Source organism: Tursiops truncatus, chromosome 4 (assembly GCF_011762595.2).
Source record: "Tursiops truncatus isolate mTurTru1 chromosome 4, mTurTru1.mat.Y, whole genome shotgun sequence".
In the NCBI taxonomy this organism is placed as follows: domain Eukaryota; kingdom Metazoa; phylum Chordata; class Mammalia; order Artiodactyla; family Delphinidae; genus Tursiops; species Tursiops truncatus.
In genome coordinates, this window is record NC_047037.1 from 96,295,058 (window position 1) to 97,448,490 (window position 1,153,433).

Genomic DNA, 1,153,433 nt, shown 5'->3' on the forward strand with positions numbered 1-1,153,433 from the left:
AAAAAACAAACAACCCAATCCAAAAATGGGCAGAAGACCTGAATAGACATTTCTCCAAAGAAGATATACAGACTGCCAACAAACACATGAAAGAATGCTCAACATCAAAAATCATTAGAGAAATGCAAATCAAAACTACAATGAGATATCATCTCACACCAGTCAGAATGGCCTTCATCAAAACATCTAGAAACAACAAATGCTGGAGGGGATGTGGAGAAAAGGGAACCCTCTTGCACTGTTGGTGGGAATGTAAATTGATACAGCCACTATGGAAAACAGTATGGAGGTTCCTTAAAGAACTACAAATAGAACTACCATATGACCCAGCAATCCCACTACTGGGCATATACCCTGAGAAAACCAAAATTCAAAAAGAGTCATGTACCAAAATGTTCATTGCAGCTCTATTTACAATAGCCCAAGATGGAAACAACCTAAGTGTCCATCATCAGATGAATGGATAAAGATGTGGCACATATCTACAATGGAATATTACTCAGCCATAAAAAGAAACAAAATTGAGCTATTTGTAATGAGGTGGATAGACCTAGAGTCTGTCATACAGAGTGAAGTAAGTCAGAAAGAAAAAGACAAATACCGTATGCTAACACATATATATGGAATTTAAGAAAAAAAATGTCATGAAGAACCTAGGGGTAAGACAGGAATAAAGACACAGACCTACTAGAGAATGGACTTGAGGATATGGGGAGGGGGAAGGGTAAGCTGTGACAAAGTGAGAGAGAGGCATGGACATATATACACTACCAAACGTAAGGTAGATAGCTAGTGGGAAGCAGCAGCATAGCACAAGGAGATCAGCTCGGTGCTTTGTGATCGCCTGGAGGGGTGGGATAGGGAGGTGGGAGGGAGGGAGACGCAAGAGGGAAGAGATATGGGAACATATGTATATATATATCTGATTTATTTTGTTGTAAAGCAGAAACTAACACACCATTGTAAAACAATTATACTCCAATAAAGATGTTAAAAAAAAGAAAGAAAATGAAAAACAAGCCATTAAAGAGAAATTCTTCCGAGAGAATTAAAACATATTATATACCTCTGACATGGCACTCCTTCCATTCTGGAGACCTTTTTCGATAACTGCTTTCATCACAGAATGATCTAGAGTAAAATAAACTGAAATTAGAGTAATTATTTCCCAATGAGTGGCTATTTCCATTTAAAACCAAAAGCCAAGTAATTATTGCTTTTCCCATAAAATTAAATATGAAATCTACATTATGTAATTATACACTTATTTCCCCCTTTGTGTATTCTGATTGCTTCCTCAAAAACCTAAGATGCCATCTTGCAGACTGCCCCCAGTGGCTACTATTTTGGCAGCAGCAAAGGTCAACTTTAAACATTTTCCATCTAAAGCAGCTTTGGACACCTTTAGATAGAAAGTACAGTCTTAGCACCGTCCAGACACTTAGATACCTAAAGGGCATCCAAGATAACAAACCGAAGTCCTGATATTCCCTCAAAAGCTGCTCCTCCCATCAGCCCCCTTCTTCTAAGTGATACCACCCAGTTGCACACATAATCATCAACGACTTGTCTCCTTGTTACTATTTCCTTCATACCCCACATGTAATCCGTCGGCAAGCCTTGTTAGCTACACCTTCAAAACACAATCTTCATTAAACTGCTTTTCACTTGGTCCAAACTTCCAACCTAAGCTCGGCCATAAACATCTCCTTATTTGGACCACCATGATAGTCACCTAACTAGTCTCCCTGTTTCTCTTCTTTATCCCCCCAAGTCTGTTCTCTATACCAGGTCATCTTATTCAGATACTATTTGGATCATGCCTTGTCGCACTTCAAAACCCTCTACTCGTTTAGAAGAATCCACAAAAGAAAATAATAATAATAATAATACAAATGAAAATATATACAAAACAGAAACAGACTCACAGACACAGAAAGCAAACTTATGGTTACCAAGGGAGGGGGTGTAGAGAGACAAATTAGGGGTATGGGATTAACAGATATAAACTACTATACATCAAATAGATAAGCAACAAGGATTTACTGTATAGCACAAGGACCTGTATTCAATATCCTGTAATGACATGTAATGGAAAAGAATCTGAAAAAAATTCTGAACACTATGCTGTGTAACTGAAACGAACACAATATTATATATCAATTATAAATGAAAGAAAGAAAGAAAGAAGGAAGGAAGGAAAGAAGGAAGGGAGGAAGAGAGGGAGGCAGGAAGGGAGGAGGGAAGGAAGAAAAAGGAAAGGAAGGAGGGGGAAGAAGGAGGGAAGGAAGGAAGGAGGGAAGGGAGGGGCAGGAGGAGGGAGGGAAGGAAGCCTGGAAGGCACCTGGCAGACCCACTGCAGAGGGAGTTCTTACATCAATTAGGAATTTGGATGAGACAGTCTTAAATCAGATGACCTTTCCCCGCCCCCAGTTTTATTGAGATATAAATGACATACATCATTGTTTGAGTTTCAGGTATACAGCATAAAGTTTGACTTACGTATATTGTGAAATGATTACCACAATAAGTTTCGTTAACATCCATCATCCATATAGATACAATAAAAAGAAACAGGGAAAAAAAACAGGAATAAAAAGTTCTCCTTGTAATGAGAACTCTTAGGATTTACTCTCTTAACAGCTGTCATGTATAGCATACCTCAGTCGTTCCTATAATCATCATGTTGTTCATTGCATCCCTAGAACTTATTTATCAGACGATCTTTAAAAGTCCTCATATCTTGTTTTTCTCATTCCCCCTTCTTAACATTTTTTTTCTCTTGTTCCTACACTTCCTTGGAAATGGTGACATCATTATCATACTATGTTTGCAAATTCAGAGGTGAGGAAAAAAAGCCACTTGTTTATAAGAACATAAAGAACAACCTTTAAACACGCATTAGCTACTCACAGGTGATAAATGTATTTCAGAGATAAGAAAAGAGAGTCCTAGGAAAGTACTTGGTTGGCTCCTTGCTCAGGTTAAAATGGCTCCTGGCCAGTACATTATTATTACCCCTTAATGAACAGCTAACCAGTGCCCATCCCAAATGGAAAATCTAAACAAAGAGACACAATAGTCACTATGAAGATTTCATTTGTTTGCATTTATCCCTCCACCAAAACACTTGAAGGCAATTTACACAATAGCAATGAAAACATCTGCTGTGAAGAAAGATGTATAGGACACAGAATACTGAGGAGGGAGGAGAAGAGAGAGAAGGAGGTAAGAAGAGTTTGAAATAATAACTTTGTCATTAAAGTTTGAAAACCAGCTACATGGGGTGTTTGATGCCATGCTGAAAGGTTTTGATTTAATTCTGTAAATAATGAGGAGCTTGCCAAGGTCTTCAAGCTAGAGAGGCACACAGTATTTTTTTTAATTAGTTATCTCTGAGGAAGTGATGAGTAGATTTTTGTTTACTATTTATCTTCCTCACTGGAATGTGAGCTCCTGGAAAACAGGTTTTTATCTCTTTTGCTCACTTTTGTATCCCTAGCATAGGACAGGAAGTCAAAAAATCTTTGTTGAATGAACAAGCAGATCCTGGCAATTAGTGAACAAGGTAGAGACTCAGAGATCATGAGCCAAGGCAAGGGGGGCTATGCTCTGGGGTATAAGTCACTCAAGAGTTGCTAGGCACACATGCATGCACAAGTTGGGGAAAAGAAGCCGGCTTAAATCGAGGAGTTTCACAGTTCATTATTGTTTTTTGTTTGCTTGCTTTTTTTTTTTAATGGAGCTATAATTGACCTGTAACATTATATACATTTCAGGGGACTTCCCTGGTGGCCCAGTGGATAAAACTCCATACTCCCAATGCAGGGAGCCAGGGTTCCAGCCCTGGTCAGGGAAGTAGATCCCACATGCATGCTGCAACTAAGAGTTCGCATGCCACAACTAAGGATCCCACCTGCCACAACGAAGACCCAGCACAACCAAATAAATAAATAAATATTTTTTAAAAACACATTATATTCTTTTCAGGTGTACAATATAATGATTCCATATTTGTATATATTGCGTAATGATGACTACAGTGTCTACAATATCCACTACCACACATAGTTCCAAAATTCTTTTCTTGTGATGAGAACTTTTAAGATCTACTCTCTTAGCAACTTTCAAATATGCAATATAGTATTGTTAACTATAGCCACCATGCTGTACATTACATCCCCAGGACTTATTTATTTTGAAACTGGAAGTTTGTACCTTTTGACCCCGTTCACCCATTTTGCACACAGCCTATCTACACCCCCTCCCCACCTCAGGCAACCACCAATCTGTTCTCTGTTCCTTTGTTTTTTGTTTTCTCTCTCTTTTTTTGAAGTATAATTGACATATAACATTATATTAGTTTTAGGTGTACAGCATAATGATCTGATATTTGTATTTATTGTGAAATGATCACCACAACAAGTCTAGTTAACATCTGTCACCACACATGGTTACAAAATTTGTTTTTCTTGTGATGAGAACTTTCAAGATCTACTCTCTTAGCAACTTTCAAACATGCAGTACAGTAGTGTTAACTATAGTCACCATACTGTACATTACATCCCCATGACTTACTTTTTTTTATAGCTGGGAGTTTGTACCTTTCAACTATCTTCACCCATTTCTCACCCCCCATCCTCGCCATCCCTCCACCCCCCACCTCTGCCAATCACCAGTTTGTTCTCTGTTATCAATGAGTCTGTTTCTTGTTTTTTTTTTTTAAGATTCCACATATAAGTGACATCATACAGTGTTTGTCTTTCTTTGTTTGACTTATTTCACTTAGCATAATGCCCTCCAGGTCCATCCAAGTTGTCGTGAATGTCAAGATTTCATTCTTTTTATGGCTGAATAATATTCCATTTGTATATATATATTATATATACACATACATACATATATATGTACCACATCTTCTTTATCCATTCACTCATCAATGGAGACTTAGATTGTTTCCACATCTTGGCTGTTGTAAATAATGCTGCAGTGAACATGGGAGTGCAGATATGTTTTTGAGCTACTGTTTTGTTTCCTTCACATCAATACTCAGAAGTGAAATTGCTGGATTATACGGTAGTTCTATTTTTAATTTTTTGAGGAAACTCCATACCCTTGTCCATAGTGGCTGCACCAATTTACGTTCCCATAAACAGTACACTAGGGTTCCCATTCACCGTTGTTTTTTTCCTCACATCTCCATACAAGCAGATGGGGCAGAACTGTTCTCAGTCAACTACTATGATAACTGGCTCCAAAGTTGTAGCAGGAATTCAGCCAAAACAGAATTAGATAATCCAAGGTTACAGTAGGATGTTAAAAACTCCAAAGACAGAGATCATTAGAATTTATAATCCCTCCCTTTGCCAGTTTAAAATTTCTCATTGTGCAAATGTAAATCATCTGCACAAGTATTTTATGCCTCTTTCTTTTTTCATGCCCCATAGAGATAACCAGTTTGTCATCCTCCCTCATGTGTACCTTTAAATACATTAATAAGTCATAAAAATTACTCAACATTTAATTAGTTTAAACCCACCTCCAAGAGTTTTGATAGGAAATGCTGCAGTTCTCTTTTCTGTTTGAAAGTAATGTTAGTGATTTTGTCATTGGCCCAACAGGGAGACTTCTCTGTGTCCAGCATTATCATCCAAAGGTCGGCTCAAGTCTGCCCCCTAGAGTAATCAGTGTGCCTTGACAGTAGTGCTCAACTGTATTAATTTCATATTTCTGACACTGGTCTTTTCCAAAGGACAGTCACTTTCTATTTTAAATGCGTCTGTATTATTTGAAAGTATGTCAGATACTGTTTTTTTTTTTTGTTTTTTTGGGTTTTTTTAAACGTAGATTTTATTTATTTATTTATTTTTGGCTGCGTTGGGTCTTCGTTGCTGTACGTGGGCTTTCTCTAGTTGCGGCGAGCGGGGGCTACTCTTCATTGCGGTGCGCAGGCTTCTCATTGTGGTGGCTTCTCTTGTCGCAGAGCACGGGCTCTAGGCGCGTGGGCTTCCATAGTTGTGGCTCGAGGGCTTCAGTAGTTGTGGCTCCCAGGCTCTAGAGCACAGGCTCAGTAGTTGTGGCGCACGGGCTTAGTTGCTCCGCGGCATGTGGCATCTTCCTGAACCAGGGCTCGAACCTGCATCTCCTGGATTGGCAGGTGGATTCTTAACCACTGCGCCACCAGGGAAGTCCGATACTGTTATTTTTATAAGTAAAAAATGTTTCCATTGGGGGGGAATACTATCTACAACACAATTTTTTATTTCAAGAGAGTATCATATGACGGTGTCTTGCCTAAAATAAGCAGGATTAATTCAAGTTCTAGAACCCTGGTTGTTCAGAGTCACATTCTCAGACTATATCTATTACGTCACTACTATGTGAAAGGCAAGGGTTCTGGGAATGCAAAGATGATTAAGATATGGTTCCTACTACTAAGAGTTCACAGTCTAGATGGGAAGACAGACGTAAGTAAATCATTACATGATAAAACTGACATGAGTCATACTATAGTACAGAAGAGAATATGAATAAACAGAGATATTTTTATTTGGAGAGAATAGGGAGGAAGAAAGGAAGGAAGGAAGGAAGGAAGGAAGAAAGGAAGGAAGGAAGGAAGGAAGGAAAGAAGGAAGGAAGGGGGAAAGGAAGGAAGGAAGGAAGGGAGGAAAAAAGAATCAGGTTAATAAACTTTAAAATGTTGTAACTAGTATTAGGCCAGTTAACCCAAAATAATACCATGGATTAATTAAATTCCAATTCTTTTTAAGCCTCCTAGAATTTAAAAAATAAAATTCAAGTAATATAAAAAGAGGCTTGAGAGTTAGAGTATAGATAATTGCTGCTCAATAGAAATATGAGACATAGAGGTACTTTAAAATTTTCTAATAGTAGCAACATTAAAATAGGGAAAAAACAGGGGAAATTAATTTTAATAATATATTCTATTTAACCAAACATATCCAAAATATTATCATTTTTGTTGGAATCAAGGCAAAATATAAAGGGCCTGATGTGGGATGCTGGCAATGAGAATGGAATTTGGTAGGTCCAAGTGATATTTAGAGGCAAAATAAGCAGAAGTTGATAATTATTTGAATGGAGAACAAGAAGAGTACGTGATGGTTTCAAACCCAACCAGGTTCTTTGTTGACAACTGGTAAATTATGCTAACCATTCACTGAGACAGGGAAAACAGACTGGGGGCAGGCAGGGCAAGAAATAATTACTTACTTTAAAAAAATGAGTTTGCAGGAATTCCCTGGCAGTCCAGTGGTTAGGACTTGGTGCTTACACTGCCGAGGGCCCAGGTTCAATTCCTGGTAGGGAAACTAAGAGCTCACAAGCCACGCGGTGTGGCCAAAAAAAAAAAAAAAAAAAAAAAGTGGTACCTATCGGTATATTATGAGGGAAGTTTTTAAGATGGAAGAGACTTGGGCTTCCCTCGTGGCGCAGTGGTTGAGAGTCCGCCTGCCGATGCAGGGGACACAGGTTCGTGCCCCGGTCGGGGAAGATCCCACATGCCGCGGAGCGGCTAGGCCCGTGAGCCATGGCCGCTGAGCCTGCGCGTCCGGAGCCTGTGCTCAGCAACGGGAGAGGCCACAACAGTGAGAGTCCCGCGTACCGCAAAAAAAAAAAAAAAAAAAAAGATGGAAGAGACTTGAGAATGTTTTAAGCAAGGAACCATTAAAATTATGCACTTGACTATTTTAAAAGATGTAAACGATACACTATTAACTGAAATGAACTCATGTTTGGAAAAAAGTTTGTGTGTGTGTGTGTGTGTGTGTGTGTGTGTGTGTGTGTGTGTGTGTGTTTCTGTATACACATAGATAATATTCTGGAAGGACAGAAAACAAAGTATTAACCATGTTTATCTCCGAGTAGGTACAATAAGAGTTTTTAATTTTCATTCTTTTTCTTGATCTGTATTTTTATTATGACGACTATCATTTTGTGATATTTAAAAAAGGCAATAAGCTGTCACCTTCATATTCAGAGAGTCCTCCCTCTTCCATTTACTATGGTCCTGAAAGTGTGTTGAAAACAGACTTTCCTCCAATTTGATAAAATATAGTATAAAAGTCCTAATCCTAATTTTCCCAGGTACTGCTATCCTTGAAGGGGAAGAAACTTCACAGACATCCTGGCTGGAGTGGAAGGTGGCTACTGTCTGAGCCAGCCAGCCAATGGGCCCTGGGAACTCCAGGCGTCTCTCCTTTCCATGGGTGGGCCACCTCTCCCCAGACCTTTCTTTTGGGGCCACAGCAGATGAGTAGACCATGCCCAAATCTGAAACTTGGTTAGCAAGACTGAAAAGTACCCAGAGCAAGGGTGTGGAAACAACACATAGTATAACACAGACCTCAAAGGCAGGTCAGGTCCCATCCTCCCCCTTGGCGGTGGCAAATAACAGGCAAACACACCATGTAATAGCTGAAGACATCTTTTACCTGTGTGAAAAATGATCATTAAAAAGCTGCATGAAACTGTCAATTCAAAATGGTGAAGGTATAAGTTGTATGAATTGAAAGAATGCAAATTAATGATCATCACTATTTTACTTTTCTTTTACTGTTTTCCTCTTCTCTTTTTCTCTCTCCTTTTCCTTCTTTTTATTGTCTATGCCAAAGTTAGTTTGTTCTTACATAAGCAGTAAGTTCCGACATTAGTAATGAGTAGTAGTTTTGGGAGACCTTCTTCTTTACAAAACAGAGATTCTAGCTGCCCTTGGGCATTTGATGATCCAAGACAGAGACAAAGAATAAATAGGGAGAATTCTACTATCTTTTCTTCTAGGGAAAAAAACAGAATATGGCCTCAATATGTTAATTAACCTGATCGTGGTGATGATTTTACAAAGTATGTCAAATACTCATACACATATCAATCATGCTGTGCAATGTAAATATATACAATTTTGTTTGTCAATTATACTTCAATAGAGCCGGGGGGAAAAAAGAAGTGCCTGCTTCAGTAGCACATACACTCAAACGGGAACTTCTCTGGATACAGAGAGGATTAGCACAGCTCCTGTGCAAAGATGACAAGCAAAGTTGGGAGGCGGTCCATACGTTTTAAATAAATCATGATGTGATGTAATGTACAGCATGGTGACTATAGTTGACAATATGGTATTGTATATTTGAAAGTTGCTAAGAGAGTAGATCTTAAAAGTTCTCATCACAAGAAAAAAATGTGTAACTACGTATGGTGATGGATGTTAACTAGATTTACTGTGGCAATCATTTCACAATACATACAAATACTGAATCATTATGTTGGACACCTGAAACTAATATAATGTTACATGTCACTTATACCTCAATAAAAAATAAATAGTCTCATAAAGTTAAAACTCAGAGCATAAAGCTGATCTCGGAGATTCAGTCTCCACCCACGTCATCAAAATTGTAACCCACTCCCAAGTCCTGCTTTTCTCATTCACATCTGCCCGTTCACAAGCAAATCACACACCTACTAAGTCAGGACCCACTGCAAAAGGGAAATGAAGGTCCTGCCTCAAGTTAGCAACATGAGTCAGCATGAACTGGGCTCCGGCCCTAACTCTGCCACCTCCCCAGTGAGTGACTGAACTTTCCTAAACTCCAGTTTCCTCAGCCAGCAAGTGAAAAGAAGACTAGGTCCCACCTCAGAGTGGTGAGGACTATTAGGTAATGCATTCAAACTCCCAGCACAGTACTTGGCACCTTAATTACCAGCTCTCATTAAATGATGGCCTTTAGACATACTTATATAATTACTTCTAATAAGGGAGTAAGCATCGAGTCACACCAATGACTTTTATTTAAGATTATTTGCCAGGGTGATGTGGAAGAAGGGTTGGTGAAGATGTGTGGGTGGCTCTTTAAATATCTCTCTTCACATTTTCAATAATTACTTTATGCTATTAAAATACCTTTTATCCTTTTTATTCCCATAAAAGGGCAACAGAGCAGATCACACTCTGAAAAGCAGCTGGAGTATGATGCAAGCTGTCTTGGGGAGCAGCTGAATCAACCACCCACTTGAGTCACTCAGCATCTGCAGACTCTACAGCTACCACTCCTGGGCCTGGTGAATTGGGGCTCAGAAAAACACAGCAGCATCAGTAGTCATGGTGTGGAAACAAAGTACTATTTGGGCCCCTTTTCAGACAGGGCGGGCAGGTAAGCTTCTCCACACTCTTCCTTCCCAGAGCTCCTTCTTTCCTCCACTTTCTTGCAAGACCTCATTTCCACTGCCCGGTATTCTCTCTCATTTCTCTCCTTTCTGCTCTCAGGTCCCTGAAAAAGAAGGGTCAGAAAAGGGTAGATATGCCAACATCTGACAACATTCCACATTTTTCCTAATTATCAGAAATGAAGAAAACTCTAATCATTTAGCAGACTTTCACATCTTAGTTTCTAGTAATAAATTAGCATAAGCCTAAGGGTGTTGCTAAAGGTTTAGTCATAAAATAAAGGAATAGGTGGCCTTGGGCATTAACAAGTGGTCTATGGAGGAAACTCAACCTGCACACTACTCTACCTCTGATGTACAGAGGGATGTGATTCCATGGCACAGTAAAATTAATATCCTTCTGGTGCTTTTTGAAAAGGAATGTGGCAAGGGAATCATACACGGAATGATTCTAACCTTCTTATGTTCACTCCCTTAAATTACAGGGCTTCCCTGGTGGCGCAGTAGTTGAGAGTCCGCCTGCCGATGCAGGAGACACGGGTTCGTGCTCCGATCCGCGAAGATCCCACATGCTGCGGAGCGGCTGGGCCCGTGAGCCATGGCCGCTGAGCCTGCGCGTCCGGAGCCTGTGCTCCGCGACGCGAAAGGCCACAGCAGTGAGAGGCCTGCGTACCAAAAAAATAAAAAAATAAAAAAAATAAGCCAGTTGAGTTTTTCAATATAAAAATGAAAAAATTTAATGTTGTTTGTCATGAGCAGGTCACAAAAGCAGTTTCTGGCTCTTCTTGGTGCTAAAGGATGTAAAATCTAAATCTATGTATTAGTACATACATACATTTGGCCCCCAAATAAAAGGCAATATAGGGCTTCCCTGGTGGTGCAGTGGTTGAGAGTCCACCTGCCGATGCAGGGGACACGGGTTCGTGCCCCGGTCCGGGAAGATCCCACATGCCGCGGAGCGGCTGGGCTCGTGAGCCATGGCGGCTGGGCCTGCGCGTCCGGAGCCTGTGCTCTGCAACGGGAGTAGGCCACAACAGTGAGAGGCCCGCGTACCGCAAGAAACAAAAAACAAAACAAAAAAAACAAAACAAAGAAAAGGCAATATATATTATTTTTTAAATTGCTGAAAAATCACACTTTTTAATGTAGTTAGCTTTAGAAAAGTGTATCAATTGTTAAATAGAAAAGTTTTAAAGTATGCAATGTTCCAAATTTTTTATTTTGCATTAAGATAAACTTTATAATATACTCTTTAAAGACTGATATAAAATAAATACTGAATTTAAAATTTATCATGTATATTTATCATATAATATGAAAAATTTTTTAATGATTTTGTAAATTCCTAGCAGGTTTCTAGCTATTATACAGTTGTCCCTTGGTATCCACAAAGGTGTTGGTTCCAGGACCGCCCACAGGTACCAAAATCCACGGATGCTCAAGTTCATGGGTACAGAACCCAAAGACACAAAAGGCCGACTGTACATAACTATGAAAAGAGTTCTTGAGTCAAAAAAGTTGAAAATGCTGCCTTGGTTATCTTGGTACTCAAAAGGAAGAACTTGAGAAATGAATGAAACAAACATTTTTATATTTTAAGGATAATGTAATGAACATCTCTTTAAATAAAAACTGATTTCACATTTACACCCTTATGTAAATATGTGATATGAATGTTTTTCTGAAGCCATCAGAATCAACAAAGAATTGTTCAGATTAAAATTTTTTTCAGAATATATTTATACCCTCCCTTGTTTCAGAAAGAATTTAAAGCAAGTCAGTCCCCTAATTAATATAATTAATGATTTCAACACGTAGTTTTGAAACAGGAATTTTTTCACGCCTGTTTTATTCCTGCCAAAAGTTCATAATGTGAATCTAATCATGAAGAAATATCAAATGAACTCAAACTGAGCTTCATTCTAAAAAATAACTGACCTGTACTCTTCAGATGCCAGTCCCATGAAAAAGACCGAGGCATTGTTCCAGAAATAAAATACCTTAAAGGGACATGAAAATCGGTTGCATTGCATGATCTGGAATCTCGTTTTAAAAAATATTATTGGAACAACTGACAAAATATGAATAAGGTCAATAGATTAGATATAAAAGTTTTGTATTGGTGTTAATTTCCTGAGTTTAATTATTGTACTGTATTATGTCCTTGTGCCCTTGTTTGGGGGTGGGAAGGAGAGAGCGGGTATAGGAAAATGTGATAATATATTCACGTTTAGAGGAAATCTAGATGAAGGGTGTAGTTTTGTACTATTCTTGCAACCTTGCTCTAAGTCTGAAACCATATCTTAAAAAAACAGTATAAAGAAAAGACAAAACAGAAACTTAATAAAGTTTAAATAGAGTAAGTGACAGCTGTTCACTACGCCTCCTTCCTTATTCCTCTTATGATCCAGTAGAGAGAGCAGCTTACTGAAGGGGAATCTAGATACACAAGGTCACTGGGACAAAAGTGAGGTGCCGCCTGTGAGGCAAAGATGCACAGTAACAATCCCAACAGCCATCACTGCTAGGCAGAAAGCACCGCACTCAGGTGGACAATGAGGTAGCAAGCACCTGAGTGCCTTCCCCTGGCCATTCACAGAGCATAGCTCAAGACCCAGGTGGCAATACACCTAGGTTTACTTATTTGCTCTGCCTACTACATGGCAGAAACATATCATTATTCTTTTTTCGCAAAATAAAACCAAAACAAAAAACCCACCAAAAAAAAAAAGTATTTTGCTCAAGGCCACTCAGTGAGCACGTTGCAGAGTTGAAAAACTACTCCCCAATTAATTGGTCTCTAGTTTATTACTTTATGTATCAAGTTTGGCATCATCAGTGGTGTTTCAATTCTTTCCCCCATTTCCTGCCTTTGTCTCCCTTGGGCTTCAATTAGACTCTGATGAGGCCACTGTGAATGCCTGGATTGCTCCTCTATTCCTGGATACTCACACCATAGTGTCCAGAGAGTTCCTTCTGTGTGCTTTTTAAAAGTACAGGGGAACACAACACCATCACAAACTATTTCCTACCAGATTAAATATGAGAGAACAAGAGCAGTAGGGGCAGTTTTTTCTTCTTCAGATAGTAGAAGGAGAACGAATCACAATTATTTATAATAAGGGTGATGAAAACAGAGGACCTTGGTAACAAAAACATTCCACATGTGCTCCTTTAGGAATTCTTCCTACACCACATGTCTTCAATAATAATAATTTTAAAATTTTATGTACACCTGGGCTATCTAAAACTGAGTGCCATTTTTCAAAGATCACAACACCAACCTGTAAATGAAGAAGTTAGATTTGTTCTCCTCAAACTAGGGGAGGATGAATCCTTTGGGTTTCCTTTTCTAAAATGGTTTAAATATTCAATAACTCTGTTACGTACCGAAGAGACAGAGCGTTTGGTTCTAAAGCAGAGTTGCTGTTCAAAGGACTCTGAAAATGCCTGAATTTTGGAATGGGATCTTCTTTTTGATTCCAGGGGCTCCTTGAATGACCCATCCTCTGAGTATTTTCTGTAATCCCGCACGTGAGTACGGCATTGAAATCCCTGGTCCTCATAAGAATGACTTCTAGGATGGCTGTCAGATGACATCATGCTGGGAAGCACAGGAAACTGGGAATACAGAATTTAAAATTTTACAATATAAAGAGACTGCACAATATTAGCACAGAGACAGAATGTCCATAAATTACTAACCAAACAAATCTCATGTTGGACTGAAATTTTATCTTCTTGATCAGTAGGAGCTTTCTCCTGCAATGAGGCAGTGGGGTCAGTTGGTCAAAACAGTAAGTAGAACATCCCAATATTAGCTATGTTGCTCCTCTATCATTAGGGTGGTATAATAAAGTGTTCCAGCCTTAAATTGATATGTAAAAATAAATTTCAAAATGATCAAAATAAATTTTTAATGAAGCCATAAACATTTAAGAAATAATACAAAGGCAAATATCTGTGTGCTTTCTGTATGGAGAAGGAATTTCTAAGCAAAAGAGCAATGGAAGAAGTCATAAGGAAAAAAATTAACTTAACTATATAAAAATAAAGCTAATGTGCATAAAAAACAACATACAATATGGTAGACGAAAAAACTTTAAAAATATTTGCTGCATGTTTAATAAATATTCTGAAAATAAGGGTATTTCACATAATACACACAAACATAGAGGTCATGTACTGCAATGACATCAGTGTTAAAATCACAATTGGAAAATGATGAAAAAAAAGATAGTTCAGATAAACCAAACTTCTGGAAAGAATTGTGACACTTGCTCTGTTAATTTCTCTCACTCCCCAACCCACTCCACTCCAGCTTTTTCACTCACACTTTTTCTTTTTTGTTTGTTTGTTTTTGTTTTTTAAAAGGTATATTTAGTTCCTGTGCAAACTTTGCTGTAGCAGAGAATGCTGCAGTGATATACATTTTGGATGTGTATGAATGTATCTGTAAAAGTGAAACAGGTAGGTTAATAAAGAATAAGTGCATTTTAAATTGTGATATGTATTGTCAAATTATTCTCCAAAGAGGTGATACAAATTAATATTCCAAACCATGAGTGTGCCTGTTTCCCCAAACTGCCAACAAATAGGAAGAGTGAGATAGTATTATTGTTTTAATACGTATTTTTCTTATAATGAATGATGCTGTATAAACTTCATATGATAAAAATTGATGGAGACTTTAGGATTTCTTGGCATCTCATGTGTTACAGAGGATTAGACCCATTTCACAAGCGTGTGGGCAAAGGGGCCCATACTCTGGGATAAAAGACACCTAGGTTTGGAGTTTGAGATGAGGTCCCGTTGGTGGAGCACCTACTATGTGCAGACACACTTGCCCCTCACAACAAGCAGAAGCTTGCTTTTCCACAGTGCTATTATTTATCTGAGAAAAGCTGATTAAATGGCTTTTCTAAAGCTATATGGCTCATAAAGGGAAGAGCTAGGATTGCAATCCAAGTCAGTTGTAACCACACTCTGTGCTCTTTCTGCATGCTGGCATTACTAACTGCTAACTTGGAGCAACAAGGCCAGCAGATCTGAAATCAGAAAACCCAGGTATGTCAATCTGCTACTCACTAGCTGTGTGACCTTGGGTAAATGATAACCTCTTTAGGGGCGGGGGAGGTCCTCAGGTTTCTCAAAGAATTTGTCAAAAAGCTGGAGTTGTTACCTTCAAGTCCTTCCAGGCCTCACTCTGTAGTACCTTGTAATATGGCAAAAAATAGCTGTTAGCAGTTCCCTTCTGTATTGAGGTGCTCCTATGTCGGGTGCATATATATGTATAATTATTATATCTTCTTCTTGGATTGATCCCTTGATCATTATGTAGTGTCCTTCCTTGTCTCTTGTAACATTCTTTATTTTAAAGTCTATTTTATCTGATATGAGTACTGCTACTCCAGCTTTCTTTTGATTTCCATTTGCATGGAATATCTTTTTCCATCCCCTCACCTTCAGTCTGTATGTGTCCCTAGGTCTGAAGTGGGTCTCTTGTAGACAGCATATAGATGGGTCTTGTTTTTGTATCCATTCAGCAAGCCTGTGTCTTTTGGTTGGAGCATTTAATCCATTCATGTTTAAGGTAATTGTCGATATGTATGTTCCTATGACCATTTTCTTAATTGTTATGGGTTTGTTTTTGTAGGTCCTTTTCTTCTTTTGTGTTTCCCCCTTAGAGAAGTTCCTTTAGCATTTGTTGTAGAGCTGGTTTGGTGGTGCTGTATTCTCTTAGCTTTTGCTTGTCTGTAAAGCTTTTGATTTCTCCATCAAATCTGAATGAGATCCTTGCCAGGTAGAGTAATCTTGGTTGTAAGTTCTTCCCTTTCATCACTTTAAGTATATCATGCCACTCCCTTCTGGCTTGTAGAGTTTCTGCTGAGAAATCAGCTGTTAACCTTATGGGAGTTCCCTTGTATGTTATTTGTCATTTTTCCCTTGCTGCTTTCAATAATTTTTCTTTGTCTTTAATTTTTGCCAATTTGATTACTATGTGTCTCGCCATGTTTCTCCTTGGGTTTATCCTGTCTGGGACTCTCTGTGCTTCCTGGACTTGGGTGGCTATTTCCTTTCCCATGTTTGGGAAGTTTTCGACTATAATCTCTTCAAATATTTTCTCAGGTCCTTTCTCTCTCTCTCTTCTCCTCTGGGCCCCTTATAATGCAAATGTTGTTGTGTTTAATGTTGCCCCAGAGGTCTCTTAGGCTGTCTTCATTTCTTTTCATTCTTTTTTCTTTATTCTGTTCTGCAGCAGTGAATTCCACCTTTCTGTCTTCCAGGTCACTTACCCGTTCTTCTGCCTCAGTTATTCTATTATTGATTCCTTCTAGTGTAGTTTTCATTTCAGTTATTGTATTGTTCATTTCTGTTCGTTTGTTCTTTAATTCTTCTAGGTCTTTGTTAAACATTTCTTGCATCTTCTCAATCTTTGCCTCCATTCTTTTTCCGAGGTCCTGGATCATCTTCGCTATCATTATTCTGAATTATTTTTCTGGAAGGTTGCCTATCTCTACTTCATTTAGTTGTTTTTCTGGGGTTTTATCTTGTTCCTTCATCTGGTACATAGGCCTCTGCCTTTTCATCTTGTCTATCTTTCTGTGAATGTGGCTTTTGTTCCACAGGCTGCAGGATTGTAGTTCTTCTTGCTTCTGCTGTCTGCCCTCTGGTGGATGAGGCTATATCACACTTTTTCATCTAACACTAATGTTAGTCAGGATATTGGTCTCCATGTTGCCAAATTCTGGGCACTTAATGGTCTTTAGTCACTCCATAGCATTCAACCCAGTTGCCTATTGAACCCTTCTGGAAACAGCCTTTCCCTTGCCTTCTACCACTGCACCCTCTTGGTTTCCCTTTGATCTTTCTGCCACTGTGTTTTAGACATTTTTGCTCACTTCTCCCTTCTAACTACTCATAACTGTTGGCGTCCCCCGACACTCTAAACTAGTCCTCCTTCCCTTCCTTTGCTTTCTTACTTTACACTGTCTCCCTCAATGTCTCACCCCCAGGCTTCAATTTCCATCTATAACCGAGTTTCTGATTTATTTGTTAGCCCAGACCTCTCTTCTGAGCTTCTGCCCACTCAACTTCTCCTCTTGGGATCCCACAGGCACCCCACCTGACTTGTCCAAATTTGAATTCATCATCTCTCCTTCCCAAGCCTGCTTCTCAAGTGTCCCAGAACTCAGAAACCGGCACCACCATTTGCCCGGTTACTCAGACCAGTAATTCATAAGCCCCCCTCCACATCCAATTGCCAAGTCAGCAGATTCCACCTCTTAAATGTCTCTCAAAACCATCTACTTTTTTCCAGCACCACTGTTACTACCCTAATCCAAGTCATCATTACCTTTCACCCAGATTCCAGCAGCAGCCTCGTAGTAGTGGATATCCTGCATTCATCCTAACTCACTTTATTTCACTTTTCCCACAGCAGCCAGCATAGTTAAAACAACGTCAAATTCATACCTGATCACATTTCACTTTACACCTCATCTTGCACCACCCTCACCTCTTCAGTGACATAGCCTCACTGGTCTTCTGTCAGTTCCTCCAGCTCACCTGCTCCTGCCCAGCACAGGCACTTTCACAAGTGGTCCTCTCTGGCTGTGACTCCGCCCACAACCCCATCGCTTCGCCTCATCCCTGGCTAATCACCCTTCAGTCACCGTGGAAACTGCATTTCCCCAGAAAGCCTTTCCTACCACCCCAATTGGTTCAGGCCCCTGAACCACCATTTAGACACTCTCCTGAGATCTCACACTTCTTTATGACACTTATCATAGCTGTCATCAATAATTTGGTTAATTTTGTTACACATCTCTCTTCTCCATTAGACTGTATGCTCCTTCATGTCAGGGGCTACATTTCATTCTCTGCTAGAATCTCAGTATGCAGCACTTTGCCTTCTTCATAGCATGAGTTCATTAAATATATATTGAATGAATAAATGTATAAAGAATGAAAGAAAAAGAAATACCAAACATAAAAATTGTTTATGCTTATTGATAGTCAAAAATTATGTTAAATTATATCACATACAATTTTGCCTTCCAGGTTAACAAAAAATTTTTTTTAATAATACTAACACTAGTAAGAGTGCTGGGGGATAGGCACTGTCATTCCTTGCTGGTAGGACTATAAATGGATACAGCTTTCCTAGAAAGCCGTTGGCAGTATGAGTGAGTCAAAAGGCTTAAAATAATTTCCCTCCTTGGGTCCATACATTGCACGTTATTATGGGCTGAATTGTGTCGTACCTCCCCCCCACTCCCACCCTGCCAAATTCATATGTTGAAGCCCTATGTGAGTAGCTCAGAATATGACAGTATTTGGGATAGGGTCTTTAAAGATTAAGTTAAAATGAGGCCATTAGGGTGGCCCTAATCCAATCTGACTAATGTTCTTACATTAGTAAGGAAATTAGAGACACTAGGGATATACTCACGCAGAGGAAAGACCATGTGAGGACACAGCGAGAAGGTGCCATCTATCAATACAAGCCAAGGGGAGAGGCCTCAGAAGAAACCAAACCTGCTGACACCTTGATCTTGGACTTACAGCCTCCAGAGCTATGAGGAAATAAATGGCTGTTAAAGCCATCCAGCCTGTGGTATTTTGTTATGGCAGCCTGAGCAAACTAATACACATATATAGAAACTTACTCTCAAACAATAATCAGAAATATGGTTAAAGATTTATAAAGTTGGATCTTCCCTGGTGGTGCAGTGGTTAAGAATCCGCCTGCCAATGCAGGGGACACAGGTTTGAGCCTTGGTCCAGGAGGATTCCCACATGACGCAGAGCAACTAAGTCCGTGCACCACAACTACTGAGGCTGTGCTCTAGAGCCCGCATGCCACAACTACTGAAGCCCGCGCGCCTAGAGCCCGTGCTCCGCAACAAGAGAAGCCACCGCAATGAGAAGCCTGCACACTGCAACAGAGTAGCCCCCGCTCGCTGCAACTAGAGAAAGCCTGCGCACAGCAACGAAGACCCAACACAGCCAAAAATAAATTAATTAAATAAAATAAATTTTTAAAAAAAGATTTGTAAAGTTGCTAAGATATGTGAGGTAAGTCTGTATAAATTAGTCCATTTACTGCAGGTCAGACGTGGTACTTGGTGCTATGGATAAATTGGGGAGCAAAACAGAGTGGCCCCCTCTTAGAACTTATGTCTGCAATGGAGATAAATAAATGGGGCATATGCCTGCATCCTTGGCCAAATGCTATTAAGGGAATGTTCAAGGTGCAATAACAGGGTATAGCAGAGTAAAACCACATATATTTGGGTGGGTGTTGAGGTGACTGGGAGGATGAGGGAAGACTTCTGTGAAGGTGTGACAAGCTACAATCTGAAGGGTGAGCAGGGTTAATTAGGAAACAGAGAACACTTGTCCGCCTGAGGATGAGACCATACTTGCAGAAGCCCTGCCACAGAAGGAGCTTGCTGGCGTAGAAGGAAGAGAAGTCTGGTAGGGCTGGGAGCGCCTGAGAGGAGGGGGGAGGGCTCGGATGGGTAAGCTGTGGGGACATCATAAGATGGGCAATCTTAAAACATACCCAACTGTGATCAAAGCCTTTGTCTGCAATCTGGGGTTGTTTTCTTCCTACTCCTTTTTAGTATTTTTCATGTCTTCTACAGTGATCATGTATTATATTATCAGGAAAAATACAATACTTAAAATTTGAGACTGGGACACAGAAGGACAAATATTACATAAGGTATCTGAAATGGTCGAGCTGAAAGAAGCAAGAATAGAATGGTGGCTGCCAAGGGCTGGGAGGAGGGGGATATGGGGAGTTGCTAATCAATGGGTATAAAATTTCAGTTATGCAAAATAAGTTTTAGAGATCTGCTGCACAACATTGTGCCTAAAGATGACAATATTGCCTTGTACACTTAGAGATCTGCCAAAGACAGTAGAGCTCATGTTGCATATTCTCACCACACTAAGATTTTAAAAATAAAACTTAAAAATGTGAGACTGGGAGTGAAATGCAGATGTTTGTACAAATGTCCTCTTCCATTGAGAGACCTGAAAAAAAATGCAAGAGTTTCCATCACAATATAAATAAACAATATCTCCTTATAGCAGATGAAATTTCCAGTTAGTCTCTTTTGGTGTGGGACCTTGTGAGAAACAAGCTTAAAAGAGTTCTCTAATTGGTTACAGGGAGAAAGCTACCACTTTTAAAAATGTTTACTTACTAAGTAAGCTCTACTTTTGGAATTTTATATGCCCTTCTAATGTAAGTTCCCTCACAAAGACTTGAATCAACGCCCTAAATAGCTGACTTTTTCAAGGTCTGGACTTGTCACCTCCATGGTCATGGACCAACCTTATGGATCTATCTCCCATGCCGTGAAGCAGGCCCTAGAACGTGGAATGGGATCCCCACGCTCCGAGCTCGACACCTGGACTCTCCAGCTCCCAGGCTACAAAGCCTGCAGCAGGCATGGATTTTCTGAGCAATAACCACCCAGTGCCCTGACTCTCACTAGAAAACAGGCCTCTGAAAAACAATGCTGTTTCCTACTGTGGTCCCAGAAAAACATTTCTGTCAAAAAATAAATCCTATGCACTCTCTAACCCCAAGCCATAGGTCCTCACTTAAAAAAAAAAAAAAAAGTTATGTAACATCTTCACTTCAAGAACTTAACTACTTGATGTTTTTTATTCTGGGTTTAATTGCAATCACCCTTCAGTTGTACCCCTCCTGCCCTCTGAGTAAATGAAAGCACCTGAGCCACCCATCAACAGCAAGATGAGAAACAAGAGGGAGAAAGATCCAGGTGTTGAGACAGTAAGACCCATGTTGAATCTTAGTGCACCGTGTGTGTCAGGGACTCCGGGGACCATGCCCTTATATCTAACCTCAGAACAAATCCTACAAGGGAGTTATTCTTCCCCTTTTACAGATGAAGAAAATGAATCTTAGTTTGGCTAAGTGACTTGCCTATGACATGTGACTAGTGACTTTACAGGAGAGGTAAAGTGCCATGTCTAAGCGTAAGACATCTCTTCCTTGGCTGAATAATCCCAAACTTCTGTCTTCAACAGCAGCAACAACTTCATTCTATTTCTATGTGAAGCTTCCTGTAAACGTGACTTTTAATAATGTACCAGTTGTAACAGAATTCGATTACGAAAGTAATAATAATTTGTAGGTTTTAGGAATTAGTCTAAAAGAATTTTATGTGAGGAATATTTTATAATGTAGACTAATTGCCTATCAACAGAGCCAAGAGGGTTATAGTCAACTAGCTATATATGGCAACAGCATCAGGAAAAAAAAAAGATTCAAGTGTTCAACTGGTAAAACGGTAGGTCAGGGCTTCCCTGGTGGCGCAGTGGTTGGGAGTCCGCCTGCCGATGCAGGGGACACGGGTTCGTGCCCAGGTCCGGGAAGATCCCACATGCCGCGGAGCGGCTGGGCCCGTGAGCCATGGTCGCTGAGCCTGCGTGTCTGGAGCCTGTGCTCCACAACGGGAGAGGCCCCAACAGCGAGAGGCCCGCGTACTGCAAAAAAAACCAGAAAAACAAAAAACAAACAACATGGTAGGCCAGTTACCATCCACTGGGCATCCTTTAGGGAAACTAAAAGACATTTTAAACTCTAACACATAAGAAGGAGGAGGAGGATGGAGAGGGGAAGGTGCAGGGTAGGAGAGGAGGAGAAGAAGTACTTATTAGGTATCAGGCACTGTCCTAAGCACGCTGTATACATTACTCACTGGATCTTAACAATACCCATATGACGTATGTACTATTATCATCAATTCCATTTACATAGAGGGAATCTCAGACAGAGAGAGGTTAGGTAACTTGCTCAGAGTAATGCTGCCAGAGCCCTCACTCTTACCCACTCCACTCTGCTGCCTTCCCAGCAACTCCTCTATCTCAGCATCTGGTAGAAGAAACAAGTCCATGGAACATTATGATAAAAGCTCCTCTGTAGAAACATCCCTGATGCCTGAAATTCTATTCGTAGTTTCATTTCTTTGGATTAAGGCATTGTCTCCTCTTAAAATTAAATACAAATTTAATCTGAAAAACAAGGAACCACTGTTTGTCATGAAACTTTAGGGCATCCCCTCTCTCTTCGGGTTTGAGAAATCCTCTAAGGAGGCCATGCCCCACCCCATCCCTGTAGTGAGCAACTACAGGAGGACCACCGCTGCAGTGAGATACTACAAGGACGAGAGTGTGTAGCCACCCTTGGGTCAATCAGAGATAAAAATTAAAATTAGATATATCTGCTACAGCTTTAAATTGAGAATATGATGACAGAATATAAAATTGGTTAAAGGTGATTATTTTTTTTAACATCTTTATTGGAGTATAATTGCTTTACAGTGTTGTGTTAGTTTCTACTCTATAACAAAATGAATCAGCTATACGCATACATATATCCCCATATCCCCTCCCTCTTGCATCTCTTTTATATTTTCAAAAAGAAAAAAAAATCCCTTGTGTGCAGATAGGTAGAGGTTTATTTTGTACCCCTCAAATGATATGATGTAGACCAGCACATGTGCTTATGTGAGCATCAAAGAAGCACTGAGAAAGTCCATGTTGAGTTAGCAAAGCCCCAGGTCAGGGAACTCAGTTCCTCCTTGAAGAGATCTTTCATTCAGCATAATCCTCCCTTCCACCAGGCCCTAACTGTATAGAACAGTGTTAAGAAAACCATGTTAAGCTGAAGGAGAAGATGACTAAAAAGTCAAATAGACTATTTACTCACTTATTCTACTCACTTTCAATGAGTAGAATAAATAAGGGATATGGAGATTGTTCTACTTCAAGTTTGTATTCCTGTGACGATGGAGGGAGAGGGTAGATTAGTTCTACCTTCATATGAGAGAGTAATAAGAGAGACTTCATATTACTTACCTTATTTTTTTTTCACCAAGCACCTCAGGAGAGTAAAGTTAGATTTTTTAATTTGCTTTAAATCAGCAGTCGCAGATTATAATGAGTCTTGTCAAAAAGTAGTGTTCTCTGAGAAGGACCAAGTTTTACCCCTTGTCTACCTCATTCTTCCTGCCAAATTTGTGTCTTCCACCAGATTAGAAGTGCCACAAGAACAAACACCATATGTCTTCTTTTTCCCTGTAATCCTATTGTGCCTTGCACAATGCCTGGCACACAGTAGGTGTTCTATAAATATGTTTAATGATTTAATGCTCCATCGCTATGGTTTTGCAAGAATCATGAGGCCGAAGAGCCATAATAGAAACCACATTCAAATAGGAAAGAAGGGGAAAATTCTTCTCTTCCTTTGCATGCAACACTGATGGATGTAGGTTACTAATAGGTTGCAAGAGGGAAGAGCCTTAGAGTGGAGCAGTGGGGAGAGAAGGAAAAAGATAAGGCTAAAAGTAAGCTTTTTTTTTTTTTTTTTTGCGGTGCGCGGGCCTCTCACCACTGCGGCCTCTCCCGTTGCAGAGTGCAGGCTCAGTGACCATGGCTCACGGGCCCAGACGCTTCGCAGCATGCGGGATCCTCCCGGATCGGGGCACGAACCTGCGTCCCCTGCATCGGCAGGTGGACTCCCAACCACTGTGCCACCAGGGAAGCCCAGCTTTTTTTTTTTTTTTAAGGTCTTTTATTGAGCTCAAAGCAAAACACAAAACTTCAAAACCTAATTTTTCTCATATCTCTAAAGTACGAAAAATTTGAGCACATCTTAGAGTTAGGAAAACTTAAGTATCCAACTACAGATTCACTTCACAAATACATGGCATTGTGTGAATAGAGATGAAGAATCAGACCCCCCATTTTCTAGGACTCTGCCCACATCACCCAAGGTCCCCTGATCTGTGTTTTCTCAACTCAGTCAGGTTGTCATGTTTATCCCATGCTTTGTCTCCTTAGATAAACACATGCTTTCTGCATGTTAGCCTGATAATTATGGAATTCATTGTCAACTCAGAGAATCTAAACAGGTTAATTCAGGCAAATGTCCAAAGCCAGTATGAGCAGGAAAAGATATATGGACCCCATTTAGAAATGTTATACAAAATAAATTTTGCTATTCCCCAAGAGCTTAAGGCAAACAATATTGTAACCTATAAGTGGATTCTTGAAATAGGGTAGATTATCCCAGTTTTTAAAGTCTAACAGATATTAAAATTTATTCAAGAAACTATATTTTATAAGTCATGTTTCTTTCTTTGATTTCATAGTTTCTGCGGCTCCAAAGGGCTGTTGTGATCAATAGCGAATCTCATTTTTTCTCTTTGTTTCTTCCTGGTTCTCACTGTCTGGCTGAACACTAGTCATACTCCTGGTTCACACATTATGTATACCTCACTCAATGTGGGCATAAGAGATTGAAATGAGAGTGTGATAAGCAGGTGTTTATTTTATAACAGAATCATGGAAAGCGAGAGCTAGAAGGGTTCTTGGAGATCAACCAGTGCAACCTCTCTCCTTTTTTACTTAAAGAACCTGAAGTTCAATGAGGTGTTGAAATGCGCCCTTTGTCCCTGATTACGCGTTTGGTAAGAGATCTATTTTCAAATATTTGTGTCTCAGAGAGGTCTTATTCCTCAAACTTGATGATTGGGCTTCCCTGGTGGCGCAGTGGTTGAGAGTCTGCCTGCCGATGCAGCGGACACGGGTTCGTGCCCCGGTCCGGGAAGATCCCACATGCCGCGGAGCGGCTGGGCCCATGAGCCATGGCCGCTGAGCCTGCGCGTCCGGAGCCTGTGCTCCGCAACGGGAGAGGCCACGAGAGTGAGAGGCCCGCGTACCGCAAAAAAAAAAAAAAAAACTTGATGATCATTGGGCGTAAAAGATTGCCTTACAAGTTTTAATTACTTCACATGCATTATGCTTCTGGGAACTCTGGAGCTAAAAATAAAATAACATTACCCCAAAACTTATTTGGTTCTGGAGTTAGCAGTAGCAGGGGGTTGGAGAAATATTCTCTGGTAGCTGGAATTCTAAGTGACATGTGTACCCACTGCTGAGTCCACACCTGGTCAGGCCCACCTGCTCCCCTCTTGGGAGCTTTCCTGCTCCCCTGACACCGGGTGCTCTGCCTAGCCATGGAAAAATAGTGCTGAGGGTGGTAGAATGTTGGCTTTGTCTCCCACCAGGAAACCAAATGAGAACCAGCAGAAAGAGTGTATCAGATTTATCAGAGGTAGTGATTTATTATGTGGAATCCCCAATTCCTTAGATGTCACCAAATAGTGGAGCTATTTTCAGTATTTCAAAAAGACTATTGGAAATCAAACAGTGATCCACAACAATCCTACACAGACTATAACATCAGGTTTCTTTCCTTTGGCTTGAATTATATTACCACCCAATAGGATTATGCCAGGCTTATCAGGAGCTCTGAATAGCGGTTAAATATGTCTTAGGTTGCTAAAAATGAAGGAATCATCACTTAATAGATGAAAATCAGGTCCCTTGGAGGACAAGACAAAACGATAAAAGGGATTTTTGTGAGTATAAAAAAAGGTTTGGAAGTACTCACTTTCAACCAAAGATAACTTTATACCAAAGGACTCTCAAAAAGATCTAAGAGAAATCCCCTTCCCCTAGTCTAGCTCTCCCCCGGTTCCGTCATAATAACTCACTCGGCAGGGCAGGGAGGTTTTCCTGTAACTGGAGTTCTGTGATCCATGGCGGTCCCGGAGTCCTCTCTCATCCTCCTCTATCCAGCTGTGACCCCAGAAGCTGCTCATCCATTTGGCAAAAGACACATCATCATCGTCATCATCTTTGTGCTCCATGTAAAGGTGATTCAAAATATCGAAGGCCTGTTCCTAAATCTGCCAGAGAGAAATATTACCCAACAGGGCTGACTTGATGAAACCCAGGATCTCCCTCAAAAGACAAAACGAAACTGATGTTTTCAAATGGTCTCTGATAATGGAATCCTTAAAGGAGAAAGATTTACTAAACAACCACTTCACCATCAGGCAGCCTCTGGTAATGTCTATTTATAAATTGTGCAGCCCACATTCCCCTCCCCTCTCCCTGTCTTCTTAAATTGAGATGCTTTTTAATCCTTCCATTGCTGGGGCTTGTGCCTCGCAGCCTAAGGGTGGGAAGCACAGTCCACTGCCTGGTTTTCCCTGTGTTTTGCTGCTGATGGCATGTGATGGCATCTCCAGCTGTTAATGGTGTTGGAGCACGACCTTCATAATATGCCTGTCACCTCCAGGCCAGCTCTGAAATGGGGCCACTTACAAGGGACTGACTCAGCCTGCAAGATAGCCAGCTATGGTGTGTCATATCTAGAGCCAGATATTCTCCTAATGAATAAATTCGATATTGATATAAAATCTAGCTCCTGGGACAAAAGAAACAGGAGGAATTTTTTGGGGGATTGATATATTATTTTTATATGTACAAAGGTAAATAATGTACATGTGCAATGTACAAATCTTAAGTGTACAGTTTGATGAACTTTTACGTACATATACCCTTCTAATGACCACAACTATGCAGGTAAAGACATAGACTCTTTCCAGTACCCCAGCAGTCTCCTTCTTTCCCCCTTCCAACCTAACCTCCCTCCAAAAGGCTAAGACTTCTGACCTCTGACACTGTAGATTAATTTTGCCTGTTTTTGAACTTTCTTTCAATGGAATTATATAGTATGTATTATTTCGTGTCACTTAACATTATGTTAGTGAGATTTATCCATGCTGTATAATATTGCATAGTATGATTATCCAACCTTTAAAAATTCAGTCTAATATTGATGGTCATTTCGGGCTACCACTTGGGTTGTTTACAGTTGGGACTATTATAAATAAAGCTTCTATGAGCATTAGAGTCCCTGTCTTTTAGTGTTTTTTTTTCCCCAAGGTAAGGAGAATATTACATTTATTGATCCCCTTACTTTGCACCAGATATGGAGTCAAGTATTTTACGTACGCTATTTTCATTATTAACAAGCCTGTGTCTGGGATATTTTCGTCATATTTTATTGATGAGGAACTTGAGATTCAAATAGATCATCATTTCCGCAAGGTGAAATTACTACTAAGCTTCACAGCCACATTTGAGCAAGGAGTATAACAAAGTCCGGGTTCTCTCCACCATTCTGCCAGTATTCCAAGAAACTTTTGATAAATCTCGCTTTTTTTTTTTGAATGCTTCTAACAAAATGAATTTTATTTATCTTCCATGAAACAATTCAGATATAAACAGCGAGTCCTCAAAAACATCCAGGACCCAGACTCCTTATATCTTTTCATTTGGCATCCCCTGCAGTGTTGTCTGGCTAGATGGTCAAAACTGAGTCACCAGCAATTTAGCGTTCCAGCCAGCAAGAATGGGGAAAGATAGAAAGTAGAGGGCAAGCAACTTCCTTTCAAAGGAGCAACACTCCGTTTTGCTCACATCAATTTTGCTCACATTCTACTGGCAAAAAAATCATTCACACAGCTGCAACCGGTTATAAAGAAGCTAGAAAATGTAGTGTTTACCTGGAAAGCTATGTACCTCACTGCAATTCAGAGATTCTCTTACTAAAAGGAAAAAGAGAATGGTTACAAGGGACAATTACAGCCTCTGCCAGAGGCAGTGTATCCTGAAGTGTGTTAAGGAAACACCAGTTCCATGAATTGTCCAAAAAACAAGTTCTTTATAGCTGTACTTATCAGAGCCTTTAATGCACTAATGGTTAAACTCTATGAGAGAGGAATAGCTCTGCTACATTACCTAGATTTATTTGACCATGGGATCCATTTTTCAAAGGTCAACTCTTAGAGCTAATATGTGGCGGAATACATTTTGGGAAACACTACTCTGGAATACTACTCTTTCTATTTTTTTAATAGATATTTACTGGATTATAATTGCTTCACAGTACAATTAGTTTCTGTTGTACAACAAAGTGAATCAGCCATATGCATACATATATCCCTACATCCCCTCCCTCTTGAGCCTCCTTCCCACCCTCCCTATCCCACCCCTCTAGGTGGTCACAAAGCACAGAGCTGACCTCCCTGTGCTATGCTGCTGCTTCCCATTAGCTAACTATTTTAAATTTGTTAGTATATATATGTCGATGCTACTCTCACTTTGCCCCAGCTTCCCCCTGACCACCGTGTCAAGTCCACTCTCTAAGCCTGTGTCTTTATTCCTGCCCTGCAATTAGGTTCATCAGTACCTTTTTTTTTTTTTTTTAGATTCCATATATATGTGTTAGCATACGGTATTTGTTTTTCTCTTTCTGACTTACTTCACTCTGAATGATAGACTCTAGTTCCATCCACCTCACTACAGATAACTCAATTTTGTTTCTTTTTATGGCTGAGTACTTGCCATTGTATATATGTGCCACATCTTCTTTATCCATTCATCTGTCGATGGACATTTAGGTTGGTTCCATGTCCTGGCTAGTGTAAATAGTACTGCAATGAACATTGTAGTGAATGTCTCTTTTTGAATTATGGTTTTCTCTCCGGGTATATGCCAAGTAGTGGGATTGTTGGGTCATATGGTAGTTCTATTTTTAGTCTTTTAAGAAACCTCCATACTGTTCTCCATAGTGGCTGTATCAATTTACATTCCCACCAAAAGCACAGGAGTGTTCCCTTTTCACCATACCCTTTCCAGCATTTATTGTTTCTAGATTTTTTGATAATGGCCATTCTGACCAGTGCGAGGTGATACCTCATTATAGTTTTGATTTGCGTTTCTCTAATAATTAGTGATGTTGAGCATCTTTTCATGTGCCTCTTGGCCATCTGTATGTCTTCTTGGTGAAACGTCTATTTAGGTCTTCCACCCATTTTTTATTTTAATTGCTTGTTTTTTTGATATTGAGCTCCATTAGCTGTTTGTATATTTTGGAGATTAATCCTTTGTCCATTGTTTCATTTGCAAATATTTTCTCCCATTCTGAGGGTTGTCTTTTTGTCTTGTTTATGGTTTCCTTTTCTGTGCAAAAGCTTTTAAGTTTAATTGGGTCCCATTTATTTATTTTTGTTTTTATTTCCATTACTCTAGAAGGTGGGTCAAAAAAGATCTTGCTGTGGTTTATGTCAAAAAGTGTTTTTCCTATGCTTTCCTCTAAGAGTTTTATAGTGTCTGGTCTTATACTTAGGTCTTTAATCCATTTGGAGTTTATTTTTGTGTATGGTGTTAGGTAGTGTTCTAATTTCATTCTTTTACATGTAGCTGTCCAGTTAAATCTTGCATTTTTAAATAGAGGCATTCTTGGACATTTTCCATATAAAAATTCTTCCTTGAGCTGTAAAAATTGGCTTAACTGTAACCAATGTACCTAGAGCACTATTCTACAACTTGTGTTACTAAGGGAAAGTAACCAAAGCACAAAATGGCTTGCAACATTTTTATTTCTTGCTTTAAATAACATGGCGCATGCTTGTTACTTTGTAATATTTTTATTAAAGAATGGAAGAAGCCTGACTTCTCAATGACCCAGATGAGAAAAGAAAACACATAATTCTATGTCATCACTGTTGGTTGTCTCTGTTATTAAAGAAAGAAATCAAATAATTTTTCTTGGGGAAACAGGACCAGGTCTGTCCACAAAAGTTGACTATGGATGGACCTATTCTTTTCTATTCCTCCTAAGACAGAAGTGTGTTTTCTGAAGTGTGTTTCTGAAACAAAAATAAATCTGTGGGCAGGGGATGGAGAAACCAGAGCGGATAATATCTAATTATTACTTCAAAGTATTTCAGGGAAAAGGAAATAGGACTTTATCTTAAAACCTCTTTGAGTAATATCAGTTTCTTGGACTTCTGTGCCCTCCCCTTAATGCCTTATACACAGAAACAATTTAGGGGGCTTCCCAGATGGCGCAGTGGTTGAGAGTCCGCCTGCCGATGCAGGGGACACGGATTCGTGCCCCGGTCCGGGAAGATCCCACATGCCGTGGAGCGGCTGGGCCCGTGAGCCATGGACGCTGAGCCTGCGCGTCCGGAGCCTGTGCTCCACAACGGGAGAGGTCACAACAGTGAGAGGCCTGTGTACCGCAAAAAAAAAAAAAAAAAAAAAAAACAAGAAACAATTTAGATATTGGAAAATGTGCGGGAAAAGAAGGTATATATATATATATATATATATATATATATATATATATATGGAGAATTTATTATGAGGAATTGGCTCATACAGTTATGGAGACTGGGAAGCCCCACCGTCTGCCATCTGCTAGCTGGAGACCCAAGAATGCCAGTGGCGTAATTCAGTCTGAGTCCTAAGGCCTCCAGGGAAAGCAGTGATGTATTGATAAGTCCCAGTCCAAGAGCAGGAAAAGATGAGATGAGATCGCCCAGCTCAAGCAGTAAGACAAGAAAAAAGGGTGAATTTCTCCTTCTTTTGCCTTCTGTTCTATTCCAGCCCTCAACTGATTGTATCATGCCCACCCACATTGGCCTATTTACTTTATTGAGCCCACCAATTCAAATGTTAATCTTATCTAGATACATCCTCACAGATACACCCAGAAATAATGTTTAATCTGGGCACCGCATAGCTAGTCAAATTGACATTTAAACTAACCACACAGGCACTAATCCCATTCCTGATAGCTCCAGCCTCATGACCTATATACCTTCCAAAGGTCCCATCTCCAAATACCACCACATTGGGGATTAGGCTTTAACATATGAACTTTGAAGGCCCACAGATATTCAGTTCACAGTAGGGTACCTACATGACCAGTACCCAGAAAAACCCTGAGCACTAAGTCTTTAATGAACATGTAGAAAACATTTCACACGTGTTGCCACAACTCATTGCTGGTGGAATTAAGCACATCCTATGAGATTTACCTGGAAAAAGGAATTTTGGAAATTTATTCCTGGTATCCTTCAGACTTCACCCAATATGCCTTTCCCTTTTTGATTTTGCTTTGTATCCTTTGTATCCTGTGTAATAAACCTTATCCACAAATACAACTATATGATGAGTCCTGTGGATTCTTCTAACAAATCTCCAAACTGGGGGTGGCAGTTGGTATCAGAAATGGGATTCACTAAAACAAGCCCAACTCACTGAAATATGGCTAAAGCAGTATTTAGAAAAAGGATGAAGGGGACATAATGATAAACTTTCAATGCCAAGTGGTTACCTAGTCATCTGTGATATGAAACGGCAGCAGAGATGACGTTTGCTATGAAAGGTAGAGATTACCTATGAAATTTTAAAATGATACATCCAACTCCAGAAGAATTGGCTCATTGAGTGTGCTGGCTGCTTTTGGCAATGGTGGCTGAAGTGAGGAGATTAAAAATTGCAATTGCAGCCTGGATGATGCCTTAGGGTTTTGTTCTCTCCTCCAGGTGGGAGGGGAAAAGACTGTCAGTGCCAAGACAAACTTTAGATAAATCAGAAATAAAGGAGAAGGGGAAAACAACATTTTATCCACTGGTACAGCAGCCCCTTGCATTCCAGCTGGGATCTCTAAGCAGCTGTAATGTCAATTCTGAAAGCATTGAGTTTACTGCTAGGGGATTGTGTAAACTTGCAATGAAAAACAGAGAGAGAGAAAGAGAGAGAGACTTTCAGAAAAATGGCTTTTTATTTTGTGGCTATTGCTTCTGGATGTATGATAAAAATAAATGTAAAATACTATATGCTTGTAATTTCATACATGTTAGAGGGATTATCGCAGTCAGGGAAAGCTGCCCAATAAACGGTGTTAGTAGAACATAAATTCCTTGCTTTTTGCTGGAATGGGTTAAAATGTAAACTCTTTTGCTGGATGCGTTAAAATTTAAACTCTTTGGGTATCGAAATCTCACATCTGATTATTTTTGCTAAGATTTTTGCCTGTTGGAGTCTATGGGAAAAGGTAGACAACATAAAAGGAGAGAAAATCTCCACAGGAAAATCAACTTTTGCATTTTAAAAGGCAAGTTTTAGTTTGCTAATAAGTTCTTATAAAATCAGATGTCTACTAGAGTTTGTCATACAGAGTGAAGTAAGTCAGAAAGAGAAAAACAAATACCGTATGCTAACTCACATATATGGAATCTAAAAAAACGGTACTGATGAACCTAGTGGCAGGGCAGGAATAAAGATGCAGATGTAGAGAATGGACTTGAGGACACAGTGGGGGAAGGGTAAGCTGGGACGAAGTGAGAGAGTAGCACTGACATACGTACACTACCAAATGCAAAATAGATAGCTAGTGGGATGCAGCTACATAGCACAGGGAGATCAGCTCCGTGCTTTGTGACCACCTAGAGGGGTGGGATAGGGAGGGTGGGAGGGAGGCTCAAGAGGGAGGGGATGGGGATATATGTATACATATAGCTGATTCACTTCGTTGTACAGCAGAAACTAACACAACAATGTAAAGCAATCATACTCCAATAAAGATATTTTTAAAAAAGCAGATGTCTAACCCTTAGAGGCTGATGATTTTCCAGCCTAATGTGCATATTTTTGAATGGGTCAATTTGGACTTTAAGTCTGACAAGATAAAAGGGGCTTAGAAGGACTTGAAACCTCACTGTCTGGCCCAGTAGTCTCTTGGCTTTGCCGCTGCTAAAGAAGAAAAGTCCTTTTTGGAATCCTGAATTCAGAAATCCTATTTGCCTGGACCTATCAGTAGAATCAAACCTTATAATGATTGTGCTGGTCCATAAGGATTGTGATGGACCTCTAAAAGCAGACATAGGCTCAATGAACAGAACTCAGACTCTGGGACTATTGTAGATTTAAGACCCTCCCCCCTTATGGGGCCATAAACTATAAAAACATTATGGATGCTGACTGGACCACACAGGTATCTTGCAGATGCCCATGGGAAAGTGCTTGTTCTCTGACGGGACCATATGAAACCAAGCTTCTAGTGGCTTGATCTGTATAATGCAGGAACTAATTGCATCTGAGATGATTAATCACAAGAAACCTAACTTGTGATTCCTGTCGAAAGCTCCAAGTTGGGAGAGAGCACATTACGGGGAGGGGACCTCTGCACCCACTCCTAACAGATAGGGTTCTTATCCCCTTCCCAGGCATGTCTCACTGCTGTTGACTTGTGTTTGGATTTTAAGATTATTTGAAATTTACAATGGACTGATGACCTGATTCTACTTCACTCACATTTCTTCTTAGTTAGGAATTTTGATTATTAAACATAGCTGTCCCCAGACAGAGATTGGTCTTTTCTGGGCTATTTACTGAATAAATGATCAGGATGACAGGCGTCAGAGTTATGTAAACACATTATGAAAATTCTTGAAAATTCAGGATTTTGTCCTACCAGTTCCTGAACATGATGTGTCTTTCTGGCTAAGTTTATTAAAATTGTTTTTCTATGTAAATTTTTCTATTCCTCTGTTTGGATTTGTTAAATTAATACTTATTAAGTGGAGTGCAGAGTATCAGATGGTGAGTTGCAGTTCAACAGTAGATCACAAGAGGAATTAAAATAGAGAAGTTTATTACTCACAGGTCCTGGAGGAAGTACCTGGCATGCTTTGAGGGACCACATGGGGAGGTCAAGGCAGAGTGCAGACAGAGAGAAGCAGGACCTGGGGAACATGTTTTTATTAGAGTCTATGGGTAGAGTGCTTTGTGGTTCCCGGGCTAAGGCCTGATTTGGTCAATTCAAACCAAAAGAGCAGGGTTCTGATAAATCCCACAAAGGTCTTATTGGTCTTATCTAAGGAGCATATAGGGGAAGGCACTGGGAAGCAGGGGAGATTGTTGATCACAAGGGCTGTTGGGGAGGTCATATCAGGAACTTACATTTCCTTGTGACTCTGTGAGCTGCCATCTGGGGCATGGGTTTGCCTGAGGGGACTAGTGTCAGTTTAAGGTCACTGCTGGCTGCTTGGCCAAACAAAATAGATGCTGAGGCAGCAACAGCATGGAGTAGCTTAGCTAAATTCTCAACACTCTCTTTATACCAAACACTTCCTGCTGAAAGGTCTAGATGAGAATAAAAAATGATTGGGAAAAAAATGTAAAGTTAAGATTACTGTATGAGACACACTGATTTTGTAATAACACAGAAAAAACAAAAAGCCAGCACCTGGGAGATGCAGGGAAAGGTGGACAGTAATGATTTCTGTTTTTTATAACTGCTGTTTTTCAGAACTGCTCCTGGGGGAATTCCCTGGCAGTCCAGTGGTTAGGACTCGGCGCTTTCACTTCCAGGGTCCCAGTTTCAATCCCTGGTCTGGAAGCTAAGATCCCGCAAGTTGCACAGTACGGCCAAAAAAAAAAAAGAACCACTCCTGAATGCCAATGCTGCCTTCCCAAGATGCTGTAAGGTCTTGAATTCAGACTGACTGCTGAGCCTATGAGCACACCTAACAACACTGACTGTGACACAACAGGGAATGTCCCCAGCTCCTAAATTTCCACGAAGAACACCTGTAGATGTTGTCCCCACTCATGAGGCAAATGAACTGATGTCAAAGACAAGCAAAACTGACTGAAACTGACTGCCTTCTGGAAATCCTTCTAAAACTAGGTACTCAACTGAATTATTTGGACTGGACAGAGAGCCCTAAGGCAGAAGGATCCACAGTGGGAAGCCACACTGGAAGCCTCGTTAACCTGTATTGCCTGACTAATGTGTGTCCTTGTTGGGGTGACTTAACAGTTGCACACTTTTTGTTTCCAAGGGTACTCTCTGTGTGTACCTTGACTATCATGGACCATCTCAGTCCTGGAAGGCACGCAGATCAGCTTCAACTTACCAGTCAGGATTGTGCTGTGCTTGAATCGATGGCTCAGGCCAGGTTAAAAAAGGTTAATACAAAAACTTAAGGAGAAAGCCACCTAGCTTTCTAAGAATCACCTTTATTTTTAATGGGATTTGTTTAAATTGGCTAAATCCAGGACCCCTAGAGGGCATAACAAAAGTCAATATTACAGGATACTTTCACCCTGCTGCATGGGGTCCTACTGAAAATAATTTTGCTCTAAAAATGCCTTGGCCAAGAAGGTGGACTCGGCAGAAAAGAGATAACACAGAAGGCTGAGACTGCCTATCCTTAGAAAGGCCTCCTTGCAAGGTTGGCCCTTAACTGGTATCTGGGAACTTGGCTGGTAACCAGTCCCCTGTAGTGATATAAAACTTTCCCTAACTGGAACCCTCCTACACTGTTGGTGGGAATGTTAATTGGCACAGCCACTATGCAAAACAGTATGGAAGTTCCTCAAAAAACTAAAAATAGAGTTGCCATATGATCCAGCAATCCCACTCCTGGGCATATATCCAGACAAAACTATAATTTAAAAGGATACATGCGCCCCTATGTTCACAGCAGCACTATTTACAATAGCCAAGACACGGAAATGGCCTAAATGTCCATCGACAGTTGAATGGTTAAAGAAGATGTGGTTTATATATACAATGGAATATTACTCAGCCATAAAAAAGAACAAAATTATGCCATTTGCAGCTACACAGATAGACATAGAGATTATCATACTAAGTGAAGTAAGTCAGAAAGAGAAAGACAAATACCATATGATATCACTTACACGTGGAATCTAAAATATGACACAAATGAACTTATCTACAAAACAGAAACAGACTCACAGATATAGAGATCAGACTTGTGGTTGCCAAGGGGGAGAGAGGGCAGGGGACAGTTGGACTGGGAGTTTGGGAGTAGCAGATGCAAACTATTACATATATATAGAATGGATAAACAACAAGGTCCTATTGTAAGCACAGGAAAATATAATCAGTATCCTGTAATAAACCATAATGGAAAGAATATATATATATATACACATATATATATATAACTGAGTCACTTTGCTGTATGTACAGCAGTAAATAACCCAACATTGTAATTCAACCATACCTCAATAAATATATATATATATCTATAACTGAATCACTTTGCTGTACACCAGAAACTAACACAACATTGAATATTAACTGTACTTCAATAAAAAAGAAAGATTAAAAAACTCCCTAACTGATGAGAGTGGCCTATACTGCTTGTACAACCAAGGTGATTTATGCTGAACAACTGCTTTCCTTCTGAAAGTCCGGAGTTTTGGTACCTGCCAGGCAGAGCATGCCTACATGACCAGCATCAAATAAAAGCTTAGGGTTCTGAGGCTCCCTGGTAAACACTTGGCACGTGTTGTCACAAAACATTGCTGGAGGAATTAAGCACGTCATGTGTGACTCCACTAGGAAAGGACTCTTGGAAGCTTGAGGCAGGTTTCCTCTGGACTTCACCTAAGGGCTTTTTCTGTTTGCTGATTTTGCTTTGTATCTTTTCACTGTTATAAATCTTAGCTATGAGTACATGTTGAGCCCTGTGAGTTCTTTTAGTGAGCCACCAAGCCTGGGGGTGGTCTCTGGGACCCCAATGCAGGAAGGAAAGGGAACTCTTCAAACCTTGGGCCAAAAATTTTCCCAAAGTAACAAGATATAAATTTACCACCAAAAGAAAAAGAATTTGGTCTACATTATATAAAACTAGTCCACCTCCATTTTTTTCCCTAGTTAAGCCCATCTCTTTTAAAGTGTGAGAGAAAGATAGCTCTCCACTTTGCGTGTCCTAAAGTTCTTATAACAAATCTAGCACAGCAAAGGAGCAGCAGCATGTGTCAAGTCTTGGCAGCTGGGGGAGAACTGCTCTTCCATCCTGTCTGGGAAGTCAGGGCATGATAGGAGGCCATGCCACACCCTGGGAGCCCAGCCGCCAGCTTTCCCTGGCAGGGGCTTGGACACCTGCCTTGAGGAAATGCTGTCAGGAGCATGGGACCAAAGGGAGCTGCCCTTTTGACCCTGCTCTAATGCTCTGCCTTGCCAAGCCACAGTGTTTATGCAAAGTGTCAAGTGGCTGAGATAGCTGCAGTTTTCTAGAGTTTGATTGTCCATTTTCTTATGGTACTTAATATGAAAGGAATTACCTTCTCTTAGAGGGTAGGAAACTAGTGGTGTGTGTTCTCATAAAGTGATCAGACATCAAGGGTGCCCAGGTAATCAGTGACAATGATCCTTGGCCTGTGTAAAAATGAAGTGGCTTTGCAGTGCCCTCTTTCACATCTGCTGCCCCAGAAGACTGCAATAATGCATAGATGATTTTGCCTTTATTTCACTCTCTTTCATTCATTTCCTTTTATTTCATTTCATTCCCTTTATTTCATCCTCCATAGCCCCTATATGTTATAGTAATGTATTTTTTAGTTCATATTTTTTCTTAACAGTTAAAGGGAAGAATTATTCCTCACACTGCTTTCAAGCTTGCCCAAGCCAGTCTCACTCTGGAAAAGAAATGCTATGTACAGAAGAACTACACTGCTACATCTCTTTTTTTTTCCTTTCTTTCTCTTTTTTTTTTTGTAGTCAAAATACATCAGTGGTTTTTAGACAGTTTTCACTTGCCAGAAAGCAGTGCTTGAAACTGTGTGCTATGTTCTATTTAATGTCTTGACTGTCAGAATGTTCTTTTGCAGGCAACATATCCTAATGTAATCATCCATTTCCATGATGGTTGTCCAGTTACATTGTGAAGTTTGCAAGCCTTTTGAGGTGATTATCAAGACACAGATTGCTTGTTGCTTAACCAAGTGTCCTAAAGCGTGTATGTGAAGGTACATAATTATCATTTTTTATTCTAAAAAGCTATGTAGCTTATATTATGAAAACTATTTTAAAAATATACCACTGTTGATGTAAAAAATATGTGAGGGAAATAAGGTATGTTTTTCGAGGTTTGCCTACTAGAATATTTGTTGTATAAATATCCAGTTACTTTGGCATTAAGCATCATTGAGTTCTGCAGAATTCTGGCTAATGGTAGGCTTCATCAGAGTCAAAGTTTTTAGATACTGTAATAGGTTTTCATAAAACAATACCTCATCTCTTTCACAAGAGACCTTTAAACACAGCATTGATTCTCATCTGCCAGAAACTGGACCAGAGATGGACCCTGTGCAGCTCTGACTCCAGGAGTGTTATTAATTGTACGACCTCTCAAGGTCTTTTTGATCCCTGAGCACCTATTATTCTATAACAGATTGAACACACTGTTTGTTAAAATTTACCACTATGTAAAAAACTTTATCAGTTCAGCTCATCAGTGTATTATACTTCAGAAAAGTCTTCCTCCCAGTTATTAATTTCACAGCGCAATTTCAGAGTCTAAGGGTAGTGCCTCAGTACTTTTTTTTTATTTGTGAGTTGCAATTTTTTTCCTGTATTCCCCCATTCAATCTGGGCTGCCACAATCAGACACATGGAAAATGTGAGGACACTTTTTTCTTGCATCTGTAGTGGAAACCTTAGCAAACAGGAACTGCTCCAGGCCCGTCAAATAGATGCAACTCAGCACTTTCTTTTAACTTGAGTCCATAAGCCTCCCCATGAGAAGTGCTCCAGAGAAGAACTGGGCTGGGGGAGTTAGACTCTTGTGAGTCTCACTTCTAATAGGGGCAAAATTTTGCGATGTACAATAAAGGAGTGGATCACCAAACATTTAAAGGGAATTGTGACAAAATACTTATGACATTTAGAAAAATAAATTGGAAAAATTAAATTTTGAATCAATAAACAATGGGAAATCTTCAACGTACTAAAAAGAAAAACGTTAATGAAGCATATATATATAAAACAGTGGGAGTTACACAAATGGGTAGCGACTAGATCAAAATGCTATTGAACCACAAGTACTCTGGGAAGATAATAATGAAGATAGCATAGCTTTTCAATCTCTCTGAATCCCCACATAAAAACCAATAGCACAACTGTAAATGAAAATACCCATGGGGCTTCCCTGGTGGCGCAGTGGTTGAGAATCTGCTTGCCAATGCAGGGGACATGGGTTCAAGCCCTGGTCTGGGAAGATCCCACATGCCGCGGAGCAACTAGGCCCGTGAGCCGCAACTACTGAGCCTGTGCGTCTGGAGCCTGTGCTCCGCAACAAGAGAGGCCGCAACAGTGAGAGGTCCACGCACTGCGATGAAGAGTAGCCCCCGCTCGCTGCCAACTGGAGAAAGCCCTCGCACAGAAACGAAGAGGCAACACACCCAAAAATTAATTAATTAATTAATTAATTAATTTAAAAAACACCCATGGACAACTCTGCAACAAATATTGGCAACAAGATGTCCTCCACCCCCAAGTGGAAAGTGTGAGGTCACACAACCAACAGCTAAGACCTGATATAGTTGTCCATGCTGAAGGAAGAATGAAGTAAATAAAAGGGCATCCATCAGACCTAAGAACAAGAGGATCACAAAATAGCCAATAGTTTAGAAAGCACAAGGGACCAATTTGAGATTCGTGTTATCCTTCTATCCACAATGTTGCTGAACTATTTTTTTAGAACTAGATTATAGATCTTCTTGGATTTTCTATGGAATCATATTGTCTATAAATAATAAAAAGTTACTTCTTTGTTTCCACTGCCCTTTTATTTCCCTTTTTGTCTTATTAACACTTCAGTAACATGTAATAAACCTGAAAAGCTTGACTGGTTCTTGACTTCAAAAAGAAAACTACTAATATTTCACTTTTAGATATGATGTTTATTTTATCAAGGTTCTATAATGAAAATGTTTTTCTAATTGCATCACAAGTAAATATGGCAAAATACAACTTTGGTTACATCCTGGTAGAAGATCATGGTAGATTAAAACTGATTGCAACTCTTTGCTACTTCTTCCATTGAGAGTTGGAGTCCAATTCACTCCCCCATGAATCTGTCCTGTTCTTACTAACATGTTTGACCCACAGAACATGGTAGAAGTGAAATTTTGGAAAGCTTTGCAGCTTCTGCCTGGGACTCCTAGGACACACTAGCAGGGAACCCTGAGCTGTCACGTAAGTCTGACTACCCTGACTGCTATGCTGGAAAGGCCACAAGAAGGTGCTCCACTTGATAGTCTCAAATGATTCCAGTCTCCAAGCTATCTTCACCAAGGTGTAAGACACTGAGTGAAGCCTGAACCCACCAGACCAGCCATCCACCAGGAGAGTAAACTCTGCTGACACCAGCAGAAGAAAAGAGTCAATCAAGCCTTGCCCAAATTCCTCAGCAACAAAATTGTGAGATGTAATAAAATAGTTGTTTTAAACCACTATCATTTGGGACGGTTTGCCAAGCAGCAATAGATAACTGGAAGATAGGTATAGAAACTATTTTTTATGGTTTTATATTTTTTCAAAATTTAACAAAATTGAGTCTCCTCCTCATTATTGGAGTTGAGGCTATTTTCCACTGGTTAGGAAAAACAACAAAAGGTAAAGATAGGCAAGCATAGCATAGAGGATCTCAGGTTCAGTGCTAGACCAGTGCAAAGATCAGGTCTGCATGACCAGGGTCACTTAGTGATGGGCCAGCATCTTCATGCAAATCAGAAAATGGAATACCTTTCTCCTGGCAGGCACAGCCTAACACTAGACTGTGATGAACAAAGTGCAGGCTGAATCTCAGTCCCCACTTCTCCCAGCATCCTTGTGCAGGGCACAATTAGTATAAACTATATGCAATATCTTTATAAATTAAAGCTCAAAGCAATGTTTCTACATTTGCAAATGACATAGATTCTTGTGGGTGGCAATGAACTAAGTTGATGAGGATGGAAAGATCTTATGAATCTGTGTGAGTGGGCAGAAAGGTGGCAAATGAGTGCATAAAGTATACATATGAGCTAACAGTCACAGCTAAGGAGAGGGATCTAGGGTTATTGTAGATTGTTCCCTGAAGATAATACAGAGGCTTCTTCTGACAGCAAAAAGAGCAACTACTTGATTGAATCATTAAAGTGCCATTCCCCCTGAGAAGCAAAGTAGTACCACCCACTCAACTGATGCTCTGATGGAAGCTGAATAAGGCAGAAACCATTATGAGAAAGACTGGAGAAAAATTAACAGCATGAGGGCTCAGAAGAAACAAATACTTGTATATATGAGTGGAATACGAAGGACAAACCAAGCAGGTCCTGGTGAAAGCAGCTGCAGTGGTGGAGATGGTAGCAGTGATTACAGCATGCTTAGTACTGGGAACAAGTAGCTGTGATGATGGTGGTGATGCAAGCAGACTATTTCTGGTGATGGCAGCAGTAGCAGCAACTGAGTTGATTTCCCAGCTGATACCAGTGATATTGGATGGCAGTGGTGGCACCAGACCATTAATGCTGGCAACAGGAATGGAGATAAAGCAGTAGTCAGGAAACTGTCAAATACTTCATCAACTCTTTATTCAGCATTGACCACATTTCGGGTATCATGTTGGGTAGATAAATAAATGTTAACAAATACCCATTATATGCCCAGCCCCGTAATAGATGTGGGAGTACAAAGATGACTAGAACATGGTCCCTACCCTTCAGACGCTCAAAATTGAGTATGGGGAGCACACATGAGAACAAATAATTATGGCAATGTGGTAACTGTGAAAAAGAAATATAAACTTCTGTATAGTCCAATACAAAAAGAGAAAACATATTCCCTTGTTTTGACATACAGCATTAGAACAGGCACTGTAGAAGACACAAGATAAATCAGACATAGATCCTGACCTGGGATGCTTATAGTCCAGTCGATGAGGTAGGACAAATGTAATTCTATAAAACAAGTAGAAAAGTGATATGCTTTAGAAAGTTCCAGAAAAAGTATTTTAGGTTTTTAAAGGAAAGCCTGCATATAGCAGACACTCAATATTGTTTTAAGGTGCAATCTACCTATTCAATCTTGAATGCCACTTTTTCCTTCTTTGATACCCTTTAATATAGTTTACTTTAAAAAATCTTTATTGAGTGCCTACTATATTGTGTGCCTGCTATACACTGAATATTTTTGATGAGGTCATGAGGGTAGGACCCTGGTCCACTGGGATTAGTGCCCTTATAAGAGGAGACCCTAAAGAGCTTGCAGCTCTCTCTCCCCTCTGGTGAGGAAAAAAAAAAAAAGAAAATCACCTGAGGACACAGTGAGAAGGCAGCCGTCTGCAAGCCAGGAATAGAGCCCTCACCAGAAAGCTAACTGTCCAGAACCTTGATCTTGGACTTCCCACCTTACAGAACTGTAAGAAATAAATTTCTGTTAGTTAAGCCAACCAGTCTATGGTGTTTGATTATAGTAGTCCTAGTAGACTAACACAAGTTTTGGTACAGGGAATGAGGCCCCCAGCCCCCACAAATTGATGTCCTTCTCACCCCAAATTCATGTACAACACAATTCAGTCAAGTTTTTTGACACTTTGTTATGAGGATTTCTTTCCTCCAATTTCCAATAACCTTTCCCTCATTTCCATCTGAGTTGTCACTGGAATGGCCTTTATCATCCATATTTCTACCAACATTCTGTTCATGACTATTCATGTATTTCTGTAAGGTGGAAGCTTTGTCTCCTGCTTGCCTCTTTTCTTTCTGAGCCCTCACCAGAATCATCTTTAATGTCCTTATACCTATCAACAGTTTCTTCACAGCAATCTCGGCTTTTTCTAGCATGGGCTTCAAAATTCTTCCAGCCTCTACCCATCACACAACTCCAAAGCCACATTCACATTTTTTGGTATTTGTTACAGCAGTACTCTATTCCTAGTACCAAAATGTATTGGTATTACTTAGGGTTCTCCAGAAAAACAGAACCAGAAATTTATATAGAAATTTATAAAAGGAACAGACTCATGCAATTATAGAGGCTGAGAAGTCCCATGATCTGCAGTCTACAACCAGAGACCCAAGAGACCTGATGGTGTAAATACCAGTGTGAAAGCTGGCAAGCTCAAGACCCGAAAAGAGCCAATGCTTCCGTTCAAGTCCAAAGGCAGGGAAAGATCAATGTCCCAGCTCAAAGTAGTCAGACAGTTGAAGTTCCCTCTTACACAAGGAAGGGTCAATCTTTTTGTTCTATTCAGGCCTTCAACTGATTATGGCCACTCACTTTAGGGAAGGCAATCTGCTTCACTCAGTAGGATTGATTCGAATGTTAATCTCATCAGAAAAACATACAAACAAAAAAACAAAACAAAAACAACAACCAACCCTCACAGACACACCCAGAATAATGTTTGACCAAATACCTGGGTTCCTCGTGGCCAAGTTGACACATAAAATTAACCATTATACTGAATACCTTCTAGGCTCTGGGAGTACAAAGTGAACAAAGTTTCTATCCTCATGGAGCTTATGTCCTATTGTGGGGTCACATAAATAAATAATTTCAAACACTGATAACTGCTAAGAATGTGGACCAAGGAAAAAGACAAAGTGTAAGAAAGGATGTGGGGGCAGGCAGAGACATTTATAGGAAGTAGAGTGAGTCTAAAAGTCTTTGAGCTCAAAAATGAAATTGGAGGGACTCTGGTGGCACAGTGGATAAGACTCTGCATTCCCAATGAAAGGCCTGGGTTTGATCCCTGGTCCGCAAACTAGATCCCACATGCATGCCTCAACTAAGAGTTCGCATGCCACAACTAAGGAGCCCGCCTGCCGCAACTGGCGTAACCAAATAAAGAAAGAAAGACCTGGCGTAACCAAATAAAGAAAGAAAGAAAAAAAGAATGAAATTGGAGTTATGCTTTGGGAAGAATAATCTAGTATCAAGGTGCAAAGTGACACATAGAAGAGAGGCACTACAGGTGGGGAAGCTAATACAGCATTCAGGAAAGATGAATGAAATGGAAAAAAGAGAGAAAAGAAGGGAAGAAACTATTTATTGAGCACCTACTATGTGTCAGACATGCTTTTAAGTGTTTTCACATATTTGAACTGGGACGTGGCAGGGGGCATGAAAAGGAAGAAAAATATTAAAAAGATATTACAAAGAATCATCAAGACTTCACAGCTGATTTTGTGTTTATGTATGTGTATATTGGTACATTTACTTGTACTTGGGTAGATAGAGTTGGAAAAAAGAAAGGTTCAAAAAGGTCTAAGGTTTCAAGTATGGGTAACCAGCAAGGTAATAGTGGTATTATGAGAAGAAAGGATTATACAAAGGAAGAGAATGAGGAGGGAGGACAATGTGTTATATATTTTTTAAATGAGGCATCCAGGCAAAGCTGCTCAATAAACAGTAGGAAATTACAGGGCTACAGGTGAAAAGATAAGTCATACCAGGAGATGTGAAGATAGAGATTATCTGCAGAGATATGGTACCTGAAACAATGAGATGTACTTTGGTTACAAATGAAGAGAATGAAGAGAAAGAAGAGGATATATTTTTATGGATTCTCCTACTTGAGGAAGATCTAGAGGTGCACTGTCCAATATGGTAGCCATTAGCCACATGAAGGGACTTAAATCAATTTAAATTAAAATGAAAAATTTAATTAGTCGTACTAGCTATATTTCAAGTGTCTACCATATTGAATATCAGAGTTATAAAACATTTCCAACATCACAGAAAGTTCTATTGGACAGTATGTACCTAGAGATTCATCAGAGGAGAAGAAAGGGGAGAATTTAGTCTCCTGAAAGCCATTCAAGTACAGAATGACCCATGGTATTAAGTGCTCCAATAAAAGCATATGAAAGCTAAAAACAAACAATAACTTGTGACTCTTAAAGCAGTTTCAGACTAGTAAAAAAGTTAGAAACTAGATTATAAGAGATTTTGGATGAAATTGGTGATAAATAGGTAGAGGTAACAAGTATAAACAATTCTTTCAAGTAACTTTTCAGTGAAGAAAAAGAGAAAGAATGTAAACCTAAGGAAGAACTGAAAGAGAATCAAGCTGTGTATGTATGTGCCTAAGATAAGCATGTTTGTGGACTCACTGGAAGGCTTGGCTACCAATCAACCAACCAGCTATCCACTAACTCTACCAATCAAAAAAGGCTTTGATGTAGCGATGACAATTGAGGGGATAGAATCATACAATTTTAAAGCTACCAGAAGCTTTAGGAATCATCTAATCTACTGGTCACATTATATAGAAAGCAGGTGCCCATTCACACCCATAGCTTAGTAGTAATAAAAGCTAGAATAAGAACTCAGGTGTTCTGCATCCTAGGCCATTAGATGTTCAGCCTCATTCAAATGCCTCCTGAGACACAGACCAGAAAAGTGAAGAAAGCTTATTCTATTGACTTCCATTAATCTAGCAAGAAAATATCTATGTTCACATATGTAAAACTTCAACTTAAAAAAAAAGAGACAATTTTTTTACTTCTCGCCTTTAAAATTTAGAAAAACAGAACTAAGCCTTGAGTGTCTACTGTTTTGTAACAAACATTACACTAAAAAGACCTTAAATATCATCTAATTAAATCTTTAATATAACCTGTTTTCAGTATTCACAGCTTAGAAATTTATGCATCAGGTCAGTGAGGTCACAGAGGTAGTGACACTTTTACTCAGTTCTATACTATAATCAATTAGAAAATGGTGGAGAAAATGGGAGAAAAAAGATCAATAGACTAGGGAATGGAAATTAGATGTTTAACGAAGTATAAAAGTAACAAGGACAAATTCATATACATGCCAATCTTAAAAATAAAACCAAAGAAAACCAACCCTTTAGATAAATAATTGCTAATTAAACAAAATGTTTCAAGGAACTCTAACATTGCCTTTGGAGGGAACTGGGTGGCTCGGGAACAGGGTTTTAAGGAGACTTTTCACAGTAACTTTTGAATTTTAACAATAACAATCTATTACCTTTTCCAATAAATAAAGTTTCTTTAAAAACTTTATATGTTTCAGTTCCTACCGGTAGTTTGTAATTACTAGCATTCTACAATTCCCTGAGGCTGCAGAAAAATTGAAATTTTTAGAAAGAAAAATCCTGACTCTGTTCTGAAAAGGCAAGGGAAAAATTACATTAAGAACAGCAGATTTGCCTTTGGGGGTTGGGAATCAGGAAGGGAGAGAAGTCATTGCCTGCAACAATCACTATTTGATCAAACCAATTCTATTGCTATTATTTTTAGCTCATCTTTTTAGCCTGTTGCTAAGGAACCCTACAGCCCGAAAGCAATTTACTCATAGGAACCCACATGAAGCAAGAGAAAAGCAATGACGCTGAAGCTTTCTAATTAAGCCATTAAGTCTATTTTAGTGCCGTTTAATAAATTATTTCTTCTCGATTTTTATGCACCGCTATAGTGATGTTGAAAATCCTGTTGTACCCAAAAGCAAAATCATTATTTGTAAATTTTCAATATGAGGGTCTGCAAATCAGTATATCTGAAATGGGGAGCCATAGTTCTGGATTCTGATTTTCTATTAATACTTGTCTTTTATTCTTGAAAATACTAAACAATTTCTTGTTTAGTATTTTCTACCAAGAATTCTAAGGGCTTCCCTGGTGGCGCAGTGGTTGAGAGTCCGCCTGCCAATGCAGGGGACACGGGTTCGTGCTCCGGTCCAGAAAGATACCACGTGCCGCGGAGCGGCTGGGCCCGTGAGCAATGGCCGCTGAGCCTGCGCATCCGGAGCCTGTGGTGCAGAACATGAGGAAAGGATTTGACAAAGCTATTAGATACATAAAAGCTATGAATTGACATTTCTACTTGAGATGTGGCAAGAGGGCTGAGACATCTAGTGCAAAACGGCATGACAGTGTGAGGAACAGAGCACTGGCGAGGCCGCGGATGCTCCAGGGAGCGAGGTGTCAAGCGGAATCCGGTATGACACAAATACGTACAAGAAAGGTGGGAACTCTAGGTCTTCGCATTTCTACCCACTCAGTTCGAGAACCTCATAACAACACACAGGCGTCATCGCTTTCGTAATTGGCGCAGACGGTGAGTCGCAGGGACGCCGTTCAAGCCGTTTCAACTGGAGCCAACCTGTATCTGCCCGTTTCCACCGAGTCTGATTTGTGCCACCTTTTGTTGCCCCCAATAACCTCAAATTCGTCCAAACTAAAATCTGGCCATGGTAGAGCTAAGAAGATCGGTGATACAGCGAGCTATCTTCAGCTTTTGGCTCTTTCCTCCCATATTTTTAAAAGTCCTTCCAATCCGTTGGTTTCCGAGGACACGGGTACAGACAACGGAGCTAACACCGCCGGGCTCTAAGTAGCGTCAACGTGGCAGTAACGAGAAAACCAGGGGTCCAAATTCCACCAATAAACGAGGCAGCTCGGCCTACGCCCCGCCCACTACTCCTGCCAGCCAATAATCTTCAGAACTCTTCTGCTACTCCCGCCCATTCTTAGCGCAGTTACAGAGCCTCTTCCTCTGCTCCCCCGAGCACCAAAAACCCGCAGTATGTGCGCCCCTCTTCCGCTTCGCTATACCAGAGAGCCCTCTGCCCTTCTTTATTGAAGGCGTAGGGTACGGCATCGGCTACCACCCGAGGCCCAAGATCCCAGAAGCTACTCTCGCAAACAGCAGCAGAACGAAAGAAAACAAAAAGGGCTGCCTGGGACTTTCACCACACGCCCAGTTTACCTTGACCCGGAAGTGATTCACCACTCCTCCTCCCTTCCCACTCCTCCCTCCCTGGTTGAGAAGGGAAAGACGACGGCCAGGTCTGGCCCGGCATGCCTTGGGCTTCCGGTGACCTCTGGCCTTTTTCTGTCGTCCGCTCTTGCTGCCTAGCGTGCTTGTTCGCTCAGTGCTTTCCGTCCTTCCCTCCCTCCCGTTTTTCTTCGCACGCTGCCTGGTGACTGTGGCGCCCGTGAACAGCAAGGAGGCGGTGGCAGAGGACCCTCGTCATGGCCGCTTCTAAGCCTGTGGAGGCGGCGGTGGTCGCAGCGGCTATTCCCGGCTCCGGGAGTGGGGTGGGCGGCGGCAGTGCGACTGCGGGCCCGGGCACCGGGGGCCTGCCGCGATGGCAGCTGGCGCTGGCGGTCGGGGCGCCCCTGCTGCTGGGCGCGGGTGCCATGTACCTGTGGAGCCGGCAGCGGCGGCGCCGGGAGACCGGGGGCCGAGGCGACGCCAGCGGCCTGAAGCGCAACAGTGAACGGAAGACCCCGGAGGGCAGGGCCAGTCCGGCCCCGGGCAGCGGACACCCCGAGGGCCCCGGTACTCACCTGGAAATGGTGAGAAGCAGCCCCGAGCCCTGGAGGTAGAACCCGGCAGGTGCAGCCTTTCCTTGACGAGTTGTGCTCGTCAGGGGGCTTCCCATCAGACGGAAGCTGCCAACAGGCAGCGCGTGGGTTTAGGGAAACTCAGTTCTGGCTGCCTTTATAGGGAATAGAGTAGCCCGAGGGCACAGGTTAGCAACATTCGTTAAGAGCTTCCTTTTGGTTTCAGAAAAATATTTGCTTTTCTTCTCAGTGACACAGCATTTATCCTTAGCGTTGTGGGTACGGGGACATTTGCAAATGTGATGATTGTATTTAACTAACTAATGAAGGAAGCCAAATTCCCTTAACTATCGGTACGTTGTGATGTGAATTGCCTTGGTCATGTCTAAGGCCTAGGACTTAATTAGTAATAATCTTTTAATAACAAGCGAATCCCCTTTTTTGAAGTATTTTAGGGTTGGGGATAGGTAAATACAGTGACTGTTGGTTGACAAGAGTAAAATGGTGTTCAGTGGCATTTATTTCATCTGTGGGCATGAGTTCTTAAACTTTTGGGGTAGAAGCATCTTAAATTCATTTTTAAATTTTACCTGGAAATTTACATGACCAAGCCTGACATACGGTTAAGCCAAGCGTCGGAGTTCTGGTGAATTAACTGCTTTGTATGGCTTTGTTGAACTATTAAATCCTTCTGGTATCTGACAGCTGTGGGGGGAATTGGCCTGGCTGCATTTAACAATACTGGGGTGAGATGACGTGAGGTGGAGGATTTTATCTGAGTCTGAGATTGTACAGTGGCGGTTACGGAGTAAATCAGAGTTCACAGTAACCTTTGGTCAAAAAACTCCCAATTATATACATTTGCAAGTTATTTCCACATTATATTATTCAGACTGAAGACATGTTTTTACTAAGATAGTCAAATTAACTTTAAAGGAAGTTCTGATGTGGAAGCAAACTACCTTAGTTTAGTGCATCCTATATCTCTGGCGTTGTGCTAGGCCCTGAGAGAGCCAAATAGTCTTTCTAATGGGAGAGTAAGATACTGCTTTAAAAAGAAAATGCATGCAGTACAGGTATGCTGGAAGAACCCATGGATTGTGAGAACCAGGAGAAGTGTGCTTTATATTGGGCTCTCCAACATGGTTACCTTGAGAAAGTCATTTTATCTCTTCGATGTTAGTGTCATCCCTGTAGAATAAGAGAATTAAAATATTGGATCTCTTATATTTCTTCCAGCCCTAAAAATTGGTGATTCTGAGTGCTATTAATGAGAGTGGTAATCAAGGTGATTCTTTGAATTAGTCATCATTTGTCTTGTTGTTTTCATATTTATGAAATTCTCTGGTCATTTCCTATTTCATTTGCTTATTTTAATCACAGAAGAATAGTAGGTGAATGAAAAATACATAAAAGTTCTCTGTTCTATAATAATCACCAAAAATAAAGATAATTTCTATAAAAGAGACAAGGTTTTGATATTTCATTGCAGTTTCAAATACTACCCCACCTCACCTGTTTGGTATTTGATAGAATTCAGCAAACTGTCTTTCAGATTTTAGATTTCCTTAAATCCCATTTTCAGCTTTTCAGCATTGTCTAGGTCAACACTGATAATATTTAAATTTCATGGTGTATTGTAGTTTTATCAGAACATTTTTTTAAATTAACCTGACTGCCACTAAAAATTAGACTTTAACATTGAATTCTTTGTAACTTGAACTGCTTTAAAATGATTCCTTTTGACCCAAAATAAAGCTGAGCAGAACACTTGCATATACTGTCCTTGTGGAATTTGTGGGGTGGTACCTGTAGTCTTGCTTTGGGTTACTAGATGATCCTTTAGTAAAGCAACAGTAAGAATGTCTTTGCCATTTTTTTAATGGAAATTTGTATTTTAGCTGATGGTGACCAATAAATACTGAAAGACTTTTTTGTCTAGTTCTAGTTCTAGTTCTCAGTCTAGTTCTCAGAGTTATTATTAGACTACCTAAATATAACTGACCACAAATTGTAATTTATTATTATCTGTGGTTGGAGAAATTGCTTTATATTTGAATAGCACCTTTAAATTGTCAACCTCAGTGGGTTTTGTAAACAAGAAAGCATTTGTTTGAACTGATGGAAAAACTGGCAGAATCCTGATGCTCTGACTGTTCTTTCTCCACCTGAGCAATAGCTATAATTTTTAAGGCAATGAAGGAATGGACAAATATTGTCAGTTCAGGGTTCAATATCAGTGAATAAAGTGGAAAATCAGTGGTTATTGTCTGTTGGCTTATGTTTGCCTTAATGTAAAAATGAACTTATAAAATAACTGGGCTTCTGTCTATTGGGTTTGAGATATTCACGTGCAAGCAGGCTATATCAAATTTTTTTTTTTTCTAGGATAGCATATACTTGTAAAGCAAAAGCAAAAATTCATATTTTTGTTTAATTAATGGGGATTTTAGGATTTCACCAGAGAGGCATCTAATCACAGTTGATAGTGTGTGAGATAGAGGTAAAGTATTAAATCATATTCTACTTCGGGCGATTATAAAATCTACCATGATGTGCCATTTTGCTTTAGTAATTTATTTTGAAAACTTGAGAATTACAGATTTTTCAAAGTTGGCAAGGTTCTTTGCCAGTCATCTAATCCACAGGACTTCTCAGTCTTTGGACCAGAGTTATCACAGGGGAGCATCATGCCCACATATACACCAAGCATGGTATCTGGTTGCACAAATGTCTTAGGTATTTCTTTTTTCAAGCAACCTGTGATTTTTTTTATTCTAATACATTTATTTATTTTTGGCTGCATTGGTTCTTAGTTGCTGCGCATGGGCTCTCAGTTGCAGCAAGCGGGGGCCACTCTTCGTTGCGGTGTGCGGGCTTCTCACTGCGGTGGCTTCTCTTTTTGCGGAGCACAGGTTCTAGGCACCTGGGCTTCAGTAGTTGTGGCACACAGGCTCAGTAGCTGTGGCTCATGGGCTCTAGAGTGCAAGCGCAGTAGTTGTGGCACATGGGCTTAATTGCTCCACGACATGTGGGATCTTCCCAGACTAGGGCTCAAACCCATGTCCCCTGAATTGGCAGGCAGATTCTTAACCACTGCACCACCAGGGAAGTCCCTGTGATTTTTTTTCTAATGTGCATGTATTTATTATTGACTTTATAGTAGTGTTTTATCCAATTGTTTTTAATTTGATGATTTTAAAAAGCAGTTATTCTAGTGTTCAAGTTTTTTCAATGTTACACAAGAGTTATCCCAACAGGAAATGTTTAGGAACCACTAAGTCAGTCCTTTAGAATAGGAAGGGAGAGATGTACCTAAACATTTTAATAAAGGGGTCAAAAACTGAGTAACCTGCTGTTATCAGTCATGGTTGAAATGAAATAGTTCTTCCCCCTCAATGATCTGTTTCTAATTTTTTTTTTTTAAAATCAGGGTCACTAGTGACATTCTTATATAATTAAGTCTAGAGAACACCTTTCAGTCTTTATCTTACTTGATGCTTTGCAATATTTCACATTGTCTTCTCTTAATTTCATAATTTTTCCTTTGGCTTCTGAGGCACTGTGTTGTCCTGATTTTCTTTGCTTTTTTTAAAACTTCCTGATACCTCTCTTTGCTGATTCCTCTCAGTCTCCTTTCCAGGCTCTTTTCTCTGCCTCTTTTGGTGACCTTCATTGTTCTGTCATAGGCATTCTTATATTCCATACCTTCACTGGATGCTTGCTTGCCCTCCAGAAGCTTCACTTAACACTTATATACTGATGGCCCCCTAATTTCTTGTTTATAGCCCAGACCTCTCAAAAGGCCCAGATTTAAAGGAAATCTTCACCTCATTACCTTACAAGTGTTTCACACCAGACTCCTGTTTCTCCTGAGACTATTCCTTATCATTTAATGTGTGTCATCTAACTAGTTTCCCAAGCCAGAAACTTGGATATCATCCCTAACTTTCTATTCTTTCCATGTTCTCCACATCCAATCTAGAAACATGTCGAGAAAATTCTACTTCTTTTTTTTTTTTTTTTTGCAGTACGTGGGCCTGTCACTGTTGTGGCCTCTCCTGTTGCGGAGCACGGGCTCCAGACGTGCAGGCTCAGCGGCCATGGCTCACGGGCCCAGCTGCTCCATGGCATGTGGGATCCTCCCGGACCGGGGCATGAACCCGTGTCCCCTGCATCGGCAGGCGGACTCCCAACCACTGCACCACCAGGGAAGCCCAGAAAATTCTACTTCTTAAATATCTGACTACTCCTCCATTCCCACTGCTATTTCTTGAGTGAATAACTGATACTCTCATTAGTGTCTTCCTCCAATCCATTTTGTCAGTGCTAGAGTAAATCCTAACAGTCCCATGCTTAGAACTGTTAAGTGGTCTGTTCACTGCTCACCGAGGTAAAGTTCAAATTCATCATGATTTAAGACCCTCTGTCATCTTGATCCTGCTTACCTCTTGTCTTCATCTCTTGCCACTTGTTTCTTGCCTTTGGATGTTCTGTAACAATGCCCAATACCCCTACCTTCTCATCCTTCAAGTCACAACATGTAGGTAATTTCACCTTTTCTGAAACACTTCTACCTAAGCATACCGTTATGTGATTACATAACACTGAATTTTTCTCTTCCACAGCACTTACCACATGGTACTAGAGTCATTTATTCATGTCTTTCCTACTAAACTCTTGACTCTGTGAAGGCTGGGACTGACTCTATCTTTCTCACCGTTTTTCAGAAACTGGCACATAGCAGGTGTTGAGTGAATTAACTGATGAAGCTTCATCATTTGACATTTTTAAAAAATTCCCACAAACGGAATACTTTTTCAAAATTTCCAGCTTTTCACTTGTATTCTACCAGTTTATCCTAGAAATTGGTTTAATAGTTGTAAACCTCATTTAGGCATTCTTTTTATAAATCATGTGATTTTTGTATGAACTACAACCATAATCCTTCAGAAGCAGCATTCTTTTTTTTAATATAAATTTATTTTATTTATTTTTGGCTGCGTTGGGTCTTCGTTGTGGTGCACGGGCTTCTCATTGCGGTGGCTTCTCTTGTTGCAGAGCACGGGCTCTAGGCATGCAAGCTTCAGTAGTTGCGGTGTGCGGGCTCAGTAGTTGTGGCTCTCGGACTCTAGAGCACAGGCTCAACAGTTGTGGTTCAAGGGCTTAGTTGCTCTGCGGCATGTGAGATCTTCCCGGACCAGGGCTTGAACCAGTGTCCCCTGCATTGGCAGGTGAATTCTAAACCACTGCGCCACCTGGGAAGCCCTGGAAGCAGCATTGTTACAAGTAGATTCTTCTTAGGTAAAGAGTTCTCTGTGTTACAATTTAGTAGGTGGGGTGGTTGTAGATTTTTAAATTTCAGGACATAATATGGGAAAGGACTTTTAATATCTTAGGTATCTTTTATCCTAGATTTGATTCTTATAAAAGTAACAATTGGTCAATTAAATACTGAAAGATTGTTTCTCATGAGGTAAGTGTTCCAGAGTTGATTGCTACTTCTGTAAAGTTGGGATCCAAATTTTAAAATATTCCTTTGGAATTTGGTAAGTTTAAGGGAATAAAACCATTTAAGAGAAACATGGAACCACCTCATGTATATTTTAACCGGATGTAAATGTGTAATTATGGTGATAAGTAATATAGTAGTTCCCTCTTACCCGGTCTCAGCTTTCTGTAGTTTCGGTTATCCACAGTAAACGGTGGTCTGAAAATATTAAATGGAAAATTCCAGAAATAAACAACTCATAAATTTTAAATTGTGCACCACTCTGAGTAGCAATACACAGTCCCACTGCATCCTACCCTGGATGTGAATCATCCCTTTGTCCAGCATATCCTGCCCATTAGTCACTTTGTAGCTATCAGATTGACTCTTGTACTAGTAACCCTTATTTTACTTAATACCCAAAGCACAAGAGTAGTGATGCTGGCAATTCAGATACGCTAGAGAGAAGCCGTTAAACTGCTTCTTTTCAGTGAAAAGGTGAATGTGCTTGACTTAAAGGGAAAGGAAAAATAATCATATGGTGAGGTTGCTAAGATCTATGGTGAGAATAAATCTATTTCTGAACTGTGAAGAAGGAAAGAAATCTGTGCTAGTTTTGCTGTCACACTCAAACTGCAAAAGTTACAGCCACAGTGTGTGTTTAGTTAAGATGGAAAAGGCATTAAATTTGTACAATAATTTGAGAAAGAGACCACATTCACATAATTTTATTATAGTATATTGTTATAATTGTTCGATTTTATTATTAGTTATTGTTATGAATCTCTTATAGTGCCTAATGTATAAATTAAACTTTATCCTTGGTACTTATATATAGGAAAAAATGTATATATAGGTTTCAGTACTATTCACAATTTCAGGCATTCACTGGAGGTCTTCGAATGTATCCCCTATAGATAAAGGGGAGATTACTGTACCTATTTTATTTCCTTACACATGGATTAATGTACCTGATTCTAGCTCATTTCCTTTTAGTGACTATATGTGTGTGATCATCAGAGTAATATTTTATAAATACTCGCTAAGAATTTACATTGATTCCTTATTACCAAATTCATGTCATTGAAAGCCGTCTGTAACATAGTCATATTACCATCGCAGGACTTGTTTTAGAGCTCCCTTTCTGGTCTCCTGAATTTCTTCTGTGTCTGTGTGTTGAATAACCCTTTTGGCGTTGTTTTTCCTCCGTGGAGTATTTTCCTGACTGTCGTTTGTTAGTCATTTTCGTTCCAGAGCAGATTGTTCTAAGTAACCTTCACTGAAGTAGCCTTGACTGATGATTCAAACCCTGATTGTTTTCTTACTTTGTATTCTAATAAATTTATGGGGATTGTATCAATACTTTGTTGCTTTGGTGTTTAAATGTAACTTGTTTTCCATAGTAGATTTGCTTCTGCAGGAGGTGGAGGGCAGGTTCCTATGTTTTGTCTCTTTGACAAGTTTCAGCAGTGTTTGTAGTAGAGAAAGAAGACATAGTATTTACTATGTTTCTCATTGTTTCCTTTTAGATTTATTACTTATTTGTTCCTAATCCTTATGTTTTACCCACATAGTTTGTATGTAAGTATGTGTATATATGCTACTCTTTGAACTAAAAATTTTCTAGTTATTAGCTACACAAGTTTCTAGTCACCTAATGTACATTTTCTTAATGTGAATTGGAGTTTCAGTGTTTGATCAGCAGTAGTTCTTTTGAGAGGCTGCCAGTTCACTTGTTTGTATCCTGCACTGTCTCTAGAGTTCCTTCAGGATAAAGACTATCCTGATGATCGTTGTACAGTGGAGTCACATCAAATGTGCTTTTAACTAAAATGAAATCAGTTACACTTGCTTGGCAAAAAGAAAAAGACCTAATTATGCTGATGATTCTCTTTGTCCTTTTGCTCTGGGGTCAATAGTGAGCAAGATATAATACCTGAACTGTTTCCTTTGTTTCAGTTCCAGAGTGTGAGTCTGGATGTGATTCTGATGATATTCATTTTTCATAAAGTGTGGATGACAATCCATGCAGTATAGAAGTAAAGTTTAGGCAATGTGGAGTCAGATTGCTTGTTTGAATCTTGCCTTGGGCAAGCTTCTTGATCTCTCTGGGCTTCAGTTGCTTTATGTGTAAAATGCGGATAATAATAGCACCTAACTTGCATTTACAGTGTGTTACTCTTCTGAAGAATTTTCAAGAGTAATTTTGACAATTGATTTTTGCTTCATGCATTAATGTCAGGATTCTATACAAGTTTCAGCTCCACATATTTTTTGAATTCACTTAGCAGAATCACATGGAGTCATGGAGTTGACTCTGCTGGACAGTTATTCATTATGAAGAGATGAAACTTATTCAAATCCTGGATGGAAAAAAAGCTAAGTTATCTAATAGATTGTTTTAAATAATACTTTGATTGTGTGACATACTAGGCAGAAGTGAATGTCTTTTCTTTTTTAAAATTTGTCTGTATTCTTACCAGTATTCACAAAGTTTCAATTTATGCCTGTGGAAATTGAGTACATAGTACCTGATCTTTTCAGTACCTAATCTTTTCAAACTGTTTTCTTTGAGGAAGAGATTAGTACTTTCTGAATCCACCAAAGTTACCTGTGGGAAGCTGGAGTGGCAGGAGTGGAGTAATGGGAGTTTGGAGGCTTATGTATAGGCAATAGCAGTGGGAAGTTACTGGAAAGTTTTAAGCAGGAAATGATATGGTCCAGCTTACTTAAGAAGATCTTTCAGATCAATCAAACTAATTTGTTGTAAGAAAAGTAAGAGAAAGATGCATTTTCACAGAATTTTAATGTAAAATATTGTGGAATGTTCGGAACCTTAAAAAGGTACCAAAACCAAGAGTGATTTCCAGTAACATAATGTCTTGATAGTCTTTTAAATCTCCTTAGTAGCTTTTAGATATGAAAATAGACCACATGAAAAGATAATAGCATTTCAGGGTGTTCCCATTACATTCTAGAGCTGTATGTCTTCATTTCTCATTTATGAAATATGCTTTCAAAATTGTCTTTGGGCTTATTTTCCAACTTCAACCTTTAATTCCAAAAGTTCTTATTATAACTTGAGAAGGTAGACTGAGTGGGGGAGAAAGTGACTGAAAAGCAGTGCAAAGGATTCCTGAGAGTTGGAAATAAAACCCCTTATATTGGGCTTCCCTGGTGGCGCAGTAGTTGAGAGTCCGCCTGCCGATGCAGGGGACACGGGTTCATGCCCCAGTCCGGGAAGATCCCACATGCCACGGAGCGGCTAGGCCCGTGAGCCATGGCCGCTGAGCCTGGGTGTCTGGAGCCTGTGCTCCGCAACGGGAGAGGCCGCAACAGTGAGAGGCCTGCGTACCGCAAAAAAAAAAAAAAATCCCTTATATTATAAAGAATTGGTAGTTATATATTTTCTAATTTAAACTTTTTCCTCCAGTGCATTTATTTTGATTTCTACCTGGTATTGGCCTCAAAGCTTGTGAAAATAATGTCTAATTCCTGACACAGCAGAATGCTGGTGTTGATTGATAAGCTGGCATTGTGCTAAGTAGCTTTTTGTCCTAAATTTTACCGGTGGGCCAAAATAATCAGCTTTTCTGTACTGTCCCTGTTGTAATGCCATTCTTTCTCTGCATTTTTGTTAATGAAGGGAAGCAGTTGGACAGAAAGTAATGTGGTGGTGGGGGCGGGGTGCAATGAGCAGAAGGTGATAGGGAGGTTAACTGAGATATTGTTCTCCCCAAACATGGTTTGGTAGCGCTCTGCAGTGACAGTGGGAGAAAATTTGCCATTTGGTGATTTGCCTATGTAATTTGATCCTTTTTCACTCAATGTCATAGCATCTTTTTTTTTTTTTTCCAGTACAGTAAGGAAAGGAAATTAAGCAGGTTCTGATTTAGGCCTTAGGTGATAATGAATTTATAATAATTTTTTAAATTTTATTTATTTTATTTATTTATTTTTGGCTGCGTTGGGTCTTCGTTGCTGCACACGGGCTTTCTCTAGTTGCAGCAAGCGGGGTCTATTCTTTGCTGCGGTGCATGGGCTTCTCATTGCAGTGGCTTCTCTTGTTACAGAGCATGGGCTCTAGGTGTGTGGGCTCAGTAGTTGTGGCACGCGGGCTCAATAGTTGTGGCTCGCGGGCTCTAGAGCACAGGCTCAGTAGTTGTGGCGCATGGGCTTAGGTGCTCCACGGCGTGTGAGATCTTCCCGGACCAGGGCTCGAACCCGTGTCTCCTACATTGGCAGGTGGATTCTTAACCACTGTGCCACCAGGGAAGCCCCTAGGAATTTATAATACTTTTTAAAGGGAATCTATTGTAAAACTTGACTGAATGGAGGGAAATGGGTAATTGAAAGATTCTCTTGGTTGGTTTTAGGTTGATTTAGACCTTGCTGAATAAAAATTGAAAGTATCCATCTTTCTAAGGAGAGGAAGCCTTGTATACCTATCCAGTTTTCTCTCTGTTCTTTTAACTTGTCTGCCTTTACCATGACTGCTTCTCCTTGTAGTCTGTGTGACATCCTGTAGCCTTAAACTTCCAGTAGACAGGAAAGAGTTCATTGCCTGTTTGTGTTAATGAAACAAGGTCATTACTCTGTCCAAAGAACGTTCTTTTTATTTAATCTGAAAATCTTTAGTAAAAATACTAAATAGATTTTCAATATGTTTGTAGCCGAACATACTTCTCACAGGCATTTGATACATTATTTTCTCTATCAGCAGTCCCTAGCTTATTAGATTGTGTATTAGCTATGTTCTCAATGACTTAGAAACATTGTAAACTTTTTACAAGAAATTGAAATAATGTTTTTCTTGTTTTTGTATTTAACATCAAAAGTAATTGTTTCACTATTTTGAAGTTTTATTAGGCATACAAAGGTTTGTGGTAATGATGTTTTCTTGGCAGAGTGTATCTTTTATCAATAAAATTGCCCACAGAAGTGCTCCATCTGAGGCATGTGAATGGTATTTTGTCTCATACTGCCTTTTTGTCTGATACTTCCTTCTTCTTTGCAAGTATTTGCATTCTGTAACGTTTTTACATTCTTTTTTACATTCTGTAACTTTTACATTCTTTTTTGACCTGTCATTTTGTTTTAGGTCATGCCTTATAGGTAGCATGTGGTTATTTTTTATTTTAAATAATTTGGGCTTCCCTGGTGGCTCAGTGGTTGAGAATCCGCCTGCCAATGTAGGGGACATGGGTTCAAGCCCTGGTCCGGGAAGATCCCATATGCCGCGGAGCAACTAAGCCCGCGAGCCACAACTCCTGAGCCCGCGTGCCTAGAGCCCATGCTCTGCAACAAGAGAAGCCACTGCAGTGAGAGGCCCACGCACGGCAGCGAAGAGTAGCCCCTGCTCGCCGCAACCAGAGAAAAGCCTGCGTGCAGCAACAAAGACCCAATGCAGCCAAAAATAATAAATAAATAGGTAGGTAGGTAGATAGATGGTTTATTTATAATAGGGAGATTTAACCTATTCACATTTATTGTTATTATTGACATGTTTAATGATTCCTGCCATATGTACTCCGCTTTTTTGTTTCTTCCTTTACCCTCTCCTTCCTGCTTTTTGTTTTATTAATCATCTCCACTGCTTTGGGGTTTATTTTTAGTGGTAAGGAAGTTGTACACCTCTGTTTCTGTTCTTGTGTTCAACCTTAAATGCTAATTTAGCTAGGTATAAGATTTTAAGTTGAAGATAATATTTCTTCAGGACTTTAAAGTTGTTGCTTCATTGTTTTTAAATACCTAACGTTGGTGACAGTATGACCCCAGTTTGGTTCTTTTTTTCTTTGTAGGTAATCTGGGTTTTTTCCACCTAAAAACTTTAAGGATTTTTACTGTGAAATTTCACCATGATATGTCTAAAAATGTGTGTCTTTGTTTTTCAACTCCAGAAATTTTTCTAATATTTTCTTAAAACACTCCTTTTTATGCCTTTCCTTCTAAAATTCAGATAGATATTGGAACTTCAGTATTTATACTCCATATCATCTAACTTTTCCTCCAAATTTCTCACCTCCCTGTCCTCTGTTCTTGTTGCATTCTGGCAGATTTCCTTGGCTCTGCCTTCTTCTTGTTAATTTGCTCCTCTGTTATGCCCATTCTAATATACAATCCCTCCATTGAGTTTATTGTAATAAACCTTTTTAATTTTCAAGATGTCTAATTGGTGCTCTTTAGAAGCAGCCTTTTTAAAAATGTCTGTGATAACCTCTCATTCCTCTCATGTTAAATTTTCTGTTTGCTTTGTTTATCCCGCTTTCTCAAATACTAGTTTTTTATTTTAATCAGGTACCTCTCTTTTATGATATTAATTTTCCTTTATGTTAGCAATTCTTGACAGTATGGTCTCTTGGAAGATAGGCAAAGTATGCTTGTCACTTGTCTCTTGGGTGGAGGGGATCCTCACTCCTTCTGAATGATACAGCCCTACTCCAGTCTGACTTCTCTTTCTCTTAGTGGAGTGGGAGGACTGATGAGGTTGCTTCAAGTGCAGTTTTCCAGCAACTAGAATCCACAACTACATAAGAGAGTCCTAGTTGCCTTCTAGTATGAATGTTTTGTGCTGAGGATTTTTACTGTCAAAGTTTTTGGAAGGTGATTAGGCTATTTACAAGTGGAAGATTTCATATTTATCTGTTACTCTGTGTTGTAGTTGGCTCCTTTCATCCTCCCACATCTTATTTTAAAATGAGCATGTTTCTTCTTGACACTAGCTAGCTTAAACTAGCTGTTTTATATTCTGAACTTAAAGTTTCCTACACATCCTTCTTTGCACACTATAAAAAAAATAAAAAACAAGAAAAACAAAAAATTATAGCTACATTCAGACTAAAGGAGAAGGGAAACAAAAGGTAAATGGGGGGGAAAGGTAGCAAAGAAGAATGAAGCAAGAGGAAGGGAGAAAAAAGCAGATACAGAAGGTTGCTATCCCATCGTCTCTTTGTGACTGAGATGCCCTGGGCCCCAAGCAACATAGCCTTCCATGTAAGTTAGTTGTGGAGGTAGCTACTTCTGCTTTTGCTTTGTCAATGCTTACCTGTTGGAGATAACACGGGTTCTTTCGTAATCACATATTTGTTAAAATTGATGTTGAAAAACAATAAAGTTTGGGGTGAAGATGTGCCATGAAGCTCTTGGACCTAGTAGCTGGAACCTAGATAACTGGATTTGTCTACAAAGATGTTTCCCAAACATTGACTGAAGCTTTTGCAACTGTCCTCAGTGGGTATTAACTACCAAATCATGAAGTATGTGAGATGGCTCCTCTAGGAAGCAGATTCTGAGACAAAGATAGGAGTCCCCCAAATGTATTTGATTAGCAAACAATAGATTTGGGATAACAATTGTAATGAAGATGGCAAAGTGTTTCTAGTATCTCTTCTACACTGTTGACAAACAGCCTAATAGAAAAACAGCAATACGTGTGAATAAGTGGTTTTCAGAATGAAAAAGTCCAGTGGCCAATAAACAAACATGAACAGATTTTCAAATTCACTGATAGTGAGGAAAATGTGAATTACAATAATATGTGAACTAGAATTATGTTACACTGGGGTTTTTCAGCCTAGGCACTGTTGACATTTTGGATCAAGGTGGTGGTGTGCAGGTGTTGTCCTGTGCATTGTAGAATGTTAGCAGCATTCCTGGTTTCTACCTACTAGATACCAGTCGTGCCTCCTCCTGACCCCTAGCTGTGATAATCAGAATGTCTCCAGACATTGTGAAAGGTACCCTAGAGGGAAAATCATCCCTGATTGAGAACCACTGTTTTATACTCATTAGACTGGCAAAAATTAAACACAGCTATCATATCTCTTGCTGGCAGGAATGGCAGAAAAGTGGTACTTTCAAGCACTACAGCCTTTTCTTGGGAGAAGTCTGAGTGTTTTTCAAGTTAAAAATATATAAACCTTTTGGCTAAGCAATCCTGTTACTAAGACTCTATCCCATGACGATATTTATATGAGTGACTTGCATTGTGAACAGCCATTCTGCCCTCCCATGTTTTCTTCAGTGTTGTCGTTTAATCACTGTGATCCAAATCTATTACTGAGTATTGATAACTTTTTCATGATTGTTTCCTCATATTTCAGAACTCTCTTGATAGAGCCCAAGCAGCCAAGAACAAAGGCAACAAATATTTTAAAGCAGGAAAATATGAACAGGCTATTCAGTGCTATACTGAGGCCATCAGTTTGTGCCCTACAGAGAAGAATGTTGACCTTTCTACGTTTTATCAAAACAGAGCTGCTGCCTTTGAGCAGTTGGTATGTATCCTAGGTTGGTTTTTCTGTTCGTTTTGTTTCTCTTTATTTGCATAATGTTTCAGTTAATGCCACTCAAATCTAATAAACTTTTAGAAGTTGTTTTGAAATTACAGGATTTTTGTTTGGTTTTTATATCCTTTAATTACATAGATTTTTAAGAACAAATTTTAGCTCTTCGTGAGAGGCTGCGCGCCGTACCACTGCCTCGAGGCGCGGGGTCTCGTGGGCCCTGCTCCCGCCCTCCGCTCGCCTGGCCCGGACCGGAAGCGGCGTCGCACGGCCTGGGCCTGGCGCGGGGGGCGGGCACCGGGGCCCGGTCGGACATGGGCAAGAAGCACAAGAAGCACAAGTCGGACAAACAGCTCTACGAGGAGTATGTAGAGAAGCCCTTGAAGCTGGTCCTCAAAGTGGGAGGGAACAAAGTCACCGAGCTCTCCACGGGCAGCTCCGGGCATGACTCCAGCCTCTTAGAAGACAAAAACGATCGTTACAAACACAAGGACCGAAAGCGGAAAAAGAGAAAGAAAAGAGAGAAGCAGGTTCCAGGGGAGGAAAAGGGGAGAAAATGGCGACGAATAAAGGAAGATAAAAAGAAGCGAGATCGGGACGGCATGGACAATGAGGCAGAAAAAGACCTCCAGCGTCTGACCCCTGTAGGATCAGACTTGCCTCCTGAGAAGCCTCTTGCAAGCTCTTTAGCCAAACAAGAAGTAGAACAGACACCCCTTCAAGAAGCTTTGAATCAACTGATGAGACGACTGCAGAGGAAAGACCCAAGTGCTTTCTTTTCATTTCCTGTGACTGATTTTATTGCTTCCAGCTACTCCATGATCATTAAACACCCAATGGATTTTAGTACCATGAAAGAAAAGATCAAGAACAATGATTACCAGTCCATAGAAGAACTAAAGGATAACTTCAAACTAATGTGTACTAATGCTATGATTTACAACAAACCAGAGACCATTTATTATAAAGCTGCAAAGAAGCTATTGCACTCAGGGATGAAAATTCTTAGCCAGGAGAGAATTCAGAGCCTGAAGCAGGGCATAGACTTCATGGCAGACTTGCAAAAAAGTCGAAAGCAGAAAGATAGACACCTTGCAGAGTGGGGAGGACAGCGGCTGCTGGCCAAGAGAGAGGGAAGACTCTGGAGACACTGAGGCACAAGGCTTCAAGAGTCCCAATAAGGAAAATAAAAAGTAAAGAATCTTTGGGATATTAAGGTTAAGCTGTCTTTTTCACACCAGTATCGGGAGAAAATACTGATTGGGGGCCTGCCTTGGGTCCATGGTTGGTTGGGTTTTGTCCTGAAAGTCCATTTTGATGATTTGATACCCCTCTTCTCATGCAAAGCATTATATGGAATTGTCCAAACACAGTTCAGAAAATAGTTCTGAATGTCTATTCTGTATGAAAGTAGTTTTAAAACCAGTAAATTACCTTTAGGGACTCATAAAAAAATAAATAAATAAAAGAACAAATTTTAGTTTTGCTCATCACACACACAATCCAAAGTTGTATATATCAGATTTTATGAAATTAGATAATACAGAAAGTTAAAGTTTCTGGTGACCCCATCCTCCTCAACAGTTTGAGTTTATTTCTTCAACTTTTGTCCGCATATATGTAATAGTAGCATATGTGGGGGGAAAAAGACCAAAAGATGAATTCCTGTTACATTGTTTGCAGCATATTTTTTCAGTTGCCACTGTATCTTGTACAGCTTCTCATAGCACACACAGATCTATTTCATTCTTTTTAAAGGCTATATGTAGTAGCTGTTACATGGTTGTAACATCTCCCTGTTGACGAACATTTGAATCACTTCCTATTTTCCCTATTGCATTCAGTGTTGCAGTAAATATTTTTGTAAGTATTTTTTTGCATACTTTTGGGGGAATAAAATTCTAGAAATGGAAATAAGATAGTATCAATACCTATTATAGTAATATATGAACATGTTTGTTTTCCAGTATCTCACTGACTGTGTATTATCAGTCTTAATAATATTTGCCACTCTGGTAGGAGAAAAATTCTCTCTCATTGTTTTAGTTTGCAATTTTTGAGATGTTGGTGAAGTGGACAATCTTTTTCTATGTTTATTCGGTATTTATATTCTCTGCATTTTTTGTTCAACGAAATTTTATTGACTGTTTCGTATATGAAAGGTGTAGTAGGAGCTGGGTCTATAAAAGCAAACAATTATGCATAGAACTCAAGGATCGCAAAACAACTTAAATGACATTTTGATAAATGCTTTGATTCTATAATAGACGAATGAGTGGGGTTGGTGCGTAAAACAGTGCAGAATAGAGTGTTACAAATGGAGGAACAGTGTATGTAATTGCTCTGAGGTAGGCAGGAGTTTGCCATGATTAAAGAAGTATGTATAAAGGATCCTGGGGTATAGAGAGATGAAACTGGAAAGGTAGCAGAGGCCAGATCAGGCAAAGCCTTGCAATGGTAAGAAGGTTGGATTTGATTCTGAGTGTAACGGGAAATATTTAAGGGTTTTAAATAGGGCAGGAACATCGTCTAAAATTGTTCTCACTGTTCTGTCAAGAATATATTGGAGGGAGGCAAGAGTGGAGGCAGGGAGACTAAGGAAGGATGTTGCTGTAGTTGCCTAAGTGGGACATGAAGGAAAGCTGAAGACCAACAGAATTTGCTGTTGTATTGGATGTGAAGCGTGAGAAGCAGGAGTTTTAATAATGGTGGATTGAGGAAGGAGTGAGTCAGCTGACAGTTGAATTGAGAAATGTCTCTATTTTAGGAGTGTGGTTTGGGTTAAAGAGATAAAGTTTGGAGTCATCTAATTTTAGATGTTATATACTATGAGGACAATAGATGTGATCACCTAAGAGAGAGAAAGGATGAGTCCTTGAGCATTCCAGCATGTAAAAATCAGATAGAAGGGGAGAAGTCAGCTACAGAAATTGGGGAGGAGCAGCCAGTGAGGTAAATGGAAATCAAGTAGAGTGGCGACTCCTTGGAGGTTTGGCAATAAACAGGAGCTAAGAAATGGGGTAATAACTGCAGGGAATTACAGAATCAAAGGAGTGTTTTTAAAAGGTGGAAAATACTAAAGCAAGTGTTTTTATGCTAATAGGAATGATTCAGTAGAGAAGCAGATTGGTGCAGAGGCAGGATAGCTAACAGTGAAGTCCTTGAAGTGGAGAGAATGTGGATCCATACCACAAGTGGAAGGTTGGCCTTTGGTGAAGAGGGGTGTTTCCTCAGTTTTAACAGGAGGGAAGGAGGAGATGATATCACATAGATGCAGGTAGGTTGTAGATTTGGTGGTAGAAAGATGGCTTAAATATGTCTTTTACCTATTTTTAAAAATTAGGTTGCTAATCTTTATTACAATTATTTATATGAGCTGTTATAATGTATTGTGGATATTAACTCTTTGTATGAATTGGGAATATTTTTTCTGTTGTGGGATTCTTAATACTTGGCCTACTGGGTTTAGAAAACTGATTTCTGTCAAACAGTGCTTCCTTTAGTGTGACTTTTTTTTAATACTTTCATTACAGCAAAAATGGAAAGAGGTGGCACAAGATTGTACAAAGGCTGTTGAACTTAATCCCAAATATGTGAAAGCTCTCTTTAGACGTGCAAAAGCCCACGAGAAGCTAGACAATAAGAAGGAATGTTTAGAAGGTGAGGGTATTTTTGTGTTTATGTATGAAAATTACTAAAGGCTTCATAGTCATTGGTAAATTTATATGAAACTCTGCCTATGAGTAGAGAAATCAATTGTGTTTAAAAGTTTTACTCTTCCCCAATTGAGACTTTGATTTCTAGTTTAAATTGAGATTGCAGATACTTGAGTACTGTCTTGGTTCCCCACTATGGTAAATTAAATGATTTAGAGTTTATATACCACACATTTTAAACTTGGCAATTAATGAGCATCAGTGTAATTTCATGAATAAGAAATCAGAAGAGAGGTTTTAGTGAGCGATAGTGTTTCTAAGATTCTACGTATTTTTCAGTTAATATCCTATATAAATATGAAATAATTTTGAGATGAATCATTAAAGAAAACATTTGTTTTTTGCCCTTGCAATTTTCAGACATTATCTTATACTCAGTTAGAAATTATGTAATTGATACAAAGCAGCAAGTGAATTTGCCATTCTCAGTAAATATTATAAATATTCTTTGGCCTCTAATTGGCCATATCTGTTGCCAAAACTTCAAATTAGGGTATCCGTCACTGGCCTATAAAGTACAGTCTTCTGGGTGATGTAGAGCTAAACCAAAAATGCAATTTCTGCAGTCGAAAAGTACTTTCCACTACATAGATTTGCTTTAAAAGCATCAATAATCAGAAATTTAGCTATAATTTTTTTTTAGATAACATTATTTAAAAGGGAAAAGCTGTTTTATTTATTTATTTTTTAAAATCAGGATTACCAATTGAGAGTGGTTTAGAGAACATTTTAGAAAAACTTGAGGTTTTGTGGTATCATGTACTTTGATGGTGGGTAGAAGGAGTGTTGCTTTGGAAAAGAGACTTCTGAGTTTTGAACCAAACTTTGAAGTTATTAAGCGATAATTGTAGAGAGGAGTTTAAATGGATTTTAGATGGAGAAATGGGATGGGGAATTGACATTGGCACTAGCCACATTATCAGGGGAACATACAGCAGATTGACTTGTTTGGAGGAGCAAGGATTTGGAATTGTGAGAAATTGAGTTCAAAAAGAGAGAGACAGCCATTGTTCACTACTTTGAATGAAAAGTTGAGAGGTTAAGGAAACATTGATCTTCTAAATTTCAGACCAACTGTGTGTTGAGCTCTAGCATAGCCAGGTTAAAATGGTATTTTGAAGCAGATTTAATTGAGAGCTCTGTGGCAAGATGGCTTTGGAGACGAGGAGTAACCCTGAGGCCTATAAAAAGACCAGACATAAGAGAGCCACATTATGTTGATTTGGCATATACTTAACCGGCCAGAAAAGAATATTCCTGGATTACTTGTTTTATTTGCTATGTACAATGTTGGAGTGATGAGAAACATCACAAATGGTGTAGTATAGTCCCTTTCATTTCACAGGTGAGGAAAGTGAATTCTAGAGAAGTAGAGTGACTTTCTGAGCTTTGAGTTTGGTCGTAAAGTATGTAAAACTAAAGTGTTAAGAATCAGTTTATTGGAAATGATAGCCACATAAAGCTATGCATGTAGTTTGGCTTTCTGTGGTAACATTGAATCCATTTGATGCTGCTAATCATGTTTGTGATAATTTCATACTTACTCTTGTTTTCTGCATCATTTCTAGATGTCACTGCTGTGTGTATATTAGAAGGGTTCCAAAATCAGCAAAGCATGCTGTTAGCTGATAAAGTTCTTAAACTTCTTGGAAAAGAGAAAGCCAAAGAAAAATATAAGGTAAGTTAATCTGAATTGGTTAATAGAGGGAGTATACATTGTGAAGGGTCATTTCTAATTTATACTGCTTAAACTTGGGCATGATGGTTACAACTGAAATTAGATCCAGATTATATTTCTTTTTCCTGTAATCTTGGGCTTTTGTGGTTTACTTTTTTAAAATAAGAATGTAAACTATGTCCAGTATTGCACCTGGAGGATATTGAAAGAATTCATGTATATTAGAAGTTGCCAAACAATGGCCTACAGGCCAAATCCAGCCTGCCACCTGTTTTTATAAATAATGTGCCAATAGTGTTTTATTGGAACTCAGCCACTCACACATTGTTTTAGATGCTTTTAAGCTACAACAGCAGAGTTGAGTGGTTGTGACAGAGACTGTATAGCACATAAAGCCTAAAATATTTACTATCTGGCCTTTTACAGAAAAAAATTGCCAACTTGTACTCTTTAAAGTTTTTAAAGATATGCTGTATAAATTGGCATTGGTTTTACACAGTTAGTACATGGTTTAATTCAAGAAATATTTATTGAACAGAGGTCCATAATGGGCATTTTAGGAGGGTAGGTACAAAGACATGGTCCTTGCCCTTACAAAGTCCTTAATGAGAGGGACCATTAATAAGTATAAAAGGCATGATATTGGTAAAGTGTCATGGAGGGATATAAGTAGAGGGCTGTGGGAGTACCACAGGTATTACTAAACATCGGTAGAGGTTTTCTGCTAAATTTCATAATATCGAGGCAGTTGTTTCTTTTTTCTTTAATAATAACTTGCTTTTCTCTTAAGTTGATTTAATAATCTGTATTTTTAACTTTACATCTCTGAATATTAGCTGAGTAAAACAGTTAAAACAGGTTTCTTCACTGCAGGACTTTCTTGTGCTAGTATGTGTTGTGAATCTCCAAATACAGCTATACTGGTTCTCAGTCTCTTTAAACTCTGGAACTTATTTCCTTCCCTTCAGCATCTGGTAGAACATGCTGTTTTGAGGAACTAGAACTGGTGCTCCTCAAAATATTTTGCAAAATACCATGTTAGAGTCTCACAAATTGAACTTTGAAGGAACCTCGTTTCCTTGAGTATAATGCTATTGTTGAGTAGTTATACTGGTTGGACTGCAGAGTAGTAAGAAAATACGATAACCTACATTTATATAGGTTCCAGATTAGTTTCCACATATATTTTCTAACCTGTTTGTATTCCACTTTGTAAATTCCACTTTGCAAAATACTTTTCATTTTATTATTTTTATTTTTACAATAACCCTATAAGATAAATAAGGATAGTATTTTTATTGCTATTTTAGAGATGAGAAAACTGAGAATGACGTGTAAGGTCACATAGCTAATAAGTGGCAGAGCTAGAATTTATATCTTGTTCCTTTGATACTTAAGGCCATTACTTATAAAATATTGTTCTCATTTTAAATTTGTAACTCTGAAAGACACGGAAGTGGTAGCTTCATTTCTAAGCTGAAATAGGAAACTACAAGACATTAATGATTTATTCAACTTCAGTAAGGGCTATTTAAATTTCTATTTAAGCTTTTTCCCTGAAGCGGTAGATGATTGCCACTTATATATTCCAACACAGGGTCTTCAGTGAAATACTTAAGTTAGGTGTATTTATCACTTGGTGGTGACCATTTGATTTAAAATGGTAATTAAGACACACTGGGGCTTCCCTGGTGGCGCAGTGGTTGAGAATCTGTCTGCTAATGCAGGGGACACGGGTTCAAGCCCTGGTCTGGGAAGATCCCACATGCCGCGGAGCAGCTAGGCCCGTGAGCCACAACTACTGAGCCTACGTGTCTGGAGCCTGTGCTCCGCAACAAGAAAGGCCGCGATAGTGAGAGGCCCGCGCACCGCGATGAAGAGTGGCCCCCGCTTGCCACAACTAGAGAAAGCCCGAAAGCCCTCGCACAGAAACGAAGACCCAACACAGTCAAAAGTAAATAAATAAATAAATAAATAAATAAATAAAATTTAAAAAGTAACTGTACCATTTAAAAAAAAAGACACACTGAGTCTCTCCCCAGAGAGAGCACCAAAAAAAGAGTGTGAATTCCTTAGATTTTTCTATTCAGTTTTCTTATTTACCCCACTCTCATCTATCCTAGATTAGATCATATACTTACAAAGCCAGATTCATTTTTTTCCCCTCCTTCAAATACAAAGACATTAAATCTACCAAAATATTAGAAATGGTATTTGTTATACGTACAATTTAGAATACCGTATTTCAACTCTAAAGTCTTCGGGTTGAATTTTGCAAAGGATCCAAAATATGTTATGAGAGCCCTTTGGTGACATTAGTCCCTTTTCCTTCTTCCTTTAAAACTTTATCATCTTAAGTATAATAAGGAGAAACAAAATACTTCTATGATTATGAATCAGGTTGCCATGGGAAAAAGTAATAATTAAAAGAGGAAATGAGATTTCATTCTGGCTTTCAGTGGCACTTACTCCAGTGGAGATCTTCAGATGCAGAATAAGTAGGGGACAAATGAAAGCCCATGGTAGATGGACTTAACATTTTAGCACCTGTGTAAGACATGGTCCTGAGTAGTAAATTGAGATATTAATCTTCTAGGACAGGAAGATAATTTTAACTCAGAAGGAGATAATTTTAACTCAGCAGTTATTTACCTCCTTTGTTGCAGATTTCACCTTCTTTTAGTGAGTGGTTCTAAGAGTTCTTGACATTTTACATCTTTGGAGAGGGGGAAGGTTCTCATTTAAAACCTACTTTGAACAGCTGGGACTGGCAGCATTACCAGTTCCACTGTCTATTGCACTACGGTTTGGAGCCTGATATTCTTCAGTTATCTGAAAATGAGACGCCAGTTTTTACGACAGTGGTTCTCAGTATTCTACAAAAGCATCTGCTTCTTTGGTTAGTGTTTTCTATTTTGATGTGTATAAATATGATTAAATTTCAGAATCGTGAACCTCTGATGCCATCTCCACAGTTTATCAAATCTTACTTCAGTTCTTTCACGGATGATATAATTTCTCAGCCAATGCTTAAAGGAGAGAAGTCTGATGAAGATAAAGACAAGGAAGGGGAGGCTTTAGAAGTAAAAGAAAAGTAAGTGTCTTGAGTATAGTATCTGCTTAATGTTCTGTGTTTTTTTTGGCGGGGGCGTGGTTGTGGGGTTTTTTGCTGCCATAGAGCCAAAGTGGAACTCTGAGTTATCTCCAAAAAATCTGTTTATAAATAGATATAAATATAACAAAATTATAATATATAATAATATTATAATAATAAAAATACTTCTCTTCTCACACATGTCTATTACACCCTAAGAGTTACCTCTCTGGTGACTCAAGGTTTTACTGCCAGAAGTCTGCCCTGCTTTTAAGGTCCTACATGATATTCTCAAGAGATATCCTAGTGGAGATCAAGTGGTTGATTATATTTGAACAGGGGCACTAACTTAAAAAATGATTGTGTAGCTCAATATCCAGATGTTTTAGTGCAAGAAAGTTTATAATATATAATTTAATTTTTAGGAGTGCCCAAAAGAGTGACTTTCTTCAAGGTTTTTCCTGCATGCCTAGGAAAATGCCATTCTTTGGGTTTGTGTTTGCTCCTGTAGAGAGCTGAAACCAAAGTATAAGATACTATGTTTACAACTGGAGGTCAAGTGATATAATGTAGTATATAAGCTATCTAGCCTGCTTATCCATTTATATTTATCAATACTTTTATCTTGCTGTTGAGGCTAGCTCTCCTCTCTAAGAGAAGGTACAACATTATTACCAACATGACATTTTCTAATGAGTTTGGAAGAAAAGGGAATACTGTTCCCAAAGCAAAGCATAATTTTGCATCTATAGCATATTGGAAGGTTTAAGGAAAAAAATTGCTTTTAAGTTGTATCTCCCAATTTTTCTACCATTATTGGCCACCTTTTAAGGGAGGATACTATGTATAATTGTGCCAAGATGTTCAAGTTTGAGTTAGTTCGTGAGGAATCTCTTTGAGAAGATTGTAGATGGGAAGTAAATGTTTAAGGTGATGCCAATAATTGCCTCTTCTGATTAGGAAATAGTCCTTATCCCAGAAAAACTACAGTGAAGTTAATACCATTATTCTAAAAACTGTCTTGAGAGGTGGCAGGACATAGCTATCTCTCACCAGAACACTAATTGGAATTGGTCCTAAGTTTTTGAATTCTATTTTACTCTGAGCCTTAGCTTCATCATTTTTTGAATGGGGAAGTAATAATTACCTTTGAGGCTTATTGTGAGGTTTAGAGGTCATGTTTGTGAGTATCTAGCACTTAGGTTCTCAATAAATAGGAACCGTTATTACTTCCAATCTGATTTAATAATTATTTTATCTTACCCTGGTGACCTGAGGAATAAAACTAGAGTGCAGGGAATATTAGAATGTAATTATAGGAAAGGTTAGCACAGAGTTTGTAAGACTTTGACTGACATAACTTTTAGGTCACTTGCCAGTTTTCTCTATTCAGAATATGTAGCAAATGAAATAAGAAAATGTAATTTACAGTGCCCCTTAAAGGACATATAGTATAAATTCCTTTTCAGTTCAAAAAATTCCTTCTACAAGCCTTCTCAATAAAAGTCATCATCTTAAAAGAGTGATGATATTGTGGTCACTGCTTTTTAAAAAGTAGGGGAAGGTGTTTTCTTTAAGTACTATTTGATGGAAGAGTCTGCTTCTTTGATATTTCCACCTATTCATTCTAGGTCTGTTCTTTTAGGTGAAACAGCACAACTTCTGGATGAGAGCCTTTTATCAATAGACATTTCCCTGCCTCCAGTTCTTGCTCCCTTACAGTCCATTTCCCACAACACAGCCAGAGTGATCTTTACAAAGTACAACTCAGGTCACACCTCTTCCCTTGGGTTCTGTGACCCTAAACTCACTTGATAACTTTCTATTTCTCTGTTCTTTCTGTTAGTCATAAAATAACTGTTGCGTGCCATCAATGCACCACAGATAAGAAGGTGAATAAGACAGGATCATTTTCTATGTTGCAGATCAGTCTGTCATTAGCTCATCTTTTCATGTGTCTAAATGTTGAAGCCTGGGCAATAACCCTAGGTTTCTGCCATTTTCTCTGTTGTTTCCTTTTTTAAAACTCTTTCTTCAAGGCAGCAAGAAAATCCCAGTCTGCATCAAAAATCCTAATCTGTTACACACACTGCCCCGCATACCACCACCCACACTCCAGTCTCACATTGACTGGCTAACTTGTTTAAGGGGAGGAGGACAGTTGTTTAACTCAGGTATACTAAACGTGGCAAGTTTTAGCATTTGATGCTTTTTTAGTAATTTTTTATGTTCATTTTATTAGTAATAAATAGTAATTTCCTGTGCTTATTTTATTTTCAGCTCTGGATACTTAAAGGCCAAACAGTATATGGAGGAAGAAAACTATGATAAAATCATAAGTGAATGCTCAAAAGAAATAGATGCCCAAGGCAAATACATGGCAGAAGCATTATTACTACGAGCTACTTTCTACTTGCTTATTGGTAATGCCAACGCAGCCAAACCAGATTTAGATAAGGTCATCAGCTTGAAAGAAGCTAATGTGAAGGTACATTTAAAACTCTGTATGTGTGCATGTGAAAAAATTAATAATAAATAAAAATAAGACTTTTAGGTATGTTTTGCCAAAGTTTTGGCATTTCAGTTGCCATTCTCCAAAAGATTATTTTTTGTTTTGGAAGGGACTACGCCTAATGATGATTGAGTTGGTGCAGTGAAACTGAATCATAAATGTCAGTGTTAGATATCTTTAACTAGGAAAGGACCTTTTTTTTTCCCCTATAATATGTGGTAGCTTCAGCTTCCCCGTATAGCTTCTGCTTACTGTATTGGACTATATTTGGGTAGGGGTAAAGGTGATGTAGCAGTGCTATAGGTAGTATTGTAAATAACATGCAATATGTAGTACAGGGTTATAAAATGCATTTAATAAAAAATAAACACATTTAATATATTCTGAAAGATTTTATTTACATGAGGAAAAAACAAGATCTAAAAATATAATATAGAAATATACTGAAATATACCAAAAGTTTTTGCAGTTGTGTGGTTGGAACAGCTTTTCGTTTTCTAAGTGTTCTTGTGTGTATGTAGTTATTTTTATAATTAAGATTCGGTGGGGGGGGGGGGTCTGTCGAATATGAGCCTTCTACTCAGTGTAACAAGAATAGCGGTTAGCTGCCAAAGTGCTGTACTCCTTATTAGATGGTTAACATCTCTTTTTCCTCATTGAATTAAGTGAACTCTGGCTTTATTCACCTCCAAATGAAAAGTATGTGTTAAAAGTCCTTCTCAAAATAGATTTTCAAGTTGAAGATACCCTAGTAATAATTAATTTTATTTCCTGCTGATTTTCCTGATGATTACAAATATGTTCTGTTATGTGTTTTTGTTATTGTTGTGAGGGAATTCTTATTTGTTTCATTGAGGAAGACATTTGTATGTACTTTTGCCTTGAAAAAAATTTTAGAGAAGAACCCTATTTCTTATTTCATGATCATGATTTTTTGTTTTAATGGCAAGTGATGATGCCTGTCATATGCTATGTACAAAAATGAGCTCAGAACGGATCAGAGACCTGAATGTTAAGAGCCAAAACTATAAAACTCTTAGAAGAAAACATACGAGGAAATCTTCAATACTTTAGATTAAGCTGTGGTTCCTTAGGCATGACACCAAAAGCACAAGTGACCAAAAAAAGGGAAAACACATTCCACAGGATGGGAGAAAATATTCACAAGTCATATATCTGATAAGGGGCTTGTATCCAGAATATATTAAAGAAGTTTTCTTACAACTCAACAATAAAAAGATAGCCTAATTTAAAACCAGGAAAGGATCTGAATAGACATTTTCCCAAAGAATATGTACAAATAGCCAATAAGGACAAGAAAAGCTGCTTAGCATCATTAGCCCTTAGGGAAATGCAAATCAAAATCACAACGAGGTATCACTTTATACCCACTAGGATGGCTGTAATCAGAAATTTGGACAATTAAAAGTATTAGTATAGATATGGAGAAGTTGGAACACTCATACATTGCTGGTAGGAATATAAAATGGTAAAATCCCTTTGGAAATTAGTTGGGGTTGGGAAGTTCCTCAAAATGTTAAACATAGAGTTACCATGTGACCCAGTAGTTCCTCTCCTAGGTATCTATACCCACGAGAATTGAATTCATATGTCAACACAGAAACTTGTACATGAATGTTCATAGCAGCATTATTCATAAGAGCCAAAAAGTGGAAGCCTTCTTGGGCTTCCCTGGTGGCGCAGTGGTTGAGAGTCCGCCTGCCGATGCAGGGGACATGGGTTCGTGCCCCGGTCCGGGAATATCCCACATACCACGGAGCGGCTGGGCCCGTGAGCCATGGCCACTGAGCCTGCGCGTCCGGAGTCTGTGCTCTGCAACAGGAGAGGTCACAACAGTGAGAGGCCCGCGTACCGCAAAAAAAAAAAAAAAAAAAAAGTGGAAGCAACTCAAATGTCCATCAGCTGGGGAACAGATAAATAAAATGTGATATATCTATACAATGGAATATTATTTAACCATTAAAAAAGAATGAGCTGGGATGAAGTGAGAGAGTAGCACTGACATATATACACCACCAAATGTAAAATGGATGGCTAGTGGGAAGCTGCACAGGGAGATCAGCTCCAATGCTTTGTGATGACCTAGAGGGGTAGGGTGGGGTGGGGAGGGTGGGAGGGAGGCTCAAGAGGGAGGGGATATGGGGGTATATGTATACATATAGCTGGTTCACTTTGTTATACAGCAGAAACTAACACACCATTGTAAAGCAATTATACTCCAATAAAGATATTTTAAAAAAGAAAAGAATGAAGTACTGATACATGTTACAACATAGACAAACCTTGAAAACATGCTATGTGAAAGAAGCCAGTCACAAAAAGACTGCATTATGTACAATTCCAGTTTGTATGAAATGTCTGGAATATACACATCCATAGAAAGAGAAAAAAAGACTGATGGTTTCTGGGGACTGAGAATTAGGCAGGAAATAGGGAATGCCTGCTAATGTGTATGAGATTTCCTTCGGGAGTGATGAAAACGTTCTAGAATTAGTGGTGACAGTTGCACAACTCTGAATATACTAAAAATGACTGACTTATATACTTTTAAAGGGTGAGCTTTATGGTACGTGAATTACATCTCAATACAGCTGTTATTTTAAAAAAACTAAATTAGAATAAAAGTAGTAATGATGAATCTTTCCTCATTTGGGGTATATAGCTTCGAGCAAATGCTCTCATCAAAAGAGGCAGCATGTATATGCAACAGCAGCAGCCTTTGCTGTCTACTCAGGATTTTAACATGGCTGCCGACATCGATCCTCAGAATGCAGATGTTTATCACCACCGAGGGCAGGTAAATTAATTTTCTTAAAAAGTTCTGATCTTTGAATTGAGGAATTTGATACCATTTTGAGAATGTCTTTAAAGTTTTCTTGCATCACTTGTGATAGCTGTGAACAAAGTATCAGAGTGGTTTACAGTTTGGGTTGGCATTTATTTAGTCCCATCTTGAACATTTGTCCTGATATTTACTTGCAAAAAAAAAGGAAGAGGAAGGCTATAAATGTTGGCTTTTGCATATCAGGTTTGTTTTTCAGGTGTTTCTGCTTCATAGGTTTTCAACATTAAAAACATGTAAAACATGTTTCAACATTAAAACATTAAAAACATGTAGTGACAAAGAAAGAAAATGTAATGAGCATTTTGAGTTAATGCTAGAATCAACAGAATGATTTTTGTGGGCTTCTTGCTGTAAGGAAATATTAGCCTGAATTATCCAGACAGTATCAAAAAAATCTCTTCTGAATGGAGTTTTATAACATGCATATTTGTTTTTTAGTAAAAATATATAGTGAAGAAAACAGTTCCCAATTTCAGCCTCATCTGGAGAAAACACGGCTTTATAAATCTGCTTGTGTGACGTGGCTGCTTGGAATGCATTAGAGTAGAAAGTATGGGCTGGCTAATCCATATAATAACAGAAAAGTCAGGTTCTTTCTAATGGAGAATTTTATCTCATATTTCTGTCTGAAGGGTCTTAAGAAGTGTTGAGATAACCTTAAAATTCTTGGTATTTTGATCCTTACTGGTAGTGTCTTTTAAGATTAATTTGAAATGTAGTTATCTACTGTCTGATCTACTTTGACGTTTGAAAGTACAGATACTTCATTTTCTAGAAGAAAAATCACTTAAGAGTGATGAAAAATGGTAGGTTTATAGTGCTTTTTAAAAAAATTGGACACTGGTTTTAAGTTTTAGAATCTTTCCTTTAAAATTATAAGATTTTCTAGTTCACTATTTCTAGAAAGTAATTCTATATTGAATAATTTCATGCATAGCATTATGCAGAGCTGAACTAAGAGGCACGGTACATATTTAACTGGTGTACTTGTTATTTTGAACTGCGTTTATCTATGTACTTTTTTTCCTTAGCTGAAAATACTGCTTGATCAAGTTGAAGAAGCAGTAGCAGATTTTGATGAATGTATTAGATTAAGACCTGAGTCTGCTCTGGCACAAGCTCAGAAATGTTTTGCATTGGTAGGTTCGACTTTCTTTTGTATTTTCCTAAACATCAGTATTTCCCATTGATAACAAAAATGAGTATTATTGTCTACAAAATCATCTACTGACAGGGAGAAAAAAATGTCAGTTTAGGAAAGTAGAAGTGTGTATTACTTGAGGTTCTGCTCCAATATTTCTCTGGATGCCTTATTTGGTTCATCTTGATAGATGTTTGTCCCTGATTTTATGCCCCCTAAACAGCACTCTTCTCTCTAATTCTCTACCATAAACCAGTATGAAGAACAAAAGCATTTAGAGGAAATAGTCTGCAATCATGACACCATATAACTCATCTCTCATTTCGCCTTTGTAGAGCTATTAATATTCAGAAACACAAAGTTGAAAATTAGGTAAAATAAGGCCATTTCTAGTGAAATCAGATACTTCAGTTAACCCCATACCCTGAGTCCTAAAAGGATTTTCCTTTTAAAGAAAGAAATTGGGTCACAAACACATTTATATTACAGATTAAAAATGTTATCAGATGAAGCTTTATAATACTTTTATTATGAAGTAATAATAAAAAATAAATAATAAAGTGATAATATATTGAATTTAAAATTCCCCTACTTATGTACAAAGTTAACCTGTTACAAGTTAGTTTGTCGTCTTCTAGAATACTGAACATCTTGAAATTGTTTAGTGGCAATGAAGTCCTAATTGTACATAGCCTTTGGATCCCTGCTCTAGAGATATTCCCGTGGAACCCTTTTAGATGCAGCAAATTATGTAGCAGATTGCCTGCTTCTCTGGAAATACTTATGTAATTTTGTGTGACTTTTATAATATGTTAACATTTCCTGAGTTTTTGAGTTCTTGATTTGACCGGCCTGTTTTGATTTTTTTACACAGTATCGCCAAGCATATACGGGAAACAATTCTTCACAAATCCAAGCAGCTATGAAAGGTTTTGAAGAGGTCATAAAGAAATTTCCAAGGTGTGCTGAAGGCTATGCATTATATGCCCAGGTAAATGTCATTTTTCATATTTTTTCACTTGCCAGATCTTTTTTAAAGAACTGCATTCATATCTTGAATGCTAGCCTGGAAATCAGAAAATAGTGCTTCTCGTTGCAGCTTTTGTGGAAGCAGATGGCTTTGTTCCTGCTTTGTTTCTCCTGGTCCCCAGGATGGTCCTGGATCATCTTAAGAGGGCTTCCTATGTTATACAATTTGAAAACCGTGGCCCTAAACTTGTAACATGGGGAAGCTTAAATAGAGCATTTCCCTCATGTTTTCATTTGGATTGGATTTGCGAAATATAATTATCTTAGGAAAATCTACTGTATGCAATTGGTGAGGGAAATGTCCTTGGAAAGGTTTTTCTTCTGTTTGATCACTGTTCTTTTAAATGGTTAGATAGTCTGTAACAGCTCATTTTAATCTCTCCGGTTTGTTTAAAATTCTTGAAGCTTTCCTTGGTTTAGGATCGAAGCTATGGAAAGTAGGATTTAAATTCAGATTATTTTCACTTTTTGGTTTTTTTTTTTTGGCCGCAGTGGGTCTTCGTTGCTGCACGTGGGCTTTCTCTAGTTGCAGCGAGCAGGGGCTGCTCTTTGTTGCGGTGCGTGGGCTTCTCATTGCAGTGGCTTCTCTTGTTGAGGAGCACAGGCTCTAAGCCTTCAGTAGTTGTGGTGTGTGGGCTCAGTAGTTGTGGCGCACGGGCTTAGTTGCTCTGTGGCATGTGGGATCTTCCAGACTAGGGCTCGAACCTGTGTCTCCTGCATTGGCAGGCAGATTCTTAACCACTGCGCCACCAGGGAAGCCCCACTTTTTAAATTATAGTTTGAAGTCTTTGAAAACTTATTTATTAATTTTAAATTATCCATTTAAATGAAAATGATTAACTTCTTATAGCCACAGTTAAAGAGTTTTTCCTCTAAGTAACTGATCTCTGAATGACTGTTTCTTTCTTACTCTTTAAGGTGAAAGCTGCTTTTGGTATCTCAAAAACCAGCCATCTCAAAACTCTATATATTTTCTCTTATTCTTCTTATTCCAAAGAAATGTTGTTCCCCTCCCTCCTTTATCCCCCCAAACATCACAGAAACAGGAAGCATTTAAAAATGACCGTCTGTATTAGACTCCTACCTCCAGACATTTTTAGGGTTGTTTTGTTTTTAATTTCCTTCATGTTATCTTTAGTCCAGTTATAAGAAAAGTTCCACAGGATAAAACTTTCTTTTTGAGGGTTTATTGAGAGGGACTATAGAAGATTGATTGTGTCGGATCTATTATATAAAGTCCTACCATCACTGCATTATTAAGGGTTGAAATTCTGCAGTATGAAGTACAACCCAGGAATTCTTTTTTTGTTTCTTTGTTTTTAATATATTCTTTTCCATTATAGTTTATCACAGGATATTGAGTATAGTTCCCTGTGCTATACGGTAGGACCTTGTTCTTTATCCATTCTAAATGTAATAGTTTGCATCTACCAACCCCAAACTCCCAGTCTGTCCCTCTCTCTCTCCCACTCCTGCTTGGCAACCACAAGTCTGTTCTCTATGTCTGTGAGTCTGTTTCCTTTTTATAGATAGGTTCATTTGTGCCATATTTTAGGTTCCACATATAAGTGATATCATACGGTATTTGTCTTTCTCTTTCTGACTTTACTTCACTTAGTATGATATTCTCCAGTTGCATCCATGTTGCTGCAAATAGCATTATTTCATTCTTTTTTATGGCTGAGTAGTATTCCATTGTATATATATGTACCACATCTTCTTTATCCATTAATCAGTTGATGGACACCTAGGTTGTTTCCATGTTTTGGCTATTGTGAAGAGTGCTGTTATGAACATAGGGGAACATGCTTTTTTTTTTTAACATCTTTACTGCAGTATAATTGCTTTACTATGTTGTGTTAGTTTCTCCTGTATAACAAAGGGAATCAGCTGTATGCATATGTATATCTCCATATCTCCTCCCCCTTGTGTCTCCCTCCCACCCTCCTTATCCCACCCCTCTAGGTGCTCACAAAGCACCAAGCTGATCTCCCTGTGCTATGTGGCTGCTTCCCACTAGCTATCTGTTTTACATTTGGTAGTGTATATATGTCCATGCTACTTTCTCATTTCATCCCAGCTTACCCTTCCCCCTCCCCATGTCCTGAAGTCCATTCTCTATGTCTGCATCTTTATTCCTGTCCTGCCCCTAGGTTCATTAGAACCATTTTTTTTTTAGATTCCATATATATGTGTTAGCATATGGTATTTGTTTTTCTGACTTACTTCACTCTGTATGACAGACTCTAGGTCCATTGACCTCACTACAAATAACTCAATTTCATTTCTTTTTATGGTTGAGTAATATTCCATTGTATATATGTGCCACATCTTCTTATCCATTCATCTGTTGATGGACACCTAGGTTGCTTCTATGTCCTGGCTATTGTAAATAGTGCTGCAGTGAACATTGTGGTACATGACTCTTTTTGAACTATGGTTTTCTAAGGGTATATGCCCAGTAGTGAGATTGCTAAGTCATATGGTAGTGCTGTTTTTAGTTTTTTAAGGAACCTCCATACTGTTCTATAGTGGCTGTATCAATTCACATTCCCACCGACAGTGCAAGAGGGTTCCCTTTTCTCCACACCCTCTCCAGAATTTACTGTTTGTACGTTTTTAGATGATGGCCATTCTGACCAGTGTGAGGTGATACTGCATTGTAGTTTTGATTTGCTTTCTCTGATGACTAGTGATGTTGAGCATCTTTTCACGTGTTTTTTGGCAATCTGTATATCTTGTTTGGAGAAATGTCTGTTTAGGTCTTCTGCCCATTTTTGGATTGGGTTCTTTGTTTTTTTGATATTGAGCTGCATGTGCTGCTTGTATATTTTGGATATTAATCCTTTGTCAGTTGCTTTGTTTGCAAATATTTTCTCCCATTATGAGGGTTGTCTTTTCGTCTTGTTTATGGTTTCCTTTGCTGTGCAAAAGCTTTGAAGTTTCATTAGGTCCCATTTGCTTATTTTTGTTTTTATTTCCATTTCTCTAGGAGGTGGGTCAAAAAGGATCTTGCTATGATTTATGTCATAGAGTCTTCTGCCTATATTTTCCTCTAAGAGTTTGATAGTGTCTGGCCTTACATTTAGGTCTTTAATCCATTTTGAGTTTATTTTTGTGTATGGTGTTAGGAAGTGTTCTAATTTCATTCTCCTACATGTAGCTGTCCATTTTTCCCAGCACCACTTATTGAAGAGGCTGTCTTTTCTCCATTGTATAATCTTGCCTCCTTTACCAAAGATAAGGTGACCATATGTACATGGGTTTATCTCTGGGCTTTCTATCCTGTTGCATTGATCTATATCTCTGTTTTTGTGCCAGTACCATACTGTCTTGATTACTGTAGCTTTGTAGTATAGTCTGAAGTCCAGGAGCCTGATTCTGATTCCTCTAGCTCCGTTTTTCTTTCTCGCTCTTGCTTTGGCTATTTGGGGTCTTTTGTGTTTCCATACAAATTGTAAAATTGTTTGTTCTAGTTCTGTGAAAAATGCCAGTGGTAGTTTGATATGAACTGCATTGAATCTTTAGATTGCTTTTGGGTAGTATAGTCATTTTCACAAGGTTGATTCTTCCAATCCAAGAACATAGTATATCTCTCCATCTGTTTGTATCGTCTTTAATTTCTTTCATCAGTGTCTTATAGTTTTCTGCATACAGGTCTTTTGTCTCCTTAGGTAGGTTTATTCCTGGGTATTTTATTCTTTTTGTTGCAGTGGTAAATGGGAGTGTTTCTTTAATATCTCTTTCAGATTTTTCATCCTTAGTGTATAGAAATACAAGAGATTTCTGTGCACTAATTTTGTATCCTGCTACTCTACCGTATTGATTGATTAGCTCTAGTAGTTTTCTGGTAGCATCTTTAGGATTCTCTCTGTATAGTATCATGTCATCTGCAAACAGTGACAGCTTTACTTCTTTTCCAATTTGGATTCCTTTTATTTCTTTTTCTTCTCTGATTGCTGTGGCTAAAACTTCCAAAACTATATTGAATAACAGTGGTGAGAATGGACAACCTTATCTTGTTCCTGATCTTAGAGGAAATGGTTTCGGTTTTTCACCACTGAGATGATGTTGCCTGTGAGTTTGTCATATACGGCCTTTATTATGTTGAGGAAAATTCCCTCTATGCCTACTTTCTGGAGAGTTTTTATCATAAATGGGTGTTGAATTTTGTCAAAAGCTTTTTCTGCGTCTATTGAGATGATCATATGGTTGTGATCCTTCAATTTGTTAATATGGTGTATCATATTGATTGATTTGCATATATTGAAGAATACTTGCATTCCTGGGATAAACCCGACTTGATCATGGTATATGATCCTTTTAATGTGCTGTTGGATTTTGTTTGCTAGTATTTTGTTGAGGATTTTTGCATCTATGTTCATCAGAGATATTGATCTCTAGTTTTCTTTTTTTTGTGACATCTTTGTTCGGAAGTGTTCCTCCCTCTGCTATATTTTGGAAGAGTTTGAGAAGGATAGGTGTTAGCTCTTCTCTAAATGTTTGATAGAATTCTCCTGTGAAGCCATCTGGTCCTGGGCTTTTGTTTGTTGGAAGATTTTTAATCACAGTCTCAATTTCATTTTTAATCACAGTCTCAATTTCATTTTTAATCACAGTCTCAATGCTTGTGATTGGTCTGTTTATATTTTCTATTTCTTCCTGGTTCAGTCTTGGAAGGTTTTGCTTTTCTAAGAATTTGTCCATTTTTTTCCAGGTTTTCCATTTTCTTGGCATATCATTGCTTGTAGTAATCTCTCATGATCCTTTGTATTTCTGCAGTGTCAGTTGTTACTTCTCCTTTTTCATTTCTAATTCTATTGATTTGAGTCTTCTCCCTTTTTTTCTTGATGAGTCTGGGTAATGGTTTATCAGTTTTGTTTTATCTTCTCAAAGAACCAGCTTTTAGATTTATTGATCTTTGCTATCTTTCCCTTCATTTCTTTTTCATTGATTTCTGGTCTGATCTTTATGTTTTCTTTCCTTCTGCTAACTTTGGGATATTTTTGTTCTTCTTCCTCTAATTGTTTAGGTGTAAGGTTAGGTTGTTTTTTTGAGATGTTGCTTATTTTTTGAGGTAGGATTGTATTGCTATAAACTTCCCTCTTAGAACTGCTTTTGCTGCATCCCGTAGGTTTTGGGTCATCGTGTTTTCATTGTCATTTGTTTCTGGGTACTTTTTGATTTCCTCTTTGATTTTGTCAGTGATCTCTTGGTTATTTAGTAGCGTATTGTTTAGCCTCCATGTGTTTGTGTTTTTTTCCTGTAATTGATATCTAGTCTCATAGCATTGTGGTCAGAAAAGATACTTGGTACAAATTCAGTTTTCTTAAATTTACCAAGGCTTCATTTGTGACCCAGGATATGATCTATACTGGAGGATATTCCATGAGCACTAGAGGAGAAAGTGTATTCTGTTGTTTTTGGATGGAATGTCCTATAAATATCAATTAAGTCCATCTTGTTGAATGTGTCATTTAAAGCTTTTGTTTCCTTATTTATTTTCATTTTGGATGATCTGTCCGTTGGTGAAAGTGGGGTGTTAAAATCCGCTGCTGTGATTGTGTTACTGTCGATCTCCCCTTTCATGACTGTTAGCATTTGCCTTATGTATTGAGGTGCTCCTATGTTGGGTACATAAATCTTTACAATTGTTATATTTTCTTCTTGGATTGATCCCTAGATCATTATGCAGTCTCCTTCTTTGTCTCTTTTAATAGTCTTTATTTTAAAGTCTATTCTGTCTGATACAAGAATTCCTACTCCAACTTTCTTTTGATTTCCATTTGCATGGAATATCTTTTTCCATCCCCTCACTTTCAGTCTGTATGTGTCCCTAGGTCTGAAGTGGGGCTCTTTTAGACAGCATATGTACGGGTCTTGTTTTTGTATCCATTCAGCCAGTCTGTGTCTTTTGGTTGGAGCATTTAATCCACTTACATTTAAGGTCATTATCGATATGTATGTTCCTATTACCATTTTCTTAATTGTTTTGGGTTTGTTATTGTAGGTCTTTTCCTTCTGTTGTGTTTCCTGCCTAGAGAAGTTCCTTTAGCATTTGTTGTAGAGCTGGTTTGGTGGTGCTGAATTCTCTTAAATTTTGCTTATCTGTAAAGGTTTTAATTTCTCCATCGAATCTGAATGAGATCCTTGCTGGGTAGAGTAGTCTTGGTTGTAGGTTCTTCCCTTTCATCACTTTAAATATGTCCTACCACTCCCTTGTGGCTTGCAGAGTTTCTGCTGAAAAGTCAGCTGTTAACCTGATGGGGATTCCCTTGTATGTTATGTATTGCTTTTTCCTTGTTGCTTCTAATATTTTTTCTTTGTATTTAATTTTTGATAGTTTGATTAATATGTGTCTTGGTGTGTTTCTCTTTGGGTTTATCCTTTATGGTACTGTCTGTGCTTCCTGGACTTGATTGTCTATATCCTTTCCCATGTTAGGGAAGTTTTCGACTATAATCTCTTCAAATATTTTCTCAGACCCTTTCTTTTTCCTTCTTCTTCTGGGACCCATATAATTCGAATGTTGGTGCATTTAATGTTGTTCCAGAGGTCTCTAAGACTGTCCTCAATTCTTTTCGTTCTTTTTTCTTTATCCTGCTTCTTGACAGTTATTTCCAACATTTTATCTTCCAGCTCACTTATCCGTTCTTCTGCCTCAGTTATTCTGTTATTGATTCCTTCTAGAGTATTTTTAATTTCAGTAATTGTGTTGTTCATCTCTGTTTGTTTGCTCTTTAGTTCTTCTAGATCCTTGTTAAATGTTTCTTGTATTTTCTCCATTGTGTTTCCAAAATTTTGGATCATCTTTACTGTCGTTACTCTGAATTCTTTTTCAGGTAGGTTGCCTATTTCATCTTCATTTAATTGGTCTTGTAGGTTTTTATCTTGCTCCTTTGTTTGTAACGTATTTTTTATAATTTCCTTTTTTTTTTTTTTTTTGATGGGTGGTGCTGTATTTCTGTCTTACTGGCTGTTTAGCCTGAGACATCCAGCACTGGAGTCTGCAGGCAGTTGGATAGAGCTGGGTCTTGGTGCTGAGATGAGGCCCTCTGGGAGGCCTCACTCTGAATGATATTCCCTGGGGTCCTAAGTTCTCTGTTAGTCCAGCAGTTTGGACTTGGAGTTCCCACCACAGCAGCTCATTGCCCAACCTCCGGCCTGGGAACCAAGATTCCGCAAGCTTTGTGGTGCGGTAAAAAAAAGAAAACAGAAAAAAACAAACAAACTGTACAGTATCAAAGAAAATAAAACTAGAAAGATAAAAAATGTATTAGGAAAAATAAAACTATAATTGAACCAACTGCAACAATGTAAAATAAAACCACACCAGAAAAAAGAAAACAGAAAAGGGGAAGGGGGAACAAGCCAAAAGGAGAGATCACTAGCAAAGTATAAAGAATAAAATAAAATTAGAAAAATAAAAAATTTATTAGGGAACATAATAATATAAAAGAATCAACAACAGTGAATCAACAAGGTAAAACAGAACCCCAATCTAAAAGAGGAAAAAGGAAAAAAAAAAAAAGCCTTGGCCGTGGTGGCAGAGTTTAGGTGGGGTGGGACTTAGGCAGGGGTGGGGTTTAGGGTGGGGCGGAACCTAGGCAGGTGGGGGGGGTGTCGTTTGAGTGTGGGGTGGAGCCTAGGCGGGGTGACTTTCAAGCATGGGGTGGGGCCTCTGCTTAGGACCTGAATGATCAAGGAAGGGGAGAGGCAGTATGTCCAAAGGAGGGCTTCCGGAGTGTAGAGTTCCAGAGTTTGGAGGTCGGGCCCTGAGTGAGGGTGTGTGGGTGGGGTTTAGGCCCAGCGCGTTGGAGGGGTCTCCGAGTGCAGAGGTAGGGTCCTGGGTGGGGGTGTAGGGTCGGGGCTTGGGTTCTGTGGAGCAGGAGGGAGGCTTTAAGGGCAGAGTATTAGGCCTCGGAGCCCAACAGGCTCCCCGGTGCCTAAGTGGACAGGAAAAGCACTGGCCGTGTTCCCTTCTGTTCTTTCGCACCCCTCTCCCAACCGTCTCCTCAGGGTCTTCCCCCATTGCTACTGGACTCCTAACTTTGGGTAGGTCCCACTGGGTGTAGGAACTCCTCCCCTCCCCCAGCTACCCCTCAGGGGTGCCAGTCCCATAGGTCTGGCCTTTACTTTTGCTCCCCCTTCCCTGCCTCCCATTCCCTCAGGACCCGTGTGGCTGGAGGGGTCCTAGGTGGGCAGAGGATCAGGCCCGGTATCTCTTACTGGGGGCCCAAGGGGGCAGGGGAAACCTGGCTACACTCCCTTTTGATCCTCTGCCCTCCCAGTGGTTCCCCAATTTCCCCTTCGGATGTGGGATCCCTTCCCCTCCCCCAGCCACCCCTCAGGGGCGCCAGACCCGTCCCACCTCCACTTCTCCCCCTTCACTCCCCCCACACCCAACATCCTACCCGGTCACTGGGAGTTCCTCCTGTCCCCTTAGTTGACCATGGTTCCCCACTGGTGCCTGGTAGGTACCCTAGGTGTAAGGAGATGTAAATTCCAAATCCTCCTAGTACACCATCTTGACTCCACCCCCACATGTATGTTTTTGAATCATATTTTGTCCAGGTATATTTCCAGGAGTGGCATTGCTGGATCATATGGTAATTCTATTTTTAGTTTTCTGAGAACCTCCATACTGTTTTCCATAGTGGCTGTATCAATTTACATTCCCACCAGCAGTGTAGGAGAGTTTCCTTTTCTCCACACCCTCTGCAGCATTTGTTATTTGTAGACTTTTTAATGATGGCCATTCTGACTGGTGTGAGGTGGTACCTCGTTGTAGGTTTGATTTTCATTTCTCTATTAGTGATGTTGAGCATCTTTTCATGTGCCTGCTGGCCATCTGTATGTCTTCTTTGGAGAAATGTCTATTAAGGTCTTCTGCCCATTTTTCAGTTGGGTTGTTTGGGTTTTTTTGTTGTTGATTTGTATGAGCTGTTTGTATATTTTGGAGATTAAGTCCTTGTCTGTCTCATCATTTACAAATATTTTCTCCCATTCTGTAGGTTGTCTTTTCTTTTTGGTTATGGTTTCCTTTGCTGTGCAAAAGCTTGTAAGTTTGATTCAGTCCCATTTGTTTAGTTTTGTTTTTATTTCTATTGCCTTGGGAGACTGATCTAAGAAAACATTGGTATAATTTATGTCAGAGATGTTTTGCCTATGCTCTCCTCTAAGAGTTTTATGGTGTCATGTCTTAAGTTTTAAGTCTTTAAGGCATTTTGACTTTATTTTTGTGCATGGTATGAGGGTGTGTTCTAACTTCATTGATTTACATGCAGCTCTCCAACTTTCCCAGCACAACTTGCTGAAGAGACGGTCTTTTTCCCATTTTATATTCTTGCCTCTTTTGTCGAAGATTAATTAACCATAGGTGTGTGGGTTTACTTCTGCAACCCAGGAATTCATTAACCTCAGTTTGAAATCTTATCTGCTCAGTCTTTGTTCTTATAATTCCTAGACAGAAAACAAAATGATACATTGGTTGCTGACTACATGCTCAATTAATTGTGAAAGCATGTATATATAAAATTTTATAGAATGTATAGAAGTTAAAATAGGACAAACACACATTATAATTGTATGACGTTTGTATTGAATAGTACACTTGAATAGTACACTTGGGTTTAGGGCTTATATTTTTTTTTTTTTTTTTTTTTTTTTTTTGGAACATTGGACAATTCCTTTTATTTTTTTTTTATTTATTTTTTTTTTAACATCTTTATTGGGGTATAATTACTTTACAATGGTGTGTTAGTTTCTGCTTTATAACAAAGTGAATCAGTTATACATATACATATGTTCCCATATCTCTTCCCTCTTGCGTCTCCCTAGGGCTTATATTTAATTAGGAACAAGCCAGAAGGTGACAGGAGCATCTTCATCACTGAAATGAAATTCAGAAAGGCTTTTTTGGTGCAGATTTCTATAAGCAGCTAAAAGAGCAAAGGCCACTGACTAGCTTTTAAAGAAACCAAATACTAGGAACAACTCTTTTGCAGAGGTTTCATGATTGTACATTTCTCCCTCATTATGTTACCTTCAAAACAGGTTTTGGCTTACTTGAGCATCATCTTTTTTTTTTTAATAAATTTATTTATTTTATTTTGGCTGTGTTGGGTCTTCGTTGCTGCGCGGGCTTTCTCTAGTTGCGGCGAGCGGGGGCTACTCTTCATTGCGGTACGAGGGCTTCTCATTGCGGTGGCTTCTCTTGTTGCAGAGCACCAGCTCTAGGCACTTGGGCTTCAGTAGTTGTGGCACGTGGGCTCAGTAGTCGTGGTGCACAGGCTTAGTTGCTCCACGGCATGTGGGATCTTCCTGGACCAGGGCTTGAACCTGTGTCCCCTGCATTCGCAGGAGATTCTCAACCCCTGTGCCACCAGGGAAGCCCTACTTGAGCATCATCTTATCAGCACTAGCATTATTACAAGTCTGTTTGCACTAAAGATTCTGTCTTTTGGTCCCTCTTCTGATGTTTGCTTTACTATATATAGCAAATTTTATTTATACATAGAGAGTTATGTATAGTTACATACAGTTACATAGTATGACTTTTTTCTTTGAACCCTGAAGCTGAGCTTAGATGCTGGCTAACTCTCAGAGTTACAGTTTGATCAGCATGATCTGGTATCCACATAACCAAGCCTTCCATTTCTGCCATGGGATTTGCCTTCAAACAGTTGATTGTAGCTGCTTTCTCTGACCAATCATTTTTAAGGAATGACTGATAACAGTTAACATACCTATCTGAACTTATCCTTCCAAATGAGTATTGTTTTTAAAGTAATTCCCTTAGGATATATTATGATAAATTATGAATAAGTGACATGAATGTACCTGTGAGAATCTGATATTAGAACTTGCACCAAGAGTGGGATTTTCTGTATTCTAGAGTTTATTAGATCTTCTCCTATTGCATATTACTAACAAATTTAATAAAGAGAACAGTTAAGATTTCATATTTATAATATTGCTATGTAAAAACCCCAATAATTAAGATGCAACATTTTAAATAAGTTTAATCCCCAAAACAATAATTTGGTAATGCATGGTTACATGAAGTAAATTTTAATAATAAGCAGTATACTTTTAACTGCTTAGGGTGACAGTTACCTAAATTTAACTGAAGTATCTCTTCACATAGGCATTAACAGATCAACAACAGTTTGGTAAAGCTGATGAAATGTATGATAAATGTATTAATTTGGAACCAGACAATGCCACAACATACGTTCATAAAGGGTATGTATTTTTGTGGGTCTGTTTGTTCCAGTAAGAAACTAAATTTCTTGCATAGTAGTAAGATGGATTTCTTTTGGTCGCTGAGAAAGGGGACTGTGGTAGATAGTGTCAGTGTTAACTGAAAAATTTCTTAGTGCTGTGCATGCTTCACTGTTACTTTTTCTTTTACTTATGTTTCATTATTATACAATAATTAGTAAATATGCTATTTTCACCCTAGCTTAAGTATTTCAGTTCTGAACATCCTGTCAGATGTTAACTTGTATCAAAATAGGAAACATGTAAGATAAGTTTTTCCTGTCCTAGTATACTTGAATTGTCATTTTAAAACTTCACTTAAATTTATACAGAGTAAAACATTAAGCTGTGCAAAATAAGTTAATAATAGAGCCTAGACCATTTGGACACTCTTTTCATAATAAGGAATTTAGACTACAAAACCATTATAAATTGAGGGCAAAAAACCAATTTGATGCTGATTCTGTACTGTTTTAGAGTTTGTTTTTCCATGTAAATTAAATTATAAATTCATTGAGAGCCAGTTGATACTGGGCCATGGTCACATCTGACTGCTGTTTTGCATTTGCAGTTTACTTCAGCTTCAGTGGAAGCAAGATCTGGATAGAGGTTTGGAGCTTATCAGCAAGGCTATTGAAATTGACAATAAATGTGATTTTGCATATGAAACCATGGGAACTATTGAAGTACAAAGGTAACTTCTAGAGTCTGTCCTTAGGAAAGTTAGGGCATCTCCATATTTATCTTTTCATTCTTCTCATTATAGACAGGTTATTGTCAATAATCATTAAATTTTTAAGTCTTAACATGTTGTGCCTTTTGAGGCAATATTCCCTTGAAACTATACAACTTTGATTTGCCTTGTTTAATTATTTTTCCTGTTTAAAAGTCACACTTAAAAGTTGTTTAAGTCAGGCATATACATTAGAAAGGGAAACTTGATCTTTCTCCAATACCTGTTGTGTTTTTTCCTCCTTTCACCTGTATTATTTCTCTTGGAGGGAAAACATCTGCAGTGTACTTAGGCAGTGCAGTGTAGCATAAGGATTGGCAGCCACGTTGCCCGAAGACTTAGATCCTGCTACAGCCAAGTGGCTAGGCAAATTGCACCATCACCTCTGAGCCCCCCGAGTTTTCTTTAAAATCAGGGAGTTGGATAAGAACTTTCGGAATTCTTTCATGTAACTTCTTGTTTTCTGTAAATGTTTATCCAGAGTTGCACTTGAGATCCACCATTAATAGGTGATAACTCTTTATGCCATAGAATTTAGTGTAATGTACCATCTTGATACTGGCATTGCCGTCCATTTGAGATCTACTCTAGGCCAGGTACTGAACTCTAGGAGCTTTCCAAATATTATTTCAATTGATTTTTACCCCAGTCTTTATAAAGGTTGAGGTTATATGATCCTCCATTTAATTGAAGAGTGTAGAAACTGATGCCCAGACTGGTTAAAATAACAAGGTTACATGGTAAGCACGTAGAAAGAGGACATGAGCCCATATTTCACTGATGCCGAAAGTAACAGATCTTGCCACCATTGCTTGTCAGGAATTAGTAGGAGTTGTCTTAATAACCTGTCATGCAGTCACTTCTGGGGTCCTCTTTCTGCTCCAGAGTAGGCAGAATATATATAGGCTGATGAAAATTTTTGTGATTCTTTTTATCCATCTATACTGACAGTTGCATATAAATATTAAATTATTTCTTAATTGCCAGTTTGTTAATGTGTATAAAATATTCTCATACTAGAATATGATGGGGTAATAGTTCTTAATCTTTTGAGCAAAGCTGTGGATTTTTCCTAAAATAATGCACATACAAAAACTCTTTGCAGATAAGTTGTTCCTAGAGCCTGGGTTAAGGACCCCTGATTTATGGGGTTTGATGAATTTTGTTTGTGTGTTAATTGTACTTTAAGAAATCCATTCTGAATCCTGCTTTACTAATAGATAAGTGAATGTGAATGAATGAAATTGCTGATTATCCTAGGATTTAGCAAATCTGCAGTCTACCTAATATCTGAACATGAACTCTCAAAGTTATTTTCTTTTTAATTAAGTCGGTTATGTACTGTATCAATATATGTAGTAGGAGATTGAGTACAGTCTCCCCAGAGGTACATTGTACTTCTTAGATTCTAACTGGCATATATATAGTGGGGACTTAATACAGTATTTATTTTAAGATTACATGCATGTATGCATATATACATAGCCAGTACTAGTTACCTTAAAATAGCTCTTGGTTCTTGGCAAGTATATAGAGCCTGATCACAGTTAGAGTGTAAGAGATAAATTATATATTTTTTGACCAAGCATATTCATCCATTTATTCAAAAAATGGATACTAGCTACCAAGCATTGTACTAGGTTCTAGGAATTGAAAGGTGTCCCGTAAGGATCTGGTAAGACTGTGGTGTAAACAAATATCAATATATATTCATCTGACTGTGCATAGAATGACAATAGAATCATGGGAACAGTGGGGAGGGAGCGGCCAATTCCTCTAGCGTGGGAAGGGGAGAGTATTTTTCATGAGGATATTGTATTTGAACTGGGCCTTAGAAAGGTGAGGATTTGGCTAGAATCAGGCAGAGAAGCAGTAAATAATCTGAGCATTATGAGCATGAGTGAACTCAGGGAGACCCGTGTGTATGGAGTAGAGTGTTGGGTAAGGGATGTGCTGGTAGGGCTCACACAGATCTGTGAAGGTAAGGCCCCTGAATACCTGTAATGTTCTCTGAGGCTATGTCACTGCTTTCTAAAGGAGCCTCATGGTGGAGTAGAAACAAGCAGAATTTAGGAACCAGATATGATTATGATTTTAAATAAGTCATTTAGTTTCTCTAGTCTCACTGTTCTTATCTGTAAACAAAGACCACAAACAAAGACCACAAGTAGCATAATATAAGCATATAGTATTTGTAATAGTAGCTAACATTCATTGAGTGTTTTCTATATGCTAGGCATTATTTTGTTATAAAGAAGCATTTTATTAGAATCATAGTTGAAACTTAAAGGTCAGGCTCCCTGTAGCTTCACTTATAAACTTCATTGCATTCTGTGAAGTGCTTGTTGAATCTGAAACATTTAAAATTGTTGTTGTTTTAGAGGAAACATGGAGAAAGCCATTGACATGTTCAACAAAGCTATTAACCTGGCCAAATCAGAAATGGAGATGGCTCATCTATACTCACTCTGTGATGCTGCCCATGCCCAGACAGAAGTTGCAAAGAAATATGGATTAAAACCACCGACATTATAAAATACGGGGGAAGGAAAATGACCCTCTTTTTAGGAGTTTACCCCCTCTTCAACTGAACCCTAAAGACACTGTCGTGAACTGCGTTGAATGGTGGAGCTTAGTATTTCTGTCTGTGCTGTTGTCATTTGTTACATCTGTTTCATTTTTAGGTGTTGTGGGAGTGCCTGTTGAAGAAAGTTTGCAGTGTTGCAGCTTTTATGCCCTGTGCAACAAAAGCTTAGAACCTGTTAAAGGGATATTAAAATGAAGTTGCAAAGAGTACAAATGATAATTGGCCATGCAAATAAAAATTTTGATTTGTTGATCTGACTTTTTTTTTTGAGGGGGGTGGGAGGGTGACTGTGTTCTGGATGATCTTGTCTTTGTGTGTGCGTGCGTGTGTGTGTGTATAATATATGAGTATTTTGCAGTTTTACAGCATGTTGGTTTTTAAATTAACATAGTAAGTGCTGTAAAATAAGATTCTTTTAGATTTGATTAATCCCTTTTAGTTAATTTTTTTTTGAAGGAAACAGCTTAAGTGGGGATTTCGTTTTTACGACAGCAAAATTGAGACCCTTTTAACCACCGTCAGCATGCACAACGCCTCTGATTCTGCAGAACGTTAGATGCAGTGGCGACGCTTAAACCTTTGACCCCCTTCAACTATAATGGATAATGTACATCGTTCTTAAAGTCTACAGCAGCTGGTTTTCATAGAGTAAATTATGCAGAAGCAAGATATTCTAATTGATATATGTGCTAGAAGACTGAGAATTAATGGGAGAGCAGACCAGGCAAGAGGTAAGATGAAATGAAAATGTATTGATAATTGCCCATGGCTATTTTCTACAATAGGTATTACTATTTAACAGTGTACTTTTTAAAGAAAATGCAGGTTGGTTGTGTATGTAAAGACAAAGTAAGTGTGATAAGTAGTTAATTAGCTTAAAATTTCTAGTGAAGAAAATGTGGCCTAACAGTTCAAAAAGGATGAAAGTCGGGCTTCCCTGGTGGCGCAGTGGTTGAGAGTCTGCCTTGCCGATGCAGGAGACGCGGGTTCGTGACCCCGTCTGGGAAGATCCCACGTGCCGCGGAGCGGCTGGGCCTGTGAGCCATGGCCGCTGAGCCTGCGCTTCCGGAGCCTGTGCTCCGCAACGGGAGAGGCCCCAACAGTGAGAGGCCCGTGTACCACAAAAAAAAAAAAAAGAAAAAGGAAAAAAAAAGGATGAAAGTCTTAGATCCAGAAGCATAATATTTCCTGAAGTGACAAGTTTAATGCTTCTTAACTATGGCTACATGTACTTAAGGGATTTTGAGCCAGTATTTTCAAAGATGCTGAGGACACGTGGAGTGCATTTTAGTTTTGAACTAACCTTGGTCTCTAAGGCCTGGCTGACTGACCGTGTCCACACTACACTAAGGTTTCTGACAGCAGATTTTTATTTTGTTTTGTTCATTTTACCTTTACCTCACCCTCTTACTTAGAAATCACTTTGTGTTTTTTCCAATTGTTACTTTTATAGATCATCCTTTTGCTTATATGCTGGATTTTTCTGGTGGGGGTGGAGAGGTGTTCTTAAAGAGTCTCTTGTTTTGAGATATTCAGGGTGGGGAGAGGTTTACTTAAGTCTGAGTATAATAAAAAGAGCAAGCCTTCAGTTGTACTTTTCTGGAAATGGAATCTAATTAGAGTTTACATTGTTGGGAGTAAATGAGCATTTTACCCCTCTTTAAAAGGGTGCTTTATCCTATTGAAACCAAAAGGTTTTGTCAAAATGCTGTCTTTTTAGAAGCTACTAGAAATGACTCCCTTCCAAAGTCAGAGTCTGGAAAATATTGAAGGGGCAATAATTGGTGGGGGGCAGTTAACATAATTTAAGATGGTTTGGATAATGGAATGTTTGAGAGCTCTGCATTTTAGTTTTTAAATTATGCACCTACTATAAGCCCCGAATACAGAAATGTTCTGTATCTCTGAATAACCTCTGACTTTAAAAAGAAGTTTTTATTTGCATGGCTGTATTTACATTAACACTGATATTTTCTTCTCTCTTCTCGCTTCCTATCCCTTGGGGTTCAGTAGAAAACACACCAAGGAAACTGAAGCATGTACCATTCAGTACTAACATTCCACATCCTCATGGACTATTGCCTGTTCTGAAAAATATTTGAAACTGCACTGAAAGCTGCATCTGTCTGTGTCTTTTCTATTGTAAATGATCTCACGTGTAAATTCACCAAATAAATATTACATTCAAGCTTTTCAATCTATTCTTTAAATAGAAAGATAGGTATTCATTTACCATAGTATTGGGTAAATTCATTATCATTCTCTTTGTGGGCTCAAACTAACTTTGAAAAAAGGGACATACTGGACACGTTAGTATCTGAAGCACAGTAAGTTTTCGGTATTAAAGATGGAGTTTCCCCATCCTTCCTCCTGGTGAAGCAAAGCTCTAAGAACTGCTAGTAGAGCCATTTACTTTATTCCTACCTATACCTTACCCATACTTGCACAACAGCCTGGAAGGTTACCAATCAGACCTGAGGCCTGTGACTAAGTTTATACTCAAAACTGGTTTCACCAGTGAGTTTTGATCAGTTTTCAACCACTTGGAGCCTTTAAGAGAGGATACCTGAAAATATCTACCACCGTTGAGTATTTGTGGTACGAATAGGGAATACATCTCAAAGCAATAGTAAGCAGCTTTGGCTTTAAAACACAATTCAGATAGAACTTTCTGCCCTGTGGAGACTCAAATGGTAGTTTAAATAGTCCTTTTTCCCAGGAGAGCTCAACTAATTGTCATCTTCTTAAGGCTGTTTATAAACAGGAAGACTATATAATTTACCCAAGAAATTTTTGAGCATAAAGTAATAATTACTCAAGACTGTCCTGGGTAAGTTGGGTTGTATGGTCTTTGTATTTATAAAGAAATAATATGGGAGTGGTGATGGGAGGGGTAATAATTAATCAAGCCTACCTTTAGTTCTCTGCAAAACTGATTGGCAAACAAAGTGACAAGAATTTTAACTTGATCTATTTATAAGCCTTAACACACTGCAATAGAATGAATAATGGTCCTCCAAAAGATATCCAAATCTTGATCCCTGGAACCTGTGAATGTTACCTATTTATGTGGCAAAAATGGACTTTGCAGGTGTTATTCAGTTAAGAATCTTGAGATGGGGAAAATATCCTGGGTTATCTAGGTAGACCCCAAATATAATTACAAATGTCCTTGTAAAAGGGAGATTTCAGGAGAAGAGAAGACAGTGCGACAACAGGCAGAGATCAGAGTGATGTGGCCACAAGCCAAGGAATGCTGGCAGCCACCAGAAGCTGGAAAGGCAAGAAATGGATTCTGCCCTAGAGCAGAGCTCGGCCCTGCTGACACCTTGATTTCGGCCCAGTGCAACTGACTTCGGACTTCTGGCCTTCAGAACTATGAGAGTGAGTTCCTGTTGTTTTAGCCACTAAATACATGGCGGTTTGTTACAACAGCCACAGGAAACTAATACTCCTTCGGTTATTGTATACAACACAGCTTACAGTTTAAAGGAATTATTTTGAGTATCGTGGAGTTCAGCATGACTTCACATGCACTTAAGTTTTGGCCAAAGGTGTTTTAGGCCCAGAGTGGAGGTTTAGTCAAGAGCTGGAGCATTTGTGATGTAAAATACATATGAGCGTGGTATAATCACCAGGCCAAAAGCCTGCTCTTCATGAGGTAAAAATGTTGAGATGCCTCTGCTGATACCTAGAAGAAACATCAGAAGTAAGATGCTCTTTCCAGGTGTTTTGAAACTCTTAAAATTAGGCAGTATGAAAACTACAGTCTGGTTTATTTCAAGCAGAAGGTGCATAAATTCTGTTGGGGGTTGAGAGCTAATATTAGACTCTTCTAGATGGCCTACATGCTAGAAGGGATTAAAGAGCCTGCTGATCACTGGGACAGGAATGGTGCTAACCAAAGGAGGGGAGGAAGTTCAAGGTGGGAGGAGGCTGCGGGCCAACATGACAGCTACCGTTAGAGCCCAGAGACACGTGGTTCAATTTCTCCAGCATTTTTTCTAGCACTGGAATATACCATGACTCTGCAAGTGCTGTCCTAGAGGCCATGAGAGGGTTTGGCAGACAGGGCTTCTAGAGCAAATAGAGGGGAGGAAGACCATGACTGAAACAGACTCCTGGACACCATTTTGGGGGCTGGAAAGTTTAAAGCAAGGGGGGACCAGATTGAGCAGGTGGGATTCTCTGCACAGATGACCCATAGTCTAAATTTCAGTGAACTGCTATATTAAGCAAATTTTACCCAATTTTATTTCTCAGAATATCTACAAGAACACTGAAGGGTCTAAGATTTTACCCTTCTTCAAACAACCGTTTCATGAAGGCTAGAAGATGTGAGATCCTGGGTCAGAGACAATGGATTTAATTACTTAGAGCACGGTAAGCAACATGAGCTTCATGTTTGCTTTGCACTCCACATCCCATGGAGGTAACCTGGAATAATCTAGGTGGAGGCTGCACATGGAGTGGGTTTGTATCACAGCTGAGGAACTCTGAGTTTAGGAAACCCAAATCTTAATGAGCTGGCCACACGCAAACCTGCCTAACTTTTGCATCAGAGGGAAACATTTTTATTGTACTGGTTAGTAAAGAGACCATCTGTCTTCTAAAGCTGTTCACTTTATACAAACATCTTTGAAATACCAGTCTGGAATAAAAGCTCTCAGTGCCTCTATTTGCAAGACATGCAGAAACTAGAGAGACCTATGGAGAATGGACTACCCATCTCTACATGTTCTTAGCTCTTACTAATTCATCTCGAGCTTAATCTTTCATGAGTTTAGAAGATTACAGTGTCTATTTTGGACCACAGCATAGTGCAGAGAAAAGTCTTATTGGTCTGAGGATCAGTTGACCTTTGTTCTAACTAACACAGCTTTCCACTGGCTGTGTGATCTTAAGTAAATGAAGTTCCCATCCAGCTCTAAATTACATGAAGCTATACCATGTCCTAGATCTCCCCAGATTAGAATCCCTTAGGGTAAGGGAACCATTCCAGAATATACAGAAGTTATTTAACCAGAAAACTGGCACATGTACAAGTACAAACTGTAGGAATGAATTCACTGCAACTCAGCATTTACTGAGCACATATTCATTGGGTGGCTCAAGGAGCTCCAAAACTAGGATGAGTTTCAGTGCCATGAAGTTATATACACTGTGGTATGGAAATACATGACAGTAATAAATTCTGCTAGGCCTTGAGTAATAATTAGGATTTAGGTAAGGAGCTTTCTAGAAGATGGGGACATCACAAAACAACACACACAAAAACTAAGTTAAGGGACATTATGAGTCTGAGCTGAAAATAAGCCATCCAAGTTAGATTCCAGCAAGATGAAGCTGTTTTCTTTAAACTGGTTAGGAGACACCACCAATAGTGGAACTACCTGTGTGAGGATTATCAGCATATACTTAAGACCATGCATGTAGGTGAGATTACATCAGGACAAAACGGACTAAAAACATCAACATCTAAGGGACAAAGTTGGCAATGAAAAAGTGGTCAGAGAGATAGTAAGACCTAAGACCAAGGTCACATTGATGGTCTTGCATTTCAAGAGGCCAAATGGACAGGTCTGCAAATAGATCATTAGTAGTCTTTGCCAGAGAAGTGTAACTAGAATGATGAGGGGAGAATCTGTCTAAAAGGGTCTGTAAAGTAACTGAAAAACAAGAATTAACTGGTGAGTAGAAATGACTCCTTTAAGAAACTGGGTGAAAAGAAAAGTTTTTTACAGGATGGCATGGTTTTTGTTTTGAGGGAGAAAATTTCAGAATGATCCTACAGACACAATAGTAGTTAGAATAGTTGCACACAAAGAAATACATTTATAGGGTTTTAAATATTTCAAGAAAAGCTAGGATCACAAACTGCACCTTTACCACCATGCTCCATTCTTCCAGATTCTTATTCATTTGGTGAATTATGAACCAGCTACCAAGGAATCATTGAACAAGAGGTAATGTCCTTGTATGTATGTGTTTTTAGTAATTTGTAGATCTGGGGCTTAATTTTTTACTTCCTGATTTTAACAAGACCGTTTTTTTTCCCTAAAGTGAAGTCTCTTCAACAGCTATATTTTTAATTACCCTCCAGTCTTCACTCAAGAAGAAATAGACCTGAATGAAGATAATAATTTGACAAGAAACTCTTGACACAAACAAAGGTGTTCATAAGGCATAAAGGAGAAAAGCCCATATTAAGCCTGCCACCCTGGCAATATATTTGGTGAGTGCAGACATCACAGAACACATTTTTTCCCTTTCCATCACCTGGCTTTATCAAACCCATTCACCACCAAAACCTATACAGCAGTGCTTAAGGAGCAGCATAAAAAACTTAAAACTAGTGCCAGTGGAGCAGAACATTTGCCCAGAAACCTAAACTTTTAAGAAACAGTAGCTGATAATGTTCTAAATTTGATGAGAACTTAAACCCAAGGATGCAAGACTCTCACAGAACCCCAAGCATAAGACACATGAAGAAAACTACACTGAAGCACATCCTATAATCAAATTTTGTAAAATCAGTGATGAGAAAAATCTTAAGAGCAGAAAGAGAAAAAAAAGACATTACAAGAGGAACAACAGGTACAAATGACAGTACACTTCACCTCTGAGAAAGTAAGCCAGAAGACATTAGAGCAAAATACTTTAATTATTCAAAGGAAAAAAAAAAAGGTGAGCCTAGAATTTTATAATCAATAAAAATATATTTTTTAAAATGAAAGCAAAATAAAACTTTTTTTCAGACATACAAAAGCTGAAAGAATTAATCACCAGCAGATCTACAGTACCAGAAATGTAAAAGGATGTCCCTCAAGCAGAAGGAAAATGGATCTACTCTAATGAAGAGTACTAGAGATGATAATGTGTTGGTAAACATAAAAGACACCTACCTACTTTTAACATCTCTTTAGAAGATTACTGGCTGTTTAAAACAAAATCAGCAATGTGTTGTGGGGTTTATATATATGTTGAAGTACAAAATATGACAATAAAAAAGGAGTGAAATTAAGTATACTGCTGTAAGATCCATACATATCAAGTGTTATACAACTTGAAGGTAGACTGACATGTTAAGGATGCATACTACAAACCCTAAAGGAACAATTAAAATAACACCACAAAGAATTATCATTTATAATCCAACAGAGGAGACAAAGTGAATCAAAGAATGATATTCAGTTAATCTAAGAAGAAGAAGACAAGGAAAAAGGGAACAAAGAATAAGATAAATACAAAATTTTAAAATGGTAGATTTAAATGCAACCATATCAATAATCACATTAAATATAAATGGTCAAAAAAACCCCAATTAAAAGGCAGAGATTACCAAACGATTAAAAAAATGTATGATCCACCTGTATGGTGCCTAAAAGAAACCCACTTTAAATATGAAGACACAAGTAAGTTAAAATTAAAAGAACTGATGGAAAAAGAGGTATTGTGATAATACTAATCAAAAGAAAGTTGGACTGGCATTATTACTATCAGACAGAGTCCCTTTAGAGCAAAAAAAATAGATAAAGTGTTATTTCATAATGAAAAAAGGGCCAGTTCATCAAGATGACACAGCAGCCCTAAATATGCACTAATAAGAGAGCTTCAACATACCTGAAGCAAAAAATGAGAGAACTGTAATGAGAAACAGACAAATCCATAATTATACTCAGATATCAACACCCCTCTAATAACTGATAGAAAAATTAGAAAATGACTACAGATATAGAACACTTAAAAACACTATCACCCAATATGACTTAATTGATATTTACAGAACACTCTACCCATAACAGCAGAATACACATTCTTTTCAACTGCACATAGAACATTTACTAAGAGCATATTCTGGGCCATAAAATATCTCATTAAACAAATTTAAAAGTATTCAAATTATACAGGTGTGTTATCTGGCCACAATGGAATCAAATTATAAATAACAGAAAGATTTGGAAAACCCCCAAATATTCTGAAATTAACATAAATAATAACCCTTGGATAAAGACGATGTTAAAAGGAAAATAAGACAATATTTTAAACTACATGAAAATGAAAATACATCAAAGACTGGGGATGCAACTAAAGCAATCCTTAGAGGGAAATTTATAGCATTAAACAACTTTATAAGAAAGGAGGAAAGGTCTTCAATGACCCTAAGCACCCAGTTTAAGAAACTAGAAAAATAAGAGCAAATGAAACCCAAAGTAAACAGAAGAAAGAAAATAAGAGCAGAAATAAGCAAAACCAAATCTGAAAAACAGATAAGTCAATGGGACCAAAAGCTGGTTCTATTGAAAGATCAACAAAATTGATAAATGACCAGAATAATCAAAATTAAGAGACAAGATACAAATTACCACATAGTTCTCAGTCCATTGAAGAGAAAGAAATACATCCTAAGTCATTCTGAGGCCAGCAGACCCTGATTCCTAAACTAGACACAGGTATTACAAGGAAAGAAAATTCTTAAAATGTAAGCAAATCAAACCCAGCAATTTATTTATTTTTTTAAACAAAGCAGAGGGTTTGGGGTTTTTTTAAAAATTTATTTTTGGCTGTGTTGGGTCTTCGTTGCTGCTCTAGTTGCAGCGAGCAGGGGCCACTCCTCGTTGCAGTGCACAGGCTTCTCATTCAGGTGGCTTCCCCTGTTGCGGAGCATGGGCTCTAGGCACACGGGCTTCAGTAGTTGTGGCACGTGGGCTTCAGCGTGCAGGCTCAGTAGCTGTAGCGCACAGGCCCAGTTGCTCCGTGGCATGTGGGATCTTCCCAGATCAGGGCTTGAACCCGTGTCCCCTGCATCGGCAGGCGGATTCTTAACCACTATGCCACCAGGGAAGCCCAAGCAATATATTTTAAAAGAAACTTAATATATTATGGTCAAGTAAAATTTATCCCAGGAATGTAAGTTTGGTTTATCATTCCAAAATCAGTATAATTCACAATATATAAACATAGACTAAAGAAGAAAAAAGATAAGTTTGTCTCAATAAGGCAGAAAAGACATCTGGAAAAAAAATCCAACATCCTTTCCAGATAAAAACTCTCAGCACACTAGGAATAGAAGGGAATTTCCCCAACCTCATTGAAGGCATCTTTGAAAGACTTAAGTGCTTTCTTGTAAGATCAGGACCAACACAAATATGTTCACTCACTAGTCTATTCAGAACTGTACTAGAGGTTCTTGCCAGTGCCATAGGCCAGAATAAATAAGTTAATAAAAGAACCAGATTGGAAAGGAAGAAGCTTATTTTGTAAACTGTATTTGCAGACATGATCATCTATGTGAAAAATCATATGGAATACACATATAAAAAGCTGCTAGAGTGAATTTAGCAAGGTTTCAGGATAAAAGACCATATACAGAAATAAATTATATTTTATACACTAGCAATGAAAAACTAGAAATGTTTCCAAAACAATACTGCAGCATCAAAACAATTGCAGTCTTCAGGGATAAAATGGACAAAAGTTTGGCATTACCTTTATACTGGAACTAACAAACGCTGCTGAGAGAAATTAAGGAAGGCCTAAATAACTGAGATATCTCATGTTCCTGAGTCAGTGATTCAGTATGGATAAGACTTCAACTTTCCACCAAACTGTTCTATAGATTCAATGCAATCCCAGTGAAAACCCCGACAGGCTTTTTTTCTGGGGAAATTTACAACCTGATTCTGAAGTTTGTATGGAAATACAAAGGACTTAGTTTAAACCATTTTGAAAAATAAGTTGGAGGACTAATACTATCTGACTTAAAGACTTACTATAAATTTACAGGGCTTTCCTGGTGGCACAGTTGTTGAGAGTCCCCCTGCCAGTGCAGGGTACACAGGTTTGGGCCCTGGTCCGGGAAGATCCCACATACTGTGGAGCAACTGGGCCCGCGAGCCACAACTACTGGGGCCCATGTGCCTGGAGCCAGTGCTCTGCAACGGGAGGGGCCGCCACAGTGAGAAGCCCATGCACCACAACTAGAGAAAGGCCCACGCGCAGCAGCGAAGACCCAGCGCAGCCCAAAATAAATAAAATAAATTTTTAAAGAAGAGCCAAACCATTTAAAAAAAGAAAAAATAAAGTTACAGTAATCAACATAGTAAGTTACTGGTGTAAAGATAAATAGATTAATGAAAAAGAAGAGACGAGTCCAGAAATAGATCAAGATACATATGGCCAATTCATTTTAATAAAGATGCCAAGGCAATTCAGTGGAACGACTGGATAGCTATAAGCAAAAAAAAAAAAACCAAAATCTTGACTCTTACCTCACACCATATACAAACAATTACCAATTCAAAATGGGTCATACCCTGAATAGCCAAAGCAATCTTGAGAAAGAAAAATGGAGCTGGAGGACTCAGGCTCTCTGACCTCAGGCTATCCTACAAAGCTACAGTAATCAAAACAGTATATTACTGGCACAGAAACAGAAATACAAAGATCAATGGAACAGGAGAGAAAGCCCAGAAATAAACCCATGCACCTATGGTCAATTATTCCATGACAAAGTAGGCAAGAATATACAGTGGAGAAAAGACAGTCTTCAATAAGTGGTGCTGGGAAAACTGGAAAGCCACATGTAAAAGAATGAAATTAGAACATTCTCCAACACTATAAACAAAAATAAACTCAAAATGGGTTAAAGGCCTAAATGTAAGACCAGATACTATAAAACTCTTAGAGGAAAATGTAGGCAGAACACTCTTTGACATAAGTCACAGCAATATTTTTTTGAATCTACCTCCTAGAGTAATGAAAATAAAAACAAAAATAAACAAATGGGACCTAATTAAACTTAAAACCTTTTGCACAGCAAAGGAAACCATAAACAAAACGAAAAGACAACTCACAGAATGGGAGAAAATATTTGCAAACAATGCAACCAACAAGGGATTAATCTGCAAAGTATATAAAGACCTCATATAACTCAATATCAAAAAACATACAGGGGCTTCCCTGGTGGCGCAGTGGTTGAGAGTCCGCCTGCTGATGCAGGGGACATGGGTTCGTGCCCCGGTCTGGGAAGATCCCACATGCCGTGGAGCGGCTAGGCCCGTGAGCCATGGCCGCTGAGCCTGCACGTCCGGAGCCTGTGCTCCACAATGGGAGAGGCCACAACAGTGAGAGGCCCGCGTACCGGAAAAACAAACAAACAAAAAACATACAAAAACCAAACAACTCAATTAAAACATGAGAAGACCTGAATAGACATTTTTCCAAAGACATACAGATGGCCAAAAAGCACATGAAAAGATGCTCAACACTGCTAATTATTAGGGAAATGCAAATCAAAACTACAATGAGTTGTCCTCACGTGGGTCAGAATGGCCATCATCAAAAAGTTTGTAAGAGAGTAGCACTGACATATATACACTACCAAATGTAAAATCGATAGCTAGTGGGAAGCAGCCCCGTAGCACAGGGAGATCAGCAGGGTGCTTTGCGATGACCTAGAGGGGTGGGATAGGGAGGGTGGGAGGGAGGCTCAAGAGGGAGGGGATATGGGGATATATGTATACATATAGCTGATTCACTTTGTTATACAGCAGAAACTAACAACATTGTAAATCAATTATATTCCAATAAAGATGTTAAAAAAGATTAATAAAATAATATAGTTTTAAAAAAGTTTACAAATAATAAATGCTGGAGAGGGTGTGGAGAAAAGGGAACCCTCCTACACTGTTGGTGGGAATGTAAATTGGTACAGCCACTATGAGAACAGTATGGAGGTTCCTTAAAAAACTAAAAATAGAGCTACCATAATGATCGAGCAATCACGATCCTTAGGCATATATCTGGAAGAAACCATACTCTGAAAAGATACGTACCCCAATGTTCACTGCAGCACTACTTAGAACAGCCAAGACATGGAAGCAACCTAAACGTTTATGGACAGATGAATGGATAAAGATGTAGTAAATATACACAATGCAATATCAACCATAAAAAAGAATGAAGTAATTAATGGCATTTGCAGCAACGTGGATGGACCTAGAGATTATCATACTAAGTTAAGTCAGCCAAAGACAAATATCATATGATATCACTTATATGTGGAATCTAAAAAACATGATACAAATGAACTTACAAAACAGAAACAGACTCACAGAAGACAAACTTATGGTTACCAAAAGGGAAAGGTGGCGGGGGGGATAAATTAGGAAGTTGGGATTAACATATACACACTGCCATATATAAAAGACAATCAACAAGGACCTACTATTTAACACAAGGAACTCTACTCAATACTCTGTAATCTAGGTGGGAAAAGAATCTGAAAAAGAATAGTTATATGTATGTATATGTATAACTGAATCACTTTGCTGTACACCTGAAACTAACACAACATTGTAAATCAACTATACTCCAATATAAAATAAAAATTAAAAAATAAAATAAAATGGGTCATAGACCTAAATTCATGACAAACTGTATTTAAAAAAAGCAATTAATTGGCCTTCATGAAAATTTAAAACTTTTACTTTTTAAATAATACGTTTAAGAAAATGAAGACTGGGCTTCCCTGGTGGCGCAGTGGTTGAGAGTCCGCCTGCCGATGCAGGGGACACGGGTTCGTGCCCCGGTCCGGGAAGATCCCACATGCCGTGGAGCAGCTGGGCCCGTGAGCCATGGCCGCTGAACCTGCGCATCCAGAGCCTGGGCTCCACAATGGGAGAGGCCACAACAGTGAGAGGCCCGCGTACCGGAAAAAAAAAAATAGAAAATGAAGACTTTTTTCCCTCAAACTTAAGAGAATATATTTGTAAAAATTAAAACCTAACAAAGAACTTTTATCTAGAATATATAAAGACCGCTTACTAATCAATAAGAGGATAAATAACCCCATAAAAAGAGGGGAAAAAGATACGCAAAGACACTTCACCAAAGAGGATATACAGACAGCAAAGGAGCACGTGAAAAGATGCTTCAGCATCCTTAGTCATTAGGAAAATACAAATTAAAGCTATAATGAGGGCTTCCCTGGTGGCGCAGTGGTTGAGAGTCCACCTGCCAATGCAGGGCACACGGGTTCGTGTCCCGGTCTGGGAAGATCCTACATGCTGCAGAGCGGCTGGGCCCATGAGCCATGGCCGCTGAGCCTGCGCGTCCGGAGCCTGTGCTCCGCAACGGGAGAGGCCACAACAGTGAGAGGCCCACGTTCCGTCAAAAAAAATAAAAGAAAAAGCTATAATGAAATAACATTACATGCATATTAAAATCGTTAAAATTTTAAAAGCTTATCATACCAAGTGATGAGGATGTGGAGCACCTAGGACTCTGACAGACTGCTAAGTAAAATGGCACTGGCAGTGAAATACATGCAAGACTCCACCATTCCACTCCTGGACATTACTCAAGAGAAATGAACAACATGTACAAAATGTAGCTAGCAGCTTTATTTGTTAATAGCCCAAAACTGGAAACAATTCAAATGTCTATCAACAGGTAAATGGATAAATTCCAGTACATCCATACAATGGACTACTAACTCAATAAAAAAGGAATGAATTACTGAAGCACACACACGGATGAATCTCCAAATAATTATGGTGAGTGAAAGAAGACACAAAAAACTATAGTATGATTCCACTTTTGGGTAATTTTGGAAAATTCAAACTAATCTGTACTGACAAAGCTGATCAGTGTTTGCCTGAGGATGTGAGGAGTAGCCAGAGAGATTATAAAAGAGCACAAAGAAGCTTTTAGGGGTGGTGGGTATATTCATTATCTTGATTGAAGTGGTTTCATGTATATACATGTCAAATTTTGCCAAATTATACACTTATTTTTAAAAAGTCATTTGCCTTTTTCACTGTACAACACTTCTGCGTATACAGTGCTGGTTAAACTGCACATGATAATGTCATCATTCTTATAGATAATGGGATGCGTGTTTGTGTATTCTTTTGTTTTAAATTTTATTTTCCAGTATGGCAAGTATCTATATATATGTAAACAGTGGTGTGCTAGAGTAGAATTGCACCAGCTCACAAGAGCCAATCGAGTACATCTATTCCCAGCTCTGTGTTTAGAGGTGTTACACTGATAGCTTGAATTTGGCAGTAAGTACACCATGGAAATTGGCAAATGCTACCACAAAATCGACTGCTTCTCAGACAGCTGGTCATTAAACATTTACCAACCCACCACTAGCTATAACATACATAAACCTCAATGGAATTCTTAATTTTTAATTATGTAAAAGGATTCTGAAAACCACTGGGCTAAAAACTTACCTTTATCAAGCTATAAGTGTTACTAGGGAGAAAAGAAAAAGACACTCACCCCTATCAAGAAAATCTTTTGCAGAGACTCACACTTTAGTTACCTTGACAAATTATGCTACTGCCATTCTCCCAGGGGGCTCATTATTGAAACAATGTTTCCCCTAAAACTAAGGGGGTCTTAAATAGTTAGCTCCTTCCTGAATTTGAAGAGCCCAAAGGCTGCTAGGAAAGGTGCTGCCATCTCCTCTAGCCAACACCAAGGATCCATCACCTTGCTTTCCATAGCTACTCACAGACCAAAAATGTAAGTTTAAGGTACTGCTCAAAGAACAAGTTTTCTACGTAATGGATTCCAACTCCAACAATCAGATAAGAAGTTCATGACACAGATCTATTCATATCTGGTCAATCAACCATTAAGGATACCAAGATCTGATACTTTTACTAATTGCTTTGAGATAACTTGAATATGGAAGACTTACAGCCATTCCCTTGCCTTCTGCTCGTCTATGCCAGCCTGAGTCCTTTTTGACTATTTAATATGGTGTGGAGAATACCAGCATCAGTTGATGCTCCACCATCTCAACAGAGAGCTTCCCTATCCAGGAAGGGAAAAGGCTGAAATTAAAAAAAAACAAAAAAAAATCTCCATTAAAGAATTCAGAAGGGAGTTGATTATGTTGTAGAAACATATCTTCTGTTTCATGACACGTTGGAAACATAAACATTAGGGCTTTTTCGCCTCCACTGCATAGAGGTCTGAGCGCTTCTGGCTAAAAATGGGGATTTGCTGGCGTATTTCAGCCAACTTCTTCAGGTCTGCAAAAACAGAAAAGTGCACTATTAGTAAGATGTAATTCCTTACCGACCGACGGGAATTTCTTCCCCAAACACTATGAAAACAACCAGAGCCTCAGCAAGTAATTTGCTCACAGGCCTTGTCTGGAGGCACAGACAGCCTGGCAATGCCCCTGTAGTCATTTCAAACCAAACCAAGAAAACTCAGGCTGAGATACAGCCCCAGGGCTTGGCCAGAGAACCAAGGATAAATGAGGAGGGTGGGGCATAAAGGAGCCCCTCCAGGTGACAGGGTTTCACAGCTATGGAATCTGGCCTCAGAGAATGGGGACACCAGAGACCTAAACTGTGCCAGAGCTAATCTTACCTATGTCTGAATACACGATCATTTCTTCAGTGCCAGCTTTGACAAGGACCTCCCCCCTGAAAAAGATTCAGGGGAAGAATGAGTGGATTCTCTGATGTTTGCTGATATTCAGCGTCTCTCTGTTTTTCCTCCCCATCTCACAGGCCAAAGGGGAAGGAATCTGAGATTTAAAACAAGAAGGTAGGGGCATAAATTCCTGTTCTACCATTGAAGTAGCTGTGTGGCCTTGTGGCAAGTCATCTGGAATCTCCATTTCCTAATCCATAAAGTGGAAATATGAGCTCTTTGAGGACTTGGTGAGAAAATTATGGAGTGTATTTTGTAACCCACAAACTGCTAGGGAATGGTAATTATTCTAAGATGTGATGGAAGAAATTTTCACATAATGAGGTATGGGGAAGTCATTCTGGCTTATACATCATTTAACTTAAACTTTATGCTAACTGGAACAGCCTGCCTTGTGGCCTATCACACATACATTGTACATCTGCTTTAACTATTAAAGAAAAGGGTGCACTGTCCAGAAGGAAAGAATGTTCGTTCTGAAGATGGAAATAAATGCCTCCCTTCCTGAGACATCAATGCTAATACTCTTTCTATATAAGGCTCCCTTCCCAAGCACCAAGGCCATACCACTTGCTGTATACATGCTGATCTTTTTTTTTTGAAATCTTGAAAGAATGTACACCTGTTGTGTTTGACATTCCTTGTTCTGACAAGATATAAAACTGTGCCGCAAACCATGCTTCTTCAGAATAGTTCCTCAGAGCTGTGTGAGAGGCTGTCTCAAAGGCTACAGCCCTCAGTTTGGCTTGAATAAAACTCTTTTCTATTCCTATTATAGATTATTTATTATTTCTGTCGACGGATGTAAACATCTGGGAATAGAGACACCTATAACCAACAGGAAGCTCCATCTGTCTCCTCGTGAGTACATTCAAGACCCCTTTACAAGGGGAGTCTGGCTCTGTTTCTTCACACCTCCCAAGGCTGCTACCCAACCATGCGGATGGTGAGACTAGGCCTGGGCAGGGCCCAGATCTGCCTGGATCTCTGGTTTCATGCCTGTGATCCCTGGATCCCTATGTTAATGGCTTTCAGGGTTTGAGGGAAAGGTTTCAACCTATGGGGCCTGGGTAGAAATGGTAGAACCATGCCCTGGCAGGAACCCCACACTGGGAACAGCAACACTCCATAAATCTGAGGAAAAGCTGATTTGGAAAACTCTTTCCCGTGCTGAGGCTCTTGGCCCAAAACAGCTTCAGAAACATATCTGTGAAATGAAATTTCTCCAAAGCACAAAACAAAGTAATCTGATACAACAAACAATCTGACATAATAATTGGTTCCATCTACCAGATGGCCACAAATTTTTGGCACAATGAGCTACAAACACCATCATTAATGCCATTTAACTGAATCCTTTTCTAGTCTCTTCTATTTCTTTCCCATTTGCCCTGGCATTCAAAGATCTCTATGTTAACCCCAGGCGCCTATACCAACGCTGATATAAGCCAGAGGGCTCCCAAACCGAATGGGGGGGGGATTCTAAAAAGGAAGAAATAAAGGTAAATCTTATACAACTACTTTGTGTCAGAGCAGCCAGCTTGATCAGTAACAGAGTTCATTAGGAGAACCAGCTGGGGAGCAGAGCTGCCCAAAAGGTCAGGAAGCTGATCACTAACATCTGCAGAGGAACCTGAGTCAAGTTTAATTCTGAAGCCAACTCAATCCTTCCAGTCTTTCAATGCCTCCCAAATCCTAGCGTGCAAGAGGCTCACTGGGACTCTCTCACTGGTCACATCTTCCAAGGCCTTCCCCACCACACACTTTAATCTGTGGGTCCTGTAAAGTCAGCAGAGAGAAACTTTAGGAACCCCACAGTGACGTTTAAGCCTTTTCAGCCTTGTTACTGGTTTATTTATCCTGAAACTGTAGAAATGCATATCTGTGTGTGTGTGCTTATGTGTCTGTAATCATACAGACATATGAGAAGTAGTATGGAATAAATCTCAGTTCTGAATTCAAAAGTCTTGGATCCAAACACCAGTTCTAGCCACTTTATCCTGTAAACTTCAAGTCTACCATCTATAAACTGGGCTAAATAAAGCTAAGTCCCTGAGAGTTCACACTGAGATTATGTGTGTGAAAGTACTATGTAAACTATACAAATGCCAGTAAGATATGTCTATTAACATATGTATCTGGGCAGACTTCCATGCTGGTTTCGCTAAGTAATAAAATGCTTTTCCCTCTCACAGAGGACAAGTTCACAGCTCCCCTTAATTCATCCCATCCTCCACTCTCCTCTAATCATTATGCAGGGAGCAAATCCTCAACCTGCAACTCATTCCTGCCCTAGGACCATTGACCCAGTCTAAATTTTAACCAAAAGCCAAGAGTTTGGGAGCCTCTTTTACTAAAACCACCCACCCGTGACTGCTGCCTTGTTTCCAAGTTTGGTTGACATTAAAAGTCACTCAGAAACTCAGAAGAGGGCTGAGGCCAAGCACTCAGTCAGGAGAGCAGGACCGTTTCTCTCTCACATGGTTTTCAAGTGGAAGCTTCTCTCACTGAGAGACCTGGAGACCTGGCAGGCATGTGGGGAGATGGGGGTGGAGGGAGGGGCGGGACCAGGCAGGAATCAGACAACCCACTTGCCCAAGTGCCATCTCCCGAGCTCCTCGTGAGCCTGTCCCTGTGTAGCCAACTCACCAAGGACTCACAACGGTGCTGTGTCCCCAGGCAACATAGGAGGCTTTGTCATCCCGGGCAGGAGATGCCGTGGCCACGTACACCTGATTATCAACAGCTCTGTAGTTAATGGACAGAAAAGAGGTAAATTATACAGTGATTACATAGATCTGTGACTTTTTATCCTAAGTGTACAGATCCTTATTTCAAAAACTAGGATAGGACAGGCTGGCTCAGATGTGGAAGAAACATCCAAAGCCACAGAACCCTCTCTTCAAAAAAGATCTTATTGCATAAGCCAGTTCTCGAGCAATTCTGCCCACCAGGGGACATGTGCCAGTGTCCGGAGACATTTTTGACTGTCACGACTAAAGGATTGCTATTGGCATCTAGTGGGTAGAGGCCAGGGGTGCTGCTAAACACCCTGCAATGCACAGGGCAGCCCCAACACCAAAGAGTCATCCAGCCCAAGATGTCAGTGCTGCCAAAGCCGAGAAACCCCGGGCTGAGCCAACCTGTAACAGTAAAGAGCAGAGCTTCTCTGGTTAATGCAGTCAAGGTGGCCAGAGAGAATGGACTGGCCTTGCTCTGGGACAACACACCTTGCAGGGCTGCAGGGCCCTTCCATGCCAATGTGGCAGCCTCATTGTCTCAAATTAGGCAAGAATTTCGGGTGGCAGCCCGGGTGCACCAAAGCCACCTGACCCAGAGCCCTCTGGGCTCAATCAACAGATTCATGCCAGACCATCCCAGTCTCTCCCAAGCTTTTCTTCCTTTCAACAAGGCAGCGTTTATTAATACTCATGGGTATCACGTACCCCTACCCCGCCTTCCATCACGCAACCAGCCAAACACTTCTACATTCCCTTCCAATAAAAATTACCATCATCTCCAGACATGAGCTAGTGGCTACCCCTGGGCGGAGACAAGAGAGTACTGACTGGGAAGGAGCAAAAGGGAGCACTGCAAGGCACTAGAAATGTTCAAGATGTTGATCTTGGTCATAGGTGAATACATATGTAAAAACTCACTAACCTGTAAACTTAAAACTAGTACACTTTTCTGTAAGTATGTAACACCTCACTTTAAAAATCTTTTAATGAAAAAAACTCATCTCTGACCAGCATTTGTTTTGCAGAACACTTTACACAGTCACACTCCTTTCCCCTTCCATGTTACACACACCTCTGCCATCTTCCCTTCACCACTCCTCAGCCTCAGGGGACCAGGGAAACAGCAACTGTGACATGCACAACATAGCTGTGCAACGCTCAGGACTTAGAAGTTAGAAGAGCGAGAACTGATGAGTTTCTTAGCAGAGTGCCAAGACTAACAGGACACTATGGAGGATGGAGTAGGATAAACACCCAGTCTGAGCAGCACAGGGTCCACAGAGTGCAGACCACAAGTCTCTCCCTAGGGCTGTCAGGCTAAAATAACCCCTGCCTTTTCCTTGGCTTTGGACACATACATTCCGTGGGTCTCCAATTCTCTGTAAAAGTTGCTGGCAACTGTATCAGAGACACCAATCCATGCCTGAACACAGAAGAATGAAATTGCTGCCCACCTGATGCAGTGAATGCTCTTCAAAATTCAAAACTCACAGTCCCCAAAATCCATGAGACTGGTGCTGTGGCTTCTGAGGAGAAGGTGCCCTACACTAGAAGCCCTCCTTTTGGGCTGCAAGATGAAAAGAGTCACCTTTTTCAACTGCATTTGGATGCCGGGGCATTCTGAATCAGAGGCAGCATTCCTTACGGGGAAGGTTGGTGCTTCCACCAAACTGGAAATGTTCCCACAAAGAAACACTGAGACTCCTGAAGGTGTGCTTGAGATGCTTTCTTACCGGCCTCGCTGAAGCAACTCCCAGTGGGCTGGTCCGGTGGTCAAATTAAAAGCTGCAGGATATACCAACAGCTGGCAGCCTTGGGGAGAGAAAGGCCAAAGAGCAGATGCAGGTAGACACCCAACCACACGAGCCCCTCCCTCTGTTCCTTACCCAGCAGGGACCAAACTCAAACTTCCCCAAGCATAAAAAGATTCAGCCAAGTCAGACAGGGTCAGCAGCATTAAGTATGGCTCTAAATTCATCTAGACACACACACACAAAACACATACACACAAGAAAAGTGGTATTGACAACCAAAACCACAACATGTGACTTTGCTTTAAAAAAGTGGAGAACCTGTCATTCGAATTCCTCTCAGCATCATGTGGTCAGCTCCCATGGCCAAGGACCATGTTTTGTGATGCTTGTCAATTGAAACGAGGGGCAGAGTAGGGCTCTACTACTTATTGCTAAGACTCAACTGAGACTGCCAACCCAGAGCCCTTGTGCCTCCACCTTCTGCTGAGCAGGGAGTCAAACCGTTTGCACCCACTTCACTTTCACCGACAGATAAATTGGAATCAGAGTATCTTTGGCAGTCTAGTATGTATGCTAATATTTGTTGAGTACCATATGAGGAATTCTGTAAGTTCTCTCTCCTTAATCTTCACACTGTTCCTGTGGAGATGCATATTTTTCCAGAGATTAAGTAATTTACCCAAAGTATTGTGCCAATTAAGGGGAAGAGTTGGAACCAGAACCCAAATCTTCTGATCTGACTTGGTGCTTCTCCAGGATGGTAGCATGCTCCTCTGGACCAAAATGTCACTGACTACATTTCAACTACCCAACATCTAGGACTAGTAAGTGGTGAAAGCCATGTGCACGCAGACCATTTCTACTGGGCCCCGAGTGACTCTTTCCAAACACAGTAGCCGGAAGGGCTCAAAGGGTAGAGCAGAGGTTTAGTTTAGGAGTATGGCTCCTCCCTCAGCTATGTGGCATGTTAAATTACAACCCCCAAAAAACCATACTGTCCATATGCAGGAGAAGTCTGAGAATTCATATGGAGGTAGAGAAATTAAGACCTCTCCTCCAGGTTTTCTGACCAAGGGTTCCCTCTATCCACAAAGACCAGCCCAAATTAAACCTCCAAGCATTCACACAACATAACTGTAGTGCTGCCTTACCTCTCTGTGCATAGATTTGTGCCAGCTCTGCAAAGCGGATGTCGTAGCAGATGCCCAGGCCCACTCTGCAGTAAGCTGTTTTCCAAACAGAAAATATACAAACAAAAAGTTAAGCTCCTCCCTCATGGTGCAGCAGGGGAAAGCCTCCAAGATCTAATGATCACAAAACACTGACAGGAATACATTCATGCAGGGCCCATGGATGGAGAAAATGTATAAGCTTATTCCTGCCTGGACCTCACCTCGTGAAGACATCATTTACAACAGCAAAGCAGAGATGAGAAACTCGTTCTAACTGAATGCTTCTTATATAAGTGGGAGGTGTTCAATCGTGGCCTAATGGGTACAGGCCGGAAGCTATCACACTAATAAAAGGCTGTGACCAAATGGAAGAGCAAAACCATGTCAAACCCTCAGTTCTCCATCCAGCCCCCCTTTCTAGATCTCTGACCATTCTCTGCCCTTCTCACTTCTGGCCTTTCAGTCAGGTTTTGTAAAGAGGTTGGGAAGGGAGAGAAGTGAAAAACATAGGACTACCTGATCCTTTTCTACAGGGACTGCTAAAAGAGGTGAATTTATCTGGTACGTACGAGTATCAAATGTGGAGAAACTATCACCAGGACTCAACGTTTTAGATTCTTGAAATGTGATTTTCCCAGGAACATCAATGTCAAACAGATGGAGCTGCATCACAAATAATGGATTCGGTTACCTCTTTTCTGCAGGGTTCATGACAATAATAACAAACATCTTTCCATGGCCAGCAATGGGGGTGTTCTAAGATCAACTGTACAAACAGCACCCCCAATCTGCCCACAACCCACCCCACAAGCTGACTGACATCATATCAAAATGATTTCTAACACAGGGAACTGGAAAAATGATGCTGTAGGTCTTAGACCCTTGTTTCCTTAGTGGTGTGCAAATCAACATCTAGATTTCTTATGGAAAGCAATTAATGTGCAGCTTTTTTACTCAATATAAATGCTAAATGAAGACTTCTCAGAATCAGAATCAAACTGATACATTGGCAGAAGAGGTGGAGAGTGGGTGAGCAATCACAAATAGGTAAAATTTGCAAACCCAATGCAGCAATATATTAAAAAGAAACACATCACTTCCAAATTGGATTTATTCAAGGAAAGCCAATGTGATTTAACATTAAAAAACCAATCAATGTGATTTACCACATGAACAAAATAAAGGGGAAAAGTCATATGATCATCCTAAGAGGTGCATAATGAGCATTTGGTAAACTTCTCCATCCATTCTTATTTAAAAAACGGAACAGAAAAACTTTTCTAGGAAGGGAACCTCCTTAATCTGATAAAGAATATCTGCAAAAAAAAAATCTAAGGAAACATCATATTTAATGGTGAAACATTAAAACCCTTCTCCTATTGAGATCAAGAACAAGGTAAGTACACCTGCTATTCAACACTGTACCAGAGGTCCTAACCAAAGCAACAAGGCAAAGGAAAGGAATAAAAAGGATAAAGATTAGAAAGAAAAAATTAAAAGCCATTATTCTCAGATGATATATTTGTATACCTAAGAAATGTCAAAGGAAATATACAGATGAATTATTAGAATGAATAAGTTTACGCAAGGGTACTATATACAAGGTCAATATTTTAAAAATTAGTTCTACTTCTGTACACTAGCAAGAAACACAAAATGAAAGGGCATCAAGAAATACCAATTAGGAACAAATCTAGTAAATGATATACAAGACTATACCCAAAAAACTATTAAAAAACTTTGAGAGAAATTAAAGAAAGCCTAAGTAAATGGAGAGAGATATATATCATATTCATGGCCTGGAAAACTCAATTCTGAAAACAAGCACTTTAAAGAGTTGGGTTAATAGCTCAATGCTGGGACTTCCCTGGTGGCTCAGTGGTTAAGAAGCCACCTGCCAATGCAGAGGACACGGGTTTGAGCCCTGGTCCAGGAAGATCCCAGATGCCGCAGAGCAACTAAGCCCATGCACCACAACTACTGAGCACCCCCTTATATTGAGACTGTGACAATATAAGTTCAATCGCCACAACTACTGAAACGCACACACCTAGAGCCCGTGCTCCGCAACAAGAGGAGCCATTACGATGAGAAGCCTGCACAACGCAACAAAGAGTAAACCCCACGCTCCGCAACTAGAGAAAGACTGCATGGCAACGAAGACCCAACACAGCCAAAAAATTAATTAATTAATTAATTAAAAAGAAATATACTTAACTTAAAAAAAAAAGAAACATAGCTCAATGCTGGGTCCTCTTCCACTAATGGCAGAGTGGCTCCTATCAGACCAGCTTTCTCACAGATAACTATGAACTCTGGACAAAATAAAAAACACAACTACTTAAAAGCACTTGAGAATAATCAAAATCAGGCAGAAACAGAAGAGAAGTCAACACTTGGAAGAAGGGACTAGTGCTGTGTGAGTTTCCCATTTGTTTACAGCTTTTAGTTGGAGGCAAGGCCCCAGCTGTTGCTAGGAGTGGTGGTGACAACTACGCACAATCATACCAGCTGAGGAACCAGAGAATAGAGTTTCATGGCAGGTGGAAAGTGAGGGGGAAATGCTGCTGAAAAGGAGAAAGCCAAAGAACAGCCCTAAATTTTACATATAAAATCTGTCCAAATCTCTGACTAACCAATGAACTAAAGATGTGTGGGGCAAACTCCAAGCAGCCCAGCTAAAGCTAAACAACTTTACAGTAGAACAGAGCAGCTGAAGTTGCTATCCACCTCACAAAGGAAAAAGAGTTTGGTGTTTGAGTATGCCCAAATTAACTACTTGCTAAAATAAAAAATTAAACACTTTTCAGGGGAATGTAATAGAAGTTAGAATCTCAACAACATATAATCCAATATACGATCCTAATTACTAGATACACAAAGATATTACCCAAAGTCTTAAAGAAAAAGCAGCAATGGAGCAGACCCCAGTAAGACCCAGATGTGATAATTATCAAAGACTTTAAAGCAGCTATTGAAACTAAGCTCAAGAGAGTAAAGAAAAATAAGCTCTTAATGCATAAACGAACAGAAAATACAGTAGGGAATAAAAGCTATGAAAAAGAATGAAATGAAAATTTTAGAACTGAAAAATTCAACATCTGAATTTTTTAAAAATTTCACTGGATTGATTTACAGGAGAGTGGAGATTACAGAAGAAAGACTCAGTGAATCTGAAGATGGGTCAATGGAAAATGCCCAATCTGAAGAAGACAGAGATAAATCATTGAAAAACAAAAATAAAAAACAGAGCCTTGGTGACCTGGTTTGGTGAACAGTATCAAAACTGGAGTCCCATAAGAAGAGAATGGGACAGAAAAATATTTAACAAAATAATGCCCCCAAGTTTCCCAAATACAGTGAAAGACTTAAATTTTACAGATTCAAGAAACACAAAGCAGGACAAATACAAAGAAAACCATATCTAGGAATATAAGAGTCAAAATAGTGAGAACTAAAGATTATGAAAAGACCTTGAAGGCAGGTAGAGAAAAACATGAATTGCATGCAGAAGAACAATACTAATTATCACTAACTTCATATCGGGGGTAGAAAAAGAGGCTAGAAGATAACTGAATAATAACATCTTTCAAACTTCTGAGGAAAAAAAGAAAACTGTCAACCCAGAATTCTATTCCACCAAAAATCTTTTTTTTTTTTTTTTTTTTGCGGTACGCGGGCCTCTCACTGTTGTGGGCTCGGAGCGCAGGCTCCGGACGCGCAGGCTCAGCGGCCATGGCTCACGGGCCCAGCCGCTCTGTGGCATGTGGGATCTTCCCGGACAGGGACACGAACCCATGTCCCCTGCATCAGCAGGCGGACTCTCAACCACTGCGCCACCAGGGAAGCCCCACCAAAAATCTTTTTTAAGAATAAAGGCGGGACTTCCCTGGTGGTCCAGTTGTTAAGAATCCACCTTCCAATGCAGGGGACGCAGGTTTGACCTCCGGTCGGGGAAATAAAATCCCACATGCTGTGGGGCAACTAATCCCCGTGCACTCTAGAGCCTGCACGCCACAACTAGAGAGGAGCCTGCGCGCCACAACGAAAGATGCCGCAATGAAGATCCCATATGCTGCAACTAAGACCCGACGCAGCCAAATAAATATTTAAAAAAAAAAGAATAAAGGCAAAGTAAAGGTATATTCATAAATAAAAACTAAGATAATTCATAGCTAGCAGAGCCTCACTACAAAAATGCTAAAGGAGGTCTTTTTGTTTGAAGATAAACATACCAGACAGAACTAAGATCTTCAGGAAGAAAAGAAAAACACTAGAAATGGTAAGTATTTGGGTAAACACAAAATATTTCTCTCTTAATTTCTTTAAAATACACATGACTACTTAAATTAAAAATTAGTGTTTTGTGGGATTCATAATGTATATAGATGCAATATGTATGAAAACCATACCATAAAGAAATGACCTATACAATTGCAAGATTCTTAAATTTCACATGAAGAAATATATTATTAACTAAGTAGACTGTGACAATATAAGCGTGTATATTGTCACAGGGCAACAACTTAGGGGAAAAAAAGCAAACTACTACTCAACCCAAAAGAATGCAGGAAAGAGGAACAAAGGGAAAAAATAATTAAATGTCTATCTGCTTAAAATCCAACCATATCAATAATTACATTAAATATAAATAGAGTAATCACTCCAGTTAAAAGGCAAAGATTGTCAGAATGAAAAAAAAGCAAGACCCAACTACATGCTGTCTGCAAGAGAAGCATTTTAAATATAAAGAGACATATAGACTGAAAATAAAAGATTAGTAAAAGATGTACCATACAAGCAGTAAGTATAAGAAGGCTAGAGTGGCTATAGTAATATCAGAGCTAAACCTCAAGACAAAGAGTACTACAATGAAAAAAAAAAAAGACATATAATGATAAAAGAATCAACTTACCAAGAAGACTTAACAATCCTAAATGTATATGCATGCACTTCTACTGCAAAGATGTCAGCTCTCCCCAAAGTTGGATCACTGTATGTTCAATACCATCCTAATCAAAATTCCTGTAGGTTTTTCCTTGGCTGAAATCGATAGGCTGAGCCTACAATTTATATCAAAATGCCAACAGCCAAGAATAGCCACCTGTGCCAACTAATCAAATGCCTGATGTGTGTACCATATGATGAGAGTTACTGGGAACTTCAAAGCAAATTCTCAGGAGGCAATGAGACTTGCCACATTCTCTACTTACCTTTCTGTGCTTTACCAGTAAAGTTCCATCGGGCCCAAACACGGCACAGGTATTATATAATTTCCCAGCATCCTCTTCAGGAATGGAACCTTTCATTGAGAGGAGAAACACACAGACATAGAAAACACTCTGAATAAAGCATTCTTTTATGATAACAGGACAAAGGCTTGATAAAGTTTACTATCTTCTTGGGTCCACAATAAAGTTTACTATCTTCTAAGGGTTAATCATGTTTTTTTCTTCTTGAATATGATTTTTCAGAGACCAACTTCAGAGTGTAGGTGAAATATAATTAGGTTAGATGCCAAAGAAAGGTTTCAAAAATAACCAAACTGTTTCTGAATTCAGCTTTGATCTTGAGCAACACTTCATCTGAAGCATTGGTGCAACACGGGGAATTCACTGTTGCTCAACTTAAATTCACCAGGTCCTGCAACATAACTGTATCCAAAAAGGTCTTGAGGTGGGAATGTAAGCCAGTCTTTCCATCACTGAATATGGTTCCTGCAATTCTATCTCTTCTTGCTTTGCCTTCTTTTCTCCTCCTCTTATTCATTTCTAATTCTTACTATATGATAATAGAGAAATAATTTTGTTTGCTATATTAAACAGTTTTATTGTATTTTTATTTAAACAAACAGAACACTTTATTTAAACAAAACCACATAAATAAAGCTACTTTTTTAAAATTGAAGTATACTTGATTTACAATATTATACTAGTTTCAGGTATACAACATTGTGATTCAATGTATTTTTTTAGATTTTACTCCATTTAAAGTTATTACAAAATAATGGCTCTATTTATCCGTGCTGCACAATATAACCTTGTTGCTTATTTATTTTATACATAGTAGTTTATATCTCATAATCCTCCATCCTTATATTCCCCCTCCCTCCTTCCCTCTCCCCACTGGTAACCATTAGTTTGTTCTCTCTGTGAGTCTGTTTCCATTTTGTTATATACATTCCTTTGTTTTCTTTTTTTAGATTCCACATGTAAATGATAGCATTCAGTATTTGTCTTTCTCTGTCTGACTTAATTCACTAAGCCTAATACTCTAAGCTACCTTTGATGTATGCGGCCTCTTTATGGGAAAAAAAATAATCTTAACACTATATTAATGAAAGACATTCAGATATGGTTTCTCTTTCCACCTGCCCCTGTACTTCCAACTCCTTCTCCAGAGAAAATTATCATCAGTTTGGTGTGTGTCCTTCTACAGTATTTACTATGTCTTACATACATAAATACATATAAAAATATACAACCTTCTTTTGTGTGGGGCATTCATCTGTATGGAAGTACCTGTTCATTTCATATTAAACTTGCTCTTTTTCCACTGAACAGTGTGTCTCAAAGATCCTTCTGCATTCCTAAATACAGATCTACCTCATTCTTTTTTTTTTTTTGCGGTACGCGGGCCTCTCACTGTTGTGGTTGGCCTCTCCCGTTACGGAGCACAGGCTCCGGACGCGCAGGCTCAGCAGCCATGGCTCACGGGCCTAGCCGCTCCGTGGCATGTGGGATCTTCCCGGACAGGGGCACGAACCCGTGTCCCCTGCATTGGCAGGCGGACCCTCAACCACTGCGCCACCAGGGAAGCCCCTACCTCATTCTTTTTGATAGCTAATTTGTATTCCATGATTTAAATGTAACAACAAAAGTTACTCAGATGTTTTTAATGTTTAGGCCATTATACCTTGAGGGTAGGAAGTTACCTCCAATGACATATATGCTGCACTTCTTTGCTACTTCAGAAAGCTTCTGTGTGGAGTCACCAGGAATTTTCTCTGCATATTCAGGAAAATATTTCGTACCATATGGAGAATTAAAGCATTCCTAGAATAATGTTGGAAGAGAAAAAGGGGGAAAAAACACCAAAACACCCAACTCACTTTAAAGTTCTGCTGTAAAAAGACATAGCTCTCAAAGGGGTAAAACACAGCTGATAAGAAAAACATGGACACCTCAGGGCTAAAGAGCCTGTGGACACAGACAGGACTCAGCCCCTGACTCAGGTGGGGCTGGAGGAGACAAGTCAGCGTGCTATCCCAGATCCTGGTCACCTTGGCAAAAGACCGCACTTGCCTCTCCCTGAGTCCGCAGGAGAACTACGCCTTCCCAGCCTTGGGCACCCAGGCCCCACTACCACTGGGCTTACGCATAGGACTTTGGGCATTAGGATGACTCCATAGTCTCAGTACTATATCATTAACTATGTAAAGTAATAAAGCCTGTGTTTTTTAAAAATACAGAAGCTTTGAAAGCCACAGAGGTTAGGGTGTTTCCTCATGTATAAAATGATCTATTTCTAAGCTCCCTTCCAGCACTATCATTCTGATCCTGCAAAATCTCTCACTCCCCTGAATATGTCTCAACAGCTCTGTGATAAAAGAAAAGCAAAACTACTAGATTTCGACTCTAGTTCATTCATTTCGCATTTACTGAGATTGCCTGTGCACCAGGCACTGCGCTAGGAAACTCAAGGCCGAGGATCACCAACTTGTACAAAACACGTGTTAGGTAGAGGGGAATTCAAGTGCTTTCACTCCTGGCCTTTAGACTCTTTTACCCCTAGCAACTTAAACCAACAAGAACCCGTTATCAGATGCAAGTACAGGTGAGTCCCATGGTGCAAAATTAAGATCTCGAGCTCCCTTGTTGAAGATTCCTACTCACTGGCCACGTTGTAATGGCCTGGAGCCTAAAATAAAATATAAGGTAGCCCTGAAAATTCTCCAGGGTTTGCAAACGGCTGCCTCCTCCCCATAGTGGGGTACTGGGTGGTCGGGAATAGTTCTCCCACTGACCCCAGCAGGCCTCTGCCAGTAGATGCATGTCCTGACACGTGCAGGACCTTCTCTGGGGCTGACCCTGTATTTGCTGACAAACAAATGTGGCGCAATCTTCAGCTGATTCTGTTCTAAAAGAGATGACGTAGGAGACAGATGCAGAGTCCTACTGGCTTACCACACTTTGGAAGATACCACAGACTTCCTAAATGTCTCTAACAATTTTCAGTTTTCAACAACTTTCAACAATTTTTTTAAATGCTGGAAGCTTAGCGCTAAAATCAATATGTCCTGGTCCTGTAAAGACTAAAGTACACAAGGAAAGAAGGTAAATATCTGAGGCACTGAATATTTTAGCTTTAGGTTAAGTCCCTCAGCCTACTAGGCTTCTGAATAGAGTAGGTGACCTAAATTAAAAACCTGTAAGCATGCAGGCACATCTTATCACAAAGACTCTTGCTAGGGTCATCTTCCAGACAAGCATGGAACAATCCTGGGGCCCCACAGGACCTTGCTGGACCCCAGGACACAGAAGGACAACCAGAGCTAGCGGACATTATTCTGCTGGGACAACAGTTCCCAGAAAGGGGTGGCTGCCTCCATACTTACTGGCAGAGAAACTATTTTGGCTCCTTGCTTTGCTGCCTCCCAGATAAGGCCACAGGCTCGAGTGAGGTTATCTGATTTGACGGAAGAAACTTGAAGCTGGATGAGGGCCAAGCGGAAAGCTGAGGATGAAGATAAAACAAAACAGCTGTCAGAAGATCTGACTGCTGAATCACATAGAGCAGCATTTCTCAATGGAAGGTTAATTTTGCCCCCCAAGGCATCTGGCAATGTCTGGAGACATTGTTGATGGTCACAGCTAATGCAGTACTACTGGCATCTAGTGGGCAGAGGTCAGGGACACTGCCAAACATGCCATAATGCACAGGACAGTCCCTGACAAGAAAGAATTATCCAGTCCTAAATGTCAATAACGCTGAGGTTGAGCAACCCTGAGACAGAGCACATCCGTGGGCAAAGCCCATTCCAGGCACAAGAATCTGAAGTGAAGCAGGCAGGGCCAGCTTCTGCCTTACAAGTGAGAATGTGGCTTGAAGAAAGAAGACTAGGTCTGAGTACGCGACTATCCCTTATTATGTGAACTCCGGCCTCCAGTCTATCCCCAGTCCAGACGCTGAGCACCTCCCAGCGTAGCACGTGAAATCCCTTTGGAAGTCTGCTCCACCGTGAGTTGGGGCAGCAGGCCCATGGGAAGTGGACATGCCTGTCTCGAAGTCCCCGTCACCAGCTGGGACACAGTGCACTGGTCCAGCTGCAGGTAGAGGGGGAGCCTGGCAACCAGTGGGCTGCACGTGTGCCTAGTCACAGGGCAGGGCCCCTGGGCAGGTCTGCACTCACCCCATGAGTATTCCCGTGCCCAAAGGAGCACAACATTAAGTAGCAAATGAAAAATACCATGAGAGGTTGAGGGAAACACTGTGGAAGGAAAACCGAACAGCGTTTTTTCCTGCTATCTGAACAAGCGGCTCCACATTTTCACTGGAGACTCAGTCCCACATGTTATGTGGCCAGCTCTGCCAACCAGACCTGCTGTCAGCCTTGGGGCAAGCAGGTTAGCGGCTCCTCCAGGCTTACTCCTTCCTTGAGGTAGTAGCCACACCCTACATTTGCTTTTCCTATAGAGTTCTCTTTTAGCTCTTACAGTAATCACCTTTTACTGGTTAATAGTCCTTTATATGAATTCTTTTCCTGTTCAAGTGACTGGTGTGGTTTCCGAGTCCTGCCTGGACCCTGACTGACAGTTTTTGCTTATGGTCTGATGAAAGGCTACATTAAAGGTTCCAAACCATTTCGTAACCCACAAAGTTTTGCAAAACTTCAGGAATTATCAGTAATGGCCTGGCCTCGCTTCCCTACCTGGCCTCTGCTGTGGAGTCTGAAATCCCACCATTCGTGACTTCTCTCTCTGGGTCTCTCCTGTAGCTGTAAAAACATCCCCAGAGAGGCAACACTGACAGACCCTAGCCTTTGATGAAGGCCTGTTTGGCTCAGGGTTAACCCCAAAAGTAGGAAAACTCAGATGTTCCATTCCTTGGCTTCTCCTAAATATACTGAGAGGAACTAAATTTAACCCGGAATGCAGTTTGTCAAATAGTTTCAAAGACTGGATGAAAACCAAACAGGAAACAAAAGCTGGGATAATTACTTTGGGGCAAACAGCCTGAGCTGTCACTAAAACATCACAGACCAACTAAAGGTCTCCACTGTAACTTAGAAGCTGGGTTTGTCTCTGCTTCTGAAGGAGGGTAAGATGAAGTCCACCATGGTTCTGTTGATGGCTTCCTTTCTCGCCCATCACACCCAGAAAGGCAGCTGTCCTGCACCAGGCTTGGGACTGCCCGACATGCTGCAAAGCACCCGCTCCACAGGGGGGCTGAAGCCGGACAATTCCACCACTGGGGAGTTCCCTGAGGCTGAGGACGAGACACTAGTCACTTCATCTCCTCAGCAGTAAAATGAAACTACTTTTCATTGTCAGGTCCCTGGCTGTACTAATATTCATTGTATTCTAAAAATTAAGGACTTACCAAGGGGAACAAAGGATAAAATATCTTAACTGAAGGGACCAACATGGAAACAGCAGAAGGAACAGGCAGATCCTTTACACATGGAAGCATCTGTGAGGTATCATTAACAGTATCTCGTAGATGAGGAAACAAGAAGCTTGCAGAGGAAAAGCTGCACGAAGACAGTCAACAAAGTGAGTGGCACAGCCAGAAGCAAGCCAAAATCTGGACTGTAGACAGAATGAGCACCTTGTTTGTTTTTGGGTGGGTGGGGCTGAGGTCAAGTAACTTGAAAACATTCCTCAAGGGAGTCAGATCAACACCACCCTCAACCCCACCAAGAACCACAGCTCTCAAGTCCATCAGCCTCTTCTGAAAGAGACAGTCACACTCAGAGGGAGGTGTGTAAAAAGACTTTTTTTTTTTTTTCTTTTTTGACTGCATTGGGTCTTCTTTGCTGTGCACATGTTTTCTCTAGTTGCAGCGAGCGGGGTCTTCTCTCGTTGCGGAGCACGGGCTCTAGGTGAGGGGGCTTTAGTAGTTGTGGCGCACGGGCTTAGCTGATCCGCGGCATGTGGGATCTTCCTGGACCAGGGATCGAATCTGTGTCCCCTGCAATGGCAGGTGGATTCTTAACCACTGCGCCACCAGGCAAGTTCCTAAAAGGACTTCTATACCCTGATCCTGAGGGTTCATTCAGCCACCAACTTGCACTGCGCTCCAGGAGGTTGAAATGAAAAACAGAGAGCACTTCCACAAAACTTACCATCTTGAGGGAGCCTCACTAGCCCTTGATAGGAACAGTTTATGTCCATTTTATTTCTTTTTTTTTTAAGGGTTTCAAAATAACATTTATTTCTTAAAAATGTCCATTTTAAAGGACAGGAAACTGAGGTCCAGAGAGATCAAATGACTTGTTGACATGGGCTGAGCTAAGGCTGTAATAATCCCGGTCTCCAGACTTTGAGCCTAGAGTACTCCACTGCCTCATGTAAAAGAATCAGGCAAAGATCTGGGAACAAACACAGCTAGAAACTCATCGCTGGGGCTGATCCAGAATGGGGATGTGCAAGTAACATGTAATACCTAACCTGAAAGCTCAAGGTCCAGGTGCAGAAAAAACTTGCCCAGTTTTTTTTTTTTTTTTCCCCCAAGAGAAGTGGGCATTCTGCAGTGGGTGTGAGGGGGGCTCACTAAGGAGCAAATTAATCACTCCTCTTACCACAAAAGCACAAATCAAAGAAAACAGGTGCTTCATTTTCACCTGACAGGACTCAAATTACAAATAATCAGGGTTGGTGCCTCTGCAAAACTCACGTTCAAAACTAAATCAAACTACCACTGGAATTTTTCACAGAACTAGAACAAAAAATTTCACAATTTATATGGAAACACAAAAGACCCCAAATAGCCAAAGCAATCTTGAGAACGAAAAACGGAGCTGGAAGAATCAGGCTCCCTGACTTCAGACTATACTACGAAGCTACAGTAATCAAGACAGTATGGTACTGGCACAAAAACAGAAAGATAGATCAATGGAACAGGATAGAAAGCCCAGAGATAAACCCACGCACATATGGTCACCTTATCTTTGATAAAGGAGGCAGGAATGTACAGTGGAGAAAGGACAGCCTCTTCAATAAGTGGTGCTGGGAAAACTGGACAGGTACATGTAAAAGTATGAGATTAGATCACTCCCTAACACCATACACAAAAATAAGCTCAAAATGGATTAAAGACTTAAATGTAAGGCCAGAAACTATGAAACTCTTAGAGGAAAACATAGGCAGAACACTTTATGACATAAATCACAGCAAGATCCTTTTTGACCCACCTCCTAGAGAAACGGAAATAAAAACAAAAATAAACGAATGGGACCTAATGAAACTTCAAAGTTTTGCACAGCAAAGGAAACCATAAACAAGACCAAAAGACAACCCTCAGAATGGGAGAAAATATTTGCAAATGAAGCAACTGACAAAGGATTAATCTCCAAAATTTGTAAGCAGCTCATGCAGCTCAATAACAAAAAAACAAAGAACCCAATCCAAAAATGGGCAGAAGACCTAAACAGACATTTCTCCAAAGAAGATATACAGATTGCCAACAAACACATGAAAGAATGCTCAACATCATTAATCATTAGAGAAATGTAAATCAAAACTACAATGAGATACCATCTCACACCAGTCAGAATGGCCATCATCAAAAAATCTAGAAACAATAAATGCTGGAGAGGGTGTGGAGAAAAGGGAACACTCTTGCACTGCTGGTGGGAGCGTGAATCGGTACAGCCACTATGGAGAACAGTATGGAGGTTCCTTAAAAAACTACAAATAGAACTACCATATGACCCAGCAATCCCTCTACTAGGCATATACCCTGAGAAAATCATAATTCAAAAAGAGTCATGTACCAAAATGTTCATTGCAGTTCTATTTACAATAGCCCGGGGATGGAAACAACCTGTGTCCATCATCGGATGAATGGATAAAGAAGATGTGGCCCATATATACAATGGAATATTACTCAGCTATAAAAAGAAACGAAATTGAGCTATTTGTAATGAGGTGGATAGACCTAGAGTCTGTCATACAGAGTGAAGTCAGAAAGAGAAAGACAAATACTGTATGCTAACACATATATATGAAATTTAAGAAAAAAAAATGTCATAAAGAACCTAAGGGTAAGACAGGAATAAAGTCACAGACCTACTAGAGAATGGACTTGAGGATACGGGGAGGGGGAAGGGTAAACTGTGACAAAGCGAGAGAGAGGCATGGACATATATACACTACCGAACGTAAGGTAGATAGCTAGTGGGAAGCAGCCACATAGCACAGGGAGATCAGCTCGGTGCTTTGTGACAGCCTGGAGGGGTGGGATAGGGAGGGTGGGAGGGAGGGACACGCTAGAGGAAGGAGATATGGGAACATATGTATATGTATAACTGATTCACTTTGTTATAAAGCAGAAACAAACACACCATTGTAAAGCAATTATACTCCAATAAAGATGTAAAAAAAAACTCAATCTAAAACCTAGCAACAGTCTCCAAGAATCCCACGGGACAAAGTTTCACATTTGAAGAAGTATCATAATTACTGAAAGTGCACAGTCTTCGGGTCGCTGAGCGGGGGCAGCGGTGAGAAACAGGCAAGAATCACAGGGAGGGTGCGGAAGTGGCATTTTAAATGAGCACCTGCCCCCGCCCTTTCCCGCGCAGGTGAATCTGGAGTAGGGGCGCCCGGAACGCACCTGGAATCTCTGCCTTCCGTTTCACACAAGCCCAGTGGGACGTAAGGCGCGGGCCCTTCCGGCACGCAGGCCCAACGCTCCCGCGGCCCCTCCGGCCCTCCCGGAAGCCCGGAATCCCCGACGTGCACCGCGCCGTGCTCCGCGGCCTCCCCTCACCGCCCTGCCCGCGCCCACCGGCCTCGCCGCTCGGGCCCCCAGCCCTGCGGCCACTGGAGCAAGGAAGGCCATGGGCGCGGCGGGGACACGACGCGGAGGCGAGGGGCTGAGCCGGCGAGACCGTCCGCCGGCGCCGCGCCCGAAGCCTCCCTCCAGCCCGAGCTCGGGCCGCGGCGCTACTTACTAGCCATGGCTCTGCCAGGAAGCACGACTGGCACCGGAGCCTGAACGGAGGTCTGTGGGTCACCGCGCCGGCGCCGCGAGGGGCGGTGCCGCAGCGTCCGAGGATCCGCCCCCGCCCCGCCCCGCCCCGCCTCGTCTCCTGGCCTGCTGTCTCCGCGGAGAGGGTGTTTTCTTTCCAGCAAGCCTCAAACACCTCTGGAATTGGATGGTCTGGTTTTAAATCCTGGCTCTAACACTTATTTGCTATATATCTTAGAAATAGTTATCCTCTTTGTGCCTTTATTTCTTCACCCATAATATGGGGATAATATCACACATAGCCTAAGACTGTTGTGAGGATCACACTATGACCAACTGGGATTTACCCCAGGAATAGAAGGTTGGCTTAACATATGAAAACCAATTAATGGAATAAACCTTTAATAAAGGAGAAAAGCCACATGACTATCTCCACAGATGCAAACAACTTTTGACAAAAATCCAACACTGTTCATGATAAAAAATACTGTCACAGGCAATGTTTGTGTACCCCTACAATTCATATGATGAAACCCTAATCACTAGTGTGATTTGGAGACAGGGCCTTGGGGAGGTAATTAGGGTTAGATGAAATCATGAGGATGGGGCCCTCATCATGGGATTAGTGTTCCTGTAGGAAGAAGAAAGAGCAAGAGAGCTCTCTTTGAGAGCATAGAGGAAAAGACATACAAAGACTCAGTGAGAAGGTGCCCATCTCCAAGTCAGGAAGAGAACTCTCTAGAACCTAACCATGCTGGTACCCTGATCTCGGACTTCAGCTTCCAGAACTGTGAGAAAATAAATTTGTTGTTCAGGCCACCCAGTCTATGGTATTTTGTTATGGCAGCCTGAGCCAAACTGTCAAATTTTAAATAGAACTGTCAACCTATGGCAGTTAGTTTAGTATGTTAGAATATCATGCTAAGGAGTTTTAATGGTCCTGTATGAAACATACCAGTGGCAAAATGGTTGAGTATGTATCAGTAAAAATTTATCATCTCTACTAGAAAACATGTTTTATTAATGGTGGACAAGTGTCATCAAATATTACATAGGGGATTAATTTTACACCTTAATAAGCAATAATAATTCCCAGGGATTGGGGAGAGATGAGGGGGACTTTTTCTTTTCAATTTCTTTGAGCCTTGTTTTTCTCATCTTGAAAATACAGAAAATACCAACCACATAATGCTGCAACCCCTGCAATCCTTAAAGGTCCACGAGAGGTGGATATCCCAGAGTGAATTCTAGTTCTCTGGTTATCGGGACAGTGAAGGGAGGATAAGCTACATAAGTGCCTAATACAATCAATGAAACATCTTTCCATTTGATATTCATGACTAATAACTGGGCTATTTCAGATGAGAAAACTGAAGTTCAGATGAGTAGTTCAAGGGAGGAATTTACACATGTAGAATGTAATGTAATTAGTTTTAAACTACCTCTTTCCTCCTCCCCATCTAGAAGAACAGAAATAGGAATCTAATACTTTCAAACCTAAAATCTGAACATTTAAATTCCACTGAAAGGATAGCCCTCAATTTCCTAATTTTGTTGTATCCATAGAGATTTACAAATGGGGGGAAAGGAAGAAAGAGAGAGGGAGAGACACACTGTCCTTAAGAACAAAGTTTTGAGCAAACTGTACTGATTTATTTACAACTGTAATTTATAAAGAGTAACACAAATATCTTTACACTAATATTATGAAAGAAGTCCCATGGCTGAAATGGGCAAAAAATGAGACTTCAAGACATTTCTAAAAGGGGCACCAAAAGAAGGGAAAAAATGCAATACAACAGTTGTGGGGAGAGTTATAAATATCAAGTATTGCACCAGGTGCAATTTCATGCAAATGTCTTCAACCACTCAAACTTTATTATTTAGATATTAGAATAAAATATCTTGAATTATGTTGCCTTTTTTTCACTTGATTTCCATTAAGTAAATTAAAATAACTGGCTGTAAACAGAATACATCTAAATATTTCTCCTATCAACCCCTTAGAGACAATCCATTACATTTTAGGACATAGCAGGTTGTGAGGATTTGCTACTTCCCAAACAGATTTTATAAGCAGTCATTCCATGGTCCCAAACGTGTTCCTGGATTTCTTTCACCAAACGTGTCTAATATGAACCTCAATGAATTAAACTGAGAAAGCTGCAAAATAAAGCAGACCACTTTTCAGTTTTGTCATATTAAGAGACTAAAAATCTTTTCAAACCACTGGAACTTTAGTAAGAGAACAAAAACCAAAGAAGAAAAAGAAATTTCAGAAAATGATGATAAAAACTAGTTTAGACAGTTCTCTGGTTATCTGGCTTTTCTTTAGGTGGATAATAGTGCGGTCACAGACATAATCTCACTGAGGATAAATCCATGTGTACTCAACACCTGTTTTGAAACATTCTAAATCAAATATTCCTCTGGTAATAAAGACCAATGACATTTTTAAAGATACAAGTCAGTCCCCCAAGTGTTAATTTTAATCTTAACATGCCTACCTACTTATTATAATGCTTTTAACTGCTCCTTAGAGACAATTAGGATGAAGTTTAGTATCTGAAGCACTAAGTGTTCAAACTATTAGCTAATGGTGCAAAGATGACCTTAGAAACTGATGTTTCAACATTTCACTAGTTGGTCTGCATTTGAGTTGGCTGGAATCTTCATCCATTGCATTAAAAAAGATTTCACTCTTTTTAAGAACAGAAACAGCAAGCTAATTGTTAATCTATGTAATACTTTTTAGTTTCTGATACTGCTCAGTGGGTAAACCTAAATGTAGCAATTAAAGGGGTCTCTTCAACGAATTCTACCTCTAATTTTCAGTGAAGACACTGCAAATATATATGTGTATGGTTGTTTTTAAATCTAAACTGATGCATGTTCCCTTAAAACAGCTCTTCAAAACAGAACTGCATTCTGCACCCTTAGTTCATAAGGGCACACGGTCAGTTACTTCAAAGTCATTTAATAACTGACCTTTATAAGAAATCATTTTACAAAACCAAAAATGCAAAAGAAAATTTTAAAAAAATTTAACTTTCCAGAGATTGATTGTAATAATTTACACCTTCTTAGACTTGCTATTCAAGCACCCCCATAAGCAAATGAAAGTCTCCGGTTAGTATTCAGTCAGGAAAATATGTCCATATTTCTCTTGGTTGCCTTAATTTCTTTTGAAATAATTTTCTTTTATATTAACTTTCCAAAGCATCCAAAACTTTCATGATCTGTTGTTTTATGGCTTTGGTAGCATCTCCTGCATTTGGAATCAAATACCTACGGGGGAAAAATATATATATTAATATAGAGCCTTCTGTTCAGGATTCATCTTAGATATCAATTCCAATGTCGAAGTAACCTACAAATCAAGCACAGATGCCCTCCTATGTACTCCCCATCACTTATTTCAACATATACTCAAAAGAGTTATTTTTAAAGAAAGAAAATCTAAATGCAAAAGCAAGGTGATTTTTCATATTGCATAGAGCAAGGTGCAATGAACTGGAGATCAGGAGTCAGGAGGGCTACATTTGGTTCTAACACAAGTGTGAAGACCTGGAAGTCATTCAACCCCTCTGGGCTTCACATTTTTACCTGTAAGATTAAAGATGGTTTAGCTTCGAGAGCAGTGTGGTCTACGGCCCTTGTGCCGGTCCATGAACTGTTTGTCACTGGTACACAATGAGGTAAGGAAGAACTTGTACCAGAATGTAAATTAACTACATCATCCAGCACACTGCTTACTTCGTTGATACGTTTTTAAAACAAGAATTATTTGATGAAGGAAAATAAAAGCTCGTATTTCATTGCAAACCAGCATTTAGTGTAGCACTGGTGTAGATTATTCCTAAAGACCCCTCTGTCAAAAGGTTTGTGAAATTAGCTACTGCACTTAATGAAATCATGTGCTAATGGCTAAACCGTATATTACTACAAATTTGTAAGAAAAAAGATAGCGAGAATACTAATAAAAATGGTTCAAGTATCCTGTTCCACCATCCATTCCCCAAAATAGAGAAACAAACCGTGTTTAATAATGAACTAATTCAGTAATTCAGATAACATCAACCTAAGAAAATCTTACCTTTCGATTGCCAGGATTTCTATTCCTGAAGTGCTGCTGTTTCCATACTTGAAGGTAATTAGCTCAGGATGTTTTTTTTTGGATGTTATTTTAACCACAGAATTTAGTGCTTGTCGAGACTGTATATAAGCCAATCCTTTCCGTGAAAGAATCTCCCTCAAACAGTACATATGTGTTGCAGTAACCAACAGATGACTTGAGAGGGACAAAAGCATTAAAAAAACAAAAAGAATTTAAAGAAATGTCATTTAAAACAACTATTACTTCAACAGCCCCAATTATAAAAAATGTTCAACTCCAGATGAAATTACTTTTGAGTTAAAAAGTGAAGGCAAAGGATCGTCTATAAACAAATAAGCTATCTAGTAACAGCTTTTAATTTTCCTTTAGTTGTATGCAAAATTAATGTTTTATTAACAGATAATCCTGTAACTGTTTAAGAGCAAAAATTATATTTAATATAATAAAAACTACAATACAATTAGAAATCATTAAAATAATAAATTTTTAGAATCTACTCTATATGGTATTTGGAATATACTACCTTTCAGACTTTTAACAGTAAACTATCCTCATTCAACATACCATAACATATACTTTATGTCAAAGACCACTAAGCAATACCTGGACTGCCTTACATATTTAATAATATTCTGTAACTGGATCCTACAGGCAAAATAGGGATAGAATTATTAATACACACACCCTGCTTTGTGTCTCAGCTCACTTTTAGTATAGTGATAATACTCACATACTTTTATGAAATACAACAGGACAAACATCAGATATCCAGAATGTGGGACATTCTGCAGAACAGTTGGCCTAGACTCAAAAAGGATTCATTCAACATGAAGAAAAGGGGGAAGTGTGGTGAGGGAAGCAGTATTGTTCTACACTGGGTGAGACTAAAGAGAGATAACAGGCAAATGCAATGTGTGAAACAGGACTGGATCCTGGACCAGGAAGAAAAAAACAAAGAGGATAAAAGATACTTTAGAGACACTGAAAAATTTGAGTGTGTTCTGTATGTTGAATGATGTTTATTAACTTTAAAGTTTTTAAAGATGTGATAGTGCTACTGGAGTTGTGGAGGAGACTGTTCATATTCTTTGGAGATTTATGCTGAAGCATTTAGGGGTAAAGTGTCATATCTATAAGCTTCTTCTGAATGGTATGACAAAAAGAAAGTGTATGTGTATGTGTGTATGTATATACAAACATAACGAGAGAGATGGGGTAGTGTGAAAAAAAGTTAAAAGCTGGTGAGTCTGAGAGAGGCTTATAAAGATATTCAATGTACTATGTCTTCAACTTTTCTGTTTAAATTTTTCAAAATAAAAAATTACATTAGAAGTATTTTTTAAAACTCAAGACATATAATACAAGTTGACAGAGGGAAATTATATCTCATTGTGTGTTTATTATTTTTTTCTGCACTGCACAGCATGCGGGATCTTAGTCCCCTGACCAGGGATTGAACCCGTGCCCCCTGCAGTGGGAGCTCAGAGTCTTAACCACTGGACCGCCAGGGAAATCCCCAGGAAATTATATCTTATTGTACTTGGATACATAAAATTTCTTCTGCAGCTACCTTTTATATCATTACTTCCCTAAATTCAATTTTACTTCTGAAGAAGGTATTTTAAAAAGTACCTAGGAAATATGTGTCCACTTTCTTTCACTTCTTTACAAGGAAAATGATGCTTGACGTCTGGCTTGTTTATCCAAGTCTGAATGTTTACAACCTCTTTTCTATCATCATCTGACATTGAAGAACTGTCAATTTCATCTATAAAGAATTATAAGATGTTAAAAGTGGGTATCACCAACTTTAAAAATGATACATTTTTTAATAGTCTGAAAAAAATTTCAGTAGTATTTTAAACACACATGTTGGAAAAAAAAAAATTCTAACCCAGCAACTATATTTCCTTATGCCACTGGTACTACTATAAAAGATTATGAAACATCATTCTATATGGTGTGAAAATATACTTTTAAAATATTAAACTATGAGGAATTTCAACTTTTTTTTTTTTTTTTTTTTTTTGCGGTACGCGGGCCTCTCACCGTTGTGGCCTCTCCCGTTGCGGAGTACAGGCTCCGGACGCGCAGGCTCAGCGGCCATGGCTTACAGGCCCAGCCGCTCCGTGGCATGTGGGATCTTCCCGGACCGGGGCACGAACCCGTGTCCCCTGCGTCGGCAGGCGGACTCTCAACCACTGCGCCACCAGGGAAGCCCTCAACTTTTTTGATTTATATAACATAACTCTAATCTATGACTAGTCTGTTGAGTGATGGCAGAATTGTCCAATAATAATATTAGCATCTATCTTGAGGGCAAAGATGGCAGAGTTCTTTTTCTCTTGCTGGTTTCTTTTTTTTTTTAATTGAAGTATAGTAGATTTACAAAATTATACTGGTTTTAGGTGTACAACATAGTGATTCAATATTTTTATAGATTGCACTCCATCTGCAGAGTTGCTGGTTTCTGATTTTAAGGAAAATAACAACAACAAAAAAATCCATGCTGGGATAGATAAGTAAAAATCTATTTAGTGGGATTTTTTGCGAAAGAAATATAAGACATTCTAGTTATTTTGCTTTTCTAATTTAACAAAGGGGAATTACACTCCCTAGAGTTAATAATTGTAAATATTCTTCTCTTTGCTTTTTAAGAAATCAAAATATAAAAAGACATAATAAAAAAATGAAATCTCACATATCTATTCACCTCTAGCTTAAATAAAAAAGTGAAGCACTCATGTATTTCTGCCCAGGCACATCCCCCTTTCTTCCCCACTAAGAAACAGTGACTATGTGAATTTGGTGTCTCATCTTTACTTTTAACCCAACATGAAAATTCTTAAATGATATACAGTAGCGTTTTGCATTTTAAGTAAAATTTATATAAATAGTACACTGTTCAATTGTATTCTTCTGCAACTGCTATCCTACTCCCAACATTGTAAAATTTATCCATGTTGACACACATAGCTCTAGTTTTCTTATTTTTCATTACTGTGCAATTTTCCAGAGTGTAAATATATATGTGTATATATACATGTATGATATGTGAAATATACCATCATTTATTCATCCATTTCCCTCCTCCCTTTGTTAATGGAATAACACATATTTAGAGAGAGATAGAGACTGACAGGTAACAGGAAAATGGCAAAAGAGGGGGAGGAAAAAGGAGAAAAGGAAACAATTACAAATAGCACACAGAAGTGCATGAAACAGAAGATAAAGAATAGCTAGAGAAGGTGTTGGGGAAAAATCTGTATAGAAATAAAATACAATGTACTGATTATTTTACTATGATATAAAATAAAAGAAGAAGTATATTTTTGGATTTTATATACAGGAATATAAAAATTTTGTGTAGGAGAAAATAAAAATTCTGCGTATTTGCTTCAAAAAAAAAGGAAATAATATATAGAAAATTACATTTACCTCAATGCAGTTTTCAGGAAGTTGACTCTGTAATATCCATTAAAATGTCAAATGTGAGTCCCTCTAATCTGGCAATCTTACTGTTAAGAATTTACCCTCTGGATATACTTGCAAAAGTTAACCTAGATATATGCATAAAGATAGCCACTGCTATTTGAAACAGAAATAAAACTGGAAAACTACCAGTGTCAATTGGGAGAAGAATGATTTAATTATGGTATGTTTGTATAATAGAAAGAGAACAGAATGATTTAATTAGGGTACATTTGTATAATAGAAAGAGAATTGTGAAGGTATACAGGCTGAGGTGGAAAATATGAAACATATATTACTAAGTGGAAAAAGCAAGATGAGATTTGGGAGTATTTTTTTCTTATTTTGTACTTTTACATATAACATATACTTTACATACCATACATATTTTAATATATTTTTTCTAACTCAATACACATTAATATTAATTATGATTACTTAAGCAGGGTAATCTGGGCAGTGGGATTATGAACCAAAGTAATAAATTATTTTTTAAAATATAAAGAAAGACAATCACAGAGGATGACAAGCTTCCCTGGCATAATATCCCCATCTTGTGGCCCTTTAGGCTACTGCCTCCAGTTTCAAAAGGCTCTTTTCAGATGTCTCAATTCCCTCAATCTCCTACCTGGGTGGATCAGGGGGATTTAAATCCAATCCCATGGATTTAAATACTATTTATACACTGATAATTCCCAGATTATCACCAGCTTAGACTTCTCTCCTCAGCTAAAGACTCCTATAATCAACCGCCTACTCAGCATTTCTATGGCATAATTTAAGATGTCCAAAACCAAACTCTTAATAGAAAAACCACAGACTCTCCAATCTCCTCTACAGAATTTCACTGTGTCTTTTTTTTTTTTTTTTTTAAGCAGTTGTTCAGCTACTCCCAGAATTATCTCTATAATCACTCTTGGTGCTTGAGGAAAGCAGTCTATAAATTAGTGTATTGCCATACCTGTGTCATATTCTTCTTCATCCCCAATGCTGAAAACAGGCTTTACACCACGGTAAGGCTTTCCCACTCTGTCACTGCTGCTCACATGCCTATATTCAAAGAATTTTAGGAGGGAAATCATTACTTAAGTTACCAAAGATTTTCACCAAGTATCATTTGAATATTAAAACAAAATACAAATGTTCTGTGCGCCCACCATGTACCACCCAGTTTCAGGAGAGCTATGTTAAGGAAATTGAAACAAGATAAGGAAATTGTTAGCAAAAGTGGCATAAGGTCTTGGGTATGTGGAATGTTTTCAAATCTGTAAAAATTAAATTTTAAACAATTTTAATGTTCACATAAAACCAATGCATTGTGAAGTTCCTTAACCTCTCTGTGCTTCTGTGCCTTATCTGTAAAATGGTGGTAACAATATCTAACCTTCCTGGTTACTGTGAAAATTAAATCAGTTAGGACTTCCCTGGTGGCACAGTGGTTAAGAATCTGCCTGCCAATGCAGGGGACACGGGTTCAGGCCCTGGTCCAGGAAGATCCCACATGCCGCAGAGCAACTAAGCCCGTGCGCCACAACTACTAAGCCTGCGCTCTAGAGCCCGTGAGCCACAACTACTGAAGCCCGTGAGCCTAGAGACCATGCTCCGCAACAAGAGAAGCCCGCGCACCGCAATGAAGAGTAGCCCCCGCTCCACGCAACTAGAGAAAGCCCGCGCGCAGCAACGAAGACCCAACGCAGCCAAAAATAAACAAAAAAATTTAATCAGTTAATATTTGGTAAAGCTCTTACAACAATGCCTGGCATACAGCAAGTGCTACATACACGTTTGTTAGACAAAATAGTTTATGAAACCAAATATTCAAATTCCAGTAGGAGTGCCTAATTCTCATATGGGTACAAATGTCTTAAGGTTTTTCCTCTCATTTTTTTTTTTCATTACTGTTACTTTTGTTTCAACAGAAACTAAGATGTTACTTCTTTTACATAAATAAACCATGAAAATGAATTTGCCTTTCACTTTCAAGTGACAGAAACATAAACATGTAAACTCAAACTTAGTAAGTTCTGCAGGAAGTATGACCTCTCTCTTTTTTAATATAAAAATCAATACCTCATTACTTTTCAGGTAACCTCAAATAAACCAATAAGTAAACTTAAAATATTTCGACAAAATACCACATGTTTCTGGAGAAAGAGTATTGTATTATTTGCAGAGTAAGGTTCAGCTAAGATATTCTACGATGAAGGAAAACTATGGCTTTTTTTTCCTTGTCATGTATCGAGAGTTCAATGTGGAAAAAAATCAAGTTATGTGTCTTTAGTCTTAGAATTCAATTTTTCCAGAAGACAGAGATCAAATCTGTATTTTAAATGATTTCTTAATACATATCATCAATAAAAATGAAGACCTAATTTTGTTAAAATATGCTTAAATCTTTATTTCTCCCAAAACAACATTCCTCAACAGAAAACCAGTAAGAGTTGAGTATATAACAGAATTAAGTTAATCAATACACTGCTTACAGTTTAAGTTATAAAATCATTTTTTATGTTAAAGCATATCTAATGTAAAATTATCCAATAAATTATCAAACTATGCTCATTAAAGAAAATGAAAGAAATAATTCAAATACCTATGAAACTCAGATTCAGCTTACTTACAAAAGGCAAAGATAATACAGCTTTGTGTAACAATACTTTAGTGCGGTCTAGATTATAAAATTGTATGAGATTAAGTTATTGGTGCTCTCCTGATATTGAAGTATAAACTACTATAACATAGAAAGTAACAAAGATAATGTTTACAGTAAATGCTTGAACCAGAATATAAATGACATCCAAAAAAAAAAGCTGGACTCTTTAAAAAGCAGTATAGGGCTTCCCCGGTGGCGCAGTGGTTGAGAGTCTGCCTGCCAAAGCAGGGGACACAGGTTGGGGACACGGGTTCATGCCCCGGTCCGGGAAGATCTCACATGCCGTGGAGTGGCTGGGCCCGTGAGCCGTGGCCACTGAGCCTGCGTGTCTGGAGCCTGTGCTCTGCAACAGGAGAGGCCACAACAGTGAGAGGCCCGCGTACCGCAAAAAAAAAAAAAAAAAAAAAAAGCAGTATATCTATGCTTTTTTAGCAGAAACAAAATCTACAAGAGTTTGACTAGATTTTAACCTGATTTACTGACCTCAAAAACCAACCCAATTTATTCTAACTTTTCACTAAACTCTATTTTCAAAATGGATATATCTGCCTGTGGACTAGAGAAGATAATTTGAATGTTTAAAGAATTATTTGTGATAAAACTTGGGAGTTAAAATTAGACTAATTCAATGGTCCTGTAACAAGAGAAAACAGAAAGATGATTCACAAATAGATTATAATTTTAAAAGAAGCAACCTCCTTTAAAATTATAATAGAAGGTCTGTAACTGGCATTGGCCAACTCTTATCCGTAAGTTGAAAGTAAACTATTGTTAAAAATGCTACTTCTAATTCACTGAAAATATTGAAATGACCTGCTAAAAAAGTCAACTCCATTATTCTGAAGCTTAACTTACATTCAAAGTATGATTAGAATTTCTTTTTAAATGTTCATAGGGATTGCTATAATAGATATTCAAACTCAAATTGCAGAAAAATCATGAGTATAAAAACTGTAAAGCCATACAGTATAATGTTCTTTTGTTTATCCTAATTGAAGATCCAGTAGATTTCTAAACTTTAAACCTATGGAATCTAATGATGAGTATCCCGTTTTATTGGGGTCAGAGAAGAGATGGATTATATTTTAACATGTCCACCATGGCCTAATTTCTTTCAAGGAAAAGCAAAGGTAGAACCCTAGAACTATAGTTTGTTCACACCAATTTATATAATGTTAACTCACCAACTTAAATACATACATCTTATTAAGAAAAACCTAGCAATATTATAAAACTACATAGTGTACATGAAATAACAAAAAATTTGAACCACAAACTGTGCCTTTTCTCAGATGCTATAATTTTCCCTACTGTTAGAGCACAAGACAGAAGTAAATGATCTCCAAAGCTAATACCCTCCTAACTCTGAGACTACATATTTTCTTTGTTTCACCTTCCTCTGTCTCAGAATAAAAACTGCAGATTTTATGAAGTTGTTGGGTTTGAATGTACTTGATTTTCATATGAGGAATGGGAGATATAAAGAAGAAGGCAAGGAAAAAAATTAAAATGATCGAGCAAAAAACCAAAAGGAAAACATATCAGCATCACACACTCCTAAAAGCAGAATGAGAAAAGTTTAGCACTTGAAACAGCTGCATGAAATTTTAGCCAAGACAACATGAGGCTTATAGACAGCATGAAGCATGCTAAAGGAAAAGGATGGTCCAGTAAAGCTGCTCTACTCATTGGCTTACCGCTCGGTACATGTTCTGTCTGGCCAAGGAAGATTGAAAGACATTCTATAGCAAATTGAGGCAGAGGACAGAACAATATGATTATTAAAAATGCAAAAGCTTTAAAACAAAAATATAATCAGTTTTTCTAACCCGGGGGTATATTAAAAAAGAATATTTTGATCATCCCAAGTACAAAGAAAAATGAAGAAAAGTCAGTTTCAAGTGATTCTTTAACGAAGAGAAAATAGTCTTTTCAATTTAGAATTATCACTAGTTCATTTTAAAATAAATTTTAAGTGTTCATGCTACAAAATGTACCAATAATAGTACCCTAGGGCTTCCCTGGTGGCGCAGTGGTTGTGAGTCCGCCTGCCGATGCAGGGGACACGGGTTCGTGCCCCGGTCGGGGAAGATTCCACATGCCGTGGAGCGGCTGGGCCCGTGAGCCATAGCCGCTGAGCCTGCGCGTCCGGAGCCTGTGCTCCGCAGCGGAAGAGGCCACAACAGTGAGAGGCCCACGTACCGGAAAAAAAAAAAAAAATAGTACCCTAATTGAGAATGCACTAACTAAAAGTAATTTTAAAATTAAGGCTTTTGAAAGCAGACATAATTTTAATGAGCAAAAAAAAACCTTTCAGCCTTGATAACAACACTTTAACATTAGTCCATTGTAGACAAGGTACAATTTTTTTGGATTAGTGAAAATAATCTATATCTTCTTTGCTATTTATTAAATGGGAAAAAAAATCTCTGTATGCATATGTCCTTTATTTAATAAAGTGAAAATTAGTAAATGCCTTATATTCAGTTCTTAAAATCAAATACTTCAACTCTCCTAGGGTGCTGCAAGTAAGACATGAGAGTGAAATTAAATACTATAACACATTTCCAAGATCAGGCTTGCCTAGAAAAAATTTCACGCTGGGATTATTAGGTTAGCTTTGAACCCTAAGAACAAGAAAGATCAATGAGACCAACATGTGGAGGAAAAAAAACATACTGTGCCCTCACAGTTCCAGTAAGAAACAATATAACAGACATTCTTAAACTTATCATTTGTTAGCTGGATACTTCATTTGTAATTGGGAAAATAGGGGTCACACATGCTGTGAACAAAATTCTATGAAGATCTGAATTCTTAAACTTTACAAAAACGGGTTTCTGCTTGATTTAGTATGACCAAATTTTCTAGGTTTTAAATTCCTGAAGCGGAGAAAGAGATTCCTGCTATGAGATTACTGCACTTAGCAGATGATTCCCAACCATTTGACATGTGGGAAGCAGCTGCTATATGAAGTATCATATACATAATACCATTGGAATAATTTTTTTCTAATGAATGGCGTGAAGGGGCAGAATTATTACTTGCCTCCTATTCTGAGCAGTGGGAGAAGACAGACTAATCTTTACAGTAAAATTTTATAGCAATAAAGAACATCTCTGTGATGACAACGAAAACTGGAATCATCTAATAAAAAAATGTAATATACGATCCTTTTCTAGAGCACATTCTATTCAACTAACATTTACTGTTAAGATACTTTTCTATAGTTTTAATTACTCATCACAAATTCATACTGTATAAGCAACTCACCGGTCCACAGGAGTTGATGTATTCTCAATAAAACTGATAACTTTTTCCCTGACATTAACGGATTTTGTCTTCAAAGCAACAGTCATTTTATTTACTAGTGATTTCATTCCTCTATCATTTGAGCCATTAGAAGATTCACCCTGAAAAAAAGAAAAACAAACAACAACTTACTGATGGATTAACTGCTCTCCAAATGATTAGCAAGATACGCTACTGCTAAAGGTTATCTAGATGCTATGTCCTGAACTGGGTGCACCCCCCGACCATAAATTCGTGTTACAAGTTCTAATCCCCAGGGTACCTCAGAAAGTGACTGAATACGGAGATAGGGCCTTTAGAGAGTAAACTAAGGTTAAATGAGGTGGGCCCTAGCCAATATGACTGATACTCTTACAGGAAGAAGGGGATACATCAGGGATTCACATGCACAGAAAAAAGGCCATGTACCAACATCACAGGAAGGTGGTACTCTGAAAGCCAAAGACAGAGGCCTTAGGAGAAATTAAACCTGCTAGCCCTTTGATCCCAGACCTGTAGCCTCTGGAACTATGAGAAAATACATTAAGTCACCTAGTTGGTTGTATTTTGTTATGGCAGCCCCAGCAGACTGATACACTGGGTGAAACCATTTTAGGAATGGAAGGTAGAAATGAAAAATGAGGATATGTATTACACACATAAATGTGTGGAGGCTGAAATTACCTTATTTATTCAATAAGAAATAAAGTTATTGACCTTTTCTTAACTCAGATTACTCTATAAAGATAAGCAAAATTATAATCAGAATATCATTCATATAGCTAAATTTTTAAACATTTATTCCTTGTAAATTTTTGCTGTTTAAAACATTATTACTTAGGCCTTTAATTTCTCAAGAAAAGTCACTCTTATGTACCTAGTGTAATAGATGTGAGTATAATTCTTGAGTTGTATATAATTGCTCCTTTATACCCTACAGGGGAAGCTGGTAGTAGATGTCAAAAGTTTTAAAATGTGCCTATCTTCTGCTTATTAATTCTTCTTCAGAATTTATGGGGAGGAAATAATCAGAAAATGTCCTAGGATTTAGGAACTATTTGGTGGAAAACTATACTGATACTAAAAAAAAAAAAAAAAAAGCATTTAAAAATACTAGAAAATGCTCATATGTTCAATGAGAAAGCAGAAAATAAAACTGTATGTACACTCTGATCACTACTTTTAAAATAAAATACTAAAAAAATATGCATTATAAAAGATTTAAAGAAAATATTTCAAACTATGAATAGCTGTTATCCATGGTTGGGTTATAAATAATTTTGATTTCTTTATATTTTTCATATTTATATATGATGCTACAATGAACATGTATTATTCTTATTTTTTTATTTTTATTTTTTTTTTAATTCTTATTTTTAAGAGAAGTCATTAACTAAATAACACAAAAATCATGTTCCCATTGCCATATCCAAATTCAAAACCAAATTAAACTGACTGTGGAAATTCTTTGGTACTTCTGAATGTAACACATCTTTAAGACAGTTATCTTTAGCCTCAATCATTGTTTTTCAAATCTGAAGATAAAAAGTTCAATACAAGGACCATCCAAAGCTGTGGACAGGAATATAAATTAGAATAATGTTTTTTGGAGGGCAATTTGACAATAATGCAGAATTCTAAGGATTTTGACATGTAATCTTCTGATCATGTTATTTCACTTATAGGATGAAATAATCATGTCATATGCAAATATATTACTACAAAACTTAATTGTAGTAGTGTATATAATAGTAAAAGACTAGAAACAATGTAAATATTCAACAATAAGGGGACTAACTGAACACATTATAATACATCTATACTATTTAGATATTTAAAATGAAAACAGCAAATACTTATTAAATAAATGGTGAGCTCCTAGATACCTAGATCAAGCTGAAAACCTAATTCTCAGAGAAGACTTATCCGCTGATAATTTGGCAATAATTTGCTTTGACTTACATGGCTGAAGATAAGCCTCAATCAATCATCTAATGAGTTACAATTTTATAATAACTACTATAAGATATATAAGTGACAGGTACTACACTTTACATTCACTTGCACATTTAATCCTGTCATTATTGTGAAGAAAGCTGTATTATCATCATCCCTATTTGCACAGATGGAGAAACCAGAGTGGAAAAGATCTTGCTAGAGATCATGAAGAAAGTAAACTGTGAAGACAAAACCTGAATACCCAGGTGAGTCAGACTGGTAAGCCCAAGCTTGTAACCATCACCCTGTACTGGAGTTTTCCCTCTATTTCTTTAAAGAATGACCTTTAGGTAGATGAAGACCATTACTTGTTAAGAAAATGATTTAATGACACCTAGTTCAAACGACATGAAATACTGAAAACACACAAGACTTATTGCCCAAATATTTCCAAAGTAGAACAGAATGGATTTACCCACTATTGCAAAACCCTGCAGTAATGTACACCTCAATACCTAAAACTCAAATAAAATGGGATTGGCAACTGGTTCCTGTCTTCCTCTGCCTGGCCCATTCTCAAATATGGGTGGACTGAAGTTTTAATCATGTAGGTATGTGGTGGGGAGGAGAGCTACAGAGACAGTATGCTGGAGATGCAAACATGAGCCTCAGTATTCTCCAGACCCAAACTAATTGGGAGATTCCTAGAGCCAGCTCACTTTAGAGTCCTAGCTAGTCACGGGACTCAGAATTATCTCCACTGACATTTAAGCTGGAGTAGAAAATTGTCACTAGGTGATACCAAGCTGCAGCTGGAGAGGGAGAAATCTGAATTCAGCAGGTAGACCACCAGAACTCCTGGCTAGTTTAGCTGTTTAGGCCTGCTCCCACCATTTCATTAACCTCACAATAATATGATTCCTCACTGCATGTGTTTGAATTATTTTTACTCCATTTCTGTTATGGTAGCTGTTTAGTTGTTAATCACCTGGGCATTTATCCAACTCTGGTGACATATTCTACATATACACTTACATCAAGAGAAGAATTGACACTGCTCCTTGAGCCTGAGGTACTAGCAATCCAATGGCCATATCCATTTTCTGGTCCATCCACATTAATGTCTGCTAGGTGCTGCTGCAGTGCTTAAAGATAAATAGGAAGAAGAAAAAAAAGTCCTGACGTATCAAACCCTTTGGAAAGACTCAATACCAGAGAAGTACAATAAACATGTCATAGCTGAATGAAAAGGATCCAAGGGCATAATCATAGGTATTTCTTTCAGTACCTCTGTAAAGTACTAAAAGACCCCAGGCTACAGAAAGCCTTCCTTTTCCTCTTCCTTCTAAAGCCCTCTCTCTATACACATATAACTTTTCTTAATTGACCCTAAGGGTAACAGTAACTATATATATAGGCTTGATGTTTTCCTCTTTGGAAGGTAATCCTTAAAGTATTAATAAATAATCTTAGCAATGGTTTTATGACATAAAAGATTAATAGAAAACCTACGGTGGCTTTTGTTTACCATAAGGAGACATCAGTTAATCCTTCCCATAATAAAGCAGCAGTCTTAGGCATTAACTGCTATGGAAAGAGAGATTATTCTTGGAAAAGAAATAATTCATAGTTTAGAAAAAAGTTCCTAAAACCTAGGATATCTGTGCTATAAAAGAATACTTTTCAGACTCTCAAAAGTGTCTTGTATCATGACGTTTTGTATCATGTTGTCAGAACTTCCAATAAATAACACTGGGCCTTAGGCCAATACTTGCTTAACACTAGTACTTATTTAAATAAGACCTTTTGTTAAATCACTTTGGGTATGAGCTTCAAGGGTAGTTAGTTATCAGGCCATGATATACAGGAGAAATAATTCTTGCTAATATCAACAAAGACCAAGAAGAAATAGACCCTAACCTATCAAAATGTCTAAGTCATAACATAAGAAAATCATATTAAGCCAGAACTTAATCCTTATAAGACTCTTATGATTCAAACTCAGGATTCTATTGCCTCCAACAAATATTAATTTGATTTTATCATTAATTTTCCTAGTAATTATAGTTCAATATTTTTATATCTCTTTTCCTAATGAAAGGCGCCTTATCTTTTAATTGAAATATATTTGACATATAACACTGTGTAAGTTTAAGGTATACAAAATGTTGATTTGATACATTTATATACTGTAATATGACTTCCACTGTAGCAACAGCTGCACCTCTATCATGTCACACAATTACCATTTCTTTTTTGTGGTGGGAATAATTAAGATCTAGTCTCTGCAAGTTTGGTGATTATAATACAATATTGTTGTCTATATTCACTATACTGTGCATTAGTATACTGTGCCTTAGTACTCCAGGACTTATTTATCTACTAGTTGTAAATCTGTACCCTTAAATAACATAATTGTAAAAAAAAAAAAAAGAAAAGGAAAAAAGATAGTCTTTTTTTAACCTTACTATCCTGACCTACTCCTTCATATATTCTCAAATATTTGCTAGTAGGGATTCTGTCATTTTACTATCCTGAATTACCAGATATTATCTGCAGACTTGAAATTATCAACTTATTTGTTTTATTCTATTCAGTCAACATTTTTTCAGCAGCTAATACTCTCGTGTAGTTCAAAACTAAAATGAAAACAGAACAAACAAAAAAGCAAATAGTGCAAAGAGTATACAGTGAAAATTATTCCTCCTACTCTTGTTTCCCAGTCCTATCTATCCTTCCTTCTCCACAGAAACAAATCATGTGGGGCAGTTTTTCACCCCTCTTTACAAAAACATTTTCTACAAATACAAGCTAATTAATACACATCCACTTCAACAGTCTTCCACTATATATTCTCTCATTGCAATTGTCTATTGTGTTTGTCTTTATCTGTATGTCCTGCTGGCCTTGCCTTTTCTGAAAATAGTGAATGACTGAAGAGAAAGTGTACCCATTAACTAATTTGGTCATTCTAAATCAGCTCCAGTGATAGTATAATTTCCTCTGAAAAGTAGGGACAAAGGGATTAATAAATTAAAACCTTACCCATAAATCCTCCACTGGCAATGCTCACATATTCTTTGTTTTTCTGAAATGGAAAATAAAATTTAAAATTATTCCCAAATGCAATTTAATTAAAACTTCTGGGGGCTTCCCTGGCGGCTCAGTGGTTAAGAATCCACCTGCCAATGCAGGGGGCATGGGTTCCATGCCCTGGTCCATGCCACAGAGCAATGAAGTCCGTGTGCCACAACTACTGAGTCTGCGCTCTAGAGCCCGTGCTCTGCAACAAAAGAAGCCACCACAATGAGAAGCCCGCGAACTGCAACGAAGAGTAGCCCCCACTCACTGCAACTAGAGAAAACCTGCGTGCAGCAACCAAGACCCAACGCAGTCAAAAATAAAATAATTAAATAAATTTTAAAAAAATTCTATAAAACTTCTGATAGTTCTATAAGCATTGACAAATGTAATATAAGGTTATATACTAAATTTCTGAATTTCTTCTTTGACATTTTGGACTTTGGCACAGAGAAGTACATACATTTATTGTGTGTACTATAAGGTCTGGTGCTTGAGTGGGAAGAAGTGGACAACTTCATGGCTACTAATGAGACTGTGATTTTACTTGTATTATAGTCCCAATAGTGCGATACAGAGTCAAACCAAAATCAGTTACGCTGTATTTTCGGATGTTACTAGAATGGTTTTTAAAAGCTTGCCAAAATATTTTGGGTCTTTTATAAAAAGGAAATACAAAAGCAAATACTACAGCTAATTATGAAGAAATGACAGAATGTTAACATTTTACAAACTACTAAAAATTAATGAATCTAAGCAATGATAAACAAACAAAGACACAAAAAGGAAAGAGATCTGGGCAGTATTTACCTCCTGAGGAAGTACACAATACCCAAGACTTCCTAACCCTCCCACCCCCAAAAGTAATCTAACAAGTCCCTAGGTCTAATTACCAGTTTACAGGAAATACCAGGGATAGAACCTGATAAACAACACCGTGTGAATGCAATCTGCAAAATCCAGATTGTAGGAAAATATAAGACAAAGTAACCAGTTTTTCCAAACAAATATGTACAAGGAAAAAAATTAGGAAAGGGAACCTATAAATTAAAAGAGACTTAAAAGATACCAACCAGAGTGCAATGTCTTGTTTTAGATCCTGAGAAAACCAAGGGAACTTGAACACTCGTTACTTTTTTTTATAATAAAGTGTAAGAGTGATAATGTGGTTATGTCTTTACAAAGAATTTATAGAGTTCAATTCTCCCTACTTGTGGATTTGTTTGAAATTTTCCACAATAAAAACTGGGGGGGGGGGGGGAAATTTCTAAAACCACATTAAGAGCTCGAATTATTAATAGAAGTCCACAATATTCCAAATTCTTGCCATCTGACACCCTTCATAATATACAGCCTATACCAGGCCATTTTTAGAATAGGTCAATTAAATTTATAAGTAAAATGTGTTTGAGAACCTATTTTTGTTATTCTGTATAAACTTCTAAAATCTTTCCCCCAGTAAAGTATAACTTTACCTTATAATCCCTCTCCCAAATACCTTGCTCCTTCTCTGATTTTGTCTTTCAAGGATTGTCCTTTAGACCAGCGGTCCCCAGTCTTTCTTGGGACCAGTTTTGTGGAAGACAATTTTTCCATGGATGGGGGGTGGGGTGGGGGATGATTTCAGAATGACTCAAGCACATTATATTCATTGTGCACTTTATTTCTATTATTATTACTTTGTACTATATAATGAAATAATGATACAACTCACCATAATGCAGAATTAGTGGGAGCCCTGAGCTTCTTTTCCTGCAACTAGATGGACCCATCTGGGGATGGTGGGACCGCCTCAGCTCCACCTCAGATCACCAGGCATTAGATTCTCATAAGGAGCACGCAACCTAGATCCCTCATATGCGCAGTTCACAGTAGGGTTTGTGCTCTTATGAGAATGTAATGCTACTGCTGATCTGACAGGAGGTGGAGCTCAGGCAGTAATGGGAGCGATGGGGGGCGGCTGTAAATACAGATGAAGCTTCACTGGCTCGCCCACTGCTCACCTCCTGCTCTGCGGCGCAGTTCCTAACAGGCCACCGACTGGTACCCGTCCATTGCCCAGGAGTTGGGGACCCCTGCTTTAGACTAATTTTCTCAAACCAGATTCCCAGTAAAGTGGATGTAAATTGAGTGGCTTGTGTAATAGCATTCCTATTGTCTTCCTGATTCCATAGTTCAGGGCCACACAAAATGAGGACTTTAATGTATAAACTACCAAAGAATACCTAATAAACAACCATTTTTATAAAGAAAGAGCCATCACTGAGTGAGGCTTTGTAGAAAAGGTAGAGGGGACAGGTTGCATAAAATCGCTGATACAAATTAGTCGTGCTGAAGACAACATTTAAACACAAAAAGGAAAGGTGGCTAAGTGTCATGAATACATATACATGTACATTTATTCAATTTCAAAGTGAAGATATTAAAATGAATTATATAGCAACTGTAAAAAGCTGAGGCATGAATAGGCATAGAGAAAAATGCAAAAGAATAATCCAGCAATAGACCCTGATTCATTGAGGAATTCAGTATATTAAAGAGGTAGTATTTCATATTGACAGCACAACTGGTTAGCTATTTGGGGAAAAAATTTTTTTTGATTCCTACCTCACTTCTTACACAAAAATAATTCCAGATGGGCCAAGATTTAAACATAAAAGTATAACACATAAGCATGCAAGAAAAATCTGGGGGAGAAGACCTTTGTTGGCAAGACACAAAACCAATAAAGTGTTAAAAAAAAAAAAACAGATAAATTTGACAAGGTAGACAACAGCACAAAATTACCTAAAATTTCTTAAAGGTGATAGCAGTAACTAAGGAAAACTGAAATAATCTGTCGGCATACCTGTAAAAAGTGTGCCAGGACCATGTTCATATACATGTCTTCTTCCTCTCTGCCACTGCCCATGAAACAGAGGTGCTCCCCACCAGCGATGGAGCCAGACTCAATGGACTGCTTCTGTGCTTCCAGCAGGGATTTTACTGACTGTGCAAACTCAGACGGATTCTGGAGCATCTAGACAATTAAAAATTTTTTTAATGTGGCAAGCCTGTGTTTCTTATACATTTGCAAAACAAAATATTTTCCCAGGGTGGGAAAAAAAAACAATATTTATATTGCCACCATGAAAATAAAGCCTTTTTTTGTTTGTTTTGGTCATGCCACGCAGTTTGTGGGATCTTAGTTCCCCCGCCAGGGATCAAACCCAGGCCCTCAACAATGAAACTGCAGAGTCTTAACCACTGGACTACCAGGGAATTCCCCAAACAAAGGCTCTTATAAATAAAATCCCTGGGATAAAAGAAATGTGTATAAATGTACCTATAATACATCAGAAAACAAAAGTTGAAAATTCACAGAAAGATTAAATTATGCAAAGAAAATACTTTACTAGACAAAAAAAATTGTTTTTGCTGTTTGTTTTCTAAGCTTCAGTGTCTTTAGGTATCATGACAAGAAAAGTTTAACACTGAGTGGAAGGGTCCCTGACAAAAACAATACATTGAAATAAGCTATATTTTTTAGTTTCCACTTACATGGCAAACCATGAATTTCTTAGAGGACAGTCAGAAATAGTAGAAGCCATTTATTCATCAGCACTACTCTAGATACTAGAGATACGAGGATGAAAAAATTGATTTCTTACCCTCAAGAAAACAAGTATGCCAATAAATACAAAAATTTGTTCAAAAAACTGTTCATAAAAAGCACAGTGGGGCTTCCACAGTGGTGGCGCAGTGGTTGAGAGTCCGCCTGCCGATGCAGGGGACACGGGTTTGTGCCCCGGTCTGGGAAGATCCCACATGCCGAGGAGCAGCTGGGCCCGTGAGCCATGGCTGTTGAGCCTGCGCGTCCGGAGCCTGTGCTCCGCAGTGGGAGAGGCCACAACAGTGAGAGGCCCGTGTACCGCAAAAAAAAAAAAAAAAAAGCACAGTGAAAATCCAATAGAAAAATGGACAAACCATAGAAAAGCAATTTGCATTGATAAAAAAAATACAAATTAACAGCACACTTGAAAAAAGATGCACAACATCACTAGTAATAACAAGAATGACCATCATTCTTGTAAAATAAAAAATTGGTAATGTCCAATAATGCTGATGGTATGAAACAATCATTCTCACTTACAGTTGTAAAGTATCAGTTGATTCAGCCTTTCTAAAGGGCAATACGGCAGATTCTAGTAATGTTGTATATGCCCACAACTCTCAACCCCAAAATTTTACTTGTAGGGGTCTATTTTACAGAAATATTTGCACAAGTCCACAAAATATATATACGGATGTTAACTATAGCATTGTTTTATTACAAGAAAACTGAAAACATTCTAGATGTACATCAATCAGGCAATAAATTATGGTATATCTGTACCATGGACCACTATACAGCCATTAAAAACAATGTACTAAAATGAAAAGATCTCCAAAAAACTGTTAAGTGAAAATGCAAGTGAACTATTAAGTGAAAAATCAAGTGGAAAAAAAAAAAAGTGAGTAAGAAATATATAAATACATATTAAAGGTCTGGATGATTAAACAAACTGAGAGTAATTGTCAACTCTGGAGACATCCTTTGAGTTTTTTAAGAATAACCAAGTTATTAATGATGAATAAATTTTAAAAATAAGCATAAAAGAAGGACCATTTAGGTCTTCCTAGATGAATCAAGGAAGAGAAAGGCCCAGAGTTCACTTTTAGGATGCAAACAAGCTAGGACTGCCTTCTTCACCTATAGCACCCCAAACTCTCTGGGTTGTTTCACCTCCATTTTCCATGAGTTTCCTCTTGATACCACCTAGACCTTTCAACATGCCCTTTCAGCTTCAGTGTCAACTTTTTCAGACAAGTTGGGAAGAAGGGCAGATAGAATAGTCAGCAAAAGAAGTTATTCCTCTTTCTGTCTTCTCCATCCCTGAGGCTCTAATAACCCCAGAAGGGCTTAAATGATGTCAGTCCCAGTCCTACCAAATGCTCTAAGCATCTCTGACAATATTTAATTATCTACTTCATCTAGTCCTTCAATTCAAGTGACCCTAGGACAGCAATTTGAACAACTGAGCCCCTATACACCAGATACCACCCTTATTAAATATTACTTTATTATATGCATAAGTACTCATGATGGAAAAAAAGGCTTATAGACTAATTACCCAATCATAAGAAGAGCTAATATTCACAGAGTACTTACTAAGTGCAAGACACTATGCTGAGTGCTACATCAGGTAGCTCACAGTAAGAAGTTTAGAATTTACTGACATAACAATGGTAAGCAACAGTAAGCCATAGTTAACAGTGCTTTCATCTACCCTTTATGATGCCAAAAGGGTGTCCTAGGTGAAAAGGAAACCTGAGGCAACACTTTTATAAGGGCAGAGACTCCCTCCTTAAGCAGAAAGAAAAACATCCCCAATCTGGTACATGTGTATTTATTTATGGGCTAAAGAAAAGAAATCCATTTCTTCTCTTACTTTTTAAAAATTTTTAATCAGCATTTATACTAACCAGATCTGAATCTAAGTGGAAAGCAGTTGATAAATGCCCAGCATTATACTGTTCTGCAGGACGGCAATCCACCACAAAGAACCGGACTCCTTCCTAAAAGGGAAACATTTGACAAAATAAAACTTGCCATGAGGGTCACATTTTACACAATATAATATTAACAATTAACCAAAGAAGGGGAAACAGATAGATTAGAAATGGATCTCACATAGGAGGACCCATACAGACTCAAGAAAATAACCTCAAGATCTTAAATAGTTTTATTCATTTTAAGTAGTTAAAATACTCTGTATATACTGTTCTTGACTAGAAAGTCTTAAAATATGTAGCAGAAGAATGTTAGTTTGAGCTATAAAACTAATTATACTGGAATTTAATAATTTAATGTCTATCATGTTAAACACTTTTAAAAACACTATGTAGTTATAAACACAGATGTAGATACAATTCCTGTTTCTGAAAATAAACACAGATGTAGATACAATTCCTGTTTCTGAAAATAAGCCCACACACTTATCAACAATGCAATTCACATAAGGATTAAATAAATGTCTTTTGGGGGTGAGAGGAGGTTCTCCAGTGCCAGTCTGAACTGAAGAAGTTCACATGGGTCTCTTTAAACTAGATTACATGCTCTGATTTGTTTTTAAGTAATAGTTCTAATAAGAAAAATATGTGAAATGCTTGTTTTAAAAAGATCTACTGTAAAAGGCCTGTCTTTCCATGTCCGTTCCTCTTCTCTCCATCTTCGAAATACATCCCATCTTCCAAACACACACGGTTAACTGTTGCACTGTTAGCAAAAAGATTTTCATGAAGACAGCAACAGACAGAAAACCATGGTATATCCTCAATTCTCCTTTGTAACATGCCTTTTGGCATTAAACCATGTAATTCAATTAGCTGTATAAGTATCCAAAATTTAACTGTTAAATGCTAAATCCACCCTTTTAAGTACTTTATATAACATTCAGTTGCTTTGCTAAAATATGAAAAAAGATTTGGCAATTTACAAAAATTGGTGTCAAAATTAATTAGTTGTTGACAAGTAAAATAACATGCAAGCTGGCAGTTTAAAAATGAGCATATGGACAGAAGATTTAACACATTAATCATTCAAAAAAAGCAAAACAACTACATTGTTATAGTAAATTAATTTTGTGAGAATCAACAAACAGGGAGGAAATGTTGATTCCTTGCATTTAAAGGGGATAGTCTTCTGATAAACAGTGGGTTTTTTTTTTACTTACCCCTTGAAGCTGATTTGCTTGAAGGATCTCTGACACGGAGATGGCCAGACAAAGTGCCTGACTCAAATCTGCATCATCATCCTTAATTCCCAACAAAGTACTACCAAAGAGATGGTGATTATCCTGTGTGAAGAGGAATTTTTGAAACATTATGCAGAAAAAATAAAATCAAACTTTTTTCCTAAAACTATTCTCAACAGACCAAGACAAAAGGTAAAATAATTACATAACATCTTTGAGTCATGTGATTTAACATATCCTCTCATATCTTACAGGCTAAAAGCTACAAAAAGTCTGCATACAAAGTCCCCATTAGATTTCACACAAAATGAAAGACTAAGAAAAAATAACACATTCTACACAGCTATTTTCTATATTATCACCTATATTTAAATAGTAAATTTTTAAATGGTTACTCACAACTTTTTATATTTTAATAAAATGAAAACAAAAACATGGCATAAATTGTGTAATATGCTGCTAAAACCTGCTCTAATTAGCAACTGCTAGTGCAGATTATTTATGTCTGAAGAATAAAAGCTATTCTCTTAAAAGACTGGAAAGAAAAGGATAAGACTTCTTTTTCATCCAGTATCATAACCACTACCCCACCACCTAACTTAGTCAACACTGTTGGGAAATGAGGTGTTCTACATAAGGCAATTATTAAAATAGCTGCAACTAGTCCCTAGAAATAAATTTCTTTTGTAATTAATTAGTTTTGAGGGAAATGTTCTTACAAGGTTTCCCTTGTCTGCCTCCTGAACACACTATATTGAACATAATTTAATCTCATCTTAATGTTTCAGTGACACGATAACTTCCAACTAGCAATTATGATGCTAGAATGCCTTAAAAAAAAACAATAATGCTCTCATGAGCACCTGAGGTCACAAATTGTTTATAAATGGTACTCCTGTGCCTCCCCGTTACTAGCTTTTGCTTCTTAGAGTTTTACTTTCTAGGAGCTCACAGCACTTGGGCTTCTAATCTGGTGTCCTTTCTCTTGAAAGCACTTGTCTGATCCGAGAAAGGTTCTAGGTCTCTATGGAGCTAAGTGACCCTTTTCTGTTTAAAAGACAGCTCAGCAGCATTAAACTTGTGCAAAGCTAAACTCCAGATAAAGAAGGCATAATTATATATCCTCCATCAGATTTTTGTAATATTTATATTTTTTAACATCAAGGAAGCATTAATTTAAGAAGTACCTTATAGTCAATAGTCTCATGATCAGAAATAATAATCAGAGTAGAGGTGAAATGGTTCCTAGAATATTTGTATAGTATCTTTTTTACTGTCTGTTCCTCCGTTAGGGAGAGTATTTACAGTGAAAAAAATCACACAAAACTGTAACACATAAAAAGAAAAGAAGGACAACCTAGAGTATTTTAACTGAAGTGGATACAACATAAACATAAAACAATGCACAAAATGTGAAATACTGAAGTAGGTGATTTCTTGTCTGATACCTTCCTAAATGAAGCTGGTGTTTTACTGCAATAATACTGAGCCAGAGAGAAAAGGTCTTCTATATCTTCTAGATTCAAACTGGATGGAGTATTTTCCAAGAACTCTGAAATATGATTACAAATATAATATTAAAAAGGTTTTTTGTGAAAAATACAGTAATGAACATTATTTACATATCAAAGTTGGTTTATCTTCAACATCTGAACTATATAAATGGAATCTCAACAGTGATGCACTGAAAACTGCTTGAGAAGTGGATTTTCCCCAAAGGAACTGAAACTGTTAATACAGTTCTGCTCTTAGTGAATGATGGTATCTGGCAATCAAATTAAATTCATTAGCCTCGATTGGAATAGTGTGATTTATTCAATGAACACATAATAAATGTCAGGGTCCCTGGAAATAAAAAATGACCAAGAAATGGTTCCTGACTTAAGGAACTTTGTCTGGTTTGAGAAATGTGACTATAAATCATTATAACATAGTGAGACAAACACCGTAACACACACAGTACAAAGTGCCAGGCACTATAGAGAGCAAGTAACTAAATCTGTGTGGGAGCTAGAGTGGGGGAGGACCCAAACGAAGAACCAAGACTTCAACAACGGATACACTTGTAAGAGCTGAGTATTCAAAGGCAAATTAAGGAAGAAGGAAGGGGAGAGTGAGAGGAGGGCAGTTTATCTGAACAATGAAACCAAAAAAAGAGTATATGGAAAAGAATTGAAAGAGTGAAAAATACATAGAAGGAATGAATAAGGGTGGCAAATCAGGGGCAACAGTCTTTAAGGTCTGTACGTGGAGAGTGTGTAAGAGTTGAATGGAACCTCAGAGCTCTTCTAGAGTATTCTAAATTTATACATGAGGAAACCGAGTTTCAGAAAACTGACTTGAAATGTTTTCTCCACATTAAATAATACTTACGGATAACTTCTTCTTTGCTGTTAGACTCCTGTGCTAAAATGACTTCTCTGTAAAAAGAGAATCAAATGAATTTGAGTTAAATATCAACAGAGCACCCTGAGAACAGAGAGGAAAAAATCTAGTCAACTTAATACTTACTTTGCATTAACAAGGATTATTAACATTAAGAAATAAATAAAAAATGGATCTGCTTGTTGTAGATATCCATCCCATATTGCCTGAGTGACTTCAATGGAACAGTAACAGGAAAAAAGACTTCCAAGCTGTAATCAGGAAATGAAATGAGAGAGATAAACCACTGGCAACGACTTGTTCTTTTAAAAGTATTCAGGCAAATGAGTAACACTATATCAAACTGTCTGTACCTGATATTTAACTTGTACCTTAACTTTACTCTATGTAATCCAAAGGCAGAACATGTGGATTCAAGGCACAATGAAGCCACTTACTAGCTGTATAACTTAGGGTATGTCACTTAACCTCTAGAGCTTCCATTTCTACTTCTGTTTTAAAAAAAAAAAAAGGAATACTACTACCCATCCTCTAACCTAGAGTATATACAGTAACTAGCACATATATACAGTAACTAGCACATATCTGCCACAGCATAATAACCCCACGAGCTCTGTGAGGGTAACTATTATAAGTACTTAACTTGCAAGGTAATTGTGAGGATCAAGCATGGTAATTGGAGTTAAGAGCACCAAATGAAACTGTAAGGACAATTTAAAGGCAAATTGTTCCCCAATCTTACTTGCACATCATTTGAAACAGATGAGACAACATTCACGTCCCTCAAAATGTTTCAGGAGCTCTATGGTTTTCTACTTCAAATAAAAGAATTGTTAATGTGTAAGTTCCTCTAGAGCCCAACTGGGTTTTAAATTGCATAAATTCAGTGATATTTTTAGATTATTCCATTTTTATTAGATACAGAAACAATTCCATCTAGAAGTTAAATTTCAAACAGTCTTAATGGCTAAAGGGAGCTAATGAGAACAAATACATTCAGTGAACATTTTGTGCCAGGTACTAAATTACTGCCACATACCTTTTATTATATATCTCTTATTCTAAATATTCCCACAACAGTCCTTCAAAATAGACATTTTCCTCCCCATATTATAGGTAAGAAAACAGACATCTATTAAATAACCTTCCTAACATCACAGAGCTAGTAAATGGTGATGTTTGGGCTAGAAAAAGCCTGACACTCCACAGCTGATGTAACTGCTATTACAGCTGACCTCAAAGCTTTTAAAGTACATAATGCTTCGAATGCTTTCTGTAACTGTTTAAAAATTACTATTACAAATACAGAAGATGCAAATACAAACAGAATAGCAAGATATGGTCTTCATTAAATTCAGTTAGCTAAACTAAAGCTACCATTGCATCATTCACAGTTATGAGTTCTCAAAGTTTAGGAATTCATTTTGTTTCATCTCATGATTTAAAAAAAAAAAAAAAAGACTCCATCCCATAGACATGATACTAGTAGCAAGAATGAACTACTTGGGGCATTGACAAAGTGAAACTGGTAGTTTCAGTACTCAGTTACAATCTGCTAGCAGCACTGAGTACTACTTCAGAGTTCTGGTCACAGAAATGGCATTTACCAGGCATAATGTGACAAGAGAGATCCCTATTAACATACCAGAATGCTTAAAAGAAAGTTTCTTACTTCAACACAAATAAGTAGATTTAATAGCAACATATGAATCTCAGAGAAACTACAATTTTATTATTTTTACTCAAAGTGAGAAGACTGCAGCCGAGAAGGAATGAAAGAATAGGCTGCTGCAGTGTGAGATTTAGTATGCCAGAGCTGAAACCAGTTGCGATTCTCTAGTCACCATTTCCTCATTACTCATCTCATCATGTTCTGAGATAGGTACTATTATTAGTTCCATTTTACAGATGAAGAAATCGAAGCTCAGAGGCTAAGTGTATTAAATCACATGGTTAATAAGTGGCAGAAATGGAATCCTTCCTGAAGAAAAGCTAGGTAAGACATGATCAAGGAATACATTAAAAATTTTGAATATATGTATATTCTTCTAGAACCCAATCACTGTTTCAGAAAGATCTTCAAGTTACCCTAGAAGAGCAGTTCTCAAAGTATGGTCTGAGGAGCCCTGGAAGTCCCCAAGAGTATTTACAGGGTATTTGTGATGTCAAAGCTATTTTCATAATAATACTTAGATTTTGCCTTTTTCATATTCATTCTCTCACAAATGAACAACAGAATTTTCCAAAGGCTACATGAAATATGGTATCATCACAGATTCAATAGAGAAGAAGATATGAGAACGTACCTGCCTGTGCCCTAACCAAATATTGAGATTTGCAAAAATATTTAAAAATGTCACTATTCTGATTTTCTTTTTGGAAAATAGTTAATTTTCATTTAAAAATAGGCTATTTATGTTAACATGCATTGGATTTATCGCTACTTCTAAATGAATTAATAAATGGTTAAAATTTCTTAATTTCTAACCAACATAATCCACATAAATTGTGGCTCCTCAATAAATGTTGAGTGTAAGAGGTCCTGAGACCAAAAGGTTTGAGAACCACTGACCTAGAAATAACAGAACTTCCCATTTAAAAATACAAATATAGGGCTTGCCTGGTGGCACAGTGGTTAAGAATCCACCTGCCAATGCAGGGGACACGGGTTTGAGCTACGGTCCAGGAAGATCCCACATGCTGCAGAACAACTAAGCCCGTGCGCCACAACTACTGAGCCCATGCACCGCAACTACTGAAGCCTGTGCACCTAGAGCCAGTGCTCTACAGTAAGAGAAGCCAGCACAATGAGAAGCCCGCACACCACAACAAAGAGTAGCCCCCGCTCACCGCAACTAGAGAAAGCCCATGTGCAGCAATGAAGACCCAACGCAGCCAAAAATAAATAAAATTAAAAAAAATAAAAATACAAATATAGAATGACAGACTACTGAGATGTACTTTTATTAAAATTTTTTTAATTTATTTTTTGGCTGCGTTGGGTCTTCATTGCTGCGTGCGGACTTTTCCTAGTTGCAGCAAGCGGGGGCTACTCTTTGTTGCAGTGCGCAACCTTCTGATTGCAGTGGATTCTTTTGTCACGGAGCACAGGCTCTAGGGCACGTGGGCTTCAGTAGTTGTGGTGCGTGGGATCAGTAGTTGTGCCTCGCAGGCTGTAGAGCGCAGGCTCAGTAGTTGTGGCACACGGGCTTAGTTGCTCTGCGGCACGTGGGATCTTCCCAGCCCAGGGCTCAAACCCGTGTCCCCTGCATTGGCAGGCGGATTCTTAACCACTGCGCCACAAGGAAAGTCCCTGAGATGTACTTTATATTCTTTTATATTAATCATTTGATAATCTTGTTATTTTCCTTGTCATTGGATATCAATTCTTATACATACTATCAACAATTTAATCACAGTTTTAAAGTGAACTGATACAGATCATATATTTATATATATTACATATATATATTATACATAAGTAAATATATCACATATATTTACATATATTTGTAAAACAACAAAAGGCTAAACTTCATATTAAATAATTTAAACTAATGTAAGTGAAGAGCAAAAAAAAATCATTTTTGAAGTGCCAATAATTTTACTCCTTTGGTTTAAATAGTAATAGTCTATAATTTAGTGCTTTTCTTTCTCTTCCTTGGGGGGAAAAAAAACACCTAACTCTAGTTTTATAGAAAGCTATTTTTCATTAAGTGTTCCTACTTTCACTTTATTACCCAGTTGAGTGCATAGGAGTCTGGAGTAATTTTCTTTGTATCAAGAAAAGAACAAAGCTCTGGCTCATGGTACTGGATGAGTAATCGGAAAAGATGAAATGGTCTCCCCTTCAGAGAACAATCCCTAAAAAACAAAAGCAGCAAAGTTTCTTGCATTAATAGGTCAGAAATGATCATGTCAGTAACCGATCCTCCTGCAATACCCACCTCCCCTCCCTACCACAGAACATCTGAACACCACAGCACTGACAACAGCAAGCCTGCCTGATACAACCGGGCAGACCTCTCTTGCTAACACCTGATATACCTGACCTGAAAGAAGTCTGTAGAAACATCAGGTCTACAGCCAACTCTAGGCAGAGTCTTTCCAGGTGAACCCAGGCAGCACTCAGGAGAAAGGACTACAAGGACCAATGAAAACAGTGGGACCACTTAGGTTGTTTTGATAAGTTTTGGATCCCAAAAGGATACCTGGAGAGTCCTGAGGAAGTCCAGCTCCCTTCTTCCCTGCCAAATAAGAAGAAACTCCTAGAAAGGCTTCAGGTTAGCTCCACAGTTAATGTACTCAATTAGGAATCCTTCAGCAAAGGTACAAGTCTGAAATGGCCACAGATGAACATTCCAAAATAGTGGACCCAGAGCCTTAGAAGCTGTTGAAGTGGCCTGGGTATCAGGTGCTCAGAGTGAATCCTGGGAGGTGCCAAACACTGACCTTATTGAGTAACTGTACTACTTCTTACCTTGTTCCCCTATGTCTCATAAATCATTAAAAATTAAAAAAAATTTAAACAGCTCAAAGCACAGGCCATCATAATAAAAGTCAGTATTTATTGAGGAAATACCATGTGCCAGACACTATAATAGACACTTTACAAAGTTACCTCATTTTATCTTTACAGGCAACTATGAAAGACACTATTATCATCTTCACTTTACAGATGAGAAAAATGAGGCTTAGCTGCGGTCAAGCAGCCCACCCAAGGTCATGTAGCTAAGAAGTGATGGAACTAAGACTTGTACACAGAAACTGGGCATTAAACCATTATGCATACTACCCTTCCACATATGTAATTTAATATTTCAACAAGTGGTACTTTGGTAGATGTACAGTCTAAAGAAAGCAAACTATAAAAAAGCTGAAGGACTTCCCTGGCAGTCTAGTGGTTGGAACTCCACGCTTCCACTGCAAGGGGCGGGGGTTTGATCCCTGGTTGGGGAACTAGGATCCTGCATGCTGCAGGGCATGGCCAAAGAAAAAAAAACACTGAAACAAGGTAAAAGGCTTCATGCAAAAAAGTTAATGAAATGAATGTCAGTTTTAACATAAAAGCATTGATAAGGAATGTTTCAAAGTGCTATTCCAACGGGAATAATGAAAAATAATTTCTACAAAACTAAGCTCTAAGGTCAATGCCAGGATTTGGTATGACCCTCTATCTACCATTTTCTAATACTGCAGATAACAGGGAAGTTTTGTAGAAAAAGCCCTAAATTGGTAATTCAGATGCCCAAAGACAGAAGTGGATTCATATTGGCAAGATTACTTCCTCCTTAATCTGAATACTTTCCCCACTCTACGTATGCAAGGCAATAGACTGCTAAAACAAAACACATAAACACAGGTTGTAAGCAGAGTAGGGACATACGATGTAAGGACAATTGCCTAGTTTGCCTCAGAAAAAGTGGAACATCTCAGAGAGTCAGCCATTGCAACAGCATCTATTCATTTAATAGCTGTGTATTACAAAGTTACTCTCCACTGCAAAGCACTGTGCTTGATAGAATTCTACCTATGTTATATCTGAATCTGTAATAAGAAGATACATTATAGTGGAGTTGTTCTAGCAGCATTTTGTGGGGCTGGGCCCTATGCAGGGGTATTAACACTGACCCTGGAGCATTGTGTTACATGTGGAACTCATGGAAACAGTAACTGGAGAACCTGACAAGACGGTATGTTACACAGCTCAATGTAAACCCCAATCCCTCTATTAGTAACTACCACCGCCAACATTCTGTCGAGAGAAAGCTGGAATATCATGTCCCTTGCTATTACTAGCTCTGTTACACTGAGAGGTGGTAGAATATAAGCAGTTGAGAGACTTAGTATAACAGAAGACTCCCAAATATGAATTCCAGTCTCAGCTTTACCATGACCTTAGCCCTGTATTCTGGCATCTCTGGGTCTGTTTTCCTAACATGAAGCACTATCGCTTCCAGGTAGCACAGAGGTTCTCCACTCTGGAGTACACTAGAGTCACATGGGAGTTAAAACAAAAACAAAAAAACCCCTACATGGCTCTACGTAGTCTATTTATAGTTGAAACTTCAAGAACCAGTATGTTTTAAAAGTTCTTTGGCTGAACAGACATTTCTCCAAAGAAGATATACAAATTGTCACTTAGCACATGAAAAAAAGCAGAAAATCATTAGCTGTCAGGGAAATGCAAATCAAAACCATAATGAGACACCACTTCACACTCAGTCTGGCTATAATTTAAAAAAAAAATGTTAACAAGGATGCAAAGAAACTGGGATCTTCATTCACTGCTGGTGGGAATATAAAATGTTGTTGTAGAAAAATCTGGCAATTCCTCAAAAGGTTAAACACGGATTTACCATATGATTCAACATTTCCACTCCTAGGTACATACCCAAAAGAAATGAAATACATGTCCACATAAAAACTTGTACACAAATGTTCACAAATGCACTATTCATAATAGCTAAAAAGTGAAAACAATCCAAATGTCCAGCAACTGTTGCATGAGTAAATAAAATGTGGTATTTTATATTGTGCATACAATGAGATATTACTTGGCAATAAAAAGAAATAAGTACTGATATATGCCATAATATGGATGAATCCTTAAAACACTATACTAAGTGAAAGAAGGTAGTCATAAAAGACCACATATTATACGATTCCATTTATATAAATTCTCCAGAATAGGCAAATCCATAGAGAAAGATAAGTGGTTGCCTAGGGCTGACAGTATTAGGGGAAAACGGAGAGTTGACTGCTAATGAGTATTGGGGTTTCTTTTGGGGGTGACAGAAACATTCTAAAAGTGATTGTGGCTATGGCTGCACAACTCTGTGAGTATACTAAAAACCACTGAATTGTACCTACTAAAAGGATGAATTTTGTAATATGTGAATGATACTTTAAGCTATAAAAGAAAAAAAAAAAAAGTTCTTCAGTTGATTCTAATAAGCAACGAGGGTGGAGAACCTTATTAGTTAAAGCACAGGTGTCCAATCAAACTTAGGTTCAAATCCTGACTCAGTCATAAAGCAGAAGTGTAATCCTGAATAAGTCATTTAATGTCCTTCTTTGCCTCAGTTTCTGCAGCTGTAAATCAGAGATACATACCTTACAGTGGTCACTGTTTAAATGAGAAAATACACAAAGGACCTACACCTAATATAGTGTGTTACCGCACAGTAAAGCAGAAAAAAATGGTAGTCACTTAACTATCAAGCTCCAGAACAGCTGCACACTGCAATCAAGCGAGAAGCTCTAAACCTAAACAAACATCAGTGCACCAATGTCCTCCTCAGAGATGGGATTTAATTAGTCAGGTATGTAAATGGGCATCAGAATTTTTAAGAACTCCCCCCAATGATTCCAATGTGCATCAAAGGTTCACTGTGCAGCCAAACCACTGGTCTAGATTATGTCAAAAGTCCCTTTTGGCTCTAAAATCCTGACTACCTGATCCACAGCACTGAGAACTACAAGAATTCTTTCTGGCCTCGTAAGTGCAACACCTGCTACTACCCACCCCCCTTCCCCTGCCCCCCACAACGACCTACACATCTGTCTAGACTCAACTTAAGTGTCACGTTCCCAGAGGTGACCTCCCTGACCTCCAGGGCAAGTTAGGTCACCCCCATTATACATTCCCATAGCACTCTATATTTCACCTTCCTGACACTCAGCGCACTTCTAATTACTTGTTCAACGCCTGTATTTCTAGGACTACATTCCAAGCTGTAACCCCAGCACCTCATTTAAAGTAGCAGCACTCCAGGGCTTCCCTGGTGGCGCAGTGGTTGAGAGTCCGCCTGCCGATGCAGGGGACACGGGTTTGTGCCCCAGTCCGGGAAGATCCCACATGCCGCAGAGCGGCTGGGCCCGTGAGCCATGACCGCTGGGCCTGCACGTCCAGAGCCTGTGCTCCGCAACAGGAGAAGCCACAACAGTGAGAGGCCTCGTACCACAAAAAAAAAAAAAAAAAAAAGTAGCAGCACTCCAAAAATTTTACTTTTTACTTAGACACTATGTTACTGTTTTATAAGTAAAGAAATCAAAAAACTATGAAGAGTTATACTGCATATATAAACCCTAGAAGCATAAATTACTTTTTTTTAAATTGGAGTATAATTGCTTTACAATGTTGTGTTAGCTTCTGCTATATGACGAAGTGAATCAGCTATATGTATACATATACCCCCTCCCTCTTGGACCTCCCTCCCACCCCACCCCCATCCCACCCACCTAGGTCATCACAGAGCACCAAGCTGAGCTCCCTGTGCTATACAGCAGGTTCCCATTAGCTATCTATTTTACACGTTAATGTATACACGTCAATCTAAAAGCACTGAGCTGAGCTCCCTGTACTATATAGCAGGTTCCCACTAGCTACCTATTTTACACATGTTAGTGTATATATGTCAATCTAAATCTCCCAATTCATCCCACTCCCCCTTACCCCCCGGTTCTCTACATCTGCGTCTCTATTCCTGCCCTGCAAATAGGTTCATCTGTACCATTTTTCTAGATTCCACATATATGCATTAATATACGATATTTGTTTTTCTCTTTCTGACTTACTTCACTCTGTATGACAGACTCTAGGTCCATCCACGTCTCTACAAATGACCCAATTTCTTTCCTTTTCATGGCTGAGTAATATTCCATTGCATAAATTCTTAACTAAAGAATCCTTTAAAAAATGTTTATAACCACAAAAATAAAGTCAAGTAACAATTATGATTCAAACAACCTTAAAAATTATTTGAACCATTTACTTTACCATCAAAATAAATCTAACAACTTTAGTTCAAAACAAACTAGACCTTTATTCATTTTTAAAAGTGTAATAACTAAATAATATTTTACCTGGGAATGTACTTATTCATGATAGCATAAAAGCAGTTGTATAAATCGCTGCGTGGCAGTTGAAGATGCACCAACGGTTTGAGTAGATGTATCCAGCTAAGGGACGTGCTATATTTAATGTTACGTGATTTACAATAAAAGGTAATTACAGATTCAATATCCAAAAGTAATTCTGCTCCCTTCTCTTCGGGCACTGAAAGCTGGTCTAGAAAATAAGTGTCAAAATAAAGTTACCAAGGGCCTGTTAGATGCTCAGTTATTGGACAAAATACTGGGTTACAAACATACAATACTACCTTACTCTATTTAGAGTATGTCAAGGGCAAAATAGAACTACATAAAAGCATATTTTTCCTTATACTTATTCATATTCACTAGGTATTCAGTATTTACTAAGTTAATAATACTTGACCTATATATATATGTTATATAGATATATATGTATCTTATATGTATCTATATAACATATAGATATATACAAGAATGGACAATCTGAAGCAGGAAAGGTAGGCATAACCCACATTCCTGGAAAGCAAAAAAGTGTTTTCCAAATAACAGATTATCATCTGCCCCATAATGGGCAGCTGCCACTATAGCTTTGTCAAGGGGAGGGAAAGTGATTCATTCTCCACCACCAAATTCCCTTTCCTTTGCCCACATCAGCAATAGTGCTTCTGTTGAGGTTAGCAAAAAAGCTTATTTAGCCAATAATTTAACTAAAATGTGACAGAGAAAGAAACAAAAAGACCAATGGACTATAGATGAATTAAAAAAGAAAAATACAAACCAAATTAATTTAATCTTCAAAAGACCTTGTGGGGTGATTGGAAACCTATTCACCCATGATTTACAATACTTTTTCTATAACAGATCATGACTTACGACTTACAGATAAACTTTTGGAACACAGCCCCCTTAAATCTGAGGACTGTATACAATCATACAGATCTTCAATTATCCAAAAAACAATTTAAAACTGCCACAAAACTGTAAAGGTACTTAAAGAATTAAACATAAGTATGTTAATGTTTAATCAAACATAATGCGAAAGAAACACTAAAAATCAGACTCTCTTAAAATATTAGACATTATTTCGTAAGAATTTCAAAAAAGAAGTTCTAAAGCTATTTATTAGCCCTTTACAAATTCAACATATCCCAAATTATAACAAGTTAATTCTACTAAAGAGCAACTCCTCCATCAAAAAATTATTTGAAATTTTTTTCACTGTTTGAAAACAATTATTAAACTTACCAATAAACTCCAGACAATCTTTGTGAATAGTGTTCTGTTCTGGCAGGTCTAAAATACCATCCCAGGATGCCAAACTATCTCCTTTTCCTGCAACATTTAGAGCAATCTGGAAGAAAGATTAAAAAAAGCAAACAGCTTCATATGTTATTTCTCATTCTTGGAAAATATGCTATAATAATGGAGGCCTGAATTTAGGAATAATGCACACTTCAAAGATTACAAAGTAATGTATCTATAGCAAATTTTACTATTTCATGTTAATCCAGTGAATAAAATGAATTACACAAAATATTTACATAATTATATATGTAAATTTATTTCAAGCAAACATCATTAATGCTATAGACTGAATGTCTGTGTCCCCTCACCCAAATTCATTTATGTTGAAACCTAATCCCCAATGTTTTGGTAAATACAGGCAGGGCCTTTGAGAGGTGATTAGGACATGAGGGTGGAACACTCATGAATGGGATTAGCCCCCTTATAAAAGAAACCCCAGTTAGCTCCCTTGTCCCTTCAGCCATGTGAGGACACATTAAGGAATTACCATTCTTTTCAATTTAATAGTGTTATGGTTATTTTAAAAGTCTTTATCTTTTAGACTTTCATACTAAAATATTTTAGTGTGCTACCAAGGATCTGCTTTAAAATAGTCCAGTGGGCGGGGTGGGGAGGAAAGGATAGAATACTAATCAAACAAGACTGGCCAAATGTTGGTAACAGTTAAAGCTAAGTGATGGGTAAATGGGGGTTCACTAACAAGTCTCTCTACTTTGTATGTGTTTTAAATTTCTATAACAAAACATTCAGAATGCTATATACAGTTGTAATTCCATTTCTGTTACATATATATGTGCAGAGTGGAAAAAATAAGATGTGTCACCAAGGCATTATTATGTGTTCTACCTATAAGTGGTAGATAACAGATGGTTTTTTTTTTTTTGCGGTACGCAGGCCTCTCACCATTGTGGCCTCTCCCGTTGCGGAGCACAGGCTCCGGACGCGCAGGCTCAACGGCCATGGCTCACGGGCCCAGCCGCTCCGCGGCATGTGGGATCTTCCAGGACCGGGGCATGAACCCGTGTCCCCTGCATCGGCAGGCGGACTCGCAACCACTGCGCCACCAGGGAAGCCCAACAGATGGTTTTTTATCTTATCCTTTGCTTACACGTTTTAACAAAGGGAACTACTTCTTTTTTCATCATAAAAAAAATCTTAATTTAAAATTTAAAAATGATAATACACATGTACTAGAGAACAGCTGAAGCGGAAAATAAAGCAAAGGACAATCTCCTGTAATTCTAACACCCAGAGACCTGTTTCTTCTCCCTACCTTTTTTTTTTAAAACATAGCTGAGATCATTCCATATCTGCAATTATATATCCTATTTTACTCATTGGTTGCATTTTCCCATTTCAGTGAACAATCTTCATAAACATCATTTCTAATGGCTACAAAAGAAAGCACTGCCTTTCAAAACCTGAATTATTAAATATACCAAACACTACAGAAACACACATTTTAGCAAGCTGCTCTGTTTGATGAATTTTCTAAGCGTGGCATGTACTTCTGCAACTAAGACAACTGAAAATAAAAATTCTAAAATATTATTCTTAAGTCATTACATTTTATTTGTTTCAGTTTCTAGTTACCTTCCAAACTTTAGCCCTCAGATCAGCAGGCAGTGGTCTCCCTTGAATTATATTTCTCAAAGTTTCAAGATCACAACCTCCTGCTTCCAAAGCTTCTTCAAGATCTTTTTCCCTGAAAGACAAGTCCCATTATTAAGATAAATTTTATTTGTTTTTCCTTCCTCAGTACTCATTTATAAGTATGACCTATTAAAGGTTATGTCTAAGAAAGAAAGGTTCTTAGACATAATGCCAAGGCATACACTACATTTTGTTTTCTTGAAAGGAAATCTCAGGTTTCATACAGTCAATTTATTCTTATTTTACACTTAGTTCTAGCAAGCTTAGTTATCTGTTTGCTAAGATTAAAGAAATTTAAAAACAGGAAACAGGGCAAACAGCATTGAGAAGTCATAGTAATAGTAATATTCATAGTAGGGATAATGACTAATAACTTTCTATAGCACTAACTTTGTGCCAAGCACAGTTCAAACATTTCACATGCCTTTAAATTCTTGCAATAACCCTATGAAACAGATTATATCACTGGCCCTAGCTTACAGACATAAAAACTGAGGCAAAGGGCGGTTGTATAGCTTATAGTCACACAACTAGTAAGCAGTAGAACTAGGATTCCAATTTTAACAGTCTGGTACCAGAATTTATGCTCTTAACATTATGCCAGATGGTGGCAAGAAGGAGAAACCATAAAATTGGGCCAAGAATTCAAGGTATGGGAATACTACTACAAAACTATACAGATCTCATGCCTAGAACAATACCTGTCTTACAGTGAATATTCAATAACTGTTAGAGGAACGAAAAAAACTCTAACGTCATCACTGTATTTATTATATATTAAAGCAAAATAATACCACATCATCAAATAAATTATCAAGTAAATCATCAAGGAGTTATGTTTAGTCTACTATGTTTAAGGAGAAAAGTAAGTATGAAATAAATTTTATTTTCATTTGTATATGGTTAAAATAATACTTAAAAAAAAAACTTTCACAAAGGTATGAATTGTTTTTTAGCCAGGAAATAACTACTTAAAATAGCTAATTCCCTCAGAATTCTCAAAGGCTAAGGTTCCAGTCATTGTTTACAATTTTAGCATACAATACATAAGAAATCTGTACAAATAAAAATCCCTAACTTAGCCAATTCCTAAAATTCTTTGGAGCAGGCTAAAAGGCAGAGCATCCCACTAGGATCAGAAAACCAGGATTTTGTCATTTTTGTGGTTTTTGAGGAAAATAAATTACTCCCATTACATTCTCTCAATAAGATAATGTAAATCCCTTCCTCTACTCATAGGATTCCAAGAATATTAGTTTAACTGTATAAATTTCCCAAAGTGTTGCCCCCTTAAGGGAAAGGAATTAAATGAAAATGTAATCACTTGGGTTCAAATTCAACAGAAAAGCCGTGATCAAATTTGAAAGATTTCTTAACCAAGCTACTACAAACTCATATGTTTAAGAATCTAACTAGTAACCACACAAGAAACATTTCGTTCTTTTGCTATATGGTTACCAAAGTATTGGACCAGGAAGTGAAAGAAGCGTCATGTCTACTGTTGAGACAGTTAATTAAGGTCTATAGTTGATAAAGACTGGGGTTTATCTATTCTATTTGGCCAAAATGTACACGACAGCCTGTTAGAATTCGAAGGATTGTTTGTAATCATTACACAAAGAAAATGTAATGGAATCTTTCTTAATAAATACCATACTTTTAAATGATTAAATGTGTAAATGAACTGAAAACCCCATTTAATGAGATAAAATTCTTTTTACCAAATTAATGAAGAACTAGAATTTTTCCATTTTTCTTTTTTTTTAATATTTATTTATTTATTTGGCTGCGTCAGATCTTAGTTGCGGCACGTGGGATCTTCGTTGCAGCATGCGGGATCTTTCACTTGCCACATGCAGAGTCTTCAGTTGCGACTGGCGGGATCTTTACTTGTGGCATGTGGGTTCTAGTTCCCTGACCAGGGACTGAACCCGGGCCCCTTGCATTGGAAGCACGGAGTCTTAGCCACTGGACCACCATGGAAGTCCCTAGAATTTCTGCATTTTTCAGTGTAAAATCTTTGGTTTCTTTTTGAACTTTGCCAAATCCCTTACTATTCCAGACAACAAAGTCAGTACTTTGGGGAAAAATGTCCAATCCTCAGTGTACTTGATAATAATGATAATAATATACAAGCACATCTCTGTTGATACAGCTGCTATTGGATTATTTGATGCTGCCCCCAGGGAACCACAAATGTGGTTTCCAGGAACACAACCATGAGCAAGAGACCAGAAAATGCTCCACCTTAAGTAGTCAAAGGTACTTCTCACAAACTAAACAATTAGAAGTAATGTTACCTTCTGAACAAGGTGTTCAAAGGTTTAGTTATCAGACCTTGAACATTACAAATGTGCATGTAAAATTAGTAAAAGAGCTGAAAACAGTGAAGTTAATTCATAAAAGAGTCAATTTCCTAACAAGAGATAGGAACTCTATGGCATTTAGCTCTCAGACAGAACTTTCCTTCCCGGAAAGCAAATTTCTTTTTACTTTTGAACAAGCAATACCTAATATCCAAAAGAAAAATGTACGTCTGGTGGAGTATGACTGGGTGGGTTGAGATTTTTTAAGTCTTCTCTGATTATGGTGGCTTCTTAATATCCTTACAAGATAAAGTTGATAGAAATGTACTGGATATTCAGACAGGTCTTAAAAATAGAAAAGTACAGGCCTTGTCCATTTATCCTAGTAAATACGAAAAGTAAGTAATTGTCTTCTTTGCTCAAAGATTTAAGGCAAAACAAATCCAAAGTTTTAGGGTTAGAAAGAAGCAGAAAGGCATCTCTTCCTGTACCTGTACCTTGAAACTGTAACATTTGTTTGTATAACAGTATAGCACTTCCCTGGTGGCGCAGTGGTTAAGAATCCACCTACCAATGCAGGGGACACGGGTTCGATCCCTGGCCTGGGAAAATCCCACATGCCGAAGAGCCCGTGCACGGCAGCTGCTGAGCCTGTGCTCTGGAGCTCATGCTCTGCAACAAGAGAAGCCACGACAATGAGAAGCCCGCCCACCACAACGAGGAGTAGCTCCCGACTGCGTCAACTAGAGAAAGCCCATGCACAGCAACGAAGACACAACACAGCCAAAAATAAAAACAAATAAATTAATTAATTTTAAAAAAATAGTATAGGTTTCTGTCAATGATCTATCAATGACATATTTTCAAAACTTAAATAAATCCTAATGGAATTTCTCCATACCTGATGTTCTGAGGCAAAATCACCTAATCTAAGCACTGTAACCCGATCTGCTAATCACAGCAAGGCAAACAATGGGACTAAATTTATATGATTTTAATGATTATATTTAAGTTAGCAACTGAATTAGATTTTTCTTCCTCAACCAAATGGTGAGTAACTTCTAGCACACTGAAGCATTTGCACAACACAAGTTAAGGGGGTGAGGGGACATGAATTTTCAAACACTACCAAATTAAGCATTCATTTCTAAATGCTTCTAGGATTAATATATTCAATTTGAAGTATTGTAATTATTTTCCAAATAAGCTGTACATTGAATCATATTTAAAGTTTTAATTTTTAAAAGCAACTAGATTATACTATACGTTGTGTTCCTAAAACTTAAAAAGTTACAGAAAATCTGCCACTGGGAAAAACTAACTATATATTACACTTTTTTCTAAATTCTGTTTTCTTCCTAATCATGTTCTAAACACTTCTCTTCCCTATAATTTCAAAATGTTTGCGAAGTTTAATTGTACACACTCCAAATAGGGGATGAAAACAAGACAGTCCATTGCCTAAAATTTTTTTACATATCTTTCTGCACTTAAAATCCATATTCATTAACAGCCATTCTGAATTCCCCTATACCCACCTCTCAGAGCCTAGCAACCACTGATTTACTCTCTGTCTCTATACATTTATCTATTCTGGATATTTTATATATAAAACCATACATACATGGTCTTTATGTCTGGTTTCTCTCACTTAGCATAACGTTTTCAATGTTGTAGCATGTATCAGCACATGCTATTTATTGCCAAAAGATATTTCATTGAATGTACTATATTTTAACTATTCATCACTTAATGGACATTTGATTTGTTTCAACTTTGTGGCTATTATGACTGTCTCTTTTTTGTTTTTAATTTTATTTTTTTAAATTTATTTTTGGCTGCGTTGGGTTTCTGTTGCTGTGTGTGGGCTTTCTCTAGTTGTGGTGAGCGGGGGCTACTCTTTGTTGCGGTGCGCAGGCTTCTCATTGCGGTGGCTTCTTTTGTTGCCGAGCATGGGCCCTAGAGCACACGGCCTTCAATACCTGTGGCACACAGGCTTAGTTGCTCCGCGGCATGTGGGATCTTCCAGGACCAGGGATCGAACCTGTGTCCCCTGCATTAGCATTGGCAGGCGGATTCTTAACCAGTGCACCACCAGGGAAATCCATGACTGTCTCATAATTTTGAACATTAATATTAATAATTCAATTGGTTAAGTGTATGATGCATACATAATACTTATTAATTATTCATTCTTCCCAAGAAAGTCTGGAAGAATTTAAAAATCAAGTCTATTAAAACTTCACACCCATTAGGATGGCTACTATTTTAAAAAAGAATGAAAGAACAAAATAAATGTTGGTGAGGATGTGGAGAAACTGCAACTCCATGCACTGTTGGTGGGAATGTAAAATGGTGTAGCCACTTTGGAAAATAGTATGGCTATTCCTCAAAAAAATTTAAAAATAGAACTACCATATGCTCCAGCAATTCCACTTCTGGATATATACCCAAGAGAAGTGAAAGCAGAAACTTAAACAGATATCTGTACACTCATGCTCATAACAGCATTATTCATAATAGCCAAAGGTGGATGCAACTTAAATACCCTTTGATGGATAAACAGATAAACAAAATAGGGTGTGTGTGTATACATATACATGTATGTATGTATGCATGTATACATACACACACACACACACACACACACACACACAATGGAATATCATACAGCCTTAGAAAAGGATATTCTGACACGTGCTACAACATGGATGACTCTTGAGGACATTATGCAAAATGAAATAAGCCAGTCACAAAAAGACAAATGATGTACAATTCCACTTATATGAGCACCCAGAATACTCAAATTCATAGAGACAGAAAGCAGAATGGCGGTTGCTGGGGACTGGAGGCAGTGGGGGAATGAGGAGTTTGTGTTTAATGGGTATAGAGTTTCAGTTTTACAAGAGAAGAAGAGTTCTGGAGATTAGCTACACAACAATGGGAATATAGTTAACACTACTGAACTGTATACTTAAAAGGTTAAAATGATAAGTTTTATGTATCTATTCTACCATAATTTTAAAAATTCAACTATATTTAGTATACCAGAACAGTTCATGGGACTTCCCTGGTGGTCCAGTGGTAAAGAATCCGCCTTGCAACACAGGGGACGCGGGTTCAATCCCTGGTCAGGGAACTAAGATCTCACATGATGCAGGGCAACTAAGCCCACGCACCTCAACTACAGAGCCCACGCACCCTGGAGCCTGCGCGCCATGACCAGAGAGAGAAAACCTGCACTCCACAACTACAGAGAAGCCTGTGCACCACAACAAAAAGCCCACGCAGCGCAACTAAGACCTGATGCAGCCAAAAATAAAATAAATAAATCTTTAAAAAAAGTTCATGAATCCAGGCTTTAGATTCAGATCTGAGATCCAATATTGGCCCAACTCAATAGCCATGTAATATTAAGCAAGTAACATATATAGAAGCAGTGCCTATATTAGATCAGTTAACACTTAAACAAATTTCTGAACACAAAGCATTCAGTGCAATACTTGGCACATAATAATTCTTCAATAAATAGAAGCCACGAATACTATTACTGTTGTTATTATTACTGAACAATAGCTGACTTTTTTTTTTGACAAGCAAGTTCTATTTAATTCTCAAGGAACAGAAAATCCTTGTTCATAAAACTTCTTACAGAACAAAGAAAAAGGCCAAGCCATTAAGTTTAATTTTGAAAACAAAAAACAGGTAAAAAATATTGGCCAACTTGACTTATGACACTGAAAAACACAAAGAATTCAAATCTAGCAACGTATTAAAAAATAGTACATTGTGACTAAGTTGAATTAATCATAAAAGTGAAAGGAAGTTTCAGTGTTTAAAAAAAATCTTTCACTGTAATTTACCACATTAATGGCAAAGAATGAGAGATTGGGTGATCAATGATAAAGAAAAAGGATTTAATAAAGTTAAGTTTTTTCTTCTCCAGATGGAATCAACTCTTAGAAAACTTGAAATAGGGAATTTTTTAAGCTTTTTAAAGGCTTTCTCCTAAAAACCTATTGCAGATGTCATTTTTAATGGAAAAAACAAAACTTGAAATTCATTCCTGTTAAGATTGGCAACAAGACAAGAATGCCTGTGTTGCTTCTACTTACCAACGTTATTACCAGATACCTGACCAATGCAGTAAGACAAACAAATATAAGTAGACTAAATGAAATGAAATATATAATTATTATTTCTAAGTAAAATCATTTATATAGAAAACCAAAGAGAATCCAATAGCTGACTTTTAAATTGAAACTGACTTTTTGGGACTTCCCTGGTGGTGCGGTGGTTAAGAATCCGCTTGCCAATGCAGGGTACACAGGTTCAATCCCTGGTCCAGGAAGATCCTACATGCCGTGGAGAAACTAAGCCCGTGCGCCACAACTGCTGAGCCTGCGCTCTGGAGCCCGTGTGTCACAACTACTGAGCCCGCGTGCTTAGAGCCTGTGCTCCACAACGAGAGAAGCCACTGCAATGAGAAGCCTGCACACTGCAACTAGAGAAAGCCCGTGTGCAGCAACGAAGACCCAATGCAGCCAAAAACTTTAAAAAATAATAAATTTTTTTAAAAAGGCAGGACCAGCATTAGAAAACAAATAATTCGTTTAAAAAAACTGAAAAATAAAAATTGACTTTTTCTTATCGTAACAAAATCAAAGGGGATTTCCAATGTATTTTGACCTCCAGGAAAAAATGGGACAGGACTGGAACTCGGAGTCCCCAGAAAAGGCAACAGGATATATTCTGATCAGAAGGTGTGCAAAGCCAGAAACAGGCAGAAAAGGAAGTAAAGAACCAAATGGGAAGAGTGAGAAAGGATCTCAAATTAGCACAGACAAGAGGCAGGCACGGTGCAGGTCTTAGATCTGAAAGCAAGAACAACACTATAAAACTTTTAGAAAGAAAAACATAGGAGAAAATCTTTGTAACCTTGGTTACAAAGGAGTTCTTAGATATGTACCAAAAGGATGATCCATAAAAGGAAAAACTGATGAATTAGATTTCATTAAAATTAGAAACGTCTCTTGAAAAGAAAAACAAGGCAAGGACATGCCACAGAATGAGAGAAAAAAATGTAAAATTTCTGATAAAGGACTGTGTCCAAAAAATACACCAAATGCTTACAACTTAATGAAACGGAGCAGAACCTTATGGTCCTTGCCCCCATGTCCTCAGCCAGCCTTTTGTGTGTGGAAAAACTTCAGCCAAAGAATAAGTTTAATCAGAGAAGTGAGAAAATGCAGAAACAAAGGAAAACAGTCCAACAAACTAAATAATAATAGTTTAGTCACTAAGCATAGTCAAGGACCTTTAGTTCCTCTTTAATGGCTACAGATAGTATTCTGAGCCATATCCTGTGAGCTGTCTTATAGATACTAAAACCCCCACCAGGTGGAAGAAGTTAACTACTTGACGACCAGACTGCAGCCATGACATAAGCTGCCACAATTCTGAGAACTGTCCTCAAAGAAACGGGAACAAACCGACCCTGGAACTGAAGACTAATTGTACTTAAAACAAACAAGATGACGCTGATCAGACCACTACATGTCCAATTTCAAGGTGACTGTCAGAGCTGACTATGCGGTTTCTGCATGTAGTCCCCTCTTTTCACCTATAAAAGCTCTTGCCCACTGACTGTCAGTGGGTGGGAGTTGGCCTATGGGCAGGAGTCCACCCCCCACCCCCTTCTGCTGGCCCCCCAAATAAAACAAACCTTCCTTTCCACCATGCCTCTTTATTGGCTTCAGAGCAGGGAGCAGCCACACTCCCACTCTGAGTAACATTAATAGTAAGACAAAAGCCTGATTAACAAAAAATGGGCAAGTAATTTGAACAGACACTTCACAAAAGAAGACATATGAACGGCAAATAAGTACACGAAAAGCAGCTCAACATCATTAGTCATTAGGAAAGTAAAATAAAAATCAAACCCATAATGAGATAGCACTATATTCCCACCAGAAAAACTGAAAGACTAACAGCACCAAATGTTATTTATTGTAGGGCGAAACTGCAACTCTCATACACAGTTGGTGGGCATGAAAAATGGAACTGAACTTGGTATCCAGTTCAGCAGTTTCTTATAAAGTTAAACATAATTTTTTCCATTCAACCCAGCCATTCAACTTCTAGATATTTACCTAAGAAAAACAAAAGCGTATATTCACACAAGGACTTATATATGAATATTCATAGCAACTTTGTTTATAACAGCCTCCAAATGGAAAAATACATATGCCCATCACACTCATCATTGGAAAATCAAATTGTAGTATAAAATGGAATACTACTCTGAATTTCAAAGGCAAAAACTATATGTAACAACATGGATGAATCTCAAAAGCATTATGTTTTTAGTGAAAAAAGCTATAACAAAAGACTAGTATATACTGAATGGTTCCATTTAATTGAAATTTTACAGAAGGCTGAACTATAGGGATAGAAACAGATTTGTGGTTTCCAGGGCCGGGGGTAGGAAAAGGGACTGACTACGAAGCAGTACAGGGAACTTTTTGGGGTGATGGAAGTGCAGTGCTGGATACATGATTGTACACGCTGGGTAAAACTCATCAAACTGCACCCTTAAAATTGGTGCATTTTCTTGTATTTAAATTATATTACAAAAAAAGATAACTAAAAACATGTAAGGGACCTTAAGATTCTCACAAATATATTTCATCATTATAAAGTTAATGGTGTTATTATTAATAAAGAACTTGGGATAGCATGTTCCTATGGAATTTCAAAATAATTTAGGGATCACATAGTCAAATTATTTATTTATTTATTTATTTATTTATTTATTTATTTGCAGTATGCGGGCCTCTCACTGTTGTGGCCTCTCCCGTTGAGGAGCACAGGCTCTGGACGCGTAGGCTCAGCGGCCATGGCTCACGGGCCCAGCCGCTCCCGCGGCATGTGGGATCTTCCCGGACCGGGTCACGAACCTGTGTCCCCTGCATCGGCAGGCGGACTCTCAACCACTGTGCCACCAGGGAAGCCCCAAATAATTTATTTCTAAGTTTAAGTTAAACCAAGTAAATAAATGCATTAAAATACTGCCTCTCTTTAAAATGTGAAAATGCTTCTGAGGATAAATTTTCTGCTTTCTTTACTATCTTGGTGAGATTTTTGTTCAGTCATTTTCATATGGAACTGCGCTCCTTGTGACCAGTATTTATGAGTGAAGGAGTAAGGCTTGGAGGGAAGTATGTGGCTCTAAAATGGCTTTTTCTAATTCTGAACAGCTAACTGGTCTATATGGCACTTATATTTTCTATTATGGCCTTTTTTGGTAAAACTGTCAAACAAAAGTCAACACACTATCTTTATATTACTTTATTTTAATGATATTATCCCATTTTTAAAAGTCATTTTAGAGAATTTGGTCAATGTATAAAAAATATAAAAACCAACCACAAGTCGGGGCGGGGGATAAATTGGGAGGTTGGGATTAACATATACACACTACTATATATAAAATAGATAACTAAAAAGGACCTACTGTAAAGCACAGGGAACTCCACTCAATACTCTGTAATGGCCTATATGGGAAAATAATCTAAAAATGAGTGGATATATCCATATGCGTAACTGATTCACTTTGCTGTACACCTGAAACTAACAAAACATTGTAAATCGACCGTACTCCAATTAAAAGTAAAAAAAAAAAAAAAAACAGAAACAACCACAATTCTATTACCATAAGATTAACATTCCGTAAATAACTTTTCAGTTCTTCATATATATGTATGTAAGTGTATGTGTGTGTGTACAGAAACATATATACACATAAAAACTGTTATACTGAATATATGTATATTTTTAATAAGCGTATTTTTTAAAATATTTGTTTATTTATTTATCTATTATGGCTGCACCAGGTCTTAGTTGTGGCATGCAGGATCTTTAGTTGCGGCATGTGGACTTCTTAGTTGCAGCATGTGTGAGGGATCTAGTTCCCCGACCAGGGATCGAACCCGAGCCCCCTGCATTGGGAGTTTGGAATCTTACCCGCTGGACTATCAGGTAAGTCCTTATATTGAATATATAATTTTATGCTCTGCAGGATTCACTCATTTATATTTTTCAAAAATATCACACACATTTCTCTGAGTCATTCAATACTCTTAAAAAATAAGATTTTTAATGGCTGAGTAATTGATTTGGCTGTCCCCCTACTGTTTGGTATTTATGTACTTTCTAAATTTTCCTTGTGCTAATCTTTTCCCACTTATCCTTAGCACAAATCCCCTCAAGAATTATTCAATAATCAATATTCTTTAATGTTAAAAGTTAGGTAATGCAGGCATCAAATATTATTTAGAATTATGATAGTATCCATTTGAACAAAAAACAAAATCGTGAAAGGTGGGTACTTCAGAGAAATGAAATAGGAAGGAAACTTTCACTTCTCACATAGCATCAGTCAGTACAGCTTGAGTATACTTATAATACATATTATATTTGTATGTACTTTTTGAATAATTTAAATAACATTTATGGATTCCTTTTTAACATATATACCTTTCACCAAGCAATAATTAAGAATGAGTAAAGTGAGTCAGCTACAGGCATGTTCAAAGCAGTGCTTATTTTAACTATGAAAAACTACACACAATGTAAGTTGTCCTAAAATGAGGAATTGATTTAAATCAGCAGATGGAATACTAAGCAACAGTTTAAAATGCTAAAAAACAATTAATAAAATGGAAACTGTTTATGATATTAAGGACATGTATTAAGTTTTTAAGAAAAAATTTTAAAATTAACATCCAGGGAGGAACCAAGATGGTGGAGTAGAAGGTATAATGTTATAAGTCATAATTCTAGTTATTACTTTAAAATGTATATCTCAGAAATAACTAAAAAAATAAAATAAAATTAACATCCAAGCATACATGTTTAAAAGAAAAAGTACATTATCCCCACTCCCCACCCAGTCTTTCCCATACACATGGGGAAGGATATTTAAAAAGTTTATTTCTACTGGTTTACTTACAGGGGAATTTTAATTTATTTTGTTTTGTTTTGTTTTAGGGGGGATTATTATCTGTATCCTCGAAAATGCACAAATACTTGCAAGGAGAAAAAAGATGATAAAAATTCTCACCTCAAACATATATGTCCTTGCTTAAAGTATTAAGTATCTACTACTTAAGACTATTTCACATAATCAGTAAGAAGAAAACAATGTGGCATATGTAACATACATATATTAATTTATTTTAGTTCTCTCATACTGAATACTGAAAGTGTAAAAAAAAATAAACAAGTGCAACCCATACAGACAACAAACTTTTCTAAAAGTTTAAATATATGATAAACTTGGAAGGAAGTTAAAAGATGTAAAAATATTTGTTTCTATTTTTGAGCATGGAAGAAAATTAATTTTGGAGAAGGGATATCCTCCCCATGCTTCCTGTGTAAGGAGTTAAAAGTAGAGGGTGGAAGGGTGGCACAGATTTGCTATAAGAAGTTTCATGTGGCTTCACTTTATGTCCTCAGTATTAATTCCATGGCCTAAGACTTCAAGCACATTCTTAACACCCTGAACTTCACTCCTCTGTCTTCCTGCCACATTCAGAAAGCTGCAAACTCCTAACAATGGGATAATCTAACCAGTTCTACTTTCTTTGTTCCTATACTCTGCTCACTGAGGACTTCATGGGAAAAGAAATTAAGACAACTTCATGATGCTATCATATATTCACCACCATCTATTTCTTCTAGGCATCAATGTTACCTAAAAATCTTCTATTTACCACTTTCTTCAGACTCCCTACCCAGCCCACTTTACCTCAAGTGACATTACTTCTGACTCCAAAGAGAAAATATAGGACAGCAGGCTTCTCTTCCCTTTGATCTCAGCCACTCTCCAAAACCAAACATAAGTAACTTATTATCCCAGACATCATTTCCTTCTTCCCTATATGCACAGATGTCTAGGTATCCTTTCTCTAGTCCAAGACTGATAACTTCACCTGGGTCTTATCTCCCTCATCCCTCCCTCCCCCACCCCGCCCCACCCCAACTCCTCTAGAGCCATGTGCCACCATTATCCCTCTCTCTCCTATCTTCCACTTCTCTTTCTCCACTGGCTCTTTCCTCTGAGCCATATACTCAAGTATTGCTATTAGAAACAACATCGATAATGACAACCACAAAAACTCCTCCAAACTTTCCTTTCACGTAGGTAACCAAACTCTTGGTTGTTCCTTTCCCAGCAAAGCTTTCTGAAAGTATTCTTGACAACATATGTCACCACTTCTCCCTCATCTTCCACTCAACTCCTCCTCTTACGCCCCCAATCATTCCTCCTCCTCCTCTGACACCCACAACTCCAGAGGGACCACTCTCCCTATGCTCCTTCCTAATAATCAAACATTTACCTTAATTTGACCTTTCCAAAGCATCTGACGACTCTCCTTTCTCCAAAATAAAGATACACAGGGGCTTCCCTGGTGGCGCAGTGTTAAGAATCCGCCTGCCAATGCGGGGGACACGGGTTCAATCCCTGGTCCGGGAAGATCCCACATGCCGCGGAGCAACTAAGCCCATGCGCCACAACTACTAAGCCTGCGCTCTGGAGCCCACGAGCCACAACTACTGAGCCTGTGTGCCACAACTACTGAAGCTCTTGTGCCTAGAGCCCGTGTTCCACAACAAGAGAAGCCACTGCAATGAGAAGCCCGGGCACCGTAACGAAGAGTAGCCCCTGCTCGCTGCAACTAGAGAAAGCCCACGCGCAGCAACAAAAACCCAACACAGCCTAAGTGAATGAATGAATTAATAAATAAATAAATAAAAACTACTCATGTTTCTTTAAAAAAAAAAAGATACACAAATAGCCAATAAGTACATAAAAAGACACACATCATCATTAGCCATTAGGGAAACTCAAATCAAAACCACAATGAGAAAAAGGAAAACCCACAAAGGAGATGCCACTTCACACTCTCAAGGATGGCTAATACCAAAAAGTCATAATAGAAACTGGAACCTTCATACATTGCTGGTAGGAATGTAAAATGGTTCAGCTATTTTTTGAAATTGGTTTGACAGATCCTCAAAATGTTAAAGTTGCAATATGACACAGCAATTCTACTCCTAGGTATACATACACACGAGAGAATACAATACATACACCACACAAAAACTTGTACATAAACCACAATGAGATACTATACAACACATCCATTAGGATGGCTAGTATCAAAAAAAAAGGGGGGGAGGGGGCAAAAATATGGAGAAATTAGAATTCTTGTGCATCGCTAGCTAGTGGGAATGAAAAATGGTACAGCCAACTGTGGAAAAGTTTGGCAGTTCTTTAAAAAGTTGAACGCAGATTCACCATATTACCTTGCAATTCCACTTTAGGGTATATACCCAAAAGAACTGAAAGCAAGGATTCAAACAGGTATTTGTACATCCATGTTCACAGCAGTATTATTCACAACAGCCAAAAAAGTAGAAACAACCCAAATATTCATTGATGTATGAATGGATAAACAAAATGTGGTACATATATATATATACAATGGAATGTTAGCCTTAAAAAGGAAGGAAATTCTGACACATGCTACAACATGAATGAACTCTGAAGACAAATGCTAAGTGGGGAAAAAAAAGTCACAGAAGGGCAAACAGTGTATGATTCCACTTATATGAGTTACCTAAAATAGGTAAATTCATAAAGACAAAAAGTAGAATAGAGGCTGGAGGTAGGGGGCAATGGGGAGCTATTATTTATTAGGTAGAGAGTTTCTGTTTGGGATGATCAAAAATTCTGGAAATAGACAGTGGTGATGGTTGCACAACATTGTAAATGTATTTAATGTCACTTAATTGTACATGTTAAAATGGCAAATTTTATGTTATGTATGTCTTATCACATTAAAAAAGGCAACAACAAAAAACTTCTAAAGAATATTTATAACAGTACTATATTATTCATAATAGCCAAAAAAGTAGAAACAATCCAAATGTCCATCATCTGATGAATAAATAAAATGTGTATTCATACACTGGAACACTAAGCAATAGAAAGGAATGAAGCGTTGATAACATGCAACACGTGTGAACCTTGAAAATTATGCTCAGTGAAAGAAATCAGACACAAAGGCCACATATGTATGATTTTGTTCACATGAAATGTCCAAAACAGGCAAATGTATAGAGATAGAAAGTAGATCATTATGACCTGGGGTGACAGGGGAATAAGACGGATGCTAATGGGTATGGGGTTTCTTTGGGGGTAATGAAAACACTCTAAACTTAGATCATGGTGATGACTGCTTAACTCTGGGAATATACTAAAACCAGTGAACTGTACACTTTAAATGGATGTATTTTTATGATTCATAAATTACATCTCAAAAAAGTAACTTCATTAGAAATAGTTTACAGACTCTTTAATTTAGGGCTTTAAGAGGAAGCTTTTGTGTCAACCCTCATTTACTACTTCAATGAAGGGAGTGTATCACTATGAAGGGTCCAAGCCTCACCTTAGCGTTGTTAAGGGGGTAACAGCTTGCCTTGCCTCTTTAACTTCTCAAATTGATACTACTTGCTAAATACCGGTGTGGGAAAGGAACAGACTCCTAAACAGTTGCCATGGCAGCTCAACAGCAAAAGCATCAAAAATTAAGAATATAAAGGCTTAGAAACAATGTGTTACAGAGAAAATAATATAAAATTTAAAATCAGAAAACATGACATCAGATTCTATACAATTTTAACAGCCGTGTGACCTAAGATACAAACTCAGTTTCTTCACCTGTAAAACAGGGATAGTATCAGATACCATCCAATCAAAAGAGGTGGAGAGTATTTATACAACACATGAATTATCTCCTGTTCTACTAGACTATCACTCCCACTCCTCTTTCATTCCATCTTAATGACTACACCTTGCCTGAATCTGTCCTTTCCAACTTTCTTTTTCAGGACCGTCTCCATACAAGACTCCACAGGCATTGAAGATTCACTGTTTCCCCAAAAAGAAGTGTGTCAGACAGTGAGTTGCTGTTCACATGAACCACTGCTGGGTACATGTGACACAAATCCTGAGGCACAAATGAGACAACAGTAAAATGTGGAAAAAACTAAAATTAGAAGACAAGCGAAAACATGCATGTAGGAATACTAAGTAACTCTTCATTTAGTCAAGATTAAATCTTTAAAGGCAAAGTAAGCACTCAATAAGTTTTTTTTAATAGAAAGCATACATATGAAATAATGAAGTAGCCCTAGAATTAAGCAATTAGCAATCATTCCCAGCAACTTATTAGATGGCCTGTATGACTTCCCAAAGCCTATTCAACTTCAAAATAGACTCTTGTCACCCAAAAGCATACTGAGATAAATTGCTAAAACACTTAGGACAGAATGTTTTCTGGGTTGGAAACAAATCGTTTTAATTCATCAAGCTTCTCAGTCTACCAAGTAAGCTAAGTCAACTTCACTAGTTTTCAAAATTCTTTAAAATCCAATCCTTTCCTGTAATTATTTAAAAAATCAAAGATTATAGTAGTTCAAAAAGACCACTTAGGGGCTTCCCTGGTGGCGCAGTGGTTGAGAGTCCGCCTGCCGATGCAGGGAATGCGGGTTCATGCCCCGGTCCGGGAAGATCCCACATGCCGCGGAGTGGCTGGGCCCGTGAGCCATGGCCGCTGAGCCTGCGCGTCCGGAGCCTGTGCTCCGCAACGGGAGAGGCCACAACACTGAGGGGCCCGCGTACCGAAAAAAAAAAAAAAAAAAAAGACCACTTAGGACCTAGAAATATACATAATCACCTAAGCTTAAATGCAGAGTACAGAGAAACTAGAGAAAACCCAAATTACCAATTTTTTAAAAAATTAATTTTGTGTCTTAAAATGGTCACGATCTAAGATACATTATTATGTGATTACAAGAAAAATACAAAAACCGCATTACAGGGGAAATCAATAAAAGCCCAACACCTGCTGTGTAAACATCTTAAATGTGTTATTTCTACTGCAAAGGATATTGTTCAAACCTCTGACTGCTAGCAGTAGTAGAGTCATCCCTCCGTATCGGTTGGAGATTGATTCCAGGACCCGCTGCAGATACCAAAAACCCAAAGATGCTCAAATCCCTTATATAAAACGCCATAGTACAGTCGGCCTTCTGTATTCCCGGGTTCCAAAACTACAGGTTCTACACTCCTGTATATGGAACTCAAGGATACAGAGGGGTTACTGTATTAAACAGAGCCAAGAGAGAAAATGGACTCAGAACTCTTCACTGAAAGTATTCCTAGCATTCAAATATATAAAGAACAATATAGTCTATGATTATTCTCCTTTCCCCCAATATTTCCACATTTGCTTATTCAAAAGGTCCTACATGTGACCTCCCTTTCAAAAAGTCATCTCTCTCTTTCCCTTTATGGTTCAACGCCCTGCAAACTGTAGTCTCCACTCGCCCCCACGTTGTCTCTTCTCATTCACTCAAACCCTCCATTGCTCTAATAAAACTGCTCCAAGGAGTCATTAGTCATCGTTCCTGGTCCTCATCTTCTTCACATACTCTGCAAAGTTAGACTCTCTCATTAAAACACTCTGCCTTCAGTTTGCAGTACTTCTCCTGTAACTCTCTCTAACCCATGCTCTGAATTCTTTCCTCCCTAACAAAAGTATTCTTTTTTCAAATCTTCAATAAATATGTATTGAAGCACCTACTACATGCTAGCCACTGTGTGAGGCACTGAAGATCTAGCAGTAAACAAAGCCGGTGCTCTCATGTAGCTTACAGTCTAGCTGGCTCCTCCAAGGTTTTAGCCCAGGTCCTATTATCTAATCCCATTGAACAGAGACAGGAGCGGCTCTTTTTGAGCTGTAGTTCATTCCAATTTGTTTAGAATGTAAACTGCTGATGAGCACAGAGTAAACAATGACAGGCCAGCTTGCTCATGTATACACATTATACCCAGGCACAAGCTTCTGATCAATTATTTAAAATTCAAAAATAGCCAGCTAACTAGTCCTGAGCACCAGCAAATTGTGTAACAGTGACAAGTTGCACATATTGAGTTGTGGTTTCATGACTTAATTTGTGCCATCAGACTTCTGGTTATTTCTTAATGCCCAGGTCATGAGACATCAGCACCAAAGCTTTGTCTGAACTTATTTTGCTACTATTGTTAGCACACTTGTTACAAATTACTACCAAACCAAAACTCCTTACTTTGTTCCTGAATATTTTGTGTGACATTTGTTCGAAATGGAAATACCAGAACTTTGTTACAGATTTGCTTGTACAGTACATATGGATGGAGTTGACCATAATATGTATTATGCAACTTATTTTAAAATACCAATCTCAAATTTTCAAAGCATTCTAACAGCAAATAGTATTATGGCACATTTGGAAATGACCATGACACCTTACAGTCCATGAGAGCACAATTTGTTAACTGCAAAATCTTGAAGTTATCTGGATTCTTGTCAGACACACTGTTACAGTATTTTAACAAAATGTATATTTGAATGCCAAGGGGAAAAACACCCCATCCACCAGCTTGAAAAAAAAAAAATAGTGAAACTATGTATCAGGATCAGATCCACAAAAGCAGCTTTGGGAGATTCCCCTATCAAATACTGTAATCCTCTGCAGAATTTGTGTTTAACTAGGATCTTGGCCAAGTAAAGAAGGTGCTAAATCTAGTCCTCTTGGCTTGAGATGACAAACAAACATGATAGCTACAATATTTCAGCACTGTGCAATAGGCAAAGGAGACAGTGATCACAGACTGCTCTGTAAACTACTAAAATTAACTACAGTACAAATGGACCAGATGCTTTAAATTTTCATAAACTTATTTTTTATCCATAATCCACATAGATCAAATTGCACCAATGGTATACCTTCTTCTGCTAAGAAAAAACTCAGGAATTTTTGTGTAAGCATTTAAAAAAACAGCTGCTTATAACTTTACCATATGTGTAATGTTGCAATGCATTTTCTGTAAGACTTGGCTTACAAAATGGAAGAACATCTCTCTACTAATGAGTAGTTAACTTTAGAGAGTGTTCTAAATCCTCTTCCTCTTCCATGCTTCCTCAAAATAAAAAGTCCCCAACACACTGTTCTTTTCTATACATATAAGGTGACTTTCTAGCACGTTTAAGGCAAAAAGAAATGCATCAGCATCTTTCCCCTCACCCCCCAACCAAAGCACTAGTTTATCTGGAAACTGAAAATAGTGTATACCTTTTGCCTCAAAGAAAGAATGGGATGAAAACAGCACAAGTCAACACAAAACAGCAAATTACCTGTTTCTATTACAAATTTCCACTTTACTCAAAATGTAATGAGAAAAGAAATACCCCCAATATTCCTTTTCTTGAAACCATCATTTTGGAAGATAAAGGAACAATTACTGCAAATGAGGTGACAATATTTGCAACATTTGGGCAATTCTTTCCAAAGGTACTTTACCAATGGAGATCATAGTTTGGCAAAGAAATACATAACGGATTTATTTTTTAAACCTGAATTCCAACATTAGTGAGAACTTATTCAATAAAAAAGGCTCTCATTTATTTTCATGTCAGTGGTTAAATCTAAATGGAATCTACTAAATAAGCTCAAGAATGTTTGGTATTCAACTGCACACCCATATGAGATGAATACATCCTTCTATGCGTCAATTTTATACTTCAAAACAGAGACCAGAAACTCTGTAGAGGGACAATAACCACAAGGAAGCGATTTTAAAAGCAAGTTTCTTATTTCTCCTACATCACTGAATAAAAACAATGAAAAAATTACTGAGGTGAGAGTTATTAAAACTGTGTAATTGTTTACATGTTCTAATTAAATACCACTACTGTGCTCTCACAAACTAAATAAGTAAATCAAAAATTGTAATTTTACTTCCATAAATGATACATATAATTGTATTACTTATATATTTACATATATTTAATATATAACTTATTACATAAATACATTTAAATATATAACATATTATATATATAATCTAGATGATATTTTTAACCATAATAGCTTTTTAAAATTTATTTATTTATTTATTTTTGGCTGGGTTGGGTCTTCGTTGCTGCGCGCGGGCTTTCTCTAGTTGCAGCAAGTGGGGGCTACTCTTCGTTGCGGTGCATGGGCTTCTCCTTGTAGTGGCCCCTCTTGTTGCAGAGCACAGGCTCTAGGGCACGCAGGCTCTAGAGCACAGGCTCAGTAGTTGTGGCGCACAGGCTTAGCTGCCCTGCGGCATGTGGGATCATCCCGGACCAGGGCTCGAACCCATGTCCCCTGCATTGGCAGGCGGATTCTTAACCACTGCTCCACCAGGGAAGTCCCTGTAACCATAATATCTTAAGATAAAAAACTAATCTATTTATGTGATTTTTGGCAAGAGATATGAGGACACATTATGAAAACCATAGAGATATAAAGTTATAGTATATAATGCTCTGTATCATATCCCACCATATCACTCATGAATTGTCCCTTCCTGTGGATGCAAGAAAAATAATGTGTTTCACAGCTTATGCATATCCTTAGAGCCTTGTAAAGTGCCACAGAAAATACACACCATATGTTCAACAAAGCACAACTTTGCATATTGTATGTTTCAAAACACATGGTTGATTGGGTATAGGATTAGCATATTTTTAACTGGGTTCTCTCTAGCTGTCTGTTAAAGTATTTGTGAACTATACACTGTACACACAATCAACTTTAGAAAGAGCACAGGGCTTAAAGAGCCATGAGTTTAAGTTCCAGATTTTCCACTCACTGGGTCTATTGTCTAACCTCCCTATGCCTGTTCTCTCATCTCTAACAAGGAAAGGACAATAATTCATAATTTCCCTTCTGCATAGAATTGTTCTAAGAGCCAAAATGAGATAGTATACAAAAGATAAAGCTCTACGTAAACATAGTATTTTCTTATATCTTCTTAGTGAAATTATTAAATACCACCATAGCAACTAGCTTTATGTAACAACTGCTTTAAAGTAATGAAAGCACATGCTACAGGGTTCTCACCCAACTACGAAATGCTATGTCTGCTTAGGGATAAGAAAAACCTCCTTTAACCTTGGAGAAGAAGGAAGATGTGAAACAAATTATTTAATTAGTCATCATTTTCTCGACTCAGGTCAAAAGGTAAGACAGACTCTTAAAAACAAATATACATTAAATTTCAGGAAATAGGTTTTTTTTTTAATTGGCTCTTACGGCTCTTGCATTTCCACAAACAACAATTTGCTCTTATGAACCTAACATATGGGACTGATTTGTTTTCCATGTGTAATTCTCAATATCTAAATAAGTCACTTCAAGCATTGTCCCTTTTCAAGCTGTATAATCCTATACTACTCTGCTAAAGCATGTAATTTCCAACAACACAAGTACTTAAGTATCTTCAGAAGATATCTTCATGTATCTATTCCTAGGGCTAAAATGATGAAAAACTGCAGTGCCCAAGAATGTCAGAACAATGCACAGTTCTGGTTTTAAATGTTTCAAATTTTTTCTACAACACTACATAGCAGCTTGAATATAACCAGTATTTAGTTAATGTTTACTGAATGAATTAGGAATGCTTTGCCTCTATTTTGCTTTTTGATACATGGGGCGGGGCAGGGGGGCACTGTCTTTGGTTTATACCAAGTAGAATCCACATTTCACCATAAGCAGCAGAAAAGATTTGCTAAGCATACTTTATCAATTCTGTTCAGAAGACACCTACTCATGAGTTGGCTGTGTATCGCAGTACACTTAACTCGTGCTCCAGAATTACGTGAAGTGCCTCACTATACTCAGATAGGGAATGCACCTGTATTCTCAGCAGTGAGTACAAATAAATAGAAATAAATTAATTGAATACATTTCTTTAGCGTGCAAAAACCAATTACTAACTCTTACCTGTGGATATTAAAACATCCACAGGAACAAAATCCTAAAAGTGTGAATTATTATTTAGGAATTACCTCTAAAAACAGTAAAATCTGAATTACAATAATAACATTAATGTAAATACTATAAACAAAATAAGTCTTAATGTCTAATTTTTGTCTACCCTCTACTTACAGTTTACAAAATCTAACAGTTGTCACTTAAAAACTCCTAATTCCAGCCAGTAAGGTTCATTTTCTCTTCATTTTTTGTAAGGTAATATCTAGTCTTGCTATAACTACAAGCTACCAATATTCTTCTTAAGCAATGGGTTACATTCTCTTTCATATTAAATGTATTTCTTTATTGATTTTATCATGTCTGAAATTGCAATCACCTGCTCCCTAAGTGACCCTTTAAATCTCTATTTCAATGCTTATGAAATGGAAAGCACTGAGAGTACTATTCACAAAGTGCACAAAACTTTGAAAAAGACCCCATTATTCTCAAAACAATTCCTATTCGCATTTCAAATTACAACAATAGAAGCTTCTTTATGGAACTGATATTTCTACAATTTTAATAGAAGTTTAGCAACAATTTAAGAAAAGTGGTACAAAAAATTTTAACTAAGCAAACTCAGAATACCAACAGTTGTTGTACAATCAATCTGTACACCAAAGAGAAAATTTTTTTTAATCATGACTTTAGATCTTAAGGAGTTATTTCAGAAAGAAAGCCTCAGAAAATGAAAGCCTCAATTTCAAAGCTGGTTTCTTCAATACCAAGAAGAATAATGACCAATCTTTAGACTGTAATAATTTAACATTTCTTTTATTTTCAAACCTGTAGCTTATACTAACTTTTTAATTAAACTTAAATCATTTCAAACTGTAAACATTTTTACAAGGATTTCTCCATGCCCTCTGAGCTTATATGGCTGCAATTTCAGAAAGTTTGAGAGCTGACACAGTTTCTGATAACCCTGGTTTTCCATAAAAAATGAGCATTACACCAGCAGACAATTACACAGCTCACAAAAACAATGGAGTCAGAAAATTTATATGAATTGACAGCTTGGTATATTACTGCACATGATTTCACAAAAGTCTGTATTCATTCATACACACATTCAGACAATAAACATTTACTGAGCCACCTGCCATCAGCACTGCCCATGAGAAGTTCGCTAGCTAAAGAGCAATGATAAATCATGTAGTCAGATAAATTATAGTATAATTATGTAATATATATAGTATAATGTATTAGGTGATACACTATAACATACAGAGAGATAACATACATACAGATATTCCTCTGACCAACTCATTCGGAGATACACATTATCTAGAACCTTGATAACCAGAGTATGGTTCATGAACCAGAAATGCCATCACCCAGTAGCTGGTCAGTCAGAAATATGGAATCTTGGGTCCCAAGCAAATCTACTGAATCAGAATCTGCATTTTAACACGCTCTCCAGGTAACCCCAATGCAAATTTAAGTTTTGAGAAACACTGATCTAGAACATAATTGAAAAACTGTAAATAAGTAAAAGTGACATCTTGTACTTTTAAGCTCTTCAGGCCCCATCCTGAGCCTTTTTACAAATGAATAGATAATTTAACAAGTTCAGTTACTTACCTTCACAGATCAGGAACAAACTGGGAGATACCACTGACAACAAAGAAAGAAAACAGGAAAAACTAATAAAAAGCAATCTCAAAAAGGGATGGCTATAGGGGACCATTTAAACAGCAACAATCTACCCTTCCTGCCTAAATAGGCCCGAAAGGTGTCAGTGTGTTACAGAAATATAACAGTTATTGATGTTCTTAAATGTGTCTCCTCTAACTAGTCCACAAATTCCTTCAGGACAGGGACCTAGTTTTATTTATTTATTTATTTATTTATTTATTTATTTATTTATTTATGCGGCACGCGGGCCTCTCGCCACTGTGGCCCCTCCCACCTCGGAGCACAGGCTCCGGACGCTTAGGCCCAGTGGCCATGGCTCACGGGCCCAGCCGCTCCGCGGCATGTGGGATCTTCCCGGACCAGGGCAGGAACCCGTGTCCCCTGCATCGACAGGAGGACTCTCAACCACTGCGCCACCAGGGAAGCCCTAGTTTTATTTTTATACACTTACATTTGTAAACTGAATGACCTTAAATCATTAAGATGAGTTTGGTTAGGCAATGAGATATATAATATATTTCACAAAAATTTCTATCTAAAAAAATTACAATAAAAATGTCACAGCATTTTTTTTTAAAAAAGAATAAAGCCTCTCCATTCTATAACAACCCAATTAACAAGCACTCTGAGAACAGAGGCTTCACTGAACTTGTGGCTCCAAATCCGAATCTTTTCTGACTCTATTCAAACTCACTTCTAGGGGACCAGTGCGTGGAGGGAGTAGAGAAAAAGATTAGAAGAGAATGGAGGGAGAATAAAAATCAGAGAACACTCAGGGTTCCTCCACTCGTGAAAATAAAAAGAGAAAAATGGGAAGCCTCACCAAAGATACAGAAATGCCAGAGAGAATACTACCTCTAGCAACCATTCACTCCATGGTCCTTGCCCCTGTGAATCAGACACCTGCTCACAATCCTCCTAACCTAAGAACTTAAAGACACCTTAGCTCTAGAAACACTTCCCCTTGTGGCCTTCAATCAGCTATTACAGCCAGTTTATAATACAACAAATTCACTCTTCCAAAACAGCAAATTTCATGATGTTCTAGTCCTTACGCTCCAGACAAATCATTAGTTTTCTTGCCTATGTCCTTGCTCATGCTATTACTTCATAGAGAACTTTCTGCTCTGTTAATCTGACCCTACATGTTAGCCACCAGCCATGTGTGGCTATTTAACATTTGAAATGTGGCTAAACCAGACAGAGATGTATGATAAATGTAAAATACACATCGAATTTTAAGACTTGGTACAAAAAGGATGTAACAGTATTGTTTTTTTAAACAATGATTACATGTTGAAATAATATTTTGGATATATTCAATTAAATAAAATAGATAATTAAAATTAATTTCACCTGTTTCTTTTTAATGTGGCTACTAGAAAATTTAAATTACATGTGTGGTACACGTTACACTTCTATTGGACAGTGCTGGTCTAGATCCTACTCATTCTTCAAGGCCTAATTCAAACACTTCCAGCCATGTAAAGCTTTCCCCAATGACTCCAAGTGGACATGGTTTCTGTCTCCCTGAACTTTCATATCACTTTTCTTCACACTCCCAAAGAACCAGAGGAATTTTACCTTCTTACTGAGTGTTCCTATTACAGCTCCCCAACACCAAGATAAGCAAATCGAGAAAAGAAACTACATCTAGGTCACATAAATTTTCATCCTACACCTTGGAGAGTGCATGTACTAAGGTGATGCGAGATGTCTGCTAATTGAGACTTGAACTTCTCAATTACTGTATTATCTATCCCTTTCACCGATTTCCATTTCTTCCTGAGGAATTAAACTCCATGTCTACAAATGTCCTGGATTATAATTAGAGTGCCAGTGAGCTGTACATATATGATGAACAAGCAGATCTAAAACTAATACCGGCAGTCAATACACTTACATCAATTGTAAAAATTCTACAAGCCTCTAAAGGTTCCACTTTTTTTTTTTACATTGCTGTCCCTAAAAGTGTATTGTGAAGATCAATTAATTCAAAAGTAGGAGACTTTCCCAGAGATTAACGACACTGCGTGACTAAAGTCTACCAAAAATTGTCCGACATCCTCCTACAACCCTGAGAATAGATCAGGTAAGCATACAAAGGCTTGAGTAAAGCAAGAACAGTGTCTTATATCGCAACCAAATCTCTGAAATCGAGCTGTGAGGAAAGTGGTAGGAAGGGAAAAGACGACTTGTGTGCAAGAAACGAAGGGTGTTAACTATTGGAACGCGAAACGAGAAATAAAACCTAGCACAAAAAATGTCTGAATTATGTGGGAGGGATCCTCCCTGGGTGTATCTCTCAACCTCTGAACCCTCAGGCAAAGGTCGCGGTAGTCATTTCAAGGGTCTTTTCTTCAAATGGTATTCCAGTGCCTGAGATCTGCATCCGCGAATCTTCCTTCCTCACCAGCCTATTCTGACTCCCCGGGCCAGGAATTCCGGCCAAACCCAACCCTGAAGCCACCCTTCTCCAGCACAGTTTGGAAACCGGCGGATGAACCACGAGGGCCGAACTGAGACCCAGCAGCTGGACGACACCCCTCTCCCATCGAGTCCGGGCTTAGCCCCTTGGGCAGGACTGGGCTGGCAGAGGAGAGCCAGTAGGCAGAGGGGGCGGGGCAGGGCGTCGGACTTCGAGGACGGGTCTTCCCGTTCCATGCCGGCGCCTGCCGGTGCCGCAGGGACCCGCAAGGTGGTGACAAGGCAGAATAGAAAAGCAGTGCAAAGCAGCCCGGGGCTTTCACTCACCAGCCGTCGCCCCCCGACGTTGGCAGTGGCAGGACCTCTTCTCCTTCCGCCATTGCTGTTGACGTCCACGTCACTTTGCCGAAAAGTGGACCTGGCGCCGAGGCCAACTCAGACCCAACGTCGTAAAAGGTCCTCGGAAGTCTGGGACTGAGCTTCTGGAGAGGGAAAGGAAGAGGAAAGAGGCGACAACGCGAAGAACGCAACGTCACGACGTCCCGAGGGCGAAAGGTAACTTGGAGGAGGAGACGTGGAGAGCCGCTACCCCATCCAAAGACTACATGTCCCAGGATGCCGCGGGGACCGGGCCGGGCGCAGTGGGCGGGGCTTGGCGAGGGCGTGCGTCCCAGTAGGAGGCCCTTGAGAGGGTCGCTTCTTGGCGTCCAGTTAGCGGCTTCTTTGCGTCTTGGCGTCCTGTTTAAAGTCATGTTTGATTGTCTTAAATAGTGGAGAGGCGAGGGGAGGGGGGAATCCTACAGGGAGGGTGCCGATAGGAGCATAGCCACATTTGGGCCATTTCCTCGTGCAACAGCTGTGTTTGAGAAAAGAGTGGGATGTAAGGAAAAGGCACGCTCACCCCTGTTTGTGGGGCGCGGTCAGAAGTACAAATGGAGGCCACGTACTTTATGTTTGAATACCTTAAAAGTTTTTTTTTTTTATTTTAAAGCTAAACAGTAAAGGAAATATGTTCTAGCCTCCCACCTTTATAAACATATCTTTCTAACAACACAGAAGGGCAAGTCCAAATTTAGAATTCTAGAACTCTGGATTTCCAAGCAGGGAGAGCTGCCAAGTTTCTTCTCTTCCCACCCTACTTCCCCTTCACTCCACGTGGGTGGACTCCTCGGCCTCCACATCCAAGCTCGGTGTCTACCATCACCAGCAAAGCGCCGGCTTTTGGTTTCCCCTTGACCATCCCTGGGCCTAGGGCTGAGCACAGGGTTCAGGAAGATGGACCTAGGGAAATGCTTTTGTAAGCCCTGGACCTAATGCTGATGAAGTAGAGCCACATGTAACAATATGGATTAATCTGGAATATATGATGTTAAATGAACAAAACATTGCGGAAGGGTAGGTAAAGTATGGTGTCATTTATATTTGGCTTTAAAAATAGGCAGCACAATATACATTTTTATAGAATGTATTGTGCTTTTAAAAAATGCACAAGAATGATATATAGAAAAATTGGAATGGCAGTTCTCAAAGATAAACAAAACCAGACATTCGTTAAGTAGTGAAAACAGATGTTATTCAGAAACTACGGACAGTAGGGGCGTGGGCTGAGATCCATTCTGATTTGTGCAGAGGTGATTAGGGGTTTTAAAGGGAGAAAGAGGGAGCAGGGAGAGCGGGACTCAGAGGCAGACAAGTGAAAAATTACAAAGCATTGGTCAGTGTAATTGTGATTAGACCAGCTGTGTCTGCTAGCTCGTAATTTTCGAGGTTAGGATTCTTCCCTCGCACAGAGCCTGAGAGACAGAGACCCTGCCCTTCTTGATGATTACATTTCAAAGGAATGGCTCTCAGGTCCTTGAGAAGGACACGTCTAAGTTGTAATAGATACATATTCACAGATGTAAGCCCTTTGTAGTAAATGCTCCAAGAGACATCAGTAACCTATCATCAGGTGTTGGCTAGATCAAACAGTAAACTCTGCTGGCAGCCATTGCACTTTCTCAATCAGGCATTTTAATGGGGTTCATTGGAGGCCAGGGTCATCCTAGGGACACAGCCTTAAGTTGCTAAAGACCGTGCTAGAGTTTGATCAAGTCTCTTAGTGAAAGAGTTTGGACAGAGTCGTTGGGTGCCAAAAGTTCTGCAGTTCTCACAGTTACATTTGTGGGAGGAGAGGAAATGGCTTCAATTATATTTTTAATATTTTGTTTCTAAAGAGCTGAGAAATGGCTACATAGGTGTTCAGTATTCTTTATAGAGTCTATACTTTGGTGTCTAAAATGTTTCATAATTTTAAAAACTATTTGATTAAATATGCACAAAGCATAGTACAGCTCTTTCATTTACAACCAAAAACATGTTCATTCTCTTCCCAAAGGGGAAATAATACAGAGCCACATTATTGCACCTACTTCTAAGCCAAGAATCTCTGCATGATGTTCAGTCCTTCTATGGGGAAACATTTTTTTTAATATGGAGTGAGAGTTTAGATAACAGCTATCAAAAAGAATAAAAGACATGAATCTAGGTCAAATTACCATCCTGATATTCAGGACCTCTGCTGGGTCTCTTCAATTGCTGTCAGTGGATTTTCAGAAGTTTTCTAAAATGTTTTGTAAAACTGTTAATTCAGTGACATGACAAGCAGTTGTTCATTGATTGAGGTGATCATAACCCTCAATTGTAATTCATTCTCAGTGTAATTAAAACAGTGACTGCTTAATACTCCATGTGGTAAAAGTATTATTCCATTTAGCAAACACTTGTGTTTGATATCCAGGCTCCTGAGTTAGCACAGACTCCGTGGTTGATGAGTTTTCTGATAAGTCCTTCCTCTTCATTTGGATCCAGTTTGTCCACATTTTCCCCAACATGCCTCACTTCCTGAGGTGACAAGGATATCACTATGCCCAAAGAACATTTTATAGATGGCTACAAGTTTTTATGGGTGTAACTTTCTGAGTATTTTTGTGCTTTAAAAAAAAACCCTCAAAGTCCTGCCTTTTACCTGGATTGTTACAAGCTTTAAAAAATATAAGTATGGGATTACAAGTAGAATTTGTTAAATTCTAGTAGTAAATCTCTGCTTAAAAAAAAATTTCAAGAGCTAGAGAAGATTTTATTATGAAATTATCTCCCTGTATTTTCTTTCTTTACTCTTTTCTCCTAATTATGAGAAGATTCCATCAATGACACGAGAAGCTCTCTCTGCTTTTATATATCTTTCTGGAACAGAGGAAGTTGGAATTTCTTTTTTCATAGACCTGGTGATGCTAATAGTGCTGACCATCTGGATCTGTGCACAATGCAGGCATTCCAAGATATATCTTCATGAAAGGCACATCCTATCACCCACATAGCTATTTGTACTCCCGTGCCCAAATAGAAAAGTATGGTATTATTCTATATTATCCTTGGATAAAATCAAACTGCATTTTTATAAAGGGAAAATTAAAGTTTCTTGGTTTTGAATGAACCTAAAACAAAAAGAATATTTTTCATCTATTATTTGGTGTTGCGTGCCATATAACTATGTAATTATGTAGTTCATATTGTATTATATGTACTTAAGTCATATTATGACACAGTCTATTCTCAATAAATATTTGTTAAATGAAGTGAAGATTTTTTTTGAAGTATTTTGGAATAGTTGAAGTCATTCAGCTATATAGAAACAGCTGGTTGGGATTGGGGGCAAGTGTTGAGCAAACAGTGATAACAAAATATTTCTCCCTTATCCTTCTAGTAGTTGTCTTTGCTAATTGAAGTTGACTCTTAATAGGTTATATAGATGGACCCAAAGTAAACATTCGGACAGGGATTGACCCATTCTTGGGTTTGGGATAGTTATGCTTTAACGTGGGAGCCTGTTTCACTCTTGCCTCATTCCAGATTTGCTCCCAAATGTTCCAGACAAAAGGCTCTTATTAGGGTTGAGTCACTGCTGGTTAGAAACAGAGATTGTAAACAATATGTTAGCTGGAACTAGCTTTCATTTTAAAAACTTAACTTCTTGCCTTTTGTGAGTTCACACACTCACAATATGTAAACAGTATCTTTAGACAATGGCTGTGCTATTCTTTATGTATAATCTGTCTCCATTCACCTCATACACTTATACTCACCCTTCCTTTTCGGCATATGTCTTTCCAAATAAAAGAGTTAGCAAGCAACCATCTAAGGTAATTGGATGAAATCGCATGATATATGCTTTTAACAATATGTGTAAAAAATACAGGTATGTATTACAATTTCTATGAATATGTTATTTACAGACTGGTTTCTCTAATACCCATGCTAAATTGTACAGCTTATCCCACTCCTGGGCATATACCTGGACAAAACTATAATTTGAAAAGATACGTGCACCCCTATGTTCATAGCAACACTATTCACAATAGCTAAAACATGGAAACAACCTAAATGTCCATCAATAGGTGAATGGATAAAGAAGATGTACATGTATACAATGGAATACTACACAGCCATAAAAAAGAATGAAATAACACCATTTGCAGCAACGTGGATGCAACTAGAGATTATCATACTGAAGTATGTCAGAAAGAGAAAGACAAATACATATGATACCACTTGTATGTGGAATCTAAAATATGGCACAAATGAACCTATCTACAAAACAGAGAGACTCACAGACATAGAGATCAGACTTGTGGTTGCCAAGGGGGAGGCAGGGAGGGAGAGAGATGGACTGGGAGTTTGGGGTTGGTAGATGCAAACTATTACATTTAGAATGGATAAACAACAAGGTCCTACTGTACAGCACAGGGAACTACATCCAATCTCCTGGGATAAACCATAATGGAAAAGAATATAAAAAAAGAATGTCTATATGTGTATAACTGAGTCACTGTGCTGTACAGCAGAGATTGACACAACATTGTTAAGTCAACTACACTTCAATTAAAAAAAAAGAAAAAAGAAGAAATTGTACAGCTTATCACTGTCATTACTACATTCCAAATTCACATAAGAAGCATTAAAAGGGCTTCCCTGGTGGCGCAGTGGTTGAGAGTCCGCCTGCCGATGCAGGGGACACGGGTTTGTGCCCCGGTCCGGGAAGATCCCACATGCTGCGGGAGCGGCTGGGCCCGTGAGCCATGGCCGCTGAGCCTACGCGTCCGGAGCCTGTGCTCCCCAACGGGAGAGGCTGCAACAGTGAGAGGCCCGCGTACCGCAAAAAAAAGAATTAAAAAATTAAGTAAAAAGAATTCTTAGGATATAATGAATATGAAAATGACCACAGAAACAAAAGCATTTAAAACATTTAGATGAAGAATTTCTTCTCTATAATTTTGCTCACACTTTTTTCTAGACAATATCAACTACTTCTGTGTTGTTAATTTCCATCTGTAACTCCTAAATCTGTATTTCCAACCCTGTTCTTTTATAGTTTGCATCTATGAATCTAGCCATCCGCTGGGAGCTTGCACTTGGATGACCCACAAACACTCCAAACTCAATATTTCTAAAACCAAACTCATTATGTCTACCTGCTCCCCAGTCCATTCCATTTCTATAGAGGTAAATGGTTTTATTATGTATCTAGTCATCTAAGCCAGAAACTTGGGAATTATTCTAGCTTTCTTTCCTTTTTATTTCCCATGGGTCATCATGGACCTATGCATATTTTCCTCCCTAGGTATCTTTCAAGTCAGGTCGTTCTCACCACCCCTGCAGTTTTTATCTTGCTTTTGCTCCTCATTTTGTTTTGCATGAAGGGAGTCTTTAATTAGTCTCCAACCTCCTTCCACTCTCTTCCCCAAAGAGTCAACACAGGCTCTACACTAGGGGTTCAAACTGGCAGCCCTCAGGCTAGATTTACTTAGCAACTTATATTCTCTTGTCATTTTTAATCACTTGAATATCTTTATACACTTTTCAGTTTGTCTCCTCCACCACTCCCCACCACTTGAGACCAGCCCCCAATTTACACATTTTTTATTTGCTTGATCCTCAGAGGTATTTGAATTTGTGACTCTTGTTGCATATTTCTAAAATGGGAGTTTACCTAAAATCCTTCAATTGCCCATTATCCCCTATAAAGAATGTCTAAATTCTTTATCATGGATACAATACTCTCAGAATCTTGAGTACTTTCCCATCTTCCCTTTTAACATATGCTTCAGCCATTCTATATTTTTTTAAGTCAGTTGCTTGATTTTTTAAAAATATTTATTTGGCTGCGCCGGGTCTTAGTTGCAGCACACGGGATCCCTAGTTGTGGCATGCGAAATCTTTCTTCTTTTAGTTGCGGCATGCGGTATTAGTTCCCTCACCAGGGATCAAACCCAGGCCCCCTGCATTGGGATTGTGGAGTCTTAACTGCTGGACCACCAGGGAGGTCCCTCAGCCATTCTATATTTACCGGCCCCAGATATGCCCTGCTGCTCCATGACTTTATGTCTTTGTTAAAACTTGCTTCCTCTGCTTTGTTACATTCTAACTTCCTTCAACTGGTTACACTTAGCCATAAGGCTTGAGCAACATTTTTTTTGTAACCCTCTCTCTCAAGCAGAATTATTCATTCCTGCCTTTTGCTATCACTTCCCCTTAAATATTCCTCAAAATTATATGCTTATATATTTGTTTTCTCTACTAGACCTGATATCCTTGGGACCAGCTTAATATGTCTTTACATTTCTAGTGCATAGCATAGTACTTGATACATAGCTGTAATCTGCTGTATGAGTAAATGGATGAATGGACTGTGTGCATGCATGTGTGTGTGTGTGTGTGTGTGTGTATGTGTGCGTGTGTAACATTATTACTGCAAACACTTATAGACCATTTATCATGTCCTAGGCATTGTTCTAAGCACTTCTGTTAACTCATTTAATCCTCCCAACAACCCTATAAATTAGTAATGAATAAATATGAAATCTGAAATCAAGTTAGATCAAATAGGCAAGTAGTTTTCTATTATGATTTAAGAAGCATTTCTTTAGAAGTAGGAATGATTGTCATGTTTGTATTAAATTAAAAAAATAAGTTAATGAAGACACACAAAAGAAGAAGAGGGAGGACATTACTTCAGGGTCCTTATACATCACAAGTAGGTGCAATTGCTCGATTGAGTGTTTCTGCTTCTGCTTAATGAAATCCTTCCTGGGAGAGGCAAAATCTTGTGTCATCCTTTCTAACCTGAAGCAAATTAATTTCTTCCTGCCATAAAAACATTATTATTTTTTAAATCTTTGATTTGTATAAAGCATTTGGTGATAATCTGTGAGCAGAGACAAAGCTTATATCCACAGATAATGATATCTGCTTCAATTCTGTCTAGTCACAGTCTTTTTTTTTTTTTTTTTTTTTTTTGCGGTACGCGGGCCTCTCACCGTTGTGGCCTCTCCCGTTGCAGAGCACAGGCTCCAGAGGCGCAGGCTCAGTGGCCATGGCTCATGGGCCCAGCTGCTCCGCGGCATGTGGGATCTTCCCGGACCAGGGCACAAACCCGTGTCCCCTGCATCGGCAGGCGGACTCTTAACAACTGCACCACCAGGGAAGCCCTAGTCACAGTCTTTACAATGTCCTAAGAGGCTCTACATAATCTGCAACCCCAGTGTTCCCCCCCATCTGGAAATCTGTTTGCCCAGATATATTTAGGCTCAGTGGGTACATAGTTTTCAGGTAGGCAGAGATAAGGAAAAGAACTTCAGGGAGGGACTGACAAGATCAAATGCAGAAAAGCACCGGGCATGTTGGTGGTTCAGGGAGTAGGCCAGTGATGGGAGAGACAGTTCAGCCAGGATCTGGCAGGGAATGGAGAGCAGCTGAAGGTTCTCAAATATTAGAGGACTCTATGACCCAAGGACAGTTTTACAAAGATGAACAGTTGGATTGAAGGTAGAAGAGATCAGAGACAGAGAGGTCAGCCAGGGGCCAGTAAGATCCTAAACTGGGATATTAGCCATAGAGCTAGAAAAAAGTAATAAGAATGAGAAAGACTGTGGGAAGAGAAAGATTATGAGAGACTGAGTTCCTGATCAGATATGAGACAAAAGAAGGGGTATGTGGTCCTGATGATAGTAGCCACAGCAGGAGCAGAGCCCTCAGGAGGGATCTGTTGCAGATAGAGGTTTGATGGAAATGGGATATATTAGGCAGTTGGAAATAGGGCTGTGGCCCAGTAAATGGACTAGGTCTAAGGATACAAATCCTGTAAAATTCTGATTCTAGTTCTTTCTGTAGGATGAGAGGTAACCAATCAGGAGACAGAGACTGGCAATGGGCACTCTCATATGCCACTATGGGAAGTGAATTTGTGCAAATGTTTTTGGATTAGAATTTGGAAATACTCATCAACATCTAAAGTATACGTACCTTTTGAAATATTCTCTGTAGAATTTACCTTACAGAGATATTTGCACAATTGAAGAAGAGCATATACAAGGATGCTCATTGATGTACTGTTTGGCTTCTAATGGCAAAAAAAATTGGAGTCAACTTAATTGTCCATCATTGGATGGTACCTCTATATGATGAAATACTATGTTGCTGTTAAATATAATAGAATGAGGTAAAGCTATATATAATGACACAGAAAGGTGTCTACCATGTATTAAGCAAAAAAAAGCAAGTTGTAGATGTGTTAATTAACTAGACGGGAGGAATCTTTTCACAATGAATAAGTATATCAAGTCATCACCATGTACACTTTATTTTTTTCATGTACACTTTAAATATCTTTCCATTTTGTCAATTATACCTCAATAAAGCTGAAAATTTTTCAATTAAAAAAACCTCTTGGGCTTCCCTGGTGGCGCAGTGGTTGAGAGTCTGCCTGCCGATGCAGGGGACACGGGTTCCTGCCCCGGTCCAGGAGGATCCCACATGCCGCGGAGCGGCTGGGCCCGTGAGCCATAGCCGCTGAGCCTGCGCGTCTGGAGCCTGTGCTCTGCAACGGGAGAGGCCACAACAGTGAGAGGCCCACGTACCGCAAAAAAAAATTTAAAAAAATAAATATAATGCAGTCCTTCTCTCAACACTCCCAATATTTAAAAAAAAACAAAAAACAAAAACCTCTTAAAGTTCCCCTCCCACCCCATGACCACTAACAGAAGAGTTCAGTTGGTGCATGTTCTGGTTCTACCTAGCCTTGAAAAGCTGGGTCCAACAGCAAGTCACTTCTCCATGCCCCAGGAGTTGTGTTAACCATTTTATTTATTTTTAAATAAAACAGAAGGGTGGGGAGAAAAGCAAGTTGCAAAATGGTGTGTCTAATATAATTCCACTTTTCAAAAAAAGTGAGATATATATTTGGACATGTACACAGAAAGGTCTAAAAGAACATGTGGAATTGTTAACTGTGATAGTTTAGGTTGGGCACGACTTAAGGGGACATTGACCTTCTACAGCTATAAATTGTTAGACGTTTTTTCCACTGAGCATGTATTATTTGCAATAAGAATAAAAGTTTGGAATTTTATTTAAAAAACACTTTCAGACTTTCTTAAGGAGGTCATTCAGTCACTGGTACTAAAGGTGAGATAAAAGTAGGTCAAAGCAAGCCAGGAAAACGTGCGGTGGACTGAGTATGTGAAAGTGGTACATGGTGTGTATGTATTGATATATGAAAACGAGCGGACGGGCCCTGCCTGGTTTGGCACCTCCTGAACATTCTAGTCCCCTTTCATAGCACCTTCCTCTCCCCCTTACACCGGCCTCCTCTCTGTTCCTTGAATAAGCCTTTCAACACATGGCCTCTGTGCATGCTGTCTCTGCCTGAAAAAATCCCCACCCCAAACACACAGCCTCCGACATGTACACACCTTGCTCTTACTTCACATCTCAGCTCAGTTGTCACTTCCTCAGAGAAGTGAGAGGGCAGCCTTTCAGAATACAGCAGGCCCCTTTGTTACATGTGTTTCTAAATACGCTACACGTGATTTGAATGGGAAAACAAGAAATTTAAAACGGGAAGGGAGAAGGATGGCAGAGAGTGACTAATGCTTTAATGGTATTCATGTTTTGAAACCTTTCTTCTTGATCTATATTTTCTAGTCTACCTGCTTTTCCTACTTTTAAGTTTACTGGTGGTTCTTCTTAGATATTTCCTATGCAGGGCGGTAAGAGAAGCCTGAAATCATTAATAGACTGTGAATTCCTGCAGTATCATTGTACAATTTCCCTTTGGACAAATTCCTTTCTGCACTCGTTTACTGAGCGCTAAGTTCTGTTCAAGACCCTGGGTGGAATAACCTTATCTACCGCCCACCTTTCCTACTTTTTCCTCTTCTACTCTCTTATTCAGTGCAAGCTCAGTCCATCACTGTGATTTTCAATCTCACAAGCATTGGAATAACCTGAGGAGCTTTTAAAAAAATGTGGAAATTCACCCTCAGGGATTCTGACTCTGCTGGTCTAGGGTCAGACCCAAGCACAGGGGTGTTCTGAAAGTTCCTTGGGTGATGTTAATGGGCGGGCAGCATTAAGTACCACTGGCTGAGATTAATCCTGAAACAGAAACTCTACTTGGAGAACTGGAGAACACCTGACTTACGGAAATCAAAGCCTGGGTGATTCCAATGGCATCAATCTCTTAGATGGGGTCAGACTTGCTTTGTTCACGAAGGTAGAGGCTGAAGGCCAAAAGCATAAAAGGTGACCGCTGAAGCATCACCCTGAATTAAGGCTGATGACTTTGGACCAGAGCACTTGCTTGTAGGAAATAGTTGGATCACTTGTACCGCTGGATTAGTGGCAGGTGTTCATGGAGGAGAAGAGCAGATTAACTGCCTGTGGGGACCCATATTAGCTTTCAGATTCTGTTCTCTGTTACTCATGTGTCTCAGAGACTTTCAGAACAAGCAAGTATTATTTTAGGAGTTTAATGCATGGGGCACCTGAGGCCCTGGAAGTTTTATGCCTTATTCTTCAGCACAGTTCATCTCCCAGGACTCCTGACTCCCAAACACCAGAGGTTGTTACCAGGTGTCCCGTCTGAAGCAGGACATCTGATTCCTAGTCTTGGCTTAGCCACTAATCACCACAGATGTGGCCTGCTTAAGTCACCTCTGCTCTCAGGGCCTCGGTTCCTTCAGATGAGGTAAGTTGAACTATATGGTCTATCCAAACCCCCTTCAGCAGTAGCAAGTGACACTAGGTGGCACTCATGTAACTCCAGTGGGGAACGGTTGGAACATGTTGGCTGCCAGCCTCCTTCTGTCCCTTAAAAGACCCGAGGACATGATAAGTGCAACTTGGGAAATAATACAGTTTTAGGAAGGCTGCTTGGGCCTCCTTTCACCAAGAAGAGTTTTTGAACCTGTGGATGTCTGTTATGTTTTACCAGCTACTTTTACAATGTACTTTTGATTTCATATTCCTCTCTTTTTTATCATCTCAAATTTTAAAATATTGTAGAGCAAGCTATTTCCTATGGCTTAGCTACATTTGTAATCTTGTCCAGACACACAGGCTTGTGTGACATAAGAGCATGTGGTATTACCTTAGCAAGTACCAAGTTCTCCCAGTCACATGCCACTACACGAGTAACTTCTAGGAGAGAAACCCACTGTCCCAGCACTGAACTTCAAGCAAATGGGATTCTTCCCTGTGATGAGTCGCCCCCGAACAGGGTGACCCAGACATGGCTTTTGTTCAAAGTCTTGCTCCCCACAGCTGGTTGGTCCTGATGTTTCCAAGAGGTTCCTTCTGGTCTAGGTTCATTTCAAGAATGCAGTCTGGATCAACCTGGCTTCAGAACTTGACCTTCATGATCAGGATATTATCTCAAAGGTGATACTTTCTTCATCGGCAAAAATCACCCAAGACACCTTTCAGGTGCTTCTCCCTCAATCAAGGACCCCAGTAGTAGTACCCAAGGATTTAGCAACAAAAATAAAAGATAGAGGAACTAAGTTTGGCATCTAAATCTGTGAGATCTAAGAAGTGTTTTAAGAAGTTTCATACTGTTAATTCATGTTGGGAGTAATAGGTGGATCGCAGTGACTGCATCACCTGTCAATATAAGGGACCCTGGACTTGGGTGAACTTCCTGGGTGGAAGTAGAGTCATGACTTCCAGAGCTAGGGGTGGTGTTAGAGTCAGGGTAAGGGATTGAAGGTACATATATGTATGCACTGGTAGACTACAAAGACCTGAAGCCAAAATACTAACAGCAGTGGCGTTACGGGTGACATTTATTGTCATCTGTATACTTTTCTGTATTTCTCAAATTTTATTTAATGATCATGAATTTGTTTTTGTGTTTCATTATTTCAAAATTCAAAAGGAAAAAGAAGGAAAGAGAAAAGAATGATCAGCAGGTTTCAACAAAGAAACAGTTGTTTGTAAATTACCTTGTTTATGACTTGAAAAAAAGCGAGTATGATTTCAGAAGGGGATTGTACTATTTCCCTTGGATGTGGAAATTACTTGACTCTGGTCTGATCCACTGATGGTGAAGTAACACCTGAAAGACTCACATTAACATTACAATTGTCCTCAACATACACAAAAGGAACCTTGAAAATGAATACAAATAATTTTTTATAATTTATAATTCTCTTGCTGAATCAAAATGTACTACTTTAAGTGTGAGATTGCTTTTTCGACTATGATGTTTTTTACTTTTCAACCTCATGTGAATTCTACAAAGCTTGGCAGACACCCAGCTGTGACTTCCTTTAGGACTTTTTGTTGCCACTCATTATTCTTTTTAACATTGCCCAAGGTAAAGAGCACGAAGCTTGGAAAAGGTTTGGAGAAAGTTTCTAATCCAGCTTTGGTACAGCCTAGCAGTATAAACATGGTCAGGTTACTTAAGTGTCCTGGGTTTCCGTTTGTCCATTTGTAAAGCAAAGCATGGCTGTTCGTACTATCTCTTCCACCTCAGTTATTATAAGGATAAAATAAGATAATGTTAAGGATAAAATAAGATAATGTATGTGACAGGACTCAAAATTCTATAGGTGAGCTCTTTTGGAAACTGATGGTGAGATAAAGTATGGAGTAAAAAAGGTTTTCTGAGGGAGTGACACCTGTAAAAGAAAAGGGGAGTAAACAGGATTGAGCAGGGCAGTGGTCAGAGCGCAGTGCTTCTCTGCCAGCCCAACAGGGAGCACAGAGCTACGATGGCCAGTTCAAGAAGTCCGTGTTGGATGGGAATGGCCAGTTCCTTATACCACTGCCTTGCTTAGTCATCGGCTGGGGGGCCACTCCATAAACAGAGTGACCTCAGCTCCAACACAGAGCAGGTCTTGAAGGAGCTAATAGCTGGAGGCTGTCAGCTAACCACACTTCTTGAAGCTGAATCGCAAGTCCTTTCTGGAAAGGAGGACATGTGTGGTATATCTCATGTCTGCCACACTGGCCCCTAATATGACTCTACTTGGGGCCACCAGTTGAGATGGGTGTATATTATATCTCAAGATTATGAGTTCCCTTTCTCTGACCACAAACTTCTGTCCTTTGATATTGTCCACTCCCTCTCTGAGCACTGAGTATGCTCTCCCCACCCTCCGTGACCCCTATCCTTCTCTCCCTATCTTGACAGTCACCTCCTTCTGATTTCCCTGGCCTCTCTAGCAAGGTTCACTAGCTTGGAGTCAAGGGTCTGGGATTTTATGTTGCCTTCTCTTGTTCCTCTAGACCCTTTGATTTTTTCTCATGCTTGTCAGACTGATTTCTGAGTCACCCCATGGTCTTCTTTCCTCTGAAACTTGAGTGATGAACCTTACTGGAAAATTTCATGTGGGGACTTCCCTGGCGGTCCAGTGGTTAGGACTCTGCGCTTCCACTCCCGGGGCCCCAGGTTCCATCCCTGGTTGGGGAACTAAGATCCTGCAAGCTGCACAGTGCGGCCAAAAAAAAAAAAAATCATTCAGTACCATCTACTGAATGGTAAACTACACTTCAATGACAGCCAATTTCATCAACACATTTACTGCAGCAATCCTTTTACCCAGTTCATATTGTCTCCCTGTTCCACTTACATTGTGTCTAACTTGTAAGAGATGATTGACATTTATCCAATTCTGCCTTATGCAGAAGGTATCTATGTACTTGATATATTCCCTTCCGCTCTTCTCCCTCCAGTTTTATTTTTTAAAATAAATTTATTTATGTATTTTTGTCTGTGTTGGGTCTTCGTTTGTGCATGCATGCTTTCTCTCGTTGCAGTGTGCGGGCTTCTCATTACGGTGGCTTCTCTCGTTGCAAAGCACAGGCTCTAGGTGTGCGGACTTCAGTAGTTGTGGCACTTAGGCTCAGTAGTTGTGGCTCACAGGCTCTAGAGAGCAGGCTCAGTAGTTGTGATGCACAGGCTTAGTTGCTCCGTGGCATGTGGGGTCTTCCCAGACCAGGATTCGAACCTGTGTCCCCTGCATTGGCAGGCGGATTCTCAACCACTGCACCACCAGGGAAGCCCCTCCCTCCAACTTTTATATGGTAACTCTCTAGGTTACCATAGGAGCTAGGACTTGCACTATCCTGACTCTTGTTCAATACCCAGAACAGTGCCATAAGCTTATCTGGCACTGAAAAAAATTGTTGAGTGAATAAATAGTTGAATGAAGAAGAACAACAAAATTTGTTTTGTTATATGCCTATTACAGGCTAGAGACATCTCAATGTCATTGTCATTGAATGTCATCTCAATCCTCATAGGACTCCCATTTTGTAGGTTTTAATCTTCCTATTTTATACATTTATTTGTTGCCTGTCTCTTGCCACTAAATATAAGTTCCTTGAGGGCAAATATCATGTCTGATTCGTTTCTGTAGCTTTGTAGCTCCACTTCCCAGGTGATGCCTGACACATAGATGATACTCAATGAAAGTTAGATGAAGGATCAGATAAGTGAGGGAACCACAAATGGAGGGTCAAGTTAAGACTGTGTCCAACACCAAAGCCTGTGCACTTTGTACCATGTCATGTGGCTCTGTCTGTATTGTGCTGTTAACTGCCCAAGGCTTCACAACAATTTAATGACCAAATTTGAATTAGAAGAAAATGATCCTCCATGCCATACTTCAGTCAAACTGGTGACAGAAATTATAGTTGTCACTTGCTTTATTTACTTCTAAAGAATGTACCTAATATCATACGAAGGATAATTGGCCAGTTCATGAATTTTCTGTTTCGAACATCTGACTGTAATTGTTTCTTTACCTTGTTCTGATGTTATCCATGACTCAGTATATGTTTGGGTATTATTTGGGACCCATCTGAATTCATAAGCCTTCTATTTCTTACCATGAGAATAAGATTAGCCAATATTTGCATATGCTAACACTAGTGACAAAATTACAAAGAATGAGTTAAACAAAATGTCACTTAGCAGAAAGTGATAATTAATCTCTTAATTAATCTTTCTTTCTGCCAGAATTTGGCTTTTAGTCAACTGATACCATTTGATAATAGTGTACATAATGTGGCAAGCATCAGAAAGAAGCTTCTAGACAGCTCATGGATACTAAAAGTATGCAAATCTTTGAACCTACAGTTGGAAATTGAACAGCAATAGAGGTGAGATTCTAGAATTTCCATTCCCACCACTACTTATAATGGAACCAAACAACTGTGAATGCATTGCAGAGATTACTGAGGCCTTCATTTATAAAGCATTTTATGAACCTTTTAGTGTAAATGCCAGCTATTTTTAAATCTTATGATTCCCTGATGAAAATATTTTCCTAAACAATTTGGACCACTCCATATAGTTCTAATGGTTTCCCTATTAAGTACCTTTCAAATATAGCCACAACGTATCTTTTTTTTTTTTTTTTTTTTTTTTTTTTGCGGCTCTCGGGCCTTTCACTGTTGTGGCCTCTCCCGTTGTGGAGCACAGGCTCCGGACGCGCAGGCTCAGCGGCCATGGCTCACGGGCCTAGCCACTCCGCGGCATGTGGGATCTTCCCGAACCGGGGCACGAACCCGTGTCCCCTGTATCGGCAGGCGGACTCTCAACCACTGCGCCACCAGGGAAGCCCCACAACGTATCTTTTTGAAATAGATGGGTATTAACCAAATGGAAGTGTGCATTGAAAGTTTCTGCTAAGGCAATGAAACCAAAATAGTCTATAAAATGAGGGATTTGAACTAATATCTCTAAGTTTGCTTTCAGTCATGGGGAAAAAAAAATCTATGGCTGTAACCCTGAAAAAGTTTAGTCAATGCTAAAACCTGAACACAATTCACATGCCCTGTTATTCATGCCTTACATGATAAATTCTTGCCCATTAACTTAATTCAAATCTGAAGGGAAATTAGCAATTCTATGTGAATTCATCCATTTGTTTTTATTAACTCATCACTCTATCTACATGTTTAATAAAATGTTCACAATGTAACAAGAGCTTCTAATTAAAGGAAGAGGCATTTCAGAAATTTTTTTTTTCCTTATTTTTCTGCAAAGGTGATGACAGAGTTTCAACACCCAGCTTTATGTTCCACCGTTATAATTTTGTGCCATATGTACATATAAAAAAGAGCTGCTACTGCAGCACCTCTCCCGATCATAATATCTTACATTCATACCACACTTTACAGTTTAACAAATTGATTTTTAAATTTTTTATTTATTTATTTTTTGGCCGTGCTGCACAGCTGGCAGAATCTCAGTTCCCTGACCAGGGATTGAACCCGGGCCTCTGTAATGAAAGCCCAGAATCCTAACCACTAGACCACCAAGGAACTCCCCAAATTTATTTTTTCAGTTTTTAAATTTCCTATCACATTCACCTCATTGGCTCCATCACACATCATTGGTGACATCACACCTTAAGCACCTAGTCTCCTTGACCCCTCATTCTCCACCTTTGATCCCCTTGGTGGCCATGAGGAGAGAGCTTGGCAGATATTCAGTCAGAAATAAGCAAACCTGGGGCTTCCCTTGTGGCACAGTGGTTGAGAGTCTGCCTGCTAATGCAGGGGACACAGGTTCGAGCCCTGGTCTGGGAGGATCCCACATGCCGTGGAGCAACTAGGCCCGTGAGCCACAACCACTGAGCCTGCGCGTCTGGAGCCTGTGCTCCACAACAAGAGAGGCCGTGATAGTGAGAGGCCCGCACAGCGCGATGAAGAGTGGCCCCCGCTTGCCACAACTAGAGAAAGCCCTCGCACAGAAATGAAGACCCAACACAGCCATAAATAAATAAATTAATAAACTCCTACCCCCAACATCTTCTTTAAAAAAAAAAAAGAAATGAGCAAACCAAAGCTCAGGGAAATGAAGAAGCTAGCTGGTGGGTGATGATGCCTCAGATTACAATTTATATTGCATCCGTAAAGTTAATTTGAATAAAATTTTGAATGAAAAGGAATCAATCATTTGGGTAATTCAAAATGGCTGAAACCATTTTAGGAAAGTTGATAATTGATAGATCCATTTCAAGACAATTTGCCCACCCACAAGGATCCACAGTGACTTCTAAACAGAACTTAATGTCTCCCCATGTGTATTCTTCCTGCTACAATGTAGACAGATCACTCAGATGGGTTTGAATTTAGACACTGCTGACTCCCTAACTCTGTGACACGTTGGATGGATTTATTGCCTGGCATATAACTGAACAAATATTTGTTGAGTTAATAAATGGCTTAAAACTTTTAATAGGCGCCCATTTTTTATTAGCTGTTTCTTTGACACAATTCTTTTGGAAAACAATAAAGCAACATATAGCAAGAACCATAGGAATGTCTGTGTGATACTCTTTGATTCAGAAGTTCTACTCCAAAGAATTTTTCATAAAGAAAAAATCTGGTAGGAGTAACAACCTTGAAGGTATTCTCAAGGTTATCAATCATAGGCAAAATACGAAAACAGTCTCAAAGCCCAGGATACAGTATCTATGACGGGTATGATTTCTGGCTGCTAAGCATGTTTCTTCCCTATCACTTCCTTAAACATAAGGGTAGGCACATGACCTGAAGTGACCAATTAAATTGTCCCATCTCCACGGCCCACAGTGATTGGTTTAGGGATGAGCCAATAAAAGTTCTTTCCTAGGAATTTTCCTTTAGAATTAGTTAGGAAGACATCCTCTTGCATCTATGGTCAAGGACTCGAAAAATACAGCTCTATGTTGCCAGCCACATGAAGAAAGCCTGGCTGCAGCAAAATCAAGTAAGGCCAATACACAAACAGACACAAGAGGTGAAGAGAGACAGAGACTCAGCTGGCACATTCCTGAAAACATAATCTGAGCCCTGTTTCCTAACATCTCTTCCACTCTTGTCTATTCCAGTTACACAGGCCGTTAAGTCTCTATTTTCATTAAGCTAGTTTTAAGTTGGGTTTCTGTCACTTACAATTAAGAGCCCTGATTACTACATCCACACAAAGGAATGCTATGTAGCCTTTAAAACAGCAATTTTGCAGAAACATGGGAAAATGTTTACAACAAAATGTTAAGTGGTAGCAACAAAAGACAAAATAGTAGGTGTGTATGTATGAGTATACAAGGAAAAAGGTGTTAACAGTGCTTACTCCTGAGTGAGAGTGAAAAGGAATAGAACGTTTCCCTTTCCTTTATCTACTACTTGAAAATATTTCAGTGAGCATGTATAATATTGCTCTTGTCATTTAGAAAGAAAAAAAGTACATACCTTAAGATTACCATGATGTAAATATACTTAATCACCTGCAAGATAATATAAAAATAGTTATTGTGCTAAAAAGTGAGATTTTAGCTGTTTAAATTTTTTCAAAAACATCTTGAGATGACTTTACTTATTTATTGGCTTTTCAGTAAGAAAAGAAACATTTTAAAGAATAAAATGCATAAACTCTGTCATGTGATAACTTTAAAGATTAAAACTAACAAAGGAGAAGAGTAATCTCATCTATTGGGAGCTTGCTTATAAATTATAATTCCATTTTCAAATTAACGTTTTACTTTAACATTATAGTGCTTGTGAGGACATTCAGGGCTAGATTGTTGGTTTTCCTGCCATTGCCTTACCACTCTCTCCCCTAGCTCCTTTTAACGATTATATGATTGTAAAATTTGTCCAAGTTAATTTATACCAAGACTAGATGTGAAGGAAATCATTTCTTTTGCTTTATATTAGTATTAGCCTTGGTAGTTAATTCCATGTAAGATATTTCTGCTCTCTCCTACTCAGTTTTCCTCATATGGAAAACGAGAACTTTAGGTATACAAAATATAGATTTTACCTGAAGATGTGATTGGTTGTTTGGTTTGGTTTACTTGGTTTGGTTTAGAATAAAAATTTACTAGTGAATGATTTTAGATGGTCACTTCTTTTGGTAAATTTGGAATAGTAAACTTCTGTATACTCTATTTTTACTTTTACTAAGAGGAGTGAAATATACCTTTACTCCATTCTTTCTACCTGCATATTGGGATGTATAAATTGTTGGTATATAATTAGTAACATGTGATTCTAAAGCACTACTTCCTACAAAGAGGAAAAAAAAACACAATTAAGACAAGGCACAACATTTCTTCACCTTCAATACAATAAAGCACTGTTTTAGCCCTGATCCACAATGTGAAAAGTAACTTAAGTACTTTAAAAAGGTCATTTATCTTCTCTTTACCTCATTTTTTTTCAGTTATAAAAGAGACCTAATAATAGTTTCCTTGACAACCTCCTAGGATTTGTGTATCTATTGAGATTAAAAACAAAGATTATTAGAGGATACCAAAGAGAAAAGTGCACATTTTAGAATTGCATAGCTTGATAAAATTTTACCAACTGAGCATGCTCATGTAATAATAAACATGCCAAGACAAGAAACAGAATGTCACCATACCCCAGAAATATCACTCACACCCCTTCAAAAGAGTGTTCACTACCTTGATCTCTAATACTATAGATTTTGCTTGTGCTTGAACTTTATATAAAAGGACACGCTTGGTATGTATTCTTTTACGCCTGACTTCACTCAGCATTATGTTGACGAGGTTCACCCATACCGTGTGCAGTTTACGGATAATTCCTTTCCCCTGCTGTATAGTACTGTTTTATAAAAGTACCATGATTTATTTATACATTTCCCTGTTGATGGGTATTTGAATAGTGTTTGCTTCTGGCTTTATGAATGGGAGAACAAATATGTTCATTTCTGTTGGGTATATACCTAGAATTGGGATTTCTTGGTCATAGCTTGTATGTATTGGGCTTTAGTAGATACTGCCAAACAATTGTTCAAAATAGTTGATGCAGTTAACACTCCCACAGGTAATGTATGAGGCATCTGCTTGCTACACATCTTTGCCAACAGTTAGGATTTTTCTCTGTTGAGATTTTAATATACGTAAAATAATTTCATAAACCATAAATCTCCTTCAAATGCAAGACGTTTCCTAATTTTATTTTACTAGCTTGTCTTGTTCCAGAGTAATTTAAGGTGAGTTGAACGTAAGACTCTGTATGCCATTTCACTACTCACAGCTTCTCTTCAGACGGTTACTGCCCTCTGGGGCAGCTTAATTAAGCTATGCCTTTGTTAATCCAAATAAAAGCAAGCCCATAAAAAACTAAAAATAGAACTACCATACGACCCAGCAATCCCACTACTGGGCATATACCCTGAGAAAACCATAATTCAAAAAGAGTCATGTACCAAAATGTTCATTGCAGCTCTATTTACAATAGCCAGGACATGGAAGCAACCTAAGTGTCCATCAACAGATGAATGGATAAAGAAGATGTGGCACATATATACAATGGAATATTACTCAGCCATAAAAAGAAACGAAACTGAGTTATTTGTAGTGAGGTGGCTGGACCTAGAGTCTGTCATACAGAGTGAAGTAAGTCAGAAAGAGGAAAACAAATACCATATGCTAACACATATATATGGAATCTAAAAAAAAAAACAATGGTCATGAAGAACCTAGGGGCAAGGTGGGAATAAAGACACAGACCTACTAGAGAATGGACTTGAGGACACGGGGAGGGGGAAGGGTAAGCTGTGACAAAGTGAGAGAGTGGCATGGACATATATACACTAACAAATGTAAAATAGATAGCTAGTTGGAAGCAGCCGCATGGCACAGGGAGATTGGCTTGGTGCTTTGTGACAGCCTGGAGGGGTGGGATAGGGAGGGTGGGAGGGAGGGAGACGCAAGAGGGAAGAGATATGGAGACATATGTATTTATATAACGGATTCACTTTGTTATAAAGCAGAAACTAACACACCACTGTAAAGCAATTATACTCCAATAAAGATGTTAAAAAAAAAAGCAAGCCCAATAACCAAACTGAATTAAATTTTCCTAATTTTTCTAGAGTGTCTCTCAGAAATGCTAATTATGTCCTTCAGTTCTACAGGCAAGAGACTAATTCCTTCCAATCTGTGAAAACAAGGAGGAGCTCAACTCTATACCACAGGCTAGGAAAATTTAGTACACAGCAAATATACTCATTTAAAATGTAAACCTAATTTCCTATGCAAAGTTAGTAACCCAAACACTAGGACAGAATTCATCTCATTTCTTTAACGTCCACTACCTGACTTCACTACATCTGACTTTATGGGCTCTTTTAAGTAGTTCTACCAGAGTTTCTTTTTGAGAATAAGAGCGATGTTGGATAGAGGAGAGGAAGGGAAAAGCCTGTACTTAACAATGGCTATGGTTACTAGCAGACCAAGCTCAATTGTGGGTCTATTCTGTGATCTGACAAAAATGCTCAAGCTCTGGGAAATCTAATGACCAACTGTCATCTTCCTCCTCACGCTTTTCAGTTGTTGACCCTAACCTTCCTTACTGCCGGTCTTCCCCTCCATTTGCTTTAAATAGATGAGGTTTTGCTCAGCTACCCTCGTTTATACAACATGACTTCCAGTGGAGAGTGTGACTCTATCCTGAGCTGCTGTTTTAATTAGTTAATTAACAAAATATATACTTACGGACTACATTCCATGTGCTTGACACTAAGACCCCAGAGGCAAATAAGAGTCTTTAAACAGTTCACAGCCTCGTGAAGGAGACAGATTGGTACACATCTGGCTACAAGTACTAAAATAGCAATAATAAAGCAAATGTAAACATGAAAGGACCTTATTTTGTTACACAAGTGGATTTGGGACAAATGAGAAAGATATTTTATGATCCCTCCTACTGCACTTTCATTTATGTTGTTACCTCAGTCTCAGGTTACAATTACAGTAATTTATTCAAATAGAAAGAAAACCACAATCTGGCAAATATATGAATGTAACATCAATGATGGAAAATGCTCATCTTTCATATTCTTGTTTCTTTGTTTTGGTTTGGGGTTTTGTGTGTGTTTGTGTGTTTCCTTTTTTTTTATAACAATCTTTTTAAAAAATAAATTTATTTATTTATTTATTTGTCTGTGTTGGGTCTTTGTTGCTGCACACGGGCTTTCTCTAGTTGTGTCAAGCGGGGGCTACTCTTTGTTGCGGTGCGTGGGCTTCTCATTCCGGTGGCTTCTCTTGCTGTGGAGCATGGGCTCTAGTCACGTGGGCTTCAGTTGTTGTGGCATGTGGGCTCAGTAGTTGGGGCTCATGGGCTCTAGAGCGCAGGCTCAGTAGTTGTGGTGCACAGGCTCAGTAGTTGTGGCTCGTGGGCTCTAGAGCACAGGCTCAGTAGTCGTGGCGCACAGGATTCATTGCTCTGTGATATGTGGGATCATCCCAGACCAGGGCTCGAACCCATGTCCCCTGAATTGGCGGGCAGATTCTTAACCACTGTACCACCAGGGAAGTCCCTGTTTGTGTTTCTTTTTTGGTGTGCTTTCACAGTTCTTCCTGCAAACCACTTATTACTCCTGGACTTGAAGCTCGTGAGCTATATTTCGCTGGTCATTTCTGATTGATGCAGGCTCAGAAGCTTCTCCAAACAACTCGTTCATTGGCCTCAACTTTTATGTGTCCATCCCACGCTTTCTATCTCCATCCCCCGTGTTCACAGGCTTATTACATATATAAGAATTTAGTGGACAAAAATAAAATAAAATAGAAGACCAAGAGATTGGTATAGTGTAGACCGGTACAGTGTACACTAACAGGTCACAAATCTTAAAGTGCATAGGAATCACTGGAGTGTTCTAAATGCAGATTTCCAGATCCCACTCCAAGAAATTTTTTTTTAATTAATTAATTTTTGGCTGCATTGGGTCATCGTTGCTTCATGCGGGCTTTCTCTAGTTGCGGCAAGCAGGGGCTACTCTTCGTTGTGGTGTGTGGGCTTCTCATTGTGGTGGCTTCTCTTGTTGCAGAGCATGGGCTCTAGGTGCAAAGGCTTCAGTAGTTGTGGCACACGCAAGAAACTTTGATTCAATAGTTTTGGTCCAGGAGTCTGCATTTAATAATCAACCCAGTTGATTCTTATGAAGGGGTTCTTAAACCTTATTTTGAGAAACCCCACTTTGGTTTCCGTTTAACAAACACACAAATACTCCACATGATTGAGAAGATGCAGATCTCTGCCTGGCCCTTTTTTTATGCATATAGGCATTACCAGTCCTCTAGTCAGCAGGGTTTTTGAATTAATACAATTTATTTTTTTAGAGACGTTTCAGATTTACAGAAAAATTAAATAAAAAGTACATAGAATTCCCATAGATCCCCTAAAAATCTTGTGTGGTCCACGTATTCATCCTTCCTTCCCTTCTCCAGACCCTTGGCAACCACTGATCTTTTCACTGTGAGCATTTGGTTTTGTCGATGCCTGGATTTTAGCCATTCTAAGAGGTACACAGTGCCATCTCATTGTTGTTTTAATTTGCAGTTCCCTAATGACATATGATGTTGAGCATCCTTTCATATGCATATTTGTCATCTGTATATGTAACTTCTAATACCATCTGACTCCCAGTCTGTTTAAATATCTCCACTGGGCTGATGTCTTTTAATTCTTTCTAATCCCAGGGTGTTGTCAGCTTCAGGCTGTCCATCCCCAATAGACATCTTGTTCCTTACATCCTCTTTATTCCTACACTTCATTGAAACTGAGGGCCCTGGATTTTTCAAACAATATACCAGTTCCTCTAGAGGCTTTGACTTGGGTTGCTGACAGAGAAATCTTTATTGTCTTTTTTTTTCACTTTTAAAAGTTGAGATTTATTTCATTTAATACAAAGGGTAAGAAGCTACAATAAGGATTCAATATTGGTAAGCAAATCATATAGGTCAGGGAGAAGCTTATGGATCACATATTCTCATATGTCAGGCAACCATCTTCCAGATTACAGGAAAAAAATAGAGATCATAATAAGATGCATTGGGGATAACTGTCATATGTTTGCACACTCTTGCAATGCATTTTTCCTATACTAAATTTTTCACAGAAATAAATATAAAGCTGCCACTCACATTTGTTCAACAATAATTATTCATCAGTCATTTTGAATAGATGATAACACTGATTATTCAATAGGCAGTGAGGAGAGATGCCTGCAAGAAATATGTCTAGTTCAGGCTGTGAAATCTCGGTTGCTTCATAAGAGAAGATGGATGCAACTGGGAATTAAGATTTTATTTATCTTATTTCTTGAGGTAGGCTTGTATTGCTATAAACTTCCCTCTTAGAACTGCTTTTGCTGCATCCCATAGGTTTTGGATGGTCATGTTTTCATTGTAATTTGTCTGTAGGTATTTTTTGATTTCCTCAGTGATCTCTTGGTTATTTAGTAACATATTGTTTAGCCTCCATGTGTTTGTGTTTTTTATGTTTTTTTTTCCCTGTAATTGATTTCTAACCTCATAGTGTTATGGTCAGAAAAGATGCTTGATATGATTTCAATTTTCTTAAATTTACTGAAGCTTGATTTGTGATCCAAGATGTGATCTATCCTGGAGAATGTTCCGTGTGCACTTGAGAAGAAAGTGTAATCTGCTGTTTTTGGATGGAATGTCCTATAAATATCAATTAAATCTATCTGGTCTATTGTGTCATTTAAAACTTGTGTTTCCTTGTTTAATTTTCAGTTTGGATGATCTGTCCATTGGTGTGAGGTGTTAAAGTCCCCCACTATTATTGTGTTACTGTCGATTTCCTCTTTTATAGCTGTTAGCAGTTGCCTTATGTATTGAGGTGCTCCTATGTTGGGTGCATATATATTTATAATTGTTATATCTTCTTCTTGGATTGATCCCTTGATCATTATGTAGTGTCCTTCTTTGTCTCTTGTAACATTCTTTAAAGTCTATTTTATCTGATATAAGTATTGCTACTCCAGCCTTCTTTTGATTTCCATTTGCATGGAATATCTTTTTCCGTCCCCTCACTTTCAGTCTGTATGTGTCCCTAGGTCTGAAGTGGGTCTCTTGTAGACAGCATATATAGGGTCTTGTTTTTGTATCCATTCAGCAAGTCTGTGTCTTTTGCTTGGAGCATAATCCATTCACGTTTAAGGTAATTATCGATATGTATGTTCCTATTACCATTTTCTTAATTGTTATGGGTTTGTTTTTGTAAGTCCTTTTCTTCTCTTGTGTTTCCCACTTAGAGAAGTTCCTTTAGCATTTGTTGTAGAGCTGGTTTGGTGGTGCTGAATTCTCTTAGCTTTTGCTTGTCTGTAAAGCTTTTGATTTCTCTGTTGAATCTGAATGAGATCTTTGCCAGGTAGAGTAATCTTGGTTGTAGGTTCTTCCCTTTCATCACTTTAAATATATCATGCCACTCCCTTCTGGCTTGTAGAGTTTCTGCTGAGAAATCAGCTATTTACCTTATGGGAGTTCCCTTGTATGTTATTTGTCATTTTTCCCTTGTTACTTTCAATAATTTTTCTTTGTCTTTAATTTTTTTCAATAATTTTTCTTTGTCTTTAATTTTGTCAATTTATCTTATGGGAGTTCCCTTGTATGTTATTTGTCATTTTTCCCTTGTTACTTTCAATAATTTTTCTTTGCCTTTAATTTTTTTCAATAATTTTTCTTTGTCTTTAATTTTGTCAATTTATCTTATGGGAGTTCCCTTGTATGTTATTTGTCATTTTTCCCTTGTTGCTTTCAATAATTTTTCTTTGTCTTCAATTTTTGTCTTTAACTATGTGTCTCAGTGTGTTTCTCCTTGGGTTTATCCTGCCTGGGACTCTCTGTGATTCCTGGACTTGGGTGGCTATTTCCTTTCCCATGTTAGGGAAGTTTTCAACTATAATCTCTTCAAATATTTTCTCGGGTCCTTTCTCTCTCTCTTCTCCTTCTGGGACCCCTATAATGCGAATGTTATTGTGTTTAATGTTGTCCCAGAGGTCTCTTAGGCTGTCTTCATTTCTTTTCATTCTTTTTTCTTTATTCTGTTCCACAGCAGTGAATTCCACCATTCTGTCTTCCAGGTCACTTATCTGTTCTTCTGCCTCAGTTATTCTGCTATTGATTCATCCTAGTGTATTTTTCATTTCAGTTATTGTATTGTTCATCTCCGTTTGTTTGTTTGTTCTTTAATTCTTCTAGGTGTTTGCTCTTTAATTCTTTTAAGTCTTTGTTAAACATTTCTTGCATCTTCTCAATCTTTGCCTCCATTCTTTTTCCTATGTCCTGTATCATATTTACTATCATTCTTCTGAATTCTTTTTCTGGAAGGTTGCCTATCTCCACTTCATTTAGTTGTTTTTCTGGGGTTTTATTTTGTTCCTTCATCTGCTACATAGCCCTCTGCCTTTTCATCTTGTCTATCTTTCTGCGAATGTGGTTTTTTTCCCACAGGCTGCAGGATTGTAGTTCTTCTTGCTTCTCCTCTTTATTAAGTCTTTAAAAATGATATTATTCAAGTGACACAGAAGGGAAATGAGTGATGAGAAGAGGAGGTACTATTACAAAAGTGGTCCCAGGACATTAGATTTATCACAAAATCCTTTCCATGAGTCAGTTCATCTTTTCCATTTTAGTTTCAGGGAGGATATTTGACCCCTTGGAATTAGGAGTCTTCTCCTACTTTCACCAAATTACTAAAACCAATGAATATTCAAGTGAAACCTTATCCAAATTTGGGGCTTGCCTGACTGCAGAGGACCCTCTGCCTGAGTTATTGCTCCTGAAACTCACACAGCTATCTCTGGAGAGCACAGAACGGAGGCTAGGTTTCTTGGATGAGATGCAGTAAGTTTTCCAAGGATGTGGTTGATCCAAGAATATACACAGCTAATTTATAAAAAAGCAGCTACCTTGAGGATAACACATGAAGGATTCCAGAGGTCAAGAATTGACCTCAGTCCATATGGGGAAATCTCACTGGTGTGAACTGAAAAAGCTTACATGAAGCTATAGGCTATCTAAACCTCTGACAATGGTATTTTATGTTTCAGACAGAAAGAGGTCAAAGATGAAGATCCTGAAATACAGACTCTGTCTCTGCATTAGCAGGGAGACTGATGGTATCTGGGCTGGCTGGAAGGAGGCTGGGGAGTCGGAAATGCCTTCCTTCTGCTGGTGTTAGTCCTGATCCTAGGATTTAAATGTTATTTTCAGTTTAAAAGAGTCCGATAGGTCTATATATTTTAATATATTTTTATAGAAGAGGAGAATTTTTCCACAGTCTTAGAGTCTCTCTAGAAGCCAATAAACCATGTTAAAAGAGGCCCAGATTATCTGTCTTCCTTCATCTTAATGCCTCTGCAACATCATGCATTACCTCATAGGATTGGTATGTGACAGATTCTATTTTGAGTCTTCCGATGACTCCTTCATTTAGTCTTTCTTGAGAAGCAGAGTTCAGAAAAATCTGTGCAACTGGAAGTCGTCTCCCAGTCCCCTGGATCTTGCAGTCCTAGTTTCAAAGTGGTCAGTGTCTTCTTAAGGGTCATGTGGAGGCTCCAGTGTGTTCCCAGGAAAATGCATTCCTTGTGCTAAGAAGTTATCTACAGAGCATCTTAGACGGAGTTCTGTTCGGTGCTGTAGTGACATAAGATGTCTGTGCCTGAAGAACCTTTTGAGTTGTTAAATAATGGGACTGTTTTAGTGAACCCAATAAGCCCTAGTTAATAAAACTCTCCATTGATGTGGACAGTATTCATTTCCAATAAAACTAGCAAGACAGGAACCTCACACAACAAGCCACGCTGTTCTAACTTGTTGGAAGATACTGCAGCTGAAACCTACAGCCATTTTCACTCCATCTTCCTTACTGACATTTGGCTTGATCAAATGCTTAACACCTGTGCAAAAGCCACTCAAAAAGACTTTTTGGTATCTGTCATTCTAAATTCCAAGCATGGCACACTGACCCAGAGATTTTTTGTTTGTTTCGGTGGTAAAATACACATAACATAAAATTGACCCTTTTAACCATTTTTCAGTGTATAGTTCAGAGCCCTTAAGTACATTCATATTGTTGTGCAACCATCACCACCATCCATGTCCAGAACTACTCCATCTTCCCAAAATGAAACTCTGTACTAATTAAACAATAACTTCCCACTCCCCCCTATCCCCAGCCCCTAGCAACCACCATTCTACTTTCTGCCTCTATGAATTTGACACAGGTATATCATATAAGTGGAATCATACAATGTGTGTCTTTTTGTGTCTGGCTTATTTCACTTAGCATAATGTCCTCTAGGTTCATCCATGTTGTAGCATGTGTTAGAATTTTATTGCTTTTAAAGGCTCAAATATATACTGCTGTGTATAATACATATAAATATATATATACACACACACATACATATACACACACAGTGGACCCTTGAACAACATGGGTTTGAACTGTGCGGGTCCACCCATATTCAGATTTTTTTCACTAAATATGTACTGCAATATTACATAATCCATGGTTGATTGTTCCTTGGATCCTGAACTGTGGATATGAGGACAGGTGAAAAGTTATATGCAGGTTTTTTTTTTTTTTTTTTTTTTTTCCTGTACGCGGGCCTCTCACTGTTGTGGCCTCTCCCGCTGCGGAGCACAGGCTCCGGACACACAGGCTCAGCGGCTATGGCTCACGGGCCCAGCCGCTCCGCGGCATGTAGGATCTTCCCGGACCAGGGCACGAACCCGTGTCCCCTGCATCGGCAGGTGGACTCTCAACCACTGCGCCACCAGGGAAGCCCTATAAGCAGGTTTTTGACTGTGCAGAGGGTCAGCGCCCATAACCCCTGAGACATACAAGGATCAACTGTATGTATATATCTGTCTGTATATATATATATATATATATATATATATATATATATACACACACCAATACCACATTTTGTTTATTCATTCATCTGTCAATGGACGCTTGAGTTGCTGCCACCTTTTGGCTATTGTGAATAATGCTACTATGAACATGGGCATACAAATATCTGTTAAGAGTTCCTGCTTCTCTGGGTATATACCCAGAAGTGGAACTGCTGGATTGTACTGTAATTCTATTTTTTTTTTTTTTTTGGAAAAATCACCATACCATTTCTCACAGTGGCTGCACCATTTTACATTCCTACCAGCAATGGGTTCCACTTTCTTCACATCCTTGTCCACGCTTGTAACTTTCTGCGTTTGTTTTTTGTTTGGTTTTTTTGATAATAGCTATCTTAATGGGTATGAAGTGATATCTCATTGTGGTTTTGAAATGAATTTCCCTAATGATTAGATACTGAGTGTCTTTTCACGGGCTTAGTAGCCACTTGTATATCTTTGGAGATGTGAAGTCTTTTGCCCATTTAAAATTGGATTTGTTGTTGTTGTTATTGAGTTGTAGTTTAAAAATATATATTCTGGATATCAATCCCTTATAAGACATACAATTTGTGAATATTTTCCCCTATTCTGGGGGTTTCCTTTTCACTCTGTTGATAGTGCCTTTTGATGCACAAAAGTTCTTAATTTTGATGAAGTCCTATTTAACTATTTTTCTTTTCTTGACTGTGCTTTTGGTGTCAGAAAATCATTGCCAAATCCAACGGCCTAAAGCTTTCTCTTTTTTTTTAAAGCTTTTTTACTATGTTTTCTTAGAAGTTTTAGCTCTAACATTTACATCTTTGATCTTTTTTTTTTTTTTGCGGTACGCGGGCCTCTCACTGTTGTGGCCTCTCCCGTTGCGGAGCAACAGGCTCCAGACGCGCAGGCTCAGCGGCCATGGCTCAAGGGCACAGCTGCTCCGCTGCAGTGGGATCTTCCCAGACCGGGGCCGAACCCGTGTCCCCTGCATCGGCAGGCGGACTCTCAACCACTGCGCCACCAGGGAAGCCCTTTGATCATTTTTTAATATTTATTTATTTATTTTAAAATATTTATTTATTTAATTAATTAATTTATTTGGCTGAGCTGGCTCTTAGTTTCAGCATGCAGGCTCTTAGTTGTAGCATGCAGGCTCTTAGTTGTGGCATGAGGGATCTAGTTCCCTGACCAGGGATCGAACCTGGGCCCCCTGCATTGGGAGCATGGAGTCTTATCCACTGGACCACGAGGAAAGTCCCACATCTTTGGTCGTTTTGAGTTAATTTTTGTACATAGCGTAAGGTAAGGGTCTAACTTAATTTTTTTTGCATTTGCATTTTTTTGCATTTGGAGATCCAGTTTTCCCAAACCATTTCTTAAAAAGACTGCCTTTTTCCCATTGAACAATTTTGGCACTCTTACTGAAAATCATTTGACCATATATGTGAGGGTTCACTTCTGGGTTCTCTATTATATTGCATTGGTGTATATATCTGTCTTTATGGCTGTACCACGCTGTTTTTTTGTTTGTTTGTTTTTTTTGTTTTTTTTTTTGCGGTGCGCGGGCCTCTCACTGTTGTGGCCTCTCCCGTTGCGGAGCACGGGCTCCGGACGCGCAGGCTCAGCGGCCATGGCTCATGGGCCCAGCCTCTCCGCGGCATGTGGGATCTTCCCGGACCGGGGCATGAACCCGTGTCCCCTGCATTGGCAGGCGGACTCCCAACCACTGCGCCGCCACGGAAGCCCATACCACGCTGCTTTGATTGTCAAAGAATTATAGTAAGTTTTGAGATCAGGAATGTTAGACCTCCAACATTGTTCTTTATTTTCGAAATTGTTTTGACTATTTGGGGTTACTTGATAAAATTCCATTATAATTTTAGGATGAATTTTCTATTTCTGAAAAAGAAGTGTTGAGATTTTGATGAAGATTGCATTGAATCTGTAGATCATGTTGGGTAGTATTGACATCTTAACAATATTAAACCTTCTAATCCATGAACATGGGACGTGTTTCCATTTATTGATGTGTTTAATTTCTTTCAGGAATGTTTTGTAGTTTTCAAGTGTAATTAACCTCCTTGGTTAAGTTTATTGCCAAGTATTTCATTCTTCTTGATGCTACTGTAAATTGAATTGTTTTCTTAATCTCCTTTGGACTGTTCATTGTTAGTACAGAAGCACAACTGACTTAAAGAAACACACACACACACACAACAGATTTTTGTGTGTTGATTTTGTATCCTGCAACTTTGCTGAATTTTCTTATTCGTTCTAACAGGGTGTGTGTGTGTGTGTGTGTGTGTGTGTGTGTGTGTGTGTGTGTGATCTTTAGGGTTTCCTACATATAGGATCTTGTTACTTGTAAGCAGAGATAATTTTACTTCTTCCTTTCCAATTTGGATGCCTTTTATTTCTTTTATCTTGCCCGATTGCTCTGAATAGAGCTTCTAGTACCACGTTGAATAGAAGTGGTGAAAATGAGCATTCTTACCTTATTCCTGGTCTTAGAGGAAAAGCTTTCAGTCGTTCACCATTGTATATGTTGGCTGTGGGTTTTTCATATATGGCCTTTATTATGTTTAAGAAACTTTTTTCTAATCCTAGCTTGTTGAGTTTTTTTATTATGAAAGGTGTTGAATTTTGTCAAATGTTTATTTCTATATCAGTTGAGATCATGGACCCTGAGATTTTGTAATGAGAGAAATGGCTTTTATTCTTAGCCCCTAACCCCTGCACACAAATTGGGGGAGGCCTCAGCAATTAAGAACTTGCAGTTTTATTTCATGAAACTCTGTTCTCTTCTGTACCTCTTAGTGAAGCCAACTACTGTTGTCAATTACAGCAATCAGATCTAGGTATTTACTTTTCTTGACCTAGCTACTGTTTTTTTTTAAACACAGCTATAGCTAACTATAGCATCCCCTCTTTCTTGATAATAATTAGACGAAACAGTAAATCAATTTGGACTTACTGATGAATGACTGGCTAGAAACAATATTTAATGGGATGAATTTAATTTTTAAATGGCCACATAGTAAAATGAACTTTTTTGGGCATGTATACTTCTAGGAATAAGTGCATGTACAGATTCATGTAACTACCACCACAATCACGATACTGCTCAGTACCATTGCCCTAAAAAGACTCCTGCGTTCTATCCTTTTATTATCCTCCCCCTACCTTGAATTCCTGGCAACTAATAATCACTATTTTGTCTTTCTGAGAATGTCATATAGTGTATAACATATATATGTGAGGGAAAGCTTAAGTGTGACTGATGGCTTTGCTAGCAGTCATTCTGAATAACAGAACTATTCTAAAACATGAACCTGGTATAATCATCATCATGGTAGGAGAGAATAATCATAGATTCATATGTTGTATCAGCCTCAGAACTTCTATCAGTCTGCTAGGAAGAGTGTTAGCCCAATTATAAGACTAATGGTTGAAGACTGGTGCCAATCTTTGAGCAACTGGATCATAAGAAATAAGAAATAAGAGAATGTGGGCTTCCCTGGTGGCGCAGTGGTTAAAAAAAAAAAAAAGAAAGAACAGAATGTAAGGTTAACCTATTCTATAGGTTATCTGTGGTACATGGCCATTTCATGGACTATTACATGTTATCATCCACACATGAAGGACAGTGAGGAGGAAATGTATTAAGCTGAAAACCACAGAACTGCACAAGAGATGATTTCAAACAGCTTATGAAGCAATTATGCTTTGGGACTTTCCCGGTGGCACAGTGGTTAAGAATCTGCCTGCCAATGCAGGGGACATGGGTTCGAGCCCTGGTCCACATGCTGCGGAGCAACTAAGCCCATGCGCCACAAGTACTGGGCCTGTGCTCTAGAACCAGCGAGCCACAACTACTAAAGCCCATGCGCCTAGAGCCTGTCCTCCGCAACAAGAGAAGACACTGCAATGAGAAGCCCATGCACCGCAACGAAGAGTAACCCCTGCTCGCCGCAACTAGAGAAAGCCCAAGCGCAGCAACGAAGACCCAACACAGGCAAAATTAACAAATTAATTTTTTAAAAAGGTGAATTATTTTGTTTAAAAAAAAATCAACTATGCTTTGTTTCCAATGCAGTGATCAGCGATATAATTTTCTGGTCAGGTGAAACACATCTAGTGCAGTAAAATGGAAATAGTCATATTTCATCTATTAGGATGCTTTGGGCTGCAAGTAACAGAATATCCAGCTGAAAGTGGATATCTCACATAAAAAATATCTCAGATAGGGCTTCCCTGGTGGCGCAGTGGTTGAGAGTCTGCCTGCCAATGCAGGGGACGCAGGTTCGTGCCCCGGTCTAGGAAGGTCCCACATGCCACAGAGCGGCTGGGCCTGTGAGCCATGGCCACTGAGCCTGCGCATCCGGAGCCTGTGCTCCACAACGGGAGAGGCCACAACAGTGAGAGGCCCGGATACTGCAACAACAACAACAACAACAACAAAAAAATCTCATATAAAAAAGTCTCTAGAAGTAGGTAGTTCCAGAACTGATTGAGTGGTCTCAACAATATCATGAAGAATCCAGCTCTTTCCAAAAACCACATGATCATCTCAATAGATTCAAAAAAGCATTTGACAAAATTCAGCACCCATTCATGATAAAATCTCTCACCAAATTGGGTATAAAGGCAACAAATCTCAACATAATAAAAGCCATTTATGCCTAATCCACAGACAACATAATACTCAATAGTGAAAAACTGAAAGCCTTCCCGCTAAATTCAGGAATGAGACAGGGATGCCCATTCCACCACTTCCATTCAACATAGTATTAGAAGTTCTAGCCACAGCAATTATACAAGAAAAAGAAATAAAAGGTATCCAAATTGGAAGTGAAGAGGTAAAACTGTCAGTATTTGCAGGTGACATGATACTCTAAATAGAGAATCCTAAAGCCTCCACAAAAAAACTATTAGAATTAATAAATGAAGGTAGCAGGATACAAGATTAATATACAGAAATCTCTTACAGTGAAATATCAAAAAGAGAAAGTAAAGAAAACACTTCCATTTAAAACTGTCAGGGAGTTCCCTGGTGGCCTAGTGGTTAGGATTCTGGGCTTTCACTGCCATGGTCCCTTTTTTAATCCCTGGTTGGGGAACTGAGATCCTGCAAGTCACACGGTGCAGCCAAATCCAAACCAAACCAAAACAAAAAAACCAAAGAAACAAAAAACACTGTGTCAAAAAAAATACCTTGGGGGGCTTCCCTGGTGGCACAGTGGTTGAGAGTCTGCCTGCTAATGCAGGGGACACGGGTTCAAGTCCTGGTCTGGGAGGATCCCACATGCCGCAGAGCAACTAGGCCCGTGAGCCGCAACTACTGAGCCTGCGCATCTGGAGCCTGTGCTCCACAACAAGAGAGGCCGCGACGGTGAGAGGCCCGTGCACCGCGATGAAGAGTGGCCCCCACTTGCGACAACTAGAGAAAGCCCTCACACAGAAATGAAGACCCGACACAGCAAAAATAAATAAATAAACTAATAAACTCCTACCCCCAACATCTTAAAAAAATAAATAAAGTTACACCTCATTGTAAAAAAAAAAAAAAAAAAAAAAACCTTGGAATAAACTTAACCAAGGAGGTGAAAGACCTATACACTGAAAACTATAAAACGTTGATAAAGAAAACTGATTCAAGAAATGGAAAGCTATCCCATGCTCTTGGATTGGAAGAATTAATATTGTTTTAATGTCCATACTACCCAAATAAATCTACAGATTTAATGCAATCCCTATCAAAATACCTATGACATTTTTCAAAGAACTAGAACAGATAATCCTAAAATTTATATGGAACCACAAAAGCCAAAGCAATCCTGAGGAAAAAGAACAAAGCTGATAAACCTTCCAGACTTCAGACAATACTACAAAGCTATAGTAATCAAAACAGCGTGGTATTGGCACAAAAACAGACATATGGATCAATGGAACAGAATAGAGAGCCCAGAAATAAACCCACACAACTATGGTCATTAATCTACAACAAAGGAGGTACGAATACACAGTGGAGAAAAGACAGTTTCTTCAACAAGTGGTGTTGGGAAATCTGGACAGTTACATTTAAATCAATGAAATTAGAACACTCCCTCAAACCATGTACAAAAATAAACTCAAAATGGTTTAAAGACCTAAATATAAGGCATGACACCATAAAACTCCTAGAAGAGAACATAGGCAAAACATTCTTTTTTTTTTTTTTTTGGCAAAACATTCTTGGACATAAAATCATAGCAATATTTTCTTAGATCAGTCTCCCAAGCCAAAAGAAATAAAAGCAAAAATAAACAAATGTAAATCTAATCAAACTTAAAAGCTTTTGCACAGCAAAGGAAAACACCAAGAAAAAACAAAAAGACAACCTACAGAATGGGAGAAAATATTTGCAAATCATGCAACTAATGAGGAGTTAATATCCAAAATGTACAAACAACTCATACAGCTCAAAAAAACCCAAAAAACAAAACAAAACAAACAATCCAATCAAAAAATGGGCAGAAGACCTAAACAGATATTTCTTCAAAGAAAACATACAGATGGCCAACTGGCACATGAAAAGATTCTCAACACTGCTAATTATTAGAGAAATGCAAATCAAAACTATAATGAGTTATCACCTCACACCAGTCAGAATGGCTATTATCAACAAGTCTACAAATAATAAATGCTGGAGAGGGTATGGAGAAAAGGGAACCCTCCTACACTTTTGGTGGGAATGTAAACTGGTGTAGCCACTATGGAAAACAGTATGGAGGTTCCTTAAAAAACTAAAAACAGAGCTACCATATGATCCAGCAATCCCACTCCTGGACATATATTCAGAAAAGACAAAAACCCTAATTAGAAAAGATACATGCACCCCAATGTTCATCCAGCACTATTTACAATAGCCAAGACTTGGAAACAACACAAGTGCCCATCAACAGATGACTGACTTAAGAAGATGTGGTATAAATACAATGGAATATTAGTCAGCCATTAAAAAGAATGAAATATTGCCATTTGCAGCAACATGAATAGACTTAGAGAATTCTATACTAAGCAAAGTAAGTCAAAGACAAATATTATATGATATCACTTATATGTGGAATCTAAAAAATAATACAAATGAATCTATAAACAAAACAGAAACAGACTTACAGACTTAGAAGATTTACAGACATAGAAGATAACATATGGTTATCAAAGGGGGGGATTAATTAGGCTGTGAGATTAACACATACAGACTACTATACATAAAACAGATAAGCAACAAGGATTTACTGTAAAGCACAGGGAACTATATTCAATGTCTTGTAATAACCTATAATGGAAAATAAGCAAAAAACAACAACCACCACTATATATATAACAATCACTTTTCTGTACACCTGAAACTAGGACAATATTGTAAATCAACTATACTTCAATTAAAAATAATTAAACGAAAAGAATCCAGCTCTTTCCATCCTCCATTCTACCATCCTCAGTATGAAAACTTTTAACCCTCAGATTTTTTGCCTCTTGGTTGCAAGACGGCTGCTACAGTTCCAGACACCATGTCTTCATACAATTGCATTCATATGTAGGAAGCAGGGGGCAGGTAGAAGACAAGAGAGCTCTTCTTTTCCCAATTCTGCCAACAAACTTTCTATTATTAACCATAGTCAGAACCGGGTCCTTTGGCCATTCCTACCCACAGGCAAAGTGTATATCTAGCATTTTATCATTTATCATGTGAAGTGGGCTTTGAAAGGAGAGAAGAAGGGTAAGGGAAGTGACTCCTGGGAGGGTAACAGACCTGTCTCAACCCATTGTTGTGAAAGATTAAACACAGTAATGTGTGTAGGGCATGTCTAACTGGGCCAGGCACATCCTCATTTCTTTGTTCCATTTCTCTCTTTCTCTCCTTCAGGTTTCCTTCCTTATTTTTCAGCCTTAGAAGAAAGATGGAAATCCAAAAGATTTGCTCACCTTCCCTATACAAAGGCACTGCTTGTCTCTTCCACCCCAACTTACTTTTTGGATTTCTGCAGCGCTAGTTTCCACAAACAATTTTGGAATCTCCCTGACCTCTCAAGAAAGTTCTTGACCTCAAACTGAGGAATACAGTTTTATGGCCAATTCATGGATGTTGATTATAAGAAACAGAGAAATCTTTATAAACAAAAAAGAAAAAAATCAACAGAGTCTAAGTTATTTCTGCCATGTTAGCCTGCACTAAAAATCATCTGTTTCAGTGGAGTGCAGCTCTTTCCATACAGAAAAGGGGCGAAAGGCACCCCGACGCCTGTCTGCAGCGACTGCTGGCTCTGTGGGCGCCACAAGATGTTTCTTGCCATCAGAGCAATGACTTCAGTTTTTCCATTCCAACTGTGGTGAAAATGAATAAGAAAACTGGATCCTGCCTCTGGAAGCAGGATACAGGCTCCACACTAATCAAAAAAGGAAGATTCAGTATAAGACAATATTTCACTCCCCAGACTTTGTCAGAAGTGGCTCTGAGTCATCTCACTGACCGCCACAGGATTAGAATGGGGATATTGTACAAGCCCGACCCTTCGCAGGAAAGGTTTTTTTTTCTTCCGCCTAAATGAGCTTCTCTTGCAACTGAGTCATTGCAATCCAAATCTCATAATTTTACATCCTCTCTTCTAATTGTTTACCAGATAGCTAGCTATTTTAAGGGGGCTGGCAGGGGGAGTGGAGACAAAAAGTGGCTCAGCCTTGAATTCATTTATTTAAGAAGTGTCAAAGAATATTGACACTGTAAACAGGTAAAAGGAGAAGGAAGGTTTTTGAAACCTGGTCAGTAGTGACAAAGACTTCAAAGGCCTGCGCTTATTTGCCAAACCAAGGCTGATTTAGCAACGGACTCCTGAACCAGTCCTGAGGGGAGGGACCCTGGGCTGAGCGCCTGAGTGACTCCTGGCATCGAGAAAGGGGAATGGGCTTCCCTGTGTTGCACCCAGTGGAGAAGCCAGGAGAAATCTGCTCTGCAGTTCTATCACTTAGGAACATCCAGAACAAATACATGTTGACAACTGCAGGCTGTGGCACTGTGGGATCCTGCTGGACGTCCTGTGAAGGAAAACCACCAGCAGCTGTCTGAAGCTGGTTTTCGTAGATTAACATTTGGTTAATAAAGCCTCTACTGTGAGACAAACCAGATGAAAAACCAGGCTTCATGAGGAAGGCCTTAGGGCAGGCTGGGAAGGATTACGGTTTTATCAACTTCAGAACACCTCTGTGCGCTCAGCATGGACTTGGGTGCTCTGGGGTCATACTTGGAGGTGGGGAGCTGGTGCTGTCCTGAGGGAGCATACTCTCTCTTCCATCCTGGAGGCCAGACTGACATTTAAAGAAGCTATGTGAAACCCATGTAAGGCGAGTGTGGGATCCATGCTAAGCTGTGCAAGTGGGATTGGAAGGACACAAAGACCTATGTGAGATGAGTCCCTTGGGAGCAGGACCTCAGCTGGCTCATTTTGGTATCCTTGGCATTGTGAATTTGTCACATAAGGTAGGGGTTTAATTAGTTAAATTTCAAATAAAGGTTAACTCTATACTTTTATTTACCCATAATTTCATCCTACCCAACTTTTTACCTGCTGCCTCTGTGCATGTACTTAGAATATACACCTGAATAAAAGCACCTAAAAACCCCAATAGTGGAACTTCCCTGGTGGTCCAGCGGTTAAGAATCCACCTTCCAATGCAGGGGACATGGGTTCAATCCCTGGTCGGGGAACAAAGATCCCACATGTTGCAGGGCAACTAAAGCTGTGTGCCACAACTACTGAGCCTGTGCACCGCAACTAGAGAGAAGCCCCCGCGCCGCAAAGAAAGATCCTGTGTGCCGCAACTAAGACCCGACGCAGCCAAAAATAAATATTTTTAAAAACCCCGATAGTTTCCAAACAGTCACACTCACAGTCACACACACTCACACAAATGCCTGAACACACTCACACACACTCACAAGCTCTTATTTATTCACATTTTTGTTCTTTGTCTCTCTTGATCTCATGCTCACTTTTTCTTGCTCCAGAATTGTTGCCAGGAGTTGCAGAAAGAAAAGCTAGTTTCACCAACCTATTCACAAAAGCACAAGGATGAAGAGCTAGAAAAGTGGAGGAAGAAGACAAGAGCAAGATGATGGGAGAAGGAAGACAAAGAATAAGAGAGAAAGAAAGCCAGAAAAGTTCCCCATTGTGGGTGGGGAGTTAATTGTGAATGATGGGGCTCTTCCCCTAACAAGGATTAGAAGGACGGCTCCCATCTTTTATAGCAGGGTAAGAAGGAGTCTTACAAAGATAAACTGCTTTGGGCTGGATGACTTGTGGAGAAGCAGAAAAAAGGAATGACACTTCCATTCTGTCATAAATTCCAGTCACTTAACTTTTCTTAAGTAGTTTATTTTCTGGTGTGGATAGACTTGCTTTGTATAGGAGCTTTCCACGGAACCAACTCTAGTGCAAAGTGAAATGAGGAGTACTTTTTTGGAAAAGTCTTGACTACTTGGTGAATGCAGATGCCTTCTGTGATGGTTAATTTTATGGGTGAACTTGACTGGGCCATGGTGCCCAGATATTTGGTCAAACATTATTCTGGATGTTTCTGTAAGGCTGTTTTTGGATCAGATTTAAATCAGTAGACTGCATAAAACAGACTGCCCTCCATAATGTGAGTCGGTCTCATGCAATCAATGGAAAGCCTGAATAGTACAAAATGCTAACTTCCCCTGAACAAGAGGGAATTCTCCAGCTGACAGCCTTCATGCTCCATCTGCAACATCAATTCTTTCAGGTGTTCCAGCAGACTGTCTTTTGGCCAAATTTAAAAAAAAAATTTTTTTTTATTGGAGTGATAGGTGATTTACAATGTTGTATTAGCTTCAGGTGTACAGCGAAGTAAATCGGTTATACATATACATATATCCACTCTTTTTTTTAAGATTCTTTTTCCATATAGGTCATTACAGAGTATTGAGTAGTGTTCCCTGTGCTATATAGTAGGTCCTTATTAGTTATCTATTTTATATATAGCACTGTGTATATGTTAATCACAATCTCCCAATTTATCCTTCCCATCCCTTCCCGCCTGGTAACCATAAGTTAGTTTTCTATATCTGTGGCTCTGTTTCTGTTTTGTAAATAAGTTCATTTGTACCTTTTTTTTTTGGATTCCACATATAAGCCATATCATAGGATATTTGCAACACAGTATTATTATTATATATTTTTAAAATAAATTTATTTATTTGCGTTGTGGTGCATGGGCTTCTCATTGCAGTGGCTTCTCTTGTTGCGGAGCATGGGTTCTAGGAGCGCGGACTTCAGTAGTTGTGGCACGCAGGCCCAGTAGTTGTGGCTCACGGGCTCTAGAGCGCAGGCTCAGTAGTTGTGGCACATGGGCTTTGTTGCTCCGCGGCATGTGGGATCTTCCCAGATCAGGGCTCGAACCCATGTCTCTTGCATTGGCAGGCGGACAGGAGGATTTTTTTTTTTTTTTTAATGAAAGCTTCTTTCTTTCCTTCTTCCTTCCTTCCTTCCTTTCTTTCTTTGTTTTTATGGCTGTGTTGGGTCTTCGTTTCTGTGCGAGGGCTTTCTCTAGTTGCGGCAAGTAGGGGCTGCTCTTCATTGCGGTGCGCGGGCCTCTCACTGTCGTGGCCTCTCATGTTGCGGAGCACAAGCTCCAGACGCACAGGCTCAGTAGTTGTGGCTCACGGGACTAGTTGCTCCGCGGCATTTGGGATCTTCCCAGACCAGGGCTCGAACCCGTGTCCCCTGCATTGGCAGGCAGATTCTCAACCACTGCGCCACCAGGAAAGCCTCTGCCTTTTGGCTTAAACTGCAACTCCTTCCTGAGATTCCAGTCTGCTAGCCTCCCCTGTCAGATTTTGCACTTGCCAAGCCTCCACAATCATGTGAGCCAATTACTGAAAATAAATCTCTTTACACACACACACACACACCCCTCGTATTCGTTCTGTTTCTCCGAGAGCCTTGACTAATACAGCATTTTATAAGCTGACAAAGAGGATTGAAATGTAACAAATGTATTCTTGCCTTTTTCCAATCAACACCATAACTCAGGAGTGTGGACTGAAGGGGCAAGAGCCCAGGATATGAAGTCACAGGGTTTGGTTCCTGTGTGAGCTCTGTTCCTTCCTAGCTCTCTGCCCTGGATAGGTCACCTAAGCTCAAGAAACCACAATTGTTCAGATGACTAGAGCATTGCCAAGTATATTAGTTTTTTATTGCTACTGTAACAAATTACCCTACTCAGTGCTAAAAACAACATAAATTAATTTTCTTACAGTTCTAGAGGTCAGAATTCTCAAAACAAGGTGTCAGCAGGACTTCTAGAGGCTTCAGGAGAGGATGTGTCTCTTGCTTTTTTCAGCCTATAGAGGAGGCTGCCTGCATTCTTTGGATCATGGCCCCTTCTTTGTATCATTCCAACCTCTTGCTTCCATTGCCACATCTCCCCCTATTCTTCTGATCTCCTGCCTCTCTTTTGTAAGGACCCTTAGGATTACATTGGGCCCACACAGATAATCCATATCAGTAGCCTTAATTTAATCACAGCTGCAAAGCCTCTTTTGGCATACAAGGTAACATTCACAGGTTCCAGGGATTAAGATGTGGGTATCTTTGGGTGGAGGTGGGCTGAGCGTTATTCAGCCTACCACACCTGGTCACCTGAGGTCAGTGGTTCGTACTTGAAACCATTTTGGTTTTTTTGGAAAAGTACTTGACCATTTGGTGAATGCAGAAAGTTGCAACAGAGAAATGCTTTCTTGCCTGCTCAAAAGACAACTATGTATTGGTACTATGTTTCTCTTTAACAATGAAAATTCTGCTGTTAGAGTCATCACAGAGTTAAGCTTTCCCCACCTCAAAAAATAAAATAATATAAACATGTTTTTTAAAGTATAATATTCTGGTTATCTAGTTATACAGATCTATGGAGTCTCTTGCCCTGGCAGCTTTACCAAGTACAGTTGATCCTTGAACAACACGGGTTTGAACTACAAGTGTCTACTTATACACGGATTTTTTTCAATAAATACTTACTACAGCACTACATGATCCACAGTTGGTTGAATCCATGGATGTAGAACCACAGATACTAAGGGCCAACTGTAAAGTTATAGGCGGATTATTGACTGCATGGGGTCAGCGCCACTAACCCCTGTGTTGTTCTAGGGTCAACGTTGTATGCCATTCAGTCTCCTGTAAAGTGACCTTTAGCAGGAATTAAAACTTTTTAAGATGGACCCTAAGAAGCTTCCTCGACACATATAATTCAAGTATCACAAGTCCATGTCATCACCTGCATTCTAGAGTACATCATCCCAATGTAAGTTTTAGAATTGTGTTGTGCCCTCAAATGCTAAGTACAGTTTGCAAGAGAATCAGTTATTTTCAGTGCTTCCCTCTTGGCTACATGGGTAAATTTAGGGAAATTCCTGGACTTTCTTTTTGGTGTATTGATGTATTTTGGGTGCTCACGGTACTGCCATAACCTTTGCTCGGCTTATTCTTAGTAGAGAAAACTTCATTTTGACTCATATATAATTGAATAAATCAATTTTCAAAAATCATCCTGATTGCTCAATTCAGTGTTCAAAAATTGTTGTTGGTGAGTCTGTAATTTCAACCAGCCAATGAGGACTCGTGGTCTGAGTCTGATTGATGGTTAAAAGGATTCGCCTAATCTTGGGGCCCCAGGTTTACTTACTCTTGTCTGGTGATGCCACCCTCCTAGGCATTCACCCACTTTCAGGCACAAGGGCTTCAAATAAACTCCCGAGACTTGGTTTAGAGCTCAAGGATGATTTATCTTCCCCATTCCAAGGACATTTTACTATACCTAATTATGCCTTCTCCTCCTCCTTTTCTTCTTTTTCTTCTTCTTCACTCTGAAGCTCTCATTATTTATCTATCTGGGATTGAACTTGGTCAGTCAGTCCAGTTCCCCTTGATGAAACATCCCAGTCATTTTGAGATCTTTGGCTCCATTACTTCACCGTCCATTTCTGTGTTTTCTGCTCTTCTTTTTAAAGTCTGACTTTACTGCTGGAGGAAGAACATTTTCCTTTCTCTCAGCCTCAAGTGAACTGCCAACATGGAAAAGAAGGCTAACCAGGTCACAGCTCCTGTCACCATGTAGGCGAGACCTAAGAAAAGGCTACTGCCTCCACTCCATGTCAGGGTGGAAAGAACAACTGCTTTTTCTCCTTGGAACCTGTTTACAGGAAAGTCTAAGAAAAGAAAACCTGTTAAGGATCTGTCTCAGCACTTCTCAGCTCTACCACTACATATCTTAAATACATTAGGTTGAACTATATATATATATATATATATATACACACACACACACACACACACACACACACACATATATATACACACACACACATATATACACACACACATATATACACACACACATATATACACACACACATATATATATACACACACATATATACACACACACATATATATACACACACACATATATATACACACACACACATATATATACACACACACATACACACACACACACACATATATATATATATATATTTTTTTTTGGCTGTGCTTTTTATCACATGGGATCTTAGTTCTCTGACTAGGGATCGAACGTGCGGTGAAAGCACAGAGGCCTAACCACTGGACTGCCAGGGAAGTCCTGAACTGTATAATACTGCTGGTTTTGTTGGTAAAAAATGGTTGACTATTCAATTTCATATAGTCTAATCTTTACCAAGCAGTATGTTGTATTTTGTTGGAATGAAACTAAGTAAAAACAAGTCTTCCCTCTAAACAGTTGTAATCTATGAAAGAAATTCTGACACAGATAGATCTGAATGACTTATAGACAACTCACTAGTGAACAAATATAGTTAATTTCTAAACCCAAGGAAATGAAAAGACTACAGATAGGTTTTGCAGCAAACCTAAATTTGCGTTTAAGGATCAGAATACCCAGGGTAGGCTAAAGTCCTTCATAGGCTAAGGTATGAATTCCTACCTCTTGGAAAATTCTTCAAGAGGAGTGAAGAGCAAAAAAAGTAGTAAGATAGATGGCAAAACGTTTTTGGTGGGAAAACTAAAGGTGGTGCATTCATTTGAGATTTGAAAAGGCCAGCATCCCTCACTGCTGGGGAGAAAGTGTTTAAACTGGCTCTGCTATCGTTAGCATTTGAATGATGTCATTTTGATCATGCATGTGGCCTGAGGTTTTTAAACATCTGGTGCCTTTTGTAAACCAAACTAATAAACAAATAAAGGCTTCTCATAGCAACAGCATTTCCCAGCAAAGCTCTTAAAAGGCCTCAAGTCACTTGGCAACATACTATTTAAAGGCACAAACTTGTTAGGAAAGCTAGTTCTCTTTCTTTTCCATCAAAATTCCTCACTGTCACCAGGTCCTTGGGCGCCATCTCAACTCGGCTGCCTGACTGTTCCATTAAGAGGGTCTTTTCCTCACACAGTGGGTCTTTTCTCCCTTAGAAGTGGTAGCATTTTCTGCAGCTCAGGCTTAGTTCTCCTTGCATATTAGCCAGGCAGTGAGGCTGGACGGAAGGGTTCAACACAGGTGGTGCAAGCATAGGACTCAAGCTCTGGACTGAGGTTTTTTGCTAAAGATTTAGATTTGAGAGTTATAAGCATTAAAATACGACTGTGAACGAAGATGCCCAAGGAAGGCATGTTTCAAGCAGAGAGATAGTGTCTCCTTTGTTCGGAGCATGGACTCTGTCTTCTCCTCAACCCTAAACTCACTGAAATGCATTATGAGGGCAGCAGTACACGATGGGCTTTTTTCCTGTGTCTTGATTGCTACCATAACTGCTTTACTCGTAAGGGCAATCACAGAAAAAGTTGATGGGAACAGAAGGTCCAACTTGACAGACTATTGCCAAGCAATTTTCAATCTCAAATTTTCTAGGAGGGAGAGAGAGGGGTTGATGAAATCCTATTCAGAAGGTAATATTCTATTGCTTACTCTCTGATCTGTACATACAATGCTGTACAAGACAGAGCAATTTCTGGTTTTCCTTTTCATAGACTAGAATTAGGGACCATGCTAAAGGAATGGCTGGAGGCAAACCATATTCCTGGTCAGTAAACAAAAGGAGGCAATAAGTTGAGAGGTAGAGATGGTGTCACATCAGTGGGGGTATCTCTGCCCAAGGAACATCCCCACTCCCCTGTCAGAGTGGAGACATTTGCGCTTTGCTCTAGGACAGAAAAGAAGAAAAGATGGAGCGTTGAACTGAAACACACGTTGTTGTTCACTGACCCAAGAATCTCTCAGTCAAGCTCCCTGAGAGGTAAAGAAACAAAGGAGGTAGACAGTTTGGTGTACAGATCCTCTAGCCGGCTGGGGGGCCCCGTGAAAAACTCCTAGCCGGTAGCCCTGAAATGCTATGGGGTTGCTGATGCCTAATCAGGCTGACGTCTCAAAGCTGTGTACAAGTCCTGGAAAGACCTGCCTCTGAGAGAATTCTGCCTCAGGGAGAATCAGAAAGGGACTTCAAAACTAAGTCTGAAGACCAGAGTTAGTATAAATTGTGTTTAAATATATAATTTTTAAAAGATAGTGTTTGGTGTCATTTTGAAGTTAAGTCCTTCTTGTTCTTAAGTCAAGAGTTACATTTGTATTTTTAAATTAAGTGAAAACATTTCAGAATCTCATATTAAAGTATGTCTCCTAATGTGGACCGTATGTCCATAACCAAAGCACTGGCTCCTGCTAGCTGGCTTCGTACCTAATAGAGAAAGAACACAGCATCCTCACTGCAGAGCTTGTAGCATGGCTCATGTGGGTTGGATGAATGTAACCTGCCCTTGATTCCAGGGCTCCCTTAGTCTATGCTACTTTTGCCTAAAATAAAAGGTTCTACAATCTCTCTCAGTTTTCATTATTTTTAGTCCATATTTCAAATTTACTTCTTAGTAAACCTCTCTCTCTTTATTTCCAGGGTCCTCCATGTCATCCCATCCTATACGGCAGGCTTCTCCTCATTGTTTTAGATCTCTAGGCCCAGTGTTACTTAATCTTTCTTCAGGGACAGAAATAGCCCTTCCCTCCTTATCCATACCTACTTACCTGATACTGCTATTGACTGTTGTTCCTTTAAAAACAACAACAACACACATTTAATTATATATAAAGTGGATACAAACTATATGGTGATGGAGTGACAGTACTGCCTATAAGATAAATATGTATTTCTTTTACATATATACAGATTCGATTGGTGAATAGAAAGATATAGAATGAAATATTCAACAACTAGTATCCAGATGGACACTGATTGTCCTTCATCCCCAGAAAGAAAACTGGAATAAAAGGATACTGTAGGTTATGTTGAAACTATAACTACCAGCAGGCAAGCCTTCAGTAAAATGCTCTATTCGATGGAGTCGGCGGTACAGTTTTTTGAAAGTGGGAAATGCGGCTGTCCTCATCCACACAATGAAGTCGTCATTGATGAAGCCATTGTTTCCTGGATCCTCTTCATCTAGTTCATAGGCAGGCTTAGGCCAGTTCGGAGGTTTTGTGGTTCCTGTGGAAAGTTAACAATGGATGTGGTTGAGTAAAATCATCTACCACCTTTAGTTTTTCTTAAAATGCAGAGAATGAAACAACTTCCGTATTCTTGAGGAAAGAGGAATCAAAATTACAAAATTTTTTTTAAAAGTATGTGTGTGTAAGCTACCTGAGTACACAACCATTAAAAATAATGGTTATGGGCTACCCTGGTGGCGCAGTGGTTAAGAATCCGCCTGCCAATTCAGGGAACATGGGTTCAAGCCCTGGTCTGGGAAGATCCCACATGCCATGGAGCAACTAAGCCTGTGTGCCACAACTACTGAGCCTGCGCTCTAGAGCCGCGAGCCACAACTGCTGAGCCTGCGTGCCGCAACTATTGAAGCCCGCGCGCCTAGAGCCCGTGCTCCACAATGAAGAGTAGACCCTGCTCACCACAGCTAGAGAAAGCCCACACGCAGCAACGAAGACCCAAACAGCCAAAAATAAATAAATAAATTAATTAATTAAAAAAAAATAATGGTTATAAGGACTCTAAGGAAATGTGGGGGGAAATGCTGATGATACTGTCATAGGGTTAAAAAAAGCAGAATATCATATGTATATTATGTATTCAAATATATAAAATGTATAATAAAGCATTGAAAAAATAGGTACAGCAAAATTATAATAGTGGTGGTATTCGGTGATAGCATCATGGGGAATGTTTATTTTCTTTAACATCATTAGTAAGGTAAAGAAAGCAAATTAAAACAAGATACCATTTCACCTAAAAATAGGTTTATATTTAAAGAAAAAAAGAATGACAACCATTGATGAGGCAGTGGAAATGGGAACTCCTGTACACAGCAGATAGATGTGTGGATTAACCACATTTTTGGCAATCTAGGAACATGCAGCAAAAGATTGGGGACTTCCCTGCTGGTCCAGTGGGTAAGACTCCACACTGCCAGTGCAGGGGGCCCGGGTTCGATCTCTGGTCAGGGAACGAGATCCCTCATGCACGTCACAACTAAGAGTTCACATGCCGCAACTAAGGAGTCCTGCATGCTGCAATGAAGAGCCCGCATGGCACAACGAAGATCCTGCATGCCACAACTAAGATCTGGCGCAGCCAAAATAAATAAATATTTTTTAAAAAAGATTGAATATATTTTGCATCCATTTTGGCCCAGAAATTCTCCTTCTAGGACTATATTCTAAGGAAATGATTATGGAAGTGCAAGAAGATCGTGTTGCATGGATACTCCCTGCAGACCTGTACCTAAGAGCTCGAAGTTGGAAGCAAGGAAGAAGAATTTGTAGAAGGGAGAAGGTGGAGAACAGAGGTGTTGCAAACCTGGAAGCCTGGTAGGTCTGGGTGCTGTGCTGTAGGAATGCTGGGAGCACCGGGTGAAGTCTGTTGAGTTTACTCTCATCCTCATACTTCCCACTTTACCGCCCTGGGCATGACCGTCTCTCCCACTCAACAGCAGACTCTTAAGTTCAGTGTCTTCCTCATCGTTTTTTCACTGGCATTTAGTCCAGTGCCTGGCACATGGTAGGTGTTCAATCAATGCTTGATAAAGGGATGAGCGATTCCAATGAAAGCTGACAGAAGCTGATAATAAACAGCATTTTGAATTTTAAAATAATCAACAAGAGGAAGTTGTCCAGTGAACTTTTTACTTGCATAAAACTGGTTCTACTATTTGTAGGAAACCATTCTTTCTCACCTGTGACAACTGACTATGTTCTCCTAAAAGAAACCCAGTCTTATTTTCTAAGCATGGGCTGTAGTGCTTATAAAAGCATGTGCTAAATTTGGCTGGATTAATCTGAAGTATGTTGGTATACTTATGCTTCCTCTGGAAATAATCCTTTGCTGGAGAAACTTTCTCTCCAAAAACTGTGGTGACGTTGGCCCTTCCCAAGAATTCGATTGCTATTGCTAGAAGAATATTGATCGAAATCAAAATTGCCTTTGGTACCTGCATGGGGACCTCACCCACTCTCTACTTCAGCCAGAGCTCATGCTCAAGTCAATGTGTCCTATAGGCCAGTGATAGCCAAGTCACCCAGGGAGTGAAAAATGCAGGTTCAAGCATGCCTTTCCGTATCAACCCCTAATCCTACCCCATCCCATGTCTCCAGAGAGTATGAGAAGCATGGTGAAAGAAGCATCAACTTCTCTCATTTTCCAAGTTCAGCTGCGTCCTTGGTATTCATCCATTCACTTAACAATAAGTATTCCTTGATTGCTCACTTATATCAAGCACTAGGGATATAGCATGAGATCTAATCCCTTTCCTCAAGGTGTTCACATAAAGTGGGGATGACAAGTATTCAAATAGATAATTATAATAAAACATGGTAACTCTTACAATAGAAGTAAGAAAGAGTAGGAGTAGGAGATAAGAGAAAGCCAAGGATGCTTTGTGTTATATGCTTGTGGTTATGGTAAGACAAAACAATAGCATATTGCCAAGTTCCTTCCAAAAACTGGGAATTTAATTACAGATACAGTGACCAGACATGCCAGTTTGCCTAAGACAGTCCCAGTTTATGTCTGTTGTCCATTATCTCATCTGATTCAGCACTTATCCCAAGCAAATAATGTACATATAATTTCATCCTTTCAGCCATGGTCTTAGCTAGTAGTGAGATACCCATGTACAGTGAACAGAGTGCTTACTTTAATTAATGAAAGATAACCAGTGGCCCTTCATAGCAAAACATAACATATCCCTGTGACCTCTGCCACAGTTTGACATTACAGCCCGTTAGGCCACAGCCTATGTTTTGGTCTGTGAGACATATGGAGCTGCCAGGCTGCAAGTCAGTGGGGCTGGTGGGAAATGTGGGATATTACAGATTATGTTATAGGCACAAGATGTAGTGTGGAAAATAGATGCTGAGCAGTCTTGCTGAGAGTAGTTTGAACTCTCTTGCAACAGTGTTATTTATTATATGGTGTAAAAATATAACTACCTTATTGTTTGGTATCAGTTTTTTATTTGCTAGTAAATCCTTTTGGCTGTGAAGAGCTAAAACAAGGAACATACATGTTTAATGAAAAATTAAGCACAGTTTTTTTAAAGAAAGTTGATGAATGTGATACTTGCAATGTTGGTTGACATATACCCCCCACCACAGGAACCATCATGATGTCAATGACCATGGGAAAAATCAAAAGACATAAATTGCTGAAGAACATCAGAGTCTACTTCAAAAGTTTGCACTTATTTCTAAAAGCAATTACACTCCAATAAAGATGTGGGGAAAAAAAGAGTGTATTCAAAGACAGTGCTTTGCCTCAAGGAGCTACAGAAAGTCCACTTGTATACCATTATGTGAGCATGACTTTTCATTTAGATCAAATAAGTTTCCTTCTAGTTGCACTTTTTTACTAATTTTTTGTTTATAATCAAAGGAAAACTTTAATGTTTTGGCTCTATGAGCACAAAAAGAACCTCATAAACAGTTAAATGAAAGCAGTTTTAAATCAATGTCTTCAGATGTATTCATCCATTTGAATACATTGGTTTGATTTTTTTTAATTTGATTCTTCATGGAATCAAGGCAAAGCTTTTCAATATTCAGTATTGGAAGATAAAACTGACATGATTATAAATATTACTATAAATTCAGTTAAAAAATTCAACAATCAAGTGTAAATATTTTGGTTTTATAGTGATAACATAAATGCAAATTTGGTGGAGCACAACATCAGAGTAAAGATATTTTCTTAGCAAATTGAGAAATTTATGGAGAAATGGGCTTAAAATTGGTTGTGAAACATATAATTAACAACTGTATCCAAACAAGCTACAACATTTTGTTAATCAAAAAAAGAGCTGTAGTTGTGCAAGTTTAAATATTTTCATATATTCACAGAGGAAATGAACTGCAAAATTTTTACAATGATAAAGATGTTAAAGAAATGCTTTAGCATGAGAGTACATGTGGTCTGTCTTTGCTACAAATCATCAACCAAAATTTTAGAAATGTCTGAGCCTTCAAAGAACTGTTTTCTATACCAAATGATATGTCCTACAATGATCCTGAACTTTTTCTTGGTAAATAAGCCCTCTAAGTTTTTGTGGAATTTTATTCAAAATAGTTGTAAAGTTTTAGACAAAGTATTCTACACATGGAATGCCACAAACCTTAGTTTTTGAGGATATAGTTAATTGTAATTATTGAAAATCAAGTTTGCAAACAAGAAGCTATTGAAATTTACCCCTATAAGCAAGGGAACAATTGAACATATTATATAATGAGAGTTCAAAATGTGTACAAGATTTAATTTTTAAATTCTATAATTGTGCTTTGAAATATCTCAATTTATGTGAAAACTATTTTGATGGAGCTCCTATTTTAATTGGATAAAATTTTCTTCTTGATGAGAATTAAATGATATCCAGGAAATCTAAGATTTCATAGCATCTAAATTTAGTAAAACATTCAAAAAAATCATAGATAGAAAAATTGTGAAGTCAAAAAAAGACCTTGCCTATAAAAATATTTGGGCTCCAGGCATGTGGGCCTCAGCAGTTGCAGCACATGGGCTCAGTAGTTGTGGCTCGCGGGCTCTAGAGTGCAGGCTCAGTAATTGTGGCACACGGGCCTAGCTGCTTCACGGCACGTGGGATCCTCCTGGACCAGGGATAGAACCTGTGTCCCTTGCACTGGCAGGTGGATTCTTAACCACTGTACCACCAGGGAAGTCCTAGATATTTTCTCAGTTAAAAAAAAGTTATGTTCAAAAGAGAAGAATCAATTAAAGGTGCAACAATCTGAAACTGATTAACCACAAAATGCACTTCAAAAAAAGAGTGCAGACAATTTTGTGAAAAAATTAAAAATATTTTAACAAAATATTTTTAAAAATACAAAAACCCAAATTTTTCATTAGAAAAATACAGGCGCATGAAATGAAGACCGAAACTGATTAAAGTGTGTGACTCTGTATCCAGAATAATTATTCTGTTTATGTTATCTTTTAGCATTTAGATAATATTTAAAGTATTTTTTTAAGTTGGTTTAATGTACACAGATATATTATTTTAATTTTTGAAATAACTGCATTTTTAAAATAGTTTGTAATAGAATTCTTTTATATGCCCATCAATATGGTAATGTCAATTTACTGATCAATAAATAAAACTTTCGAATTAATATATAACTTTAGTTATTCTAGGGACCCCTTTCACTCTCAGAAGTGCACTAGTTTGAACAGTAAATTAATGATCACATAATTATAGATGAAGGAACAAGTTTCTTAAAACATTGCCTTTTCCTAATGGTAAACTAGAAGGAACTGGGGTACCAATCATTTCATGTTTCTGAAAGATATGTGATGGAGGTGCCCACAGGTAGGAAATATTATAACCAAAAGCTAGTCAGCAAAGAAGTAAACAAGGAGGAATCATAAACATGCCCCCACACATCAAAACCAAAGTTTCTATAAAGAGAGGAGAATATTGAGCTAATGTATGGATCTTACCTGCAAATGCACTAGAAAGATTTTGGAAACTTGGATTCTGAAACTTGACATACTTGTCTGTCCACCATGTAATTCCACTCCTTATCATTGGTACTTTGATATGGATAGATGAATTAAGATTGTAAGAAAGAATAATGGTGTCTGTAGGGAAATTAAAAACTGTGTTAGATTCAAGTAAGCATTTTTTGCCACACTTGGAAGTGCACAACCAGACACAGCTTAAAAAGCAGGGTTTGAAGACTCTCCACATGCCTACATGGCATAGATGCTGGAATCAGAAGACTATTCTTTTTCTTGCTAAGGCCCCAATTATTGAAAAATACTCTTAGACTCCATTTGACTCATGTTTCCTAACTACTTCAAATCTCTGGTAAGGGAGAACTTATTTGCAAATGAAATACCATAAATCAGTGGATAATATATACAAACAGTATTTTAAAAACTGCCATTCATCCTACACCCAATGGGACTCACCCACGATTAGGGGTCCAGCAGCGATGCGGGAGACCCTGGGGGAGACGGTGGGGCAGGAGCGTGAAGGATCGGAAGCGAATGCGGCCAGCGCATTCCCTGTCCACTTAGGCACCTGGGAGCCTATTGGGCTCCTGGGCCTAATCCTCTGCCCTCAGAGCCTCCCTCCTGCAGCGCAGAGCCAAAGCCTTGCCTCTACACCCCCACCCAGGGCCCTACCTCCAAACTCCTGAACGCCACACTCCAGAGGCCCTCCTTTTGAAGTGCTGCAGCTACCCTTTCCCGCAGGTCCTAAGCAGAGGCCCCGCCCTACACTTGAACGTCACCCCCACTCCCGCCTAGGGAGACTCATTAGCCAGACTCATCAAGCAAAAAAGGGAGAAGACTCAAATCAACAGAAGTAGAAATGAAAAAGGGGAAGTAACAAATGACACTGCAGAAATACAAAGGATCATGAGACATTACTACAAGCAACTATATGCCAATTAAAATGGATAACCTGGAAGAAATGGACAAATTCTTTGAAAAGCACAACCTTCTTAGACTGAGCCAGGAAGAAATAGAAAATATAAACAGACCAATCACAAGCACTGAAATTGAAACTGTGATTAAAAATCTTCCAACAAACAAAAGCCCAGAACCAGATGGCTTCACAGGCAAATTCTATCAAACATTTAGAGAAGAGCTAAGACCTATCCTTCTCAAACTCTTGCAAAATACAGCAGAGGCAGGAACACACCTAAACTCATTCTATGTGGCCACCATCACCCTGATACCAAAACCAGACAAAGATGTCACAAAAAAAGAAAACTACAGGCCAATATCTCTGATGAACATAGATGCAAAAATCCTCAGCAAAATACTAACAAACAGAATCCAACAGCACAACAAAAGGATCATACACCATGATCAAGTGGGGTTTATCCCAGGAATGCAAGGATTCTTCAATATACGCAAATCAATCAATGTGATACACCATATTAACAAATTGAAGAAGGAAAACCTCATGATCACCTCAATAGATGCAGAAAAAGCTTTCGAGAAAATTCAACACCAATTTATGATAAAAACTCTCCAGAAAGTGGGCATAGAGGGAACCTACCTCAACATAATAAAGGCCATATATGACAAACCCACAGCCAACGTCGTTCTCAGTGGTGAAAAACTGAAACCACTTCCACTAAGATCAGGAACAAGACAAGGTTGCCCACTCTCACCACTATTATTCAACAATAGTTTTGGAAGTTTTAGCCACAGCAATCAGAGAAGAAAAAGAAATAAAAGAAATCCAAATTGGAAAAGAAAAAGTAAAACTGTCACTGTTTGCAGGTGACATGATACTATACATAGAGAATCCTAAAGAAGCTACCAGAAAACTACTAGAGCTAATCAATGAATCTGGTAGAGTAGCAGGATACAAAATTAATGCACAGAAATCTCTTGCATTCCTCTACACTAAGGATGAAAAATCTGTAAGGGAAATTAAGGAAACACTCCCATTTACCATTGCAACAAAACGAATAAAATACCTAGGAATAAACCTACCTAAGGAGACAAAAGACCTGTATGCAGAAAACTCTAAGACCCTGATGAAAGAAATTAAAGATGACATAAATAGATGGAGAGATATACCATGTTCTTGGATTGGAAGAATCAACAGTGTGAAAATGACTCTACTACCCAAAGCAATCTACAGATTCAATGCAATCCCTATCAAACTACCAATGGCATTTTCCACAGAATTAGAACAAAAAATTTCAAAATTTGTATGGAAACATAAAGGACCCCAAATAGCCAAAGCAATCTTGAGAAAGAAAAATGGATCTGGAGGAATCAGGCTCTCAGACTTCAGGCTATACTACAAAGCTATAGCAATCAAGACAGTATGGTACTGGCACAAAAACAGAAATATAGATCAATGGCACAGGATGGAAAGCCCAGAGATAAACCCACACACATACGGTCACCTTATCTTTGACAAAGGAGGCAAGAATATACAATGGAGAAAAGACAGTCTCTTCAATAAGTGGTGCTGGGTAAACTGGACAGCTACATGTAAAAGAATGAAATTAGAACACTCCGTAACACCATACACAAAAATAAACTCAAAATGGATTAGAGACCTAAATGTAAGGACAAGCACTATAAAACTCTTAGAGGAAAATATAGGCAGAAGACTCTACGACATAAATCACAGCAAGATCCTTTTTGACCCACCTCCTAGAGAAATGGAAATAAAAACAAATGCAAACTATGAAACTTAAAAGCTTTTGAACAGCAAAGGAAACCATAAATAAGATGAAAAGACAACCCTCAGAATGGGAGAAAGTATTTGCAAATGAAGCAACTGACAAAGGATTAATCTCCAAAATATATAAGCAGCTCATGTAGTTTAATATCAAAAAAAGCAAACAACCCAATCCAAAAATGGGTAGAAGACCTAAACAGACATTTCTCCAAAGAAGATATACAGATTGCCAACAAACACATGAAAGGATGCTCAACATCACTAATCATTAGAGAAATGCAAATCAAAACTACAATGAGGTAACACCTCACACCGGTCAGAATGGCCATCATCAAGAAATCTACAAACAATAAATGCTGGAGAGGGTGTGGAGAAAAGGGACCCTCTTGCACTGTTGGTGGGAATGTAAATCAGTACAGCCACTATGGAGAAAAGTATGGAGACTCCTTAAAAAACTAAAAATAGAAGTACCATGTGACCCAGCAATCCCACTACTGGGCATATACCCTGAGAAAACCATAATTCAAAAAGAGTCATGTACCACAATGTTCACTGCAGCACTATTTACAATGGCCAGGACATGGAAGCAACCTAAGTGTCCATCAACAGATGAATGGATAAAGAAGATGTGGCACATATATACAATGGAATATTACTCAGCCATAAATAGAAACGAAATTGAGTTATCTGTAGTGAGTTGGACCTAGAGTCTGTCATACAGAGTGAAGTAAGTCAGAAAGAGAAAAACAAATCCGTATGCTAACACATATATATGGAATCTAAAAAAAAAAAAAAGGCTCTGATGACCCTAGGGGCAGGACAGGAATAAAGACACAGACATAGATAATGGACTTGAGGATATGGGGGGGGGAAGGGTAAGCTGGGACGAAGTGAGAGAGTAGCATTGACATATATATACTACCAAATGTAAAATAGATAGCTAATGGGAGGCAGCTGCCTGTCGCAGGGAGTTCAGTTCGTGCTTTGCGACCATGTAGAGGGGTGGTTTAGGGAGGGTGGGAGGGAGATGCAAGACAGAGGGGATATGGGGATATATGTATGCATATAGCTGATTCACTTTGTTTTACAGGAGAAACTAACACAACACTATAAAGCAATTATACTCCAATAAAGACGTTAAAAAAAAAATAAACTGCCACTCAGCTACAGGAGTAATCTTCTGGATATTTAGATTGTTACACACTCATGAAACGGAAGATGATGGAGATAGGAAAAGACACCTACCATTGAACATGCTATTGGCAATAGCACCACAAGGAGCGATGGGGATCCCATTGTGGGAGGTTTTGAATGGAGCACAGTTTCTAACATCCTGGATGAGAAATGATACAGGAAGAAGTGTTTTTGGTAAAATCTCTTAAAATGCTGGAAGTGAAAATACTGGCAGTGTAAATCAACCCATGCTGCTCCACTGGCACAGATCGAGATTATGGGCTGCTACCTGCTGTTCCCAGGCGGCTGGCTGACCTAGACTAGACAATTTTTGTGTTTTGGAGATATGTATGTGTGTACGTGCACGTGTGTGTAGTTTCTTTCCTCATTGACAGTACATTGCATACCAAATATGTCTGCAGGAAGAAATTTTACTTTGCTTGCTGTGCTAAATACCACACTAAGCCCACAATGGAATATATTTTTAAAAGCTTTTTCTTATTGGAGTGTAACTTATATTCTAAAACGTATATAAATTGTGATTCTACAGTTGGATGACTTATCACAGGGAAATCCACCCACCTAACTACAAGAATACATTTTAAAAAGAGTGGCTGCTAAAAACCATTTGGTTATCCCTTTTATATAATGCCAGTATAGAAAAGGTTTCCTTCTATCTTTTCTTGCCAGCATGCTGAATATCATTTACCAAGAGTTAAATTTTGTAATCTTAGGTCTGAAAGAATATTCATTAAACCAAAGGCTTTCATTCAATCAAGTAGAGCCCAGTTTCCTAAAACTAGGCTGATTGAAGCCCCCAGTTATACAAAGGACAATGGTGGATATAGAGTGAGCTAGGCTGAAACCAATCACTCAAGGTTACTATCAAAATGGTTGGTACATCCATCAACTAAAATAGGCAACTTTAAAGATAACTACAGAAATTAAGTATGAGAAAATAATATTAAAATCTAATCGATGTGCCAGTCATTCAAAGAAGCAAAAAACTCTACTGTTTGAAGAAGCTCCAGTATGCCATCAACTTTATTAAGAGAAACATAAATCCTGAATTGTGGTTGAAAGGTACTTGAAGATTTGCCCTTCTGACACATTCATTATTACCAAGACCTGGGCAGTCCAATATGTATCTGGTTTTAATATAAAATGCTGTCAAATAAAAAAATGGTTGGTGCATGAAAGGCTAAACATCTAATTGGACAAGATTCACATTCCTGCTCTGAAGAGGGAAAGCAGCAGTTATCCTGAATACTCAGCCCCTTCAGTTCATGAAAGAATGAAATGAGCATTTCTGTCTTGTAAAAATTTAGCTTTTGAGTTTATTTTCCATACTGTCTTTTAGACTGAAAGATCCATCTGGCTTAAAAAAAAAAAGAGTATTATACCAAGTTAAAAAAAGCCTTACCTTTACATCTGTACCCACCAGTTGGGTATTACTTCTGGATAGAATATATCGATAGAGGTTCTGATAGAAGCCATACAATTTGTAGTACATATAAACATTACCCTGTAGAGGAGAACAGCAAGATGTAAGAAAAGAGAAAAATAAACTGAAATATTAATAAACACGGACAGGAGTTTTAAAATATAAGAAGTAGTACCAAAAAATATTGATGTGAACTGAAAGTTTCTTTATATCAGATAGAAACCCAAGAAATTATTTTTAAAAATCAGTATTGGAAAATCCTGGTCTATACAAAATTATTAAAATGACTACATAACTTATTTTTAATGTCTTTGTAAGGGCTACCACATTCCTGCCTTGAAAAAATTTTATAACTAGCCTTTGTATTCTCAATATATAAAATTTGATTTCACAAATATTTCCCAGCAATACTAGGAAAGATCCTTTGTCTAGGGGTTGTGGTAAGCATCAAACTCACATGGTCTCAAAGCAGATCCATGAAACACAATTTAAAATTGGAGCCACTGAGCATGTTTAGGCGCATGTTCACAATTGCCCATGTGAAAGACACAAGCCCAGCTCCTTGGTGTCCAGCTCCGGTGTTGTCTTTTTATCACTAGGATCTAGCACAGTACTGGGGCATATTATACTTGGTTAAGAAATGGTGAACCATTTGTTATGGACAAAAAGATGGAATAGTTCACTGATCTAGAAGAAAGGTGGTTTTCACCTTAGCAATAAGTAGCCTTGTGGCCATGAGAGATGGGCGTTTTCATGGATTTTGCCGAATGAGGCTGCCCAATCACAGGCTACCATTGTGCTTCTACATTCATGGTGAAATACCAAGGCCCTAGAACTTCTCCTTTTTTTTTTTTTTTTTAATTTGTATTTATTTATTTTTGTCTGCATTGGGTCTTCATTATTGCGTGAGGGCTTTTCTCTAGTTGCGGCGAGCGGGGGCTACTCTTCGTTGTGGTGCTGCAGCCTTCTCATTGCGGTGGCTTCTCTTGTTGCGGAGCACAGGCTCTAGGAGTGTGGGCTTCAGTAGTTGTGGCATGTGGGCTCAGTAGTTGTGGTTCACGGGCTCTAGAGCACAGGCTCAGTAGTTGTGGCACACGGGCTTAGTTGCTCCGTGGCTTGTGGGATCTTCCCAGACCATGGCTCAAACCTGTGTCCCCTGCATTGGCAGGCGGATTCTTAACCACTGCGCCACCAGGAAAGCCCCTTAGAACTTCTTCAAGTGGGCTTGATATAGATTTTACTAACAGCACATATGATGCAAATGTAAATGTCCAAGGTAGCTATTTATAATTAATATTCTACCTCCAAAATAATGAAGGTATGCATCTAAAAATATGAAGGCCTAAATTTTATTAAGTGCCTCCCATATGTCAGGTGCTATGTTCAGTGCTAGAAATACAAAAGTATTACTTTACAGTTCCCTGAGTCAACTGATTCTTTTATGCTATGCAAATTTGGCCTCGCCCTAAGGACCTTTAAGAGGATGAGTATGGAAGATGGGAGCTGGTACCCAGGTTAGGCTGAAAATAAAGGTCATGGTAAGTGTGACCAGTTACAGAAAACAACAAAGGCTGAAGAGCTTAGTCCCTGGTAAAAGAAAAGCCTCTGGAACACTGAGAAAGGGAGAAGCTGGGCCCTAAGAGGCGGGCTGCAACATCGTAAACAGACAGCACGGATGTGAAGGTGAACAAGCCAGGCATAGCAGGAATGACAGATTATATTTCCTCACCAAAGGAACCTCTACTGATGACACATAACTACAGAAAATATGAAATCCATGGAATGGAACTTACCATACATTTTCTTGGAAGCTAAAAAGAGCATTCTACTTACCCAAAGGTATATACTCATATAATCATGACAAAATAAATAGAGAACACTCACATGCTGGGGACAGAAGTGTTTTAATAAACTGTTTTCAATAATTCTTTGTCCAAGATTTTACAAGGCCTCCAAGATCATCATCTTTTGATTAGTCCTAGAGGCACAATGCACCTTATAGTGTTTCTTTTCTTCCATGGTACTTGGTGCAGGATTCCTAGTTTAAGGCAGAGAGCCTTGCGTGGGTCTGTCATCTAGCGTGTGTAATGTGTGTGAACTTGTGGGCAGAAGGCTTTGTGCTTGCCCTGAGTGGTTTGGTTAGATTTTTATGAGAAAGCCTTTGCCTCAAAGGAATGGTTAGCAGCTGGTAACACTTATTTGCCTTTAGGATTTCAAAGGACACAGACAGATGGGAACTTGAAGCCCTTTAAGGTTTTATCTTTTGGATTTTTTTTTCTTCAAAATTTTAAGCACCCTGTGCCTCCCAAGAAGGAACCAATCCTGCTGACACCTTGATTTCAGACTTCTGATTCCTAGAATTGTAAGAAAATAAATATCTAGTGTTTAAAGAAAAAAGAAAAAGCAACACTAACTTTTACTTTCGGGGGGCAGCATGGTGAGTTGAGGAAGGCAAGAAAGTACACAATTGTAGAGAACTAGAATTTTGACCTTTAACAAAAGAGCACAGATATAAAACTTCCCTCATGGGACTTTATATAGATATCACTTACAACTCAAGTACTACTCAGTAATTTTCTCATAATTTACATCAGACTTACAAAAATGATTAGAGATACAGATGTATTCAGAATATTACTGATGCCAACATGCTTTCATCTGGGATCAAGGGGGAAATAGGAAAGGGACACATAAAACCAAAGCTTCCTAGAGCATAAAGAAATATAATTTATCACTTTATCTTTTTTTCCATTCATTTAAAATTTCGGCAAACATTGTCTAAGCATCTACCATGTAAAATATACTGTGCTATGCCCCTGTGAAGGAAGCAAAGATTCTTATGTTCATTCAATAAACATTAATTGGGCAACTACAGGGTGTCAGGCATAGTTATAGGTGCTTGGGATACAATAGTGAGAGACAGACAATAAACAATACATATAAAAACTGTTCATTTATATAGTAAGTTGGAAGGTGATAAGTACTATGGAAAAAATGGAAATTACAGTAAGGTAATAAGAATCAGGAGTGCAGGTGTGAGGTGAGCAGACAGAATGAAGTATGAAATAGGATGGCTACTGTAGGCCTGAGTAGGTGATGGCTCAGCCAAACCGGACCTGAAGGCAGCAGGGGAGTTAGCCGAGTGGATGTCAGGTACAGAGAAGAAGCGAATGCCTGACTTGTCTGAGGAATGAGGGGGCCGGTGTGGTCAGAGAGGGGGTGGGGAAGAGAATGGAGAGAGGAAGTTAGGAGGAAGTAAGAATCCAGATCACATAGGCCTTGTAAGGACTTAGGCTTTTTCACTGAGTAGAAAGAGAAGCCATTGCAGGGATTTTTGAACAAAGGAATAACATGATATGACTTATACTTTAAAACGTTCACTCTGGCTGCTCTATTGAGACATGGATACAACAGGGAGACCTGATAGGAGGCTACTGTAGAAATCCAAGTGAGAGGTGAGGGTGGCATGGAGCTGGGTAGTAGCAGCAGAGGTGGGCAGAGGTGAGCAGACTCTGGATATATTTTGAATGTAGAACCAATAGGATGGATTGGATGCAAGGTGTGAAAGAACGAAAGGAGTCAAGAATGACCCCTGGGCTTTTAGCCTGAGCACCAGAAGGACAGAGTTCTTTTCAACTGAGATCGTCTGCGGGTGGAATAGGGTTTTTCTGGGGATGGGCGTAGAGTAAGTAAGGGGAAGAAGTGGATATTAGTTCGGTTTTAGAAACATTAAGCTGAGATAGAAAACAGAGAATTGGTAATCGATAGCATTTAAACCTAGGAGGTAGATGATATTTCCAAGGAGGTGAGTGCATACGGAGTGGAGATGAAGACTGAAGGCCGTGACTAAAGCCCTGCAGATCTCCACGTACAGAGTTTGGAGAGGGCTTCCCTGATGGTGCAGTGGTTGGGAGTCTGCCTGCAGATGTGGGGGACGCGGGTTCTTGCCCCGGTCTGGGAAGATCCCACATGCCGCGGAGCAGCTGGGCCTGTGAACCATGGCCACTGAGCCTGTGCATCTGGAGCCTGTGCTCCACAACGGGAGAGGCCGCGACAGTGAGAGGCCAGTGTACCGCAAAAAAAAAAAAAAAAAAAAAAGAAAGAAAAATAGTTTGGAGAAAATAGGAGGAACAGCAAAGGAACCAAAGAAGGGCAGTCAGGGGACTTCCCAAGTGGCGCAGTGCTTAAGAATCTGCCTGCCAGTGCAGGGCACATGGGTTTGAGCCCTGGTGCGGGAAGATCCCACATGCCACGGAGCAACTAAGCCCATGCTCCACAACTACTGAGCCTGTGCTCTAGAGCCCACGAGCCACAACTACTGAGCCCACATGCCACAACTACTGAAGCCCACACGCCTAGAGCCCATGCTCTGCAACGAGAAGCCCCCACTCGCCACAGCTAAAGAAAGCCCGTGAGCAGCAACGAAGACCCAACGCAGCCAAAAATAAATAAATTAATTAAAAAAAAAAAAAGAAGGGCAGCCAGAGGGCAAGGAGGAAAACCAAGAGAGTAAGGTCTCCTGGAAGCCAAGAGAAGAAAGCATGCCAAGGAGGAGGGAGTGATTGCCTGTGTCCAGTGTGTGACAAGGCACTGAGGACGGAGCACTGGATTTATCCACAAGGAAGTCATTGGTAACCTCGCAATTTCACTGAGTGTTAGGGCCATGGGTGGGTCTTTGAAAATGAGAAGAGAGGAATTGGAAATACCCAAGAGAGATGACTCCTCTGAGGAGTTTCCCTGCTAATGCGAGGAAAGAAATAGGCAGATAGCGGGCAGGGAAATTTGGGAGAACAGAAGAGTGCTTTGTTTTTGTTTTTTAAAAGATAGGTCAAATAATATGTTTGTGTGCTGATGGGAATGATCCAGTAGAGAGAAAATTTGATGATATAGAGAGATGACAACTGCTGAGTTAAGTCCTTATAAAGGCAAGAAAGGCTAGCATCTATCACACAAGTGGAAAGGTGAGCCTTCAGATGAGAGCATGGGTGGTTCACCTGTGGTAACACGTGGGAAGGTTGAATATGTAGTGCAGATACGTCTGGACGTGTATTTGTGTGGTGTGGCATGTAAAGCATGGTCCCTTTCCTCAGGGAGCTTCCTGTGAATAGAGGAAATGAGTCTACAGGATATTATATGGGCGATTGTAAGTCCATAAGAAGAGTTAAAACAGCACTCTCAGGATACAAATGTGGGCAAATTCTTGCTGGAGACATGAGCGAAAAGGAGGCTCAAGGAAGTGTTTGGATATTAGTGGCTTAAAACAAGTGAGATCTTACAGGTGGGAGTGAGAGGGGAGACTTTCTAGGCAAAAGAACAGCAGGAACATAAAGAGTTGCATCATGGAAAAGCAAGTTGGGCAGTTTGGCAGGAGTACAAGGTCTCCTGCAAAGATAAAGATGAAAAGGTGGCTGGGCCTCAGGTGTTGAAAAGTAATCTGAAAGAGGGCACATTTTGGGAGACAGGGTGTGGTCTACTGATTTGGCAAATAACAGTTGGCTAAAAGTAGGAGAAGCCAAAGGCTAGATGTGCAGTTAAGGTTGCTGTGATGCTAGATCAGGAGGGACTGAACTGGGGTGATGCCAAGAAAATGGAGTGAGAAAGTGGTTCGGAGAGACAGGGATTGCAGAACAGTAATCATACATCAGAGGTCTGGATGAGAAAGGAGTGGGCAGGGTAAAGTCAAGGAGGAAAATTTTGAGTCTCGGTGATGGGATCTTTCCCAGAAAGGGAAGTCAGGAGGGTTTTTCAGGAGATGACGATGAGTCTGGTATGGGGAGGAAGCAAGGCCTTGAGGATGGGATGTTCAGTGACAAGCTCAAGAGAAGGCCTGCCTGCACGTGAAACATCACATGCAGAGTCATCTATGCAGGGGAAGGAGGGGAGACGGATCAGGTTAGGGAGGAGGTGCTGTGGGAGAGGTGCAGAGTCCAGAGGACAGGACAGGACCTTTGAAAAGTTTCAAGAAATACATTTTCTTTTTTTATAAATTTATTTATTTATTTATTTGGCTGCATTGTGACTTTGTTGCTTGCGTGGGCTTTCTCTAGTTGTGGCGAGCGGGGGCTACTCTTCGTTGCGGTGCGTGGGTGTCTCATTGCGGTGGCTTCTCTTGTTGTGGAGCACGGGATCTAGGCTCAAGGGCTTCAGTAGTTGTGGCTCGCGGGCTCTACAGCACAGGCTCAGTAGTTGTGGCGCATGGGCTTAGTTGCTCCGTGGCATGTGGGATCTTCCCCGACCAGGGATTGAACCTGTGTCCCCTGCATTGTCAGGCGGATTCTTAACCACTGCGCCACCAGGGAAGTCTCGAAATACATTTTCATTTGATCAAGTCTTTGCTACCTAGTAAGACTGTGGTGGCCCTGAAAAGGTGCCTCTTGATCTCCTACTGCAGGGAGCGTAATCGAGGGGTGGGCGCGGCTGCTGTGCTCTGAGGTCATCCTATGTTTGCACCAAGGCCATGCTTCCCATTGCTGCTCCCAGACAATGGCTGAGCAACAGGGATACTGAGGTAAGGACTCTCTGTTGGGGTTGCTGAAACTTTCTTAAGAATACTCTGCAGTCTAAGACCTTTCTTCCCTCTTCCCCATCTCTCTACCCTCCTCTCCCTCTGTCCCTCCTTCCTTCCTACTCTGCTTCCCTCTCCTTCCCAGGGGTCAGAGCTGTGCTGTGGTCTGACAGCTCTCCCAGCCTCCTCCAGCTTCCTCCATATTTTCCCTCGCAGGCAGTTCCCCCAGTAAATCTCTGGCATGTCTAATCCTGTCTTGGCATCTGCTTCTCAGAGGACCTGGACTAACACGAGACTTTAATCAGCCCCAAAGCAGGGATGTCTCTTAATATTTCTCTGGCATTTCTCACAGTGCCTGACAGCCAGGCCGAGTCGCCTTAGGGATTAGGCAACTGCATGTGTAGAATGACTAGGAGGGGAGGACACAAGGAGTGTCCCAGGTATGTGACCTTTGACACTAACTCACTGTGTGACCTTGGCCAAGTCACTTAACCTCTCAACCCATTAATCTCACTGTAAAATGAGTGGTTAGATTCAGTAATTTCTATGGTCCCCTCCTGTGTTGACATTTGGCATAGAACCTGTTTGATTGATGTTAAGAATTGTTACAAAGCTGGGTGGGTAAAGAATCCGGAAATTTAGACATAAGGAGAAGAATGAAATTCCAAAGAAAAAAAAGGGGGTGGGAGCAGAGAGTCGAACATGAACTCAATACTTTATAAGATCCCCGCCCCCCATTCCCACCCTGCGTTATTTCTTGTATTTTCAGTTTTGGACATTTGGTGGAGATCATGAATTTACTGCCACATGTTAAATAGGAGGAGAGCAGCGTACAGCCAATTGAAGGCGCTTGAATCTCACTTACCTTCATTGTCTCTGGAAGGACAAAGGGAATAGAGCAGTTGCATTCTTTGTCAAAATTAGCAGCATTTTCCCGCAGTTTTGCACAATTTGCACATTTTTCTGTGTAATTAATCTGTCAGGCAGGGAAAATAATAATTATTAATTAAAAAGGGATGTGAGTACATATCTTAAAATTAAAGTCCTGAGTCCATCAAAGTCTCCAGGCTTTCTAGGTCAAGGGCGTGCTATCTGGGACATGAACCAAGGTCAGCCCTGTGGATGTGTGGGACGAGTGGGTCTCCTTACAGCCTTTCATTTTGGGACCCAGCTGCATTTTGCCACTTACTTGGAGTTCAGGGTTTCTACTACATATTTATGTAACCTGCTATGATGAAGCCTTATGCCTCCATCATAAAAAGTTACCACTAGGAAAATATTAGTCAGTGACTCATGAGAACTGGGCCTGCAGCCTGAGTCTAATCAGCGTTATGGGAAAGTCACTTCACTGTTTTTCCATTTTATTGTATGGAAAATATTTATACTAGTGAATTATTCTACATGGTATCTAGAGGAAGTTTTTAAAAATGACCAAACATAGAAAAAAAAATGTTTCCAAAATGTAGAGTTATCGATTTATGTGAAGCAATTGTTTTTAAAATGTTGTTATATTATTTTTTAAAGTTAAGTTCTGTGCAAAATGGTATAAGTGGACTCTTTAAAAAAGGGTAGTGGGTCCCGAATGGGCAAATCCTGTGAGCTCTGGCTCAAGGACTCAGTTATGTGAAGACGGAGCTGGAAGGAGAGCAGGGAAGGGGGGCTCAGAGAGAGGCCACGAGGCTGTGCATTTCCCTTCCGCTCCAGGAAACACTCATCTCAGGCTCCCAGCGGTGGTTGTGAGGTCCTGCTGGTCGCTGCTGCTTTTTCCTCACTGTGTTGAGGAGTCATTAGAAAAGTCTGGGAATGGGAAAGGAACAGGGAAGCAAGGGACTGGCTTTCTCTTCAGTCAATTGCCAATGGGATTTTAGATTCTTTGGGAGAGAAGAGCAACAAGAAAGAAAGAAGGAATTTTCAATGCTTGCAAAGCCACTGGGTGTTTGGAAGTCAAAGAGGTAAAGTGTGGATACTAAATTAAAGATTAGCCAAAAGGCTACTTAATTGTACTTAGATGCTTATATTTACTTAAATCATTCTTTAAGTATGCAGCAAGACTTGAACTGTTTTTTTAAAAATACTGATGCCTTTTCTGTTAGTGACACTGCATTCTAATTTTTTAAAAGCATTGAAGAACAGAGCTGTACCTAATTGAGACCTACCAATAGCACACTGAACTGTGACTGAGGAAACGGCTGCTAGTTCAGCCAGTCTCTGATCCTGAGCTCCAGGGCCCACATTTTGTTCATCAGCATCATTTTGGCTAGCAATTAATTGATTTGTGAGGTCATTTTAGTAGTATACACACTAATCCATGGATTCTTGAGAGAGTTCTATCAATGCCGAATTAGAAAAAAATGTCTTTCATGATCAAGTAATTTTTGAGTAGATGATATCCAAGGTGCTTTCTAGCTCTAAACATTTTATGAGGGAAACATGCCTTTGATCTACTGTCTACTTTTGCTGCTCAAACCTATAGCTCTAAAATGACAGCAAAGATCATAGTCTGGTCCTCACAGAATTTTGGAAAGGCAAGAATTATCATTCTTGCTTAAAGTAAACTGCAAAAAGGGCACATTCTCGGTGTGCCCCAGGGCTAAGTGAGAAGAGGAAAGCCAGCTCCGAGCTCTTCTACTAGGTGTGTGTTGACCACACTGGCCTGGGATACATCTTATACATCCTGATACATCCTGATACTCAGGATCAGAGACTGGCTGGACTAGCAGCCGTTTCCTCAGTCACAGCTCAGTGTGCTATTGGTAGGTCTCAATTAGGTACAGCCCTGTTCTTCAATGCTTTTAAAAAATTAGAATGCAGTGTCACTAACAGAAAAGGCATCAGTATTTTTTAAAATAACCGTTCAAGTCTTGCTGCATACTTAAAGAATGATTTAAGTAAATATAAGCATCTGAGTACATTCACCTTACCACCCATTACAACAAAACACTTCCATTGCAAAAGAGGATCGGTCTCTATGGGTGGTTTCTGATTTTCCTGTATAAAAGCAAAGTGTTAGAAACGGTCCTCTCTGAAGTGGCTTAAAAGAAAAGTCAATTGGAAAATCCCCTTAACATCATGATAAAATCATTCTGTTGAAAGCTGTTTGCAGAGTGGCCTTGGCCAACCATGGAGTGAGGTTCTCCTCACATCGCTAAGGTGACATCATTCAGCAATTGCTGTCTCTTAATGGAGGCTGCACTTCAAAGAGGGTGGGGATGGGTGCCCAGAAGGGAGGAAGCTGGAAGGACATGGGAAGGGGAGGAGAAGAACCAGAAAGAAAGGGGTTGGTGAAGGAGAAAATAGAACAGTAAACAGGATGAACTTTATGGAAATGAATATCAACCTTATAAGCCAATTACTTTGCTATCGTCTTCAACAAGGCAAGTTTACTTCCCTCCTGCCATTTTGCCTTTTTCACTTGGTGGGGCCTGGTGGTTTACATTACCACCCTGGAGGACTCAAGAGGACTTAGGGGCACCTGCCAGGAGCTGGGGGGTGGGGTACAGAAAATTTCAGTGGAAAGGCAAGAGAGCAGTGTGTGTTGGTAGGAGGAGTGGGACCTAAAATGCAATTTTCTTCTTTGAAGTCCTCGCTATTTGCCATAATCCATTCTTTGAGTAAGTGTGTGCCTGTTATGCACTGGCGACGTGCAAGGAAGGGGTTGTGGATATGGCAAACAAGCCAGCCGTGGCTGAGCCCTCTGTTCTTAGCACACACTACCTTACTTACTCTATCGTTAGGTCGTTGAGGATGGAGTTCAACTCTTACAAACCTTACTCATCTACACACCCAGAAGGACTCTGAGCACCTTCAGACACTCATGAACGTTAAATCAGGGTTGACAGACTTGGCCTTCATGGTAATTTTGCCACTCGCCTATGCGGGGAGAGGGAATACATGAGCTTTCCATGGCTGCCTTCAGAGTGGAGGTCATACGGTCTGGGATGTCGCATAACCTGCTGAGCTGATTTGCATGAAACATGTACTTAATTTATTAGACCAAATGCGGGCATGGCCTCAGACCAGATCTGAGCTCCCCCTCCCCAGACCAGCTACTGGGCTTCTCATCCTCCAACAGCTTGTTGTCAAATCGGCAAAAGGCTTGTAACTGAGGGGTTCACTGCTCAACTTCCACTTTTCTCACTCTGAGTAGAACTTGGTTTATTTTGCTAAGTATCCTTCAGAGGCCAGAAAGATTTGTGTTCTTGCCTTTCCCGGATAAAGCGATGATCTCAGACGGAATTTATTTGCAAAGGGAAAGACACAATGCTTGAAAGTGGGGCAAAATTAAGACCTATATCTTTGGCTCTTGGCTCTTTTTATCGATATGATTCACGGGTCCCTGGCAGTCATTTGGTCTTGCCTCTCCTCCCGCCTCTACCAGTCACTTGCTCGGTACTCTGCCAGCATAAAAAGCTCCTGACTTTGCCAGGCCCCTGTAAACAAAGGTGGCTGAACTGACCAGTGTGAGAGTAATTGTCCTCAAGAGGGAGAAGGGATGAACAAAGCCACCACATAGAGGCTCTTTCACCATCTGCACCTGCCAGCTGAAAAAGGGATGCTCCAGTCTCATCTGCTTCCCTGTTGGGGGGCTGGGTTCTCAAACTGACCACTCTTTATAGTCCGAAAGCTGAAAATTCTTAGAAATTGCATCCAAAAAGTGAGATGGGACACACCTCTACTTCCTTGATGGTCTTTGCAGACAACAGAAGGATGACGCCCACTCCAAGGCAGAACACGCCTGTGGCAAAAAAGCCGGAGAGGATTTTGTTGGCTGAGAGCTGTAGCTGGTAGGCGGGCAACTGCTGCTGCTTCACGGCACTGTTGTCTGGCAATCTGGACTGGCAGTCCTGGGATTTCCTCTTCATTGTGGTTCTGTGGGTGACCCAGATATACTTTTGAGACATTTATAACATTACTGCTCAGAGTAATACCACATAATGGTAATATTGAGAATTACATGAATCTTCCTTTGCCCTCGCAAAGTCTTTCTGCTTTCTGGAATTATTTCTTAACCAGACCCGATTTCCACAGCTCCCTTCAATCAGCCATTGTTGGGTATGTTTTACGTAGGCCCAAAAAACTTGTTGTGCTAACTGCCATGCCTAGGAGGAAGAGTCTCCAGCAGGTCTGTATAAACCAACATCTGGCAACATTGGGAAGCAGTTACAACGGGCTATTTCTGGGACGTGGTGGCTAATTCAGGGCAACCCTTCCTGAAAGGGCGAAAATGGATTTATCCTTAAGAACTTGCCCAAATCCTTCAAGATTAATACAAATAATAGAAGTGAGTGCTGTCAGCTTTTCCCAAATGTGGCTGTCCCTTAACGTGAATATAAACGAAGTTGGGAAAATGCTCTCAGATTACAGCTAACTTTGCTCTTTGTGATAATGAGGAAGGGAGAAGCAAACAGGGATTGCAGAACACAGATGACTAATCTCAGTAGTTTCCAATTTTTTCATCCATAAGAAAGGCTCTGGCAGAAAGCGTAGATGAAAAACATCTCCTCCTAACCTTTCCTCAAGCACGCGCTTTGAAGTACCCCAAATGATGCAAGAGAAAGGAAGAGCAAAATAGATAATCACTTAAATGTTCAATATTCCCATATGGTATTATTGGGTTTTTTTTTTTTTCACTTATTAGAAATCCACTAACATCATTTTCATTACGCTATTAATAATTACTTCCTCTTCAAGATGCATTTAAGATGTAGAATTAGGATTTAAAAAGAATTAGGTAGCATGTGAGTTTCTAATTTTCTTTTTTCTATTAACATTCGGCAGAGAAGCCATATGTTGGACTATTTTTGTATTAAAGAAGACAATAACTTTGGCAAATCTACCTAGTTTAAAAGAATACAAAACAAATGCAATTACTTACACTGGGAGGTTTCCAATTCAGAGTCAAAGCTTTCCCTTGCAAAACTGGAAAAAAAGCAGAACACCCATGGGGACTTTTCAGCAAGCCATTTGAATCTGGCTTGGAGGTGGTGACGAGTATGGCTGTTGGTATCAGACAGATCTGTGTGAGAAGACGGCAGTGAACACTCGGAGTTCATATCTACTATTTGTTTTATTAAATAAGCATGGTCAAGAACTTGAGTTTAAAAGGCAGTAACAGCCTGTGAGATTAGATTATGTGTGCAGAGTTGGCCTACAAAATATTGGGTATGTTTGCAATCTAGGTACTTGTTCCAACTTTGGGTGTGATTATAGTACATATGTAACACCTACCAGAAGGGTCATTACAGTAACAAATCAAGAACAGTATTTCTTAGGCTTTTTATAAAACAACAAAACCAACCTAACCAAAATCCCAAACTAAAAGGTGCTTCACAGGAGTATATTAGGGTTTTCCGGAGAAACAGAACCAACAGATCTAAATGTATATATAGATCTATCATAAAGAATTGGCTCACGTGATTACGGAGGAGGCTGGCAAGTCCAAAATCTGCAGAGCTGATGTTCCTCCAGTTTGAGTTTGAAGGCCAAAAGCTGCCATAGAACCAGGAAGAGCCGATGTCACAGTTTGAAGGTCATCAGGCAGGATGAGCCGATGTTTCAGTTGGAAGGCAGAATTCTCTCTTACTTGGGGGAGGGTCAGCCCCCAAAGGGCTAAGTTTAGCTATAGCTTGAATGAATTCTCATGCTGTGGTGGCTTTCTTTCTTTTTCCTGTAACTTGTTGAGCTTGAGCCAGAGTCCTGCAGGATGGAACGTGTTCCCTTATCCTTTGAATCCCCGTGTGTGGCTTCTAGCCCACAGAGGTGCACAAATAGCAAGTCGCTGGTGTGTGGAAGCATGTGATTTGCCAGAGTGTGATGTGCTACACTGCTGGACTCCTTTAACATTTCACAATATTTGAATGTGGAACTTCATATACCAGTAGTGGCAACTGTTTGCTTTATTATCTCCTTTGTTATATATGCCCGACTCCCCAGATAGATAACCATGGTGTCCTGAAGTGAATACAGGAGATCTGGGTTTGACTTCTTCTTCTGCTACTTAAAGTAGTGTGTGTCCTTTCTGAGATTCAGTTTAATCATCTGTAAAATATAAAGACGTTTCCTCCAGAACTATTTTAATGATTAACTGTGACAGACTATATATATTCTTCTTAGGAAACTTATATGCAATGTGGGATCCTTCACTGGATCCTGGAATAGAAAAAGGACATCAGTGGTAAAACTGGTATAATCCAAATAAAGTCTGTAGTTTAGTTAATTGTATTGTACCCATGTTGATTTCTTAGTTTTGATAACTGTACTAAAGTTATACAAGATCTTAACATTGGGGGATGCTAGGGGAAGGGAATATGGAAATTCTTTATACTATTTTTGCAACTTTTCTGTAAGTGTGAAATTATCTCAAAACAAAGAATTAAATAAATGAATAAGACAGTTGTAGTTACACTGTTGTCTTTTATTTGTTTACAAACTGCCACATATCCTTGCAGCTCTTTCCACCAGTAGTACCACTGCCACCCTTCACACTGGGACTAGGCATCACAGTTTCAAATCTGTTCCACACATACCATCTCATGAAATCCTCAGCAATCCTGCAAGATAGTATTCCCATTTCACAGTTGATGAAACAGGCTCAGAGAGGGAAGGGGCTTGCCTGAGGCTGCCCAGATGCTCTTTCCCTTGCTTGTACAGTCACATCAGAAGCCAGTTGGTGAAAGAAAAACTCAGTCTGCTTAACAAAAATCACACACAAGCCAGTGATACTTTATTATACAAGGGAGTTGGCAAAGGACACATTCATTTTGTAAAAGAATCCCCACCTAAGATTCCCAGTGATCCATCTGGTGATACAATCAATTTAATAAAACAATAGCTGATATTTACCAACTGCTTGCAATGGGCCAGAGCCATGCAAATCCCACCACGAAAACAGGAATTTTCATTAGGACCCAGACTTAGAAAAGGCCCAGCTTCAAAGATTCTGACTTGCATAGGCTGAGGACTCCCATTTCCAGAATTTCAAAAACCTCCTTTCTTATCTAAGTGAGAGAAAAGAAAAAAAAGTTTAAGATCAAGAAAAGATGGTCTTGGTGAATAAATTCAACCAGTCTGGAGTCCCTGGTGTTTATGCAGCTGTTATGGCCAGAATCAGGAAGAGCAAAACCTGCATTTTATTCAGAGTTGAAATATTTACGTAAGTAAAGGAAGCGGTACTATATAAGACATCAATTTCATTAAGATGTCCTTTTGTTTGTACAACATTCAACATAAAATCTCACAGAAAAATCTTTTTCAAGATATTCAAAGTGTGCCTATAGACTATACACAATATTTTAATGCAGGATAACTGTTAATAATGACATCATCACAATAAAAATAAGTATGGGTTAAAATGTTTTTCTTGAATACTATTTCTCCCTCATTATTATAATTAGAAAACTAGTGATGGTTGTTTACTCAGGTTTAACATTATAACTGAAATAATCAAATATGACCTCATGTGCCTGACATCAAGTTGGTTAAACTAGTTTTAAAAAAACACTCAGGGGGGCTTCCCTGGTGGTGCAGTGGTTAAGAATCTGCCTGCTGATGCAGGGACATGGGTTCGAGCCCTGGTCCGGGAAGATCCCACATGTTGTGGAGCAACTGGGCCCATGTGCCACAACTACTGAGCCTGCACTCTAGAGCCCGCGAGCCACAACTACTGAGCACTTGTGCCACAACTACTTTAGCCCGTGCGCCTAGAGCCTGTGCTCCACAAGAGAAGTCACCGCAATGAGAAGCCCACGCACCGCAACGAAGAGTAGCCCCTGCTCGCCGCAACTAGAGAAAGCCCGCAGGCAGCAACGAAGACCCAATGCAGCCAAAAATAAATAAATTTATTAAAAAAAAACAACAACAACAGTTCAGGAGACTGTGTATGTGTGTGTGTGTGTGTGTGTGTGTGTGTGTGTGTGTGTGTATGTGTGTGTGCAGGGAAGTGAGAAAATGGTTTTTAGCTTAACTCTCCAGTCAATTATAATCAGGTTTGGTCATTCTGAGGATATAGTTTTATACAGTAAATTAATTCATTCAACATGTTTGGAGGAATGATTGCAAGCTTCTTTGATAGTTACTGCCGTGATTTATTTCTGGCTGGTGACTGGCAGCCATGTTTATTACTGCACAACCCTATTCTCTCCAATAGCTACTTCTAAGCATCAGGCTAGATTGAAAGATTAGTCAGATGATAACATGGTAGGTGGCAAATCAATTTTTCTTTCTTTGTTTTTTAAATTTAAATTTAATTTTTTTTGCGGTACGCGGGCCTCTCACTGTTGTGGCCTCTCCCGTTGCGGAGCACAGGCTCCGGACGCGCAGGCTCAGCGGCCATGGCTCACGGGCCTAGCTGCTCCGCGGCATGTGGGATCTTCCTGGACCGGGGCATGAACCCGTGTCCCTTGCATCAGCAGGCGGACTCTCAACCACTGCGCCACCAGGGAAGCCCTTTAATTATTTTTTAAAATCTATTTTTGGCTGCGTTGGGTCTTTGTTGCTGCATGTGGGCTTTCTCCAGTTGCGGCCAGCGGGGGTACTCTTCGTTGTGGTGCACAGGCTTCTCACTGCTGTGGCTTCTCTTGTTGTGGAGAATGGGCTCTAGGTGCGCGGGCTTCCATAGTTGCAGCATGCGAGCTCAGTAGTTGCAGCACGCGGGCCCTAGAGTGCGTGGGCTTCAGTAGTTGTGGTGCACGGGCTTAGTTGCTCCGCGGCATGTGAGATCTTCCCAGACCAGGGCTCGAACCCGTGTCCCCTGCACTGGCAGGCAGATTCTCAACCACTGTGCCACCAGGGAAGTCCCTAAATTTTTCACATTATGATGATAATGGATTACTTTCATAAATATATAATGAGCTAATGCTGTTCCTATTCAGTATTCAATTGGTTTTAATCCATTGAGACATCAAAAAAATTTCCCCACTCCCCAAAACCAAAATAGCCCTCTAATTTAAGTAAGTGGGTTTTTGGGTACGTGGAGATGAAGGCAATGAGGCAAGTTTGTGCTCCCCCACCTCCAAGTACATATTTATAAGGATGAAAAGGCAAAGACGATTGTGTCTCTAAAACAAGGCACAGGGAAATACACCAAGTCCTCTAGATCTTCCTGTTTCTCAAAGATGCGGTATAGATGTGGTCCCCAGTGGGGCAGAGGCCACTGGTCATTTAATGAAGAAAAAAAGCTGATTCCTATAAAACACATGGAAAGGATACAGTTATGTGTAAGGGGTGAGATGGTCTCTGTAACTGTAGTTACTTCAGAGTTAAAAGAAATAATTTCAAAGGCCAGAGTGTGCTGGTTCCCCATGTCAAAGACTTTACTGCTGTGTTTGAACTCAAGTTCAGATTGAAAAAAAAAAAAAGATTAAAGGCAATTGCTGGATTGCTAGTTATATGGTACCTCGGGAATGTCCATCATCCTTCTCAACTTCTGATCTCTCCAATTCCAGTCAAAAACCAGAAACTTTAAGGGGTTCAAATTAAGGCCACCTGAAAGAGACAGGGAGAGAGTTGCTACATTAAAGAACTTATGACATAAGCTTATTAAAATGATTTTTTATTCCTCTGGTTGCTTTTTTGCCTCATTTGCTCTTTTTTCCCCCAGTAACTAATCTCTGCACGTTAAGTGCTGTCCCTGTCTGATGGAAAACAAATGCAGCACTCAGAGACTTACTCTCCTTACAATCTTATCACTGATTCTCAGCGAAGCAGGGAAGCTGCTCTTGCTAAGCTCGTGAAATGCTCAAGTTCTGGCAAAGAATCAATCCCAAGCCTCCATTTCATGAAGCCTCAGAGGGTAAAGTGTCATTCCCGACAGGGATTTGATAAGACGTATCCTTGCAATTTGGGATAGTGACCCTTCAGAGGAGTTGAGTCCAACAGAGTCTGCGTGACTCTGAAGAGGTGAGTCGGCAGAAGGATGTGGACAGGGTTGGGAGGTTAATTTCAGGCAAAAAGGAAAGTTAAGATGAATGGGCTCTATTCAAAGCCTGCTATCCTTTGAGGAGACTGGTAAACCACTTAAGGACTCATTCCTGCTGTCTTCCTGTGTATCTAGAGACAATTATGGAGTGTGGGGCTGGAGGGGACCTCAGGGGTTGTCTGTTCCGCAGAGGTCTCAGAGTTGGGCAGTTAGTTTTTCCCATTCTACACGTTCTGCCCACTGCCCCAAGCTATCACACCTGGAAACATAATGAAGCCTTCTTTTATCCTTCAGCACTTCCCCTCAATATTGGCTATTTCAATAATTTCCCCTCTGCCCTAAAGACTTTTTCATGCTTCTTATAACTACGATGCCTCTTATTTAGAACTCTCTCTGTAAATTAAAAATGATGGAAATTAAGAAAGACAATGGGTTGATAGTGTTCCCTTAAAAATAATTGACTGCTGGGCTCCCCTGGTGGCGCAGTGGTTGAGTCCGCCTGCCGATGCAGGGGACACGGGTTCGTGCCCCGGTCCGGGAGGATCCCACATGCCACGCAGCGGCTAGGCCCGTGAGCCATGGCCACTAAGCCTGCGCATCCGGAGCCTGTGCTCTGCAGCGGGAGAGGCCACAACAGTGAGAGGCCCGCGTACCGCACAAAAACCCCAAAAAACAAAAACAAACAAACATAAATAATTGACTGCTGATGGGACAGCAAACAGGTACAGCCTCTCTGGAAGGCAACTGGACATTATATAATAGGAGCTTTAAAATGCTTACTGTTTGATAAAATAATTCTCCTTCTCTGACATATCCCAATAAAACACCAGAAACTTAAGCATAGTTACTTATAAAGATGATCACTGTGTATTACTTATAATAGCAAAACAAATTAGAAACAACCCAAATATCCTACCATAATAGAATTGCTAAACACCAATATAACTTGGGGTCAATATCCAAAATATGTAAAGAACTCATACAACTCAAGGTCAAAAAACCAAATGATTTGGGGCTTCCCTGGTGGCGCAGTGGTTGAGAGTCTGCCTGCCGATGCAGGGGACGTGGGTTCGTGCCCCAGTCCGGGAAGATCCCACATGCCGTGAAGCGGCTAGGCCCGTGAGCCATGGCCGCTGAGCCTGCGTGTCCGGAGCCTGTGCTCCGCAACAGAAGAGGCCATAACAGTGAGAGGCCCGCGTACCGCAAAAAACAAAAAAAACCCCCCCAAAACCCCAAATGATTTGATTTAAAAATGGGTGGAGGAACTGAATATACAGTTTTTCCAAAGGAGACATCCAAATGGCCAATAAGTACATGAAAAGGAGCTCAACATCACTAATCATCAGGGAAACACAAATCAAAACCACAATGAGTTATCACCTCATACCTGTTAGAATGACTGTTATCAAAAAGACAGGAAATAACAAGTACAGGCAAGGTTATAGAGAAAAAGGAACTTGTGTACTGCTGGTGGGATTGTAAATTTGTGCAGTCATTATGGAAAACAGTATAGGGGTTTCTCTAAAAATTAAAAATAGAACTACCCTATGATCCAGCAACTCCACTTCTGGGTATATATCCAAAGGAAATGAAATCACTGTCTTGAAAAGATATCTGTACCTCCCATGTTCACTGCTACATTACTTCCAAAAGCCAAGATTTGGAAACAACCTAAGTGTCCATTGACAAATGAATATATAAAGAATATGTCACACACACACACACATACACACACACACACACACACAAACACAGCAATATTATTCAGCCATAAAAAAGAAGAAAATCCTGCCACTTGTGACAACGTGGAGGGACCTTGACAGCATTATACTAAGTGAAATAAGTCAGATAGAGAAAGACAAATACTGTATGATCTTACATATATGTGGAATCTAAAAAAAAACAAAAAACAAAAATGAACTCATAGGTACAGAGAACAGATTGGTGCTGGGTGCCAGAGGTAAGAGGTGGGAGAAATAGATGAAGGTGGTCAAAAGGTAAAAACTTCCAGTTATAAGATAAATAAGTGCTGGGGATGTAAAGTACAGCATGGTGAGTATAGTTAACAATGCTGTACTGTATATGTGAAAGTTGCTAAGACAGTAGATCCTAAAAGTTTTCATGACAAGAAAAAAACTGTAATGATATGAAGTGACTGATATTAACTAAACGCACTGTAGTAATCCCTTTACACATCACATATACCAAATCATGTTGTACACCTTGGCCAATACAATGTTATATGTCAATTATATCTCAACAAAACTGGAAAAAAACTCAATAGAATATTATGCAGCCATTAAAAATGAAAAATTAAAACTATTTCATGACAAGCAAAGTTCTCATGGGATATATTAAGTAGAGAAGACAGGTTATAAAGTTATGATATGCAATATGATCTCCATTTATAAAAAATATAGATAAATGCATAGAAAAAAGACTGAAAGGAAATATATTTAATATTAACTAACAAGACATTACCTCTAAAGTGACCTATTTTCTTTTCTGTACCTTTTTGCATTTTACAAGGGCTCTTATAATTAGAAAATCCCTTTCCTTATTAAATAAAACAATAGAATTCTGTCTGTAAGTGTACCGATCCCAAGGTTATGGAATATCTTTTGATGTTCGGAAACTCTTCTTAATATATCATATATATAAACATCTTAAGTCATAAACAGCTACATAAAATGAGTTATGTGCCATTTGTCTTGCTTTGTTATACTTTCAGTTTTTGGAGTGCTGGAATTGTTCTCTTTAAACACTTTGTATGTAGCCTAACATCTGTAGTCAATGAATATTAAACCATTCATCCAATCAGAATCAGAAGAGCTATTTTCATTAGTATTATAAATAAATCAACAGCTCCTTAAATGATTTTTCCACTCCTTAGATGAAATAAGCTTTCACAGTGAGTTTTCAAAACTCTGTAGAAATATAATTTCAACAGTCTGGGCAGCTTCGTTCTCTCTCTCTCTCTCTCTTTTAAATATTAAATATGGAGAAGAGTGGCCCTGTTGCCTGGGGGACCTGGCGACACATACAAAACATGTGGAATCCAGGAAGGGGAGAGGTGAGTCTTTGGCTAAGAGCTGTGGGAGAGGGAGGGTGCATCCCTGGCCTCCCAGCTGCCCAGCCAATCTCTCCCACCTCCGCGTCTCATGGATGGACTATGAGCACCTCTCACCTGCGCCTTCGCTTCCAATACCCTCCTAGGGCCACAAGACAAAAATCCAGCCAATCACTGTGCAAGGGCCTTCCTCCAAAATCTGACTTTCTTTCCAACTGAAGCATAGGCTACCACAGCCCACGAAGTCTCCAACCAAGAAAGGTGGTCTCTTTAATAAAAGTAATAACTAGTATTTGTTGAGTTCTTAAGGTGTAACACTAACTGTGTTTAGCTTTTTATTGGCATAACAATCCTTTGAGGTAGGTGCTATTACTATCTATGTCATTCAGATAAAGAAACCGTTTTAGAAAGGTTAAGAAACTTGCCAAGTCACAGAGCTGGTAAGCTGCTGGACCTGGGATTTGCATCCATAGATTTGAGTCTGTAATAGGGGCTCTTAACCTCAACATGTATTGACTACTTATTGTCTCCTTTGGATATACCCCATGTATCTGCCTGCGTGCTTTTGATTCAGCTGTTGTCCCATTCCTGAATGCTTTTCTCACATCTCCATACTTTAAAGTATATTAAAAAGATCCTATTTTAATCCTACCCATACTTCAAAGATCAGTTAAAGATCCTTTCCTCTGTAAAGACTTCCCGGCAGATTCAGCCACCATAACAATCTCTCCCTCATTTCAACTCCTGTAGGACTTAGAAGTACTTGTTCGGACCTTGGCATTTACTGCCTCATGTCATCAGTCGCATCTTATGCACATTTATCTCTTCAATTGGATCAGGAGCTCCTGGAGGGGGAAAGGCTCTGGAACCAGGAAGGCCTAGAATGAGAGATCTTGGAAGGGGCTACATGACCCTCCAAGCTTCAGCTTTCTCTCATAAGAAATAAGAATACTAGCCTGCAAGGATGCTATGAGTACTAAATGAGATATGTGAGGGTGTCTAGCACAGCACTGAGTACAAGTAGGAACTCAAAAAATATTTGTTTCCCTTCCTTGCCTGGGGCTACCAAGTTTGCTACTTCCTTGTAATTGCACAGACCTCTGCATATAGTGTTTTCACTTACCCAAGGTTTTCATCTGGAGAGAAACACTAGTATTTTTAGCTCTTGTTTGCTTCCTTGCAAATGACCATCTCTATACTGAGATATTATATTGATGAACACATTACTTTTAGATATGTAAAAATCCAGGAAAAGCTCCAGGCAGTTATAAAATAAAGTTGTTAAACAAGTAATTTGGAAATGAGTATTTAAAAGAAATCTTTAATCTGTCTGGCAGGTAAGGTAGAACATGTACTAAGGTAGAACATGTAATTTGGAAATGAGTATTTAAAAGAAATCTTTAATCTGTCTGGCAGGTAAGGTAGAACATGTACATGGCTTTGAGAAGGTCAACAAACTATAAAAACCCACCGGTGGGGCTTCCCTGGTGGTGCAGTGGTTGAGAGTCCGCCTGCCGATGCAGGGGACACGGGTTCATGCCCCGGTCCGGGAAGATCCCACATGCCGCGGAGCGGCTGGGCCCGTGAGCCATGGCCGCTGAACCTGCGCGTCCTGAGCCTGTGCTCCGCAACGGGAGAGGCCACAGCAGTGAGAGGCCCGCGTACCCCCCCACCAAAAAAAAAACCCATTGGTGGATGATGTCTGGAACACTTTCTCGGTAAAGCACTAAAAGAAACACATGCGCAAGAAGTGTTCTAGAGTGCTTGTATTTCATCCATAGAAACTGCATTTTTGTTTCAACATATCTTCTATACCAGCCCTCAACTGGAATGGGAGTCTTGGGGAGCCGAGACTCAATTAAGTGAGAGGGAAATATTCAACACATTCAGCTATACAAATTCCAGAGTCTGCAATCGGTGGAATAGATTGTGGACCCACTGAACTGCTTAAAGCAACTGGAATTTGAATGTATTTAGATGGGCATAAGTACCACAGTTTGCCACAGTCCTTATCATTCCCTATTGTACTACACCTGCTGGATGGCTTTAGGGACTAAAGGCTAAGTTTCCAACTCCTGACTTAACACAGAGGTCTGATTTCACTACATCACACATGTGGTTTCCCAAACTCACATGGGGGTTAGGCAAACACTCAGCTCTGAGTAGGAGTATCACTACCTCTTTTCATACCTTGTTTAATGAGTTCTTTAATCCTCCCTGGAGTTCCTACACCCAGGTGTACCACACGCTTCTCCAGCAATTTTATCTGCTCCTGGACCTATTCCAAAATGGAAGAGAACAAAGAAAAGAAGAGTCATTGGAAAGTTCAATCATAGTCCAATTTAGAGCATTTAATCTAAAAGTTAAGAAAGTAAAAAAGCAAAAGGGGCTACTCTTGTTTAGGGTCAACTTCCAGGGCAAAGAAGGTTAACAGCAAGACAGAAGAGCATCTCCCCGGAAAACTGGTTAAGTCTCCAAAGAGTCCAGGGCTCAAACCTCAGCTTCTGTATGGAAACCTCAGAGCACAGAGGAGTAGTGACTGTTGTGGGAGCAGAGGCAGGAAACACAAAGAAAATCGGAACGGTCGTTCAATATGTTACAAAAGGAAGGCACCAAAGAACATGCTTCCTAAGGAGATACGGAAAAGAGGCTGAAGTGAAACAACTGAGGTCTGGAAGTGGCCCTTAAGGATCACTTCCACCCCCGACTAGGAACCACAGGCCCTTGCTTACCTTTATGTGTTTTGCGAATAATTTCACGACTTTGCTGTCTCCTCTGAATGCGGTCAATGACCTGATGAAAAGCAATAGATTTACGCAGAAGAAAAATCACTCATTCAGGGCCATGTGACATCTTAAGTATTACACCATATTTATTCAAAATAATATGCACATTTATGTGTGTCTATATGTACATATGTATGTGGATAGATACGCACACACAAAATTCTGATTTTCAGGTTAGTCCATCTCTGGAATGAAAGTGGGGTGGCCTTTAATCAGGCATGCATCTGGGTTGGCTTCTAAGTCTCAGGCACACGGTTAACTTTACTTAGGTTTCCTTGATTATTGAAACATGTGGATTTGCCCTTCACTTGTGTTAAAATGAAAACCACAGTCCCAAAATGGTGTCACTCATGCTAAAAGCCCATGATACCGAAACCCAGATTTAATACTTCATCTAATTGCAGTTTCAACTTTTCTGAGAAACGTAATCTTAATCAACCAGTCTGGAATCTCTGGTCAAGCACCAGTAAGGTAATCTGTCCTGTGGGCCCTTTCCATACCAGAGAGGAACATAAAACCCTTGCCATTTCCTTCCCCCGCAAAAGAAGATGTCCTGGCCTAAAAAGTAGTCTTTCTTTTCTTTTGTTAATGGCTCCATTGCTCCACCCTGTTTCCTTTTTTTTCTGGCTGCGCTGTGCAGCATGTGGGATCTTCGTTCCTGACCAGGGATCGAACCTGTGCCCCCTACATTGGGAGTGCAGAGTCTTAACCACTGGACTGCCAGGGAAGTCCCTCTATCCTTTCTCCTATTAAAAACTTTCATTTTGCACAACCCCTCGGAGTGCCCTTCTAGTTGCTGGCTGGGTGCTGCCTGATTCATGAATCACTGAGTTAAGCCAATGTGATCTTCAAATTTACTTGGTTGAATTTTGTTTTTTAACACCTGTAATACAAAGGTTCTGTATTTTAGGTCCCTGGCAGAGAATTTATCTTCAAACTCTGCAGTATAGTTCTCATAAAAAATTTGTTTGTGAGAAATATCTTAGCAGTGATGTCAGTCTGTGCTCTACAGAGCCCAAGGGCATGTACGAAGGTCTGTGTGTGGCTGCCCTGCGGGGACAGGGATAAGCTAGCAGGGAGAAGCAGGAGGGCTTATGTCCTTCATTCACAGCAGCCCCCCTACTTTTATGGACTTTGCAGAGTGAGCTTATCTGTAAAATCTTATATGTGGAAATGCTTCGGGTATAAATGGGTATAAAATGGGTATAAAAGAACAATCTTCTAGTTGATGTTTGGGAATAGAATATGGGAATACTGCTCGGAATATTACTTTCCTTTTTATATCCTTAATATGCTTGAGAAATATTACCAACCAGTAGGAATAAATGAATTTACAAAATAGTGACTCATGCTACACACGTTCTGTTGCACTCGAGTCTGTACTTACACATGAGCTTTCTCCATGGCGAAGTTAACTAAGAAGACAATTTAGGGGACATATTTAACATAACTCATGGTTCTCAAGAGAACAGATATTCTTACAAAAGTTAGAATTATTCAATATTCGCCTTTATGAATAGGGTTTGTTATGCCTGCTCAGAAATCACCTTCTGCAAATCACCTAACCTTGAAATGGATCATAATATTACGGAAGACATAAAGAAACACTGAGAATTGGCAAATGAAGTACGACAACATAGTCCTTCTATGCCCATCAGAAAGGCATTTATGTACGGTAAAAACTCAAATCAATGTGACAACTTGTTTTTAAGAGGCCACCTCCAGGCCAACTTCTTTGCCATTAGTGTTTGAATCTGAAATGAGTTCTGTGGGTAGTCTTTAAAACACTGAAATGTCAATGTGAATTCTTATGATTTCAGAACCAGCAAGTACGGCTGCCCAGAAAGAGTTGGAGTCTTGAAGATCAATTATGTTTGGAGCAGAAATAGTTAAAAGAAACACTTTCGTTTTACTGAAAGGGTGTGTGATACAATTTAACGTGTGTGCCTAGCAGAAAGGTTCTGAAGGACGATTAACAAAGCTTAAAAAACTACTTTTCTAAATTCATGGTCAGATTAGCTCATTTAGAAAAACAGATGCTAAATAACTACCGAGAGTCTACTTTGCACATTAATCTATTTGATCAAGTTCCTTTTTCTTTAGGACTTGGATTTTCCTGTTTTGTCTCTGGTCAAAGCCCAGTGCAGAGCCTGGCCTTGGGAGAGGGTGAGTCCCAGGAAATCCCATTTTACTCTGACAGCTCTTCTCTGAAAGCTGAACGCTACTACAGATCCAGTGGAAGCCTTTTTGTTTATTCTACAAAAGCTACAGTAAATGAAAAGGTATGTGAAGGCATTTAGTAAAGCACCGACAAACTGTCTTTAAAACACAATTTTTACATATAAATTTTTGGTCCACTTGGCATTTATCTCGGTATAAGGAGTGAGATATGGAACCCAGCTTAATTTTTTTAGATGGCTACCCAGTTGTTCCAATACCAATTATTAAATAATCCATCTTTCCCTACTGATTTTTCACTTTTGCCATATCCTGTACTTTCATATGCATATGGGTCTATTTCTGAACTTTCAGTTCTGTTCCACTGTTCTGATCTGTCACACATGTGCCAGTTCCGTACTCTTAATTATTGAGACTTTGTAATAGGTTTTTTTAAAAAAAAATCTGATAGATATTATAGGCATAGTATCCTCACTAGCATTCTTTTTTAGAATTTCGCCAGCTATTTTTTCTTCTGTATTTTCTCATATGAACGTAGAACTAGTTTATCTAGTTTAAAAAACAATTCTATAGGAGTTTCATTGGGAATCTGTGAAATTTGTAGATTATTCTAGGTAAAACAGACATCTTTACGTTGAATCTTCCTATTCAACACTATGGTACTCCTTTCTGTTTAAGATCTGCTGCATCCCTTATGCAGTATTTTCTTCATCTAAATTTTGGCTAGTTTTTTCCTTGGTGTTCTATTTTTTCTTGTTACTATTTTAAATTAGATCTTTTCTTTCATTTATTTCTCCAACTGGTTATTGCTTGTATGATCTCCCTGCTTTACCCTTGTGTGTTCTCCACACAGCAGCCAAAGTGATCCTTTAGAATGATTATTCAGATCATGTGTCTTCTCTGCTCAAAATCCTCCAATGGCACTCCATGTCAGGGCCTTTTGTACCTATGTCCCCTCTGCCTGGAACACTTTTCTTCCAGATATCTGCTTGGCGTTCTCATTCACTTTGTTTAAGTCTCTGCTCATAGGTCAATCTCCTAAGAGGCTTTCTGTGACTACCCTTTTAAAAGTAGCCCCCATCTTTTTCTATCCATTTGCCATGCTTTATTTTTTTTCCTACATAACTTATCACTACTTGACATTATAATGCATATTTATTTGTTTATTGTCTGCCTCCCTTACTGGAAAGTAGGTTCCATGAGAGAGGGGACTCTGTATATTTTATTCATTGCTGCTCTCCAGCATATAGAACTTGTCAGCTCGGCACATATCAGTTACTCAGAAAACAGTTACGAAATGGAACAGGTGAAGCTTCCAACCTAATGAGCTCCAGGGCTCGGATGGCAGAGCCACAGATAATCAGCATCAGGACCGATTTCTTCTCACAGTGGTTTTTCCGAAGTTTCACCCATTTAGGGCAGACTGAAAAAAGACCATGAGAAAAATATTACCCTAAATATAGCAAAATAAAGCCTCCAAAGTTGAATATCCCCCAATTACTTCTTTGTTATTGCTTAAGTAAAATAAAATATGAGCACTGTTTAGATTCTATTCTCTGGTTATTCTAGATATTAAACTAAAATGAAATATCATTAACTTACACCACAAAACATATAATATGCCAAGTAGCTAAATGTGACCACTTTTAGGACTAAGTTTGTACAAAAATAAAAGAAAAGGAAAATTTAAAAAGTTTGTAATAATACAACATTTTCTATATTTTAATTTATGTTTGTTGTTTAAAGGCAGTGTTGACTAAACGGGAAAAGAACTGATTTAAAAATGCTACATTTGGGGCCTTCCCTGGTGGCGCAGTTGTTGAGAATCTGCCTGCCGATGCAGGAGACACGGGCTCGTGCCCCGATCTGGGAAGATTCCCCACATGCCGCAGAGCGGCTGGGCCAATGAGCCATGGCCGCTGAGCCTGCGCATCTGGAGCCTGTGCTCCGCAACGGGAGAGGCCACAACAGTGAGAGGCCCGTGTACCGCAAAAAAAAATAGATAAATAAAATAAAAATGCTACATTTTAGGGACTTCCCTGGTGGTACAGTGGTTAAAAATCCGCCTGCCAATGCAGGGGACACAGGTTCGAGCCCTGGTTCGGGAAGATCCCACATGCCACGGAGCAACTAAGCCCGTGCGCCACAACTACAGAGCCTGCTCTCTAGAGCCTGCGAGCCACAACTACTGGGCTCACGTGCCACAACTATTGAAGCCCACGCGCCCAGAGCCCGTGCTCTGCAACAAAGAGAAGCCATCACAATGAGAGGCCCGCGCACCGCAAGGAAGAGTAGCCCCCGCTCACGGCAGCTAGAGAAAGCGTGAGTGCAGCAACAAAGACCCAACGCAGCCAAAAATTAATAAATAAATAAATAATGCTTCGTTTTAAAGGGACACTCAGCATAAGATATAAAATGGAAATGATATTAAAATAGCAAACATTTACTAAACACTGACACTGTGCTATGCACTTTACATAACTTTTTTAGTTCTCATAATCCATTGAGATTGATTCCATTATTACCTACATTTATATTTGCTGAATTTGAGGCTAAGAAAGGTTTATGAACTCAAGCTGAGTGTCATCAGAATTGGTTAGAATTTGAAAAAGGAACGTTAAATCACCATGTCTAAACTATTTCATTGTTGGTCACAATAAATGACTACCTAGCATGAATAATCTAGTTATTACTGCCTACATTCAATCAAAAAGATCAAATTAGATTGTCTGTGCAATAGCCATGGTCTGAATTCTGAACATGGGAACAGAATTTCAGAACCTCAGAGATGGGTTCAAGATCACATAGTCCAACTTCCTTGTCTTTCAGATAACAAAATAGAGTCCTGGAGGAGTCCTCGGTGACTTGTGCCAAGTCAAATAGCAAATTGATGGGGTACCTGCAACTAGAACACTGAGAATTCTCTGGATTCCAGGAGCAATACTTCTAATGTGTTGTAAAACAAAAACAAGACCAAAACCCAAATCCCCAATACCAGAGAGAAACAAGAATAAATTTAAATAAATAAAAATTAATATCAAGATGGACCTAAAAAACCTTCATTTAAAATCCATTTAAGATGGAAACTTGATTTTAAATGAAGTTTTAAAAGTTTTTATTTTAAAGAGATACATCTAATGTTTTAATGGAAATAATAAAACTTGATGAATAATTTTTTAAAAAATGAGTTTACTTACTTTCTTTTAGATATGATGAAAGACTGTGAGTCAAATCATTGGCCTTGAGGAAGCAGGAGTCTAGAAATACGAGAAACATGCTTTGTAGAGGATTTCGCAAACACATACTCAAAATAGATTACATGTGAATGGTGTATTCTTGAATAGGTTGTACAACATTAATGAATTGGGGACTCATATATTTTAAAGTTGTCTAGCATTTAAAACAACAGCAGCAGCAACAATAAGTAAACTTTAAACTGTCCATCATTTCTTAGAGTAGTGAAACAGAAGCTTGTATCATTCAATGGACTAATGAAGCATCTTTATTTTCAAATCCATGGAATAGGCAATATACAAAGGCAAAGCTGAAATAGCTAACAAATCTATGTGGAGATGCTCAAACTCGTCATCATAGAAATGCAAATTAATACAAAATGAGATAACACTTTGCACACACTTTAGAATGGCAACTGTTAGAAAGATGTATATACCAAGTGTTGCTGAGAATGTAGGATGATGGAAACTCTTTGTGAACTGTAGGTAGAGTTGTAAAGTGGTATCGCTATCCTGGATGGTAGTAAAATTAAGGTGTTTATACCCTATGACCCCAGGATTACATTCCTGAGTAAATAATGGAAAGAAATTCTTGCGTAGTCTGTAAAGAGACATACTCAAGTATATTCATACTAGCATTATTTGTAATATTGGGGAACTAGAAGCAACCTAAAGGTCCATATCGGAGAAAATGGATGAGCAACATGTGGTCGATGAAATCATTGGAATACTATGTAGCATTTTAGAAGCAATGAAGTAGATGTACTTAAAGCTATACAGGTATCTTAAAAAAGTGCCAAGTGAGGAAAGAAACAGAATGAGAGGTTCAGCACAACATCATTTAAATAAATTGTAAAATGTATCCACACGCAACAATATGATATATTTTAAAAGAACATATGCATATTTAAAAAGGTATAGTAACATTATGCCATGGAGAAAGGAATTTGGAGTGTGGATGGGGAAAAGCGGGAATAATGCATCAAAATACAACATTAACATAACACAGCACAACAACATAATGAAAGAATGGAACGGGCTACAGTAAAACATAGGAGCCTTGCTCAACCAACAATGATCATGGTCTAGCAATTATGTAGTATTATTAACTCTGTACCTAAGATGTATAAAAAAGCAACATAATGTTTAGCATCCTAATTCATTATAGCAGAAGAAGTCTGTCTATAAACATAGCAGTGTGTTAGGGAGTAAACTATTACTAAATTAAATGAAACTTATGCTGTGCCCCAGCATATATAACTCACAATATGTGAGTAACCAACTTCAAAGATGTTGCCCCCTATACTGTTGTTGAGCCTTTGATGGTCTTTAAAACTGTAATCTCCCAAGCCTGGATATGACCAGACTCACCTGGAGAACTTTACAAAAAATACAGATTCCTGGAATGGACTCCTCCTTGCTCAATGAGTCAGAATTCCTTGGGGCTGGGCCTGGGAATTTACTTTTTAAGTTCCTGGGTGATTCAGTTGTGGCTAGCTTACAGGCATTTAGCACTGATCTAAACCACACTGCAGCTCTCAGGAGGACAGCTGAGTTAGCTCTAAGTGATTCCTGCCTCAAAACTCTAATTAAGTTCCCATGTGTATGACATTAACAATGTACATGCACAGTATTAATTGAAAAGACATGTTGCTGCCCTACAGACACAAACAACTTCAAACCATAACCAAGTTAGACACTCAGCAAACTAAATAGGAACAATATTTTATTACTTATATCCATCTTGTATTTATGCCCCTTCCTGAGACTGTTCCAGATAGCCCATGGCGTGCCCCTCCTCTCAAATAACAGAGACCTCCTCTGTGTCCTTGGTCCTGACAGTGTAGTGATGGGTGTTTTCTCTAAAACCTTCCTATGATGCCTTTGTTCACTGTGGCTCAGAATGGCCTAATTTCTTAACTGAAAATGAAAACCTGTTCCTTTTGGCTATAGCAGTATTTTTAACATATTTTAAACATTTTCCCCTCAGCCAACCATGACCACACATTCTTGCCTAACTATATTACTGCACTCTAATGATGATATAATATAATGTAAACTCAGTATGGAACTCAAATGACTCCTTAAAGGCTTTTTCTTCTGACTTTTGACTAGCAAATTACAATGTTCCATGAGGTTACAGAGTAGCAGTGGTCCCATTATCTTACAAGTCCTTATTCAGGTGAAGGTAAACTCTAACAAAGAACTAGAAGGGAAAATTGACCACTGAGTCAGAGTAAAATCAAACTTCAGTTAAACATTGAAGGGGCTTTGTTATAATACCTGGTTCCTGAGGATAGAAGAGCCAGGACCTAGCTCTCCTCCTGAGGAGCTGCTGTGCTGAGAAGAGTGGTTTCTAACTGCTGTTGGGCTTTCTGATCTCAGTACGTAGAAAACTCCAGAACTCGCTCATGTGGAAATGAGTTCCTTCAATTCCCTAAAGAGTATTCCTTTTGGAAAAGGAACAGACAGGGGTACTGATGTCTCCAACCTAACGTGCATTTAAAACACACACACACACACACATACACATCATTTTATGAAAGAATTATAAAACTTCAGGGTATGGGATGTTTTTCAGCTTCTCAAGCCTCTAGAAAGCATAAAGTTGTAATGGAAAAAGGAAATCAAGCTACCCTTGACTTTTTCCAAAAGCAGTGTTAGATATCTCTAGTAGTCTATATATAGAGAGCTCATCTGAAGCAGTGGTGCCCAAACCCTCTGCGGTTTGATTTTATGACATCTTTTCTTCAATCTCTGTGCAAAAGAGTTACAGGTTATACCATTATTTTGAAATTAATTAAAATTGGTTTTTAAAATAATTTTCCAATATCTTTTAACTTAATTATACATATCTAAGGCAGTAGATCTCAAATGATAATAGGCTTAAGAATCACACAGGGCTTCCCTGGTGGTGCAGTGGTTGAGGGTCCGCCTGCCAATGCAGGGGACATGGGTTCGTGCCCCGGTCCGGGAAGATCCCACATGCCGCGGAGCGACTGGGCCCATGAGTCATGGCCGCTGGGCCTGTGCATCCGGAGCCTGCGCTCTGCGGCGGGAGAGGCCACAGCAGTGAGAGGCCCATGTATGGCAAAAAAAAAAGAAAAGAATCACACAGGGTGAGGTGTCAGCCTTGCTAAACATGCAGAATTTTGTCCCTATCTTTAGATGGTTTACTTGAAAAAAGTCTTGACTGGGACCCAAAATACTACCCTAAAAGCAAAACCATGACTAGATATCCATGATAAGGGCAACAACAAAACTAAGATGCTATTAAAGCTAAAGTTTTTATTTATAAAGGATGAGTAAATTAATTATGTATACTTTTGAATGTGTGCTTTATCTTTTTTAAATTTAACTTCTATCCTCATTAAAATTCTTATTCATTGAAGAATCTGTCCAAAAAAATGTACATCCAATACCTTTTGAATAAAAATTACAAATCCTTCTATTAGACTGAACGAATACCAGTTAGCATCTGAATGAAGAAATCATCCAACAGTTAAAACTATTAGGTTGAGGAAAGGAGTACTAGCACGTGGAAATATATTAATTAGAAGGAATAACAACAAGGAAGCCTGGCTGTACCTGGTAGGGTTAGTTCTTCTAATTCAATCACTGAGCGGTTGCTGCTATAATAGTCTTTCATCAGCTTCTGTAGGTCTTCAGGTGTCCCTGGTTTTGGCTCTGATTTTGCAAGAACATCAGTAATTTTCTTCTGATGAGAAAGAAGTAAAAATGGGAAGACAGATTTTAGGATGGCATTTGGCTTAGGATAGGTTGATTCCTCTGGCATTTAAACTGTAAGTAGGTTCTGTGATAGCCAAGGGTGAATGGGAGTTCTAATAAACACACTTGAGAAAACTTAAAAGATACTTCTTGGACATAACTACTGCTTTGAAAAATGAATGGATGATCTAAAAGACTCCTTGTAACTCTTGGTCTCTGCTAGGAGAACTAAAAATTTTGCAGGAGTCTATAATAGGTTACTATATTCTGTTAAAAGTCAATAAATCTTGTTGCTTGTGGAAACCTCCTTTTAAGCCTCAGAAAATGTGTATTCCTGGGAGAGTAGAATTTTGAGAATTCCTTGTGTAACCTGGTTCTTAAGGCACTGAGTCTCAGTTTGGATTTCTGGCATTAAAGTAAGAGTTGCAGGACTCATCTCAGCAAAGGAGGACACTAAATAGGGGCACTTGAGACCCTCAATTCTCAAGTCTTGGGAGAGACATCTTGAATTGGCCCTATGGAAAGCAGAACAGGATACTTTACAACATCTATTTTGATTTGGACTTATCTGTGTAGCATTTACTGAATGTCTGCAATGTACTAGGAATGCACAATTGTTCATTTAACTTTCATCATAAACTTCCCTTCTTATTTCTTCCTAGTATTTCACCAAAAATCCAGAAAGAGCCCTTCCTTGCCTTCTACCCCAGCTTTTCCCCCCTCCTTCCATACTATCTTCCTTTTCATACCACTGCCAAGAACGGTCAAAGTTCTGTCAAATGAATTAACTTTAAAAGAACACGTCATCCGTGGGCACATTTTAGCATGACCTCAGCCAAGGCTAAACTAGCTAGCTGGAGTTCTGACCTTGAACCCCAAGAACTTAACACTCCTGAAGGCCATTAGTGTCAAACTATCAAAGAGAAGTTAAAAGTCGTTTCTTTAAGGACGTGCCAAAACTCAGCCAATTTGGCATTTCCCATCCTCCTATTTGGCCATGTGCAGGCAAGGAAAACATATGCACACACACTCTGTTTTCTAAAAGCTTGCTGTTAAGTAATTGGTTTGAGTCCATCTTGTTTCCTCTAATCCCAATTGCATTTCCTCTGCTAACTACATCAGTAGACCTTTCTTGGCAGGGAGAGAATTACATTGCTGTTTTGACAACTGTGGTGGAAGGTCAAAGCTAACCACACTTTCGGGCTTCCCTGGTGGTGCAGTGGTTAAGAATCCACCTGCCAATGCAGGGGACACAGGTTCGAACCCTGGTCCACGAAGATCCCACATGCCACGGAGCAACTAAGCCCGTGTGCCACAACTACTGAGCCTGTGCTCTAGAGCCCACGTGCCACAAATACCGAAGCCTGGGTGCCTACAGCCCGTGCTCGAAAGCCCACGCACAGCAACGAACACCGAACGCAGCCAAAAATAAATAAATTAATTAAATAAATTTATTAAAAAAAAAGCTAACCACACTTTGTTCAAGGCTGAGCCATAAGAAAGTTTGTATAGGAGCAACAGAGTTTTCCGTATGTTCACAGGCAAGTCTTAAAACGCAAGGGGAGCCTTTTGCTTTAAATTATCGTTTGAAATTAGAGTCAGAAATGCCTTATACTTACACTATTTCATCTGCTTATTATTTTCTTTTTATTAATACTTTAAGACATAAGGCTTTTAAAAAATGAAATGGGTAAGAAAAGAAGGTTGGTAAATTTTTTTTCTTGGACAGAGCCAGAGGGGCCAGAGGGCAGGAGAGCTCTGGGCCCCTTTTAGAATTAGAAATCCCTGTCTGACTTCTAACCACAGTGAAAACACAGGGTGGGTAACAAAGATGTTTGGTATCCACAAGACTGAAATAGGAATTAGAAGAATTTATTTTTAGCTCCAACAGAAACACTTATTACTAGTGACCTTAGGAAAGTCACCAAACCTCAATGAATTTTACAATTTTTGCATATCTAAAGTGGGGATTACAATAATTGCCTCATCAAAGTACACTATATAACAATGTGATAGAAACCATGTGGGGCTGTACCATTGTAAAAAATTATTAATATTACCTTTTTCCTCTTCCTGGTCTTGGTGGCATCTTCATTTGTTTCCTTTGGTTGTATCAAGAAACATTCTTTAGGCTATAAAGAAATGTAAATGAGAAAACTTTCATCTTAGCATGATGAGGTGTCAACTAATGGTATGAATCCCAAAGTATCAATATCTACTGTCATGCATGTATTCTTCAGAGTATCTTAAGACAAAGAAATGTTGGAAAATCCACTGAAGGCTATTATGCAGGGGCCAAGCTGAGAGAATTTGTAAAAGTGAGAAAGTGCAGATGACTTAAGACTGGAAAATCTTTGAACAAAGGTCAAAATGTGTGATTAAGTGTATATATGTGTTTGAGGTGGTGGTACAGGGTATTATAGATGGAAGACAGTGGCTAGGTTTGGAAAATACAGGCAGAAAGAGATGTGATTAAAATTAAGATGTAAAGAAGTCTTTGACTAGAATGACTGGTGTTTCCAGGAACTAGCAATGTGTGAGTCTGTATTTCCAAGTCACTGACTTATCATTTTGTTATTCATTCCTTTCCTCTTCTCAATAGGCACAGAAAATCTGAAGTAGGATATATTTACTTATATTTTTATGAAACCAGCTGCACCAAATGTCTTATCTATAGTGACTACAAAATGAATGTTTCTGCTTATGGTCTGACAAAAGCCTCAACACCATGGCATCCTGAGTAATTGATTTTGCCTGTTGCCTTGACCCCTGGAGTACCCTATATAGTTTAGTGCTATTTTTACCCTAAGGATTTGTTTTTTGTTTTGTTTTGTTTTGTTTTAGTGTAGAAAAACAGGAAATTTAGACTAAGACCTTGATTTATAAAATAGAATGCTTCAGATTCCATATTTATTAATCATAGGCAGTTATATAAAATGTTTCCTGTATTAGATCTTTTATGCAACATTTTCAAACAAGTTGCCAAGTAAGACATAAAATATAAGTGAAAACTTATTCTGAGTTTTTTCTTGATTAAGTTTCCATTCCAACTAGAGAGTACTCAGTTTAAGCTGGTAAACTACTAACTAAAGCAATCTTGTCTCTACTGGCTGTCTTTAAAATGATTACAGATGAAGCTTTCTATTAAAGTTTCCAGATAGCCTGCAGATTAAGAATGTCTATGGCCTGAATCCAGAGAGATATAATACTATGTAATTTCTTCAAGACATGGGGCCAGGACCAGCAGTTTCTAGACTCTGTTTCAGTTATAGAGAAGTAGATTCAAAAGGCTCAGGATTAAAGTAATATGGGAATCTTGAAATTTCAGCTGCTTCTCAGTTAAAAGAAAAAACCTGCAAAGTACAATTGCATCATAGCTAAAGAAAATAGATATTAGGACCTCTCTTATTTAGAAAGTTAAGCTGTCTTGTGGATGTAGATACACGCTAATTTGATGCCAATTAGAAACTGGGCCAAGGCCACTAATATGTCACAGAAGCTGCCAGACAGTCATAAGAGTCCAATTACAGATCAAGCCAACATCAGCTCATGCTGCTATGGCAAAGGCCTGGATACAATTAGTATCTCCCTAGATCCCTCAAGGCATACTTCAGTATCTTGTCCCCATTATGAAGGTTTTGGGGGGAAGCAGATGTAGAACCTGTTTCATTTTCTTATTTAGCAAATGGGGGTGCTCTCTAAGAGTATGTTCAATGTGCGGGGTTTGTATTTATGCCAGGTTTACAAAGCCAGTTAAACATGACACAAGTTAAATGTGGAAATGAGCTCAGTTATAAGGATATGGACTCTCCAATTCTGGAAGAAAAAATAAAAACACAATTCTGAATCACGCCAAGGAAAAAAGAAACATGCTTGACAACTGCTTTTGTCAAGATACCATAACAGGTTTACATGTTAGGTTCAAATTCTTACATCATCTTAAAGGAAATGCAGTATGATATTTGTTTTCTGGGAGCAGTCATTTTAGCTGGTTGCAGTAGGGTGCTAATGAAGAAGCAAGTTTATGGGGTCAATTTCCATAGAAGTGAGACTACTTTATGAAGAAATACAAAGCCCATAGTATTGAAAATTCCTAAACGTTGCCAGCTGCCTTACAGATGCTGATGTCTACCCTCAGAGAGACTAGGTAAGATGAGGAAGACTCAGGGTAGGCCAACTAACCATTTCTAGAAACTGATTCCAACAGTATCTGACTTTGGCAGTTAATAAGTAATGTCATTTCTTTATGCAGTGATTTTTAAATATGTACCCTGAGTATGAAGTTAAAGATTTAGAAGAATCACACTTGCCCAAAAATATACCAAAAAAAACTTATTAAGCTTTCAGTGAAGCAATTAATTGGGGCGTGTTTTCAATTCCTTAAAGTGTCAAAAATTATATCCTTTAAGAATGAGTCTTCTGGTTTTAACCATGGCAATTCATTTTCAAAACGCTACTAAAATGAAAATAAAGGAGGGACTTCCCTGGTGGCGCAGTGGTTAAGACTCCATGCTCCCAATGCAGGGGGCCCAGGTTCTATCCCTGGTTGGGGAACTAGATCTCACATGCATGCTGCAACTAACAGTTCACATGTCTCTACTAAGGAGCCCGCGAGCTGCAACTAAGGAGCCCACCTGCTGCAACTGAGACCTGGCACAACCAAATAAATAAATAAATATTAAAAAAAATTGAAAATAAAGGAAACTGAAAAAGATATAAATCTATAAGGACGAAGAAACCAGGAGAAAGGACAACAGTAGTGGAGAGATTTCAACAACATTTTGGAAAATGGAAAGGGTTGAAACTGGACGGAAGCTATTTAGCATAGGGAGAGAGACATCTAGCACCTGGGTTTCTAGAGCGACAGATGCTAACAATAAGTGTGTCTGTTTCACCTTTTGGACTCTGAAAAGGTTCAGCAGTGGGTGGTACAAGGTACTACAGAGGGGAAAGGGTTTGAAAGAAAGAGACTGATTGAAACTTTATGTTTAAAATGATTAGCCTCCCTCCTACACCCACCTGGCTATACCTTCTGCTCAGGCAGCCAAGCAACTATCCCATTACCGCTTCCTCTCATCTTGTTCTTCCTAACAGAAGACTGGAGATTTATGCTCTGGAGAGAATAAGAAGACCAAGAAGTCTAGCACAAGCGAGGCAGGGTAGAGGTTGAGGCTCATTTCCTTTTCCTGTCCCTGTTTCAGGATATTTCAAGAGAGGCTTATATAGTGTAGGCAGAACACTACTGAATTCTTCTCTGGAAAAATAAAATGGCCTAAGAGAAATGCCAGAAGAGAGTGACATTTGGGGGTTCCATAGTAAATGTCCAGCTTTGTTATCATATCACCCTACCAAGAGGTCCACTAATTAACAAGCCCCACTTATGCACAAAAGTTTTCCATTAACTTTTTAGTGTGTCTCTCTTTAATATGAATAGACAGCTAAGGTTCATCAGACATCTAAGGAAAGTCTCCAACATCATAGCAAATAAACAAAAAAAAGAAAAAAGAACACTGAGGAAACAGAGACTGTACTTCAAAACAATTACAATTAATATTCTCAGAGAGAAGAGGGAAGAATTTTCAGCCATGAAACAAGATGCTATAAAACGAGGATGCTATAAAAAAGGAAAAAAAATTAAAAAAACATTTAAACCTTAAAACAAATAAGAAAGTTGGGGGACTTCCTTGGCGGCACAGTGGTTAAGAATTTGCCTGCCAATGCAGAGGACATGGGTTCGATCCCTGGTCGGGGAAGATCCCACATGCTGCAGAGCAACTAAGTCCACGAGCCACAACTACTGAGCCTGCACACTGCAACTACTGAAGCCAGTGCGCTCTAGGGCCCGCGTGCTGCAACTACTGAGCCCATGTGCTGCAACTACTGAAGCCCGCGTGCCTAAAGCCTGTGCTCCACAACAAGAGAAGGCACTACAATGAGAAAGAAGCCTGTGCACTGCAACGAAGAGTAGCCCCCACTTGCCACAACTAGAGAAAGCTTGTGCGCACCAACGAAGACCCAATGCAGCAAAAAATTAAAACAATTAAAATAAAAATTAAAGAAAGTTGGAATAAAAATGTAGGAGGAAGCCTTGAAGATAAAGTAGAAAAAATCTCCCAGAAAGATGAAAAAATGATAAGAAAAAAGTGGTAAGAAAATTAGAGAATCAGCCCAAGAGAATCAACATGCCAATAAAAGGTATTATAGAAAGTAAGAGTCATATAAAACAGTGGGAAAGAAGTGATAAAAAAATAATGTATGAAAACCTTTCCAGAACTGAAGGAAAATTTCTAGAACATGAAACTCCAAATTGAAAGCCCATTAAGTATACAGTACAATGGATAAGAAAAATAACCATGCTAAGGAAAATCACTGTGAAATTGCAGAACATCCTGGACAAACAAAAGATTCTAAAAACTTATGAAAAGAAAAACAGTAACATACAAAATACAAAAGGTCAAAGAAAAGAATGGTGGCAGACTGTGCAACAGCAGTAATTGATGCTTGAACTCAGTAGAACAAAGCCTTCAAAATTATGGGGAAAATTTATTTGCAAATTAGATTTTTTTTTCAAATTAGATTTTTATACCCAGCAAAATTATCAATCAAGTTAAGAGGAAAATTTTCAGATTTCAATAAACATTCTCAGATATTTAAGATCTCAAAAAATTTACTTCCTACCCACAGATACTCAAGGCTCTATTCCAGCATAGTAAAGGACTAAATCAAGAAAGAGGATGACATAGGATTCAGTAAGTAGGGAGACCAATCCGGGAGACTACTGAAGGGGCAGTAAAGAGAAGTCTCAGTTGTTCAGCAGGCCTAGAGAATAACCAATTCAGAGTGGAACAAAAGTGTGGAGATCTGTAGGAAAGAACAATAACTGATCTATTTGAGCATATGGAAAATACTGTCCATGGGCATGTGGAAGAGATGTTGGAACATACGGGAGCAATTAACAGTAGGAACATAGCAAGCTAGGCAAGTGAAGAAATGAGGTAATTATTAATACCATAAAAATAAAGAGTTGTATAAGAAAGGAGGGATGATTATAGCTTCTCTTTTTCTCAGCACTGAACAGTGTTTCCATGGTCATAATAATGAAAGAGTGACAACTGTTTTAACCAAAATGTAATATTGTATCGGCAGAGGAAGTAGCAGTTGGAGAGGGAATAGGGCATAGGTGAGAGGACTATGTCCTCCTATGCTACCTCAGGAAGATAATCAGAAAGTGGTAAATCAAGAAACTGCAGTATAAAATATAAGGTAGCAAGTAAGAAAAACAGCTAAAGACTGATGGATTTACATGAAATCCTAGAAAAAGCAAAACAAATTTTGGGGGAGGAAACATCAGAACAGTGGTTGCCTCAGGGGCAAGGAGTTTGGAATGGTGATTAACAGGGAGGTGGCATGAAAGGATTCTGGGGTGATGGTAATGTTCTGTATCCTGTAGGGGTTTGTGTTACGGAGTTATATGAATTTGTCAAAACTCATTGAATGGTACATTTGACATTTGTGTATTTTATTGTATGTTAACTTCACCTCACAAGGAAAAAAAAAAGAACTTTAAAGTAAATATTGAGCTTTTAAAAATAATATGCATGCTGAAGCATCTGAGGGGAGTGTACTGATTTTGCAAATTACTTTGAAATGTGTCAAAAATAGGTGATTGCTAGATGGATAGTGCCTGAACACACTGTTCAAAAATTTTGGACATAGTCACAGTTACATAAGAAATCCTTAAAGGGAACTCCCTGGCAGTCCAGTGGTTAGGACTCCATGCTTTCACTGCTGAGGGTCTGGGTTTGATACCTGGTCGGGGAACTAGGATCCTGCAAGCCCCGCAGTGCAGCCAAATTAAAAAGAAAAAACAAAAGTCTTTAAAAAAATTAAAGGTGTGCCTCGCAGATTCTCTCAAACATGAGTCTAGGAAGCTTACGGGGTCTTATCTTGTAATTGTCTCAGCTGAAGCCCAAGGTACAGAAGGGTTTATCTGGAAAACATTGTGGGTGTGACTTCTGCCTAATAGAGTAAATCCCCAGAAGAATCACAGGAGACCCACACAATTCTTTTTTTTAAAAAATTAATTAATTAATTAAATTTATTTATTATTTTTGGCTGCGTTGGGTCTTCATGGCTGCATGCAGGCTTTCTCTAGTTGTGGTGAGTAGGGGCTACTCTTCATTGTGGTGCGCGGGCTTCTCATTGCAGTGGCTTCTCTTGTTGCAGAGCACGGGCTCTAGGCATGCGGGCTTCAGTAGTTGTGGCATACGGGCTCAGCAGTTGTGGCTCGCGGGCTCTAGAGTGCAGGCTCAGTAGTTGTGGCACATGGGCTTAGCTACTCTGTGGCATGTGGGATCATCATGGACCAGGGCTCAAACCCGTGTTCCCTGTATTGGCAGGTGGATTCTTAACGACTGCATCACCAGGGAAGCCCCCACACAATTCTTAAAGGAGTTATATATTCAGAAGCTGAGAGGGTCAGAGAGGAGCCCTCAGAATTCTATTATCAAGAAGCAAGCTGAAAGAGCTGCTTAGTTGCAAACATATGTTACCTTTCATTTTAAAAAAAAAAGGGAGGATGACTCAGAGGACAGAACAAAAACCCAAACAGCAGTGCCAAGAACCATAAGACCCTGGGCCTTAAGACTTAATCAAGAAACTCCTAACACTTTCTGAATGTTGTGGACCAATGACTCTTTGTTACTCCTATTTGAATAGAAATGCCTATAGAGGTTATCCAATGCTTGCCTCACTGCTTGGTGTTGGGTATGTAGGGGTGAGACAACTTGTCTCTTTAGTTTCATAAGTTGAGAAAATATACACTCAAAGAGTTATACTTAAAGGTCTAAACCCGAGGAACCTTAACTGCACCTGGACCTTATCTAGACAATGAAATTCTGGACACCAAGCTCATGCTGTAACGTCATAAGATTTCTGCAAGCCTTGGGAGGGGCAAATATATTCTGCGTATGGGAGGGATGTAAATCACTGGGGCCAGAGGGCAGACTGTGGTAGCCAGATTACAGGATAGCACCAGTGATCACTATCTCCTGGTATTCATCCCCTCCTCTTGAATGTGTACCAGATTTACTGATCTGCTTCTAACAGAATATGGCAGAAGTGATGTGATGTCAGTTCTCAGATTAGGTTATAAAAAGACTGTCGTTTGTCTCTTAGAGGAAAACATAAGAAGAACACTCTTTGACATAAATCACAGCAAGATCCTTTTTTACCCACCTCCTAGAGAAATGGAAATAAAAACAAAAATAAACAAATGGGACCTAATGAAACTTCAAAGCTTTTGAACAGCAAAGGAAACCATAAACAAGATGAAAAGACAACCCTCAGAATGGGAGAAAATATTTGCAAATGAAGGAACTGACAAAGGATTAATCTCCAAAATATACAAACAGCTCATGCAGCTCAATATCAAAAAAACAAACAACCCAATCCAAAAATGGGCAGAAGATCTAAATAGACACTTCTCCAAAGAAGATATACAGATTGCCAAGAAACACATGACAGGATGCTCAACATCACTAATCATTAGAGAAATGCAAATCAAAACTACAGTGAGGTATCACCTCACACCGGTCAGAATGGCCATCATCAAAAAATCTACAAACAATAAATGCTGGAGAGGGTGTGGAGAAAAGGGAACCCTCTTGCACTGTTTGTGGGAATGTAAACTGATACAGCCACTATGGAGAACAATATGGAAGCTCCTTAAAAAACTAAAAATAGAACTACCATATGACCCAGCAATCCCACTACTGGGCATATACCCTGAGAAAACCATAATTCAAAACGAGTCATGTACCATAATGTTCATCGCAGCTCTATTTACAATAGCCAGGACATGGAACCAACCTAAATCTCTATCGACAGATGAATGGATAAGGAAGAAGTGGCACATATATACAATGGAATATTACTGAGCTAAAAAAATAAATGAAATTGAACTATTTGTAGTGGGGTGGATAGACCTAGAGTCTGTCATACAGAGTGAAGTAAGTCAGAAAGAGAAAAACAAATACCATATGCTAACACATATATATGGAATCTGAAAAAAAAAAAAAAGGGTTCTGAAGAACCTAGGGGCAGGACAGGAATAAAGACGCAGACGTAGAGAATGGACTTGAGGACATGGGGAGGGGGAAGGATAAGCTGGGACGAAGTGAGAGAGTGTCGTGGACATATATACACTACCAAACGTAAAATAGGTAGCTAGTGGGAAGCAGCTGCATCGCACGGGGAGATCAGCTCAGTGCTTTGTGACCACCTAGAGGGGTGGGATAGGGAAGGTGGGAAGGAGACACACAAGGGAGGGGATATGGGGATATATGTATACATATAGTTGATTTACTTTGTTATACATTAGAAACTAACACACCATTGTAAAGCATTTATATTCCAATAAAGATGTTAAAAAAAAAAAAAGACTGGTTTTGGTCTTGAATGCTCTTGTTAGTTCCCTCTTGGGTCACTCACATGGCCTGAAGGAAGCCATGGGCAATGTTGTGAGGCATCCCTGTGGAGAGGCTCACATGATGAGGGACTGAGGCCTGCCATCAGCCACCTGAATGAACTTCAAGAAGGGTTCCTCATGGTGGAGCCCCTAACGTCCAGCTTACAACTTGACTGACAACTGATGAGAGATGTAGAGCCAGAGAGACTGAACTTAGCCATGCCTGTGAGGTAACAGAAACTGAGATAAGGAATCTTTTCTATTTTAAGCTACTAACTTTGGGGGTAATTTGTTATACAACAATAGATTAATACAAAGAGAAACAGAATTGAGACACCAGCATGGAAAGGAGGAAGGTAAATCAGAGTAAACAGGACACAGTTCTCTTTTCTCTTAATCAAGAATAATCTTGAAGAGTAGGAGAGATATGAAATGATCAATGTGAAAATAAAGAATTAGTAAGAGGGCTTCCCTGATGGCGCAGTGGTTGGGAGTCCACCTGCCGATGCAGGGGACACGGGTTCGTGCCCCGGTCTGGGAAGATCCCACATGCTGCGGAGTGGCTGGGCCGGTGAGCCATGGACGCTGAGCCTGCGCGTCTGGAGCCTGTGCTCCGAGGCAGGAGGGGCCACAGCAGTGAGAGGCCTGTGTACCGCAAAAAAAAAAAAAAAAAAAGAATTGGTAAGAAAATACAGTAGTGAGAGAGGTAAGTAAGGAGGGAAAGGGATAAGTACTCTTGCTGAAGATTCTTTTATGATCCAAGGAGATAAACAAAAGGCTAGCTTAAGAAAAAAAGAAGTCCAGTGTTGTCTCTGACGGGGAGAGGATGGGTCATGGAAACATTAAAAGGCTACTGACATCATGGAGACATCAATGAAAATTCACGAAATCCCTCATAAGGGATTATATTCTGGGAACCATAATTACAAAGTCACTAGGGCTGGCTCTGAAATGAGTGATGTTGAGGAGGGAAGAGGGTGATGCAATCTCTAGGAGTAGGGGAATTCATCATTTATTTTGGAAGCAGTATTTGGAAAAAAAAAAAAAACTACTGGCAAATCTTTATACTCACATTATTAAGGAGGCCAAGGATGATTGTTTAGATGTGAAATGGTTGCTAGAGATGATGTAGTTGCAAGGGTAGAAAACTTGTATAAAGTTATAAACCTGCTGCTTGAAATACTGGACAGATGGGAGGTGTGGACTCAGTAATAAAAATGTGAGGCCCAGCTATGGCAAAGGAGGGAACACCATCTAACTGGACACTCTCACCTGGTGATATTCATATTACAGCTAGCAGCATAATGCCAGGCAGTTCCTATGCAAGCATTAAAAAACAAAGCAAAAAAAAAAAAAAAAAAAACAAAGCAAACAGGGGTTTCCCTGGTGGCGCAGTGGTTGGGGGTCCGCCTGCCGATGCAGGGGGTGCGGGTTCATGCCCCGGTGCGGGAGGATCCCGAGTGCCGCGGAGCGACTGGGCCCATGGGCCGTGTTTGCTGGGCCTGCGCGTCCGGAGCCTGTGCTCCGCGGCGGGAGGGGCCGCGGCGGTGAGAGGCCCGCGAACCGCAAGACAAAACAAAACAAAACAAAACAAAACAAACAAACAAACAAAAAACCCCTTCAAGAACAGCAAACAACTAAGCAAATTTGAAAAAAATTCAAAACTTAAATATAGTAAACAGTAATTTCTTTTCTTTTTCTTCTTTTTTTTGATCCAAGAAAAAAATATGATTACTATTAAAAAACAAATACTTGGTCACATGTGCCAAATGAATCATATGCCTATGGCTGTGCTAGGTACCATAGTGAACACAAAAGAAACCCTGTCCTCTGAGGTGCTTATGGGCTAGTTGGAAATGCAACCTCTATGTGCATAAACAACTACAGAAGGACTCAAGAAATGACAGTCGGGGGCTTCCCTGGTGGCGCAGTGGTTGAGAGTCCGCCTGCCGATGCAGGGGACACGGGTTCGTGCCCCGGTCCGGGAGGATCCCACGTGCCACGGAGCGGCTGGGCCCGTGAGCCATGGCTGCTGAGCCTGCGCGTCCGGAGCCTGTGCTCCGCGTAGGGAGAGGCCACGGCAGTGAGAGGCCCGTGTACCACAAAAAAAAAAAAAAAAAAAAAAAAAAAAAGAAATGACAGTCGGCCTGACAAAAAGGCTGTCCTTGGGGTGGTGAGATGAGTTCCAGATGGAGAAGAGCAGCGGGAGACAGGATGAGGAGGCCACAGAAGAGCCCAAGGGACTGTGGTATTCGGGCTGGAGGAGAAGAGACTCCCAGGTCTAATGTCACGGTGGGGGACCCTTCAAGGAGGGGCTGAAGGAGGGACAATGGTCACGGGGCTCCAAAAGGTGTCTGCGGGCAGCAGTGTCAGGGAGCCAATGGCTCACAGCTGGGACACAAAGGGTTGAGATGGGAAGAGGGGTAAGAAAGCTGGGATACCAGTCTAGTCATCCATTATTCCTTTCCACAAATGAGTGCCAGTTCGGGGAAGGTTCTGTGCCAGATGCAGTGGAGATGCACAGATGTGTACAGCATGGTAGGGAGACCAGAGAGGTAGATGGATAACACTCAAATAAGGCAGAGGGCACAAGGAGGTTCCTGTGTGAATTCTCTGGCCAGGGCATGAGGATAGGCTTGTAGAGAGTGATAAGGGCACTGTGTCTACCTAGGACTTTGATTCTTTTTTTTTTTTTTTAATTTATATTTATTTATTTATTTATTTATTGGCCACTCAGCATGCAGGATCTTAGTTCCCGGACCAGGGATTGAATCAGTGTCCCCTGAAGTGGAAGCGTGGAGCCCTAACCACTGGACCGCCAGGGAATTCCCAGGACTTTGTTTCCTTAAAGCAATTTGTTAGTGAAAGAAATTAGAGCAAGATGAAGGTGGTTAAAATGAGCAGTAAAATCTCTGGTGATTTTTTTTTCCTTGGCATAAAATAGCAATGGCATGCGACCAAGAAATTCCTTGATGGCATGGTAAATCCAATTTTCCCAAGTTGAATGAGGAAGGACAGGTGGAAAGGGAAATGGAAGCAGTGTCATCCTCAGGGTGTGGCTTAAAGACAGTCAAGTGGGTCATCACTCCTGGTACCCATCTCTCTGAGCTTCAGGTTCTTTGTAAAATGGGGTCCCCCCCTACTTCACAGGGCACCTGTGACGACTGAGTCATGGTGCCTTACACAGTGCCTGTGGTGAGTGTTCAATAAATCGTCTTATTATTGTTGAAACCAGGGCTGCTGAAAGATAGGTGAATGCTCATGGAAATTAAGAATGCATTTAACTTTCTCTTCCTCGATCTTTCTCCTTTCTTCCTGTGGTTCCCTGCCATTTATCTAACTTGATGGTTGTGGGAAAAGAAGACTCAAGTTGGAAGGAGGTAAAAAATAGGTGGAAATTCAGCAAGGCGAACGCTCTGCCAATAAAAAGACAGTAAAGATGCAGGCTTGGGTGAGTTTATTGATGCAAATTTATTCTTTCACCAAAGAGTCCAGAGAAAGTGAAGAACAATCAAAAATAAAATCAAGGGATAAAGTAATAAAAAAGAAAGCCAGTGGGCTACAAAGAATATTTGGAGCAAGTGCAGTAGCACTCCTCACTGTTATGGCGGCGGTGCCGTCCAGTTGGCCGCTGGTGGTGGTGGCCACTTCCCCTCGGAAGTCCGGTCTCCGCCTCCTGCTCCCACCCTGCTCGCTCGGCGGTGGCAGCGGTGGTCCTTGCCTCTCTGCCTCCTCCACCTCGGCCTGTCCACTGGCGGGCGGCGTTGGCACGGAGGGGGCCCCTGCCTCAGAGAAGGTACCACGTTGAATGAGCAAAGACTGAACTTTTTACAGATACCTTTTGTAAAAGGCTTATAAGGAGTAGTGCCATAATTTGAATCACAATGGATTTCACATTATGAGGTGAATGGGAGCGGAGTATTGGACAAAAATAGATTTTTAAATCTCTGCATCACGGTTTTTAGCTCCTCAGTTGTTGCACAGTCTCACTATTTGGGAAAAGTTCATGCTAAAAAACTGAAGCAATCAATGGGTGAATATGATCAAATTTCTCCACCAAGTTCTCAACCTGTTAAGGAGAACTCCTTGTCAACCTAATGAAGCATTCAAAGACATGTGACTCTTTTCAAGATGAACTTGAAGATTACATCAAAGTGCAGAAAGCCAGAGGCTTAGAGCCAAAGACTTGTTTCAGAAAGATGAGAGAGGATTATTTGGAAACCTGTGGGTGCAAAGAAGAGGTTGATTCTAGACCCAGGTGTAGAATGTTTGATCAAAGACTCCTTTGTGAAACCGTCCAGACCTACCGAAGACCATGCAGTATTCCGCAAACAGTGGAAAAGTGATTACCTCAGTGGCTAGTAGCTCATGACAGCAGGCTGAGACTGGACTCCCTGAGCTGCTGTCAATTCACCAGGGACTGTTTCTCAGGAAAACCAGTACCCCTGAACTTTAGTCAGCAAGAGTATAACTGTAGCTCATACAGTGTAGAATCTGGAGTTTACAGGCACCTCTCCTCAGAAAACAGTACCAGTGCCCGTCAAACTAGTTATAAACAGATACATCAGAAGAGAAAAAGGCTCCCAGAGAAAGGCCAGGAAAAACGAGAGGAGGAGCGGCCCAAGCATAAGAGGAAGAAAACTTGTGAGGAAATAGATTTAGACAAATACAAGAGCATCCAAAGAAACAAAACAGAGGTGGAAACAGTCAGTACAGAAAAACTTAAGAACCGAAAGGAGAAAAAAAGCCAAGATGTAGCCTCTAAGAAATAGGAACTTAAGGGTAGTAAAGAGAAAAAGGAACAAGTCAAAGAAAGGAAGAAGAGGAGATGCTTTGGGACCAGTCTCTCCTTGGATTTTGAAGCTCTTGCATTGGTTCTCCTGAGGTTAAACTGAAAAAAGAGTTGAGGAGCTTGGTTTTATGATGTTCCTATCGCTCTTTTCATGTGAGCAGGTACAAAGGCTAAGTGAACAGAAAACATTTAGTGTGCTTGCTCTCCAACATGGAAATTACTTTTCCTCTTTTCTAAAATCATTACTACATTTTTCTTATACATAATGTAATTTCCCTTAACGAGAGTGGCTCTGCTTTAATTCATCAAATTGCTATGATGGTGGAAGTATTTTTCCCTTAGGACGTCATTTATTTTAAACTGGAGGATTAATAGGCTTTACAGAATTCATTTCTTGATTGGGTTTTAGTTTGGGGTGGGTGTTTTTATATTCATTAGTTTTCTCTGTGAAGCAGTTTAGATTGATTTTTTTTCCTTTGTTAGATCTATCTTGCAGTATATTTTCTATATTGGAAAGTGGAAAATGACATACATTATAATAAGCTTAAGTTACATACAGTTTTAAACGTTTCAAGGAGTCTTGATACAAAATCAGTTTATATTCTGGAAATGTTTATAATATAATAAAGTTCTAATTTCTACAAAAAAAAAGAATATTTAGAAACAAGTTCTGCAAGTAGGCACTGATTAGAGGCAGAGGTCAAAGAAGGCATGACTATGGTATGGTCAGTGGAGTTAAGTGAGGTAAAATCAAACAACATCTTTGTGAAATAAATTGAAAAGCTACAGATGTTAACCTGTAGATCTTAGAAAGAATGGTGCAAACTAAAATTGATACAGGGCCTTGGAGTTAAATATTTAATGTCTAGAGAGAAAACCAAGACTGATTATACATTAAATATGTATATCTTGCTGCATTCCCCACCTCACAAAGAAAAAATAATGAATAAAATAAAAGACCTGAAGTATATTTTACTATAAGAATTATCACTTCAGTGCTTACTCTTTGCCAACCACAGTTCAAAGAGCTTAACAAGTGTTAATCATTTAATCCTCACCCGTAACCCTGTGAAGAAAATACACGTATTATCACCACTTTACCAATACGGAGACTGAGGCACAGAGAGTTTAACTTGCCCAAGGCGTCACAGCTTGTAGGTAACCAAAATGCTAAACTGCTTCCCACAATTATCCTGAGCCCGGTCACAAACTTTGGGTCACAAAACTCTAGTGGAATGTGTTTAGGGCCACCTACAATAAGAATAAGGCCACATATGTTACTATGAAGAAGATGGTAACTTTGGACTGACAGTTAGATAGTCCTTTAAAAAATCACACATGGTTACCAATTAGGTCTCAGGGACAATAATGTAAGAAAGGTGCAAATGGATGTGAGTGGCCAGCAAGAAGATTAAAAAGGCAATAAAAGGTCCTAAGTCCAAGGAGCAAAGTTTATCAAATGGCCACTTGTGGTAATACAAAGGTAGCAAATCCCCAATAAGAATTCACACAACAGACATGATGCTAGATAGACATGAAGGCCTGGGAGCCTGCTCACAGCATGTCTTGGTACTGTAATAATGCATTGGTGTGGGGGTAATCTTGCATATCTATGCTATTTGTCTTCTCTTAGGAACTATACCCAAAGAATAAAACTGGGTCTTTGGTAAAAATGTAATACAAGAATCTAAGCTATCATTATTGTAAAATATATTTATATTGTAAAAAATATATTAGGGGGAAAAATAGACCTTGCTGGTTTGTAATTGATGAAGCATGGCTCTTTCAAAGGCAGAGAAGGTAAAAGCTTCCCTCAAATCCCACCAATAACTGGTATTGAAGCACATGGAATGCTGTAGAGGGGTAGAAGAGGCTGATTTCAGAGCCAACAGCTGTGACTCTCCCACAGTGACTGTCACCTGTTCGGTTTTCTTTGACAGGGCAGGAACTGGAGCTCTCTCTTGCTGCATCATTGCTGGGTCTCCTCCTCCTTCACCATCTGATGCTTCTAGGAAACACAAAGTTTAAAAATGAGAAAAGCACCTCTCTCTTTCTTTCTCCCATTGCTAGTGTAATCTTGGTACCATCTTTTTAGAAGGTTCTATCCCTTGACTCATTAATTTCACCTCTAAGAAGCTGAATTTAAGAAAATGATCCAAAATGAAGACAGAGATTTAAGAACGAAGGTGGCAGTGTTATTTATAAAACTGCAAAAATGAAGATTATTCAGATGTCTAAATTTCAGAATGTTTAATTATGGAACACTCACGCTGATTTTACAGATATTAAACTCCCCATTTTCAGATAAGAAAGTTGCTGCTTAGAGGGATGAAGTAATTTGCCCCAGGTCACACACCTGGGAACCCTATTTGAGTCCAAAGTCTTCCCCACAAGTGATACTGCCTGCACTGAGAACCAGCCAGCTCTTGATGCCAGTGTGCTGGCTCCAGGGGTAATGTTAAGAGAGTGGGACAGCAGGATTATAGATCATAAGAAATTCTTAATTTGAATTTATAAAATCTTTCAACACTGGAAAAAGTAAATTCTTACTCCAAGAACCAGGAAAAATAAAAACTTTAATAATTTTTCTGTTAAAAAGCTCTTTTAAAGAAACATGGCAACCATAAGTTTCTTACTTCCCATAATGCCATACTGTCTTCCAGATTTTAGTGGTTGTTCTCTTTGAGCACATTTTTGAATCTTTGAAAGGCTTTACTCACTCCCTTTGAGTTTTTCGGTATATCTCAAAGCCCAAAATGTGAATTTGTGAGTAATATTGGTCAGAATTCATATTTAGGTACAAATTAACTAGTTTGGTAGTCCTGAGCTTTTAAATGTTTACATACTATGATGGTTAATTTTATGTGTCAACTTGATTGGGCCACAGGGTGCCCAGATATTTGGTCAAACATTATTCTGGATGTTTCTGTGTAGGTGTTTTTGGTTGAGATTAACATTTGAATGGGTAGACTGAATAAAGTAGATTTCCCTCCCTAATGTGGGTGGCACTCATCCAATCAGATATGGCTGGAACAGAACTAAAAGCATTAAAGAAGAAGTAACAAGTGACACTGCAGAAATACAAAGTATCATGAGAGATTACTAAAAGCACCTATATGCCAATAAAATGGACAACCTGGAAGAAATGGACAAATTCTTAGAAAAGCACAGCCTTCCAAGACTGAACCAGGAAGAAAGAGAAACACGAACAGACCAATCACAAGCACTGAAATTGAAACTGTGATTAAAAATCGTCCAACAAACAGAAGCCCAGGGCCAGATGGCTTCACAGGCAAATTCTATCAAACATTTAGAGAAGAGCTAACACCTATCCTTCTCAAGTTCTTCCAAAATATAGCAGAGGGAGGAACACTCCCAAACTCTTTCTATGAGGCCACCATCACCCTGATACCAAAACAAGACAAAGATGTCACAAAAAAAGAAAACTACAGGCCAATATCACTGATGAACACAGATGCAAAAATCCTCAACAAAATACTAGCAATTCGAATCCAACAATACATTAAAAGGTTCATACACCATGATCAAGTGGGATTTATCCCAGGGAGGCAAGGATTTTTCAATATCCGCAAATCAATCAGTGTGATATACCACATCAACAAATTGAAGGATAAAAACCATATGATCATCTCAATAGATGCAGAAAAAGCTTCTGACAAAATTCAACACCGATTTATGATAGAGACTCTCCAGAAAGTGGGCATAGAGGGAACCTACCTCAACATAATAAAGGCCATATATGACAAACCCAGAGCAAACATCATTCTCAATGGTGAAAACTGAAAGTATTTCCTCTAAGATGAGGAATAAGACAAGGATGTCCACTCTCACCACTATTCTTCAACATTGATTTGGAAGTTTTAGCCACATCAAGCAGAGAAGAAAAAGAAATAAAAGGAATCCAAATCGGAAAAGAAGAAGTAAAACTGTCACTGTTCGCAGATGACATGATAGTATACAAAGAGAATCCTAAAGATGCTACCAGAAAACTACTAGAGCTAATCAATGAATTTGGTAAAGTAGCAGGATACAAAATTAATGCACAGAAATCTCTTGCATTCCTATATACTAACAACGAAAGATCAGAAAGAGAAATTAAGGAAACACTCCCGTTTACTACTGCAACAAAAAGAATAAAATACCTAGGAATAAACCTACCTAAGGGGCAAAAACCCTGTATGCGGAAAACTATAAGACACTGATTAAAGAAATCAAAGACGATACAAACAGATGGAAAGATATACCATGTTCCTGGATTGAAATAATCAACATCGTGAAAATGACTATACTACCCAAAGCAATCTATAGAATCAATGCAATCCCTGTCAAATCACCAATGGCATTTTTCACAGAACTAGAACAAAAAATTTTACAATTTTTATGGAAACACAAAAGACCATGATAGCCAAAGCAATCTTGAGAAAGGAAAATGGACCTGGAGGAATCAGGCTCCCAGACTTCAGACTATACTACAAAGCTACAGTAATCAAGACAGTATGGTACTGACACAAAAACAGAAATATAGATCAATGGAAGAGGATAGAAAGCCCGGAGATAAACTCACGCACATATGGTCACCTTATCTTTGACAAAGGAGGCAAGAATATACAATGGAGAAAAGACAGTCTCTTCAATAAGTGGTGCTGGGAAAACTGGACAGCTACATGTAAAAGAATGAAATTAGAACACTCCCTAACACCATACACAAAAATAAACTCAAAATGGATCAAAGACCTAACTGTAAGGCCAGATACTATAAAACTCTTAGAGGAAAACATAGGCAGAAGACTCTATGACATAAATCACAGCAAGATCCTTTTTGACCCACCTCCTAGAGTAATGGAAATAAAATCAAAAATAAACAAATGCGACCTAATGAAACTTAAAAGCTTTTGAACAGCAAAGGAAACCATAAGTAAGATGAAAAGACAACCCTCAGAATGGGAGAAAGTATTTGCAAACAAAGCAACTGACAAAGGATTAATCTCCAGAATATACAAGCAGCTCATGCAGCTTAATACCAAAAAACGAACAAACAACCCAATCCAAAAATTGGCAGAAGACCTAAATAGACATTTCTCCAAAGAAGAAATACAGATTGCCAACAAACACATGAAAAGATGTTCAACATCACTAATCATTAGAGAAATGCAAATCAAAACTACAGTGAGGTATCACCTCACACTAGTCAGAATGGCCATCATCAAAAAATCTACAGAAAATAAATGCTGGAGAGGGTGTGGAGAAAAGGGAACCCTCTTGCACTGTTGGTGGGAATCTAAATTGATACAGCCACTGTGGAGAACAGTATGGAGGTTCCTTAAAAAAACAGAACTACCATATGACCCAGCAATCCCACTACTGGGCATATACCCTGAGAAAACCATAATTCAAAGAGTCATGTACCCCAATGTTCATTGCAGCACTATTTACAATAGCCAGGAGATGGAAGCAACCTAAATGTCCATTGACAGATGAATGGATAAAGGAGATGTGGCACATATATACCATGGAATATTACTCAGCCACAGAAAGGAACGAAATTGAGTTATTTCTAATGAGGTGGATGGACCTAGAGTCTGTCATACAGAGTGAAGTAAGTCAGAAAGAGAAAAACAAACACCGGATGCCAACACACATATATGGAGCCTAAAAAATGGTACTGATGAACCTAGTGGCAGGGCAGGAATAAAGACACAGACGTAGAGAATGAACTTGAGGACACAGAGGGGGAATGGGAAGCTAGGATGAAGTGAGAGAGTGGCATGGACATATATACACTACCAAATGTAAAGTAGATAGCTAGTAGGAAGCAGCCCCATAGCACAGGGAGATCAGTTCGATACTTTGTGATGACCTAGAGGGCTGGGAAAGGGAGGGTGGGAGGGAGGCTCATGAGCGAGGGGATATGGGGATATATGTGTACATATAGCTGATTCACTTTGTTCTACAGCAGAAACTAACACAACATTGTAAAGCAATTATACTCCCATAAAGATATTAAAAAAAGAAAAGAAAAGAAGTAAAAGCATGACCTCCCCTGATTAAGATAATTTTTTCTGCCTTTGTACTTGAACTGAAACATGGGCTCTTCCTGGATCTGGAGCCTGCCAGCCTTCAAGCTAGAACTACACCACCAGCTCTCCTGGTTCTCAAGCCTTCTGACTAGGATTGGAACTAGACAATTGGCTCTCCTGGGTCTCCAGCTTGTCAGTCTATCCTGCAGATCTTGGGACTTGACAGTCTCCATAATTGCATGAGCCAATTCCTTTATGTATACACACATAGATACACAGAGAGAGAGAGACAGAGAGAGAGACAGAGAGAGAGAGCGATAAATATAGATAGATATATAGATATCTATTCTGTTGTTTCTGTTTTTCTGGAGAACCCTGATTAATACCCTGACTTTTAACTACGTAGCATGAAAAAAAGGACTCTACCCAATGAAGTAGTAGCAGGTAGAAGATTAACAGGGCTTTTTACTTATTTTTAAAATTTATTTATTTTTGGCTGCATTGGGTCTTTGTTGCTGCACACGGGCTTTCTCCAGCTGTGGCGAGCAGGCACTACTCTTCCTTGCAGTGCACGGGCTTCTTGCTGCGGTGGCTTCTCTTGTTGCAGAACATGGGCTCTAGGCATGCGGGCTTCAGTAGTTGTGGCTCACAGGCTCTAGAGCGTCGGCTCAGCAGTTGTGGTGCATGGGCTTAGTTGCTCCACAGCATGTGGGATCCTCCCAGACCAGGGCTTGAACCCGTGTCCCCTGCATTGGCAGGCAGATTCTCAACCACTGCGCCACCAGGGAAGTCCCTAACAGGGATTTTTAAATGAAGGACTAAGTTGGCATTAAAAGTATTTATAGTGCTGCTTCTGGGAAGAGAGTAGTAGTAGTCATATTTTCCCTTATTCCTCCTGCTAAGTACAGCTAAAAATCCTGACCATTACATATAAAACAAACATTGGAGATCTCTGAAAGGTGGAGAGAAGTCAGACATGCTAGGGACTTTGGGGCCCAAGGAACAACACAGCAGTGAGCTCCCTGGGTTTTCTTTTTGCCTTATTATCTCAGACTTGGAGCTAAAGAAGCTAGTAACTTGGAAATGCCAGTGAGAGCAGACAAAAAACCGCAACAAATGTCTGCTCTGTTTAACAAAATGACCAGGAAAACAACAGCCTAGCAAGACTGAAAACCTTTAGATAGTAACTACTTGACTTCAGCCAAACACAACAGAAAAACTGTTTTCTTTGCTGCCTACACCAGCAAAGGCTGAGTGGGGAACCTAGACTTCCACCTTTGTCAGGCTGTAATGAGGCACCCCAACTCCTCCTCCACCTTCCATCAGGGTGGTGTCAGAGGTGATCAAGTAGGGACTGAACCCCTGAAGAGATTTTCATCCCTGAAGGGTGGTAACAGACCCCTGCTCTCTACCACCACCACCAGTGCAGTATCAATGCAGAACACACTGTGAGCCTGGACTTCCATCTCCTCCTGGTAGTAATGAAGGGCACCTTTCCTTCCCCACTGGGGTCAGAGGAACCCTAGTAGAGAATCAGGACTTTACATACTGCCCAGTGGTAATGAGGCCAACACCCACACTAGTGTTTTAGCAAGCACTAAAAGAGCTATGCAAAGAGATGTACTCAAAAATACTACAATAAATCAAAACAGAATTCTAAAAATGTTCAAGTAACGCACAGGAAGGCAGAAAGATAAACAAGAAATAGCAAATAAACAGAAAAGACAAAATAAAATGGCATATTTGAATCCCAACATATCAACAATTACATTAATGTAAATGATCTAAACACACCAATTTAAGGACAGAGATTGGGACTTCCCTGGTGGCGCAGTGGTTAAGAATCTGCCTACCAATGCAGGGGACATGAGTTCGGTCCCTGGTCTGGGAAGATCCTACATGCCGCAGAGCAACTAAGCCCGTGCACCACAACTACTGAAACTGCGCTCTAGAGCCCGAGAGCCATAACTACTGAGCCCACGTGCCACAACTACTGAAGCCCGCGCACCTAAAGCCCGTGCTCCGCAACAAGAGAAGCCACCACAATGAGAAGCCAGCGCATTGCAATGAAGAGTAGTCCCTGCTCGCCGCAACTAGAAAAAGCCTGTATGCAGCAACGAAGACCTGACACCGCCAAACATAAATAAATAAAATAAATACATTTATATTAAAAAAAAGACAGAGATTGACAAAGTGGATTAAAAAAATGACCTAACTATATGCTGTTTACAAGAAACTTACCTCAAATATGACGATATAGCTAAAAGCAAAATGATGGCTGAAATATAACATGTAAATATTGATAAAAAAGCAGGAGTTATATTAATATACTCTATTAATTATATTAATATGATTAATTACATATTTGATATTAATATCAGATAAAGGTTGAATAAATTAGTTCTTTCTTTAGTCTGTGTGTGATGTTTTTTGGTTCCAAAGAAGAAAACTGCTTTTCTGAAGTAAGGATGCTAGTACTGTGATTTCCATTAAGAGAGTATTAAAAGAACAGTAATGGGACCCAACCTAACCAGCCTGGCTCTAGCATCTAGATTTCTCTAGAACTGCTGGCATTTGAGGAAGTTAAGCTAGGCCTGTGCCACTCAGTCCCAGTGGCTGATTTTCAGCCCATGGAGTGGAGTCACCAAGACGGTGCAACCTTATTTTCAACTCCTTGAGGGTCTACTTTAAAAAAAAAAAAAAAAAAAAGGATACCACCAGATGGGAGTGGAGTCAAGTACACGGTTCTTTTTCAACCCCAGGCAAAAAGAGCAAAAAGTTAAAATTAACAGTTGCACGTATCTTTCTCTTTCCTTCAATCCCTGACTTTGTCCTCTTTATGAAAAGTATCAGAAATCCAATTTCCCAGCAATTTCCTTAAGTTTCTAAGTATTTACTTGCATGAACTCCTTCTAGGCCCTAGGGAGAATACTGGCAATGGATCATACAGTTAATTTTTCTTAAAAAATCTGCAAAAGAAAGATATATGGTGATTAAAATAAATACAATAGACCACTGTCTATTTCTACTCAGAATTCACCTCTGTCCCTATCTCCTAGTGAGTAGTGTTGCAGCTGAAGTGAGCATTTTGGGGATCCAGTTAGAGGGAGCTGGTTGGACAGACATTGAGCTTGAGTTTAATGAGATATTATAAGGTTCATAATCATAAAGTCTATAGTTAAATTATTGCTAGCTCTCCTACTGTAGGAATACTTCCAGGAATATTCCTACTACCCCATGCCAACTCACCAGACATCTGACACAAAGTGTACAGGGCTAGAGGTTGTGGACTGTGACACAAACATACCTGTAGCCTCCTTCCTTAGAAATATGTGGGAAGTGGAGGAGAAAGCAGGTTTGGGATGAATGAAACCAGAAATTAGTCAGTGGAAAATTCTTCCAATCATCAAAAATGTAAAACTGTAAGCAGAAAATTAGGTTCCCATTTTGTCTATTCTAAATGGCAAGTCTCTTTCATAGGAATAGAGTAGATGCTGTATTTTACAGTTATCTGATAGGGATGAGTAAAATAAAACTTTTCAAAATTCCTGTGTTTATAACAGTACTGTTGTGATTTCTTATTTAAAATAATTTCTTTCATACCTAATTTTGTATCAGTAATTTTGTATTCTTTTTCTAAGAGAGGGTCCCCCAAATTACGTAAGATTTAGGCCTCACAGAAACCTAGATCTGCCCTGGCTATAGACCTGCTTAACTCTCCTATAGTTCTCACAGTTTCTCAACAGAATAAACTACTGAAACCCATAACCTGGTAAGTTTCAAAAGCACGATGCTAAGCAAAAGAAGCCAGAATCAAGAGGGTATATAATGTGTGATTCCACTTATTTAACACTCTGGAGAAGGCAAAACCATAGGGATAAAAAAACAGATCAGTAGTTACTGGGGACTGGAGATGGGAAACTTCTGGGGATTGTTGGAAATGTTCTATAACTTTATTGTGGTGGTGGTTACACAACTGTATGCTTTAGTAAAACGTCATAGAACCACACTCAAAAAGGGGTTAATTTTACTATGTAAATTATTTGCTATATAAATTATTCCTCAGTAAGCCTGACTTTAAAAAAAAATGATAGAAGCTAACTTTCATCAAACAATTTGTTAACACTTGCCCAGTGTCACACAATTAATAGGCAGAGCTGGGATTTGAATCCCAAATATTCTAATGTGGAGTCCACACTACCCTTGCATGAGAAGATGCTGCTTATAGCTAAATGATGTTTCCTTCTATTCTGTTTGCTAAGAGGTTTGTTTATTGTTTTATTTTAAAATCACTAATAGGTGTTAAATTTAATGCAATGCCTTTTGTTTTCACATTTACTGAGATGATTATATGGGTTTCTCCTATAATCTGTTAATGTGGCCAACTGTGAAAATAGGTTGTCTAATGTTAAACCATCCTTGCTATTCCTAGGATAAATCGCAATTGATCATGACGTATTTCTTTTTTAATAATGTTGGTTTTTATTTTGGTTACCATTTTATTTAGATATTTATTTACATAATTTTCCTTTCTAGTATCGTCCTTGCCTGGTTTAGGTATTTTGGTTATATTAGCTTCATAAAAGAGTTGGGAAATGTCTCCTCATTTTCTGTCCTCTGAAATAGTTGTATACGAATAGCTAAGATGATCTGTTTCTTGACATTTGGTAAAATCTGTTAGTAAAAGAAGCAGAGCGTAGTATTCTTTTTGTGGGTATGTTTTAACAAATGCTTCAATTTCTAACAGTTATATGATTATCCGGGTTTTTCTTTTTTTTTTTTTTTCCAGTACGCGGCCTCTCACTGATGTGGCCTCTCCCGTTGCGGAGCACAGGCTCCGGACGCGCAGCCTCAGCGGCCATGGCTCATGGGCTCAGCTGCTCCGTGGCATGTGGGATCTTCCCGGACCGGGGCACGAACCTGTGTCCCCTGCATCGGCAGGCGGACTCTCAACCACCTCGCCACCAGGGAAGCCCCCGGGTTTTTCTATTTTTAACTCAATTTTGGTAAGTATTATTTTTCTAGGTAATTGGCTGTTTTATTTAAATTTCTCAAATTTATTGGAGAGGTGTGATCATTATATGTAGCTATGTCTTCTTTTTCTTTTCTCCCATCTTTTATTTGTACCTTTTTTTTTCTAGTTCTGCCTTGGAGAGGTCTTTCCTTAAAAAACCAACAACAACTAGGTTCTGTATGATAGATGCTTTCTATTGCTTCTTTGGTTTCTAGTACACTAATTAACATTCTTTACTTTCTTTAGGTATACTCTTTTGAGTTCTTAATTTTTGTAGTTGGATATTTAGCCCATTAAGCTTTTCTCTTTCTGATGTAAGCATTAAGGATATATATTTTCTTAAAACTTTATAACAACTGAATACCATACATTTTAATATTATAGCATTTTCATTATCATTTAATTCTAAATATTTTTAAAGACTCTATAATGACTTTTCTTTGATGAGTTATTTAGAAGTGCACTGTTAAATTGTCAAACAGATTTTTTTAAGTTACCTTTTTTTATATTGTGGTTAGAAAAATGGCCTGCAAATCAATTCTTTGATATTTGTTAAGACTTGCTTTATTTTCTAGCACAGGGATCACCACACTTTTTAGGTTTTTAGGGCCACACGGTAAATAAGTGTAGGGTTTGCGGAGCAATAAGGTCTCTGTCAGTAATTACTGGATTCTACTGTTGGGCAAAAGCAGCCTTAAGACAATATGTAAATGATTGGGTGTGGCTGCGTTCTGATAAACTTTATTTACAGAAACACATCCTGGCTGGATTTGGTCCATGGGTCATAGTTTGCCAGCTCCTGACCTAGTATATAACTATTTATTTATTGATTGATTTTTATTGAAAATAGTTGACATAGAATATCATGTTAGTTTCAGGTGTACTACCTAGTAATTTGACATTTGGATACATTATGAAATCATCACCACAGTTAGTCTAGTAACCATTTGTTCCCATACGTAATCAATTAAAAAAAATTTTTTTGTTGGACTAGAATGTGCAGTATCTAATTGTTAGGTGCATAGTTCTATACATGATTACAGATAAACTTAACGATGTTTTTCAAATCTGCTATATGTTTATGAATTTTTATGTTTTATTTATCAATAATTGACATATATATTAACATCTTCCACTCTTATTTTGAATTTCTCCATGTTTTCCAATAATTCTGTCAGTTTTTGTTTACACATTTCATAGGTATGTAAGGTGCATGCAAGTTTGGAACTGTTACAACTTCCTGTTGGTTGATTGTTCCTTTTATCATTATGTAGTGACACCGTTTCAAAAATCCATCTTGTTGTAGAGAACAAAGGTATGGACACCAAGTGGGGGAAGTGGTGGGGGGAGGGGTGGTGGTGGGATGAATTGGGAGATTGGGATTGATATGTATACACTGATGTATATAAAATGGATGACTAATAAGAACCTGCTGTATAAAAAGATAAATAAAATTAAATTAAAAATTTTTAAAAAAAAAAATCCATCTTGTTGGAACTTCCCTGGTGGCGCAGCGGTTGGGAATCCACCTGCCAATGCGGGGGACACGGGTTCAATCCCTGGTCCGGGAACATCCCACATGCCGTGGAGCAACTTAAGCCCGTGCACCACAGCTACTGAGCCTGCCCTCTAGAGCCCGCAAACCACAACTACTGAAGCCCACGAGCCACAACTACTGAAGCTTGCGCACCTAGAGCCCGTGCTACTCAACAAGAGAAGCCACCGCAATGAGAAGCCTGCGCACCGCAACGAAGAGTAGCCCCAGCTGGCCGCAACTAGAGAAAGCCCGTGTGCAGCAACCAAGACCCAATGCAGCCAATAATAAATAAACAAATAAATAAAATAAATCTATTAAAAAAATCCATCTTGTTTAATCTAGTTCAATTTCACTTATTTGGGGAGTGGTTTTCTGTATTTCTAGAGGCGGTCAGCTGTTCTCTGGGAAATCTAACTATACACACTGAAAACTAATGTTGGAGACACAGCTGTACTTCAACAGTCTAAAGTGTTTTGCTAAAATTACTCATCCGTAGAAACCAGAATGTTTTATTTGGCCAGGAGAAGCAGGGCTGGGAACCACTCTTCAAGACCATGTTCCCAGCTCATTAAGGGACTCCTACCAGCATCACTGAGAAAGAACACAATTCCCACATCCATAGAACAGGGCCCTGTGAAAAGTGAACTCAGTGAAGGCCCTAAGGCCATGCCAGCAAAACAACACAGGGCAGGGGGAGGGCAGAGCGAGGGCACAGCAGAGGAAGGGAGAGGAAGGGAGAAACAGAAGTGTAGCCAGTGAAAGAAAAGCGCTCTCAATTCTGGCTCCACTTGTACTAACAGTGCGCATGCAGTGAAGGAAGCTCCATCCTTTATTGCTTCTGTACACTTTTCAAAATAATGACTACAGGTGTGCCATGACCAAAAAATAAGGGCTTACAATCAATTAGACCATGCCAGAAAAGAATCATACATCTGTAAGTGTACCTCTCATTTATTCGTACTGTTCATAATGCCTGCTCACCCTTTATCTTTGTCATCTCTCCTTTTCTATCAAAATCTTAGTCCCATCCTCCAAAATTCAGCACAAGTTTCCCCCTCTGTAAAGATCTTCCAAAAGTAGAAACAAGACCATCTTAGGGCTATAATCTAGCAAATAGCTGCAACTTTCACTGAGAAAAGAAAATGCTGAGAAACGGGGAACAGGATCTAGTGTACAAATGAAGAATTATGTGATCGGCAGCAGGAGGAACAGTAAACCCGAAGCCATGTCTATCGTGCCCAATCCAGGCACCTGGTTGTATTGAGGGGGCTGCTCGGAGAAGCCTTGGCAGGCTCAACCTTTAATCTCCTAGCCTTTTCTGGCCACACATTCCCTGCTCTGGGTACAGGGACACTTGACCACTCACAGTCTTCTGTAGCCTTGTGGTGGGTCATCAGGGTTTACATTAGCATGGCATATGCCTCTCTGATTTTGTTTCATTTTTCTTAGGTACCATCTTTTCCTTTTTGCTTTTTCACTCTCATAGGCAGCAAGAAACGGGGCATGCTCTACCTTTTCCATCTCTCAGGCTCCTTAACATGTCCTCTCCCTCTCTCTCCAAAAGATTTGACAAAACAAATGTTTCTGAATGTAAGTCCCCTGTGAGTTAGTTCTTGCCATCAGAAGTCTTCCTGTCATTCTGAACTGGAATGGGGAATGGGGATGGGGTGGGGGTGGGGAACCCTTTTCCCATTGAATTTTGCTGTTTCTAGTGGCAACTGCTACAGCCTGGTCTACATTCCAGTAATGCTCCTATTTTCATAGCTGAAGATGTCCCTAGCAACAGATCCAGATTTTGTTTATAAAATATGTTTCCAGTTCCCACAGGAAACTTTAAAGTTAGAAAATTTGGAATAAGATGGCACAACTCTGAACTGTTGTCACTTTATGGGTCCTAAAACTCTGAAAGAAAGTAAAGCACTATGACCAATAACATTGTCTCAAAAATACATGACTAAAGAAAAATGTTTCACCTTCTATCTGTGGGGATCTTAAATGCTACACAATTTGTTGCCAGTAACATGTCAGCAGTTGTAATGTATAGAAATATCTAATCACTATGTTGTATACCAGGAACTAACGTAGTGTTGTAGGTTAATTATACTTCAAAAGCAAACAAACTCATAGAAAAAGAGATCAGATTTGTGGTGACCTGAAGCAGGGCGTGGGGGGAGAGAGAACTCGATGAAGGTCCTCAAAAGGTACGAACTTCCAGTTATAATAAGCAAGTATTAGGGATGCAATGCACAGCACTAGTAATATAATGAACACCACTGTATGTTATCTAGGAAAGTTGTTAAAAGAGTAAATCCTAAGAGCTCTCATCACACGGAAAATGTATTTTTTCTCTTTTTCTTTTAGGTTATATCTATATGAGATAACGGATGCTCACTAAACTTAATTGTGTTAATCATTTCATGATGTACATAAGTCAAACCAGTATGCTGTACACCTTAAACTTACACAGAGCTGTAATGGGGGTCCTCAATTCCTCCCCTCTGCCTGGAAGAGGTGTGGACGTGACCCATCTTTAGCCAAGAGAACCTGAGCTGTGTTCTGATAGCAGAAAAGGTTTACTATCTTCATGGACACTGTTGGTCTCACGTGACTTTTCCAGTCTCCAAGTCACCACCCTGGATAACTACTTACCTCATGTTGCTCTGGTCTGCACGATAATAAAGACCTTATTATTAAAAAAAATTAGATCTCAATAAAACTGGAAGAAAGAAAAAATACAAACAGAGTAGCTAAATAGCAAAACAAACAAAAACATACACAGGACAGGCCCCTGAGGAACCACCCACATTGGGTTAAAGCACCCAAAGCCACAGGAGTCTGACCTCTTCTGTGAACGCTCACACTTAAGCCTGGCTGCGGTGGCAGTAAAAAAAAAAAGGACTTCTAATGCCAAAACTGAGGGTGCCAGAGGACCTGTCCTATCTTTAAGGTACAAAAATATAGTGGAGATCATGTAAATATCAGAGGACAGCTTTGCAGGCAGAATAGTTGCCTGCCGGCTATCTGTCCAGAATAAGGCATTTTTCCCTTTTATCCTATTTTATTTTTAGCTTAAGGGAAAAAAAAAAAAGGTAACTCAGCTGGGGCAACAGGACCTCAACTCTAGTCTTGAGTGTTACAGCTTCACCCTTCTTCCTTTCTAGTTTATTTTAAATGTTGGAACATTTACATATTTCGGGGCAGTTTTCAAACTATGAGTAATTTCAATTTAACCTGTTCTGGTCAATCTTTGTAGTTGGAGTTAGGTGAATAGAGCCATGGATGCTGGCAGTGGCATTTTGGGTCTTATTAGAATTGTTATGTTTATTGGATGAGTGTATTTGTTACATTTGGAAGCACTGCTATATAAATTCTCCATTCCTGGAACAGAAACTAATAACAATGTTAATAACTCTTACATAGTCCTTATTTTGAGTAAGGCAGTGTTCTAAACGCTCTACACATATTAACTCATTTAATTCGCATGTCAGTCTTACGAGATGGGTACTGTTACTATAAGCTCTGTTTTACAGAGGTGGACATGGAAGCACTTGTCCAAGGTTAACGAGAGAGTGCATCAGGATTTGGATCTAGGTGGTTTTGATTCAGTTTGCTCTTAACCATTATGCAATACTGCCCCTCTAACTTAGAAAACTAGGTGGCTCTCAGGTGGTACTAATCATTAAGCTAGGTACTGGAATCCACAGGGCTTGGTATGTAGAGCCCAGTTTAACAATAATGTATGTTCTTACATTTGAATAACACTCATCTAACTGGGGCAGAAGCTGCTGCATGTGGTGAATAGCTCCCCTCCTCCAAAACAGACAAACAAACAAACATATCCAATTAGTCCAGATATCTGTTAGGAACTCTCCCCCACCACCCCTTCCTCCATCCTATTTTAGCTGGGGAGAAAATATATCCTGGTTTGCCTAGGCTAGTCCTGGTTTTTGCTTGTCACTCCCACATCCCATCTGATTTAGTATCTGTCTTATTGCAGGCATCCTTTAATACATTAATATGCATTACTACTGTCCAAGTGTGAGAATGGAAATGAGATCACCCTCAGGTTTATTTGACCCCTGAACTCTGCTCTTTGCCGCACAACTGTTAACAGCTCCCAGAACAGCACTCTATGCACACCTTTTGGGAAGTGCCAGTATAGAGGAGCGACAAAGGAAGTCCTAGAAGTCTTAGATTCTAGTTCCAACTTTTGTGATCTTGGGCAGATCATTTACTTTATGCCACAGTCTTCCTATTTGTGGAATGATGAAGTCAGACTTCTATGATTTATGATTTTCTGGTTCAGGCCAATTTCTGTTAAGAATGCAGTATACCCTGGACAAGTCAAAATTTCCAGAGTGAGGTGAAATGTTGAAGTACAGAGGTATAGGGTAACATTAAAAAAAATATAGGTGAACATGGCCCGTTATATGACTATGTGAGTTACGTCATGTCCCCTGAACAGAAATTTCAAAAGGAAAAGGCCTATGAGGCTGCAGTTAGACCTGCTACCCACTCACTCTTGTTGTAAAGTGTGAGCCCAAGGAAGAGAAATGTTACAATGGGAAAGCACACTGTTTCTGTTGTGACTGCCCTATAGCCTTCACAGAGACTTCAACTACCTATTACATTACTTAATGTATGCCTTTAATGTGCATCTTGTGAATTGTTAAAGGTGGGTGTAACGGTCACAAGCCCTGCTTCAGAATGCTCAACTTTCTTGCCAGGCTTGTCAGTGGAAAACCCAGATCTTAACTGCCTTTTTGTGTAGCTTAGGAAAAGGTACTTTATTGCTTTATCCTTAAAGTTTCCTGCTGTTAAACTAGGCTTAAGGATATTAACCAAACAACTAACTGCCAGCTACATAGGAAATATACAGAGAGGGGCTTGTGTTTGGAATCATCTTCAAGAACTGTAACTCTGAGGTCTTACATGATAGAGTGGGATAAAGCTGAGATCTAACAGTCTTAAAGGGGTAAATAAATAAGAGACTGAAACAAAAATTTTGCACTACCATAAAAAGATGGTCCCACTATAATAAGAGATATATTCTTATAATTTTGATACAGTTACTTCTACCTTTTGTTCTCTCTGTGTATATATGCATACATATCTGGAATTACATGTCATATACAAATACTTTATCTTTTAATATCATATCATGAGTATTTTCCCATGTCAGTAGTCTTGAAAAACATTTTTAATGTCTATGTGACAAACTGGTGTTTGCCTACACTATATTTACTTTGTTCTTCTATCATTACTTAGATTACTTCTAAAAGTTGCCTTTGTAAATTTATTGTCATAGACAGCTTTATAAATTTCATGCATTTCTGATTAGAACAGAATTCTAGAAAATAAATTACATTGTAAGAAGGTATGTGTGTTTTTTAAGGGTTTTAACAACTTCTAAACTGTTTTTCAGATGGTTTGGGGTCAGTTTTAAAGTCATCAACATGTATAAAAACACCTGTTTCATCACACTACAGCAAATACTGCATTTTTAAACATTGCTAAGAGGTAAAAATGATACTGCATTTTAATTTGCATTCATTTGATATGACCAAGAGTAAATATTTTGGTTTTTATTAGCTTGTGTATTTCTTATATGAACAGAATGTCTTAACCTTTGTTTGTCAAGAAGGGTTTTAATGTTTTCTTACCAATTTGTATAAATCTTTTAATGTTAAGGGTAATTTAAGAAGTTGTTTTATCTTTTAATTTTTAAAATTATATTTGGGGCTTCCCTGGTGGCGCAGTGGTTGAGAGTCCGCCTGCCAATGCAGGGGACATGGGTTCGTGCCCTGGTCCGGGAAGATCCCACATGCCGCGGAGCGGCTGGGCCCGTGAGCCATGGCTGCTGAGCCTGCGTGTCCGGAGCCTCTGCTCCGCAATGGGAGAGGCCACAACAGTGAGAGGCCCGCGTACCGCAAAAAAAAAAAAAAAAAAAAAAAAAAAAATATATATATATATATATATATATATATATATTTGACCTAGAGATGTTTTAAATTGTAATGAGATCGAATATATCACCTTTTTTCATTGCAGTTATGCTTTGCAAAGTTCACCCTACTCTTAAGTAGATACTTTTATCTAGTTTAAAAAAATTTTTGATATTTATTTTTAAAAACATTTAACTTAAATCCTATAGAGTAGATTTTTTTGTATGGTATAAAGCTCTAACTTTATTATCTTTTCAAATATTTAATCAGTTGTCCTAACATCCTGCTGAAGGATTCTTCTCTCCCACATTATCTTATTATAGCACTTTAATTTAATCAAAACACAAATCATACATATGCTCGGGTCTGGTTCCATTGATCTGCCTGTGAGTCTTCTATGGGTACCATACCATCATTTATTTTAAAAAACATACTGAACTTTCTTTTTTATTTTTGAAATGGCTATCACATTGGGGTGCAGGGAGTAACAAAAGAGGGAATGCCAGATTCAGGCCAACATCTTTGAGAGAGGTAGAAAGGGCCAGGGATGGATGGAGGTCAGTAAGGATGCTGGGACAGAAGTTAAGCTGTTTCTCTCTGGAATCTCACATCACACCTTTGTCACTCAATAGCTGTTTGGCTTTGGGTAGGTTAATTCACCTTTCTGTGCCATGATTTCCTTATATGTAAAATGAGGTTGTTAAGAGGTTGAGTGAGTTAGTGTGAAACTCTTAGAACAATGCACAGCTCATGGCAAAATTATCAGTTAGTTATTTGAAGCTATCTTCCACTTCCATCATGTCGCTGAAATTACTCTTCTAAGGACATCAATGATTCCTTAATTGTCAATTGGGACAGAGATTAAACTTATAGGCTCTCTAGAATCAGGCTGCCTGGATTAGAATAATACCTCTGCCATTTAATGTTGTGTGACCATGGCAAATTTACTTGGTCTTTCTGTGTCTTAATTTCTTCATCTATAAAATGGGAATATATAGTGCCAACCTTATAGGGGTATTACATGGAGTCTTGACATAATAAATGTAAATTGCTTAGCACACTGTCTACCACATAAGTAAATTCTCAGGAAATGTTCATTATAACCATCATCTTACCTGACTGCCTTGGGGCACTTGACACTGATATTGACCCTCAACTTTTTGATACACTCTCCTCCTTTGTGTTCTGGCATACTATGGTTCTCAACCCATCACTTCATGCACTCTCTTCTTTTACCTATCCTGTAAAATGCTGGCATTCTCCGAGGTGTCCTCCACTTACCTTATTCTTTGGTGACCATACACTTCCCTGGTGTTCCTTCCTCTAAGCCAGGAGTTGGCAAAATTTTTAGTAGAGGACCAGATAGATAATACTTTAGGCTTGTGGACCCTACAATTTCTGTCACAACTACACATTGAATCATGAAAGCATTCACTGAAAATATGTAAATGAGCAGGCATGGTTATGTTACAACAAAACTTTGTACACAAAAACAGGCAGCCAGAAAATGGGCCATAGTTTTCCAACTCTTCTTCTAGGTAGTTCTTACAGCTCAGGTATCCCTGGATTAGACTACTCATCACATTGCATCTGTCCTCCCTTCTGGACTGTGGGCTACCTGACAGCCTGGTGTCCTTCCATCCTTGCATGTTCTGCATGTAGCAGAAAATCTTGCAGATATATTAAATCAACATCTGCAGAAACATTGAATGAGTTGAGCATATAATATCAATCTTAACAGTTAAAAACTTTGTTGTGCTGTAAGGAAGAAGGCATTTCTTCCATATGACCCCCTCAGTAGCTCCCAAAACAAACTATAGAGAAGACCTCATGGCCTGTATAACACACTGAAATGCCTAGTAGAATTAATCTTTCTTCCCCAAATGTGAAAAGGAAATTCAGGTCCAGGAAATTCACAATTTCAAGGACCAAGTAATATTGCAGGCATCAAAATAGAGCTGTCCAGCATGATCTATAAAACAGGACGTACTTTATAGGAATTGAGAAACAGCTGTTTCCCCATTTCTGTTTTAAAAAGGGGAATAGGCTACAGGGCTCAGAGGTATAGGCTAAGCATATGGAAAGAATTTATTTGCTTAAAGAAATGTGACATGGAGCTGGCAAAGGGCTCAGTGTGTAAGAGATAATGTCCTGGTGGGTGAAATTAATAGGCTAAGAAGGATATATACAGAGTCATTTCAGCATTGTGATTAATGAAAAAGGAAACACCAATAAACACTGAAGCTGGAAAGAACTGAATATGCTCTAGGGAAGACACTAGCTTCAAGAACCAAACATCACTTGCAATAATAATGACTTTAGTAAAATAAATTTTAGATAAAGATGACACTAGTTTAGGGGAAAATATGGAAACCAAAACTTGAGTCACAAGTAACAGTGTGAATATTGAGTTTCTCTAAAAACAGTTAGAGAATACTTACAGACCTAAGAATACCTGGAAAATATATTAAAGACTCCAGGGAAGAATTTTAGACTTCTAGAATATCTTTAGAATAGGTAATAGACAAAGAAGCACGTTTTAACTTTTTCCTTTTAATTTCCATGTTTAAACTTAACCAGTAATAATATTTTTAGTATAATTAAACATTTGCTGAACTCCTTTTATGGGAGCTTACTCATTTTGTGTGACTCAACATATTCTCTCAAGTGGCAATTACCAGGCAGCACTCTTTAGAATTTTGTAAAATTATAAAATCATTATTGCTGTGAAAAAAGGACCTAAGATTTTCTTAAAAAGTAACTCAGTCAGGGCTTCCCTGGTGGCGCAGTGGTTGAGAGTCCGCCTGCCGATGCAGGGGACACGGGTTCGTGCCCCAGTCCGGGAAGATCCCACATGCAGCAGAGCGGCTGGGCCCGTGAGCCATGGCCGCTGAGCTTGCGCATCCGGAGCCTGTGCTCCGCAACGGGAGAGGCCACAACAGTGAGAGGCCCACGTACAGAAAAAAATAAATAAATTAAAAAAAAAAAAAAGACACTCAGTCAATGTTGATTTTCTTCAGTTTTCTACTTCCTCCTGCCTCTTAAGAATTATGAGAGGATTCATTATGTGGCTATATTAATTCATTCATCCTTCAAATATTTAATGAGCACCTACTATGTACCAGGTACTGTGGTAAGCACAGAGGAGGCAAGATGAATAAGATACAATCCTTACTCTGAAAAGCTGACAATATAGTGAGAACAACAGACATGTGTATAAGCAATTAAAATGCAATGTGATGTTATAGTGATAGAGAACAGACATAAAGTGGTCAGGGACTTGGGGTGGGGGGAGGGTGGGACTATAAAGGGCACACTAGGGAATTTTCTAAGGTGACAGGACTGTTTGCATATTGATTGTGGTGGTGGTCATACACATCTGTAAGTGTGTTAAAATTCATACACCTGTATGTCAAAAGGATAATTTTACTGTACAACAATTTAAAAAATAAAATGAAAAACAATGTGATGATGCCCAACAACAGGAGAACAGATAAATAAACTCTGGTATATTCATATGATGGAACACCACTGAGCAATAAAAGGAATGGACCACTGATAAATGCAGCAATATGGATGAGTCTCAAAACCACGATGGAAAGCTGAGTGAAAGAAGCAGGATACAACGAAATACAGCCTGTATGATTCCATTTATATGAAATCTAGAGTAGGCAACATTAACATAGGACGACAGAAATCAGATCAGTGGTGGCTTCTGTATGGGAGGGTGAGGGTGGGGTAGGGATTGACTGGGAAGGGAACTCAGGGAACTTTCAGGTGTGATTGAAATGCTCTAGGTCAAAACTGATCGAACTTAACATTTGAGTACCTCAATACATGTAAATTATATAACTCAATAAATAATATGCATTTAAGCTATCTTGGCTTGTCTTTCACAACACAGAATTTCTAATTGTGTTTAAAGTTGTAAAAAAAACATTAACCTCTCTACCATATGCTACCATTTTCTTTTAAAGTTAAATTAGAATTTCTTTTGATTTCTTAATGAAATAAACATAATATCCAATAATAAATCTCATGGCAAACATAATTAAAATGCAAGTGCAGAGTATGCAGCAGTAGGGGGACAAGGAGGCCAGAACTCTGCATTCTGTTGGGGTGAGGGTCTGTTACCAGGGAAGGCATTCAGAAAGAAATGAATCTCATTGGGATGCTGAAGAAAGAGTAGGCGTTCAATGCAAAGACCAGGAAAGGAATGGCTTTCCAGAACAACATGTGCAAAGTCATGGATGTGAGAGGGCTGGGGCATGTCCTTCTGGGTGAGGTGCACACAGGGGAAATGAAGCTGTAAAGGAGGGCTGGGCCCAGACTGTAAAGATCACCCGTTTCCCTCCCCAACCCTCCAGTGCACCAGTGCTAAGGGCTTTATGTGGACAGTTTAATTTAATCAAAACCATCTCCATTTTTCAGAACTGGGGCTTGCAAGGTGCAGGGCCTCACCCAGGTCCCTTGCCCATTAAGCATTCCCACACAGATAGCTCAGGCTTTCACTCTCATCCTCAACAGTGTGCTGCCTCCTATTTGCCATGCTTGAGGAGTCTGGCCTTGATTATGATGCTGATGGGACCTAATGGAAGCTTTTGCCTGTCCAGAATCTGCTTTAAAGAGATAACTGGGCTCTGACAAGAATGGATCAGTTGAATTGTGGTTCAGTCTTTTTTTCCTGCCTCAATTCCCTTGAGAACTACTTTTAATATCATTAGTAATGATGGCTAAGCAGTGATCGTCAAAGGCTGTCTCCATGCCCACCCCATCCCCACTCTACAATTACTCCCCCTGACAAGAGGTTCTAATTTTGGGATTGGGTCAGCAACTAGGTGATCGTTCTATAAGTCTCTAAGTGGGAGATGGTGTACCCTTGGGATCCCCAGATCTAAATGTGAACATGTATGGAGTGGAGGGGCTGGTACTGGGGAATTTTGTACAGATGCCTGAGATCCTGAGGTAAGTGGATTTGCTGATCAGCTAGTTTCCAGGTCTTGGTGATGATCCAGATTTCCTGGCCCCTGGACCACCTGAGGTATGGAACTCTGTCAGGCCTGGAGGTTTTACAGACATCCTCGAAAAGAGGACATTGCCTCTGTGGTGCTCTAAGGATTATGGTTCTGTGCTAGAGGGGACCACAAGAAGGCTCTCAGAAGAACCCAGGCCCTGATTTCAGGACAGACACTTCCTAGGAAGTTCCATCTACTGAACAGAGATGAAGATTGAGCAAAGGGCTTGGCACTGGCATTGGAGAGTTGCCTTAATTGATAATGGATTTAAAATAATCACAACAAAGCAGTGCAGAGCTCTGTAACCTATCAAGTATATTCACATTCATTATCTAAAAATGATTTTGAGTCCCCCTAAAATGCTGGAGGCCAGATGAAGAAACTGAGGCTTAGGGGGGTTAAACTGTTGACACTTGCATAGTTTGCCCGCCTGCCTGATTTTTTTTCCTTATTTCTCTCCCTCCCTTTCTGCCCAACTTCCTTCCTTCAGTTTTAAAAAATATCCAGCTATTAGAGTTAACTATGGGCCATCTTATTTTAGAAAGGATTTAAGGCAGCTTACAAGGTGACGCACACACAAAAAAGATAGTATAAATTAAAAGTGGGAGTGAATATGAAAGAAAAATAAAAATTAGAACTGAAATCAATCCAAGAGTTACACTAAAGATGTTATAATGACCTATATATTTGCCAATGTGAAAAAAGGAAACCTTATCACTATTCAGAGTGGCCAGTGGCTAAAAACAATAATAGCAACAACAACAAAACAATCAATTCCTCAGGAGAAGTATGATTTTGGGTTCTTAATAATTACAACACAAGTCAAAATGCACAGCAACTTCCTTTGATAACTTAACAGCTTTGAACTAGGCCTAAAAGGTAATTCTGGTTTTCACACAAGAGAAACTACCATGTCATGTTTTAAAGAACATGAAGAGTAGACTACCTCTCTGAACTCCTGCAGCAAATTCCATTTACAGAAACCAAAGCGGATGAGACCCAGTGAACTCATTAGTTGTTGAAACAGTTTCAGGACCAAGGGAGACAGGCAGGGTGACTATTTCCGCGTTTGCTGCAGGGGAAGAGACAAAAACCCACCTACCATGCTACAGGAATAAATAGGTCTTCATGGAGATATTTCACCTTATTTTGTAAATTGTTTTAACTTCATGATTAGGACTTGGTGGCAAATATTACACAATCTTTTTACATCTTATGTTTCTACTGAGGACTGTTCCGGAGTGCCACTTTCTATGTTGTACATCTTGCTGCCTTCAGGCCCCAGGGCAGGGTTTATTTATGTTGGCTATTTTATACTTTCTTCACTCAACCCTCCAGTTTCCCTTACTTTTATGCCAAGGAATGAGCACAGAGTTTTTCCTTTTTATAATTTATATATGCAGAAAATACATCCAAGTCAGTAATGCCCCTTTCATCCACAGGAAGAATCTGGGGCTACCTGACTCATCGACATGACAAGCCCAGAAACAGAAAACGCAATCTGGCTGAAAGGCAAAAATGAGTGGAAACTTCTAAGCCAGTATACAGCTAAGGTGCTATGTCATATGAAATTAATTCTCTGAGGTCAACAATTAGAATCAGGTTACAGCCCATACATAATTCTCCCTGCTAGTTACGTGACCCAATATTTATTTCATTGAGCAAGATGCCCAGCCATGACTTCCAAGTGTGGGCTTGGGGCAGAGGGAAGGGAGCAGCCAGCCAGAGAAATAGCCACCCCTTTCTTTTACAAGCAGACATGTATCCCACGTCCCCAACTGAGACAATTTCCCTACCTTTCTAAGTGAGAGATCAGATGTGTCGTGCTCCTCCCTTTCCGGCAAAATGAGGCATTTGAGATCACGGAGCTCTTTAGTAAAATGCATAAGATGCCTGAAGAAGCTGAGTCTGTTCTGTCATGAGAACCTGGAGGTGAGATGGTAACAAAACCACCTTGTGTATGGGAAAGAGGAGGAAGCCAGGCAGGAATGGAGTGGCTGGAATGGTGTAGGTATGCATCTTTGGACTTCTGAAGATGTATATCCCCCCAATAAAGACATTCAGAGTGGCAATAAGAAGGAATGCCACTTGCCATATGGAAATGTTGGATGAATGAGAGTACCATGAACAGGAATCACTAAAATCCAGGGAATAAATGAGGACAACAGCCCTCACTTAAATGAGGTGTCAAGCAGTGCCCGAGGGGTTGGTGGGGCTGAGGAACAGCAGACACTGGATCTGTAAGCTGGCACCTCCCATGTGAGACTCACCAGTAATAGAAATAATCGCGTCAGCAGATGCTATCACCCTACGGTGAGTGACTGCTCTGTGCCAGGCACCGCACCAAAAGTTTTATGCCTATGACCTCGCTGAGGAGTGCTGCCCCCTCCCTTCCCACACAGCTCCCAGGTGGTCCTTTGCCATTTGGGGACATTTTTCCCCTTATGGGATGTCCTTGATGTTCAAACAAGTCAATGGCACCTGAATAACAAAGCTGGGTGCTGAGGATTTTGAGGATGGGGAGGCATCTACCCCATGACTGGTTTGCTGCTGGCCCTGAATCACGAGGCTGCTGAGAGGGTCAGGGTCACCAGCTGTGTGACCTGGGGGCCGATGGGAAGGTGTGACCTCCCCAACCTCTTGCTTTCTCCCATCATTCTTATTTCTGCCCCAAAATCGACACATGGTGAAAGAAAAGAAGGGAAAGACTGATGCCTATAGCTGAAGTGTGCAGTTTAATGGCCAGAAACCAGACTTGTCTCATGTAATCAAATCATCATAGTGTCGGTGACAGAGTAAAGACAGTTGAAAAAACAGTTACTATTCCAACTCCCAATTTTCAAGTTATTGTTGGGGCTGAAATTTCTCTCACCTCAGGAGTTTTTATTCTGGAAAATATCCAAAGCACACTTTTTAGCCATATTCGGGTAACTGAAACATGAAAAAAATAGCAATGTTTTTCAGCCATATTAAACTCTAACCAGATGCTCTTAAAATCCTTTTTGCATGTACACAGCATCTTTTATTTTAGAGGAGAGTCATTTTATTTGCCCTGAATTATATCCACCGTAGACTGAAAATACTCTTTACGAGCCACAGTAACCCACTGATGCATACAACCTCCAGAGAGGAAGCAAAGAGGACCCCATCGGCCTTTCTAATTCTCCCTCTCTACTCACACCACTGGGAATCCAAGTCAGATCAATTTAACAAACATTTACTGAATACTTTCTGCATACCAGGAACAAAGCTGAAGAACGTGGAAAGTTGGCATGAATTTAACCAACTTGCAAAGTGAAAATGACATGTAGGATTCCTGTAAAAAGTATTAGGGCCAGGACCCTACCTGAATAGCTCACCTGACTGGCTCACCTAAAAGGCAGTGCTTCTGGCACCTTTTCTTCTATTAACCAGTAGGTAAAGAGAGAAATGGCTTGGGAATTTGGAGGAAAAGCAGCGTGGAGAAAAGCTATGACAGACTATTCTCAGGTCACCACCCTCAGGAAAACCCCAGAGCATGACCCAGCAGTAACTTGCTTGGTCCCCCACCAACCACTTGGACTCCTTCCATCCTCTATGTGAATGCCAGAAAGATCTTTTAAACATGTAAATAAACTATATAAACTTCCAGGTTAAAACTCCATATCAGTTTGCTTTTATACTTAGAATTACACCTGTACTCCCTACCACAAACCAAAGGCCCTGCCATGACTGGGCCTCCACTTACCCCTTCAGCCTCCCCTGTTCTCCTCCGTGGCCCACTATACCCCAGGCACACTGACCTCCTGCGGTTCCTAGAACATGCCACCCCGCTTCTTGCCTCAGAGCATTTATGTTTATTGTTCTCATACCTGGACCACTCCTCCTGGTCTAGCTCCTTCACAATACTCAGGTCCAGCTTAAATGTCACCTCTTCAGAGGTCTCCTCTGACATCCAAAGTGGGCCCTCCCCTCCCTCTCCATTCTCTGCCATGATTTTCTCTTACTTCCTACCACAGCTATATCACAAGTTATAATTAACTGATTTATTTGTTAACTTTTAATTTATTTGATCCCTCCCATAGATTTAAAATTCCAAGATGGCAGGAACCAACAACATCTGTTTTTTTTGTCATATCTTCAGTGTTCACGATAGTCTCTGGACACAGCAGAAAGGCAATAAATAATTGTTGGATGGATGAATAAAGTGAATATAATTGCAAATAGTAAATTAAAAAAAACAATAGAAGTGGGTCAGCTTTTTATTTTATGTTTTTGCTACCATAAATACTATTATACTACTGTAAATCTTGGATTTCTCTTTGAGGTTTTTCATGTATTCATTTTAACCAGGACCACCCTGACTGAACTTAAGAGGCTAAAAGAATGGAGACCTAACTTATGGCTACAATTAGAAAGTTTCAAAATGAATGCTTTATAACACCGGGTTTGGCATATAATACATTTTAAATAAGGGAGGATTAGCCCTTTCTCATTTAAAGATATTTGTGGTTGAAAGCAGAGCTGCTATTATGTATGTAGCGCAGTGTTTCTTAAGAAAAATTACAAAAGAACCTTAAAGTCAAGCACCAGAACACTAAGAATGGAGATTATACGATGCATTCCTGGAAAGCTATTGTGAAGCTGGTCTGAGTGGAACATCCTTGTCGCCCCGCCATCTGGCTCTGGCTTAGGATGCCAAACAATGGAGTTGCATGGAAACTCAGAAGTACCCTGGGTACCAGGCCTTCCTCCTCACCCCTGCCCAGTGGCTCAAAATTAAGATCTGGAGTCTTCAGACTGTGTTCTGTCTGGTTCTTTGGCCCGTAAGAACCATGACTGGTCTGGCCACACCAGAAAGGGAGGCCTAGAGTCCTCTTCCTGCCTAGGGATGCTCTCTGGAGGGCCCAGAGTGAGCCCTGGCCACTGGTTTACTGGATGCAGAGGAGCCTTTCTCTGATCACGTCCTGACTTGCTCAGCCCTTAGGATCAATCGTTCTCCTTGGTTTCCTCAGTGTATTTACTTTTTCTGCTAGAACTACAGCTGCTCAGCACCTAGTTTATTTGGATGGGGTTCAGCTTCCTTGTATAATTCTTGTCTTTCCATGTCTCCTGCTCCACATTCCCTAACTGCTGCTTGGGTTCTGGCCCCAACTCAGGCAGCTCACTTGGAATCACGCTGTAGCCCCCTACCCAGATTCTCCCTGCAGGGCTGAAATACCCCCTTGCATTTGTAAGGTTGTAATGTATGCTGCTGGTCCCCATGCTGGGGCAGACTCACCCATTCCCCATCCCCACCCCACAGGGGTCCTAGCATCCTTCATCAGTAAAGTGCATAGAGGTGACACTAGTAGCCCCCTCAGGTCACAGGGATAGCCTTGCTTAAACCCAGGGATGACTTTGGGGAATCTGGGATATAGTGGCTTCCTTAAGGCTTTATGTCAAGTAGCGGGCACCCAGTGGTGTGAAATTTAAACCTGAGTTACACAATTTTCATGAATAAAACATGAGGCTAAAGTTAGATGAGTACTGAGTTTCTTCTCAGGAGAAACATACCAGAGTCCCACAAAGAGGCCTTCTGGTTCCAAATCCTGAAGGTTTCCGACTATACCTCCCTGACTATAATTTTTCTGCTAAAATGCCTCTGGTGGCTCCCCACTGTCTATGGAATACAGTTATAACATCTGGCATCAAAGCATCAAGGCTCTTAACATCTTGGACCCAAATAAAAATTCCACATTACCTAAGACAAAGCTGGACACCTTACTCCTGTCCTTCTGGCATGGGGGCAGCTTGCCACTGCTGAGCCCATCATGTGCTCTTGTGCCAGCGTGCCTGTGCTCACATGGTGCCCTCTGCTGAGAATGCTCTCCTTTACCCTTCCCCTGGCAGAAACCTACTCCTCCTCCCCCAAGGCATCCAGTTCAAATATTTCCACACCCACCTCTACCCCATGCAACCTCTCTGCCCTGCAGTTCACATAGACTCAGACAGCACTATGTTTAGCCCTATGTTATAATGCATAAAGCATTACAATTAGAATTTTGATGTGTGCCTCTCCTACTAGATTCTGAGTTTTGCGTGGTATATTGTGGTCACTCAGTAAGTATCTGTTGAAGTGAACTGAAAATTGTGTGCTTATACTTGTATACCTGTCCTTTAGGCTATTAAAGACAAAAGTTACTAAGGCAAGATTTGAGCTGAAAAATTAAACAAGCTTTCTGCTGATATAACATGTCTTTATAAGATGTGTCATTAGAAAGGAAAACAAGATTAGGATGAAACAACATTTTAAAGAGAAGAAGGGCTGATAGGGGAGAAATACTTCTAACTCATGTATTTTCCTGTTCACAAAGGAACTTTCTAGCCAAGAAGAAAACATTGGTCCAATTTGAGATGCTGCTGGAATTATTCCTTCTCTCCTTTTTTCTCTAGTTTTGGGAGAACTAGTACCCATTTGGAAAAGTAATGGAGATGCAAAAGTGAAGAGAGCTATGCAGTGATATATACCAACATGGCTACAGAGTGATGATATAGCTATGCCAAGAGAAAAGCATTACATAATGACATCAAAATAGGACACTTGAGGAATGTCTTAGAGCTAAAACAGCTGTCACCTGGTATTTTGGCATTCTTGAAGTATATGAAGAAATAGCACCTGGAAACCGAAAAGTACAAATCATTTGTAACAACAAGATTCCGAAGTCAAAAATATGTTTTCCTCATCTTTTTAAAAAAGTTAACCTGGCGACTTCCCTGGTGGTCCAGTGGTAAAGAATCTGCCTTCCAATGCAGGGGACGTGGGTTCGATTCCTGCTCAGGGAACTAAGATCCCACATGCCACACGGCAGCTAAGCCTGCGCGCCACAACTACTGAGCTTGCGTGCCTCAACTAGAGCCTGCGTGCCGCAAACTACAGAGCCCACGCACGCCACAACTACAGAGCCCATGTGCCCTAGAGCCTGCCCGCCACAACTAGAGAAGAGAAAACCCGTATGCCGCAACTAGAGAGAAGGCTGCGTGCTGAAACAAAGAGTACGTGCGCCACAACCAAAGATCCCGCATGCTGCAACTAAGACCCGATGCAGCCAAAAATAAATAAATAAATAAAATCTTTAAAAATAAATAAATAAAAAGTTAACCTGTTAGCATCATTTTCACTTTAGAAAAATGGAAACCCTAAAATATGTATAATTCCAAAACATTGCCCACAGGTGGGTTTCAAAAGAAGAGAGAGTCACCTCTCATTATACCAGGTTTTCCCAAACAGACCTGTTTCACTGGGAGATACTTTTTTATTTTGCGGCTTATCCAGACCTCTTTTTTAAAAAAAAATTTTATCGGAGTATAGTGGTTTACAATGTTGTGTTAATTTCAGGTGTACAGCAAAGTCAATCAGTTATACATATTATCCAGACTTCTTATTTTTATGTATAAGTCACTAATCCCACCCTTAGGGAAGATGAAGGAGAGGATAATATGTGAAATTTAAATCTGTCAATTTTGCTGCTGGTAAATGTCTGTTAGGAAAAAGTTTAAAAGCCTGGAATTTAAAAGTGACTGAGAGGTTTAATATGTGTGCTTTCTTCTTTCTTGACCTTCCAGCTCATTGAGATGTTGTTTTAAAGTTGCTTTACTCTAGAGTTGCTTCTTTCCTCTGTCCACTTGGTCAAAGTGGTTGGTGATGCTTCCTCCAAACAATACATATTTATCGTGCTCTGACTGTGTGCTTGGGGCTGGGGCTACAGTGTTGGAAGGTGCACTCTGCTCTAGGAACTCCCAGTCTACTGGGGGAGAGACAAGTATGTTGGCAGTTGCAATTAAAGTGGGATTGAGGGTAAGGTGCAGTTAAGCTCTGGGTGCCTTGGGAGTACCAGGGAGGAACATAATCCACGTGGGGTGGGGAGAGGACAGTGGAAGGATGGGTCTGGAATCTGAGTCAGGAAAAAGTGAGGCATGCCCAGGAACACTGTCTGTGATAACCTGTGATCCAGCTCTGCTACTGAGACCCCTGTATTTCTTTTCACAATTCACAGAAATAAACAAACAAAAAACGACAGTTTTAAATGAGTTTCAACCTCACTATATTTTTAAGAACTGATACTGATATATCTCCCAACACCTTACAGACATCTGCAGTGATAGCTATTAGTAAGAGTTGAGCAAAAGGCTTAGAGTTAGGTTTTCCTGGATAATTTTCAAGTCATCAATTGACAGACTCACAGAATATTAGTGCTTAAACAGAACCAAGATATCTTTCAGTGCAAAACCTTCACAGAGGAGGAAATTGAAGCTCAGGGTCAGTGAAAAAATAACCACTAGAAGATTAGGAATATTTTTTCCCTGCTATTTTCCTTCTTTACTTGGTTGTTTGGTCACCTGTAAGTAGGTGGAAAATGACCCTTTAGAGAATCTGTTCTGCTTATCTACACGTACACATAATTCCATCAGCTGTCTGTTCTACTACAGAACTGCGATTCAGCTCAGCTTTCCTCTTTCCTCCCCTGAAGATATCCATTTGCAGTAGACACTGTGACAGGAAGGCTATAGGAAGGGGAGAGAATGCCTGTCCTTGGGGCTCAGTTTTTGAAATTTAATTGACAGACTAATATTAATCCCATGGATCCAAAGAAATTTTAATCATGATGAAATTTATGATAATTATATTTTAGGATATACACAAGCAGAGACAGTTACGTTAGTTCTGGAAAAGAGGCCCAGTGGATACTGTGCAAATGGAAAATTAAGAATTATTAAAACAACAAATGGGTATTATCTCATACAGTTGCTTATATTTCAAAAGTCTATATTATTAGTATAATTTTAAGCGAAAAGCTGTTCTTTAACCCTTTCAAAGCTGACTGAACAAAAAGTGAAAAGTCTGATTTAGGCCCACTGTGGTATGTCAGAATCTCTTCAATATGCCATGTGAAAAGGGGAAGTTTGATAAGGAATTTACTTTTCTGTATTCATAAATACAATACTATAGCAATGCTGTCTAACAGAGATATATTACAAGGCACCTATGTAATGTTAAATTTTCTAGTAGTCTCATTAAAAAGAAAAATGGTAAAAATAAATTTTAAAAATTGTGGTAAAATATAAATAACATGAAACTTATCATCTTAGCCATTTTTGAGTGTATAATTCAGTAGAATTAAGTACATACATTCACACTGTTGTGCAACCATCATCACTATCCATCTCCAGAATTTTTGTGTCACCCCAAACATAAATTCTATACTCATGAAACAATAACTTCCTATTCTCGCTTCCCCCAGCCCTTGGTAACCTTATTCTACTTTCTGTCTCTATGAATCTCACTATTCTAGGTACCTGATACAAGTGGAATCAGACATTATTTATTCTTTTGTGACTGGCTTATTTCACTTAGCATTTGTCTTCAAGGTTCATCCATGTTGCAGCATATATCAGATTTCCATTCCTTTTTAAAGGTTGAATAATATTCCATTGTAGGTATATACTACATTTTGCTTATCTACTCATCTGTTGTTGGACATCTGAGTTGTTTCCACTTTTTGGCTACTGTGAAGGTAAAAATAATTTTAATGTATTTTATTTAACTCAATATATCCAAAGTATTAATATTTCAATATGTAGTTAATATAAAAATAATTAATGAGATACCTTATTTTTTTTTGTAGTAAGTCCCTGAAATTCAATGTTTATTTCACAATTATAGCACATCTCAACTTGGATTAGCCAAATTTCTTGTACTAACTAGCCACATTTAGCTAGCAGTTAATATAGGAGGGTTTGCAGTCAAGATTCGGTAAATCATGACTCCTCCTGGAATATATCATAGTGGATAATTCTACTTTATTGGTTCTCATACAGCCCAAGTGTTTAGAACTGGGGCTCTGGAGTCAGACCAATCTAAATTCAAATTTCAGATCTCTCACTAATTCGTTCAATTATGTTAGAAAGGTTGCTTAGTATTTCCAAATGTCAGTTCCTTTACCTGTAAGGTGGAGAAAAAATACAATTTCTCCCATAGGGTTGTTGTGTGGATTAACATTAGGTAACATGGGGCTTCCCTGGTGGTCCAGTGGTTTAGAATCTGCCTTTCAATACAGGGGACGCGGGTTTGATCCCTGGTCAGGGACCTAAGATCCCACATGTGTTGGGGCAACTAAGCCCGTGAGCCACAACTACTGAGCCCGCACTCTCTGGAGCCCGCCTGCCACAACTAGAGAAGCCCACGTGCCTGCAACTAGAGAAGCCCGCACACCGCAACAAAGAATAACCCATGTGCCACAACGAAGACCAAGCACAGCCAAAAAAAAGAGTAACACAAAGTGCTTAACATAGTGCTGCCACAAAATGTTACTAATAAGTAGTAAGTTTAATAAAAATAATCCACTAGATAATATATTCACAAAGGCAAGTACCATGTCTGTCTTTTAATGTGCCTGACACATAGTGGGCACTCATTTAATTAAGTGAATAAATATATGAACTCTTCCTTCAGTCATTATAAACTTTAACTGGTTTCCATGACATCTTTGCAGAAGTAGCATAATGATTTGCCATGAAGATACAGATGGCTTGAGGTACAGAAAAAGTATGAGATTCTTATCTTCTTCTTTTTACCTTCCTTTTCATTAAAAAAAACATTATTTCTTTTCCCTCTCCTTGAGGGAGTAGGGCTGATGAGGCTTAAAAGACTGTAAAGGTGGTGGAAGCAGCCGGCAAGGTGGGAAGACTGGTTACACACAGAGGCAATGAGCAAATCAGTAAATACTTTGAGGATAACAGAAACCAAATTATCCTCACTGTTGGGGGAGGGAGTTACAAACATGGAAAGGGTAAAAGTTAGAACGCTCCATGGTGTTAGATCAGAACTGGAGCTACCAATTTGATCTCTCTGGTATTTGATAGAGATAGAGCAACAGACATGGCTGTGAGTATGTGTCTATTTCCTAGCTCTTTTGGCTGAGAGGGTCTAGAGGCAATGAGCACACCCTTGTCCAGTGAGCACACCCAATGCCCAGATCTTGGTTTCCATATACTATTTTCCACAATGGACCCAGGTCACTTTGAAGATGCGGATAATTCCAGGGCTGGGTAGAGAAAGTACAAGATGTACATGGAACATTTTCTTGTGCCAGAAAGTAAGAAAGTACTCAGAAAATGATGAGGACTTCTCAAAAGGACACAAGAGCCAGCTGGAGGAGCTTCCACTCGCCAAATCTGGGATCATTTGGGCATCAAAATAAATAATGATATTAATGGAGTATAAGCCTCTGAATAAAATAGGAATCTATAACTGCATACTGATATAAATAAATACAGAAATAAATAGGGGAGAAGGGAAAGCTCTGCCCTACAGTAGAAAGTTTACTTAGGAACAATATATTTATTTATATAGTCTCAAATTATCTTCCCAGAAAAATATTTATTAATTGCAAAGGGAAAAACTATAACTTTACAGTGGAAAAATCTGGCATATACCACCTCAACAAAGTGGGGCTGGTATGGACCAACTCCATTTATGTGTCTCCTCATATGATTAACTAAGAATAATACAACATTGCTTCTGTGATATTCCTGCCCCCAAATGCACAAACTCAGTCTCATAATAAGGAAATATCACACCAACCTAAGGTGAGGAACATTTTACAAAATGTACCCTTCAAAAATGTCAAGTCACAAAAGACAAGGAAAGACTGAAGAACTGTTCAAGATTGAAGGAGAGCCATGACAACTCAATGCTCTACAAATAATCCTGGACCAAAAGAAAAAACAAATTTTTCCTCAACAAATGATATTACTGAGACACTTGGTGAAAAGTTGAATGGGAACTACGGATTAGAAAGTAATACTGTATCAATATTAATTTACTGAATTTGATAGTAATACTATAGTTATGTAGAAAAGTGTACTTGCTTTTAGGATAACAACACTGAAGCATATAAGTCGATTCAGAAAAATACATACACACACGTATATAAACAAAAGGGGGTGGTTGGGAAGAGGGAGACTGGAGGAAAAAAGGTGGAGGGGTAAGGAAGGAGGGAGGGAGAAAGCAAATGTGGTAAAATGCTAAGAATTGGAGAACTTGGGTGAAGAGTATAAAGGAGTTCTTTATTATTCATGTATATTTTCTGTACGTTTGAAATTATTTAATGATAATAGCTAAAAATAAAGAGCATAGGTTTCGGTGTAACTCAGATCCAAGTTTGAATTCCAAGTCTGATACTTAACATCCATGAGACTCTAGGGAAGTTATTTAATTATTCTGAGCTTTGGTTTTCTTATTTGATCACCAATACAGGACTAACTGAAAGGGATGCTGTGAGGATTAAATAAAATAATGCACAGATTGAGCACCTGGCTGGTGATGGGTTCGCCTGGTAGAGGGCCTGATACCTAACTGGTGAGGCAGTACATAACTTGCTGAAGAAATGAACACGCTCCTTCCTCCTGCCCCTCCCCCTCCAATCAGAATAACTGATACCACTTAGAGAAAATTAGCTTCTTCAAATTTTAGTAATGTAAAGTATGAGATTTTTCTTAACACCTGAATAATATAAAACAAAAATGTTCAATAATCATAATAAATACTATCATACATTTGAATGTTGCTCTGAAGTTTCCTCAGCACTTTGCACCCATGTCTCATGTGACACTAAGTGGAACAGGCAGGCATTCAAGTTAAAGTTCAACACAGCGTTAATAATAGCGAATTTCTGCAGTGCCTTGGGTTATGACTGTCAAAGAAGAGGGCATGCCCTTGTTACTTAAACCTTGAAGGAAGCTTGCATCTGTTCTTGGCTGCAGGGTACAAAATGAGGTGCAGTCTAATGTCCACTGCGGCATCTGTTCTTAAGATGCTGGCACTGCTGTTTGTTTGTGGTTCACCGTGTATCTGGGGCAGTGACAAGGCAGAGAAGGTGAACCAGGTTGTGCCTGGGAGGTTTCTTCTCTCGGCCAAGACGTGCACATGAATTTGATATTATCCAAGAGGGTAGTTTCAGAGTTGCCTGCCAAAGAGTGCTGTCTCCTAATCTGGAGAGCAGCTGCTGGGCACAGGCATGCCAACATACACACAAACACATACACACAGACACACTCATGGAGCCTATACCTGCCTCTACTTGTCTGCTCTGGGCAGATGGCTTCTGGCTTTTGGGTCGCCTCATCCTGCAGCTCAGTACGGTTAGACCCTTTCTTCCGTGGAGACTGGCAAGCTGTGGGGTGAGGGATCCTACAAGGTCGCCTGTCTTCAGAGTATGAAGGACACTGCCCGGAGAGGGAGGAGGGTTATATTTAGTGTTTGGGCCCAGTCAGTGTTGGGCTCCCCACTACCTCTCCTCTGCAGAACTCTCAGTGGCCCCTGGTGGCAAGCTCTCCGTGGCTTTGAAGCCTGCAAAACAAAAACTGAGAGGGTGTCCAAAAAAAAAAAAGAAGAAAACGTTGTTGGTCCCTGGATGCCACTGTTGGATTTTGGTGGGGATGAGAAGAGAGGACCACTGGGTGTGATCAAGCAAAGGCACCTGCACGGTAAGGTAAGTGTCCCTATTGCTACTGAGAAGCAGCTTTGGGGATGTTTCTGTGTTATCCAACAAACAGGAACTGCCAACACTGCTCTCCAGAAGCAAGAGCTTCTGGGCATTATGCAAAGGAATAGAGTAAATCTCAGGTGTGATTAAGGGCTTATGAAGGATGATGACTTTTAGGCTAATATGAGTAACAGCTGCTTGCAAAATAGAGGAACTATCCTGACAGTAGGTATGTTTTGATAAACTGGTAGGTACGAAAGAAGACCAAAATAAAATCTTAAATTGTTATCCTCTTTAGAGTAAGATAACTGGTCAAAAATTTTTAAAAAATGGCTTAGGCAAATGACTTTCCTTGTTAATAGCTTGATTTTGTAAACTGATGTAAATGATTAATACATACTTTCAAAATCATCAAAAATGTGATAACAATGGAGACGTATACTGGATAGGCTAGACGGGAGAGGAGGAATTCTCTTTTCGTGGAAAGACAGAAGAAACCAGCATCTTAAAATGGCAACTAGAAGTATTCTTTTTTCTTTACTTTTGTTCATGTTTCTTTGATGCTAAGATTTGATGAATGAGGGCCAGAAAACAGAAGCACATTTTTGAGGTAGGGTTTTGGAAGGTCTTGGAAGACACCTGTAACCCCAAAGAACATGATTGGATATCTATGGCACAACAAATCTCAGTGTCAATGGGAAATAATGCCAGATTGCTGCCAAATGATACCAGAGAAAGTTCTGCTTGCTGTACTTGCTCAGTGGGAGTATTAGTCAATGTTTAGGGTGAATGCATAGCTTTGAGTAGATCCCCATTCAAGAGAGATATGTGTTCAGCTAAATTTCTTGTGACATATTCAATCACATATCAACTGATGATCACATATCTTCAATATCTATGCAAGTCTCAGGAAGAACTGCAAGAAAAGCAATACATATACTGCTTAGCTACATTCACCATGTTTCACGTGTGTATTAGGTTTGTAATAAGGGAGAGCAGGGGGTAGTGTGGAGAGAACTCTTCCAGACTATGGTAATGTTCTTCTAGCTGCAGCTAAAAATGCTTTTCCTATGATGCCACGTTCCAATATATCAATCTTCTATCCCTCAAAACCAAATATTCCAGGTAAATATATCTCTACAGTAATCAGTTGATGCTATTAAGAAACTCACATTATACTTAATTAAAAATCAGCATAGGGCTTCCATGGTGGCACAGTGGTTGAGAATCTGCCTGCCAATGCAGGGGACACGGGTTCGAGCCCTGGTCTGGGAAGATCCCACATGCCGCGGAGTAACTAAGCCCGTGAGCCACAACTACTGAGCCTGCGCATCTAGAGCCTGTGCTCCGCAACAAGAGAGGCCGCGATAGTGAGAGGCCCGTGCACCGCGATGAAGAGTGGCCCCCACTTGCCACAACTAGAGAAAGCCCTTGCACAGAAACGAAGACCCAACCCAGCCAAAAGTAAAAATCAGCATAGACACTTCAAGAGCTCTTTGCTATTGAAAAATAGCAGTAATAATATTCATGGGCTATTTCTACTTCTTTAAGACAAATATGTAGGGCAATTAAGACAGGTCTACTCTTGGAAGAGTTTTTCAGGTAATTTCCCAAAGCAATGTAGAGTTTGGGTTCTTATGATAATCAATGCAAAAATATTCTGTAAAAATTCTGCGATGAAGGAAAGTATTGATTATAAGCAAAGAAGTGCAAAAAAATTTTTAAAAAAGAGTTTAGCTTCTGTTAAAGTTCATATGTCGTTGTCTTTTTTGCTTAAACTTTTTTGTTATTGAAGTAAAAAATTTGTTAGCCAAGAATTGATCTCAGGTAGTGGCATTGTCATTGGAGATGGAGATACTTTACTGTGGCTTCAAAATGATGATCCATTTGCCTATTGTATGAGACAGACGTTGCAATGTGCCAAGAGTTTGGCAGGTCCAGGAATAGGGAAAAACAAAAGTAAAGGGCCCTGTATTCTTCAGAATAGAGTTCATGTTATTCCTTGTCTTAACGTAAAGGAAAATTTTCATTACTACTGAAATACATGCCTCGCCTCTTCAGTATGTTACATTAAAAAATATTTAAAGAAAAAAATGCCTTAGGACAGAACTAGTGGCCACCAGCATTTAATAGCCATTCATACTGAGCATAGAATAACTTTTTTTTGTTTCATTATAATTAGGTAGAACACTTCTATAGTAAAAGGGCTTAATTAGTTTGCTCATTTATTCATTCATTCAACAAACGCTTAGAGTGCCTACTACGTGCTGGGTTACCGGGGATACAGCAGTGAGTGGGGCTAACGTGGTTTCTACATGCTCTGAGTGTAGAAATCTTCACGAAAGGGCTGATTATTAGTGATTTGAACCTTTATAATGTTCATGTTGTTTACCATGGTATTTTCAACTTTATTTCTAATTAAAAAACCAGAAAACTTTTTTTCCTACTTAAAATAGTTTATTTAGTGTCTGCAAGATAGGGGGACAATTCCAGGGACCAAATAATCGGATTGGAATATACATTTTAGTGCAAATATTTGAGTCTTCTTTGAGGGATGTTGACATTTCTGTTCTAAATACAGATGTCAGGCAATAGGCTCACATACTGATAGTTTGCTCCTTCAGAATTGGGTTGGATAAGAAGTCCCTAAGGAGGACATTAGAGCAAAATTCGTATTATAGCCTCATAGCTATCTGGGTCTCAAATCTGACGAAAGTTCAAGATGTTTCTGTCTAATCTGTCTGACCGGAGGCTACAACTAAAAGAGCAGAATACTGTGTTTCTCATCTTGGTTGCGGAAACTTTGTATAATGGCATCAATCTTAACAACAGTGTCGTTTTACACCTAGGAGGTGTCCTACATTGTTTACAGAATTCGAATATCCGTCACTCACTTGATCCTAAGGTGACCTGGCGTGATAGGAAAGGCAGGTATTATTCCCTGTTCAGAAGATGGAAAAACTAAGTTTTAGACCTTTAAGGGATCAGCCCAGCTAATGTTCTCTCTAATGCACAGTCTCATTAAGTAATTTCTCAAATGAAGGACTAGAAAAATTCTGAGTTTTCAACGTAAGTACTCACAGTTCGGACTACTGTTTGGAGGTGGGAGCAGCCAACTGGGAACTGACGCTAGGAGAGTTTCAGGCCTCCCCACACCCTATCCTCTTCCTGCCTCTGTTCCCTTCTACATACTCATCCTACAGTTCTTTCCTCTGGCCCTCAAAAATATCAGTTTAGTTTCTAAAAGAGATATAAGCTACTGCTTTTTCTTCTTTTTAGGAAGGGAACGGGATAGTATAATAGTATACTCACCTATATGTGAATGCAAATGGAATTTTAAACTGCTGGTTAGTACCAAAAGCCTGGCAACATAAAAAGCTGTCAAATCAGATTAGACCAATTGTCCACCCAGCCCAGATCCTGATGGGCTGGAAGCATAAGTGGGCCCTTGAGAGAAGCAGTTTATCATGGGTAAGAGAAAATATCACAGGAAAAAATTTTATATGGGGGAAAATGGTAACCTGAGAGCTATACCAACTGAGATATATCAGTTAACTGAGAGCTATATCAAGATAGGCAGAGCTGAACAGACCAGTCTTGAGTGAGTGAAGAAGGTCTTCCTGGTGGATTTTAAGAGAGTAAACTGATCTGCTGGCAACTGAGATACTGAAGGTAACAGTGTGTAGGGCGCCACTCATAGCTAGTACTGTCTGTTACTACTAGCTATGATCGATCGAATGCACTTTATTTCTTCCTTACATTTTTTCCTGGAATTTGTTTTGTGCCTATTTAAGGTTTATGGTAATTGTTTGTGGGCTTTTAGCTACTTTTCTCTCACGGCTTGGAAAGAATGTCTTAGATCTCCCTGATAGATTTAGGGTCGATCCTTTGACTAGGAAAGTAGAATTCAGGGGAGGATAGGAGTGTGGATAAAGCAGAGGCTGCTTCTGCGCTTCTTCGAGGAGCTGCTGCCCCAGGCCCTGAAACAGAAAGAGACAGAGGCAGCTGCCTCTGAGCCATGGTATTAAACTGCCAGGTTGTGACTGGGACACCAGCTCCTTAGTTTTCAGCTGCTCCAAACATCTTCACACGTAGCTATTTTAAGAACCTTTGCATTTGATCAGGGAGCATGTGGGGTTGAGCCTTGTGTTTTCCATTTCAGTTTTAGATCCTAAGCAGATGCAGTTAGTAGTTCAGAATTTAAAAACTTATTAGTGTATTTCCCCCCAACCAGTGCAAAAATAACTTCATATTGGGGAGAAAAATCATGGAATCGAGATGGAGACTTGTTTCTTAAATAAAATTAAAAGAATTTAGAACTTGGATTTTTAAAAAAATCACTAATATTTCCCATCACAATTCTTATTTGGGAAATTTTGGCTAAAAGTATGAAAGAATAAATAAAATCATTTGGCTAGACTCAGGATAATACATAACTATTTGTGCTAGTGCCCATTAATCTAACCCTATATTCTACTTATTATGCTTGGAATATTGCTGACAAGGACATCTTTGTATATTAGGGACATTTAGGATTGCCTGATGATAGCAAATGGTGATTTACCACTTGAACTTTGACAATCAGAGAAAGGTATCCTCTAAGATACCTCACCACCCTCCCTGAAGAGATAGAGTTGAAACAAGAATGAAGGCAACATAAAACAAAAAATTCTTTCTTTTAAAAATCTTTTAAGCTAAGTATCTGTAAATTCCTCTAAAATTTATACAGGTCTTCCTTGGTCTGTTGAAATTCTATATCTCTAATGGTCCACCACATATCTATGAATCTGAACCAGAGTTGCTCAATCTCTTAGTTTAAAAGATACATTTGTACTCTTCAGGAGATTCAACAAAGCAGAAGTGCTGGAATCTGCTGCTTGGATCCAGCTCTGGAAAAATAAAGGAGGTATGGTAACCAATTGTCCAGGTGCACCTGGGACTGAGGGGTTTCCCAGGCTTCAGGACTTTCAGTGCTAAAATCAGGACTGTCCTGGGAAAATCAGGGTAGTGGATCACCCTAAATGGAGAACACATACCTGAAATGATCCAATTATAGAGGCTTATTGCTGTAGAGGACTGGGGTATAGAAACCAAGTGCCCCAATTCTCAGTCTGGTGCGCTGTATACATGGCAGACTCCTTGTTTAGGGAGATGGGGGGAGAAGTTTGGTCACAAGATTCATCTGTTTATGGAGTTTCACCCTTCCTAACACAAGAGGAGACCTGAAGGCACAATAACAAAGTGTCATCTGGAAGCTTGGGAAGTTCAAGTTTCCCAATGAATTGGCCCAGCTTCCCAGGAAAACAACCAAAACCAAGACTCCAAGATTATTCAGGTATTCCATAGTTATATCTTTTGTTTAAGATTTTACAAGGGCAACATATATGTGCTCACACAAATTCAAGGGGAAATAGTGCACAAAGCATACAAGTCTGCCGATCCACTAGAACAGAGTAAGAACAGAATAAGGGCTGTCTGAACCGAATATACCAATATCAAACAAAATCCCAGTTAGAACTAAACCACTAAATGGATGTATTCATTATCATAGATTTTCAGTGAAAAAAAATAAAGAAATTGTAGGGTACTAAAATAAACAAAGGAAAAAGAATCCTTAGAAAATAACTGATATGGTCTGCTCCTCTCATTTCACAGATGAAGAATTGAAGCCTGAGGAAGTTTTCCCGAGGTCTTAGAACTAGTTAGTGGCAGAGAAATATGCCTGTTTTTCTGAGATAGTTAAAAATGATCAACCTACAGAAATTCAACTCTCTACTCTTGTGTAACAATGCCTATCAAAATTGCACTGTCTAATGTAAAAGGCCACCAGGCAAAAACCCACGCAGAAAACTTCAAGTAGCTGCCTCCAAATATACATAGTTGCCTGATAAATATACAATTACAAGGGAATATAAGCTGATTTTAGTAACAGAGACATTATTGCATGTTCAATATCTGTCAAAACCAACAGGCACCACTGCCGCCCCACCACAGCCCATACTCAATATGGGAGGGTATCACAAAAGAAGATGACTCAGGCCATATTTGGAAGGAGCATATACTTGTCCATTTGTTTACTTATTTTTGTAACAAGCAAATGCCAGGCAACCCAATTTTGATCTCAGAATTATATAGTAACATCTAGATAAGGAGTCACGCTGAACCACTAGAACAGAGTAAGGGCTCTCTGAGTATATCAATATCAAACAAAATCCCAGTTAGTACTAAACCAGTAAATGGATGTACTCATTATCATAATGCATAATGCTTAGGAGCATGGATTTTTCCAGGTGGCATCATGGGTTTTAATTCTAATTCTGTGTGGTCTTCAAAAAGTTACTTAACCTCTCAAAGTTTAAGTTTCCTCAGTCATAAAATGGAGATAATAATTGTACTTGCATTTTGAGGAACAATAAATGAGAAATATAAAAGGTTAAGTACAGTTAGTGGCAAATAATAAGTGCTCAGTAATCAGGAGATATTATTATCATTATTAATAATACAGAAAACTCCCACCATGGTGTTATAGATTGGGTCTAACAAAATTCAGTCTTGAAAGTGTGGTATGTCAGGTCTTTCTGAGAAGCTGATAAATGTTACAAGACCCAGGATACACACAGACACAAAATTTGGATCCCTTGGACCAAATTAAGAAGTCTTGGGCTAGAAATGTCACCTAGAAACCAAGGGAACTGGCATTTGAATGATGTCTTTTCTTTGGGACCCTAAGAACCACTGCTTTAGACACTATATGCCCCCAGACAGGTGTGAGTTTAAAATGCCAAATTTTGTGGTTTTGGCATTAAAAAAACTCCAGAAAGTTGATTATTAAAGGTAAACCACAAATTTCTTTGACCTATGTTAAATTAAGTAGGAATATCCTTTTCCCTTCCTTGAGATTCTCTAGCCATAAGCAAGTCACTATTATTCTTTTTTTTGCAATTCTTTTGCTCTCTCCTCCCATAAAATTTAGATCGTGTAATGGAAGTTCCATCAAAATATGATAATTTATGGGCCCACAGCACAAAGGATTTTGAGGAGACAATGAAATTCCTAATGTGTGCAAAATATTCCAGAATGGGAAATGACTCTTCCTGTGTACCAGTAATTATTTATGTAACAGTACCTTGGGAGAATGTTAATGGTAGAGCATTAAATTCCTCCTTTTAAAACAAGGCACTTCCACAGGGTTTTATATCTTCTTTCCTAATTTGGAAAGACAGCATTTGTACACACAAAATAGCAAGTTTTACTATTTTACTGTTAAGTGGTTAGGTCAGGTTTCAGACAGACTGTCCTGATGCATTAATACCTGCCAATTGTGTGGAAGGAAAGCTCCAGTTCAAACCATGACAGAGTTGTGGATCCATCACTATTAAAGTAAGCAAAGTAACCAGTAAATTCCAATAACAAAAAAGTGCCAAAAGAGGCCATAATGCCTACTGAAGGGAGAAAAACTTTAGTTTACCTCAAATTCACATGCACTTAGTAATTTCCCCAGATGGCATCATAAAACTGCAATCATGACCAAAATAATCTAAGTAATTTCAGCACGTAATTCTATTATTATGTTCCCATCCACATCTGGATAGTTCATTTGTAAAAGGCAATTTCAGTTGAGAAAAGAACTCAAAAAGTTCCGCTAGGTCTAGTGGAACTAATCTGTATATAAACAAGGAATTTTTTTTTAAGCAGTATGGAAGAAAATAAAGATTTTCACCTGTACTTGCAGCACTAAAACAGTAGTTCAGTGTGAACTGGTAGCTACAAATTTACTTCTCTTGGCTCTGTCACAAAATCTGTAAGAACTTAATGCTTTCAGGGTTAGATCAGATACACGTTAGTGGCAAAATGCCCATCACCATTTTAGTGGGGCTTTTGCATTTCAATCCATTGCCCTAGTGACCAGAAAACATTTTCCTTGGTGTTTCCTTTAGCATATTTCTGCTATCTTATTAATTTTCAGCAGTTTTTTTTAAACAGCAAAATAACCTCTGGTATTTTAAAATTTCCAAAAATGTGAAAACATACTATAGGGATCAGAGTATCAGCCTGGGATTAGTGGAACAGCCAGTCAAACACCACTTGAGTGAATCAGATGGCATTTAACTCATCTAAAGGACTCCAAAGGGAGTTTGCATTCCTAGCAGGAAGGTGAGCAACATGCCCTAGCACAGGGTAGGGTACAAGCTTCTGAATCTAAAACTCTCACAAGGACACACAGTTACAGAAGATGATGCCCATGCATGAAGGCAGAGCTTTTTTTTTTTTTAACTAAGTGATCATTCTCTAGGTCTCAACTGTTCTTTGGGTAAAAAGCCAAAGTAGGGCTTCTTGGAACAATCCTCCACCAGGTAGCTCTAGATCCTCTGCCACTGTTTCTCACTATCTCCACCAGAGTCCTTGCCCCAGAGGTCCTACTGTACCTTGCTTAATCCTGAGATTAATATATCTGTCCAGATGGGAGGATTGTTGTAACAGATCCAGATTAGCAGATTTGTAGAATGGGTGCAGCCTAGACTGGCCTGGAGGAGGAATGAGATTCCACAAAGTCAGACATCATCAAGTGTACACCTCTGGTGGTATTCTGCAGTCTGGAAGCATGCACTTCTGCTTGTAATGGTATCCTGACTGTCCCGACTTGTTTCTGTGTCCTTATGATGAATCAGTCTCTTCTGATTTACTGAGGAGGTGTTTAGGTCTGATTGTTCCATTAACCCCAGCCTATCACTGACAGTAATTTCATATTTCCTGCATATCTTATGCCTAGCACACATAGATGTGTTATTTAATTGAAACCATAGGAAGTATATTCTGACTGCCTTGGTTTCTAGACTCCCAAGCACAACTCTGTTCACACCAATAAATGAGTCTGATGGCAAGAAGCTACGTGAAAACAAATGACTTCCAAGATGAGTTTTATGTGAGAAAGAGTAAGAAGAGGAAGCTCACTGATTAAAAAGGGTTTTGTTTGTGGAGAAGTGAGTGGTGAGAACAATAGTTAAGTATGGGCTTCTGCAAAGGTAACTAATCTGAAACATCTCCTGGGATTGTATCATCTTGACCTACCAGTTGTTTTTCTTTCCTACTTTCCAAACTACCTCTGTGTAAGGATTAATGACCTTCCCTCAGCCCATTAACTCAGACCATCATTAATCTCCAGGAAATACCTTGTCAGTATTGCTTAAAGGATACATGAGAAATGCTTTGTTTTACATTAAAAATGGTTAATCATACAGCTCTTTAACTACCCTTTTCAATGATTACGGAGTCTTCTTGGAATTCCCTTTGCCCCAGAATTTGTTAATATTTTACTCACAGTCTTACTTGTAAGCTGTGAAGTTAAATAGAAACTGCAATTGATCCAAAAGAAATGCATTCCTGGAGGGTAAACTGAGTTTTCAAAAACACATGTAAAAAAGGATGTTACTAAACTAAATTCCTGTAATTCATATGTGTTTTATGTACTTGGAAACTGAATGTTGCCAAACCCAAATCTACATTATTGGTCAGCTCCAATTATGGGCTATTTCAATTTTAATCTTTGGTTGGAGAATACATTATCTACTAAATCAGCTTTGTAAAAAGTCTAGAAAAATTGATATAGGCATAAATATTTGTGTACTTTTAGAGGAATGTTTATGAGACTTAAACAATACTTGTTAAATGTTCTTGTGGACATGTCAAGAAAAGGCTAAAAGAGTAATCGCTATAGCCAATTATAGCAGAAAAAAACCTCATAAATGAGGTTTCCTATAAACACAAATTATCTCATGAGGAAAAAGTTGGGTAAAGGCAGATATTTTAATAGAAATATTAGCGTGAAAGCACAGGTGAGGTTTTGGCTGTGACAGAGAGAAGTGCTGACAGAAGCAGAAAACATGGAAGGGAAGAACCAAGGATGCCAGAGGCTGGGCAGTGAACTAGCTATGCTAAAAACGGTGGCTCAGTCTCTGAGGTAAGGGAAAAATAACAGAAATGATTGTTTTCATTCTCAGTTTTCCAGAACTTCTCTTCCACTTGAGGAGAGTTAGCAAGCTGAGGGTATTGATGTAAATCACCAAAGCAACAGGGCCAAACTCACTGCCATTCCTGAAAAGTAGGAAGAGGCCCTCAACGCAGGCCTTGGTCAGCCACCTCTGCACTATATTCTTCTCTGCCTTAGTCACTGGCCTCTGGGTCTTGAGAAGACTGGCCTCTGCTCCAAGCCATTGTTCTTTAAACAAAGTTGTGAACCGCTAACAGTTTTGTTTAAAAGTTTATAAAATGGAAACTACATTGCTACATCTCTCTGGAATATCTCAAACAAAATGTGGTTCAAATTTCTTGTTAAAAAAAGCAGTTCAGAGTTCCTGAATAAACAAAGACAGCCGATGTAGTTAACGGGCTTTGTGTGACCACAGCTATGTCATCTTGGTCTTCTGTCTCTTGCTTTGGGCAAAGGTCAGGGTGGGCCATTCAGCGAAGGGGCCTCCAACCAGTCCAGAAGGTCAGAAGCTGCCTGAGCCAGCTTCTATGCAGCGCCCCCCCGCAACTTGGCAGGACTGGTGGTGGTATGGGCAGAGAGGCTACCTTCACCGGAGCCTGCCCTCTCTTACCCAGACACACACAGACAGCAGTGATCTTCATGGCAGGGAAGTGAGAAGCCAGCTCTTCGCAGAGGATGACTGGGAGCCCCAGTTTGGTAACTTGGCCCCTGGGCCTATAAGCAAATAAGGGGTACAAATGGACATTTCTACTAATTGAAAACCTCTGCGTTAATGCAGTTGATTAAACAAACTGTGGGAATCTTGGCAGGGTCCTGCTCATGGCTTTTATTAACAGGGGTTGATCTTTATGTAAAGATCATTGATAATGCCTTGAACACACAGGGTACAAAGATGCTTTTCTTTAGGGTAGAGGAGACAGATCCATTTTAGTGCGACAATTTGTTATCTGGACAAACATGCTATTGCAAAGCCAGGCAGGCCAAACCCAAATGTTTTCCTGTTTAAATTTTCCAGGAGACATTTTGTAATAGCCACTGGAAGTGACCATTCTAGAACTCCTAAGAACAGTCCATGCCGGCAGCCAACACGCATCTCCTCATCCCAACTTTGGTCCTACACTGCTTATGCTTCCTTTTTGCTCGACACTCAGAATGATTGCTGTTACCTGCCCGATCAGTACTTCCAACTTCCCAAGGAAGGTCAGATTCAAGATTTGAGGAAAAAACCCCTAAAGACTCTAGATCTTTGGTTACTCAGAGGGACTCATGCTTAGAGTAGATTTTGCAAACATTAAAATGGCTATCCTGTCACTGATTTGCTTCCCTGTCAATAGCTGCGTAGCAGTTCCCAAAGGAGCGACAGCAGCCTTCAGAAAGGAGCTGCTCTGCTCAGGACTCAGGGTTCCACATGTGTCTTTCTGGCTGGCTCTCCCTGTTCCCTCTGCTCTTGCCGTTTTGAGCTTCTGCCATCTCCATGGTCTAACTGGGCCCCTCTTAAAGGGCCACTTACTCTGCTTATACAGTGAGATTTCTAACCACCAGCTGCTTTTTGAAGACTCCTAGCCTGGGATCACAGAGTGCACAGGAATATAGAGAGGAATCTACAAAGGTCGGGGAAGGTATTTCACAAAATATAGATCTATGCACCCTGGTCAGTTGGTTGGCTCCATTTTTATAGCACTTAGCATCCCGAACCTCAACCACACACATTTTCCTCATCCACTGGCACCTGCACCACCGTGAGCAGAAGGCATTACATCGCTTTTTCCGTTGAACTACCCTTGCCAATCAGCTCTGCCCTGACAGAGCTTGGACGTAGATGGAAAGGCTATTTTTGATGAGAGGGCTTAGCAACATTCCCTAAAGAGAAAATATCTCTCCTACACACTCAAAGCATTATAGAACACTTCTTATATAATTTAGTCCCTGATCCCAGAAAAAGGAGAAAGCTGGCTTTGTGAAGTGTCATCTTTGGTGGCCAAGTAAAGAGCTAACAAATTCAGAGGAATCACTGTGTCCGGAATCACTGTGTCCTGGGGTTCATTCTTTCAGTCGAACACTGAGTAGCTACTGAATGCAAAGCACTGTGGGGAGTAGAAGTAGAAAAAACCTAAAAACTATAAAACAGTGTAGAATATGAAAAATGTCACAACAGAGGTACAGATAAAGTGCTGGCACGATTCAAGAGAAAAAGAAAACCTTCCACCTGTGAAGAAGCAGAAAGATCCAATCTCTTCTGCAAGCATTCTATGCAAAGCACAGGCTTTTAAGGCTACTTCCACTTCTCTTTCCTTATTATCCCCTTTCTGCGGGCATTTCTTTATTCTCTCACTGTTCCAAACCCTCCTGTGATGAACTGGATCAGACGGCACATGTGTTACTTTGAAGGGCATATTTATTTTTACTGCAATCAAGAATTCCAGCGGAAGCACTTAACTGAAAGCAAGGTTGTGAGAGTCATAACTCTTCTTCAGTTACTTACTCATCCTCTGCCTTTTCTTTGCTTCTTCTAACCTGATCTCCCTCACCTGAGGCCACTCTTACCTGGCTGCAGAGCTGGACTGCTACTGCCCTCAAGTACCAAAGCTTGCTTCCAGAAAAGTCTCTGGTCCTGGCCTATGCCCACAGTCAATGTACTTACTACCTTTCTTCAAGGGGCATGGGGAATTGCTGTTTCAGATGTAGCATTAACTGTCCCCTAGTAAAGGAAAGTAGGACATTTAGCTGTGCCAGGATGGTGAGGAAGGAAAAAATATTTTCTTCCCCAGAATCTGTTAAAAAGCTGTCTTGGACTGTAACTGGTAACTGCCACCTGGGCGAGGCTGATACATGTGTTTGCTTTTCACCATAGTCTAATGAAAATTCCAGCTTGCACCACACAGCTCCAGAGGTCCCCAAGTACAAAGTGGCCAAGGCACCCTAATATCTGATTGGCTCCCACCCTTCATGCAAATGAGAGGTCATCCCACAGTTTCTTCTCTGCTCTCCATTATCTGGGCTAAAAGACTGAGAACTGACACTCAGGAAGCTAAGCCTCTTCAGACTACCCCACCAGGAGTGGAAGAGTCAGGAAAGGCTGACCCTCTTCGCTAATAGCCTGGGAGAATTCTCTTCAAAGACATCAGAACACCTTCACAACAGGGCTCCCCCGGGACCTGCAGCAAGGCAGTCACTAACCTCACTAGGCCTCAACTCTGCCAGAGGTCTCAGTGACTGCAGTCCTCAGAGCCCTGGCATTTTCAGCCCCCAGCAAAAATGCAAGCATCTCTGGCCAATACTCCGCTCATCTGCTGTATTTTCATTCCCGTATGACTCTGGCCAATACTCCGCTCATCTGCTGTATTTTCATTCCCGTATGACTCGGATTCCTCCCTTGGATTCTTCCCTTCTTCTCTGATTTCCCTCCAAATCCCTCCCATGGTGCTCTCTGAATCTTTCTGAAGACATGTGGAGTAGTACAAAAGCACAGCTTTGCAGTCAGGCAGATGTGGGTTCAGAGATTCTAATGTGGACTTGCTGTGTGACCCTAAATGATGCACGTGGCCTCTTTGTACCTTATGCCCTTACTTGTAAAATCCAGATGACAGTAATTAGTTTGTAGCATCCTATGAGGACTAAATGTATAAAACAACCAAGTACAGTACCTGGAACATCCTAGGTGCTCAATAAATGACAGCTATTTCTATTATTGGAAGCCCCACATGCTTAGCCTTTTCACATACTCTTTTTTTTTTTTCCCCTTTTAGTACGCGGGCCTCTCACTGTTGTGGCCTTTCCCGTTGCGGAGCACAGGCTCCGGACGTGCAGGCTCAGCGGCCATGGCTCACAGGCCCAGCTGCTCCGTGGCATGTGGGATCTTCCCGGACCGGGGCACGAACCCACGTCCCCTGAATCGGCAGGCAGAGTCTCTACCACTGCGCCACCAGGGAAGCCCCACTCTCACATACTCTTCTTCCCTCCTCCTGTTCCACCTGTTGTCCAGCTCTTCCCCCAGGACTTACACCCTTTCAGCCCCTCAAGAGAAGTCTGTTCATACTCCCATAGCCCAAGCCCTAAGCCTGGCTCCACAGTGCTGCTTCCAGGCCATTCCTTGCCATTTTCATATCACCAGCCATCCCCCTCCCTGGAGGCTTATGTCATCTGCCCATGCCACACTTGTCCAATCCCCAGTTCTGCCACCTACTGACTTTTCGTCATCATTCCACCTATTTAATAAGGACTTTGGCAACTAGGTCAAACTTTTTTCCTCTTAATTCCCTCCCCATTGCGGGTAGCCTCAACTTGAACATAGATGATCTTTACAACAGTGTGTCTTCAGAGTTTCTCAACTCCAAAAGCAGTTTGCACATTCCACCTCAGCAATCCAGTTCCACAGCTATACCTGGAATGTTCTACCTCTGCACACCTATGATGCTTTACTGTACTTAAGTGGTTCCCAGGTCTGTCTCTCCTTGGTGAACTGTTAGTTCCTCACCAATAGAGATCACATCTTATTTGATTATTTTATCCTTATCCTTATAGGATAGTGTCTGGTACACAGTAGGTGTTTAATAAATATTTATGGAATGAATAACATGGTATATTTGTACAGTTTTTTAGAGCTTATGATATGCTTCTCTATCCATTATCTTATTTGCTTATAGCTTTAGGAAGGCAGAAACATTATACAATTCCCCTGTACAAATATGGAAATGAGGCTCAGAAGAACAAATGACTTACTCAAGGTTACATGGTTAGACTACAATAAATAACTCTATATCACCTAGAGGCCAGCTGGGGCTTTTCCTACTATCTCAGCAATAAGAATAGCCCTGTTCTTCTTTGCCTTCCTTACCCTGTGTATTTGTTTCTTTTGAAAACTTCAGAGAAAATCTGGAAAGATGATAGCTTATTCATCTTGTGTACATATGAATAGTTCTGAGAGGAATATGCATCTCTGTGCTCCCGACAGTCTCCTGCCTTCAAACTGTACATTAAACTCTCGGGATCTTCTTAAAAGAATTATGTAATGCTATATTTCATTGCCCCATTGTGAACACTAACATGATAAGTGTTCAGTCTATTACCAACATTATATAGATTTCAAAACTAGAAAATACAGAAACCCATTCTCTGATTAATTCAATCCTGGATTTAAGCTTCCCGATAAAGCCCACAAAATGACAACTCAAAACTCCTTTGGGTTACCAATGAAAAATGATCATTGGCAGAAATTTGAAAACTCTCTTTTGATATATAAAGATGAGCTCTGCAACTGGCAAAGCAAAAACGGCTTCCCGAACCACTCTATGCCACATCCCATACACAGCTGAATCCAATAAGTTCTTAACTGAAATCTGATTTACAATCCCAAACTGTGAAGTATCTAGTTTCAGGTAGTGAATGAAAAGTCTTTCTTATCTGGGTCATTTGCTATCTTTAAAGTGTTTTCCTAGTTTAAGGAAGCCATTTTAAAAAAGGGGATTATAGCTAATGGTTTCTTTTCACGGTAAGTTTCCACTCCTGTATATGGCAATGATTTTTATGAAGTTCAACCTTCCTTAGGAAGGTACCACTGTGCCAGACACTGAGAGGGATACAAAATATGTACAGTACTTGCACACTGAAAACTACAAAATGCTGATTAAAGACATCAAAGATCTAAATAAATAGAGATACATACTGTGTTCACAGATTGGGATACTTAACAGCAAATATGTCGATTTGCCCCCAGTTGATACACAGGTTTAATGCAATTCTGACCCAAATTTCTGCACATTTTTTTTTTGCGTAGATATAGACCAGATAATTCTAAAATTTACATGGGAAGGTAAAGAAAGTAGAAAGCTAAAACATGTTGAATGAGAAGAAAAAGGTGGGAGGTATCAGTGTACCTAATTTCAAGATTTATATAGCTACAGTAATCAAGACTGTGTGTATTGGTGGAGGGATAGACACATAGATCAATAGAACAGAACAAGGAATCCAGAAATAGACTCATGTAAATATGCCTGAGTGAATTTTTTTTTTTTTTTGCGGTACGCGGGCCTCTCACTGTTGTGGCCTCTCCCGTTGCGGAGCAAAGGCTCCGGACGCGCAGGCTCAGCGGCCATGGCTCACGGGCCCAGCCGCTTCGCGGTATGTGGGATCCTCCCGGACCGGGGCACGAACCCGTGTCCCCTGCATCGGCAGGTGGACTCTCAATCACTGCACCACCAGGGAAGCCCGCCTGAGTGATTTTTGACAAAGGTGTAAAAGCAATTCAACAACAACAATAACAAAAAGATAAGCCTTTTCAACAAATGGTCTTGGAGCAATGGGACATCTAGAGGAAAAAAAATGAACCTCAACCTAAGTCTACCACCTTACACAAAAAATTAATCAAAATGGATCATGGACTTAAAACATCTGTAAAACTCTTAGGAAAAACAATAAGAGAAAATCTTTGGGATCTAGGACTAGGCAAAGAGTTCCTACCCTTGATACCAAAAGCACAGTCCATAAAAGCAAACATGGATACATCAGATTTAATCAAAATGAAAAACTTCTGCTCTGTGAAAAACCCCTTTTAGAGGATGAAAAGAATCTTGAGATTCAAAAAAAAAAAAAAATGTTCAAACCGCACATATAACAAAGGATCACTGTCTAGAATATAAAGAATCCTCATAATTTAACAGTAAAAAACCATACAATCTAATTAGAAAATGGGTAAAAGACATGAACAGACATTTCATCAAAGTGGATAGACAGATGGCAAATAGGCACATGAAAAGATATTCCACATCATTAACGATTAGGGAAATGCAAATTAAAACCAGAATGAGGTATCACTACACACCAATCAGAATGGCTAAAATTAAAAAATAGTGACAACAACAAATGCTGGTGAGGAATCAGAGAAACTAGATCACTCCCATTGCTGGTGTGGATGTAAATTGGTACAGCCACTCCAGAAAACAGCTTGGCAGTTTCTTAAAACTAAAATATGGCCCAGCAATTGTACTTCTGGGCATTTATCCCAGAGAAATGAAAACTTAGGTTCATACTACAAGTTATACACAAACGTTTATGGCAGCTTCATTTGCAACAGCCAAAAACTGGAAACAAAGCAAATGTCCTTTAAAGGTGAGTAGTACGGTTATACTCGTGCCATAGAATATTACTCGGCAAATAAAAAAGGAACAAGCTATCTAGACACACAACAACCTAGATAAATCTCCAGAAGATTATGCTGGGTGGAAAAGTCAATCTCAAAAGGTTATATACTATATGATTCCATTTATATAACATTCTTGAAATAATAAAATTATAGAAATGGAGAAGAGAATACTGGTTGCTAGGATTTAAGGAGGTGGTGAAGGTGGAAGGGAAATGGTTGTAGCTATAAAAGGTCATCATCCTTGTAGTAAAAGAAATGTTCTGTATGTTGACTGCATCAATGTTGACATCCTGGTTGTGATGCTGTACTACAGTTTTGCAAGGTACTACCATTGACGGAAACCGAGTAGAGGACACATGGGATTTCTCCATATTGCTCTTACAATTGCATGTGAAACTACAATTATCTCAGGGTCAGGAATTTAAGTAAAAAATCAAAAGTATATATTTTGTTTTTTACATAAAAAGTGAGAAGATATGTATCAGAATCTTTACCCGTGGGTAGTAGTGAATCAGTGACTTTTATTTTCTTCTCTTGGATTATCTGACTTTTTCTACAATAAACATTCATTGTTTTGATAATTAAAAAATTAAGGAAGACATTGGCTATAAGCACAGAACTCAGCTCTAATGACCTAAGCTGTCCAACTCGGAATACCTGGTAATATGTTAGGCCAGGGGTCCCTGTCTTGATTTTGAGATTTTAAAGGGTCTAGTTTAAAGTGAGCTATCTTTTCTTTTTTAAATTTCACATTTCAATTTTTTCAGTTCAGTATTCTATTTCTTCAGTTATCCAGTCTAATCTATTAAGGTACTTATGAAATTGCACTGATTCCCAATTTATGGTATCTTTAGCATTAGGCTGTATCCATACATAGAGAAAATTATGTATATCTAGGAGAATAAAACATTTATGGGTAGCCAAACTAAATGGAATTTGCCCAGAAAGTTCCAGTAGTTATACTTGGAGTGAGTCTGTCTCAGGAGAAGAGTGACACTGTGATTCTAATACTGAGGTAACATTTTTCTAATACTTAGTGGATTAATTCTAAAAGATAATGACTGCAGGCAGATAAGTCCTGAGGAGAAGGTAGGAACTCAAAGTAAGTAGGCATAATTCTTTCTGAAGGAGGAGCCTAAGAATAATAATAGTTATAATAACTTACATTTGCTCAGGGCTTATTAGATACCAGGAAATGTTCTAAGAGCTTAACATTTATTGACTCGTTTAATCAACTAGTCCTCTTCATACTGAGGTACTCGGTAAGCAAATATTTTACAAGATGTGCACATACAAGAGCATTTTAAGGAAATTAGTCTCCAGATCTTAATTTTCATTTGTACTTTATTTTTTAACTGCTTGAGAATCCACCTTGCATTCATATCAGTCTTTTCTCTTTACTAAAAGGCAAACTCCTCATCTAAGACAAATATTATCGTTCATTGCCTTGGACCCCACTGTCTTTGGAGTACACAAACTTCCTGGAATCTAAAACATGTTGTGATTAGCAAGAGTCCTGTCTTGCTCACACTCATTTTTATTAAGTGTAAAGCTTAGTCAATATTGAGATGTTCTGAATTCTTAACAACAGCCAGAGTAGAATAGGTGAAGGATGTGGATTCTTTCACATGTTATTCTTTCACATGTATGTTTTCTGAGAATGATAAATTACTCAAATACAGATCTAAAAACATATGAATACCTTTTTTCATTTCTTTCCATTTTTTTTTTAGTTACTCAGCAAGGTAGGTCAAACTTAATTTTTCACATCGTGCTAACTATTTCAGCCACACCAATTCTCATCTTATTTCATGTTATACTCCTTTCTACGTCTTACCAAAAATATGCTTTGAAACCTATGATGAAAAGTTTTAGATTTCAACTTGAAAATGTGCGAGGATGTACACAGTTTTTCTTAATTATTTTGGGAGTACATTTTTCAGTACCTCTATTCATAACAACCTTATGAGGTACATATTAATATCTTCATCCCCACTTTACAGATGTGGCTCAAATGAAGCCCAGAGAGGTTGAGCAACTTGCCCTAGAATACACAGCTATTAAAGAGTTAAGATTCTAACTGGAAGAATCTGGCCCCAGAACCTGAGCTCTTAACCACCACACATACTATCTTCAGAGTTTCAATTAATATTTACTCAGGCCTGACATGGAATCAGAACTATATACCTCTGATTCATGAGAGGAGATACTGAAAAAAGACTGTGTTAAGGAAATGTCGGAAAATGTCCACAGGGAGAAGTTTAGCTTGTACCTAATGATACTGGTAGAAAATTGTTAGTTTTCCAATATTACTTTTATTCTCTTCCAGAGACAGTAAAACCAGGAATTTGGGATACTCAAGTGAGTTCAAATACAAGGATTATCTGGAAAATTGAGGAGCCAGTATGTTTTTCAAACATGTCAGGCTCTGAAATCAGAACATGTTTATACTTCTAGTGACAGAATAACTTATGATGCTTATTACTTGGGAATATGGAAGAAGTTATACACTGCTAAGTATCTTTAAAACTGGATGCTCTTTCCTTGTTATGTAATTTCCCACACTGTGTTTCTTCCCTTACAAAACATGAGACCTTTCCAATCAAATTCCACAGAGTTCATTTATTAAAGCATTTTGTTTTAAGGGAAGTGGACACACATGGACACACGCACACACACACATACACACACACACCCCCCTCTTAAAGACAGGATTCTGAGAATGGCATTTTCTAAATGACCATGGGTTAAAATTACTTGTAAGCCCAAGTTGCTTTGCAAATGTTTAACCTCTACACTAAGTTCAAGTTTTCTTAAAATATACTTTAGACTACATGGGATGGAATGAAGCAGGCCAGTCTGGGGAGGGTTGGAGACATCACATTCCCAGGGTAAGGGTGACCTATCACACTGGCACACCCGCAAAGAGCCTCTCAGGGAGTGGCGGTGAGACAACTTGTGCTGTTCCTTTAGAGAAGTTTTCCTCAGCATTCAGATGGGCTACTGATGTAGATCTCATTCTTTGCTTTGACAAAACTCATGCTCCTGTTTATAATAGCCAGGACATGGAAGCAATCTAAGTGTCCATCGACAGAGGAATGGTTAAAGATGTGGCACATATATACAATGGAATATTACTCAGCCATAAAAAGAAACGAAATTGAGCTATTTGTAGTGAGGTGGATGGACCTAGAGTCTGTCATACAGAGTGAAGTAACTCAGAAAGAGAAAAACAAATAACATGTGCTAACACATACACATGGAATCTAAAAAAAAAAATGGTTCTGATGAACCTAGGGGCAGGACAGGAATAAAGACACAGACGTAGAGAATGCACTTGAGGACACGGGGAGGGGGAAGGGTAAGCTGGGATGAAGTGAGAGAGTAGCACTGACATATACACACTACCAAATGTAAAATAGATAGCTAGTGGGAAGCAGCCGCATGGCACAGGGAGATCAGCCTGGTGCTTTGTGACCACCTAGAGGGGTGGGATAGGGAGGATGGGAGGGAGACACAAGAGGGAGGGGATATGGAGATATATGTATACATACAGCTGATTCACTTTGTTATACAGCAGAAACTAACACAACATTGTAAAGCAATTATATTCCAGTAAAGATATTAAAAAAAAAAAAGAATAGAAAAAGACCCCAAAAACCCCATGCTCAGGGTGAGGCAGGGAAGGAAATGGGAAATGCTAGAGAGAATATGAGTGCAACCCCCAAATGGTCTGCTGTGGCTTTGAAAAGGCTGAGATTGGTAACATAGGGAAATGGGATCCCTGAAAAGCTTTACAACCTACTGTCCCAGAGGCCCCGGGCAAGTCACCTATCTGTAGGGCCTGTCTTGCTCTCAAAGTCTATGACTCAGAAAATCTGAGGTGGAACTCCTTCCTCTAAATTTATTAGAAAACGTTACAAGGTAGAGAAATAATCTCTTCCCTCAAAAACCACTATGAGCATGACAGAATCTCATGCTTGCATTCTCAGCAGCACTTTTCCAAAAGGTGTTTTCAATTATTTTCAGTGAGCTAATGTTCCCCTGGCTATCTTAAAGTCTTAGAAGAGCAGGACAATTATATTTGAATCTTGAAGAAAATGAGCAAATAGCTGTACAGTGGACCTAGGTGGACACAGACACCTGGGGCTGGACTGGAAGTGGTCCTCACAGACTGCTTCCCAGTCCTGGGAGCCACCACTCTGGAGCAAGCCCTCCATGAAAGGAGCTCAAATGGGGCAACCACAATGACAAACCAGAGCAGAAAGGGCTTTGAGAAAATGTGAGGGTCTTCTGTGGCCACATGCACCTGTAGTTCTATTATGAGAAACACTGGCTGGCTTTGGGGTGGGTGTGGGGTAGGGAAGACGGTGTGCGACTTCCAACCTCCTTGAACTTTGTTTAGAACCAGGAGACCTTAGAGATCATTGATTCTAATTCCTACTTTTCACAGTTGAGGAAATATACAATTAAGGACTAGCTGACTTGCTCTAGGTCAGCTAACCAGTCAGTTTGTAGGTAGCAAAATGGAGACTACAATCCAGCTGTTTCTACTGCCCGTGCCACTTAAAAAGCCTGTCCAAATCTTCCTCAGTTATGCACTGAGCATCTTCTCCAGATTAATAAGGAACAACGAAATCTTACTTTATACAAATGAAACTGATATTTATACTCTACATATTACTTCCGTAGGGAGGTATTTTTCCCATGAAAGGTAAGATATCAAGAATATGATTCAGTCATAGAAGACCATCTAAAGAATCACAATGAAGAATGCTTAATTCCACTCTGTTAAACTAAAGCATGATTATTTTAGAAATGTTTCCTGCTTCATATGCTTTTTGGTTGGCATAATGCTTTGATCTACAGATGAATGTGGAAGAATCTTTATATCTCCATCTCCTCTTTAAGGCTTTTAATTAGGTTATTTCATTTTTGTATAAAGTTAGTAAAACTAAAAATATTTAATTTTTAAGAAATTAGCCATTATTAAGTAGGAAAGAATTGGAAAGTCATGTAAATTTCTTGGATGGTTTAGCTTGTGCACATGCATGCAGTAGTATGAGGAAAATGCAACTGAAGCCCAATAAGTAAAATAATTCCTGTAGGGCAAGTGTCGTCAGAATATTGGAAAGCAAATCAATAAAATGACTAAGTTTCTTCAAGCCCTTGTAAACAACGGCTAGATATTGGAATGTATTAACAAAGTAACTATGTCTAGAGACTGTTAAAAAAAAAAAAAGGAACAAAGAGTATCCCTCATCATCCAGATATTCAAAGGGTTAAATCACAACCCACTGCAGTTGCCCACCAACAGGGTAGTGCACCCCAGAAGGTAATTTAGGATGGAAAAAACAGGATAAGGCATTCAGTGCTTTGAATAAATGGGCCCACAGATAGTTAAGATGCATACCTCAGGAAGAACTTCAATGACCCCAGATTTTTGCATCTTCCCATACAAAGAAAAGCACTGAAATCATCAACCAGAGATATCTGTTCTTTGTGAATAGCAGTAATCTTTTACCAAGATACATGCTCGACTACATGTTTTTCCTAGCCAGAAAAATTCATATACATACTGGGGCTCCTCCCCTACTTCTTTGGAACAGTTTACTCTGAGCTACTGAGTGGCTATCTCCCAGGCTACAGTCCTCAGTAAGACCCTGAATTAAACTTAAACTCACAACTATCATGCTGTGTGTTTTTCTTTAAGTTGACGACACATAATGTTAATTATATCAGACAAATTTTTAATCTGGGATGCTTTACTGGCAGAAAATGGATAAAATGGTTCTTGCTGTGCTTTCTAATACTGATGCTTTGCAGAGCAGAATGGCTACAAAACAAAAACAAAACCCAACCAACTAATCAAGCAAAATAAAGCCCCTCAAAACACTGACAATACCAAGTGCTGGTGAGGATGTGGAGCAACTGGAATTCTCATACACTGTGGGAATACAAAATAGTACAGTCCCTTTGGAAAACACTAGGAAGTTCCTTATAAAATGTTAAACGTACATTTACAATAAAATACAGTAATCTTACTCCTAGAGAAACATCCCAGAGAAATAAAAGTTACGTTTACTTAAAAACCTGTTCATCATGGGCTCCCCTGGTAGCGCAGTGGTTGAGAGTCCGCCTGCTGATGCAGGGGACACGGGTTCGTGCCCCGATCTGGGAAGATCCCACATGCCGCAGAGCGGCTGGGCCCCGTGAGCCATGGCCGCTGAGCCTGTGCGTTCGGAGCCTGTGCTCCGCAACGCGAGAGACCACGGCAGTGGGAGGCCCGTGTACCGCAAAAAACAAAAACAAAAACAAAAAAACCTGTTCATGAACACTTACAGTGAGTTTGTTCATAATTACTCCAAACAGGAAACAACCCAAATGTCCTTCAGCTGGTGAGTGGATAAGAAAACTGTGGTATGTCTATATAATGGAATATTACACAGTGGCAAAATGGAACAAACTATTGGTATACACAACAACCTGGGTGACTCTCAAGTACGTTATGCTAAGTGAAAGAAATCAGATTAAAAATGTTATTATTCTATTCACATGACATCCAGGAAAAGGTGAAATTAGAGGAGAAAACAAACTGGTTGCCAAGGGTTGAGAGTAGCCGTAGGGGTTGATTTAAAAAGCCAGCAAGAGGGAATTTCTTGGGGTGATGAAAGTGTTCTGTATTTTGATTGTGGTGGAGGTTACATCACTGTATGCATTCGTCTGTATCACAGAACTATACACAAGAAAGTGAAAAAATGGGTTACCCATTGCTGTCAACTCTCCGGTGATTTTTATTAAATATTTTAAGAAGTTCTATACTAAATGGTTGTAATCCATAGGAATAGACATCATATTTTAGACTGTAGCCTGCTGGGTAACACATCAAAATTTTTTTCAAAGTTTTTTTAAATTGAAAAAAAAGTACTGAGTGTGTCAACTAGGCGTCAGGTACTGTTATTTAGTGGTAAAAATACAGACATGAATAGGATTTGTTTTGGGCCTTGTACAGTGTACAAATGGGGAAGCTGAGTCAATGGTATTTCTCTGTAGCAGCACTTGCAGTGAGACAATCAATGTTGTTGGTATCCAAACAAGCACAGGCAACTTTGTGGCTTTTCCGTTCCTTCCATCTGTGGTGTCAACGATGACCCTGACTTGTTCTGCTAATCAGCTCAACAGGTTAACTATGTGAGACTGAATAAAACAAAGCAGCCTGTGGCAGGTTAAAGATTTCCTATTACTGCCAGTAAAGAAATGCAGCTATGCTATGTGCTTTATGCAGGTTTGCTGCAGAAAGGTATACACGTTTATTTCATTAAGTTGTTTTATTACCTAGGGGAACCAAACGTCAAGTTTACCTCTCTAACACGAATCATATTTTATCCAAATGCAGATGTACTTTTGAACTATGGCAGCCATTTAATTAACTTGTCTAATGACTAAACTCATGACCTTCTATATTAAATGTAGTGATCTTTATGCCAAAGAATCTAACCCGGAGCTAAGTTATCCATTAAAATTCAACTTGGTAGTATGTTACTCTTCACGAAAAAGTAACCTCCTCTGTTCCTGCTAGTGGAGGTCTCCAGAGAAACACAGCGTGAATAAAAGACATATGTAATTTCTTTTATTTGGCCGCTCAGGAAGGGCGTCATCAACTCGCACAGCTCTGATTCTCAGGTGACAGATAAAAATGACAGAACACTGAGGTGGCTGAAGAATACTTCAGAAACATTTCAGTTGGAGGAAAGGTACTTAATTTCCTCATGAGAGCTGGAAAGCCTATGTATGAGGATGTTATTTGCTTGCATCTTAGGGCTGTGCTGACACGCAGGATGGAAGAGGACCACAGAGGGGCCTTGGTGATACGAGAGGAAGGAATAGGAACATTTTTGCTTCTGAGTCAAAAGGGGAAAGAAACTTTGGATTGACATACAGTTTGAGAAATTATAAATGCCTAGAAAATGCATAGCCCCTAATGGGCAACATATGTATAAAAAAGACTGCAAAAATGACTGAGTAAAACTGAGTCATTTTTCCCTAAGTGAGGAAATGTAGTAAGAAATGAATTCTTAGAGAACTCATGACACCATCCGTCTTGGTGTGAAATACTCTCATTAATTTATAGTCACATCAAGTACTACAATAAGCTGTCCCCAAATATCAATGTTCTCTTCAGGCACACAGTTATCAACTCTGCCTGTACAGTAGAATCACCTTAAACACTTAAAAAATTTTTCTGTGATTCTAATTCCATTGATCATGGTTGTGTCCAAGCATCAACAGTTTTAAAAGTTCCTCTTGTGATTCAATTGAGTAGTCAGGGCTATGAACTGCTTTAGGGGATACGACTTGGTTATTAGGAGGATCAGCTGAGACTTTCAACCATACATACATATTTAAAAGGGTGCCAGAATTCAACAAACTTGACAGAAAAATCTGAAGCTAAAGAAATGGGCAGGGAATAAACTTCTACATTATGAAATAATTCCTGGATTCATTCTTTAAAAGTGGTCCTTCATATAGTGGTTATTTTATAATTCACTAACTTGATGCTAAGCTGGGGTTAATTGATGGGGATAGGTGTTTTAGCAGCCATATTCCAGCTAGGCCAGCAAAAGGGAAGATATAGCACCTACAAAATGATAATATCAGCCAACTGAAAACTATGATTTGATTTATAAATATTCTGTTTTCATCTGACTTTTTAGGAATACAGCTAAGTGGAAAAAGTGAGGTCTACCTGTATATCCATATGCTTGTGCTTATATATAACTGATGATTTCTCTAACTTATGATTTTTATAATCAAATCCATTGCAAATATAGAGTAAAACCACAGCAGTTCTTGTTTATAAAGCTTCCCTGAATAGACACAGCCGCCATAAGGTTTTTATTTCCCATAATATCATATTGTCTTCCAGTTTTTAGTGGATGCCCCCTTTAAACAAACCTTTGAATCTTTGAAAAATCTTTACTAATTCTCTGAGTTTTCTCAGAGAATCCTACGTATACATCTCAAAGTGAATGTAAAACGTGAATTTGCAAGCAACCTTGATAAGAATTCATATTTAGGACCAAATTAACCAGGTAGGTTGACCTGAGCTTATCAATGCCAGCATACTTTAGAGTGTAGCATGAAAAACAAATCTCTACCCAATGGGACAGTGAGAAATAGTGGGTGGGAAAGTAACAGGGCCTTTTACAAACGAGCCATTCAAAAGGTTGGCATTAAAAATATTTATGCAAGTGCCTGAGATAAAAATAAGGAGCTTTTGGTACACATGCAGAATCTGGAAGCCCAGACACGAAGCGAATGAGGTGGGTCTCACGTTCCAAAGTTTTCCTTTAAACCTGAGCACCTTTCTGTTGGCATGAGGTAACTAGAATCTTCATGCAAGCATTATTATTATTACTTTATGAGAGGAAGGAGTAACACAAATTACCTATGACAGTGAAATGAACCTTGTAAACCAGCTGTCAACTTCACAATACATAATTCTTATAATTATGCTCATAACCTTAATACTTTTGTTCAAAAAGCTACTGTAGATCATCTATGGCAAGAATCAAAGAAATGGTGATTAAAATTTTTTTTGTAAAGTTGAAAACAGAACTTAGTTAAGGCCAATTATTCTAGTATCTTTTTAAAATGTGACAGTCAATGAAGACCTCATATTACAAAGGAGATAAAGAAGCATGCTCCTAAGCAAATAATATTTTCTTCTTGGTAAAAATCACCTCCTTTTTTATGGCATCAGAGACAACAACCATCAAAGCAGGCAGGAAAAAAAAGTCTCAATGATTATGACAGTCTAAAATAATGGTTAGCAAATTTTGGCACGCACCAGAATCACCCAGAGCGCTTGCTAAAATACAGATTTCTGGGTCTCACCCGAGTTTCTGGGGTTGGGCCAGAAATGTTCATTTCTAACACGCTCCCAGGTGATGCTAATGCTGCCGCCGCAGGCAGCATACTTCGAGAACTGCTCATCTACAATAATCCTTTTGCAATTAACTAGTTGGTAAAGATTAAAAAAAAAAAAAGTAGCTACAGGTTCAAGAACTCCTGAGATTCAGTAAAAATCCTTTCCTCGGATCATTTTCTAGACAACTTTGACTCTGTCAGGCACTGACTGCCAGCATGTCTGACCCTGAACAATAAAACCCACACATAATTTTATTTAGAGATTTAAACTGCTGCAAAAGAACTGTGATTTCATAAATGTAGCCAGTCAAATGTATACATTCTAAATTACTAGATTAAACTTGAACTTTTCTAAACATTAAATAAAACCACAGGGCAAGAGTTCTCCATTTCTTCTTCTTTCAAAACCACAGGCAAGCCAATTCTATAGATTATGGAATGTACGATAGGTCATTCTCACAAAATAAACCCCAAGGGGTGAATTATCTCTTCAAACTAGGTGGTATCTTAAGTCAACAAGGGTTAAGTCTTTGAATATCATGCTGACAAGCAGATTTTGTGACATTTATGGACCTCACAGAAATAGAAACATGTAACAATAAATTTAAGCAGGGTATAAAAAAATGGGTGTGTTTGTGTGGTGTCTATAAAGAAAATTTGCTGGAGTTTGACTATAATTGAAAAGTGGCTACCCTGAGGGACTCTATTTCCCAGAGCTGCATTCTTCTGACCAGAAACATGGATACCATGTTGCTGTTAAGGGCTCTCATAGCTGGCTCATGTTTCACCCAGATTTTACAGGCCATCTTCTCCAAGATGTTTCTGGAAATGCGGTATTAATGAATGAGTTTTCTCATCTATAATGATATAATTTTTTTTCCCTCCCTAACAGTACGGCAGAGCTCCTTTAAGTGTCTACTTTACTGTATTTGTAAATTCTTGCCCATGAGTTATATAAGTACTAGGTAGTAGTAACTTTTTTACATGTGCAGTTTTGGTAGGTTAAACAGAATAAATACTAGTTTATGAACTTTATGTGGCATACTTTATTCTATGATATAGGGCTCCACAGTTTAACAATAATGTTCTTGGCTTGTTACAAACAACATCATGAAGAATCAAGAGGTTCTTGTATTTTGTAACCCCATTCTAAAGATTCAGTAGAACCAAAAAAGTCTAGAACATGCCATCCTTAGGTAATTGTACTTTCAGAACATTATGTAGTACTTTTTTGAAGAAAGAGAGGGAATATCTTAAGTTTTTTCTCAGCTAGCCTTAGGTCTAGATATGCCATGCCTCATACTCTAAAAATAGTGGTTCTCAATTGGAGGTGATTTTGCCCCTGGCAGACATTTGGCAATATCTGGAGACATTTTTAATTGTCACAATGGGAGGGTGCTACTTGCTCCTGGTGGGTAGAGGCCAGGGATGCAGCTAAACACCCTACAGTGCACAGGACAGCCTCCCACAACTTAGATATATCCAGCACAAAATGTCAATAGTGCTGCTGCTGAGAAACCCTGCTCTAAAACAACTAAGATATTAATAATAAAAATACATGATGTAATATAGTATCAGAACCAGCTTGACCATCCTGCTAAACATTCTATTATTTTCTTGCGTTAATGTATATAAAAAGTTCACTTCCTAGAGAACTTTTGGTGACAGTCGCACTAATAAAATCAAACTACACTGGCATTTAGGCTTTAAGGATGCAACAGTTAGGGTGCAGAGGCCAAGCTACAAGAGGATCTCAGTCCCGAACCAAGGAATCTTCATGAGCTGTTACTCCCTAAGCTACCCACAGAGAGATCTCGCTACACAAATATATATGGAAGATAAAGGGGTGCCAAGTACTCTTTCAAGCAGTTGACATTGAGAGATAAGATTAGTCTGAGCAAGAGTATGACATTGGGCTTTCAAAGAATACTGTTAGGTTTACAAGGACATAAATTAACTATCAGCGTATCTGCTGGATGATAATAACTGGATGATCTGCTGGTGGTATATAACTTGCTTTATATGAAAGGTGATCCACTGTTCTCCATTGTTATTGCTGAGAAAAAAAGAGAAAGTCTTCTTTAATTGTGCCACTGTGGATTAAGATTGGTAGAAGACAGGCAGATTGTGAAAAATGTTAGACCATAAATTATTCTAAAGAATCTTCATGTCTTGAAAATGTTAAGAGCAGAAGAAGGACTCTTGGGTGGTTTAGGTAAGATTCATCTTAAGAGCAGATTATGGACCATGGAAGTGGTTTGAAGTCCTGCAACTTTTTTCTAAAATCAAATGAGGGGCTAGAGTATCAGCACGATTAATGAATAAAACACTGGCTGCTGACAGTGCCTAAACAATGCCTTCCACATATAAGATGCTCAACAGACATTTCTTGAATAAATAAGTGAAGAATGACAGAAATATGTGAATCTGTATTCTAAACTCACATTTTAAGACAGCAATATGAGCCAGTTTCAAGTGGACTGGTTTGGTAACCATGGTAGGAATGCATGCATATGTATCCCAAAATAGGACCAAGCAAGAAAATTCAGTCCATGCCTCGTTCAGGTAATAAATAGTGAAAAATGATAGTGTTCCTTATCTATTCTCACAAGCCTTCCAGCTCCAGTGCAAATAAATAATTAGCTGATTTTGCCTAAGAAATGACATAAATTCTAATTATTCATAAACCCATATACTGTCTTCCTGCCACCTTAACTGCTTCTTGCCAGTGGGGGAACAGCACAAGGCATCTACCTTTCAAACCTCACCAGTTTCAGCCTTTCTAGGATTGGTAAGAGGAAATTTAAGAGGGATTTCTCAAAATGTGGCCCAGATTACCCCAATCTGCATTACCCTCAGTACTAAATTCATATTCCTGGGCTCCACTTCGAACTATAGAATTGGAATTGTCCAGCGGGTCCTTCCAGGAATTTGAATTTTAACGTGCTCCCTGGTGATTTTGATGAAATCCCCTGTAAAAAGAGAGTCTGCTTAGGGAGAGTTAGAACCCTAGAATTATAAAAATATTTTTTTCCCTCTAAGTTAGCTTATGAGAGCTTTAAGAATAGTGGCTAACTTATTTCAGCAGAAGGATGGAGTAAAGGTTAAAAGACTGTGGAAGACCCAAAGCTGAGACTATCAATTTTTTAATGCATTTAATTTCTCACATGGTTGCTTGATCCATCTGCTCCAAGCTTCTACTCTGTTTCTCAACATACCATGGGAATCTTTGATGGAGATTACATTACACCATATGGGAGTTTATTATACTTTAATAAAAGGAAATAAAAGAAAGAAAAAAGAAAACCACATCCATGTCCATTTTATTCTGTGTAAGTTCTTTTTAAATAATGGGGATATCGAACCTTGATTTTTTTTTTTAAGGTTAACATAAGGGTAATGAGCCATAGAAGGTGTAAAATGGCAGTAACCACCCCAATCCAGGCTTCATCAGGGAATTAATTTTTGTTCTGAAATGTGAATATAGATATCTAATATTTTGGGAATTCACATAAACTCATTTAAAACAATAGAATCCCCAAATGAAGAGAAAATCAGAAAAATTTGGAAGACTGTTCTCATTCCACACCCTTATAAAGAGTTTTAATAACTCAGAAGTGACATTGGCTATATGTATCCAAAAGTTTAAAAAATCTACTTTCTTGTTTATATGATAAAATATTTCTTCTGATTTTTCATGAACTACAAAATAAATGTTTCTACAAAGTGACAACATAAACATCACCTCAAATGCAACCAAGGACATAAAGAACTTCAAACACTATTATCATACAGTCAGTCAACAAATATTTACTAAGCAATCATATGGTAAATTAAAGATGGCCACAAATTCTTTGCCATTCATCCTGTCAAGAAGTGTTGGCTATTTCCTTTCCCCTTGGATCGAGGCTGTCCTTGTAACTGCTTTGACCAACTGAAAGCATCAAAAATGACCCTCAGCCATTTCTGGCTGTAAGTTAGCCTTAAAATGGCTTGTGCTTTCACTCTTGCACTCTTGGAGGCCAGTAACCACACTGTGAAGAAGTCTGCTCCAGATTGCTGGATGCTGAGAAGACCGTGGAGAGAGACCTTGGAGGATGAGGGGCTATTTTGTGTGGTTTCAGCCTCAGCTAAATTCTCAGCTGAACACTGCTTCAAGAGACCATGGCCACACCATGTGGAGAAGAGCCACTTAGCGAAGCCCAGTCAATAAATAAACTGTTGTTCTATACACTTGGAGTGGCTTGCTATGCAGCAATAGAGAACTAGAATAACGACTATGTACTATATTAGCTGCTCTAAGTCTTAGAACTAAAACAGAGAAAAAGGTAGACAAAGTTTCCTTAGTTGCTCTGGATTAATCAACTGTTAGCTAAAATAAAAATACATTAATATGAAAGGCTGTATTTCTGGTGAGCATTTAATTTCAATAAGAACTGTTATTTTCTCTCCAATATACTGAGACTTTGAAAAGTTCATTTACTTTGTTTCTTAGTCGTTCCAACTGAGAAGTGGGACTAAATATATTAACACCAATATAATGTTTATATCCTAAAATGCTGAGATGAAATTGTTATCAAACCAGTATTTATTATTATCTTTTTTAAAAAGCCCAATTCTAAGTTACAGGTAGAATAATACTGCTAGTATAATTAATAATCTTTTAGCTGGCCATTATACTATTGACATTCTCTTTTAGAGTCCGAATAAATGAAACCAGGTTTCCCCAGTCTCTATTTTAATAATTCCTTATTGTTAAAAAAATCCATATTCTTCTTAATAAACATTTCATTCTGTGTTATTTACATATCAAGTTAACTCTTGGGGATAAAGGTTATCTTGTAATTCCTCTACCTGGAATGTTATTCTCCCCTCTTCATTTGCCTAAATCCTCCTTATCTTAAATACACACTGCCTTGCATTAACTTTTTATACAATAAATACCTTGAAGACAGAATCCAGCCATGGTCTAGTAGCTAAACACCTACATGTTTAACCACTTTCATTTTTTGAGTCTGGTTGCTGCCCTGAAACACTCTAGTGATGTGCAGACATTTCTGCTTCTCAGATTGTAACAGAGAGACAATTCTGGTGCTTTCCTAGGGGTCTGCTTCTTAAAAATACCATGCATCACCGTGTGGAAGCTCACAGGATAATGGCAGAGTCTCTGCATGATGGTGTGTTGTCATTTGCTCCCATGAACCTATGAGCAATGTGTGAATGTCTAATTTTCCCAAGGTCTTTGCATGTCAAATAAGAGCTATTCCAGTATCCACTCTTCTTTCAAAGGGCCCAAATTTCAAAACACAGCTGTCTGTGATGTTGGGAGACCTAACCGGAATTTGCAAACAAGCTTATGTAAGCATACCGTGGCCAGCCTTGTACTGAAAGGCCTATGTGAATGAGAGTTTTGATTTCTCATGTGGACAGCTAAGGGTCTTCTGGGAAGAGGCATCTCCTGCCTGAACTGTAATCTGAAGAGTACCCTCTGTATTTTATCCTTAACTGTACAGAACATGGTGCTGGGCAAGAAACAATAGCAGACTTGTAAAACACTAAGTCTGCTTAATGCCCAGGCTGCAAATGGTCTCATTAACAACGTTATTAATGACCTGGAAGCTTGAGTGGACATTACATTAATAAGTTCCTCAGATGGTACTAAATGTGGAGATGGTAGGGGAGACAGAGGTGAGGCCAAATAATATTAATGGACCTGTGGAGATTATGGGCAGTAAAGTACACCATGAGTTCAGTCTGGCAAAATACAACGAAGTACGAGCATCCAGGAAAAATATAACACAGAAGATTGACATTCATTGGGTAGCTGGAACCTCAGACACATGTCAAAAACAACTAGATAGATATTATTACCCAAAGAATAGATAGGATTTTGCTGTGTAACAGAAATAGCAAAGTATAAAGTTTATAACAAGCTGCCCATCAGAGGGCTTCAGCAAATGCTGATGGCGGTAAAAAAAAAAAAAAAAAAAGTCAGTGAAGGAACTGTTCTTGGCTACAAGAGTGTGAGCACCTGGACTTCTGTTTTGGATTTAAATGGTCTTTCAGGAAGATGAAAAGCACCTGAGAGTTTGAGGGAATTTTTTTTTTTTTCTTTTTTTTTTTTTTACAGAAATAAGCTTATGATGAGAGATTAAAGAAATCAAACAGACAAAACTCTGCTGAGCAATGACAAAAAGAGGTATTTAACTCTGATCAAAATTACTGTTTATATTTTAAGGGTTTTACAGATAAGATAATTAACAAATATATTGTTTAGTTATACATATGGCAGATGAAAAAGTGAATTTACAGGAAGCATCAGCCTTGACAAAGCCATGTAATTGAAAGAAGACCCAGGATCACAGAATTTTAGAGAAAAAGGGATGTAAGAGATGATCTAGTTTGGTGTCTTCAAAGTGAGGTCTGAAGACTCCCTAATTCAGAACTGCCTGGAGAACTTGTTAAAAATGATTTCTCAGCTCCTACTCAGCCCTCCTGGATCCTAATACTGAAGGGGGATTGGCTTGAGAAGCTTCAAGAGTTTAAGGGCCTCTTCCTATAAATAAGGAAACTGAGGCCCAGAGAGGTAAGCTGCCCAAGGTCAGGCACCAGTTAGTCCTGGTTCCTGGTCCAAGGTTGTTACCACCACTCTGGGATGAAACTTTCCCGAATCTATAAATTGCCTTTATTATCATATTATGTAGTTTTCTGAGAATATAATTTGTAATTCACATTCTAGATGTTGCTTCAAATGATAAGGGAAGGGAGATGAGAGAAAATAGAGAACAAAGATTGGGGTAGGAGGTAGAAAGGAAAAACTCAGCCAGACAGGAGCGGGAGTCACAAATAACTAACTAGTCTCTGATTAAGACGGCATGATGTCTACATGGGTGACGTTAAATCATAGTCTGAATAGAAAGGCCTTCCATCCACTCCATAGCTAACTCCCTCCCCCTGCTCCTCCCACCAAAATATACACTTAGGAGAAAAAAATCTGAGAGAAACTGGCCCTAAAAGGAACCTGAGGTTAATACGTGAGTTTGGCTTAATGCCCTGGGCCTTGTCCAAGTTCATCCTGAAAGAGATGGACATGAGAAGGGTAAATGGAAATGTTCCCTCTGGGCCACCACACAGGGATGGCACTGTGACGACCTACTCTCCAAATCCTAAATTATTTCTAGATACAGAGTGCCATGTGAAACACACAAAGACAGAACCATATGGTGTGCTGTATTCAAAGGTTTTTCTTATAGTTTCTCAACTCTCACAGACTTATTGTTTCCACAACTAAAGAACTACTGGCCAAAGTTTTAATGAAATTAAACCAAACCTCTCATTTTCCTATTCCCATCATCACATGACAGTTTTAGAATTCTACCACCTTTTAGATTCCCTGATTTATACTGGCTTTTAACTTCTGTCTTCTTTTACATTGACTAACAAGAAACAAAAATTATGTTAAAAAGCATAATAAAGCTTCCATGGAAAGAGAACTTAGAAAGGGAAGAAAACCTAAACAAAAGTGAAATCTCTGCCTCATTATCATAAACCTTTTGCTCCTATGGAGTGAAGGTCATAGGGATAAGAAGCAGGTTGTGGCTTGTCCTTGTAACTATTTCTGTGGCAGCGACTGGCATGTTCTGGATAGTTCTCCCGTCTCATTAGGAGCCTGTTATTTGAAAAGCGATCATGTTGCATTGATATGGCGTCTTTAAGCAAAAGTTGGCCAGGGAGAGTTTCCAGGCTGGCCATTTCCTGTTTGACAGTTTCTAATCCTATAAAGGTAATCTGGGTCTTCCCCCAAGGCAAACCAAAACAAAAGAGAACTAACACTGATCAATAAAATGAATCATGAAAAATACAATAGGTTAAAATGGCTTTCGGTAAATATAGCTTTATAAAAAAAAATCATTATAAAAGAGACCCTATGTTTGAAATGCATAGAAAATGAGATGATTAAAAAAAAAAGAAATTGGAAACTGAACTTTAAAAGAAAGATGTATTACCAAAGCACAGTTTTTATTAGTTTTCAGAAAAAAGAAAGTTCATTTTATTACAATTTGCCAAACTTACTGGCTATAAAATGGACTTGCGAAAAGATTTCTGGAACATGATAAAAAGATCTATAGAGAAAATAGTGGAAGGAAGATTATGCATTCAAATTATATTTTAGAGTGCAAAAGGCCTCTGAAAAACAGATTTCAAAGAACATATTCATACAAAGGAAGAAGGCCCTTTGATTTCTCATAAAGGCACAACTCTGATATCTTGTCTGCTCCCGGAGCGCAGGGAGCAGATTCAGTAGCAGAAATCTTTGCCTTACATTTTGGAGCAGCCTTGGGAGAGTAGCAGAGAGCTCTCACAGTCTGCCTGGAGGGCCCAGAGGGGTTTTCCAATTTAGAGCTCTGGTACTCTTCTGCAGGATAAACAGCTCCGGATTCTTCTTTAATGACAACAGCATATCAGCTCCTTTTGAGGTTACAGCATACATAAACAGGATCTGCCTCATATTTTCCAGTTGTGGAGGAGGGAAGGCCAAAAAAAAAAAAAAAAAAAAAAAAAGGACCCCACAAACCTTTTCCTGCAGTTAACTGTGGAAGATGACTTGCTTTGACCCATATGCAAGACTGAAAAAAGGAAAGAATCACAGAATGGAAAATGTTCCCAGAAAGGAAACAGGAAAAGCATTACTTCCTCTGTGTGTGAGAACATCAGTGGACAATCAGAGGGGAGAAAGGTAATGCTTTAAAGGGTTTTAAAAGAAAAGGGATGCAAGCTTAAGAAGAATGAGTAGAAAGGGTTCTTAATAAAGTCTTCTTGGTGCCAAAACCCAGAGACATCAATTGAGAGGTCTTGCCGGGCACACGCCCTGCTCTTCACTTTGAATGCTAAAGTTAACACTGGCTGTCAGGTTAGGTAGACAAGCAGGCTATTTCCCAGGATCCCCTGAGGGATCGGCTTGGCACTGAAAACTTCCTGGCCTTCAGGAAGCCCTAACAAAACGCGCCAAATGAAGATATTTGCTCACAGAACTCACTTTCTTGCACCCTGAGCCCAAATTCCTTACTTGGTTTTGGACTGAAGGTCTAAAGGAAAAACCTCAAGATTTCTGTTTTATTGACCTAGGCCTACCAATCTCCCCCCTCACCTCCCCTACCCCAATATTTTCCAGAAAGCTGCAGAGAAAACTACTTCATCTGTATTTAAATGTGTATTTTAGTGGTGGGTCAGCAAACTTTTCTGCATCATTCAAAACGCTGAGCTGACAAAATGAGAGCCACAGAAGAAAATGAGAAACCAGTTAGTTAGGTTCAGAGGTAAAGAAGAAGCCAGCCAGAGACAACTCTGTTATCAGAAACCCAAGCTTGAGTCAAGGGGAGCTCTCAGAGCCATGGTCAAGTTTGAATCTGGATTTGGAAAGGCAGGGAATCATCTAGGACAGGTGGCTACTGAGAAAACCGTCTCCCATTTCTAGGCACATTCCATTCCCAGTTAAATAATCCATGGGCTTGGGGAGATAACAGTTGAAGAAACTTGGCACGTGAGATTTGAAGTAGCTAAGGTCAGTGGACCTTTAATTCACAGCTTACTGCCTAGTGCTTTTGTCCTAAAACATGGTTCACGGAACACTCAAGAAAGCGTGGTAAGTCCAACTTGCCCATCTAAAAGAATGGTAGTCCTAAGACCATCAGGGATGACAGTTTTATCCTGACACGTGCTGATTAGCTTGCCACAGGACAGACTAGTTCTATGAATTTCTGCAGGTAAGAGTTCTCTGTATTTCAGTTTCAGTCTATGGATCAAGATATCAAATTATAAAAATGCAATTAATTAGCTGATATGGCAAACCTCTCTTGAAGGCACCTGATAGATCATTGGTTCACACCTGGAAAGTTATGCAGTTGGGAACCCAATGAGTATGAATCTTGAGAACCTTAATCACCTCTCCAGACCAAAAGGTGTAACAGAGACTCTCTTGTGGAGGAAACCAAGAGCCAATGGCAGCTAAGAGAAAAAGAGACCAGGGCAGGAAGAAGAGGACAAGAGTTGAAATCAGGAGGGAAAGCTAGACATGGATCATCTGGGGAGGAACAATCTTGGCCAGGATAGGTGAAGCAGAGTGACAGAAAGGTCTGAGCATGGACCAAGAAAGATACGTTCAGGGTCAGCCTCCAGGGCCACCAGCCCCAGTACATCAAAGATGCGCTTGGCTCTGGCTGGAATCAAGAGTATGAAGACTCACACACTTGGGCTTTTCTAAACTTCCTCTATCCCTTCTTCCAGCTAAGTTTTAGTGAATGCTTTGAAACTGGGGAAGGTTTAGGAAGAGGCTGAAACAATATCCACTCTGACTGCTTTGCTCAGGTGGGGGCCCCGGCTACAGCAAGATGGGAGAGGTTGATAGTCTTAGCAGGGACTGAACACCTATTGAGGCAGTTCTTCCCCAGATAACAGGAGGTCATGATCCCTATTTCTGACTTTCTTCTGGGCCTATAAGTTTCTCCATTATATCCAGCTATTTGCGTAGGAAGTGCAGGCTTTTTAGCAAGTGCATCTTTAATTAAAAGATGGAGTGGGTGAGAGAAAATCAGGATAAAATCTATTTTTCCTCTACTTCCCCAACATAAATTGACAGTGATATGTCTGAAATAGGGGCAATTATAAGGACTTGACATAAAAAGGAAGTTTAGAAATGTTAGCCCAACTAGACAAACCAATAAAACGAGTAATTTCTCTTTAAAAACAAAAGTTTCTTAAGTCAAAAAAGGGGCATTAGGGACTTCCCTGGCAGTCCAGTGGCTAAGACTCCACACTCCCAATGCAGGAGCTGGGGTTTGATCCCTGGTCAGGGAACTGGATCCCACATGCTGCAACTAAGAGTTCTCATGTCACAACTAAAAAAAGATCCCGCATGCTGCAATTAAGACCTGGCACAGCCAAATAAATAACAAAGATAAATAAATAAGTGGGCATTACATAGGAGAGAGTTAAATAAGCAAAATCACACAGAGAGAAAACCACAATATTACTGGTATAAAATCCTTTTTCATAGGCAACTTTTTTTTTTTTTTTTTTTTTTTGCGGTACGCGGGCCTCCCATTGTTGCGGCCTCTCCCGCTGCGGAGCACAGGCTCCGGACGCGCAGGCCCAGTGGCCATGGCTCACGGGACCAGCCGCTCCGCGGCATGTAGGATCCTCCCGGACCGGGGCACGAACCCGTGTCCCCTGCATCGGCAGGCGGACTCCCAATCACTGTGCCACCAGGGAAGCCCACAGGCAGCTTTTGATGGGTTTGGAGCATTATCTTATTACAGCCCCATATATTCTCTTAAATCGGCACAGTCTATTTTTAGGTTATATACCTTGCAATGTAGTTAGGTTAAGCTTAAACAGATTAGGAGAGTAAAGCAACATTATTTAAAACTCTAGTCCTAAGAAAAAGCAGAGTATTCAAAATCAGTACTAGTGTTAGAAGAGAGCAGGCAATCTTTTCTGATGACTCTTATCGGTTTTACTCTTATCACATTCTTTTAGTATTATGGTGATCAACTTCCCTCAAAAACCTACGAGGGAAAAGCAATGATGCTCCCCCATCCCTACCCCAGCCAAAAACTAATTTCAATCAATGTCCTAGAGCAACATTCAATATTTCTTACATTAATGAGATTCAGATCTGTGCTCTGGCCATAACAGGAGTGAGCAAAGAGCATGTAGAGTTAGCCATTTGGTAATAATTATCCAAAGCTATGGCCTCTTTTATGCATACCTCATGGCAATGCCACGTGTGCATCCATAATCAAATGCTCTTAATTTTTAATGCGTGAGTTTTCCTTTTGAGGATCAAAAGGGTTCAGAATTGCATTTGAAATGAGAAGGAAAAGAACGAGAAAAAAATCTCCCAACGTACCATAGACCTGAATTGCCATCTCACATCAGATTTTTTTTTTTTAAGTTTGCCAAAATGAGCTGGAATTTCTTTATAGCTTCAGAGCCCTCTACAGCTCACGTCCAGGGCAGACATCACCTCTCAGTCTTCCAGCAATGCACGATTTCTCTGTGCGCACCCACAAGTAGACTGGTTTGCCACTCTTCCACCCCCACCCCCCCACCACCAATTCTGAAATTTCTAGCAAAAGAGAGATCTGTCAAAACAGGTTACTTGTACTTTTATTGGTTCCTCCAGACCATGACGACATTTCCTGAAAGGCAGTGCCAGGAAATTTAATGTCTGTGAAGAAGTGAAAGTTCTTATGAGCATAAACTGTCTGGTGCCCCAGGAGACTGCAGCCTGAAGGAACCCCTGGTCTTAGACTGCGACACTGACTCAATTGGCTGATACATTGGAACTCCAAATACCACCATCAGAGGAGAGGAGGAAAGTGTCTTTCCAAAAAGAGAGGTCTGGGAGACACAACAGGCTATTTCATCCCTTTCTCTTAACCGCTTGTTTACCTAGAGTAGAGCATCTGAGCAGGCAGCTAATGACTGGCTCAGTCAAGGCTGTAACACCGTTTAGTTAATCCATTTAAGTAGTTAATGGATCCTTTCCCAAGCAGGAGGGATAATAAGGCCTACACCTGGAAGAGGAGTGTGTGGCCTTCTCCACAAATGGGAAGAATCCATTCTAACATCCAGGTGCAGAAACAGAATTGCACCTTTTTACAGGACCTCAGCAATTTTGCTAAGGCTAGAGTCACATTGTGTGAGCACTTCACATGGCTGACCTTAAAAGAAGCAGGAGCTTTACAGAAGACTGGAAACTAAATAAAAAAAAAACTTGTTTGAAGCACCGGACCTTTAGGAGACTTCCAAGTATTTCAACTGATATATTATTAAGTGCCAAAATCATGTGGGTACTTGGTAAGGTTGTAACTGGGTTTGTGGAGCAGAAAGGCAGCTCACTGCACTGCCATATCCCTCTATTTCACAGCGCCACCTGCTGGGTGAGGGTGGAAAGAGCTGAACTTTGTTTCTTGGATTGATAGCCTATGAATTCAAAGAAAGAAGAAAAGTTCCCAAACACTGAGAAACAGTGCTCTTTATGCTGGCACGTTCATAAAGAAGGGGACAGCTCTGCTCATCTTTGCTGCTGTCCTAGCCACCCACAGTCCAGTGATGACTGTTTCCTTTGAAATGTCCGAACAGGAAATAGAAGCATTAAAACCAAGAACATAAAATATGGGCCTTGCATGTTGACTAGCTACATTCCCGTGTTAATAGCCAGGTCATTTGAATCATGACCTTTAAAAGCTGGAGGGTTTTCTCATTATCTTTAATAGAGCATTGTAAGTGTCCTTTACAGATGAAGTTAATTCTATTTTCATAATTAACCCTCTTCAGGAGAATATTTAATATCCGGCCTCAACGTAGTGAACACCTAAACTCAGCGCAGCTAAGAAAAAACTGTAGCTAGAGAAACATTCACTGTCACATAAAGCACTAGGTTCCATACCTAGAATGTTAAAAAGAAATTAATCCATATCTTAAGCACTGTTCATTCAACCTTGAATAGATACGACGATTTCTCCTTGCTGAGGAAGAAGCTATAGGCCCAAAATGCCTCATCAGAAACTTCCAGGCCAAAAGTATTTCAGAATTTTTCAGATTTTACAAAGGTAAAATGGTACATTATGTATTATATAACACCTCCAGTGGGTTCTTGGGCTGGATCCACTAATCAAACAATATTCCTGCAGTAAGATATATGAATATTCACAGCCAATGATTAAAGACTCTAAATAGACTTGTGACAGTTCAGATCAGGTTTTCTTTTCAAATGAGTTTGTATAAAACTTAACAAATTGCACTTTGGGGGGCTTTTTGAATTTCAGAATTGAGGATAAAGGATTATGGACCTGCACAAGTCAGTCTTGATTTTAATGAAAAAGAGGCAAAACAGTGGAAAAGGATTCTTTAGAAGGCTGAAACCCAGGTGTTTATCTTGGTTATTTGACTTTTGGACATTACTTAATATTTTTAGCCTTGGTTTTCTTATTGATTGCATTGTGGGGGGATGGTGGTGGGAGTGGCAGTGGATAGGTGTTCCAAGATAGGCAGGAGGGAATCAGTATTCATCCAATGTCTACAGAGTTCCAGTCCTATGCTAACTGCTTCTAGTTCCTCAATATTATAAACAATAGTGTGATAAACAGTAGCTCAATCTTTATACACGTCCCTTATGATTTCTTTGGGATAAATGCCTTACAATGTAATTACTGGATCAAAAGACAATCTATAACTGTCTGTCTGACTGTCATCTGTTCGTCCATCCATCCATCCATCCATCCATCCGGGTTTATGTCAACATTGCAAAATTGCCTTAAAGGTAATTTACACTCCCAACAGCAGTGTGCAAGAGCACCTATTTCCTGTACCCTTGTCAATGCCAGGTGTGACCATTAACAAAATTCTGCCAATTTGAAAAATGGTATTTCTTCGATTAAACATGCATTTCTCTGATTGCCTTGCATTTTTACATAGGCTCCATGTAATCTTCCACAATTTTATGAAGCAGTTATTCCTAAGTTTCTATCGTTAGTGGTAGATCCAGGTCTGTTTCACTTCAGAGCTTATCCTCCTCCCAGGAGCCCCTGTGAGCTCTGAATTGCATTGTGGAGGGGCTTGAAAGGGACCTTGGAGGTGGACTGGGTCTTTGGAACACAACGGCACCAATCAGTTGTGGTGGCAGCTTTGACTGTATCTGTTGACTATGTTGTGCTTCTACACAGCGCTTCTCTACTGTACTAAGCCTAGAGGCTTCCTAGGTGGCCAACAAAACCTCTTTGAAATAGCAGCCCTTATAGCTTAAGGCTTGGGGAGAGAACACAGGGAACATATTTTAAATTACTATTCATCACCACTCAGAGCACGGTACAGTTTTTAGACTAGCTAATCATTAATCAATTTATTAACCAAAACCAGTATACTATTGACTTGGATAGCCTAGATATTTTGTTAATTCTAGCTGTTCCTCCCTCCCCATATGGGCTTACATTGGTATTAAAATTTAAATAACACATCTGCAAAACTCAGATGATACGATAGCATTTTAGATAAAGTGACTTTAGATCAGACTTTATCTGCAAATCACACACTGTTCTCAGTCATTTATACCCATGGAGGAGTGGGATGAACCAGACCCAGGGATTCAACAGGAATTCTAAAAGCCGTCATCTTTCTTACATATAAAACCCTCACCAGGGTCTTAGCTACCAGCTTTCCAAGGTATGAGTGTCACATTCTTTCTATACTCCTACAGTAACCTGCCTACAATAACCTAACTGCCTACAATAACCTCCCCACAGGAGAGGCACAAATAGCTTGTAAAAATGCTGAGAAAGAGCAACAAGGTAAAGGGTCAGTATAAATCAGTCTGAATAGAAATCCCCCACTTTAGGTCCACTGTCAGCACTGGAAATTTCTCTATTTCACAAATGCACGCAGGCCTACCGAGGTGCAAAGCTCCTATATTTTATGGGACTGGGAATGTGCCTCTTGGTGACCCTGTGATGGATAATCCGATCACAGTCCAGGCTTGCTCTTCTGTATACAAAGCACACTTGAGCAGCAAATCTGTGTGACATACACATTTTCAGGTGTCTCTCTGAAGGAGACGAACAGATTTCTCTTGAAACAGAATATCCTGAGAGAAAACAAAAAACGACTGGTTGTAAATATGTCAAACAAAAATCTTTAACTGTGACTCAGGATTTCAGGAGTTGGTCTGGTCTCAGGTTGTTTAAGGAGCACAGTCTTCTGTATTATCCTTGCTTTAATACCCACTGTCCATGACATCACCATCCAAACCATTTATTTAGTCTGTTTTCAAGCTCACCACATGGCAAATGACTGCCTGAATGAACAAAACAATTCAATTCTACAAGAATTCTTTGCAATTGAGACCCCTGGAGAGAAAAAAAAAAGTGTAATTGCCATCTAAAAACATACTGAAATTTCTGTAAGTGGTTTTATAAATAAGTGACTGACTGTCATGAAAAGAGGAAGAAAAAACCCACAAACAGCTGCAGAAGGCATTTCTGAATCTTGCAGACATAGTAAAGCAAAATCATAATACCCCCATGAGTTCTTAGTTATCAGAAATCCCAGTTCGAATTTAGCCATTGACAGGTGGGCAAGGTAAGACAGATGATAATATCTTTCTGAGTAAAGACTAAGTCTCTAACATCTCACACCCCTTACAGTAGTGGTTTCCAAACTTTAGTATGCATCAGAATCATCTGGAAGAATTTAAAAAACAGGCTACTGGGCCCCACCCCCAAGAGTTGCTGACTTAGAAGGCCCAGGTAGGGCCCAATAAATTTGCATATGTAACAAGTTCCCAGGTGATCCTGCTGGTCCAGGGACCGCATTTTGACCACCACTGCCGTATAGCGCAGAGCCCACCATTAGGCAAATGGTAGCTGGTAAATAAATGTATATTGATTAAATCGAATTCATCTTCAAAAATAATGCTTTCTTTCCCGCCCCAAATCTAATATGCTGGTGGATTGCTTTTTACAGGGCATAATAATTACCTGGAGAGTCTTGTTAAAACATTAAAGCTTCTTAAAACACAGATTACAGGGCCAAACCCCCACCCCCCAGATTCAGAATCAGCAGATCTGGAGTCGGTCTGAGAACCTGCATTTCTGATGCTGATGCAGCCAGTTCCCAGATGACACTTTGAGTAGCACTGGGGCAGCAATCCATTTCCAGCTGCCACTAAACACCACTCCAAGCAGATTTCTCAATGTATATCTCAATTACATAACTTTCCATATTCTATTTTATCATTTGGGCTCATGGTTTTCAATGCTATCAGACTTACCCTAAAGCAAGAGCTGTGTCTTATTTCTCCTTATATCGAACACGATGCCTATCACAGTGTTTTGCTATGAACACACAGGTGTGTGTGTGTGACATATGTTGGTAGATTGATATATACTGCATCCATGGGTAGCAACAGGAATACATATTTGTTTATTTAGGTTTCTTTTTGCTCAAATCTTCCCCCTACCAATATATTTACTGCATGTAAATCTAATAACCGCTGAATTTCTTAAAAAATTAGTTGTTTGTTATAAAGCAGAAACTAACACACCATTGTAAAGCAATTATACTCCAATAAAAACGTTTAAAAAAACCCTAAATTTTCATGAAGTATTTTACTGATATGCTAACTTCCATTTATCATCATTGTGGAATCAATGAGAAATTATGTGCAACTGAAAAGAAAAAAAATTAGTTGTTTGGCAAAATCAGTCTTATGTGGTAGATGCAACACAGAACTCATTAAAAGCATTCTTATGTATGAGTATCATTCGCCAACATGCCCTCAATGAATCTGAGGCTAAAGAAAACCAGCAAGTGGAAATCACAAGTTCCATTAGGACTGTAAGCATTTTCCAAGCCCTCTGCCAGAGTCTCCCTTCCTCCACTCCAGGGCCTTCTATCCCCGAGAGAGCCAAGGGGTCTTTAAGTTCTCTGCATTTAATATTGGGCTGCATGTCAAAACATAAAGAATGAAAACTGGTTTATGCCATAAATTAAGCCAATAAATTACAGCACACTTAATCCAGCATGGTGCTGGCAAACACATATACCAGTCCCACATCTGATGAGTGGCTTTAATGTTAAAAAGAAAAAAGTGTGTGTGTGTTTGTGTGTGTGTGAGTGTGGGTGGGTAGTTGAAAACAGGCAGTGGGCCTGGGGAGCAGGTGACAGACTTGGCCCTTAGATATACAGGAGACAGTCTGAGGTTTTATCTACTTAGTAAGGTAAATTGCAAAGCAGAAGCTCATATAATGTTTACTTTGGTATGTCCTTCGTCTTCCCAGTCCGCTACATCCCATACATTCTCAGAAGAAAATCCTGTAACTCTAGAAGAAAGGAGACCCCTGGAAGGTTTAAAGCAGACTAAAACTCACTTTCAAAATCTCCATTCCAAAAAAAAAAAAATTCTATTCTTCTGGGATCTCTGAAATCAGAATAAAACAAAACCCAAACAAACAAACAAACAAAAAACAAAGGGGTCTACCACCTGCTTCTAGAAGGTCCAAAAAGTTAAGGTGTGAGAAGAGGACTAGAAGCAACTTCTCCAGCCTTTGGTGGGAGCAGTCAGTACTGGCAATGGTTATGTTCGACAGTATTGATTTGTGATTTGTGTCTTGGGGGAAACATGTGGAGAGATTTTAACATTTGATTAGGTTTCATCTCCATACTTCAAGTAACAGGACAAATCAGTTTATCTCTTCAACTGGAACCCTCTTTACAGATAGAAGAAATGAGATGCCTTCAAAAATTAATTTTCCTACTCTTCCCTGAAGTCCAGAGTTTTGATGAGGTTTTATGCAGGTTTTGACTTCTTTGCTTATGACCTTGTAAACTAGAAAACAAAAAAACTAGCTAATTAAGTTTTTTAAAATGAAAAGTCAAGCCCCCAAATTAAAACGATCCTTAAAATAACTTCTAAAAGACTGTCAAACTCTGGACAAGAAAGTATTCATCTCTGCATATTAGTTGCTAGTTGTTCAGGGTAGAGTAGAAGCTCAAGAGTCTTTAAAGTTGGTTTAGAAAGTTCCTTAAAAAAAACCTATATATATATGTCTGTACATATGTGTGTATATATATATATATATATATATATATATATATATATATATATATATAAATTCACCTGGAGAAAACTAAAGCCATCATTCTTTGAATTACAGTAGTAAGCTATTTGGATAATATAATAATAATTATACTCATAGTAATAATACAACTATTTGGATATACAGCAATAAGCCATTCAGATCCTTATTGGTTGACTGAAATCATTATTAAGGATGAAGCCAATTTTAAAATTTTCTGTTAAAAAAAATTTTTTTTTAACTGGGAAGACAGGGAAAAAGGAGATGAAATACCAGGGGTTATTTGAGAATAACCAGAACAGAGGTGCAATCTTGAGGTAAAAAGGTTTTAGATGACCAACAAGCAGCAGGTGAGGGTGTTGGTATTTTGGCAGTAAAGAAAACACGGTACTAAGTGGTAAACTAATGACAAAGAAACATCTAATATAGCTTGAAGTTCTTCTTGACTTCGGCAGCAATGCTCTCCAAATTCTATCTTGAAGGTGGCTGAGAACTCCTAGAACCTTAGTCTCATGACTCAAAAGGAAACATCTATTTCTATGTCTCTCTCCTGTTGAACAAACTGCCTACTGGCTCAGAGAGATTAAATGAGGTGCTCAAGGTTACAGGACGAGAACCAGGTTTCATGATGTCCAGTCTGTCCAAGCAACTGAGAATGGGGAGGCCAGTTATAACAGTAATCTAGGCTGGAGGGGATGAGGCTTGGATCAGAGTGGTGGTAGGGGGAATGCTTGAGGAACCAGGACAAAGCTACTTCAAGTGACATCTCAGCCTGGAAGAAGACTGGATTTCCTCAAGCCTAAGATACATGGCTTTTAAACTTCTTTCATAGTTTAAGAATTTTTGAGATCAAGATGCAGCTTACAGTCAATGTTAAAAGAGAGGTAGAAGAGGTGATGTAGCTGTCAATGCTCGTGCAGGTGCCAACAACACAAATGTCTAGGAAGAGATAGTAGCATTTTGAAGCTTGGAGAGGCTGGGTGACTGTGTGAGGGGCTGAATGCAACACATGCAGTGGCAGAGAGGACAAGTGGGAAGTAATGGATGCTAAGACTGGAAAGGTATTAAATCTGTGTTAAAAGAAGAGAGAATTACCACGGATAGTGGACAGTTCCAGACCTCTAAGTACTATTAGGGAGGCAACATAGATGGCTAAAGGGAAGTAAAGTAGAAAGAGTAAGTAAAATAAGGGCCTCAGAAAATTAACACCATGCGTGATCAGGTCTGGAATAACCAAGAACTGCCTACATCGACCAAACATTTAGATTCTAATCTCTAAGCAAAATGGTGTAGGGTCCTGAACCAGCTAAGAAGATGTTCAAAAGTCCACAAGCTTGGTCCCACCTGAGACTAACCAACTCCGAGTGTCTGAGGTGAGGCCCGGGTAACTGTTCAATGATGTACAGGGAGAGCCCGTTATCTCACAAACACACTGTGTACTTAGGGACAACTAATTTTTAGTACTTTAGGTTTACCTGCAAGGCTGCTATATATTTTAATATCGAAAAATGTGTGCCCCCCCTTTTATAACTGCACCTTTCTATGTGCACATCTATTAGTCACTCAAGTAAGAAAATTTTGCTAGTAAATGTTACCGCAAAGAGTGTAGTTTCTGACTGTGGCTATTGCTGAGCTATTCCTGATCAACTCATGACTTCATGAGAATGTAGTTCTGCACCCTCCCATACCCATTTTAGAGCCACTTAGGCCTTGCTTATTACATAGATCTGTATGGCTCAAAGAGATGTCCTATTTCTTTTTTAAACGGGTTTTTTTTTTTCCTCAGCGAGAGGTGGTGGCTAGAGGTTTTTTTTTTCTCTTTTCTTCCTTGGTGGAGGTGCCATTCTAATTTGGTCTGATTTCATTTTCCTGTTCTGGTTTAGGGCACTGGTACAGTGTAAAGCTACCTTGCTAGAGGGAGGCTTCTTCTCTTAGAAGTGCATTAGGTGGGAGGTCTGGGGATGTGTTGCAGAGAGGTGGAACAGGAAGTGGAGTGGAAGATGGAAAAGCACTACAGCAGGAGTCTGCTGATCGTTTCTTCTTGCATGCGACTTTATCCCTTTACTCACCAACATCTTTCATTTTCTAAAACAGCGGATCAACAAATCCTCAGTGGCTCCCTATGACATAGAAAGTAAAGTCCAGTCTCTTCAGTCTGACGTTGGAGGCCTTCCACCACACGGCTTCAGTGGGTCTCCCAAATTCCTCACACGCATTCTCCAGTTACCTCACATCCCCTCACATGCCTGGCATAGCTGAGGCCACAGCACTTGGAGCCCATCTTCCTCCCATCTCCTCAGTCCTCTCCTTTCTCTGAACTCCTCTAGCAGGAACTGTCTGTGTCACTCATTAGGGCTCTTAGTCATACTGGCCACATTTTAAATTAATGATTTCATACATGTATGATTTACCTCACTAACCAGACCAGAACTCCCCAAATTGGAGCCCCATGGGTTGAATTTAGCCCACATACATGTTTTGCTTGGCGCACACAATGTTTTTAAAGAATTTGAATTAGTTGCCAGCATTTTAAAAAAATCAGGAGATGGCACATAATAAAAACCTGGATTTCTGACTTCTCCTGACAAGCTGGAAGCTCTGACAATTCTGGGCCAGCATTCCAGGATGGTTCCAATCAGCTGGAGCTGTGTAATGATGATCCCTTCAGAGTGATGTATCCTTTCCACTTCGGCAGAGCCCCAGTCACCCCTCTGTCCTGTGCCTGGCCTCTTCCTGCTCTCACAGACCTTCCTGTCTCCTGCAGTCGTTTAAACTTGCAACCTCTGAACTGCACCCTATGTCCTCAGAGGGTATGGTCTTTGTCTTCATCTCCTCACCTCCTCAGTGCTTAGCACACTGCTATTTACATAACAGGTGCTGAAAAAATACTTCCTGAATGGAAGCAAGAAAGGCCAGAATCGAAGAAGCAGATGAAAGTGATGGATCAGGGAGATGAGGATTAAAGGAGGCCAAGGCTAAGGACAAATGATGAAGTGTTTTCCAGTGCCTCAAAAAGGATGTGAAATGAAAGACCTTGTTCCTTTATGGCTTCAAATGGCAGTGATTTATAAAGTTCTTTTAGAAAATTAAAAGAGGTATTTCGCTTTCAAAATGATAATTTCCCAGAAGCGGGACAAGAGAAATGATGTAGGTTATCTAATGACGCTCTTCAACTCTGAGTATACTTTACTGTTGTCAATAGTGAAGTGAGTCAGTCTGTCCTTTTTTAAAGAAAAACCACAAAACTTTAAGGCTTACTTTGTACTGCTGACTAGGTAGAAGAGAAATTACCCTAAAGGCTGCCTTCATTTTACATCTATCTACAAAATCTCAAAAGAAATACACTGTAAGAGAGATGCATGTTACCAAGGATGTTTTCCTGAACTTGCACCAAATCCCTTCTGGGTGTCGTCTAAGCTGCCCCTTTCCACTCAAATAAGAGTGAAGTTCAGAAGGTTAGGAAGAGCAGGGTTCTAGAATATTAGACACATGATTCAATGACTGAACTTTAAGTTAAACTTCACAGATGAAACTGTGGCTCCAGAGAAGTCACGCCTTAACTCACAGTTCTAACACTGGAGGTTTTACAGAACCTCCCCCTTCTACCAAAAAGCCTCTGAATTTTATTGCTGAGGGAAAGGAGGGAAAAACTGGTCTTACTGATCTGTTGATACCTCTGGGTTTGAGGGTATGAAGTGAACTGAGTTGGTGCTAAGGTGCTGGGGAATTCAGAGAAGAGGTGGAGAGACTTCAACTTGTCCACTGTGAAAGTTTGTGTTTGAACTAGAAGTTTGAGGAACTAAAGCGGAGCAAAGCTTTAGATTTGGGATGTGAGTATCTCAAGCTTCTGGGACAGCGAGGAGGTCACTAATGGGAAATTTGTAGAGGCATCCAAGAACAGACATCTGCCTCACTTAACTATTTGTCAAGTTTTTTCTGTCTGCCTGCAGAGTTGACCTCATTTTTCATTTCAAGAAATTGTAACTTAAAATCCATACCCACTTATAAGCACCAAATTATGGAATGTTTTATTCTGTAGGTAGTGGCTTATCACAGTTTCTAAAATCCCAAACTCCTCAGTGTCCTGTGCAGTATCCTGAGAGACAGTAGCATGTGGTAGGTAATAGCATGGGTGCTGGGGTCCGACAAGACTTAGGCTGGAGTCCTAACTCTGCCAGTCAGTGGATCTGGAGCCCTAGGAAAGTCAGATAACTTTTTCCAGCCACAGTTTTCTCAGCCTAGAAAGGAGAATAAAAATGGTACAATTGCATGGGATTATTTTGAGGTGTGAGTGAAAGAGTGCATGCAGACTACTTAGCACAGCACCCTGCAGGGAGTCAGCCCCCAATAACAAGTTATTTTCATCAGGGTCTCTCACAATGTAGGAAAATTCAGATCGTCAGTTGGGTGATAGGTCATCAGGATCTTTGAGGAGTACGTAAATTGGCTTGGCATTGTGCTCACAGTTCGTAATTCTAAACAAGGTTGAGGTCAGTAACTCCTGTCAGAAGAACTTCGGCTCTGAATGATTTTTCCAGCAGGAGGGATATTATGCTGAGCCAGCCCTGCTCACACCTCTGCCCTCTGTGATTAAATAAATGCATTTCTGAACCAGCCAGGCAAGCGAAGGCTGCTCTGCATGAAGCCTATTGTCCCATATGGGGCCTGATCCCATAGCCTTGAATTTTAACGAATTGAGCTAACTGGTAACAGATAACCAGAGACATGCTCCCTACTTGCAGGAGGCCAGCAGACTTTTACGGGGACACATCACGAAAACTTTAATAAGATGCAGAACACAAAATGCATTTCAGTAATACCCAAGAACATGTAATGTTTCAGAGTTTGGAAAAACCACAGCCACTCTGTCCATTCCAATTTATAAGCAGATTCTATAGCCTGAGCGGTCTGGGCTTTTATTGGCCTTTTTCCCTGATGATGTAATGGGTATCTGAAACTGACAAACCTAAAGCTGGCCGAGAAGCTCAGAACTAGAGATCACATCATCTTTCCTTAAAGTAACATCTAACTTCCTGCTTGCTTTCCTGTAGAAAGACTGGATACTTGGGGAACACAGAATCACAGAATATTAGAACTAGAAGAGTCTTCAGTGTTTATCTAGTCCACTGGAGGAGCAAGGAAACCATGTGATACACAAAGATTATACAGCTAAATGTTGGCTCTGCCAGTACCAGAGTTTCCCTGACTCCAGGTCCAGAACTTTCCATTAAAGTTGCCACCCTGAGCCATCCAACCATCAGTTCCTCTCACAAAGTTATCCTGAAATTGGGGGACAAACCACTTGTTTATTTTTTTAATGGCCTAGTTGTATGGATGTCCAAAGCAAAGAGACAAATCAAATAGCTATAAGCAAAGCTATTTGTTTATAGCTGCCTATAAACTCAACATTAGCTGTGTTAATTATATTATGACACACTTGTTAATCTCTAGCATATAAACCAGCAAATGCTAGAAGCACTTCTCACCTAGATGCTAAAATGTTATCACTATTTAGCTCAAACAGAATATACTATGAACTTGCCTTATCTTTGTATCACCAGCTAGTAAGCATTCAGTAACTGCAATTTATTTATTTTAATATTGAGTTACTTTTGTTTAAAAGGGACATTTCTAGGTTATTAAACAAAAGTTCCTAAAAAGCCTTTCATAAAAATTTAAAGAGTAGATGTGAGGTCTAGAAAATTTAATAGTATTTATGGAATAGTCAGTCGGTGATTCATCAGTTCATCAGCTAGAAATGTTGTGAGGAAATCCCAGAACTGAGATTCACTACAGTAACCAGAGTCTTGCCACACTCTCAGCCAGTAATAATTCTTGGTACCCTAACATTTTTCTATTTAAAATGCACCTAAATAGATTTCCTCTCTATTCCCTGCCTTTTTCTCTTTAAGCCCCAGCTTAAGATCTTGGTCCACCATAGTTGACATTCATGGCCTACCATTCACTTGGTACCTACATACTACCTTGGGCAAGTATGAATCTTCTTATATTTGTGCCTTATATCCACAACCAGATCAGTCAGGATCTCCTTCTTTGAATACTGTCTTAGTTCAGGCTGCTGTGACAGAATACCATAGATTGAGTGGCTTATAAACAACAGAAATTTATTTCTCACAGTTCTGAAGGCTGGAAGTCCAAGATCAGGGTGTCAGCAAGTCCTGGTGAGGGTTCTCATCTGGATTGCACATTGCTGACTTCATATCCTCCCACAGTGAAGAGCAGAGAGAAGAAGCAATCTCTCTCATGATTCTTATAAGGGCACTAATTTCATTCATGAGGATGCTGCCCTCATAACCTCATCTAATCCTAATTACCTCCCAAAGGTCCTACCTCCTAATACCATCACATTGCAGGGAGGGAGCAGGGGTTCAACATACAAATTTGGGGTGGGGGAAGCACACAATTCAGTCTATAACAAAGGTCTAAGACCAAGCTAGGGCTCTGCATACATGGGGTGTCCATGATACAATCTATTCTATCAGAAAAATGAGGGCACTGTACAGATAATCTTTAGACTCCTTAGGGGTAGTCATGAAAAACCTAATATAGTGTTGCAGAAGGGTAAAATAATTTAACATAAACAAGTGAGAATGTATACAATATTTAGAACATTCTGAAATGTTAAGGCTAGAATTTTCTTGAGTTACATAATTCTTTTTTCTAAATTTTTGGGATAATCACAAAAATTATCCTTCTCTCAAGAGTGAGGACTAAAGAAGTGGGGAAGAAAGATATTACAATGTAAAATAGATTAAAATTAAAGTAAAATTAAAGTGAAAACAAACATATCAAAATTCTAGCAGTGGTTATTTCTAGGTGCTACAGTTATGGGTAATTTTGATTTTTTTCTTTGCATCTTTGTATATTTTCCACATTCTCTACAATGAACATGTGACTCTGATAAGCAGAAAGAAACTCCAAGAAGCTTTAAAATAAAGGTAAAGATGAGGTCAAATATTTCCAAATATTTGAGGAGAGACATATCAGGGTGTTTCTAGCATCAGTTGGTGATTGCCATAACATCATATTATATCCTGTGAATTCCCAAGAAGGGCATGTGGTCACACAAATCATATAATAAATATAATTTTCCATGGGCTGAATGGATTGATTATGCCAATGGTGCTGGGGATAATGAATAACTAGGAGAATGTTTAAGTGTTATTGATAATTTGGGGGAATGTGAGAGAGGCATTGTTCAGGATCCCAAGGTCGGTGCTTGAGGTAATAGGCCTCTACTGAAAGGCTGTGAGTACAAAAAGAAACTGATGACAACAGGACAGGGAGAACCGGGAGACTTTAAACCCAGGATAGGGGCTGCCCAGACATGTTCTATAGGGCAAGACCAGTGTCTACAGGGAAGACACTGGTAAGAGTCTGAGATAAGAGACTTCCAGAAAGAGAGTTCTAACCTAAACTCAAAATACTGTGGGACAAGGGGTAAAGGATGAAGCATAGAAGCAACAAGGATGAGTAAGAAGGGCCAAAAGAGGCTCCACAGGCTAGGAAAGGGCATTCAGAAGTTTCTAGAAGGGCCTGGGCTGTGATTAATGAAGTCCAAGCTTAAGAGAGAAATATGAGGCTGAATTTGAAATTAACTCTCACTCGTGAAAATTTCAGTTCTTGCATATGAATTCAACTGTAACACCAGAGATGGTGAGAAAAAAATGGTGGGAAGGCTACGGAGTCCAGAGGCACTGTGATTAAAGGTGTACATCTCACCCCCGAGCTTGAAGGATATTGGTGGAAATCTGCCAAAAGACAGTGCAAAACAGAGGGAAAGGAAACCAATGATCTGCCCTCCTTTGCCCCAGTGTGTTCAATGTAGTTTCTTTGAACCACATTAGGTAAAAAATTAAGGCTGAATTCCTAAGGCTTGGGCCAGGGCTGACAGCTCAAATGCCAACATGGGCCAGACAAGTAACATAAATAAATGAAGTGGTCCAGTCCAGAGAGGTACACAGTGTAGGCAAGAGGCCGTCATGCTCTGTCTGAAGGGACAGCTGCAGAAATGTGGGCCTAGGGTTGCCAAATCTTTTGAGTTTTCAAGAAAAGCCAGATATCTGGATTTCTCTGTGAAATCTGCTATTGTTAGTAACTAATTAAATTTCTTTAAAAAACCATTAAGTAGATCAAAGAAAACATATATGGGGAGGAATGTGGTGCCTGGGCTAGTGATCTTTTCTCTGGACTGCTTCTTCAGTACAATTGCAACTTCAGTTAAGGAATGGATTTAAACATGACATGCTATCTTGAAGGCACGCAAATATCTGATCTTTGGCCAGTCCTGAGAATACTAGGGACACTCGAGTGGCAAAAGAAACGTGTATAATGGAACTCTTCACAGCTAATACCTTGGGGAGAATATTACACAAGTTTAAGTAAGCCTAATGTCCAGATGTACAAAGAACAACATATAGAATTTGGGAAGAAGTTAAGTGTGGGCCAGAGTCAATGCCTGAAAACACTTGTATGCAATTTACTTTGATTCTAGTAGGAAGCTGCATTTGAATACTGCAGAACAAAACCTGGTCCTGAGGGGCAATTTTATTAAATGATACAGACTCAGCATGAGCTACAGCAGTGACCAGAGAATTGATTAGGTAGGGTTTCTGTGACTGGATACATTTCCAGGTAAGAGAGATATTATAGTGAAAACAAATATCCACGTCCCAAGTGGATGGAAAGCTCAAGATTGCTTTGTTTCAGATTAGAAAAATAAAAGTGCTTAAGTGTAGACCCCTAAATGCTCAGGGGAGTGAGAGAATTTAACAGGATTCTTACTATCTGTACCAGGTTGATTAGTGTGTCTCCCCTTCTCCCTCCATTCATGTTCACTGAGAAGCTGTGAATATGGCTTTATTTGGAAATATGGTTTTTGCAGACGTAAACAAGATGAGGTCATACTGGATGAGGGTGGGCCCTAATCCAATGACTGGTGTCCTTATAAGAAGAGGGAATTTGGACACAGACACACATTGAGGGAGACCACCATATGAAGACAGAAGCAGATTTTGGAGTTACCACTACCACCCCCAAAGAATGCTGAGGACTACTGGCATCCATCAGATGCTACAAGAGTCAAGGAAGGATTCTTCCCTAGAGCCTTTGGAGGAAGAGGCAAGGCCCTGCTGGCACCGTGATTTTAGCCTTCTAGCCTCCAGAACTGTGAGAGAATAAATTTCTGTTGTTATAAACCACCCAGTTTGTGATAATTTGTTACCAGAGACCTAGAAAACTGTTTTTTTTTTCAAGCCACTTCTGGAATGGAAGGCTTGCTGTGGTGAATTATACAATGACTTACAATTATGCCCCAAATTGGAGCAATATGTAGGGTATAAGAGATAAAGGCACAGGAAGCATTCTGTCAACAGAGCATGAAAACCCTCGTTTTTGGAGAGAATGGAAATAAAAAATAATGACCACTAACCAAATGGAGAGCAAGAGAACTTCCAATTCCAGTGGTGTTATACATAGCATTTATCCCAGAGTTGAACTAAATTTAATTTCATTTAGGGGAAATTATACATTACAGATTTAAAAAATTCCAGTCATCTTTTCCTTGCCCAACTTAGTTTCCTTTCTGTGAAATAAAATCAAGCCCTAGAAAATAACTACAAGACACTTTAGGTTCTTCATATATCTAAAGAACAAGATTAAAAAGTAAGTTGTTTATAACTTTGTCCCAGTCCATGTGCAGCAAGTTTTCCTAATATACACTTACATCATTGTTGGGGGGTGGTGCCTTTCATTTTTGCCTTTGTAAAAATTTAAAATATAGTTATTTTAAAATCTGGTTATAGAAATAAACATAGCATTGATTTATCCATGGGTTCTCGGTGTTAATACTTTTTCTTTGGTTTTATATCTTCATGTCTTAGACCTCTTTTCTCACACCAGCCTGTAATTGCTAGTCTAAGCCTAGAGAAAGGAAGGAGAGGCTTCATCTGTCTCACTTAGAAGTTCAATTAATAAAGCCACAATAACACAAACAATGCCATAAGGCCTATTGTCCAGCTGGATGCACTCAGTTTTAGACGGATACATACACACATTCACATAACACCACCAACTATCATTACCACCACCATCCAGACCTTGGACCAAAAGCCTCCCCTACAATTTTGTACATATAAATGAATTTCTTTTAAAAGTGCTGTTCATTAGGAAGGGTACTGCTCTATATCATTTTTGGATGATTTCTAGACTATAGATGTCTGCTCATGCAAAACTCCAATGGAGTACATTACTACACCACGCGTGTGCCATACTCAGTTACATACCAAGAAAGTTTAAACACATCTGCTCAATACAAGTGTATATCATATGGTCCTCGTCAGCTCTGTGGGAGCTGAACTCTCAGACCACAAGTTATGCCCATTGGTAGCCTAAATAACATGACAGATAACACATATATCATGATAGCATTATAGGTCATTTAAGGGTGTACACGTAAACTGCGTGTGCTTCCTGTGTGATATATTTTGTATTTATTATATATTTATAATATATATTCATGTATAAATACAAAAAATATTTTATATTTCACATTATGAAAATGTCATTAAACACAATTTATATTTATAAATACATGATATATAAAATGTTAAATTATACATTTTGAATATAGAAAATGTATAATAAAATTATTTTTATTAGTCAATTTTGAAATAAAATTTACTACTCTTGTTTTAAAAGATTCTGGATTAGTCTAATTGCATAGCATACACTGAGGTATAAAAATGAGGTTTAAAAAAATTTTTTTTTTTTTTGTTGCAGTACGCGGGCCTCTCACTGTTGTGGCCTCTCCCGTTGCGGAGCACAGGCTCCGGACGCGCAGGCTCAGCGGCCATGGCTCACGGGTCCAGCCGCTCCGCGGCATGTGGGATCTTCCCGGACCGGGGCACGAACCCGCGTCCCTTGCATGAGCAGGCGGACCCTCAACCACTGCGCCACCAGGGAAGCCCCTATCTTTTTTTTAAATTAATTTTTATAGGAGAATAGTTGCTTTATAATGTTGCCTTAGTTTCTGCTATAAAGCAAAATGAATCAGCTATACATATACATATATCCCCTCCCTTTTGGACCTCCTTCCCATTCAGGTTACTGCAGTGCATTAAGTAGAATTCTCTGTGCTATACAGTATGTTCTCATTAGTTATCTACTTTATACATATTATCAATAGTGTATATATGTCAATTCCAATCTCCCAATTCCTCCCACCCCACCTCTTCCCCCTTGGTATCCATACATTTGTTCTCTATGTCTGTGTCTCTATTTCTGCTTTGCAAATAGGATCATGTATACCAAAAATGAGCTTTTAAAGAAGATTCTGGATTATTCTAATTGCATAGCATACACTGAAGTATAAAAATGAGCTTTAAAAAACTGCAACAAAACAGAAGGTGGGGAAAAAAATACTGGGGCTGACAGAACGATTATCCATTCACATTTCTGATTTGTGGAAAGGGTTTCATTGGTCTCAACAACTATTTTGATAATATGTAGATACGTGACAATTTAAAATTAAATTTACACTAATAAAATATCACTTATGTGTGTTCTCTATATTGAGGGTAGGCATAAGATTGTTTTCAAGAAAGGATCTTGCTGCCTAAAACATTTGAAAACAGCGAGTTTTGTGGAGGGCATTCCAGAGCTGACTTTGGACCAAATTCTGACTTCTGAACACTTTCATCCACAAGGAACCACCTCTATGCTCCAAGAAACGAGTCTCACAGAGGCATCTTCCTGGGTCACAGGTGATAATTTAACAAGACCTGGGTGGGGATAGGATTACAGAGACTTCTCTAAAAAAAAGAAAATCATGAAAACGTGCCTGATCTAATTTGGATTTATCCATAAACAAATAAACATTCCACTTTAGCATTAAAACATGGTTAAAATCAGTTTTAAGAGATTTTACATTTTCATACAGAGCATTTCACACAAATCTAATAAAGATATGACTTTCTCTGAAATTGCCCAAGCTCTCTGTCACTATAAGCTCTTAATACATTAGAAGGTGCTCAAGAAATGTTGATAAATGAGTGAACAATTAAAAACCATTTGCTCCTGAACACTGCCCTATGATGCCCTTAATAAATTTATTCCACAGGATGAGTCTGGGTGATTAAAATAGCATGCTCTTTTTCACTTAGGCCAATAGGAAGCTTAGAGTTAAATTTGTGATTTACTTCTAACAACCATAAAGGACCCGAAACTATATATTTCGGTTTCCCACTCTTATCTCTGGCTTTATATTCCAATTACTCCAATTCCCTCAACTAATTATTTTATTCTTCTGTATCTCATGTGCTTTGGAAGTGAGGTAAAAATAGACTAATAAATAAAAAGAAGAATCTTTCTTAAAACCGTTAACACCTTACTAACCTCTCCTATAACACTGGGTGATTTTTTAAAAAGCTCTCCCCAAATTAACCCTTCTATCTTTGGTAAATTCTGGAAAACCCTAGGGTTTCATGGGAAAGTTAGAAAAGCAATGGCCTAACCTCTGATCTTTGTTGGGTCTGCTTGTCCCTCGAAAGGGGGGCTATTCCTCTGAGGCAGTACTAAATGAAACAAGAGATTGGTCTGTTTGCTATTTCCCACTGGATTTAGACATCAACTTTATTTTGGCCTAACGAATTTATGCCTAATTTTTTTTTCCTATGCTCTTTTATTCTCTTCAAGACATAATCCATTTAGGTTTGAAAAAAGTCTATTGTGTGTGTGTGGTAACTTTCATTCCAAGACACAAACAAAAGTGCTTTTCAACAACTGTCCATGTCTATATTTAAGCAATTAGTTTAGACCATCATGTCAAGCCTTATACAATTCCGCACAACAGATCTTCTTTAAAGAGTAAAATACAATTTAAGAAGCTGAAAGTAAGTTTAACTTTTTAGGAGAAAAACCTGGGGCTAGACAGGAAATTCTGGAATCCCAGTCTTTGTCCATGTACAGGAGTTAAGAAACATAAAACCCACCTGGACTTGAAGGCTTCCTTCAGCTGAGGTGTCAACAGAGTGAAATGGATTCCTGACTTGGGTTTTGTTTTCTCTCTCTAAATGGCAGTCCAAAAAAATAGTGTAAGAATAACCTGGCACCTCTTTTGCCATGCGTAGTTTCTCTCCTCACACCGCGTGCTGGGATGTGTCACCATAACTTTGCACCCACAGTTATGTCTTCGGAGTGGCCCCTGAAATGGAGTGAGCTAGCTGTGCTGGCAGCTTGCTCTGGTTAGCTGCGGCTGCCGGCAAGAGTGGGCTCCACTCTCCCTTCCTCCTCTTCTCCCCCTCCTCCCCTCCTCCCAAACAAATGCGTCACCTGGCTGCCACACTGGAGTGGTTGCAACGCGAAGGGTCTGAGGGTGAGGGAAGGGGAGAAATCACAGGGGCCATGTGACTAAAGCATAGCCAAACAGGGATGAATAAGTGAGCTGACTTTAACTCTGCTGCTAGTTTTCCTGGTAAAATCGAGACCACGGAAGAAGGTATGTGGTCCAGACTTGTCTGTCCCCTTCCGTGAGGGCTGTTTAGCAGAGCTTGGGATCCTGTCGTTTGAGAGGAGGACAGGACAAGAATGGAGGAAGACGATGCAAACAAAAGTGGACTTAGACTGTGGCTAGGTGGTCCATACATCCCAGTTTGCCTGAGATAGTTCTGTATTATTGTGTCCCCTTTTACTCTCAAAAGCTCTGACCCAGTGTCTCTTAAGAGGGCATACTTATGCTGCAGGGGGACAATTCTTCCTTTCAGGAGACTGCTTTGCTCACTGTAGACAACTTAGCAGACCTACCTCTGTCCCCTAAAGGGCAGCAGCATACCTCCCTCCACCCTATCATTTTTTGCCCACCCTGTCATTCTGACAAGCATAAACGTCCTCCCTCTTTTCAAGGGCCTTCTGGGGACAGTAGTAAAGCCCTGATGCAGAGCCACTGAATGTTCTCTCAGTGAAGAATGAGTAAGGTGAGGCTAAGAGAAGTGAAATGATTTGATTAAGGCCATTGCTAGAAAATGGCCCAGGAATGAATTGTTTCTTGGTTTTATATACTGTGCTCTTTTCAGGACAAAACTCTATTATCCCATGGCACACCTATAGTTGAATCACTGTCGGCAGAGGCCCAAACTGCAGGGAAAGAATATACATGTGGTAATACTAGTGTTTTATTTGTGACCACTTACTCATATGTAGTCAGTAGCTTCATAACCCTTGCTAGTTACAGAGGTGATCAATAATAATGGTATTTTTCAAGAAGACTTGATACTTTAGATTTTTAAACATATAATATTTGGAGCTAAGTCATAAAAGCTTTCCAGAAAAGGACAGTAGTGTTGTCATTATTTTTTAAATAAGTGAAGCTTAAAGAGGGATTAACAGCTAACAACACTGGCACCAATAAATATGCTTTTGAAGAATCTTTTATTCAAGGAATTAAAAATCTTTTTTTTCTTCTAAAAATGTTTAGGATATGGTATTCTCAAATGAAGCCAATAACAACACCTTGCCTCCTATAGTTCCTATTAGTTTCACTTCCTTAATAAGACTTAATCCTGAAAATAACCCTAGGAGGCAGGCAAAGAAGGTATTATTCCCATTCTACTGACTGAGAAATTTTAGTGGCTTGCTAGAGGGTTGGACCTCCAGTCCAGTATTCTTATGTTATGTCTTGGAAACTCAAGTCAGGAGCACTGTTGAGAGTCAACTATTACACTTACTTAAATAATTCTGCCTCTTTCTCCAGCATTTAGGAGAAAAATATTATTTTTTCCTCCACATAATTACTCATGGTCATTTATAGTTGCTAACAGCAGGACTCCTGAACCACGGGGAACGGGCACACTGAGTCACTTGCACACTCACCACTCACTGAGGACTTACTTTGCGTCAGGCCCTGGCTGAGGCACTGAGGCTTCAAAGGCTCATCAGACCCGGCCTTGCCTTTGATGGGTTCAAAAATATCTTGAGAGCACCTTTAGTAATTTTGATCAGAGCTGACTCACTTCTATTACCTTGAGCAGATATGGCCAAACGGTTCACTGTGATTGATCGGTTGTGCCCAGGCCAGGATCCTTCCCTGGGATGCCAAAGTGACCCCCTCTTTCACTAAGCCCTCCCCTCACAAAAACCCTCAACAACAACCAACTGTAACATCAACCCCAAACCCTGGGGACACAGCCTTTGTGTAGACAAGTTCTAGAAATAAACCGATGGCGCACCAGTCGGACTACTACTGCTACACTAAAAAAAAAAGGCTGTTTACTTTGGTTTTGGTGATGACACTGAGAAGTACGATCTGACACTTTTATCTACACTGCCAAAGAACAATAATTTTCCATTTCTCTTTTTTAGACACATTTGTGGCAGGAGCAGGAGTGAAGTGCCTAGAACTAGGCTTCTATACAACTCTAAAGTAGCTACTGGGATCTAAATTGCTGTAATATTCTCTTCGAGCAGTTTCAAATATTCTAGAGATTAGATTCATAGGCTTATGGAGATTTGATTAACTTGTTACTGTGAATACAGACAACTGTGCAGCTTTGGGGGGAAGTCCCCACGTCATAGAGCCTCACCACCCCCTAGCCTCTCCCTTCCCTCTTCTTAATAAATAAATAAATAAAGCAAGCATGTGGCAAATATGTTTCTATTTTTCCACCAAGAACACAGATGTGACAGCTTCTTCCCCTTCTCTTCTCTCATCCTCCCCAGCTCCGTCTTCTCCCCTCCCTACCAAATGACCTCATCCCTGCGCAGAAAGGACACCAGCTGCAGGGAGGGTCTGCTCCACCAAGCGGGATCATTATCACCATTAGTAATGCCAAGAAGCCCAGACGGCCTTGTCCACATGTGCAGTGTGTTATAGCTCTGCGGTCTCCCCACATCCACAACCAGGCTGCTGTCTGGAAATGGAAAGGCTTTGCCTTCCTGAAAATAATGTTATCAAAAGACTGTTTAGATATTTCTTAACAAATCCATCAGTGACTGTAGCAACAATGAGAAGAACCTGCCAAGATGATGAACCTGGTGGCAGCCTCAAAAGTCATTTGAGTACAAAACTCCCATTTAAGAAAAGTGAAGACACGTGATTTTTCAGGGTGAGAATTGTAAGAGCTAGTTTGCAAGAGGAGGGCTGCCTAGAAAATAAAAATTAGAAAAAAAAAATTCTAACATACTGGCAAAGTAAAAGCTAATGTTATGATCTCTGTTTTTATAGGCGTATCCCTATAGATTCATGTTCATTTCTTCATGCACTCATTCACTCTTCCATTCTGTCTGCCAGTTAGTGCCAACTCATTCCAGAGAACGAGGCTGTGAGGTTTTATCAGACATATTAATAATAGCAATTACCATATACAGAGTGCCTACTATGAGCTGGACACAGGGCTATGTGCTAAATGCATGCCTCTCAACCACTTTGCACAGATAGATCATCACTTCCATGCTACAGATGAGACAACTGAGGCTCAGTCAGAGAGGCTTCCCGGGCCCTCTTCTAGAAGCATGCACTCTTCCTAGGTGGTCTCGTCCATACTAATAGCTTTAAATATCATCTATAAGCTGTTATCCAATTTATATCTCCAGCCTAGACATCTCTTCTGAGCTCTAAATATATTCTTATAATTACCTGCATGACATCTTCATTTGGATGAATCACAAGCATCTTAGATCAAAAAAGTCCAAAACTGAACATGGGATCTACTCTTGCCCCCTACCCCCATCCCACCTCACCCTCAGGCTAGGCTCTTCTTCAAAAGTTTTCACGTCAGAAGTAGCACCTCATGTCAGAAACTGGAAGTCATCAGTGACACCCTCTTCTTATGCAATGCCACCAAACCAGGGAGCCACCGAGTCTGGTAAACTTTACCTCCTAAATCTGTCTTGAATCCATCTATTTCTCCATTGACTGCTACCATCATCTCTCACCTGGAAAATGTCATTAGCCTCACTGGTTTCCTTCTTACACTCCTCTAATCCACTGTGTGATGAGATAAAAAAATTAAAGTCAAACCTGAATATAATCATGTTTATACCCCACCGCCCCCCCTACAAAAAACCTTTCAATGGTTACTCATTGCTATTAGAAAAGACCAAAACTTTTGTCAGTGCCTACAAAGCCCTGCTTAATCTTGCCGCCCACCACCCCCACCTACTTCTGTAATTTTCCACTTTCCTCTCATTCACTGGGCTCTAGTTTAGCTTGCCTTCTCTCATTCCTCTTTTGCACCAAGTTCCTTCTTGACTCTGGTCTTGGAGGCCTGGCCTTCAGCCTGTGATGCTCTTACACTTCTTCTTCATCTGGCTAACTCCTACCTACTCTTTGAGCCTCAGGTTAAACATTATTTAACAAAATAGTCTTCTCTGTTCCTTTGATTCAATTAAATTCCACATGTGTTTCTTCTATATTTACTATGGTTGAAATATTTATTTGAATGCTTGTTTTTCTTTGGCTTCCCCAAGTGGAGATAAACTCGATGAGGTAAAGAAAAGCCATGTCTGTCTTGTAAACAACTATATTCATCATGCCTAGCATAATGCTTGGAACATAGAAGATGCTCAATCAATACCTGTTAAATGAATAAATGAGGCAAGTAACCTGCTCAAGGTCACAGGATTTGAACTCAAATCTGTCTGTCCTAAAGCACATTCTCTTTTAAAATCTTGCAAAGCAGAAAAGAGTACTTTATAAATTCAACATATCATAATCAGTTTTAGGGATGTAAATTTCCCAAGTCTCAAAGTTCTGATTGACTGAAATGGATGGATGGATGGATGGATGGTTAGATGGTTGAAAGGAATGGGGTCTGGGAGTATGGTGGGATTGGGAGGAACCTATCTCCCATAGTATATGGGACATAAAAACATCTACTGGCCTGCATGAGAAGTCATAATAGAGAAATGAGAGTATGGATGAGAGAGAGTAGATATTAGAGATTGCTGAGCTGCTACAAGCCTGAACAAAATAAGATTTAAAAACCAAGGAAACATGGGCTTCCCTGGTGGCGCGGTGGTTGAGAGTCCACCTGCCGACGCAGGGGACGCGGGTTCGTGCCCCGGTCCGGGAAGATCCCACATGCCGCAGAGCGGCTGGGCCCGTGAGCCATGGCCACTGAGCCTGCGCATCCGCAACAGGAGAGGCCACAACAGTGAGAGGCCCGCGTATCGCAAAAAAAAAAAAAAAAAAAACGCAAAAAACAAGGGAACAAATCTTTAATATGGCTGAAAAGAGTAAAGGCAAAGAGATTTTGAAAAGCCAAGATATCATCTTTTATGGGGGAAGGAAAATTACTGAAGGTGGTTTTTGCATCTATCTTCTCTCCTTCCTCGTGTGTGTGTGTAGGGTGTGGTACAGATAGTGAAGAATGGGGTGAAGGATGGACTACTGGGAATACCTGAAAAAGGCTTCTTTGAGCTTTGAGGACTGGGGAGTAATTTTTTTCCATCTGAGACCTAGGATATTTGCCTCCATCAGTACTATTCTAAAAACATTCTCTGCTGGGTAGTCTGTCATTGACCCTCAGATGGAGTGAGGAGAGATGAGTACAGAAGAGTCTGATCAGCACAGGCTAAGTTAGGCCCTTATTCCTTGATTCTGTTCATGCCGTCCAGTTTTCTTCTAAAAAAGTGCAGGACTTCACATTTTCCGACAATGAATGTGGACTTGTTACATTTGCCCTAGTTGTCAAGGTCTGGGAACTTTGGCTTTGTTCCTCTCCTTCAATCCATTTATTTTCTTGAACTGTCCCAGCTTCTCACAAGTTCTCAATTATTAGGAACTTTAAAAAGTTTATTTCTCGTGTTTGTGTGGATGAAATGGTGATAACAATTAGGTGATCAGCTTTTCGGCAAAAGAAAAAAAACCCAAAAAAACAAAAGCCACTTTTCCACTTCCCTCTCATGTTCTCCATAAAAGGCAACAAAACCCTTCAGTAAATTCAGTATCATGCAACATGGTTGGAACTGTTCTAATTACATAATCTGGCTAATAGTGCCTGAACCATACACAGAGTACCAATTTTCAAAGAATGGAAATAAAATACACTTAGTAGTAAAATGATACAGGAGTCTAACATCTTTCTTTGATGAATCAGTAGGTGCACAAGGATCTTGTAGTTTTGAACATGTTGATCATTTGATTGCATGATGGTGCTTAGGGGCTGTCTAATGAAACATTAGATAACAGAGTTCACAGTACCTATTATTGGCGGGTCACAGAGCCAACTGTATTTTTCTACTAGCTGGTTTTCTATTAGAATACAAAAAAATGAAGCTTCACATTGAGTTTGACATTTATGGTGCTAAGTTCTGCGATCAGATAATTCTGTTTGTTTGAAAGCTTTGGGGGTGTTTTCTGATTTCAGTTACTAATTTTTTTCCTCCAGTGTCATAAGTTTTGCCCTTTTCAGCTCCTTTAATATTTAATAGTAACTTTAAAGACAAAGGTCTAGCATTTCTATTGACCTCACAACATTATAGGAAAGGATCAAGATCCTGAACTTATGGCAAAAGAAAAAGGGACGCAGAAGAGACCTATGTTAGAGGAAGAAGAGTGACAAAGACAATGTAACAGAGAACAGAGGAAGGAATGGCTCATGCCCTCACAGTTCATGAGCAGCAGGCTGTGTGCCTTTCTGTTCAATCTTTCCACGGCCATTATTTTAAAAATCAAATTGTAGTGGGGCCAGCATATGAGCGACTATCATTTTGAAAGAAGAAAAAGCTGAGAGAAACCAAGGCACAAAGTGAATTATTCTTTCCCTGAATTTTACAGTTTAAAAAGATCCCCAGTAGACCTAAAACCATGTCATGTAGCCATAAAATACTCCATTTCACCCCATAGCTGGGCTGTCGGCACTCATTCCCCACTCCCCAAAACGAATGCATACAACAAATTCTATTATTTTTTTTTGTAGGGCAATTGTTGATTAATGAATCATCTTTCCTGTAATTTTTATTTTTTGTAGACTTAGTTTGGCTAGGTTCCCTGGCATTCCTGTTGCAGTACGTAATGGAAAATTTGACCTCACACTCTTTGCTTTTTTGTAACATCAGAAAACACTGATATAAGAGGGTTACAAAAAAGTAGCTTGGAAATGAAGGGATGCACAGAAAAAAAAAAAAAAGCTCAGTGTGGAAAGGAACAAAGATACATTAAATCATCTGGAAAGTAAATATTTAGTTTCATAGACATGAAGTTACATTTATCTTCAAGAACAGCTCATTTGTTACAGCTTAGGATGTCACAGTGTTTCCATCATAATTCTGCTTTTCTAAAGAGATTATAAACCAGACACTAAAAAGCCATTCTCAAAATTAATTTGGAATACAGGCAGACCATTTTGTAGATCCTATAAGTTCTTCCCAAAATGGTGATTTAGAGAGAGGCGGACAGAATAAAGGTGTCAGTAAGTGATTTCTTGCATTTACTCATATCTGAGTTGAAATAAAAGCTTGGCAATCACCCTTCTGTGATCACATCCAAGAGTCTATGGAAAATGTAACAGGTCATACAGAGTCAACTTTAGTACTGTGAAACTTGGGGTTTGGCAGTAGAGACATGTTTTAGGACAGGTCTGTCAGCAGAATTCATAGTGGAATGAACAAAATGGTTGTTAAAACTGTCTTTTTACATTTTAAAATAATAAGACTATACTTTCTAAGATGAGACTATACTCTCTTCCCAAAGGCAAAAGAATCATTTCTTTAAATGCATAATCCAGACTCAAGAGGACACTGACCCAGCCACTGACTATGACCTGAGAAATTTATCAACTTGACCACAATGGGAAGAGTCCCATATAGCTCCAGCACCAACCTCTCAAAATGCCACAGTGCCCTGGTATAGGGTATCCAATGAGGTGTTTCATGATAACAACATAGGGTGATGTGTATATTGTCAACCCTCACAGTCCCATGGTTGTCAGAATGCATATACAGAGTGTTCAGCTTATTAATCATCTAGATGTGCTGAAAAAAGGAAGAGGGGAAAGAACAGATGCAGGGAAGGCTGTACAAATCACTACTTCATTACTCAGGCTGCTGGAAAATGTGCAGATGTTTCTTGATGTTACCTAAGTTGTTTCCAAAAGCGCTGTCACATCTATGTACTCTTCCCTATAAAAATGCAGCATTATTAACTGGAACTATACAAATAATTCTCAGTGGAAAAAGCTTTAATATGCCACTTATGGGCTGGATGAGTAGTCTTTATTTGAATAATAATGTTTTGTTGTTGTTGTTGTTGTTTTTTAGAAGAGGGAGTTAAACAGGAGAACCATGAAGTATGCAAATAAGCCACAAGAGAAGAGTTTCTCTTTGTTCAATTTTGTGTTGTAAGTGGTAACAGATGGCTACCTATTCCAAAGACTGTCATAGGTTCCTACTTCTCACTGACTTTGGCAGATACAGGAAAAAAAAAAAAAGAAGTATTCAGACAGCTTGGAATAATTCTATTTATCCACTTATAAAATGCAGGTGGACTGATAAAGAAAGCTTTTAACTACAAAGAGAACCATTAGGGAAAAAATTATTATGTGTCATTTAATATCCTGTTTAAGGGAAGTATGAAATCTTGGTCAAAAATAATTGGTGGGGCTTCCCTGGTGGTGCAGTGGTTGAGAGTCTGCCTGCCGATGCAGGGTACACGGGTTTGTGCCACGGTCCGGGGGGGATCCCGCATGCCGCAGAGCGGCTGGGCCCGTGAGCCATGGCCGGTTAGCCTGCGCGTCCGGAGCCTGTGCTCCGCAACGGGAGAGGCCACAACAGTGAGAGGCCTGTGTACCGCAAAAAAAAAAAAAAAAAAAAAAAATTGGTGATATATAAAAATATCAACTCCAGGGAGTATGTTCTTCTAGATTCTTTTGTATTCCTAAAAATTTTCTAGGTCTTATTTGGTTTCTGGCTTCCCTGATTTACTTACACTAATCTTACATTAATTTGAAATAAATTTTACCCTTCTACTTCCCATAGGGTATTAAACCATATTGGTATTCTGGTAGAACTCCATTTAAGTCAGCTTTATACTTTTCAGCTCTTTCTCCTTAGGCAAAAAATTTTGTGTGCATGTGTACCTTTTCAGAGACATTTCATTCATATGCAGGCAAAAACATATACTGTATACATATATTCTTTCCTCCTTTTATTATATGTGAATGGTAGCATTCAATATACACTGTTCTGTACTGTGCTTTTTGGACTTAACAGTATACCTTGGAGATCTTTCCATATCAATACATAGACTTTTCCAGTCTTTGTATATGGAACCATTGTATTCCACCAGTATTAAATGTCCTTACGGAAGTACATTTAGGTTATTTCTGATCTTTTGCTGTTACAGACAATGTCTGTTTTTATTTTTTTGTTTTTTGAATTTCTTGATTTTTTTATACAGCAGGTTCTTATTAGTTATCTATTTTGTACATATTAGTGTATATATATCAAGCCCAATCTCCCAATTCATCCCACCACCACCCCTCCCCCTGCCAATTTCCCCACTTGGTGTCCATACGTTTGTTCTCTACATCTGTGTCTCTATTTCTGCAAACCGGTTCATCTGTACCATTTTTCTAGGTTCCACACATATGCGTTAATATTCAATATTTGTTTTTCTCTTTCTGACTTACTTCACTCTCTATGACAGTCTCTAGATCCATCTACATCTCTACATATGACCCAATTTTGTTCCTTTTTATGGCTGAGTAATATTCCATCATATATATGTACCACATCTTCTTTATGCATTCATCTGTCGATGGGTATTTAGGTTGCTTCTGTGACCTGGCTATTGTAAATAGTGGTGCAATGAACACTGGGGTGCATGTGTCTTTTAGAATTATGGTTTTCTCTGGGTATATGCCCAGTAGTGGGATTGCTGGGTCATATGGTAGTTCTATTTTTAGTTTTTTAAGGAACCTCCATACTGTTCTCCATAGTGGCTGTATCAATTTACATTCCCACCAACAGTGCAAGAGGGTTCCCTTTTCTCCACACTCTCTCCAGAATTTGTTTGTAGATTTTCTGATGATGCCCATTCTAACTGGTGTTAGATGATATTGCATTGTAGTTTTGATTTGCATTTCTCTAATAATTAGTGATGTTGAGCAGCTTTTCATGTGCTTCTTGGCCATCTGTATGTCTTCTTTGGAGAAACGTCTATTTAGGTCTTCTGCCCATTTTTGGATTGGGTTGTTTGTCTGTTAGTTTTTAAATTAAACCAAACCACTTATAAGAAAATACATTTGACTGACTAGTTTTGCTTGTTTCTACTTCCTACCGCCATTCCCTATAAAATGGTAAAAAAGAAAAAAAAAAAAGAAAAGAATAAAAGAAGAATTAGAAGAGGCAAGATGGGGTCTTGGCTAATCGGCTTTTGGATAATTGAAAATCTTACTCTTTTTTAAATTTTATTTATTTTGGCTGTGCTGTGTCTTAGTTGCGGCACACAGGATCTTTGTTGCAGCATGTGGGATCTTTCAATTGCAGCATGCGGACTTTTTGGTTGCGGCATGCATGCAGGATCTAGTTCCCCGACCAGGGATCAAACCTGGGCCCCGTGCATTGGGAGTGTGGAGTCTTACCTACTGGACCACCAGGGAAGTCCCCTTACTTTTTTTTTTTGTGGTTATTAGAGCAGTATTTTTAGGATAGGCTCAAAATAATAGACTCATTATCTCATTACTATTCTTATTATTCCTGTAAAAGTTATATTTTAATGAGAGGAAGATAGAAAAAAGGGAAAACTCAAGAAGTTCAGAGCCAGTTAGTGGAAAGAGCAGCTCTCCTAAAGCCTGGCTTCACATGGCCTGAAAAGCTACTCAGGTAATTGGAAGAGAGAAATCTGAAGTAGAGCCTCAGTTCTGCAAAAGCTTTAATCTGTATTATGGAGCAAGTTATCATCACCCTCATTTTCTTCAAAAACATTTAAGCACATACTCATAAACAGCTCTATGTGAGGAGCTTTGCAAAGCAAGCCAGCCAGGTACAGCAACTCTCAGCGGAACAGCTAAAACAAATGCAGGTATGCCTCTCTTTACAGATTGGGGTTTGGGAAACTATTTTTATAAATTTTATAATTTTAACAGAAAAATTGTTACTTAAGGGATTTCTGTAGCAAATTTGTTGGGAGAAAAGTTTTTATATTTCTCAGTTCATCTTTGGGTATGACTTTCAGATTTCCATATTTTGAGTTGGCTTTATTTAAAGTGAAGACAACTAACTCTGTCTGTGTCCGTGTGTATGTGTATGCATATGAGTGTAGTTGCTTTGTTTTAGCACTTAAAATTTTTAAATTTTGAAATAACTGTAAACTTAAGAGAAAAGTTGCAAAAATAACATAAAAAACTCTTTCATGTTCCACCCAGATTCACCAACTGGTAAAAACCTGCTACTTTTGCAATTTATTCTCTCATATATACGTTATTTGTTTTTCTAAGCCATCTGAGTTGCAGACATCATGTCCTTTTGCCCCTAAATATTTCAATGTATATATTCAATGTATATTTTAAGAACAAAGGTAATCACTGAGTTTAAGACACTACAATAAAAGTTAGGAGACTTACATAGTCACATTATTATTATTTACTCCACAGACCTTATTTGAATTTTACCAACTGTCCCAATAATGTTCTTTCTGCAATTTTTTTCCTAGTCCAGGATCCAAACTGGGATCACACATACACGTACATTTTCATATCTCTTTGGTTTTCTTTAATCTGAAATAGCTCCTCAGTTTTTCTTTGTGTTTCAGGGCATTGACAGTTTTGAAGAGTATCTTTTAGTTTGGGTTTGTCTGATATTTCCTTAACGTTAATTCTGCATTTCGGGGGGCAAGAGTATCACGGATGTCTTTCTCAACGCATAACATCAAGAGGCACATGATGTGGGACTTTCCTGGTGGTCCAGTGGGTGAGACTCCGTGCTCTCAATGCAGGGGGTCTGGGTTTGATCCCTGGTTGGGGAACTAGATTCTGTATGCATGCCGCAAATAGGAGTTTGCATGCCGTAACTAAGACTTGGTGCAACCCAAAAAAAAAAAAAAAAAAAAGGCACATGATGTCTGTCTATTATTGGTGATTGTAATTTTGATCACTTGGTTAAGGTGTGACTACCAAGCCTCTCCACTCTAAAGCTAATATTCCCCTTGGCTATTAGTAAGTAATTTGTGGAGAGATTCTTTGGGATATGTAAGTATCCGGTTCCTCACTACCTTTTACTTTCTAGTTTTAGTATCCATTGACACTGCTTCTTGCCTGAATCAATGTAACTATTGGTTGCAAAATGGTAATTTTCTAATCTACCATTCATTCTACATTTATTAATTGGCATTCTACTGTAAAAAAAACTTTTCCTTCTTATGCATGTAGTATCTTTTAAATTTATTGTTGCTATGGACTCACTCATAGATTCTTTTTTTAAAAAGTGAAGTATAGTTGATTTACAAGAGTGTGTTAGTTTCAGGTATACAGCAAAGTGATTAATACACACACACGCACACACATATATATTATACATATATCACATTATTTTCCATTATAGGTTATTACAAGATATTGAATATAGTTCCCTGTGCTATGCAGTAGGTCCTTGTTGGTAATCTATTTTATATATAGTAGTTTGTATCTGTTAATTCCAAATTCCCAATTTATCCCCCCCCCCACCGTTTCCCCTTTGGTAACCATAAGTTTTCTATGTCTGCGACTCTATTTCTGTTTTGTAATTAAGTTCATTAGTATCATTTTTTTAGATGCCACATGTAAGTGACATCGTATGATATTAGTCTTTGTCTGTCTGCCTTACTTCACTTAGCATGATAATCTCTAGGTCCATCCATGTTGCTGCAAATGGCATTATTTCATTTTTTTTATGGCTGAGTAATATTCCTGTGTGTGTGTGTGTGTGTGTGTGTGTGTGTACACTACATCTTCTTGATCCATTCATCTGTTGATGGACACTTAGGTTGCTTCCACGTCTTGGCTATTGTAAATAGTGCTGCTATGAACATTGGGGTGCATATATCCTTTTGAATTAGAGTTTTTATCTTTTCTAGATATGTGACCAGGAGTGGGATTGCTGGATCACATGGTAGCTCCATTTTTAGTTTTTTTAAGTAAACTCCATATTGATTTCCATAGTGGCTGCACCAATTTACATTCCACCAACTGTGTAGGAGGGTTCCCTTCCCTCCACACCTTCTCCCCCACTTATTATTTGTAGATTTTTTGATGATAGCCATTCTGACTGGTGTGAGGTGATACCTCATCATGGTTCTAATTTGCATTTCTCTAATAATTTGAGCTGTTGAGCATCTTTTCATGTGCCTGTTGGCCATCTGTATGTTTTCTTTGGAGAAATATCTTTTTAGGTCTTCTGCCCATTTTTTTTTTTATTGGGTTGTTTGTTTTGATATTGAATTGTATGAGCTGTTCACTCATGGATTATTTTATTCAATGGGTTGTATTGCATTATTAGTAGTAATTTTGTTGCTGAAGTTGTTCCAGATTCGGCTAGTAGGAGTCCTTTCAAGGGGTTCCTGTGTCCTTTTGACATGTCTCCATCATTTTTTGAGTACTCCCAGACTTCCTGGCATGAAAAGATGTTCCAAGGCTCATCCTGTTTTATCTCCATCAACCATGCAGTCAGCCATTTATCCAAGGAGCACTGGTTCCTTAGTGGGAAAGGAGACTTAGAAGCCAAAAATCTAGGCTCTATGTATGCTCATTGCTACTGAATTTCATTGCTTCAAGACCCTCGTAGTGTGAATGGAACTAAGAAAATTTTCACGCTTTAAAAAGGTCTTCATAAAATTAGTTCTAAAGGCTCATATTATAAAATGTCCCTTTTTTATTAGGTTTTTGCTATGTTGAAAGCTGGTTCAGGAGTTTTATTTATGTTTGAGTCTATGTAACAATGGACATACATTATAATTACAATACATTGACTACTAAACATTATTACCCCAGATGGATTTGATGAGCTCTCTGAGACAAGGACATGTCTCACTCATTTTTCAAATCTCAAAGTCCAACAAAGTTCCAATCACATAATAGATAATCGATAGAAATTATATGATGTCTGGGATTTGCTTCCTAAGAATCCAGTGTGGAGGAAAAAGTATAGATATAGCAAAGCTGACCATAAGTTGATGACTGCTGCAGCTGTCCTGGGGGTTCTTTTTTTCCCACTTTTCTCTATATTTAAAATTTTGCATAATAATGAAACAATTTAAATGGCCATTTGTGACAATGTGGATGGACCTCGAGGGCATTATGCTAAGTGAAATAAGTCAGACAGAAAAAGACAAATATCATATGAGCTCTCTTATATGTGAAATCTAAAAACGAACAAACAAAAGAGCCCAAAACCCCAAGCTCTTATACACAAAGAACAGATTGGTGGTTGCCAGAGCTGGGGAGAGGGGAGTGGAAGAAATGGGTGAAAGGGGCCAGTAGGTAATAAATGAATGAATGAATGAAGTTCAAATCTGTAACTTAAACATAATAAGCACATAGAAATTTTAGCTGATGTTTATATTTTAAAATTATTCCCACATACATGGCTTGAGAGCACTGCCCTAGTTCTAGGTAGGGTTTTCCGAGATACCCTTGGCCTTGGGAAGAAAGGAGAACTAATGAACATAATGCCGTGCTGTTCTAAAATCTCTGCTCATAGAAATTCCAGAATCATCCAGGCATTTTTTTTGGAATCCCAACAGAGTGACCCCATATATATGCTGGAATTCCAATCCCTGGAATTCTAAGTACATATGACAGGAACAGGGCAGGTTGTCATTCCAATGTCATTCCCAGAAATACATACCATAATTCCTTTCCATCTTGTATTAGCTAATGGAGTGGGTAAGATGTGTAACCAATTCACACATATTCAGCATGGTCTTTTAATTAAAAGGTTAATAGATTTTTAGCTTTTGAGTAAAAGGGAGCTGTGCTTTTTGCTGGAAAGTTTTAATGTTTCCCTAAAATATGGGGGCAAGCACTAAAAATTATTCTGAAGAATATGGCCATGATCTTCCCTTGGCATTTTATTTATCTGTTTTTGGTTACACAAAACTCAAGAAGTTCACTTTAATCCCATGAATATAATTGAGGCTTTACAAATGTTGATCACATCATAATACTGTAAGATTTATCCTCGATTTTATGGGTGTTAGAACAAATACTTTCCCAGTTTACCTAGATCTCTCTAAATTTATAAACATGTTTTTCTGAGAAAAGCTAGTAGCATTGAAGGTCCATTATCCTGCCACACAGCTCAGAATATCATGGTCTAGAGCTGTATCATCCATTAGAGTAGCCATTGGTCACATGTGGTACCAAGTACTGGAAATGTTGCTGGCTCACATTAAGATATTCTCTAGGTATAAAACACATAGCAGATTTCAAAGAATTAATAGAAAAAGATCATGTAAATACATCATTAATAGTTGTTTTGAACTGACTACATGTTGAAATTATATGTTGATATAACAGATTAAATAAATATAATATTAAAATGAAAAAAAGGGATGATAAAAAAGTTTTCTCCAAAAGCATTACATGAGAGTGATAGGAAAAAAAATTAATGAAACAATTGAAATGCAATCAATAATACTCCCTTCTCTGAATGGAAAAAGTTTCTGCCTCTTCTACAGCTCAATTTCTTTATCACTTTGGTGTGGTTAAAAAAAAGTCAAGGCATTTGGATTACCAGGCACCAGAGGCAATATAAGGTTCATGTGAATGCCTCTTCATTTAAAATTTAAGGAAAAAAATACTTATGGAATGCTCATTCATTAAATAATTTAATTTTTTCATTATATTTGGTCTAAAGGACTTGAAAATGCCCATGGTTTTTCCTGTCAAATCACTAGTCTAATCATCTTGGAAAGCACTAACTTGAAACATAAATAATTTGGATGGTCATTCTGAATATGCATTTATGATATCAGACCAACCTCTAAAAAAATAAAATAAAATAAATAGGCCTTAGAACTTTCTAGAGAAAGACAAACCCAAGTATTTTGCTGAAGAAATATATGAAGATGGCTTTTTCTTGACATCCCAAGTTGTTTTCTGATCCTTAAATAACCGATAGTCAAAACATTAAAATGGGAAAGTAGAAAACTGCAATCATTGAGATATCCTACTCTAGGGGGAAAAAAATAAAATGTGTTTATACATTTATATGTATATACTGCTCACTGATCAGAAGGCTGCTTATTTAACAGAAAGCCTTGTCTTGTAAAGCATTCTGCTTCTTCCCATTAGGAAAACTGACACTGATATTCTTTACCAACATTACTTCAAGAAAGTCTCTTTTGAATTATGAGGGTTTCCCCACCATAAATCTGAACTTAGTGACTTATAGTCAATATTTTCTGTCAAATTTAAAAAAAAATGTGTGTCTGCTTAGTTTTACTGACAAGGAAATATACTAAAGTGACCAAGAATAGTCAATTCAGGGCTTCCCTGGTGGCGCAGTGGTTGAGAGTCCGCCTGCCGAAGCAGGGGACACGGGTTCGTGCCCTGGTCCGGGAAGATCCCACATGCCGCGGAGCGGCTGGGCCCGTGAGCCATGGCCGCTGAGCCTGCGCGTCCGGAGCCTGTGCTCCACAACGGGAGAGGCCACAACAGTGAAAGGCCCGAGAGCCGCAAAAAAAAAAAAAAAAAAAAAAAAGTCAATTCAGACGGGATTTGAGGCCCCAAATAATTTTCTCCATTATTCAAGCAACAGAAAGAAACTTTTAGGGTTATTGAAACTAAATGACAATTTTTTAACCAATGGTGATTTAAAAGGTGCATTCCTTACAAAAGCTAGTGTGAAAATGCTAGTGAATTCTTTCCATTATGTCTGGGTACAATCAGAATGCTCACATTCTGTAGCCTGCACACTGCAAATAAATACAGACCAAATAACTTCGTATAGCTGCCATGAGCATAGATTTTCTCCAGACAGTTAAGTGGTACATTAGCACATATTTGTCTCCTGGCTGCAGCTTTTTTTCTCCCTGATTTCCCGGACATACTTGGGACAGTCTAGAAAAATTAATGTTGTGATACATACGGATCAGGAAATTATCTCTTGATGGAGTCTTGTGTCTGTAATCATCAGCATCCAGTCTTGCCAATGTCAGTGGATGATGATACAAAATTACTTTTTTTTCTTAAGTGTATTAATGGGTTATTAATGTAAGCAAAATAAAGCATGGCAGGGTGAATAATAGCAACCATATTTCTTCAATAAAATATCCATACTGTATGTCTGGTTGTGGTTTCAAAGAAATCTGGATTAAATAACATGATTCACATATGAAAAGGCTGCTAAAAACTGGATTTTGGTATCATTCAGTCATACATAAAACAGCCACTTTTGCACTATATCTCCACATTTAGGAAAAATGAAATTGTTTCCTCTGAGACAGGTATACTGGACACTTGAATCACGAACACAATTCATGGAAAGAACAAAATTTAGAGGGACAAGAACAGGGCTAAGTCACCTCATATTCTCAATATACCAGGGGTTTTTATTTAATTCTGATCCGTCAAAGAGGCACTATCCAAAATTCATTAAACTTTCCAGTTTTCCTACTGAAGATCTGAAACACTCTCATCATAATATGTGCTTTCCAAGTTACTGGGTAAGAATTCCGGGTACTGCAGTTGAGGGGCAGTAAATGTCTTGGTGTAGATAAGTTAACAAAGAGCTCAAGTTAAGGAATCCAGGTCTTGCAGACAGTGTTTGCAGTGGAAGTTTTACAATGTTACAAGCCTTAGTCATGACCTTCAAGAAGATAACTGCAAGCTCTAGGAACTGTGATTTTCAAAGGGGATGTGGGAATGAGGGTTTTGATGGAAGCTTTCCAGAGCTGCAGCTGCTGAGCTTGTGGGTTTTTCATTGGTTGCCACTTGACAGAGGTAGGGTGGGAGAATAATTCTTTGAGGGCAAGTTCAGACAGTGAATAGTTCAAGGCTGCAGCCTGCCTAGGAACTGTGAGCAATGAATGGACACAAACCACAAATGTTAAAAGACACAATGGGTTTGATTTTTCAAGGTTTTAAGGGGCTGAAATCATTCTATTACTGTATAATAGCCATGCAGAGCAAAATTAACATGAAGTAATTAATAACAGTCAGCAACAGAGTTGAGGATGGTTTTTCCAAATTCTGTTCTTTTTTGCCACCACTTCTCATCATGGTAATAGTATAGTGGAAACAGCATGAACTTTTGTGTCAGGGAGACATAGATTTGGCCCTGTTACTTTGTGTGTGTGTGGCTGGGCCTCAATTTCACCTTCAACAGGAGACTAATACCTACCTTGCAGGGTTGTGCTTTTTGTTTTTCAGGAATCTTTTTTTTTTTAAATTAATTTTTATTGGAGTATGGTTGCTTTACAATGTTGTGTTAGTCTCCACTGCACAACAAAATGTACAGATATGCCTTCCCTTTTGGACTTCCCTCCCATTTAGGTGACCACAGTGCATTAGGTAGAGTTCCCTGTGCTATACAGTATGTTCCCATCAGTTGTCTATTTTATACATAGTATCAATAATGTATATGTGTCAATCCTAGTCTCCCAATTCCTCCCACCCCACCCCTTTCCCCCTTGGTATCCATACATTTGTTCTCTATGTCTGTGTCTCTATTTCTGCTTTGCAAATAAGATCATCTATGCCATTTTTCTAGATTCCACATGTATGCGTTATTATACGATATTTGCTTTTCTCTTTCTGACTTACTTCACTCTGTATGACACTCTCTAGGTCCATCCACGTCTCTACAAATGACCCAGTTTCATTCCTTTTTATAGGTGAGTAATATTCCATTGTATATATGTACCACATCTTCTTTATCCATTCCTCTGTCGATGGACATTTACATTGCTTTCACATCCTGGCTATTGTAATAGTGCTGCTATGAACATTGGGGTGCATGTGTTTTTTTTTTTGCGGTACATGGGCCTCTCACTGTTGTGGCCTCTCCTGTTGTGGAGCACAGGGCTCCCGACGTGCAGGCTCAGCAGCCATGGCTCATGGGCCCAGCCACTCTGCAGCATGTGGGATCTTCCCGCACCGGGGCACGAATCCGTGTCCCCTGCACTGGCAGGTGGACTCTCAACCACTGCGCCACCAGGGAAACCCTGCATGTGTTTTTTTGAATTATGGTTTTCTCTGGGTATATGCCCAGTAGTGGGATTGCTGGGTCATATGGCAATTCTATTTTTAGTTTTTTAAGGAAACTGCATACTGTTTTCCATAGTGGCTGTATCAATTTACATTCCCACCAACAGTGTATGAGGGTTACCTTTTCTCCACACCCTCTCCAGCATTTATTGTTTGTAGATTTTTTGATGGTGGCCATTCTGACTGGTGTGAGGTGATACCTCATTGTAGTTTTGATTTTCATTTTTCTAATAATTAGTGATGTTGAATATCTTTTCATGTGTTTGTTGGCCACCTGTATGTCTTCTTTGGAGAAATATCTATTTAGGTCTTCTGCCCATTTTTTGATTGGGTTGTTTGTTTGATATTGAGCTGTTGGCAGGGTTGTTGTGGGAATAAATGAGATAATGCATGTTAGGTGGCAGTAGATATAGCAGCAGCTCAGAAAATGGTAATTGCATTACCATTATCATAAAAATTGACACTCCTTTGTTATAAATAACTACACTACCATCTATGCAATTGTTATAGGTGAGCTGACCTACAGAGCAAGAAAAGCTATATTCAACTGCACATAAATCATTCATACTATTTAAAAAAAAAGTTCCTTTATGGTTTTGAGTTAGGATTTTTCAATTTAAATTTTATCAGTATAGCTTTTATGTCATTAAAATCTAGACTTTTATGGGTTCTTTCAGCATAGCAGAAAACATACTCTATGAGAGCTTTACAATGTCATGAACTCGTTTTTGCTAAAGAGGAATACAGTTAGCTGTTTCCTCCCTGCCTCAGACAGATTTCACAATGATTCACCAATAATGAAAACCACCAGCTGCCATTCCTAATAAAACAGTCTACTGGAACTGCATACCTTATGGCAAACTCTAAGTTACATGCCCTCTTTGTATTTCTGCCTTTCTTCTCTAAGGCCAGTTAAAACCTGCCTTTCATAAATCTTAAGAAAGTAAATCAAAATAACCAATCCTGGAATCTGACCAAATACCAACCAAGATTACCTAAAATAGAATCAAGCAAGGGTCAGGGCATACATATACCCATCAGTCATTTCCCCTTCGACATTTAAATCATCTGTCCTCCAGGTATCATATTTTGTCTCCTCATGTTTTAACACCCATGATCTTCCCTGTATTTCATATATTTCCCTAGGGCAGGGGTTAGCAAACTGTGGCTAGTGGTTCAAAATCTGGTTCACTATCTGTTTTTGTACAGCCCACAAGAATGATTTTACATTTTTAAATAGTTGGGGGAAAAATCAAAATTAGAATAATTTTTCATGACATGTGAGAAATATATAAAATTGAAATTTCAGTGACCATCAATAAAGTTTTATTGGAACACATCCATGCTCATTTGTTCACATTATTATCTGTGGCCACTTCTGTGTTCTAATTATAGGGTTGAGTAGTTGCTATAGAGATCATCTGTCTGGCAAAGCCTAAAATATTTACTATCTGACCTTTTACAGCAGAAGTTTGTTGACACTGCCATAGGATGTCTTTCTCTTGGGAGGCAGTGAGGCAAATATACTTAAGCTTGACCTCCCTGTCCAGTTAGCCTTGGAAAGGAAATACAGCCTAGTCTTACTTTTCAGTAAGGGTGGAAGGGAAGAGTAAAAAAAAATTGGCATAGGAGACAGGAGACATGGGTCTCAGATTTTGTTTTTATGGTGGTTCTAAACAATTATGTACTCAACTTCCCTAGTCCTATAAAATGGCTACACCCTGGTTGCGTTCAGTTTCTTTCTTCTTTCTTCTTTTTTTTCAAAGAAGTTCTCTTTTCAAACAGGCTTTTATTTATTTATTTATTTTAATTAATTAATTAATTTTTTGGCTGTGTTGGGTCTTCCTTGCTGCACGTGGGCTTGCTCTAGTTGCTGTGAGCGGGAGCTACTCTTTGTTGCGGTGCATGGGCTTCTCATTGCGGTGGCTTCTCTTGTTGCAGAGCACAGGCTCTAGGTGCACAGGCTTCAGTAGTTGTGGTTCGCAGGCTGTAGAGCACAGGCTCAGTAGTTGTAGTGCACGGGCTTTGTTGCTCCGTGGCATGCGGGATCTTCCTGGACCAGGGCTCAAACCTGTGTCCCCTGCACCGGCAGGCGGATTCTTAACGACTGTGCCACCAGGGAAGCCCTCTTTCTTCTTCTTCTTTTTTTTTTTTATACAGCAGGTCAGTTTCTTTTGTTTGAAAAAAAAAGTCAGTCTTTCACTGCCTTATTGGATTACCGTGATAATATGTGAAATACTACCCGCATCTCCTCCTTATTCTATTTCCCAAATCAATCCAGGGTCAGTGGAAGCAAAGGGAATAAGGTATTCCCAGAGGACTACAGGATGGAAGTTTAAAACCCAGTTTTAAACCTATGGAGATGAGCCCCCAGTGTGACCACATATCTACAACAATGAATAATTCACCCTGGTCTCTATAATGGCAGTACTTAGGGCATATGAAACTGAATCACTTGTTTTCTGGAAATTCCCTATTATAAGTATGACTGTTAACTACATAGTCTGAGAATGTCGATATTTGGGGAAATACCTTCTAAATTATAGCAGAAAAAAATAAGATCTAAAGCAGAAAAAAATAAGATCTAAAAATAAGATCTAAAGAGATGGTGATGGGATGGACAGAGACACTTTTATATTCAGAATAGAGCAGTATGCAGAAATCTGTATATTCACACAGATACTATCAGATGGCAAATACATTTCTAACCAGAGTTCCTAGCTCATGCATTTTCTACTGCAAAGGGAAATTCCTAAGCCAAGACTAGGTTATACAGTTGCACAGTAATAATTTTATCATAATCTATTTTAAAAATAATTTTTACCTTATTGGATTATGAAATAACTAAAACTTTTTACCATTCCAAGTCCTTGCTGTAGGGTAGGAAAGGTGTTTGATTTCATTGCCATAGATCTCCATTTTGCTAACTATACAGCTGATTTATATTTGTGTGGTAGAAGAAAATTAGCAGTTATTGGATACTGGTCTAATGTAGAAGGTTAAATTAGTTATGGGTACAATGATTACTCATCATTTAAAGTGGTGAACAGAGCTTGGAGTCTTGGCTAGCTTTTTGGTCACACTGCATTACTAAATCACTTTGGAACAGGTGCTCTCAAAGGGAAAGCAGGTTCTAAGAAAAGGCTAGAGTGAACGAGACATGCATGAATAAGAATGAACAATGATTTTTGTAAGTTGGGAGGACAAATAATTACTACAAAATGATTAAAATCACCTAAACTCATTAAAATTAGAGTTGGAAAAGCTCTTAGAGGACTTTAAGCCCAAGTTTCCTTCCTGGAAAGTCAACACACATGTCAGGTAGCCATTGTCCAGGTTCTGCCTCATCATTTCTGGTGGCAGTCAACTTCCCTTCCTCATCCATACCAACTCACTCCATTTTGGTACAACTCCAGTAATTACACAGTCAAAAATGCACAAGAAAGTAGATAAAAGAATACTGAGATAGAAAACAGGAGTTCCAAATTCCAACTCCAGCCTACATTAACTCTAGTTGTGTGACACTGAGAAAGTTTTTGGTGCTCTCTGGGCGTCAGTTTCCTAACTGTAAAATAGGGTCTTTTCCAGTTCTGAATTTCTCTGTATCTATAATGTCCATCTCATGCTATGGAAATGAAAATCAGTTGTGAGAAAGCTACAAAGACCTGTAGATTTTCTTCTTACATTTCTTATTTATGTCACACCTGGGCTGCCTCTGTATATTCCAACACTTTCTAAACTTCATCCTAACACTTGGTCTTTACCTCAGCTTTCCAGATTACGTAGCTTGATTTTGCTTTGACTGTTGATATCTCAACGTGACCAGGACTCAGAATTTGCCCTTTTATAGTCACTCAATAACAAAGACTGAGCTACAAAACCCACCTTGTGGCTCAGTTTGGCTTGCAGAATTCTGAAGTTAAAAAACAAAACAAAACCCAAACCAAACAAACAAAGGAAAAAACCCTGAGAAATATTTTACTGTTCTTACACATAACTAAAAAAATTCTTAAATCTTCAATAGAATGTTAGGAAGCTGCTCAATATTTGATTTGACTCTTTTTTATGATGAGAGCATATAGGCTGGAATAAACTTTGAGCTCAAGGAAATGCTGTATCTTTTATAAAAATGACAATGTACATTTGGTACAGTCTAAGTATATATCGAATTTTTTAGAAGCAAAAATGCTATATATTTTAATGTGATAGTAACTTGGCAAAGGTTGCAAATGCAACAGAAAAATGAATGACTATTTAGCATTTTATTTATGTAACTAAAGTGGATACAGTTAAAAAGACTGAATGTGCCTGGGGAACCTTCCTTTACTAAGCAATCGTTATAACCTAAATCTACAGTGTTACATAACTAAAACAAAGTTTATTTTTTGTACAAATAAATACATTTAGTTATTTAAGTAAGATATTTAAAAATTAACTTTAATATCTTAGTTATAAATGTGAAAATAAACAATTTTTTTTTTTACCTAATTAAGTCCAAAACCAATTTTTTTTTTTTTTAAATGAAAGGAATGGAGTCTAGGTGATAAAATGACTGCTAACAATTGACTGACTTGTTTGAAAAACATCATCAGGATATAAATATGTCACACTTCAGTAAAAAGTTGCATTAAAGAAATTACCCTTATGAATAGTTCACAGTAATGAGTTCTGAGTCGTCTCACTGGGCCGAACAATAACATTGAAACTCCTTACCATGGCCTGCAAGATGTGATCTTGCCTGCCTCTCCAGCATCTTTTCCTATCACTTTTCTCCTTCACGTCGTACTCTAGTTTCACTTGATCTCTTCCAAAGCATCGAACTTTTTTCTGCCTAAGTGTCTTTATATATGATTTTCCCTCTGTTCATAGTGCTCTTCCTTTTAATCATTGCTTGTCGAACTCTAAACTCTGTGTTGTGAAAAAGCAAGTAAAATTGTTCAAATGCTTCCTGCCTTCAGAGGTTTGGAAGCTCACACAGGAAGCTGAACTAATTCACTTAACATTCTCTAGATTCTAAACAGCGGTGCATCAGGAAAGACAGTGTTGAGGCATGAAATATAAACATGCATTAAAGTTCAGCAGGGGAGGATACCATGAGCAGGGATGGAGTGGAAGAGCTCTTCTGTTGTTTCCTGAGCAGCGCAGGTGTCATGATGCAGTCACGAAGTCTGTCCCCAAGCTACTAGGTGCAGCTGAAGAAGTGCTCACTCTTCTTCTTGACCCTGGGTCAAAGGGGGTGTAGGCTGGGTTTGGCCCACTGAAGAGATTTGTTTGGCGTGAAGTTGAAAAACATTTTTTGTTTTTTTTTTTTAAGATTCATTTATTCATCAAACATTTACTGAGTATCTACTATGTGTGAGGCACATTTCTTAAATGCTAAGTATATAGCAGGGAATGAACACACAAAAACATACAAAGTCCCTACGCTTTTGGAACCTATATTCTAATGTGGAAGACAGGTAATAAACAAGAAAAAAATGTAGTATATTAGATCATGATATGTGCTAAAAAACAAAGCCAAGAGGGAAGTGGAAGGGTGTGTGTATGTGCGTGTGCGGCTACAAGTTTAGATAGTGTGGCCAAGGAAGGCCTCATGGAGAAGGTGACATTTGAGAAAAGGTAAGGGATGAATGGGTCATGGAAATACCCAGGAAAGAGCATTCCAGGCAAGGGAACAGCAAGGGTGAAGGTCATGAGCTGGTGTATTTGAGGAACAGGAGGCCACTGTGGCTGCACAGATGCGGTCAGAGAGCCTCACGGGGGCACTGGGAGGCTTCTGGCTTTCACTCTGAGTGAGATGGGAAGCTGGAGGGTTGTGAGCAGAGGAGCAACATGATCTGACTTGTGTTTCAATAAATAGATCCCTCCAGCTGTAAGAGAGAAAGCATGGAAGGAAAACCAGTTGGGAGGCTGCTGCAGTAATCCTGGAGAAAGATGATGGTGGTTTGGGCTACAGTAGTGCAACAGGAAATCACTAACAAGTGATCAGATTCTGCATATATTTTGAGGGTAGAGCCAACAGGATTTCCAGATGGATTAGATGTGGGGTTTGAAAGGAAGAGAGGAGTCAAGGACAACTCCAAAATTTCTGGCTTGAGCAAGTGGAAGAAAGGAGTTGCCAACATTTAAAATCAGAAGATTTAATAATCCACACTTCCATCTTCTCTCAAAACACTAGAAGATGTGGTCAATTATATATCTGCATTTTTCACAAGACAAAAATCAGCTGGAGCTGGGAAGCAGCTGTCCCCTGGAGAGAGGACACTGGCCCTCTGGTGCACTACAGGTCTCACTCCCTGTTGTCTTAAACCTGGCCTTTTGTATAAACAGCTGTTTGGACCTGCCTGACTGCTGCAGGCAGCTTGGGTTTGGGACCCCTGCCCAAAGTTCTCTCATAACTCCACTGTCATAAAAACACAATATAAACTTTCCCATAATTGTGACTGAAGAAAGTGAAGTTTTGACAAAGTATTTATTTAAAAACAGGGTATAAACAGGACATCTCTTATTCTAGTTTCCCCCTCCATAGTAATTTGACAGCAAGCTGGGACAGAGGTCTACCCTCTGTCACTCTTCTCAGTGAAAAGAGAAGCTCCTTGAAGAAAACCCTCTTCCGCATATTCCAACTTCAAGTCTAAATCCCACTCGCTTGACAGTCTATGTCCCCAGTGCCCAGGAGTGAGGTATAGTTCTGAACCATACCAGGTGGAGTACCACATCTCACTATACCTGTGATTTCTAAATAAGCGTGCTCTGAGGCCTAGGTTGGGTCAGAGGGGTATTGGCTCCAGGCTGGTGCTATCACCAACAAGCCTAGCGACCGGCAAATTACTTATCTTCTCTGAGCTTCTTTTGCTCATCAACAAAGAACAGAGGTGGACCACAGTAGGGCTTCTCCAACTCTAACATATGTATGAATCCCCTGCTGCAGATGGTTATTCAGCTTCACTTACATGAGGGTCACCGGCTTAGAATAAAGTGCCTGGTAACAAAGTCTCTGTGGAAGACCTGATATGTTTCCCTTTAGCAAATAAAACTAATGTGAACCCAAATGTCTTGTTTTGCTTTGTTTATCAGGAAGCTCAGAGCTAAATGCAATGTTCAATAATAACAAAAACAATTAACCTAACTCAGGGATTTGAGTACAACATTTTCCCCCTTCCTTCATATTCATCCTAATGGTTGTGATTTTATTTTTATCTGCTCAGTTGTAAATACATTTTGACTCTAGGCAACATCAAATCTTTCCAGATAGGGAGTGGGGCAGGAGGGAAGCACTGGAAGGAAGGGGCGGGGCAAAGGAAAGTGATTAAAAAAAATCTTTCCTACTTGATATTAGAAAAGTCAGCATTTAGGGTTTGTGAAAGAGATCAAATAATATAAACCTTATTGTCCTGCCTCAACCCCAAAGCAGTTTTGTCTCACAAAAGCAGCCATGAACAGTACAGGGCTGTAGACTGTTGAGGAGGATAAGTCCTACCAGGAAAATTCTTCAACGCAGCCTCTCTCTCTCTTACCTAATTATGATCATTTAGACATACAAATGATAAATCTCATGACCTGGATTAACTCCCCATAATAAAGAAGGATCATTTTTGATATCAAGGAGCATTTAAAGAAAAACATGTGCTAATCAATAACTCAAAAACCATGGGTAAAATAAGCATCAAGACAGATACTTTGTGGTAATAAATCAAAGCCCACTTTATAAACTTGCATTCAGCCAGCAGCCAGATAAGTACAATGAAGGGCTAGGATATCAATCCTCCTCTGGTGTCACAGGAAAACCCTGGCCTGGGAGTTAGGACACCCAGCTTGGTTTCCACCTAGTTTCATGACCTTGGGTAAGTCCTGTAACCAGCCCAGGTCTCATCTGTAAAATGAAGAGAATGTGGAGAGGACAGATTCAGAAGTTCTCACACCTTAGAGCTCCACTTACCCCATTTTGTCCCTTTGTTTAACTCAGGAGCAAGCCCACACATACTGAATGCTGGAGGCCAGAAGGCTATTCTCCAGTGAGCCCCCTGCAACTTCTTCCAACTGTTTAAGAATTGTGTTTGCTCCCAAACCTGTTAATATCTTTTGGACTTGAAATTATAATTACATAAATTTAATCAAATATTATGTAAGTCAATGAAATATCACAGTGACAGGCAGGAATTGTTTTCTACGCAAAGTACACTGAATAGTTAGAGAAGACCTGATAAAGGCAAATCACTTAAAATGGCTATCAAGGCAGGTATAGGTCAGACAATTCTAAAAGAATGGACAACAAATTGTAAAAATCTAGGATTCCTTCTAAAGTCTTTTTCTACTTTAACAAAATTGAAATAGGAAACCATAGAAAATGCAATCATTAAGGTATAATTAATGCAAGAAAATGTTAGGAAATTACAATCAGCAGATCTATTGATGTAATCAAAGAAAAGGCCTTGGCCCTACATCAAGGTTTCTATTACAATGGGAAAAGGAATAAGAACCACAGTGAAATGTTACAGAGGCCTCTTGCTCTTATTTAAAACCAGATGCGGTAGGCAACAATGACACTGAAACAGCTTTCCAGGAAGTGGCTAGGGAGGGAGAGGGAAAGTGGAGGATGGGGTTAGGGTTGTGGGAGGGAGGGGCAGACAGACACACAGACACTACTTTTGACAGTCTGGCATGTCCTTGAATCCACTTCTGCAGAGAGTCATAGGTTCATGTCGACTAAGTTCCCAAGTAAGGATTTTTTTAACTACTAGAGCTAGTAGCTAAACTCTGCCCCTGCCTTCTCAGTTTTTTAAAAATATATATATTTGATAAATTAATGAGTAATAATGTTTGTTGAATTTACCTGGGCAATGGGCATTGAGAACAAGAACCCAGGATGCTTTGGTTTTATAAGAGTGAGGCATGCAGAGTGTGAGTAGTCCTAGGTAGAAATAATAGTATTCAAAAGCAAGACCAGCCTATAATTTTCTGCAGCACACCATGACATCATGGTTTATATGAGGCCAACTCCATAAATCAAGCTTTACCTAATTAGAGAGTCTTCTGCAGATCTACATTATTAGAGCAAATAATTAAAACTGCCTAGGCAATAATACAAGCCAGATCTGTTTACAAAAATGTTCTTTTCCCCCCAAAAAACTTAGTCTCACTACCACTTACAGATCTTTCACATTTAGTAAATTATAGACTTAGAGCATTTCTTTTAGTCTGACTTCACTTTCAAGGAATTCTTCAATTAACTTTACGTTGCTTTAAGCTGTTCATCCAACGAGAAAACAATCTGTGGTTTCTGACTCCTTTGCATGCCAATGGCTGCCATCCATGTTTGACTTTCAGACACACTGTCTCTTGAGAACCAGGCTCTGTTTACATAAAACCAGCCAGTTGTCATAGCATTTTGACAAGCACTATAGAAAAACAAGGAACAGTACTCCATAGTGGCTAAACTGGGAGAATTACCACTGCAATGGTGACTGCACTGGGGGCACACATGATATCCACACCCAACCACCTGGCCTGAGCCAGAAGGTAACACATACTCCACTTTCAACTGTGAACTTTCCATTTTCAGGCTCCATCTCTTTACCATCAATTCCTTCTTGTCCCTTCCCCTCTCTTCCTAAATGGCTAAAACACCAGCCACACCATGGAAAGGTGTGGCTCTTCTAACAACAGACAAAAATGCCAGTGGAAATCTAGGAAGCAAGAGATTGCACTGCCATTCCAATGGTTACAATGCATCTAGTGTCAGATCTTTAGCCAAATACAGTGTAATTAAAAAAACATGAGCTCAGAGGTGGGACCATAGTCTCAAACTTTGAACTTTCTCAGACTCAGGTATAGCACCTCAGTTTTCTTTGCTTCTTAAGGCTCACTCACTGATGTTTTTAAAGAAGTACAAATAATAATTGGGCAGTGGAAAATAACCATGGGGACAAATGATGAAAACAAATGATTATCACAAGAAAAATGATCCTTTGGTTTTCTACCTGTTAGAGCTGAGTCAGGCAGAATGGAATCTCTCTCACTTTCCTTTCCCCTGGGTCTGGCCAGTTTCTAGGTGTCCCTCACCTATGTCTGTCCTATAGAAACACCTGTGAAGCCAACAGAATAATAAACTGGAGTGATGTTTTGAAGGACTCTTGAATATTCAGGCTCAATACAAGATGTACATGAGATTTTTTTCCCCCAAAATCATGCTCAATGCTGTTCCTGTAACAGGATGTGCAACTGTTGAAACTGCAGGCCTTTCCAAAGCAATAGAATGAACACTCTGGCAAAGCCAGACCATAACAAGCATGCAGGCAGAGGTGGAGGAACAAGAATGAATGCACAGGCCAGGTGAAGGCCAAGGGCTGATAGTGGACTTGGCACTAGTTCAACATGGGCTGGCAATGGATGGGAGGACCTATGGAAGGTCTACTCTTTTCTTCAGAATAGAACAGTACCTTGACCCCCTCTTAATGTTACTGCTTCTACACCCGAATTAAGACCTGTAGGATTTCTGAGATACCCAAAGTTATTCTAATACCATTCTTTCCCCCTGGTTTTCCCTCGCCATTTTTATTTAAAATTCCCATGTGAATTTTTAAGTGTTTTTTAAAATTAATTTTTATTGGAGTATAGTTGCTTTACAATGCTGTGTTAGTTCTTGCTGTATAGCAAAGTGAATCAGTCATACATATACATATATCCTCTCTTTTTTGGATTTTCTTCCCATTTAGGGCACCATGGACCACTGAGTAGAGTTCCTTGTGCTATACAGTAGGTTCTTGTTAGTTATCTATTTTATACATAGCAGTGTATATATAGCAGTCTCAATCTCCCAGTTCATCTTACCCTCCCCTTCCCCCCCTTGGTAACCACAAGTTTGTTCTCTACATCTGTGTCTCTGTTTCTGCTTCGCAAATAAGTTGATCTCTACCGTTTTTCTAGATTTGACATATAAGCAATATTTTACAATATTGTTTTTCTCTTTCTGACTTACTTCACTCTGTATGACAATCTCTAGGTCCATCCATGTCTCTGCAAATGGCACTATTTCGTTCCTTTTAATGGCTGAGTAATATTCCACTGTCTATATGTACCACATCTTCTTTATCCATTCCTCTGTCGATGGACATTTAGGTAAAAATCCCCATGTGAATTTTATTATGTTTTGTTTCCAAGCTATTACAACTTCTTTATAGAAAAAGAGGATGGGTATAACTATGTCTGTCTCATGTCTGCTCTCTTTCTCTCTCTCTCCCTCTGAAAAACAAACACAGATACACACACACACACACACACAGAGCTAGCATCCAAGCTATTCTTCCTTCTCCATTGAAAAGATAAGTGTTTTCTGGACAGCTGCATGTAAAAGAATGAAATTAGAACACTCCCTAACACCATACACAAAAATAAACTCAAAATGGATTAAAGAACTAAATGTAAGGCCAGACACTAACAAACTCTTAGAGGAAAACATAGGCAGAACACTCTATGACATAAATCATATGACAGCAAGATCCTTTTTGACCCACCTCCTAGAGAAATGGAAATAAAAACAAACAAAAAAAAACAAATGGGACCTAATGAAACTTAAAAGCTTTTGCACAGCAAAGGAAACCATAAACAAGACGAAAAGACAACCCTCAGAATGGGAGAAAATATTTGCAAATGAAGCAGCTGACAAAGGATTAATCTCCAAAATTTACAAGCAGCTCATGCAGCTCAACATCAAAAAAACAAACAACCCAATCCAAAAATGGGCAGAAGACCAAAATAGACATTTCTCCAAAGAAGATATACAGACTGCCAACAAACACATGAAAGAATGCTCAACATCATTAATCATTAGAGAAATGGAAATAAAAACTACAATGAGATATCATCTCACACCGGTCAGAATGGCCATCATCAAAAAAATCTACAAACAATAAATTCTGGAGAGGGTGTGAAGAAAAGGGAACCCTCATACGCTGCTGGTGGGAACGTAAATTGATACAGCCACTATGGAGAACAGTATGGAGGTTCCTTAAAAAGCTAAAAATAGAACTACCATATGACCCAGCAATCCCACTACTGGGCATATACCCTGAGAAAACCATAATTCAAAGAGTCATGTACCACAATGTTCATTGCAGCTCTATTAACAATAGCTAGGATCTGGAAGCAACCTAAATGTCCATCGACAGATGAATGGATAAAGAAGATGTGGCACATATATACAATGGAATATTACTCAGCCATAAAAAGAAACGAAACTGAGTTATTTGTAGTGAGGTGGATGGACCTAGAGTCTGTCATACAGAGTGAAGTAAGTCACAAAGAGAAAAACAAATACTGTATGCTAACACATCTAAAAAAAAAACAGTCATGAAGAACCTAGGGGCAGGACGGGAATAAAGACACAGACCTACTAGAGAATGGACTTGAGGACACGGGGAGGGGGAAGGGTAAGCTGTGACAAAGTGAGAGAGTGGCATGGACATATATACACTATCAAATGTAAAATAGATAGCTAGTGGGAAGCAGCCACATAGCACAGGGAGATCAGCTCAGTGCTTTGTGACCAGCTAGAAGGGTGGAATAGGGAGGGTGGGAAGGAGGGAGATGCAAGAGGGAAGAGATATAGGGATATATATATAACTGATTCACTTTGTTATAAAGCAGAAACTAACACACCATTGTAAAGCAATTATACTCCAAAAAAAATGTAAAAAATAAAACCCAAAACACCCCCCCCAAAAAAAACCCCAACGCAGCCAAAATAAATAAATAAATTTATTAAAAAAAAAAAAAAGATAAGAGTTTTGGGCACTTCCTGCCGGTCCAGTGGTTAAGATTCCACGCTCCCAATGCAGGAGGCATGGGTTTGATCCCTGGTCAGGGAACTAAGATCCCACACGCTGCATGAAAGTTTTATAAAATACCAGAAATTTTTTCTTTAACTTGCAAATCATTGTGTCTACAGAATTATGTTTATGTCTGTTCTGAGATTTTAAAAACACAAACCAAAGATACCTGTTATAAAATATACTGATTTGTTCAAAGCATTGCTTTATGGACTGCCAGCCCTTTTCTAAAATGGGGTCATAATGCAGATCTTGGCTTCAAAGAGCTCAAGATAACTCCTCTCCTGCCTCTTTGTTCTCTCTAATACTTAGATTCTCCAAATAAAACAAAATGTTATAGGAATTTTCTCTGCAGTGAGGCAGTCCTGAAGTTTGGAAAAGGGTTCCTTTTCTCTTGAAGTTTTTTGCCTAATCCTGTGCTCCATTAGCTTACTTCTTGAAGTAAAGGTGGTAAAGATGCCTAACTTGGAAGGAAAAAATGAACCAAGAGGGATATAGTTGAGGGTATAAAAACATTAATTCTGGGCTTCCCTGGTGGCGCAGTGGTTGAGAGTCCGCCTGCCGATGCAGGGGACACGGGTTCGTGCCCCGGTCCGGGAGGATCCCACATGTCGCGGAGCGGGTGGGCCCGTGAGCCATGGCCACTGAGCCTGCGCGTCCGGAGCCTGTGCTCCGCAACGGGAGAGGCCACAACAGTGAGAGGCCCGCATACCGCAAAAAAACAACAACAACAACAACAAAAAACATTAAATCTTACTTCTTAGAAACGCCAAAGAATGAACTTACTATGTATAAGGAGAACTCCAGGGTGTGTCACCAGAAACTCAAGTACTTTTGACAGTTTTGTTCGATTCCTAGAAAAGCCGTGGCAAAGGGATGACTGTGTTCTCAAGCTCTAGGTGAGAGAAGCGAGCTGGGGAGTTCTGCATTGGGATCTGAGGTCTAGGTAATCAACAGGCCTTGAAAAGTAGAGCCTATTGACACAAATAAAACCCTAAATTATTCATTACCTTCTAATAAAATATCTCTTAGTAAATAGCAACATGTTTAGTGGCTTGGTAAGTTTTAAATTAAATCATTAAAAGTAAACATGTTGGGCTTCCCTGGTGGCGCAGTGGTTGAGAGTCCGCCTGCTGATGCAGGGGACACGGGTTCGTGCCCCGGTCCGGGAAGATCCCACATGTCGCGGAGCGGGTGGGCCCGTGAGCCATGGCCACTGAGCCTGCGCGTCCGGAGCCTGTGCTCCGCAACGGGAGAGGCCACAACAGTGAGAGGCCCGCATACCGCCAAAAAAAAAAAAAAAAAAAGTAAACATGTTCAAAACACTTTAAAACTATGTGAAAAAAAATGTTATCAGTTACTATTCATTTTCAACCTGATGTTCCTTTTGGTGGGAGTCAGGTGAGAGGTTCCTTCCTTCTAATTATATCTTTATGTGTTTTAGGCTTTGGCAAAAAAATACCACCCCATCTGCAGCTCTCAAAAGAAGAATGGCCAAAACAATGTTGGGCCTCATGTACTCTATCTCAGGCCTTCAAAATACCCAGAGCTTAATAAATCAATTCCGTTTCTCTGCTGATGGCATCTAACTTCCTTTGGAAATTCAGGGACTAAGGAGAAAATATTCTGGCTTTCTAGTGTAAACTTGTACAGATTTTGAACTTACAGCTTCTGGCTATAAACTTGTCTTCTACCAAGAAGCCACAGTACTGGACCGTAAGTGAGATAATCCAGCTTTTAGAAGATCTGCAAATGATTTACTTAAAGAATAGCAAAGTGAATTGCAAAGAATTATCTAAGAGCAAATAAAATAAATGAAGATACACTGTTTTTAAAAGGTTGCATGGGGAAATGAAGACATCATAGCCACATAATTTTAGAAAATAAAATTACAAGGTACATGATATGCTAGCAAAGTTCTCGATTATAGTAAGGCTTTCCAGGAAATAAGAAAACTTGTATGGCTATTACCCAGGGTGATTACTGAATCAAAGATATTACTCAGAAAGTAAAATTGCACATAATACATAGACATTTCAAGCCAGTTTCCTTGTGCCACATTCCCCCTACCCTTAATCTCATACTAGCCACTTCCTCTAACTGAAAAAAAAACCACTGTAGCTTTCTGGAATTCACCCATAAATTCCAAGTGAATAAAAAAAAAAATGAAAATAAGCCATAAAGTCAGATGACAATATGATGAAAATTCTCTTACTCTTTAATGTTGCAATAACAGCTTGAAAGAAAGATTATACTCCTACAGAATGTAAATGATGCTCTTATACAAACACCCATCAGCTTACCTTTATATCATTTAAAGAGAAGAATTTTAAATAAAAAAGGGGTGGAAAGATAGTCAAACGTTACACTTAAATCTAGAAATAATTTTAGAGAAAGAACTTTTCATCTTTAAGTAGACCACAATACCACAAATTAACTTTAAATGGCAGGTAATCCAATATTTCTCAGGTTTCTTTATTAACTAACTCTTCAGAGAAGATCTTAGTATACATGTTGCTGGTAACACAAAGTACATACGGAGGAATTTCATTCTTTGGTTACTATGGTGCTTCTTGCTCTCATATGGTAAGGTGGGTGCCAGGTAGATCTGAGCACATAAAGAGGACAGAGGGTTAAAGAGGATAAAAAGGTGTTGAAAGGATGCGATGAGCTAACAGTTACTAATAATGGGAGCGATAACTGCAGTACAGGTATGATTAACGTATGTTAAAGCCTCATCTAGCTTTACTGCTCCTATCGATATCAGAGCCTCAGAAACCTTTTGCTGATCTAACATGTTAGTTGTTTCAGCTCTGTATAATGTACAGACTTAGTTGTTCTCTTCTCTTAGTTGCACTTGCTTCATTTTCAGCTTAACTGGTAATCAGAGCCATAAAAATTTTAAAATATTTTGTAAATACTGCTTTTTAATGATAGACATTTTCAGGACACATAATTTTGACAGAGGAGAATATCAAAATGAACTTGCTATAGAAGCCTATTTTAAAAATTAAAGTATATTTGATTTATAATATTATGTTCATTTCACATGTACGGCATAGTAATTCAGTATTTTTGTATATTATACTCCATTATAAGTTATTATAAGATAATAGTTATAATTCCTTGTGCTAAAAAGTATATCCTTGTTGCTTATCTTTTTTATACACAGTAGTCTGTATCTGTTAATCCCCTGCCTCTAATTTGTCTCTCCTCCTATAAGTCTTTAAGAATACACACAGACACACATACACACTCACAAACTGTGAATTTGAAAAATGAACACAAATTCATTTAAAGGTCTCCACTGTAGCTTAAAATTAAACCAAATCTCAGGTAAATATGAAATGGTTCATAAGGAAGCTGTGGACTATAATTAGATGAGGACACTCAGATTAATGTTTTAGACACAACTAATTCTCACTTGGTTATTGGATAACAAAGATCGAGGTGTTGTAAAACCTGAATCTGTTCCTAGAAGCACTGTTAAGAAAGGGAATAAAGGAAATGTGTGCTTCATAAATTTAGAGCAACATTTCACATAGAACAACTAAAGAGATTCAAGAAATAAGTAAAAGGATAAAATGGAGCCTTGGGCAGCCACAGTCTACAAATTTCATGGACTTTACATATTAAAGAGCCTCTTAGTGTGCTCTTAATTTATATGCATATGTGCATGAATGGTTATTTTAGCTTCACGCTCACAGAAGATTAGAAGTACCACATTAGGGAAGAAGGTTCAGAGAGGTACCCTCACAGGAGTCTGCCAGTCTTCCTAGCCAGGAAATCAGAGAGCTATAAAAAGCTGGCCCAGTAGCCCCAAAACACAGCAATCAGAAGCTGTATAGTACAGTGGTAAAAAGACCTATGTATCCAAAAGAGCCTGAGAGGACCATCACACATAGGAGGTGCTAAATAAACACATGCTGAAAAGAAGTAACCTGAATGATGACCTTGAGTCATCAAAAAAAGTTTAAATATGGTTAGCATATGTTCTTTTAAGGCAAATAAACGGAAATATTTTAGAAAAAATTTTCATCTAAACCAGTTAAAATAATATATGTATATACTTAAAGGTCTCTCAACGTGGTTGACATTATTTTACATTTATGATACCTCCCCTCATTTATCAGATACTTCATGAGTGACTACTGTGTACCTGGCAGTATGACAATGGTCACAGGTACAAAATGAGCAAAAGCAGACAGTCCCTAAATTCATGGGGCTTCAGCCCAGTCAAGGCAAATAGATGGGAACACTGAGGCACAGGGCATTTAAGAGCCAATTTCTCTTCTGTAATGTCAGTCATAGCTGTAGCAATTTTTACTTCAATAATCTCAGCATTCAGTTTCAAGGACCATGAGAATCCTAGAAGCAATGAACTTGAGATTGAGAATATTTTAAAAATATTTTTTCAACTGTTTAGAAAGAACTAATTTTAGAAAAGAAACAAAAAGAATATGGTCATTCCATTTTCTATTAAATTTAATTTTAAATATTTTCTATACTTTATCTAATAAAATTTATTGACCTTGAAATAGGACTGCTGTCAGAATATGCCTAGTGGATACAGAAATCAATTTACCACTGGTGTCTTAGTCTTGATAGCAACTCATTTTGTAAATATCAGCCACATATGTCTGCCTTTTGTGATGGCAGTTTAGCTGAGCTGAAACTGAATTGAGTGTATGAGATTTGGCATTGGGTGGGGAATCTGAATTATTCCTTAAGCATCAGAACTTCTCCCAGTCTTCACAGTATTAGGAAGGATTCTTACCTCCAGATGCTCCTACCCATTACTGAGTGACATATTCCTTTAAAGCCTTCTAATTTTCTCTAAAGTTACAAGATACTACACTAGAATGCTGAAATTTTCTCTGGATGACCAGTTTCTTTGGAGATACAAAGAATATTTTGTTTAGTTTTGGGCTTTTGATGTCATTAATGAGAAACTAGAGATTCTCAGGAAACAAAAACAGCATTGAAATTAATTTATTTTTATACAAATCATATCTAGCAGACCTCGTGTATGGTTGACAAGAGAGTAATTCTACCAATCTCCTTTCTAATAAAAGGACCAGAAAGAACTTTTGGATATTTTATCCTTTTGGAATATGGAAGACAGATGAAGGTGTTAAAAATCCAACTCAGTATAGAATCAACCAATATTTTGGTTTTTTTAAATTGTTTTTTGAATACTTTGAGTTAAAGGATACTGTTCATTCCTGCTCCCCATTTACCATTCCCCTCACAAAGGTTTTCAAAAGAAATCTAATTTAGGTGAATGATTACTGGTATGGGAATAATCAGAATCTCTGTATGAGAAAGCATCTACACAATATCATATGTTACCACGCATAAGGTAGCTGTGACTAAAATGGGAAGTTCTCTTTATTAAAAAAAAACACTCCAATATTAAAATATTCAAACTTGCATTTAAAAGTCTAATGTAAATATATATGGATCCATCCATTCATTCAACCAAAACATGGTGCTTTGCAGAGCATAAATGGTCATCACCCTATGTGTTCTGGGATCTGTGGGGTGAGACCTATCCCTGGGTAGAGATGGGGTAGCCTTCTGATCTAGAAGGAACTTTGCTTCGACCACGAAACTTTTAAAATAGAATGTCAATGTCATCCTCATATGCCAATGTTCCATGGTCTCAAAAGGATTTATAACTACTAATCACCAGTTATTAAGGTTAAAAAATTAAAACTGAGGAGAGGGAAGAAATAATAGACCAGTAGAGTGAAAGGAATATGGCACCCAACTGGTTCTCCGGGTATTTAAAGTTCTATCTTTTTATCAAGTTAATCTTTAGAAGAAAACATACAAAAAATTCCCAGTCAAGAAGCACTGGGAAAGTCATAATGCTGGGAATGGGGTTTTTAGGCTCTGGTTGTTTGTTACTCAATAGATCAACATGTACCTAGTTCTACAGAAAGAAAAACCTTCCCCCAAGGGAAAAAGAACTGCTAGGATTCATGACCCACCTACCTTTGCAGAAGGTGTACCAAATACAGACATCCATCTTATGAGTGAAAAGATCCAGAACATCAAGGAGAAGTCATTTGATATTATGACGTGCCCCTCTGTCCCTATCATTATGCTCACTTTTGGAGGCTTCAATCTTCTATTATTATGGACTATAAGCTCTGGTACCATCTCTGCGCCACAGACTCCTGGCTTTATACTTCTAAATTTATATATTTTGTTTCTTCTATTTAAAAACTATCTTTTAAAATGAACGAATTCTGAAGACTGAAAACACTGATCCAAAAGAAAAGCTCTCTGATGATACAGAACTCTTTTCTCAAGATGTATTGTCCATCAACATTTTGAGGAATATCAGATTTTCACCAAATACATCAGGAAGCCACTGCTCTAAACTTGGTTGGAGTTTTTGAAGTAAGCCCAATCCTTTCTAAATACAACTAAATATAATAACTCTTCCCTACCAGAGGGCAGACAGCAGAAGCAAGAAGAACTACAATTCTGCAGCCTGTGGAAGGAAAACCACATTCACAGAAAGACAGACAAAATGAAAAGGCAGAGGACTATGTACCAGATGAAGGAACAAGATAAAACCTCAGAAAAACAACTAAATGAAGTGGAGATAGGCAACCTTCCAGAAAAAGAATTCCAAATAATAATAGTGAACATGATCTAGGACCTTGGGAAAAGAATGGAGGCAAAGATCGAGAAGATGCAAGAAATGTTTAACAAAGACCTAGAAGAATTAAAGAACAAACACCTAGAAGAACTAAAGAAAAAACAAACAGAGATGAACAATACAATAACTGAAATTAAAAATACACTAGAAGGAATCAATGGCAGAATAACTGAGGCAGAAGAATGGATAAGTGACCTGGAAGACAGAATGGTGGAACTCACTGCCGTGGAACAGAATAAAGAAAAAAGAATGAAAAGAAATGAAGACAGCCTAAGAGACCTCTGGGACAACATTAAATGCAACAACATTTGCATTATACAGGTCCCTGAAGGAGAAGAGAGAGAGAAAGGACCCGAGAAAATATTTGAAGAGATTATAGTCGAAAACTTCTTAACATGGGAAAGGAAATGAAATAGCCACCCAAGTCCAGAAAGCACAGAGAGTCCCAGGCAGGATAAACCCAAGGAGAAACATGCTGAGACACATAGTAATCAAATTGACAAAAATTAAAGACAAAGAAAAATTATTGAAAGAAGCAAGGGGAAAATGACAAACAACATACAAGGGAACTCCCATAAGGTTAACAGCTGACTTCTCAACAGAAACTCTACAAGCCAGAAGGGAGTGGCACGATTTATTTAAAGTGATGAAAGGGAAGAACCTACAACCAAGATCACTCTACCCAGCAAGGATCTCATTCAGATTCGATGGAGAAATCAAAAGCTTTACAGACAAGCAAAAGCTGAGAGAACTCAGCACCATCAGACCAGCTCTACAACAAATGCTAAAGGAACTTCTCTAAGACAGAAACACAAGAGAAGAAAAGGACCTACAAAAACAAACCCATCACAATTAAGAAAATGGCAATAGTAACATATATATCAATAATTACCATAAACGTGAATGAATTAAATGCTCCAACCAAAAGACACAGGCTTGCTGAATGGATGGAAAAACAAGACCCATATATATGCTGTCTAGAAGAGACACACTTCAGACCTAAGGACACATACAGACTGAAAGTGAGGGGATGGAAAAAGATACTCCATGCAAATGGAAAACGAAAGAAAGCTGGAGTAGCAATACTCATATCAGATAAAATAGACTTTAAAATAAAGAATGTTATAAGAGACAAGGAAGGACACTACATAATGATCAAGGGATCAATCCAAGAAGAAGATATAACAATTATAAATATATATGAACCCAACAGAGGAGCACCTCAATACATAAGGCAACTGTTAACAGCAATAAACGAGGAAATCGACAGTAACACAATCATAGTGGAGAACTTTAACAACCTCACCTACACCAATGGACAGATCATCCAGACAGAAAATTAATAAGGAAACACAAGCTTTAAATGATACAATAGAGCAGATAGATTTAATTGATATTTATAGGACATTCCATCCAAAAACAGCAGATTACACTTTCTTCTCAAGTGCTCACAGAACATACTCCAGGATAGATCACATCGTGGGTGACAAATGAAGCCTCGGTAAATTTAAGAAAACTGAAATCATATCCAGCATCTTTTCCGTCCGCAATGCTATGAGATTAGAAATCAATTACAGGGAAAAAACTGTAAAAATCACAAACACATGGAGGCTACACAATACATTACTAAATAACCAAGAGATCACTGAAGAAACCAAAGAAGAAATAAAAAAATACCTAGAGACAAATGACAATGAAAACACAATGATCCAAAACCTATGGGATGCAGCAAAAGCAGTTCTAAGAGGCAAGTTTATAGCAATACAAGCCTACCTCAAGAAACAAGAAAAATCTCAAATAAACAATCTAAACTTAAACCTAAAGGGACTAGAGAAAGACGAAAAAACAAAACCTGAAGTTAGTAGAAGGAAAGAAATCATAAAGATCAGAGAAGAAATAAATGAAATAGAAACAAAGAAAATAGCAAAGGTCAATAAAACTAAAAGCTGGTTCTTTGAGAAGATAAACAAGATTGATAAACCTTTAGCCAGACTCACCAAGAAAAAGATAAAAAAAGATTGATAAACCTTTAGCCAGACTCATCAAGAAAAAGAGGGAGAGGACTCAAATCAATAAAATTAGAAATGAAAAAGGAGAACTTGCAACGGACACCGCAGAAATACAAAGCATCCTAAGAGACTACTACAAGCAACTCTATGCCAATAAAATGGACAACCTGGTAGAAACAGACAAATTCTTCGAAAGGTATAACCTTCCAAGACTGAACCAGGCAGAAAGAGAAAATAGAACAGACCAATCACAAGTAATGAAATTGAAACTGTGATTAAAAGTCTTCCAACAAACAAAAGCCCAGGACCATGGCTTCACAGGTTAATTCTATCAAACGTTTAGGGAAGAGCTAACACCCATCCTTCTCAAACTCTCCCAAAAAATTGCAAAGGAAGGAACACTCCCAAACTCATTCTATGAGGCCACCATCACCCTGATACCGAAACAAGACAGAGATACTACAAGAACCGAAAATTACCGACCAATATCAATGATGAATATGGATGCAAAAATCCTTAACAAAATATTAGCAAACAGAATCCAACAACACATTAAAAGGATCTTATATCATAATCAAGTGGGATTTATCCCATGGATGCAAGAATTCTTCAATATATGCAAATCAATCAATGTGATACACCATATTAACAAATTGAAGAATTAAAAACCATATGATCATCTCAATAGATGCAGAAAAAGCTTTTGACAAAATTCAACACCCATTTATGATAAAAACTCTCCAGAAAGTGGTCATAGAGGGAACCTAACCTACCTCAACATAATAAAGGCCATATATGACAAACCCACAGCAAAAATCATTCTCAATGGTGAAAAACTGAAAGCATTTCGTCTAAGATCAGGAACAAGACAAGGAGGTCCACTCTCACCACTATTACTTAACATAGTTTTGGAAGTCCTAGCCACGGCACTCAGGGAAGAAAAAGAAATAAAAGGAATACAAATTGGAAAAGAAGAAGCAAAACTGTCACTATTTGCAGATGACGTGATACTATACAAAGAGAATTCTAAAGATGCCACCAGAAAACTACTAGAGCTAATCAATGAATTTGGTAAAGTTGCAGGATACAAAATTAATGCACAGAAATCTCCTGCATTCCTATACACTAATGATGAGAAATCTGAGAGAGAAATGAAGGAAACACTCCCATTTACCATTGCAACAAAAAGAATAAAATATCTAGGAATAAACCTACCTAGGGAGACAAAAGACCTGTATGCAGAAAAGTATAAGACACTGATGAAAGAAATCAAAGATGACACAAACAGATGGAGAGATATACCATGTTCTTGGATTGGAAGAATCAATATTGTGAAAATGACTATATGACCCAAAGCAACCTACAGATTCAATGCAATCCATATGAAATTACCAGTGGCATTTTTTTTACAGAAGTAGAACAAAAAATCTTAAAATTTGTATGGAGACACAGAAGACCCCGAATAGCCAAAGTGGTCTTGAGGGTAAAAAACGGAGATAGAGGAATCAGGGTCTCTGACTTCAGACTATACTATAAAGCTACAGTAATCAAGACAATATGGTACTGGCACAAAAACAGAAATATAGATCAATGGAACAGGATAGAAAGCCCAGAGATAAACCCACACACCTATGGTCAACTAATCTATGAAAAAGGAGGCAAGGATATACAATGGAGAAAAGACAGTCTCTTCAATAAGTGGTGCTGGGAAAACTGGACAGGTACATGTAAAAGTATGAGATTAGATCACTCCCTAACACCATACCCAAAAATAAACTCAAAGTGGATTAGAGACCTAAATGTAAGGCCAGATACTATAAAACTCTTAGAGGAAAACATAGGCAGAATGCTCTAGGACATAAAGCACAGCAAGATTCTTCTTGACCCACCTCCTAGAGAAATGGAATTAAAAACATAAACAAACAAATGGGACCTAATGAAACGTAAAACCTTTTGCAAAGCAAAGGATCCTACAAACAAGATGAAAAGACAACCCTCAGAATGGGAGAAAATATTTGCAAATGAATTAACGGACAAAGGATTAATCTCTAAAATATATAAACAGCTCATGCAGCTCAATATTAAAAAAACATACAACCCAATGAAAAAATAGGCAGAAGACCTAAATAGACATTTCTCCAAAGAAGACATACAGATGGCCAAGAAGCATATGAGAATCTGCTCAACATCACTAATTATTAGAGAAATGCAAATCAAAACTACAATGAGGTATCACCTCACACCAGTTAGAATGGGCACCATCAGAAAATCTACAAACAATAAATGCTGGAGAAGGTGTGGAGAAAAGGGAACCCTCTTGCACTGTTGGTGGGAATGTAAATTGATACAACCACTATGGAGAACAGTATGGAGGTTCCTTAAAAAACTAAAAATAGAATTACCATATGACCCAGCAATCCCACTACTGGCCATATACCCAGAGAAAACCATAATATAAAAAGACGCATGCACTCTAATGTTCACTGCAGCAATATTTACAATAGCCAGGGCATGGAAGCAACCTAAATGCCCACTGACAGATGAATGGATAAAGAAGATGTGGTACATATATACAATGGAATATTACTCAGCCATAAAAAGGAATGGAATTGGGTCATATGCAGAGACGTGGATGGATCTAGAGACTGTCATATAGAGTGAAGTACGTCGGAAAGAGAAAAACAAATATCGTATATTAACGCATATATGTGGAACCTAGAAAAATGGTACAAATGAACCAGTTTGCAGGGCAGAAATAGAGACACAGATGCAGAGAACAAACGTATGGACACCAAGCGGGGGAATTGGCGGGGTGGTTGGTGGTGGGATGAATTGGGAGATTGGGATTGACATACATACACTAATATGTATGAAATAGATAACTAATAAGAATCTGCTTTATAGAAAATAAATAAAATAAAATTCAAAAATTCAAAACAAAACATAAACCAAAAAAAACTCTTCCACTTCCTGAAGTTCTAATAAGCAAAATTGATGGAAATAAAGAGGTAGGTTTCTTTCAATAGTTTTTTTTTTTTTTGTACAGAGAAATATATTTATTTATATGACATTTCCCTTGTTTCCTAGACCTTCTCTCTCTCTCCCTCTCTCTCTCTGTCTCTGGCTCTGGCTCTCTCTCTCTCTCATATTTTTTGTCTTCAAGACAGAGCATACTCTGGAGGTCAATGTTGTGGGAAAATACAAACTGAGAAATCAGAAAAACCAAAGTTTATATCATTTGATAAAAATAGTAATAATACTTTACCAAATGGAAAACTCCATCAAATGAAATGTCACTCCAATCAGACGACTTACCTAAAAACAAGAGTGTTAGAAGAAAGTGAGAACTTAGTATTATATTCAACCCTCAATAGACTAGATTTCAAAAGACATGGCAGGTATCTTAAATTGATGGACTATCCAAAACGAACAAACTACACCAGGTCAGGAAACACTAATTTCTTCAGAAATGGTAATTAATGTTAGAAAGGAAATAGCAAACAGGGAGCAAAGGCAATGAAGAACGGAAGTGGTATCTACTTTCAAATCACTTGACTCTCATATATATTTTAAGAGGCCAGTTTTGAAAATGTGGACACATATGCATATAAAGGCCATGGCTAAACTGTGGCCATATATGCATGTTACTTTCTCTCCCAAGACCTCTGGTTACTGTCTTAAAGAGAGACTGCCCAAAGCTGCAAACTTTCAAATAATTTCACCTCATATGACTAAAGAAAAAGGTGCCACTGTATCAAGTGCTACTGTAATTTCCTCTGTTGATTTTCCTTCGCCCTTAACACTTAGATGTTTTGGCTCTTTGCTTTTTTTTTCCCAAAGTGAACACTGATGTTCATGAAAGGTGCCAGATTAACAACCAGGGGAAATTAAGAGCTTGCTCTATCAAGAGAAAAGCCTCAGTGTAGTGGAGGTGATGAAAGTTTCCCCTATACTGTGCTTGCCTATGTATGTTAGCTCTGACCCATGGTCACCCCAGCTCTCCAGTTTTCACGGTCCATTAATGCCTTTGATTACTCACACTGCTAACAGGGGCAGGCAATCTTGTTCCTGCTTTTAATGCTATCATTATTATTACCACTACTGTGATCTCAAACTTCCTCAGAGAAATTATGTCGGAATTTATATTAGCCATTATTTTGTTTCAGGACAACAGGAAAATAAAATGAACTGAAGATAAATCTTATATTATTAAGTAATATTGCAGGTTTGGTTCAAAGCCATTAATTTCTTCAAACAGGAGGCAAAATCTTGAGGGGTCAAATTGAAACAGGCCCTGCTACATTCAGTCACCTGCACCCAATCTGAATTCCCATTCAGGGACATTCTAATATTTAACGGCCACACATCTTTTATTTTTCTTTTGAGTCTACCATAAACCAGTCAACTTTATTATTCATTAGCAACTATGTAAAGGTGGGGTGGATGTTGAGGCTAAAACTATTATCTATGAGATCTGGAAATCACTGTCAGTCAAACAGAGAAAAAGATCTCTTTCTTGTATTTATAGGTAGGTGTTCCAGGTTTCTGAATTGTCTGAGTATTTTGTAAGTACTGATCATTAATTAATCTCTCCTATATCCAGGGATCTATGAAATCATTTTGCTTCATCTAGTCAGTTATCCAACAACTATTTCATGTTGGCACTTTCTGTTCTATGCCGGTTCTTCATGCAAAATATAAGGGCCAGAGCAAGACAATAATGCTTTTCCTATCTAGATTTTATAACAATAAGGGAAACAAAGCCAACAAACACATGCAAAATATTAACGTAACAATGAAGTAATACACTGAATGCTGCTGACTAATAGACCAATAATTACTTGGTAATTATTTGAAATGATCACAGTATTAATCCCACAGTTTTTCCCTGTCTTTGCCTTTTTGTTAAAGACCAAATTCTCTGTAGCTAGAGTATCCATTTTGACATGGCTAGCTTTTTCTATAATTTATAATCTCTAGAAGAGGTGGAGAATGAGAATTGCAGGGCACCAATGACTACAGCAAACACACAGTAACAATTAGATGAAGGGTGCCCTAACTGCATCTCATACGGAAGTCTTGGAAAATTTTTAGTTTGGGAACTTTGACTGTTTTTTCCTTTGCCATGCACAGACTTTATCAAGTGAGTCCTTACAGTATTAAAACATTTGGCACTAGCTCAAGTCTATGCTATTGCTGGCAAGGGATCTAACTGGGAAAGAGGGGTGGAGTAGTTACCTTTATCAGGAAAGACCTTAACTTTATGGAAAAGCTCTTTCCTCCCCACTGCTTAAGTAGCTTTACTGAAAGACTTAAACCCAGATGTGAGAAGAGAGATTATCTCCAAGAGCAGCAGCAATTTATTGTAATTATGTTAGTACAAAGATTAGGAAGGTGGAAAATATTATGCTAACTTAGCAGATGAGAAGGGCAACGCCCTGTATATAGGTCCCATGGCAAGGTTGTGCTAGGAAAATCAACTCTAACCCCTAAGTCCCAAGGAAGCCTCAGTTTCCCAAATTGCAAGAAAATCAGAACCTAACTACTTATAAAAGCAATAAACCCATGGTATGTAAATAACGAGTAGGTAGGAGGCCATGAGAATCTGCTCACCAACAGATATCAACCTATATCTGCCACTATTCCCCCAGTGGCCACCTCATGCCAACTTCCTGTTGCCACCAGACAACTAATACATCTATCCCAATGATTCCTGTCAGCCCTATATAACAAGTCATAACAGTGGCAGTCAAAGTAACAAGGTCCGTTATGCCTGTACAACACTCTAGCTCCCCTCGGTGAAGCACTTGTCTGATTTAAAGCACTTTGGAGGTTGGCCTTGTAACTAGAACAAAATCTGTATACATTCTGGACCAATTCTAGGCCTCAGCCACCCAAATGAGAATATATTTTGTCCCTAACTCCTCTCCGCATTGTATAATGGATCTCTTATCAGTTTCTCCTGACTGGACTTTTGCATCCTTCATAATTTGGTTTGTCACATTGCACCATCTTTTTATGGTGGGAGATGTATAAGCATGAATTTTCAGAATTTGATATTTCATACAAAATGGATCAGTGAACACAGCAAAAACTTTTTTGTGGACACAGCACTCTGCTCTATGTGGTCTTCCAGCCAAACGAAAATTTCAGGCAATAAGACATTTTGATCTCTGTAAGCAAAAGATAAAAAGGCTATATCTGAGAGACTCAACTTATTGACTCTCATGGTCATGAAGAGAAAAACAGGAGAAGTAATATAAAGCCTTTAGAGCAGAAAACAACAGGTGATTTCTTCTTTTCTTTATATTACAGAGAGCTGACAGTAGCCTAATGAATGTCAAGGACACAAGAAACATAGCGAGTCAGGGAAAATTATAGGTCATAGATGGTAAAAACCTCATATGAAAAATACTAGCTAAGGTGCTAAGAAAGCCAGTAAATACTGAAAAAGTTATGAAGATGAATATGTTCAGATTCTGGACAAAGGGTACATAAAACAAGAGCAGACAAAAATACTTTAAAAACAGATTTGTTTTTTGGTTTGTTTCTTGCAATGCACATTAGACATAGCTCAATTTTGGGACTTCCCTGGTGGTCCAGTGGTTAAGAATCCATCTTGCAATGCAGGGGATGTTTGTTCGATCCCTGGTCAGGGAACTAAGATCCCACATGTCATGGGGCAACTAAGCTTACACGCCACAACTAATGAGCCTGCGTGCCACAACTAGAGAGAAGCCCGCACACTGCAACGAAGAGCCCATGCACCGCAACGAAAAATCCCACGTGCCACAACAAAGACCCGATACAGCTAAAAAAATAAATTAAAAAAAAAAAGATAGCTCAATTTCAAGAGCTTGCAGTGGTTTAGTAATCAAACAGCTCAAGACAATGCATCATGCTTCTACCTATCAAGAATGCTTGCTTACTTTGGCTGACATGCTGCAATTATTAATTTGGTTATCTGATTCAAAACAGAGTCAGTAATGTTTGTTCTTAGCTTTGATTTCTTCACTTAAGGAGCAAATTCTAGGAGTTACTATGCTAAGGGCTGAGTGAATCTCAAGTTGGAATTTTCTTATGGGAAGAGAAGTTATAAAATAAACAAGCTGAATTCTCATCGTTCCAAAGCTAAGTTTTAATAATATAAAATTAAAAGGGTAAAACTAAAATGTCTGGAATTTGAATGATGGATTCCATGACTATGTAGAAGAAATATTTTTTTTAAGGAGGCTTTAGAGCAGAAAATTACAGATGATCACCTCCTGAAAAGGGGTGAAAGGAGGGACTCAAATTGATCAATCTGTGGGTAGTAGTGTTGATGATTATGGGGAAGGAGGAAAGAAATATGCCAATGAATGTTCTCAAGGGAAGTACATAACTTGAAGAAATTTACAGATTATTTAGGGAAATGAGTTATACAAAGGTAACAATCAAAGACAACAAAAACAAAATTTAAATAAGAGTCAAAGAACAGATGAGGGCTGAGGAAGAGATTAGTTCGGGTTAGTTCCTGAGGTTATCTCAATAGGGGCAGTGGAATTGGAGGCAGCCTCTCTTACTGCCCCTACCCCTAGCACTTCCTCAATATGCCTACATCCCACACAGTTTATAACCACACCAAATGGTTTTACCAAAAGAGCTATGTCTAAGGGCTTTCTGGTTTAAGATTTTAGGTCTTTTTAGAAACTAGGAAACTTGCTTCCCTCTTTTCTATACACTTCAATTCTATTTCGTATCAAATTGCTTTTTTCTTTTCTACTATTCTCCATTCTAGTTCTGGTGTGTCAGGGTTGAAAAAGCAGTGGTGAAGGTGGGAATGAATGGAACACAGCTGGCCTGTGGAAAAAGGACTGTGAGTAGGAAGCAGCTGCATTTTGGAGGCAAGAAGAACAAAGAATTAGGATCTTCAAAGCTAAGGAAAGCTTCTCCCTGTGTTCTTCCCTCCTTTCACCTCTTCCCTTTCCTGGGAAATGATAGAAATTTCACAAAACATACAGCCTTTCTGAATTCATAACAACCTCCTTTTCCTCATACCCAAGTGTGTTTAACTTATTACTACTGCTAACATTTTGCATGTACTTTGTATTAAAATTTTTCTCCTAGGAGTTTCAAAGAGGTTTATAAATTTTCATTAAAACAAATATGCCTGGGCATATTTTTATATTAATAAAATTTAACTTTAGCATAATGAGAATTCTGTTTGTTAAAATGTTATTTTTCTAGAATTTGGTTTATTATACCACACACACATTTCCTAGACCAGTGGTTCTTAAATTTTAGGCTTCATAAGAATCCTCAGGTGCACTTATTAATATGCATATTCTTGTGCCACATCTGATCATGGATTTATATTTGGTTGGTCCAGAGTGAGGCCCTGGAATCTACATTTTTAATAAGCACCCAAGGGGATTCTTATACACATACAGTGGGGGTAGAGGGGCCCCACTGAGACCCTGTCCTAATTGGGGCATCCCAGCCTCCCAGCTTCAACTTTCCCAAGGGAGCTTATTTCTTAGGGGCAGTAGTCAAGCATTCTCCTGTAGTCCACACTGAATAGTGAGTCAAAAATACAAAGTGAGCAATCTGAGAGAAAGAAAATGATCAACAAGATTTCACTTTTAACAATGCAAGGTGCTATTAGCTACACAAACACAGGAAAGAAAGGGAGGTGCCCTGGTTTTAACTTCACTTCCTTGAATATGATGAGGTTTGGTATTATGAATGAGTTGGTTTTCTATTCATGAGAGTTGAACCTTTACTGGCTCTCCAGTTATGTATGCTGCATTCTGGCACTCTTTTCCCTAACTCAATGAGAGCCTTGCAGAGCCAGCTTTGATTTCCCAAACTGCAAGCAAATTGGAACCTAACTACTTAGAAAAGCAATTGTGTGAAATCTATCTGCAACGGGTACGAGGCTATGAGAACCTGTTTGTCAAGAGACACCAATGACTTCCTGCCTCTACTTCCTCAGATGCTGTCTCTTGCCCACCAGCACCACAGGGGGACTCTCAGATAAGCTCAGAAGCCAAAATTCTTCTTGAGGACACTATGTACTTCTGCTTTTGACCTCCAAATCCTACCTTTTAAAAGGTACTACTGTCACCCAGCCCTGGTCCTCAGACCTGAATTCTGTGACCCCATGCCCTGTCTTCCTGTTGAGCCATTCTTGGAATTGTGATATCCTGCTGACTACTCTGACCTAATATTAGATGATGTTTAACTCCTTGTATCTTGCTTCTGACCTTATGGTTTTGATCACAACAGTTCTCTCAAAGGTCACCAGTGGCTAAATTCAGTAGTGTTTTCTTAGTCCTCTCTCTCTCTCCACCAATCTGTTGAGTGACCCCATCACACTTTTCCTTCCACTGATTCTCCTCCCTTGGTGTCAGCGACAACACAATTCTCTTGACAACACAATTCTCTTATGGACATAGTGAGCATCTGATCTGCTTGGTATTAATCCTCCCAACCTAGCACAACACACAGAAAATGAAAGATATGCTTAGCCACCAATATGTACAATGTTGTTGAGCCCAAGACAGTTTCAGTTCAACCTAAACAAAAATTCCCTGCCTAATTATACACAAGCCAATGTCAACCTAGAGGAGTTGCATTTTACTTGGGATTTAGGTTTTTTAAAGAATATGTAAGAAAAAAAAATAGTTGTGTCAAAATTACCTTGAAAATCCCCTAGGAAGGCCCCATGCTGGAAGCCAACATACTGTCTCTCAGTAGGCCCAACCCAGGCAGGTTTTTCTTCCTGCATTGCTAAACATGACTATGTCTTTGGAATAGTTGGCTTGTATTTGAGGTGCAGGTTATACAAAACAGGACACTGAGCATGGCAAGATACTCACCCTGAGAGACAACATGGGAACAGACGTGGACTGAGAAAAAACAATATACATTTCAGGTTCAGTCCTGCACATAGACTCATTGACTATAACTTATAACCTGAGTAGACTTGTCTGCACAATGTAAATTATTATTTCTCCTCTTTTTATGTTCATTTGCTGAGCAGGTGTAGTTGAATTCATGCAAATTTAGTGTTTGTATGATACAACTCCACCAAAGAATCTGAGTGGTTGTTTCAATAAATATACATAGGCCTATTCTCTTGACTTATAGTATCCCAAGGATAAAGAACAGAGGCAGATACTAAATCAAGTATGAATATCAACTAGAGAGAACTGGACTTTTTTCTTGCAAAAAACTTTTTGATTACATAAATCAAAGACATTTGTGATGTAGTGGAAAATGTACTGTACTTGGTGCCAAGAGACCAGGATTCCAATCCCAATTCCACCACATATTAGTTAGGTGAACTGGACCAGTGTCCTCACCTCTAAAATGGGTACAAGTAGTAACTGCTTTGAGGTCTACAAGAAAAAGTGTAAAGTATGCATGTGTCACTGACACAGGTAGGCACTTGCTATAGGTTTGTTTGCTGTGAATTTGTTGAACTGAAACTGAGAGACAAAATAAAATAACCACGTAAGGAAGAAAACTATCAGAGTCGACATTATGGTGCACATAGTAAGTACTGTGTCAGTATTTAATGAACCAAGTTGAGAGAGATATCAAGGTGATTTGACCAAGTCAATAAATAATTTTCCTATTCTAACATTCTTTTATTTTCTCCACATGGTCATCGGTACAAAGTCCACTTATGGCTTCATAAACATGGGCTCAAAACAAAAGTGCTTCTAATCAGATTTGGCAAGAAAAGGAGAGAAACATAGGGTGAGATAAGTGTAAGGCTACAGTGCTGAGTAACAAGGATGGCGGTGCCTCAGTACGAGTCACACAGACACGGAGCAGTACACAGCTAGAGATAATTCACAGGTAAATGCTGCATGAGCCATTACATCATTCCTCCTTTGCCCTTTCTTCATCAATCATGCCGCCTGGACTCTGATGCAACCTAGCAAGAATGTCTGATTTGCAGACAGCAGACAGAGCCTTAGAACACACACATACTCATCATAGAGAGCAATATGAACCCAAACTAAAGCTTCTGGCATTTCCTTTTGTTTAAATCATGCTTTAAGGGGGAAGTCTTTTTTTTTTTAATATTTATTTTTTTTGGCTGTGCTGGGTCTTAGTTGCGGCACAGGGGATCTTCGTTGCCTCATTCGGGATCTTCCTCACAGCATGTGGGAACTTTTTTCTTAGTTGTGGCATGCAAACTCTTAGTTGTGGCATGTGGGCTCTTACATGCGGCATGTGGGATCTAGTTCCCTGACCAGGGATCGAACCTGGGCCCCCTGCATTGGGAGTGTGGAGCCTTAGCCACTGGACCACCAGGGAAGTCCCCAAGGGGAAGTCTTATGGGGGGGATGTATAACTATAGGTTATGCCATCTGGTCTGATGCCTCAAGGACTAGGCTTCATCATTTTGGACAAGTCACTCCAGGTCTATAGGCCCTTTCCACATCTGTACAAGTAGATGATCATCAAGGTCCCTTCCAGTTCTGTAATTTCATCATTAAAAATTCAGGCCAATCACACCCATACAATGGGCAGATAAACATTTAGTTGTATAAGTCAGCTTTATTTATTCTCAGCTATACAGGTCATTCAAATATTTGGCTACCTCCATCCCCACACTGCATTACTGAAAGAGTGTGTAGTTATGTACAAATCTTGTTAAAGCAGAAAAAAGTGGCAGGTAGGAAATGTTGGTTCTAGAAAATGTGAATGTTCATAACTGAGGTTATAGGGACACTCTAGTCTAAATCACAGAAGCATAAAAGCAAATACTCGTTAGGGGATATAATGCATTAACACCTATTTTTCTGTAGAGGCAATGAACTGAACAATAAAGAAGAGTCACAAGGGATGCAAAACAAGAAAAATGGGTACAAAAAGGGTACTCTAGCCTCCAAATAATTCAAATTTAAGATGGATGTTGTAACCCTAACTTGAAACCAAATGCAGGGCCAGTATGTACATGATTTAGTCAAGAGTTATCAGTTTGTGAGTTCACATACCACCAGTCCAAACAGACCAATTAGAGACTCATTAGAGACCAATCCAAGGCAAAGAGGAGGTGGCTGGCTCCTGGTAAGCCTGTCCTGCCATAATGCTTTCCACCTGTCATGGCACCATTTCCAAGCTGGCCAATGCAAACATTTAAAGACTCATCACTGCAAGATTTTTGATCGAATCTCCAAAGAGGGGCATTTCCAACAAAACTTGGGATTGGGGAAAATAGGCAAGTCCAGCGGAGATGAAAACCAAAGGCCCTGTAGAGCTTCCCTCACAGCTGACACCGTGAGGGGTCCCTTACCTTGCATGCTGAGTGGCTGGGGCAGGGGGTCACCCCATTGGACCTGGAGCAGCATTCAACAAAGCGCACAGCCCTTTAATTGTTCAGCCAAATAATTTATGAAGCTTGGCTGCAGAGACAGGGCAGACTGGTTTAAATTCAAAGGATCCATCCTACAGGTATTCTGAAAACCCTGGCCACCTCTGTAACAAGTACTGCTCCCCTTGGTAAGGGAGAGAATAGAAAGGAAGAATATGTGACCTGCCCGACAGGAAGACGGGACCCAGCTAGATGCAACATGCCTCTCCACTCCTTTCCTATCCTATGGCTCACGAATGCTCTGGCAGATTTCCTTGCTAAAAAAGCAAACAGACATAACAGTCCACTCTTTCTTTAGCTAGAAATGTAAAACCCCAGAACAATCAACACATTTTTTTTTAAAGATTTTTTTGATGTGGGCCATTTTTAAAGTCTTTATTGAATTTGTCACAACATTGCCTCCGTCCTACGTCTTTGTCCTCTGGCCCCAAGGTATGTGGCATCCCAGCTCCCCGACCAGGGATCGAAACTGCACTCCCTGCATTGGAGGGAGAAGTCTCAACCACTGGATGGCCAGGGAACTCCCATCATCAACACATTTTTATACACTGGGCTCATGTGGTTTATTCTGATTGCTTACTGATTGTATAATCTTTCTGATCAACTAGGGCAGAAGTCAGCCAACATTCCCCCCCAAGAACCAGATAGTAAATATTTTAGATTTTGTGGGCTATATGTTTTCTGTCACAACTGCTCACCTCTACCATTACAGCACAGAAGCAGCTATAGACAATAGGTAAATGAATGAGCATAGCTTGTTATTTATAAACACAGGTGAATGGTTAGCTTTGGCCTGCATAGTTCACTGATCCCTGAACTAGTATGTTTCCAAAGAGCTCAACTGTGATAAAGTGAGAAGGTACTACCAAACGTATCATCCCTTAAAACAATTTAAATCTAAGCCTCAATTTTGGGAGAACTAACTTGTAAAATAATCTTCATTAATAGTAGGTACAATAAGAACCCATTTTCAGGAAGTGTGTATGTGTATGTGTGTGTGTGTGTAAAATACAGGGTGATTCAAAAGCAATTGAACACTTTCAGAAATTTATCACTCAGTAACTAGGATTTTTTACGAAAATGTAGTTTGCACTAAATTGTCAAGTTACCCTTACAGGTGTCTTGCCAAAGGGCAACTCCAAGCTTTAACTGCAAGTTTATATACATCATAGTTACTGAGTAATACGTTTTTGAAAGTGTTCAATTCTGTTTTATTCAGCCTGTATATTATCTGTGTACATACTGTAAAATACTTTAAATGATAAACACTAAACTATAAACAACGGTTACTCCTGGAGAATGGGGGTTAAAAGTTTCACTTTTAGCAGTGTTGCTTGAATTTTTCACAAGGATACAGTAAGTCCCCTACATAAGAACACGTTCCATTCCAAGAGGCATTCATAAGTCCTATTTGTTCATAAGTCCAACAAAGTTAGCCTAGGTACCCAACTAACACAGTCGGCTATAAAGTACTGCACTGTAATAGGTTTATAATACTTTTCACACAAATAATACATTAAAAATAGACAAACACAAAAAGTAAAGAAAACATTTAAATCTTATAGTACAGTAGTACAGTATAACAGCTGGCATACAGGGGCTGGCATCAAGTGAACAGGCAAGAAGAGTTACTGACTGGAGGAGGGAGAGGAGGTGGGAGATGGTAGAGCTAAAGGATCGCCAGCAATAGGAGACCGAGGGCAAGCTGCAATTTCACGCACGTCTGATAGTGATGGCAAACGTTCTGGTTTCTTGCTGGAACCAGATGCACGTTCACAACTTTGAAAGTTCGCAACTTGTAGGTTCGTATATAGGGGACTTACTGTATATTACTTAGTGAATAAAAAGGCGTTTCGTTTTTCTCTTGTAAAGCAGTGGTAAGGGTAGGCAATCTTTGGCACTGCAACTTAAAACATCTACTGAAGGCGAGCTGTGACTCTTGTAATAGTAGATGCCAATAAATATCTCATGAAGTTCCTAACCTAGTAAGAAGACAGATAATAAACAAGAAAATCCATAAATACAGAAGTTATTTTCAGATTATGGTGTAAGTGCTCTGAGCCACAGGGTAATGGGGACGGCCCACTGAAAAGCTGACATTTAGGTAGAGACCTGAAGGATAAGAAGGAGGCAGTCACGTGAAGTAAATTCCAGGCTAAGTGTAAGGTTTTCTGGCCTGAACTGTAGGTCAAATCCTGGTTAAACATTAAAATCAACTTGGGTACTTTCAAAAACTACTGATGACTGGGCCCTGCTGCAGGTCAGTAACTCTCTGGAGGTGGAGCTGGGTATTGCCCTCCCTTTTTTTAAAGCCAGGACTGAGAACCACTGTTCTAGAGTCTAGACACTTTTATGTTAGCATGAACAGAGGCCTTCAGAGATTAGAGGGAATAAGACTATGGGTGAAACTGAACTATTAACTTTTAGAATGGTGTGGGACTTTTTTTTGTTTTAATCTAGTAAGATTAACTGGATGTATTGTTTAGTGATGGGATGACGGCCTGGGGATTCTCCCCTCACCAAGAGACCACAGAAACACAGAGATCTTTTCATTGGGACCTTTTGCCTGAGCTTCTGGCAAACTGTAAAGCAAATGAACCATCAAGTGACAGACTTCTTGGATGTATTTAGCAAAGGGCTGACTGAAACGGCTGGACCCTGAGCTCCTCCCCGAAGGCTAACAGATTCAAAACTGGCTGAACCACAAAAAGAAGTTCCCATGGCAAGGATTTATCCTATACAGTGTAAGGATGTACACATTCTCATATTCATACACCCCCATTCACCCAACTCTAAATAAAGTTGGTAATAGATGACAAAGAGAGTAAGGATCACTGGAATTTGTTGATCATCTTCTAAATAATTTTGGGCAGTTGTTGCAATTTTCTTTCATTCACCTATCCATTCATCCATCCAACATACACCTACCACTGCACACCTACTCTGTACTTCCCACTGTGGTGCATGGGATATACATGTCTCCCATTCCAGTGGGAAACACAAGTAATAATCACAGAAGATGGTAATATGTGCTACGAGACAGTGTTCCTGTTCTTCCTCCCTGTTACTTCTGTAGCTTGCTTCTCTTCTACAGTACAGAACTTACCACACTTTCTATAATTTGCTTAAATATGTTTTCTCAACTAGAGGTCCTTAAAAAACAAGGGCTGTCTTACTCTGTATTCTCAATACTAAATATGGCATAAAGTGGCATTCAACAACTGTAAATTTAATCAAATGTATATATATTTGATCAAGTCATATTATTATATAATATAGATATACATTATACATTATACAGTGGAAGAAGGGCCTATGGGAGCCAGGGAAGGCTTCACAGAGGAGTGATATCTGAGAAAAACCTTAAAGGACAAACCAAAAATCTTCTGGTGGAGGTTTCCTCTGGGTGTGTGTTTGGACTTTGTTCCAAAGGCAGTGTAGAACTACTGAAAGTTTCTAAGCTGATGGGAAAGGTTTTGTGTTAGAATCAGATTTGATTTTAAGAATCATTTCTCTGAAAGCATTGTGGGAAGCGAATGGGAGGCTGGGAAAGCAGTAAGTCCGGGGGCAGGGAGGGTGAATAGGGAGGCTGTGATATTGCCTTGCTGGCAAAGAAGAATCCAGAGCAATTCAGGATGTTGAACTAACTGGCAGGATGTAGCTGGCTGGACTCCATGGCATGTGTTTTGTGTACCTATCTCACTTCTGAGTTCATCTATTTTTCTTGTGCTTAGTTCTCTTGTGCCCAGATCCCCTCCTTTACTAACACTATGGGAGAAATTATTCTGTCCTGCCCTACTATGTATATTGTTGAGCTAACTTAAATCTTTTGTGAAATATGGTGGAGATATATACATACCAATCAATTAGATGCGGTGGTTTAGGGAGAGAGAAGTTTTGGCTTTCTGCAAGGATGACAGGAGAATGGTGGGGCTGTTAGCCAAAGCATGGACTAGTGCAGGAGAGTGCTGGTTTGGGAGATAATGAGTTCCATTTGGGCATTCAAGAGAGCTGGCCAGAAATCAGCTGGAAATAATGGCTAGAGCTCAGAAAGTGTGAGACACAGGTTTGGAAATTGGCAGCATATACATCATTGCTGAAGCCAGTGGTGTGCTATTAAACTAGCTCTCAGAAAATAAAACAAAAATCCCCCCCTGCCCGATTTGTAGCATTTGCCTATTTCTGTGGCATACATACTCCCACCTTGGCCAATTTCAAGCTACCAAGATGATGGTCACTGAACAAAAAGTTGAGAAGAGATGTGCACAACTGGTTCTTAGGAACTGGCTCTAACGTACCACTGGCTGAAGCCAAAGATGAACAAAATTATCCAGGGACAAAATGAAGAGTAAGAGAGTTGGGAATAAAACCCTGGGAAGTATAGACATTTATGAGATGGACAGAAGATGAGCCATCAAAGGGGCTTGAGAAAAAGCAAACAAAGGGGCTTGAGAAAAAGCAAACATAGGGAGAAAGCAGGAGCAAAAGAAATCACAGAAGGCAAGGGAAGAATTAATTCAAGATGGACAGAGTGGTCTATAGTGTTAAATGTTCTTAAAAGGTGAAGTAACATAAACAAAGGTAGAAAGTATCCACTGGGTTTGCCTGCAAGGATATTGGAGGTGACCTGTGTGGTGAGAGCCCAAGTGTTAAGATGAAAAAGTCAGCAATGGTTTTAGGTTGAGTGGATGTTGGAGAGAAAAGGGGAGGCTGAAGATATATAGGTGAGAAGGCGAACTTGAAGCTGTCTGTTCTAGAGTAAATCAGCTGTTATGGAATTGAGAATACAGATTACAGACGAAATGAACTCACCTTCGGTAGGAGAAAGAATGCTTCTTTTTCTGGAAATACGATACCAAGTAATTATTAGGAAGATTAACAACACTGAGTTTCATCTCTCTTTAATTAGCCCAAAGAGATCTCAATAAGTTATATGATCAAAAGGCATCATGGGGCTTCCCTGGTGGCGCAGTGGTTAAGAATCTGCCTGTTAACGCAGGGAACACGGGTTTGAGCCCTGGTCCAGGAAGATCCCATGTGCCGTGGAGCAACTAAGGCTGTGCGCCACAACTACTGAGCCTGTCCTCTAGAGCTGTGAGCCACAACTGCTGAGCCCGCGTGCCACAACTACGGAAGCCCGCGTGCCTAGAGCCCATGCTCCGCAACAAGAGAAGCCACCGCAATGAGAAGCCCATGCACCGCAAGGAAAAGTAGCCCCCGCTCGCCACAACTAAATAAAGACTGTGCACAGCAGCAAAGACCAACACAGCCAAAAATAAATAAATAAATTTATTAAAAAAAAATAAAAGAAATAAAAGAAAAAATTAAATATTAAAAAAAAGGCATCATGAAAGGAATAAGAGGATAACAAAAGGTCTATACAAGCTACAAGAGAACTAAGCTCTACAAAACTGTAAATAGGCTGCACTTTTCCCCTAGAAAAGTAGTACCACCCACAAATCCTACTTCCCTTGGAAACTGTGGTTGGTAAATGCCTAATTAAAAGAAGAACATTCTTTGGATATGTATATAAATATAGCTTCTCTCCTCCATTTTGAGAATACATTTAAAGACTGTGTTGGTACACATACATTTAAACACGTGCAAAATGGATTAAAAGTTATCTAATTTAAAGATGTTTCCAATAGGCTACCATGATAGAAAACATTATTTAAAAAAACCCTTTCAGATCTAAAATAGGACTATCTAGGATAGATTTAAACTTTACAAATAGTATTATTTTATGGAATTAAGTAATTTTTCAGACAGAAACAGATCTTGCTTAGATTAAATACTCTCACTCTTTTTTTGGATTAAATACTCTTTCTGTAATGTAGTATGACTCTGAATTTCCATACAAGACTAACTGGTTTCAACTCTATGGTCTAGCAAGAGCCTGGAGTGACTGGTCTGAAAAGTTTTATTTAATTCGATCTTGACTCGTGATGTGGAAAGCCTGAGCCTACATTTTCAAAGCAATTTTCTTCAGGATACATTACATTTAATTTACATTTTAACAAGGTTTGTGTAATAAGAGAGTGATTTATGAGTTAGGTTACCAGATATTTGGTATTTATGAGATATCAAAACTCTGTTACCTCTATGCTATTCTTTTTTTAAAAAATTAATTAATTTATTTATTTTGGCTGCGCTGGGTCTTCGTTTTTGCTCACGGGCTTTCTCTAGTTGTGGTGAGCAGGGGCTACTCTTCATTGAGGTGTGCAGGCTTCTCATTGTGGTGGCTTCTCTTGTTGCGGAGTACGGGCTCTAGGTGCACAGGCTTCAGTAGTTGTGGCACTCAGGCTTCAGCATGGCACTCAGGCTTCAGTAGCTGTGGCAGGCGGGCTCTAGAGCGCAGGCTCAGTGGTTGTGGCGCACGGGCTTAGTTGCTCCACGGCATGTGGGATCTTCCCGTCCCAGGGCTCGAACCCGTGTCCCCTGCATTGGCAGGCAGATTCTTAACCACTGCACCACCAGGGAAGCCCCCCTCATGCTATTCTTATTTTATCTTTTCATAAAAATTCTCTACTGTTATAGCTATGTACCAAGTTTTTAACTATTGACAAATCTATTCTAATATTCACTGCAGAGGAGGTAACCATAAGGATCACTGAAACGATGTGTATTTTTGAAGCACCTATGGTATTTCCCTGTCACCCTCCCCATCTTCATCTCCCACTGCTCCCTCCACCTACTGTAAGAACTACTGGTGAGCTGGTCCCTGGCAATTTTGAAAAAGTTCCCTGAATATTCTGATGTGTAACTAAGACTGAGAACCACTGGGTATTTGAAAGAACAATGGACTTGGAAGACTTAAGCTCAAAACCTAAATTTGTTACTTAATAGTGACACGTGATTCATTTTCTCAATAATGTATATTTGTTGAGGATTAAATAATATATGAAATCACTTCATATATCTTCAACAATGGGAATATTTCTTGAAACAATTATTATTATATTCCTAAATGTATTCCTATTTACTATTATTATTATATTCTTCAATAAATTCCTATTTATTCCTAAAAACCTCACTTGGGACATTCATTGACTGTTCTCAGCCTTTGGAGAGGCATGTGTCCCTGCAAGTTGATATCACAATTCACAAATTGATGGATCAGCCACTTGAAATGGTTACATTCATTTCTAATGAGAACATCCTCTCTTTAAATAAGACATGGGCTACTTATTTGTAAATGGGAGTTTTCTGCTGCAAAACTAATGTTTTATTGAGCATTAATGTGGGGGTGAATGATTTTCTTGGTTTTGCCTCAGAAGAGCTCTGAACTCTGGAGTGTCCTTTGTCCTTATGGGAACTCATAGACCAGATTATGTGTGCCTTTTGCCATTTGGAGATATTCCTTGAACATTTTCAATTCTCTAGACTCTCTGCCTTTTATTTCTAATCATAATTTAAGCTCCTTGAGGGAAAGGGCATGCTTTATACTTTTTCCAACTCCCTTCCACTCACAGAAGGAGTCAAATATTTATTTATTGGATAAAAATATGCAGGAAAAATAAGTGTTTGCTTCCCCCACATTTATTATGGGATTTCAGAAAGGTACTATCTTTTACAAACATGGGTGGATTTTTCTTATTTTTTTCTTCTATTCTCCCTTTGGGCACCTGATAGGAAATGGGTTCTCAACCCTGGCTGTATAACAGAATCACACCAGGAAGCTTTGGAGAAATACTGATGCCAGGATATCATCCCCAAGATTCTGATTTAATTGGTTTTACGTGGAGTATAAAAATTGTTATTTTTAAAAGGTTCTGCTGTAATCCTAATTGTAGCTAGGAGCGAAAACCTACAGGAGCACATAATAGGTGTTCACTAAATATTTGTTGATTTCATTTGCAGTTGAGAGGTGTGGCCGGCATTAGGTGGTAGAATACTCAGTGTTCACCTTGTTATCTCCCCAGCCCTGATGGTAACAGCTCTCAGTGTAACTCTGGTGAGACAGTGAGCAGGTAGGTCAATGGATCAATGTTAAGTTCTCTGACATGCTATGGTTCAGCCGCGGTTGTGGTTTCAAGTCCTGATATGGAAACCCAGTGTCTATTTCTGTCTTTGCCTTTCTCTCTTCTTTGACCTCCTTCTCCCACCTCCCAGTGGATGTGTCATTAGGGCTGGAACTTTCTGTTTTGTTCATCACTGTATTTCTAGGGCTTAAAACAGTATCTGTCATATAACAGCTACTCAGAAAATATGAGTTCAATATATTTCTCTTTCTCACACATAAACATACAAATGCAAATAAAGAATTGCAAAAATAATCATTTTATGAGATTTTAAGACCCAGCCTTCTTAATATTACATTCAGAAACAAAACACTGGCATTACTGCTCTTGTTGGGCATGATTCATTCTTCTGCTAGCAAGAAGGTACCAGATGCTTTAGAACTAAGGGAAGAACTACTCCAGTTTCTTTATCTACCTGAAATCTTAACATTGACTATGAATAATGTGAGTTTTGCTAAAACCAATTTGAATAAGTAAAAGTTTATTTCCACTTTCCTTTCTATCACTTTAATGCCTAACTTTTAATATTAACATATCAATAACATATTGGTATATTAAAACATGATTACATTACTCTTTGCACCTTAGATGTTTTTCTGCAGGAAAAGTATTAAGGAGAATAAACTGATGAATATTTTAAAAAATCTGCTTTGAATGTAACAATTCCACAATTAAAAAAGTGTTTCATTATAAAGGCAGAGTGCCTTGCAGGAACAGGGAAATGCAGGAACAGGCGGACTAAGAGAACAGGGTCACAGCTTGGACCAAGGAATAGAGGTGAAAGCTGGAGTCAACTGGAGAAACTGGCCAAAACAGAAGTGCTGCAGTACTGGGGCTCCAGAAGAAATAGGTTATTAGATAGGAAGAGATGCTCTTCTTGTCTAGGGAATTTCCCCATTTCTCCCCTCTGGCCCCTCTCCTACCCCAGTTAATTGCCTACAGTCCTAGATACATGGCCAGGAGTCCCTGAGAAAGCAGAGCAGAACTCAGGACTGGAACCCATAAGGCAGGAACCAGAACACCTGGCTGTTAATTTCCGGATGATCACTTTGGTCTTTGTGAGCTTCCAAGCCATAAGCCTCACTTAAATTGACAGTTCATTTATCTCCAAGAGTATAAATAATAATACTCACATCATATAGTTGTTGCAAGATCCGAACAAGATAATGTATATGAAAATGCTCTGTAAACTGTGAATCCTTAGGTAAATGTTATTCTCACTGTTAGACTGAAGAATTTGTTGAGAAAAAAAAATCACTGCTAATTTTTCCTTCATAGTCCATGAGAAAATGTACCTGGGCTAAAGGTATAATCACAGTTACACCACATTTCTAACAATCCATACAAAAATTTGGAAACACAGAAAGTTCCCAATTACTTGGTACTATGAGACAAGTTTTAATAGAAACAAAGATAGAAGCTTTTAGCCGGGAAAATGAAGGCACCTGTCAGATTTAGGGCTAAGGCACAAATTACTGAGGGGAAGAACTGGTCCCAAGAATGAACAACTGGCCATTAGTGGGAGTTTAAGTGTGTATGTAACAGGTGTTTCTGTAAAAAGAGCTAATCTAGACAATTCCACTTTTCCATGTTTCAAGGAAGCAAACAGAAAGGATTATTTTGTTTGTTTGTACCATCTAGCTACCAGGCAGAATTGAACTAAAAAATAGGAATGGCTTTTAAAACAGTTTTTCTTACAAGAGAAACTTGGAAGATTGAAATTTCAGACTTTCTAAAAAGAAAAAAAAATTATGGTTTGGATTAAAATCAAAGACCTCATAACAATGCTTTTAGTTTTTATTCGTTTATTATAGCTGTTGAAATAGAACAACAGTAAAAACAAGCTTATTATGAACATGTATTGACAAACAATGAAATTACCACTCATCTTTGCATTCTGGTGTACCAGCTCTTTTTTACTTTAATTTGATTAGCAAAATATAGATATTCCCCAGAAACAGAATAATGACCTGGAAGAATACGACCCTTGAAATCTTTTAAGAATCCAACAGGATGAGAGATTGGGGGCTATATCTTAAAACCATGTGCATTATTGTTTGCCAAATCAAGTTAATGAAATGTTTACTGCTAGAGTGTTATTTTTAAGTTGACAAAGGCATTTTTGCTGACTTGCTCATTGGTCATATGCATGCAATTTAAAATGGAATTTCAAAATACTTTTATTACCTGTACCCATGAAGAGACTAACCGGGGTCTCAAGACTGTTAAACGAATTCTGACTTTCAGTTCACGTTAATAACAGAATTGTTAGTATTGTCAAACATGTGGCTTTCTGTTTTAATAAGATTAAGGCCATAGGGTTCAAGCTTCTTTAGTTTAAATCTCTTGCACCTAACATTTCTTTGCTCTCCCAGCCAGATCAGGGTTTCTCAACCTTGGCACTATAGACATCCTGGGCTGGATGACTCTTTGGTGTAGGGCCTGCCCTGGGCATTATAGGATGTTTAGCAGCACCCCTGGCCTCTACCCACTACGTGCCACAGCACCACCCAATCCCAGCTGTGACTTGTCAGACACTGACAAATGTCCTATGTAGGGCACAAGCGTCCCCCACTGAGAACCAGTGAAGTAGAGGAAGAACCATTCTCCTTCCTCTACTTGAGTTCTAGGGTCCATACCCACCACCACTCCATTTTACTTTAGTCAGTCTCTCTCTCTCTGGGTCTCTCTCCCTATCTGCAATCTGTGATTTCTCTCTTTGACAAACAAACATCTCAATTATCCCCATTAAAAAAAGGTAAACATACAAATCAGCCAACCTCAAGTAAATTCTACAGATCACGTAGTTACCGTCCTCTTGTTTTCTTTCGCTAGGAATTTTTAGGAAGACTAACCTTCATTAGCACTTAAACTGAGTTGTTAAAAATAATCTATGCCAGTGATATACTTTTCCTTTATTTTTTTTTAAGCTACAAACCCCACCAAGCACACATACATCTTTATTCTCTTTATTTTACAATGGTATATGTTTATGACCATGAAATGGAGGGCCATATATTTAGTGTACCAAGCTTCATGAAAGACCACCTGATCCCAAGATATTTCACAATCAGTTTACATACTGATGTATGGGCACCATCCATCAAGCATCCTGTTGATGTAAGCTATCTTTATGTCTTACAATTTCAATATATTTGGTTCTTATTAAAATAAAAATGATTAGCATTTTCTACCTTGTTTCCTCTTACAAGACTAAAAAACAGGTATAAAAGAAAATTTAACACCTTATAGCAATTAATTCTTCTGTGACTTCTCTTGCTGTTGACTTTGGTCCACATGCAGATTGTATCTCATGAATGAGATTCCTATCAGAATCAAAGCATTGTGATACACTGTGTTCTGGCCTTAGCCTTCAATATGCTTCATGGATATATGCAACAGGACTTTAGAAATGGCCTTTGAAACAAGTTTTTCTTATGATTATAAGAGACGCTCAGAAGGCTGAAAGGAAATTTCAGACTTATTTTTAAAAGTACGGTTTGGCTAGCTTACTTTCCTGGGACTTATTATCTTACTGGACAACAAATTCCATTTTGGGAGCTCTTTGAATGTTCTGAAACAGTGTTTCTCAACCTTTTTTTTAAAATAAACTATGGCCTCCAGTAGGATTTTTCACTCAATTTGCTCAGTACTCCAATTAACCCAAGTCTTGCTGAGCTTTAATTCTGGTAGTCCATGTTTTATAAAGAAAAAGACCATGGTTTCAATATGCTATTTCTAACTACCTATCCTACACTCCCACTCCCTATACCTTCCTTGTGGCAAACCCTTTAAATATTTATATTTAACAAGATTTATCTTGTTCCCACTAAAGTTTTTCTTCCATGATCAAACTCCTCAGTTTATTTAGCTCTGGAGTCCCTGTTGCACAAATTCCTTATCATTGTGGTCATTTGTTTGTTAATATACCTTTTAAAATATGGCACCCAGATCTAAATGCATTATTTCATATGCACATTGAATTAAGGGACTATTTCAGTTTTTATTCTGTACACTGGGCCTTGGTGTTTGGCAACACAGAATGTCCTCAATAAATAGCTGTATATATGATTTTAACTTAGCTTCTCAATCAGGCAGGATTCTGAGTAAAAAAAAAATAGGTTTTTCTGTTATGACTACAGGAGTCTTTCCTTTCTACACAGAGATCCCTCCTCCATAGTGGTTAAAGTGGTTGGCCAGAGAGGAGGCTCATTCTTTCTAAAAGACACCCAAAGGGGGAAATTCTTGGCAAAGATCCTGAGAGTAGAAGCCCCTTGCAGTGACCAGGGATAGAGGACAATTGACCACATCAGAAATGTATAGGACAGTTAATGCAAGTGATAGAATTTCACAAACCTTTAGAGTTCACAAAGAAGTTATTCATGGCTTATGAGCTAATGCAGACTAACTGGTGCCTTCTGTTTCTGCTCTGCCATTATCTATCAGTAATAAATGGTTTAATCCTAAAAATATATTATGTGGTTTTCATTCTTGGCTCTAGATTACTCATGGAGAAGACAAAATATAACCTTTAATTTGGTTTGACAAGACATCCTACATAATAAATAAATAAATTGCTACTAGTAAAATTGCACTCAAAGAATGCATTTTTGGCTCCCAAACAATCACATTCCAATTTCACTAAAAAAAAAAAAAAATCTGCTTAAGCCAATATATGATGTACTTCCAGAAATATGGATCAATCATACCATACCTGAACATTTGGTAGAACTCAGTTTTATGTTACCCTGTGCTTTATACCTGAACACACACACACACACACACACACACACACACACACACATCCCTTTTTCATTCTGATTAACATATCACAGAAAACAAAACAATAAAAGAAAATCTATTAGGTAATTGATGTATATCATGTAGTATAGGATTTTTCTCCTCTTGGCCTTCGTTCAGTCTCTTCAGACAAAATCCACGTTCTTACTTCTTTTGGCAAGTTGTTCTACATTCTGAAATTATTCCATCAGATGGCCTATTCTCCTTTACTTTTATCCTCTGATTTTACTTTTCTCAGTAACTACTGTAGAGTCATATAGCATACTGGTTTGAACAGTTGGGAATGGAGATTCTAGGTGAACAACGGGATGCTTCAATTTCTCTACATCAATACTTAGAGAAATCTTTCTTGGCTACTTCAATAATTCAGAGAAGTTAGAGAAAAATGTCCTTGAGAAATTATTTTCAAAAGGCTCTAAAGGCAAGTGAGATAATTGCTGTAAAAAGGTTTTGAACCATCTGAAAGGCATTTTTGATAAGTTCATTATTGTGTTTATCATTCCTCATGGACATAGAACAATGAATTCCCTCATATTTGTAGAGTGGGTACAAAAGCTCAGCTAATATGGGGGTACTTCAAAGACGTCCGCCCTACACATTCTCATATGGCACTGCATGTATTACTTTGATGTAAGAGACTAAAAAACATGCTTAACACAGCTGCCTTCAGCTGCAAGCCAACATTACATGGATTTATTTATTTTTTATTGCTGCATAAATTACCATTTCATAGGGTTGGGCTGTTCAATTGTCATCACAAATTTTATAAGCACATTTTTGAAAAACGAGGAAGGAACTTTCTCTGAAATACTACATAAGGCATTAACAGAGTCATACAAATGAATGGTGGTCTGGATAGTTCCATGGTTAAACAATTTAATGGTTCAAAAATAGTTCTAAAAATCACCTGAACAAAAATGTGCACTCACTCATAAACATAAGGCTTCAGAATAAATTGGTAGATGCAAAATGTATAATAAGCATGGCTGGCATAAGACAAAAGATGGTACAACAAAGAAAAGGTAGTATTTGTACTTATATATAATATCATTAAGAACATATACTAGGGACTTCCCTGGTGGCGCAGTGGTTAAGAATCTGTCTGCTAGTGCAGGGGACATGCGTCCAATCTCTTGTCCGGGAGGATCCCACATGCCACGGAGCAACTAAGCCCGCAATCCACAACTACTGAAGCCCGCACACCTAGAGCCTGTGCTCCGCAACAAGAGAAGCCACCGCAATGAGAAGCCCACGCACCTCAACAAAGAGTAGCCCCCACTCACCGCAACTAGAGAAAGCCCACGCGCATCAACGAAGACCCAATGCAGCCAATAAATAAATTTAAAAAAAAACAAAAAACAAAGAACATATACTAAAGTACATATATCAAAATACTTCTATGGGGTACTACCCCAAATTTCTACATGTTTTCATAGGAATAGAAACTTTCCAACTTTCCAATTGACAAATATTATCAATTAGTACTAGAATAAAACATGGAGAATGAATTGCTCTTAAACACCACTGGCCTGAGCACTCATCTCTGAATTCTGATAAAGTGTTCTGGATTCTAGAAAGGATGAAATGTCCACAGAACAAAAGCCTCGATTATCTATGAGGCATTTTAGTGCAAGATATGTTCAGATATGAAATATATTTCATATATTCTCAGGCAAACTCTTTAGTTTCTATGTAGCAATCTCCTAATAGTAGCAGATTCAGAAACATACAGGAATAGCCAGGGCTATTCAGTTGCCTTTTCAGTAAAACTTGAAGGTATTTGCAGCTCTACTTACTGAGCTCTCTAAAGAATTTATTAGCTCACATAAATTTACTAAACAAGGAGATGAGAGAGCCTTGATTAACCAACTACAAAGCTATATTCAGAACTCTTTGTTCTTGTAACATTTTCATTCTTTCAACAAGGATCTATTTGAATGCCTATGTATTGGGCACTACTCTAGGTGTTTCATGTACATCTTTGTGCATCATGAACAACATGTACAAGAGACATAAGGGATAGGTCACTGAACAAAAGAGATAAAACCTCCACCTCTACGGAGGTGATATTCTAGTGGGAGAAACAGACAATAATAAAATAAGCAAGCAGATAATATTGTATGTAAGAAGGTAGTAAGTGTTGTGGGAAAAAAAGGAAGAGAAGAGCAGTCTAAGAAAGGACTGAAAGTGTACGGGTGGATTGATCAGGTAGACCTCACCAAAAAGCCCAGCTCTGAGCAAAGCTGGAAGGAGTCTAGAACATTAGTTGAGTGGTACTGGGGGACAGCATTCTACAGAGTGGGGAGCAATTGGTCCAGAGGTGGGAATACACATGGCATGTCTGAGGTTTTGTTAAGAGAACAGGATTCCAATAAAAATGTACTGAAGGTAAAAATCTCCCTATTTTATTTCTAGAAATACCATAATATCCAACTTCTGTAAATTATGAACATAGGTCTTTATGCATGGAGAACCATCTAGAATGAAGCTCATTAACATCTTATAGGAGGTTATTTCTGGGTAGTGGATCTTGGGTGGTTTTTACCAATTTCTTTCCATTTCTTTATGTTGTTTTAAACTAATGATCATATTAGATTTACAGAAACAGGATTATTTAACAACTAATGCAGGGACTTCCCTGGCGGTCCAGTGGTTAAAACTCCTGCTTCCACTGCAGGGGGCACGGGTTCAATCCCTGGTCGCGGAACTAAGATCCCGCAAGCCATGTGGAGAGGCCAAAAAACAAAAAACAAAAAAAAGAAAGAAAAACAAAACAACTATTGCAAAGCATAAACTTCTATTTATGTATATTTACAAATGACTAAAAGGGCATATTGTATTTGTCCAGAAAGTACAATGCAAAAAACATTATACTTGGCTTTGTAATATCCTCTCATGTACCTTCACTAGTATTTACACCTGTACATGCATAAATAAACATCTGTACACATTTTTTCTTCCTTTAGGTGAAGATGAGAAAATAACATGGACTTTAGAATCAGGCATACCTGGTTTAAACCCCAATTCCAACCAAACTGCACAATGTTGGACAAGTTATTGAAATATTCTGACTTTTCCACTTGGAAAGTAGGGATTCAAACATTCATTAAATCTGTTTTAAATGACAGTTATGTATTACTGAGGGTGCTGGGATTACTACTGGGAATGACTGGGGAGACAGAACACACAGACGAGGAGCTAAGGCAACGTGCCAAATGCTGTGACAGGTAAGGGTGCCACAGAAGTCTGGATGGAGGAAGGAGGGTTTGACTATTCCTAAATCATTTAAGGAAGGCTTCACTGAAGAGGTAACATTCAAGCTTAGTCCTAAGGATTAAGTAGGAGTAGGCCAGGAGGGTAGGGGCAGAGTTAGTGTTGGGGCAGCAGAGGCAGCGTGGTTAAACATAAGGAGGTGTGAAAGGACTAGGGTCAGGTGTCAAAAAACTACAAGCACCACACATCAGCACAGTGTGCTTGTGAGGCTCACCAAAGAAATGCACGGGACAGCACTCGGACACAGTACCCATGCAAACACGAGAGGTCAATTGTTTCCCAAACCTGGGGGTCCCTTCTGCCTCCTGCCTCACCCTTATACCTCCTTAGCAAGCCCACTATCTTTTTGGTCTCACTATTCTCCAAAGTTCATGCCTTCATTATGCTTCATTTGGCTGGAAGGGTTGCAACTGTCCAGCAAACATAGTATGTACTTCACCAGTGTCAAATGCTTTCAGCTGCCTGACTCTAGCCTAGCTAGAGACCTTGGAAATGTCACTTACTCTCCCATGTCACTTGTAACTAGTAATGCAGAAAGAGTAACAATGATCACTTACCAAGTACCAAGTAGGGTGCCAAGCCCTACAAATACATCATCTTATTTGAGTCTTACAACAATCTTAAGAGAATGGTACTGCTACAGGCCCCCAACCCCTTATCCATAATTTTGAGATCTAAAAAGCACTGAAAGCCAGTAGCTTTTCCTTAGTTTGTAACAAATTCATTTGGATAAAACCTGAATTGAATGCATATAAGGCTATGTATCATTTTTATTCCGCTTATAAACTCCCATATTGACTGCTGTGAAAACACAAATGTGTTGGTGAGGCACTGCCTGAGACCTTGTTGGGGAAGTTATCTAACACATCTAATTACTATACAATATAATCTTTCTGAAAAATTCTGAATTTCAAAATATCTGATGTACGAATTTCATCTCTTATCATGGATGAGCAAGCTGAGACACAGAGAGGTTAAGTAACTTGTCCAAAGTCACACAGCTAATATTTAGTAGACCCAGGTCTCAAACTCAGGCAATTTGTCTCTAGCTCCTAGACTCTTAACCTTTTAGTTAAACTTGCTCTGAGTGTCCAATAAATTCCAAAGGCTTCCAAAGACAGCTATAAGGTACTGTAAGTCTCACTTTATTATCCTTACTGCTTCATCTGAAGTAGGCTTCTCGTCATTTCTAAGACATATTCTCTGCTTTCCAATTTCTAAGTAATCTTTGCTCAGAATTCCCTTTCCTCCAATGCTGCTACTTCCTTCCCATCCCTCCATCCCTTCAGATTCAACTTCAATGCCAAGTTCTTCAAGATAATGTTCTGGTTTCCCTCAACCACAAATGAGTTAACTATTTCACAGTTTATAGTACTCTGTATTTCTTTTTTTTTCAGCCTCTAGACAAATTCAACCTTATATAATAGCTATCTGTGAGCCTGTCTCCCAACTAAATTGTGCCCTCTTTCAGGGCTGGCAGGAACCATGTCCCATTCACTTTTATGTCCCCATAGCACTAGACCAGTGCTATGGATATCATCATTATTCCATAAATGTTGGCTGCAAGAATAAAAAGCTAACAATATTTTAATTAATGGGTTTTGTATTGATGTATATAGGTGATGTTTTAACACACACAATGACAGACTTAATCTTTCCCTTTTTAAAACATTACCATCTTCAAGCGGAATTTCCTGAAGAATTTTCTCTTGTTTCTCATGAGATTGAACTAACAAACAAAACAAAACAAAAAACAGGGAGAGAAAAATAAACCATTTCTACTTATGAACATCTAGACTCTAATGCTGGCTCACCACCTTGAACTTTAGTTCCCACAAAGAAATTATCCTATTAGAAAAGCGAACATGATATAACATCTTTAGCATCTTTCCATTCTGATGAATTTGGTTGGTAGAGGGAATTACTGAAGAGAGAATTTCAAATTTAGATTTTATTCTGAGTATGCAAATTCTAAATGCTTTACTATTAAGAATTTATTTCTAATATTTTCCAGAGGTATGGCCTAAAAATGTGTTTTCTTTTGAAATGTCTATTTCTTATTTTATGTAAAGGATGGCTGCAGATAGAATTATGAGTGGCTTCAAAATGGAATATTTTAAAGAGGACCAGCTGACATAATTTGCACGTGGAAAATTTGGCCTATTTCCATTTTTCTTGCAGTTTTTTCTTTTAGGTTAATAATGTATATAAGCATATTATGTGCTCTGAACTGGCTTTCTAGCAATGGTAATGGATTCCTCTTATTCCATCCACATTTGTAAACGACTGGCTAGGATTAGGCCATCAAACAAAGTAAGCTAACTGTTCCATAAAGAAACCCACCCAACAGTTCTGATCTCAGCAGTCTCATGCTCCATTCAAAAGATTTCATTCTATTATTTTTCTGATAAAATTTGGAAGTTAAACGAGCTTAGTTAAACTATACCGTTTGTGACATACATTTTAGGGCCTCTATGCTAAAATCAACTATTTTTTTTTGTTGTTGAAATGTATTTCATGGAAACACCAAAAATGAATTTTATTCCTTTTAAAGGCAAAATCCCATGAAAACAAATTATTTAGGTATATTTACTATCTTACTTAGCATCTCTCATATTTGATCCTTCTACGTCCTCTCTGACTCCACTTCTACTGCCTATAGGCTCTCATCATATCATGCTGAGCCACTGGAATATACCTTTAATTTGCTTCCCCTGCCTTGGATCTCTCTACCCTCTAAGTTGTCCTCCACTTAGATGCTAGAACGACTTTTCTAAAATGTGAAGCCATTAATGTTATCTTCTGGTTTAAATCTCTTCCCTGGCTTCCCATTGTCTCTGGGATGGTCAGCTGCATTGTGTGACATACCTTCTTTCCATGCTATGCTGCCTACTGCTCCTCTAGCCCTATGCTCCTTATTATGAAACCGTGTACAGTTCATGCCAGGTTGCTTCATCCCTCCATGCCAGTGCCCATGCTGTTCTCTCTATCCAGAAAACAAGAAACAGCAGCAAATCTCAACATTTAACTAGCTCTCTTGACATTTGTTGACTGGGGTTGGTTGGTGTGGAGCTTCTGGTAAACATTTCATCTCAACTCAAGAGGTGCAATCTCTGGCTTCCCTGGATTCAGGTCGTCATCATCGTGGCAACTTCTGTTGGTCCCTACCTCATATGAAACCTCATCAAGATAACTTTCATTAGTGCTCATAAGCCAGACATTTAATTAGAAATGACTTTCAGGAGAAGCCCACTAGAAGTAACAGATGCTATATACACTGCTCTTATCTAAAACTAACTGAGGTTTTAGTATTTAGCATAAGTAATTCTGAACTGCTCTACAGTAACAAATCACACTATCATAAAAATACTCAATTTTTTCATTCATTTAACAAGGTTTCACAATGTAGCTAGGCTTCTTTATCATTATTTGGGAAAAAATTTCAGCAAAATTTTCCTATGGAAAATGTTAGCCAACAAAGAGGCATGTTTTACAGCAGAAAAAAATTGTCAAATTATGAATGAAGTTTCTCAAAAATGTGCAGAGTGTCTTTAATTTATGCTGTATATACCAAATAATAAGGGCCAATCTTTTGAAAGAAATGATTTTTCTAAGTATATATTTATTTTTATTATTACCATCTAAACCTTATGAACTTTAAGCTTACAAGTCCAGTCTCCTAAAATGGGAAGATTTCAAATGTGCTTTATGCAAAATATAGCTTCCTATGAACGTGTTCATTTTGACTACTTTGTGATGTTTTATATCAAGGATAAACCACCAGTTGACGTTCAGAATGAAGATGTCTAGAGCTACAAAGGAATACCTGACATCATGAGATGCAATGTGGCTTCCTCTCCTTTCCATTCTACCATGTTTAGCAAAAATAAAACTGATAGGCATATTTCAAAAGCAAATAATTTTAAAGTCCTTTCAAGTCCCAGTCATCCACAGTTTCATTTAATATGATTCTCAATGACTTGGCTTTACTGAAATGCTAATTTACTTAAAAAAAAAGCACTTTCCTTAATTTCTTCATCCTGGAAATATTAGTTTTCCATTTTAAAAAGCCCAACCCCAAAACTATAACCCTTCAAATTAAATACTATTCCTTAGGGACTTTTCTTCTACAGCAAAGATTTTGACTATCACTTAATAAGCACACCCAATGCCTCAACCGTGAGCACCAAGACCTGTGACCTGGGCAGGGAATGCCTACTAGTAAGGGAACATGTCTTAAGCTACTTAATTTTCCAGGCCTTGCTGCTCAGTGCCTCTGGCAACTAGTGAGTGTTAGTGAGAATATGTTCAATGAAGAATGAATGGAAATGTCCACAGTAGCAAGTGGAGGTAGTGAAATGAATCAGACTGTTGATACATAAAATATCTTAAATTTACTCAGAAAAAAAAAAAAGGAACGGACCAAAACAACCCTGCTCCCGACAATTATGTTACAGTCGTTTGGCCTTTACTTTCCAACCCCTAAAGCACTTTTAAAAATATTTAATGTATTAAGTCTCATTGCATCCTAAAGGGTAATAAGCACAATTATCACTTAATCTACAAGTGGAAAAATGGAAGTATAGCTAGAAAAAAAGAGAGCGATCGAGAAACACACACAGAGAGACATACATCTTATAGGAAAAGAAATAAAATTTCACAATGACTTCAGACTTCCACTCTAACATTCTAACTACCAGTACAGTTCATGGTTCAAGGTTTGAATCCCACACTGGACGGCTGGAACTAGTCTGCCTAGGTTTGAATCCTGGGTTTGCTTTTATTAACTGTGTTATCTCACATATACCATGTGTCTGTTTCCCTCATCTGATTAATAGGGGTGATAACAGTACCTACTTCATAGGATTAATATAAGGATTAAATTAAATAATATATATGTAAAATGCTTAGAAAAGTATGTGACTCATTGTAAGTTCTATTTAAGGGTTTGCTAATAAATATTATTATTCTTTCCATTAAAATCAGTGAAAATTAAATTTATTTTTTGGGGCAGGCATATTTTGGCAGTGGAATTATTTCTTGAAAACCAAATATTATGCAGAACTCCAATAAATAAACAGACAAAAGCAGTTCTGACTTAAAAATTATCTCATACATTTAAATGTATGATGTAGTTTTAAGTTAATTGTGTTCACAATGAGGCTGTTTTGGTATAAAAATTTATAATTTGTAAGATGATAGTTACATACTTCAATTATCCTAAAACTCCATCTTACTTATTTCTGTATTTCATTTTTGTTGCACAGTGTCAAGAAAAGTTTGATTTAAGTAGTTTCAAAGTTTTTTTTTTTAATCCTTCAATGAAATTGATCCAAGGGCTTGAAACAGGAATAACAAGAATTTTTTTCCAAGTAGAATTATTAGAAATATTTAAACTGCTTACACTCCTTATAATAAATCAAGAAAAGAACAATATGGGCTAATAACATAAAGTCATGACACATCATGCTAGCCATTCACTTGTTCCTGCATAACTAACTGGTGTACAGTGAACACAGGTGTCATTGACACTGCCTGGCATTTAACTGACTACTGTGTATATGTGCCTGCAATAGTTAACCCTGCCTTTGCAATTTTACACGTGTAGACAGGAACAGGGCTGAATTTGGATATGCAAAGCCACACCCTCCCTAATCAATGCCATGGGTACCAGACGTTCAAAGATAGTGTGAAGTGGTGGCAGAAGATTTCATGAGGTCTGAAAAAAAAAAAAGTTAACAGAGCAACATAGTTATTTAAGTTGATAGTTCTCCAATGTGACTTTGGTATACAAGACATTTTAGTGTAATTTATTTTATTACAATTTTTAGACAGTTAAAATATTTATAAAATAAAATTTCAATCACATGTTTGTGGAACTCCGGAAGCATATCTGTAGAATAATTTAAAAACCACTGGACTAGGATTCTAATTCCACCTAGCATACAGACAGCTGAAAAACATCACACTCACCCTAAAAAGAAGAAAAAGTAGAATAAAACATAAAAACATAACTTTACTTGAGTCCAGAGAGCTCAGGTAACAGGGTAAACAGCCAGCCTGAAATCCAAGAAGGGACAGGTTCTTCCAAGGCAATTTGCAACCTGTAGACTGGCTCACTTGTGGCAGAACACAGAGCAAGAGACACCCACCAGGCACTATAAGCAGTTAAGAAGTCAGCTAAATATTTAAGAAATTGCTAAAGGACAAGTATAGGCTAGAGTGAGAGTACAGGACTCTTGGGAGCTGCAATCACAAGGGCGTTCAAACCCACTCTCCACCAGGTGCTCATGAGAAAGATGGGGGAAGGGTGGGAAACCAGAGAAAATTTCTGAACAGGAGAGAAGACAGAAGAAAATGGTCAGATTTTTCCTCCAAATAATTAAAGACATAAAACAACAGGTCCAAGAAAGCCAGAGAACCCTGAGTAGGATAAACAACAACAATTACAAAATCATATATTCAAACTACTGAAAATTAAAAATAAAGAAGAGATCTTGAAGGCAGCCAGAAAAAGAAAAGACTATATATGGAGAGGAACAAACATAAGGATTGCACCAAACTTCTTGTCACAAACTATGCAAGCCAGAAGACAATCAAGTGACATCTTTAAAGTGCTGAAAGAAAATCACTGGGCTAAGACTGTTCTCGGAGGCAAGCTTAGGTCCAGCAAGGGTCCTACTAGTAATCTGGCTGCAGTTCCCTTGAGGAGTTACTTTTCCCAAGTTCATGGTGTCTATATATTTGTCTTGGACATGGCTTAATAATTTACCTAAAACATCCAATAAACAGACAACACCACAATACCATCTATTTCTATTCTATATATATGATTTCTGTATGATTGTTGTTTAGTTATAAGCAGAAATGAGTAGGTCACAGTATCTTTTTACTCTCCTCAAACAGACTAACAACAGCACAAACTTATATAGCCTCACTATGTTCTACTTTCTAAGTGCTTTATACTTATTAAAAGACACACTGTATTACTTTTTGCATACTAGCCCAAAGAAAATATGCACTAATGTATGCTGTTGATTTTTCTAACCTTTCTTTCTACAACTCACTGCATATTTGACTTCCACATCTGAGCAAGAATGTTACTTTTGGAATGACTCTGATACTCAAGATTGCTGAAATGTCTCTTTCCCTAGATTATACTATTCAAAATAGAACTTTCTTCCTCCTCCATGCCTCCTGGTATTGCAATCACTTTCTATCTGCTTACTCTATTTTTTTTTCATAGCGCTTATTACTACATGACATATAACATTTTAAATATATTTGCCTGTTCATTGTCAGTCTCCTGTGCTAGAATGTACAACAGTAGGGACTTTGTTTCTCTTGGTCACTCATTGCTGTATCTCCAGCACTTAGAATAGTTCCTGGAACTAGATGGAATTCATTATGTATTTGTTGAATAGATGCGCAAATGAAGGGAGAATACATGAACAAATAAGCAAAATCCCTTTTGCCTAAGGAATCTGGTAAACTTGGGGTGGGGAAGAGCAGAAGTAGGTAGAAGTTGAATCCCTGCTATGTGAAAGGGGCTTCACTGGCTTCATCTTAGATGTCCAGCACAGTCCTTGGGAGTATTAGCAGACACTCAATAATATTAATTGTAGTTACTGATTGCTGTTCTTATCTCATGAACTCATCTTAACAAAGCTGTGAGTGTGCTACCATTTTCTGGTTTTGCAAATTCAAAAAAGTCCAACAACACGCCCATGTTACAGAGTTAGGAAGTGGCAGTGCTAAATCCACCCAGGTGTGGCAGGCACCAGAGCCCATACCCAGAGGTGGGAAAGACAACACTGAAATGTTCATTGTCCATTTCCTTGAAGCTCACTTCATGCGCTCATTACTTTGTCTTGCTTCCTGAGGGGCTAAACTGTGATCTTTTGTTGAATAAAATTGAATGAATTTTTATTCTATGTCATAAAATAATAGGCTTTTTCCTCCAACTTTGGGGTTTTATTCTTGTTTCTAACTTGTTTGACCTGACAGTGATAACTTTAAAGTCAACAAGGTAAAAAAATGGACTTTACTAAAGTTACCAAAAATATTCAGTTTAATAAAGCCCTCTAAAAACTGCAGGTCCACACCATAATAAATCAACCTGTGCTTGAAAGTGCAAACTGTATATACTGGCACCTGATTCAGCTAAGATAAAAACGACAAGTCCTTCAGTGATAAACTGTCCTCTCCATATTATCCAATGGAAATATTCATATTGTCCAATACCTACAAGCAATTAGAAGGACTGAGTTTAACTTTCAAATTAAAAGGCCATTAAGATGCAGCACAGTCCCCCAATCTGTCTCTGAAAAATATTCACAGAACCTTCTTGGTCTTAAAGCTTGGGAGGAATATAGTACATTTTCAGATTCCTTTTGTCACAGAGCAATTCAGCCAGCTATCGGAACTGTAGGTAGACTACAAGAAACTGTGGGATAAAATAAAATGCGAAACTAACTATGCAGGATCTCTTAAAAGTTATTTAACAATTATACATCATCAGTCAAGGAGAGCTAAACTTTGAGCTAATCTGCTCCCTACCTCCACCCCAGACCACAAAACCAGGCCTAAGAAAAGAGGTATTGAACATCGGACAGGATACCTGCATCCCAAATCTCTGTCTCCCTCACTGCTACCAAAACTGGGAAAGATGTGTATTTAAAAAGAGGTTTAAGTATAAGTCCATTCATCTCTCATCAAGTGTGTAGTGTGTTCATTATCTCCCTTACCATGGTGGGGTTTTGCTTTTCAGTCTATTAGTTACCTACAGGATGTGAGTATGAATTCTATAAGGCCTGAGAGGAGATTCTGATAAGTCCCATATAATAAAGCAGATATTAGATGTCTACCAAGACCTGGCAATACAATTTAAAATGTCAAAATGAGCAAGACAAAAAAGAAGAAATTACATATGTATTTGTACTTATATATTTTAGATTTGTTTTTATGAATATATTATGGTTTAATATTTAGAAGGAGACTGAATTAGTAAGCATATTGAAATGGGATTTGCAGAATTAAGGCATTAAAGCAGACTAGTTTTTGAAATGTATAACTTTGCACACACATAAAAATGAGTGTCTACCCACTGACCTCTTATTAAAAAGGAATTCTCAAACGAGTATTTAAAATTTATTAACACACCCACTAATTCCTATAGAGACCACAGGAAGAGAGAGAGAGATAGAACATTTTTATTTCTCTCCTTTATGCTGTGTCTACATAATGCTCCTAAATTCTCATGAAATTCATTGAGTCCTAACACAGATCTCAAAATCCAAACTTCAGCTTTATCTTTCGGGTGGCCTCGTTTTGCCCTTCAACTTTCTTAATAATTGTCATTCCATCCACTACTCCTATAGTTCTGCACCTAATTTTGTGAATAGATAAAAGGGAAGCGTTTAGTGGTCTCTGCCCCAAATTCTTTGGCCTGTTTCTGGCTCTCAGCTTTTATTGCCAAAGGCATGAAGATCAAAAGATGCTCTTTGCTGAAGTGTTTACTGCCTTGTAACATACCCTCTCACAACAAAGGAGTTCTTTATTTACATCTAACATGAAATAGTAAGTTCCAAAGTAAAAGGCCTGCATCAGACAGATGCAAGTGATAGAATTTTCTTGCCCCACACTCAAGAAAATTCACATAATTAACATTAACATCTAAATGTCCTCCAGAGCAAAAAATACCTCTTAGGGAGGCGGTGCAGCTCTGGCTTTCTTATGGATTTCCTTGGCTTCACCCATACCTTCAATCTTCACCAACAGGGTGGTGACATGGGCTCATTTCACTAGCACAGAAACGACTCACGACTGCCCTGGAAACATGAAACATTATTTACACTGGAAAGAATGACTGGGAGCCACTGTGCCCAGCAGCAGACAGCACTAGAGGCAGAAAATGGGGTTGTGTCTCCAATCTGTTATTACTGTCATAACTAATGGAGAGGAATAAAATGGATTACCAGTGCTAAATCAAACTGGGAGGTTTCTGATGCTGCTGCAGGACATTGGCTTCTCACAGTTTATGATATCATCAGGCTTCTTGATGAATTTACAGTCTGGTAATCCTGCCTTGGCATTAGTTTTCCACATGCAAATCCCTGGAATATAAGTCAACTCAGCAAATGAACAGGACTAGGGAACTCCATTGGGTCAAGTTTATTTCAACCTCAGGGAAAGCTAAGACTGGTTGTCTTTCTATTCCTTACCACATTTTTTAAGCTAATTAAAAGACTTGTCTGAATGACATCTTTTCCCATGCTTTGCATATTCATTGATGCTTATCATGTCTCTGCAATATTATTCTGTTCCTGTCAGAACCAGGTCCCTTCTCATTAATAACATTTGCACTGATTCACTTACTGCTTAGCTGGACTGTATTATCTATATTTTACCATTTTACCCATTTGTCCACTATATTCCTTGTTGGTGTGCTAGTTATATGCCTAATTCACAGTTTCCATCTAGTCTACATACACCTAGGCCAGGAACTAGGTCTACATAATTAAACTTGTACAAGACCTACCAAAAGAGTATACAGGTGGCTTTTTAGGATGACCAAAATTCAGTGACCCCAATCATTCATTCATTCATGCTAGTGTAAAAAAGGAAATAGCGTTGCTCATCATCCAGATATATGAAGGGTTGAATCTCAACCCACTGCGCCCTGAGGAAAATTCAAGTTGGAAAAAAACAGATTGAGGCATTCTGTGCTATGGTAAAAGGCCCTTAGATAGTTAAGATGCATATCTCAGGGGGAATTTCAATGACCCAAGATTCTTGCATTTTCCCATAGAAAAGTACACAGAAAAGTACTAAAATCATTAACTTCAGATATCTGTTCTTTGTGATTAGCAGTAAACTGTCTCCTCCCCTACGTTTTGGGAGGAGTTCCTTAGAGCTATCTGAGAGGCTGTTTCTCAGGCTACAGTCCTCAGGAAAAACCTGAATAAAACTTAAACTCATAACTTTCATGTTGCGTTTTTCTTTCAGTGGACACTAGGAAGCTACTCTACCCTCTCCCACGGGAATGATGCTGCAGGGAGAGGGCTGCTCTCAGCAGTTGGAGAGTTACTGGGTGTCCTAGACCCTACCCCAGACCTTTCAATGATTCCACAGGTAAGGCCCTGGTGAAGGCACCTAGCCCAAAGCTACAGCCTACTCAGGTTCCTGTCCCCACACGCTGGTACTAACTTAGATCAAGGAGTGGCCACAGGATAGACACTGATGGGGGAAGTGGCAATTTTGGAAGTGAGTCTCAGAGAGATCAGGGGATGTAACATATTTTCATCTGCATCTTCTGTGAGACCTGGTTCCTGACTCCCAGACCTGTATTTCTACCTGGATTCTAGAGACATCTCGTACTCAACATACAGAAAAAGAGGATTCCTTACAAAGCAACTTCTTTTCTTGCATGGTGATCTTAGTTGCTGATTTCAGCAACCCATACTCTCTTAGACACCAAAATCTGCCAATTCTTGCCATTAAATATCTTGTGAATACACCCTTCCTCTTCAGTCACATAGCTAGGACCATTGCCAAGCCCTATTCCTTCACATGGATAATTATAGCAGCTTCCTAACTCATCTTCCTGCCTCTAGTCTTTCCCCCCTTAATTGCATCCTTACATTTATCTACAGTTGACCCTTGAACAACATGGGGGTTAGGGGAACTGACCCTCCCCATAGTCGAAAATTTGCATTTAACTGATAGTCGGCCCTTCATATTTGCATTTCCTCCATGTCCACATTTCTATGACTGTGGATTCAACCAACTGCAGATCATGTAGTACTGTAGCATTTACTACTGGAAAAAAAAAATCCATGGATAAGTGGACTGGTGCAGTTCAAACCGTGTTGTTCAAGGGTCACCTGTATAATTTGTTCATGGCATTTTGCTGCTTAAAATCTTTCCAGTGGTTGGCTACAACATGGAGGATAATGTTTAAGTTCTTCAAAATGGTAAAAAGTCCTTCAAGACCCACCCCAGCTTCTGGCTTAACCTCTATCACTCTCTCTTACAAACTCTACCTCTCCCACTATCCTGACTGATGTCTCATATACAGAATGTCTTGTCATTTCCTGAATGAACTGTGTTCATTGCTCTTTCTCAAACTCTAGTGACCCTATACATAAAATGTCTAGAATTCCCTTCCTCGCTTGTCTACTAATAAACTCCTGCAAAGAAACCAGGGACACATTAGGTTTCAGTTAGGCAAGGAGATAGAGAAAGTATTCTGCCATTAAGAAGCCTGAGAGTGAAGGAGAACACAATATAAAGGGTGGGGAAGCACAGAGCATGCTGGTATGAGACTTTGTGAATGACCAGAAAACCATGTTTGTTTCCTTTATGGCATTTATCTCAGTTTATTATACACCTGAGAGGACTTCAGTCTCATACATCTCACGCACTGTTAAGGCTTAAAGGGCAGTGGGGGAACAGTGGGCATTCCCTACTCAGAGATAGACTGCAAGCTCTGGGGCTAGACTGCCAAGGTCCAAAACTGGACTCTACTACTTATTTGATGACCTTGGGCAAGTCACTTATTATTCCTGTGGTTCTGCTAAATGTGTTTAGCTGCTAAATGGTAATCTACTTCAGAAGGTGGCTGTGAGAATGAGTGAATACATATACAGTATGAGGTTGAACAGTATGAAATTACCATTTTTATAGGTCAAAATGCTCAAATATCAGCAAGTGCATATGGTTCAACCAAACATTTAAAACAATGCCTAATGCATAGTACATACCCAAAAGGTGTTATTGTTTCTTCTCATAGATGCTTCTAAACCATTCGTTGAGGTTTATATCACCCAATGGTCTTTTCTCATTGATGTCCTCTTACTAATCTCCAGGTTCCTTTAAAACAAGACTAGGCCACTTGGGTACAATTTTTAACACAACCCTTGTCCTATCACCATCCTGGATGACTTCAGTATCCATCTTGTTAACCTATCCAATTCTTCACCTTCTTCACCTCCAGGGTCACCCACATCAAGGTCATACCCTGGAATAAATCATCAAGTGGTGCTGCTTCCCATCCCATATCCAAAGATGATGACAATCTCCGATATTTCCAGTCCTCTCCTGCCTGTGCTTTAACTGTCTCTCTTCTTTAGTCCCAGGAGAACCCTTGACCCCTCTCCTGGCCTCACTGCTTTACCCAGCTGGTATACCATGGTTCATATCACCCTAACACTCTCTCACCAATAGCTTCAACTACATTGGACCTCTGTCCTTTTGCTTCACTTGTTTAACAAAATCTCAATACAGGATCAATTCAAAAATATACTTTCTATATTTCATGACCCAGCTGTTTAAAACACAGTTGGAGAAAATCAGCTTTCAGACTGATGCCACTATAAATCTGCAGCCCTCAATCTCTGCGCAATCTCTCACTCATCCTTGCTTAGCTTGCCTTTATTTTACTAAGCAACATTTCAAAACTGTCATTATGCTCAAGACTCCAACCAAAGCCACCTCTCTCTCAGCAGATGACCTCATCTTCTACTTCAATGAGACAATTACACATACACTATCTCAGCATCCTCCCCTTCCTAGCTATCTTTGGACAAATTCTTACACTCTTTCTTCCTGTTCAGAAGATGATGCATCCCTACTCTGGTTCAAGGCTCTGCTCTCCACATATGGCCCCAATCTTCTTTCATCTCTCTGAGGATCTTGTTCTATCAATTATCCCCCCTTTTCCCTAAATATTCAACCTCTCACTGCCTATTTGCTTTTTCCCCTAAGCCCAGAAGCCAACTTAACTTTGGGCTTAATACGTTAATATTTTCCTCTTCTTGAACCTGGGTTGTCCTCTAGGAACTGTCCCCTTCCTTCTCTTCTAATCCAAGGGATTTGAAAGAGAGGTCTGTGCTCAGTATCTCAACTTTCTGACCCTTCCCATTTACCTTACAGCAAACCACAATCTGACTTCTGCCCTGGCCATTGCACTGAAAACTTCTTTCATGAGCCCACCAACGAAGTCCATAATGCCATCCCTATGGACAAGGATCAAATCTCTGTTTTCTCTGCTTTTTCTTTCCAGTCTCCCTCATTGGTTCCTCTTCTTTTGTTTGCCCTTGAATGCCTGTATTCCTCAAGGCTTCTCCAGTGGTACTCTGCTCATTCTACGTACTCTACTTGTACAATTTCACTAGCTCTTGATTTTAAATACCATTGATAAGGGGTGACTTCAAATCTGTATTTCTAGTCCAGATTCTCTTCCAATGCCTGCCACATTTATTTACTTGGATAGCCCACACAGGGACTTAAACCTAACGTATCATTCATTCAGTTTTTAAAAAAATATTTATTGATGACTCACACTTCAACTAGTATTCAGTAGTAAATAAGACAGCAAGGTAGGCCCTTTATCTTTAGCCTTGTATCTCATTACCACCTCCAATTAACCTTTAGACCATAATAATACCAAATTTTCTGGCAGTAGTCTGCCATTGTCTACTGAAAGAAGACTAAACACTGGGGGCCTTTGGACATGCCAATCTTCCAGCCTAGAATTCCCTTTCCATGTTCTTTTCAATTTTAAGACTTTAAGAGAAGTCTTGCCCTCCAAGGAGCCTTCTCTAAATTCCCAAACTGGGTTAAGTGCATTTGATCACTGCATTGGCTACAATGTGCTAAAACTATGTATTTGCACATGTCTTCCCCACTGGATCTCCAGGGCAGGAGTTATGTCTCTCCAATGAACATGACTGGCACATAGGTGATAAATGTTTGGGATTACTCAGCTAAATGTAATCTTTCCCCTCTTCAAACACCTGAAATACTGTGATACTTTTCTAACTCTCCCCAGTATGGCTGCATATATCCACTTGGAAATCTCATTCCCCTCTCCTTGTTAATGCCCGTTTAACTTTCTCGAGCATGCTGTTCCTCTTTCATTCTCTACACTTCTCAAAATCATGAAATGGGCACTCAAGAAACAATGGTTGAATTGAGCTGAAATGAACAGAGAAAATACTCCCATATTATCATCTTCTATCTCTGGAACCCGTTAGTGGCATTGTGTAGTCCAGGGCTAAGATTTCCCAGGTGTCTTTCTGCCACAACCAACGTCCAAGAGTGTTATCAAACATGTTTTGACTGATCTTCAAGCTCTGGATAAGTCCCAAGAGACCACTCTGACTGCATATAAGGAATCTCCCATGCATGTAAATGGACTCACCATATTTTCTCAATTCACAAAAGAAGGAGGAAAGATGGAACTTTTAGTGGAATAGAAATTCATTTGAGTACTGGATCACTATGTACTGTACGTCATCCTGCAATGCATTTAATTCAGACTCTTATGACTTAAGTTCATTTCTAAAACATGAATGCTTACATTTATTTCTCACAAGAAGCTTCATTCTCAATATATAAAAAATGATTTGAGCTCTCTGTGAAAGGAATGATGTAAACATAAGATATTATTACTAACATTCTCCTTTAGATAACCTCATGAGGTAAGTATTAATGTCTGAGGGAATATTATTTTACAGGTGGATAAGTCAGCTGACTTGCTCAGAGTCAAAGGTAGTGGTAACAGCCAAGAACATACTCCAAGAGTCCTGTGCTTATTTTCATTGCCAGACCTAATCCAAGCTTTTCAGTAAGTGTTTCTTATGGTGTGAAGACAGTCTAAGAACTTTATCCTTTCTTTTTTGGACTGTTTTTGCCCCATCCCTCTTTCTGTCTTATCAATTTTTCCTTCTCAGAAGGGAACCAAAAGAGAATGCAATGGTCACCTAGCAGCCATCCAATCCCCCACCTGTGCAGTATTTGGTATAGTACAGAGGGTCTGTCAGGCATACTCCATTTAACTTCTTATCCAGGGCTCCCAGTCAAGGCAGCTCTCAGAGCTCTGCCAGCATCAGTTAGTTCAGTTCTAGTAAGTCGTTTTGTTGTCCAAGTACGGCATGCTCCACTGAATTCATTCTTCAGTTACCTCTCATACAGGTGGCCTGTATAACTTAATAGAGATCTCACTCTCCAAACAGTTTTTCGAATCTGACACATTACATTTATTATGACAATTCTGACTAAGTCTCCAAACTATTTTGATGGGCCCTGCAAAATAGCAATCATTTATGGAGAAGTAGAAGTCTGCTAGACTGAATTATATCTAGTTCCATGCTCTAAAACTTTACATAGTCAAAAAAGTCACTGTTATCTGGAAGGATGCAGGCCTTAGGTTGAGAAGGAGAAAGAATAAGTGAAAAAAATAAAGAAGATGAGGGGAACAAGACTTTTCTCCGTAATAAACAGCAACAAAAACAACAAAAACTGAGAACTTGTTTCCAATATTTAAGGAGAGGGGCAGAAACTTGTTAAAGTGCTATAGCTGATCAATGATATGTTTAGATTCTGGAAGAAGGGCATATACATCATTTATTTATAAATTATTAAGGACTGATTGTATACTATGCACTGGGGATACACAGATAAATAGAAATGTAAACTATCACAATTCACTGAGATAATAGCTTTAATTGCCATCAGGCACATGTGTACGCATCGGAAACTGAGAGGAAGGAACTTGAAATGTCATTATGCCTTCGTTTTGTTTTTTTTAACCTCAGTCCAGGTAGGCAGCACAGTCTAAGATGAAGATACGTAACCTAGAGATGACAGACTTGATTTCACTTGGATAAATACCAACCACATCCCTCCTTCCCACTGGTTGGCACATAATCATAACATCCACTGATGTGCTGGTAAATGGTTAACAACTGGCTCTCTGGGGAGAAAAGTCCTGATCTGTTGCATTTGTTGATTTCCATAGTGCAAATATTCCCATGATGACTGATTTCAAGCTGCCAACATGATATTACTGAATACGGAGCTGGGAAGAAAACAGGCATAAATAACCTCGAAAGCACAATTGTAGTAAAATTATTAGGAAATGATGAGCTTTGAGCACTTGTTATCCCTCTTTTCAAGAACTTGTCTATTTACTTGCAATTAAAATAATTTAATTTTTAATAATGACCACATTTAACAAGCAGCTCACATAGTTCTTAAAAAGTTAATAGTCATGAGCCAGTAAGGACCAGCTGCAACATATCACTGGACTTACACCCTTGGTATGGCAGGGGGCACGGGTAATGATCCAGATCCATGTTTATTAAAAAGGTGTGCCTCTCTTCATTCCCTACTGTCCTCTCCCTGTCCTACCCCAGACGAAGTTAAGAAACCACTATTCCAGGTTCACTGTGCCCTTCTCTTTGCCCTCTTCTCTGCCTCCAATGACCTTCAATAATTTACACCACTCTCCACCAGGAGGACAGACCTTGCATCCCAGTGCTGAAGTCTAACAGACTGGGTTTGCTGATCTCTATTAACTTTATAAACATTCGGCAAACGGGGCTGTTATTATTACTGCTATTCAATGCCTTTCCCTCTATATTTACAGTTTAATTCAAGATGCTACCATATTTAAGTGGCATTTTCAAGCTTAAAAGTATTCTTAGTATCAGCAGATTTTCAGTCAAGGTGGGATGGGACGTGCAGAAAGGAAGGGCCACTGGTGGGGGAGCCTACTTCACTCCAAGAGATCTGCCCAGAGTTGACCACTTCAACTCCCAGTCCCTTTCAAGCTCCTAAGCCCAGCCTCTGCAGCCTGCTTACGTGCCCTCTCAGTCTACTTCTGAGCTAAGCAATAATTTCTCTAAGGACATATTTACCTATAAATTGTGAAAATTTTATTCAGCTGTTTTAAGAGATATTGTGATGAGGTTAACTCTATAAATAGCCCATTTCTCTGTTAAAATATAAAGGTATCCAGAAAATACCTGAGAGAAACTCAGAGCTACAAATTTATTACTTATCTCAATTCTAAAGGTCTGGAAAATCAGTCATGACCTTCAAAGAACATGGTGTTACATCCACAGAACACACATGATGCTGGAAGGAACACGTGCCACGCACCTGCCTGAGTAATACAGATAAATGCAACAGCCTGCACTGATAAAAACGTATTCCAACCTTGATTAAAAAAAATTATAAAGTGCCCTCATATTTGAAGAACACAAGAAAGAAGGTCATGAACTACTTAGCCTCGAAAGAAAAATAACTGACTAATGCATTTGTTGTTTCACAATTTAAGCTTATATCCTGTATCTCACGGTGGGGACTAAGCAATGTATTTGGCTAGTAGGATTTAAATTTCTTCAGAAAACATATTCTCTGGGGCCAATGTAACCTTCTGAGGTATTTACCAGAAAAACTGGGCCCAAGTGATCTAATGTTAACTTAGGGAAGTGGTTTCCAACTGTTGCTAGAAACTCAGTGGATGAGAAATGTATGATCCCCTAGGCAGCCTGGCAGTGCGGGGGCCAAGGGAGACTCCTCAGGGACTCCTCGCTTCAGTTGCCCTCCAAAAGCCTCCGTTGTTTACCCTAATGTCTTAAATAAACATCACCATTTTCTCTGTGAGCCATATTGGGAAATACAGGCTGGGAAGCACTAGCTTAGGGAACATCAACTTCCTATGGGTGCCTGACACAAACAAAGGTCACTGCAAGAACTTGACTCATTGAGCTGCATCAGCCTGATAGGGTGCAAACAGCAGAGGTGGGAATAAAACTTGGGTTGTGGTTCAGGCTTCCTCACTACCTAGCCCTGAACCCTCAGCAGATCACTTTACCTGTCAGGACCTTGACTGCTTCAGCTGTAACATAAGCTGCTTGGCCTAGATCCCTGTGTGAGCACCATAAGCCTCATACTGGTGTAGGTGCTGTACACTGGCCCTAATCTCAAGGAAACTGTAATCCAGCTAGAGATAAGATCACTAATAAGGAAAAAGAGTAACGAGTAAATACAAAATCTAACTGAATTGTAATGAGTTTGGAGGCCTAAGAATTATCACTGCGTATAATACCTCAATGGCACTTCCTACTGGGCATATAAATCTATAGAGTAAATTTGCATCACAGACTAGTCTATGACCTCTGATTTTATTTAGTCATGCAACAGTCATGTTCAAATATTCAAACATGTGCTCCAAGATTACAAAGTCATGTGAGCTTAAAAGTTCAGCTTCACCTTGGCTGTACCTAGGAGCTCTGGCCTGGCGTATTTAACACTTTCATTACGACACACTTTAAGTTATTAACAAACTGATATATGTTCAGATAAAATTGACCAAGGCAAGGATGAGTGCTAACAGTTCTCTACTGAAACAAAATTTAAACATCCTGCTCATTCATCATTCTTTACTCTTTTTCCAGTCCTTTAATGCAGTCGCTCCCGCCTCACTTCTTTTGGACCCACAGAGACCCTAATCCCTTTACTCCTCCACTAGATCCTTATGCATCAGCCCACTTCTACTTTCACTTCTTTTCCTATCCAACATAGGTTCAGTGGATCATCACTTCCACCTCTCTCTTACTTATCTTCATCCCCCCTGTCCCCAGGAAGCACTTGTCTGCACATAGTCAACACTAGATCAATCAATTTAACAAAAAATCACACATTTGAAAACTGGGGCAACTGTACACTTATGGTTACCAGCGCTGCCTGGTCTCGCAGTTCTGTTTCCTTCGAAGTAAGGGTGTTTCAAACCTTCTCTGGTTTACTATTACCCTAATTATCCTACCCTCCCTAGGCAGGCTAAACCCTCTTTGAAAGTGGCAGGAGGCAGGAAGATCAATTGAGGTTGCAGGCAGCCGTAACTGCTAGTAAAACGCAGGCCAACCCCTGAAAGCCATCAGGAAAGTGGTCTCCTCCATATAATAATGCCTGTGGGTAAGGTATGAAATGTGGAGTTATGAATACTTGCTTTATTTATTCTGGTCATGATCTCACCAGTGAGTGTGTGGCTGTGACCATCAACAGCGGGCAGGAGCCATTTCTAAAGATGTTTTTAATTTTGCAGGCTCAGTGCACTTCCTTTATCTAGAACTTAAATCTTTCTCCAGATGTTCTTAGGGCCTGGGATCAAATCCTAGCTCTGCCACTTAGCTTTCTAACCTCTGGTTAAGTTACTTAAACTCTCTGTATCTAGGGATAATACCTACCTCATGGAGTTAATGTGGGCATTAAATTTGTTAGTATTAACAAGGCCAAGCCCATAGTGCTATAGAAGTATTTGCTATTGTTGTTGTCCTATGTATAAAAGTCACTCAAATTTTCTCACAGTCATAAGAATGTTAAAACTGTATTATCAGACTTCTGTGGTGGCACAGTGGTTAAGAATCTGCCTGCCAATGCAGCGGACATGGGTTTGATCCCTGGTCTGGGAAGATTCCACATGCTGTGGAGCAACTAAGCCCGTGCACCACAACTACTGAGCCTGCGCTCTAGAGCCTGTGAGCCACAACTACTGAGCCCGCATGCCACAACTACTGAAGCCTGCGTGCTCTAGGGCCTGCATGCCACAACTACTGAGCCCACGTGCTGCAACTACTGAAGCCCACGTGCCTAGAGCCTGTGTTCCGCAACAGAGAAGATATGGCAATGAGAAGCCCACGCACCACAACGAAGAGTAGCCCCCGCTCGCCACAACTAGAGAAAGCCCACACAGCAAAGAAGATCCAACGCAGCCAAAAAAAAAAAAAAACCCACAAAACTGTATTATCTCTTTCTTCTTCTTTTTCTCCAAATATACTGTGGATAGAGAAATGGTCTTGCTACTGAAAGAGCCATATCTAATCCTAATGACTGACTACATTCTTTCTCTAACAATAAAACATAACATACGAAATATTTCCAAACCCATATGACCTCATACAGAACCTGTTATGTTTCCCATAGTTATTGTGTAACCAAGAGAACAATAAATATTCTTCCTAATCAGGACTATCCATCATTCCCTTCTCTCCTATATTGTCTGACCCATCCCCCCACCCTACCAGCAGTCAACCCTGCTTTCTGCTCCAGCACTTCTGCATCTTTATCCCTACTCACCACCTCCCCATTTAATGCCTCACCTGGACGGAACCACCCTCACTGCCCTGAACTCCCCATGCACTATCTCAATCTTTATCCCTACTCACCACCTCCCCATTTAATGCCTCACCTGGACGGAACCACCCTCACTGCCCTGAACTCCCCATGCACTCTCTCACCTTCAGCCATTCCAACAAGCTGGTCCTTCTACCTGGAACACCCTCTTCACAGCATTCATCCTGCTCCCTTGAGTAACTCATAGTACTCTTCTGGACTTTAGTTACATGGTGCTTCTCCAGAAAACTTTCCTTGACAACCTCAATATCCAATCACCAAGGCTGGATTTGGTGTCCCTCCTATAGCCCTATCACTTTATTATAAATTAGATCAGAAGTTCCCTAAGGGCAGGGATCACAGCCTATGTTTTCCTCATTGCTTCCCTAGTTTCTAACCGTGTCTAACATATACATAGTTTGTACTCTACAAATGGACAAATGAACTATAACGTAATAGTTTCACAGACCTAGGGATGACTACAAAGGGGCTAGGGCAAGATCACTGTCATTGTCTTCAAACATCTACAAATATCATGAAAGGAGAAGAACGTTTCTTTTATGTAGCTTCAGAAAGAGATATCCAGGGACTTCCTTCGTGATCCAGTGGTTAAGAATCTGCCTTCCAATGCAGGGGACTCGGGTTTGATTCCTGGTCGGGAAACTAAGACCCCACATGCCATGAGGCAACTAAGCCTGCGCGCCACAGCTACTGAGCCTGCATGCTCTGGAGCCTGTGCGTCACAACTAGAGAGAAGCCCGCGCACTGCAACGAAGAGCCCACGCGTCGCAGCTAAGACCCGACACAGCCAAAAATAATATAAATAAATAAATATTTTTTTTTTTTAAAAAAAAGAAGAAGGGCTTCCCTGGTGGCGCAGTGGTTGAGAGTCCACCTGCCGATGCAGGGGACACGGGTTCGTGCCCCGGTCCGGGAAGGTCCCACATGCCGCGGAGCGGCTAGGCCCGTGAGCCATGGCCGCTGAGCCTGCGCATGCGGAGCCTGTGCTCCGCAACGGGAGAGGCCACAACAGTGCGAGCCCTGCGTACCGCAAAAAAAAAAAAAAAAGAAGAACGCGACATCCAGACCAACAGTGTAGGCTCTGGGGAGCCACATTTCAAATCAATACAACAAAGAACTTTCTAAAATGTAGAGCATGAGATACTTTGGTCAGTATTCAGTTGCATATAGCTGGACAGGTTTATACAGGAGCTGGCAAAATGAACTGGGTGATACCTAGTCTTGCAAAGTTGAGAATGTGACTCATAAAATTCTACTTTGGGCACCTGGGCATGCATGTGTATGGTAAGAGTCATCCTGAATACATATAAGAGAAGATCAAAGATTATTTATTAATGTCACCATTAAGCCTGCCACACCATGGAGTACTGGGCAAAGGAATAGTCAGAGAAGTTTAAATAAAACAAAGTAATCCAACCCAAACCCAGCATTCCAGCACAGGGGACAAGACTGGCAAGGGGCAAAGCCAGGTCCCCTAGGGCATTCTCCACACTACCTCCGTCATCCTGGAGGAGGCAACTTAACTTTACAACTTTCAAGAAACTTCCCATTAGAAGTGGTTTCAACTTTAGATTTATTGCATTTTCCAAGGTTACATCATTTGGGCTGTGCATAATCCAGAGGGACTCAACGGGCTAAACTGTAAACTGTTACAATAGACATTAACGAATATTGTGCCTGATAAAACCTGCAGTCTGCACGCACGCACAAATGCACCCACACAAGAAGGGACTTTTCACCTTATATGGTTACTTCAAAAACTCGACTCCTTTTACAGTCCACTTTGTTGGTCAGCCAAACGTGCAGAGTACATATACTTTAAAAACACCAATTAAAAATATTAACAACACAAAAAAATATAAACGGTGGTTCAGAGCCAAGGGCACATAAATTGACATGGATTCAGACAGTAAGTAAACATAAAATGAGTAACAGAAACTACTACATCATCCAAAAGGAAGCAGAAACAATAGCCCTTAAATGCAGAAGTGATCCTCCCCACACCCCAACTCTCCCACTCCAGAGGGCAAGGTAATGATTAGAAGGCAAGCAAAATGATTGAAAGAGGAAAGGATAGAGGGAGGGGCCCAAGAATGATATGGGCAAGACCTGCAGCAGATGGGGAGAAAAGGGGAGGCAATCTCATTTCACACTGTAACCTCCTCGGACAGCCCCACGGGCATTTTTATTGCTGCATCTCAAGTGCTCAAAACCTCAAACCAGGGTGGCGTAATTGAGAAGCAGGTGTGGAAAGAGGGTGGGCTGGGAGTTACAGTCTTTGGATTGACATTACTATTATTATTATCATCTAGTTCCTGTAATCACTTAACTTTCCTAAACCTTACTTTCCTCATCTTTAAAATGGGGATCCTAAAACCTACCTCAATACATCCTTGATAGGAATAACTAAAACCAGGTATGCAAAAGTGACGAATCTAGCTAGAAAAACACAGAATCCCTCAATGATTCTGTTTGTTCAAAGAGAAAAGAACTACTTTCCTCTCTGGTACCTGGCAGGTTGAGCTAGCACTATTTTTCCAAAAATGAATCAGCCCAGGTCACGGTGAAGCTCATCAGTATAATACTGAGAAGCATGATGCTATACACACTGCAGACAATTGAAGTATGAAGGAAGGAGGGAGCCAGGAAAAGATGAAAGGTGAAAGAAAGAACCAGGCATAATCCCAACATTTCTTTCTGCAAAAGGAATAGACATGCACCCTTAAGGCCATTCCCTTGTACTTCCTGGGGGTGGTCTGAGTCTTATTCCTACCACAGTGAATGAGCTTGAGGTTTCAGCCAGAGAACCGTGCTCATAATCCTACTGTTGGGTAATTCTAAAAGAAATTATATTAATACAATTCTTTCCTTTAATTGTTCTCTACACAATTATCCCATACCCTCTGGGAGCTAATTTGATAGCTCACTGGAGACTCACTATTACTCTATCTTTGGAGTCTGTTAGAAATAAAGTATCTTTATTAAATCTAATTTTGTTTCTTCCATCTCTAAAGCCTCTTTATGGGCTGTAGCATTTTGATCTACGGATTACTAAATTTAATTTATCAGTCTGGAAAAGAAATTTTACATGTGGAAAACCAAGGCCTAGGAAAGTGCAGAGAATTGATACAACCCCTATAATGAATAGAACTGCCTGAATATTTATACAATATATTTTTTAAAAATTATGATCATATCCTAATATGCTTTCTAATTCTAAAAGATTTATATTATTTTTTAAAAGCACTATTTCTCTTTTTTTATTGAAGTATAGATGATTTACAATGTTGTGTTAGTTTCAGGTATACAGCAGTGGTATACACACATACATACATATCTATATCTATATTCTTTTTCAGAATCTTTTCCATTGTAGGTTTTTATAAGCTATTGAATAACATATTTCAGTTATCCCTGTGAATAACATATTTCAGTAATTTATCTGATGGAAAAAAATGAAGGATCAAATGTTTATTAAGGCATGATAATTTGCTATACTATTACTCATAAGATCTCAGTAATGCAGACTTCATTATCTCCATCTTACAGATAAAAAAGACTTGCTTGGGTACATCTCATGACTTCGCACTGCCTAAGCATAAACTAACAACTCCTTAAGATGCTAGGTGAGTCCCACCAAGTATGGCTCTCTCTCCAGTTCCTTCTGACATCTTCCCCCGTCCCTCCTCAGCCTCTTCTGCTTCCCTCCTCCGTATCACAAGCCTCTCCATAACCTCTGGCCCCTGATCTGCTCCTCAGTTCCCTGAACAAGCTCTGCTGGTTCCTGCCTCTATGCCTCACTCTGCCCCCAGCTATCTTCTTCCACTGTATAAACACTGAGATTCAAATGAAGCTTCACTTCAAGTATTTTCTGAAATGCTATTTCAGTCTACTAATTGTAGATGTCCCATGACAACTTCCCTTAGGGACCCCTCTTACCCTTCTTTGGCACATACAGCGTGGCACGGTTCTTATTGGAAAACGTCTCCATTCTCTGTTAACTTCTATGAAAGGTAGGATGGAGTCCTTCGGAGGCACTCTTCTGCTGGGTCTCAGTAACACATGCTTCTTTATGTTCAGTGTGACAAGCCCTAATTCTATATATTCATGACTGCCCAAGTGGGGGCAGTGAAAACACACTCAAGAGAGTGATTATTTTCCCCTTTTGTTATTATTCCCAAATTCAAATTAAACGTTCTTCATTCTACTTCAAACAAACAAACATAAATGCCAAACTCATAGAGTACAGAGGCAAATGAGATCAAAGGGGCAGATAACTCAGTTTTGTAAAAGGAAGAGGGTGAGTGACAGGCAGGCTGATTATTGTAGCTTCACTTTCAGGCCAAGGACTGAATAGGTTTGCAGAGGTTCATGGATGGCCCCAAAGGCGGTGTGTGTGTGTGTGTGTGTGTGTGTGTGTGTGCGTGCGTGTGTCTGTGTGTGTAACTCCTAGTATATGGTATGAAAAAGTGATTAAAAGCACTGCTTTGTTCCTTAAAAGACTTCTGATGATACTACAGCACAGAAACATAATGAGGATTTTGTATACATATGCAACTACATAAATTTTGTGTTGGTATTTCTAAAAAATGTCGTAACTATTTGTGAAAAACCAGTACATTCTGGCTCCAAGTCTTGGTTGGGTTGGCCTTTCTTCAACTAGATTCTTTTAGTTAGTGCTTACAGTGTGTGGAAATCGGAACTTTTAAGAATAGACTACCATGCACACAAATGCATGTGGTTCATTCACTACTTTTACTACTTTCCATACTTTCTCACTGGCTTGGACTTTTCCTTGTATCAACATCTTACTGCCAAATGAGAATACCCTGATGAATATTTTCAAGTCACTCCTCTGCTTTATACATCTTTTATTGTATATCACCTAAAAAACAAACTTACAAATATAAACACAAGTATTTTTATTCTTATAGAGGGGAGTATGTTAAGGGGAGAGGGGTGAGTGGAAAATGATACCAAGATTTCTAGCCTGGAAAGCTGGGAAAAAGGTAGCATAATTAAATCCAGCTAGAAGCTTGGGCTGGAACATGAAGACTAACAGGAGTTTCCTGGATCTAGAAATTAGGAAGCCACTGGTGAGGACAGAAGCTGCATGACAAGTCAGGGGATGGGAAGTTAAGAGACTAACAGAATGAGGTCACACAAGGTGAAGACGGGAGATAAACTGGCAGTTAGCTGTGGGAACAGTGAAAGCAAAGATATTAGAAAAAAGGACAATTGGACATGTTATGAAGTTATAGAAAGATTATCAGCAGTGAGACAAAATAATAGGTACACAAGGGAAAGGAGGTAACTGAGGGGGCAGGATTCCAGAGGCGATGCCTGTGATTCAAAGCTCAGATGAGGGAAAAGACTTGGAACCTAAGACGCATATTCTTTTAAGACAGGAAGAGAAGAAAATGTGTAAAGAAGGGGAGAGGCATTGGGAGCAGAGGAACAGGGCAAGAGCGGTGAGGGAATGAGCAGAAGGGAGCCAGTGAGAAGAGTGGAAAAGATTTGGATACATGGTTTAGGAATGAGACAGATTCTAGCAACAAGGAACGAATGAGCCTATTATTGACAGTAAGGGCCTATTGAAGCTGGAAGCTTAAAAACATGTTCTTTAAACCAGTCAGTCAGTCAGTCAATGAACATTTACTGAGCAACTCTGAAGGTCCAGGCACCGTGCAGCCCTAGCCAAGAAGAACTCCAGGGTCCAGTCAGGAAGTCAGGCAAGTAAACAAACCATAACACAATGTAACAAGTTTTATGTTAGAGGTCTAGGTAGGATACATGGGAGAAGGGAGAAGATGCATTTAATCCAGGGGTGTAGTCTCCTGGAGCGGGAGTTGAAAATTATTAAAATAGTCCTATCTGTAAACTGTGAGAATGAAGAATGGGCCATTGGGAACTCCATCTCATTACCCTCCTGGATATACTAATGAGGAAGTTATATAACCATACCCCATGTGAAATCAAGTAATTCCACACATCAGCACTGAGGGATCTTGAACATCAATGCTTAAGGATGTAATTTTCGTGATTACCAATAAGTTAGACAGGCAAGACTGACAGAGTTCCTCAGGATTATAATCAAAACAAAAACTTTCACAGACCTTCCCAAGCAACAGAGTGTCTGGTTATGGCTGAATATCTTGTTAGAGTTCTCAAGCTTTGCTGGGAACTATTCTAGGGAACTGGCTTCCTGATTCAACTCGGGCTACTAAATTCCAGTTTAATAAATACTCGTATTCTATTATCCCCTGGAGCCAAGCACGAAACAAATATTTTCTTAAATGCCTTTGCTAAAAAATCAATTATCTGGGTTTTGTTTCCATCTTAAAATGCTGTAGGTATCTTATCTTTCCATGAGAAACAAATACTCCAAAGTCCTCACTGTTTATACTCCTTGTCATTTACAACTCTGAAAATCAGTCTTGCACTCAGCTTTGCTAATGGGCTCTGTTCCATCTTCTGTGGGAGCATACCACATCTTTACTGTGGAGAGGACTTGAGGTCTGACTTAAGATTTCTTAATAGAAAAAACAGCCCTCCATTGCTAGAATGGTACAGTTACAGAATTGGAAGGCATCTCAAAGCCACTTGTGTAATTGCTTAGGTGATGAAGGACAAATTACCCAGTGCTTGATCTAACTTTTTGTTTTAAATGAGAGAAGACACCCTTTCATTTACCATTAACATAATACAATCTTTGTAATAGTGAAATAGATAGAGGAATAGCAGGCTTTTTCTACTCAAAGTGATTCTGCCTTTGCTGTGCTAAACTAATTATAGTTAACATTCATTGAGGGCTTATTATGTGCTGGGCACTATGCTAAGCACTTTACAAGAATTATCTCATTTTGTCCTTACAATAATCCTAAGAGATTGGTGCCATTATTTTTCTTATTTTACAATGAGGAAATTAAGGCTTAGAGAAACTGAGAGAGTTCCTGTTCTGATTTTGTCCTTTACTGATGTGTGACCATCATTAGGTCACCTAACCTCACATCTGTGAGTAAACTGGGAATAATTACGATACTTACCTCATAGGGTAGATGGGAGGATTACGTGAGATACTGGCCCAAAGCACATCTGCCATGAATCCATTTTTCTTTCTTCGAGGTACTGTATGGGTACTAGAAAGAACCTGGGCTGTGGAATCAGAAGATCTGGGCTCAAAGCCCAGTTCTGCTTCTTGTTAAGTTATGTGATATTGGGCATGCACTTCACTCCTCTGAGCCTCAGTTTCCTCACTTATGAAATATGAAGACCAATATCTCATGAAGCTACTGAAGCTACTGAAGGATTAAGTGAGATGATCTCTCATAAAGAGTTTACTTAGCCTAAGGCTGCTACAAACTGAGATGCCATCTCCTTTTCCTCTTTGGGGGTCACATAGTAACTCTCTTAAGAGGATAACAAAACTAAGGAATGCGACTTCTAAGAAGACGGCAGGGGAGGTTTAAGAGACCTACTATGTGGGAAAGGATACATTGGTCAACCAAAGAGCAGGTCATGGAAGGTGTGTCTTGTTGCCCTCTTGTTCCAGCATGAGCAGATTATCTGGGCATCAAGGAGGAGACACGAGTCTCCATAAAAGGGTATAACTGAACAAGCTGGCTAATTGCTTACGTGGACTGCTTGAGGCAGTTCTCTATCAACATCAATGGAATTCCTAGGAAGGCTCTCACTGTGATTTCACATCTACGAAAAACACATTCCAGTAGAAATGATGAGTAAGAAGTGTTTCAAAGATATTTATAGCATCTTCCAATGAGCAGGACAATTGGGACAGTCCTTATAAAGACATGAATAAAGTCACCTTAGAAAAGACTGGTTGGATTTGATTTATTATTTTGAAATGTAGCAATTTTGGACCCTACTCAAAGGTAACATGGTTCACTGTGCCATGAAATAGACACAGATCAACTGCCACTTTTCTGGGACACAATTTTCTTTTAAAAAAAATTTATTTTATTTTATTTTTTTAAATTTTATATTATTTATTTTTTAATAGAGCACATTCTTATTAGTTTTCCATTTTATACTTATTAGTGTATATATGTCAATCCCAATCTCCCAATTCACCCCACCACCACCCATCCCCCTGCCACTTTCCCGCCTTGGTGTCCATACGTTTGTTCTCTACATCTGTGTCTCTTTTTCTGCCCTGCAAACCGGTTCATCTGTACCATTTTTAAGGTTCCACATATATGCGTTAATATACGATATTCGTTTTTCTCTGACTTACTTCACTCTGTATGACAGAGTCTAGATCCATCTACGTATCTACAAATGACCTAATTTCATTCCTTTTTATGGCTGAGTAATATTCCATTATATATATGTACCACATCTTCTTTATCAATTCGTCTGTCGATGGGCATTCAGGGTGCTTCCATGCCCTGGCTATTGTAAACAGTGCTGCAATGAACATTGCGGTGCATGTGTCTTTTTGAATTATGGTTTTTTCAGGGTATATGCCCAGTAGTGGGATTGCTGGGTCATATGGTAGTTCTATTTTTAGTTTTTTAAGGAACCTCCATACTGTTCTCCATAGTGGCTGTATCAATTTCCATTCCCACCAACAGTGCAAGAGGGCTTCCTTTTCTCCACACCCACTTCAGCATTTGTTGTTTGTAGATTTTCTGATGATGCCCATTCTGACTGGGGTGAGGTGATATCTCATTGTAGTTTTGATTTGCATTTCTCTAATAATTAGTGATGTTGAGCAGCTTTTCATGTGCTTCTTGGACATCTGTATGTCTTCTTTGCAGAAATGTCTATTTAGGTCTTCTGCCCATTTTTGGATTGGGTTGTTTGTTTTTTTAATACTGAGCTGCATGAGCTGTTTATATATTTTGGAGATTAATCCTTTGTCTGTTGATTCGTTTGCAAATATTTTCTCCCATTCTGAGGGCTGTCTTTTCGTCTTGTTTGTAGTTCTCTTTGCTGTGCAAAAGTTAAGTTTTATTAGGTCCCATTTGTTTTTGTTTTTATTTCCATTACTCTAGGAGGTGGATCAAAAAAGATCTTGCTGTGATTTAAGTCAAAAAGTGTTCTTCCTATGTTTTCCTCTAAGAGTTTTATAGTATCTGGTCTTACATTTAGGTCCCTAATCCATTTTGAGTTTAATTTTGTGTATGGTGTTGGGGAGTGCTCTAATTTCATTCTTTTACATGTAGCTGTCCAGTTTTCCCAGCACCACTTATTGAAGAGACTGTCTCTTCTCCATTGTATATCCTTGCCTCCTTTGTCATAGATTAGTTGACCATAGGTGAGTGGGTTTATCTCTGGGCTTTCTATCCTGTTCCATTGATCTATGTTTCTGTTTTTGTGCCAGTACCATATTGTCTTGATTACTGGAGCTTTGTAGTATAGTCTGAAGTCAGGGAGTCTGATTCCTTCAGCTCCATGTTTTTTTCCCTCAAGACCGCTTCGGTTGTTTGGGGTCTTCTGTGTCTCCATACAAATTCTAACATTTTTTGTTCCAGTTCTGTAAAAAATGCCACTGGTAATTTAATAGGGATTGCATTGAATCTGTAGATTGCTTTGGGTAGTATAGTCATTTTCACAATATTGATTCTTCCAATCCAAGAACATGGTATATATTTCCATCTGTTTATATCATCTTTGACTTCTTTCATCAGTGTCTTATACTTTTCTGCATACAGGTCTTTTACCTCCTTAGGTAGGTTTATTCCTAGGTATTTTGTTCTTTTTGTTGCAGTGGTAAATGGGAGTGTTTCCTTAATTTCTCTTTCAGATTTTTCATCATTAATGTATAGGAATGCAAGAGATTTCTGTGCATTAATTTTGTATCCTGCAACTTTACCAAATTCATTGATTAGCTCTAGTAGTTTTCCGGTGGCATCTTTAGGATCCTCTATGTATAGTATCATGTCATCTGCCAACAGTGACAGTTTTACTTCTTTTCCAATTTGGATTCCTTTTATTTCTTTTTCTTCTCTGATTATTGTGGCTAGGACTTCCAAAACTATGTTGAATAATAGTGGTGAGAGTGTACATCCTTGTCTTGTTCCTGATCTTAGAAGAAATGCTTTCAGTTTTTCACCACTGAGAATGATGTTTGCTGTGGGTTTGTCATATATGGCCTTTATTATGTTGAGGTAGGTTCCCTCTATGCCCACTTTCTGGAGAGTTTTTATCATAAATGGGTGTTGAATTTTGTCAAAAACTTTTTCTGCATCTACTGAGATGATCATATGGTTTTTATTACTCAATTTATTAATATGGTGTATCAGATTGATTGATTTGCGTATATTGAAGAATCCTTGCATCCCTGGCATAAATCACACTTGATCATGGTGTATGACTGTTTTAATGTGTTGTTGGATTCCGTTTGCTAGTATTTTGTTGAGGATTTTTGCATCTATATTCATGAATGATATTGGTCTGTAATTTTCTTTTTTTGTAGTATCTTTGTCTGGTTTTGGTATCAGGGTGATGGTGGCCTCATAGAATGAGTTTGGGAGTGTTCCTTCCTTTGCAATTTTTTGGAAGAGTCTGAGAAGGATGGGTGTTAGCTCTTCTCTAAATGTTTGATAGAATTCACCTGTGAAGCCATCTATCTGCTCCTGGACTTTCGTTTGTTGGAAGATTTTTTTTTTTTTCCCTGTATGTGGGCCTCTCACTGCTGTGGCCTCTCCCGTTGCAGAGCACAGGCTCCAGATGCACAGGCTCAGCGGGCATGGCTCACGGGCCCAGCCGCCCCGTGGCATGTGGGATCTTCCCAGACCGGGGCACGAACCCGTGTCCCCTGCATCGGCAGGCGGACTCTCAACCACTGCGCCACCAGGGAAGCCCTGTTGGAAGATTTTTAATCACAGTTTCCATTTCATTACTTGTGATTGGTCTGTTCATATTTTCTATTTCTTCCTGGTTCAGTCTTGGAAGATTATACCTTTCTAAGAATTTGTCCATTTCTTCCAGGTTGTCCATTTTATTGGCATAGAGTTGCCTATAGTGGTCTCTTAGGATGCTTTGTATTTCTGCGGTCTCTGTTGTAACTTCTCCTTTTTCATTTCTAATTTTATTGATTTGAGTCCTCCTCCTCTTTTTCTTGATGAGTGTGGCTAATGGTTTATCAATTTTGGTTATCTTCTCAAAGAACCAGCTTTTAGTTTTATTGATCTTTGCTATTGTTTTCTTTTTTTCTATTTCATTTATTTCTGCTCTGATCTTTATGATTTCTTTCCTTCTACTAACTTTGGGTTTTGTTTGTTCTTCTTTTTTTGGTTCCTTTAGGTGTAAGGTTAGATTTTTTATTTGAGATGTTTCTTGTTTCTTGAGGTAGGCTTGTATTGCTATAAACTTCCCTCTTAGAACTGCTTTTGCTGCATCCCATAGGTTTTGGATTGTTGTGTTTTCATTGTCATTTGTCTCTAGGTATTTTTTTATTTCCTCTTTGGTTTCTTCAGTGATCTCTTGGTCATTTAGTAACGTATTGTTTAGCCTCCATGTGTTTGTGTTTTTATATGTTTTTTCCCCTGTAACTGATTTCTAATATCATAGCGTTGTGGTCAGAAAAGATGCTTGATATGATTTCAATTTTCTTAAATTTACTGAGGCTTGATCTGTGACCCAAGATGTGATCTATCCTGGAGAATGTTCTGTGAGCACTTGAAAAGAAAGTGTAAACTGCTGTTTTTGGATGGAATGTCCTATAAATATCAATTAAATCTATCTGGTCTATTGTGTCATTTAAAGCTTGTGTTTCCTTATTAATTTTGTGTCTGGATGATCTGTCCATTGGTGTTAAGTGAGGTGTTAAAGTCCCCCACTATTATTGTGTTACTGTCGATTTCCTCTTTTATAGCTGTTAGCAGTTGCCTTATGTATTGAGGTGCTCCTATGTTGGGTGCATATATATTTATAATTGTTATATCTTCTTCTTGGATTGATCCCTTGATCATTATGTAGTGTCCTTCTTTGCCTCTTGTAACATTCTTTATTTTAAAGTGTATTTTATCTGATATGAGTATTGCTACTCCAGCTTTCTTTTGATTTCCATTTGCATGGAATACCTCTTTCCATCCCCTCACTTTCAGTCTGTATGTGGGCCACAATTTTCATACAACTCCAATCTAGACAAAAGGATGTAAAGACATCTGTATCTCAAATGACTCTCAAAACCTCTACAGCAAAAACACTACTTCACACCTTAGAACCTTGCCAATTACCTGATTTCTCAGTCCATGACAGATCTAAAAGCAAAAACCAGATATAGGTTGCAAAAGTAAAGAAATATATATATATATATTTTTTTTTGGTGGTACGTGGGCCTCTCACTGTTGTGGCCTCTCCCGTTGCGGAGCACAGGCTCCGGACGTGCACGCCCAGCAGCCATGGCTCACGGGCCTAGCCGCTCTGTGGCATGTGGGATCTTCCCGGACCAGGGCACGAACCCGTGTCCCCTGCATCGGCAGGTGGACTCTCAACCACTGCGCCACCAGGGAAGCCCAAAGAAATATTATTTAATACTTCAAAACTGTTCATATAACTAACATTGAACTTCAAGTGCTTTTATTTGCAATGAAAAAAAATCACATCTACAGGAGACCATGGTCTATGTAACATCATGGCTCTCACAGCCTGTGGTGGTGATGCCTGTGTCACATCTATGTCTTGTATTTAACAGCTTCAAAGTCGACCCTAGTCTTATGCACAGTCACACATATCTCACACGAATAAATAATTACTTTGTGAATAAATTTCATCTCAGGGGGTGGAGAATCATTCTTTCAGATTTACTTATTCAGAGGTTCCCTCATGATTGCTTCATAATATCATCTAAGGCAGGGGGCAGCAAAATATGGCTGTTTTGGTAAATAAAGTTTTATTGAAACACAGCCATGGCCACTCATTTGTACATTGTTCTGTGGCTGTTTTCTGGCAAGACAGAACTGAGTAGTTGTGGCAGAAACTGTATGGTCTGCAAAGCCTAAAATATTTACTACTTGGTACTTCATAGAAAAAGTTTGCTGGCCACCGGTCTAAGGGCACCTGTTGGACCAATTAGTGACTGAATGTCATTAGGAAAGAGATGTCATGCAGCCAAGCTCAACATGGTGGGGTGTGTCTGTGGTGGGGGAAGTGGTCAGGAGGAAACAGTGCCCTATAAGTACTGGCTTCATTGCTCTTTCCCATCTTTCTCCATTTTATATCCAACAGCTTTGTAAACACATGAACTCTGCTAGGTTAAGTCTATGTGAATTTTGCCAGAGGGACTCGCTCAAAATCTGGTCATTTGATGATGAAACAAACTCATTCATTCATTCATTCATTCAATAGACTGAGTACATACTATGTGCAAAGTACCAGAGACATAATGGTGAGTAAACAGACTATGTCTGTACTCATGGAACTCACAGTCCAGTGGAGGAGGCTGAAATTCTCTAGAGAATATAAATGTATATAAAATTGCTACTGTAATTGGTGTAAGAAAGAGGTCATGGTGACACTAAAGTGTCTAACAGGGTCATGACCTAGTCAAAAAGGCCAGGGAGGGTTTCCTCAGGAAGCGTTACTACAGCTGACAGTTGAGGGCTGAGTGGGAGGAGTTAACTGGGGGAAGAACAGAGGGAAGGTGGCCAAGCAGAGCACAATGCAGGCCTGGAGGTGGGAGAGAGAATGGTGAGTGTGAACTACTAAGAGGAGACCAGCATATTCTATTCGGAGCAGAAAAAGTGAAGAAGGGAGGAGTGTAAGGTGAAACTGTGGGCCAGATCAAGCTGGGCCTTAGAAGTCCTATTAACAAGTTTTGAGTTATTTCAAGGGCAGAGTTAAACCTAGCAATCCCTGGGTGGCAGTCTTTCTCCCATGGGCCACTACTCTCTTCCTGAACAGTTAATGTTTTTCTCCTTTCCTTTCCCCTCTCCTTCTCTCACCTTCTCCTTTCCTTTCCTTCTTTTTAAACTCCTGAGCCAAAAAACACTCTACTTTGAATATTCACTTAAGTCTTTATCATATTCAATGAGAAAAAAAAAAGGCGGGGGAGGGACAAGATAATAAAGAATTTACTTGTACATCTTAAACTAATACAATACTATATATCAACTATACCTCAAAAAAACTGGGAAAAATAAGTTGAAAAGCAAAAACAAAAACAAGAATTTACTAAGCAGCTTTTTGTGAATATATTAAACCTGTATAAAGGGAATTATGTGGGCTGACGCCATCCCTCTTTCTGTCTGGCGAGTGAGTGGGTATTCACCCAGCCATGGGCTGCTTCCCGCTGGGAACAGCAAAATTTTTAACTTCAATTATACTATTTGATGAATAGTACTTTGTAGCTGAAAGGCAAGGAAAGGCGCCAGGGGAGACTCCTGAAAATACGAGGTAATACAGAGAAGTAAAAAAAAATCCCAGAAACAAGACATGTGAACCATGGCTCAGCCACTTAATAATAACTGTGTGATCCTGGGCAAGTTACTTAACTTTTCTGACTTCTGGATTCCCCATTTGTAAAAAAGAGACTATGCAGGTGTCCATCACAGAGTTGTTACAAGGATTAAATAAGAGAATGTAAAGAATGTATCTAACACCTAGCAGGAGATCAGATATCATTTTCTTCCTTTCCTAATAGTAAAATCTATTTCTATTACTGATATATATTATGGGAGAGAGAAAACAGGGTAAGTGGTAATAGCAGGTATAAATAAGGAAGTAAAGGTGGAAAAAGTCTTATCTGTAGTTATAGTACGTGGCTTCCTTGTTGGTTTATAGTGCTTTGTAAACTTAACCAACTTTTGTTCTTTAACGTAGTAACTCAAAATGACTAATACCTTAAAATGACCTTACCCCCAATCCTCCTAAGCAGGTAAAAAAAAAAAAAACAGAAAAAATACATGAAGTCAAAGGTAGAGAAGTATCTTTGACTATGGAATTAAAAGTTATTATGGATAATATATAATGACATATTTGAGAATATTTATAAATTAAAAAACAGCAACAACAAAACTCAGTCTGACACCTGCTCTTCTCAACATTGCCCATATGCTGCACACCCGGCTGCTAAGAACGTCATTGGTAATCACTGTGACTGGATTTAAGGTAGAGATTAGCAGTATCAAAGGAAATAATTATTTCTACATATGAAATCAGTCTTACTCTGATTCTCAGAACTCAGAAGAACTAAAAAGCAAAAATTATGCTTTAGACATAGAATGGCTTAAACCACTATCAATGTCTTATTGTGCAACTCTAACCATCTTTTAAGTGTTACACTTTTTGATTAGGAAATGCTAATGTAAGCACCATGCAGTTCTTTGTACCTTTTAGGGAAACATTAAGTACTTTGAAATGTAGCCAAGTTAGTGCTCTGAGAAGGAGCCCAATTGCTACTGGATTGTTTGTTTTTCATTCTTCCAACTAATTAAGGCCACAGAGAGTGAAGTGGCCTATTAAAGGTGCTATTATAGGTGGAAGCATGGGCAGTCATAGATCTCTGCCTTCCCCAAATGAAGACTTGAACCGCGCTGTATAGCTGAGCATTTAGATATAGCTGAAGGGCAAAAATCTAAAGCATATTTAAATATTTAAGCAAGAAGCTAGTCGTCAATTATGGAAGGTTCTATTTAAAGTTATCTTATTAAAAACAAATGAACTGAATAGTACTTATATGTCAAAATAGAATTTGGGGAAACAGCCTAAGGCTTCCTTGTAGGCCTAGCCTCAGCATTTTTAGAACCAGAAGCTTACAAAGGCAAAATTTTCTTTAATTATACCCTTAATGATAAATCACTCTAGCCACTTGCTCAGTGCTGGGGAGACTTTTCCTTGCTTTCACGTTTAGGAAATCTTCCTTCCAACTCCTTGAAATTTACTCATCATAATTTATATTATCAGGTGGCGTTCAGCTAATAGCAGTGTCATGGGAAATAAAATGGCACAAGAATTCTGGACACATCTTGAAAGAATTGGCTACATTTTTTAAGACCACAGAGTTGCGAAAAATGAACGCTCACAGAGTGGATGAGTGCTTGTCGGAGAGGCTGTACAGCTAGGGTGCCCTCTCCCCACTGCTTGTTGGGGAAGAGCTGGGCAAACCCATCTCCAAGCTCTTCCCACTCTAATGATGTTTTATGATTCTGAGACTCTTTTCTAGACCAATCTGGTCCTTCTCCGCACGTCCTAAGCCATGTAACAATTCAATTTTTGGTGCATTGCTTGGTAACCATGTTTTATGCACAAAGTATTGTCTTTTGGTAACAAAGGAGTATTAAAATGAGGACACACTCACTCCAAAAATCAGAAAAAGAATGTTGCTGTTTTAAAAGGAAAAAAATATTTCTTATCTTATTACCACCAGTGTCTAATTAGCTTTGCTTCTACTTTTGTTTGAAATATACTCCCCAAGTCTGATTCTCATCTTTTGAATTCAAGTCTACATAATGAAGTAAACTGTAAATAAAATAGCAGCCTTTTCCATGGAGAGAAAACATTTGCGAAAGTAAACATCCTTCCACTGTTAAAGATGAATTACTTGGATACATATTCCAATTCTTATTTCATTTCCAAACTCTCAACTTTCAGGGTCTGAAAAGGTGGTACAGTGGTCTACTCTAACAGTATCTAATGACTTCTACATATTTTTTTACCTTCTTAAAAATATTCAAACATTTTTCATATTTTTAATTTGGTAAAGGGGAAAGAATTTAGAGGGGAGATAGAATAACAATTATGAGTTGTGATTAAATCCCACAGAGGCCAAAATCATGACTTTAAAACACAAATAGATATTTTTCTGAGCCAAAGACAGTTCTCAAGGATTCCAGCCAGTTTCAAAAAGTCCAGATAGTGGTCAAAGGTTCTTGTTAGCTCTGGATCCCTTCTGGATCCACAGGGTTCATGCCTCTAAAGTGTAAGTTGGGGAGGAGGAAAGGAAGGACTCAAACGAGGATGGTAAACTAAGTATCCAGGAATAGGAGAATGGTTATTAATAATGGCGCCTTCATATAATGAAATTCTATGCAACCATTAATAACTATGGTATGGAAAAATGACAACAAATAATATTCCCCAAACAACATGCACATTATAACAGATACAGAAGACAAGAAAGTGTGGAAAACACTACAGAAAAAGATGAAGAGCATGGTTGGATTAAGGATGAATTTTTTTATTCTTTATGATTGTTCCCCATTTTCAGTGCTTAACATATGCTGCTTTTTAATTAAGACTTTTTTTTCTTATTAAAAAAAGGGAAATGTTGACAGAAAAGGAGAAAGGAAGAAAAACAATACAACACTCACAGCAGAAGGCAGGCATTTGTTAGTGCCTGTGCAATGAACGTGCTACACCCTTCTGAGGGAGAAAAGTGTCTATGCTTGGCAATTTGGTGTTTTGTATTATACAGCCAGCAAACTTCTATTTTAAAAACTATAGCCAACATGCTGGAAGAAGCAGTCTCTACTAAAGGCAAAAATAAGAGTACTCTGGATCCAGCCTTCAGCATGTAGCCACCACCAAGTTAAACTGCAATAATTTCTCACCTGAAAGTAATTACAGCATATGGTAACTTGTACTGAAGAGAGTAGGGTGGATGCATGGAGTCTCTTATGACACTACTAACACCACCGAAAAGCATCCTTTATAGTTTTTAAGATCAACAGTTTGAAAGACCAAATGTCTTCAGCCCACTCCTCAGCAGCAAATGCAAACAGGGCGTTCTGATCCAGACATGAAACCATGTAGATCAGGAAACAGCACTAAAAGGTTCCATAACAAGAAAACGGGAGCCTCTTGTTTAGCTGTTACAAAAAAGAAGTTCAGACACTTTTTACTCATCCTTTCCAGGATAACTCTTTTTCCATAACAAAAAAGTTTCTTAATTCCCCACTGATAGTTGTAGCTTTTCCTGTCCATGGACTGAACAAAGATATAGCCACAAAAGCCTACAACAGATTCAGAAAACATTTAAATGGCTTGCATGCTATCAATCACGACAGTCTCCATTCTGGAGACACATCACGCTCAGTTTCTCACAATGCTTTTGGAAGATGACTGGGAGGCCCCTAGGACAACTATGAAAGTTCCTAGGGGTTCCAGGTTCACAGGTTGAGAACCACTACCACAAAGTATATATTATATAAGGGACCAAGGCCATAATCTCAAGAACTTTATCTTTCCAATGGTTATCACTAGAAATACAGCTATTAACCATGTTCATGCACACATTCACAAAAGAAATACAGAATTTCACAGTGCGGTGCTAAGTGCAGGAAATGAAAACAGCCGTGAATGAGTCACTGGCTGTGGGCCCCCAAGTGTGTATGGCACTTCTGAGCCCAAGGGGTTCTTCTGTTGGCTCTGTGACAGAGGTTTAGCAAAGGAGGTAGGGACTGAGAACCCTGACAGGGGGTTTCTTTTCTAAAAAGTAGAGGGTAAAGTTGTCTTCTTTTTCCTTATAAAGCCTTCCTGTGTCAACAGGCTACCCGCCTCCAAACCCCCAGCAAAAACAGGGGCGGCCCCTAAATGCCAAAAGAATAATTGTCTGGGCTTTGCATGCTGAAATTGACTTGGCAAGCTTTCCATCTTGCAAAGAACACAAAGAGCTTAGTTTAGTCTGTGTGTAAATGCTTTATAATCATTACCAAAATATCCAAAGCAACACGCTCAAGGGGGTGTAATGATTCTTTGTCTCTCCCCCAACCCCCCTTAATTGTAAGCTCTGACATCCATTTATTTACTTATACCTCCTAGCAGAAGCCACCTTCCTTGGTCAACACGTACTCTTGGCTGCCATAGGTACTTTCGAACAAACGGTATATATGGAACCACACACAGTGGGTAGAACCCCCAAGCTCAATCTATCCCAGTCCCGTGTACTCTGGAGTGTCCAGATCTATTCAATAGGACTGGGAAGGGATCTGCCCTAATTAAAGAGCACTGGAAATGCACACCTTCGTAAAGATTAATGGGGCTAGGGGCTTGGGAAAGGGCTTGGTGGACCCTTCTTAGAGGACACAAGGAGAGCCCTGATACCAGTTAGAAGAACCCTGATCATTGGTTTGACCCAAATTCATAGGATCTAGCCTGGGCCATACTATCTAGGCCAAGTGTTCACCCTGCTGCATGTGGTTTTCTAGATGCTTTTGGATGCTCCTTGATGTTTTCTGACTTAAGCAGACCTCCTGCTGTATAACTCCCTTGCTACCACCCAGAATGAACTGAATAATGGAGAACAGTGAAGGAGCATGAACTTGACTCACACTGTGCCCTAATCTGAGATTTGACCAAGCCTAGGTATTTTTTCTTACTCCCTGGTGTTCTCTATGTTCTCTTCTCTCACTACTTCATGATGCAGGTCTTTGGTGAAAGGGCTCTGGCCTTCTTTGATTTTGCCAGTGTAGTCAAAGCTATACCATGATTGCTGCAGAGCGTTCTCTCCCACCTTTAAACAAATCATTATTCCGAATGAGAAAGAACTCAGGCAGTAGAACATAAGCTTGCGAAGACTGGGTGGGTTCTAAAGGCAGCTGGAGTTCCTGCTCTGCCATAGTGTTCTGTGGCTTGGGCAGACTGACTTTACATCTTTCAATTTAACTTTCCAATAAAGCATAGGTCAGTAGTAGTATTTGCCTGATATATTGTTTTCAGTATCAAAGGGAACAGTATATTTAAAATGCTCCAGTAGAGTACCTGGCCAGGAAGACAGTAAATTTCATGTTGCTGTGGTATTAGAGAAGATTTTTAAAGTCCTGGTTGGTGAAAGAGGCACACCAGTAAGAGCTTGGGTGAGCCTAGCCCTTCGAATCAGCAGCCTTCGTCCTCTAGTTCAGAACAGTTATGGCCCGTTTAGACCGAGAAGCCAGTCACTTCATGTTAAGTCCCTCCAAACTGGCAGGATCATAGTTCCCTATCACCTCTCTGCTAAATAACAGGCACCGGTTCCTGGCCAAATTCCAATTTCTTCAGCTTGCCAATCTCCATTTTGGCAAGGGACAAAATAACACACACTCTGAAAATACAAGTTTAGTACTGACTAAAAGAACTCCCCTTGCCTTCAGTGATGTAAGGCTGAGTAATATATTCTCCTCATGATGCTAACAGGCAAAAATCCATTATTTATTTTCCTATCTCACTTGATGTCCCAAGAGGGAAGGTATGTTTGATGAACAAAGAGATAAAATTGTATCATTATGTCTCCACCAAGATAAGTTATGTGTTCCTATTATATGTCAGGCACTGGGCACAGCATTTTACACATACGATCTCAAATCCTCCCAACAACCCTGCAAAGACAGAGTCCCAAAGAAGTGAAGTAACTTGCCCCAAATTGGACAGCGTGTAGGGATGGAGATAGGACTGTAACTTGGCTGGCCAGCTCCAGAGGCTGCACTCTCTCCCCTGCCATATACCATGCTGTCTCCTACTTTTTTGCTTACATTGGGATTCTAGAAAACAACCAGAAGCTTCAGGACACCAAAGATTTGACATAAAACTGAAGTAGATGGAATATTAAAAACAAAACAAAAGCTCTAAGTTAGAAATCCATTTGTGTCATTTTGTCAAAAGTTTTCCCTGACACATTTTGGAAATGTCTTCAAAATCTATGCAAAGTTCACATACAAAAACCAATCTCATTATTTTAAGGTCACAGTTGGTTCTCTGACCAAAAACAGTATTAGCTGACCCAAATCCTGACTTGATTCACTAGCTTTAGTTCCAAGGAACTTTTCCCTGTTGTCAGAAGTCAAATTCACCTTCAATGAACCACATTTTGCCATGGCTGAGGGATATTCCAAAAAACGAAAATTCCAAAAGTAGAGTGCCAAAACTGTTCTGAGCAGTGGCAATGTTGTTAAAATGAAGTTACAGCAGCTCTCTGCCCCTTGAAATCATTTCCTCTCTTGGCTCTTTTTTTTTTTTTAAATAAATTTATTTATTTAATGTATTTATTTTTGGCTGTGTTGGGTCTTTGTTGCTGCACGTGGGCTTTCTCTAGTTGCAGAGAGCGGGGGCTACTCTTCGTTGTGGTGCACGGGCTTCTCATTGTGGTGGCTTCTTTTGTTGCAGAGCACAGACTCTAGGCACACGGGCTCAGTAGTTGTGGCTTGTGGGCTCTAGAGTGCAGGCTCAGTAGTTTTGGTGCACAGGCTTAGTTGATCTGTGGCATGTGGGATCTTCCTGGACCAGGGCTCAAACCCATGTCCCCTGCATTGGCAGGAGGATTCTTAACCGCTGCACCACCAGGGAAGCCCCTCTCTCTTGGCTCTTGAGACACAGCTCAGTTTTCTGCTTTTCTGTCTCTGCCGGACACCCAAAGATTAGTGTCTTCTGTCTCTTTTCTCTACCTCACTCCTTTTGCACCTTTTGTCCCCCCTTTAAAGAGAACACCTTCTTAAAATGTTTATGTATCCAACACTATGTCTCTGGTGCTTTCTATTTAAATCTTTTATCATGAATATTTCCAAATACACAGAAAGTAAAAAGAATATAACAAAGACCATGTACTCACCCACCTTTCAACAACCCTTAATAATTTGCCATACTTATTTCTCCTCTACCCTCTGCCTTCATTTTTTCTGAAATATTTAAAAGTAAAGCCCAGGACATCATGTCATTTCACACTAAGATACTTCATTATGTATCTAGAAAAATAAAAAGGAAAGGACATTCTCTCATGTAAATTCGATGTCATTGATACATTAACAAAATTACCAATAACTTTTTATTATCATCTAATACATAGCATACATGTTCAAATTTCGCTGGTGGTCTTCTCCTTTACTTCAGCCGTAAGGAATAACTCGACATTTGCCACATGCTGTTTTTCATGCACCTTCAACCTGTACGTATGAGCCGTATACTCTTATCCTCCATGGCCCAACTTACCTCTGAGGTGCTTCCACTAAGTCCCTTTGGCACAGTTAGACATTTCCTCTCAAATGCTCCCAAAACACTTTGTACATTGGACATTATTTATAGTATTTATTGGTATTTTGTATTTAGTCTTGAACCTATATTTCTACAACACTGAACTGTGAATTCCTCAATGTCTGTTTTTTTTCATCTGTAAAATAAGGAGAATAATACCAACTCTATGTGTCCGAACTTGTAAAAAAAAGATATAAAGGACAGAAAGCATAAATCATATTATCAGGCAGATAACTGGAGCTTTACAAAAGTTAGTTTCCTTCTTTTCCCTTAGTAAGTATAAATGTATCAGACTAGACTCAAATACCTGGGAGGCCAGGAAGGAATTTTTCCCCAGTACAGGAAGATAGATTGAATACGGGAAGATGTGGGAAAGGAGAAGCAAAATGGCTGCAAGGTCAAGTACTGCCCTGGGACTTTACCAGTTGCAACATTTTTTCTGTAACACACAATCTGTCTATTCCAGTCACAGGTCCTTAGATAAAAGAAGAGAAAGGAAAGCTGTCATTTGGAATTTATAGATGGTAACTCTTGATATCTGAATCTCCTGTTCACCTCTGAGCTCTTTATTATGCTAGGTTGGTCTAGCCAAGAGGAGGCCTGAAGGCACTCAGAGTGACTTATTAGTCAATTAATGGGTGAAGAAGAGGTTGAGAAAGCCAACAAAAATTTGTGGGAGACTTCAGGTTCTCGAAAGTTGCATTTTTCAAAAAAGTAATTAATTAATTAGTTTATTTTTGGCTGTGTTGGGTCTTCGCTGCTGCATGCGGGCTTTCTCTAGTTGCGGCGAGCAGGGGCTACTCTTCATTGTGGTGTGTAGGCTTCTCATTGCGGTGGCTTCTCTTGTGGAGCACGGGTTTAGTTGCTCTGTGGCATGTGGGATCTTCGCGGACCAGGGCTCGAACCCATGTCCCCTGCATTGGCAGGCGGCTTCTTAACCACTCTAAAGATGCATTTTTATCTTTTAAGATTCACATCTTTCTAGGGCTGGAAGAAGTAGGGGTTGGCCTATGAACATGTTGTGTTGCTATGGAAACAGCAACAGAGCTGTAGGCAAGAGATGTGGGTTCTGGTGCTGCCTCTGGGCATGACCACGGGCACATCAGTTAACTTCAACAGGCCTCGGTGGCAGAATAAGGGGATTGGAGGAAACTGGTTCCAAGAGCCAAAGAGACAAAAATTCAAAGAGAATAGAAAGGTTAAGTGACTGGCTCAATATCACCGTGCTTGTAAGAAAAAACAGAGAGCAGAGTTGGAAGAAATATGAAAAGTGATGTAGTTTGAAAACTGTTAAAAGAATCATATGATTTTCAAGAGCTCTGTTCTAGTGCTGGGACTGTGGCATTTTAAAATGCATTTAAAGCTAACTTGGACTATATGAAAATAATTTTCTTCTTTGGTTTTATTCCACAAAGATCTGGAAAACATTCCCAGCCCCGTGTCAACCTTAAATGAGAAAAGAATCTTTAAAGAGCCACTGATTTGTAATGGAAAACTCAGATAAATCAACTATTTATACTCTGAGATTTTTATATTTCTTTTTGTCCTTTCTTCAGAACACACAGCTAAGAAAAGCCATGATGTAAGTCTGTACTATTAGACCCCATTGGCAGGCTGTTTGTTCTGTATCTACAGCCTAGCAGCTTCTCTGACTATAGCACTTCATGGACAAACAACCAAAGAACACATTCAAGCTTAAAAAAAGTGCAAGTGTTGATTAATCTAGCATGAGCCTGGAGAGAAAGGGGTGTCAGAAGGCCTAAGTTTTCATTTCTGGTCCAAGGTTTATTAGTCAAAGTTATTTAAGCTTTCTGAAGCTCGAATTCCTCCTCTTGAAAAACAGAGTGAATAATTACCTATTTACTGATACAACAATCAATGTACACATGAAAGGTATTACAAGCACTTACCTGATAAGTGAAACTGGAAATAAGTCTTCATTAAATGCCTACTATCAAATGTCTTGATCTATACTTAACATTCCAACTGAGATCCAATATCAGAAGACTTACTGAGCTCTTCCTTAAGTATATACTCTTACCATTTCACTGCTTTAGTTGTGTTTAATATCTGGGAGATCACGCCCAACTCCATGCATTTCTTTAAGAAACACCCGGCCTAATGAAGAGTAGGTCTAAAGGGGTATAATCAAAATGTGTGCATGAGATGGTGTGTTGGGTGAGGGAGACTAGACCACATAGTATGAAGAGTGGTGGTTAAAGAAACTGAGTATTACATCTGGAAAAAAGAATAGAGCCCTTCCCACTGAAGGACCACAGTGTGACAAGAGAAGTAGTCTTGGCTGACTTAGCTCTGGAGGCAGAAGAAGGATAAATGAATAAAGATCCTGGGAGCTGGATTTCAGCTCATAAGGAAGCACTTTCAGACACTGAGAGCTGTATAACAACGGAGTAGATGGGCATAGAAAATGCTTAGTGCCTGATACTATGGGGATAGATGAGATGACTACACTGCCTTCTGAACCTCATACTTGATTTGAAAGAAACCTTGACTTTCTATTAGGACTCAGAATTCTTAAGAATATGGACCTGAATCACAGATCCCCAAGTTCTGTTCCCCTCTCTGAAGCCCTATCCATGCCCTCCCTACAAGTAAAAACACCAGTAAGGGTATGTTACAATGATTTTTTACTGAAAATGGAAGAAAAAGATAAAGGGTGCCATTGCTAAATTAGGTTATCTGGTTTTCAATGTGTCTTTTTTTAGCCATCAGATAGCTTTACTGCAGCTGGCTGAATTTAGTGTCTTCATATGTGGGTGACTAGGGCAATAAAAGGAAACAAACTTTTTATTTTTTCATTTTAAGAGAAACCAAATAAAATACTCAACAGGATTTTTTTCCCTAATGTGGCCATGCAAGCACAGCATGGCTGATTTGCAACTGAGCACTATTAACATCTATTTATAGCCAGTATTTTCATAGACGAATCACATTTACCATGAGACTGTTAATATTAAGGGCTCAACCAGCACTGCTGAGCACCCCATATAATCTTACTACATCTCTTTCCATTCCCCTTCCAGGGAACTAAGTTATAGCTTTATGGTTCCATGCAGAGAGAGGGGGAAATCCAAGTGGAAATGTAAAGCTAGCCGGCAGCCTGCTCTCTAAATTCAGCAAGTGTGGGATGTTAAGCACGTTCAAACTTAAGGCACTGAATCCCTTCCAAGTTTGTCCCTTGGTGAAGAGCATCCTACAGTTAGCACAGACTCACCCTGCATTATGCAGCCATCTTGCCATCAAAACGATTCATCCCTCAAATTTCCTACCAAACAAGTTAAAATAAGACCACTTTATAAAATGTCACATACACTAAAGCAGAACTAATGACTGTTCAAGGTGCTGTCAAATAAAAAGGAGGAATGCAGCGGATGTTCACCTCATTTTATGCATGTGAGAGTGTACTCAGGGAGGTGGGGGTGAGAGAGAGCGAAAAGTCAGGGTATATATGATAAAAGTTTTCAAAATTCGGTGACATTAACAAGAATTTTCTAGTTAGTCTTGGGGATCCAGTGTCCCTTCTCCACGCACATGTGTGTGCATGCATGTGTGCACGCACGTGAGCGCGCACACACACACACACACACACACACACACTGAACTTTGTGTAGGTACCAGCACTACCCTGATTTTGATATTAATTTCCCTGTCTTTGATGTCTCCCATGAGAGTCTCCACGCTTAGCCTACCTTTACCAAGCCCTTTCCTACAATCTTTACTACAGGCTAAAAGTCTTTAAGATTAAATAATATACACAAAGCACTTAAAACAGTGCCGGGCATGTAGTAAGAGGTCCATACACATTAGCTACTTCTGTACACTCCAGCTACTTCTATGAGATTCTCAGTACCATTTTTCTGAATTTCTAGCCAGTGGTTCACAGATGAATCATTTTTACCATGAGGCAGTTCCTACTTACAGCCAGTCAGCTCTGTTGAGGACTGCATGATTCAGTCTTTCAAATGAATCCCTGATGAGTTACAACTCTGTTGAACACTGAGGAGACAGACATGAACAACAGGGGCCCTAAGCTCACAGAGCATGAACAATAAACCCATTACCAGGTACCATTATCTCCATTTTACATTTGAAGGCTCACAGAGGTAGAGTAGGTTGTCCAAGGCCACAGAGCTAACATATGGGAGCAGCAATTAAAGTCCAGATCCATCTGATCCCACAATCTCATAGTCTTTCTGTTATGCTATACCTCCTGCCTTCCCCCAAGATGCCAGCAAAGTGGTTGAGAAAAGCCACTTTGTGGCCTTTAAAGTTTAAGAATAACAATGCATTCAGTTAAGTTTCTGCACATAAATAATGCATGAAAACAAAACATCTTTACTGAATGGACCAATTGCTGAAAGGGCCAGGGAGTTGTGACTTCATATTATTCAGATTTTTGTGTAATTCTGGGTAGCCAGAATTAACTGTACCCATATCAACAAAAGGGACATTAGTCCAGATACAAAAATAAGCTTGCACAAATTGGCTAATATGATAACTGACATAGTAGGTACTTCATAAATATTTGTTGAATAACTTAATGTTGAACCAGGATTTTTTCCTTTACTATGTATGCCTTCTTATAAAACCCTAGGTAGATACAGCATAGTGATTTGCTGGACTCTGGAACCAGACTGTCCAAGTTAGGACCTGGCTCTGCCACTTTCTAGCAGTATGACCTTTGGCAAGTTACTTAACAGCTACAAGCCTCAGTTTCCTCTTTTGCAAAATGGAGATAAACAACAGTTTTTAAGAAGACTAAATGAGTTAATCAAAAGAAAGCATTTAGAACAGACTTGTATTTGGTAAGTACTGAATTTAATGTAAGCTACCATTATTATTACTTTCTTCTTTAAATTGGAGTAGTTTTGATTGGTTACCTCAACATCGTAGTAAATGATCAAGACCAAAACCAATTTCTTTCACTGAACCTTTTTGAAGTTCTTTTATACAAACAAAATATCCTCTTTCCACCATTCAAACATGAAAATAAACAGGTACACAGAGACTAAATTATGTTTAGTGCTCAATTATATAGAATAAACAGTTTTTGCTATCTAAAGATTAATAAAGAATGATTAAGAAAATTCAATTTTTATAGTAAAGAGTTGGCTAGGGGCATGTATATTGGGGGAAGGTAGTAGGTAGAATAGGCCTCAGTTGACATTTGGTCATTTTCTGTAACTAGATTAAGTAAATAATTGCAAATTCTCTACTAGTCCTTCTTCTTCATGAACACATCCTTACCAAGATACATCACGATTTTAACCAGCTTAAGCCAAAGAAAAACTGACCGAGGTCACCACACAGGAAAATAAAGTAGAATCCGCTTCTCAGGGCCAACTACACTGTATCTGTATCCATAGATACAAGACAACAGAGAAGCAGAGAATTCTAAAGCGGGAAGTCCCGGGACCTCAGAGATCATCTAGTCTCAGGCGTAAATCCTGCAGTCAGGGGGACCCACTGGGGAGTAAGGAACAAGGTAGAGGTCAAGGCAAAGAACCCCTCGTCCTTGTTTCATCCTGAATGACCTCACGGGGCCAACCTAGACTAATATCCTCATTTTACAAGTGACAACCAGAGCTTTGCTAATTAAAAGCAGAGTTGAGATCAGAAGCCATGTTTCCTGATTCCCAGTCTATCGCTCTCTTACAGTCCTCAAGGCTGCCATTCTTTGGCTCTGAGAGTCACAGATAATCAACACATTAGGCTGTGTTAAATTTGACAACTAAGCAGGTTTTCTCCTTGCAAAACCATCAGGCATTATGTCACTACCGACACTTTATGAAAAGAGTAAGGCATCATTATTTGGTATAAGCAAAAGCAACTTTCCATTCTGTTTTTTTTTTTTTTCTTTGTAACCTGAAATCCCAAACCACTGTTGCCATTACAAAATTTTTCTTTTCCTCAGTATGCAAGGCCAAGCACAGATGCATTAAAAATTTGCCAAGAGAAACAATGAAGTCACTGATAATACAAAGCATGAGAGTATCATGAAATTCATGTCTGTGTTTTCTTCCACTCGATACTTAATTACTTCTCATTACTGATCATTTTGTGGTTGTTGGCAGAAGGGCAAGGACACTCCACCATTGTAAACATGACGAGACACACTCCTCAGTAGACCAGAAGTCTGCACACGATGGGTCTGTTCACAAACTCAGTGTGAGAGCCAGCAAGAATGTTGATGCTATTTTCCCTAGCCCTCAAAGAAGACTGGTGGTTTCAGAAAAACTCTAATCAATTTTAAAAGAACATGGTATAAAAATGTTTCAGGTCATTCCTTTTTTATCGCTTATAAATATCATCATTGGCAAATGATCTGTGCTCTCCTGGCAGATTTCACTCAACTCACTTTAAGAATGAGGTGAGAGGGAATATAGCAAATATTTTATAATAACTATAAATGGACTATAACCTTTAAAAATTATGAATCACTATATTGTACACCTGTAACATATAATACTGTACATCAACTTTAACTCAATTAAAAAAAAAAGAATGAGGTGAGGGAAGATAGAACATATACAGAGAACCATTCAGTTTTCTGTAGCAGTTCAGGGTTGCCTTAAACTCAAAGAGCACTACTTATGAGCAATGCTTAGCAAGCTACCCTGCTAAATAGAAACTTACATTATCTTGGAATTCCGGAAGGCATACCTTGGATAAGATTAACGGTGGTAGAGGAATCTTTATTGATTAGTAGCAGAATACAAGTTGATTCTTATCAGTAGGCTATTGTTCCACATATGAATATGTGGGTAAGAGGAAAGCACAGGAATGCATCACAGAAATCATAGAAATAAACTTATGCTTCCAGGAAACTAAAAGAAGTAAAGAACCAAATATATTTTACCCCTCTTTTAAACTAGATTTTTATTTGATTTTCACAGAAGTCTGAATCTGTAAGTGTGACAGACCTAGAGTTTTTCAAAGATGGCTGCAGTTAACTAAGTCTTCCCCATCCTCTGCAATGTGACTCTGCAGCTCCTTCCATCAAGAGGCAAATCTATTTCCCCACTTCCTGAATTTGGGCTAGCATGCCATTCTTTCACCAATAAAAATAAGGCCTTGGAGTCTCACACTCTTGAGATGCTGACCTGAGACCACCATAAGGGGAAGCCTGGTCTAGCCTACCAGAGGTTGAAAGCCCATGTGGAGCAGAGATGAGATATCCAGCTGAGATCTAGCCCAACTAGCTGACAGTCAGATATGGGAGTGAGCCCATCTTAGACCATTCACACCCAGCTGAGCTGCAAGATGACTGAAAATGCAGAGTGGCCCATACAATTTTGAGCCATTGTTATTTAGCAATGTTATCTAAGTTGTGGGATAGGCCACAAAATAGAAAGAGCAAACCATTCACTCTGTTGAACAGCCATTAGGTATGAAGCATCAGGTCAGAAACCCTATGAGACATATGAATGGAGACTATTAATATTTGGTGGAAGACATGGATGGCCCTGCCCTTCATGTGAGAACATATCTGTAAATAAAGTGGTATGTAATATTTATTTGTTTTAAACATATCTGGTCTACATTAACAACCTTCCATTACTCCTATAGGCCAGAGCAATGATCTTTCTGAGGTGTTTAAGACAATCCAATGGGGTGGGAGAAAAATAATTAGATATCTTATTTTTTTATTAATATTTTTCCTTTTTGAATATGTTTTCATAAGGTACATAGCATATATTAATATGCTAGTATAGGAATATTATTTATAAACACATAAATACACACATAATGGGGTTTTCCACAGTCATAAATCTTATATATCCTCAACCTTCTATCCCTACATAAAAATGTACTCCTTCTATGTCTTTGCTTTTCTCAAATAAATAAATCCTTCCTTGGCTACGTAGGGGAGAGTCAGTGACAACTACTGCCACAGACCACTGTTCATCTGTATTGTAATTATTGATAAGTAATCTCTTCAGCAAGGCTATAAGCATTTTTCACACACGGTGTCTGTATCCATTTCAGACAGGGTGTCTATAGCCATCTGTCTTTGGCAGTACAGTAGCATGACACATGATTTTTAAGAGCACAGGTTCTGGAGCCAGGTTGCCTGGATTCACATCCCAGTTCTGCCTCTTATTAGCTGTGTAACCTTCATCTGTGCTTCCATTTCTTTGCTGTAGATGGAGATAATAATATTCCCTACCTCACAGGGTTGTTGTAAGAATTGAATGAGTTAATAAATGTAAAATGCTTAGAAGAATGCCTGGCATGTAGTAACTGCTCAGTAAGTATTAGCTGTCATCATCATTACCACCACCATCACCACCATCACTGTCTATCGCCAGCGTCTAATAGAGTAAATAAATGTGTGATGGAGGGAAGTAAGAAAGAACATGAGTTGTAGAGAAAACACATTATGTGACTTGTTAAAATTCTGAAAATGAATGTTTTAAATTTCTCCAGATGCACATTGTAACTTCAAGGCAGGGTGTCCCACTAGTATCACTTGATAGTTGGTTTGTTACTGACAAATAAAATATGTAAATAATAAACACGTAAGGCAATAAACACCTTCAAGTTCTGCTTTTACATCCTGATTGTTATGATGAGGCTACTGAAAATTCTCAGTTGAAAATTATTGCTGGGATTATTTCCTTAAGCATTGTCTTTTAACTGTGATCTCTCCTCTGGTGAAAATCAAAAGTCACAGGTCCATATGTAGTCCATATGTAGCATTTAGATTTCTGTGGATTTCCTATAAGATGCAGACCCACAAACCCATGTCTTTTAAATATACTATTGATAATCTATGCTAAAAGAAAGGCACAGTGGCAAGAATCGTTATACATCCTAGGAGAAAGGGGGCCACAGAGATCACCTCCTCACCCCCCCTCACTTCACAATTCAGGGCACTGCCCTCAGAGAGGGTCAGTGTCTTAACTAATCCGATAGCTGATTTGTGACAGAATTCTTTTCACATGACTTCTGTCTAGTTCAGTGCACTTTTCATGATCCCAGATTTACGAACTGTTTCCATAAACCTTACATTTGAAAATATATCACTTGTATTAAGGGAAGTAAGGAAGCCACACCATAAATAACCAATTTAGTGCACGAAACACAGTGGGCCTTCAATAAATGCTTGTTGAAGGATGGGTGGAGAGATGAATGGAGGCTTAGCTGGTTGGCTGTGAAGTCCTCAAGGTTCCTAAACTGTTCTACACTCAGGTTTCTCAAGTGGTGCCAGCAAGCTGGGAGTGGTAAGAGTCACTTCTTAAACAGAGTACCCAAGAAAGACACAAAGCCATTCTTTCAATCTTCTTTTCTTTCTCCCTTTATTCACGGCTCACAACTCATTAGATGAAAGAGGTAATCAAAGAAACTTGCTTCAATTCTTGAAAATTTTTTCTAACTATAAAGGTAATAGAGAAACACTATAAAATTGGGGGAATAAAAATAAAGTTAATCATAAAAGCTAATGTTTATTGAGTGACAATTTTGTATGAGGTATGTTGCAAACATTTGACATGTGTTGACTCAGTTAATCCTCACACCAACTTTAGGTTATAAATATACTACTACTATCATCCTCATTTTACAGATGAGAAAGGCACAGAGGTATTAAGTAACTTGTCCAGAGTTTTATAGCCAATAAGTAATGGAGTAGAGATTTGAACTCAGGCAGAGTGGTTCCAGAGTCCATGGTCTTAGCCATTCTTTTATACTGCCACTGTTCAAATTTTGCTTTCCAATGCAAATTATAAAGAAAAGAACTGATTTAAAAATTGATAAACTTGACTAAATTAAAACGTAAAACTTCTATACCACAAAAGACACAAAGTGAAAATGTAAGCTACAGACCAGAAAAGATAACATCAAAACATATAATCAACAAAACAGTTATTTATAGAGTATGTAACGAATTCCTACAAATTCATAAGAAAAAGACAAATAATACAAAAGAAAAATGGGCAAAGACTATGAACAAGCAATTTATGAAGAAATTCAAAGGGGCTCTAAACACATAAAAGGATGCCTGCTCTCATTAGTTATAGAATGCCAATTAAAAAGTCAGATACCATTTCACTTACCATATTGGTAAAATTATAAATTCCCTAATAGCAAGCGTTGATGAAGATACAGAGCAATGAGAACTCTTACACTCTGCTATAAATTGGTACTCCATTTAGGAGAGCCAAAATCCCATTCCTATGCTGTAAAGAATACTACCTGAAGAAATGGATGTTCACAGGAAAAAAAAAATGCACAAGAATGTTCACAGCTGCATTTTTTCTAATACTAAAAAAAGTAAACTATTTAAACATCCATCAACAGTAAAATGGATAAGTAAATGGTGGCCTATTCATATAATGCAATACTATATAGCAGTTAAATATGTAAAATAAGTAAAATGGAGCAAGCAAGAATCTCCAAAATATAGGATGAAAAAACATTTTCAGAATGATACATTCAATATGCTGTATTTACATTAGGTTTGAAAATCTGCAAAGCAATACTATATATTGCTCAGCAATATATACACATGCATTAAAAGTATAAAGTAAAGTATAAAACATGCGTGGGAATAATAAACACCAAATTCAAGATGGTTACTTCTGGGGTAGGGCGGGTATAGAGTGGGTTAAGGAAGAGGTACATAGGGACTTCTACTATATCTATAATATCAATATTTTACTTAAAAAACTGTTTTCTAATGTATATAGTAAATTAGGATTTTACAAATCTGTGTGCTAGCATGTAGTGATTAATTATATTTCCATACTTTTCTGTATGCTTGACCTTTCCAGATTTTTTTTTTTGGTCACGCTGTGCACAGCACATGGGATCCTAGTTCCCAGACCAGGGATCAAATGCGTGCCCCCTGCAGTTGAAGTGCAGAGTCCCAAGCACTGGACCGTCAGGGAATTCCCTCCAGATTTTTAAAGAAATATTATTACAAATGAAAAGCAAGGTACCAATAATGATGAAAGGGACTTCCCTGGTGATCCAGTGGTAAAGAATCCACCTTCCAATTCAGGGGACACGGGTTCCAACCCTGGTCGGGGAACTAAGATCCAACATACCACGGGGCAACTAAGCCTGAGTGCCGCCACTACAGAGCCCACGTGCCCTGGAGCCTGGGTGCCACAACTAGAGAGAAGCCCGTGCCACAACGAAGAGCCCGCACCACAACCAAGAGCCTGCGCCGCAATAAAAGATCCCCACATGCCATAACTAAGACCTGACACAGCCAAAAAACATAGAAAATAAATAAATAAAATAAATAAATATTAAAAAAAATAATGATGAAAGTTTCATGATTTTTAGTAATGAGTAAAATTAACAATCTGCTTGAACATCACTGAAGCAGACTATAAGTTCACTTGATGTTTTCTCTTTCCATTACAAACCTCAAAGGCGGAAAAAATTATCTTGCTATTGTAAATTAATTTGGATAATTATATAATCAGATGTGGAACTAATATGTCCCTGAAATATTAATTTATTTTATACTGTTTTCATAATGGTTAAATACTATAGGCACTAGTGTTCTTATTTTGTAGATAAGGGTCCTAAATATAAATCCTTGACTTATCTGAGGTCAGCTCTGGAATTTTAGCAGAACGTCAAGGATACAGCCAGGGACCAAGCCTTCATTCCTTTAATATTAGACTTTACTGTCATAACAAAATAACCCAAAGTATTTTGTAATTCTGATGCTTGTCTCTTAAAGCACCAAAGGCTAAGAAATTTAAAAACTCTTTTTAAACTTCCACAAGGAAACACTATAATGTGAATGTGAAGAAAGTTAGAACAATTAGCAAATTTACCATTTTACTATTACGTTAAGTACATCTTATGTAAGCACTTAGGCCTAGGTTGGAGGTATGACCCAGGTCCCTGAGGTAGAATGCTTGGTGGATGAAGTTCAAATACACAGTCTGTTTACCCATGGACATAAGTGGCCTTAATCAAAGCAGAACACATTTTTTAAAATGTTGATTTTAAAAACAGAAGTATAAATAAGACTGTGATTTATGAATCTGCTAATGCCCTTCTCTGCTGTAGACTTCAGAAAGATCGAGTCTTTGGCTGTGGTAAATATAACAAGAGTGCAGACTTGTCAAAGCAGTAATAGGAGCTCTTATTAAAACTCTACTTCCACTAAGAGTTACAAATTGTCTTCCTTCTTTCCAGCCCTTAAAGAATGCGTTCCAGAAGCAGTGACACAGAGGGCTCAGCCCAAAAGCAATTTCCAAGACATAGTGAAGACTACAGTTTCCAAGGTCCTGAGAACATGAAGCAGAGACAGCAAGACAAAGACCCCACCAGTGAGTCGGATGCAATGCTTCCGTATCCTAAGTCACACAGTGGTAATGGCCACCAAGGAGAAGACCTCTCAAGAGACGACTTATTATTTCTTCTCAGCATTCTGGAGGGAGAACTGCAGGTCAGCTGGGTTAGAATTATCCCCCTCATGCTTCAAGGGGAAGGCTGCTTATGAATTTTGTGTGGTGGCTGCCACAGAAATAGGTATTTGTGCTTCATACTTGTATATACATGAAATCAAAGTACACATTCACAGAATTCTCTTCTGGCAGCACGAAGAGCAATTAATCACATCTAAAAGGGCTGTTGTTATGACATGCGATTGGCATGCACATTGTGAAAGGTCACATCCTCTGCCCATGCTGCTCACAAGCTTCAGTGCACAGGCACGTATGGGTAACAATAATAGCAGATGACTTCTGGACTGGTTTAAACAACAATAGGTGCTTTTGTACCTCACATGAACTGGCTCCTAGACTTGCCCTGGCATTATTAACCTATACAAAAAACTAAAAACAGCTGCTACATATATAGAAGAATCTTATTTCCTATCCCTGAAAATGAAAATGCCAGTCCATTGAGGCATATCATGTTATCTGCTTGTCAAACACAATAAAAAATGTAGAGTCTCCCCATGTTGTATAGTGATCACTTTTAAAAACATTATTAATGTGTAACTAGACTGTAAGAAGGATGAAGTAAAGGGACATAGTTTTGCTACCTTTTCTAAAAGGTGCTATAACCAAATATGATTTGTTTATATTTGAAGGAGAAGAGAAAAAATACTCAACTACACAAGAAATCACTTGCAGAGACTGCTGGTAGATAAAGTGGGCTTTCTGAAATGCTTTTTGTTCCTGCAGGCTCGAGATGAAGTCATAGGCATTTTAAAGGCTGATAAAATGGACTTGGCTTTGCTGGAAGCTCAGTATGGGTTTGTCACTCCAAAAAAGGTGCTAGAAGCTCTCCAGCGAGATGCTTTTCAAGCAAAATCTGCCCCTTGGCAGGAGGACATCTATGAGAAACCAATGAATGAGGTATGTATCACATCAGGGGTGTGTACCGAGTAAGCTCACCAGCCAGGAAAGCACTAGGCCTGGCAGGTGAGCAGGACATGTAACTCCTTTTTCGATTATTTATAGTTGTATGTTTAAAATCTTCCCCAGGTAGATAAATACTACATGCTCTACAGGAAAGAAAAGGAGAATAAATCATGGATGGGATGTTCCCACTGGGTTTGTTTCTTGACATTAGACTAAAACCTAACAAATGCAAGAGAATTCCTCTCTTTTGCTCTCTCCCCCTCTTTCCCTCTTGTATAAACACATAGACACACAGACACACACAGATACACACAGACATACACACTCAGACCCAGACACACACACACACACACACACACACACACACATACACACACACACACACACAGAGGAATCTGCACTTCTTTTGGAGATCTGAAGGCAATAATAAAAAACAGATAAAGTTTAACCATAGAAGTTAATTTCTTTGAAAACACTGAAGTATTATGTCATAGAAATTCTGAGCATGAATGGAAACGATCTGAAGAATTATCCAGGAAACAGAGTTTTAGAAAGTATACGTTTTAGATGAACACATAACTTCTTTTTCCTTCAAAAGTTTAATGACAGTAAAGACTTTTCTCCCACCAAGTATGCCCAACAATGACAACAGCAAAGATGAACAGTCTCAATACGGCCACCACTGCACAAAGATACAGCACTGCTTGCTCTTTTACTTGCTGATATTTCTGAAACTCCTTGGCATCCTTACTTTATTCTTCTATTTTCTTCTGAGACCTCAATGGAAAATTTCATAATTTTTCATTTTTATAAAAAGTAAACAACTAGGAGCATAAGTTAAGGCTAGAGAGAGTGAAAGCAAATTTTGGGCAAATTTCCCCCACATACGCTCTGGCAACCTACCTCAGGACTGACCTCTAATGTCCTTGCTATTCTTGTCTTGAGTGTCTCATGACAGAAGCCTACCATCTTGCCAAATTGTGAAAGAGTTTGGTCATATGGATCTGCTTCTCTGAGGGGTGAGGGTGAGGATGAGACCACCCAAAGTCTGTTGATGGCGCTTTAATCCAAATTTTAAACAAGAGGAGCCGAAGCCTCATTCAAGTCAATAGTGTTAAAACTGTATTCTGGCTCCCAACACAGTGACTGTGAAACAGCATTAAGCACAAATTCCCCAACCAGTATAAGTGCAAATGCAAGTTAATTATCACTGAACATATACTCACAAAACTCCACAAATGGCACAACCCCTCAACACTTCAGAGTAAAATGAAACAGAATAATTCCAAACTTACCCTGAAATCAGTAGGAAAAGTTTTAGCTACTTTTGTAAGTAAATAATTCTATTGTACACAGGCAAAACTGGAAACACCCTCTCTGCAAATGCTTGCAATCCTAACTCTGCAAAGTGTCCCTAAAAGTTACCCATAATTTGGCCCTGCTTTATGAATCCAACCTTCCTTGATTACTCAACCAACAGATACCCCTACACAGACACACACACACACACACAGACACACACACACACAGACACACACACACACACACACTTCTTACATTCCCATCTCCATGATTTGTCCGTTTTCTTCTCTTGCCTACTTCCGCCTGATAGATTTCTCTCCTCAGCTACCAGTCTCTCCCAGTTCCTTGAAGCCCCTATAATTCTATCTACCCAACAACCCAGTTGCCTACCCTTTTCCTCTATCTAGAAGTAATGGGTGAGGGGGGATATCCAGAAAATAAACAATAAAGGGAAATTCTGACTAGGAGTCCCTAGATAGGGCTGAAGAAAAGAAATAAAGTGGGGTGTTCCCACTAAGACCATACTGGAGGGCACCCTAATTACATCAGGGTAAGGATGTGCACGCTAAAAATTTATTATTTTGTTTTCCTCCATCTTCCTCCTTTTATTTTCCTCATAGTGTTCTTTTAAAAAAATGTGAAAAATCTCAACCATGTCTAGGGTAAACTAAAGGGGATTTATCTAGTCATAAGGCAAAATACCTTAGAAAAACAAACTGTTCTCAGCTATGTCATATGTTAGGAACACTGACTTAAGGTGGAGGCCTGCAAGCTAGAACAAAGGATGTGGATGGGGAGAGAGGGAGGGAAAAACTCAGAGTCCAGAACAGTTTTAACCTCCTATTCCTTTCCAACCTAGGCTTCTATACTAAAAGTTACCTTAAAAAAGATACTTGAGTTAATGGCCTAACATATTCTTAGTTCTTCCAAAAAAGATATCAAGAAAAATATAACAACAGTTTGGATTTATCAAGGTACTATAATAAAAGAATCTACATACCTTATTAGCATTACCTTAGGGCAATTCTTAAAGTATTGATACTTATTTTAAGCAACTATATAGTTCAGCTTTTAAATTTCATTTCATAATTTTCATTGTATAAAAATAGTTGTGCTTCCTGTCTTCAGGGTGCTTAATGTCTCTTTTAAGAGTGACAGACAACAAGTGATCACACAATAAGTATATAATACACACTATGTTAATTTTTGTGGTGAAAACCACAAAGCATTATGAGGGAGTATAATGGGGGATCGAATTGAGATAGAAGAATCAGGAAAGCCAAGTTCCAGAGAATGAGTAGGGGTTACTCAAGTAGAACATAAAGAAATTCCATTTCCAGAAACATTGTGGATGACATATCATGAAATCATATCACTAAAAAATACATAAAAACATTAGATAAAATATCTAGCATACTCTTAAGTGCATGGATGAGCTTTACATGCAGCTAGAGAAATCCTGAAGCCAGGAACTAAAAAGGGAAATTTCCTCAGACTAGCTTCTGGCTCCACATATTTTCAATCTTTCTCTTCTGTAACCCACAATCTTCCAGTGCTAGGAACCAAAAGACATATTCATTTTGCAGTATAGCCTCTGGTTTTTCTCTTCTGAGCATGGCTGGGTGAGCTGGCACACCCAGAATGCTACCAAGATGGACAGTTGAGAGGTATATTGTGAGAGTGATCTGAAGCTCAGTAGATGACCGAATAAGAATGACACAGGACTATCACCATTCAGGGTGACAGCAAAACAAGGAAGGGCTTTCAGAAGAGTCCGGTAGGGGTCATGCTGAGACAAGAATCATGCCCCCATTTCCAGTATCTGAGATACTGAGGCAGTGTGAGAATGGGCAGTCTCTATTTTAGGATGCTAGCATTATCCAGGAAAACCAGGTTTCAGTAAAGACAGGGAAGAAGATGGAGCATTTTATGAATAGCATATTTGGTTACCTTTGATCTACTAAAACAGCCAAATAATTTCTCTACTGTCTGAACCAGCTTTATCTCTACTAGTATATTCAGGGTAATCAAAGAAAAAGACAATCTTCAAATACCCAACAAAAAAGAACAAAGAGAACCAAAGCCATAGCTCAGAAAGAAGACAAAGCCCCAAATTAGGGTGGTCTGTGACTCAGGAGCTATTAAAACAAAGGTCATTATTCTTTCCTAAACATATATTAAGCAACCAAAAGCAAAAAGACTGACGATCTCTCTGTCCTTCACTCTTTTTGACCACGGGAGAATCCAACCTATTGGAACACATTGGACTTCCTTCATCCTAGGCAAGGAGTTGGATTGTATTAGCGGTTGCGGGTAGGATATGACATCAGGGAGGCTAAAATGGTAAGCTTGTTATTGCACAGTAAACATTAATGAGTTATCTTTTTAATCTTTCTTCCCCTGACACTCCCTAAAGTGACTGAGTCTTCCTGTTTTCTTCCCCAGGCTTCATTCAATCCACAAGTGGGGCTAGATCAAAAAGGGGCAGTGGTTCTTTGATAGTCCCTTAGTGCTTAATGATACACCACCTTATACTGCTCCTAATTGTTTAGTGTGTATATCTTATCTGCCTAGTAAGAGTATAAGCATTGAGACTTTAAAATTCTCCCATGGCAACTATCATAGTACTAAATGCATATAGCATAATAGACGCTTAATAAATAGTTGTGGCCTTGAGAAAACTGTGGCAATACAATTGATCTTAGAAATCAAGGCCAACCACTACATTTATAATCGAAAAACCTGAAGTACACAACGGTTAAGTGGCTTGGCCAAGCACACACACACAATTGGTGGAAAATGAAATGAGTTCAGACAAGCTCAGGTCCATCATTTGATCTGTAGGAATGAAGAAGAGACTGAATTAAGAACAACTGGCATATTTTCTAAGAGGCATTTTGGGTATGGAGAAACGAAGGCACAGAATAAAACTTCAAGCATAAGCTAAAACATATCTAGAATCACTTACACTTTCTTTGGGAACTTTCCCTCTGCAAGGTCCCTATTTGACACCTTTCCAATTTCTGCTGTTGACAAACATGAGGTCCTTAGCACCAAACAGCATGCAGTAAATATAGGCCATTCTTCAAGAGTCATGGAAGGTGAGAGAAGGAAAACCCAGAGAATTAGACATTTCACTGATATGAAGAAACAAATAATTCTACTCAGGAGTGACCAGAGAAAGCCATAAAGGAAGAACAGGACAAGTTTTGGGTGGAAGGGGAAAAAGGTTTATATGTCCCGGCACTGAAAAAAGCAGTCTTGAAGCACCACGGTGTGTTCTAAGAACTACCTGAAGTCTGGTGTGGCTAAAGGCTGGGTGAGAAAAACGGGAAGGTATGGAATGAGAATGGGGTGGAAGTGTCAGGAGGCCAGATGGTGAGAAACCTTTCAGCTCTGAATAGGAGAGTGGAGTAATCCCACTGGTGGAAGATTGTGCTGTCACTGATCAGGACAGGCTGGATGGGGGTGAGGCTGAAGGAAGGGAGAGCCCTTAGGAGATTACGTAACAACGGGCAATGATTCTTTCCAACTTTCCTTCCTTTTCCCTACAAACAAACAAACAAGCAAACAAACAAAATAAGGAGGAAAAACACAATGGAAAGCAATAGTAGATTAACTAAACCTTCTCTTTTTGGGCTAAACTAAGTTTAATATTCATGTCCATACAACTACAAGAAGCTATCTGAGGAAGTTTCCTTTATGAAGCCTCCCTTAGTCATTCATTTATGCTTTACTAAATACCTATTATAATTATTTATTTATTAATTCTAGGGCCGATCTTGTGATAAATTGAATGTTTCTCTAAGTCAAACGTCAAGCTCCCTAAATTAAGGCTGATTCTATTACTATTTCACTCTCAAATTCTAAAAGCAGTTGATTTGAATTTCCCATATAATGCAGTCTAGTGTTTGGGCAACTGGAAGTTTTCAGAGAACTGTTGTTGCTTGAGACCCAGGACAATTAAAACTACAACCTCCCTCTCAGAGGATGGTCATTAGTTAAAAGTGACTCTGCCAGCAAGCAATACAACTTAGCAATTTCAGCTTCCACAAAAGGATTGGTCACATTAATTAAAAATCATCACCTATATGACATAATGAAGTATTTTGTGTGTGTTAAGGCACCATTATAAACCCATATTAGAAAACTAGACAACCAGCCTAAGCGTTTAGAGGTCAGTTGGGTTCTGTATGCTGGGACACCTTTATTCCCTTCTTTTTCTGAAATCATTTGGCCATTTTTGTGCTTTGGATTCCTAGTTAAGTATGTGCTTTTTAAGGATGTATGATTTAAACTGGCTTCAAATTCAGGGTCACAAATTTTCAGTCTTTTACAATAAAGGCAAAGGGCAAAATCAACCAATATTATCAGTTATAGTTTAGTATTTAACTAATCTAGACAGTCACATGCTTTCAAAACCATGTTCTTAAATGGATTTTAATTTATCACTGGTCAAAGATCCTGAAGCTTTTGTTTTAATCAGTCTACTTCCCTCTTTTCTTTCTTGATTCCTTGTTTGCTTATTTTGTTTTCAATCTGTAAGCATATACTGGGCACCTACTATAAGCAAAGCACTCTATTAGATGTTAAGAATTTAAGAAAAATAGAATGTAGGCCCTGCTTTCAGGGAGTTCACAGTCTAGCAGAGGAGACAAAAGTAAACAAGACACGGGGTAATTGTTTTATAATAGAGATATAAGTAGGCCACAGAAACCAGAAAGGACTTGGTGTTTACACCAGGTCTATACCAACACAGAATTGATTAACAAGAATTTGAAAAAAATACACAAACACCTTTATGAATAATGCACTGAAAAACAGACCATGGACCCAAGAGATGTACGTGAGCAGAGTACTTTAGGGAGGGCTGGGCAGCTAGGGAAGTGGCAGAATCAAACACTGTACAAGGATTCCTTTACTTTCCATCATTTCTCTGATATGGTTTCCCTGGAGAGAAAAGGAAGTAGCAAAAAGGGGGTATGGAGAAATTGTTCAGATATTTACAGAGGAACAAATGTTTCTTTCTGGTTAAAAAAAAAAATGATGACATGGGAACTAAGATCCCACAAGCCACGTGGTGCGGCCAAAAAAAAAAAGACAGTAAGAAAGTTACATTTGTGTTGAAACATCAAAAAGTATCAATTAACAAGAGTAATGCTAAAAAACTAAACAAGGAAATCATAAACCCACTGTTGAATTAATTTGTTAAAACTTGGATATTTCTAAAAGAGGGAGAGATGGCAGTATTATGAATGATTTGTACTTAGACTATTAATGTATTTTCTTTTGTAGTTGGACAAAGTCGTGGAAAAACATAAAGAATCTCACAGACGAATCCTGGAACAGCTTTTAATGGTAGAAAAATCTCACAGGCAAACCATATTAGAGTTGGAGGAAGAAAAGAGAAAACATAAAGAATACATGGAGAAGAGTGATGAATTCATAAGCTTGCTAGAACAGGAACGTGAAAGGTAAGGCTACTTTGGACAAGACAGTGACCTATTCTGCAAATTCTTACTAACCTCTACTATGCGCTGGGCATTATACCAAGGGATACAGGGATACAAGGTAAATATGACAACCTCTGGTCTTAAAAATCTCATGGCCAAGAGTGAGGAAAAGGATATGTTTAAAAACAATATCAATACAATGCAAGAATAACCGGGTGTGACAGGACTGTGGAAACATAAGTGCTGGGCAACTGATTCTTCAAGGGAGTGCCCTGTGAAAGCTGCAGAGAGGAGGTAACGGGTCTAGTCCCTGTGCAAACAAGAATGGAGACCACATACAAGGCAGGGGCAGGAATAAGTGCCACAGCATAGAGGTAAGAGAAGAGTATGGGTACTGAGGGAACTAAATCTTTCCACATGGCTACAGCACAGGGTGTGAGAAAAGGAAACGCTAGACACGAGCAGCTGGATTTTATACTGTTGGCGAGAAGGAGCAAATGACAAATTATGAGAAGGAGAATGAGTTATCAGGGATGCTTTCTTAAGGAACCATTAAGGAAAGACGGAAGAAAGACAGGGGCAGGTATGTGTTCCAATGGCTATAGGGTTAGGGAGGATGGGGCATAATAAGAATTATTTATGACGTATAGTCAATATGAATTAGTGACTAATGTGACTAGAGAGCAGAGCAAGGAAAACAGGAAGTTATACTCCTAGTTCTTCACCAAGGTACAGAAAGCAGGAATGGGGCACAGCTTTTTGTTGTTGCAGGATTTCTGGTTGGGGAGATAGTTCAAAAGATGGAGGGGGTCCTGTTTTAGACAAGTTGAGCATGAAGTACCTGGTGTATTCCAATGTTCAGTGGGGAGAAGGATGTGTCTAAACAGACAACCCACCGTTAGAAATATAGGTCTGGAAAAGGCTGGGCTGGTGATGTGTATTTGTAGCCAGTGATAGCTGAAGTTATGGGTGCTGGTGTGGTGAGGGGAGAGAATTTTGAGATGGGAACTCTAGAAAACAACACAACAACCCATCAAATTAGGGTTTTCCTCCAGAAAAATGGGTCAAGAAAGGAAGCTGAGAAGGAATGAAGAATGGTGGAGGATTAGAACAACTAGAAGAGAAAGCAAGGAACCAAGCAAGGGAAGACTTTCAAGAAAGAGTGAGCAAACAGCACCAGATAATACAGAAAAGGATGACCAAATGTCCCAAGATGGCAACAAGGAAGATACTGAAGAACTTAATGAGCCCTTTCAATAAAACAGTGAAGGCAGAAGCCAAATTGCAATACTTTGAAGAATAAATAAGAAATGAGAACATAGAAGCTTAAAATGTGAACTAGTATTTAGAGAATCTTGGCTACAAAAAGGGAGAAAATGGTTGGTAAACATTTTATAACCGTATGGAAAGCAGGTTATTTTGCTCAACTTTGACCCTCTGTTCTGAATTACCTTAGAAAGTATGAACATCCATATTAAATTGAAAGAACAATGACTCCTCTCTATTAATACTGCAAAGATAGAAAATAACCAATCTCAGTAATGTCAAATTTTTACTGGACCTTCATGTCACTTTTGTTATTCCATGTATACTTCTCTTATGAGTTACAGAGCTAACGATGCTAGATTCTAACAATCACAGAAAAATACAGAAAAAAAAATTACTGTGAGTTCCCTTTTCTAAAATACTAGTAGCCTCAACTGTTTTATTTGACTACTTACAATTCATATTTTAACTAGGTAATCAAAGTTACATAATAGCTACGCTAATGGCAAACTTTCATTTCTTTTCAGTGCACTTCATGGTAGTCGTCAGAGCACTAGAGATTCAATGGCTCTCACATCCAGTTTCTTTTTCTACATTCATCAGGGGTTTGTTTTCTACTCATTACATAGAGAGGGGGTCTTGTTACCTTGCCTCTAATGAACCTGAAATATCTTCAGGGCAGATTAAAGGAGCAAAAGAAGTCTGGCACCAAGGGAAGATCTGGCTCAGACCTTACACTATAGGATTTGTTATTCAATGAGACAATGTCATATTAAATATTATTTCGAACCCTTGTGATTTGGCACCTGTGGCCTCATTTGGCCTCCAAAACTTATTTGGCACTAACTTGTTGAACACGGACACTTCCTTTCATCTCTCATTATTATGAACATTTATTGACCATCCTCAGAGTGCTGCCTGCCATAGAACAAAGAGGTACTGGAGGTCCCTGCCCCGGGGGCTTAACCACGTTAATGGAGAAGGCAAAAGGATACAGATTTAGGGTGGAAATGTGAAAGGCTGTTGGTGGTATAGTTCTAATGTTCACCATTGTCTCTCTACTATCTTCTGAAGGAAGGCTGAGGAGGGCTATCCAGAAGTAACACTGTAAAGCTGGTGGGCAGATGGTGAAGATTATTTAAATCAAGAGAGCAAAGAGGAACAACACTGAGAAATGAGAACAAAAGAGCACTAGGAACAAAGGCCACGGGCTAGAGGAAAAGGAAAATAGTGGGACGAATGTAAATTGTACACCAAGGAATCAGTATATTAAGAACGGTATTTCTACATGTATCAAAGTAGTTTAAGAGGGAAAATTTAAAAGATCACATTTTTTAGCCATATAGGATGCAAAGGTTTTTTGTCTTGAAGAATAATGAAAGTAAACAAACCATTACCAAAAAATAGGAAAAAATGACTGAAGTGATTCTCAATCCCTGTTTAGCCACTCCAGAAGATATGGGAATATTCAGCTATTTCTGTTTGCCCAGGAACAGCTTCCAGATGGAACTCTTTGGGTGTGAGAATGCTAAGGCTCTTCTTGACTCACATGATATATAGACAATTCTCCGGCTCCATCTGTACATCACAATTCCCATATCTTGGCACTGCTGGTGCACTGGCCCTTCCTGGCCCCCCTGCTTGTAGCAGGGAGACTGTGGGGCTCATGAGGCATAACTGACTTCCACTTGCTTTAAGGCCATGTGCATAAAAATACTAAATGAACACCATCTAACAAAGAGGTGGGGGAAACTAATAATTTCAGATAAATATATACAGAGGAGGTGCTTACACAAGAGAGTAAAATACCATTCATGTGTCTCATTCTCTGACAAGAAATGACAGAACACAAACCTAACTTTAGTGAGAGTACTTCCTCTCAAACATGCAGCCACCCTTCACAAAAGCAAGACTAATTTATTCTAAGGAGTCAAAGAATAATGTTTACTTCCTTCCTCAAACAAAGTGATGTAAGCCACTCCCGAATCAGTGACCCTCAGTACAAAGAAAGAAAGAAAGAATATCATAACCCCCATAAACGTGGTTTGAGTAAATATAACTAAAGGACTATCTGATTGAAACTCTGAAAAATACTGTGAAAGTTTAGTGATTGTATTTTTAGTGTTAGATAATATCTACTTGGAAAGAAAATAAAAATTAAGAAATGCATGATTGAGATAGTTAATGAGACCTTAGAGGGTAATAATAATGGATTTCAAATTAAGGCTCAATTTCTGTGTTTTCTTCGGAGAATTCATTTTATGTGGAAAACCCTAAAGGAGACTGATGTCACACATTGAGTTTAGGCCAAAATGTTTGCCAAGTGATGTCGCTGTCGTAATCAGTAAACAATTGGCTTTCCCACTGCAGGAGGGTGGGGGCAGGGAACAGCTCAGGAAACCCTGTTCCCAAGCGTGTTAATGCAAAGTTTCCTTCGCTGTAATCTGTGCAGTTTGGTCTGTCCATAAAATAATTATAGCGACATTTCATGACAACCTTCTGTTCACTGACCAGCTCCAATGTGTGGATGTGTGTGTCACTGATGACCTGAATTATGTACTTGGCTGAATTACAAGTGGCGTCTATGTGAAAGGTTTTATACAAAAGCAATGCCAGTAATTTTTGGCCTTTCTGGATGGCTTCACAGGAAAGCCAAAACAAAAATCACTTTTAGTCAGTGCAATTTTGCAAAATTTTCCCATAAGTGAAATGCCAATTTTGTCTGTACTTTCAAAAAAGCTTGCATAATTTTTTTCCTTTTTCAGTTTCAATGGGGGAAAAGGCTGTGAAGGAAAAAAAAAAAAAAAAAAAAGAGTTTCCTTTTTTTGAAACCATGCTTTCTTTTTTAGAACACTAAAACAAACCATGTATACGAACCATATATATTACTGCATTTCTGGCCTTGAAACCACTGAAGTGGGAAACAAATATTGGTATGGCAACTCTGTCTAAAAATGACTTCAACTATGTATTTTTTTAAAGCTTGAAATTACTTTTCATAATATCTTGGCCAAGTAGGTTAGCACTGTTAATTCTGGTTTCATAAAGCAGGACTTCAAATGGTAGCTTCTCAAGAGCGACATAGGAAGGAAGGAGTCACAGGCAGAATTAATTTCTTGTTCCTGTCCTAAGCAGGTGTGACTAGATAGAATAGTGGCTCAGGGGGCAGAAGGGTCTTTGCAGGAAAGTCAGCAGGGACCCAGCTTCAAGGGTTGTTGCCTTGACCATACCTTGGACTAAGTCCTTAGTAAAGAACAAAGTGTTTCCCCCGTCCCTTTGGCGGAAGCAACTTTATAAAGAAAGATTTCCATCATCAACTCTTTTCTACTACGACAGGCCTGTTTTCTAGATGGGCATCAGGAAAGGTGAGTGAAACACTGAGCTATATTTGACCCTCCTGTTAACTGAGTATATTGGATTACTATCAAAGGCTTCTCTCAAAAAACATCAAATCTTCTTTCTAGAGGCTTTGGATACTCCCCTGAAATATAAATATATAAATTTAAATATATAAATGAATAAGTGTATTAATCTATCTAATTTTTTAGTTAGTTTAACTAACTAGTTAGCTATTTAGTGCTGCTTGCCACTCATTCATTCACTAAAACAAAAAACAAAAAAACCCCAAACTAAAAACAAACAAAAAACCCCCCAATTAACTAAATACCTGGTACATGCCAGGTCCTGTGCTAGATCCTAGGTGAAGTAGGTAGATGTGTTCATCACTGACATAAAACTCCAACTCATTTGTGCATGTGTAAAACAGAGACACCACTGTAGACTTTATGATTTGATACTAATGCTGCCAGGGCACTATGAGATCATGATAGGTAGGAAAAAAAGGCACCAGTATGGTACAAAAATATAATACATGAAATACTTATGAAAATAAAACATTCAGGAGAACTCAATAAACACATTAAACTAGAGTACTTTACTAGAGAATTCAATATCTTGCAACTATTGTCATTAGGATTTTCTATTTCTTTGGTCTTAAACCTCAGCTTTTAAGAATATCCCATGAAGCATAACACAGTGGGCATAAGGTTTTTTAAAAATAAATAAACTAAGTCTACTTTTTAAAAATCATATTTGGAAAGCCAGCAGTTTTAAATTTCATGCACACTAAACTATTGTTGTAGAATGCATTGTACTCAAATGCAATCACTTCCTTTCAGTTTTCTGGCAAGGAGTTATATGTATTACATACTCTCAAGGCTATGTCTTGCAAGTTGTGAAATGGATGCCAGATCTCCATTTGACCTTTGTCATTGGTATCCAGTTCTTTGTTAGAACAAAATGGAGACCACCACAAACACATATTTTGATATTATAATTCTACAGAAAATCACAATGTGATCAGCCTAGTGTTCATATACCTCAGACCTAATAGGGTCTGGGTAGGGATGCAGAGCGATTACCTCACAAGGATACCAAAAAACCCATTTAGGACTGTACATCATAACTTAACTTTCAACAGATGTCACAAAACCATACCCTTGTAACTGCACAATTCAGTGGTTTTTATACAAAACCATTTAATTATAGAGGTTAAAATTTGGATAGAGCGATGATGCTATTTTATTGCTGTTCCTTCCCAGAAAGCTGAACTAAACTTTACAAATAATATTGGGTGTGTATGTGTATATACAATGATTAGTGAATTTACTGCTCACAAAAGAATACTACAAATGTTAAAAAGCAGTCTAAAAGGAAACATAACGAGCACAGTGAAGGATGAACTGGGAACTTGGAGATAGGGGACTCTGGTCTGCAGATTGGATCTGCAGCTCGTGTGTAACCCTGGGTAAATTCCATTTCTCCAATCTTGTATGTAAAAAAAAAATAGGACAGGCTTACATCATTTGTGTGTCTCTTTCAGATCTAAAAATCTGTGATTATGTGATTGTTACGAATAAGCAACTTTTACTTCAAGTCTATGATTCTAACCCACACTATCAAAAGAGGTCAGTGAGAATGACAGCACCTCAACCACCAGCTTCAAATCCAAGTCTGTAGTATTTCCATTCTTAAAGGATATCTAGATTTAGGTACATCCTATTGTTTCTTGAATGTCACATATTCAAATCTGAACTTATCATCTTTGTAAATGCAGGTAAATTTACAGCTTTTCTGTTCCTGTTTATTCCACCACAGTGAATCAATCTATCAGATAATCATAAAGAATTATGGAGATCTCTGAATCCTAAATTTAAATCAGAAAAGACCTCGCAATCTAGACCAACCCTCTAATTTTTGAATTGTGAAAAGTGAGGCCCATCAAGACTCTGCTAGAAACCTCCAAATCTTGCTGCTAAACAGCAGCAGAGCCAGACCAGAAGCTAGCTCCCCTGATAACATATTCGGCACTGTTCTCCCCAGAATCATTACTAGGTGCTCAAGCCTTGTGCTTGGTATTGTGGGAAATCCAAAGAAATTTAAGACATAATTACAATTGAAAAGATAAGACCCTCATAAAGTAATCTATAGATGATTCAGGTGTTCATTCTGTGGTACTGACACTGCCGTTGCAACATTATAAAAGGTCAGTCAAGAAGGATATTAAGGACTGTAATTATCCAACAGCCCGCATGGCCCTAGGAGAATGCAGGACATACAGTAAGCCCTGGATAAATATATCTAACTGGCTCATAGCTACTAGCTTAACAGCCCTATAAAACAGGAAGCCAAAGACTGAATGTGGAAAGGCAACCTCAAACTTCTGTTCCATCTGACTATAAAATGTAAAGAGGGAGAAGAGTCATTAAACCATATCAAAATAGAAAACTTTGCCTCATAAATGGAAATCAAGGTGGAACATTAGAATTAAGCTGTATCCTGAATTTGCAACTTGTAGGTAAACTTTCCTGGCAAATGTATATTATTTCTCATGAGAAGATGAAGCCAAATGGCTTTGGCCAGCCATTACAATGGGAGATGCCTGGCACAAATGATGAGTAAATATCACTGCACAGAAAGGCCTTTCCTTGGAAGGGTGTAGGGTATTGGAGCTAAAAGCATAGACCCTGGAGTCAGAACCAACAAGAGTTTGAAGCATGGTCCCATCCTCTCATCTGGTCCTACTAGCTATTTGACCTTGAACGAAGTACTTAGTTTCTGTAAGTCTCAGTTTCACTATCTGTTAAAAAAAATGATATGGATCTCACAAGTTCTTACAATTACTAAATTATATAATGCCTAAAAAAGTGCTAAGTATGGTGTCTGACACTCAGTAAGCATTAGCATCTTTCTTCAAATTTGCCTTTCTTCAAATTAGTTCATTTGTATACTCTGTGCCACACCACCGGGCATTTTATGGATTGCCAGGAAGGCACCTAACTGGACCCTATGCTGAGTGCTAAGGATGTGATGATGAATAAAAGCTTTCAAGGGACATACCCTTCAGTATGGGGAACAAAGACACAAAAACAAGTGCAATGTTGTGTTACAGATGCAATGACAACTGAGAATACAGAGCAGGCACAAATGAAGGATCATTCTCTAGGCCTGGTTGTATCTTACTTGCTTCAGAGTAGGGGTATTGGCTGAATGTCGTAATGATCTAACACTGTAACACCGAGCTGGACACTATAGTACTCAAAAACTTTTTTTCCCCCTAAACCATGGAGACCTATTTCCCCCTTGGGAAGCATAAACAGAAAGGTTAATGCAATGATATTATGAAAAGCACAGCCTACCACATACTCAAAGTTAAGACTCAACGCAAAATGATGGGTTTTAAGTGCACCAAAAGACTCCACTGTTCCTTGGGCCTGCCAGTGTCACAAGATCCCCACACTAATCACATCTTCTTGCCTAAAGGGATTAAGTGGGTTTTTGATTTGTTTTGTTCACAGTTCCTCTGCAGGGCCAAAAGCATGGAAAAGTATAATAAATATTTGTTGAATAAATGACTAAAATGTAGAAAAAGTTGTTACATTTTAATTTATTATTTTCCATTAATATCTTCTCATAAATTAGCTTCTGGATTAGTTCTTTTCACTTAGCCCAGCTTTGGAGAATAGTATATAAAAGAAGTCAATTTTGATAGGGGAAGCAAAATAAGCTTGAGAGCTTTGGGATTATCCTAGAGAGAGTAGATATAAAACAGGATGGGTCAAGGCACTGGAGGAGAGAATGATCCAAAAATGGATTTTAAAGTTAAAAAACATAAGAAACATTAACCATTTAAAAAGCTAAAAATAACTCTCTCAATTCATACTTTGCATAGTTTTTGTACCCTACATTTTCACTAATAAAAACATCATGAACATTTTCCTAAATCACCAACTACTCCTCAACACCGTAATTTTTAAGTACATGAATGCTACTGTGTCATATAGATGTAATTTATTTAACAAGCTCACTATTGTGGGCATTTAGATTCCTTCTACTTTTTCACTTTTATAAAGTACACTATGATGAATAGCCTCATATTCCAATTAATTTTTACACCCTCCTGATTGTTGCCTTAGAATAAAGTTTTAGGTGTGGAATTGCTGGGTCAAAAGTTATAAAACTTTTAAGGATTTTGAAAACTGTAGCTAAATTGCCATCTATAAATAGACTATTTATACTATCACTAGTAATGAAGGAGAGTACCCATTTCTTACTTCATAACTTTGCCTGGGACTAAACTTGAATCTGACCTCATTTAAAACATGACGTTAAAAAGTATGTAAAGTGAATGTTCGTAACATGAATCAGACTTTCCCACTGACTTAAGCTTTGGTTTTAGAGATGTGTTACTTCTGACAAAAAAAATTCTAACATATCACCAAAAACATACTCAAACATAACATTTCCTTGAAAGAATATTTTGCCATTGTCAATATAATTTCAGTATATTTCCTCTTTCAGTATATTTCCTCTTCCCCGACAAATTCAGATGGCTTATCATCACTGATGTTCCAAAACACTGCTTCTGTTGCTCTTTCTCTGAAAGGTTTGAAACCTCCTCTCTCTGTATAATCCCACACAAGACTTAAGAGTCCAAATTCAGAATCCTGGCTCACCTTTCCCACCACATGACGAATTTGGCAATAGTTCATAATGCTTATAGTACTGGCCTTACAAAGACAAGTTTGATTTGTTTAACACTGTGGAATCCAAAGTTCACTTTGTCAAATTCCCCTTTAATAATTCGGTTGGTTAGGAGTACGTGAGAATTCCATAACAATTTCTCCTATTCAACTCAATTTCTACTCGCCAATTCTCACTTCCTCATGTATCCTCCCTATTTATCATGCATAATACATTATGCCCATAGTATTTTCCCATTTATTTCTATGACTTTCCTGATGACAGCGTGAAATATCTGAGATGCCTGGTGAACAGGTAACTTATATCTTCAGAAGATGTTTCAGAAGAAACATATTTGCAGGATTTATGAGGCTGAGTACGTGTTTTCTTCAAAATAATTAATTTCTACCTCACAGTTTGTCACTTTATATTATGCTTTTTTTTTGTTCTGAGTACATATGACATTCAAGGCATTTCATGCCATAACAAACACTGGAATATATATATATACATATATATATATATATATATATATACGCACACACATATATATATATATACACACACACTCACACACACACACATATGTGTGTGTATATATATATATATGTAAAGAAAAAAGTTAGGAAAAAAGAGAATCATGTGTGGCTGTCACAACACTTTAGTAAACATTTCCTTCAAAGATATCAGAGAGATCTCAAAATGCAATATTTATCAGTAATGCCCGTTAGTGAGGACCAAATATAAGTGGCAATTAAAAAGACCATTTCCCTGTGGGGCACAACTGTCATTTGCTTTATGTCAAATTACTTCTTACTCTAAACAGATTTGTCGATTAATCAAATTCCAGCTAATAATCTACTCAAGAACACTCCAGCTGTTTTATACACATACTTCCAAACATGATAGCATTAAGCCATTAGGACAGCACTTAGATTAAATGAATGGTCTTTTATGTGTTTATTTGCAGAGACAAAGATGGAGAACCCCCGTGGCTTCTTCATGTAGAAGAATTCAGTGGCTTACTCTCAACATTCCTTTGAAAGATAAGATTTTTATCAATAAACAAAGAGGCACAAAATAACAAAAATGTTGGAAGGGGGGAAAAAATCACTCCTTAATTTTCACCTGTGTTGAAATCTAAGTGAGGCATGCCTCAATAACAAAGCAGAGCAAATCAGATAAAACTTCATCCTGAAAAAAACCTCTGGATGGCAAGAAATGAATTCTCTTCTAGACTGGAAGGGTTTAATCTTGAAACATACCCCCTTGTCTCTTCTGAATAAGCCTGTATTTTTCAAATTGATTTTATTTTGTTTGTTAGGGAACATGTGGGGCAGTCACTCAGTTTCCACTTCCAGTTCCAGAAAGAAGCCTCAGGAATCCAAAGAGGTTTGTAGCTTCGGAACGAACTTTTCTTGTACCATGACTGAACGCTCAGAACTCACCAAAGCATGCAAAGAACCCAAAGAAAGTTGGTTAGCTTCTTTGGACTTCAGATATACCATACAAGGGTGAGAGAGGGAAAAAAGGACAAACATACAATCACAGGCAATTCAGATGAACCCAAATTCCAAAATGTTTCAGAAACAATGTTCAAGCTCTGCTTTTATTAAATGGTGATAGCTAAGTCATACTTTCTTGTAGATGGTGTATTTATTAACAATTATTTTCATTAAAAATATATCCAAAACATAAAAGGGCATGTGGCGGGGAGGATGCTGCAGCCTCAAATGCCTTCAGGGGCCAGCAGGGTAAGGTAAATGACAGGAGCAGGCTGGCTGTATACAATAGGGAACGGTGAAGACCTCGAAAACCTGCAAAGCTCAAGCCCATCTGGTTAGCTATCTAAATAATTACTTCAGTATTATCAATAAATAAGAAATAGGCCCTATGACACAGTTGATCCAGAAATGAAGAAGCAAGACTTTAGGAGTCCAGCTCTGAGAACAAGATATGTATGGTGAGGAAAGAGAACCAATGTTCTCTGGAACCTTATAACAGAAGATGTGTACTGAATCAGGAGGATAAGCACTGGGCACCCACACTAGGAAGTACAGGTGAGGTGGACAAGCCTGTTTATCATGGCTTCTTTTCTGCCTTCTCTTTCCCACTCGTGTATAAGCTCCTCAAGAGCTGAGACATGTTGTTTTGTTTATCTCTGTATCCCTAGCCCCTTGAAGAGAGTGCCCAATGGATATTTATAGAATAAATAAGTGTATTACTCTCTCCAAACATAGTCACTAACATGAGTACTATAACTGGTAGCAGCAGCTACGGGGACTTCAGAGGAGCTGTTGGTTTTAGTGGAGACGGCTGCCCAAAGGTCCCCTGCTTTTTTTTTTTTTTTTAACTTAAGTATACTTGATTTATAATGTTGTGTTAGTTTCTGGTATACAACAAAGTGATTCAGATTTTATATGTGTGTGTGTGTGTGTGTGTGTGTGTATAAACACGTATGCATTCTTTTTCAGATTCTTTTCCATTACAGTTTATTATAAGATACTGAAGACAGTTCCCTGTGCTATACAGTATGACCTTGTTGTTTATCCATTTTATATATAGTAATATGTATCTACTAATCCTAAACTCCTAATTTATCCCTCTCCCCCTTCCCCTTTGGTAACTATAAGTTTGTTCTCTGTCTGTGAGTTTGTTTGTTTTGTAAATAAGGTTCCCTGCTTTTTGATGGCAAAAATAAAAATGTGTTATTCTTTGTTACTGCTTCTAAATGTTTTTATACTGACATATATATGTCACACTACTGAATTAATATAAAAACATTAAATTTCGTCAAGTTCTGTGTGTGTGTGTGTATATATATATATATATATGTATATCTCACACATTTGAAAACAAAACAAAATAATAAAATGACAACAAAGGTGCAACCAGCAAAATCAATATTGTGAGAATTCTGTATAACAAACAACTTGCTTTCATTAACGAACAACGTACAGGGGAAATATAGAGGGGAAATTTTAAGCTAAAGGAATTTAAACATTTCCATAAAGTGCAAAGCATGATCTTATTTGAATCTTGATTTGAAGACACTGTAAGAGACAAAAAGAGAGATAGACAGAAAATATGAAAATCAGGGAAATTTGGACACTGTGATATTTCACAATATGAAAGAATTATTCCTCATGTTTGGGTATGTTAATCGTATTGTGATGTATATTTTAAAACAAAACCTTATCTTTTAGAGATATATTCTGAGAATATTAAAAAATGAAATAATAGGATGTTTGGGATTTGCTTCAAAATAATCCAGATTGGGGAGCATAGTATAGGGAAGGAAAAGTAATTCCCCCTCTACCCTTTTGAGTTCTTCACTAAGACCACTGAAATAAAAGACAGGTTAGAGGCGCCTTCAAGATGGCAGAGGAGTAAGACATGGAGATCACCTTCCTCCCCACAAATACATCAAAATTACATCTACATGTGGAACAACTCCAACAGAACACCTACTGAACACTGGCAGAAGACCTCAGACTTCCAAAGGAGTTTCTTCCCAAGGCAAGAAACTCCCTGCATACCTGGACGTGTGGCTGACAGGGACTTGGTGCTCTGGCCGGGTGTCAGGCCTGAGCCTCTAAGGTGGGAGAGCCAAGTTCAGGACATTGTTCCACCAGAGACCACCCGGCCCCATGTAATATCAAACGGCGAAAGCCCTGCCAGAGATCTCCATCCTAATGCTATGACTCAGCTCCACTCAACAACCAGCAAGCTACAGTGCTGGACACCCTATGCCAAAAAACTAGCAAGACAGGAACACAACCCCACCCATTAGCAGAGAGGCTGCCTCAAATCATAATAAGGTCACAGACACCCCAAAACACAGCACCAGATGCAATGCTGCCCAGCAGAAAGAAAAGATCCAGCCTCATCCACCAAAACACGGCACCAGTCCCTGCCACTAGGAGGCCTACACAACCCACTGAACCAATCTTACCCACTGGGAGCAGACACCAAAAACAATGGGAACTACGAACCTGCAGCCTGAGAAAAGGAGACCCCAAACACAGTAAGTTAAGCAAAATGAGAAGACAGAGAAACACACAGCAGTTGAAGGAGCAAGCTAAAAACCCATCAGACCAAACAAATGAAGAGGGAATAGGCAGTCTATCTGAAAAAGAATTCAGAATAATGATAGTAAAGATGATCCAAAATCTTGGAATGAGAATGGAGAAAATACAAGAAACGTTTAACAAGGACCTAGAAGAACTAAAGAGCAAACAAACAATGATGAACAACACAATAAATGAAATTAAGAATTCTCTAGAAGGAATCAGTAGCAGAAAAACTGAGGCAGAAGAATGGATAAGTGACCTGGAAGACAAAATAGTGGAAATAACTACCACAGAGCAGGATAAAGAAAAAAGAATGAAAAGACTTGAGGACACTCTCAGAGACCTCTGGGACAACATTAAATACACCAAAATTGGAGTTACAGGGGTCCCAGAAGAAGAAGAGAAAAAGAAGGGACTAAAAAAATATTTGAAGAGATTATAGTTGAAAAAATCCCTAATATGGGTAAGGAATAGTCAAGTCCAGGAAGCCCAGAGAGCCCCATACAGGATAAATCCAAGGAGAAACACACCAAGACACATATTAATCAAACTATCAAAAATTAAACACAAAGAAAAACATTTAAAAGCAGCAAGGGAAAAACAACAAATAACATACAAGGGAATCCCCATAAGGTTAACAGCTGATCTTTCAGCAGCAACACTGCAAGCCACAAGGGAGTGGCAGGGAGTGGCAGGAAGTGACATATTTAAAGTGATGAAAGGGAAACCAAGATTACTCTACCCAGCAAGGATCTCATTCAGATTCGACGGAGAAATTAAAACCTTTACAGACGAGCAAAAGCTAAGAGAACTCAGCACCACCAAACCAGCATTACAACAAATGTTAAAGGAACTTCTCTAGGCAAGAAACACAAGAGAAGGAAAAGACTTACAATAACAAACCCAAAATGATTAAGAAAAGGGTAATAAGAACATACATATCGATAACTACGCTAAATGTAAATGGATTAAATGGTCCAACAAAAAGACACAGACTTGCTGAATGGATACAAAAACAAGACCCGTATATATGCTGTCTAAAAGAGACCCACTTCAGACCTAGGGACACATACAGACTGAAAGTAAGGGGATGGAAAAAGATATTCCATGCAAATAGAAATCAGAAGAAAGCTGGAGTAGCAATTCTCATATCAGACTTAATAGACTTTAAAATAAAGACCATTACAAAAGACAAAGAAGGACACTACATAATGATCAAGGGATCAATCCAAGAAGATATAACAATTGTAAATATTTATGCACACAACATAGGAGCACCTCAACACATAAGGCAAATGCTAACAGCCATAAAATGGGAAATCGACAGTAACACAATCATAGTAGGGGATTTTAACACCCCACTTTCACCAATGGACAGATCATCCAAAAGGAAAATAAATAAGGAAACACAAGCTTTAAATGATACATTAAACAAGACGGACGTAATTGATATTTATAGGACATTCCATCCAAAAACAACAGAATACACTTTCTTCTCAAGTGCTCATGTAACATTCTTCAGGATAGATCATATTTTGGGTCAAAAATCAGACCTTGGTAGATTTAAGAAAACTGAAATCGTATCAAGTATCTTTTCTGACCACAATGCTATGAGACTAGATATCAATTACAGGAAAAAAAATCTGTAAAAAATACAAACACATGGAGGCTAAACAATACACTACTAAATAACCAAGAGATCACTGAAGAAATCAAGAGGAAATCAAAAAATATCTGGAAATGACAATGAAAACACGATGATCCAAAGCCTATGTGATGCAGCAAAAGCAGTTCTAAGAGGGAAGTTTATAGCAATAAAATCCTACCTCAAGAAACAAGAAATATCTCAAATAAACAAACTAACCTTACACCTAAAGCAATTAGAGAAAGAAGAAGAACAACAAAAAAAACCCCAAAGTTAGCAGAAGGAGAGAAATCATAAAGAAATCAAAATCATAAAGATCAGATCAGAAATAAATGAAAAAGAAATGAAGGAAACAGTAGCAAAGATCAATAAATCTAAAAGCTGGTTCTTTGAGAAGATAAACAAAATTGATAAACCATTATCAAACCATTGCTCATCAAGCAAAAAAAGGAGAAGACTCAAATCAACAGAAGTAGAAATGAAAAAGGGGAAGTAACAAGTGACACTGCAGAAATACAAAGGATCATGAGAGATTACTACAAGCAACTATATGCCAATAAAATGGACAACCTGGAAGAAATGGACAAATTCTTAGAAAAGCACAGCCCTCCAAGATTGAACCAGGAAAAAACAGAAAATATAAGCAGACCAATCACAAGCACTGAAATTGAAACTGTGATTAAATACCTTCCAAAAAACAAAAGCCCAGGACCATATGACTTCACAGGGAAATTCTATCAAACATTTAGAGAAGAGCTAACACTTATCATTCTGAAACTCTTTCATAATTTAGCAGAGCGAGGAATACTCCCAAACTCATTCTCGAGGCCACCATCACCCTGATACCAAAACCAGACAAAGATGTCACATAGAAAGAATACTACAGGCCGATATCACTGATGAACATGGATGCAAATATCCTTAACAAAATACTAGCAAACAGAATCCAACAGCACATTAAAAGGATCATACACCATGATCAAGTGGGGTTTAACCCAGGAATGCAAAGATTCTTCAATATACACAAATCAATCAATGTGATACACCATATTAACAAACTGAAGGAGAAAAACCATATGATCATCTCAATAGATGCATAAAAAGCTTTCAACAAAATTCAACACTGATTTATGATAAAAAACCCTCCAGAAAGTAGTAATAGAGGGAACATACCTCAACATAATAAAGGCCATATATGACAAACCCACAGCCAACATCATTCTCAATGGTGAAAAAGTGAAACCATTTCCACTAAGATCATGAATGAGACAAGGCTGTCCACTCTCACCACTATTATTCAACATAGTTTTGGAAGTTTTAGCCACAGCAATCAGAGAAGAAAAAGAAATAAACGGAATTCAAATCGGAAAAGAAGACGTAAAACTGTCACTGTTTGCAGATGATATGACACTATATATAGAGAATCCTAAAGATGCTACCAGGAACTACTAGAGCTAATCAATGGATTTGGTAAAGTAGCTGGATACAAAATTAATGCACAGAAATCTCTTGCATTCTTATACACTAAGGATGAAAAATTTGAAAGAGAAATTAAGGAAACACTCCCATTTACCACTGCAACAAAAAGAATAAAATACCTAGGAATAAACCTTCCTAAGGAGGCAAAAGACCTGTATGCAAAAAACTATAAGACACTGATGAAATAAATTAAAGATGATACAAACAGATGGAGAGATATACCATGTTCTTGGATTGGAAGAATCAATTGTGAAAATGACTATAAAACCCAAAGCACTGTACAGATTCAAAGCAATCCCTATTACCAATGGCATTTTTCACAGAACTAGAACAAAATCTTTCACAATTTGTGTGGAAACACAAAAGACCCCAAATAACCAAAGCAATGTTGAGAAAGCAAAATGGAGCTGGAGGAATCGGGCTCCCAGACTTCAGACTACACTACAAAGCTACAGTAATCAAGACAGTATGGTACTGTCACACTGGCACAAAGACAGAAATATAGATCAATGGAACAGGATAGAAAGCCCAGAGATAAACCTACACACATATTGTCACCTTATTTTTGATAAAAGAGGCAAGAATATATAATTCAGAAAAGATAGCCTCTTCAATAAGTGGTGCTGGGAAAACTGGACAGCTACATGTAAAAGAATGAAATTAGAACACTCCCTATCACCATACACAAAAATAAACTCAAAATGGATTAAAGACCTAAATGTAAGGCCTGATACTATAAAACTCTGAGAGGAAAACATAGGCAGGACACTCTATGGCATAAAGCACAGCAAGATCCTTTTTGACCCACCTCCTAGAGAAGTGGAAATAAAAACAAAAATAAACAAATGGGACCTATGAAACTTAAAAGCTTTTGCACAGCAAAGGAAACCATAAACAAGACAAAAAGACAACCCTCAGAATGGGAGAAAGTATTTGCTAATGAAGCAACTGACAAAGGATTAATCTCCAAAATATACAAGCAGCTCATGCAGCTCAATATCAAAAAAACAAACAACCCAATCCAAAAATGGGGAGAAGACCTACATAGACATTTCTCCAAAGAAGATATACAGATTGCCAACAAACACATGAAAGGATGCTGAACATCACGAATCATCAGAGAAATGCACATCAAAACTACAATGAGGTATCACCTCACACCAGTCAGAATGGCCATCATCAAAAAATCTACAAACAATAAATGCTGGAGAGGGTGTGGAGAAAAGGGAACCCTCTTGCACTGTTGGTGGGAATGTAAATTGATACAGCCACTGTGGAGGACAGTATGGTCGTTCCTTAAGAAACTAAAAATAGAACTACCATATGACCCAGCAATCCCATTACTGGGCATGTACCCTGAGAAAACCATACTTCAAAAAGAGTCATGTACCACAATGTTCATTCCAGCTCTATTTACAACAGCCAGGACATGGAAGCAACCTAAGTGTCCATCAACAGATGAATGGATAAAGAAGATGTGGCACATATATACAATGGCATATTACTCAGCCATAAAAAGAAACGAAATTGAGTTATTTGTAGTGAGGTGGATGGACCTAGAGACTGTCATACAGAGTGAAGTAAGTCAGAAAGAGAAAAACCAATACCGTATGCTCACACATATATATGGAATCTAAAAAAAAAAAAAAAAATGTTCTGAAGAACCTAGGGGCAGGACAGGAATAAAGACGCAGACACAGAGAATTGACTTGAGGACATGAGCCGGGGAAAGGGTAAACTGGGACGAAGCGAGAGAGTGGCAATGGACATATGTACGCTACCAAATGTAAGACCAATAGCTAGTGGAAAGCAGCCACATAGCACAGGGAGATCAGCTCAGTGCCTTGTGACCACCTAGAGAGGTGGGATAGGGAGGGTGGGAAGGAGACTGCATGAGGGAGGAGACATGGGGATATATGTATATGTATAGCTGATTCACTTTGTTATACAGCGGAAACTAACACACCATTGTAAAGCAATTATACTCCAATAAAGATGTTAAAAAACAACAAAGAAAGACAGGTTAATAAGAGAAAACCAAACAGAAGTTTATTAACATGTATAACTCATGTATATATGGGATATACTCGGGGAAAACCATTAACTCTATGAGATGACTTAAACCACAACCTTAAATACTGATACCATCTTCAACTAAAGACAAAAGAATGAAGAGGAGTGGGGAAGGGGGTAGCCAGTTATGGGAAGTTACCAGGAAAAGCAAGGGTAAGATTGGTAGGCAGATTTAAGTCGGTGCCTTCTCTGCTGATAAGATTCTCTTGTGATTTAGTCATCCTTCTCTTTCTGGTACTGAGAGGGAGACACCCTTACAAATAGAGATTTCCTTCATAAAAGTAAATTTCCCTTAAAAAGAGTAACTCTACTCTTGTTTTCAGAACTTCTCCTGTATCTGCTGATTATCAAAATAATCAGCTCAAAATAATTCTTATGCTAAAGAGACATTTTGGGGTGGCATAGTCTGCTACCCTTCAGTAGGGTGGTACAGAAGAAACAAGACTGGCCAAGAGTTGATAATTATTGAAGCTGTAAGAGGGACCCATAGGGGTTCATTATACTATCATCTCTACTTTTATATGTGTTTGAAATAATTAAAAAACAAGTGAACAAATAATAACACAAGAAAATAGTTAGAAAATTTAAATGAACAGAAAAGTATAAAATGAAAATTAACACCTTCCTTTGACTTTACCTCACTTCCTACTCTCCAAAAGTAAACTGTAGTTAATAGTTTTCTGTATATATTTCTAAAAATTTACTGTAAGCATATACCAGCAATTTGTAAAGGAGAACTTCCTACCTTATATAAAAAAAAGTGGCTGCATATTATTTCGTTTTAGAGATGCAGTTCATTTGGCCATGCTCCATGTATGGGTTTCAGATTGTATTCTGTTTTTGTTGTATTTGCTACTAAACATTGTCCAGTGAATTGACTCTCAGTAACTTCAGATGCATGTTAATTCCAAGTTTCTTTCAGAAACAAGTTACTCATTGGTAACTTTGTGTTTTTTGCATAATGAAGAACTAAAACCCACAAGAAAAGAAGCCTTTGTGTAGGACCCTAAAGACAACACAGAGACTGTAGTGGGGATGGAGGTAGGGGACAGCACTGAGATAACACTTCCAGAGTGAGGTCCACAGACCCCACTCATGTACTTGTTAGCACCTTCCCTGAGAGTCCTTCAGATCTCCTAGCAGGACAGAGCTGTAAAAGCTACAGAAGCAGGGATCTGATGCAATAGCAGCAGCTCTGGCAGTTCAAACGAAATTTGTACTTATCTGCAGTAGTCACCTGATGAAGTGAACAAAGTGACCACAGAAGAATCAAAGGTAACAGAATTCTAAAAGCAAAGCCTGCATATACTTTCTTTATGCTGCCCCAAACACAAGGGATGATACTTATTTGGATAGTGCACTGCCATTGAGGGGAATAGGACATGATTCATGAACTCCAAATTGTCCCTAGAAATTTTCTGGGGAATCAGAAATAAAGCAAAATAAGAGATAAAACTATTATGAACCTGTGACCCATTGCCATCTCTGGCCACTTTTTTCTTTCAGAGAAAATGATACAGATAATTTTTTTTCTTTTCTAAACTACTCTAAATTTTACAGTAAGACTATAAATCTCATTTCTTTGTGATTTTAATTCACGTATCCTGGATGACAAAATATTGAGCACTTTCTTTGATGAAATTAATGGTGTTTATAGATCATCCTTTGTGAAATGTGAAGTCTTTAACACTTTTTTTTTTCTTTATAATTAGGTTGATTGTGTTTTTGGTATTGCATCATAGGAGTTATGCTTTCTTCTGGAAGTTTTATAGTTTTAACTTTTATGTTTTGGTCTCAAATAAATTTTTATTTCATGTGAGATAGGGTTTGAGGTTCACATCCTTTTCCTTATGGCCATCTAGTTGTTACTGCAACATTTGTTGATATTTTGCCCATTGAATTGCTTTTAACTCTCCATTTAAAATCAATTAATCATATAAATGTTCATCTATTTCTTTCCATTAAATGGATTTTAAAAAAGAGTATAAATCTCAACAGATAATAGTTTTAATATATGCTAATACAGCTTATAGGTGGAATAAAGTTTCTCTTCAAAATATAAAACTATGATAGATGATATATACATATAAAGTAGCACACAAGATCATCATAAAAACTTAGATCTAGGCACAGATCAAATAAAATCAATGTTTTGCCTTTTAGGAAACATGAACAATCTCAGAACATTTTTACTTTGTAAGTTAAACTAATACAATGATAATAATAGCAGTAACAAATCCTAAGAAATCCACTGAGAAAACTACTAGAACTAATAAGCTCAGCAAGGTTGCAGGATACAAGATAGATCAATATACAAAAATCAATTGTATTTCTACACAGTAGCAGTGAGCAAACCAAAAATGAAATTAAGAAAACAATTCAATTTATGAGAGCATCAAAAAGAAATAGATATTTGAGAATAAGTTAAACAAAAGAAGTACAAGATATACTCTGAAAACTACAAAACAATGTTGACAGAAGTTAAAAAAAAACTAAATAAATGGCAAGACATCCCATGTTCATGGATCAAAAGACTTAATATTTTTAAGCTGCAATACTCCCCAAATTGATCTAGAGATTCAGCACAATCCTTATTAAAATCTCAGATGACTTCTTTGCAGAAATTGATATGTTGATCCTAATTCACATGGAAATTCACAGTGCTCAGAATAACCAAAACAGTCTTGAAAAAGCAGAACAAAGTTGAATGTTTGATACTTCCCAGTTTCAAAACTTGCTACAAAGCTACATTAATCAAGACAGTATGGTACTGGCAAAAGGATGTGGAAATAGATAAATGGGATAGAATTAAGAGTACAGAAATAAATTATCATGTTGCTGGTCAACTGATTTTCACCAAGTGTGCCAAGGCAATTCAATGGGGGGAAGAACAGTCTTTTCAAAAAGTAGTGCTAGGACAATGGAATATTCACAAGCAAAAAGAATAAAGTTGGATCCTATACCTTACACTACATCCAAAATTTAACTCAAAATGGATCAAAGAGCTAACTAAATATAAGGCCTAAAATGATAAACCTGTTAGAAGAAAACAAAGGCATAAATCTTCATGACATTGATTAGGCAATGGTCTCTTATATACGACACCAAAAGCACAAGCAACAAAAAGAAATAAACTTGATAAACATCATCAAAATTAAAAATGTTTCATCATCAAAGGACACCATCAAGAAAGTGAAAAGTCAGCCCACAGAATGATTGAAAATATCTACAAATCCTACATCTGATAAAGGGTTTGTATCCAGAATACATAAAAGTCACTTACAAATCAACAATAAAAGATAAAAAATCCAATTAAAAATTGGCACAGGATCTAAAATGACAGTTCTCCAAAGAACATATACAAATGGGTGATAAGCACAGGAAAAGATGCTCAGTATCATTAGCCATCAGGGAAGTGGAAATCAAAACTATGAGATATTACTTTACACCCACTAAAATGACTATAATAAAAAAGACAGATCATAACAAGTGTTAGTGCGGATGTAGGGAAATTGGAACTCTCACACACTGCTGAGTAGGAATGTAAAATGGTGAAGTTGCTCTGGAAAGCAGTCTGTCAGTTCCTCAAACAGTCAAATATAACATTAGCATAAGACCAGCAATTCCATTCCCAGGTATATATCCAAGAGAAAGGAAAACATATGTCCACACAATAACTTATACATGAATGTTCATAGCAGTATTATTCAAAATAGCCAAAACAGAAACAACTCAAATGTCCATCAACTGATGAATGATCAACAAAACTGTGGTATATCCATGCAATGGACTACTATTTGGCAATAAAAAGAAACCCTGTGTCCGTTAGTGGTCATTCTCCATTTCCCCTCCCTGCCCCCTGGAAACCATTAATCTGCTTTCTGTCTCTATGGATTGCCTATTCTGGACATTTCATAAAAATGGAATCATACAATATGTAGCCTTTTGTATCTGACTTTTTTCACTTAGCATAATGTTTTCAAGGTTCACCCATGTTGTAACACCTATCAGCACTTCATTCTTTTTTATGGCTCAACAAAACTGCAAGGGTCCATATGGATAAAACTTGACTGATCTAAATGATCAATATGATAGTTACAAAACTATTAATGATAATGGATATTTCTCACGAGATATAGGTTAGCTATTTTCTTAAAATTTTACAAGGAAGACCTTTTAATGCCAGATCACACTCATGAACCAAAGGGCAAAGACTTGAAAATAAGCTAATGGGGATATCCCAAAGGGAAGTGACCAATGGCAAATGATTATTTGCTGGGGAAAAAAAAAGGATAAAGCATTTTTGTTTAATATGGAAGAAAAATAAAAGAGGGACAATGAGGATATTTATCATCCATCCATTCATTCGACATTCATTTAACCTAACACTAAGAATGGAACTAGGAACTAGGGAAAAGATAAAGAATAAGATATGGATGCTGTCTTTGAGGCTGCAGTAGAAAACATAAGTAGGATGAGGTAATTAATTGTGGGCTGCAATGGAAACATGTATAGAGTGCTCAGGGATCCCATCTGAGGGATGGATTACTTAGTTCTGCATGGAGGGAATGGGAAAGCATACCAGCAGGGAGCAGTTAGCTTAAAGGCTATGTGGATTCTTATCAGGCAAAGAGGAGAAATGGTATTCCAGGCAGAAAACCACACCCACAGGTACAAAGGACTGAAGAAGAGGAGTTTGTGGAATTAACTCTGCTGAAGATGAGTAGCTTAGGGCCAGGGTATACAGACCCTATGTGCCATTACCCTAGAATTCCCCTTTATCCTGAGCCTAAAAGAAATCAGTCATGCAGAAAAATCTCAACCTGCCATGGGTGATTAGTCAGAGAAGCTATGACATACACAAAGCACTGTGTTAGGTGTGTTCAGAGTGAAATTTGGAAAGAACATATGTAATAACAATATTAACACCACCACCCAGAAAACTACTATAAACAAAACACCAAAGAGCGCAAGGCTCTTCAGAAATGGATTCCATGTTACCCACTGCTGTACAACTTCCTGATAAAGACTTAACAACAAAATGGATTTGGAGAAGTACATGCTCATTTGGCTACATTAAATGGAAAAATAAATCTCATTCCCACCTAAATCCCAAAAAGGAGATGTGGGTGTGTAATATGCTACCTAATCCCTTTTGCCTGGCCTAAAATTGGCTAATTACAGCAACATGTGAATAAACGGCACAAAGATATAACTAACTGGAACAGAGAAAGGAACAAGGGTGTCTATTTATTTTGACTGTACCCTGAGCTCTGCTAAGAAGACATTCCAATCTCCATCTCTTCATCCTTGAAAAGAGCTATTTAGCTAACCTTACTTAGAGGATATCACTGTCTTTGGCCATCTTTTGAGTTTGGTCCCAACTTTCTTGAGCAAATTTGATAAAACAAAAAATTAACTTGAGTTCTGGGCTGATGTTTCCATCTGCAAAATGGGCAGAAATAGCCTTCCTACCTACTACTTTCCTTGCACAAGGGCTAATGAAGAAAAATATGGGCAACTATTTGGGCAAAGAATTTGAGATCTATGGATCAAAAGTGAAATATAAACCAAGTGAAGTGTTTATTTACATATGGGGATATTTTGAATTACAGAGCATTACTCTTTATCAATCCAAGGGCTAACTACTACTATTTCCCAGATAACCTTTAAAAATTACTTCCTTTAGAAACCATAACCAAAATGAAAAGACAACCCACAGCATGGGAGAAAATATTTGCAAATGAAGCAACTGACAAGGGATTAATTCCCAAAATATACAAATAGCTCATGCAGCTCAATATCAAAAAAAACAAATAACCCAATCAAAAAAATGGGTGGAAGATCTAAATAGACATTTCTCCAAAGAAGACAGATGGCCAAAAAGCACATGAAAAATGCTCAACATTGCTAGTTATTAGAGAAATGCAAATCAAAACTACAATGAAGTATCACCTCACACTGGTCAGAATGGTCATCATCAAAAACTCTACAAACAATAAATGCTGGAGAGGGTGTGGAGAAAAGGGAACCTTCCTACACTGCTGGTGGAAATGTAAACTGGTATAGCCACTATGGAGAACAGTATGGAGGTTCCTTAAAAAAATAAAAATAGAATTAACATATGAATATGGGGATATATGTATACATATAACTGATTCACTTTGTTGTATAGCAGAAGCTAACACAACATTGTAAAGCAGTTATACTCCAATAAAGACATAAAAAAATAAAAGAACTTTTTTAAAATGAGAAAAAAAAAAGAATTACCATATGACCCAGCAATCCCACTACTGGACATATACCCAGAGAAAACCATAATTTGAAAAGATATATTCACCCCAATGTTCATTGCAGCACTATTTACAATAGCCAGGACATGGAAGCAACCTAAACGTCCATCAACAGAGGAATGCACAGAGAAGATGTGGTACATATATACAATGGAATATTACTCAGCCATGAAAGAGAATGAAATAATGCCATTTGCAGCAACGTGGATGGACCTACAGATTATCATACTAAGTAAGTCAGACAGAGAAAGACAAGTATCATATGATACCACTTATATGTGGAATCTAAAAAGATGATACAGGGCTTCCCTGGTGGCGCGGTGGTTGAGGGTCCACCTGCCGATGCAGGCGACACGGGTTCGTGCCCAGGTCCGGGAGGATCCCACATGCCGCGGAGCGGCTGGGCCCGTGAGCCATAGCCGCTGAGCCTGTGCGTCCGGAGCCTGTGCTCCGCAATGGGAGAGGCCACAACAGTGAGAGGCCCACGTACCAAAAAAAAAAAAAAAAAAAAAAGAGGTTAAAAAGATGATACAAATGAACTTATTTACAAACAGACTCACAGACTTCAAAAACAAACTTATGGTTACCAAAGAGGAGAGGTGGGGGAGAGGGATAAATTAGGAGGCTGGGATTAACATATATACACTACTATATATAAAATGTATAATCAACAGGGACCTATTATATAGCACAGGGAACTCTACTCAGTATTCTGTAATAACCTATATGGGAAAGGAATCTGAAAAAGAATGGATGTTTGTATATGTATAGCTGAACCACTTTGCTGTACACCTGAAACTAACACACTGTAAATAAACTATACCCCAATATAAAATAGAAATTAAATTTAAAGAATTACTTCCTTTAAGAGTGGTAAAGAGGTACTGGATACGGTAGTATGCCTATGCCACCTCACCTAGCACCTAACAACTGTAAAGACATGTATTTGTTTATTTTGAAAGCTCTTAGTGATAGGAAGATTTATTAGAGAAATGAAACACTTGACCTCTAAAAGCTCAAAGAACTCTGTTTTTGTTGTATTAGTTTCGCCAGGAGAATTCTGAATGTGTTTGCATTCTATCAGTTGACAGTGTGAGTCAGCCTGTCCCAAACCGGTTTTCTAACCAGAAAATTGAGAAGTTTGATGACACATTTAGGTAAACATGCTCATTGGATGAAGTTATTTAAAATATTATGGCCTTTTAAATCCTCTCTAAGCCTCTGAAATCCATATAGGTTTTTAGACAAGATTTAAGTTCATATGAGTCAAAGAGTAGAAATTACATATAAACCAACTCTATTAAGAATTCAATGGATTCTGGATAACTAAGAATGTCTAATGCTTGAAAGAGCAATGAAGATAATCTGACCCCAAAATGAAGCCTTTAACTGTTAACTAATCAACCTTATTTCTAGTTAAAATTTCAGCTCTAAATACAGGTTTTACCCCAAGAACTGAAATTTCTCATCTGTTCTGGTCAGATGACGACAGCTCTTTGTTGACAGTGATAAATGAACTCTGACTGTGAAAGGTTTACTAAAGTGAGAGTTGTAGACCATGACTCTCATCACCTACTCTCCATGTAATCTGAGGATTCAATAGGCAGCTGAATGCAAATGGAACCAAAATGTGGCAAAATATAAGTCAAAGTTATCTAAATTAACTAGAACTGATAGCAACAGTGTTATTACAAGAGTTAACTAAAATTTTCAGTGTGATGTACTTTTTAATCCACAGAGATCAAAGGCATATAACACACGAGCCACGTGTAGAAAGCGCAGACCATAAACCTATACAGGGATTTTTTTTTTTTTTTTTTTTTACTGTGTGGAGGGTTGGTGCCCCTAATGCTGTATTATTCAAGGGTCAACAGTATATTCCTCTTCTGACATCCTATTTTTAGCCATAATATTACTTCTTCATGCAAAGAAGACTCTTCAGGTGAATCCACCCATTCTCTTGTTCTGGAGAGTTTCTGCTTTACCTAAAAAGAAATCTTGCTCCTGCCATGAAAGAGTGTTTCTGCTCCAACATTTAACTTCTCATTATTCACTGTTACCCTAGGGAGTAAATTCATAACAAATAACTAAGGTACAAGGGAGTGGCTCTACAACCTTTTGATGCTGTGATTCTCACTACTCCTAGTCCTTCCCTCCTGCTCCAAGGGTTCCTCCATTGATATACGAAACACACACACACATACCCCAGAACTCACTTTATCTTGAAGGCAGCACCACCAAACCCTAGGTCAGATTACCTCTGCTCCATTCTCTGATGTTGGGCCAGATAGAGAATTTTATAAACAGAGACCAGAATTTGAAACAGGTGGCCCTCTGCATTTCTTTCACTGACAGCATCAACTTCGAGCTCCTAAATTTTGACACAGTAACTATCTACTTGTGTAAGAAATGCTTCAACAGAACATTCAGTTCTTAAACATTCCAGGAAATCATTTCTTTGTAATACCCCCTTACACACACACACACACACACACACACACACACACACACACAGGCAGTAATAGTCCCTCAATAATTAAAAAAAAAGCACAGAATAGATAATTGGTAAATTATTCATGAAGAGGAACTGGGGTCAGAGTGATCCACATAGACCTTTAATTAAATGCCTGAAACTAAGAACTCCATTAAGAGAAAGACCACACACATCCAGATACAACATGAATCCTTTTTTCTGTAGAGACAGTAGATTCTACTTTGTACATTCTATACAAAAACAATACAAAGAAAAATTCTTTATAAACAACTTGATAATTAGTGATAATATTAATAGTAACAATAGTTGTATTTTACTGAATGTTTACCATCACTGTGCCAAGCATATGAGATGAATTATCTCATATAATCCTCATAACAATCTTTTAAAGTAGATACTGCTATTGTCCACATAATATTCAGATAATCAAAGTGAAGCTTAAGGACATTACATAACTTTCCAAAAGTTACAATTGCAAGTAACTGTAGAGAAGTATCAGAACTCAGGTCTCACTGACTCCTGAATCAGAGCTCTTAAACTTTCTCTGCCAGTGGCTCCCCAAATTAAGTAAGTGATCATCAGAGTTGCCAGGGGAACTATTTAAAAATACAGATTTCTGGGCCCAAACCCAAATATCCTGAATCAGAATCTCCAATTGGGGCATTTGGAAATAGGAATACAATGACATCTCAAACATGGTTTAAACGTTCTTTTAATATGTCAAGAAAACCCGACTGAAGCTAGTTGTCACATAGTTGTCTATGTCAATTCATCGGCTTTTAAAAGAAAATACCATCTTTTTTACCATGTGAACCTCTTCTTACTATATAGCAGACAGAAAGGTCTTGTTTGCTGAAAGGTCAAATGAGGTCATGGTCACACTATGTCAGCAATTATGATCAGATAGCCAGCTGCACAGGCTATGTTATGGAAGGTGAAAGTGATACAGCACAACAAATCTGCTGATTCAGAACTGCTGAGTCAGGTGATGAAAGGGAAAAACCTACAACCAAGATTACTCTACCCAGCAAGGATCTCATTCAGATTTGATGGAGAAATTAAAACCTTTACAGACGAGCAAAAGCTAAGAGAACTCAGCACCACCAAACCAGCATTACAACAAATGTTAAAGGAACTTCTCTAGGCAAGAAACACAAGAGAAGGAAAAGACTTACAATAACAAACCCAAAACGATTAAGAAAAGGGTAATAAGAACATACATATCGATAACTACACTAAATGTAAATGGATTAAATGGTCCAACAAAAAGACACAGACTTGCTGAATGGATACAAAAACAAGACCCATATATATGCTGTCTACAAGAGACCCACTTCAGACCTAGGGACACATACAGACTGAAAGTAAGGGGATGGAAAAAGATATTCCATGCAAATGGAAATCAAAAGAAAGCTGGAGTAGCAATTCTCATATCAGACTTAATAGACTTTAAAATAAAGACCATTACAAAAGACAAAGAAGGACACTACATAATGATCAAGGGATCAATCCAAGAAGATATAACAATTGTAAATATTTATGCACCAAACGTAACAGCACATCAACACATAAGGCAAATGCTAACAGCCATAAAAGGAGAAATCAACAGTAACACAATCATAGTAGGGGACTTTAACACCCCACTTTCACCAATGAACAGATCATCCAAAATGAAAATAAGGAAACACAAGCTTTAAATGATACATTAAACAAGACGGACGTAATTGATATTTATAGGATATTCCATCCAAAAACAACAGAATACACTTTCTTCTCAAGTGCTCATGCAACATTCTTCAGGATAGATCATATCTTGGGTCACAAATCAGGCCTTGGTAAATTTAAGAAAATTGATATCATATCAAGTATCTTTTCAGACCACAACGCTATGAGACTAGATATCAATTACAGGAAAATAATCTGTAAAAAATATAAACACATGGAGGCTAAACAATACACTATTAAATAACCAAGAGATCACTGAAGAAATCAAAATATATATAGAAACAAATGACAATGAAAACATGATGACCCAAAATCTATGGGATGCAGCAAAGCAGTTCTAAGAGGGAAGTTTATAGCAATACAATCCTACCTCAAGAAACAACAAACATCTCAAATAAACAACCTAACCTCACACCTAAAGCAATTATAGAAAGAAGAACAAAAAAAACCCAAAGTTAGCAGAAGGAAAGAAATCATGAAGATCAGATCAGAAATAAATGAAAAAGAAGTGAAGAAAACGATACCAAAGATCAATAAAACTAAAAGCTGGTTCTTTGAGAAGATAAACAAAATTGATAAACCATTAGCCAGACTCATCAAGAAAAAAAGGGAGAAGACTCAAGTCAATAGAATTAGAAATGAAAAAGGAGAAGTAACAACTGACACTGCAGAAATACAACGGATCATGAGAGATTACTACAAGCAACTACATGCCAATAAAATGGACAACCTGGAAGAAATGGACAAATTCTTAGAAATGCACAACCTTCTGAGACTGAACCAGGAAGAAATAGAAAATATAAACAGACCAACAACAAGTATTGAAATTGAGACTGTGATTAAAAATCTTCCAACAAACAAAAGCTCAGGACTAGGTGGCTTCACAGGTGAATTCTATCAAACATTTAGAGAAGAGCTAACACCTATCCTTCTCAAAATCTTCCAAAATACAGCAGAGGGAGGAACACTCCCAAATCCATTCTATGAGGCCACCATCACCCTGATACCAAAACCAGACAAAGATGTCACAAAGAAAGAAAACTACAGGCCAATATCACTGATGAACAGGGATGCAAAAATCCTCAACAAAATATAGCAAACAGAATCCAACAGCACATTAAAAGGATCATACACCATGGTCAAGTGGGGTTTATCCCCAGAATGCAGGGATTCTTCAATATATGCAAATCAATCAATGTGATATACCACATTAACAAATTGAAGGATAAAAACCATATGATCATCTCAATAGATGCAGAAAAAGCTCTTGACAAAATTCAGCACCCATTTATGATAAAAACCCTTCAGGAAAGTACGCATAGAGGGAACCTACCTCAACATAATAAAGGCCGTATATGACAAACCCACAGCCAACATCATTCTCAATGGTGAAAAAATGAAACCATTTCCTCTAAGAACAGGAACAAGACAAGGCTGCCTACTCTCACCACTATTATTCAACATAGTTTTGGAAGTTTTAGCCACACAAATCAGAGAAGAAAAAGAAATAAAAGGAATCCAAATTGGAAAAGAAGAAGTAAAGCTGTAACTGTTTGCAGATGGCATGACACTATAAATAGAGAATCCTAAAGATGCTACCAGAAAACTACTAGAGCTAATCAATGGATTTGGTAAAGTAGCAGGATACAAAATTAATGCACTGAAATTTCTTGCATTCCTATACACTAAGGATGAAAATTCTGAAAGAGAAATGAAGGAAACACTCGCATTTACCATTGCAACCAAAAGAATAAAATACCTAGGAATAAACTTTCCCAAGGAGGCAAAAGACCTGTACGCAGAACTATAAGACACTGACGAAAGAAATTAAAGATGATACAAACAGATGGAGACACATACTATGTTCTTGGATTGGAAGACTCAACAGTGTGAAAATGACTCTACTACCCAAAGCAATCTACAGATTCAATACAATCCCTATCAAACTACCAATGGCATTTTTCACAGAACTAAAACAGAAAATTTCACAATTTGTATGGAAACACAAAAGACCTCCAATAGCCAAAGCAATCTTGAGAAAGAAAAATGGAGCTGGAGGAATCAGGCTCCCGGACTTCAGACTATACTACAAAGCTACTACAGTAATCAAGACGACATGGTACAGGCACAAAAACAGAAATATAGATCAATGGAACAGGATAGGAAGCCCAGAGACAAACCTACGCATATTTTGTCACCTTATTTTTGATAAAGGGGGCAAGAATACATAATTCAGAAAAGATAGCCTGTTCAATAAGTGTTTCTGGGAAAACTGGACAGCTACATGTAAAAGAATGAAATTAGAACACTCTCTAACACCATACACAAAAATAAACTCAAAATGGATTAAAGACCTAAATGTAAGGCCTGATACTATAAAACTCTGAGAGGAAAACATAGGCAGGACACTCTATGACATAAAGTACAGCAAGATCCTTTTTGACCCACCTCCTAGAGAAATGGAAATAAAAACAAAAATAAACAAATGGGACCTAATGAAACTGCAAAGCTTTTGCACAGCAAAGGAAACTATAAACAAGACCAAAAGACAACCCTCAGAATGGGAGAAAATACTTGCAAATGAAGCAACTGACAAAGGATTAATCTCCAAAATTTATAAGCAGCTCATGCAGCTCAATAACAAAAAACAAATAACCCAATCCAAAAATTGGCAGAAGATATAAATAGACATTTCTCCAAAGAAGATATACAGACTGCCAACAAACACATGAAAGAATGCTCAACATCATTAAACATTAGAGAAATGCAAATCAAAACTACAATGAGATATCATCTCACACCAGTTAGAATGGCAATCATCAAAAAATCTAGAAACAATAAATGCTGGAGAGGGTGTGGAGTAAAGGGAACATTCTTGCACCGCTGGTGGGAATGTGAATTGGTACAGCCACTATGGAGAACAGTATGGAGGTTCCTTAAAAAACTACAAATAGAATTACCATATGACCCAGCAATCCCAGTACTGGGCATACACCCTGAGAAAACCATAATTCAAAGAGTCATGTACCAAAATGTTCATTGCAATTCTATTTACAATAGCCGGAGATGGAAACAACCTAACTGTCCATCATCAGATGAATGGATAAAGAAGATGTGGCACATATATACAATGGAATATTACTCAGCCATAAAAAGAAACGAAATTGAGCTATTTGTAATGAGGTGGATAGACCTAGAGTCTGTCATACAGAGTGAAGTAAGTCAGAAAGAAAAAGATGAATACCGTATGCTAACACATATATATGGAATTTAAGAAAAAAAATGTCACGAAGAACCTAGGGGTAAGACAGGAATAAAGACACAGACCTACTAGAGAATGGACTTGAGGATATGGGGAGGGGGAAGGGTAAGCTGTGACAAAGCGAGAGAGAGGCATGGACATATATACACTACCAAACGTAAAGTAGGTAGCTAGTGGGAAGCAGCCGCATAGCACAGGGAGATCGGCTCGGTGCTCTGTGACCACCTGGAGGGGTGGGATAGGGAGGGTGGGAGGGAGGGAGATGCAAGAAGGAAGAGATATGGGAACATATGTATATGTATAACTGATTCACTTTGTTATAAAGCAGAAACTAACACACCATTGTAAAGCAATTATACACCAATAAAGACGTAAAAAAAAACATAAAAGAAAAAAAAACCCGAAATATACAAGCAGCTCATGCAGCTCAGTATCAAAAAACAAACAACCCAATCCAAAAATAGGCAGAAGACCTACATAGACTTTCTCCAAAGAAGATACACAGATTGCCAACAAACACATGAAAGGATGCTGAACATCACGAATCATCAGAGAAATGCAAATCAAAACTACAATGAGGTATCATCTCACACCAGTCAGAATGGCCATCATCAAAACATCTACAAACAATAAATGCTGGAGAGGGTATGGAGAAAAGGGAACCCTCTTGCACTGTTGGTGGGAATGGAAATTGATAGAGCCAGTATGGAGAACAGTATGGAGGCTCCTTAAGGAACTAAAAATAGAGCTACCATATGACCCAGCAATCCCACTACTGGGCATATATCCTGAGAAAACCATAATTCAAAAAGAGTCATGTACCACAATGTTCATTCCAGCTCTATTTACAATAGCCAGGACATGGAAGCAACCTAAGTGTCCATCAACAGATGAATGGATAAAGAAGATATGGCACATATATACAATGGCATATCACTCAGCCATAAAAAGAAACGAAATTGAGTTATTTGTAGTGAGGTGGATGGACCTAGGGACTGTCATACAGAGTGAAGTAAGTCAGGAAAAAAAAAAAAAACCAATACCGTATGCTCACACATATATATGGAATCTAAAAAAAAAAAAAGGTTCTGAAGACCCTAGGGGCAGGACAGGAATAAAGACGCAGACATAGAGAATGGACCTGAGGACATGGGGAGGGAAGGGTAAGCTGGGACGAATTGAGAGAGTGGCATGGACATATGTACACTACTAAACGTAAAATAGATAGCTCGTCTGAAGCAGCCGCGTAGCACAGGGAGATCAGCTCAGTGCTCTGTGTCCACCTAGAGGGGTGGGATAGGGAGGGTGGGAGGGAGACACAAGAGGGAAGAGATATGGGGATTTATGTATGTATATGTATGGCTGATTCTCTTTGTTATAAAGCAGAAACTAACACACCATGGTAGAGCAATTATACTCCAATAAAGATGTTAAAAAAGAAAAAAAAAAGAACTGCTGATTCAGAACCTCACCAAAGAAAAGGCACAGAACCAATGTGGAGAGAGAGCTTAAATTTCCAGCAAAGCTACACTCATTACATGAGAAGATCAACATTTCTTAATATTAAATATACAGTTTTAATTAGCTCCTGAAAAATTCACTTTTTGTCTAGTTTATTTATTCATTTATTTCAAAATACTTATTGAGCGCCTACCATGTGCAAGGCACCAGACCAAAAAAATTACCCTTGCCCTCAGGAGCAGAAAAGCATTCAGGTGGTAGAAAAAGAGGTGAGCACTAATTAGGGGATAGAATTAGGCTTCATGGAAAAAGTAACATTTGAGCTACCTTTATTATTTAAATAACTTGAAATATTATTTAAATAAATGAGCTCTACTCCATGAGATCATTCAGAGTGTTGTGCATAATCAAAGCTGTAACCCTACTATGTCTCTCTTAGAGATGACCATCTCTTCTATTCACATTCCATCAATCGAATCCAAACTCACATAGCCGCTTCTCAATACAGGGAAAGCTAGAAATACTTGGCTGGGCAGCCATATATGCCCAGGAGGAGAAAAAACCAATTGTTGTTTTAAAGATAACTAACAAGTCTGCCACAACCTTAGCACAAACCACTTAACCTCTCTGTGCCTCAGTTTATCTTTATGTTCTTGAAGAGGGTAACAATTTCTTGAAAAGGACATAAGAGCACCAATCATAAAGGATTAATAATTAGACATTATTAAAATGAATAACTTCTGTTAATCAAAATATAACAATAATCAGATGAAAAGGCAAGCCACAGATTGGGAGAAGATACCTGCATATGTATAACCAACAAAAGGCTAACATCCAGAATATATAAAGAACTCCTAAAAATCAATTAAAAAGAAAAAACTGGAAAACCAATAAGAAAAAGGAAAAGACTTAAGGACACTTACTTGGAAATCCAAATAAGCATGTGAAAAGGTAGTTCAACATTATTAATCATCAGAGAAATGCAAACTAAAACTATAATGATACCACTGCAGCCCTACCAGAGGCTAAAATTAAAAGGACAACATCAAGTACTGATGAAGAACTGAAGTAACTAGAACTTGTATATATTTCTGGTGGCAATATAAATTCCACTTATATGAAGCTGAATTTTCATTAATATGAGCATTCACTTGCATGAAGATCAAAATAGCAAACTAAACTATGGTAATAGAGGTCAAAATGGTGGTTAGTTCCTGGGAGGAAAGTGGATATCAAGTGGAAGGTGGCACAAAGGAGGCCTGCTGCAGACATGGACATATTCTACATTTTGATCTGGATAGTGTTTAAACAGGTATATAAATATGTAAAAACTCATCAACCTGCACATTTAATATTTGTGCACATTAATAAATATAAATTATACCTCAGTAAAAGAGAAAATGGAAAAACAGTGTTTATAAGTTGTGAAATGAGGTATGCTACACATTCTGAAGATGCAAGAGGTAGAAATGACTAGACTCTACAACTCTTATCAGCCTTGGTGACAAGAAGATTGTTTCTAATAACAATTGGTTCTAATAACAGCAAAGCAGAAAGATTGGGAGAGGCAGATGAGTTTGGTTTTGGAATGATGTGCTTGAGAAACTGAGAAGACATCTAGGAGTAACTGCACACATGAGACCAGACAGAACTCAGGCCAGCAGTGGCTAAAGACAGAGAGATTTGGGAGTTCTGGCCCAGAGAGGCAAGTTGAAACAGCAGGCATAGATTAAAATACCTAGGAGGAAGTAGTATAGAAAGCAAAGGGCTAAACTGTCCTAGCAAATGCCGACATTCAGAGGAAAAGAAAAGGTGAATAAGCTATCAAGGAAGGTAGAAAGAAGCAGTCTATGATATAGAAACAGAATTTAAAGAGCCCAGTGTCTTAGAAGCCAAAGGGAGAATTTCAAGGAGTGGGTAGGTGGCTAACTGTATTAACTGGCCTAGAGAAGTAGCAGAGGATGAAGCTTGTTGTACCTGATGATGAAATCTCCAATGACCTCTGAGAAAATAATTTCATCAGAATAGCAGGTGCTGAAACCAGATCTGAAGGAAGCAAAGAGTGTGGTGAGGATGTAGACACATTGAGTGTAGTGATATTCTTTCAAGAAATTCATCAGGGATGGGAAGGGAAAAAAGAAACTGTTCACTTGTAGAAATAGTAAAATTGAAGGAAAAGGGCCAATTGAGACTGAAAGATGATGGAGCCAGAGAGGGACGAGTAGAGAGCCAAGTCCCAAAGAAGACAAGTGAGCATGGGAGGCAAGGAAGAGATAGTCACTACAGACACTGATGGGGAGTTAAAATAAGCATGAATCTCGGGTTGACTGAGAAGCCAGGAGCAGTCATAGAAGAATAGGAAAACAACTGCAAAAGAAACATATGTAAACCTCTAAGCTTCCTAGGTTTGGAATAGGAAGATGTCAAACTAACAAAAATTAATGTTTGGAAGGTTCTTTGACCTCATTTTAATGGAACCACCTATCTTAAAAGAGCATGTTAGGGCTTCCCTGGTGGCGCAGTGGTTGAGAGTCCGCCTGCCGATGCAGGGGAAGCAGGTTCGTGCCCCAGTCCGGGAAGATCCCACATGCCGTGGAGTGGCTGGGCCCGTGAGTCATGGCCGCTGAGCCTGCGTGTCCGGAGCCTGTGCTCCGCAACAGGAGAGGCCACAGCAGTGAGAGGCCCGCATACCGCAAAAAAAAAAAAAAAAAAAAAAGAGCATGTTAAAGATATTTTTAAAAGGTCCTATTTTAATTTGGTCATTGAAAAATACCAGTGCCAAAAAATGAAATAAATTTTTACCAGGCAGGTTCTACTATATACTTAAAGTGGTTATAAATACTTGATTGGAAAGCAATGTTTTTCTCTTCCTCCTGAAAGATCTATTCCAAGATTAGGAACAAAAATACCAGCAAATGATGGAAATAACAAAATAAGCATATTCTAATGGTTAAACAATCTGGTCTATGGTCCTTACAGACCTTTCTTTATAGTGAGAATAAAAACCACACACTTATCATGAAGAGCAACAATAACAAAAACTTTCGTCACACTTACTGCTGCCAGAAATGCAAAGTGCTTCTCTGAAAACTGGGCAACTCAAGCCAGGTAAACAGATTAAAGCCCACTCAGACTCTGAAGTAGGAGCATTTGCTTGGAAAAACAAGATGCATATCTCAATAGTTACTTTTCCTGGCCAAAGATCTTGCTTAACTCAACTAGCTTGGGCTTGTTTCCATTACTTGAAGCCATACTTTTTAAATAACAAATTAAGAGTTTTTCATTTAGGACAAATTAGTACAAGCAAATGAAGCAGCAGGAACAAGAGCTTTATTTCATTATTTCAGCCTGGGAAATAGCTGTGCAGTTCTCTGTGTGAAGCACCTTAGTAAGAACAGAAGCAAATACTTTTTTCGGTCAGGTCACTGATCCAACCCGCCCAGGATCCCTATCTCTTATGGTAGCTGTCAAGGAAGCCTTGTAGGGGCCTGTGAAGATGCAACCTTAAATGATGAATGACCCTTAATAGCTAATTTGCCAATTTTGGATTTTATCTGTAAGTAACTCTTCTAAACCTACTTCTTTTTTAACCCACCCAACCAATATGGCAAATGCTTTAAAACAAGCACAGGTACACACAAACACAGTGCTTACTATATGCCAGCTATTGTTTTAAGTGCTTTTCACTTAATCCTTAATCCTCATAACAGCTGTACAAGATAGGTATTATTATTAGCAGCACTTACAGATGAAGAAACTGAAGACTGGGAAGATAAGGTGCCTAAGGACACAGAGTTAGAAATGGGCAAAGGGCTGAACTGAACCCAGCAGTTTGACCATTTGTCTATATTCTTAACCATGAGGCCATATCGCCTCTAGTGCACTGCTCTTTGAGTAAACCCATTTCCTTCAAGACTCCAATTCTAACAATTCTAGGTATGGGTAAACAAGTGTGTTTGCCCTGCCACACTGCTTATGATTTTATATATTTTATACCCTTTTTTTCTTCCAGTGTTATTGAGATATAATTGACATACAGCACTGTATAAATTTAAGGTGTACAGCATAATGATTTGACTTACATACATTATGAAATGATTATCACAGTAACTTTAGTGAACATCCATTATCTCATACAAATATGACATTAAATAAATAAAAAAAGGTTTTTTCCTTGTAATGAGAACTCAGGATTTACTCTCAACAACTTTCATATATAACATACAGTAGTGTTAATTATATTTACAATGTTGTACATCCTTAGTACTTATTTATCTTAAAACTGAAAGTTTGTACCTTTTGACCACCTTCACCCAATTCCCCCTCCTCCTACCCCCACCTCTGGTAACCACAAATCTGGTCTCTTTTTCTATATAGGTGTGTTTGTTTGTTTTTGAAGTATGACTGACTTAAAACTCTATGTTAGTTCCTGGTGCACAACATAGATCTGATATTTCTATATATTTTTAAATGATCACCATGATAAGTCTAGTTGTTATCTGTCACCTTACAGAGATATTATGTAATTACTGACTATATTCCCACACTGTACATTTTATACCTGTGGCTTTTATTTTGTAACTGAAAGTTTGTATCTCTTAATCTCCCTCACTTATCTCACCTATTTCTCTCCTCCCCCCACCTCCCTCCCCTCTGTTTGTTCTCTGTATCTGTTTCTGTTTAGTTGTATTTGTTCATTTGTTTGTTTGTTTTTTAGATTCCTCATATAAGTGAAATCATACAGTATTTATCTTCCTCTGTTTGACTTATTTTACTTAGCATAATACCCTCTAGGTCCATCCATGTTGTTGCAAATGGGAAGACTTCATTCTTTTTTATGGCTTAGTAATACTCCATCATGTATATATACGACATCTTCTTTATCCATTCATCTATTGATGGGCACTTAGGTTGCTTCCATATCTTGGCTATTGTAAATAATGCTGCAATGAACATATGTGAGTGCATATATCTTCTTGAATTAGTGCTTTCTTTTCCTTTGGATAAATAACCAGGAGTGGAATTGCTAGATCGAATGGTAGTTTACCACTCTGTTTGCACTTATGTGAAACCTCCAACACTGGTTAAACCTTTTTTCAGGACAGGTAACTAGTATGGCAGAAAACATAACATTTGGATATGCTACATTTTAAATAAAAAATAAGATCATGCTATTAATTTAGTGTGAATCCCTTCCCATTCTGTTGACTTGTTAGCCCTTTCTGGCTGTCCAGTTTCTTCCCTGGTCAAAACTATAGTTTTCAGATGTAGCTTGAATTACCACTCTTCACACCATTTTCCATCTTAGAATGGGCTAACAGCTAGATACCCTTATGCATCAGGATAATTTCCTTAGGAATGATAGTCTATCACCCTGTTATGGAATCACTCTGAAGGTACTTAATTTTCACTACCTTTTCCATGTCTTCTCATGGAACTGCACCTGAAAAATTGACTCTTATCATGTAAGAGATGAGTTCAACAAATACCTTTGAGCACCCACACTTTCCTAGGTGCTGGGTGTGCCACAAACTGTCACGAGTAACCCCATACTTTTGGTTGTCAGGAGACCATGCCTCCAAATGCCTACTCAAAAAATGCCACATACAGTATATGTGCATGCCACATATAGTATATATTTCATCAGTGAATTAAACTGATGAAAGTGCTTCCTAAAAATGTCTAATCTAACATTGTATATATCCTCATTCCTTAGGAGGTCGGTGAAAGCAAGCCAATCATTTAAATATTTTGCTCCTAAAAAATAAAATGTAGTTAGCTTAACACTGATTCTTAAAAGACCTCATACAGTATTGAGAGACAGACCACAGGAAATTAATGAAAATGTTTTGTTTTGTTTATTGGTATCATATATTATCAGCAATACATGTATATATACTACATGCAAAACACTACGCTGAGCTCTACTGGGGACAAGATATTTGGGATTACTTACACAGAAACAAATACATAAATCTTTAAAAAAGTATATATATGTATATATGTATACACACACACACATAAAACTATTCTTAAGCTTGTTGGAATCTGTGCTACTTACCAACAAGATAATGTACAGAAAAACACCTTATCCATTAGGTATATCCTGTCCAGAGTTTAACAAAGGAAAAAAAATCACTTGTATAAGAGTGGAGTTACACAAATTGTTTAAGCAAAAAGACTGAGCTTTGCTTGACTGTTTAGCTTTAGAATACACACCGCTGATATTTAAGCAGCGTAAACTGTGTAGTATCATTGTCAGCGCAAATCATAGGTCTTTATGTGCAATAAGCTTTCCCAAAGAACATCTGGCTAATAGCCAAGCAAAAGTACATAATTTAAAACACTCAATCAGTTTCTTCTGGGGCATTTTTGTTTAGTGTTTAATAGCTTCTCCAGGGACAGGAAAATTACAAAAGTGAATTGTTTTGACATGAGCTAAAATGAGTCACCGCTCGTCACTACATTTTTGAGGATTTGGCATTAATCTTCTGAGACAATAAACCATAAACATTTGAAATAAATATCAATTTTCCTAAACAGTTTAGTAAAGTCAGCCTACTCTTCACATTGGAGCAATAAACTGGTAACCCTAAAGGAAGGCACAAACCTTTTCCCACTTGTAGCCATTTTGTTTTTTCCAAACGTTTCCTGAACATTTCAATGGCCATGTAAGGCCCTGTGACTAAAGCAATGGTAAAGCTTAGTTCATTTTATTTTTTAAATAGAAAGTTAAAAGAATAGTATATACAGTGTAATCCCTGGGTAACTTCCTAATTCATTGTTACCTACTATTTCCATGCAGTATCCCTTGCATGCAAAAGGAAGGAATTCTTAACAAGAAGCCACCCAAACTGGCTTGAGTTTAGACTTCTGGATGCTCCAAGGTCCAGATCCTACCTGCCCTGCCCCATCAGACATGCTCTTGGGCCTAGACAAATTTCATTTTCCTTTAGATCAATGAACGTAAAATTTTCCTAGATATTAGAATCACCAGAGGAGCTTTAAAAAAATCCCAATGCCCAGGGCATACCAATTAAGCTAGAATCTCTTAGACATAAACATCTATAATGCTGAAAGCTCTCCAGGTAATTCCAATGTGCAGCCCAGTTTGAGTAACAGTGCTTTTAGACTTGTGTGGGAGAGCAGAAAGAGGCAGGGTTAGGCAATGATCAACACCTTTGGTACTTAATGTTTGTTTTGATGAGCATTAAATATGGGAAGAAAGGTTGGACTAAATAACTGTTATGAAATTACAGCTTATTAACAACAGAGTTAAGAGTACAAATTCTGGAGCCAAACTTCCTGGGTTGAATCCTGGTTACTTGTAGCCTCTCAGACACAGTTTCTTCAACTATTCAATGGGAATAATAGTAGTACCCACCTTATAGGTTGCTATAAAAATTAAACGAGTTAACCTATGTAAACGTAAAGTCTTTAGAACAGTATTTTACACAGAGTAAGCACGAGGTATGTATCATTTGTTATTAATATTCTCATTATCACTATCTTTGTTATCCACCTCATTAACATAGATGAGAGTTGAATGATCTCTACTAAATCTAAAAGAGATGAATGGCCTTGATTTCCAGAATTTAATCATTACGAATTTCAAGAATGACATCACCCTATGTAAAATAGTATGGAGGTTCCTTAAAAAACTAAAAATATAACTACCATATGACTCAATAATCCCACTACTGGGCATATACCCAGAGAAAACCATAATTCAAAAAAACACATGCACCCCAATGTTCATAGCAGCACTATTTACAATAGCCAGCACATGGAAGCAACCTAAATGCCCATCAACAGAGGAATGGATAAAGAAGATGTGGGACATATATACAATGGAATATTACTCAGCATAAAAAGGAATGAAATCGGGTCATTTGTAGAGACGTGGATAGACCTAGAGAGTGTCATACAGAGTGAAGTAAGTAAGAAAGAGAAAAGCAAACATCATATAATAATGCATATATGTGGAATCTAGAAAAATGGTATAGATGATCTTATTTGCAAAGCAGAAATAGAGACACAGACATAGAGAACAAATGTATGGATACCAAGGGGGAAAGGGGTGGGGTGGGAGGAATTGGGAGACTGGGATTGATACATATACATTATTGATACTATGTATAAAATAGACAACTGATGGGAACATACTGTATAGCACAGGGAACTCTACCTAATGCACTGTGGTAACCTAAATGGGAGGGAATATCTGTATGTGTATGGCTGATTCATTTTGTTGTGCAGTGGAGGCTACACAACATTGTAATGCAACCATACTCCAATAAAAATTAGTAAAAAAAAAAAGTGACATCACCATTATACGTGTATAATATTTTCAATTTTAATTAATTCTTTAATTTTAATAAATATTTACTGAGCATCTACTATGTGCCAAACACTGTTCTGGATGTCCGTTACTTTATAACTTTTCAAAAACCTTTCATGCATATTTATATTCATTTCATCTTAAAATACTGTCAAGTTGCTTCTGACCTTAGAATTTAATAGGATTTCAAAGATACAAAACAACCAGAACACCACAGATGGCATCTTAGGAATGTATAGTAAGAGCTAACTAGTTGAATACTTACTATGTATATGTGCTACTCTAAGCACTCACAGGCTGTAACTCATTTAATACTCATAACAACCCTATAAGGAAGGTACTCTCACTATCCCCCATTTTATAGAAGAGGAAACAGGGACACAGAGAGGTTACAAAACCAATAAATGAAGAACTTAAGAACTTAATGCAGCGAGTCTGGCTCCAGAGTCTTGCTCATCATCCTTGGGATGTTAATGTACATTGAGGAAAAATGCCCTGAAGGTGAACCATGGTGGAGTCACAGTTAAGATGGAAATGGGAGTCCAAAATGTCCATCATAATAATCTTAGGAACAGTGCACCTTGTATGTTATTCTTCACACTTTATCTTGGAAATATTTTGTTGAAGAATGCAATAGGGGCTTAGAAAACAGCTAGAAAAAAAGCAACAACAGTAATCACAACAGCTACCACACAGATTTCACAAAAACCTAAAATCTTTATATACAATAACTTTTAATTATTTTAATTATATAGTCAATATAATTTACAAAGAACTTCTTTGTAGAAAGAATTACTTGGAATATTTCCTATATGACCTTAAAACATGTGATTTCCATTTTTAACTCTAGTGTGTTTGTAATGCTCATTAAGGCTAAAAAGATATAGCACAGTAAGAGATCACCAAAACACCTGCAAAGTGTAATAACTTGGTATTGGAAACCAGTGATCTGCTTTTGAAAACTATAACCAAATGTTCTGTTCAAAATAAAACTGAACAGACTTTTTATTTATATGATACAAAATAAACATAAACATCAATGAACACCAGAAATTACTTCCTCTAAAAAAGATATTTTTAGATGAGAAGAAATGAGTTCCTAGTTTAGGCCTTTAAATAAATGCACACATAACATCTCCATTTAATATAAACAAAGCACATCTATTGCAGCTGCCTCTAAGGCCCTAAATAAAAAGGACTGTTTACATTTTTTCTTTACATCTATTCAGCCTTTCTCAGGTGATCTGAAATACCAAGAAAAATCTCATTTGTATTAATAATGATCATCTAATAACAGAATTGCTTGAAATGTACCTAAACTTCTATGAAAGCTTCAGACTCAGTGTTCATGGAATATACCTCATTTAATTGTACCTTATTCTGACATTCTTGTGTAATAGTCCAAGTCATATTAAAACAAAACAAAACTACTAGGATGATGTGAAAAATGCATACGTGTTTATGTGTGAGTGTATGTATGCATGTCAAAAGTCGATCTGTGAGAAATCTGTCACTACAGAAGAAAAATTTTGTTTAGCTGATCTTCCTAGGTTTCTATTTCTAAAGGAAGAAATTTTGAAAAGGATGAGATTGGATGTAAAGAATCAGACAAACATGGCCCCTGGGCATTGTGTAATTCCATATAAAACAATTTATTTGAAATATCTTTCATTCCATATACCCATGACATACCTCTAAAAATAAGGCGATCTACAATATAGAAGTGCAGTTTCTTTCTCTAACAACCTTTTTAAAATGTCAAAATATGCAACAAAAATAATGTATCACATCTAAACTCCCAAATAAGCAACCAAGAGTTCTTTTGAATGTTTCCTTCTTTTTTGAGAGTCTGATAAGTTAGATTAAGTCTATTTAGAAATACATTTTGATGGCTATTTCAAGGAATAAAAAACCCAATGTTAGAATAAATATAACATTAGTATGAGGAATCCAAACTGGAATTAGGATATCTTTTATTAATACCATCAGTCCTCAATTATTCATGGTGATTAGACAACAGGGAAAACTTCATTTAGTCATGAGCACTGGATACTTCCATGGTGGTCTGTTTTGCCACGTACACTTAAGCAGAAAGCTTTGACACACAATAGGGGTGTCTCTTACAGAATTCCCCTATAATCTCCATCTCTCATTCTAGACATCCCCTTTCTGGAAAAGGTAAAATAAGAGAAAGTGATATGACCAGAAAATAGGAAACTAAATATAACCAGTTCAGAACCTCACTGCTTTCCATTAGTCTCAGAAACAAAACTTTGTTCTTCTACTTTCACTGTCCCAGATTTCTACTTAAATATAAATCACCTCAGTACTCCACCAAAAGGCATCCATTATCTTGGCAATAATGGATTAATGAATCTTCAGTGAATATAAACGATCCAAGATCTAAAAAAGTACTAGTACAGGAAATTCAAAATTTGGTGTCAGGCAAATGAACACAAATTAGTTGAGATATAGAAAGCAAAACTTTCAGTTGCCCCCACCCCTTTTTAAATTTTGTTTCGAACTGTACTTATTGCCAAAGCTATAGAACGGTGGTCAGCAAACTTTTTTTTGTAAAGGACCAGGTAGTAAATATTTTAAGCTTTGTAGGCCACAGTCTTGTTGCCACTATTCAATTCTGCTGTTATAGTAGGAAAGCAGCCAATAATATGTAAACAAATGGGTGTGGCTGTGTTCCAATCAAACTTTATGGACATTAAAATTTGAATTTCATGTAATGTTCACATATTGTGGAATATTATTCTTATTTTGGAATGTTATTCTTATTTTCCAATTATTTAAAAATATAAAAAACATTCTTAACTTGTAGACAGTACAAAAATTGATGGTGGGCAGGCTATAAAACTTAGTCATGTCTTCTCTCTGTCATGTCCTGCTTTATTATACATTTAAATGTATATAGAAATTTCTGACTACAAACAAAACACTTTGTTTACATTACCTTCTTAGGTATCCATTTTAAAGCATGAGAGCAGACAAAAAAAAAAAAATGTACCATTGATGCCAATCATAATAAAGCAGGATACTGGGAGAGAGGTACAAAATAATTGAGTTCTATACCACTGACACATGTTTAAATCATATTTACAGATATACACATATTAGTAAGTTCTTTGTTCATGCTAATATTATTCATTGTCGAGGCCCAAATCAATAATAACATCAATGGATTTTTTCCCCACAACCTGAACAACTAAAATTAAGTCTTATTAAGAAGTTAATTAAACTTAGACACATAAAGGCTGGTAATATCCTTTGCCATAATCATTTCTGAGCAAACAAAGTGAAAAAAAAAATGTTCTGAGAAACAAATTATGTTTCTCTCTAGTACTTTTCTCTAATATAACAATGGACCATAATTAAATTTTAGAGACTTAAAACACAGTTCTTGTTTATTAGCCATGTACGATACACAATTGGAAATGGGCTTCAGTGCACTTCGTATATACTGATTTCTTTTTTGATTTAAGAAAATTATTTTTTCAAAGTAAATCATTGTGCTTTCAGTTTGTTAGAAGGTAAATACTGATTAATACATAGTTTGTAAAACCAAAACAACAAACACTTGCCCTTTAAGGTAATTTGTGAAATCTCAAACTACTGAGCAAAGGTTTAGTTGCTATGGCAACAAATACATCCTAAACATTGTCATTGCAGAATTATTTAAAAGAAGAGCATGCCTGAAGACAGTAATTTGGGTCCCATTCTTCTAGTCTCAGGCCTTCAAAGTGACTGTTTCTAAGTGCTTCCCTACGTTTTTTTGTTACTTTAATAAAAGGTCCTGTTTCCTGACTAAATCCTGTCTTTCCCCTTTGGGAACCTTTGTCTCAAGACCTCTGTATGGAGTGAGAACAGCTTAAGGTGACTGCCATTCATGAAAAAACAAAACAAAAACAAAAACAAAGACAAAACCCCTAGAAAACATAAACATTCCACACACAGAAATGCTGTACTAATGGGGCATGCAGACTTTTTAAAGTAAAACAGCCCCTCTATGGAAGAGCACACCAATTTTGCAGCTAACACTAGTGCAACAAATTTTCCCTTGCCTTCCTATTGCCATATGCCTGCCATTTTCTCCCTATAGTTTCCATTCACTGTTTCAAACATATGTTGCCACTTATTTGCCAGGAAAGGAATCTCTGAACTAACCCCTTTATGTATGATGAAATGGCAGACGGAACGGAGCCAGAGACAGCACCATTAGTAGTTATTCACACTTCTGTTTTCTCTTAACTTCCTTTTCTCTAAAGTTTATTCCTCATGTTAGGAGGGATGTGTAATCATAAAGATATCCTTGACTCATACTTTAGAATATGGAAGCACAGCAATTCCCTGTAGCAGAAAATGGTTCTCTCTTCCACCGAGCTGCATACCTCCGCTACAGAAAGCCTATCTTTACAGCCTAGAGCCTGACAAACACAGGTAAGAGGCTCCTTTGTCAAACCCTCACCAACTATCAACATTCTTTTCTAGTAATCACTGCTAGAGTTTAACCAACATTTAACCACAGTCATTTAATAAGGCACCTGTTCCATTGGTTCAGGTTGCTAGGTGATTAATTGCCCTGAGTCAAGAGGAGAAAACACCATGGAGATTAGTTAAGAGGAAGGGGTTTTCCACTAAAGATGACGGGAATTTATGGAGAGAAAGTGGGGAAGTCTGGTGTTACAAGTACAGCAACAAGAAATGAATGCTATTTCAGTCTGTATTGATTATCCTCTTTTGGCTTACTGAAACCAATCTATAGGCCAAGAAACATCGCCATGGATTAATAGTTATGTTACGGTTGAACTAAGTTCCTTAAACTGTATCTGGCAAACACTACCAGGAACTTGGCCTCTTCTGGAAAAGGAGGCAAAAAATAAGCTCTTGTCCATAGCAGAAAGGAAATACAGTACCGTGAAGAACCCACAAATACTACCATTCACGTGTTATGGGATATGGTAAAAAATAAAAAAACAGTCCTGCTGAGCGACAGCCCACTAAATCTATGAAGCCAACTGCAAAGCTGGATGAAGTATGATTCATTCTTTAAAGGGGGATGTTTTCAGCTTTTCCAGTCATGAACATGGGTGACTGCAAGTTGCTTAAAAGAACATGCTGTCATGCTTAAACCTGGGAGAGCTAAGAATAAAATATATTAAGCTTAACCCTCCGGGCCACATAAAATACATACAAGCATTCTCTGGGTTATGAACACCTGACTCGTGAATGTTCCCTCTATATAAAAAGACAATCTACATTCTGCTCAAAAGGATGACACCTGGAGGGCAAGAGTATTTCCAGAGCTACTTAATTTTCCTCAGGCTAGCTAGCCAGGGGCTGCCATGGATATGATAGGGAGGTATTCACCTGGAATCCAAAGTGGGAACCTGGAACACATTTACTAATAAATATCATGTGTTATGTAAAACATAGGCTCCCAGCTAGTCCACAAAAAGCTAGCTGACCCGAAATATAGTTTAAATTCTATACATTTGCAAGAATATTGTTCTCCACTACAGGCTGTAATAATCACATTGTATATAAATCTTGTGAGCTATGATATGATTGTGCTACAATATCACCATACTATCACAATTACCTAAATACAGGCTTTCAGCATTATTATGGGTTTAGTAAGTCTCCTTGTGCTAATCTGGGAACCAACTCTCTACTTAATAACTTAATAACATTGTTTCTATTGGGAAATATCTTACAAATGAACCTTTCAAATCTTTTTGCGAGATGGGAAATTTCTACATTTTGAAGGTTAAAGTATTCACTTTCCTTCTTGCTATAAGAATCCAAATTGCCCTAAAATCTATATAAATTCAGCATTATGCCATGTTTCTTCTATGAGCAAGAGAAACCATAAACAACACAGACTTTAAAAGCATAAAAAACAAAAAAACAAGAAATGGTTATTCACGGAAAGAAGAGACCAGCACACGAGCACACAAGAGAAATGTGGATAGTAAATCTGCCCTCCAGCCCCCTCTGGGGCCAGATCTGGCACCAGACCAGCTCCTCCTTAGTGACTGTACATTTTATGTTGCCCACAACAGAGGATCAAATTGGATGGAACTTTATTTTACCTGAACTCCTAAGTGCCACCTTGTCTCACACCTTTCTAGATGCATAACTTCTTCCTCTACACAGAAAGGGCACTTCATTTATGCACGCTGTGTAATTCACTTAGTTTTTAACCAGTATATCTTTTTCTCCATATTTTTTAAACTAAATTTATTTATTTTTTATTTTTGGCTGCGTTGGGTCTTTGTTGCTGCACACGGGCTTTCTCTAGTTGTGGCGAGCGGGGGCTACTCTGTTGCAGTGCGTGGGCTTCTCATTGCGGTGGCTTCTCTTGTTGTGGAACATGGGCTCTAGGCACGCGGGCTTCAGTAGCTGTGGTGAGCAGGCTTTAGAGCGCAGGCTCAGCAGTTGTGGCGCGCACAGGCTTAGTTGCTCCGCAGCATGTGGGATCTTCCCGGACCAGGGCTCAAACCCGTGTCCCTGCATTGGCAGGCAGATTCTTAACCACCGTGCCACCAGGGAAGCCCTTTTCTTCCATATTAATACCTCCCTAACCAACTCTTAGCTGTAAATTCCCTGAAGCAAGGGATCTGTCTTATTTTTCCATATAGCACTAAACTTTGGATATAATAGCACAGAGAAAAGGAACAAAGTTTACTGGAGCCTAATATATGCTGGTACTATGTTAAATGGCTTTCTTCCCCTCAGATTTGTCTCACTTAACACAGTAGGTATTTAATAAATGAATACTGAATGTTTAGTCACCCAGCTTCAATAAAAAGAAAACTGTAAAGAAACTGATAGAAACATTTGTGGATTCAGTAAAGAGGGAATAAGATTTTTTACCTTCAAAATGCCTTTGGGGTTGGTGGTAAAATCTAACTAAAATATCTATGTATTCTGTGAGGGGTGTTGGTAAACAAAAATTGTTCTCAATTAGCATGGAACTCTATTTTACAGAGATAAGTATAAATCAATTATCTATAGAGCATAAAGACTTGTGGAGAGTCTACAAAATGAACAACACTATTTTGGGGCTTACCATCCAAAAACACCTAGATTCTAAAAATATTGTTACTGGAGATGGAGACATGAAGGCAGAAGGATGTGTCTTTAGAGTCCCCAGATTTCCTCATAGGAACACCTTGAGAGGACAGACACAGAGCATGCTGCATTCATCTAAACAAGGCATTGCCATTCCTAGTCACCTTTGCACACCCCACCCACTTGGTCTTCTTTGGGAACAGCCCATATGCTTTGTTGTATGAAGGCTGACCAAGGCCACGAAACATGAAGACCTGACTTGGGATGAGGGCTGAAAACCTATTCACCCAACTTTTATGGACTTTGAGTTGTCCCCTCCTGAAAATCATCTTCAGAATCTCATTCCCCCACTTCTTAGCTGAGGATAAAGCAAATGCAATATAGTGATAAGGAAAACACAGCACAGACACAAGCAGCTACTGAAACAAACACTTGCACACACATGCATGCACTCACATCTATCTAACTAATGATATGCAAACAGAAATAATGGTTTCTATGATATTTAAAACAAATTTAGCTACTAAATTATCAAAAAAAGCAAGGATCTGGCAATAAAATATGGTAACATTCCAACAAATAGCCTTAGGCAGGTGACTTGTTTCTCCTAACTAGAAAGTTTAGGCTTTATCAAAATCAGAAAACACTGTCAGCAGAACCCTCAATAATATTTCTATCCGTTGAACCTCTTTAATTTTGTTACTACTTTGTTTCTATTCCAAAACTAGTTTCCATTTTTAAGGGTAAAAGAATGATAGTGAATTAAGAGCAAGGGGAGATAGGAAATAAGAAAGCTTATTATATGAACTTTCTCTAAATTAGAAGTATAGTATAGTGTATGGTATAGAAGGTACACGAAGAACCCAAGCCGGCTTTTGCGTTGAGAGCATTTTTTGAATGCTGTGAACTTAATTTTAGTTTTTATGGCACCATAGGGCACAGAGGACAAAGTCCAGGGCCCTCCCTACCCCACATAAAGTTAGGATTACAAACATCTAAACCATCAGTGTTAAAGGTGAGTAAGAAACAAAACCAACCTCCAGGAACAAAAAGGAAAACTACTTTCCTTGAACTGTGGCATTGGGAGAAAGGGAAGAAATAAACTCCACTGAGAATTTATAATAACAAGCTACCCAACATGAGAATTTGCAGCCCAAATTCACACTACCTGGGTGGTCCAAAAACAAAAAATAAAAAGCCTAGAGATTCTGGGCTGACAATACTCCCTGGCACCTGGCAAAAAAAAAAAAATCCTCTCTAGAGGAAGCCACCTTCAACCCCGGGTTCAAAGAATTCCCACATATAAAGTCTAAGATGTATGAGTTCATATTTAAAAAAATCCAAAAACACACTAGAAAATAATGCATAATGATTGAAAGCCGGAGAAATCAGAATCAGAACTGTTGATAAAGACATCAGATATTTAAATTATCAGACAGTGTGTAAAACATACTTAATATATGAAAGATAAAAAAGGGGATTGAAATTTCTAGTTAAAAGAGTAACAGACTATAAAAGGCCAAACAAATTAGGAAAGAAAAAAATTGGAAATGAAAAACTATAACTGTAAGATCAGCAATGAGAATTAGTGAACTGGAAGAAAAATCTGAAGAAATAATAAAATGCAGCCTGAAGAGCTAGAGACGGAACAAGCGAAAGAATAGTTGAAGGATATGAAGAACAGAGTAAGAAGGTCTAACATGTGTCTAAGTTTTAAAAGGTAAGGAGACAAAAAATTATTCAGAAGCCATATTTGAGGATTTAACATTGAGAATTTTCTAGAAGTGAGGAAAGAAACCAATTCACACATACAGGAATCTTAATGAAGCCCAGAAAATATAAAATAAAGAACTCTATACTTAAGAATATCATAATGAAATGGCAGAATATCAGAAGACAAAGGAAAAATCACAAAAGCAGCCAGAGAGAAAAGGAATGACAATTAGACTGATGATTGACTTTTCAACATTAACATGGGAAGCCAAAAGTCAGTGGAATATTACTCTCAATGTCCTGACAGAAATGGTGTCAACCTAGAAGTCTTATGCACTGTAAAAATCTTCCTAAGAACAAGGGTAAAATATAGACATGTTCAAATAAATAAAAAGAGAGAGTGTGCAAAAAACACACTTCCACTAAAGGAACTTAAAAAGTATGTATTTAGATTGAAGGAAAGTGATCCCAGATGGAAGTATGGAATAAAAGAAGGAATGATGAGTAAAGAAAGTGGTAAATATGTTGGTACATCTAAACAAACACTGACTAAAAGAACAATAATAGGTAATGATAATATCTTGTGGAATTAAAAAAAAGAACTAAAGTATATTTCAACAGTAATATAAAAATTGGGAGGGTATGCTTAAAGTGTTCTGAAGTCCTTAAAGTTTTTGGAGGATTAAAATTGTGATTAGCTTTAGACTTTGAGAATTTAACTTGTGAGGTAGAATGTATAGGCTAATTAATTCCTAACAGAATAGAAATAGTATATGACTTCCAAAGTAGAGAGGGTGAAAATGAATAAAAATAAAATCCAAAAGAAGCCAAGAAATGAGATAAAACAACAGCAAAAAAGGTGGTAAAAAACAGAACCATCAAATAAGATGACAAAAGTAAAACCAAATACATCAATAATCACTGTAACATAGACTAAATACATTAAAAGACAAAGATTGTCAGATTGGATTAAAACAGTTCTAACAATAATAATAATTCCCAACTGTATGCTGTTCATAAGTGACTCAAACATAAGAATATAGCAAAACTGAAAGTAAAAGTTTGGAAAAGAGACATCATCAAGCAACCACTAACCAAAAGAAAGGTTATACAACTATGTTAATGAGACAAAAGGGACCTTAAGGTGGAAAGCGTCTATAAAGAGTCACTATATAATGTGAAAAGATTCCATTTTCTAGGAATAGTTTGAACTTACATGCACATAAAAATATGGTCTCTAATAACTATAGCAAGAATTGACAGAAACACAAGGACAGACTAATCCACCACCACAGCGGAAGAGTCTAACACACCTCTTAAGTCATTAATAAATCAAGCAGGCAAAACTCAGCAAGGTTACAGAAGATTTTAACAACATAATAAGCAAGGTTTATTTGTAGTGAGGATGATGTTCTTAACTCCTACAGAATATACATTCTCTTTAAGCAGATAGGGAACTTGTACAAAAACTAAACACAGTGGGACCATAAAGCAAATCATAACAAACTTCGAAAGGCAGATAACAACTGACCATATTTTCTGACTATAACGTAATCAGTGACAAAAAGATCTCTCCCTCCTGCCCCAAATATATGCTTAAAAATTAAGAAGCACAACTTTAAATAACTCATGAGCCAAAGAGAGGGATCAAAGCCCAATAAAACCACGGGGAAAAAAGAAACAAACTAAAGTCCTTAGCAAAGCTATTTTTTGTACTGAAATTTATGAAATCTCAGAACTGACCCAATGAAGACAATCACAGAATTTCTTTTCCCTGGAAGTTGAAAAGTGAAGATAAAAGTGTCTGTCTCAACAAAAAGCATTCTGAGAAGATTCTCTTCTCAACTTTACCTTCCACAATCAGTAAATAAAATTGCTGATAGCTAAGTACTTAAGAAGGTGAACCTAAAACATAAAGAACCTCCTCCAGTGTAAGTAATGGATCAAACAGGTACCTCTGCAAAGGACATTATCAAAACGAACAAACAAACCAATTCATTCGGCAAGTCATTCATTCATATTCAGAGTTTGTGTGTATGATATGAGCAGCCTTGGGAGATCTTTACCCAGCTACCAACTTTTTCTCTGAGGAGAAGCTTTGATAAATCATAATTACTTATCAAGTAAATGGCTCAAGAGAGCCATTCTTTTAATAAAGCTAAAAGAAATTCTCCTGCTTAAGTAAAACATTATACATCTATTTTATTTTGATTCTCAGAAAAGACCTTTAAAACTTTTCACTAGAGGCTACTCCACACCCTCACTTGTCCAAGAATTATACCTAAAAGAAGCATTAACATACGAATGTATAACGAGGCTGGAGTATTCCTAATTCTATTTTATGGATATTGCAGCTCAATATGCAACTGAAAAGAAACTTTCCAACAAAGCCACTTAAAACTGCTTTCAGTATGTTACTCAAATGCTCAAAAGCTGCCAATGGCATCCTACTGTCTACATTAAGTTAAAACCCCCACTGCTTGAATTTTAAGACCCATTTATAGTCTGGCCCCACCCTTTGCGACCACTCTCTCCTCCAGGGCTGCAATGTATACCACTTGTACAACTGTCTGCAGGGGCCCCATACTGCTCAACAAGAGCCAGTCAGTGACTACAGTCAATCCAGGGTCCCTTTGCTCTGCCATTCTCCTTCCTGGAATTACATACTCACCCTTCAAGGTCCAGATGAACCTTATCTTCTGTTATGAAGACCACCCAGATATTTCTAAGTCTAACTGATACTTTTGTAAAAATTCTTACTTCACCAAACTCAGCATCCCAATTTCATATTAATTGGTTTTTGGCTTTTGTTTATTTGTTTCTTCTATCTACCCATCAAAATCTAGGCAGGGTCATGCTTTATACTCTCTACCCCCATCACCACGAACTTAGCACAGTGATAAATACTCACAGAAGGTGCTCAACAAATATATGTTGAGTGCTTCTTAAAAGAACATGGCGGATGCAGACTAGGCCTAACTTCCTTATGCCTATAAGTCATCACAAGAGCGCCCCCCCAACAGTATTCCCTTTGATATCCCACATCCTTCAATTTAGAAGGGAAAATGTAATATCTTTTTCATTCGCTCAATTCCATTCCAGTGAGCAAGTATCATGAACAAAGGTTAATTTTTTTCAAGATTTTTCATCATATTTTCTCACTGGCACTACCTAATTGGAGAACACAGGCCCTTTCATCCCATCAGGAGCATAAAAATTCTTCAATGTTGTACATGCGAAAGCCATGCATCAGCTGCCAACCCCCCTCCCATCCATCTTGCTACTAACACATTGGCATAAATGACTGATGATAATCCTCATTCACAAAAAGTGCTATTAGTTGTTGAAGGTCACAATGACTAGACAAAAAGAGAACACATATAGCCTTTGGGAAGTAGATTTCCATTCCTGATCTAAAAATTTGAATTTTATTATTGTTCATTTCCCCTTGTAGTTGTTAGTGAGCATACATAAAAGCCTGAATGTGTACTTGTGTAGCATGTAGTGTATGTGTGGTTATGAGCAAAAAGGAGGGAAGAAAGAGGAAGAGAGTTAGACATATGTTCCACAAGGTTTCAGCAAACAACAGCCATAGTTAGAGGATGGATGGATGGATGGAGTCTAATTTTAACCAAAAGTCAGTCAGCACCTATCAGAGGTGAGGCAACACCTCAGCCATTTTCATATTTTGAGTCTACTGATATACTAAAAAGAGGAAATGAAATGCCAATGTAAGTTCATGAACTCATGCTAATTTTATTTTTTTATTTTAAAAATCATTTATTTATTTTATCTTTGCATTGGGTTTTCGTTGCTGCACGTGGGCTTTCTCTAGTTGCGGTAAGCAGGGGCTACTCTTCATTGCGGTATGTGGGCTTCTCATTGAGGTAGCTTCTCTTGTTCTGGAGCATGGGCTCTAGGTGTGCAGGCTTTAGTAGTTGTGGTGCATAGGCTCAGTAGTTGTGGCTCGCAGGCTCTAGAGCACAGGCTCAGTGGTTGTGGCGCACGGGCTTAGTTGCTCCGTGGCATGTGGGATCTTCTTCCTGGACCAGGGATCGAACCTGTGTCCCCTGCATTGGCAGGCGGATTCTTAACCACTGCACCACCAGGGAAGTCCCGTGCTAATTTTAAATACTTGCATTTAGCAAAGAACTTTGAATTTTTGTATTGAAAGATAAGGTAATGAAATATAATTGAGCTATTCATAGGTTTTGAAAATTAATTTATAGAATATTCTAAGTGGCACAGACTAGTAATGAGACAAATAAGCAATCTTATTATAAACTTATCATTTCTGTCAATCTTATCAGAGTATATCAGCACTTGGAGATAAATCTCAGAGCCCAAATTTGAGGTCACTCAGAGTCGACACCAGTGACGACTCTCCAGATTCTCAGTGTGAATAAGTGAGCTGGAACATGGACATTCTGGCATCACTAGGGCAAGAGCCATTCATGGTAAGTGAAAATTGATTCTATGTGTTTCAGAACTAAACTGGATCAGTCTTCATTAGAACTGACTATATTTAAAAAGAAACCAGCTCTATTTTAAGTTATGTTTTGCCAAGAGTCAAGTGTTAGGAAGAAACTCTGCCCCTGCAGTTTTTACTCCTCAAGTCCTCAGGCTGTCAGAGCACTATCATGACAGGCTTTTCCCTACCTGCACGATTAAATACACCCCCATGGGGAAATTTCCCTAGCAAATAATATTTGTGATCAAGGAAATTACAGAAACTTGATTAAATGGAAGAAAGAATAGTTTCCACATCAAGACTTAATCAGTATCATGTTGATTTAAAAGTACAAGGCCAAAATCTATCACTGCAAATATCCTGCACACACTATCCTGCACACATACTTGCCTCCATGGATATGAAATAAATGGCACATAAAATGGACCAAAAGCTAACAGTCAATGAGTGGGAGTAGTGTGTACATGATCATCATCTCTTTTTCTTGCTGGATCCAAAGCACTTCTTTGAAGTCACTTCCTCATTCAGCAGGTTTGTGGAATGCCCACTATGTGCAGGGCATTGTGCTTGTCCTCAGATAGAATCTCACAGAGAGGGAAGGAGGTTTGAAAGATCAAGGTAGAGGGCTGGGCAGAATAATCACCACATATTAGGCTCTCAATAAATGACAGCAATTCTTTTCCCTTCCCTTCCCACTCCTTAAATCTTCTTTGAACCATGAAACTTAAGTCAGAGGGATTTTAAGAAGATATTTGATAGGATTCTTAAATCTTTGTCATAATCTGAAAAGATTAAAGAACATACAGATTCAGAAGTTGGCAATAAATGAAAACAGTTTAAAACACAGTATGGTAGGATTTTTAAGTGATCCTTTCAATATGATTTCTATTACTGTTACTGTTGTTTTGATGCTTATAGTGACGTAAATAATTAGAGAAGGAGAGAAGACAGAAGGAGGAAAGAGAAGAGGGAAGGGAGGGAGGAGAAGAGAAAAGAGAGAGAAGAAACTGTACAAAGCAGAAACACTTCAGAGTTCTGCAGCAGAAAAGGCATCACACACTGGCCTGAGCTCTGCCCCATCTGCGTGTCCCTGAACAGGCTACTGCACAGCCTGAGTTTCAGTTTCAGTTATTCAGTTATAAGATGAGGGAAGCTGACCAGGTGATCTCCAAGATCCATTCGCACTCTACTATCCCATGGTGCAAGCATAATGAAGTAGGTGGCAGATAGGAGAGATACAAAGTTCTATGACTCCAGGCTTAGTACTGTTTACCCCCAAGACCAAATTTTACTACAAGACACTGAGTGTGATTTCTACCAGAGGTTGCTGAAGTCAGTCTGCAATTCAAACCCTGGTGCCACTCTTCACTTCCTCTGTGATCTTTCACAGGTTACTTCACCTCTCTGTTCCTCAGTTATCTATCCCACTGGGTCATTATGTGGATCAAAGTTGGTATTATATGTAAAGCATACAGTTCATGGCATCCATTAAACAATAAATGTGTTATATATTATTGTTGTTATTATAACAAAGATATAATATAAACAAAACCAACAAAGGATAGAAGTGATTAACCCAGATTATCACGGGAGCAGTGCATGATGAAAATACTTAGGTGTGTGGTTGTTCATTAGGAGGCTGGTGATCAGTAAGCTCAATGACACAGCAGTTTGATGTGGTTGCCTAAAATGCTACGAAAAATTAAGGTTTACACACACACTCACACACACACATACATAGAGAGTCTATAAGTCTATAAAGGGGAAGTAACTATACTCGGAAGTAACTTGTTCATTCTGAGCACCAAACCATTAGACACAGGGTGTGAAAGGACTGAAATTATATCAAATAGGAACACCTGATGATTGAGGACAAACTGTCTTCAAATATTTAAAAAACTGTCATGTCAAAGCAATGTATTTGTTCAGTATGGCTCCACAGAAAGATCAGGAATGTCAGTGGAAGTCAGAGGAAGCCAATTTTTAGTTCGGAATGGAATGGACTTGTTGAGGAAGTAACAAATCGCTGGAGCTCTTCAGCTCTGACTAATGACAACTTGACTGTGTATGTACCAACTCCCAGAAGAACGGTGAAATTCTCACTGGAGAGATATTTCAATTTAAGGGTGAACACAAGACTTTTGACCTCCCTCCCGAACTTGAACCTGTATTTTATGATGTAAATTGGATGCCTAGTGGCATAAATTATAAAAGGATTTCTCATATACAGAATAACCAATTGGCAAGCATGCAAGACAATGTTGTTAAGTGACAGAATTAATATTAAAAGCTCAGATCTCTCCATTAAATTTTTGACCAGAGTTGTCAACCCATTACCAACCTTGGTGGCTTGAGTTGATTACCAGATCTTTAATTTAAAAGAAATGCAACAGGGCTTCCCTGGTGTTGCAGTGGTTAAGAATCCGCCTGCCAATGCAGGGGACATGGGTTTGAGCCCTGGTCCGGGAAGATCCCACATGCCACGGAGCAACTAAGCCTGTGCACCACAACTACTGAGCCTGTGCTCTAGAGCCTGCAAGCCACAACTACTGAGCCCATGTGCCACAACTACTGAAGCCTGCACACCTAGAGCCCGTACTCTGCAACAAGAGAAGCCACCTTAATGAGAGGCCTGCGCACCGCAACAAAGAGCAGCCCCAGCTCACTGCAACTAAAATGAAAGCCCGCGCATAGCAACTAAGACCCAACGCAGCCAAAAAAAAAGATAAATAAATTTTTAAAAATAAATAAAAGAAATGCAACAAAAATATTGCATTTTTAATCCATAAAGTGGATAACTTGCTCATTAATGTTCCAAATTAGTTCCGTGGTTAGTATAAACCTAGGTACATTACACTAATATTAATTAGGATTTCAGACACATTCTTTTTGACAGTTCTAATCACATTGCTTAATTAGCCATTTTTGATTTTTCAAGTTTCCCAGCAGAGACATGCAGACCCATAAAACATAGTGGCTGGATCAGCAATGTACTGTTTGACCTTGGGGCAAGTCCTTTTAACCTCTCCAAGATCCAACTATCTCATCTACTTAAAAAGGGAGAACAAAGAGTGGTAATAAGGAGCGTAGATGTTTTTTAAGGCCTTTTACACTATAAAATGTGATTTTATAAAATGATTATCCTTCGTAATAAAACTCAAAGCACATTTCTTATTTCTTAATTTGTTCGTCATTTTTCCCAGTGGAGACATCTTTAGCCATAATGTAGGGAAGTGAAGCATTTAGTCTATAAAACCATCACTGACTGCTCTGTGAGATAGTTTTATTCTGTCTTTCTGGGGTTTTGAAAAAGTTGCCTGACTGAGGGAAAGGATTTTACAACTAGAAGCCACCTTCATATCAAGTAATAATCAACTATAAATAATGGACAAAGCAGAATCAGGGACAGGAGGGAAGAGCATAAAATGTCTCTTTCATAAAAATAACCTTAGAATGAACCATTTTACTCTCACTTTTTTTTTTTTACTTCCTAAATGCTTTATTTCCTTAGGCCTTCTAGATCCATTTCAATGAGTTTATATGATTAACAGTTTATCCTCATGCATTGTTATATTTGAGTTTCCAATGATAAAAGAAAACATAAAGTCAACTCACCCATCTGTTTCACCCTTAGTTGGCCAACTATTCCAATAACATCCTAAACTGTCCCAATGACTTCCAACTAAAAAAACCTGTTCAATTGTACTTTATTTATTTTATTTTTGGCTGCGTTGGGTCTTTGTCACTGCGCGCAGGCTTTCTCTAGTGGAGGTGAGCGGGGTCTACTCTTCGTTGTGGTGCGCGGGCTTCTCATTGCTGTGGCTTCTCTTGTTGCAGAGCACGGGCTCTAGGCACATGGGCTTCAGCAGTTGTGGCTCGCGGGCTCTAGAGCGCAGGCTCAGTAGTTGTGGCACATGGGCTTAGTTGCTCTGCAGCTTGTGGGATCTTCTCAGACCAGGGATCAAACCCGTGTCGACTGCATTGGCAGGTGGATTCTTAACCACTGCGCCACCACGGAAGTCCCCAATTGTACTTTGAACCCATAGGTCTTCCTCCTTTATATTTAGCCTGAAATCAAGCTCCACAACTATACAGAAAAAGCTGTCAGAGTAGTTTCTTTTAAAACGCATTACTTAAAAAAGACATGGAATACCAACTAGTTTACAAGGTCCCTTTAAAAAAAATGGATTGAACAAAGTATTAAGAACAATCTGTACTTGCAAGGGACAAAGAAGATGACCTAATAGGTCTCTTCCATCTAATTTCTGTGATTCAAGGATTTTTTTTTACTCTTGCAGCAATACTTGTGAGTTCAACAATTTCACAAAACTATTATTAGTTACCAAGGAAACACAAAATGTTTGCAGGAATAAATAAGCAAATGGACTGGACCTAAATAGCAGGCTTTTCCTGCTTCTCATTTAATAATCTTATGGTGATGTCATATTATCAATCCTTCATTCTCCCCAAGTCATTCTGCTCACCTACTGGCATGCTCACTAGAGTCCTATAGTCAACTCATAGCATCCCACGTAAACCAAGAATAGGAGGTCTCTGATCAACAGAAAAGTCTCCATTAAATATGGACTTCCTTGTTTCATTTGTTAAAGAAAAACCATGGTGATGTCAGTGGTTGGCTTTATGACCACCATTTCTAGGGAAAATATGCAAATATATGCTTTTAAATGACCCGATAGCTACAGAAAAGCCAGGAACATTAATATAAAAAGGTAAAAAGAAACAATACACAATTATGGCCCAAAGTATGAAAACAATTATGCTTTACAAATGCTTAGAAAAAGACCAAAAGGAAACATAGTACATGGAATTGTTAATAGTTGGCAGTATTCATGTGGTAGAACTAGTTGTAAAATGTCTTTTTGACTTTTCTGCATTTTCCAAATTATGACATGGGCACTGAACTATTTTTAAGTTAATTTTTAAAGCCACAAAATAGCATTCATTTTAATGTTAATAAAGGGCTTCCCATTCCCTAACATTACCACTGACACTGTTGCTATCAGCCCAAGTTAACTCTCAAGGGGATTGGTACCTTTATAAAATCAAAGTCTGCTAAAGTAAGAATAGGAATAGTTGAGGAGCCTCTGGAAACGTCAAGGACTATGGAGGCCTGGGACAGGAGATCTGGGCTGCAGGTAAGAGTGAGACAGTCTGTATGTAAATTCAAATTCACTACAGCCCATTAACTGCTGGTTAAGCTCTCGGTGCGCAGTGTAAGTGCTGTGCTGCCTGGGGATGTGGTATATTTCATGAAGGCATTTATGTGTACAGAGCGAGGCAGATACCACCTGGGGAACAGAAAGAAGAGTGAAAGGAAGAGGTAGGTTAGAAAACTGATTGTCCCTGGCATGGAGAGAAGCTGCTTTCACCCTCAGACTTTCCTTTTGGTTCTATGTTCCACAGTTGCCCACCTGTGGTGCTCAGTCTCTTTAGCCTTCCTCCAAAATTGTGTAGAAGCAGAGAAGTGATCAGTTCCACATCTACAGCAGGCTTGCCCAATGCTCAGAGGCAAAGCCATTTTTCAAGAAGTCTGTGCATGAGATGTTAGAATGTTCTGTCAGGAGGAATATCTTAGCACCAAAGGCTCACACTCTGGCCAATCCAACTACTGGCTGATGCAATGAAGGACCACAGCATTCTGCCTCTCCCCATGCCATACTGGATCTATATCCCCTCTCTGTTCAGCTTCTCATAACAGCACCACGCTCATAATAAGAATTGCTGTTTTTCTTTGCATGTTATAGTGTTTCCACATATACTCTTTTAGAGGCAAAGGAGCAAACATGTCACATGCCAAGTGAGTGTTACCATCCCAAAGCTTGCAGCAGAGCTTCCAGAGAGCAGTGCACACTGCCACTTACCTGATGAAAGAACCAATAGTAAAAATTGTGGGCGGCTCTAGAAAAGGTTCAGCTAATTATGAATACTGCTTCTCTGGCACTTATTCAGATGACCAAAAGACTTTACCAGTCACAAGAAGAAACAAAGGCAGGGAGACAGGACAAGAAAGAAAATAAGAGCAGTCACTTCACAAAGAGAAACTGGCTCTGACATGCTTAGTAACACATTAATGTTATTTTAAAACAGTTAAATAATTGTGGACACTACTACTAACATTGGTTGCTGTGGCCATTGTAATAACCTCCTGGCAATAGCTTAAACCATGGGAAACTGCTGATATTCAACTGTTTTGGGCTATCTAACAAAAGAGACCTCATACCATTCAATCAAATGGATACATCCTAGTTTCCAGCCTTGTCACCTACAAACCCTTCTTCTGCATTAGAAAGCAATTAGCTTGGTAGAAAAATTCCTTTGTGCCATTTCCAAATGATAACTTAAAACTATTGCTGATTTAGATCATAAATTCAGCTTACTAGTTGTAGAAAGGACTTTTATTTGCAGGTATACTTATTTGCAGGTATACTTATATTCTCATTATAAAATGAGAAGAGTCATATAGCAACTGGATAGTAAAATTTTCAGTAAAAAGGGAAGTAAAACTTTTTCAGCCAAGACTGAGGCACAATGGTCATAACTCTATTCTTTTCATAATAAATATATGTCAGAAGCTAAGAGAACAAAAATTGCATTGCAAAGAGAATGTTGATAGGAAAAGGAAAGCAGATAAAAATCTACTCATGTGGCCAGTGGAGCACAATGCCAATGGCTGGCTGGAGTGTTCAATACAAGACCCAGGGTGCCCTTGTGTCAGTTAGATAAAGATTCCGCTTCTTCAAGACCTTTGACTTTCATCTGTTGGAAAATTTTTATAATATTCTATCTTTATTAGAACATGTTGCCAACATCCTCAAGAAAACGATCTTAGTAAATATACAAATCCACAGTGTCTCCAATGTAAACAACACTCCCTAGGGTTATTCGGCACACAGTCAGGGTGGCTCTGGTGTGTGGCCTACGAAGAGTGTGAGTTTTATTTCTCCTAGTTCAACATCAGTCTGAAAAATAAAGACACAAACTTCTCAGTTAAATCAGAATATTTCTTTACTAGCAACACCTCTGAGAGATTCTGAGCAAATCCTTAACAGAAGACAAGACTAAGGCTGTATATATAATAACACTGGTTCAATTTTTTGCTTTCATTACTTTACCAGCAGTATGACCTTGGTCAAGCAATTTTACCCTTCCAAATGTGTTTCATCATCTGAAAAGTATGGATAAAACCACCTCAAAATGTGTTATGCAGATTAAATGATGGGAGTGCATGTAGAGCATTAAGCACAGTGACTGGTATGAACTAAAAGCTCAACAAATGAGAGTTATTATTGATTCCTGAAGAGAGTGGCCACATACCATGACCTCAGCTGGAACGCTGAGTCATAGCTGTTTCAGAGGCCAGTGCTTCAGCGAGTTAAGAGCACAGGCAAGGAACTCGGAAGTAGGAGTACTAATCTTCTTTTCTCTTGCTTCGAGAACCCTAGACAAGTCTTTTAGCCATTTAACTTCTCTAGTCTTCAGTTACTTCACCTAAAGAAAAGGAGGAAATAATACTGACATATTTTACAGGGAAACTGGGAAGTCAAAAGCATGAACATAAATGCAAAGCATGAGTACAAAAGTATAAGAAAGAAATAAACGGTAGTGTCAAATGTTAGGAAGCCTCTGTATCCATCAGAGGGGAAAGGAGGCAGAACAAGTTACAAAAATGCTAGCTTTGGGTAGAGGTGCTTTATGTTACCAGTTTGGAGCTGAGATTCAGGTGTTTATGCTTCATGCAACTTTCATAACAGTCATTTTATCTCACTTGTAATAAATCAAAGCTAGTATAAAAATCTCAAAGGATATTTAATCAGTACAAGGCAAGCATAGGAGACTAAAAATATTTAAATACACTTCATAAGTGTATTTAACAAACCAACATCTAAAATGTTAATACGAAACTGCAAATCAAATATTAAAACTTAAGTTCAGCTGAAGAGTATAATCATTCACTTCTCTTAAAACAGTATATACAAAAAGCAGGGGTTAGTTTAATACACATCTCAGTAGACAGGTAGAGTGATCTGAAAGAACTGTTAAAGTGAGCCCACAGTTTATTAAAGATGATACATGTTTATTTTTGTGCCCTGCATCTTTTCGCCATGTCATTTTTGCTAACTATAAATTCTCTGCAACCAGTCTTTCTCTACTCCACACTAAAGAAAAGAAACAGGCAGACTATTTTCATTATTTCTGTTTGACAAAACATATGGAAACAATAATTCTACAGACATGTACATTATAATAGGAAGCAATCCTATTTTAATGTAATTTTAAAAATTAAATAGACTCAAGTTATTTAAACTACTCAGTTTATTTGAAACTCACAAATGAGGCAGCCACGTCTCTAATTTACTTAGCAGATTCATATAGTTGGCTAGGACTTTAGAGATTACTTCTCTTATTGCTGTGCAAAGCAATTAGGAGGCTAATTCTCATTTACAAAAAAAAGTATTTATACAAGTAAATCTGCCCCCTAGTAAAGGGTAACAGGCTTAATTCAGTCATATTTCGTCAGTTTCTTTTTTCTTCTCAGGTCTTTTTTATTTTGTTTTATTTTGTGTGCTGGTAGAAAAGAACAGATGAATTAAAACTGATTCTAAAGTTCTATTTTTATACTTTGTCTTGAAAGTACTGCACAAAACATTAAATTTCTTTAATAAATATTTTCCCTGCCATATAAACTGATTAGTTTTAACTACTTTCGTTAAAACACAGGCATGCAGAAATGAGGAACAAGGAGGTTCTCTCAGGAAAAACACTGAAAAAATAAGATTTCATCTGGCCTTCCCATCACCACTTGAAGAATTGTTTGGTAGTTACATCATCAGGAAATAAAATACTATCCTCTGAGGACCCCTACTCTTTACAAAGAGGAAAGAGAAGGTTTGAAGTCTAAATCACTCCCGGAGATGTCTCCAAAAAAAAAAAGAGACTGAGACTTCTGGCTTCCCTCTGCCGCCTTCTTCCCCAGCAACCAAAAAACAAATGTAACAAAAACGTATTTACTAAAGTATAAATAAGAATAACATGATGTGTATTTAAGAATCCCAAGCAATAACAGAAGCTTTAGAGCCCCAGAGGGAGAAAAGTTACAAGCGGATCAACCCTGACCCCCAATGACTCGATTAGCCCGGCAGGAGGGCGCCAGCGTCCCCGGCCCGCCGCCCATTCCCCTCCGCGGGGAGCCGGGACCGACTGTGCGTTCACACGGTCCGAGCGTCGGCGGAGCCGGGGCGCGATGCAGCGCCGCCGCCGCGGATCTGGCTGTCAGCGGCGCCCCCGCCGCCCGCGCCGCACACGCGGAGCTCCTTATAAGGCAGCGCAGTGACGTAACGCCCATAGGCCGGGCGCGCTCGGCGCCCCGCTCGCATTGTTCGGGCGACTCCTGGAGCGCGCACAGCCCGCTCGCAGCGCCGCGAGACTGCGGCCCCCGCCCGGCCCCCGCCCGGCCCCAGCGCAGGCGACTCAGGTAAGCCCGGGAGAGCCGCTCAGCTCCAGCAAGGGGATTGCTGTCTGAGAGCTAGGCAGTCTGTAGGTGGCTTTTAAAGTTATCAGCATCACGAACTGGACAGGTTTCGAAAAGCGCGTCCAATGAACTCTAGGTTCAAAACCTTTCCCAACTCACACAAAACCTGAAAAGTTTTCTCCGATAGAGAAAACAGATTTGGGATTTAATTTGAAATGTAGAGAAGTGAGGGATGACTATATATTACAGACGCCTTCCAAGTAAGCTATACATGGTATCCTGCCTGTATTGAGAAATCTTTGGGGAAAGGGTGGGGAGAGTATATTGTACTACAACAACTCTATCTCCTGATCTTACCTCTCCTAGGGCTCAAACTCCTTTAAGTCTTATAAGAGCACAGTGCGAAACACTACCACAAGGTAGTGGATTTGTCCCCCCCCCCCCGCAATGCCCTCCCTCTTTTGTAAATCTTCATATAAAAAACTAGAAAACCCCTGTTAGGAATACATCTTGTAATTAGGATGAATCTAACTTAAAAAGTAAAGCACTTTTTAAGCTTCAAAAAATCCTACAATCGCTATTCTGTCTTAAAAGCAAATGTTAATTAGTACAAGAAAGTAACTCACAGTTTTGAGTTCTAACTTTTTAATTCAACTCCAGTCAGTGGGTAAATGACAAACTGCAATGCAAATTAAAGATAAACCTAGTTCCTCTATAGTAACATGTTGGACAATAGCTTATTATGTAGAAATACTAATTTAAAAGGTAAAGCCTATAGAAGAATTTTGTTAATCAGTGGAGTTTTGATCCATAATTCGTTACATCTAAACCCTGGATAGACTATTGCTATAAACGAACCCTTATAGTATGATAATTGAACCATTGGCAGATGCCGAAAATCTACGTATTTTACTTTACTTTTCAGAATAAAAATCAGCAGAGGAATTAAAAACAAAATATGCTATGTCAAATTTAAAACCCTGGAATAGGAGATGAAAAAATGATTTATCACTCAAACTTTATTTGGTCTGAACATATGTTGTAAAACAAACTTAAGAAAAAAAATGTGTGAAAGAATTATTTCCCTTTTAAAATAGTCCCTATGTTTTACTTATCATTTGAAACATAGTTTTTTACCTGCTCAAAATTCGGGATATATCTGTATTTCTAGTAATTCTTGTGGTTGAGTTTTTTAAAGTATATGACATTAGTGCCTGCCATTTTTGCTTCACAGGAGTTTTATTTGCTAATTTTGTTTGAAGCAATGCAAGGCTTTGGTTTTAGTATTCTAAAAGAAAAATTATATGTTACTTGGCCTGAAGATAGGCTTTATAAACTGCAGGTTAGTACCGAGAAGTAGCATTTCCTCAAAACTATTATTTCAAATATAGGGAAGCCTACCATAATGAGAAGAGGGGGCAACACCCAGGTTACTGTGGAGAAGTACAGAATATGCAATAGAAAAGTTGTTTATTTGATATAGGCTGTAATTGGAAACTGAAAAAATTCCTATCTAGGGAAAAAGGTATTCCAGTCTTTTGAATCTAATAGAGGAGGAGGGAAATAGAAACCATCAATTATTGTTTCAGCTATACCCAAAGTACCATCTGTACCATAAACTATAGCTCAACTGTTGAAAATCATAACCTCTATCAAAGCCCTAACAGCTGTTTCCCAGAGTCTGCATTTTATTTTTGTAAAACAGGCAAGCATCAATTTTAAAACAAAATTTTAAGTGACACACTTCAACAGTCCACACTTTTTTCCATTTATTAACTTTAAAGTGTAGTTCAAAGAACAATCACCCATTAAAACCCCTTTTAAAATTGAAAGTTAAAAAAGATTTATCGTGGATACATTACCTCACAGTGGCCTCTCTTAGTGAGCATTTCTTAGTGCTTGGGATAACTTACATGATGGAAAAAATGTTTTGGATTGAATGAATGTGAATTTTTACATCTCCAGATAAAGCACATATTAATTTTATAATTAATAAATTCATTTACCTTTCTATGATGATTAACCTTACCCATTAAGCCCTAGTATTTTTGTGATATTTTCCTAATGTTGTGATGGAGTCTATAGTAACAATCAATATGAAAATACAAGTAAGCTTAGAGCTTCTCAATTTTCAAGTCCACTTGCAATTCCCATTAATCTGCCTTCTCAAAATGCTATGAACTTTGCTTTAGGGTTCTCTGCTACCTCTTCCCCTCCAAAAAAGTGCCTTTGACAATAAATGGATTTTGAGGTAAAGAAAGTGAAAATGGGGGAGAAGAGCAAAATTCCATTAATTGTTCTTAGGTCATGTTCTGTTTATATCTAGTGCTTCAGGGCAAAGTGAATGCTTTTACAAGGTGAATAGAGAAAAAAAAAAATACAGCCTCCTATTAAAGGGAAAAAGGAAGTGGGGCAGGAAGAGAACTGTTTATAAAAGACTGGATATTGTAAAGTAATAATCAAAGGATGTAAAGCAATATTGGTCTCAACCTGCTTCAAGAACTGAGATCTGTTACCCACACTGCCAGTCATTATCTTTGAAAAATCTAACACACCTTATCCTCTTGGGCATATCATTAATTTTAAATGATTTTTAGAGTTTAGTTAATTTGCATTTGACTGTGAATTTAGCTTCAATATAAACTGATTTAGTTTCTGTAAATTATGTTTAAATAAGGATTTAAAGATGAAGAGACTCTGCATATTCAGCAAGCATCACAAACTTTCAAAGAAGTATTTCTATGGCTGCCTTTGCCATCACTAGGGCCACCAACTCAATCACTTATGTTTAATGTGTGCTGCAAAGAATCTTAGAAATTCCTCTGGCCAGTTTCTACTTCGAGTGTGAGGTAGACTAATTCCTAGCAGATCATCACCAACACAGTTCTAAAACCTCCTATATTCCTCTTCTTAAAAACAGAGTTGAGATTTTCTCTCCCTGGCCTGCTTCTGCATTAACATTACCTCCAACTGGGAAAGCTGGGCAAGTAAAAATGGGAAGGCTCTCCAAGGAAAGTTGCTTGGTTCTTTTTCAGATATGGGAGAAGGACTCCCTTTTCATGCTTGTTCCATGAGATTCTAATTTAGCAGATTAGATAGGACAGCAGCAGTTTTCATTCTGAGCCCAAGAACAGAGGGTAAAACATTAGCAGCATTTTTTCTCCAGTCTGACCATCCTCACATTCCTATGCCCTACTGGTTCCAAAATAAGATTAACTCTTAAAGATACAATTATACTTTTTTAATGACTAGCTTTGGAAATGATACATTTGTGTGTGGGGGGATGGGTGATGAGGTATGTGCAAGAGTAAGTAGGTAAGTGTAGCTATCATTGGGACAGGTAGAAGTGCAAACACCTTGTTTCTGTTTATGGTAACTACTGATTCTAGCCTAGAGCACAGTCATTATCAGTAAGAGTGTATATTTTGTCAGAATAGCAAACACTCAGTCCCACAGGTGTGAGTTTGAGAAGTGCCTTGGTAAGTTCTTTATGGACAGTGGGATGCCCCAGGCCCCAGAGAGTGTACACGCACACTGACACAGACCTGACAGGAAATGTCCACAGAACTTTATAGCTGGAAGAGGCCTTGGAGGCCATCTGATCCAAATGCATCACCCTGCAGAAGAAACTGATGTCTACAGTGTGACTTACCTCAGAGACACAGAGCTACTCAGAGGCAGAGCCAGGGCCCCCTGCATTCTTGGGCTATAGCCTTTGGTTTCTCCTTAAATTAATGGTAGGAAGAGATGAGAACAGAAGCCCCAGAAGAAGCCTTGGTACTATAGGTGTTAATTTGGATATAAAACCCATTAAAAAAAAAAAGAAAGTAGAAAGGTTCAAAGTTCTTGTTAATAAGTACAAGCAGTAAGAAGACAAAGGGAAAGGAGGGAGGTGAAAATCAATACAGTTCAACCAGGCTACAATGGAAGGGAGGTGATAAAGGGAGGACAAAGAAAACAAATAATAAATGTACTTAAAGGTCCTCTGGACGGCAAAGCTCACTCTCTGCCTAAAAGCTGAGAGGTGCCCTGCAAAGAGTGTATGCTCTACAGTTATAGTTAAAGCCATTTACGTCTGATCCACTAACTTGACAAGTGACCTCTTCGTAGCGTCTTCCAACTACAAGCATTCTGCATTCCCTAGACCTCCCCAGCTAGTAGGTTCCCTTTCAAAACTCAGTGAATCAGTGCCTTTAAAACAACCCTCCCTGGGCTTCCCTGGTGGCGCAGTGGTTGGGAGTCCGCCTGCCGATGCAGGGGACACGGGTTCGTGCCCCGGTCCGGGAGGATCCCACATGCCACAGAGCGGCTGGGCCCGTGAGCCATGGCCGCTGAGCCTGCGTGTCCGGAGCCTGTGCTCCGCAACGGGAGAGGCCACAACAGTGAGAGGCCCATGTAAAAAACAAAAGAAAAACCCAAAAAACAAAAAAAACCCTCCCAAAAACTTTACAGGAAGTCACTGTGGGCTATAAGCTCCTGGAGATACTTACCTGCTTTACTTTGCTTCATACCATGCATTGCTACATGACATTAAATTATACATTAACGGCTTGTTTATCGTCTGTCTACTGGACTGTAAACTCCTTGAAGGTCAGTTTTGCTACCAACTTTATCCCTAGCACCTGGAAAAACACCTAGCTATAGTTAGTAGGTATGTCACCAGGCCAAGAAGGGTATTGGATAAATATATGAATAAATTATACCCTGGAAGCTTCTTATTTGGTAAGAAAAGAGTATTTCTGGAAACAGTGGGTTAGGAAGGGCCCCTTCTTCTAGATTTTGTTCAGGAGCTCAAAACAAGTCTCTGCCACTATTTGAAGTAACTACATAGAATTGACATATAAAACACAAAAACCAGAAAACGAATTAGGCTCAGATGAAGTCAAGGCAGTGAAATCTGCTTTTACTATACAGTATGTGTTGTGTAGGCAGATTTCAAGTCAGATGCTTCTCTGTCTACCCACCTCCATCTACCTCACTTTAATGTCCTCCCAAAATAATGAGAATAAAGATGGTGAATGAGTACCAGGTGAATTGCCCTGGGGCAAGAAATGGATGGGAAGCAAAATATGAAAGAACAGAGTGCAGTGTTTTTGTCCTTAATGAAGGGTATTCTTCTGTTTTTCCCTTATTTCTGTGCCTCAGCTGAACGCCTGGGAATTGCACTCATGGGGTCCAAACAGTTTGTCCTTGCAGTAACTAGAAGTTAGCAGATTGCCCTTTCCCAAGTATGTATGTATGTGTGTATATATATATATTTTTTTTAATTTTTTTTTTTTGCGGTATGCCGGCCTCTCACTGCTGTGGCCTCTCCCATTGCGGAGCACAGGCTCTGGACGCGCAGGCTCAGCGGCCATGGCTCACGGGCCCAGCCGTTCCGCGGCATGTGGGATCTTCCCAGACCGGGGCACGAACCCGTGTCCCCTGCGTCGGCAGGCGGACTCTCAACCACTGCACCACCAGGGAAGCCCCCAAGTATATATTTTGATTCCAAAGTTTCTGTGGGTAGTCAATTCATCTGCCAGGTTTTACAGAAAAGGAATAATTTTTCTATAGTTTCAAAGTTAGGTAACGCCAGTGTCAACCTGTGAAACCAGCCTAGGGCTTGTAACTCCTCATCAGCACCAAACATTTACTGAGTGTCTACCAGACACTGTGCTATAAGTACAAGGCAGGACAACAAGCCCAGCAACTAAGTTCTCCACACACCACACCATGTCACTAACATAGCTACACCTATGTTAGTCATCAACACCTTGTTGATGACAAGGGCTAAGATCATCAGCAGCTCTTGCACAGTGGTTCCAATCATTGATCACTGTCCTGTTCGGGCTCTTTTTTAATGAACTGATAAAGCAATATACATAATACAGGTCAGCTGTACATAAAAATAAAGATAAACAATGTGGGACTGTTTTTAAAAAAACATATAACACATGGGCTTCCTTGGTGGTGCAGTGGTTGAGAGTCCACCTGCCGATGCAGGGGGACACGGGTTCGTGCCCCGGTCCAGGAAGATCCCACATGCCGCGGAGCGGCTGCGCCCGTGAGCCATGGCCGCCGAGCCTGCGCGTCCGGAGCCTGTTGCTCCACAACGGGAGAGGCCACAACAGTGAGAGGCCCACGTACCGCAAAAAAAAAAAAATACAACACAAATGTAGTCAGTCTCCAAGCTTGTTTACTACTGACACTAAATTGATATGGACAAATAGTGTTACCTCAATGCTAAGACTAAAGAGTAAGAATAATGGTTCGTAAATCAAGTTCTACTCTTCTTGGCTCTGCCATCCATTCTCTGCGTAAGCCTCCTATAGCCTTGGCTTCCATTAACCTAAAAAATGGGAACAATGTCATCCACTGTAAGTATCTCTCAACACTGGGTAAGGATAGAATAGTGCACAGTAACCCCTGAGGGAACTCTGATCACGTAGAGTCAAAGACTATATAAAAATATAAGTTACTGATCCTATCATTAGAGAGACAAGTCAGCTAAAGAAAATGGGAAGAATGTGAGGAAAAAGTCCACTCTTAAGCCAGAGGCAAAATTCACATAACTATAGCCCTTGAGCCTGTGAGAAAATCCAAATCATCCTACCAAGAGCAGCCGCAAAGATGAGCTCAGAAAAAAAAAAAAAAAAAAAAAAAAAGATGAGCTCAGACCTTCAAGATGGGCGACTCTGACAGGAGTAAATCTGCCAGATTTATCATATCTCATGGCCCACCAGTCTTGGAACAAAAGTTTAAAGGTGAACTAAATTTTCTCTCTCTTTTTAAAATTCTCTTTTAAGTGAATCAAAACAAAAACAAATCTCTGAGCAGAAATTATAAGAGGAATGTAAAATATTCATCGCATTTGGTCTGACAAGACTTAAGTGACTGCTGCTGTTACATTTGAAGAAAAGGATGGAGCTGCTTAGCCTAAGAGCTTGGGGAGAGCATGAGAAAGTTCCTTCTTGCTGAAGACAAATGGCCTGCAGTGAGATGCTGTGTAAGTCCCTTAGCCTTGGCTTGTCAGTTAATTGGGAATGGCAGAGGAGGTGAATCACTCTGTGGAGTTCTGTATAAAGTAATCCTTTGCTGCAAATGAGAAGATTATCTATTCTTTAAAAATAATTCATTTTTTATCAAGAGAGTTAAACACTCTTTTTATTAAAAGAAACACATTATGTTTGCGGTTCAGTATTATCCTTCAGGCTTTCATACAACTGCCTATATGGGGCAGACTGAGGTCTTTTAGATAAAGATGAGAACAACTTTGTTAAATGACTGGGGTTCTACTCATCTCCCCTAACATTACGCCTCACGAGAGTCTTCTTACAGTCTCATAAAATTCACTGGGCTGAACAAAGATGCAAAGAATCACAGGCAAAGTTAAGATTCTCTGGCTAGTTTACCCCCATCTGGACTTATTTAAATTTGTCTCCAAGTGAATTCACTTCACTGAGTGGTTCTCCCTCCTCCAAAGTGACAAGAACAGGAGGAACAAAACTCTACTTCTCCTTCTTCAGCTCTCATAATAATTAGAGTAAATTCTGAGAACTGTAGGCATCATTCAGACTAAGAGGGAGTTATATTCCCCTAAGAAATGGGTCTTCTCAGCTCTCAAATCATTTGGTCATCAAGTATGTACCAATTTCAGACCCATGTGGAGGATACAGAGGTATCAGATTCTTTAAGGAGCTTATAGTTAGTTCAAGAGCAAAACTAATATAACAAATTAGAAAGTGGTATAAAACAATACAGAGTATTTGTGTCACAAAACTGTAAGGGCTGTGGGAACTCAGAAAGGGGAACCAGCCAGGGTTAGACAAGTTAGGGAACATTCATGGAAAAGATGGAAAGTGAAATGTAAATGTAGCATTCCAAAAAATGATGGCAGATTTATCCCTTGGAAGTCTACTGTGAAAAGGGAATATGAGGTAAAAAGAGAAAGAAGGCTTGATCCAGCATCAGAACACCCAAAGTCTGATTTTAAACTCCATTATTTGGCCTTTAGAACAACCTGGACTTCCATAGTTATTTCAATCCTTAAAGTGAAGATTAAAAGTGATGATAAAGCAGTTGGCACAATGCCAGACCCACAGCAGACACTCAGTAAATGGTATCTATTGTTCTTCTAGATATTAAGCCAGTCTGCCCATAAGAATGATGCTCCATCATCATCTGGTGCTATTGGGTTCCTCCAGGCTGAGGCACAAGGGGCTGTCTCAGGGCCAAAGAGGAGGTGCTTTGTAGGATGCAGTCCCAAAGAACTCATGTTTAAGCTTATTGGAGAGTTAAGAACTCAGGATTAAGCTTACTGGAGAAAATCCATGTCTCTAGTACTTAACTTCAGCCACTCTGAAAAGTGAGGTTATCCTTTATCCTGATTTCCCTGCTTGAAAGGAATCCCTCCTATGAGAAACCCACATGAGCTTTCCTAAAGAAGTCTTAGTCACCTGAAATAAAAAACAAGTTACTGAGTAAAGGACCAAGGAGAGCAAAAGGCTTAAAAGCTGGCCTGGAATCTCCTGTTTTACCTGGAAAGTCCTACCATGCTGGAGAGGCACACGTATAAAACAAATAGGTGAGACAAATCTTACAACATGGGCTAAATAGCTTATATTAGATCCTACCCACAGACAATGAAGATTTCCTTTCAGAAACTACTAGTCAAATACTAATTCCTAGGTGTTCACTTTTCAGTTTAATTATACTTTCAATTTAGCATAACATTTTAAGTGTCAGACACTAAAAAGATTTACTTCTGTACTTTTACAGCACACTTATAATCTTGAACTATAACAAATGCTTGACATATAAAGAACCAAAAATAAATCTGAATCCCCTGAAATTCCAATTAAGGTTCCTGTATAGTTATGAACCACTGAGACTTGACGAGTCATAAAATCTCTTCTGATAGAATGGAATATACATTTTTGACATGTGAATTTGTACATAGTGCTATTTAGGAAAGAAGGGAGGGAAAGGACTTTAAAGGTTGGTAGTGGTTTTTATCCTCTGGAACTGAGATTTGAGGATCATTAAAGGCTTTGTAAACCTTAGAGACAAAATTGTATTGCTTTCCCCATGTTGCAGCTGAGGTAACAGGTAGATGAGGCAAGGTCATAGAGTTAAGTCAGTGGCAGATTTTGGTCCAACATTCCCTGTCCATTGAATACATGGCTCTTTTGAAAGTGGCTTTTCTGTTGCTTGAGAATTGGGGTTTTGCTTTTTTTCTTTGTTTTTAGCTGTGAATGAGTAAACTTTAAAAGTGAGGGAGACTGAAGTCAGTGCTTTTTTCAACAATGCTTTTTTCAACGACTGCAAACGTGAAATAGTTTGCCCTCTCTCAAAATTCAAATCTTAAAATTAATTAAAATTCAAAAGTAATATATGGTCAGGGCAAAAATGGATGGGTATTCATATAGCACATACACAAGGTATACTATATAGTCTTTTCATCAATTTTTTTCCAAACAGAATTTCTCATACCGATAAACATAACTAAATGGGTAAAACTTTTGTGCAGGGACAAAATCAGCTGCAGACAGGCCCAGGGCCAAGGGAAGTAAAGTATCAAGTCACTGCTCTCACCACTAGCAGGCCTGTTGCAAACCACTGTAACATCTTAAGATGGAATTGCCCCTAACTACACAAGCTAAATATTCTCTAGAACACATTCATCTTAGAAGAACCCAACTTAGAGAAAATAGGATCAAACTCTGTGTTCATGCTTTCTATCTTCTCAATGCTCAGAAGTGGCAGAAAAGGAAAATGTAACCCAAATGCTCTGAACTGTTCGTTAGGGAAAATTAAACAAGGTTAGATGACCAAAATAACTTTAATTTTTAAAATGTATGCAAGAGGACATGCAAAGACCACAAGAAAAATGGTCAGTTACATTCCAACAGATTTTAGAATAAAACTTTCCCACCTACCTGTAATTAAGTTTTACATATGGCCCAAACTCTAGTTCTCTAAAACATCATTTAGGAGACAGAAACCAGTCACCCTCAGGAACTAGGAAAAGTGAGTAAAGGTAGATGGAGGATGTTCACTGTGGTTCAGGATCTCACTGTTTGCTCAGCAGGCAGTCAGGCCAAACATCAACCTTCATCTTCCAACTGCCTTGACCTCCAAATACTGTTTAATGGGATTAAATGTTCTACTTCCTTTGCCCTCCTTATTTACTGATTTACTATAGCTAAAATGGAAGGGGAAAAAGAAGGAAGTTCTCTAGGAATCAAAATGTTTCACATTTTATGCTCTTTGGACTCCTATCTAGCCTGTTTCTCATGGCAAATTGTGTGATTTCAGTAGTCACAATAAAACATAAGCCTCTGTTGTTGTGGTTTCTAAGTTTCTGAAGTCTACATTTCCCACTAACAAGTTAGGAAACGTTTGGTTTCCCAAGCATACCACGTTAGCCGCTGCCTCTGTGCAGGCAGCCAGACTACAGGGAGGTGAAAACCAGTGAACTCATCTACTCTGGCACATGACTGCTCCCTGTTTTGGCCTTTTATGTTAAATCTACAAACTGAACACCAGTGAATTAAAGTATGAAAGCCAAATAAAAGAGTTAAGCCTTTTTTAAAAAAAGACTTACAGGAACTAGGGGCTTAAAAAAATTTTTCTTTCCTTTTGGCTCAGAGTAAGATTTGGAAAAGGATATATTCTTTGTAACTTTTTTAAAAAGAGAGAATAAAAGAAAGAAAAACAACCTACCAAAGAATAAGTGTTAAGAGAAAGGAATTATACTAATCCTCCAAAATATCTATTTGCAATATCTGAATGAAAATAACCTGTGATCTGGGAAGAGAAAAAAAAGGATGAAAGGAGATTAAAAACAAAATTGTGTAGCTACATCAGAATGCTTTTCTAAAGAATCTATTTCTGTTTTCCTCAATCCACTAAGATACAAAAGGAACATCTAAATATAAATGGATTTTGCAATAAGAGAAATACATACAGGGCTTCCCTGGTGGCGCAGTGGTTGGAGTCCGCCTGCCAATGCAAGGGACACGGGTTCGAGCCCTGGTCCGGGAAGATCCCACATGCTATGAAGCAACTAAGCCCGCCAAAAAAAAAAAGAGAAATACATACAAATATTCTTAACAAGATAAAACACATACAATACACACTTTTAAGGGTATACAGCATTATGCCCTTGAAGTCTGTCTGAGAAAAGGCTGCCTGCTAAAAATACTTTCCGAGAACTTTAAGTTCCTTGAAATGTTCTATGGAAATGGTATTTATGACAAACCCACCTCCTCTAGGGAACATTAGATGTTATTACTGGCAAAGTCACAATTTTCTAAACCATCCAGAAATAATCATGAATTTATGCCAAATGACTAAACTTGTTTTATTATTACAATGATTAAGAGAATATTTGCTAAGATCTCATGTTCAAGCTCAAAGTAGCCATGAACCTACAGAAAATACAGTGTCAAAACAGCGGATTGCAAGGGGTAGTGATTTTCTGTGCCTTTCACAGGCAGAATATTACAACACACAAATTCACTGGAGACGATGGTATACGAGATATATGAGATAGGAGGTGTGGATGTATGTCACGGTGGTGAGAAACTGCTTTTCTGTAAAATGAGAATAATAATACAGTAAGTCCCCTACATACGAACAAGTTCTTTTCTGAGAGCTTGTTCATAAATCCAGTTGGTTCGTAAGTCCAACAAAGTTAGCCTAGGTAGCCAACTAACACAATCGGCTATATAGTACTGTACTGTAATAGACTGTAATACTTTTCACACAAATAATATGTACATAAAAAACACAAAAAATAAAGAAAACATTTTAAGTCTTACAGTACAGTACCTTGAAAAGTACAGTAGTACAGCACAACAGCTGGCATATAGGGGCTGGCATCGAGTGAACAGGCAAGAAGAGTTACTGACCGGAGGAGGGAGAGGAGGTGGGAGATGGTAGAGCTGAAGGATCGTCAGCAATAGGAGACCGAGGGCAAGCTGCAATTTCACTCACGCCAGACACTGATGGAATGCACATTCATGTCTTTGAAAGTTTGCAACTTGAAGGTTCGTATGTCGGGGACTTGCTGTACTTGCTTCTTATGACTGTTTCCGGGACTAGCGTGGTACATGGCATATAATAATTCCTCAATAAATGATAACTGTTATTCAGTGACTATAGAGGAAAGGAACTATTGAATACTTACAGTCATCCTTCAGTATCCGAGGGGGATTGGTTTCAGGACTCCCACAGATACCAAAATCCACAGATGCTCAAGTCTCCCATATAAAATGATATAGTACAGTCAGCCCTCCCTATCTATGGGTTCTGCATCTGAAGATACAGAGGGTGACTGTACTATGTGTCTTTTGCTTACAGTCACACACTTATACCCTAACATGGTACCTAGTTCAAAAGTAGAATAGGTATTTGTTCAAATATTTAACAAATACTTATCGACTACCCAGCAAATACTGGGCACTGTTCTTGAGCTATAAATCTAGCACTGAATAAAACAGACCACTGCTTGACCCATCACTGAATAAAACACACACACACACACACACACACACACACACACACACACACACACAACACACACACACACAACACACCCACCCCTACCTCCCTACTCACATGAAGTTTACATTCTAGTAGGAGAGACAGCCAATGATCAAGTAAGTAAAATATAGTATGCCAGGTGTTACTACATGAACTAGGGGAGAGAGTCCAGCGGCTCCCTGGGAAGGCAGCCAGTACAAAAGCCACAGGCTCTGCTGTGCTCAAGGAGCAACAGGGAAACTGGTATGACTGGAGCAGACTGAACAAAGGTGGGGGCGGTCAGGGAGTCAATGGGATAGGGACCTAGAGTGCAGGAATGAATGAACAGATTAACACTAAAAGCATGAGATGGAAGAAAGAGGAAACTCTTCTGAGGTCAGTACTCTGCCTGGGCTTTCTAGCATGTAGACTGGTTAAGCTAAAAGAACACATGCTTTGTAGACAGTGAGTTTTTATTCTGGTTTGGTTATTTGTGCTATTTGGTAGTTATTTAACCTCTCTAAATTTTAGTGTTTTGGTCCTTACCCTCATCTGTAAAATAGGAATAATACTTACCTCATAAGGTTGTTTTAAGGATTAAGTAAGATCAAGTGGCACAGAGTAGACCCTCAGTATGCTTGTTTCTTTTTTGCTATAAACTAAATCCCACACTGATAGCAACTGGGAATTGGAGTCTGTGTTCTAGTACCAGGGCTACCATAACAATGGTATTATTTTGTCTTCCTGGGCTTCAGTTTTTTAACTAAGAAAATGCACATGCTACACACAGACATTATAAAAACAGATATACATCAGTTAAGGTGTTGTTATAAAATTATAACCAAATAACATTACTATTACAATTTATCTTAATATTAAAAATTCAAAACAGCAAAAGTATGACTCCCTGTTTCTCTATGTTACTTCATCTCAAAAATCGTGTAAATTTTAATTTTTTAAGCATGAAGTTGTAAAGATTTATTTAGCAGCCATGTTGACTTTTATTCCCTTTTTCTGTCCCCGCTTAAGAACACTGATCTAACAGAAAGATCTCTGGGACTTCCTTGGCGGTCCAGCGGTTAAGACTTCGCCTTCCAATGCAGGGGGTGTGGGTTCGATCCCTGGTCGGGGAGCTAAGATTCCACATGCCTTGGGGCCAAAAAACCAGAAAACATAAAACAGAACCAATACTGTAACAATTCAATAAAGACTTTAAAAATGGTCCACATCAAAAAAATCTTAAAAAAAAAAATCTCCAAGAAAATATTTAACTGCAAAAACCAAGGTGAAGGATAAAGAGAGTTTATAGTAAGTTATTTTTTGTATAAAAAAGGGAGAGACTAAGAATCTTTATTTGTATTTGCTTATTTACTCATAAAGACATTATAGAAGTACATGTAAGAAACTAATATCAGTGGTTTTAAGTTGGGGAAGAGGAACTGGCAGATGAAGGATGAGGTAGGACCCTATACCTTTTAATATACATATTTGGAGACGTATATATTTAGGAATGCTAATCTGAAATCCAAGACTGAAATTCAGACTTTCTTGAAGAGTTAAAACTGAGCAAAGTAAACTTTGTATAATTAAAAACTTAAGTATACAACAGTATGAAAACCTCAAATAACTTCTTTCTCAGATAATCTGAGTATCCCTCAACCTGTTATTTGTATTTTCTTCTGAAATGTTCAAAAAACATTATAAAATATCCTCAATAGTCCTCTCCACATTTTCCACTATGGAAACTAAGCCCAGCAGTAGCACATACAGAAAGAGACTGCATCCGTCAGCCCACCCCACCTCTGAGTCCCCAGGCAGACAAGTCTAGGAGCATATTATCTCAGCAGAGAACGTCACTGCACGTTTACACGCAAGGAACGAAGAACAGGAGAAAGAGGAGCAGAACATCAAAGAGGCTTTGGGAGAATCAGCTATTACTATCCGTTGTGATATGCTGGCATTTCACTGGATAATACACATTCAAAGCACGTTCTCTTCCAGGAAGGGAGAAGAGCTGTGGTGCAGATCTGTGAACAAAAGAGAAATGGGGAATACTGATCCCAAATATATTTGAGCAGCAAACAGTGAAGAAGAGTTATGAATGTCAGAGACAACTAACACAAAGAGATCTAACAGAAGTTTTCCAAAAAATCAACTATGCCCTAAAATGGTGGTTACAGCCAGAGGTGACATTTCCCCCCCAGGTTTTCTGCAATGTTGGGAGACGTTGTTTGATTGTCACAACAGAGCTGGGGGTGCTGAGTTACTTCTGGCATCTAGTGGGTAGAGGCCAGGGGTGCTGCTAAACACCCTGCAATGCACAGGCAGTCCCCACACCAAACAGTCATCCAGCCCAAGATGTCAGTACTGCCAAAGCCGAGAAACCCCAGCCTACCAATGATAATCAGTATAGCAAACCATGTGCATGGCTGAAAAGATCCATGAATGGCCTGAAGAGAGATCACAGTAAATAGATTATGGAGTCATATCTTTCATTCTAGTGTGAATTCGGACTCTGTCTCTCCCAGGTGACCGTTACATGAGGCAGCCCATTGTGGCTGAGATGTTCTTCTATACTGTCATCATCAGTACAGTTTCCTACTTCTAGTGGTAACTGATATGTATTGTGCCAGGCAGTATGCTAGGAGCTTTTGTATAGATTGTTTTACTTGATCCTTGGAACAGCACTATTATGAGGGAGGTTCCAGTATTATCCCCATTCTACAGATGAAGAAAATGAGATTTGTAGAGGTTAAATTGCTTGCTCAGTCACACTAGTTAGAGTGGGGAAGCCAAGACTCAGGTCTGAAAACTGAACTCCAAAATCTGAATTTCTCCCCCAGCACTACCCTGCCCCCCACAGTATTCTATTGCCTCTTTCCCATTTGTGCCTCGGTGCTGGTGAGCGTACTTGCTCCCTGTCAGTCATCTTGCCTGGCCCTTGTCACCCACCTGCACTGTTTACTGCCATCTACTGCTGGGGCAGTAGGGAATAGGCAGTAGACAGGACATCATTCCTATCCTAAAGAAGGCTACCATGGTGGAGCAAACAAATATGATCCAGAAGAACACAGATCACAAAGAGTACCAAATCAACCACAGAGAGGGGGAGGAAGGAATGGAAAGACTGATAAACAGTCAAAATGTTAGCAACCTGGGAACAAGCCCAGTATCATCATTACCATCAACTTAAACTTAAAGGCAGCTCTGCATGCCATGTACAAGGCAAGGTGCTCTCAGGAATACAGGCGCACACTCAATCTGTGACAGTCCAAGGCACCACATGCTGGGTGGCTTTTTGAATACTTCTCCCAGGCAGCCGGGGAAGGCACCATGGCTGTGGGAGACCTAGGTAGGCCTTGACGGATCAGGGAGATGAAACTTCCAGTCTGCCGAGGACCTTAAGTCTCAATCTGTTGAAAGACAGGCTAGTTTTTTTTCCTTTGTTTTTTTTGGTGTAGTAGCAATCAAAATGAAAAGTCTGGAAAAGAAAAAAATGTTAAAACACTGATCTGAGGGATCTTTTTCAAACCTCATTCAGAGTGGGGAGGCGGGGAGAAGAACATGAAAAGAAAAGTGAGTCGGCTCTTTAGTAGTAGTATACTCACAGTAATTTTTTTTTTTTAAGTTTCTTCGTGATAGCTATAATATATTCAAAGCAAAGAATCTATTTCAGTAAATGGCAAAAAGACAAATCCATCTGAGTAGATACTTTTTAATACGAAAAATTAAAATGGGGGATGAGGAAGCATAAGCTAAGTGGTATTCAATGAACATCCATCATTCAACAGTTCTTTCTAGAAAGTTCCTTAACTGACAATACAGCACTGAAGAACTAACAACACATAATTCAGGCTCTAAGTAATTATCGTGGTACAAATTTACACATGCTGTCCTTATTGTCACTCCCTTGTTAGTTCTGACTTCCTCTCCTGGGCCTAGACTGAGCACCTTTTTAAGTCTCCACCCGGCCCTTCGATTGGAGTGTGCAGAGTCTCCTAGCCTAGATTCCATGGTCTCAAAATGAAAATATTCTCCTTGTAGCCTTACTCCCCAAGCTCTGCGCCTGTGAGCTCTTAGACTGACCTTTTTCTAGTTCTGAAACCTTGCCTTTCAGCAGTTTTTCTTTCTGGGAGACCCTTTGTCTCAGTTTCTTTGCTCTTTTTCCTTCTTTTTAAAAAAAAGATTTGTACCAATCCTGGTCCCTCCGCTCAATCTGAGGATTTCATAAGCTCCTCTTAGGATCCGGTTTCTCTGCTAAAAGCTCCCTCCTTATAATTAGTAGGTCATTGTTGATCTGCATCTTATTAATTCACTTCCTCTGACCGCTGGGGAGCCAAACAAGATTGTTCAGATGTTGAAGAGTTCTGACTCACCCCCATTTTTTACTCTGACACCAGCTAAAGCCTTCTCCATCACTTCATACCCTAATTCTTATTTCAAACAGTGAAGGAAAACAGCAACCCAGTTTTCTGGATCTGGACCCATTTATGGTGTCTCTAAATGATCTCAATGATGATGACAGTATCTTCAGTAACAAGGACATAAAGCAGACACAGATTTATACTCATACTTGGCTAGCAGATGCCAAAAAGAGTGTTACTGTTCTTCTAGATCTTGCTGACCAAGTCAAATGAATCAAGCATTACATTATGACTATGGTATGCTGTAGCTGTAATTTTTTTAAAAAAACCTTTAACTTGTGAGAGAAATAAAAGGAAGCAGCATACATAGAATAGAAAAGACTAGTCATAGCTATTTTTATGAGTGCTCCTAAAAATTAGACTAAACAGTGAAAAGTCCCATTGAAAAAGCAGAGAGTAGAGCAAGGAAACATAAATTACAGGCCTGATTACCAAGAACCTATCTCAACCTAAGGAAGCTTTCTAACAAATTCCATGTAATTACTCTGCAAACTGCTTAGAATTCTGTGGTTATTTAACCATAAACACGGCCGCTATCAATGCAATGCAACAATTAAAACTACATATTAGATAAAAATTGCTTCAAGATATAGTGGGACATCATTATAATCAGACTATCAAAGTCTAGCCATGAGAGCAGATATAAAAATGAATAAAGCATTATATGTAGTTTTCTGCTTATTAATGAACATGTTAAATCAAGAAGAAAAAATAATGTATTAAACTAGTGCTGGAAGAATGAAAGCAAATATAGGAATTGAGGCCCATCGAGGTGAAGTTACACAGTTAGGACTAGAATGAGAGATACACTATTTCATATATCTTAAGAAAAGACTAAACAGGACTTGGTATCATCACACTGTTTGGTTGTTGATGGGAAACTATTATAAGTTATGACTAGAGTAAGGTCTGCAAGTATACAGGCAGGTTTTAACAGAAAAAGGTAAACTGATAAATAACAGGCACAGTACTTTGCACATAGTAGGTGCTCACTGTAATTGCCTCATAAAAGTCTGAAATGAATTAAATGTCTGCCGACCTGCACAGCACTGTGAATGAACCCATTTAAGAACCAGGTCACTCAGTGGTTTCCATGCCCTTATTTCAAATTGTGGTTTCAAACAAAACACGATGTCTTATGGAGGCAGTTTTGTCACTTAGGATTTTTCTAAAAACTAGGAAAGAGGTATTTGAAGGCAGGGAATCTTCCATCTATCTATGATGGGGAGCAACTAGTTTTATTAACAACGTAAACACTAAAGCAGTGAGTAGGCCAGTGAATCTGGGGACTTCATCAATATGAAGCGAAGGGCTCACTCAGTAACAGCCTGAAGAAGGTGACAGCCTAAACCAGAGACTTTTCCAGAGAAAGACATATTTGCCATTTATGCTTCAACTGTCTATTCTCGAGATGAACAGTGATTCTCAAACTATGGCCCCTTTCAAGAGGTCTGTGAGGTCAAAGCTATTTTCATAATAACGCTATCTTTTTCATTCATTCCCTCACAAGCATAAAAGGAGTTTTCCAAAGGCTACATGACATGTGGTGACGTCATTGCTCTTACAGCTGATGGAATGTGTGAAACAGATTTGAGAATCCAGCTGCCTTCAATTAAGCCAGGCATTAGAGTTTGCAAAAATATAAAACAACCCTTCCCACTAAGTTTTTGGGTTAGAAAAAGTTATTTTTCATAAAAATATCTTATTTATGTTAACATATAGTGGGTTTATTATTTTTAATGAATAAATATATAAATACTTTAAAATATCTTGGTCTGAATTTCTAATACTATAAATATTGACAGACATAACCCACATAATCAAAAGCTCTTTAGAGTCCTCATATCTGCTCATTCTTTCCCAAAAGCCTACAAACTCTGGAGAACAGGAACCCTCCCTGTTCATCTCAGTATAGTCCCAGTATTATATTCTTTGTTGTTTGCAAATTAAATGAACAAAAGTGTTGCCATATACATAACATCAGAAACTGTAAATTCAAGATCCATATAGTAAATACAGTGGGTATTTGTCCTCTAAAAGATGACAGGTGAGAAACTAAGCTGACTCTGAAGTTGTTCACTACTTATGGTTGATTTCTATAGCTACCAGAAACAACACAATGCCATTAATGGCTTGTGGTTTTATTGCTTGATAATCATGCTAAGCTTATTTATATGGGCCGGTTGTATGAAAAACTGGGAAAGGATCTGGAAAAGTAAAAACATAATTGATGTGTTAGGGTGGTCAGACCATAGGTGAATATTTCCTTTTCAGTTTCATTGTTGTTGATGTAATGTTGCTTGTGTAATAAACAAACATATTTGTACAGTAGAGCTCTGGCTCTGAGGAAAAAATAAAAAGGACCACTCCTTTGTTTGCAGAGATGAAATAACCAAAGGAGAGTGGGGGGCTAGGATGTGGACATTTACCACCCATCTCCCTTCTCTTCAAACAAGCAAGCACATACAGTTCTAATGCAGGGATCCGAAGAAGGAAGAACAGTCTCAGTTCTTTCCAGAGGCCAGTATACTTGGAGAACACCAACGGGAAAACCATTTACACCTAGTTTTCTTAAATACCTAAAACCAGGCACATGGTAAACACCAGAGCACCTTCTTTTAAAAATGAATAAAATTAGTTAGGACAATACTACAGTATTTCCCACAGGAAAATGTTCATTCATTCATTCAAAAAGCCATTCATTTGGTACCTTCTACATATAAGGGCTTTGTAGTAGACAATATAGAAGACACAAATGAATCAGACATGTGTCCTGTTCTTAAGAAGTTTATATTTTAGTAGTGTTGATTGTAATGTACATAAATAAAACACAAATCAAAAGTGATGAGAATTATATATAAGTTATTATGGGTATGACTGGCATTATAGCATTTAGACACACCATCTGTTTCATTATGTGTGTTATATGATGCATATTACTAACAGTGTCTTACTTAGAGGAGATGAAATACATTCACACATGTGTGCTGACGTGTGTGTAAATAAAAACTGAAAAGATGCTCTGAATGTATACTTTGTAATAAGGAACCAGCATGATGATTAGTACCAAAGAATGCTCAAGATTACATACGTGATTATTTTTGAAAAAACAAGGAGCTGGCATTGCACAGAATAATAGTGATAAACTACAGTAAGTTATGACAGTTCCGAGCCATAATAGAAACTTTAAAGAAGAGCTGTTATAAGCCACTGCTGTAAGCCAGTTTGGATTTAACTACCTCACATTTGTGTACATAAAACCAGCTTCTACAACCTGTTTTTATTGGACAGGATTCAATGAATGTTCCTATAATCCTCTCATGTCAGTACTTGAACATGAATATGAGTACTCCAAGACAATATTCTTCAAACTGGAGTACACATGCTCTTGTGGGTACACAAAGAATTTCCAGAGGTATAAGCATGGAGAACTTTAAGGGAATCAATGTCTACATCCGCAATTCACACACATGCTGTCTGCCAGAAGAAAAGTGCTTGTGCTCTACAAGTTTCCTTTTTTAACAACCCTTTCAAAAGAGTCTTCTTCTTACTTAACAAAATCTTACCAAATTAATGTAAGATCTTCTTACATTGTATCTTCCTGGGTTGGAAACCCCTCTGGGGCACAGACAAAGGGACAATTCTAGAAATACTCCTGATAGAGTCCCATGAGAGCAGAGCAGCAGCAGCTTCAGAACCAACCACTGGATGGATACAGGCAAATAACAGTGCCTGTTATTTCATCTGGGGACAACTCAGGGTAATAAGCTCTTGTTCCTCATCTCTTCTAGAAGTGAAATGGTTGCCAGAGGGATGTGTATTTACACTTGTACTTAAGTTGAAAAATGAAGCCAGACTTTTCCTGAATGTCTGATTTGGTTGACTGGTTTGCCAGTGATGACTTTTAGATTATATGGCAGACGTTAATATATATCTTTTGCAATTATTTAAACCTTGAATAAAAAATTCTAGATGCCAGCTTTAAAATGTGTGAAGGTGTACTTAGTTAAAAAAATTCTTTTAGAACAAATTACCGAAAGAGAATTAAGAAAACAATTCCATTTACAATAGCATCAAAATGAATAAAATACTTAGGAATAAATTTAACCAAGGAAGTAAAAGATCTGTATAGTTAAACTATAAGACATTGATGAAATAAAATGAAGAAGACACAGATAAATGGACTGATGTTCCATGTTCATGGATTGGAAGAATTAATATTGTTAAAATGTCCATACTATCCAAATGATCTACAGATTCAATGTAATTCCTATCAAAATTCCAATGTAATTTTTCACAGAAATAGAAAAACAATCCTAAAATGTACATGGAACCACAAAAGACCCTGAATAGTCAAAGCAATCTTGATAAAGAACAAAGCTGGAGGCATCACATGTCCTGATTTCAAACTATACTAGAAGCCTATAATAATCAAAACAGTTGGTATTGGCATAAAAAAAGACACAGAGACCAGTGAAACACAAAAGAGATCCCAGACATAAACCCATCCATATATAGTCAATTAATTTTCAACAAAGGAGCTAAGAATATACAAGGGGGAAAGGATAGTCTCTACAAAAACTGCTGCTGGAAAAACAGGATATTCACATGCAAAAGAATGAAATTGGACTCCTGTCCTACATTATACACAAAAATCAACTCAGAATGGATTATGGATTTGAACCTAAGACCTGAAACTAAAAGTCCTAGAAAAAAAATATAGGGGCAAGCTCCCTGACACTGGTCTTGGCAATGATGTTTTGAATTTGACACCAAAAGCAAAGGTAACAGAAGTAAAAATAAGCAGATAGGACTACATCAAACTAAAAAGAGCTTCTGCACAGCAGAGGAAACCATGAACAAAATGAAAAGGTATCCTACGGAATGGGAGAAAATATTTGCAAACCATATATAACTGATAAGGGGTTATTATCCAAAATATACAAAAAACTCATACAACTCAAAGCAGAAAATTCAAATAACCCAATTAAAAAATGGGCAAAGGACCTGAACAGACATTTTTCCAAAGAAGACATACAAATGGCCAACAGGTATATGAAAAGGCACTCCACATCACTAATCATCAGGGAAATGCAGATCAAAACCACAATGAGATATCATCTCACATCTGTGAGGATGTCTATTATCAAAAAGACGAGATAACAAATGCTAGGGAGGATGTGGAGAAAAGGGAACTGCTGCACACTGCAGATGGGAATGTAAACTGGTACAGCCACTATAGAAAACAGTGTAGAGGTTTCTCAAGAAATTAAAAATAGAACTACCATGTGATCCTTTGGTATATATCCCAAGGAAATGAAATCACTATCTTGAAGAGATATCTGTACTCCCATGTTCACTGCAGCATTATTCACAATAGCCAAGGTATGGAAACAGTCTGAGTGTCTGACAACAGATGAATGGGTAAACAAAGTGTGGCGTGTATGGGTGCATATATACAAATGTATTTTACATATATAAATATGTATATGTGTTACATATGTAAATACACATATGTAAATATATGTAAAGTATATTTTATACAATGTATGTAAAAGTGTATACTATTTAGATATAATGTATACATATAAGTGTTAATATATAATACATTATATATCTAGAGTACATATATACATTTACATGTGTGTACACACGTGTGGGAATATACACTCACGTGTATATATATGTTAGAATATTATTCAGCCTTTAAAAAGAAGGAAATCCTGCCTTGCAATAACATGGATGAACCTAGAGGGCATTATGCAAAGTGAAATAAGCTAGGCAGAGACAGACAAACAGTGCATGGTATTACTTAAATGTGGAATCTAAAAAAAAAGTTGAACTCAGAAAGAGAGTAGAATGGTGGTTGCCAGGGACTGGGGAAATGGGGGAAATAGGGAGGGGCTGGTAAAACTATAGTTATAAGATGAACACTGTCTGAGGTTATCATGTATAACACGGTGGTAACAGTTGATAATACTGTATTTTATAATTGAAATTTGCTGAGAGAACAGAACCTAAGTGTTCTTACACACACAAAAAAGGTGAACATGTGAGGTAATGGAACTATTAACTTGGTGAGAATCCTTTCATAATTCATATATATGTATATCAAATCATCACATTGCATACTTTAAATATCTTATAATTTTATTTTTCAATTATACCTCAACTAGTAAAAAAGACAGCATTTGCTAAAAGAAAGTGCTATAATTACTCTTTACAGGAACAAATTAATTGTACATAATAGAAAATTATTTTAGGAGTTATGAGCAAACACTTGAAAACCACTGCTCTGTGAGATATGAACTAAAAAGAAAGCAAGCACAATGATAAGTGAGAATTTTTCTTTAGGCTGATAAGTTTCTCTAACACACAGAGTGTTCCTGGAGAAAGACACTTCAGATGTGGACCAGGTCCATGAACTAGTTTGTGTTCTTTGTTGGAGAGGCAATGTAGTATGGGGAAAAAGAACAGGCTCTGTCTGCCCCTTCCTGATCTTTCTGACCCTCAGTTTTCATGGCTGTAAAATAGAGAATAATCTCAAACCCTATAGGCTCACCTGAGAATTAGAAGCAATAGCTGTACTACGGACTTAGCTCAGTGCTTGGCAGCACATCACTGGCACTAAAAGAATGGTAGCATTCTTTTACCAGAATTCTTTTACTATGGTATATAGTTTCAAATAATTTTAGTCTTTGGGCTAGAACTAAAGTTATTTACCTTTAGCCTTTTTTTTTTTTTTTTTTTTGCGGTATGCGGGCCTCTCACTGTTGTGGCCTCTCCCGTTGCGGAGCACAGGCTCCGGACGCGGAGGCCCAGCGGCCACGGCTCACAGGCCCAGCCGCTCTGCGGCATGTGGGATCCTCCCGGACCGGGGCACGAACCCGTGTCCCCTGCATCGGCAGGCAGACTCTCAACCACTGCGCCACCAGGGAAGCCCTACTGCCTTTTTTAAGGTGAAAATTAGGTACTGATCGAATACCTATGATATGCATTTTAAGTCATTTTTTCCAGTAATGATGAGAGATTTTAGATTAGTCATTAGTCCTACCTGATGTTCTCTGTGAGAAAAATGGATGGCCCTGTAGGTCAGGAATATATGCTATGCCAACAGTTTGGGGTATTATCAATGATGAACTGAGTTAATATTGAGCCAGAATACCATTTCCATTAAACATCTGACACATACATAGTAAAGCCTTAGTCAGTCCTGGCATCACCTGGGAGCATGCTGTAATGCAAATTTTGAGGCCCATCCCCTGCACAAAATTGGAATCTGCCATTTAACAAGATTCCCAGGTGATTCAAATGAACCTTAAACTGTGAGAAGCACTGGTAAGGAACAGGCTCTGAGCAGAGAAGATACAATCACCAGGCGTATATGTAACTGAGTCGGGAAAGATGAGTCAGGCAGGACCATAAAGAGTCTAACTTATAATGACAGACTGGCATATACACGTGTATAAACACACACACAACACGAACACAGGCTTAGATCAGTGGTTCTCAACTGGGGGTGATGCTGCACCCCCATAAGATACTGGCCAATGTCTGGAGATATTTTTGGTTGTCACAACTGGGGAGATGTTACGAGCATCTACTGAGACCAAAGATGCTGCTAAACATCTTACAAGGCCCTCCACCATAAAGAATCAGTTGGCCCAAAACGTCAATAGTGCTGACGTTGAAGAAACCCTAGCGTAGATTATACAAACATATTAATTGGAAAAGGCACAAAGGCATACTAATTGGAACTATTCATGGGAAAAGGAGCAATAATTTGACCTCACAGTTCTGAGGGGAAGAATTTCATATCTGGACATCCCAAGGTCTATGCTGCTTTCAAGATTATGAGTACCCTGGTTAAAAGCTCTCAAAATCACTTATCTGCTGTTACTAGCAAAACCAGAGTCAATGATAATCTGTATTAGCATATAAAGTCAGTCAGCATCAATGCCTAGAGCCTGTTAATATGCAAAGAAAAATAATGGAGACAGAAAATTGTTACTGTTTGGTTTAAAACCCAATCCTACTGAAGAAGGAAGCTGCCTTAGGACCCTCAAACTCCACACCCTTCTTACCAAAAAGATACCAAGTCTATACCCTCATTGTACACGTCCACAGTCCCTTGTATGCAATTTCAAAGATCTAAAAACTACATAAAGTTTTTGCTAAATTGTGGCAGCAAAACTTCTTATCTGAACTCATTTGGCAGCAAAACCCGAATGGATGTGAGGTTATTTATTATCTTAATTATCCCACTTAGTGTAACTATTCACATGGTTCACTGTAGAAGTATTCAGAGGTTTGCTTATAGGAGGTGGTGCCACAGGCCTTACTGAAGCTGTTATGTAATATATGGTGGATGCTCCTTACTGCCCTTCTAAAATTTGAAAACTCTAGAATTTTGGAAACATTTGGCTTTGGAAATTCTAGATAAGTGATTGTGGACCTCAAATAACTAAAATGCAGTCAACTCTCAGCAAATATTTGCTGAAAGCATTCAAATATATATTTGAAAGAAAAAAAAATAACCTAGTCAACTATATGTGTGTATATACACATAAACACACACACTTGTATTATACACTCACATAAATATATATATATATATATATATATCCCTGCATTAGTAGTTAGCATTGTGGCAATTAGCTTCCTTGTTTAGGGCACTGTGCACAACACGCCAGGCTTGCAGCTTCAAATCTTGTAAGACCAGCTAACTTTACAAAGAAACACCTTTCTTCAAGACTATAAATTAACCTCAAACTTTATCCTTCAAAATGCTTCTGGATATAAGGCAAGAAATAGTGAATGATTTAGGATCAACCCATTCACCATACCAGAAGTGCTGATTACAATTCAGTAGCATAACCAGTGTCTCTGCCTCTCTCTTTTTTTCCTCTCTCTCTCATACATACATCACAACCCTGCAATGTGTAACAGCATTACAAGCACCCAACTGGCTCTGGAAAGGTTCCATCAGGGCCTCCCTCCTATCCTGGATTCACATTGGTTGATGGTTGGGGGTATAACTCTTTCTGCATATAAATTCCTATTTTCCTCCCTGAAAGGCTTTACCTGACTAGCCTGTTGACTGTCCTAAGGTGTGCTTATGGGACTGGTCCAGGGGAATAGCAGGTTGTTAGGAAACAAGTAGTAACGAAATGCTGAGAGCAAATGTATTCGAATTGTCAGTTTCATGTGTCTAACTGTGTAAGATGGGGCTTGGAAACAGATGGGGATACCAGCTGATTTTCAGAAACCATGAAAAAGATAAATGAACTTGCACCATGCTGAAAAAGATGCATCATGCTTGCTGCTGAAAACACTGAACACAATGGAAACTGAAGCGTCTTCAAAATCTTTTTTGCCAGTTATGGCAATGCTAAGATTCACTGATGACCATTCAATGTTAATATTCTTTTCATTATACTTCAAACAGTCTTCCCTCCTTTGTATCCTAAGAAAACATACCTTCTTCTCATGAAAATGAAATAGCACATGGTATTATTTAATAAGTTGAAAAATCCTGAAAAGTTTTTGTGAAACTGTTCTCTAATAAAATTCTAAGAACTGTGATGTAGAGAGGGGAAAATATTTCACTGCAGTACTGTTAAATACCATTCTAATGCTAAGGTGGGAGGAAGAAGCACTTTGCCAAAGTTTCTGTAACCACTTCACCACCAAAGCAGTTTCCCATGGACTCTGCCACTGGGTTGTGAAGTCACTACCTTTCGGGAGGGAGCCGCCGTGTTTCTCTTCTCAGGTTCCCATGTGTCTCAAACAGGGAGTGGGACAGAGCCAGAAGCCATGGGCAAGCCTCTTGCCAAGACTGTGGATGAGATCATCAACCACCCCACCCCGGCATCCAGACCAGCTTCTTCAGAATTTCACAGCCCACAGCCCTTGGGCCAGCCTGTCAGGTTCTCAAAACAGGAAAAACTAAAAGTGGATCCTCCCCATAAAAAAGTTTGAAAGTTCTTTCATTATACAATTATTTTAAACATGTTCCTCTTGTGTAGTGTAATTACAGAAGAGTGGATTAGAATCTCAAAAAGGACTCTTATTTCCAAGAAGAATACCCCAAGTTAACTTCCTTGTAAAATGTCCTCTCAAATCCTAAACAACTTTAAAAAGAAAGTTCTGTGGCAAGGAGTAAAGACATGCATTGGATAGTTAACTCATTCCTAGTAGAAAAGATATATTAAAATATTATGAATTCTCTATGCTTGATCAGAAAACAAATATTTATAACTTCTCATCCATGACAAGTCTTTTAGTTCAATTTTTCAGGGATTCCATCCTATTTTAGCTTCTGTATAACAATACTGCAAAGCTGTAATTACATCCTCTCTAATCAGCCCATTACCAGCGTAATTAAGGAGTGCCACAAATTTAAAACTATGACCTCAATACTGAGGGAAAAAATGTGTGGAAGAGACAGTTTATATTGCAGGTAAAATGTCCTCCTGTTTTGTTGACAAACTTAAGACATAAAGAAAAAAAATAACATGTTATCATAGAGTCATCATTCAAGAGGGACTCATTATGTTCCTGATAAGAATTTTTCCTCCATCATTTCTAACATGTCACTTATCAAGCTCTTTTGTATCAAATCCCATGCTCTTCCCAAGTGTTATGAACACTCTAAACCCCTTTAGGTGCCTGTCAATTACTCTCATTCAACTACCATCCACTGTGGGGACAGAGATATATGTGAATTGATTCCTGACACAATGTCAGGCTAGTGTAAACCAAATTTAAACTGGCAAATAGGTCCATCAGTAAAGTGCCTAACTTCTAAGCAATGTGAATAAATTTTATCTTAACTAAGAATAGGAAGCTGATCACCAAACATTAATGTATCACATAATGGTTCAAGCCAACCATCTGATAAATATAATAATAACCACATTAATAAAATGGATCAACAACACTTATCAAATGCTTATTATGTGCCAGCACTGTGAGAATCTTAGACAAATTATCTCATTTAATTTTCACAGATGGCCCCTGAGATAATACAATTATTGCCTCCATTTTTCATAGAGGAAACTGAAGCCCTGGGGATATTAAATAACTGCCCAGGTTAATTAGTTGGTAAGAGTAGGGCCAGTCTGGAAGCTTCCTCCAACTGAATCTCAAGCTTGTGTCTGTTTTTACAGCCTTCAGGCTACAATGTCTACTGATTATACGTTACACAAGCAATTTAAACCAAATATTCTTGCCCTCCTGGTGAACTGCAACTGTTACCAATCAATGAGGGGTGGGAGGAAAGCAGGTAGTGAAAACAAAAAAAGCAAGGCATCTGTTTAATAAAGATTCTCCTCCCCCATCAAATTCAGGAACTCCTTTCCATATACTGTATGAGTCGATACTGTCTTTCTAAATTACATAAATGTTTACTCACAGCTGACAAGTTACTAAAGCACCAGTTACAAAATAGAATGTGCTCTTGTATTTTTCAGATTAAAAAGGTTAATTGACCAAGAAACGGAGTCCCAGAAGAAGAAGGAGCAAGAAAAAGAGAAGAGGGTCACTGCCCTGAAAGAGGAGCTGACCAAACTGAAGTCTTTTGCTTTGATGGTGGTGGACGAACAACAAAGGCTGACGGCACAGCTTGCCCTTCAAAGACAGAAAATCCAAGACCTAACCACGAGTGCAAAGGAAACACATGCTAAACTAGCCCTTGCTGAAGCCAGAGTTCAGGAAGAAGAGCAGAAGGCAACCAGACTAGAGAACGATCTGCACACGCAGACCACAAAGTTTCACCAGAACCAAGAAACAATTATGGCGAAGCTCACCAATGAGGACAGCCAAAATCGCCAGCTTCGACAAAAGCTGGCAGCACTCAGCCGGCAAATTGATGAGTTAGAAGAGACAAACAGATCTTTACGAAAAGCAGAAGAGGAGCTGCAAGATATAAAAGAAAAAATTAACAAGGGAGAATATGGAAACTCCAGTATCATGGCTGAGGTGGAGGAGCTCAGGAAACGTGTGCTAGAAATGGAAGGGAAGGATGAAGAGCTCATAAAAATGGAGGAGCAGTGCAGAGATCTCAATAAGAGGCTGGAAAAGGAAACATCACAGAGTAAAGACTTTAAACTCGAGGTTGAAAAACTCAATAAAAGAATTATGGCTCTGGAAAAATTAGAAGATGCTTTCAACAAAAGCAAACAAGAATGTTACTCTCTGAAATGTAATTTAGAAAAAGAAAGGATGACCACAAAGCAGTTATCTCAGGAACTGGAGAGTTTAAAGATAAGGATCAAAGAGCTAGAAGCCATTGAAAGTCGGCTGGAGAAGACAGAATTCACCCTAAAAGAGGACTTAACTAAACTGAAAACATTAACTGTGATGCTGGTAGATGAACGGAAAACAATGAGTGAAAAATTAAAGCAAACTGAAGATAAGTTACAAGCTGCTGCTTCTCAGCTTCAAGTGGAGCAAAATAAAGTGACAACGGTTACTGAGAAGTTAATTGAGGAAACTAAAAGGGCACTGAAGTCCAAAACTGATGTGGAAGAAAAAATGTACAGTGTAACGAAAGAGAGAGATGATCTAAAAAACAAACTGAAAGCAGAAGAAGAGAAAGGAAATGATCTCCTGTCCAAAGTGAACATGTTGAAAAACAGGCTTCAATCATTGGAAGCAACTGAGAAAGATTTCCTAAAAAACAAATTAAATCAAGATTCTGGTAAGTCCACAATAGCATTACACCAAGAGAACAATAAGATTAAAGAGCTCTCTCAAGAAGTGGAAAGACTGAAGCTGAAGTTAAAGGATATGAAATCCATTGAGGATGACCTCATGAAAACTGAAGATGAGTATGAGACTCTAGAACGAAGGTATGCTAATGAACGAGACAAAGCTCAATTTTTATCTGAAGAGCTGGAACATGTTAAAATGGAACTTGCCAAATACAAGTTAGCAGAAAAGACAGACTCCAGTCATGAACAATGGCTTTTCAAAAGGCTTCAGGAAGAAGAAGCTAAATCAGGTCACCTCTCAAGAGAAGTGGATGCACTGAAAGAGAAAATTCATGAATACATGGCAACTGAGGACCTGATATGTCTCCTCCAGGGAGATCATTCAGTTCTGCAAAAGAAACTCAGTCAACAAGAAAACAGGAACAGAGATTTAGGAAGAGAGATCGAAAACCTCACTAAAGAGTTAGAGCGGTACCGTCATTTCAGTAAGAGCCTCCGGCCCAGTCTCAATGGAAGAAGAATCTCTGACCCTCAAGTATTTTCTAAAGAAGTTCAAACAGAAGCAGTAGACAATGAGCCACCTGATTACAAGAGTCTCATTCCTCTGGAACGAGCAGTCATCAACGGTCAGTTATATGAGGAGAGTGAGGACCAGAATGAGGACCCTAATGATGAGGAGTCCGTGCTGTCCTTCAAATGCAACTCATCTACTCCCTGTCCTGTTAACAGGAAGCTATGGATTCCTTGGATGAAGTCCAAGGAGGGCCATCCTCAGAATGGAAAAATACAAACTAAACCCAATGGCAACTTCGTGCAACCTGGAGATCTAGTCCTAAGCCACACACCTGGGCAGCCACTGCATATAAAGGTTACTCCAGACCATGTCCAAAACACAGCCACTCTTGAAATCACAAGTCCGACCACAGAGAGTCCTCACTCTTACACAAGCACTGCAGTGATACCAAACTGTGGCACCCCAAAGCAAAGGATAACCATCCTCCAAAATGCCTCCATAACTCCAGTGAAATCAAAAACCTCTGCTGAAGGCCTTATGAATTTAGAGCAAGGCATGTCCCCAATTACCATGGCAACCTTTGCCAGGGCACAGACCCCAGAGTCTTGTGGTTCCATAACTCCAGAAAGGACAATGTCACCTATTCAGGTTTTGGCTGTTACTGGTTCAACTAGCTCCCCTGAGCAGGGACGCTCTCCAGAGCCGATAGAAATCAGTGCCAAGCACGCGATTTTCAGAGTCTCCCCTGATCGGCAGTCATCGTGGCAGTTTCAGCGTTCAAACAGTAACAGTTCAAGTGTGATAACTACTGAGGATAATAAAATCCACATTCACTTAGGAAGTCCTTACATGCAAGCCGTAGCTAGCTCCGTGAGACCTGCCAGCCCTTCAGCATCACTGCAGGATAACCGAACTCAAAGCTTAACTAATGGGGCACTAAACAAAACAACCAATAAAGTCACCAGCAGTATTACTATCACACCAACAGCCACACCTCTTCCTCGACAATCACAAATTACAGTAAGTAATATATATAACTGACCACCCTCCCTTATTTGGTTTATACCGATATTATTGCAAGGAACTCAGTCCTTTTTAATTATCCCTCCACATCCCTCAAAAGACTGACTGAACTTGTACTTTGGGAAGGTTTATGCATGAACCGTCCAAGAGTATCTGAAACTAACTGTTGCCTGCATAGTCATATCAAGCGTGCACTTACTGTATATTTTTTCATTTACATACCTGTATGGAAAATATTTAGTCTGCACTTGTATAAATACATCTTTATGTATTTCATTTTCCATAACTCACATTAATTTGACTGCAACTTGTCTTGGTGAAATACTTTAACATTATAAAGCAGTAAATAATTTGTTATTTTTACCATTGCTTGCTGAATTTTCTTTTGGTCATTTTGTGTTCCTTTTTTTGCACGTATAATAGAATTTTATTTCCTGTTCATAATGTCTATTAATTCTTCCTTCATAACAAACAGGACCTACTTCCCATATACAGTCAACTTCTGATCACATATTAGAGGAGGAGGAGGAAGTAGTTGAAATAAATGAAATTTTATGGCTCTTTGATTTCAAAGTGAACTATAAGATCTCTCAGGAGCAAACTTCATGCTTGAGATGTATCTCAATATCCCTGGTGCCCAGCACAGTGCTTAGCACGTGTTAGGAATTTAGTTACTTAATAAATGTTTACTGATAATCACTGAATAAAACAATATTAAATAATTTGTTTTTGTGAGCACATATGAGCTGATGGTGAAAGTAAAAAGCTTTGAAATGTGATAGTAAGCCAGAAAAAGCACATTTGGAAATACAAGTTACCTTCACAATCAAGAGTTGACTGTATTTCTACCATAGATGAAAATCCCCTTAAAACATTTATGTCTACATCCAAACCTGGAATCAGCCACTAAGACATATGCTCTTGAACACTGCTTCAAAGCAAAAATGTCTTTCTTGTTACTTTTTCCTAGTAGGTTCCCATAATTTGAATTACTTAAGGTAGGTGCTTCCTACCTTGTTTGTTTGCTAGTGGGCTGCATTCAGAAGCTTAAACTTAACTGTGTGTGTGTGTTTTTTTAACCTCCCAACAAGCAAATAAAAACCAAAGATAATTACAATGTAAGTTATAGAAAAGGCATATTTAAAAAAAAATACAGTATGTTAGTTGAGGGAAGTTTCTCCTGTGATTATTGTTATGCCATTTTCAAGATAGGTGAGAAAAACTCAGTAATCCTTAAAAAAAAAAAAAATGCATCCTAGGAATTCTGGTACTCTGCTAATGGGACTCAGCATAATTTGTACTTCTGTAGCAGAGAACAGCTTTCAGAGGAACATTTTAAATTACAAATCTGGTCCCCAAGCCACATTCAAAAAAGATGATTTCAGACAAAGTAGCTCATTGCCATTTTCCCTTTTCCAACCTCATAACTGTTAATTTAGTGTGGTCAATTTTATTGCCAGTTATTGATTTTAAACACAATTCATTTAGACACCCAGGCAAACTGTGAAGATCTTTAGGAGTAAAAGGAATCTTTCACAATTATCCTCCTTTCCCTGCAAAATCAATTTCATGATAGCAAAGCAAGGATTTGTTGACAGAAACACTTCCATGGTGATGAACTGCAACACCAACGCTGTGGGCTTGCATCATCATTAAATAAATTTGGATGAAAGCTGAGGCTAGTGATGAATGAGAAAGCTTCTGTTTAAACACATTTATCTTGGGAATTGGCAGTGACCCAACTGTATTACAACATACATGATGGTCTAAATGCTTTCCACAATTGTTTTTATTTTTAAGTCACCTTGGGTTAGAACTTTAGAAGAAACTACATACATCATTTTACATCTTTCAAAGTAGACATTGATAACATTGCTGCATGAGATGTCTTTCTAGATAATAAGAGAGTACATATAATGTTTTGGTGGGTAGTGATCAACTAATCATGAAATAATAAACAGAAACCAGAAAGAATTAAAGGACGAAGTCTTCCCAGCACTTCCCAAATTTTGTCACATAATGATACAAACAGAAAACACACTGGATACACACTGGATACAATGGATAAAGAGGCAGAGATGATCAGGGACTCCTGATCAGGGACTCCTGTCATCCCCAGGTTGCTCCTGTTGTACTGAAGGAAAGATCCATTTTTGGCACACCTGTAACTAATAGAGTTTGAGAGGCTCTGGGCTATTCATTAGTAGAACTGTTTTGTGAGGATTCAATTTCTTATCTTTTGTGAGCCAGAGCAATTTTATACAATAAAGTTAATACCACAAGTCCTGTGCTCCATGATTAGGATGCACAAATCCTCATTTCATCATCTGCTCCAGATATTAACTATAAATAGGCTTCCCAAGTAATTAACATTATTGGAAATTTACTGGACTTTCAAGGAACTGAACCTCTTTTAGAGGTTCCTCTACTAGGACTACTTCAGTGTAATGACTCATATCCACATCAAAATTTAGGAACGCTGTCATATTAATAACATATATAGATTACTAAAAGTGCTACTAATTAAAGTTTATGGTAAAGAGAGTATCATCTCTGAAAAAAGTACCTTCCCTTTTCCATAAAATCACACAAAGAATGACACATCCTAGATTTTTGGCCTTTAATTTCAAAAATAATTTTTTATAACTCTGCGTGTGTGCACGCACGTGTGCATGTGTGTTTGGGAGGTTACAGAATTTTCTTTTTCATTCACATAAAATCATGGAAGAACCTTGAAAACTAGGAAGGAGAGAGGAAGTGACACTGGAAAATCTTCATATGAGATATGTGAAAGTGGAGGGTTGTATTCCTGAAGAAAAGAAAGCCTTTGAGAGGCTCACAGAAGACAAGACTGTTTCTATAAACATCTGAAAAAATACCTTCCTTTCATTTCATTTCATCTGAAGTCCCAGCTTCAGAACCAAGATTCATTTTACTCAGTCCCCCTATCCCTTTAACTTTTTGAGCTGCAGCATTCTATCACAGATTTGAATGATTTTACCACATTCTTCTTCCCTTTTAAGAGCATTTGCAAAGCTTTCCCAAGGATGCCACTGCTCTCTGGGTCACCCCTTCCAGAAGGACAATGTGCATTACTATAGTTAGATCTTTACACACAAAGGAAAGTCTCTATAAGATGATGACAGGATTATATAAACTCTACCTAGAAGGTTTCTACAACTACATTTCACAATGCCAAGACACTAGGCATGGGGTCTTCATGACGCCCAAAGTATAAATTAAGTTGCACTGTGAGATGGCCATAAAAGGGGTAATTAATTTAAAATTCTTATACTTGTAGCCTAAGCATTCTGTGATCTTTATTGACTAAAATATAACTCCACACAAAAACATATTTTTAATAGCTTTTTTGATTCCAATTCTTTACGAAGTGAGTCTCCTTCGAAACGTGTTAGACAAAGGCAGGAAAAGAGCTTTAATAACAGTACAGTTTCCCTACATTTTGGTTTCTGTTATTGTTTCGTCCTCCAAAATAATCATTTTACTTTGCAATCCTAAGAGAAAAGATAATCAGGGAATAATGCATGCCTGAAACGTTAGGATCAATGTTTCTGAAAGTAAAATCCAAAACACATGTATGAGAATCCCCTGATGCCCCACCCAGAGCTATCAAAAGTCACAATCTCTGAGCGTAGGGCCCCGGAAGCTGCATTTTTTAACAAGTTCCTCTGCTGATTAGTACGTACCTAAAGAAGGAATTCCATTGTTTTAGGAATTTCTATACTGATAAACACTAGCAAATATGTTCTGACTCTAGTCTTGCTCTATCAGAATGAATTACACCTGTCTCAGGAAGCGTGCCTATTCCACCCTCTAGTGGCTAGCATGACAAACAGAAGGCTTAGTCTCCAGGGTTTTTTTTTTTATTCAAGAGAAAAGCTCAATAAAATCTACTATTTTATAGGTGGGATGTTTCCCAGTTTTATAACTGTAGCAAAGCATAGATGCCTGAATAATTAACTCAGCAGTAGCAGGCTGTCTGACACCTACAAGCTCTGTTTCTCCCTCAGATCCCAGGCCCTCAACATAAACCCTACAGCATTTCTTGGGAATGGTCCAGAACACACATTAAAGAGAGCAGTTTGGATGAGCCAAAACAAAGGACTCCATTCACCTTGGGCCACAGTGAAGCAAATGCAAGAACAAGGAAGATAAGCGGTTCAATAAAATCCCCAAACCTTAAACCCCCTTAAAATTCATTTTCATTTAGATTAAACTTTCCTTTCCAACAGATGGATCCTTCCACTGTGCAGTCAAATATGTCAGAGCAGGCAGCCCCCAAAGGCAACGCTGTAGGGTAAGGAATCCTTAGGGAGTCCAGCAAGTTAACTGGCCAACACACTCCTAAGTACTTTATAATTTGATAATGAATTAACACTGTTCATATGGCAACACATACAAATCTGTCAATATTCTATCAGGACACCAGGTTTTACAACACTTAGAATGGTGCCATAAAAATGTAATCTGGGCTAACCTTTAGCACTGCAGTCAACAATCCTAGAGATAATCCTCTTGTGGCCTCATTTTAAAATTTCACTTATTTTTTCACAAAATTATTGGTCAAGAGAAATAAAAGTTATCTAATTATTTGAGATAATTTTTTGAAAGCCTGAAATTAGTTTTATTTTAGTGAGTTCCTTTTTCCTGCATAGCCAAATGGTTCTGTATGATATTTTTGTAAGGTTACCTGAAAGAGACCTTTTTTTTTTTTTTTTTGCCTATTAGTTTAGTTTTGCTTTTTTAAAGGTTAGTCATCTTTGGATAACCAACAATAGGCCCTACAGACCTACAAAGGCAGTCTCACTCTCTGCCATTCTTTAGGTCCCTGGAAGGGTGGAGTGGGTTTACTAACTTACATAGCACTCCTGTCTCTGTGACATGCACAGTGTCTCAGCATGCAGTGTCTTCTCTTCAAAGCACATGGACACAACTGATCAATCCACTGATCATGACAAACTGAATTGGGTGGCTATTAAGGAGACAAAAGATTCACTGTCCTTCAAGAGCTTCTGTCTGGTATGTAGAGATGAGAATCTTGAATCTGACTAAATATAAGCCTCAAAACAAATTTAAAAACCTGCACTGAAGAGTTTCATTGCATAAGGCTTGTTTCCACTAACTTGACAGATTGGCCCAGAGCACGTGCATATTTGAACATTTATATTTGTATTACTACCTTGTACCTCTGTCTCTTTCAAAGATACCATACTATAAACCAGTGTTTTTAGATGAGCTTTCCATTTCTCACATGCCTTTGGGAGAAATAAACAAGAGATCTAGACAAACAACCAACTTTGCCTTAATGGGGGAAAAATGGGTTTCACCAGGATTCCCAAGAACTTAAGAAATAACCCTTTACTGTTTAGACCTTTCAAAGAGTCCTCTCTGAGGAGTTTCAATCCCATTTGTATTAGCTTATAACCACCACAGGCACAATTGTCAAGCTCTATTCATTCCTCGACAAATCACCTACAGAATGAACCCACAAATATTTATGAAGCACCTAATATTACTCATTGTTGTGCAGGACAGCTATGCAGGTGTTAAGATTTAGAATCTAAGGCAGGAGTTGAGGACTACCTTAAAAGGTAATTAAGAGCACAACACAGAAAGGAATTCTATAGATAGCAAAACACTTATAGGAGTTTGGAGGAGGAGCAGATTACTCTGGGCAGGGTTCAAGCGTCAGGTTTCAGAAACAGATAAGATTTGACCGGAGGAGGGGTGGTGGGCTGGGAGAGGAGGAAAACTTGGGATAGAGAGAAGACAAAAGGCTTTCCAGGAGATGCTCAGTGCAGAGGTATGGAGGCAGGCAGGAGAGCAGAAAACCAGCATTCAAGGAACAGTGAGCAATGCAGTGTGGCTGATGTTGAGATAGCTGGGGCAGGGGTAAGGTGCAAAGGGCACGTATTGTCAGACCACAAAGGGCCATTAATACCGTGCTAGGGAGCACTCTGTCCTCAAAGGTTTCTGGGCAGTGAGATAAGAGAAAACTAATCCTTTATACACTGTTATTTTATTTCATAATAACCCTATAAAGTGGGTATCATCACAATTTTAAAGATTAAAAAAATTTAAATTCTGAGAGGTAAAGAAAATTGTTCCAGGTGGCTCTGTTTGTATGACAAAAAAGAGACATGAACACAGGTCTAATTCCATTGTCCCATGGCAACATACTGAGAAGTTACCTCAGTGCAAGGAGGGGAGCAAAATAAATTGTACCTAATGCTCTCCACTGCCCAGGGACACAGACAGGGCGCCTAACATTACCTGCCTGCGCTCTGCCTCAGAAGCCTGCCGCTTTGGCCAGAACACTCGGAACACCCCTACGTATGCCTCCTCCCCATTGCTTTACCTGGACAGATTTCTCTTCTCTCATCAAGTGATCTACACTGAAAGGTCTGGCTCAAGCCTTACTTCTTCTGAAGCCTACCATGATCACCACAGACGAGAGTGTCAATCTGCCTCCCCTTTCAACTCCTCCCGTCTCCAGGCCACTGTTAGATTAACTGAAAGGCCAAGCCCCACACAAATGAGCAGGCATGGGGAAGATTCACCTGGGGATGGTGCAGTGGATAAGAGACGGAAGAAAGCAAGACCAAGGAGAGGTACAAGTCCTCATTGTCAGCGAGCACTAAAGCTGCAGTCCAAGTCCACTCTATCCTAAAGCAGGAGTCTATGAGCAAAGGCACAAATTCTAGGCATGAAGAATGAGTTTGGACAGGCTATCAACATGTGAAGAACAGAGGTACCTGATCGGCCTCAGAGATGGCTGGAGTGAAAAGCATCAGAAGTAAGTGAAAATGATCCATAGAAACAGCATCACAAGCATGCACATCAAAGCTTATAAGTAGGTGGCCACCTTGACAGTCCTGACAGTGATCAAAAACCTCCAGAAAAGGCAATTTAGGGATCAAGGTTTAGCCATCAAAAAGACAAGCACCACCAGCTTAGCCCAGAGGTGGTGGAACTTCTGCCTTTGCAGAACCCTTGAAAATCTTCCTGGGATGGTATACCCTAATTCAGGGTTTCCATTTCTCAAGCAACATCATGACTTATAAGGAAAGACTTATGGTCCCAAAATCACTTAAAAAAAAAAAAAAAAAAAAAAAAAGCATTGTATATTTTTTGAGCTCAGAGGGAGAAATGTTAGGGTTCATCCTTGTCAGTCTCTAAATTCTGCTTCCAGTTCAGGATTAAATGACTGTAAACCAAGGGAGCATCACAAATAAAATTGCCATTTTAGAGGAAAATCTTCAAATTGGTCTCCAATTATCTCTCATAACAATTAAGTGCGTATGAAAACCGGCTTCAATGCGGCCAGTCAAAGCAATTCCTCAAGAATTACTATCCTTTACCGTTAGAGAGTTGGCTGTTTTTTTCCCTTCTCTTTAAAAAAAAAAAGAGCTATTCCTTTTCTGTTCTTTGCCTTTTAATTGTGTTCTTGCCTGAATTCACTGATATCAGTCAGTTTTGAGGCCTCAGAAAAGTATCATTTTATAGAAAGAGGAGTTAACTAAAAACTGCAATAGATCCCCAAAGAGTCCATAACATAAGAAACATTTAAACACCTGACAGTCCCTTCAGGGCAGCGGGGATTACTCTGAGAAGGATAATATCTCTCATAGTGACAGACATAAGCAGCACAATTTTTTTATATAAAACTTTTTATTCTGATTATAACAATAGTACATATTTATTACAAAAATTTCGGAAAATATAAATGCTGCCAGAGCCGCTGACTTCAGCTTCTAAGAAGGGTAATAAGAGGATTAGGGAGAACAATGGACAACTACTACTATTTTTTTAGGTCATCCTATCAACTATGGCCCTATTCCAGGCATTCTCAGACTACCAATGAGGAAGGAAATGTGCTATACGGGGACCATCCTGTAATTACTGATCGCCCCTGTGCTAAGGAGTGGCAGATCCCCCTACAGAGTGTGAGTTTATGTAATCTGTTCAGCCCAGACACAATGGCCCAGGGGACAGCCTGGTCACTGCAGGAGAGAGGCAGAATTTCTTTCCCCCCAGCTAGCCAATCAGTGCCTGGAAAATGGTTCAATCACTGTGCATTGTTCAAGTACTGGAAAGAAATGCCTCCTCAGAGGGCTGCTCTCAGAACTAGTTACACTCTTATCAGTTATTAAGATAGGCAGCCTTGTAGAGGGAATGTGGGCACAGGATAGGGCCCAACAAAACTCACCTCTCAGGCTCTGGGAAAAGGATATAGAAGTACCCATGGTGGGAGAAGAAAAAAGGGGCAGATGAGGAGGAATTACGTTTTCTCCCTGGGCTGTCTCAGCTACTTGAATGGTATCAAGAACTTTTCTATGATGATTCTCAAAGCAACAATTCCAAGTTTTCAGTGCCTACCAAACAGTTCCATGTGTGGAAGGTCCAACTACACTTCACACTTGGCATGTGCCCCCACCCCAGTGCACTGTCACTCTTGGATTGCTCTTTGGATTGCTTTGTCTCACTTCTGGTGATGGTCCAGCACCTTCTCTGTCACCCAGGGTCAAAATCTGGGTCCCATTCTCCACTTCTCTTCTCATCCCCCAAATCCAGTCAGCCACTCTGCCCCGGTATTTCTTCCTCTGCCCTCCCCCTTTTATTTGTGCTAGTACTCCCCAAATCCACACCTCAGTACAGATGCTACTGTAAAATAGTAGCATCTCTAATCCCTCACCTCTAATCCAACCTTCACTTGTATTGCTGGTGATCCTTCTACAACACTGTCCTGATCATGGCAATTCTTCAGTCCCTCCCCTAAAAGCAGCACTTACTTAGCACTTACATTACCGAGTGCCCCAAATCCAAACCTTCTATCAGACCTCCACCTCCCACCTCATCTCCTTTTGAAACCCTGGACATAATCTGCACCCTCACCAGGACACAGTACTCACCAACCTCTCACACACTAGCAGGGCTTCTAGCCCTATACCTTTACTCATGCTGTTCCTAGGGCAGTAATGCTCTTCTCTCTTTGTCCCTTGTATTGAAATCTTACTCCTACCTCAAGTGCCAATTCCTCTAGAAATCTCTTTATTTTTCTCAATCTTCCTCTGAGTTTCCAAAACACTTCTGTTTGTACTTTTATTACAGCACTTCATTTTGCCTCATTATAATCGTTTGTTACCCCTCCTATACTATAATCTCTTGAGAGCAAGAATCAGCTGTCATTTAGTTTTGAAACTCTTATATCAATGTTTCTCAAAATGCAGTCACTGATCACATTTATCAGAATTACCAAGGACTCCACAGATTTCTACATACCCACACCTATGAAATCTAGTTCAGGGAATCTGCATCTTAACAAGCTGCCTGGGTCATTCTTGGGCTTATGAAGTTTAAGAACCACTGTCCTACCTTATCCAGGACTTAAATACGGCTGGTAATAGGTGCTCAACAAAGGTGCGCAGGTCTAACAACATACCTGGTGGCCACAGTTGGCTCGCATTTGTTCTTTTCATAGAATCATTGAATGTCAAGGTCAAAGGGCTTTATAGTTGGTATAACTGCATTGTTTTTTGAATAATTAAAAGATAGAAAAAGACAGGAAAGACTAGAAAAAAAATGTTTTCAAGTGAACTCTAAAACAGAAAGACAATGAATAGACTAAGTAGGATAAGGAGGGAAAAGGATGTGAAGATACTTTTCTGGGCCAGAGGTGGTTAGAAACACAGCCCAGTAATTGACACTGCTTGGTCAGCTGCCACAACTGCTATGCTTAGCAACATGTCTCCAATAATTAATTGGAGAGATGGGAGAACAAGGGATAAAGCAGAAAAACAAGAAAGGTAAAATAAACAAGAAGATAAGTTTTGATTATGATCAAGAAATAAGCACCTTAAGAACAGATATAAGGAAAAAGACAAAGATAATAATGTTGACATTAGTAACAACAAACACAGACCTGACACTTCAGATGTGCCCCGGACTTTTCTACACAATATCTCTACCAATTAAGGAACTTGCAAGTAGGCAGTCTAATCCCCAAATAAGGGTTACAGATGAGGAAACTAAGGTCTGGACAGGCTAACTGGCTTGCTCAAGGACACACAGCTAGGTGGTGCCAGAACCAGAATGGGGACCCACCCGGGTCTATCTGGCTCCATAGCCAGTGCTCTAGCCACTAATCCAAAGCTGTTGCAAAATATAAGCTGGCGAATGATTTTTAAAAATTACATGGGTGCAAATGAGGGAATGAGAAAGAGAGGAGTGGGTACCAAAACAGAAGAAGAAAAAAAAACTGAGGTGAAAAACCTGACAGATGAATAAAAAGAAAGGGAATAAACAAAACCGTTCAAGATTAACATGTTTTAACATTCTATTTCTACATGTGATGCTATGTGCCTGGGCACAAAATGGAAGCAACTAGGTTAGGAAGGATTTTTGAAAACTGTATTTCAATGCTTATTCTTGGATTGCCCTCACTGCCCGTGGTGTAATTACTACAGAGAGATTGGGAGGTGACTAGGTACAACCACAAACCATGTTACATTATAAAATACAGGCATCAATTTCCTCTAGCCTTCACCTCAGAAACTGGACAACTCTTAAATACAAATCATAGCACTGTAGCTCTATTTAAAACCAAATGTTCTCTCACAAGAGGTTAGTGAGAATAAGCTAATGAAACTACAGAGTTTCCTTTTGAAGGACCCCCTGCCATATAAAACTGTAAAATCTTTAGTGATAAAGTTTTATTGTATAATGAGGAAGTTCTGAGAAAATCAAGAGAAAAAAGCCAAAGCAGCATATGAAACTCTAGGCTATCTGCCAGATTCATTACCTGTTGTTTCCTTTAAAAAAATAAAAAAATTAATAAATTAGCAGTGATTTACCAAACAATATAAAAGACAAAAGAAGACAATAATATTTCAAAGGTTTTTTTTCTCAATTTAGCATTTCCTCCTTTTCATCACCATATCCATCATCATTACTTATGTACTTTCCCATTAAACAGAGAAAAACAAAAATACAAAGCACTGCTATTCTGATAACACACGGCCTTGACCAAGCATTCCACAGCTGGGTCCCTAAGGGAGTCAGGCAGCCCTGAATCCGCCCCCTCCCTGCACCACCCCAATGACCACAAATGAAAATGACCCACCGTCTTTGGGAGCCTTGAGCCTTTCGACCCCTAGAGCTAAAGGTGTAATGAGAGGCCCTGCAGTCCCTGGAGTCAGGAACATTCCTGAGGGAACACAGCTTTCTTACACAATATGTTGCCAATACATCTCCAAAAAGGTTCAAAGCACTTACAAAATTAATCTCATTTAGAGAAAAGGAAACATCCTGACTCCAACTGTATAACTAGGATCTGACAGCTTCCTCATTAAATGCTGATATTGTTCTGATGTTTGCCCTCCATGATAACATGAAGGAGCACAAGGATCAAGTAGAAACTGGGTTATAGAATTAAGATTTTGAATAAAACATTTTCACCTCTCTATAATTCTTTTGGTCACTAAGGCTCACTGACATCTAATGACTTGCTATAACCACAGAGTCTCATAGATAGCTCCGCTTCTTTTAAGAACCTATAGACCAAACAAGCCAACATTTAAAGAATTTAATGAATACTCCTTTTCTCTCTATTGTTCCCTAAATAAAAGCAAGGCCTTTGCCTCAATAAACTCATCATCTTTCAGACCTGTAATCCATTCCAAATCCCAATCTCCATGTTGAACTGAGTTAAACATTAAAAACAAAACAAAACAAAACCCCAAAAAACTTTTCTTCTATGAATGAGCTTTCCAACATGCTTAATCTCCTCCAAGACATCTGCTTTCTGATGAAACCCAGGAGCCTCCAACTGTTGAGTAGAACATTCACTGTGTGGTCTTAAAAGAGGCATATGCACGGATTCCTCTTGCAATATGCACTCCAAATTTGGATAAAACTTTCTTGGAGCTATTTGACATAGTGTTCTAAAAAATGATCCAAGAGATGACACATTTTAAAGCTCTATACCTCATTTACTGAAACATGTCCAAGTATAAAATTCATAGAAGAAAACAAAAATAGCATCATTTTTTTCCAAAGATTTGAGAATGACATTTAGAGTTGTCCTAATAATATAACTAGCCTTTGCTGCCATCTAGAGGTAAAAACTATGTAGTGACATCAAGAGTTATCAAGAAAAGCAAAATCAACTTGCAGCCATCAATGGTGTAGAAACAATGGGAGCCCAATAACTTTCAGGCAGCTGACCCTACCAATGACCACCATTCCAAGCCATACTGTCTTCACCAACACATATCAGTATAGCTTATAAGAAAAAAGCCCCATCAATATTGTGTTCCATATCAATTAGTTTACTGGACAGATTTCAGTTCTGAATAACCTGTGGTACTCATACCACATTCCTAGACAATCTGAGTCAGTAGATTCTGAGATGGGATCTGGGCATCGCAGTGTTTTAAAAGCCCCACAGGTGGTTCTGATGAGCATCTAGGACCACTGGGCCATGAAACCCTGGCCTTCCACAGTGTTGAACCTCCCACACCCAGGCAGGTCAGAGTTCTGGGTTAGAAAGACCTTAAAGCTTACATCTAAATGAGCTTCAACTATGGTAGTGTTTATCAAAGTATGTCAGGCTGACCACCTGTATCAGATAAACCACCCTGAGGGTTTATTAAAAATGTGAATTCCTGGGTGCATTCATAGACAAATGAATTACAGTTTCTAGAGGTAAGGCCCAGGAATCTACAATTTAAGTAGGATCCCATCATAGGTTTTTGTACACTAAATAGGACAACCAGTCTAAAGCCTGACAAAGTTAAAGGACATCACTGAAACCTATCTTGTAAAGGCTATTATTAATGCTGTGGTTACAAGATCAGCTGACTTGAATTATGATTTCAAGTGCAGCTGCTACTTATTCATGGTTTGCACAATACGCAGATGTTCATAGAAATGTCCTGATCTGTGAAGTATTTCCTTCCTTTTTTATGCCTTAATGTAACTTAGTGTTACTTTTTTAAATTGTATACTTATTTTAGAAAATGTGGAGAATATAGAAGATATAAGAAAAATAAAAAGCACTATTACTCCATTACCCAGAGTTAAACACTGATAGCACTGGTATATTTTCTCCTAGTATTTTCTCTTCAAATATACATAAAGTATGTATATAGTTTTAAATCCTGCTTTTAACATTTCTGAATAAATACTTTCCCATATCTTGAAAAGCATAATTGTTTAAAGACAGCATGATATTTTCATGTGATTATAGTGTAATTCATTTACTCTATCCTGACTGTTAGAGCCTTAAACTGTGTCCAGTTTTCATTGTTATAAATAATGCTAAAACAAAGAGCCTTGCCTACATCTCTGATTATTTCCTGGCAGGAGAATAATATCAGAGTATCAGTATCTCATTTGCTATGTTTAGGATTAAGTATAAAAAAAAAATATCAGGGCTTCCCTGGTGGCACAGTGGTTGAGAGTCCGCCTGCCGATGCAGGGGACGCGGGTTCGTGCCCCTGTCCGGGAAGATCCCACATGCCGCGGAGCGGCTGGACCCGTGAGCCATGGCTGCTGAGCCTGTGCGGGAGAGGCCACAACAGTGAGAGGCCCGCGTACCACAAAAAAAAGTCAGTAAGAACACTAAAGCCTAAAACACTCCTAGTGCCTAGGCATAGAGAAGACTGTACCAAAAGAAAGCATATTCCCCATATAGTCTATCCTTTATTGAAGGACTCACATTTTTTAGCCAATTCTGTGTAGTGTTTATTTGAAAATCTAAATATGATTGCTATAATAGTTAGGGGGCATTTAAAATAAGTGAATGTTTACATAAAGAGACCAAGGGGCTTTACTGTACTTTATCAGTACAAAAAAAATGTGGAAACAAATTTCTATAGAATGAAAAACAATATAAGAAGGGTTTCCACAAGAACAGTATTAGAATCTATGATGAAAACTACACTGCATTTTTAAAAGATTTCTATTTTTGAGCTCACAGCAAGGAAAGGACGATCCAGCAAAAGAGGGGGAAATCATCATCATCATCATCATCATCATCATCATCATCATCATCATCATTGTGGATTATAATGAGAATTACAGTTAGCTGAGACCTTTTCCCATCTCTTCACCAACAAGTATTCTTACCCAAGAATATTTTTCCTAAATAAATGAAAATAAGAGTATATTTCTAAGCAAATATGAAGTAAATCAAGTCTTTACTCTTTCACACTCTACAGCCCACTTTCCCAGTCCAGATCACTCAACCTATCTGTGATTCCTCTCTCAACCCTCATAGGCTAACTGTGGACAAATATTAATACAATTCTACCTCCATAATGTGCCTCCCCCCAACCTAAGTCCTTACTATCCCCCTACTACACACACATTGTCTATAGAATCAGGTACAATTTTCCCTATCTAGCCCCAGTCTACATTCCCATTCTGCTTCTCAAATACAACCTAATTTGAAGTCATTCCATTTCTCAACTGTATCCAACTTCCTACCCCAGGGACACTGCCAAAAGTATTCCTTTACTCTGGAATGCTCTCCCATTCCTGCTGTTAAAAATCCTAAAAGTCTTTGGAGGCCCAAGACAAATGTTACTTTCTCAGCAAAGCTCTCTTAGATCCCTCAGTTGAAATTAACCTTTCTCTGGCAATCTCATTACCCTTTGAGATGAATTTGGGACACTTTTCTTGTTTATCTCCCACTACGCTATGATTGCCAAAAAGCAAGAAACATGACCTATTTATCTTTGTATCTAACATTATCTACACTAGAAGGCCTTGCACACAGCACACACTTAACTCATGTTGGCAGAATTGTTTAACTGAATTTTCTTTCTTCAACCTGACAGTCTGATGTGTCCCTAGAACCTAGTGTTTTCAAAGAAGCCAAAATCTCCAAGCTGACTCTATGTCCCGAACATGTCTGTTTCTCCACCAACTGTACCATTAACCACCTTCTGTTTTTCTGTTTAATTCAAGATCAAGGAGGTATGCAAGCAGAGAATCCCAACACGGATCCCTAAACCAAAATCTACAGGCATTGCTAAGCTTTCCCCTAAAGTTCTCCCAGGGCCTATGGATAAGACTGGCTGTGGGAAGCTACACATCATAAGGACTGTCACCTCTAATACCTTCCTCCACATGGGAGGGAAAAGGTAAGTCATGCAAATGTACTGCCTGGATACATTCACCTACAGAAATATCTGGAAAGCCGGTGTTACTAGTATGGAAGGACAAAGATGAAGGGCCGTCTCTCCGGGAAATGGTGAAACAGCAAACAGACAGACGGTTGGTTCATTCACAGGTTGCTGGACCTGGTGAATATCATCCTGAAAGAGCAGGACATCTGCAATTACTTTAACTATATATGTATATGCATATACACACAATCACAGGCCCAGACACACACCCCAAATCCTCCCAACTCATCATCCTACTTGTAATCCAACCCAAAGTTGGACTATCATTAGCCAGGAATAGGACTGAATTCATTAGAACAGTTCAAAAGTTTTCTGGTGAACCCAGAAGTAATTCATTCCACAGAACTTTGCCAAGAAGATGTGGTATCAAGGATTCCTAATCTGCTTCAAGAAAGTCAGATTATTTCCATCAAAATGGCAGGACAATTAAAATCATACTTTAAGTTCTAAAAATATGACTTCTTTATGACCAGGAGGAAAAAAACAAGTGGTACTTCTTAGTTACAAGGAAGAAAGGAACAACAAAAATGAGTAACAGCCGAACACGTCCTTTGTGTGGCCTACCTGATAAATGCTGGTGTAGTGTGCACACTTGGCTGCTGGCACGTAGTCTTCTGTCCCACTTTCCCTAGTAAGTTGCCCCTCCTGTATATACAGGCCATGGAATCTCATTGCTAGGCTTGTAAAGCAAACCATTTTAGATTGGTATCATTGCTTTCTATAGTAATCAGGACATCTGAGAGTCAAAGGTCACTAATACTAAGATCTTTTAGGGAGATATGAATCACGGTCTTGGATGTTTAAAAAAAAAGACAATTTATCATCTCAATGGACATTCTTTAATCACATCTGAATCAACACTATTGAAAACTCAGTTGGTTCAAAAAAAAGCTTGGGATCAGGAGACTCAAATTCCAATTCCAGTTTTTCACTCATTTGACACTGAGCTTGGTGTTCATTAGTCTAAGCCTTGAGTTTCTAGTATGTAAAACAGAAAAGCTGAATAATTCTTCAGGTCCCTCCCAGTTCTCATCATCCATGAGTACGTCAACTACGAAAACTGAATTCAACCAGTCATCTACAAGGCGGGGCTCAGTTCCCTGGCAGTAAACTAAAGTAGTTCTTTTCTTCACACTAAAAACTCACTGAATCAAGGGAAACATGTATCTGTAATTTAGTGTGGATAGAGTAACACAATGATATTTTAAGACAAATAAGGCATTTTTGACATGGGAGACAGTTGTATCTCATAAAACTTCAGTCAGAAAAAATAGATACATTCTACGAAGAGCACGACCCAAGGTTTTCTGTGATTCGGCACTAAGAACTGGATGCATGATCCTGGAGGAAATCCTTCTGGTTAAGGACAGTGCTTTAGCTGGCTGTCCTGGGATGAAGTCAGCAGAGCAGGAGCAAAGGAACTGCCATTCTTCGCATTCATCCAGCCAAGCCCAATTCAATGCATTGATGTCACTATACAAATGTCCCTGGGACCCACTTCAATTTCAAGGAGGAGGAGAAGGAGCTGGTAGCCTGGGGAGCATTGAGCTATACAAGCCAAAGAGAGGGATGATCAGGAAATGGCACAGGGAGAAGGTGAGGAGGTTGGGTGAATTAAAAACCGAAGTGGAAAAGTCTAAGTTAAATGAAAGCAGTAGGAGAATGGAAGGAGTGGACTACAAAAAAAGATGATGACCCTCTGACAAGAAAATGATACAAGAGAGACAGTTCAGAAGGAAGTGCAGGGCAGTAACGGGTGGATGGTGCAGTGGGAAAATGTGTAGGGGGCTTAGGGCTATGCCTGACATTAACAGGTAATATTCAGCGAACAGAGAAATGAGTGAATGAGGGAGAGAAGGGCCATTCAGTCAAGACAAAAGTGAGAAAAGGTGCTAAGAGATCGCAATGGTATATGATAGGGTCAGGAAAAGCAGATATGCTGCACTGATAATTATGCTAATGCAAAGGAAAAACACTGAACCTCCTAGGGTGGAACCCAAATAGACTGAAGAAAACCATGAAACAAAGCAGGAAAAACAAGCACCAACAGTACTAGAAAGACTCAATACCCTGGGAATGTTTTACCTTGAAGATGAACACAAAATATATTTTACGTTAGAGGTTTCAAAATTGTTTTCTGCTATGTTAAGAGACTCCCTAAAGTAAATTTTCATGCCAAGCTGGCATAAGTTCAAGAGCAAGCAAGATAAGAAAGACAAGATATTGTACAAATAACTAAAAAAAGGATAGGAAAATAGCTACACTTCTATGGAGAGCAGCAGAAACCTATCTTTAAATGGTAACACAGTTCTAATCCCATTGAGACAAAAGTGTTTAAAATAACACAATCTATCCTAACAAAAACTATGCTTATTTTAAAGCAATATGTAATGCAATGAAAATGCATAAACAACTTAGACCTGGGATAAGTTCAACAAAATGGTGTTTGACCTATAACACAACCAAAATATAAAGAATTCTGCCTCCTGAACATAATCCGGTTTCTGCAGAAATGTGATTCCTCCAAAGATAAAAATAAAAGAAGCTATCCTAATAATTCTATAGTGATTTTATTAAGTTAAATTTTTAAAAGGAAGCAGATAAAAATCCAAGTGAGCAAAAACACATTCAAATTGTAACAAAAATTTTAATTTTTGTATGATTTTGTATGCTGGAGTCTTTCCTCAGCTGTTCATTTATTTAGCTTCAATGATTTCTGAACTAATCTCCTTGCAACTTTTTAGAATAAAGTATCTGATTGTAACAGGAAAGTGACTGATCTCAGACATAACTGATAATTCTGGACTGAGTAATGGAGTAACTGATGTAATGGAGTAATTCTCTCTGGGATGTGTTTCAAATTCCTGCTTTTGAGGACATGTGACATAACTCTTGGGGTCTGACACTGAGTCTGGGGCAGGAGTCTATAAATGTAAAGACCCCACAGGCCAAATTCAGCCCACTGTCTTTTTGTATGTCCTGCAAGTTAAGAATAGTTTTTACGTCTTTAAACAGAAAAAAAAAAATCAAAAGAAGAATATTTTGTGAGATGTGAAAATTACATGAAATTCAAATACCATTGTCTATAGATAAAGTTCTATTGGAACACAGCCACATTCATTTGTTTACATATTTATTATCTGATCATTTCTTATGCTACAATAGCAGAGTTGGGTAGCTGTGACATTGGCCAACAAAGCCTAAAATATTTACTACCTGGCCTTTTACAAAAAAAGTATCCTGACCTCTGGTCTAGTGTGAACTAGACTAACAAGGAGCTCAAGAGCTTAAGAGCTTAATCAACTAATTTTTTTTTTTTTTGCGGTCCATGGGCCTCTCACTACCGCGGCCTCTCCCGCTGCGGAGCACAGGCTCCAGACGCGCAGGCCCAGCGGCCGTGGCTCACAGGCCCAGCCGCTCCGCGGCATGTGGGATCCTCCCGGACCGGGGCATGAACCCGTGTCCCCTGCATCGGCAGGCAGACTCTCAACCACTGCGCCACCAGGGAAGCCCCTTAATCAACTAATTTTTAAAAGCAATGCTAGCAATTTAAGAATGCAATTAAGAATTCTATGAAAGTTGATGAAAATGGGGAAACTATATTTCAAGCTGTTTGTGAGATATTTAGTAAAATGTATACTTCTATGAAAGCCCTAAAGTGTTCAACTAAAGAACATCAGATGAGTAAGGATTTGTGCCACAAAATAATGTAATGTGTTAATGTTGAATCTGAGGGGGAAATGGAACTATTTCTAGGCCTTCCAAATTCCTGGTATTTTCTAAGACAGCAGAGCTACTGTACATGCTATTTAGAGAAAGATGTATAAATTTGTACCTTTAAACGTTCATAATTGTTGTCAAGAACCACTTGTTTAATCATTTGCAAGAATTATAGAAATTGTATACAGACTTTGTTACACAGTCTTCAAGTACAGAACAAAAATGTTGCACCTATCCCTCTCCTCTTTCCTTCTTCTCACCTTTTAAAATTTATCCTACCCGTTTTTGCCCTTAAGCATCTGTCTTAAAAGAATATCATTTGCATTTTGATGAACCACATCAATGTATAAAGCCCATAAACAGATTATGTTTTTCCCTCTAACTCCATTACAATGTTTAAAAGAGAGCCAAGCATGAGAGTTCAATAAATGATTTTGAAAACAACATGCTCTGAAGTTGATCCTCTGTTGTATGTTATCAACAACTACTGTAAATATTCCAAGTCTGAATTTTATATGTAGAGGCAATGCTTTACAATATCTACTACTCATGGCTGCCTATAGATGTGAGAAAAGGAAACTCTGGTGTGAAAAAAGGAAAAAAAAACCCCAAAACTTAAGTTATTCAGGTTTAAAAAATCCAAGGTGTTCCCCAACTTCACCGTTTCCAGAAGGAATTCAGCATAAAGTGATGTGATTTTTAAGGATAAAATGATATTACAACAAAAATATTTACAATGCTTACATCAGCAATCTCAAACAAAATGAACAATCACACTGATCCTAGGTGACAAAAGCTGTCACCAGTAGGAATTATCAGCTCATTTACAAAGCAAAAGACTGCTGTTCTTTCAAATATATAATTTCAAAACTAAACCCAAATATGGTTAGAATAAAATGATAGTAAACACAGTTATAAAACACAGATTTCTAATGTATTTTTAGAAAAAGAAAAGCAACATCTGCCAAGTCCGTCAAAAGCCTAAGCAGGATTTTGACAACTCTTCCAGTGGACCAAGCTTCTTTAGACGCAGAAGTCCTATGTTAAAGTCTCCAAGATGTGGCTGTGAAATATTAACAATTAATTACTTAATGAACAAATCTTTAATGAGTGCCTTCTAAGTACCCAGATACTACTATAGGCCCAAAGGATACAGCAAAGAACAAGATAAACAAATCTCTGCTCATATGGTGCTTACATATTAGTGTGGGGAGACTGTAATAATTTAATAAGGAAAATAATAGTTGGTGATAAGTGCTCTGATGAGAAATACTGCAACATGATAATGTAAGTAGATAGCTACTCTACACTTGCTGAACAGGAACTTAGGTGTGTTTGAACTTAGGTCTTAATGTCAAGAAAAGGCCAACCATTCAAAATTCAGAAGGACAGTCCAGAAAGGAAAAGGAACAGCTATTGCAAAGGGCTAAGACAGAATGAGCTTGGCCTGTTGAGGCACCCAATGAAGGCTGGTGTGGCTGGGACAGCATAAACTAGAGGGGAGTCAGTAAGTTCCAGCAGATACCAACCATGGTAAGCAATCTAGGTTTTATTCTGTGTGTTGGAGGGAAGCCAGTGACAGGTTTAAGCAGGAATGTGATCTGATCGATCAATTTGTCTGCTGACTGAAGCACAGAGGGACAAGATGGAAATTGGGAGCCCTGTTAGAAGTTTACCGCAGAGGTTTAGGCAAGAGGATGGCAGCATGTGCTCTGATGGCGTAAACAAAAAAAAACAAACAAGCAAAAATAAAAAAGGAAAAAAGATTCAGGATATGTTTTGGAGGCAGAGACAAAACTTGATAAATCAGATGTAAAGGGTGAAGGAACTAAATAAATGAATAAATCAGAACATGCCTAGGCCTTTGTGAAATTGGGCAGTTGGTGATTTAATTTACTGAGATAGGGAAGTCTGGAGAAAAAGCAGATTTGGGGAAAAATTCAGGAGTTGGGCCTCATTTACATTTGACATTCTCATCAAATAAGTATAGACATCAAGAAGACAGCCAGGTATGTGAGCCTTGAGCTCTAGGACCAAGTATGAGTTCCTGGGAAGAGATTGTTCTCAAAGTCCAATGGTACAACCTGCTTATTTGTATCTCAGAGTAATCAGTGTTCTTTAGAAGAGTACACTTTGGGAGACTAAGAGTTAATAGACAATTTGATAACAATGATGTATCTAAACAAAAGGTTTATAAAGTATGAGCCTCTTTAAACTGATAAAGGATTATTATTTTAGAGATGAGATGCTTATCATTGATAATTAGAATAATTAACTTTGAGAAATTTAAGTACACAGACTGGTTTCTGACTGCCTGTCTATGAATCTCAGCCTCTCTACTTACCAACTGAATAACACTGGGCAAATCACTAAACCACTTGGTGCCTCAATTTCCTCATCTAAAAAATGGAGATAACTGTACCTACATCATGGTATACTTATAAAGATTAAATGAACCAGTACATGTAAAGCAATCAAAAAAGTATCTGGCACAGAGTGACCACTTAACAAATGCAAATTCGTACTGTTACCTGCAATTTCCGGGCACTGCACACAGAAGTGTCTTCACACTTCAGTTTTCTAGTTAGATTCTTGGTAAGAGATGGCATCAAAGATTCAGAATAAGCTAGGGGAGCATATGAAAAACCCTCCTCAAAAGAAGTGGAGGCAAAGAGTTTTGCAGATTGCTAAAAACATCCTCTTTAAAAGTAAGCTATAGGGACTTCCCTGGTGGCACAGCGTTTAAGAATCCATCTGCCAATGCAGGGGACACGGGAAGATCCCACATGCCGCGGAGCAACTAAGCCCATGCGTCACAACTACTGAGCATGTGCTCTAGAGCCCGCAAGCCACAACTACTGAAGCCCACGCGCCTGGAGCCCGTGCTCCACAGCAAGAGAAGCCACCACAATGGGAAGCCTGCGCACAGCAATGAAGAGTAGCCCCTACTCACCGCAACTAGAGAAAGCCCATGTGCAGCAACGAAGACCCAACGCAGCCAAAAATTTATATATAAAAAAGTAAGCTATATATGTGCCGGTAATTCCTAAATTCGTTATCTCCAGCTCCAACCCTGGAGCTCCAGACTCTATACCCAGCTGCCTACTGGACACTTGACTTGGTAATTTAATAGGCATATTATTGGAATAAAAAGGGAAAACAATCGGTGTTCTCTTTAGTAAGTGAATGACCAACTGACCACTTCCAACAACAGAAACTTTCAGCTCTGCTCCATAAGTCACGAAAACCATGACGTGAATAAACATTCAGCTTCACACTGAGAAAGTGCCCAGTTTGGTCAACTACATGAAATCTCAGGCATTGCACCTGGTGCATTAGCACTAATGTTTTGCAATTATGATTCTACTGCATGTATTGTTTACTACCATACATGCAGTATTATATATTATTATCAAATAATTTCTTAAGGTAGGCAGGGAATAAGGAAATAAGTGAAATGAAGTGAAACGAAATATTAGATATCATTAGATGATTCCTAGGCTCTGTTGCCTGAGGCATACTGTGCTGTACACACCTCAGCAGAGGAAATTCTCAGTTGTCTTACCCTGGGCCATGACTCCAATCACCACCAATGATGATAGCAACAGGGTGACCAGACATCTCAAGTGGACTGCCCCAGCAAAATTCTAAGAGCATGGCCTTCCGCTCTCAAAAATGTCTAGACTGGATGAGAAATTATATATCTACCTGTGTATACTATCACCAAAAGTCCTGTAAAATGCATTCACTAATTCAGTTAATATCTACCAAACACCAACTAAGTGCCAGGTACCATGTTGGACTCCAGTACAATGCAGGATTCTAATACAGGCATACCTCGGAGATACTTAGGTTCGGTTCCAGACACAATAAAGTGAGTATCACAATAAAGCAAGTCATGAATTTTTTGGTTTCCCAGTGCATATAAAAGTTATGTTTTACTATACTGTAGTCTATTAATTGTGCAATAGCATTACATATAAAAAGAGTATATACCTTACTTAAAAAATAATTTATTGCTAAAAAATGCTAACCAATGCAGAGTCACGACAAACCTTTACTTGTTTAAAAAAAAATGCAGTATCTGTGAAACACAATAAAGTGAAGTGCAATAAAATAAGGAATGCCTGTAGAAAAACGACAGGTTTTGAAAAGCCATAAGATATATGCAAAAAGGGTCATATGTAGATCGAGAGCTTTAGTAAGGGTCTCTGAGTTACATACCTCATCTAAGACGTCATGAAAACCGCAAAAACATAGTTCAATTCCTTGACAATAGATAGAGAGCTGGATAAATATCATACACAGTGTGTGTCGGTGTTTGGGCATCTGTGTGTTTGTACAGTTTACTCTTAGAAAACGTGCACAAGAATTCATAACCACAGATGTTAAGCCTTTGTTGTAGATAGATATAGACTGCCGAATAAATGACTAAATGCTCCATCACCTCGCCACCATAAGCACTAACTGGAAACAGGTAATAAGGAAAGATGTTTACTTTTATAGGCAAGTAGCGTAACACACGACAGGAGTAATGGCATTACTACAACTATCTTTCCTTTCTCTGACTTAAGGCACTATTTCTCCTCTGACTTTCAAAACAATATATAATTCACATATTTTAGGCTGATCTTTCTCTATTAACATAGGTAGGATCAGAAAACCTGAATTGGTGCAGCTGTGATTTCTTCTGAATTAGAAACATTATTCAGATTATTTAAACAAATCACTGGTAAATAATCAAGCAGATCTCAAGGAAGCTTATACACTCACCTATCTTCAAAGCAGTTAACAAAGCAAAGGCCATTGATAAATTTAATGTTAGCAATTTTCAAACCTCAATCTTACAGCTAGAAGGAACCTAAGAAGTGGGGTGATCCTAGGGACTCCAACATATCTTGATGGGAATCCTGGCAACTTAGCTGAAAGAGGCTGTAGCACTTTATAATTCTAACTAGATTCAACGTTTAAAACTCTTGGTTGGTAAAACCCTTAAAAAGATGATCTCTAAGGATCCCTCACTTCACAGACTATGACACTGAGGACCAGAGAAGCCACACAGTAATAGTGGGAAAAGTGTGACTTTGAAAGTCAGGTACTCTTGACTAACCTCTTCCCAGATCTCTCCCTTGCTGTGTGTTCCTAAGAACAATTAACTTTTCTGCTTCTCATTTAAATATGAAGGTAATGCTTACCTTTTAGGCATGTTATGAAGATTAAATTAAAACGCTTACCCTTTAAGAATGTTATGAAGATTCAATGAATTCATATTTATGAAAACATCTGGCACACAGTAGATACTCAATACATGTTAATTTCTTTGTTTCCAAAGGGTGACTAACTTGAGAGACACATAGCTGGTGAGGGCAAGAAACAGGACTAGAACCAAGAATTAAGATCCCCTTCACCACTCCAAAAAATTCTGACTGTTTCTTAATTGGCGTTTATCCTTGAATCATACCATAAAATATAGTTTTTAACACCTCAGTTATGGGGGGCAGGGGCTATTAAAGGAAACGTGAAATACCACAGCCTGCAAAAAAAGGTATTTGTGCCTTCAAGCACAAGCATACATTTGCTAAAAACAAAGCCTCAAAAGAGTCAGAAGTTTAATCAATGAAGTATTATACTGGCAACCTTTTGAAAAATGCCATCTGCTCTGTTTGTATCTGAAGCCTGCCCTTCTGGAAACAATGCTGTAGTACAGCATTGAAACAATGTTCGTTGTTTTCAATGGCTATTTCTCAACTCACATTTCAATATTAATGATTGCAGCAAATATGTATCAACTGTCAATCATGTGCAGGGTCCTGTGGACTCTACAGACATGAATCAGGCTTTGGTTTTACCATAAAAAAATCTTAGAATCTAGTAAAGAAGAGAGGCAGACTCTGAAGAATGATTTAAAAAAACAATTGTATATTAAGCCATGAGACTTGAAAAGTTCAAGGCCAGCCTGTGGTGAGGAGTTATTTAACACTATCTACTCAAGGATAAAATATTCACTGCATTGGCAGTAGGTACACGTAGCATAATAAACATTGTCTGAACTGTGTTAACTGAATTCCACTCTCGTTTCTGACACCAACTAGCTATGTGAACTTGTCATGTTATTTGATATCTTTAGGTTTCATGTTCCTCATCTGTCAATTGGGTGAATCCAAGCGGATCTCCAAGTCTCCTTCAGGCTCTAAAAGTCCAAACGATATGATGATGATATGATGCTGCTGCCGCTAACGATAGCAAGAAAAACTAAAGCTTTTATTTACTGCTCACATATTATGTACCAAGCACTGTGCTAAAGTGCATCATTTGTATTATCTTCACGACAACCTTATGAAATTGGCATTATTACGCTTCTTTTACAGATGAGGAAAAGGAGGCTAAACAGTATTAAAAGGCTGGAGTCGCGATTTGAACAGAAGCAGTCTGAACCTAACCCAGGAGTTAACCCTTAACCGCTAAGCCCAAACTCCCTGTCTCCGCGAAAACTGTCTTATCTGTTAAGAAATAAAGACAAACAAAATACAGCTTGGAAAAGGGTCCTTCCTGACTAGAGGGCAGGTATGAGTTACTGTCACACTTGTCTGTTTCACGTGTTAGTATATCTCTTGCTTCACTTGCTCCGCGACGCTCGCGTGCACCACACGGCGGTGTGCACTACCGCGAGGCAGAGAGCGGCGACCGCCAGAGGCAGCGCCGGCCCGGGCTGAGGCGCACGGAAGGCTGTGGGGTGGGGGAGGACCCGCAGGAGCGCGGGCAGAGTCGGTACCTGGGCTGCTGGCTGCTCCTGCCGGCTGGGTCTTCCACCACTCGTCTCCAAGATCGTCTGCCATCTCCACGCGGGACTCGACGTGGCCCGACCACCAGGGAGGAGCGGGCGCTGACCGTGACTCGCGCTGCTTCTGAGGAGGGATGCCGGCGTCGCAGCACGCTCAGCCTCTCCTCAGACACTGTCGCCTCCGCCCCGCGGCGATGACGTCATAACCTCCGCCTCGCCTCCCCGGCAGCTGCGTCTAACTGTTCGCAGTTTCTACATCAGTGCGGATGGGCAGGATCAGTCTGGAGACTTAAAGTAAACCCCCACAAAAGCCGAAAGAAGGGAAGACACGTAAGCAGAAAGAGTACATCATTTTTTTAAGTGCGACCTTTAAAACATTTTGTTTAGGTTTTATTTTTGCCGAATAGATATTGTCGAAAGTGGGAGACCAAATGCTAAGACAGTTTTCCTCTGTTCAGTTTCAAAGGCCTTGAGTCGCGGGAGAAGACCATAGCACGTGGGTGTGTTTTCGTCTGTGTGTTAGTGTTTGGGCGTCGGTGTGTTTTTACAGTTTGCTCTATAAAAAATCGTGCACAAGTCATGACCATGAATTTTGGACCTTTCTTGTAGATGAGGGTACTGCTCTTTTTATACGATATGAGGAAAGTAACTGTTGACTGGTCCAGAAGTGCTTGCCAACGGACAGACCCGAGAAGTACGGAGAGTTTATAGTCGACTTCCCCGCACTCTCTTCGACTGCGCCCCCCCCCCCCACCTGGTTTTGTGAAACAAGGGAAGAAGAAGGGAGCCCGTTGCTGCCCAAGTATAGGTAAGCGACCTACGGTGCTTGTCTCACTCCCTCAAGTGGCAGAGGTGGGCAGGGAAAACCCGCTGGGCGCCTAGGGCTGGGGCCAGCTGTAAACTAAGTGTGTGGACGATACTTTTCAGGAGAGTCATGAGGTGAAAATCATACGAAAATGCATTAAATACACGTGATGTGCCTGTCACTGTAATTGGAATACTGGTTTAAAGATGAGTAGGATACGATCCCGCCTTCCAGATTTCACCAACTCAAGTAGAGGAGCTACAACTTGTAAGGATGAAGGTCTAAACTAATGATGAGGATACATTCTCAGAAACAACCGGGACTCTTAATCTGATGAGGATAAGATTAGCCAAATGTGAAAATTATCCAAAACCCACCCAACTAATAGGTGGCTTATAAATGCATTACTGATAAGACTTTATCAGTATGTCCTAAACGCTCTAAAAGGGAAGATATTAGCTATATAAATATGCCAAATGTAAAATAATCTGTGATCATAGAAAGTAATGTGTCTTTCATGAGGAAATGTAGATGGCAGAAATTATGGTGGTTGACTGAAAAGTTAGATAAGAAATACCAATGAGGAGGAGGAAGTGCCATGACCAATAAGCATATGAAAAGATGTTCTGTCTCATTATTAATCCGAGAAATACAAAAAAGACTACAATGAGATACTGTTTTTCATTCAGTAAATTGACAAAATTAAGAAGTCTGGCCGTACCAAATTCTGGAGAATGTGTGTCAGTAGGAACTCTTAAACGTTATTGCTGTGAGTGTAAATTGGTATAACCACTTAGAAAAGCAATACGGCAAAATCTTGAAAAGGTCAACATACACACCTTATGATCCAGCAATTTCCACTCCTAACTATATACATTTGGGAAACTGTTGCGTATGTGTACCAGGAAATGATAAAAGAATATTCACAGCAGCACTGTTAATAATAGCAAAAATTTGGAAACAACCCAAATGTTTTATATAGGAAAATGGATAACTAAATTACAATATAACCGCACAATTAAGCAGAGTAAATGAATGAACATACATAATAACATGGATATACTTTGGAAATATAATGGTTAATTTTAAAAAGCCAAGCAAAAAATAAAAAATAAAAAAGCCAAGTCTCAGATACCATTTTGTAAAGTTCAGATACAAAGAAAACTAAAAAAAATTCAGGCAAAAAAATTCATATGTGATTTTAAGGTAAGAGACTAGTAAGCACGAAATTCAGGATGGGGGAATTCCCTGGTGGTCCAGTGATTAGGTCTCCATGCTCTCACTGCGGAGGGCCCAGGTTCAACCCTGGTCGGGGAACTAGAGTCTCACAAGCCTCACAGTGTGGTGAGGCAAAAAAAAAAAAAAAAAAGGATATGGATTGGTGGGGGAGGGGAGTGGTCAGAGAGATGAGATTAGGAAGAACAAAGGTAAATGTAAATTATTGGCAAAGTTCTAATTCAGATAGAGTGGATGTGCATTTAAGTATTATGCTTTATAACTTATAGGTATGTTACATATATTTTTGTGGTATCAAATAACACGTTATTTGTATAATTTAAAATATAAGAAAAGATCCACTTACACAAAAGAGAAATTTTCATTAAAGTTAAGTGCTGTTCATTAAGAACTCATTAAGAATTCCAAATAATGACCCTTTATCTCAAATGACATTCAAAGCTGCCAGACAGTCTTACTACTTTCCCATGTGAGTTCACTTTCCCACTGTCCTGATCTTATCCCAGGATCAGTCTTCCTATTGGCCCTGGATTCCAACCACCTCAGATGCCGGTCACAAGTCCCCAGTTGTCACCTATGCTTCTGACCTACCAGCTATAAATCAGAGGTTCTCATGGACTCCCTTCTTGGGTTCAGTCGTTTACTAGAATAGTTTATAGAACTCAGAGAAATACTTATATTTACCAGTTTATTATATAAAGAATACAGATGAACAGCAAGATGAAGAGATGCATAGAGTAAGGTACAGAAGGGTCCCAATCACAGGAACTTCTGTTTCCGTGGAGTTGGAGTGTGGCATTCCTGGCATATGGATCTGTTCACCAGCCTGGAAGCTCTCTGAACCCTATACTTTTGGAATTTTTATGGAGGCTTCAATATATAGGCATGATTCATCATTATCTGTTTCCAGCCCCTCTGCCCTTCTTGGAGGATGGGGAGTGAGCTGAAAGTTCCAAGCTTTTAATCATGGCTTGGTGTTTCTGGTGACCAGCCCCTGTCCAGAAGCCCACCAAGTGACACCTTATTAGAAAAAAAGACTCCTACCACTCAGGAAATTCCAAGGAATTTAGGAGTTCTGCGTCAGGAGCCAGGGGGCAGAGACAATGCCCTTTTAATCATACTGTCGTCTTCTTCCATTATGACTTTGAAGCAATACTATTGATGCCCTGCTCCATTTTCCCTTGGCCCATATCTGAGCTTCTTTGTAGCTGTGGTAGACTATTTCCATCATGCTGACAACTTCCCTCCCTGAGCACCCCTACCGTCTGCTTCTCTGGCAGACGGGAGCTTGGCGCCCGTTAATGCTCCCTTGGGAGCATTAACTGCATTGATTCTTGGGAGCTTGCTCAGCCCAAGAATCAATGCAGTTAATGCTCCCAAGGGCAACCCTCAACCAAAAGGGAACAGGTGTTAGTAGATAATGCTCCAGATTCTCTGTCCTTTGGTGGCACAATTCTGAAATATGTTTCACACAGTTTTTTAAAGGGTCCCCAGATGGACACTTTATTGCCTTTTCTGTTTTTCATGTCTCCTTTCCCCAGTCTCTCACTTGTGCTTCCTGAGATCACCTCCCAAATAATATACCTGCACCCAAGTCCTAGTCTCAAGGTCTGCTTTAGAAGCAACCTAAATTAAGAGTTGGTAAGGGAAATACCCTAGAAAGCAGACCCTCAAGATAAAACTTGGAAATCAGTTTACTCACTGACCAGATGGTAACAAGGACATAATTGGTAGTGTTAAGAAGAATGGTAAAAACTTCTGGTGTACTGTAACATCACAATAACTAAAACACAGTCACTCACCTGTGGTAGATTAGAATGACGTACAGGTGGAAGGGGAAATGCTGGCTTGTGCAATAGCTTTAACACTTGAAAGATATGGGGCAATTGTAATTTTAAAGATTGTGGAGTTGGCTGGTTATTATCAATTCCAAATATGCTGAGAAAACCAGAAGTCCTTCCTAGCAGTGCTTAAAAGAAGCCCTTCTGCAACCAGAGACCATACTGTGCTATAAATTCAGGTCAAAATTTGATCAAAAGGGTAGCAGAGCTACAAAGAGATTGACTGCACAGACCGATATGTTACCTATGGTCAAGTCAAGTCCTCAAAGGGAAGGAGAGACTGAGACTGAGATGGAGACATTTGGGTAGATGTCCTTGAGGTTCCTGAACTTCCAGATTCTTGAGCCTTCTGGGCTGACAGAACTGGCCCTTTCTCCCTTGCTGGAGGAAAATAGCCTCTTATTACCTGGAGACCATTCAAGGCCTCACTGTAGTCAGTTGCCTCACAAAATGATATTTGAGCCCTCACCTCCTCTCATTGCTTCTTCACCAATAACTAGAGTTAGTTCTCAGCATAGACAGAGTGGAAAGTACAGCCCCTATTATAGGAGAAAATTATTTATTTACAAGAAAGACTATAGGTATATATATATATATATATATATATATATGTATATATACACATATATCTGTATCTGTGTGTATGTGTGTGTGTGTATATATATATATGATATATTCAGCAGGAACCACGAATTTCTTAAGGTAATGGATCTTGAGAGTATTGGACCAGCAGTGTGTGAAGCTGGGTAGGAGAGAGGATATTGATATGGAGACACTCCCCAGTGGCCAGTGATTTAATGTCCTGTGAAGTCCTAACATCCTGTGGGGATGGCATCTTAAAACTTAGACACAATGGTAACCTATAGTAAATGAGATGGAAACATAGGGACTGCCTTGGCAGATTATTAAGGAAAGGGTCGGGAGACTCAGCGGTGGACTTTAGAATGGATTTATTATGTGAGACCAGAGAACCTACCAGCTGACTCTCTTCCCTGGGAGGGCCCAGAGGACAGTTCTTTCACCATAAGATTGCAGTAGTGTGTGGCACTGACTTAGTTGAGAGACTCAGTGGTGACTGTCCTGTGTAGGCCAGAGGTGACAGTAGGAGATGCCCGAGTGTCCGTGAATATGATAGAATTCCAGAATAGTGAAAGCGGTTGGCAGCACTGAACCATCAGAAGCAACGTGAATTTAATCAGTGGTCAGGGATCCTTGAAATGTAGGGGGTCTGTGGTGTTCCACAGACCATGAGTTCCTAGGGGCAAGATAGAAAGCTAATGAGGGTATTGATTGACTTATATAGCAACAACAACAAAATCAAGAGCTGGTAAGCAGAAGGCAGATTTTTAACTGCCAAAATGGAAAAGCATGATCTTTGGACATGTTTCCAGATATGAGCCAATTCTCAAACTCAAGAATCCATCGATTAAAGGGAATCTGGATCCCCCTGAGGAAGTTCTCTGCAACACAACCAGTATATACAATATGTACTCATACCTTTTCCAAAGGAAACTATGGCCATTTTTCAGAGTAATTGTCCACTGTAGAAATGGGAAATACCTAGCTCTTTCAAGGGCTGTTGGATACAGGGTAACTACATTGACACAGGGAATCCAAACTGCCACCATAACCCCCGTTAGAGTGGGGCATACAGGGGCCAGGTGACAGAGTCCTGGCCTAAATCTGTTTCATGGTGGCTTCAATGGGTTCATCAACTTATGGTCATATCTCCAGTTGCTGAGTGCGTAATTGAGATGGATGTACTTAGCAGCTGGTAGGACCATCACATTGATCCTCTGACCAATAAAGTAAGAACCGTTAAGGTAGGAAGGGTCATGTGGAAGCCCCTGAAAGTGCCTTCCCTTTCCCCAGTCCTTTCAAAGATAGTAAATTAGAAGCACTATCTCATTCTAGTGAAGTTGCAGAGATTAATGCCAACCTAAAAGACTTAAAGGCTGCAAGGGGTTTGGTTTACTAGTATGGTCCTCCAAAGCCAGATGGACCATGGCAAATGATGGTGGACTGCTGTAAATTTAATCACATGGTATCTTTAAGCATAGTACCAGGTGTTATATCTTTGGTTGAACCAATCAACACAGCCTCTAGCACTTGCTTTGGCAAATGTGTTGTATTTGATTCCTATCAGGAAAAAATATCAAAAGCAGTTTGCCTTCACTTGGGAAAAATTGAGTTCATATTCACTCAAAGTTGTGAATATTTTCCTATGAACACTCTCAAGGCTGGTTAACTGTCCTGATATTTGTCATAATATTGTTCATAAGGACTATGATTATTTGAACTCTTCCTCAAAACATCACTTTAAACCATTTTATTGGTGATATAGTATTAATTGGATCTGGGGAGCAGGAAATGGCCAGTACTGTGGATGCCCTAGGAAAATACATACATGCCAAAGTGTGAGAGATAAATCATAAATATTCAGGGCCCTGCAACATTGATCATGTTTTTAGAAGTCTGGATATATGAGGCATGCCTGGTATCCCCTTCAAGGGAAAGGAAAAGTTATTGCATCTTTCATCTCCTACCACCTACTACCTATGCAAGAAATAGAGAACAGTATTTGGTGCACCTGTTTAGATTTTACAGCTAGCCTATGCCACACTTAGAAATACTGCTCTAAGTCACTTATCAGTTGAGTCAAAAGGCTGCCAGTTTTGAGTAGGGTCAAAAGAAGAGAAGCCTTGGCAGTGGGTCCAGGCTGTGACACAAGCTGCTCTTCCCCTTAGTTCATAATGACGTGGTAGATTCCAAGGTGCTAGGTGAGGGTTGATGATGCTCTGTGGAGTCTGGCAGGACCTGAAAGGGGAATCACAGCACAAACTCACAGGGTTTTGTTTATTTATTTATTTTGCTTTTTGAAATGGCTGTTTAATAAACCCAGGGCAAAGGGTGTGGTGATGAGATTGCTTCTTGAAAAGTGTCAGGCCAGAAATTGTACTTTGAGAATAATTCACAAATTTCCTTTGACCCAAGTCTTTTCGTTGCTTATTATTGTTCACCATGACCTTCAGAAATTCCTAGGGTTTTAGAGTAAGGCCATACCTTCAGTAGCCGAACCATTCAAAAAGCAGCTACTGGCATGATACTAAGTTCTAGCAGAAACTGAGCATTTGACAATGGAGCATCAAATGATTATATTATCAGAGCTGCCCTTTTAGACCTGGGTTTTGTAAGGTTGGGTGCCCACAGCAGCAACCCACTGAAAAATAGAAATGATATATATGGGATCACATCTAAGCAGGTCCAGAAGTCATAAGTAATTTACATGAACAGGAGGTAAAGATCTCTGTGTCTTGTATTCCTCACTCACACCTATGGCTTCATGAGGTGTTCCCTGTGACCAGCTGATGATGTTAGAGGAAGTATTCATGACTGGTTCAGGCTTGATATGTTAGTAGAGCTGAAAATGGACTGCTACTGCACTACAGTCCCACTCAGGGGGGGGCCCTAGAGGACAGTGTGAGGAGAATCCTTCTAGTGGGCAGAGCTTCAAGATGTACATTTAATTATCTCCTTCGAATGGAGAGAGAAATAGTCTGAGCTAAGGATAAATACAGAGTCTTGAGCAATAGTGAATTGTGTGCTTGAGTGGGTCAAGGGCCTGGAAGATATAATATTTAGAGTTCAATAGCAAAGAGATCTGGGAAGAAGCATTTGCAGGGAACTAGGGAGTGAGCAAAAGTGTGTGGATCTTCGTGTCCCATGTCCAGGTCCGCTAGTGAGTATGCACTATGGATGAGACCCTGAATATCCAGGTAGACATATCGCAGGTTGTGTTTTTCAGAGATGGCCACAAATGTCTCCCATCCCACATACTCTTCTTACAATGTGACCTTGACACTCCTTCTGTTGTGTGGTGGGGTCTGCTTCCCTCTCTGTGAATCTGGGCAAGCATTTGTCACCTCCGCTGAAAGAATATGGTAGGAAGGATATTCTGTGACCTCTGGGGCACAATCTTAAAAATTCTATGCATTTCCACCTTGCTCCCTTGGGATGCTCACTTGGAATCCAGGTGTGATACAATGAGAAAGCCCAAGGTAGGCCACACAGAGGAACCACGTGAAAAGGACATATGTAGGTATACTGGCCCACAGCTCAGCTGAGATCCCTGCTGACAGCCAGCATCAACAGGCAGACCCATAAATGAAGATGCTTCCAGATGATTACAGGCCCCAGGTGTTGATTCCCCTCCAGTTGTAGCCCTAGACGTCGTGGAGCAGAGACAAACCATCCACGCTGTATCCTCAGAAGTGAATTCCTGACCCACTTTTCTCATGTAAGAAAAAAACCTGCTTGTGAAGCTGTTGTTTCTCCTCTGGCCACAAGAGGGAGAACTTGTTCTTTGGGAACCTGCAAGTTTTAGAAGCCATGCTTACTTCCTGTCTCCTATGGGCCGCGGGGTACCCTGCCTAGAGTTGCAGTGAATTTTCCATCTTTCTTCCCACAGGGCCTGGTGAGGTCAGGTGGCTAAAGTAAAACTTACTTTAAAAAAAGTTCAAATCTTGAATACGTACGAGCTCTAAAGATCATTTAGAAGAAAAAACACCTGATCTTTAACTTCACCTTTGGAACCAGAAAATTGATATGGTGATTGCATGTTTAGCCTTGAAGAAGAAAGGAAACTCATTCTAGTTTGTCCTTTGGAGTCACTAGGTGAAGGTGGACTGTCTGCCTCAAGCAGCTGGGTCTTAAGCTCCCTAGAAGGTCATATCCACTGAAGTAGAGGAGGTGCAGTAGGTGGCAGCCCCACGGTGGTCTGCAGAACTTCCCTGGGAGAGGCTGGGACTTGCAGTTTCTGGACCACTGCTGTGGTACGGCTTAGACTCCTTACCCATTTGGTGAGCACTGGTGAACGTGGAGGTAAGGGTGGCTGCCGGAGGTCATTTTCAGTTACATCCTACATCATGGGTTGGTCCTGTTAACAGATATTTTCCCTCTAGTTTTTTTATTTTTTAGATTATTTTTATAAATTACAGTAAAATACACAAAACATAAAGTTTACCATCTTAACCATTTGTAAGTGTACAGTTCAGTGGCATTAAGTACATTCGCATTACTTTGCAACCATCACCACCATCCATGTCCAGAACTCTTTTCATCTTGCAAATCAAACCCTATACCCATTGAGCAATAATTCCTCATCCCTTCCTCCCCCTGCGCCCAGCACCTGGAAATCACCCTTCTGTTTTCTGTCTCCTATGAATTTGACTTCTCTAGGTGTCTCATATAAGTGGAATCATACAATATTTGTCCTTTTGTTATTGGCTTATTTCTCTTAGCATAATGCCCTCCAGGATCATCCATGTTGTAGCATGTAGCATAATTTCCTTCTTTTTTGAAGGCTGAATAGTATTCCATTGTATGTATATACCACATTTTGTTTATCTATTCATCCATCAAAGGACATTTGGGTTGCTTCCACCTTTTAGATATCGTGAATAATGTTGCTATGAACAGGAATGTACAAATAACTGTTTGCATCCCTGCTTTCAGTTCTTTTGGGTATATACTCAGAACTGGAAATGTTGGGTCACACAGTAATTTTATTTTTCAGTTTTCGAGGAGCCTCCATACTGTTTTCCATAGCTGCTGCCCAATTTTACTTTCCCACCAGCAGTGCACAAGGGTTCCAATTTCTCCATATCCTCACCAACACTTGTTATGTTTTGTATTGTACTGTTCTGTGTTGTTTCATAGTAGCCATCCTAATAGGTGTGAGGTGGTACCTTCAGTTTTTAAAGCCAACTGCCTTCATATCTCCTAAGGGGTAAGGATGTCACCATGACATGTCAGTATGTAGTCTTTTGATAGCTGGCTGTTTCCTTGTCTCTGGTAAGGACAGTAACTAAGAAATAACTGAGGTCATCTCTCTCTCTTTTGAGGCAAGCTACTATTCTAAACCTTCACTGACAGTTGTTTGCTCCTCAGGCAGCCGAGAACTTTTATCTCCTGCCTTTAGGCAGTATGGTGTAATAGCTCAGAGCATGGACTATGGAGCCAGATGTGTGGGTTAAAATCTTGGCATTGTCATTAGATCTTGGACAAGTTACTTTGCCTCAGCTGTAATATGGAGCTAATAATAAGAGTCATGATAAGGAGTAACTAAGTTAATACATAAAAACAGTTAAAGCATTTTGGTACATTGTTGTCACTCAGTAAATAGTAGCGGTTGTTGCCCCTCCATAACACCCTCCCAAATGTAGAAGATAGTTACTATTATCACCTACTGTTTTACAGGTGCAAAAGCTGAAGTTTAGAGACGTTAAATAATTGATTCAAGATATCACAGCTGTTAAATAGAGGAGCTGAGATTGGTTCTCTGAGCCTGGCCTCAGAGCCCTCTCCTAACATGTTCTATATTGATGACTCTGGTTTGGCAGAACAAATGACAAGGACAGCATTGGCCTTGGTGAGGAAAGGCAGCTCTTACTAGTAGGCAGTTGGAATCTGGGAAGCATTCCATGCTTTCCCCATTGTGTCTGTCACCCACAAATGAAGAGCAGATGTGAATGTTGCTGCCAGCCACTCACTTGTTAGATGAGAACTGACTTGGCCATGCTCATTATAAAATTAATTTTTAGGTCTTGGTGGTTTTAACAAAGCATGTGAATTGTAGGTCTCCACAGGAATCATAAACTTTAATTTAGAAGTGTTTTTGAATCTAATAAAAATCTATTTTTACTTGCATTAAGATAGCAAAGGAAAAAAACCTCTAGAAAGGTTCTGGATGCCTCAAAGGAAAATTCAGTTAGATGGTTCTGTGTTTCAGTAACACACATGAGAAACTTCTGAATAATTTGTTAAAATGGGATGATGTGCCCCACTTTTTAAATTGAAAGTCCAATGCACTTATCTCCAGGAATTAGCAAAAAATATTTTTTCTAATAATAAAAATCATTAACATCTATTTGACATCATAAAGAATAACATATTTGAGCATAAAGTTGATCCTGATACAAATATTGGTTTTGAAAATGAAAGCATCAGAAATTCTGTGTAACTCTTTGCTAGAAGAAAGATAACCCTAAGGCTACTCCGTAGATATTTTTCTTTTTCATGATATGGAATGAGCATGATATTTTCATTTTAGAGTCACAAGGACCATTAAGGAGAAAAACTTTTCTGAAATATAGGAAAACATGATTGATTTACACTTTTTATTGGCTCTGCGTATTTGGAGTTCACTGTAATTCCATGTGGATTGGTATGCCATTTCCCTTTGCTATATCTGTGATGAAAGGATCTGTTAAATAAATTCCTGGAGCAAGTAAGGGAGGAGATTTTAAAGCACTCTAATCATTTTTGTCTGCAAATGGTGCCACTGATTTTGAGTGCCTTTCCTCTCCTTCTTATTACAATAGGCCACCAGGTCTCTCTCCAGGCTCATGGCTTTACCCTCATCTGCCTAGCAAATGCGCATCTGGTGCACAGGCAGATCCCACAAGTCAATGTGTAAACCAAGCGTCTCTTCTTTCCCCGCCTGGAGCAGGCTCCACTGGAGGACTGCCTATTTCTATCAGTGGCACCGTCCCTGTTTTCCAAGCGTATCAGTGAGGAAACCACCTTCAAGTCAAGCTTCCTTCTCCCTCATAAGGCCATCCTGGGATTGTCTCCAGGGTCAGTTCTGTCTTTCAACTGTCTCTTCAGTTTTCAGTTCTTCATTCCGTTTCCTAGCCCTTGAGATAGCTCCATTGTTATGCAGTCCTTAAACCCTAACACCTGACCTGACATGTGACTCTCACTCTTTAGACTTGGTTAGGCTCCCTGAACCATCAACCCATCACCCCATTCCTGGATTAAAGCTGTTCTGATCTCCTCATTGGTTTTGCTACTTGTATCATACATTCTCCATAGAATCATCAAAGTAACTTTTCTAAAATACTTATGTTCATACCATTTTCCTGCTTAAGGACCTACAATGTCTTCTTATTGCATATTAGATAAAATATAAATGTATCTTCCCTATATGTAAAGCCCTACATCACTTGATCCTTCTTTGGTTATTAAATGTTTCCTTTACTAGTTTTTGAGTAGTTCTTCTGAACCAGTCAGGTCATTTCCCTTATCTCTGCCCACCCCACTCCACCCCCGCCGCCCCTTCTGACTCTCTCTCTCTCTCTTACACACACACACACACACACACACACACACACACACACACACACTGCCCTATGCTCCATTCATCCAAATTCTGTCAAATTAAAGATGATTTCTTTAAAAGTCGTATTCTCCAAAAAACTACCTGAGATTAGCTTTTATCCCACAGTAGACTTCTAAATAATCTTGGGACATATAATCTTCTGTATAATCTTGGAATCCCAGAGCTGGATTCAGTCACACCTCACATCGAGTTTAGCACTAGCTCCCACAGCAACCCTGTGAGATTCATTCTTCCCTCCACCCTGGAGCTGGACCAGCACTCTGTGATGAGCTGTGGATGCAAAGATGAAACAGGTGCCTGCTCTCAAGAGGCTTACACTCTATCAATAGGGGAGACAGACAAACAGTTCAGTTATAAAGCAGGAAAAGTAAAGGGACAGAAGATTGTACAAGGCAGGGTAGTGACTAAATCTGAGCAGTAGGGAAGGAGAGGTGATGCTTGTGCTGTGTCCTGAGGGGTGAGGAGGGATTATCGAGCAGATAGGTCAGAGAAGGCATTCCCAGGAGGGGAGCAGCATGGAATGGCCTTTCTCTTTCTGAACTTTGCTAGCACCTATGCATCCAGTTGCCTTCATACCACCCTTGTTTGTATATCACCTGGAAGTCAACTTGTTTAACAAACATCTTGATGTCCTCTAAACAAAAGATACTTTTTAAAAGAATGGTCATGTTTTCTATTGCTTATGTGCCCCTCACATTGCCTAGTAATATCAGGTGCAAAGTAGGGGCTACTTTTTGTTTTGTTTTAATGTAAAGGGATACTATAGACCTATTGTAATGATGGATTTGCCCTGCTTGTCCGGCATTCTAAATTCCAACCATTTATTCCTCCTTGCCTCTGTCACTTGTATCTATCCTTCCATTTACTTTTGTGACCAACACTGTGTGCACATGAGATGACTGGTCCATGTTATGGAAGAGCCTTTGGCTGTGGAATGAAATAGAACTAGTTGGGCTATGTGGGAATGGAAGCTATGGCCTTGAATTTCCAGATTGATGCGTTTAAACAAGTGAGTTAACCAGCCACAGACTGGTGCTACATAGTTGCTTGTTGAATGATTTGAGTAATCACTTTATGATAGTCTAGACATGATAAGCTGTGATCATTCTGAACTTGATAAGTCATCACAAAAGAATTCTTTCCTTATCAGTGATGCTTATTAAGACCTTTAGGTTCTTGAAACAGGTCTGTTTCTGCTCTGAAGCTCCACTCATCACTATCTCCCCTCAAAAATTTTGGCTCTGGTGTGGCAAACTGTAACAGAATTGAGTACATGAAGATTAGTTTTTTTGTGGGAGAAAAGAGATTTGTGGCAGTTTATCCTTTTAGGTTGGATGTGACAGATGCAGCAGCTAATTGTTCCCTAATATCTGTTCTCCTTTCTTCTGTATTAATAGAACCTCTGATTTTTAGCTGGACATGTGCTTGCCTGCAGTAAATATTCCATTTCCCACACTCCCTTGCAGCTGGTTGTGCCAGTGTGACTAAATTCAGAGCATGGTATGTGGGAGGGTGATCTAAGCAACCACTAGGTTGAGTTCTTTAAGAAGGAAGCATGCTCTCCCCTTCCTGATTTTTCTTCCTTCCCACTGACTGGAATGTGCCTGTGGTGGTTAGTTCTCCTGGACCCTGGAGATGCAGGCCACGCCCTCTTGGTGGAAAAGCAACAAGATAGAAGGAACCTGGGGCCCTGACTGGGGCTGCCACATGAGCCCCAGCCTGCTTATGCTTGCAGTTGTTATGTCAAAGAGAAAGAATTGTCCCGTTAAGCTAGGATTATGTTAGGTCTCTGTGTCAGCAGCTAATTAACACGTTGGGGGATAAACAGTTACGAAGTTCAAACAGTGTCAGCTGAGTGATATGAACAAGATGAGAAACATACTTTTAAAGGTATTTAATAAGACTTTTTTTTTCAAATCAGTACAAAAATTTAAATACAAAAATGATTTGCTATTGACATGTCTCAAATCTATCATGGAAACTCAAAGTTACCAGTATTCTGTAAAATATTTGAGAACAGTCACCACTACAGACATTCTTTTCCCCTGTGGGATGTCATCCTGCATTAAAACTCTGTATTTAAATAACAATATTGTCAGTTTGGTCCATTTCACATGGAAAAGTTCTAGTTAATTTTGAATTAAATAGGGATTGTAGCACTATCCCTAGACTTTAGAACATGTGGTTGTTTCATCTGCTTTTACACTAAATGTGTTAACATGATGTGCAACATTCAAAAGGGAAACAAAGATACATAGATAATTATTTAAAACTCTTTTTAAATTAAATGGAGTAATTCATTTAGCTCTGAGATTAGCACCATTGTAGAATATACAGTATCTGGCATAGATTTTTCTCCTCCCCTGTCTAAAAGTTAGAAGCATATGCCTGATAATACACACATGCGCGCATGCACGCGCACACACACGCACACACACATGCAATTGAGTAACAACCAATAAATAAGTTGGAAGGTATTTGAAAAGTGAAATTTGGTTTTGACTAAAGAGCTACTTTCTCTCTTGGTGGAAATAAAAAGCCCATACATGTACAGATAAATACAGTTTTATAAATCAGCTGATCTGACTTGCCTCCAAGCCATTTCAATGCAGCTTTTCAGCAGACAGAGCCCAGTGGATCCATGTGGCTGTCATAGCCATCGTCCCAAAACCAGCATCCTCAAGACCAACCCAAAGGATATTTGGCCACATAAATGCTGTCTGCTTTGAAAATGAAGGTTGGGTGGGATATGTTTTTGATGGGAAAAGTTTGTCATATAATTAGCTGTGAGTAAGAAACCACGTGGTAATGAACTCATTTCTCTTTTTAAGAAATTGAGAAGAAATGGTGCTTGTATACCATATAGGGAAAAGACAGATATTAGGCTGAGGAGAATATTCTTGATGGTTAAAATGATTCAGATTTGACATAGACACGATTCCATGTGTGTTTATACCGTATTTATTTGTGTATCTTCCCATCTGTACCTATCCCCTCATTTCAACACTCTTAACTTTGAGGAGTAGATACAAGACTCCACCACCATAGCCCCACATTATTCCCTCCAGTGGCTTATAGTGTCAGCAGCAGACTCATAGCCAACTTGAAATGCTTTGTCTGTGTTTCGAGACCAGATTTGAATGTGCAAAGCAATTAGTATGTACCTAAATGAAAACCTGGAAAAAAATTTACTTTTCTCTTTAAATTTGTATTGACTCCTGTACTTGTGGGGTGACATAAAAAGCATGGGCTGTCATTGCCCTCTGACATTCCAGGTGCTCTTCCACAGGTTGCTTCCTGCATTTTTAGTACCTACAGCAGGAAGTAATACATCTATTTTTTAATTTAAAACTTCAGAAATTATTTTTTCAAAACAATTTATTTTCCTATGTAATTCTGAAACTCCCCCCTCTTTCCCCGATCAAAGGACGGCTTGGATTTAGGAAATTCACTTTGGAACTTCAGATGACACACCGATTTGTATGTGTACTACACAGGGAAATTTCTTTGAAATTCAGTAGCTACTAAAAAGTACTGATATCCCCTTTGTGGGTGAAACCTCATTGTAGTCATTTGTGTTTGTAGGCAAAGGAGGGGGATTATTATACGCATGTAAACACAATTAATAACTGCTATTTATAATGAACATTCCGCAAAACTGGAAAGTTATGAGGGGAGAGGGTTACTTTTTTTCTTATGACTTCCAAGTGTTTATATTAGTTGGGTCATAATGGAAATTACATGGAGACAACAAGAAAGAAAAAAAAAATCACAGGAAAAAAAAATAATAAGCAAAAAGAACCCGTGAGGAATAAATGAGTTACTTCCTACTCATGTCTCCCAGCTGGTTTGTTAGCTCCCTACGGGGCACTGTCTTAGGCCCCACAGAAGTGTCTCATCCAGTGCTAGGCACACAGAAGGCATGAGTAAATACACTACAGTTGTTCTTCTAGGGACACTAGACACACAATTCTGAGTAGAACTCTTGTTGTGAAAGACACAGCCTCCGACAGGGGAGAAACATCCCTTGGAGTAAAGCTCTACCCTGGTTCTCTGTCCACGCCTCACTGGGGAAAAGCACTGCAGAGCTCTCCCACATCCCATGGCAAAGTATCTGCACAAATACAGAGGAAATTATGCAAGTAAATACGGTATGTAATTGTTATCATTGACATTTCTTTAAGTCATATTTATAAATATTTTAAAGTAAACAGTATGAGCGAGTGACTTTCATTAGCTATGCTCTTTCATACTGAAATACTTTGATCTGAATAAGCAGGTTATCATGGAAGCACATAACATAAACAGCTAATACGATTCCAGTGGGTACAACACAAGTGTCAGTACTTGATACATAAATCTATCCCATCATTTTCAATCACAAGCTGCTGTGCAGAGCACTAAACATGCATCTTAGTTTTTATTTGTACATGATGGTTCAGACTTTCACTTAAATATAACTTTCCAACTATATAAATGTTTTGAAGCAATTATGTTTCCCATTTGGATTTTTTGGTGCATCCTTTTCTTTTCTTCTATTAAATTTCTCTCTTTTTTTCTTTCTTACATGGGATACAATAAATACCCTGAAAAAGAGGAATGGACATACTGCCCGGCATACAGTCCCGCAGCCTGTTCAGAGGGCATCTGGAGGAACACCCGGTCTCCGGGCCGGAGCAGCAGCACCGCGCTCCCGGACGCCTGGTCCAGGAAGCCCTTCTTGTACTCGTCATACGTGTACATCATGGGCTCGTTGTTCTTGAACAGAGCAACCCACACGTTGCCTCCCTTGCAGTGAACGTGGTATGCAAAGTAGTAGACCCCAGGGACCTCACAGGTGAAGATGCCCGTCTGCGGGTTGTAGTTCTGTCTGCCGTTATAGAGCAGTTTGTCAAACTTCACTGGGGCCCCCACAGGTGGGAAAGGCGCAGTCAGCTCAGCGGTAAATGCAGGCATCTCGTAGGCTGGCCCTCCGTTCTTGCCTTTCTTAGCCCCATAGGCGTGGGGGGGTTTCACTCCGTCAATTCCCAGCCCCATATCGGGTAGATACTCTCCATGGGGTGGTGATGTCGGGGGCATCACAGCTGGGAGTCCTGGGGGTCCTGGAGGGCCTGGGGGCCCTGGAAGGCCAGGCTGGCCTTGGGGACCAAGGGCACCAGGCTTCCCTGGGGCGCCATGAAGTCCTGCCACTCCGGGCTTCCCTACTCCAGGGAACCCAGGGGGCCCTGGGAGACCCGGTTCCCCTTTGGGGCCAGGAATTCCAGGAGGTCCAATGGGGCCACTCGGGCCTGCAATCCCTGGGATACCTGGGGGGCCCTGTAAGCCCTGTTCCCCTGGGATTCCTGGCTCTCCCTTCTGTCCAAGCAGCCCTGGGGCACCAGGGAGCCCTGGCAAACCTTTATACCCAGCTTCCCCCTTGGGCCCTATGGGACCTGGCAAACCCCTCATGCCGGGGGGCCCAGCTTCACCAAGGAAACCTGGCTTTCCTGGGAAGCCTTGAAGCCCTGGCTCACCCTTGGGACCTATTGGCCCCTGTGGTCCCACAGCCCCACCTTCTCCTTTGGGTCCAGGGAAACCGATAGCCCCTGGAGGGCCCATGGGACCTGGGATTCCAGGCAGGCCTGGCTCTCCTGGTGGGCCCCCCAATCCAGGGGCACCTGTTGGTCCTCTCTCCCCTCTTGGTCCCAGAGCCCCAGGAAGACCCGCTATGCCCCTGTCGCCTTTGGGGCCTGGGAAGCCGGGTTTCCCGATCCCTGGAGGGCCTGGGGGTCCTGGCAGTCCTGGCAGTCCTTGTTCCCCTTTGCCACCTGGAAATCCTGGCTGCCCAGGGATCCCATCCTGGCCTGGTTTTCCAATTCCAGGCATCCCAGGAGGTCCTTGAAACCCCGGGACCCCTATAGGGCCTTGTGGCCCAGGTTCGCCTGGAGGGCCTGGCTTTCCCAGGGGGCCCTGGGGCCCAGGGAAGCCTGTCACTCCTGGTTTGCCCACTCCTGGAAGTCCGACAGGGCCGGGAGGGCCATGCATCCCTGGAGGACCCTTCAGGCCTGGCAGACCTGGCATCCCGAAGCCCTTCTCTCCTTTAGGACCCTGAAGGCCTGGAGGTCCTGGTAGTCCTTTGGGTCCTCGCTCACCTTTGGCACCTGGTTGCCCTGGTAACCCTGGCCCACCTGGCTTCCCAATGCCAGGAAGTCCGTGAGGCCCTGGAGGTCCTTGCGGTCCTGGGATCCCCATGGGTCCGATCTCCCCTTTGGGTCCAATTTCACCTTTGGCCCCGGGCATTCCCATGGCTCCTGGCTTTCCTGGCATTCCAGGCATACCTGGCTTTCCAATTCCTGGATATCCCTGTGGCCCTGGTTTTCCTTTGATTCCAGGTATCCCTTGACCTGGTAAGCCAGGGGGCCCAGGTGGTCCTCTTGGGCCAGGCTCTCCACGGGGACCTTGCTCCCCCCTTAAACTGGCTAATGGTATTTCTGCGGGGAGAGGGGGGAGAGAGAGAGAAGGAGGGAGGGAGGGAGGGAGGGAGAGTGAGAGTGTGAGAGAGAGAGAGAGAGAGAGAGAGAGAGATTAATATTGATCATCCCTCACTTCGATCATTATTTACTTCTGACACATTTGCCTATTACTTATCAAGAGGAAAGACTAGGAATAATGTGCTCGTGTTCCAGGACTGTATTATCAGTACTTAATGGACAATCAGGCTGATAATTTCTTTGTCATATTTGAGATACTGTTTTGGGAACTGATATCTGTGGCTGCTTTTATCAGCATTAGTTAAGTAAAACAGCTAAAAAGTAATGAAGAAACATTCTTCCTAGTACAAACTTGGAGATATTATGGTGTATTCACTATAAAGAGTTCAAAGAAGGACAAAGAAAAATCAAAGTTGCCTATAAGCCCACTACTCAGAGATAATCGCTTGACATTTATCTGTATTTCCATCTCATGTGTTCTATATATATGTACATATGTATGTATATATATGTGTGTGTGTGTGTGTATATATATATGTGTGTGTGTATTTCAAACAGTGTTGGAGTCATTTTTATTTTTTCCCTATTTAATGTTATACTCTATTTTTCTATGTCCTTGAATTTTAAATATAATATATGGAAAAATAATATTTCCTCTTGTGCTGAAATATACTATGATGTAGAGGATGACCGTCATTATCATGTAGACTCAGGGAAGAATAGAAGCATTTTATTTTTATTCTGTATGTGGTTTAATAACATCTTAAAATCTGTCCTCTAGAGTCAAATCGATGTGTTTAATTTCTTTAATATGCTGTAGGATTTCCTAAGCCTCAAATATTAATTCTTCAATTTAATAAGTTACTTCTCACTTGCAAATTTGGTTTTTAAACAGGAGTAGTGAATAAGGTATTTTAGGATGATAAACAGTGCGGAAAAGGAGTTAAACTGGATTAGCAGGAAGCTCAGCTTCTCTTTCTGGCCTTGAAATGAGACCTTGACTGGGTCACTTAAGCCATCAGCATCCCTGCTTGCCTGTCTGTACAGCAAGAATAATACACCCACACTACAAGATTAGAAAATAGATGTGAAAGGCGTTATGCTTTCTCGAATTGTTATCGAAATACAAAGCACATGTAATTATACTGATTATGCTATGCCTTGCAGAGAAACACAACTCTGGACCTCTCATGCTACTGAGAGTAAGGAATAACATAAAAAAATGAAATTGATGGTCCCAAAGTCTTATATTAACCATTAGTTGCATCTTAATCCTGACCATTGTATTTTTCACTGAGCTATTGTCAGGGAACAAAATAGAACCACAGAACTCATGTATTTTCCAAATTCCTCAGTTGCAATCTGGTACCCATCTGAATAAGTACAGGAAGTTTCAAAATCCAGGCAGGCCATTCAAGAAAGGAAGGAAAACAAATGACTGAGATAATCCCCTAAGTGGAATATCAGCTCCTAAAGGGAAGAAAACTGGAAATACTTCTTTTATGCTAATAGGATTACTACTGTGTGCTCTTGCTAAGCAGGAACTGTGTAGCTCCTTTGTCAAGAGAGCATCTGGGGCAGGGTCACATCACATTCATCAGGAATCCCTAATGTCTAGCACGTGCCTGGAGTATATTCTGTTCTTCCTTAGGTTTTGTTGAATGACCAACTGCAGCAAAGTTTTTTATGGTACTTTAGCATTTATTTAGTACTTACCTTATGTCATAGACTCTCTCAATAATCCTACTTTACAAATGAAGAAAAGTAGTTTCAAAGAGGTTAAATGACTAGGTTTCTCTCCTTTCTGGCCTCTAGGCACTCAGGCCTATTAGTACCAAATCCAGTAGTTCCCCAGAAGCAGAGCTTCCTGCTTTTGCAGGGACCAGTGGGAATGGCCTCCACCGCCTCAAAGGGAATTGCTACTCTGATTGCAATTCCTTTCCTGCAAGTGCTAGGTTTCCTACGTTTCTTATAACCCAACTGAGTTTATAAGAAAATGTCTCTCGGGAATTCCCTGGTGGCCCAGTTGTTAAAACTCTGTGTTCTCACTGCCAAGGGTCCAGGTTCAATCCCTGGTCGGGGAACTAAGATTCCACAAGCCACGCGGTGTGGCCAAAAAAAAAAAAAGACTTAAAAAAATTTTAAAAAAAGAAAATGTCTCTCACAGTGATAGGCATTTTGCTGGTGTTGAATAACTAATGAATATGCCTAGAAAGTAATGGAGAGATTTTCAGGTATCATCATCTCTAGGTAGGTATATAGTCTGTACTCTTTGGGCTCCTTCTGTAGATTTATTGATTGACATGTGTAACAACTTAATTAGAGCACTCTTAAAAACACATTTGTCTGGCACCTAGTTTACAAAGTGCTTTTATATGATTTTTTTAACACAGCAGGTTCTTATAACATTGCTCTCCTAGTTCTGAAGACTGACATCACTTCTTTTTTCTTTTTTTCCACTGCTATATCCCTTAGCATTTTGGCTTAGAGCCTGACACAAAAAGAGATGCTCATTAGTTGCTGTATGTTTGAATAAAGAAATAATGAGTAAGGGACTAAACTTATTTGTTATGAAGTATGCTTTTTGTCATTTGATGCTGTTGAAATAAGAAAGCACAACTTACAATAATTTTGTCTTTCTTCAAGACCTGAACTTTTCAAGGATAGGGTTTAGGACACAGGCAGTTAATGAATGTCAGTCACACATGCTAAAAGAAAAATGTCTAAAATTTAGCTCTCCCCCCCCCGCAGCGTATTGTTTAGGGTTTTGGAAAGCTGCTGTCTTACAGCAGAACCGAAGTATGTTACCTTTGCCTTTCTTGGGTGCTGCTTCCTTGCCCATTCTTGGTGCCGGCTGAATTTCCTTCATATATTGGGGTAGATGTGGATACTCTTTGCCATACTGCATGTGGGGCAGCTCCTTGCCCATGTTAAGGCCATTTTTACCCAAAGGCATGTGAGGTACTTGCTGGCCCAGGGGCTGGTATTGCGGAATTTGCGGTGGAATCTGAGGAGGAATTTGAGGTGGCAGCGGCTTGATGCCATAGTAGGCACCAGCTTGGATGAGCCGGACGGAACCCAGGGAAATGGTAAGCAGTACTCCCAGCAGCTGCAGAAGGGCAGGTGGACCAGCCATCACCTGTGGAGGAAGGTACGCACCAACATGGTGAAAACCAGCAGGCCAGGTGACAGGAGTTTACTTAGAGAAAGAAGGGAGAAAAAAAGAAAAGGAATCATGGTCTTTATTAGCAGAACTTCATGAGTGGAAGACAAATGGAAGGGAAGATGTCACCTTTCAATAGAAAACAGACAAAACCCAGGAAAGAGTAGGGTCTATCAAATGAAGGCAGCTGGTGGGATTGCAAGCTATGGGGAGACTGCTGGTTGTCCCTGAACATGAACTCTGCCCTCTTCCATAGTATTGGCACCCCTGACTTTCAGCTGGAACAGAGCAAGGCTAGAATTACGGCATTTCATTTAGAAGTGGCCACGTGACAAAGTTCTGGTCTGTTGCGTGTAGTTGTAATGGGTGCAACTTCCAAGAATGCTCCTTAAGGGGAGTGAGCATGTTCTTCCTCTTGCTTCTTCCCACTGGCTGGAATGTGGATATATATTACCCGGAAACAGGCCAGACACCATGAACCATGGAGTGAAAGCTGTGCATTGAGGATGGTAGAGCAACAAGCTAGAAGAAACCTGAGCCTTGGTTGAACTTGGAGGCGCCATATATTGATATTCATCCTTAAGTTTGGAATTTGTTTACGCAAGAGAGAAAGATTTACCTTCTTTAAGCCATTGTTATTTTGGGTGCCATACATTTGCACTGAACTTAATCCTAACAGATAGAATAGATTCTCCAAAATGAAGCAAACTTAGTGGCAAGTCATAACTTTGTTAGTAAGTGCTGAAATTCTGTTGTAAATGGAAACAGTTAATAATTTATAGGCTTTATGCCAGAGGCAGTAGTTTTTCATATGTCAGATGTCCTTTGGCTGCTTTGGTGTGGTCATAAACATACAAAGGTTAAAGAGCAAACAAGAACAACAATAAAAACCGAAGATATCTTCTGAATTGGAAAGAAGGTACTTCATGTGACAGCCCCAAAATGTCATTAAAAAAAAAATCACCATCATAATTATGTACATACAGGGATACCATTTCTTTCTTCTAATTATGTACTATGAAGTCATTTGTTCAGAATTAGGTTAATTGGACCTGGAGATCATTAAAGTTTATCTTTGTACTATTATGAAGAAAGGAGTTTACAAAGCATATTTGTTGTGTAAATAAGATAGAGATGTTTACTCGCAAGAATAAGCTGTTTTAAGCCTTTTAATAGCACCCTTTGCAAATTAGTAATTAGTAGAATAAGTATAAATGAGGTTTATCTGTTTATAAAAAACAGCTCGAGATGGGTGTTTGGAAACGCGCAGGGTTGAAGAACCAACATCCCAGGGAACTGCAGTTTTCACAAATTCCCGCTAGAGGGCAAGTGTGGTACACATTGACGTCTGCTCAGTTACCCGGAGGTCCTAAAACTACACATAAGGCTTTGCTCCCACATCTTATAGAGGGACTTAACGAAAATCTGAATCCTAAATGGAGTGTCATCATAATGCTGCAGAGAGAGAGATGGGACGTGGCGGGGTGGGGGGAGGGGGGAATTGGGGGGATGGAGAAAGAAGTGGCAAGTTTCTCACAATTTTTAATGTAACTGTCTTCTGGAAAACTTTGAGTAAACTTGAGTAAATAATTTAATCCAGTAACTAACTGAGTAAATAATTTAAGTTCGATTCTCCTAAGAGTTTGTTTTCTTTGCTTCTGCCTTATTTAATTCTGGATCATAGTTTTCCACTTCTTAGAAAATGTGGGTTGACTTTGCAACATCGTATTCAAGAGTAATGCCAAGAGTATGAACAGGCTACAGAAGAATTGGTTAATAAAAAGCACCTAAGAAAATATTTAGTAAAAATCTCCACCATGAAATTCACTGCATTACAATTTTTCTAAATATACTAACTAATCATTTTTTCCCCTTTGGGGTGAAAATGAAGAAACATCTGTCAGCAAAATGATTTATACAACTTGCTCTATTTCATAAGTCAGAGTAGTCTTCGAGAACTATTTGTTTCAAGTGTACTCTAAATGGGAGAAGATAGAAAGCTGTTATTTTATGTCCTTATATGAATGATTAATTGTTATAAACCATTTGGAAAGAGCCACAAAATTAATATTGATTTATACTCAATAGTCAAATTTATTTTAAATGGAAAAAGAACATCTGTTGTAAGTACTCAACAGTGGTTTATTGAGTATTTATGAGACACAATGAGAGACCCACCCAGGGATTACAAAGATGACTATAATATAGTCAATAGGCCCTGCTCTCAAGGAGCTTACACTTCTTTGTAGGAGTGACAGATGTGTAAACTATTAATGAGTAGCAAAGGATATGGGGGGGGAGTAAATTTTCTTCTCACTTCTGTTCTTTAGTATCTAAAATCCTTTCCCTTTGAAGTAACAACATTTCCCATTTTCCTTCATATTTTCCCAGAGATATTCTCTGAATATGCACACCCATTTAAGACAAATTACAGCCTGTTCTACGCACCACTGTTCCTTACTTTTTTTACTCATAAGACCAGAACTTCATCTTAATTTTGTGTATCTGAACAGATCCCTTCAACTTCTTTTGTTAAAAATAAGACTCAGTTGTTCTCTAAGCCCCATCTGACTCTAACATTCAATGTCTAAGGCAGTCACAAGAGAGCTGACAGTGGTAATATCTGGTGATGTGTAGCCTGGGATTTAATTCTATCTTTGGAGGTTAATGAGTTTCACTATTAAACCCTGAACTTGGAGTGATAATAGATAGCATGCTTGGTCCTTCACCCTTCCTTCAGTTCAGTGGCTGTGTTGGATTTACTTAATAATCTTCAAACCAGGACAGTCTAATGAAACACTGGAAAATTGGAAGAGGGTGAAATGCTTGGAAGAAGACCAGTTGAATACCAAAGGCCCACTGGGATTCTGCTCTACTACAATTATTTCCTCTCATAAGCTTGGCCTTTCTCTCCTGAAAACTACCTCTTTCAGTCTGCCATCTGCCGTTTCTCTGGATCTTTATTTAAATAAACTTCATTCAGTTTTAGCTTGAATATTTATGTAGGGGCCCTGGTTAGAATTTACCACTTGACTTATCCTTACTCATTTCCCTCTTGTCCCTGAGGATATTTTTGGTGATCAAAGTGGTGTGGAGATTCTCCCCAAATCACTCAAAAGAACATCAGATTTGTGTAACACTGTACAAACACCTGGCGGGAAGAAGGAACCTCAGAATTCCTGCTGGGGAGAAATGGTGGTAGTGGGTTTTCTTGCCTCTTTTTTCTTTTTCTAAGGATGTAGAACACAATAATGCTGTGAGTTCTGTTTAATGTGTTCTTGGGTTTCTATTTGATAACCGTTATGTGGTGTGTGTGTGCTTGAGTACATGTGAACATAAACATACATACTGTGTGTGAACACTGGATCTTTGCCAGCCAGGCTAGCTTAGTGATGGGTGTCATGTCATACAGGAAGCGCATTGTAGAAGAAACCAAAAGGCAGGAGTTGAGTTGTAGCTCTGCCATTCTCTGTGTTTATGACTTTCTGCAAGTCCCTTATCTTCACTGAGCTTCAGTTTCCTTGCTTATAAAACAGAAATTATAATCTCTGACTCTCCCACAGTGCTGTTCAAGGGCACAAATGATACTATGAATTCTTTGTAAGCCGAAAAGCACTCCTCACGTTTGTTATTATTAATGGAGTGTGACCAAAAAGACAAATCAAAACCAACTGAAATGTCAAAGACTTTCAAAAAAGGATACTAGCCAAAGTAAATGTGAGGTTAACTGCAATAATGATAAACCTAACATGAATAAAACAATAATGGCCATTAAAACGTACTTGTTAAAAATGGCAAGAAAGAACAGCTGAACCAAGGCAGTTATTCATTCTGGGGTCAGAGTCGCCAGTCCTGGTCATTTTTTGAACAGCCCTAAATGGTTCCCTATATTTGGGCAGGGCTGCAGAGAGTTTCAGTTTCCTCATGTGATCTGTAATGTATATAACAGAGTAATGTGATATATATTATTTTAGACGCTCCTCAGCATTTTATTTGTATGTTGATCCTCATGAGATTTTGGCTTACTGTCTGAAAGAATGTTTTAAGTATTTAAACCTTCAATCCTTGCCCTAAATCCAACTTTCCCTTTCGTATGGGACAGCTTTCCCTTTCCCTTTCCCAGCATGTCTGTATTGGGGTATGCGTGTGCATGTGTGTCCGTGTTGTGTGCGGTGTGGACAAGCCTCTCTCATCTGCTGCCGGGTGGCCCTCCTCTGTGCCCCCTACTTGCCCCCTCACACAGAGTTTGTAGTTTCTCAAGGCTTCAGATTCACCACACCTAAAACAAGGGAAAGTCACGCAGTATCCTACTCCTCCAATATTTACCAGAATTGTTTTCTTGGCTTTTCCATGCCTCTCAAAGAAAATTCTCTCCTGATTGATTGCTTTTCTCAGGGAAATTCATTCGCTAGATACAGATATTTATGGTATACCTACTAAGTGTTACAAACTGTTCTGGGGATTAGAGAAAGAGAGGTGAATTAGAGAGGTAAGTCCCTGATCTCATTGAACTCACATTCTAGTGTGGGAAGACATGTAATTAACAAGTTAAAAATAAATTTTGTAATCTCAGATTTAAGTGCTGTGAAGAAAATAAAGCAGGGGAAAGGGCTTGAAAATGGCTTGGGGTGGTAGATGCTGTTTTGGAAGGATGGTGGGGGAAGACCTCTCTGAGGAAGTAAATTTTGGATAGAGGTGCGAAGGTTGAAAGGTTTATTTTTCTCTCTTAAGACACAATACTGGAAAAAAGAAAGAGTCTTATTAATGATAAAGGTAGCTGTATGTGCCATTCATTAATGTAAACCCCTGTTTCAAGACTCTGTTCCTCATCTATGTCAGTCCTCATTTTGACCTCGTTTTTCATGGTATTCTTTTTTTTCTGGAGGATTCTTATTCTTTTTAAACCCCTCTCCATATTTCAACCCTACTGTATTGGTTTGCTGGGGCTGCAATAAAAATCGTACCCCAGACTGAGTGGCTCAAACAACAGAAATTTATTTCCTCACAGTTCTGGAGGCTAGAAGTCCAAGATAAAGGTATTGGTAGGCTGTGTTTCTTCTGAGGCCTCTCTCCTTGGCTTGTAGATGGCCATCTACTCCCTGCGTCTTCACATGGTCTTTCCTCTGCATGTCTGTGTCCTAATCTCTTCTTATAAGGACACAAGTCCTATTAGATTAGGGCCTACCCTTAATTTCCTCCTTAAAGACGCTATCTCCAAATGAAGTCATTCTGAAGTACAGGGAATCGGGACTCCAACATATGATTTGGGGGGACACAACTCAGCCCATAACACCTACCATTCCTCCAGACCAACTCAATTCCTACCTCTTCTGTAAAGTCTTCCCTACCTACCTCCTCAAACATCATTATTCTGCTAATACTACTGAAAGTTTAACACAAAGTTAAATATAATTCTAATCAACCTTATGTTTTTTTCCTATTGTTTTTTGTCCATTAGACCTCACCGTAATCGTAGGTTTCCTGAGAACCAGGAAAATGTGTGATATTCTTTTGACTTCCTCAACATTTATTGATGAACCCTTACAGTCAAAACTTGCAGTGTTGATAGGGGCTTTAGAAAATATCAAATTCAGCCTCATTCCCCATTTGGAATCCTTCCTACAACAGTTGTTGACAGAAGGCCTTCATATTTCCTACCTGAATATTAATAATGATGGAAACATTCATAAGGCAACTTACGACCTTCTTGTGCAACTTCTGTTGCTATTTTTATTATCTGAGCAGCTTATAGGGGAGACCCACTTTTTTGATTCATAAATGGCAGTGCACATGTAGGTTACTTTTAATGGGAGGTGGGGAAGTGGGTATTAAGAAATATATCCCCCAACTTGGCTAAGGCAAAAGATAGATGGTCACATGATCTTTTATTGCCATGTAAATAAGCCCACCTTAGGGTAATGGAACTAGGGATATGTAACTTTGTTGCATAATTTATTAGTATTACAGGACATTAACAACTCTATAAACTATGTTGATTAACCCCACTCAGGTTATGGTTTTATTGCCGTTTGGAATGTTAACCAGTTTTGTATCAAACTTAGCATTATCTCAGCATACTTTTTTATCTGCTCATTACAATGAAAAACCCAGATTTTTAACATTATATTTCAAATTGACTTTGTCATCATTTAAAACTTTGACATGTTCACTTACAAATGAGAATTGTGTTTTTAACATTTTGAGGATTATGATGGGGACACAAACTAAATAAAATCATAAATGTATGGTGTGTTGGATGATATGGAGAAAAACAAAGGAGAGGGTGGGTAAGGATGTTGAGGTGATGCTCTTTGAAACCCACTTTACTGTAGAAACTGAGCCTTCTGCGTTTGGATGGGCTGGCACCTGGGTTTTAAAGGAAGATAGAAACAACTCTAAATAATACAGGGTATGGAAAGTTGGCCTTCTGGGGGATTCCGGAGGAGATTAAGTGTGATTGCTGCGTGGGAAAGAGTCGGAGAAAAGATTTCCAATGGAGAAGCAGTCAAGAAAGGAAAAAGTCTTTTCAATTGAACTTTTTGTGTTTATAATAGGATACATATTGTAAATTCCCTCCTTCATTTCCTCAGAGATGAAGAAACTCTAACTCTTCTGATGATACCTTCAGAAAACCTAATTCTTTGGGGGGAATGGATTTTTGGGGGGTAGGTAGAAGAATGGTTTAGTGCTGTTTTATATTAGCATTGGGCAAAATCAGTGACTGTATTTAGAAAACCAGAACCAGAGGATGGCTAGGGGAGGAAAGGCAATAAACATCAAAGTTATAATAATATTAGCTACGTTTTTGAGCACTTACTTTATGCCAGCACCATGAACATACTTTAAATACATACAATTAATCCTTTGTCCACTTACTAGGTCTTTTATTTTTATTTTTTTTAACACTAAACTCTCTCAAATGATATCTCCCCATCCTGTATTTATACAGTTGATTATTTTACTGAAATTCAAGACTGTTACATTCCAAGTTAGAAATTTTAAATTCTTATTTGAAAAGACAAACATCATACAATATCACTTATTTGTAGAATCTAACTGATACAAATAAGCTTATTTACAAAACAGAAATAGACTCACAGACATAGAAATCAAACTTATGGCTACCAAAGGGGAAAGGGGGGGAGGGGATAAATTAGGAGTTTGGGATTAAAATATACATACTACTATGCATAAAATAGATAACCAACAAGGACCTACTGTATAGCACAGGGAACTATGCTAAATATCTTGTAATAACCTATAATGGAAAAGAATCTGGAAAATAATATATATATAAATATATGTTACATGTGTAAATTTTATATATGTATATAAACTGAATCACTTTGCTGTATCCCTGAAACTAACACAACATTGTAAATCAACTATATTTCAATAAAAATTTTTAAAAAGTAATTCTCATTTGATTATTGTTAGGAGATATCATCAATACATTAGATAACAAGGTGCAGATCTAATTATACATCCACTTTTCTCCATCTTGTCCTCCAAATTCCAAGGCTGCCTTTTTCGTTGAAATAAAGAATTTCCCTGTATATAGGAGAAGATCCTGGACTGGATCCCTTACTTTTTGCTTTGTGGACTAGGGACACAAGCTTGGAAGGTATTAAGGAAGTCAAGGTGAATATGCTGAGATGGATCCCAAAGAAATTAAACCATCAGATATTAGTCAATCAATCAGTGAAGGCAGTGGGCAAAAATATCCAATAAGCATTCATTAGTTTTAGTCAGTCTACCCAATTACACCTATTAGGACTGATACATGTATAAAACTGAACTTGAACATGTGCTTCACTGATGAATCCTGAATTTTGCTATAGTTAAGAGGTGCGAACAGCCCCACCACCTAGCTATGGGCAGAGCATGACCTCTTGGGACCTACAGAACTTGAGGTGTCAATTAGGTTGTGTCTTTGGCTCTATGGGCCACCCACATAACCCCTCTGAAATGGATGGCCAACTGCCACATTCCAAAAGTTCTCCAGAAGAGGAGATTTCACAACATTCCCTGGTAACCAACTGCAGGATTCACAGACCTACATTTCCTAATATCTAATCTGAATCTTTCTTGCTGAAATTTAAGCTCATTTCCTCTTTTCTATTCTCAAAGGAGGTGAGAAACATCTGGAGAATATTTTACTTAAAATAATAGTTCACATAATTGAAGTCTGCAATTAACTCCTTTTGTTTCTCTAACTGGAATCATGTCAGCTGCCAAAGAGTTTATAAAACACTTGAGAGAACCCCTAAAAGGGAAGTTCTAAAGTGGAACCCTTTTTTCGTTTTTAGCTTTTCTTCCCATAATATGAAGGCATCATTGTTTGCAGAGCACAGAGCACCTAAATGCTGGTTCTGACCTAAGCAAGTCACCTACTCTGAGTGGGCATCAGTTTCCTCATCTGCAGGACAGGGACATTGGCTAAATGACCTCAAGGTCCCCTCTAGTTCTAAAACTCTATGGTAGCTGTGAACATGAACAACAAATCCATACTTCATGGACAAATGATTTCATGAATGTACATGCTTAAGCCTTTTGGATGTCATCTCACACTTCTGGTTACTTTTCAGCATTTCACTCCCCCCACCTTCTACAGGTGGAGAGGGAGGGAGAAGGGTCTGAACAGCCCCCCTGCAAGTATCCCTCTGATGAAAGAAGGTGTATCTGACGAGAAACCAAAGAAAGAACCTAAATAAGAAATAAAATTTACAGACAAAAATGTGATTTATAACCTCTTTTATACCATATTCGAAGATTGACTAAAAGTTGAAGCTTATTGAGAAATCTTTAAAAAATGGCTACAAATGATAAAACCTCCCTACAATGTATAGGCTCAAAATGTCCCCCAGAGTCATTCAGCAAGTATGCCTCCTGTCATAGGAATGACAAATGAATACAAAGTATGCACCTTGGGAAGGCGAAGTAGGAAGTGAATAGGATGATGTAGTCGTTTTTAGGAGCTATAATGTTCTTTTTTTTTATATATATAATGTTCATTTTTGAAGAAAAATGGAAGATCCAAAATTTAGAGGCAGCTCTATAGTAAGGCAGGCAAAGATGAGGGCTTCTCAAGAATAAGACCCTCCCCATTCCATGGGCCCAGCGATGTGCAGCAAGGCAAATTCCTTCCTGGTGTGACCGAGAAGGGCTGGAGAGAACTCTACCATTCACATGAGCATCTTTCTGCCTTCTTGGCACTACTACAGCTTGTGTAAATGACATAATGTAAAATAACGGTGTTTTCAGGCCTTTGCAAGGGAGAGACGTGTGAGGAAGTCTCATCTAATGTAAATCACTGAACTGGACATTGTAAAAATATTTGTTAAGAGCAACTAACTATAATGTAATTTTGTAACATATAAATATCATGGACATGGAAGTATAGACTTCCAGTTATAAGACAAATAAGTGCTCGGGATGTAATGCACAACATGATAAATGCAATTAACACTGCTGTTTGGTATCTATGAAAAGTCGTTAAGAGAGTAAATCCTAAGAGTTCTCATCGCAAGGAAAACAATCTTTTCTCTTTCCTTTGTTTTGTATCTATAGGAGAAGATGAATGTTCACTCAGCTTCTTGTGGTCATCATTTCATGATGCATGTAAGTCACATCATTACGCTGTACACCTTAAATTTATACAGTGCCATATGTCAGTTATATCTCGATAAAAGTGGAAGGAAAAAAATATATAAATTTCATGGAACATTTGTTCACTGCAAACACTTTTATTTAATCCTGAACTCTGTGCAGACCAATGGGATTACAAGTGAATTTCAACCAAACAAAATTCAGCAATTTCCTTGTCATATGCATAGTTGAAATTTGGTAGTTGTTGTAGAAGTTGTTCTTAGTAAATAACATGAATGAATTGAATAAAGTAAAATGATAAAATCACACTCATTCCCAAAATATCTAAGGTTGCAGAGACTAGAAAGTTTAAACCAAGTTAGGTAAAAAGACAAAGGCACATAACTTGTTTCCTGAATGACCTTTATCCAGGTCCTGAACTTGAAGAACTTGGGGTCTTAGGGTAGCCTCTAGATGTGGGAGGGAGTCATAAGGAGGAGGAGATGGCCTGCCTTTGGACTCCAACTTTTCCTGAGGAAGGCTGTCATATTAGAAGCTCTTGCCTCTTCTACTTTTCTGCAATTCTCTGTGTCTTCTAGATGCTTCACTATTGCTCAGCATCTTACCCAAGAAAAGTTGAGAGATTAGGTGACACTCAAATGAGTTAGTTCTGGTCAAAGTTTTGAAAATTGAGAAAGTTGAAATATAAAGTACAGCAGGGCCAGTTCCCAGCCAGCCTGGGCACTTCCTGGAAGCAGGATGGAGAGCCCTTTGCCACCAGGGATGTTTCTCCCAGTATTTTCCTACGATGGTGGCAAGGAAGGACTGAAAAGCACAGGAAGGTCTCTTTTCTCTGTCCCATTCTGATTGGCACTTAGTATTTACTCTATCAGTATATCCAGAAGATTGAGCAAGCAAGCCAACTTCCTGTGCTAGCATTTTCTTCTAATTAGCTGGCTTTCATGGCGGGTAGACTCTTCATTTTAGTATTTTTATAGGAAACTGTGAAACAAACCAAAATTCCCTAAACCAAGCAAGAAATCCTAGCCTTTTCCGTCTTCCATAATACTAAGATATTTATTAATGAAATTACTGTATGGATGCATACATGTCTTTGTGGATTGAAAGGCGAGAGGTAGCGGACGCGAGGCTGCCAACTGACTTTTTTTTCACTTTCGAACTGGTGATTTGGGGGATTCAGGTGTTGAAGTTTTATTTAGCTAAGATTACTTTGAGCCACATAACCTTGAATGACGTGATGTTAAAAGTCGAGCTCTAGAGTTTCTATCACACATGGGCAAAATATTAAATCAAATCAACAGCACTTGGAAATAAAAATAATTAATAAATTTCCTCCATAATTTCTCTCCCCTCCCCCTGCCCACACACACTCATATGGCTAATCTCCAGTCAGAAGAGCAATCCTACTAAAGTTACAATATGTACCCCTGAAAATTTCTGAATTATATAAGAACTAAAAAAAAAATCTCAACAATTTCTTGGTCAGTAAAAATGTGAATTTGTTCTTTCTCTGTTGCACGGTTTAAGAGTAGCAGAGATCATTCCACAGGACTGTTCCCAAAAATGAATTGAAATACAAAAAAAATTGAGCTCTCAAGCTGGGGCTAAGCCTAAAATGCCAAGTTGTGATAAACTGTCAGCCACAGAGAGGGCAGTCTCTAAATCCACCACTTTTCAACCACAGCTCCATATAGATAATTAGCCTGCGTGGTAACATCCTGCCCTTTGAACACAGGCAAAGCACTGAAAGCAACCAAACCACAGCTATCTTGGTATTGGAAGTTCTGCTTCTTTCAGGGGTGGAATTTATTTTGAGGGAGAAAGAGATGGATGTGCTGTCTGGGAGGAAAATCATAAGGCTTTCACAGTTAATCCACTGAACATTTTTCAGAGAAAATGGAAGTGGAGAAAGGAAAGGACAAAGAATTATGTAATAAATGCCAGTTCTTGGAGATGCCTAAGTGAAGGAGGCTGGGAGTGTGGAAGAGACCTTCCTTTTTTTCAGCAAACTTTGCTACAGGGTACAAAGAATTCACAAAAATGAGGAATTGCACTGATAACCATGCTTTATAAGTGCTATTTCTTAGGACTTAGTGGGGATAGGAAACTGAATTGGAGATGAGAGACCTGGGGTGTATGTAGCCACCTCTCTGTCATGTTATACTCCTGTGCTTTTCAGGGCCTCCTCTTCCTAAACTATAAGATGAGGGGATTGAATTAGAGGGGGAAAGAGCCTAAATACCTGGAGGAAGCAGGGAGACCGGGGAGTGAGTGGAGTCGGCTGGCCAGAGTTTGCAGTGAACTAGGGAGCACTACCCTATCCAATGGGGCAGTAGTTGAACTACTCACTTGTTTGCCTGGTTTGGGCAGGTTTTCCAATTTTTCACGAGAAGCCACACATTGGGACATTTTGTGAAACTTCTTCATCTTGACACTTGGGGTTGATTTCTTTAAAAATAATGTCTGGTAGAAAAAACAAATGCCTACCTGCGAGCAGAATCCAACATTTAGGCTGCTGGGTGCCTTGGTATCAGATGGTTTCTAACATCTCTCTTGTGCTAAAACATTGTATGGGGGAATTCCCCTGCCTTTATTTGCTTAAATTTCTAACTCCTGGCATTGTTTCTCTCTACTGTGTCACGTTGATTTGTTTAATTATTAAATTCAACAATCTTATATGGAATTTTTAGGCACTACTATGTTAGTGGCTGGCTATATATAAAAATAAGTGAGAAACAAGGACATACTCTCAAGAAGTTTCCAGTCAACTATTGCAAGTTAGATCTTAATCTGGTGTAAGTGCTTCAATAAAGACAAAACAGACTTTAACCTGGACGGGGTGTGTGGGTGGCAGGTTGGTGAGACACAAGGTCCTTGAGGGACAGTGTTAGAACTAAGGTTTGAAGAATGAATGGTAATTGCTCAGCAGAGTAAGGAGGGAAGTGGAGGGTGTTATCTAGAAGCAGACATTGGCAGCTACAACAGTTAAAGGGCAGCTGTAGGGGATAATGTTCAAGAGCAGCAACTCTGAGCTAACCTGCCTGCATTAAATCCTGATTCTATCATGTTCTAGGTCTGTGATCTTAGACCTAGTTAAGGTTAAGTTACTTAACCTCTCTGTTCTTCCATTTCCTCAAGATAAGTTGGGGATGATGGTAACATTGTCTGTCTTGTGAGGTTATGGAGGATGTGAAGGGAATTAATGCAGGTAGAATGCCGAGAACAGTGCTTAGATATAGTAAGCACTGTATAGGTAGGTGTTAGTTATTATTTAAAGAGGGAGAAGGAGGATGACGAGAAGCAATAGCAGTAGAGGGGATTATGGGCACCTGTTCCACCACACTTAATTGCAGTCCTGTTTTTGAAGAATTTGAAAGATAATGATTTTTTGTCTTCACTTTGCTCCAGACCTATTATGAAAACTAGGCTGCCCAATTGTCCCCTTGCCTGAGATACCAAAGACAGGTCACGTATAGATAGCTCCTCCTAGGTGGATAACAAGTGTAGCGCCTGAGTTCCCACCCCTCAGCCCTTGCCCCACCTGCTTGTCGCCCGAGAGCACTCGGTTCAAATGCTCCATCTCGTCTCGCTCCCCTTTCCATAGAGAACTGGCCACTGCAGGCTGTCTTTGTATTGACTGTGAAGGGCTTTGGCTTTAACATTCAGAGAACCAAAGACATTTCTAGGCGGTGATGGCAGCAGGTTGGCCTTGTGGGAGCGGCTGCAGGACTTAGGCTATATTTTACTGTTGAAGGAAGTAAGATCCACGAGTAATAATAGCTATACTTTTAGGTCAGAAAAATAATCAGCTTAAGATCACTTTTTTTAGAAGCTTGATCTTTTCGTACTATTTTCAGGAACTTGAGGAATAATAATATTGGATAGTTCACATTTATTTAGTGTTTACCATATTCCAAGACTTGTGTCTGAAAGATTCATGTCCCCCTCCCCCGCACCATAGATCCTTGCTTAATTCAAAACTACACTGAGTTTTGTATCTGAAAAAACAGACTCAATTCAACATATGCTTCTTTTATAGTAAGTGCAAAGTAGTAACCTCAAATCCAAAATACCAAATAAATCCCAAATCTTTTTTAGCCACAAGCATTTATTTAAATAGAAAATATTAATTTTCCCCCAAGTGAAGCAAATTTGTAATGTATTTTACTTTGAACAATGGTCATAAAATCTACCAACTGGCTATGGGGGGCAGGAAGCTCCATATACAAGCTCTCTCAAGTGTCTGGAGCCCTGGGGTCAGACATTTATCTCTGGGGATTCTCTGCACCTGGTTCATAACTGTGTACAAAATAGGCTTTATAATTGCTTGTTGGACAAACATTGGGTTGGCCAAAAAATTCGTTTGGGTTTTTCGTAGCATCGCACAGAAAGACCCAAACGAACTTTTTGGCCAAGCCAATAAATGAATGGCACCATATTTTTATCCCATCTTCTCCCACCTTTTCTAAATGTTTAAATAAGATCTTGGGTGGTGGGAAGGCTGAGAGTGCATTACAGTTTCTGAATACTGGATCAACCTGCCTCTTCTCTCTGTCTATAGTTTTCATTCTCACTCCTGATTTTGTGTTCTAGTGTCCCCTGCCAACTCACAAGAAGGAGAAATCCTACATATTAGGCTTGCTTCCTTAGAAATCGAGTGCTCTTTTTGCTTTAAAAATAACAAACTTTGTAAAGACAGGGAAGGGTTGATTGAAGGTAACATAATCTTGAGATTGGTGATAATTGTCATTCATCACAGGATGCTTGTAATAGTCTCTATGGCTGCTCTAAAGGTCTTAGACTTGGCCTGAGCTGAATGACAGTATCACGGAGGCATTTTTCTAAATCCCCAGTCTTAATATTCAATTTAGGACTCTAAACCTCAAGTGAAAAATCCCTGAAGTTCTCACCCTCCATAAAGGTAATCTCTGAGACTCCATTTCCTTATTTGTAAAACCGAGAGTGTCAGATTAAATGATCCTCAATGTTCCTTTCAAGTCTAAAAACTCACTGTCCTTGTCTCTACCCAGTCTAGTCCTTTTTTGTTCTGTCCTAATTATGCCAGACACTGGAAAGAGTCAGGCAATAGGCTGTGGAATCGAGTATTAACATGAAATTGGATGGAGGGTGAGAAGGAGGGGGAGAGATGAACATGTGATGATTTCATACTCATGTGAACTCTTCAACAACACTTTGCAGAGTCCCACGATTCTTTTCTCTATGATTGCCTGTTTTGTGGGCCACATCCTTGCCATGAATTTCTGTCTCCTCACTGTGGAAACCAGCCAAGGACACATTACGGACCACCTGCTCACTTTCTTACACAAGATGACTCCCCAGACTTATTTTCTTTGCTTTCTCCTCCTGCTGGTTTATGGCTTTCCCTTATGTAGCAATAAAACTCTTGGAGAGTCCTCTTAGGGATGAATTAATGCCACTTAAGTATAGTTCCATTAGCTGCCCTTTGATGGTTCTGCTTAAAAATAAAGGGGGAGTTGGGGCAGCTTGATTCTTGTTGAAATTTTCCTTCCCTTTGATTTAACATTACCACTGCTCTGAAACTCTTAGTTACACTCCAAGGGAGCTTTGCTAACAATAAAAAAGTGTGGGAAATACTGTCAGAAGACAAACTCACCATCTTTCAGTATTTTTTTTACCCATTGGAAAGGTATTTACATTATAAAGAGGCCCAGCCTGGCTTGTGTGAGTTTTCCTTGTATTCCTTTAAATATTCAAATTTATAAATAATAAATAGAAAGTATGTCTGAATTCCAGAAAGCAAAGCACTATCTTGCTCTCCACCCTAATAGCAAACAGATTAAGGATTGGGTGTCATGATCCCATTTCAGCTTTGTGTAGTCTACAATTTATTTTTACTTTCCCCACGTTTTGTTTTATATTTTATTAATTCACCTGAATCTTATACTTAATCTGTGTCTGCTCTGGAACAGAACATCCTATGGGGTTCAATTTCGCCTTCTCACAGTCGTAGCCCTGAGAGTTGGAAAACAGGAGTGTCTGTCCTGAGCTTGACACTTGCCTCTGTGTGGCCTTGGGTAAGCCATTCAGCTTTTCTAGGCTTCTAGCTTCTCTGCTGTAAGAGTAATAGAATCTGGATATTGAGGGGAAAAAAAATCTCCAAAGAGATGGGGTTTCAGCTACTGTCATGGAAATTACCATTAAAATAAAATCTTTTCATTTTTTTTCCTTCTTTTGTTCGCTTGAGAAGCGAAGCCGACCAGACAACATGCAGTGAGGATGTTGGGGTAGTGTCACCATGACCCATGACCCATTTCACTGAGCTTATTACCACATACCACTTTAATTTTCTTATTTATCCCATTCAACAAACATTTTGTGAACCGTGCTAGGAACCATGAAGGATTCAAGCACAACTAAGATGTCACTTCCACCTCAATGGCAACCCAAGGCAAAGACAAAGTCTGAAAAAAATGCAAAGAAACTGGTCTTGCTTCCTGTCTTGATCCCGCTTCCTGCTTATCCCCTTTTCTCTTACACTTGCTTCTTCCCTTTCCCTTGTCCTTTCCCAACTCTATCCCTAATTCTTTTTCTCCTTTCCAGGTTTCTGATTCCTACCTAGTGTTTACAACCTCATCAGCCCATTTCGAACCTGAGTCTGAATAAAAACCAATGTCTGCAAGGGCCAGAGTGGGACACACGAACCAAATCGTTTTCCCTCTTCACTGGATTCAAGGGCAGGGTCTTTATAAGCAAGGAGGAAATGCCATGTGGGATGACTAGGGTGGTGTTAAAAAGCACCCATCCCTACCTGGAACCAAAATACCTCCTCCATAGGTCTGCTAAGTGCCCACAATTTCTGTTAAAGTTCCAGAACCTGAGAAAGCTTATATATTCCAGAGGTTTTTATGACAAATGACTGATCTATAATGTAGAACAGGGCCCAACGCACTGGGACTCAGGCAATTGAGAAGAATGGGGCCTGGGGCAGTTTAGGGGCTCTGGGTGCGTTGCCCTGGCTGGGAATCGGTAGATAGTAAGATGGAGGTACAAGGTAATAGGTATCTTAGGGAAGTCAGAGGCATGAGGTGGTGGCCTGAAGCTTAGCCTTGCCACAAAGAATCTCTAGCAGCTCCTGGGGAGAAGGGCTGGTCATGATGGCATGATGAATTTTTGTCTACCGCATCCCCACTGAGAGGCAAGAGCTCATGCATTCAAGAAGGGTCCACCTCCAGTAAAGCTCCATGGAGACTGACTATAGCCCAGCCCTAACGTGCTTGAGATGAACAATCTTGGTCATTTGCAAGACTCAGACCCCAGCCCTCCCTCGCCCCATCATGCCAGGGGAGGGACCGATGCTTCTCAAACATGCACATGGATGGGGCAAATCCTGCCACCAGCTCACTGCATTATTTATCTGGAGGTGCAAGGCTAGCACCCCATCTCCCAGATAGGCGAGGTGCTACTGCTCCCCTCAGTCACAATTGATGAGTATCCAGGAAGGGGATTGGAGCCAAAATTCTGCCACATTGTCGAGCTATTTGATCTCAGCCTCTGATCACACCAGAGGAAGGGCTCGTGCTTCCCGAGTCACACAGTTTAAAAGCCTCACAGGCCAAGGGGCAGCTTCCTCTCCTGGAGTCTGACTTCCAGGCCTGCTGGATATTTGTGCATGACTCTTGCCTGGAATGTGCCAAGGACAAGGGGGAACCCTCACACCTGCTACTGCTCCTCCCTCTAAAATTTCCCTATAAACACTACTTGGCCATTTGCCTTTGTTTGTGCAACAACCTCCAGATCCTCCCCCAGTGCTCCACTTGGGGATTGGAATTCTAAGATATAAGGAAGGCAGAGAAATGCTTTCATCCTTTAATTACTTAATTCATTGATCCATCCATTCAACATTGTTCAGTACTTAGCAAGTGCCAGGTGCTGTAGACACAACACTGAGTGGAGAATGAGGTCCCTGTCCTGGAATGACTCATCGTCTAGAGGGGTTGGCCAGCTGAGCAGTTGACTGCTCAGACTTCTTCCCTGGGTCAGTTTCCATCTCTGCGAAATTAGTCACAGGGAAACATTCAACTCCTGTTCATGTGTGTTGGGCTGACCAACTCACTTGGAGGATAATTGCCAGCATTTTTACAATCTCATGCTGGCTTCCCTCCATCTTCCAGTGTGTGATTGGGCTTTTTCTGCACTCTAGTCCTTGATGTGTATCCACAAAAAACAAACTTATTTTAATATCAGTCTCAACAAGACTTGCAAAGAATGCAAATGGAAGACATTGCATAGTGAACATAACTTTTGAATTATCTCTATGAGCATCTGGCCTTATACAGAAGCATATTTAAAAAATAATGAGTTATCCATGAGAAGTCTGAGTCAGGCAAAGAATTCGTAAACCTACATATTATTTAGCATATGATAATATATTCTGAATTTTTTTAGAGTAATCTGATTCTCACTGCTGAACTCTACTTGTTCCAGCTGCTACCAAAATCAAATGATAAAACATTTTCACAAACATGTGAAGAAAATTCCTTTTTATATTATGTTTATCATCTACCCACCTACCTATTCATCTTCCAATCTATCATTTCTCTCTCCATCCACCTGTAGTTTTCGATGTGGACATAGTGGTCCAGAGACACAAAGGCTGGCTATTTGCTTGGTTCTGAGTTCTGACTGGGTAGAAAAATTGGTATATCCAGGACCTGTTAAAGGAACTTTTGGATTGAACATAAAAAGTGTAATTGTGTATTACAACTTACATGAGAATTTTCCTTCAAAGAGCTCAAGTTACTATAAAGTTAATTTAAAATAAAGATCCTCAAAATAAAGATCTTTTGCAACTAGAAATTATAATAGGTAGCCTGAATTTTAATTTACTTTGTGTCCTGTCAGATTCATGAAACATACAGGTATAGACAATAATCAGAGCAGAAGCAATATACTAAAGTTCAGCAGAATCCTGTTAGAGGAGGGTTTGACTCACTCCTGGCTACCACTGACCTTAACATCTGGAATAGTCTCACTGTGAAATGGAGACCAGACATCATTCTTTGCTCCGACACTGGCACTACCAGGGGTTAATTGAAGTCTCGTCATTAATTCATCGAACACATATTTTGTAATGGCTGAGAATGTTTTAGGCACTGCCAATTCTATTATTAATAAAAATATTAAGAGTAAAAAATCTTGAATAAATGTTTACCAAGTGCCAGACACTGTGCTAGGTGCTTTACATAAATTATCCCATTTAATACAATCCCAGCAACTATGGGAGGCAGGTGCTATTATACTCATTTTGCAGGCATGGAAATGAGTGCCCAAAGAGGCAGTGTGTGTGTGTGTGTGTGTGTGTGTGTGTGTGTGTGTGTGTGTGTGTGTGTGTGTGTGTGTGTGAGAGATATATATGTGTGTGTGTGTGTGTATATACACACACATATATATGTATATATATGGGTGTATATATGTATACACACATATATATGTATATATATATATATGTATATATATAATCTTTTGTATCTTGGCTTTTGTAAATAAGACTGATAGTACATTTCTTTTTAACTGCTGAATACCACAGTTTATTTTTCAATGTTCTCCTTTTAGAAAAAAATTTTTATTTTATATTGGAACATACTTGATTTACAATGTTGTGCTAGTTTCAGATGTACAGCAATGTGATTTAACTATACATATATCTATTCTTTTTCAGATTCTTTTCCCATATAGGTTGTTAGAGAGTTCAGTGTGCTCCTTTTAAAACCACATTTTTGACTTTCCAAACTTCTCCCCTGACTTAAACTGCAAATGGACTCTGCTAGCAACAACCAGGTAATTTAAGAAACCAGTGTTGGAGGGGATTCATGACTGACAATGGTGTCATTGGGTTACTCTTCCTGGATAAGACATTTGTCTTTTAATAAAGTTCCCATCACCTCAAGGAGGAATCTGTGATGAGGAAGTCCAGGGGCGTGAGGATCACTAGGAAGATCTTTGGGGCAAGGTGGCCTCTTGGTGCCTCTTGGATCACACCAGAAGGGCACCTCATCCCCAGAGAGGGGGCAAGCTAAGATTCCTTGAACACCAGCCTAATGCCACACTTTGGACCATTAGCACCTTCACAGTTAGCATGCTGGGATTCATGACTGGAAAACACAGAAGAGGACCTGGCTCACTCTCCACTGTGCAGGATTAACATAAATCACAAACCCAGCTTGATGAGCCAGGAAGGTTACAGCTCAAATATGCCTGTTTTGTAGAATGCACACTAGGCTGAAGGAGTGTTAATTTCAAATAGAGTTTACTTTGCCTGGTATCTATTTGTTCAGAATTTATTAAAGGATACTTTTTTTTCTTTCGCCTCACCTGGGTAATGATGGTCATTATGGACTCGTGAGCTACTGAATGCTTCTGAACGGCTGAATCATTACATTTAGCCTAGTGATGCTGAAACTATACTTCTAGTTAGAATTAGTGTATTATGTTATAATTATTTTAAAGTTGATGATCATTGTATGTATAATGCGAGAAAGGAATTCTTCTTCTGACTCCATTTAACCTTATTAGAGTGTGATTCTATAAATATTATCATTGAAAAAAATGTAAATCAGAGCACAGTACTCTTCTGCTGAAATCCCTCCAATGTCTTCCTATTATTCTTTGCATAAAATCCAAACTCCCTTCACTGCTTTCAGACCTTGATCTCAACTGGTCCCTGCCTGTCCCTCATTCCACCTCTACCTGTTGATTAAGGGCCAGACACGCTGACTTCCTCCATTCATTGAATTCACCAATTTGCTTCTGCCAGGGCCTATGCACAAGCTGTTCCTCCTGCCTGAATGGTCTTTTCCCAACTCTGCACATGGCTAGCTCCTTTTCGTGTCATGCAAGTCTCAGCTAAATGCCATCCCCCAGAAAAGCTTTCCTTGACCACTCTGACCGAGGCAATGTTCAAATCTGGTCATTCACTGTCACACTGCCGCATTCATAACATTTCTCAATAACTGAAATTATCTTGCTCATTTATTATATTCATTGTCTATTCCTCCTGCTATGTCTATAAAGTTTGTGAAAGAAGGAACCTGGCCTGTCTCATTCAACATGCTGTTTCCCAGCGGCTGGCACGTAGTTCGTGCTCAATAAAAATCTGGAGAATGACTAATTGAACGGATGATACCATGGATGGTAATCATTGTTCTCAGGGTATGGTTCTGTGTCTTGTGAGTGTGTGTTCCTGCATGTGTACACCTCTTGGGGGAAGGACTTTGCTGTTCTCTCTTTTGTTGTCACCTCTGCTACCAGGTAGCACATGGCAGTACATTGGCTACTTTAATTTCTTTATTCCCTAGGGCTTAGCGCAACGTTTGGCACATAGTAGTTATTTCATGCTGTTGAATGAATGGATAAGTTTGTAGGCAATGTTGATGAATTGCTTTACAAAACAGCCTATGGCGTATAATCCAACATCATGAGCATTGGTCTTTAGTGAAGCTGCAGTCTCATTAGCCTTCCAAAGTCCCTGCTGACTCATTCTCCTTCTCCAATGACCCTAGGAATGGAGGGCAGCCTGCCAAGGAGGCAGATAGCAGGATGGCTGCCCTTACTGAGAAGCCTTGTCGATCCAGCTTCGCTGCCAAAATGATGGCAGTCTATGTCAGGGGTTAGCCCCATGGTTCTATGTTCTGGGAAGTTTTGGAAGAATAGGATAAAGACTGACAGTTATTGAATGCCCACCATGTGCTAGGCAGTATGTTAGGTGCTAGACATATATCATCTTAATCATGACAACACTACTGTGAAGAGTTGCTTTTATTTTTTAAAATAGGTGAGGAGCCAGAGATTCAGAATATTGAGTTACTTGCCCAACTTTACATAGGCGATAGTGGCAGAACTAGGATTGCAAGTTCTTTCTGACTCCAAATGCTGCGCCTTTTGTACCACAGGCACCGTAAAAACAACCAAATAGCAACAAAGTCCCCTCCTGCACGATTTATTTGGGTTAATAAAGCCCTCTTCTGAAATGCAGATGCTCTCGGATTGAGTTATCCAATTAAGTCATTCACATATTTGTGTTAATAATTTTGAGAAGATGAACTTTTACCTATCCTCTAACAGAAGTCATTATCCTATGAGAAGGTACAGGTTGGAATGGAGGGCTGGAGAATTACTGAGAGGGTGACCCCTCAGGGAGGAACAGACGTGGGTGGGATGAGAGTCTCTGGGCAATGAGAAGGAAAAGGGTGGTGGTCTGAGGACTCTGTCAAGCTGGGTCTACCTGACATTTTGTATCAGGTATTTGGAAGGCAGTTTACTGGGAAGTCTGACTGGTAGGCTGACTGGAGGATGGTAAGTGTGAGACAAAGCATGGCAGGGTGGTTACATGTATGGGATCTAAACCAGATGCTTAGGGTTAAATTCTCCCTCTGCCACTCATGGTCTGGGTGACCTTGGGCAAGTTACTTACCTCTCTGCACCTGCCACTCTTTACCTATAAAAAATGGTGATAACTGGTGTTATATATTACACTTGGGTATTGTAAAGAGTAAGTGAAGTTTTCCCATATACAGTGCTCTGAACAGTGCCTGGAGTTAGTGATTCATAAATGTCAGCCCTTGGTGTGCAACTGCCCTTGCCACCTGAAGGCCTTACTCTGCCATCAGCTGATTATAAACTGTGAGTCTCATGTGGTCATTTTAGTACGTGCAGAATCAAACCAGATGGTTTGGTGCTTGATAGTGGGGACAACTGGGGTAAAAAAAAAAAAAAAAAAAAAAAAGGTCTCTTTTGGAGCTGCTTAGCTCTCTAGAGTTTGGGTTTGTGGGGTTCCTTATATCCAGGAATGTAGTACCTTTCTGGCTAAAATTTGCCCTTGCAACTACTATTAATTTACCTTAATGTCACCAATTACTTTCTCAGTTTGAGAAAAGGAAAAATTTCAACTATTTGAAATAATAATAATAGTTAATCTCATTTGAGATGAAATTAGTTATGTGCCAATTTCAATCAAATTTTAGTTATGTGCAGACGAGTTTCCATTGTATTTTACAAATTATGACAATCTCCTTATATCACAATCAAGAGGAGAATGGGGCAACATTCCTTTCACAGATCCTGGAATTTGAAATTATTCTAGTGTTGGTTTCTCACACTGATTCTGAGATATATGTCTTATTATTATCGTTAATATTATCTTGCTTCTAGCTCCTTTGTTTTGGGACCTCTGCTTTGTCTTTTGTAGTAACTTGCACTTCCATACTTTGCGTGTTGTGATTCGAGATGCAGTGGCAGGATGCATTATACATTGATCTGCTTTTTGATAATCAACTTAAATGGTGATGATGGGCTGCAATGTATTTGGGTTGGAGCAAAACGTTCATCCTAATGAAATGTAACTTTATGAAAGAAACGCTCCTAATCCTCTCAAGGACTGAGCCAGATCATCACAGGTAAATGGGAGGTATTTGAGGTTTCTTTTCTTCTTTCTTTCTCTCTTTTTTTTTCCCCCCAAAAAAGATGTTGGGTCCACCAACTGTTACCAAGAGCATTATTAAAAATCATGTCAGCTCAGAGTTATTGCTGTTTCTGAAGAAAATATAAATGTATTTATTTTTAAATCTGGACATATGAAGTTTTAAAAATATTGTTGTAAAGTTCTCCTGGCTACTTTTCCTTAGCTCTTTTCCAAGTTTTGGGCTGGAGAAACTTAAAAATGTGTCTGTGCCAAAGTTAAATATTAAATGAAAACCTTGTGTCTGAGGAGCTCCAGGATTTATAAACTGTGGCAAAATTGGTAAGATCTCAAATCACCAGAGAAAAAACTTTCTAAAGGGAATGGGGTTGCACTGTAAATGGTGTCAGTTCTGAGCTGTGGGATAAAACCCACAGGGAAAGGATAGACCATGGCTCATTTTAGGCTTGGACGAGGCACCATCTCTTTGAAGTTATCAAGGTCCTTACTTATTGTTGAGCTGGTACACAAAAAATATTTGAAAGAGTTAAAGAAGTTAGTACTTTACACAAATGTGCAATGTGATATCATAAGAAAGTCTCCCTCCCTAAGAAGACATCATCTTTAACTATCAGTAGCACTGGCTTCCTAAAGTCAAATCCAGTTATTATGGTGAATATTAATTTTAGTAGTACCATATTTTTCCTCAAGATTTATTATCTTCTCTCTCAAGGAAAACACTAGGGGAAATTGAATTATCCATGAAAGATTATACAATGAACCAGGAATATAAAAGTTTAGTTTTCATTTCTTAGTTAATTCTAGTGATAATTTGCTTTGCAGCGATTGGCGGAGATGTTTGAGTTTCAGTTCTTCCTTCCGAAATGTATTGCAGTGACTGGGGGCCATGTACTGAGAGGGGCCTTCAAGGCAGAGAGAGCCTGTGGGCGAGGGATTCTGAACCACCTGTATTTGGATCCTGGCTCTGCCACTTACCAGCTGTGTAACTGAGGAACATCCATTTCTTAGCCTGGAAAGTGGGAATAATAATTCTTACTGAGATCATAGTAGATAATAAATGTCTTATAGTGACTTGGTAAGTAGCAGAAACTCAAAAGAGGGTAGCTATCATGATAAGCATTTATATAGCTTTGCACTCTTGCTATTGCCATAGTTCATAATATCCAGTAGGATATTAATATATCTTTTATCAACCAATTATGGTATCTTAGGCACATCCATAAATAAAACCGTCCTTAAAAGAAATAATCTGTCCTGAGTCTGTTGAGCTAGCATCTGATATTTACATATGCTTGCATTGAATTGTGTTTGAAACACCTTCCTGAAACAAAAATGTAGTTTTGATGTTTCTGAGTAGGCATCAGAAGAGAAATCTCTTGTGTTGGATTGAGGATATTAAGGTATTGAGGATATCTAGAAGAAATAAAAATGAGATATTAATAAATTAAGGAAAAACTATAAGAGGCCAATGAGACTGTGTGGAGAAATATACAAAAGAAATAAGAGGAAACTATGAAATGTTAACATTCTTAGACTGGAAGCCAAGAACATGGATACAACCAAAAGGAGCTAAAGGGACAACTGAACATTACTCTGGTTACTTTGCCAGCAGGAACCCCTGCCTTATGCTAATGATATTACAATGAGAAGCCCACATGCCAATGAAGTAAACAGTAACTAGAAGTAGTACCATGAGTGCTCCAAGCTTCACTGTGAAGAATGGCCTGGGGAGGAGTCCAGGAAGGGTTCCTACAGCAAAGGTTAAGATCATGAAGGAAGGAATTTAGACTCCAAAAGGGATTTAAACTGGTGTGTATGCTTTGGAACATTTTGGCTATGCAGTCCTGCTGTAATTTCCTCTGGCTTCATTGCATAAACAAAAAAACACATGCTTGAGGGTTCCCATTGAACTATCTAGATACCCTTTGCTGAATGGATATGATGTTGGTCTGGGACTTGTGCAGTTTATTCCCTTGGTGTTTGTTGGTGTGACTTTGATCAATTGTGGCAGACTACAGCTAAGATTGTGGTCCCTGCTCCTTAAATTCTTAGAAGGGTGAAGCCTGCTAAGAGTAGGGAGGAAGATAGTGAGTCAGCTGATTCTGTGAGAGCCAAGACCTTGTCTCTGAACCATATTTTCATGACATAGCTTATTATGTCGCTTACACTTGGTGGCTAATGCAGCAGGTGTTATATTCTATTATTTCTGGTTTTATTTTGTTAACTGTTCTCTTAACCGTAAAGAAAAAATATGGTTAACTACTTTATCAATCCCTAAAAATACAACTATTTTATGTGCTGAAAGAAACCATATTTGTTCTTAAATTATGGGATGGTTTGGCATGACAGCTAACATTCATGGAGAATTTACTATTTGCCAAGCAGTACTGAAAACATTTTATGTTAATTCATTTAACCACCTTGTGTTGATTAACTTATTTAATCTTCAGAAAATTCCCCCTGATACAGAAACTATTATCATAATCACTCCTATTTACCTGTGAGGAAACTGGGGCATAAAGAGTTTAACAAGTAAAAAGCCCCACAGACAATGAGTAGCTGGATTGGGATTTGAACTCACGGAGGCTGCTTCCAGGGTCTAGGCACTTAACTATTATACCATATCACCTCTTTGAATAGGAATTTTGAATATAGAATAGACTTTGGAACATACATAAACTTTCCCCATTAATGCCCGCCCACAATGGTTGAATTTGGAATTTTTATGCAAATGTTATTCTGCTTTTTATATTCATTGAGCTTCCAGATTAAAACTGAGGGTTATTGAAGAATATGGCAAAACTTTATTTATTTAAAAATTTCTGAACACCTCTTATATGTAAGGTACTCTAATAAGAATTGAAAATAAAGAAAAGTAAGACAAACCCCCTAATCTTTTGTGAACCTTAAAGACAAGAGAATAAATAAATTTTCAATATACAAAGTTCCTCTTAAAAAAAAAAGTCCCAATAGCTGTTGAGAGAATCTGGGGCTGTTATGGTTTCCTTGAACTCCTTTTTTTTTTTTTTTTTTTTTTAACATCTTTATTGGGGTATAATTGCTTTACAATGGTGTGTTAGTTTCTGCTTTATAACAAAGTGAATCAGTCATACATAAACATATGTTCCCATATGTCTTCCCTGTTGCGTCTCCCTCCCTCCCACCCTCCCCATCCCATCCCTCCAGGCTGTCACAAAGCACCGAGCCAATATCCCTGTGCCATGCGGCTGCTTCCCACTAGCTATCTACCTTACTGCGTTTGTTACTGTGTATATGCCCATGACTCTCTCTCGCCCTGTCACAGCTCACCCTTCCCCCTCCCCATAACCTCAAGTCCGTTCTCTAAGAGGTCTGCGTCTTTATTCCTGCTTTACCCCTAGGTTCTTCATGACATTTTTTTCTTAAATTCCATATATATGTGTTAGCATACGGTATTTGTCTTTTTCTTTCTGACTTACTTCACTTTGTATGACAGACTCTAGGTCTATCCACCTCATTACAAATAGCTCAATTTCGTTTCTTTTTATGGCTGAGTAATATTCCATTGTATATATGTGTCACATCTTCTTTATCCATTCATCCGATGACGGGCACTTAGGTTGTTTCCATCTCCGGGCTATTGTAAATAGAGCTGCAATGAACATTTTGGTACATGACTCTTTTTGAATTTTGGTTTTCTCAGGGTATATGCCCAGTAGTGGGATTGCTGGGTCATATGGTAGTTCTATTTGTAGTTTTTTAAGGAACCTCCATACTGTTCTCCATAGTGGCTGAACCAATTCACATTCCCACCAGCAGTGCAAGAGTGTTCCCTTTTCTCCACACCCTCTCCAGCATTTATTGTTTCTAGATTTTTTGATGATGGCCATTCTGACTGGTGTGAGATGATATCTCATTGTAGTTTTGATTTGCATTTCTCTCATGATTAGTGATGTTGAGCATTCTTTCATGTGTTTGTTGGCACTCTGTATATCTTCTTTGGAGAAACGTCTATTTAGGTCTTCTGCCCATTTTTGGATTGGGTTGTTTGTTTTTTTGTTATTAAGCTGCATGAGCTGCTTATAAATTTTGGAGATCAATCCTTTGTCAGTTGCTTCATTTGCAAATATTTTCTCCCATTCTGAGGGTTGTCTTTTGGTCTTCTTTATGGTTTCCTTTGCTGCGCAAAAGCTTTTAAGTTTCATTAGGTCCCATTTGTTTACTCTTGTTTTTATTTCCATTACTCTAGGAGGTGGGTCAGAAAGAATCTTGCTGTGATTTATGTCATAGAGTGTTCTGCCTATGTTTTCCTCTAAGAGTTTGATAGTTTCTGGCCTTACATTTAGGTCTTTAATCCATTTTGAGCTTATTTTTGTGTATGGTGTTAGGGAGTGATCTAACTTCATACTTTTACATGTAGCTGTCCAGTTTTCCCAGCACCACTTATTGAATAGGCTGTCCTTTCTCCACGGTACATTTCTGCCTCCTTTGTCAAAGATAAGGTGACCATATGTGCGTGGGTTTATCTCTGGGCTTTCTATCCTGTTCCATTGATCTATCTTTCTGTTTTTGTGCCAGTACCATACCGTTTTGATAACTGTAGCTTTGTAGTATAGTCTGAAGTCTGGGAGCCTGATTCCTCCAGTTCCTTCTTTCGTTCTCAAGATTGCTTTGGCTATTCGGGGTCTTTTGTGTTTCCATACAAATTGCAAAATTTTTTGTTCTAGTTCTGTGAAAAATGCCAGTGGTAGTTTGATAGGGATTGCATTGAATCTATAGATTGCTTTGGGTAGTAGAGTCATTTTCACAATGTTGATTCTTCCAATCCAAGAACATGGTATATCTCTCCATCTATTTGTATCATCTTTAATTTCTTTCATCAGTGTCTTATAATTTTCTGCATACAGATCTTTTGTCTCCTTAGGTAGGTTTATTCCTAGATATTTTATTCTTTTTGTTGCAATGGTAAATGGGAGTGTTTTCTTGATTTCACTTTCAGATTTTTCATCATTAGTATATAGGAATGCCAGAGATTTCTGTGCATTAATTTTGTATCCTGCCACTTTACCAAATTCATTGATTAGCTCTAGTAGTTTTCTGGTAGCATGTTTAGGGTTCTCTATGTATAGGATCATGTCATCTGCAAACAGTGACAGCTTTACTTCTTCTTTTCCGATTTGGATTCCTTTTATTTCCTTTTCTTCTCTGATTGCTGTGGCTAAAACTTCCAAAACTATGTTGAATAAGAGTGGTGAGAGTGGGCAACCTTGTCTTGTTCCTGATCTTAGTGGAAATGCTTTCAGTTTTTCACCATTGAGGATGATGTTTGCTGTGGGCTTGTCATATATGGCCTTTATTATGTTGAGGAAAGTTCCCTCTATGCCTACTTTCTGCAGGGTTTTTATCATAAATGGGTGTTGAATTTTGTCAAAAGCTTTCTCTGCATCTATTGAGATGATCATATGGTTTTTCTCCTTCAGTTTGTTAATATGGTTTATCACATTGATAGATTTGCGTATATTAAAGAATCCTTGCATTCCTGGAATAAACCCCACTTGATCATGGTGTATGATCCTTTTAATGTGCTGTTGGATTCTATTTGCTAGTATTTTGTTGAGGATTTTTGCATCTATGTTCATCAGTGATATTGGCCTGTAGTTTTCTTTCTTTGTGACATCCTTGTCTGGTTTTGGTATCAAGGTGATGGTGGCCTCGTAGAAGGAGTTTGGGAGTGTTCCTCCCTCTGCTATATTTTGGAAGAGTTTGAGAAGGATAGGTGTTAGCTCTTCTCTAAATGTTTGATAGAATTCGCCTGTGAAGCCATCTGGTCCTGGGCTTTTCTTTGTTGGAAGATTTTTAATCACAGTTTCAATTTCAGTGCTTGTGATTGGTCTGTTCATATTTTCTATTTCTTCCTGATTCAGTCTTGGCAGGTTGTGCATTTCTAAGAATTTGTCCATTTCTTCCAGATTGTCCATTTTATTGGCATAGAGTTGCTTGTAGTAATCTCTCATGATCTCTTTTATTTCTGCAGTGTCAGTTGTTACCTCTCCTTTTTCATTTCTAATTCTATTGATTTGAGTCTTCTCCCTTTTTTTCTTAATGAGTCTGGCTAGTGGTTTATCTATTTTGTTTATCTTCTCAAAGAACCAGCTTTTAGTTTTATTGATCTTTGCTATTGTTTCCTTCATTTCTTTTTCATTTATTTCTGATCTGATTTTTATGATTTCTTTCCTTCTGCTAGCTTTGGGGTTTTTTTGTTCTTCTTTCTCTAATTGCTTGAGGTGCAAGGGTAGGTTGTTTATTCGAGATGTTTCCTGCTTCTTAAGGTGGGCTTGTATTGCTATAAACTTCCCCCTTAGAACTGCTTTTGCTGCATCCCACAGGTTTTGGGTCGTTGTGTCTCCATTGTCATTTGTTTCTAGGTATTTTTTGATTTCCTCTTTGATTTCTTCAGTGATCACTTCATTATTAAGTAGTGTATTGTTTAGCCTCCATGTGTTTGTATTTTTTACAGATCTTTTCCTGTAATTGATATCTAGTCTCATGGCGTTGTGGTCAGAAAAGATACTTGATACAATTTCAATTTTCTTAAATTTACCAAGGCTTGATTTGTGACCCAAGATATGATCTATCCTGGAGAATGTTCCATGAGCACTTGAGAAAAATGTGTATTCTGTTGTTTTTGGATGGAATGTCCTATAAATATCAATTAACTCCATCTCGTTTAATGTATCATTTAAAGCTTGTGTTTCCTTATTTATTTTCATTTTGGATGATCTGTCCATTGGTGAAAGTGGGGTGTTAAAGTCCCCTACTATGAATGTGTTACTGTCGATTTCCCCTTTTATGGTTGTCAGTATTTGCCTTATGTATTGAGGTGCACCTATGTTGGGTGCATAAATATTTACAATTGTTATATCTTCCTCTTGGATCGATCCCTTGATCATTATGTAGTGTCCTTCTTTGTCTCTTCTAATAGTCTTTGGTTTAAAGTCTATTTTGTCTGATATGAGAATTGCTACTCCAGCTTTCTTTTGGTTTCCATTTGCATGAAATACCTTTTTCCATCCCCTTACTTTCAGTCTGTATGTGTCTCTAGGTCTGAAGTGGGTCTCTTGTAGACAGCAAATATATGGGTCTTGTTTTTGTATCCATTCAGCCAATCTGTGTCTTTTGGTGGGAGCATTTAGTCCATTTACATTTAAGGTAATTATCGATATGTGTGTTCCTATTCCCATTTTCTTAATTGTTTTGGGTTCGTTATTGTAGGTCCTTTCCTTCTTTTGTGTTTCTTGCCTAGAGAAGTTCCTTTAGCAGTTGTTGTAGAGCTGGTTTGGTGGTGCTGAACTCTCTCAGCTTTTGCTTGTCTGTAAAGGTTTTAATTTCTCCATCAAATCTGAATGAGATCCTTGCTGGGTAGAGTAATCTTGGTTGCAGGTTTTTCTCCTTCAACACTTTCAGTATGTCCTGCCACTCCCTTCTGGCTTGCAGAGTTTCTGCTGAAAGATCAGCTGTTAACCTTATGGGGATTCCCTTGTGTGTTATTTGTTGTTTTTCCCTTGCTGCTTTTAATATGTTTTCTTTGTATTTAATTTTTGACAATTTGATTAATATGTGTCTTGGCGTATTTCTCCTTGGATTTATCCTGTATGGGACTCTCCGTGCTTCCTGGACTTGATTAACGATTTCTTTTCCCATATTAGGGAAGTTTTCAACTATAATCTCTTCAAATATTTTCTCAGTCCCTTTCTTTTTCTCTTCTTCTTCTGGAACCCCTATAATTCGAATGTTGGTGCGTTTAATGTTGTCCCAGAGGTCTCTGAGACTGTCCTCAGTTCTTTTCATTCTTTTTTCTTTATTCTGCTCTGAAGTAGTTATTTCCACTATTTTATCTTCCAGGTCACTTATCCGTTCTTCTGCCTCAGTTATTCTGCTATTGATCCCATCTAGAGTACTTTTAATTTCATTTATTGTGTTGTTCATCGTTGCTTGCTTCATCTTTAGTTCTTCTAGGTCCTTGTTAACTGATTCTTGCAATTTGTCCATTCTATTGTCCATTCTATCGCCAAGATTTCGGATCAACCTTACTATCATTATTCTGAATTCTTTTTCAGGTAGACTGCCTATTTCCTCTTCATTTGTTAGGTCTGGTGGGTTTTTATCTTGCTCCTTCATCTGCTGTGTGTTTTTCTGTCTTTTCATTTTGCTTATCTTACTGTGTTTGGGGTCTCCTTTTTTGCAGGCTGAAGGTTCGTAGTTCCTGTTGTTTTTTGTGTCTGTCCCCAGTGGCTAAGGTTGGTTCAGTGGGTTGTGTAGGTTTCCTGGTGGAGGGTACTAGTGCCTGTGTTCTGGTGTATGAGGCTGGATCTTGTCTTTCTGGTGGGCAGGTCCACGTCTGGTGGTGTGTTTTGGGGTGTCTGTAGACTTACTATGATGTTGGGCAGCCTCTCTGCTAATGGGTGGGGTTGTGTTCCTGTCTTGCTAGTTGTTTGGCATAGGATGTCCAGCACTGTAGCTTGCTGGTCGTTTAGTGAAGCTGGGTGCTGGCGTTGAGATGGAGATCTCTCGGAGATTTTTGCTGTTTGATATTATATGCAGCTGGGAGGCCTCTTGTGGACCAGTGTCCTGAAGTTGGCTCTCCCACCTCAGAGGCACAGCACTGACTCCTGGCTGCAGCACCAAGAGCCTTTCATCCACAGGGCTCCTTAATTTGGGATGATTCGTTGTCTATTCAGGTATTCCACAGATGCAGGGTATATCAAGTTGATTGTGGAGCTTTAATCCGCTGCTTCTGAGGCTGCTGGGAGAGATTTCCCTTTCTCTTCTTTGTTCTGACAGTTCCCAGGGGCTTTGGATTTGGCCCCGCCTGTGCGTGTAGGTCGCCGGAGGGCGTCTGTTCTTTGCTCAGACAGGACGAGGTTAAAGGAGCCGCTGATTCGGAGGCTCTGGCTCACCCAGGCCGGGGGCTAGGGAGGGTCACGGAGTGCGGGGCGGGCCTGCAGCGGCAGAGGCCGGCGTGACGCTGCAGCCTGAGGCGCGCCGTGCGCTCTCCCGGGGAGCCGTCCCTGGATCCCGGGACCCTGGCAGTGGCGGGCTGCACAGGCTCCCCGGAAGGGCGTGTGGCTAGTGACCTGTGTTCGCACACAGGCCTCCTGGCGGCGGCAGCAGCGGCCTTAGCGTCCCATGTCCGTCTCTGGGCTCCGCACTCTTAGCCGCGGCTCGCGCCCGTCCCTGGAGCTCTCTCAAGCAGCGTTCTTAATCCCCTCTCCTCGTGCACCAGGAAACAAAGAGGGACGTAAAAGTCTCTTGCCTCTTCGGCAGGTCCAGACCTCTCCCCCGGACTCTCTCCCAGCCAGCCGCCGGCGCACCAACGCCCTGCAGGCTGTGTTCACGCCGCCAACCTCAGTCCTCTCCCGGCGCTCCGACAAAAGCCGGAGCCTCAGCTCCCAGTCCCGCCCGCCCCGGCGGGCGAGCAGACAAGCCTCTCGGCTGGTGAGTGCCGGTCGGCCCGATCCTCTGCGCTGGAATCTGTCCGCTTTGCCCTCCGCACCCCTGTTGCTGTGCTCTCCTCCGCGGCTCCCAAGCTCCCCCACTCCGCCTCCCGAAGTCTCCACCCGCGAAGGGGCTTCCTAGTGTGTGGACACTTTTCCTCCTTCACAGCTCTCTCCCGCTGGTGCAGGACCCGTCCCTATCCTTTTGTCTCTGTTTAGTTTTTTCTTTTGCCCTAACCAGGTACGTGGGGGGTTCCTTGCCTTTTGGGAGGTCTGAGGTCTTCTGCCAGCGTTCAGTAGGTGTTCTGTAGGAGTTGTTCCACGCGTAGATGTATTTCTGGTGTATCTGTGGAGAGGAAGGTGATCTCCGCGTCTTACTCTTCTGCCATCTTCCCGGAAGTCTCCTTTTTTTTTTTTTTAATGATGCAGTATTAATCTTAAAAATTTATCTTAAAATGACTTTAATAATTTTAGCATCAGTAAAAAACCACTGCTAATACACAACTTGAAAAGGGCTTAATACCAAGTCTTAATTTATCTTAAAAATGACTTTAATAATTTTAGCATCAGTAAAAAACCACTGCTAATACACAACTTGAAAAGGGCTTAATACCAAGTCCTTGGTTCCACATTGCACTTCATGGTGACAACTATTGGAAGCTTTTCTCATCCCACAGTAAACAGAAAGTCCCAGGTCAGCCAAAGAGACACCCACTCTTCCAGGTCAAACCTCCAACTACTAGGGGCAAATGCATGGTTGCTTGGTGAAGCAGGGCCGAGCAGAGGGTGAGAAATAGCTGAGCTGGCCAGTCCCTGGGTGGTAAACCATCCCAAGAAGTAGTAGAATGTGTTGCTAGTGCACAGACTCTAGTGCCAGTGTTCAAATCCCAGCTCTGAATCTTATTACCTACATGACCTTGGGCAAGGCTTACCTTTTTTCCAAAATCTTTTTATGCCTCACTTTCCTCCTCTATAAAATGAAGATAATAATAATAGCTACTTTGTAGGGCTTTTGTGCAGATTAAATAAGTAAATATAGGTAGAGCTCTTAGAATAACGTCTAGCACAGAGTAAGTGCGATATAAGTATTAGCTGTTTTTATTGTTGTTATTATTACTGACAGAGGCAGGAGTGGATCCAGGGCATTAGACAGGAGGGAGAATCACAGTCTACCTCGCTTGAAACAAATGTAAACCCAAGGAACCCACTCTTCCCTCCTTCCCATCTCCCAGAGTACATTTCTCCGGCTCTTACTTGTTTCATCTTCTAAGGAAATTTATGACAATGAAATACGTACTTATACTCCCTCCTTTTAATTAAGTTATTTCCACGTTAGATAATAATCCATTGTTAATGATGTCTCCTTTTGAATATTTAACAGATTCTGTTTCTTCGTTGGCTTTGGACCATGGAAACTGGAGCGGGAAATCAGATGACTGTACTTGCAATTCAAAGAGCAAACTGAATAATCCTCAGTGATACTGAGGTGGAGATGCCTCGCCTTATGAGAAACCATGGATCTTGAGCTTCTAGTTCTAAATATCCTTCTGAGATGTCTTTCGCTGTTACTTGGAAATGATGGATAAAACATGTCCAGTATAAGGTTAATTCTTACTTAGCCGTTACAATAAAGGGGACATTAAGTCCAAGTACTACCTGGATCAGGCCAAGAGGGGCCTCTGCTCTGACCTTCCTGAAGCTGTACCTTCTCCACTTGCCATGGGGTAAGGATCCCAGAGATTGTGCTGTCCAGAGTCTGCTTTCTTCTAGACCATGCTCGGGTACACGTACCCTAGAATTCTCTAACCGGATGATCTTGAGTTCTTTCTAGTGACTTCACAGGCTTCTTCTCAGGGCTCAGCCTCCTGAGATGGACTGTCCCCTTGGGCTGTACACCTCTGGGTCCAACATGGGGCCAGGGAGCAACTGTTTGTTAGTGGTTGTGAATGGGGTTGGCTGTGCAGGTGGCGTCTTCACATGCCTGGTTGTGAAACCTCTTGTGGTCGACGGCTGAGCTGGAGATGGGAACAAATGAGCCAGGGGTAGGCTGGCCTCCCTGCACCTCTGCATTCCTGTGCAGCACTTCAAGGAGTCTGAGAATTCCAAATCTGAATGTGGCCTTTCAGGTCGCTATGAATGTATATTTGCCAAGGCAGAGGATAAAACAGAAGCTATTTAACTTTTTTAACTATTTAGCTTGACCCACAACTTTATATATACACATATATATTTCTTTTTAATGTGGACCATTTTATTTATTTATTTATTTATTTTAAAACTTTATTTATTTTTGGCTGCATTGGGTCTTCATTGCTGTGCACGGGCTTTCTCTAGTTGTGGTGAGCGGGGGCTACTCTTCGATATGGTGCACAGGCTTCTCATTGCAGTGGCTTCTCAGAGCACGGGCTCTAGGTGTGCGGGCTTCAGTAGTTGTGGCACGTGGGCTCAGTAGTTGTGGCTCGTGGGCTCTAGAGCGCAGGCTCAGTAGTTGTGGCACACGGGCTTAGTTTCTCCGCAGCATGTGGGATCTTCCTGGACCAGGGCTTGAACCCGTGTCCCCTGCATTGGCAGGCGGATTCTTAACCACTGTGCCACCAGGGAAGCCTAATGTGGACCATTTTAAAAGTCTTTATTGAATATGTTACAAAATTGCTTCTGTTTTATGTTTTGGTTTTTCCGCCATGAGGCTCTTAGCTCCCTGACCGGGGATCAAACGCACACTCCCTGCATTGGAAGGCGAAGTCTTAACCAGTGGACCGCCAGGGAAGTCCCAATCCATAACTTTTAAATACTTAAATGTATGGTATGAGGGCCTCCACTTGTACTTTTGCCCAAAGCATCACAAATGTTAGGAGTGGGCCTGATTAACATGGATACACATTAAAAATTCCATGCTAAAATGTCCATGATTTTCTTTGCTGACACAGAAGCGCCCAAGAAACAGAGCAGACTGTTCAAAAGCAAAAGCCGAGGAGAACTAACAAAATACCAGGGATGGCTATCCGTTACCATTTTTATTCCTTTTTTTTTATCTTGCAAATGAGATTTCTGGAAAGGGAAATATCATAATTAATAAATCAAAACCAATAATGGGACAGTTTCATTGGAAGAAAAAGCAGAGGAAAAATCCCCAGACATCAGTTGTACCAAACATGGTATGTATCTGCTCTCTGTCAGCCAAAGCTTGGTGTCAGAAAATTATTGCTGGAATATTTGGAATCCTTAATTCCAGGAAACCTGGGGGCTTCTGGGCAGCATATCTGAAGTTAAGAGGCAAGAAATATTTCATCTTCTGTGAAAGTCACAAGAACAAAGAACAAGGTATTAGCAAGCTAGTGACTAGGTGTGGCCAAGTGAGTCTGTTTTCTTCTTTTCATGTTTCTTATGTTTTCTCTAAATGTCTGAAGCCAAAGCTTTTTGGAGAAGGAGAGTCCATCTTCCTTCTCCCCTCTGAGTTCATGGGGGAAGGTTGCCTGTGCCTACTTGGCGTGGTGGTGTTTCTGGCTCAGTAGTTGTGGCTCATGGGCTCTAGAGCGCAGGCAACAGCTGCCAACCACTCCTGACTCATCTTCAACACAGGCTGCTCATTTATTCCTGGGTCACATGGAGGACTAGCAAAAGCTAGTGTAGAAGAAGCTTAGTCTTAGATTCTTTCCATTTAGATTTCAATCCTGAGGACCACTTGGGGACTCCTTTGATGAGCCTCTTCATTTACAGTCATTGTGGCCTCTGGCAAATCACTGACTCTCAAGAAGCCTCAGTTTCTTAAGTGTATCATGAGAATAATGACAACCTACCTTAGAGGATCATTGTGAAAATTGCCAACCAAGTGCCTAGTTTACAATAGATGCTTCCTAAAATGTTTTGGAGCCTCTTCCAAATAATGTAGTATTTTCAATTTGTCTACATTTATATCAGACACATATTGTTTCTTTTTGTATTTAAATACAACTCTTATGTAAATAAATTTTAAATTATTATCTAAATAAATTCAAATTATTATTTAGATACACTTCTACCTGTACCCCTCCTGGAGTTTATTCCATCACTGTCTCTACATACATGTCTGGGGTATAGTTCTAGAGGGTAGGTCTAGGAGAAGGGCCAAAATGAAACTAGAGGATGTCGTTTGATTATTTTCTGCCTGTCTTCCGAGGAACTCCTGAGTTAAAAATGCATCTGGCTCCCATTTCCTGCAGAATTTTGCTTATTTGAAATGTTCAAGAAATCAACTGATCCGACTTCAAACAGACTAGGTTCTGCTGGCCTTGGAAAAGCCCAAACCCCTGTTTGTGTCACTCCCAAGTCTGGACTTCACAAGCAGCCAGTTCCTTTCATACCTTAGTAAAGGACTTCTTTTTGGCTGTGTACTCGCTGTGCTGAGCCAAGTGTCAGGCTGGGAATTGAGGCAATAAATCTTTGTGAGTCTTCATATTTGGAATTTCTCCTGTTGCTTCTGATAAGGAAATGACAGAGTCTCTCAGCTCTATGCATGAACCTCAGAGAAATTTGTAATCCAAATCATGTTTTGCTCACAAAATGGAAACAAAAAGTGCTAAACCTGGCTTTGAGTTAACCCAGATGGTTTTGAAGGCCTGGGTAGTGGACAAGGAAATTACGTTTGTTGATTGAACTTGCAAAATTTAAAAATGAAAACAAATTTCTTTCTATCTTTTTAAAAATTCTGATTAAATCTTTCTCAATGGGTGGGGTGGATGGCAGCAAGATTCTTCTGAGGTGAAGGTCTTTGCAAAGAATCTTCGCCTTCCTGTAGTAAGAAGAGACCTCACTGTTGGTTGCATGACCTCCTCTGCCCCTTCCCACATTTACTTTGGTACTTCCAAGTTTCATACTAAGCCTCAAAGACTGACTGAAGTGAATATGATTGGTAATCAGCAATTTCTCAAAAATGGAAAGATTTTCCCATAATCTCTCCACATTCTCTGAGATGACTAATGAAGCCAACCCAGGTCTGGCTAACTCCCTGAGTGATCATAGCAAAAAGATATTCTCAAAATAAAACAAGAAAAACTTTTTTATTAAATGTTTCTAGTTGATTTTGAGTATGTTCTATCCAACAGCATCCCTGACAACATTCATTTCTGGCATTTCAGTGCAAGTGGTAAAAATGACTTGGAACAAAAAACTTCATTCAGCAGCAATCCCTTGGCCCTAGCTATTGTTTGCCTGAGACCCACTACCATAAATGAAGAGGGGGAGGTTGATTTGATCATCCATGGTCAGAATCCTGCCGGAGTTTGGTTGGTATTGATATGACATCAACTAGCTAGTGGCCTTTTTCAAAGGACCCGTGGTTTTGAGCTATACCATGTGAGAAACCCATTTAAAATGAGTTCTTTCTCTCTCCTGTGTCTACATTCAGTTCCTGATTTTAATTTTGTTGGCACAGGGTAAAATGGTCAATGATCCTGACACAGTCACCATTTGGAGTGAACTGGTCTACCCATTCTTCTTACTACTGATAGGGATAGAATAGCATAGTTATACAGGTAGTTGTAGAAGTCCCAGTAGGGGACTATAGATAGAGAGGGAAACCTAGGAAACTTTGGGAGACCACTGTAAGTTAATGATCGCTCAAGAAAGCTATTGGGGGCTTCCCTGGTGGCGCAGTGGTTGAGAGTCCGCCTGCCGATGGCAGGGGACGAGCGTTTGTGCCCCGGTCCGAGAAGATCCCACGTGTCGCGGAGCGGCTGGGCCCGTGAGCCATGGCCGCTGAGCCTGCGCGTCCGGAGCCTGTGCTCTGCAACGCGAGAGGCCACAACAGTGAGAGGTCCGCGTACCGCAAAAAAAAAAAAAGAAAAAGAAAGCTATTGGAACGTCGTGGAACAAAGCAGGCTTGCTTAACTATAAAGCCATAAATAAAAGCACGAGATATGCCCCAGGCCATTAGGTGGAAGAAAAATGTCACCACCCTTCTACTGATTTGAATAAGCGCTATGATAATCCTAGTTTGACCTCATAGGGTCAGACACTCTCCTGCCTGATACGAAGGAGGAACTAGTGATGTAAGCCTCATGTCTACTCGAAGAAGGCAGTCTTTTCCCTTCCCCCTTTCCTTTGACTATAAAATTGTAGCCCACTTAATCCTTAGGGCAGAGCTCCCTTGCCTGCCCGCTTGTGTCTCTTACAAGCATCCTATGTTAATAAATCTACTTCTTGCCTATCACTTTGCCTCTTGCTGAATTCCTTCTGTGCTGAGACACAAAGAACCTGAGCCTCAGTAAGTCCAGACACCAGATGAGTGATTCTAATTAAAGGACCGTGGGTTCGAGCCCCAATCTGGGCTTAGGCTGGTTTCGAGTCCCGGTACAGGGGTTCAAGTCCAAATCTGAGGTGCACGGTATCACAATTGAAGCATCAGCTTGAGTTTCATTGTTTTAACTAGCTCTTCTGATGTCATGTAGGTACAGCTTCTTAAACTAGTAAAGCAGGCATTATGTGGCTAATAAAAACATTGGTTAATCTAAAAATCATGTACATTTAATCTTGGAATATGATTTTAACTTATGTTTGAACATGGGTGTGTCTGATGTCCTAAGAATTCATTTCAAAGAAAATATTGATGCCCTAGAGTGAAAAATCTTCCAGACTTTCCATTTTAACCCTTACTTGGTTCTCCCTTTTTCTCATGTCCAGTCTCTGACTTGGGACAAGGTAGATCAGGAAAGCAGCTTCAGGACATTTCTGGGTTAGAAGTCTTTCTTTCACTTTTCATACTTATCATAATAAATTTTGGAAGTTCTGAGAGAACGAAGAAATTATATAGCAAACACAACTTCTTTACTTTGCATTTACTATGCGTTTTTAACATACATTCAGTTAAATATTTAAATATTTCCTTGGTGTCTATTGTGAGTCAGGCATTAAAGATACAGTGACAAATAAGACTTGCAAGATTTCTATTCTCATGGAGCTTAAATGTTAGTGAAGGGAGTCAGACCAAAAAAAACAAACCAGATAACTTTAGAGGCAAATACTGTAAAGAAAAGGAACAGGATCTGGTGATGGGATGGGTGTAAAACTGATGCTACTTTACATTTGAATGTAACAAAGGAACCAGTCAGGTGACACTTTGGACAGTGTGGGAGCAGAGTGCCCAGCAAGTGCCAAGGCTAATAATAGTCCTTTATTATGAGGATTAAATGAGTTAATATGTGTAGAGTGTTTACAACAGTCCTTGGCATCCATCAATACTCACTGCTTTTCATTCTTTAAATAGTCCTTGAGTATCTACCAGGTTCCAGCCTTAGTGCTAGGTGCAGGGAATTAGAGCTGGAGACAGTCCTGACTTTAGGGACCTTGTCCAGACTCCAGGGCAGTGATTCTCAATGTGTGGTGTGCAGAACATTTGCACCTTACTCATTGACCTTCCTTGTTCCCAATCTCCTTCCCCACGGAGTCTGACTAGATAGGCTTGGGAAGTGGACCAAAAACCCAAATTTTCTACAGGCTTGCTCCAGTTGATGGTTAGGCCCTCTAAAGTTTGAGAACTATGACCCTACTGCATAGATTGTGACTAATTGGTTCTCTTCAGTACGATACATGTTACAGCATCAAATATGAGCAATTGCCCCAGTGTAAGGAGTATTTCACAGCGCTCGAGAGTAGCTCTGCCCAGTCTCCGGAGCCATAAATATCACGGGATTATGTTTCACAGTTAACATCCTGTAATCCCGAGACCTAATTTTTTGTTGTTGATCTTGAGCTGGCTGGGGATGTTGTGTGTTTTGGATTAACCTGCTTTTGGCCATGGTTTGGAAGGTTTGCCTGACACTCTTAAGTGTCTTTTAAAACCTGCCAAAGGAAGAAAAAGTTTTTTACCTTTTAGGAAGAATGTGCCAACCAATGTTTGCCAAAGGCTCTTGTATCCTGGAAGAAATTCTATTAGTAAGTAGACTAGCCTAACTGAAATTCCTCCCCTGAGCTCCTCCCCATACCTATTTTTAAAGTATAATGTCACCAAAAAGGGAGATGGGAAAGATTTATTTTCTCTCCTCTTAGCTTTCTAATAGAATGCATCCTATTCATTTTCTCACTTTAGAATGACTTATACACATTTCTAAAAGGTCTTAGAGTCAAGGATCTCAAAGAACATTGGATACAAGAACAGATTCATGCTGATCCACTTGAGGCTGAGTGATAACAGCCTCTAAAATCCAGACCAGATTCCAGGCAAGCCTATGCCTTAGATATGTGAGGCTTCTATTTTCTCATCAGATGCTTTCCTAAAAGGATGTTTCCTTTTTTGTTTCTTATTTTTCTCTCTTTACTAGCTTCAATCCATAGCTACTCAATAGCTACGGCCAGATAGAATGAAAGCAATGGAAAAAAGACTGCCCTTGAGCTTGAGGTCAGAACTGGTAAGGGTGAATGAATTAATGTAAAAAAAAAATTTTTTTTTTTAAGAAGACCAAACAGATGTAAATTTAAGGCAAATTAGAATCATAGCATCTTAGAACTGAGTGGGTGGTCAAAACAAATCAAATTTTGTGGTTGCCAGCCTGTCAATTATTCAACTTTTTCTTTAAGTCTCCAGTTTGATGATGCCCCCTTGACAAAGACTATGAAGACTGGGTGAAATATGTAGGCTACATAAAAACTGGTGAAACTCAAGATAAAGATCTGTTAATGCTCAGTCAGTGCCAATGAATGTTATAAATATGCAGGGCAATGAGAACCCAGTGCTGACACCAGAGAAAAAGAGTGCATTATACAAGAGCTGCTCCCCCTGAAAGAAAATTTTCTCTTGTAATTTTTATTAGATTTCAGCCAACAATACGGCTTTTTACATAAAAACAATTAGAAAGAGAAGATTCCTTTCTACTTTCTATTTTTTCCTTTGACTTAGCTATTTGTTCCATCTTTTCTCCATTCATTCAACAAAGATTTGCTGAGTGCTGTGTGCCAGGTAAAGTTCTAATTGCTTGGGACACAGCAATAAAGAAGATGGAAAGGTCCCTGTCTTTATATGCCATGAGAATTTCATGTCTTCATCTATAAAAAATCATAGCTAATTAGTATCCATCAGACAAACTAAAATATTGAAAAGGAGGCATTCTCCGAAAAAGGGGGACCTGACAAAGGAACCACATTTCCTTGGAATTTGGTGTCCCTTCAGTTTTCTCTACATATAAGTAAAATAATTCCTGTATCCATTTTTAAAATACTGTTTACTTAGTTTTGGTTCTATCCAGATTTACGGCGACTTTGGCTAAGTCTCTGTACCCCCAAAGGGTTTTCTTGCTCTTAGCAATCATATATGGGTGATGCAATGATGGCACTGTCCCCAGATCTTTGCGGCCACACTCAGTACAACACAGCTGCCTGAAAGTTCAAGACTCTGGTTCCCACAAAAGAGCCACTGGCTCACAAACCAAGCACATTTCTTCCCTGTTTCCACTGTAACATTCTTTCCCAAGAGTATAAATCTCAGGCCAGTATTTAACATTCCTTTGAACTGAGCCATGGACTTTTACCTTACTTCTTGAAAGAGTGGAGAGCTAGGCTTCCATTATGCATATTTATAAACATGTCCTAGACAGAAGGCATGATTTTATAATTCTCCAGTCATGGGTTTTTGAAACTATTTTACAAAAGAATATTTTGAAACATCACACTGGATCAGGCTGATTGTCTGGTTCAGAATTCTATCTCAGAGTGGGAGTCCACATGGTGGTGGAATATCACTGTTGCTAAACATGGCTCAGCCTTAAAAAGGTGGTGACATATCCCAAATCCTCTTGAATTAAAAATTCCTTTCACTTTAAAAAATTAACTCTGAAATGAAATTAACTAACATGATTAGAGGATTATAAGTTTTAAAAAACTAATTCTACCCCAGGCTTCCCTATTTTGGAAAATGATATTACCACTTATCTATCTGGTTGCTCAGGCTCAAAGTTTAGGATATGTTCCTTTTTTTTTGCATCAAAAATTCTGAGACCTTATATAGTCCTTTTAAAATTTAATATTTATTTTGACAAATGCATAATATTTTGAATTTAAGTTTTGGAAAGTTATGGTTATATGACATTGCATAGATCACAAAGAATAATGTTGAAAACTAATCCTATTTCCCTAAAAAATAGTTTCTCAAAGTTACTGCGGTTTTTAAAGTCTGACCTTACTTGGACAGCAACAGTCTTTCCTCCTTCCTTCCTCCCTCCCTTCCTCCCTCCCTCCCTTCTTTCATGGTAGGAACAGATAATGTAGGATCTACCCTCTTAAGTTTTTAAAGGTATAGTACAGTATCATTAACCATAAACAAAATGTCCTTCAGCAGATATCTAGAACTTATTCATCTCGCATAACTGACACTTTTATACCCACTGAACAGCACATCCCATTTCCCCTGCCCCCAGCCCCTCACAACCACCATTCTATTCCTGTTTGTATGAGTTTGACTATTTTATTTTATTTATTATTATTATTTTTTGTGGTATGCAGGCCTCTCACTGTTGTGGCCTCTCCGGTTGCGGAGCACAGGCTCCGGACACGCAGGCTAAGAGGCCATGGCTCACGGGCCCAGCCGCTCTGCGGCATGTGGGATCTTCCCGGACACCCTGCATCGGCAGGCAGACTCTCAACCACTGCGCCACCAGGGAAGCCCAAGTCTGACTATTTTAAATACATTTTTCATATCAGCAAGTTTTAGGATCTCTTTATAAAAACGTATCCTGAGTCACTATTATTTAGGTACCATCACCTTATTTTGAGGATCTTTATTTTAAAAATAACTTTATAGAAACGAGCTCTTTGAAGGAAAATTCTCATGTAAATTGTAATACATAATTACATTCTATGTGTTCAATCCAAAAGATCCTTTAATAGGTGCTGGAAATACCGATTTTTTCTGCTCAATCAGAGCTCAGCACCAAGCAAATAACCAACCTTTGTGTTTCTGTACCACTAGTATTTTGGTTTGATAACCATCCTATAGTGTTTGGTTTATTGAGGTTAGAAATGGTTTGGTAACTGAGAAGTCTTAGGTTAAAGAGTTAAAAGGCTTAGCAGTGAGCAGGTTTTTAAATCCAAGGAAATCTGATAAAAGAAGTCTGGAGTGAGGGGGGTTGGACTTCAATCCACCAGCAAAGATTCGACTTTTCTGCAGGAGTGCTTTGGTGAGGACTCTTGGAAGGCAGGGATGTACAGGGGTGCAGAGTTCACGTGCACAAGCCAAGTGCAGCACTCAGGAAGAGAAGTGAAACATAGATCTCCCTGATTGAGCTCTACTTCTCTGCATTCACCATGAGTGTTATTATTACCACAAGCACGTCTGCATAACAGACCAGGAGATCTAACCTGCTGTTCTGTCTCCTTTCCCATGTGCAGGACAATTTGAGAACAACAAGTATGGTTACTTTCCATTATCTCCCTATTTGCTCTTGTGACCACATTCACTGGATAACTTGAGCAGTTCTCAAAAATTTAATCTGGCTTTAAAGAACTTCAAACCACGTGAACTCCATTTTAATTTTTTCTACTTTATAGATGAAGAAAGTGGGGCCCAGAGAGGTTAAGCAACCTGTCCAAAGTTGCACAGCAAGTTGGAAGTTGATTCCAAGTTGGTGCTGTTTTTGTTGCATTGTGGTGTCTTTGTGTAGGTAGATACATTTCTTTAGTTATTATACATGAGCTGATTTCATTTGGAAGAATCAGAAAAAATTAATTCTTCAGTATATATTTCATAAAAATTTTCAGACCCATATCTGGGAACTATTCACAGTAGTACCCCTTATCTGTGGGGGATATGGTCCAATACCCCCAGTGGATGCCTGAAACCTTGAATAGTACCAAACCCTATGTATTATGTTTTTTCCTATACCTACATACCTATGATAAAGTTTAATTTATAAATTAGTCACAGTAAGGGATTAACAACAATAACTAATAATAAAATAGAACAATTATATGGTTTAATGAAAGTTATGTGAATGTGGTCTCTCAAAATATCTTAGTGTACAAAGTTAATGTCTTTTCCATCTTAATTAAGTACTTATCACACACTGTGGCCATAATTTTTGCAGTTTAAGGTGTGACAGCAAAACTAGCATGGATTTCTTTTTCCTTCTTCACAATTTCACAGATAGAAAATTTGTTCTTTCTGTAGATCTTAGCAACCTCAGCATATGATATTTTTTTTTTCCTTATTAAGTCAAGAACTTCCCCCTTTTCATTTAGAAGAAGCACTTTATGGCTTCTCTTTGGCATATCCGAGTTGCCAGCATCACTACTCTGGGGCTTTGAGGTCATTATTAGGTAAAATAAGGGTGACTTGAACACAAGCACTGAGATACTGCCACGGTCGATCTGATAACTGAACCAGCTACTAAATGACTAACTGATGGGACAAAGAGATGATTAATATCCTGGGTGGGTCGGAGTGAGAGGGCATGAGATTTCATCATGCTACCTCAGAACAGCATGCAATTAAAAAATTATGAATTGTTTATTTCTGGAATTTTCCATTTGATGTTTTCAGATGGTGGTTGACTGTAAAAAACTGCAGAAAAGAAAACCATGGTAAAGGTGGGACTACTGCGCAGGTACCAATTGTTTCCATTACCTGTGTATTTAAATTGCTGATATAAGAGAATATCTCTCCAGGAGCTGTCTAGGTTCAATTCCAGCTCTACCACTCTACCTCAGGCAAGTTTCTTAATTTCTTTGTACATCTGTAGTTGTATTTCCTGTCTATAAAGTGGGCATAATAATTGTATCTGTCTTATGGGGTTGCTGTGAATAACTGAACATAGATACAGTATTAGAACAGTGCCTAGCACATAGTAAGTGATATACGCCTGTTTATTTCTACAGTGCCTAGGTACAAGTGTAGATAAGACCAGCATACTTTAGAGCTTGTTCTCAGAAGTTCTCATCTTGAACAGTTTGGTAAAAAGTAGTAGCTTCCAAATTAAAGCATCATTTCATTCCGCAGTCTCTAGATGCAGTAATTCAAAGCTATCACTAGATGGCAGTTGTGATCCATTGTGACTTCAGAAGCAGTAGGCTTTAACAGATGGTTCAAACCCTAGAATTTGTTTTCTGTGCCCTGCAGCATTGTGAACTCGGGCTGTCCCTTGCCCACAACGTGGGTCTTTAACAGAACTGTTACGGTCAGCAAAGTCTGCCTTCTGTGGCCACTCTTGGGACTCACCCAAAGGCACACAGTCTTCCTGATGGCAGCTTCACAGAAGCCTGGGTTTATTTGCCTCCACCCTACTGTGAATTTACTGTCTGCCAGGTGGCAAAAGGACAGTGTCAGGATATCCTGTGTTAAGAAGATTAACCACTGGTTCTCAAAGTCTGGTGCACCATCACCCCCAGCAGCCTCAGCATCACCTGGGAAATTATAAAAAATACAAATTCTTGGGCCCCATCTCAGACCTGCTGACCAGGAATCAGTTTTCACAAGCCCACCTGATGGTTCTGATCCCTGCTGAAGTTTGAGAACCACTGAGATGAACCAATGTTTAGCATCATATAAATGTTAGCACTGAGTGGGTCTTCAGAGAATATTTTGCCCAACTCATTCATTTTGCTAAGAAGGAGAGTGAGTCCAGGCAGTTAAATGACTCACTGAAGACCATAAGGTTAGTCTTGTGGCAGAGCCAGGGCCCAGGGCTGCCAAGTTGTATCCCCAAGCTCTCCCACTATATCCTTCACCCCTTTTCCCCTTCAAAACTGAGGCCACTAGATACACATTCTAGCCTGATAACTACTTATGAAGAAAAAAATCACTTATTTTTTTATATAGGAGTTAGTTCATTCATTTCAATAGGTGTTTCTATAGAGATACAAAAATATGTGTGTGATGCATTGCGTGTGATGCACCTTCAGTTCCATGTGTACATGCGTGCATGTGCGTGCGTGCATGTGTGTGTTAGATGGGAGAGGGGGGAAATCAAGTAAAAAAAAGTCATGTCTCAATTGCTAGAAGAGGCATATTGCAGGGCACCCTGGGAAATGGGTGAATGCAGCTAAGTCAGGAGCAGGGATGAGGGAAGACAAGTTAGAGGAGGGAATTTCATAGCTGAACCCTGGCTGATGGGTTCACCAGGGGAAGTAGGGAAAGAACATTTGGAAAGGGGTCAGCATGTGCCATGAAACAGTGAGGGGAATCTCAAGAGTTTGGTTTGACTGAGGGGAAGGGTGTGTCTGGAGGAGTCATCGTGTTTTAAATAATAATATCACTACCAGGACTACTATCTGACACTTCGTGAGTGTTAACTATGTGCCAAGCACTGAACTAAGCACTTTACAACTGTTACTGATTTAATCCTTAAACAGCTTTGTGAGAATCTACTCTTCTTCCTATTTTATAGATGACAGTACAAGTACATGCATTGTCCTATTTTCCTTAAAATCAAGTGTTACTATTTCAGTTTCTTAGACAAACTTAGAAAAAGAGTCTTAATATGTACCTGTTCCAGGACAATGTCCATAACGTGTAGTATGTATTTTGGGGGGGATGAGGAATATGTTTTTAATACATATAATTTTATTATAAGCATATTTTTCATAAATGCATAAAATCAGGAGGATTTTGACACCCTTTCTTTTTTAACTCAAGTAATGAATGTCCCATTATTCTTTGGTCTATCAGCAACTGTGGAAGTAGCCAGGATAATAGATGATTTGTGTATGAAAAGTGACAAAGAAAGCTCCTTTCAATTATTGGACTCACTGAAGAAAGGAAGCTGAGTAATGAGTGAGTGATCTAGTCTGAAATCACTGGCTTTGTTATGCTTTTGGTTTTTACTTTATAGGCATTCACTGTAAATGTGTTTTTCATATATTATATGAATTAGCCAATATTAGTATATTTTCTTCCTTGCCCAGGAGTACCCACAACCAAACTATCAAGTTCTGGTAGGATTTGAAATACCTACTCCTTCCTATGAAAACTTACAGAAATTCCTGGATACTTTGGGATATTTTTCAGTGGTTTCATTTTTTCCTGAGAAAATAATTTATGCTTCTTAGTTTTCTCATCTGTAAAATACTGGTATTGGATGAGATAGTCTAGAAGGTCCCTTTCAGCTCTAATGGTCTGTGGATTTATGATTTAATGATCAAATGACACAAGGAACTCATTTCTGAGTTTTCTTTGTAGTAAAATTTTAGTGTTGTTGTCATAAAAGAAGTTAGCAGACTAAATACTTCTCCATGAATATTTGAAAGAGATGCTTAAAACAGCTCTATATTTCACTTTTTAGCATCACTAAGGCCCTATCCTGCTCAAAGATATGATTATATAATATATTCTCACATGACATTTTATACATCTCAAGGTCTAAGGCCAGCTTTAAGTAGATACCATTAGAAATGATTTATGGTCAGTTTGTTTTACGGTGAAGAGGTACACTTTAAATGATGCTCTGCTTTTCTGATTGCTGCAATAACAACTTTGAGCTTTAAGAGCTCATATTACAACCTTGATCTTTATACTCATGTTCACAGCTGAGGGTAAATTGCTTTCTCAAGAAAATCTAGAAAACCCAATCTACCTTTCACCCTCACTGTCTAGAGAAACTGAGTAGTCCACAGGTTGCTTTATCTTGAATCAATGGAAGGGCAATAATGACTGGAAAGAAGAACCTATAAAATATATTATTATTTTAAAATTTTGTGATTGAGAACAAAATTTGCATTTTACGCTCCCCCCAAGATAATTTTTGCCTTTCTCATTTGCAATCAATTTTGGAATTGATTACAATAAATTTTCTATTCAGTTATTATAAAAGCAATACCTGCTTATTCTGGAATTATTACAAAAAAGTATAAATAAGTACAGAAATATCTAAAATTCTGCTACCTAGAGTTGGCTATTGTTAATATTCTTTTAAATTTCATTCCAGGTAAGCATGAACATTAAGAAACTGGCAATAAGTTATATATTTTGAAATCTTTAAAAATATTAATATGTGATTAGCTTACATACACAATTTTTAATGTCAGCCTTCAAAGGTAACATATTATTTTTATTGTATAAAAAGTTATATAACTCTTCAGTTTTCACTGTTTTGTGATTTTCAGTGCCATTTTGATTATTTGGCATCATTTCTTCTTTTTCCAGAAAATATTTAAGGTTATTTCAGCCTACTTTCCTCCAAGTGGGTATTATGCATAGAGAAAAACAAAGCTCTGAAACTCATATTATATAGTTTTGTTTTACATTAGACCTTTGCTTTATAAATAATAGGTAAGTTTTAACACACTGGAGAACATTGCTATAAAGATTTCTATCGTAACATAAAGAAACCTTTAGAAAGTGAAGAGTAATTCCTCCTTCATATAATCTTGTTTATAAGCATGTATTTTTCAAAAACGTGTTCACAAGTCTGCCAACTTGTGTCCTCTTTGAGGGCAGACTTCTGCTCTTATTGCCCAATATTCCCTCATATTCTAATACTGTCTCCATAGCTCACATTGTGACTTCAAACAGCACTGACCTAAGAGGCAGTAATGGTTAAGAATTTTTAACCATTAAAAGTTGGTTCTGCTCTCTGTTGCTAATTTTCAAATCCCTAAATGAGATAATCTTGGTCTAACTCTTAGTATAGTGCCTGAGACTGCATAATAAATGCCAAATAGATTTTACTTTTCAGTATTGTGGGCTATTTTTTTTTAACATCTTTATTGGAGTATAATTGCTTTACAATGGTGTGTTAGTTTCTGCTTTATAACAAAGTGAATCAGCTATATGTATACATATATCCCCATATCTCCTCCCTCTTGCGTCTCCCTCCCACCCTCCCTATGCCACCCCTCTAGGTGGTCACAAAGCACCGAGCTGATCTCCCTGTGCTATGCGGCTGCTTCCCACTAGCTATCTATTTTACATTTGGTAGTGTACATATGTCCATGCCACTCTTTCACTTCGTCCCAGCTTACCCTTCCCCCTCCCTGTGTCCTCAAGTCCATTCTCTACGTCTGTGTCTTTATTCTTGTCCTGCCCCTAGGTTCTTCATAACTTTTTTTTTTTTAGATTCCATATATATGTGTTAGCATATGGTATTTGTTTTTCTCTTTCTGACTTATTTCACTCTGTATGACAGACTCTTGGTCCATCCACCTCACTACAAATAACTCAATTTTGTTTCTTTTTATGGCTGAGTAATATCCCATTGTATATATGTGCCACATCTTCGTTATCCATTCATCTGTTGATGGACACTTAGGGTGCTTCCATGTCCTGGGTATTGTAAATAGAGCTGCAATGAACATTGTGGTACATGACTCTTTATGAAGTACGGTTTTCTCAGGGTATATGCCCAGTAGTGGGATTGCTGGGTTGTATGGTAGTTCTAGTTTTAGTTTTTTTAAGGAACCTCCACACTCTTCTCCATAGTGGCTGTATTAATTTACATTCCCACCAACAGTGCATGAGGGTTCCGTTTTCTCCACACCCTCTCCAGCATTTATTGTTTGTAGGTTTTTTGATGATGGCCATTCTGACTGGTGTGAGGTGATACCTCATTGTAGTTTTGCTACAGTTGCTTCATTTGCAAATATTTTCTCCCATTCTGAGGGTTGCATTTTCATCTTGTTTATGGTTTCCTTTGCTGTGCAAAAGCTTTGAAATTTCATTAGGTCCCATTTGTTTATTTTTGTTTTTATTTCCATTTCTCTAGGAGGTGGGTCAAAAAGGATCTTGCTGTGATTTATGTCATAGAGTGTTCTTCCTATGTTTTCCTCTAAGAGTTTTATAGTGTCTGGCCTTACATTTAGGTCTTTGATCCATTTGGAGTTTATTTTTGTGTATGGTGTTAGGGAGTGTTCTAATTTCATTCTTTTACATATAGCTGTCCAGTTTTCCCAGCACCACTTATTGAAGAGGCTGTCTTTTCTCCATTGTATATTCTTGCCTCCTTTATCAAAGATAAGGTGACCACATGTGCATGGGTTTATCTCTGGGCTTTCTATCCTGTTCCATTGATCTGTATTTCTGTTTTTATGCCAGTACCATACTGTCTTGATGACTGTAGCTTTGTAGTATAGTCTGAAGTCAGGGAGCCTGACTATTGTCTTTTGCTATATATATTTTTTTCTCCTAAATATGAACCCATTTTTCCTGAGGACTTTCACTTAGATTTTTCAAAGCAGAAATAAGCTACTTATTTAGGGATTATATATAAAATATCTTAAAGTGTTGGTAGGGGGAATAAAATATACTCTATTTTATAATAAATTTATATATAGTTATTATTTTACATTGCCTATATCACCTAATAGTCCAATGTCTCATTCACTCATAATGTTTAATGGGAACACATTTTAAAATAAGGTGTGCTACAGAGTCATAAATATAATTTATAGTTCTTTCCAAGGTTTTTTTTTTTCTTTTCTTTTTTTTTTTGTGGTACACGGGCCTCTCACTGCTGTGGCCTCTCCCGTTGTGGAGCACAGGCTCCAGACATGCAGGCTCAGAGGCCATGGCTCACGGGCCCAGCCGCTCCGCGGCATGTGGGATCCTCCCGGACCAGGGCATGAGCCCACGTCCCCCGCATCGGCAGGTAGACTCTCAACCACTGCGCCACCAGGGAAGCCCCCCAAGGTACTTTTACTCTAAGCTTTTCAATCATTCTACAAGTATAAAATGAGACCTTTTAATGAATGAGGAATTTGAGGCATCAACTAACAAAGTCTGACTTTTCTCCTGCCTATAAAAGATGGGTAAGAATGGCTGAATTATTGTTGCGAAACTACATTGCTCTATGTTCGACAGAGTCTTTGGAAATTGGTCTCAGCTACATCAAGACAGGTGTATAAAGAAGTCCAGGACTGTGAAATCCGTACTGTGGACTCTGAACAATGGAATCCTCTAGTCCAGTTCTGACCAACAGAAACAATGGCCATGTATGTGACTTTACATTTTCTGGTAGTCACATTAAAAAAGTTAAAGAAACAGGTGTAATTAATTTTAATAACATAGTTTATTTAACTCAAGGTATCAAAAATATTATCATTTTGATGTGGAATCAATATAAAAATATTAATGAGATACCTTACATTATTTTTTTTGTTCAAGGTCTTAGAAATTCTGTGTGTAAATTTACAATCAAGTACATGTCAATTGGGACTAGCCACCTTTCAAGTGCTATATCTCCCCATGTGGCTCATGGCTACCATAATGGACAGCCCAGCTTTGGAGGTACCATAGCATGGCAGTGTGGCATAGAGAAAAGGCGACAAAGACCAGCTTGGAATCCTCATATATGTCTGTTCCTTGCTCTGACATTTGATATTGAGATGACTGTGAACAATTGATTTAGTGTCTCTGGGTCTTAGGAGGCTGTGAGGAAGGTTAAATAATATATCATATTTGAAAGTGCTGTGTAAGATCATAAAGCACCATGCATGTGTAAGGCATTATAACCCCCTTTTATTGTAGATTTACTCTCATGACTTGCACAAGGCCACATTCCCAGTTGGTAGGAGAATCAAGGATAGAATCTGGGGCTTCTGACTTCTAGCCATCTGCTTCAACTATTGGCTGTTCCTAACTTGCTGGCTAAAAATAAAACCCAAACGTTTTTGTTTTTAAAAAATGAGGAAGGAAGAGAGTGGCAGCAAGAAGTAAATTCCATATTAAATGGTTAGGGTCTTCTTGGCCACTGTCATAATGTTCTGCAGTAAAATTATACATACAAGATATTTATATACTTATACATCAGCATTACAACCATCAAGGAGTGGACTTTATTGCTGTCATATAATACAAAACCCTACGTTCTTCAATGTTTCGAACAACTTCTAAATTGAAGTGTGGTTTCCCCACTCTATTTATCTCCAAAATATAGTACAACCACAAGAAAGCCCTTCCACACTGGGCTTGATTAATAAAACAGATATGGATCAATTCAGCAGGTTTTCCATGGATATTTTTGGTTACAGATGTAGCTCATTAATCCACATGTGTGAGACACCATCTCTCTAGTGTGAATCCAAGAGACACATTAATCTCTGAACAGAAAGTGGAAATAATTCAGTTCAATTCAGAATATTATTTAGTGCTTACTGTGTGTAAGACACATCAGGTATTTTAAGGAGCAAATGGAGCTTGTTTCTCTGATAAATGTCACTTAGAAATATGTTATTCAACTTGAGGAAAATATGGAATCTACCAAACTGTCTATGATATATGATTCAGGAATCTATATTTTCAGAAGGTATAAAGATGATCAGAAAGGAAATTCCAGATTATCCAAAAAATAATTTAAAAACTTACATTCTTTACTTTTGGAGGGCATACAGAGGATTACTTATTATGATCTATTTCCCTAAATGTAAGTCTGTCATAGTTTTCATATTTAAATTTTTGGGTTATTTTCTACATTTGTTTCAAATGAATTTCTTCCTAGAACTTAAAAACCACATGAAATATTTAGTTTTATACTATGTGAAATTAAGCATATGCCAAGTTCATTTTCACTGAGAAGACATGCATTCAAGTTCTTTGTTCCCTTTCAGTCAAAATTCCTCCTTAAAAATGACTTTCATCTGGTTATTTTTTACTAGAAAACTATCAGAATATAAGCTTCAGTTCTGCCTGAATTGACTATGTTAAATAAATGTAATTTTTATTTTCACTTGCTGAATCATTGCTGTTGACCATTGAATGAAATCGTTTATTGAACAACCTTTACATTTCCTTGCTTTTGCACCCTAGTTTAAAAACAAAGTTTAATTTTTTAAAAGTTCAATAAAATGTATTTTTGATATTTCCATCATAACTTTAAAAGCAATTCCTTTCCTCTGCCCTATAATAACCACCTTCTGCATTTTTATGATTTACTTTAACATTATTATTGTAATTTTTTACTGGGTGAGCCCATCAGTGCCCTTGGCAGCAAGATTTTGTTACAAGAAATCCAGAAGCAGCTGAGCTTTAGTTGGCTGCAACAGTTATACAGTTTCTCTGGATTGAGTTCAGAACCTTACCCTGACATTATGAATGTAACACACGTCAGGCGTCCTCCTTCAGCTTCTCCAAAATATGTGATTGGCTTGAGTTCTATAACCTGTTGCTTAAATGAGCATATATTTTTTAATTCAGTGGTTTTGCATTATAAATATTTCATTTGGCTAACATCTGGCCTTGATAGAGTTAGTGGTGCCCGTAGTAAAATGTGATACATTAGGAAAATGAATAATGTATTTGCATTTCTCCAGGAACTCTGAATGGATTCATTCTAGACAGGATGTGGTCATGTGCATTAACTATAGAGCTAGATACTATGTTTTTCTTTTTGTTCAAGTGCACCTCCAGCAAGAACACAAAAATCTGAGGAATCTTAACTATTCATTCTTTCAATTACTAAATAAAATTAAGTAGACTATAAAAAGCCATTGTACTATTAAATATTAGGAAACATTGAGTTGTGTGTCCAGAAGTCACACTTAAGACCAGGCAAGGGTAATATGCATAAGATGGCTGTGGATACTATGAGATAATGTCTACTTGTCAGAAATGTATGATATTTTTTTCTGTCGAAGTTCAAAAGTTAATGATGTACTTTACATTTTAATTGCTTCTACTGAGAGATCTGTTAAGGAATAAAAGAAATTCTGTCATGCTGTTACTATTTTTCACTGTTGATATATTCAATATTGTATATAAATGAAACCATATACATTATATCATGCTCTGTTTCACACATCCTAGATTGTCTTTAGGAAAATTTAGTACATGGCACTTCAGTCATCTGAAAGGAATCATTTCTTTTTTAACATCTTTATTGGAGTATAATTGCTTTACAATGGTGTGTTAGTTTCTGCTTTATAACAAAGTGAATAAGCTATATGTATACATATATCCCCATATCTCCTCCCTCTTGGTGTCTCCCTCCCACCCTCCCTATCCTACTGCTCTAGGTGGTCACAAAGCACCGAGCTGATCTCCCTGCACTGTGTGGCTGCTTCCCACTAGCTATCTATTTTACATTTGGTAGTATAGGAATCATTTCTTCATTACAACTCATAAAACTGTAAAGTATCAGCCAGAAAAAAAATTGGGCCAATTAAGAGAAATTTGATAATGGTAGAAAAGCACATACAGACATGACTGAGAGATGATAAGATTATTTTAATTTTCCCATTTGCACTGGAATTATTTATTTTACAAATCTCCAGATCTTTTATTACTTAAAACCCTCTGCTGAATCATGAAAAGAAGCTTAAGTTAGCAATTTTCCTTTGCAAAATCTAGCTTCTAGCATCTGGTGAACACTTGGATATCTAGTCAGGTCCTATGGCAATGATTATTTTAAGACTCTATTCAACATGCCTGGGCTTAAAAATCAGCTCGAATCACACTCTGCACATGTATTTTACTCTCAGGGATTTAAACACCTGGCATTAGTAGCGATGGTCTCAAGACTTTTGCAGTGGAGATGAAGGTGGGAGATAGGACCTGCAGGCAGGCCGGGTACCCCAGGGTCTGCCAACAGCCCCTGTCTCCCGAACAGCGACAGTGAGTTCCGCCACCGCAGCTGCCGCGCCTGTGGACCACCGGCCCCCAGGCCACCGCGCCCTCCATGGCTTCTCACACTTACATATAGACTCGGCCCGCCTGCGGAATCGAGGACTACCGTCCTTGCTTGTGCCTTCCTGTGGCACGTCTGGGGCTGGTTTCTGTCTCTTCACCCGACGCTACTCCACTTCCGGAACAGCTTCTGAAGTAGGAAAAAAAGAGGATACTTTTACTCAATTGGAAAGACAACAAGAAGCTGGATTATGATCAAAGTGTATTGTTTTGGGATCATAGGAGAAATTACATTCCAGCAATGTATAAAGACACACTTCAATAAAAGATGCTGTTATTGACCGAAATGTAAGTGCACATTTAGTTGATATTAGAGGTCTTTGTATGCTGATTAGGAGAGAGAATAATTTTTTGTATTTCTGTGTATGCAAATATGCACTTATTTATTTTTATACATATACTATATATAGCTTTTGTCCAAATAAACCTTTTTTTTTTAGTATACAGTTATTGCTTTTCATGGTTATATTATGTGCTAGTTCCCATTAATTTAATTTCCATTAATACAGGTTACAGATAATTTAGAAAGGATGTGGGCAGTTGCTACAGAGGAAGAAAATTTATAAGGAAGTAATACCTCAGGGAGAAAAGTTAGGTTTATTTAAGAGGAGTGATCTCTGCCATCAACACATTTCCATCCAATTTGCATACAGTAGTATTCGAGTTAGAAATTATTCTCTATTATGTATCAAATCAGGTCTGGTAGAGCTTTAATTCAGCAATACTTTCAGGTTTTCGTCTGAGCTTTTGATGTAATTTAGTTGAGTATGCTTTATAAACCATGTGTAATTTAGACTTTTTACGAGTCATATGGGACTTCTCCCCATTTAAACTGAATTTCAGAAATTTAACTCTGTGTTTTGCGTAGTAGATAGTCTCTATTTTGTTTTGGTATATTTCACAGAGACTTGTTTAGGAAATATTATTTATATTTGTTGTTCAAAAAAGATTTAAACAGGGAAGCTTTAGACACTTAGATAAATAAAAAGATTTGAAAGCCAGGATTGGTCGATTAGGAAATAAGTGCAGAATTGGGTATCTAATTTAGAATTTCTGCAATGTGATATAAGTGATGTATTCTAGAACAGTACTATTCAGTAAAACTTTCTGTGATAAAGGAAATGTTCTCGTTTTGCACTGTTCAATATGGTAGCCACTAGCCACAAATGGCTATTTAAGCACTTCAAATGTGGCTAGTACATTTGAGCAATTAAATTTTTAGTTTTATTTAATTTTAATTAATGTGGATTTAAATATCCACTTGTGGGTAATGGCTACTATATTGGAGAGTATAGTTCTGGACTTTACCTGTATTCTGTGTTCAACACAAAATGAAGAACTACTTGAATGGTTCTAGTTGCTGAATGTCTATAAAACACGAGTGTATGCAAAACACAAGGCCCAACCTCTGAGGTGTACTCGGGCCTGACGCGTGGACCCAGCAGCATTCTGAACTTTGGCTCAACTTGTGGATATTCAGACATAAATAAAGTTTGGGCTAACCATAGGTGATTTGAGAACATTTTGTCTCTGGAAAGCAATGGAATCTCAAATGATCTCTCATAATAAAGTTCAGATGGTAAATGGACTCAAGGGCTTGACTTTTCCAGTCCATTGCTTGTGTGGTATGAATAGCAAGTAGTGGAAACAGATATGGAGGAGATGCTCCACACACATAGCTGCCTCCATGAAAAAGAAACTCTCCAGATTCAGACTAGATCACAGGAACAGGCTGGTAAATACTTTTGTGCCTCTACCCAAATCATTCTTCACCAAATATTCATTGAGCACTACTATGTGCAAGGCACAATGCTTAGTGCTGCAGGTAAAATGTTGAAAAAAACCAAAAAAGATATGACCCCCGCCCTCATGGTGACTAACTGCATTAGACAATAAGATTTTTTCCAATGTTTTCTTCCTCCAATTTTTTTTTCTGGATATGGTGAAAATAAAATAGGAGAAAGATACACATGATAAATAGAAACACTGAAGATCACGATTATGTGTGTGTCATACATCTTATTCAATTTAGTTCTTTCTGCACAGCTTTCACAGTTCCATAATCAGAAGACAAAACCAGTTTTTGAAATGCACTATTGGAAACAGAGAAAATAACTGAAAAAAAATCAACTTAAATTTTTAGAGCATGAGATGAGCATCATCATTTAGCATTTATTGAGTTTTTACAATATATGTTTACAAGGAGTTCTTTCCTCTCTATTAGCCAGAAGAATGTCCTTTAAAATAATTACTAATTAAATACTGTTATAGGAGGACACCTTTTTGCTTTGTCATTCAGAACACTGTAAGAAAGAGTGCTACAATCACATTTATGAAATGAATCAAATTTTTCAGTATTTGAGCACCATCGCAACACCTGATGGGAACTACTAGCTACACAGACCAAATGTAGCTCATTGCATTTCAGTTCATTTTGGAAGAATGAACCAGAAATGTGGCAAAGTATGAAGCAAGAACTATTTAGTCACACTTCTTTTTTTTCCCCTCCACACAGCAACTATATAATTAAATGTATGGCTAACCTGAATTTTTAGATGAGTTTTCCAATGTATCACTGATGGAAATTTAAAGAGGAAAAGGATTAAGAATTATATTAAATGAATGCAGCCAGAATACATAGTACTTAAAGCATCTAAAGACCGTAAAGTCATTTCTCCCAATATAGTAACTGATAATGTCCTTGATTTTGTAGACACACACTTTGAAAATAATTTTAAAAAATGAATTACAAAGCAATGGAAGAAATCACAAAGAAGAAGAAAGAGATTAATGTAAGTACTTAAAAACCGGTTGCTTACTAAAAACATTATAAACAACTTAAAAGGTGAAGTGGAATTTGTTTTATTCTTTGAAATGTTTTGTACCCTATGGAAGTTTGAAAACATGGTCACAAATTCTTTGGCCCTCCTCTGTGTTCCCTCCCATTGAATCTGGAAGGGCTCGTGACTGCTTTGACCCATAGAGCACAGCGGGAGGTGACACTATGTAACTTCTGAGTCTGGGTCATAGAAGGCCAGGAAGTTGCTGCCTTGTTTCTGGAATATTGTTTTTTGTAATTCTGAGCCTCCAGTTAAGAAGTCTGAGTACCCTGAGGCCACCGTGCAGAAGCAGCCACATTTAGGTGCTCCAGCTGGCAATTCCAGCCGAGCTCAGCCTTCCTTCTATCCCAGCCATGGCACTAAGCATACAAGTAAAGCCATTTGAGGCCCTTCAGGTCAGCCAATCTACCAGGTGAATAAGCCAGGAGAGAGAAAAAGCTCCCAGCTGAGACGCATAAAATTGTGAGATACAATAAAATGTTGGCTGTTTTAAAGCCACTACATTTTGATGTGGCTTGTTATGCAGCAACAGAAAACTGGAGCATACCTGCTTGTATGTGTGATATTTTTACAATAAAAATTTAAAAATTGAATGTAAAAGTCACTCTGGGAATTTGTCTGCAAAAATTGACAAAGACAGTCTTAATACCCTTCCTAGAGAAAGAGCTCTTACAGATCACCAAGAAAAAATTACTAACACCATATTAAAGAATGAGCACTTATATGAACATAAAATTCACAAAAGAAAAAAAGGCTAAAAACCATGTAAAAAATGTTCAACCTCATTAGTAAGTAAAGGAAATGTGAATTAAACAATTGAATTAAAATTTTGGTTATCAAATTGGCAAAGATAAAGAAAAATAACATTAAATGTTGGTTTGGGTAAAGTGGGAGTATACATTGCACAAACTTTCTGGAAAATAAATTAATATTACATGTCCAGAGTTTAATACAATAAAGTTGGTCATTCACTTAGGACCTGTTTTCACCCAGGGACAAGAAAAAAACAGAAACTTCTATCTCACCCTTTAAACTGGGACATTCCAACCTATACAATTAGCTGCAACATGTCTCAGCTCAAAACAGGCCTTAGCTTCTGCTAAGTTTGAAATATGGAAAACATATAATGCAGCTCTTCTGTTTTAGTGCAAGCTTTTGGCAAGACTCTTGCAGAAGATTTCTAATTGAGAGGCAGAAACATCTGCTGTGAGGAAGGCAGCTATTGAAGGAATTCCCGGAGCAGGAGACTGAGTTTGCAGAGCTCAGTGCCATCAGTTTCCTCTTCTACTGATATCTTCTTCCTTCAGAGTAAACTCAGAGATAAGGAAGGCAGGGTCTTCCTCCTTCAATAAACTCGGGTTCAGATCTTGGCTCTGCTTCATCCGGTGAAAGTCCTTCAGGATACCCATCATGTCTGCAAAGCTGCTGGCCTGGGACAGAGAGACACAGTAGCTTTGTGTTCTGGTTTGCAAATATCAGGGCTGGCAGAACAAATCAGGAGGACTGATGGAAGCTCAGGGAGTCTACCTGGGTCTCCCCGGCGATGTCACTAACGGCGAAGGAAGTTGTAGAGTGGAATGAAGATCCAAAACAAGGTAAGCGGGGAGAGACCTTTGAACTTTCTGGAGGTAAGAAATCTGTTGTTAATGAAGCCGAAACTGCATCAGACGCCACGATTTTAGCCATCTAGCTGCGCAGGTGGCGCAGCTCATCCTGCAGCTCCGTAGGCGGCTTAGGGCCGGCAGGACTTCTTCGAGGCCAGGAGCCTCTTCTCCATCTCCTGCAGGCTGGGCCCTGAGGCATTGCGCTGCATGACAATCAGAGGGCTGGGCTTCCGGGGGCTCCTCAGGGGCCATGTATGCTCCTGACCCCGGCAGAAGGCTCTGCTTCATCTATAGCATCCAGGCGATGTGAGCCAGGGTAGGGACTCGGGGCACAGCCCTCAGACCCAGGTCAGAGATGTTGGGCAGCACCTCCAAGGATTCTGAGGGACATGGCTTCAGACACAGGTTGGTACCCATCCTCATTACACTTCGAACAGCCCCCTGCGGCTTGTTTTGCCAGACTGAGACGGTCACATTGGCTTCCATTCCCCACGTTTCAACTGGCTCCTGCACTTGAAGGACAAGGCAGCCACAGGGCAGCTCTGGGGGCTCGGGTAGGCTGGAGGCTGACTCTTTCACCTCAGGCCGTCTCAAGGAACACCAGGCTTCTCCTCCTCAGAGTCCCGCTCTGGTCTCACTCCCCTCACGGCCCCTCCTACCACAGCGGCGCCTAGACTCAACCACCCTCACTTCCCCTCCACATTTCCTTATTAACAACTCTTCCATGGTTCCAGTTGCATTAAAAATGTACCTACTGTTGCTCCACTCTCCTCACGGCAGATGCAGTAAACTTTGAAAGACTTAAGTCAGATCATGCCATTTACCCACTTAATAGCCCCGCTCTCACATCCAATAGCGCCCCATAGCACTTAGATCAGACCTAAATTTCTTTCCCGGCTTCCAGGCCCCGTATGATTCTTACTTTGCCTACCTCCCGATTTAGCCCCCTCTCCCCCTTGCCCTTTATTCTCCAGCCACACTGGCCTTCTCCTTATGGGAAACATTGTGCTCATCCCCACTTTCAGGCCTCTGCTCTTCCCGCGCCTGGAATGCTCTTCACTATTTAAATCTCAACTTACATGTCACTTCCTCAGAGAGGTTTTTCTTGACCGTCTGATCTAAAGTCAGCCACTCATTTTCATGTATCTCTAATCTAATTCTCTTTCATCGCACAGTAGCCCTTATACGTTCCCTACTTAATCATACCTTTTATTCATTCATACATTCTGTCAACACCAACCCTTCCTATCTCCCCACTCCTCCTCGAGAGCAGGGAACTTGTTTGTTTTGTTCACTGTAACATCCCTTGCAACTGGAACAAGGATGGGCACGTGGTAGTTGATCCATAAATATTTGCTGGATGCCTTGCAAATACTTTTGTACTTTTGAAACAAAACCAGACATTGTAAGTTTTGTGGACATTTTTCAAAGCTTTGATGGTTCTGATTAAAGTACATTGCTTCAATTTCAAAAAAAGAAAATCCCACAAACAAAATCACAACAACGTAAAATTATTTCAGTAGTGTGATGAGAGCTCCCCTGTCAAATCAGATGCTTTCAAAACTAGACCACCAGTCAACAGGCTCTTTGCTTTGAATTGAAGAATGTGCACCTCCCACCAATATTTTTCGTGTTGCTGAACATGTGATTTATTTACTGGGTAAGGAGCAAACCTTAGTGAAAGACTCCCCTTTCAGCTCTGAAAGTGCTGAAAACAGGGTTTCATCTTTTGAGGCTGGTTTAAAACAAACCTCTGGAATGGGGAGATGTCTTAATTGCCCCACTGAGTAGATGAGAGTTAAAGGTGTTCCTCTTGGTGTCATTCACTCTGGAACTGCAGGAACCTTAGTGGCTGGGTCTCAGTGGCCAACTATGACCGCAAGATTCTGCAGTAATGAGACCTGTTTCTATAAAATTCATGAGAAAAATCTGAATTGCTATTTATAGATATACCACACCATTTCAGAAATGATATAACATTCAGACACTCAGGCTCAAGTTTTGATATGTTCCAACATAGCCTATCCCCACCAGTTGTGAACTTCCTCCACAGCCAGGCAGGCCGCATTCTTATGATTCTTGAAGGGATGGGAAATACACATTTATTAAACACATCCTTTGGGCCAGTCTCTTTGCTAATTGTGTTATCCGTACGGTCTCGTTTAATCCTTAAAACTGTGCAACAAGTGAGTAAAGGTCATCAGAAGACAGATCCTATTCTCTCACACAATATTAAAGAAGATTGGTCAATTAGGAATCGGCAAAACAAAGGAACTGTTTATTTTTATCCCACTGACATTATCCCAGGGTTTAGTTTCAGGTTTTTCAAAGGACACTGTATTTTACTGAACTGATTCATGGCAGTTGTCTGGAGCATGGAAAATGTTCATTGATTTAACAATGTTATTAAATTGGGCACAAGATTTCCACAGGAACGTGCATTTGAGTTGTTTAGAAATGCCAGGGCTTTAGAAGGACAGTTAGGTGAGGTACCTTGAGGTTCCTGGAAGCTATTCTTACAGTCCCATGGAGTGGTGCATCTGATTTGGTTTCATTAATAATGTTTGGAGAGCCGGAGCAAGGGGTGGGCAGGCCATTTCCTTTTCTCCACCCATCCGAAGGAACGCCTTCATCCTTCAGCTGATTTTTATAAAAACTTAAGGTTGTACGTCTCAGATAAAACTAGGATTGTGAAATTCCATATCTACTGAAACAGGGTTAATCCTGAATTAATGACTAAATCCTGATAAACTAGGAGAGAGGGAAAAAATCTCCTAAGGTTGTACTAAGCCACTACTGAGGGTCTGGATTGTGGATAACTGGCCTACTTTCAAGTACATTGCAGTTAGAGAGACACTCATTTTCCTTTATTTTTTAATTTATTTTTAAAAATTTTTGGCTGTGTTGGGTCTTCGTTGCTGTGTGTGGGCTTTTCTCTAGTTGCGGTGAGCAGGGGCTACTCTTCGTTGTGGTGCGCAGGCTTCTCATTGCGGTGGCTTCTCTTGTTGTGGAGCACCGGCTCTAAGCATGCGGGCTTCAGTAGTTGTAGCACGTGGGCTCAGTAGTTGTGGCTCACAGGCTCTAGAGCGCAGGCTCAGCAGTTGTGGCACACAGGCTTAGCTGTGCCACGGCATGTGGGATCTTCCTGGACCAGGGCTCGAACCCGTGTCCCCTGCATTGGCAGGCAGATTCTTAACCACTGCGCCACTGGGGAAGCCCTCATTTTCCTTTATTTTTAAGACCCATATTATGGTTACACAGTTCAAAGAAGCCAAGTATAAATGAACTGGTAGAAGAAAGGATTGAAAAGATCTAAAGATCTAAAGTATATCTGAAATTCCTACCGTTTGGAATAAGGAAGGATGAAGTGAGAAATTAATTAACACTTCAATATGGAAATAAATTTGAGAGATAGTGACTTTAGTTTAGAAAACTGGAGAGCAGAAGTTTCAATGGTTGGAATCTAAAATTAGGTCTTCATAATGCAAGTTAAGAAGAGATAATTGAGAGGAAGAAGTCAATGAGATTTTCATTCTAGGTACATCCTCCTGACACTTTTCCCATTGCTAGAAATATATCAAACGTTTCCTAGAAGTTCCTCATCCTTGCTGAGAAATTGTAGCCCTTTTCAAATGAAACTGTTAGATAACTTTCAGACAGGATAAAATAGTAAGAATATAATGGTGATTCAAGGTGTGGTCAGAGATCTTCTAAACAACAGAGTTCAGGAAAAAGACTAAGGCTATGCTTTTATATATATTCAAGGAGAATCTTATATGGAGCCTCTTGTCAGTTATCCAGATATTTTGCATTATACAGCAATGTTTAAACTGAACCAACAAGTGCAAAGTAAGTGAATTCCTTTGTTTGGACTGACTATATTTTGACATCCTTGCATTCAATCACCTTAGCATTTGCATTATGATCCATTAGTATATTCATCCATATAATTAAATAATTGAGTAGTTGATTAATTAGACACTATACCTCATCTAAGATGACCTGTGAAGCAATTTGTTCTGGGCAAGTTTAAGAAAAATGCTTTGAGTGAGTAAAATTTGATTTGGTTTCACCTCCAGTTAAAAATGGACTTATTCTTATTGAAGACTAATTGATGATACTGATTCAGTAACAGCTAACTAATTAAAATGATGCCCCCAAATAATCATTTTATGTACCTTTGAAATAAGTGTGAAAAACTTCAAGTGTATCTTAGTAGTCACTTGTCTGTGGAATAACTTTGATGCAGAACATGGTAAAAGGAAGCAGGAAGGAGAAAAATTGTGCTGTGTGTGTTTGGGATATGGTCAATGTTCTGAATACTCCAGAATCTTCACAGAGAAAGACTGTAGCCAGACTCTTGGAGTATCAGAACATGGTTGAGCTCCATTTTTGATGGGAAAATATTGACTTCAATGTTTTTGATGATAGTTGGTTTTTATTTTTGCACTTGAATGTGATGGTTCCTCTTACCCCCATAACAATCAAACATATTGTCCATAATCCAAGGTCAAGTTGGATTTCCAGGGAGAGCCTTCACAAAAAAACTGCCCTAAATTAAGCCATAACCCAGTAGCAGTAGTAATAGTTATTACTTATTGAGGATGTCTTACTTGACAAGTTCTGTGCTAAGTATATTTACATATATATTATTTAATCCTTACCATGATTCTACAATAAAGCAATCTTCTTATATTTAAGATCCTTTAATAAAATTTTAAATTAACTCATACACACATGTATATACATTTTGAAGATAGAGCTTATGTTTTGCTCCCCTTTCTCTCCTCAGCACACAATGAATGGCTCATAATTGGTACCTAGAAAATATTTGTTGAATTAAATGAAATGTCACTTTCTGTGCTTTTCCTGAGGGAGGGGTTTTTATCGATCATTTTGTCCTTTGATGTAACTCTGAAGACACTCAGGGATGAACAGGTACTGGAAATTTTTAACCCAGCTAAGAAACGTGGATCGACTTGTCTCTGTCCTCTTGGGTCACTGAGGAAGGCTGGCATAAAGTAAGGTTGAAGGAGGATTGTGGAGGGATTGGTGGGAAGGGAAAAATATTAATTCTGGTGAAAATATCTGGATTGTAAACATAAAGAAATAAGAAAGTTGAGAGACTGTGAACTTGATAGTTTTCTGTGGAGTGTCTGAAATCTGACAGATGATGCTCTGAAGTGAGAGCACCTGCAAGACTGGGCTTATACACAAGAGAAAGGAGGGTCATGGTGGTGGGCAAACTCCCAAATGAATGCAGTCTTGCTTTCTGTGCATTTCAGATCCTGGTTTATTAGATTTTCCAGTTGGTGGTCAGACCCTTCTCCATACTGCTTTGTTCCTGATGGTCCCTGACAGTTCTTATGGCTTTGGTGTGCTGCATATAGGAGGATCATGGGATGACAGAGTCTAAGAACTGAGTCTTAGTTTTCTACCTCCAGCTTTGATTAATCCGTGGAGTCTATTGATTGAGCATCCAGTCATTCCAGGAACCATCACTGTCAAGCACAGTGTGCACATGTGGTGTCATGCAAAGCAAACTAAACAGACTCCATGCCTCGCCTCCAGGAGCTCACAACAAAAACCAGACAATAGATGGGGTGAACACAATGGGGCAAACAGACACACAGCTGTATAAACAAAGAAGTACAACAAATTAGAGAATTTTGGTATGAACTGTGAGTGCAAGTGCTCTGTCTGTGCACTGGAAATGAGGGGAAATTCTGCAAGTTGCAGAGAACTTGCTGGAGTCTGTGTGAGGGTAAGGAGCAAGCAGGTGATGGCATTGGTGGAATCATCCTCCTTCTTTCAATTAGGAGGGAAACAAAGGTATTACTCTGAAGGGGCATGTATTGCTACTTAAGTCTAGATTCTTCTAAGAGATTTGGTTATAACCAGCCTAAAGAAGGAAAGTAAAAAGTATTAAGCAGGGCATAGCCTGCCAGAGAGATTTCATAAGCCTTCTTTCCACTGGAAACCAGGCTAAAAAGAAAATAAAAACCAGAGTGTATTATAATTGTACATTCCATTCATAACCAGCTAGCATATGCCAATTGATTTTCCAAGGAAATGATTACTTTGGGTGAGTTTTTTTTTTTAATAAGGGGCAACACTTTTCGCCATTGTCTAGCACTTGCTGTCTTTGACATCTCGAACATTGTCAGGAATTAATCTAGATTTACAGAATTCAGCTGAAAGCTAATTCCCGGCAGGTCTCTACCTCAACCATCCTAGGCTGATAGGTATCTCTCTTCTATTAAATATATCCAGATAGGGAATTTAAAAACCTCCCCAGGAATCTTTTCCAGGGTTTATAAAACCTTCACTGCCAGTAAGATCTTTCGATCTAGCTTAAATTCCTTTGGTTGTAATTTAAGTTCATTTCCTCTTCTTTCCTCATTAGAGAGGAGAGCACTGCCCCCAATAGCCGTTCTTCTGAATACAGCTGTTAAACACACACCTCAGGCTTATTTCTTTCCTGGACACAAAGGATTTTTCAGATGTCATCTATTTATACTTTTTTTTTTCCCTTTGACTTCTGACTTTTTCTCAAGGTAAGATAGTCTTCTTAGATCCCTTAAAATTGTGAATTTCCATAATTGATTTCATGAGGTTCATTCTACAAATATTGACATGTCAAGATGTCCCATTTCTCTAGTTCCAATCAGGTCTTATTTATTAGGTCATAAAAATATAAAAGAAATTAGAATTTATATTTCATGTTTTCTTGGAATGGGTGAGATGATAGTCTCAGTCTATTAATGGCCACTTCCTAGCTCTTAATCCCTTGGGAAAGAATTTACCTCTAGATATTGCAATGGGTGAGGGGGAATGTCTTGTTTTTCACAACTATAAAGTGAGAAGATAGACAAAATATTTTTAAGGTTTTACGTACCTTTAATGTTCAGCAATTCCATGGCTAAGTTCTAAGTATTCTTTGGCCCAAAAGAGCAGCTATTTTCCCTTAACAACCATTATTCTTACAATAGTGGCAATCCTATGTGTGTCACTGTGTGTCATCCTATGACTGATTTCTAAAGCAAGAATCTCTAAACTCTATTTAACATTTTTCTTTACTGAGGTATTCGTATTTTAATATAAGTCCTCTTGGGTACCTACTTCTGCTTATATGATACCTTAATGCCAAAGGGTATGAGTTTTTGCATACGCTAAATCATTTTTCAGTGTATTATTGCCTGAATGTTTTTGCAAGGCCGCTGATATCATATATGACTGTTTTCATTAAATTGCTTTTAGTCCACTGGAAAGGAGCCTGTAATTCTCCATCTTCTCTATCCACGTGAATATGCTTCCCATCTTTCATTCCCTGGGGTCTTTTAAAGCACATACTAAAGCAAGCATATTGAGAAAATGATGACACATAGGGTTCTCCGTAAAAGACAGTTCTTTTATTTCAAACACTTAAGTAGCATGGAATTTTTTTTTAATTTACATTATTGAAAGAATTTTAAAAAATAGGGCACTGAAAAAAGTCCATGGCAAAAATATTTTTGGGGTGGATCTCTTTCTCCAAGTGATTATATATTGAGTAATCAGTTTACATTTCATTTCCTTTTAAACTTCTGCTGAACTTTGAATTAAGCATCAAAAGGCATATCAGGGCTAGCCACAGCACCTCCCTCACTTAAGAAACCCAGCGCCTGCTGAAATATTCTAAGGGATTTTATAAGAAAGGTGGATACTTTCTTCTGCCCTTTTGTACTTTCATGCATTAGCCTGGTTTTTCCTTGCTTGACTTGAAAACTATTCTTCATCAAACCTCATGGCTAATTAAACAAGGGAAGTCTGATTCATATTCTAGATATCAAAATTAGGATGAATATTTGTATAAACTTGAGCCACTTTTCTTCTACTACCAGGTTGTCAGCAATTTATTTTCTGCCTCAAACAGCAGATCTACGTAGATTTGCAGCATTTCCTTTGCCCTCCTGTGAGCATCATCAGGCCCCTTTCTTCTCCCTCTCAGCCCTCTCCATCTAGGCTGTGATGACAGCTTTTATACCAACTGAGCACAAAGCAAGTGCCCTGGACTCACTGGCTGGCTGACTGGACAGCTTAGCAATCAGCTGACATTTTAAACAGTTCTTTACATGTTTGTCCCATCTTGTACCACATAACTCACATTGCATGTCCCTGAGTAACATTTGCACTTTCCACCCAATAGGCGTACCTCCTGGCTTGGTGTTTGGAGTTGGTGGTACGCAAGGGGCATGGCATGACTGCACTCCCCTATCTTTAGTGCTACTCCCTAATTCTAAATGGCTCTGAGAATGCTCTCCACCATGCCTTTCATCTTTTCATCCCTTTCTTTTCATCCATCTCCCCACTCCTCCTCTCCTGCCTCTTGTTTACCTGTCTTCCCCTCCCTCATCTCTCTCACTACACTGAAATCACAAACAAAGCAGTGCTGGAAAAGTAGGGCTAAGAGAATAATGATGGGGTCTTTCCCCCCATTTGTTTTGGTTCTCTGAAATTCCTCACCATCCTTCTAAGGGTTTGACTTAAATTATCTGCTTTCCTCACCGGTTTTAATTTCAAAAACAACGACTGCCTTTTCTTAGCTTATAGTCTAGTACTAGGTTCCAGTTTTCGAACACAGCCTTTTTTAAAAATTTTCCTAATATCTTAACCACTAAGGAGTTCATTCTTCAATGATAAACCAATTCACACATGGCTCAGTGATGGAAAAGATTGTTTGAATTTAGGTTTTCTCAGGTAATTACACCAACTGACATGACACATTTATATAAAAGGCTGCTTTTTGGTGAATATAAAATTCCCTTGAGATCTCCTGCTGAAGATCTACATATCATTATTATCCTTACGTAATGTTATCACCTTGAATTCTAGAAAGAAAAATTCAGGTTAGCTGGGGGATCACCTAGGAAGTCCAGAGTAATATAGTATACATGCACAGTAAAAACTGGCATTAAGAACATGTTAAATGGAAGGTAAGTAGGATTCTGAAACTTTTTTTGTTCCACATCTTGCCACTTATCTCCTTCACTGAAAATTCTCCACCTATCATTTAATATTTGAAAAGAATATAAGATACACTCATTCTGAGATTGGGTCAGCCATGCACAAAAAGTTAACCTGCCTCTTTTGCTATAAGCTTAGCAGAGAGAGATTGACCAGGTGAATCATAGTATGGTACTGGGGAGGTACCCAAATGAGAAGTTCTGGGGCAAAAATAACAGATCCTGTTGGATCCATTCCTGATAATAACTGTCCACCCACGGGCTTTGGGTTCAGAAGGTTCAAGATAGCTTTGGTCTTAGAAACCACTGTCACAAAGATGGTCAAAAACAGGCCTGGATCTGAAAGCCATAAGTGATTATAACTCTAGCAATGTGGACTTGCAAATAAGCAAACGAATACCAAAGTTAATGTAGTTCAGAGCAAATGGTAGAACTCTGAGGACCCAGTGGGATGGAGGAAGCATGGCCCCATTGCCATTAGGATAGAATCCACATCCCTGTTACCGCACTCAGAGCCCCGTCGACCTTGGTGGCTCCTCTCTCCCCATCTCATTTCATCTGTGCTGAATTATACACAGAAAAAGGAATGACCACACTCTCTCACCTGCTGGATTTGCCATATACCCTGACTTCTAATTTGCAGGTGAACAGATCCTTCACGTCTCAGTCTGGATGCCATTTCTTCCGGAAAGCCTTGTTGTTTCCTTGAGTTTGGATTAGGTGTTCCTCATACCTTCTCGCAAATGCCCTGTACTATCTTATCAGAGCAATCAACCTTTATCAGAATTCCCTGTTGACTTGTCTGTCTTCTCTGCATGGCCCCTCTTCCTCCTCACCCAACCTGAAGGTTAGGACATTGTCCTGCTCACTGTGATATTCTGGGTGCCTGCTTCATTGTAAGGCTGTGGCGAAGAGTAAATTATTTACTCAGTGCCTATGTGGGCTAAGAACTCCTCTTGGTGTTTGAAACTTATCAGTGAACACACTCACACATTTTTACAAAATTTATATCTGCTAAAATATATATAAACTGCTTAGCATAGTGCCTGACATAAGTATTTAATAATGATAGTAATAGTAATGGTAAATAGCTAATCTTCACTGAGTGCTTACTATGTGTTTAAAAACACATTCGAAGTGTTTTTTTCATGTATTATCTTGTTTTAATCCTTACAACAAATCTCCAAATGAATACTATTATTTTTCCTACTTAGTGGATGAGGAAAGTGAGGCATAGAAATGTTAAGTGACTTGCCCACATGGTTACCAAGTTGTGAACCCAGAATTCAAACCCAGACTGTTTGACTCTTGAATCTGGTCTTTTACCTTTTTTATGTTTATTTAATATTTAATATTCTGTCAGTATTATCATCATCATTGTCAAGATGCACTCAATAAATACATGCTAAAAGAAAATGAGGGAGGATAAGAAGTCTTTTCCTAAGATGCGCCAGTGTCACTTCATGTTTATATAATGAAGCTGTGCCATTCTGGTACAATTAAGTATGCAATTGATTTTTTAAATGATTTTGGCTCATGGAGGTTCATATTATTCATCTGTCATCACATGGATTCAATAAGACTTTTCTTATCCCCCCCAAATTTTCACTTCTAAGGAGTGGACTTATTGCCGGAAATTGATGCTGCAGAAGTGGAAACCTCATTTAAAAACAGCTGTCAGTCACCTGGGAAGTCTCAGGTTGATTTTCTCCACATTTTGAAGAAAGGATTGTAGGATGGGGTTAGGAGCAGCCTATCTGCTGTCCTTTCCTGTCCTCCCTAATTAGTTCTAATTAGTTCAAAACCTCAATCAAACTTGCTGGTTTGAAGTTTTTGTATTAGCTTTTGTGGATTCACAGAAGTTAATCAAGAATGGTTAAAGAAACAAGAAAGTGTTTGTTCTCCTCTCTGCCCCCCGTCCAATCAACTGAGTGTTAACTGAATACTTTCTATGAGTTCATCCATCATAGTGTTCTTCACTGCAACTAGATAAGCCTAAGTCATGGTACTTGTCTTCAAGGGGCCATAAGTCTACTTGGGAAGATAATATACACAAGAAACAGTGGGGAGAACATCATACCAGTAATAATTGTGTTCTCCGCTGTGGGCTAGCCCTGGGGACTGTAGGAGTTCCAAAGAAAGGGAGATTCATGACGCCAGACAAGTGAGGGATTACATCACAGAAGAGATGGAAAACTAGGTCTTGCAGAGTGAATAGGAATTGGATAAATAGAGAAGAGAGGGGAGATCATTGTGCATATGGGGAAAGATTTGGCAATGGAATAAATGTTTGTGGGATTGTAAAGAGACTGGTCTGGCTAGAAGAGAAGAAACATTTTGGAGACTGATGAACAATATGTGTCCATGTAGTTAAGGGTCTCCTTGAATAATACGCAGAACAATAATAAAATATTGAGAGCTAGATGAGCTTTTAGAGAATATTTGAATTGGGCAATTCCATCCACACAAAGTGATCTCTCTCAAATTTATCACTGTTTTGTAATGCTGGGCAAGTCAAGCTCTCTGAAAACCCACTGTTAGTTAAAAAGTATCAGAACCATCACTGGAGTAGGAGAGGTTTTAAGTTATAAACCTAATTGAGACTTTGTCCTCTTCTGATGTTAGCTCATCACTAAGTTGCATGACCTTGTAAATGCTACTTGTCTTAGTTGGGCCTCAGTTTTCACATCTGTAAAGAATGAGCTGAACAATTTCATTTCTAATGACACTTTGAGTGTCTAATGACACTTTATGAGTCTTTTTGCATTTTTGCACCCATGTGATCTTTTATGATGGATAAACTAGGATGGATTTTTCAGACTAAACTCAAAACAGCCTGAATTTCTCTTAAATGGATTGTTCTAAGAGGTATCTTGGATGTGTCATACCTTTGTGTGGTCATGAACAGTCCAATCATAAGATCAAAGATTTTAAGCCTTGCCGGGCATAGGCTGAAATGGAAAATAGTGTTCAGTCAATTCCTACCTTTACATAAATGGAATGATGTTGTCGATGATAATAATATATGCTGCTTACTGAATGCTTATTTTGTGCCAGGAATTTTATATGATATATGTATATTTATATAATAGCCCTTCATGTATCTTCCATTTACTGTGAAAAACACAGAGGTTTGATGACTTTCCCAAAGTCACCTAACTCACCAGTAGCAATGCTGAGATTCAGTTCCAGGGCTGTCCATGCACAAATCTATGCCTTTTTTTTTTTTTTTTTAACTAGTAATGTCTTCTTGCTCAGTGAAGGATTCAGGGGCATATATTGCTAAAACTTAACGTAGGTGCTGGCTCCATATACAGCTGGGAAAATTTGGAGCTCATAGGAAAGGTGAAAGAATTAGGCCCCTTAGATAGGATTTTTGTATTCCCTATTATGTTTAGGCCAGAGAGTCAAATACCAAGGCTGGAATTTAAAAGGGACTGAACAATCTTATGACTAGTAATAGCATTTGTAGTCATGAGGATTGAGACAAAAGGGGAACAAACGGTAAGCTTTAAGGTCAAACATTCAGCACCAAGGGGTTAGCAAAATACTTTTCTTCCTAAGTTCAAATGTCACGCAAAGAAACGCTGAGGGTTGACTGCACCTGTGGCTTGTGCCATTGAGAGGGCTTCTGAGGGGAGGATGAGTCATCTGGTATGACAGGAAGACCACCTACTTACTATACATTTTCTGTCTGGGTCTCTATTTTTTTCAGCATTGTTGACAAGATGTGCTGACTGAAATTCTTATTATTTAATAAGCTTTCTTCTTGTGGCACCTTTTAGAGCACGCATAAAAAACTCCACTGTCATTATGATTAGAAGAAGCTATGTGTTATTTTCACAGAGTTAATGAATTTGCATTTTGGTCTAATCATTCTGACGGAATGTTTGTCCTAGAAGTAGTTTTTTCAGCGCAGCTCCCTGTGTGCTTATTCAAGAGGCTGGTCTGATGGATAAACTTTCACAGGCTGAAGGAATTCAGATAAACAGGGTGCTTCCCAACCAACATGAGAATTAGAATTCTCAGGGAAGTCTTTTGCATATGTTCATGCACCGATCAGTTGTAGTTAATAAGTCTACTAAGAGAATTATTACCCTACTCTATACCAGGCTACTTCTGGCCCTATAATTTCCAACCTATGTGTACCAGGGTATGGTATACAATGTGACACACCAGGTTTAATTTAGATTCTGAAGGGTATCACCTAATAAATAAGCAGTTTGCTGATTGCAAATTCTTCCACCTTTAGATGAAAGGGTTATACTAGTATAAAGTGTTTTTATTTTAATAAAGGCAATTTGAGAAGTGCTCCAGAGTGAATGTATAAGACCTTTTAATTCTGTCTCATAGACTCCATGAAATATGGAAATACAATAGGCTGTTCAGAGAAGCAGTCTCTAGGAATCCACTAATCTTTGCAGATTGTTCTAGAGAGTAGACAGTTTAGGTCCCCACCCTAACCCTACCTGTAGCATTCCCATTTACTAATGACTTAATCAAGTTGCTCGTTTCAGGAGCAAAGGAGGACTGCAAAATCAGAATGTAAGCCTTTGTTTATTCTTTCATTTTCTCAGATACTGAGGAGAGTTATTTTCTTTTTGCTGACAGTTTACATATCTCTGGCTCCAACAAATTTTTGCTTGTTTTGAGATACATGCAGAAAAGATTTGCATTGAAAAGCTGTCATTGCAGATGCCAAGGGCTGAAAGCATACATAGCCTCTTGTATCTCAAGAAAACAAGGAATAAAATGAGTAACAGTTAACAGGACTCATTCTACCTTCCTGAATTAGGATTATTCAGTCTCAGGAAATGGCTCTACCACCTACCCAATGGTGTAAGCCCAGTACTTCAGAGTCATTCTTGATTCTCCTCTTTCCCTTATTTCCCGTACCTAAACCATCATAAGACCTGTCAGCTCTCTCTTTAAAATGGATCACTGATATGTTCACTTCTCACTGTCTCCACTACTAGTCCAAGCCGCCATCATTTCTCATTTGTTTACTGTAACAGTCTCTTAAATGTTCTCCGTCACCACTCTTGAACTTTTGTCTGTCTTGATCTTTGCTGTACTCCCGAGCTTAAGATCATGCTCAAATATTTGTTGACTGGATGGATGAAAGGAGAGATGAATACTGGATAGATGGTTGGAAAGAGATCCCTGGGACTACTGCCAACAAACATAAAGGGAGCTGCTTACAGGTGGCCAGTAGGATGCAGATGTGCCTTTAAGTTGCAATAGCCCCAGAACAAAGGTCAGTTCCTCAGATAGATTCCATTTCCTCATTACGTCTATTGAAATTTTGGGACGCACTGGACACCTCTGTCTAGATCTCCATGAGTCATTTGTTTTCTTGAGAATCTGGAAAGTTTATGTGATTGACTTTAGAAACTGCCTCCTCTAGTCAGCTGGTCCTAATGCTTATGTTTTACTTTCATGGAGGAGGGTGCCCTTGGGGGAAAAAGAATGTCATTTTACTTTGAGGTAGGTCAGGTTTTAGGAAGTCCAGTAAAACACTAAGTCGAAAACAGATGGTCTGGATACAAAAAAAGACAGCGCCAGTTGCATTACAGCCATGACTCTGGCCCTCTAGTGGTAGATACATGTGTTTTCAGATGTGTCCAGGGAGAGAGATGTCACGGACTCCCAGTTAAAATGTGAAAGTCTGAATTTGTCATCCAAGTGTATCAGTGGTTAGACTCCCAGTTGGATGTGTTTTCCATTGCCTGATTTTAAGTGTTAACCTGGAGATACATCCAGACTGCCTTTTTCCCCTCCCCTCTCAGAGCCACAAGCTCCAGCATTCCGTTTTTCTACAGGAAACCAGCTTATGTAAAACAGCTTCTCTCCATAAGATAAATCCTCTAGTGACCAGTATGGGACAAGTTGTCTCCTCCTGTGCAACTATACACTTTGTATTTCAATGGAACACTGTTAACATTTCTTTTAATTATAATTTTTTCCCACAAATCCACTCCCAGAGCCTATAATACTCTTAAGTGGTAAGCCAAACAATGACAGTGGCAACTTTATTCAAACAACACCACTGCTCCTTGAGAGAAGGATTAAACAGGGCTCCTGGGCAGCTGTCTGGCAAGGTGCTTAGCTCACAAGAAGTTGCCCAGTGCCTAGGATCAATGACTGAAAGAATGCTTTAGAGAGAAGGCACTGAAGGTCTTAAGTCATGCAGGATGCAAGTAATTTTGCTGTAAGAGTTTATAGCTTTATTCCATAGAAGCTTATGGATTCTGTTTTAGGAGGTGCTAAACCAATTGCCATTTAACGAGCGTTAGCTTTACTGTTTTCTCTCTTCCTTAGTCCATTTCTTGAGAGAGCATCTGGCATCTAGCAAGTTCCTGGGATAGCAAACAAAGAAAAGATATGTCCTGTTCTAATTCCATCTTAAAGCTTAAAGAGGCTGTGCATGGGGCATGAGAAGATTTTTTTTTTTTTTTTTTTTTTTTTTTTGCGGTACGCGGGCCTCTCATTGCTGTGGCCTCTCCCGCCGCGGAGCACAGGCTCCGGACGCGCAGGCCCAGCGGCCACGGCCCAGGGGCCCAGCCGCTCCGCGGCATGCAGGATCCTCCCGGACCGGGGCACAAACCCACATCCCCTGCATCGGCAGGTGGACCCTCAACCACTGCGCCACCAGGGAAGCCCCTTGAGAAGATTTTGAATGGTGGAAAGTGGAAGGGATCACTCTTGGTTAAATTCAGTGTACTTTGTGATATTCATTCTGGCTCTATCCTTACTGTTTGTGTGAACTTGGGCAAGTTACTTGAATTTCTCTCTTCCTCAGTTTCTTTATCTGTAAAATGGGGACTATAAGAAGTAACTTTCAAAGCTGTAATTGGGATTAACTGGAATCATGTTTGCAAAACACACAGCAGAGGCCTGGTGCAAAACAAGGGCTCTGTGCATGTCAGCCGCTATTATCAGGGTTTTTATTCCAATTTTCTCCCTTGCTCACGTTGAACAAATTGTTCTCAGCATTGCTAGGATTTTTCTTTCTCAACATTTGTGCCACGAAGGCATCCAAAGTCTCCTACTGGGGTGACCAACTGTGCCAGTTTGCATGGAAGGATGGGCTTCCAGAGATGCTGGACCTTCAGGGCCAAAACCAGGAAAGACCTGGGCAAACCAGGCTGGGGAATCACTCTACCTTTGGAAAGATCCCATGTCTGATTCCCAGTTCCATGAGGTCTTTCTTAGGCTAGATAGTCCTTCAAAAAACAGTCAGTCTGATGCTCTTTGAAATCCACCTTGTTTCTGGAAAATCTTTAGATCTTTTCCCTTACGTCATCTCTGCAGACATAGGGCAAAAGGCAGTGCCAAGGAGAGTGGGGTTCTCTAGCCATCTTCAGCAGCTTGGTTTTGAAATCAAGACTTATAAATCATGGGCCCGGATGTCCGGCAGGCTGGAGGTGGACCATGGAAAGGAATCAGGATAAACTGAAATGACTTTTGCCATTGGCTTGGCCAGTACACCTTGCCAAGCGGTTTTTCCCTCAACTTCAAACAGATCAGTGTTATAAGGGGAAATGTACTACATATGTTACTCATGCCTTTACCTTCAGTTTGCAAAAATGCCATCTTCTCAGAGAAGTAGAGTTTCCAGGAATTGTTTGGGATCTTTTCCCTCCAAAAATTACAAATTGAATCGTCACAAATAACTCAGTTTTTCTTCACGGTTCGTGGTGGGGATAATAAGATCTGATTCTGTTTTTAGCCCCAAATGGTCCTAAGTGCATTCTCTCCTAACCTTTCAAAATTTTTTATTCCAAAGTATAACTCTGTCCCTTTCCAAAGAGTATAGATTTTCTGTTTTGTTCACTTCCACATTTACATGAATTTAATAGAGGTTGACGAAAACCTGACAGGCTCAAGGATTTTTATTAGTAGAAAGAAAGTCACAAACTGAGAGCATTACTTCTATGTATTGATAGCATCAAAATGTTTTTTCTTTTCTTTAAACCAGCCTCAGTTTGGAGACATAAATCATCATTAAGAAGGTAGTTGGGTAGAAAATATTATCCCCACGTTGCTGATTTTTTCCTAAACAACATTCTGTTAAAAAAGAACCATACTACTTAGCTTATTCTTACAATTCTCTCTATCCCATAGTCTCTCCCTCTACTCAAAAGTAAAATTCACCTGTTTTTCCATGACCTGATCAATTGCCTCTAAGCTCTGACGTGGTTTAGTTTGTCAGTGGTCTAGGACCAGACAAGCCTGAAATTCTCTGTCATTTATCAGTCAGGCCCCCCACCCCCCCACCAGGTATTAGGTCACCTCCATTTGTTTGTCTGGTGAGAATTAGCTTCCTTTTCTGAGACTGGAAGCCAGATTGGTTCAACACCAGAATAGGAACCTGGAACTGACATTGGTTTTGCAGATGTGCAAAAAAATCCCAGGAGTTTTGAAAAAAGAAAGAAAAGAGGGAAAGGGTTTTGCGAGGAGAAGAGAAAGTGTTTTCAGAAGGCTGAAAACAAAGCAATTAATCATATGGTGACTATTACACTTGTTTCTATTAAAGTGACTCACTTTCCCTGAATTTTCAGACTGTTAATTCAATTTCATTTTTATGTAACTACTGAATAACTGTCACAATTTTTTTTCTTTGCTTTCTCTTTTTTGTTGTTGTAGTTTCTCAAAGTCAGAAGGCTTTCAGATTGCTTCCTTGTCCTAAAACAGGAAAGGAAGTGATTTCATATGTGAGATAATGAAGTGAAAAATCAATGCTGGATCACTGTAAACATTTGAAATTGGAAAAAAAAGTCCAGAAGAGAGTCTTCTAATTTTCATAATAAATTGTCCAGGGCAGCCAAACTTTCTTGGGACCCCCCCCCTTCATCATTTCTGGTTTGAGGACAGATTTGCCTTTTGGTACCCAGGTAGAGTTCCAAAATGGCAAATTTCATCTCTTAGAAGTAAGGCCCTGGATTGGGGTGATAAATTACATAAGAAAATATAGTATATTTTTTCTACCTCACATTCATTCAGTTTATTAAGAAATTATGACTTAATAGCATAAGTTTCCAGGTTTTTAACAGTGTAGGCAGCTTGGGTCCTGGATGCGTACAGCCCTGATGTTAACTTTACCACTTGCCGTTTGTGACTTGTGTGACTGTGGGCTAGTTAGTTAACGTCTCTAACTCTACCGTCTTACCTATAAAATAGGAATAATAATAATAATAATAATAATAATAATAATAATAATAATAATAATATCTGTGCTTGGTACAAATGTTACCATACCTGTGCCCGGCACAAACATTATTATTGAAAGTCAACAGACTGACCATTCCTTCTGACAGTAGCTGACCAAGTAGATTAAACTCTTGGAAAGTCAGTGAAATGCTTGCATTTCCTTGGCTTCAGTTCATTCAGTGCTTTTTGGAATTTTGTTTATGGGGCACTGGAAACTTAGTTTAACAATGTCCCTTTTATTTGAACATAACTGAATTCCTTACAAGAGTTATAATTTTATTATTTTTCTGTATTAAATCCTCCTAGTGGTGCTTGGAGAACACACGGAGGTAACAGCTGTTTTATTTTATATGTACTGTGGCTTTCCCTTTCTTACAACCTGTTCCTCTCCCATGGATGCCACTGTTCTTTGGGTGGGGTAAGGAGAGAGAATATTTGGGGAGTAGCCCAGCTGAAGTCTGGGAAATATCCCAGTTTCATAGATAACAGTGTTTTACTCTGGGATTCCTAAGTCCTCTTTTTTTTTTAGTTTAACATATAACCCAGAATTTTCTTTCTGGATATAATGTTTTTAGTGAGTTAAATAACCAGGCTTTTCTCACACGAGAAGGGAGTTGAGTCTGTGATTAAAAGGGATTTCCTTATGTATCATTGTCTCTCTTTGACTGAATTTTGATATAAAAATTCTTTATGTTTTAAGCTTTGTTCTTGAAAATCTTTCAAAAAACATTACAAAAAAGGCTTATCTTCTGGGCAATAATTAATTATTCATCACCAACAATGCCTGTGTTTTTATTCAGTACATTCATGGAAATCACACAGGTCAAACAGACCAATCTGAGGTCAGATTCAATATGGAAAGACATGTGAACATTCTTTGGGTTCTGGTTTTTGACTAAATTCTTCATATAAACTTGTTTTAATTGCTTTGTCACTTTCTGCTAAAAGTGGAAACAGATTAATTCAAGAAATTGAGTATTCCTTACAAAAAAAAAAGTTCTGAAAAATTGATTTGCTTCAATTCATGTCAATAAATGTTTAATGAGTGCCTACTATAAGCCAGAAAGTGCCAAGGTCTTAAAACTCAGTTATGTCTCTGACCTGATGGAGCTTATGATCCGAGGTAGAGGATAGATATTAAACAAGTTGGTCAGCACTACGATTAGGGGGTGGACAGGGGCTATGGGAGGATAGAGCATGGAATTAACTCAGTATAGAGCAGAGGTTCTCAAACTTTCACGTGCATACGAATCTCCTGGAACTTTGTTACAATGCAGTTTTCTGGGCCCTGATCATTCCGATGCAAGTGGTCCATAGGTCACACTTTGGGAACACTTGTATAGTGGGTCAGGAAAGTCTGCCTTGTGAATCGAAGCTCAAACAAGGTCTAAAGGATAAAAGGGATTTGCCTTTCTATCTGGTGGTTGGAAGAAGAGCTGTCCAGGCAGACAAGAGAAGAAAGAAATGTTTTAGAGATGGGACAAAAGGGACACAGAATGACGGGCCACATTCCTCTGGGGGCCCTAAACCCGATGGGTTCAGGGAATGAGTCCTCCTTCCGTCACTTCTGGGTGTGGATCACAGAAAAATAGCATTTCTTTAGGGTTGCTTTCTCAGGTGAGCACGTAGAAAGCAAGGCACAGTTTTCTAGGCAACACTTCCTAATACCAAAAAGGAAAAAAAAAAAAAAAGGGAGAAAGAAAAGGAAAGTATATACCCCATGTCTAATTTCACCCTCAGACTATTCTCAGCACTGAAAATGGAGTGGTTGGAAAATGTCTTCCTAAGCAGAATTTGGTGGTATAATTAGAAAATTATCTCTTCCTAGAACATTTTGTGAAATTCTGCCGTGAGGTGTCAACAGGTCTTTGTGGCACTCTCTCCAGCAGAGATCAACTGACATGTAAAATACAGCAGAGTTCCAAAAAAGCCACTGTAAAATCTCAAGTATGTGGAAGGAGTTTGGTGTGCTTGCCAGTATGGTTTTTCCAAAAAAGAAAAATTCTGCAGAGATCAAAGATGGGCAGAGGAAGTAGGCTCTAGCTTCAGGAGGAAGGTTTTATCATCAGAATAATTCAAGCTGGTGATTTTCTGGCAAGGCAAGTCAATGGGCCAAGTGAGAGGAGTAAACATTTGAACTTTGGATACGAGGCAGAGCAATGGAGACGCAGCGATGAAGGAGAAATGAGGAATTAGGGACAAGCCACTCCCCCGGAGTTAAGTTCCTGACCGCAGACTGTCTGTCATTAAGACATTTTTTTTTAGTTTCCAGTTCTAGGACGGAACTTGCTCAGTGCTTCCTCAGATGTCTGCTCACCACACATCACCAGCAGCCGTGTCTTTGAGAAAGAAGTTAAGGGATGACGGACCGGCAGCACAAATAATGCTCCAGGTTTTCCTTTAACAATTTTTTTTTTTTTTTTTTTTTTTTATGGAAAGGAGGTCAGGATAACCCAAGGAAAATAGAAGTTCAAAATGGTGAAGGATGAGGTGAGGTGGATGTTGGGGTTCATAGATGAGAGAATAGCTCTGGAGTGAGACCCTTAGGATTCAAATCCTGATGGCACCACTTACTAGCTGTGTGGTTTGGGGAAATAACCTAACCTCTCTGTGCCTCAGTTTCTAGGTCTGCAAAAATGCAGCAGTGTCTACCTCATAGGGTCTTGGGAGGATTAAATGAATTAAATTGTGAAGCTCTTGGAGTGGTATCTACACATAGGAAGTGCTTGATAAATGTTAACTATTATTTTATTAAACATGTATACATGAATGTAGACTATCAGGCTTTTAATTTAATTACTTGTGTGTTTTTATTTATTTTATATTTTTCTTACTTGATGACATTTTTCTCCAATTTTCTCTCTAGGAATAATGCCTCAAGTTAGTCAGGGCCTGGGCGGAATCACACAGATCATTTGACTTTCCTACACCCCTGCCTAAGGCATCAGTACCAGAATAAAACAGAAGCAAGGGACAGCCCAGTGACCTCTTCCTGAACATGCTTACTAGGCTCATCAGGGAGGTAGTTATGCACTTGCCTTCCCTGAAAACTGATGGGTTGTTACAGGCAGAAGAAAGGAGGATAATGTCTAGCTCGCTGAAGTTTTGAAGCTTTTTGGTTTCACCACTAATATAAAGTGAGAGGTGCTCTCCAGTTGGATGTAAAATTGAACTAACACCTGGTGCCGTCTTGGGGCTTGAGGGCCTGGTTATTCTGCCCAGATTGCTGCGTTGTAACCCTTCTTCTCAGGCCTGCACAGCTGGCCTCAGTGTTAACAAGAGTGTGAGCAGTGGGTTCATTTTGTGTGTGTGTGTGTGTGTGTGTGTGTGTGTGTGTGTGTGTGTGTGTGTGTGTGACTGATCATGTTTTCCTTTCCCCGTGGCATGATAGAAAGATCTGGGCCCTATCTGTGACCTGCCTGTAGCAACTATACAGCACGTCATGATGCATGTTTAGTGTACACCCTTTCCCCATATTCCATATCACTTTTTTACCCTTAGTTCCTCTTCGATTCATCTTTTTCACTTATTTTTAATCTATTTTTATCTTACTGCATTATCTGTGTCATTATAAGCTGACCCAAATCCTTTTGGAAAAAGGAAAGCTAAACATTTAAAAAACGCGTATTATATAAATCAGTCCAAGGCAGTGATCATTCAGCTAGATTGGTACAGATCCTGGCAGCTGTCTTACTTAAATTTAGCTGTCCTCCTTGATACTTTATATAAGAATATCCCTTTGGCAGTGATCCTAAGAAAACCCGATATTACTTGTGAACAGCAAAATCTATATACCTTCCTTAAGTAGTTTCTGAATCTACCATTGCAGAAGTAAAAAGGTTGGGTCTGAATTAATTATTTAGAAATGACATGAAAATATGCACATTAAGGTATCTGAATTGAGATAACCTGTGTTCTATAGAAAAGGCAGCTGACAAACTCCAGATTTACCAAACCCAACCAGCCAAGGAGTCCGAACTGTTTATCATGGACAAATATAAATGTCATTTGGTAAGAACACAAGGCCATCCGCCTGAAAATGTGTTTAGAGTTTTGGAGTTCTAACCCTGGAATTCCAACAGGGAATTCTATCCGGGGTTCAGCAATTTTTCTCCATTTTTCCTTGGGAAAATGACCATATCAGATACGGTTGAGCACGTTATGTTATGTTTTAGAAAATGACTCAACTTCAAAAAAAACACTGTGGAAACAAAGCTGGTTTTCATTGAGACAATTTCCTCTGCTCTTTCACGTAAGATCATGTTAGGAAAATGGAAGACCTGAACTGGAGATTAACATCCTTTCTGACTGTCAAGAGTTCACATGGTCGCTATTTTCCAGTGCTGAGGAGGGCGAGTGCAAACACCAACCTGTGTGATTTTTGAGGCAGGCGGGGTGGGGCTGTTGGGAGGATAAGACTACGTTGCCCTTTGCTTTTCTGAAGCCAGTACATAATTTTCCTGACCTAACGCTGATTTTACTTGCCACTCAGTTCACTGTAGTTATGATTAAGGACCATACAATTTGGACTTTTTCCTAAAATGCCTAAGACATTCATGAAAACGTGGAACAGAAAGAGATAAAAAATATAATGTGTGCTGACAAAAATATATTGACATTTAGAAACAGGTATGACTAATTATTTATCGTCATATTCTATACTGGGAAGATGTTAAAATTGGGTGAATGGAATAAATAACTATTCATTTTATTCATCTTTTACTTTGTTTATTATGCCCCCAAAAGGGTCATACCTGGGGGCAGGAGTTTATTCATCCCACAAATCAAAACAAAGTTTCCCTGCTTCTTAAAAAAAAGTGACTTTTTGACTTCTTCCAATTTTTGAAACATAAACCATGTTCTTCATCTGCAGACTGTTATGTAAATCAAGTGATCTGCCTTGTATTACGGTTTTCTCAACCACTACAGTGATAGATATCTCTTGGGACTTTTATAAAAATGCCATCGCATGAGTTTTTCCCAGCATGCAAATAATTCAAGTACAAATAAAGGGAGAGAAGTAAATAAAATCTACCAATGCAGACCTTTCTTCTGAACTTTCACACTGTCCTTAAATTAAGGAAAAGGCAGCATGCAAGTGGAATACAGAAAGAATACAAGAAACCATCTATTTACTACCGGGAAGAGTTCCCAATGGCGTAAATCAGTAGTCACGAACTCAGAACATAGATTGCCTATAGAAACAATGGAGGTTGGGCTCTGGGCTGGTCCTCAGAGGCCCACTTAATTCATAACAGAGGCTCCATAAACTTGTTAAATGAATATATAAACTCTTGCAGTGAGTCAGTACATCAGAACTACCTCGGGATTCTAATGGAAAACCAAGTTTTGGAATCAAATAACTCTACCATTAACATGTCTTGTGGGGGAAAAGCAGAATAACATGTAGATAAAGTTGTCCTCTACTGAGTCCTGCCTGTCAAATCTGAAAGATAGCACCCCTCCTACGTGCCTTGCCGGGAAGCTCTTCCACATTTCAGTATCTTCTTTCCCAAACTCTTGCACATCTAGTACCTTGTTGCTGTCCTAAGCTGCCTCTTGGGTCCCTTGCCTTGGACTGTCACTGTATTAATGGGATCCATGTTCAGAATTGCCTGGATCAACCTTTCTTCTCTCAAATCAATCAAAACTCCTGCTCTACGGGTGTAGGGGCCTTCCACTTGGGTGAGAAGAGGAAAGCCCCTTCACACTCCTAAAAGTGTGTGTATGCACTTTACAAGATTCAAATGGGGAGTACAGAAGTGTAATAATATGCAGTGAACTGACCCATGTTGTTGACAGTCTGGAGGGCTCCGAGAGAGAATAGAAGAACTGGCTGGCAGGAGGGAGTGAGAGCTGAGGCAGGCCAAGGCTGCTCGGGAGCTGAGCCCAAGACTGCTCTCAGCTGCCCTGTGGATTCAGCACTGTTATTAACTACTATCTGCATTTTTTCTCCTTCCTGATATAAGATATATAAGCCTTGTCCTTCTGACAAGGTTGTAAATTCTTTGAGTGTAGGAATATCCTATATCTAGTTACTTCTTTACTTTTCCCTTCAAAATGGTAAGGCACTCAGCAGATTCTCTTTGAGCTAAATTGGGTTTTGGTTATTCGGTGGGATTCATTTAATTTATTTGACAATCTCTAAAAAAAATGAATGAGAAAAAACACCATGCCTGAAGTATAATTTTTATTACATAATTACTTATATATATGCCACCACATTTTTTTTTTTTTTTTTTTGCGGTACACTGGCCTCTCACTGTTGTGGCCTCTCGCATTGCAGAGCACAGGCTCCAGACGCGCAGGCTCAGCGGCCATGGCTCACGGGCCCAGCCGCTCCATGGCATGTGTGATCTTCCCGGACCGGGGCACGAACCCGTGTCCCCTGCATCGGCAGGCGGACTCTCAACCACTGTGCCACCAGGGAAACCCAATGCCACCACATTTTTACATAATTATTTATGTAAACATTTTACATAATTTTGTGAAAAGATGGCTTTTTACTAATATTACAAATTCTAATTGTGAAAGTTCTGAAACTCTGGCACATCACAGAAGAAGCTAATTTAGTTATGTTTCTTTGTGTTCAAAGATGGTGTTGAAAATATTTCATGATGATAGCTTTCTCTTTGAAGGTTTGGCAACCAGGTGTTTAATTTTTAAAAGAATTGTAGAGGAGAATTGACATGATGATAATAACAATTTTGTGGAGGATTTCTTTACAAGTTTTAAATAACTGGAGAAACCCGAGTTGTCTGGGAATGAAGGTTGAGAATCACTGATGAGTAATATCAACAGAGTGGTTACGAAAGACAATCTCAGTTCTTTTCATGTTCTCCTTGACTGTGCACTATTCGAGCAAGTAAATGTGCAAGGCCCCCTTCCAGTATTGGAGTTGACAGTTTAGGCACCTGCTACAAATTTACTATTATGTTCTGCTAATAACTCCTATATTTCTGGCTTGTAATATACTTTTCTTTTTTTTTTTAAACAATTGACATAGCCAGGTACTTCTGACTCATTGTCTACAAAGTGCAAACCAGTCCATGAAATAATAGAAATCGAATGAGGCAAAATGATGCTTCTTCCGCCTAGTGGTCTCCAGCCAATGATATTTGCATAACATTTTCTTGCCTTAGCCTTTGACATCTTTCTTGAGAAATGAGAGTGTAGAGGTTAAAAGGATGAGCTCTGGAGCCAGCTTGCCTGGGCTGTTAACCTGGTTCTTCTATTTACCCTCTGTATGACTTCCCTGTTTGGTCATGCAAAATGGAAAATTGTACAAATCTCATAACTCGTGATGCATAACTGAAGTAATACAGGCATCTGTTTTTGCCTCTTTAAAGTCTAATCTAAACAGAGCAGCCAGAATGATTTTTTAAAAACATGGGTCAGGGGCTTCCCTGGTGGCGCAGTGGTTGGGAATCCGCCTGCCAATGCAGGGGTCACAGGTTCGAGCCCTGGTCTGGGAAGATCCCACATGCCACGGAGCAACTAAGCCCGTGCGCCACAACTGCTGAGCTTGTACTCTGGAGACCGTGAGCCACAACGGCTGAAGCCTGCACACCCTAGAGCCTGTTCTCCACAACAAGAGGGGCCACTGCAATGAGAAGCCCGCACACTGCAACTAAGAGTGTCCCCCGCTCACCACAGCTAGAGAGGGCCCACGTGCAGCAACAAAGACCCAACACAGCGAAGAATAAATAAATTAAATAAATATATTTAAAAAACAACAACAAAAAAAACATGAGTCAGATCCTATCACTCTTCTACTCAACACTTCCATAGAATCCCAATCTCCATTAGGGTGAAAGCCAAGGTCCTGATGATGGTTTACAAGGGTCTGCATGGAGCTCTGTGGTTTCAGCTTCTACCAGTCTTCCTCTTGCTTACTAAACTCTAGTCCCACTGGCTTTCTTACCGTTCTTCAAACACACCGATCATACTCCCTGTTTAGGACATTGGCACCCACTGTTCCTTTTGCTTGAAACACTCTTCCCTAGAAATCTTAATAGCTCACTCATTTGTTTCCTTTAGGTCTTTGTTTGAATGTGACTTTCATACTGGGACCTTCCTTGACCATGTCTATAAAAAAGCAACTTCATGTTCTGGTTCAAGATGGTGATATAAGAAGATCCTGAAATCACCTCCTCCCACAGACACACTGAGTCTACAGCTGCAAATGGAACAATTTCCTCTTAAAAAATCTAAAGACTGGCTGAGTGACAGCTACACATTGGGAAAACGAGAAGAAAACCACATCAAAGCAGATAGAAGAGGTTGGGACATATCTTGCCATAAACCCCCCATCCCTGGCATAGTGGCCCACAATTGGAAGGAAACTCAAAACCTGGAGCTTCTCCCTGAGGAGCAAAGGGTTCAGATCCCACATCAGGCACTCAACTTTTAAGACATGCACTTGCGAGATGATCCCCCCAAATATCTAATTTTAAAAACCAACAGGGCTTGTATCCTAAGATTCACAAGATGGTAGTGATCTGGGAGACAGCTCTTAAAGGACGAGTGTACTTAGATTCACCTGTCCCAGGGCCCAGCTCAGAAGTAGCTGATCATACCCAAAGTGAAGGAAGCTCATCTACTATATTAAAACCTCACATTTCTATGAGCCTGCTGGAACACTCTATGTAGACAGAGTCTGGCAGATGCCATCTTCACCCTCTACCTTTGCCATGCTCTAGAGCACCAGTATCTCCCAGAAGGGAGCCTTTACATATGTCTGGTGCCTCAATTTTTGTGGCTGCTGCACAGTGGATGTCTCTTGATCACTTGGCTCTGGAGGCTAGGGGAGCTTATGTTCCTGGTCACATGGGACTATAATAATCAGTGTCACCCAGCAAGGAGTTCATACCCCTGTCTGGCACCCTGAGTTTTGTGACTGCTGCCAGGGGACACCTTTATATCACCTGGCTCTGGTGGCTCCCACCGGATTATAACCTATGGTAGTTCTTAAATAGCTACCACCCACAGGGCACAGCAAGAGGCAACAGACCTAGGAGCTCAGTCTTTCTGTGAAGGAGGTCTATTAGCTAATCTTCATGATGGTGTTCAGAGGGGCAGGCTTCTAATAAAACATGTGTCTAGGGGCTAACTGTAATCCTTTCTAGAGATCTTGGAGCGTGGGTGCTATCTTCACTCTCACTCTCTGCTGTGCTCCAGAGGGCCAGTGTTTCCTGGAGGGGAGATTTACATGTGTCTGGTGCCTGGTTTTTGCAGCTGATACCCAGGGGACACCCGTTGATTGCCTGGTTCTGATGGCTGGAGGAGCTTGCATTCTGGGGTCCCATGGGACTATGGCAATCACAGGGATGGTTCTTGGCAGGCTTACGATCCCCGGGGCACAGCTCAGACAGCAGACTAAGGCACACCTTTCAGTCTTTCTGTGAAGGACACCACTTTTCTTATCCTGGGGCTTCAGCCTGAGGGGCAAGGTTTAGATTTGGCACATATTTAGTGGCCGATGGAGCTACTTTCAAGGAACGTAGGCTATGAATGCCATCTTGGCACTCTCCTTCTACCATGCTCCAGCTCACCACTATCTTCCAGAAAGAAGCTTACACACTCATCTGGAGTGTGATTTTTGCGACTGCAGCCCAAGGAACACCTTCAGGTCACCTGACTCTGGTGGCCAGCAAGATTTATGCTTGTTGTCCCTCAGAACTGTATATATTTGCATATTCTTAAAAGCAGCTGCCTGAAGGTCTGACTTCCTGGCAGCTTGATCTAGATGTTGAGCTCTTTCCCTTTGGGACACAAAAAGGTCTTGGCATGTCTTCAACCACTGGGAGCTATTAAAAATATATTAGGCTGCTTGAGCATAGCATAGCGAGATCAGCTTGGTACTTTGTGGCCACCTAGAGAGGTGGGATAGGGAGGGTGGGAGGGAGATGCAAGAGGAAAGAGATATGGGGATATATGTATATGTATAGCTGATTCACTTTGTTGTACAGCAGAAACTAACACACCATTGTAAAGCGATTATACTCCAATAAAGATGTTAAGAAAAAAAAATATATATATATTAGGCTGCTTGAGAAGCACAGATGTTTGAGAGATGACAAGAAGCTGGGGCAGGGCTGAATAAAAAAACTCATTTTCAACACGAGGTTACTCTTTCAAAACTGGGAAAGGTGGTTGTTTTATCTACTGTGTAGAAGCCAACACAGAGAGTCAAACAGAGGAGTATGTTCCAAATGAAAGAACAAGATAAAACCTCAGAAAAAAACTTAATGAAATGGAGATAAGTACTTTACCTGATAAGGAGTTATAAGTAACAGTCATAAATATTCTCACCAAACTGGGGAAAAGGATGGATGAACACGGTGAGAACTTCAAGAGAGAGATGGAAAACATAAGAAAGTACCAAATAGAAGTCACAGAGCTGAAGAATACAATAACTGAATTGAAAATACACTAGAGGGGTTCAACAGCAGACTAGATGAAGCAGAAGAAGGGATCAGTCAATCTGAACACAAGACAGTGGAACTCACGCAGAACAACAAAAAGAAAAAGAATGAAAAAAGGTGAAGGTAGCTTAAGGGACTCATGGGACAACATCAAATGAACTAACATTCACATTACAGGGTCCCTAGAAAGAGAAGAGAGAGAGAAAGGGGCAGAAATATTATTTGAAAAATTAATGGCTGAATTTTTCCTTCCTTGAATAATTTTATTCCCTAACTTGGAGAAGGAAACAGACATCCAGATCCAGGAAGCCCAGAAAGTGCTAAATAAAATGAACACAAAGAGATCCACAACAAGAAACATTGTAATTATAATGTTAAAAGTTAAAGACAAGGAGAAAATATTAAATGCAGCAAGAGAAAAACAATTTTTATGTACAAGGGAACCCTCATAAGACTATCAACAGATTTATCAGCACAAAATTTGCAGGCCAGAAGCTAATTGCATGATATATTTAAAGTGCTTAAAAAAAAAAAACAACCCTTAAAATCAAGAATACTCTATGTGGAAAGGTTATCCTTCAGAATTGAAGGAGAGATAAAGAGTTTTCCAGATAAGCATAAGCTAAAGGAGTTCATCACCACTAAACTGTCCTTACAAAAACTATTAAAGGGATTCTTCAAGCCAAAAACAGATGGTGCCAGTTAGTAACAAGAACACATATGAAAGAATAAATCTCACTGGAAAAGTAAATATATAGTAAAGGCACTGAATTGGTTACTTATAAAAGCTAATATAATTATAGTAAAAAATGACTATGACTGTAATACAGGCATACCTCGTTTTATTGTGCCTCACTTTATTTGCTTCTCAGATACTGCATTTTTTTTTTTTTTTTTTTTTTTACAAATTAAAGGTTTGTGGCCCTGCATTGAGCAAGTCTATTGGCACCATTCACTTCATGTCTGTGTGTCACATTTTGGTGATTCTTGTGATATTTCAAATGTTTTCATTTTTATAATACTTATTATGGTGATCTTCGATCAGTGATCTTTGATGTTACTATTGAAAAAAGATGACAACTTGCTAAGTCTTAGATGATGGTTAGCATTTTTTTTTCAGCAATAAGACATTTTTAAAGTACAGTATGTACATTGGTTTTTAAAGACATAATGTTATCGCACACTTTATAGACTATAGTATAGTGTAAGCATAACTTTTATATGTACTGGGAAGCCAAAAAATTCATGTGACTCACTGTATCATAATATTTGCTTTATTGTGGTGGTCTAGAACTGACCACGATATCTTCAAAGTATGTCTGAATTAGTTAAGGGACACACAAGATACAAAGATGTAAAATGTGACTTCAAAAACATGAAACATGGGGTGGGGGAGAGTAAAAATGTTGAACATTAGAATGGGATCAGACTTATGTTGTTATCAACTTAAAATAGTTTGCTATTTTATATGTAAGGATAAAACTTGTTTTATGTAAAAATACAACTTGTTATAACTTGTTATATGTAAGCCTCATGATAACCACAAAACAAAAACCTACAGTAAATACATAAGGATAAAGAGAAAGGAATATAAGCATACCACTAAAGAAAGTCATCAAAACACAAAGGAAGAGAGCAAAAGAAGAAGAAAGGAACAGAGAGGAACTACTAAAACAGCTAGAAAACAATTAGCAAAATGGCAATAAGCACATAACTAACAATAATTACTTTACATGTAAATGAACTAAATTCTCCAAAAGACATAGAGCAGCTGAATGGATAAAAAAACAACACTCATCTACATGCTCCTACAAGAGACACAATTTAGATGTAAGGACACACACAGACTGAAAGTGAAGGGATGGAAAAAGATATTTCATGGAAATGGAAACCAAAAGAAAGCTGGAGTAGCTATACTTATATCAGACAAAAAGACTTTAAAAGAAAAATAGTAATATGAGACAAAAGTGATGTTACATAATGATAATGGGGTCAATCTAAAAAGAAGATAAAGCACTTGTAAAAATTTACACACCCAACATAGGAGCACCTAAATATATAAAGCAAATATTAATAGATTTAAATGGAGAAATAGATACCAATACAATAATAGTAGAGGACTTTAATATCCCACTTACATCAATGGATAGATCATCCAGACAGAAAATCAATAAGGAAACTTTGACCTAATAACACGTTAGATCAGATGGACTTAACAGATATTTACAGACCATTCCATCCAAAAGCAACAGAATATATATACTTAAGGGCACACGGAACGTTTTCCAAGATAGATCATGTGTTAGGCCAAAAAACAACTCTGAATTAATTTCAGAGGATTGAAATCATGTTAAGCATCTTTTCCAATAACAATGGTATGAAACTAGAAAATTTTTATTTATTTATTTATTTTAAAATTTAATTATCCTTTAGTTGATTCCTTTTCTACACAATTTTTAAAGGTTACACTCCATTTACAATTATTACAAAATATTGGCTCTGTTGAAACTAGAAATTAATTATGTGAAGAAAACTGGAAAATTCATAAATATATGGAGATTAACCAACATGTTACTGAACAACAAATGGGTCAAAGAAGAATTCAATGGGAAATCAAAAAATACCTTGAGACAAACAAAAATGGAAATGTAACATACCAAAAGTTATGGGATGCAGAAAATGTAGTTCTAAGAGGAATATTCATAGCAATAAGTGCCTATTTCAAGAAACAAAAATAGTATTAAACAGATGACCTAACTTTATGCTGCAAGGAACTAGAAAAAGAAAAACAAATGAAGCTCAAAGTTAGTATGTGGAAGGAGATAACAAACATTAGAGCAGAAATAAATTAAATAGAGACTTAAAAGACAATAGCAAAGATAGTGAAACTAAGAGCTGGTTTTTCTAAAAAGATAAACACGATTGACAAACCTTTAGCTAGACTCACCAACAAAAAAAGTATCATCCCTTTTAGCATGTTTGAATTTTAAGCTAGGACACGGAATAGAGTGGTGCCTCGCATGACGCTCAGAATCCCTCATGGTGGAAGCTGTTGGTGTATGGTAGGGCTGGGAGGCAGACAGAGAAGGTCTTTCCATCACACTTGAAATGACACTGTGGGGAAGACTTCCACGCATAGTTAGTGGCTTAGATCACCTCATCATTCACTTACAGGCACACTCCTTCTGAACAACAAAAGTATGAGAGGGCAGAGGACAATAATGGACCCCAGTAATACCAAAGTGCTTTCCAATTAGTGCTTTCATTCTTTCATGTAAAACTGGTATAATGAAAAGAGCATGGGATTGAGAGTTAGAAGACCTGGCCCTGTCTCTAATTAAGAAATATTAATATTTCACTGTGAAGGACCTCAGTCGCGCATGCATGGGATATGATTTCTCACAGTCTTTCAGATCTGAAATTAATGATTTCTAGAGTTCTATAATTAAGTGGAAGTTGATAGCTGAGATTTTTTTTAAGGGAGGGAAGTTAGGGTGGGCATAAGTTTTTGTGAATGTTATTGGTTAACGGTGTGTGGGATTCAGATGTGGACTGTGAAAAGGATCTGGCAGTTCAAGAATAATCATCAAACTTCTATTTAAAGAGGACAAAATTGAGAGGATAATGTGTATCACTTCTGCTTCCTCAATGTGTCCAATTTCCTTTTCTGTACTAGAGCAGGTGGGGTTCCCCAAAATTAAGGAGAATGAAGATCCTTTGGGATATGTGTTGTATCCTACTGGGATATGTGTTGTATCCGAAATACTCTACTGCCAGAGGATATGCTTCTCTTTTTCTGTTAAGAAGAAATCTCACCCATGAAATCTACGGGTAAAACTTTCTAAGGGAAAGTTTGTACTGTGTCCACCCATATTATGCTTGGCTCTGGTTAGCACCATTATTTTTCTCCTTTTACATTTTAAATGGGGTGAAATTTGCAAGCAGCAAGGAAAACACAAGCACAAGATCTTTCACTATATACGTGTTTTGTGAACGGTAAATTGAAACCAAATTAATTCAAGGCTGATATTTTGCTTAACAGACTAAACTAAAAATGAGTGCTGTTTCCCAGTTCCCTCAGCCAGGGCCTGGCTACGGTTTTAGATGCTCTCCAGTGAGCTTGTCCATTGGTCCTCACAGAGGAAAAGAAACACACTATTATCTGAATATTCCTCTTGTTTTGTCAATGAGTTCCTTCTGTACTTTGGAACCAGAAGCAAAATCATGAAGTTATGGGGAGGTGAGGAAGCCTCTACATGGGAAGCTACTAGAACTTTGTAAGTGGAAGACAACCCACATGTCTGTAGACATGGGACTTCCAAGTAAGCAAAATGTGGTCCAGATGCCCAGTCAGTTGAATGCTTACTGTAGATCCTATTCTGTCATCAATTCTGGTGTTTCCCTTAAATGAATGTTTGTATTCTGAGCTGGCCAGGTAGCAGTAGTACCATCAGTATCGGGGCGGGGGGGGACATACAGTTGGGTCTAAAGAGGGTTATGTGTTAGGAAGTAAAGAACAAATTGCATAGATGTGTATTCACAAATCCTCCCAAAGAAATTGGCCTCCCAAATGTAAGCAGCTGCAATGACTCTTGAGTATCTCCAATCTCCTTTGACTCTCTGTTGTCAGTGAGAATTTATAACCCTCATTGTTAGAATTGTGTATTTTTCAAGCTAGAGTCACTCCTAGGTGCTGAAAGATTCTCAAACCACCTCTCGTGCCAAAGCCTTTTCAGTTAACTCCCTAAAACATGCTTTCATCTCAGTTTCCCCATCTCTTTAGGGAATGCCAGCATTTAAAACAATTTGCTTGTTTTCCTTTTAACTTCCTAATCTGGCTAATTTAATTGAGTCATAAACCTATAAAGTTTATTATCAGATCTAATTATCCCAAAGGTTTCTTCTTCGCAGCTACTCCTTTAACATCTCCTGTAGTTAACAGGAAGCATTTCATACCTCAAAGAGGCACTCAGGTTTTTTGTGTGTGGTTTTAAATTTTTGTCTATTTCAGGCAGAGAGTATAGCAAACATTAAATTACTACACAGTACATTTTTTAAACAAAAAAAACTTTAAAAAAAAGTGGGATTGAGAGGAGGATGGTGAAAATATGGCACATAGATCTGAAGGAGTTATGCGTAAATCTGTCACATGAATTCCAAAATAAATACCCCTATTTCTACCTTGGTTACCACCTTAAGGTCTAGTAGTCATAATCTGGTGTGAGCATGGCTGGTTTTAGTTTCTGTTATGATGGTGGGGTAACCACGTGACCCTGGGCCAGACGAAAGGCTGCTCAGAGTCTGTGCAGGGGGGCCCTCTATGTCTAGTCTGTGAGTTGCTGGCCGTGTGCAAACAGGCCTCCAGCCCTTCAGGGTACTGTGCCCCCTGTTTGTTCCCTCAGAAGGATTTTTGGATATTCACTCAGCCTTGCCGTGGATTCCACGTTTAGTTTCCCTCTTTGATCCTGTTTCAGAGGTCCTCCCTGACTGAGCTGCTGTTGGCTACTCTGGGTGAAAATACCCCAACTCTCAGAATCTTTCTCCTTGGTCCAGGCTTCTTGTGGTAGGTGCCCCTACCTAGCACAGATCCTTCCTAACCTTGGGGTGGGACTCAGACAAGCTTTAAATCTTGTTAGTCTTGACATTTGGAGGAAGAAGTTATTCTTAAATGCCCAGGAATGTGCTATAGAAGTTGAAATTTTTGATATGTTTACTCTCTCTGCTTTGTTCAATTCAGATGTTAGAATAAACCATATTTAGAATTCTAGTGTGTGTTATGAATGAAAAAAGACCCTTACTTTTATACTGACCTAGCTGATGTTCCTTAGTTTGTTTTTTAATTCTTTTAACAAATATTGAGTGATTCTCATTGCTAGGCAGGAGGACAGGTACTCTGTATATAAGAGTGAACATAACATGATCTGTGGTTCCTACTCCAACAGAGCTTATATTCTGCTGAACACGTGTGAAAAGGAAGGAAACCAACAAATACATGAAATGATTACAAATTGTGGTACTGCTTTGATGGAAGCAAATACAAGTATAGGGGGAGGGGGAGAGAGAGGGAACAGCCAGCTGGTCTTATGATTTTAAATTATCTTTATTTTTAATTTTTTTATGGAGAAACTTGAATACTAACTGCAAATCTCACTCATAAAATAAGTAGTGATGAGAGAAACCTTCAGTTTTCTTTTGAGATTTATTGATACAAAAAGTAGGAGGCTATTATAATTCAATTATCTTAGGGCTTATGCTAGTTCATTATTGAGAATACTTTTTCAATAATTTTTCAACGCTTTTGCTTACAAACCATCCTAACTATTTTCTTCTCCTAATCTTTTTAGATTAACATGGAGACTACTACAATTAATGTAAAATATCTCTTTAGTAAAGTTTTACTTTGGTTATATATTGAAATGATAATATTTTAAACACATTGGGTTAAATAAAATATATGACTAAAATTAATTTTACCTATTTAATCTTAAATATGGCTGCCAGAAAATTTATAGTTACTTATGTGGCTCTCATATTTATACTGAAAAGACTGCTACAGAATCTTGGTGTGAAAATTTGTTTATTATTTTGGATGGATTGTGGTTCATGATGTGTGCCCTTAACAATTATTACTAAAAGAAGAAAATATAGAATTTGGTTGGGGAGCTGGTTAATTATATCCCCTAACACCTGTCTTTTATAAAGGTCCACAACAGTTTTTACTTCTGCCAACAGTCAAAAATTTCTTGAAAAGAGGGAGTATGCATTTTGATCTATTCTTTGGTCCCCATCCACAAGCTAGATATTTGTCTTATTTGGCTAAACTTTGTAAATCACCTAATGTTGTCACACTGAATGCTGCTGATCTATCAAAAAAAAAATCTTATAATTTTGTATAAGAAAAAGAAACTAAGAACAAGAATTCCCCCAATTTACAAAGATTTACAGACAGCAAGAAACTAAAGAGTGAGGAAGATGCTTGAGATTTATCAAGCATAAAAGAAATACTGAAATTAACTTTTGGTTTGATGCATTTGGATTGACATTTCTCAGATGATAATGCTACGAGGGAGAAGACAAAGAAAAGATCGTTTCCAAAGGGTAAACATGGCACCATGCAGTTATATTTTCCCCATTTTAAATATAGGGGCTTCCCTGGTGGCGCAGTGGTTGAGAGTCCGCCTGCCGATGCAGGGGACGCGGGTTCGTGTCCCGGACTGGGAAGATCCCCACATGCCGCGGAGCGGCTGGGCCTGTGAACCGTGGCCGCTGAGCCTGCGCGTCCGGAGCCTATGCTCTGCAACGGGAGAGGCCACAACAGTGAGAGGCCCGCGTACCGCAAAAACAAAAACAAAAATATAATACCTGGGGCTTTGATTTGAGGCAAAACCCAGAGTAGTCTGGAGGCAAACCCCTTTGACAGTATTTCTACAGCCAAATACAGTGTGCTCGATTGTTCTTTCAGGTGGATTTGCTCTTCTTCTTGACTTTGGAGTCCTATCTCCCTTGTTTCAAGGTCACCATTCAATGGGAATAGTGAAAAGAGGAGTGGGAACAAAATGGAAAGGAAAGATTGTCCCAAGGTGAAAAGAGACACTCATCACTGGGGAACATACAAATGCCCATTATACTCAATATTGAATTAGTGAAATTTGTTTAATGCGACCATATATTATTTATTCTCTCCACCTATATATATCCATCCATTTCTTTGCGGTTACTTGAGATAGATTTGGTTTTCAAGTGGCAGAAGGTTTCAGTTGTTTTAGACAAGGCACAATGCTGGTTGCTAAAGGGGTTATTAATTAAAGCTGGACTTGTGAGCATCCTGGATCGTGGACTCATGGTTTCTGCTGTCATTCGTAATGGAATTACACATTGTCAGCATTGGGTGTGTGCATGTGTGTGTGTGTGTGTGTGTGTGCGTGTGTACACCGGCGGGGGTGTCAGTGGTGAGAGAGGGAGGAAATGGGAGAGTAAGCATCTGGCTTATGTCTAGAGGTCTTCCTACCACCTGGGAGAGGAATGAGACATCCTGTAACTCGATTCCTCTCTAAGAATCTCCAGAAATAAAATAATTTCATTAAAAAGCAGTCATTTTTAAACTAAAGAAAAAGTCTTTTCCAAGAGAAGAAAAGCATCACTGTTCATTTGTTATAACATTAACACTTGGCAATTTAATCACATCATTTTGGTAACATTCTCGTGAAACAGTACAATCAATTGCACTGGGAAAACTAATAACAAAATCTGTGTTCTGCTACTAATTAGCTGTGTGGTTTCAGAAAATCTGCTTTACCTCCCTGGGCCTCAGTTTCCTTCCCTGTCGAAAGAGAGAGTTTGGAATACCAGAACTGAAGAAAAAAAAAATTAGTCCTTACTGTTAATTCTGCCGTGAGGGTGCTTGGGTGGTGGTGAGGATGGGTAGGATGGGCATGGTCTGAGGTGCTAGGAACTGAGTTAGAAAACCAGTGTATAGCATTAGTTCATCAAGGAATCTTGTTAAAATGCAGATTCTGACTCAGTAGGTCTGGTGTGAGGCCTAAGTTTCTACATTTCTAACAATATCCAGGTGATACTGATGCTACTGATCCCTACAAGGTGCTGGATGATCATTTTTCCCAACTTTCTCATTCTGTAGATGAAAGTGGGTCATAAACAGGCAGCATGATTTGTCCAAGCTCACCCAACAGTCGAGTAGTGCACCCCATATGAGAATCCCGGGTGTCATGATTGTTGGTTTGATGACGATGTCACTTTCTACATCTCTTGTATTTCTTCCAAAGCTAAAACTCTGATGACATTTGGGCTTTACATTTCTTAGGAGTCACTCTGAGTTCAGTGTTTTGGCTACACTATCTCATTACTTTCACAATTTCATGTCAAACCATATGTAGCAGTTGCTAGGAAAATCAAATTTGACAAATTAACTAATTTCCAGTTCATGGCCTTAGTCTCCATTTAGAGTGGCCCTTGTGTGTTTATGTTCTGTGCATGGAGAGGAAGTAAGAATCCACTAAGGAAAATATCCTGTTTGCTGTGACAGCTGTCCATTAATGCTCTTCAGGTGATACCAGCTTGAACAAAGATTGGTTTTAGATTATCAGGGCCCACATTCTGTAGAGTTTCATGAGTTAAGATAAAAAGAAGTTATTTACTTCTCAAAGCAAAGAAGTAGCCAGTATAAACCGTGCTATAGCCCCTAAAAGAATTTCCACGTTGTCTTTTATGTTTATTTGCCATTCGCATCCAGTAATGTTTTTTGAGTCTCTGGAAGTGCAAGGCAGGGATTAACAAAGTTAATCCACAAAAGACAGTCTTGAACCTCTAGATATTAAAAAAAAATAAGATAGCATGCATTTAAAAATATCCATTATCCTAGAGTTTTTTCTTCATCTCAGGAAAATAAAATTTTCTCTAATCCAGAGTAAACAGCCTTTCCCAAAATATGTTCCTTCGAACATCAGTTCCATGAAATGCTCTTAGGGAAAAAAAGGATATCTGTCATTAAATAAATTTAGGACTGCGTGCTTAATGTATATTTCTCTTAAGTTTCACAAAGCACAGTAGAATATGAAAGTTTCTGAGAAGTCTTACAATAAAAAATTATTTTAATTTTGTTTAACAGCAGTTCCTCCAATTATTTGACTATAGATCTCTGCCAACCTCCTCCCCTACATTTTTTCCATGTAATGTCTACTGAGATCCTATAGAATTAATGTTCTGTGAAATACACTTTGGGAAATCCTGGTCTGGATTATTTTCCCCAGAGTTTGCTTTTTCTGTGTTTATCTGGCTGATGTCATATATTAAACATATCAGTACAAACTACCTGGTAATGCCGTTTTTTAAGGGCATATATCTTAACTATTATCTATTTTAAAGGAAAATGAAAAGGAAGATGTTTAGGAAAGATTGTGTAAATAGTAGCCTGAGGTTTTCCCTCCGATTGTGAGAGCTTTCAGCATCTGTGAACAGTTTGGTTTGCTGTACTTTGGAGATGATTCCTCACCTGTGAGGAACTTGAGTAGATGGGAAAAACCTCTTTAGATCTAGAAATAAATGTGAGGCTTTTGCTGATGTTGGTTGCCTCCAGGCCAATGTTTCTAAAAGTCTTGTGTGTGTATCTAATGGTGAGATACTTCTAAATGACATGTGGATAAACATGAAACTATAGTTACGTATTTAATTTAGTGCATTTTAGAAAAATTACAGCATTATAGCATTATAAAACATGATTTCACATATATTATTGTTAAAGTAGTATTTATGTTTGAAAACCACAAGTTGATTTAAAGATAAATACTGAGTAATTAATGATAAAAAGAAATTGTGAAAGGGGTATTCAAATGAGTAAAGCTTGGGAATCAATGCCTGGGGGATTAGCCAAGAAGTGAGTTCTGGGGCCTGGCCTGTATCCCTTCAGAAACACCATCATCCCTGTGTTTTGAGAACCATCATAGTATAATGGAAAGGTTGCAGGTTGTAGGCTGAGATTATGCTCTGTGGAAAGAAAGATAATAAGATATGGGTCCCACTGCTGAAGAGCTCACAGCTTTTGTAAGACACTGAGTACTAAGGCACCACTCTCAGCCTGATAGCCAAAGCACTGAAAGCCTCATAACCCACACTGGACTCATCACATAGTTACTGCCATTGAATAAGACATAATTACATCACAGAGTTACTGCCATTGAATAAGACAGCTCTGAGTTTTGTGTCTTTTGGACAAATACACTTAGCAGTAAATTTAGCCTACAATGCTGAGATACATGACTCACGTTTGCCCCCTTAAAATTAGCCATCAGTCTATACCTCCAAATCTTTTGCCTTCTATGAATTACTGCCTGTAAAGAGGCAACTACCATAATTTGGCTGCTTTCTGTTAGATGAGTGGTTCTCCACTGAGGGTAATTTTTTCCCACCCAGGGGACATTTGGCTATGTGTGGACACACTCTTTGTTGTCACAACTATGGGGGCAGTGCTACTGGCATCTAGTGGGTAGAGGCCATGGATGTTTCTAAAATTCCCACAATGCTCAGGACAGCTCCCCACAACAAAGAAATATCTGGCCCAAAATATTAGAAGGGCTGAGGGTGAGAAAACTTGTGTTAGAATGACGTAGGCAGGAAGAATTGGACATAATGACTGCAAAACTCAATCACAAAGGCTCAGTGGGCATATTTAAATGCGTTTTTTTTTTTTTTTAATGTGCCCAATGCATTTTTTTTTCCAGAGAAAAAGTATTGATAAAACAGTGAACTATCTGTGGTATGCTGAATACTAGACCCCCCCTAAAATGTCTAAGTCTTAATCTCTAGAACCTGTGCATATATTATTTTACATAACAAAAAGAATTTTCCAGGTGTGATTAAGTTAAGGATCTTGAGATGGGGAGATTATCTTGGATTGGCTGAGTGGGCCCGATCTAATCGCAAGCGTTTTTATCTATAAAAAGGGAGGCAGGAGAGTCAGCGTCAGATAGGAGATATAATGATAAAAGCAGAGGTTGGAGTGATACGATTGAAAATTGAAGGAGGGGCCATGAGCCAAGGAATGCAGGCTGCCTCTGGAAGCTAAAAAAGGCAAGGATATGGATTTTCCCCTCTAATTTCAGAAGGAATGTAATCCTGCTGACACCTTGATTTTAGCCCTGTAAGACTTTTTTGGACTTCTGACTGCCAGAACTGTAAGATATTAAACTTGTGTTGTTTTATGCCACTAAGTTTGTGGTGATTTGTTACAGCAGCAATAGGAAACTAATACACTATCATTTGGTGTGCTTTGAGAACGGATATGTATTTCCACATATAGTGTAAACAGATTTCAGATTTTTACTGTATTAGAACACAAAATATAGTTCAACCTATAGCTATTTGGAACTTGTTTTCTCTAAGAGTGTGGGAGGCCCTCTGGGGATTTGCGTGAGCGTGGATGATCGTACTGGTGAAGAAGTGCTGGTGGTGTAACAGCTGGTTGATAAAATCTTAAGTAAGCCGACTTTCTCTATGCTGCCTTCTTTCACAGGCAATTTATGGGTGAAATAATTCATCAAGTGGTTTGGAAGACGCAGAGTGTGAGGAACTATCATGATAGTGACTGTACAATTATTCATGAACTCTCCAAAATTATAAACATTTGTTATGCTCTCATGCGCATGGTTTTATTAAGTTTTACAACAACCATATTAAATTAGTTGTTATAATAAGATTATGTTTCTCACTGAAGCCTATCTAAAATATTGCTTTACAGTTTGAACCCTGAATAAGAATGGTATTGGGTTTTTTTCTGGCCCATATCCAGTATGTTTGTAAGCAATCAGGTGGCATCATCCAGGATGCAATGTGAAGTGCTGTAACTGTCAACACCTAGTGTGTGTATTCATTGGTGCGCCTGTGTGCACAGCTGCAACCTCCTGCTCAGGCACAGCTCCCCACATCCAACCTCATCACGCTGAGTGCAGTTCCCTCATCTACCCTCTCCATCTGTGAAATGTGAAAATTTTAGAATTATTTAATAGTACACACATGCACACAGAGACACATGAACAGATAAGGATAACTAACATTTGCAGAGTGCCTAATAGGTCACCAAGTGCTTTTTACCTCTGCTGTCTTACAATCCTTAGCACAGTCATTGTTATTATCAACATTTTGCAGAATAGGAAATGGGAACTGAAGGAGTTTTGGTGATTTGTTTAATGTCAAAAAGGCAGTAGAGGCAGGTGGGACTCAAATTTTCTTTCTCTGACTTGGCAACCACTGGTCCGCCTGTCGCTAGGTGGCTCCATGGCATCTGGACTTTCAGAGATGGGCAGGTATAGAGCTTGGCCGAGGTCACTGTGGTGATCATGCTGAGCACTTATATAGCAGGAGTGCCCTATACGTGGCCCAGTCAGCTGGCACCCACCGTTCTCTTGCTTTTAAGCCTTTATTTTTCTGCCTCTGGGCCTTGGGAGACCTCCTCTTGAAACTTCACTATTCTTATTAGTCTGGGGGAGGGAAGGTATTTCTCTGGCTCCTGGCTGTTTTATAGCCCTCTCCCCAGGGCCCCCTGGCTCTTGCTTCATGGACACGTTTATGGATTTACACTCTCTGAAATCTACTTTTTTTTAATTGAAGTATAGTTGATTTACAAAGTTGTGTTAGTTTTAGGTGTATAGCAAAGTGATTCAGATATATATTCTTCAGATTCTTTTCTTTTCTGGGTTATTAGAAGATATTGAATATAATTCCCTGTGCTATACAGTAGGTTCTTGTTGGTTATCTATTTTGTGTATAGTAGTATGTACCTGTTAACCCCAAACTCTCAACTTATCCCTCTTGCCCTCCTTTCCTTTTTGGTAACCATAAGTTTGTTTGCGAAGTCTGTGAGCCTATTTCTGTTTTGTAAATAAGTTCATTTGTATCATTTTTTTAGATTCCACATATAAGTGATATCATATGATATTTGTCTTTCTCTGTCTTACTTCACTTAATATTATCATCTCTAGGTCCATCTGAAATCTATTGAATAAACTAACATGAAGTGAAATGAATGATTAACTACTTCATTGTTCTCTTTTCTTAATTTTCACATATTGTAAAAAGGTTAGTACTAAATTGAATAAGGTGCACCACTAATATTACATAATATTGTGGTAAATTCTATTAAAAGTTGAGTGCAGGTCTTTGGTCAAAAACATAACCCTTGATTCTACTATTGTTTTGAGGATGCATTTAAACTATTGTTTTAATTTATTTTTCTTTTTTTGGGAAATTTTAGGCTCCATTTAGGGCTCCATGGTTGTGAAATTTTCAAAAGTAACTACCTTTGGGAGATTTCTGTTCCAGGGTTTGATAAAGAATAGCAATAATATTAAAATATTTATTAGAGGCAAATTTATTTTCTGTAATATTGAAAACAAAAAGACAAAAATAAAAATGCTTGGGACTTCCCTGGTGGTGCAGTGGATAAGAATGTGCCTGCCAATGCAGGGGACATGGGTTTGAGCCCTGGTCCGGGAAGATCCCACATGCCGTGGAGCAAATAAGTCCGTGTGCCACAACTACTGAGCCTGCGCTCTAGAGCCCATGAGCCACAACTACTGAGACCACACACCACAACTACTGAAGTCTAAGGCCTGTGCTTCGCAACAAGAGAAGCCACTGCAATGAGAAGCACACGCACTGCAACAAAGAGTAGCCCACGCTCGCCACAACTAGAGAAAGCCCACGTGCAGCAACGAAGACTCAATGCAGCCAAAAATAAATTAATTAAATAAATAAATTTATATACAAGATAAATGCTTGTATGGTTGAAAAGGTTGCCACGTCCCTGGCTAAGTACCTCACGTGGGTAAGGTAGCCTGACTATTATATCCATATATATATATATATATATTTTTTTTTTTTTCTTTTGCGGTACGCGGGCCTCTCACTGTCGTGGCCTCTCCCGTTGTGGAGCACAGGCTCCGGACGCACAGGCTCAGCGGCCATGGCTCACGGGCCCAGCCGCTCCGCAGCATGTGGGATCTTCCCGGACCGGGGCACGAACCCGTGTCCCCCGCATCGGCAGGCGGACTCTCAACCACTGTGCCACCAGGGAAGCCCTATCCATATTTTTTTTAATCACAGAAAATTGCCTTGATGGATGAATTAGCACTCTTATTATGAACTTATTTATTACCATATTACAGACTTAAATAAGCAAAATCAACATGACCTGGCCATAGGCTTTTAGTATCCAGAGATAATTGGATTGAAAATAAAATTTTTTACTCTATGTGGAAAGCCATCAGAAGAATTATAGATGGAAAAACAAGACTGGAGAATTTTTTAAGACTTGAAAATTCTACAACATAGAGAAAAGGGGAGAAAAATGTATAGTGACATAGGGTATGGTATAGACGGTACAGGGAAGGGTTGGTCTCATTTCTTCATACTGATACAGTTTTATTTTGCAGATTTTTAAGTTCATGGGGAAGCGAGAAAGAAAAATTAGCAAAGATGGAAACCATGTACTAATTTCTTATTCAGTAGAATATGACTAAGTATTATTTCATGGTTATGCATATAAAATACAATTCAAAATGAAAGATTGAAATGTGTGGCATTTGAAAGATATTCATATTTTGGACACACCACGGGTATAAAAAATTCTTATTCTTTCTTCTTACCACTTTTGATGATAGTAAGACGGTGTTAAGGTGCATCCCTTTCCGTCAGCCTTTTATGATGTATTTTGTATTATTTGCATTTGTTTTCTTACTGATTGAGCTTTCATTGTAGTTGACTGACATCATTTTTTCCTTAGAGTTTTTATTACATTAAGAATAAATGTATTTACTGCTTAGAGTGAGACATTAAACTAGTATATTAACATTTTTTCAAAGATGGTAAAATTTGCAAAATACTCACAAATATTTTCTTTATGAATAGCATAATTCAACTGTAGGTATTACTGGAGAAACTGGAAAAACAAATTATTGCCTTTTGGTCTTCCCTTCCTTTTGTAGCTACATCAACAAATAGGATGACAATACAGTCCAAAAATATTTCCATTTCTTTTAAGAGTGAGACCTTAAGGTCCACTTGAATTCTTACACTGTCTCCCCTTCCCAGAACCTTTTTAAATTTTGGCAACTTTTTGCAATTACGTAATGGAAGCACAATTCCTGTGCAGAAGCTTATTCTACAAGGTGCCAAGTTAGATATTATAAAGAAAATACCCTACTCTATCTTAGGAAATGTTTCTATCATTAAAATAATACTGACAGTTCACAGATAGCAGAGGGAAATGGGTTGATGAGATCTGAAAGCTCTCCATTTCAGTAGGGAAAAGATGTACAACTGTTTTAAACCAAATGACAAACTCTCATTAACAACAACAAAAAAAAACCAAACAAACAACTCCTCATTCAATAATGCTTTAAGTCGACTGGTCTATCTTTTCACAGCTTTTGGGCTCAGATGCTTATAAATGATCAACAGTGTGCCACCCCACTCCTTTAGGAAGGCAAGCAGAGAGAGGCATTTGAATCTGAATCCTGACTCTAACTTAGTAGCTGGACAGTACCAGGCAGTTTGTATAACCTCTCTGAAGCCCTATTTCTACAGATATAAAATGGGAATAATGACCTTTGCCTTCCAGGATTGTTTTTAGGATTACAGATAGTGTATATAAAATGTCTGGTGCAATCGTATTCACCCAGAAGGTGCTCAATGCACAGTGATTAAACTTGAGAAGACAGCACTTCTTGTAAACTCATACTCTAAGTGTGGTCCCCATGGCATGTTTGGCTTACATCACCTAATACTGAAAGCCTGAGTGAATGCAGGACACTCTGAGATTTCAGACCTGATGACATCGTGGTAGGGTCCCAGAACCTGAACCTGTCTGACTGTTCTGAAGAGGTTACTTAGTGAATCCACTTAAATAATTTAGCTCATTTCAGGTCTTGGCCCCCAAACCTGGTTTCATGAAATGTTTGACTTTTCAGCCTACTCTTCTGATCATATAGAGGCAAAGTCACGGACTCTCCTAGTCGACATTCACAGCACTTTAGCTTGGCTGAGAGAAGCCACTGATGTAAAATCAGAATGTTTACAACATGACAATACTGGGTTCAATAGCTGGACTTTTGTATTTTTTTTTAGAAGATGTTGGGGGTAAGAGTTTATTAATTTATTTTTATTTATTTATGCTGTGTTGGGTCTTCGTTTCTGTGTGAGGGCTTTCTCTAGTTGTGGCAAGCGGGGGCCACGCTTCATCGCGGTGCGCGGACCTCTCACTATCGCGGCCTCTCTTATTGCGGAGCACAGGCTCCAGACGCACAGGCTCAGTAGTTGTGGCTCACGGGCCCAGTTGCTCCGTGTCATGTGGGATCCTCCCAGACCAGGGCTCGAACCCGTGTCCCCTGCATTAGCAGGCAGATTCTCAACCACTGCGCCACCAGGGAAGCCCCGGGACTCTTCTTTTTATATGAGTTTATTTGAGGCACAGTCAGGGTAACTGGAATCATATGATTGGAAGGATTCCTAAGGGTTCGTTTGGAATCACTGAATCACTGAAGCTCAGGCTGGAAGATATCATGTGGTCCTATCCACCTGCTTCCCAGCAGGACCACCCACACTCCCTTTCACAAACCAGAATTTGTCCTATCCCTTAAGAGCTGCTGAGAAGGAGTTCTGGAGGTATTAAACAATCATCAAAGATGCTTATGTATTGTGCCTAGTTATAGCTCTTCCCACATCTAAATAAAGCAAAAAAGAATTTCCGTTTTCAATGAATGGTCTATCAATCTTAGTATATGAAGTAAGGTTAAATTTATATTTTCTTTCCTATGATTTTATTCTCCTTTTTCCGACCAGGAATATTTATTTATTTAACAAATATTTTATGAGTGCCTACAATATGCTAGGCTCAGGGCTTGGTATGATTTTGGTAAATATGGAAAGGAGCAAAGGATAAACTTTGTCTTCTAGAATCCAGAGTCTCACTGGGGAGAAAGACATGTGAAAGAATAATTAAAATATGATAAGCACTATAATAGAGGTATGAAAAATTCTATGAAAGTACAAAGGAGAAAACAAATAATTTAAAATCTGGTGCTTTTTCTCTCTGAACTTTTTCTGCAAAACTCATCCTTCATTCAGAAGATAACAATTCTCTATTCTTTCTTTCTGCACTTAGAAGCATATTTTACAAAACTTAACGTCAGAAAGTTCTTCCTCTGTAGCCTGAGTCCCTGGTAGAAGGGAGAGTGGGAGGGGAACTGGTGCTGACTGAGTGGTAACCACGGCCAGCGGGAGGTAGTTAGTATTTTTCTCATTTTCAAGATTTTATTCACCATTGAATTTCTGATGTAATAGGTGCTCAATGAATAGTGTTAAATAAGTGAAAGAGGAAACAGCATCAGAGAGGTTACGTGACATGCCTTAAATCACAAAACTGGTAAGTTCTTATATGTTCTGTGGCCTTTACACAACTCTAAGCCACTTAAACCTTTTCCAGTGATTTCAGAGTGGATGGAGGTGGAGAATATCAGATTATATTTCTTTGTATTAAGGGTCTCCCTACACTTGAAGGTCAAATCCAATAGCTTCTCTTTCTTGTTGCATAGCCATTGCATCAATCCTAATGGTGAAAAGAGCTGGCTCTGGAGTCCAACTCTCTGGGTTCAAATCCCAGCTCCTCTGCTTGCTAGCTACTTAACAAACGGTAGTCTTCCCATCCATGAAATGAGAACAACAATAACGTTTCTCTCATAGAGCTGCCGTACTGATGAAAGGAGATAACCAACATACGTGCTTAATGTGGAGCCTGAATATAGAAGCCCTTCATACACATGGGCTAATATCTGTCTCAAGTGTCAAAATATCCTTGAGAGGCAGTGATAGTCTCCCTTAGTGACTTGTTTCAGAGACCCAACCAGGAAATTCTTCTTTGCGTCTAACCCAAAGCACCACTTTCTGCTGTAATTGAAGGCCATTTCCTCGGGTTCTAGTCTCTGAGGAAATTCAGAGCAGCTGGTCTTTCATATTCGTGATGACTTTTATTAAGCCAGCCACACTTTAGAGTTTTTGTTTCTAGACTAAATACACCCCCCAGTCAGAAAGTTTTTCTACATAAATCTTTTTTTTTTTCCTCCGTCTAATATTTCAGTCTTTTTTGGACCCTTAAGGAACAAGGCCATTGGTGTAAAAATTTTGCAGATGGAAAATATAAGAGATTTTTTCTTTGAAAATAGAGTCTACAATTGCTGACCTAGAGTTACTGGAAACTCTCAGCCAGGGATATGTGATGAAACAGTTGCTAATGAAATAACTCAGGGATGAAAATTTCCCTGGATATTAAAAATACACCCCAATCCATGTTTATGTATATTTTATCCACAGTAATTCATCTTGTAAATGTGTAATGTGTTGGCCTATTTTTCTGACTGTGTCAAATAGAGATTCTGACTTGGCCATTGCCATGCCAGAAACAGATTGAACCTTTTCTACAAATATAAACCAATTTGCAAAAAGAATAGAATAATTCTGGAAAGACCTGTTGAGATAATTTATCTCATGTCTCATGACCATACACCAAGTTAGTGGGAGTGAAGTATTCTGACTTCAAGGCTCTTTATTTGATATCAAGAGCTGCTTTTTATGTTGATTTCAATAAACAAATAGGCTACTATTGATATATGAAATGAAATTGCCTAATAATGACCTGAAACTATGTCATAGAAAGACAGAGGAAGACTTTCCGTAATGTTTTGAACAAATATAATTTTCCCATTTTCTGGGGTTATAAAGAGCAGATAGTAATAAAATCCTACAAAGAATATAGGTGGGAAGGTTTCTCTCTCATTCTCCTTTTCTTTGTTATTATACAAATGTCACTTCCTATGTGTCCAGCTTCTATCTGGATTGAACACAGAAAAGGGCAGTTGGTAGTAATATTATTCCATATTCTTAAACTGATCTCCCTTGGCTTTTACAATTACCTAATGTCTGTCTTTAAGCACGTTTTAGACTTAGAAGATTGCAACCTTGGCTCAGAAAGGAGCAGTCTTATTCCTCAGGCTATTTTCTTAAGCTCTGAAAGCTTTAGTGAAATAATGCATTATTATGTCACATATGGTGCTCATCTCAGATGACTGCTAGAAGCTGCTGAGTTCTATATCCGTAAGAGATATCCATATGTGGTTAGAGTGAGTTTGTGTGTCAACATTTATATGGAGAATGATTTCCTGTGCTTTTCATCCCTCAGTATTTGGAACACTTTATTTGTAGTGGGAGAAAGAAAAATCTAAACATATCTTTAAGTATAGGACACTCCAGTGAGTCCTAAGAAGCTGGTTTTTGAATAAATTATCCTGTGTTTCCTAATGTGAAAAACACTCTCCAGTGGATTTTTGTTATTAAAATGTTCTCTTTCCCAATGAGCTCTCCTCAAAATTATAATTACTAGTAACTGTTTTGATGGAGAATTTGAACAGTTCTGCCACTTTTTTTTTAATATATAGATTTATTTTATTTACTTATTTATTTATTTATTGGCTGCGTTGGGTCTTCGTAGCTGCACGCAGTCTTTCTCTAGTTGCGGCGAGCGGGGGCTACTCTTTGTTGTGGTGTGTGGGCTTCTCATTGCGGTGGCTTCTCTTGTTGCAGAGCATGGGCTCTAGGCTCACAGGCTTCAGTAGTTGCAGCACACAGGCTTCAGTAGTTGTGGCTCGCGGGCTCTAGAGCGCAGGCTCATTAGTTGTGGCACACAGACTTATTTGCTCCACAGCATGTGGGATCTTCCCGGACCAGGGCTCAAACCCATGTCCCCTGCATTGGCAGGCACATTCTTAGCCACTGCACCACCAGGGAAGCCCATGTGACATTATTTTTAAGCACACAAAGGGAGGAGTGAAAATAGTCTTGAGAGGCAATCTAGTTGCAAAAACAACAACAAACAACACCCAGAACATTGGATATCTAGTTTACTATATGAGAGAACTTCTGGATACTCAATGTTCTGACTTTACCTGTTCTCAAATCTTATATTCTAGATGAGCTCAGTGCTGGTAACATATCCTTCTATTGCAAAAGTGTAAAATGACTCCTCTTCCATGTTTACCATTGTCTTCCCTTTCTTAAAAGTCTCCTCTAGGCCAATGAGAAAAATTTCATCACAGGCACTTATGTTACATGATGTATCGAGTCCAAGTCATAATGACAAAACAATGGTTGAGAAACAACCCAGCAGTTGTTTGAGAATATCACTGGCCAGTGACTCAGTCCCCAACATTTCAGACAAATTGTTTTGGGAATTGTATTGCCTCAAGGAGAGAAAGGCAAGCTTATTCACCCACATGTTGCAGGGAAGCCAGGAAGGTGATAATTTGTTCCCCTGTATAAAGGTGTTCCACCCACTCCTACCCACAAGTGGGAGTGAGCAATGGGGCTTTTGGCCTGAGGGGTGGAGTCACACTTGTCCCCCTCATTTCCTTGTAAGGATGTTGGGGAGACCAATGAGATCATGTCTGTGAAGTAGGTTGACTGGAATGTGCTCATGTTGTCCAATGTAAATTATGCCAATAAGAATTTTTTTTTTTAATTTCCCATTTCTTTTCTTACAACTCTGACAAACCATTGGCAACCTGTGCAGATTTTCCCCTGTCCTTAAGTTCAAGTCCCTCTGCTAGCATACCCTGGGTAATTCATTTTTGGTCTGTGTGTAAGTGGCCAAATCTTAGCTCTTTGTCCTGCAGAACCTTCCCATAGACAGCTAGATCTGTTCTGAGTGAGGAACTGTACAGAAAAGTACAAAGGAAGACTTGTAGTTGGCCATACTGTCTAGAAAATTTATCATAAAATCACATAATATTGAGTTCTCTAGACCTTGCCTGAGATGGTATTCAGAAATCCTCTATTCAAAACTGCTTCTTTAGACACCTTGTATATTTTCATGTGATATAAGATGTTATGCATGAGGAAGCTATTTGATTACATGATTTTAAGAGAGCCAGAAAGACCTTTGACCATCATGTGTTATTTTTTTTCCTTTTGGTACTCTCCCTCTAAAACATAAAACCAATTTAAAACCAGTGGTTTCAATGGAAATTTTCCTAAAGTCCATTTTTATTTTCTGATGTTATCAGGGAATCACTGGTGAATATTCAAATAGCTGTGATATCCTGCTTTTAAGAAATGTAGGGGCTAACAAAAGAGAGAAAGAGGAAGAAAGATATGAGGATTGGTTTTAGAAAATTACTATCAATTTAGTTGTATTTACATGGATTTTTGATCTATTTTTTTAGCACTTGTCCCATCAGATTATTACTCTTAAAACAGTAATTTCTTGAGGTCTATTCTCTAAATTCCTTTTCACATACCTGATAAGCTAATGTTTTAAATGCTATTGTAAATGATGTCTTTTTAAAAGTTTCATTTTCTATTTGTTTAATGTTTGCATATAGAAGTTAATTGCTTTTTGGATATTGGACCTTGTATCCAACAGGCTTGATATTTGCATTTATTAATTCTAATAATGAATAACAAAAATTATATATTTTCCCTTTCCTATCCTTATGCCTTTTATTTCTGTTTCTTGTCTTGTGCATTGACTGGGACCTCCAGTATAATTAGAACAAAAATGGTGATAGTAGGCATCCTTGCCTTGTTCCAAAAGTCACAAGTAAGGAAAATGTTTGTTGTAGGACTTCTGTAAGTACACTATCAGATTTAAAAAGTCCCCTTGGTTTGCTAAGTACTTTCATTATCAATGGGTGTTGAATTTTATCAAATGCTTTTTGAAACTACTACATTTATTATGTGATTTTCTCTTTTTTTCTGTAAATGTGGTGAATTCATGGATTGATTTGTGAATCATAAACCATCCTTGCATTCCTGAAAAAAGTCCATTTGGTCATGCTAAGGTTGTTTATGATTTTTGCATCTATGTGTCTGCTATTTTTCTTTCTTGTAATGTCCTTGTAAGGTTCTGCTGGGCTGTTAAATAATAGAAAAGTGTCTCTTGTCCCTTTTTTCTACTGTCTGGAAATATTTGTTTTAGATTTATGTTATTTATTCTTTAAATTCTGAGATAATTCACTGGCAAAACTATCTGGAAAGTAGAGTTTTCTTTGTGGGAAGGTTTATAAAAATAGTTTTAATTTCTTTCATAATATCAGACAATTCAGGTTTTCTATTTTTTTGGTGTCAGTCTGGTAATAATTTCATATAAATAGTCATATTTACTGGCATAAAGTGTTTCATAATATCTTTTAATAATCTTTTAAATGTTAGCTGGTAGTTTACAATGCTATTTCTACAACCAGTAATAATGCCAAATACAATGATCAGTTCTTGAAGTTTGCCAAGCCATTTCCTATTATCACAAAAATTTACAAAACTAAATGAGGTGAAATAATACTGACATGAATAGCACACTCTTTTTTATCTCTGTGACATCAAATGTTTACATTTAATATGAAAGTACTTCTTCAGCCACAGGGGGAATCAAATGCTAGTTATACTTGTTTTTGGAGACTTGTGGCTTGTATAACCTGAGGCATACTGCCAATAGCTCATAAATATCACCTTTCAGTTGCCTTTTGTTCTTGAGATTATTCCAAGGATGTGTTGATAAATGCATAGATTCCCTAAATGAAAAGTGTGATGTTCAGTGGGGATGATAAGGGAAGTTTTTACTAAAATATTTCTGGTGTTAGTTATTTCAACTTCAAGCAGCATAGGCTAGTAATTCTGTCACAAAATTAATCATGTTTAGCTTCATTAGTTACTGACTGGGTGACTTGGGTGAGTAACCTAAGTATCTTGTGGTACTCTTTTACAAGATATGAAGTGGAGTTAACATGATTTTCCCTTTGTGTATCATTGATGCTTATAGCAAATAATGAGATATTGTATGTAGTGCCTTATGCTCCAGGCAACATCCAGAAAGAAGGTCTTAGCCTATGAAGCTGATGGAAGCAGTTCTGATCTTTGATAATTTTTCTCTGGGCCAAAACTAAAGCAGGAAAGGTAGCAATGGAAAGAGATCTCTGAGGAACTTCAAAATGTCAGTTGACCATGGCTATAGCTCTCTATGCCATTGTGAAGCATCAGAAGGAACTGTTCCAGAAACTGATGTTGGGAGCACACTTTCCTTAGACTGTGAATGGAATGATAAAAGCAGAAAGAATAACCAAACAAAAAGACATTTCTATAATTATTCCTAGACTGCCTTTGTAGGAAAGTGAATTTCGGGCTGGGAGAGACTGTAGAGGTCATTGAGTCTGGTGTCCTAACATTCCCCTAAAAAAGAACTGAGCCCTCAAAGATTAAGTGACACCTATAGTAGAGAAACTAATGCTACAGATGTGTCTTGCTTTAAGGAAAACCAGATTCCAAAATTTGAAATGTGAAAACAGATAAACTAAAGGGTAATTATTACTTTACAAAGGACTTTTATTATTCAGTAAGTAACCCGCTGAGCATTTATTAAGTAGCAAATTCCTGGTGAATTCAAGAAGTGATTTAATTTGCAAACACTTGATTTTCATGCAGTTTCAGCAACACATTTGTTGAGGGAAGCAAGGTACACTAATATTCTTTCTGTGACTGGCCAGTGTGAGCTCAGTCATTTACCTGGGTGTTTGCCAGGGCACACATGACTAGGGACAATTTATGGCATTTTCCCAGGTGGTGAGGTATGTGGATGTTGTTGCTTTTACTGAACAAAATGTGGAGCCTGTGCTGTACAAGCCAGAATAGAGAGGGTGGTCCATGAGCTAGGGCTGGAGGGCCTTTCAAGTCTGAGGCATTGGCAGGATATTGCTTTCCTTCTTGTCAGCCACACCTTCAAGACTTTTTTAATGGATACAGTACATTTTATCACAAAGGTATATTAAAAATGGAACAGAAGTTGGGTGGAGTAGCAATACCACAGTTGAAAACCTTCACCTCCAAGTTGACAGGATGGAGTGAGTAAGGCACCCCTTGCCAAGCCTGTTTATCTTGGCTCAAAGCACCAGCAGGGGAGTGTGAGGGCCCCCTCTGGCCACTAAACTGAAGTGTTCTTCTTTTGCCTCAACTCCCTCCATTCCCAAGGGATTTCCTGTCAACAGTCTCAACAAAGGGTTTTGATAGAAAAAAGGAAGGGTTATGTGGGTTCATTACCTTTAAGGCATCCATTCATGAAAAAAAGCAAGTGATCATGAAAAGAGATAGCATTAAGGATAGATTTTTTTTAATATGCTTCAAGATATTGTACCTTGAGACTTTTCCATAAAACTATGAAATCATTAGGCTAGGTTATGGTTAGAAACATTCTCTTAGAGGTGCCTGTGCAAAAAGCCACATGGAAATTTGAAATATAACAATAATAATTAATGTACATTGAGGGCTGTTCTAAATGCTCTCTCTATATTAATTCATTTAGTCTTTATAACACCCTATGTGGTAGGCACTATCTTCATCATCATCACCACCATCATCATCATCATCATCATCATCATCATCCCTATTGTCCAGACGTGGAAGGTGAGGTACACAGAGGTTAAAAAGCTTACCCACAGTTGCACACTTAGTAGTAAGTGGTGGAGACTGGATTCAAACTCAAGCAATCTGACTGGGAATCTCAACACCTATGCTCTGCTACTTCTTTAAAATTGAACATAAGTTAGATTTTAAAAGAAATACCTGAAGATCAACAGTTGCCTCAGAATCAGAATAGGAGTGAAACAAAGGCAGGAAAATAAAATTATAATGAAAAACAAAAAAATTTTTTTCTCCTCAAGTGGTGTATAAAATTTACTTTCATGTAAATGTTAAGGACAAATAATAGAGAAACTGTTTAATTTAATGAATAATAAACTCAAGTTATTTGTACCAAAGGCAAAAAATTGTTTTTAAAACTGTTATAAAGATATATAAAATGATTTAGGCAAATTCATGGGTGGTGGTAGTCTCATAATAGATTTTGAAGGCAACGAGGATGTCTCTAATATCCGAATCTGAAAATTCACTCAGCCTTTTTTTCACTAGAAAATTCAAGGAATTTTACTCTTTAATCAAGGAGGTCCACCAAGCCCTTCTCCCTCAACTTTTGGTGCCAAATTATGTGATACTAAACTATGTGTTGCCCATTCAATAACCACATGTAGTAATTTTGATGGACTTATGACCTTGTACTATTTTTCACTACAAAGCATTTCTTAAATGTTAAAAGAAAAAAAAGTCCACCAGAAATGGAAGCGTCAACAGAAGTGAAAGTTTGTTAATTCAAAGAAGTGAATCTGTTTCTTACTTGTAAAGCACTACCTTAATAAGATATCTAGCTACAAAAATCCCCCGATTTATTTATTGCAGCATCAAAATTGATTTCTGGAAAGGTTGGCTGACTAAGCAGATGTAGGAAGCATATCTTCTAACTCGAACTATGTAGTAATGCCAGCTATAATATAAATTAAAAACTATTAGCTACAAAGCTAAGTTCAAAAGCCAGAAAGGGAAATCTTTTAAGTAGCAAGAAATAGAGGGAACTTAAATCATTGTAATGAGTGGTGGTTGATGCCATGCGGGCCAAGGATATTAGCATGGATATATGCTTTAGAAGCTAATGTCTAAAGGACTTTGTACAATGGGGAAATATATTTGGGAATAGCCTGTCTAATTCATACAAGGAGGTAGAAGTCCAGAGGCAGGCTTAGGATATAGCATGGGGATACGGCTTGGAAACAGATCATCTTCCCTGGCCATGGTGGAAATTGGAAGTCCAAATCCAGGCTTCTTGTGGGACCTGAGTTTGAATAACCCAAGTAGTGCAGAAACACAACTAGAGTCTAAGCCAAGAGATGGGTTAAACAAAAACCTAGATAAATTGAAGGCATAAGGAAAGCACTCAGAATGAAGACCAGAGAGATAAGGAGATGGAAAATATCAGAGAAGTTAAGAAAACATGGAAGACAGGAAAGAGTAGTTCCAATATACATCTAATGGAAGTACAAAAATCTTCCCTATAAATCAAAGTAATAGTTATTTTTTATATAAAAGAAGAAGCAATGTCACCTACATATAAGAAATTTAGATATTGAAGCTAATTATTAGAAAAATGAAAATCAAAACTATAATGAGGTACCACCTCACACTGGTCAGAATGGCCATCATTAAAAAGTCTACAAATAACATATGCTGGAGAGGGTGTGGAGAAAAGGGAACCCTTCTACACTGTTTGTGGGAATGTAAATTGGTATAGCCACTATGAAGAACAGTATGGAGGTTCCTTAAAAAACTAAAAATACACTTGCCATATGATCCAGCAATCCCACTCCTGGGCATATACTAAGAGAAAACTCCAATTTGAAAAGATACATGCACCCCTATGTTCATCGCAGCACTATTTACAATAGCCAAGATGTCGAAGCAACCTAAATGTCCATTGACAGATGAATGGATAAAGAAGATGTGGGACGTATATACAATGGAATACTATTCAGCCATAAGAAAGAATGAAATAACGCCATTTGCAGTAACATGGATGGACCTAGAGATTATCATATGAAGTGAAGTAAGTCAGAAAGAGAAAGACAAATACCATATGATAATACTTACATGTGTAATCTAAACTATGACACAAATGAACTTATTTATGAAACAGAAACAGACTCACAGACATAGAAAAAATATTTATGGTTACCAAAAGGAAAAAGGGGTGGGGGAGGGATAAATTAAGAGTTTGGGGTTAGCAGATACAAACTACTATATATAAAATAGATGAACAAAAAGGTCCTACTGTATAGCACAGGGAACTACATTCAATATGCTGTAATAAGCCATAATGGAAAAGAATACGAAAAAAGAATATGTATATATATGTATAACTTAGTCACTTTGCTGTACACCTGCAATGAACATAACATTGTAAATCAACTATGCTTCAATTAGAAAAAAAGAATTTAGATATTGAAATAGAGAATAGGTTTTCTACCTCTCTTTTCAATAGCTCTTCTGGAAATGTGGAAGTTTAATTAATTTTTCCTGCTCTGAGCTGTGGAGGCTCCCTATGGATTAATTTGCTGACTGCCTCTGTGGAGCCCTTCAGGTATCAATAGTTCCAGATTACTTGTGTCTTTTCTCTTTAAAAGGTTTCAGGCTCTAAAGTGGATAACTCCATATAATTTAATTAGGATGTTCTATAGAGAAGACAATCAAATGAATAGCCAAAGTTCCCAAAGTCCTGCTTTTCACTTTTGTAGCAGATTTGGGAGAGATGGTCTAGATAATTGAGTACTTACTCCTCTTAAAACTTGGTGTACATAATCAAGAGTTTTAACTTTTCTACTTTAAAACATCCTCTCATCAAAGAAATTAAAAAATGTTTCTGAGCTGTAAAGCATCTGAAGAATTGTCTTTTCTATAATACTCTCAAAGAAGGTTTTGATATCACATACATCTTAATTATTACCTTTACTTTTTCATATTTAAAAAATAATTTTACTCCTATTCCTTTTAAATCATCTTCCTTCCCCCTGATTCATGCTCCATATTCTTTTTTATTTTTTCGTTTTTCTTTTTTTTAGTTTTTTATTTTATATTGGAGTATAGTTGATTAACAATGTTCTGTTAGTTTCAGGTGTTCAGCAAAGTGATTCAGTTATACATATACATGTATCTATTCTTTTCCAAATTCTTTTCCCATTTAGGTTATTATACAATATTGAGCAGAGTTCCCTGTGCTATGCAGTAGGTCCTTGTTGGTTATCTATTTTAAATATATTAATACATGCTCCATACTCTTTAAAATGTTTTTCCTCAAGGATTTTGTTTGCAGATTTGTAGAGAATTGATAAAAAGGAATTACACGTTTTAAACACTCCCTCCCCACCAGTCACACAGACTCAGACACACAGACACACACAGACAGACAGACACACACACACACACACACACACACACACACACACACAACAGGAGAGACTGGGTGTGCCACACTGAGAGGTAAAGAAGGCAAACAATCCAGCATCTCCAGAGGCATTGAAAAGAGGGTATCTTCTTCACTGATAGATTTAACAGTCCCCTGCTTTCTCTCCAAAAGCTGGTTCCAAGTGGGTTTACCCATAAGCATGGGACAACAGGATGACTGAATTTGACTAACATTAGGCTAACTTTATATGAATGAAAGAATCATAAATGTGTCGTTCCATTCACCGCATTTCAGGCAATCATACCTGACATGCAACAAGATATATGACGATTATCACTCAAATTCCTCTTTGGTTCAAAAACTTCCTAAAATGGTTATGACTTAAAAATATATATATATTTTTAGGTAACTACTGCTAATGTCAGAGTGATAGTACCTTGGCTTTTTTTTAACCTCATTTGGAAAATAAGCTCTTCAGCTGAAATATAAAACATGTGTATATTTCAGACCGAGGAAAAAAATGCTAAGCCTGATATAAATATGTGAAATATAAGCCATCTCTTTTTTGGATCCTAGAGGTGGTGTATTGTGTTTGAGTCAGAAATTGTATAGCAGTTTGGTAAGTTCAAGAAAAAGACTCTGGAAAACTTTTTTTTCCTTTGGAATGAAGTGAAAGAATTAGTTGCAAAAATTTCATTATTACCTATATGTCTGTAAAGCTTTTTTGTTTGTTTGTTTCCCCAAAGAGCTGGCTGGTATCACACCATAGCAATTCTCCTTTTATTTTCACTTCTATGAATAGAAATTAGAATTGAAATCTAACTTTCTGTTTCTTTTCCAGTAGGTTCTGGCTGTCTCTAGAATTCTTTTTACTATAAAACATACTGTTCTTCTATCTCCCAGCACTTCTAATTTTATCTTTCCTATTTTTCTTAAAGATATGGAGGCTGACTTATGTGGTTACTGTTTGGGGTATGAGAGTGGAAGCTCATTTCTAGTGCTACAAAGACATTTCATTAATTTGTTCAACATTTATTAAATATCTACCATGTGCTAGGCTTAATATGTCTGAGCCTTAGTTGTTCCATCTGGAGTCTTCAACTCTAAAATTTGCTGATCCTAAGCAAAAAGCATCCTTCCTAATTATTTAATATTGTGCCATTCCAACTTACCTACAAAGACATGAAAAATGTACTTTTTAATGCCTCTACGTATTTATAGGCCCTACTTCTGCCTGGAATGACCATCTTTCCTTCTTCATTGATCTGATGACTCCTCATCCTTTAAAATTCAACTCAAATGATAGCCCAGCCTCCTTAGTCTGGTTTAGATCCTATCTCCTGTGCTCCCACTACCCCTGTGCCTTTCTCTTTCACAACATTTGTCATGTTTTACTATAAAATTCTGTGGTGGATAAACTTTAAGATGGCCCCCAATTATCCCTGCCTCCATCCTGTTAGCAGATTCTCACTGTTGCCTTTTTGACTTACACACTTTGATAAAAGAAGCAACCATGTTGGGGAGGTCCACGTGGCAAGGCATTGAGGATGGCCTTCAGACAAAAGCCAGCAAGACACTGAGGACCTCAGTCTGGCAGACCACAAGGAACTAAATCCTGCCAACAACCACATGGGCTTGAAAATATAGCCTTCTCCAGTTGAGCTTTCAGATAAGACCTCAGCTCTGACTGACGCCTTGATTGAAACTTTGTAAGAGACCCTGAAGCAGAGGATCCAGCTAAAATACTCAATTTCTGACCCACTGAAGTTGTGAGATAATAAATGTAAATTTGTTAAGCTACTAAGTGTGTAAGTTACTCTTTACACAAAAATTTACTTATCAATTTATTTACTTTACTCTCCCATTGGATTACAAGATTCTTCAGACTGAACACCCTGTCTTTTTCACTTTTGAATCATCAAAACCTAACACTACACCTGGCACAGAATAACTAGTTAAATATTTTTTGAACAGTGTAGTAGTGAAGCAGGCTCATGTCAGCTTTCCACTACTAACTTTGCGATCTACATTTCATTCAAGTTTGAGACTCAGGTTTTCTATGTGAAAAATTAGAGGGTCAGACTTAATATAGCTCAATTCAACTCAAGCAGTTTCCATATCTGAGTTTTTCTCTTTAAAAGTAAGTGTCAATGATATGTGTGAGACCATATTATATTTTAGTAGATGACTTGATCTTCAATGGATTTTTATATTCTGGTATATTTTTAACTGTGATGTGCAAAAAGTAATTATAGCAAGAATAGTGTATCTTTGACTTTTAGAAATGAAGACTCTCATTTAAAAAAACCCTAAAGGATTAAATAGAACACAAAAACTGGATGAACCCATGAAAAATTGAAATCAGTTTTATAAAGGGCATTTGATGACATGTAGCATGACATTTAGCAGCTTTCTTAATTAAGTGGACTAAAAAACAGATAACACAATTTTAGACAGGAATTGCTTTTTCCATGCTGACAGGAAACCTTTGTTTTGTTTTAGCCAGATGCTCGAAAAAATACTATCTATAATAGCTTTGCCAAAGTGAAAAAAAGGTCTACAAATTCTCATTCATTTCTATCTTTTTTTAAATTTGCTGTATTATCTTCTCAAATGTTTCTTTCTTACACTGAGTGTTTAGCTGATAGGAAAATGATGATTCAATTCTTCAAAGACTGATGGACAAGACTTTTTTCATTTTCTAGGCCAGCACATATGTAGAAGATAATTCTTATTAAGCACATTAGATAATTCTTGATGAAATCAGTTAACTATCAGTTGGACCTACCTTTCCTTCCTCTCCACCCTCTTCCTTAAGTGTTATTTCTCCAAGTCCAGAAAACCTAGGCACGGATGATATTGAAATTTTGTTATTTAAAAGAAGAGTAGAAGATGAATACTTTCCTTTTACATGAGACTTGCACTCTTCATCTGTCCATCTATTTTTACTCTGTACAGACACCCCTTAAAACACTGACTGCAAGAAGGAATTAACATTCCTTGTGGTGTCTCAATACAATATTTTTATATCTCCCCTTAAGCACATCCTGTCCTATTATTTCCCACAAGAAAAAGGGATAAGAAACAATGATCAAATTCACTCTGATGTACGGACAATAAATTAGAATTGAAGGGAGCCACACCAGACAGAGAAAAACTCTTTTTCCCAATATTAAGCAATAGGTGGTCTTCTAAGGAAGGCTGTATCATCTCTATTTGAGGGGGTCTTTAAAAAAAGAAAAAAACATTTGTTTAGGTAGAATATTTTTGGAAGAAAAAGAAGATGAAGCTACCTGATAGTTCTTTTTTCTCCACCATTCACAATACAAAAATAGTTACAAAATATTGAGGTATACTATTTTTTATTCTATATAAAGCCAGGAATAATAATTTACCAATAATGCCTCTTGCAATGACATGAAATAGTTCCATGGCTCAGAACATAGAACCTGAAGGAATAGTTTAGGGCTCTCAGAGCTCATTTAGGTGATAGCATGTTACAGCAATTAGAATTAGGGCTTTAGAACTAAAGAAACGAGGGTTTGGATTCAGGTTCTATCTTCGACTGGCCAAGCCACATGTTATGCAGATTACTTAACCTTCTAAATTTGTTTCTTCATCTACAAAATGCAGATTATAATTCCTTTTATATAGAGTTATTTTGAATACAAAATAAAATAGTAACATGATAAATGCTCTCCATAGAACAGACAGATAATAGACAATAAATGGTACAGAATAGACAATAAATGGACAATACATGAGCCTGGCCTTAAACTGACAGATGAGGAAAATGAAGATTAGAGGTTAAGATCTCCCAAAGGATGTATGGTTAATTACAGAACTTTTGCTGGAAGAAAGGAGATTTCTTCCATAAACTGCAAGTTTTGTTTTACATCTATTCTTCAATTAAATTGCCATAGTATTTGTTTGAGAAAAGTAGATGTCCCTTATTACTGAGAGAGCAAGGAAAGTACAGAGAGGGAAACTGGTTTATATAATGACGGGAAACAAGTTTCAATGGAAAGCTGAAACCAACAAAATTAGATTAATCTACCCTTCCCAATAACTTTCCACATTGATCTGAACTTTTGTTCCCTGAATGCATATATTACAGAGGGATGCAATTAATGTGATAATTGAGGATCCAAGAAAGCTGGTGAAACTGTGAATGTGAAAGCAAAACCATATAGACCACCAACTTTTTCTGAGTTGCGGCAGAGAGAAAACTCAGTGTCAAGGCACACAATATGAATCGAATCTCAAGGAGGAGGATTCCTAAGCATCTGCGATTTGTGGCAAAATATATCTGTTTTGGGACTCTGGTGACATTAGGTTTCAGTAGCCAGTGAGACATTTTGAAGCCCAAGATGCTTGCAGCAAACAGAGATAAAAGACTGCCTCATTATCAGATGTTTCTGTTTTTAATTTCTCCCTAAGCATGTACTTAATTAAAAAAATATTGTCCCTGTTCTTGCTTCATATGGGAGATTTTCTGATGATTGGAGCATTTGGGGAACCCCAGCCCTGAATCCTGTAAACGTTTGGAGCGGGGTTTAGAAATTCCTGCATGGGTCTGAAGTCTCTGTGGTTTCAACAGGATTTGTAACATTGATTCCCATAAGGTATTTTCAGCAGCTTTCAGGTTGAAGTTTAGAATTTCTGGTCAACATCTCAAGTACCTCATCCTGTATTAAGAATTTTATAAATATCTATTGAATGTCTCCGTAACTGCTACAGAACAAGGCATATACCAGGCCTGGAGAGAGGTGTAAATTTAAAAGATAGACAGTCATTTTTGGAGCAGAAATAACAGGGTGTTGATAGGACTTTTCCTGTTGCATTGAAGTCGATGTGTAGGGTCCCAGTGGGAAACAAAAAGGTGGTAAATCTAAAAAGACTCACCAGTTTCTCCTCACACCTCAGTGTGGCTTTACTGAGAGAGACCCCCAAAGTGCCAGCCCCAAGGCAACCATACTTAACATTCCTTATTCCTCCCCCCACACCCACCCCACTCTATCTGAGAAAGTATAAGGAGATGGGAAGGGTTGGGAACTGAGAACATCAGCCTGTGAGGGAGAGTGTGTTCATGGTGAGAAGCTCTTCCTGGGGGAGGGAGGGAGATGGTGGGTGCTTTCCACTCCTCAAAGCCAAGTGAGAGGCTGGGGCCAGAAAGGTGGGGGTCTTCACGAACCTCTCTTATAATAAGTTGAGAATCCCTGCAAGAAGGGAAGCCTGGCACCCTGGATTTCTAATCTGAGAGATGGGAATACCAAGGAGGACGAAAGGACATGGAACGGCTCCCATTTCCATTTTTGGTGGTGAGGATGTGTTAGTTTCTTGGGATTCAGGTGGACTTCATAGAAGGTACCTGTTACCCAGCAAAGATGCTTTAATCAATAGAAAAAGTACTTCAACTATAGGAGGTTAAGTTAAAAAAAGCTGGTCCATTTCTTCTCCCTCCTCCTACCCCAAACACTTCAAAAGCTAGGCCTCCATAAATGGGAGTAGAAAAGGGTGTTAAAAGGAGAGCTGGGTCATGCCAGCATCCATAGCTGGGAAGAAGAGTGGAAGAGCAGAGAAAGAAAGATTTGCACTGGATTTGAGGTTGAAGTTTTAAACTGGATTGAGCCTTTCATTGCTGAAAGTGACCAGAAAGTTACAGAATCTAGCCAGGATGTCATCAAAGGATAAAGATGATTCGGAAGAGCCAGTCTGAGAGCTGCCATTGGAGAAAAATAACCTTGTTATAGTCATTCATTCAATAATAGTAGTTGAGGGCCTATGTTGTACCTGGCACTGCTCCAGGCCTTGGGGAGACACCAGGTAGGGAACAAAATAAGGACCCTGCTCTTTGGAGCTTACATTCAAGTGGGGTAAAACAAATAATGAATAAAAAACAGGCAATAGTATAGTGGCACATTGGATTCTACATAACCACATCCTTTCTATGGTGGGAGGATGTACTTATTCATTCAGTGTGATAGAATTCTACATAGATCCCATGGATAGACTGAGGTCTGAGGTTGCTGCTATATGCAGTGAATATTTGGTAATTGGAGGTAGGCCTTTTGATTTTGGAGCCTCCAAATCAAGGAACTGTGATGAAATGTCCATTGTATGCAGAAAATTCTGGTACAGGAATTTATAGAATTGAGGCAGGATTAGGAAAAAACTTAACCAATTGTTTTTTCTTAGATGCATGAGGAAATTTTTAAAAATTGTCTGTATTTTAAAAAACTCCAAAGAAACCTGGCTTCAATAAGGGATACAGGTATATCCTTGTCTGTGGGAAAAAAAACCTCATCATCTCCATCCCTTTTTTATCAAGCTTGTTTCCTCTAGTGTAGATTTGCCATGGAAAAAAAATGACAGTGGGCATTTCTGGAAAATAAGATGTCAAAGAGTCAGACATCAGCTTACATTGGGATTTAGTAAATTTGTAGAGCTTATTGCAGTGACAAGACAAAACAAAATATTACCACTACCACTTTGATCAGAATTCCTTTTAAAAAATGTTACAAAACACAACTGTATATTTGCTTGAGCTCTGCAGGTCAACGTAGAGAAGCCTTATGGGGACAGGAAACAAGAATTCTGAGGGGACTTAGAGACACCAGAGCCATATCACCTTGTCATGTGCTGTGCCTGAGGAAACTAGCAAACGCGCCCTCCAAAGACTTTCAGAATGTCATATAGACTTTCAAAGAGAAACTGTGTTTGATGTACTGGTTCGTAAAACTGAGGAGTGGGCTGTGATGGATGTTGACTCTGATGAGGAAGGAATAAGTATTTCTCATTATGCTCAGGCCTTGTGATCAAATATCTGACCCCTTTTACACCTGAACTTGGCAGAGTGGATTCTCCTACGTTGAGTGAAAACATGGCACCATCCGGGAAGTTGGAAGAATGCCTCCCAGTCAGAGATGCCATTGTTTCTCTTCATTGGGCAGCTGAACAACAGGGGCTTGGTTACTCCCTTCCTGGGCCTTGCCTCTCCCCAGCAACCACAGACCCAAATGAAAGACAGAATTCTTGGAAAGCCAGTGGTGGGCAAAATTACCTAACTCATGATTTCAAAGCTGAGTTGATGCAATTCTGTGGAAAGAAGTCTTTCGAAAACTTTGTCTGAGTTAGGGGCCCCTAACTCAGAGAACTGGAATCCCTTGAGCACACTGCAATTCCTTTACCAAAACACATTCCACATTGTCTTGTAATTACGTGTTTTCTTGACCTCATTCGGCTGAATATGGACCTTGTTTATTCTGCTGATCAATGAATCCCCAGGGCCTGCTATTGTCCTGACTCACAGTGGGTACTTAATAATTATTTCCTGATTGAACGGAGGAATGAAGAAAAGCTCTGAAAGACTGACGTAGGTTTGTGGGGTTCAACTCTGTTATATGGGTCTGCAGTGGAAGCTGTCCTTCCCACAGTAATAGCAAAGGGTGGCATAGACATTTTGCAGAGGCAGAGTGGAAGAATCAGGCCACCTGATTATATAACAGATCATCAACATACTGTCCTTCAAGCACACAGTTCAAATCAATGGCCTCTGTGTTCAGATCTTTGTCTGGGAGAAGTGATGGTTGGCTATTTTTAGGCTCGGTCAAATTTTGTTGTGACATAAAACATGCATGTATAAGCCAGATAGGAATAAACATAGACCAAGGGACTGCATATCTGGAATTTACAGAAACATTTAAAGATGAAAGTGCAAATGCCAATGCAGTTAAGAACCTAAGGTCACATAGCCAGCTAGTGGCGGAAATGGAGCTCCTTCTGGCTCTCTGGACTCCAAGTACAGTGCTATTTCCACTCTGCCGCTGACTCATAAGCCCTTTTTGGGGGGAACATATGAAATATTACTGTTTCGCATTTTGATAGCTGAAAAGTACTCCAACAAGTTTGGATCACCTAATTGTTGTAGTTCCCACTTCTCTTCAAGGCAACCTAACTATATACCTTGATGAACACCTATAAGGTGCCTTAAAAACTTATAATTTGCTTGCTTAAATTTGCAATAGTTACACACGCCCGTTGAACATTTTTCAATCAATTCAAAAGTGTGGAGATTAAAAGTATAAATACTGCCCACCCACCCTCCTCACTCCCCACCATTTTCTAGAGGGTAACCCCAGTTAGCAGTTTGATGTGCACCATTCAGTCCTTTATATATTCATATATGCATCTACCCACTTATATACATATATGCATATGTACATGTGTATAGCTTTTCTAGTAAGAAAAAAACAAGGTCCTTTTTATGGGTTGAATTGTGTCCCCCCAAAATTCGTATATTGAACTGCTAACCCCCAATACCTTAGAATGTGACCGTATTTAGAAATAAGTTTGCTGCAGATGTAATTAGTTAAGGTGAGGTCATACAGGAGTAGGGTGGGCCTCTAATCCAATATGACTGGTGTCCTTATGAAAAAGGGAAATTTGGACATAGAGATAAACCTGCACACAGGGAGAATACTATGTGAAGATGAAGGGAGAGATTCAGGTAACGCATTGTCTAAAAGACAAGGAACACTAAAAATTGCCAGTAAACCATCAGAAACTAGTAGAGAGGCATGAAACATATTCTTCCTCACAGTCCTCTGAAGGAACTAACTTTTCTGACATCTTGGTCTTAGCCTTCTGGCCTCCAGAACTGTGAGACAATACATTTCTACAGTTCTAAGTCATCTAGTTTGTAGTACTTTGTTATGGCAACTCTAGCAAACTAATACAGTCAATATAAGCATGTTGCTCTGAAAATTGCTTTTTGACTCAAAACATAGATCCTGGACATCTTTCCAAGTTAATAACTTTATATATACAACATTTTTCAGTGGTTGCATGGAATTCTATTCAATAGCTGTTTTCCATTTGAAGGATTTGCATGTTTTCTGTTTTTCATGATTACTGTAACACCATTATTCTTTTTTAAAAAAATTGTGATAAAATACACATAACATAAAATTTACCATCTTCACCACTTTCAACTGTACAGGTCAGTAGTGTTAAGTACATTCATATTGTTGTGACAATCTCCAGAACTCTTTTCATCTTGCAAAACTCTCATTCTATACCCATTAAATAATAACTCACCATTCTGTCCTCCCCTCAGCCCCTGGCAACCACCATTCTATTTTCTGTCTCTATGAATTTGACTACTTAGGTATCTATTTAGGTACATCAATGGAATCATACAATATTTGTCTTTTTGTGACTGACTTGTTTCACTTAGCATAATGTCTTCAAGTTTCATCTATGTTGTAGCATGTGTCAGAATTTCCTTCCTTTTTAAGACTGAATAATGTTCCATTATATATGTATACCACATTTTATTTATCCATTCATCCTTCCATCAGTGGACACTTGGCTTGTTTTCACCTTTTGGCTATTGTGAATAAAGTGCTGCTATGTAGCAAACATGAATGTAAACATTTATATTTGAGACTGTGCTTTCAATTATTCGGGGTATATACTCAGAGGTGGAATTTTCTGGCTCATATGGTAATTCTATTTTTAATTTTTTGAGGAACTGCCATACTGTTTTCCATAGTAGTGACACCATTTTTCATTCTCACCAACAGTTCACAGGGTTCCAATTTCTCCACATCCTCACCAATATTTCTTATTTTCTGTTTTTGTTTTAATAGTTAGCCATGTTAATGAGTGTGAGATGGTATCTCACTGTGGTTTTTCTGCGGTACGCGGGCCTGTCACTATTGTGGCCTCTCCCGTTGCGGAGCACAGGCTCAGCGGCCATGGCTCACGGGACCAGCCGCTCCGCGGCATGTGGGATCTTCCCGGACCGGGGCACGAACCCGTGTCCCCTGCATCGGCAGGCGGACTCTCAACCACTGCGCCACCAGGGAAGCCCCTCACTGTGGTTTTGATTTGCATTTCCTTAATGATTCGTGGCGTTGAGCATCTTTGTCATGTATTTGTTGGCTATTTGGGCATCTTCTTTGGAGAAATGTCTATTCAATCCTATGCCCATTTTAAAATTGGGTTGTTTACTTTTTGTTGTTGAGTTGTAGGAGTTCTCTGGATATTAACCCCTTATCAACTATATGATTTGCAAATACTCTCTTCCGTTCCAAAGGTTGCCTTGTCACTCTGTTGATTTTTGTCCTTTGATGAACATCATCATTCTTATATCTTAAAACAAACATGTGAGTATATCTGTAGGATAGATTCTTGGGGTGGAGTTACTAGTTCAACTTTGAAAAGTTGTAGCAATTTAGACTCTTACCAATAGTGTATGATCATTTCCCTATCTCCATTCCCTTGTCAGCACTGCATAAGAGATCCATTTTTAAAAATTGACATAGACGGGCTTCCCTGGTGGCACAGTGGTTGAGAGTCCGCCTGCCGATGCAGGGGACACAGGTTCATGCCCCGGTCTGGGAAGTTCCCACATGCCGCGGAGCGGCTGGGCCCGTGGGCCATGGCCGCTGAGCCTGTGTGTCCGGAGCCTGTGCTCCGCAACGGGAGAGGCCACAATAGTGAGAGGTCCACGTACCGCAAAAAAAAAAAAAAAAAAAAAGGAAAGAAATTGACATAGACATAGACAGTGAAAAGGATATTTTTTTACATAGCTATTCTGTTCTTCATAAAGTAAAAGCCTGTTACATCATGCTTAGCTATTAAACAAATTTGGGTCAAATCATGTCCCCTGGAACTTTAACACATACACACAGCAAAAACCTATAGTTCAGAAATTGGTTCTGCCCCCAGCGCTAGGGTAAAAAGCTTTTACTTATTTTTACTAAAAGCTCTATAATTAGTTCTTTTACATCAAGTGATTTACTTTAATGAATCATGCCATTTTATAAATTGAGTAAATAAATCTGCTCCAATTCATAGCTAGAGAAATTATAGGAAAAGCCAACGTGCCAGAATGATTCAATGTGTGCCAAGGATTCAATCTCATCATTCAGAATCCTTCCCAGTGCCAGCCCCACTGCACCAGTATAGGATTCCAGTTTCAGGGGCTGGAAAGACCAAGCAGAATGTTTGACATTAGGAAGAAAGATGATGGTATCACACAGATTTAGTGGGAGTTGCGTCACTGCAACTGAGAAAGGGACCTGGCCCACGAGGATATTTCCTTTGTGGTTTTATTTAAAAAAATAATTATAGGAAGATAATCATGGTTTTAGATCTTGGGGTCATAGGGGCACAAAGGCAATGAGGTTCTCCCCCTTAATCTTACCACCTGTATAAAGGCATATCAGGTCCGCACACTGACAGGAGGGAGGTTATACAAAGCCTTGGGGCCCTGACATATTTCCTCTTCTTTCCCTGCTAGACTTTCTACCTAGAGCACTTGTGAGAGATGAACCATGCTTGTGGATGAGCATTTGTCCTCCTGTGTGATTCCATGTAGGGACACAATTGCCTCACTCTTCCTAAGGGCCTCTACTGCAGTTTATTAAAAACCAGAGAAGTGGAGCCTGGTGTTTCCATAGAGCTTTTCTAGTTTATTGGCTCTATTTGCTTACAAAAATATGTTTTCAATTACACTTAAAACATTTGATTCAAATGACTTTGGGAAAGTCAAGATGCATTGTTTTTCCTGCCCACATCACATACATGTTGGTTTATTGGGGACTTAAGGTGCTTTGTACTGACGTCAAATGGCTGTGTTAGAATAGAGTCTTGAGAGAAAGGTGAAGAGTAATATTAAGCTATAAATAATAGAATAGTAACAAAAATCAGTGTTTATCCTGGACTCATTGTGAGCATAACAGATTACAGGCATGACCATAAATGACAAAACTATATGTAAAACCCAAAGGAAAAATTGAGACTGCTTGGAGCACAAGATCAAAACAGGAAATTTTGGTTTGAGGTGAACTTCTTTTCCTCAGATAGAACTTTCTAGATGTTTTTTTTCAGTCATCCATATCTAATTATTTTTCTTTGACAATAACGCAGAATTGGAAAGGGTTTTAAAACCACAGGCTTAGTGGGGCTAAAGGGGACATTTTTGTTTTCCTCAGAGGAGTGATAACTTACAATGAATTCTTCATAGTTATTATTATTATTAGCCCTTTGTCCAGGTCATGGACAAAGCAATATTGTTTATTGAATGTTGGTTAAATATTCATTCTGTCCAGACAGAATGCAGAGATGGATTATACTGGGCCACGCCCCAAATAGGAGAAGGGAGGCCACAGTGAGAAGCTAAGTGGGAGTTATGACTAAAGTGCCGTGAAAGGACCCCCCCCCCCCCACCCAATGCACATGACCCTTGTTGGAACTTCAAGGGTCAACCATGGACCAGCTGTGCATTAGCTCATTATGGATGGACCAGGGCAAAAGTATCCTTATCCACGAGTCATACACCACATGGAGAGCAACTGGGGGCTCACGATGCTGAGCTAGACACCACCAGGGAAGGGTGTTTGCTTCTCACTCTTGTTCTGTCTACTCAATCAGCTATTGTGATTATGCCCACTTCCAGCCTAGGACCTTAAGGTGCATAAGTATCTCTTGGGATGCTGGTTGAAAGTGAAGATTTATGGCCCCAGCCCATGAGATTCTGAGTCAGTAAGGCTAGCTGGGGATGTAGACTCATCATGCACATAGTTCCTGTACCACACTCTAATACTCTGGGGAACTTTGCCCAGGATGAGCATGAGGGACTGGCTGGGCTTTGTGACTATCAGATTTTGCTTGCTGTTATTGGTAAGGGCCTGTCTTAGACCTTTTCTTCCCCACTTGCACTGTTGGTTGTTAAAGACTTCTTGATTTCTGACTTCTTTGACCAGACTTTTGACCACTCACTTTTTCTAGAACCCTGGTTGATTCTTGAATCTGCTGATTTGTCTCTGATATCTGTGCTTCTCTGATTATCATTTGTGTATCTTTCACTCATTCTTTCATTCAACAAATATTGAATATCTGTGCTTGGTTTTAGGCTCAGTGCTGGGAACACACTGCTTAGTAAGACAGACTCAATTCAGACCATCATGGGATTTATAATGGCGTCAGCAGGAGAGAGAGTCAGTTAATTAAAAAGTTATGGTGAGAGTGTTAGATGCCATAGAGGGATGTTGGGGCAATGTCTGAGCATAGAGCAGGGCCACCTAATCCAGTTCTGGGGTTCAAGGAAGGCTTCTGGGAATGCTTAGGGAGTTGGGAAGTGATGAGAAGGAGGAGTGTTCTAGGCAAAAAGACAGAACAGTGTGAATGAACGCCCTAAAAGACAAGAGCTATGGCACTCAACCACTGCGCCACCAGGGAAGCCCCATGACTACTTTTTTATGCAGGAGCAACTTAACCACAACACGGTTAGAAAAAGGCATGAGTCAGAGCGTTTGGCTCTTTGTTTCTTTGTTGTGTTCTTTGGAAAGATTGTGGAGAAAGAAAGACTGACTTCCTTTGCATCTTTTTTTTTTTAACAGTGTTTGCTTAAAAAATAATAACCCCAGGGGCCTCCCTGGTGGCGCAGTGGTTGAGAGTCCACCTGCCGATGCAGGGGACACGGGTTCGTGCCCCCGTCCGGGATGTATCGCAAGAAACAACAACAACAACAACAAAACAACAACAACAAAAACAAACCAGGGTATTATTGGGATTTACATTAAACATTTCCAGGTTTTGAAATGGAAACAGTCCACCAGACCCTTGTGAGCTAAGCTTTTGTTTTTCTCATTATACAAATAGATAAATGGAGTCACTGAGCAGTGAAGTAATTTCCCTGATCTCAGTTGTATTACATGAAAAAAAAAAAGAAAGCATGAACCCAAGGTTTTGGATTCCAGGTAACCACTTTGATCATGCTTTTATAGGAAGCTGACAACCAAAAAGTTAATAATCCATTATACTACATGTTAGGAATTCTATCGTAATAGGAATTCTACTTCATATAATTTACATACATGTGTGCATATGTGCGTGCATACACACTCATACGTAGTAGAATAACATCAACTTTCCTGAGTCTTTAGGGAATGAGACATTTTGGATAATTAAAATTTTCCTAATAGCTGATGTTTTAGACCCATCAGGACCAAAATATTCTTGTTTTGATATTATTTTGATATTTTTGATATTATATATTTGAAATATAGAATTTTCTTAATTCTTAAAAGATACTACTCAATATGTCAATATTTATATTCAGCTGTGATTCAGTGGTTCCCCCAGGAACTTCCTAAGGCTTTACAACAATTTATCTCCTCAATGAATGCTATACGCCTTAGAAATTCTTATCATTTTATAGCTTCTTTTCCTCCTCCTGTATTGCTAGGCTTCTACAATTCTATTTCTTCCTGCTGTTAGTGCACTTACTTATTGCATCCCCTTTCCCTTTTCAAATTCGGTACTTCAAGTTTGCTATGTTCTCAGGACTCAGAGAACTAAGTTTGTTAGAATTATTTGCAAAATAGAAGTAAATAGGCTCGATGCGAGGACTTCTTGTAATTGCTTAGGAATATGAACCTTAATGACCACCATCTTTTCACCTCTGAGCACTTTTGACTTACTTTTTTGTCCCCAGTTGCGTTCTGTAGGGTTGAAGTTTTCAGAAATTGGAATGCTAGATAAATGAAAAGTTACCTTAAATATATTTTAATTCTGAAACTCAGCTTGGAATAACTTATTTTTTCCCAGTGATTCAGATAGTATTCATCCAACCAGCATTTATTGGAAAGCAAAGTGCCTGACTCTGTTCCAGGGCCCTAGGATTTCTCACTGTCTTGGGGTCATCCCTAGTACACTCACTATTCATTTTATCTTGTTGGCAACAAAATTAAGAAGATTTCATAACAATTTTAGTTGAAAGAATACCATAAAAAAGATAGTTTACTGTTTTGTACATTTTTATGTATGTGTGTTGAATGTCTGAAGTGTGTCTATTAAGGTACTGACTTGTTACATTTTTGGCACCTAGAAAGTGGGATGGGGCTTGAATCCTTGACAGTTGTTGAGTGAAAGCCTTTTGCTGAGTGAGGATGGGTGTGTTGTGAGAGGACACTGGCCCCTAAGAAGGCTCAGAACACATGACCAACATGAAAAAGGCCCAAAAAGTGGCCTCCCCTTTGAAGGAAAAGAAAAAAGGAGTTCTTATATTCCCTGTGCATTTATGCTCCAAGTGGCTTTTTATTGGTTTCTAGGCCTTTCAGCTGCTAGTCATAAGTGCAGGTGAAACAGTCCTTGATGGTGTCTAGCACAGGACTCGGCACATAATAGGTCCCCAAAAGCTATATGTTGAGTGAATGAGTAAGTAAGGTTGAGATTGAAGTCCTAAACAAACAAAACTAGGGTAATTGAACTTGAGAGACAGTATTTAAAAACTCTTATGGCCCCTTTTCCTTTGTCTTTATGAACTAAAATGCCTTCACTATAGCTTGCAGTTTTTCTTATTCTGACATTGGGCTTCTTAGAGCCATTTATTGAGAGAGACTGGATGGAAAGTCTTCTTGATAATTAAGGCACAGAGATAAGAAGACTAGGGCTTTTTAAAATAGGAAAATGGGATTCACATAAGACAGGATCCTGATGTGCTGACATTAAACATTGTAGGGAGAGTGGGCATGGCTTAAGAAAGTATATTACTTCTGAAAAAGAATATTTACATTGAATATATATATGAATCACTTTGCCATACACCAGAAACTAACACAACATTGTAAGTTAATTATACTTCAATAAAAAAAGAAGGTATATTACTCCATCAAAGTGAAGGGATCAAAATGCATTTGGGATGCTAGCAGCCTCAATGGGAGTGTACAGGGCATAGCAGCATAAAGCTCCAGAAGCCCATGGGATGAGCTAAGACCTTAGATGAGGCACCCAGGATGGCCATCTTTTTTCTGATGATACCACAACTGCCTGTGTGTGACATACATTGTCATGGTGAAGGGAGGGATGTGGCCTTGAACTGGAAAGGGATTATGCAATCGCAGAAACCTCCACTGGGGAACTGGTGGGGACATTGATGTAGTGCCATTTAGTGCAAACAAACAAATAACAACAATAGCAAAACAAAAACAACCCTCTTACACTCCAAAACCAAAAATCCTCAGAAGACCAGAATTACAGATGAGCCTATAAATAGCCCACACTGCCACCATGATGAGCTCAAAGAAGCACCCTGGAGTAGGAGTCCAGAGTTCATCAAATGAATTACAAGGCAAAGAGATCCTTAGTGCCCTTATTTGCATTATGTAGAAAGCAATATTTAAGTAAGCCCTCAATAATTCGTAGTCATTATTATCAAATAACTTTTACTGAGTACCTAATGAGTGCCAAACTCTTCTCATATGTTATCTTATTGAACATCGTAACAATCCTGAGAGGTAGACATATTTCAGAGCAAAGAAAACGAACACTGGATGAGACCCACTGTCTCACCCAGTGTGTCTGTGTTGCTAGGTAGCAGAGGCAGTACATGACCCGTGACTTCTTATGCAAAATTTAGTGCTTTTATTTATGACAGTGGCTTCTCATCGATGATTTAAGATGTTTCATTTTTTTCTCCTGTAAATGACATGCATTTTGGCATTAATTAAAAGGGGGATTTAAAAATACCCTTTACAAATTACAGGCGGGTTTCAAGTGAATTGGGTGTTCTTTAAAATCGTAAGCTGTACAGAAAACAACCTACAAAACTATTCCTGATGATTATTAATGGCATTTCCTATGTTGCTGGTCCTTCTACCACTGCAAATCTGTTTGTCCCCAGATTATTAATAGGGTGTTGTGAATGTCACTGATGTCACAAAATGTCAATGATGTCGCAGTTAAAGAGGAGAGCTCAGGAATCTGATCTACTGGTTTCATATTCTGGTTAACTTTACTTCTAGCTATGTGACTTTGAGGAAGTTATTTAACCTCTCTCACATCATTTCCTGTCTCACAGGAAAGTGATCAGGATAAAATGCAGTAATACATAAGAAAAAAAAAGCTTTCATCATTCTGACTGGCACAGAGTAAACCTTCAATACACATTAACTGCTATCATTGTAGGGAGTTTGGGTTCTAACTTCTTGAAAAGCACATTCTCTATCACTGAATCTGATAAGTAACCCTTAAAGATCATTTTGCTTTCCTTTGCTGCAGTTTCTCATTTATGCTGCCAGGACCATTCCTGGATGTGACACCATTAAGTCTCAGCCTAGGTTAGTAGAAAGAAGAGGACTTCAGGCTCATCTTCCAGCTCCAACACTTAGTATCTAAATGATGTGAAATTTACTTAATCTTTCTAAGTCTCCACAGCCTCGTGTGTAAAATATAGATAAAAATCTCTAATTCAAATAAAAGAAAGTATATAGAATATATGTCATAAACTGTAAATTTCTCTACAAAGGTTATTATCATATCACTATCTTCATGTTTAAAAGGCCCCAAATTAAGATAATCGCTAACACTCTCTTGCTCATATGGTGATAATGAATTCTAGTTTATAAAAATAAGATACTAAACCTCTCCAGAGTGCTTGCTCTGTTACAAAGGAGTCATGGATTCTTTCTTTAGCCACTGGCTCCTGTCTGCAGATGAGAATTTTATTTATATATATTCAAATGTTATTTAAACACATGGTGATTCTTTTATGACTAAATATAAAAAAATTTACAACTGAAATGTTATTACTATCTTTACTATACTCTAAGGCTTGCTTATCCTACAATTTGTAAATATTTTACAAGGCAGAGGAAAATACACACCCATGATTATTTCTTGACGTTGTCTGGCTGATGATCGCAGGGTAAATTCTTTTATTTTATTATTTTAAAAAAAGGTTGGGGGGCCACCTTCAATATGGCGGAGCAGTGAGACGTGGACATCACCTTCCTCCCCACAAATACATCAAAACTACATCTACATGTGGAACAACTCATACAGAACACCTACTGAACACTGGCAGAAGACTTCAGACCTCCCAAAAGGCAAGAAACTCCCCACATACCTGGGTAGGGCAAAAGAAAAAAAGAAAAAACAGAGACAAAATAACAGGGACGGAACCTGCACCAGTGGGAGGCAGCTGTGAAGGAGGAATGGTTTCCACACACTGGGAAGCCCCTTCACTGGCAGAGACGGGGGTGGCGGAGGGGGGCAGCTTCGGAGCCACGGAGGACAGTGCAGCAATAGGGGTGCGGAGGGCAAAGCGGAGAGATTCCTGCACAGAGGATCGGTGCTGACCGCACTCACCAGCCTGAGAGGCTTGTCTGCTCACCTGACGGGTGGGCGGGGGCTGGGAGCTGAGGCTCAGGCTTCAGAGGTTGGATCCCAGGGAGAGGACTGGGGTTGGCTCTGTGAACACAGCCTGAAGGGGGCTAGTGCACCACGGCTAGCTGGGAGTGTGTCCAGGAAAAAGTCTGGACCTGCCTAAGAGGCAAGAGACTATGGTTTTGGGGTGTGCGACTTCAGAGCACCACCTAAACAACCTCCAGAGACGGGTGTGAGCTGTGGCTATCAGTACGGACACCAGAGACGGGTATGAAACACTAAGGCTGCTGCTGCAGCCACCAAGAAACCTGTGTGCAAGCACAGGTCACTATCCACACCTCCCCTCCCAGGAGCCTGTGCAGCCCGCCACTGCCAGGGTCCCGCGATCCAGGGACAACTTCCCTGGGAGAACGCACAGCGCGCCTCAGGCTGGTGCAATGTCATGCTGGCCTCTGCTGCTGCAGGCTCGCCCTGCATCCGTATCCCTCCCTCCCCCTGGCCTGAGTGAGCCAGAGCCCCTGAATCAGCTGCTCCTTTAACCCCGTCCTGTCTGAGTGAAGAAAAGACACGCTCAGGCGACCTACATGCAGAGGCAGGGCCAAATCCAAAGCTGAACCCCAGGAGATGTGCGAACAAAGACAAGAAAGGGAAATTTCTCCCAGCAGTCTCAGGAGCAGTGGATTAAATCTCCACAGTCAACTTGATGTACCCTGCATCTGTGGAATACATGAATAGACAATGAATCATCCCAAAATTGAGGCGGTGGACTTTGGGAACAACTATAGATTTGGCGTTTGCTTTCTGCATCTAATTTGTTTCTGGTTTTATGTTTATCTTAGTTTAATATTTAGAGCTTATTATCATTGGTAGATTTGTTTATTGATTTGGTTGCTCTCTTCCCTTTTTATTTTATATATATATATTTTTTTCTTTTTTTCCTTTTTCTCTTTTTGTGAGTGTGTATGTGTATGCTTCTTTGTGTGATTTTGTCTATATAGCTTTAATTTTGCCATTTGTCCTAGGGTTCTGACTGTCTGTGTTTTGTTTTTTTTTGTTTGTTATTTTTTTAGTACAGCTTTTAGTGCTTGTTATCATTAGAGGATTTGTTTTTTGGTTTGGTTGCTCTCTTTTTTCTTTCTCTTTAGTTTTTCTTATTACTTTTTCATTTTTAATAATTCTTTTCTATTTTAATAACTTTATTTTAAAAATTTATTTATTTATTTTCTTTCTTTCTTTCTTTTTCTCCCTTTTCTTCTGAGCCATCTGGCTGACAGGGTCTTGGTGCTCTGGCTGGGTGTCAGGCCTGAGCCTCTGAGGTGGGAGAGCTGAGTTCAGGACATTGGTCCACCAGAGAGCTCCCGGCCGCACAAATATCAAATGGCAAAAGCTCTCCCAGAGATCTCCATCTCAACGCTAAGACCCAACTCCACTCAATGACCAGCAAGCTACAGTGCTGGACACCCTATGCCAAACAACTAGCAAGACAGGAACACAAACCCACCCATTAGCAGAGAGGCTGCCCAAAATCATAATAGGGTCACACACACCCCAAAACACACCACTGGACGCAGTCCTGCCCACCAGAAAGAAAAGATCCAGCCTCATCCATAAGAACACAGGTACCAGTCCCCTCCACCAGGAAGCCTACACAACCCACTGAACCAATCTTACCCACTGGGAGCAGACACCAAAAAAAATTGGGAACTGCAAACCTGCAGCCTGCAAAATGGAGATCCCAAACACAGTAAGTTAAGCAAGATGAAAAGACAGAGAAATACACAGAAGAGGAAGGAGCAAGGTAAAAACCCACAAGACCAAACAAATGAAGAGGAAATAGGCAGTCTACCTGAAAAAGAATTCAGAGTAATGATAGTAAAGATGATCCAAAATCTTGGAAATAAAATGGAGAAAATACAAGAAACATTTAACAAGGACCTAGAAGAACTAAAGAGCAAACAAGCAATGATGAACAGCACAATAAATGAAATTAAAAATCCTCTAGAAGGAATCAATAGCAGAATAACTGAGGCAGAAGATTGGATAAGTGACCTGGAAGATAAAATAGTGGAAATAACTACCGCAGAGCAGAATAAAGAAAAAAGAATGAAAAGAATTTAGGACAATCTCAGAGACTTCTGGGACAACATTAAATGCACCAACATTCAAATTATAGGGGTCCCAGAAGAAGAAGAGAAAAAAAAAGGGACTGAGAAAATATTTGAAGAGATTATAGTTGAAAACTTCCCTAATATAGGTAAGGAAATAGTCAATCAAGTCCAGGAAGCACAGAGAGTCCCATACAGTATAAATCCAGGGAGAAACACACCAAGAAACATATTAATCAAACTATCAAAAATTAAATACAAGGAAAAAATATTAAAAGCAGCAAGGGAAAAGCAACAATTAACATACAAAGGAATCCCCATAAGGTTAACAGCTGATCTTTCAGCAGAAACTCTGCAAGCCAGAAGGGAGTGGCAGGACATATTTAAAGTGATGAAAGGGAAAAACCTACAACCAAGATTACTCTACCCAGTAAGGATGTCATTCAGATTTGACAGAGAAATTAAAACCTTTACAAATAAGCAAAAGCTAAGAGAATTCAGCACCACGAAACCAGCTCTACAACAAATGCTAAAGGAACTTCTCTAGACAGGAAACACAAGAGAAAGAAAAGATTTAAAAGAGTAAACCCAAACCAATTAAGAAAATGGGAATAGGAACATACATATCGATAATTACCTTAAATGTAAATGGATTAAATGCTCCAAACAAAAGACATAGACTGGCTGAATGGATACAAAAACAAGACCCATATATATGTTATCTACAAGAGAGCCATCTCAGACCTAGGGACATATATAGACTGAAAATGAGGGGATGGAAAAAGATATTCCATGCAAATAGAAATCAAAAGAAAGCTGGAGTAGCAATTCTCATATCAGACAAAATAGACTTTATGATAAAGACTATTACAAGAGACAAAGAAGGACACTACATAATGATCAAGGGATCAATCCAAGAAGAAGATATAACAATCGTAAATATTTATGCACCCAACATAGGAGTACCTCAATACATAAGGCAAATGCTAACAGCCATAAAAGGGGAAATTGAGAGCAACACAGTCACAGTAGGGGTCTTTAACACGCCACTTTCACCAATGGACAGATCATCCAAAATGAAAATAAATAAGGAAACACAAGCTTTAAATGATACATTAAACAAGATGGACTTAATTGATATTTATAGAACACTCCATCCAAAAACAACAGAATACACTTTCTTCTGAAGTGCTCATGGAACATTATCCAGGATAGATCATATCCTGGGTTACAAATCAAGCCTTGGTAAATTTAAGAAAATTGAAATCCTATCAAGTATCTTTTCTGACCAAAACACTATGAGACTAGATATCAATTACAGGAAAAAATCTGTAAAAAATTCAAACACATGGAGGCTAAACAATCCACTACTAAATAACCAAGAGATCACTGAAGAAATCAAAGAAAAAGTCAAATAATACCTAGAAACAAATGACATTGAAAACATGATGACCAAAAACCTATGGGATGTAGCAAAAGAAGTTCTAAGAAGGAAGTTTATAGCAATTAAATCCTACCTCAAGAAACAACAAACATTTCAAATAAACACCTAACCTTATACCTAAAGCACTTAGAGAAAGAAGAACAGAAAAACCCCAAGGTTAGCAGAAGGAAAGAAATCATAAACATCAGATCAGAAATAAATGAAGGAAATGACAGCAAAGATCAATAAAACTGAAAGGCGGTTCTTTGAGAAGATAAACAAAATTGATAAACCATTAGCCAGACTCATCAAGAGAAAACGGGAGAAGACTCAAATCAATAGATATAGAAATGAAAAAGGGGAAGTAACAACTAACACTGCAGAAATACAAAGGATCATGAGAGATTACTACAAGCAAATCTATGCCAATAAAATAGACAACCTGGAAGAAATGTACACATTCTTAGAAAAGCACAACCTTCTAAGACTGAACAGGAAGAAATAGAAAATATAAACAGACCAATCACAAGCACTGAAATTGAAAATAAAAATCTTCCAACAAACAAAAGCCCAGAACCAGATGGCTTCACAGGCGAATTCTATCAAACATTAAGAGAAGAGCTGACAATTATCCTTCACAAACTCTTCCAATATATAGCAGAGGGAGGAACACTCCCAAACTCATTTGGCAAGGCCACCATCACCCTGATACCAAAAAGCAAAGATGCCACAAAAAAAGAAAAATACAGGCCAATATCACTGATGAACATAGAAACAAAAATCCTCAACAAAATACTAGCAAACAGAATCCAACAGCACATTAAAAACATTATACAACATGATCCCAGGAATGCAAGGATTCCTCAATATATGCAAATCAATCAGTGTGATAAACCATATTAACAAATTGAAGGAGAAAAAGCATATGATCATCTCATTAGATGCAGAGAAAGCTTTTGACAAAATTCAGCAACGATTTATGATAAAAACCCTCCAGAAAGTAGGCACAGAGGGAACTTACCTCTACATAATAAAGGCCATATATGACAAACCCACAGCCAACATCATTCTCAGTGGTGAAAAACTGAAACCATTTCCACTAAGATCAGAAACAAGACAAGGTTGCCGACTCTCACCACTATTATTCAACATAGCTTTGGAAGCTTTAGCCACAGCAATCAGAGAAGAAAAAGAAATAAAAGGAATCCAAATCGGAAAAGAAGAAGTAAAGCTGTCACTGTTTGCAGATGACATGATAATATACATAGAGAACCCTAAAGATGCTTCCAAAAAACTACTAGTGCTAATCAATGAATCTGGTAAAGTAGCAACATACAACAGTATTGCATAGAAATCTCTTGCATTCCTATACACTAATGATGAAATATCTGAATTAGAAATTAAGGAAACTCTCCCATTTACCACTGCAACAAAAAGAATAAAACACCTAGGAGTAAACCTACCTAAGGAGACAAAAGACCTGTATGCAGAAAACTATAAGACACTGATGAAAGAAATTAAAGATGATACAAACAGATGGAGAGATATACCATGTTCTTAGACTGGAAGAATGAACATTGTGAAAATGACTCTACTACCCAAAGCAATCTACAGATTCAATGCAATCCCTATCAAACTACCAATGGCATTTTTCACAGAACTAGAACAAAAATTTTAACAATTTGTATGGAAATACAAAAGACCCCGAATAGTCAAAGCAATCTGGAGAAAGAAAAACAGAGATGGAGGAATCAGGCTCGTAGACTTCAGACTATACTACAAAGCTACAGTAATCAAGAAAGTATGTTGCTGACACAAAAACAGAAATATAGATCAATGGAACTGGATAGAAAGCCCAGAGATAAACCCACACACATATGGTCACCTTATCTTTGGTAAAGGAGGCAAGAATATACAGTGGAGAAAAGACAGCCTCTTCAATAAGTGATGCTGGGAAAACTGGACAGCTACATATAAAGGAATGAAATTAGAACACTCCATAACACCATACACAAAAATAAACTCCAAATGGATTAAAGACCTAAATGTAAGGCCAGACACTATAAAACTCTTAGAAGAGAACATAGAAAGAACACTCTATGACATAAATCACAGATCCTTTTTGACCCACCTCCTAGAGAAATGGAAATATAAACAAAAATAAACAAATGGGACCTAATGAAAGTTAAAATCTTTTGCACAGCAAAGGAGACCATAAATAAGAAGAAAAGACAACCCTCAGAATGGGAGAAAATATTTGCAAATGAAGCAACTGACAAAGGATTAATCTCCAAAATATACAAGCAGCTCATGCAGCTCAATATCAAGAAAACAAACAGCCCAATCCAAAAATGGGCAGAAGACCTAAATAGACATTTCTCCAAAGAAGATATACAGATTGCCAATAAACACATGAAAGGATGCTCAACATCACTAATCATAAGAGAACTGAAAATCACAACTACAATGAGGTATCACCTCACACCTGTCAGAATGGCCATCATCAAAAAATCTACAAACAATAAATGCTGGAGAGGGTGTGGAGAAAAGGGAACCCTCTTGCACTGTTGGTGGGAATGTAAATTGATACAGCCACTATGGAGAGCAGTATGGAGGTTCCTTAAAAAACTAAAAATAGAACTATCATACGACCCGGCAATCCCACTACTGGGCATATACCCTGAGAAAACCATACTTCAAAAAGAGTCATGTACCACAATATTCATTGCAGCTCTATTTACAATAGCCAGGACATGGAAGCAACCTAAGTGTCCATCGACAGATGAATGGATAAAGAAGATGTGGCACATGTATACAATGGAATATTACTCAGCCATAAAAAGAAATGAAATTGAGTTATTTGTAGCATGGTGGATGGACCTAGAGACTGTCATACAGAGTGAAGGAAGTCAGAAAGAGAAAAACAAATACTGTATGCTAACACATATATATGGAGTCTAGAAAAAGAAAGGAACAATGGATCTGAAGAACTCAGGGGTAGGACAGGAATAAAGACACAGACATAGAGAATGGACTTGAGGACACCGGGAGGGGAAAGGCTAAGCTGGGATGAAGTGAGTGAATGGCATGGACATATGTACACTACCAAATGTAAAACAGCTAGCTAGTGGGAAGCAGCCGCATAGCACAGGGAGATCAGCTCAGTGCTTTGTGACCACCTAGAGGGGTGGGTTATGGAGGTTGGGAGGGAGATGCAAGAGGGAGGAGATATGGGGTTGTATGTGTATGTATAGCTGATTCAATTTGTTATACAGCAAAAACTAACACACCATTGTAAAGCAATTATACTCCAATAAAGATGTTAAAGAAAAACAGTTTTCATTGAATGTTTTTCCAGTCACTCCAAATAAACTTAGCTGTGAATGGAAAAGATACAGCGGATTGCCCTGGCTTCGTGCGTCTCTTCTGCCCTTGTCCCAGTCTTCACTGAGTCAGAAGGAAGGCATGTGGTGTGGCCCACCTCCAAAATCATTAAACATCTCCTGTAAACTGTTGCTGTTAGAGACACATTCTGGTTTATCTTCTGAAAGCTTATTAATAAGTCAGAATCTAATCTCAGCCAGACTGTTTGATCACTTTGCTCTTGGCTTTGCCAGGCATGGGATTTTATTGGGTGGTTGGTCTGTTGGCCTGATGATTCCTGAAGGGCCATCGGTAAGCCAGCAAGTGCCAGGGGCACATCATTCAAATTCCAAAGACCTGTGACCTCCACTGACCTGCTGGTAGAGGTTTAGCCTTCTTCAAAGAGGCTCAGGTTGTTCACTAGATATAGAGACAAGAATACCCTGGGAAAATCTATGATGGAGAACCACCTTCCTTCAGAAAGTGATGGGGCTTCAGGGGGAGAGAAAAGCAAAAATCTGGTGGCTGAGCTTGTTTCAGGTCCCTGGGGACAGTCTTTTTCTGTAGAAAAGGTCATATTGAAAATTGAAGCAATTCTATGTCTCAGCAGGTCTGAAACATATTTAGAAAACATTTAAAACATGTTTCCCCCCAAAGAGGAAAAAAAATGAGATAGTAATGAATAATTGAACTTTCTCTTTCAGAGACTCAGTTCAAATCATTCTTCATCTTATTTCGTTTGTAGAGTGCTAAAGGATCCAGGTAGTGATATAGTGCCATTCTAAGTGAGTTTAAACCATTAAAAAAAAAAAAGCAAATACAATCTGTGCTACTTTATTAAAATTTTATATGTAGGGGAGAGGACTTCTTTAAGAGACTATAGCTATTAGAGACAGACCCAGTAGCCAGTAATGCATTGAACACAATATTTAATGAATACTACTGTGGTCATGGCATTCCCTGGGGATACAAAAAAAGCATCTTATTCAATTTTTTTCAATAGTTTATATGCTCATCGAGGATACGAGACATAGCACATGAAAAGTTAAATATTCTGTGTTGTCCAGTACAGTAGCCACTAGCCACATGTGTGTATTTAATTTTAAATTTAAAGAGGTTACAAAAACATAAACTAAAAAGTCAGTACCTCAGTTGAACTAGCCACATGTCAAGTGCTTGGTTGCCATATATGGCTGGTGGCTACCCTAGATATAACACAATTTCCATTATTGCAGAAAATTCTAGTAGACAGCCCCGATTTCTTCAATACAGGGTATAGGCAACACATAGGTGACATTTATAATAACTGCTTGTCAGTTGAGAATAGGGGAAAATCAATGCAGGTGGCAATGTTTAGGAAGACTTTAATAGGACCTTGAATTTATGGTTATTTTGACAAGCGTAAAGGGCAGTAGGGGATATTCAGTAGAGAAAAGAGAAAAGAATGTTTAGGGGAAGAATAGTCCATCTGGCTTAGGTCAAATTCCTGGTGTAGGCTGGGGAGGGATGAAGATGGAAAGCTGGATTGGGGTGAGAGACAGAGGGACTGGCTGGCAAGCTAAGGTGTTAGTCCTGTTTTCTAATGCCACTGAATGGCTTTGAGTAGGGTACTGACAGTCCTGGGACAGTGGCACTACCCAGAAAATAATGTTTCCTCATGTAATTTGGTACACAGATGGCTTATAGTTAATGTTAGCCTACTAATGGGAGTTCATCCTGTGCTTCACGGTTAGCTACAGAGTTGAGCCTAGTAACACCATGTGTGCATGCGTGCACAGCAGTGTGCATGAGAATGTATCTCTTGGAAAAATTTATGGGGATAGAGAAAAGCATATTTAGAGCCTTCTCATTTACCATCACTACATTTTGTTCCCACATCCCTTTTTTTCCTTTAACATTTATTAAGCTCCTATTGTGTGCTAAGCATTGTAGGCACCGAGATAAACAAGACATGAATCCTGCAAGGAGCTCACTGTCTCATACAAAAATTAGCTAATGCCATTACAGCGTGGACATGGCCGTGACACGGCTGTGCACAGAGTACTAGGGTGCCTGGGGAGGTTCACATGCAGACAAGACAGGCCTGGTATAGGCAGGTCTTTTCAGAGGGGGGGTCTTTTCCTGATCTGAATCTTGGAGGAGGAGTACAAATAAATTCAGTAGATCAAATGGGGAATGCTCCAGGCAGAGAGGGAAGATCCAGTACACAAGCAAAGAAGTACATCAGAATGTGACCACGTGGAAAGAGCTAGACCTTGTTTCCTCTTCTGTCTTTGGCACAGCACAAAGGAGGGGCTCGAAGTATATTATTTTCTATATACAAGCTTCCTCTGCTCTCCAAAATCAGAGCATTCCCATGAAACCTTTCGTAAGGCAAAATGGCGTAAAGCGAAGAAGCAAGCACCTTGGGACACATCTTGTTAATAGATGCAAAATATAAATCCAGATGAAGCACACGTGCTCCCAGACACAGTTCAAAGCCATGGTGGCTTGATGCTGAGTGTCGTTCCTGAGGAAGGAGCTTGGCGGTGCTGCAAAAGGGATGCTGGGTGATATTTTTGCTTTTCGCTTTTTTCCATAAAAGTGAAAATCCTCTGGGTTTCATTAGCGAAAACAAGAACTAATGTAGGTCTTTCGTAAAAGTGAAGTGGAACAAAGTGAACTTTAAGAAAGCGGGGGACACCTGTACAAGCTCAGACAGGTTAAGCAGCCGGTGTAGACAACACAGACTTTTGTCTATGTGACTCACGTGGCTTGGGACCTCAGTTAAGTTGTCTTCACTCTCATCACCTGGGTATGGAATATAGTAAGAGTAACGCCAAAGAGAATGATATGGGGTGCTGGATTCAAGTTTGTTTAACATGCCATAGTGCCTTTGTTCTCGTCTGTTTCTCATATAATCATGGGAATTTCTCCTGCCCGAGGAATGACATGCTAGCTTGTCACTCTTTTTCCCAGCCTCATGCCAGGCAACTTGGGATCACTTGGGGAGAATTTATGGAGAAACCTTAGCCCTTATAAATCACCCTAGGGAGAATTGATAGCTTTTTTTGTTTATTTTTCTAGTCACACAGCCCTTACTTCTTTGGCTCTGAAATGGCAGCATGCTTTTAGGAAAAAATACAAAAAAAAAAAAAAGAAATTAAAATCACAGTGTTAAACAAAAAGCTGAGCCGGTTGGCAGTGTCTAGGAACAGAGCCACTGGAATTCTCTCACTTTCTTTATGAGTCAGAGGTAGTGACAGAGGGAGTCAGTATTTTTTCTTCCTTTTAAGATATGACAAGACCTCACGAGAGGCACCATGAAGAAGCAGGAAAACTATGAGCTTTGGAGCATGACCTGGACGGGAGTCCTGGCTCTGCCACTTCCAGCTGTGTGAGCCTGGGCAAATTGCTTGACCAAATAGAGGCTCCATTTTTCTCATCTTTAAATTGGGAATGTAATTCCATCCTTGTAGGGTTGATGTAAGGAACAGAGATAATGAGAGCAGTACATTACTAGATAGTATCTATTACTATAACTAGTAATGATGAGTTTGAGTTTCTCCCTTGGATGACTGTGGGCTATTTATTTTCTTAAAGCAGAGGGTGCTATACCACACTGCCTTTGGGATACTGGCCTCCAGGCATTATCTTTGTAAAGGGAAAAGAGAAGTCCCAGAGTAGGGCCCTAAGAGATATAGTCAATTTGGTGGGGGCAGGAGGTCTGAGTGTCACAGGTAAACAAATAATATCCGATGTAGCAAGATATACTAGAATATCAGTGTGTTCCTATTCCAGGAATTAGCTCCCTTTTGATGGTGAAAAAGTAAATGCTCAAGAAAGATGTTTGGTTAATGATCTTGGTTAATTAGTGGTGGTTATGATGAAACAGAATTATCAGCTCAGAGATTGTTGAGCTAATTCATGAAATTATCTGGGCTTCTTGTTTACTGACTTATTGCTCATTCTTGGCCACTTCTCTATTTGTAACAATATCCAGACACAGGGAAAGATGAGGGAAGGAAGAGATCATTTCAATCTATCCAATATTCTCCCTCCCTCCTTTCTTCCCTCCCTCCCTTCCTTCCTTTATATTTCTTTCTTCCTATCACTCCCCACCCCCCTTTTTCTCTCTCACCTATTGTATGTAACGAACAAATTATTCTGACATTTCTGCAGTTATTATTATAAAGAACTGAGCCATGGGACCAAGACATAGTCATCTGTTTCTTTTGTTCCCTTTTCCGTTGGGTTTGGAAATCACACTGGGATTGTTTCTTATTTTATGGTTTGACATAGCACATAATATATACTGACACTCCATGTGTATTACATATTAACTAGCAACACTGAAAATACCATGTCCCAGTAGATATTGAAATAATGAAATAGGACAGTGATTCCTAAGCTGTTCCCAAGCCGTACCATAGAATACCAGGAAGATGCTCTCAAGTTGGGAAGATTTGTCATCAAACAAGTTGAGGGCACACTATTTACTGTAACGTTTTTGAAGAATGAAAATATACAGAGCATATTAAGCTCTTTGTGAAATCTTGCAGTGAATAAAATTGGTCATATTATTTCATTGAGTATTTCTAAAATTTATTTGGCCACAGAACCTTTTTCTGCATAAATGCTTTACTATCCCAGGTATTACTGTTTTTGAAACACACTTTGGAGAATGTTGAAGCAGTGACATTCAGAGATTTTATACAATGTAACCGTCATTATTAAAAATATCTTTCTCCAGTTAAAATAGAATTTTAAAATCACAAAACCTTTTTTTCTATATGAGGAATTATCTGTTGACTGGTGTCAAATATGGATAGGGGAACATATAGGCCTCTGGAGACTCTTTAAGTCATAGTTTAATTACTGTTTCTTTTCCTTTTTCTACTTACCCTTGACCTTATCTGGCCCCTTGAGACATGCAGAATTGTTCTTGGTACTCTAAGAAATAAAAATGCCCTTGGTACATCTTGGCGAGTTGCCTGCTTATTTGGAATTGTATTCCCTTTCGACTTGGTTCTGAATAAATACCAAGAGCCCTCTCCAGGTATCGTGAGTACAATCCGTTTACTATGTGTGTATGCGTAAGCAGCACCATTCTGTAAAATACTTGGCAAGACCTCTAGTGTCTCTAAATGGTAAAGAGTGGTTATTTGAGAATGGTTCTTCTATTTAAGATAAATAAATTAAGGCACACAGATGATCAAGGCCTCAGAATGAGGCAAGGTGTTCTGGGAATTAAAACACTGAAGATTTTCTGAAACGGGATTCTCAGGCCACACGCATACGAACTTCACAGCTTCATTTCTATTGAGATCAGTAATAGTCTTAGAGAGAGGACTGCTCTGTTTTCCTGTGAATGTCATAATTTTTACAAAGCAAGCGGCCCTTCCCTGGTATGCCAAGGATTTTTTTTAATGGTCCTAATTGATCTCTATCCTCCAGAGCGTTCTGAATTCACACAATTGTCTCAAGTCTTAACAAGCCATCCCCACACCACTGCGCAATGGAACTGTTCAACTGAAGGGTATTCACTTCGGCCTAGGCAACGCTCTGGCTGCTCCTGGAGAGACCAGGATCCTGGAGTGCAGGTTCTGGGCCATCTCGATTGGAGAAGCCTGTCTGGCCCATTTCCGCCTCCATCTTTCTTGCATTTCCCTTCCCCTGTCCTGGTGACCAGGGGCTGGTCCTGGCAGGACACTGGGGCTTCCCTTTGGAACCCATGAGATCTTCTCGGCTCTCTGCTCTCTCTGCACTTGTCTCTCACTGACTCCCAGCTGCTGTGGTTTATTTATTACTGAACTGAGCATTTAGTCTTGGCTGGTGGTGGCCTTGGAAGGAAAGTTTTCTAAGATTGCCTTGGTTTTCTTTCAACTAGACTTCTACAAGCCTGGACATTTCTGGCATTGCTGAAATGCAGGTGATTTATTTGTAGAGGCTTAAATTGGGATTTTTTTTTTTTTTAAAGAAAACCAACAATGTGATATACTCCTGTGGTACATTTTAGCCACTGGTTGAAAAGGACACCTTGTTCTGCCTTTTATCAGAAAAATGCAAATCTAAAGGCTCCCTCTGGGAACAAGTCAGTTTTCTATCCTGAGACACTCAACCCCCTGGCTCCCTCTACTGGTCATAACCTCCCTCCCCACTCATTTGAACAGCAGGGGACTGGAATCAACTGGGAGCTAGGTGGGGAACTAGACAAGATGTTAGACTAGGGGTTGTGACTCCAATAGCATATTTTTACTGCAGATCCCTTTTCTTCCCTCATTGTTCCAACCTCAACAGTCTTGGCCGCCTCAGCCACAAATTCTTAGCCCTACCTAGCGTCTCCCTTCAGGTAGTCCTTGGCATTACCTTGTGTCTGCCCTTTAACAAGAGGCCACTTGTTTGCATTTATAGCACTGATGAACACCATGACCTTTGGACTTTAAGACAGGACAATTGTTAAGTACAGATCTTTAAGGAAATATAATAATGTGCAGCCATCACTTTGAATTTATGGACCAAATTTAGATTTATCTTTAGCGTGCACGTGGCATGATAGAGGAACACAGTAAATGGGATGAGAGCTGACAAAACATCTCCCAGCTGTCCTGGACAACGCCCTTCAACCAGCTCTGAAAGTTTGCTGTCCTCCTGTTGAACTGAGGACAGCTGTGGCTTAGCCACTCTGCTACTGGGTAGTGAAATATCTGCATAAACAAGCCATAGTTGCCCTAATACATGAAACCTTAATGATGGCCCAGAATTTCTATTTTATCTCGCTAACAGAGAGGACTGGAGAAGCTCCCCAACAGGCTGATACCTTTTATTTCCTGGAGAAGCCAACAGCTGACACCCGCACCCAGGCCTATTCAGTTAGAGTTGGAAAAGTAGTACATGAAGTGACTAGTTGTCTTTAACCTCAGCACATCAAATGATGCCAACGGCTAAACATCCTGAGATGTAAACACATCAAGAGAGCTTAAGAAAGACAGTCTTCAAGAAAGACTTACTTAAAACTATGTTTTCACAAGGATGCTTAGTCATAGACCATGTAAATTTTAACACACAATAAGTCAATTTCAGAAACACAGTGACTGTTTCAAAGATACGCAATTGTCAGGCATGCTTCACAGGAAAGTGAACAAGCAACTGGGGTAACATCTGTCCACAGGGTAACTTCTTTCTAGAAAACATCCAAGAATATTCTTTTCTACCTTTATCCTTTTCCACATTGCGGTAACTTTATGTATTCCTAAAAATTGTATTGCTATCTTAGCAGAGAACATTTTGATGACATGACATCCATGGAGTTAGTACTCTGGGTCAGAGTCAGGTCTACAATGAGGTCTCTTTTCTTTCTTAACTGGAAGTCCAGTTAAGGGTTAAGAAGAGTTTTAATAGATGTAAAGCATATAAAGCTTTCACCAATGTGAGGCAGTCCTTGAATGGTGTTACACCGAAAGAAGCCTGCCCCAAAGAGGATTTCACCTTCCAAAACTTTGAGTAGGTCTTAGCTCAGATGATCGTATTAAAAGTCTCTTTTCTAGCACCTCAAAACTCTCCAGAGTTTCTCCCTCTTCTGTTTCAGAGGAATGGACCCTCTTAACTGCACTATCCTCTCTCTATACTCTTGGCCCCTTGATGACCCCTCCCCTGTGTCATAACACTTCTCATGCCTACACCCCTCAACCAGTATGTCCCTCAAAGTTTCCTCTGATGGTCCATTATGCATATCTTGCCCTTTCTCTCATTAAAGACCTGGGGAGATGCTAGGTGGCTATATTGGCAACACACTGTCATTGTGGTAGGAGAGGAGGAAGGTTATTCTGTAAATCATCACATAAAAATAATACATTATTTCTGCCACATAGAAATTGGAACTCGATCTTAAGCCTGCTGCAAAAATTAGTACTATTTCTAGAACTCGGGCAAATGTAAGGACTAGTGAAAACACTGCAGGCAGGGAAAGGGCTTAGCCATTGATAAGGCTAAATGAACTCTCCTACATTTCCTAAAGCACAAAGGAATCTTAAATTTGATATACTTGAGATTTGAGTCTCTCTAAGTCCCTATAGACTCATAAGGATTTTTATGGAAGGAGTTAAGAAATATGGATATTTTATACTTAGGCTTTTTGGTTTTTTTTTTTCATTCATTCACCCACTCAACACAGATTTACCAAGCAGTTATTATGTATCAGACCCTGGAATGAAGAAAAACACACAAGGTCCCTGTGATGGTGACAATGATTTCACTCTTCACAAGGGGCTGTATCAGTGTTTCCAAATATTCTGCAGAGGTATAGTTGCAGCCCCAAACCTCTACCAGGTTATGGTTTCTGAGAATCCTATATTTTATGTTCCAACAGAATTCTCGGCATAGTTAGAAACATCTTAGATACACACTATACGGGGAAGACACATTATAGTTATTCCAGATAGAGTGCTGATCAGAGAGTTTGGCTGTATGAACTCCAGCCCTGCTTCTCCTACACACATCTGGGTGATCTTAGGCAAGACATCAGCCTCTCTGACATTTCTCATCTGTAAAATTAACTTTAGTTAAAATTAGCTCTGAGGATCCTTCCAGCATTTATACTGTGTGATTCCCTAAATAAATTTTTAAACCCCAAGAAGTTAGAATAGGGCCTAGATAAATAAAATGCTTAGAAACTTCATTTCAGTTTGGAGGCATGTAGCAAGTTTAAATTACCTCTCTTCTAGGTATATGAATTATGGTTTAGAAAAATGTAAAGCCTTTTTATTTGTTGGAGTGAAAATTTACATCCTGTTTAAGAGAAGTATGAGACTTTTGATAATGAGAAATGACACAACTATGAGTGGTACTCCAGAAACTTGATCTATAAGCATTGAAAAGAGATTTCTTCCACTGAAAGAAAAAAAGGAGGTAGCACAGAGGGGCATGACCACATCTGCAAACCCTGTGCTGAAGGAGAGAAGGACAGCTTTTGTTTTCCAGGAAGGGCAATAGAAGTGAGCCCAAAATTAATAGAGGAGATTGAAAGTGGACCATCTGTGTGTTTTAATGTTTTACATAGTCAGCTATGGGTGTCCTGAGGTGCTTTTGCTTTTTGTTACATTGAGAAGTTAGAATTCATTATTATTTTAGCTGATTACTCTATGATCAGTTCTTGGGAACATTTTTGTTTCATTCACTTCAGTCTGATTCCATGCAGTTCCAACTGCTTTGTGTATTTGTGTTCATAGGGCCCCCAGATCATAGACATTCCGACCTTGTGTGTGACCCTCTTTAGCCCTCTTGCTGCAAATCCATTTGCTTGAGGATAGACTGTTAAGAACCTCCTTCCTTAAACAGCAAACATAGTTACCAAAGTGATAGTGGAATGTCTAATTAGTGGCTTCTCTCTTGGTGCTGAAATGTGGTTAATATTCTTTCCCAGTTTTCACTCCTTGGGTCTCTGCAAAGGGGAAGTCTAGCAGAGCTCTAATTTGGTACTGTGGGGCATAAACTGATGTCAATGACTGCCAGGTCATTGGAAGATCTTTTTCATTATATCCTTAGCATTTTGTAACAACCTGTAATCTGGCCCTTTTTTTTTTTTTTTCAATTTAAATTTCTAGATGCTTTGGGTAGTAAGGGGTTCTTTTTACACAATGTTAAAATGAAAGATTCTCTAAATTCCATAGGGTGTTCATTCTTCTCTTAACTTCCCCTCTCTCTCTCTGTCTCTTTTTTTTTTTTTTCTTTTCACTCAACAGCTAGAACAATGAAACTCTCAGAAGAGTGCACTCTAGTCTGGAGATCTATACCTTCTTTGAATTATGCATATGTACGTTTATGGGGCCCTGGTGGAAGAGAAGAAAGCCAAGGCCTGAAGAAAGACCTGATTTTCAGAGGGATACTTGGAGTACCAGAGGTTGGGAAATACGGCTGCATCTCAATAGCGCTGCAAGTTGCCATATCAAAGTGGAAGACCATGGATAGGAAGGAGTAAACTGCTGCCTGTAACTTCTAACTTGTGTGTAGTTACTGAACATGAGGCCCTTTGGGAGAGTTAGGGGTGGATTTGTTGATGTGAACCACCCATTAGTTAAAAATATGTTCTGAGGTTTTTATATTCATAATGTAGCTTTTAAAATTATAACTGGCAAAGTTCTATGGGTTTTCTGCATTTTGTTTTGTTTTGTTTTGTTTTTTGCGGTACGCGGGCCTCTCACTGTTGTGGCCTCTCCCGTTGCAGAGCACAGGCTCCGGACGCGCAGGCTCAGTGGCCATGGCTCACAGGCCCAGCCGCTCCGCGGCATGTGGGATCTTCCCGGACCGGGGCACGAACCCATGTCCCCTGCAACGGCAGGCGGACTCCCAACCACTGCGCCACTAGGGAAGCTCCATTTCTGTGGGTTTTAATGTGGGGCAGACCTGAAATCATTTTGGTCTTTAGAACCGAGCTGTTCTCTTCTGTTAGAGAAGGACATAGTAGAGATGGATCTTAACTTATTACTGGAAATACTCTCACTGATTTAAGGAAAAAAAACAAAAGCAGATACGGATTTTTGCTCTTCAGTGTCTCCCCATATTCCACATAAATAAGAGCAAACAGCAGCTGCATTTGTAACAGAGATTCTGATCTTTCTCTTCTGGGGTACTTCCTAGGAGTGATTCCGCCCAGCTTCTCTCTCAATTCTCTGCTCACCCCCATCCTCCCCTCCTTGATATTTGTTTCACAAATGGAATTAAGGTGGGGTATACTTTCTGATCATTGAAAGAATATTGTTTTATAATTTTGGGAATAGCAGAAGATCTGAAATGTGTGTCTCCCTAAGTGTAGCAGGCCCTCAACATCAACAGAGCGCTCTCCCCGTGTCTCTAGTGAAACAGGCAGCTGCTTATCTTTTCTTTTATGAGAAACATTAAAAGAGTCACTCAAAGCCTGCTGGAATGGTACTGGGTAGGTATGGCCATGAAGCCAATCCGGGGGCAGCTATATAATGGCATAGATGAGACTCATGCCTCCACATCCTGTGCAAAGGGAGAGACATTGGGGTAACTCCATGAAACCCCACCACTGATTTTTCTATACATTTAAGAAGGAAAGTGTGGAGAAAGCATCACTTTGAGTGTCTGGTAAAGACCCCTGGGAAAGTTAGATCATAAGCAGCCTAGAATGATCTCACCCAGTTATTTAGGGTGTTGAATGTGATGGCACATGGGGAAGGCAGTTACGGTTAAATGGTTCATAGCCGGTAGAGTGGATTAACTGCCAGGAAAAGCAGAAGCAAACCGTGGGAGAACACTTTTCATCCCCAAATTTAGGAATAACAGGGAGCTCTTTTACACTAGCAGCACTTTTTTTTTCCTCCCAGAAAAGATAGCTTTCCTCAAGGGGATCTGGTGAATGAAGCAGTGTGTTTTCACCCTTGTGATGATGGGTGTGAGTCCGGCACTAACATAAAAGAGGAATTAGCTTGGACATACCACATACTTGGTTTGGCCTGGTCCCATACCTGTGCTCTTGTCATGGTTGATTACCCACTTACTGCAAATATGAAGCAAGCAGTCTGCACTGTGGCTCAAGATAAAAGGTATTTTAATATGCTCAGGTCACATATTATCATGGCCAATAGTAATTTTATATCATTTTCTTAAAGGAAACCGCACTCCTAGCAATAATTTTTTTCCAATGAAGCAAAATTTCACATGACAGAAAGTTTTACATATGACTCTTTCATTTGAATAATAGCATTGAATCCTCTCTGTGCCAAATAGGCATTTAAAATACCTTTATTATTTCTTTTGATATGCAAACAACAAGGAGGAAAGGTTTGGAAGACCCTCAGTTAGACTTCTAATGATTCTATTTTCTTTAATAGTGAAGAATTTTTTACATCTTTGGAGTTTTCCCCTTTCAAGTGAAACAATATAAGCAAACCAAAAAAAAAAAAAAAAGTAAAACTTTTCCTCTCTTACTTTAAGAACCTTGAGGACTGAAATAGTGGTTTGGTTTCCTGACTGCCAGCTTTGGTTTGCTGTCTCTAAGCAGCCTTTTGCAATTCCCCAGAGGAAATATTTGAAGAGGGTTTTTCTCCCACATGAAAGAGTTTCATCCCACACAGCCCACAGATTCTGAAGGCAGACTTCATGGACCAAGTGTCTGGTTTTCCAGAAGTAGCTGCGGAAGACGTTTTTCCTTTCACAGGTGCACAACACTCATTCTCAGACTTCAGAAATCAGAAGGTAAAGACTGAAGTCTTTAAAAATTAGAGTAGCTTAAAGATGATACCTCTGCAAGAATCGGGTGCCAATCAGGTCAATTTTTACTAGATGAGGGAAAAGAGGGTGACAAGCAGGGATCAAACTTCCAAAGGCTTCTTAGCTAATCATTCTTTACAACCCTCTGGTGTAAACAGAGGTATTGGATAATCTGGCCTGTATTCTTCTCTGACTGTGAAACACATTGAAACGCTTTATGTTCAGGTGTGTGTATAGAAATTCATGAAGTTCTTTTATACACTTTCTTATTCCAACACAATTCTCATTTTAGGACGTCTTGAAAAGATAGCTATGCGCTCTCACACTGTGCCCCAGCTTGTCAATTTGGATTTGTTCTTTCCTATCTAACAGCCACCTGATTACCGTCTCTGTGCAAAGGGCACCCATTCGCATCATTTTTTCCAAGCACTTAAACCTGGAAAGATATTTTTTTAAAGGACTCACAGAAGCTGTCTTGGGGGTTTGGAAAACATTGCAAAATTGTTAGCAGACCTTTGACTGTGCTATTTTTAGGAAACTCATTGTGTTCTTTTAAAGTACATTTTTGACAATGGGACAAAGTTTTCCTTGCCCCACTGATATGTGAAATATTTACAATGAAAAACGGTCAGGAAAGCACCCCAACAGATACACTTTAACCTCCGCAACAGCCGGCAAAAGGGGAAAAGTGATTTAGAAGGAGAAAAGGTTTTTGCAATATTTATGCTGCTGTTTCTGCCCCAAATGAACTTTTATTCTACCGTTCAAACAGAAGTTTGTTTTCAAACCAGTTGCTGGTTTAAAGGAGCAGCTGATCTGGAATCCGTAAGAATCAGCTCTACCCAAACAGTAAGCATGTTGACCAGAGGAAATTTATTCCCCCCGAAGCAACCCCTAGTAGGTCAGATGCCTGCAGAAGTGTTATCTTACCTTGAGCACGTAAGATCCAGAAGAGAGGCCGGGGGCTCCCACAGGAGAGGACCGGGAAAGTGCTCTGATCCGCTGCTGGTAACATGCACTTGGCTTTTATGCGCAGGTGGGAGGAGCTGCCCCTCACAGTAGGTGGGCAGAGAAGGAGCGGCGGGCGAGCAGCCCCGGGGGGAGCTGGACACTCTTCTCTGGGGAGGGGCGGGGAGGGCAGAGCAAAGAGCCCGAAAGAGGGAGGAGAGACGGGGAGGGAGGGAGAGAGGGGGGGTGCAGGAGTGGAGGAAGCAGTGGAAACGGGAGAGGGAGGGAGAAAGAGAAAGAGAGAGAGAGAGGGAGATAGAGACACAGAGAGAGACAGAGAGAGAAGACGAAGAGAAATAGATATAGACAAAGAGATGTAGCCCACAGACAGGGAGAGGGTTGGGGAGAAAATGAATAGGAGACAGAGACAGTCAAACAAGCAATATATAGAAGGAAAGGGGAAATGGATTATTTTCCATTTTGTATGACTTTTTTTTTTTTTTTTTTTTTTTTTTTGGCGGTACGCAGTCCTCTCACTGTTGTGGCCTCTCCCGCTGCGGAGCACAGGCTCCGGACGCGCAGGCTCAGCGGCCATGGCTCACGGGCCCAGCCGCTCCGCGGCATGTGGGATCCTCCCGGACCGGGGCACGAACCCGTGTTCCCTGCATTGGCAGGCGGACTCTCAACCACTGCGCCACCAGGGAAGCCCCTGTATGACATTTTTGATGATGGTGGGGGGCGGGAGTCGTGGGTGATCGTGATAACAAAAGGTGTTTTCTGCGAATTTGAAAAGCTAAATAACGGTTCAGGGCTACTGAAGAGTTCATAGGCGAGGGAAAGGCGGGGAAGCTGGCCGTCGGAGTGGCACATCCCAGGCGCTGGGGGACGCAGAGCAGGCGGAGCGCGGGGCAGAGGTCTCCCCCGCCGGCCGCGATCCCACTGCCCGCTGCGCCCCGAAGCCCCTGTCTCCCACCGGCCGCTGGTAAAACCCGGCCCTTCACTCAACACTCCTGGCTGTGCTTTTTGACAAGCAAGTTCTCCTGGTGCTGCCGGTAGTGAGCAGCATCCAGAGGCCCCTCTTGAGACTTCTCTGCAGCATTAAGGCAAATCCAGCAAAGGTTGGAAAGGATCAGCGGAGATTGGCGTTTGGAGAAAGGAACCTCAAAACCAGCCCGGTCCTCCAACATCTGCTTATGTAACAGGATTTCAGGGCTCTCTGCCCTCTGGTTATTTTCGGTATTTCAAAAACTTTCATTCCTAGCAATTGGAAAGCGTCTTGGTGCCATAGCTCTCTCTTTGTGTGTCTTAAACATTAAGAGAGGATTCAACCAACAAGAGGCTGAAGGATCAGGCTGAAATTCTTAAGAAATACATTCAGAGAAAGAAAAACAAACTCCTTTAGCTGCTGAGTGGTGACTCACTTCCTAGTCCAAGCTTGATTTTTGCCACCAAAGGACTTAAGGCATTTTAAAAGAGAGAACCTGAGGGATGAGAACCCTCAGAGAACCTGAGAACCCTAGGGGATGAGGGACACTGACGGGGGGGGGGGGGGGGGGGGCGCGGGGAGGGACCGGGAGATGGATGGGTGGGGCTGAAAAGAATAAGGGAAATAACTTTTACTGAAAGTATTGATACATAACTATACAATATGTATAGCTATATATATGCATATATAAAACTTGATTCAGTGTTCACCACAACCTTACGAGGTTAGGTATGATTCATATTGTGTAGATTTTTTTTTCTCGTTTTTTAAGAAAGGAATTTCAAAGGGTTAAGCAATTAGCTCAGGCTAACAAGAGGGGGAGCCACAGCTGGTGATCTTGCAAAGCATCTGCACTCTGCGCATCAGACCACCGTATAGAACACCTAGCCCGGTCACAGGTTAGGTCCTGATGTCTTTGTGTGTGTGGAGAGGGGGTTTGGGGGGACGGGGTGTTACCAGACTCCAAGAGAAGGAAAAATGATGGCCAAGAGCAGGATTTGTTGAACTGGGTACTATTGACATCTTGGGCCAGATCATTCTTTCTTGTGAGAATCTTTCCTGTGCATTGTAGGATGTTGAGCAGCTTATCTGGCCTCTGCCCACCAGATGCCAGTAGCACCCTTCTCCCTGAGTTATGAAAATTGAAAATGTCCCTACACTTAGCCAAATTGGGGGGGGCAGGGGGCAAAAGTACCCTCCTCCCTTTAAGAACCATTGGTTTTAAAAGGTCCACAACTATGTAAAAGGATTTTAAAGAAATCCATTAAGAAAATACCCCAAAGTGGCATTTGGATAATAGTAATATTAGCTGCCATATGTGTTAAGGTTACACTGGACATAGTTTTTACATATTCATATTTCCATCTGTCTGCCTCTAGACTTCAAAATCTCAATTGCTTTCTTTGTAACTAAGCTTACTCTCAATTGGTTACACCTGGGAGTCGTAGACTCCCATGTGCCCAGGGTATGAAGGAGGATTAGTGACGTATGAGATGAAAATTTTAAGTTCTTTGTCATAAACACAAATTTGATGTTAGAACAGTTATTCGAATGTTACTCATGATGTTTCATGACATTAATTATTTGCCTTAATAGGTATAATTTTTCATCTCTAGACCCTCTTCAGAAATAGTATGTTGTGTTTTGAGAACATGGCTAAATCCACTGAAAGAAGTCTATGATATGAACAACCCTTGTAACTGGACCTAGAAATAAAACTGCATTGACTCTTCTGGGGCTGACCCCTGAAACCAAATGGGATTTTACAGGGAAGGTACCACTTCTGGAACTTTATAATTTAGCAAAGAAATGTTTTCTGGGCAAACTAAATAGGACCCAGTTAGAGGCACGTCTGAGTGATAAACGTATTAGTAGATAGCCTCATCAGGTTATAGCAAATCATCTTTTCAGTTCTGATTTAATGCCTCCAAACATTCCAGTTCCATCACATAGTTGTGAAAAAAAGAAACAGAGAAGGCAAGAAAAGCACGTTCAAAGGGAAGGCAATTGATGGCTGTATTTTCTTTTCCTTTTTCCTCCACCACTTCCTCCTTTCAAACCTGAATGTCCATCCACGGTAACAAAAGAGCTCCTTTCATTTTGTTTGGATGGTGCTAAAGATTAGTTTGTTTCTCCAGTTCACACTTGCCTGAATCTGATTCAGTAGCAGATCTGGACAACAAGTCAGGAATCCAGGAATGTGATCTCTTTGCTGACTCTTAGAGTGCCCTTCTAGAATCTCTTGAAAGTGACTTAGGTTTGAAATGACCTAGTTTGGTCTTTTGTAGAAAGAAAGGAATCCAATGACAACATATTAGATGGCTCTGAAGTTTCCATTGTGTGAATATAATAACAACTACAGATGATTACCTTATTTTAAAGGGCTTTGAAAATGGAAGCTTTTTTTTTTCTTATTTAGAATTATTCAATTAACAAATATTTATTAAGAATGGATACAGGCAGTGTGGGGTGTTCAAAGCAGAGGAAAACAAGTATGTAGATTTACTCTCATGGAAGAAAAAAAAGCATGAAATTCCTGAGAGTTGGGTAGCAAAGAGACTTCAGGGAGGAGCTGGCATTTGAGCTAACTGTGGAAAGTAACATTGGGATAGATGAGTGATGAATAGTACAACAAGGGAGGAAATGTATACAACTAGGGAAGGCACAGGAATATTTGGGCGATGGTGAATGGCCGGCATGACTTAAGTGAAGGGTCTGTGTAGTAGAACAATGAAGCTAAGCAGCAGGAAAGGAGAGATGGAGTCAGCCCGGGGAAGGCATTAAATGTCACCTCGTAGTCTGAACTGTATACTGTAGGCAATGAGGAGTCATTGAAGACTTTTGAGCAGTAGAATGGCATGATGGAAATGGCATATTATTAAGAATTTACTTTTCTTTGAATAGGCTCTTTATAGTAGCTTTGCATTTAAATGCTTGCCAGTATGTCCAGGGCCATTAGCATACTTAGGAACAGAGAAAACAGAGCGTCTGTGTCCTGCAGACTTGGAAGTCTGGGTGAGGTGGCAGAAGCAATGGTGGTTCTCACCCAGAGTGTCCCTACGGTGTCCTGGGTGACTGTAAGAAGATGGGAAGGCAGAATTCTCCCAGGGTGTGGCCAGGATGATAGATGGGATTAATGTGAAGGGTGGAGCTGCTCTGTGTGTCAGAGGAACCAGTCTTTTCTTCACCTGTTGTAGCTTTAATGTTGTCAAAAAGTATCAGTCCCGAGATAATAGGTCTGATGTAGAGATCCTTGCGTTTTCAATGTTCCTGGATTAGGAAACAGTGGACCCTGGCATTAAAAACTATACCATCACATCTATGGGGTTTTTTTAATACTTTGAATTATTTCCTGTGTGTTACCCTTGGCAAATTTCAAAGTCCAATTTTTCCTGCCACTCCTGAGGGCATCAAAATGCAAATGAACATGGCTTTGGGGCTAAACAAAAATCACTGATGATTTGAAGTTCGATGTACAGAAATGTATTCACCATCTATCAAATGACCCACCAGTCAGCAGCCTAAGCTTCTGCTAAGTATCACCAAATATGATCTTGGACCGCAAGGCACTTACAATTGCCAGCTCTCCTAGGACATTTAAAGTAGGGTTTTATTTACAAAAATTGAAAAGGCTCAGAGCACAGAAGAAAGGCACACCTCTCTTGCATTCCAAAGGAACTTTGGATTCTGTGAGTCACTGTTTCCCTGTTGGCCCAGATGGTGGAGAGCTGACTGACTCCGGTGATCCCACAGATGACTGCCTCACAGCTCCCGCTGGCTTTATAAAGAGCACTGGACACAGAGTCAGGAAATATGGGGTTTAGTCCCAGCTGGGTCACTAATGACCCATGAAAACTTGGGGCAGATGTTTTATCCTTTTTGGATTCAGGGTCTGTATGTAAAATAAGGAGGCTTAACTAGGCATTCTCTAAAGTTCTTTTCACCTTTTAGATGCCTGCTCTGTACTAGTTGGTAGATGCTTCTCTTACTCAACATGCCCATGAAGCCAACCTGATATTCAGTGATACACGTGCTCAATTTTAGGCACAGGAGTAAGAACTCATAATACATTAGTCCAGTGTTTGCTACAAGGGGGTCACACCCCAACATTAAACCTGGTCTGTATTCTAGATAGAGAATCCCCAAAGGTGGAATATACCGTTGTCACTTAACAGTAACCATTGTCTCTCTAGGTCTAGGACTTGGCAGAAGTCTCCCAGATTTAGCCATCAGCCTCTAAACCTTGAGGCCTTTTAACTTTCTTCTTCTGAATCAAGTAGTAATTCTCCTTTTGATTGATGTAAATGTAACCAGCCCACATAGAGCCCCAGGTTCTGAAAATTCTATTTCTTGTGCCAGATTTGCTTGATGTCCAAATACATTGATTTGATTTCCTAAGAAGCTCTCTACTCTTCTCCCACTGTGAATTCTTCCCTCTCCCTCGTGCTTCACCTCTTTATTTTTTTAGTTAGGAAAACTTTGATTGCCCTTTTCAATATAGACTAAATTATTATAGTTCTTTGTAGTTTCTCAAACTAATAGACTTTTACTAGGATCTCTGAACCTTTTTCCAGCTCTTACCCTCCCCATAACCAGTGACACCTTAAGTCACTCCATTCTTTTTCTGTTTCTTGAAAAATTTCATTGTAGGAATTCTCTCACGGGGGCAGTGCAATGAAGAGGGAGAAATATAGTCCAGGGATTTTTTTTTTTTTCTTACTCAAGAGTGGAAAAGTAAAAGCTTTCCAAGGTAATAGAGAAGTGTAGTTCACTCTTACCATGTGCCATCTTTGATCCTATCTAAAAAATGGGAATGTCTTGACCCTAGAGCTCCCTTGCTGAATAATTCGTAATTCTGCTTTATTTTCTATCTTCCACTCTTTCTAATTGTGGTTTACTCTCTTATGCTCTTATTAATATTTACCTCATGTTCAATTTTAATAAATCCCATGTTTCCTGCTGAGTTATATCTTATATAACCTAAGATTTTCATGAAAAACTCCAATTTGACAGGCAAAAATGTTTGTCTGAGATAAGAGGGCTAACAGTTTTCCTGACCTTAGACTGGCACGTCCTATCCCCAAATCACCTGCCTGTTGCTCCCACAGCAGTCATCCTAAACCCAGCAATGATTATGTCATGTCTTCGTTCAGATACCTTTAGTGACACCACACTATTTATAAAGAAATCCATATATTATACAGCACAGGGAATATAGCTAATATTTTATGATAACTATAAGCGAAGTGTAACTTTTAAAAATAGTGAATCACTATGTTGTACACCTGAAACTTTCATAATATTGTAAATCACCTATACCTCAATTAAAAAATTCAAATTCATCTTCTGGCATTTAAGACCCCACTCCAAGATTCAAGCCCAGTCTTCACTTCCAATTTCATTTATATACCCTGTGCTTCAGCTAGGGGAAAAAATTTGCTTTTCACAATATCCGTGCGCTCAGCTCTTCATCTTCTATGTTATGGTCGATGGAGCACCGGTTGCCAGATCAATATGGACAATTGCTCAAATTCTTTATTACTTCAGAACCACCTTCTTTAGGAAATGTTTTCTGATCCTTTTTCTGAACCTCCCAGGGAAATTGGTACTTAAGACATTTTCCACTGTTTACTATTTTATTACATATACTCACTTATTTTCTCCTCAAATTAATTGCTCCCTCCTTGAAGGCTTAACCTTTTCTTCCGCTGAAAAGAAATATATATTGACTATATATGCTAGGCCTAGCATAGCATAGGTAGTCAATATATATTTGTGAATTGTAGGACTTTTTTTTTGCATTTTTGAGTGTTTTATTTACATCAAATTGGATAAAAAGCGTGTATTTCTCAGACAGAAAAGACATGTCGAGGTAGAAATGTACCTTTCAACTATTCATGGGTACACAAGTACACTGGGGAGATTGTAAAAGTGCAGATTGTGATTCAGTAGGTCCGATGGGCCTGAGTTCTATTTTTTTTTTTTTTAATTTGTACATGTAACTCTTCCTTAACGTTTTTTTTGTTTTTCTTTTACATATTTATTGGAGTATAATTGCTTTACAATGGTGTGTTAGTTTCTGCTTTATAACAAAGTGAATCAGTTATACATATACATATGTGCCCATATCTCTTCCTTCTTGCATCTGCCTCCCTCCCACCCTCCCTGTCCCACCTTTCTAGGTGGTCACAAAGCACCGAGCTGATCTCCCTGTGCTATGCTCCCTGTGCTATGCGGCTGCTTCCCACTAGCTATCTATTTTACGTTTGGTAGTGTATATATGTCCATGCCACTCTCTCGCTTTGTCACAGTTTACCCTTCTCCCTCCCCAGTTCCTCAAGTCCATTCTCTAGTAGGTCTTTGTCTTTATTCCTGTCTTACCCCTAGGTTCTTCATGACATTTTTTTTTCTTAAATTCCATATATATGTGTTAGCATACGGTATTTGTCTTTCTCTTTCTGACTTACTTCACTCTGTATGACAGACTCTAGGTCCATCCACCACATTACAAATAGCTCAATTTCATTTCTTTTTATGGCTGAGTAATGTTCCATTGTATATATGTGCCACATCTTCCTTATCCATTCATCCGATGATGGACTAAACTTAGGTTGTTTCCATCTCTGGGCTATTGTAAATAGAGCTGCAATGAACATTTTGGTACATGACTCTTTTGAATTATGGTTTTCTCAGGGTACATGCCCAGTAGTGGGATTGCTGGGTCATATGGTAGTTCTATTTGTAGTTTTTTAAGGAACCTCCATACTGTTCTCCATAGTGGCTGTACCAATTCACATTCCCACCAGCAGCGCAAGAGTGTTCCCATTTCTCCACACCCTCTCCAGCATTTATTGTTTCTAGATTTTTTGATGATGGCCATTCTGACTGGTGTGAGATGATATCTCATTGTAGTTTTGATTTGCATTTCTCTAATGATTAATGATGTTGAGCATTCTTTCATGTGTTTGTTGGAAGTCTGTATATCTTCTTTGGAGAAATGTCTATTTAGGTCTTCTGCCCATTTTTGGATTGGGTTGTTTGGTTTCTTGTTATTGAGCTGCATGAGCTGCTTAAAAATTTTGGAGATTAATCCTTTGTCAGTTGCTTCATTTGAAAATATTTTCTCCCATTCTGAGGGCTGTCTTTTGGTCTTGTTTATGGTTTCCATTGCTGTGCAAAAGCTTTGAAGTTTCATTAGGTCCCATTTGTTTATATTTGCTTTTATTTCCATTTCTCTAGGAGGTGGGTCAAAAAGGATCTTGCTGTGATTTATGTCATAGAGTGTTCTGCCTATGTTTTCCTCTAAGAGTTTGATAGTTTCTGGCCTTACATTTAGGTCTTTAATCCATTTTGAGCTTATTTTTGTGTATGGTGTTAGGGAGTGATCTAATCTCATACTTTTACATGTACCTGTCCAGTTTTCCCAGCACCACTTATTGAAGAGGCTGTCCTTTCTCCACTGTACATTCCTGCCTCCTTTATCAAAGATAAGGTGACCATATGTGCGTGGGTTTATCTCTGGGCTTTCTATCCTGTTCCATTGATCTATATTTCTGTTTTTGTGCCAGTACCATACTGTCTTGATTACTGTAGCTTTTTAGTATAGTCTGAAGTCAGAAATGAAGAAGTAAAGCTGTCACTGTTTGCAGATGACATGATACTATACATAGAGAATCCTAAAGATGCTACCAGAAAACTACTAGAGCTAATCAATGAATTTGGTAAAGTAGCAGGATACAAAATTAATGCAGAGAAATCTCTTGCATTCCTATACACTAATGATGAAAAATCTGAAAGTGAAATCGAGAAAACACTCCCATTTACCATTGCACCAAAAAATCTAGGAATAAACCTACCTAAGGAGACAAAAGACCTGTATGCAGAAAATTATAAGACACTGATGAAAGAAATTAAAGATGATACAAGTAGATGGAAAGATATACCATGTTCTTGGATTGGAAGAATCAACATTGTGAAAATGACTCTACTACCCAAAGCAATCTACAGGTTCAATGCAATCCCTATCAAACCACCACTGGCATTTTTCACAGAACAAGAACAAAAAATTTCACAATTTGTATGGAAACACAAAAGACCCCGAATAACCAAAGCAATCTTGAGAATGAAAAATGGAGCTGGAGGACATTTTTTGAAAATTAATCATTAAATCCTTTCCTATCTTTCTCTATTCCTAGCCCCTTTTACTCCATTTGACTCAAAAAAATTTTAGAGCTGCTAGTATGTTTCTAGCAGGGTCATAGAAACCGGGGTTCAAAAGACCATTATAGCTTGGTTCCCATTTTTGCAGAATTTAAACAGTCTTTTTGGGGAGACAGAGATAACTAGGCAATTTCCATGCAATATGGTCAATACTATGGGTGAGCTAAGTTCTGGGCACCAGAAGCAGGCACAGAGAAGGACCTTCAGAGAAGATCCTTGCTCATGAGGGCAATCTTTGGTGGTTACTCTGAATGCTAGGATGGCATCAAGAAGCACACAAAAAAGGAAAGCTTGGTCCTTCTCTGTGCCTGCTGGGGGGAAAATGCAATGATATGCTTTGTGTTTTTGGTGTGGGACCAGGAGGATCAGTCTGCATGTTGACCTGAACACTGAGCCTTCCTGCCTGGCAATTCAGTCAATGTGCAATGCTTATTTGAGTAGATGTGTTTCAATATTGCTTTGAAATAAAAGAAAAAGGGGACCTGAATACACTCTCCTGTTATACACCATCACACACTAAGAGTTTTGACTGACTAAATGAAGGAATAATAGGCTGCACCTCATGCTGAATGCACTTAAGAATTGGTGCTGGGCTTCTCTGGTGGCGCAGTGGTTGACAGTCCGCCTGCCGATGCAGGGGACACAGGTTCGTGCCCCGGTCTGGGAAGATCCCACATGCCGTGGAGCGGCTAGGCCCGTGAGCCATGGCCGCTGGGCCTGTGCGTCCGGAAACTGCTCCACAACGGGAGAGGCCACAACAGTGAGAGGCCTGCATACCGCAAAAAAAAAAAAAAAGAGTTGGTGCCACTTGTCTTTGGATGCTCTGTGATGGCTGGACACCACCTCAGGGTATCTGGTTCCCATCTATTTCCTTTAAAGGCAAACATCTTCCAAGATAGCCTTAGAGAGTCTCCATGACAACAAAGGCAACAATTTAGAGTTCTGTGCTGGCTTCTGTATTATTCATGAATTTATTTCCTAAATGTGGGCATATAATGGTTGGCCACTGTAATTTCTGCTTAGGGCCACCACATGGTTTTGTGAGCACACTCAGTGTGCCTATATGAGATCTCTTCGTATCTGGTAGTCCACTCATTTTCCTAGAAGGAAAGTCACAATCTTCGAGTTTCACTCTATGTATAAGGAAATAGGCAAGTCTATTTGCAAGATAACATTAAAAACATCACAGCTATTGACATGTGGGTAAATGGGCTCTAGATCACTACGTAGGGGAATGGGAAAACAAGTGGCCTGTTAAGAAGTGAGACTTAAATTCCTGTGCAAAAAGTGGCCAGGTCCCATGGAACTCTTGTAACTTGCTACTTATAGTTTTGGTCCTGTTGGATTTTGGAGAAGGTGTCTGTGTCATGCTATCTTGGTTTCATCTTATTTTTCATATCCTCATTTCTTCCATGTTCCAATTTCTTCATTTTCCTAGTTTTCAATTAAATTTAGTTTTGTTGTATGTCTTTTGTATCCTTTCTGGAACCTTCATTTTTATTACTTTCTGTGTTGGATTTCTTTCCAGAGAGTTTCAGGTAGGTACTCAGATCACATCTGGCCATCTGGCACAGGAAGAACACTGTTCAGGATCAGATGGACTTCCCCGATCCCCACTTTCTCTACAACTAGACCAAGAGGGTTTCATACTGGACATTTCTGAAGTTAAGCCATGTTTATATCAGCAGACATGGATATTACTTGTTATTTTAATTTGTGTAATCTTTTCTTCACTTCTGCCTTCTAGATTATAAATTTCTCAAACTGAGAAGTTAAAAAGTCTACAAGCTCCTTGAAAGCAGAAATCTGTGTTGCTCAAAGTACCAGCATAGGGCTAAGTGCACTAATAAACACTTGTTGATTTGTTGTGTTTTCAGACTTTGAAGATGGCACATCTTTAAAATCCATGAATATATTTGCATCTGACTATTTCTCTTTATGACAAAAGTAGTTATAGGCATATTATTAAAAAATAATGAATTGTAGGTATTTGGGACCCTCTTCTTAGATCCCAACCTGAGTCATAATTTTTGAAGGAGGAACGGTATCACTGACTTTACTCATAAATAAAAAATCCCGCAGAGACCTTCAAGATGGCAGAGGAGTAAGAAATGGAGATCACCTTCCTCCCCACAAATACATCAGAAATACATCTACATGTGGAACCACTCCTACAGAACACCTACTGAACGCTGGCAGAAGACCTCAGACCTCCCAAAAGGCAAGAAACTCCCCATGTACCTGGGTAGGGCAAAAGAAAAAGGAAAAAACAGAGACAAAGAATAGGGACGGGACCTGCACCAGAGGGAGGGAGCTGTGAAGGAGGCAAGGTTTCCACACACTAGGAAGCCCCTTTGTGGATGGAGACTGCGGGTGGTGACTGCGGGTGGCGAAGGGGGAGCTTCGGGGCCACAGAGCAGAGCGCAGCCACAGGGGTGCGGAGGGCAAAGCGGAGAGATTCTCGCACAGAGGATCGGTGCCGACCGGCACTCACCAGGCCAAGAAGCTTGTCTGCTCACCCGCCGGGGCCAGTGGGGGCTGGGAGCTGAGGCTCGGGCTTCGGTCGGATCGCAGGGAGAGGACCTGGGTAGGCGGCGTGAACAGAGCCTGAAGGGGGCTAGTGCGCCACGGCTAGCTGGGAGGGACTCCAGGGAAAGGTCTGGAGCTGCTGAAGAGGCAAAAGACCATTGTTTCGGGGTGCGCAAGGAGAGGGGATTCAGAGCACCACCTAAATGAGCTTCAGAGATGGGTGCAAGCCGCGGCTATCAGGGTGGACCCCAGAGACGGGCATGAGACGCTAAGGCTGCTGCTGCAGCCACCAAGAAGCCTGTGTGCAACCACAGGTCACTATCCACACCTCCCCTCCCAGGAGCCTGGGCAGCCCACCACTGCCAGGGTCCCGCGATCCAGGGACAACGTCCCTGGGAGAATGCACAGCGCGCCTCAGGCTGGTGCAATGTCACGCTGACCTCTGCTGCTGCAGGCTCGACCTGCATCTATACCCCTCCCTCCTCCCCGGCCTGAGTGAGCCAGAGCCCCCGAATCAGCTGCTCCTGTAACTCCATCCTGAGCGAAGAACAGACGCCCTCAGGCGACCTACATGCAAAGGCGGGGCCAAATCCAAACCTCAACCCCGGGAGCTGTGCGAACAAAGAAGAGAAAGGGAAATTTCTCCCAGCAGCCTCAGGAGTAGCGGATTAAATATCCACAATCAACTTGATGTACCCTGCATCTGTGGAATACCTGAATAGACAACGAATTATCCCAAAATTGAGGCGGTGGACTTTGGGAGCAGCTGTAGACTTTGGCCATGTCACTGACAGGATCTTGGTGCTCCAGCTGGGTGTCAGGCCTGTGCCTCTGAGGTGGGAGAGCCGAGTTCAGGACATTGGTCCACCAGAGACCTCGCAGCTCCATGTAATATCAAATGGTGAAAGCTCTCCCAGAGATCTCCATCTCAACACTAATACCCAGCTCCACTCAACGACCAGCAAGCTACAGTGCTGGACACCCTATGCCAAACAACTAGCAAGACAGGAACACAACCCCACCCATTAGCAGAGAGGCTGCCTAGAATCATAATAGGGTCACAGACACCCCAAAATACACAGCCGGATGAGGTCCTGCCCACCAGAAAGACAAGATCCAGCCTCACCTACCAGAGCACAGGCACCAGTCCCCTGCACCAGGAAGCCTACACAACCCACTGAATCAACCTTACCCATTGGGGACAGATACCAAAAACAACGGGAACTATGAAGGTGGAGCCTGCGATAAGGAGACCCCCAAACACAGTAAGTTAAGCAAAATGAGAAACCAGAGAAACACACAGCAGGTGAAGGAGCAAGGTAAAAACCCACCAGAACAAACAAATGAAGAGGAAATAGGTAGTCTACCTGAAAAAGAATTCAGAGTAATGATAGTAAAGATGATCCAAAATCTTGGAAATAGAATGGAGAAAATACAAGAAACATTTAACAAGGACATAGGAGAACTAAAGAGCAAACAAACAAAGATGAACAGAACAATAAATGATATTAAAAATTCTCTAGAAGGAATCAATAGCAGAATAACTGAGGCAGAAAAATGGATAAGTGACCTGGAAGATAAAATAGTGGAAATTACTACCGCAGAGCAGAATAAAGAAAAAAGAATGGAAAGACTTGAGGACAGTCTCACAGATCTCTGCGACAACATTAAACGCACCAACATTCGAATTATAGGGGTCCCAGGAGAAGAGAAAAAGAAAGGGAGTGAGAAAATATTTGCAGAGATTATAGCTGAAAACTTCCCCAATATGGGAAAGGAAATAGTCAATCAAGTCCAGGAAGTGCAGAGAGTCCCATAAAGGATAAATCCAAGGAGAAACACACCAAGACACATATTAATCAAACTATCAAAAATTAAATACAATTAAAAAATGTTAAAAACAGCAAGGGAAAAACAACAAATAACATACAAGGGAATCCCCCTAAGGTTAACAGCTGATCTTTCAGCAGAAACTCTGCAAGCTAGAAGGGAATGGCAGGACATATTTAAAGTGATGAAAGGGAACAACCTACAACCAAGATTACTCTACACAGCAAAGATGTCATTCAGATTCAATGGAGAAATTAAAATCTTTACAGACAAGCAAAAGCTAAGAGAATGCAGCACCACCAAACCAGCTTTAAAACAAATGCTAAAGGAACTTCTCTAGGCAGGAAATACAAGAGAAAGAAAAGATTTACAAGAACAAACCCAGAACAATTAAGAAAATGGAACATACATATTGATAAGTACCTTAAATGTAAGTGGATTAAATGTTCCAACCAAAAGACATAGACTAGCTGAATGGTTACAAAAACAAGACCCATATATATGCTGTCTACAGGAGACCTACTTCAGACCTAGGGACACATACAGACTGAAAGTAAGGGGATGGAAGAAGATATTCCATGCAAATGGAAATCAAAAGGAAGCTGGAGTAGCAATCCTCATATTAGACAAAATAGGCTTTAAAACAAAGACTATTACAAGAGACAAAGAAGGACACTATATAATGATCAAGGGATCAATCCAAGAAGGAGATATAACAATTGTAAAAATTAATGCACCCAACGTAGTAACACCTCAATACATAAGGCAAATTCTAACAGCCATAAAAGGGGAAATTGACAGTAACACAATCATAGTAGGGGACTTTAACACCCCACTTTCACCAATGGACAGATCATCCAAAAAGAAATAAATAAGGAAACATAAGCTTTAAATGATACATTAAACAAGATGGATTTAATTTATATTTATAGGACATCCCATCCAAGCACAACAGAATACACTTTCTTCCCAAGTGCTCATGGAACATTCTCCAGGGTAGATCATATCTTGGGTCACAAATCAAGCCTTGGTAAATTTAAGAAAATTGAAATCATATCAAGTATCTTCTCTGACCACAATGTTATGAGACTAGATGTAAATTACAGGAAAAAATCTGTAAAACATACAAACACATGGAGCCTAAACAATCCACTACTGAATAATGAAGTGATCACTGAAGAAATCAAAGAGGAAATCAAAAAATACCTAGAAACAGTAAAGCAGAAACTAACACACCATTGTAAAGTAATTATATTCCAATAAAGATGTTTTTTAAAAAAAGAACATGTAAGAAATGCTACCAAAAAAAAAAATTCCTAGAAACAAATGACAGTGAAAACACGATGACCCAAAACCTAGGTGATGCAGCAAAAGCATTTCTGAGAGGGAAGTTTATAGCAATACAATCCTACATCAAGAGACAAGAAACATGTCAAATAAACAAGCTAACCTTACACCTAAAGCAATTAGAGACAGAAGAACAAAAGAATCACAGAGTTAGCAGAAGGAAAGAAATCATAAAGATCAGATCAGAAATAAATGAAAAAGAAATGAAGGAAACAATAGTAAAAAGATCAATAAAACTAAAAGCTGGTTCTTTGAGAAGATAAACAAAATTGATAAACCATTAGTCGGACTCATCAAGAAAAAATTGGAGACAACTCAAATCAACAGAATTAGAAATGAAAAAGGAGAAGTAACAACTGACACTGCAGAAATACAAAGGATCATGAGAGATTACTACAAGCAACTTTATGCCAATAAAATGGACAATCTGGAAGAAATGGACATATCTTAGAAAAGCACAACCTTCCGAGACTGAACCATGAAGAAATAGAAAATATAAGCAGACAAATTACAAGCACTGAAATTGAAAGTGTGATTAAAAACCTTCCAAGAAACAAAAGCCCAGGACCAGATGGCTTCACAGGGGAATTCTATCAAACATTTAGAGAAGAGCTAACACCTATCCTTCTCAAACTCTTCCAAAATATAGCAGAGGCAGGAACACTCCCAAACTCATTCAACAAGGTCACCATCACCCTGATACCAAAACCAGACAAATATGTCACAAAGAAAGAAAACTAGAGGCCAATATCACTGATGAACATAGATGCAAAAATCCTCAACAAAATACTAGCAAACAGAATCCAACAGCACATTAAAAGGATCATACACCATGATCAAGTGGGAATGCAAAGATTCTTCAATATATGCAAATCAATCAATATGATAAACCATATTAAAAAATTGAAGGAGAAAAACCATATGATCAACTCGATAGATGCAGAAAAAACTTTCGACAAAATTCAACATCCATTTATGATAAAAACCCTCCAGAAAGTAGGCATAGAGGGAACTTACCTCAACATATTAAAGGCCATATATGACAAACCCACAGCCAACATCGTTCTCAATGTTGAAAAACTGAAAGCATTTCCACTAAGATCAGGAACAACCAAGGTTGTCTACTCTCACCACTATTATTCAACATAGTTTTGGAAGTATTAGCCACAGCAATCAGAGAAGAAAAAGGAATAAAAGAATCCAAATCAGAAAAGAAGTAAAGCTGTCACTGTTTGCAGATGACATGATACTATACATAGAGAATCTTAAAGCTGCTACTAGAAAACTACTAGAGCTAATCAATGAATGTGGTAAAGTAGCAGGATACAAAATTAATGCAGAGAAATCTCTTGCATTCCTATACACTAATAATGAAATATCTGAAAGAGAAATTAAGGAAACACTCCCATTTACCAGTGCAACGAAAAGAATAAAATACCTAGGAATAAACCTACCTATGGAGACAAAAGACCTTTATGCAGAAAGCTATAAGACACTGATGAAAGAAATTAAAGATGATACAAACAGATGGAGAGATATACCATGTTCTTGGATTGGAAGAATCAACATTGTGAAAATGACTGTACTACCCAAAGCAATCTACATATTCAGTGCAATCCCTATTAAACTACCAATGACACTTTTCACAGAACTAGAACAAAAATTTTAACAATTTGTATGGAAATACAAAAGACCCCGGATAGCCAAAGCAATCTTGAGAAAGAAAAATGGAACTGGAGGAATCAGGCTCCCTGACTTCAGAGTATACTACAAAGCTACAGTAATCAAGAAAGTATGTTGCTGACACAAAAACAGAAATATAGATCAATGGAACAGGATAGAAAGCCCAGAGATAAACCCATGCACATATGGTCACCTTTTGATAAAGGAGGCAAGAATATACAGTGGAGAAAAGACAGCCTCTTCAATAAGTGGTGCTGGGAAAACTGGACAGCTACATGTAAAAGAATGAAATTAGAACACTCCCTAACACTATACACAAAAATAAACTCAAAATGGATTAAATACCTAAATGTAAGGCCAGACACTATAAAACTCTTAGAGGAAAACCTAGGCAGAACACTCCATGACATAAATCACAGCAAGATCCTTTTTTACTCATCTCCTGGAGAAATGGAAATAAAAACAAAAATAAACAAATGTGACCTAATTAAACTAAAAAGCTTTTGCACAGCAAAGGAAAACATAAACAAGATGAAAAGACCACCCTCAGTATGGGAGAAAATATTTGCAAATGAAGCAACTGACAAAGGATTAATCTCCAAAATTTACAAGCAGCTCATGCAGCTCAAAATCAAAAAAACAAACAACCCAATCCAAAAATTGACAGAAGACCTAAATAGATATTTCTCCAAAGAAGACATACAGATTGCCAACAAACACATGAAAGGATGCTCAACATCACTAATCGTTAGAGAAATGAAAATCACAACTACAATGAGGTATCACCTCACACCAGTCAGAATGGCCATCATCAGAAAATCTACAAACAATAAATGCTGGAGAGGGTGTGGAGAAAAGAGAACACTCTTGCACTGTTGGTGGGAATGTAAATTGATACAGCCACTGTGGAGAACAGTATGGACGTTCCTTAAGAAACTAAAAATAGAACTACCATATGACCCAGCAATCCCACTACTGGGCATATACCCTGAGAAAGCCATAATTCAAAAAGAGTCATGTATCAGAATGTTCATTGCAGCTCTATTTACAATAGCCAGGACATGGAAGCAACCTAAGTGTTCATCGACAGATGAATAGATAAAGAAGATGTGGCACATATATACAGTGGAATATTACTTAGCCAAAAAAAGGAAAGAAATTGAGTTATTTGTAGTGAAGTGAATGGATCTAAAGTATGTCATACAGAGTGAAGTAAGTCAGAAAGAGAACAACAAATACTGTATGCTAACACATATATATGGAATTGAAAAGAAATTATAAAAAAGGTTCTGAAGAACCTAGGGGCAGGACAGGAATAAAGACACAGAGGTATAGAATGGACTTGAGGACATGGGGAGGGGGAAGGGTAAGCTGGGACTAAGTGAGAGAGTGGCATGGACATATATACACTACCAAATGTAAAATGGATAGCTAGTGGGAAGCATCCACATAGCATAGGGAGATCAGCCCGGTGCTTTGTGACCACCTAGAGGGGTGGGATAGAGAGGGTGGGAGGGAGATGCAAGAGGGAGGACATATGGTGATACATGTATATGTATTGCTGATTCAGTTTGATATAAAGCAGAAACTAACACACCATGGTAAAGAAATTTTACTCCAATAAAGTTGTTAAAATAAAAATATCCCTCCTTTCATGCTGTTAGCATACCTTCTCATGAGGGAAAAGAGTTGGCCTGTTACTCATTACCACTTATTTTTGGACCCACAGTGATGACTGGATACCTTAAGCATTTGGTCCAGGTGAGAATCTAATTTTCTTTCCCCTCTGAATAATAATAATTCTCTGTGGGACTCTGGTGCCTTGGAATATTAATAGGTGTTATATGTATGAAAAAATACTTCCAATACATTTATGTTTCAGAAACTCTGGATTATTAAAATTAGATAGAGTTCTTTACAGCAGGGCTATTCCAAGCTTCCATGGCTAATGTGTTTTTTTCAAATTCTAAAATGCAGATGTTATACATAGTGTTTTCCAAGACTATTTGAACCTACCCACACTGAGCCACTCTTTCCCCACTCTTTCCAAGGGACTTCTCACAGAACTAGTGCTCTGTGGGCCCTAAATTGGGAAATCCTGTCAGAGAAATTGCCACACCGGCACCACCAGGACCAACACTCATACCAACATCACCACTCCCTCTTAAGTACAGATAGCACTTGATGCTTTTTGGAGCATTTCCACATGTATTATCTCATGTCATTTTCATTAGCTGTGATTAGGGTAGGGCAAGTATGAATTTATCAACCTAGTAGATGAGAAAGGAGACGCATTAACCCAATAGTTGCTGCCGTAGTGTGTCAGAGAATTCCTGAGTTGCTTAGGGGTAAAGAGAACACAGGTCCATGTCTAGAAAATCCTTGGAAGTATAAAGAGTAGGATTTTTCTCTGTTTTTTTATTTTGCAAACATTTTGCTCCCTTTCAGCGCCCTGCCCAGAGGAAACTCTTCTACTGCGTGAGGTGATATCCACATGATTTCAGACACTGTCCCATGTGGAGGGTGATACACTTCAGATGGTTTGACTCACTGTCAGTGTGCCAAGTGCATTTGCCTATGTAAAACAGACCGTAATACAATTGGGAGAAAATTGGAGGAAAAGGTTGAAATTTGACCAAAGCATTTCATTCATAACAGAGAATTTTATACGGATTTGTTAGAAATTCTGAACACAGACCACTCATTGGGATGCTCTAGAAACTTCTCTCTGTCCCCAATTTGTATTTGGAAATTCATATATTTTTGATGTGTGTAGTCTGCACTAAATTTCCATAACTGTTTATGATTTTCTCCATTTGACACTAACATGAAGCTACTTTCAATGGGTGGGTGTAAACAACATGTTGTGGGCAAGCAGAAGTTAAATAGAAATTACCTAAGTCTATAGAATTAGTTTAGTAACCAGAGTTTTTTGTTTCTTGTTTTCCTTTGAAAGGACATTTGGAGAGAGACAGAGAGAAAAGGGCTTGTGAGTAATGGGAGTGAGTCTTCCAGACAACATTTCTCTAAAAAGGCATTCCTCCCTATACCTAATCCATTTTTCCCGTTTACATCCCTCTTCCTTTGAAGCGAAAGCCATTAGTGTTGTATAAAGGCAGTGAGTGGTATCAAAGAGACTCATTTCCTGATGTCCCTGAATGGCACAGATTTAAGCAAAGCCATTAACAGCAGAAATAAAAAAAATAACCAAAGTGAAAAAATACCTAAGAGCAATAGAGTTCTTCCACCATGGTTTAGGCAATGACCTTTGAACACTTGCAGGCTGAGTGCCTACAAATCTTTGTAGAATCTGCCCTGACACCAAAAAGAGACAGTGCAGTGTGGGATGCTGAAGGACCAATCTAGGCCAGGGGCCCTGACATTCTATAGATCTCCTCTATGCCCCTGCTGGAGGATCAGGGTCAGCTTGGCTATGATACTTGCATCATAATCAGTGGCAGGATAGTGGGCCAAGGGACTCTCTTGAACCTTTCAAGACTGAGGGGGCATACCTGGAGAAACCAGGCTAAAGGTTGATCTGTTAGTGAAGCTGTGGGTCAAACATTGTTGTCTTGCTCTCCAATATATTTTCAGTGCCTACCATGGTTCAATTAATATTTATGGGAAAATATGGATTGATGAATGAAAATGACAAGGGCACCAGGTAAAAATACCAAGTCTGATGGGGAAAGGCAAGTTGGAAATCAAGGTGTTGTGCTAAGAGTCTGAAAGGGCATTAAAGATGAAAAGACAAAACCTCATGGTGCCAGGTTTTGGATGGATTAAAAGTGACATAGGGTTGGAAACAGAAACAGAAGGAAACCAAGAGTGTGTTGAGAGTGTGGCTCTAGCCACCCTCATTAAAGGCTAAATGTATTGGTGGTAAACTCCAGATATACATTCTCATGGTTTTATGTTAGACGTATTGCATGCTGGCATATACTTGTTAACTATTCCACAGTGTGGGATCAGTTCTTCCTGACCGATGTTTATAAAATCCCCAATGATGCAAACCCCTTTAGATACTGATAAAAAAAGTAGCAAGATCTAATGGGAATTTCAAATCTTGATTCATTTCCTGTGTAGATAGTGTTCCTAGGTAAGCAGCACTCTCATACACAGATCTGCTGTCAGCAAGAATGTATTGCATGGCAGGAAAAACCAGCATACATTTAAAGTTTAACCAGAGACAATTTACATTAGTAGGATATTCATTGTGGATATCTGGAAGAACTCATAATGCAAGTGGCAGGCTGAATTGATTCTTTCTGGTCTTTATCGATGTTTGTCAAGTCCCTAGGGTAAGCTTCAAGAAACAGGAGGTTTAAGACTTGTGTCATTCTCGTCAACTATCATATTGCATTAGTAGTGGTTATAGCTCTGGTTTCTATTTATACCATGGGACTGATTTTAGCAAATTCAACGTGTGGCAGTTTGCCCATTATTTACATGTTGCTTTGAAGCACATTGGTAATGGAGAATGAATGGGCTTGATTTTCTGGAGATGAGAATAGAAATGTCTGGGTTATCATGGGACTGACCATCTTATCACCATCTTATTAAATCAATTTCCAAAACGGAATTGCTAAACTTCTTGGCGTGCACATCTATCGCCCTTATATGGGAATCATTAGACTATGTAAATTCTGCCTTTTTGTAGTCATCTGTGCTTTACGTTCTTGCATGGAGTTACTCAGTAATATAAATAAGTCACAGACAAAGTCTTAGACAAAAAGTTCTTTGGACTGGGGAATAATAAAAGATTTTTTTAATGTGTTTGTTGCTTCCATATGGCTTTTTGTTTATGTTCTGGATTAAAGCCATTGCCACCATTGTGCAAAAGCCAGAAAGAAATTTAATCGGGTGTTGCCCACAGGGGGTGTGATTTATTATAGTTTTCAGTTTCCACCACATCTCACTAAGTCAATGGACCCAGATGCAGCATACCTAACTGGAAAGATCTAGGGCACACACGTTCAAAAACATCGTCTCACAATTAAAACATGGTTCTATCTCTTTAGATCTCTTTGAATATAAAATCTCCTTTAAAAATGATCCTACTCTCCTAATTAGAAGTTCCCCCCATTCTTTTCCACAAATATTATGTCTAGTTTTTGATTTCCTGAAAAATATCTGCCCAAGAATCCTTTTCTAAACGTACATTTAATATAGTTTCTTAAATTTCTCAAGCTTTACATCTATTTGCCAGTATGTTTACTCCTTCAGCTTTGTAACAGGAATTCTGAAAAACAATGAAATTTCAGAGCACAGTTGGGAAAAAAAGCCCATGTAACGCTCTTCCATGTTTTTCCTCAATGTCTAGTCTTGCCCGTCTCCTGGCCGCTTCCTTGGTTGTCAACTTTTTTCATTCTTCTCCTTCTTTATCACCTTTTGCATCCAGACTGTTGTCAAGTCTTATTTATTTGGGCAACATTTCATTCACCCACCCATTCATCAGCTTGTATTTATTGGGCCTCTACTTTGTGCATGCAAAGGGTTAATCTCAGGGCATCGTGGGCACTGCTGTCTACAACATCCCCTACCACAAGCAAAGTACAGGCCTAATCATTTCTCATTTAGACCACTGAACTTGCCCTTTAGGGGTCTCAGAACAAGAGCCACTGGACACAGGGCTGGCCCGCTATAGTTCAGAGTACATTAAAATGAAGTCATTGTCCTGCCCAGTCCCACACTCTTGTTTCTTGATACCTTGACTCTTCCTCATTCTTAATAGTTGGCTACTGTGGTAGGCAGGATAATGGCCTTCCAAATATGGCCATGCCTAATCCCCAGATCCTGTGAACATGTTACCTTATGTGGCAAAAGAGATTTTACAGATGTGATGAAGTTAAGAAAGTTGAGATGGGGAGATCATTTTGGATTATCTGAATGAGCCCAGTATAATCACATGAGTCTCTAAAAGCAGAGAACCTTTCCTAGCTTGTTTAGAGAAAGAGATGTTACAAAAGAAGGGTCAGAGGGCAGCGACCTTGCTGACTTCGAAGATGGAGGGAGGGGGCCATGCGCCAGGTAATGCAGGTGGCCTCTGGAAGCTGGGAAATGCAAGGAAATGGATTATCCCCTCGAGCCCCCAGAAAGGACCTGCTGATGCTTTGATTTTAGGCAGTGAGGTCCAGGTCAGACTTCTCATTTAAGGTCTGCAGGATAATAAATCTGGGTTATTTCAAGCCACTAAATTTGGGGTAACTTGATATGGCAGCATTGAAAACTAATACAGCTCCCTTCACAGCCATGGGCTTTTGTACTTCTCAGATTGGCTTTTGGCATCTCCTGCCTACTGGCCCCTCTACACTGACCTCAGCTGACTGCCTTCAGCCCTTCTTGGATCTCAGAGTGAGGGCATCATCCATGCCATGATATCTGCTACCAACTGTGCATTGCTCAGCTTTTAGTTTCCTTTCTCACAATAGTTTCTCTGGACTTAACATAACTAGTTTTCCCTCCTATAGTACTTTCCTCCTTCAGTAGACCTTCTACACTAGACTAGGTTTCAAAGCTTTGGATTATCTGACCCCAAACTATCTTTCGGATCCTATCTCCTCCAGTTCCTCATGGTAAAGCCTATTCCAGTTAAATTGTACTTCTCCCTATTTTTTGCATGTAATCTTGACTTTAGAGACTTGAACCAATCAGGACAGGGTAGGTCATGCTATAGAAACAAAAAACCCTCAAAATTTTAGTGACTTATAAAATACCCACGTGCGTGTGTTGAGAGCTCTGCTCCACAGTTCCTCGTGTGCCTGGTGGAACAGCTACCATCTCAGCACTTGCCCGCCACTATGCAGCGGTAAGGAGCTGCACAAGAGGTCAGCAATTATGCCTAGTCCAGAAGTAACGTCTGCCCCTTTGACTTTCAGCCTAGCCATGTGGTCTCACCCAAGAGGGCTGTAGAGTATAAGCCTATCATTTATGTGGAAAATGCCCATTGCCATCAGTCTATAATCCTCTCCCAGAAGGATTCGGGAATAACTTCACATCTGTTAAGTTTGTCCACAGCTGTGTTCTCCTGCAAAAGAGGTTTCTTGGGTGCACCTGGCCATGGAATTGTAAAGTGGTTATTTTACTGTGTCCTCAGCTTACACCTCCAATGATTATAAGAACTTTAAGGGGAAGAAAATGTTTGTTTACTCAATCACCACAATCATGCCTTGAACCCCACTGAATGCAAAGTACAGTTGAGTGCTTGGGAACTATAACGATGAACTAGACATCCTGCAGGGATACAGTATCCACTGGCTATAGGCAGAAGCTCTGGGGTAAACTGCTGTCCCCAACTTTGGCAGTCATGCAGGAGGTGGTCAGGAAGTCAGGTGGGACAAATCAGGGCATGCATTGGGCTTATTAATTTTGTCCAACATTTGCATAGGCTTTTGAAAATAAGTCTGTTCTAGTTTACTTCACAACTTCTGAAGGAACTTACAAGTATGAATTTTATGGAATTTGAAAACCATCTAAGGAGTTTTGTGCTAGAGTGAAAAAAATATGCTTTGGAATTAGGCTTCTGAACAGGATTCCCAGGTCTGTTCTCTATTACTGTGTGATCTTGGGAAAATTACTTAACTTCTCTGAGACTTGGTTTCTTCATCTGTATAATGAGTAATAGAGTCCTCAAAAGATTAATAAGAAAACAGGAAATGCACTTATGCTGGTATCTGGCCCACAGAGGTTCTTAAACACTGGTTTCCTTCAGTCTCCCTCATGAGACTCAATGGGTACTAATATTTCATTTCACTTTGTATTAGGTTATATACAGCACCATTAAAATTTGTTTTTATAAAGATTACTTTGCATAAGTTTGCCATTTTATGTGGTTTGCTTCCTTTTTGTATTTTTCATTGTGGTTTAATTCATGTACCATAAAATTAATGGTTTTAAAGTGTACAGTTCAGTGATTGTTACTGTATTAACAAAGTTTTGCAACCAATACCACTATTTAATTCTATAACACTTTATCACCTCCAAAAGAAAACACATACTCTTAGCAGTCACTACCCATTTTATCCTTCTCCACTTCCCTGAAAACCACTAATTTACTTTCTATCTCTGTGGACTTGCTTGTTCTGGACATTTCATATGAATGTAATCGTACATATGTGACCTTTTGTGTCTGGATCCTTTCACTTATCATAATGTTTTCAAGATTCATCCATGTTTTAGCATATATCTGTACATCATGCTACTTTTTTATTGCCAAATAATATTACATTGCATGTATGTACCACTTTTTGTTTACCACTTATCAGTTGATGAACATTTGGGTTGTTTTCACTATTTGGATGTTATGAATAATGCTGCTATGAACATTGATGTACAAGTTTTGTGTAGTAACATGTTTTCATTTCTCTTGGGTATATCCTAGGAGTGGAGTTTCTAGGTCACTTCATAACTCTATGTTAACTGTATGAGGGACTGCCAGACTGTTTTCCAAAGTGGTGGCCCTATTTTACATTCCCACTAATAATGGATGAGAGTTCCAATTTCTCCAAATCCTAGTCAACACTTGTCATTGCCTGTCTTTTTTTATTATAACCTTATTGTCTGTCTTTCTGATTATAGCCATCCTAATGAGTATGAAGTGGTATCTCATTGTGGTTTTGATTTGAATTTCCATAATGACTAATAATGTAGAGCATCTTCTCACTTGCTTGTTAACTTTTGCATATCTTCTTTAGAGAAATGTCTATTTAAAGCAGTTTCCTTGCTTTTTACACCATTTCTTCTTGTTTTAAATTTTCTTTTTTTCTTTATACTGCTAGACTTTCTGATCCCAGTTGGACACAAAGGTAGTGTTTTCTTGTTTTTTTTTTTTTTTTTTGCGGTACGCGGGCCTTTCACTGTTGTGGCCTCTCCCGCTGCGGATCACAGGCTCCGGACGTGCAGGCTCAGCAGCCATGGCTCACGGGCCCAGTCGCTCCACGGCATGTGGGGTCTTCCCAGACCGTGGCACGAACCCGCGTCCCCTGCATTGGCAGGCGGACTCTCAACCACTGCGCCACTAGGGAAGCCCCCAATATATACTCTTTTTGTATGGCTTTTTTCACTTAGCATAATTATTTTGAGATTCATCCATGTTGACTTGTTGTTGCATGTGTCAATAGTTCATTTCTGTTTTTTTAAATTCACTAGTTCTTATTGCTGAGTAGTATTTGGTTATATGGCTATACCAAAATTTGTGTGTTTATTCACCTATTGATGATTTGGGTTGCTCCTAGCATTTGGCTATTACAAATAAAGATACTATGAACAATGTATCTTGTTCACAGTGTACATGCTTCAATGAGACTTGAACTACATACAAGTCTCTGTATGGGTCAGTATGCTTTCTTTTCTCTTGGGTAAATACCTAGGAGTAGAATGGCTATATTTTATGGTATGATGTTTAAATATGGTATACTTTTGAATTTTTAAGAAATTTCCAGGGCTTCTCTGGTGGCTCAGTGGTTAAGAACCCACCTGCCAATGTAGGAGACATGGGTTCGAGCCCTGATCTGGGAAGATCCCACATGCTGCGGAGCAACGAAGCCTGTGTGCCACAACTACTGAGCCTGCACTCTAGAGCCTGTGAGTCACAAATACTGAGCCCGCGTGCTGCAACTACTGAAGCCCACATGCCTAGAGCCCATGCTCCCAACAAGAGAAGCCACCACAATGAGAAGCCCACGCACAACAACGAAGAGTAGCCCCCGCTCGCCGAACCAGAGAAAAACCTGCGTGCATCAATGAAGACCCAACGCAGCCAAAAATAAAATAAAATAAATTTATATTAAAAAAAAGAAATTTCCAAACTATTTTCTAAAGTGATTGCACACCATTTTACATTCTCATCAGCAACAGTTTATGGGTATTGCATTTTCTCAATACCTTTACCAACACTTGGTATGGACAATCTTTCTAATTTTAACCATTGTAATAGGTGTGTAGTGGTATCTCATTGTGGTTATTTTTCACTTCCCTAATGTTTAATTATGGCAAACATCTTTTTATGTGCTTATTTGCCATCCATATATCTCCTTGGTGAAGTATCTGTTCAAATCTTTTGCCTATTTTTAAAAATTTGGTTGTTTTATAAATTGGATCAGAGATCTTTCTATATTCTGGATACAAGTTCTTTATCAGATATATGCTTTATCAATATTCTGTGCAATTTGATTTGTAAAGTTATGAATATAGTCCTAAGCACTTTATAAATACATAAAACAATAATTAATAATACTTCAAACTAAGCTTATAAAAATAATTCTGAAGACAAATGAAGATTAGTGCTATCTTAAGCAGATAGAGAATCAAGAGGGGGTCAAGTTAGGCTTTCAGGTTCTCATTTGATTACCTTTGGTTTTTCTACTTGCTAAACTTTGCTCATATGTTCCTTCTTAGCATGTTGAGAATTACCTGTATTATCTATACAGGGCAGTTATAAACGTAAAACATTTTTTGTTATCACAGATTATCTCATTTTCTTAATATAATGTTTAAATTTTTATCATGGTAATGCATACACATGGTTAGATAATGCAATATTTATAGACAAGGCTTATAAAGATCGTCAGCAATTCTCTGATCTATCCCTCAATCATCACCACTCTCTGAGACAACACTTTCAACTCTTAAAAAGATACTTCTTCTGGTAGTTGCTTCTGTGTTCCTAAATAATAATTCTTATATAGGGTTATCTATTTTAGCCTTTATCCGTTGATTTTATTTTATGATAAAGGAAGATTTTTAGTTAAATCAGTAGACAGTGGTCATACCAATAATAACACAAAATAACAATAACAGAAAATAATGCAAATATTTCCACTGTTCTGTTACAATGTATTGTGGGTTCATTTACTTTCTTGTGCATCTTTCTATTTTTCCTTAAGTTAATTATGTACCTTTATTTTATACTACACAGTCTTCTTGTACCTATTCTTTCTATTTCTCATTTGTTCTATCAGATAGGTCATATACCCATCAGTATATTTTCTCGAATGGTGACACATTTTGATTAACATATAATTTTTTTTTCTCTTTTGGGACCTTTCTCCTTGAGGTCTCTGTACTTCTGTTCCATTCTAGACTGATTATTCTTCAAGCCTTCTGCATAGCTGTTATGCTGGGTTTTACCTCCATATTAGTTTTTCTATGTTCCATGTCCATGTCCTGCATCTTGTCTTTTCCTATTTGGCTGGAGCACGTCCCCTAGCAGCTTCCCAAAGAAGGATGCCGGGAAGGCAGAATTTATTTTTCCTCATCCTTAATTGATAGTTCAGCTAGATGTGGAATTCTGGGTTGAAAATAATCTTCCCTCAGGACTCTGAAGGCATTTTCTCACTGTCTTTCAGCATCTGATGTATCGCTTGAGAATTTGAATACAATTCTAATTCTTTTGCATGTACTGCACCTCCCCCCCCCCCTTTTATTCTCTGGAAGTTTCTGCACTCTTTATCCTGGATGCTTGTGGATATTTGTGATGATACGTGCCCTATAGATCTATTCATTGTGTGAGCATTTAGTGAATTTTCTTAATCTGTGGACACATGTCTTGCTGGGGAAATTTTCTTGAAGTATTTCAGTGATAAATTTTCCCCTAATCTGTTCTGTGTTTCTGGAACTTTCATTTATCAAATATTAGAAAATTCTGAACTTGTCATTCTATCTATTCTATTTTTCATTCTTCAATCATTTCATTCTTTTTAACTGAGGTATAATTGACCTGCAACATTATTTTAGTTTCAGGTGTACAACACAATGATTCAATATTCGTGTATATTCCAAAATGATCACTACAGTAAGTCTAGTTAACATCTGTCACCATACATAGTCACAAAATTTTTTTTCTTGTGATGAGAATTTAATATTTACTCTTAGCAACTTTCAGCCCATTTAATGTTTTTCATTTTATTTTTGAGAGATATCCTTGATTTATCTTCTAATCCTTCCACTGAATCTAAAATTTTGTCTATCACATTTCTACTTTCTCTGAGTTCTTTATTATTTTTGGATTGTTTCTTTTTTAATGCTCCCTCTCTGGTTGAATTAATGCCATTTCTTTCTTACCTTTTTGAGAATTTAAACTTTGTGATGATTCTTTTTTTTGTTCCCTGTGTTACTTGTTTCCTTGGAGTCCTTAGCCTTTTGGGGTTTTTGAAACTTGAATCGGCTCAATTTTCAATTCTTATTGATCTTCCCGTAGCAGATGCTGTAGGTGCCTTGCCAGATTCCCTTTAATAGATTGGTGCTTGCATCCCCCAGCTTCAGGGGGTGTTATTTTGTTAATGGCTTACATCTGCAGTCTTCTTCAGATGCTGCTGGACTGATAGAGCACTGGAATGACCTATTTTATTTTATTTTAATTTTTATTTTTTGGCTGCATCAGGTCTTAGTTGTGGCACGTGGGATCTTCATTTTGGCATGCAGGATCTTTTGTTGTGGTGCATGGGTTCTTTGTCGTGGTGCTCAGGCTCTCTAGTTGAGGCACGTGGGCTCAGTAGTTGTGGCGCATGGGCTTAGTTGCCCCACGGCATGTGGGATCTTAGTTCCCTGACCAGGGATCGAATCCACATCTCCTGCATTGGGATGTGGATTCTTAACCATGGACTGCCAGGGAAGCCCCTGGAATGACCTCTTGATGGCACAATTTAGGGACCTGTTGACAGCTGCATATGGTGGACACTGTCCTTCAGGATCCGGTATTTGTCCTAAACCAGTGACCTTTATATGTTGCATTGTCCCTAGCAGGTAGCCTATAAGCATCTGAGACCTACAGGATGTATGGAAAACCCAGCTCACCATCACTATGCAACCCTTGGTTCTGTGGGTCTAGCGATCCTGGTTCCTGGAAGGGGAATTCTTCCACCTGGGAATATAATAAGAATCTAACTTAATTTAAAACTACAGAGGCCACATTATGACATTCTGGGATCCCCATTCCAGTAGACCAGCAGGCAAAGGAAGGAACTGCCATGCTGGCAGTGGTAATACCTCTACTGATATTTTAGCACATTTTTGGAGAGAAGAGTTATATGCATGTGGCCAAACTTATAAGGAAGTTTAATCTCTTGGTATATAGAAATTCAGGTTTATTCTTTATTTTCTATTTAGTGTGCTATTTCCACTGAAGATATTAAAGATTTCGTTAAAAACTATTTAGATGAAAAAACAAGATTAGAAATTTTAATCCTCTAAGTTTTCAACAAGATTGTCAGAAATTCCAAGGAACAGTGTGTTGGGGTGGAGTCATCCATTTTGCTCTTAGTTTAGTGTTTCCAAGAAATATTTTATGTAATAGAAGGATACATATGAAATGATTTGAACAGGTTTACAAATCTCTGCTAAAACAAGTGCCAACACTTTTATTAATGAGATAAAACAGTCATTAGGGTTATAATTATATGCTCACTGAATTTTCACCAAGTTTATCCAGTTCATTATTGTTTTCTTAAAATGTTTAATTACCATGGTCATACTTCTTGACTTGTAATGTGTGTGTGTGTGTATGTGTGTGTATACATATCATTTATATCTATGTAGTATATGTATCTGTTTGTGTATGTCTTATCTCCCCTACAGAGTTGAAGGCAAGAGCTGTTTTCTTTATCCTTTCTCTGCAGAGTCTGGGACTTGGTAGATGCTCAAGTGGATATTGGTTTAAAACAAAATAAAACAAAACAGAAAAACCTAGCAAATATTTCTGTTTGAGAAATTTCCTATAGTCACCAATGACTTGCAAGTTAGTTGTGGTATCTCTCAATCTCTAATCTCCTGCAGGTAAATACATTGTCTCCCTTGCACCTCCTAACACTTTCTTGTTGCAAATAAAATTGGATCTGAGATTGTGCATAGCTGGTTTGAGTACCAGGTACAAAAACTCAACTCAAGTGAACTCATTCTTGGTGCAGCTGTCTGGTTCACAGTCATTCAGTTTCAGTTCACAGAGGCACAGTATTTATGTTCTTCCTTCCACATCTGCAGAACTCCTTTTAGAGTCAATGAGAATTACAGGCTTTTATTTAGCACACTGGAGACAATGTATGAGACTTTATTTTGTGCTTATGTTTTTTTTTTTTTCCTTTTATTGCCAGAGGACAGGATTAATATTTTGGTGATATTTATGATATGACACAGTGTTACAGAATTCACATAATCAAATAACTTTACAGTTGGAAGGAATTTAAAGTGTCATTTAGTTGAACACCTACCAGCCTATTTTACACATGAGAGAATTGAGGCTTAAAGACCTTAAATTACTTAATTAAGTATAGTTACTGATTGATGCAAGATTAGTGATGTCATCTCAGTGCAGGCATATTTTAGGGAACTGACATTCAGCTCTCAGACAAAAACTCATTTAACAAATTAGGTTATACTAGATTTCCACTGTATTCAATATCTTAAAATATTTTAAATATTTAATCAATGTTTACGTTAAATATTTTAAAATTTCAGTTAATTGAAATATTAGAAGTTAGTGTTGTCCATTTAATTAGTTTTTGCTGAAAAATTAAGGTGCCAAACTTTTTTTTTTTTAACTTTATAGGTTCGTTCCTATTGAGTCATATTTTATTATTTATTTATATATTTGGCTGCATTGTGTCTTCGTTGCAATGTGTGGGCTTCTCATTGTGGTGGCTTCTCTTGTTGTGGAGCACGGGCTTCAGCAGTTGTGGCACATGGGCTCAGTAGTTGTAGTGCACGGGCTTAGTTGCTCCGCAGCATGTGGGATCTTCTTGGACCAGGCCTCAAACCCGTGTCCCTTGTATTGGCAGGCAGATTCTCAACCACTGTGCCACGAGGGAAGTCCAAGGGGCCAAACTTTTGATATTAAAAATTATTCCAACACTCATCAATGTCTGCTACTACTTTATGTCTGCACAAGGTCATGTGGCCATTTTAATCTTAAATCAATGAAGAAAAGACTATCGTTGCTCTAGGACCGTTGGTGTGAGATTCTGGAATTGAATATATGGAATGCAAGAGCTCATTCTGAATATATACTGAATCCAGGACATACACTTAGGGAGAAAATTTTTAGACCAATTCCTTATGTAAGTTTGTTAACTTTTCTAACAATAGGCTGAACATGTTAAAAAAATGTTTGGATTATTTGAAAGTAAGAGTTAAGCAGGTTCTGCTAATTTACTAGCTGTTCTAAATCTTAATAAATAACTTTTGATCACGCTTGTGCCCCAGAGGGTTTTATCCACAGCCTGATATTCTTTAAGACCTTACTCACATCTTCTGTTTGTCAATATTAATCTCTTTCTCAAACATCAGAAATAGAAGATACTGGAAAGTCAGAAAGGCACTAGCAATTACTGTATCAAGAGCATACTATGTCAAATTCAAAGAGAGCAAGAAGGTGTCTTGTGTTAAAGTCAGTAAGAAACGGGGGCTACAGAGACAGGGAACCCAGGCCAGGAAAATGAGAGACCTTTAAGGGCTCAAGGGTCCAGGCAGTATCAGAAGATACAGTATTAATAATACAAGCCAAAGGTTTGTACAAGAGATTAAGGATCTGACTCAATAGATCTGAAAAAGTGGGACTACACATACCAGAAGCAAGAATGAACTTCAGCATAGAATAAGTATTGAAAGGAGCCATTTGAAGGAGAGGCTGCTCTTCATGTGTTTTCTTCTCAGCACCTGGGATATATCTAGTCCAAGTCAAATGATGAGACACCTGGATGAAGGCAGGTGTGTTTGAAGGCTGAGCAAGATGGCTTCAAACATGGGGACTGTGCTCTCATTTCTTCTCTAAGTCCCTCTATTCTGCACATTGTAGTTGTTCTACAAATTCTCACTAAGTGAAAGTTGTGTGGATGAAACACACACACATGTATGCACACACACATGTGCATGCTTGCTTTGAAGGGACCTTGGACCAGACTTAAGGCACATGTGTTTAGCAGTGAATGGATTAGCTTGGATTTGACTGCATGCTTTATTTGCCTAATTTACCAGAACTGTTATTGATCAGAATAAGAGTTACCATCTTTCAATCCCTGTATACAATTCTGAGGCTTCCTCATCACAGACTTCCTGTCCAATGCAGCTCTGTATTCACTGAGGTCCCTGCTGACTTGTGTGTTACTTTATGACTTTTTTGGGACTGTTGATAGGGAAGATTTCCCAGGACCTATGAGGTGAGTGAGAATTTGAACCATGAAAAATATATAAGAAATCATTAACTTTCTCTTTAGAGTTTGCTTTTGTGGAAAACATTAGGAAGATGAGGCATCGATAAGCATTTTCAAACAGCATAGAAGTTTTTAACTAGAGGGGACTATGTAAGTTCACATGGAAATGTTTTGGGGCTATGATGTTATAGAATTTAAGATGTCATTGCAACTTAGTTGGAAGCCCCATGAACATGTGAAAACTCAGCAGTTGTGATAAGAACTGTTTTCATGTCCTAGTCCTACCACAATATTGTAGGGTGACTTGAAAAAATTATTTTACCTCTCTAGATCTCCATTTCTTTGTATGAGACATGACACTTTTAGACTAAACCTGTAGTGTCTTTCTTAGCTCTGTTGATGATATATATTTTGTTTATCTAACAAAGTTTTGGCAAATAAAGGTAAATACTTACTGACTGATCCTGGCCCTCACAAAGCCATGTGGTTCTAAGAGACAGAAGTGGTCTCATGGGTTGGATAAACAAGAGGAGAAGGATATGGGTGAATACATCTACAAGTTGAGCATCTTGCTGAAGTGTATCGTAAAGATGATCTGCTGGGCTCTGGACATCTGATTGCATACACAATTGCTTTTTACAAGTAGAATTGCAGGTGACAAAAAGTTATGTCAATATCTGAGTGAGGTGTAGATTAGCAGTACCTAATTTCTCAGGGAGAGCTGATAAATGATACACAATGGAAATAAGGCCAATAGGAAGGGCATCCAAGTAAACTGGAGTAAAGTCCAACCTACAGATTGTTCCCAGCAGAAGTGTAAGAGATTCAATTGTAATTGGCAGAGAAAGTATTTGCTCTCTACATGAGAAGAGCCGGCAAGAACAATGGAAGGGGGCTGACAAAAGAAATGAGACACTCTCAAAGGATGCAAATACTGCTATGGTCATGCAGCACAAACCTACCCCCTCCTATTATGTTTTATATTATCTCACCTCTTTTTTTCTCAGAAACAGTTTTCTTCTTTTTTTTTTTCTCTTCCTTTTGTCTTCCTTTCACCTCTTGAAAGACTTGAGATTTAGTTTATAGCCTCTGTATACCAATGAAAACTGGTACTTGAACCCTTAAGTTGGAAGATTCTTACTCAGAGGCCCCTGAGAGATTCTCACAACAGAGCTGCTTCTGGGGACTTGGGAAATGACCAGTCTCTCTGATTTCCTGGGGAAAGCCACCACAACAAAGTCCTCAAGGTCAAAGCTCAGCTTTACACTGCACAAGAAATTGCAAATTTTGACTTTTAGGTGGGTTCACAGAGAGGTCACCAGGACTAGTTCCTGCACACATTGCCAGTAACAACAGACTTGTCCACAATGAAAAAAAAGAAAAAAATTGGAATAATGTTGCAAAGTCTCTGTGGATGAATTTAAAAGCTTGATGAAATGATTGATCAAGTGGCTATACAATTTGATTAAATGGATCAAAGAGTGGCTTGGAGTGTAACAGCAAACACATAAACTTAGGTGCAGCAAAGCAAGATTTCTCATTTCTGTGACTTTTGCAACATTAAACTCATAGGCTTCTTGTTGTTTACCAAGGAGATGCACAGTTGTCTGAAGCCTCTCCCTATGTCCCCTTTGCCCCCAAATGTGATTTGATGTCCTTCTGCTCTCTTGAATCTCTTTTCACTCTTCCCCTCTATTTCAGGCAATAGTCTCAATGAACCTTAGAAACCAGGTCCAAGCCTGCATAGACAGACTGTCTGCAAAGCTCATAATGTTGCTGCCAGTCCAGGTCATCACTGTTAAACACAGGCTCTCTCCAGATCTGGCAAAGCATCACAGCTATCTCTGTGTTTGGAGAACCAAGGTTGTCTGAAAGGAAGCATTGTTCATCGACAGCACTCTGTCCAAAGCATCCTTACTTGGGAAGGCTGTACCAGGGGTCACTAGACCCTTTCCAACTACAACTCTTGGGCAGGTGGGTAGAAGTTTCCTAGGTAAGAAAGTTAACGTTTCACCCTAGAAGAAATTCTTTATCTTCTAAAAATAAGGGGACACGTTGGAAACAAAAGAGACTTTTAATTCAAATACAGCTGGTAAATATAGTTTTACAGTAGTGAGGAGAACTTACCAACACAAAACTAAGTCGAAAACTCTTCTTGGATTGGAAAGCGAGCTACCTATGGAAAAGAGCCTGTGTTCTTTCATGTGGCCTGATCCCCATTGGATAAAAAGCCCTTCTTGCCTCCCAGTCACTTTAATGTAAGTTATGGGGGAAAAAAGTCTTTGCACTTGATCTCAGTTTTCAGCCTTGGTGTTTAACATGTCACTGTTCTTTTTTTTTTTTTTTTTTTTTTTTTTTTTGTACGCGGGCCTCTCACTGTTGTGGCCCCTCCCGAGCACAGGCTCTGGATGCGCAGGCTCAGCGGCCATGGCTCACGGGCCCAGCCGCTCCGCGGCATGTGGGGTCTTCCCGGACCGGGGCACGAACCCGTGTCCCCTGCATCGGCAGGTGAACTCTCAACCACTGCACCACCAGGGAAGCTCACATGTCACTGTTCTTAATGCAAACATTTCAAAAAAGTTTGAACCCTGTTTGAGACCCTGGAGCTGTAAGCTCATTTTGCATGGATTAGGGACTGAAGACTGTGAGTCCTTGGTTTTGTTTCTCCTTTTGGTGAAGTTGTGGTAAACTGTTCTCCATAGTTTGGACTTTGGGTGTTGGCCCACTGAGCTCACGGCAGATAGCACTGCTGTGGAATGCATGGAACCACTGAGAACCAGGCAGCCTGCAGAGAAGTTCCTTCTAGGGTCAGTTTGGAAGGAGCCACAAGAAAAAAAGGGTGAGGGTTAATGACTCCTTTCACAAGGCTTGCTGGCAATGGTACTTCACCTCAAATGGAAATTTTCAGAAGTTTCTGTACTGCTCACAAGAGCCTTCCTGGAGTTGAGTAGCAGAAAGCTAGGCCAAGCATAATGTAGTGACTCTGCTGAATGCAGCTCTGTCTCTAGGAACTCATCATCATCATCAAACATCATTTATTAATAGCCCACACGCATATGGTGCAGAACAGACCACATTAAACAAGCAGGGTTGAGTTGCTGTTCCTCTGGAGGGCCACAATTTACAACACGAAAAGATCAACTCTTGCTTCTGTTAAGCTGTGTTCTGACAACCCAAGAACACCGAGAAAGGAGATTGCTTACACAGTGACTAATAGTAACACAAATAATAGTAATTCGTACACTAAATATAATACTAATTAGTATAAGTATCATTAATTAAGGGCTTTCTTTGTGCCAGGTCCAATGCTATTTGCTTATGCTATTGCAAAATGATCTTTACTGCAACTCAATGAAGTAGGTATCATTAATATATCTAGCTTATGAAAGAGACAAATGAAGTGTAGACAAGTTAAATGATTTGCCCATAAAAACAGAGTTACAGGATAGCAGAGCCAGGACTGAGGTTTATTTAAGTCCAAAGACCAGGCTAGGTCATACTGTTGCAGGAGAATGGGACGTGAGAGGATGGTCACAGCCCCGGTCTCTGTTGACTCCCTGGAATGGGCCGCCAAAGTGGGAGTACTTGGCTTCGCTTAGGAAAGAATTCAAAAGCAAGCCATAATAAAGTGAAAGCAAGTTTATTTAGAGAGAAACACACTCCATAGATAGTGTGTGCCGTCTCAGAGGGTGAGAGGCGGCCCCGGAATATGGGGTGATTAGTTTTTATGAACTGGGTAATTTCATAGGCTAACTAGTGGGAGGAATATTTTAACTATTTGGGGGGAGGGGTGGAGATTTCCAGGAATTGGGCCACTGCCCACTGTGTTGGCCTTTTATGGTCAGTGTTGGAACTGTCATGGCTCCTGTGAGTGTGTCATTAGCACGCTTATGCGTTTCAACAAGCGTATAATGAGGCTCAAGGTCTACTTGAATTTGAATCTTTCACCATCTTGAGCCTAGTAGATTCTAACCAGTTTTTGTTGTGTCCTTTTCTTCTCAATGGATGTGACATTCTTTTAATCGCTGTGCCCTGTCTCCTTCCCTCCTGTCTCAATATTGCCAGTTCTCATGAGAGTTGAAAGTTGGCCTTGGGAGGATTAGTAGAATATTTATATTTACAATATAATAACTTCTATAATTTTTATAGCATGATAATTTATCTGTGACTTTAATAAAGTTCAGAAACCACCTCATTTGACTCTCTTTATTTAAAATGGTGTTGCTCCTACAATTAATGGGGTTAAGAATGTTGTTTGTCAGGAGAAACAGAAGTGGGACTGGTGGGTCTTAAGAGTCTCTAACTAGAGTAGTTTACATGCCAAATTGGATGAAGAAGACTGATCTAGATAACTGGTAAGAATAATCCAGGCCACAGAATTTTGAAAAGCATGCTTCTGAAATCAAGCAGGGCCTGTGGGTCCCTCCTGGGTACAAAAGCCTTTCTGTGTCCCCTGTTTCTGGTTTGTAGCGAAAAGGCTTCAGCCCTCCTAGACCTTCCCTGAGTTCCAAAGGGCAGATTCAAACAGTTACTAATCAGGTAAATGAGGGAATGCAGAAACAAAGGAAAAGCAGTCAAACCTAGTTCCTCCTCAAGGAATATACATAAAAGTATATCTTTGAGTTCTTCTGCAGGAACTTAGGCTCCCACCCAAGTAGAGGATGGTAACTTGAGGCTAAGTGCAAGATTCCTGGAGCACCACCCTGTTACCTCACCACCAACCAATCAGAAGAAAGTCACACACCCTGCAGCTCTCACTCCATATTTTGCCTTTAAAAATTTTCCCCTGTTTGGGTCTTTTTGAGCATGAGCCACCCGTTCTCCTAGCTTGGCCCTTGCAATAAAGTTTTCTCTGCTTTGAAGTCTGACATTTCAGTTTGTTTGGCCTCACTGTGCATCAGGCACATGAACTTGGGTTCGACAACACTTCCTACAATAATCTATGCTGATTAATAACCCTCAGATGGTGGATGTATGTATATGTATAGCTGATTCACTTTGCTGTACATCTGAAACTAACACAACATTGTAAATCAACTATATTCCAATTAAAAAGCAATCCCCTCAGATGGGAGGGAAGAGGACTCAAGTAATTTCAATCTCTTTTCTTTGGTATTGATCCAGCTTGGTGTTCTCTGAGCTTCCTAGATCTGTGGTTTGGTATGTGACATTAATTTGGGGGAAATTCTCATCATTATTGTTTCAAACATTTTTTCTGTTCCTTTCTCTCTTTCTTCTCCTTCTAGTATTCCCATTACACATATGTTACACCCTTTGTAATTGCCCTTAGATATTCTGTTCTTTTTTTTAAGTCTTTGTTCTCTTTGCTTTCAGTTTTGGAGGCTTCTATTCAGACATCCTCAAGTTCAGAGATTCTTTCCTTACCTGAATAAACCCATCAAAGGCATTCTTTATTTCTGTTACAGTGTTTTTTTTTTAAAATCTCTAGCATTTCTTTTTAGTCCTTTTTTAGGATTTTGCTTACATTGCCCATCTGTTCTTGCATGTTGTCTACTTTATTCTTAGAACCCTTAGCATACTAATGATAGTTTTAAATTCCTGGTCTGATAATTCCAACAGCCCTGCCATGTCTGGTTCTGATGCTTGCTCTGTCCTTCAAAGTGTGTTTCTTGCTGTTTGGTATGCCTTGTTATTTTTTCTTGGTAGCTGAACATGACTGTAACAGGTAAAAGGAACTGCTGTAAATAAGCCTGTAGTAATGAGGTGGGGAGGTGTGGAAGAGGGGAAGCATTCTGTAGTCCAATCACTAGGCCTCAGTCTTTTGGTGAGCCTATGCTTCTGGACTGTGAACTTCACAAGCTTTCTGTTTTTTTTCTCCTTAGGTGGGACAGGATGGCTAGAGTGGGCTGGAGTTGGGTATTTCCCTTCCCCCAAGTCAGTTAGGTTTTGTTAATACCCAGCAGGTGAGGCTCTGGTTAACTAGTTTCCCCTGAGGGCAAGCCTATCAAGAACAGAGCATTGTGGGATATTTCAAAATGGTTCCTTATCTCCTTCTCTCTGCTGGAAGCATGAGAGGATTTTTCTCTGATGTTTTATGAGGGAATCTGGTCGGGTTCTTGGAGGTAAATCCCCCTGTTACTGGATTTCCGTGGAGATTTTTAACTCTCAGACTTGTCCGTGCTGAACCGCCATCAGTTCGTCAATTACAGTTCCCGGCTTCCTGCCCTACACTTGGTTCCCAAAGGTAATTCCTTATATTTGCCTGTCTCTCTAAGCTTGGCAGCAGTGGTTTGCCCTGTGTCCTCTCCTCTGTTATGGATACAGGATGAGTTGTTGATTGTTGTCTTTTCAGCTTTTCACTTATTGTTAGAATGGGATTATGGCTTCCAAGCTCCTTACACGAGGAACCAGAAACCAGACCCCATCCCCCAGGCCCTCATCATCCCACTTAAAGCAGAGAGCTGACTGAATAGTGCTGGTTGGTGTAATTGCACAAAACAATATCCATTTGGAAACCAAGACCTCCCACCATTACCGCTGTTCCTGCCTGTGGGTCTGAGCACAGCTAGTAGTAGCATGGAAGGAAGGCAGATGAACATTTGTGTAGATGCAGCACAGCAACTTTAAGATGAAGATTGATTCAGGGGTGAGGCAGTTGTGCAGCTTCAGAACACATCTTGTGCTTAGGAGAGTTTACCTCTTAGCCAGTGTTGGTTTGGTCCTATTTTTACTTACTGGTGGCTATCTATATTAATTTCTCCATTTATAATACAATTAATTCTTCTACCTGTTCATTATGATGATTTTAATGAACATCTTTCCTGATAATTTTAATATTAAAACTCCCCTTTTGCTTGAACTTATTGATTTCCCCATTTGTAACATCATTTTTTCTCCTACATGATCATTATACTGACCTCCATGAACATCTTTTCCAACTACCACTTTGTTGTTGTTGTGGAAGTATGTAGTGGGTGTTGTAGTGTGTCACCCAGATTCTCCCTGCAGGTCTGGGGCCCCTGTTCCCACACCTGCAGGGAGTAATGGCTGCAAATATCTCACAGCTGAGTATCTCTTTGGAAACTGCTCTAGAATAAAGATAGCTTCTTTGCTCACGTTTATACCCACTCCCTGGAGACAGCTCACAATTAAGTAATTGGTCTATGTGGGTGTACCTTAAAGACTTGGCCTCCTTGCCTTAATTCTAGAAAACTCTGAAAGACCTTTCTAGATCCAGGGCTTCCTGAAGGATTGGCTAAGGCCCCTGTTAGAACTACACTGCAGAAGTTCAGCTTCTCCCTTTGCTCAGTCCTCCTTCCTTACTCCTTTACAGGTGTTGTTCAGCCTTAAAATCTGTTTTCTGGGGAACCCAACTTAAATACTAGTTGGTATCAGGAGTGGTCTGAGGATCCAGACTGTACAATGGCATTTTGGAGCTGGATTACCTGCTATCTGGAGGGCAGTGAGAACCCCATCCCTGGTGGAGGGATGCCGTAGCAGTGCATTTAGAACTTGCACAAGTGGTGAACCAGGGTAGTATCCAGTGGAAGAAATGCCCTGCCAGGTGCAATACCTTAGGCATTTGAGAGGTTCTGGTAAAGTAGTAATTATCAGACAAATGCAATCAGATGGCTTTTACTACGTGCAAGCAGTGCATTGGAGAAAGGCAAGGGCTAAGAGGTAATAACTCATAACTTTAAGGTAAAGTATGCAAGCCAGAGGGTCTTCTTGACAGAATACAAATAAAATTTTGTCTCTTACAACTAGAGGAAGAAAAAGTTGAAGATCAAGCCCAGGGGTTGATTATGAGGGTAGTGGAACTTCAGAGAAGGTTGAATTTTCAACCCCAGCAAGTCTGGTATACTGAGATAAAGGCCCTGGTTAGAAAGTAGTAGGATTGAAGACTTGAAATGGGGACATCTGTGTCTTCCAAATCCTTGAGTCCTCAGATTTCCTAAAACTCTGGACCCACAGAAGGGGCCCACTCCACATTGTTAGATACTAGTCCCCCTTGCTGCTTGAAGATGACACACAGGCTTTGAGAGACAACACGCACTCCCTTCAGTGCTATCCTTACCTTCATTTCTGGACACTGGCCCAAGACCTAAGGTTAATTCACAATATAAAGCGGTCAAGGAGTGCTGCACCTGCTAAGGGAGTAAAGAGTCTTAAACCCAAGGAACTATTTGGCCAGGCTAATATGTATTGGCAGGAACCAGGAGGGTGGGTGTGTGTGTATCCTTAGGGTGCTGGATCAAGGCAAAGAGGTAGACCATTAGGCTGGATAAGGGAAAATCTATCTCCATGAGAGCACTCTCCCAGGTTACAGGATTTAACACCCTATCAAGAACGCAGGAGATGGGGCGAATATGCTCCTAAGATGGTTCTTGGAGGCTTAGGGAGGAATCATGGCCCACGTGAAGTGAAGTAGAAATGTCAGGACTTCTATGGCCGATGGAGGAGGCGGGATCAAAAGGCTGGAGAGGACATGGCCAGCAGGGTGGACATCTAAGTTAGGCTAACCACCAGCTGGCTGTGCTGCATGGGAGAGCCCGAACGACATGTTATTTACCTAGGTGATGAAAAATCTGCTTGTGAGAGGTGTATCTGCATGGTTGAGAAGCTAATTGGTAGCTGTCCTCTTTAAGTGGAGGCTGGTAAAAAGACCAGGTGGTAGCACTAACCATAATAAGCCAGGTGGGTGCAGTTACCATAATGAATATCACAGTCAGCATGGCAGCCAGGGACCTTTACCTGCAGAGGGCTCTGGCCCCGGTTGAAAAACACTCAGCGTTCCCAGGGGAGCCAATGAGGTTATTATTTAATTTACACAAACAAATCAAGAATGAGTGATCAAGATGCCAAAGCAGACACCTGAACAAAAGTTGTGCTTCCTGGACGCACTGACACAGGGAGAGGCCTGGTCTCTACAAGGAAGAACCCTGAAACACCATGGCAAGTATATATAGCAGTAATTCCCTCAGTCCTTCCCCAAAGGAACTTGACTATTTACTCAGATAACTTCATTGGGAAAAGGGTAATAACCAGATATTCTGAGGGCTAGTGGACACAGGGCCCAAGCTGACTCTGATACAAAAGGGTCTGAAGAATCATCATGGTACCTTGTTAGAATGGGGTTATATAGGGGCTGGTAAGAGCTGGAGTCCTGGCCGCAGTCTTGCTCACATGGACTCACTAGAGCCATGGGCTCACCCTATTGTTAGTTACCCCATCCCTGAATGAACAGCCATACATGGTAGATGGCAGAATACACATATTGGGTTCTGAGCCTGGGTTTAGAACAGTGAGATAAAACAATACACATCTCAGGTAGAGGGGTGGTGACAGATATGAATGCCATGGTTAGAGATTTAAAGAATGCAGAAGAGGAGTTCCTTATCACATCTTCACTTAATTCACCTGTCTGGCCCCTAAAAGAAAGAACTGGATCCCAGAGGATGGCAGCAAATCAGTCAAGGGGTGGTTCCAATGATAGCTTCTGTATCTTTGCTAGAGCAGATTAACAAAGCACCTCAGGTACAAAGCATGTAACCACGGATCTAAGAAATGCATTATTTCACATACCTATGAAGAAGGATTAGAAGCAAGCCTCATTCACATGATAAAAAACAGTATACATTTGTGGCCTTACCCCAGGGCCCTGTTAGCTCTCCTACCTTCTGTCATGATATGGACCAACAGGATCTGGACCACCTGGATGTTCCATAAAACATCACATTGATCTATTGCTGATACCATGTTAATTGTACCAGACAAACAAGAATGTTGGAGGTCTTGGTAAGATACACGGTAGGAAATAAACTCTGAAGATTCAGTGACCCAGCACATTTTTTTTACCGTTGGACCACCAAGGAAGTCCCAAGAGCAAGTGGTTTTGTATTCACTTGCCATCTAAAACTTTGCACCAGCACCCCTCATTCAGTTTCCAATCATGGGGTTTCCTTAAAATCAGCCAATAGAGGGAGGAAAAAAGAGTTTTTTTCGTGTAAGTGTAGGCTTGATATATAGGGGCAAGTTAGAAAAGGATTACTGCTGCCCTGAAGCCCCACTTGGGATAACCCTGAAAGACAGTAGTGAGGGAAAATTCAATGAGCAGAGCTTCAGTCATCTACTTTATGTGGAAGGAAAAGCAGCTTGAGGTAAGAATATACATGGACTCCTGAGTTGTTAATGGTTTTGTGGTTGAACTAGGGTGTGGTAGGTGTGGTGAAAGGAGAAACATTGGAATATTAGAAGGAAGTCTGGGGAAGAGGCACATGAATAGATCTATGGGGTGGGAAAAAAGTGCGAAGATCTCTTTATCAGATATTCATTCTTACCAGGGAGCATCGAACACGATGGTCTTCCTAGTGCTGGCCGTTATGTATGAGCCCAAGAGCGTGGGCTGCCACTCATGAAGACTGATAGAGCTCCTATCACTGCTGAATGTCCAAAACCCCACCAGGACACTTCTTTCTTATATCCTCCAAAGGCTTAATTTATGTGGGGTGGGGGGTGGCAGGGAGGAGGGCACTGGTAAAAAGTGTTTGCATCTGGGGGAAGTGAATAGAAAAATATCCTCTATCCCTGAGGGAGGGGCAGGGACACTGAGAATAACACACGCTCCAGATCCAGGGTCAAAGTGCATGTCTAACACTGATTCTTAATCAGAACAGAGGCTTCCACCCTTTTCCACCCCTTCACACACGTACACACACACACACCCACACCCACATCCACATGCCCACCCTAGGCCAGCAAATGTCAAGTAACAAATATTAGTGGAAAATTCCTGGGGGAGTTTCAAGAGTGTGGGACCATACTTTCTCTAAGGTTAATGCAAAGGGAAGACCTAAGACTGAGGGCAGATTAGATGTTGAGAAAACCCATCTGGGGAAACTATCCCCACCGTAAACACAAAGTAGTTCTTCAAACCTCGGTTTGAAGCCTGAGGTTCACTGAGGGTAACCATAGCAACAACAACCCTCTGAACCCACTCTTCTCCAAAGAAGATTATGCAGATGGTAAATAAGCACAAGAAAGGACACTCAACTTCATCAGTCATAGGGAGATGCAAATTAAAACCATAATGAGATACTACTTTATCTATTGGAATGACTAAAAAAAAAAGTAACAGTACTAGGTGCTCACCAGGATTGGAGCAACTGGAACTCTCAGGCACTGCTGATAGATATGCAAAAATCTATTGTTATTTGGAAAACAGTTTTATATTTTCTTATAAAGTTAAACATATACTTACCACATGATCCAGAATTTATTCTAGATATTTATCCAAGAGAAATGAAAACATGTTTTCTGTATGGAAATGTTTATAGTAGCTTCATATTTGCCTCAAACTAGAATCAACTGAGAGGTCCTTCATCTAGTTAAGGGATAAACAAACTGTAGTACATTCATACCATGAACTACTACTCAACAATGAAAAGAATGAACTATGATTCACAATAACAAGGATGGATCTCAAATTTGCTTTGCTAAGTGAAAGTAGTCAGACCCCAACGGTTACAGCTTGTATGATTTCATCATATGACATCTGGGAAAGGCAACACTACATGGATGGAAAACAGAGCAGTGGCTGCTGGCAATTAGGGCTTAGTGGTTTCTGGGAATTAAGGCTTAGTGGTTGTTGACAATAAAGGGGAGCAGGAGGGAACATTTGCTGTGATGGAACCATTCTCTATCATGATTGTGATGGTATCATAGGGCTCCATTTATTTTTTTAATACCCACAGAACTGTACAACAAGAGTGAGTTTTACTGTATGTAAATTGAAAAACTAAAAAGAAATCCTCAAACTGTAAACAAATAGGAGTGACGAAAGGAAAACTGACAAATCTCATTAGATAAAAATTTTAAACTTTAGTAAAATCTTTAATATTATAAAACCTCATAAAATAAAAAGATGAACAATAAACTGTTAAAATATTTGCAGTAAATACAATAGACAAAGGATTAGTACCATTATTTTAAAGTTGAATATTAATAAAAGGCATGATACAGAACCTGAAAATTTTCAGAAGAGGATAGCGAGTGGCTGTTAAACAGGATAATTTTTTTTTTTTTTTTTTTTTTTTTTTTCTTGTGGTACGCGGGCCTCTCACTGTTGTGGCCTCTCCCATTGCGGAGCACAGGCTCTGGACGCGCAGGCTCAGCGGCCACGGCCCACAGGCCCAGCCGCTCCGCGGCATGCGGGATCTTCCCGGACCGGGGCACGAACCCACTTCCCCTGCATCGGCAGGCGGACTCTCAATCACTGCGCCACCAGGGAAGCCCAGGATAAAATATTTTATTCTTACAAGTAATAGAAATGCAAATTATGAGAGCATGTAATATTTCAAACATCAAAGTAAGGTAGGTTCACAAAAGATAATATTAAAATCTGGTTAAGGCTGGACTTGTGGAACTGTAAATTGGTGTAAATTTTTTGAAAAGGAATTTTACAAATTATGTCATTAGCCTTAAACGTATTCTTTATGTTTGAGAAATTCTTCTTCTTGGAAATTATTCTAAAGAAGTAATTACATATAATTATTTACATATGACTATATTATATATATAGAAAAGAAAGAATCACATATGTATTTATATATACAGAAAAATACCAGTGGAAGAGAGCGAATACGTTTGAAAACAATCTAATTTTTAACAATAGAAAAGTGTCCAGGTAAATTATGGTACATTGTAAAATGGAGAATTATGCAGGTATATAGTGTTAATAAGCAGCACCTTAATGATAATGATGACATGAGGTAGTCAAGATAAACTAAATGTTACATGATGTCATAACACACAGACATAGCCCACCAATATATTAAAAATGCTTATCTCTACTTGGTAGAGTCATAAGTAAATATTATTTTCCTTCTCTGTTTTATGTAGTTCAACCTTTTTCAAAAGAGATTAAAAAAATTTTTTTTTAAAAAGTACCTGGGGGTCTGAAGAATCTTTTATTTCTCTCCCTTAGCAGCATAGACAGAGACGAAGGGCAGGTAAGTAGGAGTAGCTTTCTTCCCTGATTTTCCCAGGAAATGCCTCGTCCTTTAAATTAACCATTTGGCTGCTTTGGCTAGTGCAAAGCAGGGTCCATGGTCTCTTCTTGGAAGTCGGAGAGTTGTTATCTCAAATTGGGGAAGAAATGGGTGTAGAGTCTGGGACTGAATTGTTTTCTCTGAGGATATGAAAATAGAAAATCTCTTAAAATTGTTAAAACTGATTAGGATGCAATCTGACAGTATCTAAAAACCAACATAGGGCACAAATCCTTCAACCCATCAATCTCTGTCTTGGAAATCTAACCCACAGGAATGAAAACACTGGCATCTAAAGATACCTATGCAGTCACTTCTGCTATAACACTTTACTCTGAAAATGTGAATTTGTTCCAATGCAATTGATATATTAGGGAACACTTTGAGCATAACATGAGTTTTGCTTTGGCTTATACACAATTTCCTATGCAAAAAATACTAAGGGATGGCAGGAAACTGCACCCAGCTGAACCCAGCTGCCTGGGAAAACACAAAATACACCTCATACATCTCCAGTTACCTTAGTTCACTGTGTGTGTTAGGAGCTACACCCGTCCACATCTGGCGTTATAACTTTCTATCTGATTCCAGATAACCCTTCTTCCAACACTTCACGATAACTCACAAGCAACAACCCTTCTGATGCCCATTTCCTAAAGCAGATTTCAGGTCTTTTTCAAGGTTGAGTGACATAGCTATTGCAGTATTTATGTATTTCTTAACCATTTATCATGTGTGAAATTGTGCTACCAGTTTTTAGGGTCCTAGTTTTCAATATGTTGCTTTCTTGGGGAAGGTTTTTGTACATTGTGCTCCCAAACCGCATACTTTGCAGAAGCCCTGTGGTTTTTATTGCACAATTTTGCATAGCCAGGTGAGTTTTAGGGATGCGTATATCATGTTATAGCAGAACTTAGTGTGGAAGGCTGTTTATTTTTTTTCTTTCTGTAGTGACCAAAAACTGGAAACAAAGAACTCTCAATAGGGACATGACTGGATAAAGTGGCTTTATTCATGCTATGGAATACTGCACAGCTTTTAAAAGAATGGATTAGTGTTATAATAGCACCTTAGAAGGATTTCCACAGTATTGTAAATCTATATTTTTTGAGTACATGCTTTATGCCAGGCATGATGTTATTTTAGTTCTTAATTTCCCTAAGTGTAGGATACAAAAATAAGTGCAATGGGAGCTTTTAAAAACAACAACAACAATGACAACAAAACAGACAAAATGGTGGAAAATCAGCAGACATCCTAATTTGTTGCAGGATCCAGATCCATAAGTAATTCACTCTGATACAAATCAGATAGTGACTTCCAAAGGGCTGATGGGCTTCCCCAAAAGACAAGTGTATTTTAGGAGTATAACTGAGGGAGAGGCACTGTCCTGACCTAAACTCTAAGTGTTTTAGACACAGCAAGGCAGATGAAATGCATATATGAATAACAGCAATACAAGGAAGTATGTAGCAAATGCTAAATAAGAGGTGTAAGTTAGGTATCCTAGGGCTTAGAAAGTTCCCTTTCCAGCTGAAGACTGCAGAAAATCATGGAGGAGATTGATTTAAGATACTCTTTAAATTATAGGTGAGACTTTAATTTTTTATTTTAATTTTTTAATTTTATTTTTTATTGAAGTATAGTTGATTTACAATGTTTCAGGTGTACAGCAAAGTGATTCAGTTATACATGTATTCTTTTTTAGATTCTTTTCCATTATGAGTTGTTACAAGATATAGTTCCCTGTTCTATACAGTAGGTCCTTGTTGTTTATTTTATATACAGTAGTGTGGGGGACTTTTTTTAAATTTTGGTGATGGATGTTAATTTATTGTGGTAATCATTTTGAGATATATATGTCCCATCATTATGTTGTACACCTAAAACTAATAGTGTTATATGTCAATTTTATCTCAATAAAATATAAATTATATATATTTTTTTAAAAAGAAAGAAATCACTATCTAGCTGATCAACTCTGCGATGGTTTTATATTTCTTGCTCCAAACTCATTCCTAGAATAGATACAGTGCCCTACCCAGCACTTAACAAAATGTCTTACAACGAGCAACTTGGAGTCAAAACATAAGAAACCAACTTAATGGCAATCATTCTAAAACATGCTACTCCAACACCAGTTGGCTTCCTGAACTTTAGAACCATGTACCACACTACCTAAGGGGTATCACTCAGCACCTCAAACTCTTTTTGTACCAAACAGAACCCTTTTTATCCTTAAATCTGCCCCTTTGAGTTTCTAATTTCAATTAATGGCACCATAGTCCCCCAGCTGTTGAAGTTAGGATGCAGGCACCATCCGAACTCTGTACTCTGTTGGGCTTAAACAGTTTTAATGTCTTCATCAGAGACTGATAACTCTTCCAGAGTATTTTCTTTTTAAATCTGGAGACCAGTCACATAATAAGCTGAGAAAATATCCACAGTGACTGTGGTTCCCTCATATCCCAGAACCAAAAGGAAGAAGAAAGGAGGAGGAAATGGTCCACACCGTGCCCTCTGGCTCATCCTGGTGCCACCAGATCCTTGACTTTGGTGAGAGGAATCCCTGGAGAGGGCAGAGAGGGGTCAAACCTGCAGAGTTGTCAAAAGGCAAGAAGATGGGAGAAAAACTTTCCTCAGGAAGAAGCTATATGAGGACCCAAATATTAAATATGTGTCATTATGGGGTTTTTTCTCCAAATTATACAGCTTAATTCTACCCACAAGGGCATTAACATAGGTCTCTCCCTTCATTCCTCAACAGTAATTAGGACTCTTTAGTTGGAAGACCCAAACCAACCAGCTAAAGCTAACAAGGAGAATACTTTGGTTCACCTAAACTGCTCATGATAAAGGTGGGAGCAGAGCTGGCCCTAGGGCTGACAGGAACCTGGGATCAAAATACCCAGAACACACTCTCCCCGTCCCCCTTATTCTCTCAAAGCAGTAAGCCTGCTTCACACCACGGCCCTGGACCACCAGCTTCTCAGCTCAAGCCTGGTGGGGAAAGGGAGGCTCTCTCCCTGCCTCAGTTCAAACAAATCCCAAGGAGAAGACAGTAGGAGTTTTCTGGGTCCTTGAGGGCAACCTCTGTGCTCATGAAGGACTGATTGCAATGACTTGGTTTCTAAGATATTCAATATATTGAAGAAATGAAGTATTTTTTTTCTTTAAGCTTTTAAGTTCAGACTACAAATCTTATTCTATCTATAAATCTAATAAATATTTTTTCCACAACTCGTGTCTGGGACTTTTATGTAAAAGTTTTAAGAGCAGGTTTACAGAGTTTGAAGGAACAAGATAAATATTTTTAATAGTAATAGTGTGGAGGATTTGGAGTTTAGGCTTATTTTATAAACATGTGAGTATCAGCTCAACATGATAGTTGAGTACCAACCAAGAATCACAGATGAAAAAGTCAATTCAAGTAAACATATAGGTCACATTCTGATTTCAGGAAGGACAATTAATCACCTGACCTATGTCCTCTCACAGAACTAGTCAGAAGAATGACTAGAGAACTCCAGGAGCTTGGCCTTCAGAGTTCTAGTTAGGAACCACCCTTTATTGTCTGTGACATTGAGCAGGGCACTTCACCTCTCTAGGCTTCTCATCTTTGAAGTGAGGATTTTCAACAAGATGGTCTTGACCTTTAGGATTCCTGCAGTTCCTTGACAGATAAGCTTCTGTCTTGTTTCCGAGGATTTGCAGGAATCATGCTGTTTTGTATCTGCCCTTCAACTTTACTGAAAGGTGTGTTTTTCCGATCTGGATTTATTTGGAGTAGAAGAATAGTTATCAAATGGAGTCTCTTCTTTGGGTGAAAGGAACTCCACGAGCTGGCACATTCTAATGTATTGGCTCATGTTTACGAATTTAATACATTCTCTTTGCAGGAAGAGAGCACAACCAGTTGGTGTAATTTATGATACATTCAGTGTAACTATTTAGGTATCTGGGGACTTTTTCTCCTTGAAATGTCACAATGAGTTCAGCAGTGAAAATTCTTTACATGCAGCCATGAATACTAGTCATTACTTTCTTCCAATGGCCACAGAGAGACATCTACTCAGATTTCCTTTGTGCTCATGATATTTCTAACCCTCCCCACATTTCCCATACATAACTTTGAAAAAGATCTTCTAAGGGATGAGAAAATAGAAAAAAAATATATGAGAATCAGAATTACAAAGAACTTGCTGAGTGTACACATAACTTCTTATATTAAGGGAGCAAGTTACAAGATGTCAAATCTGAATTCTTTTTTGGAGTTAGTGGGAGAGGAATGGAACGAGCCTTTAATGGAAGAGCAAGATCCTGCAACGTGTTTTAAAAGGTCATTAGCAAGTTGCTGATAGATTTATTTTCTATTTGAGTGTGTCATGTTGAAGGTTAGGATTTGGCTTATTAACCCAGTTTCCTTCTTCTATTGGGGGATTGTAATCAGTGGTCTCCAAACGCTTTAGTTTATCAGGTTTATGAGTCTATGCTCCTAATGGACTGTTTCCTTTCAAAAAGTCATGAATTTGTAACAGATGGAATACTAGTATATATGTGAACAGATAATTTCTTCGAATAGCTTTCAATTTAGAAATCTAGGAGCTGTATAAAATTTAGTTTTACATATTTTAGTTTGCCTGGAATTCTTTTATATATATATATATATATATATATAATTTATTTATTTATTAATTTATTTGGCTGCGTCAGGTCTTAGTTGTGGCGTGTGGGCTCAGTAGTTGTGGTATGTGGGCTTAGTTGCCCCGTGGCAAGTGGGATCTTAGTTCCCCGACCAGGGACCAAACCTATGTCCCCTGCATTGGAAGGCGTGTTCTTAACCACTGGACCACCAGGGAAGTCGCTGCCCTGAATTCTGCACTTTGCCATTCAAAATATTTTCAAAATGATCCCTCAACTGAGGAAGAATTTATCATGAAACACATTGCGAAGTAGACATAAAATTACACCTATGCTGTAACAAACGTTGTTGAAAGGGGAGAGCAGTGTGTCTGAGCTAGTGAGTTAGGATTTTTACCTTTATTACTATCAGTTTTAGAGACTTACAATTGATTGCTTTGACATTGTTATTTGTATTTTTTTCTAATTCTTAATTTATTAGGATACTTTTTGAGGGAGAAATAGTATCTCAATTTTAGAATTAAAAGCCAATTTCTAATTATGCAATGTTGCTGTAAGAGTTAATAAAGTTTGAATCAAAACATAAGAGTATGTAGCAGTAGCCGCAAACCAGATAATCCTCAAAATTCTGTCTCCTCTTGTCATTGTACCAACTTCTCATCCCAGGGTAGGAGAATGCTGGGATAGCTTACTTTCCCCCAATGATTTCTCTGGTCCTTTTTGTTTTTCTTGGGCTTTTCCTCAATACAGAAAATATCCGATTTAACACTGTGTTGTCTCTTGTTCTCATTTAAATGGAGGTTGAAGGTTGGCTGCTACTTCCCATGGGACCCAGTGCATGAGGCAGCAGTTCCATTTCAGACTGAGTCAGTTGACTACACTGGTGGGAAAAGTAGAAGACGGAAGGACACATTACCTTGGGGTCTGCTGCCTCATTCAAGGAAGAGGGCTTCTCCTCGAATATTTTATTTTGCAGCTTAGTGATTTGCTCTGTCCAGGCCAGTTTGGAAGCATCTCATGACTCCATTAATGTTTGTTTTGATTTATGTTGGATTGAAAAACATGTTGAAGCTTCTAATTTTTTCTGCTAAATGGTTGCATGTTTGCATTTCAGAGTTTTACTGTCAGAATTGTCATGTAGCCTCGGCCAAGGTTATTTGGTTCTATTGGCTTTTGATTTCACTCATGCCAATTAGAGGGCGTTCCAGTAGCCATTGTCTTGTTTACAAAAGCAGTTAGTTGTGTGTCAGAGTTCTGATCATGCCTGGAGGAAGGTCTTCTAAGGCAGCTCCAGAAAACTCTTGTAAATTTGGAATTTGGAAACAACAGTTCTGTCTCAATCACTGAATGTTCTGAATCAGAGTTTCCTTTTTCTGCCTCAGTTTCTCCATCTGGAATATGGAAATGTGGTGAAATATAGGGATGGTGTTATAGTAGACCATAAATTTAAAATAATTAAAAGGCCTTGGCAAATCCTTCATGGTCCTTTTTATAAGATGCACATTTGAAGCTATACTTAAGAAAAAATTATTTAAGAGATGCATCTTGAGAAAGCACCATGGGAATATATAAGCCAACAACCATGCCTGAAACATTATCCTAAAACAGCCAGCAGCAAACTGTATAGAAGACATAGTCAAGTATCATGCACATGAAGAATTCTCATCAGACAAGTGAATTAAATGGCAGATGGATGTATAATTTCTTGGTATGTGGGGAAATTTAAAATCTAGTTGTTCACATTTATTAATTCTAAGGAAGGAATCTTGTGGCTAAAATTTTCATTGATTTGGATTAGTGCAAACATACGATACCTATGTTACTCTGCTTTCCCAATGTTTCTAATACAGATAGAATATTTTGTCTCTGCTATGAACAGAAGTATATTAAGTTTGGGACTAGAAGTTTGGGCCTCATGTTATACTGAATTCTTGACAGGAGTTCTGATACTCTTTTGACTATCTCCTTTGCATGTGCTTCAGTTTCATGAGCCTTCCTGCGTCTTGATATGACCTTTTCAGTACCACATTAAACTGTCAGTTTCTAGTGCTTATTTGGAACATTTTCAGAGTGAGCATATGGATTTTATAGTCAGACTTTATAACACCATTTTGGCTCCTTGGTAACTTTTTCTCATCATCATATTATTTGCATTATATTGAATCATGTATATTTTGCTGGGAATGAGATTAGGATGTAATATAGAGAACGTGTTTTAAAACAATTTATGTACAAATGAGAATCTGGATGAATGCCATTGCAGTCTAGCTATTGGCTGGCAGGATATGTAACATACACTGCTGGTGTGGAACATAATTTAAAATGGTTTAAAAGGAAGAATAAAACATCTTTACTGAAATCCAAGGGGCAAAGGAATACTTTTCACAAGAGTTTTCTAGAACTTGAGCAAAGAACATGAATATTTATGTACATTCTTATGAAATACATAAACTTATATAATTTAATTTGGGCTCTCCAAAAATAATTTAATAAAATACATGAAACAGACAGTCCCCTACAGTTTAAGGACCTAAACTGATGTAATTATGACTTCTCTCCCAACACTTATCTTTGAAAACAACTCTAGAATTCTGATTACCAGGAGATCTGTCAGGAACGAGGAGAACACAGATTTTGGTCTCAATTCATTTATACCCTACCCGGTGCTGTATTTAGGCAATGGAAGATCGGCCCAAGGACTGGATGGTGGTCATGTCAGGACCGATCAACTGTTGAATGGTTGGTGGAACTCAAGTAAAGATCATCAAAGGGCCCCCACCAACAGATAATCCATTTAATACAATTTCTTGCGAAGTGCTTTATAATTGACAAAATGCTTTTCCATCCATTTCTCATTTTGAGCCTTACAAAACCTCTTTTGTCTAATTAAGGCAGATAAACATATTCCAGTTTTGAAGGTGGGGGAATTCAGGCTCAGAGAGACTAAGTAACCTGCCCAAAGTTACAAGGTACTAAGTGGTACTGGAGCTCAGTTACAGTTCTTGGAACTCTAAGTCCAGGGCTTAACCTCTAGAGCAGTGGTCCCCAACCTTTTTGGCAGCAGAGACCGGTTTCGTAGACAGTTTTTCCATGGATGCGGGAGGATGGTTTTGGGATGATTCAAGCTCATTACATTTATTGTGCACTTTATTTCTATTATTACATTGTAATATATAATGAAATAATTATACAGCTCACCATAATGCAGAATCAGTGGGAGCCCTGAGCTTGTTTTCCTGCAACTGGAGGGTCCCACCTGGGGGTGATGGGAGACAGTGACCCCCAAGGTGTGTTGCTCATGTCCAGTCTACTCCGTAATCTCATTTTGTCGCTGGTTGCTGTCATTGCAGAAAATCCTGCTTCACAAAGATAGGATGTTGGAAACGGAAGCAGCCTTTTCAGTGCTTTTGTGGCAATCTCAGGATATTCCGCTTTGACTTTAACCCAGAATGCTTGGAGGTTTGAAGTTGTCTCAAACACACTCTTAAAGCCACCGTCATTTGTGATCTCAAGCAGTTGATCCTTTTCTAGCACAGACAAGTTGATTCACCTGGCTTATTCACAAATGGGTCGTGGATCCATTCCTTCCCAGTTCAGGAGTCTTTTATCATTGGGAAGTAATGCTCAGACTCTTTTGAAAGCTGAGGTAGGTGATCATGCACCAGCCGGGAGAAAGAAGGCCCTGGCTCAGTCTCCTTCAAAATCTCCGCCAATGTTTGAAACATGTCAAAAATCCCGATGTTCACTCATCACCCCCATAATTCCAGTTTGGCTTTGAATGCAGCCACTTTATCTGCTGACTTGAACACAGTTGTCGTTCTCCCCTGAAGTGACAGATTGAGTTCACTGAGCAGGTTGAATATGTCACGCAAGTAAGCAAGTTTTGCCACCCATTCTGTGACACTGAAATGTGCTGCCAGTAGTGATTGTTTTTCTAAAAGAAATCTATGGAGCGGCTCTCGTAACTCAAAAACTCTGGCCAGGGATCTACCTTTAGAAGCCATCTCACTTCTGTGTATAAGAGAAGACATGTGTGCTTTGTGTCCATCTCCTCACAGAGCCGTGCGAACAGACATGAGTTAAGGGCATGTACTTTAATGTGGTTGATAATTTTAGTCACATCCTGCAAAACGTTGTTAAGTTCAGGTTACATTTTTCTGCTAGCCAGCATTTCTCTATGGATGACACAGTGTGTAGATTCACATTCAGAAGTGACCTCTTTGACCTGAGTAGTGAAACCAGAAAGCCGTCCAGTCATGGCTCCGTGTGTGCACATACCGACACAAAATGACCAATTCAGTTTTCCTGAGATGTAATCATTCAAGGACTTGAATAGCTCTGCAGCTGTGGTGTTGGTTGGCGACAAAACTGCACATAACATATCCTCGTGCACATCCTCCTGAAAAATATATCACACAAAAGCAAGCATTGTTGCTTTATTGTCAAAGTTGGTAGACTTGTCAACCTGGATTGTGTACCACGGTGACTCATTAATCCTCTCTAACAATTGTGCTTCAGTATCCTCTGCTACTTCATCAATTCATCTAGTTATGGTGCTAGCCGAAAGAGGAACACGTGCCACCTTTTGAACTGCAGCCTCTCCTAAAAGTTCACGACAAATATCCTTAGCAACTCTTCAATGATAGTAAAGGGCTTCTTAGCTTTAGCAATGCGGTGAGCCATTAAGAATGATGCTCTCAGTGCAGACACATTTGATGAAGTGGTGGCCTTCAATAATTGCTTTTGTTCTTTGTGTTCACGTTTTTTTCTTTTGAAAAACTCCAAAGGCTTGTCTTTTAACGCAGAGTGCTAGGTCTCCAGGGGGCGAAGCAGCTTTGAAGCTTTCATGACTTCCTTGGATAGCCAGTCGCCACATATTACACAAAGCAGGCTTGGAGAAGGTGAATCACCTGTTGCAATGAACTCGTAATTTAAGTAGGACTCTTGGTATTTTTTTAAATGCAGCTTTCTTTTTGTTGGCAGTCTTAGAATCTTCTGCTGTCTCATCATTGGGTCTTTCCCCCTTTTCAAAGAAGCCCTACAGTGACATTTGTTTTTTACTCATTTTGACTAGGGTTAGCTTGTGGGCTTACCAAAACTGTGCCTGAGACAAGTGCACAGTGTGGGAAAGAGGCTCAGGTGGAAGTGGTGAATAAAATAATGGGTGGGCTATGTGAGGACTAAAATAAGTGTCAGATTCTGACTTAAAACCTGCCACCAGATGCAGCTGTACAATTGAAGTACATCAACTCCCTTGCCACTATAAAGCCTGCCACGAGATGCAGCTTAATTGTCACTTGCCACTCACTGATGGGGTTTTGTTATGAACCTTCAAGCAATTGATTTATCGTGGTCTCTGTGCAGTCAAACCTCTCTGCTAATGATAATCTGTATTTGCAGCCGCTCCCCAGCGCTAGCATCACTGCCTCAGCTCCACCTCAGATCATCAGGCATTAGATTCTCATAAGGAGCACACAACCTAGATCCCTTGCATGTGCAGTTCACTGTAGGGTTCTCACTCCTATAATGCCGCTGCTGATCTGACAGGAGGTGGAGTTCAGGCAGTAATTCGAGCGATAGGGAGTGGCTGTAAATACAGATGAAGCTTTGCTCACTTGCCTGCCGCTCACCTCCTGCTGTGCAGCCCAGTTCCTAACAGGACGAGGACCAGTACTGGTCCACGGCCCAGGTCTAGACCCCTGCTCTAGAGGATACAAGTAAGATAAGAAGGGGAGTGCATCTTCAAATTGTGGAAACTACTTCATTTTTATCTGTGCTTAATAACAGACCGATATATTCTGGGCCATCTTAATTACTTAAATACTGAAGATGCTCAAAATTCTCTTTAGTGCTGCATACTGATGTGGCCACTTTTGCTTTTGTTTGAGGGATTGGAAAAATCTCTCCATATTCCAGGTCATTAGTAACACCATATGTGCTGGGAAAAGACATGGTAGCTTCAGCTATAGAGTGCAACTCTTAGGTGAAAATGGCCACTGTTGTGTTTATCTTTCATACGAATTATGGGTTGTTGCTTAGTTAAGGGAACATATAAGGAAGATAAAAGCTTTTGGCATGGCAAGCTTTCTTTAAGCATTTACCCTCTTCCTGCCCTGCCTCTTCTCTTATCATCTCTCCAAAAATTCTGGGCATGAAACAAAATGGGTAGACTGGTAAATGCTGCTTGTGGAGTCAGAATTACTTCCCAGATAGCTCCTTAAATCTTTTTTTAAATACATTTATTTATTTTATTTATTTTTGTCTGCGTTGGGTCTTCGTTGCTGTGTGCGGGCTTTCTCTAGTTACGGTGAGCGGGGGCTACTCCTCGTTGTGGTGTGTGGGCTTCTCATTGCAGTGACTTCTCTTGTTGTGGAGCACGGGCTCTAGGTGCACGGGCTTCAGTAGTTGTAGCACATGGGCTCAGCAGTTGTAGCTCGCGGGCTCTAGAGAGCAGGCTCAGTAGTTGTGGCGCATGGGCTTAGTTGCTCTGCAGCATGTGGGATCTTCCCAGACCAGGGCTCGAACCCGTGTCCCCTGCATTGGCAGGCAGATTCTTAACCACTGTGCCACCAGGGAAGCCCAGCTCCTTAAATCTTGATCATTTCTGCTTCAGCTTTTGACTGCTTTAACCTTCCTACGGTAATCTTGATTCCCTCCCATGACCACAATTCTGACTTAACCATCTCAAAATGTCATTCCATATAACATTGGAGAATAATTCTTAAAGTTCAACTATTCCTCAGAGGAATCTTATCTCTACCCCTCCTGGTCAGTTAGCATCTTTCTCTGGTGGGCTGCCTCACAGAAAGTAGAAAAGCCACAGCCTTCTGACCCAATCTGAAAGGGAAATTTCCCAGGAAGACTTAATGAAGGAAAATGAGCCAGGAAAGAGAAAGAAAATTAAAAAATGACTCTAAATGACAAAAATAACCAGTTAACAATTCTGTGGTCACACAGATAGTTTTGGTCACAGAAATTTAAAGATAAATATTGTTCAGTTTACAAATATTGGTGTGCATATATATATATTATTTTTTACATAAAAGATCTTTATGAATTTTTGAAACTCTTCTCTTTTAATTACTCATGAATCAATAATGCAGAAAGTTAAAATATACGTGAAGGCAAAAGTAATTGATTTATTTTTCTTGGTCATCCAATTTTTATTACCTAATTATTGGTCTACTAAGTGCAAACCGCTGTGTACTTTGCTGGGAGGGGTGGTTTAGGGGGAGGGAGGACACAGCCTGGTTCTAACCCTCAAGAAGCTACATTAAAGGAAGATAAGTATAAAACAGATTCATTTAAAACAGATTCAGACTAAATTCTGTGTTAAGGCTGTGAAATTTTACAGACCAAGAGAAGGGAGGCAAGTTTCTATAAAAAGAATAGGCGTTTATTGAACTCTAATGAAGTTTATGAAACTGACCAGAGATGGCCATTTTCCTCATTTCATCTTAAACCCTCCCATATTTTCCTTCTGCTCTGTCAAGAATTATTTTCAAATAAGGGTAATTCTTTGGGGTGTGTGAAAGGGAAGGTAGAGAAGATTCTGCCCCTTCAGCTGAATAGGTGTCTTGAATGCCATGCAGCTGAGGGAGGCTTCTGCTCTGATCTGTGGTCAGGCTGGATGAGATATCACTTGTGATCACAGTTGAGGAGATAACTCCTTAGGACCCATGTTTCATTGAGTTCTTATCCACAGTCATGCTGGGATTCTCAGAATCAGCTGGATGCCCCAAGTATAATAACTGAAGACATCTGGCCACATAACTTAGACACCCTTAGGAAAGCAGAGACTTTTTCCGTTAACTTCCTGCTTACATTTTGTAGGCTGTTTTCAGTACAAATGGGTATCCTGGAAATTATGAAGACATATGTCAAGCTTTGGAGGCTCCCTTTTTATTTCAGCCAATAGTTTGACAAAGTTTTTGTTCGGTTTTTCAAAAACATATCAAAGGTGAGAAATCACTTGAATCACTAAGTAAATTAACTTAACATAACTGGAAGTTACTAAAATGGTCTATCTCTAGATACTTCATCCTGTCTCCAGAGTGATTAATTAGTTGTTATAGACTCTATGCATGTTAAAAAGGTGGTAGTTATTTTTAGGACTTTAGGATTCTTTTAAACAAAAAGACTGTGAATTCCCTCAAGTGAGAAAATAATAGAAAATTGGAATTGTCTTTCATTTCTTAATTCTTTGACTTGTGCAAGATATATTTTATACCCAACAACAAAGATAACCAGAATTGTCTTTCTGTGTGTATGTACGTGTGTGTGTGTCTCTCTCTTTGTGTATATCACATACACCCCCAAAATTCATTACGAAGAAAGAGAAGAATGTTGGTCAAATATCTACATAAGAAAATATCAGGGAAAGTTTTTGTTTTCTTTGGGTGGGGGGATGCACGTAGTAGCCTGTTATATAAATAAAAAGAATGCTTAGACCAATGACTTTTTTGCTAATCTTTATCTGTCTCAGAAGAGAAGAGGACTTTCTGAGTGCAAACATATTTTGTGGGGTCTTTGTTGAAAAAACAAAAAAACAGTGGAAAGAACGGGATACTTGGAAAATACATATTTTAAATAGTTGGACAAAGACAGCCGTTCATTTTTTTGCTTCTTGCCAAGCCATTTCCACTTAGGATTCAAAAAACCACAGTTTGATATTGGATTCAGAACCAAATTTTCAAAGAAACATTGCCAGGGAACATGCATGGAATTCCCACTGATAATAGCATAAAACACAAAAGGATGGAATCTGACCATCCAGTGTGATCTCTTCTGTCATATCAGGTAACTAGCTGACAGCTATCTTTGTACATATTAAATGTGTTGCTAGATTGTAAGCTACTTGTGGATAAGTGCTTGATTGATTTCTCTTGTCCTTTCTAGCAACTCAGTAAAGGATACTCAACAAATACTCAATAATCATCTATCAAATACTATATTTAAGACAAATTTCAATGAGACTGCCATGGTCCATGTTAGTAGGGTCTTCCAAGAGGCAGGTCTGCCAAAACGTAGACACCAAGGCAGGATTAAACTTGCAAGAAAAATTTAGGGGAAATGCCTGTGAGCAAAAATGGGGAGAGACATCAGAGTATAATGCAGGTCTGACCCCAAACGAGAGAGAGAATAAGAAGGAAGGAAGGAAGAAATGGAGGGAAGGAGGAAGGAAGGAAGGAAAGAAGAAAGGGAGGGAGGTGGGTGGAAACATGTTAGACTGAATTGCAGTTCTAAGAAAAGTTTGGTGAGGCCACTGGGGAGTCCTGAAGTCAAAGTTGCTTATCAAAGGAATTCTCCATCTTCTAGGAAACGGCATGACTTAGTATCCTACTTGTACTCAGTCGCTGAGAGTAGCTGGTGGGAAGTGTGATCTTGGAGCAAAGGCAGGGTTGACATTTTAGAGTGTGGCCCCTGGAGCTCTTAGTCAGTTACACTCCCTACACAGGGAAATCCGAGAGGCAGATTCTCATGGTCACCATGTAGTCCTTGGTCAAAATTTGTGTATCTCTTCAGTGACAAGGAAAGGTTTTTTTCTTGGATGAGATCTGTTGGTGGCTATGAAGATTAACTGAGATTATGTATGTAAAGGGCTTAGCATAGCACATAGTTTCGCATAATAAGAAGCAGCTCTTTTCTTACCATCATTAGTAGCATTGGGTTGACCCTAAATTTCATTCGGGTTTTCCGTAACTTGGAAAACCTGAAGGAACTTTTGGGTCAACCCAGTATTACCTGCCTGAACTCATTGTGTACTAAGCACAATGATGGGCACTTTATATGTAGTGGGACATCCTAAAAAGAACAGAATGGAGTTCAAATCAGGATGGGATACTTATTAGCTGTGTGACCACATTGAGCAAGTTACTGAAAGTCTCTGAGCCTCAGTTTTCACATATGTGAGATAGAGATAAAATACGCACAGTAGAGGGTGGTAAAGGGATTAGAAGAAATAAAGTACTAGTGCCTGGTACATACCAGGAATGATTCTTTTTGTAATTTCTAATCTTCACAACCCAGCAAAATTATTAATCCTGAGAGGCTGACCTGTATGGATTCAATCAAGAGGGTTTTCCAAGCCCTCAGGCTTTCTTTTGCCTTTGGCCAAAGGAAAGCTCTTGCAGGAAGCTGTGTGTGGGGGTTGACAGTGAGCTCAAGGATGTATTCCCTTGGCTCCTTCCCTGCGAGACCAAACTGCGTGCTGCTACCAAAAGTCACTGTTCTTCACAAGGTAGACTCCACCCAGCTCTCTCTCCTTCTGGATTCTGATATGGCTTCCTCCCTTTTATCCTCAGTCCCACTGGTGCTAAAATCTCAGCTGCCTCCAGGTCATTGCACTTACCTTTGTAGCTCCCTAAACCCACACATTTGTGAATCATGCCTCTGGAATACAGCCTTGCTCTGAATTATCCTATTTTGAGTATGTCTCCACTTTCTTGTTGGGACCTCCAATGGATTTTAGTCCCTCTTTCTTCAACCCTATGCCTTTTCTCTGTGAAATATGAGCACTACATGTTATTTCAGTTAAAAAAAAAAACCTTTTAAATAGGGAAGATGAAAAAGAAGAGGTGGTGAAGCAGTCCTTTATTTGGTATCTGGCACCAAGATAATTGGTTTGATTTAAGAAAAACAAGCTCTTTCAAAGAAAATTGTGTTTATAAACAACCAACCTGAACCTTAGGGAGGGAACTGTGGACAAGAAACCCTTGATTGCTGAATGCCTGGATCATTTAGGGCGTATCCCTTACCCTCTCTGACCCTTAAATCAGAATGTAGGCAAATGTGTGACTGGGACCATTTTGGCTGTAGCAATACTGGCCAAAAAAATATTGTCTATGGAGGGAGATTTCACCTTTTGATTCTTGGAAGAGGCTTTAAAATTCTTGGTCAAAGGACAAATGTATAGGGGCAGATAATTTTGTCTTCCATGTGTACTTGGATTTCACTTGGAAGGATCATCTGGCTGACATTGAGGACATTGCCAGACAAGATCATGATTGTTGTTGAGCCTGTAGGGGTGGTGGGCGGGCAGCGGAAGCCTGGTGCCAGACAGGAGGGTATTCCTGTTTTTCCAGCTGGTAGGAAGCCTAACAGCCCTAAAATAAAATGGTTTGAAATCAGCGGCCTCAGGTAGAAAAACGTTATTAAAGAAAAGAATGGAAAATCAGACACTATCGGTGTGAGTGTGAAAACTCGTCAGCAGACAGTTTCAGACAGATTTGCAGAGGATTTTTCAAGAGCTACTTAGATGAAATTCTGTGTTTTCTTGGACCTCAAAGACCAGACATGGGGTCCAGATGATACCTATGGATTCAAGACAGATGACCTGTTCTCACTCTCTGCTTTCTGGCATTGAGAATAAGCAAGGAGAGCTTTCTCCCTGGTGGGAGATGTTTTCCTAATGGTTAAAGGGAAAGTTTTGGCTCCTGGTTGGGTGGGAGGTGGCCACACACCACCCTGATTAATTACACTTTAAAGGATGTGAGTGAAACTATGTAACTGAAGAGAAATTGGATTGGCCTTGCTTTTTTTCTTGGGGAAGAAACTCAAAAGTGCTCAGCAGCTGAAACAATAGATGCCAGGAATTAGAGGAGAGTAACAATATAACTTAACCCTAAGAGCTCTGAATGGCATGAGGTCTTCCTTACTCCTTTTTTTTTTTTTTTCTTTTTGCGGTACGCGGGCCTCTTACTGTCTTGGCCTCTCCTGTTGTGGAGCACAGGCTCCGGACGCGCAGGCTCAGTGGCCATGGCTCACCGGCCCAGCCGCTCCGTGGCATGTGGGATCTTCCCGGACCGGGGCACGAACCCGTGTCCCCTACATCAGCAGGCGGACTCTCAAGCACTGCGCCACCAGGGAAGCCCAGATCAGATATTCTTGTTCAGTGCTCACTAGCTATACTATTTTGGGCAAGTCTCTACCTCTCTGAGGCTCATCTGTAAAATGGGCCTGTTGCTAACTCATCTTGCATGATAACTGAAACGAATAACTGAAATGATGAATGTAGACATATTTTGTAAACTGTAATTTACTATGTAAATGTTAGTTGTAATTAATGTGATCCATGTAAGAAAAACACTTCTATTCGTTTTCAGTTTGTCTGTTTCCACTTTGTCTTTTGGATAGTAATCACTCGGGGGGGGATTTACCTTTGTGAGACTGATCCATTCATGTTTATTAAGCATCTGCTTTGTGCAAGGCTTTCTGCTACATGCTATGGAGGATATAAAGGTTACTAGAACATGGTTCTTGATTTCCTGGATCATACAAATTAGTCAAGGATTTAAGATACTCAGAGTAACACTTTTCCCATCGCAACATTTTTCTCTGCTGCAGGTGGCTTTAGTACAGTTGTCATTATGGAACACTCTCCCCTTTCCTTCCTTTATCTGTTCTTAGGATATTAGTTGGAGTTCCTAGATTTTAAGCAAAAGAAATGAATTCTTGCTGAGGCGAGCAAAAATTGGGCTTTGGCTGGGGCATTAGGCAATCAGCAGAGTTAATAGGAAGTAGCTTAGTATCTGCTTCCCTAAAAGCAGAGCCTGAGATAGAGATTGAGGGTCCCATGATTCATTGAGGGTTTGCTCTTCAGGAAAACTTGTAAGGAAGAAGGAAAACAGTATAAGTAAGTGTGAGGAGCTAAGCAAGGATGTGGTCTCAGGTAAAGTCTACTCTTACTTTGAAAGTGTGTATTTTAAGGCAAGGAGGCTGAACTTTTGTACCTCCCTACCAGTCCATTATTGGCTGCCTTGGGGTAGAGGATACTGAATCCTCCCAGATATCTCTGAGTGAGGTGTCCCAGTCAGCTAAGGGTGACGCTGTGGAGAAAGTTGCAGGTAAAAGCTGCTAGGTGCAGTACACATAGCAGGTGGATAATGAATACCCTGGCTGGTAAAGGGGATCTGGTTAGGGTACCACAACATCTACTAAAGGAGGGCAAGGAGGTAAGACTCAGAAAAGATCAAAACCCAGAGTGCTCTGGAGGACATAGTGGGTCTCAGTATCAAGAATGAATTATTATGGTTTTGGAATGAAAGAGCACCAGCGATTTCGTCATTATTGGAACACTCTGCTTACATCCAAAGTCCAAAAAGAGGGACTCTGACTGGATATCGGAATAGAGTAGTTCCCTTTTTCTGTGGGTCAGTAATCTGAGAACATACAAAATTGGAACTGATGGAGATCAACCTGCAGTAGGAGAGAATGAAGCAATACTTAGGAGGGTACAGAGCTGAGAGATGGAGTCTGAGGTCTAATGTCTTCAGTCATGGATCCATCTATGATGCAGGCAGCATCACTCCTAACTTCCCAGTTAGCCAATACATTTCCTTTTGGCTTAAACTACTTGGGGCAGATTTATATCACTTGCAGTCAAATGAACGGTGGTAGGCAGAATTTTGGTCCCCCTGATGTTACTCCTGTGAATATGTTATGTTACATGGCATGATGGGTTTTGCAGATGTATTGAGCTTACTCATCAGCTGACCTTAAACTAAGGAGATTATCCTTGATTATGTGGTCAAGCCTAATCTAATTACATAACCCTTGAAAAGCAGAGATCTTTCTCTGGCTGGAGCAGAAGAGGAAGTCATAGATTTGAGGTGTGTTTTTGGCTTGAAGATGAAGAGGCCATCTGTCAAGGAAATGGAGATCCCATTCCTACAACAGCAGTGAACTAAATTCTACCTCGAAGTGGGATCTTCCCCAGAGCTTCCAGATAATATCCCAGCCCAGCTAACACCATGATTTCTGCTTTGTGATCCCTGAATAGAAATACCTTGAGACATGTTGTGCCTGAATTTCTGACCCACAGAACTGCGAGATAGTAAGTGGGTATTGTTATAAGCCACTAAGTTTGTGTTTATTTACAAAACTAATACATGAGCCAAATTAGTGGTACTTTTTAATTCAGTGACATTTATGGAGCTCTTGCCTTGTGTCCAAATGTCTAGAGCTACATGGGCACAAACACTAAATAAATACTAAAAATAAGTAATTATGCACGGTTCCTCTCAGAGACTTGATGGCCTCTGTATAAAGAATGTTTGCTCCAATGGCTAAGACCATGTCTTATTCATCTCTCTGTCTCATGAAACCTTCCTGGCACACAGTTGGTACTAACTCCTATTTGTCCTACTAAACTGAATAGCTTTAAAATACACTTGGCTGAACAGTACACAGTGCTAGGGAGTAAAGAACTAAAGACTTAAGTGTGGGCTGGAAGTTATGCTTTAGAGAATACTTTCTGATTCGTGGTTTGGCCTTCAATTTATATTGTAAGTGAAGATGAAAAAAATCTTTTAAATGCTTAGGTTTTTTTTTTTTTCTCCCTTTAAAATATGTAACTCCTATTTTGGTTCTGGAACTAAGATTAATTATGAGTCTTTGTGGCTCATGGTTCAAATGCCCCAACCATCAACGTATGTTCCAGGTTGTAAGGCTGGGAGCAGATACAAAAATCAGCAAACTCAGAAGTTATTTTATATCTGCTTCTCAAAAATTTAATGTAACTATTCTTAACTAGTGCTTTTCCCTTAGTGACTTGTATGAGTGTTCAACATATAGTTACCAAATATTTGTCCCCCTGTAACTGTTTGAGATTGTGCAGGGTGCCCTGGTCCTGCCTTTGCATTTTGATGCTCTAGGGTGAAGTTCCCCCATGTGCCAGGCAGGTGTCTGAAGCCTGCCTCCTCATTCCTTTGATCTCCACTGGTCCTAGTTCTCAGTTTCTCTCCCCAGGCCGGTTCTGGGAACCCACAAATGACTGGTCCTTTATAGTTTGCACTAACTCCAAACTGTCTTCTGACTGGCTTACTTCCCTTCCTTTTACTGCTTATCTCTAGGCTGGGAATGGGGATGCACCCTAAATGACCCCAAACTTCACATCCATTATGATTCCTGTACTTGTGAGGAAATATCCAAGTACTCTTAAATTTTGATAGGATGGCTAATGACCATTTCACATTTCAGAACTGGGAGAGTTTAGGGTTTCAGTAACTTTGATCCATATAACATATCTGGTCAAAACCAAATAAACAAATAAAAGAACTGTTCTATCATGATTGATTCTGTTTCTACAGATGTGCCATTCTTGGAGTACTGCTGTCCTTGGAACCATTGCTTCACATCTGAAAAGGGGCAACAGTATTAAGTAACAGCTTGGGTCTCTCTTTGACATCTTCCCTTGAGAAGTGTTAAATGTTGCCATCATCCTGACAGTTCAAAAGCTAGTCGTGTGGTTGATATTTTACGAATGAGATAAATGTGGAAAAATGTCACTTTTCCTCTAATTTGATTTGTCAGTACAAACTTGGCAAGAGATAATACTAAGAAGATATTGGCATTTAGGCATGTTCATATTTACTTTTGTGATTTAAGATTATGAGGACTTTCATGTATCCTTACAGTGACCCTGTCTGGTTTAGAAGTTCTGAAATTATAGTGTCAAACCTCTTTCCTTTTCCTGCAGACAGAGGCAGCAACACTCACCAAACACTGGAGTTTTGATCAGATGCAGCCACAGAGCAATGAAAAACATTTTATTTTATATTAACCAATTGATGTTAGTGACTTATGTGGAAAAATGGGTCTTTCATTTTCTGTTTTCTGGAAAAGATTTTGCTGCATAATTTGATCTGGTTTTTTTTTTTTGCTTTTTTTTTTTTTTTCAGTTCTTAACAGTGTTTTGCATGATCAAAAGTATTGTTTTCAAACCTAAATAAAGGGAGCTGGTTCTCTTTTTCCTGTCTTATGATTAGAGAGCCTTGGAATATATGTATGGCCATGGCATTTTACTTTTTTAGTTCAAATTACTCGAATTCAGGACTCAGCCTTGGCATTCTGTTAATAAAAAGACCAATGAAGAATTAGTTCCTTACTGATTTAAAAACATCTAATTTCTTTTCATGTATGATGATTCCATGAGGGGAAGAAGGTAACAGATATGTTGGTTAGGCTCGGAGAATAAGCTATAACAATAATAATAGCTACTGTTTATTGAATGCCTAGTCTATGCCTTATAATTACATGAACAATATCACCTTTTATTTCTGATAATATGGTGGGCCAGACATGCAGTCCAACCCTCCCATTGAAAACTACTAAAAATGTTATGTAATTGTACTTAAAATCATCAATGAGTAAGCAACAAAGAAAGGAATTATCAGGCTAAAATCTTGGTAGGTGAAGACAGAGATCCAGAGTGCTAAGCTAGCTCTAAATTTCACTTTAATTCTGAGGACATTTGTGGGTTTTTTTGTTTTGTTTTTTATACTGCAGGTTCTTATTAGTCATCAATTTTATACATGTCAATCCCAATCACCCAATTCAGCACACCACCATCCCTACCACACCGCGGTTTTCCCCCCTTGGTGAAAATAAACTTTTTTTTTTTTTTACTTTTTTTTATTATTATTATTTGGCCACACCATAGGGCACGCGGGATCTTAGTTACCCGACCAGGGATCAAACCCGTGCCCCCTGCATTGGGAGCTCAGAGACTTAACCACTGGGCCACCAGGGAAGTCCCTCTGAGGACATTTGTTGAACCTAGTAATCTTCAGCTTCGATTTCCTCATTGAGTTATGAGACAGGAAACAAAACTCAGGTGTGGAGTCTAATAAAGGAGCCTCCTCCCAGAAGCTGGGATAAGAGCACTCTACCCTCAGCATAAAGATGAACTGTAGATGCTGCCCCTCCACTCAGAGAGATGAATACAGGGAACATATGAAAAAGATTAAGAGACACAAAGGAGAGGATGAGATATTGCACAGAATTGTAATTTTAGTTTCATAAAGAAATAATAAAGAGAACGGGAAGCAATATCCAAAAAGATGATGGCTGAGAATTTTTCAGAATTATTGAAAGACATAAATCCTCAGATGCATAAACCCCAAAGAATCCGAGGCAGATATTAAAAAAGAAATCCTAACCCAAATGCATTAGTTTGAAACTAGAGAACATGAAAAATGAAAAAAAAAAAACTTTAAAGTAGTCAGAAGGAATAAACTGGCCACCTACAAAGGAATGGTTGACAGCTGGTTTCTTACAGCAGTAATAGAAGCCAGAAGCCAGTATAGTGATATCTTCAGTATGCTAAGCAAAAATAATTGTCAATTAGGAATTCTAAACCCAGTAAAACTATTCTGTAAAATCAAAGGCAAAATGACATTTTCAGGCAAGTCTGAACTGAGTTTACTTCCAAAATATTATCACTAAACTGATTTCTAAAGAATGTATTTCCAAATAATGTATTTCAGAAATGATAAAAGTGATCCTAGATGAAAAAATCTGAGCTTCAGTAAGAAATGGTGGGCAAAAACAATGGTAAATTTAAATAAAGATGGGAATGAAGAGTAGGTTAAAACTGAAATACTGAAATAAAGGGCAAAACTAAAATATTGGAAATCAATAGAACTACAGTTGGGAAGAAAGTAGCTGAAGTTGAAATTGTGTTGTTTGAAGCAGGAGAAAACCAGCCTGGCACTCAACTTTTGGTGTGGATAAAAAATTTTTTTAAATTCTATTAAAATATACATGCAACAAAGTAAAAAAAAAAGAAATTGTACTGTTTGAGAGGGAGGTAAAAATGTTGATTTTTATGGTATACATGCTATAATTTTTAGAAAGACAATTATAAGGATAAAAATAGGGTATACAACTTCAAAACTAGCAAAGGAAAATAAGAATGAGGAAAATAATTTTAAAAGGGCAAGAAATGAGAAGAAATAGGAGTATGGAAAAGGTAGAATAAATAGAAAACACCAATTAAGATAGTAAATACAGGGCTTCCCTGGTGGCACATTGGTTGAGAGTCCGCCTGCCAATGTAGGGGACACGGGTTCGTGCCCTGGTCTGGGAAGATCCCACATGCCGTGGAGTGGCTAGGCCCGTGAGCCATGGCCGCTGAGCCTGCATGTCCAGAGCCTGTGCTCTGCAACGAGAGAGGCCACAACAGTGAGAGGCCCGTGTACTGCAAAAAAAATAGTAGATACAATTGTGAAAGTCAATAATTACAAAAAATGTAAATGAAATAAATGCTTCAGCTAAAATATATAGATTGGAAGAGGATTGAAAAATGTATCAGGCAAGTGTAGCCAAAAGAAAAATGCTGTAGCTATTTTAATATAAGCCAAAATATGCTTTAAAGTAAAAAACATAATTAGATAATCTCTTCTTAGTGATAGAATATTTAATTCATGGGGAAAATATAATAATTTAAAATTTGTGTGTACCTCATATATCTCAAAAGGAATAAAACAAAAACTGATAGAACTAAAAGAGAAATGAGTCCACAGTTATAAAAGGAGGTTTTAATGTACCTCTCAGAAACTTAGCGATGGGATGAAAAGAAATCAGTAAAGAAAGTGAAGATTTAAATAATGATTAATAATCATGTCCTAATGGGCATGGATAGTAACATATCCCCACAACAGAATATGCATTCTGTATAAGAACACAAGGGACATTTGAAAAAATTGACCATAGAGCAGTCTCAATAATTTTTAAAGTCCTGTATTGTTCTTTGGACACAGTGCAGTTAAGCTAGAAATCAATAACCAAAGACACTCCACATATTGAGAAATTAAGAAGTATATTTCTAAGAAGATCACGAATCAAAGAAAATATCATAATAAAAGTAGAAAATATTTAGAACGGAATGATTGTGAAATACTACTATCAAAACTTATGAGATGCAAATAGAACAGCAATTAGAAATTTTAGGTTTTAATGATTATATCAAAACAGAAGCAAAGATTGAAAGTCAATGAGTGATACATTCATCTTCAGAGGATAGGAAAAGAATAGCAAATTAAACCCTAAGAATATGGAAGGAAGGAAATAATGAAGACTTGGGCTAAAATTAACATAATAGAAAATGAGCATTGAATGAAAAGGATGAACAGAAACAAAATTTGGTTGTTTGGAAAGACTAATAAAATTGACAAATCTTTGGCAAGATTAATCAAGAAAAAATGAGCTGTCCCAACCAAACAATGGGGAATGAAAAAGGGGATAAAACTGCAAGCATTAAGGAGATAATAAAAAGGTAGTATGAACAGCTTCGTGCCAGTTAATTGGAAAATTTGTATGAAGTGAACAAATTCCTAGAAAAATATAGCTTACCAAAACGGATTCAAGAAGAAATAAAACACATGCAAAGTCATCGAACCATTAAGAAAATTGACAGATAGTTAAAGATCTTCCCACAGAGAAAACTCCAGGCCTTACATGGTTTTACCATGGAGTCCAACCAAACATTCAAGGAACAAATAATTTCAATTTTACAGAAACTATTCTGAAGTAGAGTAAAAGAGGGAATATTTCTCAACTCATCTTATGAGGGCAGTGTAACCTTGATACCAAAAACCTGATGTGGACAAAACAAGAAAGGAAAATTGCAGGTGAATCTCATTCAGGAACATATGTACAATAATCTTAAACAAAATATTAGCAGAGCCAATCCAGCAATGTCTAAAAAAAAAATACATCATACCCAAGTTGTGTTTATTTTAGAAATGCAAGCTTTTAAAAAGCAGTATAAAAATCAACTTTATTCTCCACATTAACAGATCAAAGAAAAAAATATTGTCAATAGATGCTGAAAAATGGTTTGATAGAACTCAACATCCATTCATGAAAAAAACAGCACACTAGAAGTAAAAGGGAGTTTGTTAACTTGATAAAGAGCAACTATAATTTAAAAAAGCCTACAGCAGATATCAAATTTAAATGTGAAACAATGTTTTCTCTTCAATATTAGCAATAAGACAAGTGTGCCTATTTTTACAATTCTATTCAATGTTGTACTGAAGACTCTAGAAAGTAAAGTTAAAAAAAAATTAAAAGGTATTAGGGGATTAAAAAGTAGTAAACAAAATTATCAATAGCAGATATGGTTTCTTTGCATAGAGAATTTTAAAAACTACAGGTAAAATATTAGCATTAATAAAAACTTAGCAAGTTTGCTATATATAAAGTTAATTGCATTAATTAACAAAAATAAAGTTTATAGGTACCGTTTATAGTAGCATAAAAATATAACTAAGAATAAGTATAATAAAGATATGAAAGGCCTTTTTGGAGGAAATTATAAGGATATAATTATCATTGATCAAAAAAGTAAAGCAACTTACATAGATATCACATGCTGGAAAGTGGAGATGGATATGTATGAACCTAGGCCTGTCCAACTCCAAGATCTGTGTTTTCCCCAACACAGTGGCCCTGATTTGGGGGCCTCCCACGTGTGCTCAGCTCTACAGGACTCCTGGGCCTTGTCCCACTTCCTGGCTAAAGAACAGTGACAACTTGTGTCCTCTCCAGGGTCTAAAGACTGGCTGCCATGACCATCCCTTCATCTCAGGTTGTCTCAGGCTCCCTCAAGGACGAGATACGGGCATCGGCATCTGGTCCATGGGCAGGTACCCCACCCAGCTGCCTTAACACCTGGTCTGACCTTACTGGAAGAGGTTCTGCCCAGATGAACTGGGCGACATAATCCAGAAATGTAAGGGAGTTGAAATGGGGTGAATTTTGACCAATTAGAGACTATATATGAGAAGGAGTTTACAGTTAAAGCTTGCCTTCCTCCTCCACCCTCTACAAAGGACTTTTCTATGCAGATATTCTGGAGATGTCCCTCCTTTGTGACCAAGCAACCAGCTGTGTTTTCTTATGAAGCTGTGGCCAAATCAGTAATGTACCACTTTATATGTGTTCCTCCTTTTCCCCTGACTCACTTCCTTTTCCTCTCACTCTTGCTTTCCTGAGATAAAAACTCTCAAAGCACTAAAGCTTTTCTTTGGGGTCTGATTTCCAGGGAACCTGGACTTTGATACCCACTAAGGCTCAACAACTTCTCCAAAATTCAAATAGGGATCACAACCTATTAGTAGGCTATAAAATCGTTTATAACACATTGCTATCAGCATTTGGAAACAATGAAATAGAGGAGAAACAAATCATCAGCGTGTACCATATGTAATGAGAGTTAAGTACCCATTTCCTGAATCTGTTATTTCAGTTTATGTGTGTGTGTTTGAGGATGTGAATATGTGTATTTGAATTGTGATGTTAAATTTGTGTTTTACTGTGTGTCATGGTCAAAAATTTTGAAAGCCAGTGGTCTAGGCAGTGGCTACATGGAGTAATGAGCTTATGTTATAACTGTGACTTCTGTTTGCACATTCACAAATGTCCTATCTGTGGCAATTTTTGGTCATTTAACTCCTTACTTCAACAAGTATTGAAAGGTATAAAGAACCCTCATATGATTTCCTTATGTATGGTCAATTTACATTTGTAACTGCCATGTTGGAGAAAGAGTATTTTGAAATACTACTTCTTTCCTTGGAAGCTAGATGGCATGCCTTATTTAGAAAAATAAAGCGGATTATCTAGTGAATGAAATTTTATTTAATGTTGCTAGATGCCTTTGTGAAACTATGGTTATACAGGCAGATCCATTTTTCTAGTATTGATAATAGTCATTGATTATCCAGGTAACCAACATAATACACATTGTATTTTCCCTTAATGACGTTTTTTTTCTTTGAAAACTATACCCACTCTTCCAAGTGCAGTTACCTAATTGATCTCTTTGGAACATCCTGATTTGGAAACTCCTGTGAGGAAAATGCAAGTCTCAAAGCTGTGTATGTACTTTCTGACTTTAAAAACAAACACCCAAAGCAGGTTTTAGTTTACATTTTGTGTACTGACTTAATCTATTAACTGAGAACAGCTGCTGAGTTGTACTTGGTGAAGTATTCTGAGATAAAATTGTCTGGTAAGACACATAAAAGAGAAAAAGAAGAAAGTTTGTGAAGACACAGAACAATCTTTAAGGTATGATCCAAAAATTAAAGAAATGACAAGTTGTGTCTTAATTCCTCTGTGATTCTATGAAATCTGCAGAAAGGCAATTTGAATAGATTCATACTCTTCAGAATTCAAGGATATGGTTAGTTGCCAAGACCCAATTGAGCTGATTTTAATTTTATAATAATTCCTGGGTAGCCAACTGATAGACCCAGCTTTCTCCTTTGGCAGTCATAACACAATTATTTTTACAGTTACTGCCAAACCTACTGAGAATTTAATGCATTTGGAAGTCTCTGAAGCGAGATTTTGAAGTTCATTCTCTCCACACCCAGATGATCAGACCGTTAAAGTCTGGCAAAGGCAGAGAGGCTGTTTATTCCTTCTGTGTGTAATTATTGTACAATAAGTAGTAAGCCCCCTCTACATCCAGATAATAACTGATTTGTTATCCAAAGTATTAGTGATATGCTAATTCACAAGTATTAATGATATGCGAAGTGAATTTAAAGAATAACGTTTAAGGGGAAGAATGAACACTAGTTTCATTCTTGTAGAGCTATTTCAGAAGGTATACATTGACCAGAGGAGATTTGATTCAATATTCATTATTCTTGCTCTGGAGTCAGTAGTAACAAAGGTCAGTATGTGAGGGGAATGTATTTTGCAGAAGCAGCCTGACCTAGGACGACAGGTCTGTTGGTCATCTTCACATCTGTGCAGAAGTCCCATCATGGTCCCCTTTGCATCTGGCATGCTTGTTGATCACCTTTGTGGCAGATCACATTACCTTCCATGCATTCATCTAATTTGCCATATGACTGTTCAGTTTCTCCCATTAAAGGTCTAAAGTTTATTTTCCCACCCCTTGAGTTTGGGATTGGCATTGAGACTTGTTTTGGCTGATAGCATCAGGTGCAAGTCCACTGTGCCAGTTCTGAGCTTAGGCCTTAAGAGACTTGCTGTGTATCCACTTGTTCTCTTGTGCTTCTGCTATAGTCATGAGAAAAACATTCCCAGACTAATGCTAGTCTCAGGAGACGATTGATAGACATGCGGAACAGAAACATCCAGCCAAGTTCAATCTGGATTAGCTAACCTCCAGTCAACCAACACTGCATGAGCTAACTAAGTGCTTATTATTGTGTTGCACTGATGTTTTGTAGATGTTTGTTATGCAGCATTATTTTAGTAATAGTTGACTGACAGACCTTCTAAATCCACTTGTGGTTTTTCGGTAAAACTCTTGGCCCTATCAGATTTTAGAAGTTTATCTTTGCCTTGTGGATTAAATAAGGAATTAAATTGAAGCTCTGGCTTTGTTCTTGAGCTCTCAATCCATGTATACACTCCTGGAGCTTCTAGGGACTTCAACTAGAGGCCAATTCTAGCAGAGTATCACTTGACCTCTACACACTAATAATTCAAAAGTATATGTGTTCAGCTGCTTTGGCCAAGACTTTGTCTGTAGTTAGTCAGTTTCCAAGGATCATACCTCCACTATTTCTTTTGCTCCCTCACCATGCCTGAGGTTACAGGAGGCTTCACTTTGGAATCCAGCTGAGCTATAAGAGCATTCAAAGACACCATTACCTCAAGTAACTTTGACATGTATACGAGTTACTGTTGGGTACGTGGAAAATGTTAAAATTATTAATACAATTCTTGCAGGAGAAACTTTTTCCCTAAGTATTCTTTCTGGAATTATGTAGGAGTTTATTGAGTAAAAATCTAGGATCACAATCACTCTGCTGTGCCCTACCTTATAATAAGTTCATGACTTCTCACCAGAGGAACTCACATGTGAATGCATATCTTATCCAGCCATAGATAAGATACTTCAGTAAAAGTGCCTGGAAATGTCCTTCTCCATCTCCTGAGATCTCTGTAGCTGACTGGCTGCTCCTGACATTTTCTAGAACACAGTTCACCTCTGCTCTCCCATCAAACAGAGGTGAGTGAGTTTAGTGGTAGGATAGGATATGTTGTGGAGTCACAATGGCCCCACTTGAATACTTGGGGAATATCTATATCTCAATTTGATTTGGTATATTGGAGCCCAGAACAAGCTCTCGTCATCAAGACAATGTAAAGATATGAAACTAGGGTAATTTTATTATTATGGATGCCTGGAAATTATAGAGAAATTTGTTCCTTAGACTCAGGATGGAAAAGGCACTGTCATACTCATCATCCAAATGACGTGCCCATAAAAATTCATATTCCCTACCTGTACTTGAAGCAGTTCTTTGAACATAGGTTTTCAAATGTCTTTGGTTGCATTCAGACAAGCTTCTGGGTGTTCTTGGGAGAAGAGTTTGTTCTAGAGATGGCCTAAAGAGACCTAAGCCAGTGCCCTGTACTCCTTTCCCAATCTAATCATGCCCCTCACTCTAGGACTGGAGCCCAACTCAGTTACATCTCTGGAGGTTTTAGTGCAGTGGTTATCAAATGACAGACTACTTTAGATTCACCTCATAGGGTGCCTGATATAAAGTTCTAATGCCCCACTCTAAGAGATGTATTGAATCAGAATTTGGGGGTAGAGGCTCTAGAACATGCATTTTAACAGGCTACCAGAATGATCTTGATGCACAGAAAATACCCTGAGACACAGGCCTTATTTATCTGGATTTCCTGAAGCCTTAAGCCTCCTTTGACCATATCGGTCAAAGCTTATGGGGCATTTGAATTGTGTTCTGGATTGCCACGTCAATCAGTCAGCAAACATTTCTGGGCATTTACTATGTTCTGGCATGTTCTAGGATCCAGTGATTCAACAGTAAACAGCTGAAGCAAGGACCTTCCCTCAAGGAACTTAAAGATGAACATGTACTGTCCCTGCAAAATGCCTTGATCCACCAGTAGCAGTAATTTCTAAATACAGATCCAGAGATTCCTTGGAGTCCCTGAAATTAATACAATGGACCTCCTCCCTCAACCTAGAGATGGCCAAATAAGGCCCATTCTTTTAGCTGGACTCATATCACTGAGTCCTTGCAACTGTAACTACACACTCACTTATCACTCTTGCACAGATGGACCTAGATTCTAATTTTCTGAATTCCTCTAAACACGCTCACTTAACTGAATCTGCTATTTCACTTGAGGGCAAGTGTCAGTCTGCTCACTTAGCATTGTCTTGCATAGTCTCAGCTAAACACACTGAATCTGAGAAAGCCATTTGTTGTAGAAAGTGTTTTTAGCCTAAGGAGTCCATACCAGTTGAGCTCTTGCTTACTTCCCCCTAAAAATATATACAAAGATGTGCTAGACCCAAACAAGAGAGTCAGTGAAGAATCAAGTGTTTTATTATTATGTTAATAAAGGAGAAATATATGCTTAGAATTCCATTTTGACAGGTCCTGAACTTCTCTGTGAGCAAGGACAGGTAGTTTGAAAAATCTAGTGACTGCCCTGCTACAATTCAATACTCTGTGTTATACCTGGAGAAACCAGTGTTCCCAAATAAGAATACTTTTCAGAGTACCTTCTAGTACCTATAGAGTCTTAACTGACTCCTTAAGCTTCCCCACCGCACACAGACTCTGCAAAACGACATTCCAATTCAGTCCTCTGGATGCCCACAGAGGACTTTTGAACCTGAGATGGTAATCCCTGAGACAGTCTAAAATATCTCAGAGAACATGTCCTGAAATATGCTCAAATAACTCTAGAACTGCTAGCTCAAGCTTCTAAGGTTTGTCCACATAGTGCTGGAACAGTCAGTCTGTCCTCTTGGAAGTTTATGGAAGCATCAAGAGAAGTTGGTGAGGACCTAGAGGCAGTGAGGTATTCCAGGAGTCCAGCCTAGCAAGTTCAACTCAGATCAGGATGGACTCTGAAATGCTGATGTGGAGTTGTTATTCCTTTTCCACCCCTTCTGTGATTCTAAGTGTACCCAGCATCTGAGATTTATTAGATTAACAATTGTCAGTGAAGAATCTTTGATTTGCAAATGCTAAGACTGGATGTTTCCTGTGAATCTCTATTGACTCCATTTATCTACCATTGGACCATGAGAGATCTGAAAATATTGCAGAAGACAAATTTAACGGTTCAGCCAGACTCTTATACTAAAAGCCATGATGAGCGTGGGAGATCAGAGAACCTCCTAGGTACCAGCTACAGTCCTGCAGTAAGACCAAAACTGGGAACCGGGCTGGGAAGCCCCAGGGAAAGGAGCTGTCCCTAGTTTTGGTGCTGACTGCCCACAGCTCCTTTGCCCTACAGGGAACAGGAAGAAGTTGTGTGTTAATAGGCTGGTGGTCTTGGTGAGTCCCATCTAGAGACACCTGAGGAGAGAAGAGACCAGGAGGGGACGGGAAGAGAGAAGAAAGGAGTGGAGAGGAACAATATAAAGATATAAATTTGAACTGGGTAAAGATGTCCAGTTTGGCTGCTGTTTTTCAGCCCCTTTGTAGGTAATCAAGAGAGAATCCCAATACTAATTTGACTGTATGAAGGAAACCAGATACAACTTGATCCTGGGATTTTTTGCCATGTATCCAGTAACCCATTGAAGAAAACAGCCTTTTAGAGAGGTCAGAACCATGGTAAAACTAATTTAGTTACATTTCCACAACCTCAAGCTACTGCTTTGGTTTAAGAAGAGGGGTGAAGGTTGTACAAAAAGATGCAGACACTCAGAGGTTTAGAAAAAAGAAGCCCCAAACCAGCATAACCTTTTATGTCTTAACTGGAGCCATGAGTCATGCTTCTATTAAGCAAACTCAGCCAAGCACATCCAGACTAATATCTTACATCTGCAATCATCATAAAGTGCTAATCAGTGGAAACAAAGTATAAAATCTTCTGCTGTTGATGGAGGGTGGTCTCAACAAATCCTATGGATGGTGCCCTGGAATGCATGATACCAGTCCTTGCTTTGATTTGTCTTTCTTTAAGGTCTATAGCTGTCTTCTGTGTACCAAGTCACTTTCCCCACCAATCAGACTTAGGATTCAGGGCAATATGGTGGCATCTCTTCCCACATATCTTGTAGTTGAAGCCTTACCTGCATGTCTGTTCCCCACTTTGAAGCTTCACCTTATGAGCACTGGACACCAGATAGACGTGGGTCCCCCCCCAAAGATTCTTCCAGTCTTTCCTGCCTCTCACCCTACTTTCTGGTGTCTATCTTTGTACAGACATGTCATCCATAAGAGCAAGTACTGCCTATCTGTGTCCTAATGTTGACTTCTGCCTGGCATCATTTTTGCTATATCCTCTTCTTTTCCACCCACTGACTAATACCTGTCACAGATTTACCTCCCATTTCAAACAGACCTTTCAAAACAAAGAACTTTGCAAGGTAGTTTTTTGTAGTGGTTAGGAAGACAGACTCCAGAGCTAGACTGCTTGGGTTTAGATTTTTGTCCGTGGCTTTGATTAGCTGTGTGTCCTTAAGCAAGTTACTCAAGCTCCCTGTGCTTCAATTTATTTGTCTATAAAATAGAGATGGTAATAATAGAGCTTACCTCATAAGACTGTTTTGAGTATTAACTGAGATCCATTTCCTCCTTTATAAACTAGGCCAACAAAAGCATAACACATGTTTGTGTATGCTAATTGCCTTATGATATCATCTCTTTTGATGCTCACAACTCTCTGAGGTATGGCCATTTTTATCCCCATTTTATAGTTAAGGTCAGAGAAATTGAATAACATTTTAAAGATTAAACACCCATCAAATTGTATAGCTAGGACTTGAACATAAGTCTCACTTCAAAGACTGAGCTTTTTACTTCATGTTACATGACTTTGTATTGGCTAACTGTCCCAATCCAGGCCCATTTTTGCATCTCAGTTGGACTCTCAAGCCTTTATTTCATCTAGTCCTGGTTTGCTCAGATTCCTGATTAGCCCCCATATTGTGTGACTTACTTTGTTACAGTAGCTTAGATAGAGGGCATTGATCACAGCAGAGTGAACATTATAGAACAATATTCCTTTTGTCTTTCCTTCCTGCTGAATTCAGCTCATTCAAAAGAGTAGTCACCTAGTTGTAGTCTTAACTACATGGGACAAGAGGGCTTCTACTTCACCCAGAGAAATCCAAATGGGTGCATGAAGGTGCCATCTTGTGTGTGCAGTGACGTTCCTCCAGAAACACAATGGGAGTGTGGACCAGCAAAAGGTAAAAGAAATTAAACAGCGGGAATAAAGGAGATTTTGAAAGTCAGAAAAGAGTTTTAACTTAGTAGAATGCATTGAACCACTTTGAAAACATTCTATTAAGACCTGAATGAGCACAAGATGTTTTAAATATAAACTTCATTTTAAGGTCAGAATAAAAACAAAAATAATTATGAGGACACTTCCTTGCAATGAAATCTAAAGGATAGGCAAAGACTTGTCCTAAATCTCTCTGAATTTTTTAAAAAAGCTGCGAGATGTGTGTGTGTGTATATGTGTATGTGTTACATGCTGAATGTTTTGTTGTCTCCTGCTCCGCCAATTTGTGTGTTGAAACCCTACCCTCCAATATGATGATATTAAGAGGTAAGGTCTTTGGGAGGTAATTAGGATTAGTGATGAGGTCATGAAGGTGGAACCCTCATGAATGTGATTATGAGACCCCAAAGAACTCCCTCACCCCGTCCACCATGTGAGGGCCCAGCAAGAAGTCAGCAGGTTGTACTAGTCCCTGACAATATTGACACCCTGATCTGAGACTTCTCAGTCTCCAGAACTTTGAGAAATAAGTGTTTGCTGTTTAAGCCACCCAGTTTATGATATTTTTGTTAAAGCAGCCCCCAAAAACTACGACTGTGTGTGTGTTTTATTATTTAATCCCCTCCCTCACAAAGTGGTGTAAGAAGCCAGTTTGAAAATGACAATGCGGTGGTTCCTTTAACCTAGAGGAGGTCCAAAATTGCTAAGCTATTTATTTTGCTTTTTTTGGACCTCACATTGGAACTTAAGTGCTTTAGAAGTGTTGAAGGAAAAAGAAAACCTTCAAACTACTCAAAGATTTGAACTGCTTTGCTATCTAAAACTGTACTTAAGAGAGACATTTATAAAACAGAAAGGAATTAATCAAAACCTTCCACTAAAAAAAGAAGCAGGCAGCTAAAAATAAAACTACCATAGAGAATAAATAGAACTCTTCAGATTAAATGAGTCTTTCCGGTTCCTGCCCACTGAAGCACTCTGAAAGAACGTATAATTCTGTCATTATTACTGTTATTATTAGATAATTGCTTCAACTTAACAAGTTATTAATCTTTTGTCCTGTACAAGATGTATTACTATATAATTAAATGGTGTAATACTATGGATACACGGTTGTTGGTTCACAGTGTGGCTTTATATTAATTATTTCATGATGAGTTATTCAAATGAAAGAACTAAAGCTTTTTGGTGAAAAATGTTTTCCTCCTGAATTCACAAAAATAAATTTGTTACTAATTTTTGATATTTGCATCTCCGTGAAGAGCAATGTTGATCTATTCCATCTTAGTGTTTTCTTCCAAATTTTTGAGGTAGGAGAACATTGTCTAAAATACTTCCCGCCTCCTGTTTCTGCACCTATTTCTTATTTGGATTCACCCCCCTTCCTCCTTAACTGCCCACACCTGGCTCCTAGAGTGTCCCTCAATTTCTGGCACCTCCGTGACTGTATTTGATTCATCGAGGCTATTCTACTTTATGCAGGTGCTGCATAGAGCGTCTTGCTGGGAATCAATCTCCTACAGCTGTTTCCTCACCTTCTCTTTCTTTAAATTGCAGACACTCCTTCCTTCTCCATGTTCTCAACAGATGACCTTTCTTGTTATGTCACTGGTAATAAAGAAACAATCAGAGCAGGACTTCCTCTCTTTTCTACCACCACATCATATCTGCCCCAGTGTTTTCTGCCTTTCCTCCCTTCCAGGTTAACTGTGCCAGCTCTGCTCTAAAGCTAAGTCCTCCACTTGCGCATTGGTCCCATTTTCTTTTGTCTAACTCAGACTGTTCTCTTGCAAGTATCCCATTTCTCTCCTACATGAATTCCTCCATTTCTACTGGATCTTCCTATCAGTATACAATCTTGTTGTCATGACTCTCATCTGAAAAACAAACAAAAAAAACCCTCCTTCAACCCCCTCATCCTCTTCCAATTTCTTCCCCATTTCTTTATTCCTTTTGTAGCAAATTTCCTAGAAAATTTGTCTATTTTTGTCTCCCCTTCCTTTTCTCTCCTTTCCTTTGAACTCACTCCAATGAGGGTTTGTCCCCATTATGCCAGTGAAACTGCACTTCTTAGTGTCACCAGTGACCTCAGTGTGGCCAGATCTCATAGGTATTTCTCAGTCCTCACCTTGACCTTTCAGGAACAACTGAAACAGTTCATCACTCCTTCCTTTTGAAACATTTTTATATCACTTAGTTTCTAGGACACCTCAATTTCTGCTTGTCCTCTTTCATCAGACTTCTTTGCCTGTATTACTTCTTTATGGGAAAAAATTCTCTGCTGATTCTTCTTCCACTGCACACTTTGAAACACTGGAATGCCCTAGGGGTCCCTGGACCCCTTCAGTTCCCCATGTATACTTATCTTTTGGGTGACCTTATGGTGTTCAATGGTTTTAAGTGCATCCACTGCTATCTCCAACCTTAATCTCTTCCCTGAGCTCCAGACACTTTTATTCAACTGCTTACCCAACATTTCCATTTGAAAGACCAATATACAGCTCAAATGTAACATGATGAAGACAGAATTTTTAATCTTCCCTACTGAATCTGTTCTTCCCTGGAAGTCACCACTATCTACCCGGAGGGCTTAAGACAAAAACCTAGGGGTCATTCTTGAGTTCTTTCTTACTAAGTATACTTATCCAATCTTGAACCTTTTCTTGTCACTTCTACTTTCAAAACATCCCCTAAATCCATCCATTTTTCACTGTTTCTGTTGCTATTGTCTCAATTCAAGCCACTGTCAACTTTCTCCTTGGTCTTACCTCTCAGGCATCCATTCATTTAGCAAATACCTCTAAAACCCCAATGTGTGCCAGGCACTATTCTTGGTATTGATTTTGCAGCAATGAACAAGCCAAATAAGAATCCCTGTTCTCAAGGAATTTAGTTTCTGTCTTAAGGAGATTCCTCCTTATTGCCTTTCCTGATCTTTTCTTTCTCTCTCCCCTCTCTTTAGTCTTTTCTTCACCTAACAGCCAGAATAACCTGTTTAAAAAAATCTAAGTAAGGGCTTCCCTGGTGGCGCAGTGATTGAAAGTCCACCTGCCGATGCAGGGGACACGGGTTCGTGTCCCGGTCTGGGAAGATCCCACATGCCGCGGAGCGGCTGGGCCCGTGAGCCGTGGCCTCTGAGCCTGCGCGTCCGGAGCCTGTGCTCCGCAACGCGAGAGGCCACAGCAGTGAGAGGCCTGTGTACCGCAAAAAAAAAAAAAAAATCATCTAAGTAAGATCAGCCCTCTAGTGGCTCCTCTGACCTCACCTCCACTGTTCCCCCTCACTTAGTTCATGCAACACCCCCCCTTACCTCCGCCAAAGCACACTAAGTTCATTCAAACTCCCTGGATTTTGTACTCACTCTTCTCTGCCTGGAAAGTTCTGCCCTCAGCTATTTGTGTGGTTTGCAGCCTCACTTTATTCAGGCTCTGATCAAATACCACCCTCTCTTAAATAGCTGCCCTTTATCACTCTCTGTCCTTTGACCTTTGTCTATTTTCTTTGGAGCATTGACCATTATCTGACATACTATATATTTATTTCTTTTTCTGAATTTTATTTTCTCCCCCTAGAATGTAAGCTAATTAAGGTCAAGATTTTTGTCTTTCTTGTTTCCTGTTTTTTCCAGCACTCAGAATATTGCTTGCAATATGGTGGGCTTTGAAAAAAAATTTGATGTATAAATGAATTCATGAATGAAAAAATTATATGCTAAAGTGGAGAAAAAGCCTACTAAACTTGGAATGAGGAGAGCTGGATTAATAACCCTGGTTCTGTCATTGTCTAGTTATGAGGCATTTGGCACGCCATTTTGACCTCCTTGGGTCTTAGTCTCTGTATTACGAGAAGTCTGGTCTGCGAGCCTTAAGATCCCAATTCTAACATTCCAGGTTCTGTGTGCGTGGTGTCTTCACTCTAGAGACCAACTCCCACACCTCATTTGGCCCGAATAGGATTGATGGCATTTTTTCTAGAGCTGCTGGGAAGTGGACATGGGATTTTTCTTTTCCTTGTAGTCTGTCAAGGTTGAGATCCCTGCCAGTAGGGAAGTCACAACATTTGCATCTGCACAAACATTTCAGTCAAGAACGTCCCCAAGTTGCCTACTGAAGGGAAGGAGCCAGAGTGGGGAATATCACAAGGGAAGAGATTCAATGGAGATTTGATCAGAAAATTTATTACATTTGCTTTCGATCACAATGCATACTCAGGTCTGCAATCACTTACTCTGTTGGGCAAAAATCCCACTGGGAAAAAATAGCATATGTGCATGACTCCATCTGTGTGAGCCCCTGCCAGAAACGTTTATGAATCACTTGTCTCCTGATAGACAACTTGCTTTCCTAGTTTGCAATCATATTTCCGACAGATGTTGCCTTTGAATTAACCATTGTCTCATTTTAAATGTTTTCTCCTATCTGAGACCATCATATGGGCAAATCTCCCCTACCATCAAAGCTGGAAGTACTTGCTCAGCATTAAAGGAAGGAGACATTTGGGGCCAGCCAGGGATCTGGAATCCAGAATCAGGGATAGACACTTCTCCACAAGTTTAGAGTTTGGTATTTCTCAAGTTCTGGCGTCAGGGATGTTTACTCTCAGGTTATGCAAAATCCCAGCTTGGGTTCTGGAAAAAATGAGCTGACTACTTTGCCTGAAAGGAGTTTCTTCCTAGTTCCTGGGGACATCTTGCTTTTATTAGGCTGTATCTGTTGTGTTGTCTACGCTGAACAATTAGGGTGTTACTCACTGTATGGAACCTATTGCCATCGTGGCCTTTATTATATGGTGATTTGTATTCTGTTTTACATCAAATCTGCTTATAGCCATCTTGTCTGGATCTCAAATGTTACTGAGAAAATTTGGAAGGTAGATAGATTTTCTTTTGGGCATATTTAGAAGTTAGCACCCTATGTTTACAGAAATTATTATCTTTTGAGTCACTCTACCATTCAGCCTGTTGATTCTTCATGAATTTCAATTAGATTTCTCTTCTCTTTTTTCTTTAGAGATAAAATATTAAACAAAACCCTATAAAGCAAATTTTATTCCTTTTTAAATACCATGTCTGAATGTGCCAATGGTGTGTCCAATTTTGGATAAATGAGCTTGAAGTCAAATGCAAATTTTAATTTCCTTTACAAAGGAGCTGATGAAAATCCATTGTGAAAACGTTATGAGAAAAATCTTATCTTATAATTGCAGCCAAGATTCAAGCCATTATTTAAGACATGAAGCATTTGGCAACAAAAAGATTGTTGTCACTAAAAAGGAAGCCTAACACATTACTCCTGGGCTGAGAAAAAATAATTTAGCTGTCATTGTTACTGAAGGAGCAACACAGGAAGATGGCAGAAATTAGAATGAGCAGCTTTATCTGGAATAATGTAATATATATTTTTTTCACCTAAGAAGCAGAGATAAACATTTGGTGATTGGTTTAAACCTCTCAGAGAGAGAGAGAGAGAGAGAGATTCATTTATTGGTTAGTACCTGACATTTAGCTAAGTTTGTATTACCCTAATGCCTATAGCTAAGAGAAAGCCAGTAGAACTTTACCACAGTGGTAGTAAAGAGATAAGAAGTTCTTTTCTCCTTATATTATTAGCAGCCTGAGGTCTGTAACTTAATAAAATTGTTGCCAAATTGTTAGATATTCTTATAAAATATTCATTTTTGGAAAGAAGGGTTAGAAAAAGGCCACTGAGGTCATCCTGGCTGGGCTTACCTTAGCCTGGATGAAGAGGGAAATGGGCACTGGAGATTTGCACAGGTAAGTGTTTGGAAGGCTCTACTATTTTTAGATGCTACAGAAAAGTCCAGTGCACCTCTCATCAACTCTTTCCAAATAGTTCCTCCCATTGTTCCATCCCTTGATGGTTATCCTGAATCACTGTGTAAAATGGTTCTAGCTGTCTCTTTTCTCATCTCCTCCCAATGCAGTGCTATTTCTCTCTCTTCTTGATATGAAAGAAAAATTGATGGACATAACCCCAAAGATGTTTTCAGCTGGGTTTCTTATTCTAACATATTATCTCATGAATGTACTTTTTCCTTGTCAATTATGCTTGCCCTAAACTTGAATTGCACTTCTGGGTAACTAGATTGTCTTTTTCCATTTGGGGGGTGGGGGGTGGGCAGCGTGAAGAAAGGGATGGCCCATTGAACTTAGGCCATAAAGGAGCGATTAACGGAGGGGCTATTTTCAACGTTGTGGGCAAAGTTAATAAAAACCAACTAGGGATGGGGAAGCACCTCAGTCTCACTGGTCTCCTATCCTCTGATCTCCTACTGGTACCTCCTGTTGACCACAGTCAGTTGGAAGCCCAAGGGAATGCCTTGATGCAGGTCAACCTCTTAAGCACAGAGCAAGGTAGAAAAGATTGATGTGTGTATCTGGATGGACATATAGAGAATACTTAGCACTTGAATTACCTCTGGAAACTGTCATTTTCCTCCTTTCCTAATACTCTTTGGGGTGCTTTCTTATCCTGTTATCTGGTGTCCTTAACAATCCAAAACTAACACTTATGTGAGTGTTCAGATGAATCAGGGAGCTAACACATGAAGTAAAGGAAAAGAATCAAGGGTTCTAGTGTATTCACTTTTCATTCACAAACTTAACCAGAACATAGGAAAGTAAATCTGCTGCACTGTATAGTCTTCTCTTGTGATACTAAGTATGGTATAAATTGGGAATAATGAATAATGAGTTGTGAATTCTTCAGGCCAGAGGCAGGTAACTGAGAGCTCATCATATTAAAATTTTTATTTTCATTGCTGTGGTTCTATTTCATTTAGGGTATTCCTTCCTTTTCTATATTTACATCCCTACCCCAATCATCTTTCCTTTTCTATCTCCATTTTATCTTCTCACATCCATTTAAATAAATACTTTTTTTTTTCTGACATTGATAAAATCACTGCTGTAATTAGCTGAAGAACTATCAGTGTGTTTCCTTCAGCTTCCTTCCAGAGTAAAGGAGTTATAGGCTAGTTTTTTAAGCATGTGGGAATTCTTGGCTAAGTAAGGGAAATATTTTAAAGATGGACTATATATATTCATATACATATATTCACATATATGTGTGTGTGTGTGTGTGTGTGTGTGTGTGTGTGTGTGTAGGTGTGTAGGGTCCTATATAACCACTCCTCTGAACCTTCACCCTGGAGTAGATTATGGAAACCTCGGAAACCCCCTTCATCTCATGGAGGATGTAAATATCCTTCCAAGTTTGTGAATGACCCCCATTTCTGCTCCCTAGATTCTCTCTTCCCTGAGTCCTCATGCCACTTCTTTATCGGATGATCTCTTACATTCTGTCGGGTTTCATCTAAATGTCATTTTTTTTCAGGGAAGCTTCCGCTGATTCCCAAGGCTAGGATGAATCCTTTGTTGTGGAACTTACTATACTATAAATAATCTCTTATATCTGTCTCCGCCTCTGGTTCATGATCTCCAGAAAGGCAGGAACAATAAATGTCCTGTTCACCACCATATCCCTCAGCATCAAACATGCAGTAGGCACTCATTAAATACTTGCTGAGTAGAAATTGAATCTGATATAGCCAAAGACCAACCAAGCTGCAACCAGGGTGGTTTGGAAACAAGAGCTTTGTCAGTCACATTAGGCCACCCCACACTGTCAGGCTTTTCAACAAAGTCTTCTTTCTTTTCTTTTTTCATAGCTTTTTTGTTTGTTTTTTGGTCAGTAGCAGGTTTAAAAGTAGAATTTTGCATTTAGCTGCTAGTGGAATTGCAACCTTACTGCAATTTACAAAAGCTCCAGAGTCTGGCAAATATTTTTGCCTCCTGCATTTTTGTATTTATTTTGGGAAGAGGCTGAAAATTTAACTTTCTTTTCATGGTCCCTTTCTTGCTTTATTTTTGTCTGAAATGAACTGGAAACTTTAGCATTCTCTTTGTTCTTCTTTAACTATATTATTAAAACAATGTGGAAAGAACACTGGACTTGGACTCAGAAGCCCCAGATTCTAGGCCCCAATCAACCATGTTTTCTCATCTGTAAAACTGAGATAATAATAATAGCAATTGCATAGAGTTGTTGTGAGGGTTAAATGAGATGATCCACATAAAACATTTAGTGTAGACCTTGGCAAATAGTAAGTGCTCACTCTACTGATAGTAGAGGTGATGGTGGTGGTGATGATAATGATAATAGATGTTAAATTAACATACCTGAATACTTGTTATTGTATCTACATCAGAGGATTGGGGAGGTCACGTAAGAATGAGAAAAAATATGTGAGAACACTTTGTAAACTACTTTAATGTACAACATTAATAATAGTAGGAATGGTAGTGGTAAATAATGGTAAAAATAAATGTTGTGTGTGTATTTAAGCCCTATTCCAAATAGCATTCAGTTCAGTTCTGAACATACTATTCTGGTTTTCTTTCTGTTTCCTTGGGGAATCAAGAGTAATGATTGGGAATGGAGTTTAAATGAGCTGGCAGAACACTCATTAAATGCTTTATCTTTCTAAATGTTGATGTATCAGTTTCAAAACCTGAAAAGTTAATTTCACAGGCTCTTTTACCTACAGTGTCATGAATGCCAAGAAAATTGTTGATCTAACTTTACATTTGTGAAAAGTAACACTTAATTGGCAAACAAATACTGAACTCTTTCTGAACTGAAGGAGATAAGCTTGCTATAAACTTGCAAGTCATTGCTTCTGGTTTTGTTTTGTTTTTCAGAGAAAAAAATGTTGGTTGCTTTCATTCTTATCACAAATAACACTAGAATTCAGATTGCCAGCTGCAGTGGGGTCCCTAAACAAGAGAGGTTCATTGCATTCTAGGCCAGCATTTTCCTTCCTGGATGCTTTTGCAAGGAAGCTTTAGGCTTAATAGAGTTTTAACTATAGCTAACTCTTTCTGTTGAAAGTCACTGAAGAAAGAGGTATTTTCAGAGATTTTAAGTATGTGGAAAATTCTGTGGATAATCTCAGAACTTCAGCTTTTGATTTCATCAAATTTGACTTGAGAGCTTCTCTTTCTTTCCTCCTTGATTAGCATTATTAATGAGAAATGAGTACACGATAAAAAGAAAAAAAGATAAAAACACAATATGGAGTACTGAGAATTTATAATCAGCCTTTGAAGGATTGTGAACCTCATGTTATTCAGTAGATGCCTTCTGAAAAGTCGTTTGCTAGTCAAAGTCATAAAATATTAGATCTAGAAGGTGCCTTGAAGTCCATGGGTTAACTTCCTTCCTCTGCCAAGGAGGAAACAGATACTTCAGTTACTGACAGGTACCCCTTATGTATGAATGTTATATTTACTATGCTTTTCTGCATCTCTCTTGTTTGGTCTTGGTTATCACATAAACATTTACCAGCAATGAATATAATCAGTGTTGGCAAAATATAAATGTTAATGCCTTTTAATCAGCTAGGCTTTTAGAAAACTTGGGTGGAAAGCTTGCAATAATCCTACTTAGCTCTAGAGATGAATGGTGAAGCAAGTTTTAAGAATTTTTTATTCTAATTAATGATGGTGATAGAAATGGCAGTCACGTTCACAGTGATAGAAGAAACTGCAAAGTCATGTGTAGTGTGTGTGTGTGTGTGTGTGTGTGTCCTGACCTCACCACGTTTCACATTCCCAACTTTCTTGTTACATTTCCTTCTAGCATCTGTATTATTTAGCAATAAACCTGGGTGAAAGGCAATGTGTCGACTACCAAATGTTACTGGAGCAAATCAACCATATCACTGTAAAAACTGATCATATTTCCTTGGTACAAGAGGAATTGGGCATCTGTACAACCTACCCTTCCTGGATGCCCTAGTATGGCTTGAAATTGACCAGTTCTCTCTCATAACTAAAGCTTTGGCCATGGGCCTAACTCCGTTCCTTCTATTTCCTTTTACTGCTTTCTGATAACTATGGGATTTGGTGCCCTGAGGACTGAGAGGGTTAGGATACTTCTACTGCTGCAATTTAGATCAAAATAGTTGGAACCTAAACATTTAGTTTTTTTTTTTAAAGTTCATTTAGACATTAAGCCATTGATTTTTTAAAAAAATTATTTAATTATTTATTTATTTATTTTTGTCTGTGTTGGGTCTTCATTACTGCGTGTGGGCTTTCTCTAGTTGCGGCAAGCAGGGACTACTCTTTGTTGAGGTGCGCGGTCTTCTCATTGCAGTCTTCTCTTGTTGCAGAGCAGGGGGTCTAGGTGCGCGGGCTTCAGTAGTTATGGCTCACGGGCCTAGTTGCGCCACGGCATGTGGGATCTTCCTGGACCAGGACTCAAACCCATGTCCCCCACACTGTCAGGGGGATTCTTAACCACTGAGCCACCAGGGAAGCCCTAGCCATTTATTTTAGAACAAATTTATCATGAGTAATCAAGGTGAATATTAAAATGGATTTTAATAAATATAAGAAAATACTTGCATTTCAAGAATTATGTTCACATAATGTCTACTTTTTGGATTTTAGAGTCTTACACTGGAGCACATACCAGTGATTGGCCTAAAAACCTTTCCATGGACAGATACACGTCTATGATACAATGAGCACTGTAGATACCACTGTCTAGTTTCATCCAGGTTCTTCTGCTGGGGCTTTCCCCTACACCTCCAGAACCTTTCTGCATAACAAGAACTCTACCAGACTCTTTTTGAGGGGAGCTTACAGTATCCTAGGCTACAGAACATAAAAAAGAATATGTGTGGTACCTTTGGGTGGGGGGGCAGTAAACTCCAGGCATGGGTGAACTTCATTTTGCTGGATATGCCCAGTGTGGCCTACAGCCAGCTCTGGATGGATGGCATTTTCTAAGAGAGAAGAGTGGTTAGTGACTCCTCAGCTTAGGCAGCGTGGGGAACTCACTCAAATGACCTTGAGGTGTGAGGAAAGGCGTGGTGGGTGGGCTGCTCTGGCCTCGAAGAGGGACGTCTGTACCAGACAAACAGGAAAGGTGTTTTCTAATATGCCTACTCTTTCTGGTCATGTGCCCCTTCTCCACTTCAAGTTTCTCCCCAAGCTTGCTTAATTGTTGTTCTTTGAGAAACATTTTTATTTTTCTGAGATTGTGACCTTTTTCCCATTTTTAGTGTTAAAATGCCTTTCTTAACAAAATGATGGTGATAATAGATGGTATTTCTAGTTTTTGACGGCCCACTTGGCAAAATCGGCACTTGGCGGCCTTCTGCCAGTTTCCCACATTGTTTTTGTGTTTGTTTAACTTACTGGTCACTGAACTCCCAGTCCGGAGTACAAGGGTGTGCAGGCTCTCAAGGGCAGGGGTGGCCAGGAGAACTCGTGGAGAAGGAGGATCTTTCAGACACTGTAGATAGCATGGTCAAGGATATTGAGGGCCAACAGAATGGGGAGGAGCAAGCAGGTACTTGACAAGAAGGAGGTTAAGTCAGAGGAGATGAGGTCAGGCAGCAAGGAGTGGGCCTTGCAAACTTCAGAGCATAGCAGGTAGAAGAGAAGCCAGCTTTGAGACAAGGTTACACAGCACAGGTGCATGCCAATCTGGGGGCAGGGCTCTTTCCCTGAAGCACGTGGGTGGTCCCAGACCTTGAATGGATACCACATAGGTCAGAAGCCTGAAATTCCCCCCAGCCTTGTCACAGCAGCAGAGACATGAGTATTGCTAGGGGCTCCTGCTGTGGATAAATCTATGTTTTAGTAGAAAAGGAACTCAGATTCAGTGTTTTCCTTCAACTTAGAACACGCATGGAGGGGCAGGCTGTGGGATTTTGTGGATTGGCAGACTGAAGGAAATGTGATAACAGCATCCCGGATTGCCAGGACAAGGGGAAGCTGGCACCTTCCCCAAATGTCCTGAGAGTTAAGAGAAAACAGGATGGTTAGAGAAGAATATAGTAAATAAATAGTTACGATTTCAACTGACTGCACCCTCATGATCTACTTTTTAGTCGAAATGTTTTAAATTATACAAGGATAATCTGAGTATACTCTTAATAGAAAAAATTAAGATAACACAAATATATAGAGTAAAAGTGGGAGAGAAAATGCAGGGAAAATAGGTAAACATTTAAAATATTATCCTTCATACTCATTTAAATGTTTTCTTTCTATGCAAAATGTCAAATATCCTTCTAAATGGAAAGTGTCAATTTCCTCTAAAAAGTCTTACCTGGTGTCAGTCACAATTAATAACACCTGTGAGAAAGCTGGTTTACCAGCCTCTTCACCTAAACCAGGTATTGTTACTGTTTGTAACTCTTGCATCCAAGAGTGATGGATGAAAAATAGATAATACATTGCTGTTTAAATGTGCATTTTAGTGATATTAGTAGGGAGAGATTCAACACATTTTCTCATGTTCAGAGTCATTTGTACTTCTTTTGACATTGCCTATATGAAATTGACCATTCAGTTTTCTGTTGTCTCATGTAGATGTCAGATCCAGGTAATTAAGTTTTATCAAAGAATAGAATATGCCCCCTTTTTTGCCTTTACCTATCTACCTACCTACTCTGAGAGGTCTTGATCTTGGATTCAAAAGCCTAGGTTCAACTCTTGGCTTGCTGCTTACTGTGTGACCTACCTCTTAGAGCTTCTTTAGAACGTATTCCATAGAGTTATTATGAAAATTTAGTGAGGAAATTCCATGTGCAGGGCTCAGTACAAGATTTGGCACATTATACAAATGGTAGTGATGGTATTTCATAAGAGGGATTTCAGATAATTATAAAGACCAACTCCCCCCCTCCACTCCAATCACTACGATTCCTCCTCCTTAGCTTCAAACTCACATCAGGTATAGATACTCTGGGGCTCTTCTTTTGAGTTGGCCTGAATTAGCCGCAATTCCTATTGAGATATTTCTGCATATTAAGTGCTTATTTTGCACTTTTGTAAACAGTTTAGAAATTTGAAACTATACTACAAAGTTAAAAGATTTGGCAATTTTTGCTGTGTGGGATCTTGATAGAAGAAAAGTACAGAATTAACCAAAATCACAATAATTATTCTGGGTTGTAAATTATGAGAGCAATAACTAAAGTGAATGAAGATTTGAGTATATAAAAAAAGAGAGTGAAGTTCTACAATTTTCTGCTAGAATATTCTGGAGAATTATTTGTCATTATTGTCAATAATTTTAATAATGTGGAAATCATATAATTAAATATTACATTTATAGAATGGGTTATGGCTAAGATCATTTCCTAAAAATAGAAATTGGTAATTTCTCCTAAGAATTCTATTAAGAAAATATGCTACTCTGCATATTATGAGAGAAAATATGCAGTGTTTCTTCTTTTTCCTCTTATTACTGAATTATAATGTGCAAAACTGTAAAACATTACATAAAGGACCTATAAATGTCACTCAAGTACCTCTTACCAATAATTTGTATTTTATGAAACTTGAATTTCTATTAAAATGCAATAGGTAGAATTAGGAATTTACAATACTAATCTTGATAGCACCATGCTCCAGATACTTTTCTCCCCTTGATCTCCAAAGCTTACATGGGATTTTTGAGAGAAAGCAGATGTTATGTCCTCTTGGCGGATATCCATTGCATGTGCTCATGAAGGGACTTGCGTAAAAGCACACAGAAGCCAGGCTGGTATCATAATCTAAATCCCTCAGTTCCCAGAACTGGACTCCTGGAGCTCAAACAAAACCAAGGGTTGAAGCAGTCATGCTGATGATTACCTCAGCTGCCCAGCTTCTTACGTCTCTAAATGGTGCATCCATCATCTCTAGGAAAATAAACAATTATAAAAGTGTTGGGATTCACTTCTACCTCTTGCGGGACTTTCCTCATTATAATCACATATATTATTGTGAATTGTTTAATGCCTATTAATCTTCAAATTATTGTAGTATGAAGGGGAATCAAGTAAACGGACACGTTTGTTCTACAAGGAATTTATTTTCTAGATGGGAATGGGGTGTATCACCCCAATGGAATGATACACATGGACAGGAACATGCCTAGTATTAGGCCAGCAGTAAGGGAAACCAGGCATCTGTGGTTGAGTATGTAAAAAAAATTTCCTGGGGACAGGAAATTAGTGGAGACAAAGCTTATCTTAGTGGTCTGACACCGTGAGGATCAACCCTCCTGGTTTAGGTGTTGGTGGTTCAATTTGGATCACAGGATGAGGTACACCATGGAAATCAATACAAGCCTTTGCAGCTCCATTGTTGCACCAGAGTTTTGACTTTGCTTCTCATATGTGCTGTTGTATCATAGACTTGACAAGCTCCATGAAAATTAGACGAAATATTATTTATAAATTTATTTATTTATTTATTTTGCCGCGTTGGGTCTTGGTTGCCGCGCACGGGCTTTCTCTATTTGCAATGAGCTGGGACTACTCTTCGTTGTGGCGCATGGGCTTCTTGCAATGGCTTCTCTTGTTGCAGAGCACGGGCTCTAGGTGTGCAGGCTTCAGTAGTTGTGGTGTACGGGCTTACTTGCTCTGCAGCATATGGGATCTTCCCGGACCAGGGCTCGAACCCGTGTCCCCTGCATTGGCAGGCAGATTCTTAACCACTGTGCCACCAGGGAAGTCCGAGATATTATTTAAAAAGAAAAAAAAAAGAGGATGCAGAAAAAGTATACAGAGGGGAGTGTGTTAAGAGAGGTTTCCTGGACGAATATAGTGAATCTTGCTACTCAGGAAAAATAACAAAACAACACAAAAAGCTGAAATGTTTAATTGAAAGGTGCCTTTTAGGTAAGTGTCTTAGAAAACCCTTTGTATTATATAAGAGCACAAAATAAATATGGTCATGATGTGTGTTTGACCCAGGTGTCACAAGTGAATGACACAACTGTAAGAAAACCAAACTTCCACACATTCATCAAGGTCTCCAGGTGATGGTGCTGGTAACAACTATAAAGATACTCCAGGACACTTGGTGCCAGGCTTCCAGGGCACTGCATTACATCTTCACTGCAGTCCCAGAACCCTCACCATGGGCTGGGTATAGCAAGCCACTGAACGAGATCTACTTAGGGTGGGACAGTGCAGCATTGTAGCTAGACAGCATGGAACGATAGAAAATGAAGTATGCATAGAAGACCTGAGTCTCAGTCTCAACTCTGTCCTTCAGTAGCTGTGAGATTATGAATCAATCATTGTACCTTTCTTTTTTTTTTCTTTTTTTTTTTTAGTATCCTAGTTTCTTTGCTTGTGAGACCAGAAGATGAGACTAGATTATTTCCAAAGTTTTAGCTCTAAAAAATTAATGATTTGCTAGTTTTGACAGGCAAATTTGACAGGCAAATCAAAGTCTTTTTTCTGGAAAGACATCTATGCTGTTCATTTTAAAAGTGGAGGGTTTAAATATATCATGTTTTTTGTTGGTTTATTCATATGTACTTTTATTTCAGCAAATGAAGAGACCCAGTTGGCATTTAAATGTAACATTATTGCAGGTATAGTGTTCACCTTTCTTGAGGCTACAGTTCTGTAAGAATATTTTTAGATATCTGGGATATGACCAAAATTCCTCAGAAATAGGACTGAACTGTGCTTAGCCTAGTTGCCAGAAGATTGGCTTTCATTAAATGCGTAATATTTCTGGTGTTTTTGATCTCAACTCCACCCTGCTACACAAATGAAATTTGGGCCAAATACCACATCCAGGGATGAGGTAAATTTAATCTGTTTTTGTTCTGGATGAAATACAACTGATATATTTTTTACTATTTTGGTATAGTCTTCAATGGGAATCAGTATCCTATTTAATTGACTATATTTTTCAAAACTGTGTTGGCAGTAAAGATGGTATCATAAAAATGATATCTACCAAAGTAAATCTATCTAATAAATAGTTGGCAGGTATAAATTATAATGAGAGCCTCTAATTTATTTTGAGCCCCTAATTTATTAAAAATGCTTTAAAGAGATATCATCTATATTATATTTTACCATTTTCCCTTAAGTCTACAATCTGTATCAGGCTTATTTCAGTTAGATTGAAGCAGAATTCCTTCTTCCCTTAAAAATGTAGTGTTCACAATCTTCTCTGCTCCCATTTAGGCACTTCACCAAGTGTAATATTTATGTTTTCTGTGAACCCACAATCACTGAAAATCCTCTCCATGATAAAATAAAGGTACATGTGCATAATATGGTCACAGATAATCATATATGGACATCACGTGATACATAAACACACATGACTGAATTTACTCACTTATCAAATAGTGACTGAATGTCTGCTCCAGGTCAAGCACTGTACTAGCACTGGAGATACAGCAGTTGTGATGGTTAATTTTATGCGCCACCTTGGCTGTACGACAGGGTGCTCAGATTAAACACTACTTCTGAGGGTCTGTGAGGGTGTTTCTGGATGAGATTAGTGTTTGGGTCGGTGGGCTCAGTAAAGTAGCTTGCCCTCCCCAGTGTGGTGGGCGTCATCCAGTCTGTTGAGGACCTGAGTAGAACAAAAAGGTGGAGGAAGGAGGAATTCACCCCTTTTGCTTTCTGTCTGTCTGATTGAATGGGAATATCAGTCCTCTGCCCTTGGACTGGGATGTGTACCGTTGGCTCCCCTGGTTTTCAGGCCTTTGGACTTGTACTAGAATTACATCACCAACTTTCCTCCAGCTTGCTGAAGGCCGACTGTGGGACTTCTCAGCCTCCATAATTGCATAAGTCAATTCCTCATAATTAATCTCCATATATATGTATGTACATATTTCAATAGGATATATGTATGTGAACTATACATATGTATATATATACCACATACACGTCTCCTATTGGTTTTGTTTCTCTGAAGAACCTTAATACAGCAGTGAACCAAAGAGACAATTCCTAACTCCCAGAGCTTATTATCAACAGGAGATTGGTTGCTCCATTGGCATAGTAACTCCTTTCTCCTCTTTCACACAAGCTTGGGAAGCACAGTGAGTATTCTTGCTGCCTGCTGTGGCACAGTGATGCAGAGTCTGTGAAACAGAAGAAGCCCAAAGATGCCTCCTGTACCTTTTAATTGGCCTGTGTGCCCAATTATGGAGTCCAGAAGAGAAACTGGATATTACAGATTCCTGTGGGAGTAATAACCAGTAGACAAAAGTCAGGAGGTTTTTAAACCTCTGAATTTGATGTTTGTTTCTTTGTTTGGCTTTGTAAGCTTTAGTAAGCATGAAAAGCACTATGATCTAATGGCTAAGAATATGAGTGCTGGAACCAGCCTAGATGGGTTCAAGTCTCAGCTCTGCTATTTTTAGTTCTGGGACCTCAGACATATGACATGCCAGTTCTCTCACCTATAAAATAGAGATGCTACTGATATCTAACAACTGATTGATTGTGGCTTATTGTGGGGATGGCATAAATTAATACATATAAAACACTTAGAGTCATTTGGCACATAGCAGGCACTCAACAAAAATTAGGTATTTTGTACAATAAAAAATCTACCTCCCCTAAAAGAGATACATTTGGGAAGTGTTTTCTTTTTTTTTTTTTTTTTTTTTTGTGGTACGCGGGCCTTTCACTATTGTGGCCTCTCCCGTTGCGGAGCACAGGCTCTGGACGTACAGGCTCAGCAGCCATGGCTCACGGGCCCAGCCGTTCCGCCGCATGTGGGATCTTCCTGGACCGGGTCACGAACCCGTGTCCCCTGCACCGGCAGGTGGACTCTCAACCACTGTGCCACCAGGGAAGCCCAGAAAGTGTTCTCTTTGTCCTTCTGTTATAGTACATTATTTTGGAGTCCTTTTTTTCCCTCTTTTGGTAGAGGAAATTTTGTCAAGAATGAAAAGCATGACCTAATTTTGGTCGTGGGGCCTGTATTTTGGGTGCTTCACTCCCTAAAGATTCTTCATGGCTTTGTTCCTGACCTGTCACTTTTGTTCTGAGGGCTTCAGTTTCTCTATGCAGTGAAACCACAGAACAGATGTTAGGAGGCCGAGTTAATGGTGGCCTGTAACACCGAACACCTTGACTGATAGGTTCTAAAGCTTTCTCCTAGCAATTCAAGAGTGCCAGGGATGAGTGAGCCAAAAAGTAGAGTCATGGCCCTTTGCAAATGCATAAGGAGTAGTTCTCAGTCTGAGGGTTTAGAAGACCGTTTTGTGGTACAGCTGAATCCCAGTGTGCTGTGTTCCCAAGGAAGAAAACCAGTAACAACAGATCACACAACGCATACCATTTGCTAAATGGGCTTCCTCGCAAGTGGGGCTCTGGGAGGAATCTCACAATTTCCTGCCACTTTGTCTCTGAAGGGTAAGAAAGGAGAATTGTTCTCATTTCAGCTGCTTTCATTTCTTGAGACTGTGGAAATGTCTTTCTTTTCATTTTTGCTTCCAATCCAATGCTTGCTTTTATTAGCTTTATCTTTTTTGTTGCCTAACAGCCTTCAAACTTGACATAAATTTCAAGTCAATTTCTACATTTCACCGGTTTGGGGGTTTTATATGGAAAAATTCTCATAGCTATCTTTCAGTCTCTAAGAATACGGAAGAGTAGAGGAGTCATGATGACAGTGACCAAAATAAGGCAGGACATCTCCACAGCCAATGTGTTGCAGAAATACTGTAGATTCATATGGTTCACGTCAGAGTCTCCAAAGAACGATTTGTTATCTGATTTTTATTAACACTAATAATTTTTTCATGAAATGTGCTTTCATGTGACTCTAGAATAAACAGAGTTTAATAATTCTCTACAGACCAGATTCTGGTTTTTGACAGGATTTTGCAATCAAGTCCTTGAAACAAATTCTGTCTGACAAACACTGGTGTTCTAAAGACCTAACTCACCCCATTTTTGAAGTTTGAGATGGCCCAGTTTCATCATTCAAAATGCAGGAGTTGATATTCAGTAACTTCTTGACCCTAACCAGCTGACCTTTGATGTTAGTTTTAATATTTTGGAGTCCCATTCATAGTTTGAATGAATCCCTGTGGCTTGTCAGTTTACCCAGCAGGGAAAATACTTGGAGTCTGAAAGACCTGAACTAATAACTGTCTTGTCCTTGGGAGTGTAATATTAATACCATGATTTGAGTGTCCTCACTTCTTAGATAGCTAGTGTTCTCTTCCTGATTTAAGAAGTGACTGAGTCACCATTTCTAAGAATTTGGGGTCATTATGTATTGATAACACTGAATTTTAGGGGAATTCTTTTTTCTTAATTGAAATACATTTGACATGTAACATTATGTAAATTTAAGGTGTACAGCATGTTAATTTGATACACTTATGTACAGTAATATGATTGCCATTGTAGTGATAATTACTACCTCTAGCATGTTATATAATTATGCTTTCTTTGTAGCAGTTGGAATAATTAAGTTCTAGTCTCTTTTTAAGTTCGATGATTACAACATTGTTTATATTCACTGTACTGTGCATTAGCTTTTTAGGGCTTATTTACTACTCATTGTAAGTTTGTACCCTTAAACAACATCTCTCATCTCCCCATGCCACCATCGTTTGGTACCCACCATTTTATTCTAAGTGTTTATGAGTTTGGCTTTTTTAGATTCCACAGGTGATATCATACTGTATGTGACTTCCTCTACTGACTTATCCCACTTGGCATAATGTGTTGAAGGTCCATCCAGGTTGTTGTAAATGGCAGGATGTTCTCCTTTCTCATGGCTGGATATCTCACATCTTTTTAATCTATTCATCTGTTGATGAGCTTTTAGGTTGTTTCTATATCTAGGCTCTTGTGAACAAAGCTGCAATAAATGTGGGAGCTCATATATTTCTTTGAAATATCACTTTCATTTCCTTTGAGTATATACCCAGAAGTGGAATTGCTGGATCAAATGGTAGATCTATTTTTAATTTTTTGAGAAACTCCATACTGTTTTCCACAGTGTTGAACCAATTTACATTTCCACCAACAGTGTACAAGGGTTCCCTTTTATCCTTCTTTTCTTTCTTCTTGATGATAGTCATTCTAACAGGGGTGAGGTGATATCTCACTGTGGTTTTGATTTGCATTTCCTTGATGATTTGTGATGTTGAGCATCTTTTCATGTACCTGCTGGCTGTTTGTATATTGTCTTTGAAAAAAACATCTATTTCCTTTGCCCATTTTTAAATCTTTTTGTTATTGAGTTGTATAAGTTCCTTACATATTTTGGATACTAACCCTTTATCTGATACGTATATGGTTTGCAAAAATTTTCTCCCATTCTGTAGGTTGCCTTCATTTTGTTGTTTCTTTTTCTGTGAAGAAGCTTTTCAGTTTCATAGTCCCATTTGTTGATTTTGCTTTTGTTGTTTGTGCTTTTGGTGTCATATTTAAAAAAAAAAAATTGCCCAGACCAAAGTTAAGGAGCCTCTTCGCTATCTTTTCTTCTAGCAGTTTTATAGTATCCCGTCTTAGTTTAAGTCTTTGAACCATTTTGAGTTTTTTGTGACTGGTGTAAGATAAGGGTCCAATTTCATTATTCTGCATGTATTTATACAGTTTTCCCAACACTTTGTTGAAGAGACCGTCCTTTTCCCATTGGGTGTTCTTGGCTCCCTTGTTGAATATTAGTTGGCTGCATATGTGGGAGTTTAATTCTGGGCTCTCTGTACTGTTCCATTGGTTTATATGTCTATTTTTATGCCAATACCATACTGTCTCTATTATTATAGCTTTGTAGGATAGTTTGAAATTAGAAGGTATAATACCTCTGGTTTTGTTCTTTTTCCTCAGGATTTCTTTGGCTATATGGGGTCTTTCATGGTTCCATACACATTTTAGGATTGTTCTTCCTATTTCTATGAAGAATACCATTGGTATTTTGACTAAATTGCATTGAATCTATAGATGGTTTTGGGTAGTATGGTCATTTTAACAATATTAATTCTCCTGATTCATGAACGCAGGATGTCTTTTTATTTGTTTGTATCTTCTTCAATTTCTCCCAGCAAAGTTCTGTAGTTTTCATTGTATAGATCATTCACTTCCTTGGTTAAATTTATTCTTAGGTATTTTATTGTTTTTGATGCTACTGTGAATGGCTAGTTTTCTCTACTTCTTTTTCAGGTGTTTCACTATTACTGTATAGAAATGCAATTGATTCCTATATGTTGATTTTGTATCCTGAAACTATACTGAATAGTCCCAACAGTTTTCTGGTTGAGTCTTTGGGGTTTTCTATATATTAAATCATATCATCTGCAAATAGTGATAATTTTACTACGTCCTTCCTGATTTGATGCCTTATATTTCTTTGTTGTGCCAAAAATTCTTATTCTTTATTACCCAATATCTGAGAAGGACTAGAGAAATGATCCTGAAAATTTCTTCTTTCGTTAGGTGAGAAAACCAAGTCAGAAGAGCCTTTGATAATGATGGCAATGATACTTTTTTTTTTGTATTCCTTAATTATATATATTTAGGGCTTTGAGATTACCAGGGCGAAGGTTTGGCATCAGTAAGGGATAAGGAGTATTTGAAGAAAAAAATGTTATAGAGGAAATAAGGAAACATAAGGATATTAATAAATCCAGTGTAAACATAATATTAGGGCTAGGAGAGGAAGAAAACATGGTTGCACGAGACTGAAATCTCTAGACAGGAAAGTGACAGGCATTTGGGTCTAGACTCTAAGCACTGATAGTTCTTGACATAGGATTACATAAAATTATCTGAAACTCTGCCCAGTGATTGGTGTGTTCTAGGTGTTCAATATACATTTGCTACATTCCTCTTGTTTTAACACTGCCATATACCATCAAACACATTTCTTGCTTTTTATACATGCTCAGAAATGCTTGAACTGGGGGAGAGGGAATGGGTAGAATTTGAATGGGCAGATTGGATGAAGAGGATGTTGAGAATGGTATGAGCACAGAAATGGGCAAAAACCAGGATATGTATGGGTAAGAGTAAATATACCAGTAGAGTAGGGAAAGGGAGAAATATATTTGGAGAAACCACAGATTCTAAAAGAAGTCAAAACTTTTTGGTTTCAGAAACTGAGGGGCTTTGGAACTCTGAGAGCTCTGGGATTCTCTGTGTTATCTATGTATTTCATGGATACTGTGTTATCTATGTATTTCATGGATGCACGTCCATTAACTGTTGTAAATATGTGTAACTCTCCAAGACATGAATTTAGCAAAACCATTTTTATCCCATTAGTTTTCATCCAAGATCTAGTGTTCTTTAGATTCCAGAAGTGTGGAGGTTCTGCTGATTTTAACGTGATGTAAAGAAAGTGTACTTCCTGAGGGGTGGAGTGAAGGTAGCAGTGTGGGAAGATGCAGAATTCACATCTCCCCACAACTAGGGCACCTGCTGGATGCTGGTGGGGGAACTTGATGCCTGGAAGGAACCCCCAAGTGACCGGGTAGGACGTTGGGGGACTGAGGTGGAGGAGAAGGGGAGGCCAGACAGGACCAGCACCCCTGAGGGGTGGCTTGGAGAGGGGAGGGGTTCCCATGCTTGGAGGGACCCTCAAGGGCTTGGAGCAGGGGGGAGTGCACCTAGCATTTCCCTTGCCCAATCAGCCCAGGAGGACTGCATGGTTCCTGGGCCAGGTCCTAAGCCCTTAGAGGCCCCCTCAGAGCTGCGTTTGTCCTAGGGTTGTAGGAGGGAGGGAGGAGGGGGGGAAGAGGAGGAGAGGTGGTTGGTGGGAGGGGAACCCTCCAGGACCGCACCATCAGGGAAGGTGCGGCAGGCATTTCCCCCACCCACTCAGCCCCAGGAAGCCTGCTGGGCTCCCAGGCCAGGTCCCCACCTTCCAAAGCCCCTCCGGGCCATGTGGGTCCTGGGGTTGTAGGAGGGAGGCTGGGAGAGAACAGGAGAGGCAGGCAGGAGGGACCCTCCAGGACCAGAGGAGCAGGAGAGGCACAGAGGGCATTTGCCCCCTCTACTGGAGCCCGGGAAGCCTGCTGGGCTCCCAGGCTGGGTCCCCTACCCTCCAAGGCCAGAGGCACGCCTGGGCCCCTTATGTTGTGTTGAGCCTAAGCCCCACCCCCACCCCCTGCAGGGCCTTTTCCAGCCCTGTGGTCCTAAGCATAGGCCCCACCCACTGCCTAAACCCCACCCCTGTCTAAGCCCCGCCCCCCACAGCCAAGACCTTTTCTGCCCTTTTATTTTCTCCTCTTTTTTACTATGGTGGTCCTGTTTTATCTTCCAGTTGTTTCATCTATATTTTCATTTTTATATTCTTTCTAACATATCTGTTAGTTTTCTAGTCTAATTTTATTTTTTACTCTTTCTTATTGTTCTCCTTTTTTTCTTTTTTTTTTGCCACCACACATGGCTTGTGGGATCTTAGTTCAGGAGCCGGGGGTTGGACTGGAGCTCCTGCGGTTGGAGCTCTGAGTCCAAACCACTGGACTAACAGAGAACCTCAGACTCCAGGGAATATTCATTGCAGTGAGGTCTCCTGGAGGTCCTCATCTCAGCACCAAGACTCAGCTCTACCCAACAGCCTACCAACTCTGGTGCTGGAAGCCTCAGGCCAAACAACCAGTAAGACAGGAACACAATCCCACCAATCAAAAAAAAAAAAAAGAAAATGAGACAGCAAAAAACTATGTCACAGATAAAGGAGCAAGGTAAAAACCTACAAGACCAAATAAATGAAGAGGAAATAGGTAATCTACCTGAAAAAGAATTCAGAGTAATGATAGTAAAGATGATCCAGAATCTCAGAAATAGAATGGAGGTACAGACTGAGAAAATACAAGAAATGTTTAACAGAGATCTAGAAGAACTTAAGAACAAATAAACAGTTGAACAACACTAACTGAAATGAAAAATACACTAGAAGGAATCAGTAACAGAATAACTGAGGCAGAAGAATGAATAGGTGAGCTGGAAGACAGAATGGTGAAAATAACTGCCAAGGAGCAGAATAAAGGATGAAAAGAATTGAAGACAATCTCAGAGACCACTGGGACAACAGTAAATGCACCAGCATTTGGATTATACAGGTCTTAGATGAAGAAGAGTAAAAGAAAGGGTCTGAGAAAATATTTGAAGAGATTATAGTGGAAAACTTCCCTAACATTGGAAGGGAAATAGTCACCCAAGTCCAGGAAGAGCAAAGAGTCCCATACAGGAAAAACCCTAGGAGAAACTCATCAAGACACAATTTAATCAAACTAACAAAAATTAAATTCAAAGGAAAAAATATTAAAAGCAGCAAGGGAAAAGCAAAAAATAATATACAAAGTAATCCCCATAAGGTTATAAGTTGATTTCTCAGCAGCAACTCCGCAGGCCAGAAGGGAGTGGCAGGATATATTTAGAGTGATGAAAGAGAAAAACCTACAACCAAGATTATTCTACCCAGCAAGGATCTCATTCAGATTTGACAAAGAAATCAAAAGCTTTTCAGACAAGCAAAAGCTAAGAAATTCAGCACAACCAAACCAGCTTTACAACAAATGCTAAAGGAACTTCTCTAGATGGGAAACACAAGAGAAGAAAAAGACACACAAAAACAAACCCAAAACAATTAAGAAAATGGTAATAGGGACATACATATCGATAATAACCTTGAATGTAAATGGATTAAATGCCCCAACCAAAAGACACAGATGGGCTGAATGGATACAAAAACAAGAGCCATATATATGCTGTCTACAAGAGACCCACTTCAGACCTAGTGACACATACAGGCTGAAAGCAAAGGGATGGAAAAAGATATTCCATGCAAATGGAAATCAAAAGAAAGCTGGAGTAGCAATTCTCATATCACAAAATAGACTTTAAAATAAAGAATGTCACAAAAGATGAGGAAGGACACTACATAATGATCAAGGTATCAATCCAAGAAGATATAACAATTATAAATATTTATGCACCTGATATAGGTTGGGTAAATGCTAACAACCATGAAAGGGGAAATCAACAGTAACACAATAATAGTAGGGTACATGAACACCCCACTTACATCTATGGACAGATCATCCAAACAGAAAATAAATAAGGAAATACAAGCTTTAAATGGCACAATAGACCAGATAGATTTAATTGATATTTATAGAACATTCCATCCAAAAGTGGCAGAATACACTTTTTTCTCAAGTGCACATGGAATATTCTCCAGGATAGATCACATCTTGGGTCACAAATCAAGCCTTGGAAAATTTAAGAAAATCGAAATTGCATCAAGCATCTTTTCTGACCACAACACGATGAGACTGAAAATCAGTTACAGGAAAAAGACTGTAAAAACACAGACACATGGAGGCTAAACACTGTTCTACTAAATAACGAAGAGATCACTGAAGAAATAAAAAAATACATACAAACAAATGACAGCAAAAACACTACAACCCAAAACTTATGGGGCACAGCAAAAGCAGTTATAAGAGGGAAGTATATAGCAATACAATCCTACCTTAAGAAACATCTCAAATAACCTAACCTTACACCTAAATCAACTAGAGAAAGAAGAACAAAGAAAACCCAAAGTTAGTAGAAGGAAAGAAATCGTAGAGATCAGAGCAGAAATAAATGAAATAGAAACAAAGAAAACAATAGCAAAGATCAATAAAACTAAAAGTTGGTTCTTTGAGAAGATAAACAAAATTGATAAACCCTTAGCCAGACTCATCAAGAAAAAAAGGGAGAGGATGCAAATCAATAAAATTAGAAATGAAAAAGGGGAAATCACAACAGTCACTGCAGAAATACAAATGATTATAAGAGACTACTACAAACAACTATATGCCAATAAAATGGACAACCATGAAGAAATGGACAAATTCTTGGAAAGATACCACATTCCAAGACTGAACCAGGAAGAATTAGAAAATATAAACAGACCTATCACAAGTAATGAAATTGAAACTGTAATTAAAAATCTTCCAGCAAACAAAAGTCCAGGACCTGATGGCTGCACAGGCAAATTCTATCAAACATTTAGAAAAGAGCTAACACCGATCCTTCTCAAAAAACCTCAGAGGGAAAAACACTCCTAAATTCGTTCTATGAAGCCACCCTCACCCTGATACCAAAACCAGACAAATATCGCAAAAAAAAATTATAGACCAATATCACTGATGAACATAGATGCAAAAATCCTGAACAAAATGCTAGCAAAGAGAATCCAACAACATATTAAAAGGATCATACACCATGATCAAGTGGGATTTATCCCAGGAATGCAAGGATTCTTTAATATATGCAAATCAATCAATGTGATACACCATATTAACAAATTAAGGAATAAAAACCATATGATCATCTGAATAGATGCAGAAAAAGGTTTTGACAAAATTCAGCACCCATTTATGATAAAAACTTCCAGAAAATGGGTATAGAGGAATCTATCTCAACATAATAAAGGCCATATATGACAAACCCACCACAAACATCATACTCAGTGGTGAAAAACTGAAAGCATCTCCACAAAGATCACAAACAAGACAAGGATGTCCACTCTTGCCACTCTTATTCAACATAGTTTTGGAAGTTCTAGCCGTGGCAATCAGAGAAGAAAAAGAAATAAAAGGAATATAAATTGGAAAAGGAGAAGTAAAACTGTCACTGTTTGCAGATGACATGATAGTATACATAGAGAATCCTAAAGATGTCACCAGAAAACTACTAGAACTAATCAATAAATTTGGTAAGGTTGCAGGATACAAAATTAATGCACAGAAATCTCTGGCATTCCTATACACTAACAATGAAAAGTCAGAAAGAGAAATTGAGGAAATAATCCCATTTACCATTGCAACAAAAAGAATAAAATATCTAGGAACAAACCTACATAAAGAGGTGAAAGACTGGGCTTCCCTGGTGGCGCAGTGGTTGAGAGTCCGCCTGCCGATGCAGGGGACGCGGGTTCGTGCCCCGGTCCGCGAGGATCCCACATGCCGCGGAGCGGCTGGGCCCGTGAGCCTTGGCCGCTGAGCCTGCGCGTCCGGAGCCTGTGCTCCGCAACGGGAGAGGCCACAACAGTGAGAGGCCCGCGTACCGCAAAAAAAAAAAAAAAAAAAAAAAAAAAAAAAAAAAGAGGTGAAAGACTTGTAAAACACTGATGAAAGAAATCAAAGATGACATAAACAGATGGAGAAATATACCATGTTCTTGGATTGGAAGAATCAATATTGTGAAAGTGACTATATTACCCAAAGCAATCTACAGATTCAATGCAATCCCTATCAAACTACCAATGGCATTCTTCATAGAATTAGAACAAAAAATGTTACAATTTGTATAGAAACACAAAAGACCCCAAATAGCGAAAGCAATCTTGAGAAAGAAAAACGGAGCTGGAGGAATCAGGCTCCAGGACTTCAGACTATACTACAAAGCTACAGTATAGTACTGGCACAAAAACAGAAATATAGATCAATGGAACAGGATAGAAAGCCCAGAGATAAACCCATGCACATATGGTCACCTTATTTTTGATAAAGGAGGCAAAAATATACAATGGAGAAAAGACAGCCTCTTCAATAAGTGTTGCTAGGAAAACTAGACAGCTACATGTAAAAGAATGAAATTAGAACACTACCTAACACTACACAAAAATAATCTCTAAATGTATTAAAAACCTAAATGTAAGACCGGACACTATGAAACTCTTTGAGGAAAACATAGAAAACACACTCTGACATAAACCACAGCAAGATCTTTTTTGACCCACCTCCTAGAGAAATGAAAATAACAACAAAAATAAACAAATGGGACCTAATGAAGCTTAAAAGCTTTTGCACAGCAAAGGAAGCCATAAACAAGATGAAAAGACAACCCTCAGAATGGGAGAAAATATTTGCACATGAAGCAACTGACAAAGGATTAATTGCCAAAATATACAAACAGCTCATGGAGCTCAATATCAAAAAAACAAGCCACCCAAATAAAAAATGAGCAGAAGACCTAAATATACATTTCACCAAAGAAGGTATACAGATGGCCAAGAGGCACATGAAAAGATGCTCAACATCACTAATTATTAGAGAAATGCAAATCAAAAGTACAAGGAAGTATCACCTCACACTGGTCAGAATGGCCATCAAAAAATTTACAAACAATAAATGCTGGAGGGGGTATGATGAAAAGCGAACCCTCCTGCACTGTTGGGAATGTAAATTGATACAGCCACTATGGAGAACAGTATGGAGTTTCCTTAAAAAACTAAAAATAGAGTTGTCAAATGACCCAGCAATCCCACTACTGGGCATATACCCTGAGAAAACCATAATTCAAAAATAGACATGTACCACAATGTTCATTGCAACACTATTTACAATAGCCAGAACATGGAAGCAACCTAAATGTCCATTGACAGATGAATGGATAAAGGAGATGTGGCACATATGTACAATGGAATATTACTCAAAAACAAAATTGAGTTATTTGTAGTGAGGTGGATGGACCTAGATTCTGTCATACAGAGTGAAGTAAGTCAGAAAGAGAAAAACAAATGCCGTATGCTAATACATATATATGGAACCTGAAAAAAAATGGTACTGATGAACCTAGTAACAGGGCAGGAATAAAGACACAGAAATAGAGAATGGACTTGAGGACATGGGGTTGAGGGAAGGGAAAGCTGGGATGAAGTGAGAGTAGCATGGACATATATACACTACCAAATTTAAACTAGATCGCTGGTGGGAAGCAGCTGCATTGCATGGGGAGATCAGCTCGATGCTTTGTGACCACCTAGGGGGGTGGGATAGGGAGGGTGGGAGGGAGACTCAAGAGGGAAGGGATATGGGGATATATGTATACATATAGCTGATTCACTTTGTTGTACAACAGAAACTAACACAAGACTGTAAAGCAATTATACTCCAATAAAGGTGTTAAAAAAAAAAAGAAGTATATTTCCTACATGCTGGTCTTCTGCAGACTGAAATTGAGAATGTTTGAGTCATTGCCATAGCTGATGGTTATTTTCCAGTTTCCTCTCTAACATGTGGTCATTAATGTGCTGTATGGGTCTATAGTTTAGCATGGTTGCTTTTTATTAAAGAATGCAGGGTGTATGAGCATACCTCAAACTTCACAGTACATTATGGTCCCACACTACATTGCTGCCTGGTTTCCTCTTACTATCCATGTACGTTACATTCCAGAAATTATACTAATCTTTCCCTTTTTTTCTCCAAACATGGCTCGGTGCCTTTGCACCTCCCATTCTCTCTTCCTGAAATGCCCTTTTCCTCTTCTATGACGGGGTCTACATCTTATTCTTCAAATTTTATTTAAAATTTATCATATTATGTAGAAACTTTCCTGACTTTCATGGGCTAAATTAATGAAATGCTCCTTTGGGATTACCAACTCTATATCCTCACAGTATTTTTCTAGCTTTTCTAGCTCAATAATATGCCATTGGAATGTATCTAAGCTAACTGTCATCTTTCTTTAATGGAGATACTTATTTAATGTGTTATTTCCAGGGAAAACACTGTATTTCAGGTAGACACAATTTCTTTTTTTTCTTTTTTTTTTTTTTTGCGGTATGCAGGCCTCTTACTGTTGTGGCCTCTCCCGTTGTGGAACACAGGCTCCGGACGTGCAGGCCCAGCGGCCATGGCTCACGGGCCCAGCCGCTCCACGGCATGTGGGATTTTCCTGGACCGGGGCACGATCCCGTGTCCCCTGCATCGGCAGGCGGACTCCCAACCACTGCGCCACCAGGGAAGACCTAGACACAGTTTTTAAACCAAGAATATTTTATTAAAAGCAAATCTACATTACCACTTTTGTTCAACATCTCAAATTGAGTCTTTGCCTTTTTCACATTCCTAGTCTAAAGATTCTTCAGGATTACCTTTGTCCTTTGGCAGTGGTGTTTAAGAGCATGACAACGTTGTTTCTCATAATCCATGCTGGTAATTTTGGCAGTTTTACCTTTAGAATTGATAAAAATATTTTGAGATGTGTTGAAGAATACCAGAATTTCATCTTAATTTCCTATTTGATTAAATTTTTGGTTTTATTACTAATTGAATTACGTGTCGCTGGAAATTAAACAACTTCCTTCAGAAGTTGTCTGAAAGCTTTAAAAGGCCAAATGCTCATAATTTTCCTGATAGTCTGTTGAGATCTATGTATTCTTAGTAAACTTTCTTAGCCTTGAAAGTTCTGTGATCTTTTCTGTAATTTGGCAATTTCTACTGTCTTAATCACATGGTCTGTTGACTACTGTTGACTGCATATAGAACTTTTATTTTAAGGCTGCGTTATAATTTATTCTTTTTGAAGAAGCAACGGCAATCCAAATTTATGGTATGACAGTCTCTAGCTTACTTCACTCAGTGTGACGTAAGTCAGGCAGAGAAAGAGAAATATATGATATCACTTATATGAGGAATCTTAAAAAAAATGATACAAATGAACTTATTTACAAAACAGAAACAGGCACACAGACTTAGCGAGCTTATAGTTACCAGGAGGGAAGTGTAAGGGGCGATAGGGAGTTTGGGATTGACATGTACACACTGCTATATTTAAAATGGATAACCAACAAGTACCTACTGTATAGCATGGGGAACTCTGCTCAATATTCTTAACAACCTAATTTCGAAAAGAATTTGAAAAAGAATAGATATATTTATGTGTATATCTGAATCACTTTTTTGTATACCTGAAACTAACATGACATTGTTAATCAACTTTAATATAGAAGAAAAGGTTTAACCTCCCCCCCCCAAAAAAATTATGGTATTGTTCAACAGATTCACCCTCATGCTCTCTGTCCAATAGTCTATTATTTTAATTTCTTTGCTGGGAGGACATTTAAAGAACCTGTAGTGCTTCACAAGGATCAAAGGGAAAATACAGGGATTACAGAGAGGCCAATGTAAAAATCCTAAAATATTAGGGAATGAGTTCCCAAGGTTTCTTCCCCTTAACTCTGAAACTTATTTAAAAAAAAAAAAAAGAAGGAAAGAGGGTATTTTTTTTTGTTGTTGTTCTTTGTTCTTGAAAAATGTAACAGCAAGAGCTGAGAAGAGTAGAATTTTTAAATTTTTGAGTGGGATAGACACCCTCATTTTAATAAGGAGGAAACTGAGAGCCACAGAGATTGAGGCCTTGTCCAAGGTCATCTAGCCAAGCTATTCACAAAACCTGAAAATTTACAGAGGCAAGTGCATTGGCTTGGCCAAAACAGAGAAGATCAGGTTTTATTTAGTTTTGGGAGCATAAGAACATTGGTATGTGCTATTGCCTTGGGGGTAAAGATATGCATATTGGTTACATCTGCATGTCCTTCTGAACCCTCCCATACATGTGTGTATGAATCACAAGTAACATCCATTGTGAGATATATATGAAATGAGTTCTGTGTTCCAGTGACTTAATTTTAAATCCCATATCCTACTTAGATTCTACTTTTAGCAGTATTGCCCCTGGCCCAACATGTGCTTACTGAATCAGATACCAGACATGTAAAGACGATAGCCAAGAAGTTTTATCAGCATTCCTTCACCTTTATAATATATTGTCCATAACAACAAAAACCTGGAAACAGCTTATTTCTTCATCAAATGGAGACTTTAAAAAATGAATTATGACAGGCTTCCAATATACATTGTTAAGTAAAAATGAAACCAGAGGAAGAATAATATTTATATTACGCTTGTGGGTATTTAAAAATATTCATATGTATGTATGAAAAATTTCCACAAGTATATACAAAATAATTAAAATGGCCTCTGTGGAGAGGAACTGCAGGTATAAAATGAAAGACAAACTCATTTTTTATTATATATTATTTATACAATGATTTATATAATATGCCTTTTTTTATATTTAAAAATAGTTAAATAAGCACATGTACTGCCTATAACATATTTCCTAGTAAGGGCCTTTAAGTGAAGTTTGGGAAATGGAGCTAATTTTTTTTCTCTTAATCTTTTTTTTGTAAATATTTTGGTTACTGTGCTTAGTCTTTTGTCTGTTGCCTTTCAGGTCCATTTCTCCCTCTTCCCATGGATTTACCATGACCATGTAAATCTTGCCAGGTGGCTTCCATTTAAGTTTGTCCAGTGAGAGGCATAGCAAAGATAATGAAGGGAAGGAGCGTGTAAGAAGCTAGGGGGATTCTCTCATCCTTGTGTTCCTCCTGGTGGCTTCAGCTACCTTTTTAGTCCTAGCTTCCAATAGGCAGTCCTGTCAGAGTTTCTGTGTCCTTGGGGGGGCCCACATCCTGGACTCTAGGAGCACCATTCCCTCCCTTTGTTCTTCCAGCCTGGGGTCATTAGCAGCTTTGTGCTATTACTGATTTTTAGGCAACACCATCCCCTGTTTGCTCTTTCAGCTATTCTAATACCTTCACAATTTGTTCTTTATTAAATTATCTGTATTTGATTATATGACAGGACTAAATTTTTGCTAGCTGGGCCCTGACAAAGTTGCTATTGAAAACGAGATTTTCCGTTTCCTATAATTTCAAGTGAGTTGTTATTTGTACATAGGACAGGAGTTAATTTCATATATAAATGTTATTATATGTAACCTTATTTATTTCCTTATTTTATTTTTGAAGCGATTTCTAAAGGCTTTAACCTGGTGGCCTTGCCTTGCATATTGGAACCAAGAACCTTCAAGGTCTCAGTCTCCTGATCTGGCTATGTCAGTTTTGATTTCCTGTTTAAGTGTTTGAAAATATCCTTTCTGTTTGTGTCAGCCTTAATTTATTATTATTATTTTTAATTGAGATATAATTGACATCTAACATTATATAAGTTTAAGGTGTTCAACTTAGATTAATTTTTATTATAAATGTCTAATGTTGTGCATTGTGGTTATAAAACCCTGCCTATGCTATATCACATTGGGGAACTTACTGAGATTTTCTTTTGGGACTATTACACTGCCAACTTCAATACATTTTCCAAGCGCCTTTAAAATTTACTTCCTTCAATTTTATGTGTGTATATATATAACATCCACATTATTATTATATTTTTGTTTTTTCTGTATTGGTACTTATTTTAAATCATCTGTCAAGGACTGTGTATACTTTTTTTATTACTATTAATTTATATCTATTTCTTTTTTTTATTTTTTCAGTTTTTCCCTTGTGCATTTTGATGCTATATAATTTGATGCTTAAAGATTCAGGATTGTAGATCTTCATTATAGACTGTGTACTTCCTCATCATGAAATCCCTTTCTTAGACTAATTTAACACTTTTTACTCCAAATTCAAACTTTATTCTTTATGAACACAACCTAGGAATGTATTTTCCTCTAATGAAACTTTAAATTTTTTCTAATTTGTTTTCTTTTCTTTATAGAGAACATCATTTATGTACATGTGGGGTCTTATTTGTCTTCCGTATCTATTTAATTTATTTAAAATTCTTTTCTCTAATGAGTTCTAATTCCTTATTCTTGTTCATTTTACTTAATTTTCTTGAGTCTGAGCTCCATTAGTCAGTCTGTATTTTTGGTGGTATCTATTATGAACATTTCTGCTTCTGAAGTGGTCTTTACATCTGAATAAGTCATATTTATTTCTTCTAATTTCTTGCCGAATTCTGCCAGCTTACTTGTAATATCCTTCTATTTGCCTATCTTCTTTGAGCCATTCTCTCTTGTTCTAAATACTTCTTTTCAAAAAAACTATTTAACTTTTCAGTGTCGCTGAAAAGTATTATTTGAGGAAGTCATCTATTTCTTCTATAATTGTTGCATGTGATTTTTGTGTACTTCTTTTACTTTACTTAAAATTTTTTTTCTTAAATTACCTATATATGTTGGTTTTATGCCAGTTCCTTTCTGATATTTTTCTCACCTTTAAATGGGGCCATTCTTTCAGAACTAGTTGCGTGCTGAATGCCAGTCTGAGAAGGAGCTGGAGGAGTAAGCTGGGGCAGCAGATAGTTTCATGATGGTCATGTTGTCTCAATTCTCTTTCTAAACTATCTGCCAGGGAATAGAATTTTGCTTACTTCCCTCAGGGATGTTCAGTTTGCACGTTGTGCAGTGAAGCAATGTTTTGGTAATTTGTGTTTATTAATTTTACTTTGCCAGTTTTGAACAGCATCCAGTTTTCACCCACCATTTCTCTTTGCTGTATTGCCACCCTACTAGTTGCAAACATGGTATGCTTGTCTTATTCTTCATTTGGTCCTGCGTTGCTTGTCACTCTCCACAACTTGCTGTGTCAAATAAGAAATCCCTGGTCAGGTGCCTTAGGGCTGTGTCTCCTTCCTTTGTAGAATTCCATGTCCTGCCTGAGGTCCGTTAAGGTATGCATCTATTATGTTCAGTTGAATCCAAATCTTACTGTATTCCTCATAGGTTTTGGTTTCATATTATAGTAGCTATTATCATTTAAAATGGAATTTCCTTCTTTTTGTTCCTTACTGTTCTTTTCAGCCAGTTTCAGAGAAGACAATAGAGGTAGAAGCACCCTTACTTTGCAATCTCTAAGTGTATGTGTGTAGGCCAGTGGTTGTCAAATATGTTGTATGCACAGATTTCTGGGCCTACCTCAGAGCTTCTGATTCAGTAGGTTCAGAGTGAGGCCCTAGAATTTGTATTTCTAACTACTTCCCAGGCGATGCTGATGCTGGTGGACCATGGACTGCACTTCGTTAACCCTACCTCTAAGCTATTTATTTAGTAGTATGGTCATCCCTGGGCTTGCCTAATAACAGACAGATTTAGTTCCCATTTCAGTTGGAATTTTGCTTAATTATTTATGCAAAAAGAGAATCAGTATATGTTTGGTGATATTGCTGTCTAAGGACTTTCTGAAAATGTTTAAGGCTACTGACTCAGTGGGAACACTGAGTTCATTCTCTTTCTAAAATATTTGTTCATTTTTTTTCCTCAGATAACTCGTCAGTTTTAGTCAAGATTGAGCTAGATTGACATATTGCAATGAGCTTTACAATGTAGCTAAATCTATTCCACCTGAATGCTTTTCACTCTGGCCAATATATTTTCAAGTTTGACATGTTGATGGCTCTTTCATCTCTGTCTCAGTTTCCCTCCCTCCCCCAACATAGGACAGAGACTGGCCTAGTAAATGCTCTATTTCATGCAGCAGAAAGCCCAGACACATTTGAATCTCTGTGATTCAGATTCATCTGGAGGAAACTATAGGTTTGATGGGTAATGAGTTTTTTTGGTTACATGTTAGTAATGAAACCTCCGTAGCTGTAATAACCTTAATTGAGTGAATGACTCATTAAAATTTGAAAATTCAGAAATGGCCTCAGGGAACATAATTTAATGTTTGTGGTCCATGGTCACTTCTTTCAATGCTGTCATTTCTGCTGCCAAACTGTAAGCTGCTGTACAGAGTTCAAACCTGAACCTGTGCTGGGAGCTGAAGGATAATTCCGACGTTTGTTAATCTCCACCAGAAACGCCGGTCTGTAATAATGGGAAGCTTTCATCAAAGCTGGGAAATATTATAATCCCCTTTCAAAAAAAATGTAATGATGGGAGGAGGGCAGAGTGGGTCCTAATTTCATCAGAGGTTCCAGGAGCAGTTTTTGAGTTTAAACTGAGTTCAGAGCCATGTGCCTGGGAAAGCTATTTGAAGGTGTGCACGGTTGTCAGAAAGGTCAAAAGAGCAAGGAGGGGGCTTCCCTGGTGGCGCAGTGGTTGAGAGTCTGCCTGCCGATGCAGGGGACACGGGTTCGTGCCCCGGTCCGGGAAGATCCCACATGCCGCGGAGCGGCTGGGCCCGTGAGCCATAGCCCCTGAGCCTGCGCGACCGGAGCCTGTGCTCCGCAACGGGAGAGGCCACAACAGTGAGAGGCCCGCGTACCGCAAAAAAAAAAAAAAAAAGAGCAAGGAGGTCATAGCACTTTCACACTTTTTTCCTTTTATAATCCTTGTCTAATATACACAGCCCACAACTATGTATATCAATGTAAATGATTTACAGAAATAACAAGATCAAGAAGATCAAGAAGAAAAAGGAGAATAAAGTAGGAAGGTGGCTTTATCAAAAAAAAGTTGATTAAATACCAAGATGACAACTCTCAGTCCTTCCAAAACATTGTTGTTCTTGTGGAGCCTGACCCCCGTTTTTTAATTTTTTTTTTATTTTTTCAGCATTAGAGCAGTGGCCTGCCCATTTTTATTTTATTTAAAAATTTTGTAAACATCTTTATTGGAGTATAATTGCTTTACAATGGTGTGTTAGTTTCTGCTTTATAACAAAGTGAATCAGTTATACATATACATATATCACCATATCTCCTCCCTCTGGCATCTCCCTCCCACCATCCCTATCCCACCCCCGAGGTGGTCACATAGCACCGAACTCATCTCCCTGTGCTATTCAGCTGCTTCCCACTAGCTATTTTACATTTGGTAGTGTATATATGCCCATGCCACTCTCTCACTTCGTCCCAGCTTACTCTTCCCCCTCCCCGTGTCCTCAAGTCCATTCTCTACATCTGCGTCTTTATTCCTGTCCTGCCCCTAGGTTCTTCAGAACCTTTTGTTTTTTTTTTTTAGATTCCATATATATGTGTTAGCATATGGTATTTGTTTTTCTCTTTCTGACTTGCTTCACTCTGTATGATAGACTCTAGGTCCACTCACCTCACTACCAATATCTCAGTTTCCTTTCTTTTTATGGCTGAGTAATATTCCATTGTATATATGTGCCACATCTTCTTTATCCATTCATATGTCAATGGACACTTAGGTTGCTTCCATGTCCTGGCTATTGTAAATAGAGCTGCAATGAACATTGTGGTACATGACTCTTTTTTTTTTTTTTGGAAGTGGTGCCTTTTATTTATTTATTTTTTTTAAATTTTTTTAACATCTTTATTGGGGTATAATTGCTTTACAATGGTGTGTTAGTTTCTGCTTTATAACAAAGTGAATCAGTTATACATATACATATGTTCCCATATCTCTTCCCTCTTGCGTCTCCCTCCCTCCCACCCTCCCTATCCCACCCCTCCAGGCTGTCACAAAGCACCAAGCCAATATCCCTGTGCCATGCGGCTGCTTCCAACTAGCTATCTACCTTACTACGTTTGTTAGTGTGTATATGTCCATGACTCTCTCTCGCCCTGTCACAGCTCACCCTTCCCCCTCCCCATAACCTCAAGTCCGTTCTCTAGGAGGTCTGCGTCTTTATTCCTGCCTTACCCCTAGGTTCTTCGTGACATTTTTTTTTCTTAAATTCCATATATATGTGTTAGCATACGGTATTTGTCTTTTTCTTTCTGACTTACTTCACTCTGTATGACAGACTCTAGGTCTATCCACCTCATTACAAATAGCTCAATTTCGTTTCTTTTTATGGCTGAGTAATATTCCATTGTATATATGTGCCACATCTTCTTTATCCATTCATCTGATGATGGGCACTTAGGTTGTTTCCATCTCCGAGCTATTGTAAATAGAGCTGCAATGAATATTTTGGTACATGACTCTTTTTGAATTTCGGTTTTCTCAGGGTATATGCCCAGTAGTGGGATTGCTGGGTCATATGGTAGTTCTAGTTTTAGTTTTTTTAAGGAACCTCCATACTGTTCTACATAGTGGCTGTATCAATTTACATTCCCACCAACAGTGCGAGAGGGTTCCCTTTCACCACACTCTCTCCAGCATTTATTGTTTGTAGATTTTTTGATGATGGCCATTCTGACCAGTGTGAGGTGATACCTCATTGTAGTTTTTATTTGCATTTCTCTAATGATTAGTGATGTTGAGCATCCTTTCATGTGTTTGTTGGCAATCTGTATATCTTCTCTGGAGAAATGTCTCTTTAGGTCTTCTGCCCATTTTTGGATTCGGTTGTTTGTTTTTTTGATATTGAGCTTCATGACTGACCCCTGGTTTTGATGTAGCTGGAGTGTAAGTGCTGCCTTGTGTTTCCTTCCTCTCTGTGTCCACACCCTGGCCAACCCTCACTTCCTCCATCAGTAACATGGGGGATTCTTTTTCCTCTCTTTTAGTGAAAAGCTGCTGTTGTACTTGATCAAATTGGAGGCTAAAGGTATACAGTTACATGATATTCATACCTTCTTCAACTGCAGAGCGTTTTTAAAAATATTTTTACTGAATACAGTTGATTTACAATGTTGTGTTAGTTTCTGGTGTACAGCAAAGTGATTCAGTTGTACATATATATATTCTTTTTTTTTTTTTTTTACCTTCTCTTCCATTATAGGTTATCACAAGATATTGAGCATAGTTCCCTGGGCTAAACAGTAGGTCCTTGTTGGCTATCTATTTTATATATAGTAGTATGTATATTTTAATCCCAAACTCCTTTTTAATGTATCATTTCAACAGTGTGTCCTTTGCATGTCGTGGGAGGGCTAGAGACTTCCCAAAACATGGCCATAAAATTTCTGCTGGTACCTGGGTGAAGCCTGAGCATCAAGATTACCTGCTTTAAATTCCCACCTGCATATTTTCTTTTCTCAGTGGTGCCATTATCTAATAGAATTCTGTTTATTTTTCCCACTTGAAGCATAATATATACTACTATTAATGATAATAGCAACGGTTTTACTTCTTATTTATTATGTTTAATTTTCATAACACTGTTAGTAGTGCAGGTCTTAATATGAAGAATGGGCTTACTCACCGTCCCAGAGTAGACCCTGGTATGATTTTTCAAGCACCTCAGTCCAAGCTGCATGATGGAGGTTGAGCCCACGTGAACCCACTGAACGAAAGACGTCCAAGGTTTAGGCAGCTAATTTTGTCAAAGTGAGCCTACTTAACGCTCACTTAGGATAGGAACATCTGACTGCATACAGGGGCTGACCAGTTGAAAAAGTCCACTGTCCTTACAAATCTCAGAGATTTGACCAGGGAAGTAGAAAGCTGATTTAGCTTGGCATGTGAAGCTGCCCATTGAAAACATTTCAAGTATGCAACCTAGACTTGTTTTTCCCCCCAAACAAGGACTAATATGGAAATCTAGGCTCATAGAGACCCCTCCGGAAGTTCCTCACATTACTATGAGTATCATTCTTTCTCATAAGCTAAATGTACATGCAGCTAAGGAGTAAAACATTCTAGCTATGTGTTTGTTAACGATTATGCCTTCAGTGGAATTTTGCAGCATCAATGGGAATAATAATAACACAAAAGAATTCACTGAATCAAAGTGCAGCTACTAGTCTGTAAGTGCTAAATCTCACAATTAACTGATTAGTGAAAAACTAGGGCCAGTTGGCTTTATAAGGCCTGGGTGTTCATGCTACTGTATCTAATTAACACAGCCAGGAGTAAGCTATAAATATCAATGTCTTCATTTTAAAAAGTGGAAATGCCTACCAGTAAAAAGGAAATCAGAGGATCTTGTAAAGGATCAATATGAAGATAATTATTAGGCCCATGAATCCAGAATCAGCTTCTCTTTTCCCAGATACTCTTTCTACTTTATAGTTCTTCTCACAGCAAGAAATTTTGGCAATAAGAGCATTTGCTCAGTCAATATACTTAGAATTTCTCCATAGAACTTGGGTTTTTATGAAAAATGAACACACGTAAAAACAATGACAACAAAAACCCGATAGAGAACTGAGAAAAATGAAACAGTAATTGAATTCCTTTAATCCCTGTGGCTAAAGTCACTGTGATTTTTACGTGAATCTTAGACACGCTGATATTCTGCGAACCCTCAGTGTTCACTACAAGTCTGCTGGAGCAGGGGTGAGGACAGAGGTGTGGCCTCTCTGCCTCCCCGCCTCCGCAACTGGCCTGGCTTTTCCCTTCCATGTGGGCCCACAGCTCTCTGTGTGTAGAGCTGTATTAGCATTTACCACTTGTATTTACAAGTTCATCTCTCTCAGTATGCAGGATTACGTGGAGGTCAGAGGCTGGATCGTATATAACTTCCCACAGCGTCCCGGCTGCTGAGGAACTTTTTACATTTCTTAATATCCCCTGTCACTGTTGTTTCATTTTGAAGTGGGAGGAAGGTGAGGTAGGTCTGAGGAAGGGAAGAGGGAAGCAATGTTGACGAGCATGACCTACTCCCCTTTGGTTCAGGGGACTGTTTGCAATTCCTATCCTTAGAGAAATGAGCACCAAAGAACTGGCTGTTCAAGCTTTGGAGATTCTGGCTGGTGGAGCTTCCTTGGAGCTCAGGTGGAAAGTGACGTGCAGAGTTGGAGAGGAATTCTCTTGAGCCCTGCAGACAGCAAGCTTGGGGGCTTCTGGAGGCAGCTGCCTTGACAGGCATGCTGGAGTTCTTCGGGTTAGCAGTGCCAGAAGTGAGGCTTCTGAGGCCTGGGGATGTATCATGCTGCTTTAAGCAATTGAACTTCCCCTTGAAGTTTCTGGGAAGTTCTTAACTACTCCAAGATCTTCTCCATCTTGGAGGAGAAGGAGGGACAGAGCAGGGATAGCTTTGGGTACAGAACCTCGGATGGGTCAGCCAGCCATGGACTATGCCTATCCTTGCTGTGTTCTGGGGGACCTGGATTGTTCTGATTACAGGAAGAGTGTAGAGAATCTGGCGTGGAAGTGGGGAATATCATGGCCAATATCAGCCAGACTTGCTTCCGTTTGGGAGTAAATGATGAAGAAAGAAAAAGACCTAGATAGTAATCTCTACAGAGAACATCACTGAAGCCAGTAGAGGCGCATGGGGAGAGACTTCGCTCCTTTCTCCTCCTCTCCTCTCTCCTCCTTTCCTCTCTTTTTCTGTCCCCTCTTCTCTTCTCTCTTTCTCTCAGGGTTTTGGTTTCTATGAAGCCTCTGTGAGGGGTTATAGAACATAGTGGGTTACAATTCTTTTCAGCTTTGATTTAAACTATTTATGTTAGTAAGTATCCAACCAGGGAAATAAAAACCACTCAAAGTATTTTAAAAAATGGACATTGAATAGGGCAAATTGATTAATATATGATGGAAGTTCGGAGAAACCAAATAGGAGATAGAGTAGCAACCCAGAGATTAGCAACAGAGGAAGCCATAACATGAGAGACAAAAGGAGAGTATTCTTTAAAAATTGAGATATAATTGATATATAACCTGTGTAAGTTTAATGTGTACAACATGTTGATTTGCTATATTTATATAGGGCAGTAGGATTTTTATGGGATCCCAGAGGTTGGGGTCGTGCAGTGGAACTTTGAACTGCAGCTGGCATTTCCCGCCATGAAGCTGTGCGGGAGATGTAGCCTGAAGTACAAATGTCCAGGTTGTTCCTTTTCCCCTACTTTCCAGTCTCCCTGCTCTCCTTGGCTGAAGCGAGAGCCAGTGGAGAACTCTGGGAGAAGCCTGCAGGGGGCAGCACCTCCTTGTTTCAGAGCAGCCTAGGGTAGGAGAAGAATTGATTTGAGAGCAAAAGAGACCAAGAGTCAGCCCACTCTTCTTATAGCAGCCTTCTGGGTAATATGATGGAGGAAAACACGTGTGTGTGCTTGAGGGGGGGTGGTCTGAAACTGAGAGACGTTCTTTACTTTCCTGCCAGAAGACTTGAAGTTTATGCTGGCTTGATATTCAGCTTTCAGACCAAAGAGATCATATTCAACGTGAATTCATTTCACAGACTTTAATAAATATTAGAATATGCCACCAGCTCGAATGAGTTTATCTAAGACTGTATTCCAAATGAGTAGTAGCAGATAAAATTTTATTCTGAAATGTATAAACGGCCAAGCAGTTCAATCAAGTGGTGCTCAGAATTCCCACTGAAATGGTAATAATTATTTCTCATTGTAGTAATCATGGAAGAATTAAACTTAGACGAAGCAGACGTATTTATTTTAATTTATTCATGATGTTGTCACCAGGGATGGTCAAACTTGTTTGGAAAATACAAATTGGATTAGAGGCTTAACATAAAAACTAACTATTTAAAGGCTCAAAATGTTTAATTAACTTTTTTTTCCTCTTTCATTTTCATGTGTCTCTTGCTTTTTCTGTTTTCAGCCAAGAAAGACAGCACTGAAATATCATTAAAAAAAAAATGTTGGTTTTGCAGTATTTCTCTGCCCTTGGGAACAGGAAATACCTAGAATTCTACTAGTAAGATGGTTCTTGTGAAATTTCTCATGTAATTTTTATAATGAAAGGGCTTAAATATGTTTGAGTGAGTATCCAGCAATGGGAACTTTGTCACTCTGATGCTGCAGACCCACTGACATTTTCCCAAAATGTTCCCTCTTCCATATGTTAGGGAATTACTTTTAAGATCAAGTAATGAGGGTAATTTAGTCTGCACTGGTTTTGGATTTCATATTCCTTATGAATGTGAAATAGATCAAATAGAGGACACTTGAGAAGTAATGAATTCCAAACACAATATCACTGGTGCAATGAAGAGGCTGCTCGAGTGACTTTTCACCAGCATTAAGTGCCATCGGCAGTTTCTTCCCTTCAGGAAGAGACGGGTGGGGGCCAAGCAGTGAGTGACAGTCAGCTCTCCTAAGACCTCCCAGGCTACCTAGACAGCTTTTTGGCTTGGGTGGTGAACTTCTGGTCATCTGAGCCATGGCGTCACTTAGCAATGAAGTTCATGAAATAATGTCACCTAAAGGCCAAAACTGAAAATTTATACTGTTCTCTTACCTTCCTTGAATTATGGGAAAGAATTATGTCTCTTCTTAATAGTTACTTGAGATACGTGTCTTAGGTTTATTTTTACACTACCGTAGATAATTTGATTGGCTTAGTCAAAATTTGAGAGAGAATGAAAGACCAATAGTCACTGAGTGACTATTATGTTCCAGTCGCTGCGTGAGGTGCTTGTCAATGCTTAGGAGGAAGAAAAGACACTATTCAGTCAATAAGTGGGTGGCTTGTCTGTTACAGGCACAGGCTGTACTCAGTGATCAATACTGGATGCAAATAAAGGAGGGCATCAGTCATGTCTTAGTGAAGTCAGCATGGACTTTGGAGTCAGGTAGACTGTTGCCTGATTACTATCAAATCCATTTCCTGTCTTGCCTCTACTCCCTTCTCGTCTCTGTTGCAGAGACGCTATTCTTGTTATTTCCAAGACTTGTTCACCAGTCAGCTTCTCCCTGGTAGTGGAACTGGGAGCCACTGGCAGGAGACAGGGGGGATAGAGGAAGGAATAATCCAGGGCACTTATCTCGACCTCTCTGATTCAAGGATATCTTTAGTAGTGACTGTCCCTTGTGAAGCTCCAGCTCCTGATAGACAGCTTGTTCCTCCACGGCCCCAAATTCTTTTGTCTGAGCCAGCTGGCTTCAGCATCTACTGTGTCTTCAGTTCCTGGACTCTGGTTACATCATTCCCTCCTTTTGTCCAGCCAATTCTGGGGATGATAGCAGCCTCTTGTAGCTGAAAATTCCTGGTTGCCTCCCTTCCAATGTTTACTCTTTTGGTCTCTTCTCACACCTTTGTGAAAAATACCCCATGATAAGCTTCCTCTGTTGAATTACCAGGTACAGGCATCGGTCTCCTGGCTGCGTCATGAACGATGCTGAAACGTTGGTAAAGGGCTACATTTGCCCCACCATGAGCAACACATTTAGGCAAGTCACTTAACTGTCTGAGGATGTTTCCTCATCCATATTGTGAGACTGATAAAGGCCTCCACAAATTGTAATGGAGCTCAAACAAGAGTCCTATCATGACATCTAGCACGACGCAAGCATCCGATGAATCCTAGCTCTTAAACTTAAAAACCAGGGCACTTCTCTTCAAACCCTCCAACACAGAGAATCTGATGGAAACAAAAGCATCATGATTGTATGAGTAAAACATCCATTTAAGAGGGTGTGTGGGTTGTTGGAAAAGTCACTGGAGTTGTTTGGACATACTGTCTATGGAGAAGAACGGATTATCTAGGAGAAAAAGATGAGACTAGGGTGTATTCCAGGGAAAGAGTCAACTGGGAGGCAAGAGTTGGCTAAAAGACCTTAAGGCGTGACTGTGGAACAAGAAGAGTGGGCAGCAAGTAGTTATAAAAGCTGAGGGCACATAAGGATAGCTTCTGGTGGTGGGAACCATCTGCAGATTAACGCAAATCCAAAGTATCAGGGGAGAAGACTCGCTTGTGTAAAAGAAAGTAGTGTTGCCTATCCCTTTTTGCTATATAGTTTTGCTTATCTACATGGAACATGACATCAGAGCTCTTCTATAACATATTTGGTGATTGAAAATGGGCAGCTACTTCAAGGACAAAACTTAAGCTTACCCCAGTTTATAGAACCATATCTAGAGAAAATCTTAGTTATCCAAAGCTTGCTTGATTTAGGTATGTTCTTAACCTCCTTCCTTCTACCGAAAATGTTATATAGGGAAGTATAGTTTATTAATGTGATAGACATGAGATTTGTGATATAACGGATCCATTTATCTAAGGTTGTGATGAAAAAACATTTTGGCTCATTGTAGTAAATGTGTTTAGAGTGTGACATGAATTTGGAAGATAATAGCTGTCCAATTAGTGCTTGTTGAATTAAACGTGTATTAAATATAAATATTGGCAACCTGGAATGACACATTTTCCAAATATTTAACAAGACACTCACACAGAAATAACGCACTAGGAAATAATGAATGTGAAATATAAAATGTGATGCAAGTGTAAGATGTTATTGTTATTCTAAAAGTAACTTGTGTATCATTACGAGAGTTGTTGGTATTAAATCATGAGTCCTAGTTTTAGTCTCATAAAGAAGAGAGTGTCAGGTATTTGTATCTCTGATTTTTAACTTAGTAAACCATTTTACAATATAGGGGGCCTGGAAAATACAAATCCAAAGCAGACTTCAGTCTGCTCTTGATGATACTATCTTTGGGTGGAATACAAATAGCCCAGTTTAAAGGTTTTGTGACAGACTTTTTTATCTGCATAACAAAACTTGTAGATTGAGTCCTGCTCTCCAGAGGGCTGGTCCTTTTTCTGGTCACTGAGAGCAGGAAGATCACCCTGGCCCTCCTGCAAGCTGGTTCTTAATACCTTCAGGCTAAATTTATCCTCAAGTTTTGTCTGGTACCAAGGAGACGCACCAACGTTCTTTGGGTCCAGTGCTTGACAGGGGAAACCCTGTTCTTTGTGTGTAGAAACAAATAGTACTTACTTTTCTCCGATACCGCGAGGTTCACTTGTTACCTTTGCTCTTGGGGAATACTGGAGGAAACATCGTTCAGTATAGTAACCACCATGAGGGTACACTCTTCAAAAATATTGGAATACTTATAAATACAGGTTTGGGGATAAAGACATGGAAACCTGAAGTCGGAAGAAAAATTTCAATGGTTCAGTATTATTTTACACCTTGGTTGAGGTTAATAACATTTAGTTAACCACCGTCTTATGTAATCTTCTTTTAAATGAACTGACGCTTTTTCGTAGGACTCTTGCTAATTCTCCCTACATTACCTTTTTCAATATTCCAAATAAATTTTTCTTGAAAAGGAGGATAATTTAATATGCTGCCTAGATACAGCTTGGGGAAAACAACTCCCAAAGTCTTAAGTGAAAACAGAATGGCATTTCTTTTAAATATACCAATATGCTTGGATTTTCACTTTCAGTAAGATTGCCCTGAAAAATAAATACAGTTTCAAATAGCCCCTCTGAATATCCTAAAATGTTCTAAGACATTTTGGCAGCATTGAGAGAAAATTAATTTGTGGTGTATTCAAATTACTCCACATGAGGAGAAAATAGCTCAGTAAATGAATGGAAACCAATTTTTTAAATGTTTCTTATTTGCCTAATTGCCTTCCCAAGGAATAAATAATAAAGAGAAAGTTCATGAAAAATAGAAAACATGCTTATGGCCACAAGGTTTCCTTTCATGCTTTCAAAGCTTTGAAGTTTCTTTTTTGAACCCATCACCTATACTACTACATCGTTATGGACATTGACAAAACACAATAATCCCCCATTCCCCATTCTTTTCACCTTCTCCAACTCTTTCTTCTTATATCTTCCTTTTCTTCCTCCCTCTTCTAAGAGCCTCCTCTGCCTTCTCGTTTTCAGCAAAATAATCTTTATTAAGCATTTTCTGGGCATTGAGTACTGTGGATTCAAAGGTGGGCTGTAAACAGTGCACTGCAAGAATAGAGTGGGTTTTAAACAGAAATTAGGATTCATTGGGGAGAGTCTTTGGGGAGGAGGGATAATGGAGGCATGTTCAAGAAACAGTCCATCAGTCTGGCTGGAATGAAAAGAAGTTGTGGAAATAATGAGGGGAAGGTAGGTGGGGGCCTGATTGTGAAACCCTTGACTGCCAGGCTCAGATATCACTCTGTAGGCAATGGAAAACTGTCAGTGATTTCTAAATATGAGCATATGCTAAAGAGTGATTTGGGAAGATAAACACATTAGTTAAAGTACAAGTTCTCCTCGTCTAAGAGAGACCAACAATAAAAGTGGCTTAAATAAGATTAAAGTTTATTTCGCAGTTTATTAACAGTCTAGGGTTAAGCAGTTCGGACTGGCAGGATGGTTCCACAGAATGACATTCCTGGACCCTCCTATCCTGTTGGTCCACCATCCCTAGGCTTGTCCTGGTCCACACGGTCCAGGACAGATTGCCTTCACTTTCATGTGTTGCTGCAGAAAAGGGAAATGGGGAGGGCAGGTGCCCAACTTAAATACAGTTTTATTAGTATGAAAAAGAAAACTAGGGAACAAGTGTCAAACTTGGTAGGCAGCAGTATACAGAATATACTAGAATAGGGTATCTAGCTTTGTCTCTTTAGGCTTACATATCCAGAGTTCTGAACCACATGTTCCCTGGCGCATTGGGGGAAAATTAGACCAATCCTTGGAGAGGTTCTTGTAACAAGGAGTTGTAAAATGGTGCATGGAAGAAGTCGCCAACTCAGTGTCAAAGGACTTAGATTTAAGTCTCAGCTTGTTAGTTGAGTGACTTTGGGCAGGTTACCTAAACCTATTGAATCTCATTTTTATTATCTATATGTGAGGTTACAAATGCTTTCTCTTCTTCTCACATTTATTATAAGAATTAGAAAACAGCCCTCGTCTAACTCAACGTGTACAATGAAGTCTAATGTAAGATCAGTTGATAGAATAAATGATCTCTTATGATCTAAAAAAAAAAATTAGAAAACAGCAAAGTATTATCATTGCCTTGCTGTTAGTATAGGATATAGATAAATCTTTGTATGGGTATGTGTGTGTGACATAGAAACACAGACAGACAGGTATTTTATTTTGTTTTTGTAATTTTTTTTTTTTTTTTTTGCGGTACGCGGGCCTCTCACTGTTGTGGCCTCTCCTGTTGCAGAGCACAGGCTCCAGGCGCGCAGGCCCAGCGGCCATGGCTCACGGGCCTACCCGCTCCGTGGCATGTGGGATCTTCCTGGACAGGGTCACTAACCTGTGTCCCCTGCATCGGCAGGCAGACTCTCAACCACTGCGCCACCAGGGAAGCCCAGACAGGTATTTTAAAAAGGAATAAGGGAGTAGTATCATCAAGGAACAAGCAAGAAAATGAAAATGATTACGATTGTGATCTTTATTCATTTCTTTATTCTTTCTCCACCGTGTGGCATATAGCAGGCTGTACATATGTCAGTTCGGTTTGTTCGTTTTTTAAACTAAGTTTTACTTTAAAACATCACGTCCAAATGCTTTTAGGGAAATTATTTATATTTATTTGGAGTTTGTCATGCCTTTCTTTGTCTCATTTCCTTCGATCAACTCTCTAGAATAGACCACATTGTAGAGACGGTGTGATTTAATATAACACGTCTGTTGTTTCTCATTATCAGAAAAACATCTAAAGGTATATCAATATTTTGAAAATATATAACAGTTGTATTTTTCATTCTTTTTAAAATCATCTTTTCCTGAAGGCTATCTGTCATTAAGACTAGCTATAAAGTTTTTTTGTTTTTTTTTGCCCTGGAATGAGTCTCAAAAATGACTTTTTGAGTCCATAGTAATAGAACGGTTTTGAAATCTAGTTTTCTTGAGAAGGAAGAGAATTTATTAAATTTCTAATTCTCTCTCTCTCTAAATATCAAAAACCAAGCCTGACACACTTGCTTCATAGAGTTTTACTATAAGTCATTGTATAGAAATGTTGAAGTCTGTTGCAAGGAAAGTTCCCACCAGGGTACTTAGATTTTTTGTTTCTGTGTTTTCTTTTGTTTTGTTTTCCCATGGAGACCGGAAGATAGGAGGAAGAGAGACAAGAAGTCAGATATTATTGTCCTAGTTTTCCTTTCTTGGAGAAAACCCCAAGAAATGGAAGTGAGAAGCAGAAACACCCAGGTAGTTCTGGGAAACTCCCGGTGTAGGAGGGCTTCCTCCTTACTTCCCAGACAAGAAACATTGAAACCAGTTCCTTAGAGAATTTGCTTCTTTCTCCATGCATTGGACATTATTGTGCCAACCAGGTAAAGTACTGCCTATCAAGGCAGATAGGCTAGACTTGATGTGCTCGTAACCTATAGGCTAGGTGTGGCCTTTAGGAGATCTAAATATTTCTGTATGCCTTGCGGAGGAGACCCCTAAGCACTCAGTCAAGACAAGGAATCAGCAGCAGTTAAAGTGGTGCCATGCCAGGGAGCAGTTTCATCTCAACAGATGTCATAGGAGGATTCCTAGGGACAAGACAAGATCAAGCACAATGTGCTACAGAGGGAAGAAAAGAGCAATGAGGGACATGTAAGACTCCCCTGCACCTAGATGCCACCTTTGGAAGGTGGAGCCAGGTGGGGGGAACTACAAAAGTGAGAAACTTACTGTTGACTGAATTAACCCAAAGGAAACGATTTTAATTTGGAAGAGAAGGCTTTTTTCCCCCCTACCTTAATCAGGATTCTAGAGAAAGACGAGATGAGTTAGATATAATAGCAAAAGGTGTAGGGTATATCTGGGTTATTGGATATATATTTCAGTCCTACTACATGTACTTAAAATATACAATACTATCTCAAAACGAACGTTGACGTTCACGGGCACTTAACATTTTTGCTGTTTTAATCAGTGATTGCATAAAAAAGAAACCATTGATTCCAGAACTTTCGTAACTTCTGAATTTATTCTTGACTAGGTAGGGTGGAGGAATTTAAACTCTTCAAGAGAATCCAACTGGCCTCCATGGGCTCTTGTCAAAGAACTTGGAACTTCCACGGGAGGTCGATGAGCATAACGTGGAAGCTAACAGAAGGACGGGGAAGATGCCTGTTGCTAATCATCAAAGGTAGGGCCTGGAGGCTGAGCCAGGGCACCTGTTGCATTTGCCTTTGTGACTTCTGTTTGGCTTGGCAAAGGCAGGCTCCTTTGCAGGAGGGAAATGGTTTCAACATTGGTCCACAGACTAAAAGGATGTGGACTCAAAAGAAAGGAGGATTGAGTTGTTCTGGCTAAACAGGTTTGGTTCATTTCCCTGAGATCTCCCCAAACACACTGATATTTTCACAAGAATGAAATGAAGGCAGTGCTGACAAGACTAAAATTATAACTGTTGTCTGAATTGCCAGTTAATATAATATTTGCTTGTTAATGCTTCTAAAATGGTTCTGTGAAGAAGGAAAATTCCAAATTAGTCATCTAATCTATCTTCCTGGTGGTACAGGATCATCACCTAGTATTTATTAAGGGTTAGGTAACAGATTGAAAATTTTCTAAGTTATGAAGGAAAAATAAGTTCGGGTAATCCAAAAGGAGACACTTGGAAGAAAGCATCGCTGCTGGGCAGCCTTATCCTATAATTAAATGTATTTGCCAAGAAACTCATAGTCTAAAGAGATAGTCAAAGAACATACACTTAAAATGTAGCAAGTCTTTTGGTATTTGAGCATTCCTGTGTGGGAGTGTTCTCAAATGCCATCATTGTGCCAAGTATTGGCCTAGATGCTGGGAATGTAAGAGTTTGCTCTCTAGCTGGGATGATGAATTTAAATGATTCATTTGAGAGAAGGAAGTGCTGAGAGAAGGGCTTACAGAGCCCTAGAAGAGCCTGAAGGTGTGATGATGAGGGAGCAGTGTTGTGGAATCAGAGAAGGCTTCATGGAGGAGGTGGTATTTGTGAGACACTCATACAAAGCCACATAGAGTCACATCTATAATACAGCAGATGCTTTAATGGAGAGGCAGTTTTCAGAATTTTCTTTAGAAACAAATGTATTGATCAACAGGAGGGAATTTCTTTAGTATTCTCCTGAAGATGACCTGAAATGAGGAGATCAAGCCATTTTTTAATGGTTTTTAAAAAAGATTTATTTGCTTATTACTTATTTATTTACTTATCTGGCTGCATTGGGTCTTTGTTGCTGCACGTGGGCTTTCTCTAGTTGCGGCGAGCAGGGGCTACTCTTCTTGGAGGTGTGCAGGCTTCTCATTGCGGTGGCTTCTCTTATTGCAGAGCAAGGGCTCTAGGCGTGTGGGCTTCAGTAGTTGTGGCACATGGGCTCAGTAGTTGTGGCTCACAGGCTCTAGAGTGCAAGCTCAGTAGTTGTGGCACACGGGCTTAGTTGCTCTGCAGCCCATGGGATCTTCCCAGACCAGGGATCGAACCTGTGTCCCCTGCATTGGCAGGCGGATTCTTAACAACTGTGCCACCAGGGAAGTCCCTTTTAATGGTTTTTAAAACATTTATTTTGATCATCACTGAGGTAAAATCAGCTCTACCAAGTTGTGTTGTGCTGATCATTATGCGTTGGGAATGGTCATTACGAAAGCCAGGGTCTGCTGGAGCAAAGGTGGAAAGAATAGTGGAATTTGTGAGAGATGTGGTCTATTGACTTCACTTTCTTGTCCCCTTCCTTTCCTGACCCCCTCACCTCTTCCCTTTGACCACTGTGGTGTGTATTTAAGGTTCCTCCATTCTTCTTTTGTCCTCTTGCTGGGTAGGAAAGACACAGACAAACTAATTGTCATTCAGCTTTTAGAACTTAATGGCTTACTTCTTCTCTGGGAACTCTGTTAAAAACTCTGTTTGTTAAAGAAAGTTATAGGCAGAATACTGTGCTTAACCAAAAAGAATAATAACATTTCTAATAATGAAAATACTTAGATGTGATTGTCAAAGAAATGAAGAAATGCAATTGTCACAACTGCCTCCTTTGCTTGGGTATCAGACTAACTCTGATTACAACCAAAAAAATTTTCCCCAAAAGGAATTTTAGGATATTTAGTTGAGCTGTACAGACAGAGCCCATATGACTACAGAATCCTAGTCATGGTATTATTTATACTTTAAAAACTCATGAATGAGATTTTCTCACTGCTTGAGACCTACATAGATATGTGAAAATTCTACATTTTTATTCCCAATGTAGACTTGAGTGATGAGGGTAAAGGAAAAAGGAATAACAGGAAAAAAATTTTTGTATCTGTAAACATATACGTCTATAATATGTATGCATGTGTACGTATATGTGTGTTATATATTACACACGTTATGCTAAATGGTGATGATTGTGCTGCCAAGAAGCATACATAAGCCTCGAAAATTTTAATTCAGTTCACTTTTATTTTTTCTTTGGGTCTGGCACTGTCATTTTCCACCCCCAGAACATGTGCACTTTTCAGCTTCTGAACTGATTGATTGTTTTTAGCCATTTAACCACTCTTGATTAAGTGGGATGGTTTCCTGAAAGAACTTAGTGCTGATCTGGTTTTAGAGAAGGTATGTGATTAACTGTATTGACAAGATTTCAGTGGTTTTTAGTTTCCCTGCCATGCATGTGTAACCCTATGAATTTTTCTTTGTTATTTCAGCTTATTATCTTGTCTTATATGCAGCCTATCACACCATTTATGAATTTTTGTTCACCTTAATTCCCCACTGATTATTCTAGAGAATTATTACTATATTGATCAGTATTGAGCCCAGCTATGAAATACACTTTTTTCCCCTTTCACATGTTTATTTTCTCTTTTTTAATTTTGCCAAAGCTCTACACAGCTCTCACTATATCTAATGAAAAATTCTTGCCTTATTTAACATTGTATTTGTTTATTACTTTCCTTTCAGTTGCTTATGATTTCTTATGAATGTCAAGTACAAGCAATCATGTAAAAAATTTAATATCTCTGCAACTCATAAAATCTTAAAATCTAATTTTCAGTTTGACACAAAATTCAAAAGCAACCAAACTGTCCAAATGCAACTTCTTGGAAACATTTCCAAATTGATTCCAAATATTCTTTTGTAGCTATGAGTCCCAGTTCCCACTACATATTTGTTAATTTTCCCTTTTTCCCCAAGTTTCAGAAAAGTGAGAGTTCAAACAAGAATCATATGATCATTGACACACATACTCATTAGGTTGGATAAGACCTTCATAGTTATTTTATTCATCTACTTATTGCATTTTTCAATGTCCTTTATATGCATTCTCTCCTGGGTATAATCTGGCTTATTTTTGAATGCCTCCTTTTAAAAAAGAAGAATCACGAACTTTCAAAGCAACCGTTCCATATTTATGCAGCTATTCAGAAGTTTTCTCCTCCCAGGACTTTTCTCCGCTTGGTCTTAGTTCTGGGGTTATAACCTCTCGGGAGTTATTTTGAGCAATTCTGGTTCCTCAGTTACTTGTAAAACTTCCCCTATTTTATGTCAGCAACTATAGTCTCCCAAAGTCTTTATTTCTTCCCTCACAGGTCCATCGTTTGCCATTTTCTGGGTCATTGCTTATATTATATGGATGACTACGGCTCTTAGAACATGTTCCAGTTTGTAATCTTGCCCCAAACTGGACACAAACTCCAGGTGTGCCCCAATAGAATTATCATCCTTCCTCATTCTAAAATAATAAACTTCCATCAATATATCTCAGGATTGCACATTAGGACTTTTGGACATCATACTTCCTTGGTGACTCATATGAGGCTTACTGTTGACTTAAACCATCAGCCATGATCTTTCCTCTTCATGCTAAGTCCTGTATCCTTCACTACCCAGAACTCAAACTGGTTTTTGGGCGTGCAGGACTTTAAATTTATCTCTTTTAAAACTCATCTTATTGTATTCAGCCTGGCTTGGAAATATGTGTTTAGTCTTTATTGGATCCTAAATCATTCATAATCACTTGTGAATTTATAATCATTTCCAGCTTTCTACAAATTTAGAATGCCTATCTCCCATATGTTTATATGAATCATTGATAAAATTATTTGGAATGAGAGAATCGCGGCAAACTCTCTAGCTTCCATTGAGCCATTGCATGTATTTCTTCAAAGATTACAAATGTAACTAACTGAAGGATCATCTCATCCCCATTTTCCCATATTATCAACTAAGCTATTTAAAGAATACTTTGTAAAATGCAGACATCACATGTTCTGTATCTGCTACATTTTTTTGGCCTGCCGGAGTAGGAAAAGTAGGTTAATCTAATGTGACCTATTAGTGAACTCATGCTAACTCCTAGTAGAAACTATTAACTGTCCATGTCCTCACCATATCTTCCTATTCTGGAGTCTTGTTGGCTTTGATGTGTGTTCAGGGTCCTTTGATAGGTGCTATTTCCGTCTCTTTCTCTGTTTTGAACTAAGACAATTTGGTGGGTCTGCAGTCCTCCAGCTCCTCTACTAGTCTTCCCATTTCCTCACTGGCACACCTCACATTTGCACTATTCTTAGCTTCAGGGGATGACATTCCCTCTAACAGATTCTTGTTCAGAGAGCAAGATATTCTATTAAAATTTATTATAACGTTGGATGTTTCAACCCCCTCCTGCTAGTGTTTGTAGCATAATATTCATTCTGGAGAACATTTGCAACAGAGAAGATGGAGATCAAATAAGAGGTATGAGCTTTTACCATCTCTCCATTATCTCTCAACCCTAAATTGTGGGCTTCAAAAGTAGGCCTGTAGCTCTTCAAAATTCACTCTTAGGAGAATGAAAAGACAAGCTAGGAGAAATATTTTCAAATCACATATCTGATAAAGGACTTACATCCAGATTATAAAAGAACAAAACAATGAAAAGACAACAATAAGAAAATTACCCAGTTAAAAATGGGCAAAAGATCTGAACAGTCACTTCGCCAAAGAAATATATGGATGGCAAATAAGTATATGAAATTATGGTCAACATCAGTAGTCATTAGGGAAATGCAAATTAAAACCACAAGAGATATCACTGCACATTTATTAGAAATTCTTAAAGAAAAACACTGATCGTACCAAGTGTGGGCAAGATTGTAGAGAAACTTGAATTGTAGTACAAAGATGGTGGAAATGCCAAGTGGTTCAGCCACTTTGGAAAACATTTTGGCAATTTCTTATAAACATACACGTAGTGTGTACAGACCTAGCAATCTCATTCCCCAAGTACTTACTCTAGAGAAATTAAAACCTACATCACACAGAAACCTGTATGGGAATGTTAATAGTGACTTTATTTGTAATTGTCAATAACTGAAAACAACCCAAATGGCTCTCAGCTGTGGTCTAACCATGCAATGGAATACCACACAGCAATAAAAACGAACACACTATTGATACATGTACAACACGGATGAATCTTATATGTATTGTGCTAGTGAAATAAACCAGACTCATAAGGTTGACTCCTATATAATTCCATGTATATGACATTCTTTCAAAGGCAAGCCATAAGAGCAGAGTAGATAGGTGGTTGCCAGTAGCTGGACAGTGAGGGAGGGATTGACTACCAAGAGGCAAAAGGGAGAATTCTTTTGGGTGATGAAACTATTCTGTAACTTGATTGTGGTGGTAGTTATACATGATCACGTGTGTTTGTCAATTCACAGAATTGTAACTACAAAGCGTGAATTTTCTGGATGTAAATTAAACCTTGATTTTAAAAAGTAAATGTATAACTTCTTTGTTCTTATTATTCGAATACATTTCGTTTTTGAAAAACAAAGCCATTTTAAGTTTCCTAACATATGGCGAGCCTCAGCCAAAAATATCACAAATAATAGTTGGGCGAAACTTCTAGACTGACCATTCTGAACTCTTTCCAAGCTCTTCCCTCAAGGACATTTCTCTCCTCAGAGTTTTCCGGTATAGATCTGATTGTAGCCTTCAGGATTATAGTCACCCGTTAAGAATGGCTCAGAATCTTTACTATTTCTCCCTTAGGTTAATATAACACAAACTGAAGAGCGAGAACCTTTCTGTGATTTTTTTCAAGTGCCCCTGAACCCTAGTCCCATTTGAATGTTTGGGAAGGGCTCAGCAATGATGAAATACACACAAATTAAATATGTCTGGAATGACCACATTTTCCTGGTACTTTATGGAATCGTGAGGTTTCAAAAACCACCAGTCCAGATCAGATTTTCCTTGTTTGTCAATGAATATGGAATGTGGGGTGGAATCATAGAATCACAGAATGTTCAAGCTGGAAGACTCCTAAGAGTTCATCTAGTCCAATTCTTTATTTTACAGAATCAAAAGCTTCATTGCCTGCTGGCCATTATCTGGTAACTTCAGGCACTCTCTGATCTCACATTCCTTGGGTTCCATCCAGACCCCCGGTCTGAGATCCACTGTGCTCCTAGAGAAATGCATTCCACTTGGATAAAGTAAAACAAAAGCCCAGCCACCTATTCTACCAGCAGACAGGGGTATAAATATGCAGTTCTGAGGGTGCATCAGCGATCAGCTATGCTACGGTTCATTAAAATGAGGCTTATTTAAGTAGCCCTTGGGTTTTCCCCAAAGGTCATGCATTTGGGTTCCTTTAAGGTTTTTGTTGGTCCCAGTAGATAAAGACTCTTGATTTATTTTATTTGTTTGTTGAAATTTAACTGCAGTTCAGGCTGAATATCCTGGATGTAGGGAAGTCTGATCCTCTTAAACACGTATCTTCAAGTCTACTTTACCTCATTTGTCCTCAGAAAATTTCTGTAAAGGGAGTTCAATGCTCTCTCTCAAAAAAAAAAAAAAAACAAAATGCACGGTTAGGTTTTCTGCTGCTCTTGGCTTCTCAAAAATAAAGTTTATGGCAAAACTACAGAACCTCCAAGGTTTGGAGTTCTCACTACTGAGGATGATTGGGTGATATTTGAGAAGGTAGAGTCTCAGCTGGAGGGAAACAAGGCCACTCGGCTCAGTTGTTTATTTCCCTTCCTCTCCATGGGTTTATTAGGAGAAGCTTCTGGGTCCTCAGTATATTTATCTGTTTAATTTCCTTGCAATGACATCTCCCCAACATGAATTGTTGCTTTTAATTTTTCTCTCTCTTAACAGCCAAATGCAGGAGGTTAATCCTGTTCCTGCTGTCCCTCATCTGTCTTTTGGGGACCAGCGAAGTCACTATCTCTGGGCATAAACTTCTCCTTGAACTGAAGTGGCTAAAGCTCCAGTGTATGGGACCTCTGGTTGCTGAGAAAAAATCATGTATTTTGTCACCAGGGTACATGGAAGGGCTAAAGAGTTAGAGCGATTGAGGCTCACTGTTTTTACTGTTTTCTTTCTTTATCTTCCTATTGTGAGACTGTGGAGAGCTTCCTGTCTGACGAGAAACACTCTCGGTAGAGCGTGCATGGGGGCCTGGGCAGGGATTGCCAGAAGAGAGTACCTGTATTTCTCTGGATGCTCTTATGCTGACCATTTACTCTTCTGAGATCCCTTTTGGAATTCTTCCCTGACACACTTCTCTAACGCCTCTATTGCACTCTGGTCCGTTGGTCAGAGCCAGGGGGGATGTGAATGTCCTACCAGCAGTTCTCGTGAGTAGTCCCAGCCATTCTCTGTCACCCAGGTTCAAGGCCCCACCTCACTCTCCACAATCATGTTCCCAAGACATGGCCTCATTTTCTGAGTTCTTTTAAGGGGCTGGTTTAATCTGATAGGTAAATGGGAGGTAAGGAACACTTGGAGATTTTAACAGCAGCCATCCAGAGACTGTCAATGTGCTATTGCTCTCTGACTTCAAGGAAAGTCTCTCAGGGCAAATCTGGGAGAGCCGAGGACGGCATCCCACCTGGTGTGACGCTCCCTTGCCTACCTGGCTTGGAGCCGCCTGTGCGTAGCCTTGTTCCAGCGCAGTGAGACTTAGACCCTGCTCTTGGACCCCGCATGTGGCTTCCTCTTTTTATTCAGCCTTTCATGTCTGCATGGACATCTCATTATCCCCAGGGGGCATCAGCAGTGGTGGGGCTCTTCCGGTTAGTGTTGCTTGTGAATAAGCCTCCCAACTCACAGAAGAGGACAAATTCCCATTAAGAGAACAAGTTTTCAGGCTTCCCTGGTGGCGCCGTGGTTGAGAGTCCGCCTCCCGATGCAGGGGACACGGGTTCGTGCCCCCGTCTGGCAAGATCCTACATGCCGCGGAGCGACTAAGCCCGTGAGCCATGGCCGCTGAGCCTGCGTGTCTGGAGCCTGTGCTCCGCAGCGGGAGAGGTCACAACAGCGAGAGGCCCACCTACGGCGAAAGAAAGAACAAAAACAAGCTTTTGCAACATGTATCCAATTCCCAAAGCCACTTGGACTATACTTGACTCAACCTTAGGGAAAATGAAAGTAGAGACAAGAAGTTGTTTATTAAACATTAAGAAAGTTAAAAAGTAGCTGTTTATTAGCATGTTTGTCTCCCTTTCCACCTCCTCATGAAGAAAGGAGCAACATTTATATGACAGCAGCACGCACCTAGATGCAAGGAACTCTATCTAATGAAAATTCTGGGCTCCAGGGTGAGCTGCTGGGAGCATCCTGAGTGGCTCAGATGCAGGCCTTCCAGGCAGGCGACGGACACGGTGGTGCTTACTCTGTGGTGGAAGACCTGGAAAAAAGCATTGGTTGCATATTTGTAACCCTTGGCTAATAAATCCCAGTCAGCAGAGGCTGAACTGAACACCACACAGGCAGCAGACCATCAGCTTGCTTCTCATGAATGCAAAGATGCCAGCAGAATCAGGCCTTGTCTTTTCATGTAAACCAGCAGCTAATTTCCCCCCTTAATTAGTTACAACGTAGCTGATGCAAAACAAAGGATTTTGTTATTTTCTATACAAACTGGTGCTGGAATCCTAGAATTTCTTAGTGTGTCATTAAGCATTTTCTAAAAAACAAGCTCGAAGGTCAGAACATTCAGAGATTTTCTAGTGGAGACTGTTGGTTACCCGTGCTTTCAGGTTTCTTGAAAGAAGGCGTGATGACAGAAGGATATGTTCCATTTCCCCCAAGTCCTGTCCCTATGTTGTAATAACTACAATTACATTATAGTTGTTAGTTATTGTTATATTGCTATAATTACTACCAATGCAAAAAGTTGGTGTTTTGGAGTTGGCAGAATTTGGAATATATAGAGTCTTCAATGGAGGTCCTTGCTAGGATTAGAGGAAAGAAAAAAGAGATTCATAAGGTAAAATTTCAGAATATTACCACTTGGAAGGGCTTTCGGGGTCTTTTTGTCTAGCAGTTCCTAAACTGTGCTCAGTAGAATACTAGTTCTGAGAAATGATATTAGAAAATAGGGTTCCAAGATCATATATGCTTGGGAAACATGGCACTCTATTCTTCTCCTCACAGTGCAACTTAAAATATTTATAGTCCCTGAGGAGTCCTAAAATGAAAAAAAAAAAAAAAACAACTTTATTTTAATGCAGAATTTCCCACTTTTGTTTGATCATGCAGTATCTCAATATCTCTTGCCTCTTTTTTTTTAAAAACACTTATGGAGACCAAAGCCATAAAGTTGCACAGCTAATTGGTGGCAAACCCCGCTCTCATGATTCTCAGGCTCCAGATCATTACACAACTTGCTAAGGTTTGTGACTTACTCCCTCCGTGACTCACAACTGAGGACTTGTATCCGGGCTATGTGTCTGTGGTCTGTGCTAAGATTCTGGTTTGCTAAGTTATTCTTCTGAATCTAATGATGTTTGGGTGATTCCCCAGAACATTCTGAGGAGGAGGCGAAAGCAGCCTGTGCATGGAACTCATTGATGAGCTGTTGAAGGTTGCAGTATGTCTGAGCTTCTGCATCTGGGAGGGCTTTGGTCCTGCTGCCCACAGGTGAATGCAGGGAAAGATCACCGGGCTGTAGTCAAGGCCAGGCCAAGGCAAGTCAGTGAAGCGGTAACATGTGCCTTCAGAGAAGTTCTTTTTTCATTTTATTTATTGATCCCTTCACTTCCCCAGTGCGTTTTAATAAAAATTCTGCTCTGGGAGCTTTTATTCATACTAAAGTGTAAATGATTGATAACTATAATTAAAGTGTTACCTATTTCATAGGGACTTACATTCTAACCTAAACCCCATGCTAAAGAAATAAAATTCTGAGAGTGCATCTTGAGATAAGTAAGTAGGTTGGGGAGAATTTATAGGAGGGTACATGGAATCTGAAAACCATGTAAGGTAGATAAATATCTATTCTGTGTTTGAATTTGAATAAGGATAGCCTGGGCTCCAAAAATACACATTTCTAGTCTTATTCAATATAATACACATGCCTTGACATTTTAAGATTTCTGATAAGGTACCTCTTTTCACAGGATAGATTAGCCTTGGTGGGTCCTTAGGCAGCTGGTGCCTTGACTGTTCTACTACTCAAGGAGGTGAGTGAGCATGCTCAGTGCTGCTTGGTCCTACACACCCATCCATTCATTCTGTAATAGTGGGTAGCTGTCATGTATCAGGCCTGGGATGAGGACCCAGGGACACAGAGAGACCTAAGTCATGGCTTTTGCCCTCAAGGAGATTTACTTTCAAGAGAGATCCTTAATGTGTTATGTAAACAGATAATGATAACCTAATAATTTCTATCATGGAGGTATGTACCAGCAATGGTGAAAGTGGGTCTCTTTGTCAAGGTGTTTTGAGCTCCCTTGATAAAGTTAATTCTATTTGATAGGCACTTCTGTAGAACTCCAAATTCATGCCATTCTTCACACCCTTAATTTAGGCCAAAGTCATGGGTAGTACTTAAAACATAGATCCTTTGCCTGCATGATGTGTGTGTGCAGTAAAAAAGCAAGGCCCCATCATAAATGGCACAAGCTCTTAAGGTGATGTGTATGTTTAGGTTCGTCTGAAGTCTTTTGTTATTGGAGAGAACTAACACATGAACTTAGGGAAAACTGTGATTTTGAAACATAGTAAGAATTACTTAGCCAGCAACTTCTGAGTAACATGCAATAGGAAAGAAAGCCATTACTATTATTATTATTATTTTAGCAGAAGGGTAGCATTTAGTGAAGTCATTAGGCCCTGACATTTCAGTTATCTTCTTTGAAGCTATCCATGCAACGAAGATACCAACATATTAGCCAAGCACATCAGGAAGTATTGACACAGGAGGAGTCGTCTTAACTTTCTTCACTGGGGCTTTGTGGAGCATCTCAATTATGTAAAATCCTGGATGGGGGATGCCGGTGGTGACCAGTGCCCCCGGGAGTTATGCAATGTGGGGACAGTACCCTGGCTGTGAGTGTCTTGGTTTACTCCATGTCCTTCCTTCCATACAGCACTTTGTGAATTCATAGAGCATTGGGTTAAACAATAGAACTGCAGAGCTATAAATGACATGGACTCTCTCTGAGAAGCAGTAGTGGGACAGTTGAATGCTCAGTCTTAGAAGCAGACACATTTGGTTTTGAACTTTGGCTAGCTGTGTGACCTGTGAAATGTGGAAAGTAACACCCAATGCATTGTGAGATCATGCAGGCGAATTCTATGAATTTTAGAACCTGGCACAGTATAAATGTACAAATAACTGTAAATTTTCGCTGTAACCTTATCTCCGATCCCACCATTTTAAAAAACATTTATGAGTCAGCAATGTGAAATGACTTGTCCAAAGTCTCTTGGCTGGCCAGTAACAGTCAGAAGTAATTTAATGCTGACCTTATCGGAACCCTGGGATTTGCTCAATAGAGTTTTATGTTTTAAGCCACCTTTCAACACATCCATAGAGTAAGGCTTCATTTGGGGTTCTGGTTCTCCTCCTGCTGCCTTTCACTCTTTCACTGTGACACACTTTTTGCAAACATTTCAATAGTCTTGACGTGGAATTTTTTGAACTCCTAGCCTTCATATTCTGTTTTTCACAGCCTGTTGTCCACAGAGCGAAACCCACGGTGCATCGTGTTATTACTCAACCCAGATTCTCTGGAATCCCGTTTTCTATTTCTGTCTGTGAGCTTCCTTCTTCTGTGTGTTGGGTTTTCTTCTAACACTCCTCACTTGCAACTCCCTTCTGGAGTCTTCTATGTGCAGACAGCCTGCAGTGCCCGGGATTGATGTTCCCTGTCCCCACCATTCCCCTGAACCTTCAGCCAGTGGGTGTATCTGCGGGAATAGGAAAACCCGGCCCTTGTGCCTCTGGTTGGCACAAACTCTGAAGTGTAATTTATCTTCCAGAGGTCCCTTTACAGGTCAGGCTGGAGATTGGCTTTGCCTGAAATCCCACTTTGCTTGGCTGCACCCCCTTCCCTGTCCAGCTTCCTCAGGGTCTGCCTCTGGAACCCCAGGCTTGCTTTTACTCACCTACTGTCGATAAAGAAAAGCCTTACTTGAGAACAAGCCATCTTCTGTTTTACATATACATTTTCTCATTCTAGAAACCATTTATAGAGAACGGAGTGACTTGCTGTCTCAATGAGATCACATACGTAAAAGCTCTTTGTACACTGTAGAAGCTATAGAAATGTGGGTTATTATTACTGAAATATGTAATTTTGAGTTAGGGAAAAGAAATCTGACCTGCAAAGTCTATATCACAGTTTCCTTTTCTCAGCTTTCGACTGCATGGGAAGTTTCTATTTCCATTTTGAACCCTGTGGTTCTTCTGATGCCCTGCCTTGCTGCTGACTGTATTGGGCTAGGGTGTAGTTTTCTCAGAGTAAGGGCTGCAGGACCGGATGTCTAGTGCATCTAGGGCTAGGTGTAGAGCGTGTCATGTGAAGGTTGTAGATTATCCATTTTTTCATAATACTTAATATACCTTTATTCTTTAATTTATGCTAGGTCTTAGTATATGAGAGTTTGTAACAGTATATAGTACTTCATTATAATTGTCAATTGTTTTTCTTATCTAACTCCCTTCATGTTCAGGAGAAAGGATAATTTAGTCCTTAAGTTGAAAACAACAAATGAACAAGGAAAAACAAGCTTACTACAAGAAGACTATTTCTCTGCTACATGTATCGATATAAAACTTTGTCCAGTTTTTCTGCTTCATGCCCTCATTTAATGACTGTAATAGCAAATATTTTTCTGTTAAAAAGTTCAAAAGAAATTAAGAAGTTTGTTTTTGCTGTAGATTCTCTGTGGTTTCTGAAGCCCCCCAACACCTCTTCCCATTGTATTTGTAGTGGTTTCATTGGGATGGGGGGTAGGCTGGAAGTTCTCCATTTGCAGGCATTACTGGGCCAGACTCTGTCCTGTATTCCCATAACACGCCACATGCTTTGAATAATAAATGTGCTCTTTAGTAGCGCTTGCAGGAGTAGATGCTGAAACCTCAAGCCAGTCATTTTTCTTCTATATAATAATGGGTTTTTTTGTTTTGTTTTGTTTTTCTTTTTGAGGTACGTGGGCCTCTCACTGTTGTGGCCTCTCCCATTGTGGAGCACAGGCTCCGGACGCGCAGGCTTAGCAGCCATGGCTCACGGGCCTAGCCGCTCCGCGGCATGTGGGATCTTCCCGGACCGGGGCACGAACCCATGTCCCCTGCACCAGCAGGCGGACTCTCAATCACTGCGCCACCAGGGAAGCCCCTATAATAATGGTTTTAATACGCGCAACCAGTGACAGAGTTCGAGGTAGGGCCACCTACTCCCAGCCTACCATCCTGCTCTTCCCTGGCCATAATCAAGAGCTCCAGATTGCAGAGATTCTGATAAGTGAATTTGAGGGTAACCACTTATTTTCACAGATGGCCCACTTCAAAATTTACCTCTGGTTTAGAGTTGGTTGGGAGAGATTTGCAGACCACAACAAGCTGGGGAACCACGACAAGACACCATTGCCTTGGAGGTCCCAGGCACAAGCCCCAGGAGTGCCTGGCCATGTGGACTTGGGCAGAGGGCCTGTGAAGGCTACAAGTGACACTGAGCACATGAGCGACTCCCAGCCCAATGCAGTAGGTTTTTCTTTCTTTCCCAGTGTTTATCCGATTGCGAACTCTGTACTTTTTTTTTTTTTTTTTTTTTGCGGTACGCGGGCCTCTCACTGCTGTGGCCTCTCCCGCTGCGGAGCACAGGCTCCGGACGCACAGGCTCAGCGGCCATGGCTCCCGGGCCCAGCCGTTCCGCGGCACGTGGGATCCTCCCGGACCAGGGCACGAACCCACGTCCCCTACATCGGCAGGTGGACTCTCAACCACTGCACCACCAGGGAAGCCCCAAACTCTGTACTCTTATTTGAACAATTGCTATACTTACTCTCAGTACACCAAAATGTGAGGTTCCTGAGTAATCCATTTGACACCAATTAAAAAAAAAATCATTGTTGAAATATATAATTGTTATATTGGTGAAAATATGAAGAATAAAATGATTCTATTTCTGACAACCCCAGTTCATCTTTTCTCTCTTTTTGAGCTTATAATTCTGGCTTTAAATCCCAGATCAGGGTTCCCTACCAAAGCGTACTGTCTCTGTTTGTGCCTGAATAGCTCAGAATAGTTTTTTCAGTATAGTGGAGAATTCCCTTATTTCATCCAAAGGATTATAAGAACTAAGTGTGTATCTTGTTGCTGAACTATAGATCCTTAAAAGCCAGTTTTGGTTTGCTGTGACTTATCTGGGGTTTTTCACTGCTGCCAACTCCACCCTTATTTTCTGCATATTCTCAGAAGTGAATGTTTTAGGAGAGTGCACATGCCATGAACACTCCTTGGATGGGCTTGTCTCACAGCCCCTGGGCATCCTGAAATCCTCAAAGAAAACTGTTTTTGAACTGCATGAGTAGATTTTACTGAATTAGGTTCTGATTTCTTGATGAAGAATCTCATCTGTATTGTATTTGCCATAAGCAAAGCAACTGGTACGATTTCGACACACGCCCAGACTGCAGGCTATGTGATATTGGCTTTTAGGTAAGTCAGGATTGAAATATCACATCTGCCCACAGAGGCATACCTGACTCCAAGCTCTTGGCACAAAGCTTGATTAATCAATTAGAAAGATGGTGGCCAGGGGACTGCAGACACTTGTAGACCATTGTGGGCAACCTGAAGCCATAAGCCAACATGTAGCCATTTCATCCTGGTTTGCACTTTCTCATATGAGTTGATAGAAATTCATGACATGTTTCATCTAGTAGTCCAAAGCCATATGCACATGCCTCAACTCTTACTCGTGGTCAGCCTGATGGCCCCAGCTTGCTGCTTGAAAGAAGAGTCAATAGATGTTTCTGCTCCTACATGTAGGTCTAGGTTTACAGGCTGTAATGGGTTGGCTTCAGAGGGGCCTGCCCCATTCTGGCTCCCTCGCTTTCTTTATAGGTTTATCATGGATTCTGGGGAAAAAATAAGCCTTTCCTCATGCTCAGCAACACCACTAGGTCTTCAACGGCACAGCACTGCTCCCTCTGCTTAGTGAAGTGTTGAGGGAGGCCTAGAGGAAAGATGGAAGGGTGTCCTTGGAGACAGTAGTAAGCCCCGTATCTAGTTGGAGGCCTTAGGTGATCTTCCAGTATCGGTGTTTCCCTTGAGAAAAGTGAGCATGCTGGACACCCTCCTGCAAGAGGCAAGATGGACAGTGGAGAAAGATAGATAGATATACTCGGTTCACACTCTGGTTCTACCATTTGCAGCTCTTAGACCTTGTGCCACTTTCCCAGCATCTCTAAAATGAGGCAAGTGATATTTACCTTGTAAAGATATTAGGATTAAAGATAGCATATATAGAGCATGAAATTTTCCAATGTGATGGCTATTATTATTATTACCTACCCCATTGTATTTGTGTTAGAAACTGTGTACATCTAAGTAGCATCATACACTCATTTCTTGGAGTGTCTGTCTTTTGGGTAACTGATGTTTCATTTACATCAATATCTCCTGTTACCTTTAAAGAGAGAAGTGCATGCAAAAATGAATTTAGATGCAATTCTTTTGCCTATTATTTGGAGTGTGGTTCAGCCAATATTTTTTTGATGTTGAGTTATGTTTGTTAAGTCTATTTTGTGCCAGGCAATGTGCCATGTGCTGGGAATACAGGAATGGTTGGGTGCCTCTGTCTGCCAAGTGCCATTAATTCTGGTGGGAGGGGAGACAGAGACAGACACAGAACACTTCAAAGCAATTTGATCAATGCTATGCACAGCGTGTGGCAGATACTGTTCGGTGCCTCCCCAGGAACTTCTTCCTCTTTGTAGTTGACAGAAGGCTAATTTTGTTCAGGCTGGTACGGTTTCTAGCTAAATTCTCACCTCCCTAGGTTCCCTTCATGCCAGGTATGGTTGGGTGATGGAGATCTGATGGGTGGGACACAGAGAGGTGTGATGGGGATTCCGATGGAGCTGTTGTCCGGACAAATGGGGATTATCACAGAGGGCACCGGCCTGCCCCCCTTTTCCTACTTTGAACATAAGCATAATGTCCAATGATGCAGCAGCCATCTTAAAAAAATAAAATTGTGTATATTTAAGGGCTACATCACGATGTTTTGATACACATATACATAGTGAAGTGATTATTACAGTCAAGTTAATTATGGGTCAAGTTGTTATGGGTCACCTTACACAGTTAGCATAATTGTTTTTTGCTGTCAGAGCACCTGAAATCTACTCTCTTAGCAAATTTCCAGTGTACAGTACAGTGTTATTAACTATAGTTATCATGTTGGACATTATATCTGTAGACCAGTTCATCCTACATAACTGCAACTTTGTACCCTTTGACCAATGTCTCCTCATCCACCCTTGCTTTCCTGCCCTTGGTAGCCAACATTATACTCTCTGCTTCTATGTGGATGCCACACATAAGTGAGATCATGCAGTATTTTTCTTTCTGTGTCTGCCTTACTTCACTTGGCATAATGTCCTCCAGGTTCATCTATATTGTTGCAAATGACAGGATTTCCTTCCTTTTTAAGGCTGAATAATCTTCTATTGTATATACAGATATACACCACCACTTCTTTTTTTTTAATTTAATTTTTTTTGTTAGTTTCTGCTTTATAACAAAGTGAATCAGTTATACATACACATATGTTCCCATATCACCACAACTTCTTTATCCATTCTTCCATCGATCAGCAATCATCTTTTTTTCTTTTTTTAAATTTATTTATTTATTTATGGCTGTGTTGGGTCTTCGTTTCTGTGCGAGGGCTTTCTCTAGTTGTGGCAAGGGGGGCCACTCTTCATCGTGGTGCACGGGCCTCTCACTGTCGCGGCCTCTCTTGTTGCGGATCACAGGCTCCAGACGCGCAGGCTCAGTAGTTGTGGCTCACAGGCCCAGTTGCTCTGCGGCATGTGGGATCTTCCCAGACCAGGGCTCGAACCCATGTCCTCTGCATTGGCAGGCAGATTCTCAACCACTGCACCACCAGGGAAGCCCCAGCAACCATCTTTTGACCATGAAAGAGAAAAGCATGAGGGGAAAGGTAAGAGAATTCCAGAGATGGTAGTCCTGATGTCACTGAGCTTCTGAATCGATCACAGCTGCCATCTAGATCCAAAATCTTATTAGGTGAGAGAAGTACATCTGTATCTGTTGGAGCTGCTATAAAGTAGGTTTTCTGTTACTTGCCACCAAAGACATTCCTAAACAAGACAGCTCCCATTGGTGTGAAGATAAGAGGTGATACTTCTTGCAGATTACTAAGTAGCTGAGAGGAAGTGCTATGGCTCCAGACAGAAAACCTGCCCTCTATTGCCTGGAAAGAGTGCTTGGCAAAAACCTCTCAACGCGGAGATTCTCATCTGCCACCTATACTTCAGAACTGTACTCAGGCTGTAATCGAGAGAGACAAAAAACTTGGGCAGACCTTCTTCCTGTGAGATTCCATTCCAATTTGAGGCATGTTCCCCCACAGTCTTCCATGAACTAAAGACAGTCTGTAAGCAAGGGCCAAACTAGTCAGTATGTCACCCGAGTGACCTTGTGTGCTGAGGGACCTAGGTCAGGAACTCACAGTTTCCTCTGATTTAGATCACACCAGAGCCCTCCACAGTCTACATTTCAGGTTAAACCCTTGCCACATTTTTCAGAAACAGGGGCTTAGAAACCCTGACTGTGGCTGGATTCACAGATATGCAGCTGCCGAGACTAACAGACTAGTAGACAGTCTTTTTGCTGCCCTCGCAACTCCCAAAGAGATACCTGCTTTTTCCAGTATTCACTTTTCTCTCTCTGTCTCACCCTTTTCTTTCTCAGACACAATTTGAGAGTCTCACAGATGGCTTTGGGGAAGATAACTGCTTGTTCTCAAACATGCTGCTGGGAAACACATTCCTGCTCCTTCTCTTCCTCTCTCAGAGTCCTTGGCCGGCCTTGGCCCTGTCTCCAGGAGATCATGACACTGCAGCCTCGCTCTGCAAGTTCCCATACCTTCCAGCAGTCCTACTGACAACCTGAGCTGCTGGCATTTACATTCTTCTTCTAAGTAGCTTGGCAAATAGGAGCCTTTGCCTCTCTGTTTTAGAAGCCCGACTTTTCGTTTCTGGGCTGAAGGGAGCATTCAGTGTTATGCCCATGAACCCACAGACCTCAGGGAATGTTTCCACTCCTTCCTCCCATGCCTACCTGTATCACCAAGGTGTGGCTCAAGGTGCAAAACCAGCCACCATGGAGTAAGCTGGTTTAAACTGGAGTCCCATTTGTGGGGTGTTGAGACAGGACAAGTTGGGCGCCCATAAGGCATGAGCTGGCATGGAAGGGCTAGAAGAGAAGGTTGCGGACCCATGAAGATGCTGTGTCTATGATCCAGAATAAGGTCAGGCACAGTTTGAGTTCCCAGGTTAAGTTTTGATGGATTGGAGGCAGGTGAGGAGACCATAAAGAAATCCATTTAAAGTTAATCTAGATGTCGTCAAAAATTAAAATGAGCATTGGGATTAAAGGCAAGTGACATCTGACATTCAGAAGAGACCAGGGATGTATTAAAACATGGTTTTGTCTTTGGGTTTCCAAAGGCCTCAATATAAGTGGAAACTGCCCCTGATTAAGATTTTTTTCTGCTTTTGCCCTAAATTTTATTTTATGTATCCTTCTGAGTTGTAGTTTCTTCACTGATTACTTGGGGATATATATATATGTTCTTCTAAGGGTTGTTTTGAAGCTCATATGAATTGATGGTTTTGAAGGAACTTTACAGTCTCACAAGTTAATTTCTATTTTTCTTCTTCCCTCCCTTCCTCCCTTCCTCCCTTCTCTCCTTCCATCTCTCTTTATCTTTCTACCTCTTTGTCTCCTCCTCTTCTTCCCTTCCACTAGAATCAATACCCAGAACCAAATAAGAAAAGTCAGTCATAAAACAAGAGGCAGAAAGGCAAAGCCCAGGGAGACACAAGTCAATACCCCCTTCCAAACATTGCATTATTGGGGTGGAGAGGGAGTAGAGCTGCTTACAGCCTTAGACTGTGATGTATTTTTGGTTACTTTTGCCTTTGCAGACTTTTAGGGAACCAACTCTCTGCTTTCAGACTCCACAGGGTAGACACACTCCATGTATTTCCCTCCTATCTCTTCTTTGGGAGGGAGACTAGAATCCAAATGTGAGAACTCAGACCCCTGGACATCAGAGAATGGACAGGTGCATTCTCTGGGAAGGTGAGGTTACATATACCTAGAACTTAATTTTAGGGCTTTAGAGGATGAGGGCACATGGCGCTAATGTTCATCAATATCCACTTCTGGATACACAAGGACTACAATCCCATGCCCTTGGAAGTCGGGCGTTGCCTAGAAGTGACTAGAGGTGGCCAATGAAACATGAGCAGGAGTGACATGTGTCACTCATAGTCCCTATGACTGGGGTGGGACTCTCCTGCTCTCTCCCGCACTGTGCAAGCCTGGACTGCAGTGTCACCACACGAGGGACAGTTGCCAGACTGCAGAGGATTTTTGGGTAGGCAAGAGGTCAACCTTTGTGGTGTTGGCTGGAGTAGCAGAGCCTACACGGAACAGTATGGGGCACGTGCAGAGAAGACTTTTGCTCTTCCCTTGGTGGCTTTCCTTACACTCTAAGCAGCCAAACGACTGCAGAGTGTCCCACTTCTCTTTTGTTTTTCTTCTGTCCTAAACCCAGAGTAGCGGCTGTGTGGAGGGTTGCAGCTGTTGGAACTGAAGGGGGGGAAATGGCCGCTCCTCTTCCCTTCGGAATTAGTCTTGTCACATAAGTGGTTTACACACTGGCGGTCTCCACAGACGCCAGGCATGTGTTCTCAGGTGCTTCCCCCATTCTCCATGCACCCCACCTTGTCTCCATCCCAACACGTAGACAGGAGCCATGGACACCCCGACAGAGCCGGGAGGTACTGTAATATTTCAGGAGACGCAGGTTCAGTTTGGAAACCGGCAGACCTGATGTGTACCACCCACACACCCAGCTGTTGCAGGACTGATGTAGCCACAAGCAAAGAGAATCTGCAGAGCTATTTCCTGAAAGCGATGATGAATGTGGTTTTCTTTTTTTTTTCTCCCAGAGTATGAAAATAGTATATTTCAAGTGACTTAGAAAGGGATAATATGCCTGAAAGGTAGTTTAAATTATTCCTGCGAGTTTGCTTACCATTGTGTCTTCCTTCTGCCTTTTTATCAATTATACACCACCTCTGAGGCTTTTAGAATTTGTATCACTGTCTCAAATGTGGGTGTTATTTTGATTTTTATTTAATTGTGTATAGTCATATTTTAATGTAATTTTCCATAGAATTCTTTTAAAAACCTATTGCCGTATTTTAAAAATATGTAAAATGTAATAAATGTGTAGACTGAAAGATGTTAGTATTTAAAACTTGACAAGTCTAAAAATGGAGCTTTTAAATACATATTACCAAAACGTACGTTGCCAGGAACATTTTGGCCCTTTATTACTTTTTTCTGTCTTTACCTGTACAACAGGGTAATGATAAGAAAAAGTGTTAGAGTATGCCAACATATCTAAGCCATTGGCTGTTAAGAAGTATTGATGGTCATTAAATTATCTAAAAATATAGACCGAACTTACTGAAATCATTTTTAATTTTGTATTCATATTTATCTAAGAGATAGGAAAATTTTGTCAGGTTTGTTTTGTCTGAACTTACTCCATATAATAGGTTTTAAAGATTTTTATTTCTTCTTACTAACTAAATTGCATTTCTTTCTTTCTGGAACAAATTCTTAGCTCTACATTTCTGATCTGGAGAAAAAAATCTAAGTGGAAATCAAAGGACAGGGACCATTCTGAACTTGAGTATAACAAATGACAATTTATACTAGGTGTGATAACCCAGTATTGATTGTGGTGTATAAGCACACCCACTGTGGTAGGGTTTGGCTCAATCCTTGTTTATGTAGAATTGGAAGAAGTAAATGTACATCTCTGTGTCCAGTCCTCGTTTACTCAAATTTCATCTTCGGAAATTCAATCCTGATTCTTTAGGGTAAATTCCAGATGAAAATTTAACACAGAAATTAAGTTAAAACACAGATTTTGGCCAAACTCTAACTTAGCTGTGCTCAGTGTTTGTGGCTTTGATAGGAAACCTTGCCGGCACGTGTGTGGACAAGATTTGGCTTGGATCTAAGTGGTTGTCATGTACAGAACTGGAAATTACTTAGTCTATTAATGAACCCTCAAATTATTCACTGCAGGCATCTTTTGACTGGGGCTGCCAGTCAAGACTAAGAAAGCCCAAAGGGACCCTGAAATCTGTGAAATGAAGCACCCAACCACTTAGGCTGGAGGAGAGTCAAAGTGCAATAGTAGCATATGTCTCCACCTCTGTTTACCCTTGGAGAGTTTTCCAAGATGAGTACTTGTCTGAAGACTCTAAAGGAAAGATTGTCTAGCTTGTCTCAGTAGGAAGACTTGGTCTTGAAACTGTGATCTTTGGAGGCAGCTGAGATGGGGAGAGGAGGAAAATTGAAGGTTCTCATAAATGCAGCCATTCCTATCCCTCCTCTTAGGTCTCCTTATGCAGATGACTATCCATGGAATTATTTCTTCCACTGGTTTATTTTTCAGTGTCATAGACTGCAATACTTATTGAAAAACTTATTAGCAATAAGCTGACAATGAGCCTTTGAATATTTCAGTAATAGTCTTAATTAAGAGCAGTCCACACCAAAATTTTATAGATTCAAAAAGACTCCATTGACCTATGCCATTCAGCATTACTGCTGAATTGGAATAATGTATTTAAAGTAAGTGTACCAGTTAAGATAGGCTAAGTTATCTAAGTTATGCTTGGTAAGAACTCCAAAATTTTAGAAGTTTTAAACATTTGCTCACATTACAGGTCCATTGTAGGTTGGTTTTTGTGGGGGGGGTGGGGCAGGGGATGATCTGTTCCTTGTCTTCCATCAGAAAACAGGATAGGAGAGGCTACATGTCTACACTGCCAGATTGTCAAGTCAACCCCCCCACCCGGCAGTTGAGGCAGGGCACAGATCATACACTGATTCTTAAAGCTTCCTCTTGGAAATAACACACCACTTCTGCTCACATTTCTTTGGCCAAAGTTATTTACATAGCTACACCTAAATTCAAGGGTACAGTATAACCCTACCAAAAATTCCCAGGAGAGCTAAAAATATTTGGTGAACACTGTTAATGACCACCAAACTGAACTTTAATTCATGCTAATCCACCTAAACCCAGCAAATGCTGAAGTGCATTTTACTCAGAAGTTCATCCAAGTCCTTGTGTCTCACAGAGACATCTAGAGGACATCTAGACTTCAACCTGTACTTCTGGAAAGTTGGCTTCTTCGTAGGCATGAAAATGAGCTTAGATGTAGCAGCAAAGTATAAAGGGGCAGATGATCAGCCAGCACTCAGAGTATCATTCTTTTGGGGGTGGGTATGTTGAGAGGGGGCCAGGGAATAAGCATGAACAAGAAGACAACTATGGTATAGTAAAAAAGAAGACAAACACTTGAAATCAAACCAGTTTTAAGCCCTAACTTGGCAGTTTACTGTCTAATTAGTTATGTGTCCATTATTTATTCTCTAGAAGTCTGAGTTTCCCTGCCCTGAAAGATAAAGAATCAAATGGATATTACATGTAATGTACTTCATGACTCATAAGTACTATATAACTGTCATAGAGAGAATAAGTTATTTGAGCCCTAGGCACGTCTGAACTATGTCCAGATTTTAATGACTCCTCGACTCTGTCTCAGAAAACAGAAATGGTATTTGGCATGGCATCAACCCATATCATTTTTATATGTCAGCAACTCTAATTCACAATCTACAAAATTTAATGGTAATAAAGATAATACTTTATAATGCTTTACAGAATTATTTCACACCATGACATCCAAAGCCCATTTCAGTTGCCGTCACTGAACAGAGAAAAAGACTCTAAGAAATGATGTAACAAAGTAAGAGAGCAGGTAGCAAATCCTGCACAGGAAATGAACTGAACAGAAAATGAAGCCTCATTGGAGAAAGGCAAAGTAAAAAATAGACCAAAATGTAAGTTGCTATATCTTTACATTGGTTATGTATAAGCCTGTACAGTATGTACAAACTCCCTTCTTTATTATATCACTATATTTTGAATATTTAAGGACTCGTTGCTCTTCCAAAATATAGTATTATGGGCTTACTAATTGAAAATTTAGGTTCTAGATATTTTTGGGATCATATTTAAAACTTAAAGTCTGTCTTTGCTTCCTACCTCCCTCCCTCCCCTCTCTCCCTCCCTTCTTCCCTTCCTTCCTCCCTTCCTTCCTTCCTTCCTTCCTTCCTTCCTTCCTTCCTTCCTTCCTTCCTTCCTTCCCTCTCTCCCTCTCTCCCTCTGTCCCTCTGTCCCTCTGTCTCTTTGTTTCTTCTACATTAATTAACTATAGCTTTTATGTTTCAGATAAAGTACTGGTATTAGGGAAGTCAATGTTCTTATAATATTTTCCCTTCCCTAGAAGGATGCAAAAGCTAGAGAGAGTAATGAGGTGGAGGCTATAATACATGTATGAATAGAATGCTACAAGAACAAGAAAATAAAAAGTGTCTGTGTTCAGGAGTTCAGGAAAGAATTCACACTGAATTTGACATTTCTCACTGTAAGAAAGAAAGGCAGGGAAAGAAATTCTAGGTAGAAGAAGCAATTAGTGCTAAATGAGAATTATCATTATGCACCTTTAATATCAAGTGATTTAGAGTAGCCGAGGGCTTCCCTGGTGGCGCAGTGGTTTAGAGTCCGCCTGCCGATGCAGGGAACACGGGTTCGTGCCCTGGTCCGGGAAGATCCCACATGCCGCGGAGCGGCTGGGCCCGTGAGCCATGGCCGCTGAGCCTGCGCGTCCGGAGCCTGTGCTCCGCGGCGGGAGAGGCCACAGCAGTGAGAGGCCCGCATACCGCAAAAAAATAAAGTAGCCGAAATGCAGGATGTTTGGGGAGAGGTAAAATTACAAAGTAGGCAGGAGCCTGACCCTGGTGGTCTTCATAGGCCATGGCCAAGGAGTTTGTGGTGCATCCTAAGTGGACTTTAAATAGAGTGATGAAAAAAAGCTAACATTTTTATTTATGGAATATCCACATTATCTACAATTAGAAAAAATATTGTTTATTCTCAAGTTTATGAATTTGTGAATTACCGTGATGATCTATTTATTGGTATCTAAAATTAACTCCCTACTTTGGCTCATGTACGTGATCATGATTATACCTACATCAAGTAGCAAATCTCCTGTCCTGATCTTAAAGTCACTTCATGAAAGTACCAGTCCCTGTTAGGGAACCTCTTCCACATACCCAGTATTTTAACTCCAAAGCATTTGAGTATGATTCATTTCTTAGAGTAGTGCTTGATTTTCATGTAATCATTACAAACACACAGACATAGGAATGTCCTTGAGATTTCTCCATTGTGTAACCCAGTGCTGAAAGCTTTCAAAATAAATAGAGCTGGCATGCAATTTCTTTCCCTTTCTTATGCCATCTCAGTATGGCTAACAGTCTTAACAAGTTAATTTTTGATATTCAAAGAGCCGAAAGCTCTATGGTCTTAACTTTTGTTAAGTGAGTTCAATTTGTCCCACCTTATGATGATAAATACCTGTGGAAAAAAGCAAGCGTAAACTAATGACCATGATCCAGAATGTATTAGCAAGCTGGAAACATTTCGGTCATTGTAGCTATATGCTTTAAACAACAACAAAAACAAACAAACAAACAAACCCCCAACAAACCCTCAGTTAATACATGCTCTCTTTTTTGTAACTGTAACATTTATGCAGGCTTTATAGGCTAGAATATGTTTATGGTATATTTAAATTTAATATAAGCTACAGTAATGGGGCATTTTATTTGGGGATGCAACCACAATCTTAATTATATGACTAAGACTCTAATATGCAATCTATATTTCACTGAAGATGAATAAGACCAATAAGATAGGTAGTGCCTTCTAAGTGAAAAAGCTAATGATTGTCCTTGGGTTCTGATGTCTCTGGGACACTATATGAGGTTCTGTAGAAGGGTAGATAAAAAGCAAAACTTGAAAAAAGGTCATTAGATTAAATGAGTAGAAAGGAAGCACTTGACAGTGAAGTTTTAGTTGCGTATAGGCAGGAGTCAGATAATAATGCTGTAGGATGATGAAGAAAGGATTAATATAATTTATTCTTATCTCTGTATACTCTTTACTGTACCTTTATCCTGTTCATGTTAAACCTTGGTTTCTTCTGGTCACAGCTGAAATACAAAATGGTTAATTCTTAGCATTTGAAATTCTAAGGTCTTGGAACCTGGTTTACCATAATAGATGTGGAAAAATACTTGGCTAGTCAATTCACTCACTCCCCAACCCTCCTCACTACCCTCTCCTCCCCCGCCCCCCACCCCGACCCCTGCCACCTAGCCATGGGGAAAGAAGATAAAGACTCTAGATTGAAGGGGAATTTTCTGAGGTGAGCTGATTTTCTTTTTCTCCCTTAGGGACATTTGCTGGATCCTGGGAATTTTTCCCTTTGGGGAATTTAACTGATTAATGGCATGGTTGCAGATTGGGCTTAATTTAGGCATTAACTCACTGTAAGCAAAAAAATTAATAAACTAGCAAAGTGTTGTTGTTCTTGTTGTTTTAGCAGTTGTAGGAGGTTAGAGAGACAAATTTGAAACTTTAGGAACTTCTTCAAATCCTTGGCTAATTTACCCCATATGACATTGTCTCAGTTCTAGAGATCTGCAGCAGCATTGGAGATAGTGAAGGAAGTCCAAAAGCTTCAAAAAGGCAAAATGAAATCTAAGCCATACCAGTGAGAGTGGGCCTGCCTTAGTCACTTCATTAAGTCTCTCAATCAAGACATTTGCTAGATCATTAAAAGGCCTAAAGTGGAGGCTGAAGAGCTGGGCTGGAAACTTATGAATGACAGAGCTGGAAATCCTAAAGTATTTCATGATCAAGGATAAAGAGAACAATTTGACTATCAGTAAGCTGCAGATGGCCGTTCCCAAGGAAGTGGGCTGAAACAGATGTAAACTGATTCTTATTCTGCAATCCAGCTCTGACCGAAGTTAATTACTGATTAGATAGAATGATCATCATCTTACCTGAGATGCATAACAGAGGAAAGGGGGGGACCCTTTCTGGTTAAAGATAATATCATTCAGATTCTCTTCATTTCTTTTATACTCAATGTCTGACACAATAAAATATTACTATACATGCAAAAAGACATGAAAATATGATTGATGGTCAAGAAAAAAAAAGATGGAATCTAGTGGGAGACCAATAGATGATCCAGCTATCAGAGTTACCAACCAAGATCTCTGAAATAACTATGATTGATGTATTAAATAAATTAGAGAAGAATATGGGAAGAATATATGAAAGTATGGAGAATTTCTTCAGCAAATTATACTCTGTAAAAAAACCATAAACAATCTAAAATAGAAAAATATAGTATCTAAAGTTAAGAACTCAGTGGGTGTTCTTTTTTTTAATAAAAAAAATTGTATTTACTTAGAAGCATTCAGAATGCAACTTTTCTTTTTTTTGCCGTTACAGAGTGGTATTCAGTTAACAGAACAATTATTTCGTATAAGCTGCATCAGAGACAACTGAAGATGAAAAAATTACCATTCCCATATATAACTAATTTGTGCTGTGCACCAACAAGAACCCGCTTTAAATTTCCATGCCAATTTACAACCCCCATACTGTACCAGGCAAAGTTAGTGGCTATTGAAAATACCACCAGGACAGGGCTATCTAGAGACACATTCGGTAGTATGTTAACTATGCAAAAAAAGACACTGTACAGTTTAAAAACAAATCTTACACAGCCTTACATTTCAATTTTTTTCTTTAAAAGGAGTGAGTTGTGTACAGGGGGGTTAAATGCTTTACAGACAAGAAAAAAAGACTGTGCTAGAACCAACTTATTCATCATCATCATCGTCTTCATCTACCTCCTCCTCCTCCTCATCTTCCTCCTCTTCCTTCTTTTTCTTGCTTCTTTCAGCCTTGACGACTCCCTTTTTTGCTGCATCAGGCTTCCCTTTAGCTCGATATGCAACAATATCCTTCTTGTGCTTTTCCTTCAGTTTAGCAGCCTTCTTCTCATAAGGCTGCTTGTCATCTGCAGCAGTGTTATTCCACATCTCTCCCAGTTTCTTTGCAACATCACCAATGGATAGGCCAGGATGTTCTCCTTTGATTCTTGGATGATACTCAGAACAAAACAAGAAAAAGGCCGAAGGAGGCCTCTTGGGTGCATTGGGATCCTTGAACTTCTTTTTTGTTTCCCCTTTAGGAGGGATATAAGTTTTCATGTCTCTTTCATAACAGGCGTTGTCCGCCTTTGCCATGTCTTCAAACTTTCCTTTCTCTTTAGCAGACATGGTCTTCCACCTCTCTGAGCACTTCTTAGAAAACTCTGAGAAGTTGACAGAAGCATCTGGGTGCTTCTTCTTGTGCTCCTTCCAGCAAGTTTGCACAAAGAATGCATATGATGACATTTTGCCTCTCGGCTTCTTAGGATCTCCTTTGCCCATGCTTAATTATTTTTCCTCCACGAGGCACAGAGTCGCCCAGTGCCCGTCCGGCTCTCACTTGCCCTGGCGCTGCCTCTATGGAGCTCAATGTACTGCAATCAGTGGGTGTTCTTAAGAGTAAATTAGTGAGAGAAGTATACAGAACATGTAGATTGAAAGACAAGTCACTAAAAGTATACAAAATTAAGCATGTAGAAAACATTAAAAAGGTGAATGAAGATATGTAGGATTATCTAAGGTCTAATGTACATATAATAGGAGTCACAAGAGGAAAGAGAGAAAATATGGGAAATCAGTATTTAAATTTTCTAAAACTGATGAAAGATGTCAACTGAAAGATTTAGAAAAGTCTGGGAATCGCAAGTTGAAGATAAACAAAACTACACCTAAGTATATTATAAAATCTGAAAATCAAGTACAAAGAGAAAAAACCTAAAATCAGTGCCTTAAAAATATTACTGAGAATGACATCTAATTTCTCAACAGAAATTATGGAAGCTAGAAGACAATAAAATGACATCTTTAAAATATTGAAAGAAGATAACTGCCAACTTATCATTTTATACCAAAAAATTATCCTTCAAAAGTGAAGATGATAGTTTTAGTCAAATAAAAAGTGAGGGAATTTGTCACCAGCAAGTCTACTTTTGTAAAACTAAATTGACTTTTTTTCAGGTAGAAAAATAATTCCAGATTCAGCATGGAAATATAGGAGGAAATTATGAACTCCAGAGGTGTAAAATATGTGGGCAAATAAAAGTGACTACTGACATATATAAAACAAGAATTGTAATGTCATATATATGTCATATATATATAAATAGGCATGTATATAATATATATCTCAACTGAGTTACAATGGAAATATGTCAAAAATTGTATTGCTGCAGTTAAAGGCATACTTAGAGAGAAATTGCAGCAATAAAATTTTTGATATATTTCCAGTATAATTCAGTTCAGAATGGTTTCTAATTTCTAGCCTAATTCCACTGTGGTCAGAATATATTCTCTATATAGTTGACCCTTGAACAACATGGGTTTGAACTGTGTGAGTCCACTTATATGTGGATTGTTTTCAATAAACACATATTGCAGTACTACATGATCTGTGGTTGGTTGAATCTGTAGATGCAGAACTCCAGATATAGAAAAATTACTCTAAAGTTATACATGGATGTTTGACTGTATGGGTTGGCACCCCTAGCTTGCACATTGTTTGAGGGTCAACTGCATATTGGAAAAGAAGACTAAAAATCAATTTATTTAAACTTACAACTCAAGAAGCAAGAGAACAAAAAGCAAATAAAAACTAAGAATTACATAAGGACGGAAATAATAAAGAGCAGAAATAAAATGAAAAATCAACAAAGTTAAGGGTTGGTATTTTGATAAAATTCATAAAATTGATAAACATCACAAGATTAATAAAGAAAAAAGAAGACACAAATTTTCAGAAATGAAAATGTACAGATCATAATAATCAAATGAGATGATATTATGAACACTTTCTCCAATAAATTTGATAATTTGGGTGATATGAGTTAATAATTCAAAAACCCAATAACATTAAGTTTTTCATAAGATGAAATAGAAAATTTTAAAAATCAGATATGTATTTTAAAACTTTGATTCTTAATTAGAGCATTCTCATAATCAAATTCCTAGGCAAAGATAGATTCACTGGTGAATTCTTCCAAACATTTGAGAAAGACATAACAACACTGTATAAATTCTTCCAGAGAACAGAAAAAGAGAGAACAGTTTCTTTTCTAATGCTTTTTAAGAGGAACATTTAAGAGTTCCTTAATTGAGAAAGACATAATAATAAAGAAAAATTATAAATCAAAAATTTTCATTAACACTGATGCAAAATTAAGAAAATGTTAACAAAGTCAACCCAGCAATACATAAAAAGGATGTTATATTTGCCACCAAGAAGAGTTTATTTCAGATATTCAAGGGTGGTTTAATATCACATCAACAGACTACAGAAAAACAAGAATTTACAAGAAGATTTAGCAATGCCCCTAAATACAAGGTTAGTATGCATAATTTTATAAATATTTCTATGTACCAGAAGAAAATGGAAAATTAAAACATTACCATTTATAACAACATAAAAAACCATATAACTAGCAACTAATGTAATAAATTGTGCACACTTCTACAATCAAACTACAAAACATTACTGAGAGAAATTACAGAGAATCTAAACAAATGGAGAAGCTATTCCATGTTCACAGATGGAAAACTCAATATTGTTAAGATATTAATTCTGCTCAAATGATTCTACAGATTGTGTAATCCTAATTAAAAACAACATGGTTTTTGTTCAGTGAAAATTGGAAATACAAGGGCCAAGGATACCCAAAGCATTCTTGGAGAAGAACTTAGTTGAAGGACTTACCTTGCCAGATATTAAAATTTGTTATGAAATTATAGTAACTAAGATAGTTTGGCTTTGGTAAATGGACAGATAATTGATGACTGGAATAGAATAGAGGGTCCAGAATTATACTCACTCTACTCCTGTATAATAACTTATGATTTAAAAAAAGTATGAAAAAAGTGCAGCAAAGAAAAATAGTCTCTTCAGTAAATGATGCTGTGGGTCAATTGGATATCCATATGAAAAAATAATCAAATTCAGATGGATTATACATCTAAATGTAAAAGGAAAATAATAATGCTTTTCGAGGAAAAGTCAGGCGATGATCTTGAAGCAGGCAAAGACTTTTAAACAGGACACATAAAGAACTATTTCTAAAACATTTTATCCTTATTTTTAATGGTAATTCAGTTTATATCAAAGTTAAGAGCCTCTGTAAGAGCCTCAAAGTACTCGTATCCAGAATAAAAAAGAACTCTTACAAATCAATCAGAAAAAGGAAGGTAAACCAATAGAAAGATAAACAAAGCTTAAGAAGAATCTTTAAAATAGAAGATATTCAAATAGACAATAAACTTAGAAAAAGTATCAACCTCATTAGTCGTCAGGGAGGTGCAAACTAGAAGCCACCGTATGACTGTACTACACATTATTAGAATGTTTAAGGTAGAAGGATGGAGAATACTGAGTGCTGGTGAGGATGTGAAGGAGCAGGCATCGCTGCTGTGAGGCACTGCTGGTGGGGGTCCAAATTTACACTGATACACGTGCGTTGGAAAACAGCTTGACGATACATTATACCCCACCTACATATATAACCAACAGAAACGTGTACATAGCTTCATCAAAACCCATGAACTAGATGATCTTAGTAACCCTAAGTAGTAGTTCATAGTAGTAAAGAACTGAAAACTCTTTGAGTGCCTGCAAGAGTACAATGGACTAATAAATTGTGGTATCATCACAAAACAGAATACAGCATAGTACCATGCTACTGACAAGTCTTCACCTGTGAACTCCCTTCGTAAATATGTGTAGTTGCTTCCAGAGTGTGTCTAATACTGTCAGAACATGCATTTCAGGAAGAAATGGGAGGTCCAGTCTGTGTAACTCCATGGAAGGTTTGGTACACCTCTCTGGTGAGGGGTTTGGCCTGTGAGAGGTGGTGTTCCTGTCATTTGCCAATTCAGCCTTTGTTATTCCCATGTGGTTCACCAGTATCTGAGCAGAGTTTGGCTTCATGTCAGCTGGGGACATAGGTGGTGCATCCCTTTAGTCACAAAGGCCCAAAAGTGATCAGTCAGTCCCTCCAGCCACTTGAATGGTGTTTACTCAATGATTTTATTCAATGAGATAGAATTAAAGTATGTTTAGATCCTGAAACTTTTTTTTTTGGATGGGGAGATAGGGCTGAAAAACATACTCCATCAGATGTTTGAAGAAAGCAATCTGGTGTGAGGATTCTTGCATTAAAAATCTGTCTCTGAGGCTGAAACTGCTATTTTGGTATGCTTTACTGTGGCATCTAACAGGCAGCGAGGGAAAAAAAAAAAGAAAAAGAAAAAAATAAGAGAGGGTTGTTTCTCTTCTGTGACAATGATTTAGACCCCAAACCTTGATCGTTAACTTCATCTGTAGTCAAACGAAATTTTGTAGTGTCTTTTTAAGGGCCAGGCAATTTTACCACCAAATAAAATATTTGTCTTTTATCCACATTACCATACTACTGACAAGTCCTTGCCTCAGAACTCATCATTTAGCAATGTGTAGTTGTTTCCAGAGTGTGTCTAATACTGTTGGAACAGGCGTTTCAGAAAGAAACGAGAGGCCCAGTCTGGGTGACTCTGAGGGGGGTTCAATACACCTCTCTGGTGCGGGTTTGGCCTGTGAGAGGTGATGTTCCTGTCATTTGTCAATTCAGCCTTCGTTATTCCCACGTGATTCACTGGTATCTGAACAGAGTTTGGCCTCATGTCACCTGGGGACATGGGTGGTGCATCCCTTTAGTCACAGAACGCCCAAAACTCATCAGTCCCTCCAGTTACTTTAATGATGTTTGACACTAAAAAATACTCCGTTTTTAAGAACATTAATCACACTGACTCTTTTTAAGCATAGTTTTCACAGCCCCTGGCCTAGAATGGAAATGTCACTACCGGGCATCAGCAATCACAGACTTGGCTATTTTAACAAAGTTGGGAGAAAACAGTGCTGGTGGCCAAGTGAGTTGTCCGAGTTATTAAGAGTTGTAGCAAGTAGTGATACAGTCAGGGTTAGGTTCCTGTTACTTACCACTGTTTCTGGCACCACGGCTTGTTGTGGCTGCCCAGGGGGCCTCTGGGACTCGGGAATCTGAGACTATAATGGGAGAGGGGAAGTCCAGGTCCTCCCAGAAAGGAGATGTCTCAGAGTAACCTCATGCGGCCTGCACGTGCCTGGCCCCTGTGCCAGTTTGCACTCAGCTGGAGTACCAGTTAATCCTTCCCAGGTCTGTATGGAGTTCTTGGCTTCCAACAGGGAATGCGCAATCAGGACATTGGGGCTATTTATCATGGTTTCAGGGCAGGCTCAGCTGTCTTCACTTCACATTTATTATATAACTCCTACAGAAGAAAGCAGAAGAAAGTGTCTCCAAATGGAGATGCGGTGGGCAGGGAACACAGAGGAGGAGAATCAGTACTATTTCCAGGTAGAATATTATTGGCTGAGAATCATAGGAGGTCAAAGAATTTTAGAGATGGAAAGATCACAAATATAAAGTCACCTAAATCTTTTAGCTTATATTTGTAGAAACAAAGGCTCAAATAAGGTAGGTGACTTATCTAAGTTCATAGCGATAGTTAGCTATGTCAGGATTAAGGTTTTTTTCAAAGGTTGAGTTTTCTGTTTTTCTCTCACTCTCTACCTACCTGTAATTACAACAAACACCTACCTCTGGATTTCAGCTAAGAAAATTATATTATTCTCAAAATCCCTATAATATAGGGATTACTAAAATTATGTAATATTAAGTAACTTTTTTTTTCATGCTTATTTGTTAGGTCCAGGGATTGTTTCCTTTTGGCTATAGCAAATCCATCATTATTGAGTTTCTGCACCTTAAAAATTAAGGAATTTTCTTCTCTTTCCCTCTGTTTGCCTGGCAGCATCCTCAATCAAAAACAAACACGCTGTTAATCGGTGAGAAAAAAGGAGAGAGAAAAATCTTCAAAAATTGTGTTTAGCCCCATCTGGCCTTAGAAAAACATGGGAATTGGTGATCAAGTAAATTCAGCAGGATGGCTGCCTTTCAAGGGAAACAATATCTGGATGTTTCTATGTCTAGACCACAGAGGAAAAATGCTTCCTTGGTAATTAACCCATTGAAAGCAGAACAGGCCCACGTGGCTCTGAGAAACAAATATAGAGAAGAGTTAGAAAGATGCAGTCACTGAAGATTCAGCCTACACTTGGCATTGTTGGTGATAGGCTTATAAAAGCTTGCTCACCAGTTTGTATTTGAGAGTTTTCAATCCAGAATCTAGGTAGTGTGAAGAATGAATAGGGGATGGTAAGAAGTTATTTCTTTTCTTAACCAGCCAATGGTATTTTTCATTTTACTGTCCCCATTTCACTCCCTGTTTGCATGCCACTGCTAAGAGTCTTGTAGAAACCTCCTTCCTCCTGGAGTAAGAAGCAGGGACCCTGTAGTTCAAGCCTTAAGGACATTTTCACTGAGAATTAAAAGATGAGAAGGTTACTTAGACAAGTGGTTTGTCTGGGTGCTGGAGAGGAAATTTATGTGAATCCTGGTAGAATTATGGATCACAGTTCAATTAGATAATCTCAGTCTTTGAGTTCTGCATCATTTGTAAAAGCTGGATGTGAGTTGATGTATCAATACATCATTACCCACATAGATAATTTATATTAAAAAATATTTTGGAGGCAAAGGCCAGATTGCAATCAAATATTTTGAACTTCTTATGTACACATTACACATTAACATTCATAGAAAAGGAAAGGGTTCCTTTTACTTCAAGTTTCCTAAGTATAATTTGCATATCCCTTCCATAAGCATTTATTAAATGCTGATGCATACTCACAGAGATGTTTAAAATCATGGGGATCCAAAGAGATAAACACACAGTGTTTACTCCTGAAATGTAGTCTGTATTTAGAAACAAAATACATACAAAAACCAAATGTACACCTTATCATTAATATGTAAATAACATAACAGTGCTGAGAAATACACAGTAGAAGCATGGCTAGAATGTGTTGAAGATAGCTGGAAAAGGATTTTTATAAACTTCAGTTAATTGACAAAAGAATGGTATAAGGAATGTTGAAAGAAAAAAAGATCACTCAAACTAATCTCCTAGTTTCATTCCCTTGCAAGCCTTTTCTATATTCAGGCATAATTTTGGAAATCTCCAGTGGAGCACGAGTCCATCCCTGATGTAGCTTTGCCTTCCTTTCCAGTCTCTTCCACACCTTGTGCCTTCTTTCCTGCCTCCCTCTTGTGAAAGCCCCCCCCCCCCGCCCCTTTCTCTACCATGTAGCTCTTCATTGTGGGACCTTCAGCTTTTGCCTAGGATCCTCTTTTTCAGCACCATATTCCATCTCCCCTTCCTTCACCTCTTTGAAGCTTTGGCACTGCATCTTCCAAGAATTCTTCCTGAAACTTTTACTCTTCCTCCTCCTCTCCTGTTTCTTTGTCTTTTCCTAATCTGACTTCCTCCCTCCTCCCACAGTTTGTATTAAATGAACCTCTTTGGTAAACCTATAGAAATCCTTGACAATTTTAATCTGTGTATTGGCCATATTAGATTTTAATGATCGATTTCTGTGTCTGTCCTTCCAGCTATGATGTGAGCACTTTGAAAAGAGGAATCATCTCTTATTAATGTTATATTCTTTAGTGTCTGTGTCAATAGAAAGAGTTCCATAAAGTTTGTTGAATGAACCAACAAAGGAACCTCATATATAGTACTGAATTAAAAAATACACAGACTCTGCCCTCAGGGATTTTATAACCTAGTAGAGAAGATAGACAACCCACAAACATGACTACAAGTCCTCTAATGCAGTGAAGCAAATAAAATGAGTTTTGAGATAGAGAATAATGGAGCAGATTGCTTTAGTTGAGAGATTATAAAAGTTAGGTTGGAATGGAATCCACTGTGGCTGGTTCTAGAAGAAAGGGAATTTATCGACATATAAAACATGGCTCACAGAGTCTTTGGGAAACTTAGGGAGCCAGGAACAATATCCAGTCACATTACACGGGGCTGCTCCAGCAAGAGCAGCTAGCCACCATCACTTGGCTCCCAAAATACAGCTTTAACAACCCCCCACTTCCTCAGTGATGCTCAGGATGGGCTCTCAGGATATCCACAATTACTGCCCTGAAGTGCTTGGCACTTCCGTCACCTGCTTTCAGAAAGGCAAGTTGTAGTGAGACCAATTCCTCATGTTGGTACCTTCCCAGTGGAAGGCTAACTCTGGTGCAAGTGACTGGCAGATTCTGGGTCACAGATCTGCATTCCTCCTGCCATTACAGCTGGGAGGTTGAATTTTGATATCTACCTTGAAGAGGCAGGACTTATAATACAGGGATCTCCTACATTATGAGAATTTCCATTAATATAAAAGAAGAGTCAAGAGATGCTAAATAGCAACACATATATCTATTGTTCCTGCAGGTCATTAAAGAGCTATCTGAGAAGGTAGCATGAAGGTTACCTGAAGGAGGACAAAGAACTCACCAGGCAAAATAACCAGAGGTTAGAAGAAAATGTAAAATGTTTTATTTATGGCAGGGAAATTCTCATCAGCTTCCAGAAACTGAAAGAATTCTGTATGGCTGAAGAGTGATCAGTAATGGAGAGGGGGGCCTGTGATGAGATTAGAGAGGGGACCAATGAGTAAAAGCATAGTGGTAAGATGTGAAAGAGTTTGTATTCTAAGTTCTATAGGAAGCCCTTAACGGTTTGAAGCCAGAGGCATGAGATGATCCAATGTATACTTTGCGAAGTTTAGACTGACTTGTATGTGGAGATTAGGTTGAAAAGGGGCAAGAGAGGGAATGGGAAGAGTCTAGCAAGGAGTCTAGGGATTCTCCAGGTGAGAGATGAATGTGGCTTAGACTGAGGTGTTGGCAGTGGTTAAAAGCCAAGTGGGGAGAATTTGAGATATAACTTGGAGGTTAAAATGTTTGCACTTAATGCTAATCCATATTGTGAGTGGCTGGTAATAAAGAAGATATTAGGAAGGACTCCTAGGTTTCTAATTTTAGAACTGCTGGATGGATTCCTGAAAAGGGGAAGACTGGAGAAGGATCATATTTGGAGGAGGAGGGTGTTGGTTGAGTTTTAAGAGTTTGATTTGGAACATTGTAGTGGATACTGAGATTGACCACCCAGATCCCCCTTTAATGAAGAACTTGTTGCTCCAGCTGTGAAAGTGCTGACAGAAGACAACCTTCACCTGTCAGTCCCTTTAGGTATCCTTTCAGAAAGCCACATCACACAGTGTCACACAGCTTCTGGGGATGTGGGAGTGTGCACATCAATGACTGATAAAAGGCTGGCCATCTTGATCCAAAAGGGGACAATCTTTAAGGTGCCTCTAGATCCACAGCTCCTCATGGGCTTAGCCAACACTGTGATTGGCCCTGCTTCTCCCTTTTTTCATGCCTGCTTTCTACAAGCATTGATTCCAGAAACTTCTGGTAATCATCCTGTGTACTAAACACTGTTTTAGACTCTGATAATAATGATCCCATCACTGGTGTTAGGTAGATCACAGAGGTCCCTGGAACAACCATCTAGGTGTTGAAAGTTTTACTGGGGTGCATTGAGATGGCATAGCAGTATAAGGGAATCCATTAGTTAGTTCCATATAACAGACATTTGAAAAACGTGGGAAATGGAAACTAAAATAACATAAAAATTGGGTGGCTATTGCTAAGCTCAACTGATGCAGATAAGAAAAAAAAGAGCATTTTAGAGGGCTTCCTTGGAGTCATACAAAGAAGGTCTAACCTCTTGTGAGAGGATAGTGGAGAAAACAGAACCTAGCTGAGGGTTTAATTGGCTGAACCCCAAAGGAGGGAAGATTAAACTCCCAATCAAGGCAGTTCTGCTCTGCAGTCAGTGCTCTGGTGAGGAAATAATAGGATCTTGATTCATTGTATGGGAACATCTGGATTTATAGCATGGGGATATAAATTTGTTACTTATGAGCATAAAAATAACATTTAAAATCATGGGGGTAGATATTCTCACCCTAGTGAGAGAGGGTAGATATAGAAGAAATGAGCTCAGGACTGACCTCCAGTCTTAAAGTCCAACTGCAAAAGTTCAATATTGAAAGAGGATCTTACAAAGGAGATTGAAACAAGTGCTAAGAGATCAAAGGAAAACTGGGGAATGTGTATCATGGAAACCAAGAGAAGAGAGAGTTCCAAAAATATATGAAAAGAAAGGAGGTATATGTAATGTTGCTAAAAGGTGAATGAATTTCAAACACACTGCACTAAGTGAAAGAAATCAAAACGCTATATACTGTTTGATTTCATTATGACATTCTTACAAAGACAAAACTACAGGAATAGAAAGATTAGTGTACTACAGGTTGAACATGAGGGTGAGTATACTACAAAGTAGTACAGAGGATTCTGGAGAATCATAGAATTATTCTATATATTAACAGTTGTTTGTGTATGTGTTTCTTAAGACTTGCAGAACTCTGCTACAACTGTACATATTGTGTATATCAGTAATTTGACCTTTTTTAGTGCTGTATTGAAGTCTATTGTGTGGACCCTACTTGACAAATTATGGGTTGTTTCAAATTGTTGGTGATTATAAATAAAATTATTTGTGTATACTTTTCAGTGTGAACATGAGGAGGTTACTTTGTCATATGGTAATTGTACATTTAACTTTATAATAAACTCCTGAACTGTTTTTCATCCTGAACTACTTTGCAATCCCACCAACAAGATATGAGATTTCCAGGTGCCTTAAATCATTGTCATCACAGGTTGAAAATTTATTTTAGTTGTTGTAAGAAATGTTTAATGACATCTCATTGTAGTTTGCATTTCCAAAATGACTGTGGGCATAGTTTCATGTGCTTATTTGCCATAAGTTTGCCTTACTTGGTTATGTCTGTTTTGCCCATTTTTTATTGGATTGTTCATTTTCTTAATATTGAGTTTTGAGTTATTTACATAATCTAGATCTAAGTCCTTTATCAAAAATGTGATTTGCAATATTTTCTCCCATTAGCTGTTTCATTCTCTTAACTGTGTCCTTTGAGGAGAAGTTGTAATTTTGATAATATTTACCCTGTGTATAAAATTCTTTGTAGATGGTATTTGTCTTTTGCATTCTAAAGATGTCACTCTTTCCGGGAAGATGGCGGAAGAGTAAGACGCGGAGATCACCTTCCTCCCCACAGATACACCAGAAATACATCTACGCGTGGAACAACTCCTACGGAGCACCTACTGAACTCTGGCAGAAGACCTCAGACCTCCCAAAAGGCAAGGAACCCCCCACGTACCTGGTTAGGGCAAAAGAAAAAACTAAACAGAGACAAAAGGATAGGGACGGGTCCTGCACCAGCGGGAGGGAGCTGTGAAGGAGGAAAAGTGTCCACACACTAGGAAGCCCCTTCGCGGGTGGAGACTTCGGGAGGCGGAGTGGGGGAGCTTGGGAGCCGCGGAGGAGACCACAGCAACAGGGGTGCGGAGGGCAAAGCGGACAGATTCCAGCGCAGAGGATCGGGCCGACCGGCACTCACCAGCCGAGAGGCTTGTCTGCTCGCCCGCCGGGGTGGGCGGGGCTGGGAGCTGAGGCTCCGGCTTTTGTCGGAGCGCCGGGAGAGGACTGAGGTTGGCGGCGTGAACACAGCCTGCAGGGCGTTAGTGCACCGCGGCTAGCCGGGAGAGAGTCCGGGGGAAAAGTCTGGACCTGCCGAAGAGGCAAGAGACTTTTACGTCCCTCTTTGTTTCCTGGTGCACGAGGAGAGAGGATTAAGAACGCTGCTTGAGAGAGCTCCAGGGACAGGCTCGAGCCGCGGCTAAAAGTGCGGAGCCCAGAGACAGACATGAGACGCTAAGGCCGCTGCTGCCGTCACCAGGAGGCCTGTGTGCAAACACAGGTAACTAGCCACACGCCCTTCCGGGGAGCCTGTGCAGCCCGCCACTGCCAGGGTCCCGGGATCCAGGGACAACTTCCCCGGGAGAACGCAAGGCGCGCCTCAGGCTGCAACCACACGCCGGCCTCTGCCGCCGCAGGCCCGCCCCTCACTCCGTGACCCTCCCTACCCCCCGGCCTGAGTGAGCCAGAGCCTCCGAATCAACGGCTCCTTTAACCCCGTCCTGTCTGAGCAAAGAACAGACGCCCTCCGGCGACCTACACGCACAGGCGGGACCAAATCCAAAGCTGAGCCCCTGGGAACTGTGAGAACAAAGAAGAGAAAGGGAAATCTCTCCCAGCAGCCGCAGAAGCAGCGGATTAAAGCTCCACAATCAACTTGATATACCCTGCATCTGTGGAATACCTGAATAGACAAGGAATCATCCCAAATTAAGGAGCCCTGTGGATGAAAGGCTCTTGGTGCTGCAGCCAGGAGTCAGTGCTGTGCCTCTGAGGTGGGAGAGCCAACTTCAGGACACTGGTCCACAAGAGGCCTCCCAGCTGCACATAATATCAAACAGCAAAAATCTCCGAGTGATCTCCATCTCAACGCCAGAACCCAGCTTCACTCAACGACCAGCAAGCTACAGTGCTGGACATCCTATGCCAAACAACTAGCAAGACAGGAACACAACCCCACCCATTAGCAGAGAGGCTGCCCAAAATCATAATAAGTCTACAGACACCCCAAAACACACCACCAGACGTGGACCTGCCCACCAGAAAGACAAGATCCAGCCTTATCCACCAGAACACAGGCACTAGTACCCTCCACCAGGAAGCCTACACAACCCACTGAACCAACCTTAGCCACTGGGGACAGACACAAAAAACAACAGGAACTACGAACCTTCAGCCTGCAAAAAAGGAGACCCCAAACACAGTAAGATAAGCAAAATGAAAAGACAGAAAAACACACAACAGATGAAGGAGCAAGATAAAAACCCACCAGACCTAACAAATGAAGAGGAAATAGGCAGTCTACCTGAAAAAGAATTCAGAATAATGATAGTAAGGTTGATCTGAAATCTTGGAGATAGAATGGACAATAGAATGGACAAAATTCAAGAATCAGTTAACAAGGACCTAGAAGAACTAAAGATGAAACAAGCAACGATGAACAACACAATAAATGAAATTAAAAGTACTCTAGATGGGATCAATAGCAGAATAACTGAGGCAGAAGAACACATAAGTGACCTGGAAGATAAAATAGTGGAAATAACTACTGCAGAGCAGAATAAAGAAAAAAGAATGAAAAGAATTGAGGACAGTCTCAGAGACCTCTGGGACAACATTAAATGCACCAACATTCGAATTATAGGGGTCCCAGAAGAAGAAGAGAAAAAAAAAGGGACTGAGAAAATATTTGAAGAGATTATAGTTGAAAACTTCCCTAATATGGGAAAGGAAATAGTTAATCAAGTCCAGGAAGCACAGAGAGTCCCATACAGGATAAATCCAAGGAGAAATACGCCAAGACACATATTAATCAAACTGTCAAAAATTAAATACAAAGAAAACATATTAAAAGCAACAAGGGAAAAACAACAAATAACACACAAGGGAATCCCCATAAGGTTAACAGCTGATCTTTCAGCAGAAACTCTGCAAGCCAGAAGGGAGTGGCAGGACATATTGAAAGTGTTGAAGGAGAAAAACCTGCAACCAAGATTACTCTACCCAGCAAGGATCTCATTCAGATTTGATGGAGAAATTAAAACCTTTACAGACAAGCAAAAGCTGAGAGAGTTCAGCACCACCAAACCAGCTCTACAACAACTGCTAAAGGAACTTCTCTAGGCAAGAAACACAAAAGAAGGAAAAGACCTACAATAACGAACCCAAAACAATTAAGAAAATGGGAATGGGAACACACATATCGATAATTACCTTAAATGTAAATGGACTAAATGCTCCCACCAAAAGACACAGATTGGCTGAATGGATACAAAAACAAGACGCATATATTTGCTGTCTACAAGAGACCCACTTCAGACCTAGAGACACATACAGACTGAAAGTAAGGGGATGGAAAAAGGTATTTCATGCAAATGGAAACCAAAAGAAAGCTGGAGTAGCAATTCTCATATCAGACAAAATAGACTTTAAAACAAAGACTATTAGAAGAGACAAAGAAGGACACTACATAATGATCAAGGGATCGATCCAAGAGGAAGATATAACAATTGTAAATATTTATGCACCCAACATAGGTGCACCTCAATACATAAGGCAAATACTGACAACCATAAAAGGGGAAATCGACAGTAACACATTCATAGTAGGGGACTTTAACACCCCACTTTCACCAATGGACAGATCATCCAAAATGAAAATAAATAAGGACACACAAGCTTTAAATGATACATTAAATGAGATGGAGTTAATTGATATTTATAGGACATTCCATCCAAAAACAACAGAATACACATTTTTCTCGAGTGCTCATGGAACATTCTCCAGGACAGATCATATCTTGGGTCACAAATCAAGCCTTGGTAATTTAAGAAAATTGAAATTGTATCAAGTATCTTTTCCGACCACAACGCTATGAGACTCGATATCAATTACAGGAGAAGATCTGTAAAAAATACAAACACATGGAGGCTAAACAATACACTACTTAATAACGAAGTGATCACTAAAGAAATCAAAGAGGAAATAAAAAAATACCTAGAAACAAATGACAATGGAGACACGACGACTCAAAATCTATGGGATGCAGCAAAAGCAGTTCTAAGAGGGAAGTTTATAGCAATACAGTCTTACCTTAAGAAACAGGAAACATCTCGAATAAACAACCTAACCTTGCACCTAAAGCAATTAGAGAAAGAAGAACAAAAAAACCCCAAAGTTAGCAGGAGGAAAGAAATCATAAAAATCAGATCAGAAATAAATGAAAAAGAAATGAAGGAAATGATAGCAAAGATCAATAAAACTAAAAGCTGGTTCTTTGAAAGGATAAACAAAATTGATAAACCATTAGCCAGACTCATCAAGAAAAAAAGGGAGAAGACTCAAATCAATAGAATTAGAAATGAAAAAGGAGAAGTAACAACTGACACTGCAGAAATACAAAAGATCATGAGAGATTACTACAAGCAACTCTATGCCAATAAAATGGACAACCTGGAAGAAATGGACAAATTCTTAGAAAGGCACAACCTGCCAAGACTGAATCAGGAAGAAATAGAAAATATGAACAGACCAATCACAGGCACTGAAATTGAAACTGTGATTAAAAATCTTCCAACAAGCAAAAGCCCAGGACCAGATGGCTTCACAGGCGAATTCTATCAAATATTTAGAGAAGAGCTATCACCTATCCTTCTCAGACTCTTCCAAAATATAGCAGAGGGAGGAACACTCCCCAACTCATTCTACGAGGCCACCATCACCCTGATACCAAAACCAGACAAGGATGTCACAAAGAAAGAAAACTACAGGCCAATATCACTGATGAATATAGATGCAAAAATCCTCAACAAAATACTAGCAAACAGAATCCAACAGCACATTAAAAGGATCATACACCATGATCAAGTGGGGTTTATTCCAGGAATGCAAGGATTCTTCAATATACGCAAATCAATCAACGTGATACACCATATTAACAAATTGAAGGAGAAAAACCATATGATCATCTCAATAGATGCAGAGAAAGCTTTTGACAAAATTCAACACCAATTTATGATAAAAACCCTGCAGAAAGTAGGCATAGAGGGAACTTTCCTCAACGTAATAAAGGCCATATATGACAAACCCACAGCCAACATTGTCCTCAATGGTGAAAAACTGAAAGCATTTCCACTAAGATCAGGAACAAGACAAGGTTACCCACTCTCACCACTCTTATTCAACATAGTTTTGGAAGTTTTAGCCACAGCAATCAGAGAAGAAAAGGAAATAAAAGGAATCCAAATCGGAAAAGAAGAAATAAAGCTGTCACTGTTTGCAGATGACATGATACTATACATAGAGAATCCTAAAGATGCTACCAGAAAACTACTAGAGCTAATCAGTGAATTTGGTAAAGTAGCAGGATACAAAATTAATGCACAGAAATCTCTGGCCTTCCTATACACTAATGATGAAAAATCTGAAAGTGAAATCAAGAAAACACTCCCATTTACCATTGCAACAAAAAGAATAAAATACCTAGGAATAAACCTACCTAAGGAGACAAAAGACCTGTATGCAGAAAATTATAAGACACTGATGAAAGAAATTAAAGATGATACAAATAGATGGAAAGATATACCATGTTCTTGGATTGGAAGAATCAACATTGTGAAAATGACTCTACTACCCAAAGCAATCTACAGATTCAATGCAATCCCTATGAAACTACCACTGGCATTTTTCACAGAACTAGAACAAAAAATTTCACAATTTGTATGGAAATACAAAAGACCCCGTATAGCCAAAGCAATCTTGAGAACAAAAAATGGAGCTGGAGGAATCAGGCTTCCTGACTTCAGACTATACTACAAAGCTACAGTAATCAAGACAGTATGGTACTGGCACAAAAACAGAAATATAGATCAATGGAACAGGATAGAAAGCCCAGAGAGAAACCCACGCACATATGGTCACCTTATCTTTGACAAAGGAGGCAGAAATGTACAGTGGAGAAAGGACAGCCTATTAAATAAGTGGTGCTGGGAAAACTGGACAGGTACATGTAAAAGTATGAGATTAGATCACTCCCTAACACCATACACAAAAATAAGCTCAAAATGGATTAAAGACCTAAATGTAAGGCCAGAAACTATCAAACTCTTAGAGGAAAACATAGGCAGAACACTCTATGACATAAATCACAGCAAGGTCCTTTTTGACCCACCTCCTGAACAGGAGGTAAACAAATGGGACCTAATGAAACTTAAAAGCTTTTGCGCAGCAAAGGAAACCATAAAGAAGACCAAAAGACAACCCTCAGAATGGGAGAAAATATTTGCAAATGAAGCAACTGACAAAGAATTAATCTCCAAAATTTATAAGCAGCTCATGCAGCTTAATAACAAAAAAACAACCCAATCCAAAAATGGGCAGAAGACCTAAATAGACATTTCTCCAAAGAAGATATACAGAGTGCCAACAAACACATGAAAGAATGCTCAACATCACTAATCATTAGAGAAATGCAAATCAAAATTACAATGAGATATCATCTCACACCAGTCAGAATGGCCATCATCAAAAAATCTAGAAACAATAAATGCTGAAGAGGGTGTGGAGAAAAGGGAACCCTCTTACACTGTTGGTGGGAATGTAAATTGATACAGCCACTATGGAGAACAGTATGGAGGTTCCTTAAAAAGCTACAAATAGAACTACCATATGACCCAGCAATCCCACTACTGGGCATATACCCTGAGAAAAGCATAATTCAAAAAGAGTCATGTACCAAAATGTTCATTGCAGCTCTATTTACAATAGCCCAGAGATGGAAACAACCTAAGTGTCCATCATCGGATGAATGGATAAAGAAGATGTGGCACATATATACAATGGAATATTACTCAGCCATAAAAAGAGACGAAATTGAGCTATTTGTAATGAGGTGGATAGACCTAGAGTCTGTCATACAGAGTGAAGTAAGTCAGAAAGAGAGAGACAAATACTGTATGCTAACACATATATATGGAATTTAAGAAAAAAAAAAGTCATGAAAAACCTAGGGGTGAAACAGGAATAAAGACACAGACTTACTAGAGAATGGACTTGAGGCCATGGGGAGGGGGAAGGGTAAACGGTGACAAAGCGATAAAGAGGCATGGACATATATACACTACCAAACATAAGGTAGATAGATAGTGGGAAGCAGCTGCATAGCACAGGGAGATCAGCTCGGTGCTTTGTGACCGCCTGGAGGGGTGGGATAGGGAGGGTGGGAGGGAGGGAGACGCAAGCGGGAAGAGATATGGGAATATATGTATATATATAACTGATTCATTTTGTTGTGAAGCTGAAACTAACATACCATTGTAAAGCAATTATACTCCAATAAAGATGTTAAAAAAAATAAAAATAAAAATGTCACTCCATTGTTTCCAGCTTTCATAGATTTTAGTGAGAAGTCTGCTGTAATTTTGGTTAAAGTTATTCTGTATATCTTTTTCTCTACTTCCTTCAGGATTTTCTCTGTATTTGGTTTTCAGCCAAAATCATTCTGTGTAAATTTCTTTTTAAAAAGCCTATTTGGTGTTTTTGAGCTTCTTGGAATTATAGTTTGGTAACTGTCAATAATTTTGGAAAATTTTTGGCATAAGCTCTTTAAATATTTCTGTTCTGTCTTTCTAACATTTCTTTTTAAAAAAATTTTATTGAAGTATAATTGATTTACAATGTTGTGTTTAATTTCTGTTGTACAACAAGGTGACTCAGTTATACATATATATATTCTTTTTAATATTCTTTTCCATTATTGTTTATCACAGGGTACTGAATATAATTCCCTGTGCTATACAGTGGGACTCTTTCCGACATTTCAGTTTCACTTGTTTAGAATTTTTGGTTTGTACCACAGCTCTGGGGTGTTCTGTATTTTTCTTTTTTCTTTTAAAATTCACTCTCTTTGGGCTTCCCTGGTGGCGCAGTGGTTGAGAGTCTGCCTGCTGCTGCAGGGGACGTGGGCTCGTGCCTCGGTCTGGGAGGATCCTGCATGCCACGGAGCGGCTAGGCCCGTGAGCCATGGCCGCTGAGCCTGCGCGTCCAGAGCCTGTGCTCCATGGCGGGAGAGGCCACAACACTGAGAGGCCCGCATACAGAAAAAAAAAAAAATTCAGTCTCTTTAACAAACTTATGGTTACCAAAGGGGAAGGGGTGTGAGATGAACTGGGTGATTGGGATTTACATACCTACACTACTATGTATAAAGTAGATAACTAATGAGAACCTACTGTATAGCACAGGGAACTCTACTCAATGCTCTGTGGTAACCTAAATGGGAAGGAAATCTAAAAAAGAGCTGGATATATGTATACATATAACTGATTCACTTTGCAGCACAGCAGAAACTAACATAACATTGTAAAGCAACTATACTCCAATAAAAATTAATTAGAAAATTCAGTCTCTTTACTTTTTGTGCTTTAGTTTGGGTAATATTTATTGACTCCTCTTCATGATCATTGATTATTTCCTGAGTTATGTCAGGTTGACTGATGAGACTTTTGAAGAAGTCTTATAGTTCTGATGCAGATTTTTAATTAGTTGGTGTACTGAATCTAGTAATCTTTTCTCTATTAATATATATATTTAAAATGGGATTGTTCTAATAGTTTCTTATCTTGTACTGCCCCATTTGGGGTTTGTTATTAAGCTTTTCCTAGCCTCATAAAATAAATTGGCAGTTTCCTCTTCTTAATCAATGAAGCAGTTTGTATTTTATAGGTATTACTTGTTCCATGGAAGTTTTTTTTCCTACATCTTTTTTGTAAAGTTATTGTATTCTGATGTTATTGTGGGGAAGAGTTTTTTAGGTGAAATTTACATAATATAGAGTTAACTGTTTTAAAGTGTACTATTCGGTGGAAATTAGGGTAAAATTCAGTAGTATTTAGTATACTGATAATGTTGTACAACCACCAGCTCTTTGTAGTTTCAAAATTTTTACCTCATTCTATAAAAACACCTCATATACCTTAAGTAATTACTCTCCAATCCCCTCTTTCCATATCGCCTGGGAAACTTTAATATGCCTTATATCTTGATAGATTTGCCTATTCTGTATGTGTCATATAAAAGGAATCATATAATATGTGACCTTTATAATACCTGACTTCTTTTACTTAGCATAATGTTTCTGAGATTGATCCAACTTATAGCATGTATCAGTACTATGTTTCTTTTTATAGCTGAATAATATTCCATTGTTTGAATATACCAGTATACAACAATTTGTTTAGTCATTTGTCCATTGATGAACATTTGGGTTATTTCTACCTTTCAGCTATGATGAATTATGCTGCTATGAAAATGTGGGCCCAGTTATTGTGTGGATGTATGTTTTCATTTCTCTTGAAATGAAATATATCTAGAGGTGGGATTATTGGGTCATGTGGTAATTCTGTGTTTAACTTTTTGAGGAATAGGCAACTGCTTTTCATAGCAGCTGTATCATTATATATTCTCATCAGCAATCTATGAGGGTTCCAATTCTCGACATCCTTGCCAGTAATTGTTATTTTACATTTTCTTGATTAAAGTCATCCTAGTGGGTGTGAAATGGTATCTCATTGTGTTTTTTTTAAAATAAATTTATTTGCTTATTTATTTATTTATTTATGGCTGCGTTCGGTCTTTGTTGCCGCACACAGGCTTTCTCTGGTTGCGGTGAGCAGGGTTTACTCTTCATTGTGGTGCATGGGCTTCTCATTGAGGTGGCTTCTCTTGTTGCAGAGCACGGGCTCTAGGCATATGGACTTCAGTAGTTGTGGCATGCAGGATCAGTAGTTATGGCTTGAGGGCTCTAGAGTGCAGGCTCAGTAATTGTGGCACACGGACTTAGTTGCTCCACGGCATGTGAGATCTTCCTGGACCAGGGATCAAACCCATGTCCCCTGCATTGGCAGGGGGATTCTTAACCACTGCACCACCAGGGAAGTCCCCTCATTGTGGTTTTGATTTGCATTTACTTAATGATAGATAATGATGGAGACCTTTTCATGTGCCAATGGAGAATTTATAGATCTTTGGAGAAATATCTGTTTAAGTTCTGGCTCATGCTTTTTTGTTTTTAATAATTTATTTTTTCTAATTAAAAAATATTTAAAACATTGAAGTATACTTGATTTACAATATTATATTAGTTCCAGGTGTACAACGTAGTCATTCAATATTTTTATAGATTATCCTCCATTTAAAGTTATTATAAAATAATGGCTATATTTCCCTGTGCTTCACAATATATCCCTGTTACTGATTAATTTTCTACATGGTGATTTTTGCCTCAACCCCCTGCACATATCTTGTCCCTACCCCCTTTCCTTTCCCCCTGGTAACCACTAGTTCTATATATCTGTGAATGTGTTTCTGTTTTGTTATATTCATTCATTTGTTTTATTTTTTATATTCCACATATTAGTGATAACATACAGTATTTGTCTTTCTCTGACTTATTTCACTAAGCATAAATACCCTCCAGGTCCATTCATGTTGTTGCAAATGGCAAAATTTCAGTGTTTTATATGGCTGACTAGTATTCCATTATATGTGTGTGTGTGTATATACACACACATAACATCTTCTTTATGTGTAATGGACACTTAGGTTTCTTCCATATCTTGTGTATTGTAAATAATGCTGCTAAAAACATAGGGGTACATGAATATGAATTACAGTTTTTGTTTTCTTTGAATATATGCCAGGAGTGCAACTGCTGGATCATATAGTAGTTCGATTTTTAGTTTTTTGAAGAACCTTCAGGCTGTTTTCCATAGTGGCTGCACTAATTTACATTCCCACCAACAGTGTACTAGGGTTCCCTTTCTCTGCATCCTTGCCAACATTTCTTACTTCTGGTCTTTTTGACAGTAGCCATTCTGAAAGGTGTGAGGTGCTATCTCATGGTGGTTTTGATTTGCATTTCTCTAATGATTAGTGATGTTAAGCATTTTTCATGTGCCTATTGGCCATGTGTATATTCTCTTTGGAAAAATGTCTATTCAGTTCTTCTGCCCATTTTATAATCAGGTGGTTTGGTTTTTTTTTAAAATATTGAGTTGTATGAACTGTTTATATATTTTGGATATTAACTTATCAGTCATATCACTCACAAATGTTTTATCACGTTCAGCAAGTTGTCTTTTCATTTTGTTGATGGGTTCCTTTGTGGTGTAAAAGATTTTAAGCTTAATTAGGTCCCTTTTGTTTATTTTTGCTTATGTTTCTTTTGCCTTAGGAGACAGCTCCAAAAACTATTGCTGTGACTTATGTCAAAGAGTGTTCTGCTTATGTTCTTGTCTATAAGTTATTTCCAGTCTTAAATTTAGGTCTTAATTCATTTTGAATTTATTTTCACATATGGTATGAGAAAATGTTCTAATTTCATTCTATACATGTAGCTGTCCAGTTTTCACAGCACCACTTATTGAAGGGACTGTATTTTCTTCTTGTACATTTTTGCTTCCTTTGTCATAGGTTAATTGACCATAAGTTCATGGGTATATTTTTTGGCTTTCTATTCTGTTCCATTGATCTATGTGTCTGTTTTTGTGTCAGTACCATTCTGTTTTGATTACTGTAACTTTGTAGTATAGTCTGAAGTTAGGAAACATGATAACTCCAACTCTGTTCTTTCTGAAGATTGTTTCGCCTATTTGGGATCTTTTGTGTTTCCAAAGAAAGTTTAAAGTTCTTTGTTCTAGATCTGTGAAAAAAGCCATTGATATTTTGATAGGGATTGCACTGAATCTGTAGATTGCCTGGGGTAGTATGGTCATTTTAACAATATTCTTCCAGTCCATGAATATGGTATATCTTTCCATCTGTTTGTGTCATCTTCAGTTGCTTTCACCAGTGTCTTATAGTTTTCCAAGTACAGGTCTTTTATCTCCTTATATTGATTCACAGGAATTTTATTCATTTTGTAAATAAAGAATCCCATATATGATTGTAAATGGGATCATTTCCTTAATTTCTCCTTCTGATATTTCATTGTCAGTGTATAGGAATACAATATATTTTTGTATATTAATTATTAATTTTGTAACCTGTAATTTTACCAAATACATTGATCAGCTCTAGTATTTTTTTGGTGGCATCTTTAGGATTTTCTAAGTATAGTATCATGTCATCTGCAAACAGTGACAGTTTAAATTCTTTCATTCTATTTTGGATTCCTTTTATTTCTTTTTCTTGTCTGATTGCTGCAGCTAAGACTTTCAGTACTGTGATGAATAAAAGTGGTGAGAGTGAGCATCCTTGTCTTGTTCCTGATCTTAGAGGAAATACTTTCAGATTTTTCCTGTTGAGTATGATGTTAGCTGTGGGCTTAACATATATAGTCTGTATTACGATGAGGTATGTTCCCTCTATATCCACTTTGTGGAGCGTTTTTATCATAAGTGGATAGCGAATTTTTAAAAAAAATGTTCTACCTCTATTGAGATGACCCTATGATTTTTATTCCTCAGTTTGTTAATGTGGTGTGTCACATTGAGTCATTTGCAGATATTGAATCATCCTTGCATTCTTGGGATAAATCCCACTTGATCATAGTGTATGATCCTTTTAATGTATTGTTGGATTTGGTTTGCTAATATTTTCTTGAAGATTTTTGCCTTTGTGTTTAGCAGTGATATTGACTTATAATTTCCTTTTTTAATATCTTTGTCTAGTTTTGGTATCAGGGTGATGCTGACCTTATAGAATGAGCAGAAGCATTCCTTCTCTATTTTTTGGAAAAGTTTGAGAAGGATAGGTGTTAACTCTTATCTAAATGTTTGGTAGAATTCACCTATGAAGCTATCTGGTCCTGGATATTCATTTGTTGGGTTTTTTTTTTTTCTTCTACTGATTGAATTTTATTACTGGTAATTGGTCTGATCATATTTTCAGTTTTTTCCTGGTTCAAGCTTGGAAGATTGTACATTTCTAGGATTTTTGTTCATTTCTTTTCAGTTATTCATTTTATTAGCATATTATTTTTTGTAGTAATCTCTTATGATCCTTTGTATTTCTGTGTTGTTTTTTGTAACTTCTTTTTCATTTCTGATTTTATTGATTTGCACCCTCTATTTTTCTTAATGACTGTCTTAGATGTTTATTGATTTTATCTTTTTGAAGAACAAGCTCTTAATTCCGTTGATCTTTTTGATTTTTTTTAGACTCTTTCATTTATTTCTGTTTTATGTTATGATTTCTTTCCTTCTACTAACTTTGGGTTTGTTAGTGTGGAACTAAATCACTAAGCAAGCAGGGCCTGAGTGAGTGCTCAGCTTAGGCTGGGGCATGTGCTGGGGCTGTCACGGGAAACTGACCATAGGCCTGTGCAGTTTCAATCTGCTTTTGCTGCCTTGTTTTGGGAGTAAGCAAATGTGTGTGAGCTCTTCACAAGCGGAGTCTAAATTTCTTACAGCCCTCCTGTTAGTTCCACTGGTTTTCTAACCAGCTAAGGAGATTCGTCTTCCCAGTGTTGGACCCCAGAGCTGGGCTGCCCCATATATGGCTCTAACTTCTCACTCCCTGGGGAGGATCTCTGCCTGTGTAATGTCCCCATCACTATCTTTTTTGTCCCCTCCCAGGGGCACAAGTCCTGACCTGATCTCTTCTTTTCCCTTCCTCCCTGGTTCACATGGATTTTTCTTACAGCCTTGGTTGTACAAGAATCTTTTTGCAGTTCTCTAGTTTGTTTTCAGTGAGAATTGTTCCACATGTAGATGTATTTTTGATGTGTTCATGGGAGGAAGTGAGCTCGCATCCTCCTACTCTGCCATCTTGATCTCTCCTTCCTTTGCTCATTTAAAAACTGTGTTGCTTGCCTTTCTGTTGTTCAGCTGTAAGTTAAGCTCATAAAAAACAACAAAATGGTGGTTATGAGAGTATGGGAAATGGGGGGATAAAATTGATGTTGTTTAAGGGTACAAACTTGCAGTGAGTAGTAAATAAGCCATTGGAATCTAATGCACAATATAGTGAATTTGGACAATAATATGTAATGGGATAAATATTGATACAGTGGCAATCATATTACATATCACAATATATAAATGTATCAAAATAACACATTATACACCTTAAATTTACACATGTGATGTGTCAAATACATTCAATTAAAGATTATTGCATTTTTATTTAAAAAACATTACCACCATGAACAATAAATACTACACTGAGAGCCAAGAGATTTAGATTTTTGGTCTTGAGTTTGTCACAGATTCTACTCTGGAACAAATGATTTTGCCTGTCTGGTGTTAGAGTTCCCATTTATGAAATAAGGAATGTTGAATATAGAACTTTGAAGATTCCTTACTGCTACAAAATGATATGACTCTATATGTATATGTGAACAGCTTTGAAAGGTTTTTTTGTTGTTGTTCTTTTTGTTTTAGTAATATATCTAAATAGCAAAGTCAATGTCATCCTGTGATAAGGGCTTTTCCATCATTCTTTTTTTTTTGGTGGGGGGGACGACACTGAAACTCTGCCCTTTATTTGTTCAGTTGTTTTCTTCTGTTTCCCTCACTAGATACTTCCTTTTTTCCCCCCTTTGCAGCGAAACTTCTTGAAATTTCCTTTATTTTAAGTGTCTCTAGTTCTCCACCTCTCCTTCTCTCTTAAACTCATTCCAGTCAAGCTGTCACTGCCCTCAATCCTCTGAAATTGCTCTTACCATTGTCACCAATGAAGTCTGCACTGCTAAAAGCAGTGGTCTACTTGCAGTCCTCATTGTATATGACCTATCACAGTGGTCATACTGTTTTTCTTAATATATTTTCATCTCTCATGTTCCATTCCCAATATATTTTTGGAGTTTTCAACCTTATTGGTTGTTCTTTCTCAGATTTCATCACCAGTTTCTCCTCATCTCCCAGTCCCTTAGTGCTGGAGTACTTCAGTGTGTGTCCCTGGGCCTCTTCTCTTCTTCATTTACATTGACTCTCTATGTAATCTCATCCAATCTCATGTCTTCAAATACTGTCCGTATGCTGAAGACTTCCAAATGTATATCTCTGGACCAAATCCCACTCTAGAATACTAGACTCATACACAACTGCCTACCTGCCCTCTTTACTTGGGTGGCTAATAGGTGTCTCATACTCAACATGTCTAAAACTGAACTCTTGTTTGTTCATCTTATATCTGCTCTATTTGCAGCCTTCCCCATTTTGGTTGATAGCATCTTTCAAATTGCTTAGACTAGAAATGTAGAGGAATCCTTGAGCCTCTCTTTCTCTCATACACAATAGCCATCAGGAAATCCTATTGGGATAAGCCTCAAAATACATGTAGTGTAACTACTTATCACTTTCTTTTCTACTTCTAGGGTCTGAACTATCTCTCACCTGGATTGTTACAGTGGCTTCCTAACTGGTTTCCCTATTTCTATCTTTGTTCCTCTGCAGTCTATTACCAACACTGAATTCAAGGATATCAATTGAAAGTGTAAGTCAGGTCATAGCACTTATTGCTCACAGTCCTCTCATGAATCCCCACTTCCCTCAGACAAAGCCAAAGTCCTTAAAAGTCCTACAAAGCAGCTACATGATCTGGCCTCCCATTACTTCTCTGACCTCATCTTCTGCTACTTTTGCTACTGGTCACTTTGTGATAGTCATACTGACCCTCTTGATTTCCTTCCAACATACCAGCATGCTCTCATCTTTGCAACTTTGCCTTAGCCATTTCTTCCCCTAAAATACTTTCTTACCAGTAATTACATCACTAACATTCACCACTTTTCATGTCACCTGTACATTGAGGCCTGCCATAACTATCCTATTTAAAATTGTAGCCCACCTTTTCGTCCTAGCACTCTTGAGATCCCTTAACCTGGTTTACTTTTTCTTTTCTGCGTAGCTCTTACTGCCTTATAAAATACTGTCTGTCATTTACTTACTTGTTATATTTATGGTCTGTTTTCTGCCTATAGTCTGTAAGAGCCTGATATATTATAAGCAATGAATAAGTATTTGTTGAATGAATGAATGAATCAATCAATAAATGATGTTTAAAACAGATATGATATCTAATGTCTAAACTAAGATTTTAAGAGACAAAATAGAACTTTCATAAAGAACTTCAGATATTAGAATATTCTTATCAAAGATTATTTGAAATCAGTCATGGGACCACACAATTTTTCATTGAGAACAATCATTCCTATTTGTCATATAAATATACTATTTACTCTAACGTTCCAGTACCTGAATTGTCCATAATATTGAATTTTCCTTAATGTTATTTGGTAGACTGCTTTTTATTGAATCTTTTATTTTCTTCTGGCTCATTGACCCATGAAAAGCAGTGTCCCTGCTAAAATGTCTTTTTTTTAAACATATAACAGTTTGGATCATTGGGTATTTAACTCAGTGTTCACTCAGACCTGTATCCAACATCTTTCAGAAACTTCTATGTATTCCCTTTCCTCAGTTATAGTTTCCTAAGAAAAGCCTTTTTTAGGGAAGGACTGGGGAAATTACTAAAGTATACACTTGCTATTGTTTTGCAGTATCCTTCCTCAAGGGACCTGGCTTCTTCCCCCCAACCCCCATTTTAAAACTAGCATGCATCTTCCCTAACCCAGTACTGTAAGATGCAGCCTTGCTCATTCTCCTTCAATATGGTATAGTGCCTAGCTCACTTGGAGCTTTTTATTCGACTTTAATACATAAAAAATGAAAACATTAACATTAAAAGCTTGTCTTAAAGACCTTGCCCATAAGGCATAAGTTAATTTGTAAAGAGAAATTAAATTAGTGCATAAATACAAATTACCTAATTTTCACTTTATGATGAGTTTGTGAGTTGATATCTTATGTTAAGTTTTAGGTCTTTCTAATGACAGTTGAGAAAATGTAATTTGCATTTGTTCTTCTGTTTCCTGTGACCCCATTCATGCTCTTCACTTTTTTCTCATTTTTTATTTTATAAATATATTAGCACCAAACATGCACTGACTATGGGCTTAGCACAGTGCTAGCCTCAAGGAACACTGCTAGGCCCCGGAATGTTGATACACATCTGGACAAAAACATTCCTTTCCATAAATTCAGCAGGTTGGCAATTAATTCCTGCAGCAGACACTTGTACAAACAGAATTCCCGAAGGAGTGGGTATCACATTTCTGGGAGACTCGTGATATTTTAAATGATGTGCATAACGTTTCGCTATTTCTTTTTGTATTATTGCCTAATGCATGATGATATAACAAACATCCAACAAAGAGAAATACACAGACAGCAAACTGTGAAAGGATATTTTTTAAACAGGCTTCATACCTTTGTATATATGCTTGAGTGGGCAAACATACACAGAGAATTCCATAATTACCAATGAACAATGTTTAAATCTGAATCTGTGACTGAGCCAGCTAGAATTGCAGAAGAAAAACAAAAAGAACAGCAATATAAGAAATATTTTGTTTGTTTCCACCCCTGTTTGGGGCAGAGGAAAAAAATTGATAAATAAATCCAAAATGTGCACTTTTAATTAATATAAAATTAGATTTTTCTTTGCCCCTATAAATAAGTGAACAATAAATATTTTAAAACTATAATTTTGAATTGGCACTGTGTTAGACAGAATGGTGGTTCCCCCATATGTCTGTGTCCTAATCCATAGAACCTGTAAACTTGTTTCTTGTACTGCATGGCAAATGGGACTTTGCTGATGCAATGGAGGTTACATACCATAAAATAAAGAGATATCCTGGATTATCCAAGTCTTCCCAGTCTACTTAGATGAGTCCTTAAAACAGATAACCTTCTCTAGTTGGAAGCAGAAGAGACAGGCAGCCCGAGTCAGAAAAGAGAGGCGGCAGAAGGAGTAAACAGAAAAGAATCCAAATGTGGGAAGGATTCAACGTGCTTTTGCTGGTTTTAAACGGCAGGAACCACTTGCAAAACCTACAGAGGAGCTTCTAAAAGCTAAGGGCAGGACTTGGCTGACAGCCAGCAAAGACGAGAGGACCTCAGTCCTAATCTGAAAGAAGCTGAATTCTGTCTACAACCTGAATGAGCTGGAAGGGGTTTGTTCCAGAGTCTTCTTATAACAACCCAGTTGGCTAACATCTTGATTTTGACCTTGTGAGACATGGAACAGAGAAATTAGTGAGATAATAAACTTGTATTGTTTTAAGTTGCTACTATAGACCCCAATTCATTAGTATTGCCAAGGCACCTAGCTAAGTTGAGGTCCAAAAATTCAATTTTATATCACTGTTTTGGGGCTCATGTCCATTTACCATAAAGATAAAGGCTTACAGAATGTCAGTCTCTAGACAAGCTCATAAAGCCTCAGTGTAATGTAAATCATGCCTTGAGTGTGGCACTATTATTTTGACCATGTCTATCCATTCTATAGACCATAATTTTCTGTCAATAAATTCATATCAAGTCTCACTACGTCTTTTTCTCTCAAGATCAACAGTTTTTCTGGAAGAGGCATTGGAGAGCACAGTCTCTGTTAGGAGTCTGCTTGGGTAGTAACTCATAGATACAGAAAGAATTTCACTCAGTGTTCTGAGTTGAACAATAATTACTTTTGTATGAGAAGTTTATTCCCTTGATAGTTTGTTAATCAGGTATTTACTGACTACCTATTGCATACTAGGAATTACCTTAGGGATTGAGGAAACAAAGACATAATAAGATCCTGTTCATGGTCACTGCCTTCATGGAGGTTGCAGTCTGGATGAGATAGACATGCAAAGAATAAAAACTTAAGAGAAAGAATATATGAATCCCTTGGGATTGCTTATGGACGGCTTCTCAGAGGACGTGGCTATCACACTCAGACTGAAAGCCGATAGAGGAATAACCCATGAATAAAGAGGATTTGGATTTGTTCCAGTTAAGATATAGATCATGTACAAAGACAAGCAGAGGAGAGGTGCTACAATCAGTTCAGAATTTCTGGAGTGTAAAGTATGAGAGAAGGAAGTGGAAGAGAAAAGAATAGATTAGTAGGAAGACACCAAATCATGAAGAGTCTTGTGCCTTATGCAAAAGACTTGATAGGAGCTTGGAAATTTATAAGCTGAGTTCTCATAAGTTTAAGATTCTTTATGTTCTTGTGTATGCACATATACACATGTGTCTATTGTCGTATGCACGTGTTAGTGTGCAGAACAGATCCTCATTACATTTTTGATTTTTTCTTTTGTTAACATCTTTACTGGAGTATAATTGCTTTACAATGGTGTGTTAGTTTCTGCTTTATAACAAAGTGAATCAGTTATACATATACATATATCCCCATATCTCTTCCTCTTGCGTCTCCCTCCCACCCTCCCTATGCCACCCCTCTAGGTGGTCACAAAGCACTGAGCTCATCTCCCTGTGCTATGCAGCTTCTTCCCACTAGCTATCTGTTTTACATTTGGTAGTGTACATATGTCCATGCCACTCTCTCACTTTGTCCCAGCTTACCCTTTCCCTTCCCCAGTCCATTCTCTAATAGGTCTGCATCTTTATTCCTGTCTTGCCCCAAGGTTCTTCATGACCATTTTTGTTTGTTTGTTTTTAGATTCCATATATATATGTGTTAGCATATGGTATTTGTTTTCCTCTTTCTGACTTACTTCACTCTGTATGACAGACTCTAGGTCCATCCACCTCACTACAAATAACTCAATTTCATTTTTTTTTACATCTTTATTATAGTATAATTGCTTTACAATGGTGTGTTAGTTTCTGCTTTATAACAAAGTGAATCAGTTATACATATACATATGTTCCCATATCTCTTCCCTCTTGCATCTCCCTCCCTCCCACCCTCCCTATCCCACCCCTCCAGGCGGTCACAAAGCACCGAGCTGATCTCCCTGTGCTCTGTGGCTGCTCCCCACTAGCTATCTATTCTATGTTTGGTAGTGCATACTTGTCCATGCCACTCTCTCACCTCGTCACAGCTTACCATTCCCCCTCCCCATATCCTCAAGTCCATTCTCTAGTAGGTCTGTGTCTATTCCTGTCTTACCCCTAGGTTCTTCATGACATTTTTTTCCCTTAAATTCCATATATATGTGTTAGCATGCAGTATTTGTCTTTCTCTTTCTGACTTACTTCACTCTGTATGACAGACTCTAGGTCTATCCACCTCATTACAAATAGCTCAATTTAATTTCTTTTTATGGCTGAGTATTATTCCATTGTATATATGTGCCACACCTTCTTTATCCATTCATCTGTTGATGGACACTTAGGTTGCTTCCATGTCCCGGCTATTGTAAATAGGGCCGTAATGAACATTTTGGTACATGACACTTTTTGAATTATGGTTTTCTCAGGGTATATGCCCAGTAGTGGGATTGCTGAGTCATATGGTAGTTCTATTTTTAGTTTCTTAAGGAACGTCCATACTGTTCTCCACAGTGGCTGTATCAATTTACATTCCTACCAACAGTGCAAGAGGGTTCCCTTTTCTCCACAGTCTCTCCAGCATTTATTTTTTGTAGATTTTTTGATGATGGCCATTCTGACTGGTGTGAGATGATATCTCATTGTAGTTTTGATTTGCATTTCTCTAATGATTAATGATGTTGAGCATTCTTTCATGTGTTTGTTGGCAGTCTGTATGTCTTCTTTGGAGAAATGTCCATTTAGGTCTTCTGCCCATTTTTGGATTGGGTTGTTTGTTTTTTTGATATTGAGCTGCATAAGCTGCTTGTAAATTTTAGAGTTTAATCCTTTGTCAGTTGCTTCATTTGCAAATATTTTCTCCCATTCTGAGGGTTGTCTTTTGGTTTTGTTTATGGTTTCCTTTGCTGTGCAAAAGCTTTGAAGTTTCATTAGGTCCCATTTGTTTATTTTTGTTTTTATTTCCATTTCTCTAGGAGGTGGGTCAAAAAGGATCTTGCTGTGATTTATGTCATAGAGTCTTCTGCCTATGTTTTTCTCTAAGAGTTTTATAGTGTCTGGCCTTACATTTAGGTATTTAATCCATTTTGAGTTTATTTTTGTGTATGGTGTTAGGGAGTGTTCTAATTTCATTCTTTTACATGTAGCTGTCCAGTTTTCCCAGCACCACTTATTGAAGAGGCTGTCCTTTCTCCACTGTATATTCTTTCCTCCTTTATCAAAGATAAGGTAACCATATGTGCGTGGGTTTATCTCTGGGCTTTCTATCCTGTTCCATTGATCTATCTTTCTGTTTTTGTGCCAGTACCATACTGTCTTGATTACTGTAGCTTTGTAGTATAGTCTGAAGTCAGGGAGCCTGATTCCTCCAGCTCTGTTTTTCTTTCCCAAGATTGCTTTGGCTATTCAGGGTCTTTTTTGTTTCCATACAAATTGTGAAATTTTTTTGTTCTAATTCTGTGAAGAATGCCAGTGGTAGTTTGATAGGGATTGCATTGAATTTGTAGATTGCTTTGGGTACTAGAGTCATTTTCACAATGTTGATTCTTCCAATCCAAGAACATGGTATATCTCTCCGTCTGTTTGTATCATCTTTAATTTCTGTCATCAGTGTCTTATAGTTTTCTGCATACAGGGTTTTTGTCTCCTTAGGTAGGTTTATTCATAGATATTTTATTCTTTTTGTTGCAATGGTAAATGGGAGTGTTTTCTTAATTTCACTTTCAGATTTTTCATCATTAGTGTATAGGAATGCAAGAGATTTATGTGCATTAATTTTGTATCCTGCTACTTTACCAAATTCATTGATTAGCACTAGTAGTTTTCTGGTAGCATCTCATTACATTTTTGAATGAATGATTGGGAACAAAAATAACACAGAGTCTGAAAGCAGGAAGGGGGAAGGAAGAGGACAAAGTTATGAACTGAAATCTGGATTTGAAAGGAAGATATATTTTCTGAATCAGAGAAGCAAGTCAAGGGAAAATGAGATCAGAAGCAGACTTTGATTAAACTCAGTACAAACCAGTAGAGAGAAAAGATCCAAAGTCTGTCATGAGAACTGGCTCTATGTTTATCATTTCCTGACATGTGTACAATAATATATGCTGTATGTATGTAACCTCAGGGAATGACAGCTGTTTGTGACCACACTCAGTAAATTTATATAGTATTATACATTCGTTTGTTCGTATTAGACTCATTTAATTTCTTTTTTTTTTTTTGAATTTGGCATTAATATAAATGCTACTCTACAGGAAACAGTCAATGAAATCAATACTCAACCTTTTCAAGCTGGTAAGCAACCTCCTTATTTTCAAATATGGTAGAGTTTTATGACTTTGTTTGAATGTAAAGCTTGGCTCCGGTTTATTTTAACACTTTCATTAGATTTAGTATGCCAGAAAATCAAACTATAGCTGAACACAATTAAACTGTCCAAATATGATGATTTATACCATCTGACCTATAACAGAAAACTAAAAACAAAAATTATAGCCAGTTAGGACAGACATGCTTGTGCAAGAGTAACTTCCCTTCTTATTATTCCAGAAGCAATTATTTCTTAGTGGACAACGTGCCATTTCCCCCCACCCCCCTTGGAGAGGGTTCTGTAAATGTGGTGTATTACCTCAGTCTAACATTCCTGGAAAACAAAGGAGCTTTTTGTTTTCCAAACCCAGATCTGACTACCTCTTTTTTGAATTAAGCCCCAAAGCAGCTAGAATTAAGACAATGGCAGAGCAGACCCCAATGGCCTTGATTCAGTGACTTATATATTTAACTTTAAAAAGAGAGTCCATCTAAAGGTTTTTAGGTGTTAAAATTGATTTTCCTTCCCAATATGTCCCTCTGTATAGAAATTTAGAGGAGAATCTTCATCCACTCTTGCTCTAGCACTTCCTAAAGACAGCCCCTGCTAGTTCATCTTCTTATTGTGATCTCTGCCAACAAGGATGGGTTACCGATCAGATTGGGTCACTTGGTTCCCTCAGGTTTGGCAACCCAAAGCCATCCCATGTCACTCTTCTTTTTCTGGAGATATATCATTTGTAAAAATATCTCTCTTTTTAAATTTGGAACGAAGGGAAAGTGAGCAGAGGGAAGGACTAGTAAGGGGAAAAACTAGAGGGGTTTTGTTGGCTGGCAAAATTGTAGCTTTCAAAGAATTGGGACTACAAACCATCATCTTGTGAGGCTGTTTTGCTGATATCATGATGCCAACATGTTTTTGGATATTCTCCCTTTCTAATTGTCATGCTTCTGGAAATGGTATGGCATTTCTTTCTGAGTTTTTAACCATATTCCATTTCTAGAGTTGGGAACTTGGCTTCCTTTTACACTGAATGAACTTGGAGCTTTACCTTTCTGAGCCTCCATTTCATTAATTGAAAAAAACAAATTGGAAAAAAAACCTGTCATATTTTTCCAGCTCTGTGAGTTTTTGTCTAACTGTAACCCTTAAAACTGAGATCTTCAGGTACTGAACAATATTTCTTAAGAAAGGGATAAGAGTTTATACTAGCCTTCTTTCCTCCCTCCCTCCCTCCCTCCCTCCCTTCCTTCCTTCCTTCCTACATATATCTACCAGGTGTCAATATTTTATCATTTCTTTCCTTCATCTGCTTTAAAGTTTATACTGCATGGATTAGTTTGCTTAGGGCTGCCATAACAAAGTACCGTAGACTGGGTGGATTAAACAACCAAAATTTATTTTCTCACTGTTGTGGAGGCTGGAAGTCTGAGATCAAGGAGTTGGCAGAGTTGGTTTCTTCTGAGGCCTCTCTCCTTTGCTTGTAGATGGCCATCTTTTCCTAGTGTCTTTACATGGTCTTTCTTCTGAACATCTTTGTGCCCTAATTTTCTCTTCTTATAAATACATGAGTCATATTGGAATAGAGCCCATCCTAATGACCTCTTTTAATCTAATTACCTCTTTAAAGACCTTATGTCCAAATATAGGCATATTGTGAGGTACTTGGGGTTAGGACTTCAACATATAAATTTTGCAGTGACACAATTCAGCCCATAATACCACATTATAGATTCTATACCTTGTCTCCTGTGTAGACAAGGTGTCTTAACTGAGGCCAAACTGAATACTGTTTGTAAAAATAGTTGAGCTGTCAACTCCTAAGAAAATTTGCTTGAGTATGATATGCACAGGGACTTTTGTAAATGGCGCTGGCATAGAAAGTGTGTGTGTACAGGAGTGTCTAAGAAGGAGAAAATGTGTGTCAATTGAAAAACAAAATGCACAACGTGAGAGTTGTGAGTTTTTTTATTTGGGGCAAAATGAGGACTATAGCCTGTTTCTCAGAGCATTTCAGTTAGCTCTGAGAAACTGCTCTGTAGTGGTAGGGGGGAAGGTCAGTATATAGATGATTCTGGTGAATGGGGAGTACATGTAATCAAGCACGCATTTTTGCAAAAGGTTGCTGCTAGTCATGAGGAGCAGACGTCACCATGAAAGAGTTTAGTGCTTTTCTGGATATGAGGAGATGCAAGAACTGGGCTTATAAAATCTTCTCCTGAAAATATCTTAACTATCTGAAGACCTGTTCTGCCATTTTTTCCCCAGGACAGAGTCCCTCATTCCTGATCTCCTGAACTTCTTTCAGGGTGTGTAGAAGGTGAGTGGTCACAGCAGCTTGTGATTTAATCCTCATAGAGGTAGATGGCAAGTGCCAACCTTTAGCTAGCAGGTGGATATAAAAGGAATGCAGGGGGAAAAGATGAACTTTGTCCTTAACCTATCCTCAGTCCTGACCTAGTATTGTTGAGCCCAGAAATAACAGTTTCAGACTAAAACCATGTAAGGCTTAGATAAACTCATTTTATTTTGAAGCCATGGAGACAAAAATTGCAACATATTCTTAGAGAAATAGTTTCTTCTTCACAACATCTCCCCATATCTAACCTGATCACTTTGATACCACAGGACAGCTTTGGTAAACTTAGGGTTTAGTATAGCTACAGGAGCAAATTGCTATGCGTCATTGTGATGGAGAGAGGGAAGTGAAAGAAGAGACAGCATTGAGGCTGCTGGATGAGGAGACCCCAGTGGAAGAAGATGGAAACAGTCTGAAATCTCAGGAAACCTATATGGGGATGAGGTTGAAGTCATGCTTTCAAAATATGGGGTCTGCTAAGAATTATAAAGTGCTGGACATTTATGTAAAAGAAACATCATTTATACCCAACAACTGATGAAGCTGTGGCCATTGGGGTCACATTTGTTAATAATCTCCTGCTTCAACCATTTTTACTCCCTTTTTAAAATATTGAATATTAAGTGAGTATAACTGAATCACTTTGCTGTACAGCAGAAATGAAAACAACATTGTAAATCAACTATACTTTAATAAAAAATCTTAAAAATATAAGAAAAGAATATTAAGAGAAAGATATATCACCTCCACATTCCGTGGAGCTACCAACAAATAGACAATGCCTTGTAGAATTTAACTTATCCACTCATTCAGCATTTTCTTTTAGTTATTCATTACACAAGAATAAATTGAAATCCTATCTCATGGTAGACTCTCTGATTGCTAGTTTTCAAAACTTATACTTTTAATGTTAGTAGTTTCCTTTTAGAAAGGGGACAGGTATTTAGATATTTGAGAATTTCTAGAACCTGTCCTTAAATTATTGTTATCAAAGAAAAGTCTAAGTTATTTCATTTCTAGACCCTGAAAATAAGGAGGTAATGTACATAAACCACAGAATTTGTCCCAACATCGTATCTGTCAACTAAATAACAGCAGATCAAGCCTCAGACAGAATTCCAGGCTGGGTTTCATGGCAGACAATTAATTACCTTATGATGTAACAGATGGTACATAGGTATTAAAACTTGGAGTTGGACAGTTCAATAAAGGATGACTTGAAGGGGAAGAAATTTTACTAAATCTCTTTTAAATATCCTAGAATGCCTTCAAGTGAATATTGGTTGAATAATATCTTTTCTCCCATGTTCTTAGGTGAGTAGGGTTTTTGTGGTCACCTGACACTAATAGACAGTAAGTGAAAGTAGCTGATTTGAAACAGACAAGACTTGATATAAAATTTTGCATGTTGCAAATGCATTATTGAGTAGCATAGTTTTAGAAATATGAGGGAAAGTATTTTCTATAAATGATAATTGGTCTCTGTTATTGGAGATGTCAGTGAAACTTCCATAGTTTCCAAATAAGAAAAAATGGGGAATAAGGTCCTTTCACATCTTGTTTTGAATAAGATGCCAAAAGAATTGACTGAATATACATAATATGAATATACGGTCCATCTAAAAAAATGATTCAGATACTTCTCAAGAAATGAGAGCTTTTAAGAAAAGAAGCGGGGTTTCCCTGGCGGTGCAGTGGTTGAGAGTCCGCCTGCCGATGCAGGGAACACGGGTTCATGCCCCGGTCCGGGAAGATCCCACATGCCGCGGAGCGGCTGGGCCCGTGAGCCATGGCCACTGAGCCTGCGCGTCCGGAGCCTGTGATCCACGACGGGAGAGGCCACAACAGTGAGAGGCCCGCGTACCACAAAAAAAAAAGAAGCAATTTCAGAAGTCAAAATTCAGTGAGTTTGGGAATTGTAGGAACTTCCCTAAATTGAATATCTGACCACAGAATTAGGATGTTTTAAAATTTGACAACTATTTTGTGTTAGAGTGAGTTATGGACGCCAGACCTAAGTAAGTGGATTAGATTTGAGTTTGTTTTGAGTGAGATTCAGCACATTGGACAGGTGGCCAGTATTGTCTGGAAAGGTTTTAAACAGCCAACTCCTTTTTATGGAACAAGAACTAGAGATATGGAACCATTAGGGTAGATAAAGCAATCGTTATCAGTGAAGAAAATTATTTCAGATAAAGGAGGCTTCATTGAGAACAACAGAGGTTTGACTAATGTATACTCAAGTAACTGACATTTTCATTAGCTAGACTATAATAAAGAACTACATACATACACTAGCATTTTTCCAGATTTTTAATTTTTCTGTGTAGTTCTTTCCATATTCATTGTTTTGAGCATACTTAAATTCTTGAATCTGTAGTTTTATGTCCTTCAATTCTGGATATTTTCTTCTTTTTAAAATAATTTACTCTTCATCATTTTCTCTTTCTCTCAATTACTATTTGTTGATTGCAGATCCTCTAATTTTCATCTTTTTTATTCCAATATTCCTCTTCATTGCATTTTAATCCTACTTTCTTGGTGATCCTCTTACCTCATTTTCTACATATTTTACTTTTTTAAAAAAAAAGTTCAGCTGTTTGACTTTAATTTCTGAGAGTTTTCTTGTTTCATTTTTCCTCTTTTTGTAACGTATGTCTTTATTTCAAGGTTACAACATCATCTTAACTCTCTGTAGGTATTAAATGTTAATTTATTTAAATATTTTCTCTCTGCGTTATCTCTATTTCTTTTGAGTTCCTTTTGTTAGATTTGTTTGGTTTGCTTTGGCCTTTCTCTTCCATGTTGGAGGCTTTCCTTGAATGTGTGTTGATCTTTGTCTTCTGCACAAGTAAGGAGCTAAAAAGCTGATTGGAGTTCTGTATGCATGGATGGGGCATGCCAACTGATGTGCTTCTTTTAAAACAACTGGATGAAAAACTGGTGTTTCCATTTCAGATGCTGCAAATTTCCATGTCTGTATATCAATTTTCTGGCTTCTCTAACCTCTCCTGGGGGCTGTGAGCCCTACTGCTGATGCTCAGGAGGCAGGTGTGACAAAGAGGCTGGCATCTCATTAGTTACTGTGAAGACTTAATCTCCACATCATCAGTCCAGGACCTCATGCTTGCCCTCTTTTGTGCTTAGAATTTCAGTCTCTGGGGACTTGCTGACTCAATTTCTCTGTGATAAATTCCTTCTGGCTTTGGAGTTGTAGAAGGGAGGCAGTCATCTGATGCTGCAGGTTGGAGTGGACACCTGGGGCCTAAATACTCCATATACAACCTTTCAGACCCCTATTATCAGGTGCCTACTAGCCTTCCATTTTTTCTCTTCCCCATGCTCCTAATTGCTGAGCCTTTCCTGAAATCCTCTGAGGAGAATTGGATAACTTTTTTTCAGTTATCTCCACCTCCTCCACTACACACAGGTACTTAAATTTGACTTTTCCTCTCTCTGCTAAGATTTTCATAATTCCCTGATTTTTTTCTTTCTTTAGATAATCATAACTTAGGATTGTAGATATCTTTGAATTTGATTAAACATGGGATTTATATCTGTTTCTTTACTCTTGTTGTTTTGGTATGACTTTCAGCAGAAAAAGAAAATAGAAAGCTCTCTACTTCACCTTCTTGAAACTGGAAACCTAATGAAATACTTTATAACTCTGAAGATAAAATAATAGAAAAATTGGGGAGAAAGAATATATTAAGAGTAGGATAGTTTAATGTTGCCAGCTCATTTTATTGGCAATAAGACCATAAGTTAATGTGTTTAAATTGTCCTGAAAACCCAAACATGAGTCTTGATTTTTGATCTGACATCACACTTCTCATTATTCTTTATGTTAAAAATGGTAACATACTGATTCTTAATAACAGAACTTCCATATTTCACTAGTCATATCACAAATGTTCCCTGTTCTCCACAAACTTCTATTCTCCTTAAACTTTTGGATTTGCCATGTCCTCACTTTTCCTCAGTAGACGATGCCACTTTGGACTTCCCAAACCATCAAAAGTCTCCACGTGTTCCAACTTCATGCCACCAAACCTTTGCACCTCCTTTCTCACTATGGTGAAAGAAGGGTCCTTTCTCCTAACTGGAACTAAGGCCTCTGCCTGTATTTCATCCTCTTCTGCTTCCTCAGGACCCTGCTCCTTTTATTATTACTCCTTTTCTTCATTTCACTCTCTATTGCCTACATCTTATCAACATTTTAACATGCTTTAAGTCTCCAACTTAAAGGAAAACCACCTTTCTGAATTTCACATTTCCCTCCAATTACTAACTCATGTTTCCCCTCACTTTCACAGAAAAACTTCTCGAGTTTTCTACAATCACTCTTTCCACTTCCTCACTTCTCACTCCTGAACGTATTGCAGTCTGGTTTCATATTTATAACTCTATAGAGACTATTCTCATTGAAATAAAAAAATTTTAAATGGCTTCCTTGTAGCCAAATACACTGGACATTCTTTAGCCCTTGCAGTAGTTAACTACTCTTCAATATTTAGCACTGTTGATCAGTCCTTTATTCCAGAAACACACTTCCTTTGGTTTTCATGATAACATAATATCAGTCGGGTTGGGTTAGTTTATGCTACAATAAAGAACATCCTCTATATCCATAGCAGGTTGACTTGGGGCTGGGATCTGCCTTGTCCTCCTCATTCTTGGACAGAGGCTGATGGAGCAGACATTATCGGGAACATGGCCAATTGTTATGGCAAAGGAAAAGAGAGAGTGTAGTAAGTCAGATACTAACCCTTATATCCTCAATCAGGAATTAACATATGCCATTTCTGTTGACATTCCATCGGCCAAACAAGTTATATGACCCTACCTATCTCCAAGAGAAGTGTAAACTTACTAAGTGCTTACTGGGAATAATTTGAGAAAAGCACTAAAAAGAGAACCATTACCACCTTCTACCACAAAACTGTCTAAAATAATCAAATCTAGGCAAGCAACATAAACCAATATACACAATATTTGTAAATGTTATTTCAGCCATTTTGCCAACTGAATGAATTGATCATGATTGAATGATAGCCACACATATCAGGAAAAAATATGGTTAAAATAACTACATAGATTGTACTGAAATACAAATATATAAATCCATCCGCTTATTTGATAACTTACTAAATATTTTATTTTCACTAAATACTTACTGTCTACTTGGCACAGTGCTAAACGATGGAGATTAAAACAAAGCATGATAAAAATGAAAAATACTGTATAAATCTTGTAATTATTAATTCTGCTCCATCAATGATTTCCTTTACACTTGTAAAAAGCAAATCTAAAAATACAGTTATTGTTGCCTACAAGATAGAAATTTGAATATCTGCAAGCCTAAAACAGCCATAAGAAAGTCGAGCTCTTTTAGTTCAACTGCTTCTTGACTACACTAGTTAGTTAAATACATTCTGGCTCTCAGAGATAGGTGAATAGGATGTCTCTCCCAGTTATCACCTAGATCAAAATCTTGCTTCAAATTGGCAAACTTGTATTCTTCAAAAAAATGTTTGCAATTTTCAGGGGGAGTACAATTTTCACTTGAAAAGAAGTTTCTGGTGAAGTTATTAACATTTTAAAATCTAATCATTTTTAATTAACTTTCTTTAATATCTTTATTAGAGTATAATTGCTCTACAATGTTGTGTTAGTTTCTGCTGTACAACAGAGTGAATCAGCTATATGTATACATATATCCCCATAACCCCTCCCTCTTGAGCCTCTCTCCCACCCTCCCTATCCCACCCCTCTAGGAATATTTTTTTTTTTTTTTTTTTTTTTTTTTGCGGTACTCGGGCCTCTCACTGCCGCGGCCCCTCCCGCCGCGGAGCACAGGCTCCGGAGGCGCAGACCCAGCGGCCACAGCCCATGGGCCCAGCTGCTCCGTGGCATGTGGGATCCTCCCGGACTGGGGCACGAACCCGTGTCCCCTGCATCGGCAGGCGGACTCTCAACTACTGCGCCACCAGGGAAGCCCTAGGAACATTTTGAATCATTAAAAAAATATATATATCACCAAGTAAACATTCACAAAAGTGGGGCTTCAGAATGACCAGGCTTGCGTCCAGCTAATCCATATTTGGAACCGCTATCAGAAGTTCTAGACCAGTTCCACATAATAAGTAGGGTCTGAAACCATAAACTTAAATGCTGAGACACTACTTCACTTCCACTTCTTTTACACACTTGCTCTTTTTTCTAACAGGAAACGGCATGTGGACAAATGAGATAATAGCTGGAAACGTGGAGCCCTACCCACTAAAGCAGATAGCGCTTCAATTGTAAAAATTCTTCAAAGTTTCTATTTAAAAAAAAAAATCACAGGGGTTTTCAAGTGCTTCTTGAGAACATGCTGAGATGGAAAGTTAGATGAAGGATAGTGCCTGGGAGCAGACAGTAACTCAGAATTCTAGTTATAAAATTTTTAAGGTGGAAAAACCATGCTAGCACTTCCCAAATCAGGCCAAATTCGTTTTAGATTATGCAGTTGTTTCCTACTGAGTCAGCGTACTATAGAAGGCAGAGACATCCAACACTTCTGTAATAGGTGAAAGACAAAAATGTGTGGTTGGAGGAGAGAACTGAGGCTCACTCTAGCAAGGCAGGGCTGTTCCAAGGATCGTTGCACATGGAGCCCTTAAAGAGTGACTGGTTTTTATCTCAAATGTAGGAAAAATATGTATGACTCAATTTACATGGATATGAATTCATTTAAACAAGTCTGTGTTTGGTTACTTTCTGAAGGTTTATGATTGTTTTGGTTGGATCTTTAGGACTACAGGTGCCCTTCAAATGTAAGACTTTTAAAAAGTGAAACATTGACATTTATTAAATAAAAAGGGTAAATTGAGTTACAGGATGCACATATATCATGAGGAAATGCAATTGTCATTAAGATACGGTGTGATTGCAATGTTAAACTATGCCCATCAGCCTCCAATTTGCTTTGTCTGAAAGTTTCTTGAAGGCTCACACAGGCATTCTAGTCAAAAAAAGGCTCTCTGCTAGAATAAAGAGAGCTCTGGCCAACTTCCCTACCAAGGCAAGTTCGTGGTCACATCTATCCTTTATTCAGAAATATCCCTGGTTCTGTTTTTATACAGCTCTTCCGTAGATCATCACAGCTAGCTCAAGAGAACCAGAGGAAAGTGGCAAATGTCCCACCTAGACCTAGTTCTTTGGTCAGTCCATCTGGGGGAGGAACGTGCAAAGGCATGGTCTCCTGTTGAGACTTGGCCCATGATAAGTAGAATAAAATATCCATATTAGGAAAGGGAAAGTTGTTGCAAAGCCCAAGCTAAATATGACACCCTCCCCTCAGGTTCCCATGTGTGGATACACACGCTTGACAGAGGGATTAAAACATCCCTGGTTTCATCTGGCTTAATTTGGCACATGTGAACACAATTTCTCTTCTCCGTGTGATTGCTTCTCTGACCTGTTTCCAATGATCTCACAGTGGAAATTTTCAACATTAGAATTTTTGTGTGTGAAATTTTTTAGAGATTTAAAAACTTTGTTTGTTTTAAGAAAAAAAGTCACCACGAAATAAAACACTTACTAGCAATTCTATTAACAAGTGGAACTGATATGTACACGTAATATAAATGATACTGAATATCAGCCTACAGAGCCCCTAGCACACAGTTTACACTCAAAACCTCTTTGTATGTGCAAGATGGCTTTTCTGTAGAATGGACATTGAAAACGTGACCAGCCATGCATGCTGTGTACAAACTGAACATTCAAATGAAGTGAATAATATCAAAATGTATTTCCAACAGTTCAAGACAAAAAATGTTCCCAAGAATTCAGTTCAGCAAACCATTGCACAATGGTTAAGAAGACAGATTGCTACTTATTATTTTGGGGACCGTAGGCAAGTTATTTTACCTTCTATGCCTCGTTGTCCTCTTCTGTAAATAGGGATAATGGAACTACCCAGAGTTATTGTGAGGATTGACTGAGTTAACATATGTAAAAAGTGCTTACAGGAAAGGCCTGGCACATGGTTAAGGTTAAGGTTCCATCACTTTTGGTTGTTGCTGTTATTGGCCTATTGCAAGCACTGCCCCAGGTGCTGTAGGGCAAACAACAGTGAATGAGTGATAGTCCTTACCTTGAACGTACAGAAACCTGAGAGGCGTGCAGTGTTATAATTCAACACAGGCTGCAATAAGAGCTCCAACAGATGCATTTTGCAATTGGCAGTACCCAGGAAGGGCAGGTTTATGACAAAGTTTATGCAATTTTTTCAGGTCTTAAATAATAAGTAAGATTTTGACAGGTAGAAGGAGAAGTAGAGAAAACCATTGAACATTCTAGGCAGAGGAAACAAAGAGGCCAAACTTATTATGATAGGAGATAATGGGACAACACCCATTCCAAATTGGCTAGAATGTAGCATGTAGCATCAATGCAACTGACACCCTCTCCTGTGCCCAGTGCCCACCATGGTTAATCTATTTCAGTATTCTTTCCTGCTGAGCCTGATTTGCCACAGAATCCTTCTTAAAATAGGGCTCAAGAAACAACTACCCCTTCACCAGTTGGCTTGGGTAAGGCAATCTGTCTGCCACCTCAGCTACATGTGGTGGAGGGTGGGTATATTAATAGATGAAGTCGGAAAAGTAAAAAGCAATGATGAGTACTGTATATTGAGTATTCACTGTGTACTTTCATATATGTCATCTAATTTGATTCTCAGGACAAATAAGGTATTTTTCTTTCCATTTTGTATGAGACTGAGAAAGGTTAAGAACCATTTCCAAGATCACTTAGTGAGAAAATGTTGAAGTCAGAATTTAAAACCAGGATTTTTAAAATTGAAAAGCTGTGTTCTTAATCACATTATGATATTGGATATCATTTAAAATAACAAGGAGGTAAACTGCAGTTAATCATGAGCCAGCCCTTAATTTTATGTTAAAAAATTAAAAAATCTATTCCTCATGTTTAGGGAAGCTATTAAAGGCTTTTGAGCAGAGGAATAGCTTGATTAGGTTTGTGCTTTACAAACAAAACTCTGGTGGCAGGATGACAAATGTGTTGGCAGTAAGGAGATTAGAGGTGGGACCATCAGTTTTTTGGGAGAGGAATGGGGATATGAGTGGAAGGGAGGTAAGGAATCAAATTAATAGCTTCAAAGTGAAATTCACAGGACTTGACTGTATGGAAATAGGTGACATTTCTGAAATTTTTAGTGTGGCAATTTGACAACTGTTATGGGCAGGAAGACAGTGAATTAAGTTTGAGATATTGGAATATACAAATGGGGATTTTTTTATCAGATTGATCCTTTCAATACTGTCTTTGTATAGATAAGGTTTAACATGTTTTGTTCTTCTAGTCAAAAAGTAATGAACACTGTGTTAATGAAACTCTGAACATTTTTAGGCCATATCAAGAATGGGCACATTTCTCTATTATTGTGTGTGTGTATGTGTATGTGTGTGTGAGCGAGAATAGTGTTATAGGACTTAAGTTAAAACAACTGTTTGATATTATGAGACATACTCCAAATTTCTCATTAAATCACTTCTTTATAAGCAACAAGGTAGATTTATTATGTCATTGTCATTCTTCCGTGGTACAGAATCCTTGCCCAGTCAGAAATAAACTCAGTGCCAGGGCCTGTCAGCTGTCTGACCTACTTAGCTAGGATTTTTATTGGGTTTGTAGTTGAATTCTGCTGAGAAGATATCAGAATGTCAGCTCCTGAGGCTGGTAGACCGTAGAATACTCAATGTTATTGGAAAGCATGCGGGCTAGTAAAGCTCAATTCCTGCCTTCCCTTAACCATATAGGAATTCCTTTAACTCAGTAGAGCATGGCAAAGTGTGATAGGGGTTTGTGTTTTTATTCCATCTTTAAACATCAGTTAGAGTTTATATTATAGTGGTATCCAGGAACTTTATCATTCTAAATAATATTTCCATGTAGCAGGTAGGTGATGCATGGATTGCCTTGTGAAAGTTACTTTAGTAGTCAACACAGATGAGGAAACATTAAAATGAGAGCAATCATATGCTAAAACAAAGCGTCAATAGACATGAAAATATCAGATGGTAAGAAAACGACACCCACCAATTTTTTTTTTAACATCTTTATTGGGGTATAATTGCTTTACAATGGTGTGTTAGTTTCTGCTTTATAACAAAGTGAATCAGTTATACATATACGTATGTTCCCACATCTCTTCCCTCTTGCATCTCCCTCCCTCCCACCCTCCCTATCCCACCCCTCCAGGCGGTCACAAAGCACCGAGCTGATCTCCCTGTGCCATGCGGCTGCTTCCCACTAGCTATCTACCTTACGTTTGTTAGTGTGTATGTGTCCATGACTCTCTCTCGCCCTGTCACCCACCAGTTTTTATACTGAAATTAAAGTGTGGTCACTGATAAACTTTATTTTTATATGACAAATACTATGTCATATTTTATACATAGCCATATTTGTATACATAGTATACAAATACTATGTCATATTTTATATGACAAATACTATGACAAATACTATTTTCAATAACTAAAGCTAACATTTTTCATTAAAATAATTACAATCTTTCATAATTCAGTGAGAATAAAAAGTGATTTGTTTTTCTCATAGGTAGCCGTTAAACAGCCAGTGGTAAATTACTTACAAAAAGTTTAACATGTTCCTAGGCACTTACGACTCACTATTCTTAAGGAATTTAGAAAATAATAAAGTCATGGGAGATATATAATAAGCATGAAAGCATTCTTACAGAATAGCAATTAAAGGGAGTTGGAGACAGAGGCAAATGCTTATTTATAGGTGATGCAAATATTCATTAGAAAGTAAAAGCTCATCTAAAAACAGCAGGTCCTGATTTACAAGCTAAAAGAAGTGTTAAAGAAAGGGGGTAGTCATTCACGTCCTAAAGGACCAAGGTTTGGAAATTGATCAGTGCTTGCTCGTAGTGCCGTTGAATTTCTGTGGAGTGTCAGTATAACTTTAACTGAAATATCCTTAGTTTAGAAAATTTAAGCAAATTAATGACTAAAGATTGGGTAAAATGTGGCTGGCAATCATTTTATGAACATCTGTCTTGAGAGGAATATGATTACTGATTCAAAATTGCAGGGAAATAGTGACAAATAATCAGGGTCTTGGCTGTAATTTTCATATTTGGGTTGGGAGCCAGCTTCCTCAGAAATCAGCTTGGTAGTTCCCTCTCCCTCCTCCCTCCGTGTCCTTGGCGCACAGAGCAGCTGCTTGTCCCCGGAGTCCAGCTGTGAAGAATTCAAGGGAGCCTTCTTCAGGGGTGCCAGCCTCAGGAATGTTCTCCATGCAGATTTCTCCCAGAATCTCAATGTGGCCAAGCTCACTATGGGACCATCTTTTTATTTAGACTTTTCAACAAATGTAAAAATATTTGGCATGTTCTTTCCACCTTTGCTACTATTCATTTAGTCTTTGCCTCTGAAAAGTATTGCTAAGGGGAAAGTTTCCTGTGTTTATTTTATTTCTAGAATGACATCTTGCTTTAAAAACTTTGAGTGTGTGTATAAGCAGGGAATTAAAAAAAATAGGCTCCATTTTTTCCTTCTTTGCATTCATACACAGTCTTAAGAGGAAATTCAGGGTAAATGATGAAAATCATGAGCTTATAAGATCTTGTGGAGAGAGTTTATATGCTGTCCCAGCGATAGACGTTTTATTCCACTTTCAAAGACACCTGAATAGCAAACAACCTTGGCAAGAGCCTTAGTAAATCATTAAAACAACAACTAAAACTGAGGTGTGAGTTTTTTCTTTATTCAGAAATTAGAGAGGAGATTAGTATGCATTGTTTTTCATTGTTGTTGGAAGTAGTAAGAGGTGTCAGAGACTTTTTGTTTGTTGGTTTTAAATTTTGGTACCCAAGCGGTTATATTCAATTACAGGTAACAAAAGAAAAGCATCAGATTTAAAGTTGAAAATTTTACGGGGATGAAGGACATGGATATCTTGGTGTGGGGTAAAGGGAGGATATTATCATGAGCTGACTTATCCCTAGCGATTTGACAGAGTAAGTATATCAGAAAAAGGCACTAAATGGATATAAATTTAAACCTGGTGAGACAAAGGCAATAACAAGCCTTCCAACTTCACTCAAAATTGCCCCACAGTGACCAAGGAGCTCTACATTAAAACAGAAATGTTATGATCTCACAAACTGTAAAACCTATACTTGTAGAAAGCTAATGAATTTTAGTGAAGAGAAACTCATAGCTTAAGAATGTGGTAACCGTGATAAGGTACTGAAAAGTCAGTTTCCCTAAGGCAGTTAGCATGGACTCTATAATGAACTAAATTCTGGGAAATTTAATTTGAATTTTCCAAACTGTGTGCCCAGATATATATAACTGAAGCATATTTTCAGAAAGCTATAAAGCAACCATGTTCCTTGACAAGGACCGATAGTCTGCTTACACATAAAACTTTAAAAAAAAGATCTGACTTCAGAGAATAAAAATAGTGTTAACTTTCATATCACCATTCATAATTAGGGAGAATGAATTGGTGGTAGGGAAATGATTAATCTGGAAGTTACGTTGGGTCAAGGTTCATTTTTTTTCTATTTTTAGTCTAGGATTACTGTATTTTCTTTGTTTAAGATATAATTTCAATTATATCTATCAAAGAATATGCCAATATTTAAAGTCTGATATATTATTTCAAATAATGAAAAAATTATCAAATTGTACTTATTTTGAAAAATTATTGAAATAATAAAATTCTAAGATGGCAAAATAACTCTGCTCACTTTGTAGACATCAAGTCTGTGCCCCCTTGTTACTGAAAGATCTTGTCAACAGAGTAAGGAAAGAGAACAGGACTTAGCCTCAGAGCACTGAATGATTTATAGGAGCAGTAGGTGATATCTCCTCAGAGAACCTGGGGAAAGTAGAAGACAGGTTTGCCAAAGGAGTGTAGATGAAGAGAGGGTTGCCACGTGAAGCCCCCATACCAGAAAGAAGGTGTGGAAAAAGCGTTCTGGATATGAAAACTAATTTTAGAAGGACCAGGACAAGAACATTAAAGACAAGCATTGTCTCCTTTGGAACTTTGTCCAGTCCTGGTGTTAGTGGCGTGCCTAGGTTAACAATAAAGGTAGCCAGAATAGACTGATGTCACAACCTCCATTACCCACACTGTGGTTCCATGTAGAGCTGCAAAAGGAAGACACTAATCCCTGCCCTTCCTTTGTGGCTGAAGAGCCTGGACAGCCATCATTCTCTGAGCCCTTAAAGCTGTCAGACATGGTGATGAACCCTTAATCCTCAATCTTATTTGATCCTCTTACCAACTTAAGAGCAGTGAATAGTACCTCTCCCCCAACTGCTCCCCACCCCAACTCCCCACCACTCCCTGCTCACCAGTTGCTTTTAACAGATGATACCAAGACTCTGATTTGTTAAATGACTTCAAGGCAAGCAAAAAACCAAAAAACAATGAAACTGGGGTTTAACCCTCAAGCTGTTGGACTCTGAAGCTCTTGGTTTATCCTGGGGTCTTGAGACACAGGAACTCCTATCAGAGAAATGTCTGGAGAACTTGATGCTGTTTGGTCTTCAGGCTCTGTGCTCAATCCAGAGCAGCAGCCCTCTCTAGTGGGCGCAGGAATTGAAGAAAAACTGCTGGAATTTTAGGACTTCCTGCAGCCAGTCTCAGGGCCTTCCCTTCAGTTTTCCCTCATCTGATTCTGAGATGCAAATATCTGATGTATGCTCCAATAGAAGAAAATGAGAGTTGGAAGGAGAATGTAAGTCTTAAAGAGGCAAGGGAATGAATCCCAGCCTAGTTTCTCCATTTCTCCAGCTTCTCCCTCACCTTCCTAGCTCCCAGCATCAAAGAGCATGTAAAAAAGGGCAAGGTTTGGAGGGACAGGGGTTCTTCAACTGTCTGCTTTGTTTCTGTTGCCCTTGAAATTCACTGTATCTTCCTCTAGCTGTAACATAGCCCTTTAAAAACAGACTACTTGTTCTTGGAGTTTGGGAGGGAAGGCGGCCAGACTTCACTGTCAGGTGCGTTAATTATTGTATCCTATAAGGATGCCTACACTGCAGTCCTGATTGTGACATTCACTGCTTATTAAGTAAGGCTTTTTCTTTTCTTTTCTTTTTTTATCAAGCCCCTGAAATTCTTCAGGGCAAAGATAGTTTAGAAATAGTACTAATTGGAATGAAGTTACCTCTAAAACATGCCTTAACACAGAAGTATTTTTCTTTTTCTAGAGCATCCAGTGCTTTACCCCAGATAGATAGAGTAGTCAATCCTCCCCCCTTATTACTCTCCTGCCCTGTGAACCCTCTGACTAACCTTTCCCTGGGGCCTTGGCACACTCCTCAAGTAGAGAAGGTGACGTGGAAGGATAAAATCATTACTCAGACACACTTTATGAAAGTTTCTAGCAGTTGACAATACTCAGTCTGACCTTTTTGTTCGATTTTGCCATCATTTTAATCACTTTACCATCACCTGCAGGAGAGAAGGTATCTTTGAAAGTGCCCTATTTAGGGAAAGCTTCAGAGCCAAGACTAAGTATACATTTTCATTATTTCACATGTTGTCAAAGTAACCACTATAGTGAAATGGCAGGATTTTGAAGAAAATGGGTTTGTGCAAAGCTTTTAATTAAAGTAGGAGGGCATGTTATTGCAATTATTTATATTAGATGTTACCATTTTTTATTGGCTTTTTGTGTTTACACAGCAATAAATAGAATATATGTGAGTTTATTGCGTCCAAAATTTTCCTTTTAATTTCCTAACACTGTTTGCAAAAGCCCTTGTAAAATTCTGTCTTTTGCAAGAGTTTTTCACCCAAGAATTTTTGGACCATCTACTGTATTCTTTATGTTTCTGTGTATTTGGCTGATTATTTTACTATAACTTGGGTCTCATTTGCAAAAAGTTAATTCACACATAGTATGCTGAAAGAATTTTCAGTGTATTTATTGATCCAAGGTAAGCTTAACTTTTCTCTGTGTGATGCCTAACACCCACAAGGATACAGCATTTGATTTTATACTGATTATTACTACTGTCATTCCTTTTATTTACTTTTTCATTTTTTATTTTGAAAGATATCAAGCCTGTGGAAAAGTTGCAAAAAAAGGAGCGTTCAGTTAGACACATTGTTAACATTCAGCCATTTGAGAGTTAGTTAATTGTAGACATCATAACACTCAGCCCAAAACTTCAACACTTCTCTCCTAAAACAAGAATGTTCTTTCACAAAGCACAGTATAATTATCATAAGAAAATTTAATGTTGATATAATGCTTTTATCTAAATACAGTTCATATTCATATTTCTGAAGTTGCCCCAATAAAATCCTTTGTAGCTGTTCATACCCACCTTTCAGGATTTAATAAAGAGTCATCAGCCCACTTATTTGTAGCAGTACTTCAAATCCCTTATCATATTAATTTTTACCTGTGAAAAACATATAATGGCTCATCTTCAACATGTAAAGAGCTTGGAAGCAGTTACTCCCAATTTCACAAGAAAAAAGCTGCACGTACTAAAAACCAGTGCCCTCTCTTGGTCACAGTAGAACAGTACATGAAGGTTGCAGCAGCCGTTCAGGATGCAATACCGTGCTACTGAGTCATCTATGATGAGAAAAAAAAGAGCTACTACCCAGACATCACTGGATCGTTTTTATCAAGAGGGTAGATAGAATTGAATCCAGTAAGGAGCCAGAACCTGTGCCATCAGTGTCAGGTATGAGTGAAGTTGCAGCTTGCCCTCTGTCTCCCATTGCTGACGATCCTTCAGCTCTACCATCTCCCACCTCCTCTCCCTCCTCCAGTCAGTAATTTTTCTTGCCTGTTCACTCGATACCAGCCCCTATATACCAGCTGTTGTACTGTACTACTGTACTTTTCAAGGTACTGTACTGTAAGATTAAAAATGTTTTACTTTTTGTGTTTGTTTTTACGTATTATTTGTGTGTAAAGTTTTATAAACCTATTACAGTATAGTACTAAATAGCCGATTGTGTTAGTTTGGTACCTAGGCTAACTCTGTTGGACTTAACAAACAAATTGGACTTAACGAATGTGGTCTCGGAATGGAACTCGTTCGTATGTAGGGGACTTATTGTATAAGACTTTACCAGAGCCTCATCCCATATGGGGAAGGGCATGTACCCAATTCTGGCTCTTTCTAACCATCTTGTTTCACCTAAGGTGGGAATAAAGCTAAGAAATATTGGTGAAGTTGACATAGGCTCATTAAAAGACTGAGATTTCTATTTAAGATTATTGAATGCTCTTCCTCCTCCACACCTTACACCCCTCCCACTGCCACCCACACCAATAGGGCTCCAGTATAATAACAGTGAGTTACAGCTGAAAGAACTAGAAGACACAGACTGTCTCTGAGGAGTTCTTAGGGAAGCTCAAAGACAACAGGGGAGACAAAAGTAAGGGCAATAGACATATTTGAAGCCTCTAGTATGTATAGTTACATAAAACATTGAACACAGTTCAACTTCTAGATAGATTAAACATAAAACCTCACACTAAAGGGCTGTGTATCCCAATTCCTGTTACCCAATACATCATATCTAACTTTCAACAAAAGAATTACAAGGCATGCTAAATGGCAAGAAAAAAATCATATAATGAAAATATCCTCTCTTTAGGAAAACATTTTCACCTTCAATTGAATTAAGATGGAATTGCCCAGAAAATTCCTTTGTTATGTTTGTGTTGTGAAATCCCATAAGTAATATCTGATTTCTGCCTATAAAAATCAGTATGGGGACTCATATAACATGAAGAAAAACTTAATAATTCATCCAGCACTAGAGCAAATAAGAAGTACAATTAAAGAAGTACGATTAAAAAGACATCAATAGACCAGAAAGCTGACTATTTTCCTTAGGAACAGAGAAAATAAAGTGAAATATTGCATTAAAGGGACCTGCTGGTTTTATGGTCACATCTGCTAACCAGTCTGCATCCTTGGCTCACAGAGATCCCCATGACTGCTGAAAAAAAAAGAAAAAAAGTGACTCTTTCAGAAACATTTCCCCTTCATGTAGCCTAGCATATTTCAGCAGTCTGTGTTCCCAAAACTTGTGGTTGGAAAACATTCAGCCTCATGCCTACATTTCCTGAAAAGAAGATCAGTCCAGAGGTGATTCAGTAACACATGAAGCTTGCTCTCCAGACACAAATATGAAATACAAATCAGAAAGAACACTGGCATAAAAATGACAGAAACCTCATCACATTGAGTTGGGAAGTCAATCTTATTATTCGTTAACAGAGATTGAGTGTTCTTTGGCATTTGGTGGTGCCAACAATGGGCTAGGTGCTGTAGAGAACATAGAATTAGGCAAAGTTCTTGCCCAAGGGGCTCGTAATCAAATCAGACAAACCAGACACTAACACAGTCCAGCAGTCTGGAGTGGAGAATGTTGGGTTTATATGGGGAATCTAAGGTCACTCTGTCCATGAGGATACTCGATTTCCCTCGTCTCTTGTGTTATGTAAGTTTGGGAGAAAATCTTGACATACTTTCTTATTACTTCCTTTACAACATCACCCAGGAAGTCTGTTTTGCAGGAGAGTACAATTGGGTTTTCATTGTCATGTGACAGGGTTCAGAATAAATTGTGCAAAGCACATGGCATGGTTTACTGGAGAAGGAAGGAAAAACTCAAAGGCCAAAGTCACTAGAAGGAGAAACGCAGTTATGTAGGAGAACATCCCACAGAGAGGCCTGTGGGACCAGATTTTGCTGAGCCTGTGATACGTATCAGTCATTTTGTGATGAGTCCATTATCACCCATACTCTGTCACGAGCAAGCTTGACAAGTGAGCAAAGTTGCTTGGCACCAGGCAGTCTGTATTTAAATTGTTAGTTGTTTACAGATTTCTGGGTATACCAGTAGGCCAGCAGTTAAAACCCTTTAGGCCCATGTGATATTCCTAGTGGGGGGCAGTGGATGTCTTTGTTCACATGGGGTTCTGAATTTAAAAAGCAATTGCGTGCGTACAAAAATCAACTCAAGTGGGGGTTAGAAAATTTCCTATATCCTCCACTAGCACTTAATACTTACCTCTATCATAGAACTTATGATCCTTGCCTAGTTTTCTATAAACCATCCTCCATCACCTAGATAGTACTGAGCACATAGTAGGGTTCCAATAAATATTTGTGTATTAATAAATTCCCAAAGTATGTAAACCAGCTCTAACTCTGCATTTTCTTTGAACTTCCAAGGAGAGCTCAAGCATGATACCTTTCAAAGATCTTCACAGAATCCTGAAACCCATTAAGTTTATTTATTTACAGCCTAGGGACCCCAGCTTTATATTTAAGTATACAGAACGATTTCCATAGTTAATTACTTACAATCATGAGTGGCCACTCCCAAACCTTCATCTATTCCATAGTTTTGTGTATCTATTACAAGGTGTGCATTATATACACAGAATTATGTCACTCTATCATTTTGTGTATATATTAGTACCAATGCAATCTGAACTCGGAATAAGCATTCCTAGTATTTAAGAAAAACCTTTGTGAATTTAAAAGTCATGTATGTGTTTTTTAAATAACTTGTTTTCTTTAAAGTTCCTTGAAGACCTGGTAGATTTTAAGAGAGGAAATAACTTAGAAAAAGAAAACACTGTGTGAATATATAATATATTACAGACTAGCTTCTAGCAAGAACAATGGATTCATACCCACACTGTCTTGGAGTCAATAGACTGGTGATAGAAGACCAGAAGAAGCATGCCCCAAATGTCATGTAAACATGTTAGTCCTAATAACTAAGCCAAACCCAACATTGCTGAAGCTAGAGTGACTTAAAGGACCTGCCACACACATGTGGGTTATCTCCCCTCCATGTGAAACAGGGTCTGGGAAAAGTTTGGCTTTCTGAAAAAATAAAAAAATTCTGTAATGGAAATATTTCTTTGGCCCTCTGATAGGCTGAGAAGGTAGAGTTTCTAATTTAACTTTAAACTAGTTTCTCATCTCTAACTTCATTGGGAAATGCTATCTTGGGCTGGGTTGAGAACACTTTAGAAATTTGCCCATTAACGAGCAAGCACTCCATTTTAGTTGTGTAGAGAAGGGAATATTTTATGCAGATACTATTTTCTAGGAAATAACCTATCAAAGATTTATGTAACTGTAACTTGATTTCAGAGGTCAAATGATCTAATCTACACATTGTACAAATTAGAAAACTATGGTTCTGAAAGTTGAAGTGACTCACTCAAGGTCATGGCTCCTGAGTAGTGATACTGAACAAAAACCTAGATCTTATGAATCCAATACTGTGCTCCTTCCTTTAAAGCATTAATGATGTTTTCTAAACTTTTAATTTTTGTGATAATTGTAGATTCACATGTGGTTATAAAATTATATAGGGAGATCTTATGTACCCTTTATTCTCTTTTCCACAATGTAACACCTTGCAAGACTGTAGTGTGATATTACAACCAGGATATTAAAATTGATACGATCAAGATATGGAACATGTACATCATAACATAGATTCCTCATGTTGCCCTTTTATAGCCACAGCCACTTCTCTCTCATCCCCATCCCTTCCTTAATCCCTGACAATTAATTCGTTCTTAATTTCTATAGTTTCATTATTTCAAGAATGCTATATGAATGGAATCATACAGTATGTAACCTATTGGGGCAGATTCTTTTAACTTAGTGTAATTTTCTGGAGATTCATTGAAGTTGTTGTGTGTCTCAATATTGTGTTCCCTCCCCTCCCCCCACCCCGCGTATTCCATGGTATGATTGCACCATGGTTTGTTTAACCATTCACCTATTGAAGGACATCTATGCTGTTTACAGTTTTTGGTTAATGCAAATAAATCTGCTATAAAAATTCAGGTAGAGATTTTGTGTGAACATAAGTGTTCATTTCTCTGGAATAAATACCCAAGAGTGCAACTGCTGGGTTGTATGGTAAACGTGTTCTTAGTTTTAGAAGAAACTGCCAAACTGTTTGTCACAGTGGCTGTAACATTTCCTATTTCTACCAACAATATATGAGTGATCCAATTTCTCTGTATCCTTGGCAGCACTTGGTGTTGTCACTGTTCTTTTATTTTAGCTATTCTTATAGGTGTATAGTGATATCACATCGTGGCTTCTTTTACATGTGCTTATTTGCCATCTGTACATTTTCACTGAATGTGTCTTTACCTCCTTTGCCCATGTTCTAACTAGATTATGTACTTGTTTGTTGAACTGCTGAGCTTTGAGGTTCTTTCTCTATCATGGATACTAGGCCTTTGTCATACACGTGGTTTGCAAATGTTTTCTCCTAGTCTTTAGCTTGTTTTTTCATCCTCACAAGATCTTTCACAGAAAAAAAGTTAATTTTAATGAGGTCCAATTTCTTCGTTTTTCCTTTTATAAATTGTGCTTTTGTTGTGAAATCTAAGAACATATCCATAACCTCAGCATTAGCACTTTTGTGTGTATGATGAGAACACTCAAGCTCTACTCTGTTGGCACATTTCAAGTCTGCAATAGAGTACTATTAACTATAGTCACCATGCTACAGTGGTTGCCAGAACTTAATCATCTTTTTAAAAATTTTTATTTATTTATTTACGGCTGCGCTGGGTCTTCACTGCTGCGTGCAGGCTTTCTCTAGTTGCGGTGAGCGGGGGCTACTCTTCTTTGAGGTGTGTGGGCTTCTCATTGTGGTGGCTTCTCTTGTTGTGGAGCATGGACTCTAGGCGCATGGGCTTCAGTAGTTTCAGCACACGGTCTCAGTAGTTGTGGCTCATGGGCTGTAGAACACGGGCTCAGTAGTTGTAGCTCACGGGCTTAGCTGCTCCGTGGCATGTGGGATCTTCCCAGACCAGGGATTGAACCCGTCCTCTGCATTGGCAGGTGGATTTTTAACCACTGGACTACCAGGGAAGTCCTTAATCATCTTTCATACTGAAACTTTGTACCCTTTGACCAACATCTCCCTATTTCCCCCATTTTCCCAACCCTTGGCAACCATCATTCTATCCTCTTCTTTTAAGAGTTTGAATTTTTTTTCCACATGTGAGACCATGCAGTACTTGTCTTTGTGTGTTTAGCTTATTTCATTTAACATAATATCCTCCCATTTCATCCCTGTTGATGCAAATAGTGGGATTTCTTTCTCTTTTAAAGCTGAATAATATTCTATTATATACATGTACCTGGGCCTGCAGCACACTCAGGAAAGACCACCAGCCACTCCAGAGCCTCCAGCTCTGCTCAGGCTCCTTTGAGGAGGCACCATCCCACATCCTGCCCCATCATAAATATACCACATTTTCTTTATTCATTCATCCACTGACAAACACTTAGGTTGTTTCAGTATCTCAGCTATTGTGAATAGTGCTGCAATGAACATGGGAGTGCAGATATCTCTTTGAGATACTGATTTCATTTCTTTTAGATATATACTCAGAGTAGGATTGCTATATAATAAAATAGTCTATTTTTAATTTTGCGAAGAACCTCCATACTGTCTTCCATAATGGCTGTACTGATTTATATTCCCTCTCTCACTGTACCAGAGTTCCTTTTTTCTCCACGTCCTCACCAACACTTGTTTTGTTTTTTTAAATAGTTGCCATCTTGACAGGTGTGAAGTGATATCTTGTTGTGGTTTCTACTTGTATTTCCCTGATGATTAGTGATATTGAACACCTTTTTGTATACCTGATGGCCATTTGTGTGTCTTCTTTTGGGAAATGTCTATTCAGGTCTTTTGCCCATATTTTAATCAGGTTATCTTTTATTTTACATTTTGCTATTCAGTTGTAAGAGTTGCTTATATATTTTGAATATTAATTCCTTGTCAGATATATAATTTACAAATAATTTTTTCCATTCTGTAGGTTGCCTTTTCACTCTGTTGTTTGCTTTGCTATGCAGAAGGGTTTTTTTAGTTAGATGTAATCCCACTTGTCTATTTTTGCTTTTGTTGCTTGTGCTTTTGCGAGCATATCTAAAAAAAATCATTGCACAGACCAATGCCAATGGGTTTTCCCTATGTTTACTTCTAGAGTCTTACAGTATAAGGTCTTAAATTTAAGTCTTGAATTGATTTTAAATTGATTTTTGTATATGGTGTGAGTTATGGGTCAATTTCACTCCTCTGGATGTCCAGTTTTCCCAACAGTATTTATTGAAGTGTGTTATTCTTGGAACCATGTTGAAGATCAGTTAGCCATAAATGTATGGATTTACTTCTAGCCTGTCTTTCCTCTTCCATTGGTCTATTTATCTGTTTTTATTCCAGTACTGTACTGTTTAGATTGCTAGAGCTTTGTAGTATATTTTGAAACCAGGAACTGTGATGCTTCCAGCATTGATCTTCTTGTTCAAAATTCTTGTTCAAGACTTTAGCTATTTGGGATCATTTGCAGTTCCATGTGGATTTTAGGATATTTTTTTCTGTTTCTGTGAAAAATACCATTAGAATTTTGATAGGGATTGTATTAAACCTGTAGATGACTTTGGGTACTATGGATACTTTAATAGTATTAGTTCTTTCAATCCATGAACACGGGATATTTTCCCATTTACTTTTGTCTTCTTCAGTTTCTTTTATAAATATCCTATAGTTTTCAATGTACACATCTTTCACCTTCTTGGTTAAATTTAATCCTAAGTATTTTATTCTTTGTGGTGCTATTGTAAATGTAACTGTTTTCTTCTTTTTTGGATAGTTCATTATTAGTGTATAGAAATGCAACTGATTTTTGTAGGTTGATTATGTATCCTGAAACTTTACTTAATTCATTAGTTCTAAGAGCTTTTTGGTGAAATCTTTATTGTTTTCTATATATAAGATTCTGTCATCTGCAAATAGAGACAGTTCTACTTCTTCCTTTCCAATTTTGATGACTTTTCTTTTTTTTTTCTTTTTGTCTAATTACTCAGGCTAGGACTTCTAGTTCCAAGTTGAACAGAGGTGGTAAGAGTGAGCACCCTTGTTTTGTTCCTGATCTTAGAGGGCAAGCTTTCAACTTTTCATCTTTGTCAGATGTTAGCTGTGGGCTTGTCATATAGGCATTTTTAGGTTTTCTAGGTTTCTGGCTTCTCTAGTTCCAAGTATAGGATATATGCGATACAAAGAAAATTCAAGAAATTCTCTACTGTGTTATTCCTTCTGTTCTGAAATCCCTAGTCATCTTTTTTCTTTTCTTCACCTTTCAGAGTCTTTTAGTATTATTTTACGTATACTGTATAGGAATTTTAGTTGTACTTAGTGGGAGGAATGAGAAAAAGTATATCTACCTGGAATTAGAAGTCCTGCTCCTTCCTTTCAAAATGAGGCATGGAGTGGCAGTCACCAGGAGTTGTTGGATGAAACGCTAATTGTATGACACCTCTATTATTAGCAAACTGACCTTAGGAATATAGGAAATGTGGGTCCATCCTAAAATGGACCAGCCCTTCTCAGTCTATTCTCCCTAGCAAAATGCTTTGCTTTTTTCCAAAAAGCAAATTCCATGGGGTTGGGACCATGTCTTTTACTTCTTTGTGGTTCACTCATTGCCTACCACTGCTATAAGCAGTGTAGTTGTAATGGTTAAAAATGAGGCTCTGAAATCAGTCTGCAAGGGTTCCAATTTGGGGTTAATTATGTACTAGACAGTATGAACTTGTGTGAGTCTCCTAACTTCTCTGTTTTCTCAACTCTAAATAGAGATAATAATGATATCTCTCTCACCAGACTGTGTAGAAGTAAATGGGATAAAGTACTTAGCACAAAGCCTGCCATATCATAAGTGTGCAGGAAACATTAGCTTGTTATTAATATAATATACTAATATATTATGTATAATTAGTATGGAAACATTAATAAACACTTATTGAATAGATCTTATATATTTTCCATTATGCTTTGATTTTAAACACTGCTTTGAAGTATTTAAATCTTGTTTGGTATATCCTCCACAGACAGAGAACTCACATAATCTTGGGTAGTGAAGACTCTTCTGTGATATGTCACCATATTCTCTACTGTGTCATTTTGGTCAACCCATTCCAACAGGATGGTTGGTGGTGAAAATGGATTCAGTTTGTTTCCTGAAAAACAAAGACTTTGTCAGAAAGGAAACCATTTTTTTTTACAAATGAACACATTCTGATAATTCAGGTAATTATTCCAGACAGACAAGGCAAATTTTTATACTTAGAAGTTTCCAGAGGAGCGATCTGTACTACTCAGATTTATCCAACTTTCTCCCTCACTTTGGCAGCATAGACCTAATTCTAAACATACCATAAAATAAGCTGTACATTTGGCTCAAAGTTTATTCTATTTGGTCCAAAATGGCATCAAAATCATTAACTAAGTACACATTGACTTGGAAGGAAGGAGGAAAAGAACTCAAGTAAAAAGAGATTTTTATTGCCAAAATCTGAGTTCCCTTCCAGTGGCTGCCACAACTTTGCTAACACCCAAGGTAAGCAATAGGCAGGCGTCTTTTATGCTCTAGGTGTTAGTGATGACATAAATTATAGTGGGAAACAATACAGCACTTTTTAAAGTTCTGGATGGTTTAAAAAAAGGAGAAATGAATTTTCAATATCAAGTCTTAAAATTGTTCATTTGTTAGTCATCCTATTGTTTCTTGCTCCTCTGGTTTTAAATTAAATCTTGTAGTTAAAATGGTAGATTTTCAAAATACTCTTACTACTATCATGTTCCTACTTGTATGCTTCCAGTATATTGGTATCTCACTTTATCATTTACAGGGAAGAAATGGTCCCAGAAGACTAGGTGACTTTCCTTCACAAGCACACTGAAAACAAGACAAGGAGAATCAGTTCCATTCAGTACTGTAACACCATATTCTCTAATGTGTTTTTTTGGTCAAGCCAATATTTTGGTCAAGGAATAATGGATAAGAAAAAAATTATAGTATACCATTATTGTGCTGATAAGACAGAGGAAATTGGATGTGGTATAGGTCAAGCAAGCAAACGTTGATAGTACTGTAAATAGATAGCCAAAAACCATTGATATTTTTAGGATGTTAATTTTTTTAATTTTTATTTTTTATTGAAGTATAGTTGATGTACAATGTGTTAGTTTCTGGTGTACAGCAAAGTGATTCATATATATATATTTATATATGAATATATATACATGAATATATATATTCTTTTTCAGATTCTTTTCTATTATAGGTTATTACAAGATATTGAATATAGTTCCCTGTGCTATACAGTAGGACCTTATTGTTTATCTATTTTATATATAGTAGTATGTATCTGTTAATCCCAAGCTCCTAATTTATCACTCCCCCCTCATTCCCCCTTGGTAACCATAAGTTTGTTTTCTATGTCTGTGAGTCTGTTTCTGTTTTGTAAATAAGTGCATTCATATCATGTTTTTAGATTCCACATGTTAGTGATATCATGATATTTGTCTTTCTCTGTCTGACTTACTTCACTTAGTATGGTAATGTCTAAGTCCATCCATGTTGCTGAAAATGGCATTATTTCATTCTCTTTATGGCTAATATTCCATTGTATGTATATACCACATCTTCTTTATCCATTTGTTTGTCGATGGACACTTAGATTGCTTCCATGTCTTGGCTATTGTAAATAGTGCTGCTATGAACATTGGCGTGCATGTATCTTTTTGAATTAGAGTTTTCTCTGGATACGCCCAGGAGTGGGATTGCTGGATCATATGCAACTCTATTTTCAGTCCTTTAAGGAACCTCCATACTGTTCTTCATACTGGCTGCACCAATTTATATTCCCACCAGCAGTGGAGGAGGGTTCCCTTCTCTCTGCACCCTCTCCGGCATTTATTATTTGTAGACTTTTTGATGATGGCTGTTCTGACTGGTGTGAGGTGATACCTCATTGTAGTTTTGATTTGCATTTCTCTAATAATTAACAATGTTGAGCATATTTTCATATGCCTATTGGCCATCTATATGTCCTCTTTGGAGAAATGTCTGTTTAGGTCTTCTGCCCACTTTTTGATTGGATTGTTTGTTTGTTTTGATATTGAGCTGTATGAGCTGTTTGTGTATTTTGGAAATTAAGCCCTTGTTGGTCGCATCATTTGCAAATATTTTCTCCCATTCTGTAGGTTGTCTTTTCATTTGTTTATGGTTTCCTTTGCTGTGCAAAAGCTTGTAAATTTGATTATGTCACATTTGTTTATTTTTGTTTTTATTTCCTTTGCCTTGGGAGGCTAACCAAAGAAAACATTTGTACAATTTATGTCAGAGAATGTTTTGCCTGTGTTCCCTTCTAGGAGTTTTATGGTGTCATGTCTTATATTTATATCTTTAAGCCATTTTGAGTTTATTTTTATGTGTGGTGTGAGGGAGTGTTCTAACTTCATTGATTTACATGTGGCTGTCCAGCTTCCCCAAAACCACTTGTGAAGAGACTCTCTTTTCTCCATTGTATATTCTTGCCTCCTTTGCTGTAGATTAAGTGACGGTGGGTGTGTGGGTTTATTTTTGGGCTCTCTATTCTGTCCCATTGATAGGATGTTAATTTTTAAACGTCATTACAATGCCTTTTAGGTCTTCTTTATTTCTTCTTTATTTATTTTTCCATTTTTATTGAGATATAATTGGTATATAGTACTATAAAGGCCTAGGGTATACAGCATAATGATTTGGCTTAGATACATTATGAAATGATTACAGAATAACTTTAGTAAACATCCATCATCTCATATAGGTACAAAATTAAAGAAATAGAAAAAAATTTTCCCTGTGAGGAGAACTCTTAGGATTTATTCTCTTAACAACTTTCATATATAATGTAAACAGTGTATATTATATTTATCATGTAGTACATTACATCCCAAGTACTTATTAATCTTATAAGTGGAAGTTTGTCCCTTTTGACTACCTTCATCCAGTTACCCCTCCTCCCATTCCCCACCTCTGGAAAGCACAAATCTGATCTCTCTTTCTATGAGTTTGTTTGTTTTTGAAATATAATTGGCTTATAACGCTGTGTTTATAATCCTGTTTTACAACATAGTGATTTGATATTTCTATACATTTCAAAATGATCACCACAATAAGTTTAGTTACCATACAAAGCTATTACATAATTATTGACTATATTCCCCATACTGTACATTTCATACCTGTGACTCATTTATTTTGTAACTAAGAGTCTGTACTTTTTAATATGCTTCCCTTTATTCTTTCCTCCCCACAGACCCCCTATTCTCTGGCAACCACCTCTTTTTTCTGTGTTTCTATGACTCTGTTCCTGTTTAGGTATGTTTGTTCATTTGTTTTGTTTTTTTAGATTCTAAAAATAAGTGAAATCATAGAGTTTTTGTCTTTCTCTGACTTATTTCACATAGCGTAATATTCTCTAGGTCCATTTGTTTTGTTGTAAATGGCAAAATTTCATTTTTATTTTGTGGCTAATTAATATTCCATTGTACATGTATATACCACATTTTCTTTATCCATTCATCTATGGATAGGCACTGAGGTTGCTTCCATATTTTGGCTATTATAAATAATGCTGCAATGAACATAGGGATGCATATATCTTTTTGAATTAGTGTTCTTGTTTTCTTCGAATAAATACCCAGAAATGGAATTGCTGGATCATGTGGTAGTTCTGTTTTTAATTTTTTTGAGGAATCTTCATAATGTTTTCCAGAGTGGTTGCACCAATTTACATTCCTACCAACAGGGCCTGAGGGTTCCCTTTTCTCTACACCCTCATCAACACTTGTTTGTTGTATTTTCAATAATAGCCATTCTGAAAGGCATGAGGTAATATCTCGTGGTTTTGATTTGCATTTCCCTGATGATTAGTGACGTTGAGCATCTTTTCATGTCCCTGTTGGCCATCAGTATGTCTTATTTGGAAAAATGTCTATTCAGATCCTGGGCCTTTTTTTTTTTTTTTTTTTTTTTTTTTGCGGTATGCGGGCCTCTCACTGTTGTGGCCTCTTCTGTTGCGGAGCACAGGCTCCGGACGCGCAGGCTCAGGAGCCATGGCTCACAGGCCCAGCCGCTCCACGGCATGTGGGATCTTCCCGGACCAGGACTCAAATCTGTGTCCCCTGCATTGGCAGGCGGACTCTCAACCTCTGAGCCACCAGGGAAGCCCCTGGGCCATTTTTTAATTAGGTTGTTTGGGGTTTTGATGTTGAGTTGTTTGTATATTTTGGATTTTAACCCCTTATTGGATACATCATTTGCAATATCTCCTTCAATTCAGTAGATAGCCTTTTCATTTTGTTGATGTTTTCCTATGCTGTGCAAAAGCTTTTTAGTTTTATGTAGTCCCATTTGTTTATTTTTGCTTTTGTTTCCCTTGCCTGAAGAGGCATATCCAAAAAAAAAAAATTACAAAGACAGATGTCAAAGGGTATACTGCCTATGTTTTCTTCTAGAAATTTTATGGTTTCAGGTCTTACAGTTGAGTCTTGCTCAATTCATTTTGAATTTATTTTTGTATATGGTGTGAGAAAGTAGACTGATTCTTTTGTGTGTAGCTGTCTAGTTTTCCCAACACCATTTATTGAAGAGGCTGTCTTTACTGTATTGTATGTTTTTTCTTCCTTTGTCATAGCTTAACTGACCATATAAACGTAGGTTATTGCTGATAGCTGTATTCTGTTCCATTGAGCTCTGTGTCTGTTTTTGTGCCAATACCAAATTGTTTTGATTACTGTAGCTTTGTAGTATAGCTTCAAATCAGGGAGTTTTGTTTTTCTTCATTAAGACTGTTTTGGCTCTTTGAGGTCTTTTGGGTTTCCATACAAATTTTAGAATTATTTGGTCTTGTTCTGTGAAAAAAAATGCCATTGATATTTTGATAGGGATTGCATCGAATTTGTAGATTGCTTTGTGTAGTATGTTCATCTGAACAATATTAATTCTTCCAATCTATGAACATGGTAAATATTTCCATCTGTTTGTGTAGTCTTTGATTTCTTTCATCTTGTTATAGTTTTCCAAATGCAGGTCTTTAACCTCCTTAGTTAGATTGCTTCCTAGATATTTTATTCTTTTTGATGTCAATGTAAATGGGATTGTTTTCCTAATTTCTCTTTCTGATAGTTCAATTATAGTATATGGAAATGCAACAGATTTATATATATTAATTTTCTATCCTGCTACTTTACCAAATTCATTCATGAGTTCTAGCACTTTTTGGTGGTGTCTTGAGGATTTTTTATGTACAGTATCATGTCATCTGCAAACAGTGACAGTTTTTCTTCTACCGTTCCAATGTGGATTCCTTTTATTTCTCTTTCTTGTCTGATTGTTATGACTAGGACTTCCAATACTATGTTGAATAAAAGTGACAAGAGTGGGTATCCTTGTCTTCTTCCTGATCTTAGAGGAAATGCTTTTAGGTATTCACCATTGAATATGATATTAGCTGTGGGCTTGTCATATACGGCCTTTATTATGTTGAGGTATGTTCCCTCTATACCCCCTTTGTGGAGAGATTTTGTCATAAATAGATGTTGAATTTTGTCAAAAGCTTTTTCTTCATCTACTGAGGTGATCACATTATTTTTCCTTTTTCAGTCTGTTAATGTGGTGTTTCACAGTGTTTGATTTGTGGATATTAAGTCATCCTTCCATCCCTGTGGTAAATCTCACTTGATCATGATATATGATCCTTTTAATATATTGTTGAATTTGGTTTGCTGATATTTTGTTCCAGATTTTTTCATCTATGTTTATCAGTGATATTAACCTGTAATTTTCTTTTTTTTTCTTTTTTTGTTTTTTAACTGTATCTTTGATTTTGTTATCAGGATGATGCTGGTCATGTAGAATGAGTTCAGAAGTGTGCTTCCTCTGAAATTTTTTTGAAATGTTTTGAGAAGGATAGGTATTAACTCTTCTCTAAATGTTGGTAGAATTCACCTGTGAAACCGTCTGGTCCTGGACTTTTGTTTGCTTGGAGGTTTTGAATTATTGATTTAATTTATTTACTGGTAATTTGTCCATATTTTCTATTTCTTCCTAATTCACTATGGGAGGTTGTACATCTCAGGAATTTATTCATCTAGGTTGTTCATGTTATTGATGTATAGTTGTTCATAGTAATCTCATGATCCTTTGTATTTCTGTGTGCTGGTTTATCTTCTACTTTTTTCACTTCTGATTTTATTTATTTGGGCTGTGTCTTTCTTATTTCTTGATGAGTCTGTCTGCTAAATGTGTATTTCTTATCAAATAAATAGCTCTCAGTTTCATTGATCTTTTATGTTTTTAATATCTATTTCATTTATCTGCTTTGATCTTTATTGTTTCTTTCCCTATACTAAATTCTGGTTTTGTTTGTCTTGTTTATCTAGCTCCTTTAGATGTAATGTTAGGTTGTTTATTTGAGATTTTTCTTGTTTCCTGAGGTAGTCTTGTATCACTATAAATTTCCCTCTTAGAACTGCTTTTGCTGAGTCCAATTGATTTTGCTTTTGTTTTCATTTGACTTCAGGTATTTTTTGATTTCCTCTCTGATTTCTTCAGTGACCTATTGGTTGTTTAGTAACGTATTGTTTAGCCAACATATATTTTTGTGTTTTGAAATTTTTTTTGAAAAAATTATGAGACTAGATTTCTAGTCTCATAGCATTGTCATAAGAAAAGATGTTTAATATGATTTCAATCTTCTTAATTTACCGAGACATGTCTTGTGGCCTAGTATGTGATCTGTCCTGGAAAATGTTCCATATGCACTTGAAAAGAATATGTATTCTGTTACTTGGGATGGAATATTCTGTATGTATCTGTTAAGTTCATCTGAACTACATGTGTCATTTAAGTGTTTCCTTATTGATTTTCTGTCTTGTTGATGTCATGGGGTGTTAAATTCCCATGCTATTATTGTATTACTGTCCAGTTATCTTTTCATGGCTGTTAATATTTGCTTTATGTATTTAGGTACTCCTATGTCAGGGGCATATATCTTACAATTGTTATATCTTCCTGGATTGATTACATAATTTATCAGTATATAATATCCTTCTTTGTTTCTTGTTACAGTCTTTGTTTCAAAGTCTATTTTGTCTCATGTAAGTATTGCTACCCTGGCTTTCTTTATGTTTCCATTTGTATGAAATACCTTTTACCATCCCCTCACTTTCAGTCTGTGTGTGTCTTTAGAGCTGAAGTGAGTCTCTTGTAGGCAGCATATATGGATCTCGTTTTTGCATCCATTCAGCTACTCTATGTCTTTTGATTGGAGCATTTAGTCTGCTTACATTTGAAGTAATTATTGATAGCCATGTACTTATTACCATTTTGTTAATTTCTTGGGGGGTTGTTTTTGTAGTTCTTTTTTGTTTCTTCTTTTCTCTCTTCCCTTGTGATTTTGATGACTATCTTTAGTGTCACATTTGAATTCCTTTTTGTGGGTATATGTATTATAGATTTGGGGTTTGTGATTTCCGTGAGGTTTATAGATAACAATCTCTATATATGTGATTATTTTAAGTTGCTGATCTCTTAAGAGAAAATGCATTTAACCACTCTGCATTTTTACTGCACCCACCCACATTTCTGTTTTTGACATCATATTTCATATCTTTTTGTTTTGTGTAATCCCTTAACTGTTTATTGTGGACATAGATGATTTTACTACTTTAGCCTTTTAATCTTCCTGCTAGATTTATAAGTGGTTGATCTACTGCCTTTACTATATATTTGCCTTTACCAATGAGATTTTTCATTTTGTAATTTTTGTATTTCTAGTTGTGGCCTTTCCTTTTCCTCTTAGAGAAGTCCCTTTAACATTTTTAATAAAGCTGTTTTGTGATGCTGAACATCTTTTAGCTCTTGCTTGTCTGTAAAACTTTAAATCCTTCAAATCTTAATGATATCCTTGCCAGATGGAGTATTCTTGTTTGTAGGTTTTTCCCTTTCATCACTTTAAATATATTGTGCCATTTCTTTCTTGCCTGTACACTTTCTGCTAAAAATTCAGCCAAGTCTTATGGGAAGGAGTTCCCTTGTACATAATTTGTTGCTTTTTCCTTACTGCTTCTAATATTCTCTGTCTTTACTTTTTGCCATTTTAATTACAATGTGTCTTGGTGTAGTCTTCTTTGAGTTGATCCTGTTTGGGACTTTCTGTGCTTCCTGGACCTGGATGTCTGTTTCCTTTCCCAGGTTAGGGAAGTATTCAGCTATTTTGTCTTCTAGTATATTCTCTGCCCCTTTTATTTCTCTCTTCTCCTTTTGGGAACTCTTTTTTTTAACTTTTTATTTTATATTGGAATATAGTTGATTAACAATGTTGTGTTAGTTTCAGGTGTACAGCAGAGTGATTCAGTTATACATATACATGTATCTATTCTTTTTCAAATTCCTTTCCCATTTATGTTGTTATATAATATTGAGCAGAATTCCCTGTGCTATACAGTAGGTCTTTTGGGACCTCTTAATGTAAATGTTGGTACACTTGATATTGTCCCAGAAGTCTCTTAAATGCTCCTCAGTTAAAAAAAATTCTTTTTTCCTTTCTCTGTTCAGCTTGGGTGAACTACTCTGTCTTCCAGTTTGCTGATCAGTTTTTTGTTTGTTTGTTTTTTTTGATATCATCTAATATACGGTTGATTCCTTCTAGTATATTTTTTATTTCAGTTATTGTATTCTTCAGTTCTCTTTGATTCTTCTATATATTTTCTAACTCTTTGTGAAACTTCTCACTATGTTCACCCATTCTTCCCCTGAGATCTTTGAGCATCTTTATGATCATTACCTTGAACTCTTTATAAGGTAGATTTCTTATCTCCACTTCACTTAGTTCTTATTCTGAGGTTTTATCTTGTTCCTTTGTTTGGGACATATTCCTCTGTTGCCTCATTTTTCCCAATTCACTTTTATTTCTATGTATATGGTAGGCTGGTTACATTTCCTGATCTTGGAGATACAGTCTTATGTAGGAGACATCCTACAGGGCCCAACAGCACAGTTTGCTCTGGTCACCAGAGCTATATGTTCTAGGGGTGCCCTCTATATAGGCTGCATGTGTCCTTCTGTTAAGATGGGCTGACTACTGTGAGCACTCTAATAGGCATGGCCAATCCCTGCTCCAGTTGGTGGGTGGGGCCATGTCCTGGCATGGTTGCCTGCATGACCAGAGGAATCCTGGTTCTGACGCAGACCCACTGGTAGGCAGGGCCATGTCCTGAGTTGGCTGGCTGAAGAACCCTGGGTGGTTTGGAGCCTAGTGCAGGCCCTCTGGTGGGCAAAGCAGGGTACCATGGTGCTGGCTCTGGGACATGGAGTCCCAGAATCAGTGTCAGCCTACTGATTGGTGGGGTCATGACCTAGGAGGGTCCCGGGGCTGCTGTTGACCTGCTGGCTGGTGAGGCTGGTTCCTGACATGGCTAGCTGCAGGGTGAGGTGTGTCCCAGAGCTGATGCCAGCCCACTGGTGTGTGGAGCTGGGTCCTGGACCTTCTGATGGGTATGTCAGATCCTGGGGTGACTGGGGGCTGAGAGGGTCTTATGGTAGGCAGCCTGCAGGTGGATATGACTATGTCCCCACCCAGATAACTGATTGGCCTGGGGCCTCCCCAAGGTGCTGACCGACTGGTGGGTGGGGCTGGGTCCTAGTACCTATACGATAGAGGTTGTATTCTAAAATGGCACTTGCCAGCACCAGTGTCCTTGTGGTTGAAGAGCTCCCCAAAATGCTTGCTGCCAGCATCTTTTTTCCCTGGGTGAGTCCCAATTTCCTGCTGCCTCTAAGGGAGGCTCTCTAAGATCAGCAAGTTGGTCTGCCCCAGGCTCCTTTCAAAATGCTGCTTCTGCCCTGGGTCTCAGAGTGTGTGAGAGTTTGTGTGAGTCCTTTAAGAAAGGAGTCTGTGTTTTCCACAGTCCTCTGGCTCTCCTGAAAGTAAGACCCACTGGCCTTCAAATACAAACGTTCTGAGGCTTCACCTTCTTGGTGCAGGACCATAAGACTGGGCAGCCTGATGTGGGGCTCAGAGCCCTCACTCCCTGGGGAAAACCTCTGTAATTGTGATTATTCTCCTGTTTGTTGCTTATCTGGGGGCATAGGTCTTCACTCTACCATGTCTCAGCCCCTCCTCCCTTTCTTGTTGTGGTTCCCTCCATTTTTTTTTTAACATCCTTATTGGAGTATAATTATTTTACAATGTTGTGTTCATTTCTACTGTATAACAAAGTGAATCACCTATATGCATATATCCCCATATTCCCTCCCTCTTGTGTCTCCCTTGACCCTCCCTATCTCAATGCTCTAGGTGGTCAAAAAGCACTGAGCTAATCTCCGTGTACTATGCAGCTGCTTCCCACTAGCTATCTGTTGTACCTTTTATTTTTTTTGCGGTACGCGGGCCTCTCACTGTTGTGGCCTCTCCCGCTGCGGAGCACAGGCTCCGGACGCACAGGCTCAGCAGCCATGGCTTACGGGCCCAGCTGCTCCGTGGCATGTGGGATCTTCCCGGACCGGGGCACAAACCCGTGTCCCCTGCATCGGCAGGCAGACTCTCAACCACTGCACCACCAGGGAAGCCCTGTATTACCTTTGGTAATGTATATATATCCATGCCGCTCTCTTACTTCATCCCAGCTTACCCTTTACCCTCCCTGTGTCCTCAAGTCCATTCTCTACGTCTGCATCTTTATTCCTGTCCTGCCCCTAAGTTCACCAGAACCATTTTTTTTTAAGATTCCATATATATGTGTTAGCATATGGTAATTGTTTTTCTTTTTCTGACTTACTTCACTCTGTATGACAAACTATAGGTCCATCCACCTCACTACAAATAGTTCAATTTCATTTCTTTTTATGACTGAGTAATATTGCATTGTATATATGTGCCACATCTTCTTTATCCATTCATCTGTTGATGGACATTTAGGTGCTTCCATGTCCTGGCTATTGTAAATAGTGCTGCAATGAACATTGTGGTACATGTCTCTATTTGAATTATGGTTTTCTCAGGGTATATGCGCAGTAGCAGAATTTGTGGATCATATGGTAGTTCTAGTTTTAGTTTTTTAAGGAACCTCCATACTGTTCTCCATAGTGGCTGTATCAATTTACATTCCCACCAACAGGGCAAGAGGGTTCCCTTTCCTCCACACCCTCTCCAATTTATTGTTTGTAGATTTTTTGATGATGGCCATTCTGACCAGTGTGAGATGTATCTCATTGTAGTTTTGATTTGCATTTCTCTAATGATTAATGATGTAGAGCATTCTTTCATGTGTTTGTTGGCAGTCTGTATATCTTCTTTGGAGAAATATCTATTTAGGTCTTCTGCCCATTTTTGTATTTGGCTGTTGTTTTTTTGATATTGAGGTGCATGAGCTGCTTGTATATTTTAGAGATTAATCCTTTGTCAGTTGCTTCGTTTAAAAATATTTTCTCCTATTTTGAGGGTCGTCTTTTTTTTAAATGTATTTATTTTATTTTTGGCTGCGTTGGGTCTTCATTGCTGCTTGCAGGCTTTCTCTAGTTGCAGTGAGCAGGGGCTACTCTTCATTGCAGTGTGCAGGCTTCTCATTGCAGTGACTTCTCTTGTTGCAGAGCACAGGTTTCAGCAGTTGTGGCTCTCGGGCCCTAGAGCATAGGCTCAGTAGTTGTGGCACACGGGCTTAGTTGCTCTGCAGCATGTGGGATCTTCCTGGACCAGGGCTCAAACCCGTGTCTCCTGCATTGGCAGGCAGATTCTTAACCACTGCACCACCAGGGAAACCCCTGAGGGTCGTCTTTTCATCTTCTTTGTGGTTTCCTTTGCTGTGCAAAAGCTTTTAAATTTCATTAGGTCCCATTTGTTTATTTTTGTTTGTATTTCCATTTCTCTAGGAGGTGGGTAAAAAAGAATCTTGCTGTGATTTATGTCATAGCGTGTTCTGCCTATGTTTTCCTCTAAGAGTTTTATAGTGTCTGGCCTTACATTTAGGTCTTTAACCCATTTTGAGTTTATTTTTGTATACGGTGTTAGGGAGTGTTCTAATTTCATTCTTTTATATGTCGCTGTCCAGTTTTCCCAGCACCACTTATTGAAGAGGCTGTGTTTTCTCCATTGTATATTCTTGCCTCCTTTATCAAAGATAAGGTGACCATATGTGTGTGGGTTTATCTCTGGGCTTTCTATCCTGTTCCATTGATCTATATTTCTCCTTTTGTGCCAGTATCATACTGTCTTGATTACTGTAGCTTTGTAGTATATTCTGCAGTCCAGGAGCCTGATTCCTCCAGCTCTGTTTTTCTTTCTCAAGATTGCTTTGGCTATTTGGGGTCTTTTTTGTTTCCATACAAGTTGTGAATTTTTTTGTTCTGGTTCTGTGAAAAATGCCATTGATAGTTTGATAGGGATTGCATTGAATCTGAAGATTGCATTGAGTAGTTTAGTGATTTTCACAATGTTGATTCTTCCACTCCAAGAACATGGTGTATCTCTCCATCTCTTTGTATTGTCTTTAATTTCTTTCATCAGTGTCTTATAGTTTTCTGCATACAGGTCTTTTGTCTCCTTAGGTAGGTTTATTTCTAGGTATTTTATTCATTTTGTTGCAGTGGTAAATGAGAGTGTTTCCTTAAATTCTCTTTCCAATTTTTCATCATTAGAGTATAGGAATGCAAGAGATTTCTGTGCATTAATTTTGTATCCTGTTACTTTACCAAATTCATTGATTAGCTCTAGTAGTTTTCTAGTAGCAGCTTTAAGATTCTCTGTGTATTGTATCATGTCATCTGTGAACAGTGACAGCTTTACTTCTTCTTTTCCAATTTGGATTCCTTTTATTCTCTGATTGCTGTGGCTAAAACTTCCAAGACTATGTTGAATAATAGTGGAGAGAGTGGACAACCTTGTGTTGTTCCTGATCTTAGAAGAAATGGTTTCAGTTTTTCACCATTGAGAACAGTGTTGACTGTGGCTTTGTCATATATGGCCTTTATTATGTTGAGCTACATTCCCTCTATGCCTACTTTCTGGAGAGTTTTTATCATAAATGGCTGTTGAATTTTGGCAAAAGTGCATCTATTGAGATTATCATATGGTTTTTATCCTTCAGTTTAATATGGTGTATCACATTGATTGATTTGGCTATATTGAAGAATCCTTGCATTCCTCGGAAAAACCCCACTTAATCATGGTGTATGATCCTTTTAATGTGCTTCTAGATTCTGTTTGCTAGTATTTGTTGAGGATTTTTGCATCTGTGTTCATCAGTGATATTGGCCTGTAGTTTTCTTTTTTGGTGTGTGACATCTTTTTCTTGTTTTGTTATCAGGGTGATGGTGGCCTCATAGAATGAGTTTGGGAGTTTTCCTCCCTCTGCTATATTTTGGAAGAGTTTGAGAAGGATAGGTGTTAGCTCGTCTCTAAATGTTTGATAGAATTCGCCTGTGAAGCCATCTGGTCCTGGGCTTTTGTTTGTTGCAAGATTTTTAATGACAGTTTCCATTTCAGTGCTTGTGATTGGTCTGTTTATAGTTTCTATTTCTTCCTGGTTCAGTCTTAGAAGGTTGTGCTTTTCTAAGAACGTGTACATTTCTTCCAGGTTGTCTATTTTATTGGCATATAGTTGCCTGTAGTAATCTCTCATGATCCTTTGTATTTCTGCAGTGTTAGTTGTTACTTCCCCTTTTTCATTTCTATATCTATTGATTTTAGTGTTCTCCCTTTTTGTCTTGATGAGTCTGGCTAATGTTTTATCAATTTTGTTTATCTTCTCAAAGAACGAGCTTTTAGTTTTATTGATCTTTTTTGTTGTTTCATTTATTTCTTTTTCATTGAGTTCTGATCTGATCTTTATGATTTCTTTTCTTCTGCTAACTTTGGAGTTTTTTTGTTCTTCTTTGCTAACTGCTTTAGGTGTAAGGTTAGGTTGTTTGAGATGTTTCTTGTTTCTTGAGGTAGGGTTGTATTACTATAAACTTCCCTCTTAGAACTGCTTTTGCTGCATCCCACAGGTTTTTGGTCATCGTGTATTCATTGTCATTTGTTTCTAGGTATTTTTTGATTTCCTCTTTGACTTCTTCAGTAATCTCTTGGTTATTTAGTAGCATATTATGTAGCCTCCATGTGTTTGTATAATTTACAGTTTTTTTCCTGTAATTGATATTTAGTCTAATAGCGTTGTGGTCAGAAAAGATATTTGATACAATTTCAAGTTTCTTAAATTTACCAAGGCTTGATTTGTGACCCAAGATATGATCTATCCTGGAGAATATTCCATGAGCATTTGAGAAGAAAGTGTATTCTGTTGTTTTTGGATAGAATATCCTATAAATATCAATTAAGTCCATCTTGTTTAATGTGCCATTTAAAGCTTGTGTTTCCTTATTTCTTTTCATTATGGATGATCTGTCCATTGGTGAAAGTGAGATGTTAAAGTCCCTACTATGATTGTTTTACTGTTGATTTCCCCTTTTATGGCTGTTTGCATTTGCCTTATGTATTGAGGTGCTCCTATGTTGGGTGCATAAATATTTACAATTGTTATATCTTCTTCTTGGATTGATCCCTTGATCATTATGTAGTGTCCCTCTTTGTATCTTGTTATAGTCTTTATTGTAAAGTCTACTTTTTCTGATATGAGAATTGCTACTCCAGCTTTCTTCTGATTTCCATTTGCATGGAGTATCTTTTTCCAACCTCTCACTTTCAGTTTGTATGTGTCCCTAGGTCTGAAGTGAGTCTCGTGTAGACAGCATATATTCAGGACTTGTTTTTGTATCCATTCAGCCAGTCTATGTCCTTTGGTTGGAGAATTTAATCCATTTACATATAAGGTAATTCTTGATATGGATGTTGCTATTACCATTTTCTTAATTGTTTTGCATTTGTTTTTGTAGGTGTTTTCCTTCTTTTGTGTTTCCTGCCTTTAGCATTTGTTGTAATGCTGGTGTGGTGGTGCTGAATTCTTTTAGCTTTTGCATGTCTGTAAATGTTTTAATTTCTCTGTCGAATCTGAATGAGATCCTAGCTGGGTAGAGTTATCTTAGTCATAGGTTTTTCCCTTTCATCACTTTAAATATGTCCTGCCACTCCCTTCTGACTTGCAGAGTTTCTATTGAAAGATCACCTGTTACTCTTATGGGGATTCCCTTGTATGGTATTTGTTGCTTTTTCCTTGCTGTTTTTAATACGTTTTCTTTGTATTTAGTGTTTGATAGTTTGATTAATATGTGTCTTGGCGTGTTTCTCCTTGGATTTATCCTGTGTGGGACTTTCTGTGCTTCCTGTACTTGACTGACTCTTTCCTTTCCCATGTTAGGGAAGATTTTCACTATGATCTCTTCATATATTTTCTCAGACCCTTTCTTTTTCTCTTCTTCTTCCGGGACCCATATAATTTGGATGTTGATGTGTTTAATGTTGTCCCAGAGGTCTCTGAGACTGTCCTCAATTCTTTTCATTCTTTTTTCTTTATTCTGCTCTGTAGTAGTTATTTCCACTATTTTATCTTCCAGGTCACTTATCCATTTTTCTACCTCAGTTATTCTGCTATTGATTCCTTCTAGAGAATTTTTAATTTCATTTATTGTGTTGTTCATCATTGTTTGTTTGCTCTTTAGTTCTTCCAGATCCTTGTTAAATGTTTCTTTTATTTTCTCCATTTTATTTCCAAGATTTTGGATCATCATTACTATCATTACTCTGAATTCTTTTTCAGGTAGACTGCCTATTTCCTCTTCATTTTTTTGGTCTGGTGGGTTTTTACCTTGCTCCTTCATCTGTTGTGTTTTTCTCTGTCTTCTCATTTTGTTTAACTTACTGTGTTTGCGGTCTCCTTTTCGCAGGCTGCAGGTTCGTAGTTCCCATTGTTTTTGATTTCTGCACCCAGTGGGTGAGGTTGGTTCAGTGGCTTGTGTAGACTTCCTGGTGGAGGAGACTGGTGCCTGTGTTCTAGTGGGTGGGGCTGGATCTTGTCTTTTTGATGGGCAGGGCTGTGTCCGGTGATGTGTTTTGGTGAGTCTGTGAACTTACTATGATTTTAGGCAGCCTCTCTGCTGTGGGTAGGGTTGTGTTCCTGTCTTGCTAGTTGATGGGCGTGGGACATCCAGCACTGGAGCTTGCTGGCCATTAGGTGGAGCTGGGCCTTAGTGTTGAGATGGAGATTTCTGGGAGAGCTCTCTCTGATTGATATTACGGGGCGCTGGGAGGTCTTTGGTGGTGCAGTGTCATGTACTCTCCTACCTTAGAGGCTCAGGCCTGACACCAGGCCAGAGCACCAAGACCCTGTCAGCCACATGGCTAGGTATGTGGGGATTTTCTTGCCTTTTGTGAAGTCTGAGGTCTTCTGTCAGCATTCATTAGGTGTTCTGTAGGAGGTGTTCCACATGTAGATGTATTTTTTAAAATTTATTTATTGATTTATTTTTGACTGCATTGGGTCTTCATTGCTGTGCAGGGGCTTTCTCCAGTTGTGGCAAGCATGGGCCACTCTTCATTGCAGTTCACAGGCTTTTCATTGTGGTGGCATCTCTTGTTGCGGAGCATGGGTTCTAGGCACGAGGGCTTCAGTAGCTGTGGCACGTGGGCTCAGTAGTTGTGGCTTGTGGGCTCTAGAGTGCAGGCTCAGTAGTTGTGACACATGGGCTTAGTTGCTCCATGGCTTGTGGGATCTTCCTGGACCAGGGCTCAAACCTGTGTCCCCTGCACTGGCAGGTGGATTCCTAACCACTCCACCACGAGGGAAGTCCTGTAGATGTATTTTTGATGTATTTGTGTGAAGGAAGTTGATCTCCACATCTTACTCCTTTGCAATCTTGAAGGTCCCCCCTTTGGTTCCTTCTTTATATGTTTAGTTGTAGATGATCTCTTCTGCTAGTCTTCAGGTTGTTCTCATTGATAATTGCTCTGTAAATAGATGTAATTTTTATGTGCCCATGGGAGGAGTTGAGCTCAGGGTCTTCCTACTCTGCCATATTTGCCAATCCCTCCCTTTCTTTTTTAAATTCAATGATATACAAAGCAAAGAACTGATACCATGTTTCTAAGTGCAGGAAAATATTAACTTAAACTCTTTAACAAATAGCAACATATTGTGACTATTTTAATGCCAGTCAATCTATATCTACATTATCATTTTTTAGTGGCTATAAAATATTTACCATAATTTATTTAGCAAAATCTCAAATAATGGACAGGCAAGTTTTCTGGGGGGTCAAGGACTGTTATAAAAAAATTCTGAAACGAGATACTTATGCATGTATCTTTTTGGAACTCTTTTGTTATTTTCTTAGAATAAGTTCCTAGAAATGGAATTACTGGATCGAAGATGAAGCATTTTTAAAGTGTTTGGCACATGTTGTAAAATTGTCCTCCAGAGAGTTTGTATTTATTTATGCTTCCAACAGCAGTGTACAAGGGTACCCATTTCCTTACACACTATTATTATTAAATTTCATCCTTCAAATTTTTATTCCTTGACAAACCAGTGAATGGAAAATAATAGTATACTGCATTAATATAAATGTTTCTATTTTAATTCTAAAATTATTTTATTCTTTATTTAATAACTGGTTATTGCTGTTAATAATTAAAGCCTGCAGCTCATGTTTGACTTTGAGCAGGGGTATTTCTAGACCTACACATACTTTAAATATGGAACAATTACCTTCTTTGCTCCTCAGTTTCTTTCAAATTCACAATATCTGGTAGATTCGTTTTGTGGAGAAAATGTAGAGTTACTTAGACCACTTGTTTTGTCCATTGGGAGAAAAAAGATTAGATAGTAAAATAGTAATTTCATATCTTGTTTATATTTTATTATTTATTGATAGCTCTATGTTTCAGTTGGTGAATTCGTCTTTTCACATGAGCCATCCATAGTCCTTACACAATCTCATGTAGTGTTAGTAAAGTATCCCCATTGTAAAATGTGTCATGGCTCTAAGAGATAAGACCATAATTTGAGTCCAGGTTTGCATGGGATCCAGAGTTTGAATTACTAATTACTACAGTGTACTACTGTTTTCTAAAGTGGTCTCATGCTAATGATGATATGAATAGATTCTCTCTTGATGATAGAGGAATGAGATAATTAATGCCATCACATGGTACATCTGGTAGCAGCATTTTATTTCCTCAACAGAAAGTTAAAGAATGAGAGAAGAGGGGATTGTCTGCTAATTTTTGTTTCCTTCAGTCCCCTTTCTTGTTGCCAGCTTTCTGTTTAACCCAGTCATGCAGGGTGCAATGGTTTGTGTGAGAGCTGATACTCTTCTTTTCCCATGGGCACTCATCCATCCCTGCTCTGTTTCTCTTCATTTCATCTTGGGGTTACATGTAGTCTGCCAGACCTAACTCATTACTCACCCTGAGGCCTGTTTATTTTCCAGAAGTCAGAGCACTGGCCTTGGTGGTTATGTGGTCCTTGGTCTCTACCCTCTGGGAGCTGAGGGCAAGAGGCTCTGTCATACTGGGAAACATTAATCATGCTGCCTCTCAAGCCACCAGTCCTGTTGTATTAGACCACTAGCCCAGTTATCTCCACATTCTGCAGAAAGCAGTAGCACACCAGTCAGGCTGTGGTGTGGGCTTCTTCTGGTTGTATATAGACTCAGAGCCCATGAAATGGATATATAACTGTTCACAAATATCTCCAAATATAATATTTCTTACAATTTATTCTTTATTTGTTTTCCTTTACAGTAATAAGTTTTCCATTATACGAGTCTGGATTTCTAGCATCCCTTGCAGAAAAATGTACATTTCCCCTCGTATTTTCCCGTCTTCAGACCTAGAACAGAATGGGGATTCTTTATAGCCAGAATTATATTGATTTATACAAACAAGAGGGACTTTGTTCTTTTGCTCATTTCACAAATATTCAGTGAGAACTGAGTGTATGCCAGGCACAACTCAAGGCATAGAGGGTTGAACCAGACAGACTAGATCCCCCCTTCATGGGATGGCATTGGGGTAAGGAGGCGGAAATAAACAATAACAAAATAAATGAAATTAGTCATGCATGCTATGAAATAAATGGAAATAGAATGTTGCAAGTGATGGGTTAGGGTGGTGGGAAAGGGCTACTGACAAGTGAATGTCAGTGAGCATGTGACATTTGAACTGTGACTGAGTGGCTAGGAGGGGCCAGACATGCAGAGATCTGGAGGCCAAGGCCCCAAGGAGGGAAGGGTTTTGGCCCATTCTAGAAGGATAATGTGGCAAGAGCATAAAGAGTGGGGGGGAAAAGAGGAAGAAGTCAAAGATAAGGGAAGGGTCACATCATGTAGGACATAATGGGCCATTTAGATCTTATTCAAAATTCAGTAGGAGGCTACTGAAGAGTTTGACACGGGAGTTTGAAAAAAATCTGTTCCATGTATTTAAAGCATTAGTTTGGCTTTTGTGTGGATTATAGAGGAGCACAAGTAGCAGAGAAACAACCAGCTGGGTGACTTTTGCAGTCATCAAAGCTGGAAATAACAGTGACTTAGACCAGGGTGAACATAGTATAATGAAAGAGAATTAAATGGATATGGAGTATATTTTTCAGGTGGATCCAAAAGCATTTGTTGATGGATTAGATGGTAGTAGTGATGATGGGGTGAAGGAAATAGAAGAATCAAGGAAGACTCTAGATTTTTCACCTGAGCGTTTGGGTACAGTGATGACGTTTACTGAGATGAAGAAGATTCAGGAAAGAATAATTCTCATGAGGCAGAAGTTAAGGCCTCTGTTAGGCAGAATTACAATTGATATGCCTTTTAGATGTCCAAGTAAGAATGTCAGTCATGTAGTTGGGGTAAGTAAGACTTAGAGTAAGGGAATCATATTTTAATTAATTGAATCTTAAAAGAAGAGAGCTTCAAATGAAAATATGTATAGTTTTGTATGAAGAAAAAAACCCAGTCTAACATCTCTATTTCTGTCAATGATGATATTTTTCTCATTATCCAGTGTCTTAATCTGTTCAGGCTACTTAGCAAAATGCCACAGACTGGGTAGATTACAAACAACAGAAATTTATTTCTCTTAGTTTTGGAGGTTGGGAAATCCAAGACCAAGGAGGTCATATATTAAAAATTAAAGAACATTAAAGAACAAAAACAAAACAAAAACCTAGGTGGGGATTGAATGAAAGAAAGAGAATGAGTTTGGAGACAAAGTTCGTGTGGATTTTGTGAGTTTTCACTAAGAAAGTGTGTATAAAAGTCCTTTATACCCTATAAAGTGCCACCCTAAATCATTCTTAGCATCAGAAATTTATGAAATGAAACATTTGGGTGTCCATAAAGCAAATGTTAATGGCTTAGATGTCTTGGCCATATAGGGCATTTTCTTTGTAGTCTGAAATCCTTTCATTTCTAATCAAAATATTTAGAACTAAAGAACTGAAGTTTGTTGTTTTTGAATTAATGTTTCATTCTATTCCTTTGGATTGTTTTGTTCACCTTTTTTGAGCTGGAAAAAAAAAAGATGCACAAATGCGAATTAGTGACAAGCATGTTCAGTCTACTCTGAAGTATGCATCCTTAGACTCTTTTCTGAATCAATCCACCAAATACTCTCAACCAGCATTTGAATAAGCCTATTGAAAATACTGACATGCTGCACCCCTTGAATCATGGCAATTCACACATCAGATCAATCTCTTTGAAGTTTTTAGCAGAAACCAGAGAAAGCAAAAATATCATGTTTCATACCTTGTTGTTTAGTCCTAAGAAATGAAACACTTCAGAATTTAGATAACATATACACAGGCTGCCTTGAGTTTATGCTGACAATTTATGTGAGGTGAAAGAAAAATATACATCATCTGTGTGAAGAATGTATACTGGTACTTGGGCAATGTGCAGCCAGACAGAGCTTGACAACATGGGCCAGATGAGCCAGTGTCTTGCAGGAAACCCTAACAACATCTACTGTTCTGAGGGTATTTCATTTTCTCCCTGCTGCTCTTGGGCTCAACAATCTCTTAAAAGTTAATGGCCTTCTTCAGAGCTGGCAGAGAAATTGCTGGTATTATAAACAGTAATTTTTTAAAATTCATTATAATACATACCAATAGAGTCGGTTTCAGGTTTTCAGTCCTGTGCCTAAGGGACAAAGAGAGCTTTCAACAAAATGAAATCGTAAGTACAAATAAACTATGATCTTTAATTTATAGATTTTCGGAGAGCGTGTGAAGTGTGAAAAACTTCACATATTTTGGTGAGAAGGTGTTTCTTTCCAGGGTCTCCTGCCTACCCTACCCTCCCACCAGAGAGGCACAAGTCAACTTTGCTGTCATCAGACTGAAGAGGAGAGCTAAGTTCATCATTATTGGTTTAACTGGCTCTAGGAGGGAAGATTACCTTCTAATTCTATCACAAATGTTCTCTCTTAGCCATAGGTAGAAGAGGGCTTATGAAGAGACCAAATAGAATTAGCAAGTTTTCTGCAATTATTCTGGATTCCAAAAGGAAATAAAGTGGAAAATTTTATTTTTATGGAAGTATTCCATTTGCTAATCAAAGAAGGAATAACAGAGTTATATCACTATTTTGCTACCTCTAGCAAATTAACAGATCTAGGTAAAGATCATCAATGACTAGTAACATCATTAAAAGAGAGAAAAAAAAAAAACTCTTCACCTTGCAATACCTCTGAGGTATTTTGCCAAAAAATTAAACTTGAATCTGCTTATACCTCTACATCTAAATAATATTAGACAAAGAATATATGGAGCAGAGGAACATTTAAATGACACCATGGATATACAATTAACAGACTCCAAACTGCAAAAACCATACAGAAAAAACCTCTACTCTCTTCAATAAAAAACTGAAAGGAAAATATTGGGAAATTTATAGATCTAAAGGAACTTACATTGGGACACATAGACCTAATTTGAATTATGATTTAAGCAGACAAATTGTAAAAAAAAAACAAAAACAAAAATTGCAAATGAGGAAAATTTGAATACTGTCTAGAGTATTTTTTTCTTTTTTTAAAATGAAGTATAGTTGATTTATAAAATATTAGTTTCAGATGTACAACATAGTAAATATTTTTATAGATTATGCTCCATTTAAAGTTATTATAAAATATTTGGTATATCCCCTGTGCTGTACAGTATATCTTTGTAGCTTATTTATTTTGTACATAGTAGTTTGTACCTCTTAATCCCCTACCCCTATCCTTCCCCTTCCCCCTTCCTGCTGCTCCCCATTGGTAACTACTAGTTTGTTCTCTATATCTGTGAGTCTGTTTCTATTTTGTTATATTTGTTTGTTTTATTTTTAAGTATCATATATAAGTGATAACATACAGTATTTGTCTTTCTCTGTCTGACTTATTTCACTAACTATAATACCCTACAGGTTCATCCATGGTGTTGCAAATGACAAAAGTTCATTCTTTTTTATGGCTGAATAATATTCCACTGTATATATAGATACCACTTCTTCTTTATCCATTGTTCTGTTGATGGATACTTGGGTTGCTTCCATGTCTTGGCTGATGTATAGTGCTGCTGCAATGTATATGAACATTGTGGTGTATGTATCTTTTCGAATTAGCATTTTCCTTTTTTCCAGGTTTATACCCAGGAGTGAAATTGCTGGACCATACGGTAGTTCTATTTTTAGTTTTTTGAGGAAGCTCCATTACATTTTCCACAGTGGCTGCAACAAGTTACATTCCCACCAACAGTGTAGGAGGGTTCCCTTTGCTCCACATCCTTGCCAACATTTATTATTTGTAGACTTTTTCATGATACCCCTTCTGACAGGTGTGAGGTGATATCTCATTTTGGTTTTGATTTCCATATCTCTAATAATTAGTGATGTTGAGCATCTTTTAATGTGCCTATTGGCCATGTGTGTATCTTCTTTGGAAAACTGTCTATTCAGGTCTTCTGCCCTTTTTATAGTGAGGTTGTTTGTATTTTTAATATTGAGTTGTATGAGCTATTTTTATATTCTTGATATTTACCCCTTATCAGTCATATCGTTTGCAAATATTTTCTCCCATTCAGTAGGTTTTCTTTTGTTTTCTTGATGGTTTCCTTTGTTGTGCAAGCTCTTAAGTTTAATTAGGTTCCATTTGTTTATTTTTGCTTTTGTTTCCTTTCCCTTAGAATACAGATCCAAAAAAATATTGCTGCGATTTATATTGAAGCATGTTCTGTCTATGTTTTCTTCTAGGGGTTTGATGGTTTCTGGTCTTACATTTAAGTCTTTAATCCATTTTGAGTTATTTTTGTATATGGTGTGAGAAAATGTTCTAATCTTATTCTTTTACATGTAGCTGTCCAGTTTTCCCAGCACCACTTATTGAAGAGGCTGTCTTTTCCATTGTATATTCGTGCCTCCTTTGTCATAGATTAGTTGACCAGAAGTGTGTGGGTTTATTTCTGGGCTTTCTATTCTGTTTCATGGGTCTATGTATCTGTTTTTGTACCAGCACCATGCTGTTTTGTTTACTGGGGCTTGGTAGTATAGTCTGAAGTCAGGGAGTGTGATACCTCCAGCTTTGTTCTTTTTTCTCAAAGTTGTTTTGGCAATCTAGGGCCTTTTGTGATTCCATATGAATTTTAGGATTATTTTTTCTAGTTATGTAAAAAATCTCATGGGTATTTTGACAAGGGTTGCATTAAATCTGTAGATCCCTTTGGGTAGTATGATGATTTAACAGTATTAATTATTGAAATCCAAGAACACAGTATATTTAACTATTTCTTTGTTTCACCTTCAATTTCCTTCATCAATGTTTGGTAGTTTTCGTAGTATAGATATTTTACCTCCTTGATTAAGCTTGTTCCTAGCTATTTTGTTCTATTTGCTGCAGTTATTACTTTAGTCTTTCTCTTCTGATAGTTCATTATTAATGTATAAGAAAGGAACAGATTTCTGTTTATTAATCTTGTATCCTGCAACTTTGTTTAATTCATTTATTAGCTTTAACATTTTTTTAAAAAAAATATTTATTTATTTATTTGGCTGCATTGGGTGTTAGTTGCAGCATACAGGATCTCCATTGCCATGTGCGAGCTCTAACAGTTTTTGTGTGGAGACTTAAGTTTTTCTAGAGATAGTATCACATCATCTGCAAGTAGTGACAGTTTTGCTTCTTGCCTTCAACTTTTCTTTTTCTTGTCTGATTGCTGTGGCTAGGACTTCCAATACTGTGTTAAATAGAAGCAGTGAGAGTTGGCAACCCTTTCTTATTCCTGAATTTAGAGGAAAGATTTTCAGCTTTTCACTATTGAGTATGATGTTAGCTGTTGGTATGTTATAAATATTCCTTCTTGTGTTGAGATATATTCCCTCTATACCAACCTTAATGAGAGGTTTTATCATGAATGGATGTTGAATTCTGTCAAATGTTTTTCTGCATCTATTGAAATGATCATGTGACTTTTATCCTATCTTTTGTCAGTGTGATGTATCACATTGATGGATTTGTGAATGTTGAACCATCCTTGTGTCCCTGGCATAAATCCAACTTGATGATGGTGTGTGATTCTTTTTATATATTGTTGGATTCAGTTTGCTAATAGACAACGAATCATCCCAAATTTAGGAGGTGGACTTTGGGAGCTATGATATATATATTTTCCCCCCTTTTTCTCTTTTTGTGAGTATGTATGCTTCTGTGTGTGAGTTTGTCTGTATAGCTTTGCTTTTACCGTTTGTACTAGGGTTCTGTCTGTCCTTTTTTTTTATAACTTAAAATTTTTTTTCTTAATAATTATTTTTTATATTAATAACTTTATTTTACTTTATTTTATTTTATCTTCTTTCTTTCTTTCTCTTCCTTCTTTTCTTTCTTTCTTTTCTTTCTCTCTTTCTTTCTTTCTTACTTTCCTCCTTCCTTCCTTCCTCCCTCCCTCCCTCCCTCTCTCTCTATCTCTCTCTCTCTCTTTCTTTCTTTCTTTCTTTCTTTCTTTCTTTCTTTCTTTCTTTCTTTCTTTCCTTCTTTCTTTCTTTCTTTCTTTCTTTCTTTCTTTCTTTCTTTCTTTCTTTCTTTCTTTCTTTCTTTCTTTCTTTCTTTCTTTCTTTCTTTCTTTCTTCTCACTTTTATTCTGACCTGTGTGGAAGACAGACTCTTGGTGCTCCAGCCAGGCATCAGGGCTGTTCCACTGTGGTGGGAGAGCCAAGTTCAAGACACTGGTCCACAAGAGACCTCCCAGCTGCACATAATATCAAACGGTGAAAATCTCCCAGAGATCTCCATCTCAACACCAAGACACAGCTCCACAAAATGACCAGCAAGATACAGTGCTGGACGCCCTATGCCAAACAACTAGCAAGACAGGAGCACAACCCCATCCATTAGCACAGAGGCTGCCTAAAATTATAATAAGTTCACAGACACACCAAAACACACGACCAGACGTGGACCTGCCCACCAGAAAGACAAGATCCAGCCTCATCCACCAGAACACAGGCACTAGGCTCCTCCACCAGGAAGCCTACACAACCCACTGAACCAACCTTAGCCACTGGGGACAGACACCAAAAACAACGGGAACTACGAACCTGTAGCCTGTGAAAAGGAGACCCCAAATACATAAGATAAAGCAAAATGAGAAGACAGAAAAACACACAGCAGATGAAGGAGCAAGGTACAAACCCACCAGACATAACAAATGAAGAGGAAATAGGCAGTCTACCTGAAAAAGAATTCAGAATAATGATAGTAAAGTTGATCCAAAATCTTGGAAAGAGAATGGAGAAAATACAAGAAATGTTTAACAAAATAGAATGGAGAAAATACAAGAAATGTTTAACAAGGACCTAGAAGAACTGAAGAGCAAAGAAACAGAGATGAACAACACAATAAATGAAATTAAAAATTCTCTAGACGGGATCAATAGCAGAATAACTGAGGCAGAAGAACGGATAAGGAACCTGGAAGATAAATTAGTGGAAATAACTACTGCAGAGCAGAATAAAGAAAAAAGAATGAAAAGAATTGAGGACAGTCTCAGAGACCTCTAGGACAACATTAAATGCACCATCATTTGAATTATAGGGGTCCCAAAAGAAGAAGAGAAAAAGAAAGGGACTGAGAAAATATTTGAAGAATTATAGTTGAAAACTTCTCTAATATGGGAAAGGAAATAGTTAATCAAGTACAGGAAGCACAGAGAGTGCAATACAGAATAAATTCAAGGAGAAACATCCCAAGACACATATTAATTAAACTATCAAAAATTAAATACAAAGAACAAATATTAAAAGCAGCAAGAGAAAAATAACAAGTAACACATAAGGGAATCCCCATAAGGTTAACAGCTGATCTTTCAGCAGAAACTCTGCAAGACAGAAGGGACTGGCAGGACATATTTAAAGTGATGAAAGAGAAAAACCTAAAACCAAGATTACTCTACCCAGCAAGGATCTAATTCAGATTTGATGGAAAAATTAAAAGCTTTACAGACAAGCAAAAGCTAAGAGAATTCAGCACCACTAAACCAGCTTTACAACAAATGCAAAAGGAACTTCTCTAGGCAGGAAACACAAGAGAAGGAAACGACCTACAATAAGAAACCCAAAACAATTAAGAAAATGGTAATAGGAACATACATATAAATAATTACCTTAAATGTAAATGGATTAAATGCTCCAATGCTACAAAAGACATAGATTGGCTGAATGGATACAAAAACAAGACCCCTATATATGCTATCTACAAGAGACCCACTTCAGACCTAGGGAAACATACAGGCTGAAAGTGAGGGGATGGAAAAACATATTCCATGCAAATAGAAATCAAAAGAAAGCTGGAGTAACAATTCTCCTATCAGACAAAATAGACTTTAAAACAATGAGTATTACAAGAGACAAAGAATGACACTACATACTGATCAAGGCATCAATCTAAGAAGAAGATATAACAATTGTAAATATTTATGCACCCAACATAGGAGCACCTCAATACATAAGGCAAATACTAACAGCCATAAAAGGGGAAATCGACACTAAGACAATCATAGTAGAGCACTTTAACACCCCACTTTCAACAATGGACAGACCATCCACAATGAAAATAAATAAGGAAACACAAGCTTTAAATGATACTTTAAACAAGATGGACTTAATTGATATTTATAGGACATTCCATCCAAAAACAACAGAATACACTTTCTTCTGAACTGCTCATGGAACACTCTCCAGGATAGATCATATCTTGGGTCACAAATCAAGCCTTGGTAAATTTAAGAAACTTCAAATCATATCAGGTATCTTTTTCGACCACAATGCTATGAGACGAGATCTCAATTACAGGAAAATATCTGTAAGATACAAACACATGGAGGCTAAACAACACACTGGTTAATAACCAAGAGATCTCTGAAGAAATCAAAGAGGAAATAAAAAATACCTAGAAACAAATGACAATGAAAACACAATGACCCCAAACCTATGGGATGCAGCCAAAGCAGTTCTAAGAGGGAAGTTTATAGCTATACAAGCTGACCTCAAGAAACAAGAAGCATTGCAACTAAACAACCAACCTTACACCTAACGTAATTAGAGAAATTAGAACAAAATACCTCCAAAGATAGCAGAAGGAAAAAAATCATAAAGATCAGATCAGAAATAAATGAAAAAGAAATGAAGGAAGTGATAGCAAAGATCAATAAAACTGAAAGCTGGTTCTTTGAGAACAAACAAAATTGATAAACCATTAGCCAGACTTATCAAGAAAAAAAGGGCGAAGACTCAAATCAACAGAATTGGAAATGAAAAAGAAGTAACAACTGACACTGCAGAAATACAAAAGATCATGAGAGATTACTACAAGCAATTCTATGCCAGTAAAATGGACAACCTGGAAGAAATGGACAAATTCTTAGAAATGCACAACCTGCCAAGACTGAATCAGGAAGAAATAGAAAATATGAAGAGACCAATCAGAAACAATGAAATTGAAACTGTGATTAAAATGTTTCAACAAACAAAAGCTCAGGGCCAGATGGCTTCACAGGTGAATTCTATCAAGCATTTCGAGAAGAGCTAACACCTAACCTTCTCAAACTCTTCCAAAATATAGCAGAGGGAGGAACATTCCCAAACTCATTCTACGAGGCTACCATCATTCTGATACCAAAACCAGACAAAGATGTCACAAAGAAAGAAAACTACAGGCCAATATCAATGATGAACATAGATGCAAAAATCCTCAACAAAATACTGTCAAACAGAATCCAACAGCACATTAAAAGGATCATACATTATGATCAAGTGGGGTTTATCCCAGGTATGCAAGGATTCTTCAGTATATGCAAATCAAACAACGTGATACAGCATATTAAGAAATTAAGGGCTTCCCTGGTGGCGCAGTGGTCGAGAGTCCACCTGCCAATGCAGGGGACATGGGTTCGTGCCCCAGTCCTGGAATATCCCACATGCCGCTGAGCAGCTGGGTGCGTGAGCCATGGCCACTGAGCCTGCATATCTGGAGCCTGTGCTCCACAACGGGAGAGCCCACAACAGTGAGAGGCCCGCGTACCGCAAAAAAAAAAAAAAGAAATTGAAAGAGAAAAACCATATGATCATCTCAATAGATGCAGAGACAGCTTTCAACAAAATTCAACACCCATTTATGATAAAAACCCTCCAGAAAGTAGGCATAGAGGGAACTTTCCTCCACATAATAAAGGCCATATATGACAAACCCACAGCCAACATTGTCCTCAGTGGTGAAAAACTGAAACTATTTCCACTAAGATCAGAAACAAGACAAAGTTGCCCACTCTCACTACTATTATTCAACATAGTTTTGGAAGTTTGAGCCACAGCAATCAGAGAAGAAAAAGAAATAAAAGGAATACAAATTGGAAAAGAAGAAGTAAAGCTGTCACTTTTGCAGATTACATGATAATGTACATAGAGAATCTGAAAGATGCTACCAGAAAACTACTACAGCTAATCAATGAATTTGGTAAAGTAGCAGGATACAAAATTAATGCACAGAAATCTCTGGCATTCCTATACACTAATGTTGAAAAATCTGAAAGTGAAATCAAGAAAACACTCCCATTTACCACTGCAACAAAAATAATAAAATATCTGGGAATAAACGTACCTAAGGAGACAAAAGACCTGTATGCAGAAAATTATAAGACACTGATGAAAGAAATTAAAGATGATACAACTAGATGGAAAGATATACCATGTTCTTGGATTGGAAGAATCAGCATTGGGAAAATGACTCTACTACCCAAAGCAGTCTACAGATTCAATGCAATCCCTATCAAACTACCACTAGCATTTTTCACAGAACTAGAACAAAAAATTTCACAATTTGTATGTAAACACAAAAGACCCTGAATTGCCAAAGCAATCTTGAGAAAGAAAAACAGGGCTGGAAGAATCAGGCTCCCTGATTTCAGATTATAGTACAGGCTCCCTGACTTCAGACTATAGTACAAAGCTGCAGCAATTAAGACAGTATGGTACTGTCACAAAAACAGAGACAGAGATCAATGGTACAGCATAGAATGCCCTAAGATAACCACACACACATATGGGCACCTAATTTTTGACAAAAGAGGCAAGAACATACAATGGAGAAAAGAAAACCTCTTCAAAAAGTGGTGCTGGGAAAACTGGACAGCTATATGTAAAAGAATGAAATTAGAACACTTCCTAACACTGTACACAAAAAGAAACTCAAAATGGATTAAAGACCTAAATGTAAGGACAGATACCATCAAACTCTTAGAGGACAACATAGGCAGGACACTCTATGACATAAATCACAGCAAGATCCTTTTTAACCTACCTTGTAGAGAAGTGGAAATAAAAACAAAAATAAACAAATGGGACCTAATGAAACTTAAAAGCTTTTGCACAGCAAAGGAAACCATAAACAAGACCAAAAGACAACCCTCAGAATGGGAGAAAATATTTGCAAATGAAGCAACTGACAAAGAATTAATCTCCCAAATATACAAGCAACTCATGCAGATCAATATCAAAAAAACAAACAACCCAATCCAAAAATGAGCAGAAGACCTGAATAGACATTTCTCCAAATAAGATATACAGATTGCCAATAAACACATGAAAGAATGCTCAACATCATTAATCATTAGAGAAATGCAAATCAAAACTGGAATTAGATATTATCTCACACCCATCAGAATGGCCATCATCAAAAAGTGTACAAACAGTAAGTGCTGGGGAGGGTGTGGAGAAAGGGGAACCCTCTTGCACTGTTGGTGGGAATGTAAATTGATACAGCCACTATGGAGAACAGTATGGAGCTTCCTTAAAAAGCTAAAAATAGAACTACCGTATGACCCAGCAATCCCACTACTGGGCATATACCCTGTGAAAACCATAATTCAAAAAGAGTCATGTACCAAAATGTTCATTGCAGCTCTATTTACAATAGCCAGGACGTGGAAGCAACCTAAGTGTCCGTCAACAGATGAATGGATAAAGAAGATGTGGCACATATATACAATGGAATATTGCTCAGCCATAAAAAGGAACAAAACTGAGTTATTTGTAGTGAGGTGGATGGACATAGAGACTGTGATACACAGTGAAGTAAGTCAGAAAGAGTAAAACAAATACTGTATGCTAACACATATATATGGAATCTAAAAAATAAAAAAAGAAAATGGCTAAAAGAACCTAGGGGCAAGAGAGGAATAAAGATGCAGACCTACTAGAGAATGGACTTGAGGATACGGGGAGGGAGAAGTGTAAGCTGCGACAAAGTGAGAGAGTGGCATGTACATATATGCACTACCAAACGTAAAATAGATAGCTAGTGGGAAGCAGCCACAAAGCACAGGGATATCAGCTCGGTGCTTTGTGACCACCTAGAGGGGTTGGTTAGGGAGGGTGAGAGGGAGGGAGATGCAAGAGTGAAGAGATATGGGGACATATGTATATGTATAACTGATTCACTTTGTTATAAAGCAGAAACTAACACACCATTGTAAAGCAATTATACTCTAATAAAGATGTTAAAAAAAATTGAGGGGATCCACCCATGTTTTCAAACAATAAAAAAGAAAAAAAAAGAAATATTCACAAAAGTACACTGTTTTGAATTGTATATTTATAATGTCTTGCTTTCTGAAAAGAATTTTAAATATGCATATATAAATATATGTATATCAGTATATAAAATCAATATATATGCATGTATATATATGTAAAATTATATGTATATAAATATATGTATGTAAGTATATGTAAATATATGTATCTATAAACATATGTGAATATGTATATAAATATATCTATATGAATATAAATGTATGATACCTATATATATATTGCTTGATTTAAACTTTATAGAAAAGGAAGTATGCTTTTGTAGTGTTCTGTCACTTGTTTTATTTACTCAGCATTTTATCAAGGTTTATCCATGCTATTGTATATAGCTTCAATTCATTCATTTTTACTGTTTCACAGTATATCATTAGGGGAATATACCATAATTTATTAATACATTCTCTTGTCAATGAGCATATTTCAAATTTTCTATTGTTACAGTTTTCTATAAAATTTCTTGTGTATGTATGCCTTCTGCATATTTTTAAGAATTTCTCTTAAGTATATATAGAAATAATTTAGTTTGAATTTGTGGGATATACAATTAATTGAAGGATATTAAGGTCCAATTAATTAATTAATTAATTGAACTTTATAGGAAATGTCACACATCTGGCCAAAGTCATTGTAACAATTTACAATCATTACCAATGTAGAAGAGTTTCCACTGATCCACATTCTATCCAACCCTTGGTACTGTCAGATAATCTTAGACTATGCCAAGTATGTGAGTAGAAAATGATACTTTATTTGGATATCACTTTATCTCATTTTCTTGGTTTGCTTTCCTTGGGTAAGTTCGAACATCTCTTCATGTGTTTCCTTTGCTACAATATGTCTATTCACATCTTTTACCTCTTTTTCTATTGGCATTTGTCTTTTTCTTATTGATTTGTAAACATTTTGATATGTTTTTGAGGGTAATTATTTGTCCTTTATATGTGTTGCAAATATTGACTACAAGTTTGTATCCTTTCTTTTCATTTTAAGAAAACTTTTAATAAATATAATTTGAAATTTAATCAAATGTATTAGTCTTTTCTTTTACTATTAACATATTTGTCTTCTATAGAAAAACTTTCACCTATAGTTTAATTTAAATGTTTTGAAGTTTTCCTTTTCATATTTAATTTCTTACTCTACTTGGACTTGACTTGTTTGTGTGTGTGTGTGCACATGTGCATGTGTGTAATGGTTTGAGTCAGAAATCTAATTTCCTTTTTTGCCATGTAGAAAAATGATTCTTCATTCTCCACTTACTGGATAGTCTCTACTTCTACCAGTGACTTGCCATTCTACTTCTGTCCTGCATGAATGTCCATATATGTGTGGTTATGGGTTCTGTATAATACTTTTATGGTTAATTTTTCTGTTTCTGCACTAATATTCACTGCCTTAATTACTATGGTTCTATAATAAGTATTAATATCTGGCTATTCCCCATTCTTTATTTTTCTTATTTAAATGTATAAAGTTACTCACCACTCCTTATGTTTCTTACTTAGATATGTATAGGCCATTTGTTATTCCATATAAATTTTAGAATAGGCTTGTCATATTCCATAAAAACTTTCTTGGAATTGTGATTGGAATTATCTTAAATTAATAGATAATTTGGAGGAATTAACAGATAATAGTTAATTTGGAGGAAAATTAGCATTCCAACAACAGTAAATATTTCTATCTATTATATAGGATATATCTCAGTTTATTTGTATCTTCCCTAGTATTATTCAGTAAAATTTTATCAAATTCCACCTATAAATCTTATAAATTTGGGGGGGGGGCATTATCCCTAAGTTCTTTATAGTTCTTATTTCTATTGTAAATATTGTCTCTTGAACTTTCATTTTCTAGTATTACTCCTAGGGTACAGAAATGCAGTTGACTTTTGAATAGTGAATTTACATCCAGTTACATCCAGTTGCCTAATTAAACTCACATGATTTTTAATAACTTATTTATGATTCTATCAGATTTTTATATAGACACTCATTTGTCAATGTCAATTTTATTTATTTCCTCCTTCCAATCCTTATGCTTTATTTGCTTATTGCACTACATAGGATCTCAAGTACAGTTTCTCATAGAAGTGGTGTAGTATTTTTATGTGGTGGTTGGTTCCTAGGGAATGCTTCTAATACTTTCCAATTTTGTATTATGTTAATTTAGGTTTTTTATGGATATGTTTATTATATTTAGGTAATACTCTTACAATCTTTGTTTTTGTTTAGCTGATTCCATTTTCACTTTATGTATTCATCAAGTTCAGATTACTTTTTTTAGACCAAGGAATTATTAAAATAGGAACGCACCCTAGATATAAACTTAATCTAAAAACTTTCATTATGGATTGAATTTTAGTATTTTCTTTACATATGGAATGTTATAATGTATGTGTTTCACTAGATATATATATATATATATATATATGTAAATGATTTGTAAGCATCATCATAAACTTAAAATGTCTTTTCAGGTCCTCTGGCCATATTTTAATCAATGTTGTTTGTTTTTTCGAAGTTGAGTTGTATGAGCTCTTTATATATTTTGGATATTAACCACTTATAAGATGTATCATTTGCACATTTCTTCTCCCATTCAGTAGGCAGTCTTTTCATTTTGTTGATAGTTCCCTTCACTGTGCAAAAGTTTGATGTAGTTCCATTTGGTTATTTTTGCTTTTGTTTCCCTTGCGTGAGGAGACATATCCAAAAAATACTGCAATGACCAATGTCAGAAAGTATATTGCCTATATTTTCTTCTAGAAGTTTTACAGTTTTAGCTCTTATATTTAAGACTTTACTCCATTTTGAGTTTATTTTTGTATATGGTGTGAGAACATTGTCAAGTTTGATTCTTTTGCATGTAGGTGTCCAATTTTCTCTACACCATTTATTGAAGAGGCTGTCTTTTCCCCATTGTACATTTTTCCTTTATCATAGATTTAGTGACCATATAAGTGTGGATTCATTTCTGGGCTTTCCTGTCCCATTGCTCTATGTGTCTATTTTTATTATCAGTACCATACTGTAGCTTGTTTCTTGTTACTGTAGCTTTGTAATATAATGTCTTCAGTTTTTTCCATCAGTGTCTTATAGTTTTGTGAGTACAGGTCATTTACCTCCTTAGTTACATTTATTCCTAGATATTTTATTCTTCCTGATGCAATTATAAATGGGATTGTTTTCTTAATTTGTCTTTCTGATAGTTCATTGTTAGTGTATAGAAACACAATAGATTTCTGTACATTAATTTTGTATCCTGCAACTTTCCTCAATTGACTGATGAGTTATAATAGATTTTGGTGGCATCTTTAGGATTTTCTATGTAGAGTATCATGTATCTGCAAACAGTGATTTTACTTCTTCCTTTCAACTTGGATTTCTTTTATTTCTTTTTCGTGTCTGAATGCTGTGGCAAAATTTAAGTATGCAATACAATATTGTTAGCTATAGGCACTATGCTTTAGAGTGGATCTCCAGAACTTATTTATCTTGCATACCTGAACTTTATACACTTTGAACATCTCCTCCCCAATTCCTACTCTCCCCAGCCCTTGGCAGCTATTATTCTACTCTCTTCATTTATGAGTTTAGCTCTGTTAGATTCCATATATGAGATCATATAGTATTTGTCTTTATGTGTCTGGCTTATTTCACTTAGCATAATGTCCTCCAGGTTTATCATGGTGTTGCAAATGGCAGGATTTCCTTCTTTTCAAGGCTGAATAATATTCCATTGTATGCATATACCACATTTTCTTTATCCATTTATCCATCAATAGGCATTTAACTTGTTTTGATGTCTTTGCTATTGTGAATAATACTGCATTGAACATGAGAGTGCAAGCATCTCTTTGAGATTCTGATTTCAATTCTTTTGGATAAATACACAGCAGTGGACCTGCTGGATCATAGGTAGCTCTATTTTTAACTTTTTGAGGAATTGTCATGCTATTTTCCATAATGGCTTTGTAGCAACAGTGTACAAGAATTCTCTTTTCTCCATATCTTTGCCAACAATTACCATCTTTTTTTCTTTTAATAATTGCCATCCTACTAGGTGTGAGGTGATATTTTGTTATGATTTTGATTTGCATTTCCTTAATAATTACTGATTATTAGCATCTTTTCATACACCTGTTGACCATTTATATATCTTCTTTCAAGAAATATCTGTACATGTCCTTTGCCCATATTTTAATGAGATTGTTTTGTTTTGCTATTGAGTTATAGATGCTGGTTATATATTTTGGATATTAATCCCTTATCATATGCATGACTTGCAAATATTTTCTCCTATTTCATAGGTTGCCTTTTCACTCTGTTGAATGCTTCCTTTGCTGTCCAAAACTTTTCAGTTAGATGCAATCCAACTTGAATATTTTTGCTTTTGTCTCCTGTGTTTTCAGGGTCAAACCTGAAAAAAAAATTGCTAAAACCTATTTAAATAAATTTTTCTCTATGTTTTGTCTTCAGAGTTTTATAGGTTTGGGTATTACATTGAAGTCTTTGATCCATTTTGAGTTGATTTTTGTATATGGTGTGAGATATGTGTCCAATTTCATTCTTTTGCATGTGGATACCCAGATTTATCCATACCATTTACAAAGGAAGAGACTGTCCTTTCTCCACTTTGTATTCTTTGTTCTGTTGTCAAAGATTAGATGACTATATACGAGTGAGTTTATTTCTGAGCTCTCTATTCTCTTCCATTGGCCTACATGTCTCTTTTTATGACAGTACCATACTGTTTTGATTATTAGAACTTTGTAATATAATTTGAAGTCAGGAAATATGATGACTCCAGCCTTTTCATTTTTGGAAAGATTGCTTAGGCTATTAAGAGTCTTTGGTGGTTCCATATAAATTTTAGGGTTTTGTTTTCTATTTCGGGAGAAAATACTTTTTCAATTTTGATATGGATTGCATTGACTGCTTAGATATTTTATGATAGTATGGACATTTTAATGTTAATTCTTCTAATCCATAAACATGAGTTATCTTTAATTTGTGTTTTCTTCAATTTATTTCATCAGTGTTTTATAATTTTCACTGTACAGATCTTTCACCTCCTTGGTTAAATTTCTCCCTAAGGATTTTATTCTTGTTGATTCTACAGTAAATGAGATTTTTTTTAAATTTCTTTTTCAAATAGTTTGTTGTCTGTACACAGAAACAGAACTGATTTTTGTATGCTGATTTTATATATATATATATATATATATATATATATATATATAAAATCATATATACTGCAAATTTCTTGAATTTTTAAATTAATTCTAAGAGGTTTTTTTCGTGGAGTCTTTAGGATTTTCTGTATATAGGATTATGTCATCTGCAAATAAAGACAACTTTCCTTCTTCCTTTCTAATTTGGACACATTTTCTTTCTTTTCCTTGTCTACTTGCTCTGACTAAAACTTTCATTACAATATTGAATAGAGGTAGTGACAGTGCACATCCATATCTTGTTGCTGATCTTAGAAAAAAAGCTTTCAGCTTTTCACCACTGAGTAGGATATTAGCTGTGGGCTTGTCATTTATGGCCTTTATTAAGTTTAAGTACAGTTCTTCTATACCAAATTTGTTGAAAGTTTACTATGAAAAGTGTTGAATTTTGTCATATGCTTTTTTTCTATCTACTGAGATGATTGTATGATTTTATCCTTCATTCTTTTATGTAGTGTATCACATTGATTGCTTTGTGTATCTTGAACAGTCCTTGCATCCCAGGGATGAATCCCACTTGATCACATGTATCATCCTTTTAATGTGCTGTTCAATTTGGTTTGCTAGTATTTTGTTGAGAATATTTGCATCTGTGTTTATCAGAGAAGACTGACCTGTAGTTTTTATTTCTTGTTGTATATTTGTTGAGCTTTGGTATCAGGGTAATGCTGGCCTCATAAAATGAGTTTGGAAGCATTCCCACCTCTTCAATTTTTGGAAGAGCTTGAGAAGTATGGCATTAATTCTTCCTCAAATATGTTGTGGAATTCACCTGTGAAGCCATCTAATCCTGGACTTTTTCTTATTGGGAGGTTTTTGATAACTGACTCAATCAGCTTATTCTTTATAGGTCTGTTCAATCTTACTATTTCTTCATGATTCAATCCTGATAGTTTACATACTTCTTCATGTTCTTAAAGCCTTGTATTGCTGTCTTCATATCTGAAGAAGCAGTTACCTTCTCCAGTCTTTCCAGACCGGCTTCAGGAGAGAAAGACCTTCACCACTCAGCCTGGATAGAGGTTCAGATGGTCTCTAAAACTTTTATTTTATTTTATTTTATTGCAGTATAGTTGATTTGTAATGTTGTGTTAGTTTCATGTATACAGCACAGTGAATCAGTTACATGTATACATATATCCACTGTTTTTTTTAAGATTCTTTTCCCATGTAGGCCATTACAGAATATTGAGTAGAGTTCCCTGTGCTATACACCAGGTTCTTATTAGTTATCTATTTTATCTTATTAGTGGTTTGTATATGTCAATCCCACTCTCCCAATTTATCCCTCCCCCCTCATCCTCCGGTAACCGTAAGTTTATTTTCTACATCCATGACTGTACTTCTGTTTTATAAATAAGTTCATTTGTACACTTTTTTAGATTCCACATATAAGCTATATCATATGATATTTGTCTTTCTGTGTCTGACTTACTTCACTCAGTATGACAATTTATAGGTCCATCCATGTTGCTGCAAATGGCATTATCTAAAATTTTATAATTGTACAACTGCTCTACTCCTCTTATTCCTCTTGGGAGGGAAGATTTAGGATTCTGTGCCTTCTCTCAATTCTGTAAAGCTAGACTGGGTACTAAGAGCTTCTCATTTATTTTCTTCAGGGCAGTGCCCAGAGCAAATTGTGTGCCAGTCCCACAGAGATGAGCCCATTGCTGATGTTTGTGTGTTGTGTGTTGAAGCTCCCAGAAGGTCTGTGGAGGTCCCCATGTGCCATCTGATGAGGCTTAGTATGTAGGGGAGTGCAGGTTGCTGGCTACAGGGTGTACATACAGAGTGCTAGGGATGCATAACAGCTCCCTGCAGCAGCCACAAATGAGGTGGCCCTACAGGTTTGTGGGTGGGGCTCTTGATGGAGACCCTGAACAGGTTATAGGATTTGTGACCTGTTGTTAAGACCCACTGGGTACTGTGAGGTCCACTCTTTTCTTTGTTCATAGCTATCCTTAAGTTTCTTATCCATGCTAATGCCTTCAGTGTTCTGGGTAGGGCAAGACATCAGTGGGTCTCTTGGGCAACATCCTATAAGGCTGGAGAAGCTGGGTACACACTTTGTTCTCAGTATTCCCCATGGGAGAAATAAGGGACTAAAGGGTACTTTCTTGGCCGTGAGGTGTGCTTCTTGGGAAGAAAATTATAGACGAGACAAAGAAATAGTTAGGTACATAGTGATCTTGGATTTCAAGAATTAAGATTGTTAAATTATCATACTACGCAAAGGAATCTACAGATTTAATGCAATCCCTGTCAAAATACCCATGACGTTTTTCACAGAACTAGAATAAATAATCCTAAAATTCATATGGAATCACAGAAGGTCCTAGATTGCCAAAACAACTTTGAGAAAAAAGAACAAAGCTGGAGGTATCACACTCCCTGACTTCAGACTATACTACCAAGCCCCAGTAAACAAAACAGCATGGTGCTGGTACAAAAACAGATACATAGACCCATGGAACAGAATAGAAAGCCCAGAAATAAACCCACACACTTCTGGTCAACTAATCTATGACAAAGGAGACACAAATATACAATGGAAAAGACAGCCTCTTCAATAAGTGGTGCTGGGAAAACTGGACAGCTACATGTAAAAGAATAAGATTAGAACATTTTCTCACACCATATACAAAAATAACTCAAAATGGATTAAAGACTTAAATGTAAGACCAGAAACCATCAAAACCCTAGAAGAAAACATAGACAGAACATGCTTCAACATAAATCACAGCAATATTTTTTGGATCTGTATTCTAAGGGAAAGGAAACAAAAGCAAAAATAAACAAATGGAACCTAATTAAACTTAAGAGCTTGCACAGCAAAGGAAACCATCAAGAAAACAAAAGAAAACCTACTGAATGGGAGAAAATATTTGCAAACAATATGACTGATAAGGGGTAAATATCAAAAATATATAAACATATAAACAGCTCATACAACTCAATATCAAAAACACAACCTCACTAATATCAAAAATATATAAACATATAAACAACTCATACAACTCAATATCAAAAACACAACCTCACTAACAAAAGGGCAGAAGGCCTGAATAGACAGTTTTCCAAGAAGATACACAGATGGCCAATAGGCACATGAAAAGATGCTCAACATCACTAATTATTAGAGATATGCAAATCAGAACCACAATGAGATATCACCTCACACCTGTCAGAATGGATATCCTGAAAAAGTCTGCAAATAATAAATGTTGGTGAGGATGTGGAGCAAGGGGAACCCTCCTACACTGTTGGTGGGAATGTAACTTGTTGCAGCCACTGTGGAAAACGTAATAGAGGTTCCTCAAAAAACTAAAAATGGAACTACCGTATGGTCCAGCAATTTCATTCCCGGGTATATACCTGGAAAAAAGGAAAATGCTAATTCGAAAAGATACATACACCACAATGTTCATATACATTGCAGCAGCACTATACATCAGCCAAGACATGGAAGCAACCCAAGTATCCATCAACAGAACAATGGATAAAGAAGAAGTGGTATCTATATATACAGTGGAATATTATTCAGCCATCAAAAAAATGAAATTCTACCATTTGTAGCAAGGTGGATGGACCTAGAGAATATTATACTTAGTGAAATAAGTCAGAGAGAGGTAGACAAATACTGTATGATATCACTCATATGTGGAATCTAAAAAAATAGTATAAATGAATGTGTATTGCAAAACAGAAACAGACTCAGAGAAATGGAAAACAAACTAGTTGTTACCAGTGGGCAGAAGGAAGTGGGGAGAGACAAAATAGGGTTATGGGATTAAGAGACACAAAGTACTGTGTATAAAACTGGTAAGCAACAAGGGTATACTGTATAGCACAAAGACTATAGCCATTATTTTGTAATTACTTTTAATGGCGTATAATCTGTAAGAGTACTGAATCACTGTGCTGTATACCTGAAACTATTATAGTATTGTAAATCAACAGTACTTTAAGAAAAAAGGAATAAAACCTTACAAAACTAGAAAAAATGTTGCTATTTAACTGGTATTGGGATAAGAAATATCCTTTCTTTTCAAACATGAGTATTAAGAAATTATTGGTAAAATTTATTACATTTTTTTTATTATTTACAAATACTAAAATTACACACAGTTTAAGAGCAAATCTTGACCTGGGCATAAATATTTGCAAACGATAAGCATAGGATTAATTCTCTTAATATATTAAGAATGCTCGTGAATCAATAAGACACATTAACATTGTAATATAAATGTGAACGATGATTATACAGAAGATTCAGAGGAAAGCTACAAATGACCAACATGAATTTGAAAATATGTTTTCTTTAAATGAATGTAATTAAAATGACAGTAATATAGTATTTCATGTCTATCAAATAATTTGAGATTTCTTATAAAAGGTAATATTTAATTTTATAAAGAGCACAGTGACATATCTACTAACTGACCATATTGTATAAGGAAGAAAATACATATAATCAAATAATTACACAAAAATATATAATTTCAAAGTGTATTCATTTCTATGAATGAAATGCACACAGTTCTATGAGAGCATATAATAAGGAATCTGAATTCTGGACAGTTAGGGGAGGTTTCCCTTGAAAAGTGATGATTGACCTGAAACTTGAGGGATGTTTAAGAGTTAAACAGATGAAGAACGTGAATTCTCGGAAGAGGAAATAACCGTAACAAAGATCCTGTGGTGAAAGCCTAGGGAATAAAATGGGCATTACATTAAGATGAGACTGGTGGTGGAGACAGAAACCAAAACATACAGGGATTTGTAATGGTAATGAAGTCTGGTGTTTATTCTAAGAGCAATCATTTAGTTTTGACAGTGGTATTTACTGCACTGTGGAGACTAGATTGGAGGGGATTAGGAGAAGTTGCAGGAGATCATTTAAGAGCCTGGTGCAGATATCCAGGAAAATGGTGATGGTAATTTAACAAAGGAAATGAATAGAAAATTCTGTAACAGTTTTATTTTTCAAATAAGAAAATGTCAAAATGTTCTTTAAGCTGCATTCATCTAATATGATATTATTCAATCAGTCACTGAAATTGCTTTTCCTTTGAAGAAATAGGCAAATAGGCAATGATATAAAACGGAGTGAAAGCCATACTTATAGAATGCACCCTAACACTGTAGGCATAGAAAAACTAAACAAAGGAGGAAGAGGAAAAGGAGGAAGGAAAATGAGGAGGAGAAAAGTCTATGAAAATATTACTGGTGTCTTAGGTAGGAGTATAAATGAATTTTATTTTCAATTGTACAGCTTTCACTATTCATTAGATTTTATGCATTAAGTTCACATTGCTTTTAAAATCAGAAAAAAAGGATGAGGTATGATAATATAATTTAGTTCACACTTCCATTAGAAAAATAAAGCCAAGAAAAATGACTTAAAGAAGACCAAGAATCACAGCTGATAGAATTGCATGAGTAGTGCATTTAGTAGATTAATTAGGTGGCAAAGCAAATATGCCACCTAGGTAATTGAAAACTTTGAAAGGAATGGTCTTGGTAACAGTATTTTCTAGAACATCACTAGCAAATTTATCTATTCAGTTCCTTTTAAGTGTCTGAAACATTTATGGTCCTTTGAGGCTCATGATTCTTATGAAAATTTTCAAATCAAATGCAGATGCCTGACTGGGCCATAAAAAACAAGTCAAATGAGGGTAATAAGCTTCATTTGTATGATTTGTATATTTTTAATTCCTGATTATTCTCGTTTACTCCAAGTTTTATTAGTATTGTTAGTAAATAATGTGAGCAGAAGTCAGCACTGCCAGTTAATTAAAGCCACAAATTCTCCATGCAGACCGCTGAGGATTGAATGATGTCTCCTTTCTTACTAGATTTTGTGACTTGGGACAAGACATTTAACATCTTTGTGTCTCAGATTCTTCATCTCTGAAGTGGCAATAATAGTATCACCCTTATCGAATCTTAACAAGTGGTGGTATGACTTGCATAGTGATGAGGAACATGATGCTAGAGCCTGAAATATTTGCAGTGCCTCTTCTATACAGAAGGCAGCCAAGCAGTCCCACCCCCAGGTTGTTTTGTCCAGGAAAGGTTGAAGCTTCTGCATAGTCTCAAGTGTTTCCTTGAATGTGGGATCCAGAAGAAAAGTCTGGAGCATTGACACAAAGCAGTTCACTGACTTTCCAGATGTAATACATTTTCATTTTCCTAAACACACGGCAAGCCCCAAGGGAAGAATGCACTGTGTATAAAACCAGTGTCCCTGAGCTGTTTATTATTTATAAACAACTTAACATGAACTCACATACTTATTTCTTTATATGTGTTTAAACTTATTGGTTTATTTAGATAGTGTTTGGATTAAGTCTTCAAATTTAGCATTCTGAAAGTATTTAAATATTTCTGACAACTAAAATGTTTAGTTCTCTGCTCAATCCTTGACCAGTTCTCATGACTTATGGATTAACAGCAATGCATGAGTGCTTTCATCTTCATAGGTAAAGCTGTCCTACCAGTATCTGAAATGGGGAAGGGAAGAATGTGGTGGGTGCTTCTAGGTATGAGGGACTCACTGGTATCTTTGAAGACTTCAGGGACTGGTATCTAAGTTGAACTGAATTCAGATGTTGAAGTTAGAACAAGGAATTCGTTTCTGAACTTTGTTAATTCTTTAGTTCTAGGAAGTTGATGTGTCAATGAGTTCTTATTGATTAAAAAGTGCATAGTGAAAAATCAGATAAGTCACATCTATCACATTAAATGTTGATGGAAGAAATCACATACTTTGCTTTTGGAAGTCACTGATATTGCAACAGTCCAATATGTTATAGTTCTTGTCATAGGTACACAGGAATTTAACAAACATTTTGGTTGACTGGATGATGTCTTTGTTACAGAGCGTTGACAGAAATCCTCCTGAAAAGTTATGTTGTGAAGGCTCAGTAGATCAGACTCAGAAGATGGTGAGAGGGCTTTGGCTCTGCTGGTTATTCAGCCACCAGAGGATCAGTTTAAAAAGAAGTTCAATTGTAGGGCTGGCTTTACTGGAAGCTTACCAATTCATTCTATTATTCTAAATATTATGACATTTCTTTCTCACTTGTAAAATTGGAAGAGATTTTGTTGGGAAGAAATAAGTGAGTAATTGTCTTGGATCTTTAGAAACAATTGTGGATTACACTGAAGGCAGCTACAGTAATGTAAAACTCTTGGACACTTGAGATAAGCCATTTCTTGTGCAGATCCTGTTTTCTCAAAGTGTCTACTTGATCACACATCCAAGAACTCTCAGCTCCAAATTTCTTTGCCACTTGAGTAATTTCAAAAGATGGATAGAGGTCATTATTCACTCAAAAGTAGATTCAATAGTGATGGTATAGAGAATACTGTAGTGAAAAATCTAGTGCTTCTGGAACCACAGCACTAATTGCCCTGGGTTACAAAAGTATTGGTTACTTATAGCTCTTAGCTGAGTCTTTCTCTGGGCATTGGCCTTGGCTGAAGGATCCACCTCACCCAAGGTTGTACTCCCTTCCCTGGGCAGCCTGCATCCAATATAACTGATTATTGAGGAGTTACAAAGACCCAACCTCATTGCTTCCACTTGGGCCTACTCTGAAGGGCCATTCCCAGTTCCAGAACTTCCTGGAGGACTGGCTGAGTCCTCTGGTAGAGGACTGTATTGCAGTTCAACTAGTCCCAACTTTGCCTCCCACAAAATATTGTCATTTGGTGGGTTTTCCAGACATACCAGGGCATATCTCCTCTAGCCTGTTCTTTTCTCTGCCTGTTGATCACTGTCTCAGCTGTTTGTCACAGTGGTTTTAGAATTACCACTTCATTTAAAACAGTCTTTTGTTTTTTCCAAGCTTCCAAGGATCATCCTAGCAGTATCTTAACACTTTTTTCCTAAAGTGTTGCCAGGGAGTTAAAGCCTATGTCCCAGAAGAGTGGCAAATAAACTCTCACTTATCCAGCTTTGTGTTCTGACAGCTGATCCAGCACCTTGGGGAAAAAATCTCTTGACCCCTGCTAATATATGTTAATGAGATCTTACTGATCCTTTGGCATATACTCCTTTTCCTTTTTGAGCAGACCTAACCCTTCCCTAGTTGGGTTATATTGTAAATTGACCCTAGATATTGGTCTGGTGGTCAGGAGAGGAAGTGAAGACAGATCCTGAGAGGAATGCATATTGTCTTGCAAAGCAGAAAGGGAAGCACCAGTCCTTAACTGGGATATATGGGCCACTTCTGTGAGCTCAGAGGGATCAGGAGGATCTAGGAATTCAAGGTTTTTGATAAATTGACCCAAATGGCCCCACCCCTAGATTCAGGATTCCATGCTTTACCAGTAGGCTTCTAATCTTGGCATATCAGATTTGCCACCGTTAAGAAGTCAACTTCCTCTGGAGCTCTACTACTCTTATAAAGTTCTTTTCTTCCCTTCAAGCTGCAGAGTCTCTTTTTGTGCTACCAAGAAGGCTCTTCGACTTTCAGAGCTCATATTTAATTAATTATTAATTACTGTCCACACTTGCCATTAATCTGGCAAATGTGTTATTTTCCACCTCTGCCCATATATGAGCTCCTTGATAAGATGTGTATCTTATCAAGGGTAGGAGGTATACACTCAGAAAATTCATAGACTGACACATCAATGAATTTCACAGTGGTCAGGAGTATATCTATGTATCATCTCTAAAATAAGAAAATTTTTACAACTCATACTTCTCACCACTAGGAACGTAGCACAATGCCTTGTAGGCCTCTTTAGGTACTGGGAGGCAAAACATTATACACTTGAGAATATTTCTTGGATCCATTTACCAAGTGACATAAATGCTACCTGTTTTTAGTGAGGCTCAAAGAAGATAAGAGGTCTGTAGCAAGTTCAGGCTGTAATATAAATAGCTTTTAATATGTGGACCATAAGGTCCAGCAGATCTTAAGTTACTAGAAATTTTTATGATGAGGAAAAATACCATGTTGAACTTGTGAGCCATCTGGTATCAGATAGCATCTGTCATCCACTGCTTCAGTGCTGGGACAATAGGCTCATGAATGGAGTAGCCAGGATGGCAAGATGGCCATGCAAGGGCCCAAGCCATCTGTTCCACTTATCAAAACTTATCTAGCTACTGCCCCTTCTAAATATCCAACCTGCCAGCAAGAGAAACTAATACTGAGCCCCCATCACTTGAAAGGGTACCCAGGCAACTGATAGTAAATTGATTATATTGGGTCCCTTTTACCCTGAAGAAGGCAGCCTTCATTTTATCATTCCCGCTGACATAGGCTTGGTCATCACCACTATTTGACGGCTACAGAATATTTAATCTGATGACCAGATAATCAAATATCCATATAACATCAAATCAGGCCCCAAATCCCACCTACAACAAAGGGAGTGTGGTAGTAGGTCTTGACACATGGGAGCCACCTGCCCGGAAGCTGCCAGCCTGATAGGGGGATGCAATGGCCTTTTGACTCTGCAGCCCTGGCATCCGCTAGGATATGTTACTCTACAAGAATGGAATGTCACTGTCCAGGAGGCACTATACCCTCCAGGTCAGGGGCCAACAAACTGCAGTCCAAGCACCATATCTGACCTGCCACACTCATTGTAAATAAAGTTTTATTAGAACACAATCATTCTCTTTCATTTACATTTGCCTATGGTTGCTTTCACACCGTAGCAGCAGAGCTGAGTAGTTGTGACAAAAAAAAAAAATGTATGGTCTGCAACACCTAAAATATTTACTGTTTAGCCTTTTACAAAAAAAAAGTGTACTGACACCTGTTCTAGATCAGTTATTTCATATAGTGCTATGTTCCCAATAGGTTGAATAAATTGGTTCATGAACCAAGGTATGGAAATCAGTATAGCCCCATATATCATCACTTCCAGTGACCCACATGGGGGAAATGTATACTTTCCAATCCAACAGCTTTATGCTCTGCGGCTAGAGGGGGTAATGCTTTTATTAGGGAATATAGTAAAAGTCCCATGTAATTTTAAGGTATGGCTGTCATCCAGTTACTATGGGCTCCCCATGCAAAGAGATTAGCAGGAAAGCGTAAATGATCCTGAATACTAGGGGAAAGTAAAGTGGCTATTATACAGTGGGAACAGGAAAGAATATACTTGGCAGGCAGATGATCCAGTGGGGCATCTTTTGGCATGGCCCTGCAGCCCTGCTTAATGTTGATGGTAATAGTAAAGTCTAGTAGTCATGGCCTGAGAATGTCATGGTGACCAGAGACTTGGATTCCTCACGAGAAGAGGTCTGGGTCACCCACCAAATAAGCCACCTAGACCAGCAGAAGTGCTAACTGAGGTTGAAGGGAATCTAGAATAGTTGGTAGAGGAGAGAGATGCTGAGCATCAGTTGCTGTCTAGAGACAGCAATATGTGGCCTGTAGTTTATCCCATTAACCAACCGTTGTATAGTTTCCCAGAAAAAGAGACCAGCTTTAATTCTGGAAAAGATGCTCGCAGATGGGAGGAATTTACAGTAGGAAGAAAATGGATCCGAGTGGCATAACAAGGGATAATTTCTTTCTTCTCTAACTTTGCCAGTATCATTTCGTACCATTCTTCTCTCTCACTACATTCTAATTACATTGGTCTCCTTTATCAACACGCCAAGACCTCAGACTTCTAGGCCATTGGATTTTCTTATTCTTCCTGCTTGGAATGCTTTTCCCCTAGCTTTTTCCATAGTGATCTCAATTTCCTCCTTCAAGTCTCAGTTCAGATGTCATCTCCTCTGAGCAGGTTTTGCCAGACCACCTTATCTAAAGCAACCTTCCCAGATTATGTTCTATATTATCAGCCTGTTTAATTTATAACACTTACCACAGTCTATTGATTATGTTGCTTATTTGGTTATTTGTGTCTTCCCCACTAGAATGTAAGTTCTATAATGGCAGGGAAGTTGTCTGTCTTATCATTGTTTTCCCAAGGCAGACAGTGACAGGCATATACTAAGGGTGCAGAAATACTTGTCAATTCACTCAATAGATAAATGGATTAAGAAAATTAAGGAGATCTGTGTGGGAGGCAGAATGAGCAATTATTAAGCACCCCACACTGTGACATTGATGCAAATTTCTTATGCCACATTTTGAGAAAGAGTTGTTTAATGGTTAGGAGGTTTAAAAATGTCTTTGAATTATTTCTTACAAAATTTTCTTTTTTCTTTCTCTTTGGCTGCTTTGGGTCATCATTGCTGCACACGGGCTTTCTCTAGTTACAGTGAGTGGGGGCTACTTTGTTGCGGAGCACGGGCTTCAGTAGTTGTGGTGCGTGGGCTCAATAGTTGTGGCACGTGGGCTTAGATGCTCCACAGCATATGGGATCTTCCTGGGCCAGGGCTCGAACCTGTGTCCCCTGCATTGGCAGGCGGATTCTTAACCACTGCACCACCAAAGAAGTCCCCCAAGTATTTTGATGATAATAATAATCTACAATTTTATTGAGTTGTCTGCCATATGTCAGCTCTGTGCTTACTTACCACTATATGTATGTTACCACATTTAATCTTATGACAACCCTATTATTGTTTCCATTTTACTGATGAGGAAGCTGAAGCTCAGAGTAGTTATGTACTCAAAGTTTATACAGTGGTAAGGAGGTTCAGAACCAGAACTGAGAACTGTCTGATGCCAAAACCAATGCTTTCTTGTACACAAGTACATGAGTGGGTCCCCAAATCTGTTGCTCAGAGTTGATTCAATAATACTGTTCTCTGGTCCTCTCCACTGTTTTTCTTTTGCCTTGTCACTAAACAGGAAGGAACTCATTACTTCAGCCAGATGGTAGCCAAATCACACCTCTCTGATGACAAACTGACTGCCTTTACTCTAAATGATACATGAATCTGAATGTTCAAATCACCCTTTCAACATACTGCCAGGAAAAAATACAGGGGACATGATTGAATATATCAGACATAGTCTTAAATCCCTTAGTGTGGAAAGGTTTGAAGCTTTCAAAAATGGAAAGGATATTTCAGGCTGTTAGATGTCTTGCTTCAGACTGCTGGTTGAAAGACGTTACCTTCTCAGAAAAGGTAGACTTGAGGATTCTTAGGTGATATTTCAGGAACTCATGATACTAAATTGAACTGGAAACCTTGCCAAAGCAGAATTTTCCTAGGACATTAATTTTTATTCTGCTATTTGTCATCATGAATATATATTTGTTCCATAAATGTACATGTAGTGGATGCTTTCTAGCAATGATGACTGACTACTCCCAAAAAACATTCTATTTTGTTCTGAGGCTGTTTCCTCTCTACCTGTTGGACTCATCTTTATCCTGAATAACTGTCTCACTGGAGAACATAGAGCATGACTTTGTAGCTGGATTTTCATCAAAGGAGTCAACCAGAATAAGATATTGTAGATTTAATGTCTTGAGTTTAAGTTCTAAATTCAATTATCTTTTTGTTGGCTGTTATCATTATGGTAGTGACAGAAACCAGAGAGGAGACAAGGAGATTGACTGTTAACTCTGCTACTTAGAAATAAAAGTAGAGGCAACATACTAAAGAAGCTTTCATTTATTATCTAAGAAGTAAATGGAGAACAATAAATGAAATAACCTTTGTTAGTTTTATAAACTTTATAACTTAGTTCTGTTTAAAGGCTACTTAAAGTGAATTTACTTCAGTAAGGACCAAAATTTCACATTTAATAATGAACTAAAGACTTGTTGAAATTTATATTGAAAAATAAAACTAAAAATTATAAAAGTATATTTATTAAACCAAGTAATATAATTAAGTTATTAAATTAAATATACTTAAACCTATGCTAATATTAGGAAGAAATAAAGTGTAAATCAAGTTCTCCCTTTTGTGGTGGGGAAATCAGGCAAAACTATTTGATATAATGTTATGGCATCCGTCATTCCACCTTTGACATTTACAGACACGAAGTGTCATTTTTGCAAAGAAATATGGAAGCTTCATTAATTTTTCCCAGTGGTCTTTTACAATTTATTATTCAAAACCATTTTCTTTTAGAGTATTCTGGCATCATTCTTGCCTTGATTTTCATCAACTTTAAACTGGACTAACTCTTCCAAGTCGTTATTTGTCAATGGCATTACTTGTGATTCCTCAGCACCTTTTTCTTATACTTGTAAGATTGGATAATCATCCATAAACTGGTAAGATAGTTTCTTAGAATGGGCAAAGGATTAATGTAATTACTAAATAGAAAAAGATGTTTGAGTGGAAACCAATCTTTAAATTAATATTCTTCTCCTTTGACCTTTGCTTTCCTAAAGAACAACATGTCTGCAGAGACTTAGTGAATAAAAATTCATAGAATAGAGGAGTAGTTTAAAGAAAAGGCTGTGGACTGAGAAAGCATCTATTAGTCAGCTCAGGCTGCCATAACAAAATACTGCAGGCTGGGTGGCTTAGACACAGAAATTTACTTTTTTTTTTAGTTTTGGAGGCTGGAAGTCCAAGATCAAGATGCCATCAGGGTTGGTTTCTGGTGAGGCTTGTGTTCCTGGCTTGTAGATGGCCCCCTCCTCATTTGTCCTCACATGGCCTTTCCTCTCTGCCTGCAGAAAGAGAGACATCTCTGGTGTCTTTTTCTTTTTTATAAGGACACAAATCCTATCAGATTAGCCCCCAACCTTATGACCTCATTTAACCTTAATTATCTCCCTAAAGGCCCTATCTCCAAACAGAGTCACATTGGAGATTAAGGCTTTCAGCATATGGATTTGGAGGCACACAACTCAGTCCCTAGCAACATGTCCTCATATCATAGCTCTATTGCTTCCTCCCTGTTTCATCTTGGACAAATTATAAACATCCTTTAGCCTTAATTTAATAATCTATGTGATATGGATAATTACTCAACTCATAGGATTTTGACATAAGTTAAAATAAGTAGTGTATTTTAAGGACTCAGCACAGTTCCTGGCATAGAATAAGTGCACAGTAAATACTGGTTGTTGTTATGGGTTCCTGTTGATACACTAGGACTGATTAACTATGAACAGTAAGAAGGAATTGACTCCTTTTCTTCATGGAAGTGAGAAATGGGGAAGCTGGGTTTGTGGATAAGGGATAGAGTGAGTGGAAAAAGCTATTAGGAAGAGGGAAAAGCGGACTGAGTCCCTGAGGTGTCTAGCAGGTGTAAGAAGAAGGAACCTGCCCAAGGAGTCTTGGTGCTTAGTGACCCAAAGACATATGGCCCTGTCTGTCTTTCCCAATAGGCTCAAAACTCAAGGAGAGAAATGGCCATGTTTTATGTACATTTGTATTCCTAAAATTATCTGGCATATTACTTTACCTATACTCAATGATCAGTTTGTGTTTATAGAATTTATATGGTGTTTATAGATTTAGTTATTTATTATTTAATTATGATCAGCCTGGCTCTTTGCCTAACCAGTATTTTGGGGGTCCACCCACCATAGATGATTAATTGGATCACCCAGATTATTCTGAAGTATCTAAGTATGCTGGAGTTTTAGAGAAACACAACTGTGTTAGTCTAACTCAGGGATAATCATGACAGTCCTTCAGTTTGCTTAAGAGGAATATTGAGACAAATCTGGTATTCTATTGTGCATAGAAAACAAAAGTCATTAAATAAATACCCAACCTCTCTTTGAAGTCATTCCCTCTTCAGCCTTGCTTTAAATTTTTTCCTGTTTATTGATACTGGTGCATTTTAGTGAGGTTTCTCTCTCATTTGTTCTTTTGCTCATCATTGCTGTTCTGTGGTTTCTAGATTAAAAAAATTTTTTTCTCCAGGATATTCTACAAGGTTGTTCCCTTTTTTTTAGTTTTCCTCTTCTTTCTTTCTTTTCCAAAACTATAGAAATTAAAGACGGAAAAGACACATTGCTCATCAAGTCCCTCTTCTTCCAGGGTTGGATAGTCCTCTTTAATAAAGCCGTTTTTCCACTGAGCTGAAAATGATTCAAGTGATGGGGTTTCCACCACTTCCTGTGAATGACTCTTCCACAGACTGACAGATCCCATTACGTGGTCATTTTCTCCCTTATGCTCTGCCTACATTTTTCTTTGCTCAATTTAATTCTGTTTCTCTTAGTTATACCCCTTTGGATAGCTCAAAGAAATTCCTCTCCCCTTTTTGTTCCATAATTCTCTCAAATATTTGCAGATGGTTATTACTTCTCCTTAGTCATTATTTGGCCCAGCCATTTCAATTGGGTCTTTCATCTTTTCCTGTTATCCAGTGCCTATAGCTTTTTCAATCTTTTGGTATTTGTGCTCAAAACTTATCATTTAAAAAAATGTTCTGACTACTTTGAAATGGAAAGGTCCAAATCTCAGCGTGAGACTTTTCTTTCAGAAACTTCAAGGTGAAAGCCACACACCTTGTGGTCTCATATACCTATAGTTTCTGTTGTAATATCCAGCAATTGTGCTTCTTGATTCAAATGTTCCAGGTTCAAATTCTGTCTGTTTCATGAAACCTCATTCACAGCATTTGGCATTGTTAGGGGAAAGGATAAAATACTGTACTGTCTGAGGGAAAAGGATACTGCTGTCACAGAACATTTAGAAATATCCTAAAACAGGTACTATGCCTCTGAAAGAGGGATACAATTTTTCCTAAAATAAAGTTTTAATTAAAGAAGATAATTTTCCCTTAAATTGTTTTTAAAATCTAATTTACTCATCCAATGTGCTCCCAGATTTCTAGGTTCATTTGTGGCAGAGTTCCTTACTAACCACTGCAAGAAATACCATTTGAATATTGTGTTCTGAGAAATAGATAGTTTCTTTAGAACTACCATATTATTTTATTAGCAACATAAATAAGGATGGTGTGAAGTATATGTACAGCAAATATTAAAGGGCCCAAGGTGTGGAGAATTTTTGAACATCACAAGTTCCCTGAGTCTCCTCCTTCTTGGTCTCCTGGGTAGTCATTGAATAAGTCAGATGTCCTTTTCTCATATCTAATGGATTTTTCTGTTTGTCAGTGACTATTGCCATGAAACATAATTACCATTTCTTTCTTTTTCCTTTATTCTTGTTGCTGCACACCCCTAATATTTTGCAGTGCCAATTGAAGCTACAAGGGCAAGTTGTTAACAACATTTGCTTTGTTTTCTGATCTTGGAAATGATGAAAACGTAAGATAGTTGCTTGTTAACGTGAAATGTCTTCAGTATAGACCTATTAGGACCATTGATAGAGGCCAAATAATAGTGTGAAAATACATGGGTTTTGGAGCCAGAGGGACCTATTATAGAGACCTATTTCTGCCTTGCTGTGAAATCTAAAGCAAATACCTTCTTGTTTTCTTTTTCTCTCCCTCTGAATTGGGAAATATGACTAGTGGTTTACTAGTGATTGCTTTTTCATCTTTCATAGCTTATTTACAATAGTTATCTCTACAGAGTGTATCAAAATTAGGTAACGTTGTGATCCCTACTCACTGGATTTGTTTGGCCAATCCTGCCCAACATCTTCATAGAAATCAGACCTTTAGGATGGTTATACTTTCCAAATAAATTCTTCACCTGTCTTTTGAGTCCTGAGTTTGCTGAAGTATTTTGCTTCCTTGCTAATATATTTTTCCCCTCACAGAATGACTGTTTTATGGCATCAATTCATGCTTACTACCTATATTATAATTTTCAACTACATTAAAACCATTTACTCAGATTTCACTATGACTACCGTGATTCATTGCTCATGATTGTCTTCTATAAACACTTGTTATGTCTACAGAGTTAGCATATAATGTTCTTAGTGAGGGTGCTTTCTCAGGTAATTGCTTTAGCCAGAATACGTGGAAAGAAAGGGCATGTAATTTTTGAATCCTTGTGAAGTCTGATAATGAAGGATATCTTGGGGAAGGATATGAATCTTTATAATTGTACTTTTTTCTTGTTAACGTATCTATAGCTCTCTTTTATTATTTTCCATTGTAGTAGATGGAAAAGCTGATACTCAGTGGGTGGCCTCCCGGAAGTGCATGATCCAGAGAAAAGTAAGGTAGAAGCCATAGTGTTTTTTATGACCTCCACAGTGGGTGAATACCAGGGGCAGACTCAACAGGAGCCACCTTGGAGGATGGCTACTGCAGTAGTTTACCATTTTGTTTAATTGAGATTTTAACTGATGTAATTGTAGATTTATATGTAGTTGTAAATGACTATATGGGGAGATGCAGTGCACACTTTGCCAAATTTTCCCCAATTTTGCATTTTGCAAAACTGTAGTATAATGTTACGACGTTGACATTGACATGATGCACCAATCGTATTCAGCTTTCTCAGTTTTTCTCCTACTCATGAGTGTGTGTATATGTGTTTGTGTGTATTAAGTTCTATTCAGTTAAATTAGATGTTGGTTTATGTATCCAACACCTCAGTCAAGATGCTGAACAGTTCCAACACCACAAGAATTCCTCCTCTTGTCTTTTTATAACAACACCTTCCTCCCTCTTGTACCAACTCCCCTCCCCAACCCTGACTCCTGGTAATCACTAATCTGTCCTCATTTCACAGGCAAATGATTAAACAAACTATAGTATATACATACCACAAAATACTACTCAGCAATTAAAAAGAAATGGACAATTAATGTAAACAGCAACTTAGATGACTCTTTAAGGAATTATGCTGACTGAAAAGTTCCTTCTTATTCTCTCTCTTTTTTCCTTTTTTCTCTCTATTGATCATTTCTTTTCTATTTGAAGAACTTCTTATAGCTAATTTTTAACAGGAGGTTTGCTAGTAACAAATTCTTTTACTTTTCTTTCCCTTGAGAATGTTTTTCCCTTAATTCCTGAATAATGATTTCTAAAGATATAGAATTCGCAACTGATCCTTTTTTTCTTTTAGCACGTGAAAACTATTGTGTCACACCCTAATGGCCTCCTGATTTCCAGTGAGAAACCCACTGTTATTTGAATTGAGGTTCCCCTACAGATAATGTGTAGTTTCTGTCTGGTTGCTTCTAAGATTTTTTTCCTTATCATTAGTTTTCATAAGTTTATGAAATGTCTTGGTGTGGATTTCATAGTTTATACTTTTAGGGGATTTGCTCAGCTTCTTGGAACTGTAGGTCTGAGTCTTTCATCAAATTTGGAAAATTTTCAGGCATTATTTACTCAAATCCCTTTTCAGTCCCACTTTCTTTTTCCTCTTCTTCTGGAATACCAGTGATATGAATGTTGATTTTTCTTACTGTCTCTCAGGTCCCCAAGATTCTGTTTCTTTTGGTCTGTTTTCTCTGTGTTGTTCAGCTTAGGTAAATAACCAGCCTACTGTTTTTATCCTCAGGTTCATCTAGTCTATCTTCTGCCATCTCCACTGTACTATTGAGCCCATTCAGTAAGTTTCTATTTTTGTTATGGCATTTTTCAGCTCTATAATTTCCATTTTGTTTATTTTTTATAACTTCTATTTCTTTGCTAATATTTACTATTCTTAAATTTTATTTTAAGAGAATTTGTAATAGATTGTTATTTTTATGAAATTTCTTTATAGTTGTTGTCAGATAATTCCAACATCAGATTCATCTTTTTTAAAATTTCTGTTGATTGTCTTTTCTCACTCAAGTTGCAATTGTCTTTGTTCTTGGTATGGTGGATGGTTTTCTATTATATTCTTGATGTTTCTTGTCCATTATATTAGAGGACACAGCATTTTAATTAAATCTTTTATTTCTGGAAGCAGTACCCTGTTTAGATTTATTGCATGAGATTTTGTATACTTTGTAGATTGTGATTCCCATGATAGTTTTATATTTAGAGCCTATGTGGTATTATTTTGGTCTACTTGGTTGACCTGGTGATGCTGGGGCACGTGTTGTTCCTCCCAGTGTTGCCTGAAGGTGGAGAAGGGATACCCCAAGATGAGTGTGCTGAGTTTTTCTCAGTGGATGAGGGCTGATACCTCCTGGTTGTCCCAGTATCTCTGGGCGGGGATGGGAGATTCTCAGGCCTCTGGGAAGTGAGCAAAACAGGAGTATCAGGCTCTGCAGGGAAGGAGAATGCTTCCCCAGGCTCTCTGTTTTTGGTATAGCTCCCAATCCATTCCCCTTACCTAAGGAGTCTGGCTCATTTGATATTGTCAGAGGGACTTCTGTTCAGTCCAGGGAAGTTATGAGCCTACCTCAGCTGCCTTCTTTTGTTAGGTTGGGGATCAGGAAACATCAGGCCTCTGCTGGGTAGGGCTATCACTGTGTCATTCCTCCATTCCTGGGCTCCCAAACTAGCTCTTCTTCTTCTCCCCATCTTTCAGAGTTCTTTCTTTGTACCTTATACCATTTCCAGTGTTTATAGCTGTACTTGCCAGAGAGGAGCAGAAAAAAACAGGTCTACCTCATCTAATAGTGTATCTTTTAAATTTTCAACTTAGGTAACTTTTCTTTAATTCATTTATTCCTTCATTCATTCACTGAGCACCAACTGTGCGTTTGGCACCATTTTAAGTATTGGCAATGCTAAAGAAGTACAAGATTCCTGTCCTCATGGAGTTTACATGCTAATATTTCTTTGATTATCACTTTTACCACATCTATTTCTTTTTCTTCTTTACATCTCTTATGTTTTTGCCTATGAGTTTCCTTTCTTAGTATTTTGTAATATATGTTTAAAACTATACAAGCTATTTCTTAGTGATAGCCAACTTATTTTCAATTTATCTAATTAATTTTAAAGTTGTTCTGGTCCAAAAACTGTTATGTGTGTGTACTCTAATTTATCTCCTTAATAAGATTTTGATTAGAGTTTTCTTCTGTTTCTGCCATTAGCTATGCTTCCACTATTCTGTTTATTTGATGCTGCCATTTTCCCACAAGCAGTTACATCCCCTTAAATGACTCTATTATTGCTCTTATCAGTAGGTGTAGATGGGACAGTAAATAATGGCATAAGGAATTTTTCTCTGGGAAATTGGTGGAGATATGTTTGGCAAAGTGAAGCTTCTCTGTTGAGGCATCTCAGAGGAAGTCTTTTTCTAATTTAGTGAAAGTAAGAATGGTTTGCAATTTCTCTCTGGGGCAGTGGCACTAGGGAAATGGCTTGTTTTTCCCAGAGCTGCATATAGCAAGCTATATTTTACCCACTCCAATAGATTTAACTTAATGGCTGGCCAGATCCCCAGTATGATTCCCACCCCAGGATACATGGAGAATTGGTGCTTTGTTTTGCAGAGAAGCAGCCCTTTTTCCAGGACACTGGGCTCTCAATTACACCCTGTGCATATACCTGATTCATGAAGCTATAAGGTTTAAGATATATCTGCATTCTTCCCAGCCAGGATTATTTTGGTGGTTATGTCCTCCAACAGGGAATGGTCAGGGAAAGTACCATCTAATTTAATTGCCTCTGCCAGTTGGAGGAAAGAACTGGAGTATCTGTAAATTATGGCTGAATTCACATTGGAATGGACAGAGAGTTACTAGCAGAAAAAAAAGAGATGAAGGTTACAGTAAGGGTGAGGACATGAAGAAGTGTGAGTGCTTCTATGGACAAATCTTGTAGCATTTGTATTTAGAATGTGAGAAGAGGAGACACTTAGGGGAAAACGTACAAGCATGGGGGTTACTGAGACCAAAAGATGTAGAAAAAGGGATATAAATCTTTACCTTGATGTATGATTAGAAACTCCTCCCACCTGGAGTTTTCTTGAGTGACAGTAATGTATACTTAATCTTTAAAAAATGATGTCTGAGTATTGGATCAAAGTTTCTCTGTATATAACACTTGGCTAGGAAAAGCCAACCAACGACTAAGTTTTATGCAGATTAGAAAAGAGGCCCTAGGGACTTCTCTGGTGGTCCAGTGGGTAAGACTCCACACTCCCAATGCAGGGGGCCTGGGTTCGATCCCTGGTCGGGGAACTAGATCCCGTATGCATGCCACAACTAAGAGTCCACATCCTCAACAAAGATCCTGTGTGCCGCAACTAAGACCCCAAGCAAACTAAATAATAAATAAATAAATAAATATCTTTTTTAAAAAAAGAAAAGAGGACCTAAATTAACAGGTAAAGGGGCTTCCCTGGTGGCGCAGTGGTCGAGAGTCCGCCTGCCAATGCAGGGGACATGGGATCGTGCCCTGGTCCGGGAAGATCCCACATGCCGCAGAGCAGCTGGGCCCGTGAGCCATGGCCGCTGAGCCTGCGCGTCCAGAGCCTGTGCTCTGCAAGAGGAGGGGCCACAACAGTGAGAGGCCTGAGTACTGCAAAAAAAAAAAAAAATTAACAGGTAAAAGTCATAGATTTTGGAGGTAGGCAGTACTTGTTTAAAAACCTGACTTGACCAATTACTTGCTGGATTTTTAGGAACATAGTTAACCTCTCCAATCAAATTTTCATACCTGTTAAATGAGGATGTAGCTTCCTATGTGGTTTGGGATAAATTCTAAAGTCCCCAAACATACTTTTAAAAGACTATTATAATATGGCCATGGCCTCCAACCTCCTCTCATTGCGCACACCAGCTCACGGAAACGAGGACTCATTTTAGTTCCTTGAATATACTATAATCTTTCACATGGCTGTAATCTTCCCAAAGGTTGTTCCCATTGCCTATAAATCACTCCTCTTTTCTCTCTTTTCCTGCATAACTTCCATTCATCCTTCAGGTCTCAGCTTAAACATACTTTTCCTCTGTCTGCATGTCCCTTAGTCTAATTCTCCTTCTGTTCTCTCATAGTGCTCTGTTTCTTTATTATAACATTCAAAACATTTTCCTATGATTATCTGATTCTTTTCTGTTTGGGTTCTGTCTTCCCCATTGGTTAGGGACTGTCTCAGTCTTGCCATTATAGCTTCTGTATTTAGCAGAGTGCCCGTCATATATTAAGTACTCAGAAAATATTTGTTAAATGTAAAAACAAATGAGCAAATGATTCAGTGCCTAAAATGAAGTAAGTGTCCAATTAATGACATCATTATCGGATCCTCTCAACTTCATTATTGGCATGATTATATTAGCCATTAAAATGGCTGTAAGAAGAGAATGCTAGAGTTCCCTTAATCTCAATACATCCTTTGTTATAGACTTTCAATTCCACAAAGTAAAATTAAAAGCACTGTATTTTTTTATTCAACACAGATAATAACCCACATATCATGTAGGGAGTCAGCAGCCCTTTTGCTAAAATTTATTCCATATGTCATATCAACAATAAGTCACACACCAATATTTTCTAATAGACTTAAAAGAAAACCTAGCAGTTACTTCTAAACACCATGAAATTGCTAATGTGGAGAGAAAAGCACTGCTTGTCATACTTAAAATCCCAGGAGTCAATCAGATTTGTTGTTACCATATAATTTTTCCTTCACAATCCTTCCTGTCTGCATAGCCCACACATATGAAAGAAAAGACTTCTCTTTTGTAACAGTGTACAAAATAACCATAGAAAATTCTGCTGTTTCCCACAAACCAGAACTAAGGTAGCTCTGTCACATTTATCAGACTACTGGGTAAGTTGCCAGGAGCCAAAGTACTTTCCAACTATTTAGCTCAAGGGGAAAGTTCAAGAGCCCACCAAATCCTCTTGAGATATGGGAAAAATAACAGATGAGGACAACTCCTGTCAAGGTTACTTTTGTTTCAGCTCATCATTCTCACCACCGAATTAAGAAAGATTGAACAGCTCCTCTGAAATCTAGCGTGAAGAATATTATTTCTCTCAGGACCATTAATCTTTGAATAATTTTCTGGCCAAGAAGATGGATCTGGACATGCCAGACAAATTCAAATTAAGAGACTGTTGCTTAAATAAAAAGAGAGAGAACCTGGATATACTGTGAGTTGGAAAGTAGCTTACACAAGCAAGGGACTTCATCTTTCTTGCAGTCAGGGGAGTTGGGAAAGACTTCTAAGTTGGGTGATAAGAGCCCATGACTACAGATCCCATGGAACCAGGCTTTGACATCCAAGATGATTCAAAGGTCCAATTCAGTGAGAGTACTTAAATCTCAGACTCACAAGTGTCTTTTGTCATTATTGTTTGCTTCTGTCTTCCCTACTGTCCTGTAAGTTCCGTGAGGTCATGGACTGTCTGTGTCTTCGTTGCCACCACAGGCTTGCCGTCTTGTCAGGTCCACATCCTGAGGTGAAACTCTGGTGTCCTCATTTTGTCCTTGGCAGGCTGACTAGGGGCCCAAGGCACTAGTGCTCATCTCATCCCCTCACGTAAAAAAATATTTTTGCAGTCCACAGTGGTTATGAAAGAAAGCTTCAAGTCTTCCCATTAAATTAAAGCAATGACTATCCTTCCAAATGGAGGGCATGCAATGTCCTCTCTAGTGGAGACATAAACCACATCTCTGTACTGTTTTCAAACTCTCATAGTGAAGGGATCAAACCAGGCTGTTTTAAGAACTGGATTTCATTTATGAAATGTCCTTCTTTGGACCATCTCTCTCTCTATTTTAGGTCTTAATGTTAATAGAGGCAAATGCTATTTTAAAATAACATGTTCTTTAGATAGTACCAAGTGCTGGAGGCTGTGTGGGATTATAGTAGGAGCCTTCCCATACCAGTAGATTGCCTGTAGCCCATTCTAGTAAGCAGAACTCAGTTTTAAAAACTATAGCTTTACCATATGGCCCAGAAATTCCACATCGAAGTATATACCCCAGAAAATGTCTCACACAAGTCTACAGAGGAATGGTGTTGTTTGTGGCATTGAGGTATTGCAGCCAAACTTGCTGTCTGCCTCTAGAGGTTGTGATTTAGAGCACATTGTGGAATATTTACAACAAGAGAAGAAATACTTAAGTACACATGAGTAGATTTTTTTAAAATTAATATTGAGTATTGAGTGAAAAAAGTTGGAAACATAAGATATTCACCATACCACGCATCCATGCATTTCCCTTTCTATCCCTCCCTCCCTCCCTCCCTCCCTCTCTCTCTCTCTCTCTCTCTCTCTCTCTCTCTCACACACACACACACACACACACACACACACACACACACACCAGTCAAAATAGCTATTCTAAGAATACAAGTAGAATTAACTAAAAACACATTAGGATGGGAGCCCATGGAAGGGCAAGAGTAATAGAAGTGGGAAATTGTGATAAATGGGGATTTGAAAAATAAAGTGAGAAATGAGATGGGTCTTGCATGAACCAATGGGGACAATATACTATGAAAGAATAGGGTGAACTCAATCTGAATTCCTGTTTCCACCTGAACAATACATATATACATACATATACACACATACACACACAAATATACGTGCATACAGACAGGTATTATGATAACCTCTCAAGGCCCTCAGCCTCCTAAAGTCACCTGCAAGAGTCAGAAACCTTTGTGGAAACCATAGGCATCTAATGGGGGTGGGGAGGAGGAGGTAGCCCAAGAGCAGTTCACAAATAAATGTTGCCTAAAATCCATCTTCTAATCCTGGCTTAGTCACTTCCTCTCTCTGTTAAACTCCCTAGGTCTCAATTTTCTTATCTACAAAAATAATCAATACCTGTTACAGGGGTAGATATTAATGAGATAATATTTACAAAGAGCTTAACATAGGGTTTGGCACATAGTGAGCATTCAAATAATACAAATTTTATTTCTCCCCTCTTTCCATCCCTCCTTCTTCCTTTTTTTTTCTACTTTTTTTCCCCTGATTATATAGAGAAGGTGACCCATTTTCTCAAATTGGGTTAATAATGATCAACTTTCAAACACTCCCTTATTGAGCCCTCTGTGCTTCATATATGGTGTTTCAAAAGTGAGGTATAGTATCCTAACGATCCTGCCATTTGATGCTAATATTATCTTTTTCTAGATGAGAATACTGGAGCTCAGAAAGACTAAGAAATTCAGTCAAAGCTTATTCAGATATTATCTAGAAGAATTTAACCATACTTTCTCAACCCTCACAGAAAAACAAAAATATTTGAGCACATAATTCTTTTGAGGTATAATTCTCACACTTAGCTACTCTATGTATGGCTAAAAGAGTACCATTAAATGGATACAGTGCAACACTGAGTTTTTTCCTTTCCTCTGAGTGGGCCAAAGTTGTCCACAAATTGAAAAAGGCATGGGTCAAGAGAGATATAAGGAAGGGAAGAAACGAACACACCTTTGAATAATTGTATAAAATGTTGAGTCATTTGTGAGAAGTTTATGAGTCAATTATGAATATATTTCTACTCCTTTCATGGGCTTAGACTGTACAATCTCTGAAAATAATTTATTTAGGGGCGCCACGCTAACATGGCTCAACACTTATTCACTGGCCCAATCAAAGGAGGAAACAGGTTCGTCTGAAACCCATGCTGATGGACAGAACCTAAAGAGAAGTTGCTCGAAGGGCCCATGCCTCACCTGACCTGGGTTGTGGAATATCTAGCAGCAAGTCTTTCTCCCTCCAGGTCATTTTATGGAACCTGAAGTTTGACAGTTAATCCTGTTTAGCAGAATCTCCCAGATGATTGCTTTAGAGCTGTAGTTCTCATCCCTGGCTGCATGTTGGAATCACCTGGGAGCTTTAAAAAATGCTAAGGTTTGGGTTCCACCTTGCAGAGATTTGGATTCAGCGGTCTGAATATCAGTATTTTAGAAGCTCCACATTAGAATTATCTGTCTGAGGATCACTGCCTTAAGCCTGTTGTGCTTGTACAGCCTTGTCTGATGGCACCGTGGAAAAAAGAAAGGGCCGTGGCAGTACTGCATCTCACTCAACGTGACCCTTTCCGGGTGAGAAGTAGTAACATCCTTTCTAGTGGAGGGTGTCCTACAGTTCTGCAGACTGCAGGGTGTCTGCAGTCCCCAATACCAATGACCTGCATTAAGGAGATGGAAAATGGTCCTAGGCCAGATGTAGAAGCAGTTTAGAGAAGCACAGAGGCTGGGAAGCAATATTCAAGGAGAGATGTCAGGAGCCATTTTCAAATAAGTAAATCTAAACTCACTGCTTTTTTCAGCACATTTTAGAAGGAAGCTGAGGTTATAGTGGCAAAATCAGAAATCAGTCTCAAAACCTGGGTTCTTTCCACTGTACCACAGTCTTTTTCCATGACTCATAGCCTAAATCTTAAATATATATGCTTCAAGCCCAATGGCCAAGCAGATATACTCATTTCCTTGTACCCTCTGAGCTTTTTACTACCTGTGAGCTCATTTCACACTCTCTTATTTAATGCTTCCCGCCTCCATTCCATTCATTAAGGTGTAGATCAAGTTCAACCTCCCTCTGAGGTCTACCCCCAAATACCCCAGCCCTCATTGCTGCCTCCCATCTAGATATCAAATTTTGTTTTCAACTGGCATCAGATGGACAGTTGTTACTTAATGTCTGCGTGTGCTTAAGTTCTATTTCTACAATTAGATTTTAAGTTTCACTTGAGTAGACACATTGTTTTACTTCTTTTGTGGTGCTCATATTCCTTGGCAGAGTGCCAGCCACATATTGGGTACTTCTGAGATATATGACTAAGTGATGGATTTTAGGTATTAATAATCCTCAATCTTTTCAAGGAAAGTACATAAAAACAGGTAAGACAGAGTCCCAAGAGGTAATATGATAAAGAATTATTATGTTAAACTTAATAAATGAAACTTTTTAATGAGAGTGGCATCCTTGCTGTGCACCTGTGTTCAACAAATGTGTAATCACATCATAAGCACAAGACACCCACCCGCAACCTAACATTTAGACACGACATCATTCTTTCCTATGATTCAGTTAGATTATTTCACCATTCAGCTATCTATGACCATTTGTTCCAGAGTTTTCCTTTCTTGTTTTTTTTAACCATATCCTTGATCTTCCTCCTTGTTTGAAATCTGTGGCTTCAATATATTTTCTTCTTTACTAGAAATTCTAACTCTCAATGTACCACTGCAAATCTGGAGTTTGAAAGAGAGCTTCTGGGGCATTGAGATAATTTTTCCCTCTTTTCCAAGAGCCAAGTTTCTTCCCCCAAAATTTCCCAAATGCCACAGCCAATTAAGACCTGAATACCTCAATGAATTCCAAGGAAAAATGCCACTTTGCTCGACTGACCTCACTGTTGGGACTGTCTTGCAAAAGGCTACTTGAACATTTGTTTTTCTCCTTTTGAGAAAATACTACCACTAGATTGTTTAAAATAATTTGCTATTACTCCAGTTCTTTTTAGCTACAATTTCAAAAGTTTCTTTTTTGTTTTGTTTATATAATATTACCCTTGCTAGATCTTACTAGTCCCTCTCTTTTTATTTAGGAGAACTGAGAAGAATGCCTTCATTAAGCCAATGAAGGGTGTTTTGCATTCAAGACTCACACCCATTCTATGATAGAGCAATGAAAGTTTGGCCACGGTTCAACCTACATGGGAATTTTGATTACAGAACATTGGTTATCCATTCTAGTGTGCATCCAAATAACCTATGGACCTCTGTGTGTCTGGTCCATCCCTCTGAGATGGACTTAGAGAACCCTGCACGCCATCAGTTAACAATTTTGCCTTTTAAGAAAACAGATGGGTTTAATAAACTGTGACCATTGTTCTTAACTCACCCAGATCTCTCTGCCCCTTCTGCTGAAAATAAACTACGTGTTATAGCAAGGGAGAGCATGTAACATTCGCAGAGTTCCCATTCAAACTCCAGCTCTATTTAGATATGAGTTCTCATTGTGTTAGGTTTCCATTAGATAATAAAGAAAAACAAGGCCCTTAGAGTAAGGAAAGAGGTAAGAAGGTTATGGTACAATATTCTCATGAACCTTCAATTTCTGGCTCTATGTACAAGCGTATAGACCTCTTCAACACAAGAACAGTTGTTCAGTTGCCTGCTGTTTTCTCTCCACCAACAGTTTGATTGTCAGCTGTGTGCAAAACTCCTCTAGGAATACCCTGTTACTAGGAAAACCAGCTCTGCTTACAGTACAGGACTGTATTCACTCATGTCAAGAGGCTGGATAGTTTGGGGTATCATTTGTTTATTACTTAATATCTTGTTTAATAGGAAAAAAGAAGAAAGAGCAAACCATTTGTTTTCTGCTCTGTGATGTCCTGAAACCTGTGTTTCAATGGGATTAGATGATTCATGGTAAGACCTAGCCCATAGAGGGTCCTATTTAGGTCTGACAACAGCAAGACGAGGTGCCAAGATATCTGAAGTTTTAAAAGCTCCACAGGTGATTTCAATTTGTCCCAAAGGTTTAAAACCTCTACCTAGAATCACTTGAGGAGTTTGTGAGAATGTGTGCTGTCTTCTGTTTTAGTTGAGAGCTGCCTAGTAATGGAGCACAGAGAGAGGACTGCCATTCGCCAGACTCACTCCTTAATTTCACAGTCATTGTGGAGGCCCTCCTGAGTGCTGGCATTCTATTAAGTTCTGTTACATCCACAGTCCCTGACCTCCAGAAGCCTACAGGCGAGTATCTTTCCCTTGGGTGGTACTAGCGAAAAAGAGGTAGAGTTTTCTAGTTACTCCTTGGTTTAGGTCTGGGCACTGTTACTTAGTAACAAGTCATGGAACCTCTGGGACCTCGGTTTCCTCACTGGTAAAGCAATGATAATAAGGCCTTCACAGCATTATTGTAAGTATTAAGTGTGATCATATATAAATATGCATGAAAAAATTTAAGGTATTATTTCTATTGATTCTCACTCAGATTCTTTTTCTTTAACCTCTTTTTTGTTTTCTTTATCTTTTCCATTTAGTCAGAGACATTTCAGCAATTCCAACTCCATTCATGACTCACTATGCAGACTACAGGAAAGGAGTTAATATTTAGTCCTAGTTTTCTTATCTTGCTAAAGTGGGTATCAGACTCTAGGAATGCTACAAAAATAATTTTTAAAATAAAAACAAGGTTTTACATAGTATAGTGTTTTCCATCACTAAGATTCTATCATGAATATATCTTTGTGATCCCAGAAACTTGCTTTTAGCTACATTAGTCACGGCTTTGGAAACTGCCTCTTGGGTGTGGACTGTGTTTAATTCAGGGTTAGCCACTTTTGCCAGCTTCCCATCTTGTACAAATCACTTGCCCCATTTGCATGGTCTCCTTACCTTTGTGCTGTAGAGCCCCCCTGGAAGATGGGGAGGATACTATGATGCTATTTTGATATGGATATTATTTATTACAAATCCAAATGGAATACAAATCTGGAGTCAAGAAAAACAAGGGTGAAAGAGAAGTTAAAGAGTCAGTTTTGTCGTGCTGGACTTCATCTAAGATCCCACTCACTTTATACCTCTTCTATAGCAATTGACATTTTTTAACTTGTATTAAAAGTATGTATTTATCAGCTTCCTTTTGCTACTAGAATAAATAACTATGAATTCAGTGACTTAGACAAAATTTTTTAGCTTTCAAGTCTGGAGGTCAGAAATCTGCCATGGTTCTCACTTGGCGAAAATCAAGGTGTGAGCAGGAATATATTCCTTACTGCAGACTCTAGGGCAGAATGCATTTCCCTGCCTCTTCCAGCTTCTAGAGGCCACCCCCAGTCCTTGGCTCATGACCCCTTCCATCTTCAAAGTCAGCAACAATGATCTGTCTGATCATTTATAGCCCCCTCTCTGATTTTAAGGAATCATGTGATTAGGTTGAACCCACCCAAATAATCCAGCTTAATCTTCCCCATCACAATGTCTGTAACCTTTGTCACATCTGCAAAGTCCCTTTTCCCATGTAGGGTAACATATTCACAGGTTCCAGAGATTAGGGAGTAGACAACTTTGAGTGGCTATTAATCTGCCTACCACATGTATGCCTGTTATTTCTTCTCCTAGACTGTAAGCTTCTTGGGGCCCAAAATGTGTATCTGACCTGTTGTTGTACTCGCCACAGAATCAGTCCAAGTGTACTGCATACAACAAAGAGTTTATCTGGCTTTGGTGAATGATCCAGCAGAATTCAAAAGTTTTAGATTCACTGGAGCAAATGGCAAACTCATGGGGTTTCAAGAATTCCGGAAAGAATGACTATTTAGGTATTTCCAAATCCACTGGAAAATTCACGAACACTTAAATAATTTTGTAAGTATAGGATTACAAAAATTATTTTTTATCTTCAGTGCTTATCCATGATTACAGTTATGTGACCATCTTACATATTCCAGGATGCTGTGATGGTGTTACTTTCCAGCTGGATTTCTATCTGTCAGTAGAACTTATGCCTGAGTGTTTTGCAGTGATGATAAGCAAAAGTCAACAATTAGAAATAAGGTGCCACAGGAAAGACTCAGTATTGCTTATCAGATGTCAGCCATAAAAAGGTCAAGGGGAAATTAAATATTAAGGGCAGGCTTGGGTTCTTGCCCTAGGTAATTAACTTGTTGATAATTTGCAATGTTCACTTCTTGTAGAATTGAATGTGATGTGTTGCTAGACTCCCCAAAGGAGTAGCTTTTAAGAAATGTGTCTTATATGGTTTGCATCACACAGAGTTCTGCAAGCTGTGCAAGGCAGTTACAGACTCGGGAATCTATAGCTGGCAAGAAAAATAAATATTTCCGTATTGCATTTAGCAATTGCTATGTATTAAGGTAATTTTGTTTAAAAATTATTAAGGGCTTTGTAGCACAAAGACCCTGCTAAATTACACAAAAAGGATTAGATTTAGGGGGTGGGGTAGACTGAGGGATATTGGATATGCAAGCACAGATGGTCTTGATCAACTCAGAACACTCCAGAGCCGAGAGGGAAATGTATGTTTTGTGTGGTTACATATGTTGTAAAGAAAATTGCCCCTGGTTCTTTCCTGTAAGGAAGTACAAGGAGGGAAGGGAGGGAAGAGAACAAGATCATGCAGGGAAAGGTGAAGCAGACACAAGAGCTGCATATGTAGCAGATGTCTGCCAAAGGGAGGAGCAAAGAGAGGGTAGGGAGACAGGGGAGCCAAATTCCTTCCCTGGCACATCAGTGACCAATGAAAGGAGGGATCTTCTGTGCCAAGGATCATGGGCGCTGAGTGTGTATCTGTTCTATGAACATTTACCTTGGAATCTAGATGTAACTCCTCAGCTACATTGACTGGTATGGCAAACAGCTCATCTTGCCATGAGGAATACGTTTATACAGAGATGTCTCTAATCTACCCAAATCCTTTCTTTTCCCCAAGGACCTCAGATACCTGGGAAGGGCATGGGCAACCTTAGTGATTCTGAACTCTTTCTAGGCATTACCTCACATAATCCTAACAAGTATACTATGAGGTAGGTTTTACAGTGTTGAGGAAATCTAGGCACAAGAGGTTAAGTAACTGGCCCAGGATCATACAGCTAGTTGCAAGCAGATAGTCTGGTCCCGGATGCCCACTTTTAGCCCTTCCCTGCCTCCATCAACACTCTATGGTCTTACTTCTTTAAACCAGTGAGCCCCTTGAGAAAAGTAACTGTGGATTTTCATCTTTGTAGTCCCCATAGAACCTGTCAGAACATCTATCCACAAAATAGATGTTTCATTTTATAGCAAATAAATCATTTACTTAAGGTTCTATATCATTTGTCAGAAACTGGAGAAAGCCCAACTCTTATATTTCTGTTAACAGAGATGTGTTATAAGAAGTACAGGAACCAGTCTCAGCAACTCCACAGCCAAACTGATAGAAAACTGGGGAACCAGTTGGAATGCAATAGTGTCTTTAATAATCCACAGCTCTGGTGAAGCATGGCAACCCCAGTGATACTCTGCCATGTTCATGTTCAGTTTCCCCTCTGCCTTGTTCTCTACTTATTCTTGCTGCCTTCAGGCTTTTACCCTTTGGTTGTGCCATCTATCTTCTTTTTTTTTTTTCTCCCAAATTCTTTTCCCACTACTGACTCCAACTTTGTACATCTCTCCATCAGATTCCAAGTGACCAATATGATGGGATCAGTCATTGGACCATTTTGTTGAGTAGAGTTCTCCAGCTGGACCCCTTCCTGGACCTTGCCCAGTCTATAGATGACTGCCTTTGGGTTGGGCCACATTCTTTGGGGGTGAGTGGGGAATTATAAGATATAAAGTACAGCAATCTATGGATGGAGAACCACCCTGAAGGGAGCCATGGGCTTGGAAGGGACTCCAATGCCTCTCAGAAGGGTATATCATTTGGTTTGTCTTATAGAGTCACATTGAAAATGGGCAAAGTTATATCCCCAAGAGTTTTAAAATCTAAGAAAATGCAGTGTCCCAGTGTATATAACAAGACAACGGGATAGACTAAGAACAACTTTGCAAACAGTACTTGGAGACCTAGACTTTAAAGTTGCACTAAACATGCTTTGAAAGTGTTGAGATGAAACTTGGATGATTTATCCTTCTTCAGAATTCATTTATGGAGTCAGTTAATCAAACTTCAAAACATGGTAAAAATAAAAACAAAAAGCCTGTAACATACTGTATGTACAGTTATTCTAATTGCCAAGGGACTATATGGCTTTTTAAAAATCACAATCCTAATGATAAACATAGTATTCAGTCTTGGCACAATATAAATCAAACTCATTTAAGAAACTTAGAAAGTACGGAAATAGTTACAAAGAGCATTCTTTTTTGTCACAGTCTTAAATTTGCAATTCCCTGTTCCCTTTCAGAATGCCATATGGAAAAGAAACATTTTAAATGGGTTTCTAAAGAACTGCATTTGACATGAATACCAAAAAACTTCACAAAACCACTAAATATTTGGCTAGCATAGAGCCTATTGGAGGATTTAAGAAGTCTGAAGACAAATTGTTATGTTAAGAGAAAAAGTCTTCAGACCATGGCTGACCTATCAACTGACCAATAACTTTCTCCACCGAATATTTAAACCACCCAACCTTCAGAACTAGAGACTTCCCTAATTAAACAGCTTCCCCCCCCAATGGTTTGGAATGGGTCAGCAAATTGCTTTGGTTCCCCTGGCATGAGCATGCAAAATGTCTGATCTGGCCAGCCATCCAGACTGCTTTCCCATACATCAGGGATCCAAAGTAATTTCACCAGACACTCTAAAGTGCAATTGCAATTTTCCAATTTCCATCTCACGTATCTTCCTAGAAAACAGAGATCTACACATGGTCCATAATATGTTTGCCCATGGACTGAAGACATAGATAGATCTTGGAGGATGTCTCAGAAACCCAGGAATGGGTATACTGCTAGCGACAGTGCTAAATGAAGCATCTTTCATATTGGGCATTGGTGAACAATTGCAAAGTTTAAATAATAAAAAAGGGATTCATATTTGGGATTACAGTTTGAACCTTTTTGAAAGGGCGTCTAGTTGTAAGAACATAATGAATTCAGAAACAGTAGGTGACAAGGTGTTACAGCAATAGGGGTATAATGGACATTCCTGAAGCCATAAGTCCTTGTAGAATTTTCATATAAAACATCCTTAAATTTCAAATTTCAAGTCGGCAGTTTCAGTAAAATTGTGTATGTCAAGGAAAAATGTATCAACGGTGGGTTCATATTCTGATTTCCTTGGACTTTGCAGTGATGTGAATTCTGCTGTTCTCCTTAGAATGCCGGCCAAGACTGAAACATACTTGTTATAGAATTTCAGATGGTAACAAAACCAGTCTAGGTTATTCATAACAAATGCTGTGAGAGTTGAAGACATGCCACTTTAACTGAATGGAGAAAAACGGGGCATCTTTCTGAATATCAGTGGAGAAATCTGTAAATACTTAGCCATTCTTCAATCTGAGGTCTCATGTGTGCCTTAGACTTCATGCTACTTTTTATGAAAAGAACCATTTGTCTTTTGGGCATAGAGAGAACAAGGTTTCCTACACCCCCACAGATCCTTGCTTTTTCAAAGCCTGGTCAATATTTGTTGGCCACTCTTATTCTCTGACTTAATGGTGGCTGCCCGGAGTTGAGCTTCCTTTATGCTCATATGTCCATTGATGAAAGCTCTGCCTCAGCGGGGGGCAAGAGAACAGGAAGTTCAAGGCCACTGTCAGACTCTGCCTCTGTTTAGCGACTTAAGTAAACACCAGCCTTGTTCCACATGAATCACTGCCCTCTGTCTTTGGGGGTTGTAAGTACCCAGCTTTATTGGCCTGCTGTGTAGCTGACATTTCTAGCACTATCATCTTTTGGAACCTAGCTGTATTTCATCTGGTTAAGAATGTCCATGGTATGATATTGCAGCATTTTGTACAGTTCTGATTTGTCTTAAAAAATTGTTAAAAGTATATTCTAGACTTATCTGAGACATATTCCCAGGACTGGAATCACTGGGTCCCACCCAATTTTAATACAGCCAGAGACTTTTCCAGTATATCAGTGTACACTCCCATCAGAGTTCTACCTCCCCACATGCTTGCCAACATTTAATATCTACTTTCTAAAGAAAATGAATATTTTATGGCTATCTTAATGATTATTTTTCTGACTTTGAACGTGTAATGAGCATTTTTCAGATTTTCTAAGTATTAGAATCTCTCCATATATTTGTCAACCATTTAGGAAAACCTTTCTATGAATCACTGATTCATATCCTTTGACCAATTTTCTATTAGTTTAAGCCTTTATGTTTTAAAAGTTTTTTCCTCTAAGTTCCCAATATTTTCTATATTGTTTCTTTTATTAATTTAATAATTTTTCACATGTAAATTGTTAATATATATGGTTTCCAACTGTATGTATGATAATCCAAGGGTCAAATTCTAGATTTTTCATATATAAAGACACTTTCCTAACATGACCTACTAAGCTATCACTTCCCCATTAATTTAGGGCAACAGTTTTACGATATTTCAAATTCCCATATAAACATGTGTCTATATCTGAGATCTCTTTTCTATTGCAATATTTAAATGTCCCTGGGGCATTATTATAATATTTTTATTACAGTGGCTTTGTTGTATGTTTCAAATATGGATTTCCCCCCTACTTTTCTTTTAAAAAATTGTGTGCAAGTTGTACAATTTTATTCCTCCATATAAATTTTAGAACAGTTAATCATATTTCTCAAAAAAAAATCCATCTAAAATTTTGAATGTATTTAATTAAATGTATAGACTAATTTGGGGAAAAAATGGCAGCCTTATATTTTTATCCCATCTCTTAACATATTATACCTTTTGAATTACTCATATTTTGATATGCTGTTTATTTTAACTTTTAAAAGGTTTCTGTAAAGGTCTTGTACATGCTTTGTTAGGATAAAACTCAGATGTTTTATACTTTGTTATTTTTATTGTATTTATTTCTATTATGTTTGCTAATCATTTATTACTAATATAAAGAGAACTACTGATTTTTCCATTGATCTTACATCTACATGTTTTACTAATTTTTTCATCAGGTCTTATAAATTTTTAAATCTTTTTTTATTGTTACTTCTGCCTTTTTCTTGTCTTATGATTTTGACCAGGACTACTAAGTCTATGTTAACTAGTAGCTGTCAGAGTAGGCATCCTTATCTTAATCCAGATCTTAACGGAAATGTATAAACTGTCTCAATTAATTATTAGTGAATAGTAATTTCCTATAGATTTTTGGTATATTGGTATTGAAAGTCTCCTTTCAAGATTAGGAAGTTACCTCCTGTTTGTGAACTTCAAATAGTTTATATAAAAATTATGAATTGATCTTCACCAAATTTATTTCCAACATATCTTGAAATAATTGCTTTTGACTTTCTTTAGTCCACTGATATCATGATTTACTTCTGATGTTTACCAAATATTTAAGGAAGGATAACCCATATGTCATACAATGATAGTCCTTACTTCCTCGGATTGTTATGAATACAAGCATTTAGAAATGTAACTGGAATAAAGTAATCAATACATATATTGTTATTTTATAATTGCAGTTGCTAATAAAAATATTTAAAATGCAAAAAAAAAAAGTATATTCTAGAACTGTCCTGCACAGTATGGTAGCCACTAGCTACATGTGGCTATTGAGCCCTTGAAATAGTGCTAGTACAAATCCAGATGTCTTTTTTTTTTTTTACATCTTTATTGGAGTATAATTGCTTCACAATGGTATGTCAGTTTCTGCTTTATAACAAAGTGAATCAGTTATACATATACATATGTGCCCATATCTCTTCCCTCTTACATCTCCCTCCCTCCCACCCTCCCTATCCCACCCCTCCAGGTGGTCACAAACCACCGAGCTGATCTCCCTGTGCTATGCGGCTGCTTCCCACTAGCTATCTATTCTACGATTGGTAGTGCATACATGTCCATGCCACTCTCCTGCCCTGTCCCAGCTTACCCTTCACCCTCCCCATATCCTCAAGTCCATTCTCTAGTAGGTCTGTGTCTTTATTCCTGTCTTAACCCTAGGTTCCTCATGACATTTTTTTTCTTAAATTCCATATATATGTGTTAGATATGGTATTTGTCTTTCTCTTTCTGACTTATTTCACTCTGTATGAGAGACTCTAGGTCCATCCACCTCATTACAAATAGCTCAATTTCGTTTCTTTTTATGGCTGAGTAATATTCCATTGTATATATGTGCCACATCTTCTTTATCCATTCATCCGATGATGGACACTTAGGTTGCTTCCATCTCCGGGCTACTGTAAATAGATCTGCAATGAACATTTTGGTACATGACTCTTTTTGAATTATGGTTTTCTCAGGGTATATGCCCAGTAGTGGGATTGCTGGGTCATATGGTAGTTCTATTTGTAGTTTTTTAAGGAACCTCCATACTGTTCTCCACAATGGCTATATCAGTTTACATTCCTACCAACAGTGCAAGAGGGTTCCCTTTTCTCCACACCCTCTCCAGCATTTATTGTTTCTAGATTTTTTGATGATGACCATTCTGACTGGTGTGAGATGATATCTCATTGTAGTTTTGATTTGCATTTCTCTTCTTCTTTCTCTTCTTTGGAGAAATGTCTATTTAGGTCTTCTGCCCATTTTTGGATTGGGTTGTTTGTTTTTTGGTATTGAGCTGCATGAGCTGCTTATAAATTTTGGAGATTAATCCTTTGTCAGTTGCTTCATTTGCAAATATTTTCTCCCATTCTGAGGGTTGTCTTTTGATCTTGTTTATGGTTTCCTTTGCTGTACAAAAGCTTTGAAGTTTCATTAGGTCTCATTTGGTTTTTTTTGGTTTTATATCCATTTCTCTAGGAGGTGGGTCAAAAAGGATCTTGCTGTGATTTATGTCATAGAGTGTTCTGCCTATGTTTTCCTCTAAGATTTTGATAGTTTCTGGCCTTACATTTAGGTCCTTAATCCATTTTGAGCTTATTTTTGTGTGTGATGTTAGGGAGTGATCTAATCTCATAATTTTATATGTAGCTGTCCAGTTTTCCCAGCACCACTTTTTGAAGGGCTGTCCTTTCTCCACTGTACATTCCTGCCTCCTTTATCAAAGATAAAGTGACCGTATGTGCATGGGTTTATCTCTGGGCTTTCTATCCTGTTCCATTGATCTATCTTTCTGTTTTTGTGTCAGTACCATACTGTCTTGATTACTGTAGCTTTGTAGTATAGTCTGAGTCAGGGAGCCTGATTCCTCCAGCTCGATTTTTCTTACTCAAGATTGCTTTGACTATTCGGGGTCTTTTGTGTTTACTTACAAATTGTGAAATTTTTTGTTCTAGTTCTGTGAAAAATGCCATTGGTAGTTTGATAGAGATTGCACTGAATCTGTAGATTGCTTTGTGTAGTAGAGTCATTTTAACAATGTTGATTCTTCCAATCCAAGAACATGGTATATCTGTCCATCTATTTGTATCATCTTTAATTTCTTTCATCAGTGTCTTATAATATTCTGCATACAGGCCTTTTGTCTCCTTAGGTAGGTTTATTCCTAGATATTTTATTTTTTTGTTGCAATGGTAAATGGGAGTGTTTTCTTGATTTCACTTTCAGATTTTTCATCATTAGTGTATAGGAATGCCAGAGATTTCTGTGCATTAATTTTGTATCCAGCTACTTTACCAAATTCATTGATTAGCTCTAGTAGTTTTCTGGTACCATCTTTAAGATTCTCTATGTATAGTATTATGTCATCTGCAAACAGTGAGAGCTTTACTTCTTCTTTCCGATTTGGATTCCTTTTATTTCCTTTTCTTCTCTGATTGCTGTGGCTAAAACTTCCAAAACTATGTTGAATAAGAGTGGTGAGACTGGGCAACCTTGTCTTGCTCCTGATCTTAGTGGAAATGCTTTCAGTTTTTCAGCATTGAGGACAATGTCGGCTGTGGGTTTGTCATATATGGCCTTTATTATGTTGAGGAAAGTTCCCTCTATGCCTACTTTCTGCAGGGTTTTTTTATCATAAATGGGTGTTGAATTTTGTTGAAAGCTTTCTCTGCATCTATTGAGATGATCATATGGTTTTTCTCCTTCAATTTGTTAATATGGTGTATCACGTTGATTGATTTGCGTATATTGAAGAATCCTTGCATTCCTGGAATAAAGCCCACTTGATCATGATGTATGATCCTTCTAATGTGCTGTTGGCTTCCGTTTGCTAGTATTTTGTTGAGGATTTTTGCATCTATGTTCATCCGTGATATTGGCCTGTAGTTTTCTTTCCTTGTGACATCCTTGTCTGGTTTTGGTATCAGGGTGATGGTGGCCTCGTAGAATGAGTTTGGGAGTGTTCCTCCCTCTGCTATATCTTGGAAGAGTTTGAGAAGGATAGGTGTTAGCTCTTCTCTAAATGTTTGATAGAATTTGCCTGTGAAGCTATCTGGTCCTGGGCTTTTGTTTGTTGGAAGATTTTTAATCACAGTTTCAATTTCAGTGATTGTGATTGGTCTGTTCATCTTTTCTATTTCTTCCTGACTTAGTCTTGGCAGGTTGTGCATTTCTAAGAATCTGTCCATTTCTTTCAGGTTGTCCATTTTATTGGCATAGAGTAGCTTGTAGTAATTTCTCATGATCTTTTGTATTTCTGTTGTGTCAGTTGTTACTTCTCCTTTTTCATTTCTAATTCTATTGATTTGAGTCTTCTCTCTTTTTTGCTTGATGAGTCTCCCTAATGGTTTATCAATTTTGTTTATCTTCTCAAAGAACCAGCTTTTAGTTTTATTGATCTTTGCTATCGTTTCCTTCATTTCTTTTTCATTTATTTCTGATCTGATTTTTATGATTTCTTTCCTTCTGCTAGCTTTGGGGTTTCTTTTGTTCTTCTTTCTCTAATTGCTTTAGGTGCAAGTTTAGGTTGTTTATTCGAGATATTTCCTGTTTCTTAAGGGAGGATTGTATTGCTATAAATTTCCCTCTTAGAACTGCTTTTGCTTCATCTCATAGATTTTGGGTTGTCATGTCTCCATTGTCATTTGTTTCTAGGTATTTTTTTATCTCCTCTTTGACTTCTTCAGTGATCACTTCGTTATTAAGTAGTGTATTGTTTAGCCTTCATTTGTTTGTACTTTTTACAGATCTTTTCCTGTAATTGATATCTAGTTTCATAGCATGTGGTCAGAAAAGATACTTGATACAATCAATTTTCTTAAATTTACCAAGGCTTGATTTGTGACCCAAGGTATGATCTATCCTGGAGAATGTTCCATGAGCACTCGAGAAAAATGTGTATTCTGTTGTTTTTGGATGGAATGTCCTATAAATATCAACTAAGTCCATCTTGTTTAATGTAGCATTTAAAGCTTGTGTTTCCTTATTTATTTTCATTTTGGATCATCTGTCCATTGATGAAAGTGGGGTGTTAAAGTCCCCTACTATGAATATGTTACTGTCAATTTCCCCTTTTATGGCTGTTAGTATTTGCCTTATGTATTGAGGTGCTCCTATGTTGGGTGCATAAATATTTACAATTGTTATATCTTCTTCTTGGATTGATCCCTTGATCATTAAGTAGTGTCCTTCTTTGTTTCTTCTAATAGTCTTTTTTTTAAAGTCTATTTTGTCTGATATGAGAATTGCTACTCCAGCTTTCTTTTGGTTTCCATTAGCATGGAATATCTTTTCCCATCCTCTTACTTTCAGTCTGTATGTGTCTCTAGGTCTGAAGTGGGTCTCTTGTAGATAGCATATATATGGATCCTGTTTTTGTATCCATTCAGCCAATCTGTGTCTTTTGGTAGGAGCTTTTAGTCTGTTTACATTTAAGGTAATTATCGATATGTATGTTCTTATTCCCATTTGCTTAATTGTTTTGGGTTTGTTATTGTAGATCTTTTCCTTCTCTTGTTTTTCTTGCCTAGAGAAGTTCCTTTAGCATTTGTTGTAAAGCTTGTTTCGTGGTGCTGAACTCTCTCAGCTTTGCTTGTCTGTAAATGTTTTAATTTCTCCATCAAATCTGAATGAGATCCTTGCTGGGTAGAGTAATCTTGGTTGCAGGTTTTTCTCCTTCATCACTTTAAATATGTTCTGCCAGTCCCTTCTGGCTTGCAGAGTTTCTGCTGAAAGATCAGCTGTTAACCTTATGGGGATTCCCTTATGTGTTATTTGTTGTTTTTCCCTTGCTGCTTTTAAAATGTTTTCTTTGTATTTAGTTTTTGACAGTTTGATTAATATGTGTCTTGGTATATTTCTCCTTGGATTTATCCTGTATGGGACTCCCTGTGCTTCCTAGACTTGATTTTCTGTTTCCTTTCCCATATTAGGGAAGTTTTCAACTATAATCTCTTCAAATATTTTCTCAGTCCCTTTCTTTTTCTCTTCTTCTTCTGGAGCCCCTATAATTCGAATGTTGGTGCATTTAATGTTGTCCCAGAGGTCTCTGAGACTGTCCTCAGTTCTTTTCATTCTTTTTTCTTTATTCTACTCTGCAGTAGTTATTTCCATCATTTTATCTTCCAGGTCACTTATCCATTCTTCTTCCTCAGTTATTCTGCTATTGATCCCATCTAGAGTATTTTTAATTTCATTTATTGTGTTGTTCATTGTTGCTTGTTTCATTTTTAGTTCTTCTAGGTCCTTGTTAAATGTTTCTTGCATTTTGTCTATTCTATTTCCAAGATTTTGGATCATCTTTACTATCATTATTCTGAATTCTTTTTCAGGTAGACTGCCTATTTCCTCTTCATTTTTTAGGTCTGGTGGGCTTTTATCTTGCTCCTTCATCTGCTGTGTCTTTTTCTGTCTTCTCATTTTGCTTATCTTACTGTGTTTGGGGTCTCGTTTTTGCAGGCTGCAGGTTCATAGTTCCCATTGTTTTTGGTGTCTGTCCCCAGTGGCTAAAGTTGGTTCAGTGGGTTGTGTAGGCTTCCTGGGGGAGGGGACTAGTGACTGTGTTCTGGTGGATGAGGCTGGATCTTGTCTTTCTGGTGGGCAGGTCCACGTCTGGTGGTGTGTTTTGGGGTGTCTGTAGACTTATTATGATTTTAGGCAGCCTCTCTGCTAATGGGTGGGGTTATGTACCTGTCTTGCTAGTTGTTTGGCATAGGGTGTCCAGCACTGTAGCTTTCTGGTCGTTGAGTGAAGCTGGCTGCTGGTGTTGAGATTGAGATCTCTGGGAGATTTTCGCCATTTGATATTATGTGGAGCTGAGAGGTCTCTTGTGGACCAGTGTCCTGAAGTTGGCTCTCCCACCTCAGAGGCACAGCAGTGACCTGGCTGCAGCACCAGGAGCCTTTAATCCACACGGCACTGTTCACCATCCCTTGTGAAACCAGAAGAGCAGCTTTCTTATGGAATGATGAAGAACTTGTAAAGATAAAACACCAGTATCCAATTGCATCATCTGGCCACATGCCTTCTACATCAATCAAATATCTGCAGATATGGTAGCCAGTCCTGTTTAAACCATGAGTACAGTGGACACCAATAAGTGTGTCATTATCTTTATTTTCTTTCAGAAACCCATTAACAGCACATTGGAATTTAAAAATAGTGTCATCTTCTGGCACCTGATGCCCAATTGTACAAATTTTTAAGTAAGGAATAGTTTCTGGTAAGTCCTCTGGCTTATAATAGCAGCGAGTATATGTTAAGTCAATAATCAGCCCAAGTTCTTCATTCTGTTCTTGGATTTTGTTAAAAGAGATCCAAGGGGGAAAAACATTCTTTTGGAGCAAGATTCTTTTCAAAACTCTTTTTTAAAGGAACTTTGAAAGCAATGAAACGAGTCCCAGGCATCCGCTGTTCAGCTGGGAGATAGTCTTTCCACCTTTCCGTGATGTGCTTTCCGCCTTTCCTCTTGGCCCCAGATGTCTTGTAAGTGTAAAACACACATTGGGGCTTCCCTGGTGGCACAGTGGTTGAGAGTCCACCTGCCAATGCAGGGGACACGAGCTCATGCCCCGGTCCATGAAGATCCCACACGCCGTGGCGTGGCTGGGCCCGTGAGCCATGGCCGCTGAGCCTGTATGTCCGAAGCCTGTGCTCTGCAACGGGAGAGGCCACAGTGGTGATGGGCCTGCATACCCCAAAAAAAAAAAAAAAAAAAAAAACACAAAAAAACAAAAAAAACACAATACATTGAATATCAAAAACTTACTACAAAAAATTAATGTAAAAATCCCAATAATGTTTACATCATTACATGGTGAAATGATAATATATTGACTATATTGGGTTAAATAAAAATACAATGAAAACTGGAAAAAACAAAAAATGTTCATGGATGAGAAGACTGTAAGCTGAAGCTAGTGCCTAGTAAATGACAGAGCCCCACAAATGTTGTGGAAGATTGCATGAAGTTTATATGATGGCTATTACTTTTTTTTTTTTTTGCGGTACGCGGGACTCTCATTGCTGTGGCCTCTCCTGTTGCAGAGCACAGGCTCCGGATGCACAGGCTCAGCAGCCATGGCTCAAGGGCCCAGACGCTTCGCGGCACGTGGGATCTTCCCGGACTGGGGCACGAACCCGTGTCCTCTGCATCAGCAGGCGGACTCTCAACCACTGCGCCACCAGGGAAGCCTGATGGCTATTACTTTTGTAAGCCTAGAGGGGAATGGAACTTGTTCCTTAGGGGAGGACATTCTTGTCATTTAAGGCTGTAGTGTGTAGCCTTGGATAATCACGCATAGCATAAAGACACTTAATGAATCTGGTAAAAGATAGTGGGGAGGACAGCTGAACAGTGGGATGGGGATGGTGGGAAGGATGGGAATGGATGGAAAGTTTCCAGAAATAAATTTTACAGTAGTTCATGGCTACTTCTGTTCTCCCAATCAACCTCTCATCTTGGACTGAGCAAAGAACCCCAGAGTGGAGGAGAGCAGTGGAAGCAGATCAATGAATTCTCCATTCTGTATTATTTCCAACCCTTTGACGAAGTGTTCTAGAGATATAAATACACGTATGTGTATGCAAGTCTCTAATAGCTGCCAAGGTAGATGTGTTTAATACACCTTATTCTATATTTCAAAGCTAGATTACCTGTCAAGGCCTCTTTTTGGCTCTCTCGATCCATTATTTTATAGTTCTTCATGTCTTCAGTGCTCTTTTTATTTCATTCATTTGTATTCTTCATAGCATCCTGGTGATCCATACTGTTAATTCTGTCTGACAAATGAAAATTGGACTTGGGGAAACTATGACTTGGGCAATTCATCCCAATAAACAGAGATAAGACCAGGAAGCAAGCTTAGAAGTTTCCGGAACACATCCTGTTGTGTAAGCTACTAATCCCCAAAATAGCTGCTTTTTACCATCCCTACTTTTTGTTTCATTTGCATTCATTCAGGATCTTTTTGTTGCGAGGCCCCACTGGCCTGTGGTTATTCTGAATTAGAAACTCTTAAGCATTGTTGATCTTTCTGAGCTTGGCAAAGTGTCTCTGGGGAGTGTTCTAAGAGAATAAAGTATGTCCTGTCATGTAACTGTTGCTGAAGAAAAGACAGAGGACTCAAAGCCAGGAGTTCCTTGCTATACATAAGCCCCGTGACCTGGGTGAATCCTCTTGGTGCCATAGATTCTCCATCCGTATTCTCTGCCTCTCCTAATCTCACAGGGATATTATGCAGCTAAATGAAATGAAATTATTTTGACCTACTTGGATTTGACGAGCTCTTAGTTCTCTTCCAGTTCTGAAATTCTATAGCTCTTTACGGTGGGTAGAGAAGTTGAAAAAAGAGAGCCAAGAAGAGATTTTTTTAGAAGATCTATGTTTTTTATTCCTACTAGTAAACAGGTGATGACAGCTCTTCAGCTCCTATCTCAGCCTTGTCAACAAATCATTCAAGTGTAGGAATTTTATCCCCAGAGGTATTGGGGGAAAAAAATCATTGGTCTTTTTAGTCCAGCTACCAATGCTGCAGTTTCCATGAACGGTGTATGCTTTGGTTGAGGATTTGAAGCAGTATCTCTGGCAATTCTATACCTCCTACAGGGAAAATACAGGTGACTCTGTTTCTCAGTGTTAATTTACTCCATTCTTTTCTTCCGTCCTTTTTATATTTCCTCTCTCCCACTGAACTTCCTTTCTTCCTCTCTCCTTGTGCAAATAGCTCTTTCCACTTGAGTTTGGCTCACCTATAAGATCCATTGTCTACAGATCATTGACCTCTTAGTTCAAATTCTTACCAAATGGGAACTGGATAACTTAATCAGGTCTTGGGATACTCTTTCCTCTTGGGTTATGGGTCTATTTGGGTTAGAATCAGCTGTAGGAGGTGGAAGGCATGGGGGCCTTCCACTCAGGGACCATAAACAGTGCAGACTGTAATAGATCTACTTTGGTTTTCAGTCTATAATAAAAGAACTCTTCCACAAAGCTCAATACCTAGCTTCAGTTATAGATGATAAACATTGTACTTTGAACACACACTGTATCTAGAGTCAGGAAGTCTTTGTTCATAATCCTGGCTCTGCCTCTCCCAAACTATGTGAATTTCTTATTACCTAACAGTTTTACCATCTGCAAAAGGGGGAGAGGATGATAATAATAACTTCTACGCACCTCACAGGATTGTTGTGAAGAAAATATGCCAAAAATGTTTATAAGTTTGTGAATTTAGATGCCATGCATTTATATATATTTATATATATTTTTAATATATTTTTCCAGTTTTATTGAGATATAATTGATGTATAACACTGATTAGTTTTAAGCATACAACATAATGATTTGATATACATATATACTGCAAAATGATTACCATAATAAGTTTTGTTAACCTTCATCACTTCAAATAGTTACATTTTTTTCTTGTGATGAGAACTTTTAAGACCTACTTTCTTAGTAACCTTCAAATATACAGCACAGTATTGTTAACTATAGTCACCATACTGTACTTTTTAGCCCCAGAACTTATTTATCCTATAATTGGAAGTTTGTACCTTTTAACCACCTTTACTCATCGGTATTTTTTAAGTTTTTATATCTTTAACATTTGTTCTATCTTCTGTAAATCATACTATGTATAAAATATAAATCATACTCTATGCTCTTAACCCTTATTTGATCATTTGATTGCTCAGTTTACTTCTTCCACACACCTAGACCAAGGGGGCTTTCTCTAACAGCATCTAAAGAATACTTGCATTGTAGCTTCTTCCTCTGCTTTTCAGCACTTACATTACATGCTATTATATCATATATTTAATTGTTTACTGATTTATTTTCTGTTCCTGTTTTTAGATTTGAGCTTGCTTAGGGCAGGGTCTTTAGCTCTCTTCTTCATTTCTGTATCCTTGGTGCATAGTATTTTCTTGGTGTATAACAGATGCTTAATAAATATTTGTTAGTAAATATTTACAAATATGAATGAATGTCCAATAAATAATAATTAACTGCTAACTTCTCTCCCTGCTTCTGGTTCTATTCTTGGGCTCAAGTGAAGTATTTTTATAGAAATACCAGCATGGACTGAAGGAGCAAACCATTCTACAGTCAGTCTATATACATTTAGAGAAAAAAGGAACCAAATCTCTGTGGAGGTGGAATGTCATTTAAAAAATTGCTTTGGCATAGATTTTGAGAAATTGGCCCTATGGCTCTAGGTGTTACTACCATGGTCAAATCCTATCCATAGTAAAACTTCACCCATTCACCTGCACTTGCAAAGTATATAGTTATTATTGACTCTTCATGTTAGCATGTAAGTCTCATGGTCTGGGGGCAAGCAATCAAAATTCATTCACGATGCATGTAGTATGTGATATGATTTCCCTTTCCACCAAAGCAAATGCTCAGAGGGTAAATAGAGGGTAAATAGCAGACACAGTTTTTTGATCTGGGCATGGTATTTTCTTTTCAAGTTATTTACATGGTAGATAAAAGAACGTGAAGGAAAATCAAAGCCATGTTGTCACATGCAAGCTGCTCTAGAGGTGAAGCAAAGCAGTTACCTGTCCTGCCTTGAGAACTTGTTGCTGTCTCAGCTTGTTTTCTGTCATCTGGGACCAGGTATCTGAGAAGGTTGATACGATGAAAGTTATTCCTAAATAAAAAACAAACAGAAAAAATCAAAACTCCATATGGTGAGATGTGCCCAAGGAACACCTGAATGTCAGACATATAATCCATGATAGTTTTTCCTTCTGAATCAGAATAGATGCCTGTCATACTGTACATGGTTCAGTGACATGTCTCAAGACAAAGGAAATACTAAAACATGTTCCAAAAGAACTATATAAGAAACTTGCCCTCTTGTCAAAAGAAAAAAAAAAACCCTTCATTGAATATAGAAGCATAGGCTTTTCTATCTTCCTGTCCTCAGCGTCCTCCTGTAATTCCATTTTCTCTGCCTGCTGAGAGCTGGATTTCTGAAATTCATATAAATTTCAGCAGGCTGCTGCCTGGAGCCATCAGTCTCTGCTCTGGATGGAGAATGTCCTCCAGAGCACATCTACTGTTCTTAGCTTGTCCTTGCTGCTCAGCTCCCAAGCAGAATGACTGTCACCTTGCGTATTTAATACTAAATTTATCGGGCCGCCATTCCTTGCACTTTACACAAGAGGTCATCAAAGTTAAAGCATTCCAAAGTTTGCAGGGCATGAGGCAAGGGGTCTGTGCACTACAGTGGCGGGGCTGAAAGCTGACTGCACTGTTACCTGGGTACTGGCAAGAGCAGAAAAGGTTGGAAAGAGTACAAAAGTAAATGGAGATTTTTCTTCTTGGTTGAATTATAGATATCTTCAGCATTATTGAACTTGGAAATGTTCCAGGAGACCAGGTCTTCCCCATATCTCCTCCCCAGATGTAAGGCAGGAATGCTCATGTGAGTGGGTCAGGAAGGCTAGGTTTTCCAAGGGATTCTTAACTGCCAATGGACAGTCCTGGTTTCCTCAAGGCCAGTCTCCTTGATAGTTACCATACAATATGTTGTCTTCATGTAGTTATTCATTTTAGTATATAAGCAGTTCCTCAAGGATCCTACTTGCTGATTAGTCCCACTGATTGGGAAGAGAATATTGTAACATCAGGATTTCTCTTTGCAATATTCAGCTGGGACCAAACAATACTGCTTGTCCAGGGCTCTTTTCTTGTCATTGGGTCACATTGCTGGTATGGAGATGTTTCTGGGGATGTTATTCGAAATATTTAACAATCTGAATGGCAGAGGCACATCAATCAAAATGAAAGTCTGACCAGAGTGGACAGCCATTCACCCCTAAGAAAAGCCCAGTGTGTTGTAACCAGGATGGGAAGATGGATGTGCTCACCACCAGCAGCCCAGGCTCTTATCCTAAGCTTCTAAACCCCATCTTAGCATAATCATCCTATGCTAGAGGCCTCTGATTAGTAATTACAGTTTGTCATGCTAAAAAATATTTAATTACCTTTACCCTTAAAATTACTCTACATTAAAAATTCAACTCACATAGATAACTGAGTGCTTTCACCTCCAATTCTCACCTTATTCCCCAGATATTCTAATTAAAGATGGACTATTTCTTGGAAAGGTATATGATTTGCACAACTCTCATACTAACTTCCCTTTTTCAGTATGTAGATATGGCCTTAGCCTAGGACATGACCTCAGTCGGCTGTTCCCCTAGGCTTGTGAACAGCCCCCGCCCCCAACTCTGTGATTGAGATATATGTAGAATTTCTCTTTCACCTAAACTTTAGCACTAACAGACTCATTCCTTTACCATTTTTTATCCTTCCTCTCTTCCATCCTGTCAACTGTCTACTCCAGATAACAGTCTAGTCACAGTGTCCTGTTTATAATTTTAAAACCCCAAAGCCATTGATTTATTCATTTATTTGCTTATTTATTTATTGTCAGTGGGTATATCAGAACTGAGTTGCACTGGTAGATTAAGAGATATTTATTTGATTTTTTTTCCTTTGGTATCTCTGCTAAAGGTCCTCTTATGAGAGGATGTCAGAATGCTTCAAAAATAAACAATAAAAATAAAAAAGAAAGAAGAAGTGAAAGAGCAAAGAAAGACAAAATCCTATCGATAGTGGAGGCAGAGTCAAGATGGTGGTGTGGGAAGACACAGAGTTAGCGTCTCCCCATAACTAAGGCACCTGCCAGCCGCTGGTGGGGTACTCTAATGCCCAAGGAGATGGGAGGAACCCCAGAGTGAACTGGCTTGTGGGATCTTGGTTCACGAGCCCGGGGTTGGGCAGAAGCTCCTGCAGTGGGAGCTCCAAGTCTGAACCACTGGACTAACAGAGAACCTCAGGACCCAAGGAATATTCATAGGAGTGAAATCTCACAGAGGTCCTCATCTCAGCACCAAGACCCAGCTCTACCCAATAGCCTACAGGCTCCATTCTTGGAAGCCTCAGGCCAAACAACCAGTGAAACAGGAGCAAAATCTCACTCAATTAAAAAAAAAAAATTCAGACAGCACAAAAAATATGTCACAGATGAAGGAGCAAGGAAAAAATCTACAAGACCAAATAAATGAAGAAGAATTAGGCAATCTACCTGAAAAAGAATTCAGAGTAATGATAGTAAAGATGATCCAGAATCTCAGAAATAGAATGGAAGCATGGATTGAGAAAATACAAGAAATGTTTAACAAAGATCTAGAAGAACTAAAGAACAAACAAGCAGAGATGAACAACACAATAACTGAAATGAAAAATGTGCTAGAAGGAATCAATAACAGAATAAATGAGGCAGAAGAACGAATAAGTGAGCTGGAAGACAAAATGGTGGAAATAACTGCCAAGGAGCAGAATAAAGAAAAAAGAATGAAAAGAATTGAAGACAATCTCAGAGACCTCTATGACAACACTAAATGCCCCAACATTTGAATTATAGGGGTCCTAGAATAAGAAGAGAAAGGGTCTGCAAAAATATTTGAAGAGATTATAGTTGAAAACTTCCCTAACATGGGAAAGGAAATAGTCACCCAAGTCCAGGAAGCACAGAGAGTCCCATACAGGATAAACCCTAGGAAAAACACACCAAGACACATATTAATCAAACTAATAAAATTAAATTCAAAGAAAAAATATTAAAAGCAGCAAGAGAAAAACAAAAAATAACATGCAAAGGAATCCCCATAAGGTTATCAGCTAATTTTTCAGTGGAAACTGCAGGCCAGAAGGGAGTGGCAGGATATACTTAAAGTGATGAAAGAGAAAAACCTACAACCAGGATTACTCTACCCAGAAAGGATCTAATTAAGATTCAATGGAGAAGTCAAAAGCTTTTCAGACTAGCAAAAGCTAAGAGAATTTAGCACCACCAAACCAACTTTACAACAAATGCTAAAGAACCTTCTCTAAGCGGGAAACAAAAGAGAAGAAAAAGACCCACAAAAATAAACCCAAAACAATTAAGAAAATGGTAATAGGAACATACATATCGATAATAACCTTGAATGTAAGTGGATTAAATGCCCCTACTAAAAGACACAGACTGGCTGATTGGATACAAAAACAAGACCCATATATATGCTGTCTACAAGATACCCACTTCAGACCTAGGGACATATATAGATTGAAAGTGAAGGGATAGAAAATGATATTCCATGCAAATGGAAATCAGAAGAAAGCTGGAGTAGCAATACTCATATCAGATAAAATACACTTTAAAATAAAGAATGTTACAAGAGATAAGGAGGGACACTACATAATGATCAAAGGATCAGTGAAAGAAGAAGATATAACAATTATAAATGTTTATGCACCCAACAAAGGAGTACCTCAATACATAAGGCAAATGCTAACAACCATGAAAGGAGAAATTGACAGTAACACAATAATAGTAGGCAACTTAACACCCCACTTACACCAATGGACAAATCATCCAAACAGAAGGAAACTCAAGCTTTAAATGACACAATAGACAAGATAGATCGAACTGATATTTATAGAACATTCCATCCAAAAGTGGCAGAGCACACTTTCTTCTCAAGTGCACATGGAACATTCTCCAGGATAGATCACATCTTGGGTCACAAATCAACCCTCGGAAAATTTAAGAAAATTGAAATTGTATCAAGCATCTTTTCTGACCATAATGCTATGAGATTGGAAATCAATTACAGGAAAAAAAACTGTAAAAAAGACAAATACATGGAGGCTAAACAGTACGCTACTACATAACCAAGAGGTCACTGAAGAAATCAAAGAAGAAATTAAAAAATACATAGAAACAAATGACAATGAAAACACGACAACCCAAAACCTATGGGATGCAGCAAAAGCTGTGGGAAGTTTATAGCATTCAAAGAAACACTTTGAAAACTTCAAGAAACAAAAAAAAAATCTCAAATAAACAATCTAACCCTACACTTAAAACAACTAGAGAAACAAGAACAAAGAAAACCCAAAGGCAGGAGAAGGAAAGAAATCATAAAGATCAGAGCAGAAATAAATGAAGTAGAAATGAAGAAAAAATGGCAAAGATCAATAAAACTAAAACCTGGCTCTTTGAGAAGATAAAATTGATAAACCATTAGCCAGACTCATCAAGAAAAAAAGGGAGAGGATGCAAATCAATAAAATTAGAAATGAAAAAGGAGCAATCACAACTGACACTGCAGAAATGAAAAGGATTGTAAGAGACTACTACAAACAATTATATGCCAATAAACTGGCCAACTATGAAGAAATGGACAAATTCTTGGAAGGGTACAATTTTCCAAGACTGAACTTGGAAGAATTAGAAAATATAAACAGACCTATCACAAGTAATGAAATTGAAACCGTAATTAAAAATCTTGCAACAAACAAAAGTCCAGGACCAGATAGCTTCACAGGTGAATTTTATCAAACATTTAGAGAAGACCTAAAACAGATCCTTCTCAAACTCTTCCAAAAAATTGCAGAGTGAGAAACACTCCCAAATTCATTCTACGAAGCCACCATCACCCAGATACCAAAACCAGTAAAAGATATCACCAAAAAAGAAAATTATAGACCAATATCACTGATGAACATAGATTCAAAAATCCTGAACAAAATACTAGCAAACAGAATCCAACAGCACATTAAAAGGATCATACACCATGATCAAGTGGGATTTATCCCAGGGATGCAAGGATCCTTCAATATACGCAAATCAATCAATGTGATACACCACATTAACAAATTAAGGAATAAAAAACATCTGATCATTTCAATAGATGCAGAAAAATCTTTTGACAAAATTGAACACCATTTATGATAAAAACTCCAGAAAATGGGCATAGAGGGAAGCTACCTCAACATAATAAAGGCTATATATGACAAACCCACAGTAAGCATCATACTCAATGGTGAAAAACTGAAAGCATTTCCACTAAGATCAGGAATAAGACAAGGTGTCCACTCTCACCACTGTTATTCAACATAGTTTTGGAAGTCCTAGCCACAGCAATCACAGAAGAAAAAGAAATAAAAGGAATCCAAATTGGAAAAGAAGAAGTAAAACTGCAACATGATACTATACATAGAAAATCCTAAAGATGCCACCAGAAAACTACTAAAACTAATCAATGAATTTGGTAAGGTTGCAGGATACAAAATTAACGCACAGAAATCTCTGGCATTCCTATACACCAACAACGAAAAATCAGAAAGAGAAATTAAGGAAACACTCACATTTACCATTGCAATATAAAGAATAAAATACCTAGGAATAAACCTCCCTAAGGAGGTGAAAGACTTGTACTCAGAAAACTACAAAACACTGTTGAAAGAAATCAGAGATGACATAAACAGATGGAGAAATATACCATGCTCTTTGATTAGAAGAATCAATATTATGAAAATGACCATACTACCCAAAACAATCTGTAGATTCAATGCAATCCCTGTCAAACTACCAATGGCATTCTTCACAGAACCAGAACAAAAAATCTTACAATTTGTATGGAAACACAAAAGACCCCAAATATCCAAAGCAATCTTGAGAAAGAAAAACAGAGCTGGAGGAATCAGTCTCCCTGACTTCAGACTATACTACAAAGCTAAAGTAATCAAGACAGTATAGTACTGGCACAAAAACAGAAATAGAAGTCAATGGTACAGGATAGAATGCCCTGAGAAAACCCCATGCACATATGGGCACCTAATTTATGACAAAGGAGACAAGAACATACAATGGAGAAAAGACAGCTTCTTCAATAAGTGGTGCTGGGAAAACTGGACAGCTACATGTAAAAGAATGAAATTAGAACACTACCTCATGCCATCACAAAAATGAACTCCAGATTGATTAAAGACTTATATGTAAGTCCGGACACTGTAAAACTCTTTGAGGAAAACATAGGAAAAACACTCTGACATAAACCACAGAAAGATCTTTTGTGACCCACCTCCTAGAGTAACAGAAATAAAAATAAACAAATAGGAGTTAATTAAACTTAAAAGCTTTTGCACAGCAAATGAAACCATAAACAAGACAGAAAGACAACCCTCAGAATGGGAGCAAATATTTGCAAATGAAACAACAGACAAAGGATTACTCTCCAAAATATACAAACGGTCATGGAGCTCAATATCAAAAAAATAAACAATCCAGTTACAAAATGGGTGGAAGACCTAAATAGATATTTTGCCAAGGAAGACATACAGATAGCCAAGAGGCACATGAAAAGATGCTCAACATCACTAATTATTAGAGAAATGCAAATCAAAACTACAGTGAGGTATCACCTCGTGCCAGTCAGAATGGCCATTATCAAAAAAGCTGGAAACAATAAATGCTGGAAAGGGTGTGGTGAAAAGGGTGCCCTCCTACACTGTTGGTGGGAATGTAAATTGATACAACCACTATGGAAAACAGTATGGAGGTTCCTTAAAAAACTAAAAATAGAACTAACCATATGACCCAGCAATCCCACTACTGTGGGACAATAACCAGGACATGGAAGCAACCTAAATGTCCATTGACAAGTGAATGGATAAAGCAGATGTGGCACATATGTACAATGGAATATTACTCAGAAACGAAATTGAGTTATTTATAGTGAGGTGGATGGACCTAGAATCTGTCATACAGAGTGAAGTAAGTCAGAAAAAGAAAAACAAATACTGTATGCTAATGCATATATATGGAATCAAAAAAGAAAAAAATGGTACTGATGAACCTAGTTGCAGGGCAGGAATAAAGAGGTAGAAATAGAGAATGGACTTGATGACATGGGGTGGGAGGGTGAAGCTGGGACAAAGTGAAAGTAGCATCGACATATACACACTACCGAATGTAAAATAGTTGGCTGGTGGGAAGCAGAAGCATAGCACAGGGAAATAGGTTGGAGCTTTGCGGTGACCTAGAGGGGTGGGATAGGGAGGATGGGAGGGGGAGGCTCAAGAGGGAGGGAATATGGGGACATGTGTATGCATATGGCTGATTTGCTTTGTTGTACAACAGAAACTAACACAGTATTGTGAAGCAATTATACTCCAATAAAGAGCTTTGAAATAAAAAAATCCTAGCGATAGTTAACAAGTAAATCTAGTTTACCTGTACTCAGTTTCTAAAATTCATTCTTGCTTCCTAAAGGGCTTAAAATTTTTACTCAGGGGTTTTCCCTGGTGGCGCAGTGGTTGAGAGTCCGCCTGCCGATGCAGGGGACGCGGGTTCGTGCCCCGGTCCGGAAAGATCCCGCATGCTGCCGAGTGGCTGGGCCTGTGAGCCATGGCAACTGAGCCTGCGCGTCCGGAGCCTGTGCTCCGCAACGGGAGAGGCCACAACAGTGAAAGGCCCGCATACCGCAAAAAAAAAAAAAAAAAAAAAAAAAAAAAAAAAAAAAAAAAAAATTCTGCTCAGGGAAAAACAACTGGCAAAAATGACACACTGCCCCTCTACCTTTCCTCTCTGCTGCCCTTGACCAGGGCCTTGTCTCTCTTGTATTTTATTTGTGTACTTTTTCTTATCCCTCATGACCAAATTCTGCCTAATCTCTGGAAACATTTGTGGGGCAGAAGGAAGTAGTCAAGTGAGTGTAGATTTGCCTCAGGCCCTCCTTCCCAGAACACCAAGGTGGAAGATGGCTGGAACCCCTCCCGCCCACCCATTTACCTCCAAGTGCCTGTTGTATACTTCTTTCTCTTCAAAGTTGTCCCGAAGCTAACTTCATCTCTATGAAAACATCTTTGGCTGGGGGAAGGGGAGCACCAACTCTTCCCAGCCCCCATTTTCCACCTTGTCCCTGGACAACTTGCAGTGGGTCCTGGTGGCATTTTAGTGGAAACAGATGTTTCCTCTTTCTCAAAAGTTTAGTGTTGCTGTAGGATCTGGGCTTTGTATGTTATGTCAGTCCCCTGGAAGCCTTCCTTGGACATTTCAGAGCAGTCAACTTAAAGCATTATATTATAATACAGCATTACAATTGAGATCTCCCATTGGACACAAGCTCTTTGAGATCAGGTTTGTTTTATTTTTATTTTATTTTACTTCACTTTATTTTATTATCATCTTTAAAATCTATTTTCCTAACACCTATTCTAGAGCTTAGCTCATCATAAATTCTTAGTAAATATTTTGTTGAATGTATGAACTAATTAATTACCCAGTGTATTTGAGAATGAGCATTTTCTACCAGTTCAGAAAAACTCTTAATACTTGCTCGTCTTTGTACCTTGATTATGGGGATTTTTTTCCTTGTCTGGAAGGTGGTAGGGATAAAGGGTGGGGCAGGGACTAGACACCTTTTGTTTATCAGCCATGTAGGACTAACTAGGATCCAAGAAGTAATGAAAAGGAAGTTCATGGGGACAGATAATATAATTTGAAGTTGTGTGTTCATTGATCAAATCCTAGGACTCTCCCTTATGTGGCAGGGCCAAAAGGATGTATGAAAAAGAGTAAGTACTTCTTTTTTTTCCCTTTTGCTACAAATGTAGCTGTGTAAAATATAAATCAATGAGAGGTTAAGACATTTTCTCTAAACAGTTTAAACCCTATTCTTTGCAGTTTAACCAGCAGTTGTGGAAATTCAAGCTTTAGTCACGAAGATTAGAAAGAGAATGAAATTGAGAGTCAGGAGAATTGGAATTAATATCATTTGGGGTGTGAAAAGGTGATTGAATAAAGCATTTTCAGTCTTCAAGCCACAGTTTCCTCATCAAAAGTAACAATGACAACTGCATTTTCTACTTTATAAGCCTATTGTAAAGCTATATGCAAATAATCTACGTTAAAATGACTTTTGAAAAAAAAACTTTGCAAAACATTATAGAAATATAAAGTATGGTATGGTATGTCTGTGATCTTCTATTCCAAGTCTAACTGGGTACTCCTTTTTCAGCTGAATATGTAGGTGTGAACTTTCTGACTTTTCTTTAGGAGAAAAGAGAGTACAAAATTACCCTGTGAATAAAAATGAAACTAGTAGCTGAGTGATTTAAGGAAACGTGGTTATCATGTCTAATTTTCTACTGCTTTCCAGCAATGCTGCACTGACAGTTATCTCTGAAAATCTCAGGATATTGAGCAAATTTACCCTCCTGACACCTTCAGGGAGAAAGAAGCAGCGATACACAGAGGCCTCCCCTGGCTAGTGGAGGCTTCAGATTGAAAAGCAGGCAGATGTAAAAATAGGACACAGACAGAGCTGCAATATTTTGACCTAAGTTGTCAGCCTGGATATGAGGTCTTCTGAACTCTCTAAAAGAGAGTTCACCTCACTCAAAGAAATGGGAGGATCAGGTCAATGTTATCACATCATATATTCTACTGCGTCCTGGGCATACTCAACCTATCTGTACCCTATGTGCCTTGGATTTTTCATCCAGCAATTGTGGATTTCCAATTGTGAGGTACTGTGCTGGTCTGTTATTCCCAAATTATACGGATGACTTGGGGAAGGTCAGCTATGTGGTGGTAGAAACCAGAAATGATAGAGAATACGTCATAATGTTACCACCAGCCACTGTACTAGAAATAACAGTGAATACTTATGTGGTACTTACCGCAGGCCCTATACTAAAAATGTTATGACTTTAATTCTCTAATCCTATGAGGAGCATTCTAGAAATATCTCACTTTGCAAATATGGAACCTGAGGCACAGAGAGATCAAGTAACTTGCCCAAGGCCACATATCTAACAAAGGCAAAACATGATCCCAAGCAGCCCAGCTCCAGAGCTTGGGTGATGACTTAAGCTCTATTGAGAAGGGTTCAGCTCTGGCAGTTTGAATAAATAAGATTATTTCTTAGTAATTGCTTAGGTTGTCAACAAAGATTGCTTGTGCATGTCACTGATAGGAAAACCAAAGATGACTCTGTATAACAATATAACACACTCTATGCCTTTTTTTTGAACACCTGTTACACTTAATATGAGTATAAGAGTTAATTATGATTTTGCCTTTTCATGTAAGTAAATTTTGCCTCTACACTAGATTGCATGCAAGTGGAGAATCGTGACTGTTTTAAACTTCCATTACATACACATATTTTTAACAATTTGTCTATTTACAGTTCCTGTGTGCATAGTGCAGGGCACATGGTGGGCACCCATAAACAACAGTAATTAGTTCAGTCACATTTTTTTCCCCTCTTTTTGATATATTTACTTTTTGTTTCCTTGTTCTGAGAGTATTTACAGAATGTAAAGTTGTAAAGAATTGTCTCCACTGGACTCTGTATTCACCCCTTTGGTCAGTGTTCTCTTCCAACTAAAGTGAGAAATCATCAGCTGCCTTTAGGAACTGCACTAACCAGAAGAGAAGGAACTAAAAGCCAACCTTGGCATTGGTGGGGGGTAGAGTGGTCTGGACAAGCCATGATGGCATATGTTTCTCACATATAAGGGAATCGAATACTGAAAGATCAATACCTCACCCCCTGCCCCAATAGTACTCCATCAGACTATTATTTGATAGTTATCAGGACTAGTGCCTGAGTTACACGGGTCTCCTTCTGCTGAATCATTAGTGCAGTTGGCATATGGCTTGGGGAAGCCTAACTACTCCAGATACTAATTTTAAATATGAAAAAAAAGAGTAAGTCATATGGGATCTGGGATTAAAATGACTCCTTAAACTATGCTTTTCCTCCAGGCACACTATGTCTATGCTCAAACTTAGGTGGACTGGGAAAGAAAAATATATTCAAGCATAATACAGGCAAGTCTAAAGGTATTCTGTTTAATAAGCTAGGAGAAATTCCCCTTGATTTCCTAGGTTTTGAAAAGAAAAAAGAAGCGGTTTTTCACTAATAAAAAAATGAATTATAAGAGATTGAAGATTAAAATGGAACGTTGATTCTCCCCTTTGGGCCTTTCTTTTCCTTATTAGTGGAGGAGTAAAAAAAGTAATTTTTTGTCTCTTGTATTAATAATTTTACCCTAGCCATACTTGGATGATAAAAAAAAAAACCAAGGAAGTATGCAAAATTTAGCTTCAATTTCTCAAATTAATCTTGTAATAGATGGTAAAATAGAGTAAAATTAGGAGATGGAATGCAAAATCTTGTAAAGAACTTCTAATTTATCATTTTAAGAGTACTGATTCACTTATTAAATAGACATATTTGTGCTAGACACTGAGAATACAGCAAAGAACGCCACTTATTTTAAGCATATATCTCAAAGTACCAATTAAATATTAACCAAAGGAGAATTAGGTTGAGAGGTAGAGGCACTAAAAACTACAGGTTTCTGCCTGCCTGGGTTGATACTTTATATTCCTTATAACTTCCATTTTGGAAGTCATTTGATTTAGCTGAGAATACCCTAAACTTGACAATGTCGTATAGGAGGGAGAAACACCAGGCTGTTTTTGAGGGCTCGCTTACCACCTCAACACAAGCACTGTCAAAGGGATGGTAATGACCAACACTGCATAGAAGAATGGAAATGGAGGAGTAGGGTTCAATCCTCATGACTTCAAAATAAGCCAGACTGAGCCAGAAATCTCTTCGGCATATCCAACAAAGCATATGCAAGCCAGTGCTCTCCCACAGGGCAGAGATGTGTGATTTTATGTACACTAAATGTAGCGTCTAGGGAACTATAATCATGTGATTACTTTGGTGATCGGAGCGAGCTTTTTTTCACTGCTGAAGATACACTGGCCCTAGATCAAGAGAGCTTGTCAATGGATTTTGAGGAAGAATGGATTGCTGTAGAAGTATTTAGCTAACATTTTAAAGCTAACTCTTAATTAAAAGCACTTGTGATGTGCCTTAATACAGGTATTTGTTCTTGGATTAATTCTTTACTGCAGTCCTAACCAAGTAGCCCAAGTAAGTGTTGTAAATATGTATCTGTACCAAATAGGGCCCCATGCATATTCTGTATGCTAGATTTTACTTATTATTTTTCATTGTGTCCATTCATTCAGTCTTAGGAACCAAAGAAAGAGGATTAACACTACATGGACGTCTACTCTTCCTTTGACTATGCTGCAAACTACCTGATCATTCCAGAAAAAGCTCAAGCAAAGGTTTAAGTGCATGCCCTTCTCTTTGCTGATATTTTTTTCATCATAAGCATTAATTGGATACTTCTTAAGAAGTTAAAATTGATATCATCTTGATTACCATGATTATGATCAATTTTTCTTCATCTTTTGTGTGCATAGAAATGGGAGATTTGTGTGCACAGAAATGGGAGGTTCTAGTCCTGAGCAGTTTAATAGTAGAAAGAAGGCTAATATACAGATAACGTTGCTTGGTAACTCCCCCAAATGCTTTCATTTAAATTTCTTATTTATTTATTTATCTAGAGTAACCGCAATTTATTAGAGTAAACAAGGTGGTTTGGTTCTTCCACTTCTAATTGTAAAATATGCTTTAAGCAATCTTTTGAATGAAAGAAATGTTAGAGCGCAAGGTCAGTTAACCATGGCCCTCTGGCCAAATCCAGGCCACAGCTTGTTTTTGTCAATAAAATTTAATTTGAACATGGCAGACACCCATTTTCTCATGTATTGTATGTGACTGCTTTCAAAATAAAACAGCAGGGTTGAATGTTTGCAACAGAAACCTCAGATTGCAAAGCCTAAAATATTTACTATCTGTACTTTTACAGAAAAAGTTTGTGAACTCTTGTATGTAGAAAAAGTTTGTGAACTCTTGTATGTAGAAAAAGGAAGAGAGCATACCAGTCAAGAGCATAATTCTATATATCAAACATGACAGCATTCAGATAATCAAGGAACAAATTGTAGATGGCTTTGAGGTTAATTCCTAGGACTATTGATTTGAGTAATAGTTGGTATCTGGAGTAAACTTCTGAGGAGGAAAACAAAGCCCAAATGATTCTTGAATTCTGGATAGAGCCGGTCAGAGAATCTAGAGGTAATAAGGAATTTCAGATGGAACTTGCTAAATACAAATAATAATTATAATCTAGTATTTATTCATTTTTACTGTTACCACCCGTAGATAATAGATGAATCTGGAAATGATGCTTTATTTTTGGTACTTTCAATTTCAGGTGTCACTAGTATTATCAGATGGAAGGGAAATCTAGACCTGGAAAGTGGCATTCCATGTATATATACAAGGGACTCTAGTCTTAGTATAGCTTATTATCAAAAGAAGAGGAAGTATTATTCTTTTATTTCTTGCTTGCTGAGTTTTTACCAAGAATGGATATTGAATTTATCAAATGTTTTTCCTATGTCTATTGAAATGATTGTATGATTTCCTCCTTACCTGTCAATGTGGTAAGTTATATTGATTAATTTCCTTATGTGAAATCAATAAGCCCTACTTTTCCTGCTATATTATGTTTTTTAATACATTACTGTATATGATATTCTAATATGTTAAAAATTTTGAAGCTATGTTCACAAGAGGTATTGCTCTGTAATTTTTGTTTTCTTATAATGTCTTTGTTTGGCTAATGAGTTGGTAAGCATTTGCTTCTCCTCTACTTTCAGAAGGAGTTTGTGTGGGATTGGTTGTATTTCTTCCTTAAATAATTGGCAGAATTTACCAGTGTAACAATCTTCCTACCAGTTTTCTCCATGGGAAGATTTTGAATTACAAATTTAATTTCTTTCACTTGGTTATTTTGTCTTAGTTTTGTTAATATGTATCTACCAAGAACTTTTTCCATTTCATCCAAGTGGTTGAATTTTTTGGCATTGAATTATATACAATATTGTTTTATTATCTTAATATCTGTAGTGATGTCCTTTCTCTCATTCCTAATATTGGTAATTTGTATCTTCTCTCTTTTTCTTGAAACTAGAATTTGTGAATTTCAATGATTTTTTTCAAAAGCTCACTTTTTAGTTTTATTAGTTTTAAAAAAGTTCCACTTCATTCATTTTTTGTGCTTATCTTTATCCTCTCTTTCTTCTACTTACTTTGAGTTTAATTTGCTCTTCTTATTTTTATTTATTTATTTACTTTTTAAACTTTTATTGGAGTATAGTAGATTTACAATGTTGTGTTAGTTTCAGTTGTACAGCAAAGTGAATCAATTATACATATACATATATCCACCTTATTTTAGATTCTTTCCCCATATAGGTCACTACAGAGTATTGAGTAGGGTTCCCTGTGCTATACAGTAGGGCCTTATTAGTTACCTATTTTATATATACTGTAGTGTGTATATGTTAATCCCAATCTCCCAATTTATCCCCCCCTCCCTTTTTCCCCCTGGTAACCGAAAGCTTGTTTTCTTCATCTGTGTTTCTATTTCTGCTTTGTAAATAAGTTCATTTGTACCATTTTTTAGATTCTACATATAAGCGATATCATATGATATTTGTCTTTCTGTGTCTGACTTACTTCACTTAGTATGGCAATCTCTAGGTGCATCCATGTTGCTGCAAATGGCATTATTTTGTTCTTTTGTATGGCTGAGTAAAATTCCATTGTATATATGTACCACATCTTCTTCATCTATTCCTCTGTCAATGGACATTTAGGTTGCTTCCAAGTCCTGGCTATTGTAAATAGTGCTGCTATAAGCATTCAGGTACATGTATCTTTTCAAATTATGGTTTTCTCCAGGTATATGCCCAGGAGTGGTATTGCTGGGTCATATGATAGCTCTATTCGCAGTTTTTTAAGGACCCTCCATACTGTTCTCCATAGTGGCTGTACCAATTTGCAGTCCAACCAACAGTGTAGGAGGGTTTCCTTTTCTCCACACCCTCTCCAACATTTATTGTTGGTAGATTTTTTTTGATCATGGACATTCTGACCTTGCTCTTTTAAAAAAATAAGTTTTATAAAGTCTTAAGGCAGATTATTGATGTTAGACCTTTTACTTTATAATATAAATATCTAAAGCAATAAATTAACCTAAAAAACTAATTGTAACTCACTGATTTTGATATATTGATTTCATTTTCACTGAGTTCAAAATATTTTCTAATTTCCTTTATGATTTCTTCTTTAATTAATGGCATACTCAGAAGTATAATATTTGATTTCCAAATATTTGAAGATTTTCCTGATAGTTTTCTGCTATTAATTTCTAATTCAATTCTTTTTTGGTCAGAAAATATAATATGTATTTTTTCAATTCTCTCTAATTTATTAAGACTTATTTCATGTACCAGCATATAGTCTATCTTGGGCAATATTTAGTTTTCAATTATAAGGAATGTATATTCTACAATTATTGGATGGAATGTTCTGTGAATGTCAGTTAGGTCAAGCCATTTGATAATGTTCAAGTCATCAATATTATTTACTGATTTTCATCTACTTCTATTAATTACTGAGAAAAAAAAGTGTTAAAACCTCCAACTGTAATTGGGATCTTATCTATTTTTCCTCTGTTCATTATATTTTTGCTTCATGCATTTTGACACTTTGCTATTAGGTGAATACACATTTAGAATTTTTTTTTTTTTCTGATGAATGGACTCCTTTATCATTATGAAACATTCCTCTTTATCCTTAGTAATATTCCTTATTCTAAAATCTACTTTGTTTTCTTTTGATTAGTTTTCTTTCAATTAGTGCTTCATGGTGTATTTTTTACTATTAATCTATTTTTAAAATATTTAATATAGTTTATTGTGGACAGAATATCATTAGATCTTGCTTTTCTTATTATCTGATAATCTGTGCCTTTTAATTAGTGTTTAGACTATTTGCATTTAATGTAATTATACATTTGGTTTAAATCTACCATATATTTGTTTTCTAATCGTTTTATTTGTTCTTTGTTTATTTTTCTCTTTTTACATAGTTATGAAATACTTGAAACTGAATATGCCATTTTATTTCCACTATTGGCTTATTAGCTATACCACTCTGTTCAGTACATTATATTTTCTTTAGTTAATTATCTTTGTAAAAAAAATTATAAATTAGAGAAAACTTTTATTTATTTATTTGAAATTTCTGGCACTCTTCCTTTGTGTTTTTTACTTGCAATATTCTATTATTTTCCTCATGCCTGATGGAATTCCTTTAACATTTCTAATAATACAAGTCTGCTGATGATGACTTTTCTCTATTTTTTTGTCTAAAAATGTTTTAAATAATATATCTGCTAGATGTAGAATTCTAGATTAATTCTTTTTCTTTCAGCCTTTTGAAACATGTTGGTCCACTGTTTTCTCACCTCTACTTTTCTGATTAGAAGCTAATTGTCATTTGAATCATTTGTTCCATCATCCCAATACTCTGGGTGCTTTCAAGATTTTACCTTTATCTTCAATTTTCAGCAGTTTGGTTATGATGTACCTAGGTGTGGTTTTCTTTATATTTATCCATTTGGACTTTACTGATTTTTTGAATATGTAAATTTATGTCTTTACCAAATTTGGGAACACTTGGCCATTATTTTTTCAATATTGCTTCTGCTCCATTCTTTCTCTCCTATTGTCCTGGGACTACCATAACATGGAAGTTAGACTTCTTAATATTGTCAAACATGTCCCAGACACACACACACACACACACACACACACACACACACACACACACACACACACAATTTTCCCTCTCTGTTCTTCAGATAGCAATTACTCAATTCATTTTAATGTTAACCTGTGTTTTTTCTTTTTCGTCTCCATTCTGCTGTTAAATGAACCAATACAATGAACTTTTAAATTTCAGATATTTTATATTTTATTTCTAGAATTTTCTTTTGATTCTTTTTCATAGCTTCCATTTCTTTCCTAGATTTCTTTTTTCATTCATTATAACATTTTTTTTCTTTTTCTTGGCATGGTTATAATAGCTGCTCTACAGAGCCTGATAATTCTACCTTGGGTGCTGTCTCTTTTGATTTTTTTTTCCCTTGAGAATAAATCATATTTTTCTATTATTCCATATGTTGAGTAATTTTGGATTGGATCCTTGGGATTGTTGATATTATGTTGTGGATACTCTGGATTCTACTATATTAGTTCAAAAACAGTTTATTTTGTTTGTTTTTGCAGGCAATTACCTTGGTTGGACTCAGACTGAAAATTATGCCTTTTGGGTAACAGTTTAACCTTCAGTTCAATTCTGTTAATCTTAGCTAAGTGGCTTAAAGTAGGCTCCATTCATTCACAATTCATGGGTCATCCAGAGATTTTGGTAAAGTGTATGCACAGAGTCTGTGGCTCTCCCTCTGTATGTTCTGTTTTTCTGGGTGCCCCCTCACTTTCTAGCAGCTGTACTTTGACTATTCAGGCCTGAAAGATGGTATGTTTTCCATGAATTTTAGCCACTTCACATGGTACCAAGTATAGCTTGCTTTCAATCTAAATGCTGTATAAAAATTTTCTTTTTGTCCATGTTCCAGAATCTGTCTGCTGTTTTGCACTATCCAATTCTTTCACGTAATTTCTTTTGCATTTTGTCCAGAGTATATGGTTATTATCTGTAGGAAAGTCAACCTAGTAAGAATGTATTTGTCTATGCCAGAAGCAGAACTACTTCTATGCATGTCAGGGCTGGTTCTCAGTAAGACACAATGCGACCCCTATGCAGACCTCTTTTTCTTCATACTATCTACTTTTAGAAACTTTGTCCCCAAATTTCCAGCTGCCTCATCTTTCCCAGTTTTAATCTTCACCTCCTCAACTCAGGGAGGCCAACTGAATTCTCTCTGTATTCTCCCACCCTGTATTTATGTTTTGGTAATTGACTCCAGGCAGAAAGGCAATATAAATGTAGAGCTCACCTTAATTTTTCTTATTCTCAGGAATACCAATCCTGCATTTCCTGTTTTCCCGTGTGTGAAACAGTTGTTTCATATATTTTGCCCAGTTATTTACACCAGGAGGTTAAACTCAATTTTTTTTATTTCACCATGGCTAGCGGAAGAAGTTCTAAGTTCTGTGGATTTAGAATATTTGGAAAATATATAAAAGAGAAAATAAAATCATTCTAAAACCTAATCATCAACAGACAATTGCTGTTAACATATAGACATATTTCCTTGGAATTTGTGCAGTTTATTTCTAGACTTTATAACATTATAAATATATGTGTGTACATATATGTGTATATATAATAATTTAAATATAAATATGTATAATTATTGTTTATAATAATTTAAATATGTATAATTTATATAATATATATAAAATTTTAAACAGTTAATAAAAGATCATTTACAGATCCTATTTAGAAGACAATAGATTTAGGGTATGGTGACAACTAATATTTGTTCCTAGGTGGTCCCTTTTAATTAAGCAAAATTACTCAGGTCATTTAGTGTGACTTTTGACCATGCAAAAAAATATTTATTCAAGACACTTGGCAAGGTTTGCTCTGTGTAGCTCTGTTTTATGGAGATAGTTGAGGAAAGTTTCTCTTGGCAAAATGTCTCGTGCAAATAGTTTAGATACTTTTTGTAAGTGCTAAATAAAACTAGCAGAAATATTATATTTTATTATTATAAAAAGTAACAGGAGATTCCAGCCCAACTCTGGGATAAACTATTTGGTAGTAGACACAGGACCTGGACTTGACAAAGGAGTGGAATCCAAAGGGAAAGTTAGGAGAGAGCACTTCAGGGTGAACTTTCCTCCAGGGCTGCAGAATTTAGCCAGCGACACACAGGCCAACTGAAGCAGATTGGAGTTCAAAATATATTGCAGGAGAGCTTTTTATGTTTGTCCTTCAATTGCTGATCTATCTTCTGCCTTTTTGAATTTCTTTCCTTACTACTTTTGATAATGTGTTTTAAGTTTTTCTCCTGTCCTTTTATTTCCTTTTTCTCCTTCTCTTTCTTCTGTCTTTTTCATCTCATCTTGTTTAGCCAAGGCGTTGCAGATTTTTTCGCTTATGTCTTTCTGAATCTACTTAAAGGAAAACGTCTTCTTATATTTTAAAGAGGAGATCAAAAAATGTAATAAAAGTTTTGTTCTGTTTCTGTAGTATGTTGTTTTCAGAGGTTTATTCTTCTCTTCAGAATCTTGGGAAATTTATCCTTTCACTTGTGTTGTTTTCCCACAAATCACATGTTATCATCTTTCTGTTTACCTACCTCTCCTTAAACAAGGAAAACTGTATCAAGATCTAGTGTTTGTGAACAGACCAACAGGTAATTGCCTTTGTCTCTATGTTTTCTCTACTTAGATGTTACCCTCTTCTCAGATATACAGCCAAAGGCAGGTGATGAGTATGAATCAATCCAATTTCCACTGTCTTTCAGTTTTGCTGTACTGATTTGGGACCTTTTTATCAATGTGTAATATATGGCTAAGTGGATAGGGTATATAAAAAGAAAAAAATACAACTCCATGTTTGTATCGTTACAGTGGGGCTTAGATGACAAATGTGGTTTTCAAACTATAGTCATGAACTAATCAACATCAGAATGCAGAGCCTTAGGCCTAATCCCAGGCCACCTGCATCATAGTCTTTAGTGTGGGGAGGAGGAAGGCCTGCAAACCTACATTTTGAACAAGTTCTCCAGGTAAGTCCTACATACACTAAGAACATCTTCCATGAAGCTTTACTTGTAGGGACTCCACTACTCGGAATGCAACTCAGTACTGCTTGTCCATCCCTGCTTCTCAACTCAGTGTGGCCTCTCAATAGGTGAGATGTAGACCAAGAAATACTTACAGCTGCAGCTATAAAAAGGGCCTGCTTTTGGCCATCCCCCCGCAAAAACCAATATCACAGAGGAGAAGAGTCTGCCAAGTACTTGTAAGGTTTTTGTGTCCTCCCTACATCAATGAACAGACAACAGGGAGGACTAAAGAAATTATTTAATTACTTTTTTGGTGAATAGATTTGCTTTATTGCAGTTCCACTACATAAACATTCCACAGATTGTAATTTTCTCTTCAATTCCTTTGGTCTGAAAATTAGAGGAAATTCTGCCCAGGTTGTGACTGTGTTGCTGGGAGATTTTTCCCTTTTTTGTTCTCTGCATTCTCAATTTTCATAGCGGGTTAGAAGTGGCTATGTTAGAGCTTATTGGCTAGATGCCATTTGAAATCGGAAATTCTAATAGATATATAAAAACATTTGCTTATCATGGAGTAGAGTTGCAACAAATTCACCAATATTTCTTACAATTTTGCTTATATTCAAAAGTCTTTTTAAAAATACAGAAAATATTAAAAATAATATAACAAAGTTATACCCATTAATTGAAACTGACACTTATTAACATTCTGCCATATTTATTTAATAAATTTTTACAAAGTAAATAAAACAAAGATGAAGATGAAGTTACTTTTGCTCCCTATACCTGTTTCCATTCCCTTCCAATCTCACCACATACAGCCAGTGTTATACTTTAAATGGAGATCGTCGTAATCTATTTATTTAAAAAATATTCTATACATCCATAAACATATATATGTATATACACACACTTATATACAAGAACAATATATAATATTTTATGTAAATTTTTATTAACATGATTTATTACATGCTCTGTATTCTACCAGTTGCATTTCTTCCCCTCAATCTATGGTTGAGATGTAGCCATTTTGATATATTAATATCTGTTTAATTTCTTTTACTTCATAATATTCCTTTCTTTGTATATACTCATATTTATCAACTCCCTGATTTCTTCCAATATGTAAGATATTACAACAGTGCTGTAATAAACATTATTGTTTATGTTTCCTTGTGTGCTGTGCAAGAGTATTTTTAGGCTATAATCTTAGAAGTGGAATTTTGGGGGTAATACGGTATGCACATTTAATACTGCAAGATATTATCAGGTTTTTTTTCTTTCACACTTTTTGAACCACTTTTTACACCTATCATTAAGGCATGAAATTTTCTGTTTTTCTGAATCTTTGCCAAGAGTTGATAGGATCAGACATTGAATTTTTGTTAATATGATTGGTGAAAAAATAAGCCTTACTTGCAATAATTTTACCTCCACATGTGCAGGCTTCCATATTTAGTAAACTCATGTGTCCCAAGTACCTAAAACAGCACCTACGCTCAGTAGAGGCTCAGTAAATATTTTGTTGAATATATTTACTAATGAACTTGAGCATCTCCTCATATTTATTTGCCATTCAAATTTCTTTTTTGTGTATTGCCTGGTTTATTTCCTTTGCCCGTTTTTGTATTGAACTGTGTGTCTTTTTCTTATTGAGTTGTGGAAGCTCTTCATATGTTCCAGCTACTAATTTCTAGCTCTATATCTTGCAAACATCTTTATCCTTTTGACCCTTATGTGTTTTTTTTTAATTTAACGTATTTTATCATTAGAACAATTTTAAGTTTAAGGAAAAATAAATGGAAAGTAGAGAGTTTTCATATACCCTCTTAATCCCCCCAACAGTTGCCCTTATTGTTGACATCTTGCATTAATGTGGTACATTTATTATATTTGATGAGCCAATATAAATACATTCTTATTAACTAAAGTCCATAGTTTACATTAGAGTTCACTCTTTGTGTTGTACATTCTGTGGGTTTTGACAAATGTATAATGATATGAATTCACCATTACAGTATAATACACGATAGTTTCACTACCCTAACAATCTGTGTGCTCCACTGATTCATCCCTCCCTTCCTCCTCCCAAACTCCTGGCAACCACTAATCTCTTTGCTCTCTTCATAGTTTTGCTTTTTCCAGAATGTCACATAGTTGGAATCAACCAGCATGTAGCCTTTTCAAATTGGCTTCTTTCACTTAGCAATATACATTTAAGTTTCCTGCATGTCTTTTTGTGGTTTGATAGCTCATTTCTTTTATTAATGAATAATATTCCATTATATACATATATTACAGTTTATTTATACATTCATTTGTTGAAGGACATCTTGGTTGCTTTCAAATTTTGGCAATTACGAATAAAGCATTAATTTGGCAATTGTGAGTAAAACATATGTGTGCAAGTTTTTGTGAACATAATTTTTCATTTCATTTGGGTAAATACCAAGGAGCACAATTACTGGATCATTAGGTAAGAATGTGTTTAGTTTTGTAAGAAGCTGCAACTGTCTTCTGAAATTGCTGTATTATTCCTTATCTTTTAATTTTTATCATGTAGAAGTTTTAAATTTTGATTTAGTCAAATGTAACATTTTTATGGTTTATAATTTTTACTTTTTTACAACAAATCCTACTATATAATCATCAAAATATTCTATGAAATCTCTGTGGCTAATGATGTTAATTTTTATTTTTATATTAATTTCTTGAGCCTGGCATTCTCAGCCTTCTACATTCTGTCCCCAATCTAATATTTACTCTTATCTTCAAAATAACCCACCTACTCAGGCCAAACAGGTCTGCCTATTGACTCCAAAATGAGTCATGAGCAGCCCCACCTATAGTCTTTTGATAATGCTAGTTCTTCTGCCTGAAGAATTCATCTTTCTCTGTATCTAAGTTTAAGTTCAAGTTCTCTTCCTCCTTCAGACCTGAAGTTCAACTTCCCATTGTGGCCTCTTTTGACTTCCCTTCATTTGCTCTTAAGACTCTATTCATATTTTTCAGATCCAAGATGTGATATTCACATTTTGGCAAATAATTTGTAAATATTTTATTTACCAGTCTAAATATCAGAAATGACCAGTCATGGAGGAAAATACAGCATACTAGGGATTTTCTAGATGTATTTTATTTATTTATATATTGTAGGAACTCTTGACTTCTGATACTTACCCTAATTTATTCCTCCATTATAAATCATGTGGTGTTCTATCTATCTTGGAAAAGCAAAGTCTATATTTTATTTCTTATTAAAAATTATGCTTGGTTCAGACATTCATAATGAAATAATAATGTTTTGTGGTTGCAAAACATCTTCCATCTACTATCTATCACCACACAGTGCTCAGTGGATAGGAGATTCTCTCTATCAATCTATATATATACAGGTTTGGCCAGAGAGTTGTTTGTTCGGGTTTTTGTAAGATGTTATGGAAAAACCCGAATGAAATTTTTTGCCAACCCAATATATATATTTTGTGTGTGTGTGTGTGTGTGTGTGTGTGTGTGTGTGTATTTTTTTTCTTTATTCTTTCCCACATCAGTGACATTTCACACATACTTTGAGAAGCTACAGCCCAGGTGAGCCACAATAGAGAAATAGCCAGCATTCCTATTCTAGAGAAGCTTGTATTCTTGTATTCTTGGGTGTGATATATTACTTTCAGTTTAGATCTGATCTGTTCACATATTCCAACAAATTTCCTAATGAAGTTCCAGTCTTCAGACTGTTTCCACCACAATCTCCCCACACCCAGACTCTGCCTTCTACCAGAAAGATTGAAGAGATGTAGAGCCATGCTATCCATTAAGTGTGTATTTGGGTGGAGAAAAAATGATTCAGTAATATCAGTATGCTTGATATTCAACTGATTTTTCCAGCTATGATAGGCATTTCTAAAGGAATGTATCCTTGTAAAATTTTTATAAATATTTATCAAAAACATTCTGCTATCTCTAAAACAAAAAGGATAGTGATCTACCCCCACCTACCTCCCCCCACCAACAGAATGTCATGGCCCTGGGTAAACTATGAAGTTAAAAAGATCATGTCCCTTAAAAGATTGGACACATTTTCTGAGATAATAAGAAATTCTGATGAAAGCATAGAGTAGGACACAGTCAGGATGACATGAATGACATCATTCACCAAGGTCAAAGAACTTGAAATATCACAGAGCAGACTCTCTATCTTCTCCAAGTTTTGTTATTATTCTGTTGTTTTCCTCTTGAAAAATGCATGCCTGACGATGATGATGATGATGATGATGATCCTTTTTAGAGAGGGAGGTCACAAGGATAAGTATTTATTAATATTAAATAATGCTGTATATTGATAGAATTATTGCATCATTGACTCTTTTGCTTATTTTCTCATAGTTTTAATTTTAGTTATTAAAATTTTTAAAAACCCACATAACAGAATATCATGGAGTTACATCTTTCACCTGAGTTAGGATCCGAAGTGGAGAATGTAGAGGATGAAATTTTTATGAAGTCAAAATTATCCTAAGTCTCTTAGGAAGGTGCACATTGAGGATCAATATAGCATATCTTGAGTAGTCCAATGCAGTTCATTTTTCCTCCAGCATTGGAACAGGTCATTTATGTGCTGGTCAAGCACTAGGTAAGGCAGTTAGCTTGTATTTAGGTTGTATAAAAAATTGTGTTTTAACACTATGTGTTTATTACACAATCTAAATCTACTAAGGATATATGCTAAATCTAGTAAGGATTGCATTTTTTTTCCCCACAATCTTAACCTAGTAAGCAGAGATACACTGTGAGTGTCGAACTGAAACTAGCAGAGGAAATGGCAGAGTTCAGACTCTCATATCATGCTCATGCTATGTAACATGTTATTGTTGAGTGGAAGAATAGATGGACTTGATGAGTTTGGGTTTTGTTGTATTTGTTTTGTCTTGGCTTCTTGTACAGTCTGTATAGTAGTAGTACCTGTATAGTAAATTTGTGTAAGTTAAATAATGAAATTTATAAGTTCATAAAAGTGATAAAATTGTCACCAAAAATTTAGGAGACTAAAAATGTCTTTATTTGATATTCAGTGTCTGCTGTTGACATTCAACAACTGAATTATATGTCTCTGTCATAAATTGGCTTGAAATATCTTACCTATAGCCTACCTCTCCAGCTTACCCTGCCAACTTCCTCTCATACCATAAGCTCCAAAATTACCGAACTACTTTCTGCAGTTGCCTAAAAGACCGTGGCTTTCTAGTCTTATGTGCCTTTGTATGTGCTGTTTCCACTCCTCAGAGTCCTGATTCTTTCTTATTTCCTCAACCTAAGCCCACCTGGAGAAATACTACTCATTCTTTCAGAACCAGATCAAGCCTTGCTGCCTCAGTGAAATCTTCCTTTATTCTGTATTATCACTGCACTCAATATATACTTCAGTGGGACATTTGTTGTGCTGAATTTACTTTTATGTCTATCTCTTCAATTAGATCATCTCTTTAAGGGCAATGTTTGAAATACTCATTTTGTATCCTCTGCATTAACATGGACTCAGTATACACTCCAAAATATGGTTATTCAATGAATAAATAATTCATAGATGTTTATTCTCAGGATATGAGGAACCAAAAAAATGATGGAGGCTGATTTAGTATGGGTAATCCAAGCTCAAATACCTTTTTCTCTCAGTTTATGTTGACTCTCTCCATGCTTTTACATGTTCACACCTCAGATGAAGCCTGGCTATAGAATCCCCATAGGAGATGATATCTATTAAAAGAAGAGAAACCACCATGTGTTTTCCAAGAACATTCCCTGGAGAGTTCTTAGTACTTTTGCTGCAAATCCTCCACACTCTTATGTGCCAGTGACCTGGCAGTCATCTTTGCTATCAGTTAAAACTGCACAGTTTAACTCAAAATTCAATAAAAAGCTAATTTCCCACTCATACTGGGACGTAAGCCCAGTACCAGTAGGGAATCTGGAGTAGGGAGGGAAGCTCTGCTCCCTCCCTCCCTCAATGAGCTTACTGGATTTTTTTTTTTTTCTAAAGAAGATGTTGGGGGTAGGAGTTAATTAATTAATTAATTAATTTTTGCTGTGTTGGGTCTTTGTTTCTGTGCGAGGACTTTCTCTAGTTGTGGCAAACGCAGGCCACTCTTCATCGCGGTGTGCGGGCCTCTCACTATCACGGCCTCTCTTGTTGTGGAGCACAGGCTCCAGACGCGCAGGCTCAGTAGTTGTGGCTCATGGGCCTAGTTGCTCCGCGGCATGTGGGATCCTCCCAGACCAGGCTCAAACCCGTGTCCCCTGCATTAGCAGGCAGATTCTCAACCGCTGAGCCACCAGGGAAGCCCTGAGCTTACTGGATTTTAAAGATAAAACATTGCATGATGAAGGGAAGATGTCTTCCCTACCCTACATCTTCTGACATTTCCCATCACTTTATAAGCTAGGATTGTAAAGTGATAATATTAGAGGTGGCTTCATTTCTTCCTAGCCATTCCTATAAGTATTTAAAATTGAATGTACTTTTTTATTCACTTGAATTAAAAAATATAAATATTGCTAAAATAAGAGCATATACATAACTAGTATTAAAATAACCCATTCTAATTGTAGAATATTCTAATTGATTGTCGTTTCAGAAATTATGTTCTTTAAAGCCTCTATTGGCATCTAAGAAAAAAGAACAGGCCTAAAGAGATGTTATGACTTTGCTTAAGATCACCCAGCCATATTTAATTACTGGAGTTCAACCAGTTCTTGTGAGCTTCAGACTAGTGCTCTCTGTTTTAAAATGTGATGAAATTTAGGGTGGGATTGAAATAAACACCAATAATTTGGTACAATAGAAGATTATTAAAAATAATTTGGGGCCATAACTTAGAAATGATACACATTCTCATCAGAGAGTATGTGTATAAATAAAGTAGATGGAAGTTAGAAATGCTATTGGTGTGTAGCCAAAGGAAAATTACTATCAAGTGTAGAGTAGTGTAAGTTAAATAAATAAATCCTGTTAAGATGTCTAGATCCTCAAGTGGCTCAGTGCCAGCTATCATTTTTAAAATCCTTTTTATTAACTCATTAATTGTTGAGTAACACATAATGAGAAATGACCAAGATTAAAAATAGGTAAAAGTGGGCTTCCCTGGTGGCGCAGTGGTTGGGAGTCCGCCTGCTGATGCAGGGGACGCGGGTTCGTGCCCCGGTCCGGGAAGATCCCACATGCCGCGGAGCGGCTAGGCCCGTGAGCCATGGCCGCTGAGCCTGCGCGACTGGAGCCTGTGCTCCGCCACAGGAGAGGCCACAACAGTGAGGCCCGCGTACTGCAAAAAAAAAAGGGTAAAAGTAATATTCTCATGAAGATAGTAATTTTTTCCCAGGTAATAACTGTTCTTGTTAACACACAAAAATCCTTTGCATGTTTAAGTTATGTGGAATCTCTCTATCCTAGGGCCTTAAAATCCTAGACTACTACATGGATGATTGTAATTTAGGGCCATGAGGTTTTAGTTGCCTACACTTGCCTTACACACTTAGAGAATTTTGTCCTAAAGTTGCCAACCAAGTCAGATATTAGTATATTGTCTTAGCAATTGTCTTACAGCCAAGAAGTACTCTGCTGATTCTGTTCCTAACAGCTGGATTCACCACATGAAAAGTGACCAAAGGAAATAGTTCATGTCTGAAAAATGTATACAAAAATATTACCACATGAAAAGTGACCAAAGGAAATAGTTCATGCCTAAAAAATGTATACAAAAATATTACATTTATTAATTTCTTTTAGAAGTATGTGTAAACTAGACATCAGTTAAAATCATCAGTGGAAATTTCTTTTTATGCTGGGCCAGTCTAAGGAAAAATTGATGACCAGCAGTCTTTTGTCTGCCTTCTTGTACCCTTCCACATCTCAAACATCTCATGCCACCCCAGAATTTCTAAAATCCTGAATTATGGAAACTTACCAGAGCCTAATTTCCTGCCTTGATTCTTTTATCAGAATTTCTACATCCCATATCAAAACATACTTCCCTGCATCTCACCTACTCAAAGTTCTGGTAGTACAATAAAAATTGTTCTTGAATTCATGTATTATTTTCTCATGTATTTCTCACATAAGTTTACATTTAACCAAAGTGTTATGCAGGTACAATCCCTTTTTCCAAACTGGTATAGTCAATACCAGTGATTTCTGGCAGGCCAGAGGGGATAAGGTATATACGGGATATCAGTTGCTCTTATATCAGACTACATAGGGAAATCCCTACCTGAGGGATGTTGCATTGTACTAGTCAGGGTTCTCCAGAGAAACAGGACCAATGGAATAAATATTTATAAAAAGATTTATTATAAGGAATTGGCTCATGTGATTATGGAGGTTGAGAAGTCCCCGGATCTGCAGATAGAAAGCTGGAGACCTTGGAGATTTGATGGTATAGTTCCAGTCTGAAAGCCTGCAGGCTCATGACCCAAGAAGAGCTGGTTTTTCATTTTATGTCTGAAGGCAGAAAAAGACCAATGTCCTAGCTCAAGTAGTCAGGAGGAATTTCCTCTTACTTGGCCTTTTTGTTCAATTCCCATCTTCAGTTGATTAGATTAGGCCTACCCATGTTAGGGAGGATAATCTGCTTTACTCAGTCTACTGAGTCAAATATTAATCTCTTGTGGAAACAGCCTCACAGACACACCTGGAATAGTGTTTGATCAAAATGTCTGGGCACCCTGTGGGCCCAGTCAAGTTGATAAATAAAATTAACCACATGTATTCAAAGGATTAGTTTTTTTGTTTGTCTGTTTGTTGGTTTGTTTTTCCCCCCACTTTTATTAAGATATAATTGACATATAATACTATTAGTTTAAGGTATATAATATGATGATCTGATATATATATATATATATATATATATATATATATATATATATATATATATTACAAAATGATTACTACAACAAGGTTAATATCCATCACCTCACAGTTACAATTTTTTTTCTCAAAGGATTAGTTTTAATCTGTGAGATTCTAGAGAGCAGAACATGGAATAATGGACAAATTTCATGGGAGGCCCATCTGGACTCATTATAGGAAGAATTTATAACTGCTGCAACCCTATAAAAAAGACTGTTTTGTAAAAGAATAACCTTCTAGATCTTCAAGCCAAAGCTGATCTGTAATGAATGCTTAGAAGAGGTTCCTGCTTTGAGTGAAGTTTGGATTGCATACCCACCTGAGATCCAGAGAGCTATGATACGCTCAATATTTAGGAGGCCAGTCTTATTTTTATATGATCTCAGCCAACCCTCTTTTCTCCATATCACAACCAGACGAATCTCTTTTAAATGCTTATCTGATTGTGTAGGTGATTTGTTAAGGAAGTTCTTCCAGGAGAAGTTGACGAGGAATAGCAAGGAGGCAAGTGAATGCAACCTCAACCTGTCTCCCAGGTGGGCTAAAACAGAAATTACATCCCAGAGCTGATCCTATAAGCTGTGAGCTATGCTGAAACCCAATATCTCCTAGGCATCCCCAGCTCTCTGCACCTGTTGGCAGAGCAGCTCAAGTCACCCAAGAACAGTCCCCTGAAGCAAGGTGCAGGAGTAAGCATTTGGGAGCACTATACAGAGGAGCTGGGGAATGGATGCACAAAAAGAAAACATAAAAGGACTCTGAAGGGGTCTAGACAGATAATCAACGGTGCTCTCATCATGTTTCATTTTACTCTGGAATGGTCTAAGACCTCAAATGTCAATTGTGCTGAGGTTGAGAAACCCTGCAGATCACATGAATGGATCAATCAATGAAACAATCAACCGCTCAAAATCTTACTATTAAGGACAATTCCCATATTTCATTTTACAGGAAAAAATTCTTCCATGCTATATAATATTAGACTGGCTCTTTATGTGAAGATTTCACTTGTTTATTCTAGAAATATATATCAGTCAGTGTCCCTGAGCTATAAGGAACTTCTGTGTTGCTAAGTTTGTTGGCTTTTGCTTTGTTTTGTTTTTTTCAAACAGTCTGATAGTTGAAAAAACTTGGGAGGTGGGGAAATGGGATTCCATTCAGTTTTATGTTTTTCTGGAACAGAGCAATAAAAGTAAGATTAATGTCTTGCTGACTGTTTAACTGCCAACATTGCCACCTGCTATCATGAGGCAATAAGCAGCCTTGTTGGCATCCTTGTGCTTGGTGAGAAAACAAAGGGATGATGAATAGCCAGTACCCCAAATCCAACGCAGTGCACAGCAGTGGCTGGCACAAGATGAAATGCTTGCTAAGGAAATAGAATGGCAAGTTGAAGCTCCTAGACCATTGATCAAATTTGTCTGTAGCCAACAGTGTTTTGCTTTTGACTGCTAGAATCTCACTACCCTTCCTGATTCAAAAAGAAACCAAGGACCTTTCATCTGTTTATACAGACCATGGGTAACTACAAACAGAACTGTACAGTCATTCCTTTGGAGCCTAGGCATTCGCGTACTTCCCCTGTCTATAAGCCAAGAAATGAATGTGTTCACTGTGTTTTATTGCCCTGTGGGATCTTGTTACAGATTTACTAGTGGTATGACTTAACCTATATTTCCAACCTGCAGATGGAAGAAAGTTTAAAACCAGTAGTTCCTGTTATTGTTAATAGAAACTGGGACTTTTCTCACCCCATTCATTAATGTAGAAAGACCTCTCCAAAGACTCATCAATTTCACTTTACAGACTTAACTGAAAAACTGATTAGCCCACAGAGTGAGTAGTCATACTTTGTAAAGTACATCTTAGTAGATGGGAAAACTCAGCATTCATAGTTGTTAAATAGAAAAAAGCTAATACCAGTAAGGGAGAATATGTCTCCATTGTAACTCCTTCCATAAGTCTCAAAATAAAGGCTATGTATTCAGAAGGGTTTGAGTCCACCAATTAATGTAATAGGTATTGCATCATTTTCACAATGCTATCTGGCCCTTCTAGATGACGTTCTTCTGTGCCAAATCACATTCTTTTATTGCAGTTATCATACCATTTTATTATTGCTATCATTATTGAAATGTCTTTTTTTTGGATTTTTAGATCCTTGAAGGCTGTGACTTCTGTCTTATTATTTACTTAGCTATAGCCTGTAGTATAGTATACATATAATAAATGTTCAGTAAGCATATATTAATGATGAGTGAATTAATAAATGAAAAATATAAAGCAAAAGATTGAAATTAATCCTCAAGCTCCTTTACTGCCTGTGGTAGACAGAATTCTAAGATGAACCCAATGAATATGATGAGATATCACTCTGTGATTATGTTATATAGAAAAAGAGGTGACTGAAAATGTAATTGAGTAATTTTAATTACAGATTTAACTACTGCAGATTTTTATTTTAATTACTGAACATTTTACAGATGTACTTATGTTACTGAGCAGTTGACTGAGTTAATCAAAATAGAGATGATCTGAGTGGGCCTGAGCCTACTCAAGTAATCACATGAGCCCTGTGAATTTGAATTTAGAGGTCAGAGACAGAAATCAGAAACTGCAAGAAGCAGAGATCTTCTTTTGCTGAGCTTGAGTGAGCAACTGCCCTGTCATAGAGAGGGCCATGTATCAGGCATGGTGAACATCCTCCAGAAGCTGAGATCAGCCTTCCCTGACATCAATCAAGAACACAAGGACCTTAGTCTTACAATAGCAAGAAACTGAATTCTGTATGAGGGCTGGGAATTTGCATGTTTTGTTCACTGATGTATCCTCAGAGCCAAGAACAGTGTCTGGCACATAGTAGACTTTTCATAAATACTTGCTGAATGAATCAGTGGTTTTTCAACTGGATTAAATTGCTTGTTATATTCTGTTGCCGTACCGATTGCAGTTGTAAGGAGTAGGGAAAGTGAAAAGTAGAATCATTTTCCTTGAGGAATTTACATTCTGTTATTTTTCTTATAAAATAGAGATTAACACATAGAAAAGGACAACCTGAACAACACTGCCGTCCTTCTCCCAGTAGACTATTGAGTGCTATAGAGGGAATATCATGAACATTATTGTCAGACAAACTTGAGTTTGTACCCAGGTTCAGTGACTTACTGGCTGGCCTTACATAGACAACCCCAGTTCCTCATCTGTTGATGGGGATTAATAATACTTACCTTGTAGGTTTGTTGCAAGGTTTAGAAGCAATACACACACACACACACACACACACACACACACACACACGTGGGGTGTTCAATAAGTAGTAATGTTATTTTTGGACTGATTTAATGCATGCCAGTACTTTATTCTTCATATTTTATTATTCCCTTAAATAAAATAAGTTTTTAGTGTGAATAGGCATTGGTTGATTTCTTTTGGAAATGTTTATATGTGTTGTTTTAGATCCATACCTGAAAGGTTTTCTTTATAATAGGTGCCCATAAAGGTTAAGTTAGAGTTCAATCAATGTGGAACACAGACCTTAATAGGTAATAATAGGTGCGGTGTGGAGTAATGGGTGATATATTGGACTAGGGATTGGAAATGTGGATTCCAGGCTCGTCAGCATGACCTTAGCAAATGATACCACTTCCCTCTGCAGAAAACTTGAATGGCTCCAAAATAAAATCAAAATTCCTACCCTATGACAAAAGGGGTTTCTGCCTTTGGCCCTGAGGTTTAGAAGACCTCACTCTAACCCTAATTTGTCTATGCCTCTCCCCATGAGGCAATGAGTTTGTGGGCTTTAAGGGATGTGCCCACCCGGAACCTGCATCTGTCTACCTTTGAGATCACATTCAAGGTAGCTGGAATCCAGGTCTCAGTATTTCTGGTCCAAATGGGCCTGAGTCCACTTCCAAGGCCTACATGGTCCTTTACCTGGAGTTGGTCCTACATGAGATGGCCTCCAACTCCATGGAAACCTCTTCCCAACCACTTTTCTCCCTCAGAGTTTGCTAATGTTTTCTCTGCTAGAACACTCCCAACTTTCACATTTCCTGATCTGCCAATCAGAATGAGTTGCTTATTCCTCAACTACACATGTTTTGCATCTCTGTGTTGTGTTTTGGCTACTTAGATTATAAGCTTATGGCAAGCAAGTTTTCCTTGTTCATGTTGGTGTTCTCTACAGTTACATATTTCAGGGCTTTGCACCCAGGAAACATCTGGCAAATTAAAGAACAGAAATTTTCTGAGCCTTAG

The 1,153,433-nt window shown here is 38.7% G+C and overlaps 10 protein-coding genes, 2 long non-coding RNA genes, 2 other non-coding genes and 5 pseudogenes across 32 annotated transcripts; 9 read left to right on the forward strand and 10 right to left on the reverse strand.

Annotated features, from left to right (window-relative positions):
• The first annotated feature begins 7,257 nt into the window (after positions 1-7,257).
• Positions 7,258-7,331, forward strand: TRNAV-UAC (transfer RNA valine (anticodon UAC)). The gene has a single exon. It is a non-coding gene; the product is annotated as a tRNA-Val (tRNA).
• Positions 7,332-8,964: 1,633 nt separating this feature from the next.
• LOC117312240 (U6 spliceosomal RNA) lies at positions 8,965-9,078 on the forward strand (annotated as a pseudogene).
• A 993-nt stretch (positions 9,079-10,071) lies between these two features.
• LOC141278595 (uncharacterized) lies at positions 10,072-10,883 on the forward strand. The gene is made up of 2 exons (XR_012331546.1): positions 10,072-10,169; positions 10,668-10,883. It is a non-coding gene; the product is annotated as an uncharacterized lncRNA (long non-coding RNA).
• LNP1 (leukemia NUP98 fusion partner 1) lies at positions 10,119-47,511 on the reverse strand. 3 transcript variants are annotated; one of them, XM_019922283.3, is made up of 4 exons: positions 46,740-47,506; positions 25,791-25,985; positions 13,573-13,803; positions 10,119-10,286 (listed from the first exon to the last, which is right to left on the reverse strand). In XM_019922283.3, exons 2-4 carry the CDS (start codon positions 25,944-25,946, stop codon positions 10,137-10,139), a joined length of 537 nt encoding a protein of 178 aa, XP_019777842.1. In that variant the 5' UTR covers positions 25,947-25,985; positions 46,740-47,506; the 3' UTR covers positions 10,119-10,136. The 3 variants fall into 3 exon arrangements, 1 of the variants encoding a protein (XP_019777842.1); XR_004526428.2 differs by lacking the exons at positions 10,119-10,286; positions 13,573-13,803; positions 25,791-25,985 and adding exons at positions 38,429-41,280; positions 41,665-41,709; positions 42,064-42,167 and having other exon boundaries at positions 46,740-47,505; XR_012331545.1 differs by lacking the exons at positions 10,119-10,286; positions 13,573-13,803; positions 25,791-25,985 and adding an exon at positions 38,429-41,280 and having other exon boundaries at positions 42,064-47,511.
• LOC117312257 (small nucleolar RNA SNORA31) lies at positions 38,336-38,466 on the reverse strand. The gene has a single exon (XR_004526515.1). It is a non-coding gene; the product is annotated as a small nucleolar RNA SNORA31 (small nucleolar RNA).
• A 93-nt stretch (positions 47,512-47,604) lies between the features above and the next one.
• TOMM70 (translocase of outer mitochondrial membrane 70) lies at positions 47,605-92,718 on the forward strand. Of its 2 annotated transcripts, none has more exons than XM_019922733.3 (12): positions 47,605-48,083; positions 61,665-61,838; positions 65,381-65,507; positions 67,132-67,241; positions 70,187-70,335; positions 72,616-72,823; positions 75,531-75,665; positions 76,745-76,852; positions 77,729-77,845; positions 89,033-89,130; positions 89,720-89,842; positions 92,263-92,718. In XM_019922733.3, exons 1-12 carry the CDS (start codon positions 47,757-47,759, stop codon positions 92,414-92,416), a joined length of 1,830 nt encoding a protein of 609 aa, XP_019778292.1. In that variant the 5' UTR covers positions 47,605-47,756; the 3' UTR covers positions 92,417-92,718. The 2 variants fall into 2 exon arrangements, with proteins under 2 accessions (XP_019778292.1, XP_019778293.1); XM_019922734.3 differs by lacking the exon at positions 47,605-48,083 and adding an exon at positions 59,060-60,555.
• On the forward strand, positions 62,066-65,372 carry LOC109547865 (bromodomain-containing protein 7-like). The gene has a single exon (XM_019922736.3). It carries the CDS (start codon positions 62,162-62,164, stop codon positions 62,999-63,001), a length of 840 nt encoding a protein of 279 aa, XP_019778295.1. The 5' UTR covers positions 62,066-62,161; the 3' UTR covers positions 63,002-65,372.
• Positions 92,719-105,859: 13,141 nt separating the features above from the next.
• On the reverse strand, positions 105,860-128,656 carry NIT2 (nitrilase family member 2). 2 transcript variants are annotated; one of them, XM_073804336.1, is made up of 10 exons: positions 127,783-127,935; positions 122,221-122,339; positions 120,538-120,658; positions 118,817-118,905; positions 114,173-114,266; positions 113,583-113,657; positions 112,411-112,489; positions 110,586-110,684; positions 107,871-107,926; positions 105,860-107,524 (listed from the first exon to the last, which is right to left on the reverse strand). In XM_073804336.1, the coding sequence occupies exons 1-10, from the start codon at positions 127,787-127,789 to the stop codon at positions 107,433-107,435; spliced, it is 831 nt and encodes a 276-aa protein (XP_073660437.1). In that variant the 5' UTR covers positions 127,790-127,935; the 3' UTR covers positions 105,860-107,432. The 2 variants fall into 2 exon arrangements, with proteins under 2 accessions (XP_073660437.1, XP_073660438.1); XM_073804337.1 differs by lacking the exon at positions 105,860-107,524 and having other exon boundaries at positions 107,919-108,030; positions 127,783-128,656.
• A 774-nt stretch (positions 128,657-129,430) lies between these two features.
• TBC1D23 (TBC1 domain family member 23) lies at positions 129,431-193,441 on the reverse strand. 3 transcript variants are annotated; one of them, XM_073804335.1, is made up of 20 exons: positions 193,002-193,083; positions 170,224-170,324; positions 167,287-167,398; positions 165,634-165,739; positions 164,380-164,584; positions 159,252-159,375; positions 155,638-155,762; positions 155,500-155,546; positions 154,575-154,678; positions 153,106-153,228; positions 151,856-151,948; positions 149,199-149,369; positions 146,315-146,357; positions 144,305-144,414; positions 141,314-141,453; positions 139,738-139,782; positions 136,349-136,437; positions 133,549-133,684; positions 131,896-132,090; positions 129,431-131,087 (listed from the first exon to the last, which is right to left on the reverse strand). In XM_073804335.1, the coding sequence occupies exons 2-20, from the start codon at positions 170,319-170,321 to the stop codon at positions 131,006-131,008; spliced, it is 2,148 nt and encodes a 715-aa protein (XP_073660436.1). In that variant the 5' UTR covers positions 170,322-170,324; positions 193,002-193,083; the 3' UTR covers positions 129,431-131,005. The 3 variants fall into 3 exon arrangements, with proteins under 3 accessions (XP_073660436.1, XP_019778220.2, XP_019778221.2); XM_019922661.3 differs by lacking the exon at positions 170,224-170,324 and having other exon boundaries at positions 193,002-193,441; XM_019922662.3 differs by lacking the exons at positions 139,738-139,782; positions 170,224-170,324 and having other exon boundaries at positions 193,002-193,441.
• A 27,588-nt stretch (positions 193,442-221,029) lies between these two features.
• LOC101326122 (cell cycle control protein 50C-like) lies at positions 221,030-264,175 on the reverse strand. Its single transcript, XM_019922738.3, has 9 exons — positions 263,036-264,175; positions 262,498-262,638; positions 261,293-261,491; positions 257,488-257,598; positions 250,097-250,198; positions 248,746-248,833; positions 244,782-244,922; positions 239,100-239,309; positions 221,030-235,988 (listed from the first exon to the last, which is right to left on the reverse strand). Exons 3-9 carry the CDS (start codon positions 261,482-261,484, stop codon positions 235,798-235,800), a joined length of 1,035 nt encoding a protein of 344 aa, XP_019778297.1. The 5' UTR covers positions 261,485-261,491; positions 262,498-262,638; positions 263,036-264,175; the 3' UTR covers positions 221,030-235,797.
• A 148-nt stretch (positions 264,176-264,323) lies between these two features.
• On the reverse strand, positions 264,324-647,696 carry CMSS1 (cms1 ribosomal small subunit homolog). Of its 9 annotated transcripts, none has more exons than XM_073804344.1 (11): positions 647,508-647,652; positions 437,514-437,563; positions 299,713-299,798; positions 284,594-284,665; positions 282,393-282,522; positions 278,769-278,828; positions 276,892-276,994; positions 273,340-273,400; positions 272,798-272,885; positions 267,016-267,104; positions 264,324-264,619 (listed from the first exon to the last, which is right to left on the reverse strand). In XM_073804344.1, the coding sequence occupies exons 3-11, from the start codon at positions 299,764-299,766 to the stop codon at positions 264,536-264,538; spliced, it is 741 nt and encodes a 246-aa protein (XP_073660445.1). In that variant the 5' UTR covers positions 299,767-299,798; positions 437,514-437,563; positions 647,508-647,652; the 3' UTR covers positions 264,324-264,535. The 9 variants fall into 9 exon arrangements, with proteins under 9 accessions (XP_073660445.1, XP_019778302.1, XP_033711794.1 ...); XM_019922743.3 differs by having other exon boundaries at positions 299,713-299,801; XM_033855903.2 differs by lacking the exon at positions 437,514-437,563 and having other exon boundaries at positions 647,508-647,695.
• Positions 297,099-297,922, forward strand: LOC101325552 (lysine-rich coiled-coil protein 1-like; annotated as a pseudogene).
• Positions 473,724-537,731, forward strand: LOC141278596 (filamin A-interacting protein 1-like). Its single transcript, XM_073804347.1, has 5 exons — positions 473,724-473,848; positions 517,793-518,045; positions 518,788-518,961; positions 525,565-525,743; positions 535,981-537,731. The coding sequence occupies exons 2-5, from the start codon at positions 517,803-517,805 to the stop codon at positions 536,051-536,053; spliced, it is 669 nt and encodes a 222-aa protein (XP_073660448.1). The 5' UTR covers positions 473,724-473,848; positions 517,793-517,802; the 3' UTR covers positions 536,054-537,731.
• LOC101319409 (filamin A-interacting protein 1-like) lies at positions 590,459-641,179 on the forward strand. Of its 2 annotated transcripts, XM_019922737.3 has the most exons (3): positions 590,459-590,616; positions 619,022-621,797; positions 636,795-641,179. In XM_019922737.3, exons 2-3 carry the CDS (start codon positions 619,137-619,139, stop codon positions 636,972-636,974), a joined length of 2,841 nt encoding a protein of 946 aa, XP_019778296.2. In that variant the 5' UTR covers positions 590,459-590,616; positions 619,022-619,136; the 3' UTR covers positions 636,975-641,179. The 2 variants fall into 2 exon arrangements, with proteins under 2 accessions (XP_019778296.2, XP_033711793.1); XM_033855902.2 differs by lacking the exons at positions 590,459-590,616; positions 636,795-641,179 and adding an exon at positions 597,260-597,601 and having other exon boundaries at positions 619,022-622,168.
• A 257-nt stretch (positions 647,697-647,953) lies between the features above and the next one.
• Positions 647,954-708,117, forward strand: LOC109547946 (uncharacterized). 2 transcript variants are annotated; one of them, XR_004526430.2, is made up of 5 exons: positions 647,954-648,324; positions 678,784-678,834; positions 688,523-688,641; positions 692,048-692,255; positions 703,133-708,117. It is a non-coding gene; the product is annotated as an uncharacterized lncRNA (long non-coding RNA). The 2 variants fall into 2 exon arrangements; XR_002173955.3 differs by lacking the exon at positions 692,048-692,255 and having other exon boundaries at positions 647,990-648,324; positions 703,133-708,116.
• COL8A1 (collagen type VIII alpha 1 chain) lies at positions 661,460-824,380 on the reverse strand. 3 transcript variants are annotated; one of them, XM_073804339.1, is made up of 5 exons: positions 824,009-824,380; positions 788,586-788,640; positions 724,332-724,451; positions 668,859-669,189; positions 661,460-666,050 (listed from the first exon to the last, which is right to left on the reverse strand). In XM_073804339.1, exons 4-5 carry the CDS (start codon positions 669,184-669,186, stop codon positions 664,144-664,146), a joined length of 2,235 nt encoding a protein of 744 aa, XP_073660440.1. In that variant the 5' UTR covers positions 669,187-669,189; positions 724,332-724,451; positions 788,586-788,640; positions 824,009-824,380; the 3' UTR covers positions 661,460-664,143. The 3 variants fall into 3 exon arrangements, with proteins under 3 accessions (XP_073660440.1, XP_073660441.1, XP_019778868.1); XM_073804340.1 differs by lacking the exon at positions 788,586-788,640 and adding an exon at positions 800,293-800,345; XM_019923309.3 differs by lacking the exon at positions 788,586-788,640.
• Positions 728,433-729,251, reverse strand: LOC101338621 (mitochondrial fission regulator 1-like pseudogene; annotated as a pseudogene).
• A 154,244-nt stretch (positions 824,381-978,624) lies between the features above and the next one.
• LOC101340062 (high mobility group protein B1 pseudogene) lies at positions 978,625-979,325 on the reverse strand (annotated as a pseudogene).
• Positions 979,326-1,099,995: 120,670 nt separating this feature from the next.
• Positions 1,099,996-1,117,570, reverse strand: LOC109547780 (RNA/RNP complex-1-interacting phosphatase pseudogene; annotated as a pseudogene).
• Positions 1,117,571-1,153,433: the final 35,863 nt, after the last annotated feature.

Bases quoted from the DNA above. Each gene is read 5' to 3' on its own strand.
- LNP1 (XM_019922283.3), bottom strand. From the start codon at position 25,946: ATGGAGCACAAAGATGATGACGATGATGATGTGTCTTTTGCCAAATGG. The intron at 13,804-25,790 runs GTGAGTTATTAT...CTGTATTCCCAG, and splicing joins AAACCTCCCTGCCCTGCCGA to TTTCCTGTGCTTCCCAGCAT. The intron at 10,287-13,572 runs GTACGTAACAGA...CTTCTTTTTCAG, and splicing joins CCAAACGCTCTGTCTCTTCG to GGACCTGAGAGCAGAAAGGA.
- TOMM70 (XM_019922733.3), top strand. From the start codon at position 47,757: ATGGCCGCTTCTAAGCCTGTGGAGGCGGCGGTGGTCGCAGCGGCTATT. The intron at 65,508-67,131 runs GTGAGGGTATTT...CATCATTTCTAG, and splicing joins TAAGAAGGAATGTTTAGAAG to ATGTCACTGCTGTGTGTATA. The intron at 70,336-72,615 runs GTAAGTGTCTTG...TTTTATTTTCAG, and splicing joins GCTTTAGAAGTAAAAGAAAA to CTCTGGATACTTAAAGGCCA.
- LOC109547865 (XM_019922736.3), top strand. From the start codon at position 62,162: ATGGGCAAGAAGCACAAGAAGCACAAGTCGGACAAACAGCTCTACGAG.
- NIT2 (XM_073804336.1), bottom strand. The intron at 114,267-118,816 runs GTAAGTAGAGAA...TTTGTGATGCAG, and splicing joins TACTGGTAAAGCACAGAAAG to CTCCATCTGTTTGACATTGA. The intron at 112,490-113,582 runs GTAAGGCAGCAC...TCTCTCCCCAAG, and splicing joins ACAAATCTATGCACAGAGAG to GCTGCCAGCTGTTGGTATAT.
- TBC1D23 (XM_019922661.3), bottom strand. From the start codon at position 193,426: ATGACTTTAAACAGGACGCCAAGACGCAAAGAAGCCGCTAACTGGACG. The intron at 164,585-165,633 runs GTAAGTTTAATA...CTTATTTTCTAG, and splicing joins AGATTGTCTGGAGTTTATTG to ACCAGCTTTCAGTGCCCGAA. The intron at 139,783-141,313 runs GTGAGTTGCTTA...AATTTGCTATAG, and splicing joins ACATCAACTCCTGTGGACCG to AATGTCTTTCAATCTTCCTT.
- LOC101326122 (XM_019922738.3), bottom strand. From the start codon at position 261,484: ATGAAGAGGAAATCCCAGGACTGCCAGTCCAGATTGCCAGACAACAGT. The intron at 244,923-248,745 runs GTAGGTGTCTTT...ATTTCCCTACAG, and splicing joins TGCCAATAGCATGTTCAATG to ACACCATTATTCTTTCTTAC. The intron at 239,310-244,781 runs GTAAGATCCATA...AACTTTCCACAG, and splicing joins TCTTTCTAGTGCATTTGCAG to GAACCACAAAACCTCCGAAC.
- LOC141278596 (XM_073804347.1), top strand. From the start codon at position 517,803: ATGCGTTCCAGAAGCAGTGACACAGAGGGCTCAGCCCAAAAGCAATTT. The intron at 518,046-518,787 runs GTCAGCTGGGTT...TTGTTCCTGCAG, and splicing joins TTCTGGAGGGAGAACTGCAG to GCTCGAGATGAAGTCATAGG. The intron at 525,744-535,980 runs GTAAGGCTACTT...GTTTATTTGCAG, and splicing joins CTAGAACAGGAACGTGAAAG to AGACAAAGATGGAGAACCCC.
- LOC101319409 (XM_019922737.3), top strand. From the start codon at position 619,137: ATGGTGGTGGACGAACAACAAAGGCTGACGGCACAGCTTGCCCTTCAA. The intron at 621,798-636,794 runs GTAAGTAATATA...GTTTAATTCAAG, and splicing joins CTCGACAATCACAAATTACA to ATCAAGGAGGTATGCAAGCA.
- CMSS1 (XM_019922741.3), bottom strand. From the start codon at position 647,571: ATGGCAGACGATCTTGGAGACGAGTGGTGGAAGACCCAGCCGGCAGGA. The intron at 278,829-282,392 runs GTACAGCCAGGC...TCGTATTTCTAG, and splicing joins AGAAGAACTAACCCTACCAG to ACTCCTGCTTCCTCAAGGCC. The intron at 276,995-278,768 runs GTAAGTAAACTC...GTCTTTTTTCAG, and splicing joins TTCATCATATCTAAAAGAAA to TCTGCCCTAAATGGGTGAAA.
- COL8A1 (XM_019923309.3), bottom strand. From the start codon at position 669,186: ATGGCTGGTCCACCTGCCCTTCTGCAGCTGCTGGGAGTACTGCTTACC. The intron at 666,051-668,858 runs GTAACATACTTC...CTCTCCCCGCAG, and splicing joins AGCACCCAAGAAAGGCAAAG to AAATACCATTAGCCAGTTTA.